General features: G+C 44.2%; 10 protein-coding genes, 6 long non-coding RNA genes and 1 other non-coding gene across 58 annotated transcripts; 8 read left to right on the forward strand and 9 right to left on the reverse strand.

Moving 5' to 3' along the window:
* The first annotated feature begins 2,986 nt into the window (after positions 1 to 2,986).
* Positions 2,987 to 24,394, forward strand: DGCR8 (DGCR8 microprocessor complex subunit). Its single transcript, XM_027470246.3, has 14 exons — positions 2,987 to 3,120; positions 7,852 to 8,861; positions 9,302 to 9,464; positions 10,933 to 11,075; positions 11,794 to 12,076; positions 13,695 to 13,892; positions 15,102 to 15,203; positions 16,084 to 16,182; positions 17,395 to 17,477; positions 18,629 to 18,729; positions 19,183 to 19,289; positions 19,502 to 19,629; positions 20,053 to 20,166; positions 20,550 to 24,394. Exons 2-14 carry the CDS (start codon positions 8,139 to 8,141, stop codon positions 20,631 to 20,633), a joined length of 2,328 nt encoding a protein of 775 aa, XP_027326047.1. The 5' UTR covers positions 2,987 to 3,120; positions 7,852 to 8,138; the 3' UTR covers positions 20,634 to 24,394.
* Positions 24,395 to 25,452: 1,058 nt separating this feature from the next.
* Positions 25,453 to 33,446, reverse strand: TRMT2A (tRNA methyltransferase 2 homolog A). Its single transcript, XM_027470248.3, has 11 exons — positions 32,601 to 33,446; positions 31,767 to 31,875; positions 31,094 to 31,275; positions 30,087 to 30,201; positions 29,692 to 29,807; positions 29,014 to 29,125; positions 27,842 to 27,964; positions 27,141 to 27,216; positions 26,481 to 26,597; positions 26,159 to 26,255; positions 25,453 to 25,842 (listed from the first exon to the last, which is right to left on the reverse strand). Exons 1-11 carry the CDS (start codon positions 33,224 to 33,226, stop codon positions 25,539 to 25,541), a joined length of 1,977 nt encoding a protein of 658 aa, XP_027326049.3. The 5' UTR covers positions 33,227 to 33,446; the 3' UTR covers positions 25,453 to 25,538.
* On the forward strand, positions 33,447 to 43,306 carry RANBP1 (RAN binding protein 1). 2 transcript variants are annotated; one of them, XM_027470249.3, is made up of 6 exons: positions 33,447 to 33,587; positions 34,854 to 34,990; positions 36,461 to 36,618; positions 38,282 to 38,410; positions 40,441 to 40,506; positions 41,458 to 43,306. In XM_027470249.3, exons 1-6 carry the CDS (start codon positions 33,573 to 33,575, stop codon positions 41,580 to 41,582), a joined length of 630 nt encoding a protein of 209 aa, XP_027326050.1. In that variant the 5' UTR covers positions 33,447 to 33,572; the 3' UTR covers positions 41,583 to 43,306. The 2 variants fall into 2 exon arrangements, with proteins under 2 accessions (XP_027326050.1, XP_071880691.1); XM_072024590.1 differs by lacking the exon at positions 33,447 to 33,587 and adding an exon at positions 34,213 to 34,437.
* LOC113845372 (small nucleolar RNA SNORA77) lies at positions 40,589 to 40,723 on the forward strand. Its single transcript, XR_003500952.1, has one exon. It is a non-coding gene; the product is annotated as a small nucleolar RNA SNORA77 (small nucleolar RNA).
* A 7,878-nt stretch (positions 43,307 to 51,184) lies between the features above and the next one.
* On the forward strand, positions 51,185 to 164,106 carry ZDHHC8 (zDHHC palmitoyltransferase 8). The gene is made up of 11 exons (XM_027469645.3): positions 51,185 to 51,616; positions 137,683 to 137,804; positions 142,077 to 142,234; positions 145,381 to 145,553; positions 146,218 to 146,320; positions 149,571 to 149,662; positions 151,351 to 151,483; positions 152,439 to 152,556; positions 153,303 to 153,412; positions 155,822 to 156,858; positions 159,176 to 164,106. Exons 1-11 carry the CDS (start codon positions 51,513 to 51,515, stop codon positions 159,345 to 159,347), a joined length of 2,322 nt encoding a protein of 773 aa, XP_027325446.1. The 5' UTR covers positions 51,185 to 51,512; the 3' UTR covers positions 159,348 to 164,106.
* Positions 134,241 to 135,935, reverse strand: LOC139998826 (uncharacterized). Its single transcript, XR_011803824.1, has 2 exons — positions 135,179 to 135,935; positions 134,241 to 134,569 (listed from the first exon to the last, which is right to left on the reverse strand). It is a non-coding gene; the product is annotated as an uncharacterized lncRNA (long non-coding RNA).
* Positions 159,217 to 171,680, reverse strand: LOC119718485 (uncharacterized). Its single transcript, XR_011803719.1, has 4 exons — positions 171,543 to 171,680; positions 169,850 to 169,983; positions 168,016 to 168,137; positions 159,217 to 166,446 (listed from the first exon to the last, which is right to left on the reverse strand). It is a non-coding gene; the product is annotated as an uncharacterized lncRNA (long non-coding RNA).
* An 8,172-nt stretch (positions 171,681 to 179,852) lies between these two features.
* Positions 179,853 to 189,684, forward strand: PGAM5 (PGAM family member 5, mitochondrial serine/threonine protein phosphatase). Of its 2 annotated transcripts, none has more exons than XM_027470182.3 (6): positions 179,853 to 180,415; positions 183,583 to 183,761; positions 184,191 to 184,316; positions 185,418 to 185,506; positions 185,819 to 185,949; positions 187,866 to 189,684. In XM_027470182.3, the coding sequence occupies exons 1-6, from the start codon at positions 180,135 to 180,137 to the stop codon at positions 188,014 to 188,016; spliced, it is 957 nt and encodes a 318-aa protein (XP_027325983.2). In that variant the 5' UTR covers positions 179,853 to 180,134; the 3' UTR covers positions 188,017 to 189,684. The 2 variants fall into 2 exon arrangements, with proteins under 2 accessions (XP_027325983.2, XP_027325982.2); XM_027470181.3 differs by having other exon boundaries at positions 179,978 to 180,415; positions 185,816 to 185,949.
* Positions 189,685 to 190,016: 332 nt separating this feature from the next.
* ANKLE2 (ankyrin repeat and LEM domain containing 2) lies at positions 190,017 to 210,851 on the reverse strand. 3 transcript variants are annotated; one of them, XR_011803718.1, is made up of 14 exons: positions 210,446 to 210,709; positions 205,692 to 206,180; positions 203,241 to 203,432; positions 202,234 to 202,427; positions 200,537 to 200,725; positions 200,118 to 200,240; positions 199,658 to 199,724; positions 198,783 to 198,964; positions 197,051 to 197,157; positions 195,965 to 196,158; positions 194,286 to 195,003; positions 193,629 to 193,760; positions 190,919 to 193,254; positions 190,017 to 190,437 (listed from the first exon to the last, which is right to left on the reverse strand). XR_011803718.1 is itself a non-coding variant. In XM_038187258.2 (13 exons), the coding sequence occupies exons 2-13, from the start codon at positions 206,167 to 206,169 to the stop codon at positions 193,017 to 193,019; spliced, it is 2,814 nt and encodes a 937-aa protein (XP_038043186.2). In that variant the 5' UTR covers positions 206,170 to 206,180; positions 210,722 to 210,851; the 3' UTR covers positions 190,017 to 193,016. The 3 variants fall into 3 exon arrangements, 2 of the variants coding, with proteins under 2 accessions (XP_038043186.2, XP_027325981.3); XM_038187258.2 differs by lacking the exon at positions 210,446 to 210,709 and adding an exon at positions 210,722 to 210,851 and having other exon boundaries at positions 190,017 to 193,254; XM_027470180.3 differs by having other exon boundaries at positions 190,017 to 193,254.
* A 522-nt stretch (positions 210,852 to 211,373) lies between these two features.
* On the reverse strand, positions 211,374 to 240,236 carry GOLGA3 (golgin A3). 7 transcript variants are annotated; one of them, XR_003500916.3, is made up of 25 exons: positions 239,698 to 239,976; positions 237,582 to 237,932; positions 234,030 to 234,311; positions 233,031 to 233,143; positions 231,828 to 232,513; positions 230,746 to 230,857; positions 229,914 to 230,220; positions 229,113 to 229,315; positions 228,077 to 228,214; positions 227,005 to 227,166; positions 226,356 to 226,724; positions 225,871 to 225,948; positions 224,351 to 224,614; positions 223,717 to 223,811; positions 222,669 to 222,885; positions 221,922 to 222,065; positions 221,103 to 221,300; positions 220,421 to 220,537; positions 219,766 to 219,905; positions 218,841 to 218,973; positions 218,514 to 218,636; positions 217,947 to 218,111; positions 216,832 to 216,986; positions 215,272 to 215,812; positions 211,374 to 214,847 (listed from the first exon to the last, which is right to left on the reverse strand). XR_003500916.3 is itself a non-coding variant. In XM_027470176.3 (25 exons), exons 3-25 carry the CDS (start codon positions 237,712 to 237,714, stop codon positions 215,602 to 215,604), a joined length of 4,545 nt encoding a protein of 1,514 aa, XP_027325977.2. In that variant the 5' UTR covers positions 237,715 to 237,932; positions 239,229 to 239,304; positions 239,698 to 239,976; the 3' UTR covers positions 211,374 to 215,601. The 7 variants fall into 7 exon arrangements, 6 of the variants coding, with proteins under 6 accessions (XP_027325977.2, XP_027325979.2, XP_027325976.2 ...); XM_027470176.3 differs by adding an exon at positions 239,229 to 239,304 and having other exon boundaries at positions 211,374 to 215,812; XM_027470178.3 differs by lacking the exon at positions 239,698 to 239,976 and adding an exon at positions 240,083 to 240,236 and having other exon boundaries at positions 211,374 to 215,812.
* A 7,429-nt stretch (positions 240,237 to 247,665) lies between these two features.
* On the forward strand, positions 247,666 to 281,295 carry LOC101801322 (uncharacterized). 5 transcript variants are annotated; one of them, XM_038187261.2, is made up of 8 exons: positions 258,127 to 258,259; positions 261,397 to 261,698; positions 265,345 to 266,339; positions 272,473 to 272,524; positions 272,625 to 272,727; positions 274,011 to 274,174; positions 277,384 to 277,629; positions 278,162 to 281,295. In XM_038187261.2, the coding sequence occupies exons 3-8, from the start codon at positions 265,378 to 265,380 to the stop codon at positions 278,897 to 278,899; spliced, it is 2,265 nt and encodes a 754-aa protein (XP_038043189.2). In that variant the 5' UTR covers positions 258,127 to 258,259; positions 261,397 to 261,698; positions 265,345 to 265,377; the 3' UTR covers positions 278,900 to 281,295. The 5 variants fall into 5 exon arrangements, with proteins under 5 accessions (XP_071880326.1, XP_038043188.2, XP_038043192.2 ...); XM_038187260.2 differs by lacking the exons at positions 258,127 to 258,259; positions 261,397 to 261,698 and adding an exon at positions 247,679 to 248,054; XM_038187264.2 differs by lacking the exons at positions 258,127 to 258,259; positions 261,397 to 261,698 and adding an exon at positions 248,130 to 248,522.
* LOC106016648 (uncharacterized) lies at positions 258,252 to 275,115 on the reverse strand. Its single transcript, XR_001189484.5, has 3 exons — positions 275,008 to 275,115; positions 262,592 to 262,718; positions 258,252 to 260,795 (listed from the first exon to the last, which is right to left on the reverse strand). It is a non-coding gene; the product is annotated as an uncharacterized lncRNA (long non-coding RNA).
* Positions 281,296 to 284,574: 3,279 nt separating the features above from the next.
* Positions 284,575 to 308,514, reverse strand: CHFR (checkpoint with forkhead and ring finger domains). 2 transcript variants are annotated; one of them, XM_072024226.1, is made up of 18 exons: positions 308,385 to 308,514; positions 307,737 to 307,881; positions 305,621 to 305,720; positions 299,223 to 299,332; positions 298,377 to 298,436; positions 298,007 to 298,216; positions 296,840 to 297,055; positions 296,122 to 296,278; positions 295,677 to 295,831; positions 294,923 to 295,085; positions 293,909 to 294,051; positions 293,381 to 293,500; positions 292,967 to 293,050; positions 292,159 to 292,229; positions 291,131 to 291,218; positions 290,848 to 290,955; positions 289,628 to 289,700; positions 284,575 to 287,368 (listed from the first exon to the last, which is right to left on the reverse strand). In XM_072024226.1, exons 2-18 carry the CDS (start codon positions 307,867 to 307,869, stop codon positions 287,326 to 287,328), a joined length of 2,034 nt encoding a protein of 677 aa, XP_071880327.1. In that variant the 5' UTR covers positions 307,870 to 307,881; positions 308,385 to 308,514; the 3' UTR covers positions 284,575 to 287,325. The 2 variants fall into 2 exon arrangements, with proteins under 2 accessions (XP_071880327.1, XP_027325675.1); XM_027469874.3 differs by having other exon boundaries at positions 308,276 to 308,436.
* Positions 308,515 to 311,510: 2,996 nt separating this feature from the next.
* On the reverse strand, positions 311,511 to 318,340 carry LOC106016647 (uncharacterized). Its single transcript, XR_001189483.5, has 4 exons — positions 318,193 to 318,340; positions 316,068 to 316,131; positions 313,993 to 314,117; positions 311,511 to 312,895 (listed from the first exon to the last, which is right to left on the reverse strand). It is a non-coding gene; the product is annotated as an uncharacterized lncRNA (long non-coding RNA).
* Positions 318,341 to 342,978: 24,638 nt separating this feature from the next.
* On the reverse strand, positions 342,979 to 862,285 carry FBRSL1 (fibrosin like 1). 26 transcript variants are annotated; one of them, XM_072024428.1, is made up of 20 exons: positions 861,928 to 862,285; positions 725,728 to 725,928; positions 633,635 to 633,736; positions 622,476 to 622,511; positions 516,309 to 516,338; positions 440,025 to 440,078; positions 398,796 to 398,841; positions 370,395 to 370,791; positions 368,651 to 368,904; positions 364,179 to 364,666; positions 361,994 to 362,044; positions 360,966 to 361,061; positions 357,482 to 357,553; positions 356,864 to 356,902; positions 355,896 to 355,967; positions 354,438 to 354,570; positions 350,331 to 350,408; positions 348,609 to 348,692; positions 347,345 to 347,585; positions 342,979 to 345,299 (listed from the first exon to the last, which is right to left on the reverse strand). In XM_072024428.1, exons 1-20 carry the CDS (start codon positions 862,222 to 862,224, stop codon positions 344,066 to 344,068), a joined length of 4,005 nt encoding a protein of 1,334 aa, XP_071880529.1. In that variant the 5' UTR covers positions 862,225 to 862,285; the 3' UTR covers positions 342,979 to 344,065. The 26 variants fall into 26 exon arrangements, with proteins under 26 accessions (XP_071880529.1, XP_027325735.1, XP_027325739.1 ...); XM_027469934.3 differs by having other exon boundaries at positions 350,325 to 350,408; positions 364,179 to 364,414; positions 861,928 to 862,281; XM_027469938.3 differs by having other exon boundaries at positions 350,325 to 350,408; positions 364,200 to 364,414; positions 861,928 to 862,278.
* Positions 448,119 to 454,874, forward strand: LOC113845327 (uncharacterized). Its single transcript, XR_011803796.1, has 3 exons — positions 448,119 to 448,564; positions 449,160 to 449,573; positions 449,859 to 454,874. It is a non-coding gene; the product is annotated as an uncharacterized lncRNA (long non-coding RNA).
* Positions 862,286 to 863,215: 930 nt separating the features above from the next.
* On the forward strand, positions 863,216 to 867,872 carry LOC139998817 (uncharacterized). 2 transcript variants are annotated; one of them, XR_011803798.1, is made up of 3 exons: positions 863,619 to 864,995; positions 866,951 to 867,081; positions 867,180 to 867,872. It is a non-coding gene; the product is annotated as an uncharacterized lncRNA (long non-coding RNA). The 2 variants fall into 2 exon arrangements; XR_011803797.1 differs by having other exon boundaries at positions 863,216 to 864,995; positions 866,951 to 867,872.
* The last annotated feature ends 1,993 nt before the right edge of the window (positions 867,873 to 869,865 follow it).

Consider the following 869,865-nt stretch of genomic DNA (forward strand, 5'->3'; position numbering starts at 1 on the left):
GTAGTGTAGCATAGCGTAGTGTAGCATAGCGTAGTGTAGCATAGCGTAGTGTAGCATAGCGTAGTGTAGCATAGCGTAGTGTAGCATAGCGTAGTGTAGCATAGCGTAGTGTAGCATAGCGTAGTGTAGCATAGCGTAGTGTAGCATAGCGTAGTGTAGCATAGTAGAGGGGAGGGGAGTGGAGGGAAGGGAAAAGAAGGGAGGGGAGGGGTGGGGAGTGCTACCATAAATAAAATTGCCAAATACATGACATTTTGGATCTGGAGCCAAATATTTGTGTTGCTGAAGGGACGCAAGACACAGACTCCTGATGGCTCTTGAACAGGAGGCGTTTATTGCCCTTTTTCACTGCTACATGTCCTCTCCCCGTAGCCCCATGTGCTGTCCACGCACCCAAATCACAGTTGGTCAGAGACCCTCAGACACGCGCCTGGAGCCAGCCAGCAATTGCCCACTGCCCAAAGGTCCTCTTTAACACTGTAGCCAATTCTTGATCTCAGCCTCCCTCAAGGTTTTGTTTCTACTGCTTGTTTCCTCATTACCTCTAATTCAGGGACCTGCGAAACAGCGCGAAGCCACCTGAAAAGTCCCTCCCCACGCGTTGCCATTCATTCCACAACCTGACTTATCGCTGCCATCCGCGCATTGCACAGTGCCATGAAAGGTTTGGCGTGCACAGAGGTGGCTGAGGATTTTCAGAAAGAACTTTCCTGAAGAACTGCATCAAGACTTTTGCTGGAAGGCAAAAGATGGGGTGATTGATTAACATAGGGATGGCAGATGAGCAAGGGAAGCATCTTCAAAACTTCCAAATATTTCCTGTAGACAGAACTACAACTCCTCTGCTCTCCGGTTAGGAGTTTCTGTCACCTGCTTAGGAAGCAGAAGCAGTAAAATGGGATTTAGAGGATCCAGCTGAAGCGTCAGTGCAAGTTAGAGGAAACCATCAATGTACGGGCTTTGAAGAGAGTTGGACCGTGTGATACACAATAAATGTTTGTTCATTGTCTTGTGTAAAAACAAGGAGTTCTGTTTGAGGAACGGGAGTTGTGAAAACTCCCTGCTGAAGTAAGGAGCTGTATAACACTTGGCTAGACACTATGAAAATTCCTTTGCTTAATGTAACAAAAAAGAGAACCCTCTCCCCTTCTCTCCTTCTGCATCTCAGTAGCCTCTTTTGTTCAAAATAACACTGCTGCAAAGTTCATGTAACCATCTCCTGATAAGTTGTTAAACTAGTGTATCAACATCCTGCCTTCCTGTCTCACGCTGGGCCAACATGACCAAATAAAGAAAGAAGTTGAACCACAACGCCGAGGAAGACTACGGCCTTCATCTTCACGACCACCAGAGGGACAGAGACGACCCCCTAGCAACAGTGCACGCAGTCGCAGAATATACCAGGATGTGCTGCGTAATCCCGGAATTACCAAGATATAAAAAGGGACCCTGGGGGGGGTGAGGTGCGCGCCGTTGGCGGAGCCGAGACTCCCCGGCCGCCCAGCGCTGTTTTGCTTGCTGTTGCTTACTCAATAAATTCCTTTCTATTATTAATGCAATGCTCTCTGAAAATTAATTAAGGGGGCAATTTATAACAGACCGGTTTTCCAAGGAGCATGTACTAGTGCTGCATATATATGTATATGAATATCTCTACACCTGGCTTGTATCAGAAATAGAGTGTCCGTCAGGACTAGGGAAGCGGTTGTCCCTATGTGCTCGGCTCTGGTGAGGCTGCACCTCGAGCACTGTGTTCAGCGAAGACCTCGAGGTGCTGCAGCGTGTCCGGAGAAGGGCTCTGAAGCTTGTTAAGGGTTTAGAGAACAAGTCTTGTGAGGAGCGGCTGAGGGAGCTGGGCTTGTTCAGCCTGGAGAAAAGGAGGCTCGGGGGAGACCTTCCTGTGCTCTGCAGTAAGCTTCAAGGAGGCTCCAGAGAGGTGGGGATCGTTCTCTTCTCCCAAGCCCCAAGTGACAAGAACAAAACCCCTTAAGTTGTACCAGGGGAGGTTTTGGTTGGTTATTACGAAAAATTTCTTCACCGAAAGAGTTGCTCTGGTGGGTTTACGTGGCAAGGTTTTGGTAGCAGGGGGCCATAGGGGTGGCTTCCGTGAGAAGAAGCTTTTCTTCGATCCAGGAAGAACGGGATACGTAAGGCCTGAAGACCGAGTTGCTCGACAACTTAGAGCGAGACATATTGTTCAAAAGGAACGGAAAATGGAGACTGGTTTGTAATCAAGAAGAGGAATGGAAAATGGAGACTGTTAAGTCATGGAACTTAAAGGATTGTTTGTTACCTTTTCTGATTGTACATATGGATAGGCATACTTGGGTTTAGTATGTAAAAGCGATGTTCTGTATTTTTAGAATGTTTGATGTGTGTGTGTGTGTGTGTTGGTGGCGTGTAGACTCCCCCGCACACCCAGCGCTGTTTACGTGCCTTTTATACCTTTTATAAATATTTGTTTGATATATATTACAAAAGTCAGATTGAGTTGAGACTTCGTTTATAACAGTATCCTCTAGTGATATGCAGTATTTTGCCCATTCTCTCAGTCTCAAGTGTAGGTGCATCACACAGTTAGTGTAGCTCTGTATTTCTGGGCAGGGGGCTGTGGGAAGGGAGGGCAGTGTTCTCCCGTCAGGTTATGGCGGGCAGCAGCCGCCGGCAGCCCTGCACAAGGCTCTGCCCCCGTTCAGGCCGCGGGCAGCGCGGAGGGGCCGGGCCCGGGCCGCGTGTGGCGCCCTCTCCCCCCTCGGGGCCGGCCCTTCCCGGGCCCGGACAAAGGAACCCGCCCTCCGCCTCGGGCCCGCCCCCTCCTCCCTGCCATTGGTCTGATACTGTGAGGGCGTATGCCCTCCGCCTCGCTATTGGCCGACCTACTTAACGTGCCCGGCGCTCCCCCAATGGCCGCTCCCATTTCAAACCCGTCACGCATGAGAGCGGCAACGCGATTGGCTTTCGGAGCGCCGAGTCCCGCCTGCGCGGAGCGGAGCCCCTGGGAGCAGGCGTTTAAAGATGGCGGCGGCGACGGCGCGGCGCGGGGGGCGGCTTCCGTGAGGCGGCCGCTGCTCGGCGCCCCCCCTCTGCCCCCTCCCCTCGGCCCGTCCCGGCATGGCCCAGGTGGGTGCGGGCGGGACCCCGTTGGTGCCCGCCGGGCCGCTCTCCGCGGGCGGGTGGCGCCCGAGGCGCTGCCTCGCTTCCTGCCCGCCTCCCCCCGGCCCGGCCGCTGCTCGGCCGCCTCCTGAGGCTCCGGGACCCTGAGGGCGGGCGGCGGCGGGGCCCCGCGGGGCGCTACGCGGCCGGGGCCGTCCCTCAGCCACCTGGGGCGGCCTGTGCCGGGCTCCGGCCCCGCAAGTAACTTTGCTCCCTTTGCTCCCCGCTTCCTCTCCTGCTCGCTGCTGCCCTCGGAAGCCGGGCGCTTCCCGTGGCTCTCCGTGCCCTGCCGGGCCGAGGGGTGCGCCCTGCTGGATGGGGCGGGGGTGAGGGAGGCAGGGGCGGTGGGGTGGGCCCGTGCTGCTGGGATCATTGGGGTGAGCCCGTGATAAATTCTGGGCGAGCAGAGAGCGCGCTGGTTCTTCTGGGCACCTTCCTTGGATTGCTACGTGGCTTTTTGAGAAGGCGCGAGGGGATTTTAGTTCCTAATTCTGTTCTTTACAGCTAAAGCCATTCATAACACGAATGTTTTTTCCCCTTCTTCCTAAGCCCTGAATTGCAGACTTTTATTAAAATTCCTTCCTCTTTCACACAGTTAATTGAAACCGTCTAAACTCTGCCAGAAAATGTGTTAAGCTATCAAAGCAGCATTTGCTCTGCTGTTTCTGACGGTGCCTTTCCCAACCTGTGTACTCTGCTCGTTCTGGAATGGGTTAAACTGCAGAAGTTCTTTAGCCTTGGCTGTATGTGCCATCAATCGTTATGACTGGGCACTAGACTGACTTCTCTGAAACGACATTGATGACTTACGCAAAATGGTTGTTTTCTTCAGAATTTTTCTATGCTGAAGTTGATAATTAGGAAGAGAGGACTTCTTACATGTAGCAGTGGCTTACTGAATATTTTGATTTTCATACTTCTATGCTGGTTTGCTGGAAGTAAAGAGTTCAGTTTCCTGACTTTGTTTTTCTTTAACAGTTCCTAATTAATAAGATTAAACTTATTTTTGGCTGTATGCACAAAAACTAAATATTTAGAGATAATGTAAAAAAAGTGATTGTGAGTGAGGAATTGCTTTGAGAAGGGTTAAAGCTGAGCAGATCTTTAAGTGTGGTCATTGCCTTATAACTTGTGCTCTGCAGGCTTGCCATTTGGAGCCAGAGGATGAGGATGAAGCTTTTATGTTTGGGTGGCAAATCAGGAAGGTTTGTTCAGAGCCAGTCTTCTTTTTGGGGCCCGTTAAATGTGAAGTGAGCAGTTTCTGACAATGAAACCAATTTCTTTAGAAAATTGCTTCTAGGACTGCCCAGAACAGCACAGCAGCAGGGAGTTCTTCCCGGTTTGGGCAGTGCTGGTTACAAATGTTAACGTTCTGTTTTTCTCTTTGAAAACAGAGATGCCCTTTTTCCTGTGCACCTTTTGTTATGATCTGTCTGTACTGATTGAGAGAATAGGCATCGTACTTATTAAACATAGAAGTTGGCTGGTTTTATTTTTTTCTTTCTGCTTTTGAAGAACAACTACAGCATAACCAAGCCATGACAAGTATTTGCAGCATACTGCTTTTGCTGGGACTTAAGCACCTTGCTTTGTAACATTTAAACGTTGACCACGTATCTATTTCCTTGAGTTTGGTTTTGCTATAAAACCTTTTCAAATGATCTGGAAAAATAAAAAGGTAATCAAAAAATGTGACATGTCCATTTATTGGTGATCTGCAGAATATCAGCTGTGCCTTCATGTTTCCTGCATTTCATCCAGAGCTGCTTCAGTGTGTTGTACCAACTGGTGTAGCTGGCCATAACGTCCCGTGTCTTTTTAAGGATTTCTTATGGAAACAGTTGATGGCATGTGGTAGAGCCTTGGAGAATAAAATGTGTTTTTTCAGAGCAAGTTAATTAAGCATGGAAATAGGTGAGCTATTTTGTGGTGTTCTAGTACTAGGTAACCTAGTGTGCTCAGACTTGGTTGTTTGGTTGCCTTATCTGAGGTCCACTTGGCTGTTTCTGACCTTCAGGCTCATGTAACTCATCCTTTTGTGGTTTACTCCCCTTTCACTTTCTTTTAAAACACCTGATATCTGAGGGAAAATCCTTACTGGTGTTGGCTTTTTTGGTTTGGTTTGTGTGTTGTTTTTTTTCAGTCTCTAACATAAAAGACATACTATAAGTTTGCAAGAAAGTAGGTAGGAATTAGACCCGTCTAACTCTGCTTCTTCCTGTTTGCTTGTTTTATCTTTTTTTCTAGGTTAGAGGAAGGTATTGTAGCCTGTTGTAACTGTAGAGCTGCCAGACTCTGTTACCTTACCCTAGGGATGCAGCAGTTCTATGGCCAGGAATACAAACGCTAGTTGAAACCCATCTTGATCTAGTACTACTTCTGGCCACAGCGTGTGTGCTGACTGGTAGACAATCCCTGGCAGTGATTCGGTATGCTATTCATTGCTTCAAGGCCAACAAGAAGGGAAGGGCCTTGTGAATAGTGCTTGAATATAATAACAAGACACCTTTTCTGCACAGAGCAGAGGTGCAGTGTGAGAGGACTGCCAAAGCAAGCTAGGTAGGTAAAGATAATTTTCTCATGTTTTGACATTGGTAGTGTCCAAACAGTCTTTAGAGTAGGAGTAGGATGTGTACCAGGGATGGGCAAACTGTATGTATGATCCTGTCTTATGACTGGTCATAGATAGTTTTTCTGGTTGGACAAGGTAGCTCATTGATCATGTGGGAAGTTAGCTCTGTCAGATTCTAGAACACCAGCTTTAAGATTATATTTGTATATATTATTTCAGCTTACTCTTTTCGAGAGTCTTCAAAAAATTAAGACTTCTTAGGTATTTAATTTCTAGGGTTTGCTGAACTTCTACTGTGATGTTTGACTCCTTATTCAGAGTTAACAATGAAGACACTAATGGATTATTATAGAGAAAACCTATGAATTTGTCCTTTGCCATGCTTCTTTTTTTTTTTATTTAAGGATGAGGAAAGATATTAGAAAAGATAAATATATTTCCGGAGGTATTCTGTGCAACATGAGGTGTTTCAGAACCTTTTGAAAGAAAGAATTGGTCACTTCTGTGGTGATTGTATGATCATCTTTTAGGATGGAATGGTTCTAAATTCATAGAATGCCTGTCTTACTGGTGAGCGAGCTGTTTTCATTCTAGAAGGTAGTATCTTTATATTGGAGAAGTTGGGCTTATTTATAGCTTTTATCAAGAAGGAGCCTTCTTCCTTAGTAAGTCTACAATGCATGTCAAGCTCAATGTTGTAAATGTATCACAATTTTGAGTATATTATGCCCGCCCCGCCCCCCCCCCCATTCTGCTTCCTCAGCAAAACTCTTCTATTGCCAAATCAGTAAAATAAGAGTTTGAGCTCATGTATGCTTTGCTTTCTTCCAGCTTCCAGGTAGGTGGTTTCTGTATGCTGTTGAATTTGAATCAAACCTATCATAACTGTTGATACCTAGCTTCCTGCCTTGCCCTAGTTGGTGTTTGAACTTTGCTGTCGAAATTTGTTCTGTCTGGATTGGTGTAGAGATACGCTGGAGAATTGTATTTGGCTTTTCAAAGTCCCTCATGACAACCCAGATGTTCTGCCTGGTTGTTTTCAAATGTTATATGACGACCCTAGAATGTTTGGGCAGAATGTCTCTGCTACCTGGAAATGGTTTGATCAGAGCAGTTTCAGACGGTTGTCTTAGGCAGAGCAACACTAGTTTATTTCTAGCTGGTAGGAAGATTTAAACTCAGTTTGGGGTAGCTCAGGGGGACTTGGAGGAACCAAAATATCAGGTAAGAAATGACAATGAAACGTCCACTTCCTTTTCTCATGTGCTTATAGTCCTGCACAGATGACTAAATTTTAACTGAAGAATCCATCATAACCATTTTAAAAGGAACCCATTTAATGGAGAGAGAAAAAATAAAATAAACCATGCAACTAACCTAAAACAATTGAATGTCTTTGCCAGGATGAGTTACAAAAAACATTGGCTGCTAGAATTAATTTGTATTTTAACACTGTATCTAGGCCTAAATTCCTCAGACATAACAAATATATGCTCCCATATATGTACTCCAGTATGGAGTAGAGGATGAAAAGCTTCATATCTCCCCATCTAGAGATTGTTTTTGCATGAACTTTTAGTAAATCAGGAGATACCCTGTTAAAACTTGAAGCAAGGTTTAAAAACACCCTAAAGTTTCAAAAAGCCATGTATCTTGCAAGACCATAGATGTTAAAAGCTTGTCAGTTTTTCGGATTGTCTTAAAGTATGTTAATTATCCTTTCTGCTGTGTTGGTAAGTATGGCTTGAATACCAGGTTATTTAGGGGAATTCTCCCGTTATTTAAAACGCGTGGTTTTTAGTCTGGCCCTTGCAAAAGCAATGTTTAATACCCCGCTTGTTAAACAAGCAGAGATGGTCAACAGTTTATACAGACAACTCTGTGTTAGCACATTCTTGTGCTGGCGTACAGATCAAAAAGTTGAAAATTGTAAAAACAACCTCATTTCAGCCTCATTCAGAATAGTATCAAGATACCTCACTTTTTTTTTTTCCACTGGAAAATGTTACTTTTTTTCCTACTTGAAATTAGTATGGGAAGGAGTTGCTTTTCTTTTTTTTTTTTTTGCCTGGGATAATGTTTCCATTTTGTTTTTGTAACAAATATCTTTTTTTTTCTTCTTGTAGGTTGAAAGAAGAAAGGGAGACCTGTTTGTCCAGTGAAGATGCAGTCTTAGTCTTCAGCTATTTAAGCTGAATGCATTGTGATTTCCAATAATTGAGACAGTGATTCTGAAAGCTGTCTACATTAATGAAAAGAACAATGTAGTCAGCTTAACTGAATCATCAGTGTTGCATATTGAATAGAACATGATAAACCAATCTTGATGGACTTATGCATGTTAGGAATATAGATATAAACATTTATTTAAAGCATTGTTTCTTTTTTAAACAGTAGTTTTGCAGTTTTAAAAATGGAGAAATATGAAAATGTACCACCCCTCCCTAAAGAACCTGCAAGAGAAATGAATGTGGAGAATCACACTTGTCCCCCACCTCTGCCGCCTAACGAACAGCCTCCACCACCTCCCCTGCAAACGTCCAGTGACGCAGAGGTAATGGACGTTGGCTCTGGTGGTGATGGACAGTCAGATACCCCTGCTGGGGACACGCACAGTATCTGCAGAACTCAGCTTCTCACAAAGGGATCTGCCTGCTACAAAAGTCGTCTTATAATAGACCCTAACAATAGTGACCAAAGCCCAAGAACTGCTCGTCATGCACCTTCAGTTCGAAAGTTCACCCCAGATCTTAAGTTGCTTAAAGATGTAAAGATTAGCGTTAGCTTTACAGAAAGCTGCAAAAGCAAAGATAGGAAAGTTCTTTACACTGGAATTGAGCAGGATTATAAGGCAGATGCAGATTTTGGTATTAATAATGTCAATGGGGATTTGCATGTTTGTCCTTTTGGTGGTAGTAATGGGAAAGCTGTAGGAATAGGGGGTGAAAATGACGACAAGAAGGATGATGAAAATGATGTTGATCAGGAAAAGAGAGTAGAATATGCAGTTCTGGATGAGCTAGAAGATTTTACGGACAACTTGATGGAAATAGATGAAGAAGGCGGAGGGTTCACATCTAAGGCAATCGTTCAAAGGGATAAAGTGGATGAAGAAACCTTGAATTACTCATATGAGGTAAGTAAATGCACATCTTTGATGGGCAAGAGGGTTCCAGGTAGCTAGAAAAATACATGCAAAGATACTCACTGGAGATAACCTCTTCTAAAAATATGCACTTCTTGAGTAGAAATGCGAAATTCTCAAAGAACAGAACTTTGCCAAAACTTTTTAAATTATCTTGATAAAATATTTGAGTTGTTTGGTGTCTTCTATAATGTTTTAAAATAACATTAAAAAGGCTTCTTATGCAATTGCAGATCACTTTATTGTGAAAAATGCCAATGCTCACTTATGAAAACTTATTTTCTTGTTTTTCAGTCTTTACTGGGATCATTGGAAATGTCTAGTTTCTCTCTGTATGGAATAACGTAGAGATAACGTATATCTTTTCTTTTCAAGGGGAAAGGGAAGTTAGTAGGCCCCAGGAGGATAGTATCTGATGACATTTCTTTCAGGATGACTTTGATAATGATGTGGATGCTCTACTGGAAGAGGGTCTTCGTGCACCCAAAACAAGGAGACTAGAAAATGAGAAATATGGTGGTGAAAGCGATCACCAGTCTGATGGAGAAACAAGCGTGCAGCCAATGATGACCAAAATTAAAACTGTACTTAAAAGTAAGTTAACGTTCTTTAATTACCTGTAAATCTTTGTGTGGCTTATGTATGCAGAACAAAAATACACAAGCAAAGTTTAGGATAGCAATTCTGGTCAGATAGTGGATATGTTACACAGTTTTATTGATCGAAGGCTTCTTACTGTAGGATGTAATTTTCATATTCCTATAGAGTAAAGCTGATGTTTCAGGGTGGTACTTATCTTCCTATGTTATATGTAACATGAATGTGTTTTGGTGCGTGGGTGGGTGGAAAACTAGGAAGAATGTTAGCTCAGCACTGAGGAGGTAAACAAGGATCTTTTTTTCTCTCTGAAATAAGTGAGAACTGATGTGGGATTCTTCCTACTTCAGTTAGGTTATTTCTGTTGCTGAAATTGTTGTATGTGAAGTCTTTGTGCATGCAGTACTGGTTAGAACTATTACAAAAGTCAGTGAGTTAAGTTTTTCAAGGTTCATCATGTGTTACAAACTTAGTAATAGAAAAGAGCTGAGAATGCAAATCAATCCAGAACAATGTAACTGAAAATAGTTGGAATTAGAATTAAGCTGTGAACCTGCTCCAGGGGGGAGTGTGTTACAGCTTCACTGTATTCTGAAATAAGAAACCGAATGGTTCTTCCCTCCAAAGCTTCGTATTAATACAGGATTGCCAGGAAGCTCTCTGCTAAGAGGGGTCTGTTCTCATGATTTCTGATGTAGAAAGGAGTGTGACCATTCTCTAATTTCTGGAGTAAAAATGAGTAAAACCATGTATTCCCTTGAATGTGAGCATAACCATTTTATTGCAGAATTATTTTTTTTGCTGTGTGGGTCCTCATATTGGCTTATTGTACCCAAATTTCAGTCATGTTTTATGTAAAAAGTAATATTTTTGATGGCTAAGATATGTAAGTATATAGGCTTGAAGACTTCATTCTGGTTGGTATTGTACTTATATATATTTTTAAATATTTTTTAACATATGTTTCAAACTGATTCTTAAATAGCTCTCTGCAGCTATCAAAGAAGATGCATTGAAATAGAGTATTGAGATGCTGAAATAGGAGTTAACCACCTATCCCTTGAGTGTTTGAGAAAGGTAGAAGATTACACTGAAGATGTTTCAAAAGCAAGTGCAGCTTTTTCACTGCATGTGTTGGTGCTTGTGTTGATATATTGACATAAAGAAGACTGAGGTGGAAGTTCACTGATGAAATGAACAAATCAGTCTGTGTAAAAATCAGTGCTGCTACTGCTTTTCATTTGAAAATATAATGGAGTATGTAATTTGGCAGGATTTAACGTGGGCTAGAAGCATATACCTTCTTATTAAAGCAAAACAAAATCTTTCTACAAAACTTTTTTATTCTTGTTTCAGTGTCATTTTATGCTTTGAGATAGAGAAAGCAATAAAAAGGAAAACGTTGCTTATTTTTCTGTTCTTCTAAGCTGTCTATTCAAGTCTAAAATTATTCTTTGCTTTAAAGGTCGTGGCCGCCCTCCTACAGAACCTTTGCCAGATGGATGGATCATGACATTCCATAACTCAGGCATTCCTGTATATCTGCACAGAGAATCTAGAGTTGTCACCTGGTCTAGACCTTATTTCTTGGGAACAGGAAGCATAAGGGTAAGAACTGTCAATTACTTACGTACCAAGATTTTAAAAATGAGGCGTGTTCTTGTAAACAGTTGAATATTTTTCTGCTTTGGCAGGCTTGCTTCCAGTGTGAGAATTATGGTACTTCAAAAATAAACTCTGTTTCTAAAGTATGATCTTATGGTGGTTTGTTTTTCCATTTTTTGCAATGAGCTTGAGAAGTTAAAGTGAATGAGATGATCTTATTTTGTGCCATCTTTGTTCTGGAATATGGCTGCAAAATGTTGTTTTTATTCCACTACGAAATATGTTCAGTTTGTTTATTTGTAGCCAGAAAATAAGCCTGAGATGTGTTTCATGGTCTATCTGTACAGAAGCAGGCACGTGATTTTCATACACCAAACGAATCTGCAGAGAGTTGATTTAATATCATAGACTTAAACCCCAAGAAAGGTCAATGGATTTTATGAAAGCATGTAGTATTTGCTTGTAATTGAGCAGAACATAGTTTGGACTTAAAATGGGAAACACGCTTTGAAGGTTACTGTCAGTGTTTCGCAGTGCCAAGAAACCACTGTAACAGGCATGCTATGGTCTTGCCTAGGATAAAATTGCTAACTAAAGAGCAGCTTCAGCTTAGACTAACTAAAATTAGCTTCAATCTTGATTGCCTTTTTTTGGTGTTGAGTTTTGGTTTTGCTTTTGATTGTCCTGAGGTACTGAAACCTGTGTTATTTTACATTTGCAGAAACATGATCCTCCCCTTAGTAGCATTCCCTGCTTGCATTATAAAAAAATGAAGGAAAATGAGGAAAGGGAACAAAATAATGACATAACCCCAAATGGGGAAGTATCACCCATAAAGCACATAGATAAATCTTCAGAACTGGACTGCCAAACAGAAGAACCAGATTCCACTGCTGCTGATTCTGGGCCTTTAGATGACAAAGACCCCTCAGGGGGAGATGCAGCACAAGGAGCCTTGGGACAAGTTAAGGCCAAAGTTGAAGTGTGTAAAGATGAATCTGTAGGTATGTGTGGGAAGTGGACTCTCTTCTGGGCTGGTATTGGGGTAATGGCATTTGGGACACTTGTGCTTTATTCCTGACTTGACAACGGCATACTATGTTACCTGTGAGCAAGTGGTAAGTTGTCTTTCCATAGTTTTTTCTTATGCAGAGACTTAGAAAAGTAGATCCAGTCTTACAAATCAATTTTGATTGTAATAAGTGGAAACACATGCTGGGAATTTCAGCTGAAGACTTCTGAGAGTCTATATGCAAGTTTTATGCAATACTATGGAAAATTTGGGTGATGCAGACCTGTGAACTTGTATCTCAGTCTTAGAATCAGTTACATCAATCTGTACATATAAATTAGTGCTGTGAAGTATGTTTGTGTCTTTTTGCATGAAGTAGCTTTTCTATACAGTGTTTGCATTGGCTGAATTTTATCTTTTTTCAATATAGTCTCTTAAGATAAATGATACGTTTTGCTTGTTTGCACAGAATAAGTTACACAAAGTTGCATTCAGATAAGGGCTTTGATGCTTCAGTATGTTACTTATGCAAGTCTAATAGGTTTTATTCAAAAAACTGTCTAAAAAGAATTCATGCTACCTTTGCTGCCAGACTTAGAGAGGAACTTGGACAGAACGCTTGTGTGCCACTTACAACTATGTACCTGAAAATACCACCCACGTCAATTAGTGCTGCTTACAATACTGGTATGGAATATTTGTTGTATTCAGAAACACAAAACATGGCATTACATGTGTCCTGTTGATTCCAAAAACCATGTCAAAAGATTTTAAAAGTCTAATAAATCATCAATACCTAGTAGCAAAACTAAAACCAGTGAACACACACTCTCTCTTTAAATAGGATCTGTTCTATATTACTGAAAATGTGAGTGGTAAAATATAAACATAACTTGCATTTGTAATTCCTTGTGGAAGGAGACAATGTCATCAGCTTTTTTTTTTTGTTCATTAACATCTTGGAATGCTACTCCATCTTATTTTTGGAGATTAGATCTGCAGAAATGCCCTAGAAAGGAGTAGTTACACTCCAGTGGAGGATTGTCTTTTACTACTCTTTACATAAAAATGAATGTGTTAAATTTTACTTAGAAGCCAGCACAATACTCGTGGAGCTCACAGAGTATTGTTATATAGCATTCCATGATTCATAGTTGAATAAATAGGCAGCAATAGTCAGTATTGGCTTCAGGAAACTGAGGTTAGTAGCAAACTACTGTTACTTAGTGGATACCTTGCTTTGAGTAATGATAGTGGATACTCTGCATCAGGTAATGAGAAGGTGGATAAGTGATGATGTAGAACTACTAGCAGTACTTTGTTGGATAATATACTGGGTGTTACATGAGGAAAATCTTCTGGTGACAGAAAAAACACAGCTTTTTTTGTTTGCTTTCCAGTTTGCACAAACATTGTGCATTTGATATAGTAATGAGGGAACTTGTAGTTTACTTCGTTAGTGTAAAATAGTATCTTAACCTTGTGAACTAAAGCTACTATTTTTGCTCCTAGACTAAAACCAATAATTATGTGTTTAAAACAGTGGAAATAGTGAATTTATTCCTTGTTCAGTGGTCAAGTATTGAGAGTAACTCGCATGTGTTTCTTAGATCTGGAAGATTTTAGACATTATCTTGAGAAACGTTTTGACTTTGAACAAGTTACCGTAAAAAAATTCAGAACCTGGGCTGAGAGACGGCAATTCAATCGTGAAATGAAGCGGAAGCAGGCAGAATCTGAGCGGCCTATTCTGCCTGCCAATCAGAAACTCATTACCTTGTCTGTGCAAGATGCACCTACAAAGAAAGGTTAGTTAATCTACCTAGAGTTCAAATGTTTGATGTTAAAGGCAGTTCCAAGCTTGACTTGGGGGGAAAAAAAAATCTGTAATGAATCTATTTGTTTCTTGTTTCAGAATTTTGCATCCTTGGTTCCATCATATAAAAAAAATAAAGGAAAAATGCTATCAACATTTTTATTTAAGGCTTCAGTCCCAATAGCTGGTTACTAACTTCAGCTGTTTGTTAATATTGAGGGTTATTGAACACCATCCTACCCAATCTCTGGTTGCTGCTGTCTTTTCAGTTCTATACCAGTTCTAATCAATCCCAAATTAGGGACTGATTACAAGTGTCAGATTGCTCCAAATTAAAACCTGTAAAATAAAAAGTAACCATTCCCTGTTACAGGGAGATGCAGTTAAAATTTAATCTATGATTATTCATTGAGAGTTGCTTGTTGTTTTTTTTAATTTATTTTGCTTTGTTAACTATTATTTTTTTTTTTAAAAAAAAAAAGCTTCTACATCTCAATATCTATTTATACTATTTATATTATGTTTTCCCATGGTGGGAAAAAATATACAGTATAAAAGTAGTGCTTAAAGGATGATCTGGTGTATTTATTTTTTCTAAACTGTTGAGTAAAGAAACATTTGTAAAACTCAAGTGTTTTGTCAACAAAAACTAAGCTTGAGCTAAAAGGTGAGAACTCTTCTTTATGTTTTTAAACATGGTCCATAATGCATACTATTTATTACAGGTTTTATTAAAACTCATTTTAATTCTATGATGGCTGCAAAAGAGAATTCTAAGAATTTGTCTAACTTCCATTGTACATATTGTCAGCATTTACTTACATGTTCTGAAGTCCGTGATTTTTCCTTCACAAGATTTAAGTTACCAGCGGTTGTTAAAGTACTATAAAATATTGCTATACAGACTAGTTAAAAAACAAACAAAACAACGACAAAAAAAACATATTGCTGACCATGTAATGCTAGTGTTGCATGCGGTACATTAAAATATAGATGAGCTCATTTAAAATACCACCTTAAAAATTAGTTTGCCAAATACTTGTCATTTCCAGTGTACATACTTTAAGGTGATACGTGTATGTAGGGAAATGAGCAGGCACTTCTCCCTTGCAGTTTGCAATTTATTTATTAGTTTGTAGTAGTAATTTTCTTTTTAAAGACTGAAACTAATTGTTGTTTTCCTCACCCCTCTTTTTTGTAGAATTTGTCATTAATCCCAATGGGAAGTCTGAAGTTTGCATACTGCATGAATATATGCAACGAGTCCTAAAGGTTCGCCCTGTTTACAATTTCTTTGAATGTGGTAAGTCTTAAGTTTTTATTGACCACGATGCTGTTTTGAAAAGCTTCTCTCGTGCTTGAATATCTTCATAGTAAAATAAATTCAATCAATGGATAGTTTTCCTTGGGAGTGTATTGAAACTCTACAGTGAGCCAAATTCTAGCTAGGAAATGCTTTCTGTATATCTCAGACACGGATATGGGCCTTTTATGTTTTAAAATGTGTATGGGTTTTTGCTTAGAAAAATATGACTAAGTGATTCTGGATTGGAGTAACTTACTTGCATCATAACTTTATTTTAGATATATAGAGTTAACATACAATAACCTGTACTTTTTTTTATGATTATTGTTATGCCATGGAGGTTCATAATAAATCCAGTCATCCTAAGAAACTTGTATATGTATGAATTGATGTTAAATATATAAGAGGAATTATGTATTTGTATCCAAGAAATAAAGTCAGATGCCTTAGTTTAGAGTGGAAGCTATAATTTTTCAGTTACATTTTTCTTATAAGTGTGTTCATAATGTAATTGAGTTTTTAATACCATAATGTGTAGCTCTTGCATTTACACTGTGCTAGTGGTGGGGGAAAAAAAGAAGAAAAAACAAACAAACAAAAACTTTGAATTTAACATTTGAATTCTGGCAGATTTTAAATGATATTTTAAAACATAGGATTTTCTCACTTGGAAGAATGATGTACATGGTGGTAGGTCTCTGTTACTGGGAAACTCATAAGTTTTCATATGCTTCAGTTGTTCTGAAGAGTAAACAATATTCCTCCCTATTGAAATGAAAGAAAACAAATCTTGACAATGGCGATATTTCATGTTCACGACTGTCTTTGCATTGGGAGTCCTGAAAAGCTTTCATTTTTGCTCATCCTTCATTTTCAGAGAACCCAAGTGAGCCTTTTGGAGCCTCAGTGATTATTGATGGAGTAACTTATGGGGCAGGAACTGCCAGCAGCAAAAAACTTGCCAAGAATAAAGCTGGTAATATACTTTTCTTTCTTAATACCAACTGGTGAATTGTTTATCTGTTCTCATTTCTGCTTTGAAGATGACGTATTTGCAATAGTAAGTAGGAGTAATTTTGTTAACAGCTACATGTCCATTCATGTCGTCTTATTAAAAGAAATACTGTTGTAGAGACTTTTGCCATTCCAAGGTTCAACAGTTCACTGGGAGAGAAAACCATGGAGAATCTTCAGAAGCTAATTTATGTATAAACTACTGATTTATACTGATTAGCTGTAATCACATCTGTTTCTAATTATCAGACCAATGAGTATGTGTTTTCTTTATACTGTTGTCTGCTATACAAACACCTGACTCATGGATTTTTAGCAAATTTTAAGTGTTTGCCCTCTTTTAAGAACAAAAACAAATAGAAAACCTTCAAGTGGTTGGTTGGTTTGGATCTCTTTCTGATAATAAAACAATTGCACTGAAATATGTTATTTATACTGATTTGCAAGTAATTCTCACCATTAATGGTTTAAATCTAATTAGTCACAGTTCTAACCATTTAACTCTGTACTTAATGTGTATATAATGAATACCTAGATGAGCATGTGTCTTGCACATTAGAACTTCTTCCTGATCTCCAGATTGGAATGTGTTTAGCACAGAGGTCAAGAAAAAGTAACTTTCTAAAATTTAGAGATCTATAATATATGTGTGGTACTTGGAGCTTTTGTGAAATTTGTCAGCGTAGCTAAAACATCAAAATACAGCACACGACTTTTTGTGCGTGAAAAAAGAAATTTCATTGTGATAATTCAGGCAAACTCTGACTGCTCTAGTGGTGCAATTGTAGAATTCTGCTGTAACAACTATGGGGTGATAACATGCCTTTAATTTTTCTTTCCAAGGACACATTACTTGATGTGAGACTCCCTCCCCCCTCCCCCCCCTTTTTAATGCATTTGCAAAATCAGGTTTTTCTTAGGTACAGTTTAATAGTTGTAAGTTTTTCATTATATCAATTTACACTTCTTTAAGAAAAAACAATATAGTTGTTCAAGTGAATATACTTGTTGTGGTAAGAAGTTGCTCATTTTACCTGTTAAGTTTCTTTCTAAGATAGGCGGTGATTTCTAGGAGAGATGTGAGGCTTGCCTAAAGAGTGTTTCATTCTGCTGCTGTTGTTTATAATCATTGTTTAAGATAAAGGTAATTGAGACATTAAATCATTTTCTGCAGCTCGAGCTACACTGGAAATCCTTATTCCTGACTTTGTTAAACAGACCTCTGAGGAGAAGCCCAAAGACAGTGAAGAACTTGAGGTACTGACCTCTTCTTGCCTGATGGATGTGGTTATTGGAGTCTCTGTGTTTAAAAACATTATACCTTCAGTGTGAGAAACTTTGAAAATCCATAACTTTGCTTGCTCAGTCAGTTAGAAATGTGAAATTCTTTATTTATAACAAGACCTATGACAATGAAAATACATTTTTACTATGGGAGGTGACCAGAGAATTTGTTTTGATGAAGAGAGTTAGCCCCTTATTGAAATATGAGATCACTTGCTGAAGACCTGAAATGTTCTAGCACACTAGATGGCCTGTACTATCCTGGCTTCCTGAATTATGGCTTTGAAAATTTCAGAGCTACATGCTCTCTGATTTTGTGTGATCATCTTAGAAGACCAAGTAAGAACTAAATGTGCCATGGCTTCTGAAACTTCTTCATTTAGTTTCATTTAGCTGTGAAAGCTCTTACTGCTAGATCAGACAGCTCGTGTTTCTGACTTTGAGCAGTGACATTTGAGAAAATTCAAAGGAATAGTTTCTTGAATTGGACAGTGTGTGCTGTGTTTTCAGGTATTGGATGTATTAAATAGCTAGTTCATCTGTGATATGTTAACCTTCAATTCAGTGTACTGTAGACCAACAGGAAAGGAAAAAGCAGTGATAAGCCTGAAAGGAATGTTCTTTTAAAAAGCAGGCTATACAGAAAATAAGTTGGTTTTATGCTTGCTTTAAATTAAAACTGTAGCGCGTGCCTCGTAATATTGAAACGGTCATGAAGACAACAGATATTTTTTTTCATTTTTTTTTAATGGAAAACAAAACCTTCCAATAGCTGTTATGTTTTCTTCTATTAAAACACATCATTTTGGTAGGTAGAATTTCAAAATGAGATAAATATGATAACTTCTTCCTGAGGGAAGAAGGATGATTTAAAAACATATATTAAATAAAGACTGATTTTCTAATGTAAAATTGGAGTTGATTTAGAAAAAAAAAAGTCTGCAAACATGATTAGGAATGGCAATCTTAATGACATGGGTAAAGATCCACTATGCATTTAAAAATAGTTATTAAACAGATTCTGTTACTCTGCTGAAAGCTATATGGGAAGGATAAGGATTTAGAACAGTATTAAAATTTTGTGCATGTAAAAATTCAATAACCCTTTATTAATTCCTTTGTAGTATTTTAACCATATCAGTATTGAGGACTCACGGGTATATGAACTGACCAGCAAAGCTGGACTTTTGTCTCCATATCAGATTCTCCATGAGTGCCTTAAAAGGTAAGGCTGCAGCATGAGGAACAAATTCTGTTGTGTTCAAGTGCTTTGGGTCAGGGCACATTGTTTGCTTGGATGCTGGTACCCACAATTTTCCTTAGTGAATTAAGGACACTTGTGGGCTGGCACAACAAGCATACTTCACTCACTTAATAAGATAGCTAATACGGACTGAACTGGTTAATATTGTATCTTCCTTGAATTTATATTTACTGTTTTTGCTTCTGAGACTAGGATTTAATTGTGGAAGATGTGAATGTATTTGTTATTCCTTTATACATGGTTGCCTCTTCATTCAAGTTACTGATCTAAGAAATAACTACCGATTCATTGATATCTTAAAAATTTATTACTGTATCTAATGCCACAGCAATTATTGACAAAGATAACTGTAACTAGTTCAGTTATTTGTAATTGTACTTAGTGTATGATATTGACTTTTTGTTTGTGCTTAAGAAACCATGGAATGGGTGACACATCCATAAAATTTGAAGTGATTCCTGGTAAAAATCAGAAGAGTGAATACGTCATGACTTGTGGCAAGCACACGGTGCGAGGCTGGTGTAAGTACAGTATTTAGTATGGCCTCCAGTATCTTCCTTTTCTCCTGTTCTCTTTTATCCATTTTGCAGGTATTTGTTCAGTTACCTAGCATGTTATATGCTTTTTCTACTCTTTTTCTGGTATCTCAGTTTTGAGTGACACAAGTAAACATCGGTGTTTATCTAAGTCTTTGAAGTGCTGATGTGACACATTTTCATGATTACATTTACAGGCAAAAATAAAAGAGTGGGGAAACAACTAGCTTCACAGAAAATCCTTCAACTGCTGCATCCACATGTGAAAAATTGGGGCTCTCTTTTGCGTATGTATGGTAGAGAGAGTAGCAAGATGGTTAAACAGGTGAAGATTATTTTCTTTGATTGTAATCTACCTTGTGATTGTATTGTTGCTTTTGTATATTTGTGGATTGTTTTTAATTACAGCAAAGCTTCAATGGTATCTTATTTCAACATAATCCTGTTGTTCCCTGCCATGGTAAAGGCAGCATGCATTTGATGAGCAATTCTCAATTCTTCTGAATTGATTCTCATATCTTGCTATTGCTAAAACATAAAATTAGTGCTTTCATTGATAATTCTGTTAATGCTGTATTTTCTAGACTGAAAATATAAAACCTATTTAATGTGTAAGTAATTCATGTAAATCTATGTTATTGCTTAAAGAAATATAAATATCAGAGATAAAACTTCTTTTACATAAAACTTTTTATATGTTTATATATTTAAAAGCTCATCTGTTGTTGCTTATGGTTCTGTTGAATAGGAGACATCCGATAAAAGTGTGATAGAGCTTCAGCAGTATGCCAAAAAGAACAAGCCAAATCTGCACATCCTAAACAAGTTACAGGAAGAAATGAAAAAATTGGCACAAGAAAGAGTGAGTATAAGCTCTTATTTTACTCTTTTTTAAAACTTATGTACAAACGAGATGAATGCCACAGGTAAGACTTACCACTTGTTTGTAGAATTTTTGCTTGTTTTCTACAATATCGCAGATAAGAAAAGTTGCTCAAAACTCGATTTTTCTAGTGTTTTTATTATTTTTGGAGGAATGCTTTTAGAGAGACTTTCATCCTCTATTTGAGGTGGGCTTACGACCTAATTTTACTTCAATAAAATGGTTTTTAACATTAGAACAAGTTAGCTATTCACAGAGACTAATGCAAATTTGGCTAAAGTTGTGCAACATTTTAGAAGTGCTTTTTGTTATTATATTGTTGATGTGACTCTATGGTGGGCTTTGTTTTATATCTTTTTTAGGAGGAAACACGAAAGAAACCCAAGATGACAATAGTAGAATCGGCTCAGCCTGGTAGTGAACCTCTGTGTACTGTTGATGTATAATGAAAAAATTCACGAGTGGGGAGCAATAACACAAATGGAGGAACTAGATTTTCAACAACTATTTAAAAATCTGTTTGCTGCAGAATGCAAGATAACTTTTAAAATCCAAGCTGCTTCAGTTATGCATTGTTCTTTTTGCATCATCAGGGCAATATTACTTTTTCCTTTTTTCTTTTTTTTATACCTCTGAGATATGTACGTTTAAAGGATTGATCACAAAGATCTCTACTTGGGCAAATGCACAGAGGACAGGCATGTTCACACAGGATAAATTCAAGCAAGCACTTTTTCCTTGAAAACCATCCATGTTTGAAATGGATGTGTTTTAAGGATGAAATTCAGAATTTCTATGTACAGGTTAAAGCTGATACTATATATATATACACACACATACATATATATGTATATATAAAAGAAATATATGTACATCTTCTTGTATGAACATGCCTAAAACTATTTTTGTGAAAAGTTTTGTTGCATTTCAGCACATAATAATATGCACTGATAAGACACTTTGGTGACAAATACATGAAAATGATGAGCAATGTTCCTAATGCCATAGGATTAGGCCAGTAATGCTGTTTATTTTGTTTTGTTCTGTTATTTCGTCTCCTGCCAGGCTTAGTTATTCAAGATCACAGTATGCAGATATTTTTTACTACTTGAAAAGAACAAGTATACCTGGTAGTGTTAAGAGCAACAGGCTGGATATTCAAAATCATTGGGATTTATGTTAACTGAAAAGAGCCTATGTTAGTTTACAGATCAGTTGAAAGGGGAAAAATAAGGCTCTACTTATTAGATTTAAATGAAAACTGCAATTTGAAAGACTGTTTTCAAAGCTTGGAGCCAAAATGTAATCGAACATGGTTGGCAGTCTGAAAATATTTTGCCAGTATGGTGTTTAAACATGTTCCACTCCCTTCTCCCAGCAATAAAAAGTTTCTCATTTCATTGGAGTCAGAATACACCTGACTTAAGTCTTAATTTGCACCATAAAATAAAAAAAATAAAAGAAAAAATTAGGAGTAATAACAGCAACTACAAGAAATATGAAATAACTGCAGCAATTTAGTTTTTTTAAAAAGCTTTGTTTTTACATTTTTAATTACATTTTTAGTTTTTGAAGAAAATGTAACTTCTGCAATGAAAATTAGAATGTAGATTTGGAATATGACATAGAGTAATGAGTAGAATGAGACCATAACAAGTTTTACTGATAAATAGGAAAATCACAAATATGCAACTACTATAAAATACAATCTTAGAAAACAGGCAGTACTCACTATGTCATCTGAGGCTTTATTACATTAAGCACAGAAGAAACAGTTTTGGCTGTAGTGAAAGCACTGCTTTATGAGTTTTTTTTTCTTCATTTGGTGTTGTTTACTGGGTGATTGCAGTAAGTCTTCTCTTAGAACCATTTTTGTGGGTTCTTTGGTCTCTTATAAAAGAAGAGAATAAAAACCAAGCTGGTGGTAGGGCTTCAATGATTTACCCAAGAGTTGTACTGGTATATTTTACACTCCTGTAGGAGTGAAAGAGGTCAGTTTTTAATTGCTGCAGCTCCTGGTACTTACCTGGACAGTGGTCTGGGGGCTTGGGATAGGGAGGGGAGAAAGGGAATGTTCTTAGTTTGTTGTTTGTGTTTTTTTATTATTATTACTATTTTATTTTATTGTTTAATACCATGTTACATATAGAGTGCTGCAGTATAATGAATTTTGTGCCTACTGGATTTTAACAATATTGGCATCAGTATTGTCTACACCTCCTTTAAGATCATACCTGTTATTTTGGAAATACATGGATTTTGATTTTTATCTCAAGCTTATGTTGCATATAATGCTTGAGATTAAATGGGAGTCCTGGAGTCTTACCCATTTCTATTTGAATGATATGCTCAGAGGTCTCTGCAAATATGAATTCTCCCACTGTTCCTTATTATATTTAGCTTTTCAGTTCTGCAAATTGTAATCCTGTTATAGCAGGATACGGGTAGTTGGAAGACTTGGAAGACTATACATAAAATATTATTTAAAGAAGTGGCCTATCTACAAAAAAAAAATGCCTCTGCTTTTTTTTTTTTAATTTAGTATAGCTTTAATAAATTTCCATCTTTTAAGAAAGGTGTATAATATTGGTGCAGTACTGACAAGCAGTAATTACTGTTTGTCTCTGTTTTTTTATTTTTTTCATAAAGACAGGGCTTATATCTTCTATGCCTAAATGTATTACTGCATTAGATAGGGTTTACTTCAGCTTATGTTTTCAGCAGAAAAAAACTTTACTTGGACAGCACTGTAAAAGACAAATCACCCTTGTAGATCCTTTATTTTTCTGAAATCAGAATGTCAATGTTTTTGCAGATTACCTGCAGAATATACATAGATGCCTCACTTAAAAATTTGATTTCATTATTTTTAAGAGGATTGCTGTATTACCTCAGTCTGCCACTATCAGAATCACAATGTGACCATTGCCCTTAATAAAAACATCCAGAGATTTCATTGTGAACCAAAGCCTAGAAGATATATTATGCATTCTAAACAAAAACAAACAAAAAAAGATGGTATTAGACCTTGCTGCAGCCTTTAACTGGAGAGATGTCCAGAAAATAGCGCAATAACTGCTGGAACAAACAACTTAACTGCTGTTTATTGTCATTGTGAAGTATTCTTGTGTTTTAATGTTTACTATTGTTTGGAGTGTAACAGTCTTGCATTTGCACATAAGCACGAGCTGCTGTGATAGAGGATAGATCATTGCATTAACTTCAGCTTCTGCATGAACACTTACAGTGTGATTCAAGATGTATCCTAAATTTGTCTTGTAACTCTTGTGTGTTTTCTAGGTAATCGGCTGTAAGGGTTTAGATCTTGATTATATGAATGCATAAAAACAGCTGCTGCTTTTGTCACTGACATTTGTTCTTTATCCCTTCTATATACAGAGGAGGATGGGTATTTTTATAGGGATGGAGTGTATTTTTAAGAACTGTTCCATCCTTTGGGAGTTACAGTTGTGCTTTGCATATTATGTGCTTTTTGACAAAAGTGTGGTATATTGACTTCAAGGGTTAAATTAGTGTGCATTCAAATCTTTATGGTACTGATGGAAAACTTACTGTGACTTCCAGTGAATAGTCAGATGCTACCTATTTAAACACCAGTAATTCAGCTTTTTCTTACATATTTATTAAACAAAACTGACAAAGTAGTTGGGTACTCAGATAATTTGGGAAGACTGTTATGCATAAAATTAATTGTTGTATGTAAACTTCCACTTCCCTGTGATGCTGTTAGGCTTTATACAAATACATTTGTAACACCCAGGTATTTAAAAGCATGATTATATCTTATTAATTCTCTAGACTGTACTTTAGTTCTAGAGCAAAATTCAGGAAGTGATAGCTGCCTAACTTTCCGCAGGAAGAAACGTGAAGTGCAAGAAGCCATGCTGTTCTTAACCAAATAAAACGTTCAGTTACAGTATTCTGATGTGTATCTGAGATGGGAAAGTGGGAAAAAAATCAATCTTATTGCCCAAGTAGGTAACAATGGTTGCTGTATGAATTGTATTGGGTGCAGTTGCTTGATGCCAGTGCTAAATTGGTACAACTATAAAGCCTCATTTTCACTGAGCCTCTGCTTGCTTTTTTTTCTGCACAATCATATAAGCCTATGTGTTTGGTCTTTGAGTACTACATGTGTATTTTTCAGACAATTAGTTTTGAGCAATAAAGTTTGATTATTATAAAATGCTGCAGTGTGATCAGTATTTTGATAACTTAAGCACATTTAGAAAAAGGAACTTTGATCCTTTGCTTCCTGTAGATATATTGAAATACAAATTAGATCAGTATGGGCTTACTGGTTATGGAAGTAGTCGTTGACTTTTTTGGAAAGGAACTGAATGCATACAAGGTTAAACAGCATTGGAGGGGAAGTTGTGTTTAATTTTTTTCAGAAATTGGAATTTGTATTTTTTACTTAAGTTGTGTCAGTTTGGAACAACACAATCTAATGCTGCAATTTTTGGTACCTGCTGTCATGTGCCTAACTGGACAGAAAGGAGTATTAGCAAGTCTGTGCGTGCTGTAACAAAAGTTTTTTTTTCAGTCCATACTAAATGTACATTAAAAGTACTTTCAATAACTTTGATTTTAAAATGTTTTTTCCTTCTAACAGTCAGTCTATCCTATGATGTGGATCAGGCTCCCTTCAATTAATACTAGGCTCTGAGCACCTGTCAAGATGTATGAATCTTGACTGGACAGCAAACTCATGCAAGGGTAGGAATCTCAAACAGGTTTATCCTCACAACCAATACATACGTGCGAAGTGTGATTTAAGATGCTAAGCTTTGTAGTTCCTAGGGTTCACTAACACCACTCTCGCTCATCACCAGGTGCCTGCAATCTATGTTTATTGTGTTAAGGTTCTGCAGTAAATGCAACTGCATTTTTCTTTTATTGCACAGGGCTCTGAGTAAAACAGAGAAGATAGCTGAGATAAGATCTTTGAATCTAGTGCAGAGATGGTGTTGAAAACATTTTGTTCAAAAGTACTTCAGTTATAACCTCAAAAACTGAGTAAGTTGAGTTCAAGCTACCTTCTCCTTCAGTAATACAGCTGTGGGATAACATTTAAGGCTGTATCACAACTGTATAAAGAGTGAGGCCACTATATATTAATTCACTCACCTTGGTTTCCCTCTGAGGGCAGGAGGAGAAAAGCAGAATTTGGCTTAATGGTATGTAACTAAATTTGATTCAAATTAGTATTATGATGAAATAACTTGGAAGCCTTGCAGCCACTCTGTTGTAGAGATTTATTACCTGGGTGTTAGAGCGACAATGTTATTGAAGCAGTTAACAAGCAAAAGAAGTTTCTGGAAAGTATCTCATAGGACTTGAGTTGATTCCCTCTCTTTGGATGATGTATCTATGCATGTATCCATAGAAGTTGTCTGGCTTGCATCAACGTTAGACGGGTTGGTACTGTCCAAGCACTCTGAATCACATCCTGCTGTTGTGACTTGAGTATCATCAGGCTTCGCTTCTGCAGAGCTTCCGTTTGTATATTCAACCCTTTCAAAGAATATCAGTAACTCACAGTGCCTTGTCTGAGGGAAGAGATCCACAGCCATCGCTTTAACAGGACGGAAAGAGGCTCCTTTGACTCGGTTGGAAGGGGCACGGCAAAGACTTGATGGGAAAAGGGAACAGGAACTGTATTAGTATTTTAGTGTACTGTTCATCGCTTAGAAGAGTATGCTACTACTCTAAGAAAGGCTTTTCTTCCCCTAGCCTCATTCCATAATAGGGTTAGTCAGCACCCTGAGTACTTCCATTATTACACATTATTAGGTAACACAGCTCCAAGCTTGCTTTGTAGCAGCTGTCAGCTGTTTTACAGTGGAAAAAAAAATCAGTAAACATGACTTAAAAGCCAGCCTCAGCCCTCCACCCCAAAAATCAATTTTTCTTACCATATTTACTTATTTATCCAAGAATTACTCACTCTATAAAGTTATTCATTGCAGCTCTGGGATTACAGGATACATAGATAAGCTTCTTCAGCTGTTCAGCTCTTCTAATTGCAAGGATTACCTTGGAGTCTAGATGATCAAAAGCAAGAAAGCTGAGAGCAAGTTTTGTGTGCATCACCAGATGTCCAGAAGTATTCCAAGTTGTACTCAAGCATGAACAAAACTAGTGGAATACTCAGCTGCTTCAAGTTACAGTTAAAGCCTCCCACTTTATTTGTTCCACTGGTATTTTCTTTGGCACACTACCAAACATCAGCTAGGAGAATGGACTTAAAACAGAAAAGGTAAACTTACGCAGTCCTGCTCGTGGCGGATCTACAATGGTAATTAGGTTCTGGGGAGCTAATATGTTAATTAAGGAAGGAACGATATCTTCAGCCTTCCCACAATGAAATTCGATGTTATTCAGTTCTATTAAACAAAGAAACAAGGTGTTAATCAGAGTACTTATCAAGTCAAAGCATCTTTCAATACACTCAAGTTGGATATTAAAGTCTTACATCTTAGAAACTATGGGTTATTTAGTCTACCCTGATCCAGTGCAACTTAAACAACCACTGACTGGTACTTCAAATTATTTAAACAGCAGTAACTTAAGCATGCTCCATTATCTAGAATAAAGCAAAAGCCCACAAAAAGCAGATACTGTTAAGAGTTTTATTTATGAGGCTAGATGGAGCTTTGTTTCACTTTTTTTTCTTCTAAACTGGAACGTTTCAATGTAAAAGTAATGTTGGCTGTTAGTCAACAAGAAAAATGACTGCAGAGATTAGCATACGTATTTTCAGCAGATATAGTTAAAATGGGTAAGATTACTATCAACAACATGTAATTCCAAGCTCCTTAGTATGGTGAAGAAGTAGCTATGTAACTACTGTGCTTGGAAAACAAAGAATGCTTGGAAATGACTATGCTTGGAAAAAACAAAGATCTTAGAATTTTAGCTTAACTAACCGTTTATCTGGGCATTCGCTTTGGCATCCTGCACAGCTTCTTGGCAGAGTTCAATTCCAATCACTTTCTTTACTTTCTACAGAATCAAGGGAAAAAGATCAGCCTATGGTACAGAGATGTAAATATAAGTTACTCATAGCATCAGCAATTTACTGCATGTGAACTTTTACTTACAGGTGGTTACTTTTCTAGCTTGCAGCTAGAAAAGAGTCCAAGAGACCTCTGCAAGTACCAGGGGCATTTTGACTGGAATTCTCAGATGAACATCATCTATCCCATTAGACTCTTATTATGCTAGGTTTTTGGTTTTTTGGAGGGCTAAACTTCCTTAACATTATTTACTCTACTTCATAAGATATGCGAGTATGACAAAAGTTGGTTATTCCTATCTAAAGATTTCTGAGAAAGCTCTAACTAGTTAAGTGGACAAATCTTTTCTAGTAAATTTTGGCTGTCTGACAGAACTACTGCCTCTTTTGACTGAATTTAAAGATAATTTAGGGTATTTAACATAAGAGTGAGCTTTCGTAATGATTTGTTAAAACAGCCACAGGCAATTTAGTTAGAAATTAATTTTAAAACTTAAGATATCATGCATTTCATTTCAAGTACATCAAGTATTTTCTTTCATTATAAGTATAACAAAAGAGGTACACCTGAATGTTAATTGTAGATTATATCCAGGAAGAGACGTTAATCACCTTGGCTAAAGAAATCCCGATAGTTCCTGTACCACAGCAAATGTCAAGTACCGTGCTCTCTTGGCTCAGTTGTGCCCACTCCCTAATGGCAGTATACAAAACTTCTGCAGCCTGTGTATTTACCTGTGAAAATATATGTCAAGTAGGTCTACTTTTTTATAAGCAGTAAATGTTTTTTTTAATAAGTCTTATAAAAGCAAATTTTCTTTTTCCTTCTTTCTAAGAAAGAACTTCACATCAAGTTATCATCAAATAACTGATCTACAAGATCACCATTGCATTGTAAAAGTCTCATTCAGTTCTTTCTGAGAAGGAATGTTTTGGTATCTATATTCCAGTAAACACAAGGCATTTTCTACAGTACCTAAAAAGTAAGTTTGAAAACTAGAGGAAACAACAAACAAAATGATTAAGGAAAATGCTACAAAACAAAGGATTTTAAAAATACTTCCAGTCCTTGAACAGGAATGGAATGAGTAGATTCAAACCCAGGAGAATATAACCATGACAAGACACTCATCAAGCTTTACTTTAACCTCATCTGTAAACCTGCTTTAATATAAATGCTGTAATCATGCCTTCTTGTAAAGGAAGTAGTACACAGCAAGTTCACCAAACCAGTGCCTCTATTTTGCATTCTCTAACTTAAAGGGCAAGTAAAGTCCACCACGTGAAAATAAATAAATGCATAGCAGTAGACTAAAATCTAAGGCAAATAATAGAAAATACAGCCTATCTTCAATGTATGTATGATCCCAGGTGGTAACGTATTTCCTTCCTATTTGAGTACTTGTTTTCCATTTACACAGCAGAGGCTACTTACTTTTGAAGCTTAAAAGCAGGGAAGAATCACATTTTGGAAAACCAAGCAAAAATTACAAAGATTACTGAACTGCCTATTGCATGTTCTGTACAATGCCATTCAAGAGGAGACAAATGATATTAAAATACTGAATTAGTAAAACCAAGTCACTTTGAACATGCTCCCCATCAAGTTTATGCTCATTTACTGAGTTTTTACAGCAGAACATAATACTTAGATGTATTTAATCACAGCAAATATATAAAAGGTTGTATCTCTTAAATATGTACTATCTCACTACGCTGCAACAGCTCATCTTAGAGGCAATAATGCAAATCCAAGTAAATTAGAAACTTAATATCAGCCTTACTTGAAAAAATGCATGAGGAGAAATTCTAAATTTTAGGCCAAGAAGTTCTTCATATATGTACTTATCACCAGCCACATGCTCCAAAGGCAAGTCTTCTAAATTGGGAGATTTCCTGGTAGAAGGGGAGAAACAAACAAAAGCAAGCAATTATGTTTATTACAATTTTTTTTATTTTTTTTACCAAAAAGTGTTATCTTAAAAACTGTACTACTGCACAGTAGTTTATAACATGGCAACATTTATCACATTCTTTTAGAGACCACCTTGGAATTTTTTCTTTTAAATCTCGTTTCACTGACACAAAGAGTTTGACCTACATTGTCTCTAGATGAAGATAAGGTGGACTTTGTGCTCTGTGGAAGATGATGAGGAGATGAAAAATTATGTAAAATAGGAAAGAAAAAAAATGACATGAAATTTACTTGTTGATAACAATAAGTACCCATCTAATATAGCAAACACTTTCACAGCTTGATGGCCACTAACTAGTAGCAGTTCTGCTCATTTAAACCCTAGCTGCCTTTACTCAGTGACCGCTACAGGAAAACTGGAAGTTTCAGGAATCTTTTGTGGAAAAGGTTCAGCAAAGTAATAATGCTGCTGCTACTTTTAGGAATTAGCAAACAACAAGAATCCCACTGCCAGCAGAATTCCCCAAAGCAAAACCAAGTTCCTTACCTTTGGCCTTCCTCCACAAAGTACAGAGAAGTAATGCCACTGTCCCTTCCCATCCCCTCTGTGAAGTATTTCGCCAGAGAGACTTTTAGGTCAGCGAGCTCTTCTTTGCTTAATTTCTGAAGGTTTCATTTGAAAAGAGAGAGAATAATATTCTTAGTGACTTGGAAGATATGATATAGTGTATGCCTGCTATATACTTCTATATGCTTAAAGAAGACATACATTAATTGTTCATTTGCATTTATCAGATTATTCTAAATAAAAAAGCAGTAATGCAGAGTAAACCAGGCTAAGTCATTATTCTATTTCTCTTTCACATTCACTCTTTATAAAATTAGATTTATGTAATTTAAAACTGTGCATCTGGGCTGCACTTTATATATCATCTTAAATACCTGAGGATTAAAATAAACAATTGCCATAATGTGGCCATTCCTGCTGGTACGGACTGTGAGCTGTTTCCAGTGACCTTCATAGGTTTCTGGGCTGTAAACTGAGTAAGGAGTTGACCTGCAATTTTCAGAAGCTCAGTTACTTAACAAGGAACTATTTTTTGCATGACATTCAAGTTGATTGAAACAAAAGCAGCTCACCATGCAAAGTGATGAAAAATGTTAAGTACAAACAGAGACTACATTGGTCTGTCAAGAGAAGAATGACTTCCAAATCTTAATTAAGAAAAAAAAAAAAGAGATTAATAGATCTCCAATCACAAAATAATCTCTCCCTAGCTTTCATAATCCTCTTACCTCTTATCCATTTTAACCCATCCAAAATTATAGATAGGATATAGGCAGCCTCTCACCACATTCAGGGAACAACACAACTTTTTATAAATGCCTTCATCAGCTTCTGTGTTCCACACTAAGTTGAAAACTTTCCATATTCAAGATTGTTCTGAGTTTCCATTTTTCAGAATTCAACTGCTTTTCAAAGCAACTGCTCCTTTTCTAAGAAGTGTGACTGCTCACAGATTTACCACTTTTGTTTTATTGACTTGTAGGCTGATTCTTCTCTAAGTCAGTAAAGCACACAATTGACTTTAGTTGTTCAAGTTCCTCTTTTAACAATTTTTCAGAATAAAATTTTCTTTACAGTTATTGGAAAAAGCTCTTAAATAACAGGCACTTTCACGTGTAGACTTCTGTTATCTCGTCACTAGCAATAAAGCTGTGTTATACTGGTATCTGCCCCTCCATCTCAAAACATCTGAGCAAGAACAAGGGACATACACCCAGTGATCAAGGCACAAGATGCAAATGTCAAAGAACTGCTAAAGAATGAGACTGGTATATCCTTAGGTCATAAAGTTCAGAACAAACACTAAACTTTTCACTTTAATTTTATGAATATTTTTGAGTCATCAAAACATTGAAAGAAAATTCAGTTTACTTATGCTCACCTTATGTAGTCTTGAAATGCTTTTACTACTTTTTTGGCAATAGCAGGAATGTGAATAGTATCAAATGGCTCCACTACAGCGCACGTACCACCCTTGTATTTGCCAAGACGACAACCCACAGTTTTGTCTTCTTGATTTACACCAATCCCAATCAAAAACTCACATTTGTTGCGATATTCGGTCTAGATTTAAAATAAAGTTATGTAAGATATTTATACAGCACTTACTTGTACATACCAAGTTTATCTGAAAACAACCTTCACGTGGTTAAACGTACTTGCAGAAGGCCACAAGCCATTTCAGTTCATATGGAAGATATTCCTGAACTTTGATGTATGAGAACTAACCACAATAATGAACAAGAATTAAGTAAATCATGTTACTCTAAAAGCAAAACACTGCATTCTTTGAAAGATGTTTTTATGAGCTTACAACACAAACTTCTGGGGTCAGCATGCTCACTTTAAAGATAGAATATCCAGGTAAGCATTTCTCTGCTTCCTGTAAATATTTCCACACACTATTTACACGAAAGGCAATGATGTTTAAAATTCATCATTCATTACGCAATGAAGACAAATACTCAGTTTGTCTGCAGTCTCTTAAGACCAACTAATCAATTTTGCCCTAATCTCATCAACCCCATTCCATCCTCAACTTTGGATGACATTACCTGTAACGGTGATGCTTTCACTCCCTCTACTGGGCAGCACATTTTGTTATACTTCTGCTTCTGCACGAACAGCCAAGGTAATAACGCTCTGTTGTTATTTCCTATTTCCCTGCCCAAATCAGAAACAAACATTTAAAACTGCACACTTGGAAAAAGTAAACTGTTGCACAACATTTTTTTTCCTTTTAAGCTAGGGCATAAGAAAGTATCAGATTGCCAGAGGAAGACTATTTCTTCTGAAATAAATACTTTGTTTAACATGGAAAAAAAATCCAATTTTACAAGAACCATAACCTGGCAAAAGAAGAGTTAATGTAGTTACAAAGGTTAGTACTATATTTGACAAGGTACTGATGCACGAACAGACTGCAATTTTATCTACACGATTAGGGCAAATGATGGAAAAGATACTTTGATCTGCAAAGACCAGACTTAAAAAATGAGGGGATTATTTAGGAGAAAACCCTAATGGTATTTTGCCGTCTCTACAGATTGCCTCTTACAACATTTGACAGGTGCATATTTTTTTGAACTTCAGGGGCACCAACATCTTTCTGTTTAGGCCCATGGCACTACGGACTCCCAAAATGATGTCCATTCATTTAGTGATCTTTTGAAGCTGACCAAGAACAGCAGCGGCAAGTTTTGCCAGCTGGAGCACTTCTTCAGCCCTAGCATCACAGATGATCTGTTATTTACTTTGTTTGGGATTTGTTTTCTGACATCCCTCTAACCGGCTTTATTTTAGATAACAATCTGCTCAAACTTAGCTCTATCCCACTGTAACCATGTATCATTAGACCCAGGGCAGCTTCACAACCAGCCGTTAATTACTTTGCCAGTTTCTGCAGCACTTGCTCGCACTCTTGCTTCTTTCTGGCCAGCTGCTCGGTGTAGGGCACGCTCCACAGTGGAGTCACCACATCGGCTATCTGCTTACTGAGAGGCTCCTCGGGGCCGGCCGCCGGTGGGGCCGGCCGCTTCGCCTCCCCTGCCTCGCTCCCCTCGGCTTTTTTCCTCTTCTTCGCCATGGGGTCGGCCTTGGGCTTGGCCAACCTGACGCTGAGCGCGCGGCCCTTCCACAGCACCCCGTGCAGCGCCCGCGCGGCCTTGTCCCGCTCCTCCTCGCTCTTGAACGTCACGAAGGCGAACGTCTGCCGCCCGAAGAGCTTGATCTTGTGGGGGCTCAGCCCGTACTTGGCGAGGAACTTCTTCACGTCGTTGAAGCCGATGTACTTCGGCAGGTTCTGTATCTCCACCTTATAGATCTCGGAGGTGAACAGCTCTCCCTTGGTGTACCCGTACACGTCGGGGCCGGGCGTGGGGTCCCCCCCGGTGCCTCCTCCTCCTCCTTCACCACCACCACCGCCGCCGCCATCTCCCCCTCCTCCTCCTCCTCCTCCTCCTTCTTCTTCTTCAGGCGCAGCCGCGCCGTTCCCGGCCGGCACAGCCACCTCCATCCCGCCGCCTGCTGAAGCCCGGCCGCGCCGCGCTGTTCACTGCTTCCTCAGGGAGCAGCCCGTTAACATTTACTTTATTTCTCAGCCCTGCTCCCCCTTCGCAAGCCCCGCGTCGCTCATAAGAACCGCGATAAAGCAAAGCGCAGCAGCCCGCGCCGCTCCCTCAGGCAGGCGGCCGCCATCTTAGGCGTGGGCGCGGGGCGGGCGCCGCCATGGCGCGGGGGCTGCAGGGACGGGGCGGGGCGGGGGCCGCCTCCCATCGGGCCTTGCGGCGGCGCGGGCCGCGGGCATGAGGTAAAGGCGGGAGGGGCGGCGGAAGTGAGCGGAGCGCAGCGAGCCCGGGCCCATGGCGGACACCAAGGTGCGGGAGCGCGGCCCTGCCGGCACCGGCGGGCGGGCGGGCTGGAGCTTGTGGGGAGGGAGCGGGGGTGGGAAGGGGGAGAGAAAGAGGCCGCGGGGTGGGGGAGGGGAGTAACGGAAACAGGTGGGGGCGAGGCCTGAGGGAGGCCGCGGCCTCAGCCCCCCCCGCTCCCTCACGCTCGGAGGCCGCGGCCTCCCTCAGGGGCCGCCTGGGCGCTGTGGGAGAGGCGCCCCCCTGCCCGCTGCCCCCCTCCCTTTAATCCCCTCTCGGCGCAGCGGGAGCAGCCCCGGTGCCGCGGGCCTGTGGCGGCGGGCCCGGCCCTGCCGTTGTAACGGGCGCCGCTCGCACGTGGCCGCCGCCAGGGCCTGGCGTGGACCCAGCGGCCGCCGCTCCTCGGCCCGGCCCCGAGGCGGGAGCTGGGCCCGGCCGCTGCCCCGCGGGGCCTGCCCGAGCACAAGGCTCCCGTCCCGCCTGGGCTGGCCGGGCTCTGGCTCTCGGGAGTCGTTTGCAGCGCTTTGTGCCCTCTCGCTCCTTTTTTCTTTCTTTTTTTTTTTTTTTCTTTTTGTTACTGAAGCAGCAGCACCAAAACATCGGGGCCCTTCACCTGAGCTAACCGCGTGCGGCCCCGTTAGGCTTGCGGATGGATTCCTCTCGCGGGCTGTGCCGGGGGCTGCCGGCAGTTGGCCAGCCACGCCGAGGGGTTCCGCAGCTCAGCGAACGTTGGGGCCGGTCCCAACAACCCGCGGGGAAGTCTCGCCTTGGCCATTTACCCGTTACAGTTCCCCCAGAGAGTGTAGCTGAAACGGAAAAAAGTTATGAGCAGTGTGACTGTGCTTCACAAACACCTCAGGTTGTGGGAGTTATAATACATAAGATGAGAATAATGAACTTACGCTGCCTTTCTGGATGTAAAATGTTTCTCTTTTTTTTTTTTTGCTGGATTTTCTTTTGTTCCTGCAGTAGTGATAGGTCATTAGCCACTAAGAAGTAGCAGTGTATTGGAAGCATAAAACATATTCAGCAGAAAGCTAATTGGTGCAGCTTTTCCATAACCAAAAGCTAGTGGGTAGAACTAAAACATCTAGCTGTGCAAGACCACTTTTTTCTTACTATAACTGTATGTTGACTTTAGAGCAATTAATTTTCAACTACAACTTTGGTTTATTGTTACACAATATTTCGTTTACTAATTTTTAATCACTGAGTAATCTTGAATTTAAGTATATAACAAATTTTTCTTTTCTTTTCTCCATTTCCTCTCTCCAGGAAACACATGAGGACCATGATACTTCTACTGAAAATGCAGATGATTCTAACCATGATCCTCAGTTTGAGCCCATAGTTTCCCTTCCTGAACAAGAAATAAAAACTCTGGAAGAGGATGAGGAAGAGCTCTTTAAGATGTAAGTAGAATACTTCTGCGTGTTATCTAGCTGGTTATTAGACTTTAACTTGAATGTTATTACATTAACTTGAATGTGTTACAAAAAAGCTGGTTAACTAGTTAGGAATAGTTAGGCTGGTATTTGCTGTGGTGGCAGAGATTGAGTGGGGGAATGATTAACAATAATGCCCCAGGAAATTGATTAAGGTCTGGAACAGTACAGGGAGAATATGATATTATGAATCTGGCTTTAATATTATTTTGTTTAGCCTAAAAGAATGCATTAACTTGAATAATAATTTGAGGTCTGAAGGTGTGTAGTCACAGTATAAAACAAATAACAGAGAAAAGGATTTTTTTTTTGAATGCTGGTTGTTCTGGTAGCTAAAACTAGAGGAGTTACTTAGTGCCATTTGGGCTTAGGAGTGACTTGCTTTGGACCACAGTAGTTCATCTGCATCAGAGTCTGTGAGAAGTCAAACATCCAACACCTTCTCTTGAAAACTCTTTTTCATTACAAGCCACATCCCTTGCTCTTGTATAGAGAAGTAGAACACTGAGCTTCTTCCTGAATATTTCTGTAGTGATCACTAACTTCTGCTTGCAGCAGGGACTGCACTTCTGAAGTTCTTAAATTGTGTCTCCATACTGATGCTTTCTTGCTACATCTAGAAGACCAATGTAGAATTTGTGCTTTTACCTGACATGTACCTATTTGGAATTAGTGTTGCTTGGGCATGAGGCTAGATATATTTTATCCTGTAGTGTGAGCAGGTGCTTCTTTTCATGTCAGCAGTGTCTTAAGCTCTTCAGACTATCTCTCTAAGGTCAGCATTGACTAATCTCCCAAACTATTGCTGTTTCTTCTTTGGTACACTGCCATCTTGGAAAATTAAAGAATGAAGTTCTGAAGCAGGTATGTTGCACTGCAGTGCAGCACTAAGTTTCTTTTATTCTGACTTGAAGAATAGCAATAGCTAGGCATTTGGAGATGAAGGGAAAGGAAATGAGTGGCTCTAAAGGGTGAGGCACTTTGTTAACCTTAGATCAAACACTGGGCTTGGAATTAGACAAGAGTCTTAGTCTTGATCTAGCTGTTTGGTTGCTACAGCCAACCAGCAATATTCTTCATTCAAGCAATTGTATTTTCTAATACTCACCTTGCTATGCTAGGTATAGCAAAGCCTGTTAATTAGTCATTAATTTAAGAGGTTATGCACACCAGATACGTTTATCATCCTCCCCAAAAGTGTGTCCAGGACATAACGAACTCCAGTGTATGTTATGTATTTCCTAATGGCTTGTTGTTAAACTTGAATATATAATATCAGTTTCTAATGCTACATGCTGAATAAAAGCCTGGGTTTAAAAAAAAAAATGTGTGGCTTAAAAAAACAACAGAAAATCCACTGTATTGTACTCTTGAGCATGTTGTTTCAATAAGTGTTTTTACATACAGGCTAACTTCTGAAATTCTCTCTTCTTTAAGGCGAGCAAAACTTTTCCGATTTGCGTCTGAGAATGACCTACCAGAATGGAAAGAACGAGGAACTGGTGATGTAAAACTCCTGAAACACAAGGAGAAGGGAACAATTCGCCTCCTCATGAGGAGGGATAAAACCCTAAAAATCTGTGCAAACCATTACAGTATGTTATGTTGATATACTTGCTTTTTTTTTTTTTTTTTTTTAAAAAAAAAAGTCTGATGAAGCTTCATAAATCGAAGGTTAAGAGCCCGGTGGCTTTTTAGAAGCAGCTAGGGAATGGCTGCATCTTAAAGCAGATGTCCAACTTATATTACTGTAAATACAGTCATGTGTTGCTCTGTGCACAAGACTACAAGTATCAAAACCATAAACGCTTATTTTTATTAGCATAAGGAAGCTGTAGTTGGTTTTGGGAACAGCCTGCAATGCTGACTCTGACAGTGTTACTCTTTTTTTCTTCAAACTAATGGTGTTCTAAAGACACTTTATCTTGAGTAGACAGACAATGTTCGCTTACTTTGTCATGCTTTTACAAAAACAAGCCAGAACATATATTCTTATACCTTATAATGAACGGTATTGAGGCCTCCACTTTTCTGCATTCATTTAAAAACAAAATATTGAGAGCAATCATAATAATTTAGCATCCCAAGTTAAATGGCTGAAATGGTAGAAACAATACTTCTGCATTAGAAGGCAGATACTGAGGTGCTAAACTTGTCTGGCAGCCTTTCTCTGCTAGTGAAGCAGACTGAAATGAAAGGGGTATGTTCAGCTGATTTATTCAAAAATAATATGTATTGAGAGCTGATGGAGCAGGAAGGGTTTGTTCCTTTAATTCTCTTTGAATAAAAATAAATGTGAAGTGAAAACAAATTTGAAAGTAAATTTAGCAACAAGTAAACCAATTCAGTAATGCTTCATGTTACTTGATTGCTTTGGTAGTATGCAGGTTTATATAAAGGTATCTGTGGAGTTAACTTACATTTAGGTAAGTTTGAAGTACTTGCTTAATGCAACTTCATACAAGTCTGTAGTCAGAAACAATGATTAATTTCTTTGGGCATATCTTTTCAGAAGGTCAGATTTCAGAACTCAGGTGTTCCTGTTTAGTAAAAATGGTGAACAGAAAAGCAGCATAGTCACCAACCAAAAGTAATAAACCTTTTGTTAGGAAAATAACCTCTGCAAGTGTGTAAAAACTGTTCATAGTTGACATATCTGTAGTGTCCATGTAATCCATTTTTTTCCTGGAAAATCTACTTGCAGTATAGATTTCTTTACTGAATTTATGATGATTCACATACAGACAAAAGGACTCTTCATTTATGCAAATGTTAGGTGAAACAAAACATAATCCCATCTCTAAATTAAAAAATGCAAGGGAAGGAGTTGACTATCTTCAGATTCTCAGATGTGGGTAGTACGTTATTTTCAGTGTGCGAAAGAATGCTGTTTTTCTGTCTGTGTGCCTTTTCTTCATAAACTATTTGACTGTTTCTCAGAGTTATGCTTAGTGTCTGCATCACTTACAGTGCAGCAGTCATCTGTTTTAAAACAGAATTGAATTAAGAATTTAATTAAGAAATGGAGTTTAACTAGACAGTGGTGAATCCACCATTCTTCTCTATAGCAATGATGTTGCATCATTTTGAGGATGTAAAGAAAATTATACTGGGCACTCTTTTCTATGTATCAAGAAAGTATTTTTCTGTAAACTGCTTTACATAAGCATCACAGTCAGCTATCCATAAGATGTATGGAGGCTGGTGTGGAAAACATTTACTATTGTGCTCTGTACCACTTTAATGCTTGCTTTTCAGTCACACCCTTAATGGAGTTGAAGCCTAATGCTGGAAGTGACAGGGCATGGGTCTGGAACACACATGCTGACTTTGCAGATGAAAGCCCCAAGCCTGAACTTCTGGCAATCCGTTTCTTAAATGCGGAAAGTAAGTGAACTGGTGCTGAATTTGTGTTGATTGTATGCTGTATGTTACGCTACAGGTCCAAACACTAGTGTAAACCCGTTGCACATAAAGCATAACTTAGTGCTGCACAGTAGCATTAGCTAATTACTGCTTTAACTGAGAGAAGTCAGTTAATCATTTCACCATACATGCTGGCATACAGTATAATAATTAGATCTGGAGTAGTATTTACAGAGCTCTATGCTCCAGGAAACTTTTTTTTAACTTACACTGTTTCATGCAAGTGTAATGCTAATTAGAGTAAAACTAAAAGCAGCAATGCTGTGTGGGTAGAGTTCAGTATATGCAGCTTGTTTTCATTTGTCTCAGTTGTTCAGACCCCATTCTTGTACTAGAAGCAAGGAAAGGAAATACTGACCTGAGATGCGGTTTATCTGACTTAGCAGAAGATGTTTTTATAAGATAAAGGATGTAGCATCTTGGTTTTGATTAAATTGAATGTTTGGTTAGTGAAATCAAACCTGACTCTTATACTAGTTGGTGTTGTTTTCTGGAGTCACTATGTTGACTACCAGAATAGAGTAGGTCTCTAATTACATGTGGATCAGCTAGTAGGGCTGAGTGCCACTGCAGCTTTTCCAGCTTTGTGGGATGATTCTAGGAGTTCATTAATATTTTTTTTCGGGGGGGGGGGAAGGAAAAATGTCCTTGCTTTACTACCTACCACACAAGTAGTTAGTTTATTAGCCATCTTTTCCTTCTGTATGCTAGATGGTAATGAAGTAGCTCTGTATTTTGAAATGCACCCTTTCTAGTCCAGCATATTTCATATAGTAATGCAATCAGCTTAGCTTTTACCTTTTTCTTGGTGCCAAACTTCTAGGTGTAGGCTGACCTTTTTAATGTTGATAGTGTACCAAGGCTATATGGAAATGCCATGAGAGAAATACTACCTTGTTTGCATACCCACGGGATGGATTTGCCTGCGTCAAGGAAGAATGTAGCAGATCTCATTGCTTTCTTTTCTTCAAGTCTCTAGTATATTGTTTAGCCATATATGTGGTGCACCTTCTTAGTGCTTGCTTGCTTCTTAAATATGAAATGAAAAGGTTTGGGTAATCATTTGCCTATGTTTGCAAAGTCTTTCCCTCTTTTCAGTGAGGTTATATAGGTTATTAAGAGTATTGTCTTCTGTATTGATAGTTGTCATCTTTGTGTGTTTACACTTTGCAGTACTGACTAAGCAGATAACAGGTGAACAGGCATAAATGTGTCCTTCATGCATCTTTTCTTTTTGAGCTGCTTAAAAAAAGTTAGTATTTTCCTGAGCTAGTTTCATGGTGGCTTCTGAATTTACTGTGGGGGCAACAGTGACCTCATGTGGTCAGTAGTACCAAGCTGGCATACCATGCTAATGCTTCTATAGTTCTGGTGTTAGGAAATACCTTGACTGATCAGCTTTTGTCTGTGTTTGTTTTATTTCTGTATAAACATTATTGAAGCTTGATTAAGCAACTTAGACATATGAGGAATCTGTGCTTCCCTAGCTGCTGTAATCAGGAGCAATTTAAGTCAAGGTCTTCAGGTACTGAATCTGAATACTCTAGTAATAGGTTTTATCTTCAGTACTTAATGATGATGCCCTAAGTTATGGTACAGATCTGAAGTTCTTTTGGGGTATAACATAGTGGAGATGGAGGGTACCTCAGGGCTAATCCTCAGTCTTCTGCACTGTCATATTAGTGGTCTGTCATTCTTATTTATAAAGGGCAGGAATAGCTGGACTACAAAGAGGACTCCAGAAAGAGCTAGTTTTAAATATTTTCAAGGTGCAAAATAAAAGGCTCTGTTAGACTTGCTAAAGACAAACTGCTTCTGCACAAAGATGGCATTGGAGACCTTTGCACAGCACTCTGATTTTAAACTAGGTCGCTTTATAACTGCCTGCAAGTTTTGTTTACGCAAAACTTTTGATTTTGAGGGAAGATACTTGAGAAGTATTTAATGTTACAGGGAGATAAAGCTAATAAATATTGTCTTTACTGAAACAGATGCACAGAAATTCAAAGCGAAGTTTGAAGAATGCAGGAATGAAGTAGACAAGAGAGCAAAGAAAGGTAAGGTTAAGTCTTAAGTATTGTACCATGCTGCTCTTCTTGTTTGAGTGGTTACAGCTCCCTGGAGTATCATGGTGTTTGAGCAGACTCACTCTGTACCGAACTGCAGGCTTCAGTTCAGGTGCTTTTTCTGTCTGCGAGAGCAGTAGTTCACAGGCATGACAAATGCCTTCTTTTTTTTGTAGAAGGCTGTTAAAATTGCTTTTGGGACATGGCTTTATTAGAACTGCTACTAAAGAAGCTTTTCTGGTTTATTGTATACAAACTGAGCACTGCAACCACAGTAGTGTTTCCTTCCAGTTTACTTGTGGAATTTTGGGAGGGAATCATGAAAGCAGGATACTCTGCTCTTATAGTTGTTAATGTGAAGAAACGCTACAGTTTCATTTACAGGTCTTTTTAACAGCTTAATTCATTGCATTTTGTAACTGTCTCTGTGACAAGACAGCTTACCTTGTAAAATAAACATTTCCATCTTCCTGAAGTAGAGATTACAAGCAGTCTGCAGTCAACACTCCTGATATTTACATGAGAATTTTTCAGTCTTAAGAACTTCCTGTCTGTCTCAGTTTCAAACATCGGGGAACTTGGGTTTCGTAAGGATGTTTTTAATTTAAGATAGGCAAAAGCTAGGGACTTACGACATCTACTTGACTGGATGTTTTTTGGAGTCTGTTACTAGTAGCATCAAAGCTGACCAAATGTTACATGTTTCTCTGTCACTATGATTACACATTCATTTTGTGATTAAAATTCTAGCATCAGGGGTATCTATCAAAGGAGAAGAAATCATTCCAGTGATCAATAAAGAACTTCTTTGCTTTTGTTCTTATTCTAAATACCAGCCATCTCTCTCCTCCCTGCCCTCCTTGTCCTCTGCTTCTACTTCCCCTGTTACAGGAAGATTGACTGCTGCCTGTATGTAACTTTTTTTTGTCATTGATCTCTTAGCAGGCACAGACAAAAATGATAGCGCTGATAAAGTTGCTGAAAAACTAGAAGAGCTTTCTGTAAAGGAAGAGAGCAAAGAATCTGAGAAGAAAGAGACCAAGGAAAAAAATGAAGAAAAGCAATAAGTCATCCTGGGCCTTGCAGTTTTTCCTTTATAATTTTTCTTTTTCTTCCTTTTTTCTTTTTTTAATTTTTATTTTTACAAGGGACTTTATAAGGAACTGAATTCAATGTTCAGGTTGTTTTTTCTAAGCTTTTGCCCTTTTGAAGATGTCTTCAGAAAATCCATTCCCCAGTCATGAAAATGTACTGTGCTAACTTTCTTTTCCATAGTGGAAACACTTATTTATGGTCATCCAAAAGAGTGAATAAAACAAACTTGAAACAGCATCAGAGGACAGAACTGAGTTTTCTATGTAGTTTAAAGGCTTATGAATACACTTGTTTCATTGGGTGTTGAGATTCATATCATCATACCTATGGATTGACTAGGTTCATAGACTTTACCAACAGGGAAGATTAAGACTGCATACATGTTTTTATGGCTTCTGAAACTGTAATGTAACAGACCTTTCACGCCCTTCCCTGCTGAGTGTTCCTGAGCAGGGATTGTGCCTGTGATTCTTGAAATACAGCTGACTTGTGGCATCAGCTGATAGAGCATTCCTGGCACACTATTACTGATGTTTCATTAGACAGGGAAAACAAAGGTGGGGGAAGAAATGTATTATGTGAGACCTGAGTAGCATTTTCCTTTTATGAAACAAAATTTCACCCCTGCTGCTTATGAAAGTCGTTAATATTAAAAATACTGGAGTCTAGCACAAAGTTGTAGCTGTTGTCCCAGATCTTCCATGATGTGCTTCTGACTGACTAAAGGCAGTCCTGGTCTCTTACACTAAGGCATATACGACAGAGTTTGGGTACCTTGCCCTGTGTCAGCACATAACAGTTAAACTCTAAAACTTATAAGCTTTTTCCAGGGCCTTGGAGCTTATGGTGTTTTTCAAAAATTGGAGTGTTTTTAACTTGTAAGATGCGTGGTGGGAGGCTGTCCCTCTTGAAAGGAGGAATTCTGACATTCACTTAAGTCATTTAAGTGTGTTGTACACACTTAAGGGGCAATCTTCTTGCCAATGATGGGCAAATGATCAAATCTCTCCCATGTGAGCATTTACTGTTTGTCTGGTCTCAAGTTACTGCTAGAGAGTAGAAGAAATTATAGCAAGTGATAAAATCAACACAACTTAAGTCTTATAGATTGAGTTTTGTTTTTAACCACTAATACAAGGATAGCATTAGATAGCAATGGAATTCTCTATTACCATTCCCACAACTATGAAAACTGGACAAAACTTGCTGAACTTCTTATGATATTACTATCAGATAGCAAGACCTTTTTATCTTCATAAAAAGGCTCTCTAAGTAGATCAGACTTTGCAATCTACCTGAGGAAAATATATTAAAAAAAATTCTTGTATTTCTACTTAGCACTGCCTTTTGATGCTACCATGAACTAGTCTTAAGTCTGGAACTGTAATTAAGGTACTCACTTCGTTCAAACAAAGTAATTCCTTTGGTGTTGTGCATGTTCCACTTCAAGTACGGCAGATATCAAAAGTCTGTTAATTAACAAAGATGGTTGAAAGGCAAAATAAAATGTTTTTTAGTGTTTCTGGTTTGGAAATAAGACAAAGTTCTTCTGAAGTACTTAACATTTGAATGTAAAAGCCACATCTTTATCCATGAGTCACTGTAAATTCTCTGATCTGATAATGTCAAACAGTGTGTCTAAATTGATAGAAATGACATTTAAAAACTTCAAAATAAATTTAAATTTTCATTTAAAGGATTTGCTGTTTATTTAAAGTTAACTCTTACTGGGAATGTATTTTTAGCCTGCAGGGGCAAAGTGTGGTGGAAGCAACAAAACGTATGGGTTTGATTTCACTATCAAATCTTGTGCAGAAATCTTGTGCAGAAGGCAGGAGGAAACAATTTGTTTAATGTTAATATTGACAGTGCCTGTTTAATTTTATTAACTTCTTTCTCCTTCCCCCTCCCCCTTTTTCACTTTTTCACTTATTCATGCATACTTAATTGATTTCAAGACATTTCCCTTCCTGTTTAGGTTAACTGATCCATGTTTACAGTTCATGGATTACAGTCATCCTTAGTGCAAGTCTGCAATCTCCAAGAGCCAAGTTATAAGGACTGCTAAGTAAAATATTTCCTCTGGTTAGCGTTTGGTTGAAGAACATGTCTGTCTTCTAAACTGAAGACTGGCTAGTCAATGTTCTGATTGTTTAGAAGCCATAGGTGTGCTGCGCTACAAATTAAAAAGTAGTAAGTATTCTGAAAGTTAATCTTGATGAAATAAGGTTTTTAAGTCAGTCTGATAATGAACTTTAATGTGTACATACCACAAGCTTCCAAGAGATGCCTTCAAAATGTTTTTATAGCTTTCTGTATACTGAGAATTGTAGAGTTCTAGTTGATATATCTTGTGTACTGTTCACCACCCCTCTTCCAGTAGTTACTAGATACTGAACATTCACGCTTTCCCATTTTTACTATGATGGTATTCTTGAGACAACAGAATCTGGCCTGTCTTTTTGGACAATAGGCAATCTTGAAATAATAAACTTGGCTCAAAAGTGGAAATAATGCTTTGACAAAAAGGCAGGCTTGTAATGTAAGAATTCTTTCATGAATTTGTAGGCAACTACAAGTGCCATATGCTAGTTTTTAAAATCACAGTAACGAGTATGATTTAAATATCTGAACCCGTCTGAAGGTATTGTCATATAAAGAATGCGTCCTGCGAAACTGTTCAGATGGTATAGAAATCCAGTGAATCTTTAAATATCTGCACCTTATTGAGGTATATTGGTACTTTCTTCATCAACTTGGAATCCAGGCTATATGAAGGCTATTTTACAAGGCTGTGGTAGTGTATGCTCTTCTCTAATTCCCTTCTGCACACTGCAAAGCAAGGTAACTCCTAGCATGCTTAAACATAGACAAAAATCGTGGGGAGTTAGTTGTGTTAAGGTAGCCAGTTAGAGAGTTTTTAAGCACTTCTATAACTGAGAGATTACTGGGAATATGACAAATCTTACAGAAAAATCTTACAGAAAGTGCAAGTGAAACTTTTTAGGAGGATTTAATGTGTTCTTAATAAAACTGGAAATTGTAATGAGATTAGTGAAGTATTGTCAGGTGCTAATTTCTGTAGCTTGTACCAATTCTTCTTGTTTCAAGTGTAAAAAGATGTAATCTAGCCAGGCTTAATAACCCAGCCTTTGTTGGTATGAATGGTTTTATGTGCAGAAAAAAGGATGGATGAGTGTCTGAGGACACCTGAATGAAGAATTTAACTTCAAAATAGTTTTTGGTGCTCATCAGAAAACATCATGTACTTAACAGATATTTAAGTCTGTTTTTAAGACTGAGTTTATTATTATAAAAACAAATTTGAAGTAATTCTTCACAAATTGTACATTATTTTGGAGACTATGCTTCTTTCTTCAGGAGTAGGATTGTATCAGTGATACAATACGTCTCATTCACAAGTTGCTGACAACCCCATCTTGCTGTACTTTAGCACTGTAAATGATAATTTTCCTGTGCAATAAGGTAGCTTGTATCAATTACATTTTCTGTGACACTAAAACCTCAAAAAATTAAAATTCTTAACACTAAGCAGACATGAGAATGTTGTGGATTCTTAGTGATGCAACGTGCTCAACAAATGCTTGTATTTTACGTACAAGAGTACAAGACTGAACAAACGGTCCAATTTTGTTCTAAATGTCTTGAAACTGACTTGAATAAAAGTTGAAAGAATTAAGTGGAAAAAAATGAGGGATTAATTTGTATATATATCTTCACTCTGGAAAGAACTGTGGTGAGGATATACCCAAGATGATGAGAAGGGATGAGTTCTGGAGACAGACCAGCTCTTCTCTTGCTGTGTAGATGGTGGGGAAGCATTTGGCTCAGAAAGTATCCCCAGCCTGGGCTGCCTTTCCTGCCTGTGAGGCAGCATCTGCAGCTCAGACCAGCTGTACCAGCAGTAGTGTGAATTTTCTGGGTTGAGAATTCATCGGGTCCAGAAGGTGGATGCTGTGTTCTATGGCTAATGAGTCGTGATGAACTCTGACATCTCCATCTAACATTTCAAGAGAAATGCTATGCCTTTTGCTGCTTCATGTTCCAATGTGTTCACTTGAATAACTGAATGGAAATGTTAAATGCTAGTATAAAAAAAAAAAAAGTTTAGAAAACTCCATTTGATATTTTATTAATATTGAATAATTGCAACTATTTGTGTAAATACTGAGATGGGGGGATTATAAAACTGACATTATTTTGATCTCCTGTACAGATTGTCAGCAGCTTTCCAATGTGGTTATTACAAAAAAAAAAAAAAAACCTCTCCAATCCATCTGAAATTGAAGGCTTCATAGCCTGTGTTTATGTACTTCTGTTCCCAGTATGCCTGTATATTCTGGCTGGTCATGCTTGTTTCTGACAAGCTGTATTTTCTAAGCTGTATATGGCAGCTAGTGTCTTAATTCTTGATTAGACAAACTGATTTCAAAGCGTCTTTTAAGCTGAAATCTTGTCTATGTGTAAGCTTGCGCTAGTTAATTGGTGAGGTGTTTGTAAAGGTGTGTTGTGTTTTTTTTTAATTCTTGCTTTTATGATGCTTTCTGTAGGTTTTAAAATCCTTCCAAATTAGATTTAGCTAAAATTACTCTTGCTTTAAAACAAGAGGAATGATCCAGTCCTTTGCTAACCCTGACTAAATCTTTGACAATATATCGTTTTCAGAGTCAGGAGATAATGAAAACTAGCTGCAACAGATCAGAATTATTTTGTTTGTTGAAGAAAAGTTTGAAGTGATCAGCTGTAGAGTGGATCGTACATGTAAGTGATTTCTCAGACTGTAGTTTAAGTGAAAACAAGATGCCCTCTCAACTGAGAAGCTTGTGCAATTGCATAGTAAGGAAATCTTAAAGTTGTGAAAATGGACATGCATAGGAAAAAAAAATATATTTAGAGCTGGATAATAGCTAGAGTTATTAGTATCTACAGCAATAAGTATCTTAGAGATTTGTACTCTGGCATTTTTTCAATAGGCAAATTTAAGTATAGAGTGTTTTTGTCCACTTCTGCCACATTGGACACTAGACACTTAAAAGTCTTTCAAATATGAAAAGGTCTTGAGTGTAAGTAGTTTGCTAGTCTCCTGGTAAAAAGGCAACCTATGTTAGTTCCTTAAAGTATTTCTATTAAAAATAATGAAGCGTTAATAGTGAAGCTAGAGTTTGTGGTATATAGTTATGCTTTTAACCAACATAATGACAAATGTATTAAATACAGAGACCAGTTTCTAGCACAATTCTGTGTTAAGTACACAGTACTGCAAACATTTTAATTTTGCAGGTGTCTGCCAACTTGAAGTATTTCATAAGCATTGTACTCTTAACTTTTGTTTTCAGCTTTAAGTCCAGTTTTTTATTACTGTCTATCAGTCTTCACTCTGCTAACTTATATCAGATAGTTCATTGTCATGTAGATACTAACTGTTGTATCAAGATGTGCATTTTATTCCTGAAATAAGTTAATGATGTCACAAGCTCTTGTCTGCATACTGTGCTGACTGTCCTCATTTCAAGCAGGTAAAAGTATACAGCTTTCTAATGTTGTTTTTCCATAAAAGCCATTATAGTTATGTAAGTATCCGAAAAAGATGGTTTGGGTATTAAAATGACCAAATAGCTTGTAATCTTTGGAGGGTATTTCACAAGAATATCCTACAAGGTGCAATTAATGTTACATTGTTTCACATTATTTTATAATTATCTTAATTTATTTGCTAGTATATGCTTTATGGTTCGCTTTCTGAGTTTCAGCAGCATCATTTGGAGTAATATTCCATACTGGCAGAGGAGAATTACACTTTATAAATCGTTTTATAAATCGATGGCTTGTGAATCTTAAGCCGTTCAGATGCCTATGTTATTCTGAGTAGCTCCTTGTGGGAATCGCCTAGGAACTCGTGTGTCGGTACAGTAATCTAAACCTCATAATAACTGTAAGTTGACATGCCCCATCACTGCAGTTGGGAAGTGCATGTTACACAAGTTCTTCTATCTCATACATCTTAAGTGAATCCTGTTCCATGGAAAATGTTGATGTGAGATTTCTGTTCAGGCTACTGTTAATGTCTTGATAAATCTAGTACTAAATAAACTCGAACAACTAAATGAAAATGGTCATAATAAAGTTCCAGTGAGTAACGTAGTGGGCCTTGTTTGTACCCATAAAAAGCCTAGCCGTTCTTGGACTTCTTGCCTGCACTATGTTGTGCCTGGTGACCCAAGTGTCCTCCGGTTTGGGCACTGTAAGTTTAAAAGAAAAACAGCATTTACTAAACACCTGATTGCTGAACTTTCAGTGACCCTGAACATTTTGCAGATCACTGGTACTGCACAGGCTGGCGAGTACATTCATTATGGTAGCAAGTCCAGTAAGAACAGGAGAATGATTTATTCTGATCATTGTTTAATGACAACAGCTAATATGAGCTGGGAGCTAAATTGCCTAGTGACCAGTAAAAGATGCCAGGGATTTTCAGTACTTGAAAGTGTGCAAAATAAAAGGATTTTTATCTGTTTAGCTGCTTCCCAGCTAGTGTTGATGTCATTATTTCATATGAAAAGTGCATGGCAGTCAGGCTTTCCTGATGCTTCCTCTGCCATGTGTTTCCTTTTGTGTTACGAGCTGTCAGAGCGGTACCCCAGCATGTGTCTCCAACACAACTTCTGTGGATGGCCCTTTCTCCTTGAGGATAAAACCTCAGAGTAAAATCTTACAAAAAGACATGCAGTTACTAGCCAGACTCTGCCGGATTATTTTTAAATTGTTCTTTGTAGCTGTATTAGTTCTTTGGGTAGTCATTAAATCTTTTTCTAACTCATGCTGCCATCCCTGTTTACCTCAGGGCTGCCAAAACCTTCTGGCACACTTATCACGTAGTGTGAATCCAGAAACTACAGCCCATGAAATAAAGCTGTTCCAGAAGAGCAGTTCTGAGACATGCCTGTTCTGCTTGAGTCAGGTCCTCCTCAGGCGTCGTTACTGCTTGAATCCTAAAGTGATCTCCTGGCTTTCAGTATACTTGCCTTTTAATACTGAGACTGAACATTGCTCAGCAGTGCTTTATTCTGTCTTGAAAGTAGGTATTTTCAAGAACTGGAACATTAGTGGGAAGGATATCAGTGAACTGGGGGAATTGTTGGACCCCCCAAATCCCACCAATTTGTTGCTTTCTGATAAGTAATCTGCAATGTGCAGCACACACAGAAATCATCTCGAAACACATCTCTGCCTAATACTGCCTTGTAACATGGAGCGTCTGAACCTTCTTTTGAAAATGCTGGTTCTGTATGACACACTGTTGCACAGATAAAGTATCTGGATCCAGAGGATGCCTGTGCAGACCAGGCTTGCGCTGCGATCTTTAAGATCAAGTAAGGGTTGGAGATGTGCCCTTTTTGTTGCTATGAAAGCTACAACTCAATCCCATACCACATGCTCACAGTTATCTTTTAGTGTCCTTCTCTGCAACAGTGTTGCATGACTGGAGGACTAAAAATAATAATAAAATCATATTTGCTTGCTGCTAAGTACCTCTCTTCATAAGGTGATTGGCTTGAAATTCTGGCCCTCTGAGTGGGGCTGTTATGGTGAGGCTGTGGAGATGCACTCGGGTGCCCAAGTGGTAGGAAAGCCATGCTGTAGGGTGGAAGGAGCAGGAACACTGAGTCCTGCCTGCTTGCAAAGCTGCATTTGAGAACTAGGCTTTCTAGCGTGGTGAGAATCCCTACAGGAAAAATACAACTGAAAGTGATGAGGTGCAGAGAACAGAGTGGGAATAGTCTTCCTTAAGTGTAGCTCCTGTGTTCACATCAAGGGACGTTGCCATCCTTTGTGGTAACTTGCTACTTTTCAGAAAGGCCTTGTCCTTAGACAGAATGAAATTTTAAATAAATCACCAACCTCCAAATACGTACCTTGAAAGGTACTTGTGGAGACCCTATTGCATATCCATGCTGAAAATGCAAATCTGACAGCCACTTGAGTGGGGAGATAACTTCTTGAGTAATTTTCAAGCCCTAAGAAGTGTAGAGTAAATCTCTCACTGTCCATTAGAGGATGCTAACCAAACTTTGTAAGCTGTCTGTAATACTTCATGTAACGTTTTCCAGTTTAAAATGAAACCAGTGTAAAAATATCAGGGTTCTGTTTGAAACTATGAAATTTTTCACCAAGAATGTTGGCTGAATGGGGAGGAGGACAGGGCCTGAACTGATGGAAGTGATGGTGTCTCTGCCTAGTTTGTGCAAGTAGTGCTAGACTGCAAGGTCTTTTGGGGAAGTTCATTTAGAACTAACGTGTTATATGGGTGTGTTAGGTGTGCTCCTAAAATGCATCTTCTGGTTAAGTTTTATTCAAAAGGAATGTAGCTTTGTACTTTGAGGCCACTCAGCAACATGCATCAAACCACGGTACATGAGGGTGACCGAGACATTTGCTTCCAAAGTACACCTCGGATCCAACTTAATGTGCCAGTGGATTTGCACCTGAAGGCTTTCAGGTTAGTATGCAGAGTCTGATTCTGTGTGAAGTTACTGACCTTTTGATTAGTTGTGAGCATTTTAAGAATCATTTATTTCAATAACCTGGCATGACAGTGAGGAGTGAAGCGTAGGAAATAACGTACCCTAGGCATTCAAAAGTAACCAAGTTGTTTTCCTTTCTTTACCTCAAAAACCTGAGTTTGGAGCTCATTTTAAATTGCCTTTTGGCTTTAGTCCCTTTTGGATAAACCCTGGCACTTTTAAAGTTGTTCTCAGAGGGCTGAGAATACGGATTGGGGGGGGGGGGGAAGGGGGGAAGAGAGAGCAGTTACTAGCAAAAGCAGATTTCACATAACTATATACCTTCAGGCTGGAACTTGCTGGATTTGCTTATATTTAAAGCTGATGCTCACAATTTTATTGCAAACCTTGCAAAGCGGAGAGCCTGTACTTGCTTTTTTGTTGGATTTTTCTTGTTCTGTTCCAAATACCTCGAGGACTGTAGAGCTCACCCAAGTCTCTTTAAATGGTGATTGTTACTGTCTCTCCAGAACAGGAGCCGGGTGCATACCTTGTAAGGTAAGTTTACTTTTCAGCCCCAGCAGAAGCCGTGAAGGTGGCTGTCATTGTCTGATGCCGTGGGTGCTTCACAGGCCTGTTGGCAGCTGCAGAGGGAGCCTGGCTGAGGAGGAAAACAGGAGCGCTGGGGCAGGCTGCAGCTCCTGGGCTCGATGCGTGAATTTCCGAGTGGCCTCGCACCCTGCCCCCCTGCGAGGCTTTCCCGGTGCCTGCGCAGAGCTGCCTGCTGCGAGCGGAGCGGAGCAGCCGCTTTGCACAGCGCTCTCTAGAAAGCCTTCTCGCTGAACTTGGCGATCTTACCTTAAATCACCTCTTTATTTCTGCCTGCTGGCTCCCGGGGCTCGCTGCGGAGGGCAGCAGGGCGCCGCTCGGGCCGTGCCGCTCCCGCTGCCCGCAGCAGCAGCCCCGGGGCCGCCCCGCAGCCTCTGGGGGCGCCCCCGGCCCCCTCCCCCGAGCTCGCTGCCGCTCCCTCCTCCTCCACCCTCCCACAAAGAGCACGGCGGCGCTCGGCCGGCCCCTTCTCCCTCCTCCTTTCCTCTCCTTTCCTTCCCCTCCCCGAAAAACCCAGCGCTTCCCCTCGGCGCGGCGGCCGGGTGCCTCGGGAGGGGCCGAGCCGAGCCGAGCCGCCCGCAGCGCTACCTTAAGGGGCTGCTTGACATCAGCCGAGGGGCCGGGCGGCGGGGGTGGGATTTCCTGTGCTGGAGGTCAGCCGGCCCGGTTCCCCCTGCCGGTTCCCCCTCCCCGCCCGTGCCGGAGGCTGCCCGCGCCCTCCCGGCCCCCCGCTCCCGGCTCGGCTCCGCACAGTGATGTGTAAGCCACAGGATGCCCAGCAGCACCGGCAAGAGGTTTAAACCGACGAAATACATCCCCGTCTCCACAGCGGCCGCCTTGCTAGTGGGTTCGACTACTTTATTTTTTGTTTTCACGTAAGTAACGCCGCGGGGCGAAGCGGTGGGAGAGGGGGGAGGCCGGGCTCGGCTCCTCCAGGCCCGGCTCGGCCCGGCGCGGCTCTGCAGGGGCTGCCGCTCGCTGACAGCCGGAGCCACCATTTCGCGCACGGGAGCCGTCAGGCTGCGGCGGGGGGTGCCGGCTGCCGGCTGCCCTGCTGCCGAGAGGGGCCGGGAGGCCGGGCAGGAGGCCGGGGAGGAGGCAGGGAGGCCGGCAGGAGGGAGGCAGCCCCCGGCTGCGCACCGCGGCTCTGCCCGGCGCAGCGCTTGGCAGCGGCAGCGATCCCGTCCCAGGCGCTCGGTGCTGCCCGGCTCGGGGCGTTTTTTATGTAATGGCCCCCCCCGGAGCCCCAGGAGCCCACGGGCAGGTTTGGATTTGCCGCAGGGAGGGAAGGGGAAACTTTTTTCCCCACCCTTCCCCCTCCCTTCGTTTCCTCTGCTCCCGCTCCCACCTCCCTCAGATGCAGAGCGGGGCTCTGGCTTCACAGCCCCTGTCGGTGTATTAATATGTGAGCGGCGTGCTGCTTTGCCTCGCCGGGTCCTCTCCCTTTACATAAACTTGAGTTATGAAGAGCCTTAACCCCTCCTTCGCCGGGATGGCAGCGGCTGCCCTGCAAAGGCATTGCTGCTATTTCGAGGGAGCGATGCTGCAAAACCGCTCTGAAGGGAGCTTTGGCTAAGCTGCTTTTCGGGGAGGTGAAAAGATTGCTGTGCGGATATTAAGACCGACTGGCTTGCTTATTTTGAAACCGTGCGCCGTGTTTTGCCATTGCTAATTTTTAATTGAGCTGAATGAAGCCCCAGGAGCAGAAGGCTGTGTAACTGGGGCAGTACGTGTCCACCTCGGTACCCTTCGGAGTGTCACCGCAGGACGGCTCTCAGCGCGTCCAACTGCTCGTTACTGCTGTGGCAGTCTTAATGTAGGATTCCAGAATAAAATGCAAATGTTGTGTTGTCTAACAGATCTTTAAAATCAGAACAGTTTTTGGCACCGAGTTATGCTCTTGGCTTAATGTGACTTGACTTCTGATTGCTTGTTTTTAATGCATTTGATGGGAAGATACGGGTAAATCCTTTCAGGATATTGCACTGTTTCAGCACAAAGAGCTGGTACAAGTATAAACCCATCATTCATCGTTTGGGCATCTAATTATAGCTGGGTCCTCGCAGGCAAACAGAAGGCAGAAGTTGGCTTCTGTGCTGAACTTGGCTCTCACTGGCGTGGTGTTTGGGTTGTTGTTTTGCATGGTTTCAGAATCCAAAAAAGGGGTCTCGATGCCAGTGCTTTTCTTTTCCTGCACCTTGAGAAATGGATGCATGCTGCGGTTGTTTTGGGAGCTGTATGTTTGTTTTCATGCCATACTTCGAATGTAGAGCTACAAATTGCCTCGTGATGTAAGACTTTCCTGGTAACACAGTTGTTGTTGAAACATCCTTTTGGCAGCAGGACATCAACTGAGGTGTTCGGTTTAAAATTTGTTGCTGTATGGCAGAAGTAATTAGCTTTAGTCTATTACCAAATCTTAAACTTAATTCTGCTCCCTCTGTTATCAGTGAATAATTACATGCAAAATGAAGTATTTTTAGGATCTCTCCATATTGTAGCTTGGCCTGTGCATCTTGAAGTGGTAGTAAATTTTTTGAGGACTGTCCCAGACATACGTTCTCTGTTGCTGCCAAGCCATGTGTGTAATAAAAGTAACACATAATTGAGCAACTGTTGTCAGGCAGTATCTGAAGTCCTGTCCATTCAAAAATACTCAGATAAAAAACAACAGCAAATCTGTGCAAATTTATCCTGAGCAGTTTTAGTAAAATCTGTCTTTGTTTCAGAATCAAAGCAAGTAGTATGCATGAGATTAGAGTGGCTTTTGTATTTTTTTTTCTCCTCTAGAGCTTCTCCCTTTTTTCTGTCTTTTTACACAGACAGTGTTTTGTGTCCTGAAGATCCTTCTGTCATGATATGTTATTCATGGCTGAGATAGGCCTGTATTTTCTGGGGTGCTGATCTGCACAACTCCTTTGATGTTAGGTAGGTCAGTGATAAGCAGCAGCTGAGGTTCTGGCCTAGCAGTGCTTTAAGCAGTGTTGCTAATACACTCCATGCTTGCTAGTCATAGCACAAGAACTCTACTGGGTGTCAATTTACTTGAACTGTTATTAATTTCTTGTTTGTGTTGCTAAGCTCCAAGGCTGCTGTTAAGGACCTTACCTGGCTACAAATACATGAAATTTGTTAATTTTCATATTAAATTTTGTATGTGGATCAACTCAGTGGGATATCAGGGACTTGAGCAACCTCAGCGCTCTAGAACTGAGTAATGGTGGTTAATACATGTGGAAAATAGACTAAAAACTTTTAAAAAACCACTTACCGAATAGAAGGAAAAAATCTTTTCTGAGTACTGCAAGTGTTTGAGTAACCTGGATTAAAAAACCGAGGCTCTGACCAGGCTTTCTCCCTAGACATGTTTGTGGGCTCCAGCCACGTAGTGTGAGTGTCCTCTGCTAGATGAAAAACTCTTTGAACTTGAAGGCCAGGGATAGCTTTTTAGCAACGTAATCTTTATTTTTAGCTTTCGTACAAACAAATTCACCAAGTAGCAGCATATAAAGAGTGTTTGAAATACACAGTATGCGCTATTATTTCGTGACGGTGTTGATCAGCGGTGCTCTTATACTTCAATTTGGGAAAATTCCACAATAGATGCTTCTTTTTCCTCAGCTAGCTATTCAGGATTCACTATACCTCTTTTGTATTCCTTCTGGTTTTACGAGGGGAAACAAAACTATTTAGCTATCACCATTATTGCCTGGAAAGGCAACGAAATATTTCAGTTATATTGCAGACTTAGCTCTCCATGTGTGTTCCTTTAATAATAAATACAAGCGTGTGAGTAGGTGGTCTAATTTGTCCCAGTAGGAGAGTAAAAGTGCATTAACTCTAAGCATTGCAAAGCAATGTATAAATAATGTTATATATCATAATTAGGGTAATTTACTCATATGAACAAATCAAATGGCATAATGAAGAAAGAACAATTCTGCTTAACATTACAGGAATCCAGAGTGATTTAGTTGCAGCAGATGTGAGCTTATTTCTTCCAAACCCTTTTTTTCTTCATATTTCTTATAAGTTTTTTTGTTAGTGATAACAACTTAACCCATTTCAGTGAAGTCTAAGCTCTTATGCCTTGGACCACTGACTGCTGTGACAGTGGTCCAAGTGTCTTCATCCAAAGAACCTGAGTCTCGTGAACTTCCTCTCTTACTTCAGGTTGCGTGACTGCAGTATTAGAGAACACAGCTTATTTGTCTGTAAGCATAGTGCTATAAAGCATAACTTCACCCACTGACCTATGATGCTGGATCCTATAGTTCTCTTCACCTGCTTAAATTGTGCCACTTACTGTTGTTTCTAGTGCTGGCAACCTCTGAATTTTAGCCTAGCAGCTGCAAAACTTGCATGTATAGATTACACAACAAGCTAAAAGCATAAGGTTTTAAGGAAAAAAAACAAACAAACAAAAAAAAAAAACAACCAACACTGTGGCTTATTTTAGTCATGAGAAAGTAAAGCTCTTCATTTTTTTGCCGAATACTGTAGACTAGAAATTTCTGATAATAGCTGCTTTAGGACTGTGTTTTCTGTAGCATCCATCCAGTCAGCTGAGCGTCTTTGAAGTATTGGCAGAAACACGTAATTCACAACAAAGATCCAGGTGCCACCACTACTTTGCTATAATGGTAGTAATGCTGCTGTCTATTGTTCTCTTCACTGGCATAGTAAAATGGGTAATTTTCTGGGTGAAGTGAAAGCACAACTAAGGTCAGAACTCATTCAGCCAATGCTGAAAATGAGACGAACTTTGTTCTTAGAAGTCATAATGGGGTGTAATCATAGGTGTGTACCACAGACATATGCAACTGGTGCTCTAATGCAGTCTGTGACAAAGGAATTTAATATCAATAACCCTCAGGAAACAACTGAGAAGTAATAACGGGGTGTAAAAGAGCAACTGAGGTTGAACTCAAAGTAAGGATAGAAAGAAAATAGAGAAGTAGTCTTCAGCTGGTAGAAGGAGGATCGGGGAAAAATGACAGACTGTACTCAGTAGCAGGGCTTGTGGATTTACCTTAGTGAGACAAAAAAAAAAAAATTTGGCTTCATTCCTGAGTGTTTAGAAAAAAAAAAAATTGGGGGTTGTCTCTCCCCCTCCCGCCTTGTGTATCCTGTTACTGCATTTCATGAATTAGGAAGACTCAGTATTTCTGCAGTGACTTAATTATACTGGCTAAACCATATATTAATTCAGAAACACTTAGGATAAATGCATTTCTTAAATCATAACTGACCACCCCCACTCCGGATTATATGCTCCTGCATTGGAATAGCCCTAAAATACACATATAATAGCATTTTAAGGTTCATGGCTATTGTAACTGTTCTGGTTGGCAGTGGGAGTATGATTCTATGCGTACCTAAAATTCTTGAACTGTCTGCTAGATCTCATCCTCCAGTGACTCATTCGTGTTCATAGGTCAAAAGAGGGGAAAGCATCTTGTGTTTTTAATCTGGTCAGTCACTTAGTTGGTTCAGTCACTAACATAATTCAAGCAAATAGAAGATCATCCTTGCTTTAGTGAATTCAATTTGTATCCAAAACTCTTTGTCATACCTAAAGCCTTTTAAGGACTTCAGTGAACTTATTGCAGATACTCAGATATTCACTCCTACCAGTTCTGTGCTCTAATTTCAGTTAGGACAAATGATTAAATGTGATGTAAAGAGTATATTACAGATGCTATGAGCCTTTGACTTTATAGCAGCCTAGAGGAAATAGTATTGGATACTGATAAATAGGTGCAAAAAAAGGGAAATAAAGAAAAAAAAAAAGTAGTTTGGTTTGCTTAATCTCTAGAAGCTGCTAGACAGCATAAATTCTGCCTTGGAATGTGATCTTATGGCTTGGCCTCTGCCTAGTAACTTGCTGAAGGTGGCTTGTGGATTTGTGTTGCTCTGGTGGTTGTTGCTGGTGACTTCGGATGTCAGAAGTTCAAGGTTTGCTGTGGCGTGTCTGTGGAAACGCTGCTACTCTGCTTATCCGCTTCCCCCTTGTTCTGCCCGAATGATGTCATACCAGATGTGCCCGTAATTTTGAAGCCTTTATAACACAAAGCTCATAGTCCTTGTCTGTTCTGAGCCGTTGCAGGGATTCACTTTGTATTGTTGATGCTAATCGTGAAAAAGAACGAATTCACTCTTTTTGAACTTTCTTTTCAAACCACACTTTACTACTTGAAATGTTAGCCTATTGCTGATTAGTTATTTTTTTCATGTGCCAAACCGAGAAATTGCTGGAACCGGTAGGGAGCAGCTTCACAAAGTACACATACACAAACAGCCATGCAGGTGACAGTAGAGAGAGGTAAAAGCATGTAGTTTAAAAGTTTAATTAGGTGAATTTCAAAACTGATTTCACACTGAAACCACCACTGATTGGGGTACTGCAATTCTGAGCGAAAAAAAGCGAATGCAAAACTAAGAAGAGATTGCAGCCTCCTTAGGTATTTTAGCATTTTCCATCTTAAATGTATCTTTAATGGCAGATTTTCCTTGTCTACTCTACTGCAATCCGGAAGAGGTAAGGCTTTCCAGATTGACCTGAGTCTTCTCAGTTGTCATGCCTGTCAGCTACTGAGAAATGTTTATTCTTCTTATGACAAAGAAATGTCCTTTTAAGCTCTGGCAATTTCATCTTGGTATATAATTTTTTTTCTAAATAGTATCTAGATAAACTTGTCATGCAAGATAAAGAGGCAGGGAATCTCAACAGGAAAATCCATTTAGCTGAAGTGTGAAACGGCTTTTTTTTTAATGCTGGAAGAGAGCTCAGTTTTATTGCTTTTAGCTAGTAGAGTCTATCATCTTCACTTCCAAGGGGACCAGCAAAGTTGGCAATACAAGACACTTCTGAAAGCTATCAAAATTCATTCCTTTAGGAAAAAAACAAACAAACAAAAAAACTACCATGTTTATGATCAGCAGGGAATATTCTTTCCTCCTGTAGTTTGGGGGAGGGAGGAAAGTCATCCTCATTGATGGTAGTAAATAGCTAGACATCTTCAGCTGTGGAGTGCGCAGCTATTTGCATGCAGCCATCACGGTGGCATTCGAATGCTAACTGTGTAGATCTCGTTTTGAAGTCAAAATAGCTAATGCAGTGAAAGTTATTCCTGTGCATGGGCTATCCGCAGCTGTAGTCAGCGTGTGGTTTATGCCAGTCGCAGCCTCCTTTCCACTTTTCCTAATGAGCAGAGATTAAGGATGTGGGTGTATGGAAATAGGAATGAGAGACTGCCTCAATTAGATCAGGGTGGGCCTTTCAGCCTTTGCATGTAAATATACAAACAGTTATTCAATTTTTCTTTAAGGTCGTTTTCAAGATACTCTTTTAAATGCTGTCTGTGTTTGTTTAAGTATGCCACATGTGTGTCCTTTTATAAATAGAAGCAATCTCTACAAAATTGTGCAAAAGGTATGGGAGCTCGTTTGGTTTGTTAGCAATGTAAACTGAGGGATGCTATTCTTCAGAACACACACACAGAAATATATATATAAATTGAGAGGGAGACACGTTTGGTTACCTTGGACTTCTGATTTTTATGGTCTATTACCTGGGACAGTTGCTATTTATACACTTAAGTTTTTGCATAGATAACTTATTCTGTTACTAGGTGCTTCATAGCTGAAATCAGCTGTACAACCCCGTGGCACTGGGTTCTATGTACTTGTTTTTAAGGGACATATGAACAATGGCCGGAACAGGCTTTCTATTCTCATTTTACCTAAGTGTATAGCTACAAGGCAACTCTTCAAGGCCTACAAAGGGAAGCCACAAGTCTTGTTTAGCTTACACTGGAAGATTTTTGGAATACAGTAATAGTGGTATAAGCTGGTTGAGAGCATGAAGTAGATGCATACTGGAGTGGGGAGAAGAATCTTACAAGCCGAATCGGTGTTACACTTGTGTAACCAATACAAAAGGGGAGCATTGATTTACTGTCCTTTGATTTGAGCCAGTAGATACGAGACTTCTTTCTGACTAACCCAAGGGTAATGTTCAATTTGGCTGCGCCGCTAAAGAACTACTATTAGTTGATCAAATGTCAGAGGGAGCTGCTAATGAAGTTGAAAGGAAGAGGCACAGGGGCTGAAATAGTAATGTTGCAGTTTTCAGTGGAAATTCTGTATTATTATTTTTTTGCAAAGAATGTCATCAGTTGGAAAACTGTAGTCAGTGTGAATCTGTTTTGCTTTAGGAGAGGCAGTTTTGGGGATCCTTGCTTGGTGATTGCAGGAATTTGTTCAAATGAGTACACCACAACATAGTGTATACTACATAAATCTTCAGCCAGTAATCTGTATCCAGAAAGAAAATTTAATTAATCCCTTATTGTTCTTCTGCAATTACTAATACAGTTTAGCTTTACTTGCTTCAAAGCTGTCCAAAGTGGCTAAAATTCTAAGCTCTGTACCCGTTATGTAGACATTAGCGGGTACTTCACTCCTTGTTTTTCTCAGGACGGATATTATTGAATAAACTGTACAGTAACCCATACTTAGATATCACAGTGGTTACCATGGTTCTCTGTTTGTGAAAGCGTAAGTGCAGGATTTGTAGACATCAGATGTGAAATCATTATGAAATATCTTTGCTGCTGTGTTTTGAGATCTTCCAGTAACAAGAGACAGTGGAGCCAGGTGCAGAAAAAAAAAACTCTTGAATTTTAGATCTAAATCTAAACACCAAAGCAGCTGTTTCCAGTGTACACCACTTTATTGTGTTCCTTATTACTGATGAAGTCACGTAATTTAGGAAATGCTGCCCTTTGGGCAAGTGGATCTCAAGTTTTATCAAGCAAGGTGGCGTTGAGAAGGGAATGAGAAATTCAGATTTTTATCAAGCCACATATGAGATGATGTCATTATTTTTTGAAGGGAGGAGTTCATGGAAGCTGACTAGCCAGAAAGTACCTTGAAAAATAAGGATTGTATGTGCCACTCTGAACTGACTGCTCTCCAGGAAACCTCTGCATGCGCTTAGACTAAATTAATAGCAGAATATTCTTAAATGAACAAATTAGTTTTTAAGTTGAAGCCTAACAAAGCAAACTTGAAACTGCTTAAATATATAAGGGCTTTCAGAAATAGTCAGACAAAGCCTTACTCTCCCAGGATTCTTAAAACTAAATTGGCATTTGCATTAGCTCTCTTTCATGTCTTCAGGGAAATAATGCAGTGTAATATCTATATCAACACAACTTAAGTACAGTGCTGGGAATAAGGAAAGCTTTGACATTTTTATAAACAAGTATCGTTTTAATTTAAATTCAGATCAGTCACAGAAATGCTTTGAAATTGAAGGGTTCAGCTTAAAACTTCTGAAGCTACTCTGATCCCAGTTGGCTGGAAGAGGCAGGTATTTACTTCACTCCTTGTTTTTCTTTCTTCCTTACCTTCTTCTCAGTTCCATTTTCAAAAGTTATTTAGGATTATTTTAATTGTGTTTAACCTCATGGATTTTTTTATTCTCATGAACAAGATCTCATTTTGCATGTTTAGCTTTCTCTGAAGATTGATGTTTGCCTTAGCAATAGCTCTCCAGATGTGTTATGATCTAATAATGCTGAGCACCAGTGGTTAACCCTCGTCTGCTGTCAGCAGCATGCTGAACCACCTGCTGTGTTTTACCAAATCTCATAACTCAGCATTTGATTATGTAGTGTCTTGGCTCCAAGTGTCTGGAGCTGTTAGGCGTGTAGGTGGGTGCGCTCTCCGTTCCCAGGGTCTGTATCCAGCATTGGGCTCAGGAACTGCTGCCCAGAGACTTCCCTCTGGAGCCACACAGTCATCTTGGCATCTCCTCAACTTCCCAAGGCTCAACGGTGGAGTAGGGACTGCCTGTACAGTTGTCTTCAGATGGTCAAACCTGTATATAAATATAAAAGAACCTAGAGCTACATTATATATATAATATATATATATATATATTTATATATTCTCATTTCTCTCTTTGTACTGTACATGTCTCTCTGAAGATCTTGCTGCAATCGTAATTTTACCACCTGGCTATGTGGAAGCAAATGACTTTTCTAAGGGGTCACTCCTTGAAATATATTGAGGTTTGTGGTTTGAGTTGGCAGTCTACGTTGAAGAAAGTGAAAGATTGTGTAGCAATGCAGCTCTAAAGACAGATTTCATACAATATGCATTTTAAAATAACCTTCTACAAAGTGTCAGCCTCTGTCTACACCTTTTAACTAAACCAGTGCACAGGTAGGCTGGCTTTGCATATATCTCATTTTGTGTAAAATGGCTAACAAGTCCTTGTGACAAAAGCAATAGAAGCTTGAACAGGCATTGCCAATATGTTTTTCAAATTACCATGTCTTGATAATTTTGTAAGAAGGGATATATAAAATGGCTGCTTTCTGATACATAGTGTGAGTCAAACAGGAGATAGCCAAGCTGCAGAATCCGATGAGGTAACTTCTATTTCGTGTACGGAAGTTGTAGCATCTACAGCAGCAAAGCGGTTTAATACTTGCAACAGAAATTCCAAAGTGCAAAGGCAATGCAAGATTAAAATAACAGTACTTGCTGGGTGTGGCCATTAAACCAATATGATTTTTCTGCAATTACAGAACAAAACTTATGATCTTTGTCCATATGTAGGACTGTATCAGAAAATTAACTGCAAGGATTACTTCAGCTCTTCTCAGCAGAGATTTGCTGAGAACATTGCCTCATCTTACGTGACAAATCCATTCTGAAAGCTAAATTTTGAAGTGAATGCCTACCTACACAAGAAATGCTCTCAGGAAGCTCGGGGAGAATGGAGGTGGACAGGAAGACACCATTTCGTTTGTAGTAGTGAAAGGGTTGGTTCCTTGAAATGGGATGGTTCCAGTCATGTTGTGCTTTTCAGTAAATGAAATTTGACAGATTGCTTGCAATGATAATGAGGTACAAGGTCTTGCACGTGTTAGTGAATTTCACTTTGCTGCTGCTGCTAAGCATCATTTCCAACAGGTTGGGAAACTTCTACTTTGCTTCCCTAATGCTTGAGCTCAAGAAGGCTAGACAAAACAGCACTGTAGTCCTTTATTTCACATCTGGGCCCTTTCTGATAGTGAGTTTTGGGTATGGTCAGATGCCTTGATGGGACCCTTCTTGATTTATGTAGGACTGTGGGACGTGGCCACTTGGGATTTTCCTGTGTGGAGTTTGTTATCCTGGGCAGCAGCTTGGCAGCACCTGGCAGCAATGGGCAGCAGCTGGTGGGTCCAGCTAGGCATGTACCTGTGATAGGTTTTTCTGACTGCATTGATTCTCCAGCCATCAGACCAGGTCAGCAGCTACTAGTCATGACTGTGAAATGCTTTGCTGTCACAGGTCAGTTTCCAGTGGACAGGTGTCTAAACCAGCGCTCTTCCTGATGCTTTTTAATTTCTGGTAATGTTAGAGCTACTGTGAATGCATTGCTAAACAAGAAATGTTATTGTGCAGGCAGAAGGCAAGGTGATAAAACATATAGACCTGGGAAAATGTTCAGGGTTGTATATGGATGTATATGTATTTAAGTAAGTGATCTTGTGGTTAGGACTACTCTTGGAACCACCTAGTTCCTGGGCTCCAGTCTTAATCCTGCAAACAGCTGTCTGTACTCTCCCTAGCAAATCACTTAATCCTTCATCTGCATTAAGTGCAAGATTTTATCTGGCTGTACTGTGAGTTAGCTGGGGCAAAACTGTGTCCCACTCACTCCCTGTGTTGAAGTCTTAGTCCCTTCTGGTTTCCAGCAGCATAACTTGTGAGTTAGGTTGGCAGTGCTATCAGAGAAACTGAGGCTGAGAAGCACTGTACAATTGGAGCATTGGTGCTTAGGAAGTTTTACACTTATGTGCCAACTCCAGACGAACGTCCTTTGAGCCCAGGACTCAATGGAGGTCTTTATTTCAGAAAAGGCTTCTGAAGAGAAGGTTTATTCTCCATTTAATGTCATTTTGGGCCATCGTAAAATGCAAGTGAATGTCATGCAGCAAGACTGTTTTCTTTAACACTGAAATCTGCATGAACATATGAATATGGAGATACATGGACTAAAGCTTCATTGGCTCTCTTTAAAAGTTTGATGTTACATTGTAGTATTTAAACTTTCATTTGTATGTGGTTCCACAAAGACTAATTACTTTTGCCAAGTAATATTTCTTCCACTGTATTACAAAGGCTAGTAGGATAGAGCTAAACATGGTATCTGTGGTTGAAGAACTGAAAAATTAATGATCTCCTTTCTAGCTGCTGATTGATTTATAATTCATATCTGATAAAATGAGAAATACACTTCTGAGCTAGCTATCGTCTCTCCATTTACTATCTAGGTGTTGTTTTGTTGTGTTTTTGTTGTTTGTTTGTTTTTTAAATTCTTCCTTCAGCGGATGTTAGGGGTGTGTGAATTTTGGGCCATAGAGTGCTGCTGAACGAGGAGGTTGCCTGACCCACGTTTTCTTTGCTTGTCATTTCCTTTAGACTCATTATCCTTTGTAGTATCTAGCCCTAAGGCTTGTGTTTACTCCAAACTGTGTAGCTGCTGTAGCACACTGCTGCCACGACCCTTGACTTTTATTACTATTACAAGAGTAGAAAAAAAAGGATTCAGGGTTACAAGATGTAATTCAAAATCTCATCCCATCTGTTGTGCTGGAGTGGTTTATATGGGTTGATGCAACAACTTTCCCATATTGAAACTGTATATGCTATCAGTGGGTTACAGCCTTTATTGTGACCTTTGGAATCCTCTCCAAAGAGACTGACCAATGCTTCTATCTTTTTCTCCACTAAGTTCTCTATTCTTATTCTATGAATTCATTTGATCCATACAAGTAAGCAGAATTTGGTCTGGTCAATAGGGAGAGAGATGTCTAGCAATTTGCCAAATAATTGTCCTCTGAATGCAAGAGAGACCTGTTTAGTGCTGTGATGGACTGGATCTTGCTTTTTTTGATTAATATGCTTTATGCTTTTGTTTGCTTCTTTCAGAGTAGCCTTTATTTGTTTATGTTGCTTCAACTGCTTTGGAAAGGAGGAAAAGATATTTTGAGTGTAATAACCTGCTTCGTCTAAAACAGAAAGTGTTGCCAGTTTACTTCTTGCTTCCTCTCTAAATACTTTTCTATTGGGCTGCTTCTGCCACGTGTATAATGTGTCTCCAAAACAGCATGTTGTTCATGCATGATGGGTGGATTCCTGCATGTCTGACGAGGAATGGATCCTCTTGGGCATGCAAGTCCTGCCAACACTTCAGTTGGAAAACTTAAGGTTTTAATGTACATTCTGTCTTTTAGTCCCAGTTTGGCCTCTTCTTTTGGAAGACATTTCTCTGGAACAAGTTACAATGTACCAGGCTTTTTACAATATAATAATAATAATTAAAAAAGCATTTATAGTTATATGGAGATGGTTTACTAGAGAGTCTGCATCTGACTTACTTACATTTCTTTCTTTAGATCCCTTCTCACTGTTCCTTACCATGCATGTTTAAAAACTTGAAACCGTGTAAGAACTACACAGATGGGATGAAGCTGCCAATTGATAAGGAATGTTCTGATTGCACATGGCAGTAACATTAAGGGGATGTTTTTTCTGCGAGAATATAAAAACACTTGACTGTCACTTCCCTGATTTTACCTGTGGAGGGAAGGTATATCAAGGGTGGCCTAGAGTAATTCTGCTGATTTTTAGTCTGTGCTGTAGTAACCTTATCTGGGTCTATGTTCAGAAAGCAGAAACCTGTCAAAAGTTAGTAGATATGTACTGAATTTCCAAATTATTCTTAATACTCTGCACATGGATTATCTTTCTTGTTGTGCTTATTTAACTGTATAATGGAAATAACTTCTTAAATATCAGTAAATGAACACAGGACTAAAGATTGTTACTGTATTTGACACATTTACATCATGGTCCTATATTTGAAATCTAAAATTCTTTATTTCAAAATAAAGAAAATAGCAAGAAAAAAATTAGGAATCCCTAAGGGGAAAATACTGCATGTCAAGTTCTCTTCTGTCGTGGCCTACTTTATTTGCTAAATATAAAAACCATTAAAACTATTTGTGTACCACAGCTACGGCTAGTCTAGAGTTCCTTGTCATCCTTCTGCAATTATCCAAAAAGCTTGCTTACATGTGGATACTAGAGGGTTTTTGGTGCATTACATTGTAAATGAGTATCTGGAAATAAACTGCCAATCTCCATTTCTGGATGAGCCTTAAAGACAGATTCAGGCACAATAAAACAGACTTGTTTAGTGACAGTTCTGCGTCACTCCACATGCCATGTATGATCACCCTATCAAGAACTGCATCCTGCTGTGATGACAGTTTGCTGGAAACTCTCCACAGATTCATTGGAAATTGGCTGAGCCCCAGCTCTACAAATTAGTGGTCAGAAGAGACTGTTTGTAGGGTACAAGTCTGTCCAATTTGTAGTGTTGACTTGATTCTTTTTTTAATTAACGCTTTAAAAAGTGTGTCAGCGGAGTGCCAAACAAGACAAGAAATGATCATCTAAAACATTTTATTGCAGCAGATGATGCTGTTCTATATTATCACAGGAACATGGCACTTAAATACAGCAATATTTTTTGTCACTTTTGTTCATTTTATGGTCAACAACACTTTAAAATACTGTAAATAGTCTACAAAACAAATTCCAACTTTTGCTTTTTTTTTTTTCCTTCTAAAATCAATCTCATTTTTTCCTGAATTCTTTTAAAATCTAGTATCTTAATGAATTTTAAGCCAACAAGTGGAATTGTTAACCCTCCCTCCCCCTTAACTGCTTTTATCTCTAAGACTGCTTTCTGTGCAGCATCTCAAACTTAAGCAGGTGATTGGCAACAGCTATGTAAGGAAATACAATAGTCTGTAGTCCTTTGTAGATCCTGTGAGTACAGTCAGGATTAATGAAATCTGACTGGCTGACTTTTGGTGAAATCATCTTTATCCTCTGTTTTTAAGCATCAAGTTTTTTAACTGCTGCTTCCTCGGTGCTTTGTGTGAAACCTATTACTACTCCATCCAGCCCTCAAATATTGCTCTGCAAGGGAAGTGAATGTCAAGATGAAAGCTTTGAAAGATCAGAGCTGGCGATGACAGCAGTTTCAGCTGCCTTTGCTTACACTGAACATGGTAATGTTTCCTATAGAGTTACCAGATTATGGCCTCAGATTTCGGATATGTTCTTTGCAAGTAGATTGTGCCAGGTGCTGGGGCTGTGAGTACAAGGCAAGCTTTCAGTGTCAGGACCTGGTACTCCGTAGAGCAGGTTGGGCGGATTCCTATCCGAGCCATGCTCTCGCTCCCCCTCCTCAACTGAAGAGGGGCAGGAAATAAAATTAAAAGCTTGTGGGCTGAGCTAAAGACAAGGGAGATCAATTACCAACACAGGCAAAGTAGATTTTATTTTGGGAAAACTAATTTATTGCCAATTAAAATAGATTTGTATGGTGAGAAGCAAAGACAAAAACACCTTTCTCCTTAATTATCTATCTTTTTTTTTTTTTTTTCATTCTCAATCCCTTTGTTCCCAACCCGTCTACCTCCTCCTGCCCATTTGAGTGGCACAAGGGAAAGGGGAATAAGGGGCTGCAGTCAGACCGTAACAGTTCCTCTCTGTCCCTTCTTCTTCCTCACGCCTTCCCCGGCTCCTCCAGGGGCTCTCCCCGTGCCACAGCTCCTGTCAGGAAAGCTGGCTCCTGTGCGAGCTTCTCTCCACAGCTTGCAGTTTCTTCAGGAAATACCCACTTGCTCTGGCATGGGGTCTCCCATGGGCCGCAGCGTGGATATCTGCTGCAGCAGGCTGTGAGGAAATGTCTGCTCCACCATGGTCCTTTCCATGGCTGCAGGAGAATCTCTGCTCTGGTGCCTGCAGCACCTCCTTCCCCCTCCTTCTTTCACCTTAGTGCTTGCAAGGCTGTTGCTCACACTTTTTACCTCACATCTTACTACTCTGCACTGTTTTACCCTTTTTTCCAATGTGTTTTCCCTGGGTTACCACCAGCGTGGCTGAGGGGCTTGGCTGTGCTCTGTGGTGGGGTGGCTGGAAGCGGCTGGTTCTGGTGCAGGGCCACCCCGGCCTCACCTCGCTGAGGTGCCTGCAGCCCCTCACCACCAATGCCTCTCCACATAAACCCAGGCCTCCACAAAATACTTCCTACACAGATGTTCTAACAGACAGAATATGGTTAAGACCTTCATGGAGAAGAGCATTAGGTATGTGAAGTTAATGGTAGGTAATACAGTTCTGTGTTCATGTGGACCTTTAGATGTAGGAGGAGAGCCGGTGACAGAGCTGTGGTAATGACAAGAACAAAAAAAGCCCTTTTGACCTTCATCACCCCCAGCTGTACCACCAAGGTCAGTAATACATGTTGGGAAGAAAACAGATTTTGTTAATTCTTTCTGCAAATTAACTTCCTGTTTTTTTAGTAGCTCTTAACCAAACACTCTCTTCAGGGTAATTGTCTAATGTAAGTGTGTGGTGATGGCTCACAGATTTATGAAATTCCTCAGAATTTCCACTGTGATTCTATGAGTCATGTAAATGTGACTTCTTCAGATGTGACTCAAGTATCTTCCATTTTTATGGATTCCTGAGTAGCTGCTTTGTCACGGTCTGGGGGTTGTCAGGGTCCAAGCTGGGTGTTTCGTTCAAGCACAAGTCACAGCTGTGCGTCTGTTCTCGTGCATCTGAAAGCTGTGGTGAAGACAAGCTCACTGGCGGTGTGGCTGCTGCTGCACCAGCTGTAAGCAGCCCTTCCATGAGGGCTGGCTGCAGGCATTACTTTTTAACCTCTAATCTCAACTGCATTTATTCTGACTTACTGTTTAAAAGCCCCATTGCTCTTGCCAACTTCATGGAAGACTTGCTCTTTTATTTTCAATTGCCTGTTGAATGCTGGGTATTGGTACAAGGCTGAGGTCCTCTGAACAAACTTTCCAGAGAATCTCTCTGCCCTCTCTGTGATTAAGGGCAGTGTTTACAATAGAGGGCTGCATCCAGTATATTCCATGACAACTAACTCATTTTCTGTGGGTGCATTTAGGGAGCTTTGGTAGCCCTAACCTACTGCTGGGGTGGAGAGTATGCAGGAATGGACAAGGAGGAGGAGTAATCTTTTAATGTCAGTAAAACTGACTAGCTCAAAAGCTCTATGAAAAATTGAGTTTCCAGAGCAGAAATACTAAAGCTTCAGCCTAGTTCATAGTTTTATTTTTCTTCCTACCCTGAAGCACTCCATCATAATTGTCTTTGCTCATACTACACCTGTCAAGAGATGACACTGTTATGTGCTAAACTCTGTAGGTGTGACAGCAATGCGTTTCGCCCTGCCAGAATGGAGGTGGCATGTGTCCATTTTCTAGTACTTGGCCAGGTCTGCCAGCTTTTTTCCTCCTACTGTAGAGATAATGCCAAACCATAGTATTTTAACTGTTTCCCCTTTGGCTAATGTTTCTGGTGACATGATTATAAATGATTTCTGTGTTCCTGGTACAGATATGTGAGCATGTTGTCTTTGCTTTTTTTTTTTTTTTTTCCTGGATGCCAAGAGATCTGGTGGGACTGTTCAGAGCCATTTGATCTTGATCTGAGTGCCCTGGGCAGTGGTAGGCAAACTTGGCTCTAAAACCTATGGTCTACATGTAGGCATGGACTGAATGATTATTCTAAAACAGCTTATCCTTGCTTCTGGTGAGCTCACTGTGATAGCAAGAAAGACCAAGCATTAGACAGAAAGGAGTTTTGAGGCTTGTTCTGAACATCTCTTTGATGGTAATTATTCAGCTGTTTTTCAGTGGAGAAGGTAAGGTATGCAGAGGTAAGTAGATAGTTCTATTATTCCCAAGCCCCTTAAGGTTTACCTTCACTCACTGGTATGTTTTTAAACATGCCTAGTGCACGTAGCCAGATGCATCCTGCAAACATGAATTCCTCCTGGAAGTACCTACTTCTTCACAAATACTGTAAACTTGGGAGAGTCTGCTGTGGTGTTCCGGATTTTTCGCTGAACGCCTTTTTTTTGTTGTTTGTTTTGTTTTTTTTTAGCTTGGTTTCTAAAGAAATGAGGCTTTATGTTGTTGGTTCTGTCCATTTCTTCCATTTTGAACTTGGAATCCATTACCCATTTCTATCAAGTTCAGTAAAGGCACTGAAATCTTTAAGGTGATAAAAGAAATTTGGTGCCTTAGCTCAGGAAAAAAACTATTAATTATTGTCCTATTGAGGGAGTGGCTTTCATGTGAAATCAGCAGTTGCATCTGGACAGATCTCCAAGTTTGGCATCCTGGTCAGAAAACTGTTCAGCTGGGTGTTTTTTCCTTTGTTTGCCTGATAGGGAGACATGAACGGAAACTGGAAGGTGACTTTCTTCAGGGGTAATGTTGTGAAGGAGGATTCAGAGGTTTCAGTGTATGTACATACAGAGGCAATACACAAAGGAAGAAGTCATAAAAAGCATGAGCAGTGATTGCAGTGGGGGTTGGGGCAGTGTTACACAAGGACGCAGGATGCCTATCCAGGAGAGACATTTGTTCATCTGCTCCTGAAATATGTTGTTTCATCTTAATATAGATAAGTTACAGATCGCCTGCTTGTATAATTAGAAGAAACACATTGGCTGCAAACCCAGTTGAGTGTCCTTCCTGGGTCCCTTTAAAAATACAGGAGAACTGTTTTTAATGCTTCTGTTTATTTTGGTACAGTATCCAGACTGCTGGAAATATGTTTATAGCACAGTCTAATGAGCTGAGGCTCCTCTCTAAGATTCCACTGCCTCATAGCTGGATAGAAAAAGCTGATGCTGTCTAAATATGTATTTATGTCAGACACTGGCTTGTGCTAACAGTTAATGCCATGAGGAGCTGCCTATTTAATACCACCTAAGCTAAGAGCTTGAGCAGCAATTGTTCCTAAGCATATGATACAGAATGATCCTAGTTACTGCAGTATTTATTCATTTACTTCTGCAGCAGTCAGATTTATCAACACCCGGTCTGTGTTGTGAACATCGCTAGTTATATTAGGTCATCTGTAGTTAAGCTTGATGACTTCATGAGAACCATTTTACTTTTGCAGTCTACCGGTGAATTACTAATTCCAGGTCAACTTTGAAATCTGGTTAGATGGTTTTAGATGCAAGAAACCCAGGTATATGAAAATAGTGTTATTTCCATTGGAGTGGAGTTACAGCTCTGCATGGAGCAAATTTAAGTGAGGTGAGAGTGAGCTGCTCGTCAGCATCCTGACAGGTTTTCTTGCCACTTTAAATGCGGTGAGTTTAATCTCTTATTCTTCCCACTTCTTCTCCAAGAGGAAGTGCATTTTGCCTGGTGCATGATTACTTACTTCAGTGGAAGGCAGGCTTGGAAATGTCATTTTTGGATAGAAATATTTTCTATATCAGGGAGAATAATATTCAAGCCTAAAATAAAATAGAGGTTTGTTTTGAAACCCAAAAACTATGCTGAGCAGATTATAGAGCAACATTGCAGTAGTTTGGTTCAAACTTGCTGCTTGAATCACAGTTTGTTTCCCAAATGGTTTAAAAAGCCAGTCTGTGGCATTTGCTCTCCCTGCCCTTTTGAACATCCCCTTGCTCCAGTTATTCTTGTGTTGCAAGGGGTCAGAGATCACTCTCCTTCTCTCCAGGCTTCAGACCATTGGACTTGTCAGCTCTTTCTTCCAGAAATTGGATTATAATGAAAAGTTGGCATTCTCTTCCCTTGCACTCCCAAATCTGAAAAACCACTGCAGAAATCTTATTGTAATTGGTAGTTTGCTGTTGGTGCAGTTTGTGTAGGCAGAGCATGGAGAAGTTTGCTTCAGTGCACATTGGAAGGACTGAATGGCAATGTTTTACAGTGTGCCTCTAAAAATCTTGTGTTCACTTTTAAATCTCATGCAGACAAAAAGCTAGTATTAGTAATGAACTCCTAAAGCTCACTGGAGAAGAGGATTGATTTGGGGTATAGAATAACTTTTCCATCAGTGTTTTGGCCAGATCTGCTTAATGTGAGTAGTAGCTAAATCCTTCCCAATTTAAACAGAATATAGGCATTTTAAATGATTTACAGGTTTTTGAAAACACTATTATCAGTACCATGACAGTGTTCTGAGGAAGTACTTCTTTGAATTACAACTGGAACTAATATCTGCTGGAGTAGTAGCTCTTTGAATAGATAGGAGAGTGGCTGCCAGGAATATATTGAATATCTGAAGCCCAAATTGGATATATTTAGTATAGTTGGCTCATTGAAAAACTTGTTAACAAAGCATAAAAATCCTGCTGGAGCAAATTCATCTTTTGCTTTCGAAGAATGTTTCAGTTCTTTGTTAACACGGTGAAGATGAAGTGGTTTTATTCTGGGGGGATGTGTCCTTGCTTGTGCGTGCACTGAATGCCTTTAACAGAACCACCATCTGGCTGGGGCTGTTCGTCACCTAAGTTGTTTTTGCTGGCCTGTAGTGGAAACCTGCACGGAAGGGAGGTGGAGCTAGAGAAGGTGGATTTGAATGCTTTGGTCACTGTTCTTGGTCTTTATTTTGCATTGGCAATTTGAGAAAGGGGCTCAGGGGCTGGCAGGGGGATTTGGCTTCCCAGGAATGATGCCAGAGAGACCTTTCTTTGAAGCCCTTCATCAGCAAGAGAGGGAGCCTATCCTGTTGCATTCTGTTTTGTTTCTGGGGGGAATATGATCCAGAGTGACTAGAGACAGGTGGAGTGTGTCAGAGGTCCAAAAGAAGATGGTAATCAATATTCAGTTCCTAATGCTTAAACATTTTATGAATGTGCCAAACTATATAAAAAGCCTATCTCACACCAGCTATTTTAAAGTACATTAGAAAAATTAAGTAACTGTCTTGCATCTGTTGCTGACTTCAGTTCTTTTTCTGTATAAACAATTTTAGTGATTTAAGGTAGTACAAAGGAATATTTGAAATTTAGTGGGATTGATGTGTTTTTCTGTCATCCTGGAAAGAATCATTAAGTCTTGAATAAACAAATAGAGCAAAGACCAGAATTGACCATGGTGTTTAACACACAGAAGAGCTCTAGTTTCAACATGTTGCTTCTCATACCTGGACCGTTGCTGGGCAGCAAACGTGGAGAGAACAGTTTAATTTTTTTTTTTTAATATTTGGCCCATTTCCTTGCATATATAGTACAACAAAGAACATTTGTCAAGTGATAAACTGTACTACAGTGATTACCAGTCTGATTCCTCTGGATGCATGAGCCACTAATCTTCTTAAGTGGGTGCTAGTACAGATGCAGACCAGGACTGGGGGCTGCTATGTTGAAACTTGCAGCCACTTCAATCACCAGTGAACGCTGCACGACTTTTATACCCTTGTTACAAAATTTGAAAATGGACACCCTCACAAAGTTACTTTCCTAGTGAAAAATGTGATTTTCTTGGCTGGATGTTTGTCTGTTCTTGTATCTGCTTTGTGGTGAGAGGGGTAAGTACTTGGCCTTGATAAGCTCTTGTGCCAAGTGTTATTTTGGAGGGAAAAAAAAAAGAAAAACAACTCTGGAAGTATTATGGCCCACAATTATATCAGCAGGGCCTTGCTTGGAAAACAATTGGGACTGCAAATTAAATAATTGTTGTCCATGGATGGAAAACATGTGGCTTTTCTTCTCCCATGTACACTGCCTTACTTGCTCAGTGCTTCTGTGGTATACTGAAGTCTTAAGAGCCAGGATGCTTGGGGGTTAATCAATGCAAATGGTTTGAACTGATAGCTATGGAAAGAAAAGAATCCAGTGGTTTAATTACACAGATGCCATCTATACGCAGAAGAGTGCCTATTGATCTGCATGTTTTTAATTAAAATAAAGAACTTGCAATTTTCATAAAACATTTTCTCCTTACTCACCGGTTGGGGTAGGACTTCAATTGCCATCGTGCCCCACGAAGCAGCTTCACTGGCACGCACTAAAACTGCAGTGCATGGGACTGGCAGACAGGCACGGGAGCAGAATACAGGGGTCCAGCTGGGGCTCGGAGAAGAACAATGGCATGAAGTGACACTTTTTGTGAATTTTCTGTTCATTCTTCCATTTGAGAGTCAAGCTTGCCTGCAAATCAGATGATTAAAGCTGTAGGAAGCCACTGTTAATTCTATGTTCTAGTGTTGAAATACTTGCAGAGGGGGAAAACTTCCGTGTTGACATTTGTAACTCATGAGAAGCCTGCGAGCCAGGAGCTCCAAGGTATGATTTGAAGTCTCTTTTATTAGCTTTTCTATTTACTTTGTTCTGTCAAAGCAGTGCAGATCAACTGTCCGGACTGGAGCTCTCTATGTTGACATTGAGATGTACATTAGAGGTAGAAAGCTGCCCAGCTTTTGACTGTTGGAATAAGTTGTAAGGTAGCCCTGTTAAAAGCAAGTTCTTCTAGAGGCTTCTCGAGCTCTGTCAGACTTTCCTGTCTCTTAAACTTTTTTTGCTTCTGTGTGAAAAGCTTCCAAAAGTGGGGAAATTGAACACACAAAATACAGATTATTCTAATCTTTTCTGGCCAACTTTGGATGTTACGTCAACCGGAGGAAAAACACGGCCAAGCAAGACTTGAAGCAGTGAAATAGATACCAACTTGAGTGTGTTGAAGATGGAAGCAAGGACTGAAATTATTCAAAACTGCAGTGGTTGTAGGGCATTATTTAATGATTGGCAGAACCTGGCTTACCCAGTGCCGCCTCTGGAAAAGGTAGCGTATGTTTTACCCTGTGTGTTGTGTGCCCTTTGTTGCTTTCTTGTGGCAGCACTAGCCTTCCTGTGGCAAGGTGGTGTTGGTCTTCACCTAGGTGTGTTTCCCTGCTCCAGTGTGCTAGGTGGCCAGTGGCAAAGAGGGCAGGACTGCTCCCTGCGCAGTTACCGCTGGTGCTGGCATCAAGTTCTTGTGTAGTTATGCCCCGAGCCTCCCTGGTGCGCTAAGTCACTATTTTGTGGTTTAAATTACAGGTTGCAGTGACAATCTACCTTAATCATAATTATCCACAACATTTCCATTATAAGACCTTAGTTCTCCATTCTGTGAAACCAGCCATTTGGGTCAAGAAATCTGCTTCATGCTGAGGCATTTTGTGTGCTTAGGCAAAAGCAGGATGAAGTTAAGGAAAAATATTTTGCTTATGGGAAACTTGAAGTTCAGAGAGGGTAAACCAGGGACTCAAAATGAGACAGCAGCTTGGCTTTTGTGCTAGGCCTTTTTTGTCCTCTTCCTAAACCTGTCCAAGTTCTTATATCTCTGCAGAGAGCAGCAGGTCTGCATCCGGTGGATTTTCTCAGAGCTTCTGTGGAGGGCAATTAGGGAGCATGTCAGGGGGAAAACGAGGAGCCAGAAAAGAGCTGGGAAAGCTGTTTTCAGTTCAACTTGCAGTGAGTGCACTCCTGTTTTATTGGAGAGTGATGCACTGTGTATGTGGGACTTTTAGCTCTGAGCGTTGTCAGCTTCACGTTGTGTTTGCGTGGCAGCTTCCACTGACTGCAAAGCGCCAAGGTGTCTGAAAAGTCCGGTTCTAGGGGGCACCTGACCTTTTGGGTTCTCATCTGCAAAATCAGGCTAAGATGGAGGGATTATAACAACTCCTAAGGGTGTCATAATGATAAATGCTAATGTTAGTGAAGCATTCGTATGAAGTTAATTATAACAGCACATCCCAGAAGGAGAACAATTCTATATTGAGTACAGAATGTGCATAGCATGCAACAAATATGGCCTGAGGCCATGCGTTGTCTGGGTACAATGAAAAGAAATACTTAACAGCTACCTGCTCAGCAAGCATCATCAGTGCTTAAAGTAGCAGCAGCCCTATAGGGGATACAGAAAATAAAGAGATTAAATTTGGCCTTCCTGTTATGTGCAAGTGACTTCAAAGAATTATGGATGGTTTTATTGTGGCAAGCCAATTTTCTGAGCAGTTGCCTTTATGCCAGGGTTGTCACTTTAATATATTTTAAAACTATGATGACAACTATGAACTTTCAGTGTCATGTTGCAAAAATAATCCCTGAGCTTGGGGCTGTACTGCTTACATTTTTTTTTCTTAGTTAATTATTAGTTTGAGGAAAGCAAAAAATTCAGTGTGGAAAAACTTAAGGGTTATTAAGCAGCTTTGGTTGCCTTGGATTGATTTTGGTTGTTTCAGTACATTTTTTACTTATTTTCCAAATCATTACAGCTGATCTCAGTGCGAGTGACTGATGTTACTGCATGTAGAAATATTAGGAAAAATGCGTGCTTCCCCAGGAATTACAGTAAAGTCTATTAAACTCAGTACACAGCCTATTTTTACAAATAGAATTATGGGTTTCAGTTTGTTGTGGTCACATTTCTGCAAGACTAACTTGGACAATTCCATCTCTCACTTCCAAAAAAGGGATTATACGATGTATTAAGCAGTAAGCAATATCATAAATTTAACAGTCTTATATTTTAAGAACAGAACCTTAGGTCTCCTTGCATTCTCCATGCATGTTTCATATTTTACAAGTTTGACTCTTTTGTAGTACTTTTTGACTTTATATGTTTTGTTTTTAAGGATTTGAGTTCAAAAATTGATTTATTTTATTTATATCTCCAAATAGATTGGGTGAAAGTAATTATTATTCCTTTGAAATAATTACAAGCATAGCAACTATTTGAGACAGAAATAACTGAGATTTCAGATTCTTGCATGCAAAGCTATTCATCAACTAAATAAATCAGTCCTTAATGGAAGAGGGGAGGATGTAATCACCATGCTTTTGTGGCACAATATGGCAAGGAGGATATTGTATCTTAAAAGTAAAGGATTTTAGAGGGTTTTTTTCCTCTAGTATTTTTAACCAAGGATTAGTTTAAAAAAAAAAAAGTGTATGGTGTTTGTGTGTGTGTATATATATATATGTATATATATGTATATAATATATATATATATAGCTGAACCGTATTTGTCTCAGGCTTTGAGATAAAAGTGAGCTAAAATTCTTACCTAAATATATTACCACATGTTTTATAAATAACTCCTGATAGAAGGTGGTGGGTTTTTTTTTTTTGTTTTGTTTTGTTTTGAAATTGTAATGTGTATCAAAAGGCTAAATGAGCTTAAGGAAAAAAAAATTCTGATGAAATTTGGGTTTTTAAAAACAACTTAGATATCTGCAGGAACTGAATGGGCATTGGTGGCAGCAGCCGGAAGGGTGGACAAGAATATAACAGGAGGGCGTGCAGCTGGAAAAGTGGTTGCTGTTCCAATCTAGAATAGTATATTCAAAATGTCTGTACTCTGTTGCAAGAAAGAAATTTGGATTCCAAAAGATCAAATTGTTTGATATTCAATTTTCTGTATATCCTAATGTTTGTTGGTTTGCATTAAGAGAACTGAGTTGCTGTCTGGATTGATGGCTGTCGCCTCCAAGTCTCCTAGTTGCATGAAAAACAAGCCATGTGCTTCAAGTCTTAATTCCCCAAAGGACAGAAGAAAATGTTTGGATCATTTATTTTGAAAGATAATTACAGCTCTAAGCAACCCCTCAAAGTCAGCATTTAAAATTGACACTATTACATTGACTTGAGTGTAAACATATGAAAATTGTTATGATATTGAAAAAGAACATTTAGACTAAGAATATCTGTTGTGAAACAGTCATTAGTTTTAAATCACGCTTGGTCTTGTAGGACTCTTGGTTCTTTTCTCTCTATAAATAATGGTAAAGAGTTCAAATTTTGATTAAGTCTTTGAGCTAGATGTACATTCAGAGAAGGATAAGTCAATGATGGGACAACTTTGAAGGTACTGAAATTTGCTTTTGTTTTCTTGGAAAGCAAACTTTCAGAATACAGTTTCCTGTGAGAAGTGAAGCCCCTGTTCAGGTAAACATGGGATTTTCCAAATAGTCTCCTGCGTGTCTGGAGCTCAGTCTTAATATAAAAATAAGGCAAGCAGCACAAACATAAAACCTGGTTTTGCTTCAACAAAAACAGCCAAACTAGATTTGGTCAGTGTCGTGATCATATTCAAGACCGAAATGAACTAAACTAAGCATTGCCTTCACTTCAAGAGGATTTATGGTGGTTTCTCATGTTTATCGCTTGCTCTCTTCCTTCTAATGTAATTTATTTGCTGCAGTGTAAAAGCCCAGTAAGTATTCATCAAAGAAAAGTTATTCTAATCTTTTTTGACAGGGGAAGGAAAGGAAAGGAGAAAGAAATCTCCATGTTGCACATTTAGGAAAAGATTTTCTGAGAAACTTTTTACATCCTCAAGCAAATACAAGCATGCAGATGAGTTTTGTTTTTTTCTTGGCTTCTTCCTTGAGTTTCGATGTTGTGCACTGTACGTGTAGAGCTGTTTTAAAGTTCAGCACTGCTTAAACCTCCCTGACCCTTTTTTTTGTTTGTTTTAAAGTAAAAACTCACAACAGGATGTGATGGTGTTGTCCAATCTGGCCACACCTCGTCTGTGCTGGGACACACTGACTTCATTCATTTGTAGGTGTGGTGATTATTAGACAGTTTGCCACCACGCCTTGGAGTGTTTTATTGCAATCATAAAGTGGTTCAGCTAAAGGAAATATCACTTTTCTAGAGGAAAAAAAAATGGCAACTTTCTGCTTCTAAAACGAACTCATTCCAGGAATGTGTAGCGTAAAAATTCCATGGCCTGGAATAAGCATTGAGCTTGTACTGAATATACAAAGGATTGCATAGCTTTTTCCACTGAGTAGCAGCATACCTCAGTGTTTTAAAGTAATTATCTTGGTTTGTATGGTTGTGAATTTTTATAAAATCTTGCGTAGAATGGTTGAAGGGAAGGCTCACATTTCTCTTCCTCTGGCATATAGAAAGGCTTTTTATTGTGTGAACTACTTTGTGGGCAATCCAGAAGGGAAACTGTGGAGCTCTGGAAGTGGAAATATTTTACTTTTTCTGGGAGGCTGTTCATGGCACAGAGAAACATTGAAGGGTAAGAATAAATGGAGCGCATGTGTATTCTCAGTAGCTATGTTAACTGGGTCTCGGACGTCAGCTCCCTGTACAGCACTTATCTGCCTGCTGTTAAAAGAAGCCTCCGACTTAATCAGAAATGATAATAAAAGCTGTTGTACTTTGTGGAGCACCAGAACTGTGGCAGATGAATGACCAGACTTGTATCCGAGGTATTTTTAAATTCCGGCTTTCTGGAGGGAGCTGGACTTGGAGACACTTCCAAATAATTAAGTTAGGAGGAAATACCTTTTTAGAACAGTGTAAGGGATGAACCATGTTATGACATGCCAGTTTTTTGTTGTGAATGCAGCCAGGCTACTGAAATGATTTCCCTTGGTTCTAGCTAGGGAAATTGGTTAATTCTAACCAGCTGGAGGTGCGTATTTCCTGTATAAGCAGGAAAGGATGTAAAATCCTGTTTAAAGCTGGCTTCTGAAGAGGTGCTTATGTCAGTTGTGTGGTCGTGCAGCCACCCAAGAAGGATTTTCTTCCTCTATCTTTTACTCTGGGCTTCATCCCGTTTTGGTGATAAGCCGATGCTGAGATTGCAGAAGAGTGCAGGGTAGATGGGCAGCAAGAAGTTGAATCTTCCTGAAGAAAACTTTCTAGATCTGTGCCTCAACTGAGCAACATCTAATAGCATGTGATCAACTTGATAGTGCTGCGTTTGTAAAAGATGAATGAGGAGAGGATGATGATGTTGCACAAAGCTGAGTTGTGAGGCAGGACTTCCTGTGCAATTTTCTTTTTGTAATAATTTACTTTTTCAGAAGGAGCTGGTAGCTTTGATGAATAACTGTTTTAACATTCTGTTGATGGGGAGATTGCTCATTTAATTAATTGCTGTTGTCAAAAAAGTCTCCTAACACTATGCTGAGTATCCCTTACCAAGTCCTTACATCTATTAAATCCTTTCCCTACAAAATTTGCCCAGGAGAGAGAGCATGCTAACATGGACTGTCTTGCCATTTGTTGCAGATCAGTCGCGTTTCCTCATTTGTTGTTTATAAAATGAAATGTAGAAGCCAAATATGTTTGCTATGCACATTTGGCATATTTAAAAGGCTATTTTTGTTACGAGCGGAGGAGAATTAAGAAATCAAAACCGAAATGTAGAGAGGCAGCAGCAGTGCAACTGCTTTGAGGCTCAGCAGTGGAATTGTGTCGATTTTACTGCATATAAGGTCTGTCGACATCATGATCGAGGGAGCATTGGTCTCCATCTCTGTAAAGTCTCCGTTCTCCTTGCAGTCAGTTGTTTCCAGCTGCCAAGCTATTTCATGCATCCCTGTCCATGGGAAATCCTTTTTTGTATGAAGAGGATGCAAAAGAAGCCAAGATCTCCTCTCCTTCCATCCAGCCACAAGGCGATGTCCAGCTTCTCTGCCGCATTTCCTCAGCCCAGCAGAAGGGAGACTCCTTGGTGTGTCTCTGTGCCAGTCTGCTGGGCAGAGTGCAGCCGAGGATCTCAGCCAGTTTTCTTCTCAGGAATCCTGAGTGGCTGGAAGGATTAAGCAAAAGATGCTTGTGTGCACCTGGACGACAACCACTGATGGGTGCTGTGTAGTTGTTTGGATGACTGCCACTTTCTTAATGCTGCAGCTCCTGTAGGTGCCTAATCTTGAGGCAGTTTGATTGTAAAATTGACTCTTGGCAAAGATGGCTCTCTTCACGTGGTTTGTGGTACCCAACTAAAATCACTGAAATTTCCTGACCTACCAGTATTTAGGATAATTTTAAGATATATATATATATATATTTAAATTCATTTTGTACTTCTCATTTCTCAATCAATGTAAAAATACTGTCTGGAGAGCGATTATAAAACAAATAAACAGGAGCCTCACTGTGCTTGTATACAGTAAGGCAGGAAATGGACCTCCTAAATGTGTGTGCAGGTGTGACCATAAAAATACTCACATTCAATTCTTCATTTGAAATGAGTTATTCTAGTGAAAGCCCTGGAGAACTGGGGTATTTTGGAACTGAGAAAAAGCTAACCTTGGCAGGGCTATGCTTTATGGACCCTGCAGTCCCCTGCCCTTTCTCCAGCTTGTTTCTGTTCTGTAGATTAACTGATGCAAGTTTTATTTTATTTTATTTTATTTTTATTTTTTTCTTCCTTAAATTACCGAAAGCTCAGTGGGCCAAAGGGAGCTCATCTTCTTCCTTCCACTTAGGATTTGCCTTATTAGGAGGCAATCAGACAATTTTAAACAAGTGTGTGACTAAATTTGGACCATTTTTTTGTAACCCTTCTGTCTAGAGAAACAACAAAAGAATTCCTTGGTCATGAAAAAAAGAATGTCACGCTGTTTTCTTTACTTCTTTCCAGTCTATCCCTAATAAAGGCCTTGATCAAAGGCCAGAGAAAGATCTGTCTTACTTTGCATCGCAGTTCAACAGCATAAGTGTGGAAAGGGTTTGGTTGTGGTTTTAGTGGAATGACTTCCCTCAAAAGTTGACAAAAATACACTGACACAATTGCCCAGTTGAGTTTGAAGATAGTTTTGAAGACAGTTTCTTCTGCTAGACATGCTTCAATAGCAGGCACATCAAGTTGTTGGTGTTTCACCTTGCATCGGTCAGTCTGTAGGAGCTGGTTTGGCAGCTGCTCCTGCAGAGCTGTAGCAGTAAGACAGCTTAACATTACATTTTCAAAAAAGTTTATTTTTTCCACAGGGAAGCTTCTCTTTATCTTCTAGGGGAAGGAGCATCAATACTTTGTTGTTTAATATCCACTGGAAGAAACAGCTTAACTTTCATACTTTCACAGTAAAAGTGCAACCTTGTAGCTCTGTGCTAGCAAAGTTCCCTGCGCATTCTTATAGGAGCTAAATGGTGTTTCCTTTTCTGGAAGGATATTTTGTCTAGTCTTTGACACTTCATTTTGTGTTGGACATGTAACAGTGTCTTCCTAGGGCACACATGACTTACAGTAATACGCTGTTATTTAGGTATGGGAGCACAAAGAACTTGGTTGCAGAAGGCCCTGCTTTAGTAGGACTGTAAATGGAGTGAATAAATGCACTGTGGGGACGCTGGTTGTTCAAGATCTCTAGCAGACAGTTGTGAAGCTTTCTAAACATGTGACAGGAATACTGCTTTATAAAAGTGGAACCTTGCGTCCAAGTTACCAGTTGGTAAAATGATTTGCTGGGCTAATCCAAATATGCTAAGAATTTTAAAAGATATTTTACAATTTAAAGTTTTCAGAAATTTTATTCATTTTAGTTCTTATTTATTGGTTCAGTTTAATGACAAGGGTACAATAAATACACTTAAGTAAAAGGTGCACAATGTGTTGGGTTTTTATTTGTGAGTTTTCAACTTGCAGTTAGGAGACACCAGTGAGACAGCCAACAATATGCTTTGGTTGCTGCTTTTTCAGTAGGAACTCCAACGAGATTGGGAAATTGCCTGCCCTTCCCAAGAAAAGTACAGATTTTCACATCTTGTTGAGCTTTGGTTTTGATCAGGAAATGATGAGCTTGCTTTTGGCCTGTTAGCGATCTGATCCAAAGCCTATTGAATTTAATTGGAGCAAATCCAGTCATTTTTAAAGAGTTCTGGATCTGGCCCATATTGTTAGCAAATAATGATGTTTAAGGGCGGTAGTTAAGCATCTGTCAGTTCTTGCTAGCAAGGCCACATCTGGATTCTCTTGTAGCTTGCTCCTCCTTCATTTTAGACTTCAGCCTCAATCATTGTGGGTCGGGTTTGTGCTGTTTTTCTTAGTCCCATCCTTCTCTTCTTGAACACCCATCTTAATGTTTACTTAATGTAAGCATGGCAAAGTACCAGGGTACAGAACAGAAGACCTGCCAGAACTTGCATGTTGTGGATTTCTTTGTATGTTTTCTTTTTGAGTGTGTTTAAATTTTTGGAAGATTTTTGCCAACATCTGCCTCCTGTGTCTCTCACATATTTGCTGTTTTTCTGAGATAGTGGAGGAGTGTTTCTAACAAAGAGCACCACAGATGTAGCTACAAAACTGGCAATTTACTCCCTTGCTGGAAAACAAGCTCTGAAACAGTCTGCCCAGTTAGGACGTTAAGGGAGTGATTTATCTTCTTCATATCAGATTGTTTTGTGAGTATGTTGTAAATGGGAGTGTGTTTTTAGGACACGTTTTAGGAAAATGTTTTCTTATCTGCATAGGACTGATTAACCAGGCCAATTGCATACTGCTAACAGTTTCTTTGCATTCAGGTAGGCTCGGGTGTGAGTTAGTGCCTGTCTTCCAAGTGCATCTGAAAATTAGAATTTCACAAGGTATCAGAGGCAGTGCTGGAGCACCTATGTATGTTGTCATACGTGTCATAGTGCTTGATTTAAACAGGCTCGGGTATAAAATTAGCTTACAGAAGTGTTGGATTGGGAGCCAGGAGCCGCTGATGCCTCACTCTTCTGACAGGCACTGACTGCTAAGGGCTTGTGAATGCTGTGTTTATATAAGGCTCTTAGAGGGGGAAACTGTTGCATAAGCACCACAACTCTGCCTTCCTGGAGGTTATTGCCTCTGAGCCATTTGGATCTTAGTACCTTGCACGAGGGTCTCTTAGGTAGGCTTAGGATGCATGTGGCTTTTGGATTCCCTCACTGTGCAGGTGTTGGGATGTTTGGAGGAGGGAGGTGGGAAGGAAGGGGAAGGAATGCAGAAAATATCAGACAATACTGCAGGGAAAAAATACTGCAAGATTTGTAACTGTCAAAACCTTTAAATAGCTTGCTGTGCCAATAAAGCATCAGCAGAAATAAGTTGCTGCAGAGCTCATTTCCAAGCTGCCTTAGTATCTCTACAAAATGAGGAGCGGTCCTGTCCCTCGGCATGGCATGTATCACCTAAAGAAGATTGCTAGATCCAGTGGTTGGGGTTTAAATGGGCCATGAGTAGGTTCCAGCTTCTTGCATTAACACTTCTGGAATCAGAGCCCCTGAGGAAATGTCATTTTGGGTGCTCTTGGGCTTCCTGCAGTTTGTAAGACACTTGAGAAAGGGCTTAAGGTGTCTGGGCAGGGAAGCAGGGAAATTCGTTTCCCTCTAGTTTTCAGTGGTTTATGCTGCACTAACATGTATGTGTACATGTGTATATATATGGGCATGCAGGAAGCCAATAACAGAAGTAGGACAATTATATCTTGCTCAAAAGAGTCATCAGTTTAATTCTGCTTCCTCATCACCTGTGCAGTATATACCCATGGACCTGCTTTCCCTCTGCTTTTGTTTTTTCCATTACTGTAGTTGCACCAGCCCAGCTTATTGTTCCCTTCTCCCGCTGTAGCTAAACAGTCACTTAAATAACTTGTGTATCAGGGATGTGTGAGCAAAAGCCGCGTCCAAATAGGAGATGGTGGTTTGAATGCTTGGAGTATTGAAATTTCTCTAGAGTTGTGTTTGATTTGGAAAAGGAAACTGTATTTTTCTCTCTTAGTAATAAGATCTCCAGGGTGGTTTTCTGGAGTTGGGCATCAAGCTTGCGTAGCTGTGACTGATGCCAAGGCATGTGGAGGAGATGTGGTTGGTCCCATGTAAGATGCCTCAAGTGAGGCCATACCAGTGCTGCGCGTGTGCAGCGTGTGCTCATGCTTTGTGCTGTGCTGTTCGACTTTGGTCGAGAAGAGTGCAAGGTGTGGATTTTGGTGGATGTCAGGACAATGATGCAGGGTAGGAAACTCTAGCAGCTTTCTCTCTAACAGCAATGATGTTTCTGGACATAGCCAGTTTGTAATGTTTTTAATTTTACTTTTGTTATGGATCATGCTGCCATCAAATTACTCATTCTCTAAGAGGTGAGCTAATGGGATGGTGGACTGAGAAGGATATAGGAAGGAAGGAGAAATAGTTTAAAGCACACAAGTGAGCATGTGCTGTGAACTCGCTGTCTGGCTGCAGAAAGGATCAAGGGATGTATGTGCATCAAGCTGTCTGCCAGCAGCTGGGAGCTGGTTAACTGCTAATCCAGGGGCGGCACGCAGCCGGCTCTGAAGCTCCGGGCTTTACTTGGCAACAGGATTTTGAAGCATTTGGAAAAGAATGGGACTTGCTCATCCTGTGTCCTTGAGGAGTGACACATGCTGTTTATCGTGGTTGGGCTGCACAAAGGCTGAGAATTCACTTTGGAAGGAGGAGAAAGAAATGTTTAGCACACATGAGTGTTCAGTAGAAGCACAGGAAATCTGTATGTGTAAAAGAAAGGGTAGAGGAAAGCGTGTTACTGGAATAAACTTGTTAGTGGCATCAGGTAGCTCTTAATCCCCCCTAATCAAGCAGCATGTGCAGTGGCCTCGTGAATCAATTGTGCAATATTTGGTGAACAGGCAGGGCTCTGGTTAAACATTCAGCAGAAGTGTAGGACAGGGTGGTGGTAAGGGCAGCATTACTGGGGAAATCCTCACCTGCTGCTGAAGGATTTGCCCAGCTCTACTCCCAAGTACGAGGGCTTGGGTTTGGGCTGCTGGTAGGTGCGGAGGAAATATTTCATGGTGAGGTGGCAGCCTAGCAGAAAGACAGTTTGAACCCCTAAGCAATTCTTGCCCTGTCCTTGAGAAAGGGATATTCAAGCTCCTGCAAGGACTGAAATTACCTATAAATAACGGGGTAGGGTGGCTTAAATCAGAACATGTATTTCTGTGCTGACAATGTACAGCATCTGCTTCTGCTTTAAGCTGGGACTGAAGAGACTTGGCAAAAAAACAGCCTTTGGCACCATATGCATGGGGAGCTAATAAAAGGCTATAAATCGAGCAAATATAAGGGCCTCTTCACGTTGACATTTCCCTTTGGGAAAGCAGTTAATAGGGATGGGGATGAAATTTTAAAGAAAACACATGCGCTGGGAGACTTTGAGTGGATCTCAAACAGCAGAGGAGCAAAGAATGTATCAGTACTTTCTTGTGGGGTATAAAATATCTGGTCTTCAGAGATGGAGCTGGAAGTCAGACATTCTGCCCCAGACTCGGCTGCCTACTTGACTTATGGTTTTAGCTTATGGCATGTCTTCCAGTTCTGATGAATCTTTAAGTATATTGCGTTGCTGGATGAAACGCGTGGTATTTGTGTTGTGACAGCAAAACATATACCATATATTCATATTCTTGGACAGTAATCTTCTGAAGAGAAAAATAAAACCCAAACTCAGCTACGATAAAATCTTGGCAGCAAAGTAGACCCAGATGAACTGCATTTTGTATGCAGTACAAGAAAGCTTTAGTTTCTTCTTCCCCTTTCCTGGCTGGGTAGCCTTAACGCTTTCCAGCCGATAGTTTGCTATTCCTTTCAGGCTCTTTCACAGGCTGTAGTTAGCTTTGTGCTTACGTTCAGTGTTCTGTGGTGATAGAATTCCCCCGACGCTTGTAAGGAGAGTCCATGCATGCAAGATGCTACAGTACAAGTAAGCAATGGGATTTTTAAGAGAAGCACTCTTGGCTAAGATTCAAATTGTCTGAAGCGAGTCCTAAAACACTTCAAGACTGTATATGTTTGTACAGTGCCTTTCTCTAAGGGTATTGCTTCATGAGTGGTAATTTTAGTTGGCACTACAGTGAAAATGGTTATGCTACGCAAAGTTATAGCTGGAGAAAAATCTTCAGCTAGCTTCGTTTATCATTTCTGCTTTGGCAAGAGTATGTCTATTCAATATCTGAAACAGTATCAAGCAAATTTGAACTTCTTGAGTCTGTTGGGAGAAAAGGCAGATAGGGTTGGAAATGGCTCAAAAGCTCCGTGTATTCTTTCCGGTAATTCCCTGATGCAGTCAAGCTTTGAACTGAAGGCTTGAATTGTAGTGGTGGGATTTGAGGCAGGTCTTGCTCTGTAGTCAGCTTTTTAGATTGCCCTGGAAGGCTGATGACATCTTGAGAAAAAGCTGCCTTAAAGGAAGGCCTCTGCAATACTTGTGCTTCTTGTAAACTCTTGCTTCAGATTGCTAAAGGCTTTGGCATGTATTAGACCCATTAACTCCGGCGGGATTTAAGCAAGCCCTTCACTGTAGCTGGGCAGGCTTGCTGGCTTTTGGCTAGCAAAAAAGTAGGAGTTGAATTAATACCTTTTCTGACAGTGCACGAAGTACCCGGAGAGTTTGTCCAGGCATTAGGAGTAATGACTGGTAATTACTTGAGCTTCCTAAGCTAGCAGAGACCCTGCGTGCTGTATTAATCTTCTGATTGTGGAATGAAACAGGGGAAGGTGTTAGGCTGTGAAGGCTGCAGCGTGCGAAGCTAGAAACAGATCTCAGCGAGTAGATCAACATAACCAGCTGTTGCCTCTTGAGTGGGAGAAAAACAAGACTTAATTGACTCAATAGCAGGAAATGCATGTTTTGTATAGGTGCCACGTAGCATTATTTCTTCCATACGTTTCTGTGCAAGTTTGCCGTTTACACTGCCTTGTGCGGAAGGACTAGCTCAAGGCAGAGATAGGAGTCGGGTTTTCAAACACCTCTATCCTGGAAGCTAGCGTGCCACAGGGTTTATTTAAAAAGTGGCTTTCTTTGGAAGTTTCTGTTCATTCTGGTGACAAGTTCTGCAGAACAGCACAGGTCAATGTATTAGCAGGAAGGGTTTTGATTAGGACTGTTTACTGGCCTTCTAATGGTTCAGACCTTAATGTTCAGGAAATCAAAAGTTACGGATTTTATGATTTAGTACAAAAGAAGTTGTTTGTTTTATAATATACCATGTAACTGAGGAATAGAAGGTTTTATCTACAGGGAGTGCTATACTTAAAAGAAGGGCTTTCAGTGAAATTCAGTGCTTTGAAACATGCCTGTGGCTACTTCTTAAATCTCTAAACTTCATGCTAGCATCCAGTTTTACAATGCAAATTACTTCCTGGCTGGGGGGGGGGAGGGTAGCTAACACGTTCTAGACGGTTATTCAGCATTGTTTATTTTTAACTGCCTGGATGGCTGAAAAGCTGACTGGTTTGTTAAATATCTCATACACAGGTTGGTCACAATGCTAACACAGAAGTGTGTCAGTTTTTCTGCTGTTAAAGCCACTAGTAAAAGTCTGGGAGCATGTTTTTGGCCAACTCAGAAAACATTTGAAAATCTCATCCAAGCAACAGAATAGTGCAATCTGTTATTTTCGTGGGAGGGTGGGTGGATTTACAATGCAGTTGAACAAAATCTTGCATAGGCTTCTGAGCCTCTGTAATGATTCTGGTTCCTTGAGAACTCTGCTATTGTTTTGTCGTTTTGTAAAACGTTTCAAACACTACAGATTGAAGCCTATCAGCCTTGAAGCTTATTCCTTGAATGGAAATTATCAAATTTAAACTGCTAGCCCAAGTGGGATTGTTCAGCCTCCCCGGCCATGCTGGAAGCTCTCTTTCAAAGCCCTTAGATCTGGGAAAAGCTGATTAGAGACTAAATTGCTATCCTGCAGCCACAGCCAATGCGTTCAGGCCAAAGGCTCAGACTGCTGTTTGTCTGCAGAAACACAGACCGTAGGGTAAGAGATCCCTGGTGCTATAGAGCTGAATGGGTAATACCTTTGGAGTCAAACCAAAAATCAGGACTTTTTTAGCTAGCTGAATATGTAAGTAAAGACACTTAAACTCTGAAAGCAGATCAAAGTTAATTTTTAGAACATTTTCTGGTGACATTTACCAGAATGGCTGGGCAAGAGTCTACATAATATTGTTTGTGCATTTGGATGGAGATGACCAATGAAAAACTTGTGCTTTTGTACCTTCTTCCCCTTCTCTCCCTTCTCACTGGACTTGAACTCTGGAAAAAGACTAAAAAAAAAATTCCCTTTAATGTCTCAGACACTCTGAACAGAGACCCAAGCTCTGTGCTTTGGTCTTGAAGAGGGTTAAGAGTATTCATCTGTTTCTCCAGAGGGGCTCTGTATCTCTGCACTTCATTCCTAAATTACTGTAAATCTGTTTCTGAAAACCACACAATACCCAATGGGCTTTCTTTGACACGAGATATCAATCATATGCATAATTGAATAGTCTACTTTGGGAGTTTATACGTGAACCGATATAGAACAGAGTGCCTTAATTTAGCATTCAAGTACTGAAAACTTGGCCTACATCTTGAAACTGCAGGTCTTATCTCCCTAATCACAGAATAATGCAATAATTTTGTTAAAGAACATCCTGTTTAAGCTCTGATTGGGTGCAGTCTGCCTGGCTTATCCTAGCTCTTTCCTTTAAGGTGCAGCATTGTGGGGACACAGCGGATGCAATTCCTTGTTTTTCTTCCCAAGAAGTATGCCTGCAAAGTACAAACCTTTCAGCCTTGGTTGATCTGTACCAAGTCTCTACCTGTAACAGTAATGTCCAGATGTACAGGTCAAAATCATGATTTTGGAGTTGTCCACATTAGGTAACTGAAGTTTATATGAGGCTCTTGGTACACCCATTGGTAACTTGCAGACTTGTTGTTCATGGACATTGTGCTTAAGCTGCAGTAATCATCCCGCTCTGATTATTTCATTGCACTGGAAAGAAGGAAATGTTGCCATGTTTAGGGGTTTGTAAATGAAGTGAGTCTTTAGAAACCAAGATTCTTAAAATAAAAAGTTCTTTCCTTACTAGCCGAAAGCTGAAGCTTTTAGTTCTGTTGATAAAGTAGGTTATGCTGAATATAAAATATCAACCCCCTATTGGTAAAAATATATAAAGTTAAGAGCTCTATTACCCTGGGTTTCCAGGAGGTGATTTACTCATGAGCAAAAAAAATAATGTAAAAATCTCTGGACAGATTTGCTCAGATGGGAGGTTCATTTTGATTTGTAAAGAAAAGCAATCTCATGTGGAGAGGTCTGGGAGCCATCCTGCCTTTCATACTGTTTCATAAGAATCAAGGTGCATTCGAAATACAAAACTTTATGCATTCAAAGTGTCTCTTCAGCTATGGACAGAAGTCAGACCTGCCAGGGGAGGATTAGCTTTATCTAGAGTGAGATTCTTCAGCTGAAATACTTCTGTGCCTCTCCTCTGGATTTCCTGGGCTTCAAACTGAACTCAGAAGCAGGAACATTCTCTGTGGGTGGTGAGTGCTTTATTTTACCTCTTCTTTAGTGGAAAGTGGTGCTCTGCAAATTTAAATGAAGCCCAGGAAGTGCATAGCGAATTGGTTGTCATCGGGCGTTTTTCTGTTCTGTAATCTTTCTGCTTCTGCTGTGTAACCGGGCATGTGAGTAGTTCAAAGCTTGTATCTTGCTAAATTCCATAGGGTGTAGGTCAGCCAGGTAATTAGGGCTTAAACCTACCAGTGATTTGTGTCCCCATTTAACCTGAAATTCTGTGCTAAGGCTTTTATAGCTGGGGGATGATCAGAAACACCTTTAATTTAGTGTCAAGTTTCAGTCTCATAGAATTGTCCTCCCTAAAATGCAGGTGCTTTATTTATCAACTTATATTTGACATAATGGCTTATCTGTTATATACTGGCTATATAAGCCAATCAAAAAATCTGAAAGGACCCATCCAAAGTCTTTAGGGAGCTCATTTAATGTCACAACTACTGGATTTGCAAAAAGGCTCCTCTTCAACTATAGAGGATGAATATAAAATAACCAGCAGACAGGTTTCTAGATTTGTGTTCCATTGGCCAGGTCAAAGAACAGAGCATTTTCAGAGAACTTGACTCACATCACAGGAACTAGATGTGCCAAAGAGATCAATGAAAATACCATTATTGATACAACTTGTGGAACAAGTGGATTTTGAAGATGTCAGAGCACTGTAGATATAATGAAAAATCCATCTGGATAAGAAGCAGTGTAATGAAATCAGTTTGCACTGTAAGATATTGATAGTTAGGATCTGCCTCCCTGAAAATATTTGTTTAGAGGTCCCAGGGTAGTGATGCTCTTGACAAAGAGGCTACCACTACTTCTAGGTTCAGGATACAAGAGGAATGGAAGAAAGAAACCCCTTCTTTCTAGAGAGAGTAGAAATAGCTTAATAAACTGAACAGCAATCAACATCCTGTCCAAATGAGATTTGTGATTGTCTCCTGCATGCTTGACTGCAGGTGAAAGGCAGCTCTGAGATTGTTTCAGAGAGCAATAAGATCTTTGTGTATTTTTAGCTGCCATAAATGGCCTTACAGCCTGATAGAACTGAGGGGGAAGGAGCTGAAATGAAGGGATGTTACAGATGATTTTCAGCAACATTTAGATGGTTAAGACTGTGGGAAGGATGACTTTGTTGTGGCTTGGGTACTTGAAAACTCAAAGAGGAAAGAAGCAGCTGTGTAGGTGTATTGTAATTGTTTAGTTAGAAAGTGGCTGTTTGTAATTATTAGTACCCCTTGATTGTACTCTGCTTCCCAAAGACTGAGAACCCACATACCTTGGAGCACACATCCTGCTGGGAGCGTGAGAGAGCAGCTGGAGGAGAGCTTTGTCTGTGAACCTGCGCAGGAGGAGATCAGACTTCTGTTAGTCCCTCTCCTTTGCCCCCCAAAACTGTATCTAAATGGGATGCAGATGCAATTGCTGTCTCTGCTGCACTTCTCACATGGATCCCATCCCTGGGCTACGTGGCCGAGGGTTGTGCAGACGGTTCTTCTCTATTTGTGACTCTGGGAAGAACACTGTTTTAAAGCTGAAGGTAGAGATGAGTGAATAGTGCTCCAGATGGGAGCTGACAAGTTTGAAAACATGTCACCGTGTGTATATTTTTAATTTCAAAGGCGTCACGCTAGCGGTAGGGAGTTGCAGCTCTGTAGAACTAGACAATCCCCGAACATCTCTGCAGTCCTACAAGCACACTGGCAAAAACACACGCTCCTTTTGGCTACTTGATTTGTAATCAAGGTAAAACATTCTTTTTCCTCTTTTTTTGGACCACTAACAAGACTGTTGCTCTTTAGGCTAATTCTGGCGTTATGTATACCAGTTGCAGAACTTTGAAGAGGAAAGATCTGGTATGGATGGCTGTATAATACCGGGTTCTGAAGTTCAATCCATGGAGTTTGGCGAGGATGAAGCTGAAGATTATTCTAAATGGATTCTATTAATAGTGATGCTGCTAGGAGACTGAGACTGAATTCTCTGCACGACAGCTGATGTGTGTTCTGAAATATAATTGGTGTTGATGCTTGAGATGTAGATTTGGAGGTGGGAAAGATTCTTAATGACAAAGCTTCGTCACATGTTGATTATTTCATTTCCTAGTTGACTCTGCAAAATAGCTTTGTAGTCCAAAGCTGTTATTTGTCAGTAGGGATGCTCAGGGGGGTTGGAGGGTGTGCCTCCGGTTTTGCAATGAGGGACAAAGTACAGAGCTATTTACAGGTGCTTCTCACTTCCCTTATGCAAAACTGATATGATAAACAGCAGGTCTGGAGGTCACATCTGGGGTGCCTTGTCCACCTCTCCTGGCAGGAAGGCAGTGAAATGCAAGATTGAGTGCTCAGGGTCAGCAAGTGTTTGAAACCTCCAAGAATTCCTTTAAGGATGCCAAAATGTAGATTACTGTGAGCTATCTAAAGAAGTCAACATCTGCGTTCAAACTTCCCTCCATGCCTATACCCAGCTCACTGAGCTGTAAACTGACGTAGCATCTGAGATGCCTTCCTAAATTACATCTCTCCTGGGAGTGCTTCTTAGTGAAATAAGAGGTGGAAATATTCAGTACTGTTAAGCAATATTCGTGGCAAAATAATGAGCTTTTATTTTTTTTAATCGGCATTCCTCAACAAGTGATTGGTGCTGCTTCATTGCATGCTTTGCAAAGAATGTTTTTTGTTTCTTTGATACAGCTTGTCAGTGTATCAGTGCTGTGGCAAGACCCTGGTCTTACGTGCCATGAACCTTGGAATGACGACCTATGGTAATAACAGTGCAGTACAAAATGTTTCTCGGCTTAATCAGTGACTCCATCAATTGCTTCCATCTTAGTGAAAAGAATACAAATAGCATCTGCTGAAGTGATAAACCGAGGTCCTGCAGCAGCCATCAGTTTGTGAGTTCCTCACCATTTCCTTCATCAGGGCCATTTCCAGGGACCACTGTGCATTGCTTCAGGTGTGCCGGGAGCAGCAGAGGTGCTTGCTTGGTGGCCTCTAGCAATTGACACTGTCAGGCTTTGCCTTGTCTGCCACAATCTTTTTATTGCCTTCCTGCCTGAGAATAATGAGCTTTCAGTTTTGATGCTCACTGAGATTAGACCTTATATAAATGGTCCTTACATAAAATGCAATGGAATGATAAAGTTGTGTAATTAGTACCATACAAAGCGGACTATATAATTGACTCAGAAAGTGAAAACTACAGATGTGAATACTTGGGCATGTGGTGTGGAGGGAATATCAGAAAGCCTGGCTTGGGGTCATATTTTTTTGCATGTACTGCATGTATAATGTGAATAAGCATACGAAGAAACCCATCAAATGTTTTGGGCGAGCTCTAATCATCTGGCTCTATAGAAAAGATTGAACCCAAGTTCATCTTAAAAGAAGAACAAAACTGGTGTTACATTAGTCTGGGTTTGAACGGGTAGATGCCATTTGGTGATAAGGCCTGGCCTGCCAGAGCTCAAACAATGACAAACACTGAGTGTTATGGTTACAGCTTGGGTACTGCTTGAATGAGGCAGATGTTCACGTTTCCCAGCTTCCCAGATATCCACAAATATAAAACTCCTGGTTGTTGCTTTTTAAAAGACATGTATATTGGACAACTTCTTATCTGTCTTTATCCTTTTTGATATTCAAACCAAAGATGCCCAGCTTGAATACCCTGTGACACTGTTTATCCCTTTTAGACTGCTTCCTGAGAAAATGCCAGGCTTCTGGGACTGCTCTGTCAGCTGAATAACTTCTGAAATCATTGGTCAGCTTTAACCACATTTGAAAAGAGAGCTAGAAGCCTGAAAAAGCACTGCTCTGTCAGAAGTAGATAGGTGACATAAATTCATGCGTCTGCTCAGGACAAAGCAGTAAGCAGGCAGCACTCAGCTGTTACGCATCATTTGACAGCAGCTGACCAGCAGATCGGCCAGGGCGGACTGGGGGTCACTCAGCACCGTGGAGCCGCAGGCTGCCTGCGGCACGCACTGCCTTGGCCCTGCTGGAAGCACCGCAGGGGTGGGGGGATTGTTGGAAGGAAGGGGTGAACTGGTGAGAGGTTAAAGGATGCCAGATAAGAAATTAAGCTTCTTCACTTTACTACCTGTGAAGGCATTTGTGTTATTTTGTTTCATTTTCCCTATTACCTGACTAAATAACTTGGTTTTGCTCTGTGCAATCTAATAGAGCATGATTATGAAATGAGGTTGCTAACAAAACCCACTTATTTTCCTTTCTCACGCATGTGGAAATGCTTTTCTTTTTCATCTACGTGTATTTTCTGACTCAGAAGTTGTTTCACACTTTGATGCTAGCGGTTAGTAAACCAGCTTCTGTCCACCCATGAAGAGACTAATCTCTGCAAGTATGATTGATTATTGATTAATTGGCAGTATCTTTCTCATACAGCCTTAGCATGCTATAGGTCATACAGTATCTTTTCCCTGCCGCCCTTGTCATATGTTTTCTTTGTACATGACTGTGCACATATATCAATATATTTCTAGAATAATGTATATGAGGAGTTACTAGAAGCAACTGGGGATGTCAAATGGGACTAAGTGACAAAGAGAAGAGGCTACCTCAAACATAAAGCAAATTTCTGCTGAAATATAGCTCTGCCCCTTGGGTTGTTTTTCTTTGGGGCTTGTCTGACTGCTTGAACTCAAAGAAAATGAAGTGCTGTGTGATTTGATATTATTGCAGGGAGGAACTTCATGGGTCATCAAATCCAGCCCTATGAAAAAAGAGCATTCAACCAAAAGCACAGTTGATAGATGTACCTGCCCTTCATCTTATGTCATGAACTGCTTTGAATTTTTTATAGTTTAGATATCTTGCTTTGAATGTGAATGGAAGATTTTATTGTTGGTGCTAAATTATGATCTTGCTAGCTCTGTCTGCCTTTAGCCTTACCATCAGTGATGCAAGAACACTGGAACAGATAAGATGTGATGAATGAGTAGTTCTTACATTTTTCCATAAGAATCTGCTGTTGGCCAGTGTTAGGGACAGGGGCTGAGCTTGCTGGACTTACGCTCTGATATGATACAAATGTTTTTTTCTTAGGAATTTTGAAATTCCTCTCCCTTTGAAGCAGAGGGGACTAAAAAAGGTGAGTTCTGTTGGACTCAGGTAACGCATCTCTACGTAGGCCAACGAGGAGAACTGCAACTTCTAAGCAAAGCATCTGTGTTGCCTCCCTTTACTGAAGGTTTGGCGGTTGGTTGCACGTCATCTTCCACTGCCACTCACTACTTATCCTTGTACTTGCTCAGGCAGCTTTGGCAAATGTTTTCTTCCTCTATCATGCTTGTGTATCAAAGAATATCTATGAAAATGAGAGGCAAATCAATCACATTTGTATTTTGAATGAGAACTGGAAACTGTACAGAGAAATAGATCAGGGGTTCGGAACACACTACCTTTGAAGCAAAATGCTTGTTCTTATCTTTAACATTGCAAAACAATCTGTTTTAGCCAGACTCTGCTTTTTATTTTTAAGGCGTGACCGAATATGAAAAAGGTTGGATCAGGACTTGTGCACACAGAGTTTAGGACTGTAAACAAATCTACCATCTGTCAAAGTTTCTAAGGGGTCTTTAGATTTCACTTTTGTAAATGGAACTGTTTTGAATATCTGAAATTGTAAATACAGTGAAGCTTGGTATTATGAAGAATGTTTTTGCCAGTACATTGGTTTTGAGTTTGCTGTTTTATTGGTTCACTGCCCCTCTTCTCTCCTTGACTAATTTGAATTTCCAAAGCTTCCTGACTTTAACATCTATGAATTTAGCAAGATTGATCCTACTAACACTTTCACAAACATACATACAGGCTCACTTCATCTTTTGGCTTTGAAACTTAGCAGTGGAAAAAAAAAAATTATCATAGTGCATCTGTTTTTTACTGGATGTTAAGTCCACTTTTGATTTAATAAGGAAATGGAGGAAAGCACTGTTTTGCATCTGAACATATAGGGCAAGATGTTGAGTGGGATGATCTCTCAATTAAACTTCAATTTTTTTCTTCATAAATGTTCCAATTTAGTAGGCTTGAGCCTTAAACTTTTCTTTCACCCCTCAGGGGATTATAATGGATGGGCCTTGTACAAGGTTCATGGCTACCCTTGATATTGACAGGTCTTGAAAGCTCCTGAGTAGGACAAATGTCTTTTTACCCTTTTTAGAGCTTGGGTCTAATCCAAGAAAGGACTTGGAGTTAGCTCGTCCTCAGACAGAACCTGACTACTTGCATTGGCTCTTGAATTATGAATTGAAACTTCATAATGGAAATTTAGGTAAAGTAGGCTAACCGTAAAAGTTGTCTCGCTATGCTTTTTGAATGAGTGTAGGTAGTTCTGCCATTTTATTTTTTTTGTGGCTTTTGTTTCCCCTAGTGTTTCATTCTTGTTGTATGCCTAAATGTAGGCACTAAAACATTATGAGCAAAATTTTAATTAAGAAGCGATGGTACAGAAAGCTTTCCAAATGCATGTAAAATTTGGAAAACACAGAATCATAGAATATTCTGTGTTGGAAGGGACCCACAAGGATCACTGAACCCAACTCTTAGCTCCACACAGGAGCACTCAGAAATCAAACCATATTTCTGGGAGCATTGTCCAAATGCTTCTTGAACTCCAGGGTGCTCAAATGTTCCGTGTGATATGGTTTTAAGGGAATGACTGCAAGATTGTGTAAATATGTACACAATAGCAAACTAGCCAGCCAAAATTAACTGTTGGAAATCAATGAATCAATATTATAATCTCATATGAAGATTACAGAAATGTTGCAGCCAGAAGGAACGCGTAATCATCTCATCTCGCCATCTGTAACCCATGGGCATTACCCCTCTCCTTGTAGGGAAATCAGAGTCTTGTCTGATTATGGCACAGTTGTCTGAAAGCCTTACAGTTTGATGTGATGCTATGAAATGAACAGTCTGCTGCCATCTTGCTTCAGTTTTGAACCAGTGACTAGTCGGCCTCACCACTAAGCTTGCTATGTTTGCTGTTCACTAAACTATATTTCTCCTTCATCTTGCTGGCACTGTGCAGTGGCTTCTGGGATCGAGCTCCATTGTGCCTTCCCCACCAAGAGCCCTTTTGGATCTTCTTAGGGATTAGTTTCTGGTGTTCATAATTGTCTCTGCTCAACAGATAGAGAGCTTAAGATCTCTCACAGAAACTTTTATTTATTTATTTTTTAACCCTCAAATTCTTTTCCTGGAGGCTTTTTAGTCTGCCTTCAATTTTCCAATATAGATTGAAAAAATGTGAAAACCCAGACTGGAGTTTAATACCACAGTGGTACCACAGAATTGCTTACTGACCTCCTGCTCCCTTGTTTGGGGCGGCTGCAGGCTGTGGTGGCCACTTGCTGGTTTTGTTGTGGCAGGGACAAAGCAGGTTGCCAATCCGCCAGGGTGCTGGAGCGCTTCAGGACTCGTGCTCTGTTCTGGACCTGTGCTGTCCATGGTCAGAGGTGTAGCTCTGGTTTTGCCTTCTTTAGCTGGCATAAATTGAATGTGTGCACTCTTTTGGTGGTCTTTTTTTACCGTTATTATTCTGCCAATCTACATGGATGTGTTTTTTTTTCCAAGGAATTTCTTATATCTAGGTTTCAGCATCTTTATAGATCTGGAGGAGCATCTGGTTAGCTCTCATTAATGCAAAAGCAAACCAAAACAACCCTGTTCCCCAGTGACTTTGTGCTGTCAACTACTTTGAGATCTGTCAGTTGGCCAGCCCTTAATTTATTTACCATGTGCTTTATTGACACGAGCCAAATTTGTAGTCAGAATATCATGTGGTGTAAGCCATGTGCCCCACAAACCTTAACTACTCAGCCAACTACAACACCCAGTCCTGCAATCTCAAATTCTGAAATAGTGCGTTTAAATAGCAGTGTCACAAAACCCTTGAGATTGTATTCCTGCCCTTTGATGGAAACCTCTGCTGATTCTTTGGTTTCAGGCTGGCATTGATCTTGGGCAAACAAGGCTGCAGTTATCAGGGCTGTTCTGCTTGGGATGCTGGCTGGAGGTGAGCAGTCACCTCGTCGGGGTACCATTGGAGAGCTGCATTCAGCTTATCTTCCACTGTGAGATGTACTAAAAATGAACACGTTTCAGGCTGAGTATCTGTGGGTGCTGTTAAAATCACTAAACAGACTGCAAAATACAGAGATGATCCAGTATATGGTGTGTGAGGGACGTGTTTCACACAGATCACAGACTGCTGGCTCCCATCAAGGTGACTCTTGTAAGGCTCCTGGGCCTTCCAAGCACTGCTCAGAGGTCAGCGTCCTCTCTGGTGGAGCCAGTTCTTGCAGGTGATCTCAGTGTTTGTATTTCCATTTGCAGCTCTAGTTTCCTCGTGTATTTTCTTTGACGGAAAGAGATGTTAGTAAATGTTTCCAGGTATGAATGTGCATCACAACGTAACTGAAGTTAGCATGCGTTTTTCTGCTCTTTGAGTGCTTTCACTGGTGGAAAAACTGTCCTGGCCTCTGGTCAAAAATCAAACTGAGGCTACCCCAGATTTCAGCTTGATCTCCTGGTTTCGGTTGTGAAGTTTAGCAGCTGTTGCAGCAGCTCCTCAGGACCCAGTATCTTGGTAAGGGGACCTCGCTATTAACATAAAAAACTGTGAGGCTGTGGCAGGAGAAGCAAAGCTGATTAGGTGAGATGGCTTTTTCTGCTTGGGAAATAATACCGAAGAGGCCCCGGAATATTCAAGTGCTTGTCTCTTAGCAAATTCACATTACCAAATTGTAACTTTAAAAGAATAACCTGTTATAATGAGGGAAAATCCAGATGGAGTTTATAAACAGGTCTGTTTTAGTTTTGCGCAAATCCATCTTCCCTAATCTTGTGAGCCTTCAGCTGAACTGAAAGAGGCTGTTCTGAAATCCAAATAGTGCAAATTCATGTCGAAATCCACTTGCTGAAGCCAGCTGGTATACAGTCAACATCTTTTACATGCTTCTGATGGAGCTGCAGATAACTTGAATCATCCGTCACTGATGTCTTTGTCAGGGCAGCCAGGCTACGGGGCGAGGAGCACCATCTGCTCGCAGCAGGGCCCATCCAGCTGACGGCCCGTGAGCACGCCGCTGCTCCACGCGCTGCCTCTCAGAGCCGCAGCAGAGGCAGTCGCTGTCATGTCACTGTGGAGACGGGCGTGTGGCCCACTGCTCTTAAAAGTTTGAGCCTTCTGGGGGAATTTTTTCATTTTCTTCACCAGCAAGAGAAGAAACACTTGTTCAGGGTATTTTCACCTACAGCCTGTACAGCTAGAAGAGGAGGATGGAACTAATATCCATAGTATGTGCAACAGGATCTCAAAATTGAACCATGGATTAAGTGTAATTTTGCTTAAGAAGTATAATAAATATTTATTTAGGGGAAATGGGAACGTCAGCAGAGAAGATAAATACAAAAAGTAGTTTGAGGTTTCCTTTCTTTCCTTTTGATTCCTTTGACTTTTCCTTTAGGACTTCATTATTAACAATGAAATAGCAAACTTGCTTAAGGGCAGAGTTGTGCTCTGAGAATCGTAACAGTGGTTATAAAAACAATTTTTTCCTCCATGGTATGCCAGATAGCTTAAATGTTAACCCTGTAAAGCAGGATCCATGAAGTGGGCCATATGAATTTTTGCTGATAAGGTTTTGAATTAATCCCATTTTGTACAGACCTGTGCTTGCAGAAGCTTAAGGAAATTCATCACAGTTGCAGATTGTTTTCCAAGTAATATCCTCACGGACTACGAAGCCTATCCTTTTATGATAAATGCATAAAGGTTTTGCTTAACTTCATTTCTGAGCCACTCCATCTCTAATCTCTGTTGCTCAGTCTTTAAGTAGGCTTTGGCAGGGTCTGGCTGAACCACAATAGCGCTGACAGTGAACCCGCACAGCACGGCGTGGGGGGAGGGACGTTAGAGGAGGTTCAGCGTAGACACAGCTTGGATTTTTCCTCCCCTTTGGTACCACTGAAACTCTTACTTCCTGCGCACACAAGCCGGCAGTGTGATTTGGAATATTTGGGTGGAGGATAATACACAGTAAAGTAATTGAACTGTAATCCCTAAGGATGGGATAACAAATAGCATCCCTGCTGTACAGGCAGCTGGAATTATTTAGGAGGTGTAAAGGAGCTTAACGTTCTGAGGAGCTGCCTTTCTAGCGTGCTTTTAAGTAGGCACATCTGTAGCTTTGCAAATGAAGCCGGTGGCAGGCACGGAGGCTTGGTTGCTGTGCGAGGAGGTGACGAAGCAGCCGCAGCGTGTCGGCAGGTGTGCAGGGAGCTGCAGGTGCTGTTACCAGGGCCGGCTTTGGAAACCAGTCATGTGCTTGCAGTGATCGATGCATTGTCATTGCTTGTCTTTCCAGAACGATCGCTGTTAGGAAGATTACAGCATTAAGTAAATATTTTTCTTGCTATCGGTGTTATTTTTAATCTGACTGGTTAATGGGGAACAAGAATAGCTTTAGGAGGAGCTGTTTCTGAGGCTGTTGCTTCCAGAAGATGAGCTTTTACTTAAAATAAAAACTAACAAACACCCTTACAACACACCCATGTAGCACATCCAGGCTAGCGTTTGTTAGAAGTGTCTGTTGGTTGTAAAGTAGGGTGTTGGCCTGTTCCTTGTTTCTTAGTTTGGCTTTTACAGCCTGTGCTGTGGAGGGGACCGGTGGCAGAAGGGGCTTGCGGGAGGTGGGAGGTGTGCGCCATGGCATGAGCTGGGTTTCCAATCCATTCAGAATCAGGCAGCCCAAACCCACCCCAGGTTTAGTCATATTTCTTCAGGTTTCTGGTCAATTCCTTGCTTCTTGTCATTGAAGCTAACATGATCACAGAATGGAGGTTTATTTTCCAAATAGCGATGAAATGAAGTCATGTGGAAGTGGGTGCTGTTAATTTCGGTTATACTCACTTAAAGTCTTTGGAGAAATGAAAAGTTGTTTGTTTTTTTTTTTCTCTCCCTAAGAAGGTATAAATGAAGAGTGCACCTTTTAAACAGATGGATGTGTGAGTGGTGGGGAGGTAACCTGATCTATAAATACAAATGGAATTTTGTCTACTTACTGCCTTAAGCCAAAATGCATTAGGTTTAAAAATAATTTTCAATTAAAAACCCTACTTCAACTTGAAAATAGTTTTACTTCTGAACAGAATATTTCATATTGAATGACCAGAAGGAAACCTGTAGCCTTCTGAGGCTCTTGATGAGAATTGCTTTTCCACTGAGCAGCACTGCCAGGCATGCTGGTCTGGATGCTGCAGCATGCTCAGCCTCTGCACTCAGTGCCAAAGTTCTGCACCCCAAATTATCCCCAATGTAACACCATTAAAAAAAAAAAAAATCTGCATTGATTGGTTTTTACTTCTACAGTGCTTTTATTGCAACTATTACTTCAGCTGTACTGGGTCCATCTAGCCCTATGTCCTGACCCTGACTGCAGCCAGTAGCAGTTGCCTGGAGAGCACTGTTGGAACAAGCCAGATGAGATGCTTGGCCAAAACAGTCACCCTGCTTCCTGTGACTGCAGTCCAGAGTGCTCCTAAATCAGCAGTGGCGTCCTTTTCTTCCCCGCTGTATCAAACAAGGATCACAGAGCGTTGCAGAGGGTGCCCCAGCAGCAGGGCTGGTGCCAGGGCCGGGTCTGCTGGCATTTGGCTTCCTGCACGGCGGAGTCAGGAGATCAAGCCCCAGCCATCTGCGTGGAGAGGCTGTGCTCTTACCAGGTCGGGAGCCGTGGTCTGCTCGGACACGTGTGCAGCTCCTTCATCGTCAGCAGGTCCTGGGCAGTGCTCCCACAGCAGGGCCAGCTGCTCGGTGGCAGGTCTGGGAAGAGGATTTGCTTCTCTGAGCTGTAGCAATAGTATGTTTGGGGTATAATTGAAAGGGGATGGGCTAAAGTGTAAAATAATTATTGTAATAAGGCTAAATAAGTTAATGACATCTTTTGTAGCCAAAAAAACTATTCAGCTACTGCGGAGAGACAAAATACGCAGAGGAAAAGCCTCCTCCAGAAAAGCAAAGGGGCACCAGGTGCGGTTAGGAGCTGTTTTGCTCTTGGGGGAGTGCTTATCCCACTCCAATGTATTTTGATGGGCTGTTGCTTTTCTTCCTGAGGATCATTGTTCCTGAGGAGGGTGCGGGGGGGTCATACAAACTGTGCTTCCCGCTAGCAGCCCCACTGCGGGAAACTTAAAGAGCTTTTCAGTTCGCCAGACTTCTGGCCAAAGCCTCTGATCTGTGCTGCACAATCGAGCCTCAGTTCACGCTTGTTGTGGAGGCCTGTAGCTGGTAACGTGTGGGCAGGCTTCAGTCTGCCCCTGAAAAGGTTTTGTTCAGTGTGCGCCTCTGCTTAGCCTGTCAGGCCTTTGCATTTTTCAAAATGTTAAGTATTCAGCTCTGCTCCACTACATTATCTCACAAATCTTCTTTTGTTTGGCCCTTTTCTGAGGCGCACTTTATGCGCAGTGGCACGCACAGCAGCTGAAAAAGGTGCTCAGCTCTGAGCTGATGCCACCTCAGTCACAATCTCCTTGGCATAAAACTGTGAAAGAAAGTGTAAAAGTACTGCAGCTTTTGTTCAGCGGGGACAAGCAGTAATGGCACCTCATGCTCCTATTCCTGGAATTGCAAGATGGAAGGGAGCTAATACGATAACCCGTAATACTTTGTCTTCTGTGATCTTGCTAGGTAGCCATGTTTAAATGCCCAATTTCACATAGAGAAGGGTGGAGGAAAAAAAAAGTCCTTGTTCAGGCTCAAATCCAGCCCAGCCAAGCTGCTGAGTTTTCATCAAAAGCAGGCAAGAGATGGACGGGCACAGCTGCAGAAGGTGCTGCAGCTTCTCTGGAAAGGGCACATGCAGCGTGCAGGGACGGCAGCACAGCACTGCTGCTCTGCCCCACAGCCCGTGCTGCTCGCGGAGATGTGTGTCAGACGAGAATCCACCTGGCACTGCCTACAGCTCCCAGTGCTGTACGCCTGTCTGTGCTCACGGCCAGCTTGCTCTAGAGGAGTTAAAACTGGTGGAAGAAAAATGCATCAAAGACTGTCTTGTATTTCTGCAGTATGCTGGAGGACCCGTCCCGGTGCGCTTACCCTTTTATTTTCACCAGAAACACCTTATTGCTTCAGGTCCCTGTTGAATTCTCCCTTGCAGGCTGGACAGCTGCAGAATGAACAGGTCTTGTGAGTTGATGGGGTCTCAGAGGCCAGAAAAACCTCTGGGATGCCCATGGGGCAGCCATCCTTCTGGAGACAAAAGAAAAGAGGGACCAGCAGCCAAGCAGCATTCCGGCTCTCTGTCCAGCCACTCGTGCAGAGCCGGTCTGATGATCAGTCATTGCTCAAGGACTGCGCTTGAAAAATTGGTCTGTGTATTGTTTATCAGGCACTCACAGTTCTTGGCTATGCCTGTTTACTTGGAAGGTGTGAATGTTTACATCCCTTCCAGAATAGATCTAAGTTGGTTTTGTTATTTGGGAGCTTTTATACTAAACTCTGAGGGAGTTTAGTAATGTTTCTTCTTTTGTATATTTTTTACAGATATTAAAGATTTTTTCCAAGCAAGAAGCCCATGTAAACACAACCGTGTAGAGGGGGAACGTGTTTCTCTGCTTGCTTTCCCTTTTCTGAAGACAAAAGAGCCTTATTGAAATGTGCTTCCTTTCTGACTGCTAATGGGTTTGCCTTCCTTCCTCCTTGCAATGAACTTAACATTCTCCCATCCTGTTGGGTATAAATTTCAGCCTGAGCTATTTTCCCTGTTGAGGTGTTGAGTCACTGGCCTTGAATGGAAACCTGCAATGAGACAGGGAGAATCTGGGGCTTGGGAAGGAAGAGGTTTTCCAGCAGATTGGTGGTAAATGGGATTAATTTAAAAAAAAACAACGATAAGGTGCTATTCATTTTTGTCTGGGGCTGCTCATATTCTTTTCCTAGTTTATTTTTGGATGCCTTCTTATGTTGGAGCTGGATAAATTCCAGAACATAAAATACCTAGAGGAAGAGGTGGTTCCTGTTGATCAATAACAATGTTCCATTTTAATCTGTCTCAGGTTGAAGGGGGAAAAAATACTATGCCATATCACAAATTCCTTTGTCTCGTGGAGAAAAGATGCTGAAAGTCTTGCTTCAAAGGTTCTGTGTGGGAATTATGTCCTAAAATCTGGATATTCTCCAGGGCTTAATTGTGCTTATTCATAGAAACACTAAACTTTATGAACTGGACAGCAGAGCTGTAAATTTGGCTGTAACTGCAGAGAGAGTATTGTTTTTTGCACACTCTGATTAGCAACACTGGGCTCAGACGTACTCTGTGGAATAATTAGTAAAATGGACAGGAATTAAAGCAAACTTTGCTCCGAGCAAAAAACAGATGAGCTCTTCTTTCTATCTGAATTTCCCATTTAAGTAAGGTTTCATTCTTGATGGTGCTGGGGTATGTCCTGTGGAGTGTACCTTACCTGTCTCTCCCCCATAGAACTTCATTCTGGACAAAAATTTGTCTCCTGCAAAATTAAGACCCCAGCTCTAGGAACTTTTGCTTTGAAGTATCAGAAGCCAGTGTTTTAGGGAGACGTGCACATCCTGGTTTTGAAGGATTTAGATGGTCACGGATCACTATGTATTTCTGGGAGCTATTTCAGTTTCCTAATTGAAAGCGTGCACCTTCTTTCTGTCTGTGCTTGAATTGTCATCAAAGATCCGCTATCTGGAAGGCAGCTAAACTAATCCTGATTACAGAGGCTGGCGTTTGAGGAAAGTGAGGGTCTCCTTCCTAAGCCAGTTGCTACTCAACTGTGGAGGCTGAGTAAAGTGTCATTGTAGTACTGAGAAGTCCTATGGTTGCTGACCCAACAGTGGATGTTTTTAATCTAACACAGAACAAATATCATCGTCTATCAGATCTCTGAAAGGAGCAGTGTGTTCAGTATTTTTGACGTTTGACTTTTGCAGGCACGTTAAATGTGTATCACACACCCTGTATCCTGCTTTTGGATTCATGGTTCAATATCATAACATTTGATCTTTCAGTGGAATAGTCAACTTTAGGATGAAACCTAGTAAAAAGCTCAGGGTTGCGCTCTGTATTTGAACTGCCTTAGAGATCAACCCAACTGATTTCAAGTTTATGGAAGAAAGCTTCCCATGCTGCATTCGCACTGTACATATTACGCTTTCAGGGAGACTTGGAAGAGTTGATCTTGGAATGTCATTTGAGCTGGTTGTTCAGTTTTCATGAAAGTTTTGCCTGTAAGAGCACTCAGACAAATGCCAGTGGGGAAGGAGGTGAATAGTAGACCACAGAATTCTGTGGTATTCCTCTTCTACGCATTTTATGCACAAATCTTCAGACAGAAGTAATTTTAGCAAATCTAGGAGGATTTGGGAACTTTCCCCCCTCTCTGCCCCTCAGCTTAAAACTGCACTTCATCTGGAAATACCATTTAAAAAAAGAAAATCACAAACCTCCGTGATGGGTCACTCATCTGGCCTTAAGGGTACAGCAGCGAGAGGGGCAAGGCTGTCGCTTGAGCAGGCCGGGGGAGAGGGCTGCGAGCTCCTGCTTGGTTAATGGCAACATACTGAGCTGTCAGGCGGGCTCATTAGGGACACGCTGCTAATTTGGTCAGGCAAGTGCTGCCAGGCTGCATTGTGTGGAGTTAAGCAGCGTGAATAGAGCCCGTAAGCAAAGCTGCTGGAATCTGCCTTTGTGCTCCCTTTGGACAGCTGTCCTCCCTTATTGGCTTCTTTTCTCAGTTCAAACCGGCCACGTGGAGTTTTGGCACTGTTAGTGTTGCCTGAAGATTAGTTGGAGATTGCAGAAGTAATATAATTTGTGCTAATCTGAGTAACCCTGCTTCTCTTCCCATCCGTTTTTGCATCCATACATTCAGTTACAGTCAGAGCCAGCGTGGCAATTCACTGCGTCCAGTGACTTAATTAGAAATGGATTTAAGCCCTTTCTCTTTAAAACCTGATTTGAAATGCTGTAGGTGTGCTTCTTATCTTCGCTGCTCACACCTGCTGGGCACGAGCTATATGGCAGCTGAAGTTTGCATTTCTTTTCTATTGTCAGAAGATAACCTTGGGCTCTCAGTTGGGTTATTTGGTCGTGGTGCTCTGGTGTGATGCACAGGTGAATGGATGGAGCCTTCCTGCAATGAACAGGGGCTGGCACTGAGGGCCTCACAGTGCCTTCTGAGAGGTCACATGGAAATCTTTCCTGAGAGTTTTTATTTTTTATTTTTTAAAAAAGGGGGGGGGGGGCACCATTTCCCCTGCTTCTCCTTGTCACTGTAGGAGCTACTGATCTAAACTGCTTATTTCTTTCCTACAAGCCTTGGAAAAGTACGCTGCAGCATTCAGCAGGTACCAGGATGCCTCAGATCATTCCCTGAGATGGTAAAAACTTACAGTAGAACTGCAGGTCATCATGAGGGCATCCCCTAGTGAGTGGTCCTGTACGGGGACAGCATCCACCTTCGTGTGTGATGGATACCCACCAAGTCCTGGTGGTGGTCTGTTTTCTCCCACAATTCAGCTAACTGTCCTCAAATTGATGGCTGCTGTCCTGTTGAATAGCCCAATACCCTTCTCCTATCTACTTCCAACATCCAGCTGGTCACTAAGTCCTGCAGGTGGTTTCAGAGGTACTACAATGCACGTTATGAATCCACTGTGAACCCTGCAAGAGCTCAGCAGTGAACTGTAATGATGTGGACTGACTTCTGGGGCAGAGAAGAGAGAAGTCTGTGGTGGGGAAAGACCTGCCATGGTCAGCCCAGCTCGGCTGGCATCCAGACGCAGTGTGATGGACCAAAGTGACTCCTCAGGTGGTTATCATTAAAAGGTTGAGCAAGGGTGAGAGATTGTTTCTGTCTCATAACGGGAACAAGCAGATTGTCTCAGTGCTGTCTCTTCCCAACATGCGTCAGAATACACTGTTAATTTAGGAGTTGGAACTCAGCAGAGGATTTTCTGATTGTCTACCATGTGTTTGCCTTTATGATTCCAGTTCCTCTCCCGTCCTTTGGGGATGATTTTCCCTGACATCTTCAGTCTTACTAAATCTTAGTTTTGTTTCTGCCTCGTCTTCTGCCAGAGAAAAGGCTGAAGTTAATAAGTTTCTGGTAACCATTTTCTACATTTTCACCTGATTTATCTGATTATATTAAGGCTGGGTCAAATACTCCATTAAGAGTTTCAGATGCTATCAGAAATGAAGCAGAACAAGGTTTCCTGGGAGATCGACTGTGTGTGCTTGTGTGGAACATACTTAACGGGGAATTGGTCTGCACAATTACCTTGCAGAGTGCTGCACAGCTCCAGCACTTGTGCCACTAAATACCTGCAGCAATCGTTAGCTGTGAATAGACAACGGTCTCTACCTGCTGTCTCAGGCTCTGTTATCACGCCAGGAGGCTGCCCTCCTCCCCAGAAACGAGAGGAATTCATCCCTCTGCCTATTCAGATGGATGGATATTTATTTGATGCGGTGCCCCATTTAGGGAAGGAAAACAGTGTTTTTCCAAGGGTGGAAAAACACTTGCTGTGTGGGAGGGAAAACTTCTTACAAACAAGCACTGAGATTCCTCATTTCACTTTGTCAGGGGTTCTGTTAGAGTAAGACTGGAGGAGGGAGATTTGGAATGGTTCTGGGAAGCTTTGACTCAGGAAGGGGAGAATGATTCATAGATTTTTAGTATTGTTATTTATTAAGGCCAGAACAGATCATTGGACCTAATCTTATCTTTGTCTTTGAAAATGTAAAGCCCTTGTGCAATGACCCCAAAAGAGTTTGTGGGTTTGAACCAAGGTCTTTCAGCATTGAAACATAAATCCCAGCTGTGAGAGCTAGCCTACAACAATTTCAAGCTAGATTTATGCCCAATACCTTCATATTAGATAAGTATTTTTATAATGAATCCTCAGTGCACTCTTTATCTGTATGTGAGGCAGGGTAGTAAAAAAGTTGTTCATGGAAAATGGGAATGGGGACGCCTTACAAAACAGATTTTATGAGTCTTGCTACTTTGTGTTGTTCACCTCTGGTTATTGCTGGAGTCCTGATGGAAGAGCTCATTCATTTAAGAGCTGTCATTTAGTTTTCATGGGGAAATTCTGATTACTGACAAAAGCAGCTGTCTTAAAAGCAACCATTTTCTTCTTAATTTGGAAGAGAATGTTTACTGCACCAAAACAACTTTGTTAACAATCGAAATGCAAGATCAGTCACAAGGTGTACATCAGAAAAAAAATTTTAAGCTCCAGCCTCACATTATTTGAAGGAATATGAGTTGATCTACGTTTATTTTTTTAATCTCCTGCTATGGAAAAAAAAAAAGCCCTAATACTTTTGGGTATGCTACATCTGTGCCTGAGAGTCAGGAAAGCTTCTATGCTTTTAACATGTTGTCAGTGGTGGAGCCTGGAACATCTTCATTATGCTTCTGAAAAATCCTGTTAGCAAGGCGGTCTCATCATGTCTAAGCTTCTGGCTTGAATTTTGCTCATGCTGTTGTCTGTTAAGTTAGGTAGCAGCTTAATTTTAGGAGAGATGGAGAATGCATGCGAAGGCTCTTCAAGCGAGAAAAATTATATAGAAAGGACAAATGTCCATTGTCACAGCAAATAGAGAAACTTGGACTTAGGTGTGTATTTAACTGCGTTGGGGAAAACGGATCTTCAGCTTCTACAACTGTGAATCGAACACTGCTGACAAACTCAACACCTGTCCTAGAGGGATTTAATTATGTGAAATAGGATCAAGAAAACTGATTTATGTCGGTAGCTGTAATAAACACATTGCACAAAGTTAAGAAGTCTCCAAGGCTTTGGATAATCAACTGAAATCTTAATTAAGTTCAACCTCTGATAAGAATTTATCAGTAATTGTAGATGTTTAGTTGCTGTGTAAGCAATCCTATAAGGCCACCAAAAATAATTTTTTGGTTCACACTTACTGCTGCGGTTGAAACATTTTTTTGCTTAAAGGTCCAGAGTGCTGTCAGCTACACGGCAGCGAAAGAGATGTGATAATGCATCGGAAGTCCATTGATAGTTCCTTAGCAAAGCTGCAAAATAAACTGTTCAGACTTCTCTGAAGTCAGTGTTAATGCCTGGAATTAACTTTTCTCAGTGTCTTGTCAGTTGACTCTGGATAACTCTTCTGATAGAAATAAGATATCCTCTGTCAGGTCTGTTAGTACCTTGCAAATCTAAATTCAGAAAGTGAACCACACAAATACCAGAGTAGAGTTACGAAGAGAGGACGTGTAAGAACAAACATATATAAAACATAGTTATTAGCTTCTTCCTAACAGGTTTGGACTTTTTAGCCCACTTTAACTTGCCAGATCTGAACTCAATATACAGTTTGTGATTTTTGCCTTATTTTTTTTTAATACAATGCATGATGTACCCATCACATACTACTGCAAAATACAGGCATCCCTAGTTCCCTACCAAGTGGCCTGTCCCCTGTGCTTAGTTTGAACCCCTGGTGTTCTCCTCAGCAACTCTGATCTCCATCGCCAAATTAGCAATCTCTACGTAAAGAAAATTAACATGAAGATAATCCTAGCAAGAAGGATCCTCATAACCAGACTACAGACTCCATTTCATGGAACGATTATGTCAGTCAACAACATGCTAACATCCACAGTCACGGCAGTATATCCCAGAGATCATTCATAAGGAGTGTGATTAAAAAAATTAAAAAAAAAAAAATTAACTGAGAGCGAATTTGCTGCTTGGGCAAATCTCTCACAGGTGCAATCTATTAGAAAGGCCAGACAATTATTTATTTATTTATTTATTTATTTTTCCCACAAAGCAGAAAGCAAAAAAGATCCAAAGATGACACAATGATATGTTGCCTTGCCAGCAGGGAAAGGCAAGAGTATACTGCAAATTTTAACGGAATATATCTGTTGTGGAATTTAAAAAAAAAAAATATATATATTCTGTACAAAATTTTCCAGTTACACAACTGGTAGTTTAAGGAAAAAAAAAAATACCCAAAGAAAAGCTGTCAATCGAACAACCTAATCTGGTTATTGAATAAATGTTGCTGTCTTTTGTATAGGGACTGGCAGTGGATACCAGTCATCTGCTGTCCAAGATGATTTGCTCTGCCATAACAAATTTCAATTGCAGCAGCCGACACCAATTGTTCAAGCTGAGCGACACCAGTATTTACTGCCTGAGATGCAGCTGCCCCTTTTCTTTTTTCTCTTTTTTGAAGATCATCAAACGTATAGGGACCTTCCTCACCTGAAAGGAGCAGAGTTGGGTAAGTAGTTATTTTTGCAAATTCTCTTTCCAGCACCCCCCAGCTTCAGTCTGACAATACAACACTGATATGTTCCTCTTCTCTCCTAGGAATAAGGATTCAACTACCAGCTACCCAGGTAAGCTACCTACTCCATTCCACATCCATTCCAATAAGTTTTTTTTTCCTAGAGATCCTTTCAATTTGAAATGGACATAGTTTGCAGAAAATTTTCCAGTGTTCCAGTGGTTTGGGGCTTTTTTGTTTTGTTTTAATGTAACACCTTATAGCAGGGGTAAAATGTGACAACTTAATCTTTTGTTTCCCTGGCTAAAGAGAGTTCAGTGTTTATTTTTGCTTTGCCCCGCTATTTTGAGGATTCATTTCATTCTCCAAAATGATTACATGTCCATCAGGCCAACCTCCAACCCTTTTGAAAACTCCTTGCCACTGTTATGTATACTGAATAAATTGAAGCCAAACTATCTCAAATACATGTTTCTCTGACACACCAAAATGATTGCTAGGATTATAACTGTCTGTAGATGGAACTAAGCTATTTTAGAGTTGAGCAAATAAACAACCAATCTTCCCCTGCTGCCTCCTCCCCCGCCATTACTAAAATCCACTGAAAACTGTGTATAACCATTATTTCACCTTTTTCTGCAGCATTCAGAGGAGCCTGTGGAAACACCTGAAATGGTCCTCTCCGCACTTTCCACCTGTGTGCCTTATCTCTGAATCACCACTACTTTCTCCTGGCCCTGAGACAGTCGGCTTGTTGCTAAACGTTTTCCCATCTGGTTTTGGCTCCACGCTGGATTTCTCCTGGACACTGCAAGCAGTGAATTGTTTTGAAGGAAAATGACCCAAATGAATCAGAATACAATGTGAAGAGCTTCCCGCATGCAGTTGCTAAATCCTGGAAGGCTCTCTTCAGCATTAGTGGTTCCTTAGTTGCTTCAGTGGCCTGGGCTAGCAATGCCCTGGAAAGCAGAACTGACCTCTGTGACCTCTTTGGCCTCATGGCTTCAGTTTTTGCCTCAGATTCTTTTCACTCCTCTTTCCTCAGACCTGTTTTCTTTACCTCAGCTATTCCTCTCCTAATCAGGTGGCATTGCTCTTCTGTGCAAACATATATATAACTTCTAAATCATGGTTGCTCTGTTTCTACCTTGTGCTTTTTGTATATGAATATTATATTAATTTTATTTTAAATCCAGCAACATTGCTTTGCTTTTTGTGGGGTCACGGAACCATGTCTGGCATGTTTAAGTTGTCACTCAGAGGTTCTTCTCCAAGCAGAATTCAAACCATTACACTACAATCTGTCCTAGACCCCTCCTAGCAGCTGTGTTTATACAGCTCCTAGCAAAATGCGTCTCCGATTAGGGTTTTTGAATAGCTCATTCACTGAAAAAATGGCATTTTGAACCAGTAAAGCTATTTAAAAAAATGGGATAATATATGATGAAAAGTTTTGGTATGAAGAAATGTCAGTGGCAACACCATGCCAAATTTTAGGCCCAAAACATTACCACCATTAGCATCACAAAGATTAAGTTACTGGAATTTAATTGTGCGAGAGGTGTTTTCATTTTGATTTTTTTTTCATAGCTGAAAATTTTATTTGACAGAGACTGAAAGTTACGTGTTCAGAACAGTCACCTGAAAAGGTCAAAGTTTGGTTAACTTGCAGGAAACAGAGTGCAGGTTCTTTATCTTGCAGTTGCCGAGCAACAGTAATTTGGGGGCAATTTGACCCTGAATAAGAAACTGAACATCAGGGCAGTTCTGGGGTGGCTTCACACCTGTCCAGACAACCTGTTTGAAAAAAGAAAACCCTAAAACCTTTCCTTTGTTCTGACTGACACAGATACACTTTACAGGCCACGTGTGTTGGGCAGGTGAGGTGTAGACAGCTGTTCTGTTCCTGCTGTGCAAGGCGATCTCTGTGAGGCTGGGGAAGCAATAGCATGCCAGCAGCAACGCCTTTCGGTGTGCAGGGAGCTCTACAGGCCTCAGAAGTGTTAAAGCTGGGAGGAAAAGGTGCCTCATCTGGCTATTCCCCACTGCAGAGTTAGCAGCTGCATTTTTAATATTCTGTAAGTTTGGTTACGTGCTTTCTTGCTGTGGACATTGGCACTGAGCAAAAACAAGCATACATTAAGGCATGGAAACACAAATGCTGCTTCTGCTCCATTAAACTGGAACACATGATTAAAGGACCAAAAGTTACTTTGTCTGACAAACTCCATATTTAAGTGTTTTTTAAATCGTAAACCAAGACCAAAGATTTATAGGTTTGTGTCATGATCCATAAATCTAGATCTCCTCTTGTCCTTTTACGCTAGACAAATGGCTTGTAGAGGAAATTGTAGTGGTTTGGATAAGTCTAGGTTTCAGCAGTCAGTCCTCTTAGGTCAGACGTGTAAGAAACATCTGTAATTGTTTGAGGAATTTGGCAGTCGATCTTGTACTTAAATCATATTTTCCCCTTTGAAAGCTGGAAATGTCCATGCATAAACTAGCCACACAATCCACTTACCTTTGCACTTGTGGAATTGCACAAGGTATCAGCTTGCTGTTTGTTACCTTGCAAATCCAACTGCAAGGTAAGAGCAAGTTGATACCTTAATACAGTAAAGGAGAACAGCTTGAGGTTCTTCTGAAATGTTCTTGTGCCCCAGAATAAAACCTACCAGTTCAGTGGCAGTTGCCAATAAGAAGGAGGCTACTCCAGCATTCATAATTTGCCATTTTGGTTCGGATTTTGACTAAAATCAAAAGATTCTTTGAGTAAAACTATACAAAGCCTCCCTTCCACACAGAATTGCTAGTGTCACACGCTGGGCCTCTGAGCACACGTAGCATACGGTTGTGCACAGTCTGTCCAAAGAACAAGGTCCTGATCCTGTAATGAGATCATGCGAATTCAAAGCATATTAAATTTAATCCTGGTTTTCAGGATTATACACTACCAATTTAAAATTGCGGAGCATAAGGAAGACATCATGTTCCTGACTGCTCACTGCAAAAAATTAGGCCCAGCTCATTTTGAAGTGAGTCTTTGGTTCTGCTATTGAAAGCGGAATTTGGTAAATGGGCTTCACTGGGAGATTTAAACTGATGTCTGGTGACCTTTGTAAAGCAGAACAAATGATTGCTATGTTTGCTAGAATTGTATTAGCGCTGGATGCTTCTGGTACAGTCTGAGCAAATGAAATTTTAAAGGCTGGCTGTCTATCAGCCAACTTTTCCTTTTGATTGAGTCTACAAATGCTGTAGCATAGGCCCTCTAGGCAGGAATTGGAGGCGCTGTTTTTTTGATGCCCTGATCATTTAATTCTTTCAGAAAGTAATTTTGCTTGTAGCAGAAAAGCATGATGAAAACAGGCGGAATCCTGAATAATGAGTTAAAATCAATTCCCGTGTGTCAGATTCCTGCATAGCATGTCTTTTGTGGACACAATAGTTGTTTGAGCATCCTGAGAAAGAGGCTGTCACACAGGTGCAGAATGCAGGCTTCATCTCTCCGTGGTCTGGCTCAGGAATGACCAGGCAGAGCAACGAAATATTTGAGTTTAACCTGGTTCTTAGTAAGCAAAGAGACAAAATTAGGCAAGACACCCTCCTCCAAAAAAGGCAAGCCAAAATTTGCAATCATTCTTTTTTTTTTTTTTTTTCCTGTCTGTTTGTTTTTGGTATGAATAACCTCTAACCCTAAAGAGAAATGCCAGTGAGTCTGCTGGGATAGCTTTGAGCTTGAGCATGTGCTAGAGCTCCTCCTAACAGCGTTCGGTGACCAGTCTAGTGTGATGCCACACCTTCCCACCCATCTTCAGCACGCTGCTAGGGACAAGTTTAGTTGGTGTTGATTAGTCCTGCTGAGGCAGGGATTTTTACTGTGAACTGACTGTACAAGATCCTTACTTATTCAAGAGGGAATGAAGGAGGAGGAATTGTCTTTCTTGCAGACGATTCTGGAACAAAAAATACCCCTACTGTTTTCAGTATGTTACTACTATAGCACTGTGAAAAACCGACGTAGTTTTCTTGCAGCACTTCCTGCCACCTCCTTTACTCTGTTTTCCTCAGTTTCTCTTTGTCCTCTATACTTTTTCCTTGCTGCTCTCTGCTATGTTCAGCCACTCTCTCTGTTCTCAAGCACACTTAGTCTGAGGCAGTCAGATTTAACAGCCTTTTTTTGCCTTTTCTTCCTGGCTAACATAGACATTATTTTGTTCTCTTCCCAGGGCTTTTGTATATGCCAGTGCTGGCATGTTTTAGCCAGCCACAAGCCTCCCTGCCGAGCAAGTAGATGATAGCAACAGACTGGGCATTTGGCTGGACTCATCTGAGTATTTCCCCTTTGGAATATCCCTGGTGGCTGCTGCCATGCTCAGCGCAGCGTGTCCCAGTTTCTGTGTGTGTGGTGGGGGTGGCAGGAAGGGCTGGCATAGAAAGCACACAGCAATCTGGCATCTTCCACAGCCCCACAATTTTATTTTCCCATGGAGGATATAGGTTTCCTTTTCAGGAAGATTAACTCTTTGGAAAATAAATATATATCTATATTTAACGTCTTCAGAGGAATACAGAGTAGTATTTCTCTTGTAGGTCTGTCTGGATCCCTTCAAGAAGCTGCACTGAGTAAGTTAGAGGTGAGTGGCAGTTGTCAGTCACAGGTTATACCCGTTCACTGCTTTTCTTAGGCAGAGTGAACTGCCAGATACAGCTCCCTGCAATGTAGCAGGAAGCAGTGCAGCATTTCCATTTAATTGCTTGTGGAGATGGCTGCAGGATTGTGGTGTCAGAAAATATTGCTAGACCTCAGGGGATTTCTTGGCATTTTGTTGCCACAATAAGGTCACGGTTGTCACAGTGGCTTAGTAGACACAGAATGTGTGTACAATTATTTATGCAACCTGAAAATGTAATGCAATAATAAAATATTGTGTTTATGTATCTGTGACTTGCATTCATTTGCGTCCTCTAATGCTACTTTTGTTCTCTGCTGTATTGTTTAAATGCATATTTTTCATATTTGAGATTTATAAAGATGTTGAAATGTTATTTTCTGTCAGTCTGATCGTATTTTGCAACCAGACTTAAATATGATTCTGTTTGTGTCTCTCAGCTGTCTTTATTACCTAGACATTTCAGTTTTGTAAATCCATATTTATAAGGAATTTGTTCCACAGCAGAACTGCCACTGCTTTGTTAATACCAGCATGACAAGCAGCCTGAAGATGAGGTGTCAAGCATATATGAACAGTTTCCACTTAAGTTTTCTTGACTGTCCTAAAGCCCAGCCAGTCCATGCTGTGGAGCCTTTGCAAAGTAATGTTAATGCAGTGCAGAGATGCTGATGAATTACAGGAAAGCAAACGTGAGACAAAAATGAGGTTGCTGTGTCTCCACCCCTCCCCATAGCGGGTCCAAAGCTGGCTTTGTTTGGGAACTTACGGGTTATCTGCCTTTCTGTGTGTCAGAGCTGAGATCCTGTTCAGGGCTGTGTTCACTGTATGCAGGATGTCAGCCTTCAGCGGGAGTGGATTTTTTCGGTAGAAATTATCTTAGTTGCTCAAGGTGTGAAAAATGCTTTCTTTGTATTGTGTTTTTAAAGATCCTTTTCCCGCACTATAATCTTTGTGCCTGTTCCTTTTGTCTCCTGTGAGATGTTTCAGCTCAAGCATCATGGTTAACTCAAAGAGCACTCAGCCTATGAACAACATGAGGAATGCTCCCATTACCCTCTTGTCTGCATCTGTGGGATCAGACCATGAACTCTTAGCTGAAAACACCCCTGGCAGGTTGCTCATACGCACAGTCCTGCTGGCCCAAGCAGAATTGCTTACATTACTAAAAATGTCAATGTGAACTTGCAGTGCTACTGAGCATCGGCACAGTGGTCATAGGAGAGTATTACTGGAGTAGCTTTCCTGATGTTTCTTCGTGCTTTTATTATTTCCATTTGTCATAGCCTTAGTGCCTCTCACTTCTGGGATTGCTTTTAGTGGGAGCTTTGTTTCTCTGTTACGATACATTTGAGAAGTCACTGCTTTTTCTCCCAGAACTTGAACTGGAGGGAGATTTTTCATGTGTTGGGGAACAGATCTGAAATCCAAGCTAATCAGACTAATCCGATAAAATAGCCTTTAGAGTGAATCTAATACCAATCTACTGGTCTGTAAAAAAGCATATATACACAATATTTATTGTCGTATCTACAAGAGGAAAAAGAAAAAAAAAGCCTACATGTAGGATGGCTGCTATCAGTTACTGCAGCAGCAAAGCATTTCCTAAGAACAAAGAACATGATAACCAGAGTCTGGTACGTTAACCTAGACCTTCTAAGAAATGTACATGCACAAACCCAGCCTCTCTGAGAAAGGAGAGACTGAGCTGAAAAACATCCTGGAAACCTGGAGGATTTTTAAGGTGAACAGAGGGAAAGAAGAGGAAACCGTGCTGTAATGAAAGATGGCTTTAGAGGATGTGTGTATGTGCAGGAAGTGGAGGGTAGAAAATTCAACATCTTTAAACACTGACAAATCACCTGGATATGCTTAATGGTCTGACAGCATCTCCTCACCGGCTGCATCAACATTAGGGTTATTCATCACTTCTATAGCATCATAGCATTAGGTAACACTCGCACCCTTCCTATCAATACCCATTTCTGCCTGCCTGGTGAGCTGAAGAACAGCTTCCTACAATTACTTCAGCAGGGAAGCACATAAACGAGCAGGTTGTACTCTGCTTCAGATTATGTGATTTATGTCTCCGAACTACTTTCATGTTTGTCTGCCACAACCATTTTAAGCTTGAGTTGTTGATTTCAGAAACTGCTATTCTGCTATCCATCATCAAAGGTTTCGGCAAAGGTTTCTTCTGATCAAAATATTTGTATTCACAATAGTCTCGTAGTGAGACTTCCCGGTGTCTCTTTTGATGCAGTTTAGGAATAGCTGGAAGTAATAAAACATATACAAATGGAGAGTTTTTCATAAGGATGGAATTTGTTTTGAGAAGCGGTAGTATCTTTACCATTTATTACTGGGAATCAGCTACACCATCACACTTGTTGGGAGGCAGCCATATATAGCTGGGTTTTTGGAAAGCTATTTTATAAGAAGCATCATTCATCACTGATCCACTGAGAGGCCTTGATGCTGCCAAAACTGGTGATAAGCCATCAGCAGTGAAACTGAAATAAGAATTTAGAGGTGTCTTTTGTGTTTGTATTTCTTCATCTTTAAATGTTTTATGTGTAGGTCTTGCTGATAGTTCTGTTGGTGATGGCAGTTACATTGATCATTCACATGATTTCCCATGTATTTCTGAAATACTATTTAGTACTTGTGCTGTTAAGCTCTTTGAAAATATGTCATGTATAAGGCAATGAGATGTTGTTGTTGACTAAATAATGTGTCGAAAGATGATGATCCGGGGTTGGGGTCCACATGCCAGTAACAGAGACCAGATCCTCCTGCTCAAAATACAGAGGTTTTGGCCTTTAACAGGCCATGCACATGATGATGACGAGTCGTTTAGAAATGTGTTCTGATTTGACCATGCTTATAAGTTTTCTTGTTTGGTTAAGTATGTTTCTGTATCTGAATTTTCCTGAGGGAAACATTTTAAGCAGAGTTTAAATTAAACTTTAGCATTCAATGTTTGTAAGAATGAACATTGTATACCTGATCACAGAAACTACACTTTATGCTAGAGTGAAAGTATCAAAGAGGACTTTGGCGTAACAAGCACAGTATCCTATGCAAATATTCATAGTGGAAAAGGAATTAATCCCTTCACCGAGGGCCAGCACAAATCTTTCAATGGCACATAAGCCTGCTTTTCAGGGAGCAGGTGCTTAGCAAACCCTGAGGATTCAGATTTCAAAACAATCTGTACTCAGAGTTGACTCATGCAAAAATCTTAAGAACAAATTTTCAAATTCTTCTTCTCTTACAAATTTGCTATAAATTCTCTGTATTGTGAATTTAGCTGTAACTTACATGGCATGCAAAAATTCTGTACAAGCAGAAATTCTGTATGATCATCTCAGTCTGGAGCAGGACAATATCAGCCTTAAGTTGGGACAGAACAAAGCTGTAATTGACGGTTGGCCAGGTCTCCTTGCCAAGCTGCTCATTTTGATCATTCATAGCAAGAGACCCTTATTTTGTAAAAATCCTTTTGTTGAAGACAGCAGACAGGTTCTATTCTGTCCTCTGAGAGGGTGGCATGGTGCCAGTGTCAGCAGCCAGCAATCCAAAGTGTTGTGTTTAATCACAAGATTAATTTTTCCTTTTATTGGCTTTTCCTTTCAATCTCACAAAGCATGACATGTTGTAAAACAGTAACACTAGTTGAACAAGGGTTGGCTAGCATCGCTGAGCCCCCTGGCTATGTTGATAACAAAAATGAACATTTGGCTTGATGTTCAGCCAGCAGGGACTCCCAGGAAACCAAACTGGGCAAACACACTTGTCAATGAATGGGCCATGTGCCTGGTAAAGAGGAAGCAAGGTGCACCTGGGTATTAGAGCTGCAGTGGGGCTCAGATTCTTTGTTTCTTACAAGTTTCAAACAATAACAGTTTCAATAGCATGTCAGATACCTGAGTTTTCAAGCTATAGATCTGATCCATTAGGGGTCTGTGGTTAAGTTAGATTTTGATTATTTTAGCCTTGGACTGGCCATGTGTAAATTAGCTTCCAAAAGGAGATGGCAGTAGGTTAAGATTGACTTCAAGGTTTGTACTGATTCTACTGAACACTGGAACTACAAGAGGTTGTGGTTTACACTGAATCATGTAGGAAAAAGGATTTTTTTTTTTTTTTCCCGGAAGGATGATGCTAGATTCAGAACTTTTTTTTATCCTCACAATGAGCCGGTGAGCATCTGCAGTGTGCTATGCCATTATGCAGAAATCTGATCTTAGGTGGGAGAGCTTGTGGTAGAGAAAAAGGCAGGCTTAGTCTGTTTCCTCCTGTAATGTCAGCAAAGAACCACGCTCATTCATCGTCATGCCAGGGCCTTCTGGGAGTGCATAGCAGAGTTTGGTGTGGTGCAAGAACTGATAACTCTCTGTTTGGAAAGGTAGGGTATGTGAGCCTTCAGAGCCCTCTATTTAGAGGATTAATAAATAAATTGAATCTTAGATGTGCTCCCCTCTTTCTACCATCTCTATTGTAAACTATGAATTTTATGCTCTTTAAGGTCAGTGCTGCTGAAGAAAGATGACAGAACCTTCCTGTATGTACAGGAAGATAAGTGTACCCTCCAGGCAGTGTTTCTTTAAACTGAGATTTGTTTGTGGATTTGAATAGTTTTACTGATATCTTCACCTTAAAGGCACGGATTTGTGAGCTGTTTTTAGCCAAAGTTGCATTTTATCAGTTTGTCACAGACAATAGGTAGGGCAAGCAACAATCAGTTAATCTACTCTATGAATAATGTAGTTGCTAAACCATCAAGGACCGTTGCATGGCACAGTCTGATGCTGGTGCTAGTTTGTGAAGGCTGGGTTCCCATGAAAACAAAGGTTTCAGATTGCTGTCTTGATTTGCAGTCAGTTTCAGTGCCCATTTTACAGGAGCTGCTTCTCTTGAGACTTTCCTCTGCTAAAGATCCTTCTGCAAAGAAACTGTCCCGTGACTGATACTCTTGTGGAAGGACTTCAGTAACTCAAAGGTGAAATCCATGAGCAGTTCTTGTGCATCATGGTGCCTCTATTGAGTATCACTTTTTTAAATAGATACCATATGGCAGCTCTTGAGGGAGCAGCCTAATTTCATGTTTCAAGGATTAAATTTTTAAGCCATTCCTCAACTCCTGCCTGTTCTCTCAAGGAGCTAAAACCTGGTGGGGGGATTAGGTATGGTTATGCATTTATGTAAATATAAAGTGTTGAATGGAGATTGCAGAAGGAGACTGCAAGCAAACAGCTGTCTTTGCAAACTTAGTATTTATAGCAGAGTTAAAATGCCTTATTGTTTAGAGCATTATTTGCCTTGGGCATTGGTTTAGACAGTCACGTTGGCTTGGACAGTCGCGTTGGCCGAAAAGAATTTCCTAACTCCCTTTTCCACACAAGACAAGATGAAGTAGATAACAGCAACAATTGGCTGTTTTGATCTGGCCTTGACATACGTTCCAAGCATCTACTTCAGCGTCCGACTGAATTCTTTTTCTCTTTCGTGGCTGCCGTACTCTCCTCCTACTTAACATCACTGCCACTTACACCCTGTTGGGGGCTTCTTTCTGAGCTTTCTTTCTGGTGAAAAGTGAACAATTTCAAAAGATTCCTGTTCGATAGTGTGTAAATTCTTTATGTTCAGGGAGTGTTCCTGACACATCAATAGTATGCAAAGCCTTCTGGGGTTAAAGGAAAGCTCCATTGAAAGAAATAAGTTCAAAGAGAAGTTACAGGATATGCATGAGGAAGCTTTAGTCTTCTTGGTAGCCAAGAGCCCAAAAAAGTTGTTATGATGGGCGGGGATGGTAATGAAAGCTGGAGACACCGAACGACAGAATATTCCTTTGGAGAGCTTTCCCTGAAATGTCACTGGCTGTTCCCACGCACCGTCCCACCGTCTGCTGGGAGAAGACTTCTGATCAGCGACGTACATGTAAGTGTGTGCCATAAGTTCCCTGCATCTTGCCAGGCCCCCAGGCAGCTCCAATTAAACCGTGTTTGACATGCTTCCTTGCTTTCTGAACAGAGTTTATCAGCTGCCATGGAGCAGTGATTTCAGTAGTTCAGGCCTTGACTCAATTGTATGTTGTAGGACAAGCTGTAAAAGTCCTGCTTCTTCCTTTCCTTGTGCTGCTCTGCACACGGGGCCATCTGGTACAGGGCGATGTCAGTGACAGTGCTGCTGGCCGTCTTCTCTAGAAAGCAAAGATCCGAGGCTGCTTTCTTCCCTTTTGACCAGGGGCCGGGCTGGCTCCAGCTGGAGCTCAATTTGGCTCTGCTGGCAGGTGGTTTGTTGGTTCTCTGCTTGTGGTGCTGCAGTCCTGGTCATGCCATGGCTTCGTGCAGAAGGAAGGAATGCTCTCATGTGCAGGAAAAAAATCCCACATTTCAAAGCCCACATTGTGAGCAATTTTACTTAAACATAGATTCAAAGCAGACCTGGAGCCTGGCACAAGGGGGTTGCAGTTATTGGTGCAAAAGCTTCAGAGGTCTGGCATTTACAACCACGTTGAGACAGAGAATAACTGGGAGCACCTGGAAGCTGAGCAAGTCTCTCCAGTTACACCACTGTCTTCTCGCTGAGCTGCGCTGGTGAGAGATGAGGTAACGCTAAATGAGTTTAATACCAAGAGCATTTCTTTGTGGTTATGTAGTTGATGCATTGTCAGTATCTCACAGCAAGCACTGCAGGCACGGTTGCTTGCACTGGTTTGAACAACGGTGTTCCAGTGCGCAGTCCGCCTGGTGACGGAGAGTTAGGGTGGATCATGAAGAATCTTCCACAGAGCAGGAGGTGCAGAGCAGTTTACTAAAAGAGTTGCTTCAGTGATTGAAATTAGAATACTGAAGTGAACTGGCTAAATAGCCTGATGGACGCGCATTGCAGATTTGCACTGATCTAGTAGATCAGTGTTAGCCTTGGCTATGCTAATGTGATTTTTCTAATTTCTGCAGTTAATTATGCAGTACTGGCTGGCAGCATCCACCTGTAAGGTTGTATCTGCTGTCTGCAGAAAGGCGATGTTTGAGGAGCAAAACATTTCAAGGTGACTGTCGCAGTCTTGCCTCCCCTTGTGAGCAGTACACGGGATACAGGAAAGTTCTTTTAGCACTAAAGACAAATGAGCAGTGATAACTGATTGACTAAAATGTGACAGTATGGAAACCGAAAATTGAGGGGAAGGTAGAGTAGCACGTTATTACAGTGCTATTGTTTGCCTTTCAATGAATATACAGAAAATACTGCCATTTAAAAAAATAAATAAATAAAAGTAAAACATGCCTTTTCTATTTACTAGAAAAAAGGCTTTGTGCCTATTGAAAAATTCAGAAATTTCCAAAACTTAGAAGTTGCCAGAGAAATAATGAGCAGATGAATGTGTCTCTTCTGAAAACACTGTTTGATCCATGGGATGCAGTTCTTATTTTGCCTCTTTGCCTTTGCCAACTTTGTGCAGCCATGCTGCAGTTAGAATAGATGTCAAGTCAGATGCAACTGTTTGTAATATTATTTGCACAGAAAGCAAGGTGTGGTGTTAGAAGTAGCTTTCGACACAAAAGCAAATGGCAGACACTAAAATTCACTAATAAAAAAAACATGTTTTGTTGGTTTGTTCAGCCTACAACTTCACTAGTTAAAAAAAAAAAACTTGAACAAACAAATAGAGATTTTAGAACAAATCTTCATCTTTATCAGTCTGCAAATGAACTTGATTCAGTCACTGATTCCTGAACTTTTAGATCAGGTTGTAACTGGTGGGCTCGGGCTCACTTCGGCCCCACTAGCACAGCAGGGCCACACGGGACTGGCACTTTCACCATTTACCAGGGCTCCGCGAGACAGCTGCAGATCATTTACTCTGCCTCCTGAGTCACAGTTTAGGAACCCTTAATCCAAAACGAATGCTGTAAATCGGCCCCTGTGGACCCGGCGAAGTCAACCGAGCTGAAGATGGATGGGAAATTACAGCAATTTGCAAGAGAGATGTTTCAGAGTAGTTCAGCCTTTCGTGATCTGTACTGTGAACTCGGGGAGGGGGAGCTGGGCATTTATTTCACTGTGTTGCAGACGACAGCTCGGAGCCTATGTGCAGTTTTTTTTGCTGGATCTCTCCTGAACACAGCGTGTATGTGTGCAGCACGGGGCGGAGGAAAAACAAGTCACGAATCCTCTAGCCTGTCACCACGGGCTTGCTTCCTGTTTGAAGGGAGCCGAGCACTTTAAGTTCTTTTCTTTGTCGCTGGCTGTGCTGTTGTAAATGAGCAACACAAGATTATATGTAATTTGAACGATTCAACGCCTGTGTGTTTGTGAAGGCGAGCGCTTGGAGCTGAGCTGAACACGTAGGAAACAAGATCCTGGTGGAAAGCAGATCTCTTCTTCCTTGCCTGCTCCTCCGCTGTCCTGCCAGGGCAGCCGTTCTGCCAGAAGTGCACACCCAGCCTGACTTTTAGGAAGGGTGCAGCTTTGCTGAGTGCTTTAACTGCACAGATGCCGGGCTGTCCCCTCGCCCCTTTGTGTTCCCTCGCAGGGAGGAAGGAGCCAGGTTCGGGGAGGCTCCGGTGGGAGCACTCTCTCTGGACAGGCTTTTTTGCTGTTTTTTGATCCGTTACAGTGCTCTGGAATCACTTTAACCCCTTCCTTGTCTTGCTGGCACAAATTGTGAAGAATTTTTTAAAACTCCAATTTATGGCCGGCTTCTGCTCTCTTGGCATCTGTTGCTGTTCAGAATGAGGATACTTATAGTTTCTTGCTGGCTGTGCTCACTGGTTCTTCAGCATAACCATATCATTATCTCAAACCTTTTCCTTTTTTTTTTTCTCCTAAGACCTTGACAAACTCAAGACACAGTTATGTGAATTCAAGAGAAGTAGGGATACTAAAGGAGCTGCTGCATAACCGTTACTACAGACTCAGATACATTTTCTCATCTTGTACAGCTAACACAAGAAACATGGAGCTTTTGCTTTTCTTTTTAATAAACTTTTGAAGGAGGGCTATTTTCTGTATAGCCTTTCAAGCACTGAGTTTTGCAACTCAGAAATTCCTAACAAGTCTAAAGTATCTTCTAACTCAGTGAAGATGATTGCTTTTGTTCTTGGCTGGAAGGGACCTCTCCAAACCACAACCTCCAGATGTCCCAGGGACTGTGGTCTGCCTTGAGCCTTGGGGAGGGAGAAGAAGGAAAATGAACCCACTTCATGCTTCGAAGAGTAAATACAGAGTTAAAGTGCCTGCATGGGCAGCACTCAGTTTGGGGGGAAAAGGGAGAATCCAAACAATTTTGTTTAATTACAAAAATCAAAGTAAGCACTATGAAAAGTAAACAGATTTGTTAACTTGTCAATTGCTTGCTCGATCAGGTATTGTAAAAGAATTAAAATGCTGCTGATAACTGTGTTTAATGTTGAGCATTAAATGTTGAAGAGCAGATAAATGCATGTGTCACTTGTGCCTGAGGAACAAACAATATAAAAGGCTCTTTTCCTAACTGCAGCTTACAGAAACAAGCCTGTAAGTGTGCCAGAAAATTAAGCATAAACAGCACAAGTGAGAGCTCAGGGAGGGCTGCTATGGCAGAGGATGAGGGAGGAGGAGGGTCCCCACTCAGCATCTGTGTCTGTGCCTGATTGGCAGTGTCAATCTCTTGATTCAAGGAGTTATTGGCCTGGTGTTAATAGTAACCGATTTTAGCCATTTCAGTAAATCTGTGTTGTCCTAGTTGGTGAACTTCTCTTGAGACAGGTTGTAACGCTTTCCAGTTAATTTTTATTGACATACTTTTGTATGCTTTTAAAAGCAAAACTCCCCAACGCTGCTGGGGGAGGGCGGTTAATGCGAAAGGTGAGATGTGCACCGGGTCGAAAATGGCTGAATTGTGGAATCGCTAGGCAAGCTGGTGAAAACCATAACCCTTGCCCAGGTCACTTATTCATACTCATAACTGCTAGACTCTACTTCCTCAGGTAAATAAAAAAGAGACTTTTTTACTCCACTGAGTGAGTAAAAAATATTTTTTGTAGGATTCAAATGTGCATCCTGGAATTAACACATGAATTATTATTATTATTATTATTATTATTATTATTATTATTATTATTATTATTATTATTATTATTATTTATTATTCTCTGAAAAATAAATTCCTTTTCTTATTTACCAAAGGGTACTTTGGGGATATAACATCCCAGAACATGGTTCATTTTTACTGTGTTGACCTTTGGAGTCAGGTACAGCATGCAACATTTGGGGAAGCTATGAGTTTTCTAATAAGTTTTCTTCAGAATATGAATCGTGTCTCTGTGCTTGGATTTTCCAGTAGTCATGTTAAAAAAAAAAAAAAAAAAAAAAAAAAAGGAAAAAAAATCACTAAGAAATTTTTTTTACAGTAATATACGAGAACAAGAAGATTGTGCTGTGTAGTAAATTTATAAAACAGCTTCAGGAAAGGACTGTAGCTACTGGGATACTCATTTTGTCCCCCCTTCAAATCAAAGAAGATAAAAGCACAGCTCTACCCTTGCAAGCTTTGCTTATATCTCTGTGGCTGTTCTGTGATCTGTGGCTCCATGCTTCTCCTGGCCATTATGGTAGGCTCTGCCTGCTGCTGAAGAGGAATGTAAAGGGAATTAAGGCATCCCAGAGCTGTAGACATTTTCTGGTGTAAGCCAAGAGTGGTTTGCTTGTGGCATACGATTCTCAGGAAATACTGAGGGAAGAAGAGGAGAAGGAATAAGGGGTTCATTCAGAAAATCTCAAACAGTAAATTATTTCCATTCCAGTGTGTTAGCTGTTTAGCAAGAAGAAAATGTTCATATTTGCCTGAAAAGCAAGATGATGTATCCTACTCTTTAAATTAAAGCAAGGGCAAAGAAACCAATGGATGAACTTCAGCAAAGTTCAGGAGCAAAAGGTATTTTAAAAGTACACTTACAAATGCTAACTATTGCTATTGGAACTGATAGAAGAACTTCACAGACAAAACATCCCATAGTTCAGATCTGTATCCAAACCTCTTGCTTGACAGTTTGGCCTGGAAATTTTTCAACAGTTAAATCATAAGATGCTTGACGCTTCTCATTCTGGTCCCAGCTGGGAATCTGGAAAGTATAATGCTGAAGCTGAATATTCACTTTGATTCTTGGAAATAGGAATAAATTTAATCTTTTTTTTTTTTTTTTTTTTTTTCCTTCTGAATTGGTTTGCCTGTTTCATATTGTTCGCAGATGGTGACACATATGCCATTCCCATAGTCTTCTATTTTGGTACAGGAGCTGCTAATTGCCCCATTTTGACTCGGGAGTGTATTAAGCTTTGTTAACGCATATCAGGTAGTTGTAATCCTGGCTTATGTTACTGAATTATGGCAAGAGAGTTGGGAGATTTTTAGTGCATCAGGTTCGCAGCACAATTACACCTTTTCTGATAACTTTGCGGTTCTTTCAAATCAACATCCCCCAAAAATCACAAAACCACAGGCTGTGAGTGAAAGCTGAGACATTAGTATGGAAAATGGCAGAGCAGCTACCCAATGACCACTTCAGTGTGTGAGCAAGCTACTCCTCTCTCTTTGGAAAGCGGTGGGTGTTGGGGCAGAGCCAATAATGCAAAACTAAAGCAAAGATGTTTCCCTGCCATTATTTTCACCTCCACAGCTGCCCCTGTGATCCCTCGCATTGTTGCACTTCAGAATCCAATGGCAAGACACAGATCTGTATACCAGGTTGAATCCCATTTCCCTGTCTCCGTAATTAAGATTATATTGTCTCTCAGGATGTTTTCCAAGCAAAGTAATTTCGTTTTCTGTCAACCTGAATTGAATACCTGTGCACCAAACCAAATATTGGAAGATTCCCTTTATATTTTGTCCAAGCTGACAGAGACATTTAAACCTAAGACGATGATGCTATGTTTCATCGTTTAAATAAAAAAGACTGTTAGTATGACAGTCACCGTGTATTTTAGTGTTTTATTGCTCCCCAGAAGCATTTTTGTTCTTGGTAGGTGCTGTAATAAGATTTTACCTGCAGGAGAATGCCACCAGAAGGCAGCCCTAATGCTGTTAGGCGGTGAGCAGGGACGGTGCAGTTGTTGATGTGCAGGCAGGGGAGGCTTGGGATTTGGGCTCGGCTTGTGCTGCTAAAATGGGAAACACTTAATCTAAGCAGGGGGTCACAGTTGTTTAATGGTTTGAGGAGACTCTGCCTGTGCCTCTACCTTAGTGGCTTTTTGTGGTTTCTGTTGAGAGTGCGTGGGGACAGCTGTGGATCTCCTGCGTACAGCAGCAGCAGAACCGTGCTCTTTTGCTGCACAAGGGCACGGATTTTGCTGCTCAGCCTTTTAATCCACTACAGGCTGATGAGGAGGAGAAAAGAGAAAATAGAGCCTGAATGTTATTTGGTGATCTTTTGGGAGACTCAAGGAAGGGGGAACAGCTCCATACAGAGAAAGAGAAGACATTTCTAATGGAGAGGTGCAGAAAAAGCCTGTTCAGGCACTGCTGCTGCCTGAAGGTCTCCTTCCCAAAACTAGGAAGCAAAATGAAGATGGTGATGTTACAGGGGAAGGGAGAACATAATGAGAACACGCTAAAGTTTGATGTTTCTTCATTTGGTGAATGCAAGTGGAAGAATGCATGTAGTTTTGTAACATTTCCACTGTGCTGCTGAGCACTGTTTTTTATTACTGATATTGAACCCTTGGTTTTGTTTTGAACTGCACACGTCTCTTGCTTTCAGTACAATCCTACACATTTGCTTGCTGGCTTGTGTGTCCCGCTACCCTCTGCTGGAAGGAACGAGGATTTTTCAGCTGTGTCCTTGTGCCCCAAAAGAGCCCCAGCTTGGAGCAGAAACGGGCTGGGAACTGGCTTTGAGAAGCCCAGCTCTGCCCTGCTGCTGCCTGCTGGCATCCGTCCCACAGAGCCAAGACCAGGTGTATAAAACGTTGCTTAGGGTCAGGATGGTGCGGGGCTGGGGGAGGTGGTGCACATGGGGGCTGGGATAGCCGGGTGCTGAGCGAGATGACTTGTCCTGTTCTGCTTTGTTACCTTGGCCCCAGTGGTGAGGTCTGTGGATTGCAGGATTAAGCTGTTGCCAAAACAGGCTGAGTCACTGGTGAGTCCTCTGATGGCCTGGCTGGGCTTGGGAAGGGGTAAAAAGTCCCAAAGCAGGCAGTCACAGGGGGATGTTCTCCCCAGGTGCAAAGTTTCTTAGGCTAGAATGTGAAGGTTGTCTTTCATTCTTATTATCTTCTTAGTTACAGAAATTGTGATTATTTTTTTTCCTTAAAATCTTCATATATTAGGGCCTCCTTATACCAGCCATGTAAATACTCTTTTTCAGCATCGTGAGAATAAAATACATAAATGCCATGCTCACAGTTCAAGTTTCCATAAAAGTCCTTTGGGAGGATATTCCAGAGGGAAATTAGAGATGAGACTCTAGGAGAGGCTTTTGTTTTATTATTATATGTTTGCTCCCATACTTGACGTAGGAGAATGTTTACCCTGCCTGCCCTATCTTCGGTATCTGTTTGCAGTAGAGATACATCTGTCTCTTTGTTCTGTTCATCTCTTCTGTAAAATACCAAGTCCTTAATCTTTCTGGTCCATGTAGGGAACCTTTCAATACCTGCAGTAATTTTGCTGCATGTGTCTAGAAATCCTCAAACAAGAGCTCAGGCTAGGACTGGCTTCCTTCCCTGCACCAGCAAGCTCTTGTACAGATAAAAGAACTTGCATAGCAGCTCTGAAGCATGTTGTTCAGGCCATGGACAGGTATTGTTTCCAGATTTCAAAGGCAATACATGATCCAGACAAGTCTGCAAGAACCTCTGGTCTTAATTAGTTGTAGATTTCCTGAACAGCTCTCCCAAGTCATGGAAGAAATGTAACTGCTATTACCAGCCTCACAGGATTTTCCTTCCCCTCGTTCGTACAAGACTCTCTGACAGCCCCAGCATTGCAACGAGCAGCTGGCAGGTCTGTCAGGGCTGGCTGGATACGGGGCGAGTTCCCTCCTCGAGCACCTGGAAGGCAGCAGAGATGTCAGACCTCGCCTGCGGCTGGACGGGCCTTTGCACCCCGCTGGCTGAGGCCATGCATCGGCCCTAGCAGGGCTCTCTGGAGTCTGGCATGTGTGTCAGAGGGATAAGGTCCTCTTATAACGTACTCCCTGCTAGGAATTGCTACCCCAAGCAGTCCCTGCAGCTCTTCTCAGTGCAGAAACAACTCGCCCTATGATGCAGACCAGTAAAAGGTGTCCTGACCCCCAGGCTGTCCGGGATTATGCTCAGACACCTGGGCTGGCTCTGCTGGTGTCCCCTGCTTTTCTTCTTTTCCCCATGTATTGAAAAGCACATGATGTTACCCAATTCTCAGCTAATGCACTGAGGACATGATAACACAGTCTATAGAGTTCATATTAAACATATCTTGTGCATATTGGCTCATTGTTAATTAAGTGCCACATGCTTTTATCTAATAGGTGCTGTCTTTGAGTTAAATAATTTTCTCCACTAGCTGTAAAGGGATGATGGCTCTTAGGAAATTCAATTTCTTTCTACCGAAGCTCATATGACAAAGGGACATCTAAAAAGTCAAATAAATTTTTCAACAAGGGTAATGTATACTGTATCTTTTCCCTGTGTCACCTCTCCTCTCTTAATATTTCTCTACCTGTTACTCTCTCTCATCACAGCATACCTATAATGAACTACCTCGCTTCCATTACACCACTGTCTCATGAATTCAAACACTGAATGTGTCCTGGACGTGTTCCCCTAGTATGTGACTGGGGTATGCTGTGAGCAAAGTCTGCACAAGACCTCCTCTGCATCTAGCTAGGATTCCCCTAAGTGTGTTGTTTTTAATTAAAAACAACAACAACAAAAAATAATCTATCTTATTATATAATATTATGTAATAAATGCAATTTAAAAAAAATTAAAAACTGACTCTGCAGCCCACTTTACATTTCTGTATCGCTGGTAGATCCATGCATGTTGACAAGGATAAATGCAGTACGGAAAACCCCAAAGAACAACTCTGAGTCAGGGAGGAGCCACCCTGTGCATTTTTTCCATCAGAGCAACATGGGATCTGACAAGTGCAATTTCATCTATCCTGCAAAAAGTTGTGTTAGTTTGCCGAGAGTTCGGGAAGATCATGAAGGTCACTAGTGGTGTAAGACCCAAATAAACTGTGTTCTTTATTACTCATGGAAATGACGCTGGGTTGGTCTCAGGATGAGGGCCAGTCTCTTTCTAGCACTGCCATAGCAAGTGTGGCGTCACTTTAATTCTGCTGTTTACAAATTAGAAGCACAAGTTTGCATCCCACATAGCATCTTTGAAAACACTCAGAAAAACTCAGCTTGTGTAGCATGTGTCCCTTTCAGATATTAGGAAGCATCTTCCAACCTTGCTGGACACCGCGCTGGGCAGCTGGACTGTGGTTACTGCTGGGAACGGTGCACACGGGAGCACAGCCTGCAGGCAGTGCAGCCACATGCGCTGAGGACTCAGCTGTGTTCTGAGTTACTGGTTCATACAGCATCTTCTGGAGGTAATTCTCCAATTTCCCATTTAGCAAGGTTTCTGTGGCTTGATAATTCCCGTATGTGAATTTTGGAACAGGCTGGAAGTCATTCAGCTGTTGCAGTACAGAGATGCTGGTGGCCAGCCATATCCAGACAGAACTGCCCAGGAATGTTACTGGGCAGCAGTCCCTTCTTTTTCTAACCGAGTGGATTTAAAACCGTTTCAGCATGACAGGACAACCAGTGTATCTCCTGCTGCGGTTATTCTGCAGTGACCCCCCTCCCGTCCTCTTCTGCCGTGACCCAAAGGCCACCCATACACTCAGGTCTCCATTAGCAGCTGGAAAAAGCAGAGCTTGTTTCCAGCTGCTCAGCATGGTACCGATAAAAGGTTGGTGCATGTTTGCAAGCCCCTATTACAGTAATCCTTGCATCTTCCAGCTTGTGTGGTATTTCAGGCTTTGCAAATCTGGGGCTGAGAAAGCAACCCAGGAGTTAAGGGGGGTTGTCTCTGAATCTGTGTGCTTGCTCTGTAACCCATGCTTGGAGTCCACTCTGATTTGCACATGCACTGGCAATTGGCTCCGTTCCCTGATGTACCAGAGGCTTTACGGCTGCTCAGGGTGATTTTGTTTGCAATGCAATAGATGCTTGAAGTGCCACGAAGACCTACTGTCGCATTTTGAGGTGAGCATTATCCTTCTCTTAATATAAAAGTGCTATTGTGTACTCTGAAATCCAGCCTATACATCCCCTGGGATCAATGCTCAATGGATAACTTCAATTTGAGGTGTAAATAAAAAGCTGGGTATTTCGAGTGACGCTTACGCTGTTATAAGTGCATTACTTTACAAATACATCAAAACAAAAACTCTGCCCTGGGCTTTCACTGTGTCAGTAACTGCTAACCAGCTCCTTGATTCGCTCCTTGAGTGAATCAAGGTAGGCCCTTGATTCACTCACCACAATGCAAATTTCAGATCGGTGTGTGAAGCAGGATTTGCTGTTCTGATCTGGTTTTGTGGATCGGCCCCGCCGCTGCCTGCCCGAGCCCTGCAGCGCTGAGCAGCTGAGTGCAGCTCCCAGCAGAAGCCTGTCGGCTGCACCAGCTGTCTGCTGAGCATGGCTGCAGAGCATGCGTGTTGGATCCAGCACAAGGCAGGCCTGACTGCTCACCGGGCACCTGTAAAGTCATGTTGGATGCGTAGCTCGTAAGAATATGGCTTACCCAGTGGCTGCAGGGCTGGTCTGTGCCCGTGCAATATGCCTGGGATGAGCGGATGGCTTCTGAACTTGAGAGTGTTGATGGGCACAGTTATCCCCACGGTCTTCTCACTCAGTTATCGGTATTGTCACTCCTGTTCCATATTTCTCCCACATCAGTTCACATGACAATAGTGTCTTTTCTCGGATATTTGGGGACTGCTTAAAAAGGGAGGAAGGCCACATGCTCCAGAGCTTTCAAGCAGCTTTGTGAAAAGGGGAGAGTATATTTTACTTCAGGGATGACGTATAGCCCAGATAAGACTTTTCACCAAGGACCATTATATCTCAAGTTGACTTTTTAATTGATTTAGCTCTTCTGATCTATACTTTGCCAGACATGAACCGCTAGCCTTTGGACTGAGTCCAGGGTGTAATGGAAAGTTCACTGAAACCCCATCAGCTTTCGTTAAACCTGAGTGAATTTCAGCCCAGCACATTTCTTATGAATAATTAAACACAGTTAAGCAGGTGATGGATTTGAACCTCTGGCGCTAGTGTTCAGCTATATTTCATAAGGAATGGTCTCATGAAATTCATGGTTTTTTTTATGTTCTTTTTTCTTTTTTTTTGGCCCCTTGTGATGGATAACTGCATCTGGCAACCCAGGGTGGATATTTTTGTATCTCCCACTCATTACCAGCATGAGCTGCTCCATGTGGCACTCAGCCCTCATCAGTCTCTGTTTTTCAGTGGTAAATTCTCCAGTATTTACTTCTCTTCCCATTTTTATGTAACGTTTGGAGTTGTTATCCTTTACTTTAATACCACTTTCTATCAGTACAACTGCTGTAGTCACAGTGAGGGTGTAGTGCTATGGCAACAATATATTAGCTGCAGTCTTGCCAATGAGTAAGATGCGATGCAGAAATTAGATGATTTATCAAAATCTCAAGTGGCAGCACTAAGCAAATGACCTGGCTATCCTGATATCCTGAGCCTTCTGCTGTTTTCCTAGGACCTGCCATTCTCTTTCATGTTGGTTATGACACTCAGATCCATCCTCCTCTGACAGGCTCCAGTGATGCCTTTCTAAAGCTACCGATGACTTAGCACCTTGGAAAATATTTTTAGCTGTGGAATAATCTCCCAGCTATCTTTGGCAGTGAACAAAAATGGAAAACGAGCGGATTTTTTTTTTCCTCTGTTACTATTCCACAAAGGTACTTTTCTGTGATTTCAGGGTAGGAGAGAGCGCATAAATGGAAAAATCCCTCCCAGAGTGGGCTGTGTGAGGAATGTGTTAGATTTCCCCTGCCAAAGGCTGAGAGCTGTGCTGTTCAGTGCCCTGTGGTGAGGCGGGCTCTGCACGCCTGAGCCCCAGCATTCACCCCGCAGGGTGCTGTCTTGCACCTTCTCTGTCCTACGTACACAGGTAGAGTGTGCCCTAAGGCACTGTACTTGCATCTGATTCTGAATTCTTCTAAAATCTGGGTATCCAGATTAGTCAGTTGATTGCCCTTATATTTATGGTCCATGTGGTCCAGTGCTGGGTTAAGCACTAGGAGGACTTTTACCTCTCTGTACCCCGATGTGCCGTCACTGCCAGCCAGACCCGCGGGCCCTTCTGGGGAAGGGCAGCTTGCAGGCAGCCCGGGATGCTTGGTCCAGCTCCCAGGGTTGCTGGGTATCAGCAACGTTAGAACATCCTTGGTCAGATGTGGTGATGATTCCTCACACAGAGTGGTGGTCCCTTGCACAGACTTCACAGGATGCAAATCGGTGCGGGGTCGTAGCAGTCAGGGTTTGGCTAGAAGCTCCCGGAGAGGTATCAAACAAGGACAGGCTGCTGCAGAGTTAAGGACACAGTCTGAAAGTTTTCAGTGACATTAGTGCCAGCGCTTAGACAAATTATGTTTGCTTGTTGGCCCCTCTTATCTAATTAGTCTCTACTTCACTGGGCTGCTTCTACTTGGATGCACTGAATCAGCTGGTTGATACTACTCTTGTAACCGCCCTAATGTAAGAAGGTGATTCAAGTTAAGAGGTGCTTTATTTTCCATGTTATAAACCCATGGATTGTGATTTGTCATGGAAATTAATTGTTTTGTTGCATACCAGCCATCTGTTTGAGCCCAAGGGGAAGGATGTGTGGGAATCTCAGATCAATTATTAGGTGCAGTTGAGCAGTCAAGCAGGCAATCCTTGGGGTCTTCTCGGTTCCCCCTGCACAAGCAGATTTTCCCATCTTTCTATTAGAAAGGGAAGTGTTGTATGCTCCTGCTCCATGTTCTGCTCTTTGTCTCTGGCCTCCGAGCACCCTGCACCCCAAGAGAGCCCCATGTGTGCATGCACCTGCTTGTTGTGTTCTGGGCAGAGCATCCAACGGACCTCATTCACCAGGTACATCACAGACACATGGTCACACAGCAGCCCACCAGCAGGAGCGGTGTGCCTCACCCCTGCCCGCTTTGGGATGGGTGCTGGGGGCCTGGTGCTGGGCTCACAGGAGGCAAATGCTGGGGCCAGCAGCCTTGCCCTAGGAAAGGCACTTGGAGATTGGCAAAATCGAAGGCGATCCCTTCTCTGTCGTGTGGTGGGGAAGACGGGTTGTCGGTAGTTTGTGTCTCATTTGGAACCGGGGTGGAGGGGGAAAGCAGATGGCTTTCAGTCGCTCTGCAAGCCAGTGTCAGAGCCAAGACTAGAACACGATTCTTAAAATCCCAGGCTCCATCCTCCGTGTCCTAAAGCTTCTCTAAGCATGTGTAAGGTTTTAATGAAAAAAAAAAAACTTAATTTGGAGCAGGATTCAAGAAAAATGTCCCATTCAATTACTTAATTATGGCTGAACTGTAATTATAAGACACAAACATGTCTTGCTACAAAGCACCAAGCAAAAAAAGCAGAAAGGATTATTTGTTGTTTAATTTAGCGGAGGAAGGCAGTTGATGATGCATAAGTCAGTCTGACACCTAGCAAGTTTTGTGATCCTATTTGTTAATCTTTTTAACTTTCCATTTTATTAGGATAGGGTTTCAAAAGCAAATAGGATAAATGAGATTAAATCTGCCACCCTGAATTACTCTCCTCTGAGTTACGAGCAGAATTACTCTGTGTCAAAGAAGTATAATTATGAGGAAAATGCTGCCTGTGTAATTGTGTGCTTCGTTCAGAAGAATTCGAGATCCATAATTATCTCTAGCATGCCATGGTGGCGTGTGCTGGCTCTTAATTTCTGCAGTAAACAAAACCATTGAAAGTTCCTCTCCTGGGTAGTTGCTGAAGTAGCGTGGCTGGTACCCACAGCAGTTGCAGTATTATCCCTCAGATCTCCTGGTTCATGTGAGGGATCTAAATTAACTTGAAAGAGAGCACCGATCATGCAGTTACTTTTAGAAAAGAAATGCTAGCACAGTTACCTTGAACTTAAATGTTGATCGTGCAGTGAGGTACAGCAGCCATGGGGTGCGGTGTGTTTTCTGAGCTGTAGGTAAGGCAGGTGAGGCACGTCTGGCTGCTTCTGCAGAAAGCAAGTCACAGCACATCTGGCGCTGTGTCCCACTGCTCAGCGTCTCCATGGGTATTGTCTTTGACCTCTGCAATGGAAATGATTCTGCAGGGGCTCCTGCAACACAAAGGGTGCGGCTTTCTCAGACAAAATTAAGCTGTGATGGAAAGGTCCTGGGTTAGGACTCCTGGATGTCGGTGCACATCAGAAGTGTTGGAGTTCAGTTTTTCTCTCAGAAAGATCTGGCACTGGTGTACACTGCTCTCGGCTCTACTAAATTTAGCCCTATAAAATTTGTGATAGACTTTATGCTGTGTGATTCCACGGTGAGAGGAGCTGATGACACAAAGACCACAGTCTCTTGAAATTTTGGGTTCCCCAAGCAAAGAAAGTTTTGAATCAATGTGTTGTTTGTCTGGATTCATAATACCTTCTGTTAGGAGAAGCATCTGAAAAGTTCAGCCAGATTTGTCCTCAGAGATGAGTGGTGCTGGAAGCAGATCTCCTGGAGTTCCTGGAAATAAACAGAGTAAACAGAATCTCACTGTAGGGCCTGCTCAGACATTTCTGCAGCTTCCTCTTCAAAGCAGAGAGTGAAGAGGGTCAGAAGCCAGATTTCTGCAGGATGGGTTGGTGATAAAACAACCTGCCAGACTCGGGTTAGAATTTCTGTTGCTTTGCCTAAAATTCCATGTGCTTTAAGGGAGAGGGATAAGGAGGGAGGACGCGTCACGGTTTGTGGATCCTAGTAGCAATTTTATTTTCTTTTTCAGACCCTTTTCCAGTTATGAGTCAGGACTTGATCTCAGATGTTTTTATTGGTCAGTCTAGTTTACAAATGAGGCCTTTTTTATCCCCTCTAAAATTTTATGTAATATCTGATGTTGCATAAAGATTCCGAGAGATAAAAATGGAAGGATGGTGAACAGACCTTCTGGCTAATATGTACAATGACTCAGTCTATCCTTCATTCCAACTTCCATGAAGTATTTTCAGATACACTATTTACCCATTAAATGAGCTGTTTAGTTTAGCTTATGGCTAAAGTTTTTCCTAGTATTTGATGTATTTGTTGGGAACATGACAAAGTAAATCACAAATGAGAACATTAACAAATGCTTACATTAATCATCTGAGACAGTTTCTCTCATGTAGTCTTGCTCGGAGTAAGGAGTTATCTGTAAGAAAGGGTTATCTGTAAGAAAGAGTTTCCTGTCCCTTCGTTTGCCAACTTACTTGACTTTACTGCCAAGGAAATCTCTCCTCCATGCTTGACAGGCAGTGGGTAACTTCATAATCTTTCTCTGTGTAGGCAATTTCTTCATGGGAAGAAATTAAGTCAGTCATGCCCATGCTGAATCTAATTTTACTATAATTTAAAGGGAGGAGCCTTTCCCTGGGTAGAATTTATTCTATAACTGCTTATTTCAGGATTTCTTTTCCTTTCCTCCGAAGGAGCTGGCAGGAACCATTGTTAGAGACAGGCCCACAGCTTGCTTGGCATGGTCACCACAGCATATTTTATGGCAAGAAAGGAACCGCTTTTCCTTAGCTCTCAGTCACCATCAGCTGCTTCAAGGAAAACTGAGCACTGCAGAGAGTCGGTGTCACCTTGCTGAAGGCTGAAATTCCACCTCCTGGGGACAGGAAAGGTTGCAGGGCAAGTCACAGAGCCCAGCTGTCTCCAGCCGGGTCTGTCTGAGCTAGTCCATCACCTTGCTCTGCCACAAGGCTCTCTCCTGTACCCAAGCTCCATTAGCATCTGGATGAGATCCCAAATGCAAAAGAAACAGAGATTCTGCCCTCCTCCACAGAGCTCTCAGCCCTTTCCTGTTCTCTTAGTAAGTGTTCATTTCCAGGCCCTTTCCCTGCTTGCCCCTCTAAAGGCCAGTCCCAAGAAACCCCATGCTTCTGCTCCCTCTCTGTGGGCTGTAGCAGAGCATCCATACTCAAGAGGGAAGGCTTAATTTTTCCTTCTCCCCTGATCAGCCTCAAGGTTTGGCCCCAGCCACAGACGTGTCTTGGCTCTGCAGTTCATTCACTTGGGGTAGGATTTTTCCATCTTTTACTCGCTCCAGTCCAGACTGAATGAAACACACACCAGCGAAGGTCCTTTTAAAAGCAGTTTGCAGCAATGCAATGCTAAAAGCCTAGCTGCAAAGAGGAGGAGAGCGCAAAACAATCTCTTCCTGCCTGCTCACAAAGAAATGGGAGGAGAAAATGTAGTGCCCTTTTAATGCTGGCCACAAGAGTGTGTTTAGCGGCGTCTCTTCAAGGTCAGCAACACCATTCTCAGCTGTTGAAAGCAGCACATCGGTAGCACAAACAGTGCCAATTAGATTTGGGAAAAGGTTGGGTGTTTGTTGGTGGTTTCTTTTTTCTTTATCTCCGCAGCCTGGCAGACAACCAGATGCAACTGTACATGTAATTCAGGCAAAATGTGATCCCAAATATGTGGGCTGCTGTTTGATTTATGCGAACGGCAGCAAGGTGTTGCCGTGGTGTCTGCACAGCAGCAAAGTGGGGTCCCTGGCTGCCAGAGCAGGAGGAAATCTAAAGAGCTGCTCAGTCAGGGGGCTTACTTTTGTCAGAGAGATTCTTTGTCCCCTATTTTTCCTTATTTATATCTGCAAGATTAATAAGATTAATTGGATTTTCCCCTCAGCAACCCTGTAGCACCAAACCTCTTTATGCAGAACAGAGAAGTAAAATTGGTCTAGTGTTAGAGATAAGCTTTGGAGAGGCTGCAAATGGCTAGTGAATAAACACTGCTTTTCAGTGGGTAAAGTTGCCTGTAGGATAAGCTTTCTTCTGTCTTGGTCCTGCCTTCCTCTGCTGGTGGGAAGTGTTCTTTGCAGCTCGATCAGTTGTCCTATAACAACAGGCCTTTCTACATTGTCTTCCCTGAGTCTCCTAGTTTTTCTCCTTTACTTTCTGTCCCTCTCAGGTACATCCGCTGGGTGTGCACCAAGCATTTCCAGTGTTTCTGAAAGGTGCTCACATGGCAGATGCCATCCCCTTTCTTTTTGGTCTTCTTAGATTCTGCTGACACCTGCAGAGCCCATGCTTGGTCTGACCAAGCCTTCTGCTGGGGAGAGGTTTTGAAGTGTTGGTTGTGAGCATTATTTAAAGTTGAAAACCACTTGGGAAGGTGCTGGGGGAAGCGAGTGTGCTTCCCTTTGTACCTGCTGGGGAGATCAATGGTTTAAGAATCCTATTCTGCTTTATGCCAGTGAGGACTGAAAATAACACCGACTGTAACAAGGCTATATACACAATAAAGAGCAATGCAACAATAGGATGCAGCTTTTACGCGGCTTTTACGCAGAGAAGCAAAGTGCCAGCTTGCAAATAAAGCAATAGGGTCGCAAAGCCCTACAAGCCACGTGAGCAATTGTTGCTTTCTGTACTATGGAATAAAGCACCTTTAGAAAGGGTGGCTGCAGCGTACTTTACATCACTGAAACTGGCTCTATTGAAATTTCTGTTGTTAAACTGCAAATTCAGCCTTCCTGAATGGCTGGTGGGGAGATGATGAGACTGCTTATCTCTGTGATGATGGTGAATGGGAAGAAACTACTTGATACAGCCCAAAGAGCCCTTACCTATAATTTTTCTCCTCCACAGGTGCCCCTGGCTGACAAAAGCCATCTCACCAGCCATCCCAGTGTACAATGGGCTCGTGTTCTTGTTTGTACTGGCAAACTTCAGCATGGCAACTTTCATGGACCCTGGAGTTTTTCCACGAGGTAAGAGAAAATGGGACTGGTGGGTGGTCCTCCTTTTTTTTTTTTTTTTTTTTTCCCTCTGGTAATCTTTCTTGTTTATGTATTTTCTTATTTTTTACACTGAGCTGGCAGTAGAGTTGGGATGGTAGTGAAGTGCTGGATACCCTCATCTGAGCTGGGAGGTGTCAGTTGTCCTTGCACTTGCTCAGGCTGGCAGTTGAGGGCACAGGGCTGCATAGCATGGTTCTCCTTTGAGTAGCTCTCCTGACTGATGTGATTGCAATTGCCATCCCCTGTGTCATGCTGGCACATTGGATTTAAGTTACTGTCTTCACAATAGGAAGTTGAGCATCGTGGAAGGGAGAGGCTGAGCTTTCTGAAACAGCTTCATCAAAGCAGACCTTCCTTCCACAAAGCCTTAAAATAAATGCATAGGCATTGAATGCTAAAATAGATAATGATTAAGGCTTGCCTTAGAGCATCTAAAATGTATACGTTTAGAAAGATATGCCTGCTTAAATTAGTACTGATGCACAACTGATTAAATAGGATAAAGATCACTCAGCTCTTATAATAGGAACCACAGTGGAGCTACCTCTTTTAACACATCCTAATGAGAGAATTATCACCTCATTTTATCTGTCTTCCAATAATTATTCACATGCAGTTTGCAGCAGAGACTGCTCTAGGCAGTCTTGCTAAGCCAGTGGATCTCTGCTCTCTTCAAGCTGTTCTTACCCACCTCTACTGAGTGAATTCAATACCTGTTTTGAATTGCTATTGCACCTGACAAGAACAAGGTACCTGTCCTGCTGGCTTCTCTGAATAGTGGCTGCCAGGTTTCTCCAGGTAGCGGGGTCTAATGATGAGCATCTCTCTGTCATTCCTTTCAGCTGAAGCTTTTGAACCCCTGATCAACTGTTGCAGCACTACAGTTAAGGAAATAATTCTGTGTAAAAGCAATATTCAGTCATTTGTGCGGGATTACATGATGCAGTGTTTAGCTGCATAAAGTTACATATACGTGGTAGAGAGATTTTCCAAAGAGCTGAAACATCGAGCTTGTACTGAGATTTCCAAAAGAGCTGAAGCACACACAGCTTTTACCTAGTGTCCTGCGCTTTTCCATTCCTCCATCTCATCAGAGATAACAGTGGTTGAATATGCTGTGGCTGTGAGGTTATTGAACGCATCCATACTTTGTGCCTTCGGTAGAAGAGCTAGAACAATGTTGTTCAGTTGTGAAAGTCACAGTCCGGGAATCTAGTATCATTGTGCAATGTAGTTCCCTCAAAGTGGAGCCTGCTGCTGGGTGCTTACCGTGCTCTAAGAGTGATCAGTACTGAGCATATCGTAAATTCACACCTTCCTTTACACTCCCCTAACTTCTTGTAAATAAGCTCTTTATTTTGGCCTTTGCATTTAAGGGAGAAAGGGACAGGGAGATCAAATGGAAACTTAGAACCACTCTCATCACCTTTCTTGCCTTCCCAGTTCCCTTAATGAAATGAAGTCAGGAGCAAGCAGGAAGAGGGGAAGTTTCCTACAGTTTGCCTTTCTTCCATCCTTTTCTCTTCATTTGTGGTGTTGGTCATTTCTCTCTATGCAGTGTATATTTGTACTTGATCTGGAAGAAGTTGGGAATGAGGGAAGTGGGGAAAAGGCAGGAAAGGAATGGGAGTCATCCTTAAAGAAAGTGATGAAGTAAGAGTGTAAATGTGTGAAGGAAGCAATCTGATAAGGAAAAGATGGAAAAGACTATAAATACTAGAGCTGGGAAGAAAGGGGAGCAGATGTTATTTCAGATCACAAGTGTACATGCTAAAAAAGCTATCACCACCCCACGCCACCCGCAGAGCTGCCAACCCAAAGAATTCAGAAATTGTAGGAGTGATTTAAAATGAATATACAATGGATCTTTTTGCTTTCTGCTCTTGAAATTACAGATCTAATCTTAATTTTCAAGCTTTTGAGCACATTTCTGATAGTTACAAATTTACTTCAAAAACAAAACAAGAAAAAAGCAATACAAAAGCAGAGAGTCTTATGAAATCACATGATGCCTTTAAGAAAGCTGCGAAAAATCATAAGATATGTTATATAAACAGGAGATTTGGCTGCCTTGTGTCGGTGGATAAGAGTACGAGAGTCTATGTAGTAAGATAGTGTCTTCTACCAATGTATTCTTCTGCTCAGATGACTGAAGGCTGGTGATAAAGACATATCTAGCTGTATCATATGAGCTTACAGGTTCTCTGCAAAGAGTATTTGGGGCATAGATGGGAAGTAACCCAGCTTTTTTTTTTTTGTATTGTTGAAAAGGGCCTGAATTAAACTCCCAGTTCCATCACTCCTTTTTTGAATCATTTTTTAATTTGCTGTCTCTCTGAATGATCCTGTTATGAATCAGGATTGGCTCTGTGCATATGAGTTGCCAGTAACACACTAAAATGAATGAAAAGAAAGGGAAGTATTAAGTCACTGAAATTGGGGCCTCCCTGACAAATCTGATTTACAGTCTAGATTGATAATGGCTATGTGTGTTTCTGACTAATTATAGATACCAACCATGAACTGTCTTCCAGTGTGTGTCAATTCTGCTAGTCCAATGTATTTATGCAGGTATACACCTGTATAGGTATATGGGTGTATTTGTAGATACATACAATGTACAGACTTTTTGTCTGCATAGTAAGTATTTTTACAAGAACTTAAATGGTTTGACCATTCTAGTGTCTTGTTTTTGTATCCCCACAATTGTATTTTGCAGCATGGACCACTTTGTTGTAGTATTGAAGAACCCACAGACTGTATTTATAGAAGTGCCCTAAGGGATTTAGAGTCCAGCTCCCACTAAGAGTCCCACTGGTTAGTTATGAAGGAAAATTATAGGGAACGGTGCCAATATGGCAGTCTGCTTCCATGCACAAACATTAACCCAGAGAATATTCTTGCAAGGTAAATATTGTAGCTGAGTCAAATCCCAAGCTCATCTGAGTGAAGGGAGAAACTCCTCCTGAAGTCAATGGAAATTGGATCCTTTTAGTAAGGATAACACATCTAGAGAAGATTTAATATAGAACTACATGGCAGTTATTGATGCCCCACTGGGACAATATTGTCAAATTTTGTCTAATTTGGAGCCAGTCAACCAATGCCAGCTGCACTGCAATGTTTAACCAGGTGTTAAATAGATGTGAACTAGTTACATATTCTCTGTCAAAAGGAAACAAATAAAGATTGCAGGTATCTAGAATAAAAGATGAACTTCCATGTACATCATTCTCATTTTTCCTTTTCTTCCCAATATATATTTGTCCATTCTAGACTGGCTTTTATTTTTTGAATTTATTTTTAAATGGTCTGTTTTCTCAACAGGGCAGCGCTCAGTGGAGATGATCACCCATCATCCAGGGGGTTGTCCATAATAACATAACTCTGCCATGTTGTCATTCCAATCTTACTAATGGCAAAAAGAGGTTAAATAAATAGCCCAAGGCTACAGAGTGAGAAAATTAGGATATAGGACTTCCTGACTTCCAGTCCTTTGCTCAGGTCACTAGACCATACTGCCTTTGAGGGAGGTGAGATCTTGCTGGTTATATACTGCCACTAAAGTAAGAGTATTCAAGGCATGCTCTGAAGAAGAGAGCACAGGGTGTGCTATAAGGAAACAGACACTGGTGCAGGGCTCATTGCAGGCACACACATTTCTTTTCACTGTGGCTCACTGGAGCAACTGGTTTTTGGGATGGTGATGGGCTGACACTAGAGTGTTTGACAAAACACCACATCTGGGTTGATTCGGGGTTTTGAGCTAGCACAACCTTCTGTTAATAACCGTCTTTTAATATCAGTTGATGTAATTTCTTTTGTTCTATATGCTGGTAGACTAGCATTGAATTAATCCTGAATACATGCAGCAGAACTTCTTGCAGCAAAGGTTTGGGTGATTCCTGGATTTCCATCACCTCTTTGACTCTCATCTTGTTCATTCCGGCTGTAACTGCTGGCTAAGATAAGACTCACACACTTCTCTTTGTCCAGGATTTGGACTGGCTGCCTGGCGTTCCCATGGGAGCGTTGCCTCAGGTGCTGAAATAAGCCCAGATCACTGAAGTGTTCTGCAGCCAGGACAACCTGTTCTGACAGTCCATCACTTCCACAGCTCTCTGTTTCTCTGACAAGCCCAAGAGCACATGCAGTGCCCCTATATCCAAGGCACTGACTGGATTAGATCTTTCATCTTTACCCGCTGTTATTTCTACTAACTTTTAGTTTTGTATTGAGCAGCAGATGAAGATGAAGATAAAGATGATGACTTCCGAGCTCCACTCTACAAGAACGTGGAGATTAAAGGAATCCAAGTACGGATGAAATGGTGTGCCACCTGCCACTTCTACCGTCCTCCACGCTGCTCTCACTGCAGCGTCTGTGACAACTGTGTTGAGGTAACCATTCTGTTGGTTGTGTTGGCTATGCCTCAGTGATGGGGCTGCATGTACTACTGGAAATGTGTAGATGGGTACCTCCCCCAGTATCAATTTTTGGAAGTTCCCAGCTCTAGCCTTGCTGATGGTTTCCTACCAATTGGTATCATTTGAAACATAGCCTTCAGTTACAATGTATGTTACATATGCAGTAGTGCTTGATGTCAGCTTTGTTGCCAGTGATAATTAGGTTAAAAGTTTATAATCCTCCAGTATCTTCCTGGAGGTAGTATAGAAATCATGAATGTTAAAAGGGGTGAATGGGAGAGTTCATGCAGAGGCAGAGTTCAAGAGAGCAGAAAATCCAGGGCGAACTGTTCTAGCTTGTCTGCTTGCCCACTAAAGTAGGCACCAGTTTGTTCCAAATTAAATCATGAACCCTAAGCTAACTGGGTGCACATGAACTTCAGGAAGACCAAACTCAGAATCCAGTGAGTAGGTCTCCAGTCAATCATAGGGCTGTATGTTTGTTTCAACACCCCTGCTCATGCCATGAACTAAGTCATGTTGGTCCCTCTGAATTATGGGCCTTTCATGTTTCGTGGTAGCCCTGAAGTCTTGGTGAAGCACACAGGATTGAAAAAAAAAAAATCCCAAACAATAAGGTGTGCGTTTGGGTGTCTCCTTGGGATGTCTCCTAAACTTCTAAGTACAGAGTGTATTGCCAGGGGGAATTTTTTTATTTCTGAGCTAAAAATTCCACTTGTTAAGGATACTTCTGCTGCAAGTTTTGTTGTTGTTGTTTTTTCAATAGAAAGATGAATTTTTTAATATGTCTAAAATATATTCAGCTGTGCCATTAAAATGAAAGAAATTGCTAATCAGAAAGGCAAAAAATACCATTGTCAGCTGGAATGCTGTATACACCATCTTTGTACTAATCCTTTTTGCCAAAAGCAAGGGAATAGTCCCAAAGAAAGCAGCACAGCTACTTGTCTGAGAAAAGCTGACTGGGTTTATCTCGTGTCAGTTATTTTCTCCTCCAGGGCAACATATATCTAAGTTATAATTAGCTGGAAGCAGCACTGTGCCTACTAACCATCTATAGATAGGACAAGTCTGTTCTATTGTGGAAGGCCTTAGAAAAATGCTGTGTCTGAGAAGATGGAGAGTCGGGAGCTACAGAAGTCCCTGGGTGGAAGGAAATAGCCACAAACTATTCATTGTCACACAATTTCATTAGACTGCTGTGAATTGTTAAATAGAGCTAGATTTTTCATAGAAAACCTGACTCATATATTCCTAAGTTTTAAAACATACGTGTTTTCACTAATTCTAGATTCCAAGGATTGTTTAGGTGATGATAAATTCTGTTGTCCCATGGAATTTCTTCCTTCTGCCCTCCCTAGTGGCTCAGCATGAAAATCCATTTTCAACTAATGAAGTTTTCTCAGAAAAAAACGATTGCCTAGAACTCACTGGTATAAACACGTACAATTTCATTGCTGCCATAGGGCCTCCAGGGGAGTCAGTTCTGCAGCAGAAATGAAAATGGGAGAGATTCCAAAAGTAACCTAAATAAAATAGCAGAACACAAGGTGACTTTTCCTAGCTCTCAAGAAGCTTTATGATGGTCAGATTAGTTCAATGTGTCTTACTGTTCTGGTGGGCAAGAAAGAAACTCTGATTGTATAATTAAATTGTGACTGCTGTGAATGAATACAGGCAGAAAGCATTAATGACTTCTGAATTAAGAAAAAGTGATCTTAAACACTGTCATGTATTGATTCTTGTGATCTTAATTTCCCACTCACCTGTCTATTCTAGAAGAGCTTGAGGACAGTGGTAAGAGGGACTGTGCTGGCTTTTCCATGTGGGACCCATTCAGGGTTATAATTGACATCTTTTCACTTTCAGTCTAGAATGTGCTATGGAAGCTCACAGCCCAAATATACAACTTTTGAGCCAACGTGATAAAAATAAGCTAACAACAAAAAATGGCAACATTTGCAGAAATAAAATCAGTTAAAACCTAAAGCCCGCTGTGACCAGATGGACTCCAAAATGAATTCATGATGAAAGTAGTCAGATTTCTGTTTTCTTTACTGAAGTGTTCACAGTGGGTATTCATATAGTTTCATAATCTGTAGATATTTTAGGCAGTATACAACAAGATTCACAGCATAGACACATGCTATGTCAGCATTGTAGCCTGAAATGATCTTCATTAAATTGCCTCTGTCATTTTCTAATGTGCTTTGAGAAAGTTCTAAGCCATTTATTGTATATTGTAAATTTTTGGTAAATATATTATACAGACTTTAAAAATATAAAAATTGCTTTGTCATCACTGGAGAATTTTTAAAGATAGCATTACCACAAAACAAAGAACAAACAATTAATGTATTGATGTAATTGGTGTGTAGTATCTGCTCTGAACAACCCTGAAATAGGAAGGGCTTATTTCTCTGCACATGATCTTTCTGTGCACACCTAGAATAATCGCATTGAAGGCAGTGGATTTACATGGTTATAAAACGGTGTAAAGGCTCTTGAAAGGTGTCTGTGGGTTGACTTCATTATAAATCTGTTAAAAGGGATGTGACTTCATAAGGTACTTTGAACTTCTGATGGGGACAACTGGCTAGTTTGGGGTTCATAGCTATCAGTCAAGTTGTCCAGAACCTTGCTTGTGTCTTAGCCAGATATTGCTTAGTTTGGGGGATCTGCTTGGTAAAAGAAAAAAAAAAAAGTATTTTTTTCATGAGGCCCTCTATTATTTAAGTAGATTCATTCAGCTTACATATAAATACAGAAATGTGGGAAGCCAGTATGGCATCTTCAAAATATTATAGGTTATGATAACTTTATTTTAACTGACTCCTTGTGCTAAGGATGACCAAAAAAAAAATCAGTGCTTCTGCTGCCAGCATATAAATAGCCTGTTTTTTATTGCTTTATATTCTCTCTTTGAATTCTATAACCTCTCAAGTAACTCTCTCCATTCATAAATATAGAAACCACTTGGTCCTTATAAAGATTGTGTTTGTGAAGCTGCAGAACTAGCCTGCTGTGTTTTTACATGACAATGGTTTAGATATCTCTAAGAAAATGTATTTCCTTTCACTGTATGGATATTGTTCCCTGTCTCTCCCTTTCTTTACAAGGATTTTGACCATCACTGCCCGTGGGTCAACAATTGCATAGGACGGAGGAACTACCGCTATTTTTTTCTCTTCTTGCTGTCCTTAAGTACGCACATGGTTGGAGTATTCACCTTTGGGCTGATCTTCGTATTAAACCATATGGAAAAGCTTGGAGCAGCTCACACCACCATTACGTATCCTTCTTCTTGGTTTTTGAAGACACAAGATGACCTTGAGGAAAATGTGAGAGTTGATATAAAGACTTGTGTTCCTGGAACTGGTGCAGATTTACTCCTCTCCTGATTTGCATTGCTGTTCCCCTGTAAATGCCTTGCACAATTTTTCCTCTGTACCCATCTGACCTATGTAACCATTGATTACCCCCAAAACTTTAGCCAACCTTTTGTCTGTCTGGTTTGCCAGGGCAAACCAGAAAAAAGATACAATGCCTCCCTGTATTTACTTCCAGCTGGTGTGAGTCTGCACTGCTGGGTACTGCTTACTGTATTTAAAACAGATAATACAGTAGAATTTGCCCTGGAGGCAGTTCCACTTTGTGCTAGTGTAATACACGAACCCCTGTCTCTGAGAGGTGTTACTCACACTGATAGTGCAGGGCAGAATAATCTTTACAAGACGGTTTGAGCAGGAATCAATAAGTTCACTTTATTTTTGAACCATCTCAAGGATAAGGACCCTGTCTAGGAACAGATAGACTTAAGATAAAATTTAATTAGCCTAACTAGGGGTGAGGAACATGCTCCCTATTTCCAAGATTTTTTCTCTTTTTCCTCTCCCTGTTTTTCATGACCTCTTTTTCCCTTCACTCACTCCAGTTTCTTTAACTCCTGGATACAGAATGGCTGTCATGTGTGTGGCTGGATTATTCTTTATTCCAGTCATTGGTCTCACTGGTTTTCATATTGTTCTAGTGGCCCGAGGGCGCACAACCAATGAACAGGTAAGAAACAGACCTTTCTCTGTGTTTGTTGCTAAAATGTTGATTTGGGAAGGAAGGTCAGCTTGGTTAAACAAAAAAATAAAAATAAATAAATAAATAAATAGACCCATATCTTAACAGTAACACTTTTATTGGAACTTTTATGGGAAGCTAACTTTATGACTCAGACTGAACAAATCATGAGACTGAATAAAAGAAAGAAAGGAAAAGATTAAATCATATTTTTGCCCTGTCTCCTGGTATTTTGAACTCCCCCAGCAAACCCACAGTGCACATAACAAGGCCTGAGCTAGCTCTTTGTCTCACTCTCTTTGTCTCTCTTGTTCTTGTGTATGCACACACACATGCACAGAGGCCAGTGGACCTAACTTGTTTTCCTTCTCCAAATAAAGTGCCAGCACAGCATCTTGTGCCAAAAAGCCTGTGAAACTTCAGTTCCCTTGCAGTTACTCACGTGTATATAATACACAGCCGCTATGTGGGTGATCCAGACCGATACGCATGCACACGTGAATAGCATGAAACAGATGACAGAGATCTAGTCATGGGATTGATAACATGTCCCTGCCACTTGTAAGGGGTAGCTCAGTTACAAAGCGTGACGCTGGGGCATGCAGCGTGCCAGTAAGCTGCACACAGTCCTGTCAGCTTTCTGCCCAAGGCTGATCAATTGTGGATATCCCAATGCTTTACCCTTTACAGCTCCAAAGTTGTGCTCATACACCTGTTTTTTTGTTGTTGTTGGATTTTGGTTGGTTGGTTGCTTTTTTTTGTTTGTTTGTTTTTTTTGGTTGGTTGATTAATGTTTCTCGCCACCACCACCTCCTCCTCACAATTTTCACTGTTTTTGCACGTGTTTATGCTGCTTTTGCATCTATGGACTCTCTAGCCCGTGTAGAGTAGCGTGCTGTTCTGGCTCTTGCAGGTTGATGGCCTAGTACTTATGTAGCTTGTATAGCTGCTGCGCAGGCTGTAAGAGTTGAAGACATCTGCCTGAGTCTAGGCCTTTGTAAACTGAGATGAGGTTGTCTCCTATCCCACAATAGACAATAAAACCTTTTATCCATGAATAGTGTGAGAAGTTCACATAAGCAAAGATCTGAAGTCATCCTGAATTGTTGCCTAACATGGCCTTTGAACAAAGCAGGCTTACTGTAGCTGTAAATCTTTAAATGCTTTTCTCTGCCCATCTTAGTCTTTCTTGGAGTCAGCTGCTCTTCATTCTAAAATTGATTCTGGCCAAGTATTAAGTTTGATAGTGCTAACAACAGTGGCATGAAACCCAGGGCATTTTAGTCTTCTAGCCCAAATCATGTTGTTTTAGGCTTATATCTGTGCAGGAATTAAAATTGTCCCTGAAAATTCTAGGCTGAGAAGGAAGGAGAAATTTAATTAAATAAATATATATATATATATAATTCTTGTATTTCTGGCTACACTGACATTTAGATAGGTTGAGAATTTTGCATTTAACTAGATTGAAATAACTATTGGAAAAAGCATCCTATCCAGCTTTGGTTTCCTGAGCTACCAAACCACTAGAGATTAACTCATCTTCTTGTGCCATTTTCTGAAAATCAAATATAATGTTGTCTTAATTTCTGCCTAGTCATGTGTACTGCATAGCTGGAACTGGAGGGTGGTTGTTCCCAGCCTTCAGGTGCCTTTCACAGGAGGCATATCTAAGTCATTAGGACACCAAACCAGGAGCAATAGATAAGAGATTTGCTTTGCCATTGCTTTAAAACATTCACTTTTCTCCTGCAGTCTTAGTATTGATTCTGTTTTCTCAGACTGTTAGTTATCTGCTGTCAGGTCCCCAGTTAATATATGCTCACCTACACTTGTCCTCTTTTCTGATTACATTTTATAGGCCAGTGGTGCAGACATTGTGGTGTTCTAGTGTACGTTTTTGGTATTTATTCCTTTTGCGGTTTGTAGGTTTTGAGCATTCATAGTAGACAGACTGTGACTTACGAGTGCATAGTGGCTGAATTTAGATTCTTGTGAGCTTTCTGAATGCCTCTGAAAGTCTTTAATGGAATCAAAACAACCAACATCTGCTCGTAGCCTGGTATTTTTAGTTTCTGAACAGTTAATAACTACCCTTTCTTCTGAGACTGCTTTCTCTCTGTATCTCAAACTACTTTAGAAACCAAATTGATATAATTAGTAATGTAATCTGTGAGTTAGAGAAATTTTATTTCCATGTTGTGTTTGAGAAACTGGACAGAGAGAGATGAAGTTGCCTTGCCAGCATCTGGCAGCAAGTCAGCTTAAGCCCAGGAATGAATGTAGATCTGCCAAATGTCCCAGGTCCATGCTTTAGTCATCATGTTACTCTTCCAGCACTCAGAACTTCCAACATTTCTCTCTTGGCCTTTTAAAGAGTTTTATGGAATATCAAAGAGGCCAGCATAATATACTGCAAAATCATTTAATCGTTGGTATTTTATGTGCAAGTAATTAAAGTATTTCTGGTACTCTTTAAACTTGGTGCTAGATCAGGACTATGAGTTGATTAAAATGCATTACTTGCAAAAAGCAAGAGTAATGCTTTTAACGGCAACCACTATTAATCTCTCTGGCTTTATTGGTATTTATCCCCATATGGTTACTTTCAAGTATCTGCCCGTTGAGTACATACCCTTTATAATGCTTGTGAAGCTTTGAATATATCCTGCCAGTCTAATGAGATTTGACTTTTATTAAAGTAGCTAATTTCCAAGCAAGCATTGTAATCACCAGGGACTTCCTGGCACCCTCCCACATAAGGCAGTGGTTCATACTGATTGCTGCTAGGGATAGGATGCTGTTTTAGGGGAAACATTGATCTCATCCATCATGGAAAATGAAGAATTGACACTTCTTTTGTTTGGAGGGGACTTGCCAGGGTAGAGGAGTGGAGGTGACCAGGGAAGGAAAGGGACAAAAACATGAAGTCAGGCTGACAGCAGGCACAACTCATGTAGAAACAGCATTGGGAGGTGAACCTGACAGCTTGGATATATACTGTGCTCGCAGTGTTTTGGGAAAGGGATCTTTTGTTGGTGTGCATGCTGGCTAGAAGTGGCCATTGCAGGTGGTGTGTTACAGAAGGAGGGAAAAGGAGCAACATTCAAAGTAAAATGGTCTGTTTGGGAAGGACACTAGTGTTAGAACAAGGTATACTGGTCCCTGGCATTCTGAGGGCTGGATGATGAGTATTATTTAACAAGAAGTTTGAGCTCTGTCCTGAATATGTTTCCAGGTGACAGGTAAATTTCGAGGAGGAGTGAATCCTTTTACCCGAGGATGCTGTGGAAATGTGGAACATGTGCTCTGCAGCCCTTTGGCTCCCAGGTAAGAGAAATGCTCTCAACTGGGAATAAGTGAGATGGATGAGTTGTTGGGACAAAGGGAAAAAGTATGCATTGTTGGGCTCACAAGTGAAAGACAATTAATGAAATAAAAGGGAAGTAAAGTAAAACTCTCCAGAAGTCTCTGCGGTAGCTGCTTCACTGTTGCATGGCTGTAACCTATCAAAGCAGTTGCTTTCTTCATGTAATTCTTAATCCTCATCCCAGAAATTACTTGGAATGAGCAAATCAGATTATATTAAGAGCTGATAGCTTTGTCTCACCAACTTGTTCATCCAGTGAATTTCAGTAACAAATTTCAGTATGTTAATCTTATTTCCAAAATGACTTTTTGCATTGTCCGAGTATAGGTGAGGAATTCTAGTCCACTAGAAAGAAAGAACGATTCTAAAATTGGTCTTTCCCCTTGAGACTTGAATCTAATTTAAGGCAGCTGTGGTTTTCAATCTCACTGGCACTTTCATTATCATAAAACAGATTTTCAACCAGGTCTACATTATGGAACTTAGCATTTTATTTATGGCTTTCTATTTTTGAGGAAATAGATTTATCCCTTCACATCCTGAAATCAAGATTTTAATGCAATAGATAGATGGAGTATAAATATCCTAGATGCTGAGCTTTCCAGTCTGTATACACGTTAATTACAAGAAGACTTAATTGAGCTTTTTCAGGGTGCTGAGAAATCCCAGGCACCACTACCACTATGTGTCTTTTTAATTTATTTTATTTTGCTGTGCAACGGATAAGTTCTAAATGTCTGTTACTTGTATTAAAGTGAAGACACTGCTTCTCAAACTTACCAAAACTTAAAAATCGGGTCAAGATATTTTAAGAGAGCTTGATATTACAAGTTGGGATATACTCAAGTTAAGAGAGGTGTGGGCGTAATGTCATCATTGCTATTCTCAGACTTCTAGAAAGCAGTATTTTTCTGTTTTGTGAAGACCTGTTCAAATTGTCCTGTATATTGTGAGTCACTGAGCCATCATTACCAGGATGTCCTGTTCACTAGATAAAACAGAGAAAGCCTGTGTGTGTATTTTGGTAGTTGTGCATGGTACAACCACTGCTGAACTGCACTCAGAATTATAGTCCACGGGAAATAAATTAACTGTCTAACATCAGCCATTTCCCTTCAGATTTGTTGCTTGCTATAGGCCTGTCTGTTTCTTTTTCCTCCATTTATTTGAACACTCTAAACATGCTACAGAAACAAGTCACTATGTGGTAAGCTAGAACTGACAACACATCATCTTCTCCATGTTAATTCCCCATGTGCTGGGTCTTATTCCCCCAGTCTCCACCTTCCACCGCAGGGAAGCTGTTTCATGTTAACTAGGTAAGCTCTAGTAAATCAATTCCATTGGTGGTAGGCCTCTCTTTCTGTCTTCACATGAACTGTGCAACTGTGTTCTTGTCCGTCAGTGCTTCAAAATTTGCTTTTCTCTTTTGTTTTTAATGCATCCTCTCCTTTTGCTCACTAAAAACCTTTTTTATTGCTTTTTAATTATTACCTGGGCTGACATCCATTGAAATAAATGGAGCTTGCTTATGTAGATTCTACCACATCCTTAAATCACACCCTGGAAGTAGGAAGATTTTCTTGTCTCTATGCCTAGTTGTTAGGTTGTAGTTTACTTTAATGATGACTGTTGAACAATTAATCAGGTATATAGTCGAGCCCAAGAAGAAGCAAGCTGTGAGCGTGAAGCCTCCATTCCTCAGACCTGATTTATCTGAACGACAAATCACAGTGAAGATCAGTGACAATGGGATCCAAGCCAACCTTAACCGGAGCAAGGTAAGGTAGCCTTCAAGCACTTCTTTTGAAGAGCATTTCTTAAATGTTATCAAGCCTGGAAATAACTTTATCATTGAAAATCTTCTTGAGATAATGCATCTCTTGGAGAAACAGGCAGAGATTGAGTCCTTGTCTTACGCTTTATCTTCTGAAAGTAACACAGATTTGATAACTGGAGCCTTTGATCCAGCAACAGCCCTCTGGGCATCTTTTGGAAGAGGCTGTTGTTCTCTGCAATAGTTAATTACTTTATGTCCCAAGACTTGGCACCTCCTGGTGTTCAAATTAATTTTAACTAACTTGCTGTGTTGTGGGAACCAGGTCAGTTGTTCTACTTTGAGGAAAGTCACAAGCTTCCAGACTGCAGGAAGGTTTGTGTCCAGTGAAGAATACTGTGTCAGAAGTTGAGTTCTCCACTCTCCTCTTGTTTGTTAATTTTTTCCTGACATGAAATCTAAATAAGGATTATAAAAAAGTAGTGGATTCATTAGAAGCCACTTTGTAAGATTTTTGTGGTAGACAGTTACTTGCTGAGAGCTACCTGGAAAGTTGCTGGAAAATGCTAGAAAACACAACTGTATTCTACCACATATTAACTAACAACCAGATTTTAGTGAAAGGTGTCCCTGCCCGTGGCAGCGTGATTGGAATTAGATGATCTTTAAGGTCCTTTCGAGTCCAAACCATTCTATAATTCTGTGATAACTACATAATTCTATGATTACTGTGATGGTAATGTTATTTAGCGTGCCAAGTAGACTAAGATAATGCATTTAAAATTATACTGGCTTGTGATGACAGTGCTAATTTCATATATGACAGCTCTTGTCCGCAGTGAATGCTCAATTATATTTGTTGTTACAGGTAGTTCTCATTCTCTGGTAACTCCAGCACTCTGACACATGCTGTTATCTAACCAAGTTGCGGTAACGATTGATTCTTTGGTCATTTTCAGTCTAAAATTAGCCTGGAAGGTCTGGAGGATAAAAGTATGGATGTGCAGCCACCTCTCCCACCCAAAGGAGATCAAAGCAAGTACTCTGAGCTAAAAGGGCAGCTGGGAACCTGCGAAGGTTAGTTGCATGATCCGAGTTTTATTTCTAATAATATGAAAACATTTTAGCCTCTTTAAAAGGTTTCTGGTATTCTCTCAAAACAGTAATGGGATCTGGGTGAAGGGTTTTATTTTTACAAGAGTTCTGAGCCAGAGGAATAAACAGCAGGAAGGAGGAAGAAAAGTTGACCTGAAGTGGCTCATTCAAGCCTAGGCTGGATATTTCTTTTCATTTTGGAGAGTTTTTAAACCCTTTTAAACTCATTAATTTTTCAATCAGTTTTAAAATGAAAAATCTCATTTTGAAATAAGGAATCAGATGAAATGCTTAGACATTGCAAACAATTATTCCATTTATGAAAAGATTAATTTAAAGCTCTGAGACTTTAAGAAATAATTTAATGATTTAATAAAAAATAATTTAAGAAATCTTTTTTTTTTGGACAGAACTATTTGTTGAATTCAACCCAAATAACCAGTAATTTGAAATATGGCAAAATTACTACTCACCAAAATATGTCATTTCACATTAATGTATTATATTTTCTTCTTCTCTTTAGATTGTTGATCTGGCCACAGGCACTGTTATTTCCTCATGGGGCCTTGTTGATTTTGGTGGAATTATACACAAAATACTGCAAGTCCTGTTCTTTCCAGCACAGAGCTCAGTTTGCAGAGGACCATGGATAACAAGCACTCAGGGATCATAGTATGCTGTCCATACATTCTAACACTAAGTTGTTTGTTGCTTTTCTTCTTCTCCAGAAGGTGGCCTTTCACCCAAATTGATCAGCCCTCCTACACCTGCCATGTACAAGTATCGTCCAGCTTTCAGCAACAATCCCAAAGTCCACTACCATGCTGCAGCTGAGCAGGTGAGTGAACTGCAGTAGCCTGGGAGAATCTGTTCCCAATTAATACCAGACAACTTGGAGCTGAGGAAAAATTTACCCCAGGGCTGTTGTGAATGTCAAAGCGTAAATACAAATAACAACATTAGGCATTGGTGTGTGATAGTGTAGATTTTCATTATGCTTCTTTTGAAAACATGTCTGCTTTTGCATCATTCCTTTGTTGAGCTTGACACATGTGCCCTGCTGCCAAGGGTGCATGGCTGCTTGGCCAGTGTCTCAGCCTGATCCTGAGATGCTGAGAAGTGTCACCTCCCATTGGCTTCTCCTGACATAGATGCCAGTTCCCATTTGCTTCAGTGGAAGCTGGGCATGCTTAGCGCTTTTCTGCATCACATCCTTTAGACGACAGACAACATTCTCAGTGATTCCTTAGCATGTCAGCTGGCAAAACATAAAAAACATGTAAGCTTCCCAAGAGATATTTTAGTTAAATTAATGGGAAATTATTTATGTTTGACCTGTTTTAGCACCTTGTGAGAGCATTTGGATTATATATTGGAGGAAAAAAACTTCCAGCACTTCACTTCTTTTCTTCCTATCAAGAAAACCGAGGTTCAGACCGTTAGAGAGCCTTTTCCTTGGCATGAATGTTGCCTGTTTTCTCTTTGTCTTAGAAACTTTGAAACAGTTCACAGTGTTTTCTTTGGAAGAACAGTACAAAACTAAACTCATTGCTAATAGGCTTGTTTTTTTCACTTATTTCTCATGAACACGTTGCAAGGTCCCCCTCCAGGACCAGAGAAGAGTAGTTTGAAAATCACTGATACAGCTTTCACTATGCATCCAAATCTTTATATACCAGTGAAGATACTCTAAGCACACACAAACGCAATATAGATCCAGGATAGGTTCTGATTAAGTCAGGAGACTGGGTGGTGTTATGAATTGAGAACAGAGTACAGCGTCTTCACTCTGAGGGTTGCTGTTTCAATCTCAGCCTAAAAAGGTGCTGTTACTAGAGGCTGACTGGTGTACATTCAAAGAGCTTTGTAGAATTGTACAATTTTCAAGTAGTCACAACTTTCTTAGTCAAGTGGGAATATCATAAAAATGAGTTCACTTGGCAATCTGAGAGGATTACATGTATTTGTGTGCCAAGCCATATCTAAGTATAACGTGCAGAGAGAAAGAGAGTAGTTTGTGTGAGGAATATCATGTTGTCTCTTCTCTATCAGTTCTTCAGCCTGTCAATGTAACTCTGCTTTTGAGCAGTAAAAGCTGTTAGGAAAGGGGGATCGGATCACAAGGATAAGTAGCACAAATACACTTACAAGCTACGTCATTTCTTTTTCCTCCTCCTTTACAGGCTGTCACTTGGTCTCCTTTTTCCAGAGAAGGCCAAATTTAGCACCATGCTCTAGAATACAGTCAGCTGTTTTACGTATTTCCCTATCTTCTAGGTTAAAGACCAAAAAATTAAGAAAAATTTGGAATAGAACAGATTTTTGCTAGTTATGCTATTTTGTTAATTTGCCTTGAAAAAAAATAGATAAAGAAGAAAGTGCATTGTATGCATTTCTGCTTAAATACGTGGCTGATAATCATTCTCTGTAGAGACAGTGTGGCCAATTTATTATGCATTATGGCAAACTTAAAGAAGTTTGCCTTAAAGAAGAAGCAACAGTTATTTGCTTAGCACAGAATGGCCTTTTAAGTGAACAGAACTGCAAGCAGTCTTTCACGGAGTGAAAACAAAGGGAAGTTTTATCTGTTTCGAATGCAAGTAAATAAATTATGGCCTATGTTTCCTTCTCTGAGGTTGCTAATCTCTCCTACGCAGGCGGTAAAAAAGAGAAGATTGCTTCATTTTGTTGTCTAAATCATGGGAAGGAGCCTTTCTGCTTTAATTAATCTCAGATGCTTAATTTTGAAGACCTATGACCTGAAATTCAGAATTATTGAACATCATAGCTCTGAGTAAAGTGGTTAAGAGTGTGCTGGTCCCCAGTGTGTTGAAATGAAACCTAAGATATGACTGACTCAGCACTCAAAAGCAGACATCCCTCAACTCACAAGCTATTTCTAGAAAAGTTGAAGCAAAGTGCTTTTCCAAGGGCAGTATTATCTGATTACAATCTGATTTACCTTAACAGAGTTCAGTTTAGAAGTTCTCTCATTGTGCCTGTGTATTGATTTACTTATTAGTCAATATTATTTAACGCTTACTATGACTGACTCCTTGCTTCTGAGGTGCTTATCCATATGCTGAGCAGGAGTTAGGAGATTCCATATAATGAACCTTTGTCATAGCTAGGCTGCATGTCTGTGAGAAGACATCCGTGTTTTTTTTTGTCCTGTGCACTCCCATGGAGAGTAAACCTGTACATATGCGTTATAGCCTTCTGTTTCTCATACTCACCTCTATTTTAGATCACCATGCAGGAGGGACACAGTCAAGGGGCTCTGATTGAAGAGGATGGCGGGAGCCTTGACTACCAGTCTGAACCAAGCCTGGACATCCCCAGCTACCGAAAGAGCTCCCTTCACAAGACCTATCAGTCTTCCCCACTCCAGATAGATTCCTTTGCCATCAATTCACGATCCCTGAGCCTGAAGTCTGCTGGCAGGAGAGGGACAGACAAAGTGCCCCTTCATCCAATAAAGTCTGAAGGGGCGACTTCCACCCCTTACAAAAGCATCTTTTCTCCCAATTCTCTGTCAAACAGAAATGGGAGTCTTTCATATGACAGTTTGCTAAACCCCATGTCGCCCTCGGGGAGGAAGTGCATTGCCCATTCTGCAGTCAGCTCTGTCGGGTACCACTCACCATATTTATCAGCCAAAATGTGCCATCTCCGGGGGAGTGAGCTGCAACGCCAGCCACCTCAGAGCTTCAGCCCAGTGCTGGGGGGCCCAGCTCCACATCAGCGAGACCCCTCTCCAGTCCGCTATGACAACCTTTCCAAAACCATTATGGCATCCATCCAGGAGAGGAAGGAGATGGAAGAGAGGGAGAAGCTCCTCCACTCACACCCTGATTCAGTGTTTGCAGACTCAGGTGTCTATGACACCCCTAGCTCTTACAGCCTTCAGCAAGTCAGCACGCTCTCTGAAGACCCACGCAGCATGGCGATGAGGTATGGATCTAGAGACAATCTGATGGCTGCTACCAGTTTTAGCACAAGGAACCCTATACTGCAGTCCTCAGTGTCTTCACTCTCAAGTGCAATGACAAGAGCACCAAGGACTTCCACAACCTCTCTTCAAGCTGATTTAGCCAATAACAATGTCCAGTCCCATCAAGCACTACAGGGCAGGGTGAGCAATGGCTCCTACAAATCACCAGGCCACCAGGTCCCATCGTCCCCCACAGGGATGCCTAGGTCACCCTCTTATGGAGGCCCGAAAGCTGTCTCGTTTGTAAACACTGTGGAAATTACAGAGGTGCAATCAGTGGGAGCACAAAGGTACGTACTGCTTTCAGAGCTGCCGAGCAATGACAGCCTGCTTGCAACTGAGCACAGACATTTTCCAGGCGGCACAGCCCAGGTTACTTGTTCACTGTAGGCCAGTAAGGGTGGGACATTTGTGGGAGCTCTTCAGTTCGGTGACACCACAGAGCAACCACGTCATGACAAAACGTTTGTTGTAACTCGGACTAGAGGTTAAGTTGTAAAATTCATAGTGGTTTAATGTCTTAGCTGAACTGGATAATTATTTGCAAGATACAGGGCAAATTATCCCTGCTGTTACACACAAAAGGGTGGAGCTGTTTTAGTTTGCAGCCTAAACAGAGGCTGGACCCAGCGATTGCCTGGACACAGAAGCAAAGGTAGGATCATGGCACATGCGAGTGTACCCTACACTGAGGGACACGGTGGCTTAGGCAAGTCCTGGGAACTGTGCTTGTCATAGAGAGCTGCATATTTAGCTGTGACGACTGCCCCATAATGCAGAACTGGTGATAAAAGCAGAGGCCATCTTTCGGTCGTCTTCCTTACTGTAAGAAAATGGGGAGCAAAGTGGTGTCTGAGCAAGATCTTCAGCTGCAGGTTCTCCATGCACTCTTCCTTCTGGAGACCTTGGAAAGGAAAGTCTGAGAAGCGCCATGTGATCCAGCTGAGGTTGCAGTATTTCAGCCAAGTGAGGCCTGGAGGGCTAATCAGAAATATTTAGATTTTCTTTGCACCTGGCAATTACTGCAGTATGCTGTCATCTAGTTAAGGTCCCCAGTTTCTAACTCCTGCATTATCCAACATTTTAGGGAAAGTTATTGAAATGTGGGACAACTATTATTGTAGTTCTCCCAGAGTTTAGTGCCAGCACGTTTTTCCCCGGTGTTTCCAAGTGAATTGTATTTATTGAGATGATTTGTCTACTGGTGGAAGAACACTGAGCAGGCAGACAGCTATTATCCCCTCCTCACATGAATTAAAGAAATTAGTTTATTTCAGTAAAAGAAGACCTGTGGACTTTCTCTTGTCTCTCTGCCCTCTGTTTGAGCCCTGGACACATAAACTGCTGCTCTAGGAAAGATGCTAATATGAAAAGCTCATTGCATTTTCTCAGTCTATGTTTCTTGGTTATGCTGTGTCAGCTTGTTGGTCACACTGCTTTTACATTGTGTTTGTTTAAAATGTAGAGCCTGTAAATTTACTCCAGTTCATCTCTTCACAATAACAAAAAAACGCAAAGTCTGGCAGAAGTGCTCTAGCAATTAAAACAGCTACAGATCCCATTAGATATTAAAGAAAGTTGCAGACATTTGATACCAATGAAGAGGATCTTTTTTACTGAAATTTTTAAATCAAGTTGAGTATCTGGATTAAATATCTCAATAAATTTGTCCTTTTTACCTAGTGAAGTAAATCTGCCACAAGTACTCTCTGCTTTGTAAACCTAGCACATTTTGGTTTGCAGGCAGGAATATTCCCTTCTGGAAGGTATTTCAGTCCCAGTCCCACTGCTGCTGACATGAGCCAGTGCTAAACTTCAGAGCGAGCCAAACCCAAGCAGACAAACATTCACTATGCAGGAGGAAGATGCGAGAATACAGCAGATCCTACTTGTTCTGGCAGTTCCAGAACGTACACAAGGTCTTTAGTAGGCTTTTATCCAGTTGCTTGGTGAATCTTGGAGATGAGGCACACTAAATTTTAGTGTAATAGTCTAGATTTAAAAGATCTTTTGAGAGAAGCCATTTGCACCCTGGCAATATGTCTTAAGAAAGGAAATTATTTTAAAGAGTCCATCAGGAATATGGTCTTCAATTACCGGCATCCTAGTGTGCTTCCTGACTTGATTCAGTTTGTGTCTTCCGTCATTTACAAGATCTTCATTTCGGTTTTCCTATGTCTTTCAGAGATGAGCAACGTAATTTTAATTTTGAATATTTAACTGGGAAGTGTTTTTTTCTGAGTATTGTATTTCTAACTGTAAGAAAGACACAGTTTGGATTAAAGTCAGCAGTGAAGACAGTTATACCCTCCTGCTGATACTTGTGCAATTAGTTTGGTTTAACAAAGTATTTAAGCAAGTAGTTAAATGAACAAATGAGCAAATATTACTGGGGTCTGGTCCACTAAGCTAACGGGCAAAGAAATTCTCTCATTTCAGTGGCTTTTCATCAAGTTACTGGCTTCAACCAGATTGTTTCCATGCTTTAATATTTTTGCATGAGTGGGACTCGGTGAAATAGGGATAATTACTCATCCTCAATGAAACCATTCCATTATCATCCTTCAGTAACTAACACTGCATCTTTTGATATTTCTTTTGATGCAGGGATGACATGCAGTTGAAGACACCTCACAGTAAAATAAATGGACAGCCGAAAGGAATATCCAGGTTGGGTTCAACATCAAGTTCCCAGGGGACACCTGTCAGCCCTGCTAGACACTCAAATGTTAAGAAGGTGTCTGGAGTTGGTGGAACGACCTATGAAATTTCAGTGTAAAATAAAAATTAAATAAAAATAAAGAGCCATCCACTCAGCCAGCCATGAAGCTAGGAGCACTGTGAAGACTCAAATAACAACAAAGAAGGAGCAGCAGCAGTCGGCCACTCTCCTTTTCTTGTTTTGGGTTTGTTCTGTTTTCATCTCTATCTTTTGGCCAAAAACCAGCTGCAGCCTTATTCTTGAGGGAATAAAATTGTACAGTCCATCGGACTCTTCATTAACCTGACGGATGGGAACTGGCTACCACCTAACACCACAACCACAGAGCGGATTTTGTTCATGCAAGAGAGTGCTAACGCCGTTATGCATCTGTCTGTCCAACAAACCCATTGTGTACCAGTTGTGCAGTGAACAAGTGAAATGTCCAGGATTGTTCAGTTTTTCCATGCCCATTCCTGCTTCTTCTGGCTGGTGGTGTGTCCATCAGGAGTCAGAGGCCAGCTGCTGTTTTCCTACTGAGAAGGAAAGCAGGCTCCCTGCGCTGGGCAGTCTGCGTGTATGAGAACTGCTCTGCATCTCCCAAGAACTGCAGGTCAAGTTCCTCCTCCTGGGCAGGAGCAGGGCAGGGGCACCCTGGGCAATGAATGCCGACTCGTCTTTAAAAGCCTCCCTGCTCCCCGATCATGGCTGGGTGCGGGAAAAAGGATAGCAACAGCTTCTCACTGTCTGCAATGTGCCTCCCCATGTGTGAAATCGTGTGTGTGCACCCGTGTGTTTGTTTCTCATGGAAAAGGACCGCAACACCAGTAAGGATCTTCCACTCTCACCTCTTGCTCCCTCTGGTTTTTAAAGGCTCCTCTGACTCCGAAACAAAACCAAGTGGATAAGAAAGGAAGTGTTTGGATGGGAACATGTTTTAAACAGTCGTCAGCTGCTTTCCCCGCACCCTCCTTATTACCTGTTGGATCTAGGCAATAACATGGTTTACTGCCTTGCCCTGGTGCCCTCTGTGTAATCCTGCAGCAGGGTTATCACGATCTGTTGAATTTACAGTGTGTGTAACTGAGCCAAGCATAAGTCTAAAGGATATAAATTTGCTGTCTGCCTAATGACTAGCACATTCCCTCTGGTCTTCAATACTGTTACACAAAGGATTTTTATGTTTGGTTTTTGAGTTTTCTTTCCCCTTGGGAACAACTTTTTAAAATTATATCTATCAAATCTATTTAACATTCTAAGGCTTCCTTTTCCTGTCTCGAGAAAACTACATTTACTTTCTGGATTTAAAGACAACTTTACTATAAAACAAACAAACAAAAAAACAACAAGAAAGAGTTACATTATTTTTGTCATAGATATCAGGACTCTGATAACTAATTTTGGGACAAATGTTTGTTTTTTTTTTTGTTTTTTTTCTTCTTCTTTCCTTATCTCCTTTTCCTTCCCATTTACTTACTATCAAAAGTACTGAGGTCTGGACCAATGCTAAATAGCCAGATCATGTGTGCAATTAAGAATATCCTGAGTGACTGTTGCCAAAGTCAGTAAAAATTTATCACTGAGCCAGTCAGCATATGAAACCTTGACTTTCCACCTGGTTCTCCTGGTGAATAATTTTGACTGGAGAGCTAAATTGGTTGTTTTTCAGGATATTTGTTTCAAGGCGCTAAGTCCTTTTCAGTCCTTGACTATAATGGAGAACTCTCCAGATATCTGGTAGCAATTCAGAGTGCATTGATAACATCCTACTTGTCTTCATGTATGTCAAGATTAATTATTCCAGAAGGCAAATGTTGACCTTAGTTTTGCCTGGTCAAAATTTATCTTTTGATTTGATAAATCTTGACATCCACTGCAATACATGCTTACTATATGTTCCTTTTGTATCACATAATTTTTGGAGAGGAAGATTGAAAAGAACATAAGAAAGTTAATTATCTCTATGTGGAAAGCTTGATGTTGTCTGAAGGGAGAAATCTACAAAGTGATGTGGCTGAAATAGGCCAGTTATCAGACAGTGAACTAGAAATCAGTGTGCATTTTATGACCTTGGTGATATTTTAAATGCCTACTATGGGGACATTACAGAGCAGAGAAGCAATAGTCCTTCTGTGCAGATTTGTTCACTGGCGTGTAGATTATTGCCTTTAGTTGGAGGCATACAGTGCCGGAAAGATGCTGGCAATCTGTATCAGGTACAGAGGGAGCAATATATATTAAAAGACTGGACAGGCTGGCTGATGAGAAGATTTAAAGGGCTAAAAAAATGTCACTGGCTAAGCAATGAAGTAGAAATTGAATATGATAATTTTACAAATATTAGTTAAAAAATATAAAACCAAAGGTAAATCATAGAAGTCAGAGGGTTGTCACTGGTTACCGATTGGTCTGCTTTTAGAGGGAGGAGAAAAGGTGACAGGGAAGGAGCAGTGGAATAGTCTTCCAAGGCAGAGTACTGGAGGCTACCTATTTTGGAGTCAAACCATATTCAGACAAGCGATTAGAGAAATTTCTGTAAGAGGTGAACCTGCAGGGGCAAGGGGCTAGACCAAATGGCCTTACAGATTTCTTCCATCCTTAACTGTTACTAATCTGCAACTCTGCCCTGATGTTAACTCCTCAGGAAGGTGCAGTACTTCCTCAAGGACTGGAATTCACTCTGGTGCGTAGAATAACACAAGACTTATCTGTTTTTAAAGTATCACGTATGCCTCTTGTGAGCTCTCAGAAAGAGGCGATGAGTGACACAGAATTTGGGTTAGTGATCTAGACAAGGGCACATTTTGTCATGTATTTTTGAATATGTACATGAAATTCATGCAGGCAAGGCTGAAAGTCCGTACCAATGTAATATTTGAGATTTGCATCCCAGTGATGCTTCACTTTAATCATTCTTCTCCTACATGTATAAAAGAAAAAGCTACTGAGGAACTTGAAGGGCCAAACAGCCTTTGAAGTTAACTACATTAGTTCATGAGAGAAGAATTTCTCAGCAAGACTAAACACAGTATTGTGTGTATAAAGCACTAATATCCAGGGTTATTTTTGAAATAGTTCACAAGGGGCAAGGGAGGAAAGAATGAATGCACTGTGTCATTACAGGTTCAAATGTAAGGCTTATATATTTTGTGAGTAGTTTTGGCCACAGTTGAGACACATCTGATACAGTAATAGGTTTACAATGGTACCAAAGTCTTTTTTTTTTTTTTCCTTTTGAGGTTTGTATATAATTCAGTGCACATAGCCTGGAGTAAATTATTCAAATCTTCTGAAAGAATAATCTAAGTAGAACTGTTAACAGGAGATTGCATGCAGCAAATCCAGACTCATTTCCACTCAAGGCACTGAACCTACAGCTGTTTTCTCAGAAATGTAAGTGTCTGCTTCCACAGCTCCTATTGTGGGACTGGGGACCTACTTAGTACACGTAATTTTGGAGCAGAATCCAGCCCATGGTAAAGCATAGTTCTTCAAACAGTTTACAGATTAGCAGCAGAGTTTTTCTTCTGCTGAGATACTCAGTTTTTACAGACACTACAGGCCAAATCTTCAGGTGGTATAAATTGGTGCGGCTCCGCTGAAACGAGTGTAAGTGATGCTAATTTACAGTAGGTGGGGATCAGCCATGAAAATCCAGCACAAGTTAACACATATTATAAAGTAGGTTCTTGATTTTGTCATGTTTATTTCGTGTTTCAGAAGTCTTAAAACTTTTCAGCGTGTTTTTATTTTTAGCTGTGGATTGTATTACTTTTTTTTTAAGAACAGCAATAGTTTTTGTTTAGTTTATGCATCAATTTTCATTGCATATCGCGTTTTATTAGCCATTCATTCCCTGTTCATAAACTCCCATTTAGCCTCCAGGTTTTCATTGTAGTACAATCTGCCTTGAAAAGTTGGATCTCTGTATCTTTATTTGTATAATATATTGAGTATTATGAAATTAAATGTAACTTACTACATGGGTGGGAGAGAAAGGAAATATTTTTACTTGAAGCCTTAATATTTTCTTTTTTTACTGCTTTGTTTGTTGACCTCATAGGAAAGTCTGAATAGCAAAGACTTTGAAAATTTGGGCCAAATACTGCACTGATATATAACCAGCATTTGGCCCCCTATGTCAAAACTGGATGCAGACATAACCTGAAGTGAACAAGGGAAAATGCTTCAGGGTGGCATGTTTTCCTGAAGATCATTAATACAATCTGAAAGATGTGTCTGTAAGCAAGTACATTAAAGAAGTTCTCAAATCTTGAATTCTGAAGAAAGGTGATAGTGGGAACTGCCCAAATATTTTACATTTGCATTTTCTTTTTAAATTAAAACTAAACAAATGTACTTACGTAGTTTGGTTAAAGTCGGCTCAAAGGGTTGCACAGAGCTGTATTAGTAGCCATGTGCAGCAAATGAACTGTGTTGTGTTGCTGTTCTGAAATTGCTAACCAAGTGTAATGTCATGTCAACTTGGCCTAAGATAATCACCTCATGGGCGTTACAGCGGCCGTTCCTCAGATAATGCCTATTCTCCTATAAGCCTAATGTGGAAATTGCAATGTGGTTTTCTTTGGACTATATCTGTGGTCCAGACTAGATATATATATATATATTCAATTTTTATTTTATTTTTTATGTGGGAAAGACTAGGTCAAGGTTGCTGTCTCTGACAGTCTGGAAAGTTCATGTCGAACCGTTTTTATGGTCTGTATCTCACCTGTTCTGCCACCTTGAATTGTTGGAATGTATCCGTGCAGGCTTTGTGGAGCTCTGTCTGTAACCTTTTTTGTGGCTCTCGTAATACATATATATTTTTTAAACCTTTGAGTCACTTCAGTATTTTAAAGTGTCCGGTTTCCCTGGTGCGTTATGCCTGAAATGCTGAGTTGGTTCATTGGGTGCTGCCCCTTTTCACTTCCCCTTGTGCAAAACGTGAACTGAAACAGTACAGCTGGACAGGCCAGCTCCAGTGCAGAACCCCCAGGTGTCAAAACATTAAATGAAGGTGAAGTCTCATTTTCAAGGTGCTTACAGTAGAGTAGAAAATATGCTGGCTCTTTGAAAAGTGTGCCTCCTACTTGTGACCAATGGATCGTGCTTGTGAGGTCACAGTAAGTGGTTCATGGAACAACAGTAAATGAAGGGTTTTAGAGCGCTTTGTGTTCAAGTTGTGGGGGTTAATAGGAATCCTGTGCTCCAGCACAATTGGGAAAAGTTGCTACAGAGTAACTGTGGAAAAAATATTATATGTTTGTTGAAATGTTCTATCCAGGATGTCTGGATTTTTACATCCTAAAGATGCATAACTTTTAATCTATCTTCATCTGTCCATTCGTTGCTATTCTTTGAAAAATATGTTCATTTGATCTGCAAGACTGGCTTATAATTTGCACAGTTGCCAAACCCTCCTAATGGCAGCTGCTTCAGGATTTCTGATGCTGTAATTTGCATATGTAGGCTGATTATATCGAGCGACGTTCCATTCAAACATGTTCATTATAAATGCCAGTCATATTTGTGAGCTGTAGTGTCTTCACATGGCAGAGGTTACTTTATTACATGACCAGAAACTTAATTACCGGGCTCCATTGACACTGGCTAAATCGAACAGATTTATGTAAGGTCATGATCCGTTTTAGTACATTTTATTTACAGACATCTTGGCTTACAGAGATCTTGGCTTTCCTCTCTCTAAGTAATGGATAAATTATCCAAGTTGATATGCAGTTCTCCATTATTGTTATTTTTTATTCTGCAGGACAAGTTTCAGTTCACATTTTGGAACATAATAAGGAGAGACAAAGGAAACTATTTATACAGGTGAATATATCTTTTAAGAGAGAAGCAGTTATATAATAAATGGATTAGAGTTACTGTCAAAATAGGTTTTGTTCATCTTGTCACAATAACTTGAATTTTAAAGTAAGGTTTATTTTACAGCTGATATCTGTATAACCCTGAAACATTTTTAAAATGTCTTGGTTAGACATTTCAAATTATATGAAGAAATATGATCTACTTCCACAGATTAAAAACAGTCCTAGAGAAGTGATGGTACATTTTACAGTGCCTTATATATATGTGTATATATATATGTATATATAATGCCTATATGTATATAATGTATACATAACTGTGTACATATATTCAAGTAAAACTAGTTACAGGTGTCCCGATCTGGTGTATTTTAAATGGAACTGATCTGTGTTGATAGAAAAAAAAAACGGTTGTATCAGCAACAAAATACAAAACCAAAAATACTTATTAAAACATTAGCAAATAAAACAGACTGGAAACAGTGTTTCTGCCAGTGGTTATGTTCCATGCCATGGAAGACTGGTAGGTAGACCCACTGTTTTACGGGCTAATTCAGAGAAGAGAAAGCAGTGGTGGAGAAAGTGGAGAATGTATCAAAGATCTTTCCCTTCACTCTGGCGCTGTGCCCTGATTTTCATACCTACACCCTCCCATTGTGCCTTGTCTCACGAATTTCCATTTTTCTTAAGCATCATTTCTCCTGAAGCTATGTAGGAGTTTGGTTATCGGCCTTGAAGAACCTGGTGGCCTGACCTGCTGCAACAAATGCTGTATTTCTGTGCTGCGTCTTTCAAATACCTGCCACGAGGCTGTCTGAGCAGCAGGTGGTGACTCGGAGCATTCCTGGACTTGGAGCTGTCCATGAGAACTTGCAAGGGCATGAGGGATCCCTGAGAGCAGCCCAGTGCTCAGACCTGTAAAAGAGAGGTGCAGGAGGAGGGGATGGGCCGTCTTCCAGGGGAAGCCGAGAGCTTAGATGAACTGTCAGAAGTTGCTCAGACAAGGGGCCTTGAGAAACGCAGCTCTTGGCTGTGACAGCAAGAATCCTTCAGCCCCACTGGCACTGATCCACCAGTTCTTTCAAATGGGCAAACTGATTCCTTCCTCCGAGTGCGTTTTTTTTTTTTTTTTTCTCCCAACAGGCATGCAATATTCTTGACACAAGCTAGGTCCAGCATGAGGACTTTTGCAAAGCTTCAGATATCGAGAGAGAGAGAAAAGTGACTTCTGCAGAAGAGACTCTCTCATGTCATGATTGTAAGGAAGATTATTCATGTTTCCTTTTTCTTACAAATTCTTTCATGCTATGTTGCCATCCAGTTTGCCTTTTAGGCATGCATCTTCTCTGTGGAATTTCAGACAGTAGTGTGACCATTTATTTGCAAGGAATATAAAATATAAAACATGTCCTATCCATACAGTATTGGATCTAAGAAATACCTGGTCTGAGATAGACATCACATGAGGAGTGTGGGCAGTGCTGAGCTTTACCAGTATTTCCAGACTGTGTTAAGACATTCTGCCTACCCAGAACTCATTAAGTAAAGTCATTCCTGCATTCTTGGGCACAGGGCAGCTTGACAAAGCTACGTGGCCAGAAGTGCACAACATGACTCTTACAGTTGTACTTAAGTAATTTGAAAGCCTTTCTTTCAGCAAACTACAAGATATCTGCCATGTAAAATCCATAAGTCCATACACTCTATCATGCAGTTTATTTCACACCGTTAAGCTCCCAGCCTCCATGTAGGGTTTGTACTATCAATCTATTTCCCCATATATAAGGAGGGTATAAAGAGGATTTTCAAGGATGTGTTTGAGCATTGTCTCTGTGTGAAACCCTTCCACTGAAGTCTGTAGTAACTGAGAGAAATGATGGGGAGGATTTGTCTGATTAGGTGCGGAAAGGGCAATGGCTAGAACACTTTAAGGGAAAATGTATCCTTCCATACAAATGTTTGGAACCAAAGGATGCCCATGAGTTTGGGTTCAACAAATCATTTCGTTACACACAGTCAGGAGTAGGGACTCAATGTAGGACCTTCAACATCAAAATCACAACCTTTGAATACTTGAGATGAACACCTAAAATGAGAATTCCTGTTTTCATAGTGTCACAGTAACACATTAAGCTTATGAACGCTGTGCCTTGCTCACACTGAAATCTTAACTTCCCTAAAATCTACGATAGTTTTTCTGTTAATGTTAGTGGAGCTTCATTATGCCCAACTTGCCATTAGGAGTGACATCCATGGGGTTTAGCTCACCGCTACAGTTCATTGTCAATAGGACTTCAAGTCTCTAACTGGTTTTCCCCAACAAGAAACAATGGGGAAAGTGGTATTTCATATATGTCCCATTTTTTTGGACAACTCGATTTTAAAGCAGCTTCTCTCCCTACTACACAGTCTTCATGCAGGATCTTTTGAGAGCAGCCAGCAAGGAGGAATTAGGGCATACTAGTGGAGCACCAAAGTGGTATGCTTCTTCCTTCTGGCTTGTCCTTTCACACAGTGTGCAGGTAAGTGGCTCCTAGGCAGTGGTTTCTTCCTGCATCCGCAGCTTGAATGGATATGAGGTGGATGGATCCTGTGTGTGTCGTTTGCAAAGCACACCTACCATGGAGCATATGTTTCAAAAGCCTATTTCAGCCATGTAAGTGCAGAGCATGTGGGGATCTTTGGATGAGATAACCATGAAAGTTCATAAAATGGCATTATAATCTGGTTCTAATCCTGGGCACAGGTGGTTTAGCAGGAATATAGCTTTACAGTATTCAACTTTTTTTTTTTTTCCAGTACAGTCATTTGAACAGACGGTAAAAGTTTTTTTTTTTGTTGTTTGTGTGTGTGTGTTTGTGTGTGTGTGTTTAATAAATACAAACCAATGCTATTTTTTCTTAGGAAAAACTCACCTTGTAGAAACTGCAGTGTCTGGTAAAATTCGGTGAGTAACAGCATGATCCTATTTTTGCAGCCCGAGTGTTAGGAATCCATCTGGCCCCAGGATCGGCCCTCATTTCTCACAGAAAGATGTCTAAAATAATAGATGGAAAAACAAGGAAGTAAGTACTTATAAATAGGTGTTGGTTATGACTAATTTTCAGACTCACTATGACAACATGCAGATGAACTGCTGTGTTCTTGGCCACAATCTTCTGTATCAAGAGGCACATGCTTTGTACTGCTATCTTGTTGGCAGTTTCCCAGTGTTAAGCTGTGATTTGCAGTAAGAGACATACCAGTTAGATGTTCGGTTGGAAACATGGTCTAAAATTAAGGCACAGGAAAGGGGCATCAGCCAGTTTGGCACTGGTTCCTGCCTCCACTACAAATTACTGCTGGACTTGTACATCTTCCTGTGCCTCCTCGCTCCATGTCAGATAGGGATGTGACTTCTTGGCCTCACAAATGTGTTGTGACCGTCCATGAGAGTCTCAAATCCTATCATTCTGCAATCAGCTGTGTGGCTGGAGCCAAGCAGATGCATCCCACAGGCATCCAGGAGCAATAGGGCAGATTTGGGGCATATTTAGCCTCAAATGAAAGTATCATTTCAGGTCATGTTCCTGGGGAGGAAGTTTTTGTGTGTTTGTGTGATGTGTGTTGCTGACAGTAGTCTTGGTCTTTTGCACTGACTTTGAAAGGCTGTTTTAGTAAAGATATGATAGAAATTTCAGCCTTGATCCCTCCTTTGACCTCCTGCATATCTCCTCATAATCCAAACCCTCTTCATAATACCCACACAGCACTATCCTCATTCCAAGAGACCATATGCCTGGTTGCCTCAAGCAATTCAACTTTTCCATGCCTGCTTATTGGGATAGTTATACACATAAATAGTAATTAAAATTACTGAGCAGAAATATAGTAAAACAGCTGTAGGTTGGGAGTGACCTTAAAAAGGTCACCATGAGAAAACTCAATAATTTCTGTCTTTCTTGTATCTATTTTATTGCATAGAAATACATCTATATTTACCTACAGCACTGCATTCGTAGCACATGAAGATTATTAAAGAAGGAATAACATTGCCTGATGGTGCAAAAAATAGTGTCTTTGCTAGTATGGTGGTTTAGTCAATAATCCCCTTCTAGTAAAGGGGGCAGGAAATGGTTAAAAGTTATTAATCATTGGGATTTTTGACACAGGAAAGCACACCCGGCTCTAAGGAGCTGAAAAGTTAGATGTATGCATGTGAAAACAAAAATAGCAGGAGTTTATTTACTGTAAAGGCAAATCAAATATATTTATTTTCACTTATATTAAAGCAGAGAATGGCTACATTTTTCAAAACATGTAAAACCTCACAAGAAAATATACCATGATAGTTTACTATGTTTCTCCTTCTTTTTTAATTCAGAGTTTATAAAACAATTCTTTATGACTATTTTACTTTTCATTTATTTTGAAACCTTTTTTTCTTGTGTTAAATCTACAAGAATTAGGTATCTGTACAGACTCTTTTTTTATACATATCTAAAGCCCTGGGTGCTGCAGAACTTCATTGCAGTACTGTGCCACAAATGATGGAGAGAGTCCTTCAGGGTACAAAAGACTTCAGGTGTGCTATCCCCCCATATTTATATATATGCACATATATATATTTATATATATATATGTTTATATATATGTGCATATATCCACAGAGATTTCCAAACAATGGGCTCATGACCAGAAGGAACCTGAGCATCCTGCCCTTGGATGGAGTCGTCAGACAACTTGTGCACTCAGAAAAACTTTGCCCACCTGAGGATGAGACCTGCAGTGTTTTTCTGTCTTTCTAGGTCCAGTGTGTCTGTGCGTCCTCCTAGCTCAAACACCAGGCGGTTTAAGCAGTGAGCTCTTCTGTGGTATCTGCACATGGCAGGGATGAGGCAGACCTAGGAACCAATGACAATTTGTGTTTGCAGCTGTGCCACTGACTCACTCTGTCACCTCGGGAAAGTCACGTCACGCTCAGCAGCTGATATTCCAGTATGACACAGAAGTTGAGATCCCTGGATTTTCATTGCTAAATGACTTGCCTTTCTGAGTCTGGGGCCAGATTGGAAGCAGTTGGCAACATGGCATTGCTTGGTAGAGGCTTTTGGTTGAAGGCATGGACACCGTCTTGTGGCAGAGGTGTGGAGCTTCAGAGGGCTTTTTCACAATCAGGTCAAAAAAGGAAAAAAAAAATAAAAAAGGTAATATAAAAGGGAAAAGAAGTATCTTAAGCTGACTTGAAGGGAAATAGATGGTGTCAAAAGAGAACAAAGAGTAGTTGGGTTTATTGCTGGCAAGAAATACTTCCTCCAGTCACTATCATCACGAAGGATTGTCTGGGTAAGGCAGCATGGTGTTAAGTACATAGAAGGTCCCTTCTTCCTGCTCCAGGTGGATTCCCATCGTTAGGTTTCAGAATGTCAGAAGGTTATAATGTAGGCAGGGCCTTGACACGGGCAGGGGTATAAGGCAGAGCAACAGCATAAATCTTCAGAGCCCTTTAACACGTTTCACTGGGTACAGAAGGCAAGCTGGCAAGAAGACGTACAAATGGAGCTCTGTCCTCACAGGATAGCCATTAGTTTTTGACAATTCCAAATTGCTCTGTATTTATCTTTGAGGGATACTTTTAGTATAAAATTTATTATTTTTTTAATTATTTTAAGCAGCAACCAGTCTCACAATGCCATGTGTCTGTCAACTGAACCATTAAAAACAAACAAACAAACAAACAACAAACAAACAAACAAACAAAAAAACATAAAGATGCTTTGTAAAAGTACTTCCCCTTCCCAAGTTGTTGAAGTTGTCGTGAAGGCAACATTTGTAATTTTCTAGGCCAATTTGCAGCTTAAAGTTATGTTTTACATGACATTAATTTTGTTACAAAATATAAATTAAATCTGAAGTTACAGTAAATTGCTTATTACTGTTCATTTTGCAGCTATATAAAGTCACACAGGATCTGAAATCCAGATTTAAAAAAAAATATTAAAGAAGTATACTGTGTATTTCAGCTATAGCTACAGCAATGGCTGATGTATGTAGATTTTGCTAATATTTTAAAAAGTGTGCTGCATAAATTCCTACTAATAGCAACAATTATTTTAGCTAAAGAAACCATTTTAAAGTAGTTTTCATACATGTACGTTCCTTCTATTTGAAGCAAAGTCACTGGTAAGTGACACCAGGTTATAACAGTAAAATGCTAGTGGTAAATCAGAATAGAAATACAATTCTCTTCAGAGTTTCTCTCTGAAACTCCTCCCATCAAGAACTCTCTCTTGAAATTGGTTGGTTTAAATGATGTAAAACTATGAATGCCATGGAGGAAGCAAGCAAGGAATGAGTATTCTCTGTTTCCCACAGCACAAGAAGTAGTGAGCACTACAAGAAATCACCAAAAAGCAGAATGGAAACACAAGGCAGAACCTTTTAAAGAAAATAGATTAATTACCACAGGATGTTGTGAAAACCATATCACTGGATGAGAAAAGCAGCAAAGGTATCCTCTAGTGCAGCATTAATGCTGCTGTTGTTCCTTGCAATCTCCTGCAGAGGCTGTGAAAGCGATGCTCTCTTTAGTCGAGGCTGTTGATTTTTGAAGCCTAGTTCCTTGGGTGCTCCATGACAGCCTAATTACATGCTCAAGAACAAATTAATCACTTCAGTCCACGACTCAGGACTTTGATAACTTAAACTGATATATTGGTCGGACTAGCTCTGTGCAGAGGGCTGATTTTCTCCTGAGGTTCCCTTAAAACCCCAAGGATTTTATGAATACATTAGCAGAAATTTGATCAAGTGAGCTAAGTAACATCATCTGGAAGGGAGAAAAAGCCACCAGGCCATTTTGCCTGATTTACAGACAAAACACAACCACCACAATAATTTACTTGGAGTGAGCCCAGCTTGCTCCCAGAAGTCTTAATGACTGCTTGGAACTGAGCACGTGCCAGGGAGAAATGGTTAATCCTGCCGTGGCGGGTTGCACATCTGGCCATGGGATTGGCATATACATCCCATCATGTGAAGAGTGCCTGTCCGGTCATATGTGAGAGTGGGCTAACAATATACAGGATCCTCGTTGGGCTGCTTAATGTCTTGTTTAGTCCATATCAGCAGAGACAAGGGACACCTTTGGCACCCTATTGTAAGTCTCAGCTAGCAAAGACATTCAGAAACAGACTTAGTTTGAAGCCAGGTGGCCACTTCTGACACTGGGATATGCCTGGCAAATACTGTACAGAATTTCCACATCACTACACACACACACTATTTACGTATATATGTATGTGTGTAGATATGTATAATAAGAACCACAGCCTTTTAATTGTGTGTGTGCTGTGATTCATCAGCAGCAATAGCTTTTGGCAGGGACATAATTTCAAATCTCCTGCTGAGGATGCCTGCCAAAACATTGTTGGATAGAGATAGGATGAAGAAAGTTATTTATAAATGGGGATAATTAGGTTCTGCACTTAATAGTATTGGGAATGAGACAGAAAGACAATGTGTAGTAATGAGCATTTGTAATATGAGAAGATGCTCTCCATGATTTTCTCCTTGTTGATAAAAAAATAAATAAATCACAACCCAAAACCTCAGGTGAAATAAAATCAGTATGTGCTACTCCCAGGTAGGAGATTTAGATCTGGGGTGGGGATGTTATGCTGTAGGACAGGTCTCAACTATACTTATGCAAGTTTGGAATAATTCCACAAGATTCAGCTGAACTATTCCAGGTGCTGACTGCTCTAACAGATTAGGCTCTCAGTCCTGACCTTTGCATTTTGTGTTTAGGCAAAAATAAACCCTGAACAGACACAGGAACAGTACTAATTCTTATTTGGAACTGATGGCTCTCAGCCACACCATCAGGAAACAGCACTGCTCAGTGATGAGCTTATTTCTATCACGAGAGGAAAGGCTATTTCTGTGTCATCAGTCACACAGATGTACATTACGTTCATTTTTCTTGAGAAATACGGTCACTGGGACAAATTCACCTTTCTGTCAGTATTCTTTCTCCCTAGAGCTGTAAGCCCAATGAACACAGCCTGAAATTCATCCACATCGGCTCTATGTTCAGACAGTCTGTGGAGCTCCCAGAACAATGCTGTCAGGCTGTTTCTCACTAAATGAAGAGAATAGCAATTAATATTTCAGAATTCCCTGCTCCTAGTTTTGCACCAAGGTTACTAGGTGGTGCAACTAATCTGTAATGAGACACTTAAGCAAACATCTGTATTTAAACAATTGAATGTCCCATTAATTCATCTTAATTCTCAAGCTATATGGACTGATCATTGTATGCTTGGGATTTTTAAGGCCCCTAGCTCCTGAAGTCACAGTAAGCACCTATTTATGGGATTTTCTGAGCTTTCATGAGAGGTGAAGAAGAAAAAAATACTCTTCAGCATTACAGAGAAAAGATTGAAATGCAAAAATACCACCTCTGCAAAAACATCCAAACCTGAAAAAAATGTGTGTCAAGATCATTATTTCTTCTGCAAAAGTGATTTTTTAGACAAGGCAGGCACACTCTAAGAAAGTACTTTGCTTTGTATGGGTCTTAGTGTCTCTAAAAATGGGGGTGGTGTTCAGAAAGCTCGTCTAGCAAGAACCCAGCAACAGCTGCTATTTCTGCCGTGTCACCAGCAGAGAATGACACGTATGTAGCTGAATATCTTGCAGGTTCTCCAGACTTGCTGTTAGCATCACTTCACCAAAAAACTATTTCATCCCGCTTTTTTTTTTTTTTTCCCTACATAGCCTCAGTGGGGCTTGTATGTGAAAACACTGCATTTAAATGCTTGTTTCCAAAGAGGAACAGCAGGGTTTAGACAGTCTGTGCCAAGCTCATTGCAAGGGTGATTTTTTTGAAGTAAAGCAGGGATGATGTGAACCAGCTCCTGACAGAGAGGAACATTTTGCAACATGCATTTTGAGAGGACTAGAATTTTGCCATTGTATTTTCTGTAAAGCATTAAGGGATGATTAAAACTGGAAATCCCCTAAACTGTGTAATTGTGTACCTCTCAGCATCTGGTTTTGCAAGCAGAGTGCTCTCTTTCCTGCTAAGTGAAGGTCACAGATCAGGTTTTATAATTGCTTGTCAATGCACCTGAAATCAGAGCAGGGTTTAGGGCCTAGACTGTGGTGCCTAAACACTGACGCTTGGTAGAGACTCACACTATCAAATGCAACAGAAGCCAACCCTGAAATTCATAGCAACTCCAAATTCATTGTTTTCTAAAACAGGAAAAAAAAATAAAGAAATTGGTTGTAAAGAGAGATTAGTTGAACTCTGCAAAAGCAGCAAGTGCTGACTCTCACTTGCTAATCAGGATTAAGAAAAATGCCTGAACGGTGTGCCATTGTTGTGAGCTATCAACAGCACCTGTGCTTCGTTAGCAAAGTAAGTTTAGTGTTAGCTAAGACAAAAAGGCTGGGGGGGAGAGCTGTTCTTGAGGCAATAATATCAAATCCCTTTCTGTTTCCTGGATAGTGATTACAGTAAAATACTCTGCTTATGTTTCCATTCCTTAGACCATCTGTTTCCAATTAAACCCTTCTGGCATGATACATCGTTATTTATTAGAGCATTACATTTAGATAATGCAGTGTTAGTATTTTTGTTATAAACCCTCAGTTTCGTGAACATTTTTTTCAGGGGCAGAACTGGATGTTTGCTTAATGGAAAGTCTAGAGACTGTATTAATATAACTAATTTACCAGGTCAGAAATGACTTTTTTTTTTTTTTTTTTTAATAGTCTTTCCTTTCACAAATACACTTAGGTGTGTCTTCTGATTTGATTTGTAACTGTGTGTTTGGTAGACTGAAGTGTTCTGGTTTTAAATGCCTAAAAGCTAAGTCACTGAGAAGGACTTGTTGATAAGTGCCTAAATCTGAAAACACAAAAGTGTCTGCTCAACTTTTGTAATAAGAAAAACTCTTTAATTTTCTGTATGTGATGGGGTGACATCAAAAAATCTGCAACACCCCATTCAAGGCACTTACCCTTGTGATTCTAGAGCAATTTAGGAACTGGCAGGTAACTCCTATGAAGGAGTGTTCAAGAAAGTTTTTATTCTCACCCTGTGTAGCAGCTCTTTTCTCACACTTCCCATCAGAGAGAAAGGCTTCATAATGCTAATATGCAGAAAACACTCTTTTATCCTAAAGCTGCCCTGTCATTGCAGTCTCAATCATTCTGGGACAATCTACAAGGGGATTTTTTTAAATTTTAAATTCTTGGAGTTAATAAGACTTTAGTCATGGTTTAGTAAAGAGGCTTACTCCTTACTAAAGGAGTAAGGAAATAGACAGCCTTGGGAAAGAAGATCAGTTCCTCACAGTGGTATCGAGGTACTTCTGTTTACCAGCGATACTCAGATTGCTAAAGAAATTCCTTTCAATCTACTTTAGCTGCAAAGATGGTGACTGTGAGCTTAAAATTGAGTGGGTTAATCTTTCATGATTGACTTTTTCTGCCTTAGATAAGGTAAAATGTAGTTTTAAATATGCTTATGGCGAGTGTGTCTGGGGAAGAGAAGTCTTTCATCCTAAATGAGCTTCTCTCACATTTTTGTGGCCAAAAGAGAGCGGAAGGATCCTCTAGCATGTGATTCACAACACCTAGATTAAATTCCAGATCTGAATCACTGCTAGCATAAGTGTATGTAGACTTCCTTTCACAGCAAAATCTCCCAAAATCTCCCTAGATTTTGTACTGTATTTAACCAACACAGTACTTGCATAGTTGTGTTAAACTCTTCAGCAAAGCAGTCAGATATGGTCACAAAGCCACTATCACAGCTTCAAATTACTTTTTTTTTTTTTAGCTGGTTAAGTCATGCAAACCAATGTTGCTTAAAAGCAGTATTCTTGCTCTCTAAAAATGTATTAAGTGAGCTCAAGTAGACATCATTTTATAACCCAATAGTTTAAGCTAGTCTATCATTTAAATTTTGCTGGACCTGAAGGAAGCCAGGATGACATCAATATTTCCTTTAAGAAGGCCAGCAGTAAGCCCACAGTATATGTCTGAATACATTTGGATCCAATGACCTAATGTTTCCTTTTCTCTCTCTCTTCCCTCTCTGTTTCTCTCTTTTGCTAATAAATTTACTGCTGTATTTGTTACAGTGGAAAGATGATATATTGTGAGTAAATGTGCCTGGGGTCATGGAATAGGCTTTTCAAAAACACATTTTCTTCATTTCAAATGCTCTTTTATTACTTTAATTGTTTTGTTTTAAAAAATGCCTGAAAGTTCATAAATTTCACTTGCCAGTTTTAGGCTAGGGACCTGCTCTTGTTCTCCCTGTGGCTAATGGTAAAACATCCAAGCAATGACGCATCCCTGCAGTGATCCAGGTCCATCCAGAAAACAGAAGTTCTTCGTATTCCTTCTGCAGTGCAGTTACCCCCGAGAACTGCTGTTGCTCCTGCTGTTGCCATAAGTTTTTTCTGCCTGCCAGGGAAAAGCAACATCATTTGTCAGGTGCCATCCATACTAAGTTTTCTGAGAACCGTACTGGCTTTCTGATTACTTTATTCCAGTCACAACATAGTTAATAGGCCATCTTAGCCTTGGGCACCTGCCTTGAAGGTATCTCTGCATCTAGCCACAGAAATGGAATAACCCCACTGGGAGTCATCCCTGAGCATTGGACCTATGGCATCATTAGCACAAACATTTACTGGTTTAGCTAACAGAATAATTCCATTAGTGGGTACCATCAGTTGGTTGTTATCCTCTTAGGTGGATTTTCTGTTCACAAATGAAACACAACACAATAAAACTGGATTAGAATAGTAGCAATATGAATATTAATACAAAACAAAACAAACAACAACAACAAAAACAACCTACCTATACAACAAAGAGCAAGAAGTTAAGTAATTATTAATGTAGTGCAGGACTACTAATGGAGCTAGTGGTAACACTTCAACAAGTTATTCTAGATTGTTTTTTTTTTTAACCTAATTGAACAACAAGCTATACAAAACAGTAAATAATTAATTTAAAATAACATTTCTGGATTTACTAGTCAAAATCTAAGATAATCTCAAAAGACTTTTGCACATAAAGTGTGTAAGTATAATAGTACCGAAGTCAACCCAAAATAAACTGTGGAATGTGAGCATACACAGAGGAGATTTCTGATGGTGGTTTATCACAGAAGAATGACATCCAAAATGCAGCACTGAGGCAAACAATCAATATTATCCATTTTCCTGTTCTAGCACAGTGAGATTTACCAGATGTTCAGCAAAACATTTTTGCTGAGGAAGCAGGTTTAATTACTGCTTAACAACAGTCTCAGACTTTTCTGACAGTGGGCTGTGTTCAGCCTCGGTATCAGCTGGTGCCAGTTGTGCACTTGGGAAACTTCCCTTTGTCTAAACTGGGAATTTGAACTGAAGTGTTGGACATTTTGTGCAATCAGTGCATCTTGAGTAACACTGAAATTGCAAACTGAGCCATATAATTTTAGACCTCAGTTCAAGCAACTCAGAGACTCTTCAGGAATTGTAGTGTTTGTCCCATCCAGCTTCAGCCTGTCCCTGCCCTCACGCAGGTGATGGTATCCGGTGCAGTTTTGATGTGCGCAGACATCTTGCCCAGGCTTCCTCCTTCCACGAGTTGTTAGAGGTGAAACACGTGAGCTGGGATTCAAGGTCAGAGGGCAGGTTGCAAGGGAAGAGGCATAGGATACAATTGGGACAGTTAAAGGAAAAAGGGTGTTATGGGGCATAAAAGAAAAGGAATTATGCAGGAAGGAACTATTTAGAAGTCATCTGCAGGAAGCTACGTGACTGACAGCTGCGGAAAAAGAACAGTGCTCTTTATGAAGATTTGGATGTGAAGTTTTGAAAATAAACTTTTTCATTTGGGGCTCTGGATAAGAAAGAACATACACAGTATAAATATAGCATAATTACACACACTTGCCTCTAGGCTAGTTCCGAGATGAATGAAAGAAAAATAATAAAATTAAACTTTTAAAGCTATATGAGAAGTAAGAGAAATCAATACCTTAAATACAGAGAATGCAGGCAAGAAGGATAAAGGAGGGGAAAAACAAACAAATAAAATCTAGATCTAGTCTGTAGCAATTTTCATCAGGGTTTCTGATTCATTTGTCTGCCCTGTGGGGGCCACGGCTGATCTGTAAAATGTCCAAGAGTGAAAGGACCTGTAATACAGTTGGATCTATTTCTCTGTCCACACCATACATGTGTGAGGCAGAGACACAAAGTGGTGGACAGGGGAAAGACACTCAGCTGAGAAAGCTGGAAATTGGTTTAACTTCTTTAGAAGGCCCAGTGTGCTTGTTGTTCAGCTGTAAGTCCTGCAGAATGAGGAGCGCGTTAGCAGATTTGTGGTGGTTGTGGAGAGGGAACAGGCTCCAACTGAGGTTATCCTGGAGTCACACTGACTGAAATCTGGCTGTTGGAAACTCTGGACCCAGCTGGCATGTAAGTGGTGTAACATGAATAATGCCATTTGCAGTATGGGGAATGTGGGCAGGGAGGTGAGGTTTCAACAGGTGGATGGGAATGATCAGAATGCATACTTAACTATGCAGAGTCTAAATAATGGCATCTCTAAAATCTGCTGGTATCTTGAGACACAGATTCAGTAGGATTTCTGTCAGCATTTGCCAAACTCTGAATTTAAGAGGTAGAAATCAGTGATGAATTTTGGATGTCAGCTCAGGAAAAAAAAAAAAAAAGAAAAAAAAAGGGTGTGGGAGGGGCAGGCTCTGCTTACCTTTCCCCAAGACTTCTGTGTTTTTTTAGCTTGCAAATAAATTTTTACAAAGCTCTAAAGTATTGATCACGACATCATTTGAAATTTAGCAATTAAATCACATTACTGGAAGCTTTGGCTAAGCAATATTATGTGGCATGGTAGGAAAGAGAAGAGTGTGTGTTCTTCAAACTTACTGAGCTCTGATAAATAGCAGCAGACTTCAACTTCTCAAGAAAAATACGTCTGTATGCTGTTAAGGCCCAATGTGTCAGAGTTGCAATGTCAAATTCTAGTTTGGTTTACCTCTTAAAATGGTACTAACTTCAGTGATGTAAAAAAACACTGAACTCAGTGCCTAAAAAAAACCAAAACAAACAAAAAAACAACAACAAACAAACAAACAAACCCAAGCCCAACCAACAACCCTAACTGAGCTATGGCAACTCATTTTTTCATTTTAATGGATCCTAATAGGTCTCTGGGGATGCAGACATGTAAAGACATGAAAAGGGGGCAATTGCTGCTAAGGCCATTTGTTAGAAAATCTGCAACTGTTAAAATAATATTGTGTATCGATTTGTATATATAGATAGAATTTGAGTGCTTTCTGCATAAAAATGAGTACCAGTAGCAGACTGGCTTTGTCAAAGTATTTCTGGGGTGAGGTTTAAAGGGGTGCTTTTATTTAAAAAAAAAAAAAAAAGAAAAGACGTTGAACAACAGATTTTTTTTTCTTTTTCCTTGATTCAGAAAACAACAGAAGGAAGTACATATGAAGTAATACACGACTGCTGCAAGCTAAATTGACTGGTGCAGACACAAGCACATGCTATTATGGATGGACTTCAGCGGCACCCAGGCACGGTAATTTAGAGGCAGCTCACGTCGCCGCGACCCATTAATTAACGCGCTTTTCCTTTGACCCACACGCGCTGCATTTCCTTTGAGCCACCCGGCTGCGGGCATTCCCCCCGCCGCAGCATCCCACCGAGGCCAAGCCTCCCCCGGCCCTCCTCTGCCAGCGCCGGGGAAGCCCCTCCGCGCTCCGCCGCCATTTCGGGGCGGCGCAGCGGGCCCTTCCCCGCACGGAGCCGCGAGGAGCGGGCCGGGACCGGCACCGGGCTCGGAGCCGGAGCCGGAGCCGGAGCCGGAGCCGGGCCGGGGCCTTCCCCGCTGAGGGGAGCCCGCGGCCGCGCCTCGCCCCCCGCCTCCCGCCGCGCTCCGTGCGGGGCGGGGCCGCCGGGAGGCCGAGGCGAGGCACGCGGCCGCCGCCGCCGCCATGTCGTTCCGCCGCGCCTTGGCGCTGGCCGCCTGCGGGCTGGCCGGGGGCTCCGTCCTCTTCTCCGCCGTGGCCGTGGGCAAGCCGCCGGCTCGGAGCGGGGGAGGCGACGCCGAGCCGCGGCCGGGGACCGCCGCCGCCGCCGTGCCCGCCGCTCCCGCCGCGCCTCAGGGCTTGCTGCTGCTGCCGCCCGCCGCCGCCGCCGCCTCCTGCCCGCCGGCCGCCGGCTGGATCGAGAGAGCGGGGGGCACCGGCGGCTACTGGGACAGCAACTGGGACAGGTGGGCGGCCGGGGGCCTGCGGGGGACCCGGGGGGTGTGGGGGGGACCGGGGGTTGTGGGGGGGACCTGGGGGGCGCCGCTCGGCGTGGGGCTGGGCCGCCCGAGGGGCACCGGGGCTCGGTGAGGGGCTGCGGGCTGAGCTGAGGTGCCAGGTGCCGGGGTTATCGCCCCGGGGACGCTCGGGTCAGGCTCCGGTGCGATCGTGGTGAAGCCGAACTTGAGCGCCAACAGGCTTTGGTTGTGTCCTGGGTTTTTGTTATTATCGTTTTTCTCTTTTTTGAGATGCCCTGGGATGAAATGCCTGTATAAATAGGGGCCTCTACACGCCCAGTTACAAAAATCAAACCGATTTTCGTTAAATAAGCGGTTACTTTTCGTTTTAACCTCGTTAAAAAGTCAGCCTGAGGTAGGCACCGGAGCTGCAGGTCCCGGCCCTTCTGCTCCTGCTGGCGGCTGGCCCTGAGCTGGGCGCTGGGGTTGTGTTGGGGCCGGGGGAGCTGTCCCAGCTGCCGGGTAAATGAGCGGGGTGACAGCGAACAGCAGCTACGGGCAGCGTCCTGCCTCACCGCGTGTTAGTGTGCAAACAGTGGAGGTGCGTTATGCAGGTGACCCTCACGCGTTCGTCCCCTTTGCCTGCTCCTCGCTGTCCGCCTGTTGCGTGGCTTTGGCAGTACCTGGCTGAGATCCCAGTTCTGACTTTGGGGTGAGGTTGTTAAATGCCTTATAAATACATTTCTGGGGTGGCAGGCTGGGGGAATGGTTCTGTGAGCAGATAACCACATGCATTAATGTACTTTTAACAACCATCCTTGTGAAGTTTGACACAGAAGAGTGCAGATACCTTACTCACAGCCATCCTGTTGATCCGACCAGGTGATACACCCAGGGTGTTGCATGGGTCTCCTGTACGTGCAGGAGCACGTTGTACAGTTCGCTTTTGGGAGAAGACTAGTTACAGTTTCATTTCACGTGGCAGCACTTTATCTGAAAGGTGTCCTAATTAAGTGCCTATTAACTGGAAAGCTTGGTGTGGGAGGGGAGAATAAAAGCTTTTAATTATTGTCTAAATTCTATGGCTTCATTTTTTGAATGGTTCTTGAGAGTAGTTTTATGAGGAATAAAACTAGAAATATCTGGATTTTTAAGTGTGTTACAAGAATTAAAAAAATTGTCAGGCTGACTGATGTGTTTCAGTGACATGCAGGGCTTCCTGGAAGAGAGGTGAAAAGGGCACTGCCATGGATTAAATGGCATTTGCTGTTTAATTGCATTTAAAGACGGTCCTAGATATTGCTGTTGCTTTTCAGCAAAGTTCTGTCCAGCTATGATCTTAGGGGATTTTTTTAGGGGATTTTTTTTAGGAGGGAGCGCAGAAAGCTCCATTTGACAATTCGTGAATTTCAGCAGCCTAAAAGAACCTAGTGAAGATAAGCTTTAGCAGTATTAAGTTTTCCTGCTTGTATTTCTTTTTGTTTTTAATTAAAAAAAATAGTTTATGCGAAAACTGTAGTTAAGCTGGGTTATCTCCTCATGACTTGTTAAAGCACATGTTAGCATAAACTAACTGCAGAGGTGCTGGGGGACAAGAGGGCAGGACCTTCGCTCAGGTATTTCTTGTCAGGCGTTTCTGCCATAGGTGAGTTAATCCCTATGTTCATTTACAAGTGTGCTTGAATTTTCGTGACTTTTTATTCAGTTTTCTAACGTATTTTTCCAACATCATGTCTACTGAACCAAAAGGCATATCCTGTGAAATAGCAACAGAACTTCATGTTGTTGGGCTGTTGTTTCATTTTTAATGCTTTGCTGAATGTTAGGAGCGGTTTAAGGAAGGTGCTGAGCCTCATTCTTTAGCAGAAATCTTGTCTTTACTACGGCAAATGCCACCCTTGCTGTGAACTGCAGGTATGTGAGGCGGCAGTTCTCTGTGACCAATTTACTTTGCCTCAAACTGAATAAAATTATACTCTTGATTTAAAATCGATTAACAGATATAGAAGCAGGTTTAATTATAATAATGGAAGAAGTGAAATCTGTGATGGATTGAATAAATTTAACTGTTCTTTTAGGAGTAAGATCAAGCGAAAGCATTTTATAATCCGAGATGGAGAGACATAGTAGCGGATTTGTATTAACGGGTAGAGGCTCAGTGCAGGGAGGGGACCAGGGGACTAATCTGAGGCAGATTTGGACAGGGTTGATGATGATAGCGCAGCATTGGTGTCAGCAGCAGAAATCTGTGCCGCTAATCTGCCTCCCTGGGGGTTCGAGGGGAAGATCTGCCTGGTGTCCTCTTGAGGAATGGGTGATGTGCAAGAGGAGGGCAACGGATGGTGTGCAGAGAGGAAGGTTGGTGTGCAGCGTGACAAAATGAAAGAAAGATGAAAGTGGCTTCAGGGCAGAGAGTGATTTAAAAAGTTGAAAGTATAAATGAATGCTTCAAATTTAAAAATAAAAAAATGAGTTCCTGGAGAGACCTGATGTGACCTAATGTAAAGCACAAAATAATTCTCTGGGTGCACTTCAAAAAGCTGAAATATTTCTAGGATATTGTTTTGTTGTTTTAGTTAATGTGGTTGATAAAGTGCAAATTTTGTAGGTTTAGTTTATCACAGGGTCTTACAGTTGTAAAACGTTTTAATTGCTTTGGAATTAGTCGACACCTCTTTTTCTTTTCCTGAGTGTCATTCCTGGTTGTTTTTTCCTGTCAAGTAACCTACCAGGGTGCCTGTGATTTTTCACTGAAAATTTTGAGAATGATTATTAAATCATCAGGAGTTCAATATAAAGTCCCCAGTAATGTTTATAATCTTCTTGTCCAGACAGGCTGTAGCTTTTGTGTGTTTTAGTGGACATCATCTGTTTATACTAGGATTTAACTCTCTTCATCGCTTGCTTTTTTAATCACTAGAATTCATTTAGAGGTGGTGTTTGAAATTATTGAATGTATCTGTCAATTATACATTTAACCCATGGCATCAACTTACCTTATTTTTTTTAATGCAGGCTTTTAGTTCTAGCATGGTGGTTTCAATCAGTTTTGCAATATACATGGCTAAAGAGTCAATTTTAGTTCCTCAACTATAAGTCAGATTATTCGTCTGTAGAATTCCTCTGTCTTTTAGCTTCCCCTATCTAAAAACGATGTTTTAAATGTGTGTGTTTAGGCGTGAACCACTGGCTCTGATCAACCTCAAAAAGAAAAATGAAGAAACTGGGGAAGAAGAGCTTGCCTCCCGCTTAGATCACTGCAAAGCAAAAGCCACCAGGCACATCTTCCTTATCCGTCATTCTCAATACAATTTAGATGGCCGGGCTGATAAAGATAGAACTCTGACCCCACTTGGTATGTATTACTAAAAACATCTTTCTTCTTATTTTAAGAAAAGTGCTTGTCAGCGCTGCCGTCCTTATGAGTACGGGTCGGTAACTCAGCTCTGTTCTGGTCTCACTGCCAAAGCTTAATCCACTTTCTGGATCCTTTGTGTCAGAAAGATGGTACAAGTAAATCTGTTTTTTCAGTTTTTGATCTTCTAAATCCAAACATTAGAACGTGCTTTTAGGCATTTGAAGAACTCTTAATGCTAAAGAAACTTCATAAAGGAAATTTCCTGTTCTTTTAAGGTTTTTCAGCAAATTTTCACACTAGCTGATGTAATTCCCCAGGGCTAAGGCTTTTGTCTTAATCTTATCTCAAAGGTAGTTACAGAGCTAGGTTTCTCTTTAAACAGTGGGTTGTGTTTGTTAATTTCCTGATCTATCCTTATTTTTCAAGGTCGAGAGCAGGCTGAATTGACGGGACGCAGGCTTGCAAGCTTGGGGTTGAAATTTGATCAGATCATCCACTCCTCCATGACAAGAGCAACTGAAACAACTGAAATTATAAGCAAGTACCTTCCAGGTAAGTGACTTCTGTTAATTTTTCAGCATCTTCTGATCCTTAAAACTGCTTCCAGTAAAATTCTAAGCTTGTCCTTAAGGTGTAGTTGAGCCATTATTAGCCAACTTCTATACCTATGTGAATATGTCTATAAAGAAACTAACACCCCTAATTCTGCTGGTTTCCAGCTTATCTTTAAAAAATATAAGTGGGAGCCGCCTCTCTGAGTGACTGGCAGGTGCCTGTATATGTTTCTGTCAGATAACTCTCCTGGTTACTCTTCTCTTAGGCATTTTGTAAAGCAAGGGCTGTTGCAGGTCATCAGGGTTGTCTCAGTCCTTACCTGGTCTCAGGGGGCAATAGTGCAGGCGAGAAGAGGGCCTTAAACTCCAGTTCTTGTAGTGATGTACGATGGATTAGCTAACAGGCCTTTATTGTGTGCTGGGCTGTTCCTACCTGCAGGGGAAGATGTGGCATGCTCAGAGGTGATACGTATTTTTGCAATTTGTGTGAGTGGCTGCTTTGTTTGCAGGGCTTTGGGATGTTGTGCGCTTTTTTTTTTTTCCTGCCACTCAGAGATACCAGAATCTAAACTTAAAGGTAGTTGACTGTAGATAGTTCTGTCTAGGGCATTCTTTTGTTATTTTAGCAGATAGTAAGATATGGCTAGGTAAAAGTCTGTTCTCTTACATAATCAGTGATTGCTTTCTTGCTTGTGCTGCTATTTAAAAAGAAGTTCCCTTCCTCGGACTAAAATATTAATATAAACATATCAAAAGTGAAGCATTAACTTTAATTAGCCTAATTAGTGAACATGAACATTAAGATTAATACCCTTACAAATACAGTTCTTCAAAATGCAGCAGACTGGGAAGTCAACTTGCTATGCCAAATTGTTTTGGCTGTTCTCAGTTGGAATAAACTTCACCTCGCTGATGACAAACCAGTTGTGTTGGAGAGATGTACACACCTTGATGGGAAATGTTTAGACTAAAATGTCGTTATTGTGGAGAGGAAGGCTTCCTCAAAGAGCATAAAAAAAATCTGTTGAGCAGATGTGGGTCTGTTTGCAGGGACGTGTGAAGTAACAACTCCTTTCTGAATGTGTATTTAATATTTCAGGAGTCAAAAAAATTAGTACTGATCTGCTGAGAGAGGGAGCACCTATAGAACCAGACCCTCCAGTCTCTCACTGGAAACCAGAAGCTGTGGTAACTTTTTACTTACTTTTTGTTTATTTTCATTTTTATATTTTTGAATATACTTCAGTTGACAAAAGCTATAGCTCATGGTATCTGAGCTGATGCTTTTCATCATAAACCTTAGATAATTGCATAGTTTCCTTCTCCTCAGTAAGTGTACAGAACCAGTGAAATAACTTAAAAATCTGTGTGTTAGTTGAGCCTCAAGTGTGGACCTCCCTAAAGAAGAAATTGTCAGAAGATGTAGCCCATCTGCAAATGCAAATAACGGCGCATGCTGCTCTGAGTTATGTTTAATTCTGAACTCTGTGCCATTAGCAGTATTATGAAGATGGAGCTCGAATTGAGGCTGCATTTCGAAACTTCATTCATAGAGCTGATGCAAAGCAGGAAGAAGACAGCTACGAGATCTTTGTCTGTCATGCCAACGTGATCCGCTACATTGTCTGCAGGTATGTGTTGCATTGCATGTTCATCCCTGTTCTTTAAAAGGTCATAGCTTTGCTGAAATCATGTTGGCATATTGCACTGCTGAGCTTGGTGATCAGTTGATTTGTGCGTTTGAGGTGGCTGGAGATGAGTGCTTGCATTGTGAGCAACTGCTCCTGCAACTTCACAGGACGAATTTGGAGATAGAGGAAATATGCGAAAATTAGAACACTGTACAGTGAAAGTGAAAATGGCCAAATCAGTGAGACTTGATAACTTTTGTGCGTCTGAACAGTCTCTTTAATACTGCATGCTTCTGCTTCACACAATCCTGAAGATAATACTTTTGTGTAGACTGTTGGAAAAGACGACAAGTAGAGCATCTGACTGGATGCCTCTCTTTGAGATGATGTGAATTTGATCTTAAATAATGAAAGATTGATTTAGTTTTGGGGATTCTTTATTAGTTGATTTATTTTTTGTATTATGTTCAAATTGTATTAGTATGTTTTTGCAAAACATCCAGTATTGGATTGGAGGGAAGAGGGCATCTTTCAACTAACATCAAGGTGGCCCGTGAAGGAGAAAACAGTTCTGGATCTTTTCCTGTCTCCCTATCCAGTCACTTGCATCTGCTTTGTTCTTTCTCCTCATCAGCAAAGTGGTATCTGTTAGATAATTTGTCTTGAGCAGGATAGATACGATTAAACTTTAATCTGATCAATAGCTGCAACAATTTCGGTTAGCTTATTTTAGCTGAGCTAGTTACATGCTAGCCTGCCTGCTCTGTGGACTGCTTTAGAGCTTTTCAAAATTGCTATACTTAAGATTATTGATCAGGTACACAGAGTATTCTTCCCTGTGCCAAAAGAGATCGTCTTTCTGCTACCTAGGCTTTTTCTGAAATACTTTATACTTTTTCTCATTGCTATTTCTTCAATTTTCTTTTCACCTTACCTTTGATATCTAGCATTATGGGCTATCTGATAACAATTACATGCAATCCATATAGTGTTCCTTTTGAATTTAGCTTGACTGTAACTGTTACTTACAATTTTATTTTTTTTTTAGACTTTCTAAAGTACTGTTGTCAAAAAACATTTTTTTTCCTCAGTATCTAAGACAAAAGATGTTTGAGACAACTTACTATTTTCTTGAGTCGTTACTGCAAGTGGTTTAACTCTGAGGCTTGTCAGTTAGGAATTTTAGAATAGCTGGAGACTAAAAAGACCTGTGAGACCGTATTTGTACAGAAAGCAGAAGGTTCTCTCTTTTTTCTCTTCTGGGGAACAGTATCATTGATGAAAACAGTTCTGGTGAGTTCTTTCTATGGGCGCATGCTGGTAACTAGAACCAACTGTATATCAGTACCTCTTCTCTGGTGTTATTAGTTATGCTATTTTAGCCTTCCCAACAGTAGGTGCATACGTGCAGTGTGCTGCTTATGCCTGTGGTCTGCTGGGGAGACTTACTGGGGAGAAGTGAGCCGTGTGCTCTACCTGTCCTGAACAGCGCAGGGTTTTGTGCTACTGCACTTGGCCTAATGACCAGCTGCGCATAGAGCTTCTGTCATCCTGTTTGGTACTGGGTTGCTCAGAGCACTCCCAGCTACCAGACTCCATGAGAGCTTCTACCTTCTGTCAGTTTGAATTAATCCTATCTATATTAATCACATTCATCTGCTGGAATCCGCTTATGGAAGTGTATTCTTGACACTGGTCCAGTTACCAAAACTGCAGTTTGGGATCTGTTGCACAAAAACAATACTTTTTCATTTTTTTCCAAAGCTGACTCTGTAGGACATTTGAATGCAAGCTGCAAAATGACCATTTTTTATTATCTGGAACAGAAGGTGATACTGTCAACTTCATGTTAATATAACTGTTGATGAACGAGTAGTAATGTTTTTCTTTCCTTTTTTTCTTTTTTGTCTTAATAGAGCATTGCAGTTCCCCCCAGAAGGCTGGCTGCGAATGTCGCTTAACAATGGCAGTATAACTCACTTGGTGATACGGCCAAATGGAAGAGTGGCACTCCGAACACTGGGTGACACAGGTTTCATGCCTCCAGATAAAATCACGCGCACCTGAATGAGTGAAACAGCTGGCTACCCAGGAGCTGCCTCTAGACTCTTTGCACTAGAACATTCAGCTACAGTACCACTAGGTTTTTATCTGTTAAGATGTGATGCTGTCTTAAAATGTCCTTTAGCCCCTTGCCTCCTTCATACTTATTCATATCTGCCTTTCAGTCCAGAAAAGAAGAAATCTTTCTAAGCCTGAAGCTGTCCAGTCCTCAAGTATTCCCCAAAACTTGAAGCTCATCTGTGGAATACAAAAAGATTGAATGTCCATGTGCTCAGCAGCTACAAGAGCACGGACTTTTTATTTCCCTGTGAACTTCTATAACCAAAGCTTGCTCCTGTGGATATTTTTCTTGTGCAGGAAAATAATGATATGGGAACTGGAAAGAGCAGCCTTTATCACACTGCAGCTAAAACTGAAGATGAGCCAGCTTGTTCCAGCTCTTGCAGAGGAAGTGACAAACTGAGGGTATTTTGCTGTTTGAAGGACAAAGGGATAAAGCTTCAGTATTTGTAAGCTGTTGAGGATGTATGTTTATGTTGTCTCATTGTTTCCCTCTGCCCCCTAAAAGCTCGTGTAAACTGTGCCTGGGCCTTGTAAAGAAAAGAGAGTAAAAAAAGATTTGCTTCAGAGCTGCGGTGCTAGAATTAACTGCTGCTTAGATTAAGTGTTCCTGCATCCCCAGTGAGTACTTTAAGCTGTTCTGAGCAATGTTTTTCAGTCTTGTAAGGCCTTTTTAATTAAAACTTGTCTGTAGAAGGACATAGGGGTGAGTTTTGTAGCAGAAAGATGGAAGGAATGTAAAGCAGTTATCTGTGCGTTCTTTACTTTGTGTTTGCAAGGAGTACAGTTGTTTTTTTTTCCATTTTTTCCTGCTTTCCCCACTTGCTTTATATTTTTGGTACCATGATTTCAGAGTAGAGAAATAACAGCACAGAGTTTGAGGTAATGGCACTACAGGTCAGAGGTTCTGCAGTGTTGGAGCGAACTGTTGCTTAAAGCTGCTGTTGCTCACATAGTGAAAAAGGATCTGTGGGATGTTCTGTCTGGGCAAAGTGTGAGTATAAACATCAGGCAGAATGCTTTAAGTTGCTCCCTTGTACAATTTTGACTGGACTTGTTCTAGGAAACAGCTGCTGGACTTGTTCTAGGAAAAATGCACATGGTTGAGAACTAAGTTATTTTTGAGGGAAAAGCTCAGAAGCATTTGATTTTAAGGATGTTTGATGGGCACCTGAGCCACGCTAGTAAGTCTGCGTACAATGCCTGTAATACTGAAAACTTTCTTTGTTTGCGTACTCTGCCTTGGTGATGGCTAGTACACATCCAGCAGTACGGTGAAAGTAAGGCATTGCATGTCTTATAGGTTCTCTTATCCCAAAAATCTTGAAGAAACCTCAAGCTTACTTCTGTCAGAGCTTTGAGGCATCATCGTGGCACACAACCTAACAAGACAAGATTTAATGGCTCGTTTCATACAGGACTGCTACATCAGAATGACTTAAAGGAAACTGGGGCTGGTAGGGAACAAAATATGGTAGTTGTAGTGCACGTTTCCCAGGGGCAGCAGGAAACCCTTGTGATGTATGTCTCATTGATGCAATGAGAATAATTTATCAGTTTTTGTCTATTAACTTTTTAAAAGTTTTGAATAAAATAACTGGTCTGTCTTTCTTTCTTGTCCCTTCAGTTGATTAGTAAAATGCTGTGTCATTTACCAGCACATGGAACGGGAACACGAAGGCAAGTAAGACGAAAATTCCACACACTATGTACATATCTCAAAGGTGTTAACAAGTCTTCTAAAGGTCAAGGTTAAGTGCACTTTTTTATTTACACATGTGGAAGAAACGGCTTTCTTTTCCCTTCTTCCCTCTCCCCATTCTTGGTGGTGGTCACCCCAAGTGCGCGTACAAAACATCTTTGCACAGGTACAGAAATTAGCAACATTTTTTTAGTGGCACTAAAAAGGTTGAGGGGGGTGTGTATGAAATCTCAAATTAAGATAGTATGAAGATAATTTTTATTGTATGCAGACTTCTTTTCTCTTAAAGATTATGAAAGTACTTAAGTAGTGGCTTAATAATCAAACCTCATTGTGCGCACATATACAAAGGACGTGAGTAATGAGCAATTTAACCGTGTCATGGTATCAACCCCACCTACTTACCACTATGCCCCATTAAGCAAATACATTGTGACACTTTTAGCACTCATTTATTTTTGAATAGAAAGCTGGGTAACTCTGTGTTTGTTTTTAACATGACACTTGGCTAATTTAAAAAGAACAACAAAAAAAAACCCTGATCTCTTGCACCTTTAAAAGTAAACTGAAGCAATTCCAATCTGATATAGTGTCTCCACAGGCTCTGTGTGGAAGAGCTTTACTTCACAATGGTGACTGATCAATCGCTACATAAATTGCTCCTATTTTAAACAGACGAAGAAAATACATTGTTAGAAAAATTCCCTTGTAAAATGCAGTACAACTGGAGTAATGCAAATTATGTAACAAATAAAAAAATATTCTCTTGACTGAACCAAAACAAAATTACAAAGTGGAAGGCAGGGTACGGTGGTGGTAGGGTAGGGAAGTGTCTTAGTGTGTTTTCGTGTGTGTGTATACACATACATAACAGTAATATACATTTAAATATTAAAAAAAAAAAAGAGAAAGCAAAGCATAAAAAGGAAAAAATACTACTGTGTTAGTATCAGTCTCCTGGCTCTGATAAACCCTTATCAAAAGCGCAGCGTTGCCATATGACAAATTAAGAATGGCCAGATATCTGCTTAGCAACTTTCCCTATGACTTTGTCTTTACCTTGATATCATGCAATTACTTCCCTTTATCATTTGAATAATTTCTCAAGAATGACAAAGACATAATTTACATTGAATTACTGACCTTCCCCCCCAAACCTTTTTAATTAAAACTGTAGGAATTTTGAGCCTTCCAACAGTAGTTTGAGACCACAGAGACTGCTGCATCAAACAACTGAAAAAAATACGAAAAAGTCAAGTTAATATACTTGGTAACATAGTCGGTTAGTTGTTTAAATGTCTGCTAAAGAATGACACCCACCCCAAGTTTGTTGTCTGGAATATCTCTGAATGACAGTCATTTGAGTAAAATGTTTTTCCTAATGTTCAGATTATTGGAAAAAGAATTATAAAGAAAGATCTAATTAAGTGTTTATTTTTAAAAAATAATTAATTTCTAAAATAGGAATGTTCTTCCACAGTGCAGAGCTGTTGCACCAAATAAACTTAGAAAGAGAAGTTAAAATACGTTCCATTCCAGAAATCCCAGAAGAAAAACTTTGTGTGGCCCACTGCAAGCGGGTGCCACTTTTTTAAGCTTTAAAAGAACAAAAGTTTAATTAAAAAGGTATGTTACAAAAGGCACTATTGAGCTTGCAAAAGCATTAAGTGCAGTTTTCAGGTTTATACCAAATAATGAAGCCATTTAAGTGTGTATGAAACAGTCACTAGTGAGCAATAGCCATCAATCCTGTTAAGGTTTGTATTTGTAAAGCCAGGCTCTGTACCGGTGAGAGCTACAGGTGGTGAAGGGACCAGTACTAAGTAAGTGGTAACAGCCTGCCTACCATTAGTGTTTCTTTAGCCATACATTTAGGTTACAAAAGTCCCAGAAGGCTATCTACTCACATTCCATGTGCCATCCATGAATCCTAATCCACCTTTTTTTTTTTATTTTAATTGCACAGCCTTTTAAGGTTTTAATTATTTTTCTAATCAATTTTGTGTTGGAAATATAAGATAGTTTGCCTTTTTTTTTTTTCTGTTTCCTTTTTAAATGTATTTATTTAAAACAGCAGTACTAGAGACCTCTTTCTGGAAGCTTTCTTTCAAGCAACATTACAAACATTAAACTGTCTTGAGTTTTTGAAAAAGCAGTCTTCAGTCTCAGCATTGTGCTGTCAAAATAAGTCACTTTCACGGAAGGCTAAAGAAAGAATACAATTTTTGACTCCTGTAATAAAAGATCATTACCACATCCAGGCTAGAGGCATAGTGAAAGTGTAGATTTCAGTGAAAATAGTTATAGTCCTTACTCATCTCTTAACAGTTGGGAAATAAGTAGCTGTATCACAGGCCACTGCATACCACTTTAATATATTACAAACTAGACCATTAAGGTATGTTGCTGGTAAACTTGCTGAAATTATTGCTGATGTGCTTTTCTGTAATAACTATTAACATCTGCTAATGTTGAAAGCTTTCGTGGGGAAAAACAAACTAATTTTATTTTTTAAACTTAAAACTAACCTTTAGCAGAATACCAGTAATTTCTACAGTGCTCCTTTACTAAAACACTCATTAGTATCATGGTGTTTGTAACAGCCTCAGATCAGGTAAAACTTGAGGTTTTCTGTGTAAATACATGCATACATATATATGTGTGCATATATGCGTGTGTGTGTGTGTGTGTATTCAACTATCTAGATCAACCTGCTGGCTGATTATGCACAAGGGTATCACACTCATACCCATCACTGAAAGGTGGTTGTTACTGAGGCTCTGCCTTAGGCTTTTCAATTGCCATGTTCCCCTGCAAGTGGAAGAACATTTTACAGCTTGCCATCCATTACTTCTAATAAGATTTCTGGTAAGACTTTGCTGCTGATGTGCTTCCTTCAGACTATCCAGGCAAAGAAATGTAGTTGAGGGCTAATGAGTTATTTGTGATGACAGCTGGTGATAGTAAAATACCACCATTTCTAAGTAAAGGTTCAGCTCACTGCTCTACTGGCAACAAGGGTTAATTCATAGCTACTGGACAACTGCACTGACTGTCACTAACTTCTTGCATATCACCAGTAATCTATCATCTCATATATGGCATAAAGACATATATTCAATTTTTGCAACATAGATTTGTCCTCAATTGAGGAAAAATAAATAGCCAAGTGCAAACTTCATGTCACTTTAGTAACATTGTAATTTTTTCCTCCACTCTAACAAGGAAAATAAATCATAGTTTAGTGAGTAGGAGGCTCTGAAAAATAACGCAGTTTTAACAGCGCATGGTTGATACAAGCTGGACTGTAGCGCCCAGGGCTCCCAGGGTCTGGAGAGAATGAGGCAGCATTGCCATATTTCCCTGGACTTCCCGTCACAGGACTGTTTCTTCCTGGACTAGAATACACTGAAGCATTTGGTGGGCCAGCAGCAGTGCTTTGGGACTTGAATCTTCCCTTCAGTGCCGGACTTGGCCAACTGGAAGAAAGACAAAGGCATTTTGCATTTCGTTAAGAAAACTGCAATAGAGAGAGCGAGCAGTGGCGTTACTCGGTGTCACCTGCAAGTCAGTCTTAGAAATAATTTACCATGAGAGAAGCACTGTAACTGATAGATGTTTGAGAAGAGAAAGTGACAGCACAAATATATCACATTGATTTAGACATGTTGCTTAATTAATTAAATGTAATTTTCTCCAGAATGGCCATGAAGAAGAAGCAGGTGCTTGTGAAGCACCGTGACAATTTTGGTCCAATGCTCCCATAAAAAAAGGGGCATTAGGAGCAAAATCCACCTGAGCTTGGTTAGTGCCATAGGTATTGTGGCTCATTTGGTTGGCTTTGCAGCAATACCTTTGCCTGTCAGATGAGGAGTACGACTGCACCGCATGTTTCCATTTGTAAATAAGGGGGTACTTCTGTGGATCAATCTGTTCTGCTTCTATAGCTGCTAAGACATCACTGTCCAGCTTCGAGGGCTGTTCCCTAGAATAAAAACAGAACAAGATAAAAGAGAATGACACATCTGTCCAGGCAATAAGCCATCCCAATTCTGAAACGTTTTTTATAAAAGCAAATTACCCATGTTCCTCTATAAACAGTTTCTGTATGAACTTTTTCCAGCAGGTCCAGCTATAAATAACTGTCCATTATTACACAGTAGCCTCATTTTAAAAGTTTTGAAAACTTAATCTGAGGACATCCCAACAGTATAGTAAACACTTTGTTACCCTAAACTAGGCTCACCATGAAGTTACAAGTCCATCAGATGAATAGTAAACAACAAAGTTACCTGAAACTGTGATTTGGAAAGGTTTTGTTCTTTGCATTTCAGATGCAGTATTCAGGTAATTAATTGCAAGCGCTGTATGGCTACTGTACAAGCACTGAAGCACCTTAATAAAAATTGCTTAGTTTCATGTGAACTTAACCTTGCTGCCAGTGATACTACAAAAAGCATTTTGTTTTGCGTAGATGGACCAAAGGACAAAAAAAAAAGATGATTCATACCCAAGCAGAAATAATTTCTTATTTGTGGGTGAAGTCTTCAACAGAAATTTGTGGGAAGGAGGCTCTTGACATATTTGTGCCTTATTAGTCTGAATTCCAGATTCCATGGCCAATCGCTCCTTTTCTGATGGTATTTTGTGCTCTGTCCTTAACTTGGCCTCTCCGGGTTTACTTGTAGCACTTGCCTCAGAAGAACTTGCCAGTGCAACCGCATAGCAGGTCTTATCCAGATGGTCCTTGGCTATTCTACCCTGACTTATTCTTTGAGCCAGAATTCTCTCATTCACAGTTTTTTCACTGATTTTACTTGATTCTCCTGCGCCCTCTTGTTCTCGGAAGGTCAGGCTTTCGAATTCTGACATCATACTGCAAATGGGCAATACGCGACATTCTTCTCCATCACGCAAGTGCTTTCTGTCATTAATTATCCTTTCACTGGCCACAGGATTACAAAATCCATTTTTGCTGGAAGAAGCCACCTTTTCATAGTGCCTGGGGTGATCCGATGTTTCTATGATGTTTACTGTACGCTCCAGCGACAAGATATCACACTCAGAGTCTCCAATAGCATCGATGCTAGGTTCTTTGGACACAATAGGTGGGCTGTTATTCCGTGCTGCGTTTTGTCTGTTTTTAATTTCTTCTAAGCTCATGTCATCATCATCCTCATCCAAAAATGCTCCAACAGAAATAGAATTGCAGCACTTTTTGCTCTTGCCTGTAACCAATTTTAATAAGAGCAACACATAAGCTGACTTGCAACAGAACTCCCATCAGATAAATAAACTAGGAACAAAACCAGTCTTTATGCCTTACTTTATTTATTGAGGCCCTCTGTAATTTTATTTATGCAGCAGATTGAACTAACGTAACTTAAACCTACAATGCAAAACGACAACCTCATGGATTAATCTTTTTTGCAACTAACCTTTTACATCCTAACTGTTTGAGAACCTTATTTCCTACACTCCTTAATTCAATCATTAGCCAGCAACAAAAGGATAAAATCCAAAAGCAGAAAAGGCTAGGAAAACATTACTAATATGGAACAGTGCACGTTTCTGTCTCCTCAATGGAACAGATGCTTACAACTACTCCAATGATTATCCTTCAGGGTCTTGTCCGCCCAGGTTTATCCCAGTATCAGAGCTCCTTCAGATCCATAATCACAAAGGAAATGAGGAAGGAGCACAAAGATTTGGGAGCAGTGTGTGTAGTCCATACATAGCAAGCAGTGATTTAAGGTGTTCTAAAAGCTTCCTGGGTTTTGTTGAGTCTAAATTTCATCCTGAAGTGTAAATAGCTATTCCAGTAATTTAAGAAGTTATTTATTCTGTATCTGTGGATTACAAAATTCCATAATCTACAAAGAAATTTCCAAATGCTCTGGAAAAAAACATACTGAAAGCAGAACATTCTTACAGGAATTTCATTTAGGGGCTATAATCACGTAAATAACTTCTAATATAAGATAAAGAACATCTAATGAGGTCTGTTCTAATTCTCCCATGTTCACATTGTTGTTAGCTACTTTTTCAATGCTATAATCAGACTGTTTGGATAACAGATTAATAATAGCAACCACAATAGGTGAATACCATTTCCCTGGGCACCATGCTTTTCCCTCCCTCCTCTCCCTAGGTACAACCTGTTGTTTGCAACATTTGCCTTTTTCTTACCAGAAGGATGTGGAGTTTTAAATCTATTGCAGGTTTCATTTTCCCCTGTCTCTTGCTGAGCCTTTTCGCTCATTTCCCGATGACTCAGGTACTCTTCTAATTTTCGCAACCCCTCCTGGGAAGACAGATCAACAAAACAGCCCAGAAATTCCCAGTATTCAACCCACGGGAACCCCAGTTCATGAGCTAACTCCCTGCAATAAATAAAATAAAACGAATCATTTGTGAAGACATAAATATTAGTTTGACAATAACTTTTTTCTGAATACATTTTATCAGCTATTAATAGGAGTATAAATGTGCAACTAGGCAACACAATCCCGCAACAATCAAGAGTCTGTGCAAGCGATACACATGCTGTTAGCAAGCATAGCATCGTGTTTCTTTAGAATATTTTTCCAATGTTACCTGTTTTTACAGTTAGCACCATACGTATTGCAATTTTTAAGCTGACTGTATCTAGACATCAGATGGACACGAATCCACACCAATGTAGGCATAATTTGAATGACACTCCATTTAATAGCTTTCTTTCTTATTATTTTGGAATGGGAGAAGGTAAAGAGGAAGCAAGGGTTTTTTTTTTAAGGAAAGGAGTGTGATCAGCTAGTAACGAAGTATGGTTTTTCTCTATATATTGCTGATACAAGGTATTTTAACAGCAAGGACACATGATAACACACACACGGTTTTTGTAAAGCAGAACATTTGTATTAGGACCTTCTCATTCTGCTATCTTTTTAATAGTTCCACATTTTCCAGAATAAGTAGTTTGAGCGTAATTTTAGATCTCCTGACAAATCAGTTGAGTGAATGTTTGGGAAAAGCATTCAGTATGTATCATCAAAACTGAAATATTTTGTTATTGGCAAAGCTGGAAAGCCATGTCTCATAGTTTTAGATGAAGTATTTTGTTCACACAAAAGAACAGTAAAAATCCAGGCACAGTATAGTCTATAAAATATTTCTGGCAAATAACTTTTGCCCAAGCAGATGTTCGCTAAGTAATAATTGTACTCTTAGTACAAGTGTTTTGCTTTTAATTGCGCTATTGGTAATTCTCTATACTGATACTCTATTAGATACCTTCCAACTCTTTCAACACCTCTTTCCAGATCAGATTTCCTGACATTGTGAAAGAAGCCAGCTTTCTCTCGGGGTGGAGTCTTCCACAGCCTGCGAAATTCTTCAGCCTTTAAAAAAAGAAATAATTTTTTAAAAATCACCACATACAATATGAAAGTAAACCAGTGCTGGCACAATGCCTACCTATAAGGTCTACAAGACATTTTGCTGTGCTCTGTCTACATGTTCAGTCTCTAGTCAAAAAAACTCAGGTTCTGCCACAAGTATTGCTCAATTCTAGCTATGAAACATCTCATTTTGGATCTAAGGTTATTCCTCCCAGTGTGTTTATTAGCTTACTTTGGTCTCATAACTGTTCATTAAAAGAATAATGATGACAGTATATAACCACCTTTACGTAATCTGTATTGATACTAGGTCTAGGTGGTTTTAATTTGTATGCAGCAGGAAATAAGAGGTGTGTCTTACAACATTATAATTTTATTTAATGACAAATGCTCATTTGTTTAGAGGCTTCCACGATGCAAAGGTGGTGTTTTTACATGTATGTATCTGATTCCACAGACTTTTTTCAATTGTTATAATATATTCTTGCTGTTTATTCAGAAGTTTGAATTTGAACTCCCAAACTTTATGCCTTTATACATGCAACAGTGACTAGGATCTCTAACTGTATGTCACCAATCAAAATAATGCATTATTTACAACCTATGTAAAAATTTTCGAGTATAAAGCATATTTACATTTCTGTCAGGTGAACAGTAAATTGACCAAAAAGCATCTTTGCAAGCAAAAAATCTTAAGCATTTTCATAGAACTCTGTCCCGTAGGAATTGAAGCATCACAAGACGGAACATTCTTAATCTCATTTACTCACTATGTCTAAAGCTGTTGTACTGTCAGCATGGTCATATGAAACAAGAGTCAAGGAAATTCCTATGAATTTAAAGTACATTTCACTGGTATCTAAGTATTCTTCATGAAAACAAAAGACTTTTCCTACTATACAATCACTACTCTTCCAAAACTATCCAGTAGCCACTACTTCCTCATCAGCTTTTCCATTTAGAAAAAAATATGAACATTAATTCAAGAAGCAAAGGCATGATGAACTACTGCAAACTTCCTAGAAATGAGACAAAGATGTATTTTTTAAACCCAGTTCACAGCAACACGTAAAGGCTTGTTTTGCATTAGAAAGTTAGAGAAATTATCTGTGAGACAATGCGAAGTTTGTTAAAGAGTACTCTTTGACCAAATAATCAAATTCTATTTGATTTAAATAGAATACAGTAACAAAAAGAACAGAAAAATTTTCTTTTGACTAGATTGGCTTCTGCAGAGAGAAGCTGTGGCTGGCTGCCCCATCCCTGGCAGTGCTCAAGGCCAGGCTGGATGTGGCTTTGGGCAACCTGGTCTGGTGGGAGGTGTCCCCGCCCATGGCAGGGGGTTGGAATTGGGTGATCCTTAAGGTCCCTTCCAACCCAAACCATTCGCTGATTCTATGAAATTTCCACTCTTACTTACGCCACCTGTTTCTGTGTTTTCAGCAATAAAAAGATTCTGTAGTTTTCCCTCACTATGGAAGAAAACCCTGTTCAAGATTAAGAAAGCCACGATCTATAACAGGAGCAACAATGTACTGTGCGTGTTTTCTCCTTACTGGAGAAAAAAAATAAAAAAAGGGAAAATAAGGCATTAGAGTTGGATGGAGTTCTCGTTATATCCTTACCTTTGAGGGGCTCATGGGGCCTGCAAAAGCTCTTATAGACAACACTGGATCTTTGGGGCTGCCAGGGTATTTAGATAAAGGTGTCTGGGGGATCTCGTCTGTCTGATCCGGTGACCAGGGTGCACCAATTACAGGAGCTGAGGAATTGTCTTCTGCTCTCAGCAGTGGTACATAGTATCGACCTCAAATACAATAATACAAAGCTTTCTTAACTTCATGTTACGTTAGCCTGCTGTTTCTTCCAATAAAATCAATCTTTCTACTTTACCATCTGACTTTCATTACTAAGAATACTTGTATACTTGTAACGCTCATAATTCAAACTCACTGTTTCAGTTTTTATTGACTGCTTGCAGGTTGTAATGCAGTTCAGGCTCCCTTCCCTCTCAAATGCAAAAATACATGCATTGATACACACGACGATTCCTAAAGCTTGTCAGAAAAGTTCAAAACTTAGTTTTCCAAATGCCCAAACTTACACGTGACAAAACAGGGAAATCTTTCACGTCAAGGAAATTACATGACTTCCAAACATGACAAATAAACCTCCTGCTCTGTAGATGGCTTTTGTTTGCTTTTAGATTAAATTTGCTGCTATAGACTCTTTGGATAGAATATGGGCCATGACTGCCTTAAGAGCTATGAAGAAACCCTTGTGATCCATCCAGTAAGAGTACTGACCACGTAATTTAAAAGACACAGTAAGTTTTCTGTTCCTTGCCAGTTTTAGAGTTTCTTTTTGATTTTTTACAGCACTTTACAGTAGCACCACTTATGAACAGAAATGCTACAGAAAACAAAGAAGATAGCAAAGGTCCTGGTGAAAAATAAAACGTATCATATGCCTGATATAGTATAAAACTTTGAATACAGACCTTTCAAATACTCTCTTAGTTTTTCTTTCAATTCTGCAGATTTATTCTTGCTTCTCTCACACACTACCTGTTAATATAATATTAGTTGTTTATTAATAAAACATAAGGCATCAATCTCCAGTCAAGCATCAATCTCCAGTCAACTGCAATGAGTTCTTGAATAGTCACATTACTGGCTTCTACCAATCTCATCCAGTTCTTTTAATTCATAGTTAAATAACCACTAAAATACATCCACATCCATAAAATGGACACTGTAAAGAAAAAACAGGGAATCATAAAATCCAGAACTTTCTTTTGGATATATTCAACACAAAATATTTTTAATGTTATCAGAGATTTACACTCTAATCATGGCACTAGTATCTTAGACTTCTATCTACAGTAGGTCAGTAAACATTCAAACTTGAAAAATACTACTAAAGCATAATGTTTTTGTTGTGGACACTGAGAGACTTACTTCTGCTGGAGTTTGATCATATTTGTTCCTTGGATTTTTTACAATAGCTGGGTGTGAGGTAAGCACATTAACAACATCCAAATTCCCAAACTTGCAGGCAAAATGCAATGGAGTATCAAATCCCTGTGATGGGAAGGAGGGAAAATTCACATCTATTTGGAAACACAATAGTCAATTCCCTGTACTTTATTTTGAGACTAGAAAAAGTAACCGAATGTTGTGACGGATTGACCAAGCTCTTAATAGATCATTTCTCACCATACTGTGGAATAATGATCATTAAAAAATACAAAACCCATGAACAGCTCTTTTTTCCTAGAAATGACCCCTTCTATTGTCTTTCCTTCTCCCTTGCGCTTCCTTAACCCCTTCCAGTTGTTTTCATAATAGTAAGAAACTGACAAACGCACAAATCTTACCATTTTATCTGGTGTATTAAGGTAAAGGTCAACAATATATCGGATGCGATTCTTTAACATTGTACTATCATCATCTGGATACATAAGCCGCATAAATTCGGGATTTTCCAAAGTGTCCAGTAATAACTGGCAGATACCAGGTTGATTCTCTTTGGCAGCAACATGCATGACATTGTACCTGCACCCTTCCTGAAAACAAAAAAGACTTAACATTAGAATGAATAGAAATCTAAACACTCATACTCTCTACTGATTTAACGATGAAAATTCAAAGGTTCCCACAGTCTTATATTTAGATTGTTATTTCTTAATATTATCTTAGGAAAATATATTTACAAAACAGTAGATAAACATTCAGAGCTGCAATAAGTTACACAGCACTGTAAAGACATGTATCTACATACCCACATTATTCTTAAAATTTACTACATTATCCTTACACTCAGCCATAGTCTGTTTTGACATTTAGGGCAAATACGTAGCAAAGAAGGCATATTAAGGTACTACATAATAAAAGGAGATAGGAAGCACACTATGTAAATAGAGCAAGAAGAAAGGTGTATATATATAAAATTCATTGCACTGTAACACATTATATACTAAATGTTAACAGCCTCACAAAGCTGGTCTGATACAAGTTAGTTGTTAACATGTGATTGCCAGTGTTCGCTAAATGATAAGTTACGAGTGGATTTTAGATCCACAGCATGTTTTGAAATTTACAGCATGGTGGTCCCAAGGTAAGCGGTGCTGTAGGATCATCTAGTCACAGCCTAGACACTCTCCTGTTCCATAATATCACAGAATCACAGAATTTCTAGGTTGGAAGAGACCTCAAGATCATCGAGTCCAACCTCTAACCTAACACAAACAGTCCCCACTAAACCATATCCCTAAGCTCTACATCTAAACGTCTTTTAAAGACTTCCAGGGATGGTGACTCCACCACTTCCCTGGGCAGCCTGTTCCAATGTCTAACAACCCTTTCAGTAAAGGAGTTCTTCCTAACATCCAACCTAAAACTCCCCTGGCGCAACTTAAGCCCATTCCCCCTCGTCCTGTCACCAGGCACGTGGGAGAACAGGCCAACCCCCACCTCTCTACAGCCTCCTTTAAGGTATCTGTAAAGAGCAATAAGGTCGCCCCTGAGCCTCCTCTTCTCCAGGCTGAACAAGCCCAGCTCCTTCAGCCGCTCCTCGTAGGACTTGTTCTCCAGGCCCCTCACCAGCTTCGTTGCCCTTCTTTGGACCCGCTCAAGCACCTCAATGTCATTCTTGTAGCGAGGGGCCCAAAACTGAACACAGTAAACAACACTGAAAACACTGAACAACAGTAAACACAGTATCATTCCGTTAAAAAATCCTGGTTGAAAATTATCAATACCACATGAAGACAAGGCTATTCTTTGTTACTGGTCAAAACTATTCTTTCCCTCAAAAACTGCATACTCCATTTCTTAAGCTCTTCTGAAGCAAAGCAAACTCAACTATCCTGGGGGCACTTCTGAAAGACAGACAACAGCCACGTTTCTGTTAGCTTCCAGCTAGTATCAGTAAACACGGAGAAACTGTGCACTGTGGAAAGAAGTTTTTTCGAAGGAAGAGCAGGAACAACATTAATTCCAGTTCTGCTTATCAGGCCTCAAAGTTAAATCACTAAACTGGAACCAGGATTTTTTTATATTTTTATTTTTTTACCTGCACAACCGTTGGATTGTCTCCGGATCCAATCAGATAGCGAGGGTTGCTCCAAATAAGTTCTGAAAACGTTGATATATCTCCTTTCTCAACAGCTTTCCGAAGTTTAGCAGTAAGATCCTGAGTACGTGGACTTTTATAACTGTTGGCCCTTTCTTTATTAGCAGTTTCCATCTCAGGGGAGCATAAGCCATCTATTAAAACAAAAGTATCATACTTCAATATGCATTCTTTAAAGTGATCACTACTTTAATACCACCATCAAAATCTTTTAAGCTAAAGTATTAATTTTGCCTCATTAATGTAAAGAAATATATATATATATTATTGACAAAACATTTCAACATACTAGTAGATAGTAACAGGTAGGAAGGAAAATATGACTCAATTGTCTTGTGAAACTTTCAGAGTTAATATGGACTGAAAAATTGTGTAACTACTAACCTGCTTCCAAAACTAAAAGCAAAATTCAACAAGAAATAAGAACTTATTGAATATTTGAAATTGCTTTTGCAATTATATGATTCAAGTCACTTTAATCTAGCAACTGGGAACACTGTGAAATATGATCATGGGTTACAATTTTTCTTCTGAATATAAGACCTTACTGAACAATTAAGTACAGTTTTAATATACTGTGCAATTTTACCTGCGCCTTATTAAACCTGAAACTCCTGAAGTCCGCAAGTAGAATCAAATTCCACCAAATATAACCAGATGCTATTAAGCAACATATCTATGCAGGCTGTTAACAACATTTCAGATTTGAAATAGCAGCAATATTTTTTAGCGTAAAATTTGTGCAAACCAGTACAAAGGCAATCATTTTAAAAGTAACAAATTTATCACAACAAACCAATTGCGATTCATTAAGATGCTTCACTCTATCACTTTGATTTTTTTTCTTGTTATAACTACATTGGGTATGAAGTGGTTGGTTCTTTTCTGATAAAAAAAATACCAGATTGCATGTTGTATCTACAGTACAGATGAATACTCTCACTAACCTCTGTTAAATGATCCTGTTTTCATTGGAGACAAAGTTAAGGAGGACTTGCTTGGAGATGGAAAGTAATCACAAATTCCTTTAGCAAATTTCTCAGCATCTTCTCTGTTTGAAAAAGCTTTAAAACGGGAACCCTTAATCATCTTAACAGCTTGGAGAGCTTCTTTTTTATCTTCATAAACATGTATTCTCTCTGAAACAATGTAAAATCAACATTGGCATTTCAATACCTCAGATTTGTTCCTAGAAACAGATTATAAAATTATCAGACTATCCTTCCAGTTTGGTCATAAACTGTTTCTCTACGAACATGGCAAAAGAATCAAAGCCTATTTAAATTTTATCATAGGAAACTGAGAGGAAGAATGTTACACATTCCAACTAACATCAGGTGCTATCTGTACAGTGAATGTTCACATCAATCAGCGTTTTGAAGATCTCTTTTATAAACAGCCAGTTTCTATATCAGAGTGTTTCACATCTAGACTGAAAAGCAAACTCAGAGCTGCACCCTGCACTATTTTCCATGTTTTTCTGTGCAGGAAGTTCAGCTATGTAAGTGACCAACCCACTGTCGTAACTTAAGACTTCTAAACAGAACCTCAGATGGCAATCAAACCATTCTCCTTCCTCTCCTTCCACATTTAAGTAACTTTGTTCAACTTAAGATACAGGCATGTCTTTCCTATGAGAACAAATACTCACTACTGCCTCACAGTGCATGACGCTTTATGCAGTACTGTAAGCCTGCCACTAGGTCATTTAGTGATTCCTTATGGCAGTATTTACAGATGAAATGTGAAGAACGACCAACGCCTCGATAGCAACTGGCATTAAGACAGAAAGGAAAATATTAAATTTGTTAGATCATTTTAGCTTCAACTGATGATAGAATAAATAGCTTTTTGATTGTTTATTTCTAAGATTACTTTTTTTATTCTTGAGTGGAATTAAAGGCACAGGAGGGGTACAAAAGAAGGAGAAAGATTTTTTTTCAGCTAAGCTATACCTAGAGTAAAGGATTTTCATGTGCATCAAATACTATGGCAGAACAGCTGGGATGTTTCATAACTGTATTTCCATGCCTCAAAAGATTCAGTAAGTGCTATATACAGGAATAAAAAAAAAAAAACCCACAGCTTCAATCAGCACCTAAAATAGTAGCACAGCGGTGTTTGTACCATCTGCTTTACAGAAAAAATGTCTTATCTAGATATGATTATAAAATGGTTATTGTTGGAAGTAAAAAAAAACAACTGTGTATGTCCAATTTAAGATAATACTTGTCACAGATAGAGAGAAATTGGGGCAAGTCTGGCACAAGCACAGAGCAGAAGAAACCACATTATGTCATACAGTGTTTTACAGAACATGGATTCTAATAACGTAATAAAGCACAATATAGATTATGATAGGAAAATCATTTGTAATAAAGAATTTGAGTATTATTATAAAGGTCTGCTGTCTTAGAAAGCAAAATACACAGATTTAATCTCTTAACTTTCTGTGTGTGTGTGTGTATGTGTGCTGAGAGGCAACCTCATATGTCACTCCTCAAATTCATGTCTTCAACTCACACTGAAACAGCACAGTTGCAGTCTATGATGGACTTCAGGAAAGGAATTTTAAAAAGGCTGAAATACCATCCTGATTTTCCAGACTGACTTAACTGGTCAAATGGGAGTACAGCATGGATACTAAACTCAAAGTAATCACACTATCAAAATCAACACGTCTTAATTCTGCAGAGTACTTTCTGTAACAGTTTCTTATACATCTACCTCCTCATTAAACCACACAAATATCACTGAACTCTCAGTCTGACTGTAAGGGCTAATAAGAAGGACGTCACAGAACAGAAGTAAAGTTTAGGTCCTAAATGAAAAAGTCCTGAATAACCTAGCTATGGGATTGTATGGAAACCAAAACAACAACAGTGTGACCATGTCCCAGCTGATTGGCTAAAATTGCTTCCTGGCTGTTTGCCCTATGTCATATCTGAACTAGCGAAGTTATTTGTAACTTACATAAAATACATTTGTTAATAATTATTAAAGCTTAGTCCTTTTAAATCATGGCCCAATGTTTCTTAATACTAATTCACACAGATATGCCCACAATGAATTCCGGCACAACAGAAATTATTTCCTTTTTTGAAAAGACTGCTACTATTCACTTAGTTCTTCCTCTCCTTTTTTTCTCAAGGGAGAAAAAGAAAGGTGAGGAAGTCATGGCAATTTTAATAGTGTAAAATCATGTGCATTCATGCTTCACAAACAAATGCTTTTTGCTCATATTTGGTATCCACTCACCTTTACTGCCTCAATTTACAGTGATATGTAACTGGATATTACGGAAAACACTCCTCAGAAAATAATACTTTGTTTTACTATACAATATGGAAAGCACAGGCCAGATTTGAGCACCTCAGAAACACACATATGACATTTACCGTTTCTTGCCAATATGTCATCATAAACAGGACAAACACCATAGTAGAGCGGAGGATCACTGGATGGCATCTGAGCACTCATCTGTGAATCAGCATATCCTGCTCCACAGACTGGAGCCGAACAGTTCATGTGCATCACAGCTTCTTCTTCTGGAGGGTTCAGACCCACACAGTACCCAAAGTCTGCCTCTTCGGGAACGTTTCCCTCATGGTTGTGATTCAGCACTGCATTTTTCAAAGCCTTCTGAGATTCTGCCTGGCTGCTGTCAGATGGGACATTTCCAGCAGCAGTCTCTGACCAACCTGATCCTTTTTCTTCCGATGCTCCTTGCTGCTCCAACAAAAACTGAGCCAATTTTTTTTCAAAAATAAACCTAGTAGTTGCAGTAATGGGCCCACACTTGAGTCCTGCTCTTACGACTTCTTCTCTAAGCTCATCAGGGTTGAGCTGCTTCAGTCGGGATAATATTGCATCCATTGTTATTTCACCTGGAGGCGCAGGGAAACAAGAGATAAGATGAACTGTAAATGTAAAGACCAATGACCTTTCTCCTACTATTTAAATGCTGTATTAAAACAAAAAGTATCTTGTAACTATTGTTCTGATTCTGAGGAAATGAATGCAGATGCAGAGAAGGCAAAATATTTTTCAACCCAACACAACAGTAGAGTTTTCAAGCCACGAGCCTTTAACCATTATTCCCTCTCCTCTCACGAATACTTGTAAATACACAAAAGTGTATTTACAATGTACGTTTTATTTTGTTTTGTTCTTTTAAAATTTCTTTAACACTTTCAGAATGTAAATTCAATCCACAATGTTTATGCATGAAAATTTATGACAGGCAGGGATAGTATTTGACTCTTGTCAGGAAATGAACAACTGGGGTGAGTAATGGCATAGCAGGACATGATAGATACTGCAAGACTCAGGTTAGACAGTGCCTACAGCTAGAGGCACAGCTGCTATTTCTGTTATTTCACTAAGAATTTCTAGCTGAAAAAAAGCGTAAGACAGAAGCATGATGCAGCAGCCAGAGGAGTCTGGCAGTGACTCAAGGCTGGAACTATTTACACAACATGTTTTTTTTCCCAGCCCCCGTTTTGACAGCAAGCAGCCAGAAAAACAGTTGATCTTTTCACATTTCCCTCCTTGACAAAGAGCAGCAGCTGAAAGAATTTCTGTATTTCCAAAGGAAAACCCTTCTCTCCAGTACGACACCGTAAATTTCCCTGCTCAGTTCCTTCCACATTACCCACACACTTACAGCTTCCACATGGGCAGCAAAAAGATACTGAAAACACGATGCCAGTACCAATTACTTGCTGTGGAAAACCCTTAAATGTAAAAAATACAGGATTTGGGGCGTTCAGTAACATAAAAAGCTTCAACGTTATTTCATTAGATCCTACATCCATATAACCATAAAGGCTGTGAACGTTCCCTGCTGTACATGATTTAGAAATGACAGCATTACGGCAGGAACGATTACGCTGCCGTGCTCCTTTAGCTTGTTTTCGCTCCTCCTTAACTCGGCCTTTCCCTCACCAGCTAACCAGTTCATGCCTGGGGCTGGTGCTCGTGACATTTTTAGCAGCAATTCAAGCAAGTTACTGCTTCCCAAAAGGAAGAAGTAAAAATATTATTTAAACAGTTGTATTTGCACACCAAGGCATGGATCAGGAACTCAGCTAAGACTATTTCTTTCTATTTAAAGCAAAGGGTACTGTGGTGGTGTTATTTTTTTCTCCCCTGTAGCACTCCCCATGCACTACCTTCTGTTGTCTAAGCATGGTATGAGAAACGCCTGGTCATTTGAAGAGTTCTCCCGGTTTATGAACAGGGTTTAATGCAGCACTTCGCATGAGCCAGAACATCCACTACAACGTGCGTCTTTGGGTTACTAACGTGAGGCTTGAGCAGTGAGGGGCTGCACCCTAGGGCAGCAGGCCTGCAGCATTTCAAACACGGGATCCTAACACGCCCGGTGTGCTTTCTGTCAAAGCATGCAAACTCAGAAGTGATTCCAAGATTGCATCCTCATTGCAGAATTGCAGTATAGCCAACACCCCTTTTATTTCATTTGTATGGCCAACAGCATTATCACAAAATATATCAACCAACTATACATGACCGCATTGCTTTTAAATCATCTGAAGGTTAAGCTGGCAAAGAGCGAAACTTCTCAATATAAAAAAATTCAGTATTTATACATTTTTGGAATAGTGAATACAGCCAAGGAAAATTCCCACTGGCATCAGAATTCAAAGCTACGGTATTTCTAAAACTAGGATATAGTTTCTAAAACTATGGAAACAATGTTAATGCCAAACTTTAGGTAGACTTTCAAATATTTTAACTTGGCAGGTATAGTTATGTGAGTGTGAGGGATGTTTTCTTTGAGCAGTAATTGTGTTTTTTTTCCCCTTTTTTTTGAATGCCTGCTTTTAAATGTGTTGTTCTTAGAGCATGCACTTCAGTCCCAGAATATTTCATAAATACTAACTGAAACCTTAGAGAAACCATGGGAAATGAGAGCATTGCAGCTGCAGAAAATAAGCTGTGCAAAGACACGGTTGATGCTGCTGAGTTACCTCCACAGAGTATTCCAGCTCCCTCGTGATGCCTGAACCTCCAGAGAACCTCACTGCTAGGGTTATCTGACCTGCCCACAGCCCTGTGACTCTGCAGATACACATGAAGGGGCTGTGAGGGTGGTGAGGCCCTGGCCCAGGATGCCCCAAGAAGTTGGGGCTGCCCCATCCCTGGCAGTGCCCAAGGCCAAGCTGGAGGGGGCTTGGAGCAGCCTGGGCTGGTGGAAGGTGCCCCTGATGTGGCAGGGGTGTTAGAACTGGGTGGGCTCTGAGGTCCCTTCCAACCCAAACCATTCTCTGATTCTATAATTTTCTCACTCTTTTTTAATGAAATTTTATGCCACTCTTTTAATTAAGGATAAAATGTGGCCCTGACGTTATATACGTGAATATTGAGACCTTCTATTCTGATCATTTCCTTTTTGAGATTAACTGAAAGAAAAAAAGCATGGTAAAAATGAAAACTCAGAGCAAGAAAAGTTATTGCAGAAACACCTCAACAAAAGTAATTTGAAAGGCCTTATATTGAAGAATTAACTCAGGAAACGTTCACATTTTTAGGGTTTAGAACCAGCATGATCATTCCAAACACTGCACAAGAGCAGACTCAAATACGTACAGTTCATATCTGTAGAGCACACAGGCACGCATGAAACCTTTCTCCTTGGCTTAGGGTTAAGTCAAAAACACAGGAAAGGAGTGAATTCTCTGGTATCTTATGTTTTGATACAATTTACTGCCTAAAATTTGATTTTCAACCTCATCAGTGTAAAAAAATATTTATTTAATGCATCCATTACAACCGTGTACAACCGCATCAGAGTCAAATGACAAAGCAGACCCTCCATGAAGCAACTGATCTTTGGTTTCAGATCTGTCAGTATGAGGAGTTTTCTAGATAAAAATTGTTTGTGTGACAACATTCACCCAGCTGTCAAAGGCCATATTCAAATTACCTGCCAACTTGTTTCATGATAATGTATTTTCCTGTTCAGAAACACAAAAACGTTTTTCAAAGCAACATAGTTGTTTTGAATCTCCCATGGCAGTTTATTTACTACAGCATTAATAAGATATAGTTTTTAAATAACACGGCTTATTTTAAAGAATTTTGAAATTTGCTTAGAAATAAGACAGAACTTCCATTAAATATTTGTACTGACACTAAGCTTTTAGCTAATACTGATAAACATCTGCACTGGAAATGGAAATGCACTGCCTATTTCCATCTGTCCAAACCAAAAGGTGTGACTTGCAAACCTGCACACTAGCAGTTGTTTTAAGATAATCATTTGGACAGTTCTGTATGTGCAGAGTGCAGAAGGTTATTATTTGAACTTTAAAATACATTTTATGTAAATTCAAATGATCCAGAGTTCGGCCAGCACTACTGCAAGGTACTTTTCTCTAATTTAGCACACAAGGTCTTGCAAGTTACCTTCAGTGGTTTTACAAATACCATCAACCACTGGAAAAGTCACCGCATACTTGTGGCTTCTTCCTAATCAATCCTGGAAGAATGGGCAAAAAACACATTTTCTTTTGCCTTGCTACATCAGTATGAAACTGCAGAATCTGCTTCAAAAAATTAAGGCCAGTACCAGGAGAGAATGAATAATCAACTTTTAAGGGCGGCAGTGCTGTTCTTTCCAGTACTTATCAAATGGCTCTGTAAATTAGCAATGCAAGAACACAGGTTGGTTTTTCTTCACTTCTTATCAAACCCTTCAGTGAATTAGCAATGCAATAACAGTTGTTGTGTTTTTTTTTTTTTCCACTACTTATCAAACCCTTCAGTAAATAAACACTGCAAGAACGCTTTTTTCCCCCCGCTGCTTATCGAGCCCTTCAGCACACAAGCAGCACAAGCACGCGTTTTTCCCTCGAGCCAGGAATTCACCGCGAGCCGCCTCCTGCCTGCAGCCGCACACCCACCGCGGGGGCTGCAGCTCCGACCCGCAGCTACCAGCGGCCGAGCCCCCCCCGCCGGTCACCGCCTGAGGGCTCCGAGCGCCGCGGCGGGGCAGCAGGGCCGCTCCCCGACGAGGCGGGGCCGGGCCCCGAGCCCACCGAGGCCTGCAGCGGGCAGCCGGGGCCTGGCGAGCGGGGCCGCCCGGCTCCCCCGGGGCCGCCCCCAGCCCCAGCCCCGCGCCCCTCACCTGGGCGGCTCCCGCCGCGGCGCCGGCTCCCCTCGGCGGGCGGCGCGGTGGGGCCGAGCGGGGCCCGGTGGCCTCGCGGCCTCCTGTCCAGCAGCCGCAGCAGCCAGCCCACGGCGCCGATGACGGCGCAGGCGGCCAGCAGCTCCCAGGCCGGCCAGCGGCCCCAGCCGGCCCCCCACAGGGAGCCCCAGCCGGCCCCGGCCCAGCGCTCCATGCCGCGGCCCGCCCGCCGCCCGCCGCCGCCCCTCCTCCTCCCCGCCGGGCCGGGCCCGGTACCTCAGCGGCTCCCGCCCCGCCGCGAAACGGCCCCGTCGCCCCGGCAACGCGCCCCGCGGCATGCCGGGACCGCGCCTCCTCCCGCCCGGCCCGCTCATGGCCGCCGCGCGGGGGGCGGCGGGAAGGCGGCGGCGCTGCCTCAGCGCCCCGAGCCCGGCGGGGAGGGGGCCGGGAAGGGGGGGCCCGGCCGGGCCTTACCGTGCCGCGGGTGGGCGGCTGAAGCCGCGCGTGGCGGGGCCGTGGGGCCGCGGCTCCCCTCCTGCAGCCGGGCCCGGCCGCCGCCGAGCCTCCCGCGGCTCCTCCGCCGCCAGCCTCGCGCTGCCCCGGCCGCGGTGCGCGGTGGGAGGGAGGGCGCGCACGGCGCTTTCGGAATGAGTGGTTTGAAACACAGCGCAACGGGGGAAGGCCCGTAAGAAAAAACAGAGAGCGGATTTAAACCAGCCACCACGTTGTGTGCAACGTCAGCATTGTACGGATATGGTGAGGTTATACGGGCAGTGCAGTACGAGAAGACGGGAAAAAAAATCAAGACAATAGCCCTTCAGAATAAGTTGAAGTGGCTGTGCAGCGTATTATGAATCCTGAACAAAAAGTCAAAAAATAAAGAGAAGATTACATCGATTTCTCCTCACAAGAAAAAAACAACATGGAGTCCTTTACCAAAAATAGTTTATTGCACAAAACTTTTAAAGGAATTCCTATGCACATTATTTTTATAATCAACATGCTTTGTGTGATCATAAATAGTAATGGTACATAGCGTAACTCCTCCGTCCCCTGGCTCATCCACTCAAGAACATGAAATGATTAACTTCCGTCTTTACAAATACAGCCTAAGCAGACGTTAAATTATTAAATGTCATGTATAAAACAACAATTTCTTTTACAATACTGAGAACATCTCTATCTCCTCCAGAAATCCGTGCATCTGTGTTGGAAATTAGGCTGCTCTACTCTCAAAGACTGAAGTGTTATGCAACACTAGGAGACAAGTGTGATCAGACTGACAGCTTATGAGCATCAGTAATTACTTTGGTCTGTAATTACTTTCATATGAAAATATTTAAAGGCTCTGGTCACATCAAGTCACATGCATACTACTCATACTTCCCTGGCAAAGTTATTAGAACATACATCACAAGCTTTTGCATCACCAGTAGTGACTTTGTCATCTTTAAGTTAGTCTTGTATTGATACTATCTGTCCCCAGTGCACCTTTAACGTTGTCATAACTAGCATTAAAACTTCTGTGCCACTGCATTTCATTCCCCTACAGAGGTATAAGTAATCCATGAAAATACAAGCACTAGAACTTCCACTCTGGGTATTACTCTATTTCAATATGTGAAATTCTCATAGATTCCAGCTCGCATATTGCCTGAACAGTTTGGGATCAGATCCTCCCAGAGCATGAGTGGATCAGGGGCTCAGCAGATCCCTATACAGTGCACAAGTATTTCCAAGAGACGTGGAAGACGATAGAATGGAACATTGTACAATGTTCAGCAACAGCATAGACTCGGTAAATGACATTTTTTCCATTATAGGGCTTCTGTTGTTGTTTAATGGACAATTATTCCAGAGTTCTCAAAAACCCAACCCATTTGAAAAAGCAATGCTGCAGCCTTGAACGACTTTCAGTATTTGGGAAACATTCTCATTTTACAACATTTCTGCTTCATCAACAAGACTTGTTCAGTGGGTAGCAGCCACTGAAGAACAGACATGGAAAACACAGTCTGTTACAGAAAAAAATTGCACATTGCTTCAAAAAATGAAAAGAACTTTGGAAAATTATTCTCAAATTTCTAAATACACATCGATATTAATGAGGCACTGCTACTCCTCTGATCTATTTGGTAGTGCTGAGACATGCAGAGGGAACTCAGGTTTCATTCTGATAACTTGTTTGTTTACTGCCTAGACAGCAGGAGACCTGAAGCTTTTGAACAGAGAGCGTGCTCAGCCACAGGGTGAGGCTTTTTAATGTAACAGCAACTATTTCTCTGGATAATTAAGATACATAGCTGACGAGCTTCAAAGAAGAGGGTTTGCTTTTGTCGCATGCTGAGTGCTCTTTCTAGAAAGCTTCTCAGTGACTTCTGTAGCATCAGTGGATCATTACCTCACCAGACTTAGAACTGCAAAAGTCTTGTCGTCCGTGCTTCGTTTAAATAAATGGCATACCGCTTGTGTTTGTAGGAAACCACATGGGGCACATAAAATGAAAATAACTCGTGTCCAGGAATTTCCAGAGAGAGAGAAACAGGTGGATCAATGCAGAAATCTAACTGGAGAACTTCACAACAGCTCCTTCATTTTAAAAGGAAAAATATGCATCTGAGGCTACTTGATTATATAAACTCAGATGTCTTACAGGGAGTGAGCTAGTGAGAAAGTGCTGCACTACACTGAAAACTGAATGCAGTCTTATTATTGATACAGAAAGGAGAGCAGATGTTCCTAAGACCTAGGAAGGTTTCTTACAATTCTGTCTTCTTTGATAACAGATAAAAGCTTTATCTATTACAACTGTCGGCAAACTTTTGCACTTAAAACATAACAGATTAACCGCAGGCAATGTATTTACCAAAATGAACACCAACATTAACCCTGCACAAGTGTTATTTTATTTAAAATCCTGAACATTTGGTAACCTTTTTTGTACTGAATATATTATTTATTATGTAGTTTTAATTTTGTTATTTAACAACACTGCGTATTTCCCCTCTTAGAGCTTAATATACAGGCAACTTCAAGAACATGACAGCAGCAAGATAATCAGTACCATTTACTCTGCAAAGTAGACTGCAGTAGTACGCAGACGTTAACATGTCTAAGCTAGTAATGCTTTTGACTTTTCTTTAAACAGATCAGTAATTCTATATGTTGGACACCTAATGTCACACTAATACACTTCTCCCTTCACCGAATTGAAAACCTTGACTTTCAGCATCACTTGGCTCTGACCCCATAAAATGTAAGCTAAATTCCAAGGAATTAAGGGGCACAATGTCACTCTGGAACACTAAGTGCAAAGTGTTCAGCTGGATGGGATCTTAAGTTGGTAATTATGAGAACTAAGACTCTGAATAAACACAGCTTCTCCCCACACTTGTTTGGGTTTTGCCTTATTGTTAAGCAAACTGCAGTCATTTCCCACAGAAACATACAAACCCATCCAAAAGGAGCCTCCTCAAAGAAGCAACTGCCTCTTTAGAAAAGTAAGTAAACAAGACAAATAAAAATTAGAGACAAGGTGACTTTTCTGAATGCTGTTATAGCTAATTATGAAAAAAATAATTGAAGAGATGCTTTTTTTTTTTAAAAAAAAAAAGCCAGTCCTCTTATACTTACTAGATTTTCTAATGCCAATCTGTAGTGAATATAATTGATGTGTTTTCTATGTTTTAAAAACAAAAACATGTCGGTACCTGAGTTGCCAATGATTCTTACAAATAACGTTGTGTGTATTTTGATTTGTGCTTTAGCACATTAGATGAAGCAGCATCCCTGCACTGATTTTTGAATGAGAAGAGTGGCTTATCACTGCACCCTAGGCCACATGGACTGACGGGACCAAAGAAGAAGGAATCTAAGGTGGGCTGCTTTAATAATAATTTAGCCAAGGCACCTCTAGAGAGAGTGTCATAGTTCCACCATTTACATTCACAACAGACACCTTGTAATAGAGGATGCAAGAAGTTGGGACAGTGTGTGGAAGAAGATAATCAAAATAATAATTGTATAGGCATTATAATTTTGTCTTTACAGTAAAATAATTACATTTCTAAAAGCTCTGGCTTTTGGGGGCTAATTTCCCTAAGCCATTTGTACAGCATGTCAAAACCCAGCTAACTTGAATGTAACATTAGAACAATGGCAGTAACAAACAAAACAAAACCAAAACAAAACCAAAAACCCTTATGTCAGCTTTAACTTACATTATATAAGAATATTAAAACAGATAGTCAAAGTCAGAAAATTATGATTTTTCTTTTATATATATATATATGTATATATATTACAAGCATACCTTTAATCAAGGATGTCTACTTCAAAAGTCGAACTAAAAAGGTGCAAGAAGTGTTTGTGCAGTGAAGCAAAGCTCCCTACTGGCCTGCAACTGTAAGAGAAAAACTGTGACACTTCAGAAAACATCCCAGGCAAATCTGCCAAAGTTCTGTCATCTTTGCAGCCTGTTTCTTTTGCCATAGATCAAAGGTCATCTTCGTAACTACAAATGGCTTCAAATGTTTGTGTTTTTTTTTTTCTCCCCTAAATGCAGACATATGTAATCTGAAAATAATAAATAAGACATCGTAGGTGGGAGAAACAAGGATGCTCTACTAGGAGTATCCATTTCTCAACTGCTGCTAATAACTGAACAGGAGCAGGACTTTTTTTTTCCTGCAATTTGGATACAGCCCAAGATAGGGGAAAAACTGGGGGGGTTAAAAATCAACACCCCGACCCCCAACCTAAAGAAAAAAATAAACAGAACAAAACCCAGATGATACATAATTACAGGCATCTATTAACAAACTTACCCAGATTAAACAAATGCAGACCTGGAAGCAGATGCTCTTCTTGGCCTCATTTTGAACCTTCTTAATCTCTCACTAAAGCCAAATGAGTCAAATTTACCACTTGGCAGTCCCAAACATGGTAGAATTATTATGGTAAGGTTTCAAACAAATCCTTGGAATAGCACATTCGGCACTTATTATTATGCCAGTTTCTCAAAACCATGCCCTTTGCTTCTACAGGCAAAAGCAGTATTTTGAACACCTTTTTTTTAAATGAAATAAATAAATAATTTTGATAAAGATTTGTTTACACACTTAAAGCAATAGGAAGAAGGACAACTGCAGAGAAGGTTATAGTGTCAAAACTTCCCTGTCACTAACATCGCAATTCTGTTTCTTTTCATCTACAGTAGGAATCTCCTGCTGGTCTGATGCAGTTGCAGGACTGGTGGAAGTAAGGTCCCTCAATAGCTGCCCCTCAATATGAGTCCATGAAGACATTGATTCATGTACTGTAATGGTGTGTTCCTCCATCTGACGCTGAAGACTGTCCATTTCTTGCCTTTTAGAGTTTTGGGAACAACAACAAAAAAAAGAACAAATATTATCAGGCAGAAAGTTACATGTTAAATGCAAGATCACAATTACTTTTCTGATTCTTGATAACTACTCCAAGATTATCTAGGCTGTAGCTGAGAAAAAGAGTCTAAAGGAACCTTAGAAATTGTCTTTAACTTACAAGCAAAACAAATACAATACGCTTAATCCAAAAATAAGTGCCAACACTGCAGCATCTCCTTTACTGCACATACTTGTTGCCAGGCATGATGCAGCATCATTTCCTCAGCATAGGCTCTAAGTGACTGCAACCTGATGAACATGGTGCTATTGCTGGTATAAATGGCAACATGAGAAGAAGAGGCAAGGAAAGCACCAGAGAAAAATAAACTAGATAAACACATTATGACTCATATTCAGACACCAATTTAGTAAAAATATTAGTTTGGTAATAGCCTGTGATAATGTTCCATGATCCCCTGTCTCTTAAAACATCGATGATGGTGGAATTTGCAGCTCAGTTCTCCACATTAACATCAAATCCCCATTTTCCTGAAGCTGGAGCTTTCATGCTCAGAATTGTGTGTGCATCGTTGTGAGCAAAGACATGCAAATAAATTCTTGGCAGAATAAAATTTCTCAATATAGATTTATTAATGCATTGCCTGGTCTCCTATCACAAGCAGCCCTGCTGGTGCTATGAAGAGAGAAACACCAGCTTCTCCACTGGCAACAACTAAAAATAGCTGTTTCTGGTTTGTTTTGCAGTATATTTATTTGTGTACTAAAAATCAACAATCTAGGATGGACATTTTGCCTAGTATATTGTAAAGGCTTCTTTTGTTACTTCATTGCCATTTAAGCAAACACTTAGGATGACAGAACATCCTGGTGTCCTAAATATAGTCCCTTTAAGAGGAAAATAATTCATTTCACAAATCCTTTTTTTTTCTTAGGCTGGCAGATGGTTTCCTGGAAACATTTAAAAAATTATTTAATATGGTTTTAAATAACAGGCCATACTTCAGTTGCCGGAGACAGCTGTTCAGATTTTTTAAAGGCTCCTTGCTCACAGCTGTTGATGGTTTCAACAATTCTTCCAGCAAGGCAGCAGGAACTGGACAATCAGGAATCTTGACTGGAGTTACAGGATTTGAAGAGTTATTCTCTCCTTTCCTCTGGTTAAGGGAAAAAAAAAGAGCCATAAATAAAAAGTCAGCTTATTCCATCCATTTCACTTTTATCACACACAGTCTCATATCACACTACTGGTACTTAACATGGATGTGCTTCTGATACCTGCTCTACAATACAGTTAAGCCTCATGGGTCACAAGCAAAAGTTCCTAACCTAATGTCAGCTTCTAGTCATACTTATAGGTAAACACAGAGCATACAGAAGGACTAGTCAAGAAATAAAACAATAAGGATTTAAATCTGGATCTTCACAACAAATTTTAATAACATGCTACCAGTATAGTTAAGAGAAAAATTCCGGAAAAAAACAAAAACACAGAGAAGTTAAGTATAATCAAATAAGTCCTCCTGGAAATTCAAGAATCTGCAGTGTGAAATATCTAGATTAATGTCTAGAAGAATGATACAGATGAGTTCCATATGAAGTTCTCTTAACTGAGAGAAGTACTTCAAAGAGGGAAGGAGCAAGAGATCTACTATTACTGCATTTTCTGTATGTGGTTAGCAAATATGGAAAGAAATAAAAATCAAAGAAGCCATTAATAGTCACCTTTTGAAATTGTGGAAAGATGAAAAACTAGATAGGACAAGAATAGAGAAGACAGACACATGAACATTAAAAAAGTACTAACTAAATATTTGCCCATGATTCATTATTTAATTTAAGCACTTTTTTTTTAGTTTATTATAAGTTAAAATGTAAGTGGAAGATAATATAGTAGACACAAACTTTTCTAATGAAAAAGAAGTAAAGTCAAGACCAGTAAAGTTACTTTTGCCTGCACATCTTCCCGTATTTATTATTTAAATATCAGAACATCAGTAACTTTATACTACGAGTAGGCATTTCAATTAAGAGTTTTCACCAAGTTTCCTTGCAGCAGAGTATTTTCCAGTACTGTAATCCAATTACACCACTACATATTCTTCCTACTCCAATACCTTCTTCATCTTGCCGTGCTTCAGATCCAACTTCAGTTGCTGGTTCTGCTGCAGCAGTGACTTCATGCTGTTCTTCAGTTCACTCACTTTAGCCTGCAGCATAAACTTATCCTTCTGAGTCACTGACAGATCTTCTCTCACCATTTCCAACTCAGTCTTGATATTCTAGATAGGAAAATAAGGGAATCAATCTGATACAAGAAAGCAGTACAAAAAATCCAGAACTAAGGCTTTCATCACATTTTTCAGATTCCAGAGGAAACTAGAAAAAGAATAAAAAAAAGGTAGTGTTATGTGAAACAAATTCACCCTGACAGAAAACCAGAAATAAAATTAAAAGTCAGTAACCTATTTTTATGGTGTAAGGTCAATAAAATAAGAAACTAACAGCCCAGTGAAATCAAGAAAGAGTAAAGACTGCAAAACACATCATGAATTAGGTTTTATGAATAAAATTGTATATTAAAAATCAGTGTAAATGCTTTTAAACTATAAAATACTGTTTTAATTATCCCCCTACACCAATACCAGATATCCATCAGAATCTCCACCTGCTAGATTAAATACCTGTAGGACAACTTGCATCCCTTCTAATTCCTTATGGCTGCGCTGTTCACTCATATCCAACTGCTGCTTAAGTGTTTCTATTTCTCTTTCTTTTTGTTCTACTTCCCACTTGAGGTCTTCCACCTAACAACAACAAAAGAGTATCTTTAGAATTCTCTATACATGAAATCACTCACAAAAAATATATTACCTGTGTCTCATGAACCTTTCCTATTTTTAAGGAAACTTCCTAAAATAAACTTCATTAAAAGTTCCTGGATAAAACACAAATGAAATCATACAACACATCCTAAGTAAGGATAAACATAGTAAGTGTGCAGGTTTTACCTCTTGGCTTACTACAGGCTGTTCACTAAGCTTGTCATCCAGCTTTTTCTGCAGAAGTTGGAGCTGAGATCTGGCTTCTGCCAGCTCTTGCTGAAATTGTGATACTTCCTGGGAATGTTTCTCATCCTCTGCCCTACACAGCAACATTAACAGAAACAGTACTTACAAAATCTGTCCTTTAAAACAAGTACTTCACTACGTTAATATACAATTGTTACTTATATGGCAGCTCATGACACCTGGTTATACCTTTGAAGGCTTGCCAACACATTTGCTGCAAGAGTTAAGTCACAAAAGACAGATGTGTAAATATATATATGCTGCAAAAACCACATTCTTTGAGCACTGGTAACATTCCAATTACAAACAACAGATTATACAGTGAACAAAACAAGAAGCCTGTCAGTAATTGTGCTTTTGTTTTAGGAGAATTAGAGTTAATCTTATATCCATTCTTATGTAGGTCTGATAATTTCTTACAATGTAAGAAAATTGGTTCTATACAACAAAACAAATAGCATTTCAGTATACCATGGAATATATCCAATGCTCAAATGTATCTTCTACATAATTCTTTAGGGATGTAAGAGAGGAGAATAACAGGATAATATGTATATGAAGTGTTAACCCTCACTAGTAACAAGACATAGCAAAAAATCCACGTCAAAACTGAAAAAGAAAAGAGGGCGGTGAAGCCTATATACAGCCTACTTTGGGTCTAATTGAAATACTAAGAGACATGAACTTGTAAATATTTGCCTAGCATCCAAACATGTATTTTATGATCAGGCTCAGCTGGGATGCATTTCAACATAAACCACTTCAGAATGGCAAAACCAAAAATTCATTAACGTGTGTGTTTTTCAGAGGATTTATTTTGTTTAATGTACTTCAAGAACTTGGGCATTTATTACAGTGTACTTACTGCAGTTTGTCCACTTCAGCCTGAAGGGCTTGGACAAGGAGTTCTTTGGCTTGTAGCTCTTTCTTGATCTCATTGAGCTCAAGGAAAGCAGCTTTGTAATGACGGCGATTGTGTGCTGCATCTGCTTTGGCTGCTGCTACCTACAAAGAAAAAAGATACTCGTACAGTGATAAAACAAAGAAAAATTGTATCAAAAAAGAACTAAGCTAAAAGGGTACAGAACAAATCAAGAAAATTGTGCAGCAGCATTAATTTGCTGTTTATAATTATTTTTGTTTATAAAAACACTATTAGTGTTGTCATCCTTACTAATGCTAATAGCGGTTAATTATTACATAATGAAAAACCACATCTGCTAAACTGCTTTCTTACTGCAAATTTTTTGATGAAGCAGCATCACTTCAGGATACACTCCATGAACTGCAAGCTACAATGGAACTTTCTTAGTAGTCAGTGAGCATGATTAACACTGGGCACAACAGAAAAGATATCAATTGATCTTTCAACCACTTTCAACCAACTATCAACCATCATGTCAGAGACTCTGCAGGAAGCAGTATGTTATAAAGCATAGATTTTTCTGTAAAGCTACCTTTCAAATACTTTATTTATTTATTTTAAAAGATTATTTAAATGTAAATAAATGACCCATTACCTGTTCCTTAAGGTCTTTAACTTTTGACTTTTCTTTCTCTAAGGAAGCCTGTAAAGTTTGAATAAGTTGTTGCATTTGCTGGTCCTCCTCCTCTTTTCGCTTTAGGACTGCCTGAACCTGTAGCACATCACAAAAACAAATGCATGTTTTGTGTAGACTCAGTGGAAGACCAGAAATGCCAATAGAGTAAATACAAACATCAGCCAAAGCAGCAGTTGCAAAAGCTTCTCTCTGCTGTTCACTGATAACTGCTTCTATGGAGTACCATTTCAAGCTTAAAGTAGCCATGGTTAAATGGTAGCACATTATAGGCAAGGAATTCCCTTTTGCTTATACCACAAGAATACATTACCATTGGCATAAATATCAACATTAATTCCAGTGAATCATTATGTGACAGATTGCATGTTTCAAGAATCTTAAATGAGCCACACTTTCACAACTGCAAGTATTTCAGCATGATTTATTTACACCCTAAGAGAGAAACAGCTCTGTTTAGCACAAAATATCATTTCTGATCTGTTCTTTATTCTCATACGTTACTACTGTTACACAACATACAGGAGGCCTGCATCTGAAGAAAACACACCAACTTTGCATCATATCAGTGAAGACCTTTATATCTTGTAAGAAATATTAACCATTTCCTTTCTTAAGGCATAATACCAAAAAGTCATAATACCTGTAGATTCAGTTGCACCAAATCTGCCTCTCTTTTCGCTAAAGCTGTTTCTAGGATATTGTTGTGCTCCCGCAAAGCAGCATTGGACTGACTAAGGCCTGTAAGTTTTCCTCGTTCATGTTCCAGTTCAAGGGCCAACTTCTTGTTAATTTCTTCTAAACGTTTTATCTTCCTCCTGAAGCCTCTAGATTCCTGAAGCTGTAGCCAGAGAACAGTTGAAAGTAAATACAAACATCTCCAGATTAATACCTCAAAAAAACTGACGTAAATTAATTTAATTTGCTTTTACAGTTTTCCTTCATTCTCCCTGTCTCCCTTTTTAAAAGGGTACTTCAAAACAAGTGCATTTTCACATTTTTTTCCTAATGGAAGACTCAAAGGCTTGCTAGAAAGCACAATCAATGACTGTTCACATGGAGATAAAGAGTAGTTGATGGTTTTTTTTTGTGCAACTTTACAACTGAACACTATCACCCTGCCCTCAAAAATCACTGAGCATACATGACTCCCAATAGTTTGGGAAAATAACTATTCATGTATATTCACTATTTTATGGCCAGACACAGCTGGTATTTAATACAGGAACTACTTTTCTCTCATCTTCTTTTCCCCTATACTACAGTGATTCATAAAACCATGAAGAGACAGTAGAGACAGTACAGAGCAGAAAAGTTATATTGTGTCAGCAACACAATGCTTGCACATTAGATTCTGATTTCCTGCACTGTTGGAATAAAATTATGGTACTAAAATTTCTCCCCGCCTCTAGGTGCTTTTTACTGTCACCTTCCCATCTACCATGTAAATTCAGGTAATCACCTCATCCTCTAGTTCCAGCACTTTCTCTCTGTATTCTTCAAGCTCCTGGCTGGTAAGCGAGATCACTTCTTGCAACTCTTTTTCCAGCATCAACTTGCTTTTGCTAACAGTTTGCAATTCTGACTCCAAAGCTTGAATCCTTTCCTAAAGACAAAAGGATCACAAACCTGATTCATTTACCATCCGTCTCTGCAGAGGCAATTTTGTTTTGTTAAGAAGTTTATTTCTCTACCAAATATTAAACGAGCTGCTAGTGATTAATGTAAAGGTCTAGCTCAGAGCTTTCAACCCTTTGCATCCAACCGCTACTTTTATCATTTTTCATATTTTGCTCCATTAGTCCAAGGAATTTAGGTTTTCCCTCAATAAATCAATTCTCATATATTAATTCTCAACAGTATTATAGTCATAACATATACGATTAAATTACAGCTACCCTGAAGAGATGGCAACTGTCTATGAGGAAAAAAGCAGTTAAAGTTAGAGTTTGGGAAATTTTTCAGATCCCAAGCAATTAACAATCTCAAAAAACACGAGTGAAATACAAAAATACAAAGCCTGCCAAACTATCTCTTTCAAATATAATTAGGGAAATTCTCAGTATTCACAACACTGATACCAGCATTCTTAGTTAACTTTACATTCCAAGTGTTTTCATCACTTCAGTGTATAGTAATATTTCAACACATATTTAATAATGTGATAGTGCTATCTTTGTATTAACAATGTTAAAAGACACCCGCATACTTGAGCAATCTGGTTGTTTCCACCATCAGTGATTTGTGCTTTTAGTTTGCTCAACTCTGCTTCAGCAGATTCCTTTGCAGTGAGGGATTCCTGTAGCCTCCGACTAAGAATGCCAACTGCATTCTCATAGGCTTTATGCTTTGCTTTCATCTCTTTCTGAGCACTTGTCAGATCTGACCCTAGACGCTTCATTTTCTGTTTCTGCTCTGTAATGGCCCTAGAGTGAAAGCAAAAAACAAAACATAAGGTTAAAAAAAATTGCCAGAAAATGATATTGAATAATTAATTTTTGGCATGGTTCAATTGAAAAGAAATAAAACCTGCATATAGTCCACTTAGCTAGTCCATATTTCACCAGCTGAACTGTAAGGATACTACAGGAGACTGTACCAAATGCCTTGCTGTAGTTAAGGTAAATGACACCCACTTTTCTCCCCTTGTCCCAAGTCACTCATCTCAGAAAAAGCCATCACATTGGTAAGGTACAATTTTGGCCCCTTGTGAGGTAATGACCAGAACTTTGGAACATATTCTAAGAAGGTTGTTATGGTAATTTAAGAAGTCTTTGTCAGAATTATTAAAATTCCAGTATGAAGGAATGTACACTACTCTCTTTAAATAACACAGAATTTAGAATAAGAATCTAAACTAAGGTTTCATCTAATCTGAGATTTTCATTGGGTACTTCATGTCTCAGTAAAAGTTTTCATCTATGGTTACCAGTTTAACCCCCCCCCCCCCCAACTTGTTCTCATTAAGCCCAACATTCTAGCCATTCAAGGTTAAAATTTACTGAAAGAAAGTTAGGATTAACTCCATTAAACATGTTACAACATGTTAACACAATACATGCCATACAACATGTATATCGTTGTTTAAAAGCATGCGTGAATCAGAGAAGATGGAACTCCTGCAGCATGTAATCAGTCCTTGGACATGGATGTTATTTCCCAAAGACTAAGGAATAGGAAAAGGCTGGTTAATAAAAGTGTGGATATGAAAGATTAATGTTATAGATCTTTTGTCCATACCAAAAGAACAGACTTACTTTTTTGCTTCTTCTTGCATTTGTTCTACTTCTAGTTTTAATGACTGATTTTCCTCAGCAAGAGATGCCATTTGTTCCTTATCGAACTGCAAGGACTTTAAAAGGGAGAGAGAAAAACAAACAAACAAACAAAAAGACATGAAGCAAGAACAAAAACATGTTTTCTCTATGTTGCTTTACAGGAGAATAAATACAAAAAGTTTCAAAATTATTTACAGTCCTAAAAAAAACATGGGAACAAAAACACCTATTTCAAGGTTCTCTGCTTCCTGACTCCTTTCTATTACCTTTTAAATTCTTTGCTCTGTGGCCACCACCACAACATGTATGCACAGAGTTCTACTTTGAGCTCCGCTCTCAGACAGCATTCACTTTGGGACCAGCTTAACTGCTTCCACACCACACTTCTACCACTCCTGGAGCATGCTTCTCCCCACTGACTTACATGTACATGAGGTGTTACTGAGCAGTCACTTTAATGTGGTAGGTATATGCTCAACTATATATACAGTATTAAATATGTATCCAAGAACCTTAACTTGCAGCCATTCTGTCTAGTTCCAGAACTAACAGAAACAGCAACATATCCTGTATGTAATATTCTCTCAAAGTCCAATGTTGACACCTTCCATACCTGTAGGCGTGCTTCCATATCATCTCGTTCTTTCTGCACTGACTGAAGATGATTTTCTATTTCCACCATCTGCTGGCGAACCTGAGATACTTCCTTCTGTAGTTTTGAATGTTCAGATTCGAGTGATTGTTTTTCAACTTGAATTTTCAGTAGCTCTCGTTTTAACTCTTTCACTTCTGAGTCTAGACGTTTCTTTGTAGCTTTCAATTCACTAATCAGCTGGTCCTTAGAACTTGCATCTCTTCGGTAAGCTTCCACCATGACCTTACACACAAGAGTTTCAAGAACAACATAGCATCTCTGTTACAACTTTGCTGTAAATTACTCTTAAATTTCTAAAATATTTACCAATGTTATTCTAGTTTTGGGGGGAGGTGGTATCAAACAATAGAAACAAATGTCATCTGTAACAGAATCACAGAATGGATGAGGTTGGAAGGGACCTCTGGAGGTCATCTGGTGATACTCCCTGCTCAGGCAGGGTCACCTAGAGCACTTTGCACAGAATCATGCCCAGGTGGGTTTTGATTATTTTCAGAAAAGGAGACTCCACAACCTCTATGGGCAACCTGTTCCAGCTCTCTGTCACCTTCACAGTAAAGAAGTTTTTCCTCATATTCAGATAAAACTTCATGTGTTTTAGTTTGTGCCTGTTGATTCTTGTCCTATCTTTGGGCACCACTGAAAAGAATCCAGCCCCAACACCTTGACACCCTCCCTTAAGATATTCATATACACTGAAGATCCCCTCCCAGCCTTCTCTTCTCCAGGCTAAACAAGGCCAACTTGTTCATTAAGCGAATATGAATAAGTGTTTATAGCAGTATGGTATACTCCTCATATTCTTTATGGAACTGCACTACTTAAACACAATTAAAAAATAATTTTCAAAATTAGCCATTCCATGCACATAATTAACATTTTTTGTCATGAGAAAGGGAGGGGGTGTTAACTGCAGTTTAAACAGCCTTCTCAAAATTAAACCAAATAAGCTAAAAAACCACCTTTAGTATTACATTAATGAGCAATCAAGTGGTAAATTAATGGTGCCTCTACGCATAATACATATTTACAACACTAACGATATATCAATTTTAAATTACTATTTTAAAACTAATTATTTGGAATAAAATTTGCGATAAAACATTTTTATTCTCCTCTGGCAACTATAATTTTTCAAAGCTGAAGGAAAATGAAGACAACTGAAGGTTTTTCTAAGTGCTTTTGAAGTGCTTTTGCAAAAGCAAACCTAGTAACAAGCCAGAGAGACTTTACATAGTGGATCAATTAGCAAGCTTCCTCAAGACCAATGAAAGCTTGAAATGATTGGTGGATTCACTTTTTCTTAACTGCAGGTAAAAATTCAACTGAAACCATGTAATTATGTCACCAAGTTCTTTGTATTTGATACAGAAAATGAATTCCAGTCTCCTCACAGTAGTCCTCAGAAATACATACTTACACTACAAAAAAATAAGTTATTTGTTTTTATTTCTTTGAAATAGCTTGCTTTTGCTTACCTTCTGCTGCAGGAACTGTTCCTTCACTTTTTGAACCTGTTTTTTGAGGCTGGCATTTTCTTGTTGCAGATTTTCTACCTGCGAGAGGAAAGAAACAAACATGCTGTTTTACACGTGAAACACGTCATATTCTACATTATTTCAAGCACTGACAGTATTTTTACCTATGCTTGTACAAATTGCCTAATCTAACGAGGATCCTGTTTCTGACTAGGTATCTCAATGGCACTTTCAGATAACCCATCAGAAATAAACTCACACTGTATAATGAGCTCAACCCTCAGGAGTAAACAAAGGTCCCTTATCCTGCCAGTAACATTTTAGCGTGTCATTAATCTACATATGTGGTAAGCAGATGGCACCAGTTCACATATACATGATCAAATCATGTACAAATCTGTCATGTAATTGGCAATGTCACGTGCCTGTGGCAATACTTGCCTGGAGCAGCTATTTTTAGTAAGACGTTTTTATGGATTTCTTACCTGGCTTGACTTTATTGCAATTTCTTGCCTCAGTTGTTCCAACACTTCTGATGCTACTTCTGTATCTTCTTCAAGGCGTTTTGTTCCTTCATCAAGTTGCTCTTGGTTTGCTTTTGCTGTCTGCAAAGCTACTTCCAAGACAATCTTCTCATTTTGCAAATACTGTATCATGTCATCTTTAGAAGTAGCATCACTCTGGAACTCTTCTAATCTGGCCTTCAGTTCATCGTACTGTGTTTGCAGGTCATCCAGGGACTGCTCTTTGGTGTGCAATGTCTCTTGGGTCATGGTGAATTGCTTCATTAGATCTAGGTGTTCTTGCTGTAAAGATTCAAGCTGCAAATCTCTCTGATGCAAAGTCAGCTTGACCTGAGAAAATGTGTTTTAAGATTAAATTTCTAAGATTAAATTTATACAAAATGAATGAAATTTCAAAAACAAAACAAAACACAGTTACAGAGATGATTTAAAAAAAAGTGGGGGACCTTTTCACCTGGGACAGAGTGACTTTGATATGGACTTCATTTTTGCAGCAATCTTTCAGACTGTTTTTAAAAAGTTTAGAGCTCAGTATTTATTTACTACTGCCTTTTCAGCCAATTAACTATTTCCCTTACAACCTTTGGTAATGTGCCTAAAAACAGTCTACCTGATCCAACTCTTGCTCCAATGTTGCTGCAGAATCAGCCATTTTCTGAAGCTGTTCTTTCTCATCCTCAAACTCCTCTAGTTTTCTCTGCAAATCTTCTTCCACCATGGTTTTAGCCTCCTGGATCTGCATGAAGGCAGCTTCTTGATCTAACATGTCAGCCTGTGCAGAAAAAGCAAGTAGTTAACATCTACAGTTTCAGCTGGAAGGGGCTGGTGGATGTGTGTATGTGTTGGGGAATAAAAAAGAAAAGAAAAGGCTAAGTTATCAAGAACATTTCTAGAAGAAAGTAACAAACAAATATAATTTTGATGTCTGCCTTACACACCTGTATATCTTTACCGAAGTCACTTACTCATATACTTAAGACACCTTAGAATAAGTTGAGTGTCTTGTAAACTTGTGACAATCTGAGTTCCTTATATAGCACCATGTCCTTTCTAAATGGACGAAACAGGGTATAAATAAGACAAATATTTAAAGTATTAAAATTAAGCCGCTTAGAAAATTCTGAAACAAAAATAAATTCCTTGGATACTGTAGTAACTCCATGAAATAGAAAATCCTGTCATTTACACAACTGCTATCGGAAGCAGCGGAAATGGGTTCTAAATGCTTTGAAAGTGAATGCGCTGCACTTCAATAGATTTTACTCATCTTTTCTTCCTTAAGTACAGGAAGGATAAACCTGAGCAATTTCACACATTTAAGACAAATTTTACCGACTTTATCTTCCAAGTAAGTTTTCTGTTGGAAAAGTTCACAAATGGGCAAAGCAGAATATTTACATCCACTTTTAAAACTCAATTAAAAGCAAATACCAGCTCTGAAAATGCAGGCGTCACCTTGGAATGGGAAACATATGGCTTTTCTCCCTCTTGCTGTTTGTAGTTTCATACAAATTTATTTGTTCTGAAACATTTCTGTTTTTATAAAGCATCATTTTAACCAATTCATAATAATTCCATACTGCTTTGATGGTAAATACTTGAGCTTTCAAATACTATGCTTGCAAAAACTAAATATGCAACTTAAACAGAACATAATTCATGAAGATCACCTACAACCTCACCTCAATATTCTGCAGCTGTGCTGCAATACGTTCCTTTTCTTTAATTGATCTGTGCTGGGTTTCAGTCAACTGCTGAGACAATGCCACATTCTCTAGTTTGAGATGTTCCAACACACCTGCTTGGGTCATTTGCCCAGCCTGGAAGAGGGAGAAAAAAAATATCACTGATTAATACCAACAGCTCAAATTGGTGAGTTCTAGGAAGAAAAAAAAAACAAAAATAAAACAACACACTGAACCTATCTGTGCCTAATCTCAACTACTACTTACATTGCACTATAGCTGTTCATTCACATAAAACAAGTGATTAAATTTATGCCTCAGTATCAACATGAGCTAACACCTTACAACAAAAAACAGAACAACTCCCCCCAGCCTGCTCTCCACCTGAAGTATAAAGACATTGTGTGTGAACTCTGACAATGGAGCCACTCTCAATGTCCCCTGGTGTTGTGGTTTAACCTGGCAGGCAGCTAAGCACTCAGTGGGATTGGGGAGAGACTTGGCAAAAAAGAAGTAAAAGCTTATGAGTTGCGATAAAGGTAGTTTACTAGCACAGAAAAGAAAAATAATGATGATAATAATATGTACAAAACCAGTGATGCACAATGCAATCGCTTACCACTCACTGACCAATGCCCAGCCTGTCCCTGAGCAGTGGTCGCCCCCCCCCATACTCTGGCCAGCCACCCCATATAATTGTTGAGCATGGCATCGCATGGTATTGTGGACAACCATCCCTTTTGACAGTTTGGGTCAGCTGTCCTAGTTCTGTCCCCTCCCAGCTTCTTGTGCACCCCCCAGCCTCCTCACTGTCAGGGTGGCATCAGAAGCTTAAAAGTCCTTGATGTAGTTTAAGCAATGCTCAGCAACAATTAAAACATGATTGTTATCAACATTGTTCTCATCCTAAATCCAAAACACATCACCATACCAGCTACCAGGAGGAAAAATAACTATCCCAGCCGAAACTAGGACATCTGGATAAAATTAAAAGAACAGATTCTCAGTCCTATGTGCAAACAAATCATAATACCTGTATATTAGCCATCTCACTCTGCAGCCTGACACGAGCCTCCTGAGCGAGTACCAGCTGCTGCTGGTACCACTGTCGCACATTTTGCAGTGATGTGATTTCTGTTTCAGATGCCTTTAGCTTATTGGTCAGTGTGGTCCGTTCCAACTGTACTTTATGAAGTTGATTTTGTAAGGAAGCCAACTGTTGTCGCAGATCATGAACTAGAAAAAGGAAAAGAAAGAATCTGGACTATTATACTCCATTGCTCAATTTTTATGCACACATTTTCAAGGCTTATTGCTGTATTTGTAGCTTATTTATTTGAACAAAAATATATGCACCTAATTACATTAAGATTGACTGTTCCTGCAAAAGAAAAAATTGAAAGTTCTGGAATCCAAAGAATTAGGCTCATAAACAGAACAAATTTAAAATAAATGAGTAATTTCTTCAAGCATTCAAAGCTCCTCAGAGGCTGAAAATATGAATTAAAAAATAAAATTAGAAAGCAGGTATCCTGACATTGAGATTCATCATTACAGACCAGTATTTGTGCAGTTTTCTAAAAAACGTTAGTTCACCATCGAACAGTTATTAGATTACATATTTATGCCTCCTCCCACAAGCTGGCTGTGTCTTGCAAATTGTGGCACTCGTGACACAACATAGAAAACAAACACCTTAAAATTCAGCTATTTAGTATGTTATTAATAAAATGCAAATTAAAATTATTTCTTGCTCTTGGACTTCAGAATTATGTTGACTTACAATGATTTATGGAATAATAAAATTTAGAGATCAAAATTTACATCAACCCACCTGTGCTGTCTCTGGTGAGAACACTTTTTTGCATATCTTCAACCTTCAGCATGAGTCTTTGGTACTGCTCCTCTGCTAACTGCAAATCATTATTTGAAGAAGCCAAACTAGCATTCTTTGCTTCCAAGGTGTTTTGCAGGTCAGCCATTGCTCTTTCCAGATCCCAGCAAGATTGCTTTAATGTGGCCACTTCTGAGCTCAGCGATTCCTGCTTCTGTTGGCTGTTTTGGCTGTGCTCCATCTGTGCCTGAAGCTTCATGTTCAAAGCTGCAAGTTGGGCTTGTAGCTCAGTCTTCTCTTTGAGAGCCTGAATGTGTCCCAGAAATTAAATACAAAAGAGAAAATACATTAATGGCTGATTAGAGAAGATACCAGCAAAATGGCTTTGCTAAGGCATAGACCACTTACTTCAAATAATGTTTTTTTGAAGTGACACCTCGCATAGTAAAAAAAGTTCAAATATTCAAAAGAAAACACAGAGGAAAGCACAGACAAGATGTATAGTGTCTTCATCAAAAATCCTGACATGGTTATTGGCTTATAAGATGCGTTTCCACACTAAGTAAGAATGCTTTGCATTACCTATGCTATACCATCAGTCAATACAAAGAGAAAACACAGACATCATTACCATAACTCTGGATTTATCATCTCTAAAGTTGTCTTTTTTTCTAGACCTTCGAAGGCTTTAAAGACTATCTTCATAAGAGCACTTGTAATGTATCTAATTCAACAATGTTTTTACAAAACACATTCCCATAAGAGGAGGAAGCTCTTGAAAATTAATTAACATATTAATATAATTTGCTAAATACCAAAATTCATTTTGTACCTGATTAGCTTCTACTGAAAGTGCCTCTAGCTGCCCTTCAAGTCTCATCTTCTCCTTTAGCACCTGCAGCATTTCATCATGAGTTCCTGCGATAGAGCTTTCCATAGATACACTGGAGACAGATACCACACACAGATAAAAGAGTCAGAGAGTACAACACTCACCTAGTTGAAGAAAAGGGAGTCTGAAATTAAGAGGTACTCAGACTCCTTAAGATAATATGCTTCTCATCTAAACTAGAAATTAGGATACAGTTTCTAATTTTATGATGTATCCAAAGCACAGCGAAACAACCTTCATTACCATCCAAAGAGAAAGACATTAGATTCACACTGAAGTTGTGTGTATTAGCTTTCTATATTTGCAGCAACTAGGATTTATTGTGGTACCCATATATTTGTTACGTTTACAAAAGCGCAATGGTTGACTTCAGTGTGTTCTGTAGCTGCATATCCCTTTATAAGCAGACAAACGGACATAATGTGAAAAACAAAACCTCCACAAATGTTGTCCACAACACCTGCTTTAATGCAGAAGTTCCTGAGAAACAGCAACAGCTAGTGCAGAAGAAAAAATAGGTATTCAGCTAAGGGAAAAGTTTAATACCTATTACAAACACACAAGCTTGTGAGACTACTGTTAAAGGACTGAAGAGGTTAAGAGTGTATAGGACAGGACTCTTAGCATTTCATGACTTGAGGTCTGAAAGATACATAGATCAGGTAAACGACCATAGTAAAAATCACCATTTGAGACAGTTATATCAACACTTTCAGGCTTTAAAGACCAATGCCACAAAAGTGATTCAGTGAATAAACGGAGCAAATACAGATAGAAGCAATTGCTAGGAGACCATTTAAAACATTCTATCAGTGTCAAAACTATTTTACTCTAAAGATATATTAAGTAGGTACTCTGTGAAGTGACCTTTCAGTTTCTTTTAGAATCCATAAGTTAAAAGCTGATTTGATCATGACGAACACGAACTGGATCCAATGCTAGTAAGAGATAAGAGTAACAGACTGCCTATCCCCAAAGAGCACAACACCGTAATCATCTCACTGCCCACCAATCTTTCTTACCTGCTAGAAATACTGTCTCTCCGGCTCCGTACTTCTCCATTAAATTCTTGCTCTTGGGCTTGGTGCTCCACTGCTGCAGCCTGCAGCACCTCACTGATGGAAGGAAATTGCCCCATGGCATCAGGATGTATCTTCTGACCATTTATTGTATATGGAATGCTCTGTTTGCCTTCTGCATTCTGTAAACTGTTAAACACCACTTTTCCTGACACGCTGCTGTAGGTAGAGCTGTCGCTTTCATTTCCATCCATCCTCATTCCCACTTCACTTCCATCAATCTCTGAAATGCTATCTCCTGCCAAGGAGGAATTCTCTATTCGATCATCTGTGTCGGAGGGTAGACTAATCTCAGAAACAACTGACGTTGGACCACTTCTGCTTTGCTTCAGCATCCCACCAGGTAAGTCAGTAGCCAGAAGACTCCCGGTAGCATTTCTAGAGTCTGAATCTTCACTTCTGTAGTCAGCCAAGGACCGGATCTTACTGGACTTTGAAGATTTTGAACTTCTTCTCTCTTTTGAGGATGCTGGAAGTCCCAAGCTGCCCAGTTTGGGTCCCCTGGGGACACTGGTCCGCAAAAAGGAATATTCTTTTGTCATTGCTACAGTGCTAGCTCTTGGCAAGATTTCTGGATTTAACATCAACTCAGGATCTAGTGTGCTGGAGGGCCGGTTTTTGGATGTAGACTGATTGGATGAAAAGAAAACAAAAGAAAGTAAATTCCAGAATGTTACATTTGAACTAGCATCAAGGATTTGTTTTGTTGTAGAACTTAAATATTAATATAAAAGCTTTAAACTTTTAAGTTTCTGTATCATTTCATGAATGAGGTAAACTACATGTATGGCAACAATCAAGACTAAATATAGACAGGTTGAAAGCAATTAAGGTAGAGTCTAAATACTGAAAGATATAAGAAAAAATGGAAATTAAATAATTCAGATTTGGAATAATTTTTCTTAAATTTAAGATTGCCTACCATTTTGTTTTTGTTTTTTCCTATTTCGGGTAGCAATAAATAGCGTTACCAATGCAATAACAGAGAAACAATATAGAGAACCAATTCCAGAAGAAAGAGATTTTTTTTTTCCATATCTGAAAAAACTACTGAGTATTTGAAGCACAGCAAACAGAATTTAAAGCATAGACTGTATAAGTTCCCATCAATAACTGAATCTAGAACATCTGTTGGGTGGTACTCACTCTTTCTTGATGTCTCTTCACTCTATATTGTTTGAGCTGCTCTTCTAACCGTCTTCTTGCTTGAAGTCTTATTTGTTCTTCATTCTCCAATGGGAGTGAAGACTCTACTGAGCCTGTAAGTGAAAGGTGCCTTTACAGTCAGAAAGAAACCCCCAACACATGCAAATATGATGCAAAAGGAAAAAGCCCCTTCTACCATCAGCAACATGCTTCATGCTTAAGCAAAGAACGCAAGGAAAGCCCGTTGCATGCACCTCAGAATACCCTTCTCTAATGTATCTTTGTGTAAGCATTAATAATGATTGCATTATTTCAGCTTTCCCGTTTGCAAATACTGTCGCTCTTCTGAGTATATATGAAAAGAGAAAGATCTTACAGCAAGAACAAAACTATTACTATCTCATCTGTTCTGCACTTGTAGTAGTACTGAAATTAAAAAACTAAGACAGACCTACACAGTCTACTCATTCCTTAAAGGCCTGAGAAAGGCTATTTATTAGATAAATTTTCTACTTTGTTAAATCACGTAAAGTCTTTCTAAGAGTAATGCTTTTAAAAAAACATTATTGAAGATGCCTGGAGCATTAGACACCTCACTATAAAGGCTTTGCCTTTCTACTCCCATGTTTATTACTTATCTTAAAATCACCTGGTTGTGCTGTGTTTTTGTTAGTCTTTTTATTTATTTATTTATTTATTTTTAAGTTGTCACCTATTATTTCTAATAATAGAGAAGGAAGATGAGAATAGCTTCAGTCCCAGAAAACATAAATTCCCGTCCAGTGTGAGAATGATTTTTAAATGTTAAGGCACGTGCTTTAGTTGCAGCAGAGAGTGATTTACTGAAAGAAAATGAATTTTAGTTTAAAGTAAAAGCTTACTGCCAAAATGACACTTAGTCCAAGCTGAAATGATATTACAGATTTTACAGTCAGGCTCAGAGAAAAAAGCTTTATGCAGCAATAGAAAGCAGGGGCGCTATCATAAACAGATGCTTACACAATTCTGTTTCTTGCATGGGAAGACTTAGTTTGAGAGACTGCAAAGCTTCTTTTCTAAGAACTATGCCCTCAGCACTAGTTCCCTGAGACTTCCTTAGGCTGTCATGGAAACCAGTCACACCTGGGGATGACTCTTGACCCTGAGGACTGCTGGTGGGATCAAAAGATATAGGAGAGTCGGGGAAGAGCGACTCTGGCCCATTCTGGCAGGCATCCGCTTTGATGTTTATCTTCAGACTTTCCTCTTCATTTGGCACTTCACTGACGCTAACACCGGTAGCTGAAAGAGAAAGTTTCACTGAGATACTCCGTTTGTCTTTACACTGCCACATAAAAACAACACCAACACTATTGCCTTTAGACTGTAAGAATATAGATTGCTAATGACAATAAAACAATTTTATAAAGTATGTTTCTTCTGGTCTTTTAAAATGAAGAAACACTTTTAATTTACTTTAATATAGTGCCTTCAGACAGGATCTCAAAAGTGGCCATGAATTATTTTCAAAATGTCGTGTGGGTTTCTAAATCGTGTTAGATTTAGAAGCATTGTACACCAAATATAAGTAATGTAATCTGTGTCACACTGAGCAGCAACCTACTACAAATAAGACGTGGCAACTGCAGGCCTCTGCTGAGTGATTCAGCTCTTTGGTATGCTTCTGGGTACTGGTGAGAAAGCACCCACCAGCCCAACTCCCAGCATGAATTTCTGATTTTTATACAGAGTTTAAAAAATTTCCAAGAAGATGTCTCCAATCATAAGTACTGCAGAAAAACTTATGTGAATTAAAAGAATAAATCTAGCAATTATAAGGCAATTCAAGAACCACTTTAATACCAATCTTATCTTGACATATCTGTGTGTTGTTTTTTTTCTTCTTTCCCATCATCAAACATGCATCTGCAATAACAGCTCAACACTTCATAGGTTTGTATTTGGATTTCTCACACATGTGCACTTCAGTTGGTTGGGTACTACTGATGTTTATGAAAGTGCTGTTGCAACAAAACTATATATCTAACATTAAATGCATTATTTTAAATCTCAGTAAAACAACTCAAACAAGCAGGGAACTGGAATAGCCACTCATTCTGTTCACATACCATATACCACTGTAGTAACTGGAACTCATCAGGATATATGGAAGATTTTTTTTTCCCCATAAAGACATATGAAAACATTTAGCATTTTTAATCAAAGTATTTGCAAGCAGAAGAATCAAGTTTCCTCTTTCTATTTTCTCTCCCCACAGCTACAGACTTGAAAAAGCAGTTTCTTGCTTTTTTTTTTTATTATTTTTTTTTAAATGATGTCGGGAAAACACAGAACTGAGAAACAATAAATTAGTAAAAAGATCCTCTCAAAATGTGTTTCTAAGATACATATGCACAAATATTCTGTATCCAGGAAGTTGATCACAGAGATTAAAGAAAGCTTTATTGATTTTGATATCGGTCCTTTACCATATTGCTAGTAAACTTTCCCCCCATATTATGGATTACTACAGCCCTCTGAAAACAAAACAATTCAAAAATAAAGCTATTCATCTACGTGGTGAACATGTAAGCATACCTCTTTAATTAAATAAGCCATGTGGGAAAAAGCCAGAGGTAAGAAAGTAGGACTTTTTCCACTGCTACCCATTTGTTCCCACCTCTGTGGTACATCCTCCCTTGAGCCAGCACAGATGTTTGTAGGGTGAATTAGCACAGAGGAAACTGAATGAGAAAACAATGTGGATAAAAAAACAAATATCTAAAACTCTCAGCTGTAAGTGGCCTGAACATACCAGTTCACTGAATTTTGAATTCAAACACTTTCAGGTTGTGTTTTTTTTAATCACACAGAGAACATTTGAAGGCCATTTTACCCTGAATCAGTTCTCTGATTCAGCCCACCATGATAGAAGGGATGGATATAACAAGGACACAAAGGAAGAAGGAAAATGGGATTGCTTTTTTAATGACCTACCAATGTAAGTCAGATGAAGACATTCTAAAACTGCAGCTTAGATTGTCAAAGGAAAAATTAAAAGAGAGGTGAGTGTTATGAATAGTACAAGCAAACAAAAATAATGACACCTTACACAATGAGAAATATTGTTTCTGCTCATCTTTCAGAAACTGCAGCTATTACTGCATCAAGTTTATACCTTTTTTCTATTTTTTATCTTCACATCCATGAGTGGTACCCATATATAAAAGAGATACTGGAGCAAAAATCTAGAAGAATGGTTTCCTGGCAACTTCCTGAGGCCATGAGACACTCAGAATCTAAGTGATGCCTTGACCTAAAGTTAGTGTCAAAACAGCTGTGGTCAGAACAGTGGGGGAGGAGATGCAATTAGACTGAAAATACTAGAGACACACACTACCTATTTGTAAGCCACAGTTCAATTGTTTGCACAATGCTCAAGATGGGAGAAGGCAGGAAAGTATGATCTCCAACTTCATAAAAGATGAGTGAATCATCACACAGTTACGCTGAGATTGTGATAAAGGGCAGCACGACAAACACAAAGTCTTAGGACTCCACTTTCCTGCCCACTACAAGATGCCAAATCTGCGACACCAGGGGAGGGCAGAACACTAACAACATCACGTGATGAACTCCGTAGCAGCAGAAAGGTTTCCCTTACATAAAGGCCCTGTATACTTTTGTGCATCTACACAGCCACAGCATATAGACCCCCCTCCACCCACCTATCACCACACCCTCATATATCAACTTTTCCCTAGACATCTGTAGTGGAAACGTAGAAACTTCAATTCAATACAATAGAAATATCTTCACCATGACAGTAGTTAAGTAATGGCATGAGTAGAGAGGCTGTTGAACTCCCCCAGTGGAGATTTTCAAAATTCAGCAGGACAAGAGCCTAAGCAACCTGATCTAACTTAAAAGCTAGATCTGCTCTATGCACGAGATTGGACTAGATGACCCACAGAGGTGCCTTCCAACCTGAAGTTTTCCATGACTTGGTAATCTACCCAGATCTGTGTGTGCATTCTTAAGTTTCTTTTAAGCAGCTGCATTATTTTCTTACAGAGCTTGTCTACATTATTTTGAGACAATTTGGGTGAGATAATTTGGGGAATACATACCAGCATCTCTCTTCCATTATGGAAGTTTGGAGAGACTTTTTGAGTACGTTTTATTTTTTGCCTAATGGAATTAACCGAAAGAAAATCGTATGCCAGAATAAAAAATTCCATTGCTGAGCATACTCTACAACAATCATTTCAGAACTGTCAGTTCTAAAGAACTTTACACATACATTCTTGGAAACATTTTCAGAAGACAGAATAATACATGAAAAACACATGCTCACTTGATGGCTAAGAGTAGTTAAGTGAACACTTTGGATTTGTTTTGAAATACTAAGTTTTAAAATAGAAAAGTTTTCTCATACATAGAAAGTTTGGTGAAGGCTATGGCTCTGCATAATACTGTACAATAAATTCTTGACCTCAAAGACAAAGCCCCTAAGCATCACCCAAACAACAGAATCGCAAGTTGTTAAGAAGTTCACATGAAATAACTTACTGTTCATTTCATCTCTCGTAACTGGCAAACCTGACTTGGCTTTACAATCCAGGAGTTCTTCAGAGGTGTGAGGCACCCCATTGCTGCTTCTGTCATCCAACAGAACATCCTGCTGGACAGATGAGGAGTCCATGGTAAAAACAATCCAGATGCAGTGAAGTGTTTCTTTTAAGTTTCCTGCCAAGTGAACTACCAAGTCCGGTTTCTCTCCATTAGCAACATCAGCATTGAGATGTTAGGCAGGCGCAGTTTTCGGAGCTTTTCAGCTGTTGGTGTGCAGCAGTCAATAATTCCAGGAGATCATGAAAACAGCTTGCAGCCAAAGTTGTAATCAGCAAGGAACTGCATTCTCTATAAACAAATGTATTTCATTTACAAACATTCCTTTGGGCTTTGAAAATAGCAGTTAAAAAGCAAGCAGTACTCACAGATTATCCACCAGCCCACCAACCTCAACACACAGAACCAAGATAACAACAGAGACAATAACAAAGTATCCAGAGCTTGTGAATAGGAAGTGATCTATTTAACAGCTTTTTTATTGTCACTTTTTTTTTTAAGTTGCATTACTACACCAGTGTAACAATGCAACAACATCGTATTCAGCAAGATACCTCATTTAAGATCTCTGTCCCTTTTAATGGAAATGTTTCCTTGGTCTCTGCTTTAATAAACTGGACAGTGTTCAGAATAGCATTCTGCTCTGTAAATCACAGCCTGGACTTTCATACCACATATTTCATCTGAAGGACCTAATGCAATTTAAGTTGCAATTACTTTAGTTAGAATGCAGGAGGGAATTCAGGCTTTTTATTTATTTAACTGACATCATACTGTTTACTTGCCTGCAGAGCAACCAGTACTTATCACTGCACAGAGCCCGAGCTACTAATTACAGCGTGCGCTGGTAGTGAGAACAAGGCCCAGGCTGCAGCCCAGTGCTGGCCTTCTCCTACAGTGAGTCAAGAGGAAGATTTCCAAGCACAGTTTTTATAGCATTTGCAAATCATTCACTAGGCATTCAGATTGTGCCTGTAGTTATCAACCTTGTCAATTGCTACAATTTGATAGAAGCTGTTGTAAACAGTCACTTCAGCTGTCTGAATTTTGTTCAAATAGATACTGACAGCTGAATTCAGATTATGAGACGTTACAGATTCCTGTTTATCAGAGAAAAAACAGAAATCCCCAGTTAAAACTTGTGGCCAAAGGGGAGGATTTCAGGTCAGAGATATTTTAGCTGCATTTTTACAGACATTTTGAGCAACATTCCTCCCATACCTCTGGAGAGCCCTGGTGTACCTGCTACTGTACCAAGCCGCCCTGGCACACTGCTCATCACCAGGACACCACAGAAGCTACCAGAAGTTCAGGTACACAGGACTAGATCAGTGCCCAGGCCTCCTGGCCCATACAGGTGAGCCGGGAAGCTGCCAGACACCTGAGGCACGGTTCTGAAACTAAAAGCCCCACTGAGCAGAAAGATGAAAACCTCCACTGGAATTTGGCTTTAAAAGCGTTTCTGTGTCAGAAAGCTTACAATGGGCCGTCTGAAGGAACAGCTGTCACATGGCAGACAGACAGCACACCGAGTGACAAAGAGGAATCACAGACAAAAGGCAAGGACGACTCAGAGGCTGCTCACACCTCTGCAAATCCAGAGGACGTTCCAGGGTTTGTAATCCGCCAAGAACAGCGCCTTTCCTTGCCACAACAGCGCTCACTGTCAGAGGGCATTTAAAAGCACCTCGTTACCAGCAGGGTCTCCTGTGTGACCCCTCCCCATTACAAGGGGAACACGTTTCGGCCTCAAAGCCCCTCGCACCCCCGCCTCAGCACCCCCACCGCCACGCACACCCCGCGGCAGCCCAGCCGTGCCCTCAGAGGACCGCAGCGGCACCGCCCCAGCCCTGCCGGCCGCTCGGAAGGGCAGCGGGGCCCGGCTGGAGGCAGGCAGGGCCGGGCACCCCAGGCCCTACACCCGCGGAGCCGGGCCCCGGCGGCTCCCCGCTCCCCTCAGGCCCGGAGCCGCCCCTCCCGCCCTCCCCACCCCCGCGGCGGGCACCGCGCCTCAGCCGCCCCCTTCTCCCACCTCCCGGCCGAGCCCCCCGCAGACCTGGGGCCGCCCAGGCCGGCTCTGCCCGAGACGTGGCGCTGCCTCCGCCGGGAAGGGGAGGAGGGCGCGGCGGTGCAACGGGCTTCTCCCTCCCTCCCCGCCGCCCTGCCCGCCCGGCGCCCGCCGCCGCCTCGCAGCCCCCACGGGCGCGGTGCCCGCCCCGCCGCCGCCTCCCTCCCTCACGCAGCCGGGCCCCTCAGCGAGGAGCCGCGGCCGCCGGGGGCAGCCGGGCGGGCGGCCGATGCCGGCGGGGCGGCTGGCAAGGAGGCGGCTTTTCCTGACGGACCCTTCCGGCAGCGGAGGGAGGGGCAGAGGCTGCCTCAGCCGGGCCGGGCCTCCCCTCAGAGCCGGGGCAGGGCCAGCCAGGGTGTCCCCGCTGCCTCACCTGCTTCACGCTGGGAAATTAAATGCGTGCCGAGGAGCGACGCGCCCCTTGCAGCCTCTCTCGTCCCTCCCCGCCGCGCTTGCTTCCCAGGCGCCGCGGCCTGGAGAGGTTTCGAAACGCCTCGGTCGGTGCCCGGGGGGAGCTGCCTCGGTTTGGGAGCCTCGGGAGGTTTTGTGCCCGAGGACGAGGCACCGGAGGTGTCCCCGGGCTCGCTGCCGAGCCTTTGAACGCGGTGGGAACCGGCAGGGTGCGGCCGGCAGGTGGCTCCGAGCCTCTGCTGCCAGCCAGCCTCTGTCACTGCCCGCCCCGGGCACACCGTGCTGCTGCTTGGTCGGTGCTCAGCGCCTGGGTTTCGCTTTTTTTTCACCTTTTTTTTTTTCGTTTGTTTGTTTTTAATATATATATTTTTTTCCCCACTTTTTATCTTTTTTTTTTTTTTTCACATATACAGAATTTAAGGAAAACAACTGCCCCAAACCTATACTGCTAAGTGCAATTGCTTTGCCTTTTGCATCCTTCAGCAGCCGGTCTCCTCTGCATGCTGCTTTGCTGGGACACGTTTCATTTACCTCACTAAAATTAGTTTGCTCATTCCATTGATCTTGAAGGAAGGGGTGACTAATTTCCACCAATTTCAACCCATTTCCTACTATGGTATTAACAGAAGCACCTTTGCCCCCAATCCTTCAGTGTGCTCATATTTAACTTCACATGCTAGGCATCCTGATCTCTCCTGTCTCATTCAAGTTCCTGCAGAAGTGTTAGCATTTACTGGGTTAGAGTCTGGGGAGTTCAATAAAATGTCCTGCTTATGTTGTGTTTGCAGCATTCCTGATGAGCCTTACCTCATAAATCAATCCTTAAAGGCTTTAGGATCTTTCTGACATTGGGCATCCCAGAAATCCAGTGGATACCAAGAACTGTCACATCACAGTGGTATTTCACACAACTCTTTCGTTCTGCACTTGGGTTTGTGGGCTTTACTTTTCAACTTTATTTATTTTTTTTTTTTCCCATTGATGTAAGTAGCTTATGTCTTTATATTGAGGTTGGTGGAGAGTTTATTGGTTGGGTGGATTTTACTCCTGGCATTTCTAGAGCCTCTGTATGGACTAAAATGTCAATAAATGTGGCTGGAAAAGCAAACATCTCTCTAAAAGTTCTCATCATTGCCCCTTTTCTCTGAACCTTTTAATTTTCATAATGAAAATACCTTCCAACATCATATTATCCCCCTAAATATAATTGCTGTGTAAACATACTTAGTCAGCTTTTCCAGATATGATAATCCTCTTTGCTTTTATTAACCTGCCCAAATTATCCTAAATATGAACAAGAACACACTGAGCTGTTTCTCTAGGAAGATGAGAGGCTGTCTGACTTGTAGAAGTCAGGAAGATAGTTAAACCAACACTATCAGTGAGTCTAAATTGTTTTAAGAACTCAGTTACAAACCTGTTAACCAGGCTCCTGACACATTGCTAATGGCAGTAACTGGGTGTTTTCCTGTAAGCATTATGCAGAGGTAGCCCCCAAGGCAAGATTAGGAAGAGAACATTACTTCACAAATGAATTCAGGAAGAGGGTTATTTGCAAGTAGAAAAGCAGGTAAGCATGGATCCAAGTGATGCTGGCAAGCGAGATGGCCAAACATACAGATTAGATGAGCATGATCAAGAAGGGCTGTGTAGCATGCATATCAGCATAATTTTCTTAGAGAATTTATTGAATGAAATGAATGAATGAATTTACTGAATGTGCCTTTTGCTGTTCACTAATTCACAGTCTCAGTAAAGGAGCTACACAAATATCACAAAATATACACAATATATGCAAATGTATATCATAGAATCACAGAATCATCTAGGCTGGAAGAGATCTCCAAGATCATCTAGTCCAACCTCTGACCTAACACTAACAAGTCCTCCACTAAACCATATCACTAAGCTCTAAATCTAAATGTCTTTTAAAGACCTTCAGGGATGGTGACTCCACCACTTCTCTGGGCAGCCCATTCCAATGCCTAACAACCCTTACAATAAAGAAGTTCTTCCTAATATTCAACCTAAACCTCCCCTGGCACAACTTGAGCCCATTACCCCTTGTCCTGTCACCAGGCACATGGAAGAATTGACCAGTCCCCACCTCGTTGCAGCCTTCTTTAAGGTACCTGTAGAGAGCGATAAAGTCACCCCTGAGCATCTAGATTGTCAGTATATTTGGATATACTCTCTTTATATTTTTTCTAACAGCAGCTATTCTGCCTTCACCAAGTACGCTTCCACATAAGATGCCAAGGACAGTGTGGTGAAGAAGACTAGAATGTCTAATCCTCATTCAATTTTTTGTTGTCTGTATTGTAAGAATATAAAAAGCAGGACTTTTGCCTCCTGCACAGAACTCAAATTAAGAATTAATGAGACACTAATGTAGTTTTTCAGTTTGAATATTTGTCTACATTTGCTTCTTTATTTTCATGCCATCTAAGACAATATATTGCTTGGGCAAATCTCCAAAGTATCTCTAATTTTACTTAGTAGTCTGCTACATGGCACCAAGCCCCCAGCTACAAAAATAACCCCTAGTTCAGAGGCTGCCACCCAAGAACGACAAAAAGCTGCAACAGGCTTAAACAGGCTGCCTGAAGGAGAAAAAGGATTCTTCACACTGAGAGATACCTATCATCAATTAGTTTTAACACAACAATGAGGTGTCATGGTAGTTGCTTAAAACGTTGGGAAAATCATCAGGCACTAACACGAGGCCTTGAAGTGCAGAGATTCCTGTAAACTTGCGGGAGACGTGTTTGTGTGCACTGCAGTCTCTGTCTCCAGCAGAGAAAGAGCCAATGGCATTTCCCAAAGTCTACAGAAATTCCTCTCTCTCCGAGCGCTCTTCTGTTCTCCAGACACAGAACTCAGAAGGTAGCGCACTGGTCCTTTAACCGCAGCCAGCGCAGCATTCCTCTGCCCTGCAGCACGGCTGCCTGCAAAGCTGTCCTGCCGCCTTCTCTCCAAGCAAGTTCTCTCAGGCCTTAATAGGAATTGTCTTATTTGGGAACCTACAGGGCCTTGCCCCTAAATGGGGAAGGCTGATTTATTCATCTTTGCTCTGACAAAAAATAAACAATAAAAAGAAAGAAAGAAAATGTGTTTAATGCCAAATTAAAGAAATGAGCTAATGATTAATAGGTAAAGACAGACTGTTTGCAGAGTTACCTATCCATCAGGGTATTTTAGTAGCTCATTGCAATAATCTCGGTTGAAAACATATTTCCTCACACTGTCCCCCTGCCCTTTCTGATGCCTTAAGGGACTGGTCAAGCAAAGACCAGCAGTTCTGTTAAATTCAGAGTCTAGCCACAAAGAGCTGCAGAATTTCACCCTATTTGTCTTACCGTAAGGAATGTAAACATTCTCGAGGAAAGGCTGCAGCTTCTAAAATATGAGCTCTGTGTGTGTGGATGTGTCAGAACGGCACTAGCTGAAGAGGTGGGAGAGAAAGGCTCCATACTCTGCAGGAGCAGTGGGTGGCACTCTCTGCACAGCACAAAACCCATGTGTGGAGCTTTCCAGTTCCAGTTATTATAGCTACAAACATGTTTTTTCTAAATAATTCCTTAGCAGAGATCTTGTTCTCTAACCACTGACAGCACCACGTTCCAATTCCCTCTGCTTATTGCATACTTTTCTGCTTACATCTTTCTATTATTTGGTGTCACTCAGTCTGCAAAAACTTCATTAAAAAAGAAACCTGTGCTAACCACATATAAATAGCTCCATTACTGGCAGACTGCAATCAGGCTCAGGCGTCCAGCTCTTCTCTCCCAGCCACTCACAAAAAAAAATAATGATTTTGTATTAAACACAGTCTATGGAACTAGCACTCAGGTCTTGAGAAATGGGCTTTATTAAAGACTGCCTTAATATTTTATTTTTAGTTTTTATGTACTTATATGTTTTATTTATATACGTGAAATGTTTATACAGCATCCTGCCCCAACAATTTTCAGCATGTCTGTTTTAGAAGGGATAAGTATTTAAAGTGTTACTTTCCTGACTCATTGCTATAAACAGGGGAGACGCTCACATGTAACGGTGGTGTGTCTGATTTAACAACAGAACTCAGAAGGGATTTAATCAACCTCTACTCTACATAAAAGAAGCCTGGGAAAGTATAAAAAGCAGTGTTGTATAACAGAAGGTTTGCAGATGAGAATTCTTGCGTACAGAAAATAAACTAAGATTTAAGGCCTTGTTACTGAGAGTGTCTTGCCAATGCCCTCCTCCTGTTTAAAGCTGGATTCAGTTTGGACACACCAGCTGTTTTGAAAAACAGAAACTGCTAAGAGCTGCATTAATTTCTGTGGGACATTCCACTATAGTGTCGCTGGGTGAGCAGGGTTAGTTTTGGTATCAGGATGCCTTACATACTTAAGGAAATGGATTCAGAAAGGTCTCCTTGCATGTATCAGAGTGTGGTGTGTGTGTAGGAATAGGATGGAAATTACTGGTTTTTAGTGGTTTTAAGCTTAGCTTTCCCACAATAAATTATTTTTGCTGTCAGCCTGCAAACAGTAAGTTGTTTTATTTTTTTTTCTCTCCTGCAAATGACTTTCCCAGCCTGCAGCTACTTGTTAAGAAAGTGTTGCCATCACATGTAGAAATCCTAAGTACTAACTTCAATAACTTCATAAATGTCACTGTTCCACTGCAATGTAGTGTTTGCTTCAGCAGCCCAGGAGCCCCCAAAATGCCACAGTACAGTGCATGGGCTACTCCTTGGAAGGACTCACTAAAGGAGCATGGACGCCTTGCATTTTTCAACAGGTGGCTCAATGCAGGGAGCAGGACACTTACTTTCCTAAAAATGTCTCAACGAGTGTGGAAGAAACTTGATCTTGCCTGTTGGAGGATGTGCAGAGTTGCACCTGCATCTCTTCTTCCACAGCCCAGTGGGAATGAGTACAGCTCACACCTAGGCAACTATCTGCTCCACCTGCATGCTTCACCTCATGGCTGATACCTTCAGCAGGTAATTAGACATCTTTTGGTCCTATTCTTGTGTACTGCCTGGTGTGGAAAGTTGTCCTTGCCCATGCAGAGTCCCACTGCCTGCTTACAGAGGGAGCTGACAGATATAGAACATAATCTTCACGAAAGCTGTGGTTTGAAAGGGTCACCAATCTGAGCTGAAAATACTTTTAAGCATACTGCTATATGTTTGGTCCTGAATTCTGGGTGTTAAGTCATTGCTGAGCCATAGTGATGGAGTGTTGTGCAGGCAGGTCTCGCTAGCAAAGGGATGCCGAGATAAGAGAGCACAGACATACTAACAGAAACTCCTAGGCCAAGAACAGAGTAAACACAAACACAAGAAATCAGCATACACTTGTGTCTGTGCTACACTTCAAGGTCTACAGCTTGGAACAGCAGCATAGCCCACACAGCAGCCTATTTGCCTCAGAAGGATTACGGGTGCCTGCACTCAGATGACCCCTGGAAAAGAATCCAAATAACAGGGATGTAAGATCCTTAAAAAGAGAGCTGCATTGCTAGACTTGAACATGTTCCCTTTCTTTCATTTAGGTATTTTCTATATTATTTTTCCAGTCCTGTCCAAATGACAAAATAAATCACTTTTTGAATACCCTTTTCTGCCAGCTAGTCCTTGACTTATGTCCTCAACAACTGTGCATTAACAGAAGGAAACAGCAGATGGAATCTCTGTATTTGCTTCTGTCACACTGAGCCTCATGTGGAAAAAAAAAAAGTAGATTTCTTGTTTCAGGGATTTTTGAAAGCTTAACATGCATTTATGGTGACATTGCCCTGAGATTTAACTGTGAGTGTTAAGAAAAGCAATGCGCCACAGTGCTGTGCTACAGAGACCAGACTGCCCTTCAGGCAGAAGTGTTCTGCTTGAAAAAATCCCTTTGCTCTCCACACCCCCCTCTCCTGCCAGAGATGCCAAGTGTCCTGGGCTCTGTGTTTATTCAGAATAGACATAATGTAGATACATCTGCTTTTTCAGTTGACAGGTAACTCAAAGAAATATCACATAGGAGAAGCAAAATGTAAATCTGAACATGAGCAATCACAGTAAACGACTGACAAGGTCATAGCCTGAGAACACCATTTACACAAAATTTGCCCTGAAAAGAAAACAGTGAAATAAGAATTGACCACAGAAAGAATTATTTGCATCTTCTGCCTTCAGTGCAAGGAAAATAAACAACCCTATTTAGCTACCAAGATATTGTTTATGTGCCCTTCCACTGAAGGGGTATATCTGCCCTAGCAAATACAGCATGGTCCAAGAGGGGAGTGAGCAGACAGAACAGTCAGAGTCCTGTCCTCAATTCCTTATGAGCCTTGGGCTAATCATGTCATTATTTTCTCCAGGTGTCCCCAGTTTGTACGATAAGTGATGGCAGGCAGCTTCAGCTCAGAGGCACTGCAAGGATTATGTGGGTATCTATTTCACCTCTTTGGAAGTTGAGCATGATTTTTACAGAAAGGATGTCAAACCTGTGGCGAGTAGCCCAGGATTCCAGATGAGCTCAGTGTCAGCGCGCAGTCAGTGCGAGACTGCTGCCTCAGTGCCTGCGCACAGCCTCTCATGCTTTCATTAAAAACTATAAATTCAAGACATTACTTCCAATTTACACGATGAAGAGAACAATACGGAAAGTCAAATACAAAGTATATCCATGTATTTATGACAAAAATCCCTTGGTTTTCTCAGGTGTCAGTCCTCCAATTTCATGCTCACTACATGCACCTGCTTGGACCCCAACAGAAGGTGTTATCCAGGGATTTTCCACTGATGACACTGTCCTCTGAAAGCTGTGTGAATCCCTGCCTGTTGGGAAGGAGGAATTCAGGACTTGCCATGACAGTGTCCTTTGTCCAATAGGGCCAGCATGGGAATTTTCTGGGAAAGACATGACAAACCCTGCCACAACCTGGGCTGGCAGCGTCCCCGCACACACCAGGCAGCTGGAGCCTCTGAGGGCTCCATGTGCTGCTTACCGGGGAGTGTCTGTGTCACCGAGCCACAAAAAAGCAGCTCCAAGCATAAAACCGCAGTCTTTTCACCAAAACTTTTACATTTAAAATAAACTGTTGCAACTCCTTCTACAGAGCACAGGAATAACTGAAGCTAGCAACGTGTGCTCGCTGCCACCTGCACGGACAGAAGATGTTCTGGTTGCTGGGGCTGTGGGGCTGGCTGATGCTCACCGCAGCGAGTCTGTTACTGGAAAGGGTACAGGAGAGGTTCTGACCTGGAAAACCACAAAATGTCACGGGAACGAGGAGCCTCCCCTGCCCTGCCATGATCTCCAGAAAGGCCGAGGGGCTCCTTAGGGTGCCTGGCAGCAGTCCTTCCCTTTCCTCCTTGGAAAGGGATTTTCCCTCCTTGGAAAGGGCCTTTCTCCCTTCTCCCCTTCCCCTGATCATTCCAGCCCGTGCTCCGGGGGCCGGCGGGGCGCACTTTGCCCCTCGTCTCCCCCCCGGCGGCGGGAGGCACTTTTCCCCGGGAGGCCGCTGGGGGAGGCTGCCCTCAGGGGCCGGGCCTCCTCCAGCCCCGGCCGTTTCCACACCCGGCGAGGACAAAAAGCTCCGGGCACCCCCCCGGGGAGCGGGGGGCTCGCAGCGGCCACCCCCGCTCCCTGCCCGGCCCCGCGCCGCGGGTGCCCCCCGGGGGAGGGCAGGGGCCGGGAGCGGCCGGGGGAGGGGGCGAGGGGCGGGGAGGCCGGGGGAGGGAGGGGGTCGCTGTCAGAGGAGCCCGCCCGGGGCACGGCACTGCTGAGCACGGCACGGCTCGGGGCACGGCTCCGCAAAGCCCGGCACGGCTCGGCACGGCTCGGCTCGGCTCGGCTCCCCGCACCATGGTCCGGAGCTTCCCCGGTGCGGGGCTGGTCCTGGCGGCGGCCGCGGCGCTGTGCCTCGGCGGGGCGGGAGGCAAGGTAAAGCCCCGCGACCCCCGGCGGGACGGGGGGGGTGCCCCGGGATCGGGCTCCGGCGGGCCGGGGGGATGCGGAGCGGTGCCGGGACGAGGGGATGCGGAGCGGGGCCCCCCGGTCCCTGCCCGGCCGGCGGCGGGGGTCGGCAGCGCCTCTCGAGTCCAAAGGGCAGCGGGAGGCATGGCCCGCGTCTGGGTCGCCCTCTCTGCTTCGGGACGGCAAAGCATTGCCAGCATCTGTGCAAGCCCCGCGGTAACCGGTGTAACGGCATCGCCAGCAGAAATGGGAGCGCTCGCCCAAAAGCATCCCTAAGGAGCGGGCAGCCCGGCATAAGGGAGCCAAACCAACCGCGCTGTGCCCTGTCCCTGTGCGCTCCAGGCTTGTGCACCTCGTCTGCAGCAGGGCTAGCAGGTGAGCCATGAACCTGGCGGCTCTCAGGACGGGGACCTTGGCATAGCTGGGAGCCACGAGGTGAGCCCCGGGGGAAGCAGAGCGGTGGTGGAAAAGGCAGAGTTGGAAGCAAAGAGCACCCCGTAACGTGGAGCAGCTGCAGAGCAAACCGTGGCTCTGGGCTTTGGGAGGGGTGAGCAGTCCTGGTCCCGCTGACACAGCGGGGACTTTTCCTGTGGACTCTGATAGGAGCAGGATTTGACACCTCTGGTAGGGATTCTTAGATCTACAAAGGATGAGCCACTATGCTATAAAAGATATTCCATTAATGTACATCTTTTGTTACATATAAATAAGTGTGGGGGGGTTGCTTTCCCTGTGGAAAACAGCATTGTAATTCAGCCTGATACACCAACTCCCTGCCACAGCACATATGAATACAGCAGTGACTTTGTGGTTGAAATGAAGACGTTTTATCTCACCCGGTATCCTAGGAAGATAGCTACATTGAGAACTCCTTAATTAAGCCACATTTTTGGCACTGAACTACTGAGTATTAACTTCACGAAGGTGCACACAAATCCATTGAATTGTATGGTTGTGGATTTTCGTCTTTTATCTCTCTTTTAACTCAGAATTGCATCATGTAATCTGCAGGCTTACTCTCTCCTCTTGGGCTTGTTACTGGAGATGAACAACTCCCTCATCCAGCTGTGTACTTAAAGTACATAACTTGATTGCTGCCCAAAGTTATTACATCCTTCCTGAGCTAGTTTTGTTCTAATTCTGCCTGGGCAGTCATGAGGCAGAACAAGTATTAGCTGTGTCGTGTGCCTTCGGGTGTGAGTTGTAATAGTGGGACACTGAATGTGTCAACAAGCTCTATTAATTTTGCTTGATTTTTTTTTTTTTCCTTTCCCTTTCTGTTTCCTAGTCAGCTTCTGTTGTTCTCTAGTTCTGAAATCAGGACTGCTTTATTTCCCATCAGACAATATCTGAACTAGTTACGTATTGACCACTGGTACCATAGAAAAGAAACTGCCTCCTTAATGAAGCAGCAGCAACCTCCCACTTACTTCCCCAGACATGACTTCTTGTCATGTCAGTTATTCTTTGGATCACATGTTGCCCATAGTCTCTAAACATGAAGGGCAATTTCTCTTGCAGAATGAAACTTAGGCACTTTCTATTGCTTATCTTCCTAAATGTGACATTGAAATCTGTGCATTAGACATGTGTGTACATCTCTTGCTCCCTGTTTTTGTTATTTTTTTGATTAAGTTGCACTTGTTCTCCACTTGTCAAGGACTGCACTATGCTGTGTAGGCTTCATTATTTTTATCTTTTTCTGGCTACATTCTGACAGTGTTGCTACGCTAGGAGAAAATCCCATTCTAAACTGATGGTTCAAATCTAGTTCAATTTAGCTGTTGAAAAAAGGTATTCAAAGATTTTCAAAGATTTATGAGAAATGAGTTACCTTCTGGCACAGAGTTAGCAGGTTAGCAGTACCAAAAAAAAAAAAAAAAAAAAGAAACAAAAAAAAAAAAAAAGAAAAAAAAAAGAAACTCCTTTGGAAAGAGTAAAGTCTGCTTGATGTATGGGAGACTGAACTGCTCTTTTCATCCAGGAAGGTGGTCTCTGCCAGTCAGAGTTGAGGAACCTGGGGATGCTGTTGGGTAGCGTGGATGTTTGAAACAGGTTTTGTAGCAAAATAGAGCTCTCTCTGGAACCATTTACTAAGGACTACAGCAACATTAAAATAGGAGTTAGATCAAATGAAAGAAAATTTGGAGATAAGGTGTATGATGTTTCCTCCTGTGTGTCTGTATCAGATGGAACAAGATGTGCAGATAAGTGGCTTGTTTATCCTGAAGGAAGAATGTAAGCCTGATGAAAGAATAACATAGTCAAAATTCCAGGTCTCTGTACGTCCATAAAATATTATCTGTTTAATCAAATCCCTATGGAGGAGGTCTCTGTGCCAGTGCCATCTTTCACCTAGTATTCTTCTGTTCACTTGCTGGCTTAAAAAAAAATCAAGCCTTTCTTTTTTTCTGTTAGGAAATCTTCAGCGATACTGACCTTTTAGTGAAAGTCCTGCTCCCGATGAGGACCATGGCAAAATTCCTGCTGGTTTCAGAGGGAGCAGGATCCTTCCCAAGATCAGTGAAGGATTAAAAAAAAATAATCAACTACTAAAATATGCACCTCAATTAGCAAAGAATGTGGCCTGATTAGTAAAGTATGAAATTTCATCTATTAAATTCTACGGCCCCGATCAACAAAGCATGCTGCACAATTGGCAATGTATCCAGAATCTCAACTACTGTACTAGTCTCCTGCCAGATCAACCAAGCATGCAGCTGAATCAGTAAATTATGCAACTGGAGCAGCAAAATATGCACTTCTGATTGGGGAGGGAAGGACATGGAAATTCTCAAATGTTTAAAATTGCCACACAATTGGTCTGAGCATGTTACTGGTCCATGTCTGCCTTAAGAAAAGTGGAGGCAAAATAGATAAACTTTATGAAGTCTCTCCAAACAATTGAAAAGTACATCCCACAGACAGCTCAGTGCCTGACAGCAGCAGCCCAGTTCTTTTCCAGATGTGCTACACATCTGGTTTCAATCCCAGCTGCCAGATGTGGAGGTTATTTTAGTTACACTTTAATGGGATATTTAGGTCCAGGTAGGTTTTGCTTTATATGTCGCTATAAGGCACTGTATATGCACACAAGACTGTCTTTCTATCCCAACAACCTAAGCCAGTCAAGACAAATAAGGCACCTTCAAAGAACCTGAAAGTTTTGCTGGCAAGAAGCTCAGTGTCTATTAATCTCTCCACTGTTTGTGAAAGTACTTTTTGCTTCAGAAAAAGAAAAATGATAGGTCTTTCCTATTTTCTTTAGATCTTGATTAATTGCTGTAGCTGCTTCCTATTGTGTTTACAATATACCTTGGCAGATAGGTACTGTGCAAGGAGCTTGGATGTTTGGCCCTTTTGGAGAGTAGCTATATTCTTATATCTTGATGCAGTAGCATTGTTTCTCCCTAACTTGTGCCTGTGTGCTTAAAAATTAAAACTCAGCCACAGTACCCTGTTCTGATCTTCAGAAGATGCTCTTGCTTTGAATTATTATTTTTGTTTTATACAGAAGAGCTGTAGGACATCGTATTTTAATAAAGATATGGTTTCAGGATTTCTATAAATAGCTTTTTTTTTTTTCTCTTTCTCTTTTTCTTTTTTTTTTTTTTAAATGTCTGGAAGTAAACTGTGTTTTACAACCTGCACTCAGGGAAGGCATGAGAATTGTTTTGTTTTATTGCACTGTTCATTTTAGTACACAGAAGTCTGAAACACTATGTGAGTCTAAGAAATATCTATTTTATTTCTTTTTCTTTTTGTCTTTATTTCTTTCTATTAATTGGTACATAAAGCTGGCTTGCATTGAACTTATTTACCAAATTTCTGTCTCATTTCCAGGTCAGTTCAATGAATGATCCTATTTAGTTCTTTTTCCTGTTTAAAATATTTCCTACTGAGTCCAAAGCAGTGCCCTTAAAACATAATTGATTTGGGTCATTGAACCTTTATTTTTCATGCATGTTAGTTTGCATCCCGCCACTGGTCTGACTGGTATTTCAGTTAGAAAAATGCAGGCAGATTTCTCCTAGAGGCTAAAGTTCATGTGGTGTCTCTGGCAAAATAAGATTCTGGAGTATGTATCCCTGGAACTAGGCAATCATTTGTAACTTTTTTTTTTTTTTTTAATAAATCTTCCGTCTGGCCAGAATGTCATAAATCTGGCTCTCTTGTTAACTTCACACTAAGCAGCAATAATGTCCACAGTGTTTCAGTCCTGATAATTCTAATTACTGAAGCACTGGAGAAGCTGAAAGCTGAGAAGATGGATGAGGCTGGCCTCGAGTCCTGCACAGCACATGGGACTCTCTCTTTGTAGAGCTGAACCATAGTTCTCCTGTTTGCCAAAGCCAGAGATGGAAGAAGCAGCCAAGGTAAGAGAAGTAAGCCAGTGGCAGCAGCTTGCTGGAATGATGTGAGTAATATTTATGCTGAAGGAGGTAAAAGTGTTCTGTACCACTAGAGATGCAAGCCATCTCCTAGATGAAAACACTGAAATCATTTTTGTTCCTTTAATATCTAAGTAGCTTGAAGCAAACAATCCTGTTGCACTGGTTTAAAAAGACCCAGCAAACAAACTTTCCTGTAGTAACCAGCAAACAATTACTCTCCCCCTTCATTTGTTTCTTTGCATGACAGACCAGGAATGGTGGTAAAGTGTTCCTCCGTCTGTCTCTTTCTTCCTGCCTCCCCTTCTTAAAAGAATGTGTGGCATGTTTGGTACCAGAGAGTGCCTACACAGCAGTATGTAGCTAGCTAGACTAAGGCTGGTGTAGCAGCTCTTCCCTTTCCATGCTATTATTATTCCTACAAGGTCAGTCTATGCACAGACATCTCAGGTCTATCAATATCCAGCTTGATGGTTAGATATAGAAGACAACACCAGCCAAGTTTTAAGATATTTTAGGCCCTTCCTTGAGTATGAGAATTGCTAAATGTAAAAAATAATCCTCTTCTACTTCTACAAATCCATGGCAGGAAGACAGTGGAGTCGGGACAGGATCTTGCATTAATATGGAGAATGATTGTACAGCAGTTGAGAAGAGCCTTGCTGGCAGCCTTAGTCCTTGGACTCAATGTAAGAATGGTATAATTCCTCTTAAAAAGCCCTCAGCAGAAAATGGCCTTATGCTTCACTTCAGATAGCCTTGCTTCTGATCAGGAAAAAGAGGTCCCAATTTTGAGAGGAGAAAAGGCTGATTTGCCTTTATTTCCTTTCTAGAATTCTTGGGGCCCTACTGAAAGCCACAGAAGTCATCTTGGACTTCGGGAGGATTTAAATCAGGCCATAAGTACTGCTGATTTGGATTAGTAATGATGTACATTGAGGACAACATCTGTATTTGGGTTTGGGTGGAGTCCTTTAATGGTAGAAGAGTTGGTAATATTTTTACAGCACCTTTCATCAGAGGATTTCAGAGTTTCACAAATATCTAATTACAGAAACTATTAAATTAGATGAAATCCTTGGTCCTGGGGGAGTACAGGCAGCACCATTACACTTCAGTATAAAGCAGGGGTGGGTGGTGTTCAAAGTGGCAAAACAAAAGCAAATTTGCCACATACAAGCCATAACCTGCTGTGCTATCTCATTTTCATCCACTATTCTATTCTTCTAATTTCTTTATATTAGCAGCCAGGTTGCAACATCAAACCACCTCAACAAAATGGGCTGGTGCAAGCCTCCATTCAGAACTACTGTCAGGTCTGAGGAGGGACTTTTGGATCACTGATCTGTTACTGATCTATTCCATAATGATCGTGTTTCATTATTGTGTTAAGTAATAGCAGGACTATTAACAAGGGCCAGGTACCAAGGATGTCAGTAAGAAAAGATTCATGAATACAGGAGATCTGGGATGAAATGCCTCTGAAATCCTAACCTAATCCAAATCCCAGAGAGACGATTGTGCAGCCTTTCCAAAGCGGGTGTGCCTGCTAGAGACCCAATCCACTTATTCTGCCTAAATCTAGTCCTCTCCTGGTCTTGGTTAGTAAGTATTCTCCTGTTTTGAGTGACTAGGATTTTATTAAAGGACTGTTTTTTTCTTCTGCATTTAACTTAAAATATGGAGCCTATACTGTTAGACCCGAGGCCTGAAGCCCAGACTGCCCATCCGCTTATCTTCCTCCCTGTATTATAGATCTGCATGGGTGGGCAGTTCAGGTGAATCTCAGACTTCGCTATTTGAATACAAGGGCCCCAAGGAGTTTCTCATCAAGACTAACTTTAAATGTGAGCTTAGTAGGCTGAACACTTTGATTTGCCTCTAAAATCAACAGTAACTTATTCCAGGCTTCCTGGTTGAAACTTGAATGGGGAAGAAGAAAGGATGTCTGCAAAGCAGATTTATTTGGAAAAATAAACTGCTCACTGGTTGAGACCCTATAACAACAAACCCAGTGCTTAGGTTTTCCTCTGGCTGCAGTATCTGTTGTACTTTTTTCTGTGTTCTCCCACACCCTCCCTGCTGTGCCCTCATGGTCTCTCCTTATGCGTAGGCAGTAAAGTAAAATTTACAAGCATCCTGCTCTCTGAAATCCTGGCAAAGGAGGAGTCTTGGAAATTTCCCTATTCAGAGCATACAAGGGGAGATGAATCCTGAAACAGTGAGGTGAAGAAAGGTGCTGCTGTTTGTATACCATCCAAAGCCAAGTGTGTGTGTGCGCGTGTTCAGACCATAACAGACTTCTGAACGGCCAGCCTCAGCTGTAGCAAATGCATGCTTAAAAACTTAGCTACAAATATTTTTTTACTCCAAGTTTTTTGCATGAAAGGAAGGAGGTTTTTATCTGTTTGCTTATTAAGGATCGCTATCCATGTCTTCTGCATAAGCCCTCTCACCTGCTAGTGACATTTAGTGAAACATTAAACCAGTTCCTAAAGATTTTCAGCATGCTATTGGCGATATTAGCAGGTTTTAGCTTTCTCATGTGGAATGTTTCCTTCTCCATATGTTTGTACAATAGGCTTCCATCATGTGGAACATCTGAAGTGTCTGGATGAAACAATAGGGTCATGCAGCTAGAAATCCAAGCACAAGCAGCTTTTTTTTTTTTTTTTCAAAGCAAGTTTACATGTATGTGTGTGGGTTTTTTTTTGTTTGCTTTTAAAGATCAAAATTTGTTTGCTGGGAAGTGGCCAGCAAAATTTGCTTGTGATTGTTTTCCAGTTCCTCATTCTCCAGTTTTTGGTACTCTCAAAACAAAACAAAGCATATTTGAGCACCTAAGCTGCATATGGATTTCATTATTTAAATCTCCCCCAAGTATTTGGGAGGTTTATATATTTAAAGTTAATTTTGGAACACTAGTTCCACAGATTCCTATGAACTCATACATAGCTTGTTGAATGGACTCTTATATTGAACTCTGCAAGCAAACTTTTACTGCAGTGCTATAGCTTTTGTTTTGTTATAGGTTTCGTCTGGTTACCAAGCAGTTCAGACATAATCTGACTGTGTTTTCTACTCTTTAATTTGAGCTGCTTTGGCCTGTTCAGTTTATAGAAAATGAAAACCAGATTGATCTTCTGGAAACTCCTTCATCACCCTGTCAGTTCCCACCAACTCTATCGTTTACTGTTAATTTTATCTATGGTGTGTTGTGTACACCTTGTTAATGAGAACCTGCTTTATAAGAAAAAAGACCTATGCTGACCTATTAAAGCCCTGAAGCAAACGGCCATAGCATCTTGAACTCTTTATTACACAGCCTTACTTTTATTTACGATGCTCCTCATCATATTCATGATTATTTGCCTGAGGAAGCACTCTAAATGATGATTTTATTTCTCATTCTAAAGCTTACTTATTTATTTATTGGATATTTGAATAAGAGTATTTTCTGAAGGAAAACAAAAACAAAACCAAGAACAAGAATGGCAGCTTTGTATGGTTATAGGATCTTACGTGATATGGTATCTTGCATTTCTATTGGAAGATCTCTGTATGTCTGTTGAGTATCCAGTCACAAGAATTACAGCTTCCACTCAAGGAATAGCCTCAAAAGTCTGCATGGAAAAGCTGGTCGTTGATGTGAATTCTAGCACTCCCTAGTGGATGTTATCTTACATATCATTTGCTTCCTTAACCATAAAAACTAATGTTGGGATGAGAGCAAGAAAACAACTATCAGACTGCCCTCATAATGACATATCTCACTTGCATTTGTTGCATGAATGTAGCATGATAAATCTGAGATACTAATGACAGATTTCTACCTGACATTGTTCTATCTCACAAATGTAAGAGTTGTAGTTCCCAAGGGAAGACTGTCTAGTCAAATGGGTCTTTCCAAGCACTAGATTTGCATATTTTAAATAGATTTTTCAAATAATTTCATAGAAAAGCAGTCTGGATATTTTCTTCTTTCAGACTAAGATGAGAAGAAGGACATGAATTTTGCAATGTGGGACTGCAGAGTGAAGAATAAGACCTAGCACTTGGTTTCTAGTAAGAGTACCTAGATGTAAGAGTACTGATTAAATTAAAAAAATAAGTCAATTAGAAATATTCTATGCCTTGGCCTATGCCCCTTCCAGAGAATTTCTGTCTTCAATTCACACTCCTACCAATGCTTTATCTACTTCATAAATGCTTATCCATCTGGCATACAGCAAGTAGAGTTATCAGTGAACAATAGGGTGCTCCTGTGGTAGTAACTTCAACTTGGGAAATTGTCAAGTAGCAGAAGTACCTATAGTAAAAGTATATATGAAGTAGAAATACCTATATAGAGGTAGCCTTAAAAAATCTAAAGCAAATAAAGAACTGGCTAAGGAGAGAGAACTTCGCTTAGCCAAACTTACATAGCCGTAACTTGCAAGAGTTCGTGTAGGTGAATCCAAATTATCTTAATTAAAGAACTGGAAGGGGAGAACTAAAACTTCTGCATATTTTTAATGTTGGGAAAAAAATCAAGAATCATTTTTGTTATCTTTTCTGTATCCTGAAAGTATTCTAGCAGGTTTCACCTAGGAAGTGTTAGAAAACTGAGTTGGCCAGTAAGTCTTTTAAAGTCCCCACGTTAGTTGAGAGGGGAGATATTCTTTGAGAGGGCTGTTAAGACCATGAATTTCCCTCTGCAAGAAATGTCTCTGCCTTTTGTGTCTAAAGGGAGGCAAGGACCACAGCTGGGTGATCTTTATTCATTGCCTTAAATAGGAGGTCTTCAAGATGTCTGCAGAAACTTCTGCCCATTGTACCTAACTCCAGTGAAGGCTGGCATCTCCGGCCTAATAAGGATAAACTGCTTTTGCTTCTCACCTGAAAACCTCTCAAAAGAAGGAGAGCATCAACTTGACTTTTCTCTGGTTGCTCTGAAAGCAAGTACAAAATGTCAAGTTACAATATATGCACAGACTGCGTATACTGCTGATCATGCTATGGAAAGCTGCACTGTTCCATGGGTGATTGTTCAGAAAACAGCCCTTGTTTGTGTCTCTGTGAACAAGCATTTTTTTGTAAGCAGAAAAAGGCCTTGCATCTCTGGAGTTAAATGAGGAGGTCTGTTGTTCTCCACAGAAACTGGAGTGTGTTGCTGTGTCTGGTGGTTGCCTGAGTGCCCGTGTTTTGTTTTTTTTTTTTTTTTTTGATTTTCCTTTTCCCCACCTCCTGTTCTCAGAGAGGATCAAGTAGGAAGGATGGTGACCTCATGGCACAGTTATGCAATCTGCTGGAGGCCAGGTATCAAAATATGCTGCAGCTGTGAAGCTGGGACCTTGCTGTGGCTGGCGGGCCTGGGCCTCCTGCCCCTAATGAGATTGCTGACCTTCTCCTGCCACTTCTGCAGCTGCTTTGATTCACAGAGATTTGTTGTGGCAATGGCCTGCCTAAAGGTTTGGCATGCTGCTGTAGGAAATGCTGCATCTACAAGCAGGCACCAGAAGTTGGCCACTCTGACCTAGGAGCAGGTGAGGATGTCCTGAGTCCCATCTTTCTCTTTCCATCCTGACAAAGACTAGTTGCCTCTTTCCAAGGCTATGCAAACATTAACATCCTTGCTTTTTTTTTTTTTTTCCCCTCCCCACAGATTGAGGAGAAGGTTGTCTGTTCTCCTGTGAAATAAAGCAGCACCTTCCAAGCAATCTTTTGCAGATTTTCAGGGCTCAGCTGCAGCAAAGTCACATATGGGAAGAATAAGAGAAAATAGCATGCCTACAGTCTGAGGTACATTTGGGCCTCCATGTCCTAAGTCTCATTCAGACTTTGCATTTTGCTCTAATTGCTACAGTGAATTCCTGCTTCCCTCCTCTACTCTTCTAGAAAAAACTTTATTTTCCTTGTCTCCTGCAGCTACAGGCCTTCGTAGTCCCCTCCCCTTCCTACCTGCATGTTGGTAATCTTCAAATGTCCTGTCAGCCATTAAGAACAGTAGAAAACTTGTTGATAGGCATGAAAACAGGGCCCTGTAAAACAGTCTGATATGTGCCAAGTAGTAATATAAGATGAGTTGGGTTCTTTCCTGGAAATGGGATTTGCAGAGTGGAAATGTCACATCCATAATCACAATCATGTGGTGGAACTGCTGTTACCCACTACTGAAATAACAGAGCATCTGTTAAAAAATGTAGTTTTGATTTTGCTTAAATCCAGCAGGTTGCACTCACTTCAAGAAATATTAGACCCTTGTTTAAAAACAGGAGTGCAACTGCTCTGTATTAAATGTATTAAAAGCAAATGTATGCTCAGCCTGGATTTGGGGTCCTACAATTGAGGCCTGTTCAATGCTCATTTACGTGAATTTCCTCAGGGCACAAGGCAAGAATACAGACTATGTGTGCTGGTGTATGGATTGGTGTCAGGATACAGCTACTGGGAGGGAGAGAAGATGACCCCTCAGCAGACAGAATACACTCCAAATTGAGAACTCTTTGAGGGATCATTCTAAAAAAAAAAAGTCACTGTTGAGGACTGGAAAAAGGAGACAGGGACAACTCTCTCATTATATTCAAGCAAGCTACCAGCAATTTTTTTATGCTCTGTCAATCCCATGTCCTGATCTACTGCTGCTAGGCATGCTATTTCCAAGCATCCAGAGATGCTTGAAGAGTTGCCATAATACAGGACGAGAGATTTTCCTTTTGCTGCTGTCTCATGCTTTGAACAGCAAAGGCAATTTGGCAGAGGGGAAAATGGTGATTCCAAGGCAGTTCCAGGAACTCCTGTACTGCCAGGTGGAAAAATAAGTTGAGGTGCTGCTGTTGTATCTAGTTCATTCTAATGAAAGAAAATAAGCCTTTAATGATGAGCTGAAAATACAAAATTAAGTAGAGTGCTAATTTTATAAAACCTCCAATTAACTTTGTCCTCCACTTGGAAACAGATTTATAGATTTATAACATCTTTGATCTCTAGATCAGTCAGCTAGTGAAGTAAATGTGGTCACTTATAAAACTTCAGTCTGTTAGTTTAAGATCTTACTCTTGGGATAGTCTTTCCTTAGATCCTGTATTTGATGAGCATCCAAAAAGCTCAGACTTCTGTAACTTGGAAATACTGTGAGAGGAGAACTTGGTCCTTCCTCTGGGAACCACAAGAATTGTATTTCTGGTAGCTTTGCAGCTAGTTCCTTCCAACCACGTCAGCAAATAAATACTTGTCCATATTTTGTTCCCCCGCCCTTAAGCTAGGAGTGGGGAATGATCTCTTTCCCTTTTTTTTTCTTTCTTTTTTTTTTTTTCCTTCTCCTTTTTAAAGCCCTAAGTTCAATCATTTTCTTTCTGCTCTGGATGAAAGTTCAGGCCACTTCCTATTTCATTCCGGGTGGTTGGCTCTGTTCAAGTATCCAAGTGATCTTTAACTCAGAATGAACCTCTTGTGCTTGGAGGGGCAAGTAACTGAGATACCATACCTAGCTCTGCATGTTAAGAGCAATTGCAAAGATTGGTTGAGCCAGTGTTTTAAAGAGGTCCCTGGGGCAGAATAAAATGTGAAAGAACTGATGAGGTAGTCTAAAAACATTGCCAACTCTTTGAAAGAAACACACATGTACACACATGTGTGCACACTGTATGTTTTTAATTTTGAAGGGGTGATGGATCCTAAATAAAGCTTCCTGGATTTTCACCCCACCAATACTATGGTGAGTTCAGATGGCTAAATTTAGTTATCTAGACTGAACAGTCTTGTATTCTAAGACCGTGTCCATTTCTGTCCAAAATCTAATTGCGTATCTCTATGTTTGGTGTACAGTCAGCTGTAGGCTGACAACATAAGGCTACTAAGCAGCCTTAGCGGGGGGAGCTAGAGGACTCTGTTTTATAAAAGCAAAAAATCTACCTGGAGAAAGGTTCTCTTTTTACTCTCCCCCCAAAAACAAACAAACGAGCAAACAAAAACCAACCAACCAAACAAAAAAAACACAATCAGTTATGTATCATCTACTTAGTGGGTATACTTTACAGAAAAGGACAAAACATAAAAGAATCTTGTGGTCACAAGCACAGGATCATAACCATGCATTTTGACTTCAGAGTGATCTTCTTTAAGGGCCTAAGGTCTGCATAAACAAGTTCTATCCTCATCTTCACTCATTACTCTAATATTAATTTTTTCTAGTACAGCCTTCAAGCAAAGACCTAAAAGCCCTTTAACTTGGATAAGGAGATAATACACGTCTGTTCTTGAAGACACTAATAAATGCGGCAGCTCTTAAAAGTTCAGTCAGCTTGAAATGTAGTTGATTATTCCTTCTCTGGCATTTCTAAAAAGAAGTGAAAGTGACATTTTTAAGTATGCCTAAAACTGGAAATACATGTGAGAAATACACAGAAGCTGAGATGTGCATAATGCATGAATGAGGGAGAAGTGGGTTATGATCTTCTCCCCACACACCTGAAACTGGGTATCTCTATCAAGTGTGCATCCTTGCCCTTGAGGATGTCTTAGAAATTTAGTGGTTCCACTGTATTTCTCCAGTTTGGTCTGCTGAGGCTTTCACTCTGACTCTGTGTACGCACCAAGATAACTTGATATTTCTTGGGTATGTTGTAAAAGAAAAACTACACTAGACAGGTCTCAAGCCAGAGAATCTGAGACTGTGCTCACAAATAACAAACATCAAGACAGGACGTCCTCTTTCCCCTTCTTTGAGATAAACACTTCAAAAATAAACAGTCTTTGGGACTATGCAGGCAGGACAGCATCCTCCAGGATGCTGTGAACAGCAGCTCCTCATAACCAGCATTAACATGAATGAAGAAAATGTATCACTACTGCACTCAGGGCTTCAATGAAAGCTATGAACACAAATCGGCTGAGGGTTTCCCTAACCAGGACCTTGCATCACTTTGTCTCCTCTTCAGCAGGGCATATGTCTTTACAAGCTGAACTGCACGGCCGTGTCACCTTCTCCTACCAGCTACATGTAACAGCAGCCTCCCCACATTCTCTCTGGGCTCCCACCACCACCTCATGCCTGAAGCATTCCTCTCTTGGAGGCAGGCCAGAGAAGCTTGAAAAACTGAGCCCTGCCTGCTTCTAGTGGTTTGTGCAGAGGCTGGTACCCATCACTGAAGAGCTCTTGTGGGCAAGCTGCCATATTCGTGGCTTCTTGCAAGACCCTCCTGCCTGGTAATCACCTATCCACACTTTAAGATTTCCTCTGGTAAGCCACTGTATTTCATGTATCAGTACATTAACCACTGCCAATCACACTCCTTTGTATGCTTGAAAACTGCAACCCTTGCTGCCTTCCAAAAAAACTTATTCCTCTGAAGAGGTCCCTTCTGAACCCACGTGAGTTTGATGTGCCTCTCATCAACACACTCAGGAGCTTATCTTCTGAACAGATTAAAAAAAAAAAAAAAAGGAAAAATAAATCCCCACCCTTTTCATAATTGGTCTAATTGGGGTAGGCATATATCAACTGTTGCTTTTTAAAAAAACAACCTATCATTTGCAAAGATTAAAAATGTGCCAAATTTTTTGCATGCCTCTGTCAAAAGCTTGTGAATTTATAACTTGCTGAGGAAGGGAACATCTGCGTCTAATTGATGAAATTCAGCCTTCATAATGGATGATGTAAATGGACTAAACAGTTTTGTCAGTAATTCAGTCGTGGATTATAAACTCATCAGAAATCCTCCCTCCTCTCTTCCTCCCCCCCCCCAGATCTGTCTTGCATTTGCTGTCCCTTGTGTATTATTTTTTTCCTGTTCTCCAAACAAATCTTGAAGGTTTTCAGTCTTCCAAGCCATAATAAATGAAATATTGCCCTATTGCCATGACCTTTCAACCATATTTCTGGAATGCATGTGTTGCACAAATCCACCGTCCTTAGGTCTGTGGACACAGGGTACCGGTTGGGAGTAAGCTAAATATTGCTGCTGACTGGCAGCCACGTGTCTTGCAGGCGAACAAAAAACATCTGAGCCTGAACCTGAGGCTCCATGGACATACACAGAGTCTCCAAATGATGACAGATTCAAGTGAAAATGAAGGCAGGAATATGAACGTCTCTTGAGAGTGGGGGCGAGGGATTTATAAGAAAGCACTTACCCATTCAACACTTCAGTGATTAATCACACAAGATCCACTGAGCTGATGGCTGCTACTTTTGGGTGTTAACAAAATCTTCTGGTAGTAGAGGTGGGGCTGTGAATGCTTCCAACTGCCTTCTCAGTATCTGAAAAAAGACAACTAGGTCAGTTCACATATTTCTCAAAATAAAATCTCAACCCTCAATCACTGCTAATTTAGGAAGTTTGAGCCTATGTGTAATCCTCCTACAGCCAGGAGTACCTTTCAATAGCAGCAGTTCTGATGCACATTCTGGCTCCAAAACTGGGTACTTCTTTTAAATGAAAAGTTAGGCATTATTTGTTAGTTCTTGGTATACAAATATTTAAGAGTGAGCTCAAGAGACGGAGAACAAAGGCATGTCTGCACAGATACTCCAGGAGAGAAGGAAATCACAGAGAAGCCCTGGGCCTGTTCAGCCTGGAGAAGAGGAGGCTGAGGGGAGACCTCATCGCAGTCTACAACTTCCTCGTAAGGGGGTGTCGAGAGGCAGGAGACCTTTTCTCCATTAACACCAGCGACAGGACCCACGGGAACGGGGTTAAGCTGAGGCAGGGGAAATTTAGGCTTGACATCAGGAGGAAGTTCTTCACAGAGAGGGTGGTTGCACACTGGAACAGGCTCCCCAGGGAAGTGGTCACTGCACCGAGCCTGACTGAATTTAAGAAGAGATTGGACTGTGCGCTTAGTCACATGGTCTGAACTTTTGGGTAGACCTGTGCGGTGTCAAGAGTTGGACTTGATGATCCTTAAGGGTCCCTTCCAACTCAGGATATTCTATGATTCTATGATTCTTCCTAGCATAGGAGTAACCCTCTCCCTAACAGAAGAAAGGGTATAATCACTGGAAATCAGCTAGTTTTCAGTAAAATCCCCAAAACAACAGTAAATGTATCTGTAATTCCAAAGTAAATTAGGAAATGAAACTAAATGTTAGGATTCGTATCCTCCTAAATTGACAAAGTTGTTCTGTTTTTGGCTGGATTTTTTACCATGAATTAACTAATTTAGATCAGAAAAACAACAAATTACCTCCTAGAGGAAAGATCTCTAAATTTCTCTTTACCTATTTTGGCATTACATGCTGTGGGACACCTAAAGCATTCACAGAAAATAATATGATCTGGGTGCATGAATATGGTTTCTTCTCCACTTGAGACTTCAAGCCATAGTCCAGGTGCCTTAAATTAGAAGCCCGTAGTTTATTCCACTATAATTAGTATAACCTTTGATTTAAGTGACACTTTTAAAAGTCAAAGATTGGATTTCAATCTGTAGTACGGAAAACAATTTCTACCCACTTTGCTGTTTTGGTCCTTTTTTATTGCCACCCTGACACCTACCCTGGAATTACACTGAATATGAAAAGCACCTGCTGGAAAACAAAGTTTATGCCTTGCAGAACAGGTCTGGCTTTTTGTTTTCACTTAAGGGCTTTTACCATTCGGCATTGCAATTTTTTTTCTTTCCATTTCAATATGGGACAAAGGGAAGGAGCAAGAGAAAAAAATTGAGTATTTTGATCTTTGTGGCTTTATATGGACTTCATAAGCTTTGTTTGTTCTACTGCCAAACTTCCTTTGTGTTTAAATAGATAACAGACCAAGACGACAAATCATTTCCAATAATAATAATAAAAAAGAAAAACAAACCCCCAAAGCCTTCCCTTTCTTTTCCAATTAATGCTAGTAAACACATGCTCCTAGATGGGGCTTGTGACCTAAGTACCTCTGCCTTATTATTTCTCCTTTTCAAAAACAATCGCCCAAGGCAGAGAAAGGGCTCTCCGCTCTCCAAATTTATGAAAGAATTTTGAAAAAAGGCTCTGAGAGCATCTTTAGGAGAAGGTCAATGTAAATATGATATGGGGAAAACAGCCTCATACACCTTTAGAGAACAAGGAAAATGGTAGGTAGCACAACTATTTGTGGATTTCTTCCTATTTGGACCGTGAAGACTATTTATGGAGAAAGAAGAAATAACAAATTTCACATGGGACTATCACTGTTACGCAAAATGCATGTTGATTGCTAGTTTACTAGTGAGAGCTGATATCTGCCATCACTATTTTGAGAGGCTTTGCATTTAAAGGACAATTTACCCAATCAAAACCACCTAGATTTTACTGCTTATTGAAGTAAATAAGACAATGTCTTTGAAACAGAAGATGAGTTGGTTGCATGAATCATGCTTAATCGTCACTGCAAGGGCCTTTTTACATTTGAAAAAATTGTTTTGTAATGAAAATAACACAGAGTTCAAGATACTGTGATGACACAGTTTTTCTTTAGCTTCTTAAGATTTTTAACACACAACAAGCCATTTAGGATGACACTTTTGTGTGGTGAAAAAATTGTATGTCATCAAGTAATGTATTCAGTAATCAATAACCTGGGAACACCTCTTAGTCAAAAGCAGAAATTGATGCTATTATGATCAGTAACAGAAAAAGAGGAATAGAAATTAATTACTCATCTAGATTACATTTCTGCAGAGGTTGATCATTCAATATATACTTGCATGGTCTTTAAGAATGGCTGTCCATATTAGAGATTAATGTTCTAAATGTGAAAGTAGAAGGTAGACTTTTACAAGCTTAATGAATTTCCACTTCTTGAGGCTATCTTATACCAGTTGCTAAAGGGGAAGGATAGGACCTTCAGCAGGTCTAGCAGGCTGCATCCTGTATATTGTCTCTGGCAAGATGTAAGCTTATTTGTTTAATTTCCCAGGTATATTATTCCTGTGGTGCGGTGGTGGAATCAATGGAAAGAGGCCTGATTTTGTCTCCAGGTTTTCCAAACAACTACTACCCAGGGACGCACTGTGTTTGGCAATTTTTCATTCCCATGAGAACCCATCTCATCTTGGAAATTTTTGACTTTGACATTTTTGAAAGCTCTAGCGAAACTCCGCCCCCCTGGGATGGTTTTTCAGCCCCTGCTGTAACGGAAAGTAAGGACACATCCCCTCCTCAGGAAAACCCGGACTTCACTCTCCATACCACTGAATCCTCTCTCCAGACCTGGATGTCGAAGGTGGCTCAGAATCTGAGCAGCACAGGAGATCAGTCAAAAGAACTTTCTGGTCACCTGGAACAATTTCCAGGAGCTGCCTCAAAGAAAGATGAAGCCAAACAAGCATCTGAAGAAAACCAGTCTAAACAGATGAAGAAACCCAAAGCGATCACCAAGACCCAAACAGAAGAACTGCCATTCTCTGTGGCGAGTGGTGCCACGATGCAGAGACAAAATACCAGTGACCGAGAAACAGAGGAAGATTTGAAAGGCAAAACTTTGCTTGCCCGCCTAGCTGCTAGTGAGAGAGATGAAGTTTTGGGAGAGAGCTGGACTCTCCCCACAACGGTACTGCCAGTGGAAATCTCTTCCAGCCCACAGTCAGCAGTGGATGTCTGTCCCCATGATGTATTGTATGTCTCTGATCTCATCACATTTTCCTCTCGCTTCTGTGGACCAAATTCACCTTTAAACAAAACCATGGTCTTTGGTTCATCTCTGGAAATGGTTGAGGTTATCATGGAGCTAATTACCACCACTGACCGGGGCCGAGGCTTTGCAATGCTCTTTGAATACAAGAACATCACTGAACCCAACACTGTAGACGCTGTGAGGCAAGAAAGAAATGAAAACATGATGATGATGGCAGTTTTAACAGGGACTGTCTTCTTTGCACTGGCTTTGCTCTCTGCCCTCTGCATAGCTTGCAGGTAAGATGATGCATGTCTGAGCCTTTGAAGCATGTGACATTATCTGTGCATGACGAGAAAGATCAGAAAACAAATATACATTTCCTTTGCTCTTCTAATGCTTACTGTCCTTTAAGTACAGTAGTGTGTAGCTATAGAGGAAATCAAAGTCAGATTCTATTCCTGCCACATGCTCCACAGTTTTGTTTCCTAGATCTACAGCTCCACTGCCTCCAATCTATTTTATTTTCCTGCAGAAACACCTGGAGAGTGAGGACTTCCTTGGTCATTATTTGCTTTTGAAACTTGTTTCTCAGTTTTGGAACACTGGCTGCACTGGGGACAAATGCAGAACAGAGAGATCACCTTTTCCTGAGTATCCCAAGCAGGCTGAGCACTGCACATTAACACCTTGCAGAAAATAGCAGCTAAAATACTACCACTTGGAATTAACATGTGGTTACCTACATTAACTAGCATTTTCCAATTGGAAGCAAATTTTATTCAAGCGACTCAGACTTTGAAATTCTAATGCACCTCAGGAGGTAAGCAGTCACCTACACATCCCGGTCACTGCTAGGGGAAGAGCCACACAATGTGCTGTGGTATCTGTGCCTGTCCACAGAGGTCATCTGGAATGACTTGGCCAAGTGAGCTGAAGCTTGGGCAGCTGGTTTCCAGGTCCTGATGCTAACCAGTTAAACAGCTAAAACCAGCCAGTGATGAAAACATTCCTCTGCAGTCAGTTGTTTTTATTTGTTTTCTCCTGATATATCTATCAGGAGAAAGCTTCTCCACCCCCCAGCACGTTTGCATTTTTCTTACTAACTCTAGTGAAAACATTTCTGTAAAAACATTGCTTTTTTTTTTTTTTTTTCTTTTTGTTCCTCCTTCCAACAAATTCAAAGCAAAGCACAAGCTCCCCAGGTTTTTGTCAAAACAAACAGTATTTTTCAAATATTTTGACTGCAATGGAAGCATCAGGCAAACTGAAACAAATACTGCCCCTTGTAGGGCTCTGCTGGAGTGCCTGAGCATTAGTAATAGCATTTGTTTCACAGTGACAGCATTCAACTGGTCTGTCCCCTCTTCCTGTATCCTCTACCTAAAGTGTTTTGGATCCTCCAACACAAAAGTTCTCAGGATGGCCCAGCAACTCCTAGTAGCTGAGGTTGGTTTGATAAAGGTAATTTGTTTTCCTTGTCCTTTTGGAGGCTGCATTTCTAGCTGTGCTGAATAAATACAAAATATAGGCCACCACTGTACTGAGAATGAGAAAATGTGGGCAAGGTGGTGGAGCTTAAATATAATCTCCCTTGCTGTATATAGAAATTCTTGCTTTCAGGGTCTGGGTTTTTCATAGTTGCAAGAGTTAAACTTGCATGTGTTACATCTAACTAACCTTTTTCCTTTTTAAAGAGCTTGCAGAATACTAATTTAGACCACAATTTTTTTTTTTTGCTAGCTCTAAAGGAAAACGTCTGGTGGAAAATGTCTTCCAGATACTAAATACTTCATTTTTATACCCTTGCCAAACTTCAAAAGCAGCAGAAACATGCTGCCTTTGCTATGGCAGCAGTCTTGCTAATACACATGTCGAGTAGGCTGTTCTTGCTCCATTTTCCCTATTTAATTTCACTGCAGCTATCCATGAAGCTGAGTATTATTCAAACCAAAGTACACCAGCAATGTGAGATTCCACTGGCAGTAGTGTACAATTTGGCTTTTTGCTTCTCAGATATTTACAAAACATGGTAATATTCTATAGTTGACCAACAGAGAAAACTTAATACAACCCCCCCTCCCAAAAAAAAAAAAAAAAGTTATATGTTCTGGTCACTGAGAACATCTTGCCAAGAAAAAAAAAAGGAAAATATATCTGTCAGATATTGGCTGTATATAGAGAGAACTATCCCTAGTCCTTTAGTCTTCTGAAAGGCTCTTTGCTATGCCAGCTGCCTATGTTCCCTGCACGCTATTTCAGGGAGGCCTTGATTACAATATACTTTTATTTCTTGCTAGACTTAAACCCTGTGAGATCTGTGGTGTGGAAACAATGCCATGACCTGTGCCGAGCACGTCACTTAGGCTGCACTGGAAAATTCTTTTTCCCTCTTTCCTGCCCTAACTGCTTTAAGGATATTTGTCTCTGGCCCCAGCACCACTGGCACTGGTTGGAGCTCGCCTACACTTTCCAGCTGTGTAGGTTTTTTTTTTTGTGTTTTTTTTTTTTTTTTTTTTTTTTAAACAAAGCTTAGAATAAGACTGCAGAGACCATTAAGCACATCTAACCTGCTTTTAGTTTGAGACCACCAAGCTCTATTTTATGCTTCTTGCCCTAAGTAGGGGCTTGAAATCAGGTGTCAGAAGTGTTTTAGCCATAGCTTGTCCTCATTGCCAAAAATGTCAAGACTGCAAGGGGTGGGGTGAGGGAAGAAGTGAAGATGCTTTAATAACACAGCACATTCAGAAATGCGACCAGCTCTCTGAGGCATGACAATGCTGGCCCTGGCTGGAATATGCCATTGCAAAGGAGATGCCAAGAGTGACCCTCAAGCTCTTGGCCCTGTAAACTTGCCTTTCACTTCTCTTCGTGCTCTGCTTGCTCCTCTGGTACCACATTGGCATTTAGCTGCGATTCTGCCATTTCTATCTGCTGCTCTTGCTCAGCTAAAAGTAGCAGGGGGTTAGCTTTGCCAGGGTTAGAAATGGCCCAGGCCAGGCTTGGCACCTACTGCCAGTCCAATGCACCAAGTCGTCAGCAGAGTCTGCTCAGGCTCATTGCATTCAGCCAGGGCAAAGCTCTCTGGGGAAACTCCAAGTCTCTGCCACACTGCAGCTTTTGTTTGCTGTTTGGGGAGGAAATGAAAGCTTCAGTTGTTAGTTGGCCAATAATTCTAATTACTTTTGGCCATGAGGCCTGACTCAAGCAATGGGGTATTTTTTATTTTCTTTCCCAAGCCCCCAAAACAAGAGACACATCCACCTTATTTAATTTTAATCCTGTCCAGTGCAGCCAGACTTTTGCTCAATGGTTGCAATCCATGGATTGTAACTGCATATTACATCTGCATAGCCTGCCAGTGACCTGTTTCCAATTACAACCCGTCTACACGTACAGCTATTTCATCAAGTTGTTATGTGCTGCCATTTCACTCCATGCAAGCTGCCCTGCCTGCAGCCTGATCTTCACCTGGGGGTGGAACTTCTTCCTCCTATGACACTCTCCTAGAGGATCCTAGTCACTTCTGGGCTAAAACCAGGGCTTTTCTCTGCCATTCTCATGCTAAGCAGAACCCAGAAACCCCTACCTGCCTGTTTGTAGCTGTGTCCCCTGCTCCTGTCTCTCTACAAGAGGCTAGTTTAGTTAGAAATGTAACTAGACATAGAAGGAACTGCCTACTAGGGAACACAGGGCAATTTTCACAAAGCTTTCAACAGACTTAAATTTTTGCCTTACTTGGGAAGGTTTAAGCAACTTTTTAAAAAATGCACCTTCTTTTAAGTGATGGAAAATGGCACATTGGGTATTTTATATGTGTGAGCTATGCACTGATCACAGATCTACTTGGTGGCCAGGCACTGCAGCATGCCATGGGAGGTGCAGTGCATCTGGAGAGAGAAGTAAAGAAAGACCAAGGGCCCAAGTCCTGCGAATTAGAGCATCTCTCCAAGCACTTTAGCTGTAGCTCTGAATAAAAAGAAAAAAATCTCAAGTTTCCACCAGAACTTTTTGTTGGCCAAATCTGGAAATCCTTAGCCTTGGTGTGCATTAGTTCTTGACAGTAAATCAAACTGTTCGGTGGAAATAAGACACTCAATACCCAAAGCATGATAAGGGAAGAAATTAAACAGGGGATATTTCAACCAGTTACACTTTACTATCCTAATTTAAATCTCAGGAGGAACAGGACTCTTCCCTCTCCTATTCTCCCTTCTTCTACTGTCCTTGCACAGAAAACTGATATTTTCTGGAAAACTGGCAACACCTTACTGTCCCTCTGGTTCATTCTGCCAAACTGCAGTGTGGCTTTCAAGGTAGCTATGGTGCCTGCTAAATATTGTAAAACACATTTATAAAAAATGGAAAAGAACCAGATCTGTGTAAGGTATTGACATTTCTTAGTGCAAAACTTGCACTGTTTATCCTAGTTTATCAACTATCAGCTGCTGAGACTTTTATAATGGATATTTCATCTTTTTAGCTTTGTCCCAGAGAATATGAATATCTTATAAGTGGGACATCTGTATATAGGACTCAGAGAAACACATTTCCAGTCATGTTTCCAAGGATTTGAGTATCTTGTCTGTCACATTAAGAGGTCAAATAAACTCGGAAGTGAGACCATCCAGTTTACCAACAAGTCTGGTAGACAAGGCCTGGTGTTCAGTGTGGAAGAAATGTGTGCTAATTTATTTATTTTTCTTAAAAGAGAACATTCCCTTTTTGGTCTTCAATCCTTAGGTGGGAATATTTCAATAAATGTTTGTAACACATCAGTTATTTGAAACAAGAATATTTATGATTCTGAGATTTGAGTAAATGGGCTTTGGCAGGAAAGAGTAGGGATATGGTAAGAGAAGAAAATATAAATGTAATATGGAAAAAGCAGGAAATTGCACAGTTCTTACGCTATCTATCTGGATGCCTTGTCCACTATGCTAATTCATTATTTTGGGTCATGTTTTACTCAATCCTGCCTGCTTAAGTGGTTCTGCTGGCTAATAAGAACTTCTGGTGTGTGTGTGCATGTGTATGTGTGGGGGGAATATTTACATATGCATGTTCTACTCAAGAGCATTTCCTGCTTGGCTTGATCTTAATCCTCCAATTAGGAAACACCACTTCTTAGAAATCTCTTGCTGCTCCCTCTCCCCAACCACTGAGTTGAAGCAGCCCTGCATACCGTGGCAAAGCCCATGTGGCAGCTGATGTGATCTTGCTTCCTGGAGTAACAACTATCCATCTGGAGTCCTTCTGAATTAAAGTCAGAAGTGCAAACTTGCTCTCCTCTTTCTGTAGTTTCCTCCATATTCATTAGGAATAGTACTGGGGGGACACCATACTTTTTTTTTTTTCCCTCCCCCTCCATTGTTTCACTTTCAATAAGCCTTTTTTTTTTTTTAAGAGTTCCAATGATATGGTGAAGGAATGAAACCTTATGCCTGAGATGGAGCACACGCTGACTCCTGGCCAGACTCATCAGGTGTCGTCTGAGCCCCCAGGTCTTAGAGAGAAGCAATAATGAAATGATGCCTGAAAACTTGCAATCTTGACTTCAGCACATCATTTAAAAGACACCACCACAAACCTTGCATGGAAGCCAGCAAGAGGAAATATGCCACCCAACAGCATAGCTAGTAGGGAAAAATAGTAACATAGGTCACATCATATATTAACACTGCTGTGTGTTTCTGCACTGTCCCATGAAGAACTGCCGTACACCAAAATAAAATATACTTGCTTCAGTCATGATCATGTTCAGCCTTTCTTCATGACATGTTTACATTTTGGATGAGTAAGATGTAAATAACACTAGATGTTTCAGAATGTCAGATTTAGTAAAACTTAAAAAAAAAAAAAAAAAAATTGTTAAGAACATGATTTTGTTTCCCCTCATCCCAACAGGCATATTTAGCTGGTAACCATCTGCCATAGCAGTTTCCATTAATAAAATGGTCATACAGATGAACATTTGATGTTCTCTGCTTGCTAAATATAATCCAGCATGCAATACCGACTACACAGATGAAATACTCTGTATAACAGGATAAGAACAATGTCATTGCTCAGACCAAAGGAAGGATTTCGGTTCTGCGATTTAGTTTCTGACATGAAAGAACAGCCTGTGGGGGGAAGGCTAGTAGGACTTTAAAGAGATCTGAACTCTGTTCGTCTCTCTGTTTTGTGGTGATCATGGGAAGAAGACAGATCCTTCTCTTCTTCAGCTGACTTTCCACTACACGAGCATATCAGTTTTTACCCTGGCCTACAGGCCTTGAGCCTTGGTGAGTGTTTTGGATGCTCCTGCAGGCCGGACAGCTCGTAACCTGCTAGGCCACCCTTGCAGGACAAGCACCGCTGACAGCTTCCCTTCTCTGGGTTTAACTCACTTGTGGGCTTCTTGTTGTTGTTGCTGTCTCTCCTTTTCAGGCAGAGAACGTGCCCCAAAAGGAGCTCATCCAACGCATGCAGTGACCAGGAGGTTAGTGCTAATGGCTTCAGCAATTTCTGTTTCTCTCTTTCATATTGGCTGTTGCACTGTTTATCTGACGATGTTTACTGGGGCATGTTCTGAGTTGTAGAATGGGATCCAGAACTCCGCCGTTGATATCAATGAGCTCCAGCTTGTGGTGCCAAGTCGGGAGAATGAAAACAACAACCACTCTGTCAGCCGGGAGCAGGCGGGTAAGCGCGGCACACCGGCAGGGGTGGGTCAGGGCACCCTGTAGGCCTTGGCCTGCTAATCAGACCATTCCTTCCTTGCCATCCTCCTCCCCGTCTCGCCCAGGCACAGCTGGAGAGCCACTTCACAGCAGAAAGGCTTTGTTGTGGGAATATCCCTTGCTGCTCTCCCCCCCTCACTGGTAGGGCAATTCTCCTGGCAAGGAGCACACACAGGCACAGCTCCAGGACACTGCCAGCAGAAGCTGTCATAGCACAGAGCATTGCAGGGACACTGTGTTAGCAACACTAATCTGTCTGCTTCAGGCTGCTACAACCAGAGCTTATAATCATCCACGAATTGTGGAAGACTCATCTGCCCTGCATCTAACTTTGTCTGGATAAGGATGAGTTTTACAGTGCTTTCGTTGGCTTTGAACAACTTGGACTCCTGGAGCTAAATTTTTCTGCAGGGCATTATGGATGAGACTGCTTTAAACGATATTTACCTCACAGTGTGTTTCCAGAACAAGAACAGGGAGTCCTCCAGCCAAGCTGCAGATATTGTCACTTGTTGAAATCTTGAGTCACAACACATTAATCCTGTCAGCAAACCTTTTGGTCAAAGGCCAACAAGGAGCCACTTCACGGTGCACTGCCACACACCATCAGTTTTCCACTAAACCATCAACTTTTATACACAGCTCTCATATGGATACCTTCCTAAAAAGCTAATTCTGTTCTGCCAAAAGTCGTTAAGAAGGTTATGGCCAGAAGCCAGAGCTCTCCGGGCCTGGACCTAAAGTACAGACCTTGGGGATGCAAACACGCACATACACCTATGGCAATGGCTGGAACGTACAGCTGCCTGAGGGAGCAGCATCACCACGGCTCAAGCAAAAAGGATTTGTAAGCACTTGTAACAAAATCAAAGCTCACTATTAATAGGAATGAGTAACAACAAATAAAGAATGAGTTAAGAAACTCTTCAAGTTTCTGATCTGCAGAAAAAGCTTATGCGTTTAGTATGAGGGATTTCAGTTTGGGTCTGGCTTTATTAGACAGCAGACCCAAGGGTGTTTCTTTCTTCCCCTCACCCACCACCTTTTGTTTTGTTTTTAAAGGCTTGCAGTTTCAGGAGAGCAAACTCTTGGCTTGTATTTTATTCTGACTGGTGCAACAGGCAGATGTTGGTCTAGCTTCTCTGGGGAGAGGGAAAGGTGAGGGAAGAGGGATTATAATGGATGAGTTGGGAACAGATGTTTTGGACTCTCCCAAGCAGTCTTTATGGATTTTCTTTTCCTCAGTCACTTCCTGTGAAGGCAGCATAGAACGGTCTCCTCAGGATACTGACCCAGATGTGCCCTCTTCCACCTCCGCAGTGACTACTGAGACAGGAAGCGATGAAGTGTTTATTATTTCTGCTGGACCTGGAGCCAGTGGGCTGAGCTTTACCACCTACAGAATACAGGTAGGAATGCTCTTGGGCATCTCTAGAAGCCCAGCAAGCCACAGGATGTCCTTCTTGAAAAGCATTTGTCGTGTTCCTTCACTTAACAGTTCCTGCCTAGCTTGCAGGAATGGTAGTGATCTAACCAGGCAGTACTCCTGACCATCAGACTGAGCTGCTTTGAACTTATGTGGGCTGTGATCCCTCAAAAGCCAGAATCTTCCCAGCTTAGATAGGATCAAATTCAGAAGTCTACATTGGATCTAATAGGTGACAATGCAATGGTTTGCCAGCGGGCTGTAGGACCAGTCCATACAATACTGTCACAGTTTATGGAACAAAAGCAGCCAGTATCCCCACACTTGATTAGTATGTCATCCAGGGGGTCAGGCTGGTCAGAATTTTCCCACATCAGTGCAAATCATACAGTAAAGCTTCCCCTCCAGCCAACCATGCTGATTAACACACACACACAAAAAAAGGAAAAAAAAAAAAAAATCCAGTGCCTTCCCTTGCCCAAGTACATTACCTTCTGAGGAGAAGGGCACATGAACTGTATTGGCACTCGAGACACCCTTGAACCCCGGCACTCCTTGCTCCTTCTTTCCAGTGGAGAGAGCTTCACCTGGTGGCAGCCACTTACAAATACAGCTTCTAGACAGAGAGGAAACCCATTTCCCTTCCTCTTTCCCCTGCTTTAGTCAGGATGAAGAGCACACTTACAGCAAAACATTTCTTTTATACCATGCCTTCTACGAGCGAGCCAGAAGAGGATGTATGTCTATATACACACATGGAATATAGTGTTACAGCAACTCTAACTGAACATAATGCACAGAATTAAATTGATTTACCACAATATTATCTCAGGATGTTGCTCCTTCTCAGTGATATCCGTTTTTTACAGCGCTCTCAACCAAAGCTCCAGAGGATCAAAACCCAAACAAACAAAAAAAAAACAAAAAACAAGGAGAGTGAATGCCACCTTTAAAAAAGCACTGGCTTTTTCAGCACAGCTGAAAACTATCCTCTCTAATTGGGGTGGAAATTGAGCCCAGCAGATGATTTGCACACCTGCACTTAAGTGTTATCTTAAGTCTACTTAGGTTACTAAATGTTAGACATAAAGATGATTTATGTTCATAGTTACATTTCTAGGTGTGTATTCTAAGGTGTATGATGAATCTGGCCATCCAGCTTCTGATTTTTGTCTTTGAGCCCTGCAGAGGGTAGGTACACAGTGTTTGAGGGCTGTGTAACTCCATGAGTTACCTGCTGGGGCCTAGCTGCTCTCTTGGCAGGGCTGCATGTGAAAAGACCAGTGAAATGCTGAGCCTGTACAGCACAGTAAATAATGTCTTCAGATTCATCTCACCCAGAATGCTCATCTAGACAAAGCAAACGGCAAAGACTTTTAATTTAAACAAAAAAAAAGTCCAAATCTTTTTACTGAGGAATGGTGGCCTCTTGATTTTATGCCTTTCAGTAAGAGTGATCCTCAGCTTTGCTAGGCAGGCACCAGTCATAAATGGGCTTTTGCTTTTTAGCTTTTAAAATCCATTTGATGAAATCAGTCTCCTGTCAGAAGGTAACACCTGAGACAACAACCACACCTCTCTGTTTTGGGGACTACTGTGAGGAAATGGAGGGCAGGGCTGATGATGCAAGAGGAACCAGTGTCTTTCAGGTGGCTTCTGAGGAACACGGTGTCTCCAGGAGGGTCATGGATTTCTAAGTCCTTTTTGGTTTAAGTCATCACTCAGCCTTAGGCTGATTTACACCTATGACCTGTTACTTCTATTCAGACAAGTTCCAGATGAACAGGTTTGAGTAAAGACTAACAGTCTTTACATGGATGTTTAAGAATCACATTTTTTTTTCCTAAAAGATTTTCAGAAATCTAGAAAATACATTATTCATCTCGACAGTTGCTCCCAGTACATCTGTCTCAAAACCATCAAAATAATAAACCCTTAGACAGCCTGAAAAGGCTTCTGAGTAGAAGACAGCTGGATTATAAATGTATAAATAAAGTTTCTTACTTTAATCAAATCTGAGACTAAGAGCTCAATATTGAAACAAATTTATCCAGAGCCTGAATACACCCTCTGCCAGCTTCCTACAGAGAAGCTCATTCCTTGTCTCTGCCCATCCTTTTCCAATATGACATTGTAACTGAATAGTTTCTTTGATTTGTAGAAACTTAGGAGATTCTGTTTATCAGAAACAACAAATGACAAGCTTTTGGTCTCTCAGGACTTTTAAATCCAGGACATGGTGGGATTTATTTCAGAGCCTCTTTAAGGACTTCATAAACTCTGGGAATGTGAATGTCGCATTCTTCTCATGACAGTCATATTAACACAGCTGAAAATTAAAAATACATATAGAGTTGTGGAACAGGAGGCTTCTATGAGCAACAGGTCAATTCAACAGAGCAATTCTGCTCATATGCAGAGTTGGTGAGAATGATTTCATGTGCTCAGCTCCTGATGATGCCAATTTTACACCTGTCTAGACATCTTTCTTATTCTCCTGCTAAAACCTGTTTTCCACCTGAAAAAACATTTCTTATGTGAAATTGGCTCTACTCTGGGCCTTATGTCTCTTGTTCCACTCACCACAGACATTGAGAACAGATTACTGCCTTTCTCTTTGTTTTAATTCTTTGTATTCTCTTAATTCTTCCCTAACTCAGACTGAAGAGCACCACTTAATTTAGTCTTTCCTCCTGAATCATGCATTTTTTAGACATTCTGAGTCTCTTGTTGCTTTCTTCTGGATTTCTTCCAGTGGGCCTCATCCCCCCCTTGGAGTTCTGTTTGACAAAACACATCTGGAGCCTACCAAGAGCCTAGCAGAGTGGAAGAATTATGTTTTGCACTGTGAAGTTTAGTACTGTAATCTGTCAGATATCTTCGGTGTAATGAAGCTTTAGGTATTTGATATATGCAGTTAGTGGTAGGATTTTGTTTCTTATATGACTGAAATTTCACAGTTCAGTGTAAAACCTGAAACTGAAGAAACAAAGTAAAACTGCTGTCCAGTAAGCCAGTGAATCCCACACAGCATGCTGGAAGAGAAATGAACAGAAATTGTATTCCTGTGTCTTGTCCTGGGAAAAGAGCCACTGAAGAAATCACTCACTTGCACTAAAGGCCTATTTTTAAAGTGTTTTTAAAACCTTTTGACAACAGGTTTTGTAAATGATCTTTACTTACTATTTTCAGGACAAAAACCTAAAAAGAAGTGTCACAAGCCCAGCCTCTGTATCTGACTGGCTGACTTCTAATCCAATGGCTACAGGAGCAGACACGGTTGAGAAGGGAAACATTCAGATGGAAAATCATTACCCCAGACAACGCACGTGGAGTGCCCGCACTTTCCATGATTTCCTGGCTCCATTACCACAGTTACAGAAAAAATGGTGTAGCTGGACCACCAATAGTCCCTTCACAAAGCTGGTTGACAACAGTGTAAGTCTTGCTAGGAGAGGAGTATGGGGTGGTCAGCTTTTGTGCCCTATCTGCTTGCTGGTGGGCCACATTTTCTCCTGGCCTTACTGCTTTGCCTCTCCAACCTGTAAACGCAACACACTTTTCAGCCCATCTTGCTTGGTGCATGGGAAACTCTTTTGCCTAACCATATTGTAATTTATTCAAGCTTTCCTGAAGTGCTAAAAATCTGCATTCATTGAATTTTCCGACATATTCCCTTTTTCATGGTTATACTTTAAATTAATTTTGACATATTACTATTGCATAACAAGAAGGCTATAGGTGTGGGAGGGATATGTAGGTCTCACTGATGGTTATCAGCAAACAGCACTTGTTACAAAGTTAACAGAGGATATTCTTTTTTTTTAGGGTAATAACATACGTTTTTGCAAAAGAAAGCATATTACCTCTATCTTAAGAAGGAATTTTAACTTTTAGTGCCCTTGGGATTAATGTTTCTTAAGAGTTTCTTTTCAAAGCATGTCTACTAATTTATTATTATTTTGTACAGGCTTTTCCTACAGCTGCAAGAACCCAAGGTGTTCCGACCAGAAAGGTGATTTCTGCCACTGAGATAGAAGGAGCTTCAGAGACAGTTTACTCTGATTCATCTGCCAGCAATGCCTCATACCCCCTCACTCTGTCTGCACAAAGGCAGCGGAAGCTAAGCTCCTGCAACTTGAAGAAATCCAGGTTTGGGAACCCTTACTTTGGATTTTTAGCTGGTTCCCCTGACAGCAAACGTGTGAGGTCCTTGGATCCCTCAAGACATCTAGGGGCAGTATCGCCAGTTAACAGCCAAAGCCCCCCAAATACTCTAGAGAGCTCCAACACTCTGAAAATCAACTTGGTCAATGGTTCAAAAACAAAAGAGCTTGTGGTAGAAACAGATAAAAACAAACCAGTTTTTGTTATTTCTGAAGAAGGAGATGATCAGCAGCCTCTGGTCTTAGCAGAACATCTTAACCAATGCGGAGATCATCTCTCTGAGCAAAATGCTGTGTATGCACCAGCTGTGCCAGACAAACAGCCCGTGGTTCTGACTGCTGAGGGCAACAGTTCTGCCACGTTCATGTCAAATCTTCCATTTTGGGCAAAGTCTCCTGGTTTATACAAAGGTCAGGTGAAGGCCCCTAACTCTTCCAGGGACCAGCAGAGCTTGTCAGCAGTAGATGCTAATACTAGTGCGACCTCACAGAACTTTGATACCCTAACTGCTCCTCCAGTATGTGAAGCCTCAGTCCAATGATGCTCTCAGAAAGACTGAACCATCAGTTCACAAAAACAGAGGCAGCAGGCACATGATCTGAATGGAAGTGGTGCCAAGCATGGCAGCCATACGTGGACACAACTTTTGTAAGAGTAGTCTCTGCTTCCCACCCGTTGGCTTTGGGATTATGGCTATATGTACCACACCACAGCACAAATGCCATCTTCCCTTTTGCTCATTAACAAACGTATTTTTCTGCATGGAATTTTGATGTGTTTTATTCAAGGAAGTATTCTCTGAAAAGGTATTTCACACTGCAGAAAATCTTTTCTGGAATGAGACATGAAAGTCATCTGAGACAGTTACATCATGGTTTATATCTAAAATGTAAATCAGTCCTCTGTCACTGTGGTACCACTTGAGTCTTTCTGTTAGAAGCTATGAGTTAAATTCTGCTCGTAGGTATGCCCGTACAATTCAAGCCTTGCCAAGCCAAGGGTAAGAATTCAATCATGCATGTCTGCATACTGTTTTGTAAACAATTTTAAACATTTCATAACTTCTGCACTCTAGCTCTAAGTTTACCAAGCATTAGCATTTCTAATATTAAAGACCATGAGTATCTCATATCCTAACTCTTTAGAGTGCAGACAAGCTACGAAAGTCTGACTAGCTTTATTTTTGTTAGATCTACATAGGCTTAAACACTTCAGTCCACTATGTTTTAAGGTGACTCCTCGTGGCAACAGGAGCATGTGTACAAAAACACTGAAATACTCGCTTGGAATAGCCTTCAGTACCCAACACTTGGATATTTGCAGCTGCTCTGATCCTATATCCACCAGCTATTTATTACTGGTAACGCACATTGACTAGAGAAACTATTTCCCTTCCTTTAGCAGGCAAGACTTAAAAGACAAAATTAAGTGTGGCAAACTTTGAGTGCTCATTTTCTTTAAAAATGAACTAGTAAGTAGCTGTGCCCCCCAATCACAAATTCAGAGCATTCAGTAGAGCACTGAACCAAAGGGAAGCCTGCTTGTCCTATTACCTTTAATAACCCAATCGTTATTTTAATGCCTCCTGGTGATATTTCTCTGTCTTTTCAAGAAAATCCTGAACATTCAACTCTCAACTTAGAATTATTTTTCTTTCTTAAATGAAAGAAACCTCTACAAAGCTGTATTTTGCAACTTAAATTATTTTTACTTTCTTAAATAAATAAATAAAAATCCCTATAAAGGGGATTCCTGTATTTTGCAGCTGACGCAGGACACTGTTTTAAGGCAACAGTAAGTCATAAAACAGGTGCCAGAATGAAATCTCCCATACAAGTCTTCTCTTATATTAGCTACACTGTGCATCGAGTTATCTTAATCCTTCTATGTGAAGGCATTTAAGTTTGATTCCTGGGATATTTAACTGAATTATTTATGATTTCACCTGCTATTACAGCTTCCATTTGCCACCTGTTAATGTCTGAGATATGCAACACAAGATTGTAGGTTTTGCCTAATATTTTGTGTACATGTCTGTGTAGACATAAAAGGCTTGCATCTTGTAGCAGTGGAAGCAAAAACCATATATGCCCTTCAGCAGTTGACTCAAAAATGAACAGCAGACAGATGTCAGCATTTATTATTACCAGACTGTGTTGAGTAGTTTTGAAGCACAAGAGTCTGGCTCCAAGTTTTGTTTTTGTTTTGTTGTTTTTTTTTTCTTCTAAATTAATGTTACATGAATCAAAGGGAAGAGTTAATATATTTATGACAAGAAAATATTTAAACATCTACAGTACTCTAATAACTTCCACAATGTTAAATTCATACACATTGTAAATCAGAGCCAATGCTACATTTCTTATTATATTTCTGGAGATTGAATTACTAAAATCTACTTTGGAAAAGTATTTGTGTTCAGTTACTGACAGCACCTACATGTGAAGGGCTGGGAAAAGTGACTTTTTCAATAAAAGAGTGTTTAACTATTCATTTCTGCAATGTAATGACACAGTTTATTTTGCTGAAATACTAAGTTGTATATGCCTTGCCCCAGAGTACCAGGCCATCTCATGATGTACACCAATACAGCAGCCCAACTGCAGCAGTTGCTGCAATGAAATGAGCACAAAAACCGCTGCATCCCTCAGTCCAATACTAAAGGTTTAGATCCTGGTTCCTCCTCAGTAACTCAGGTAGGTAACAAGGGGTTGTTTACATGGACTTTCTTTACTACCTACCTTTGGAACCAAAGGCTCTCCTCTTGAACAATACGCACTATTGAACAACGCTGCTTGTTCTCAGAACAGGGGTGGCAGACATCCTACACTATACAAAGATGGGACCTTACACCCCTGAAAGATAGCAAAGCCTAATGCCAAACCAGCACCCGCTGCAGATGCACAGAAGACCACCCCCTCCCTCCCTCCCGGTCAACCCTGATCAGCCAGGAGCACAGCATATGGGAGACTTATGCTTAAATTCTTGACCTGCCTTTTGAAGTTCCTATTATTTTTAGGCAGATCACCAAAATGCACTGCTAAAGAGGTACTTGCATTTCGTACCTTCAAAGAACAGGAAAAAGATTTTCCTCCTCATAGAGCAAAGAGGAACTATTTTGAAGTTCTCCCCACCACACCTCCTCCCCCCAGCTCTGGGTGGAATAAAGTGCTTTAATGCTTCAGTGCTTTAGAGCTGTAAATATTGACCAGGATTAGTTCTTAAACAGAAATGTTACTGTGCCACTTAGTTTCCTCCTAATGGCTCTATTACTTTTGAGAGATATTCTGCAACTTTTTAATGATAGAAAACCTCACAGCTTGTGGACCTGAGATGCAGTTTTACCTTTGTGGTAACGCAGTCATTTTACTGTGCTATTTTGCATACTGTAACTAAGCAGCAAATGGGATAAGCATGCTAAACACTTGCTGAAGAGGAAGAAAAATTTTCCTGTTCAATTGTGAATGAAATTATGTCTTAAAATGTTATAGATCTAACAAAAAGGTTTTTTCCCTCCCCCCACTAAAATTGGATTTGAATAATGTACACTTAAAAAAAAAAAAGAACCTCTGTAACATGCTGGGCACTCCCTCCAGCCAGTGTGTTATGTAGATTGAATAGAACATTAAAATAAACAAGCAATGAAAACAAAACAACTCCTCCCCCTGAACCAGAACTGTGGGCATTCCCCCCCCCCCCCCCCCCCCGCTTTGTTTTTTTTGGATTGTTGGAAATAGAGATTCAAAATAAAAACTTGAAGCTATACAAGCTGACAAGAATCCTGTGTGCCAGGTGTTGATTTTTTTTTGCTGTCAGGCAGTTAAAATGGTTGAGAACAGAGGCTCAGTGGGAAGAACTGAAAGATTAACCATGCAGCTCATGCATCCTAACCTCCAGGATACAGACTAACGTTCAGCAGAGCACTGTGGCTGGTTTAAGTAGTACCTAAGCTACTGTCACTATGTAGTTTGGGGTGTGGTGGCAGTGGAAATAAAGATTAATTTATAACTTGTTAGCAGAAATATGAGCTGAAGTTTCCTTTCAGGAACCTACCTTTTCTTTAAGAGCAGTTGGTTATAAAACATCCTACTCTTAACTGTAGTTTGTTTCCCCCCCCCCTCCACAAGAAGGGCGCATGAGTCATAACTAAACACATCGGGTTCAACTATTCCAAGCAGTCAGCTACTAGATCTTATTCTACACAATTGAAGATTAATTTGGATTGCAAGGAAAAAGATAAGTCCTAAGCCAACACTTACCTAACGAAAGCGAGCAACTGAAACTCAGCAGGACTGAAAAGAATACCCAACAGAGACCAAATCTAGCTTCAACATATATTCATGGTGTGTCTAGAAATGTCTTTGATGTTAAACCTCATATGGCACACTTAGCATTTTTTATAATTCATTTCCTATGGAAACTAATGAGCTTAAGGGTGAAATTACCTCATTGAAAGTCAAAATGGTGAAGTGTGAAGAAAAGAAGGATGACCTGAAAAGCAGATTTAGTAGCAATCTTTGCATATTAAGCATTGCTATGGGAAATAGTATAATTAGTTTTCTTCAGAACTTATTCCTTGGAATTGTGTAAGTGGTATTTCAGCTCCCAAACATCATGCAGAAAGAATGTTAGATAAAATAGGTGGAAAAAATGCAAAATCCCCACACATTCTTTTTAAAACCAAAAGATCTTTTTCCTAGCTTCCAGTAACACGGAGACTGTTGGTTTATTTTTAGAGGGCAGACTGTACAAAATAAGGCCCCCTTCCAGCAGAATTTTGTAAGAGACCATAAAAAAAAAATCAGAGCATAATTTAGAATGGAGCATTCTCAACCGCCTAACTCCTTGTACTTGAATCACTTACTTCCCTAAGCTCTTGCTGTAGGCTAAGCCATCTGCACTACACAATTCTACCAAAGATTAGAAATTGAGATAAAATGGATGCTTTTTTTTTTTTTTTTTGTGAAATGAATGAGCTAATGCTTGACCTTCAATACCAAGCTTCTATTAATTTCAAAGAAAACAGTACAGAGCTTAAACACAAATTATCCTACAGAGTTGCTGATACTTAAGATACTGAGGACTCTCAGATTAAAACCAACTGTTGAGATTAGTATTTTGTCAGCTACATGTATTGCAGTTGCAAAAGGCCGTGTTTTTTCTCATAAGCTTGATACCCTTTTCTTTATGGAGGAAGAGCTATGAAGTGCTTATGTTGTGCCAACACCGATCACTTGGCATGGCATTACATCTAAAAATCAACAGCATCCTCTTAAACTAAATTAGTTACAGGTCATTTGGTGCTATAATGGAGCATAAAATACTTAAAACCACAAATATAAGTACAGGACAAATGAAAACCATTAAAAGACTTAAGGTCTATCAGTTTGTCTTTAAAACATACAGAACAATGTAGCATTTTCACTCTTCTATTACTTAACCATGAGTTTGAGCCTCTTTTAAACTTAGTCTGAAGAACAACCGACACTTGGGTTAAGAACAGCTGTACAGATAGGCTACAACAAGTTAAAGACACCTAGCTTCAAGTGTGGGAACAACAGCAGCGCAAAGAATCCTAGAATGCTAAGCTGCAACTTGAAGTTCAACTATTCTGGCCTCACTGTCTGTAGCATCATGCAGAAAGAACTGCAGACACGTCTTTCTATTTCCTCAGCAGGGAAACAGTTCTATTTTAAAAAGTCCCACTAATAGCAGCCACTTGAAATCTTATCATTTATATGAATTAGATCACTGAAAATCCCAAAGGTATAAAGATTAGCACAGTATGACATTCATTTTCTCTGGTCTGCTGTTAACGTCGGTAGTGTTATAATGCTTGCCATGTCAGTCTCTACAGTGTAGCAAGATATTTAAGTTGTATGCACTTTTTTAAAAAGTGAACTTTTTTTCCTTACTAGCATCTTGAAGTCACCTTGTTTGCAAACATGTAACTTTTTAAACTTACATCATTTGCTACGAATCCTGTAGATCTGCTAATGATCCCTTGTGGTATAAACTTTCAAGTGTCAGATTGAGTTTCTTTGATTGACAAAAAAAACTCATGTCATTTTCAGTTACTACAAGTTCAAGGAAGATGCTTCATTGTAAAATCTCAACATTCAAATCATTGACAGCTTGACCAGTCCTGAGAAAATGTCACACACATCCATTTCTGTGGTGAAAGAATATGCCACAGAAGAAACAGAAACAGACGACTTCAGTGAACATTTTTGTTTTTAATTAATAACTTCTTAGTTCAGGAAAAAAAAATAAATCACAAAAGAGAACTGGAAGAACTACACTCCACCTTCTTTATAAAAGAACTTTCTCAAAGAGACTATGTACCTTATTTACCACTATGTCAAACTCTATCATAATCACCCTGGTTTTCACAACATCTATTCTACTACATTTCATGCTCACCTTCCAAATATCTCTTATAAAGGAGGTGGGGGTGTGCTTTAGACAGGTTAAAAAATATGCTGCACCTTTACAGTATTGAAACCATTACACCAAGCATAGTTCATACATTTATCACATTAACTATCACCTGGTAACCATACATTTAAAAAGGTCTAATGTATAGAGTATGTAATACCCATGACAGATACTCTTACTTACTTAAGAGCATATAAAGATCAGGATGTATTCACCCTCCCCATCTGCAAGTTAATTTCTCATCTCTTCCTGGTACAATACAAATGACAAAAAAAAAAAAAAAATCCCTTCATTCCATTGCACTACTGCAACCCTATATGCATAGAAAGGCAGATCAATTACCTATAACAGGGAAAAGGGTTTTTTAAAAGGAATTTGAAGAACCTCTACTGCACAGGTAGTTTAGATGTTAAGTACCTAAGTTCCACTTTTTTTTTCCAGATTTTTTTTTTGTCACATAATATATCCCTACACAAACATAACTTCAGTAAGTGCAAGTGAGGTTGTACATAGTACTGTAGATACTACTTTTGACCAAAAAAATTCAGCACAAGAGGCTTGAACACTAGCACAGTGACAAGTCTATGCTGAAAGCCCATCTGGGGTGTGGGAAGTGGTGAATGAGAATGCAAAGCACATTTCTGCATATAATGTGCAAAGGCTTGATCTCTACAACTGCACTCATTTTGCTACATGCACAGCCAGAGATGAAAAATGAGATCAAAAACAGCTGGGAATGGTTGTCCTGAGAAGATACAATAACCATTAAAAATTCTAAACATAAAGTACAAATACAGAAGCAACAGAACATTGTTAATAATACTAAAAGACAGAAACACACTGTTGTTGTTAAAAGAAGTTTCAAGTATTATTCCAGATCCAATTTCAATCCTACTCATAGGAGAAAATGCCCAGAGACTAGGAAGAGAAGTCCACTCCAAAGTGTATTTTTAATAGCACACGGACATGGTCAGCAGACCCAGCCTTGCGGCAGCTATTTTAAAAAATAAAAATCTAAACATAAATGCATAATTTTAATTAGCATTCATATTAAGATGTGCATTACTGGAAATAGTTTTTGTTTTCTAATTCACTGACACCAGTAGACGTGATGTGCTGCATCATTTGTGCTCCATTACATCGCAAGATAGTGTGTACACTTTTTAACATTGCAGTATAAATCCTACTCACAAGTAAGGCATACTTAAAAACAACATGGTATCTACAGAGGTAACTTTGTATGCTTTCTTCTCATTCTGTTTCACTCTTCTAAGTATGATGAAAAAGAGAAATTGGTCCCAGTTGAGCTTTGTGAACATTAACTACGAAATTATTATGAAACAGTTCAGATCAAATCATTTGGGGGAGCAGGGATTGGTGGTGGTGGATTTTTTTTTTTTTTTAAATGATGCGTGGGACATTTCCTGAATGAACTCTGCAAAAGGCATGAAAATAAGATCTATGTTATTTATGTCAGCAACACCAGTGTTCCCCTTCATCATCCCTATCCCTACAGAAATGCCTCCATATTGCTACAATTTCTCCAAGTAATTATTTTCTGTAAGATTGTTCTTTCCAGTAAAGCCGCTATATTCAGTTTTAAATTACAGCTTTTTCTACATTTTTTTTTTTTTACCAGTGTATGCATGCTAGAGAACAGCTGCATGGCAGAGGTACATACTCAGCATACAATATCAAACCAAAAAAGAAATACAAAAAAATGAACCAGTGTCCTACTGGCTGCTGTTCTATGTCAAAAGCACGGTTTGGTTTTCTGATATAAAATACTACAGAAGTAATATTAGCAGAAGTCTGTTTTGCTTCAAGTATTACCCCAACTTTAAATGTGATTTTCAATTTTTTTGTGCAATTATTTTTGTAATTTAACGTGAATAAAAACCATCAACACGACAAAACTAAGAAAAGAAACTGTACTTCTTCCACTATAACACTGCACATATGGTAGAAGCTTTAAGCTGAAACAGCTGTTTAATGGACGGAATTTCTTTTTAAGTGAAGATTAATGTATTTCTAGCCCAAATGCAAAGGGTAGTGACAAAATATCAGACTACCGCAAAATGCAGTTACAAATATACACTGACAATTTCCTTTTTAAATATTAATGGCTCTTGAAATAATCATCAGATACTTATACAAAACATTTCTATTTTAAGTCTAAGGATTTTACTTAGTTTCTTCACAAGTAGTGCAAATACACTCCTTATTCTTAGGTCTTCCCAAGATATGGCTGGTTTTTGTGTGTGATTTCTGTATGTGTTCTTCACTGAAGTGATACAGGGACACTGTAGTCATGAGGATGGAATGCAATGCTTGCTGACTTTCTTGGAAAAAACCTACCTTATTCATATTCAGCTGTAAAATTCTACAAATTAAAAAGTTCACACCAGATTACCTGATGCAAAAGTTATTGATTCCCTGCTACTGGGAGAACTGAGAAGATCCCCTGAAACCTTAAACTGTACAAGCAGTAAAACAAGTTTTTGTCCCCTCTCTACAGACTACAAGTATTCAATTCTTGAATCGTGTTTGTTCACAAATGTGATTGAATTTCCTGAAACAAAAAAAAGAAGGAAGTATTAAAATGCAACACAGTTCTCAGAAGTCAAGCAACACAAGAGTCAGCATCTTTCACAAGGTATTTTAAACGTTTAAAACAGAACATTTACACACTAACAGTGTTTTTCAGAACCTGTTTAGAAATCCTACTAACATGTTAACTGTAACAGGGTTTTCAGCATCTCTCCTGCCTAACACTTGATAGTTTTATTATGCATACAGAAAACCTGTTATTAAAAGCCTTCCTCTATACTTCTGCATACTTCAAATCCAGAAGGCAATTAAAACAGGAATCAAGAGAATTAATTTTGTCCTGAGAGACATGGGTTATTTTTAGTAGACAGTATTACACAACTCACTGGGAACTAGTATTAAGCAGTCTAATAATACATTTGAGCACAAACAAGTTCGTTTGCTGGCTTACAGTTTTCTTCTGGTGATAAAATACAAGTAACGTTTTTCTCATTCTATATTATTTAGGTTCCATGGGAATGGCAAGCCTGTCTGCCTGCTCTAAATAGATCACACAAAGTTCTATACAAGGCACTCCTTTCTAATTCTCAGAAACCTCTCACTATTCATTCTGTTTCTCTCTTCTTTGGGTTATGTGTATCCTGACACAAAGCGAAACATGAGTTGGGGTGCTGAGTGTGTATATAGACGTGTGGAAGAGATAATGCAAATGAGACCATGAATTTTTTCCCTCTTATCGAATCAGATTAAAGATTAGAAAGAAACCTTGCTTACATAACCAAACTACTTAGCTGAACTATTTAGCTCAATAACAAAAGCACGACTGGATATCTAGGAACAGTATAACAGGTTTGTTTGCGTTTATGGATTTTAAAAACTAACAGCAGCGGCCGGTGAAGTTTTAGAAACTGGTAATGATTGAAAGAAAAGAAGGAAAAAAAAAAATCAGTCATTTCCATTTTAGATGGAGTTATCCACCAAAATGCAAATGCACACAACTAGTAAGTGCTTTACTACTGAATTAACACTAACATTTCAAAACAGTATTTCCTGTGTGAACATACACAGTCCTATAACGTGAAGTTGCAGGTAACAGTGGTGCTTCTGAATTAAATCTGCAACTTAAATTCCAAGTTATTTTTGAAAGGTATTTGGTAAAACCCTCTGAATTTGTAAATGACTGGGGATGAATATTTTAAAAGTCTTTCTTATGATCTGTAATAAGCTGTAAAGACTGGTTATTTTCAACCCACAGTACCTGAAATATTAAAGGAATTATGCTAAGTGTGCATGTTCACTGCAGCATTAGAAAGATGCTGCAAAATCTACTGTTCATTAAATGCAGTTTCTCAATAAGGGATAACAGCTCTTCTGTCTTGAACCACACTGAGAATTTAGAGAATATAGCAAGAAGGATTTTTTTAACCTTCCCTGGAGGGAGTTAGCTCTTCGGTGGACAATTTTTGTTTTGTTTTTTTAAAATTCTTTAATATTTGTCTTTACATACATCCTCTTCATGCCTCTTTTTGTAAGAAAGGCATTGCATTGGTTATCAGTGGCCTTGAGTTTTTATTTATTTTTTTTAGATCAAGGACCTTAGTTTGGATGGATGTTTCACATGAATAACCAGGAGTCTACATCCCATAGATGTACTAAAACACTTGAGAAATAGAGCACTACCCTTTTTTCAGGCTCAGTATTTCATTTTTACCATGTGACAGGTTGCTTGAGTCAGAGGAGTAAAATATATTGAACTCCTTCAAAGACCTGAACTGGTAAGCTACAACAGGTTTCTAACGTCACACATTCCAAACTTTTCTTGCTTTTCTTGTTGTAAAATATTCCCACCAATTTATGCCTTCAGGGTTTGCTGCAGCTCACTACAGGAGTATTTCTCATAGATCCGAAAGGGCTAAGTATTGTTTATAGCGTTTCCAAGAAATATTCCAGATATGAGCAAATAAAAAGCTGCTTGACTGGGGGAAGAGATATGCATCAAAGGGGACTTGGGAGTGGAAAACAGGACTTAAGAAGCATTAGTGACAGGTTACAACAACTTAAAAGTGCTAGAGGTGCCCTTAGGACATGCATGAAGGGCCTATTTCAAAGATGTTTTACATAATAACCAACCAAAAAAAAAAATACAACCTAAAGCTCACCCACTTCTGTGTATACCACAGCCATGTTCCTCATGCTACTTCTGGCACCTCAAAGGTTTGGTTTTGTTTAAGCCCCAAAACAAACAAACAAACAAAAACATTTTATAAATTGTATAACTTACATGGCATGATGTGCTTTGACCTGAGTTCGACAGTTGCGCCCCCAGTAGCAATCAGGACGTGATGTGACAGTCACTACAAGAAGAGGAAATAAAATGCTATGTTTATTAACGAAACTATTGAATAAGGTGGTAGATGCTATTACACCACTGATAGTGCTGATTACTGACCAGAGCAAACATTGTAAAGAAACAAGACATTTGCAAGAAACTGCAATAAACTATCTTGGTTCACCTTTGCAGAAAGGAAGAAAACACTCAAAGGATAAAAAAATAATTCCAAACCTCATACAGACTTACAATGAAAAGATATGACTCTCAATGCTGTCAAGTTTATTACTTAGTTTAACAGACTAATGGACTGATTAACAGACTTCACAGTTTAGGACACTGAGCATGTCTATATATATTTCCATATAAAAGAAAAACTAATTAATCTGGGTAGTTTGTTATTCTCCCCTAGTTTTACATACATAAATGTAAATGTTTTACACTCAGTGGTCCAGCAGGGCATTACGCTAAAAAGAAAAGCAACACGAAGAAGAAACAAGCTAGACTGACTGTCTCTTGTTATGCACAGATGCAGAGTTCTAAATAGTTAGACATGGAAGTAGTTGCTAGCAAGAACTGACTGGACAAATGTAATGTTTAAAAGTAGACTGTTGGAAGAGCTTCTGTTCCCAACAGATTTGGGACTGAAGGAGGCACAGTTGCTTGTATGCTATTTTATACTAAAACTGTAAATGGAAACAGATTTAGAATTAATTTATGAAAACATTCTTGTTCCTAGTTGAGAGCTGGTAAAAATATGAAGTTGTCCAGGAAATGTATCATCTTACACATTTAAATGAAAAAAATAAATTACATCAACTAGTTCCTGTTGAATCTATTCTGGATTTTACTGAGTTCCTCTTCTCACTAAGCAGATACATTTATTATATGCATAAGAAATCATATTGAAAGAAAAGATCCCATTAGGGAGTCTGACAATAACTATATGCAAATTTAGCAGTTGACAAGTAAAGCAATCAGCATATCAGCTCTGCAAAAAGACTTCCACCAAGCTACATAAAGTTGCTAAAAAAATTGCCCTACACTGGGACCTGTTAATCTGGAGAATATAAACACACATCTCATTTAAATCTAAGGCTTCAAACAGAAGACACAAGAATAAAACTAACTCTTTAACTGACTTTCTCTGTATTGTGCAAAGCTATCCCCACCTGGCAATTCAGCAACAGGAATATTCTGCCTGTACTGGTAGGCAAGTTCTCGAAAGCTGCGAAGGCCACAACAGTAGCAAAGCACTGTGTTCCCAGTAATTCTGTAATCTGGGGAGAAATCCAGTTTGTACATAATGTCAGTGTAAGGAGTAAGAAATCAGACTTAACAAAAACATCATTACACTGGTTATATACACAGAACTTCAAACCTCTTGATAATATTACTTTCTGAGTTATACATATACAAGGAGTTACACACAGACCAAAATGAACATTAACATACCTGACAACATAAACACTCCTCTTTGAAGAGCTAACAGACTTTCATTTAACATATTTTTCCAAGTCAAACCCCTGGATGCCAGGTAATCCTAAAAAAAAGAGTGATTTAAGTGCTTAAATAAGAAAAATCTCCAACATTATAAGACAGAGACATTTAACCTCAAATATTTCCAAATCTGGATCTAACTGGGCTTTCAAAAATGGTTAATTCTGATTACAAATAAGAATAAAATACCATTTCTTTAGCTTAATGAGCAAGATATTTTCAGATCACCAATACAGTCTTTAGCTCAGTATCTTTTGTTCAGAGTTTACCTACTTTTGCTAAAACAATGCAAATTGTTTTCAGTCACATTCTCATTTAAGTCACTTCATCTCCCTTCAGTCACATTCTCATTTAACTTGCATCAAGATTTCATCCAATCTTTACTTAATTTAGATAACCTAGTCATGGCATGGATAAAATATTTTCCATGCATCACAAATAGAATTTTACCTATTCTGGCAAAACAAACAAACAAACAAAAAAACGTATGTTTTCCTGATATATTTTAGTGATTTATTTTCTCTAATTAATATTTCAGATGTTACACTTTAGACTGTAGAAACTGCATTCCCTAACAAATACTTCATTACAAGTAAAGTTCTTGGATGATTTAACAACTAAACATATCTGAATTCTAGTCATTTAAACTCAAATTCATGAGTTAGGGCGATTATTTTTTGTTAATTTGGGTGGAAAGGGAAGAGTTGCTAAATAGAATACATCTACAGGATACCATGCCCTATTATACAAAGATGGGAAAAGCCAAATCACCACCTCAAAATACTTCCAGTCTAGATACAGTAACTACAGTCTTGGTCCAGCTGAACATTCAGGGCTCATATGACTTGCCCTTCAGAATCATGTGCTATAAGTGACACAATGCCATCACTTCAGTTGTCAGGCAGCACATATAATTTCAGGAGTAAATCTTAAGCAATGTACATTTATTATTTTGCATCCTACATAAAGATTTTTAGGCATACCTTTAGGATATCTGACTCATAGTGGTTGTTATTTAGGACTCCATCTAAACACTTGTCACCAAGATTTATTTCTAATGAGAAGAAGAAGAAGAGTTACTATTTCTTCCCCAACCCCTCAGCCCTCAAGCATTTTCTGAAGTTTCTTCTGTTTCCTGAAATAACGTGCACAGACCCACGTGAGCTCCAAGCACATGGCTGTGTTCAGCATGTGCTAAAGCATGTGATATATAATTCCCAGTTGAAATCAAAGATAAAACATTTAAGATTTTACAATTTCACCTTCAGTAGGTGAAAGTAGTAGTGATCTACACAAATTAACAGTATTATTGAAGCATATTCCATTAGCTTCAAACTACAGTCAAGTAATTTCAACTGTTCTAATTTATTTTTCAATTTTTATTTATTTTTATTTTTTAAAACATTGAGTTTCAGTAGTCTACATATTTAGGAGAGTAAGGTTCTTTTCCAATCAGTTAACACCAAATGTTCAGCGCTCTTGCATTGACTTGCATGATTCTCTTACTAGGCTGAAATACAATATGATCCTTTTTATACTGGAAAGCATTTTGCTCAACAAGTGCAGCTTTCAAGCTGAATATGGTAAGGACACAAGAAATTAAATCCTCTCAAAGCTAATACATGTACACATCGCTCAAGAAGTATTTGTAATGTGAGGACACAGCCTGTGTTTCCTTTTGCATGACTGTATTTCAAACTAATTTATCATATTTCTTAAATTACCCGAAGTTCAAGACAGAAATTTTTGCAAAGAAAGCATGCTTATAAGAAACATTTTATCCCCAAATACCACAGAACGGTGCCAAACAGCCAAAACATGCCATCCGAGTGCAGCCCCAGTATAAGTGACAGAAGGGTTGCAGACAAACTGTACCTGTAAGATAACAAAGAAAACCCCTATAAGGACTACACACAAAAAAACTCAATAGTCACTGTGCCTATAAAGCAATAATAATAAGAGCCCTGATAAACTTGCTTTAAAATAAAAGTAAAACTTTCAAATTTAAAATAAACTCTATAGAGGAATAATAAATTCTATGAAGGAAGATTTTCATGCACTGACTACAAGAATCCAATAAAGAATATTCAAATAAAGAACACTCTTCAAAATAAACTTCACTAAAATAAGGGAAGACTTAGTTTTGTAGCCAAACTTAAGAAAAACTTAAAAAGAAAAATAAAATATATATATATACACACATACATTGCTGAGGAGCAACATGGGGATTCTGTTCACGCTCTGCTCTTCGGTCAGGCATTGGCTGAAAGCAGCAGGTACATATTACGTGACTTCCTTGAGCAGGACACACGTATTCCTGGACAGCTAGATGGATGGAAAAAGAGAAAGAAAAAGGAACAAAAGTATAGACAATGATGCACAAGACTGCAATCTGGACTAGGGATCTTAGTGAACACAAGACTAAAAAAAATGCAAGTATCAAGGAAGCAACATATATATATTCAGAAAGATTCTTTAAAAGAGCAGAAAAATTACATTAAGACTTCTAAACTACAGAGGTGTGTAAAAATATTTGAATATGTAAAACAATTTACAAATTATCATCAGAAGTCTATCTGAACCACAGCCACATTTCATGATATTTGCAAAGATAACTATGTGGAGTGGTGACATTCTCACAGTACTACAAGAGTAAGCATTCTTAGTTCATAACAGATGAATGAGTTGGAATATCTTAGTTGCATACTGCTGAGAAGACTTCATGACACCAACCTGCAGGGAAGTTGGCAGATGTAGAGGGTGCATCTCCCAGTGCTTGCATTCCTCCTGTTTCTGTCTCTTGGCCTGTGCCAGGCAGAGTTGGAACAGAGTGTCTTCGATATCCTGGGCACTGTCTGCATACTATATATGGTTGACTGAAAAAAGGAAATAAGGTCATAGGAAATAACACCCAACAAATGCAAATATAACTCACATCCCTATGCTAGACGAGGTTGGTCATATTCTTGAAGTTTAAAATTGGAATTTCTTCATCCAGTAACATATGGAAGTTTACATAACTCAGTACGTCACAGCTGTGAAGAATGCTTTAGTTGTAACATATAGGAAATACTGTGAAAGAAAGGATTTTTAATAGCTTCAGAAAGAAAATTGAGTGGTGTGACTGGAAATAAGATGAACAAAAAAGAATGGAACAAAGTTGGAATAATTATCTACTGGAAGAGTTTTTCTGTTCTCTGCTAGACATACAGCAAAAAGTGTTTGCTGTTGGAAATGAGAAGCTATTCTAGTACTTGGGAATCCCTAGGTCAAGTATCAGATGCTTCAGTAGCATATACCTGGTTAAAGCAGCATGCCTGACGTGTAAGAAAGCACAACTATTGCAGCTAGACTCATAGGGTCATAGACTGCTTATCTCATAACAAGACCTTAGCCAGAAATCTATTTTCTGTAAAGCAACAGCCACAAAAAGCATTTTCACACATCTCATATAAATCTGTTGTACTACTCAGTATAGAGCTGTTGGTCATAAACTGAGTACTGCTGGGTTTTTGGGTGTTCTAGCATTAAATATTTTTTGTTGACTGGTCAAAGTTAAGAAGGATGGCAGCAGAATTGCCAAGATAATTACTGGTAAGAATGAACTTAACTGAAAACAAAAGATTCATTCTGGAAATGATCATGGAAACACTATCAGCAATAACAGTGTTTGTGGAACTAGTTTAGCTGGTGGGTTTAGACATTCAAGCATAAACAAATCTAATTCAATGCACAACACAGACATACCTGATATCTGAAGATTCACTATCTACATCTGACAATTCCAGTAAATCTTCAGAACTTCCTTCCTCATCTGAAAAAGATCTCCGCACCTTAGGTTGCAACATGTCTTGAGTGATTTTGTTTCGAGCATCCATGCTACGTACATCATCTTCATTACGACATTTATCTGCATGAAAACCAAATTCAAAGTTCAAGAAAAGAGCACAAGATTCATCACATTTCTTACTTCCACCCTACTTTAACAATGTGTTTATTGCATTTTCATTTCCATAAAATTTATTCTTAGATAACAGTTCTAAAAGCTCTTAGTTAAATTCCCGTTTGCTAATGAGACTCTAGTAACAGGCAAGTGAAGTTTTGTTTTCATAAGTCTATGATCAAAGTTAATTAAATCCATATTTAAGTATATTTTTCGGAATTATCTGAGTTTTGGCAGCCTAATCACTCAGTGCCTCCTATTTGATAGAACTGATATTTGCATGATAAAGTAGTCATATACATGTAAAATTAAGAATTCCTAGTATATGCAGTTACAGTATTAAATCACCTTTAATTCTCAACACTACTTGAAATATTACAAGCTATTATGTCAGATTAAATGTAAGCAGTTGTTTTCTTACAGCCATGTCAGAGAAAAGAGCAGAGAAGCATGACATATACAAACTTAACAGACAACAGTCTTTGTGCTTACATCAGTTACATACACAGCTAATATGTGAAATACATCAGATTCTTTTACACACACTGTTCAACTTGCCTGGATGCTGAATTAGATAAGCTTCAACCAAGTTGTTCAATATGTGATTTTTACAAATACGTTCTACTGGACAACGACACGTTGGACATAAAGAAGACCTCTCCATCCATCCTGAGTAGCAGGCAGCACAGAAAGTATGCATACAAGGCTGCAAGCTGGAAAACACAAGCATGACAGCAATGAAAGAATTAAGTAAAAAACAGGTCTTTCAATTTTTAGTTAAATTTTTAACACTCAAAAGATATTTATGCTGCGTTGAGATAATCAGAAAGACAGTTGTAAAGCATCCACTTCGTTTAACTATATAGTTTGGAGGGGAGGAAAAAAAAAAAAAGAAGACTCAGAAGGGCTTGTGAATACCCTAAATATCCAGGCCACCTTAAGCAATTGTCACTGAATTTCTTATCTTAATATCATGATTACAGCTTTTGTCAATCAAACTTACCTTACACAGTCATGCAGCAGTTCTTGGCAGATAATGCAAGTTAATGTTTCTTCCATTTTATCCGGTTTCACATTTGATGTTTTTGCATCTTCAGAGCCAATTTTAATTATACATTCACTTGGAGCTGCTGCTGGAACATTTGGACAGGAATCTTCATCTACAAAGGCAGAAGACTCCGTAGTATTTTTCTTGAAACTATTTTTTAACTGTTTAAAAAAAAGACCTGAAAGGTGCACACTAATTCACGGTTCACTGTCAGTGGCCCCACTGAAGGTTCTTGCTTTACACATAACAGTTTCTGCTAAAGAAGTCATCATTTTCACTGGACCAGAAAACAAGTAAATGAGAAGAAATCAAAAATTGACTGATGACAGCTGACCTGACTCAGCCGACTGATGGGAGGAATGAGGGGATAAGTATTACTTTCCTTATTTAATACAATACTACAACATAGAATTACATTGTGAGGAGGGAAAACATTACCTATCCCATACTAACCTAGCCTTTCAACCCTCTTTAAGTTTGATAGGTGTGCATTTTCAATTTACTTCACTTTAACAGAAATCTAATAATCTGTCCTTATTTTTCTTAACCTCACTGGGCTTCTTTAAAAAACTTAAATTAGAAACTTAAAGCTATGTCTAAGTGTTTTAAACTAACTTTCAACAATAATCTTAAAGAGTGCAGAGTAGGCTGCAGAATAGTGCAGTATACTAGCCTTCTTTTAGTTTCTTCTTTGCAGGTTCCAAAATTTCCTCCTCCCCTGTCGTTTGAGCATCTGATTCTGCTTTTTCTTTGTCATTGATTTCTGAAGCGATTGCAGAAGTTTCAGTGTTGTCATCAAGCTTCTCATGTTCATCATGCAGTGCTTTTAGACACACAGATTCTAAGATTGGGAAAGCAGGCACAGGAGTGAAAACTGAGGATTGCGATCCTGCAAAATAAAAACACAAGACTGAACATAACAGCATACAGAAATGGGGCATGAAAAAAGAAATTATTCAAATGCTGATGATGCACATACATCAATTGAAACATCTGAATAGGAAAAAGCACTGCAAATGCACAGAAGTAGTATTTGCTTAACTATACCACAGGTATTCTGAGCCAATCTAATTGGAAGAACTGGAAATAAGGCTATTAGCTGTGAAACCATACTTAAAATACCCATGACACACCTTTCTTTAAAGTACAGAGTATTTATTCAAAGACTGTTATCCACATCAGTTCTTTCTGACAAAGATGCTAGGCAGAGGATTTATACAATATTGATAATATTCAACAGGTCAGGAGCACAGCAGAGCACAAAGCTTTACTTCCATGTATTTCAAAGGAGTGGAAGAAGTCCCCATGAACTGTTGTCAAATGCCATTTTTCAGAGAACTGCTCTTACTCCAGGTCTATTGTAAGAGTTGTGCAGCACTGGGATATTACACTTCCAAATACAAGGTAACAGACAAGGAATCTATGCAGTATATTTCGGTCTTAGAGCTCTAAGCAAGAGAAAGGGGTCTGGTGACTGGCAGAAGAAACAGTGACAATTAAAGCAGTTTCTCAGAATGACTGCATGCAGGCAAGCACTTGTATCTACTGGATTTGTTATATGAACCATATACATTTACTAAGGTTTCACCAGACTGCTATAAACCCATAGTGTAACGACGGAACAGTCTGGGCTTTACAAGGATTTTGTGCATCTCTGAGCATAAGCAATTCTCACAACTGTTCTACCTAACCACCAAGATTTACCCTGCCTACTCAGAGAAAGTTCTTTAGAATTTCACGATGTAAATGCTACAGACACAGAGAAGGGTGAGGTTAAATTTCAAATCTGGAATAACAGCTGATGTGATATCAAACTTTAAATACTTGACACAATTCTTACCAGATGTAGAAGGATTATCCTGCTCAGATGCAGACTCAATAAGAGAGGTAGAAGAAGCATTAAAGAGGTTAGATGTAGAAGTAGATGGCTGTGGTTCCTCATAGCAAGACTGAGTAGCTGATGGTGATGAGGTAATTTGGGTCTCATCATTACTTCTTCCTGTACTTGAGGTATCTTTGGTCACATGGCATTGGTTTTCTACATTAGCTTCTACAGTGAGGGGGGAAAAAAGGGGAAAGATATCTATGTGACAGTCACCACAGCATTTACGCTTCAGAATTCCCAAGGAATCAAATTCTCTCAAAAAGGCTGCATTAGTTATTGGAGCTTAGCTTAGCTCCTCTTCTTGGGTCTTAAATTACTTCCTTACCTACTGTTTCTTGAGTTGCATCCTGTTTTGTGTTTAAGGATTCATAAAGATACGCAACATCTGAAAGAGATAAAAATATTTATCAGAATTTTTAAACAAAAATCAGCTAACCTTAATCTTACACAAGCTAATTCTATGTCCAAGCGGCTGCTTCCCCAAAGTGTCTGACAACGGAATAGGGACATGAGGGATCACCTCTGTAGTACAATATTAATACTCCTACTTAGGAGGCAATTAGGAACAGCACAGTAAGATCTTTTCTTCTCATGAAACCAGGCAGAGGTGCTTTTGTGTGAAGTTTAACTTGTGCCAGCCGTGGAACCAGAGGCTTAAATGTTTCTTAAACCTAAAATTGCTCTGTGTCAGAGCAGACTGTGAGTACCTTTAGGGATAATTCAGCGAAAGTTGTTCTTCTTATTAAGTTACATTTAGCTTATTATTTCTTAATTAATTTCTCAAATTCTTCAATCCATTTTGCTTACATTTCTGAAATGCATGAACTCAAAAAAAAAAAACAAACAGATTTATGGCATGCTCTAGGTTTCATCGAGAAACTAACTCAGTATGTATTAATAAAACCAACTGAAAAATACCTCCACATTCGCCGATTTATTTTTTTTAAGCCAAACACTTCAAACTAATACAGTTTGAAAGATTTCCCTAACTTACTACTTGTCACTGTAAAAATTAGCATGTCCATGACCTCTTTTATGGAGACTTGTTTCTACATGTCAACAAATTGTTTGTCTTAAAATGAAGTAACTCTGTTTTAATTATATATTTTTTTTCCCTTTCATGATTCAAAAATGACTAAGTATACCATTAAAAAAAATATTATTTACTTACTGTTCTCTGGCTCATTTTTTCTGTAAACAACATAGATCACATCTCCAGTCTGTAAAGGGTATGTCTGCTTCTTAACCACTTTCAGTTTATTAATTACTGTTCCATTAGTACTGTAAAGAGAAAGAAAAGATAACTTGGAGTAAATGTTTTCATAAATACCTAGGAGAAGGAAGGGAAAATACAAGATACTTTTCATGACGAAAACTGTTGTCTCTCAAAAACATTTTAAGAAAGGATCAAAAGAACTGTTCAGAAACAAAACAAAACACCAAACCAACTGTTAGAGAGACAGAAGTTCAGGGCTATTCGGACTTCAGAGCTCATTTAGAGCTCCTAGTAAAGAGATGGTAGCTGACAGACAGACAAATGATCCCTGACATTTGGCCGCTGTGTCAAAATAATTAGATGATTCTTTCTGTAGAAAAATCTCCTTCCTTTAAGTATAAAACAGGAAGGGATATCTGAAATACATGAAATCAAGACATAAAGTGAAAAAAAAATGCACAATTAAAAGATGAGTTGGAAAGAATTATTTTGGTATTTATAAAAGCTGTAAGACTCATGGATGAAATTAAACTGGGGAAGCAGCAAATACAAAGCATTGCTGATTAATAGAGATCTTTGCTGTTTCACTGTGAGTGATGTTTTATATACAAGCCTTATAACTCAATCACATTATTCAAATACTGAAAAATTTCAGCTCAATTACAATAAGCCTCTTTCAGGGCTGCAACATTCTAGAACTTCAGACTTCTGCTATTTCAAGTCTCAGCAATTAGTACCAAATATGAAAGAACAGATCTGTTTCTTTCCCCTCAGCAGAGCAAGCTTCTCCATGAAATGACAGCAAATCTCTGCTGCCACCTCCTGGTGGCCACCGCTCATTCTCAGGACACTTCGCAGTCTATTAAAAGACCTAGAAACCTAGTTTTTCTAGAAGAGAGCAACAGTTATTTAGAAATTAGCACCTTCCCTTCTCCTCTGCATTTTTCCTTGAAAAAAGCAACTTGAACCTGGAAAATTCTCTTGTTATTTAGTAGTATCAACTGAGAAAGAAAGAAAAAGAGAACTTTGGACTGCTGACCTTTTCACAAAGTCAAAAGCATTACATTGAAATGTTAGAAGGGAAAGGAAGTCCTTTTGAATAACCACAGCATGTCTTCTTCAAGATACTAGTTTTTCCCTATGCAACTGCTTTCTCTCTATATATGGATGAATCAACTAATCCAATATAAATAATTATAAAACAACTTCAGATGTCAACAAACAAAAATCTTCAGGTCACAACAATCTTTGCTCCATTAAAGAATCTAAAAGCTTCCCTTATAAGCCAAGAAACTATTCTGAGCTTGCCTTTTCACTTTAGACATATAGATGTTGAAGCCTGAAAGACTTGAGAATGAAAACGACAGTAGAACAGACATGTTGCTAAAAGCACAAGAAGTTTAGCAATTAAGAAAAATAATTCTAGTCCATCTGTAGTTATGAGGGGCAATAAATCAAGTGAGGCATTCTTGGGAAAAAAATTATCACCATCATGCATCAGTAACCACTCATTCTTGGTCTAATGATGCAAGCTGCAGAAACTGCCACCCAGGACCCTAATCCACAAAGTAGCTACAAATATCTAAATCTTTTCAGTCCTGAACAGTTATACTGACATTGATGAGAACTAAGTAATTAATTATGTGGCATCTACAGATGCAAATAAAGTAGGAATAAATTGGTTTCAACACAGAAAATCACAAGCTTTTCTTAAATACATTAGCAAACTGAAGCAGTTGTCTTTATATCCCACAATTATCAAAGAAAAAAAAAATCCAACTACCCCAGATAATTGTGTTATTCTTTCACTTAGCATTTCCAGTTTCAGGGTTCGGTTTAAACGTTCAGAGACATTGAACAGATATGGTGACATACTGGATTAATGTTGTGGGTATTTTTAATGAGACACACATGATAAATAATGACATTTGCACGTTCCTCTGATGTTTCAGACTATAGTAAGGTCCTTATAAGGTAAGTAGGAAACACAATGAGAATCCTAAATATGAAGGTCATTAATGTGGACTTACTACTGAATTTATTTTAACTGGCTGTATTATTTTTGACATGGAGAAGAAAAACAGGACCATCAGACATAAGTTGTCTGAGTTATGAAACAATGTCACAAAAGGTCACAATGTCACCTTTCTAAAAGAGTACAAAAAAAAAAGCCTTGACTCAGTTCCAACATGGTTGATGACTTTACAGTTTGATTAATGAACTATACATTATCCAGGCTGTTGTACAGAATTTATATGAACAATCACATTTCACTCAGACAACGCCTATTTTTGAAGTAGATAAATGATCTGTGTATTGTCAGATACTTTGGTATCATTCCCAGAAAAACGACAGTACTTTCTAGTAATTACTGGTATCCATCCAGGAAAAGAATGTAATTTATGGTAAAGCTTATGGGTTGATAGTTTTAGAAGTTATTTGTGTATTATCCTGAACACACTGTAAACTGAAATGAATTTTGAATTTTAGTAAGTTACTGAAGCCCTTCTCTACTGTATCGGTCTCATTTTTTATTTATTTTACATTCACAGAAATAGCTTGACTGCAGGATAAGTAGAATTTAGTAGCAGAAAGGACACCACTCTCCAGTGAAGATCAATCTCTTGTTCCCCCACAGAAAGGGAATACCTGCTTGTCTGTCACGGGAAAGAGTCTTGTGCAAATAAACCTTCCCTGCTGTGAAAAATCACTTAATATTTAATGAGAATCCTAAAAACAAATGAACAAAAACATTAGAATACAACAAGAGGAAGTCCTTAGAAGTTACTTTACTTGCTTTTTAAACTTCTATTTCAAAGAATCTTACAATTGCTTTTACTTACAGCAAACTAATGACTGCTTCAGCTGTGTCAGGTTAACTGGTATTTCTTTCAAGCAGTACCAAGCAACTAGGGCATGGTTTGGAAAATAAAGCAGAAACATACATCAAAAAAAGGGTGATTCCATGGATATTCTATTGTACTATTTGCTAACTCTTGTGTTTGTTATTTCCAAATTTCTGTTTACTCAATAATTGAGTTTTCTGCACATTTCCTTCCACCTGCGAATTTACGGTAAGTCTTTTCAAAAATAGATCCAAGAACTCAGTATGCTACCACAGAGATAAAAAATATGTGGACAGTCAACAATGTGTTTAATGATGTTCTTTGAACTAATTACAATAGAAAAACAAAGTCCACTCAGTTCAACTGTCCCACACTAGCTGCCTCCTTCAATGCATTCCTTTTCACCAGAAAAATCTGAGCTTGACCACAGCAATGTTTCCAAACTATTTTCCACTTAACAGCAGAAAAAGCTGATGCTGCAGTATTTTTCTGGGACTCTGGGCATCAGTATTGCCAACTCAAACATTCAAAATTCTTCTTCTTTCAGCCTGCTTGATTCTTTGGAGCTCAGCTGATATTCAGCTCAAACACTGGGAGACCCAGAAGAGTGGGGTGTTCTGCAAGTAGTTACATCAACTTGTTTAGTCTCTTCATTCAGCAAGAGGTAACTACACTTCATACCAACTCACTGGCAAGCAGAACACAGGAATGACCTTATTCTTTTTTTGCTAGCCACACAGAAGTGCAACGTGCATAAGCAGCTAACTGGTAGTACTCTGCAGGCATGCAGCCCTTCGATGACATTAGCGGTGTAACAGGCCCCACCTTTCCATGAATGCATCATGTAAAAAGAAAAGTTAATTTGATTTGGCTAGCTCTTTCTGCTGGCTGCTTTTGCCTGGGCTGGGTATGGGGGTGTGGGAGGAGAAGAAGGAAAGGTAGGAAAACTTCTACATCATTCACAATTTTTCCGGCTTTTCTTATTACCGTATAGGTCTGAACTACTTCTTCCAGTTAAATGCACCTGAAACAACAGATAGTTTTTCAAACTTGGATTTACAGCTGCCCTCTGAAACTACCACGGATTGGCAAACGTGGCATGACCTGCTGTTTGAAATATCTGGAACTGTGGAATAATATTGGAGGATGACATTTACAAGCCATTACCTAGATGTCCTAGCTAGACCTGACATTTTTTCCCTGAAGTTTAGCATTTCGTCCCACAGCCTCTCGCAGTACAAGCTTTCCCAACAGCCACAAACCATCAGGGATTTATCCAGAGACCTATCCTGTTTACTATCTCTAGCTACAACCTAGATGAGGAGAGGAAGTACGCCCTTATCAAGCTTGTGGATGATACCAAAGTAGGAGTTATATTCAGTGTATGCAAAAGTTGGGCTCTAGAGAGGGCGTTAAGCAGGCTGATGGGAACACCACAATGTTCAGCAAAGGCAAACACAATGCCCTGCACAGGGGATGGAATAACCACCTGCACCGGTAAAGGCTGGGGACAGATCAGCAAGGGATATCGGTGGATCTTATGCCTAAGCATGAGATCATACACCTTGGATTTATACCAAGGCATAAGTCAGCAGCATGCCCTGGCAGCGATGAAGGCCTACAGCACACTTGGCTGTATTAACAGGGCGTAGTCGGATGATCAAGTGCAGTGATTATTATTCCACTGTGCTAGGAACTCATTAACCCACGTTTACAATATTACATCTAGTTTTGGGTAACCTAGTACAAGAAAGGTCTTAATAAACTTGAGAAAGTCCAGCAGATACCCACTGAAATGTCCAGAGGGCTGGAGCACAATACCTATGAGCTAAGGGAACTGGACTTGTTTTACCTGGGAGAAGGTGGCTTGGGGAGCATGGGACCTAATAGCAACCACCCGGTACCTATGAGGAAGTTACCAAGACAGAGCCAGGCTCTTTACTGAGGCAACAAAGATCATAAATTGAAACAAAGGGAAATGAAACAAATGAAGTATGGGACCTCCTTAGGCATCTTCCAAGCTGAACAATTCCATGATGTTCTGGCTTTACTTGAGGAAACAAAATAAAAATAAATAACCCATGTAAATATCTAGAAGTGAGTTCCTTTTAATATCAGCACAGTCTCTAATTGAACCAGAGACAAACGTTTTGCTCAGAGAAAGATGTCAACTAAAGGCTTTTTTCCCAGCAAGTACACGACACTAACCTTGAACTCCCAGAACAATATATTTAGCTGCATTCTGGTATGTTTGAATAGGAAACAACAGATTCAGCATGATACCCTGTAAAATCTCCCACATTAAATTTTGTCTTTATGTATATACTTCACTGAATTTTAAACTGCTATCCTCATCTTTGGGTAAAATGCCTTCTAGACACAAAGAATGGGGGGAGCTGGCAGAAAAGTATTATTTGTTTCTTTATTGACTGCAGGGGCATGGCATAAAAAGAATGTGGTTTACAGAAACATTCTGAAATGTCACAAATTTCTTGACATGTAATAAACCAGAAGCTTTCTGCAATTTTAGACAAAAAATCCTGTCAAAAATGAAGCAGATGAAAATTTGAAGGGGATTACAATCTCTTAAGAAATAACCTTCCATTCAAATTCCTATTTCAAATTTTATACAGAAAAAATAAGATCCACTAGAAACCACCCACAACCCCTGCAGTGCTACTTGACTTCCACAGTAGCCTTAAAACTCTACAGAAAATAACTTCACCAGCATAGCAAGTTCATTGGCCTTCAGTATATGAAGAAGCATGTAATTAAATTTATATACTAGAAGTAGTTCCACTAAATTAGCTTTGCTTTTTAACAGTAGTTACAATAAGATACGTGCTTAAATCTTCTTACATTAAGAGCCTTAGTTCTCAAACCCTTAACTGAATACAGACACACCATAGAAAAAAAATCATTCTGGTTAAACATAAGAAAACACAACACATTTCAACGGTAGAATTCTAGCAAGTATCTTTTACTATTCAAGTAGTTTGAATAGGCTTTAATCTGCATCTGACATGCCCACCACAAGAGATAGATAACTACACTGCCCGTGATATACAGGCTATTGATATTTTGAATACCAGAAAGATGTATAACAAATACAGACTTTTACTATTTTATGAGATTTGAGATCAGCACTGCTGGTATCCACCTCCCTTTACAAGTACCTGAAATGAGGCACGCTCATGCTTACAGCTTTTAAGAATGTTGGCATCACTCTAATCCTTTTTTTTTTCTTTTTCCCTCCACAAGACTAAAGAAATATCCCACAGAACTATTACATCATCAGCATTTTCATCAATTCCTTTTAAAGAAGAAAAAAATACTTAGGAAGTACCATAAAAATCTAAAAAACCCCACCCCACAGATGCAAAAAGTAAAAGACAGAAAAAGGAAGGAAAATTAGAAGAGTTTACTCTCAATGCCTTGAGCAATACACAAGATTTTACTTCACAGACTAAAGAGAAGACAACAACAGAAGTGCACAGGAAAACCAACCTTGTATCTTCCAATGACACTTGACCAGATTCTTCATCCACTATGATTTTACAGTGATCTCCAGACACCAACTTGTTGCCAGGGAAAGATAAGTCACAACCTTAAAAAGAAAGCAGATTTTCCAGTGTGCTTAAAAATACACATTACACAGACAGATCAGCATTCTACATGGCTATAAATGCACAACAAACTGACTCATGTACATCTGCAGTAGTTCAAAATTTCTACTGGCATACAGGCAGAAACACAGTCCATCTATGTGATACATAAATATAGTGAAGTAGCCTTGTGTACTGATAGAAGATTATTTCAACCATTTTAAGATGTTTTCACTCCCTTTCTTTCCCCAATCCCAGCCTTTACAGATGGAAATCATGTCACAATTACTCTGCTCTAGAGTGGTACCAATTCACAAATACTTGAAATGCATTCGAGCTAAATTCTAGAGAGATATGTCACAGAGCACCCAGCTCTTTTTCCACATCAGGTTAACACTGATTGATTTGATTTAACTTCTGGTTCCATCCTGGTATAGCGGGAAGAAGTTGTGGAACCAACAGCTGATAAATGAGAGTATCACTGCTCTACCTTAAAGCCTTTTTCTTTTGTTTGGTTTTAAATAAGAAAATATTCCTTATCTTTGTTGGCAGCATTGTTACATTATTAAAGCTGACTGGAGATTAAAAACCCCAGGACTGACTAAGATTTAGGGATATGCTGGAGAAGTGTAGTGACAATACTGACATGGTAGAGACTTTTCTACCTACAACTCCAGGGCTCTGAGCAAATCAAGAGTTTTTTACTTCCCTTTAACATGGACTGTTCAAGGCAATTCTCAAAATTCCTTGCGTAAGACACTGATCTCTCTCACAAATGACTCAAAGCACCTGCTTACAGGAAAATTAAAGCTGAAAAATACGATTTACTTTCACCTATTCACACTGTAGGTACAACTGTAGGTGTCAGCTGACAAAAACAACATACCCCAAAGGAGCAGCCACTAATGCTGGTGACAGTTGTGACAGCTTATTGCTATCCTGCTCCAAAGATTCAGGGCACAGTCAACAGCTACAGTTAACTGTTGCACAACTTGCAATAACAGGAAGCACAATGAAAGTGAGTAAACTAAATTTTACTCAGAATCACACCAGTAGGTGGAAAGCTCATTTGGAGCATTTTGTCCTTTCAAATATTCTTGATAATTTTAGGAGTAATATTTGCAAGCCAAAGCGTGTCATGAGAGTCACTCATTTTATTGATCTATCAGTAGACAGGTACAGAAGCAATTCAGCTTGCAAGAAATCCAACCGTCATCTGGACCTCAACTTGAAGGATTTATCTACAGCTTAGATAACATTAAGCAATCTTAATATTAATTACCACATGTAAATACATAAAACGTTTTTCCAACTACATGTTATCTGCATTTCTCATAGAGTAATAACATCTAGCGCTTGTTCAAGACTATTGCTTTACAAAATGCAATTACCCAAATAGTTTGATCTGATGGACAAGAATTGGAAGTTAGTGTTGTCATGGCAGAGTAAAAAAAATTAAAACACCATGGTGACTGGTTTAAGTGCAGTAAGCATTAAGATAAGAGACAAATATTAATAGCCTTAGACGAGGAACATAAAGCTTGTAAATCCACTCTGAAAAACTTTCTGTACTTGTTGGCAATCTTTATATAGCCAGAAGTAGTGTGAGTTTTCATGTGGACATTTTCTTTTCTGTGAAGCCCAAGCATTTTGTATTGCAGTTCCCACTCATTTTAACCACAGAAACGAAAAGGGAACATAAATAAGACTAATGCAGACGCTCTTCTGAATCAACTGTCATTTTTTCTTATTTGTACAAACTGTCACTGATGACCTGAAAGGCACGTTTGCTTGTAAAGGTGTGCGTGCTGAAATCTGGCGGAAACGAGGAAAAGGTCAGTGTAAAACTTTCTCTTTGCACAGCGCCCAGGGGAACAAGGGACGGTCTGGGGAGCACCTCCGGCAGCTGAAAGCGGTCAAAACCAACTACTCTCAGTCCACCGCCTTACAGGCCACCTCCTAACGCCTTAAAGGCCGGAGGGGCTCCCTGCGGCCCCAGCACACCCTGCCTGTCCCACCTTTCTTCCGACCAATCGTCCATTCCCTTTTCAGCAGCAGGACGTGCGGCTCTGCCTCCTCAGCACCCAGCCGGATCAGCTTCCCCCAGGGCTGCCGCTGCTTGCTCTGCTCGCCTCCTTCCGAGCGCTCCATTTGGATTCACATCTGACAAAAACAAACACACAAAGCCACCCCACATCGCACAGCACCCGGGGCGGGGGGGGGGGGGAAGGGAAGCCGGGTGCCCCCTTCCCCTCACGGGGGCCGTGCCCCGCACACCGCCCCTCGGCCCCTCGCCCCCCGGGGGCTCGCCGGGCCCCCTCCCCGCCCCCGGCCGCCCCCTTTTGTGCCGAGGCGGACCGCCCTCCCCGGGCCGCTCGCCGCCGCCTCGCAGGGCTCCGCCTGAGGGGCAGCGGGAAGGGCCGGCCCGCGCTGCCCTCTCCCCTCCGCCCCGCTCCCCGGGGGGGCCGCGGGGTGCCCGGATCCCCCCCCCCAGGCCGCCCGCTCGGGGCCCGGCGCCCCCTCCCCTCCCCGTCCCTCCCCCGGGCCCGGCCCTTACACCCAGCGCGGCGGCCGAGGCGGCTCCTGTCACCAGACATTGCCGCCCTCAGCTGATCGCCGCGGGGCGGGGCCCGGCCCGCCATTGGAGGCGGCCATGGGGAACGCACCGGCGGCGGGGGCGGCCCTTCCGGCGCCCGGCCCCGAGCCGCGCCGGCTGCAGCCCGGCGCCTTCCGCGGCGCTTCGGGGAGAGAAGGGAGCCGGGGAGGGGAGGGGCGGAGGGCGACGCCTCGGCGGACATCTTGGCTGTGGGCTGGCTCGCTAGGGGGACAGCGCGACGGGCGCCATCTTTGTTGAGGGCGGAGCGGGGGTCTCGCGGCGGGTTGGGCGTGCCGGCGAGCGGCTGAGCTCGGTCGGGGGCAGGGAAAAATGCCCGTAGTTTAACTCTTTGTTATTGAAGAGGTGGTGGTTAAATAAAAACGTACTTGCAAGGGAAACGCTTTAGAAATGATGATCACGCTGAGGTGGGAGCGGTGCCCTGTGGTGGGGTCCCTGCCTGCAGTGGGAAGCCCCAGATGAACCACTGAGGGAGTCCTTACGTACCCAAACCCAGGGCTAGCAGGGATGAGAGCGAGGAGCAGAGCTTCCCACACCATTAAGAATCATCACATTGCTCTTCGTTACCCTCATAACCATCTCATTTTTATACAATGAAGAGATTGTAGCACAAGTGGTAGGGTTTGTTTTTAAATCTCTGCTTTCTGCTGTGAGCCTTGAGGTTGTAGCTTGCACTCTATTTTAATGCCTTCTGTTACAGTTCTAAACAAACAACATAACTGAACAAAACACCAAGTGGGAGGTCTCACGAGTACCCCAAGGGCAGCCTCACTGCACTAACCCAGCCCCTGTGGGACCATCGGTCTCCTCCTCATTTCCCCAGGCCCCCTACTTCGCCTTCCCCCCCTTCCATCCCACCCAAAGCAACCTCAAGGTGCTACACTGACCAGGAACAATTCACCTCCTCACTTGTGCACATCCTGTTCCTGCCTTAGCTCAGTCTGAAGCCCCACAGAGCGGCACCGTCTCAATCCATCACATGCTTGGTGCTGCCTTCACCCTCCAGCCTCACGGCTGTTACCTCAGGCCCTCGTGCCTGCCCACCGGGCAGCTGCCTGTCCTCTAGTGGACACATCCACATCATCTGGAGCTCCTTCCTCAGGGTCTTCTGAAAGATAGCTTCTTATGCATCACTCCCTCTTTCTCTGAGCCATTGAAGAATTTCACAAATAACCTAACCCCCTTCCACACACCAGCACCTCAAAGGCTATTAAGGCAAACAGCATCTGAATTTGGTGGTCCTCTCCTCCCCCCGTGCATAAAGAATTATCACTACTGCCCATTTGTTCGTCAGCCTGCACACCTGTCTCTTGTTTCTGTGTATCTGTTTCAAGTGTTTCCTGAGACATTTGTACTAATAGTACCATAATCTTCTCAGGCCAATTAGCACCACCAGTAAAATGGCCTCTTAGGCAGATTAACTGTTATCCTTGTGCACAACACCAGTAGCGGCTGTCTGGTTGTGAGTTCCTTCACCACATTCGTCCAAGGAACTTGGACAGTTTTAAGCACATCAAAATAGAGCAGGAGGAAGCTGAGATACCCTAGATCTCCCCGACAATCAGCTTCTTACATTAGTCATACAACCCAGACAGTTGCAGTGAACTCTGCCCCCTACCTCCTCACCACCCCCAAAAAATTCTGAAGTTTGGATTAAATCAAAACACACTGAAAACAAAACCATTTGGACCTCTTTGCTTTGATACTCCTACTTGATTCCCAGGCCTGAGCGATGAGACTTTGCTGTTATCTTAAGCTTTCCGGGAACCCCTGTGAATCCCCTTGGCCACATGAACTTCACAGCGACACCAGCCTGTGCAAGAAAGCCCCACATCTCTATGGGTACAAGCTAAATCATTTTTAAAAAGTGTTTAAGATCTGCAGTTTCAATTGATACACTATTGCTTCACAGTTCTCAAACACATGGGCCCCAGTTCAGGGGAAAACAAGCATCCGTGTAAGTCAAAATTGATGCACGTACTTAAAGCTTTGCATTATTGACCTTAGCCTATAACTCACCCCTTAGTAATACTACTACACAAAATTGGTTCTTTGAGGCCTGTGCATCCCTTCAAAAGGAATTGTCTGTAAACTGCCCTGCTTACTTTCGACTTTGTCCTCACTGAGAACTGCTGCCTTTTATACACTTGAAGAGAGGCACATCAGTGAAAGTTACTATCACTCAAAAGCATTGTCACAGTGCTTCATTTTTATTACTGCTCACATTTACTAGTAATTGTTATCTCTGAGCCACAGAGGAAAATACCAGCATATGGGAGATGTAACTGAAAGCCCAACAACCAAATCTTTTGTGTAAACCATGGCATTAGCTGAGGGAGGAAGTTGTTTTGTTACACTGTGGCACAGAGAAAACGTATTTCCCAAATATTCCTGCCAAGAGATCCCTCTGCAATCACACCAAGGAATTACTGCACCTTGGTGATAGTGCAGTGCAAGCGAACGATTGGTTCAGCTCCTGCAACTCTCCCATAGTATCCATGTAAAAAGACAGCAAGTGAAACATACTGCTAACTTAACGAGTCCTGTGTGGATGGGAGACTCAATTAAAATTAAATTATACAACAAATTAGGTTTTAAATGCTGCACTGCTTAGCCAGCCAGATAAATAATAATTAGAGATGTACCGATTTGCTGCTCCGTGCAGTTGAACAGCAGACTGCTATAGCCGCCTTCAGTGTACACTGAGGACATGTCCCTCCCAGCTCAGGGTGGTTTAAATGACATTACAATGAAACCACCCCTGAACAGGCTGGTTTTGTACCAGTCACCGCTCTAAGCTGGGCAGAATGAACAGGAACTTTTTTCTAGAGAGTCTGTCTTTCCCATCTGTTCCATCAGTTAATGTTTCTTTAGCAATACACTCCCCCTCTTCCTTCTACAATCCAGGTCATTCTAAATGGAATTTATTTTCAGGCTCTGGACTGTGTAGGTATATTTTAATTTTAGGAGAAAAAGAAGCTACAAATATTATTTCCTTTTTGCCTACCTGTAGGGGTACATACACAAGCTGTTTCAAAATACTCCACGATACACAGATGGATACAAGCCAGAAACCGGCACCTTTGATCGTGTTTCTAGCAAAAGAAATTTAGGAATTCCTGATAAAGCATAACAGATATCAATCCTATTGAAAAGGACCTGAAGGCAGCTAATCATATTCTGTAAAATTTCAAATGTATTTGTATTACATTAATGGCTGGAACTCTCAGTCACCCTGTGATAGATAACATGCAGAAAGACCGATACTGTTTAATTTTCTCTACATTTTTTTTTTCACCACTGGTGAAAGTAATATTAAATTCTTAACAATATCAGATCTGGCAAATGCAACATGGAAAACAGGCTATATAATTAAACTAATAATTATGTGTTTTGCATGGAAAATAAAGATCTTCCTAACCCAGCAAGAGCAATGTTATCACAGCCATCTTCAGTTGTGGTTTCCTACTGTTGGCTGCTTGTCTGTGGGCAAGGAAAAACAACTTTTTAGGGCAAAAGAAAATATACCGAGGACAGTCTTTTTGTCCAGCATTCTTCTAAATCCTGATAGTCCAGTCCCGAGGATGATCAATGTTCTTCCCTTGATGTAAATGAGAATGCACTCTTAACATAAAGTGTTTTCCAGATCAGACAGCCAGTCCCGGATCTCTGCCTTATTATGTGGTAGAGAAAGGAAGACAGCTAGAGACATCATATGAGAAGGAAACAGGAAAAGGATCATTTGTGTTCCTTTTCTTACACTGTTTATCCAAACATCCATTACTGACAAATGTTTGTGTTTGGGAAATTTTTAATCTAGTGGAAACCTAACATGACGGTATGTGTTGTGACTTTCTCCATTAGTCCACTGAAAAGCCTTTGAATTTCCCATGAGTTTCAAGGTTAAGCCACAGTGAGTTTGGATTGAAATATGTCAAAAAAAAAAAAAAAAAAAAAAAAAAAAAAAAAAAAGGACCATATTCTAGGCACCAGACCCCAGGAAAATGCAAAGGACTTTCCAGGAAAAGAAACAAAAACCAACACACCAAAAACATGCATACAGGAGCTATTGAAACAATGCATTTTCCAGGAAGAAGTCCCTTTCAGCAGGGACAATGACTAAGCTTTGTTGCTGGGGTAGAAGGAGCAATGAAAACACTGCTCTGTGCCCAGCTGACAAACATAGATCAAAAAAATGCAATTACTTTTCACACTTCACAGGTTAGTGCGACTGGATGCAGCACTGATATGCAATGTTCTCAGATCTCTTTTAAATGCCTTTGTAATTCAGTCAGGTATTTCTTGAAGACAGCAAAGTGATAATAATTACAAAATACCATGTTGACTTTCCTTTTTAAAAATTGCTAACATTCAGTTGTTTTGTTCAATTGAAATAGAATTTTAAAGCTGTGCCAATATGCATCTTAGAATTACTTACTTCTTTTTTTTTTTTTTTTTCCCCCTTAAAGTCTGGAGGGGCAAAACAGATACCTCAGCATTTTTCAGTTTCTGACCATGAAAATCTGTAGCTAGTTCAAAAGCCCAGGACATTGTCTTTTCCATCTAAAAAAAAAAAAAAAAAGTGATTGGACTTCATTAGCAAAATGCAATATTTCTTGCTATGGTGCAAGATACTGGTTTGGTTTGTAGATCCAGACACAGCCTATAGTAAGGTTTTTTCCCCCATTGAACCTGGAATAAGGCCATATTAGCCATGAGAATAAGTATGTATACTGATTCTTATGAATCTTGTGCCAGATTCAAGCTTTTTCTTGTCATAGGTGCCATTCCTTTTTTTTTTTTTTTTTTCGAATGTTTACTTCATTATGTTAGAGAAATTCTCCAACACTTCCACAGTCACAGTCTTAGATTGACATGTTTAGTCTACAGAAGAAAAAAAGTTGCACGTATCACCTCAGGATAAAAAACTGCTTACAGAAAAATTGCATTAACATTTCTGCAAAGACTCTCTCTCCATAGATAACTGGAAAACTTACTGTTTAAACAATCAATTTAATCAAAGGTGATTTTTTAAAATATTTGCTTTCTGTAAGTGTTCTCAAACATATTTCCTCCAGGGGGTGCCAAATTAACACCACTGGAAAGTAAAAATATAGAAGTGATCCACACAAAGGCCATAACTGTCCACACCATACATTTCACCGTAGCTTGTGAGTGATACGCCCCCTCCAGCTGGGGCCAAAGACACCACTGTTCAGAGTGAAATGTCTCAGCTGTTCACTTGTGAGCTTCTCTCGAGGAAGTCAGCAATAGTGCTGACTGGTCTTACAATTAATGTCATGCACATTCCTTGCCAAGTTCAGATAGGATGCATCCCTTGGAAAAGAGCTTTAATAGTGGCTGAGTGGAGAAATACATCCATTTCAGCCTTTGAATGAAAGAGACCTTAGGGAGGGGAGAAGTTACAGATGTAGTTGCATGTAGCTTCAACCAGGTTATGAACAAGAGCAGAAACCTAAACACAAGAACTAAAATGACACAGAAAATTGGAAGAAAAGACAGTCAGGAGTGTCATCAGGTTTTCTACAGGTCTGCAGGGAAAGTCAGCCCTAAGTAAGATGTCTGTAAATGTAATTAAAACAGAGAAGTTTCACTGGCTGAGAGAACAGAGACCTATTGGACCTAACGGAACATCTCACCTTTTTCGTTGCTTAATGCCATTTGCTGGATAAGCATTATTTTGCATCATCTTTGGAGGCACAGGGTTACATGTCTGTTTTACACAGAGTTGACTCCTGAGGAAGGGAAAGGTATCTTCTACTGCCTGTATAGAAACAAAAGGTTCTGTAACGTCTTGTCTGGTTTATTATTGGCATGGAGTTAAATCCATCAGCACTGGAGGATGGGAATAAGCCAGCATTTTTTTGTTGTTTTGATTTATTAAAAACCCCTGCTGTGGATATTAAGAGGAAATTGGCCATAATTCAAGAGCAGTGGTTCTGATGGACAGTGAGATGGAAGGTTTCATATTAAAGCCTTAGGAGGCCAAAAAGAAAATTGAAAATCTGGAAGTATCAGCTGATGGGCAGTATACTTTCATTATAAAGAACACCAAGCTCTATAAAATTCTTGGCAGGAGGGATAAGAGTAGAATCAAAACAATGACCTTGAGATCAGTCTCAGGCTAGGGAACGGTGGGTTTACAACAGATGCCAAGTAAAGGAGAGTAAGAAGAAATGTGAGTCAGATGTCATCTTCAACTTGGACCTTGTTCTGGACCCTTCTGTTCAGAAAAAATGTCCACATTTATAGTTTATTCCAGTATAACAGACCAGATACATAACCTTGTCTCTCCATACATACATCTAGAGCTCTTAGCTGTGTTCTTGTCACTTTTGCATCACCACTGCTGCATTATCCTTGCCTGTGTTTCTAATCATTTGATGTCTCACTTGATTGTTTTTCCTAGCCAGAGCCCTGCTTAGACCAAGTCACTTTCTATTTACCTCCCTCCTTTGATTCAGCATTCTCTGTTGCAGCAAGGAAAAAGCTGTTTGATTCATTTCCAAGACTGACTGTGACCTATGTCCATCCAGCCTATCATCTTAAATTTACTTTTAGGAGTTCAACTCTGGTTGGCAACATTGCCAGTCTGCATTGCTTCTTGGTTACATTTTCAGACTACTACCATATGTGCTGTGGGACAGCTACAGGAAGTCGCCATCCTTCAAAATGTTCTTTTTTCTTTTTTTTTTTTTTATTATTTTATTATTATTATTATTATTTTTTATCTGTGGTACCTGCAGAAGCACATATCACCAGATGGTCCAGATGGTGTTCCAAGACCATGGACTAATACACCAGCTTTATCTTATCTTATTGTTGTCTTGTACTGTTCCATCTGCCTATCCCTGATACCCACTTTTGTCAGGAGACAAACAATCATGACAACAATCTCCTGTTGTCAGGAGATCACCTTGGGTGATCTTTAGCATGTGATCTTTAGACCCTCTTCACGTTTCACACATGCACTAAAACTCATACGGGAGAAATGTGGTCAATGCTTAGAGCATGCAGGGACTACAGCAATGGAAATGATTATAGCAGTCTTTCCATACTTCTAAGTGGACAGATGTTGTTCCCCCCAGCTCACTGACAGCAAAGTGATGAGCAGGAGAAGATGCAGTACCCCTCTGCTGTATAAATACAGGGGATAGAAAGGCTGAGCTTACTACATTGAGGATGGTGTTTCCTACTAATAGCTATCAGCCATTAGAGTGGTGATGGTAGGTTCTAAAAATGTGCCAGTTCTCCTGTGACAGAAGAATATGGTGCATAAGTAGTGCAGAGACAAATTTGATTTATGCATGGTCTTTATCCCACATTCCCTCCTAAGCCTGAGTTCCATCTAAAGTAATCATATAGTAGATTGTTTGATTTGGGCTAGGCTTAAAAAAAAACAAAGAACATGTATCACTTGATAGCTAAAGCTTTGGAGGCAACTTGTTACAATTTATGGGGCAGCTGGAATAGCCACAGCTCCACATCCAAAGCCATTGAGGCAGTAGGACAACATTGATTTTGGTGCACCATCGCCACGTATTTTTTTGTTTATGCAAACACTAATCACTTAAACACCCTGTATTCAAGTTTGAAACTGTAAAGCACTGAAAGTCACAATAACCCCCAAACATTAGTCTTGATGTTACTCATTTTATGGCACTCATCTGTTGCACCAGTGTATGCATAGAGGAGAAGTAGTTTAAGAGCTCACCTAAGTCATTGGTTTCCAGCTCATGACCTGCAGAGCCTGGCAAGGCCATGGAAAACTAAAGAATCTGCGTGAAGAGATGGAGAAAAAGCAAGTTCATGTATGCCAAACATCATTTTACATATGTGAAATTCCTAAAGGAGCCCGCATTACTGCTGGAAACATTTTTAGGGCTCCACAAATCATAAAAGGCTGGAAAACCACAGACCTAAATCTCTCCTGTAACAGCAAATGGCCTAGAACCATAGCAATATGAGAACTCGGTGGTAAGAAATAGCATGACAGCTACACAGAACAAAATATTTGCAGTTTCTTACAGAGGAAAATGGAAGCAAGTAGGACTGACATGTCTGTATAGCTTTTGTAAATACTTGTTGTGTTGTAATCAAGTAATCTTGACTACAAATTACTGCATGCAGCAAGTCTGGAGATGGATGTGTTCCTTGTAGAGACTGATCATTTCAAACCCTGGACTTCCACTAAGTTAAAAAAAAATATCAGACAAGGACAATCCCTATTAAGTCGTCACAGAGTTGTTTTAGTAGTTGCTCTGGAAATAAGCTTGTTTCTATGCTAATTTTTCTTCTGGCAGAACCAATTCATTCTTGGCCTTTACAAGCCAGTCTTTCACATTTGATTGAAAATTGAATTTGGGCCTTTAGGGATATCTGATGTCAGCCTTCCTAATGTAGTGTCAACATGAAGACACAAAGAGATAAGAAGTCGGTTTCACTTAGAGTTTCCTTTTTCCAGGGTCTAATCTGGATTTTCACTCTCTTTCACTTTTGCACTTTGGATCACTGCATCTTGTCTTAAGTCACATTAAGCAGGAGGGCAAGAGTATACTAAGCCAACCTCCTTGGTTTATAGGCAGGGTCACTAGCACAGCTGGAACACATACTTATACTTCATGATATCACCTCATAAAACGATCACATAGCAGACAAATTTTAAGCGCATATTTGAAAAGCAGAAACTCCGGGGTCAGGGTGATGGAGACCAGAGGAAGGGTAAACGTAGGCTACAATGAGAAATAATGAGACTCATTTTGCTGGAGGAAACGGTCAGACATTAGCATTTCAATAGAAGAGGTCAAACTATTTCATCCAATACAGGATGTAGGTCCCTGCAGACCAAGCTAATACGATCCATAACATCTGTATTCTCTACTGTACTTTTTAAAATGTGACATCCAAACTCTAGGTTACTCCCTACAAAGACTTACATGATCCCTCCATGCTCCCTTCCTGGCCCATCATGCTCACCTGGAACATGTGAACTAACCAACTAAAGATGGGATGCAAAGGAAAAAGAGTAAGAATGCAGAATCTCTCAAAGGTATTAGGAAAAAACGCATATAGACAAAGGACTTGGGACTTTCATAACACACACAGAAGAGAACTGAATTAACAGTCCTTGGACAAGTAGGAAAAAAAAAGTTCTGGACTTTTCTGACATATATGACTGCAACGATCAAGATTATGTCATTCTTTAGGGCAATACTATACATTATTTTATAGACTGTAAATCTACCCAAACAAGCACTAACAAAGGATTTTCTACTTTTGCATATGACAGACTAAGTTTATATATATACATATATATATTATTTTTTTCAGAGGATAACTAGGAAGCCAAGTGTTTGCTGCTGCTGCTTATTAAGTGACACTCCCTGCGTGTAGAGCTAACTTAGGCGGGACATAGCTCGTCTAGCAAATAGCATGACAATGAGTAAATGGTGGTACATCAAGTAGCATAAATTCATAATGTAGTGCCATGTGTGACTTTTGTATAATGAAGATTTCCCATCCATTTAGACTCATATACTCTTTTCCTGGAAGTGTTAAAATGGTATAACCAGGAAATATATTCATATGTATATACACACACACACACATTTACCAGCCTCCAGTGCTTTCATGGTCCAACTACCTATAGACTCATGCTCCCCACCACCACTTGCAGATTGGAAAGTAGAGCTGCTTTGTGCAGTAGCTTACTGCTATCTTGTTTAGCCTGTTAAATCTCACACAGACAGTAGAGAAGATATTTTGTTCCAGGTCTCATACATGGTAATTGAGACAGGACGTTGTGTCACAGGTAGAAAATAACCTTTCTGCCACATTACCTAGATTCTTAGAAAGGTAACGAAAATCCTCATTTCCAGTTGAGCTGTACAGCTGCCCAGTTTTGCAGAAAACTAAATTTTCCTAGGTGTTGTTTTCTCTGCTTACATCTATGTCTCATTTAACACCTTCTGTTCCCCTATTTTCCCAGCAGTCACTGCCCAACAGCACACCCTCCCATCACTTCAACATTTTACACCAGCTGATTTCATGTTAAATAGTTGATGGGATTCAGCTGGGCCTGTCTGCATTGTACCAAGATCAGGCAGTCATTTGAATACAGTTTCTGGGTGTCAGTCTGGATATCCAGATCAATCCCTTGCCAGAAAGAAAAAGAAGCATCACATTTTTCATAGTGCTTTTCTCTAATAACATTTCCTTCCTTCCATTAAGCAAATGTCTAGGGGAAATAAATGAATTGATTTGTATATCTAGAGGATCTTGAAAATCCTTGATCCAGGCTAAGTGTGTAGGAATGAGAAAAATAACGGGGGGAGGAATAGAGGAAAGAGATTTAAACACAAACACTCAGATTGCAGAAAAATAGTAAAAGAGCTAGAAAATGGAGGCATAGAAAAAGAAAACAAGAGAGTCCAAAATAATGCAACTGCTAAAGGGGAGAAAAAAAAAAAAAAAAAGAAAAGAAAACTACAGAAGAACCTCATGCAGTAAAAAGAGAGTTGATGTTCGGGAAATGCTCAGAAATTTTAATACTGATGTGTAAAATTAAACCATGACAGCAGAACAGGCTTATCTGCAAGCGTCACGTTACTTCCCCTGGGATCATTACCTTCCCACTGCTTCTTCTGTCATATTCTCCCCCCCCAATCTCACTTGACCTGAATTCTCATGATTTGACTCCATAATCCTCTGGTTTCCACTGTATGCACACAAAAGATTATTGTACAAAAGCAAATTCCCAGGGCCTTGGGCTTTGCTTTCCATTTAGTTAAAGAATTATCCTACAGTAGTTTAGGTGCTGGGAAACTTGTCCTGTAGATTATTGCCTACAGGGCAAATGCTGAGGAGGCTGCTAACGAGAGAACAGATGTTCACTGGCTTACGAGCCTTGCTGAATGTAAATGTCTTCAGCACAGTGCTTGTCAATAAGCCTCTGCCTAAGAATCACAAACCTTACGGACAAAATTCATCCCCAGTGTAAATGCATGGGCTTAGGCAGAATTACACTGAGGAGGAAGCTGGTCCTTGATCTCCACCAGAGAGCAGGAGTTTAAAACCTTGTACAGAAACTGAGACTGGATGTCATGAAAAACTAACAGTTTTAAAAGAAAATTTACCTCTTTTTGAGAGAAAAATGCAGCTATTAGATCTGACACAGAGAGCCTGAAATAAATAGGTTTCACAGATATATTGGTATTGGGGGGAAAAAAAGATCCTATAGTAATTGTTTCATGCTAAAATTTTCCTCGTCTCAGTAAAGAGGTGTTCTGTTTACAAGGCCTGGGTGTCACCCAGTGGATGTTGTCTTGCAGCAGCAATTTAAGGGGCTATGGGTGCCCCTTAAATGCTGCAGCCCTCTGAACCTGTGTAACTTCCAGCTCCCAAAGCAGTATGTGTTTGTTTCCTGTTGCCTGATGAGCCTGATTTTTGGATGAGCTGAGGAGCTGATTGCCATCAGCTGGTGTTTCTGAACACCTTTTTCTTTATGTGATCCCTCAGGAGAAGATCACGATGCATGAGGCTTTCACTTGCCTTCAGGCTTTACCCCTCCCACCCACCCCTCCTGTGGCAGGGGGCAGCTGACCTTGCCGTGTACCTCACCTTTGTGGTGACAAAGCTCACTGTTGTACCTACGGGGCTGGAAAGCCATGAGCTCTCTGGTCACAGATTGCCACTTCCCTGTGGGAGTTTAATAACTGCACTGTGCCATCAAGTTGCTTGGTATAGTTTTCAGGATCCACTAATGAATATTCCAGCCGAGCTTGCCAGCTCTCTGCATCTTTGCCAAGTGGTGCTCCAAGTTCCCACTTACAGCACAAGAAGGGAAGGCAAGCGAGCAGGATCTCTCTTCTCTCAATGAGCCCATGAAACCATGAAGTGGCTGGTTTTCCCGGGAGCCCTTTGTTACGAGGGCATGACCACAGTCTGAAAAATAAACAAACTCCACTGCATGCAACATTTAATTGAAAGACCGCCTGGCAAGTTGAAACCTGGGTCACCTACTGACCTGCTTTATGGTGTGGAGTGGATCACTGTGCTTGCTCACGCCTCTCTCCCATCCCAATCAGGCTGCCAGCTCCACACAGGCGAGATTGAGTTTTATTAAGTGTGTAAACCCCATTGAACAGGGAAGCCCTCATCTCACCTGAGGCTTCTAGGCATTTTTGTAGCACACAATAGCAACACTTAACAGTTCAATCTCTAATGGCAGGAATTCCCATGAAAAATATTTAGTACATGCCCGCCTTTGTGTATATGCAAGTGCTTGGCATGAAAAGATGCCGCAGAAAGTACTATAATTACAATCTATTCTTTTGGAGGTAGACCATAACGTGATCAGCTCTGGGCGTCTGGGTGGAAGGGAACAACTGCTCCAGACCTCACAGGAGCAGCGTGCGGCCGGGCCCACGGGCAGGACCCATCCTGCTCAGCCTCGCACCCTCCCTCGCCCTCTCCCTGCAGGCAAACCGCAGCTGGTGGAGCTGAGGTGCTCCAGCTGGGGCCTGGCCAGAACCACAAGGCAAACACCCCGATTCTCACCGAAACTGTCACAGTTCAGTGCCTGACGTGAGCCCTGCGCACCCAGCCCTGCTCAGCACCCAGGCTGCAGGTCAGGGGGGCAGGAGGTTTATCAGCACATAAACCTCTATAGAGGTAATTAAATATCAGATACTTTAATCACTACTGAACCTGACTTTAGCTGCATCTTTTTTTAGCATGAGGTCATCAGGAGCTATGGCGTTTTGAGCTTAAACATAGCTTTTTTGCATGGTTCTTCAGCCTTTCAGCGCCCGTGGGGCAGAGCAGTCCCGACCGCAGGGTTGCCCTCGGGTCGCTGGGTTCCAGCAGAGCGGCACAAGATTTACTGCCCCGTCCTGAGGCTCCGGGGACACACGCCCGTGGAGCCTGCCGGCTGTGCTGGTGTTCCTCTGGCACTAGATGGCAATGTGGGTCTTCAGCAGCCCCAGGAAAGCGGCTCTGGGGGAGCCTGGGGGCGGGCACCCCGGGCACCCCTTGGGCATCACTCCGCATCCCTCCCCGTGCCCCCTGCCACACCTCGGGCGGCCTCCTGGAGGAAACGTGGGAAGAAATGCTCCCAGGAGGCTGTCATTGCCCTGTGCCTCCAACAGGCTGGATGTTAGCCATCTCTGGAAATCAGAGCTGGTGCTGGCAGCGGGGCTGGCTGTGCTGCCCATGCCAGGCACTCCGAGAGCCGGGGAGCAGCACGCTGCCAGCCAGCCTGACGGCACCCACGGGAGACTGCAGGGCAGCAAACCTCACCTGCAGGGCAGCAAACCGTGCCTGTGCTGTGTTCGTGCCCTGGCTGTTCTCAGTTCGTGCCCTGTTCTCAGGCCACACACACCCGTGATTCTTCTGGTAGGAAAGCAGGAAATGCTCTAGGTGATCCTTCCTGAGCAGGAGGCTTGGACTAGGAGATCTCTGGAGCTCCCTTCCAACCTCAGCCGTTCTGTGATGCTGTGAAAGCACCAGCCTCATCACCACCACGAACTGCCAGATTTGGCTGCCTTCAGCAGGCTTTCCGCCCAGCAGAGAATAACATTCCCTCTTCTGAGTATAGAATAGCATTTCTGAGAGTGTTTACCTAGACATTTAATTAATTACCTTTAACATGGTATCTTTTTCTTAAGAAGAAAGACTTTCTTGAGAAAGTCACACAGGAAGACCCTTTTCTGCTCTTGTCTTTGCATGTTTTGTCTGTCAGTCCTGGGCAGGTTTTTAAGAGGAACTTTCACAAAGAATGGTAAAGGACAGCCTTTTGGAACACCTGACCTTTGCAACACAGACAATCTGCTGCTAGGTTTCTAGGTATTTGTTTAGTTTTCAAGTGTGCTATGCGATGGAACATGCAATACTTCAGTTTCAGTGTTAATGGGCTTATCTCTGATCTTACACCTTACCCAAGTGGTGGTATGTGTTAAATGAGTTGTTTCCTCCACGCTTGTCATAATTCTGTTTCACTTCTCAGAGTTGCCTCCACTCTGTGTTATCTCTCTGCTGATCGCACCGCTAGAATTAGCATTTCACAGGCAAGAGATTACAGCAGCTCCACGGGAGCAAGCGAGCCAGCAGTGGGCTGTCAGCGCACACATGCAAACTCCCCAGCCTGATTTTTGCTGCCTGTTGCGCTGGGGACTTAGCATTAACTCTGTTGTCATTCCTGGTCTGCTTTAACATGACTGCTTTCAAGATTTCTCTCTCCAGTAGAACATCTGTGTTTTGGATTAGTTTTCCCTAGACAGATTTACTTACAGTTTTTCCACATTAAATCTCAGTATTTTGTTGCTTTCTAGACTATCTAGGTCCTTTTTTTGTATTATTCCTGTGGGTGCATTCAAAATTTCCCTATTTAGCAGAGTCAGCAAAATTCTCTGGTATCCCAATTTACTCTTTGTATTAGACTGTGACTGAATTATGCGCTCTTGAATGTCCTTCTGTAACATAGCACATTCATTTTTTGCAGTCCTTTGTTTACAGTTCATGATTTTTTTCATCTGCATGATTGCACCAATATCCAAAAGGATTTAAATCAATGTTTCCATGAGACACATATGAAAAAGCTATAAAAACCAAAATAACTCCCCCAATTGTTCTACTTATCATCCATAGCTAGTTTAACTTCTGAATGTTGTGAGACTTCCCTCTTCAAATCTGTATTATTTTACTACATCTAAGCTTATGGTAACTTCCAGACCTCCGCTCTTCTCTTTTCTTAATGGACAGCCAGATCCTACATCTTATGTTCACGCTTATTCCTTGTGCTTTTGGTGTTTGAACACTGCAGGATGGTTTATTCCAAGGCTTTGTTCACTTCAGACATTTCATAGCTCCTTTCTTTTGAATACACTTGAGAATTAGGACCCAGGTAATAAGTATCTCCTTCCCCTGAGTCACAGTAAGAGGGTTTTTACCTCTACAACCAGCCTATTGTCTAAGTCCTCACAGCAACAAAGACTATCCAGGCTGCAGCAGTTCTCTCCAAATGCAAGCACTCCATTGCTTCACCATCGCTATGACATGAGTCACATTTCCCCCCACTCATTCTGTAGTGGAAAAAGACATTTAAACGTGCCTGAGATTTCTCTGTCCTTTGTTATTTTACAGCTGAGCAGAGGATCAAGCAGCTCGGTTCCCCCTGTGCTTCGGGTGGTGTGGTTAAGGCAGAACTGCTCAGTGGTCGCGCTTGTGCCTTCCGCTGCCTGCAACTGACTCTGCATACACCCTTCAAGGGGGAGCAGATAGAAGCGTGGATCTAAAGACCTTGTTTAGCCTGATACCGATCTTTGAGGTCATTGTGCTTTGGCACACACCCATTCTCTAGATCCTCCCACCCATGTCCTCTTTATCTTCACTGGGGATGATAGTGAAGTGTGGGCACAGCAGGGCTTTAAGATTCAGTGTGATCACTGCAATAGCAATTAGCAGAGAGCTGTGCTCTGCTGAACTCACCTGAAGCCTCAATGGACTGAAGCAGCATAGCACATGCCCTGCAAATCCCATCCCTGCTCCAGGCTGCACAAAGTCCCGTGGGATCAGGGTTCCCAGCTTAGCAGTGCTGATGGCCAGACAAAGGCAGAGGCAGGCAGCCCTCCTCTCTCACCCTGATTCATGTCCCCCCCGCCTCCCACCTGCGAGGCTTTTGCTCTCAGAGCTTAGTGCATTCAGCTGTCTTCCACCTCCATCATTGCTTTGATAACTGATAGCAGGGAAGGTATTACTTAAAGAATCTGGGTGACTGTTAGCAAAATAAACAGGAGATGAAAGATAAGGCAGTCTCCTTGGTGCATAATTACCTTAAATGAAGGTCTGTTTGCTAATACTGTTGTTTTGATGTGCTAAATAGCTTGGTCTTAACGCCCCAGTAGATACTAAACCTAAGGTAATTCCCAATGATGTCACGCCAAGATTCCAGAGACTGTCAGGAGGCAAGAGGGGGGACTATCTGCAGAGCAGTCGTGTGCAGGGAGTGCTCCCCAGGCAGGAGGCTCGGCTTCACAGACAGCTCTGCTGTCAGCACAGATTTGCAAAACCCTGTGAAGTGATGCTTCCAGGCAGGCTCCTTCAAAGTCACCTACTCCCTCCCCACCAGCCTGATCTTGGGGAGATGCTCTCAGGTGTGCAGCAAGGAGGGCTCCCTGTGTTCACACCCCGGTGCTCTGCGTGGCAGTGCTCCTCACCTTCTGCTTGGGAGAGGGGAGACTCCATTTGCTTTGGAGCTGGGCTGAAAAAAGCTGCTGCCAGCCTGTAGGCAGCTGGGATACCTGTGTGTATACATAATCTGAGCTGTGTGTGATTGCAGGGCTCCTCTCTTTTATTTAATTGTCTGCCTGGAAGCATCTCCTGACCTAATTATGCCTGCAGTTGTGTCACTTAACTTGTCCCGCGCGCCGAGTGGCATAGCATGAGCAGGGAGCTCTGTGCACACACTCTCACGGAGCTGAGCTAATAGAGCCTGACAGGGGGTATCGGGTTTTTTAAGACTAAGAAGTCTCCTGGGGTGTTACTAATCCCCTAGAGGTGCCATTAGCTCATGATAACCACACCTTTGAAATTGTTTTATTGCTTTAATAATGTGGTGGTGATGGAAAATGGGGAACATGCCACATTTATTATTTATGCTGGTAAAAGATGAAAGTTAGCAATTAGAAGCTTTAAACCACAGGTTCAGCAGAACTGCATGACTTGCATTTATTCATTTTCAGACTATCCACCCCAGCACTGGAATGCCCTTACTGTCCAGGTTTGTTAAGCTGGGCCGCCTACATAAAACACTGTAAAGTGGCAGGCCAGCACAATTAACACTGCAAGATAGATACGCATCTGAACTGCAGGGATGGGTGGAGATTTCCTGGTGGGGAGCTGTTGGAAGTGGAACTGTGCTTTATGATATCTGAACTAATCTTGTGCTATGATAATTCTGTCTTGCTTAAGAGCTTGCAGCCTCTCTGTGCGGCGCAGTCATGCTGTGGCAGCTGCTGTGTGCATCTGATCCAAGCTCGCTGCTTCCCCACACACTTAATTGGTAAAATTGCCTCCTATTGTTTATAAAAAAGCATGGAAAGAGTGAGCAGGATGTCGGTTCCCCAGGACTGCAGCAGCAGTGACCTGCTGCCACGCGGATGGGAATCACACTCTGTCAGCTCAAGGCAAGGCGTCGAGGATGCGTGCTGTACCATATGCAATGTGACATCTACATCTGGAGGGAGCAGCTCTACCGAAGTAAAAGCAGCCCCTGCAGCTTGTGGTAGAGTGCAACCTTGAGCTTTTCAGAGCTGCAGCACCATAATTCCAAAGTGGAGTGTTATCCCGAGTGCCTAGAGAAGGGGATTGTGGCACCACAGCAAGACTGGAGACGAGAGGAAAGTTGGGCTTGTTGTTAAAGAAACTTGCCAAGACAGCATATGGCCCTGCTTCAAGCTGTAATGGAAGCTATTTCACTAATCTGCCTTGCAGCCCACTTTCTCATTCTGTGTGATCCGTCAGTGAGGTTGCAAGCTTGTTTGATCGCTTCACCTTAAGATCAAATAAGCAGAGGGCTGACTGGGTTTTTATCTGCAGTTGGCAGAAAATGGAGGTGAGAGAGAGCAAATGAGTGATTTTTTATTAAACGTAGAGAGATTAATGCACCCAAATTTAATTGGAATTGCACAAGCAGGCAAGAGGTGTCAAGATCTGCTTTCATGCATAGATTATGTGGGTGTCCTATGTACTGCATTTCCAACATTTGTGGTGTGACTGTTTCAGCCTTGTACTTTGGTCCTTGCTATGAACTTTCATGTTGGTTACCGGTACAGCACATCCTTATTTCTTTCACATTTTGCCCTTTGACTCATTGCATTACTGCCATAGAAAGGCTGTCTGTGGCTAGAAATGCCACAGGGAGCTCCTCCATGACTTGGTTTCCCTTCAGCTCCAACCTACTCAACATTAACTGTGGCACACTGCCTTTCCATGTCCTTAACACAGCCTGGAAAGAAACCCACTCCCTGAAGCAAACCCTGAAGAAAACTTAGGCCAACTGCAGGACATATCCAGAGCCTGATGCTTTTGTGGGTGTGCTCCAAAGCTGGAGCACAGTGGCTGGCTGTGCAGGGCAAAGCAGGACCCTGAGGTCATTAGCATGTTCCTAAGCAGCGTGGGCATGCCTGGGTCAGTGTGTTGTTAATTGGGATCTGCTTCATTCTTCCAGAAGGCTGATTCAGTGGCTTAGCACAGGAGGATTACATTAACATCAGTCACTGGCATTCATGTTACACAGGCATGGAGAAACCACCCGTGCCACCCGGGTTCACAGGCCACATCCCATGCCTGACAAGCTCTCACCTCACAGGCCACAAAGGTTTGCTTTGTGTGCGTCTGTTTTTCTTGAAGTGAAGGCCTTGGGACTGCAGAAATTCCAGTGATTCCAGACAGGAATCTGCCAGGAAGCAGCCGAGGGCTTGAACCTAGTACAGCCAGAGCAGCAAGTGTGGGCTGCTACCGCCTAGAGAAGGCAATCAGCTTTAAGCCCCCTCATTACCTTCTCAGACGAACATCGCCCTTCGACAGCGCTCCACGCCCTGGTTCAGGTTATTCCTGCGGGGCTGGAGCTCAGCCATGGCTCCAGGCACAGCTGAGGCCTGAGAAGGGCCGCCAGGCTTTCTGCAGCCATGTAGAGGCTGGGGCAGCCTGAGAGCTGCTGCCAGCCTTGGCCACGCTCGGGCCTGTCCCCAGCGGCACCCGGGAGCCCGCCTCGCCCAGAGGAGCGTGCTGTGCGAGGAAAAATGCTTCTGGCTCTTCTCATGTGTATTTGGGGCAGAAAGGAGGTGTAGTTTAGATTAGAGCACAGCGGCTTTATCAGTGTTTATCAGTGTAGGAGTTCTGCTCCGTGTAGCATAACAGCCTCAAGTCCTTTTAAACCCTGACATCAATATGTGGTGATAAGATAACACTGGTTATCCTGTACCGGTTGCTCTAGATAAGATAAACCCTTTTATGCTTTAAAACAGGACTCAAAGTTTCTGCTATGTTTTCTTTTCCTTTTAATTTAGCAAACTCCAGAAACATTTTATTTCCAAGGGAGTGGTATTTATAAGAGCAGATAAAAATAGTACATATCATAAATAAGACTTTGCAAACTTGCCCAAGGAACATTAAACATTTTATTCCAAAGACCAAATAGAAATGATCTAGTAGGAGGTAGATTTCAATGTCTTAAAAAAAATCATTGGCTTAATTAAAAGCTAAAAATTATTCCAAGTAAATGTCGTGCCTACATTTATTTTGTCAGAAAAGTGAAATACACGCTGGTATTTCAGCAGCCGCGCATGTTAGTTTTAAGGTGGTTACTTTAATTAATATAAACTAACTTCTGAAGAAGTGTTGTTTGGGAGTGCAGCATGGGGGACTTCCATTTTGCATTTAAAGCTCGACTGAATCTCTCTGTACGAGCCAGGATATCCATAAATCTACAGCACTTACTCTTCAAGTAGAGAATGTATCTTCTGAGACTTTAGAGACACATTCATTCATTAGCGAGTTAAAATTAATAACTAGGTCCTTTATGAAATTTAGCACTTTAGTCTTGTTTGTCCCAAACGATTTTAACAATGGAGTAACAGACTCTTCACATTTTCCATATAATTAAAATTAATTGAAACGACGTGCATTAGTTGTAATTAAGCTATGCAGCAAAGAGTGGTTGTATCTAATTGCTATGATTATATAGGCTACAAACAAGCTGAAGTAACGGAGTGGAGTTATTGTGACACGAGGACTGAGCTGCCTGCTGCCTTCCTGCAGGGGGAACAGGAGGGCCCAGGATGGGGCAGGGATGCTTTGGTAGCTGACTTGGCTTGGCTGTCCCTGTCTTTAAGGGGTTCAGGCTTATGCCCCAAAACCTAAGCACTGAAGGCTCCTGCAGCACTCTGTGCTTAAGGATGTGAGACCTCTGTGCTGTTGGGGGAGAAACTGAGTAAGGACTGCAGCCCTATGAAGCACTGAAGCCTTGGGAACAGGGTGTGCTACAGCGTGTAAAACACTGAAATGACTGCAAATCTAGAAAAAGCTGCAAAGTTAGCTTCATGCTCACCAGCTCCACCAGGTAGCCCTCACCCCAGAGCCAGGTGTGTTGCAGGAGCCGTGCAGCACGTCACCCTGTGTGGCAGTGGCAGCTCCTGCTCTTGGTGCTGATGGTCCCAGGTGCTGCCGTGACCCCGCAGGAAAGCCCTGTGCCTGCAGAACTCCTCCAGGCCACTCTGTCTAGCCACTTCTCACGGAAACTGCCCCCAGCTGGGCCACAAAGGGACCAGGAAACAAGCAACAAAGCCCCCCGCTGCTCCATTAGCTCTCCTTTGAAGTAATCAGGAATAACAGGCCTAAATGCCTGAATCACAAATTTGTGGTCATTACGTAGGGTCACTACTGGGTCAGGCTGAGGTTGCCTTGGATGCCATACACATGCAGTCACTTTTTTTTTGGTGCTCTGCTAAGATTTTTCTGGGTTGTGCTTTGAAAATGCAGCTCTAATTGTGGATTTCCTACATTTATAATGCATGGTTTGGGGAATAACAAGTCCCTTATATTATTTTTTTAGTTTTTGCTTTTCACTACCTTGTGAACATTGAGCTTCATTTCATGGAAGCCCAGGGGAGGGTTGTTTGTAGGCTTTTTGGTGTGGGAACGCAAACAAAGATTTGAACTGATGCTGCTGTAATCTGCCCTCTCGCCGCCTGCAGCTGGCATGTGCACACTGGGACCGGGACACGCAGGGCTGTGTTGTGTCCTCTAGGATGTGAGAAAAATGAACATTTCAGCAACAGTTTGACCTTTGGGTGTAGGAGGGATATGGTGTAGCCTTGCCAGCTGCTCATTTGCCCACATCACACACAAAGCAAAACAGCCCCACTGAAGCATTTGCATGGTTCATGAGCAGCAGGACAAATGTAGAAGCCTGTGCTCAATACGCAGCAGGTAACAAAGAATTACAAACCACCCAAATTTCTCTTCTTAGAGTGCACTGGGAATGATTGACAGGGCTTCCAAGCAAAGCCTCCTGGAATTTATAGCACATGGAAATCTTCCTGTTCATTAACAGGGGATTGTGCTTTGGGCAAGGACTTCTGAAGCAGCTCTCCCATCCTGCAGCCATCCTGAACTCAGGGAGGCTCTCCTCTGAGGAAGCTCCTGTTATTTCTGTGCTCCAAACAGTCAAAACAGGAAAGTAACCTCTGGGCATCCACCTTGGGGAAAACCTCAGCCTGCCCCCTCCACAAAATCCCAGGAACCTACTTCTTACAGTAATGGTCTGTAGCCCAGTGTTTTGGGATCAGATTCAGCTGTGTGGGACTTTGCTGTCTGCCTGCAAGCTCAGTAACAGTATTGCAAGAAAATATTTATTCTTTACACATAAGTATAAATTAGCGACCCTCTTCTACACAAGCATGGCAATCTGGCTGACCTCCTTCTGATCGTTTCTTTGAAGATTTGTGTACCAAGAAGTTTAGGGTATAGATTTAGACAGCCTAGGGTAACCACAGGGCCCATGTGTGCTAGCACTAATGGACCTGCACTAATATTATTACAGTGGCAAAGCAGGGACCTTAAAAACCACTCAGGATGGACAGACCATGACATTGGTTGGGGTGCAGGGAAGTGAGAGAAACCATTAACATGTTGTAATATTAGTCTTGAGCCTGGGGACCTGCTATAGCAAATAAAATACCCACATAATTTAGTCAAGGGAATTCAGCCAAAAAAAAATATTAGAAGTTTCATTTTTTCAATGTAATAACTTTTTACTCCATTTAATCTCCAGTTTAACCACCTGAACAGATAATAAAGTACTGCTAGAGCAGGAATAATAAGGCTTGAATGAAAGGAGAGAAATAATGCTCAGGAACACAAAGGCGTGTTCATGAGCAACTCGCCCAAGATACCAGGGAAAACAGGGGGCAAGTTCATCATGACAAAACCAGGCCTTCCCACCCCATTGTGGCAAGGACCCCGCCATGTATTTCCAACTGGCAGCAACACAGCTGGACACCAGATCTGGGGACACAAGATCCCATCAACAATCCCTTGGCTTGCAGGATCAGTGACCTCTGGTCTCCAGCCACTGATGCTGGTGAGTTCAAGTCATGAAGACTGAGCAATGAGACACCGGGCTGTGACAAATGGGCAGCTCTTGCCAGTGCCCAAACTTACTTAAAAAGAAAGCTTCACTATGAAATTTAATCTTGTGTCTCTGAAGTCAAGAATGGGAAATGGGGTCAGACTTTGATACGCCATTTATTGTGTTTAATAGTTAGTATTTTAACTTTTGTACAACTTATGGCTGTACGTACCTGTCCTTTTTGCTACTATCTTGGAGTGAATAAGGGAAAAAGTAACTGAGGTTTACTGATTTAAAGTTACCTTATGTCTTTGCTCTGCACTCTTAGAAATTTAGAGAAATAAAATTCAGGGCTGAAAAAGTAGGTTCAGGTGTGCAAGGTAGTGTGCATCTCATCACCTTGCTTGGGTGGTAGGACACCAGCTGGAGCCACTCTCTGGCAATAAGATTTCCTTCCTTCGCTTCTATGACATGGTGCACGTGCCCAGCCACTGGGGTTGCATCCCTGCCCTCTGCCCAAAATAAAGCTGTGTTAAAAGGAAAGGCATCTGGCACAAGAGGGGGTAAATGGAGCTACGTGCCTCTGATGGACACAGGACCACAACACTGATGGATTCATGCAGAATGGTACAAATAAGGTCAGCCTTCTGCCATTTCTTGAAGAGAAATGAAGGAAAATATGGTATTCAAGCATCCGGGGGGGATTAGGTTTGGCTGAATAGGAGAAGGCTGCTGGATCCTGGCTGGGCCAGGGAGCTCAGCACCAGGCTGCTGGGGTGGGAGCAGGCAGGGGCTGGCAGGAGCCCAGCAGCCAGCTGGCAGCAGCTTAAATCAAGAGAAAGTCTTTAGATATGAGAAAATCTGGATCCATTAATTACCTACCTTTCAGATCCTATTTTGTGATCATTTAGTATTTCATAGCTTTTTTTTTTTTTTTCCTCTCCAGATCATCCTTGTTTAATGCTCTTTAGAGGCTTTATTATGTTCTTTCCCATTGAAAAATTTCACCCGAACTGTGTATATCTTTAAAGCACACGCTAAGTTCAGATGGTTGGATCTTTGGTATTTAGGCTTCCTACAAACAGACATTTCCTACCTTCCTCGTGACACTCCCTCATCCTCCCCAAAACATCAATACATCCTCAGAGTAATCTGGAAGCCACAGCAACTGCTCCTGGCAGGAAGCTGCTGAGCCATTCTCCAGAAGCCTGACCTGTGTTATTTGGAACAGATGCTCTTTTAGCTTTGTAATATTCAGCCAAAAACAATGGCAGTAAGTAAAAGCTGTAGGTCAAACTAAGGCTAAGCTCTATGAGAATTATATGAAAATATTTTCGCTCCATGTACCCGTGACACCATCAGCCCATAAGAAGATGACAGATGACATTATGCCCAAGCAGGGGAAGTTACTGCAGCTAACACCTGGCTGCGTAAAGCCTTCTGGCTTCCCTGTGACCATGAGCAGCCACCAGGGTAGGAAACAAAGCATCGGCCAGCTCACCTGCAGGGCTGGCAGCGCCCAGGAGTGTGTGTGGCTTCAGAGATGCAGGTCTTGTCCTCAGGCATCCCAGGGCTGCACAGGGGCAGGGCAGGGGATGAGAGCTGCCAAGGAGAACAAAGCTTTCAGCTGTCAGAACCAAGCGCTCAAGTGTTGGTCTCCCCAGCTGGACAAAGGGTCTGTGGGGCTCACGCTGCCTCTTCCCCCTGCTAGGCATGCTTGGTTTAACAGAGCTCAAGAAACAGGCAAGTCTCAGGAAATAAATGTTTTCAGTCTCTCTTTTTTATTGCCTGTAAAATAGCAGGAGGCTTTCAAAGCAACAGCAAATCCTGTTAAAAAAAGTAGAGAAAATTAAAGAAATGTTTCTTGTCTCAGATCCAGCCCTTTTCACCTCAACTTTCCATCATGGTACATAAAACTTGTGTGTATTTTGGCACTGTGGAGAAATAGCTTTTCCCCCTTCTCTTCCTTGCACAACCCAGGAGCTCTGAGTGAGCTTTAAAAGTTTTGCACAAACACAGAATGGCCAAATAATAGAGCAAGAAAACAGCATTAAACTTTGTAGACAATCAACTTTATTCTGTGCACAGCAGCTAGTTTCTCCCACTCTCAGCAGAAATAAAAATTTACAAGTGTTCTGGGAAAGCACTCAAAACCAAACACGTCCAGACAAAGTCTAGTGTGAACCACTTGGAAATAGATCTGTGCATCACCTTCTCAAAGGCTCATTCCAGCCATGTTGGCATAGCCAAGCTGACGGTGCCCAAAGCAAATACACTGAGAGATCAGGACAGGATTTGAGGGCTGAGATTGATACCAGTCACACGTGTACCCTACAGCCAGTTTTCTGCTCTTCCAATCTTCTCATCAAAGGCCCTTTCTGCATCACTGCTTGCACACTGCCACAGAAGAAGGATGCCTTCTTATTTGGGAGCGTGGAACCTGCCTGCACCAGGAGCAAAAACCCAGCTACTAAAGAGGAGTGATCAAAGACACAAGGATCAGATGCATTTGCAGGCACCATCCCTTTCCATAGGGAGCACATTAGGTTTGCTGTACACCCTCATTGCAATGACTGTCATCTTCCAAGCATAGCAAATAACATTTTCATAAAGCACTGCTTTTAATCAAGCACAATCTCCACATCCCCGAAGGAGCTATCTGGAGCCTATCCCTTCTCTCTGCTGCTCTTCTTTGCCCCCTTTTAACTCCCTCCCCACCCCTGAGGCCCTTGCCTGCAGCAAGGAGGGCTCCGCCGGGGTCCCTTTGGAGCTCATTAACACAGGTCCATCCACCGGGCCACCAGGCTGAGCATGAGGTGCACGGCACCCGTGCTCCCCTGGGACCTGGCGTGCAGGGCTGTGCTGTCACACGGCGATGCACTAATAACCACAGAGCCCATGCGAAAGCAGAGTATGGCACCTGAGCATAGGGCCCCTGCAGTGGGATCTGGCAAGCCCCGTACTTGAACAGTGTATTAGAAACACTAATTATACTTCAGAGTCAGCAAATATAGAGAGGGTTATTTGTGTACCCAGTCACTGCTGCAGTTTGGTTCAGGGATTGGGGAGTCTGGATTGAAACCACCTAAAATACACTTCTAAATATCATTGTAAAGGAATAATCTCATTTCTGCAGTAGTACAGACATATCCCTTTTCAAGCACCAAGTGCATGGATCCGTGCAAGTGACTCCTGACTGGCAATCAGGCAGTGTGGGCAAGAGCGAGATCATCTCCTTGGAACTTGGTGAGGGTTTCCTACACAGCAGAGGCTTTCTATTCAGCACATCACAGAGAAAAGCCTGCCAAATATGTTCATTACTTATGAGAATGCAAATGTTCATGGGAAGGGGCTAAACTCCTCTTCCACACAGCTCACAGTCAGTAAGTGCTCCTGTGTAGGCCAGAGCTGCCATCAGCTTTACAGAGGGTAGGACTTGCATCTCTGTTTGCTCCACGCTCAGTGAGAAAGATCAGACCAGGAGCACCAATACAAGCACACCTTGCCACATGCTCAGTGCTGCTGTTAGATTTACCTGTCCCCATGGCTGGCTCTGGGCAGGATCCATCATATCTGGATCTCAGAGCACGGGGACTCATCATGGCCTCTCCCAGGCTGTGCTGATGAGAGGAATCACTCCTCACTGATGAGAGGCCCTGCATTTTCTTCCCTGGGAGAACACAGCTCTGTTCCTTCCCCCATTTAATAATGCACAATTTATCAGGCTAAATTGGTGAGCTCGGTAGCAAGTGATTCAAATCAACTTCAGCAGCTATAAGCGATCATATATACTTAAAGAAATCCTCTTATGCTACTTTCAGCAAAACCTGAGGAAAGTTGCCTATGAATGTGCTACTGTAGCCTATTAATGCTTGAGAAAGCCCATTTAAATGCATCTCTGATGGTTGATTGAGACTTCTGTAATGGAAGTCCGTAAGGAACCTGCTCCTTCCTTCAGGCTGGGCAGGCCAAGTGCCTCCCTGCCTTGCTTGCTCGCTACCTGTGTGTAAGAAGAGCCAAGGATGGAGGGAGAGCTGTGCTGTGGGGAGACAGGAGGGAAGCCTCCATGTTTTTAACCATTTGGTGCTCTTGGACAGCCTCACAAACAGGATCATGAAGTGTGTTTCCTGCAGGAAGGGGCTCCCTGAGACCCAGAGAGCTGTCCTACACCTTCCTCCTACACAAAGCTCAGAGGTGCTTCAAAACGCAGGTAAGAAAGCCTCAAGTCTCATGCAGCTCTGCTAGGCCGCACCCCTCCTTCCATAGGAGGCCTGCTGGGCCACATGGGCAGCTCAGCCGATGGAGCCCTTCCCCTCCTTTGTCACAGGCTCAGAGGGTGGCACCAAACTGCTGAAGGTGCTCCAGCAGTCCTGGTGATGAGCAGAAACGCCTCTGGGTGCTGTGATGGCAAGGAGAACACTTGGGCCTCAGCAACCTGCCAACAGCTCACCTTGGGGCTGCAGCTACTCCCCGTGCTGAATTACACTGCTCCCAGCCAGTGTGACACACTAACTGTTTTCTGAGCTCAAATAAAACCTTATGAAGAAAACAACTTCATTTCACTGCATGGAAAAACACAGCAACTCAGGGGACTACCCAAGGCATGTTCAACATTGGGTCAGGGGACTTTCCAACTGAGCTCTCCCAGGATAGCCCAAAGAAGTTAACCTTCTCCACAGTGCAAATAAAAACATTTCTGTGCCTTACCATAGCCTGCATGAGCTCAACGTTTTAAGCCTGCCCAAAGCTAGAGACACTGCGTAGGCTGAAGGAAAAGCAGGAGAGGAACGGCAGTCCCAGCTACACTACTCACCCCTGCTCACATATTGCTCCTGCCTTTGTGCACGTCCATGCAGCAGAAGAAGATGTAGTGCTCCCTTCCCTCCCCTATAAGCCCTCCCAATGCCTCCCAGGTGCTTCTGTCTGGGGCAGATTGGCCCTTGCCAGCAGCTGGGGGCTTTGCCAGATACCATGCATCCCCTGCAGCTGGTGGCAGCACCCCGTGAGGCAAGTGGCCTCCCCAGGCACCGGCCCTGGTGGTCCCCGGGGACCAGCCCCACCCGCTGCAGACGTGGGTGGTCATCGGCACTGAGATGGGGCCCTGTGGTCAGCAGCCCGCAGGCCGTGGGTGCCTCTGGAGAATGAGGACTGTCCTCCCATCGCTGCTTTTGTAGTAGCAACTGCTGTGCCAGATAAAAGCTTTTGTTTGCCTTTTCTCTCCTACATTCCTAATCTCCCTCTGAGCTGGTCTCCCCTATAGTCCATCAAGCACTTTTAATCTCTAATTGCATATGACTGATGAGCCTGAGCTCCACACACAGCGTTGCCAAGAACCACTTTTTCAGAGCCTGTGTTAGCTCTTTAGGCCAGTCATAACACACTGCAGGACCATTAAGAGTTTATAGTTTGTATACATAACACCCTCAGAGCACCAGAGGGTGGTTTATCCAAACAGAAAAGAATTGAGATGAATGAATGCAGAAATGACTTTTGGCCAGGAAATACTTTAATTTTAATTAGGGGGGAAGGGGGTGAGAGAGGAATGAAGAGGCTTTCTTCTCTCACAAAAGACAAGACTAATGAGTTTACAGCTGCAGGCGCTGACCTTGGAGCATCCCGTATAATGCGAGTGCTGAAATGTTTGGATGTGATGTTAGACCTGATAACCTTGCTTCTCAAAGGAAGAAATAAAGGGAAATGTCTGAATGGGGAGCTATTCGTTTCATGGGGATGTATGCATGTATTTATTTATTTTTCCCCCTCTTGCATTCCCATTCAGCTGCTTTCAGTGACGCAGCCATTCACCCAGCTGCTGAGCTTATTCGTGCAGCCATCATCTATTCTGAAGCAGAAATAGTCAATTACTGCAGTTTTCCCACACTTAAGACCCCCCTCCCCAACAAAACCCCACTGACAAGCCCCCACCTCCCTGGAGCCTGCAGCTGGATGTGCCACTTCCCTGTTGGAGGGGCTGCCTCCAGGGTCCCGTCCCTTTAGGGCCACATCCAGCCTGGCCCCACCTGCGAGGAGCTGCAGGGGATGAGCTCCGCAGTGCTTACACCCTGTGTCGGGCTCTACCAGCTCTGTCAGGCACCACCTGGCCCTGCAGAGCCTCCAGCCGTGCCTCTTACCGAAGCTGTGCTTGATGGCACGAAGCTGCTGTGCACGGCTGGGGCTGTGAAGCCAGCTCAGCCCCCGGGGAATCAACACCCCCTGCCCTGCCGAGTCGGCAGCCAGGCGGGCTGAAACAATAGTGCAAGTTAATGGAGCAAAACAACCATCGGTGTTTCCTATTAAAAGTATTTTTACGATGATGATGATTATTAATATTATACAGGGGCTGTAATTTTCTCCCGCCTCGCTCCAACATCTCACAAAATAAACAGTTGCTGTATTATCCCCTTGTAAATGAGACCACAGGATTGTAAACTTTAATTTGTTACTTTTGGCTGCTCTCAGGTTTGGCAGACAATTAAACCAATTCATTAGTTCACAGAGGCACATTTTTGGCCATGTCTGGCTGTGTGAAGTCATCCAGTGAACACATTGGATGCAGGGTGCAGAGAAACCATCGCCTCTTTGCCACATGATTCTCTAGTACCAGTACAAATAGGCCAGCGTGTGCTTTGCAGAACGACGTGGGATGGGGCACTGGCTCCTCCTGGACTTGTGCCATTAGCAGCCCGCTGACCTGGTGTGTTGGCCAGAGACGTGGCATCGATCCTGTGTCTGGCTGGAGGGCAGCTGGGTCGTGCCTGAGCCTTAACCTTTAGTTCTGAAGAGTCTGATCAGTAAAACTCCTTAGGACACAGTAGAAAATGCTGAGCTCTTGAAAAGACTGATCTGGCTGTGTGTGACCTCCAGAGCCATCCTCGCAAGCTGAATTAATTCCTTGAATAGCTTATCTTGTTTCAATGCCTGCTTTCTCGGCTGCAGACATGTGATTAGCCTGTACAGCCCCATAAGAGCAGAGCTGGCTTTTGGCCTCTGCAGGGCTACCAGTCATATACATTGAGAATTAAGGTATGCTTTTCCAATTTAAAATACAAGCCATAACAATAATATTTCATGATACTATCACATCCCCTGCCCAAAGGGGCTTAGCACAAACCAGCAATCAGGTTGGATTCCACGTTTGGTGTTTTTTACACATTGTAGTTTCTTAGACATCCATTAAATAAACCAGTAATCCTGAGCCATCTCAGTTTTAGAAAACAAAACAAAACAAAAAGCAAACAATAAAACACCAAAAGAAAAAAAAAACACAACAACAACAAAAAAACAACACCCATACAATTCCTCCCTTTTCCTCTGTTCATTCAGCAGGTGTAGAAGACCTCAGTTCCACTAGCCAAGTACTCACCAACATTATCAGGCACGTGGAAAGGCAGGTGATCTTCACAGTGATGCACATTGCTATTTGTAACTGAGAAATGGCAGGAAATCCACTCGCTTGTTTCCTCTCCTCCTCATAGTCCTTTGTGGGCTGACAGACAAGGTATGGCTTCCTGCATTTTAATGGATTTTGTGGGAATGGATTTTTGTGGCTGAATGCATCCTTAAAGGCAGGCAGGAGGTTTGCAGCTTGCGGTGCATATTGGTGAGGTGCTAAGAATAATATGGATCCCAGAAAGGAACCTAAAATGCTTTCAGTCAGTTTTCTTCCAGCTTTTTCGTACAACAAGCCATTAAGGAGACAGTCTTAAATCCTCTTTGCAGAGCATTGCATTGGCCCTGTGTCTGTGGCAGCAATTTAGCAAGCCCCAGGAAGGGTTTCACAGCTCCTGGTAGTTCCTGTATTGGTGTTTAAGACACAGACTTATGAAAGGACTTTCCAAGATACAGAGGGATGCGTGTGTGGGTCTTCACCTCAAGGTACAATTGAAAAAAAGGCCTTCCCAGCATCTCGACCCTTGTGGTGCCATCACCTCCAAGTGGGAGAGGTCCCGACCTCCTGGCACGTGGCCTCACCAAGCACAGGGCTCCCTCCTACCCTCTCAAGTTGGAATTATTCATTCCTTTCTTTCTATCCCACAAACTTCCTTTGTCTCAAAATTCACTCTAATTTCAGGGCTTTTTGGAGTCAAACAAAATAGCACTCAGAATGAAATGTTTTGAATAATGAAATCCAGGAGCTTCCCCAAACTCGTTCCCTGCTCCTGCTTTTCCCGCTTTGCCTGTGCTGCCGGGGCGCCTCGAAGGCAGGGCCTGGGGGAAACGCCAAGATGGCGGCGCCTCCAGCCCCGCCAGCAGGGCCCTTGCTCTGCGGGAGGCCGCAGCAGGGCGCTGGTGTGGAGTTGGTCACTTAGCAGTGTCCGGCTGGGGTTTCCTTTCCTTGCAGTGATAACGTTTATTAAGAGAAGTGTTGTGACACTTAGCAGAGCAAAGGCTGTAGAAGAGCTAATTAGGACTGGGTGAACCCACGCTTTCTCTCCCTTCAGAAACCTTGGCCCAGACCTCTCCTCATCCCATGACTTTGCTGGATGTGAGGGATTGTGCCTGGTCTCTTCACAGGAGAAAGCAGATGAGGAGTTGAGGGAAGAAAACTCCTCCCTGCCCCCCAATTATTTGGCAGAAACCACAGTGGAAACCTGCCTTCTCCTGGCTGAGACTCAGCCATGTCCTCTCACAGCTTCTCCTGCTGCTGGCAGGGACATGCGGCGCGTGGCCGTGGTGAAGCAGGTGTGAGTGGGGCTCCAGTTTCTTTTGAGGGCATTTTAGATGCCGTCCACTCCTCAGACTGCTTTCAGGGGCGATGAAGGGCTGTAGCACCCAGTCATTGTGGCCTGGCTGCTGCGATCTGTAGGACGCACTGCTGCTGAGGGACCTGCTGGTCAACGGGGCGCTGCACAGCTGGCGCCTGAAGGACAGCTTCGTCCATGGGAGGGGCAGGCGGGGAGAGCTCTGTTTTGACACGTCCTTGTTGGATGAGGAAGAGAGCAAGCAGAAAATGGCTGATGATAAATGCAGCAATTAGGGAAGCTTAATGGAGCAGTAGGTTTTTGTGAGAAGACAAAGAAATTGCCATGCTGACACCTGCGAGGGGTCCCAGCCACCTCCGTGCGGAGGCCTCACGCTGCGCTGTTGCCACAGGGGCCAGGACGAGGGGAGGAGAGCCTTTGCCTGCATGTGCACACTCCTTGAAATATGTACATGAAGGGAAAAAACATGAAGGGAAAAAATATTTTCCAAGTTAAACTTGCAAGCACCTTTTTTTTTTTTCTTGTTATGCTCAGAACAGTTCTGCTGGGGGAAGCCCTTGGGCTGTGCTGCCTGCAGAGATGCCTTGTTCAGGGCTGAGCCCATGACCTGCTGTGCTCTGTCCCCAAAGCTCGGTGTTCCCAGCTAACCCCTGGGCTATCAGCTCCCCAAGCTTTGAGTAAAAGTGCTAGATTTGTTGCCAAAGCCCCATTTCTCTTTACTTCCTTGGTTAGACTCTTCCCAAAGCAAACTGCTCTTGCAAACGGACACAGCAAAGCGCTGGGGAAGCTCTGTACCTGCTCTAACAGGGGCTGTGATGGGCAATGCCACTTTGGTCTGTCATAAGGCCATTACCCAAATCCCCCACAAACTGCAACACAAATAGTTTCCTAAGGCTTTGACAAAAAGGAATTTCCTGAAGGAGTTAGAGAAAAGGTTTATTTTCTGCAGAGTACAAGCCAAAGAAAACACCAGTCCTGTTTTCCTCACCTCCAAGGGCTCCTTGGGGCTAGCTGGAGCTGTGTACCTCTGGCCTACCTCTTCTCTGGCTTACCTCTTCTCTCTTTCTGCTAGTCTGCCCAAAGCAAAGCTGGTGCGTCTCCTGCCCAAGCTATCAGGATCTTGCATTTCTGTCTAGCTGGCTTCTTGTGCTTTCCCTTCTCCGGATCCAGACTCTGTTGGCATTGCAGATCTGATGGTGACAGCTCAGGCTGCAGAGGAGCCCTTGGGTACCCCTGTGTCAGTGCTTTGTTTTTCTAACTTGGGTCACCCACAACTAACTCCAAATGCTTATCTATAAAGACTGGAATTGGGATTTCCCATTACTTATTTTAGGCAATAAAACTTACTCTTTAGGGAAATAGAAGATCTTTTTGTGAAAGAAAAAAAAAAATATATATATATATATATATAAAATAAAGCATTCTTCACAAGTAATTTGAGGTTTCACTACATATTGCCTCTTTCCTGCTCCCCACGATCTCCTGGTTATTCCCATTTTAATGCCCGGTCCATAGCTGGCCCTTTCACTGAGATTGCAGTCCATCCCGTCCCACCAAGCTGCAGTGGTGCGTTGCATCACATCTCAGACCAAAGGTAACAAGTGCAAGAGCTGCTGTCTCTCATTCTTTCCTGAGCATTTTTTTAAAATATAGACTGCCTGAGGTAAGCCATGGAACTTGCAAATCCCATCTTCTTTGTCCCACCATTTACTTGCTAAATCCCACCCATTGCCCGTGAGTGAGAGAAGTCTCTAGAGAGCTGGAATTAAAATAAAAATGGTAAAAACTGCACAAAATGAAAGCTCAACAGTGGTAGAAATGCATAAACCCCAGGAAGTTCTGTTACAATCCTTTTTAACAGAAGAAGGCTCAGCTGGTGTAGCTTATAGGAGTAAGGCTGAATTAATTAGTTTCTCTGTTTAGGTAATAATACCATTAATCATGATGAACCTTTTTGTGAGAAGGCTGATACCCAGCCCTGCGTAATTCTGCAGGAATCCCATGGTAGTGCAGCATTATTGATGGGTCATCCTCTGAAAGTGTAAGAGCAATGCCTCCTAATACAGTAAATGGCAAACCACTGATTTTCTTTTAATATTCAGACTGCCACAACATCACTTATGATGAATTCCTCTGGCACCGGTGTGGCTGCAATAAGCAATCCGTCAGGAATGCCACGGGAGCATGGCATTGATTTAATGCTCACTTTTCAAATCTTACATGGACCAAATGCTTCCAGAGGGTACAGTCCATTTTCATATTTTTTGAAGCGTGCACTACCAACCCCCTTGTTCACACTTATCTGCATTGGGAAGATGCAGCCATGGGCCCTTTTTTACAGAAGTTAGGCAGGTTCATGTAGTCAGGTCTGTGTTAGAGGGGATGTCAAGCATGATGGCATGTTGGACAATAGCAGAGGGAGAGAATTACAGTCCCCCTGAGCCAGCATTCCTAACATCTTTATGCTGAGTCCAACACACTTTTCACTTCCACCATGTGTTATACGTTCCTCCAATTTCAGCTGGGAGAGCAGGTGCTGATTTTTAATGCCTATTTTGTTTTAAGCCTCCTTTCATCAGATTAAGGACCCTGCTATTTTATTTCATTTTATTTTTTTATGCTTGGTAATTTAGTCACACACAAACTTAAAAACAGAAGCTGTAACATGCTGTTAAAGCACAGTCGCCCACTGTTAAATCAGTTACTGAGAGCGATGGGGCTTGGAGCACTTCTCCATCCCCCTGCAGATGTCTGCTCTCAGCCTACGGAAAAAAGCTGGGGAAGCAAATGGAAACACACGTGAAGAACAGTGCTTCAGGCTATAACCCTCTTGTAGTTATGCCAGCAGCACAATCCCTGCAAACAAGTTGTTGCACCGAGGCTGTGCTTTCTTTTCTGCCCTTTTTTCCCCTTCCTTTCCCCTTTGAACAGGGGAAAGGCTCACGCAGAGATCTGCAAACCAAATAAAATCCCTCTCCCAGCACCAACCCCTTCCTCCGAGCCGCTGCAGCACCGGGGCGTTGATGCGCTGTCGATAAACCATTAGCCTCCGAGTCGGCAGCGCTGGCCATGACACACAAACACTCGACTACCTTTTTCATCCAAAATCAATGTTGTATTTATCTTCATTGATCTACAAGGAAACTGAATGTTTAAAATTACAGGGGGTGCAGGGGGGAGGATGGGGAGGGGGGGGAAACAAGAGTTACAGAGCCAAGAAAATAGTAGCGGATGGCTGAATTAACTAGAGAGAAAAAGCCCAGGATATATAAAACATGGACACTGAAAAATAAAATAAGGGAGGGGGGATGGTACAGCAAGTAAAACATGGCAAAATTTACATATGGATGAAAAGTAAAATTGGAAATAAAAAATAAATCATGCCAAAAAGCAGTTCAAGGCAGAACCACACTGAAACAAACATTTGCTTATGGTCTTCATGTACTATAGATAATATATCAGAATTTCTTTTTTTTTTAATCAACCATTAGACTTTTTTTTTTGCACTCCTAAAATTCTACTTTGTCTTGTATACAGATTCCAATAAGAACACTGCACAATTAGCACAAGGGGTCCACGGAAAATTGTCCTTGCTTGCCAGCGATCCTGCCCACAACACAAAAAAAGAGAAAAAAAGGAAAAAAAAAATAAGGAAAGGGTCTGCCGCATGGTACTGTGCCAGTTCCATCTGCTTTGCCAGCTTGAAAAGTAGGAAACCAAAATTCCCTTCCAGGAGCGTGTGTCTCTCTCTTTCCTTGACGAACTGTCCCTTGTGTTTGTACAAAAAAATTCAGTCTCTCTTTTTTTTTTTTTTGTTAAACACAATCATTCTTCTTCCTGTTCACATGCCATTTCCATTCTGTCTCCATAGTTGCAAGTTGGTTGTTTTTGGGTTGTTTTTTTTTTTTTTTAAACCTTCCTCCCCCCAACATCCGCTAAGACCTGCCTCCAAGTTCTTGCATAGTTGAAGTATATATGCCGTACTTAGCTTTCTGAGTGTGAATTTCTGACTGTGACAAGAGTATGAGTTGTAACCATGTTAACAAATAACCAGAGTGGTTCTAGAAACCATTTTTATAAAGTCTACCTATGTTAAGAATTTAATATTGGTGTACATTTATATTAACAGAATATTTACAGTTTGTTTTCTGTTTTTTTTTTTTGTTTAAAACAAGAAGTCAAAAAAAATTCCTCTTAAATTTCTGCATAATATAATAAGGCAAAAAACAAACAGTTTTGTACATTATTATTATTATTAATATTTTAATATATATCTGTAACTTCGGTTCCAAAGTACCAAGGTAAGTGATCAATTGGCCTCAGAAGGGAACCTCACAGTGGACTGTAAAACTACAGTATTTCCATAAATAATACTTTTAAGAAACCCTGGGTATTTTTTCTTAAGGATCTGAGGCCTTTTAAATGCAAATTTAACTAAAGACAAAAGCAAAAATTTCTTTTTTCTTTTTAAGTGAATAAAGAGCACAAAATTAAAAAAAATACAAATCCATTAAAAATGTTTCTCACATTTGGGAAAAATGTACAAACTTGCTATTTTTAACTCATTTTTTTTTTTTTTTAGCACAGAAACAAAACCAAAACCAAAAATCAATACCTATATATTAAATTCCCATTCTCAGCAACCTTCTTGTTGGAAAGTCTGCATCCCCGACCCCATTATTTATGGAAATGTGCTTAACTTCTACAAATTTTACATTAAAAAAAAAAAAAAGTTTACAGCAGTGCATTTTGTAAAAGGTTTGTTTTTTGTTTTTCATTTTTTTGTGTGTTTTGTTTTTTTTTTTTTTCTGTTTGTTTTGTTGTTGTCGTTGTTGTTTGTTTGTTTTATATACAGGCGACTTTAAAATTCCATGTTGGGGACTATCGTGCCTCTACTTCTTTGGGGTTCCTAGAGGGGGAGTAGTCCCTGGACTCTGAGTTTGTGAGTGGAGTAGTCCTGCGTGGGGAGGCAGGTCTGGTGCTGCTCGCTGGTACAAGAGGTGGTGGGGCGCTCAGCGCTGCAGTTGGTGGGTTCCTATTTAAAATCCCATTGTGCATGGCAGTGGATGGACTCAGTCTGGGGTAATGCATCCCGCTTAAATGAGGCATGAAGGATGGCACGTGTGCCAGGTGGCTTTCGATAGGGGACGAGTGCAAGTGGTGCATTCTGGCACGCTCAAGTTCTTCCCGTAAGTGCAAGCGCTCTCTTTCCTCCACTTGCCGCAACCGCTCCTGCTCTCGGCGGGCTTCAAGAAGGTTTTCATGGTTGTAGTCATGTGGCTCCCTGTCTCTGTAAGAACGCTCATGGTCGTAAAATCCAGAGGTGGTAGGGAACCTATGGATGGGATCCGTCCGGAGCTGGAAGTCCATTCGACGGTGCAGGTCTAAGCTCCGGTAGGCATCTCGCAATGGGTCCCTCATCGGGTCCCAAGAAAATCCAGGATGTGGCAGCCTCTCTCTTCCCGACAAAGGATTCATGCCTATGAGCGGGGTCATCATTCTGCTGCGGTCCAGGACATTCATGTTGTTCATCTGGTGCACACTGCCCATGGAGATAGGCATTGAGGCAGCCATTGAGGGAGGCAATGACAATCCATGCAAAGTAGGTGGTGGGGGATGCTCCACGGATCGGGAGTGCTGCGAAGGCTCAGACCCTACCACCAGCACATCACTGTCTTCTTTCCTCTCCTCTTTGACTTTGATGTCATTCTTAATCTTCTGGAGGTCACTGGGAAGCTCTGTCTTTCTCTCCATGTCCTTGCTCATTAGATTGGTAAGCTTCAAGCTCTCACTTAGTGCAGGTTTGCTGTATGGGGATACAGACTGGATTACTGGCTTTGTGTTGTCCTCAGAGGGTCTCTTATCATGGCTTGGAGTTTCCTTCACGGGGGAACGGCTCTCTTTAATCTTGTGTTCTGCTATGGGCGGCTCTCTCAGCCGGTCAGGGTGCTCTCGTTCGGGTTCTTTGGACCTTTCCCTTTCACCGAGGCTAACCTGCCTGATAGGATCACTGGAGGTTTGGCTGTTGCTGCGAATGAGATTGCTTATCTGATGTGTCACTGGAGCTGATGCCGGTGAGGATCTGTTTGAATGTCTGTTTTTATCCATGAGGTCTCTGTAAAAAGAATGCAGACACATCCTTGGGTTTACGTGAACAAACATACATGTGATGCTGGACATGCATAATTGCATAATTTGAGGTTGCTCAGAAAATAATTTGAAAAGCTCTGCACTAAATGATATGAACTACCTGCCTTTAGGTTCTATTAAAAAAAAAAAAAAAAAAAAAAAGAAAAGATAAATATCTACAAGTTTGGGGACTAAATTGGGGATGCATTTGAAAGAGCAGAACATTTTACCTTAAGAAAAAGGCCAGTTCACTAAGAAATGTCAGAAAGAAGTCTAGACAGCTTATTTTTTAAAAAAAGGTGATTATTGCATGCCTACATGCACATCTTGCTGCCAGACAATGGTTTTCTTGGCTATAACACTTTGAACAGTGGTTCCTTTCCTAAAACATGGATGCACAAAATGGAACTGTTCTGGAAACGTACAGAAATGTATGAAGGTCCTTCACGAAACAGCCTCATCAACTAGAAGCAGCTGTAACATGATGGGTATTTTTCTATGGGGCTGCAGTAAAGTTTGTGTTGCCGTCAGTTTTGGCAGTTAAGCTAAGTGCTTAAGCAAAAAATTCCGGCACAGGCCGAGAAAATGAATGACTGGCCTTTGTTACGAGAGGGCCTGCTATGAGGAACAAGGGGTTTGATGAGAATGTCCATTGTTTAGAAGAAGGCATGAGAATGGGCTTTATGTTTCCAGCTGCACCTCTCTGTGAGCAAGCCAATTAGTTGCACTTGCTCCCATGTCTTTAAGTGAATAAATAATGCTCACCTTTTAGAAGCACTCTGCTCTGAATAAACACTTTAAACACAAAGTGTGATGGTGGGATTGAGAGAACTGCATTATGCAGCTGAGGAGCTCAGTGATGCCTACCTTTAATGCTGGGCTTGCATGTTAGCCAGAAGAATCATGCTGCTGTAAACTGGAGGTGTTTTGGGTAATTCTGTGGGTATTTATCCCTTATGATTACATTTGCTAACCCAGATTTCTCTCCCTGTGGTAGTCCTAATCGTTGGTCAAGGATGTAGCTTATTAAAACCATGTCTAAACAAGGATGCTGGGGATAGCTTTGGCTGAATTAATACATATATAATAGAGATGTTAACCCCTGAGTGAACACTCTTGGAAGTGAAGTAACCTTGCTTTGGAAATGATTTATGCTGAAGCCAACAAGGGAGCTTCCTATCTGAATGACTATCCATACAAGCGTGTCAGACAGTTTAACATTTAAAGCAAGATGATTTTCAGCCTATTGCTTCTATATAATCTTGTTCACAGGCACTGCCTGAAGAGCTCATTAAAAGCACTCTAGGCAAACTACAAAACCCTGATCAGCAGTGAAATGCCCACATCTGAGGTTTGCAGGCTGTTATTGCCTACAAAGAAGTAGCCTGTTGGAGACAACCGGGGTCTGAAATACAAAGAGCTTTACAGCTTGAAAATCATATAGCTGGAAGCTAATGAAGTACCTATAGCTCAGGTGATATAGTCCTGTCATCATTAATAAGGGCTTGCCTACAGTGCAATTTTTTAAAATCAGATCTGCTAATGGATTCACACACACTGCTCCAGATACAGGCATTTGCATTTTTACCTTGTTAATGTCCAGCTAACATTTGAATTCATAAGCATATTTGTAATGGGAGCTATGACTGTCTACAAAGGACCCATCACAATACCACCTCCAGGAATTCAGAATATGTGGCACTCCTAAAGGAAGCTGCTAAAAACAGCTATGTGCACCCTGAAAACACAGTGACATGCTCATTTCCTCAACCTGGTGTTTTTTTGAAACCTGATAGTGGGGAAGTAAAGACTAGCCTACTGTATCTCCACAAAGGACAAATCCTAAAAGGCAGAGGTTTCTTTTTGTGTCACTGGTACTTGAGCTTATCTCGGGGACAGAGCTATCAGATATTTCAAAGACAAGCAATGTTTTGCTCTGAAGGTGATTTTAAGATGGGAGTTGGTGGTAAAGGAAAAAATAAGAAAAAACAGAGGAAAAAGAGACTAGAATCAAAAGCACATGTGGCTCACCTCTCTTTGTCTCTGTCATCTTTACTCAGAGAAAGATCTCTCTTCTCAGGCTCTCGGTCCCGCTCCCTGTCTCTGTCGTGGTTTGTCACCGAGGAGCTTCGCTCAGAATCGGTCGGCTTGGGCCACTGCGGAGGTGTTGGGAAGGACGGCGGGGTCCGATGGAGTCTGTTCCATGGCTCATGGGGATTATTGAAATTCTGCAGGTTTGGGCCATCTTTGTGAGTAAAAATGTTGTTGTGAGCTAGAATAATGGCAGGGGAGGAGGAACAGTTAAAAATAATTAAAACCAAATAATTACACATGCATTTTGCACAACGCTAATTAATCCAGAGCTGTCCTTTCAAGGCTTTTTTAATGTGGAGCTCATGGTGAGGGGGAGCTACTAGCAGGTGGTCAGAGATACCTCCGGCACTGGGTGGAAGATCCACCAGCTCTTTTAAGGCTATTTGCGGAGGAAGCTTTCACTATACATCTGAATAACTCAGAAATGACAGAAAACGCCCAGCTCCTTTTCTCCCCCCACCCCAGCAAGGGTTCCAGCACAAAAGCAATATTCTTCCTCAGCTCCCTCACTGGCAGAAACTTTAATTTGTGGGTAGTTACAAGCAATCAGCTGCCTGCAGCTGAGGATTCAGGGATTTTTTTTTTTGTTAAAGAAACCAGACTACTTGGTGGTATGTATGTATGTGTATAAAATAGAGCTTGGCTGTAGGCTTTTTAGAACAGTCACTTGATTTTCCTCCATCAATCTTCAACTGCTTCCTGTTGCACCATGAGATGCAAAAGCATGCTCTTATGTGTGGCTCTCAAGCATGTCTTGCCTACAGGTAACATGTTTTTGAAGTAAAAGCATTTTATACAGGTAATTTAAACTCCAGACAATGGTTACAGAGAAAGTCTACACGCTGAATTAGGAGAAGTATCAATAGCTGTTCCGCCGTGCATCTTCACTGTTGAAGGGTGTTACTTCAGATGCCCATGGGGTACCAGAGCTCAGTGGGGTCATGCAGCTCCAGCACCTCTCAGAACACACAAGGCAACGTCCTTCAGCAGTGAGGAGACACAGAGCACACCTATTGATGTCTGTGACATGCAGAAAAGCTCCCACCGCAGAGACCTGGAAATCTTAGGTGCAGTGTTTTCAGATAGGAGAATGGAGGTTAGGAAATAAACTTCTTTAAAAACTACCACCAGCTGCTGTAAATATTAGCATGTGGCTTTTCTGGAAGGGATGTTTGTCTGCAGTAACCCAGCCAGTACTTACTCAGAGCATGACTGCCTAATCCTCCAAAGGCATTGCTGCCTAAGTTCCCAAGGCCGCTGAAGGTGCTTGACCTGCTAAATGGATCTGGAAAGGCAAACAGGGATTTAGCAGGCATTTAGCCAAGAATGTTGGAGAATGAAATGCACCCCTCCCCTTCTTAACGGTCTGAATCCAAGTAGGATTAGGCCAGACTTTAAGCTGATCCTTCTCATTGCAAGGTTCTTTGCACAGAAAATTCCCAGCATGTTAAAATGGAGAAGGGATTCAGTGCTCACACTGCAAACAGGTGCTGTAATAAACTTTTGTATGCTAGTCAGAGGGGAGCTAGAAATTAAGTTTGAATAGCTGAAATTATGGTGGCTGCTGCTAAGCTGAAACTCTCCTTCCTTATCAGCTGTAATAGCAGCAGCATTGCAATTGCCTTGAAAGAGGAACATCAGCAGCTCCTGGGTCAGCATATTGAGGAGATGCATTGTTTCACTCTTGTTTCTGTGTACGACCTTCTACCCTCTTTGTAATGGTGCACACAGACAGTCCTAAGCTAACTGCTATGGACATCCATCCACAGAGCAACTAAACATGTGGGTCTGTGCCAAAATCCTCTCCCATAATATCTTCCTTGTGGTGGAAATGATAGCTTAGCCTTAGATTTACTGGCACTTGTCTTTGTAAAAAGTCCTGCCTGTTTTTTTACTGGAGGCACCCATCATCAAAAGAGGTCTGAGTGCCCAACTCAGGTTTCTGCACTCCAAAGATAGCTATGGGCTAAAACGTGCAGATACACCTGTTTTTCTCCTACTGGTCACCTCTAAACAACTCCTCCTTCTGTCCACTGACTTTTTGGCTGCCTTTTTAAAGTCTCTAACTTTCCATGCTACAGGAGGTGAGGTGCTCCCCATATTCTTATATTTAAAATATCAGGGCAAACAGCACAAATAGCTTTGATTTTTCCACAAACAACTATTCACTTATTTACTTATTTTGAAATAGCTGTTCTTGTCCCTTCCCTTTGCAGTTAGTAGTTGAGTGACTTTGTAGAGATACAGTTGATTTTGACAGAATGTTCAGGAGTTGATGTAAATCTAGGTATTCGCAACAGAAAGAAGTCTACTGGGTCATGTGGGATGCTGCATGTACTGATTGAATGAGTGTTACTAAAACATTAATCAACAGAACTTGAACTTTAATTGGCAATGAGCTGCTTGTGAGCTTTTAAAATGAGGAAATTTGAGAAAATCAGGCCCTACTTAGTGCCAATTAGGAAACTGAAAGACTGGAAAAATGTGCAGAACAGCTATTTGCCAGGAACCGTTCACTGAACTTTAATATAGAACCTTTCACAGGTAAGAAAGGGCATGGAGGAGCCCATTTTAAGCTATGGCTTGTTTGAGGTACCTTTGAAATAAAATTTCTTCCGTTTCCCTGGGCACATTCAGCAGCACGGAAGGGCTCTACAGGTCAGGTTTCAGCTTGTGTGCCGTGTAATACCCAACTTTGTCAAAGAGGAGGGTCTGCTAATCCTGCTCCTCTCCTTTGGAGGAGATCAGAGGGGGTGTGCTGGGAAGCTGGTGTGGGTGGGACAATTTCTGAGCGAGCTTCTCATCCCTGAGAAAGTCTAATCCTCTCCCTCTGATACTGCCACTGTGCCTCAGGCAGGACTGTGCTGAGAGCCAGGACTGGGTCAGATGTATAAAGGTGAAGGCAGGGCTTACTTACACTTACCTGCCAAGTGGTTAGTAGGCAGGAAACTGCTGTGATGAGGTGAAGGACCAAAAGGTGTGGTGGCTGGATGTGTCGCACCTGGGAGAACAAAATCCTTTTTTAGTTCAGTAGCAAGTGACAGAGGTCCTGGCCATCAAACTCAAGAACCAGATGCAAAGGTGCAGGTCAGATTTAAACAGCATGGGTGGGACAGGGGCAGACCCCAAATGGCTACGGGCAGGGTTTCTCTCAGTGCTCCTTGAAGGAGCCTGTCAGCACTAGGAGGCAGGAGGAGACCTTGCACTGAGTGTTGCTGCTCACCTGTAATAACGGGGCAGTGAATCTCTTTGTCTGGCATTTTCAGTCATTACTCTGTGTTTACACTAAACAGGGTCAGTCCAGGTGATGCGCCCAGACAGAAGGTGCTCGGAAGTGACTGATTAGAGTCTACATGAAACACCAGTTAATGACAGGAACGCAGGGAACATCAATCATGCGTCTCCCATGAGAGCCCCATCTTTGCTCTCACATCTGTCTCTGCATCCACAGCCACCCCCGCGATATTTTTTCCCTCTCCTGCTTACTGCCATGGTGCCATGCTGCACCAGGGGAAAGGAACACCACTGCTTAGCACACTGCTTTATGTCTGGTTGAGGTAAGGTGAAAGAATGGGCTGAAGATAAGCTGGTCTGTCCTGCATTTCAAGGTGGACTAAGTCCATGCTCAGGTGAGCTTCATAAAGGAAAACCAGAGCAGAAAATGAAAGATTTGCTTCTTTTGTATGCAGACACACACCAAACAGCAACTGCAACTTGTGAAAAGCACTGGTGTCACCTGGCATGGGGATACATGGGTTTTGGAGGAAGATCAATTCCCATGTATCCTGCAAATGACAGTGTGTTTGGGGAATCTCCTGGGCCTGACTTTAGCCCCCTAAGATCAGTACAGATGATTTTCAGGATACACCCGCAATCTAGTTTTTAATATTTGTTTCAGATGTATGAACCAAAATGTTTCTGTGGCTCCAGCATTACACTGACAAGTCCAGCTGTCTGCAAATGTTTAGATTGTGAACATCCTTTCGGTGCCTTCTCTGTGCCAGGGCTTCCCATATTACAGGCAAAGCCGAATTATCAACTACAGTAACTTTCAGATCCTGTCTGGATGCAACACAACCTCTGCCTCCCTTGCAGAAAGCAAAATCTGCCATACCTGTGCATTAACTCCCATTTTGTTAGAAACTAGTACTTCCACTCAATGACAGAACCAGCACTTTCCTGAGGACAGGCTACGTCATGTGCAAAACAGACCAACACCTAAACAAAGCTTTTCAGTGCTCTTCTCTTGTATTCTGTTGGTAAAAAGGAGAGAGCAAGAGGTTGACTCTTGCAAACATCATCAGTCACACTGGGCATGAACACGGGCTGTTCACTAACAGCTGGCTTACCCAGTCACTGCTTTCTGAAGTGGTAACTTTCTGTTATAGAAAATAGGATTATATGATCCTTCTCCTCCTGGTGCTCAAGCTCTCCCGTCACCTTCATCACACAGTTTTCTGCCTCATCTGTTGTCCATGTGAATGATTTCTACTGGTGACTGCTCTGGCAAGTTCCTGCCCCCTCATCTCTAAATCAAAGTTTCTACCATATATAATTGGTGCTGATAATACTACAGGAGGTCATAGCAAAAGTGGAGGGAAACACAGGAAAGAAATCGATGCACATAGGAGAAAATGTGTCCTGAACAAAGCCTGAACAGGGTTTTATGGAGGTGATGGTCAGTCCAGTACCTGGTTTTACTTGGCGACAGAGTCCAGTAACAGACAGTCATTGTAAAACACACTCATGTTCTGAACATGAGCAGACTATAAAGCCTGAGAGGGAGACAGTGCTGCACATCCCTCACCAGCCTGGGCACCACGAACCTAAGCAGCCAGAAAATGAGTTGAGGAAACTTAAGAGAGACCACGGCAATGAGACCTGAAGTTATCTATAAACATTCTGACTGCTCCAATGCCTCAAGATGGATGGAGACTGTCATCTTTCTAATCCTTTAAGATTTCAGAAGGTGTATAATGGATGGGAGATTTCTTCAAAGGAGACGGCTTACAAACTCAACTACATGGGCTGATAATAAAAAATCCTCCGGAGAAAGCCAGGAGCAGCACTGCAGGCTGTCAGGTAGTTATTAAATATAGCATCTGCCAGGCAGCCGAACATCCGTCCTGAAGACAGGTGGCCCTAAGATAACTTATGTCTCCTACAGTAACTAGGCAATGCAGCAGAACCCATGATTCACATCAACGACATGCTTGTTCGATAAGGTGAAAAGAATGCCTCAGATATTGCAGAGCAAAAGATTTATTCATCTATATATTACAGCTGCAATGTTTGTTCACTTTGATAGCACTCTTTACCTAGATTTACCATGTAATGGCTCTTGTGATTAATACACTCATGGACAAGTTGCTGTAAGGTTGTTTCTCTCCCGCAAAAGTTTTTTATTAATTTACCTTCTTTAATGTATCTGTTCCATACTATTTCCCTCCTGCTTTTATGAATGGAGAAGCAAGCCATGCTTGCATCTTTGTAAGAGGAAAAGCTCAAGACACCGATTAGACTGGTGCTTTGATTCAACAGACTGCTTTTGCCTGTTAGGGTACACTTTGTCCAGCATAGTCTTGAGTAATAAAACCATACATAAAGCAAGATTCTTGTAATGACAAGACAGGACAGACTAAAGACAGTGTTAAAGAAACAGCTGCTATAGGAAAACAGGCAGAAGTTTGTAAATCAGCTGTGCTTATGCTTCCAACAGATGCAAGATATATCTTGGCCCTGTACTACTAAAGTACCAAAGACGAGAAGAGCAAAATTCGGGGAAGCAGTCTACAATATACAGTCAGTATCAGCAATGTTTGTATGTGGTGGAAACTTGCACGTGATGTTTAAGATTTTCCATCCACAAGTAAGGGCTGAAAGACAGACTGAACCACTAGTGGAGTTCCTGAAGACCGTCTGACATCTGCGTTCAAAAGTCATTTCCCACTGCGGTTTCAGCTTGATTATTCAACTCTGTTGCTTTTATGTCATGCTTGGGACAAAACTCGTAACTCTTCTAATCTCATTCACTTCAACAATAATGATGCAATACTGCATCATAAAAGCAGAGTTAAGTTAGGAAAGAAAGTTGAATTTGCTGTCAGTGAATTACATACAAAAGGGGCTAAGTTGTACCATATGAAATGATACAGACTTTGAAGGCTGACTTAAGCATCTTAAACAAAGAAAGAAAATCTGTTTAAGTCCAGGTGGGAATTAGGCCCTTGGAACAGAACAAAAACATCTGGTAGATGGACATGAACATGAGTAGTAGCACCTGTGACCCCCAAAACCAGAATGTCAGAGTTGCAGTCTCCTGTGGTCAGACATCAAGAATAGCGCAATGAAGCTCTCTGAACTTTTGTAATTGGATTCATTGTAATTACTTCCTCAATATATCACAAAGAAATTTATCTACATATACTGTAGTTAATTCTTTTCTTTTTAAAATCAATATGCCGTTTCGAGCCTTGGAGACTGCTGCACTTTCTAACATATAAGGGAATTTTACATTTAAAAAACAAATGCTTTACAAATATACCTTCTGTGATATTTTTCAATGTTGCTATCATAGTTTTCCATTTTACCAAAACCCCATGTATTCAGAAAATAAACACCACCTGCTGAATGGAGGAGCTAAGAAGAAGAACACAGCAAATACAAAAGCATGGAAGAAACCAGGGCCATTTCCAATCCTACGCAAGGGAAACATTTTCAAGTGTTTTGTCAAAATTGCTTTTTAAAATCCCTCCATAGTCAATTAATCAGGCACATAAGAACCAGCTGCACAGACCCGACTTTAAAGGCCAACTACTGAAATCTCAGTGATGCACGGAGGAACCTGTACTGGAGACCACAGGCTCTGCTCGTAGAGCCCAGCCCACAACTGCCCTCAGTACTTCCACACCCCTCTGAATATTTCTCCCATTAATTTTTGAGGCATATATAGCTGTAGAGACACACGTTAAATACATTGACTTTTTTTTGTTTTGTTTTGTCTTTTCAACAAATGATGATCCTCCCTTACCTGTAGTAGAAAACAGAGGCCTGGCAAGGTCCTGTGGATAATGGAAGCCTGGAAACACGCCAGGGGCAGGAGGTCTGCTGAACAGGTCAAGTTTACCACCTATCTCTAGCTTGTGGGGATCCAGCTGCATTTGCTGTCAAATGATACAAAAGCAGTCTCATTATGCATTTCCTTTTTTTTTTATGGGAGAAAAGAGAGGGAGTTCAGGCTCATTCCTGCTTAGCACTGCCAGGGAGAGTTAGTAAGAGTGACAGCAGCGTCTCTGGTCACGTACTGCAGCCGCGCTCTGACAGCATCTATAAGGCCATTTCACTCCACAGCCTCTCAGCTGCCTGCCTCGTCCACATGAATAAGGTCTGAAGTGAGCTCTCAGCCCCTCAGCACACACACTGGAGCATGCAACATGATACACTGAGCGCGCTGCACAGCGGGATCAGTCGGCAGTCTCAGCCTGACAAAAAATATTCTGCAGGCGGAAAGCTGCCGACAGAAGCCTTGGGAGCTGGGTGACGGACTCGTCTGTTTTGCTTCTCCAGTTTGGAAAGAGAGAGACGTTCCTAGACTGTCTTTCCTCCAGCCAGCACAACTCAGCATGAAGGCATGAGGAGAGGGATGAAGAAAACTGACTATGAGATTCCTCCAGAGGCTATTTTTATCCTTCCCCTATAGAAGTGAGCATGGTTCAGCCTGAGGAACTGCACCTTAGTCAAAGACATGTATGTCTCTTGAGAAATATACAGCTTCAAGATGACATATTTACTTAACAATAAAAAGGTCACACACAACTTGTAGAGGCACTAGTTATGATCTACCCACTTAAACACTTAATAATGTTTATTAACAAGTCAAAAACCTACAGCAGGAACTACGAAAAAAAAAAACACCACTCTACAGAAGTCATATTATTTGCTATTCTGCCTGCCACAGGGAGTTTTGAGCCTGTCAAAGCACCCCAGTGTACCTATGTCTTGTTACCTCTGGAGTTTCTAAGCCACTCCCTCTGCTCCCCCATCTTCAGTGCAATGCAGGAAGCCTGGGAACCTACTTGGCTGCTCTACACTTGATAAAACGTTCTTTACAGTATAAGTCACTTCATTTTTATTAGGGTAATACTCCATATTCCACAGGAGGTACTAGTACAGAAGGGAAATGACATTAAACATGTACACGTTGTATAAAGCTGGATTTGGAGCAAAATTATCACCTGCTTCCCTTTCTTCTTCTCTTTTTGTCTGTACACTTAGTATCTCCTGCTCATTTTGCTACCCTTCAACCCAACTCCTTTGCCCTCAGATAAACTTTACAGTTGACAGAACAAACATCAGAAGGATTGAAAGTGTTAGTCAATGCAAGCAAGCTTAAGGATCACCAACAGTAACTGTTTCCTCCTCATTAGTCACTAAAATACAACATGTAAGTTAAGAGACTTGGCTTTGTTCCATAAACTGTCTGAATTACCTTTATCTTTTGCTGGTGATGGTAGATCTGCCAGGCGATCTGTACATGAACCGCACACCACTTCCCGGGTTTCTGCAATGGAAAGTGCAAGAATTTAGATTAATTTGTTAGCCATCTACATCAGATAGAATGTTTCATTTCCCTTACTGTCAAACAGTCTGCTAAGCAATGAGAAAGGCTGAGTACTGAAATGGCACAATAGGTGATTAATGTGTTGTTTTTTTTTTTCTTTTTTTTTTTTTCTGTACTGTAGCTGATGATGTTTAAATCAAGAAGGAAAGAAACAGGAAGAATGTGGGATATCTTCCTCATCTCATGGGGACCTGAGATCCCTGCCTTGCTCTCTCATACTTGTGCTCCCTCCTTCATAAACTGAAATAAATGGCTGCAGAGAACTGTATGACTTGCTGAAGAGAAAGGAGCTGATAGTTAACCATCCTGTTCCTGAAAAGAGCCCTGTTCATTCATCCCTGCTGCACAGGGTCTGCATGCTAACTCATAAGCAACTATTATGAATGCTTGCATTGGAGAAGGAAAAGGGTACTGACAAGCAACCACCAGGGATGAGCAGTGCCACAGCTGAATAGGTTGTTGTTTTTCAGCTGATCTGCAGTACCCACTATAGTGTTCTTATGGAACATCAGAAGCACAGATAAAACACATTGACCTAAGCCACCATGAATATGACCAATTGTGAACATCTGTCCAGGCTCAAAGTAATTAATTTCTGTGACCCTTATTTCATGCTGTCAACTATTAATGCACACAAATGGATGCAAAATATGGTTGGGATTCAACCTCAAAGTTATTAATCAGAAGCAGCTAAGAGCTAACTATGACATTTTGCTTTAAATAAAGGATGAGCTTGAAATTTTCTACCAACATGTTAGATTTCCAAAACATATGCACAATATTTTAAATATATATATTATATATATATATGTATAAAAATAAAATCCCCCACAAACCTTACTTACTCTTACTGGAGGCCTGTAAGGGTCTGACACCTATGGAAAAAGCAGAAATAAAACAATCAGTCTTTCTAAAACTACCCATATGCAGAAAGGTGGGGAATTTCCTTCCTCTGAACAAGTAAAAGCATTTAGAAAGCAATGTTCCAGAGAAGTCCCCAGTGACAAGGAAAACCTGAAGACCTTAAATCAGGCTTAAAACTTCTCTTTCATTCCTTGCACCAAACTCAGCAAAATTTTATGACAAACAGAGCAGCTTCATACCAGCAACTGAACAGTACCCACATTTTTCTGAACTTTATAATTGTTCTGAAATAAAAGTGTGCATAAAAAAGAATGCAGAAAATTACTCTCCAAGTGATGCTTTAGGTAAGGATCTTGAAAGGGTTTCCTGCCTCATTTCCCTCTGACTCTGTTTAAAGAAGTCAATACATCCCTTTGTATTGATGCTACTGTTGTCTCACCAGAAAAAGAAACTTCTGTCCTGACTTCATGTTCATAGTCTACAAGGCAAATTTACTCATCAGCTGCCCTCTCTCTCTTTTAAATGAGCAACCACTGTGTTTTACTGTAAATCCAGATAAGCCCAAAGGAAGGTTATATATTGTTGCCTACCCCTGGAGTCTTCTGCAGCAGTGTATGGTGGACTGTGCCTGGTCTACCTGCTACATCAATAGGGTTTGAAGTCTGAAAGACAAGAACAGAGTGTGAATAAAACTCTATTATACCAGCATTAAATTTAACATCTCTATCAGATGTTAATAGCATTAATTAGTCCATGTTTATACTGTGCTTTGAACACGCATATTGCTACATTAGTGCTAAATGTTATCTTTTACTGACAGCCAACAGCATTTAACCACTGTGTCATCGATTATTATTCAGCAGCAGTAACAGTATTATGGCAGCACCCCTAAGCCCCAGTTGAAATCCCAACCCCATCGTGCTATGCAGTATGCAAGTGGATGGGAAGAGACAGTCCGTCGCCCCAAAAAGCTTCTTCTTTAGAAAAAAAAAAAAAAAAACAGGCAGCCAGTAGGAGAGGAAACGAGAGAGGTGGATTGATTCCCTCAATGTTTCAGGCAGCAGCCAGTATCACAGTCAGGAACGGAACAATTCAAGCACTCCTAGTCCCATATTCCACCTATTGGACTGTGGCCCCTTTTCCATCCGGGGCGAGATGATACAATGCTTACAAAGGCAACAGCCCATCTATTTGCTTTGACAAGACAAAATGAGAAACCTTAGAAGGTGCTTGTGGGTCTTTTATAGCTTTGCATTGTTTATCCCATCATTTTCCAGCAAGAATTAAACACCTCATTGAATGAATCCCTGTTCCTCCTCCTCCTCCGGATCCCACCTGTTGCCCTGTCCTAGACGATCCCCAAGAACTCGTTCGTCTTCTCGCTCTGGAATTCATCCATCTCCCACTCCCAGAGCAACTGCACCTGGTGCCTCCACACAGCTGAGTGCAAAGGGGTGAAACCTCATTCCCCAAGCGGTTATTGGACTCACATTGTAGGTCAAATTATGGCAGATTTCAAACAGTACGAGGAATGAGTAAAATCATGGGTGTGGGTGGTTTTAATTTGTCGAGGACTACGTAACTTCCAGATTCATTAAAAAGAGGATTCTTGTGTGCGTGTAGGTAAGTCAACAAGTTCCCCAGGCAGATGGGAGCTCTCGGGGCCTGTCTGACAGCTGAGGTATATGTAAGGTGGCAAATAAGTTACGGCTATCATACAGGCAAGAGTTACAAGATCACAACATGTTAATACAGCATGGTGTCATCCTGTCCCTTTGTCCCCTGGAGAAAGATGTGAAAGCTTCCTCCAGCAAAGTAAACTGAATACTTCTGACCTTTTCAAGTTCTTAGCTTGTGAGAAATGCCTTCGGGAAACTAACTGAGAAGTTTACCGTCAGCCTGGATTTATGTGCAGTGCATTTACACGCACAGCTGTCGGCAACTGACACAGGAAGGGGAAAAACAGAACCAAGACCTCTGCTATGGAAAGCAAGAAGTGCAGGATTCAGTGTGCCAAAACTAAGTCATCGGGTCTGTAGTGTTTATGAAGGCTTTAGTCAAACAGCTTGGGAGGGAGAGCGCATGGAAAAGTGATGCAGTAACAACGCAACAGACTTCAGTGGCTTTGCCCAGCAGTTCAACTCCTCCTCTAGAAAACTGGAAAATAATGTGCCAAACTGGCAAATTCACTTTTCAACCTATCATTTTTCTTCTCTCTCCCCCCACCCCCCTTTTTTGGATGTTACGATTGCAGGTAAATACTGCACTGTCCAGAGATCAAGTGATGATAGTGATTAACCATGGCACCAGAATGTGACCTTGTGCTGTTTAAACTCAAGCTAGAAAATGTTCTCTGTATCTATCATTAAAATGAATTAAAAGCTTGTTACAAGACAGCACTAAGTCCTGGTTAAAAATGTAAGGGGTCTGTGCTCACGTTTTCTTTCTTGTTGTGCAATCTCTTTGGTCTATTGACATTTTACAGTGAGATATTATCTATAAAGCTCTGTAGTGAGGATGGAAGCCAAAAGATGCTGCTGGTGTATCAGAAACTCCTTATTAACAGTGGCCTTACGGCAAAACTCAACCCTACTTTCATGCGAGCAAAATTTTGCCATTTCCACTTTATTTGTGCAGCTTTTCTTGAGAAGGAAAGCTCAGATCTTGACAACTTGGGGTCTGTAGGGAACCCCTGGCATTCCTTGCAAGGACAGCAACAATTAACAACAATTAGCAACAATCCCAGCAAGGGCTATCTATGTTGTGCCCCTCTTGCTCCCTCTGCTTAGATGCAACCGCTATCCTTCCTTGTCTGTATCCGTTACATGCAGCACTACTGTAGAAAAAAAAAAAAAGAGCCATTTTAAAGGCTCTGCTATTTGCCATTTATCCAGGAAATAAATAATCTAAAGGATTCAACAGGCACTGAGGAAATACTCCAGGTTCCACTGAAAAAACGAAATGAATTGGGAAGACTGCATGAGGCCTTGCTTGCAGCGGTTGCTAATTACTGACTTCCACTCTGTCAGTGCTGAGGAAAGCACACTGCACAGACCTCCTTGGTATGGTTATGGAAAGGACCAGGCAATTGCCAACAGAAAAGGACAGGCTACGGTGCTGGTTCTTAATGTCCTCTAACACAGCAGCAGGGCTCTATGGAGATGCAGTTCAAGATAAGAAATCTCTAAAACCACTGTACGTAAGGAAGATAAACACCTGGTGCCTTACAAATGGAATAAACGCTCTATTTTCAAACAAATGCTATACAGATATATCAGATCTTTCTTGTTTGGAGGTATTTAATACTTTCTGTACATTTTAAAGTAGTTAATAAGAACAAGTATGGGAGAAAAAAAACAGTGCACATCACAGAATTCACTGAAAATGGTGGTTATCATGGCAACATTTCCAAATGCCAATCAGTGCTAGTTGTAATGATACGTTGCGTTTGCAGTGCACCTTTCAAACACTATCTCAAAGAAGCTTGCAGGCATTAATCAACCCTTATAAACCCACTGCAAGATAACTTTATAGATGAGGAAGCTGAGGAACATAAGATTTAAGCAACTTGCCCAAGGTCAGACAGTGTTGGAGCTGGGAATAAAAATTCAGCTCTTTCAAATTGCTCTACCCATTTATAGCAGTCTCTCCCTATTGTTCCCACACTTGTACAGTCAATTTCTCATTCTTTCTGGAAATAAACACAGTGTATCTTTTGCAATCTCAGTCTGTTAAATTTATAAAATGATTTGGGACTCATTGGTCTATTATTAGCTGTAAATATGTCAATCAAATATTGCATTTGCCTGTATACTTCTCCAGTTTCAGCTGACCTCCCAAGTGAACCACTACATCCTTTTCCAAGGAACAATCTGTAGTGCCAAGAGAAAATTTCTGCTAAAGTGTTGGCCGCTTTGTGCAGAGGATGCTCACAGATCTGTGGGGCGATTGCTTCCAACCCTGTGTTGCACTTCCGCTAGTTAACTCATGTGCTACAAAATCACCAGAGACACGACTCTGAATACAGTTTCTCTCCCAGCAAAAGAACAAAGCCTTCAAAGAAGAAGTTTGTACCTTCGGTTGAAATGCTCCCTGAAGTGACCCAAAGGGACCTGAATGTGGAAGCATGGGTGGCATTCCAGGCATTGCTGGAGGATAGGTTGGAAAGAACTACAAAAGAAAAAGAGATGCTTATGTCACAGGACAACTTGAACAATAATGGAGGTAGGTGCCAAGGCTGGCACATACAAAAATAGTACTGTGTCGGACAAGTGCCACGGTGAAAATACACACTAAATTTGCTTTACATTTTTTAAAAGCAAAGCCAAAATTTGGGAAATGTACTCATCTGATGAGTTTTCTTAATAGTGCTGAAGAAGTGTGCCTTTACAATTCGTGGAACTGTTGCAGGAAGCACAGAACTTTCTTCTTGGAGGAATTGGAATAATTTGGTTTCTATGCTCACTTTTGGTTAACTTTGCGTTTTTCTACAGTAGTAAACAAATTGATCCTGTTTTGAAATGTGACCTGGTATCATTCTCAAAGCAAAAAAGAACCACAAGATGATGTATTGCACACTAACCACAGGCAACATGCATACCACCTTGTAGTTGACTGGGTAAAGTTTTGCTTAGGCCTCTCCTGAGCACATACAGCAGTTTTCCAAGTCCCAAAACATAGAGAGTTTTTGTGCTTTGGAGCAGTGGGGAGCACCAGGAAGAAACCACCAGTCTGACTTACTCCTGTGACCTGAGCAAAATCTTGTGAAAGAGCCATGCACTCTGGGCTGCTGCACTGTGAGAAGCACCAGCTGCAAAGATACTGCAATGACCACTGATTTAGCAATTTCTGCGCATTCCCTGCCATCCCAGGCACAGCAATATAGAGCCACAGCAGCAGAAATGCAGTAGACAAAGGTTAAAAAAAAAAAAAAAAAAAAAAAAGCTCAAAGAAAATTTTGTACCTTAAAAAATAAGTAAATCAAGACAGAAAAAAAGAGCTTTAGGAATGAATGAATCAAAACACTACTGATCAATCAAAAACAAGCAAAAGAGCAAGCAGAACCATTAACAAAGACACCACCTAGAAAAATAAGCACTCACGTTGGAATGTCGAAAGTAAGGGTTGTCTAATTTGGGAGCGTACTTGTCAAACTGGAAAGAAAAGAGAAAAACAAAAAAGGAAAACAGGTGAGTTTGTTTTCGACAGTAACAGACACATCAGGATTTCAACACAGACAAATCATCATGACCCATCTTCACAGCATTTAACAGAGCAGAACTGACTGATTAGTCCATACTTGCTCATCAGGGAGCTGATTGATTTCCCAGAGCTAACAGGGAGAGAAGGGCACTAGCCCCCAGGTTGCAATGGGTGCTGCTGAGTCTCGCTGCAGAATCTTGTTAGCAGGCACTATGTGATGTGGTTCCTGCACTATGAAGAGAACAGTCCTGGTATCGGCAGCACAGTGAAAGGCAAGTTCAGCTCCAGGTCTAGCTCTGGGATCTGCCCCTGGAGCACGGATCATTTTCATCAGACCACAATTTTTACCAATGCCTGCTCCCTGTTTTCTGGGACCCTGCTAAGTGCCAAAATTGTTTGGAAAAGGGCTTATTTGCTTTAGATACACAAATATCTCTATATTCTCCCTCTTCTGCAAAAGAGAGGGCTCCCTGGAGAAAACCTGATTGTTAACCTTTGCCTTTCCAGCATGGGGTTTTAACACCTCCATGTGTGCAGTCTGTGCCCCATATTTATTTTCATGACCATTTGTCCTGTACCACCTTGGAAGCAAAAGCAAAGCATAGATATGTTGCATTTTAGAACAATATGTACATTCTGCTGGGAGGAGGGAGTGGGGAAGGAGGCAGGGAAAGGGAGCTGTAGGACCCCATGAAAAGCTGCTTATTTAGCAAGTCAGCTGCTGTTTCGTACTCCTCTACGTGCAGGAGAGTAGATTTGTAATTTTATTAATTACAGTTATTACTGGAGCCATGGCCCCTCCAGTGTAAATACCATAAATTACCAAACACATGCAGCTGTAAATTTCAACACTCTTCTCTGGTGTTGGGATTAGCAGACCTGATCTAGTGGAATATAAGAAGATGTGAGTGAAATATAACAAAAGAGCCTTACAAGCTGTTTTTGCTATGAAGGCTGACATCAACGGGGCATGGGTGGGAGGGAAGGGAGCTGTTGGCAGGATCAGATATCAGGATTCTTAAATAACACAGGAGATTTCTGAGAAAAGTTTCAAGATTGTTTTACGCAGATCAAGAAAAGAGGAAAAGGTGTTTACACATGAGTACACTGAGCAAACACCTGGGGCTGCATTTTGAGTGGAGGATATTACTTTAATTGTCTGACTGCTAAGCAGATTACAACCCAAGAATGTCATCAGGCAATCAACAGTGGGAAAGAAAAGTGAGAAACATTATGTTCCTTGAGTCCTTGGTAGTCCTTCCAAATGCTGCTTTTGCTGTTATTCCTTGCTTTTGCTAGCCTTAGGAGAAGATGGCTGCTTCTACATTTTAGACACAGTGTGAAACTGAGAGGGGAAAAAAGCTGAATCTTGTTCTTTCAGCCTAACAAAGTAATTGCCAGAAATGGGAGAGTGCATTTTAAAGTACTGACAAAATCCATTTGTAGCAGATCTCTAACAATTTTTTAACAGCTGCAGCAAAGCCCCATTGTGTTACAAGCAGCCTCAATAGAAGACTAAAGCTTATTACATGGCCAGGAGGATCTCTTCCACAAGAACCAGCCATGCACAAATTAGTGCTTGTTGAGGCAGCCAAATAATAAATGCCAAAATTGATATAGGTTAGGGAATTAGGAGGCAGAGGGACAACACTTGCATCAAACAGAAGAGCTGCTGAGCTACAGTGAGAGCTCTGGGTACGCCAGCACGCTGCCCCAGAACGGACGGCGCTGCAGCTGTGGGGCCACGTTTTGTACCGGAGGCCACCGATTTGTGGTGTCCTTGGTCGTGTGTTTTGGTGTGCCAAGGCTCGTGGCCCTGAGGACGGGGAACTGAGGTACCCAGAGGGACACACGGAAAGGGGAGCTACAGGGGCTGCGGGTTGGTCTCTTGGGCGCAGTATCTGCACCCCGGGGGCACCCGGAGGCCTGGTGTGCACGGAAAGGGGGAGTGCTGGGCCTGCCTCTCCAGGGCATCCTCGGAGGGGCAGGGTCACGCCTGGCGGAAAGGAAGAGGGCTGCTGCTTCGTTGTTGTTTGACAAGAGTGGGTTAGGCTGTTTGACCAGAGATGCTCTACTTATCCTCACATTTTGGGCTGGGGTACGCACCATGGGAGGTGCAGAGGGCGGCATGAGCGGCGTCTGGGGCAAGCTGGATGGAAAAGGAGTGAATGTGTGCTGGTGGGTGTGTTGGTGCTGATGCGTGTGTTGGTGCTGGTGAAACTCCGCTCTCAGCAGCGGCACCGGGCCAAGTGAGGCAGCGGCCCGGTCCGAACTCTGAACCAAAAACCGGTTGTTCAGCTCTTGCCTGAGCAGTTCGTGATCTAGAGGAGAGAGAGAGAGAAAAAAAAAAGACACAGAGGCCCGTGGGCCTGTGAGTACCACAAAGACGGAGGAGAAAGAGTCAATATTCACCTGGCATTCCCTGTTTCTGCAGGTCATGCTGTGGTGGTTTTCTACGTGAGGACTCATTGGTGGAGGTAAGAGAGATGCCTGTGACAAAGTACCAATCAGAATCCCCGAATGAGGCTGGCAATACATGATTGGTTGGTTGAATGATATCAACAGGCTGGTATCTAAAGGCAAGAGAGAACACCATGAGTCATCACAGCAGAAAACAGCATCCGGGCCGGCCCCGCGCCCGCCCGCCCCGCCACCCGCCACCGGGACCGACCCTGCCGACCTGTGTCCTCCGAAGCTCGTAGCCTTCGGAAGCCTGCGTGCGTGGGACGCCGACCCACGCGCACCGTCCGACAAGGGCCGCGAGGCAGCGATGGGCTTGGGTGGCTGGAAGCTCCCTGCCCCGAGGGCTGCTTCCCAACACCTCCCTGTGCCGCCCTCCCCCTTCTCAGCCCCAAGGACATGCAAACAGCCACCAGAACGTCCATCCTACAAACCGAGGCCTTCTTTGCAAAATTATTTAGTTGTTTCTTTTTGAGGTCTTAGATACTAAGCAGTCAATTTCCTCAATTTCTAGCAGGCTGTAATTGTCATCGCTTGGTCCTTCCCTCCAGGCTTTTCTCCTCTGAGAAAATACGGAGGAGGAGTCAGCAGGAAGGGGAGAAACACTGAACTGGCTCAAGACCTGCAAGAAGGTTGCAAAGACTGCAGGAACAAGATGTTCCACCACACAACAAGTGGCATCTCCTCAGCAGCTTCCTCTAGAAGAACCAAATTACACCCAATCTGAACGTAGCTTGGGGTAATGGCAGACACCAGCACTTTAGAAGTGATGTGACTGAGGAGAATAAGAACAAACGTCCACTTGCCCAGAAATGCCTGGTGGTATCAATTAAATCCATCTGTGATTTTGCCTAAGAGCTTCAAATCATGGTCAGCATCCAGCATGCTGGATGTTTTGTAAGCTGAGAGCAACCCGTGACACTCACCAGCTGCAGACGGCTCACACCCATTCCTGACTGCCCTACTCGCTCCTGAGCTTACATGAACCTACCTTTCAAGCTGCAGCACTGAATATAAAGGGTCAAATGAACACATGCACTTTAAAGTGTTATTCCATATTCCACAGGCATTTCTTTCACTTAAAGTTTTTAGAGTAACACTAGAAGTATCTAAATGACTTTCTGCAAATACATTGTTAAGGTCTTCAAAGACAGGCACTCTGATCTAGAATTTCAAGGTCTCTGCTACCACTTAGAAGTGTTCATCTCATTGAAAGTCACTTCTGAAGGCAAATTTTGGATGCCTAATTCATTTGCTTTTTGAGTAATAATGTGCTGCTAAGAGCAGGTACTGTGTACTTTTACAATCTGTATAATAATAATATTTACATATGGAGAGAAATGGAGAGCAAAAAGTACATATACTTGTGATACTAAAGAATAAGGCACTAGACCAAAAGAATCTATAATGGGTTCCCCTCAAAAAAAAAAAAAAAAAAAAAAGGCTGAAAACACTTAGGACCAAAACCTAACATCTTTAGAGAATATGAATATGATTTCGTGTGTGTGTGTTTATGCATTTAAATCTGGCATGACTTAAAGAAACCAAATCCTTCTGTTAGCATCAAGATAATCCACTTTATGTTTTTCTGGAGGGAGAGATAAAAGCAAGCTGGCAGTTTTAAGTGTTCTGATATCCAATTTCTTTAAGAGACTTGAAGCCAGACTGATAGATTTGCAGCTGGCTCCAGCCCATAGCAATGCACCACTACTCTGGCCTCTGTCAGGACAAGAAAAGGCCTGAAGATGTTTGGAGAAGCAGTGTAGTTTGGAGAAGCAGTGATGTTTGGAGAAGCACTTGGAGGAGTAGCTGCTCCACAGTAAGGTCTGTAGGGTAATAACCCAGCTCCATGAGACACTCTGGGCAATGTTAAATTAGAACTAAGTTCTTGTGCCTACCAGCAATGCCTTGTCTTATGGGTCTGGCCACGTACAATGTAACTAGGAGCAGACCTCTGAATGCCCAAACACTACAGTTAAGTGTGCAGACATGAGGTGGGCATGGAAGAAGGAAGTCAATTCCACTAATGTTGCTAGGTACCCTCACATTCAGAAGAGAACACACAAAGACCAGCGCTTCCTCTGTGTCATACACCGGAGCCGCTCTTGGTGTCCTTGAACAGAGGGCAGCAGCCCACGTGAGGGTTGCTCCTAAGTTACTTGCATAAACTTTAGGTTTTCAAAGGAAGAAATGGCACCAGAAGTGCATTCTTGTTATTCAGAGATCTGAATTTGTACCATCAGTGAATGGAAGAACTTGGTGCTCTGCTTTTCTTCTTGGTAACAGTGACAAGTGTGCCAAAGCAACTTTAAAGGAAGGACATTTTTTCCTCCAAAGTAGAAGGAATAAAAAGATAACAAAAGGAGACTTCAAAGGGCCATACCCTCTTTTAGGCTTTTCTAAGCTGGTGCTTTTACTGAGAGCACACATGCACTCAAAGAGCACAACAAGGACCATGCTGCTAGTGGCAGCTGGATCCTAGCTCTCCAAGGCTGCTCAGCAATATTGTTTGCTTTTAAGAAACTTTTATGTGAATGACAACAGAAGCTGCTGGCTATGCAGTACTCTGTATCGATTTTATGATGTGCCAGTTTGCAGGCTTTTCATATAATGCAGACAAGAGTCATTTCACTGTCGGTAGGGTTAGACACCCAGACCTTTCCCTCCACTAACTTAGGCCTCTCCTGCTTCAATTGCAGGAGAAATCCTTTTAGTAGAAGCATGACTGTTAGCGTTTCCTGGCAAGCTGCTGAATGTGAATAGGTCACTTGGTCTTGCACCTTCTGAAGTTAATGGGGAAAACATACTTGCTTTCAGTGACTGCAATATCATGCTTTTAGCGAGCACATTGCTATTTCCTTTTGCAATTCTTTCAAAGTCTCCATCACAGTAGTTCTTTGCCTTAAACAGGGGAAGCAATGAATAGATCTCCCACAGTGCTGCCAACATCTTCCCAGCAATGTGGCTGAAATTCTAGATAGTGCCAGGGCCTGTGAAAGCCGTCAGCTTTGGCCTATGTGGTCCTGCTTCTGGCTAGGAACCCACAGCACTTTTGTCTATCATCATTCCGAGAGCTCAGTTTGGACCGATTCACATTTCTCTCGCATTTAAAGAAGTAGTTCAGAATAATGGCACATTGTTTAGTTCCTGAGAGAAAAAAACAAGGGGATGCAAAGCTATCAGAAAGCTCAGCAGCAAATCTGCCCTCTCCTTATTCCTTTAACTTGCTTCATAGGAAATGAAGGGTGCATTTTTTTTTCCAAAATGCTTGTCCTGTTTAATCCCTGCTGAGTTAGCTGCAGAATCAAATGCTAGATCAAAAGGAGGCCCCAGCAAGTGAAAGTTGCAGGGAAGTCTCCAGCTGCCAGGGTCTCTTCCAGGGACAGCTGTAGGCTAATGGGTAAGCTATAAAGAGGGCATTTAGGGCAGAAGTGACAATGGAACTGGGGCCAGGGTGAACAAAGGAAACTTTTTAAAAGGATGCAAAGACAGTGAGTGTTGAACAGCAGAGGCTGTCAGTTGAGCTCTGTCTGCCTCATACAGAAAGGCCACGCACCCACAGACACACAGAGTTTGTGCTGCCACGGGATCCTGCTCTGCCAGCAGGATGTGCTGCTTTTTGAAGGATTGGAGCAAGGCATAAGTGTGGGGGCTTCCTACTTGTTCAATTAAAACAATTTTCTGGGTTGATTAGAAACATTTTTTTTTCCAAGTCGGTTCTAGCAGCAGTGGTTTTCATTAGAGTGGGGGAAAAAAGGGGAGAATGGCAAATTAAACGTCACTCTTTTGCTAATCTAAAAAATATCTGATGACTGGAATGCCACAATCAATAGCTCATGCCCTGAAAGAGGTTTTTGTGGAAAAAGTAATTTTGAAGACTTCTCATAGGAAGCTACAGTTCTGTTTCTACAGTCTCTCAACTGGTAAAGCCCGTCCAGGTCTCCTACCTGTTTCACGAGCACTCTCACAGTTCCAGCACACACAGCCCGTGGAGGTGTCTGTATTGCTTTATTTTACCTGCCCACCAGCCAGCCCATCTCTCAACACCCTCCAGTGCATGCACGGCAGATCAGCCCTGGAAGAAGAGGGGAACCTACCCGCAGGGTGACCTGGTATCACGAGGCTGTTGGTGGGTAACGCTGGTGGAGGTGGCAGCGTGGGTGGGGTGGCGAACATGGCCGGATGGTGCTGGTGTTGGGTCTGCGATCTGAGAGAGAAGTGCGAGGTAGCAAGATTAGAGATGGAGAGGGGCAGGGCCGGGCCGGAGGAATGGTGCGGAGGAATCTGGGGAGAGAGGGGGAGGTGTTTCGGGAGGCTGATGCTTGTTGCACTGCTAGCACTGCTGCTCCGGCTGCAGAGAGAAAAAGATAGGGGAGAGGGGGGAGAGAGACAGAAAGTGTGTTACAACATGAGACTGGAACAGTGCAAGAAATACACTACCAGAAACAACACAACTATATAACACTGATCTCCCCCCATTTTTTGTTGTTTTGTTTTTGTTTTTGAATGGCAGTGGAGAGAGTAACAAATCTTAATGAACTTCTCCACTGGGACTGGGCTTTGGCTCTCTGCAGTGACATTTCCTCTGGTGCTCGGGCAGGTTACAATCCTCAGAGCCACCTATGAGATAATGATGAAGGCCAGAGGCAGCTGGATTTTGCACCTTTATTTAGCCTCTGATGACCTTGCAGGGGCCATGTGCGTCCTTGTGATCATACGATGCCGTTACTCTGAGTTCTGTTACTCTGGGTGGACGGAGCTACACAGCGTGAGTGACTTGGGGACCAAGTTTTATCTGCTGTGCCTACTGTGCTGTTCTATCCGCACAAGCATGTAAACACACTCCATGTTAATATATTACTCTCATAACACTTCTGTATTTTAAATCTTTTTTATTATTATTACTCTGTTGCAAGTGATCGAAGTTTTGTGGGGTGAAAGGCATAATCACTGCCGTTATTATTTATTTTAATTCCCACAACAGCAGTGTTTGTTGCAGTAGATACCTCTGAGATCTCCTAAATAGTTTGGAATATTAGTTATCATTTATACTATGGCAGCATTTACAGGGTACAACCAAGACAGATCTTAAGTATGCAAGATACTATGAAATATAAATGTAATGGCAGACCTCTGTCATATTTTGACCCTTGCACAGCCAAATACGATGTTTTAAATCAGTTTTCTAACCTTGTTTAACTACCCTGGGAGGCATGTTTTCTGTGTAAGCAAAAAGACTGCACAGGTTCCACTTGACTGGATAAACTCTTCTCTCTAGAAAGTCTTTTTCCATACCATTTTCATCCATTCTACTTACTGGATGGAGGCAATTTAAACAGCAAAGCTAAGCCTCCTGCTAGGTCTGAACATGTCAAACTGAAGCAGATTTCTCAGCCTACATGGGAATACTGTTCTAAGGGGCACAGCATTTTCTGATATAGTTACCCTGCTTCGGATGCTGGTGAACCAACAAAATAATGAATAGCCATGAACAAACAGCCCACTGCAACATAAGTCTTTCCTGAGTACAAAATGAGGGAGTTCAAACTCAAACTACCTTAAATTTCTAGGGCAAGAACTGGCTGCCTCAGGCAAGACAGCACTCAACTCTAGTAGAAACTGGACCTAAAAGAACTTTGCCCCACAGTTCCACACGCGTTTCTCCCAGCGAGGGAGCATTTACCATCACGTTTCAAATGCAGCTGTCCACCGCTGCTGGACAATCTGCCTCTTACCCAGACAAGAATGCCCTTGGCTCCCATCCTGTCCATCTCTACCCCTTTTGAAACACGCGCTATCCCGCAGTAGGACAAAGATGACACGAGTGTCCCTTTCCCCTACCTGATGTTATTGAGTCCGTTGTGGGCCACCTGGTGATGCACTTGGTAATTGAGAGGTGGAGGGATGTGACTCGGAGGCTGGGTCCGAAGCTCAGGTATTAGCTGAGGCTGCGACTGCGGCCGAGGTTGAGGTTGTGACTGTGGCCGAGGCTGCGGCTGAGGCGTGAGCCTTGGTGGTGCTGGTGCTGAAATCACAGGCTCCTTCTTCAACAGCGGGCTTGCTCTGGCGCTCGACGTGGGCGCTGAGGAAGTAGAAGTCACAACGGCAGCGACTGGCTGGGGGCTGGGGATGGGCAGGGCGAAGGGCACGTCGGTGCTCAGTTCCCGGCTCCGCTCTAGCCCAGACACCTTTGGGACATTGGCTGCTTTCGCTTCTGGCTTGTCATTCAAGGTGGGACCTTAAGGAGCAACAAGAAAAAACACAAGGTATATGCTGAAAGGTCTGCGTTTGTTTCTCTGCAGCGTAGAATGTATGCCTGGTACAAACCAAGTCAAGTCTCAGCTCGTGGGAGCATCGTGGGAGCACTGCTCTTACAGGATGGATGTGTGTCTGTGTCTGCCCTTCCACTGCCCTTGGCTGGCTGCTCAGTACTCCTTAGCATGTGTGTAAAAGACCTAGCAGTCACTACATGCATGCACACTACAAAGAACACACAGCTTTGTGACTTCTGCAGAGTCCCAAGGTTATGTACAGTAGGAGTGTGAACATGTCTCACGTTACTGCTGCAGTATTTCCTGCTCAATGTCAGATTTAAGGCCATTAATAAACTCATGAACACAAGCCCGATCATGAAGGCATTTCATTTTCTGAATGGTCTTTCCAGGTAATCTACAGTGTGTTTAGGCTCAGCTCCAGCTATGAGGCACCGTGACCCAAGCACTAATCATTAATGACAAGCCTACCATGCCTCTAGGAGAAGGCTACCTGGGATCTTCGTGTAGCAAGGGATGGGGCAGCTCTGCTGCGAAGCCGTGACATTGCCATTCCTAGGTCACACGCTTGGGTGGAAGAATGGAACAGGGAAGGCTTGAAAAATTCAGTCAGAGGCGCAGTGAGGACCTACACGTAATCCATGTCTCCTTCAGTACTGCACATACCTGTGTGCAAGGTATGTCAGAGCTATACGGAGTGCTGTGACCTTGCCAAATGCACCTATGGTGGGAATTCCATACGGGATTACTCCTTTCGTGACACCAAATATTTTCTTTTTTTCTGAATTAAGCTAAAATGGCAGTAAGAAAGGGTTAAAAGCTGGAAAGGAAAGGGAGAAGGGAGGAAAAGATAGAGATTTCAGATCGAACTGTATCCAAAAGGCCAAAGAGACCCAAAAGGACCAACAAGAACAAGATTCAGCTCCCACCTGATTTTCAACACAATCTATGTGCACTTGAGCGCACACACACCCATACGCACAGGAAAAGCTTACAAAACCAGTGCTTGTCCACGTGTTTGCATGCACGCACAGCACTGCCAGTCAGGGCGCGTGCTTTTATTATCCACCAGAACGTGTTGGGGGGGCTGGCTGCATCCAGCTGGCTTGCAGACATGCAGGAGATGCTACCTACACTCATTAACACGCTCCCAACACCCTCACGAACAAATTCCACCTTTGAAATGTTCCCGTCTCATCAAAGGATGGAGCCAGTTCCTGGTGTAGGAGGTGTGGAAATAAGACACAACACACACAGGGAGCTAATTCTGGCGGTGCAGAGGGTCTGACCAGGCGTTTGCTAACGCAGCCTGTGCGGAGCCAGAGCTGTTGCTGCCTTGGCTTCAGCCACTTCAGGACCACCATTAGACAAGAAGAGGCCAGCGATGAACCAGACCCTGTGAAACACCAGCTGGCTTCCTATAAAGAAAATGCCCACGTGGTGCTGGCTTCTCCTGCCGTGAGACGCAAGTCAGCTTCCTACACTGCTTCTGGCTCTGCCTGTGCTCCCACCACTGTGCCGCTCCCTTGGTAAACCAACCCATCCTAACCACATCCATGTATATTTTCAGACTGCGAAGAGAGAACGACAGAAGCGTATAGATAACTGCATTTATCAGTTGAATAAGATAACTATACGAATATAGATAACTATATTCATCAGTTGAATAAGTCTGAAGGCTTGTGGCCTCAGACTGCGAGTAACAGGAGCAGACATTTCCACACACCGGTGCTTTGGCTGGAAGCAAGTACAACCAGCCCTGTACTTCCCTGCACCTTATACAACCTTACAGGTTTGACACAATGTCTTGAGGTCCTAATTATACACTACATCCAATATAAGGCCAACTCTCATTTCAGTGGATTTCTTTTTCAAATGCCAGTTCATGCATCACAGGTACCCTGGTTTTGAAGATATAACTAAACAGACTTGGTTCTGATGCTATTTAGGGTGACAAATAATTGATTTCTAAAATCAAATTCTCATTGCTTTTGTGCACTAGTATTTTTTACAATGCCAGCCGTGTTCATAAATTGTCCTCAGATTTTGTTACTTACAATTGAAAAATTGTCATTGACTCATCAAGCCAGGGGCCCACACGCTGCATTTTAGAGGCAGTGTACGCACAGCTGCAGATCCCACTGTTTTTCAGGAGCTACCCATTAAAAGCAATTGGGTTTCATTCCTGACCATAGGTTTCCTGAGAGCCTATTAGCTCCTTCCATCCAACAGGCCTCCTCCTACAGAGTTAAACTTCGTATCGTGTAATTATAGGCAATGTAGACTAATGGTGTATATTCAAAACACACTGGCACCACAAAAGTTAGTTGAGTAAAAAGTCAATTAGATCCAAAACGAATCAATAAAGTCCCACATTAAAAACAGCTGTTTGACCAGCTTTATGTACAACTATTGATTCCCTGTGGTTTCGGCATTAGTTCTCATTTGCAATTTTCTCAAAGCAAAATCTCATGCTCCCTTGCTGGCTGCATTGACCAGCCAGCCTGGTTGCATTAGTTAGCATTAGGGGTACATGACTGATTTCTGCTGCCACCTTGCATGTCTCAGGTTGCAGTACTCTAACACTTTTGTGTTTCACTCTTGAGGACAATTCAACATCCAATGAAAATACCCATTTTTTTTCCCCGTGGAAATGCTACAGGCATGAGTGAGAATGTCTTCTCTCCTTTCATAGCCATGTTGAGCAGAAGCAGGAGCACTGAGAAAGGAAAGCCGTAGTGTGAAATCATGGGCAAATGCGGATAAGAATGAGAGCGAAATCCCCAACGCAACGGAAGGAAGGCGGGCGAAGCCAGGTGTTTCGATGACTTTGCTGTTTCCACTTCTGATGGCTGTGATGCAGCACAAGAGAGAGAAGCTGCTTCATGTGGCTGGCTTGAGCATGACCTGCCATGGGCGAAGGGGAAGTTCTCACTTCTGGGCGTTTCACCTAAGTCTCTGGTGGAACAGACCTAGACAAACTGGAAAGCAGATGCCCAAATGGAAATACATCTCGTGCATGTGCCTCTTTAGTCTAGCAAAAACAAAAGGTGCCTGTCAGCAGAACCTGAAGGCCCTTCACTTCTCCTAACTCTGTGGAGTGCCATGCCATGAAGGACATACTCTACGTGTTTTATTTCTGAGTGTATATATGCTCACTGGGAGCAGATGTCCTGGTTTCTTTCCTCCCTTTTATACTCTTCTTCCAACACTCCTGCTTGTTCAGTGCTTGTATCCAAAGCCCACTCACTAGCTACCTGTATTTCAGAGGTCTCCAGAAACCTGACAATTTCAAGGTCATTTTAACTGTGAAATGAAAGAAATGATGAATTTGAAGGGTGCAATTACCTGGTTTCTTAGGTACTTAACAAGATCCTTCTCATGATACCCATCACAGAAGGCTCCCGTCCAACACTACTCTCCATTCATATAAAAGTTTCTGAGTTCTCTCCTCTGAACTCCCTCATAAAAGTTAATTTTCATGATTTTAACTAGAGGCGTTGCCCATTCTGATCAGGATCCCAAGCTTCGCAGTTTCTCCTGCATGCCCCTCCTAGGGGAACTACACACTCATATACCCAAATAAATTCCCTCCCATCGACCAGGCTGACTGCCAGTCACACATGGAAACATCCCCAGGAAAGAGACTGGATAATCTCTCGGTCGCAGCTGGGTCAGGTTTTACAGAGGTTCTTTCACAAAGTTCTGTGCTTTGGTTCCTTGTCTGCTCTGAGCAGAGGCAGCACAGAGCTGAGCACCCTCAGCTGCCCTGACAAAAGCACGGAGCCACCAGACCACACTACAAAGTTCTAGAGACAAAAATGTGTTTGTTTTAACCAAGTCCTAGAGTCATTTTCATGCTCAATGATAACAGGCTGAGCCAATTTGCCTAAGACTTGACAGTCAGCTCCAATAATTCAACCTTAATTAAACCTGAACGCGTGTCAGTTCAGCTCGTCCCTTCACAGGAAATCTGACATTAGCAATGATTCATGTTTCAGCCCTGCTCTGGGAAGGCTGGATCACATCTGCCATTCTCCACCATGCGGAGCGCTACCCCTTTTCAGCATGCCAACTTTGTTTATTTTCTAACCAAACACTTTGGACTTCTTCCACTGAGAGGCCTTCTTAAATGAACAGACAGTGGGACATGCCTCGATTTCACTGGGATGAATGATGACTTGGTGCGAGAGACGGAAGAAAGCACTGGAGCTGCTCTAACAAAAAAAATATAAATAAATAAAACCAGCCTGAGCTTAGCCATTCCAGTCTCTTTAATCAACCGATCTGTCATTTGTAGTGTTGCAAAATCCTAGCCTTCCTGTGACTTGGGCTACGTCCCATTCCAGCTTAATTGGTTAAGATGAAAACTTTTAATTACTTCTAAAAGCACAGAGAGCTTTAGCTACTGCTACTAACAAGAGCTGAAGTAGAAGCCTAAAGTCAGCTACAGCTGAATTTGCTGGAAAAAAGTACCTTTCAGAAAGAATCATGCAAACCTCAAACACCATCAGCATGGACCCAACATGAAATTTCACTGGATTTAAAATCTGTGACTGGAATAAACAAGTGCTGCCCATCCGCACAGCTGTACAGCGTGACATGCTTGCCAGCGTGTAAGTACACAGCATTGCAGGCTAAGTACAATACAGAAAGTCCCAGACACAAATTAAACCTTTCTGTTACAGGAATTTGCTTTCAAGCTGATTAAGAGTAGCTCAAGTGCAAGGGATTAAACATGTAAAGGCTGCTTTGAGGACTCCAATAAGCAGTTACTGTGTTATACAAACAGTACTTAGGGCAATAGCATTTCCAGCGCTGCCTCTTGCTCTTTGCAAGCTGCTGGTTGTTGCTGAAAGGGGACTGTCAACACACGTACAATGTGATTGGAAATAATCTAATCTTGCTTGCACGCCTTTCCTTTGTCTCTTGAAAAAAAAAGAAAGTGGAGTCATTCAGACGTCTTTCTGCAGTCTCCCTCGTATTCAAACAGCAAGGGTGATGGGGTGATGTGAGAAAGAAATTCCTCTCCTACATCCATCAATGACATCTTTACCAATGGCAATTTCCCAAGAAACACAACCACCACCATCTGCAGCCTATCTATTCCACCCCGTACACATCTTTGAAAACAGACATAAGCCAGGCTGGCTGTTATGAACCCCGTTTCATATTATAATTCCAGCAAGAAATGCTGCAAAAGCATCACCGCAGGAATTACGGGGACATATGTGGCAAGAAGCTGAGTATTTCAGAGCTGGCTGATGAGTCCCAGAGATGAGTTCTGAACCATCAGCATTAGGAGCCAGTACAGAACAGCACGATTTTACAGCAGTAGGGCAAAACAAAGAAACTACTAAAATAACTTATTTGGTGAACTTCAGCAAAACCTTTTTTTTTTTAATTGAGCTTTTAGACTGCTGCATAATGTACTGTGGGTGCCCAACATATATAAGCACAAGTGAGAATAAAGCATTTTGCATTGGCAATGATAGCACTGATGCTGGCAGTGTGCTTACAATTGAAAAATCAATATTTAAGTGCTAATTCTTTATCCTCAGCTGGATTTTGCTTTTATATGGATTGTTTTTTCATTATGTTTTAGTAAGGTAGCACTATTTAAGGCATTAGACAATTAGCTGGGTTTGCAAGGGTGAGGAGGCAAACAGCTACCACACAGCAGCTATCTGACATAGGGCACCAAGCTCCTCCACCTATTGTAATGCAAATCAGCCCAAGATAAGAAAAAGACTTGGGACTCACACACAAAAACGCTGTCTGCAAGGCTCTGTGGTGTGTAGCTGAACCATTTTTAGCATTATTAGGCAGCAAAGGCCGGATTTCCACTGTGACAGCAGCCTACTGCATACGTGCGGCTGTGTCAAAAACGTTCTTCTGTGACAGGGGCTTCTCAGAACATAATGTGCCTCTGGTGGATGCTCCCAAATAATGGCAGTGCCTCTTCAGAGAGAGAGCCAGCCGGGTGTAAGCACAGCTCTCCTGCCTGGCTCTGACCTCGGAGCAGCGCGGGGAGGTCTGTCCTTGTGCACCCCTCTCCGTCCCTGTGGGCTGGGTGCCCGGCTGGCAGGGGGAAGCTCGTCCCCAACCCAGCCCCATCCAGCCCCTGCCGCTCCGTTCATTTGTACCGAGCTGTCTGTCAAGTCAAATCGTCTCGCAGCAATCTGAAACACCCTCCGAACAGCTGCCACTATCAATTACTCTCGCAGACAGCCTTGACTATCAGGAAGAGAACTGGAGCGAGCACTTGCCAGTTTTAATAAACTGTGTTGCCCAAGTCATTTAACCTGCTAGATTGCTGTATGCTGGGGCTGTAACAAGCCTTCAGCTTTTCAAACTAGAAGAAAGCAACAGTGGCAAAAAGCTGTCAGCTTGGTCCTCAGAATTAACTTCCAAGTGTGTCTTTTATTTTTATTTCCCCCCTCTCCTTTCTGGAGCACCCAAGTTTAGAAGTGAAGTATCTCCAAGTCGTTTTCATAATGTGACGACGAGGAAAGCATCCCACATTTTTAACACAAAGGCAATGCCTCAAGAGAATGAAGGGTTGACGTGCTCCAAGACTTTCGTGCTAGGAGCACGCCCGAGCACAGACAGCCCCTTCTCCTCTTCCAGCTGCATGGGCACCTCCCGTGGGCAGTCCCCACGCCACTTCCCTCCAGTGATTGCCCACCTCCCCCAGCGATGCGATGCACCCAGGAGCTTCACAATGCCCTGACCACCACCCGCACTCTGTGGCCACCTCTCCCCCCAGGGGGTCCTTACACACACAGCTCAGTTTCTCACCCAACTAAAAAACCTCAACTTGGCCAGATTGAATTTACTCCAGTACCTCCATAGAGGAATCTGCGCTTCCACTAGAAAGCTTACTGGACTGCACAAAGCAAAAATGTTTAAAAAAAGCCCTATGCTAAATGTTTTCCTTAGCCAGCTCCGCAGATAAGACCCTTTGTTGCGAAAGCTTGCAGCGCAGGAAGATTTCACCCTCTCCCCAAGAAACAGGAGAGTAGCAGCATAAAGACCTACAGTATTGATGCTGATTTGCTGCTTTATGGTTCTTTAATGGGATGTTTTATTCTTGGAGATTTGGGAGCTTTCCATGCTCTATCCAGGCATGTTAGCTGTAAGCATGCATGACGACACTCCAAAGCTGCAGGAGCTGAATGAAAATGGGTGCCAAACACAAGGATTGGGGCCAGCACACAAAGAAGGAGGATCACCATTCAAATCCCCCCAAAGTAAGTCACACTGCATTTTCCTAGCAATGCTGCTTCTGGCACCGTTTCAATGCAAAGCTGAAACTGGATTTGCAGCTAAAGCACCTACTGTGGATGCTGGCGTTGTAATGAGATTGAAAGTTTCATATAGGCTTTTAATCTAGGGCTATAATGGTGGATCAAACACTGCAGGGTTAAATCCCTTCAGTGCTGCTCCTAAGCAGATGCCGGCTGCCTAAAAACCAGTGACGTAAGGGCTGTTCAATTGCCCTGGCCACAAAATGCTACTAAAGCTTCTTGTAGTTACTTACTGAAGGTGTTTTTGTCTTGTTTTGTTCTGTTTTTGCTTTGTGCAACGGCATGTTGTACACCTCATCGGAGTGATAGACAAGCAGCAAGATAAATAAGCTATTAGGAAGACAAAAAACCCCTCCAACACATGAAAGCAAGCAAGCACAAATACTCCGCTCCAGATCTAGGCTTTTAAAGAGACAGAATTGTTATATATCAAGTAATCTTATGATTTTAATTAGTCAAACAACTATCAACTACTACATTATAGGAGAAAATGTACTACTTTTGCTGTTCCAAATCCATATCGATTCCCATCTAGCCTGCAAGTGAGTTATTAATCACTCAAATTAAATCATGAACACAGGTCTTTACGCTGAAATTGAACCCCCACCAATAGATCAATAACTCAAACCTCCAAGAGCAATTACTGTTCAGCATAATAGAGTGGCTTGTTGCAGAGAGCTCCACGCAGCCCACAATTCTCTCCGCCGTATCTTTCACAGGCAGTGCAAACAACCCGGGAAAAAAAAGATTTTATAACTATTATTTTCAAAATAAACAGACATCTGCTTAGAGTTACCTAATCTCTCTCACATCACAGAGGCAGATCTGCCAAGGTCACATTGGAGACATGATTACATTTTTTCACAATTTGTTATTCTAGCAAAGCCCTGATAAGATTGAACTATTGAAGTTCACACTCTGGTTTAATTTCAAGAGGTTAAATGCCAAATCCTTTTCTTATTGCTACAAGGAAGGGATCTGCCAGGCTGCATAATACCCTGTGTGGGCTAAGACAACAATTTTGTTTCATCTGCACAGTCTTATGGAGGTTTTGATTTTTTTTAAAATGACATCAGAGAACTCCAAACACCCAAAGAATCATTTAAAGTAAAATCCGACAGTGAGACTGTTCCGAAGGAGTGAGAATGACCTTTCAGACCCTCCAGCCTGGAGAAGTTAAATCAGTGGCTGGCTGAGAAAGCACACTCGCTAACCAAAACCAGAAAAAGGCAAGAAAGAACATTCTCCAACACCAGATCATCTCTGCTGGGAACAGCAGATGATTACCCTAAGCAGCCAAGCGTACACAGGGTCACAGAAATTCCCATCTCTGCCTTGGAAGATAACTGATGCTCGCCCCGATGCAAGGGAAAGAGGAACCTTCAGTGCTCAGGCTCTCCGCCTGCCGCCGTGCCACTAAGCATCCGCGTCCTTTCCAGGTGAGAGCCGTATTTCTGCACGCATCCTTGCTTCCGATCGCTCCCCCCTTCAAGCAGGCCCCTGAGCGCCATCCATCATCCTTCATTAGGGAGGCTATTGGCAGCCAATTAAGTGGTGATGGACCCACGCCAGGAAGCTAATCAAGATGAGTTCATAGCATACCCTTCTTGCTGCAGGCACTGGCTCCATCTACACGAGGGATCGCATTTCTGCTTCTTCCCCTCTCCAGCCCCGTGGTGGATGTGCCCAAATAGCCTCGGACAAGGCTGAGCATACCCAAGGAGAACTCACACCAAACCAGGGGAGAGGAGGAAAACACCCACACAGGTGCTGCTGGGATCTCACAGCCCAGCTTCCACCACGGCTTTTAATCACCGGACACAAGTAGCTTTTACAAAAAAGAGGGAGCGAGATTAGCTATTCCCTATCACAGCAAAGGCAGAAAGCTCAGGGAACAGTTTTCTTCCTCCCTAAAGGTTGGCGATTGTAACTGGAGTTAGAAAGATCAGATTGTGCTGTGATCTCTTTGGGAACGCGGTGTGCAGTGCCGACATGAAACACAGCAGTGCAGAACGCAGCACCCTGCACACATCTCAGCGGGGCTCAGCTCCGGTCTCTAGATCAACGAAGATCACTCACATGCATCAAACTCTGTGCTCTGGGTTAGCGCCCCTATTATTTTTTACTGAAACACAGAGGCACACAACAGACCCTCTCATATACACATCTGAATTCAGTCCCCGGATAGATTTTATGGATTCAAACTGGCTTTTCAGGGCAGAGCACAGCCCTGTGTAAACCAAGACTTCAAAAGGAAAGAGCCCTCTTCCCGAGTCCGCGTGCTGATCCCCCCGTGCTTTGTGCCTGCCAGACGCAGGGTTTCAGCACGCTGTACTTTGTTTAGGAGGCTCTCTGCTAAACTCTGCCACTTAGGTTTTACAGGAAAACACTCAGCAGTAATCATTTCTAATGGATTTAAGTCTACAGTGGTCTTTGCTGGATGTCAGGAGGCTGCACAAAAGGACGTATCGTGACCGCATGCAATCAGCATTTGAAGTGCCAAAGCTGCTTTTCTGGCTCAGGGAAGTCAAAGCTGAAAGGCACGGAAGGGCAGCAAACAGAGCTGTTCAGAAACCGTCGTGGTAACTTGACCAGCTTCCAGACACGGGGCAATGGCTGGAGCTGGAAAAACGGAAAGTTTTGCTGCAAGGTGACTTTGTCTCTCCTAAGCAGGAACTGAAAAGAGTGACTGACCATGCACAAATTAGCGAAATCCTGCCTTATTTATTTGCTAAGTCCAGCTCTCACAGCTCAGTAGCTGCTGTCACATTAGTGCTAATACGCTTATCAATTGGGAAAACAATGCCTGAGTTTCAGTCCTTGTCGGGGGGGCCAACACTTTCCAAGCAGCGGCTCTGCACACCCTGCAGCCTCCTGCTGCCCTCCCTGCTCACCCCCAGGCAGGTCCCAGCCAGCGCTCGGCATCAGTGGCAGCACCTCGCTCCTCCAAAGCACCGTCCGGGTACCTGTCGCCAAACTGCCCCCACTTCACCAGCAGGTAGGCAGCAGCACCAGTTTCCCATTCATTTTATTGAGGATCTAGGGTCAGGATGAAAAGAAACGGCAGATTTTCCTCTAAGCAGTAAGGTCTCCCACCTCGTTCTCATCTCCAAGGTCAAAATCCAGCTCTACAGCTGCTGTAATGGCAGTTTAAGAAAAAATAAGGTATTGAAGTGAACAGACTGAACACATTCAACAATGCTTCAAGTTGTATGGATAATTAAAATATTTAAGGGACAAGCTGCAAGTTGTTAATCAGGGAGCATTTACTTGAATGGTGTGTGCCCTTTGGATTTGGTCCCTATGGCAACCAAATATTCACTCCAAAAGGATGCTCTGGAAGAAGCATGTCAGGAGCTGCCTCGACGTTTTAATTCACAGAGTGAGCAATGAATAAATATAGCTACTGACAAACACAGCACCGGCAAAAAAGGGTCTGTAAACAGCATTAGGAAGCCACAAATGGCCTTTTGCATTTTAAGACTGGAAAAGGTTCATTTTTTCTGAAAGGACACTCACTAAAAATACCAGGAAAAACAGACTGTGTTGCACATGGGGTGTTAAACCGCATGTATTAGCGACTAATAAATTGTGCTTCTGCTCCCTATGTTGGAAGATGTTGCATCTAACTCCAGAAAGTTATTTTCTATCTCACCTGGCTCAACAGGGGACAGAGTTTGAGAATGCATGTGAAGGAGAGCTTCTCAGCGTGCTCAGGATGGAAGATGTGAGGAATGACTGTCCCTTCCTTCCAAACAGGAAGAGCAGCTTGGTATGCACTACGGAGAGGAAAGAGTGTACTCATTTATTACCCGCCCTGCAGAAGGCGAACTCCTTCGCCATGATCTCAGTGTGCGAAATGCAGCTGTGAAGCTCCTTCCAGCTTTCTCCTTTGATGAAGTGTGAGCTCTTCAATGGGCAGTAGAAGCTTTGGAAATACTTTGGTGCCGGAAATGCCTGAGGATAATGTAAGATCTGGCATCTAAGGAAGATCTGCTCAGCTTTGAGTCACGCCCTACACAAGAAGGTACTCTGAATCTCTTCTTTCATGAAGATTTATGACTGCGGATAAAAATCTCACCCTTCTTGGCGAAGGGGTGTGCTGGAAGCCCCAGCACCCAGCTCCGTGCTGCCCAATTCCCTGGGCAGAGCCACAGCTCTCCCCATGCCCTTGCTCTGGAGCCGCGGCACCAACCTCCCTCCCAGGGAGCGAGCAAGCACAGACTCAGACATCTGTAACACAATCGCAGGAATTATTTCATACAAAGCTGCTGCGCATTTCTATTTCAATGTTGGGTGAAAGAAAGAGACAAGTATCTGGGCTTAGCCTGCAGATAGTTTTCTAAGACAGTAATTGCTGCATAATTCATATTCTTGTTTTCACATGTTTGCCATGTGTACCAACAATTCTATTGAATTCACCGTAAGTTTTTCCTTCAAGTCATCTCCATGTCACATTTTTTCCAAACAGCAAAAGCACAAACAAACAAAATCCCAAGGCTAAGCAGCAGCTTGGGTTTGGCAAATTCCTGTAATCCTGGATTCTTGCACATTAGGAGACGAAAGTGGCGTCCGTGCTAATTCTTGAGAGTTCCCAGTTCCCATTAGCACAGCAGACACCACCTTTCACTCATTATTTCTGTATTTCCCTGCAAGCAGTTTGCTGTGAAGTTGGAATTGAGCGTTCGTATCTCTGCCCAAAGCCACCTGCTCCCCATCAACTGCAGATCCCTCAGGCTGGAGGAGTGCTGCCCTCTACATGGGGAAAGGCTCATCGATGACTATTTGCAACCGATATGAAATACCAGCGCAGTTACAAACAATTTATGGCTTCTGCACCAAACAGGCTCAACAAAGAGAATGGCTGGGATGATGCAGGCCCTCAGCTCAGTCTTTCAGCAGTGGTTTGAGGCACCTTTGCTCCTATTAATCAACCTGGAGTTCATACACTCTATCTGCACAGGGACGTGATGCCTTCTTTTAACAAATTCACTGGCTCTGGTGGGCCCCAAATGGTTAATCAATGCAGGGATCACAGATTCAATGCCTCATCTCTCCATATGCAGAATCCAAGTTCTGGTGCCACTGGTTTTGTTTCTGAGGACTCAATATGGTTTTGGTTTTGAGGACAACACCCCAAACTGCCAGCGGTTTGTTTCAGGGAACCACCTCCTCCCACAGTAATATATTCATTTGCAAAATGTATCACATATGTTGCGTGCAAACTGGCAGAGAGTCTGATTCAGCTCCGACAGCATGAGAGCCTCTAGCCCAAATATCTGAGAGTAATAAAATCCACACCATCCTCCTGATCCCTCACGCTAACAGCGAATTGACCTATATTCACTTCGCATTAGAAAGCCTGTCAATAGCAAGCAACCTACGCAGATCCGTAACCGCAATTAAAAGGGAAGGGACATCAGCTTCTAACGTGTCTCAGTTTCAGCTTCCTCCTCCCTTGGCTTGAAATAAAGATACCAAGCCCAGATCTAGCATTTTGCCTGTCCACGGGCTTCCTGCTGTAACAGGAGTGGGAATGGCCCCGCTCAGCCCTCGGCAGAGGCTGGAGGGCCAAGCCCCAGCGCCAGGTGGGACCGGGACCCGAGGCACAGGAGGGCACAGGTGTGTGCGGGGCTGCAGCACCGTACGGCTTCCGCATCCCCCTGCCCTGCCTTCTTCCTTCCCCAGCCAAACCCAGTTTGGTTTTCCTGGGTATCTAACCAACTTGCTACAGCACCTCCTCATCCCTTTGGCAGAGGATGGGTCCATGCCGTGGCTGTGGTTGTGTGGCCCTCAGGGGGATCACTGCCATACAAAATGTGCTAGCAGGAGTGGTTTTGTTACAGGCCGTGCTCAGGGCTACTGGAAGCGATGGGAATGTCACACCCAACCTGAAGACCACTCCACAACCAGCAGTGAGGCCAGGAAGGACAGAGCACCCATTATTTCCCGTATAAATGTGTGAAGCAAGGGGAATCACCCTGTGCAGACAGCAGGCCCCGAGGGAGCAGTCGGCCTCTACAACACCACTCCAGAGCTGAAGCCGTGTCTCCAGGGCCCAGAGCCCTGCTCACCCCCCGGCTCCATCCACCTCTCCCCACAGCAGCACAGGCCAGCTCCTGTACTCCCAGCACGGGGTGCTCGGCACGCCAGTAAAGGTTTCCCTTTCCTTCCTAGCGTGAGGAATTTCCCGCCCCTTCACTTTATAAATTACTAGAACAGACATTTAAATGTTCAAGAGTCATCTGAACAGAGTATTCATGCCTTGGGCATTTTTACGCTCTACAAGGAGAGAAACAAAAGGGCCTCATTTAATATCTCCCTGTAGCATTCCCTGCTCTTGCTCTTCCCTTGCCAATCTCCATAGGCGAACTCGCGGCGGTTCAACGCTCCTGCAAGGCCCCGGCCCTCCCCTCTTGCTTTTTAAGAGCAGGATCGGCTTTTAAAGCAAACCTCTGAGGCAGGCCAGAACAGGTGGCGGGAATCCTCTAAAGTAGAGAAAAATCATTTGTAACCAATAAATAGAGAAGACAATCCCGATTCCCATGGCTTTATCAAGCACCCGAGGGAGCTGTTCGGATGGCAGGCACATCTGCTGCTCCTGCCTGCTCCAGTGGCTCCGAGCACCAAGCACCGGGGCTGCAGGACAGGGAGGAGGAATGGCCATGGTGCACCTGCACCCTACACCTCTGGTGGTGCTGAGTGGTTTTCTGCCTGCTTTACAGGCAAGTTCCTGAGCTCTGCATTTGGAAGAACTGTGGGAAAGCAGCTCGCTCCCACCTCCCTTCCCAGCCCTGCTGCCTGCCCTTCTTCCTCCCTCATTGTCAAGACTGAAGAGAGAGGTGACAAGCTAGAAAGGCATGGCCATGGCTCGAGAATCAAAAGAACCCCTGCCGAGCTCCTAAGTGCTGTTATGGCTGCTCCCTGTGCACAAGGACGCAGGATGTGGCCCCCAACCAGCTAGGAGCAAAGGAGGCAGAGGAACAGATGTGCCTTCTGCACAAACCTCAGGAGTTGCTCCTCCTCTGTGTTAGCTGGCAAGTACGAGGCACAGAAACATCCACGGCCAAGAACAAATGCTGGAATCCAGGCTTATCTGAATGTGGTCTGAGGGACGCTTCGCTATGTGGCCACTGCATTTGTTTGCTCAGAAGTAAAGAGGCAGTGATACTTCTTCCTACGGAGGAGGACCAGGAAATTAAACCCAGACTTGATTCAGATCTCCCTCCTTGCTCTTATGGGTTTCTCTGCACAAAGAAAGGGTGGTGGTGGGCTTGAATTCTCCAAATGTGACTTCCCTTTCCTGCACAAGTGATTTTGAGGGAAGAAGGTCTGAAGGCCCCCAGTGCTTGCAGCTTTCTACAGATATGCCACATTCTGGAGCCCTGGGCTTCTTCCCATTTCCTTGTCTCCCACATCAATGAAGCCTTTTCACAACTTGCACTGGAGTCATTCCAGGTGTTTGTGCCCACCCCTCCCCACACAGCAGCTGCTGAGCTCTGCGCGTGCTTTGGTGACACGCCGTCACTGACCAGTTTTTCAGAAGCCAGTCCTACAGCAGTACCAGAAAGTCTATTTAGTTTGTAAGGCTACAAAACCTGGCACAGCCCTTCAACCAGTCTGAAACACGGCTGCTGTGTGCACGTCCCTTCTGAAGAGCCACCGAAACATTTATCATTGCATGGCCACGCTCTCCTGGTCACAGAGCAGCCCTGGCGTCCTGGAGAAGGGCTGTATCACAAACAAGCGCCCACCTCCAGTACCTTTGGGGTATTCACCACGCTGTGGCTTCACCAAATGAAGTTTCTGGCCAGAAAAGAGAACACTTTCTTCAGTCACCCTGCAGAAATGTTTTCCTTATGGCCAAACTTCAGACACATTCACCACCCGATGCTGAGGTTGGTTTTTCTAAGAGCTGAGGATCACGAAGGAGCCCGGTGTTTAAACAAGAGGGCATTATCCAGCAGCTCCGGGTTCCTGTGGAAGCTTCTGAGCAAAGAACAACTCGAGAACAGAGCTGTTAAAGCACTGGCGGCAGTTTACAGTAGTTCACGTTTCTGTTTTACTGATTTTTTCTGGCTAAGATTCATAGGGCTATCAAATTAGCCTCTAGATATCTTGTCGAGGGGAGTAAAGTCAATAATCTAATAGGCCCATTTTTTTTCTCTTTACTGCCACAATCGTACGACTTTATCGATACTCAGACCTGAAGGCAAAGGACACGAGGACAATGCTCTGTGGCAGATGCCAAGCCCCTGCTCTGCGTCAGACAGCTAAAAGCAGTGCAGTCCAACAGATGAGGTTTGAGAAAGGGGAATCATAAGGAACTGCCCCTACTTAGGATGCCACAATATCTAAGGTTTTGTACTACCTTATTGGTTCCTGACACAATTATATGACAGGACGTTTTTCATAGGCACAAAGTCAGCAGGAGATTAAGTGAGGGTGTGACCCACACCTCTACAAGCCTCCCAACCACACGGTTCACCTGCACCAGAACCTGGAAGCGTCTCAGTACCACCACCAATAGCAAGTAACTTCTGTTACTTAGACAAATGTGCTCCATGAACTCTGCAGAGTAACCTGCTGTACCCAGCACCAACCTCCTAAGCCTCTGTAGCTTCACCCAGCCGACATGGGAAGCAGAGAAGCTCCTCCAAACCCTTCCCTCCTGCCCTGCTCCACCACCCCTGCACAGGACACGATTTGCAGCATCGGTTTGCGCTGGGTTCAGCACTGCATGCAGCCAGGCTGCTCAAACCCACAGATGGAAGGGAGAGCCACCTTTCCATCCCCACCTTTGGAAAGCAGCAGATGCTGTCGGGAAAGCCCTGCAAATTCCCCCAGTTCCCTTTGAAACCCGAGGAGAACAGATGAGCAGCACATTTGAAATTAATTACAGCAAAACCCTACTGCATTGTTCTCTCCTCCCCTTCCTTTTTCTCCTGACCCCCTCACCATACAGCTTTCACTGAAACGTCTGTGTGGTGTGTATATTTTCCTAAAGTCGCCGGGGCCAAAACAGTACAGCTGAGACATTCACAGAAGTCAAAGAAAGTGCAGGCCCGGTTAGCGCCCGCGGTACAATAGTGCCTTAAGAGCGAGCGTCTCCCCTGCCCGCCGTCCCCCTCCTCCCAAACCTTCCGTCTCTAATGAACCTTTGGTGTTCGTCCACGAAAAACAAACATCAATCAGGCAACAGGCTGTTCCTTTTCCCCTGTTGCTAGTCTGAAATAACAGTCATCCCCCGCTGGGCTGGGAACGCCACTTCCCCGTCCAGCACACATACAGGATAATAAGGGGGAGGCGAAGGAGGGAGGAAAACCCGCTCCGAGGTGCCAGAATACACAGCGAGCCGTGCCTTTCGGAGCCAGAGAAAACTTGGGAACACAACAGCTTTTGATTCCTCCTGTCCCACTGGGCACGTTAATTATTTAATAGTTGGCTTGTGAGCCGGCGGTGGTGGTAGGAACGGGGTGGAAGGGAAATCAGGCTTTTCCCCCGCCGCCCCTGGTCCCATCCTTGCGCTGGCAGAACTGTGTGCACACACGTGTGTGTGTGAGAGGCTTCGAGCTGGCCCGAGAGCCTGCTCAGAGCCGCGTCCTCTCCCCGCTGCTCTCACAAGACCCTCCTTGTTGGCTTGGGACCACCGCGGCCACAGACAGCATGGGACAGCATCTGGATCAAATGAGTGATGGGCAGAGAAACGCGCCCCGACTTCTCTCTGACACTCCTCATGTGCTGTGACTGGGGGAAGGGCACTTCTGAGTTTATGTTGGATTTCGACAGAGTTGGAAGCGGAGCTGAAAATCAAACAGAGATCAGCTTATGATTTGCAACCAGGGCTTTCTAGGTGTCTGAAGCAACACTTTGGAAGAGCACGGGGAAAAGGAGAATGTAACTACGTCTCATTTGGATGGAGAGGACTCACAGATGTTAGGAATATTTTTGATCAACAGCTTTCCTGGCATGCTCTTAGTGGAATCCACAACCTTGACGGCTAGCTGAGTAAGAAAGTGCTGGCAAGCTCCTGCCTGCATGCAGGCAATTTGCAATGCTGCCAGTCAATATTTCAGTGAAAACAAAATTGCAGGGATCATATTAAAAGAGGGGAAAAGGCAAAATAAAATGAAACAAAACAAAACAAAAAAACAGCCTCCCCTTTTAGGAGAAACTCTGATATGACCTGATGGGAAGACCCTCCCAAATCACAACACCCTTTTTGTTTGTTTAAAATTACCACACCGGGATGGGAGTCCTGCTGTGAGCAGGCTCAGGCAAGCCCGCCAGCAGCAACAGAAGCAGACTCAGCAAGAGGTGGCTTTACACAGGGGCACCCGGGTGGCATGTTTAGTACGGGTCTGCAGGAAATGATGCAGAAAGAGGTTTATGGTTGTGTCCATTTGGTAGAGGAAATGGATGCAGCAGGCATGGATGTCTGAGCCAAAATCCTGGACCCAGCCTTCCAGAACCACTGGGATAAAGAAGAGATGGGAGGAAAGAAGAGCTTCTGCAGCAATAACTTTCAAATCTGGGTCTGGTCTCAGGTATGCTGGCCTATTTTTAGTTTCAAACAATGGTGTTTTTGGAGAAGACAGCAAGTGGTGTAGACCAGCCAGGATTTCTCACTGGAACACTTTTGAGATTACTGACACTGGCTCTCAGGGGCAGCTTCACTCCTGGTACAGCTAACACCATCATTTGGAGTATCTCTAGAGTTTCTCCAAATTGCTCCCACCTGCATGTGCATGGCTTGCAACAGGGTGCTCTTTCCACCCTGGCCTCAGGACACAGCTTGGCTGACTACGCTGGCATGGTCAGTGGGTAGTCCTCAGATGTCTGCTTACAGCTGCTTTACAGCTTGTACTTCTGGAATGACATAAAGAGTCCAGAGACTGGCCTATAATGCAAAAACTTTTCGGGCCAAAAGGTGCATTATGCCCAGAGAAATTATTTGTGGATCTAATGAAGTGTGTAAAATAATCTGCTCTACTTTGATTATTAGATTGATCAGTACAGAATGTAACAGACATATTCTTGCTGTTGGTTTCAGGTTTCTAGCTCAATTTTAAAGACTGGCTCAGTAATAAGAAATAACGATAATGTTTGTTATTGTATAAACATTCAACGCTCACATTGTTAAATTTCTTCTTCCAGCCGTTAAGCCTGTGATAGATCAGGTTGTCTCTGCAGAGCTCACACTGTGAGCACCTCGCACCGTGCCCAGAGGCCAGCCACGTAGCAAAGCAACTGGCAGGGGACTGCTTAGCTGTTTGGAAGCCAAATCACATAGTACTGAGAAAATCAAAACGTTAGCTGCTTCATCCAACAAGGCGGGCCCTTTTCTGCCACCCCATTTCATGGATAGCTTCCCAGGGAGCAGGCTCTGGGCTTGCTTTCAGGTTAACATTCAAGAATCAAAGTGGTTTGAGGTGGGTTTGCAAACTCTGACGTGCTCTTCTCTGATGCTGCCTGGTACCATGCATCCCAAGGGGTCACAAAGACAAGGATTCAAGGGCCTGAAGGGACAAACTCGTCTTCCACAGGTTTCACACCACAAGACAGTTCAGGAGAGAGTTCTCTCAATACTGGATCATCATCATCTATCTATCTATCTATCTATCTATCTATCTATCTATCTATCTATCTATTTATCTATCTATCTATCTATCTTTATGGAAATATGGAACAAACTAAGCAGACACCAGCAGCAGATGCAGGTTCATAGATGTCTGCTTATTACCAAACTTCGCTCCAGCTGAGACTTAAATAGCCTCCTTTATGCAAAATGGGAGAGGGAGCGGAATTGAAGGAAACTGGCAATTACATAATTTTATTTCCCTCCTAGCCCATTCACTTTTCATCAGGTGGCTCTGTGCTTGCATACGAAAGGCGCTTCTGAGCGCTAAGCACAAAGCCAGCTCGGTACTTTGCTTTCACTGGGAGGAAGTCTCCATGTGCTTTTCTGGATGCCGTGGAAAAGCACAGTGAGCACGTTATTACACGTTATTTTGCAAGCACTGTGTGCTGTCTGGAGAGCAGGGACGGCCGGGCTGCACCATCCCTCTTCCCAAGGCTGCACCTCTCCTGAGCATGACACAGCTCACAGCCAAACACCGTGGCCAACGTTTAGCCCCCCATGCTGGGAGATGCCTGGATGGATCCCATCTGCAAATTTCTTCTTCGCTTTTTAAAAAAACTTCTCACTAAAATCCCCACCTGAGCTGTAGTGGGTTGCCTGGTGAAGAAGCCGCCACCACCCAGTGCTGGCAGAGGTACCTGGGGGCAATCAGGCCTTCCTGGCTTTGCTGCTCACCTTGCGAGCACCTTTCAAGAATGTCTGCAACAAGGCAGAAAGTTAACGTCCTTTTCAGTGGAGATAGATCTGGAAGTCTGACTATTCCCTTACGGATAAGCCTTAAAGAATTTATTAGCGATGAAACCAATATGTTTCTTCAGAAACTTAATAGGGTCCCATAAAAATTACTTCAATAACTTTTAAAATTTAATGGCGAACAAGAACCTTTCCACAGGCTTTTTGAACTGTCCGACAGAATCCCATAGCAGGGATATAATTCTGTAATAAATTTTGCAGGACAGTTAAAAAAAATATAGAAAGCTTTTAATTTCCTATTACCTCCTGTAAGACTTTGCCATCCATTTAAAGCAAATAAACGAACTAAAAGCACTGCAGTCACTTGTCTGTCCCAGCAGTTTACAAGAAAATATTTACTGTTTGGAAAAAACCCACCCTAGAACAAGTATCCTTTTCACAAGCACAGAGATGCAAATAGGAACAGGGTGCCAAGTCCCGCGCTCTTGTACACTGCTGCACACCCGGCTAGCTGCAGGGCGGTGAATGGGGTCAGTATGGCCATACCTGCAGCTGGGGCAGAGCGCGGGCAGCGGCCCCATGGAAGGAAAGCCACACGCTGCGAATCCCCGGGTGGCTCAGGAGCGATGTTAACAGGCTCCACAGGGAGCTGTGCTCGGCCCCAGCTAGCAGCAAGGACGGCCAGCGAAGGACGGAGGCGAGAGGTGGGGAACACACGCCTGTAGGTGTCTAGCAAGACTCAGAGGAGAAAATGGCAGCAAGCGTCTGGGATGAGAGCAAGGCCACGTCCTGCCTGTCGGCCACGTCCCTGTATGGGACGCGTCTCTGGGTGGGTGGTGAGAGGAGAGGGAAAAGCAGCACGATGCCGACAGCATCCTCTCTGCTGGAGGCCAGGGCCTCGCTGGGAATGACAGACCCTGCCAGCATCCGCGCACCGAGCGGCAGGATCCATTTGCAATTAGATGGCAGGCCCTGCTCCCATCCATCACCCCGCTGACACCGACTGCCCAGGAGGAAGCACAGCCCAACCTGGGGCAGCCCCAGCCCCCTCGCCGCCTGGCCAAATGCCTTGTGGATTGCCAGCTGCTGGCTGTACGGCCTGCAGCGGGCGTGGGGTGGCGGGGGGGCTGCAGGAGTCCCCAAGGGGCGGCAGCACAGCGTGGGTGAGCCGCGGCCTGGCAGGATGCTGCTCCCAAAACAGGCACGGGGAGCGGCATGGGAAGGAGCATCGGAGTGTGAAACTGCCCAATTATCATTCACAACACAACGCACAGCCCTGGCAGGGGCTGAGGGGCTGCTGAGGAAGAGGAGGAGGAGGAAGAGGAGGAGGAACGTCCTCCATGAGGAGCAGGCCTGTCCTGGAGGCCCCGCCACCTCCCCGCGCCGCAGTGCCAGTCAGGATGAAGAGGGAATTGGGTTTATACCACGCGTTTAATTTGCGAAGAAACTGACGCTTTACAGAATCCTCCATGAATAAAACATGTCCCTGAGGTATTTTAAAAGCAGGATGGAGGAGAAGAACCCGTGGTTTGAGGGACTGATAGTTTTGTGGGGGTTGCATGCTGCTCGCACCATCACCAGCCGCCAGCGCCCTCGCGGTGCCGACCCCGCGGTCAGCACGGCCATCAGCTGGAATCACACTCGGACTAACCCTCGTGGCTTCTGCTGCTCAGGAAAACAGATAAGCAAACTATAAACAAGGAGTAAAAACGATGGTATCTTTCAAACAGCCCTAAAGAGTCTGGGTAATGTAACCTAGAACACGCATTTGGAAGGAATTTTTCCTTCTTCTTTCTTTCTTTCCTGGTTTACAGTTTGATGGTCCTTTTATCTACTTTCACACGAACTGAGAAAAGCTAAAATTTGCCTACTCGATCAATATGAGTTTGTGCAGGCGCATTCAGGATATATACTATTTTGCTTTTATAGTTTATTTTAAATAAAAAGTATAATTAAAGAAAATAAACCACCCACTTCATAACATTTATACAACGAAGACTTTATTTATTTTATTTACGTTTCGGTGGGCAAGGCACAGCATGCAGTTAGCTTTCCGTGATGCTTAACAAAGCCACATTTGAAATTTAAAATCTTTAAGGAAATGAACAAATTCTGCAGAGGAAGGGCAGTTGAGCAAAGAGACTTCTTACATTACCCTAGGTAATTGTGTATATATATGTTTCTGCGTGCCTCTCTCCACTCCAAAAACATACCCATGACTTGGATGCTTTAAATCAAAAAGCAATTTCAGTCTGTAATACTCAAATAAATAATTAAACACGTTTTATCTCCTACAGTATTGCTTCTATTCATTCTAATCCCACTGACAGGAATGCAGCAACATACCCCACATCCTTAAAATAACAAAACAAAACACAAGACACCAAACAGAAGGCCTGGAAATGTTTATAATTCAACTTTTCAACTCTCTTGGCTGCAGCCTGAAGCTACAAAGAAAGCTCTATGCTGGCTGACTTGAGGGAGACGCACCGGGAGATAGCTGTGCAAACTGCACGGCAAATGGCGCACGCAAAACCTGCCCACTCGCACCAGGCTAATCGGACTTTGGAGCATACAACACTCAACTTGTGTTGAAGTCAATAAATTATCCACTTTTGCATTATGAGTTTTACGAAGTTAGCTGAGCAGTGTGATAAAAGTGAATGGCCTCTCCTACTTGTCCACCGTATTTTCCAGGTGGCTGCTATGGATACGGATGGTTATGCCCTGAACTACTGTGAGATGCATGTAGCTCGCAGGCAAGGCATTTATGCTAGAGTTATTCACATTCCCAAAGAGAAGGCTGAGAGCTTTCCAGAGCCTGCAAGACGAGAAAATTGCAAGAAGACTAAAAAGACTGTGCTTACTGCAGTTTTCTGCTCTTGGTTTTGTTTTGAGATGTGTTTAACTGGCTGAGACTTGTGTGATTATCTCTGTTATGCACACTGTTAGAAAATCAAAGTCCTCCTCCTTCCCAGGCCGCTGTATAATTATGTATCTGCATGTGCAAGAAAGCCAGAAAGCTAATATAATCATGCAGGCAGTGGCAAAATTACACAGAAATTTTCAAGAAGATACTGGGATGGACTCACACAATGGATTTTGCAGTAGTTCAGGGTATCCACTATTGCCAAGCCCAAGCATTTACAAATCACGAGCCATCTTTAAAATGAGGTTAACAACAAGCTATCTGGGCTTCTTTTCAGCTACCTGCTGGCTGTGAAGCACAGAAGAATCGCTGCTCCAGGCATTCCTCTGTGGCCAGGAAGACTGAAATCTTACTTAAAAAATGGATTTAAAACTTAGATTCTCATACAGTCCTCTGAGAGTGTTGGTTTCATGAAAAACTGAGAATATTGCAAGACTGTGATAAAACCACAAGAGATGCAACGCGGGGAGCAGAGCAGCTGCAGAGCATCCTGAACACCATATAAATCACAGCAATGTGGTTGCTATCTACACAAATGCATTACTTTATTTATTATTACAGATGCTGCTGTGGAAGTTTTTGCATGCCTGTAATCACAGAGGACCGCTGTCCGAAGATTCAGCTGTAAACTATCATCCCCCTCAAGTTCACTCTCAGGCCAGGTAATTGCATGCAAGGTGGTGACCTCATCCAAATGTAACCAAAATCTGGGGATAACACTGAGATCAAGAGACGGGAGGCACTGCTGCTTTTCCTGCATTTCAGAGCCTGCTGTGGACCCCACGCAGGAAACTGGGAAAATTTATGGTGTCGCTCCTGACCTCCATTCCTGTACAACACAGCTAATTGCCCGAGTGGGTGTTTGCTCTGTGTCTGCACAGACCTTCTTGCACTGGAAAGCTCGACAGCACAGCACAGTAAGGCAGAGGCCCTGCAGGAGAGGTGACACGGTTAGGGCAGATGCCATCCCAACACAAGCACTGAGCAACCATGAAGACGCCCCGCTGCAAACCTGTGCCAAGCAGGTTATTTTGAGCTCAGCTGTGTTTAGGTTGTTTTCTGCTTCACTGGGTGCTTGCAGGTTCCTCCTTGAGAGCTGACTCGCTGCCCTCCTGTCCTGCCCCTGCCCTGCTGCCCCTCCTTTCCCCTCTCACCCTAGCTCACAGCAACAGCCATCAGTTTTTAGCAGCATGTCCTACGCTGGGGGTTTTGTATTTCCAGCTTTTAAAATGATTTGGTGTGACAGTTTAGTGCTGAATTAAAAAAAAAAAAAGAAAGGGGAAAATAAAGAAAAAGGAAGAGAAGAAGAGAGAAAAAGGAGAGACAGTCCCCTTAAGGCAACAAAATTATGGAGCAGAGATCTCAGGAGGAACAAGGGTTCTTCTCTGGTTCAGATGTGCTTGTCAGGGCTCGGTGTTGTCTCTGAACAAGAAATCTCTCTTGCTGGCCCAAGGCACAGTTTTGTGGTCAAGAGGACAGAAAATAAAGGAAGGGAACTTCAAAGGACCATAAGCTGCATTAGCCCGCTGGGGCGGGTGGCTGCGGCACATCCCATGGCTGACAATTACGACCCGCGCGCCGGGAAAGCTTGCCTCCCTCTTGTCAGAGGGATAAGACACAGATTGTGAGCTTTAGAGCTTTGAGGATGAGTACAGTTCATGATGAAAGATAGCACTTCAAAGCCCTCTGCCTCGAAACCAGGGAACAGTGAGAGTGGAGGGTAAGCAATCTTTTGTTCCTGGGGGGTGCACATGCGGGGGAAGGATAAGACTTAATTTCACTGCCATTTATTATTGCCATGAAAACGAAGCCTCGCACTGTTTATGGAATCTCTCATTAAACAGATCTCTTGATAAATCTCTTGATAAACATGCATTAATTAAGTCTCCCAGCACACTTGGCTGACAAGCACTGGTCTTCCCCTGCTGGGAGGGGGGAAGCGAGGCAGGGATCTCAGCGAGCACCCCCAGCCCGGGGCAGAGCAGGCAGCTGGGCCACGCACTGCCCACATGTCAGCTTCCATTCTCATCCTCACACAGTGACGTACGCGGCTTTGACGGCCTTCAAACCCTCGTCCCCTGGCTGCTGCCCTGTGCCCCTGGGTCTGGCTCCTCCGTGGGGTCTCGGCTGAGGGCCTGCAGGTCTCCTGGGCCACAGCCCCATGTTCTTTTGGTGCAAGAGGCACCACCTCTCCTGGCTCCCCAGCGTACCCAACCCTCACCTGGCCCGAGAGCAGCAGGTCTGTGGCAAGGAGGCGGGAGCAGGAGGCTTGCCTGCCATCAGGGCAGCTTGCTGCTGGAAGGAGCCAGCGGCAGGACACAGCTCTCAGGTCCTTAAAATACAAACTGTGCCCTGACACACTTAAAAACAGCATTATGTCAAGGCTGGCAAGGTCCCTCCAGACACCCCTCACCTCCCACCCCCCCGCCCTCTGCCAGCCACGGGCACTCCCCTCTCCCTCAGCCGCCCAGGGATGGCTGGACCCGGCCTTCGCCTCCGCCTCCCATGCCCCGCACTGCGCCTGCTCTTCAGAAATCCCAAAGGACCGCCTGGGAGATTCCTGGGAGACAAGCGCTGCCTGAGAGAGCAAACAGACCTTTATTATTTGCTAATCGATTCAGTCACCGGGAGGATACAACGCCCGGCCCTGGGCAGCCAACGTCCTTGCGGCTCTGCACCGCAGCGATGAGTTGGCTGCACAAATCCTTCCTCACGTCAGGAAACAAAGACCCGGCGGCACAGCAGATGAGAGATTCTCTGCTTTTGTCTTCGGTCACTATTTCCTTGTGCCGAGCGCTTCGCCGCCTTCTCCCCCGGGAGCTCGGCTCGTGTCCCAGCTGCGGCCACCGAGGTGGCCCTGGCTTGTGGCCCCTCTCCCTGCCGGGCCCAGCCGCGGCCACCGGCGCCGCGCATCTGGTGCCGTGCCTGAGCTCGCGGCCGCCTCGGCGGGGCGGGGGCAAAGACAAATGTGAGTTACCCAGCCAGCGCCAGACAAAAGGCTCAGCTCCTCGGGCCTTTTGTGGAGCCGTGAGAGGTGGTCAAAGGTTATGTTTTACAGCTGTTCCGGCCTCCAACAGGCGAAAAACGTCTATCTCAGCGCTTAATTGCATTGCTAAGCCGCTGATAAACTAGGACGGCATAAAACAAATACACTGGGCCAAACACATCCCCGGGGAAAGTTTGAGGAGAGCAGGGGGAGTTGCGCCAGATGACAAATCCACCTCACTGTGCTCCCTAAGCCTGGTTACCTGCAGGTTATCTGGTTAGCTGCAGCAGGACGCTGCCGACCTGCCGGTGGCTGCCTCTCCAAGAAGGCCCACGTGTTTCCACAGGATGGATGAAGCACGAGTACCCACCACAACCCTGGTCCCTGACCCTCAGCCTGCACGGCTCCAGCCCTGCCGAAGGCTGCCTTTAAGTCAACGCCATTATTTTGGGGAGGAATTTCAGCGCAGCGCTTGGGAAGTCACTCTCTCCCGGCCATATGGCATTGCCAAGCCCGGTCCTGTCGGCGCGGCGTTCATTTGCATGTGTGAGAGACGAGTTCTGGCTCCTGCGTCACCGAGTGACAACAGGGCGAGGGGTAGAATGTAGCGCTCCTGGGGTTTCTGCACAGAATCGTGCCGAGGAGAATTAATCTCACCTCTCAACACAAGTGGGGGCAGCCCCCGACAGAGCCTGCCCTCAGCCACAGCCCATGCCAACCTGCAAGGCGCTGCCAGCACCGGTGAGAGCAAGAGACAAGACCAAGACAAAAATTGTGATCTGAACCCAAACCCTCCCAAAGCTGCAGTGTCGACTTGCCACAGTAAACCAAACACGAACAGCCTTAAGCTACAGGGATATAAACAGCAGTGAACGCAGACTTCAAGACAGCAAATTCACAGCCATTCACACATTTAACTTCCCGATGGAGAGGTATTTTGAAAACTCATGTTGCTGAGCTGCTCTGTGATATGGAGGGGTGGGGGATCTCGGGCTTCAGCACGAGGAGGAGCCAACAAAGCTGCTAACACTTCAACATAAGCCTCTGCAGCAGATCTCTGTGCCACGCATTTATTCAGCATGGCAAGATTTTTGTTTTGCTGAGGCACTGCCGTATGGGCAATCTGGCTTGCCTTACTGGTGAGCCAAGGCCGAGGGAAGACAAATGCTCTTCGCTTCCATTTGTTTAAACTTCCCTCTTTCCCTCAGATAAAGCCGCATACTTCCATAAAAATATCTGCAAATGTAATAACACAATGGGCTTGTCATCAGTTTCCACATTTGGAATTGACAATTTGCAAAGCTTGGAAAGAGAAAATTCCTAATGCTTAGCACTGCTACAGAGCCCAGCTATAACCCGGGCCTGGAGCCAGGTGATGGAGCACACAACCACCAGAACGCCTCTCCATGGCCAGCACCTACCCCTACACAACTGCAAATCATTCCTTTTTCTTGGCCCTCTTGAAATAATGGGAGGTTATTTCATCGCTTCTTATTAACGTGCCTCATCTCCCCTCTTCAGGGTATTCGCACGTCCCTCCTACTTCTCGCTGTTCCAAACTGGATTTATGCTGTAGCTCAGTGCTGGGAATGCTGCAGAACAGCTACAGATCCCAACAACTCACTCAGAGCCACAACATCAACCTCCTTGCACGATACAGTGGAACCATTCCCAACATAATGCTTTCAACCACGTACCACACTTTGCCCTTTGAGGCTGTTTCTTCAGCGTTTTTACCTACACTGTCTTGGTGAGACTGTCCCTGAGAAGACCAGGAACCCGAGTAGCCCTGTTTCATGGCCGTACCAAGCCCCCCAAAGAGGGCTTGGCGTGTTTAGGAATACATCACTGCAACTCCCAGCGGGAATCTTAACGGCGCAGTCTCTTAGCAACACCCAGCGCGTATCACAGGTAACTCTCGATTAATAGTAATAGGGGAGCTGGGAGCTCAAACCCCGCAACACGCCGAGCACCTTCCTCCTCCTTTTGGAGGACTGAAACAGACATGAATGCTCTGTGCATGCTGGCAGGACATAGACATGCAAGACCTTGTAAGAATAATACAGATAATGCTAAAGTATTTGTTTAAAAGAAATGAGGATTTGATTGTATTAGAGGGAACAGCATATCCCCTATAGTAAGGGCTGATTTCTCCTTTGTCAGTAATTCCTCTCCTCATGGATCTGACCCATAGGGAAGAAAGAAGTCTTGCCCCACGTGGAGATAATGCAGCTCTACATTTTAACTTAACCATCTCAAGCCTGTAAAGCTGATCTTTATGACAATGTGTGTGGCAAAATCACAGGTGCTGGCAAAACTGATGTCCTGCTATTTGCATGACATTCCTCACAGTTTCATGCACTCAAACAGCTTGCTCTAAGGTAAGGAAAGCATTTCTCCAAATCACTTACCTTTATTTGCTGCAGGGGAGAACAGCTTCTCAGAGCCTACAGAAGCCTGCAAAAGAAAGAAACAGGGTGAGTAATACTGAAGGAGAATTTAGGAAGGCTTGCTCACAAAAACACAGCTCATAAAACAAGTCTGTTATCTGTAGACCTGCAATTACACATTGCACCTGGAGGGTGCAATGTTGTGCCATTAAAGAATAAGCATGCATCCTAAGATGAAAGCAAAGCGTGTAAAAGTACTGTCCTGATCTCACCCAGCTATATCCTCCTGTCTCGTTTATTTAGGCAGCCATGCAATGCACAGCTATTTTATCCATGAGTCTTCATATAAAAACAAAACCAGTGAAACTGCTATCAAGCTGAAGAAAAAAAAAAACAAAAAACATTTCAAAGCCTCTCTCATTGAAAATAAGCTCATTTCTTGCTGAACATGCAAAATGTAATTTGTGTATTGAAAACACGAGTTGCAACTGAACACATCCGTATGAGAGGGTGTTACACAATATTATGCCAAATGATAGCTCCATGCTGCTATGCACTTAGTCCAATATGAAATAAAACGACTTCCTCTTGGAAGAAGCCCGTCTCCTTGCAAACTGGGTTGCACTACGCTGTTTGAACTCCACGGCAGTGCATTTGTGCTCCTCACAGCTCTGGGAAATAGTTAAAGAAATCCAATTAACCTAAACCTTGTAAACAGCTTCATGATAATCAGGGTCACTGGGTTACAGACAAGATGATAATGACAGACAGGAAAAAAAGTCCATTCATTGTAAATAAAGCTTTTATGAGTTAATTTGATGGCTTCCCCCACCCCCACCCCTGATATCAAACAGTCAACCTATTTCAGCATAAGCTTTTCCTCCTCGCTATCTGATAAAACAGCAAGCAGCCTCTACAGAATCAAAGCCGGTCTGGGAGCAGGGAGCATGATCAACATTACTGCTATCTACAAGACAGCTGAAAATATCAGCAGCATTTTGGCTCTGACTGCTGCACGCATAAAATGGGGTGAAGTACAAAGCTGAAGAGCAAAAGATATTGAAAGTGAAAAAAGGCTCTCTCCCTTGGCTCTGCTTTTAAAAAATGAATTAATTCAACACATGGCTGAACTAAGTTGATTTTCTTTTTGATTTTATTGATTTTATTCTAAGGTGCCTTGGGAGATTTGCATGATAAAGAGCACTGTGAATTGTATTACATTGTTATATATTTTAAATGAGGACTCAGAAAGAAAAAAAACAACACACAAATAGTAAGATGCAAGATCTGCATCAGATATAGTGAGAAGCAAGGAAGAGTGATCTATTCATGTTACTTCTAAGGAAACTGGCACTGCAAGCATTGAACATCTTACTTACTACAAATGTATAAAAAAAGAGGGAAAACTACATGAAAAATAGGTTGAAACTGAGACACATAAGAAAGAAATTCTGAATCATGTCCACAACAAAGCTGCAAGTGTAGCTGTGGCATGTATGACTGATACACAGCTCAGCAAAAGAATCCTAATATGTTAGGGAAAACCAGTTACCTGCACGATCCCTTCACTGCACGGACTAAACAGAGGAAGAACCAGGATTAAACGAGGCTTTGTCTAGGCTGGCTTGCAAAGAAAAGTCTAACAGCGTCACACAGCAGCAAGAGCGGCGCACAAAATGACAGCCGCCTCTGAATTTACAATCCATTGTTCCGAGATTTTTCACTTATCATCGACACGAAGTCACAACGGAGCCCAAACAGCCCTCCAGGCTCTGGGAATGCGGGCTGGAGGCGCTCAGCGCCGCTCGCAGCTCGCCCTAAGCCAGGCTCTGCTCCGTGCGCTCCAGGAGCACCAGGACACGTGGCAGGTGGATAAATAAGATTCTCCCATTTTACAGGCAATGAGGCTTGGGCACGGCTTGCAGTGAAGCCAGGAGCTGGCAGGGGGGCGTGTGGCAGCCCCCCCAGCAGCAGCAGCAGCCCCGTGCTTTGCCTGGAAGGCGAGCACTGCGGCTTCACGCCAGCCACCACGCTGCCCTCGGTGAGCTCGGTACCAAGGATGTGACCGAGACTGGTGCAGCTTAATCACGAGCTAAAGATCTCATTGCTTCAGGTCCAAGTGATACGAAAACAATGTTCAAGGAAGTCGAGCAAGAAAAATCACTTCTAAGAGAAAGCACAACACAAGGATTATTGCTCAGTCTCCTGATATCAAAAACCACACGTGTGGCACCGCCCTCCACAATCAGAGCCAACATTTACAGAGCAGAGCTTTCAACATCACAGCCCTGCTTTGCAGACACAAACTTTCGCACCTAGAGTTTACAGTAACTTTTGCTCTCTTTTCTGGTGATTTCTAGCTCCAGATCCGAACGGCTTTTGGCATGAGCACCGGTCTCAAACAGTGAAGGCCTGTGCTATAGCATATTCTGCGAGCTGCTGTAAAGGCAGGAGGGGAGCCGGGGGAGGAAGAGCCTGAATACATCATTCAATTTCATCAGTCACCCTTTAAAGAAAGCATACAATAAAACCTATGTGTCCGAGTGAGCCCACTAATGAGTGAAAAAATCCAGCAAACCAACGCATCTGCTAGAACAAGTCCCCTCCCAATTTTTCTGCTGTTTCAAGCAAACCATTTGCATATGTTTAAGAAGGGATTAAAAAAAAAAAAAAAAAAAAAAAGAAAGAGGAATTCTTCCCCTGTGAGCAAAACCAGGCATTGGGAGTCCTTTATGTGGATGGGTTCACGCCATCCCAGGAAATCCCACTCTTTCGATCAGAAAACACGGAGGCATTTCCTCCTCCTCCGGCACAGGAGGCAGGGGAGGAGAGCGGCCACACCGCCCGAGCACGGCGGGGAGACCCCCCCGGCCTGGAGCTCGCAGACAAAAGACACCCCTCGTCTTTCTTGTACATCTGCTGTTCGTCTCCTTCCCCCACCGAGCTCTCCTGCTCTCTCCGCGTCGCAGCACAGCCCCAGACAGACGTGTTTTCATGAAAGCTGCTGCCTGCAAAGTCCCACCCTCATCCCCAACAACGACCTTTGTATTTCAAGCATAAAGGCTCTAACATTTGTCCCAAAAGAGACACACGCACAAAGATTTCAGTTTCTGAGGTAGTCTCGCTGCTGCAACTTTTACGAGCCAGCGCCCTTTGAAGACACCCTAAGGTTGCAGCGAGCCTTGGGGTTCCCCTTTGTGCTTCGTTCCAAGTTAGCGGTTCTCTGCCCCATTTTGATTTTCTTTCTTTCTCCAGATCTGGAGGGGAAAATGTCTCCACCCAGCTCTGTGACAACGTGAAACTAGGCTGGATACACTGCAAAGAAAAGCAGCATTTTTACCCCTTTTCTGCTTTGAGAAGAGAAAGCAGAGGAATGGCAGTCCTTCCCTCACCATTCCTCCCCTGGAACCCAGCAAACACAAGCACCCGTTCTATTTTCAGCACTAAAAGCTTCGCAAAGGCAGCCTTCCCCTCCGAATGTAAGGCAGTAACCACAAAGGATGTAGCACACCCTCTCCTCTGAAGGTGAACGGAGAGGCGTAATGAAGTCCATGCCTAATTCATCCCGGCTCCTACTAACCCAGGGCGGCTGAAAGGTGTAAGAGTGCTTACGGATTAATAATTTAATGATTATGTGTAACAGAACAACATCATCTGACAGAGACAGCATTATAAACTATGTCAGGCCTTGCAGTAATTACTATTCTTTTTTTTTTTTTTTCCCCTCTTTTCTCTGTAGCCTATAAAATTGCTCGCAGGGAATAAACAGTTCCTTATCAGTGAGAACAGAAGCTCTGCAGATCTTCACGCAGCCTCCTGGAGCACACAACAGCAGATCCCAGCCCGATACTTCACGGTCTGATCACAAGACACTGTCAAGCTGCTAATAAGGCTGCAGTCTTGGTTCACAAAGAGCAGAGGCACATGGGCTTGGGGTCCTGCTGTATTAGGTTTTGTACAGGGCAAAACCGAGCATCCCCTCTGTGAGTCCAGTACGGTAGGTAAAAGGAAGAGGAGGCAGTGAAATGGAGTTTAGGTTTTATTTCTGGATGGCTGCCTATCTTCTTGACAGCCAAGAGCCGGTCTCAAGTGAGACTGTTTTCACACTGTTACTGAACTTAGCAAGTACTAAAAGCTCTCAAGAAAACCTTTCTCCAGGAGATTTTCAAACTAGAAGTGCTGTATACGCTTTGAGAGACTTTGTGAATAAAGCACGGAAACTACCTGAAAATTTGGGATCAATTTTAATTCCTGCCTTTGATCCGTTTCCCCTGCTTTTACCTACCACTCCGATACCACTTGATCGCTCGTCTAGTGGAGAATTTCTGCACGTCAGTATTGCTTTACCAGCTTCCAGCTGATTCTGTAAGTCATTAATAGCAGCCCCCTTCACGCAGCAATAGCAGAACAATAACTGGAACAGGAAGGTATTGTTTGGTTTGTGATTCTGCTGTAGGAAATGGAACCCGATCCGCAGGGAGCAGTGCGAGTGCAGCCTCGAAATCACACGCGCACACCAGAACAAACTGAACCTCACCCCGAAGACCAAGGAAGCATTGAGCACGTTGCAGGACACAGAGGCCATGTGGCAGCGGATGGTGAACACTGCCTGCATTGTGAGGGGATCCTTCAAGGCCACCGGGAGCCTATGGGCTTTTCAAACCCAGAATTATTTTTGGAGGGAAATCACAGCTTTACTGAGAAGACAAAAGAAAAGCTACACACTGCTCAGTCATCTCAGGCACAGGCAAAAAGCTGAAGTAAATTAACACGAACTACCTTTTTGTGACACCTTCTAGGAAAATTCAGCTCTGGGGTAGGAGGCTGGCTGGGACGGAGCAACCAGCTGTGCCAGGGGATTAAGCCAGAGGGAACAGGAGACACGGAGACTTCTACAAACCACATTTCACTTTGGGACTCGACAGCCAAGACGTTCACCTGTCCCCTTCCGTCCGAGACCTCTGCGCAGAATTTAGAGCTGGGGTTCTCGAGAGGGATCAGTGCTCAACAGCTGCCCGGGGGCACCGCCTGGCCAGGGGTACTGGGCATGGAGCACTTCCAAAAACCCTCTCAGATACCTGGATGGTGACCAGAGTGTTTGGAAAAATCGATGGCCAGGAACACATATGAAATCCTGGCTGCTGAGCCCCAGTGCAAATAAGGACTAATAACTTAGTATTCCCTAAGCAAACATGAATTTCTGGTGGATCTCAAGTTTTCTAGCAACAATACAAAGTTTCAGTTATGGCTCTAGCTACACTGTAACGCATCACAGAGAAATATGCAGTACAAATATCCCAAATTCAGCTACTTACTGAAATGGCAATGCCTTCCATGCCCCAAACACTTCTAGATCAATTTTGACTCAAATAATTGGGAGGTACTGGTGGGTTTTCCACATCTTACACAAAAGTTCATTCTACAGAGGGTCCACTAGAAACAAAGAGCTTCTGGGACTACACTTTCATACAAAAACACACTTGTTTAGGTTCCCACCCCATATTGATTTAACACACATTCAGTACTGCTTCAGTCCTGGAAAGGGCCTTTCACAACACACTCATCTCTCTCCATCACTTTTTCTTCTGAGAACGCTTATTTCTCTCAGTGCTTTATGTAACCATGCCTATTTTTTGCAACAGCCCCTCTGAGGAGCTAGCACAAGCCTGGGAACAGAGAATTAAACCAGGCCAGAGAACCTGGAAGCAGAGATCAGAGGTCCCGGTTCACTCTCGAATCGCACCGTTTACACGGCAGCAAGGTGAAAGCAGAGCGGTGCAGAGCTGGAAGGAAACACAGCGTGAATGGTTTGATTCAGTAAGCGCAGGGCATCGAGGAGCCCAAGCCCATTGCTCCTCTGCAGGCTCTACGTTACGGCTGTCTTTTGGACCTTCTCTTTTGGCAACGTGGTGGTGAGTTACACAGCACCACTCCGAAACCAGAGCACGTTCCTCAGTGTTTCAGTCACTTTGGGACAGATCAAGCAAGGCCGCTTTATGCAGCAACTGCAGTTGTTGAGCACATGCCGCTGTGGTCTGTGGGCTTACTGCCCTGATCTGCCTCCTGAGTGCTCCGAAAGCAGCAGGATGCCCCGCAGAGTGCCTCCGGGCAGAGCCTTGGGCCAGCTCCTCTGCCCTCTCCTCCCAGTCCTCCAGCCCCCAGAGCAGGGCACAGCCCGGAGCCTTCCCCTCCCCACTCCCTGCATTAGCCAGGCTTTATGATTCGCCTGCCTCTGGAGCCGCTGCTGTCTCCCAGAGGAAAAGATCAAACTCCCTCTGCTTGCCAGCTCAGCTCCAATAAATAAATAAATACATGCACTGAAACAGATTTTAGTGAAGGAAGAGAAGGGAGGAAGCTGGGGAGTTCCTGGGCCTCGCCGAGGCTGGTCATACAGCTGCAAAGGTCCCTCAGCTGTTTGCAGAGACACTGACCAGAAGAGAAGTTTTCCAGCTGTCCCCCGCTAAACCCAGCCAAAAAAACTTGCTTCATGTTATTCTGCCTGCATGTCCTCAATTAAATAAAGGTGCACTTCGTCCTTACCTCTGTATCCTCCTTCCTCCAGCCTCAGCTCCTCAACTGCTACCAAAACCTCCCCTGATTTTACACTCCTGGCTATTTTCCATTCTAATCAGCTCTGATATCTCCTTTATTACGCAGCCGTCTGCTCCGTGTCCTGGCTTACTCCAACCAAGGAAATGCCAGTTACACTTAGCAGGAAACAAATAAAAAACAAACAAAAAAACCCAATCCCCTCTCCCTCCCCCCCCCCCCCCAAAAAAAAAAAAAAAAAGGAAAAGAAGAAAAGGAAAAGCAGAAGGTGTAGTAGATGTTGCTGTTCTTGTCTCCCACTGGGCTGCTTTTACTGCTCCACTCACGGACAACTCCGCTGCTGTTACTTCTGGGCAGTCTGCTCTACGAGCGGCACCCAAAGGACAGCCATCTCCCTCCGTCACCGGGACAGGCTGCATTTTTCACCGTGGATTAGAGACAGCAACATGGCTATACTACGGGCAACTGATGCATGGCCTGGCCGATGGAACACAATTCTCCGTGATACATTTGTAAAAGGGCTTTGTGCAATCTGTTTTTAAACATCTCAGACAACAGAGATCTCACGCCTCTTCCTTCGAGCTGATCCTGCTCCTGAAGGGCAGGACTTCCAGCCTGCACTCCACATTTAAATTGTTCCCGGTACCCAGACGTTGACTTAGGCAACGCTGGACGTGATTACTGATTTAGCTTTTGCTACAAAATACTGGGGAAAACCTGTCTGTGAGTAGGAAAGGTTGGGAACGCTGCGTAACACACTACTATAGTAGTTTGTATCATTGTCATTACAGCTCGGAACTATCTAGCCAGACCATCTATTTGGCTGGGATACAGATTTTTATTTGCACTAAATCAAATGGAATGGAAAGCGCTCTTTGCAGAACTACCCAAGACTCCTTATAATTCAAAGGCTGCATTGTGGAAGAGTGATGGGCGAGAGCAGGGACTGTACTGCAAATGACAGGTGGCAGACTGTTGTTTGGTACCTACCAAATTACTCTGCTGCTCCCAGGGCTGCCTTGGCATTTCATTATCCCAACTCTCTCCTGGAAGGATGCGGACATAAATTCACACCTCATGTCCTGGTTTCCGTCAAACTGAGTAAGAGTGCAAATGCTGGCACCGACGGGGAATGCCAAGCAGGGCTTGGCATGCTAGAACAAACTCTCAACTGTGGTCTCTGCCAGCTACCTGCATTTATCATTGTAATGGCCTGCCAGACAGGACTTGGCAGCCAGCGGAGGAGGGCGGGAGGAGGAGGGCCAGGCTCTGCGCTGCCAAGCAATTCATTCCTGTGGCTCCTGCCATCGCTGCACCAGCGGGGCAACCTCCGTTTTATTTTATCTTTTAACCAATTACGTGTCACCCGAATCCCACCTGCAGCCCTCTCCAACACAAACGGCTATAAATCACAGTTCAGAGACCAAGAGGGTTTCGCAAGACATTTGATTTCATAAAAAGGTCACTGTCTGTCTGAGAATTGCTGCAGCTCAAATCCGTACCAAATAACAACCTGCACTGGCAGCTGGGGAAGGAACAGCTTCCATGGTCTGTTGCGCGTTGTCAGATAGTATTAGAACAATTAGGGAGGCCAACAATGGCATTAGGATTCAGCTGAACTGTGGAGCTGATATGAATTCAGTAAAATATCACCTCAATCGTGGAAGAAAACATAATCGGTTCAACAGAAAAGGGAAAAGCACACAAGCACACTAGAAACATTGGCCACAGCCACCTGGAACAGGCAGGCAGAATTGCCCCTTGTTGGTGTGACGTGTCCCTGCTTGCCGGGGTGCTCCGAGCGCACCAGCTCGCCGCAGCACCCAGCAGCCTCACAGCACTGGGATGCTCTGCTGCTCAGGAACACGCTGCCTTCCCGGTCTTAATCTGCATGCTGGATATGCAGCGGACCCTGCTCAGTGCTTACTGTGAATCACAGCACACAGCAAGTATTTGGGGACACTATAACCATTTGGTGCTGTTCCGGCAGCCCTGGGGTCCGTCCCCTCGCAGGTGATGTGACAAACTGGCCCCGAGCAGTGAAGAGGAGCAGGCTAACTGCGGCAAACACGTGGGACACGCACCAGACTCGCCATCCAACCCACGGCCACTCGTCCAACAGGAGCCCCCCGCCACGGCTGCAGTCCTGATGTGGCCTTCCCGGGCTGGGGGGCTCAAGGAGCTTCTCAGGGAGAAGGGCCCTGCCCGCGGCTATCGAGCCTCACCCTATCACCCGCAGCAACCTCAAAGGAGCGCCTCGGCAGAAGGCTCTTTTGTTGTTGTTGTTTCTAATTCACTGCTCCAAAATATTTCTTGGCCGCAGCCCAGGGCTGAAGCCTTATCTGCCCCCCCCTCTCCCCCCCAGCAGACACGCAGCAGCTGCGGAGGCTTATCACGGCTGCCTGTCCACCGAGTTTACAAATTAACACCCTATCGAGGCTGCACGAGAGCTGATTAATCGGAGAGAGGCAGGCTGAGGGCCTTTATCACCGCGAGCGGCTGCTGGGGAAGTCGCAAATCTCTCCGGAGGCCGGAGATGCCTTACAAATGGCAGAGCAGGGGGACGGCCAGGAGGGCGCAGCGGGCCGGGAAGCAGAGATTTCAGATAGTGCTGCTGGAGGTAAGGGAGCCGTGGGAGGGGGCGAGCTGCAGGCGAACGCCAGCACGTTATGACAGCTAAAAAAAAGGATAATTAACAGCCTATACCTCCTGATTCTAGCTTTCCCTCCCCGGGCTATAATTTAGCCTATTGCTCCTTTGCTCCAGAGGACAATAAACATTTATTATGTTAAACACATAACTGTGCTGCACAAAAGCACCGTTCTTTCTCAGGTCCACTCCTTCCGCAGCTGTGCAAGCCAGGAGGAGGACGGGTTTCTGAAGGGGGCTCTCCTTGTGTGCAGAAAATGGCTCAGTTTGGGCAAAAAGCACATCCCTGCCTTTGCCTAAAGCAGCAGCGTGCGGGTGGAAGCAATCCCCAAGGGGTCCCAGGTTCGGGATGTCCCTGGCTGTGGCAGCAAAGGTGTCCTCGCCTTCGAGGCCCCAGGTGCTTGGAGCTGGTCCTGCTTCGGACAGAGACTGCAGCTCATTCAGGCAGGCTTTGCCACCTAAGAAATGCCTCAGCTTAGCTCAGCAGCCCCGCTTGGAGACTTACAGGGAAATTTTCAATCCCACCAGAGTTAGGTGTGGGAGGGATCCCTATTACAATGCGAATATTAGGGTTGTGTGAATCAGACCGGAGCAGTAGCACTGTCCCTGCACCCTCGGAGCACTTCATCCATTATACCTGTGCAGTGATTTAGGAGGTTTGCCCATTGCAGCAGGCCATGGTTTGGGGACTACCTCGGTGCTCGCACCTGCAGCAGCCATCCAGAGCTGTATCTGTCCTAGGACAATGCAAAATGATTATGAAGACCAAGGGAACTCACTCTGAAGATATTTAAAAACTCAGTACATCTTCAAAGGGAACCAAGCTGGGCATCCTTCTTCATTTGTCAACATTCATTCGGTGCTTTTAAGTTTTCAAGTTTAATCCTTGCAACCAAGAGTTGAAACTTTTCTTTAAAAATGCAATAAATTTAAACTGGGATTCCTGGGGAGCAACATGACTCACAAGGTAAAACGGTTAAGAAAAGTGTTACCAAGATGAAGACATTAATGAGCAAACACAGCCATCACCGCCTTCCTAGTCCTTTCTATTAGCACACCAGTAAACAATTCATCAAATAACCGCTCGATACAAACGTCACTCACTGCAGCTTCAGCACCAACCGCGCATGGCTTGTGCGGGATCTGTGGGATCGCCAAGGCCGAACACCGCCAGGCTGGCTCTTTTCAGACAGCACCAGTAAGCAATAAGAGACAGAAATGAAAGACCATCTGCCTTTTTCTTGATCCAAGGAGGAAACTATTTCCTGAACGTTTATGGGTCTATGAACCCTTGCGGTTGCCCAGATTTTAACATTAGCCATTAGGTTAATTTGAAATAGGAAAGTACATTCTGAATTATTAGTCCAGGAAAGGAACAACAGCTTTTATCCTTTGAAAACTTTCCCAGACAGGCTCTGCAAAGTGGACAGCTGCGGAAAGTCTTCCCACAGCTCTCCTTCACAAACAAAAAAACAGATTAGTTTGAATTAGGCTGGACCCCCATGTGTTACATGCAGCTGACCCAGGGGTAATTGAGCCAACGAGCTACAAGGTGCTGATACCTCCCGTCACCCCAATCAGGTAACAGCAACTCTATACATGAAGGAGACATCAAATATTCATTGGGTAAACAATACGAATGTGGTAATCCCAAAATGTGGTGAAATTTCAGAAGCAGTCAGGTGTTTATCAGATTGACTCGATATCATTATTGATTCTACTGCCTACAGTCCTTCAGCTCTCTCACGTCTTATGTTTCTGTCTCTTGGGGAAAAAAAGACTGTTGTACTGCTCCTGATGGCTCTGCTCCTGCACACGGATGCCCTCACCCTCAGCAGAAGGCACACCACAGGGTGCCGTAGTATTTAAAGACCCAACAGATGAGACTAGGAGCACCTAAAAAGAAGGAACCGGGACAGCATGCAAATTTCCCTATGGAGCCTGCGAAGGGAACGATACAGAAGAAAGACAATGGTTCACATCTGAAAAGCATCTGGCAAACTGATGAGCCTGGGAGAGGCCCAGAAGTTGCGGCTTCGAGCTTCGGGTCCCAGCTCTGATGGCTGCTCCATGCGCTTCGCTCTCAGCACCAGGCTGGGGGGAGCGCTTGGCTGCTTCCTCCAACAAAGGGGCATTTCTCCTGAGCTACGCTCCAAGTCAAGGCAGTGTCTCTCATCGTTACCCTTGGATTAAATATGGCTTTGACTGACCTCGTCTTCTGGGTAAGACGCAGTGAAGGGGGCAGCCTGCCCTTTGCAGCCGACATACAATCTGTCTTCTCCAATTAGATATGCTTTGCAACAAGTGTGGTGGATCCATTTATTTCTGTACTGCAATAACGCAGATAAATCCAACTTTGGCTCCGGTCCCACTGCTTTCAAAGCTGGGGCTCCACATTTCCAATTCCTGTCCTTATTTTTTTCCCTTTCTGCTGCAAAATGTCACCAATTTACTTTAGCCTGGGGGCCCATTTCGAGTTTTACCGCTAATATAAGAGAAATGCATTTTTCAAGCTGTTACCACTTAACTGTACTGATATCAGCCACTCAGGGGACACAATATTGTTTACACATCCTGCTCTATGGAATAAGCACGGATGCCAAAACTCTGCCTGGGTTGTGAAGGAGACGTTTACTCTCTGTTTTATGAGATTTCCTCGATTTGTGGCTGTCTCAATGGTCGTAAAAACAGCTGTAAATCAAAAGAGCACCACAAAATTGCAATAACAACTGTCGAAGTCAGCTCTAAAGAGCATAACTCCAAGCAACAGAAGGTGGAAGGCTTTCTCCTGATTTAATACCAGGTGTGGGGGAGCCCTACCGAGCCCACGCACCCGCACACCAGCTCAGCCAAAACGCTCATTTCGGCTACTCCCCTACCACTTGCCCCTCTCTGCCCCACATAGTCCCTTCCCACCTCTTTCCTCCTCTCCTCTGGAAAACAGAAGTCTTTTTTCAAACGCCTGGAGAATGCTTATACAAGTAACTGCTGAACGCACGGCCCTGCTTAAAGCATTAAAAGAGACGGAAAAGCGAGCCCAGTGTTGAAGCGGTGCTGTGCTTTGAGCTGTGGCTGCCTTGCGGCACGGCAATGGCTTTAGCAGATTACCTCAGCAAGAGCCCGCTCCTTGCTCCTGGCCTACCCGAGAGAGCCCAAATTCCTGCACAGTCTCTCAGCCCAGTTTTTAGGGAGTGGAGGGAAGGAGGAGAGGGCTGGTGAGACAGAAGTTATTAACAACAGTCTTCTGGGAGCTGATTCTAGCTAAAATGGTTCCAGAACAGGCAGCTCCGTTCGCGCTGACAGTCTCCAGTGAGGACTGGCCAAGCAGCAGATGCACGAACTCCAAAGTTTCTGTTGCTCTGTGCCACTGGCTACAGTCCAAACCAAAGAGAGTTTCACCCCGTGGGTAAAGCAGGCTTCCTGGATTTTTCCATGCCCTATTCCAGTTGCTTTCACAAACAACCTTCTCATCCTTGTCTCCAGAAACCTAAAAGATTCTCAGTTCCTGCATCTTGCTGCCCTCTCCAGCCTCAGGCTAATCCAGCCAACATCAACCTCCCTGTGCCACCCCGGCTCCTCGAGGAACCAGCCGGGGCTCTCCCAGCCACGCTACGAACCACACAAGAGGTCTGCCTGGCCCCTTGTGCCCTCCATCCAAAGGACTGCAATCCTTCCTGACTTCATCAGCCAGGTCTCCCGTCTTTTTTCCAAGTTTCCTCTTAAATCAAACATCTTTCATGGGATTTAAATGGCCGAACTTCCTCCTTTACAGAAGGTTTGCGTGTGCGTAAGCCAAAGTACGTGAAGGAACAGAGAGAAAGCCCAAGGGAAGCTAACTTTTGATGCTATTTGTCTCATTTTTTCCCCCATCATCCCCAGCAGACTAAAGTACAGTTGAGTGAGTTCTAGTATTTTCACTGCCAGATGCATTTTCCTTATTATGCTCTTCAAGTGAATGCCCCATGGAGCAAGGTAGGAGAAGGGAAGAATTCTTCACAGTGCCCATCCTGCTGTGATCCATTCTGGACAGGAACTCCCCCCTGCATTGAGAGGACAATTTAATTTCCATGGACCACTTGATGCAAAGGGAAAGGGACCTACATTCTTTTGTCAGAACCCCACAAAGTGTCAACCCTTCTTCTCCCATTCTTCTGCTAGACGTGTACATTCAATTCTTGAGAAAATCCGCAGTACCCTGGAACGGTCTTTCACTTCCAATACATTATGCATCCCTGCTATAATCTTTTCCTTCTTGTACAATGCCTCTTGACTTTCCATTGCCTCTTTTCTTTGCATTTTTTCCTTTATAAATACAATTGGAGAGACAAAACAAAAAAAAATCCCCCAAACGCAAATGAACAAAAACTGTCATTCAAAGCCTCTGCCGATGTTACTAGCAATTCCAGTCGAGAATTTATCTGCACAGACAAGCACTGATCTGAAATAGGGAACAGACAGTTTTATTTCCGAAAGCCCTGTGTTCTCAATGTTCTGGGTACGGGAACTCTCCACGACAGCTGAAGCTAACGGGGTGAATGTGATCAGCTACACCCATGGGGCTCTTCCGAGCTTCTTTTGTACTGCGCTCACTGCGACTATCTGGGTGGGGTTGCAAAAGACATTAAAGCAGTCGAGTATATACCATGCCAACTGCTGACCACAAAACCAGGCCATTTCCTCATGCACAAACCATAAGCAGCTTCTCCCAGTTATTGGCTTCCATCGGTAACCAACTGTTTTCAACAAAAACATGGTTCTGTGTGCGAGAAGTTGCTAGATCCGGGGTCTGCGAGTCTCGAGAAGGCTGAACTGCAGCTGCATGCCTCACACCGGGAAGGTGCTGTGCTCCAGCAGGACAGACCATCTAACAACAGCTGTTCCTGGCAGAATGGCAGGGCAATTAATAGATTTCCATATGCACTGATATGACTTCACTCATAAACTTTTGCTTGCCTGCAGTGGACGACAGTTGTCTGTCAGATGTTTTGTGTCCTGCTGTGTTTGCATGTGGACCTGTGACTGAGCAAAGCATCCCTGGCCCCGATTTGCTCTTCTTCCTTTGTGGTGAGGTCAGAGGTAAACATTTTTTAGAGTCTGTTGCTGATGTTTGTGTGCTAAGCCACTGGCTGGAAAGCTTTCAGGGCACTCACACAGAGGGCTTACCAAAGGGCCAAGTCGGCTCTGGGCAGAAGAAAGCTGTCCCGGCTGGACAGGGGGAGCACCACTGATGTGTGTGTTCAGCCACCAGACTTGTACTGGAGATGTTTTGGAAGGAACAGGGGAGCAAGCTGTACTCGACCTCTCTTTGGAGATGTGCTCCTCTGCCAAGAGAGCAGCAGCTCAAGTCAGCTGTCTGCTCATCAGCTCCTCCAGGCAACTGCGCCCTGGGGAGCCGAGCGCTGGGCTCCCACCGCATGGTCCTGGCTGATGCCCCTGGCCTCTCGTAGCTCAAGCCAGTGTCCTCTCCTCTCTTCAAAAGTCACACAACAGCTAACAGCTCATTTCACTGGAGCTTATTTCTTGAACCAGAGGCACGAACGTGGTGTTCTCAGAAGGCTTTGTGATTTTAGCAGACATGACTGTGCCTGCTTAGTAAGGAGATGAAAAGCCTATGGTGAAAAAAGGCGTAATAATCCTGCCTGTTAACACACAGTGACTAACACCTTCCTGGTGACAATCTCCTTGTACTCGCTGCAGAGGGATGTGTATAATGATCCTCCTGAGACACTATCTCGAAAATGCACAAAAGACTCTGATCAGACCCCAGCATCTTCTGATTAGCTTAGCAAGAGCAGTAAAAGGCACATAAATTTTCTAGAAAGTGTATTCAGAAAAGCACTTGATCAAACGCTCAGCTCTATGTATGTGCTTAATCTCACTGTAGCTGAAGCACTTTCCTAAACCGACGCCTTGTTTATTTCTTCTATGAAGAATAAAATGATGGAAAGGCCTCCAAAGCTAAAAATGTAGAATTGAATAGTCAACAGCTTAGGAAAATTGTGATGAGGGTCTGAATTTCTGTGGCTTTCAGCTCATCTGAAAAAAGAACTCGAAGTGCTGACTTGGGCAAATGAGAAAAGGAAAGAAATATAAAATAAAGAGAAATAATCCCAGTGGATGAAGCTGCTACCTTACTGTAAAGATAGCTTAAATTAGTCCAAAGCAAATGTGTATACCATTTCTAATTTTTTTTTTTTTTTTAATTCTAATGAACCTGAGAAAGACCTACTCAAGAGGCCCAGTAAAACACTTTGGTAGATTCGTAGATCTTAATTCCAAAAAGGAGAACAACTAATAGACAAAGTAATTTGTTTGCAAAGCAATACCCTCCGTCACTCAACAGCTCCTTCTGCAGCCCCAGACAGCATCAGCTAAAACCAAACCCATTTTTGTTTCCCTAAAACAGCACCAGATACACCTTGACAAATCTGGCACATTGCGGTCAATCCATCTGCTGCTCTGCGTTGGACAGGCTGTAAAAACTGGAATTTTTCTTCTCCCGTTTGCCTCCCGGTCTCACTGCTGCTGCTCCCCACTGCCACACTTGCAGCTCCTGCTCCTGCTCCCCGGGGCGGTGAGTGACCGCGGGACTTGCAGCAGGGGGCTGGGGGTGCTGGGACTGCTGCTAACTTGGGTGGCTGCAGTCAGACCTCAGCACCTCCTGCCGAGCTCTGCAGGAACGCAAAGCAAAAAGTGCAGCAGCTCTGTACCCAATGAACCAAAGCCACTTTTTAAGCTCATTTAAAATATATATTTAATTAGATACTTCTCAAATAAGGAAGTTGCAAGCATACAAGCTGAGTAAGATGAGCAAAAATTAATCTAGGGCACCCAAAATCACTTGCGCTTTTATTTCTCCCCTCAACCTGTCTATAATAGTTTTATCATTTTGGACAACGCAATTTTGTGCAAGAGCATATGCCCAGCTCTACCGGACTGACTGAGCTGCCTCTTGACACAGCTGGGGAAATGTCTGGTTTCCCCAGTCCAGTCCAAGCTTTCGGGTCCTAAGGCTTACTGGTCTATCTCATGGGAACAGAAACGCAAAGAAGTCGAGCTCTCCACCCCTACCTTCATCTCCAGACAAGTAATTCCAGCACCCGAAGTCCTCCTCTAGCAACACAGAGCAGACTGAAGCTTGTTCTGAGATGGGTGCTCACAAAGAGCTAGCGTGGTTTCTGTCATCTTTACTGTCAACACTTCAGGGCAATGACCACCTGTAATTTGCGCCTTCCGCAACATCAAGCATGTGATTAAAACCCACGAAATAGTTGTGCTTGTGCATGATAACCTGAAGGCTTTCTTGGTCTAAGCCACTTCCAGCATGCACAGACAAAAGCAATAACGTCGCCCTGCCTCCAATGCTCCCGCCCGCCAGGAGCAATGCTGCCCGTAACTTCGCTTCTGCGCTGGGTTAATGCTCCTGCGCACTGCAAACAAGCACATCATTCAGAGATCTCTCCCCAATTTATTTCACTCCAAAAAAGGAGACAGATGGTAAAAGACAGAGGGTTTTACAGTAAGAGGGGTTGGATTTTTTTTTCCTCTTCATTTGTTCCCTACATTGTTTCTTATCCTTGGGGACCTGGAGTTTCTTTTGATAGCACCGTGCTGCCTAATAAACACGCATACAAGCACAGTCACAAGTATACATCTATCATCAAAGAGCCCTTCTTGTCTCCACTCCCCACAAAGTTGATTAATGATTACGTGTTTAACACATACATTATACATGGGAGGGGGAGACGAAGACGGTAAACTCAAGCCCCTGTATACATTTACATATATTTACATACTCACATAAAGAAAGCAGAGCAAAGCAAAAGAGGGCCATTCCCACTGGGACAAAAAGCCATTTCAGTAAGGTTATCTTCTAACACCCCTTTTAAAAAATAAAAAGGGGAAGCAAAGCTTCTACCTGGCGTAGGGAAGAAGCTAAAGAACGAGCAAGGCTCGTTCAGCTGCTGTGGTTGCATCCTGACCCCAAACCAGTAACTCCATTATCAGCAGCCACCTTGCTTTCGGGGCATTAATGGGATCTCACAGCCACAACACAGTTCTCAAAAAAGGAAAGGGGCTGAAGTTTTAACAGCGCTCTTGGTTAGTGCTATTAATTTATACGGCCAAAATCCCAGTTAAGCGAGCAATAAATTAGATAATTAGTTCAACTAAATGTGTCCTTTATGTAGAAAGAAAAAAGAAGTTCAGCCCTATCAGTCAATAGGCAGAGACCCTGGAGTGTTTCATGGACTGGGACCCGGGGGGACTACCAATGAAGTACAACCCACCTCGAGCCTTAGATGTGGGTGAAAAAGAGACGTCTGGTGGAAGGGCACAATATGGCCAGCTTCCTTTTACATCCTTGCAGGCTGAGCCAATCCTGGGACCTGGATAACTGCCCATGTACAATAAAGCAGCCTGGAGGCTGCTTTAATCATGCTGACTGCCAGTGGTCTCGAGCAATTGTTCCAGCAGCTGGGGGACCAGTACCATGGTAAAGGACTCCCCTGACAGAGTCCCTTCTGGCAGCTGGGACAAAGCTGGCACCGAAGCCGCTATTGTGGCTCTCTGCTCTCCGAAGTGTCCTCGTGCGGAGTTAATCTTCCAGCCACCCGCTCTGCTGGTTTTCAAACATCTTTGCAAGGTTCACATTTAACACTGCTCCGTTCGTAGGGGGCTGCCGTAGCACGCCAGTGGCAAACAACTGCAGTTGGCATTAATCTGAGCCAACCCACCCCGGCCTCCTGCTCCTCCAGCTCTGCCAGACACGGCCATGGTGCGAGGGCTGCTGAAGGCAAGGCTCAGAGCAGCGGCACCACGGTTAAAACAAACTTGCCTAACATCAATCCCAAACAGCAGCACAACGAGACTGGGGCAGCAAGCTGAGGAGATGTCAGAAGAGGAAACCTTCCGTCCACAGGACTGGTCAGTCCTGCAGCTGTGGAGCTGGATGGCCAGAAAGCTGGAAGGCACACATAAGGAGCTCTGTTTTTTTTTTGTTTTTTCCTTCTTTTTAGTCTCATGACCTTTCAGCACTGAGTCATGCCTGCTGACCTTAAGACTTCACACCTTCTCTTTCCATAAATCAAAGGGCCAGAGTTAAAGAAAAAAGTCGCTTTCTTCCACTTGATCTTTCTTCCACTCAAGATTTTCTTTAGTGTTACAAGAACGGAAAAGATTTGCCTTCAGTTTTTCAAAAAGAACAACTCAGGAAGCAGCAGCTAAGAGGCACCAGTTAAATTCAGACAACTACCAGTGCCCGGGGTCTATCCTGCATCCTTCCCCCTGCTCCCTGGTGCCTCCAGGTCCCCGCACACCAGGCTGTTTCAATACACTTCAGCACACCACCAACTGAAGCCGATATGGACCATTGCCACAAACACATCATAACATAAATCTGCAGCAGCCATTGTGAAGTATTAAGTTAATTTGCACTGAGATGAAGCAGTCCAGGGGGGAATCAGTGCCATGATGCATGGCAGCACATCCCTCCAGCGCGGGAGGTCACCGTGCATCAACACCAGCTGCAGCACCGGGGCTTGCAGCAACCCAGCACTCCTGTTTGCCTGGGCACATTTTATCACTGCTCCATCTAACTACATGCATACCTTTTTTTTTTTTTTTTTTTTTTGCCTTGTGGTGGGTATTTCAGATCTACCTGGGCTGCAGCCAGGAGATCTTGTCTGTGTAGCTCTAAGGTAATTAAGAAATACAGCTCCATCACAGTGCTCTTGGTTCACCTCCCCTAGCACAGACTGAGTATCTGATCTCAGTGTGCAGTTGTTCAGAAACCTAAAAACCATCTCCAGCAGAATGGGAAGACGCTCATGGCAAAAATAACAAACATGAAGCCACCCTTTCCCAATTTAGAGGTCTGCGAGCCACATCTGGTTTGTTGGTATCTAGTCAGCCTTGGAAGCAGACAGCCAGACTTCTGAGGGGAATTAGGAATTTAGACGGTTTTGATCCCGAGACAGAGAAAACGAGCACATCAAAGGTGTCACGGCTCGAGTGAGATGTTAGCACCGTGTCCCTTCCACCCGCCCTGGCAGGCGTGCAGGTGGCAGTCACGGCGCTGGCTTCCAGAGGAGGCGGCTGCTGATGCCCAGCGCTGACTCAGTCCCTGCAGTTGGTGAGAGCAGCGAGAGCTCTGCTAAGAGAGCTACGGCTCAAAGTGCTGGCTGCTTCGCTGTCCTGTGCGCGTCCCGGGGCTTGAAAAGCACCATAATGAAATCCGCTTTTATCTTTGCTGCTTCTGGATTTCAAGTTTTTTCTTTCCAAGCTGATAAATGAGCAAGACAGCGGCTCTGGAGACTGTTCAACAGCACGCAGCCGAAGCCTCAAGACTATCTGCCATCTCTGAGTAATGCCTCTTGCTCGAGCCCGTGCCAACAGAAATATGACTCAACTTGCAGACTCCGGGGACTTTGGGGCTGAAGAAAGTGGCACACCATGTATGCAGAAAACCGTGAACACTCCATGCACCCTTTAGAGCAGGGGGAACAGAGAACAAAACCAGAAAAGCCAACACGAGGCGCTGGTAAGCTTCAGTGTGGGAGACAAGGAAAGCACCACCGCTGCCTGAATGTGCTCTGGCACTCCTGCACCCGGCTCCAGCTCGAGGTCACAGCCCCTGCTCAAGCAGAGTGACATTGCTCAATCAATGGATTTTGAACCATCTTTGACACAGATGCCACAAAAATATGAGGCGTGGCTGGAAGATCTCCAAATACAATTTGAAACAAAGATTTTGCCCTCTGGAGTAATCTCAAGGCAGCTGATCTTTGTTGTGTCACCTTGCCAGAACATAAAAGCCACACAACTTGCACGTGGGATGATGGCTGTCTGCAGCCTGCTCTCGGGCAGGGAGTTGGGAGCAGCACCCCGCAGCACTCACACCAAATACCTTTTCCAGCAGGCGGCAGGGAAAAGCAGGAAGCAACGGGATGCATCAAGCTGATGTGCAAGCACAAGGCTTAGGGTCATCGGGTTCCAGGTTATTTCTCCTGATACACCAAGAGGGATGTGAGCTCGCCCTACACACGCAGCAAGGGCAGAGCGTGAGGGATGGGCAGTTCTGGGTCTCACCTTGGACGCAGCAGTGAGGCTGAGCACCACAGCAATGTGCAGCAAAGGGAACCGCAGAGATCTTCCTCATCACCTAAGGAGGTGGGAGCGCGTGGGAACATGGGAGGAAAAAAGGGACCAGGCCAGACAGGAGGAGAGGAAGTTGCCCTGCTGTTAGTGCCTTGGGTGGGCAGGGAATCCAGTGGAGCAGACCAGAGAGAAGTGAAAGCAAATGAGTAAGAAACAGGGAGCGTACCACAGAGCACCCTGACTGAGATATTGAGGAGACCGAGCAAGGTTTAAAGCTCTCGGATCACAGTCAAGTACAGTATGTACAGCTCCAGCCGCCTGCAAGCTTCTCCGGTACAGGAGTGACTCAAACTTTGACATTTTGACTCTAAGATTCCTGTTCAAATACATGTATTTTTAATAGCTACAAAAGCAATGAAAAAGCCCCATAGCCACGTCTCAATAAACCCCAGTTTGCAGTAGAGAATTTTTTTCCCCCATATTTGTACAGCACCTAGCGCAGTGAGAGCCTGATCTGTCGCTCAGGCTTTCAGGTACCACTATAATGCAAATAATAAAGAAAAAATACCCTTGAAATAGCAATCTTGAAAAATGTTACCCTTGGTACCACAGATACCCCTGTAATAATCTCCACCGTAAATTGAAAATGTAACCATCACACCAAGAAGCACTGGAAATATTTAGTGCTACCGCTAGCGACACGGGTTTAGTTTCATTAGTAGTCCAGACATGTGGTAATGAAGAACCCATTCAATTCCCTCTCTCTGTTAGTGGCACACTTCATGGGCTCACGGAAAGCACACATAAAACGTTATCTCTGACAGGGACGGACACATGTGTGCATGTCCCAGATTTGGAAATTGCATCGCGACGAGCGCGGCTTTCACGTCACTCAACTGCAAAGCTGAGAATTTTACATTTTAATTTTTTTGATGTCTGGGGAGATTAAAACGAGAGCTGGCAGCATGTGCAAGGGATACTGCACTTTGAATGCGTTATCTATAGTGATTCAGGCTTCCCGGAGCTCCAGCTGAAGCGGGTTTTTCACGATGGAAGAAACTACATTACATCGCTCCCTAGGAAGTGAAACAAAACAATAAAGGACGGTTAATCTCTTCTCTAATTCTGCTCTGTGGGACAACTCCTTCAGCAAGCAGCGCCTGGCTGTATCTACCTGGGAGGGGGTCATTTTACTTCGGCTTCCTCTTCTGCTTCCCTCTGTCCCTGGGAGCGCTCCGTCTCCCCGCTGCATCTTTCAATGGCTTTATCAGAGCTTGCACCAACTCGAGCGTGAAAAGTAGCTCTGGGCCCAGCGGGGAGAGGTGGGGGAGTGCGTGTCTGTGTGTGTTGCAGGGGGGGAGAGAGGGGAAGACGAGGGAGGAAATGTTATTCTGTCCTTTGTCTTTTCAACAATTTCTTTTTAATGCAACTTGCAGAGCAGCATATAATTAGGGGTCTTGCGGAGCAGGCTTAAACTCAGGAGTAACCCTTCTAACGACCTCAGCAACGGATAATCAGGTACGCGGCTGCGGGGCACAGCACGCCTCCCCACCCGCCGCGCATCTCGGCCTCGTAATTAGAAGCCTCCACACTCCGCTGCATAAAGGCAGATTGCAAGGACAGCGTGAAGCCCTTGTTTGAAGCTGGGGGCACAAAGATTGCAGTGCCTGTGATGGATGGAGACAAAGACTCCGGCGCTGGAACGCTTCCAGCAGCCGCAGAATACTTGCAGCATTGCTGATGGACATTTTCAGGGTTTCTTACAGCAAGGTTTGTTCTGCTGTGCTCCCCTCAGGATTCCTTCACAGCCCTCTAAGCAAGGGCTGTGGACGTACCCGTGCACAGGCACACGTCCCCAGCGACGGTTCCATGGTCTTACTATGAAAGGAGATGGGCTGTTCCCTTTTCTGCACATTTATTTTTTTAGTTCATTCCTGCCCAGCTTCCTCTGTCGTGGCACTTAAGGCAGGCATGGCACTGAGGACATGGGGCTCAACCCCCTAAAAAAATCCCTAGCCAGATTGGTCTTTTAGCTGACTGCATTCACACTGACTTGAAACTGGTAGCAAGAGCTGTGTTTAAGCTGCAGCTGATGTTAGCATAATTTCCCTCTCCCCTCAAGCATGAATTAAAAAAAAAAATCCCCTTTAAAAGAGGCATCTAAAACCCCTCTCTCTTTGCTGATGTGAACCTGATTTTACTGAACTATCGTAGAATCATTAAGTACTGGAATAAATGAAAATTGACACTGAAATGTATCCCAGCTACACAGGGAGGAGAGAAAAGGAAGAAGAAAGGAGAATGGAGGACAAGATTTTGGAGGGAGAAAAAATTGAGAGCGAGGGGAGGTCAGCTAGGGTCCTGTAACCTCTTAGAAAACCGACACCGACTCCTGTTCTACCCCAAAGAGACCGTCTTATTTTCATCTTTTGGCTGCCGCCCTGGCTGGTTTGTTGGTGCTTTCAGATTCCTTCCAAGCATTGCTGCAGCTCCCTGTCCCACCTTGGCCATAGCAGCAGCAAAGCAAGCAGGAGGAAACCAAACAGCTCAGGCCACTCAAGTACAGTACAGCAACAGACTGAAAAGAAAGCAGCAGAGCCCAAAGGGCCTGAGTAACAACAAGGAGGAAGACAAACGAGTAGAGCCACTCAGAAGCTGTCAATTGCCAGCCAGACAAGCTCCCGTGGAAGGAGACAGGTTAAAGGAAGAGCAGTGCCCATTCGGCAGCTCAATCCCAGAGCTTTTCCCCTCGTTTCATAATGATGAGTTAACAGGGACTGGAAGAGAACAAAACGCAGAAGACATCCACAGCAGAAATCAGGACACCCTGCTGAGGATGGCTGCCCTGAACTCAAGTCATTTGAGAGCTCACCTTGGTAGACACTTAAAACCTAGGAAGATCATTAACAAGCTAATAAGAACCAGCAGCAAAAGGAGCATAACCCGGACTCGCTGATGTGCTTCATTCTGAATAATGAAAGGGCAAAAGCGTCCAGACACTGAGTCACTGCAGCTAAAACACGGCCACAGAAGATGCTGTGATTTGTGTTCTGTCTCTGTCCCACCCTTTCCTTAATGGTGCAGCCACTACTACACCACAGTGCTCTCCATCGCGTCCCATTCTGCCTCTCACTGTCCCCACTGCTCAAAGTGCAGTAATTTCTTACATGTGACAACACCCTCCAGAAAAACAGACTGCAGCGTGCTCCGTGCAACCCAGCTCAAAGCCCTCCATTGTCTCTGCAGAGCCCCAGAACCGCCGTGCTCCACAAGCCCACCGTGCTCCTCTGGAAGTCGCTGGATACAATAGCTGAAAAAGGAGCAAAGCAACCTTGCGTGGCTGGACCCCACAAACACAAAACTAGCTCCAGACACACGCCTGTTTCCAGTTCACCAAGGTTCCTTCTGTCACAGTCCTTCCCCAAGTCACCAGGCCACTTGTTTGCAATGAAAAAGGCTGCGTTCGATGCCCAGCAGTGAATTTTTCCAACGCTGCAGCACAGTGGGAGGCAGCGCTTCCCAGAAAGTCTCGAGATTTCATCTCCTTCCTTTTCTTCTTTTACGCTTGTAATGTTTTGCAATGGTGATAAATAAAAAAAGACAACAACGCTTATTATGCAGGAGCTTTACTGTGCTTCTGCTTCTTCCCTCTCCCCCTGCCCAAGGCCACGTCAGCACTACACAACAGAAAGGTAACAGCAATGCTTTTGCTCAGGTAACTCAAAATGAGCTCTTCTTGTGAAAACCTCTGGGGGATGCTGCATGGCTAGGCCTGATTTGGCAGTCCACACCAACCTCCCGCTCTGTCATCCTGGCTTTACTCTGGCTAGCTGCATTCAGGGAGAAACCCGTTTATGCCTCGTCTCTGATAGGATCCTACAAGCCTCAGATCTGCTTTTATGTTGGTTGTATTACATATTTCAGCACGAAGGAGCACAGCAGAGCTGCTCTACTTTTTCTGCAGCAAGACGTGTATTTACTTGAACAAAATCTTTTCCACCAGACCTTTTTTGGAAACACGTTGAATACAAATTTGGGGAAGCATAAAGAAGAAAGCTGCAGAGAGCTTCTGGATGCGTAAGGGTGACATTCAGAAACAACATAAAATAAAAACACCTTCCCTTCTTTCAACTTCCCACGCACAAACGTGCTGCAAATAGTTCCCACAAACTATTTCATACATCCTGAATGGGCTAAAGAGAGCACCTCCACCAGCACCTTTCTTTGTTTCCAGGCGGCCACGAGAAAGGCTCCTGCCCATTGCCGGACAGGGGTGACCCCTTTCTGGAGGTCCCCCGGCCTCTCCCAGAAGCAGGTCTCCAAATTCATCCTCTCCCTGCTGGCCCGGCCCCTGCTGTCCTCAGAGGGTAACAGTAAGGGAGCCAAGGATTCCAGCGGGCTCCTCGGCTACGAAGTGGTGTCACTGTTGGCTCCTTCATTGTGATTAACTCCTTGACATCCTCCTCCCATGACAAGTGGGGGAGGACAGGCTGAACTGGGTGATTAATTTCGCAGTGAATTGCCTCCTTCCCTTCCCAACCTCGCCCCCACCCCTGATGCGTACTGCTCAGCCCGATGTTACGGGAGGGTTTGCAGCCAGATACAGATTTGACAGCTGACATTTGCGCTCTGAAAAATTCCGTTTGGGGGCATCCCAAGCTCCTTTGCCAGACCCGGTGGTAATAACATTTGCAAGCTTAAGCCCACCCCACGGGCTCTGTATGAGGGAAAGAAATCCTCTCCTCCCTAGCCTCTCATTCAAATAACAGTAATTAGGGAATCTCATCACTCTAGACCTGGAGAGGGAGGGGACTTTCACAGTAATTGGAGACATTACACGAAGCCACACTGTGCTTATAAAAAAACACAAGAAAAAAACAAAAAAGCCCCAAACCAAACCAAAATGATGCACACAAAAACCCCCACCTCACCACACACAAGAAGCCAACCCCCTTCCTCCCTGCCAGGTTGGCTCTTCCTGAATACATCGCCTTTTTTTTCAGGCACACTGATGCACTTTTTAATACTAGAAACTACTGGAAGGACTCCTGCAGCCCGATTAAGTGTAATGCAGTGCAAGAAAAATAGGAAGGAGGGGAGAAACCCTTGGAAAGGCAATCGAAGTGAAAAATCTATCACCGGCGCGTTGGCCCCGGCAGAGCCAGGAGTCCTGTTCTCTACACGCTCCGACTTCCCAGTCATTTGCTCTGCCGGACACTCTGGGGACCCCAGCACAGCAAACTACAATTTCTAGTAAATATATCCCAGGGACACAATTAGTTTTTCAGCTGGGGGCATGATAAATTGGTCATGCATAATTCAAGGCCAGAGCAGGCTGGAGTATAAACTGCTCCATGGCAGCTTCCAGCTCCCTGGCAGAAGAATGCAAATGTGCTGCCTGGCGCAGGGGCTGACGGCTGCTGCTGGTGCTGCCGCCTTCATTTCACAGCCTGCATGCTCCCGGGCCCATCTACGTGCACAGCAACTCCCATTTTAGCCCTTCCTTCTGTGCACCTCTTGGCTATTTGCATTTCACAGCAACGGAACCATCACTGTCTGAATGTCTTCTGGGAACAACAGCTCCTGGTTATCACAACCTGCACCCCTACTCTATTTTTTCCTTATGCAAGCAAGAGAGGATGGTTTGGGCACAGGATGAGGGTTAGGGACCGTGGGGTCTATTGTCAGCTTTAGTAATGGGCAAGTAATTTTAAGTCTGTCTCAGTGTTCCCATCCATACAGGGGAGGCAATTCCAATCATGCACTTGCAGCTGCAAGATGCTCAGTTTGGAGACTGCTGAAGGTGGCTGAGGATACACAGCCTAGCTAAAGAAACAGCCTGAAGTTCTCCGAGATTTCCTTGGGTATTTAAATAAATGAAACTACCCGTTAAGAGTGATCATGTAAGGAGAACAAGAAAACTTGCAGCTTAGGAGAAGTCAGCTTCACAATCGATGAAATGAAACCCCAAAGTGAACTCTGGGAGCACTTCAAAACAATGTCCTCGAACTCAGGTTTCTCAGTGCATGCTCTACAGCCTCCCAGCTGGGGATGGATACCAGTGCAGGTGCTGACAAAATTGTTACGAATCTGGTTGTAAGAGAAATTAGTATTTGTGGTCTCAGATACAGCCCTATGGCTGACAGCTCTCATTCACCAGCCGCAGCCTTGCTATCTCACAAAATGCTGAAACCACCTCTCTGGATGTGTTGCCATTTTTCAGCTCTTCAGGGATAGAATAAGCATTTTAAGTCCAGTCTATGAGAAATAAGCATTTTAATCCAGTCTATGGGCGGGGGCTGTGCTGGAGACAGCTTCAGGAAAGAAGCTGGTGGGGGGGGGTATTAATAAAGGAGAGAAATGTTTCATTTTGGCAGTGTATTTGCAGATACAGCAGCCCTTTAATTTCATGGTCAGCCTCACATACCCAAATAGGTGACTTTGGTTTCTGCCTAGTAGTTAGTAAAAATAATCCAGGCTTGTCTGTTTTAATAGGAATATTTATTTTCTTCTCTAAGCATGACTGTCTGTCTTGGATAGAGCTGGGTTTCCCTAGAACGAAAACAAATAAAATCCAAGCAGAGATAACTGGGGTACAAATCCAGGGAGCACAGACATGAACCTGGGTAAAACTGACCATGGTCATCACCTTTAAATGAAACACTTCTGCCAATACTGGAAGTAACACTGGCTGCCATCAATTTCAGGAAGAGAAACAACACAACTGCTCTCAACTTAGTAACACCGTGGTTAAATCGAACAGTTTCTCATGGTGCACTTTCCTGTACTACACAGTGCTAACTTGCCTCAGAACCCCTATCTATGGCCCTCTTCCATCTTCCTGCCATTAGCACAGAGAAAAAGAAAAACAGAAAGCACACAAGAGCATTTTGATGCTCTCATTTCACATCCACCAAATACCTAAGTTGCTGGAGGAATTATTGTAACAAAAAATGTCAAAACAAATAAAAACCCTCCCAAAAACCCAACCGCAAAGAAACCACATATCTCATTCACTTTTACGACTTCTGGTATCTTATAACCCTGCTCAAGAAGAAGGAAGTGCCACTAAGAAAGCCTCTTCCTCATCGCCCTGCAATCCTGTCTCCTCCACCCATTCTTCCTGCTTGTCTTTGGGTCTGCCCTCACACCAGTCTATGTGATGCTAATTCACTGGTTTAAGATACGTCTGTATGAAACCAGACAGAACCTGTTACTTCAGTTTGAAATTCGCTTATCTCAGTTTAGGCTTAGACAGAGGCTGGTGGCCTTCTTGGCAGGACTCCAGCAGTGAGATCTCAGTGCTCCATTTGTCATCACCTTCCTTCGAAGTGCAAACCCCTTCTGCCATCTCGGAACCGATGCTCTGGGCTGTACGTGTCCCTTGCTGTCACCACACACACTACCACCTTCGCAAAGAACTCAAGAATTGTTTTTCCTCCAAGCCACCAAGTCCCTTCCTTTCCCAATTAAGCAAAAAAAAAAAAAAAAAAAAAAGATAAACCTTTTGAAATTTAAGTCGCGTTTCAAAGGTCAGCTCTGTTCACATCAGCCCACAGGGATTACATTAAAAAACACTGAACAAAAATTTTTTTTGCTTAGTGAAAACAGCAGGGAAAAAATAGTGCTAACAAGGATTACTATTTTATGCACACTGGTGGACTTTTTTTTTTTTTTTTTTTTTTTTTTTTAAATCTTCACACACGACTGTCTGCTCCATTACAACAGGGTTCCCTGACACATGGTGCACTGCTGTCCCAAACTGCAGGGGGCTGTCCACCTTAGAACAAACCCACTTGGGGAAAAAAATCTGTTCAGGTAACTTTATTTTTTTCCTTTCAGTGTACCTTAAAATCTCTCTGAAAGAGATAATGTGATTAATAAACACCAGTGGCTTCAGGATACAGGATGTCTGTGCAGTGCACTTTTGAATTACGGGTTTTATGATTCTTGGCACACCCTTTACGCTTTGGTTCAAATGGACGGTTACTTCCAGAAAGACTTCTTGATGTGGTACAAATTTAGTTTATTTCCATAAGAAGGCAGCTGTGTGTGTGTGTGTGTGTGCATATTCAGGTGTGCAGTTATGGTTTATAGGCTTGAGTACAGACACAACCAGAACAACTAAGTCAATACACAAGCTGAACACTGCAAAATACCCCAAGACGGTTAGAAAAAAAGTCACAAGGGAAATCACATCAAGAGAAAATAGTGAATGGTCACATGTCAAAATCATGAACTTCCCAGTGAAAATTCCTAGGCGCAAACTGAAGAGATGCTGAGAAACTGCAACCATGACCGTGAATGATCAGCGTCAGGAAGCTTACGTAAAGAACACTTCACAAATCATCCATTAAAGGAAAAATTTGTAGTGTCCCTACCCATACAGCAAAGGAACAAAAACCCCCAAAGTATGAAGCACACTTGCTACATAGCCTGAAGGCCACCAAGCGCCAGCTCTGACGCACCATGGCGTAAGATGCAACCGTGGCCCAAAGGGCCCTCTGCAGATCGTGCGCTGCCGCTAACCATTACAACGAAGAGCCTGTCAAGCCTGGTGTCCCAGATGCTCTCAGCTGGCAAGGAACAAACAAGCGAGGAGGAAGCTCCAAGATGCCACAGCAAAACAACAGTCCTCTGGGATCGACCCTGCAGAAGGCTCTCCACAAATGCTGCTGTGCTTTTGTGTACCTGTAACTCTGTGTGGGCACAGGCAGAGCTACGGGATGGCGAGCTGCACAGGAGAACTACCTATGTCACCACCACCTTTCAGACACAACTGATTTTATTTATACAAGAGCACTGCAAGTGGAGCCTCCCAGGAATTTACAAGGCTAGGAAATTAAAACTGCAGCTTGGTCAGAAGTATTAAAAAGCCTTGGTGGTTCCGTGAAGCCAACAGCCCCCGATGGAGGCTCAACCAGCAACTCCTTCTTGGGCTTTCGCTGGAAAAAGATTAGAAGCACATTAGGTATAATATACCCATATGCTTTGTTTTGCTTCCTTTTTGTTTTGCCTTTTTTAAAAAAGAAGAGTGAGATAGAAACTTCCCCTCCAGAATATTAAAAGTAACAAATTTTAAAAAATTATTAACAAACACTAACCTCAGATCATTAGCCAGCCTGGCAGCAGACCAGAGAAAATTTATAGCCGACATGCAACATCAGCTTTCATCCAGAAATGCTAATTTCAGTAAAATGAATAGTGTGTGGGCTTTTCATACTGCTTTGCATTTGGCTCCTCACAGCCCTGTTTAAAGCCTGGGAACCGGCCATATAGTTAAACTGCACAGATGTTCAACAATCTGTACTTGTGTTAATTACCCTAATGTGAGCAGAAACTCAACAGATCCCTGCTAATGAAGGAGAAAGTTTTCCAGTGTGACTACCGTATGTTTCATTGTCACTGTATTACCAAGCTTCTCCCCCTCCTTCCTCCGCCCCCCCAGCTCCTATTCTCTCCATCTCCTTTGCATTCACATCACCCTCCTACCTCAGCATGCATGAATTGGACCAACTAATGACTGTGTATTCGCAACATGGCAGACACCATTAGGCTGATCGGAGGTGCGGCTGCTGAATTTTAACAGGCAATTTTAAACAAGGTAAGAAAAACAGATTCATCATGCTCCCGCTTCTCCCATCCCCACCCATCTGCCATGCTTCTGCCCTTGCCACGGCTAAGAAACGCCGTCGAAGTGCAAACACACTTCCCCCCCATAAAGCACAGGAGCATACAAAGCAATGCAAATAGATGTTGCTGGGCAATTGCTGGGGATGGAAGCCGGAGAGTCAGGCACATCCAGGAGGATGGACTGAAGCAGACAGCTCAGGAGCAGGTGCAACACAGGCGCGGAAGGGCACGCACTGCTCTAGCCAAAATCTGACAGGGGTGCTCCTGCCTGCTGCTCCCCTGTGAGGAAGGGAGAGCCGCCGAGTTTCTTTGTGGAAACTGAAGAGCTGCGAGTTGTGCGCTCAGCTGCGCACAGGAGGCAAGATGGGGTTTCTCGAGGGCACGATAGGAAGCGCAAAGCAACGCTCAAGTGATCAGCACTGCCAGTAGCAATGAACCAACACCGCTTCTCAACTTAACCCAGCATTAAAACATACTCGACCTCTGCAGAACGACTTCCCCCGCCAAGGATCTCGCCTTCTCTTCCAGCGCCACTCTGCCTGGCTCCCAGCTGCCAATCACCCCCAGCCGCTTCTCTCCAAGCCATCTGCTCGGCAGCAGCAGGCCAAGGGCCGGGTGAGGGCAGCCTCCTCTCACCCACTGAGCCCCAGCGACCTGTGAGTGATACCAGCCCCGTCCATAGCCTGAGTTCACATCTCCCTGGTGCCACCGCTTCTCAGTCAGGCTGGGCTGCACCAGCAAATCGCGACACAACGACCCTCATGGGAGCAGCCCTGCTTGCCATGCTTGACTTGGCTGGCAAACCACCCCCTACGGAGGAAGAGGGGGGTGAAAAAGCCAACACTGCTCGCTTATTGCAACTGCACTGCTAGCTCAGCCTCTTTTGTTGCTCACAGAGCTGAGAACCTGCAAGCTCAGTAAGGGAGCAGAAGGAAACCGCCCGTGTGGACGCAGGGCCGCATGGCGGCACGTTGCCCTGGCGCCATTTTGTAGCGCTGCTCCTCACAAGGCAGCGCTCGCTGCCCCTCCTCACCCGCAAAGGCCTCAGCTCCCTCTCGAAATCCTTGTTTTTCATAAAGTGGGGGGAGAAACGTGACAGAAAGAGGTGGGGAGGGGATCCGGCATAACCCAGAAAGGGCTGGAAATTATTTAGAGAGCACTTGGCTCTTTTCTCCTACCTCTTCATCATTAGTACTGGAAGCAACACAGCTGTCTAATGGCAACTTCAGGCACCCATGGGCCAGCGAAGCGACATTTTCCACACTTAAATAACACTGAGCTGATTTAATTACTGCACTTAATAGTAACAAAAGATGTCTCAATTTAATCTTCAAACGGCCCTCCAAGATCAAAATACAGCTGGCTGGATAACAAGATGGCCTAGGCCAGCAAACAAGTAGGTCCAATTTGTTCAAGAGCCGCATCCACTCCTCAGTATGAAAGGCCAAGGAACACTTGTGTGCCGAGCGAATCAAAGAAAGCAGTGCTCCTTCCCCCCCTCCCTTCCTGCCCGACTTTTGTTATATAGAAATAAAATAAAAAGGCAGCTGATTCATGGGTAAAGAAACGCAACACGATAAAAGAACAAATGATGATGTTTGGGAGAGAAAGAAAAGAGGTAAGAACCAAGATTTAACAGGTTTTGTTTTTATAATCCTTCAAGATGATTAAGAATGAATGAATCAGATTAAAATCACATGGGGACAAAGGAAGGTCTCTAACTCTTGTTTTTCTTTCCATACTGGACAGAAGGAGACAGCTCATTAAGGAAAGCCCTCAAGACACAGCTACAGTGAGGAACAACCAAGCGTTTTTTGAAAGCATCTGTTAGCTGTGTTTGGGCAAGAAAAAGTAGGGAAAAATTAACCATTTACTTCTGACATTTTCTAATTGTCCATACTGAGTTGTGATTGTTACTTTTTGCAAACCCTTCTGAGAAACGTCTCGCTTTTCAGCAGCTTTCAATGCACATTCCCGCTGACATGACGGTTGGGTCTCTCCAGGCACCTTCAAGGAATTTTTGAACTTTTTGCACATTCCATTACAGCTACACATGGAAAAGTTAAAGCCAATCTTTCAGCCACTGCAACATATCTACAATCCCCTGAGCAACAGAGAAGCCTAAATAAACATTTGTGTTGTACACAGGATATAGCTTTCAAAATTCCTCTTCAACTACTGATAGTAACTAGGGGCACACAGCCCACTTTTTGATCTAAATTCTCCTCATATTAATTACAAGCAAGTTCACTAGAAAACAGTTTGTGAAGCTTTGTGGGATTACTTTGGACTGACAACAGTCTGTGGGATGTTGCGGCTGAAAGCTTAAAGGTTTTTCTATAAAAAAATTCCTTAACTTTTTCTCTTGATGAGGAACCACAATTTGGTAACTTGTGTTCCAATTTTCTTGGAGCCTGTGCATTGTACTGGAGCGTGTTTTTTTGGGATTATGTTGCCTTTTTTTCCCCTCTCCTCAACGTACACCGAGCTTGCTCCAGGTTTCATGATACAAGCTGCCAACAGTGGTTCTTGAACAACAGATGATGTCATTGGCATCCGCACCACAAATTTGGAAGAAAGCAGAGGGGAATTTGCTACAACTCTGGTGACTGTCCTCTCACCAGGCTGGGACACAATAGATGAAGATGTCTACATCTGAAATGATCAGGGTCAGGCCATTCAGTGGTTTGCTCAAACACTCCGGCAGGCATGAGGCATTTAATCAGACAACCATGGAGTCACTTAAGTGGAAGGGACTCTGAGAGGCCATCTGGCTCAACCTCCAGCTCAACGAGGTAAACTTCTATGGCCCAGCCATTTTAGCTGAATCTGCACCCAAATACTGGGCTACTTACCGCACTGTTCACTTAAGTACCTTCATCTCCTAGTGACTTTGACCCTGGATAGAAGTAAGCTTCCAAAAGAACCTGATTATGCAGCAAGCTGGGGAAGTACACATTGCTTCAATTTATTATACAACCTTCATACTGATCTGTGTTCATGCTCTCAAGCTGAGAGAATGGTTCCCTGGAACTTCAGACTAGCTGGGTTCAGATGTCTGAATGGCAACAGGGAATAGAATTTCTCACCTCTCTGTCCAGATGGTTTCATTTAAAAGGGGCTGAACCTTAGCTTAAAATCACTTTCCCAACCAGTTTCAGTTCTAGATCACTAACAGGAGGTCTCGAGGAGGCACACGCTACTGAAGCTTGAACAAGTGAATGTTTCCAGTTTCCATGTTTGTTTAAGTAAGTGACAAAGATGGGGGACCAAAAGCAATTCCCATAACTAGACTACACAAGTGCAACCAGCTAGAAAATCTCCCGCCTGCTTGCGAGGAGGCAGTCAGGCTGCCTCTGACCGAAAGAGGGCTCTGCTCAATGGCCTCTGTGCACAAAGTTCCAAGCATGAAACCCTGACCCCGCTGCAGCCCGTGGCAAAATTCCCGTGGATTTCCTCAGGGCAAGGATGTTCGAACCTGTTCAGACAACTTATAAACCACCATTTCAAAGGCATACCTTTGCATAAGATTCCCAAGGACCTTTTGAGTTTTGACTTAAACGCCTGGATTATTTTTACAATTCCAGTTATGGGTTCTTTGTTCGCGGGGAGTTAAGCAACACAAAGAACACAGCAAGAGTACAATGGAGGTATTACCATGCATGATTTGTCTTAAAAAAAATAATCTTTCTTTTCATGAAGTTATAGATCCAATTTCAGTCTTTATTATCACTTTGCCATGTGAGAAAGTGGTTCCCAATTTTAATAAAGGAAGGGAGGGTCATATTTCACCAAGAGCTAAAATGCTTCCTGCAGTACAGAAGGTGGAAAGCTCTTCTGCTCACAGCTACTGCAGCCAGATTCAGAGAAGGAAAGGGAAATAATTCCTCCACGCTGAGTAAATAAATATTTTCTAGGATACAGCTAATGGTGGGCTGTAACCCAAAGGCACCTTGTCTGATGAGATCATTTCTGACCCATTCTTTTTAAGGCAAATTAAGGGAATGCTCTGCCAAGTGCATATTAACATTTCACTTATCACCAAACTCAGGTCCAAGCAAGTATGAGTTCTGCTGCAGCCTACAGAGCACCACTGGACTAATAAAAAACTTTCTACCATGTTAACCGAGCTGGATAACGAGCCACATCCACTGCCTCTGAACCTTTCCCTTAGCCTTCTCAGTCATCTTCTTCCCCAAATCTACTTCACCCTTAAAAAGGAGTCTGTGGTACATTTAAGAAGGTAATCATACAAAACAACTGTATTCTGTGAAGTATTACCAGCTTAACCCAATCCACAAAACAAAAGTAGGTGCTGCCAATTCACGCAGGCTTGTGCAATTTACCTTTGAAGAAAAAGCAACATTAGAGGCCCACTGCTCCCATTTCACGTTACTACATACATTTTGCAATGGAAATTCTGATCGTGTTTGGTCAGCTGAAGCTTCTGATCTATTCCAGTTTAAAAGGCCTTATGGAAATTCCTTTTTCCCTGAAGATGACCAATAGCCCTATTATTTTACAGCCTTTCCCATTAGACCCTGTTTACACTAACATTGGAGCCATATTAGCAAAATCCATCTTCAAACATGGTTCTCACAGGCAAGCAGCAAACATGGTTTTGTAAAATTATTTTAATATTGTTCCATCTCTGTCTGTTTTGGCGAAGGAAATGAAATTAGTTGCAACCTGAGCACCAGAAGCATGGTTTCAACATGGCCCACGAGGTGAGCAAGACGAAGGTCTGAAGCAAGGGACGTGAAACCGCCTCGGTGCGGTGTGGCTCCTCTGCAGCGGGTGGGCAGAGCAGGGAGCCCCCCACCCGCGTCGGGGCCGTGCTGCGGGGCACTGCAGTGAAATGTGGCCCCAGTTCTGACCGTCGGGTTCGATGCAAACACAAAGCAAACTGCATGTCACTGCTCTCAAATGATTTTACTTTAAGAGGCTGGGAAAGTTAGCGTCAGGGACTGAAATACTGACTCCTCTGGTCAAGAAACCAAGAGGCTCCTTTCAGCCAAGTGTGATCTCCTTTTACTCCTCAACCTCAGCAACTACAGAAAAAATAAAGGAAATACAGAGCCCTTTGTAAAACACCAGATCTACGAGCTACACGGTCATCCAGTGAATAGGGATGTGGTGCCACTATTCTCGTTTTCCACTCGGAAAAGCGCAGGCACAGGCAGAAGAGGTGCCTCGCTGAGCATGGCTGTGGCACTGAGGAGCACACCAGACAAGCCTCCAGCCACGGGGGCAGGCTCCTGGGGCATTTTAGGGATCTCGAGCAGTGTTAAGAGGAATGAGATGTTATTCACTGCACACCTTACTCATTCTTATCTATTCCATACTCCAACTCTCAGGACAAGGAGTAAAGTAACCCTCAGAACCCAGCAGCCACATGCAAAGACTTTTTTACTGAAATGCCAGCAACCAGAAAATCAGCAAGATGCTTTTAGACACATTTTAAGTCAGATCCAGAAAGAGAAATGGAGAAAGCAACGCAGCAGAAGCAATGAGCATTTTTATCTTCCAATCTTCTTGCATGTAATTCCCAGCTAAGGGATTTAGCTGTGATGAACAGGACTGCAAGATACAGAAGCCAGATACAGCGTGTTTGCGATTCCTCCCAGGTAGGCGAGTGCAAAATCCCTGCCCTTCTCTCTGCCTGGGCCATTCATCTTACCCAGGTGATGGAAAGCCACTCTCCCGGCGGGTGGTCCCGCTCTTGCAGACCGTAATGCCTAATTGTCACAAATCAATTCCAACCTCAGTGCTCAGGCTGCTGCTACCCTGGCCCCCTTTCCATCCCTTTCTCTTTAAACGGATCGCAGCCCAGGATCCTCTCGTGTTACTAAATCAATCCTTGGACACAGCACCTCGAAAAAACAAAGAGGCAGCAACGCGTGGGGCTGACCGCGGCCAGGCGATGAGTTGACGTTATGCAAGGCCAGCCTAAAAAACGTCAGCTCGGTGTGCCTGCGCGCGTGCACACACACATGCCTCCCATTTTATTTTTTTGTTCAATTGGAATTAATCAGGCACGATAAACACTGTTTGTCTCCTGAAAGCAGCAGTGGGGGGATGAAATATGCCTCTTAAGCTTATCAGCCTCAGCGCCACTGAAGAGAAAGCTGGCTTCTAAGCCCAGGGATAATGGGCTGTCCTTTCAGGAAGGTATCAGAGGTCTCAGGAGAGGGAGACAGCACAATGGTGTGACCTTCAGCTAATAAAGCCCACCCTAGAGTCCAAAGAAGCTTGGGGAATATTGACAAAAGTTCATATTTACAACAGCCTGGACTCCTTCCAGATACCATTACCAGTTTAGAGAGCTGCAGCCTCTGTACATACACTCACACAGGCTTTTATTCTGCCTCCTCCTTTCTTTCTTTGTTCCCATGTTGACAAAAAAAAAAAAATTAGTCAGAAAATGGCAATTCTTCCGCTAACAAGGCCCCACCAGCATCTTTTTTAATGAAGAGAGTTATTTAAAATTTCAATTTCAACCTCCGTGCTATCCTCTACTTGAAGGAGATTCAAGGCCTCTCGCAAGGATTCTCAGTGCGTCATCATGCTCATCAGGAAGAAAGCATATGTGTTTTCGTGGAAAATCTGCCGATGTATTTATACTTTTTTTAAACAAAAAGGCAGCCAACATATTGTAAAATGAGATTTTTTTTTTTCTTTTTTTTAAATAGGCACTAGCAATCAGTGCGGTCCCAGTCAGAAATACTAAACCAAAGCTTTTTCGGGCAGAAACTGATCCCTTCCCCCTTACCCCAGTCTGCGTTGTGGTTAACAAAATGAGGTTTTTAGCCCATAACTGGAGTGCATAGGCACGACTGGAATACAAATAATAAATAATATTTTAAAAACTATTCATGCAGTAAGAAAAGCCAATTTCAAAACATAAAAACTGTTTGAAGTGAAAGTTTCATTTTTCCGCCTCCTAAAGTAGTTCCAAAACAAACATATAAAAATAAAGGTTCGGAGGAAATCTGTTTTCAAGGGTAATTTCACTGAAATCAATATTAAATCTCAAAACATTTAATGGAAATAGCATCTTCAGTGACAGAAGTGTTTTGACCACACTTTTCAATCCAGCCATGCCGGTCTGCCGTTTCTATTTATCTACCCCATAATTCATATTTGCCATCCTGAAAGCGATCTTGCTGTGTTTCAAAAGGGATCCAAGAATTGCAATAGGTCAGAACTTCTCCCACATAACATCTTCTATAAGGTGCCCCTGCATCTTGGCAGCCTCATTCATCACACTGCTATTTAACACGAGGTATGGCCTTGAGACCAGGGGAAGGCGGCTCAACAGACCCCTACAGAGACCACAAAAATACTGCATTTTTAGCCATTGCTTTCCAGCAAAGAGCCCCTTTCCACCAACAGCTAGAGTTATGCCAGCTACACAAGCAGTTTTCCAAATTCTTAGAGTTTTGGCCCAAGTATGCATTTTAACTGTCCTCTTTTCCCACCCAGACGCATTCAACAACCGGGAGTTCAGGTGTCTGGTGACAGCCTGCCTGAGCTGGAAGCAGTCAGGTCAGGCATTCACGTTCTGCCTGCTGCTCCCTCACAGACAAGGCTGGTTGCATTGAGGCTAACAGGACAACGCACGCGGGGCCTGCATGGCCCAAAGGACTGGTAACAAGGAGGGAAGCCTTCAGCTGACAGCCACCATTTCAAAACCAAGCCTGATCCTACAGACAGCCTGTCCCTGTAACGAGGCCTGACATCCTCCCACTGCACAAACTGAGGTATGAGCACCCAGACCCCCACGACCTCGGGATGTAGGCACTGCTCCTGCCTCGACTGCAACCAAGCTTTGATCAGTGTCAGGGCTAACCACCCTCTGTCCTTGCCACCCAGAGGTGCTCCCAATTCCATCTGTACTCCCTCCAGAGGTGAGCTAACAAAATCAGTAAGTGGCACTGAATTCAGGAGGTGGTGTAAAATATCAGAGAAGACATACAAAGAGAATGAGGACATCAATATTGCCATTGGGAAAATGAAAACACATTTGTCTTGGAAAAACATCAACTAACTGATCTGTGGGGAAATAATACAGAACCATGCTACTCCGCAGGAAGGAGGAAGTTGGGAAGGTGAAAGGTATCAGGTTCCCCCCGCAGGGATCAGTAGCTCTGCTTGGGAAAGCCAGAGCTGAGCAAGCAGAATGCCCATCGCCACCCCACCCGAGGGCAGGGGGATTGAGAGAAGACCTCTGAAGCAACATAATCCACAGTTCTCCTGGGGTGAGATCAGGTGCTACAGATGATGACCTAGAATATTCAGATTCAAAGTCCCAATGTAACCCAAGCAAGACCGATGCTCCACACGCCGTGCCAAGGATGTGAGGTTACATCTCCTGACGCTCCTGGCTGCCTCCAAGGCCCTAGCTAAGCGCTTTTCATTGCCTAACCTTTAAAACATAAGTTTTTATTTAACAGTGAGTTCTTATTGAGAAGCTCCAGAGACGAAAGTGCCTGGTTGTAATTTTATACCTGTTTTCTGTGGCAGAACCCCCGGCTATCAGGAAACCACAGGGCATTAAGTGTACCCCAGCGAAGCAGACAGGTCCAGGACACGCTTTCCAACTGAGTGGAGGGGTAACTGCTCCCAACTGCTGCCCTCCTCACTTCCAAACCACCAAAAAGCTCAGAAAGTCTTGCTTTTAGGACATGATTCTAACACTGAATGTTGGAGATAAAAGGCTGAATAAAAAACAGAACAGGGTTTGTCCTGAGAAGCTCCGAATCCCACCTGTGGCTGACGCAGGCCTGCTCTCCAGTACCCTGTCTTTGAGCACTAAAATGAGAAACCCAAATTACCCAATTGTGGTGTCACATGATGTAATGTAACGCTCTTGTCTTTTTTGAGCCAAGAGATAAAGTAATCAGGGCTTGAAATTGCTACAAATTACGACCCAACATTAGCTAAGACCATGGCGAGATATCAGAGGCCTGCTTCCCTCAGAATTTCTCCTTGCTGCCGTGATGTGCTCACTCTGAAAATCTTCTCCTGAACAACTGCCTGCCTAAAATACAGCACACCCTTACCATAAAGTCCTTTGTTAAAACATCTTTGCCATAAAGCTGCAAAACCTTGGCTCCCAAGTACATTAAATCCTTATAAACCTGCCTTCATTTTAACCGCGCAGTATTTCAAGACACAAAGCGCTTCTTCTGAGAGATAGCACTTTAATGAGGAAAAGGGTAAAATATATAAACCAAACCTCATTATAGCATAATTTCTAGGAGACAAGCACGCTGTTATAAAAAAGCCATGGCAATTGCATTTCACATAGCTTGAAGATTTAATACTTTTAAAGAGCCACTGCTACTTTCAACCACTGGCATTGTTTTGTTCTGAACCTAACTGAAAGCAACCAGAATCACAGGCCCACCGTCAGCTATATATTTTACATTCTGTAAATTCTTGCAAATGGCAGATTCAAATCTACTCCATGCTCACAAAATATAATGCACGTCAGACAGTGAGAGACTGACTACATGTTGCTGTGCATACTTTTACCTTTAAAACCTCTATTCTTAAAGGTTTCTGATTTAAACACGATGATGTAGCATAGACATGGTAAATTACCCAAACCAGAGCCAATTCATGCTGGAATGGAAGTGCTTATAACGATACAGCTTGTTCTAAGGTTAACAGTGATGTCAAAAGAAACTGCATAAAAAAAAAAAAAAGGAAAAGAAAAGAAAAATCTATGGTATAGACATACAAATGAAAGTGATGGGTGTCACACCGTTTAATACCAGCTGTCAGATAAGCCAGGGTAACAAGGACATCAAAGGGGCTGCAACTGGTTTCAAAAAGTGAGAATGCTGGATCTTTTATAAAAAAGCTGAAACTCGGTTACTTTCTACAAAGTGTCAAATGGAACAAATCCCCCCAGCCAACCAGAAACACTTCAACAGAAGAAAAAAACACTCTCCTGAAAAACAACCTATCTTTCTGCAGAGCATCCTGAATTACACTGGTCTGGAAGACTTAAACTTAATCTAATCAAGAAGCCATTACTGATTACAGTTCTTACATATTAATCTCCCAGCTGTAACTTCTGAAATGAAAGCATAGCAATGATTAGGTATTAGCTACAATTGGTAGAGAAAAGAGTGAAAACAGATGAGTGCAAAAGTCACCTGAGATAGCTTTTTTTTTTTTTAAAGAAGCAAAAACCCACAAGCCCCAAATAACGCCACCCCAAAACCAACAGCAGCTGGAGGGGATGCACTTCACAGCAGCTTGACTTGAAGCACACGTAACACTGATTGATGGGTACTGATAGTGAAGACACTGGTGGAAAATTAAACCCGACAAAGAAACAAGATTGAGAGAGGTTTTTTTGTGTTTCTAGGTATTACTTCATAAAATTATGCAAGAAGGGTCAGGATTTCAGCAAATGATCGTTTTAGCTACTGTCACAGACCTGCATCAACTGCAGTACAGAAGCCTGGCACGTAACTGATGCCTATAACCTGGTTAGGATAAGTCTTCCCCCTTATCTCTGCTGTAGCCTACAGCGAATGAAATTCTGGACTGACGGGTGCTTGTTTTCTCTGATTAACAGAAGGTTCAACTTGGCATGGTTATGGTGATGGAGTAGCACTCCTGATGGCAGCTCTCACAGAGGACATCTGAGGAGAACACCATGCACCAACACTTTGTCCAAACACAGAATCAGTGACCTCGCTGTTGGGTCCTGCTTCTGAGACACTCCTACAATTTTCATTTCTACTGCTGTGCCTCTTCTTTCCAAGCTCTGAGCAAGAGGCCAACAGATTCCTCCCCCGCCCTCACCACTCCCTGGTAAACCACAAGAGGCTTTTCCAGTTCTTATCAACTTTGCCACAGGAGAAGACAGCAGGCTGGACGAGTCTGAATGAGTATGTCAGCACACAAATTATCACAGGATGTCTGGCATTTAGGTAACCCAGCCTAGCACGTGCCTTCCCTTAACTCAACTCTTCTGCTTAGCTGGGCAAGGAAGAAGACAACTGCAAGCGAGTGCACATGCTATTTGTTGCTTTACAATTTTCCCACTTTCTCCCTGAGTAACAGAAGAATTGGGGTGCTAGAAATGAGAAGGCTTAGCACAAATGCATAATGAGACCCTGCTAACAGGTTAACCGACATGGAACTGCTAACGGTGAATTGGCTTGGAGACAGCAAAAGAAAAAAAAAGCAAAAAAGGGGAGACAGAGAGCAAGAGACAGAGACAGCAACCAATTCAGCTGCAAGAAATCAAGCTAAATCAGTCCCAAGTGCCCGTGTTGGAGAGACTTGATCTCATACCTTGCTTGTTATCAAGGCACTCCTGATACGAGTCAGCTCCAGTTCCGTTGAGGTCTACAGACAAAACAAAAAGTTTCATTCATATCAAACGTAAATATTAGAAACGTCTCAAATGGCAGCCTTGCTGGAGCAACATGTTACGTGCAAATAGCGCTAGTTCTTTACGAGGCCATGCGGTTTTGCTGACATCAACTGTGCTTTGTTACCAACGAGCAGCAATGAACAGACAGCAGCCAAGTGTGGGAAACATTCGTCCTCAGCAGTAGGTGCTGGGTGCTGTCCTCCCAGCCCTGCCTGCCTGCCCTCACGCTGCTGAGGGCACCAGGGGGATGCCACCTGCATTCCTTGTGCCCAGGGAAGATGGAGTGTTTGGATTTGCATCTATCATTATAACTTCTCCTGCAGACCCTGTGAAACCATGGGTTGAAACCACTGGATCCTGACGGACAGGCTGGAATACACTGCTTTTTTGCTCATGGTGCTGCACTCCCTTTTGGTTTTCAGCTACTACATCATGCTACAGACAACTGAAAATACAAGAACACTTCCCAAACACTACTCTTCCATGGAGCAACGTAGTTACCACTAGAGTTATTTTATCAGCAGCAGGAGAGGAGCCGGCCTGTGCTATGAGAGTGGAACAGATGCCGAGGCTCCTGTAACCCACAGTGCTCCATGCAAGGAAGACACCGCCTTTGCCCGTGGACAGCATCCAAGCACTGCTGAGATCACACACGTGCTGCATAAACAGCATGGACATCACCTAACCAAACCCTTCATCTTCATGAGAGGTTCAACTTCATTTCCTCAGCTGTGCGCAGAAGTGGTTTGAGCAGTAGGTTAGCAGAGTCAGGTTACAACAGGGCTTGGACCTCAGACGCAAACCAAAGAACGTCCGTCCCTGTGTGGCTTCTCCTGCTTTACAATCCAGTTCAACCACAAAAAAATGGTTCACATGGTCTTTGAGAACAAATATGAAATACATCTGTAAACCCTGGGCAAACTAATGCTCTTTCAGCATCTGATGTGCACTGTATGTACCACGCTATGTGTGTTCGCACACACCAAGGGTCCTCAAAACGTGAATGTTTTGTACAACTCCAGCATGAGAATGCAAATGGTGCTCAAGTCAGTCCTGTCGTAAAACTGAGGGTAGGGAACCACTCAGCCCACTGGTGGCCTGGTACTCCTACCATCCCAACTCCAGCTACACTGGAGGCAGCTCCTGCACCAAACTGGTTTTGTCTGTACGATCACAAATAGGACAGCCACCAGTGTGGGACCCAGAGTGGGCACCCCACCGGGGCAGACGAGCTGACCACCCAGTGATGCTGCTTCAGCCTCACTGCCAAGAGCATCAGCACAACAGCAAAGAGACAACTTCTTCCTGACGATGTTCTTCAGGGCCCGAAGATTAGAAATACCATTCTCAGCACAAAAGGCACACGGCAGCTACCAGCTCCCACCCAGACACCTGCTATCAGCTTTATTTCTGCACCTGCAAGAAGTGACCAGCCCCCGAACATGATGGTTTTCTGCCATCACTCGTGTGGCGAACGCATTCCCACACAACCTGCCCTTCTGCCTTTGCTCAGCCAACAGCTGGCGATGGTTCCTCGCTCATACAAAGAGATCCCAATCGCAGTTAAAAGGCTTCACGTTCAGCAATAGTATTTAATGAACAAAAAAGCAAAAATTAAAGTTGCCCCACCATTTGTGTTGTGTAAATCCCAGATAATAGATCTTCTCCCTAATCCTAATGAGGCCTTCCTATTAAAATCTTTATTAGCTTTCAGCTCTGCAGATTGCCCAAAGGCTCATCAGTTTCCCTATCTCTCAGTACCAAGATCTGCTTTAACTTTTACAAATAGCTCTAAGATATTTCTCAGCTTATCAGCATTGCCAAGCAGCCTGTCTTATCATTACTATTGCAGATAAAATAAATGAGCTCAGGATGATATGAATAATGGCATTTTCTGTAGGCTGGTTTCCCATTACATTTTCAACAGATTGTAGATTTAAACTTCAGCACAAAAGGAAAAAAATAAAACAGCAGCAGAGGGGGAAGGGTAGCTTTTTTCCCCTTTCCATTTACCTTCACTGCCTTGCAGCACAGGCTACATTTTTAAGCTCACCTGATGTGAGCTAGTAATTAATTTTGATAGGGAGCAGAAACACCTCAGCCCTGCTTTCTCTGAAGACCAGAAGCACAGCTACTTCTGGGATGTTTTTTCAGCTGCATTTGTTGCAGAGAGGCGAAGGCGAAATTGCACGCTGCCTAATGAAGCCATCTTCATTAGTTTGTTCCTTTCCCTAGCAGCCTAGGAACGCCAGCCAGGTTGGGAATTGAAATCATGAAAAGCAACAGAACCGCATTTGAATTAAAAGACTGGGCTACAAAGGTCTCCAACGTCTGCTCCTGGCTGATTAGCACGAGGCGCGTGCGGCACAGAGCGGGTCTCGCCCAGCACGCTCGGGGTACGGCACAGCGCTGGCAGCAGACGAGGAGGCTGAGAGACGAGCACATCCCTTCGCCTTCCCAACAGCAAGCAGGGAGGTCATGTTCTGGCAACCATTTTCTGCCTGGTCCCTGCAGCAATCGCTACAGGGTTAAACGCTTTTCCATTCCCCAAATTCCTAGCCCTGTCACTGTATCAAGGTTATCTATTATTGGCAGTGACAGGTGAAAATTAATCTCCTAATTATTTCTTGCTGCGTAATCTGCACTGAAGAAGTAACATAAAAGGATTACAGTACACCCTCTACGGAAGGCTTTGCTAGAGAGCCAATCATCCGGGGAGATACAAGGTATGCGTTACAGAGATAGTTAGGAAGGATTTCCAACCATTTTGAAGGCAGACTACCCTGGAGCTTTACACCCAACAACTCTGGAGCAAGGATCTTAACAGCATATACATTTCTCATTGTTGATTATTGCACAGGGGAAAGAAAAAAAAGGTTTATACCCATCATGTTGCTGATTTTCCTTTGGTATAGCAACTGCTGCAGAACAGCATCCATGTACAGATGCCATTCTCCCCCCCAAAAAACATTATGGCAAACTCGCCCTGCTTGCTTTAATCGCAGATGAAGAGCCTCATTACAGATTGCCCTGCAAAGTAACTACATTTTCCACAAGAATATCAGCTAGGCTAAGTACTTTCAGAATATGTACTTTTTAAATCCCATTTTATAGGCAAGCCAGAAGTATCTCCGGTAACACCACAAGCAGCCACCCTGAAATGGTGCCTTCACGTGAACTCCAGCTCCTCACTTCCCACCCACCAGAAAGCAAGGCTTATCTTTACAGCATCAGAGTGACGCCTTTTATTTAGCTTCAGCCCTTTCAGTGCAGCTGGGTAAGCCAAATGGGTGCTGTGAGGAACCGACTGTCCCACGTCCAAGCCAACAGCCCCGTCCTAGCTGAAGTTGGGACGAGCCAGCGATTGCAGGCTCCCACTCCTACCACCCCGAGTGTCCGTGGCTACCTCAAGGGAAGCTCTTGAGCCGTGACGTGCCCAGGAGATGGATAACGCAGGCACCTGTGAAGCTCTGGGGGGGAACGAGTCAGGGCAGCAAGGAAGATCACTGCCCTAGCATCACCAGCTGCCATCGAGCCCTTCCACCAGTATCAAAGTACTTCCAGTTTCTTTGATGCCGACCTTTTCCATTGGACACAAACACCGAGTTCCTTTATGCAGTCTCTCAGCACTTCATGCCAGCGCTGCCTTCCACCTTCCTGACAGCCAAGCCCTGCCACAAACCCAGAGAGCCCCGCAGGGGTTCGCAGTACGCTGCCACCGCTCTGGGGCACGTTTCCAACCCTGGGCATCTCACAGCCTGCTGAACCAGAACCGGGCACTGGGACTGAGCTGAGCCGAAATAAAAGCACCCAGACACCCCTCAGGCCCTGACTGTCCCGAGAAACCGAGCCCTACCTCGCTAACTGCAGTGTGCCCCAGCAGCCACACGGTGGCACACAAAATACTACAAAATATTATCAATGAAAAGCTGAAATAGGGGGCCTGGACTTCAAAACAGCCATTGCACCTTTAACTTCCTAAAAATAGTTGGAGCAACGCGGCCTCAGTTACCAGAGCCGCCATCAGGGGTCACTGCACCACCTCGGCTGGTGGCAGCCGCCAACCGCGCTGCAAGCACTCGGCAAAGCCGCAGCACATTTGTAACTCCGGGGGAAAAAAGCTGGACGAGCCATCTGAAACGTTACCAGGATCAGCGGCACACAGATTGCAAATGAGCAGCTCAAATTAGGCAAATTCCCCAGCAGTGACAGAGGTGTGAAGGTTTTTCACCCCTTCCCTCTGTTGGTTTTCACACCTCGCGGTCCGCGCGGGAGCAGGCACTTCCAGGTAGCTCCGTGCTCAGGTCCTGAAGGCTGAAAGCTCTCGCTGGGCTCTGAACGTAAAAAATGCTGAAGTGGGAAGGGCAGGTGTGGGGAAATTAATTATTTTCCTGGTGCAGGCAACTGCTACTAAAAGTGTAAGGACAGACTTCAGTAATTTTTAACAGGCGCTTTCTTCTCCAGCTCAAAGTCAGCTCTGAGGCAGTCCCAGGGAGAGCACAGGGACTCTGGAAGCACGTCTCCAGCCACCTGGGTTGATGAAATCCACGAGATCACATCCATGCATTGCTGGGTATTTCACTTTCACTGACAGGAGGACGAGAGAATCTGTGTTTACACCACGAAGGCTTGAGATTTGCTTTGCTTTAGGACCTTCAGCAGATAAGCACCAACAATGCAATGAAGCCTAGGACAGAGCACGAGCCCTTAATGTTTTACCGTGGTGTTAAATACAGAACAAAATTGACTTGAATCTCATCTTCTGTGGAAGTTTTAATCGCACGGTTACCTAATCTCTTACACAATAATTATCAGAACAAAAGAAACGTGTGAGGAGGCAAAGCACCCACCTACTTACATACCAGCACTACTTTTAACAAGCCTATTTTTCAGTAATATGTTTTGCTTATGGAAATCTGAAGAACTAATTCTTATCCAAAGGCATTTTCCCCAAATGCTCCATCACCAACCTCATTACGCGATACAGGAATTCTCCCGAGGGATATTATGTAATGGCAATTCCTCCTGCCTCTCCCTAAGGAGCGCGTTTCTCATTACATCTCCTAGTAATTGATCAGTCTAGGAAATCATTTCTGGTAAAACCATATGTTTCTTTACCTGGTTCACTATTCCCATCTTTATTCAGAAGGATGAAAGACTGCAAGAAACCCTAAAATTTCCATTTCTGATGCAGAACACCAACCTCTGCTCAAACGTGCTATTAAGCGAGGAGCAATGCATTCACCTACCTGCCTGACTTCAGATCTTGTAAATTCATAAAGTCATTAAAATTAAGCAGCCTGCATTTCTTATTCTGATGACACAAATAATTTTACTTCACTGAATCTTCTGTAATTGCTTCAAAAAAGAGTGCTTCACATTCAAATATAACCACGCACCACAACCCCTAGTTATTATGGGTCACTCGACACAAGGATGCTGGGAGTCACAGAAGGAAAAAAAAAGATTTAAGGCAGAAAATGACATCTACATCTGTGCTCTCCAGAAAGTACCACACAGCACGGAGCAGCTCACTGAAGAATGCAGCCCTTTCCATGGGCACTTTTGTCAACATCCGCACCATTAAATACCTCAGCAGCTCTCAGTTTAAAAAGCAACACCAGCAAAGGCTAGGGTTTGGACCCTCTCTGGGAAGTTAACACTTCACATCTCGGTGTTCCTGCAGAATAAATACCAACTGCTAAATGCATGCAGTTTATCAACGGAATTCAAAGCACACTCCGATCCCTATTTTAACTTAAAAATACCAGAGCTGCTTTTGACGCTGCCGTTCGATTTGGCCAGCACAGGCCATGGGTTCCAACAGATGACTGCACGTCCCGATAGAATAACACGCGGATATATTTCGCTCGTTCGCCAGCCTACTGTTTGTTTATGAGCACAAGCTGACCCTCTCTGATAAACAAGGCTTAAGGTTTCACTCAGAATAGCCCACCTGCCAAACAGAATGAAATAAAAAAAAATAAATCACGCTCTGCTGGTGGAAAAGCTGGATGGAGCCGAGCAGCACACTGCCGTCTTTGTTCCGTGCCGTTCATCTCCGCTGGAAGGGAAGTCGGGCAGTCCGAGCCGGCACCTCTGGGCTGCAGGGCCGGGCAGGAGGGAGGCTGCTGTCACCGGGGGAGAATTCTTGGAGAGCACCAGAAGTCTCCCGCTTGGAGGAAGTTAATGCCGCGCGTACAAATCAAGCGGCTCGTCCTTGTAAGTCCGCATGTGGGGAAAATCCGATTTATGCATAAACATAAACCTCTGAAGTCAATTCTGATCGGGGATGACCGGAGATTTAACTCCCCTAGACATAAGAATGGGAAGACTATTTTCCTGTAATTCCTCAGCAGCCCTTTCCAGTTGAGGCAGAGTTTCTTCCCAGAATTGATAACGAAGTAAATAATCCCAGCTTCCACTGCACAGGGGAGACCGGCTAAGGACAGCCTCCGAGACCCAAAGCAATCGTTCCGAACAGTAACTTACATAACAAGAAATTATCTTCGTTACAAAATTAGGTTAAAAGGACCTCAGATACTGTAATGTTACCAAAAAATCAGGACACGCATTGAGGAGATTAGCTAGCGAGCAGCCTCGTGAGATAAATGCGCAACTTCAAGAAGATTTTGCAAGCCTAAAAAACATTTTAAATTCCATCGAGATGAACAAGCCTTGGCCATTTCCAGCGCTCCCGCTTCCCTTCCCTCTGCCCTCGCCTTATTTCGGAGCCCTTCTCCGGAGCCAGCCTCAATTAACCACTGACCTGGAAACCCGACTTCAGCGCCCCCCCCCCCGAAATTTGTCACTCCTAAACCCACAAGCTTTAATTTCTTAACGGGATTAAATCCCCCCTTTGGGGCCAAGCAGGCGGTGTAGAGGTGCAGGAGGTGTGGGGGGGCTGCCCCCAGCCCCGCTCCACAACTCGGCCCCTTTGTGCCCGGGGGGGGGCTGGGGCAGGGGGCTCCCGGGGCTCCCACCCCGCAGCACCGGGACCCCCCCGGGGGGCTTTGCCCGGAGGGATGCGGCTGCAGCGGAGGAATGCGTGGAAAGGGGGGGGGCAGAGCTGCCCGCATCCCGGCGGCTCCTCGCTGTTACCGCTTCTGCTTTTTTTTTTTTTTGTTTTATTTTCCCCTCTCTAAACCCGAGGAGGGGCCCTCGAAATAAGGCAGCGGCGGCCGGAAAAATCAAACCGCGGCCCCGAAAGAGACAAAAAGGGAAGGGGAGGGGAGGGGGGGCTGCACCCCCCAGACACACACACACACACACACAGACAGACGGACACAAACCGCACGCCGCCCCCCGCCCGCAGCCCAGCGCCGGCACCGAACCGCGGGGCCGAGCCGAGGGCACCGAGCCCCGTTCCCCCCCCGGTACTCACCGCGCCGCCCGCACCATGCCGAGCCCCGGGGCCCCCCCGGCGGCAGCGGCACGAGGCGGGGCCCGGCCCGGAGCTGCCCCGGGGGTCCCGCCCGGCTCCTCCGCCGCAATCCTCCGGGGGCTTTTGTTCGCTGCGGGCCGCGGGCAGCTCCGCTCCGGGGATTTTTTTTTCTTCTCTTTTCCTTTTTTCCCCTCTTTTTGTTTTTTTCCTTTTCTTCTTCTTTTTTTTTTTTTTCCTCCTTTCTTTTTTTTTTTTTTTTCTCCTCCTTTTCCTTTTTGTCTTTTCCTTTCCTTTGTTTTTTCCTTTTTTACTCGCGGCTCAAAGTTTGCGGCTCCTTCGCCCCGGAGCCTCCCCGGGCAGACGCCGCTACGGGGCCATCACCCGCGGGCGCGGCGGGGAACGAGCAGAAGAAACGACGACAAAAAAAACACACCAAAAACCCCCAAAATCACCCCGAAAAAAATAAAAAAAGGGCTAAAAGCCCGGCCCAGCACGCGGCACCAGCAGCACAGCAGCGACCCGGGCGGCTCCGGCCGGCGTCCGACGAGGCGTGAGAGGAGCCCGCGCACCCCACACGAGCGGCCCCGCGGCCAGCCCCGGCCCCATGGGGTCTCGCAGCGGCGCTCCCCGCGGCTCAGGGCCCGGCGGCCGCCACCAGCTCCCGGCCGGGCAGCGCCGCCCCGAGCCCGAGCCCGCCCCGCACCGGCCCCCGCTCGGCTCCGCGCGGCGCCGCCGCTGCCGCTCCTCGGCCGCTCCTCGGCGGACGCTGCTCCGCCCGCCCCGCCCCGCCCCGCCCCGCCCGGCACGGCCCTGCCCAACGCCAGGCCCCGCCAATCCAGCGCCGAGGCGCCGAGCGGCACCGAGCGGCGCGGAGCGGAGCGGAACGGAACGGAGCGGAACGGAGCGGCCGGGAGAAGAGAGGGGAGGAGAGGACAGGACAGGACAGGACAGGACAGGACAGGACAGGACAGGACAGGACAGGACAGGACAGGACAGGCTCCGCTTGCGCGTGCCCGCCCGCCCCGCCCCGCCCCGCCTGGGGGGTGCGCGCGCGCCGCGGGAGGGTGCGCGCAGGTGTGCGCGTGCACGTGTGTGTGTGTGTGTGTGTGTGTATGCATGGTATGTGCATGTGCATGGACTGCATGTGTGTGCACAGTCTGTGTGTGTGTGTGTGTGCATGGTCTATGCTTGTGCATGGTCTGTGTGTGTGTGTGTGTGTGCATGGTCCATGCGCTTGTGCATGGTTGTGCACGGTCTGTGTGATTACGCACAGACTGTGTGTGTGCATGGTCTGCACGCATGTGCATGCATGGGCTGCACGTGGGTTGCACATATGCACACATGGTTTGCACGTGTGTGTGCATGGTCTGTGCATGTCTGTGCATTGTCTGCATGTGTGTGTGGTCTGTACATGTGTGTGCATGGTCTGTGTTTGTGCATGGTCTGTGTGTGTGCACGCACACCACCAGTTCTGGGCATCCATGGGTGCATCCTGTGGCACGCTGCGTGTGTGCCCTCTGCATGTGGGTGTGTGCATGCACACGGCCTGAGTGTGCACGGGGTGTGCGCTCATGCCATCTGCACGCACACGTGCACGGTCCATGTGTGCCCGTGTGCTTCCCTCCCCACCCAGCTGCTGTGCGAGGCTGGATCCCTCCTTGTTTCTCAGGGCACAGCGCTGCGTGTCCCCGAGCTGCACCCGGGGGGATTTGGCTGGCGGCGGTGGGAGAAGAGGCAAGCGGAGGAAACGCTTCATCGTGATTAACCTCCGCGGTGCAAAACAGTTGTTAGTAGGTACATTTAAAGTATAATTACCGGCGGAGTGATTCATGGGGGCTTTAATAAATGGTTAATCAATGGCCACGGGGGCCGGCAGTCCCGGCTGCCTGACACGCCTGGTTAGTCCCCGCCGCAGTAAACGTGATTCATGGGCACGGGGGCAGCCCCCGCGCAGCCGCTCACGGCCCCCCATGAGCCTGCGATGCGCTGGAGCCACTGCCCTGCCCTGCACTGCCCCGCACTGCTCAGCACCGCTCCGCCACCCTGCAGCCCGCAGGGCCCCCCTGCTGCAGCTGCCTCGCAGGTAGGGCAGCGACCGAGCGCGGGTTTCATCTGGCCTTGAGAAATTATCTGAAAATCTTCCGGGAGAAAGGCAGTAAACATCTGTATACTATTAAACCCATTGGACGTGTTCATTATTTTATATTGATTGGTATATCACTACACCAAGTTAATATATTATGATTATTAGTATATTGTTAAATCATTAAATACGACAGCAGACGCAATAAATAATTTCCAGGGGATCTCTGCTGACATTTAGAAATTGATGGGTGTGTTTTCCCTTCTGCATCCTGGCTGACTGCAGGGCTGCAGCGACGCGCCGGCTGCTCTGCTCTGACTGATCGCCTTCCCCTGCGCTCCTCCGCACGTAAAGGCGGCGAGGGAGCCTGCTCTGCCATGCCCACGTTTGCATTTTAAAGGAGGGAGCCGCATTAACGCAAAGAAACCCGAAGAAACCTGTTGGACGGGGATGTTCAAACCGCTTTCACGGCCGGAGAGCCCCACGCAGGATTTGCACCGGAGGCCGGATCTCCTGGAAGAGCACCACCTCTTGCAACACCACGAGGATTTCTGTGCGGGGACGGGGCTGCCTCTCCATGGCACCACGGCGCTGGGCTCCCTGCAGGGAAGCAGCCAGCCACCGCCACGGCTCACCGGGCCCTGCAGCACGGGCGTCCCCAGGCCCTCGGCACAGACCCCGGGTCACCGGGGTTTGTGGATTTACGGCACCGCTTCTCGTGAACCGGCTGGGGGGAGCGCACATCTGTATGTGCAGCGGGGGAGCTGGATGCCAGTCAGGGTTAATTCGGGATAAATTTACAAGAGTGCACAGCGTGACCCAAGGTACCTCTTTATTGGCCTGCTACAGGCCTGCTAAATACATTGCCCGACTACTGCACATTAAAGCCACATGAGCTCCTATGTTCAGAGCGGGTTTTACAGGAAGACACGGGGATAGAAAAAGGAGGAGAGGCTGTGTCACAAATGACATCCAGATGTGAAAACACTGTAAATACAAACATCAAAAGGCTCACCCCTCCGCATTTTGCGAAGACGACGCTGGAGAAAGGACTTGCTGCATTTAAACAAATACTCCTGGTGGGAAAGCCCCGCACCCCGCTGTCCCTGCGTGCAGCACCCCCCGGCCCACTGGGAATCGGCCGCGCAGCCCTGGATAAGGGGCAGTGAGCCCCGGTTCAAGGGGAGGTGTTTTCCTAAGAAGACCAGAAGTTGAAATCTAATAACTCCAATCTGAAAACGGCACTCTGAAAAGCACGTGTGTAAGCATGTGATTATTTAGATAAAGTCTCCAGAGCTATGACATACTCCTCACTAGAATCAATATCATCCAGGGATAGCTCTTCAACCTCGCCAGCCACATGAAATAAGTGAATAAACAGATGCCTTTTGAAGCCTTGGTATTTGCTGCCGGGGAGATACAACTGGCATGAGAGCCCAGGAAAGTGAATCTGGTAAACCAGAGGTGCCTTGAAGCGGCCGGAAGAAATGCAAAGCTGCATCAGTGGCAGCCCTGCAAAGAGGCCGGGGCTGATGGCCACGGGGTGCACGCAGGGTGCCATCCCGGAGGTTTACGTGGTGAATTTCTCAGCTCTGGAGGACAGCTGAGAAACTGGGGACATACAAACCAAGGCGACGCACGCCGGCGGTGCACGCTTAAACTCCTCCCAGAGCAGGGCCAGGCGTCCCAGTGGCGCGACGTGAAAACGAAGCCCGGATGGGGAGCACTTTTGTTTTCTCCTCATGCGGAGGCGCTGACCACAAACACCTTGCGTGCAGCCGGACCGGAGCAGACGAGGGAGTGCAGGCCGAGCCTGCCTGATCTCTTCCAGGTGCTCGCTGGGGCTGGTGGCTTCCCTCGGCTCTGACTCCGGGCTGCAGCGTCACAGCCACCGGCTGTGCGAGCGGCATCTGCCCCACGTGGAAACCCTCCCCTGAGACACGACTGGAGCGGGCACAGCCAGCGCGTGCGATTGCACGGAGGGCTCTTCCCCCACCCAGCGCCAGGCCACACTTCTCCTTTCCAAGCTAAAAGCTTCAAGCATTTCGTGGCTAGCAGCCCTGACAATGGAAGGAGAAAGCACTTAGCCGCGGTGTTGCATAAAGATGTCATGGGGAAATCAGGGTTTTACAGGGGAGAGAGGAGAAAAACACTCAGGAAGAGCTAGGATAAACTCAGGGCTAGATTCAGAACGAGACGCCAGCCGCCTCCTGCTCTGCGTGCCCCCACCTGGGCTTCTGCTGGGAGGAAGCTGGAGAGAAGTTTTATTGAATCTTTTATTGAATCTGTCTCTAGGCTGGTAAATGCGCTAGGTACCCTCGCCAGGGCCTAAAAATAGAAGGGAAGCAGCACGGGAATTTGCAGTGAAACTGTTAAAATATGCTCGGATTTGCTTTAAAAGAATGCGCACGCTGGGAGAAGGAGCGCGGCGGGGGAGTGCGGCGCAGCAGCCTGCCTGCAAGGCACCTGGAGCTGCTGCTGCCACTGCCGACGGCCCCGGTGCGAGGAGCAGGAGCTCGGCTGCAGCTCGGCATCAGTTCGGCATCAGCTCGGCATCCCTCTGCTCCCCGGCTGCCCCCAGCTCCTCTCCCGGGCCCGAAAATGGACGCATGCTGCGCAACGATGTGGCTGCCGGGGTATTGCGGTACTCGCCAAATCTATAGCAGCTCGAGAGCTTAATTTTGACATATAATTTTCACTCGCTAAGCAGAAAAGGGAGGGAAAGCCTGAAACTGTCTAAACAAAAGAATGTTTTTTTCCACTGTGCTTTCAAATGTTCATAAAGCGAACAGAATACAGTTAGAGCCGGCCCTTCGCCTCGGGGCATCCAAGGCTATGGCTCCAATTAAAGAGAACAAGGATACAGGAGGTGGTACCTCCAGTCTGATTGCTCTCGCCTGGGGCAGCGAAGCCTCATGAATAAACACTGTTGACTCTAACTCTCAACAAAACAATTACACATTTGTTTTTAGAATACATTTTCTTAGCCTTTCCACTTGCAATTTTGCTACTATAAACTAGCCAGGACAAGAATAAATACCTTTGTGATTCTCTAAACATCCTTGTAATTGCAGCACTTCACTCATGAATGTGTATTTCAACAGAAGAAAAGATCCGCAGCGATGTGAAGAAACGCTTCTTTGAAGTAACCTTTCGAAATTAGATGCAAAATATTTACACCTAATTATTATTATTACAAGAACTCCTGCACACACCAGCAGCTACAGGAGCACAAACCTGGTTATCTCTGAAGGGCGCGAGCACGAGGAGACCTGTCCATGGATGTATCAGCCCGATGCTTACATGCCGTAGGGCAAGATCTGCGTCCTGGTCTCCTGCCAGCTGTGGTCACCAGCGTGGGGGTCCCCAGGTCCCCACGAACCAGTGCCCTGCATGCAAGCAGCCTGCAAACAGGCATGAGGAGGATGCCGCTGGGAGGTGAGGGGCAGCTGCTCCTGGATGAAATGAGAGGCATGGTGAGGCTTTTGGTCCATTTTTGGTTTTCTGCTGATGGTGAGGTGTAAGCCAAACAGGCAGTGAATGGATCCGTGTGGGAGGGGGTGCACTACTGCCTGCCAGCCCAAGCACCAGCTGCTGGAGCTGCCAGGACAAAACCTGGAGCTCGTATGAAGGCAGAAGAAAATAGCCCCAGCTGGCCCTTACTGGCGCGGTTTTCCAGTGAGGATGGATGCAGAAATCCAACAGAATGATGGTTTCCTTCTGAGGATGGTGGCAGAAGAAGAGAGATTCACACAACTTTCAAATGTTTTTCCCAGAAAATGAACTGATTGCTATGAAACTGAACAGCCAAGCACCGCCCACTGCACAAAAGACTTTGGCCAATAAGTACACTTTTTTTTTAGAAATGCTTCCTAGCTAAGTTATTATCCTCCTTCTCTCTGTTAGCTTACGATGAGAAAGTATCACGAGAGAAGTGAAGAGTCTGCTAACCCGGACGGAAGACTAGGGCTGGGGATCAGGAGCGACAAAGCCACGCATGGCAGATACTTGTTCCACGTTCAAAGTCAGGAGACGAGCGATGCTGCCTGCTCCTATATGTTATTTATATATTATGTTAAGCAACAACGTGCAAATGAGCTGGAGTACAAAATATCAGCCACGCAAGATGTTACAGTGCAGTACTACACAGCACAACAAAGCTAAGTGACTCTCCGTATGGGGGCCTGTATCCTAGGAGTGTTTATACTTGACTGTATAATTGGGACCACAGCCAGCTCATCCTAAAATATACAGCATGAGTATGGTTAGGCATCGCATCTGTAACATATACAACTTTAGATGTCAAAGCATCTTTGTTTGAAGTCAACAGCAATAAAAACTGCATTTGTACGAGAGCTTAGCATGTGGGAATACATATTGCTAAACCAGGATGTTAACACATGGCCCTCCTTAGTTTACTGCTGCCAAAAGTATGCCTTTCAAAATTGAAATGAGCATGCCAATAATCTGTAGGATATTTTAAAACTTGGAGAAGTCTGTGGCAATCATCCAGTATTGGAGAAAACTCTTTTTGGGCAAATTTACCTTTGGTAGTAACTAGCATAATTCCTACTCTGAAAGATTTGGGTCCTTTGCAAGTATGGACATGCTATATAGGTATAAAAAAAATCCATGTAAGGATACTTCTGTCACGTTTCATTTTGCAGAACCTTGGATACTAGTCATTTACTGACTAATGTATTTATTGAAATGACAACAGATGTTTCAAATGTATACAAACCTGTCTTTTTAAGGTCACTGTCTTGATGTTATTTCATTAAGGCACTCTGAAATTTTATCAGAACTGTCTTAAGCTCATGGGTTTTCTGTAAATTCCCTTTCTGGATATTAAACTTTAAACAAATATTATGATTGTATTCCAAAGGCTTGAATGGGCTGATGATTTTCAAAGTGCTACTTTGGCATCACTGTACAGCTCCATTCTTTTATGTATGTTTTGTTAAAACACAAAGAAACTCTATTTATGAAAAGTCAGTCTTAAATCTATAGTTTGTGAAGCCATAATTTGTGGTTGCAATTGTGGTTAATTTAACAAAGAAAGTCTTTCGGTTCACAGTGCACCATACTTACAATTTTTCATAAACTATCAGAGCAAAAAAAAACCCCTTCAACATGTCAGATATATGATGATCCAGCAATGTTGCAATTTTCCAACTCCTATTTTGTGGTATACCATATTATATGCACAGGAATGCTACATCATTTATTCTGGAGCACAGCCCTGTAATTATTGCTGGCAAACTACTAATTACATACCGCCATCAAATCTAACAATTTTCACAATAAAAAAAAAAAACTACTTTCGTGTGGAATATAGCAAATACAGCCATGCGTGCACGCATGGTTTTATTTTAACACGCCTGCCACGCGGTATTCGTGATTCCCCACTGGCGTGCTGCACCAGAAGGTCCGTACCAGCGGCGGCGTTGCGCACTCTTTGTGCTATGGTTCAACGCCACGGGACGTGAGAGGGCTCACTGTGAGCTCTGCTTTGGGCTGGAGCCTCCTCCCATCCAAGGGCTGAAACTGCCCACTCGCCCGGGTTTTGCCTTGCTCTAATTAAGATTCAGGCCCTGCAGATGAATATTCAGACCCCGGGGGTCTAGAGTTTGAGTTCCCCAAATTCCAGGATCGTTGCGTTTGGAATTTTGTCTTTGGATCATCTCTGGAAACCTCAGTGTGGGCCTACTTCTGTGTCCTCACCGAGCAGCAGATCAGCACGGTGGAGGAAGCCTCTGCCCCAGCCAGAAACCTGCTCCTCTGCAGCCCGGGGAGCTCTGAGGGACGCGGCAAATTTCCACTGCAGAACTGCACGGGTTTGAGCTGCTGCTCGGAAGAAAGGAGGGACTATGGAGAGGAGGGAACATGCAATATTGCCCCAAAGACAAAGTCCTACGTGCATGGACACTTCCTGAAATCAGTGAAGGATCTGGCAGCTCGGAGCAGCCCCATCGCTCCCTTGCAGCACGGGCAGAAACCCATCGGGCACGCGGTGAAATCGGTGAATGCTTCCACTCGAGGCTGCCCATGTCCAACGGGTTCATGTGGAGGAACACACGCCTGTCCCGGGCAGGACTCTGGGACCTGTATCCTTGTGGGGAAAACGTGGGGTGAGGTGGGAGCTGACAACAGGACTGCCACCTCGTTTGGCCCTGGAGGGCACCCTAACGCTGTGGGCTGCCCCCGCAGCTGAGGGCAGGGGCAGAAGCCAAAGCCAGCAGCAGCTCCTGCTGATCGCTTTTCTTCCTTGACAGGCACTCCTCCTGGCTGCCGGGGGTTGTTTTGACAGGCAGAAGAAAGGGAACGGCACGGATTCCTCCCCTTGCACGGCTTCCACCGGACTCGCCTGCCCACGCGGTGTGTTTGGGACTTGGCAGTGCCAAGCTCTGCGAGCCTTACTCCCTTTTTAAAACATGACAAACAGCGTGGGTATGTGAGACAATTTTCTTAATCTTTCTCAATTTTCTCCTATTTCAAAACTGCGGTTAAAATTGACTGTGGAGCTAAACCCTCTCCTGCTTGTTTGGAGGTATGGAGCTTGCTGCACACTTTGGTAATAACGTGTGAGATGAAGCAGCCCGGGGTGCTTGTGAAGGCTGTCAGGAAAATGCCCGTGGAGCACAGGGCCCTGAACACCTCCGAGGCAGCACAGGGCGCCGCTGCCAGCACGAAGCTGCACGTAGCTGCAGGGTCTGGCACAGTGCTGGTAAAGCCCGGACTATTTACTGCAGTTGTTGGCATTTACTCCTCTGTGTCCTTAGCAGCTTCAGCCAGAGCAAAGCATGCTGTGCATGCCAAGCAAGCTGGCTGATCTTAGCCATGGCCTTGGTCAAACACAAGGAAATGTTTGACAAGGGAACTGCAACTGAAAACATTACAAAATGTTAATAGAAACTTGCAGCTTGCAAGTTCGGTGTCATACCTGCAGCCTGATGGTCTTTGGAAACTACCTTCAACATTAATGTCGGCAGTTCTCAGGCACCAACACTCCTTTTTCTAGCTCTGTCTTGTTTATTTTGCAACTGCAGAAACGGGCTGATTTAAAGAAGGAAGTGACAGGTATAAGACCCAGCTCATATGGATAGCTCTGGAAAAAGAGATTTTCTTCCGTGAGTCTACTTTCAGGTTTGCTGCTATCAGTCGAGGATTAGGCAGCTGACATGGCAGCTCTGTTGACACGTTTCCTCCCCACAGCTAAGGCAGCTTAACTGCTTTATCCAGCAGAATATGCAATGGTTAACCAGATATGTTCAAAAAAGAAAAGTAGCTGCTACTTATTAATTTATAATTCTGCTCTTAGTATTGAATTGGAATCCACAGACAAAGAAATAAGCACCCAAAACCCTTGTGCCTCTGAAATATGCTCACAAGAAAAGCTCGAATTATGGCTAGATAAATAAACGAACAGAAGTCACTTGGCTGGTCTTGCAAACGCACAGAATCCATTCAAGATCTTGCATATGTTTTCTTCTTCAGCATATACACATTACAAGGATTAAACAGAAAGGGAAACTTACAGCTTTGGATGCACTTTGCGTCTCAATACCAAGCTCAGCGCTATCTCTGCTGTGAGGATTACCAGGGCTCCCCCCCCATGCAGCTGCCGGTCCCTGCGGGCTGTAATTCAGCTATCCTCCTCTCACTCTATCCATCACATTTACACAAATCCCCAAGGTGGACTGCCTTCTAAATGTCTTTACCTTGTGCATTATCCTGGGGCTTAACAATCCAATATTGGTGCAGCCAAGGATAATTACTCTCCATTGATGATAAAACACCCTGAATCCTGTCAGGCATGGCAATTTGCATCTTACAGTGCTGAGGATCAATAGATACAACAAAGGAGTGAAACCTGATTAGATACCGCGGCCTCTCCACGGGAAGGGAAGGGCTGATTGTTTTGCAGGGTTGAAGACCTGGTTAAAAGGGAAACGGAGGTTTCCCATTACAGCACGGTCCCCAGACCTGCTGTTTGCCTGGAAACTGCTGCAGGGAGCTCAGGGCCGGAGGAGAAAGCAGGCGAACAAACAAGCTCCTGGTGAGGAAGGAGCGCTAAGACTTGTGCCAGGGCGGCTCCTGCAGGCTCCCAGCTCCCCAGGAGGACACGGCAGACACGGCTTGTCTGCAAGTCCACAGGTTCTGCTTTCTCCCCCAGTTTTCTAGATGGCTGGATTTTTGTATGAAGAGGTCACGTAACCCGTTTGCAGCCACACACTGCTTCAATAACTCGCCTGGAAGCTGGCTGGGGGCTCGCAGTTGATCTGTTTCTGAAGCATCCTCGCTGAATGTGGGCCCAGAGAGAGCTCCTGCCCTGCTGGCAAGGCTGCAGAAACGTCATATATATTTAAAAGAGGGATTGCAGGATTTTTCAACCACAACTAACCAGGTAAGCAGATGTATGAAGGCGGAGGTGGAATAAAAAATTCTCCCAAGCCATTTAGCTGTCTTCTAACACTAATCTAGCACCGAATCTGATGGAAGATAAGAGAGGTGGGTGAACTTCAGTTCCCACATTTAATCTAGAGAGACATCACAAGCTTCCTCCTCTTCTGCCTTAATTTGGAGGCCAGTAAGCCACCGACAGACAGCCAGGCTGTGGCTGGCAGCGCTGCTGGGCTCCCGGCAGAGAACGCCTTCCCCTTTGGACATGATCCCCACCGCAGAAGCTACCTGGGCACAGCTGTGCCCATCTCCCGCAGCACGGCCAGGTGAGCAACACCAAAGCTCAGCCCCAGGCTGCTGACCGAGAGCTCCTGGCGCGGATGTAGCTAACTGGGTTAAATCTGGCTTTTTATTGGGTTTCTGGTGGCTGAGCTACGTTAAGCAGGGACTGCATCTCTCCGCGCTCTTGCCAGATGGGAAGAAACACAGACCTTTCTTCCGTGGAAGAAAGTGAAGAAAACTTTCTTTCCGTGGAAGAAAGTTAGTGAAGGAAAAGTTGAATTTGGGGGATTCCCAACCTTGTGAAGGACAATGTTTTAAAAAAGTCTTGAAACATGAGAGATGCAACAAATTAAGTAGCATCAAGAAAAGAGCTGGGCACATCTTTTCAGAACGTGTGCTCTGAGGATGATGGAGAGGGGCTCAAAGCACGAGGAGGAAAGAGGAAAAGAGAAAAACTCTTCAGAAACCAGCTGGGAATAGTCTGTTCTTATCAAAACACGCTGCTGACACAGACCTGTCACGGAGCCAACATCTGCTCCCAACTCGCGCCGTCAGTCCGAGGCATGCTGAGCGTCTACGGCACACTGAGAGGCAGGAGCACCGCGAGCTGGCTTGGCATCTTGGACGTAAATGAGAGGAGCTTCTGAGAGCACCAGTGAGCTCAAAGGGAAGGAAACTTGCTCCTTTGATGGATTTTTTTTATTTTTTATTTTGACCTACAGGCAAACTCGCAGATTTTCTCTGCACAAAGGAGTCTCTTCCATCGGGGGAAATGGAGAAATGCCTGATTCTGGACCTCTACACATATGGTGGTGTCTACTAAAGCCAACAGGGAGGTTGCATATGGCAAGCCTGAGAAACTCAGGCTCATTAACATTACAGTATGGGATTATCACTACTTTATGGTCATAAGGATCTGGCTCTTCCATCCTGATGATTTATTCGGTTGCGCCATCTAAACTCCTATGAGTAAATTTAATATTTGTGGCAAGTGCCAACCCTGCATCTAAAACCCCTTTGTCTCCTTCACCTGTGCAATGGAGCAGCAGCAGGCTTGCTCACCCTGACCTCCTAACAACATGAAATCTGTCCTAGACCTATTACCTTAAAGGCTTTCACTCCCATTGCCTGCTTCAATCCCCAGCATTTTTGGGGTACAAAAAAGGATTTGTAAACAATCCGAGACAAATCCACTATGGAAATGGTTGCAACTATCCCACCTGGGCTTTAAACAATGCCTGTTTTAAATTGCTCTAATTCAGAGCAAAGAACCCCAGCATCCCCCAGGCGCTGTGGTGGGCGCCCTCTCTGCAGCAGCCCCCAGCCCCCCCAAAAGCCTGGTGTCCACAGAGCAGAGCGGCTCTCCCCCAGCAGCCAGCTCCTGGCACCGCCTGCGCCTCTGCAGCCGCGCTCCAGATCCGTCCTGCGCCGAGGGAACCCATCGCTCATCGGGCAGAAAGGGACATTATTACGGCTTTCCATCTGTCAGTACCAAGTGAAATGTAACTTTGCATTGGGCTCTCCACTCTGCGCTCAGGCACGGAAGATTTAGAGCCTGCTGCTCTATTTCTGAAATGGGAAATTGGAAGGAAGCTGCTGAGTCAGGGGCCAATATCGCCAGCTGCTTCTCCCCGGGGAAAACCACTAATCCCCTCCGATGCACCTGGGTGCCATTGATTCCCCAGGATTCCCACGCACTCGCGCAATCCCCGACTGTCAGGGGCGCATCGATTTGTTCGGTAGCGGAGGCCAGAATGGATGTAATGGAGGTGATTGCTATGGGTGGGCGCAGATAAAACTGTCTGAAATAAGCAGCCATTAGAACCTGAAACAGAGCGGCTCCGCCACCCGCTCCTGCCCTCTGCAAGGAGGATGGTAATGCTGTCACACGCAGACAACGCAGGTGAGCAGAAATGTGATGAATTCACAGGGTGTAATAAACCTGATGGAAACCGGCTTAAAATAGACTCCTCACAATGCGTCCTCTTGCAACACAGTGCACTCAAGGACATTGTCCTCGTGTATGGTGAAAGAAAACAGAAGGAGAACATAAATGTGGGGACGTCATAAACACCCACAACCAAGTCCTTAACAAGAGCATCCTATTAAAGACAATGATGCTGAACCCTTGGAAAGAAATGTAAATTAGCGAAACTGCTAGCCACAGCTTGCCAGGAAAGCTTCTGGTCATCGTTAAGTGCTCCACACAATTGGAAGGGAGAGGAAAAGGGTCAGGATAAAGACCTATTTCCCTATCATTTCAGCACATCACTCTTCATGTAAGCACCCTGCTGACCAGCCTTCTCCCAGAACTTCTCAGCGATTAGCACCATGCTGTTTCTGACTGCGAATTTGAACAAGAGTAGCACAAAGCTATCAGCAGGGACTTCAGTGATCAGAAACTGCTCAGCCAATTTTCACTATCATTTTTCCCTTGTCAAACAAATGCCTATTGTCACAGGGCCTGCTCCTGTGGCATGGTGAGAGCTTCGGCAAATTGCTGAGACCCCTGTCTCTTGATTTTAAATCCCTAAAATGTTAGCTCTCACCTTATGGACTAACAGATGAGCAGGGAGCCAGGAACAGCTGGTGGTAATTCTGGCTATTGATGTACAGCCCAAGTGTCCTGGGTTCCTTGCCCCTGTCTCAAGCCTGCAGCAGAGGGATGGAAAATAACCACATCTCCCCTGCTGCAAGGTGAAGGGAACCTCAGTTTTTTTAGGATGCAAAGTGCTAGCTTGCTCAAACTGCAGGTCTTGGACCTGAAATTGGAAGTAACAAAAGCTGTGCAAACTACTGCTGCAGCCACCAAATCCATTAGTCTGTTAACAGAGATTCCCAGTTAAAAAAAGGGGACGGGATTGTATTTAGCTACTTCACAGAAAGATTTCCCTTCACCTGCGAAACAGGTGCTGTGCTGTCGCTGCCGAGTTTCCTCCCTGCAGCAGCCCGTTCTGCCTCCTGCAGCCCAGCCCTGTGCTCAAGCCGTGCTCCTGGCCTTTGGGAGGTCACCATCAGATGCCATGGTGGTGTCACCGCCAATGTGACACCGTAACGCAGCCTCACGGCTCTGGAGGAAGGGGAAGGAGAAGCAGACAGGATACGAAGCATACAGCCCTGATTTAATGACAAAGATATTCGATAATTAGCAGAAATAACATGGGCCCTACAGGAAAACATGGGAAAGATAAATGGATCTGGGCAAACGTGGGGTATGATTTCAAGCTTCTTCCAGCCTGCAAATTTCTTCTCAACACCACACATATTGCATTTTTCCTTAAACCAGGCACTGTAGAGGCCATGGCATTGTGTAACAAGAAGAATGGTCAAACACAATTTTAACATGTCTAGTAAGGCTGAGTGCAATACTTATATATATCAGAACAAGCAATGTGCCGAAGTGCCTGATGATAAGGAAGAAATGTGTCCTCGATCAAGAAAAAACAGTTTAATGTGCACACTGGGAGCAGAGTATTACACAGATAGCGCTTTCTCCTGGCCATATGAATTTAAGGAACCCCTGCTGGTAACTGAGATTCTTTGCAGACAATCAGACCAGAAATGAAACGTTATAAATTCTTAAGGTACTGTACAACGTGAAATACATCCTCGCATTTTACACAAAACCAAGAAGGGAAAGATACCATGTAAGCATCTGAACTCCCGTACAACAAATGCCATTTCAAGCATCATTTATTATGCTGCCTTTCACAGACTTTTACAATCCTCAATATGGTTAGCAATTCCAGCTGACTCGTAAAGCGGTTTTAAAATTCATCACTGAAAAGAATGTTTATCTCTGTGTTTTCTCCAGTTCGGGAGTAAAATTAGACTCTTAAAACCTGGGGATGGTGTGTCTTTAATTTTGTTTAGAACAGAAAATAACTGTGATATGAAAGGTTTAATGAGGTTAGAAATCTAAAAGGAAATGGAGTGGGAATAGATTATCAAGAGAAATAAAGCCAACCGCTGGAGAGTACACTAATATTAAATATTAGGTTTCTAAACCAAATATATATAATCCATTTAGGGACTTAATGGTGGTTCTCAGAAGCACATTTATCTACAGCTTATGGTTCAACAACCAATATTATAACTCCATTTGTCATTGTTAGGTGAGGGGAATGGATGTCAGGGAGGCGAGGGTCAGCAGACGAGGAGGAGCTCGGCGGGGACTCAGCCACCACGCGGCACCGACGGCGCTTGGAGGGGAAGCGCTCGCCTGCCGCTTTCTGCCTCTGCACTCAAGCTCTTCTGGCTGCCCTGGAAATGTCTCCTCACTAAAATACTCCTTTTTCTCACGAAGAACAAAGGGAACATACTCAAGCAGGGGTTTGCCTTAAATTGGGCTTTATACGCAGTTTTTCATTCAGCAAGATACTTCCACGTGTGCCCAACTAAACGTGGGATTACGCACTTGATTAAAATTAGCTACATGCTTAAACTACTTGATGGATTGGGTCTTTAGATACCTAAGTCAATACGAGATAAGGAGCTCTGAAAATCAGGACAAACTGAAAACTCAGGAATGGATTTTGGTGCTTAGCTTTTGGTGCCCGCGTTAACACACCTGTGGGACCGGCAGAGATCTCAGGGAACCTCGGGCCGTTCCCACCAGGCTGTGGTCCTGCCTTGACTCCAGGTCGCTGCATTATTTTCATTGTTCCTTGTGCTTGCCCTGCCTTGCTTTTCCTCAAGGATGACATGAGGACACAGAAGTGCACTCCTTTCTCTCTGACAGCCTCCAGATCTGCTCCCTCTCCAGCCTGAAGCTATTCTCGGGCCAATTCTTGGTTGACCGAACTCTTGAAGTCACCAAGAACGGGAGTGAGCGAATGCAACGTGCTTGTCTGGGGTGGTCAGTACGAAGCAAGCCAGACTCTGCTGCAAATAACGCGAGGCTACTTCCAGCACAAATGCTTTTTGTTATCAATGAAATTTTGAGGAAACTCGGGGACTTCACGTAGCGCCATATGTGGGCTATCACTCTGCTCCTAGGCTGAGTATTAGTGGGTTTTTACTACTAACACCATCAATAACAGCAAACTGAATTATCTGCAAGAGCCACAAATCCATCCTCTGAGTGGTATGACCAAATTCTTTCACATAATTTGCCTGAGTGACAGAAAAATATGTTGCTAGCATAAAACAAGTCTGGAGACTAAAAACACTTTTAATTCTGACAAAAAAAAAAAAAAAGCAGAGTTTCCTCCTGACTTCAGCGAGCTTTGAGTCAAGCCCTCAGTTCAGAAAATTACTTCTTTTCGATGCTTAGCTTGAACTGAAATCAGTTTTGCTGAATGAAACCTGTAAACTTTTTACAGCGAGCACAAGGAAGCAGTTTTTCCACATGACATGTCATTAAATTGTGGAATTCACTACCACAGGATGTTGCGGAGGCCAAAAATATAAATGAGTTCAAAAAAGATTAGACAAATTCACGGGGGATAAATCCACCAGTGGCAATTAAACACAATGGTCTGGATCCGACCTCTGGCTCAGGAAGTTCCTAAGCTGCCGATTGCCAGACGCGGGAGGATAAGAGCGGGGAGCGGCTCGCCCCGCACGGTCCTGCCTCTCAGACTTCCCTGAGCATCTCCTGTTGCCCACTGCTGGAGCAGGGATTTCTGTGCTAGACAGACTGACCCCAGAGGTACTTCCTATGCTCTCTGAACCGTTTGAATCCAAACAAAGCTCTAAAATTTGTTGCTAAGCAGGGAATTTGGTAATGTGCTGCTTTTTTCACATCTTGAGAAGTTTTCCATGATTGTCAATGAGAAGCAAGCCAGAGTAATCATTTCAATGACAAACAAAATATCTCACACTTCTTGCCACCCCCATTTAAGGAGATCCAAACAAAATATTAAACATAACAGAATAAATTGTTTATTCCTATTGGTATAATGCAGCTGTACTACTATTGTTTTGTTCTTTCAATCAAATTTTGATGAAACAGCTGAACATATTCAGCAGAGTTACTTGACTCATATTCCTTCAAGTAATTTAAACAACACCATGTCCAAATGTCTTGCAAAAGTAGAATTATTACAGCATTTTATGCGGGAGGAGGTTGCCTCAGTAGAGCGCAGACTTACAGGGACATAACTCTGAGCTCCAGAGCTCCTTCTCAGACTTATTTACAGTGCAATTCTTAAGTCTTATGATTGTTGGTGCTTTTCTTGAAGCCCATCTCTAAGGGTAATTCTGTGAGAATCTTTGTGTTCGATGAAACAGAAAATGATAAATTTCTAGCACTGTGAAGCTTAAAAATGTGATCTAAATGCATTCCCTCATCCCCCAAAGGCTGTGGTAAGGCAGAGAGAAAGACCTCATTTAAAAAACGATACCTCCTCCTTCCCCTGGAAAACAAAACGTTTTCTGAGACCCACGATATTTGATGACGTGGGGCAAATCTACTTACTAGACACAGCCAAGTCCCAGATCACAAGCACTCAGATGTAGCTTAAATTTCCTATTCTATGAGCCCCAAAATAGCACACGTTCTGCATCGAGTTCCTTAGCCTGAACTCAATTATAGAGCACGACACAGATTAGGAATTAACCTCTGTAAGTTTGTCACAAGACGTAAGGAAAACATCACAAACAAAAATTTTTGGTTAACTGTTAGCCAGAGACCTCTAATTAGTCTGCCTAATTCAACATAACATCCTGCCTAGGCACAAATTTCCAATGGATTTTTTTTTTTTATTTTTTTTAAATAAAAAACCAAGTTTGCTAATGCTGGGCAAACTTGCATTGGTTGTTTCAAATCAAATTTGATGAGAGTCTAGCTAAATCTAAATCAAGATCAAGATAAACCTATATTAACCTGATTTAAAAAGAAAGAAAGATGTCCATGCTGGGTTTTGAACACTTTAAGTTCAATGATTTAATGTTCATTTGTACCTTTCTCATTACCTTGAGTTGTACCAAAAACTTCCAAAATCTTTTCAAAACAGTATGTATTTATATCTAATGAGATTTTTACCCCTTCTTCTAACGTAAGAGGCTTCAGCAGCAGACAGCCTGGTTTGTCCGTGGTCCTATGTCATCAGCTTTGGAGATGTGTGCTGTAAGCTCTTGAATCTTAATAAAACTATCACTACCAACAGCAGACAAAACACTAAAAATAGTTTAAATAGAAATATTTTCTCCTCTCAAGCTTTCCATCTGATGATCCCTTGTGGATGTGTGATTTCATGGATTTCTCAGGTCCCTAAAAGCCTGCTGGACAACACACGGCTGGATGTCTAGCAGAAAATCACAAAGATTTACAGAACAAACAAAGCCCCCGACTTCCCCACTCAGCCTCTAGGTTTCTTTATAAATCACACTGAAGTACACAAGCCTCTATTTTCCTTTTTAAAGCTACCACCTACAGACATCACAAACATTTGTTTCTTTCAGTTTCTATTAGTGGTAAGCTTTAAGAAATTAAAAGAAGGCATGAGCAGGACCTCAGCTTTGGTGCCATTTTGAATGCAGACATCAAGACGAATGCTAGCAAAGCATCAAGTTCTTTAAGTAGATCTAAATTATTTTTCAGTGTTGTTTTATTCAATTTGTAGCATCAGACTTAGTTGTTTTCAGGTCCGACACCAGAAGCCATTTGGTAACTAAACACCTTAATTTCAATCAGAGCTAGGCTATGCTAATGCACTGCAACTCTAGCCCTTTCTGCTCCTGTTGTCTTTCCCTAATTTGTTTTTTGTCTTTTAGTCTCATGAAAATTCCTTACGGGGCAGCATTAACATTTCTTCTCATGCCCATCAGTCGGCAACACGCTGACTAACTCTGACAAGTTACCCAAGCTGAGCTCAAAAGTATCCGAAATCAGGGCGGTGACCCCAGAAAAGTCCAGGCAGCGATGGCGCTCCCCGCTTCCAAACTTTGTTTCTTACCCCCTGGCAGTACACTTTTCTCCCATTTATTGAGAGGCAATGGGAAGGCAGGAAGAGGGTTCTTTGGTGACTTTTAAGAAAGGTTTTGTTTCGAACCGGTGGCAGCTTCTATTAAGAGAGAAACAAAGAGACGGAGCAGATCCTGTTGCGGTGACGTAAAGCCTAGGAGATATTTCGGGGTCACCAGCTATCTTACATAGGCAACATCTGGCAAAACCATCCAGCGGCAATATGGATACCAGCCCCAGGAAACACTGGTACGCATGCTGCAGTGGCCAGAGAAAAGTACAGCATTCTGGATTTTATTTAAAAATAAAAAAAGCCCTTTTTTTTGCAAGCGACATATCCACAAACAGCGGCGGAGACTGGCTGGCGCAGGCAGTGATAGATGAGGACTTGCGCTCGCTCTCAGATGCACAGGAGAGAATAGTTTTTTGTGCTAGGAGTTCATTACGGCTTCAGCCCTCCTACCGCACCGCTTCCTCTGAAATCAGAGGTAAGATTAAATCTGTTGTAGCGCAGCGCTCCGTAATGGCTCTGACAGACGTTGTTTTTCCTCGGTCGCACATCTGGGAGTTACCCAGCAGAGCACTTGAAACCAAGCAGGTCAGCTCTTTAGCTGAGTTTCGTGTCTAATCAGCCAGGAAGGCTGAGGCCTCAGGTCACACATGGAAATCACTAGAGCTATTTAAGTCGCCAGAGGTTATTAATAAATCTCCCACTATTTCCTTAAGTAAATAATTGGAGGCCCATCTTTCAAACAAGTTATGTCTGGCCATGTTATGGTACCAATTTTATCCTTCCTTTTTTCCCCTCACCAAGCAGGAAGAACAAATCTCTGGTGACAACAATGGCAAAACTGTGAATTATAAACATCCATGTGTCTCTCATTTGAATGCCTCCTCGAGTTTCCTTGACAGCTGGGGGAGAGAGAGGCTCCGAGGCTTTCACTGGAGCCCGAGCCACCGAAACGGCCCTCGCACAAGCGCAGGTCTGTGGGAACGCCGCTCGCTCAGCTGCGCCTCGGAGGAGGCGTGGAGCGAGGGGAAACACAAACCCCTCGAGCCCCGGGAGGTGCCGGCAGGTAGCCGGCCTCAGGGCCTCCTGGGCCGCTGGGAGGACAAGCTGGAGGGGCCTGAACGTGAGACGGGGCTGGAGCCGAGGCTCTGGGGTGCTGGAAGGAAGAAAAGTGCTGGGGGCAGGATGGGGTCGGCCACGCTGCCTTGTTTGGAGGCCATGCACCAGCACGGGGCCAAGCCAAGCGCAGAGGACCACGTCCAGGCCCGATGCACATGAATCCTGTGAGACCCGCAACTGCCCAGCCCTGAGCCAAATTCACCCACAGCCACAAAAACCCAGCCCTGCCTTTCCGGAGACCCTAACCCCTTCTGCATACATGGCTCAACTTCAGCAATAACAGGCTGCTTTATTTTCACCGTCATTGCAGCAGCCAAGGAAGATGTGCATGTGGTGAGGCACAGAGAAATCGAGGGCAGCCCTGGGCTCTGCCGCTGCCGGAGCAGCACCACAGCAGCGACGCTCTGCTGGTGCCACCCGAGTGGGAAGCCTGGGCAAGCTACCGCCTTTGATATCCCTCCTGCTTACCCCAGCTCACATAAATATGACCAGAGACAGCTCACGCCTGCCCCTGCGCACGCCGAGCCACCGCACCAAGCTCCTCGCAGGCCCCCGAGATATTTATGGTGGCTGCGATAACCCCGGCGCATCTCCCAGCTGCCAGAACCCTCCCAGCGCCGCGCTGAGTTACGAGGTGTCTTTGTTTGGACGTCTTTCCAGATGATGCAGAGTCTCTGGCATCAGGAATATAGAATGGGTGCTTTAAACGGAGCAAAGTCTACACACAAACATCTGTCTTGTGCATAGAGATGTACAGACATATATCTGTTCCAGTGCAGCAAGTACTCTAAAGTTTGCCTCTAAACAAAGAACATCGGCTCCAGCTTTCAAGTCATGCCAACAAAACAGCAGGTTAATAACCATCACAACCTTCACACGAATGGAATTATTTTCAATTGGTAATAAAGGCTTTTTTTTCCTGCATTTATCAAAACCTGGAGAATCTGCCCCTCTCACAGCAGCACGCTGTCTTCAATTTGCTATTCAAAACCAGGTGGGATTTGAAGTGTGCTTTCTGTCTTTCTTTGCCTCGCTCTTGCACAGTTTAATGCCTTGGACCTCAAATCCAGTCGTTTAGAGGCAGGATCCTCCTTATAGGATCTTTGATTTCTTAGCAGGGGCTATTGACTTCACTCACTGCAAATTCAGGCCCGAACCTCCCTCGAGCTGTAGGCATCGCGCAAGTGAGCGGCACTGCGGTGCAATGCCCTGCGCCTGCGAGTGGGTGCACAAGGAACACGGCCCAACCTCTGGGGGCTTGAGAGCAGCTCTGGCCTTTAAAGCACCCATTCCGTGAGGGCTCCCGGGGCAGGCTGATGAATATCCCTGCTGCCAGCAGCACAGCTTTGTCCACAGAGCGACGCGGCGTGCGGCTGGGGGACGCTTGGAGGCACCCGGGCTGGCACCCAGGCATCACTGATGCGGGCACTGGAGGGAGGTGCTTGCCAGTCCTTCTGGCAGAACTAAAACTGCTACAGATGGCAACTGCCAGCAGGGAAGCAACAGCAAAAACAGAGGAATTCACGGCAGAAATTATGGAGAGAAAGAAAAGCATTTCCAATGTTCCCGTTTCATCTTTCCAGTTAAAGGAAAACCTGCTACCAAGTGACCAACTGAACGGCTCTGCTTAAGCCGATGGTGAAAATCACTCCAGTGGAGCACCTTTAATTAAAAACTAGCATGCAGCGTGCTCGTGCAGACACTACTCGTGCATAACGTGTGCATTTGTTGGTAAAGATCTGGGTGCACCAAATGAGTGATGTTATTTATGCATCTGCATATGTCTGTGGTTGTGCCTCAAGCACTACGCTGAAGACACGCAAGGAACCCAAATCTGTGGAATTTGCACATTTTCCTTTCTGCCTGACAGAAGGAGCCAGGTAAAGATATTCACTGCCCTACCTGCTTAAGACGGCAAAAGTAGGGAGTGGAAAAGGAAAGAAAAGAAGAAAAAAAAATGCAGCAAGCAGAAACACTTAAAATGAGTTACTATGTCTGGTCACTCAATCCTTTAAGCCCTGCCAACACTTTTCTGTGATTAGTTAGTAAATCTGACAAGGCCTGCGTTTGTTCACAGCTTATTGACAGAACTGTATTGATAAAGCAATATCCAAGCCTGGGGAAAGAAAGCCCACAATCTCATTTTACTTTCTCCAGTCTTTATTGCACAAAGGTGTTTTTTGCTGGATGAATTCATTTTCCTTGAATTTTCTGAGAGTGCAGCTCTTATATCATTGCTTAATAATTATTTATCAACTGGGTAGGTATTAAACATAGGAGAGGAAAAACATGCCACGCGGATTTATTTGTGCGGATTTCTGCCCTGACGATGCAGGGACATTTGTTTGGAGTTCATGAGAGCCAGAACAACTGGGGCTGCGGGGATTTTAATCCCCGTGGCCCCCAGGGACAGCCCGTGCTTTCCTGTTCCCGCTGCCCCACTCCGCCCCAGCTTCTTCCCAGAACCCGCCTCCGCCTCCCCTGGAGGTTTGTGTCGCAGCCATCGCGGCCAGGATGAGGCTGCTGATGGGGTCCCTTGGGGACCCATTAGTGATGCTCACAAATTAGCCAGATGGGCTTTGCTCTGACCAGGGCCGCAGAGGGTTGGCTCCAGAGGGGAAGCGGGGCTCCCACGCCGCACAGCGGGACCCGACCGCCACACGAGTGCACAGGATAAATATTCAAAGGTTAGGGCCACTGTGATGTGAGGAAGTAGGAAGGAACAGGATTAAAAATAGGGATGGTTTTGTATTAATAACCCACATACTACTGGAGCCTAATTGCAGCATTTCACATCCAGTTGAATTTCACAAGCTTGATAAATCCAGAATGTCAATAAAGAAGTAGCAGTGTGGGACTGTTCGATATTTTCAAACCAAAATCAGGGGGAAAAAAGAAAAAGCCTTTAAATGCTCTTGCTGTAGTGGAAAGACATCTCCCGGGAGTGCAGCTGATGTCTGGGGGCTGCAGCCTCCCATTCCCACAGCTGCCCTCCTCACCTGGAGGGAGCACCACAGCAACTCGTGCTTATTTCCCAGCACTGCATTGATGAGGACACTCGTAAGAGCCTACAGATGCCACAGGTGCTCTGAAAGGATCTGTCCACGTATTAATGACTCTCAGAAAACCTGGGGGCATCACCACAGCTGGATCACCCTGGGCTTGTGCACCCCTCACCCGATGGTGGAGTTGGAGGAAGGGTCCACCTCTGGGCGCGCGTTTGCAGAAACCACCCGAGGCGTTTGCAGTGGGTGCTGCGGTGTGGCAGAGCTCAGCACAACCCTCCCTCCCTACGTCTTGCTCCCGCAGGGACATATCCCCATCCGGCTGGCTGCTGAGAATTGCTGACCCCGTCCAAGGAGCAGCTCTGCTCCGACAGCGCCTTTTGGGAGCGGGGTTAGGGCGTGCTGGAGGCATGACTCAGCCGTGCCGAGGTGCCGCAGCTCCTGCTGAAGCCAACTGGGGTTGCAGCCTCACAATTCTCATTCTGACTGTAAACAAAGAGCCTGGCCCTCTGCGGGAAGGATCTGGGGATGGCTTATTGTTAGAGCTGGATGCTGGAACTTACTGCTGTGGCAACACTTTGTTCTGCATCAAATGCCATTTCGTAACATAATCATCTCAACCCCATCGCAATCAAGGATGATGCTCCATTCAGGAGAGTTTTTAACAGTTCGTCAAATGATGTTTTGTAATTGAGTTATCTCCAGTCTGCTGTGCTGCTTCATGCACTGTTGGGTTGGACAGAAAAAATGCAGCTGGAATGTAAGAGCATGTAGCAGCACAGTGGCACTAAATCCAGCACGTGTCTTCTCCATTGCATCCATTTCTGAACAATACACACCAGAACCTTCTCTATACCAGCTTTTCCACATCCCTCCACGTTTGGAACTGAGCTTCTTTTCCTGAAGGAAGTCATCATTATGGTAAAAGACCCAATACTCTTGTTCTTTAGAAAACTCTAAGAATGGGGATTCTTGGAAGTGAAAAGTCTGGTTTCATCAAAGACTTGCTGTGACTCTGGACACACATTGAATTGCAGTTTCCAAATTAAAAAAAAAAAAAAAAAAAAAAGGGCAAAGCAATAAAGCAAGTTGGTGTCCCTGAATTTATGGACACGCTTCACCTCTCTGGCCCACCTTTCAGAGGAACTGAGCATTTGCAAACCCTCCTACGGTCATGGTGATATTGAATGCTCACAACTTTTGCACTGGGTATTTCAGAGGACATTTCTTCAAAATTAATCTCCGCACCTCACTGGCATCACTGTTTCATGGCAATGCTCACACAGGTCACATCAGAAAGATGAGATTTACTCCATTATTAATACCCGTGGAACATTTGCACTTGCAGGAAGAAGCTCTATGCTTTAAAAATCAACTGCTGAATACTGTCGTGCTTGTATTGCTTCCAGTCGATGCAAAACCATCCCCACAGATGATGATCTACTCCGCGGGCAATCACAAATCCCTCTCTATAGCCTGTGGCTATAAGTACAGTTTTGTGGAGTGACAACCAAGGCAGGATGTTTATCTGAAGTTCACAGATGATGGAAGCAAGGCAAAAAGAAAGTAAGAACAGCGCAGTTTAGGCACGGTTTAGGCTCCTTTGTATTTCTGCTCAGGCCACCCTATGGTGCCTTGGCTGCACAAGAGGACGCAACATGAGTACAAACACAGTTTCTGTTACACGTTATCGCATAGTGCTGTAGTAGCCATGAAATGACCTTTAGTTTAAGTGAGCACCAGGCTCTGCATACAAAAGAGTCGTCTTTTTGACCGAGAGAGCTATTAATTAGACTCTGGAACAGTTTCCTATGGGGGCTGAAGAAGCTGCCATTCGGTACGCTTAAGGCTGAATTGCACAAGAACTAGGAAATATATTTAAATAGGAAATACTATCTTGTCAGCAGGAAGGATAAAGTGACCTAACACATGTTCTCTAACTCTAATTTTTGTGAATACCTGCAGCTTAGAATTTATGTGTGCTGAACAGGGTCAACCACAAAGCTTTTGTTGACGATGGGTGCTCAGCTTCTGCTGCCAAGAGAATGCTGGTTTCCTAAAAAAGGAAGGAGTTGATCCAATGACAGGGCTTACCGATAAAATCCTACGTGTTCTGGTGTTTGGCCTTTTGTTTTTATTTTGTTTTTAACTCCCTGCCTTTAGCTACATCCTTTGCTGACACAACTATGCCACTCCAAAACCTAAATAGTTCACCTCCAACAATGCCGTACCCACGCAGCAGACCAAAGAGACGCGGGCAGTGCTCACCCAGCACCGCAAACCAGATCTGATCGTGAAATGTGCCAGGTCACCGTCATTATACGCACAACTACAAGCTCTGCTTATAACAATAAATATTCACTAATCAGGAACATGATTGCTCAAAACGCTAGGAGGAGGAGAGCTGCAGAGGGGAGAGACGTGCCCCTTTTATTTTCCTAATTTCTCTTGAGCCATGACATATCTGTGCAGAACACATTTTCCTGCCACATGTGTTGATCTAGAACTAAGCAGGAGATGGATGCTGAAGAGAGCCATTTTCATCATCCCTGGAGAGATTTGTAAAACAAGAGAGAGGGTTTTTTATTCCCCTCGCTCTGAAAGAGGCATTGGCTCCTTTCCACTTCCAATTTCACCATGGCTGCACACGACTAAACATCCATTTTGACACTAATGCGGAGCGGTGCTCTCTGCTAGGTTGGGTCAGCCAGCCCTCCTGCTTGACTGGCCAAGTGATTGTAAAATCATTAATGGTATATTTTACACCCCATATTTCTTACAAAACATAATTACCAGGGAAATTATTCTTCTTTACTCCAGGATTTTTTATTTTATTTTATTTTTAATTTTTTTTTTCCGAAGACACATGTGCTCACTCTCTTGTAACAGTCAAAATGAGGTCAGAAACTTGAACATATGTGGCTGTGTGTGCTTTCTCCTCCAACCAGAAATGACAAAGCAGAGTTTGGCAAGGCAATAAAGGAATGGCCACAAATCAGCCAGGATTATCTGACTTCCTTTAAGAAAGCCATAAATTGTTTACAGCAGCATTGGTCTTTAATGGCAGAATGGGGGGTGATGGAGGGGAAAGCTTTAATCTAACAATTTCAACACATTGCCAAAGTCCTTTCCTGTAGTTTACAATAAAAGAACCTCCAAAGCATCTAACAACTTGGCTGGACTTTTTATTTTCAGGGAAAAGATCCTTCCCATGCTCCCTTCTCCTTCACTACAGAAATAGACCGGAGCGTAATGAGGTTAAGTTTTAAAGCATTAAGCATTTGACAAAAATGCTTGCAAAGATTTTAGCACCAGAAAACCTCTGGAGAAACTGGACAGAGCCTGGGATAATACACAGCAGACTCCTCCAAGCTTAATGCACTGGGAATTGGAAGTGCATTAGGATTTTGGCTGCAGCTGGGCTTTTTACGGCCACTGGATTCTCGGCACCACTGTCTCTAATAACACACAGGTGAGGGGACATGAGGCAGGCAGTTTGCTGTGACTGCTACTCACCGTACGCTGCAAAACATTTCCAAACAGGAAAAGGCAGCAGTTAAAAACAAAACTGCCTGAAAACAGAGCCAATCCGCACAACCCATATATGAATTTCCAGCATTGAACCCTCCCTCCCCCTTCAGCGCAACTCTACATTCAAGGCTGCTCGGTTTTATCCTTTTGTTCTTGCTTGTCCTGGAGGGCAATTGTGAAATTCAGAACCATCACTGGAATTCGGACAATGAATATTTGCAAAGTTTGAGGGCGCCCATAGTGAGATTTTTGGAGATAGGGTCTGTGCCTCCCGTGTCTCTTTGTATATTTTGCCCTTTGGGGCCAATTCCCAGATGGCAGTGTCATGCAGCATGCATCTCGCACGAACAATGCAAGTACCTCCGCTGCCTAGAACGGAAATCCCCCAAATCCTTTCCTGTACCTCCTCCGAATATCGGGATCATTCCTGCGGCTGCGCTGTACTTCTCTGGTCACACACATCATATTTGGGAATTGCATTTCTACTTCAGGAATGATGTGAACAGATATGGCACAGCTCACATGGTTTGAAGAGTTTGTCAACAGAAAACATCCATCCCAGGCTACTGGCTTCTGAGAACTGGAATGCTTCCAAATCTATTTATCTCATCACTTTGTAGAAGCTCTTTCCTCCCTCCTCTTGATATTTCAGAAATTTATTTGCCTCCCATTATAAAAATAAATACAAGTGCTCTCCCTCCCCAGTGCCCAAACAGTAATTAGTTATAATGATTTTATTTATGTTGTGGCAGTGCCTTGGAGCCCCAGACATAGGCTAGGCCCTGATATGGTTATATGTTTATAATCTCTCCTCTACACGCTACTTAACAGCACATTGCTAGAAAGCCACTAAAAGCAAATTCTTGAAGTATCATGAAGGAGACTGCCAGCAAAGTCTCCCAAAGCTTTAGATAAAAACCCTGAGCATTTGAGTGGTTCCCCATACTGCAAACTGGAACTCTAGCAAGAGCCTGTCAGCCTAGCTGATTTTTTTTTTGTTTGTTTAGCTGAAAACAAACTCACGAGGCTGAAGCAGAAAAAAGCAAATGCACAGTGTTTTGAGGGCAGGAGGTAAACCATTCCTTGCTTGAAAAGCTTTTCTTTAATTATTAAGGCTGAAAAATTACTTGTATTTTCCCACGCACTGATGAGAAAGTTATAGGAAGGAAGGAAACACAGGAAGATCTGAACAGCACAGAAGCACAGGATGAAGTACTTTTATGGATAATTGCCATGTAACTCTCTATTTTGTTTCTGGTGCCTAGATATTACTGAGTAAAACTAATTAGAAATGTAATAGATAAATGTACTCAGAATTCTTCATATCCTCTGAGTGGTTCCAATACCACCCATCAGGGACTCTGCGTTTGCTGGGTAGGCAAATGATTTTCTCATAAAAACTGGACGGCTCTTATCATGGCTCATTTTCTCCTTTAACCTACACTATTATTGCTCCTCCTCCTCCAAAGTGAAATTTAACACCCGTCAGCGTTGTAATGATTCCTTAACCGTAGATGCAAGGAAAAAGCACGGCAAGCCCCCCAGACCCTCGACACAGAAGGCGAGATGAGCACAGCTAGTTAGTCCTGGCTCTAATTAATGCGTTTTGCTTTTCCTGCCAGGTGTGGTCCCCATTTCTCACTCGCTGCTTTCCCTCCCCAACAATTTATTCTTCAAAAGCAGAAGCCAGCTACGGAAACAGATCTTGCAAAATGCAAATAATGAAGCGAATCAGTGTTGTTGTTTTTTCTTGCTGCTCAAGAACTTTAAAGACATTTGGGAAAAAAAAAAAAGCAACAAAAAACCCCAACCAAAACAAAAACCTTTCCACTAAGTAATTGAGTCTGCACTCTTGTATCAGACATTCAATGCTAATTTGGAGTCCTGTCTTATCGCATTACAGACAAACACAAGGCCCCTTACATCAAGTGCAACAAAATAGCTACACTCGGCATTATTAATGAAGTAGATGGATTAATTTCCTATTTATGAGAAGCTAACCAACTGGCTAGCTTGCTGACAGCACTATTAATGATCCTTAATGCCCCACAGGCGGTAATGGGTCCCGCTGGGAGATCTAGGAGCGCTGCAATTTGTATTGAGGATTTAGACATAACAAAAAAAAAAATGCCCTCCTGGGAGCAGGCAGTTGATCAGCGGGCGCCCCAGCGGAACACAGCAGACAAATAATAAATGACAGCCTTGCGATTAAATCAAACCTTCTACTTTAAGTGTTAAAGTGTCTGACTGTCACTAACAATCTAGTGGTTGTTAAAGCCTCCCGGGGCCTCCAGGAACAGACGCAATGAGCTGGAAGGTAAAAGGGGGGGTGAGCGGCAGTAGCAGCAGCGGGAGCCTTGCTGCCTTGAGCAGGGAAGCTGCATTAAGGTAGGCAGTCAGACACCGCCGGACGCCGGCTCTGCTCTTTGTGGCACCGCAGACCCGTGGCACAAGATCCCCAAGAGCCTACATGAGCATTAACAGAAAGGTTGGCTGCAGATGAAACAGCCTGAAGATTCCTCAGTCCCCACTCACCAGCTTTGGCAGCCTGCTTCCAGTGGATGTCAGAGCTCAGAGAGGGGGACTCCAGACTCCAGATCCTGGCTGAAGGAGCAGCCCTGCTCACTGCTATCTAGGAATTTTGGTTTCCGTTCTTACGCCTGTGCATTTGGGATTGAAACCAGAGGGCTGTGTTTTTAAATTCAAAGGGGACAGGTTGAGGTGTGAACAGAAGTCCTGGAGGCAGCATGCATTTTGTTCACTTAGTCTTCCTGATAAACACAGCCATCCACACTCTGTCTTCATTATATCTAGTTTCCTTGCTGCCTCGGACTGATCACATCCCAGGGCTGGGTGACAGCTTGGAGAAATCCCAAAGCTTTCTCTTCTGAAGATCGGTGTTCAGAGATAGAGATGAAATGGGCAAGTAGGTGAGACGAACATAAGCACTGAAACGGTCCTTTGCCCGTCACCCTCTATCACAACACCAAAGCAAGAACCGAGGTGTAATGAGTTAAGAAGGCACAAGGCCAACGTTTTGTTCTGACTGGGAAAACCATCTCCCTTCTCTTTGTCATGCTCTCTCCCAGCCACTTCTGTCTTCTTAGGTCTTCTCCTATCCCATTTTCAAAGGGCAGTGCTACATATCATTAAGGTTAATAATATGAAGTTTTCAAACACCATTAATCCATCTTTAAAGAAACCTTTGGAAAACCAAGAGGTGCTGGCTGTTGTGTACCTGTCACCTGCAATCATAAATAAATATTCTCGTAATCCCATTCAGGTAGTGTCAAATTCACTCAAGTGTCTCTCAAGGTAGATGCTCAGATCAGAGGATGATGAACTTCTGTATCTTGCAGGACAAACCAATACTAAAGAACCTGCTGACAAGCATTCTTTACATGAGGGCTACGTGTACTATTTGCAGATGTCCTTTAAAAACAAAAAAAGTTTAACAGGAAGACTGACTGTGCAGGAGTGTAGGTCGCCTGCATTTTTTCCACTAAAAAAGAAGATAAAAAGCTTTATCAAAAAATATTTCTCATCGTAAGAAATATCAAAGGGGAAAAGAGAAGGATGTAAGATGAAGAGTTTCAACATATCATGTGCTTTCGTTAAAAATAAAAAGATCAGCCACAGTTACGTGGTCATGGGTGAATTGCTAGACTCACTTTCAGAAATGATTTCACTATGACCACAGTGAAATTCAACCACCTTCTTCTGTAAATTTCAGAGTTACATCAGTACCAAATTAGCATCAATGAAACTAGAATTCATGCTGCACATGTGCGTGTTCATGCATACCTACCTCCTTTGGGAAATAGCACACCAAATACACGTTGTATCTACATGCACTTATATTAAAATATTTCAGTATATTGATTAACTTGGCCAAAGCAGTATCCGTCAGCTCCCAGCAGTCGCCCATTTGCAACACCCAGAGCCCCTGTGGCGCAGTTTGGGGTATGAAAGTAGCTGCACCACGTGCTGGGGATGGCAGAGCCTCCATGTGCTGCCTATGCTCGAACGGAAGCCCCGTGCTAGGCACTGTCAGCAGCACCTCACATTTGGCAAGAACACCACCTACAGCTTACTGCACAGCACCCATCACGCTGAAGTTCAATCCCATGGTACTGATGAGAAAGATAACGCACTCGCAGAAAACAGAAATGGTCCTTCTGCCTTCCTCCTCTGCTGTTCCCAAGGTCCGGCAAACAGAGCATTCTCCCTCTACGTGGTTTGTAAAACCTATGCAGAGGACTCCCTGGGATCATCCCTACAACCGATCACAGGCATGAGGTGATATCTGGTCTGCTGTCTTGTAAGAAACTGTCCCGCAATTTATGGGATGATCATACCTTGGTATGGCAGCCTGGGAAGAGAGCCATAAATAATCATCTCAGCTCATATATACCAATTTATTCTAATATCAATCCATGTGTGTTTTCTGGCAGAATTAGTCTTTTCTCTTTTTAATCATACAACTTAACAACAGGCCACTGAAGAAAACCCACAGGAAAACAGAGCAGCCAACTGGACTTTCCTCACCTCTCAAGATCTCCAGTAAAGAAGACATGATGGAGAAAACACCACGTGTGACGGGAGCTACGGCGAGCGCTGGCTGGCAAGCGGCAGCATCTACAGAGCTACGCTTACTGCTCTATCCTTCAGCTCATACAAGCTGCTCTATTATAGCCTCTGGGTGGGGAAGCATGGGTTTTTGAATATCACACGGTAAAAATAACCAATCTGACAAAACGTCAGTGTGGAGCAGAGCCCTGCTGTGCGAGGGAAGGCAGCGCAGTGCCCTGCCCTCGGGCAGTAGCCTCGGACCACGGGGCGAGAGATGTGCCTGGAGGCACCCACGGGCAGGGGGAGGCCACTGGGCCCCCCCGCAGGATGCTGTCAGGGTTTAAATGCAAAAGGGGGGTGGTGGTTTCTATAGTGGTCTGTCTCCGTATCAAACAGCACCTGAATTAACGACGTGGCCCAATTAACGTGAGCAGGACCAGATTTTGAGGTAACTCTGCACATCCCCTTTTTGGGGCTATGTAGGAGCTCCTGTTTCTCCTGGAAAAGACTGCCCAATTTTGCTGTGGATGACAGATGTCCATGACCCTCCGCCAGGCAGATCACAAAAGCTGGGGCTGTATGCCCGGCAGACGAGAACAAAAAGTCACTATCTGCAGAAAAAAATGCTCTTCCTAAGGTGTCTTCCTCCCATTCACCCCACAAAGAGTTAAGGCACACTGCTAATTTGTTTAGCCTGTCCTCTCCTGTCTTCCTAGTGCTGGCGTAAAATTGGCTCCTGAGCCCTGTTTGCTTGATCACGCTTCCCCTCCTCCAGCCTGTCCTCACCCCCTGCACCTCCCCACTGCTTCGCCCCCACCGTCCTCGCTCGGGTGGGGAAGGCAAAAATAATAGTGACAGCCCCCACGGGAAAGCCAAGAGGCCCTTGCAAAGTGCACCGCGAAAATGAACGCGCCTGCTCACTCATCACATTTCGCATTCGTTCTGCCACTCGCTGTCAAATTAAAACGTGGCCAACAACTCATTTCTCCTGCTCTCACAGTTACAAATTAGTCCATTAAGCTGTCTGCAGCAAGCCTTTTTTCCTCTTCCCAGTAATGGCCTCCGAGAATTCCTTCATAATCGCCAAGTCCTCCTGGGATGCCCACCGAAAGCAGATGGAGAAGCTCCCGGGTAATACGAGGCACTTTTTAATGACACAACATGCTGTGTTTTTTTTTTATTTTTATTTTTTTATATCCCTGTTCTCCCTTCAGCATCTTTCCCCCTTTCCTGCTTTGTTCCACCAGGATGATTAGGAATAAAAAAAAATAAACAAACGAGGAGTGAGGAGATGGAGCGGGGGGCACCGGCGCAGAGGCTGACAGCTACAGGAAGGGGTGGGGTGGGGAGATCAGCTTCAACTCCCTAATTAAAACCTCCTAATTGAATTATCTTTATTGAAAAATTAGATCTTCCATTGGAAGCTTACAGATCTGGAAGACAGACGACCCAGTCCTCCTGTAGATGACTTACAGCTTCCCCTCCTCACGCTGTGGCTGCAGGAGGCCGGCCCTGTCACACCGCTCCTGGCGGGTGCTTCGTGCGGGATCCCCTCTCCTAAGGGATGTTCTGGAGCCAAAGGGACTCGAGTGTTATTAGCAAGTAAAGGGCTATCAGCTATCAGCTGGGAGTTGCTTTATTTATTTAAGAGTGTCTTGTAAAGCCCCAGCAGTCTGTCCCTGAAGGTGGAAGAGGATGTCGGCCCCGGCGCTGGTCAGGGCCCTGCAGCCGCTGCGTGTAGGAACACGGCGTTTGAGGCAAGGCAAACGTTTTCTGTGCGTTGATGATGTGCTGAAAAAAACGATACCGCCTCAACGCAGCCAGCTGGTATCCCCGCTGCACTTTAAATAACACCAGCAATGTGAAATCCCCTGGCCGTCTGCTACCCCAGACTGTCCCCGAGCTGTGGCCGCCGAGCGGCGCTGCCCACCCGCAGCCTGGGCAGTGGGTGATGAGCGTGGTGGGTGCCTGGACCTGAGCATGGTGGTGCTGGGCTGGGACCTGCTCTGAGCACCTGGCCAGGGGCCTCAGCACCACCACTGGGCACAGCTCTGAGGGGAACCACCTCCTGGAGCCTTCCCTGGCCCTCCCCTCCCTCACCCGGACTGAGCTCGGCCTCTACTTCCAAGCTGATGTTACTTGGTGGTCAAGAGAAAAGAGGTTGAATTTCAGCCCCAAACCTGGCAATTCATCTCTCAGATCCCAGCTGGCCTTTTCTGGGAGCCTCTGGAGACAGAGGTGAGATTAGAGGTGGCTGGGCAGAGGGGGAAAAAACAAGGAGAAGTTCTTCCTGGTGGAAACCACAGCAGTCACAGACACTGGCAGTAATTGTTTTCATCGAACCTCCAGGAGGTAGAAAACCTGAGTCACTCTGCCCATTTGCTTACCCTCTCTCTCCCCACCAAATCAGAATATCTGCTTCAAAGCGGTAAGACTGAAAACTAACTGAACAAATACAGTCTGTGGTCTTTTAATTTGCTCACTGACATTGCAGTAAGGTGGCTCCTATTGCCACGTCTCTGAAGCAACTGCATGAGTTAGTTTTTCCTTCAGATGAAAGTCAAAATTTCTTTGCTCATTGCAGAATTCCAGGAGCTGTGCCTTTAAGGAAGCATTTTGCAGAAAAAATCACCAGATTTGGTGACACCACAGCAGTCCCTCTCCAGCCTCCTCCTCCCACCTCACATAAAACTCCAGGCTCGGCTGTGAGTGACAGGCACGCCGCGCTCACCCCGTCCTGGGGAACAGCCAAAGCATTCCTGGATCTTATTGCTAGACAGGCTGCGATAAGGCTGCTTGCGTGGCTCTGCACCCCCCAGGCAGGCAGCAGGAGAAATGAGAAAGGCAGGAGCAGCGGGAAGGACGGAGGCCTCTCGCTACCTCATGGAGATGCCGAGTGCCAAAGGGAGAGGTCCCAGGGAGGAGCTGTGCCACGAATATGTGTACTGCGAGGTGGGGAGGGGAAGGAATCGACCCGTTTCCTGGAAGTGAAGAAAAATTGGCCGTCTTTGCAGAGTCTGAGGCCAGCTGGGAAGACAGAGGCGTGATTCAACTTTTTGTTTAAAGAAAACCCACTCCAAGTGGCAGAAATGTCCCGAAAAAAAAAAAACAGCCCATGAAACTTACCACCCAACACCAACCTCAAACCCTCAGTCCTGTGCTAGGAGAAGGAAAAACCAACTTTCTCTAAACACGGGTGAGCCAATGTGAATAAAATATGGCATCTGTGTATCGTAAATTATTACTTTAGGAAGAAAATAGTCAGGTTTTCTTTGAAGGTTAGTATACAAATATTCCCACTGGCAGAACAAAAAGGGGAGGATGGCTTCAAGCAGATCACTGTGCTCCTGGATTTTGTTATCACTATCTGCTCATTTATCCTCTTCTCACAACATAAAGACTTCCTGATTGTATTATATTTATAGAAAATATGAGACAACCTCCTTAGGCTTCTTCATACTGTTCTTTTCTGTTCTTCACAATAAATTATGTGAAAGGAAAGAAGCAACCTTTTATCTCCCCTATTTATGTGTGCTCTAGACAAAGCTATCAGCTACAAGAAATCAGCTACTAGCTAGAAGTGCCACGGGGCTTAATAGAAGGTGAGGGAAATCCGCAGGCATACACGGCGAAGGCTTGGCACGATGAGCAGAGCACCCAGCCATGTGGGCCCTCACTGTGCTGCACATCACCAGCTAAAGAGGCCTGCGCCGGCCTGGGAGACATTAAAACAAACTGAACAGCATTCACAAAGAGCTCTGCAAACTCCTCTCTCTGCATTTCTGTGGCACCGTTGTCCAAAAGTACAACGACAAGGGACATGCTCTTGGAAGCGCCAGTTCAAATAAAAAAGGAACCTAAATCACTGGAACTTGGCTTATTCAGACACTATAATTTCTTTTCAGTGTACCTGCCAGATCCAAAATTGCACGTAAAATCACAGTTAATCAGCTGAGGTCCCTTCCACTTTCTGCAGGAGTCGAGTTAACACCTTTGCCCTGACCATACAAGAAAGATTTAGGTTCGGCCGTTCGTGACAGCAATCCAACTCGCACGCAGCTCTACAGCAGCCGTGCACACAAACATATTTGCATACACAGTTTTCAACCATCTAAAACATCTCCTTGAAATAACCTTGAACCTACAGCATATATACAGTGTACGTGAGCAGCTAGAAAGGCATGTGTAAGTTCAGCAGTACCATTAGAAAAATATGGCGATATAGTAATGCTTCGGTTAAGAATCAAAACTCCATAGCTTATAATTTTACTTCACTACTTGGGGCAATTTCTGAGAAATACTGTAGTATTTTTAACAGCACATATACGAGAGACCATATATACCGCTGCTGGCCGCTGGTTTCCATAAATCTTTCAAAACCAATATTTATGCTCCCACGAAGGAGTGCTGGCTGCTTATTTTCCATCTCCGTAAAAGTGGTCAGATCAATAGTTCTGTGTATGTTACTTGGAAACGTGTCACAGCAGCCTCTAAAACCTCTTTTTCCTTTGTCTGAAATCGATTTCTGTAATATGCAAATATTAAGAAAAAGGAAGCTTTAAGTTTCCTCTTAGGATCCTTTGTGAACCCTTCAGAATCCAGACACCACCACGACGGAAAATGAAACCCCTGCCAGCAGTTTACCGTCTCCCCTGAGCGCCAGCCGCTCTGTGATCGTAACACTTTGCTCCAAGCTATGAAATCCCCAAATTTGCATATTCTTCACTTTGGGATTGTTGCGGCAAAAAGCTGAATGCTGTGGAGCCGCCTGCCCGCACAAACAACCCTCTCCTCCCACAGCCTTGCTCCCTCTGAAGATGACAAAAGAGGAGGAGGATTTCCACGGCTCTCCTGTGCCAATGCACAGATAACGCCGCTCGCCCTCCTGCTTTAGATGTTGCTGCGCACCCAATTTTTTAGTTAATATGCAGGATCAAGAAAATTAAACTTCTGTTATGGAGTCTTACTTTGAGAAGGAGCAAAGAGACATGCTATTCACTGGAGCTTTTTGTGAGAGACTTTATCCCCCCCTTCTTTTTTTTTTTTTTTTTTTTTTTCAGCACAGCTTGAGCCCTGAAGCTTTTATTTAAAAAAAAAAAAAAAAAAGAGGGAAAAAAAACAAACCAAGCAGTGTACAAAAGTGGGGGGAGTAGAGAAGGTTTAACAAGCTCCAAGTCATAGATTATAAGCCGCTGCTAAAAATTTATGGCTGTTTGGATCTTTGCCACACTGAACAGATTGGCAAGCTGATCAGAATCGCAGCAGGCTGCCTAATGAGTCCCACACAATTTTTCACCCCATATTTTTCCAATAAAAAAGCAGTTAAATACCAACCGCAGCCACAGCAGAGCCTGCCATCTGGCTGCTTTTTTCTCCAGCCATCATTAAAATGGTTCTTGGCAGTTTACACCTCGCTTTTTTCTGTACAGATGTGGAACGAATTTTCTGACAACCCTTGGATGAAACAGGGGGCTTTATTGAGCTTTACAGATTAACTGCCTAACTTCTGGTCCTAATTTTAAGTGTCTTAGCACACCGGAGGCATCATTTTAAGTGAGCTAATTGTAAGTATCTGAGCCCACCAGCAATATTTGGTGAAGTTGAGTTGCAAAAAAGCAGCATTTCAGGGAGCGATGTAACCCATGCCGCCATGGACACCAGCATCCAGCCAACGCTATGAGTTTGGAAGGATAAAAAATAATAAATATAATCATAGCATTCAAAAGTGTCTACAGAGGAAACCAAGGAACTATGGTTGAAACCCATTTACTGTGGCCAAATGAATACGAGCAGCTATATTTTTTATTTTTCACTGTCCCTGTTGTCCCCGGCAGCAGCTCGGTTGGCCGGGGAGGAACGCTGCCCTGTGTTTGTGGCTGCTGCCCGACCCCAAGTAGCAGAGCAAAACTCCATCCCTGAGTGTCTGTTTGGATGCAGTCGAGCCACAGAGACACTTACTTGAAAGTGGCTCAATTGCCTCTACATCCCTGAAAGAGGATCCTGAGCAGAGGGAAAGCAAAGCTGATTTTGGGGAGGAGGGATAGCTGGGGCACAGGGGGAGCACAGTTATTCTGGGCACAACAAAGAATTTTTATAATCTAATTTTGAAATGAGAAATGCAAAGCATGAATCTTTAGAAACCTAGAAAGGTCGAAATATTGCTAAAAAGCCCATTTAAAACCAATTTTAAAAAGAGGCTGGAGATGCATATATTTGGCTGAACGTCTACTGGTAGTTTTGATTAATGTGGTCTCCAAGTCAGGGCAGTCTGGGGGATGGCAACGGCAGGGCAACCAGCTGAAGTGCAGTTCAGATGCTCCAAAACACGCTTCAGCCTGTCCCTCATGACTTGTCAAGACCACAAAAGAAGCAGTGGAAGTGCAGGGAGTGGAGCCCAGGCCCTCCGAGAGCAAAGCCGGAGGTCTGTCAGACCCCTCTTTCTCTCCAAAAAGCTGACAAACAGCAGCAGTACATCAAGGAGGCTTTTCATCATTTTGCTTTCCTTCACATCCCTAACACAGATTATTACTTATGCCAATCATCTTATAATGACCAGTGGATTTAAGAAATGAATAATTTATAGGAATCTTGATAACATTTATTTGTTTTTAGCCAGGACTTTACAGCATCATAGAAATGCAGTACAGAAAGGGACCTTAAAAGGTCAGTCTAGACCCCCTGCTCTGAAAGAGATTATGGTGGAGATTATGTGCATAATAATGTAAATGACCCTATAACTGTACTCCAGAATCAACATTTTCATTAAGAAAGATATTGCCCCTGTAATCCTACGGGTTGGGCAGATAACCTTCCCGGTAACTTGATGCAACCCAAGCCTGGCGTCAGGCAGAGACGATGACCCTGGGCAGCACGGCTCTGCGTGGCGAGTGTTTCTTCAGAAATTACCCAGCAGGGACTGGAAGTGGCACAACTGGCTGTGTAACGACAGCTTTAATTAACGTACGCTTCTAAGACTGTCCCGAAAAGGTGGCAGTGCTGGGGGGACGGGAGCAGCAGGCAGGCACGTGAAGCTACGGGTTGTTGTGATGGAGAGAACAGATCCCGCGGTCGTGCTCCACTGTTGAAGTCTCCCTTGGCCACCAAACTGTGATGCATCCTATCCCCATTACTGGAAATGGCCGTGCAAATTGCTGACGAAAACAGGGAAAAAAATTACCTCCATCTCTTTAGAGGGTGCTGAAAGCTCCAATTTATCTCCTACTGATCGACCTAAAGCACCAGTTCACCCTAAAAGCCCTGATGTACTTTCAGCGCACAGTCCTGAGGCACGCTGCAGACCTCATGGCAATAATAAAAGGAATTGACTCGAGCATCAGTAGTCAGGTCAGGCAGTTCTGGGGTTCCTAACTCTGCAATTTGGGCCTAATGTGCAGTGCAGGGTAAAGGACCTTGTTTTATAGCAAAGTAAATTAAAAAACAAACTAATCTGCCAGAGCAACTTTTTGTCCTATTACACTTCTGGTAAATTTTGCTTCGCAGAACCATTACTGTATGGAGAGGTATTCACATATACACACACCGCCTTGACATTTGCACTTTTTTCTATAAACATTTTTACAATATTCCATTACCGCAGAACGCACCAGCTAATAGCCAAATCCCTAAAGCTGCTAACAATCAAGTCTGGCTCAGAGTCGCCTCTGAGTAACTTCCATTTCTTCAATGCTTTTGCACAGCAGGATTGCTAATAAACAACCGGGCAGTAAAACTACAAGTCAGCCAGTGCTGCCTCTGTCTTCTCCAGTTAAGGGAATTGCTCTAATACAATGTGGAAATATATCCTGTGACCAAGCGGCCCCTGGGAATTCTTACATTTCAGGTTGGGTTGTCTTCATTTGGGTTATTTTGGGATATCCACAAAAATGAGTCCCAATTCCCTTTCCCTTGCTCTCCACCCCCCACAGTCACACACTCCACCAAGCAAAACATTCTAGCTACTTAAATGTGGTCAGGGAATAAACTGTTTCATGAAAAAAAAAAAGTCTCATCTTAAATGGTTTCCATCCAATCAAATGATTTAGCCCAAAGGCTGAAACGATTTAGCCCTTACACAAGTCTAACACAATAGCGTTTGCATAACTTGAGCTCTCTCCCGCTCTGTCCCAGGGAGACTTTCCAGCCCATAGAGAAGACACAAAGATAATCGGGCATTTGATCTGAGGCAAGTTTTATTCTCCTTGGGTGCATCCGAACAGCGGCCCCGGCAGGCTACCTGCGTGGGGCAAAGCGCCCGCTGTTGTATGGGCACTGCACTAGTGGGGAGCAGCAGCGGCTGGGGCGCCTTCGTGCGCCTCTCTCTGCAGCCTTGGGTGCCCTGGGCAGCCCCACGGCGCTGCAGAGCACCCTCACAATCATGTTTTAGGCTTTCCCACGTGTCATGGCCCTGCAGTGGTTTTTATTTTTATTTCTTACTATTGCTAAGCCAGTGCCACCGATGCATTGCCTTTACAGGTAATGTTCGTATAGCGAGTCTCCAAACTAGCGCTGCTAGTTTTGGGTTTATTAATGATCCTTTCCTCCTCACTTGTTTTAAGAACTTGTAGCTCACATTGGAGATTTCGGCTATACGCAAAAATATGGTGCAAACCGATCCTAGAGTTTCCACCTTCAATCCTATTAAAATAAATTCCCTTTATTGCAAAGGTAAAAGAAAATTAACAGTGAAAAAGATAACACATGGCTTAAGGGTATTTTCAAGATATTCATTTTCATTAGAAAAAAAAAATTAAACTGCATTTTCGTCCTAAGAAATAAGGCTTTGCTCTTGCAATTAATAAAGCTCAATGCTTCAAATCCATAGGATGTATGCAAAAAACAGGGAAGTAAATAAGCAGAGCGGCTCTGGACTTATAAACAGAAGAGCCAGACTCAGAAAGATAATCACAGAGCCAGCCGTTTGGAAGTCTTGGGGTTATATAGTTCGAATTCTGCATTTATAGGCATCAGCAGGAATTTTGCCAATGACTTAACTGACTTTTATGCTATAAAGCTAGAATGATCCGTTTTGATTAACTGCTCTGACCTCCCGCACAACACAGGCTTATAGCACGGGGCCAAGATTTCATCCCAAATCTGGACAGAAGAGAGATGCACAACATATGAGTCAGCAGGACAAGCACAACAATTTTAATTTTAAAACGCCAAATCGTGCTGGCAGGGGAAAACAGGATGGGTGATTGACAGTTCTGGATACTGAGAGGTTTCCTGAATTATTGGGAGATACTTGGCTGTGTCAAACAAGCTGACTGAGCTAGCCTTCATCTCTTGTTTTTAATTATCTTTACTCTTTTAGAATTTCCTTGTTGTGCTAAAAGTTGTCCTGGTGAAAGCCTCCTACCCAGATCTAATCTTTTTGCTTGAGGCAATTGGGGCAGGGTTATTTTGACATGCAAACGAAGAGGACATATGTTGCATGCAAATGAGAGGGCCACAGCTCAGAGCAAACAGATTTTTCCCCTGCCCCGGGGCATTTCTGCTGCTGCTTTACAGGATTTCCTGGGGATTTAGAGTCAGCCACACTTTCCCTCTGGGGTCTCTAACCCCGGCTGCCCATCCAGCCCCTGGGGGCAGCTGTGGGGAGGCAGCTCAGGCTCCCTGGGGTGCTGTGCAGGGACAGCCCTGCCACTGGTCCTGTGCTGGAAGAAGCGGGTGCTGGCGCTGCAAGGGCTGAGCCACGCTGAGCAGTGGATCATCGCCTCAGCCAGGCGGATTTCAAGGACCTGCCTCGGGAAGGGCTGGCCCGAAGCCACCATCCTGGGCAGCCTCACTCGGTGTTTGTTGTTCTCAGGTATTGCCATTGGAAAATTGGCTACTGTGTGCAGGCAGTAACTTCTTAATGCTATTTAATACACATTATTGTATTCCCATTGTAAAGGGCCCACGCCCTGTTCTGATTCAAGACCTAGATACAGGGCCATTATGGTGCTATAAACACCACTTTTAAAAGCCTGACTATGTATTGACACAGTTTTTTATAAGTACATAACAGACTCTCAGAACCGCTCTCAACCATCGTGCTGACGTTTACACCGGGCTCATGTGTCCCCTGGATGGCATTAATTGAAATAGCGCCGTGAAAGCAAAGGGAAACGTGAAGCAGCGAGGTCTGTGCAGAGTAATTCTGCTTCGGAGATAACAGATCACGGCAACTTGGCGAGGAGGCCAGATCCTGTATCCACTCCTACAAATCCCTTGCTCACCTGGATTGCAGTGGTCACCCAGGAGTGAATGTTACCCTGGGAAGCATTTGAGAACTTGCCTTTGCTGCTAAGAAAGGTGCTTAAATTTCAAGATACCCACAAGGTAGGCTAGCCACCCCAGACAAGATTCCTGGCAATCTTACTGCAGGGCTTAAATATCTGAATATTAAAAAAAAAGAAGAAAAAAAAGAAAAAATAAAAAAAAGATGGTCTCATAACACTTGGCACAAACCTCACCATTCATTGCAAGAAATCACTTCTGGCCAAGCTATCCCCACGGGCCCGCAGGGCTGTCAGCACACAGCGCAACCAGAATGAACTCGCAGGTCACTCCCTTCGGTGGGGCTGCTCCAGCTGGGATGGGACTGCCGACTGCTGGGGGCAGGGGTTGGCTTTTTCAGGATAAACTAATTATCTCAACATACTTGCCCACCGCCCTAAATAAGGCAGATTTGGAACAGAAGCAGAGGAAGAAAGTCTTACAGATGGTACTGCCACTCGGCAGCTTACAACAAGGCTTGGGTGCCCTCCTGACCTTTGCCGGCTCTCCCCAGAGAGCAGCCCCACAGGCACAGGCAAGAACAAGTCAGATGGGGTCAACAGATGGCTGAGAATATGGTGCACATTAGCACACATTCTTTATGTGCCTGTCTCTGGCCCAGAAATAAGCAGGAGAGGGATTTGGCCCCAGTACATTCGGCAAAACCATGGTCACAGTGCACTGAAACCTTCACTGGCATCCAAGAGCTATGCGAGCGCTGCCAGAGTCGAGTATCTCGTTCTCCATTCACTATTGCTTTACTTTTGTGGTTTTGAGAAAGGCACTTCACATTCTCTCAAAATGTGTTAGGAAAAACTCCGATGCATGATTTGAGCACGGGTAGCGGCAGTTATGCTCTGCACGTCAAACCGTGCATTCGGGCAACCCGATAATCATGTAATTTACCTTGACACCTCTCTAAAAAGATATCATTGTCCCTCTAATTTTGATTCCTTGTAAATAATCAATCAATCAATTAGCTAATCTGCTCAAACATTCTCCCCTCCCCTTTCTGTTTCCAATTAAAAGTGTGAAAGGCAAGTGCAGACAGATTTACATGACATTCCAGAGGCAAGTGGCGGCAATGGGTATTTTTTCACTGATCTTATCAGGTGCCCTTTAAGCACACTTGGGGTTTCTTGTGATCTTGACTGCTAAGCAATTCTGAGCATTCGTTTTCCTCCTGATGGAAGGCATGTCTTTATGGGGCTGCCTTTTGGGAAATTCCTCATCTAGAATATCCAGCAAGCTACCTGGGAACTGGTATTTTCCTTTCAGAAGCCTACCTGTGCAAGCACGGGGACGTTGTTTTAGTGAAATCCCAAGAATGTGCACACTGATACTTTCAGGAGCATTCAGGCTTGGCTCAATTTGATGCAACTTTTCTAGAGATAGCAAAAGGCATTTGTCTTACACGAGGCTAAGTCCCTGCCAAATTTCACATCTTTGCTCCAAAGCGTGGAGGCGTGCGAGTTTCTTAGCAAATTACTTGCAAGCGCTTATAACGTGACCAAAACAAATTATTCTCCCCCATCTCATTTTCTGAGGCAGCCAAATCTTTCTATTTGAACTTTCAAAAGCAAAGGGAATCAGCTGTGGGCAGACACATGACATGGACATTTTCAGCTCCAACAGCTTAAGTTTGGCAAAGCTACAAACAATTGACAGCAGCCCCGGCAGGGGAAGTGCCAGACGAGCCCAGCGCCAGGCAGGGCTTCCAGCTCCACCTGTAGCCTGTGCCTGCTCCCTGGTGCCTATTTCCAAGGCCCCAGGAGCTCTGACTTGTGGTGTACTGTGAGCGGGTCACTAACGGTGCGGAAGCTGCAGCCATACAACCGGGGAGCTTGGCAGCAATGGGCAATGGATCTGCCATGGCTACCCCACCAGACTTGAAGGATTTGTCCTTTATTCCCAGACATTTGGAGCCTGCTTTAGACTTTCGGGTAGCACCTACTGCAAGACAGTGTTTACATACAGTGCTATAAGATATCATCAATTAAAAAGAAATTCCTCAAACTAAAAAAATAACAAGCCAAGACAAAAAGCAAACAAAGAAAATGAAGCACAACAGCACAAAACTGAGCAGCAACTGGGAAGACACAATACTTTCTCATAAGCCAAAGCCTTACGCATGCATATTGTATGAAATATTCTTTCAGGAACTAGCCAAAGATTTTTTATTTAAATGAGCACTATCAAGCTTATTATTAATTTTTACCTTTCAGCAAAGGACAAGGATATATTTGTTGGTATAAAACATTAGTGATCACACTGCTCTGTTTTTCAGGCAGAAGGAGGTGTCGCCTTTTGATTTACAAATGGCATTGCAGGTACGCTGTATGCAAACCCTGGTTTGGTTATTAATTCCTGTTAGCACCAAGGCAATGCCACTCTCACTCATTTGTGCTACATAACCACGTTAATATCCTTTCCATGGCACAATTATTTCACTAGAAGCTAGAAAGAGTGCCACCATGACGTTAAAAGCAACAGCTAGTGATCTCAGTTATTTCAAGTGAAAATCTAGTTGCACTGGAGTCTGTAAGAATTTTGCTGTCAATTTTAATGCAATAGGATATCACCTTTGGTATCATTTTCCCGTGATAAAACAGGGATGAGCGCACTTGCAGATCTGTTAGAGCGGGACAAGGACACGTTAATGTGCATTCTGCATTCTGAATGTGTAGCATAATAAGTGCATGAATTATTTATGTGTATAAATTTAAACTCTTTGATTGAAATGTAAGACTGGTTGATTAGAAAAAAAACTTCCTCCATCTCTGATACCTAGACGCTCTGCCACAGGAGCTTAAAGCAGTGCGGGCTCCCTGGCTGCGTGTTCCCATCTCCTCCTCAGTGCCAGCACCAGTCCTCAGGAAACGGCACAGGATTTCAGAGCTGACCCAGCCACACAAACAGACCAACAAAACCAGGCCAGCTCAGGGCACAAACACAGAAGTGGAGGTGCCAAGGGAAATGCATGGCTGGGACTGAGGGGGGGGGCTGCAGCACTGGCTTAAATCCGCCTCGATTGCCAAACCTCACACCAGATTCAACACCAGTTACAGGTAAATCTACATCTTCCTAGAAACGTTTTTTTCTTGAAAACAGACAGACCTGTATCTATCTATCCATAGCTGTAGGTATCTCTCCCAGCAGTGCAATAGCTTAGCAGAGGCCCATCAGCGGCATCCCGTACTTAATGTTTTAACCACCTCATTTAATAATCTGCCAAAAGAGAAAAAAGCCAAGACAATTAACTGACAAAGTGATTTGTTATCAGGGAGTCCAAAAAGGAGAGCTGCAGGAACGAGAAAGCGAAGTCATACAACCAACAATGCTCTGTGGAAACGCGGCCAATCAGCCAAACGTCCTCTCCTCTTGCTGATGCAGATTCAAATCAGGGCTTTTAATGCCTCATATCAGCTAAAGCATGGGTTTGTGTACAAAAAGCATCATCCCCAATCTGAAAAAGTGACCTCTCATTTAAAGAAAAAAAAAAAGAATGAAAAAGAAAACAAAAAACATGTTAGATTTGGCTTCATTATTATCACTTTGTGTTCTCAGTCATTGGGCAAAAAGTTTCCACCAACTTCAGCTGACGTCGATACAATTTATGTCCTCGCTGAAGCCCTAAAAATAATAACTGAGTGCTTGTCCAAAATGTCAGAGCAGCATGCTCAGCGAGGGGAGGCATGCAATTGTGTGTTCGTAATTTCGCCTGTTTTAGTTTCAGATGCTGAGCGGGGAGTTTGTATATAATATGAAATGGGGTAAGACAACATCTATTATTAATGCTGCCTCGTGAAGCAATTAATTTGCTGGGTCATTAACTCACCGTCTACACAGAAGTTCTGAAATCCCACAGTGGAAAAACCCTGGTCTGTGGTGGCTGAAGTCATGGACGTGTGGGGCACCACGGCTAGAGCCCAGGGCCCAAGGCTGAGCCCTGCAGCAGGTCGCAGAGAGGCCCGTGCCCAGCTGAAGATGCTGTCCGTGAAGTTCAGACTATGACACGTCTCTGGATAGAGGAGGGAATAGGGTTGTACCTGAAACTTCTGAGCTTTCATCAACTTTTAGCTGTTGCAAACGTGACCCAGAGTGAACGGCACCATGCCTACTCCCAGGGATCTGCAGGACCCTGGAGATCACCATCTCCTGTCCTCCTTACAATGTTCCTCACTAAGTACAAGGCGTGTTCAATTACGGTTCACCCAGTCCAGAAACACCCTCCTCAGTTCATCTTTCATTTCCAAATCCATTTGCCCACTGTTTTTCAGCAACACAGGCGGCCTCTGTCCACAAGCACACGGCCCCATGTCCCTCAGAGCAGCCCTGCTGCTCAGCCAACACCACCTGGGGCTGCTGGCACGGACGTGGCGAGGGCAGGTGAAGCAGAAATACTCATCTTCAGAAATATTTAAAATAAAAAAAAGGCTTTCACGCCTTCCTTGGTACCAGGTAAGCCAGGCTGGCTTCTGTCCAGCCAGGGCAGCCTTCCCTCGCAGCCACTATCAATGCTCCCAGCTCCAGCAGGCTGATGCATATGCTGGCTGGCTCTGCTGCAGCAAGTCTCTCTCTGCTGGAAGAGGCATTAATTATAAGCAGGCAAGAAGAAACTTCTGCAGCATTGATGGCTGCTCTGCTGGGTGCTTTTCCTTGTACTAAGCTTGTTTTCATTAACTTTCCAAATAAATGATAAAAGGCACAGGCATGGGCAACAGAAAGACAAAACTGTAATCACTGGAGGAGCTGGCTGGCTTCCTGTATGTATATGAGGAAGCATTGTTTAGATCTGTGCAAGTGCATACATACACAGGCCTTCCTGCCGAGCAGTTTAACTAATCCAACCATCACTATAAAATATAAGCTCACTGGGAGCTTGAACACTTGGCCACCTTATTGGTATCACGGTTTCAAGCTAAAGCCAAACGCTCTTGAGGTGGGAAGTTTCGTGTTCTGCCTACAGACCTGCTATAAAGAAGTCCACGAGGAGGTAAATCAGTAGTGCGCTGTTCTTACCGAGGAGCAACGCGGCCAACGCTCAGGATTTCAGTAAGAAGTCTCGATGACCAGTATGTATCGATGACTCTGTTGATTACAGTTGTATTTACTGATTGTACCGATAAGGCATTTTATGTACATGGAGGCCCTGAGAGCCTGGGCCACAGCAGAGACTTCCCCCTAACCCAGAGGGACACCGAGAAGAAGCCCTTATAGAGCTTCCACTCTAAAGTTTCCACTTCTCGGAGTCCGGTGCTTTCCAGCAGCCCCAGCTTTCCCTGACAAGCCCAAACTAATCTTCCAGGCCTCACAGATACAATTTAAAAAGCTTGAGAAGCACCCGTCAGCAGAAACGTTAAAAGGCAGATTAAAAAACACATCCCTAATTCAGTGCTTTATTCCAAATAACGATTTTTAAGAAAAATCACATTATATTCTGGAGCCTGACTAATGATTTTTTAAACATCAGGACTTTGCCAAACTGCTGGTATAAATCTGGAAGCGCTCCACTGACGTCACTGAAACTGCACCGATGTAAAAATGGCACCGGGGAGAACAGAAACAGGCTGAGGGAATTGGACAGCTGTGACCACTAACACAGGCTGCGCATTAGGGAAGATCAAAGACTAATTTTTACAAAACATTTTGGCTTGGTCTTTATTTTACTGAATTAGGGTAAAACACGGCCCGCATTCGCTCTCAGTAGCTTGACGGGCTACAAATTCTTCCCTGCCCTTTTATACAGCACATAACACCGATGGTATTTAGCCGGTGGTGCTGAGAGGTGCGGCTGCTGCTGCGGGAGGCTTCGCTCCCTCCATGTACTCCACGAGCTTTCCTCCTCGCTGTGTGGCTGCGGCGCACACACACCACCTCTGCTGCCAGGTTTCCTTACTCAGGAGCTGCCCGTCCCCTCGGCAAGGGGAGCAGGACCCAGCAGGAATGGCTCCAAAGGGTAAGCACGTGAACCCCCTGTCGTGTTGGAAACCACGAAATAGGGCAGGAAGAAAAGCACTGCAGGGCAGGCAATGGACTGCTGCGCAGAACGAGGGGCAAAGGCTGCGTGCACCACTCATCGGGTGGGGACCATGCCACCCCGAACCGCCGTTCATGCCTGGGGTCTGCAGAGAGCCGTTGCTTACTGAAAACCCTCCGAGCCAGCCATTTTTAGGCATGGGTTTTCTATCAGAAAATGCTGGATCTTGGCAGCAAGGGCGTTACTGATATGAATGATAAAACAGCAGGGTTATACGAGCATGTCTATCTCCAAGGCCAGAAGAAAAGAAAAGCTAAAATCTCCAAGGCCCTTTTCGAAGAAGAATCATAAAAGCTACAGACTGCATTTCCCAGGTATTTTGTATTGTGATTAAATCTGTTTCTAGCCTTACACCTTTAAGAAAGATCAAAGGTAGCCAGCGAGGAAGGAGGTACACGCTGACTGCCACTAATTGAAGCAAGCTGAAGCCTCCAGCACCTTCTGGGCTCTCCGAAGTTTCTATCTCAGCATTTCCTCTGCCCTCCCCTGCGGCCTCCCTGCCCCAGCCCTTGCAAAGCGAATGCCTCCAGATGACAGCCACAACAGAGCTGCCTTTTGTAGCTGCCCGGGCGCAGGAGCCCGAAGAACAACATCCCAAATCTCAGTGCCATCACTGACGGAACTCACCGCGGCTGTGTCACCGTGTAATTTCTGTGCCTCATTTTTTCCGTCCTTAAGAAAGGACATCAAAGGAGGCTGGGGTTTAGGAGCCGTTAGCAACATATGTATATCAATACCCGCATCAGCAAAACACCGCACGCAACTCATCCCGGTAACACAACTTATCAAAGCAACGCTGTACTGGGAAAAACGAGTTTCTCAGCATAACTGTGTGTGCAGCAGGGGGTTTTGCCAATCTCCTCCTACCCTAGACCAACCTAATTAAGCTGCTCGAACCTGTAGCGTACAGATAACCACGGCATCCCACGTGAGGCTCTGCAATAACCCAACGCTGACTCAAAGGCAGCAGCACTGAGAGCACTGCGGATTGTGTGCTCAGCTAACCGAGCGTACTCAGGTATGCTGTCAGGTTGGAACTGAGGTTGATTCTTGCCATCAACCTCCTCCAGCATCTCTGCTTCCTTCTCTCACACATCCCTGCTTTGACTGCAAGCTCCAGGCAGCTCCTGGAAGTGCTGGCTTCCCCGGAGGTGCCAGCAGTCAGGGTCCAGGCAGACCCTCTGAGGAGGCTGTGATTTCCATCCTCTCATCCCACCGCGCTCGAGCATCAGCAAGGAGGGGGGATCCTTGTAAATGCCTCCAAGGGTCAAGCACAACTCTGCCTTTGATGCTTAATAAAGTTTCGAAATCAAAAGCACTATGTAAATGTTGTTCTCATTATCAGGTAGGTGTGCTCTGGTTTGCTTCCAGGAGAGCTCAGCTGCTGCAAGCGGCTGGTATTAGAAGCAGGTCTGGGATGTTCGACATTCAGCTTTGCAGGGAGAAGACTGACATCCGAGCTTGGCACGCAGCAATGAAAGAGGATGCAATCTGATTTGGCAAATTAGCCCCTGGGATGATGCAGTTGCCATATGTACCTAGGTGCCAAATTTCAAATGGAGCAGAGTGACCTGACCCTGACCTTTGGCTCAGAGCGCTAAATTCCCTCTCCAGGGAGCCTCTCTAGCCTGAAGCGCGTTTCAAAGCTGTGAAGAGAATAAACGTATTCACCTGGGGGATATTTACAGCAGAACATTTGTTTTCACTTACACTGAAATCTAAGGAGAGTTTTGGTAGAGTCCCTGCATGTCATTCATTCCAACAACAGGTTTTGCAACTCGTCTTCTGCAGGTGTCTGAGGCCTGTGCAAATCTCCCCGGCTGACCACAAACATCTGATGAACTCTCTGTTCTAGCCAATAATCTGCCCAACCTGGGCTTTTTCAAACAAAAGCAAACACCGTCTTCTTTCTCGCTGCTTACCAGAGACGTTGCAGCACTTGACGTGGAGGCTTCCAGTTAAAAAGTGCTCTGCTTTTAATAAATAGACTCAAGAAGTTTACGAGCAGCACCGTAAATAATTTAACCTACACTTTCCAGAAGCTGAGATGTTGGTTGTTTTTTATTTTTTTTTTAAATCGTTGCATTGCAAACTAGTAGTTTGCTAATTAAAAACAATTGCTTAATGGGTCATCAGCCAGAACTTAGCCAGGTTAAACTGAAGAATTAATGTTAACTGCAGGCCACATCTCCCTGAGCTTCAGACGAGGACTATGGTTCCCAAAACCTCTCTCAAAATACTGTTCCCTGTGCAGGAACAGTAAATAAATTTAAGAGAAGGAAGGAAAGGTTCAGAGATGAGGCAGATTCATTAAAATAGTTCTGTAACATAAACCAATGTCAGATCTTTACAGTTCAGCTCAGTGGCGGAATGCCACTCACACTCAAAAGGTGACCTGCACGTGGGTTTGCTTTTCCTTGACTTTCACCATTATCTCTTCAGTTGATTCCCCTTAATTTTTTTCCTTGCACCCGGATACAGAGGCAAACCCAGAGCCCCCATCAAACGCATGCCTGCTTGTCTGAGAAGCAGTGTCAGTCCTCAATAAACTGCTTTCCTTTTTCTTAACCCACTCAAATACCAGTGGGCTGACAGCTTCCCTGTGTCCTTTCTCTGATTCACGTTCTGCTTAGAAGAGGCTGTAGGAGTAGTCAGGGAAAAGTTGAGAGAAGAGCAGCATCGCAGGCCATGGGGAGGCTTTGGGAAAGGCAGCAGGACAGATAAACCAGGCGTCCATGTAGTCAGCTAGCTGAAATACATCTTTGTTTTAAGGAACTGAGTCACTTCTGAAATGCATCATTTGTTTAAATTACAGGAAATAAAAGGTTTACAACTAGGGATGAGCTTGGCAAACCTTGTTAACAAAAAACAATGGTTTGTAAGATCTGCAGGACCCAGTCTCTGAAAGGCTAATACATCTCTGAAAGCAGCAGCAAAAGGGGAGGGAAAGCTTTGCTGAGCTGCATTTCCATCCAAGTTTCACAAAGAGAACATCTGTTTGCACCCTAAAATACACACAGGCGTTTGATAAACACTTTCTTTCTTCTCAGTTCAGGATGGCTCTTTGGCTCGCTCAAAATGTAACACCACATTTTATACGGTCTCACCCATTTCAAGTGCCACACAACCAGGCACGGAAAAACAAACGCTTGAAGATGTCAGGTAAGGCATTAAAAGGGGGGCGGAGGGGGATATTTAGTGTTGTCCACACAACCTTAATTTAAATGTCCTTGCATGCTACATCTGCCACCTCCCTCCACACTGCCGGGTGCCACCAGGCGAAGCTGTAAATGCAAAGTGCTCTCTGCTGCAGGGCTTTGCTGGCAGCAAGGAGGGGAACTAAGCGAAAAAGCACCTTGTTCGGTCCCACGCCTCGTGTGCTGCGTGCTCCAGCTGGAACTCACCCAAATCCCTCTGCCTGAAGAAGATGCTCAACAAAGAAATTCACAGCGACAAAGCTTGGCCAGACCGTAAGCACATGGAAGCGAAGCCTTGTGGTATAAATTGTAGGACAGCCTTAACAGCTGGCTCTCCTTCCTGCCCTGTTTACAGGAGGGTGGGAAAGTCCTCTGTGTCCTGTGACTTTGGGAACAGAACTTGCCTCTCAAACTCCCCCAAATAAGCAAGGATAATTTGTGCATCTAGGGTGACAGTAAAGCTTGTCAGTGAGAAGCTTCTAGCAGAGAATGAAGTCAGCTGCACATGACAGAGACAAATGCCATTTCAAGGAAAAAAAATGTGCTGAGATTGGACAAGATTTTCCATACTCATCTTGCCTTTAGAAAATAACCCTGAACTTTACACTTGCAAAAACACACAGAGACAAGCATCTTTTACCTTGTCTTGGCAACCTCAGAAGCACGCTAGGCATAAATCATAGGAACAAACAAAATACTCATAAAAAACCTTCACTACCTGACACAGACCGGCGTAGAGGATGCACTGAAACACTGATTCACGAGCAATACCTCTGAACCTGCTATTGTAAGTGTCATTTCCCGACACCTCCCCGCTCCTACCAGCAGGCTAAAGCAGCAATTAAGAAAGTGGGAGTGCTCTGCAAGCCTTCCCTGCCTGTAACAGACCCACATCCAGCCATTTATTAGATAATCCAATTACACTGATGTGACCTTATTCCGTGCATTTATGTCTCTTCAGACTGCAGGGATAGCCTATCAACCAGGGGGGGTTTCTTACAGCAATTTGCTGATGCAAACCCCTGTTCCTCTAATAACAGAGGTTATTACGAAACGCAGCTCCTGCTCCAAACGGCGCTCCTTTGCATCTCCCCTCCTCTCGTGGCTCCCCAGCTGGTGGGAGAGCAATTACGTGCCCAGCTGCACGGGAGAGCAGGCTGAGCACTGCCTCTGCACCCGCTTCTTGCACCCTGCTTCCTTCCAGGCCTCCCCTCGCTCCCCATGAACATCTACGCAGCTACCTCATTGTTCTTTGGCACACGTGCATCCTCTCTGACTTTGTCCCTGTGGCAGGGACAGTGCTTTCACGAAGTATGTAGCCTCGTGTGGCTACAGGTCTTGGCTGGAGCTCTTGGGAGCTTGACTACAGCAATTAATACAAGGGGGATTTCCAGTATCGCCCAGCAGAGCTTTCTTTGGAACCCAGTGACAACGTTGTGACGCTGACTATCACAGCATCTAAACCACAGCCTCTTCTGCAACAAGGGTTCAGAAATCTCTTCTGCAAATACACCCACAAAAGAAACTTTTAAGAACTTGGATTCCTAGGCAATGTGTGAGGCAAATCCCAGCTTATGCTTCATTTGAAACAGGCTCTTACAAGGGGTGCAGGGCTTTTGCTTGGAAATATGCTGAGGCAGGACCTTGGCCTGTATCCATTGACCTCTGATGACAGAGATTAGATAACAAGCAAATGGAAGTGCTTTCAGCAGTGTTGTTGTGTGCTGAGAGACATAATAAAGAGCATGTATCACGGCAATACTCAGCATATAAAATGTCCTGGAGAGATTACCCAGTGAGAAAAAAGTCTTTGGTATGCCCCTGCTTGTTGCACTGATTTTTCTGACTTACCTGAAGCAAAAAACACTTCCCAGTTCTCTCCTGCTCTGAGAAAAGCTACGGCCTCTGCAGACTCTTCAAGAAACTTGCACTTCCCGATGCTCGAGGGTCACTTCTAAACACCCCTTGCTTTCTTCTCTTCAAGGCTTTTCGCACTATGCTTTGACATTAAGTGTCTGATAAAGTAAGAGCCAAAAGCACAGGAGAGGAACGCCTGCAGGTGTAGGAGCCAGCACATCTACAGCCATGTGAGAGCTATAAACCAAACCAAAACCAGTGAGGGAGTTTCCAAATGCAAAGGGTCACTGCTGTCTAGAGTTTCGTCAGGCAAGAGTTCACAGGCAAGACCTGTCATTAAAACAATTGGCTTTCCTCGTGTCTTTGGCGCTGTTGTGTGACACAGACTGTGACATTTGGGTTGGATTCAAAATTTTGAGGGATAAGCACTTTGCCAGTCTGTGCTTCCCAAAACACCATGGGCCTTTCTGCTGCAATAAAAGTAACTCACTAATTACTGCTCCTTATTGCCCCAACGCAGCTTGTAAGGCTGGAAATTGTGCCAGATAGGTGAGAAATGTGTATCCAAGGCAGGGTTCGCTTCAGATAGACGCAACTCCTTGTCCAAAATACAAAGCTGTGCAAGAAGCTAAGAGGCTTGCTTCATCAAATAATGCTTTGATCAGCCACAGGTAGAGAAAAAGCCATAGTGCTTGTCATACATGTTTTCTGTCAAGCTTCTGACCAAGTCAGTCTGGTTTCACCCTCCTTCCTTCTCACTGAACACAAATAAGATGACGTAGTTAGGCTTGGGATTGTCTAGTTGCATAACTCTACACCTTTCACCTCGCTGTATCTTAATGTCTCCCTTCCAACCTTTGTCCAGGTCAAAGACGCACGTGAAACCATGCCCAGGAGGAAGCCCATCCCAGGCAGCTTCTGCAGGAGCAGGCACTAGAGCCTGGTGGTACTACTGCACTTAGAGGCTGCCATGAGGCAGAAATCCAAAGCTCCTTCCCTCTGCACATCTCCTTCACCAGGGACAGCCGCGGCGAGGAACGGCTCCTTCCTGCGTGAAGCTGTGCTGAGCCCTGGAAACATCGCAGCTGCCTTGGTGCCTTGGTGGAGCAGCTGAGCTGCACAGGAATCCCGGTAATCAAATCACGTCGGTGGCTTCAGTGCTATTCCCCCACCAGCATATGAAAGGCCACCGGGCAAGGATTACCTAGGACGATTTAATTATGTGAGAAAACAGCTGCAAGGCTTTATGGGGTTTTAGGGTTGTTGTTCTTTGGATAGGAGGGGGAAAAGGAGATAGAATCAGGCACGGAGCGAGCTGGTTGGGGATGACCTGTGGTGGCAGAGAAGCACACCCTCAAACACACAAGGCAAAGATTAGGGGCTGATGTATACAATCCTTTTTTTCCTCAAAGGGTTTGCTTTTCATGGCTTGTCACCTGGAACTGGGTCAGTGTGACCCGTTGGGTCTCTCACACTGCCAGCTCATGCTAGGAGGGACCCGCATTCACGTCCACACCCTCCCTGTTGATCAAGTGAAACAGCTATTTTGTCACTATTTACCTATTCTTAACGTTAAGAAACCATGGTGGCCTAAGGGGAAACAGGCTGTATTCTTGCTGATACGAGCTGAAAGCCTGGTCATATTTAAATTAAAGAGAGTTTTATTACTGCCTTCAAACAGGTCAGAATTTCACCCCTGAGAATACAGTGTCTGGAGAACAGCAGGTAGCAAAGTCCAAGGAAAAACTCCCCATTACCATTTAAATCACCTTGTCGGAGATATTTTGCCCTCCTCAATTCCAGTAAAAGGTCTCCCTGACTTTCAAAATGTCTTCAGAGGAAAACAAACCCCCACAGAGAGTACTTCTCTTGGTGTTAACTTTCATAAGGCACGATGAGAGCTCATGAATGCAGTCTGTAAGCTGGTTGATTTAAGGACTCCAACAAACATGTCTCACATAGGAATTACAATGCATGTGGTATTTGCTTGTTTTTGTTTTTATTACAATTTTATTTCTGGATTCTACTTTGCTTTGTAAGTTATTTTTCTTGCATGACAAGCAACATCCAATTATTCATGCACTGCCTTTTTTGTTTTGTTTTAAGTTGACATTTTGCCCAAGCTGGAGACCACAAGATGCTTACTAGAGCCGTCCTTCTAGCTTCAACAAAGTCTTCTGTGCTGCTGGCTCTTAAAAACTAGCACATACAAAACCAAGACACACAGTGAGTGACATCAGCCACCATTTCCCCTCCACATGTGTGCCTACATTTTCTCTATGTGTGCACAATGGCGTTTTTGACCTGAAAACAATGCATTCAAGGAAAAAATATGGTTTTGTGTGATGGGATTTCCAAGGGAGCCTGAAGGACTTTGGTATCCCAAGACTATAAAGTCCAAAGAACACAATGCTTAACATCTTCAGCCTCCTTTGAATTCTCAGCCTTACTGAACCAAGAAGAAAGAAAGCCTGGCCCATAAGCAGGAATCCACTAATTAAAGAGAAATGGAGCTTATTTGTCTTGGTTTCTGAAGTCACAGTTCTCCACTTCTGAAAACACAAGTTTCTCACCAGTTCTTTTCCGCCCTAGGGCTGTGACCTAAGCAGCTTAAATGATACACAGATTTTGGTCGAAATCTGCTCCTTATTTACTGGACTTCAAATGTGCAAGCAATTACTGAATGGGTCTCGTTTATTGAATAAAAGTATTTAGGCATTATGTTTACAAAGGCCTAAAAACATTAAAATCTAGTGAAAAACAATTATTTTTACAGAATACATCTGCAAGCAATATGAAGTCATTTTGTTTTTGTAAATTTCTCCGTAATAAGACTTATTGTTGATGTGGAAAATGTTCACGTTGCAGCAGTGAATTATTTTGAAATGCCAAACTTAATAAAGGAGAAATTATTGCAAATAATATCACAACCCTTAAGGAAAAGAAAAAAAAAAAGCCAAAATACCAGTGGTTTCCTGACTAGTCAATCCTCTTCAGATTGGCAGACCTCTTCAGACTAATCAGGAAGAGTTAGACAAATAGTTACTTTATTACGGAGGCTGTCAAATAAATCAGAATCTGGCAAGCAACTGTTTCTGAGCCCTGCAGCCCGGCTGGCTCTTTTTTTTTTTCCTGTAAAACCAAGGCAGTTCCAGCAGCCCCACGTATGTGTGGATTTGTCTGCAGAGCAATGCGTAGGCTTGAGGCCTCCAAACAAAACTTGTTCCAAATTTGGGCCAGCATTTTTCTTGGCTTCCCCGCGTTTTGTTGTGGAACAGGGCTTGCAGACGAAATGTTTCCTAACCAATTAATTCAGGTCGCTGCTGTTATTTTTAAAGGAGTGCTCTGAAGCTCAGCACACAAAGGGTAATGAGAAAATAACGCTTTAAACAACATCAGAGGAATTAGGCCACAAACTCCAACTACATTATCCAATTCATGCTGCAGAGTTATTTTACCCCCAAATGCTTGCTCTTGCAGGAGGCAGGATAAATGGGGATTCTGCCCAAGGTACAAGCCTGAAACACGGCCACAATGCAGGTCACAGACAGTGATTTTCAGACACCAGCCCCAAGAGGAGCTTGGCTGCGCTGCTGTTCCCTGGGCTCCGAACCCACACCTAGTGCCAGCAGGCTGTGCTGTCTGGGGAGGGCTGCAAACTGAGGTCTCATTTCAGCAGAGCACTGGGCACATTCCTTAATCTGCTGTCCCAGAGCACGGCAGGGTGGGTTCAAAGTGATGCAGAGGAGACCCAGGTACGTAACTGGACTCTAGCATTACCCAGGCAGTCTGCTGAGTAGAGAGAAGAGGAGTGCTGTGTCAAGAAGTAAGCGATAACCTCACCTTTTGGACCTCCATTCAATCCATTTTGTGCTGTTTATCCGCATCGAACAGCATTGATTTAAAAGGCAACCACAGGGCAGAGGGAAGGGAAAAGGAGATAGTGCAGGAAGGGAGGAGGAAAGTTTGAAAGTAACATCCATAAAGAGTCTAATGAACACCGGGGCTTGCAGTCGTTTGAAAATGTTTTCAGATATGGTTGTTAGAGAAAATAAATTCACCAACTGAGCAGCCAAGAATTCTACTTAGAAACTACAAGACTGTCCAAACAAGAACTTCTTCATTTACATGCATGACAATGCAAACTGGCAGCACTGACAGATCAGGTAAAACACTGGCGATGCTCCAGGCTTGCCAAGAAGATGGGATATAATAACTTCTGAGGCTAATAAGAGGCCTTAAAAACATACTTTTTTTTTTTTTTTGCACTGGACCACACTGAAAGCAACAGTGCAGATGGACTTGCACCTGTCTCCAGATGAAACCAGTAGCTAGTGCAGTGCTATTCTTAATATGAATTAACTTTTAATACAGATCTGCTTTCGTTCTAATTGACTTTATAAAGCTACTAAAAATAACCATTCATCTAGCCAGCAGGCATGCTTTTCCCCTTCCCCCTGTCTCAGTATGGACTGGAACACTATAAGCATCTCTGTGCACAGGGCATCAGCCCTTCTCTCACTCAGAACAGTTTTCTGCTCCCCTTGCCACTTTTCCTCCCTGGGGTCAACAAGGAACAGCTCTGCACTGCCAGCAGTGAGCTTTGCCATCCTTGGGCAAAGGATGTTTGAAGTGCTCTGTTTCCCAGCCCAGTGCACAGCCCAGCCTTGCTGGCCAAGGTGCAGGGCTGCAGCCAGAGCAGGGCAGCGCAGGCAGCCACCAGCAGCACCCCGGCAGGGCACAGCACGGCACGGCACGGCACAGCACACCATGCGACATGGGCCGAGATGCAGGAAGACTTTTCCTTCCACTTCTGCTGCTGCAGGTCCCCGCGGGAAGGATAAGTGCTATATTCCTCCTGTATGCAGCCTATTTCCCATTTCCTTCCCAGTTTTCCTATATGTTGTATTTATTTTGATTTTTAAGTGAAAACAAGTTTTTACTCAGCTGTTTAAGGCAACTCGCCCTCCATCTGGTTTGTACTGTACATCATCACCTATTGTCCTGCCATGAGCCAATTTCTAAATGTTTCAGCTGTTGATGGCTGTTGGCGATGATGTATGAAGCAGAAACAAAGCCAGAGTCACAAAGACTTCAAAAAGGCCGAAGATAACTAAGAACATTGTTTTGACTAAACACAGACATGTGCACTGAGAAGCTGCGACTTCTTCCAACCTTGCTCTCCCTCTCTGGAGCCACCTTTTAATTTGTTGCAGTTGCACAAATGATCTCTGTGTGTTAGGAGTTCAAAGGAAAGAGCCAACCCCAAAACATCTTGATGCGCCACCACCTTAAAAGACATTTCTCTGATGAAGTTACGAAAACAGGCTCTAATGCCTCAGAAAGATGATGACTTTCAAAGTAACATGTAAAAGCCTTACGACTTGTTCACAAAGCAAACCCAAAACATATTCCAGCTCAGCTAAAGTTAATTATTTTTTCAGGAACCATCTATCACCGGCAGAGACAGCTAGGGTGTAGAAGGCAAACATCCAAGGGCTAGCTTGGGCTGAGACAGCACAGTCTGCCATCCAGACTCGCACGGAGAGGGATTAGAGCACAGAACTGAATGAGAAGACTGAATTTGTGTCCCACGGCATTTCTGACCAACCCACTGCAGAACCACAGGTAAGTCACTGAGTCCCTGAGTCCCGGTTTCTTCGATGGAAAATGCTGATAATGATGTTTATTCTATTTCCTAACAGATTTTGGATAAAACATGCTCACAACTATAACACACACTGGTCACTTCAGCCATCTTTGTGGAAATTAATAAAAAGAAGAGACACCTTAAAACCTTTGTCAGGTATCAAAGGTTACTCTGCACTTCATCCTCTGATGATACCTTTAACTCTCTTTGTATATGAATGGGATCCCTTTCAAATTTAGACTAATGTTCTTTTATATTTATAATATTCAGGACAGCTACACATGCTTGATTACCTTTAAAACACTTATCATGATTCCATTTAAAAATAAATGAATCCCATTTAAAAGTGACTTGTCCCCATCCTCTAGTATTTATGGACAAGGACATATGGGGCTGATTTCTCTCATTATTAACCAGCATGTCTGAGGCTTAAATCATTTAAATTATTCATTGACAGCAATTGGGCTACTCATGCAAGCTCCCACTTGCACAAGGAGGCCCAGCGATAGGACCAGTCAAGTGGATGAAGACTGCTGAACGATTTTGGGATGCACTGAGCATCCACAGATAAGGGTAACTTCGATTAGGGTGAGGAGTACTTTTGAAAATTGGTCACTTAGCAGGGGTTTTCAGCGTAGTTATTTTGACTGATGTTTTCTTCCAAGGTTACCAGGACTGAAATTCAGAGTGATGATCTCTAATAGCTGAAGGAAATATGAGTGATTGTGCGGTGATTGCCCCAACAAAACCCAAGCCAGCTGCAAGACATTTCTAGAGCACTGAGTTGTGTGGGACTTGCAATCCTGGTATGGGTTTCTGAAGTGGCCAGGCACAAGGAGGGCATCTCTGCAGAACCGGTGCTATGAAAGCTTCTGTGAAGAACAAAGCTGAGCAAGTGAAGAAAAGCATCTCCGAGTAAGTAGCAGAAACTGCCCACCTCTAGCATGAACACTGTTCCAGCACCACTGAAATCTGAGACAGGAGATGGATAAATCAACTGCGCTGTTGAGCTTGGACTTTAATAGTCCAAATGACAAAGGCAGTAAACATTTAACTCTCTGCTATAAAGAGACTTTCCAGCCTATTGCAGACTACTCTGCTCTCTGACCAGCTCACCAGTGGAAGACCTTGAGCTAACCGCCGGTGCATTTTCAATCAGTGCAGTCAGAGGGAGAGAATAGGAATCATCCTTCATGGGAAGAAAAGCTCGTGGTTATTCTTTAGGTTTTATTTTTAATTAAAAAGATATGTTTCTCACTGTCTTCAGAATGAGCCCAAGGAACATTTGTAATCATTTTCAGGTCCCATTATATTGTACACATTGCAGCTGGTTTCACAGCTACGTGGGCAGATTACTATTTTTCTGCACACCTAAATCACTATCAAGGTAGCGGCAGACAGGAAGCATCCCCAACATCCAGAGGTTACAATACATCTCATAAAACACAGCCTAGCTCCTGGAAGAGGAAACTTTCAGATTTCAGCCGGGTCTCTCAGCCCAACCTAGGAGCCCCAACCCATACTGGACTTTGTCGCTGTATGTGATCCTGATAGTAAAGGTCATGTTTTGTTTTGTTCCTTTTCCCCCTAAGAAAGGCAGAAAGGTTAGCAAGTCTTTAAACTCGCAGTTCTTAAGGCTGTTAATATTTCACATTGCCAGCAGGGAAAGGAATTAAAACTGCCAGTAGCTATCCAGATAGATTTTAAAATCCCCTTCCCTCCCCCTTCTCTCTGCCTCCCTCAGCTTCAGAGGATATTTTCCCCGCAAATTGGTTTTAAATTAAGGAAGGTGATGAAGGCAATGTGCCGTCTCAGCATTTTCCCAGGTGCACTTAATCTAATTTCATTAAGGAGATCAGGACAGATGATCGCTACAGTCGAAACATTAAGTCTGTCCATTTTTGTATAAAAAACCATTAAGTCTGTCAAAGTGTCGGCGGGTGGGCTGTTTATTATTGGAGATGAAGGCGCGCTTTGCTTCCCCAATAAACTGTCAGGAGTAGTAAACCACAAATTAAGTCAGCTGCTGCCAAAGATTTAGGCAAAGATCTCCAACTAATTTTGACACAGGTGTGGGAAAGGCCAAGGAAATAGAAGCGGTAAGGCAGGCCGTGCACTTTGGAAACCAAGCCTTGTGTGCATGTTTGATGTATTTCCATCCAACCCACTGAAGAGTGGAGAACCGCATCGGTGCGTACGGCCAAGCAGAACTGCTGGAGCTTGTGGCACTCCAGGCACAGCGCGGATGGGAGTGCACAACCGCCTCTGCCTTAACCTGCACTCACCCTGCCGGGACTCATCATTTTGTCTTTGGCAGACACGAACTCATAAAAGCTTCATTTAGCTGCTGCTCTGCTCTGAATGTACGCACAGCTTTAAAACATAAAACTGCTTTCTTCAAATAATCATACAGATATCACACAAAATTAGAGGAAAACCATCAAAATGCAGAAACTACGGAAGACTGTTTAAAAGGCAAGAAAGAAATCAAGTGAAGCTTTCAGATTGAATTTTCAGGCGTTACAAAATTGAATGTGAACCATTTGCCAAGGAGAACACCTTCCTTCTCATGAAAAATGCAGCTAGGTAGAACTTGGTATTAAAGGCTGTCAAGAAATGTTAAAAAGTATAAATCCCTAACAGGAATTACACAGCCTTTACAGGACTTACAGAGAAATTAACAGTCCCTAAGATGGCATCAGGAGGGATGTTCTAGCTGGAGCTTTGTGATGAAGGAAAATTACCATGTTTGCAGGTAATGTGTGCTATGTACTGCTCTGAGACTTATTTACAAACACTTATTTTAATCTCTCTGGCTCTGAGTTTTCTCTGTTTAAAGAGTACCTCACTCTGGTTGGTGTCTGTGGAAAACCAGGGCTCTATTTCTTAGGGACTCCTGCCCATGAGGGCGTACAGCAAAGGCAGGGCGGTGCCAGCTCCAACATCTCCCCTGAGGCAGGGTGCCATGGCAAGCTCCTTACAGAGCTCTCAGACACAAGCAGCAGCTGATAAGCAGCTGGTAAGTTAAAACAACATCTGATAAGCACTGGGAGACTCACCTGGGTGAACGAATACCCATTTCAATCATCGTGCTTTAAGTAAAGGTGAATTCCCAAGCAAGGTTAGGCAAATGTTACTTCTAGTCTTTACTACTTACTGATCCAAATGTTGTTTCCTCTTACACACCTGGAGACCTCCTGTAGCAAAAACTAGTTTGGATTTTATTGCAAATTGGACCCAGAAGCAGGAACTGTTGGAAAGCTATAAAACCCACAGCTGACTCTCGGGCCATCCATGAGTTTCACCCTTTATGTTTGCATAGGGCACCCAGTGCTGCCTGCTAGGCTCTTCTGTTTTATTTAATCTGGTAAAATGATTTTGGAAACAGTTACGAGAACCTGCATGCCAAATGAGGGACTGCAATTGCAGCTACTGGAGTATGCATCCTCCAAAATCTTCTCATCTTCTTGGCATCTTTACGGTTAATTAAATCGTTCAATTATAATGCCAATTCCTATCTGCTGCCTACTATGTTATGCTAATCACCAGAATACCTCATCATCTTCCAAGGAGTTACTGCCATTGCACAGTTAGCCCTTTGAATTCGTGGCTTTGCTGTAATGGGGCTTCTTGATGTGGGCAGACAGCTGTTCAAGATTGCTCTCTTCCCTGTTGCCTCAGATCTTAGAAGTGTCTTCACAAGGTCCCCAGTAAGATAAGAAAATGCTCATGGATGGGGAACTGAACTGGGAGATGTTAAACAATAGAAAACCCAGAGAGCTGGGAAATGTTGACTGCCAGCAACAGAACTGGTATTATCCTGTCTTGCCCAAGAGCTCTCCATACGATCTCTCAAGTCCTTTTATGTGAGTTAATGATGGACTTCTGTCAGCAAACTACAAGGCCCTTCTCATTGTTTGCTGTGAAAAAGAAAATTCTACATTTTCAAGAATGAATATGGACACCGCAGCCCCTGATGACTCAGCTTGTTACATACAGACCAATGCACTTAAAATTTGAGTTTTTGTCCGGATAAAGGAAAAACAAAATCTCAGTAGGAGGGGAGAACACTGGTGCCGAAGCTTTGAGTCTGGTTAGTTTTTTCAATTACATTCTTGCTTTACTTAAATTCTAGGAATACCAAGGTCAAGAAAGGCCATTGTTACTACAGCTTCTTACTGCAGTTCCAGACGCTCTTGTTGGGAAGGACAATTTGAAGCACGCCTTAACCTGGCCTACCTCAATTGCCCTGCGTTTAGGTGGAAGCCCTTCTGTTCACTCTGTGCACAGGGTGGGTGGAATGACAGAAGCCCATGGAAGCCAAGGCTCTCCTCCAGATGGAACATCCCAAGCAGTGACTGAGTGAGCTGGCTATGCAGTGGGCCTGCAAGATGCCATTTTGCTGGTAAATCTGTTCATGGAGAGCTAGAAAGTAAATTCACGGAGCTGTGAATTTCTGTCTTCCTGCAATGACAGCGACATTACACTTCTGGTTTATAGCACCCAAATCTTTCAAGGGCTACAAGGTTATTTTAGACGCATTATTTTGGTATTCTATAAAAAGCAGATCTGTTTTTAATAACGGCGTGAGGCTTGTCTCTCAGAGACTTTCTTCAGTTAAGAGAACTGACAGCCTTTACCCAGCTCTTATTTTATAAGAGTCAGGTTTCTAACTGGTTTTCACGCCGCATCACTGGGTTTTCAGTCTGTAAGAATTAAGTTTTAGAAGAAACACAGATTCTGCGTATCAATGTGCATGCACACGTGTATATATTACATTGCTGCAAGCTGCTAAGCCAGCAACACAGCCAAAGTACATGCTTCCGCAACGGCAACGCTCTGTGTAAGCAAGAGCATACTACAGGAAAATAACCACTTAAATACTGTGTGAAAACCCAGCTGGGAAGTAACTGGCAAATGAAGATTTCTAGTTATTAGTCACAGCTGAAAACTGTCATAGCTTGAAGTGTAATGCTAACAGAAGAACAAATGCTGCCATGTGACAGCCCTCGGTTCCATTCTGTGTTTTATCTCTGCTGCAACCAGTAAGAATTGGGGTTGCCAGAGAAGTACCAGGCTTCATTTCTTGGAGAAAGGGACAATCTAATGATGGACCCAAAAAAATGAGTGGGGAGGGAAGGACAACCCTGGCCTGAGTAAGCTTCAAAAATAGCAAATAACTGATTACTTGTAGTGGGAACTGAACTTCCAGCCAAATTTCCAGTCTCGTGGAAACAAGACATTTATGAGAGTTATCAGGCGGAACCCACTTCTTCCATTGCTAGATAAACTGTGAGGAGTGAGGAGAAAGCAGCCTTCAGCAGCAGTGCTATTCATAATAGCCCCTGTGGACTTCAAATGAGTGGCACTGGGGCATTCAGGGACCGAGGCTTATTCCAGCCCCACAGAACAACGTGCTGATCTTGCACTGATGCATTGCCAAAGGAGGCCGTGACAGCAGGAGAGTGCAAAGGTGCAACAAAACACACAAATTTGGGTTAACATTGGCTGTTTGGAAACACTGTGCTGCTTGGCTTCTCCTCCCATGCTGGACTTCCAGAGTTGCTCACAGTGTCTTCCCAGATCTCACCTTCCTTGACCACCAGCTACCTGACACAGCACTTCCCTCCCTGGGCCTCAGCAGCTCCTCTCCTCTCTGCTCCTGCCTCTGTAACTGCTCCTGCTATTTTGAGCATCATTGAGACAATCTTTAATCTGGTGTCATGGGGCTTTTATCTTATTCTGGGTAATCTCATACACAAACACAGACACAGAAACCACTTCTGGTAGAGGAACTACTAGATCTCTCATTGTGATTACATCCCTTTCTCCTGCTGCTTAAACTATGATTTTCCTCTGGGTTTGTAGACACCCCTTCAAGGTCAACACAGCTGAAAAAGAACTGATAATTTCACCCACACAGATTGCTCTCCTCGTTGCTTCCACTCTTATCGCTTCCACCTCTCACTCAAGCCCATAGTTCTCAGCACTCTGTTTGACTTGCATCACTCTCCACATCTTAACATCCAAGCTGTGGTTAAGTCCTGTGTATCTGTTTTCTTTACAGCGAGCATCTTCTGTTTATCCACACAAATACACTCTTGGTCAAGCTCTCAGCACCTCACCGTACATTTACCATTTTATCCTTCTGGTGATGGCAGATATAACCGTGTCCTTGCACCCACGGAGAAAGCTGCCACTACGATCATTTTCCTTGTCTGTGGCTTTGCTCCTTACACAGCTTCCACTTCCCATATTGTGAACTCTTGGTTTTCATGTTTTGGCTCCTTCACAGCTTACCTCTACTTCCCAACACTGACACTCAGTAAAAGTATCAACCCTCATCTCTAACTGGCCACACGTGATCACCCACTTATAAAACTCAAATTACCACCTCCTTACTACGCACCTCTACGCCTTTTGCTACAGAGAATAACTTCCCATTCACAGCCAGAAATGTACCTGGTTTTCTTTGTCAAATGCCTCCTAAAACCTACCCCGTTACCTCAACACCTACAAAACAAAGGCCGGACAACAACGGGGCTGCTGACATACTGACACAGTGCAGCTCTTAATGCTGTGCCCCCCATTTATCTGAAGTCCCTTCACAGCTTCTGATCCACGAGCTGCTCCGCATCCATACAGCACGGAGCAAGATGGGAACCCAGCCCATGGCCCTGCCATGTGCTCTCCTCCCAGGCATTAAGTGCTAAATCTCACCTGCCCATGAGCTGCTGCACGCTTCCAGGCAACTACTGGGCCTCAGAAATTAGCACAGCAAACATCAGCAAGGCAGGGCTGAATTCAGATCGCCCTAAGCAAGGCCTGATAAACTCACTGTGCTGTTGGACAAAGCAGCATAGAAGCACTGTTTCAGAAACCCGACTTCAAAAGTTTTTGCTTTCGCCTCAGATATGGCTTTGCCAGTCTTACTTGATATAGCTGAAACAAACACAAACTACATAACAAATGTACAGAAAATACCGATTCAACTTAGAAACACAGTGTCATTTTTTGTACATCTTACTTAGCACCACATTAAATAAAGGAAAGCCTGATATCTAACCCCTGATTTGGAGAGCTCACTTACACTCTGGGGCCATGCAATTAAGCTGACAACCCACAATTTCACATGCTGCAGACAGAAGTCCAAGATTGAAAGAACACGAACACTGCATTACTTTGAAAGAAACCAGCTTTTTTAATGCAATCTTGAACACTGTTATTAAAAAATGAGAACTACATTTTGGAGTAACGAGCAGAGATTACTCATTCCCTTGTTTTACACAAGTTGACTTTTGGCTTTCTGCAGAACACCATTTAACAGAGCCCATTACCAAGCTGCTAGCCACTTTTCATAGTGATGCTAAAGCAGGTAAGAGACAATAAGTGGAACTGTTGATGGTTTATATTACTCTATTATGTTAATGTTCACTAAAGTATGCCATAAGCTCTCTCATTACATGTGTATAAACCAATTCTCTGTGGTGTTATTCCTGTGCTAAATGCTATAACTACATAAATCTTGAATTAATGGAGACTTTATAGTTCCTGAAAATGAAGGGTAATTGCTATCTGTTAATGCTGTTGTTGCTATTAAAGGAAGTATATATTTTCAGTAACAATGTTTATGGACCGTGAGCCTCGCATCGCAGCTATTGCACAGTGCAGAGATAGTGTAATACGATTATCAGACTGACTCCCTTTCTCTCCCTCCTCCCTCACAAAAAGCACAATATCATTTCCACATCTTTGACAAACTACCCTGCAATTCTCTTAGTTTTGGACTCTGCAACTGCTATGTCCTTCAATGAACATACAGTAAAAGAAACAGGATTTGCATTTCCATCTCTGGGAACGCACGATTTGCTAAGTTTCTCGCTTGGTTAAATGGCTGGACAGCTCGGTTTATTAGTTTGGGTATTTTGAACAGTTCTTTGAGAAGAGTGCGGTGACATAATGATAGGTGTGAGAAAGTATCACCCCACTTCCTTTGAGATCTCAGCAGTGATGCAGAAATGAAAAGTATACCTGGGCAGAGACAGTTTTCAGAAAGTAGACGGGATGGACAAGTCCCCAGACTTGAGCTCCTGTTCTCTGATTATTAAAAACAGCAGTGCACTGTTTGGAAACCTTCTCACAATCTGCTGTGAAACTGTACCTTGCACTGAAGTAATGACTCCTCCATTCTGATATACCGTACCTATGACTGACTATGCTCAATTACTCTTCTCCCCTGGAGTCCTGCACAACACTGTATAATGGAAAAAAACATCACCAGTGTGTTTACATTTTTCAATGCAGTGAAGGTAAGGCCTTAATTTTGCTCTAAAGTCTGTGTTTTAAAACATTAAGAGCTCAATAGCCCATATAGCTATGAAATAAATAAATAGTGGATAATTAGCAGCATGGTGGAGAGAGAGATGTGGGAGGTGGAAAATTTCAGTTCTACTTCTAGCTCTATCACTGACTCAGTCTGTACTTGTATATGAACTTCTTTGTCATTTTTCCTCCTGAGTTATGCACAGACAACAGTGATCCGCTGTTTATGACTAACAAAAAGTGTTATGCAAATCAAAAGCACATTAGTAATTCCTGCCCTGCCCTTCATTAGTGTCGGTGCGTGTAGGTGTACCTAGAAAAAGCTGCTTCTTGCTGACCAAGCAGCAGAGCAGGACTGTTCTGTAGCAGTGTGGTATGAAGCCGACCCATCATGTAATTTGGGAAGCCTGATGCTGGGCCAGACAGTATGTCGAATGCTCCATCTGGCTGTAATAGCCAGGCAGCAGTACAGAAGATACAATTCTGCCAACAAATAGAAGGGGGGAAAAACACTCTTCAGTATAATCCCTCAGGACATTCATGCCAATATTTTTAGAGCTCCTTGTTGCATCAGCCAGGTTAAGTTTTAGACAAATACTGAATGACTTTCCAGGAGAGTATAGTATGTCAGGTACCAGCACAGAGAGCCAGGCTGCCCTTGTGCTCCCCAGCGGGAAGGCAATGTCACGTTTACATTATCCCCCTGAAAGGTTTGAAGTCTCTTCACTTCAGCTTTGGTGAGTTTACATGCACGTGCACACATCTTTGCTGACAAGAAAAGGAACCCTACTTAATTCCAGAGACCTTTTTAATGGAACCTGTGTCGTGTCTCATGTCTCTACAGATCAGGCAGAGATAGAAAGATGATGATCTTGTGCTGCTCTCCTTACGAAGAAAAGAAATGTTACTGTTAAGGTGGAGTCACCTTAAGAGAAAGGTACCTGAGAAATACAGGAGCCTAGAAGGTCATATTACTGTTACAGATATGTAAAGAAATGCCGTAACAATGGTAAGAAACACTATTATAGCCTTTCATTTGCTGTAAAGGACAGTAAGTTACCAGCCAAACACAATGCAGCTTCCTCTGAAGGTAACCTCAGATCCCACATTCTGAAAGCTAATCAATGTTGTTCAGATTTCAATTTCTTCTCTACAAGGTGAAGTCAAACCTAATCTAACAAATGTCAGTCTCAGATGTAATGCTGCTAGCTGGGTCTACCAGTGTAATTTAGATAATCATTAATAGCATAGCTGTATAATAAAACTACATGTCACTTACAACTTCATCTGAGGTTTGACTGGCAGATCTTTAAACAGTTTTCTAAGTGATTGCTTTTACTTTCTTTGATTGGGCAGTCTAAGAAATGTTTTAACCCCATGGTATCTAAGCTTTTAGGGAATCATTTTTCACCCTCACCACCTCAGCCAGCAGATCTGCTGGCTGGTAACTTTGTGGGAAACAGAACTTGGGTGGTGGTCACAGGGAGTGACTTTATACATATATGCACATGCATAATATAAAATATGCATGGTGTTTTTCGTTCAATGTATAAAATTTAGACATTCCTCTTCAATCAAGCTTTCACCTCAAACACACTTTTGCATATTCCAGGGATACTGGGTATTTGATGGGATTTCTAAAAGAAGATCAAGAAATTTTAATGCTTCCCAAGGTCTAACAATATTAAAAAAAACGTAACCAGAAGCAGCTTTCAGTGCAGTCTCTTGAACTCACGGTAACCTCCAATGGATGGCTGCAGCCAAGCGTGCTGCCAAGGAGAGAGGGCTATCTGAAGTCAGTTTTTAGCTCTGTAATGCTGATCTAGTAGAAACCCATGTGCCACAGCTTCTCATGAATGAATGTAAGAGACTGGACAGCCAAAATATAATGAAAGTTTGATGAAGACCTAACCTGAGACTGCCAAGTTTGATCTGCCAGAACAAAAGTCAGCAAGGGATACTCAAGTCTTTCATACATTTGATGCTTAAAAGCAGGGTGCAACTGTTGCTATGTCATGGTACTCCTCTATTTTCCTTCCACAGGTGAAACAAGAAATCCCTATACAAAACCATACAACTACAACCTTTCAATGGCCAACCTCTGTATCAAAAGAAAAGGTCAGAAAAATCATTGCTCTGTGATAAATATATATGCAACATGACAAAACACTCCTTGGCAGATACCACGCTGCCTTTGAGGGTAGGTACTGGTTGTCCCACCTTCTAAACTGATTACAAAACTGACATCTTCAAAGGTTGCTATAAATAAAATATAGTCTCCTGACAAGTTATCAGAGGAGACTTCCTCTGAAACAGCACTAACACTAACGCTATGACTTGGGTCTCACCAATTGCTCGCGTTAATTGAACGACTGTTCTGTTAACAAGAGTTTCTTTTCTGTAAGCTAGTGAAGACCACAAAGTATCTGATCCAATACTTCTTTCATTCTATTATAAATATTTTTAAATCTGACACGAAGCCTGAAGGAAAAATATTATTTGTAAATTCATTCTTATTTTGACTGTGAGGGAATTTCCAAGCTAGCAAAGCACATGAAAGAAGAAAATTCAGTCTTACCTTATCGTCAACATCACTCTCGCTGTCACACTGTGGGTTAGAGAGAGAAAAAAAGATTCTGTGAAACACCTTTATGTATAGAGATCTTTTACATCATCTGCTTAAATCTTTCAGATAGCTGTTCATGATGTTCTCAGTTCAATGAAACATACACTTTTGATGTTTGCAGTAATGCCTTTTAGATTGCTAGCATAAACCAAAGCCAATTTCTGTCTTTTTACACAAAAATATGGTATACTCATACTTGAATGGGTGACAGCAAACTTTAAACAAAAAAGACAATCAGCTATGCATTGTAACAACTGTAACATGAACACCACAACAAAAAGCATGCCTTTTTATCATCCCAAATTGTGGAATATATAGTAACAGTTTTGCACTGCTTCACCTTGATAAGCACTTTGTCATCTAACAAGGAAACTGTGAAACTGGCAATCAATTTCTAATTTAATGAGCGGTACCAAGAATAGTAATTAAAATACATCATAAATTCTGGTACATTTTTTAGTTTGAATCAGATCACAATCCCAGGAGAAAGTGTTTACTTAAAGAGTTTTAGAGTGAAATCTCCTACAGCCTCTGAAAATGAAATGCTCTATTTTCACAGCACAAGCGACAGAAAGATAACTTGAGCACTGAATGGTTCAGGACGTGCACATCCCGCTGGCTGGAGCTGAGAAAGATTTACATTTGAGAACAAAAATAAATCTCTTGTCTGTTACACTGGCAGAAAGTGGTCAGTGTGTTTTGTAGCTTTTGTGCCCAATGAGAATTTGCTCCTTCAGCTGATGGGGACGGCATGAGTGGGTTTCCATAGCAGTGGCACCCTATTGAACTCACTCATTCAACAAGGCAGGACTCAGCTTGCCAGCAATGGCAAGCTACAACTGTGGAAATGGTCCACGGGAACACACGTGCTTTGGTGTCATTAGTGCAAAGGAAGGAATAGATCTGTTTGGTCGTTCTGTCCAGTTACTGCTCCTCACGGAGCAGGTGGAATCTGTCCTGTAATGCCTTCTTACCCAAAAGTTACAAAGCTGAAATTTCAGCTGTGACATTCTTACTTTTCTGCAGATTTCTAAGAGTCTATTTAATCTGTTTTGCTTCTGTCTGCCACATGAAAGGATTGACCCCAAACAGCTGAGGAATGTTTTACTCTTAAATTCTCTGACACACAAAAGCACACGAAGGACAGTGACACAGCAGAGGGGTCTCCCGCAGAGATTCTGCATCTAAGACTTCTCAGATTTCCAGTTGCCTCCCTACTTCCATTTAACTACAGCAGAAACACGTGGTTTATAGAAGACGTTTTTCTACAGTCTTGACTAAGCAGAACTCTCTTTCTTTCAAAATGAAACCATGTTTTACAATGCCCCACCTGATCCACAGTGCAGTTTTCACAGAGAAACCCAACTGTTTAGAATGACGCTCACAGATCTAACTGCATATGTAATCATTCTGGAAAAATAAGAGCCTGAAGCAAAAATGGAATAAATTACAGGAAGGCAGGACGCTGCTCTGCAGGGGCTGGGGAGCAGTGGTGGGCAAGTCCTGTGGGAATAACCAGTGCTAATGCCTGAAGACTGTGTTAAGTCCTAGCCAATTACTATGTGCACAGAGGCAAGAAGATCAGATAGCCATGCTTTAGCAAATACTTTCCTGTAAGCTGTTTGTGTCTTTTTGGAGATTTTCATTTTCATCACTAAGCTTTATGAAAATTACTATAGGAAACACAGTTTCATAAATCAGACATTCAAAGAAAAGTAAAATCAGTCCTGATAGATCATCATCAGCAGCAGCCCTCTGCGACTCACCCAAAGCCATGCCTTGTGAGCACGAACAACTAGAAGTCTGCTCTGAAGAGCACCAGGACCGGCAAGACACAGATTGTCCATCACCACCGAGACATGCCGCAACAGGCTTGCTGGGCAAAGGTTGCCCCAGTACCTGCTGCATCTGTGCTTGTTCAAGACAGCGCTAATTCATGCTGACAAAGCAACACATTCATCAAAAACAAGGGGGGTGGGGAGGAAGATGCAGTCACAGCATTACACTTGTTATTATTTACACACTCCGAGAAATGCCAGCTGACTCAAGGGAAGCCTTTCACCTCCACCCAGGGGCTGAATCAGGGCAGAATTGGGTGGCTGCTGGTGCGGAGTGTGTTCCCCCGAAATACTACTAGCACAGTTGTGTGGGTCACAAAGACTGAATTATTTCACTCTTCAAACCTTATCTCAGCTGAAGTACCCTAAGCTGCTGTTCTAACCATTTCACTCGTTCCACCTGAGCACTGTCAGAGGCAGAATATTTTGATGACGATCCAAACTTGCAGAGTTCAGACTGAAGCATGTTACGATGGAATTACACCTATTGCAAAAACGGCATCGAAATGATTAAGTACTTTCAAGTTGTGTTGCTTAAAATTTTATGCTTAGGTAACATCCACACAAATTTTAATTCTTACAGGGACTTTAAAATGATAAAGTAATAGTAAAAAAAATTCGACTCAAATGCATTGACCAGAAAGCACTAGAGATGATCATCAAAACACTTTTGCCTATGATCCATGGTTATATCTTTACTAAAACCGCAGCAGTGTATACCTTAATAAATTCAGCTTAAAAATATTTGAAAGGAAATGTAAACAACTTGGGGGGGACCTTAGCAACCATTATTCTTCAAATAGAATACAGTTTTAGACTCTGTTTTTCTTTTCTTTTTTTTTTTTTTAACCAAAATTTGTCTCTGTATTTCCTACTGAATTATGTTATTTAAAAAAAAAAAGGGATGAACAGGGGTTTTCTGGCTTTTAAGAGAAGATTCTTTTTGAAAACAGATTTGGCCTCAAAAATTCCTGTCTATAATGAATATAAAAACCCATCACACATGGTTTGCATTGCTAAAAGGTGCAGAATTGCCTTATTCAGATGCCTAATTTTGCTTTGTACCAATATGCAACTTTGTCTCATGTAGATAAGCAAAGTTGCAAAAAAGCAAGTGAACCATCAAATCCACATGCTAAATTTTATAAACAGCCATACGAATGAAGCAAACATCTGCTCTCTGAGGACACATTTTTTCCCCATTCAGGATCTGAAAATACTCCATAATTAATTGTTTTTAAAATGAAAAGGACAACGAAGAATTATGCTTCATTTTAGCTTACATCTTCCTTAGCTTTATCACCAATGCTACAGTCTTGCAATTGAAGAAGCCAGCGGGGCTTCTGGATGCAAATACAGCTCTGGGCAGACATGGATCCCACCCATGCGGTTGTGATTGCATGACGGGTGCTTTAAAAACTGTATTTTTGACAGCAAGTTGCATAACTTCTTGTTTACCTTATGAAACAGCTGCCCTCTCCCAGTGTGCGATGGCTGCCATACATGCACAGCCCATCCCCAGAACAGGCGTAGAGATTCCTACAGCGTGGCTTTTAAGCCACCAAAATACCACATCTTAATCCATGTAAGAATGAAGACTTACACTAAACCAAAGCTACTAAGTAGTCTATATGACGACAGAACATGGGAGGGAAATTAGCACATGTATTTATAAGATTTGGGTTTCTGCTTAACATACAGTGTCCTGGGAAATGGAGAGCTTGCAACAAGCCCAGGCTCACAGCTACCAACTCACATTAATCTCCCACCGACTCCTAAAGGAAACAAACAGCCAGCTTTGGTGAAAAAAAAAAACAAGCTTCACAATTCATTTAGATTTTCGTCTTTTTAATTTGAAGAAATGTGCTCCCACATAGGCACAGAGAAACAGGAACCCGCAGGCTGCTGAACATGCACGGCACCGAAAAAACAGTGACAGCAAAACCAAACCCGCCCGGGGAGATCTGCGAAAAACAGAACCACTGTTGACCCTATCTCTCCGGGGGGGTAAAAAACACGAGCAAATTTTAATGGGCTGGTTCAGTTTCTGTGGTAACAGCCTTAAGTATCTTTGCACCCTCTCTTCTCCGCTCTCCTCGCCTCCACCTCCCTCCCCAGTCAAGCCCTGGGTCAACAAAGAGAGGCTGCCGCTCATGTTTTGTATGGCCAGGAAGTTTAAATGAATAATGAAGTCATAGGAGAAACTTTAGTTTGACCCAGAGGATTTTCTGGGCGTCTCTAAAAGACGCCTCGCTCCGGGCTGAAGAGCAGGAGGCCCGAGGCCCAGCCGAGGCCCGGCCGAGGCCGCTGGCTGCTGCCACAGGAATGCGGCCTGGCCCCACGGCCCACCTCCCACGCAGCTGCTGTGGAGGGACAAAAGCCCTTGTCAAAACAAAAAGTTAAAGAAAATGTGGAGAATGGCAACTGTTGACAGCTATGGGGGCTCATTGAAAGACAAAAGCTTCAATTACCTGAATTTTTCTAAAGGCCTGTTAACACTCCTGGTCTATAAGCGAAACTGTAAACAGCCATTGTGGCAGGTTCATAAAGGCTTGTAAAAGGATTATTCACTGGGTTGCGCCAATTGCCTCTCAATGCCACCAAGAATGTTTGCAAAGCCGACCCCTAATTGTGCCGCTTTTTGGAAACAATTTCTTGCAGTGACGGATTCAAGTCAGAAAAAAGCCTCCTGTGAGGTAGAGTTAAGCAGGAACAACATATAATTTGGGTAGGATTGGCCCAGTGCGCTGTAAAGAAGACCTGTGGAGTTAGGGACAGGGCTCCCATGTGCACAGGCCAGACCCTGTGGCCTCCTCCATCATGACTTTTCCACTAGGCACGGAGTTACGATGCATTCCAGTACTTGCTTGTGCAAATCATCTCAACCGGGAAAAAAGGGATGGACTTGTGGCTAGTGTAAAACACAGGAAACTGTGTATTTGGAGAAGATTCTTCTTGTTGCAAAAACGTAGGTGCCACCAGCAGCACACCTGCAGTGACCTAAAACCAAACCCCTAACCCAGCACTCATCCCAAATGTGCTTCAGCTGAAATAGGAAACGGAAAGTTGCCCACTATGGTTCATGTGACACCAGCATAAATTAGATCTCTCCAAGTAACAGCAACAGGTACAACAGAGGTTTGTGATCTCCCCAACAGGGGCTTTCTGGTGGACCCCGAGTCAGAGGTGTTTGGCAGTGTCACCCCTGCCTCTACCGCAGCTTCCAGGTGACTAGCACTGCTCTAGTGTGCTTTTAGCTATTTATTTGCTGAGCACAACAGGGGAGCAGGCCTGGGATAAGTTATGCACAGATTTAAAAACAAAACAAAACAAACAAACAACAACAACAAACAAACAAACAAAAAACAGCATCTGCAGAAGATGCATTTAGAGATGCATTTAGGTTCTGTGTTTGGGGACACCTCCATTGGCACAGGGCTCTTCCTGAAGGCACTTGTTCAGAAAATGGCAGGGTGTGTAGTAAAGTTGTTTGTATTCAGATTCCAGATCTTGTTTTCTGATGTGTTTAGGAACCATGAAAATAACCTTTGGGTCTTTTTTGTTTGCCCTCAACATTTTAACTTCCAGATCAGCCAGTTTTTTTTCACATAATAAAGCTACTCCATTGACTAACATGAAATCAGATTCTCGCATAGCTGCATCATGCCAGGAACCAGAGCTCTAAGAAACAAAAACAAAAACAATCCAAGTCTTGCAAGGCTGCAACAAGATTGGCAGCATTTCAGTGTTATGTCGTCAGGTGCAGAGAAACTCTGAAATGGGGCCGCACCCTCCAAACTTTTGAGAAATGCACAGAATTCACCACAGCTTAGTTACATGAATGCTGTATCTCCTATTCCACCCAAACCCAGAGGTTTACGATCTGGGTTGTGCCCACATGGCTTCAAAGCTATGGGGCCCCATTGTGCCAGCCACTGTACAGCACAGAAGTTACACCTTCCTGCCTAAACAGCTTACAGAAAGACTTGTTTTTCTTTACACACATACCTACAGCTATTATTTACATTATGCTTATAAGGAGAGTGATAGACATCTCAGCTGACCTGTGAAAAAAAATGGTTTCCAGCCTGGAGGGACAGGCAACCTAACCAGTCTACCTGCCAATAACATTGTGTGGGGAAGATGCCAGCAGAAAGGAGCCCAAAATATTAATTATACAGTCTATAATATTACAATGCAAACTGGAAGGGTAGAATATATATGCAGAAGTTACATAAAATATGTGAACTGTGTAGATACTACGGAGCCTACACACCCACTCAGTCCCAGAGGATGGCTATGTTTACTGCTCTCTTATTATTTCCAACCATATTTAGTTACTGAGTTTTCTTTTAATACAGAGGCTCGGGGAAGCATCAGACTTAAATCTTGGTTTGTTAATGCTTCTTTTAAAGGAACAAGTAAAATTGAGAGTATTTTTAAGAGCCCTACCCCCTGGCCCCGTCTGCTGAGCTAAGTTCCCGTGAGCTGCCGGGAGCTGCTCGCAGCAGCAGCGCGTATGGATGCGCGCTTGTGTGTGCAGGGGGAGGGTGTTGTTTCCTATTAAGTCTGGCATCAGATTCATGTCTGCAGGGGCTTGCTTAAGATGATAGGAAGAGAGAGTTTTATCATGAGCCAGACTGACAGAAAAGCCTGCTAATGGGACTTGAGGCATACACAGGAAAGAAAGTGCCAAAACATTAAGCTACCGCCAAGTGTCAGAGGGCCACTGATTTATTGCAGCAATTTTGCCACTGTGTCCTTTATAAGGTCCCACAAGTCCTTCCTCCTGGCAAGAAGCTGTGAGCTGCTGCGGCTCGGGGAGAAGTTGAGATCCAGAGCGCAGAAAGTGTCCAAGCGCGAGGCGGGGGCCGGGGGGAGGACGGAAATCGAATGTTGACTTGAACTTGCCCCAGGCAGCAGAGCCCTCTTAGCTCCACTGCCTCCCTGACAGTTTGATGAAATGAGTCAGGGCCTCCCTATGGCTAGACCAGCTCGGGCTTCCAAGTGCTGGGGTAGAGCTGTAAGAAACAGATTGAGCCTCAGGGCAGCAATTTTTTTTTTTATATTTTTTTATACATTTTTTTCCCTTTCTCTCCTCAGCATTTGGCTGGGGGAAGGGGGAGGTTATGAGCACTACAGATGTATAGGCTGAGCCTTTGTCTGCAGAGGGGGAGGGAGAAGAACAGCAAGAGAGTATTAGCTATGGCAGCCGAGAATAGCCCTGAGCACTATAACTAATTTTGAGGGGCAGTGATGCATTGTACGGGCTATGTGCTGTTTGGTCTGAGGGGGCCCCTGTTGTGAAGCAGCAATCAAGAGGACATTTTGTTAAGTGACCAACAGCTGTCATCTGCAAGCCCAGGGTAGGGAAGGAGGGAGCAAGGGGGAGGGAAAAAAGAAGAAGAAAAAAAAAAAGAGCATTTGTCCCTTGGAGGCAGAGCACATTAATCCACCAATCTGCCACAGCTTTAACTCTAGACGTGCTCGGTGCCTCGGAAGAGCCGAACGCATCTCCATCAGCTGCCCGGAGAGGTGGGGCCCTCTCGCCCTGCCTCAGCCTGCCCGATACGGGGAGCTTCCCTGCCTCTGAGGGCTGAAGAACCGATGCTAAAAATACTGTTTAAGTCTCTTTTCATTCCATAAAATTGAGTTGATCTGCTGCAGCTTAGGGTCAATCCCTCAAGGACTGCTTTTCCCCCCCTTCCCTTTTCCTTAGCACTCATAAATTAATCAGGAAGACCCTGACTAAGTCATTTCATGCTGTACAACATAAAAGAAAGTCCCCTGATGATCCAGGCAAGGATCTATTAAAAGTGGGGGGGCGAGGGGGCTGGGAAAGAGGAAGAAGACGGAGGGAGGGAAAGGAAAAAATCTCAACCTTTTTGATTTTTTAGGATAAAAGCTGGAGGACTTTGTTACAAATTCTAGCCAACATCAAAACACCTTAAATAATTCAAAGAACATGTTAAAGGGAAGAAACTGAATGTTGCTCTGATGTTCAGTTGATGCAACGCAGAATATTACCCAAAACAGCACAGCCTGTTAAGGGAGACAGCAGCCTTGAGCATTTCAGTTCTTTAGAAAAATGTCAGAACCTGTAAAAATCATAATTTCCAGCAACTTTTTTTTTTTTTTTTTTTTTTTTTTTGCATGATATAAACTCAGCGAGACTGAAATGTAGGTTTCTGACAAGCTGTTAACAAGACAACTTTAGAAATCTGTCTGGAGCTCTCAGGGAGATGGGCTGCCATTTCACTGCTTCGAAGAAGTTCATGACATGACAAGCAAAAATCAGGGAACAGAGACCTAAAAACCACGGTGTAATTTTCATTTGCTTCTGTCGTGAAAGAATTCAAGCAGAAATATTAGAAGGCTGCACAACTAAAAAAGCCAGCAACTGGAAAATCATTGCTGTGGTTTGACAAGCACGTCTTTTATGCTGAAAATGGTTTCTTTATTATTACACCTATACATGGAAAGCACTTTTGGAAAAAAATAAAGGGGGTAATCACAAATTATTCCCTCAGATCTGTGAAGAAATATCTACAGTTACCTGCTTTCAAGCCAGGCCTAAGAATAACCTAGTTCATGTGAGAGAGCCATCTTGAAAGAAGGTTGAGAGCTACCAGGTTTCCCCTACTGCGGCCTCCAAAGTAGAAAGGTAGAAATATCTTTCCATAATGCAGACATCTACTGGAGTCTATACAGCTGAGTGCTGCTACATTAAGTGTTTAATAGAAACACATTGATTAAAAATAGGAGAGTCTGCATCTGATGCCATCTACACAGCAACGCTTGTTCCAAATCAGGAGAGCCTTTCTGGCTGGTTTATCATGTTCACCCACTACTTTAGACCTTAATATACCAGTACAATGATTTTCTATAATTTCTGAATGATTTAAGGATGTCTTTTCCAGAATCCATCTTTCTATTCTACGCTTAGAAAAAAATAGAGCTATCTATGTTCATACTATATATCTCTTTCTATATATAATCTCTCTCTCTATTTGGGCTCTTTCTAAGTATTTAATCGTAGGTTGATATAGCTGCCTTCAAGTCAATTTACTGATCGTGATTGACTCATTATATCCACACTTAGAGAATTTTGGTACCCGTGGGATGGATGATTTGGGAAACCCACAGCCAGCCAGCCGCATGCATACAATCCTACGGTTAATTTCAGCCCATAGCGGCCTATGAAGAGAGAGACTGCACAATGCACGAGGTCATTTTCACTTACAACACCTACATTTATACCAACAAGTGTGTGAATTATGGGCAAAAATTAGCCCAGACTTTGCAAGTACCAAGCAGATAATGAACCGAAGCTTTTCCGCCCCCGTATCTCTCAGCTCATCTCCACACAGGTCTGGCGGTGCAGTCCCACAACCATGCTGGGGTAACTGAAAGGTCAGCGCCTGCAAAGTTGGACGGCTCGACTGCATTTTACCAGTTTGTGAAATGGAGACTCCAACGAGAACACAGAAGCAGTTTGTCCCTCTTCTGAAGCGCCCACAAGTTCCTTTCATTCTCCCCTTCCCTGGGCATTGTCTAAGCTGTCACTCATGTTCTTTTCATTAGACACCAAGAGACCTTACAGCTTCAGTGCTGTATATAGGTTTTCACCAAGGATATAGAGAAACATCCATTACTTTCCTATTCTGCAGTTTTAAGCTATGACTAACCCCATTTTCTTGCAAAAGACCTCTTGCCTTGCTGCCTCCCCTTTACCACGAGCCTCCTGCCTTGGAGTGACCAGGACCCCACTGCCACGGCTGCTGTGGTTCAGGGAGGAGCAGAAACCGCGAGAGGATTCACAGTGATGCACAGCATGGAGAAACTCTACTTCTGCTTAGTGCAAGGATGCCTAGACAGGATATGCCCAATAGAAGAAAAGTGGCTTACAGCCATTATTTACAATACTGAGAGGCTGCTGCAGCTTGGAGGGGGGGTTATAAACCTTCTTTAAAATTAAGGAGTTTAGGACTTAATATGGATATAGCCAAAAGCCACTTAAACCATAATGAACTGTCTAGTAATTTCCCACTTACTATAAACATCAGTTTTCTTCTTCTATTTGGACTACAAATCTAGTCCACTTCTATGCCGTGCCCACGTCATTATGGAGTCACCAAAAAGTACTCAGCCACTACAAAATAACAGGATTTGTTAAAGTACCCCTGCTCTAATGGAAACCATTTAGTTATTCTCAGCTCTCTGGCTGCACGGTATGTAACTCTGTTTGGAAGTTTCATTTACATATTTATTTAGTGGAGAACATGCATGGCTGTCTTCCCTCAGTGCAGAACCCTTATTAGCTGCAGGAAGTGGTTGAAGGAAATTTCAGCATGGAACTCAGTAGGAAAAGCATTTCTTAATACCTTAGTACCCTGCTTAATAATAGTCACCCTCCGGAATGAGGGTGATGGATTTTTGGTTATGAAACTTGCTGTGATTTGTAACAGCTGATTCACATGACTGTTTACTATATTTCATTTATACATTTAATTTCATATATACACACACACACATTTTTGTTCTTTCCCATGCTGTCAACTTCCTTCCTCTTACTTCCCCCTCCAAGTCCGAGTGGTGTAGCAAAGACGAACACACCGGGTTACGCATGAAGACATCCACCCGATGGCTCGGAAGTTTCTCTCAAAATATTACACAGATTTTTCCATTCAAATGTTGGCCTCCCAGAAATTTCTAACAGGAAAACTCACAGGTGGGGATGAATTCCAGAATCTGGCATCATTTAAGTATGAAAGAAAACCTCCACCTTGTCTTGTAGCCATTTATTTGGAACTGTCAGGATGAGTCTGCTGAAGTCGGTTTGAATTCAGCCGTGGTGAAGCTGAGGTGACAGGTTACACATCTTGAAACATATCCGTATGATGCTACATGTAATATTATTTTTAGCAGACTACTCAGTAGCTTTGGACCTGGAAAACAATCTAAAGAACTACTGTGAACACCTACTGTGTTCTCAACATATGGTAATCCAGTAAAATGAGGTATGGTTCATTTTTAATTCAGTGGGTTTCGGAAGCTTGTGTGAATCAGCTGCTTTGGTTTGTAACACCTTAGCTATTAAGAAGGGAAGTTCCTGTCAAGAACAAGATTTACAGTACTTATATATAATGAATATATTAATTAATGTTAAGTAATTACACTGCTATTTAACTCATAGCAGGGTTTATGCTGTGGCTAAAAAATACAACCCTTACAATATTTACCATTAATGTCTGCATTATTGAACATTAATATTCAGATTTGGCAAAGGACTTAGCACAACACAGGATATCTACAGAAGACCTATTCCTCCAAGGAAACTCTCAGAGCATGTGCTTGAAGACTTCAACCATTGCTTTTAGGATAAACCTTGAGGGAAGGATGCCCCTCGTCCCCAGAGGCAAGCTACCCTGGAACAAAGAAATTCACCAAGATGGAAATAAAAAAGATTTAGAAAACAAGAAGTAAGAAACCCCACAAACCCCCCAAAACAAACCAAAAAAAATATACAACACCTCAAAACTTCCAAGAGCTAGGAAATCTCCAGCAGCAGCCATTAAAAATAATACAATGTTGTTTGTTTGTTTTTTTCCTTTTGTTCCATTAAGATCTTAAAAATGCTAAAGTAGGTACTAGTTGGGAACGAAGGACAACCACTGCCCAGGGCGTACATTTCGGTGTCTTCAATATAATCTAAAGAATATAGCAGAGGCTGCAAGCTAATTCAATTAGAGAATATCACAGAGGGTTATTCACTTTCACAGAATTATGTCATGACAAAGCTAAATAGAGAAGTTTCAAGGCCTACGCCATTACATGGAAAATAGTTCTTCGGACCACTGAATGACAAACACTAAGCTATTTAAAAATATATAAGTTTGCTATTTCAGGTGAAATTGTAAAGGCTCCCCATTACATTAGTACATCTGCTCCTTTCTTCCAACCCCCCCGAGTTACTCATTTGTTCTTGTCAGCTCTCAAAATGTCACTGATTGATGCACGTATAATGATTTACAAGAAGGCGCCTGCTACCTCATTTCTGCTTTCAGACTGCGAGGTAGTTTGACCAGCAGCAACCCCAAAGATCAAACCAAGTACACATCCAAAGACACCAAGACAAGAATCCTTTGCTGAACTGTCCTGAAACTTTCCCAACAGGCTTGAGGACATCTATCCTTTCTGTTATCACTACAGAATCTTTTAATGTGTGTTTTTCTTCCAGGACTAATGTTGCAACAAGGCTTAGATGTGTGGATAGATGTCATCTGTGAATTCAAGCTCCATCACGTCAAAGTCTTTCTGCAGCAGTGACAGCCCCCTGTATGGCTAATCCAGACTGCAGTGATTAGAGAATAAAAGAAAGAGGAAAACATCTCAACAGGAGGGGAAATTAGACGAAAAGAATAGAAGACCGAAGAACAAGAAGGGAGAAAACAACTTCCTGCACTGCGGACCAGTAATGAGATGGGACGACAAACACTGTCTGTTTGGGTATGAGCTCTATCGCCTTTAATCAGTAACCAGCACTGTTAGCACAATGATAAAATTGCTCGTAATTAGATGGAACAAACCAGTGTGTATTTGTCATGGAGTGAGAGTACATTCAATTACATAAACTTTTCATTTTTCAGTAGATAATGGTAAACAAAGCTGAATGTGAAGTCGGGTTACATAAATGGAAAATACCTTGCCTATGTGTTAAGCAGACAGCTCTTCCCACTCCATCGGGAGGTACGGCACAGCCAGGAGTCCTTTCTGAACCTGTTGTGATTTTTGCTCTATCAGCTGTGAGATGCCAACCCACACACATGCCTGGTTTGCAGCCATACACAGCAATAAAATGCATAAATAGCAATTCATGGTAATACCATTATTAGTACGCCTCGCTACTGCACATATAATAATAAGATGGGTTTTCATGGACTGCAAAGTCATTAGGTGTCTTTAACTATTAAAAGGAGCTGGAGTATGGGAAAGTTCTCCTTGGCATTTATGCAATCTACTTGCCCAGAAAACAAAAAGCTCAGCTGCTGGCCAGCTTTTAGCAGCACATGTTGAGAATGGCAAGGTCCCGTTCCTGACCAATGTCCATTTAAAATAAATTTCTTCTTAATTCACACCTAACACACGCTTATTTATGAAGCAGAAATGGTATTCAAAACAAACCACTTTGTTAGCTGAGCTGGTTAATGAAAAATTGCCACAATTACAAAAACAAATCTTTGTTTTCAGTTTTCAGTAAGCAGAGCTTTAAAAGAACAAGCTGCTCTTGAAAGCATGATAGTTTTTTTCCCTAAAAAAGGAAAGAAAGAAATCTTTCCTAGCAACTGCAATTATGATACTTTCATGTCAAATGAATTATATTACTGAAAATAAATCTTTCTAAGATGCACAAGAGGGTTATCTGGCTCCAGTCAGACTTATGCATTACTGGTTTTATATGTTGTACTCTACTTGATTAATATAGGTAATCAAATTATATTGCCTTCCACTGTGCTCTCAAATTCAAGGCTATAATGTTTTCAATGACAAAGTTCATAGAGTTGTATAAAAATGTACCTCATGCTGTACCAGCCCTTTATTGCTGTAGTAAAACACCATTTTCAATTTAGTAATAAGTGATATAAAACAGAGTGTCTTGATTGGCAGGGTCGTATTCATTATGCAGTGGCCTACGACACAGCACAGTTCAGAATGGAAATTTAGGGGCAGAATCTACCATAATCTCAGATGCTGATGCTACAGGGAATAAAACGATTCCTTTTTCACAAGTTCTCTGAAGGAAGGACAAGGAATTGGACTCAAAGACATACACACATGTTATATACATACACATGCGTATTTATGGATGGGAGATAGGGACAGGAAGAGGTCCATTACAGCATTTTACTACTCAGTACAGGTTTCGTTGCACTGGAGCCAGTCCTGTAATGCTGAGAATTGGAAATGTGTTTTTTTCTAAAAAAAAAAAAAAAAAAGAAAGCAGGGATAGAGCAGGGATAGCAGCAAATACTGGAGAGATCTTTCTGGCTCTGCCACTGGCCTGACTTAGGACCAGAAAAAAATAAATCAGGGCCTTATGATTCCAAGTGTTAAACTTGAGGTGCCTTAATGAAGTTGTGTTATCAAGTGCTCTTCACTTTATGAACATCAGCACTCTCTAAGAGCAGCAAATTAGACAGTCAGAACCAGTAACATCTTAACTTTGCAGCTACCTTGAATATGTAAATCCTAACCCTTCCCTTTTTTATTTTCCCTTCTAAAAATCAGGAAAAATATTTACCATGTCTGTAAGCTATCAAAGCAATCAATCTGTGACTTACATCGAGGCAAAGTATTCTGGTGAGCCTTATCACCACTGCGAACACTATCTGGAAGACCAAGAGTTATAAAGCCATTTTCTGTGAAACTAAATGGCAGAGATACTGTTAACTGGTATCTTTTCTAAGCATGTATGTTGAGCAAATGATATGATCAGGAAAGACAACTCTTGGACTCAGGAATTAGTAATGATATCTTAGTTTTGTTTCCTTGGCAACTTGACCTTTCATAATTTGCCCAAAGGCAAAATATGGGCAGCATATCCCTTTCAAATCATACCTCAATAATCTTGTGATTAAAAGCATCACCAGAATGTGGCCTTACCGTAAGATGGAGAATTAACGACTCTCTACTAAATGATCCACTGATGTTGAATCTAATTTAAGTAGCCTTGCAAGAATATTTAACACTTAATGATAGGCTCTGTATTAGAGTAGGTTTAATCTAGGATGCAGCCACAGATGTCATAAGAAGGAATTAATCAGCATTGCTTCCACTAAAACAGAAATGCAAAATTGCTGAACAGAATGTATTAGAAACAGATTAAAGAACTGGGACTTAAACATAAAAGAAACAGAGCTGATGCCACCCTCAGAGAGCTAATTTGAAATACAGGAAAGCTTAATTCGCCTTTAACTGAAGAATTGGGGTGTTTGAAGTTACTAAAGAGAAGCTTGCGTTATCAAGAAGGGAAAAAAGGGAGATAGTTTTTTCCCTCATCAATTTAAAATGAAAGCCCAACCCAAATATTAATGCCTGCTGCAAAATCCCAACAAAATGAAGTTATTGATGCTCTAGGGACGACTGCAGTATCCTACATGAAGCTCCATACTCAGTGAAGTGCTGTGGAAGTTTCACTGATTTGGAAAACTCCTGCCCGATCTACAGAAGTTACTTTTCAGAAAAGTAAATCTTGGACACAGGGAAATACTACCTACAGTTACTGAAATGCTTGCATTTAGGGAAAATACGAAATACGGTATTTCCAAATTCACTGTGAACTCCCTATATAGAGAGAACTTGCCCATCCAAAGGTTTACATAAATACACTCATTGTTGCTTCAGACTACTTACTATCTCCCTATTATTTGAGGACTTCATGCCACCCACAGGGTTTACACTACTCAGTCTCTCTAATCAACAAAGACAGGCTAGCATATTTAAGGCTGAAGTTTCCCTTTTAACTTCTAGATCAGATTCCTGGAGTACAAGGCCAGAAGGGACCGCAGATCCCTTCAAAGCATCTGCACAGCACGGGTCATTAATTTTCAACCAGCAACTTTCCATTCTTGATATGAATATAGTGAGAGCAAATCCCACTATTCTTATGAATCTTTAGGAACATGTGCTTAGAAACAAAGCAATATAATTAAATATTGCTTTGTTAATTTTTTTTGAGTTACAGTTAATGTTCCTGGTAATGCTGAGGATAACTAAAGTCTAGCACAATCACAGTTCTGATGAAAACATCTAGAAGTATGCCGAATACTTCATTGGGCTGATTCAAGTAGTGCAATTCTGATTTACTATCACTGCTATTAAAAAGGTTTTTGACTGGGTTGAGTGGCCCTTCCTTGAAAAATTAGAAAACAATCTAGCTTTGGGCCCGATTTTCATTGATAGCCTAATATAACACACAAATCATCTCAGTGCTTGTTTCCAAATTAATGAAAAACTTATATAAAGCTTTGATCTTGATGGAAGAATCCATCAAGACTTCCCATTTGTCTCCCTAATTACTTGCTTTGATGCTCACGGCTTGCAATCACTGCATAAGTTAATGTCCTGGGGTTGCCATAGCTACCATTAGCGAAGCAGAACAGGAGGCACTGCTCTGCACATAAGCCACCTTTGCTAGATGGTTGCTTCTTTGCCCTGGCTCTTTCTCCATGAGCGACACTATAAAGGTACTCCTGTACTGCATCACAAGTTAATAAAATACTTCCTGTTAATTTTATTACAAGTATTAATGGTAAAATAGATTTTTCTTTTTCTCTGCTCCTCCTGCAGTGGAAGTTTTGGCAGCAGTGAAGTGGCTGGAAGACAAGTGCAAGCAATGACTGAGTTTACTCTAACTCAACACTTTTCTACATAATTCTGTGCTTCCATTTTCTTTTCTCTTGGACGGTAGCAAGGATGCATCTTTCATCACAGTCCTGTTTTGAGAATGCCCTGTTAAGAATTGATGATGAAAATGTGTAATGATATTCACTTTTCATGAAAAATTTGCTTGAAGCAAGTTCCCTCTCTTTCAACAACTTTCTGGTTAGCTTGCATTAAAGCTCTGTGCTTCTCCTTTTTTAATAAAGGACACTGAACAAATAGTGATGCATAATATACTTTAACATTACTCACTGAAAATAAGAAATGAGAAATCACTTATTTGCTTATCTGATGATCTCAAAGGACAATGTCATGCATGATAAATGTCATAAAACAAGGTGTATTTCCTCATTTACTCTATTAAAAGATTTAAAGTAACGACAAGGAATGCAGAATCAAGTCATTATATGCCAAAAAAATGTATTTTTCTCTAAAACGCGAGTGTATCTGTAACCTTAGTCCACTCAGATGTTTTTGTACATTCTGCTATTAGTTCACAGAAGTTTTCAGCACAATCTGTTCTCAGCTTTCCATTCTAAAAAAAATGACAAACAAATGAAATATCTAAGTGGGAACCATCATTCTAACATATTTCAACTAACTAACCAAGGTTGACTGAAGAATTCCTACAGCAGCAACACAGTAGCATTTATTTTGGTTACTAGGAAGATACATCACTTTAATGCACAAGTTTAATGCTAAAGTTTTATGCTTTCTTTAAGTGTGTGAACTATAAATCATTTTTGTTCTGAGTACGGTATTTTCCTCTGGGAGGTATAGTACATGGTAAGTATGGAAAGTTAACACATAATTAGCATGGTAATGTCTAAACAAATTACACCATTATAGAGTTAATAGAGGTTTGTATCAGAAATAATCCTCTGAGCACAGCCAGTGTGAATTACAAGTTTCTAAAACACTCAGCAACCTGGAAACCAGAGGCTCCTGGAGCATCTACCAAACCCCTGCACCTCGGATGCTCACTGCCATTGCAGACCCACGGTGCTCAGCTCTGCTCCACGAAGATCGCTTGGAAGTCTGCAAATCCATCACAGCTCCTGCAGTGAGCTGCAGACGGTGGGGAAAGATGGAGCTTCCATCCCATAGGACTGGGCCCTACATATTCACCTTGCAGCGTGATAGCAGAACAGTTTGTTAGATGCTCTCTCGCTAATTTTCCTCACAATTAAATTTGCTAATTTTCCTTAAGGAGTAGCTATTAAAAATAAACCTACGGTGGTTTTATTTTTAGTAGATTCTGTAGTTAGGTCGTACCTGACAAGACGTGAATCAGAAGCACTGTGCTAGCAACAGGGTTGCATTTAGAGCAGACAGCCTTAGCATTGCACTAATGCTTTTTTACATGATCCACTACTGGTGTCCTAACAACTTCTTACTATTTTATTTAGAAGCAAATAGCAAGGAGAGAGACGGAGATTCCAAATTAATCAAATAGGCTTAGTGAAGAAGAAGAATCAATTTTGGCACAAACACTACACATTATTTTTATTTTTAAATTAAACCAAGCCTACATGCTATTTAGCAACTCCAGAACCCACATAATGACAGAAAACAGTTAAGTGAATCAACAATCAGAATAAGCAGAAATCAGAGTAAGTGGATCAGGGCAATCATCATCGGACAATCCACACAAATAAGGATACTCATTTTTCAAATGATAGTATCAAATGTTAAGGACAACGGAGAAAAGGAGTAGTAGCTATTTTTGGACAATTGCCTTTCTTCCAAAGAACAGAAAGCTGAAGAGCTTGGATTTATCTCTCAAATACTGTGGCTCATAATATGACAGGTTGTAATGCACAGCACATGAGAGAGAATACATAAGCCAACATAAAATTCAGCATGATTAATATATGATTAGTTCACGTTTGTACAATGCTTTGAAGATGAGAAGTGCTAATTAGAATTTCTGGATTAGGCTGGTTGGTGCCCCAGTGCAATCCAGATCAGTAAATAAAAAACTGTGCAGAAGTTTAAACTAACTGCCCAAAGATTGAGGAACCCCTGAGACGCTAAGAAAGGCTTTAAATTTCAAGTGGATAAACAAATGTATAAAAGAGAGAGAGAAGGAGAATTCAAGGCCCCAGTGAAGATATTTAAGACAGATATAGCTGGTAATTATTTGAAAGACATTGGTTCGCCTCCCTCTATGATCACCAGAAATACTCCCATCGACTCGTGAGCTATAGATATCTCAGCTCAGGAGCTCTTAAATATATGCTGAAACAAAACCTTAAAATCTTAACGTAAGCAAATAGCTTCCCAAGAGTAGATCTACAATAATAAGAATGAACAAAAATGCCGATTTTGAGGTGTGCAAGGGAAACAAAACATGTAGCCTCACACTGGAGAGTTGGAAAAGAGAGTGAAATTCTCTGGGAAAAGAAGAAATTCCTCCCTAGGTTTCATCTGAAATTTTTAAACTGGACTTCAGGGCAGGGAGAAAGACTGAAATCTAGCAGAGATGAACAACATGGTGTTTGCAGCATCAGATATATAGATATTTAAATAGCAGAATATGTAAAATTATGTGCAGGAAAAAGGCCATCCTAATACATCACCTGCGTGGGACCAAGGAACAGCTTGGGATCAGAACAGAATGCCGCCCAGCAGAGAGATGTTGACTCTGCTACTGATCTGGCCTTTTCCTGCTTAATTAAAGCTACCGAACACTTGAGCTGGAAAACTGTAATCCCTATTAAAGTGTCATTTTAGCTGTAGGTGATCAGACCTTTCAAGCTACACTAAGTAATTATGCTAGCAGGAACCATGTGTAGTATTAATGCGACCATAGGAAAATGACATCCGTGCAGTCAGGAGCAGCGTTAATGCCGAGCCTGGTAACCAGCTAAGGATTACCAGGCACACTGGTAGTTTCTGCTCCGGCCATGCCTGAATTAAGACAGGAGTACCAGGACACAGCCATGCCCAGTGCCACACGGAGAAGAGGGGGCTCTCGTTCAGCGAAGGTTCTACAAAAGGCTGGGTAACTGCATCTGGGGGAGCACAGCCTGCACGCTATGGTTAGTTGCCCTTCGGTCTGAAATAACTGTGAAGATGAAAAGTACAAAGACAGCAGGCACAGAACAACAAAATACTCAGCGTGTGAATATTTACTTTTGATCTCCTTCTAGATGCAGAAGTACACGTGAAGGCCTAGAGAATGAAAATTGGTTTTGTACTGCTCTGTGCTTTCTGGAATAAGAAACGTGACCAAGGGAAGCCCAAGTAATGCAAAAAACATGTAGACGTAAAGCCTCTACAGATGCAATGCAGTCGCACTTTGAGCTTAGCAAATTCTGTGTGAGCTGACTTCAGAAAGTGTTTGGGGGACAGGAGAGCAGGGCTCGGCCGGAGGTGCCGGTGGCTGAAGGCTTACTGTCATGACACAGAAACCACATCACGCCTACAGAGCCTGAATTACTGGAAAGAACTGAAACAGAAGGAATCCCAAACAAAGCAAACCTTCCAATTAGTGCTGAAATGAAACAAAGGCACTTTCTGATTAAGCGGGATGCACATTTTTCTGTAGTGTGCTCTTGTAGAGGTCTAGGACTATTACTCACACGATGCATGAAGAGATGTAATCCCTAGGTATGTACAAATCTTTTCCAAGTGTTTTTAAAGCCGACATCTGTAGCAGTACATATTTTGCAGCAAATATTTAGAATGAAATATTTCATAAAGTACTTCAGCACTTCTTTGAGTGTTTAATTTATCTGACATAAAAGAACAAGAGTGTATAGCATTTTCCTGTAAGTGGATGTAAAATACGCATTGCATGGATCCCTATAATTAAAAAAACAGCAAATCATTGTCATTAATGCACAAGCAAGATCATAAATGAATACATTATTAAGTCCTACTGAATTAATGTTTAACTGCAATAGAGTTGAAATTGAATGAGGCAATTAATCAGAGTAAGAACTAAAAAAAAGCCACATCTGTCTCACTTTGAATACATTGAGCAAAACGACCTTCAGAGCGGCGCTGCCAATCAAGGCGCGCCGCCCACTGATGTGACAGCCTCGGTGCCACCACGGAGAGAAAGTTTAGTCAGTGTAACAGCTACAAGCCTTCCATCTGAGTCACTTCGTGGGTACACGTCACCCCGAGGGAACCAAACATCATGTCTCAAGGGGCTTATCTCATAAAATCATGAATGTTCAGATGGTGAAGCTCTTGCTGGTGGTACATGTGAACTACATCTGCTCAAAGTCACCCGAAAATGAAACTGGGGGAGTTGACATACATTAATTATCATTTTTAGAGGCTTAATGCTCTTCAAAATCTAGGGGAGGCTAAAAAAATGATGTCCAGAAGCTTTTGTACCACGGATAGTGCTTTGATCAACCAAAATACATTAAGTTAATTTTTTTTCTCATCAGTCTTAAACACTGCAGTGAAGTTTTCTTTAACGGGTTAATTAAACTCCCTCGGGTTCTTAACTGTTGAAAAAGTCTTAGTTCAATTTAGTTCAGAATTTAAGGAGGAATAAAATGATAATACTAATGATGATAATGACCCTTATCCTAGCTAAAGCTTTTTGCGCTTCCCATGCAGAACAGTATCTATTGTTCACCAGCTCTACCTTTGACAGATAGGTATACGTACTTTTTTCTTCAGCGTAACATATTATGAATATTAAACAATATTTAAAAAGAAAAAATCCATTGGTATTTTTGTAGCAAATTCTTAAGCAGTAATTATCTTTGAATAAAGATTTTTTTCTCTTAATGCAAATGAACTGCAAATTTTCCAAACCATAATTGTTTTCCTACATTGAATTGATGGAGCAACTGGCATATAGGTAATCAGCATACTCATTTCCCTTTCAACAGCAATAAGGATGAGATTCAGGATTTTCCATTAAAAAAAAAAAAAAAAAAAGATTGCTAAGATATTCATTGATAAGCAGCTAGTAATTAAGGGTTGGGAAAGTTTGCCAGAGAGCTGAATAGTGGTTAACCTATTCCTACACTCCTGCTATCATATCAATGAACATGTTCTAGCCATTGTGTTACTTCACAATGTGCAATAATTTGTCCTCTGTGTGCAATTCAGAGCTTTTCGTACCCAAAAAAAACAAGTCAGGCTATGTGGCCATCTTTCCATTACCAGCTGCAATCACGTGTTTGTCCATAGCACGTAACACAAGCCCTACCGACGCACTTTGGAGAACTGCACGATCACGTCTGCTCAGCGCACACTGCCCCAGTTCACCAGGTGGGAGAGGGAAGGGCTCTCCTCGCCAGCTCACCTGGGTCACCGCAACCTCTGTCGTGCACCTGCAACGCAGCTCCCAGTGCCGGGGAGTTCAAAAACGCCTTGGGGAACTGAAGTCCAGTGTGCGGAGTAAAGTCAGAGAGGGGGTGACGATGGCCCTGGCTCAGTAGGAGGGCTCATGAGGGCTCCTGGTCTCTGCCAGCCTTAGGGCTTCCAAATCTAATGTGGCTTCATGCACATTTCCTTACTTGCACAGACGATTTGGTCTTCATAATCCTCTATGAAAGCTTACAACACTGACCCAAAGCCGCTGCCACAGGCAATGAGGGGCGTTAACAAGATGAAAAGTTCATTTCAGCTCATGTAGGAAGACCGAGGAGTACAGATTTGTGTGCCTTCTCTCTGGTCATATTTACTAATGAGCGGTCACGGTGTTTGTACTGTGCATGCTGCTCCCCTGACCATACGGCAAGGACGTGGAGATCGGAGCTGGGAAGCATCAGATCTCCTTCCCTAAGGAAAGTGACACCTGGAACGCAGCCGGGCTCACATCCACTAAAGGCGATTTCCCTTTAAGGACAGGGAAATACTTTCCATGTTGTAAGAGCCTTTAGATAAACTTTAGACAATTCCTCAAGATAATTTTTCAGGCTGACAATATTTTATTGGGATAACAGTGTGAGATCTAGGCACATTTGGCTCCATGCCAGCATGTATCTATCTGTTCTACCCTATTCTGACACAAGATTTGTTCTACTGTAACATCAAATACGGAGCTTTTAACAGAACTGTGACACGGGGTATCAATCTGATATACACCCAGGATGGAAGAGCACAGCAGGATGGAGCCGTCGCTGAACAGGAGCGTTTCAGCCTGGGCTGCCACGTGTAAGACGAGAGGTTGCATTAAACCCATCAAGACAAAACAGTTCATCAGCAGCTAAGCACTAACGAGCGCGTTAATAATAGCAACTAACTGCAACGTCAGTTAAGGGATCCTGCTTCATGGGAAGATGTAGGGCTCCAGGCTGGATCCTGACCTGACCACAGCCCATGGTCTACTCCCTGCTTACCTCCACGAGAACTGCGCAGGGATCTGTGATGGAAAGGCTGAGCGAGGAAGAAGGAAGAGAAAGGAGTGGGGGCAATCCACTAACACACACAAACCCCAAAGATAAAATCAACAAAGCAATTAAGCTTCAACAGAAACAAGGCAGATTTTTTTTTGTTTTGTTGTTGTTTTTCTTTTTTTTTTTTTTTCCCAGTGTGAATGTTAATTACTGTGCCTTACAGCAGAGATAACGAGAGGGGTTTACTGCCTAGCATTTTTCAAACAAAGACATGAAAAATTCATGAGCAGGGAAGACCTTGGTGTTGAGCTTCAGTTTTCTTGTCAAATATTTCAGCTCCGGAGGTCCTTGGGAAGGTTACACGGCAATATTCAAGTCTAAAGGATGCCTGTCAGCTGGATCTAAAAGCAACCAGAATTTTATAGGCGGCATGTGACCTTGTCAGTGTGTTTTCACTGGCCAAGAGTATCTCCAGCATCATTCACCCAGTTGACAATAAAAACCGAACACTAAAATGTCTGTCCTCCTAAGGACAGACCACTCACAACATCAATTTGTCCATAACATCAGAATTAAGATTCTCAGTGGTTCATCTAATGCTGAGAAATGCAGATGTCTGCACATCACTGAAAATGGCCCAAAATGTACCCGGACAGCAGGCTTTGGGGAAACCTTCCCAGTCGCAGAAGCTTTGTAAGACTCTGTGCAGTCTAAAATGTCACCCTGTAGCTGGGCAGAAAGATCCCACCAAGTTTGCCATGGTTTCTCATAAGATCTCAAATCTCTTTTCAAGTAACTGGCTTTAGACACAGGGATATTTTGCAAGTTAGCGGTGCCTTTATTAAACTTGGCTGAGGTTTTCTTAAAGGCTGCAAAAGCCAGTTTGTTTGCTGACACGTAGGTCAGGCATAGATCAAGTGTGAGGAGAACAAGGCCACTTAGTGGACTAACAAGAAACAAGAGTAACACAAAAGCTTTCGGGATCATGTGAAGCCCCTTCCCTTACCTAATCAAATTCCCCTTAGCAGAAGCAGGAATTTGATGAGGTCTTCGAAGTCTGAACCGCTCGATGTTTTCTTCCCTTGTTAGTTCAATAAAGAGAAATCCCTCAGGTGAGTCACTAAGAATCATTCTTCAAATCAAAAACTTCCCTAACCCATGGCCCCAAGCTTTTAAAAATTATTCTGCATCAAAATTCTCGGCATAGCACCCCTTCTAGAACATAAACTGCTAGGTAAAGACAACATCATAATTGCATGTTCAGGTGGTGTGCTCCGCCTGCAGTGATTTCCCACAAATATGACAACTCCGTTGCACAGAACATGCTGTAAGATCAGAAGCTCAAATTGTGAATTTGAGGCAATTTCTGAATTAATCTCCCTTGCCAGAAAGCCTTTTTAGCAAAGAGGCAGATTTAACACATGCTTAAATCTCTGAAGCTAGGCAAGAACCTTCAGCTAAAAATAATAACGAACAAGGAAAAACCTCTGGTAATTGCGTCCGTGTTTCAGACCTCAGTGGAGCCAAAAGTTCACAAAGGTTCACTGCTTTTCTCCCAAAGTGCTGTTTGAAATTAGACTTCTTTAGAAGTTCTCAACAGTGACAAACCCTTACAAGCAGTAAACCTTCCAGTCAAAACACTTTCTCCTGCACATTTGCTGTGATTTCACTTGCCTGATGCCACCACCCCTTCCCTGCCTAGAAGAGCAGTGGGCTTTGACTCCTACTCTAAAACCAGAAAGTTATGAGGAATATTAAGTCTTTGTTTTACAATAAAGTGACAGAAAAGAATGCTAGCAGCTTATTTCACTTCTTTTATAAGCTGTTGCTGATGAACGCCATCCTGGTCTTTGAGAGGTATCCGCTGATGTTTAGAGGAAACACGGTAAACAAGGGAGAGGCAAGCCAGAGGAGAAGCAAGCACGCTGGTTTCATCAGCTCCGTATCTCAGGCTGCTGATAAGGGATGATGGAGTGCATTTAACCTCAACACGCTTCTCTTAAGTACCCGTACTGCCCTGTGAGCCCGTGACCAGCGTGTGCTTTCAGTAACCACACTCAGCTCAACAACACCGACGTGCTTGGAGTTCAAACGCCGCCGTCTCCGCCAGTCCCTCTCAGCTCTTCTGGGTGCAACAAGGCCCAGGACTGCTCTTGCCAGCTGTTCTTTTCCACGCTTCGCTCCCTGCCTGTGCTTCTCTGAGCAAACAATCTTCTACTCAAGACACATATTTTTGTTGCAGGAAATACCTTTCAGAGATTTGCCTTACCAGTGAAATTTTAAGGATGGATTCGCAGCTGTACTGTAAGCCTGCTGGGAGCCCTGAGCGGGGAGAGAGAGCTGATGTAAAATTAGTGCTTTTACTTTCCTAAGGCCAACGTTGTGCTTACCTTGTCTTTTGGATAGACTACGCTGGCAAAACTCATCCACATATAGATGTTACAGTGCTCAGCGGACCTGTTAGAGAGTTCAGCACTGGTCTGGGGCATTTTTGGAAGCTGGATTTACTGGCTCAGGCTCAGCCTGATTCCAGTATGACCCACACACAATACCACTTCATGGTTCTCTAGAAAACACCTGCCCTGATAAAAAAAATTGAAGCACTCAAATCCTGCTTGCTGCTCCCATGACCTTAGCTTGCACCTCTCTGTCACGCAACACCATGGGGACCCCAATACGAGAAAGAAAAAATAAATGTAGCAAGTCTAACCGTGCTGTTTGGAACAGTAGAGCAGAGTTCAGGCGTCAATCCCACACCGGTGCCATTTCCTCCCTCTGGTACAGACTCCCTCTGGGGTTACTGAGATCCTGACCAGCTTCCTTCTGAAATGAGTGTCTGGGCCCCACCATTCGCTTTCAATATCAGCTAGCGTCAGTCCTTCGCAAACCATTTTTTCAAGGTTTTGACTCCTGCCAAGTGTCTTCTTTTTTTTCTGTTGTTGTTTTAAATCAAACAAAGCTGTCTCTTCCTCTGCCTGCTCTTCCCTGGCAATCCTTTTTGTTCTTGCCATGGTAGGAAGAGCTGTCTTTCACTTCAGATCCCTGCAAAGCTGCAGCTGAAATCTGTTCAACCACGCAGCAGCTAAGGCTACTGTCAACCAAAGAGAAGTTCTGAAAGGAGAAAAGTGCCCTGCAGATTTTTCTGTCTGTCTCAGGTTGACCAAACTGTTGTTTGGTTTGTGCCCTGGAGCTCCTCACTGAGAACTTTATGGGGTAACCCTAGGCAGTTTTTGTCCATTTATCGTGCCGGAGGTGCAGACACAGCAAATTGCACCACTTTGCTGCAGTTTCAAGTATGAAAGTGTCTATATGTGAGTCACCATTACTACCAGCATGACCAATCTGGTTTCTACTTTACCAGAAATCTCGTAACGAAACCTCCAAGGGAGAAGACAGGCCTAATTACTGTGCATAACTTGCATATTCATGCAGCAGGTCCCCTCTGGTTTTCCCAGATACTTGTGGAATCAGGCAGTTTGCACTGAGAGCGCTGGAAATGGATCTGCGAGAATTAAAATGTCCCAGTACTCAAAAAGTAAACAGGGAACTTGAAGCTGGTGTAACATTTGCCACTTAAAAGGCACATTTACCTAAGGTATAAGGGGAAAATGACGAGGTACCAACCAGAAGAGACTCCCTTTCCCTGTATCCCTTGATATACTTCTCTTTGCTCAAAGATTTTTAAATTATTGCCTGGTGCATTTATTGGTCAGGTTTGGGTCCAATTCACAAGACAAAGTCTGAACGAAGAGCCAGAACTTAGGAATGAAAAGTCCTTCACTGAAGAAGAAAACAGTTCAGGCATGCCTGCTTCCAGAATTCATTCATTTAGGAGGTTTATTTCTGTTTATTACTTTCTAATATATTTAAATTGCCCTAGTATCTAATCCTGACATTTTAAAGATCTGGGTGTAAAAAATGATCCATCTCCACTCGTCATGCAAATAAGATTGATAACCATGGATTTGTCACTCTGTGGCAACCCCCACACCACGACATGGCTCAGGACCGTCGCGCCACGGTGGGCACAGCTCGACCTTAAATAAATAGCCGGGTGGTTTCGGGTCCGAACTGAGGTGCAGAGCCCAGTTATGACTGGACAGCTCGCGAGGCACCTGCATGCGCGATGCTCGGCTACCGTTCACTCTCTCGCTTTCATGAGAACCAAAATTCAGCCTCCTACACGCTCACCACAAAGAGGAAACTCAACAGATACAGCTGAATTTATCATGGCCGATGGTTAAGTAGAGGAGAATACAACCAGGCAAAGCCACCAGGACAGCGACTTACCTGGCATGCCAAAGAGCCCCGTGCCAAACCTCCACCAGTTTGGTCCTGAAATCCCTGCATCTTCCACCCCGTGCTTATTTACCCAAGGAAATAACGCAGCTGCAGGGTCACTTTTATCATGACTTAAGCTCTTTTCCTGCTGAGCTTAATAAAAGATGGAGAGTACTCAAGTGATTTAACCATGTCTTGCAGTGGGTTAGTGACTCATCTGGGTTTAGAAAAAATTCAGGGTTTTTCCTTGCTCACAGGCCTGTATTTCAAACGCAGTGTTTTCTTTTGACTATTCCTGTTTTCATTTCATCTGGTTTCCATTGAGTAAAATTAGAAGCATAAAGTTTAAACTATATTGTGGACTGCTGAAACATTCAAACACACAGAGAAGTTTATATTGAATGCAGGCCATTTGCTGAGACTCATTATCAGCTAAGCATCGACTAACTACGGCTGCCAGATTAACTGTCCTCAGCCATGCAACAGTAGAACATTTTCCTTGTTTCCAGCTGGCTATCCGATTGTGTGTTGTTTTTTTTTTTTTTTCTTTTTTTTTTCATTCACGGGGGTGGCTTATAGCATGGAAATTACCAGACACAAGCAGGCTGCTTGGGTTGTGCTGAATGTAATCCCGGAGGAATTTTGTGTGGTACTTCCTATGTTACCAGCATCGGGAGCACTGCACGGCCCAGGTAACACGAAGAGGAAGTCGCATCTCGGTGGTAAGACAAAAGAAAAGATTAAGAACAAAGCAGATACATTTTCAATATACCGCAAAGCAAAGCAACCTAAGAGAGTTTAGACGCATTCCCTTTAAAATCCAGCTGCTAGATCAACTTCCTAGCAGATTTAACGTTTTCACCCACACACTCAGATGCTAGACCCTTGGTGCAGGTTATTCACGGGGTTAAGAACCCAGGAAAGGACAGGGCAGGGGCAGAGCCTGGCAGCACCAGAGCCCTTCAAACCTGGGCCTTGGTGCCTTACCCCAGGCCTTCTGCCCCTGCAGAACCCCGTAACCACCCAACGCTGCCATGCAGCACAGCCTCAGGAACTGAATTTTGAACTGAAATTCAAAAGGAAGGGCTTTTGTATTCCTTTTGGTTTTATGTTATAACTGGCAACGCAGCCCGGAACTGCTAGGAGTGGAAGTAGCTGTTTTACCATAGCATTGCATCACTCCTGACATTAGCACCGCGGGAATGCGCTGCAAGAGTGATCTGTGGTCCCTCGCTGCTTTCGGATGGGGTTAGCAAACAGAAGGCATAAATGCTCAACTGCTACACCAGATGTATCTACCTCCCCTGCTCTTCCGAGAACAACAATGAAAATTGATGGACTCGGGCAGGCAAAACCTATGTTTTCTAGATGAAAAATAAAAAAAAATGTTGTGGAAACTGTAGTTTTAAAGGGCCTGGGCTAAGTCCCATTAAAAAAGCAGGCTTATTTACATGCTGCAGAAATTCTTGTAAATTAGGAAGAAGTTCTTATCGATTCAAAGACAACTAAGGCTGTCCTCCATATTATCACACTATTAAGACAGATGTTATGCTACAATCTCCACATGGGAATGCTTTTTTTTTCCTTCCTAACACCACAACACTTCTTTGAAACGGCATGACAAGTGTTGTGCCTCTTCATGACACTTGGCTATCTGCACAGCTGGCTTTTACAACTGGCTGTGGCACCAGAAACTTCAGAGGCAGCAGCAGGCTGTCGGTCAAGGGCTACGTCCCGCGGCCACCCCGGGCGCTGTCCTCTCTCGCCCTTGCCGTGTTTTGGAAGAAGGCAATGGATGGGAATTTGTTAATTAGCCTGTATATTGCGAGTCTGCCTGGCATTTGTGCAGCTCTCCAGGGAAGGGATGCTGCGACCAGCCGAGCCGGGTGGCTTTGCTCCCTTGTGCCTGTCCCAGGGCTCCTGCCCGGCTCGGCGGGGAGCAGCTTGGAGGGAGCCAAGCGCAGGCGCACGGCTGAACTCATTATTATATTTAAAATGTTTCAGGAACCTCAAAAACAGATTAAGTAATGCAATAATAAAACTCTCAGTGAACCTGTGCAATAAAATCCATCAACAGAGGAGATGGGTAATATAATCTCTTTAGAAAAAAAAAAAATCCTCTGCTCTATGCCTGAATTACCTTGTGCACCACAAGATAGAGGATTTAGACTATGGCAACGGATTGAAATCTCTCTTCGGGGACATCCTTCTCATAATTGTACATTCATGCCTCTCTCCCCAGTAGTAGCCTAAATACAATTTACCGTTGCACACATTTTTATAGGGTTTCTGCAAATCCGCCACTTTATTACCACCCCGGTTATAAGGGGCCACACGGCAATTCCTAAGGGTTCACTAACTGAGCAAGATATTAAGCTTGAATAAAAAGAATCAAAAACGTCTATCTACAATTTATAGTTCTCTATAAAGGACCTTGGGGAACCGCAATTTGAAGGTGAAAAGTAAATGGAAAGCAGATTTCAGCTGAAAAATTCCATATGATCGATGGTGAAGACTTACGGAGAATTATCCAGAGAGGTTTTTAAGGTGTGCTAGAGTTAAAAACATACAACTCCAAATCACACACAAGGCACACAAACACCCCAACGTGGATACATCTGATTAATCAGCCCTATTCAGAGCTTGGTAACAGCTGCCTTCTTTATGCACATCTCATGAAAGCCATCCTGTTTTACACCTTTCTTCAGAGGAAAGGAAGCTAAAAAGAAGATATGGAAAATTCCCAGGTGGGCCACAGTACCCAGCAGCACCGTGCTGTCAGACAGTGTTTGTCTGAGAGATCCTGAGGTCCCTACTCTGCTCCGACCCAAACCACAAACCACCTGGATGGTGAGCAAATCACCTAGCTCAGCTGTGCCTCAGCTTCCCTCTCGGTGCAGTGAGGGAGTTTCATTTCATTGATAACCAGAATGGTTTCAGAAATCAGAATGAGGATGGTTCTGAAATGAAAGTTATTATTTCGGTGTTACTTGTCTTCCTAAATTTGTAAGAACAGTAATGTAAAGGCACAGTAGCATCTAGATATAACTAGCAAAAATGGACAGAACAGCTGCACTGCTCTGTGTTAGTACCTACAGAAATTAAAGAATAAATTGCTAATACGAGTGAAAAGGAGTAAAGAGTAGATGTACCCTGACGCTAAACTTAGAAGACAAGTATCTGAATGCTTAAGTCCATCACTAAGAGGGAGTACTCTGAAACACTTCAAAATCCAGATCAGACGTTTTAGTAGAAGGTTAACCACCTCTGGTGCTCTGACAGGTCTTTGGGTCCGGCCCAGTGCTGACATCCCTGGGGCACATCACAACCAGGCAATGGAGTCCTGAGATATGATTCTTACTCCAGAACAGAAAGACAAAAACCTCTGCTATCTTAATGCCTTAATACAAAGCATCCAGGAACAAATCTGGCCCACTGAATCTAGAACAGGGAATATGCCTGCAGGAATGACCCTATTCTCATACACCTTCTCATTCCCATTCCAGAGACCATCATGTAATGCACAGCCATTGCTTCTCTGCAGGATCAGGCGTGGTGGAGAGATGGGACATTTCCAGACAGTGAACTCGCCAGTTGATGAGAAGCAAAATATTTACCTCTGAATCTTCAGCAGTTCTTGAATAGTATCATAATTCCCTGAATCTGCGGTATCTCACTGGAATCTGAAACACTGACGTGGCAATTAACCTTCTTTTCATCTCTTCCTGATTCAATTGCACAGGATAACTTTAGTAATGCATAACAGGTGGAAAAATCTGTATTTTGTTTATTTTTACTTTGAGAAGATGTAGATAAAAATCGTAGACCATACTTGATGCTGAATTAAATGAAGATGTGGTGCATTCAGGCTGCTGTGTACCCATTACCACTGTGATGTATTTACTGGTTCTCCTCCTAAGTCTGCTGCTGAGTCCAGAAATAATGGCTGAGAAACCGAGCTGTGAATGTGATGCTCTTCTGCACGTGCCGTGACCTTCTTTGTGCTGGTGCCTTGGACAGCAGCACAGCTCCATCAAGTAAGATCCTGTAATTTATGACATTTCACTCTGAGCCTTATTAAATCACACTCAGAGACAGTGTGATTTCCCAGCTAAGGACATGCACAGAAGGAAGAGGTAGGTGCAATCAAATGTCTTAAGAGTCCATGGAGATGGCCTATTTGAGGAAGACAACCTCAGACAAACCCGTGTAGTGAGGCAACCTTGGCTTTATCCTGGATCTGCTGCAGACTTCCAGTGGAGTCGTATTTTTGTTGTGGTGGTGGTTTGTTTGTTGGCACACAACGTTCTGTTGGTGCTTGGTTCGCCGTTCAGCCTCCCTTCCTCCCTCCCTTCCTCCTCCTCTCCCACACTCCCTCCCCACCTCAGCTGTCTGGAAGGCTCTTGGCAAAGACCGCCTCTAATATGTGCTTGCATATGGCAGAACATCCATCTTGATGGAAGCAACGAGGCATTAACGTATAACACAAATAATGAACAATGATTCATCGGAGCAGGCTCGATACGAAGGGCTGCTTTTTTTCGAATCTGGGCCTTAGTAAAGCTTTAAAGGATAATTTCCACTAAAAATTGGATCAACTCCATCAAGAAGAACACAAATCCCCGTTTCCTCCAGATTGTTTCACTCCATTCACTAAAATGTTTATTCTACACTCAGAAAAAAGTTGCTGGAATTTCTAAACTGCATTAAAATTAATCCTTTGCTTCTTTACAGTTGCCTTTTTCAGTGCTTCCTTTGTTCCAAGCTGGCGCTTACAGGAGCTTTCATAACCAGCAGGCAAGCACATACATCCTTCCTGTTTGCAGTTTTTACTGTACTTTACACAAACAAAAACCGTGGAGCAGTCCAGAGCACACCCCAGACATCTGAGAAAGGAGAAGGTAAATGCTGCTAACACTTCCCAGCAGAAGACAAGGAGCGGCTCGAGACACCTCGGCTTTGAAATGGAGCTACCTCAGTAACCCACCGCCTTGCCAAAACACGGGCAGGAGGCGACCCAGTGAGTCTCCGAAGATCCGGCAGCTCTCTCAAGGTGCAGCCCTGCTCCAAAGGGACGATTCAGACCCCGGGACGCTGACCTTACCGAGGAACCCGTGGAATCAGTGCTAGCACACCGAAACCCCCTGGCAGGTTGTAACGGCATTGGGATGGGCCCTGACAGCTCGGAAAGGACAGGGCATGCCCTGCAGAGCTGCCAGCAAATTAAGCGGCAGGATGGCAGGGGTCTCCCCTCCCTGCAGTGCCGTACAGCTGTGCGGCTCACGAGAGGCTCTGCTTCTGAATGGCTTTTAATTAAAGGCTCTTTCCAGCTCGTACCTCCGGCAGGCCTGAATAGCTCATTTCTGAGGGAATGGTCTGCCATGAGAGATGCTCAGTGGCCACTTATATTTTTCTGTCTCTCTCTCAGTACGTGGGGAACAGAGGCAATGAACGAGCGAAGCCTCGCAGCCCTGGCTGACAAACGCCCTTTCCCATCAGCTGATGGTGAAAGCAGACAACTACCTTCCCAGCGAGCACTCCAGGATGCTTAACAAACCCTTATTACCTTTTGTGAACCTGTGTCTCATCAAAATTTAAGCAGACACGTTGTCACACTTCAAAAACATTCTATTTCCTGCCAATGAAACAGCGAATTGCTGCTTAATGCTCTCCAGCGGTATTTGTTATAGCCCAAGAAGCTCGGTCTCTGCGATCCCCAGTACACTACAAAACACACTCATTTTTCAACAGCCACGTATCTGAAAATAGACAGGGCTCAGGTGTTTTTACTACAATGTCATGAAAAAAACCTGCTCGAGTGCACTGACAAAATAGGCCTTGCCTACACGAGCATTTGATTTTTGCTAGCCCTGGTGCAGCTGTACTGCTATTGGAAACAGCACAAAATATGTGAGTGTACACGGGCCTTTGAGGAGAGGAGAAGCCCTCTGGTTTTAGGTATCTATCTGATAGGCATCAGTGGGGAAGTGCAGTCTCCTTGTTACAGCTCAAAACAGAGAAAATATTTTTAGCTGCGTCCTTATCTACCTACCTATCTGTCTGGTCTTACACCAGGAAAAAAAAAGATCCCATCGCTTGCCCTTCCCCAAGCCTTGCTGTGTGCTGTACCGGTGTAGCACGAGCTACCTGTGCTGCTCCAAAACTGAAGAAGCAGAAGGGCAGAGCCCTGCCCAGGACCCAGCAGCGCTGGAAGCAGGGCTGAAGGCAGAGCCCTTTGCACTGGCCAGCACCACTGGCACCTCATACCTAAGGCTCACGCTCGGCGCTTTGGAGAAAGCTGATTATTCTTCACGGGGTGATGCACCCAGCTTAAGAGAGGGGGAGGAAATCTTAATCCACTGGTTTATGGAAAGCAGCATCAGGGGGCAAAGCGGTCTTCTGCCTCGCAGCACAGGTCTCGCTCAAATCGCCCTCCCACGGCAGAGCCGCTGTGCAGGGTTTGCTCTTGTACAGCTACTGCTTGACCGTCAGCCAGCTGTGGGTAACCTGCTTTCCTCTCTTTGTAGGAGGGGAAACAACACTTTTAATAGGGAAAATAATGGTTAAAATGTCTTTGGGGAACAAGAATAATGAATATAGGTATGATACTTCTAAAAATGGCAATGAATTAAAGAGAGTCCTTTGCCAAGAGGGCTGCAACTAGAACAAAATGCAGCCTTAGATGATTTTTTGGTGTTTATTGCCTGAATGAGTAATGTTCATAAAGCTTCCTGTAGCTGCACCGAGTACCGACTGGTATCAGTGCTATGCTACACAGGTCAATAAAGAAGAGAATTTCTCTATTACCACAATGATTCATGAAAGTGATTACTCCCACTTTGACTTGCTTTCCAAAAAAACAGTCTGCATGCAGTGATAAACTTGCCAAATGCTCCTCATGTGCTCCCGGGGAGCATCCTGAACCTGCTGCAGACACGGTTTTGTCAAACAGGACTGGAAATGCTGGGACGTGTGGAGGGGACAGGACACATATGGGCCCCGCTGCAGCTAAGGACACACTCCAGGCTGCTGCAGCGGCCAGGAGGAGGGGGTGGGCCGGCCTCCTGCTGTGTCACACCTCCTGCCACGAGGAACACAGAGAGCTAGGATGAAGCCAAGGGCCCCAGCGGAGCTCCCTGCTCCCCTGCCAGCCCCGCTCCAGCATTTCCCCTCGGCGAGCCGCCTGCAGCTGCAGCCCAGATCCTGCCCACCTCAGCCCGCATCTCCCTGTCCGTCTCACACACGCACACATGCTCGCTCTGACTTTCTTTTTTCCTGTTGGCAGGAGACACCTTATCTAGAAGGTTGTGCATTACTGCGATATATTTGCTTTTGAAGTACTGAGTGGCTTTTAGACTCTGGCATTTTGAACTTTTGGGGAGGAAGAATGTTACACTCACAACAAACTTTGAAGTCTGCTTCCTGAACGCATTAACTGTTTACTCTTCTTCTTCTCCTTCTTGGCCACTTTAAGCTCCTCTAGAGTAAACACGGTCCTCACACCCAAAATCTCTTTATCAGCCAGGTATCAGATAACATCCCAAACACAAGGAATCAACACAACTATTTCAATACTGTGGAGTCAGGGAGGAACGAGACTACAGCTCTAACAGAGATTGCAGCCTGCTCTTCACAGACTTTAATTTACACCATATGAATGTGGCATCTTTTGACATTCAGGTATGTGGATCACAAGAAACAACAACTGCCATCAAATATTCCCCTTTTTTCCCAATTCTCCTCAACACAAGCAAATCCGAGCCTCAAATATTCTTTCAAGGGCAAGTAGTTTGGTTCCTAATCCTCACCTTAGTCCCTTAGTCTCAGATTTTCAGCAAAAGCAAAAAAAAAAAAAAAAAAAAGAAAGAAAAAATAAGACCACATCAAAGAAGCCTCTGGTTGTATTTGTATATTCTACTACTTCTAAAAAATTAGGTCGTGATTTCATATTCAGTTACACAGTCACCAAATTCAGCAACAACTAGAGAAGAACCTGACACTGTAATTTATTCTATCCCAAACACAAGTTTAGGATAACAAAGATTCAGCCCGATAACTTCCCTTATTTAATATAAATCTTTGTCATGAAAACAGAACAAAAGCAAGTTCTTTGTGTTACGCTGTGCCGTCGATTTAAATACCTTTGAACAGACTTCTGTGGTTGGGTGACCTGGGATGGCTACGTGCTCAAAACAACCAGCCCTCCACTTCAGAACAAAGCAAAACGTGTTTTGCTTTTAATCTGATAAACTTACATCCTGATCTTAATGGCTAAGGTCGTTTTGCAGAATTGGTCTTCTTTTGCATTAAAGAACCAGAATTTCTGACTAGAGTCAGAACGCATGATTAAGGCTGGCAATGCGAACGATGCTAATGGCAACAAACACAGCCCCCCACGCCGCACCCGACAGCCAGCAGCAGCCCGTCAGTGAGTCACTCTTTCCTCCTTAGTAGCAATTAAAATATATATTGATTCTTTAGCTTCCAACTTCGCAGCGAGACACATTCAAAGCAAGCGTTAATAAACATTTCTCAGTTCCTGCTTCAACCTGATCGTCTGCTTCTTGTTATCCTTCTAAGAAAAAAAAAAAAAAAAAGGAGGAAACTTGCTCAACTCACTGAAAAGAAATGGCTTTTGTGTAACTGTAACTTCATGAGAAAAATGGTTGCACAACCACGGCACAGAAACCGGGCTGATGATGTAAACCAGGCAGTTTCCAAGCACAGCACTCCTCCCAGCGCTAGCGCGAAGCTCTGAGCTGGGGAGCCCTGTGAAAGAGGTGCACCAGCTGAGCCAGGCAGAGAGGACGTAAGCGTGATTGCTCAGAATCGCTCCCCTTCCTCACTATTTCACAACTGCACCAAATGATAATCTATCGGGCAGATGAACCTCGTGTCCAAGAGTTCCCTCTCCTGAGTCTTGGTCTAAGAGTGTATTCCTTTCACGTGTGTTTGCTCAGCGCTCCTACAGCATTTTCCCCAGGAAAGCTTATGAAAATGGTCTGTGTCTTCTTTTTTCTCTCATCCTTCCCAGGAAAAGAGATCCAAGACAACCAGACCTTACAGTTCATACTTGCACTCCACATTTGGGATGATGCTGGGAGCTTCAGAAGATAAGCCTACAATTACTACAGTTTAGTGTCTTTTCATATGCCGGACCCCAAGGGCTTCTTTGCTTGAAGCCATAGCTAGGGCCATGACAACTATGAGCTAGTATCTGTTGTTTCAAAATGTCTTTCACTGGGTTTGAAAGGATTTATTGGTAATATAATTGTTTTTATTCCTAGTCACGAACAGAGAACTTAACAAGAAGCAATGGTGGGATGGTAAAGGCAGACAAATTCAGAGATGTGCAGTGTGATGAGGTTGAGTCACCACTGTGGATAAAATGAAAAAAAAAAGGGGAGAAAAAAGAAAGTGAATTTGCACCATCCTGAAGCAAGGCTGGCTACAGCTGTGATATGCAGGATGTGGGAAAGGAGGCAAAGAGGTGTCTGGCCAGCTGTTCCCCGAAGGTGTCACCCAGAGCACTCCCTGCCCCAGCTGCTGGCCTCGCTGCCATGGGAAAGCACTGCTCCAACGCTGCCTCTGACTTCCAGACAAGGTGGCTCACAGGATGATGTCAACTGGTCCACCACATGCTTCTGGGCTCACAAGACTGAAGGAATAGCATTATCTGGCTTGTATTATTACACAGATGGCGCAACTGAAGGAACTGGTTCCACCTGGCCTTCAAAATGACTTTTTCTGAAGTAAAATTCTGAGCTTTTCTGTGCTGAGAAGGCCACCCCTGCTGCCCTGAGAGGGTGCTCTTCCTAGAAGGAGACCGGGAGGGCTCTGTCCCATTGAAGATCCCCGCTGCCTGCTGCTCCTCTGCAATTGAGCGGCCTCGCTCCCCGCGTTAATTGCTGCGTGTCAGCCGCCGCCGCGCTCAGGCCCTGCTGGCCTGCGGCCGAGATGCTGCGCTCCGCTTCCTGGCTGCCATTTGGCACGCGCTCGCTATTTTTGTTTTAACTCTCTTCCTTTCTTAGAAGATTTTCCAGACTGGGAAATTCAATCCGAGGCTGCCCCCAGCGGCTTGGCTGCCAGCACGGACTTATGCCAGCCCAGAGCTCACCACGCACAGGACGGGGAGCTCCTCCTGCTCTGCTGCCGGGAAGGCGCCGAGGGACCGCACGTCCCTGCTGCACAGAGACCCCTAAGAACAACTGGGGCTCCTGTCTTCCAGGAACGTGGCTGTTCTTTCATCATCAGAAGCATAAAAACATCAAGGCACGAGGGAAACGTGTCCGGGAAAAGAGAGGACATGTTCTTATCCCTGCATTAATCCCAACTTTGCGATGATGGCTCCTGTCTGAAGAGGCAGCTGAAGACTCATCACTGCTGAATGAGCTAACCTTCAAAAACGTGGAGAAAAGGAAAAGGTCCCCAAAATGTCATAAGCTACCATCACTAGACCTTTGAAAGCTGCCACCACCAAAACTTTGGTGTTCCCTCTGACATAAAAAGCTTGGAACTTTTCATATATGAATGGCTTTCTCTATGCACAAAATGTAAAATCCCCCATGAAACTGAGGCAGTACCAAAGGAAGAGCCAGAAGTGAGGGAAATGAGTACTCCAGTTGTAACGCTGTTGTGCAGGTCCCAGAGCTGATGGGAGCTAGGCATGAAGCATAGAGCACTCAGAAAACCCTAACCATAAAACATTGGAATTTGTCCCTTTGGCAAGAGAACTTACTGTAGGAACATCAACATCTTCACGTTTGACACCAAGTTTCCATATGATTTTGAATCAAGTTCAAAGCCTTGGACCTTATTGCTACGGCACTCCCCGGCTTACATCCAAGACATCTAAGAGGTTATTGAGTGTTCTGGGATGACAAAGAAAATGTTGACATATTTACAGTTAGCTTTTCTATAACTTGCAAGTTACAGAATCGATGTCTGGTATCCACAAAGTGCATCATGCAGGCGCTGGAAAAAGAAGGTATTTGCTCGTTTGCTCCTTAGACCTTTTGCTGCAAGCATCCATAATATAAATAAAAGCTACAAATATTATCCCACTCCCAATACAATTATTTATGTTCACTACACAGCCTAATAACAAACATATTTCATTTCTGGGAAGAGAGATCTCAAGTGGTTTAAGGACTACGCTGCTTTTATCAGGATGGCAAAATGAACTGCGGCCATGTCGCAGCAGGGACCCAGTCCGGATAACCCTCGGGGTCATTCGAGGAGTGACAAAGCCGTTTAGAGCACAGAAAAGCCATGTGTGGGGAGGAAGGAGAGAAATGTGGCAACAAGCCTCCAAGGTCCCAGATTACAGCTGAGTTTTCTTGTCGCCAAGCCAACATGGGGAGCACGAGTCCCTCAGCAGTGTCTGGCGCTGACGGTTCGCCACGCTCCCACCGTGGGACACCTGCAGTCCTGTGCCTCTTGACATTCCCTCATTTGCAGGATTTCCTCCAGGAAAGCCCTGGGGAAGTGCTGCTGCTCCCTGTGCCTGCTGCTCTCTGAGCCGGGCTGCCTCCTCCACAGTGAGAGATGAAATTCCCACCTCCTGCAAGTGCAGCAGGAGATCTGGACCTGTCCTTAACGCAGATGCGTGGGTGCTCTGTGTCCCCCCATGCAGACACACTGGAAAGAAAGTGTTTGCTTAACAATGTGCTGTTTCTATCAGCTCAGCATGGTACTACGAGTATTGCGAGATATGAAGCAAATGCTGCCTTTTCTGCCCAAGCCATGATCTGCCCGCAATCTTGTTTTAACTGTGTGTGGGATGCAGGAGAATTTAAAGTGAATGATTTAAAGATTTCTGCTTTTCTCAAAAGATCACTAGTGGTTTGACAGTTAAGACTGACCCTCCAGTTCAGAACCAGAATTAATGGAAGAGAAAACATAAGGAAAGGTTTTCATTTTTAAGCTCCCAAGAGACTCTGGCAAACAATAGCAAAAACAAAACAAAACAAAACAAAAACATTTCAGAAGTGCCAAAAGTCAGGGGAGCGCTCCATTTACTTATTTTTATGGTCAGTCACTGATCATGCTGATATTTGACTTTGGCTCTGAAATCTCAGCTGTGTTAAAATAAAGATAATACACAACTCGCTCAGGGTAAATCCACAGACAAACTGAGATATCCCCAGGACTTGAGCAGAACACAGACTGTTGCCATCTCTAAATGCCGACAGCAATTTGTATTTTGTTTTTCGCATTTTCACCTCACAGATTCTAGGACAGTGATATCCTTCTGTATTACATTCCACGTCGAGGACCATTTTCTGCCAGATTTCCACAGCACCTTGCATGGAAGTACCTACAGCACTTCTACCAGAAGAGGAAACGTGAATTTATGTATTTAAACTACCATGATACTTACCACAAGTTTTAGCACTCTCAGTGACATGAAAGGGCTTTCAGACGAAGCGTATTTCTATGAAATGCAAGAAATAAGGACAAACAAGAGGCCAAATTAAAAAACTTCCAGCCCTCCCACGTGCTCCTTCAGACCGCCGCAATTACAGAACTTCAATCAATGGCCAATGCTGAAATCACCCTCAAGGTACAAGTGGTCTTGCACGCTCAGGCCCCTACAACATTCAACCTGTGCCGTGCCCAGAAGCTCGACTGGCTCTTGGACGGTGTCCAGAAGCCTGTCCAAACACTGCAGAGCCTACGGGTTGAACAGATTACAGAGGCAAGACCTGTCACAGCAAATGTGCTCTCCTACAGCACCTGGTCGTGCATTACAGAACATCACCACTGCTGCTGCCCTTTGTCCCCTGGTGCCGTGGGGAGAGCCCCCCTGTCCCAGGTTAGTTACCACCCGCTGAACAACGCACTCAAGGCTGCAGACTCCTGACAGATGAATTCCACACTCGAGCTCTGCTCTGACGTTACAACCTGCCTCGGATGAAGCACCTCACTGTACCTCAGTGACTGTATCTGGGTTTATTCGATGCAGCCAAATTTTCTCCTCCAACCCCATCTATCTATTTTCTCATTGGCCTGCGTATTAACGGGACTGAGCTAACAGATTGTGGCAAGTCAACGTGCTGAGCTGACATCCTGCTGCCCCCTCCGTGTCTGTCTGACTTTTAAGCTCTTTCTCTCCATTTCCCTTCTGGATGATGTGTAACACGCACTGTAGTCCAGGAATGCCTCTTGCTTTGGCTGCTTGGTCTCTCTTTTTGGCATGCTCCTGGAGCCTGAGGGAACCTTGCTGAGGCTGGCTAAGTCACATGTTTGCCCTTTAATGAACATTAAAGAGAAAGCAGAATCTATGCCATTTTGATGTTTCTATTAATACAGGCCACAAGAAAGCTCAGGCTCCTCTTACAAAGATTGTAGGAAACAAAGGCATTTCCAGCAATCAATACATGCACAACAGGTATGGAAAGGCTTGATCATATTGCAAAGAGAAGAGGAATTATTAAGCAGGACGATGCACGTGCATTTTGTTTGAATTTCTTCAGCACCTGAATTTGGTAAATTGTGCTGTCACTTTCTTGCATTCCCGAACCTCCCACTGAATGACCTTTACTTAAGAGTTTATTTTCACTCACTGAACTAAAGACATTCAGCACGCAGCGGAAACATGTCCTTGGGAAGTCACCCTGTTAAATACACCCCGAGGTTGGGAGCTGACACAGTGATGTTCTTCCAACCCCCTTTCCTCCCCGCACTGGCTCCAAGAAAGGCGAAGAACATTTGGGGAACGATAACCTGCTTTGCCATACAATGTCCTGCACAGCAGAGTCTCCTGGTAAACACAACTGCAGAGAGAAAGACAGCAGCCACAGTACCACAATTTCAACTACAGGAATGTCTGGGAAGCTAAAACCCAGGTTCTCGAACACTGAACTGCTATGTCCAAAAAAAAAAAACACAACGCAACACAACACAACCAAAACGGAAAGATGAGAATGTTCAGCTGGAGTGACCTTTGCGAGAAATCTAGGGAAAAAGAAAAGAGCAGGATCTTTCCTTCCTAGGGAGGATTGCGAATCGTCTCCCAACTGCACTCCTGAGCGTGAATCAATTTTCTTCCAGTCGATAACTAGCGCAAAGGTTCTAACCTTCATTTGTGCTCCAAATACTCAATCGGGGATGTAGAACACATACCAATTAAGCAATTCAGCTAAAATAAGAAGGCCGTGAACCAACATCGTTGCAGCAGCTGCCCCTGAGGGATCGAGGGTTAGCAGCTTGGGGAAAAGGTAATTTATTGAGCTTAATACTCTGCGAAATGTTCTCATGATAATAAGATTGTAAGATCGTTTTAATATCTGAAGTCATGTTGAAAAGGTCATTTCTCATCTTTTACGCCTACCTAAGTCATGTAAATTAGAGCTACTCAAACAGAGTTGAGGGTGTTTGCAGCCTAAGTTTTTCTGTATTTTTGGACGACAGAGAAAAATGTCAGTAATCCCAAGTGGTGGACACAATCAGGGAGAGCCCATGGGTTTTAGAGTAGCAACATTAATAGATGGAGCTACTTTTGCTATGCATTAGGCCAGAATTCCATCTCTGACCTACTAAATTTTACTCAGACATTTTTTCCCCCTCCTTTTTAATGTTTTGATTTGGAGAATGTTAAAAAAAGATATTAAAACACTCTACATGTAATCTAAAAGGGGTGGGGAACGCAGCTGATGTATTTGCCAGAAGTTTTATAACCAAGGAAAATGGGGCACTGGCAATTTTACAATGTACTCGCCTCTTTTCCAGCATGCTTTTTTCCATAAAAGAGAATGAGTTTGGTGATTTTTTCTTCCCTTTTTTCTTTTTAATGCTTTCTAGGCAGAAACTTTGTAGACTTTGCCTCCACATCTCCCAGCCAACATTCCTAAATCACAACTTGCAGCTGCCTTTGCTCGCGCAGCCTTGGAGCCTCCATTTGGCAGAGCGGCGGAGTCGTGCCAAGATGTGATGTTTCTGTGATGTGCGCAATTACCCAACAGGGATGGAGCTGAGATCCCCAAACACATTTCACTGAGGCCCCTGAATCATATTTGAAACTAGGTCTTCAAAATTTATAACAGCATTAGGCTATCCAGGCCCTTAGTTTCATTTATGTTTTGAAGCTTCAAATCCATCACACAACGGAGCTAAATGAGGGCATTATTCTCAGTAATAATGCATTTGATCCCATGTAGTCTAAAAGATGGAAATCCCCTCCTGTCCTTTTTTTTTTTTTTTTTTTCCTTAATAGTTTCCAGCATCTTCCTCATCCTTCCATTACCCCAACTCCCCAGCAGCTCTTGTCTTCTACCCACCCACCCACCCAGGACAGCCTCCCTTGCCATTCCCCTTCGTGGTAATTCTTCCGTCTCCTTTCTCCTGAACCCCTGCCCCATTTGTGGCTTGTCACTGGTCAGGCTGCAAGCTTCTCAGAGCAAAAGAAGTCTCTTTTTTCTGCCCGGCAGTATGCTCCTGAGGTGCTATGCAAACGATTTATTATAACAGATTGTGGCCCAGAGTAATTTAATACACCGTAAACCAAAGCTCAGGAGAGCTGGCTATCCAGCATTTACAAAGCATGCCATGCTTGTATTTTTCAATACATAATACATAAATCTCTCTGTTGCCGTGGCTCTGTTTTCAGACTTGCTGGGGTTCATATGTGAAAATTTTCCGACTATTTATCAGCTTGATCTTCTCCGTCAGCCTTTATCATCCCTTACAGTTACTCTGTAAAGTCCCTGAAATGAAGAGACCGAGGCAGCTGCCAAGCGATGTCGTAGCCACGGCCTTCCAGGGTGTGGGACTCTGCAGAGGGCTGCAGCCCCTCCACGCCAAGACTGTCACCCTTACTATTACACGAGCATAATGACGATGATAACATCAAGCTGAACCAGGCTATTACACCACAACTGGGAGGGAGAGGAAATGTCTGTGTGCTTGTCTTTTTTGGCTTCCTTACTTTGGTCCAAAGGGTTGAGGGGAGGATGCTTGGAAAAAAACCACAAGGATCCCACCCCATCGTTTGCGGGACATCTGGGTGGTTCACTGACAACGAGCCTTCCATGGTGATGTTGTGCCCCATTGTGACCTCTGGCTTTTTTGCTGGGTGGCCACAGCTAACAGCAAGGCTGCCGGGAGCATCGCTGACCTCACTTAGAGGGCTTTAGAGAAGTTAGTGCCAGCTTCCAGGTAACAGCCCCCCAGGTCTATCAACGCTCATTTTTCTCCTAAGCTCAGTTTTGGTAAGGAACATGTAGCATCCAGCTAGAGAGTTTTTCCACTACAAACTGTGCTTTCAAGGAAGGTGATTCACAAATGAGATAGTGAAAATGTAATTCTGAAAAACAAGTAGCAACAAGGCTCTCAAGCAAAAGTGTGAGGACTTTTCATTTGGCCAACAGATTGGAGGTTAAACCTGAAAACCACACTTCACTTGCTTAGATCCATCTGTGAGCATGTATCTGTGTACTTCATCAAAGACTACTGAACCAGGAAAGGCAGGAAGCATGCAGCCAGCCCAACACCGGTGCTTACCGTGTCCACCCTCCCTGTCTCCTCTGCAGTAGCTACCGAGCAAGCGAGGCTTCCAAAACACAAGCAGGACCCAAGCAACTGTGAAACAATAAATCAAGTTTGCCTCGCTTCGGCAGCAGCCTGCTTCACGAATCTGCAGCGTGCTCCGGATGGATGGGGAGGTACGGGGATGCTCAGAGGCAAGCAGCGGCGCTCTGGACGCGGCGTGTGCCAGGCGCTGAGGCATGCGTGTGTGGAGGTGATAAATGGTGATTTGGTAGAAATACGTATTTTACACATAGCTTAATGGATGTTCATAAAACAACGGCTGAAACTTGTTAATCCCAGGCATTTATACCTTCAGCCAATTTCAAAAAAATTCCAGTCCAGTTTTGGAGAAGCCAATATTTCACTGCTGACTGGAAAAATGTCTGCGAAAGGGAAAAATAACCCTCACAGTACATGAATAGTACAAATTATAGAATACATTTTCTACTACTGTTCTCCAAAACTTATCTGGAATCCTACTTTAAAAAAAAAAAGGTAAGGGTATAAGATTATATAGAAAAGATTACACATCCTTCACACTTTTTTTTAAAGTCACCATTTTTGTAGAGATTTTTGCTGAGTACACAATAAAAGTGCTGCAGAGAAACAATGAATTTCAAATATTCTATTTTTTTTTCATTAAGATCTCTCATTTAGTTTCCTCTAATTCTTTTTCATACCAGCTGCCAGTCTGTTTCCTAAGTTTTTATAGGTTTTGTACGGAAAGGTCTCAAAAAGCAAAAGCAGTGACAGGCTAGTGGACTCACTGCAGGCAACACAAAAGTAGCTATTTCTTAATTTGACTTCAGCAACTGTCAGGTTCGTAGGAGACAACCAACAATAGGTTCTTCTGGGTCTTCACTTCCCCAGGCGCCCAGCTTCCCACTCTGTCCAGTCCTTCCTTTTGCTTCAGCTGTGTTCAGGAGCAAGGAAACAACCACGCCACGTATTTGAATGGCAGAAAAAACGCAGTCCCACCACTTGCTGACTATTATCATGTTCTCGTCTCTTATAGCACAGCAGTATCTATACAGCAAACTGCTGCACCTTATCGACAGATGGGTTTTAAACGAAAACACGCACAAAGCAGATCTCTAAGAAACTCAGTTCGCAGAAGGCTGGCCACCACGGGGCTGCCACGCTGGAGGGAGCAGCCTGGGGCTCTCCTTCACAGGCATTACCCCTTGGTCAACCCCTGACCAAAAAAGCACAGCCAGGAAAGCAACCGCATATAGGGCTGAATCTGAAAAATGTGCCGTATGAAAGAAGCATTTAATTTCTTATATTCAAACAGATCAAAGATGTGTAACTCCAGCTTTCTATGCGTCAAACTTCGCAGCTGTTTCCTTTATCAGCTTGCGAGCAAAAGGTCTCTGTGGTTCGGTGCCATTCTTTGTAAAACCTCAACTGTTCTGCAATAAAAGAGGACTAATTTTTACAGTAAAGTTCTGCTTACATTTAATATCAACATCTGACCACAAATGCCAAGTACAAAATTTACTAGGTCTCACTTAATTGTGTTTTGTGCTCTCTTTGTGAGCCAAATCTTTCAGCCTTCCCCAGTGCATGCTCCGGTGACTATGACTGGTTTCTACCGGTAAATACTTCCTCTCCTCTCTATGTGGAAATCCAGCATTAGCATCCTGTGCTGTTGATTAGAATCAAAATTTCCTTTGCATGTAAAGCCTAAGAGTAATATTCTCCATCAGTCCACCTTTAAAATTGCTTCTAGAGCAAGAAGACACACAAATAGTATGCACCGATTCCTTTCTCTCCTGGTCTCCTCCTCTTGAGGAGTTCTCAAATCCAATTAAGACATCGCCGAACAGTCAGGCCCAGCGATGGAAGAGCGAGCACCACGGAGCACCTACAGCACTACTGCTACTGCTCGCTAGAGCAAAGGCCACAATCCCAGTTAAGGATGCTCACTGGTAAGCAGTGCTAGCTCTGCAATCCATGCAGCATTCAAGACTCCACATGCCACTGGCAGGGACAAGACTCCCTGTCTGGGAGTGCAAATTAAGCTTCCGATGGGTGGGTGCAAACAGGGTTTCAATTTACTCTTTCCTCTTCTAATATTCCGTTTAACTACCTGTTACAGCTTGGAGAAACATTTTCTGCTAAGTGCGTTCATTTGCAGGCCCATCTCTTGCCCAAATACCTAAGTAGTACGGCGATAGCTTCATGTTAATGCACATCTTGGTTAAATAAACCAGTTTTCCAGGCTGCTAGGTTTTCATTTACATTTCTGGTAGATTAGCCTGAGCTGTGGAACTGAGCACCACGTAGGCAGGGACATGGGAAGAGGGAAATTGGTCCTTTCTGTCCAACTCCCTGCCTAGCAGCCCCCTGGCTGGAGGAGGTGGCAGCCACTTGGGCTGCCCATGAAGCTCCGGACTTGTGGGGAGCGAGAGGTGCTGGGATCGGCGCATCACCTCAGCATCCTCTAGGGTGGAACAGAGGCACCAGCCTTAGCTTCATAAGATGCACTCGGGGTGCTTCCCCGGGGCTTTGAGATGGGATATTTACTCAGCCTACCTGCGGCAGTCACCAGGAAAGAGACAAAAAAATAAAACAAAACAAAACAAAAAAAGAGATGATAATAAAAGGTTGATTAATTATGTGCAATAACTGGGACAGCATATCATGAAAATTCCATTCTTGTTTACTCAGCTAATTCACTTTTTATGAGTGTTTAGGCTTTAAAGCAAAACAAAGCACTAATTACCCAATTAACGAGCAATTAAGTTACTGCAGCCTAATAGCCTGTACAGTGGCTGCCTTTATGAGTCTGATGGTGAGTTAGAGACCCATTAAACAAATTTATACACAGCTGTAGCAAACATTACATTTCCAGAGATGTTACATTACATGCTAATATTTTCACAGCCTTGAAACATCACTCACTGCTTTAGTGAGTACAGTTTGCCAGTTTACTCAGCCGAGGGCTGACAAAGGAAAGGGCTCACATTTTACCAACAGCTATACCCATGGGTAGAGGGCTCTGTATTTTAACGTCTTCTGGAAGAGGCTTTAAAATATTTACTTGTTTGCAGGAGTGTAAGATGCTGTCTGCAGCAGGTGACATTGGCACTGGAAATTTTAGGTTTGCAATCAGGTCGTGAAGGTAAGGACATTTTACCGTGTGAAAAGAGACAGGACGTTTTTGTAAACTCCTCCAGGTGGATGGGATTGCCTGTGACAAAGTGTGACAACCCTCAATTACAGTCCTGTATTAACGGAGGGCTCTCCCCTCCCACACAGTAAGCAGTACCAAGACACGGTGGCATGAATACTAACAGCAGAGTTTGGGCCCTGGCTCCTGCGCTGCCTTCTCTTTGGAGATGTCAGACCCATGGTACTGTAACTGTGCTTCAGCGAGGTTCAACTTTCCCATCAATAACGGGTGTATCCTTTGGGGTAACTTTGTCCGAAGAAAAACAAATTGTTTTTAGAGCATGCAATTCATGCTAAAGAAAACGCATTTTTTCTGAGGATGGCATATCCAAATTCATAATAAATAGACAATTTATTTCTGCCCAAACAAGAGATGTTTCCATGTATCCACCACCACACATGATACACCACCTTAGATCACCTCTTTCGCAGGCATAGTATCACTTCAAAACACAGGGTGCACTGTGAAGAGATGGTTCGTAGACCACAATCATTGGGGCAGTACCGTCCTGCAAGCATGCTGCTCTTCCTGAGCAACCCCGTGGAAATGCTCAGTAAGCAGTGAAGACTTCTGGGTGCATTGGTTGGAAGGACTTTAACGTGATATTAAAACAGGCCACTGAGGGGAGGGCCAGGAGCTGCCAAGCACATACATTTTCAAGTTGCATACCCACACGTGCAGCACCAGACTTCAAGCTGGCACCATCACGGTCCCACTGAATTCTCTGAACGGCACCAACTCCTAGCAGATACTAAAGATCTGGCTCGTGCACATTTGTTAATAAAGACACACCTGCGTTAATGAATTTGAAAGAACGAGACTCTCATCTATCTTATGGATAAACAGAGTTTTGCTTGCAGCCCACACCTCAAGAACACTTCCCTGGGCAGAATTGCAAATGAAGTCCCATTGCCTTTGGGCTGTGCTCAGTTTCCTCTTGTATGAATTCTCCAAAATCTACTAAGGCATAAGCTTAAGCTTCAGCATTTTCACTGTTGGGAATACTGAAGATGAGTTCTCTTTCTTTTTTTTTCCCACAAACACTGAAAAAATTTACTGTTTTTGAGATGTTTATTATTCCATCAAATACGATGCACCAACTCGCTGATGGCCTTAAAAATGCATGTAATGGGAAAGCACAGACAGACACCAAGGGCCTGTGATTGCAGAAATCTAGTTTTCTTAGGAAAGCAGGCTAAAGAAGAAGAGTAACTGTTTCCTTTTGGGCCAGATGGCTGCAGGGATGAGCCTGTCAAGGTAGTTTTTGTAAGGTTTTCTAAAACAGTATGGCATGGCAAAGGGATGGAAAAGCATCAAATAAGAGCACAAAGCCACAGCGATCCTCATTTGTGAACACTGTAGGAAGGTAAGTGGTCAGCCAAGATAAAAAATGGGGAAAACAAACCTGAAGGCAACAAACAAGATTCAAAGCCACTCACTTAAGAAAAGGCGATCTTTTAATCATGTCTATATTAATGCTTTCCTAGAAACTCCATCACCCATCAGCTGCTCAAACTCACAACCCAGCAGTGTCTGGTTTTGATTGAATAATGTCTCCCAACTCTGTCTTCAGCCTTTCAGTTTTTCTTTTAGTTTTTTATTAAAGAAAAGGTCTTACCTGGCCTGTTTTGTATTGTTCTCTCCTCTCTCTCTTTTTTTTTTAATCTAAAGTCATTTCAAAGAGTGAGCGTCAGATATCAAACCCAATATCCTTTTTCTCATTAGCACTTTTCCCGTGCAGACCTTCAAATGCGGTAATAATTAATGAGTCTGTGTCAGAAAATGAATAAAAGATGGCTCAGATGCTTCACTGTTCAGGGCTGACCTTTAGCTGAGTCTACTGTATTAATATATTCTTGTGTTGTCAGACTCAAAGAGCTAACTGCCTTATGAATTATTTATCAACACAAAAAGTCTTAACCAGAAACAGTGTTAACATTAATTTCTAACCCTCTGTGTCACAGCAAAGCCTGCCTGCACTGCATAATTGAATTTTAGTTTTAGACAAGCAATCAAAGCACAAGTCGCTGTTGTTGTAAGTGTGGCTGCCTATGATAGCAAGAGGAGCGGCTGCTCTTTTTGCACATCTGGTGCATTACAGGCAGGGCAGGTTTCTGTGAGCAATAAGCCCAACTGGAGACAAATGTGAAACGTGCTTGCAGCAATGAAAAGGGCTGGGGCTCCCCCTCCCCTGAACAAATCCTAGGTGCTGAAGCACTTAGCATCCTGCTACTGGTACTTCTGACCGGGGCTGGTATGGAAATGTGTCACACCTCGTCTGCTTCTGGCATACTGAGGGGTGCCTGACACACCTGACCCAGAGCGGCTGGGGCTGGGCAGACCGTCCGAGGGCTCTGGTACCTGGTTCTGCCCTTCCATCCACCTCTCAGAAAGGATCCATCGACCTCCTTGCTCTGCCCCGTATGCTCCCCAAATGCACCAGCTCTCCCAACTCCACCAGTCACCGCCTTTGCAGGAGTGGGTTTCAACCGCGATTCCCAGACAATTCCGAGCAGTTATCGAACTGATTTACAGGACAGGCTGGATTTGTATCATGCCAACCGTATCAACACCTAAGACAAGGCCCCAGTTTGGACCCGAGGGCTGTATTCACAATTGTTTCCACCAGAAGAGCCCTGGGCAGTTAGGTTATGTGTAGGCTGCTGGACCCACCGCGGAGAGCTGACGTTACCCTGGTAGGAAGGAAGCACTGTGCGGCCGGGTGGAATACACCAGCCTCTGTTCACAGCCCCAGCAAATCAGCACCAACCTGGTACTTTATTTTCAGTTCACACTCGGTGGCTGAGGTTTGTTCATCCCTGAAGAAACAGTTCAGAGATTATCAACAGAGCGTAAGAGGGCCTTACAGAAATGAGACATGGCTTTAGGCTCTAAATCCTGGAACAGCTCAGCCAAACAGCAGCTTTGCTAGCTTTCTGCCTCTATTCTCAGAGTCAGCAAGGGCAGAGGGAGAAGAATTAAATTCCTTTGGTCCTTACCCATCTAAGTGAAGGAAGGAAACAGAAACTGTTCAGTCCTACAAAGAGATTTTCTCTCTCTTCCCCAGAAGCTTAAACCCAGGGGTTGAGCGAGAACCAAGAGAACCCAGCATGTGGAAGGGCTGCTGCTGGCAGACCTCCAGAAGGGCTCGGGTCTGAGCAGGGATGACGGAGAAGCACTCAGACAAGGGACCCTGCTGCTGAGGGGAAAAAGACAGGAGGACCTGCGTAGCCCAGAAGCTGAAGCTCATTCAGCTCCTCCAAGGGAGAGGAACCTTACCAAAAAGAAGAAAAAAAAGGGGGAGGAAAAAACATCAACAAAAACCCAACCCCCAAGCCCTACCGTTCATCTATCTATAGAAGTTCAGGGGCCTAAAGAGAGCAATGGGTCTGACTACAGTTACAGAATGCGTGGCTCCATGAGGAAATGCCGAGCACGTGAGTACAGACAGCGAAGGGGCCCTCAGCAGGCTCTGGCCTTGCAGAAGCACGGCAGCAGTAGGGTGAACCCAGCTGGGAGCCGCAGCCCCTGCCACATCCAGGTCCCCAGCAGGGTCCTCAGCAGAGCCATGCCTCGGGCCAGCGTGTGCCTGGCCTGGCTGCAGCCGCAGGGAAACCAGAGCCGAGGTGAGCAATGACCGAGAGCACAACTGTGCCTCCCTGCCCCAGCTCGGGACTCACAAACCCTGCTGGGGACGGAGGGATCTGTGCCTAGCCCTCTGCACTGCACGCACATCCACTGGGGGACACAAAAGCTGCATTCTGACAAAGCTGCCAGAGAGATCTGGATGCTTAAATCAAATGAATGGAAACTGGGTGCCTTCAGCCCTGGAAGGCTTTGAAATTTCTTAATAAAAGACATCTCCGCCCTGTCCAAAGTGAGGAACGACATCACCCCTTACCTAACAACTGACTTGGTAATCAAGTGCTCGGTCTTCCCAGGAGCTGTGTGCATCACACCTTTGCTACAAGAAAGCAGATGACGACCAGCGTTTTAATCTGAGCTGAAAAGTGCTGAGCTTTGCGGGTGTCAGACTACGCGATTCTGCGTTTTCCGTCCAGGACCGCCAGCCAACTTTCAATGGAAAACAAGACACGACATTTTTCAACACTCTGCTAACTCTTCTTAAGACTAATCTTTTATAGGCACTGGGATCTTCAGAGCAGATTTTTTTCTGTAGTTGTTTTTATTTTTACTCTGGAGCCTATGATGGAATAAATCAGTCTTTGCCAAACCAGATACTTTTCTTTGGCAGCCATTTGCATATTAAATCTAAAATTGTTTGCCATGACACAGTGAAAAGCAATTCTTGAAAGCCACTTCACATCCTTCCTGCAAGATCTCACTAGCACCTCCGTACGTAACACCGACCTGGCTTTTTGGAGACCCGATAGCCTGGCGCATTCAGCCCTTCCTTGCACTGTTAGTGCTCAGAGCAAAATCGATGATAGAAGGTCTGGAAGACACGCACTTCTGCAGTAAATCCGTAAGACAGCTCAGGTCTCTGTTCAATTTGGTATTTATTAGTTTTTTTCCCCAAACACAGCAGAAGATGGTGACAGCTAGTTCCCAACTGTACACGCCTGCTCCCGAGCTATGGAAAATGACTCTATAGGCCAACTGGAAGCTGAAGAGTTTATAATGAGCCAAACAACTGAGGCCTGAGGATGACTGATACGCTGGGACTGCCTTTGCCCCACTGAGGCTCACAGAGGAGGTGCTGCACCCTCCGTGTGCTGCAGCGTTGGCAGACACAGCAGCTCCTTGCTTCAGGGCTGCCCCACGGCCGCTGCGACTTGCTCCGCGTTGGGTTACACGTCCTAAGCCCTCTGTCGGTTGTGTAGAAGAGGCTACAACTGGGGACTTTTTATTTTTTTTCATCTTCCACTTCAATATAGCAGACTAAGCTAGTAAAAAAATGAGACGGTCATGCTCTTTTAAAATAACAAAACACCCACCCTGGCAGTTATGACATAACCCGGCAGATTTTTCTTGTTACTTTGCTGTTTTAAGTGCCTCCCTCAATGTGAATCCAATTACCAAGGCCTTTGTTTTCTCTAACAAAGGGACTGTGTTTCGGGGCTCTGTCTCATCTGGCTTTAATCATCTCTCATGAGGGGAGCTCGCTAACAACCACCTTGGGATACCTTTTATGACAGATTTGGGAAGGCGCATGAAAGAAGGGCTGGGCTGAGGAAAGAGTAGACGAGGTGGATCCCCCCCTCCTTCCTCTTGTTGTTTTTTGACAAGTGCATACACTTTCCACAGCGCTCCAGTAAACCTGCATCTGACTTACCCCTGGACGCGCATGGAAATGATTTTCTAGCGGCTATTTTGTTGGACTGAACCGAGGCTTATTTTAGAAGTCTCCAAAGTCTTCTGAAAGAAGGAAGGAAAAAAAGCCCAGCTCTGGATCTTCCTTGACCCGTGTGTCTGAAAATTACCAGTTTTACTACCACGCATGCCTCTGCCAGTTGGCCGGCACACACAGACATGTTTTCTTTTCCCTTTCAGGCCTACTCTATAACAGATTTTTCCTCATAAAACTTACAACTGGTGCAGCTCAAGTTTGAAAAGAAATAACTTTAGAAATCGCTAGGACTCAATTAATGCGACCGAGCACGACAGATCCTTCGAGCGACACGAGGAAAGAGAATTTCCTCTGCTAGAAACGGGAATTTCATTCTCTTCCCCCTTCATTGCAGGAGGCTGCCGTGATTGCATAAGTCACGCTTTAAAAGTAATCATTTCAATACCAGACTAGTAAACAAAGTCTTATTCCATCCTGAAATGTTGCATTTAAAAGGGAAAACCCTTCCCCAAAGCATTCTTTCCCTGTTAATTGCAGTGTAAAAGACCATCAAACATACTGTTAGCATTATTTTCTCAATGTTGCATGTAAAATTTACGGTGCAATTTCCATTGTATTCAATAACCAGCACAAGAACTAAAGCTAAGCCTAGAAAAGCTTGTTTTAATCATGTATTAATCTTGGTTGTTTTGTTTTCCTTCAGTTTATTAATTTTTCACAGGACTGCAAGCAGGCTACAACAGTTCCCAAATACCTGATGAGGAAAAGGCTTTTCTGAGACTTTTCCACTGCATGTGACAAGGCCAAGCACTGGCCAATTTTCCCCTCTCTCCACACTTTGGTCACCCACCACAAAGAGTCAGAAGCAGCCTCCTGAAGGTGGGTCTGTTGTGTCAAAGGTTCCTGCTGCCGTAGCACTTTCCAGTTGGGAACTGCCCAGTTTTTGAGAAGAATCCCAGGTGCTTCCAGAAGCCCCCAGAAATTGGCAAAATGAGGCCAGCACTCAGTGGGAAGTACCAGTCTGCCAGCCCCGCCACCCAACTTTGGGTTTGGAGTAGTTAAACTGGGATTTTTGAGAAGGACTGCATCACCCCGCCTCCTTCACAGCATCACAGCCCTGGACAGGACCACCCGGTCCCTCCTTCCCCCGAGCAGGGTGATGCTGGCAGAGCAGCGATCTGTCCCAGCACTGCTCATCCTTACCTTTGCACAGCTTCCCTTGCTGTCCTGCCGCAGCCCTGTGCTCTGGTTTGCCTCTGGGTGTGAACAGCCATTTAGATCAAGACAACCATCTGCAAAACTCGGGAATTTTTGCTCTGGGACGGCCTGTTCGCGGCGCCTTTTTGGGACCAAAGACAACACGCAGGCCGCTATCAGGCACAGCACTGCGCTGACAACCCCGTACAAATCACAAGAGCTACTGTGGTAGGCTAATGTGGGCAATGACCCAGGCAACATGATTTACCAGTACAGTAACTATCATACATTTCATGTTGATTTACTAAGTCCTTACACGAGCGCTGGAACTAAAACTTAGGCTGGATGTTGCAGGAGAGCTCGAGCGATAATTGTTTTCATCTGCTAGGGGCATCCAGGCTGCAGCACGGGGCAGCCCCGCTGACCAGGAGCGCAGGCATGGGTGTGGAAAGCACATCACTGCAGACCCCAACTCCTACCGATCCCAAATGTCCACCCCACAGCATGAGAAACATGGGACACGGGAGGGCAATCAAGTGGGTCACAGGCTGAGACAAATTAGCATCCTCCTCCCAGAACAAAGGAAAACGTTCAGCCAGGTACATGCTTAGAAACTTGGATGAAAAGGGATTGCTCCGCTGGCTTGCAACGTGAAGGGGCTGTGGTGCATCGAAACACTTCATTCAAACCCATAAACGTGCAAAGTTTGAAATTGGTACTGAAGATCTCTGTAGCTGAGAAACATTCAATTACTGATAGCTGATGGATGCTGCTGATGGATGCAGTAATCGTGATGCTTCTAAGCCAAGACTTCAGGAGAGCCTAAGCTGCCTGCTGTAGCCTATTATTATTATTTACTATTATAAAAGCTGATCCCCTAAGCCTCAATGGATTAGCTTGAATTTTAAAATCTTTAGCTTCTATTCTTTATACATGTATTTGCAGGGGGGAAGAGTAATACTGGTCCACAGAACAAAGCCTACCAGGCAAAATCACTGGGATCCCAGGAGCCTGCTGGCTGCAGGAACCTTGTAAGATTTTGACGGATGTTCCTATATATCTCATATTGCTGGTTCTGCCCTAACCCATTGTACTTGTAGGAAGTTGTATTTTTAACTTATAACCTACATATACCTTCCGTTACTTACTATATAAAGTGCAGGCTGTCAGTCACAAAGTATAAAGTTCAGGAGAGAGCCCTGCACTTTGTATTAAATCTCTGTTACACCACGTGGACAGTGGGACCAGCCGTGCCCAAAGGAGTTGTGTCTTTTTTTTTTTTTTTTTTCAATATACAGAAAGATCAGTGCACTTTTTCTGTAAAGCACGAGTCACTCTAACTCTCACCATGAGTAATTAAGAACATTTATCATCTTTCGGGCAAATATTTCCATACAGTCTATTAATATATCCCAATCAGATCTGAAAGGCACAAGACCAGCAATAATTGAGTTTCTAAGCTCTGCTAAAAGCAGCCTTTTAAGACTCACTGTGGTTCCAGATGTTTTGCACAGCTATTTATTTAGCTTGTAAACAAGCCACCAAAAACATTCCACATAATGATGGGAGAACCGCAATTACATTGTTGTGGGGATTTACAAAGAGCTCAGCATACTTTTGTGATTTAGAGAAGAGAAATCTCTCATTCTTTCTGAGAGCTGATTTCCAGATTTATGTCTGTGCTGCGAAGCGCCCTGGGAATCATTAAAATGGTGACAAAGAAAAGTGATTTTCTTTATTAAAGGAAGAATGAAGGAGGGGAGGGTGAAACAAGAGAAGCCTCCCGGCTCTCCCCCCGCAACAGATTACTTTCCTCCTTGTCAGGGATTTTATGTGAAGTCAAATGATCATCAGGTAGCACTGACACTCTTTTGTTCCTATTTTTATGCATATTTATTAGCAGCCGAGTGCCGGAATAGCAGCTCCCAGGTTAACCCAACCTCAGTCCCATGCTGTGCCCCACCAAGCCCTGCTCCAGGAGGGCACCCCTGGTCCTGCTGGTGCCCGCAGTGGCACCCCTCGCCAGGGCACTGCCAGCACCGTGCTCCAGGAGACCCCGGGGACAGGGACCGCTGTGCCCAGAGCCCCCTGCTCCCAGCAGGCGCTGCACAGCCCCTGCCTGCCCACCATGAGGTAAGGCAGAAGCTGCGTCCCCACCGTGAGTCCTAGGGAGAGAGCGAGGAGAGGCCCCAAACAGGTTTGCTTTCCAACTGTGTATGGGCTTAAAGACTGGAAAATAAATTAATGGGGAAATCTAAAACATAATGATAAGGATTCCCCACTGAACAGGTGTTTTTTCCATCCATGAAATTACAAGTTGCCAGGAAAAGACATGGGCCCAGCTCAGTTTTATTTCAGTCTCAGCTCCTTCCATTAAAATAATAACAGGCTTTATGTTCCTGAAGCTGTAATTAAACAAGTGCTTTGGAAGGAAGACCTAGAGCTTGTGGTACAGGAAATAAAAGGGAAGCTACAGCAAACTGCTCACATCGGCCATTCCCACTTCTCCTTCTCCCTCCTGGTGTGACTTTCTAGACCGTGCTCTCATTTCACACTGCTGACTTTATTGTGTTGGTTTTTTTCCTTGCTTTTTCAATGGAGTATCTGTCATCTCTGATGTACATTTAAATTCCAGTCAGAAAATAAGATCTAGGAAAAAAAAAAGAAGTAGATCTTCCAAGAGCCCCCCAGCCCGCCGTTTCCACCATCCTGCCCAGCCCCTTGCCACCAGTCTCCGACAGGGACAGCTCAAAGCAGCGCGCGTGGCGCCGCGCATCCCTCCCGTCACTCGGTGTCAGCGGTAATTCTGCTCCGAAACATGTACCATAGCGTATGGTGTGAAAAAAGAGAAAACCCACGAGTGCTGTCACTGCATATTTATGATATAAAATAAGCATTAGCATATGGGAAAGCTCTACAGGGAAAACAGAGCACAGTTTCATCCAAATTTAGAACAATTGAATCAGTTTTAGAAACTAGGACTTTGAAGAGAAATATGCATTTTTACTGTGTCGTGAGTCAGTTAACCTGTCTGTAACCCCTTTAAATAAGAGATCTGTCTTCAGCATCTGCGATAGGAGAGCAGTAAGCTAAAGAAGCAGCCAAACATACGCTTTTTAGTTTTAAAACACCACTCAGGAAAGAAGGCAAGGAAGATTTCCCAACTCCTCTGCCCATCCAGTTTTCTGAGTGGTGGAATACAATTATGAAGCATCAATATAATGCTTGGAAAGAATATGGGATACTAAATGAAGATAATTACTAATAAGCAGCTACAGTGGATTCTTCACTTGCATGTGGAGTGCAAAATTTTACATTACAAGGACACATTTATTACTGGCACACTCTTACTAATATTTGCAGTTGACCTACAAACACCTCACTCAATGAGGACTCTAATTATTAAGATTTACGTGATTTAGCAATACAATTGAAGCACAGAACAATTTCATATCGTGAGAAAGAAAGTGGTTGTAGAAGACAGTTCCTGAAATAGCAGGAGTCCGTGGCTGTGGAAGCGAGAAGTCCCTCCACAGGCACGCTCCAGGCCAGATGCCCCAGGCAGGACTGACCTCCCCTGTTGAGGTTCCGAGCGCTGTTCCTGACTGTCCTGCTGCCCTTTTGCCAGTATCCCACGTATCGAAGCACAAACCTTTCGCAAGGAACAGCAGGAACTGCTGCAGCGAGCGCAGGGCCCAGGCTGCGTGTGGAGGGCAGGAAAGCAGCGCGCCCTGAGCAGGCTCCAGCACAGGGCTCTGCAACGTGCCCCAGCAACGCTCCCGCTGGGGACGAGGATCTCAGCTCGCAGAAACCACACATCTAGGCTACACCACTTCCCTCTTTGGGTGCATATAGAAATCAGAGTTCACTCACGGTCTTACTACACTTTCTAGATGGTACTGAGATTTGGTACTCTCATCACGAAGCTGTTCTGTGCCGCAGCAGCAGCCTACCTCACCCCGGGAGCCCAAAGGAGCGTCTGTGCCATGGCGAGGAGCCCAGGGCGCAGTCTGGCACTGTGTGAGGTAAGCCCATGTGAGAGCAGGACAGCAGTCCCAGGCAGGGGATTACTTTTGTGGGGACAACATTCACCAACAGCTTCCTCATTGCACTGCTACGAGCCGTGCCATTAATGCAAAGCAGGTGTGTCCCCTCGCTTCAACCTTCTTCCTCCTCCTGAGAGGTCACACACATTGTTACCAGCGTGGGCACAACTTTTTTCGGTGTATTAAAGCACCTCTGCATTCCCAGCATGTTGGTGTCATTCATTGCCTTATGCAAAGCGGCGCTTTATTCCTTTTTTACATTACACATTTGCATCTGTGCTCAGCTCTTACTGCACAAGTGACTTAACAGCCTGCCTTCCCAAGAAGGTCACTGTTTGTCCATGGGTACCTTTTGTTGAGCTGCCACTATGCAACAAGCTCTGCCTCTTCCTTTACTAATGAAAAAAGCTCACCTCGCTTAACAAACGGTATTGCTCAGTAGCGAGGGCAAGCGAATTAATGCTATGTCCTTGTAAAAACAATCTAATGCAAATTTTAGTTACTTATACTCAGGATGTTCTTTAATTAAACCTAAGAACATCAACAGCACTCAGAAAGTGGATGAGGAGACCTATCTTCTACAGCACTTTCTGTATTTCAGAATATCTGTGACTGCAGATTGTAACTGCAGTGGCACGGAGTAACAGGCAGCAGAGGGAGCGCAGGCACAGAGCATCACCACCCCGGGACGGAGGTGAAGGTGGCAGCGGGCTCTGCACCATGGGAAGCCCCAGGCAAAGGAGAGAGGCAATGCCCAGACACGGTGCCACGCAAGGTGCAGGCCTGCAGGGCACTTTGGGATCTCTCTTGACTTTAACACAGCAGGGCCTGGCCAGCTGGTGTGCAGATTTCCTGGACGCAGAGTCCCTGGCTACGGGAAGCCTTCAGTGAATGATAACCGGTGGTAGCATGAACATGTTTTTCCAGCTATTTGGTCTACAGAGGCTGATTTCTTTCCAGATGCTGCCAAGAAGACAGTGAAGTCCTTTTTAATCCAAAATATACAACGCCTGGCCAGAGCAGGAAAGCCATGAAAGACAAAAGCGGCACAGACTGCAGTAAAGCACTGACGAAAGGAGCCCTAAGTACTCACCACATCTCCTCGCTTGCTTCAGCTACAGAGTGCCCAGGAAATTACTCTAAGTTTGAAATACATTATCTTCTGGTATTTCCTTAAAGATACACCGCATGAAGAATTTCCCCTCCTCTTGCTGTATCTTAATTGTTGCCCAAAATGGCTCCTAACAGATATGGAAATGCAAATACAATGTTTTGGCTTTATCTTTCAGCTTCAAGATTAGGCTTCAAATTAAAATGGAAGGGTTGTGTTCCAAACTTCAAGAAGTGAGGTATAAACAACGTGGAGCTAATTAGCAGTGTGCTGATAGGTGCTGGCACCACAAAGACAATGTTTCTGTGTTGTGCCGTAGCACAAGAGCTTATCTATCGCAACAGAGGGCTACGCCGCCTACCAGTCCTTCAAAGAAAGGTGGGGAATATTTATGAGAGCAACAGGGGGATAGAGGCAAAGGAAGGTCCCGCGTGTTGATATAAATGCTCGGTATCAGGGAAGAAAACGCAACGTCGGGAGACTGGCTGTGAATTCAACCACGGTCCGTGCAAGCTTCACCCGCAGCTCGCACCACGGAAACGCAGGGCAGCCTCCTGCCAGGTGGGAGGAGGGGAGGAGATCTGTTCAGACTGGGTAATTTAATGTTGTCTTTTTCAATAAAAGTTAAGCATAGTCGGAAGCTCGGGGTACGTAAATGCTGGAATTTATGGCTATCTCAGAGACAGCTGCGTGATATACAGCTCGCCGGGAAGGCCACCACAATTAGCCTATCTTCCAGGATTATTTTATTGAAGGAAGGAGGTGATAGGCAGTGTTTAGAAAGTGGGAAACAACAGGAAACAAAGTCTGTCTTTGGGATCGCTTGATAAGCACAGGTAAGTGTAATGTATGCAGGCAGACAACTTGTTTGTGGAGGGAGAGCCCTGCTGAGAATGTGACTCCAGGATGCAGGCAAGGGAGGGACTGCACCAGCACGTGGCTTCTGAAGAGGTATCGGGCTGCAGGAATACAACTCTTCTCTCCTGTTGCCCATGATATTGCAAACGCCTGCACTGCCTAACTCTCTTGGGAGGGTCGTGCACACACAGGGAACAGACACACATTGCTTTTCTGGTGCTTGCAGAGGGAAGACAATGTGCTGCAAGGTATGCAGAAGTCTTAAAACAATGCTAAGAGTGCAACATACGAATAAAAAGCTTGTAGGTCACATAAAATAACTAATTCTTGTAAAACGGCCCTAGTATAGCTCCCAGCAAGAATCAAAGAACATTTTGCAAATACTGTCAGTACTTGCATTTGCACAGGAGTAGCCAGGCACAGATGGTAAGTGCCTGGTCCGAGGTCACACTGGGAAGATTTTACAATGTTTGCAACCGGGGAAACCCAGAAGTGAAGGTGTAGATAAAGACTACACGTGCAGGACTGGGTGTCTGACCGGGCTGGATGCCCACCTTTGCTTTATTGATTTTATCGTTCCACTAAATGGAAATTCTCTGCATCTACCTGCATTTCTTTAAGCACCGTGTAGTGCAGTGCATGCTGCATCGGGTTTAGCACTGCAGTCCGGATCTCACAGAGCAAACAAGGATGTTGCTCTTGTGGCAAGGCAGGAATGTAGTAGGAGAGAATTTTGGTGGGAAAAGAGGTATTTCAGCATGCAAAGCAGGTATTTTCTGTGTCGCTTAACGCTAAGCCACTTCCCTGTCCACGCTAAGATAATTATTCTGCTTTCATGAAGAGCTGATCCCTCACAGATTGAGGCTGAGTTTAGAGAGCTTTGAACGATGTGGCACACGTTTCGCCTGGTGTTTGCCTGAAATATCTAATGCCTTATGAGAACATTTAACCACCTAGCAAGAGAAAAACATTCTGTATCGTCTGTCTCCACATGACGGATTAAGCCGGATTTGCTTTTGCTTCCTCATACCTTTTTTTTTTCCTCCCAAGTAAGGCTGGAGGTGCCAGAAGAACACAGTAAGCTCATCCCTTTTACCTGTTCCCAAGCTGCACTCAGCGTGAAGCCTGACACTTCTGCTCCAGACCTAAAGAAGGGCTCGTCTGTTGTTTCCTGCTACACCACTTGGTCCAATAAAAGACTGCCTGGGTACCTCACCTCTTCCATAACCTTTCCCGAGAAAGCTTTTTACCAAGATCTCAGTGGTAAGTAAAGTGAGAAAAGGATAAAGTTACAGCTGCTAACTTTTCGAGGAAATTATTGTGCCATCATTTCCCACAAAGAAAAGGTCAGGATTAAGCTGGCAGGGCTTCAAATGCAAGCGCTGGTGTGGTTAAACATTATCATCAAGGGATGGTGGCAGGCAGGATGCTCTGCTGTGCCCTGAGCAGAGAAGTACCAAATCCCTGACCTGATCCTCAGCTGCACCAAGGCAGCTCCGGTGGCACAGGACATCTTCCTTGGGGTAAAGGCGCCAGTGTGAGGGGATTTCAGGGCTCTTCTTTTCAACCTGTCTTTCACAACAATGGACCACATATCTGAACAACTCAATTTGCCCATAAAGCAGGATTAATCTTACCATCCCTCCTTTGAAATTAACTGATTTGATAATATTTTAACATGCTTTGTCTCATTACCTACAAAGGTAAGTGAGAAAATAGGATGCTTGAGACCTATTCCCAGCACCAATGAGTTTTGTCTTTTCACAAAAGAAGTGCCTTCAGAAATTTCACTCAGCTCATGTGAAACTTAGGGGAGGAGTAAATGAATTGCTCTTTTATCATGTCTTATTAAGAATGCTCAGTATATAATCCATTCTTCAAATTATGCTCTGTTGAAACAGTCAGATAATCATATTAACAAGGTGAATGGAAGAGGAGAGCAGCACAGTTAGTACCTGTCACTTCAGTAAAAGCAGATGTATGCACGCCTAATGCGTTTGTTTCTCAAGCAGTGCTTTAAAGTAGTGTATTGCAGAGTTTTATATTTCACTAAGTAATACTATGTGCTGCAATAATATACTGTAACATTATTCCAATTACTGTCACAAATGAAAACTACAGCTCTTAAATATTTAAGAAAAATCCGGCGACTGTATTGCAGTAGCATTTCTTCAACCCCCACCCTAATTTACTACAGTATGAGGAAGGCAGCAGGGCACTGGGGAGAAAGGAACTCAGAGGAGATCACATGAATGCAACAGCATCACAGAAGAAAGCACATCTGACCATCTGCAAATAGAAGTTTTAGAAGCTGGAATAAAATACTTCCATCTTTCACTGATATACACGTATCACACAATAAAGTACATCTACATAATACGTATTAGGAAGTTTTATTTTTATTATAGGGCTCTCCTACCTGAAGGCACAAGGCAGTTTCTCTCTGCTGTCACACGGCTTATTTTATTGCCCTGAGACCCCCAGTGAAAGGGCGCCTTTTATCTCTAGTTTGGCAAGCTATGGTCCCTACTGATTTTGCCCTACGGCACGTCACAAGGGTGTTGCATTGATTCCCTGTGCAGGAGGCCCAGGCTGAGCGTTAGGGCTCTGGTGTCTCTTCTGTCATTCTCATCTCCAGACTCCTCCATCCAAACGCTTGCCCTGGCCCTACCAGCTGCTCTTTGATTCTCTGCACAGAGGCAGCAGAGGGTCACCCAGTGCCTCTCCACCTCTGGTCTTTCCCCAGCACTGCTGCTGACCCAACTCTCGGTCACTACCCAGTCAGCTCATAAGGAGCTACGCTACACTGAGGGGCAGCATCTTTTTCACAAGAAAATGCAAGCAACCCTTAACTATGAGCTGAAAATGTCACCTACAGTGTAACACCACAGCTCTCGGTACGTTAAGTGAAGATTTTATAACGTCATTTCTCACCTAGGTCCTCAAAACATCTGGTTTAGGATGTTGAGTACTTGCCAGTACTCAGAGGAACGTTCTGACACCAAAAGGAGAACAATGGTTCTGTTATAAAAGTTAACAACTCCCTCGATTTTTACATCTCTCACTTGGCATGCCCAGGGCTTTCCTTACGTCGCTGTACCTTCCAGTGGCAGAGCTCCCTCTCCCACCCTGTGACTCTAAAAGATGCATTACTTTTTTCTTTTTCTGCTTCAAGGACTTTCTTTAAATGATCACTGAATCATGAAATACCCTGTCTTTGCCAGTCCGGGGTACTTCACTGTAGTGTTGCCCCCAGATTTGCTTATCAAAGGTCACAAACCTTATGCAGCTGCTAATAACAGCAGCAGCTCCCTGCTATTGTTCTGCCAGAACTCTGCACGCAGCTGCTGGCTGCAGCTCCATTTCTGCCCCAATTAGAGCGGGGTAACGACGTGATACCGCTTCACCTGGAAACAGCTGTGCAATGCTGATGTTTCGGGGTAACTTATTCATTTATTTATTAAATAAAAAACACCCAAGCTTCTTTTCTAATTACAGCTCTGAAGAGGGAGTCAAGAATTCTCGTTCCTGTTCCAGTGCTGGTCAACTCACTGCAACTGCACGTTGGTAGCACGGGATGAAGCACTGGGGATATCTCTGCACAAAATACATGCGTTAGCACGTAGATTTGATGTGCGAGTATACCTACATGGATGCACATACACACGCAGGACTGGCACGCTAGGAACGGAGAACTACGTGGAATATGACTGTTTCTTAATTCACTGACAAACCTCCTTAAGAAGTAGCCAGTAAGGCAAGTAAGCTAATCAGTCCACAGCTAGTATTAAGTCTAAAACAATCTCCAGCTGAAATGTGATTAATCCATGCATGACAGCTTAAAGGTCAAAGCTAGAATGCAGAGCTTCTTCACTGCAAAGAAAGAACTGACTTATTTTTTATCTCTTCTTTAAAAATTACAGCAGCCATGAAGTGGCTCAAGGAGCAGAGTAATGAACGTCATAAACCTGCCTCATAAAAATGGCATTCATGCAGTAATACAGCAGGTCAGATGAGCAGGGAACATTTCATTAAAAATTCCCCTTCTTGCCTACCCAAGAGAGACTTAAAACTAATCATATAAAATGGCTGAGTGACACCATTAACGAGCATTAATATTTTAAAGCTTTAATAGTACAACAGAGCTAGGCTGTTATATCAAAATTATACAACCTTATTAGACAGTGCACTTGGCTGTATTGTACTTGAACTGTCAGTACCCCTGGACTGGAAATATTAAGGTGGCCATGAACCAGAGCACAAATATCCAAGCAGTTGTTTGTCCGTGCTTCAAGGCAGGGTAGCTTCCTGACCTGTGCCAAATTCTGGACAATTTTGTGAGGAACAAGCCCGTATACCTTACCCACACTACAGGAGCGAGAGCTTTACTTGTGAGAAACGGGAAAGGCTGGTTTCAAAAAGATATTAATTTTAAGAGATAGCGATTCAAATTTGAATTCTTGTGACCTGGACTACAATTTTGTACAAAATTAGCACACCCATGTGGGCAGGAAAACATCTTCTGGACTTTCCTTCAGCAGCAAGAAATGATAAAACTGGAGAAAGCAGAGAGGCTAGCATATGCATATCCCCTTAACCAGAAAGACAAGAGTAAATGTCATCCGTACTCCTCTTGTGGGGGCAGCTGAGGATCTAGTTGACAAGCTCAACTAAAAGCTTCACTGGGGATTACCTGCAGTCACCGCAGTAATCCTGCACATGGGAACCATGCACTTAATAAACAAGTTTCCAACCTCGCCTCTTTCCTTGTGGCAAAATACAATCTGTCATACTTCCTGGGTATCAAGTGCAGGAACCAGAACTGGAGGAGGAGATACAGACAAATGCAAGCTTTAAAGCAACAAGTTTATCATTTTCTTCAGCGAGCAGTGGAAGTCCCATCAAAACCCCCAAATGTAGGAAATGTTCACTGCCTTGCAACTCTTCGGGACTCTGAATGGTCGTGGCTCTCTTCCATGATGTTGTGCTTCTAACCACACACACCACCAGTGCCAAGCAGCAATCCTCCTCCTTTAAAGTTTAATGATTTGTAGGACAGTAATTAACTGACTCTGACAGTAACGCAGACCGTACGTCGCAACCTTAGCAGGCATCCTACTTTAGGAACATCTGAAAGCTCAGCAAAGTTATCATTTAAGAGAACCTCTTAATTACTCTGGCATTATAATGAATGTTTCTCATAGGCACCCAGCTGTTTTGTTTCCTCTTGTATAGAGGCAGAGAAATGAATTGCTCAACAACTGCCTGAGTGATAAGACACCGGTATTCTTAAGATTGAAGAGATAATGTTGATAACTATGAGCTATTTCCCTCTCCCTAAATGCTATAATTTCAGTGAGCAATTTAAGAAGGGATTTCTCAGACAAGTGAGGAATGGTAGGAGTTGGCTCGGTATTGGTTACTTAGACAATGTTTATAGTAAATTGATGCTATGATTTTCAAGGAGAAAAGAGATTTAAGGAAACTGCAGTAATCCAGTACTTGACAGTCTTGTCTTTGTTAAATACTGCATATAATTCTCATCAGCGCTGCTTTCTGCATTTCATAAATACGGAAGTAGAAAGAACTGTTAATATCCCACATCTATAAACACTATTTTGGCTCAGGTAACGAGTTTTTTTGGCGGTGTGTAATGACTGAGATTACCAGCTCTAGAGTTTGTTGAAGGAATCACATCAAACAGCACCTCCCAAAACGCTCAAGCATCTGACAACATGACTATTCCTGGGGTCAAGTAATAAAATGGTGCAAACTAGCCAACAATGCTGCAAGACTTACCTACAGAGACAAGAGAAGCACGAAACGGACAGCAGTAAAGGCTGGCTAGAACAGCGATGGGACTGTGTGCAGTATTATGGGATCAGCACACACTTGGGGTAGCCACGCAAAATTGTTCCTTCGCTCACCCCAAACAAGCAACTTGTTTGACATATCCATGTCGTGCTGCGCTATGGCTGTGCTCTGTTCCCAAACCACAAGTACCAGTATCAGTCTCAAGTTAAGACTAGCTGGTTGGGTTATGCATTGCCAGTTCGATACACTGATTTCCACAGAAATGATGCATCATTGTGATGTACGAGCAGGCGCTGCGTGACAGAGGAGAGGAGCATCCATCACTTGTGTCTAACAGCTTTGACACGCACCGAGACTGTGGTCAGCAACAGACCTGCCTGAATTCCAATGCCACTGCTCAACTGGAGAGAATCGAGCAGCATGAACCATTGGGGAACTGGTGCAACCTACCCATGGCTTATACCAGAACGGATTGAACAAGGAGGCCTGGACAGTGACAGCATGCAAGAATACAGTGCTGGAGTGGAAGTATGTGCTTGTTACAACAATGCCAAGACTAACTACAACTAGCAACTTACTGAATAATGCAGACACTGTAAAAGGGGAAATATTAAGGTTTGTTGTTTTGGCTTGCATGCAATGGACAAAAACAAGTAAGTTCATTAAATACAAAAAAATTTAGAATGAATTTGAGAGTTCAGCATCCTTCCGAGGGACACGGCAGAATGGGTGCTGCTGCTTTGGCCGTTGGCAGCCAGGCTGCACATACACCTTAGAGCACAATCCGACATCTGTAAAGGGAGGAACTTCAACAAACCATCTTTTCCATCTCTATTTTCCATGACCATTTGAAATTCAAATCTGACCTGCCTGTAAATAACCTCTCTTACAGTTAGAAAATGAAGTATCATACAGAACAGAACTTTTCATTTATGCCTGTTTTAGGGCTCAGACTCCCCCGGGATTCTCGCACTTGGCTACACAAGCAGGCTGCAAAAGCAAAGAGAAACCACTGCACAGCTAGCTGACAGTAGTTCCACTCAAATGTCAAAAGAAACATAATTGATAGGACTGTTTAGAAGCATACAGGCTGAGAAGTACCTCTGACAACTGAAACTGTGCTAGAAATATGCAGTAATTTGCCAGATAGGGTTTACAACCCATAATCATTTCAGAAGTTCCTCTCTTTCAATAGTGGAGCTTGATTGAAAATTAATACTAGACCTGCAGGGAGCAAACATCCATTATTAGCAGCACGTAAGTGTAGGGTAATTGCCACAAAGCAGGTGCACGGCTGCTTTGAACTGCAAGAGGGGATGAGGGAGGTGGGGTGGGACACCTGAATTCAGTAACCTCTGCAAAATGCCTGGCTTTAAATAGGACATCTCAGCTCCTGCCAGGCTTGCCCTGTGTTACTGACGGGTTTGGTGAGGAGCTGCTCCTTGCACTTCTCTCTACCTCAAAGTTGTCTACCCCCTGGCTGGAACAGAAGAAATGGCAAATATGAAAGAGAGAAAAGGGGCAATGAAGAAAAAAGGCAAACATGAAAAAGCCAGGTTTTTCACGTCTGCAGACTTTGGGAATGACAGCAAGTTACAGACTGCTTTGGGAGGCAAAGCTACACAGCTTTCTACTTGCCTGAGCAGACTGCTCATCGCACAAATGCAAAGCGATTTCAGATGTTGTCATGGGGGTACAGTCTCCCATGCACTTCAAAATATTTACAGCATCATTCCAGAAAAAGGAACACCCCCCGCACCCAATATTTTTTAAAGTACCCATAGAGCTAACTGATGAAAACTGTACTTAAAAGTCTGGTCTGTGGCAGCAAAAGGAGTAAAAAAAAAAAAAGAAAAAAAAAAGTCATCACACCCTTCCTGCTTTTCAGGGAGGCTCAGTTTGTCTCTCTCTCAGCATAAGTCTGCACTTCATATCACATCTCCTGAAAAGCCTCCAACCCCCTCCCACTTTCACCTTTGCTTCTGTTGCTTTGTTCTTAAATCAAGTGATGAGAAAACATGAGGATGATTTTAGCGGTGCAATCATTATGGATGGGACTGTTGGAAAAAAAAAATAAATCAGCACTGAACTGTTCACTTGCCCAAATAATTACTGAGGATGCAGAATCTCCTTCTTGGGACGTGCTCCTAGGAGGCGGCGGGGATGGGAGGCAGAAGCATTATATCAATCAAGCCAGACAGAAAGAGCCTGTCCTTTTTATTCAAAAAGGATTTTGCATTTCCAAGTGTGTTGCTCCAGTTTAATGAAACCAGTGATTGCAAGCTCCCATGTAGCACTCCAGCTCTGTGCAAGGACATGCAAAGCCTTCCAGCCTTTTACACAATTTCTTTCTTTATCTAATAAATCAAGTCAGGCCTTTTTGAGTAAAGCATCGCTCCTTGTGAAGGAGTGAGGAACCGCCTCATTTGACAGTGCAAGGAAGGGGAAAAAAACCTAATGGGGGAGCCAGCTTCATTTCAAGGTGACACTAAGCAGAGAAGAGGAGAGGCAGCAGATTGGTATTCTGCGAGACTCCACGCAGGCGTTGGACATGAGATTCCTCTGAATTGAGGGAGTCTCACTCCATTAATTCAAAAACCGATTGAGGTGGAGGGAAAGTAGAGCAATATGCATTATGTATTTGTTACAAAACTATTGTGTCAAAGCAATATTTAGTGGTAAATTATGGCACTATCAGGAGTAGGATGCCACATACATAAATCAATTTGTCTCCTCTGCTGGCAGGAGTGTGACAAAAAGATAAGAGCTCATCAGTGCCATTATTTCACTGGGCTGGAGGAGGAGAAGGGACCAGGGGGTGGGGAAGAGCTGCAGGGAGAGCCCAGCGCGGCCTCGGAGAGCAAGTGACAAAACGAGGGAGGCCTTCAGCTTCCTTCAGCTTCGCCAGGCAGAGCCGAGATGCTATCTGCAAGTTCAAACAAAGAAACCGACCCCCTGCTAAGGTAGGGTTGTTCAGCACAAACAAAGTTGTCTCTTCCCTGCAGGAGAGGGAAGGGGAGGACAGCGACTGACTGCTCGTTTGTGCCCGTTTATTTTTCTAAAGACAGCTTGAAAAATTGATAAAGGTTCAAACAATAATATTTTCTGTGGCAGAAAAGTATAAAAAAGGAGTAGGGGTTTAGTAGAATAAAGGGAAGTACAAATAGTGCCGTGCTAAATGGTAATTATGCCTTTATGGAAATATCCTGTTAATTACTAGGTCATTTTTTGTTTTACAATTGAGTTGTCAATTTGCAGTTAATTTAGGCCATGCCAGTCTAATAGCTATTTACAGATCACACAATTGCCTATATGGGAGGAGCACGTGGCCTCCGGGCACCAGATGCCATTTTGGGAGTGCTGGAGGTAAAGTATCATTGAACAAATGCAAGCCATCAACCGAAAGGCATCTCCGGCAGGGGGGTCTGTGCACAATAACAATAAACACAGCGAGCGGAACAAGGAAGAGGCTTCTTCACTTAGCTTAGTGCTCAGTTTATGGTAATAAGATAGAACAGCATGTTAGAGGAGCTATTAAATAAAATCATAATTATCGCTCTCTTTTAACAACGCCGAGCCGTTCTGCTAGCTCCTCCCAGGCTGCAACTCATCTGAACTCACAGACCCCAAATAAAAAGCCACTGAACCACCGCCATACCCAATGACATTTGATTTGTGGTGGCTCCAGTTAGTCCCTGTTGGTAGGGAAGGCCATGGGAGTCTTCCCATAAGCCTGGCCCCGGGCTTGGTGACAGCGCCCCTGTTCCTGGCAGCCGGGCAGCGCAGGCGCCTTCGCACCAGGGCAAGGAGCACAGCGTGGAACAGGATGGAGCTTGAAAATCAGAGCCAGAGTTCCTAGTGCGAGAGGCGAAGAGGCGAAAGCACCCAGCACAGATGCCAGGCAGGATGCGAGGAAATGAGGAGCCAAACGCCCAGTTCAGACGTGGTAATGGGAGGCACCACGGGCACCAAGGAGAAAAGCAGAGCTCTCAGCAGAATGAAGTGCGCATAAGATCTCTGGAAATTCATTTTCTCTCTGAGAAAACAGATTTTTGAGGCATCCACAAGGATTACATTCACAAGGCATTTAGAAACGGTAAATATGAAACCAATACCCAATACTTTTCAATGTGCTTTTTGGTTTGTTCCCAACTATTACGTTACCTATTTCAAAGGAAAAATCCCTACTCTAAGTCCACGTAAAGGCTCTTTGGAAAGAAAAAAGCCTGGGAATATTGTCTAGCCATGAACTTCAAGGAAGCCCAAGATATGTTCCTGAAGTTCCCTTCCAGTGTCTTTGAGGACAATCGAAATGTGTTTTCTTGCTCTATCTCTCTGCAGATCTTAGGAATCAAAGAGGTGAAGCCAGAGGGCTCCTCACCAAACATCTGTGTGCATATTACTAAACCAGTGACACACGGGATCTTATTGCTGGTTACCCCTTTTCTTCAGACCTCGTAAGGTACCGTGGCGTATATTAAAAGATAAAGCTCTGCTTTTGTTTGGTAAAATGAAGTAAGGCAACCTATTCTTAGTAACGTGCTGAGTCAACAACATGAAAAGTCTTGACAAGCTATTCCAGTTTCAGCCTAGTCCAAAGCATGATATCAACTTCCCATAATAACTACAAATGGAAGTAATGAAGGGCAAAGAGGAAAAATACAAAATAAAATACAAGAAACAACTCAAGCAGATTAGCAGGCACTTTATGAAATTATCAGTTTGCAACAGTATAAACAATTTTAAGTCAATTTATAAAAAATATTCCCAGAAGGCAATCAAGTAAATCAGGTAATTATATCCTGTAAAGGGAGATAACATCAGGAAAATTAGAAACACTTCTGCACATAAATCAGAGGAAGGAAAGCCTTCACACTTCATTTACTCATTATCACATTTTATGTGTTTCTTTGCAGAAGACAGGGAGCTGGCATGGTTAACGGGGGCTGCTGGGTATGCCGATTACAGTCTGTACTTATGGAAATGGCTCGAGGTCAGCTTACACAATGCTGCCTGTCAATAGAACACACCAAATTGGACAAACAGATGATGGAGCAAAGTGACAGGACCTTATTCCACAGGAACAGGGTTAAGACTGTGACTGCTGACACTGGGGGAGAGCCCAAGAGTTCAGACCAGAGCCTTTCTGACGTGGGACCAAAGAAGCCCATGGCTTTGGAGAAGGCAGGAATCTCAGATCTGGTGTCAGGCTTCCATGAGCTCAGGTACTTGTTGCTGCAGTAATCCCAGTGGCCAACGACTATTTTCTAGTGAAAACAGAAGCTGTATCTCTAAAACAAGGAGGAAACCTACAGCTTTCTCTCATTTCTTGTCTAGAAGCTTAGACTGCTTACCGTCCCAGCTAAAGGCACCCCAAAGCCTTGGCTTGGAGTAGCACTCAGAGGATGGACCACTGACTGGTTTTTAGACAAAATACTTCTAGCAAGGATCTATTTTTGGTGTGTGTTTAGTATCATATCTACCTATCATAATTTTATCTGCCTTAGCATGGGAACTGCAAGTGATCTTCATCAGCAGATTGAAAGGTGGAGTCTGATTTCACTTCAGCTGCTGTCAGTAACACCTGCGGTATGTCATTTTGCTCCCTCTATCTGCAGTCAATCACAGCACGTGTCAATGTCTTTTAGTAATAGTATCCATGGGGAATTATTGTTTCTCTTTTCACCAGAAAAAGAACACCACCAATGTCACATATCTAAAGAATAGCACTCAGCTCAGACAAGCTGCTAAGCATCTATTTAAAGTTAGGCACATCTTAAATTTCATTAAAATTAACAGGACTTAAAGAAATGCCTGGAGCTAAGCATGCTTTAAGTGCTTTGTTGAACAAGAATGTACTTAAGGAAATGCTTAAATGCTTTCCTGAATTGGTGTCGAACTTGTATTAAATCAGGGTCCTCACTGTTTTTATTCCAGCATGTTACAAGTCATGCAGAAGAGATGGTGTTTAACCATCTTCCATTCTTTCCTTAGGATACACAAGAGCTGTCCTATTTCCTGCTGCAAGCAAAACATATAAAAATGTCAATGGGGAATCGCTAGTTGCCGAAGCATCTCTAAGATATTATGGCAGATAAGCCTTTTAGTAGTTAATATTCGTCCCCAGCCACATCCGTACTTTATAGATTATCATTTCTCTTTAATAAAGGAAAACCCTAAATCCCGCAGCTTCAGCTGGAGACAGATTTTCATTTATTTGGTTGCAAGAAACCAAATTAAGAAAATTACTTTCTAACTAATTTTATAGTGCTAAAGAACATCTGATGATATGCTGGGGAAAAGCTTCAAGCTTTCAGGATGAAGCCGTTAAGACATGAGTAATAATTGGAAATTTACTGTGAATAAATCTTGATGAAATTAAACTGCATTTAAGTATGTTCTATAAAAACCAGGTCAAATGGCAAATGACGGATGCCCTGTGTCACTCGGTGCGAGGAAAGGTATTGCATAAAACCAGAATAATTACTTCCTCGAAGTGCTAAGTACAGGTAAGCCTTTTTTTTTTTTTCTCTTGTGTACCAGAAATCCTGGTGTAAAATTACCGAATTTGTCTTTGTCACTCCTGACTCAGGCTCAGCTCTGGAGGGGAGCGGCTGGAGCTGCACGTGGCGCAGCATGCCAGCAGGGACAGCCCCGCTTCACAGCAGGATCACCAGCATGATGTGGTGCTCTGCTATCAGCTCCGTCAGGTCAGTCCCACTTCTTTCCACACACAGGTAGGATTACGTCACGTTGTAATTTTTCCGCAACCATTTATATGGGTTGGTCTAGATTCTTAACTGATGTGAGGTAAGGATAATGCAGCCCATTTATCCAAGCTGCTGACCTGGTCTACTGTTCAAAAAAAAACCAAAATTCGCATGCATTCCCACATTGTTGTGCATTAACAGCAACCATACTTTCAGATAATGGGTAGTTGCAGTACAAAGTGTAACCCAGTCATTTATAGGTAGAGATTTAGAAGAGTTATTTATAAAGGTGAAAGTCTCTATCTATTGGAAGCACTGGCAAAATTCCCGTTTGACTCCCATGGAGCTAGGATTTCATGAGAATTTGCAAAGCATTATCACTATGAAACAAATACTCTGAACACAGAGTAAGATATCTCTCTCCTTAAAAGAACAAAAAATAATAAAAAAAATCAAATGGACAAAAAGATAATTCAATCATGAGCTATCATCCTTCTAAAGACTTTGTCACAGTACATTAAGACAATAGAAAACTACAAATGTGATAATAAAATGTTTTTTAAGTTAATCATTTCAGCTTACAGGACAGATTTTTCACTCGTGAAAGCTGACATACTCAGTTGAAATCAATAGAGCTCTGACAATTTACTCCAGCTAAAGGTCTGGCCCATTGGTTTTTGAAATTCAAGCAGAATTGGAGGAAGAAAGCATAAATTTACAAACAAGAAAGATTCAGAGAAGAAATGAACTGTCCTGGCTTTCACTCTTCCCAAGTCACAGACCAAAACCACAACCCAGAATAAGGCAGTGGGAAGAAGTCGTGCTCTTCTTCATTCACTGCAACTGCATTTCCTAATAGGAGTGGAAGGAAAATTAGCAAACCGGGACCAGACCTGCTATATGGGAATACGGTTTGGGCACAAACTTGGACCGATTCATCTTGGCAAAGCAGCACCAGAGCTATGAACACAACATGCAGCCCCGAGTCCCAGCCCAAAGCTATTTCCCAGCTCACCTATTCCTACCCCGTCACAGTTCCCTTTCTCAACAGTCTTTAAGCACCTACAAAGAATTTATCCCAACATCACCCGGTTGTGTCTGGGAGCTCAGCCCATTTTACGGGTTCAAAACTAAATATCCCTTTTGGTCATGTATCAGCTTGGCGTCTGTGATCTAGAAGACAGCAGAGGAGCTTTCATGGAGTGGCCAGACACAGGCTGCACACCACCAAACCCCAAAGCAGCACCATGGACACGGCTCTGACCTGTGCCAGGGCTGAGCTGTGCGGAGAGGAGGAAGGCTTGGAAAATTCCACAGACACAGATTGGACTTCAGCGTGAAACAAAAATATTATAATTTAGCATGAAAAGCAAAGGTACTTCCTGAGGAAAACATTGGGAAGAAGGAACTCTTCTGTTCTGCAAGCCTGGACAGCAGCACACTGTCCTTTTACAAGATGCCACAGCCAACACCTGCTCGCAGGTCCGTATTAGCTACAGCTAGCTTTTCCTTCACAATACGTTGCCTTTACTGTCATGTGGTTAAAAACCCAAACCCTGCTGATCTAAACCCTTTCAAGTTATGTTTGTTATGTTTCCTGCTGTCACTATTTGTCCAGTAACACGTTGCTAGAGAAGCTGGGCAAACTTGTCAGGGCAGGCATTTAGCAGCCCCGGGGAGACTGGCCCCAGCCCTGCCCCACGAGCTCAGGGCCTGCCAACCTGCCAGAAGGTTTTATTGCAGGCCCAAGAAAAGGAAGATAGGACTTGATGTTATTGATCAGCCCGACAGACCGTCAGACTTACCAGATGCTTCTGCTACTAATCCATACTTTCTGGTTCACGGGAAGGTAACCGTACCCACGTACGTGCAATTCATCTCTGATAACGCACGGAGACTAATTAGCTCATGATGTTTCTTTGTACCTCCTTGCCTTTGTATCTCTGCCTATCTCGTTCATTCTCTGAGCCGTACTTTCAGGCTATTGTATTTTTTATATTTATTTGCCATGAGTACACCATTGGCAGGCATTGTTAATTTTAAGGCGCCAAGAAGAAAGAGCTCTCTGCTACCTAAATTATTTGTAGGATTTCTTGGCTGAATGTGGGTGTTTAAAAAAATATGTTTCAGAGCATCGAACGGGAGAAGAGAGAAGAGTTACCTGAAAAGACTTTATAGAAGGTTCAGGGTAGATTGATTTATTAACATCTGCTCATGAGGTGACTGCAGCTCTTTTAGGAGAAGGTGGAAAGCAGCAGCCAAGTCTGCGAGCTGCACATTATACCCGTCTGAATACAGACAGGTTTGTGGAAACAGAACATGCTGTTAGTGCAGCTATTTGACAGCCTCTGAGAGCACCTGCTAACAAGGATGAACTTTATTTATTTATTTTTCAAGAAACTCATCATTACCATTACTTCTATCCAAAGTGAGATTTTGGGATTCAGTTTGGGAACTATTATCGAGTGCTGCACACTCCCTCTGGAAGGCCATCTCTCAGCAGAACTGGGAACCAACCACACCACTGCTCCCACAGCTACTCAAGCTACACCATGCAAGTTGCTTCTTGTAAGGACTGGGGAGAACCCCCCATCCTGTTAGGATGTGGTTGCAGTTCCCTGGACTGAACTCTTCATCTCTCGCCTTCCCTGCTGTAAAGGCTGAGGCTCGCAGCTTCCCCCTGGGCCAGCCCCACCACCAGGAGAGAAAAGCGTGCTTACTGGAACATGCAGCTCTTGCTACACCGACCAGAAAACAGCTCCTGCTTCAGACTGCAATATGCCTCGATGGCACGAAACTGTAGCACTCACTTCCTTCTGCCCAATTATCCACCAGCACCTACCACCAGCAGAGCCGGTCAAAGCCTGCCTCCGACTGTTTGTTGTCTTCCAAGAAGTCAGCAGCAGGATGTCGCCTTTACGCTCCAGGTTAGGTTTCCTCTCCCATCTGGCCTCTGCTACATCTTCAGAGAGAAGATTTCATTTACAGGCTGCTTGCCATGAAGGAAGGAAACTGTCTGCTACTTCTCTTCTCCGCAGGGATGATGATACAGCATGCTTCCTCCGCTAACTATCTGCTGCTGCTCTGTAGCATACAGCACAAATGTCTATCGACTGCCACTGACTGCTAATAATACTCAAGAGGAAGAGCAGCATATTCACACACAAAAAATAAAAGATGTCTTGAGTCCTCACTTGGATTAAAATTGGTACCTTCAGAGGCAGCACAATGGGATGGGCATTGGGAATGGAGAGAGACAGGACTCTCCATTACGTGTAATTCAGGTGTGCACAGAAGGGATGAACACAAGTGTTTCTCCTCTCTTCTCCTCTCCAGCCACAAAGCCCATCGTGTTCAAGACAACAGCAAACACTGCTGCTTTTCCATATGCTTGCCTGGTTTTTATTTCCTCTTAAAAAGACATTTCATCAGGATGATGCAACTCAGTACCCTGGGTAGGAGGAAGGGGAGGAATGTGGATCTGTTGTCAGTGAAGTTTTTACACACATGGCACAGGCCCTACCACTGACCTAAGGAATTTAAACAACCTCCCTATAGCCATCAGGCAATCACAACTTTCTCCTGTCCTTTTTGGTTTGAAGTGCGCAGAAACCAGAGGGCTTCGTTGCAGGTGGTATTTCTATAACACTCAGCTGAGGCTGTACATGCTGGGCCCTGGTGGGGCTGGGACACATGGGGATAATGAGGGACACAAATGTGGTGGAAGGAGTCCCACCACGATCGGCCTGGAGTGGGCACTGAAGTCACCTGCCCTGTGAGCCGTGCTCAGACATCCCCTGGGAAGGATGCTGGGTACCTGCAGGTGAGCATCGAGGAGCAAACTGCTGGGCAGGGACAGTGGGGGTCCCTCTCATAACACACACGGGACCAAATTCTCCCCAAGAGCTTCCCAAGCTTCTGATCCACAGAGCCAAATTCTCACAAGCATCCTGCTCCCAACTAAGACAAAGGCATTTTCATGATTAAAGTCGCCAGAATGTAACAAAGAGAATTATTTTCCCAAGAACCTGAGCCAGAAAACAAGTCCTAACATCTAGGGTTTGAGTTCAGGTTTGGGCTTGTGGACTGTCGTAGCCTTCCCTCAGGCTGGCAACCCTTGAACAGCGCTGTTATTCTCAGTTCAGGCGCCTGCGATAATCCATTAGCACCCCCTCCTTCCACTTTCACCATCTCCTTTTAATCATACCCGATTCCTTTGGCAGTCATCTCGGGGTAGTACATAACTCGGCAGGAACTCCATTGTCATGTAGCATTAATTTAACGTCCACTTATTATAAAGTGTTATGGAGAAATAATACACTATTCTTGGATGAAAAGATTGCATTAGAAACCTGACTGTGTAATGAAGACGCAGTTTTGAAAGGTGCTGCCTATTGTTCGGCATCTTACACGGTGCAGAAGGAAAGTGCTGCTTGTTTTGACAGGCGCCTGCGATTTCCGCTGGCTGCTTTAACAGCAGTGCTTTACCTGTCATTCCGCGGGGACAGGAACGCTCCGCAGCGCAAAACACGCTTTTCAGGGATTGATTTGGACATACCTACACGCCTGTTTATATGTATTTTTGAACGTCAAATTAGCTTGGAAGTCTAATTTTCCTGTCCTGGCTGATAGAGGATTTCAGGGCACGGTACCCAGCGGCACTTCAGGCAGAGCTGTGGCACCCCTAATGGGCAATTCGCAGCTCTCCGTTGTATTTCCATTCAGAAGACAAAACCCATCCACTGAAGACAGGAGTTCCTGCTGTCACTTTTTAAAAAACAAACAAAAAAGCCACTCAAATCTACTTTGTGTGACCAGGTAGCCAGGAGGGCGCATGGCACACGTTGGTATTCCCTAACGATAAGCACCTACACAATTAGTAAATTGTGCTAATGACTTTGGCAGCCAGTCTGAAGAATGGCAGGACAACTGGTGGCTGGAGTTAAGCAGAGCTGAATGGGAAGGCAGTCCTGAACAACAAAAGGACTGCATTTAATACAAGCTTCATTCTTACACTTCACCACAATAAACATAATTACTGAAGACAACAGGAATTCAAAAACAACCAAATCCACAGGCTGCGTCCGAATAAATCCAACTGCAGGAGCAGTGCAGCAGCTGGAACAACGCTGCTTCGTGGCCCGTTTCCCCGTGCAACCTGCCGTGCTGCGAGCAATGGGAGCTGCCCAACAACAGGCGGGAAGTTCAGATTCTGCTGGTTGCAAGATTTTCATTTTTGACACTGTGAGAACCGAGACACGAGCTGTCTGCGTTAAGACGACGACTTCTGAGTTTGAAAGCTAGGAGCGTTTCGCCACAGCACAGCCCTGGGGGTGTCCGGCCTTCCAGGGCGCTAAGTGCTGTGCCCAGCCTCCAGCCCACCCCTCCGTGCCTGTCAGTGCCTCGTGGTAGTCCCACAGCACAGACAGACGTGAACGAGCAGCAGAACAGGAGCTTCTAACACCCATTTGTCTTTAATCCTCTGTGGTAGTGCAGAGGAAGACTCGGCTCTGCCCGACAGGCCACAGCCGAGCACAGGCACCCTGGCAGCTGTCTGCAGTGGGTGCTGGTGCTCAGCCCTCTCTGCTGCCAGAGAAAATACGAACAATTTTTCTCTTTCATCCAAAGATCATCATTTCACACATAATATGACGGTGTTTTAAGTTAATGAACCCTGTGGCGTGAATAATTAAAATTACCTGATAAAAGAGGAACCAAACAACAAGGTCCTTCCAAGTTTGAAGGAGTTACGAGATATTAATTACGAGTAACCAGAAGGCAAAACCCTACGCTGTGCTGAGATAAAACTCTGGAAATTAAGGGCCGAAGCGTAACTAAGCAGAGCCAGGCAAGACAATGCAGCTGGCCGGTAGCCCTCCCCAGTTTCTCCAGAACTGCTTTTGGACAATAAAAGGAAGCGTTGGAAATGAAGTGCCTGTGACTTTCCTGACACTGTGACAGTGACAAAGAGCATATGTCTGCTTAGCTTCAAAGAACACTCTGTAAATACTGGTGGTAAATAGACAGTTGTCTAAACAATTAAATCGGGGAAATCATTACCAAACCCGCTGCCAAAGCCTATGCGGGAGGAGTCAGACCCCACGCCCGCTCCCAGCACTCCAGCCCTTTGCCAGGCGACTCCCCGGCACTGTGACTGGGGCTGAGAGGAGGGTGAGGAGGAGCCCAGGAGGCCGAAGGACAGAGCCATTGCAGGGCTCAACCCCATCCTCTCCCTACCAGAGGCTCTCCTCTCGCTGACCCACAAGGTTTCCTCTGAATGAGGCGCTTGGCCGTGGAAAGACGCTCTTGCCCAGATCCCGGCCAGCATCACAGCCAGATCCACAGCCGCTGTCCCTGCCCGCCAGCTGCATCCCGAGAGGACACGGCCTGGGAGAAGCCACAAGGGCAGGGTGGCCGGGGAGGCTTGGTGCCTCGCACAGCAGCAGGACCAGGGAGTGGTGCATCAGCTGGCGGCTTCAGATGCTCCCTGACAACTTGCAGGGGCATATGGCACCCATCCACCAGCACAAGGCTGCTACTGCAAGTCACTGGGACCATTTGTAGGTGAGTGGCAGCTGGGAGAGCTCACAGCAGAAGGGATGAGGTAAGGAAAAGTCTGACAACAAGAGAGAGCATGAGATGGGGAAACAGAAAGGAAAACAAGAGCTTATTCCAATCTGCTTCCTCTGCTATGGCCGACACCTCTCCCCTTTAAAAATGCAGCAGGCTGTCAGAGGCTTGCAATTCATAACTCATTTGGTCTGATGGAACTGAGGGAGATGCTGTGTAAGTCGCCAGCCACAAGGGTATGCATTAGAGCTTCTGAGCGCACAGATCCAACGTGCCCGGCTTCCCGGCTCAGTCCCAGCTACGTGGCAGTGCCTCACTGATGGGCAAGAACCCGTGTTTTGTATTAAGACAATAATCTCTTGAATCCTCCAGGATAACATGAGAGTTTCAGCTATCATTTACAATAAATGGATGTGGTAAAAAGTGAGCAAGGTGCTCCACCACTGAAGAAAAAACTTACTATTTTATTTGAATGTTGTATGACCTTGATGGTACGGGGCAAGATGTCCATCTGATAATGAGTGCCATGGCCTTAAATTCCTACTGTGTTCCTTCAAAGCTGATTATTTCTATATCCAGCAAAAATGCTACTCACAGTAATTTTATTTCTCTTGAATATGCTAAGAGCTGCTGCACAAGAGCTGGTACTGACTGAAAGCAGGTCACTAAGGTGGTACACAGCAGAATACAGGAACATTCTGCATAAATGAAAACAAAACCCATTAGGTTTTTAACAGGAGAATTTCAAAATCTAATGCACACCTCATCTGGCACCTGCAATTTCACCTGCCATGGTGCAGAGGTCTCATTATTACACTAAACGGGAGATTTGGAGAAGACTGGAACCTGCTTGCAGCCATTTCCAAGACTGATGTCCTACCTCCCCCATTCTGAGCAGGGCTGTCTCACGGGCTGCATCCAATTACACCAATTTTCAGAGAGGGACAGGAGAAGTGAATGGTTTAACTACCACATAAAGGTGAACCTCAGACCTCTTTGCAACACTTTTTCCATTAAGTGAAAATTCATAGTCTCTGAAACAATATGAGACTGTTGTTGGGGATCACTGATAACTTCTACTGCTAACGAACCCTACGGCAATTAGGTATGAGCAGCATACTCATATGATTTGAAGATCACAGAAAAGAAGCAGCAAGGCTACTACTTACAAACCTCGTTCCAAGCACAGAACACCTTACTGGTAACAACTTGGTTCCTTCATTTTTTGCACAGAGTGTGAGAGTTGCAGGGAGCCACTTTCTTCGTAAACCCCTCGAGGCAGAGGAGTCTATCACAGGGAAGGAGATGTGTGGTGGTTGCTGTTTCAAATGGACGAGATAATTTTACCCAAATGCCAAGACCCACCTACAGGGACCCTTCTCCACGCAGGAGTAGCCTGGGAGAAGCAGCAAAGCCGGTGGGTGGCTGGCTGGCCAGCAGCTGGTGGACGTGACTTTTCCACCTCACCTTGCCACCTTCTGCTGTCGGATGACTGCGCCTGTACCTCACGCGTGCTGTTTGCTCCACCAGCTGCACCTTGGCAACACACAAATCAAGTTCTTTGTAAAGGTTAGTCCTTAACCATGCAGCTGTGCAGCCCAGCAGTGACAGTGCACAGAAAGTCCACGATGTTCTCCAATGCAACTAAATGACAGCGAAAACGAACTATTTCACAGATAAATTACCTGCTTCCATACCCACTGGGCTATAGTCCAGTGAAGTTGGTTTCAACTCGAACCCAATGCAAGACTCCTACAATGGCTTTTTCAGTAGGTCCCAAGACACACGGGTACTTGCCAGAGCAGAGAGCTTGCGTGGATTTCCAACGTGATAATTTCCAAGGTTTCTAGCATAGATCACTCCATAAATGTATTTCAGTGCCACCAGGCGAGATTCTGATCTCAGCCATGCCGGTGTAAATCTATTATAATTTCATAATCTAGCCTTTAGCAGTTTTAATTTGTAAGAATGCCACTGGGGTATATTTACTCTGTATTTTCTACAGCCTGTTAGGTGAGAATTATAGCCATGTTGTCCAAAGCACACTCTAATCTTATATGCATCCATTAGTGGCTTAAGGAAAATAATCAGACTGTCCAATCAGCCTAGCAGATAACGCACAAGCCATCATTTACATGTTATCCCTTTCTGCAATATTGTGATTTCCACTTGGCCCCAGGGTAATGCACTATCGGTATTAGCAATTTTCCTTGTAAATTAATCAGAACCACCTAGCAAATAATTACAAACTTCTCTTCCAAATCTATTATCTTCAAGTTTAAATGTGGGCAGATGGTAGGCCTTAGGGCATGTTTTATTCCAGGTATGGAATTAATTGATGATTTCTCACATTATAAACAGAGAACTTTGTATTATTGCTGAACCTCTAATTTTTTTTTTCCTCTCATCCTATTAATGTTCATGCTAGGTAAATGTCTGGCAGCGATGAAATGTGAATTTTAAATACTTGGCCAATTTTGACTAAGGTGCAAGAATCACACGCTTCCTTCTCACTAGCACACTGATATTCACAGCTCCTCTGTGCTACTCATCCTCTGATGGGCACGAATTAATTTATTCCTCAGGCTGCCTGCCCTTGAGTGGAGTTGGACACTTTTCTAAATAGGACTATGACACGCACAGTAGTTTCAGAATATAAATAGTCTAAGTATAAGACATTTGGGTTTGAAAATCAATTTTTCCTTCAAATTGATACCCTAGAGCTGAGAACTGATTACTCATTAATTAATTAAACTTTCAGTGAGAACTGGATCTCCGAAAGCCCAGACAAGGGGGAGGGGAGCTCCTGGAATACCTGGTCCAATGCAGACGTGGAGTATCTAACCTTTAGGATTTAGAAGGCTTTCTCTCATTAATCCAGTGAGCTGAGATACCATCACCCTTAAAACCAGGATGTAAAGACATGGTCATGCAAAATGCTTCCCTCACCTGTTTGTCGGGTTCTGAGTCTCAAGCTTAGACATCCAGGGACCTGGGAAGTCTCCGTTCAATTTGAACACCCACCTACCATGGAGTTATACAAGTACCAAGGTTTGCCTTGAAGGCAATAGGGTTGTACTGCATCATTTAAACCCATTGGATCAATTAAAACAATTTTGTAATTAAGAATGTATTTCATGCTTAATACCTTTTCCTCAGAACAGCGTGGTACCTGCTGTTCTTTATTCCTCATAAAATGAGGATATATCAGAAGTAAAACCACTAACTATTGCTTAGACTTTGAGCATCAGTGCTATTATGAGCTTAAAAACATCTACCTAACCTTAAATAAAATGACTACAAGCTGATCGCAGGCAGCAAGAGTCCATTATGAACACAGTAATGCTTTATTTTAAGCCATTATTATTCATGTTACTCTAGGCAGAGATGGAATTCCTTCTGCAAGAAACAAACAAACACCTCTTTATAAATCATAGCCCTACAACAAAGCTCTGGGAGTTTAATTCATTGCTTCCTTCCTTTATTATTTTTCTTTATGACTTCCTCATTTGGAACTTCTCCTATTCCATCACTCACACAAGTAAAAACAAGCTTATGTGATTATACATCACATTTCCTTCTCCTTCCTGTAAGGAGGGGGAGGAAACCAGCTCAAAACAATTGAAAACATCAGAGAGATGCTCCTGGTTGAGGCCGGTGACAAACATGCAGTCAGCACAGCGTGCCCCTTGCTGTTGTTTCCCCAGGGCCCAGTGGTGTTGCAGAAGGAAAGCTGAAAGCGTATACAACAAGGCAAAACCCCCGTGAAACAGCTACTAAAGAACATTTGTTCTTCGATATTCCGAAGAACTATGTAGGTATTAATATAAAATCTGGGTAATAGCAATGGCATAAACAGAAGGCTTTGTTCTTGCTTTTCATTTGTGGAAGCTCTATTCTTTGTCAGCAATCCATGACAAACAAAATGAAATCAGAACTTAGCAGGGTAAAAGACAGAAAAAGAAAAACAGCTTTTAATAATGCATAAAGTTGATCACAGTGCAATCCTAGGACTAAGATCCAGTGCCAGTATCAAGCAAACAAAACATGATTGCATTGAAGATGGCTGATGCACAAGGAACATGATTAATTGTAAACAAGCAATTTCACTGGCCAAGGTTCTCAGAAGCAACTAATCACTTTAAACACCTAACCTTTCCCTGTCGACTCTAAATATTTTAAAGAAGCCTTGCTTTCCAAATATGAAGAGCTCCACCCTAGTTCTCACTATCAAGTCACCTGGAGAAGCAGAGCAACCGACATACAAGCTGCTGAGAACTGAGCCCCCCGACTTTCAGAGCTGGAGCAGTCCACTGCAAGCTCCAAAAGCCAGGCTTCTCCGCAAGTGCCCAGAGCTGTAGGTGTGAGGCACAGGGTGCTGGGTGTTCCACATTACTGGTAGCCAAAACGACGAGCTGTCCTTGCAACCTGAAGGCACTGAATTCAATGGGAAGTGTCTTACACAAGCACACGTCTTATGCAGCACAAAGCGAGAGCCTGAAGTTGGGCAACCAGGCCAACCGCTTCTCACAGCGACAGAGGTGACGGATTCTATGATTGGAAGTGTAATCAAATCATTACTTAGCAAGCTGACTGCGTATCTTACGGAGATGAAGAAAGGACGTATTAAGAGCTGGAAGCTGAAGAAGCAGGCGAACAAGAAGATCAGGGTTTCTAAAGGCCAAATTCAACTTCCTTGAGTAGGAACAATTTGATTTTGTTTATCTAAGTAAGGAAGCTTCTATTATCTCTTGGGCTCTTCACTGAGCAGAAAGCTTCATGTGATGCTTGGAAAGGGACAAAGAGATATGCTATAACCAGAAACCATGAACTGCATTTTCTCAGCAATGCATTAAGGCCTTTGACGACAAACAGGAATATTCAATAACATATTTTTAAATAGAAAAGGACAAATGCAACTTAATTCTATAATTAAAGGGTTAATTATATGCATGATAAAAATAAGTTTTATGTTTTACAGTGCACACCCAATCCCTATAATCTGGTCATAAATAAAAGGGCTGGTGATAAGGAAAGCTGCAGGCAGGAGAGCAACTCACCATCTTTAATGGGCAGTTATATGACATGCTGCTAGTACATTGGCAGTAAATCAGCAGAAACATCTTTTATAGAGTTCTAGTTTTTATGATGTCATTAACTTTCCTCCTTATACTTAAGGGATAATGAAATAAAGTCATGAGGAGGGATCAAAGGATGAGCCTGAGCTGTGTAGTTTGAAACAGCCACAGGGGAATCAATTTTGCCCACACTTTCTTGCAGACATTTTGATGGCAGAGAGGAGCGAAGAGTGGAGGAGGCAAGACCGACCACAAAACTTTTGGCAAACCCTGAATAGCACACATATTAATGGGCTGTTTTATGAGAAGAGTTCTTTAGGCAATAACACTGTGGCTTCAAAATACGGCAATTTTGCAATAATTTAAACATACAAGGTGGTGGGATCAACACCATGTTCAAAGACATCGCAAGACAGGCTGCAGAGTTAGCACACCCGCGCTGGAGGGATGCCAGGTACAGCAATGTCATCTCATCCCCTCCTGTAATTAGAAACACTGGGCAGGATGGAGATCAATAGGGTAATGCATGGCATACGATAACCAGTGGACACCATTAAAATAAGGCAGTAACGCTGGAAAGTTACAACAGTTCTGAACTGTGTGGGTCAAGTCAGGCATCAATCTAACACAAATGGAAGAAAATGTTACCGGCGGATCTGTATCTAATTAAAAAAATAAATAAAATCTAAGTAAACCTCCCCCTGCCTAGCAGCGGTCACCGAAATTAAATTATTCCCATGGTGTATGTATCAGAGAAGCCTTAAAAAGCAGGTTGGAGCTGCCTGGGTTTGCTGATGTCTAACAACAGCTTCCAGAGGGATCCCTGGAGGAGCCTGTCTCTGGATTCCCTTCCGACAGCACTTAAGAAGAAACCTCCGACAGCGAAGTCCATTTCTCCCGATTACCTTCACTGGAGGAATAAGGAACCAGAGCTGTTCTCACTCCTGGTCCACAGTAACTAGAAATTGGTTGATCTAATGCTCTGAGCTATATTTTGAATGTCCTACGTAGGAGAAAACAATTCTATTTTTTTTTTCTGTGAGCAAGAATTGTTGTTATCAAACCAGCACTAAGGTCCCAGAGATGGCAGAACTGCACAGACTGGAGTTCAGCTCTACATATGCCACCAGCACTGTTACCGTGCTTTGCGAGAGGGATCCTGGGGAAAAGCTTCAGAAAGTAAGTGATTTATTTATTTATTTATTTTTGAAAATAAATAAATAAATAAAAAGACCGTATTTCCAAATAATGTTGGGGCTCGTGTGTATAAAGACTTCTTAAGACACATCTTGTCCCTGCATGTAAGCTGTTATTTTGGGTGCTTCTTTTTACTCTTTCCAAAGTTCCTCTTACCAAACAGAACGAATATAGGATGAGTGCCGGAGCACAGTTTCGAGCAACACTTAGAACAGGTCTGTGGGTAACAGACTGTGTCAACACGTATTAATTGCAGTTTATAATTTACAACACTGTTCAGAAGTCACAGCCTAGTCTGCACAGAAGACCAAGAAATTCTCTACAATAACAACAACAACAAGGCATTTTTTCCATCCCAAGGAATGGTATCCTATTGAGGCACAAGGAGAACGTGTTTTTTTCCAGTACCACAGAACATTTGTCTTACACATTAGCTTAGACTTGAACAGGAAATGCCATTTGTTCAGCACCTCATGACTATTTACCATTGCAGACCTCAGATGTGATCCAAAACCCTGTGAAGTAAAGATCCTGCACTGAGCAACTGGAGAATGCCCATGGATAGCAAGGCACGAGAGCTTCCTGCGTTGGGTGAGCCTTTACTCCATTTGCTCACCTGAGCGATTTGTTGGAGGAACTATTTCCCAGATAAACATCTGCTAGATTTGGCCCAAACAAGACCCCATGCTCAATCTAGGTTACATCTACCGCTCTTGGCTTATTGAGAGCAAATAAAATTAAAACATGCTGCTACTACTAAGGAAGTAAGAGTCTTGACTCCATAAAATGCCATCATCTAAAAACTGGTAGGCTGAAACAACGCCTGGACCTCCTCCTCATTCCTGACCGTTTATTGCTCTCTCATCCAGCCATTGAACTGGAAATTCCGCCCTTCCCACCAAAGGAAGATAGCCAGTACTGGCTGTTCCTTAACACACAAATCGTATGCAACCTGGGCCTCCTCCTCCTTGCAGCCCAATGTTTTCTTTCACTTGTTTTGCATAACTGTTTAGAAGATTTTGCCATGGAAATGAAGATGGAGAAGTTAATTAGCCCATCTTAGGGATTCGCACGGGTACGTGGGAAGCTCTAGGTCAGTGCATCTGCGTGCAAACACAGCGGTCAATTAGCAAGAAGAACATTTATCAACAAGTGCTGCTACATTTTCCAGAAGCAACTTTTCAGCACAATACTGGTGAGGATCAGACGTGTTAGTTTGGATCCTGGAGGCTGCTCTGCCCAAGTATCACACGGCTTGCAGCAAAGTCCCAACTCCACTCATCTTCCCATTCACATTGGAACTGTCTTTTGTCTGATCTATGCAGGCAGCAGTGCAATGGAAGAGCAACCAACCCTGCCTGCCAGGGAATAATAATGGCTGTGGCGATGTGCCTGTCTGTCTCCTGCCTCAGGACCTGCCTCTTGCTCCCCATCCTGCTCCAGCTGCAGCTAGGTTGGACATTCAGCCCTGAGGATGCGATGTCAGAGGTGGAGGGAAGCTCTACTGGTGCTATCTGAAGGGGGGAGGGAACCGAGGAGCTAATTGTATGCACTGCAACTCTTCCTAAAAATAAGAAACGGAGTTATCACAGTGTTTCTTATAGGGCTTTATGCATTCAAACTTCTCTAAATGAGGGACTACTCCATGCATTGCGCACTGCCATACAGATGATTGTATACCATTACCTAAAATTGAACTGAGTCTGTTCAACCTACCCTGCACTCCAATTTGTCACAGGAACAGTTTCCCTGGCCCATTCACATAATGAATGTGGGTATGAAGTTAATGCCAAGGAAGATAAGCACCCTCAGGGTTATTTAAGCCTACCCTTCTCTGTCATTCCCTGCATTATTTCTTAGGCAGTATTATATAGTAGAGTTTTTTTTTTTTTTTTTTTTTTTTAATAAAAAAACAAGCTGAAGGGGGAAACAGGGCAGTGGCACACCATGAAGATCCGATGCCAGCATTTGCAGTGACCTTGCTGGATGAAGAACGTTTTATTGCTACCTCTTTCAAAATCTATCAGGATCAATCTTAAAATTTGTTTTGTTTTCAGAGAAGATACTGAAGGACATACTGCAAAGGTACACTTTGTCAAGCTAATACCTTGTTTTTACAGAAAACTTCTCAAATTCATCATATACATGTATATCATATTCATTCAGTGAAGTAGGAAATACATAACAGGTTCCACAAAGTAACAAGTTGTATTTCAGAAGCTGACTGTTTTGCTAGGGCACTCTGGATGAAGTCCTGTCCTACTGAAACAAAAGGCTTTGCTCCCATTACCATCAGCCAGGTCAGACCCGAGCTTCTAATTAAGTCCCTTTTAACTTAAGCATTGCCATGCGAATGAAACTCTGATAGTTTCTTCCACATATTTCTCAAATTCCCTTGTTTGGATTTAGCTGTGCACGTTCTTGACTTGCAAGCATCCTACGTACATCAGTTTATGCTGGAAAGTATCTGGATGGCTTCCTTAAGCTTTTACGAAGTCCTCTGACATTCATTCCACCTTAGCTGTACTCTGCTTCCAAGAGTGTTTGCAAACTAAGATAAAATTATTTTATAAACTATTGATCTCTAAACAATACCACGCAGGCTCAAAGTAAAGTGCTATGACTCCAGCAGCCCCGGAGAGGAATTGCTGTTCAGCCTCCATTCCCACTGCCGAGCAGCCCAAGTCTGTTATCACACCCGACCAAGAAGTGTCCCTGCATCTCCGAATTGTGTAGGATTCATCAGCACCCAAACAGCAGCAGTGCACGTGCACTGGCTCAGGCCTGTACTTGGAAGATACAAGCAGGACCGAGGTGCCTTCAAATGAGAGGCTTGTAAGCTGGGAGGTTAAAAGCAGAATTAAGAGAATTAGGTGTCCAATTCCCACCGAGAGCTAGTGGCAATTAGTAGCTACAATAAATACAAAGGGCCCATGCAATTAGTATGCAAAGATGCTTGTGCAGAGGGCAGGCTGAGATTTAATTTTTAGGGTTTCCACAGAGATTTTGTTTGTGACCTAACACTGGATTTTCCCTTCAGTATCCCGCTCTATGCAGCCTATGTGCACAGCACAGCACGACTGCAGAACAGGGCTTATCTAAAGAGAGCATTTCCCCGCTATGGAGTCTGCGATGTTTTTTCCATTTCAATTGCAATGGTTTCTTCTTTGAAGGATTGCTAAGTGGTAAGAACAAAACCTGAGACTGTCAGGCTCTAAGCATCACAATTTCTTATGGCTTTACAGCAGAACATTAAGACAGGATGAAGAATTAGCTGTGTCAAGGAGAGAATTTGCTACTGTCAAATTTGTTTAGTTATTCGTAGTTACAAATATGATTTGCTGCTACCAAAAATCAACTAGGCTGTATTGAAAGTGTAATTTGATACCCGGCTATAAATCTCTTTAATAAAGGTGTGGTGGAAATGATGTTACCCATATATAAAGATTAATCTCCATTTAAATATATATAAATTCAGGAAGCTGAACAACACTGGAGGAGAGAGAGGCTTCTTATAAAGCGCCAAGTTGCTTTGTTGCTCCTAGTAAATGCTAATTCCTTTTGCTGCCCGTTTGGTTGTACTTTACACTTAACCACACAGCTCTATTTATTATTCTCACTCTGAACTTTCACGGCATCCCTTTCATCAGCTAAATTCCCCCTTTTGAAACAAACATCTATTTGAACAAAAACAGTCTTTAAAAAAAAAAAAAAAAGGAAAAAAAAAAAAAGAATCAAAGCATTTTTAGTGAAATGAAGTTTTCTGGACTGAATTACCCAGCCTACACCATAGCATGCTCAGCCACTGGAAATTATTTAGAAACAACCGAAGGATGGGGCCAAAGGCCCGAGGCCTTTATCTGGGCCGGATGATTGATGTGCTGCGGGCCCCGCTGTGGTTAACAGTGATTTTTATCTGTTGCTAGCAGCAACAGTCAGGGGCGCAGCGTGAGGCCAGCAGCCGGCCGCAGCGCTGCAGCAGGCCCGCACACAGGGACAGACAAATAGTCTTTTCAGCCGGACAGGTCTCGTGGGGGGCTGTGACATAAAGGGCCCTTTGGAAAGGCTGGAATTGTCAGCCCTTTGATGGCCGCATGCTGGGCCATTAGCTTCTGTTACTAATTTGCGGTGCATGTGAGAGGGCAGATCCGCGGGAACACCTGCGAGCGGCTCGGGCGCGCTGTGGGACGGGCTGCAGAGGGGGAGCCGGGGAATAAAGGCCGCGGCGTAACCCTGCCGGCTAAAGGGCAGATGACACAGGCTATTATCATTTCCAGCCATCAAAAGGGCTGCTCTGAAGTAACATCAAGCTGTCTAACTCAAACCTGGAGGAGCAAAGAAACCGGGGAAATTCAGAGTTAAGACGAGGCCATCTGGAACACGGCGTGCCAGGGCTCTGCAGCGACTTTTCAGGGATGGGTACCCTCATGTGGCAGGGTACCCAGGAGGAACGGGATGGATTTTGGCACAAACCACCATCGGTCTGGGCTGTGACTTTGTAATCCATCTCCTCCAGCCTCTGTGTGCAAACTACAGAAATACAACAGGGAGAAAGTAATATTGAAGACAAAGATGCGCGTGGCCAGCCGTGGGCAGACACGGAGGGAACGCTGCTGTTATCTGCTGGGCAGCATCTCAGCTCCTGTACTCTGAACGCCGCCCTGTCTTTCCACCAGCAGAGCTGTGCCCATGAAAGCCGTACCGCCGGTGCCTGCCGAGGCACCCTGAGGTCTCCCCGCCCTGCGCGGAGCTAACCGAGGCGCAGGGAGCAGCGCGCCCGAGATCGCCGAGCCAGATTACGGGAGCGCTGGGAATACAGGGCAGACCTCCTGTCTCCTCGTCCTGCCCTTTGAACACAAAACCACGCTTCCTTTGTTGGTTAACATTCAGGATGCTGAAATTATAAGCATTCAAGACTGCAACTTTGAAGATGAATATAAAAGCAACTTTTATATTATGTTTGTGCAGGCAACCAGAAAAGTACATGCTGTAAAATAATCTGCAATTCATACTTCTGTAGGGCCCTTTAGTGACTAATGAACACTAACTTTCGGGCCGAGTTTCACTGAAAAGCAAGTTTTCCAACCAAATTATGAAGCCTACGTGAGTAACGGGATGATTTACAACTCTCACCGCACTGCGGTGTGATGCCAACACCACTCCAGCAAATTAACAGGCAGCAGAGACCAACCCGTGTCCGACCGAGCCCGACGCCAGCTGCAGTTAGGAGGAAGGCCCATGGTGATAGACACCGCGTCCGGAGGCACACTGATGGGACTCGAGTTCTGTGGTCAAGATGGCCTTAAACTCAAAGTACAGGGCTGTGCTGCTTTTGTGGGGGTTCTCTTGGGGTGTTCTCACATAGCTAAAGGTTGAACGCCACTAGCGAGGCTCCTTAAGTGAGATATGAGACAAACCTACCATTATGAAGGAGGCCTGGGTAAAAGGGCAACTCGTTCTGACCAAATTGAAGCACAAAATTATTAAAAGCATATTACTGCAAGTCTGTAATCAGAAAATGCCACCAGTAAGGCTCCATGAAGCTCTGAATCTGGCTCCTCACAATGCAGCTTTAATTACGTCTCCTTCCTACATGTGCTCCCAGCTTTGCAGCAATTGAACACATTTCAATATCTAAAAGCCTCAATTCATGAGATCTTGATCAAGCCATTGTAAGCTTATTTTCAATGACATGTTTGCCTTAGGTTTCACTACCACTGATAAGAACTCATTTCTTTTAAAGCAAATTCTGACAAAATCAATCAACTTGAGAAGGCCTGCTGAGTGAAAAACACCACACTCGGCAAAGCCACAAGCCACAGCCCTGTTGCGGTCCTCTTTAGCCTGCAAAGCCCCTCTCCATCTACATCCAGGGCTCTCTTGGGATTCCTGCAACTCTCCACTGCTGTCACAGAGATGAAAAAAAGCCTACTGTTTCCCCACTCATTGTCCAAGGCCAGCGAAGTAAAGAGCTACCTGAATAGAATACACACAAGGATGTTTGCCCAAGGCAAAGACGGATCAGAGATAAGGTTTTGATCAGATCAGGTGTAAAGCATCCATAACACAAAGCAGAAACCAGTCCTATTGAGGATCTTTCTTTCACACTCCACTCCTGGAGTAAAACAACTCTGGAAAAAAAAACACCAACACAAATCAGTCCTTGCCCCACAAAAGCTCTGGATAAAACATTTGGTGCCAAATGCATTGTTCAGAGGCTGAACCATTTGCACACCTTGTGCCATGCCTCTGAGACCCATCCTGCCTGCCCCTGCACCCCACACAAAGAGCTGGCAGGCAGACCTGCTGCAGCTTTGTTCCTGCTCATTTCGACATTACCCAACCCCTCCACGCAATCGTCTGCTCCTCGCTTTCCCTGGCTGTCCAGTAGAGCAATGAAGAAAATTAATGTGAAACTGCAAACTGCCCTTCTAATTTTTCTTTCTCTTTTGAGAACCTGCCCTCCTCTTTGATCTTCCCAACGAGCCCGTTTTGATTGCTGACCCAACCACCTGAACAGAAACTTTAAAGCATTAGTCACTGGTGCACAATGTGTCATAGCACTTTGGGCCAACAAGATGGGTAACGCACGGACACTTCAGTTAAAAACACACCAAAGCCTTTCTTCCTAACCACCAGATTCATCTGAAGTTCATTTGCATAGCTCTTCATGCATGTTTCAACTCGCATACTTCATTTACACTACACCACCTAAAACAACTTCCACCGTTTTTCTCGTTCAGCCCAGCAGTGTTCCTGGAATCTTTTGAAGAAATCATTTCCTTTGTGTTTGCCAGAATACTCAGATTTTAGCATTTATTTCTGAAAGGCAGCTATAGTACCAATCCTGCCAACCCAACAGCTCAGTGGCCATCATTCAGCTGAGGAAATCAATAGAAACTCTTTCCAAAATCCCCAGATTTGCTGTTCTCCCTTCCCCCAAGATACTTTAAGCCTACCAAGTCTAGGGATGAAGTGGGACCTGACAGGCGATGCTGTCCCTACTTTTGTTCTCTGTGCCAACCTCAGTGAAGCCAATCAGCGATCAGAGCCTAATTGTCAGCTTGCGCTAACATCCTTCAGATAAAATTATTAACTTTACATCAATCATTGGACATTATACAAATAGAGTCACTGGAACAAAATACTGCTGCAGAATCAATTTCTTTTGGCTTTGATAATGAATGCCTTGGCTTTTATTTTCCACATAAATGCCTATTTTTTTTTTTCATTTATGTATCAAGAGCCCATCATACTGCAGCAACATGAAAGGTTTGTGTGTTCATCTTGTTTAGTGTCTACTAAGGCTTTCTATACAGTGCTTGTCATCCTGCAGACCCAGCCACCTCCCCAGGCCTTCTGCCCTTCTGTTTAGGTCCTGGGTCTCTGTTTCAGTATCTGATCAAGGAAACAACACAGCAAAGTTAAGAAGAGACACTGAAAAGACAGACAGAAAGACAGAAAGGCCATTCTCCTAGGGACCTGCTGCAATCTCTTATCTTTCCTTGAAATATTGAACAATTGTTACCCTACCTTCTCATATTTCCACAAACACCAAAGTGTTTGTGGAAATCGCCCCTTTAAATCCCTCCCCTCCATGCTCTAAGTAGGATCCATAAATAGGATTTATATAATGAAGCTGATTCTGGCATGCCTGAAAAAGTTCTGTTTGTTAAGAAAAATACTTGAACAAAGATGTACTGTGAGACATTGTTTGTTTGTTCTGAAATACAAATATGCAAATAAGGACACAATATGTTTTAAAAAATAATAAAGTCTTAAATAGATGCCCAAAAATAATGCAGCCAAGCTTGAGAAAAAGATGTGAATATGAAAGCCGTAATTATCTAGCAGTAGGACTAATCCAAAGAGATCGGCTGGAAATAAAAACAAAAAAAAAAGAAAAAGAAAAAGAAAGAAAACAAGGGAAGTGCTAAACACATGAGACTGCAGCATTTGGTTTCAGCGCGGGCAGGTGGTTTCCTTGGCACTTGGGCAGCAGAGAGCATTTCAGACGTGCAGCACGCTCTGAAGCCCCCACCGCCGGCTGCTGGCTTGTCGCAGGTTCAGAGATCACGCTCGCTATCCAGTAAAAGCAGCTGCACCTTCCCTCTTTCAAAATCCCATTAATGGCTGGAATTGGATGCATTTGCAAAGATCTTTATGTTGCTTTGCAGATCTGGGCAACAGCCAATGCTACCGCAGGCTGCAGGCTGAGCTCCGTTAGCGATCTGACGCTGCCGTCAGTCCTGGTCCTCACCCAGCTCCCAGGAGGGTGAAGACTCCTGAGCTGGGACGTGCCCCTGCTCGGGGTGAGCAGTGGCTGGTGCCAGCAGGGAGGGAGGTGCCACCGGGCCTTTGCTTCTGCAGCTTTCCAGTGGCTGCTGGAGCTGATGACTCCCGGTCCCCTCTAACACCAGCCCTACGTTGCTTTGCCCTCTCAGTTTCAGCGGATGCTCCCCACAGTCGCACCCCCTGCGTTGCAGGCTTTCCCAGAGCAGCAGACAATGCTGGACACGGCCAGTCCCTGGTGGTTCCAGGTGCAAGGAACAGAAGTCGCTGACCTGAGATAATCTAAGACAAAGGGCTTGGAGAAAGAAGGGGGAAGGGAAAATAACATTCAAAATAATAGATATATGTCATTATTCAGACAGTAGGTATATTATATTTTAAGAATAAAATATATCCTCCTAGTCCCTTCAGGTGCTCTTCATCCCACATCCTCCAAACGGGCATGTTATGCCACGGGGATGATCTTCGCAAGGCCTGACATTCAAGTATGGGCGGCAGTTTCATCACCTCCTCAACATTTTGCACAACAATTAACAGAAGCCTCATTTTTACTACATTACACTTCAAAGATGTGGTCTTGCTTTGGCTAAGATTTCATAGGAAATCTTAAAAGGGATGTGTTAAAAATTTCTCTCAGGAAAAGCAGCTCAACAACAACAAAAACTGCAAAAACCTAGAGCACAAGAACCCAACCGCACACACATACACACACTTCCAGACATTTAATTACAAAATATATGCGTATGACAGACATCAACAAGCCTACAGGAAGATTCTTGCTTCAGTATTCAATGCAGCTGCAATAAATATTTCAAGGTTTCAAATGGATGCTTTGCAATAGCACAGTTTTCATTTGCACAAGTGCCGCAAGGAAGAATTCAACACATGCTTAAAGCAAAACCAGAGTATTTTCCTGTAAAACTTTAATTGGGAAACTGACACTATATAATCTGTACATCATTGCCTCCGAGCTGTTGTTAAAAAATTAAAGCGGTATCAAAAGAACTGCTTTGTTAAATTAACACGTTATGCATACCAGACAATCTGCACCAGGAAAGGAAATAGCTTTGAGTCAAAAACGCACTGATTGTTATGGTTGCCTCTGAAAGGCTCTGAGCCACGCAGCACAAGTAGACAAAAGCATCCTACAAGCCCTGTACCCAGACGCATGCCCTTACAAACATGTGCCATTCAGTAGCACACCTCCACCCGTGCACCTCACCATGCAGCAGCAGTGAGTATCTCTGCCCGAGGTTCACAGCAGCTTGCCCAGGGGCACGTTTACAGGACTAATTTAAAGCCTCATTAGCCCCAGGTCTCTCTCTGAAGCTTGTCCATTGCAACCCTGCAGTTTGCTCAGCAAACACACAAGGAAAACAAATCAGATGCCCTAAGTGGTCCTGAGAAGATGACCACCTTCCCTGTCCCAGCCTTCTCCAGCCCGTGTCACTGCCACCACCGTTTTGGCTTCTCGCTAGCCCAGGCTCATCAGGCAGCGGTGCTCTGCAGTCACTCACTGCTTGGCGTGCCCAAACTCCTGGCAATGGGAGAGCCTCAGAGACCAAGTTTTCCAAAAACATGGGGGTTGTTCCCTCGGAAAAGACCGCTTCCTCTCATCTGTTTCAAGTTGTTCACCTCTAATTTGAAGTGCCCAAGTAGTTTTTGAAGATTTGATCTCTATCGTTTCCTCAATATGATTTACAGCTTTGCACGTGAGGGGCTCTTTTAGCCTCATCCCGTGCATCAAGAGTCTGAGGCACTGCTGTGGTCTGCAGTGGTGAAGACGGCTTAACAGTTTTGAGGCTTTTAAGATAAGCAAAATTTCCCTTGACGTTGTAAACTCTTCAGGTGGTTGCAGACAACAGTTTCTGCTTTTTTGATGTCTTCTCAGAAAAGAGCTCACATAATTTTATCAGTCTCTGGGGTGACCATCAGATAACCAAGCTATTCCTGTCTAAACCACTCAATGCATCTCCACCTTCCTGTCACTGGCAATCCACAAGACAACCAGGGGACTCGAGCTAACCGCACGGCTCACAACTTAACTGATTAAGTAGGTGGGAACTGATGCCAGCTCAGCTCGAAGTGTCTTTCTCTGCTAACCAGAAGCTCGCCGCAAGCTGTAGAGGGGAATGACCACAGATAACACACCGATACCGAAACCGTTTGGTGAAGTTGCAGCTTCCTGCTTGAGTGCTCTCACAATCTCTTCGAAATGAATCTTCAGCAGGAAACTGGCTGCAGTGAAATAGGCTGCCTGGGTCAGCGTGTGGTGTGTATTACTGGCTCGTCTTTTCTAGGGACCATTCATTACCCTCTCCCGCCCTCTTCCCTGGCTCATTAGAGGTGATGCAAACCAGGGCTCTTCAGAGAACAGCAAGTCCTGAGGGGGAGGGAAAGATGCTTTAAACAAATCTGTGACCACCCTTCACCCATCCCAGCTCAACGCCTGCCAGTTACACAGAGCTTACTGGCCTGTGTAACAGGCTTCTTCACTGTCATATCCTCATCTTCATGCTTCAAGCCCTTTTCCACGTAAATCAGCCTGCTGCTTGGCCTAGATGCCATTAAGCAGCTTTGGAGGAATGGTGCAAATACTGTGGGGAAAATTTGTCCTGCAGGCTGGAAGAGGAGGTTTGATCGAACTTTGATCATGAGCCTTACAACTACGCTCGTGTCAACACCTGCTTGTATCTTGCTATGAAAAATGCTTACAGAGAAGAACCTTTTAAACATGAGTGCTTTCTGAGAACAAATTCTGAATCTTTGGTTCCTTACAATGGAAGTAGCCTACTGCATTTAATGTCTCAGCTGTTCGTTGCCTGGAGTGTGAAGGTCAGCCCGAAAGTCAGCAAGAAATTGCTTCCACTGGCTTAATTTGGCGTTCTTAACCGGAACACAAGAAGAGGGCACACACGTGGCTTTGGTGACTCATCAGGAGATCACTTCTGGAGATCTCACAGCCGTCACAATGACCTGATGATACATGGAAATCACCAAGAATTGTTTTGAAGAAAAGTAGTGTTAGAACATATTCTGCAATGGGAGGGAGGGTGAAACCCTGCAGGCAACAATTATATTTTGACTTGCTTACCTCTGGCTCTTTGTAGAGTATAAGTGATATGTGACAAAACAGAGCTGTTAACCGCTGAAGTTGACAGCACTGGTTCATCAACCTGTTAAAACCGATGTATGCTTCACCCACCTCGATGTTACCATTTTTTCCCCTTGGTAATTACTGCCTGGTCTGAGTGCAATGCTGCCTGAATTAAAACCACACGCTCTGCAGGCTGCATCGTCCCTCACCTACAGCACTCTGCTCGCTACTACAGGGCCAAAAATCTTCCTGTTTGGGTTAGTTGATAACAAGGGTACCGGGAACTGTCCCAACATCAAGTCCAACCATGCCCAGAAAACTTAAAAACCACACCCCACAGCTTCTGAATCAAACCCCAAACTTGTTTTTATTTACAGGCAGCAAAGTACCAATCCAAAAAAATTGACTGAGGTTTGCAAAAACCTAACAACAACACAGCCCTAGCATGTTTCTTGAAGACTGGCAATGACGCTTTCTGAAAAACGTGTGGCAAATTAATCAGACCAGAAAATTCCTCGGGATACTACAGATCTAGGCCATAAGTGTTCAGGCACACAAAGAGCAAATCTTACCCATCACACCACACAGAGATAAAATGCAGACAGTCAAGGTATGAATCAGGATACATTCCTGTAGAAACCACTGCAGACGTGTCCATTATGATGTAACAGTGTGTTAATCTTTCCTCTATTCTGGTTGCAAAACTCTGAATATTCACAATTAGTAGTACATTACTGCATCTAGAAAGAATCCTTAAATAAAACAGTTGATTCCTTTAAAATCGAGATGTGATATCATTTGAGTGTGTAACTCAGCAGCACCATGTAAGGACCCTGAGTGCTTGCTGGATTTTTTTTTTTTTTGAGACACATACTAACACCATAATCAAAAGCAATTTTGAGCTCAAAACTGACCTCAAGGTTACAAGACTCTATGGCAGACTGCTCCTTTTCACTGGAAATACATTGTGCAGCCTAGACGTTAGCACACACACCGGATGGGCCACAGGGCTAATTAAAAAGTAGCTTTGGTGCTTGTGTCTGCTCCAAGAGCAGGTTAGTAAACCAAACTTTAAAAAAGTAATGAAACAAAGTGCTACAGGAGCAGACAATTCCCACAAAAACAAAGCAGGGCTCAGAATGATGAACAGTTCTATTCAGCCTCTGTGCCTTTGAGTTCCTGACCTGTGATGAGCTGAAAAATGAAAGAAGAGTTACAATCAGCTGCAACTAAGCTGAACATCGGGTATTTGGAACTGGAAGTTAAAAATTTCTCTCCTGACATTAGTCTCATCCATCAGCAGGTTTTAAAACAAGACTTATAATGACCAACCTTGGGTATGTCAACCACTGGACTTCTGAATTACACCACTGCCTCCACAAAGCCGTTTGCTCAAACGAATAGCCTACCAATAAAGAAGAGTACCTGGCCTTCCAGTTACCAAACAGTATGGCAAAGGTCTCCTGCCCGATCACGACTCATCTCACACATAGGCTGCACGTTATGGATTCGTCTACATTTTTCCCCTTGAGCTGCCTTCCCTGGCTGTCTTCAAGTTTTACATCGAGCCTCCTATGGTTTCGTTTATTTATTTGCCATAAGAAGGAGAAAGGGCACCTGGGTGTTATTTCACTTTCTAAAATGTCACCAGCAAGTCACGGCGACTGGGGCTGGGATCAACAACGAGGAACTGCAAAGCTGCAATGCTAACGCGATGGGAAGTGAAAGCTCCGACACTGTGCAGGAAACATTTCACATGGCTGAGTAGGGCTTCTGAATGCTCCTCTTCTAGTAAAGCAGGTGAGAAGTCCAGTCTTTCCAGCAATGATTTGAGTCTTGCAGCAGGAGCCTAACTGCTGCCTGGGCGCCTCCCCTGGCTGCCTGTCCTTCCTACAGGAGCAAGCACGGTGCCATTCCTCTCTTCTTTCACCCCTCCCAAATGGGGGAGCGCTGCCTTTCTGCTGCACACACAGTTAAGTTCCCCACTATATTTACATCTTAGCAGCCTGGTGTATTGCAGCCAGGCTGAAACATGAAGTGAGAAAGAGCGAAACCTCAACCTGCAGTATACAACAGATTTTCCCCCACGTGCAGTTTTCACAGCAGAGCCAGCACCACACCTCCAATATGCTACTAAAACTGTTCTGTGGCGTGAGATCTGACTTGGGATTGTATCTGTTGTTTTGTTAAATTAAAGCTGCATCTTTGTTTTCTGACACTGGTGAAGATCTCTCTCTAACCTTTAATAACAAATCCCAGTTAAAAGAAGGAGGGGGCAAGAAAGAAATTCATGTGATGAAATTGAGTGAAGACCACCAGCCTACAGGAAACCCTCCTTGCACTGCAGATACACAGCAACGAGTTTTATCATCAGTCCAAATAACTGACCCTCTGTAGCCCTCCATATTTCCCTGCTGTTCAACACAGGTAAAACCATTTGGGGACATACTAGAAATCAGTCCCTGAGCACAAGGGCAAAAGGTTATTCCACAGAACTGCACAATTAAATATTTTAAATCCTACAATGCATGAGGAAGACAGCTTTCTCTAATGCCAATAGCATCCGCAAAGTTCATTCACTCAATCCCTTTTCCTTGTTCTCTCTTGTTCATTTGCTATTAAGGTCAACAAAACATGCCATTTGTCTCATTTCTACAATAGCACTGCGAGTTAATGTCAGTGTTATTTCCTCTGCTGCTCCTCTTACACTCCGTGGTTTTGGGTGTAGGTTTCTGCAAGGGCATATTGAGATATGAGATAAAACAAGAAAGCGTGAACTTGCCTGCCACATGAATTTCCTCCGAGGAACACACCACAGCACCCAGCACAGCAAACTCCAGCAGGCTCACGTAGCCCTCAGAAATTGGCTATTTTAACCCCTTCTCTAGGTACAACGCCCTAGCATCGCCAGTTGTCACTGCACAGGACTAACAGAGAATTACAGAAAATCAGAAACATGCTCTGTCCCCCGAGAGGCTCCACACACATCCCCTGTTCATTGTGCTCATCTGGTAAGTAGCCCTGATTCTAATCAACCGCCTGTTTTAATTGTCTTTTTGTTGGTTTTGGTAAATGGAAAGAAAAGAAAGGTAAAACAAGGCAAGGGCTTGTAAGGAAAGAGTTGGGAGAGCAAATAATGATGTGAAAACCACTCAGACAAGCAAATACCCTGCCCTAATACACTAGGAAAGCTATAGCTCATATATGACACAACTGCCTCAGGACAGTCTTGATCAAAAAGGTCCAGAAATAAAGACCACATATTCTCAAAACCCTTTGCCTTTCCTGTCCAGAAGGGTGTAATCCTTTCCAGGCTGGTGAATTCAAGATGGATTTTGGACAACTCTTCATTTCAGCGTGCCAGGCTAGTGACAGTGTGGTTATCCTACCCCAAAAGCTGAGAAGCAGAGGGAATTTCCGGGGCTGCATTTGTATAACAACAGCATCTTTCTAGACAGATGAGCCACCGGATCCCCCACAGAGCCCCCAGCCAGGCTGGGAGCAATGGCTGGAAAGATTAAAAATGTGGGCAAAAATCACACAGAAGTCATCTGCCCCTTCCCTCGAGGGGCTCCCAGTGTCTGCCGGCTGCGGCTCCCCTGCAGCTGGGGGGTTCATGGCAATGAGCATCGCCCCACGCCGCTGCCGCAGGGACAAAGGGCGCTGCTGCTGGAGCGGTGCTCGGGCAGCTCCGAGGCCGCCCCTCTGCAGCGCTGCTGGTTCGGGCAGACAAACTTAGCCAGAGAGGGCCCTTTGTGCTTATTTATGGCCGAGGAGATGAGTGAAAATTTATGGGACTTTTCATCCTAATTAAAAGCAGAAGTCGTCTAAGAAGAAACAGATTTTCAGAAAAGGGAACTTCTAAAGGAAAATGTGTTGTAAGGATGTTTATGGGCTCCAGTATTTGTAAAGCTGAAGTATGTAGTTCATTTATGTTTGTACTTCTGCTTACGCTTTTCAGAGGACATTTCAAAAACCCTCAAGAGCTCCCACAAATCTGGAATAATATATGCCCTAATTACTCAACAGCATTGGAGCTCATGGGTTATGGGAGAGACTCCAGAGTCAAGGGGCCAGCTCCTTGGCTGCCTTACAGCAGCCCGGCCCTATCTCACACAGCACTTGGCGCTCAGAACAAACAAGCCTGGAGTATTTATTCAGTAAGCTCGGCTTGTCTGGGTGAACTCAAACATGGGGAGAGTTCTTGTGAAGTGAGGCTATTTAGGAACACACGCAAAGAACTGCAGAAGTTAACTGCTTTGGACTGACACCCACAATTATGTTCCTGGCCCTCCAAAATCCTAGCTCTTACAGAGAGACCTCCTTTAAAAAACCTTTATATTCCCATTATATGTTGTTATTTTTCTATTTCTCATCCTCTACGCTGCCATTGCTCCTACAGACCACATCACTTTATCACGGTCCCTTTTTCCTTTCTCTGTCTGAGTACCTGTCTTCAAAGAAGACAGAGCATTGCTCCAGCTGAAGGGACCATATCTGCCATTCTTCTTCGTGTCCAGAAGAGAAAGACAATTACAGTCCTTTTTTTCTACTTGGCATCATGGCAAAACAAGATTGATACTTATTTTGGAATGATTACTCCTTTATTCATAAATCTTGTCCAGAAAATCTTGCTCATTTTGCCAGCCCACAGGCACACTATTGTAGGAAACGCATATTAAATTCACTTTTTTTTTTTTTTATCATTTAACTTTGGCTCCAGCTCAAGGAGTTTTAGATTCATAACAAGAGCCCTGTTTCCAATATTGATTTTTGGCAAGGAAAAATGCTAATTTATCAGAGGTCCTAAAATACAATGATTTTTCCAGCCCAGCTACAAAATTTTACCTACCTACAGAGGAGAGATTTTTCATTAGCGTATGACAGATCAGCAAGTGGAGGAACCCCATTAGTTACAAATCAGGTTTGCCTCTGGTCACCGAGCACATTTCCACACCCACGAGCTGAACCACAGAAGAATTCCCAAGCAGAAGCAATACATGCTTCAGTGCAATCCTTTTGCTGATCTTAGTGCAGAAATGGACCTCTCTCAGGATGCCAGATTCTCAATGGCAATCACAGAAGCGGCAAGGTATGTAACGGTCACCTTGGCGTTGAGCTCAGCTTGTTATGAAAAAGAAGCCGCTGAAGGTGCTTTCCTAAATCTGACGCTCTGGTCCCCAGCCTGAGAGCCCAAGAGCATCCTCGAAGCACCGGGCGGCCCAGCGGAGCGCTGCTGGCACGAGCTGCCGCGTGCTTGTGTAACCATCACGCCGAAACGCTGAACCTGCCTGTGCATGCACCCGGGGTTTCTGGCGTGGGAGCAGTCCCCTTAGCGGGGACCATCTGTTTCAGGGTTTCACAGAGCTGCATTGAGCTGGCACAAAATTAAAACAGGCCATGAAAAGAGCTTTACAGGGTATATGAGGGTATAGAGACTGCAAACAGTCAACAGCTCAAGGCTGATGATTCCCTAGCACTTTGCTGTCTCTCGTACCTGTCCTCCTTCCCACTGTGCCTGCCGTACCAGAGCCACCTCCATGCTGCAAACCAGGCGACAACTCCCAGCACATGTGCCCATGGCACCAGCTAAAGAGCTCCGAGTGGGTAAAGGTGGTGCTGGGCAGCTCAGTTAGGTGACAGCACCCAGCACAGCCCCACCAAGCACACAGAACAGACACGCGATTCAATGGGAGAATCCTGCAAGGCCACGAAGATATCTCCAACAACTGGGAAGCCAGGGCAGGCTGGGCCACAGGCACGCGGTGCAGCAGGGCTCGGGGTGCTCCAAGCACAGAGATGCTCGCTCCGGGGCTGCCTCACAACACAGAAAGCAGGCGGGCTGTGTGGTACAGGTAGTGCTGACCTGGCTCTGGATGATCTGCTCGGCTCTGCAGGCCTCAGGGACTTTTTGCAAATTTCTTGACACCCATGAGCTTGTCTGAGTTATCAGAGATGCTGGTTTCCGGTGCTCAACAAGAAAGATGTAAAACCAACAGAATTTGATGAGCTGCCAGGGATTCGACTGGGCTGCAAAGACTTTGATACTTTACAGAAGCTCAGAATAAAAATCAGCAGCTGCTGTTGCCAAGTGTGCGTTACTGCTTTTCTGAAAAATAAGAATCTTTCAAGAACAAATAAAACAAAACCAAGACATCTCATCCTCCTGCACTTTTGTTCCGAGGTACACTCAGACGGGGTGGTTCACTGCCTACCCATTTGCCATATGCTTTCACGTTTATTCACTCCTGCATTTTAGCCCCTTTCATTTCAGAAGAGGAACAGCTGCACAGATGTTCTATAAATAAACTGCATAATTTATTGGAAAAGGTTTTTTGTTTATTTTTTAAGCTACCACATATTCCCGATTCCTTCCTTTACTGTACTCTGTAGAACTGAGCCAAGTTCAACTGCAGCTTGGGTTTGTCTATACGATGAGCCCAACGTTATAAACAACTGCAACTTTTTAGCCATTAATAACAAACTGTAAGTACCGATTTTATGTTCGTTGTAACTACTTTCTAAGTATGTTAGGTCTTCAATTGACTTAGCCATCAGAAATTTGAAAAATGGTCCACGGGGCAACTTCAGTGCTATACACTGAAACCTCAATATGTAGCTAATTTCTAATTTTACATTTATTTTTCAACAAATCAGTGCATTTTCAGATAGACAGGCCTCTCATACTGTTACCAAAAAGACAATCTGTTTTGTCTGCTCAGAGCACACAGACAGACCTGTCTGACTAAAATCACTAATCTCATTTGTGTGTGCAGGAAGTGTGACAAATGGCTAGAGTAGTTTATCGCATATATGTAACAATCAAGTCATAAAGGGAATAAGATATTAACCTCCATAAACAAACTCGCATTCTGTTTCTCAGCACAGCGGAAGTATACGTTCAGTAAGATAAGGACATGGATCACATGCTACTGATGAGATAAGGATCCTGCAGAAACACTACAGACACAGAAATGTCTCCTGTTATCCATCTCAAACTGTGTGTCTTTCAAAACTTTATTTTGGAAAACCTGTTTATAAGAAATTTTGCCTGTGACCTCCTCAGACAGACTGAAACTACACGTCAAGTCGCTGTTAGCACCACTTTGGAGGCCACAATTTTCACATCTAGAAATTAAACCTACGTGCAGCTGCAGTTAACCAGGTCTTTGTTAACTTCAGCCACACCAGGATTTCAGTTATTGCAAACATGGTCCTTATTTAGGCTCTGTGGGAAGCCTGAAATCAATGAAGTTGTTGGAATATTCAGCACTCAGGAGCTATTATGCAGACCCTTGTATTTAACTTTCTTAACTTCAGCTCCCGGGCCCCCAGCTTGCCGAGGCAGGTGGTGCCAACCTGTGCTGAGCACGCAGGCAGGCCTTGCCTGCCTTGCCCTCTGCAGCCCAACTGGATGGCTGAAACATTGGACTGAGACTTGTCACACAAGAGACCTACGACAGGTTCTAAGTATTCTTTCTGCAAACGTGCATTTCTTTCCTTAAAATGCCCTCTGATTTATTTATCGGCGTTTCTAAAATCAACCTGGTCTGCAAGGACAGCTGAAGGAAGCGAATGGTGAAGTGTGCAGATTTGAAGCAAGCTAATTAAAAAATGAACACGCACAAAATAATTTGTGGTATTTAAACAGCTGCTTATGAAACCCGGTACAAGCACTTCACAGAGTAACGATATATATCATCGTTTTGCAAGTGACAGTCTTCAACGACACAAGCCGTGCACAGATATCAGGAGGATATCAGGCAAGTACAAGACACGGTGTCTCCACCGTGCCTCCTGCTAGCACTACTTCTTCATGTGCTTTCACCATGTCTGGCAAACAACCTATTTGATGTAAACAGGGGCAGAGCCAAAATACTGACTTAGTGTTTCGGATACAGCTGCTTTCATGAGACAATGAAAACTGTTACAGGATATTACGGACAACCCCTGGTTTGGGGCCAGTCTTCTTGAACCGGTGGTTTGAACATCTCTGCCACCTGGGAGAATCAGCTTCCAGCACAGGTCTGGGCCAGCGAGGTCTGGCAGTGCTGGAAGTGATAGTGCCTGCCTTATGCTGAATCAATTTGGAGCAGCATCGGAGTCTTAAGGGAAATGGTCAGCCTCAACAGCTGGTAGTTGGTGAGGCAGAAGGCAATTTAATAGGGAAAATGACAACCCAAAAGGAAAAGCAACCCCAGCTCACAGTGCTCATGATCTCAAAATACTGCCTTGGCATGCAGAAAGCTCTTACCTCCCTTGACAGGTTATGGGTTGGCTAAATACAAGAAACTTGTCCCCAGATATGCACAGAGAAGGAGCTAGAAATCTTCTCAAAATAATTTATCTGAGAGACAGAAGCAAATTTCTTAACATTCAGTGATGGTGGAAAACAGTCCTGTGATTTACTGGCCTAGAGACTCTAAAAAGAACTCTTCGGCCTTTTTCCATTAAGATTTTGAAACCTATGTTATAGCCGGTGGGAAACTGTTTCATTCCCCAACCATGCCCTCAGTCATGAAATCTGTGAAGATGATTCATTATTATTCATGTGGTGCCACAGGCATGCATGACATTTCACAGACAAAAAGAAGATACAGCATCTGCCTTTAGAAGTTTAGGTGGATCCAGCTGTTCACATACAGGGGGAGGAGCACTCAACTGGTCTGCAAATACAGATTTAAAACCCTGTACGAGAGCAAATGTTCCTCATCGCTCTGTGAATTAAGTAACGATACTCACCTGGGATGCTGGAAAGCTTTTCACAGAAGGATACTTAGGAGACACGTGTCATTACTGTCTAAAAATTTGTGACAACATTCATAATACCATAAGACTTTTCAAGTCATGTGTTATTTTTTAAAGCATTTGTGATTTAAATGTGCCTAGCTTTGTATTATGTCTTTCTGATAATACATATGATAGCATGCAACAGTGTTGCTATGAAATCACAACATAAATTGTGAACTGCCTAGCAATTAATTCATTCTCTGGGCACACAGCACCAGGTAGGACCTCACGGGTTCCATCAAACATCTCCAAACAAATTATTTAAAGAAAATAATTCATGTGATTGTCATGAAAAATTGTGTACCAGTTTTCTCATCAGCTTCCTAAAGGATAAAATTTACCCATTTTGATTGATGGAAAGTGAACAGCTATAGCTGTTGATAAGAGTTTTAGACCATGTGTCTAGAAGACAAAATTTTATCATGGCAAAGGTCATGAAAAAAGCAATTACTGTCAATAAGTGTGGGCAGGAATTGTTAACTGCACGTAGATGTTCTCATTCAGATTTGCATACAAGATTAGCAAACACCTTTACCTACAGCCTTTGCACTAGTAATGAGGGAATACATGATTTATTGGCTGAACAACCAGGATGCCATAACAGCTAGCTACATACCATACACCGGTTATGGGAGGCAGATACAGTGTGATTCCAGGAATTTTCATGTTGACATTGCTAAGCCACTCAGACCCTCTCCTATTTCTTTGTTAATACATGCACTAACACCTACGTGCCTGCCTTTTTGGACCACTGAGCAGCAAAGGTAGCCAAATAAACAAATAACTATACCATCTCTATGTGAGGAAATGTCATTATTGTACACACAAATAAGGTACAAGAAAACAGAAACGGCCAATTCAGCATCACTACTGCACTGTATACGTATGCAGATACATCCTGGCCCTGCACCACCAGCCCTATAGCACTTATACCTGGGACCAGCAACACCGTCCTCTGAAAACAAGGGATTTTTTCTGCTACAATGTCTTGTAACTCAGAGCTTGTAAACAAGAGAGTATTGACTTTTTGTTCAGACTGGTGAGGGTCACAATTCTTCTTAAAGTGCAGTAATTTTCTCTTTGATTTCTGTATTTAATGCACAAATGACAACCTATGCAGGGCTGAGCGGGAGAGGAGAGGAGGGAAACATCTCCCACCGGTGTTGAAAACTCTCCCCTCTCACGTCTTTTAATTCTCAGGAGATGGCTATCTAGCACAAATGCACGATAAAACAACCCCAAACCCCTCCCTGTAGGCATAAAATTAAGCTCAAGGAGCCCCCAGACTCCCAACGCTCTCTCACATCAGAGCTGTCCCTTGCCAGGTGCATGACAGGCCTCTTCTCTAAGCCTATTTCTTACGTTCTGCATTTCTTTCGTGTCAGTGGATATGCAATAGGTAATGTAAACCTCTGCAATCAACATCAACAGAAGTGAAAGAATTAGCTGTAAAATGACTTACGGAGTAGCCTCTTCCTGAAAGCGATTGAGCAGAACTCTGTGGGAGGAAACAATATGCCACAGTAAGTAATGCAAGAGATTCTGTGTAATGTAAGATAAGATCATTTTGAGATTCCCTCCCCCAGCCCAGTATTCCTTAGGGGAAAACTTCACCACCAGAGCGCCTCAAATTATCTTCTGACATTCTGAGTGCTGCCACAGGAGTAACAGCAAAAGAGCATTTCCAGGTGAGGGCTCCAGGGCTATTTCAGACAAGGGTTTCATAAACTACAGCAGAGCTTCGACAGCGCCTTCCAACTAAGGTAAAAGCTCTCAGAGTGGGATACATCTTCATAGAAACACAGACTCAAGGATGCACTGAAGTATGTGTTTTCAACTGGCCCTCTTCAGCACGTAATGGCAGCTTCCACGGAACAGCACGCAGGTCCAAGGGTGCTCTCCTGAAGCAGGCTGCACATTTCCCTCACCAACTCTCCATCGTGTAACCACATACCCCACTTTCCACTCCCCTCCTAGGACTTCATGAGCCTCCTGCCTTCATCGCTGCAGTATTACCATATGACAACTCTATCTGAGACAACAATGGCACCAAGGCACTAATTTATCATCTCTCAGAGCTTTAATAAGCATTCTGTCCCTTTTGAATAAGTTAAATTATATTGTTTACTTCTGCTCTTCATTCCAGCTCCTCCTGCTCCTTTCTCTACCACATCCTTACCTCTTTCACAGGCTGCCAAATCATTTGGTTCTTTTCCTTTTTATTATACCATCTCCAGTCACTTGGATCTCTTTCCCCTCACTACAACCCAAGACTGTTGAGCCACTGTTTTTCGCTGGCAGTGGCTTTCTCAAAGCAGCTAAATGAATTCCACCTCTATCCGCAGCTGCTGCTCTGTGCCTTCTTTTTGGAAAGTAGAAAGGAGCCTGGAACAGCGGTGGCATATGACAAGGGGGGAGCTGCAGCACATGACCCACACTCTGCAGGCCGATTTCCAAGTGTGATTTACAATCACGATGCCCTTGCTACGTGACTTTATTAAACAGGACTCAGGGAGCCTTAGCAGCCCCATTTCCAAGACTGATGTTCTAGTGGGTACCAAAGCCTAAACAAAAGTACTGGAACACTGCAGGCTGGTCTCGAGGATTGTTTGTCTTTGCAGCAGCGCCAGGTGTTGCCATGTTACTAAATCACCAAAACAGCACAGTACCCCCAAAAGATTGATTAACACAGACTGTGGACTACTGCAAACACTTGCAATTTTCCCCCACTAAGATAACAGAGCCTCTCTACTACCATTTTCAAGCCTTTTGATCAGAAGATAACCCAAATACATCCAGAAACCTTTCCAGACTCCTGCACTCAGCAGAGGACTCAATTCTTCAGTCCCTCAGCCTGTGCTACCCACCTTGTAACCGCCCCAGGCACCAGAGAATACTCTGCCAGCCAAGCGCCCATGCAGAGATGTTTCTGAGGTGCAGAAGAGACAACAGCAATGCCCTACAACCAGGTGAGCATGGGGGATTGGGGCTCCCAGCAGCCTTACCCCCAGCCTGCCTGCCTGGCACGGGGAGCAGCGTGCCTGGAGGAAGGCAAGCTGTGCATCCACACGTCTGCAGCTGATGTGGGACTGGGCACCAGTGCCCATCCCCTGGCCTGGTACGCAGCGCCCACACCGCTGTCCTGCTGCAGCCCCAGGATCTCTGCTCTGTAGGAAAAGGGCAGCTCTCACAGGCCAGTCTGAGATGGCAGCAACAAAGCGCTCCCAGGGTTTAACTTTCAGCCTTTTGCATATTACACATTGCTTTGGCCTCTGCCTCCAAATGCTGGAAAAAGATAGGGAGATATTTATAAACCTCTTTAATGTAAACTGCCCAGAAATAAGACTGGTGAAATGAAGGGCAGTAGCATTTATTTCTTTTTGAGAAACTAAGAAGAACCTATCTCTCCTCCTAAATACATTAACAAAACAAACACTCATGGGATTCAGCCTTGTATAGAAAAAAGGTTAATACCAATATCCTGCTATCTACATAAGTACACTGAACAGCTGAATACAATTACCTGTTCTGACACTTGTGATAGCTCGAGCAGGCAGTTCACCTAAAGTGCACGCAGAAACGAGGAGGGGGTGAATTACCTGCTCTGAGAGATGGGAGGAGGAAAGGAGAAAAGACAGCGTTTCCCCTTCTTCCCCTCACTCAAGTTGGTTTTAACAAAGATCAGCAAAGTCTAGCAAATTGGAAATAATAACCAAAAACAGAAACAGGAGGTTTTGTTAAAAGCTTCCCTCTAGGGAAACAGCCCCTCCAAGCAGTCTCACTTTAACACAGTTATTTTCAATCTCAGAGACTTGTGGACCCTCCAAAGAATTTTCCAGGGATGGAGCAGACCCTTGGATGACAAGTTCAAACAAGCTAACAACGACCTGCTTTTCTTAGATAACTTTCAGGCATCCCAAGCTGTCCAAGAACCCCAGGAATCTGCAGACCACTGATTTAAACCACTGAGTAGAAAGAATAAACAAAGGCTGAATACAGCGTTACATCAGAAGTAATTAAAACTGAATGGCAATTTACACTGGCATTTTTCACTTCTAAGCACTTCTTTCTCCTTTACAAGTTATAACATTAAATTTCCTGGAAATCAGGGGGAAAAAGTTTTTTTTCTCCCCTCAGAATTTTTATTGCATGAATAAAGTCAGTAACTGGTGAATGCTTTGGATCTCACTTGCAGAATCCTTTCCAGCAATTAGGTTTATGCACAGCCATGCCCCACGCTCTCCAGAGCTGTTTGCATGCACGTTTCTGCACATCTAACAGACCGCTATTGCGCTCTCGGTTGGTGAGGAACACTGAGGGCTCTTTGGGAGGCTCCATAGCAAACTGCCACATGGAGAAACCTTCAGAGCCCCAACTAGCAGCAGCCAGGAGAGCCAGAGCAGAACAGTTTGCATGCAGCTGTGATAGATGCTCCTAAGGAGAATATCTTTTGGGGTTGATATCAAACTAGTTCAATCCATATGTCTCAATATCCACATCAAATAATGAGGAAAGTAATCAATAGTGGCTGCAAATAAAAGAAATCTTAGTGGAAGTTTAACTTGGCATCTACCCAAACTTCAAGCAACCTCCTTTGGTGGTGAGTGAGTGCTTGTCTGGCAGGAGCAGTAACCGGAGCAAGCCTTCAGCTGCAATGCCTTACGTAGGCTCTCACCTACAGGATAGGGACACTTTTCCAGAGCATTATCATAAAGTCCTTGCTCTCAAAATAGTTCATTTGCTATTCTGGTCATTTTTTCCCTCCTCTAAAAGCACGTCAAACAGCAAGACATGGTCATCAGAGTACCCAGCTAAACGCACGTGCTAGTGCCGCACTGACCAGCTCTAACAATTAGCTTTGGTTCACCCGTGACCAAAACCCCAGCCCGACCCATCTCTCACTGCTTTAACTGTGGCACCACCAAAGGCTCAGCTCTGGCCACCCCAAACCAGTCGGAGGAAAGCACCACGGGCAGGAGAGACGCAGCCGAAGAGGCAATTACAAGACAGGGCCAGGTGGGGACACGATGCTAACTGCCTGCAGGACGAGCCACCACATCTCACATTTCCAAACGCCTTCACATCTCCAAAACTCAGCGCTGAGAGGCTGGGGATGAGGGGGCCGGGGGGAGGGCAGGGCCCTCGGTGCCGGGCTGGAGCTCCAGCTTTCGTGACTCCCGAGGCTCTTCCAGTGCTGTCTGGAATGCCCTGAGTTTCTAAGGGAGACTGTTCCTAGTTAGGGGCAAAATGAGTGTGGTCTGTGCGTTTAATGACGCATAAGTGGAACTACAGTGCTAGATGGCATTTGTGCATAAAGATAAATGGCTTATAATATTTTGCAGATGATGTGCTCTTTTACAGCTAAAGATTTTTGGTTCCTTTTAAGCCCAAGGTTAAAAACAAAACCAGACAGCACAGACAAGACATTTCAGTTATGTCACAGAGTGAATTATTTCTACCCTGGGATAGCTCTCATGTTAATTACACTGGCTGTAAAAAAATACACCTTTCTGGCAGCAAAGACAAAATCCCACTGCTGAAAAACTCAACTATCCCCGCAATGTCCTTGAGAGTTTGAGTTGCACTGCAATTTTATTTAAAAGATCTCTTCCTTTATTCGTTATCAACACCATGATTGCAATTTAGAAAAGAGAATCATGACAAAAAAGTCACCAATAACCTTCAGGAGGTTTCCCAAGATTGTCTATTAAATTGATGGGAAGAGTTATTTCCCTTGTATAAACAAAAGCGTGGCCTTCCACTGCTCACATGATGCAGAACAAATCAAGATGCTCTCCGTTCAGTTTCTTAAAGCCACTGGGTTATTTATTGAACTGGAAAGACGGTTAGAAGGGCTTTAAAATCCAGTAACATCAAGGTAACAGGACACCTTGAGCCAATTCCACACTCTCAGTGGGTCAGAGAGACTTTAACTTGGATCTTTTACATCCTTGATATATGAACTAACCATAGAGGGATTAGATAAAAAGCAGGTGATGGCAGCGTGACCACAAAATCAGCTCTCTGCTTTTTGGTATTCAATTCCTTCTTCTCTGGCTAAAAGACCTAAATTAGCATATTCCAGAAATGTCAGGAGTTCATTTCAGCTTTTCTGATATGTGCCACTTGTGTTGGCTGACACCAAGAATACATTGAGCAACTCTACAATCTCAGCTGTTGAAATAGCTGTTTTGGGCAAATAGCTATTCATTTGGACAAAGGACAGCCCCCAAAAGAGCCTCCTAGCACTGTTATTATTATCATCCCCATGTCAGTGTGAAAAACGAGGCAGAGAAAGACTTAGATGTGTCCAGTGTTACCCAAGGAGTCCTCAGCAGAGGAGGGAACTGAAATGTATTTCCTGACTCCCATTTTGCAACTAATTTTTCCTTGCTCAATCACAGGCCCAAACTCACCATATACCATGTGCCTGATTTGTTTGGCTAGCATTATAATTAATAATATGGAAAAAACATATAATAAGATGGGAAATTACATTTTATAGTATTTGTTCAGGATGAAAACTCACCTTAGCTGTATCTGTCTTCCACTATTTCTCAATTACCCCAGTTGGGTGATCAGACTGGACTCAGACACGAGGAAGCACGTATGTTTACTGGTCCACTTGGTCACTTACAGAACATTTCACAACAGAATAACAGGTCAGCTTTGAGTACTGGAGAAATCCAGTACTGCCTTTCCAGGCATGTCTCTTACAAAACCCGCCTGCCTTGAGATGAGAAGGGTAAGTGGGGAGGAGGGCAAAAAGGGCCAAGGACAGAAGATATCCCAGACCTTAACAAGAAGACTCTTAACGCAATTTATTTCTATAGTCACACCCCTGTCTGTTAATACAATGAGTGCAATTGACTTGGCAAAGGTCACAGAATGCATCTGATGTTCCCTTGGATTAGAAACCAGGCCCTGACAAGATAACCACAATACATGATGAATGATTTTGGATGTCACGCAAAACTTGAATGCGTTCCTTCCGTAACTCACTTATTTTATTATGGTGGATAAACAAAGGGGCGTTATTCCCCCTGGAAATACTGCAAAAACCGTTCAGTAGGATATCAAACTACACAAGCTCTAAACATCTGTAACTGGCTTGATAAGCTACAGAACCCAAACCAGCTTCCACCCAGAAGGGGAAACTCAGATTTCTGGAGCTGATGGCCACAGAGAACAGAAGAAAAACGGCCGCTGACCAGAAGCACGCAAGCCATCTCTGCACACAGTCACTCAGCCAGGAGCAGTATGAAAAGACTCCACCCTTCCAAATGGGGGTCAGAGCGGATGACCTTCAGGGGTTCCTTCCAACCATTCTGCGATTCATTCAGTGAATGCACACGATGTCTGCAAGTACTGCTCCCATTCAAACCATCACCCTGTGGACCAAATTCCCAAAGCCTCCTCCAGACTTTCTTCCAAGCTATGCTCTACCACCCGGAGCTTCACACAAGTTGTTATAACTTTGCTCGTAATTTCTGCTGCAGTGGAATGCGAGCATTCAGCATTTTGTGGGACACAAAGATAAAAGCAGATAGCACGCTGTAGGGACATTAATTTTCTCTTCCAGAAGAAAGTGACTTGAAAGGTTTCATAGTCCTTATGTGTATATTCAAACCAGTTTCCCGAGACTCATGGTTTGATGAGGAGTCTTAAAACTATTCTGTGTTTCACCAAGCTCTAGATTGCTTATGCCACTCTTCTGACGAGGGATCAGGTTCTAGCACGTTACATCTAGGAAAAAATGGACAGGATCTGCCCCAAAGAGTTTGCAGACAACATTTTGCTATCCCAGGCCTTCTGAAAAACTCCTCCAGGGCACCACCCTCAGCAGCATCCCTTACTGAGCTCTTCCTGGTGTTAAACACACCGAGCTCTTCTGTTGTGCTGCGCCCTGCCTAGAGCCGAGACCAGGCATCCCACGTGTCTCACAGTTTGTAAAGTGGATAAACGTGGACCTGTGGTGCAACTGTGGTCCAATTCTCACTTCTGAGGCTCTTTTGATCATGCTCCTGGCAAGGTACTTCAGCCTTAGGCACACGTAATGGACCTGCGGCTTTGTACCCTGCCGCTGCTTTAATCCCCCTGCCCCAGGAGGGAAAGCGTGGTACAGAAAGTAGGAGGGAAGGGGGAGATAGGAACTGTGATGGCACACAAAGAAAGGCAGATCACAGTGAACTGTTTGAATCAGAAATCACAGAAATTATTTTGTATTCATCTACCAAAGAGGGAATTTTATATCTAGTCTATACAATATGCTAAACACTTATCAAAGAACATTTAGAGAGAGGGAAATCTCTGCATTTCCTAAAAGACTGCTTTCTGTTTATTATGTTTAAAGAAAAACAAACAAACATATGAGGATAGCATGATGGAAAATTAGAAAAGATAGCCTGGGGGATGGGAGATAAGAGGAAAAAGCTCTGAACAACTTAGAAGCAGCGCTTGCTGATTTATTTTTTTTTTGTACAGCTCAAGTCAATCCCTTGAAAAGGAGAGTTTTGACTCTTAAGTGGCCAGCACCTCTTGCAACATATTTCCTAATCAGTGAGTATTTATGGTCGATATTTTATATTTCCAATTTCCCCCTAAGGGCTCGTGAGAAAGCAGCACACCTGCCAACCTTTTCAGCTGGGCCAATAATTGCCAATTTGCTCTTTGCCTTAGTATATCACTCAATTTAGCCCTGGCTGTGCCCTGCATACATCCTCATTCATCTCTGTGCCCCCATGACAATTAGAGTGTTAGCTTCAGCTAACTAGGGCAACTATTCTACTAGGGTTGGAAGACAATTATTAGTCTATTTTCCCATCTTGTGGCAACAAAATTGAGAATCCATGACAATTACATTCAGCAATTCTGCACTCTGCCGCCTGCTCCCCCTCCTTGCCCCCACCTTCCGAATATTTCAAATTATCACAGCTCTACTACCACATTCAAATTTTCCATGTTCACAGGGAGTGAGGCTTCTATTTAAATGATAATGAGGGACGATCCATTCAATTTAGTGAGGGAGAAAATCCATTAAAAGCAGGCAGTTCTTAAGCTGATGGGTCAAGAAAAAGATAAAAACCTTTTTTTAAAAGCCATTATACAAGGCTCCGTGTGGATTTTTGGACTGTTCAGAACATCAGAAAAGATTAGGACAATTATAGAACATGGGGAAAACCAAAACAAAATGCCCAAGCCTTCCACTTTTACTTGGGTCAACACAGCAAAATAGCAATATGGCTTATCTGGCTCTTAATTCTCTGGTAACTTCCAATTACCTCACTATAAAGGACAGCAGAGGAAAATCCCGTTTTGGAAAAAAGCTGTTGACTCCACGTTGGTTGCAGAGGACCTGCAAGTACGTGTGCAGTAGGGATGTCAGCTTAACAGATTTTAAGGGAACTTTACATGAACACTGGGAACATAAACACGTGGCAAATTCCCATCCCCTGTCCCCCACACCACACAATCCGCCGTGCAAAGCTGGGTTAAAACTTCTCTGCTTTCCCATTAGAAGTTTCATCGTCCAAAGGAAGAAACCAGCCTCAACAAATCACACCTCTGCAGCCAGCGATGATTTCACTTGATCATAATAAGCATTTTTCCCAATGATGCATAATAAATGGCACTCAGCATAATGTCTGGAAAGACGGGCTATACAACACAGACAATTACTGTTTTACTATGAAGTCACAGCACTCTCCCCCCACAGAAGTTTCATTGTGTCAAAGCAGCAGCAAAATGCTCTGCATTTTGTTGTGGATAGACTGATAGCTCTGTGTGTGCGTGTGCAAGACACAATCAATCATTTGCTTCAGCTTTCTTTAGAGTGCAATTATTTCACGACAGACCGGGCCACCTCTTGACTTCATGGTCCATTAGAGACTAATGACATGCATTAATGTAAATAAAGAACAACTTACTGGCATCCCATTGAACAAGTCACCTCGAGAAACAAATCACACAGAGGAGCTAAGCTGTTCATAATAGCGCCTTCTAAATGGAGACCAACAATGAAGCCGGAGGGAGGACTCCCCTGCTCCTAAGGTGGCAACGCCGAATGCTGGAGCTGACACTTTCATGCACACATTTCCCACCACACCTGCTGTGTGCCGCCGTACAGCAGCCAAACCTGCTACCGCCTGCCTCATTTACTTCATTGTTCGCCCAAGTTAATGGGAACGGGGATGGGAGGGAAAGGCAGCATGAAAAGCAGTCCTCAAGGCCAAATGCACCAAGGAACAGCAGGAGAGCTGCTCAGGGAAGAGCGAGAAGGCGCTCAGGTGCCTGCGGCCGCAGCACATCCATCTGCAAGGAACGCGGCCACCCCAGCGCAACCGTGCGCTAGAACCTTGATGCGTAACCACCACCTGCGAGGAGAAGCCATCCGTGCCTTCCCTTTACATCCTTACTGCCTCGGGGCTTCTTAAATCTCAGTGCCACACGGAAGAGCTTGTCTCAGTTCAGCTGCCCACCACCTACTTAGACAGAGTGCCAGGAAATACAGCTCCAGAGCAGCGCAGGGACCAGGGATGCTGGACAGAAAATCCTGCACAAATTGATGCTCAGCAGCACACCATCATCATTTCCCCCTTCCCTGCTCCCTCTCCACAAAAAGAAAAAATCTGCTGCCTTATTCCTCTGCACACAAATGGGGAAAACCATCCAACTGCACCCGTGGGACTTGCTAAGACTTTCTGACAGTCACTAAATAGACTACAGAACATTTACTAGTATGCAAGGAAGCGTTGTACGTAATTAAAGCTAAATTGCACTCGTCAAGTAATGAACGAAGAGCATTCTGTGATTCATGAACCTTACTTTTCAAACTGTTTAATTACTAATTTAAAAAATTCTCATTTGCAACGGGTCGTCGGGTCACGAGAGCAACTTCAGCAAAGCTCTGAAGTGTGCCCTGGCCTTGAGGCACTGCCCAAATGTCCCCATTGACTAAGAAAAGAGGAGTGCCTATTTCCCCCTGAATTTCACTGGCTGATTAACTGCCTTTGAAGATTTCTGAGTGAATTAGGCACTCAAATGCAATTCCTACAGGCTCAGCCTGTAACTTTGGTGGCAAAGTGAAAGGAGGAGAAAAAATGGGAAGTGCATTGGCTTAACAAGAAAAGTCTCCGAGACCACTTAACGCTTTGACCTAAGCTAATGGCAGGGTCTGAATATGTTATTCCTCTCCCACGCCCCCACAGCACCGCGCAGAGCTACGAGGCACCTCTGGTCACATACCTGTCAAGAGCGGCCACGGGGAGGGAAAGGAGAGGATCACATCAATACATATGTGCAAAATCGAGATCATTATTGCCTAATAACACTGCCAAAGACGCCCTGCAGAAGGGTGATTTGCCCCAGGGCCCCCTCCCCACCTGTCCCCCCGGCGGAGCGTGGGCTCGCAGTGCTGGCTGCAGACCACAGGACAGGGTTATTTTTCTCTTCCTCCCACTGCGGGGGCTGTTTACAGCGCCCCATTCGCACTCCAAACATGTAGAGAGAATTTTCCCCCGTCACATTTCCCTGTCAGAGCTGTCAAGCTGAATCCCGCTTTAATCTGCCAAAAGCACTTTTCTGCTGACATTTTTAATAAATACTTTCAGCTTTTAAACACATTTGTGGGAGCCATTTTTTCCCCTTTTTCTCCCTTCTCCTCCTGTAGAATGGGCTCTGAAAGCCTTAATAGCAAATACATTACACTTATCAAAGGCTTTCCCCCCCTCTTCCTTTTGCATCCTGAAGCGGAGGTAGTGTTTTCAATTTTAAAGCTAAATTAACTGTCCAATTGAATTTAGCTGGTGTGAGCCGTTTTCTGTGACAGGTTTTAGTTATGAAGCATATTTTACATTAATAGAACTCAACATGAAAACCACTCGCTCTGGGATTTCTGTGGCTTGCCATTGAAATGGCAAATTTAATATTTCAGACATGCTCGTGCCAGCGTTTGATTATTGTTCTTCATTTAAATCTCTCCTAACGGGAAAGGTCCTAATTAGTAAAAAATCATGTTTTAATGAAGGCGAAATGCTAATTGCTAACACAAAAAGCCTTCATATAAAATTATCCCAGCACTGCCATTGATTTCTTGGTGACTCAAAAGCCCATTTGTGTGTTTACACACTAAGGCACCATTTGCTTTTGTTTTATCATAACATTTCACTCAACATACCATCAAATTTCCTGAGAGAAAGACAGCTCTCCCCCAAAACCTTTCATAACTTGGAGGCAGGAAGCATAAAATTAGATGAACTGACTTTGCACCCAAACTACGTAATTACGTGCAGTAGCTACAACCAAAAATACTGTAAAAAGCTTTTTAGCACAACTTCTTTGAGAAAAGAAAACAAAACATCAAGCCATTTTTCCCTGAGGAATAACAATTCCATTTTGTTTTCCCATCTCTGATCTTTCGCTTATCATATTATTTGCACCATGATTATAGTGTTTGCGAGGCAGCTCAACCACTTATGCCATAACACTCAATCATGACATAAAAAAAAGTTATTACACAGTGACCTCTGGATGCCAACATTTGTTCAGCAAGATTTATGAAAAGCCATGTCAGCAGCGGGAATTGCTGCAATGAAGCGATGCTTTCTCCTGAATGGTACTTACATCACTGAGACGGTCCCTTGAGCTGCTCCGCTGAGAGCTTGTGGCCTCCCTGATGCTGTCCTCCTCGCTATTTCTGCCACTTCTGCTTGTAGGGACCTTCATCTAGAGGGAGAAGAAGGAGGGGGAAAAAGGAGATTTTCAAGCACTGCCACCTGTTCCCGAGGTCGCCAACAGCGGTTTATCCAATGCTTTACTCCTAGGCCCACAGCACTGTGTTAAGAGGATGCTTTTGAACTCATGGGGCTCCTCTGAAGTTGGGTGTGACCCCGTGTGTCCTCTCGTCACTGTGTGAGGAGGGGGCGCTTTTAGTGCTCCTGGAGGCAGGCCAGGCCGTGCCCCAGGCCCAGGGCCTGACGCGGCGAGGGGAGCAGGCAGACAAACCCCCTCCCTGCACCTTTTGCTACCAGCAAACCTCAACAGAATTGGAGCACTGCCACTCGCTGCTGGACCATGGCTGGTTTAGGTGGCCTCCAGGCATTCAGGCTGCGAGGGGTTTTCCCCAAGGGGCTCCAGCCAGATGCAGCCATCGCGCTGCAGCGGCCATGGCTCTGCCCTCAGGTTTAGGGCGTCCCTGGAGAGCCTAACGCTGGCACCTGGCGCTCACTGGTCCCCTTCCACCAGGAGGTTTTTCACCTCTTCTAAGTTGCAGGCTTAGGTCTGGACCCTCGAGGGGGCCCAGACATGCCTCAGGGCCACCCTGAGCCACCATGCTGAGAGGACAGCACCTGCCTAACAGGCACCGGCCTGTTGTGCCCAGACACTGAGGGAAGGGCCTGAAGCACCTTGCTCAGGGGCACTTAAAGCAGAGCGTGATTAATTCCTACAGCCAAGGCTGGCTGGCTCTCTAACCACTAAATCATCCCTTCTGAAGTTTTGGTTGCGTTTGTACATAGGATACTAAGTGAGAGGCGACAATGTTTGATATCACACAACTTTCCACTTACATCTGCAAAGCGTGTTACCAGGGGAGGAGAAGGATAGGATAGATATGTCATTCACAGCTTCATTCCTGGGCTCATTTACTAACAAATTATTCTGTTAATTCCCTTGTGAAATATTGGGTGGAAAGAAGTGTTTAATTTATTAATAGGTTCTATTCATATCAGTTTGGTTCCATTTAAATTACACTATTTAAAATGTCGGCTTGTACAAATTGGTACTTTTAATGGCAATAAAATCCCCTTGTTTCTTCACGTCCTATTTCAGTACAGTCTCCAGCTCCAGAGCCGGAAGGGTTTGCTTGCGGGACTCTGGCAAACCCCCCGTGTCCAGGCGGCTGTGCTGAGCTTGGCAGGGCACAGGCACAGCACTGGCACCGACACCACACTGATCTCCACGCTCCCACAAACACCAGGTATCGCTGCCAGCTAAGCGCCTCTATTACTATGAATATTTTAACACAACATTCAGGATACTATGTGCAGAATGAGCTCCGGTACTCATCTAGCGTGCAGTACACAGCCGGGTATAGGCCTGTATATTAAAAGACAGAGGCAGTCTCACAGTGACGGTCAGGCGACAACACATTTCTGGTTCAGCCCTCACTCCGCATGTCTTTCTGCTACAACGCACCTCACCAACACACCTTCTTCCTGAGGCCAGGACTTTCAGACTCAGCCACATCAAGTGTTGGAACTACAGCTTTGCTCGTGACCACCCTGTCACACAACTGCTGTTCCCAGCACCAGTGGCCGTAATACCCCTCCAACACGCTGCCCACCTGCAAACTTTTATCAGGAGTGATTTTTCATCTTTTCTCATCAAAACCTTAAAACAACACACCAACAGGAGGTAATTGCTGCTGGGATCTGCTAGAAGCATTTCCAACCAACGGCAAGTCTGCATTTGCCACTATCAGCATCTTGTAATAAGGCAGCAAATAACCTCGAGTCCATCACATTGAATCCACATTGTTCTGTTTCCTTAATAAACAGGCCAACAACATCTAGCACAGAAATCTAACTATATTACATCAATACTGCGGCCACTATCAATCACATTTTAAATCCCACATATAATTAAGTACATTTGAAATCACTTCTTTTTCAAAATATCTAAAATGATTGACATTCACTTATTTTATTCTCTTTTAGGTCTTTATTAAGCAATTATGATTTCAGTTATCCCATTATCTTGCCAATTCATGCCAAATCAATAGGGTAAATGGCAATACCCAATTAATTACAGCCTTTCAAAAACACTGGCACACCAGCTTTCTTCAGTCATCTGTGTCTTCCTATACTTGCTCAAATCCCAACTTTACTGGTTCCCAGTCATAAGCCAGTTCTTCTAAAACTCTTGGATTTAAAGCATCTAACCTGCCAATTTCAGAGCATCCATCAGGCATTCTGTTTTTCCCTGAAATGGAACTATTTAACTATTACTGAACAGAATTACAATTTCCTTAAATATGGTACAGAAATACCTGCTAAATTCCCGGGCTTTCTGATCCATAACTCTCCTGCTTCCAGATAGCAGCACATTAAAGCATGTCAAAATTATTACTCTTTTGACATAAGCAACAAGAGAGAGGCAAATTAAAGGAAAAATAAATTACACCATTCCAAATCCTTCAATTTTCCTGAATGCAAATGCTCACCAGAATTATTCCAAAGGACTAAGTTGTCAGCTGTTTAAAGTTCGCACAGACTTATCCAACCTGCTCCCAGACTCCAATCTTTTGCTGTTTTTCTTAAGTTACAGTATGCTCCCAACACCACCTGTTCCTTTTCTCCAAATTTCATTAAAGGGAAACTACACCTACACACATGGTAACAAATTGAGACAATTTGACCTGACAAGGTCTTGCACGGGCAAGCAAATTAGAAGCATCACTGCTGCCATTAACCTTTCCAAGTAAATATCAATTATTAAACTTGCTGCACTACCTCTGTCCCCAGTTTGCTGCTGTGAATTAAGAGGGTCATCAGCCTTTTTGACAGATCTTGTTCATTTACACCTGCTGCCTGCCAGCAGGGGAGCCTGCACACCCGCTGCCCGAGTGCTGAGCCAAGCTGCCTTAATTCATCAGTAATTACCCTAATGAGCCACATGCAGGACCCAACTAGGAGGACAAGTTGTTCTGCTAAATGGATGCACTGGTTTCATGGCCACTCTCTGCATACTGGGGTATCACAGCAAGCTGCCCAGAAGCTTCTTTCCCAATGTCGCTTCCAGCTTGGCTTCCAGTCATTTGCTCTGGGTGGTTTTGCCTGAGTTTCAGAAATTCCTCCCAGCTGTACTCCCTGACTGAGCTTTACTATAAAGCTAAATTGTCCTCCCTCTGAAAAAGGAGGTGGACGAGTGTCCCTGCACCATGGCAGGCTGCCTGAGCTCTGCGGGCAGAGGTGAGGTGGGCTCCAGCCCCAGCCCTGCTGCAGGACCCTTTGGGGGGTCCTGGGCACCTCACCACAGTATAGACCCACGGCGCAGTCCCCAGCAAGCAATGCCATGAACACACAGGAAAAACACGTTGCCCCTTCCCATACATCACGTTGCCAGAGGCTCACGCAGACATTGGAGCAACACCTGCCACTGTTATTAAGTATTTTAAGGATAGGAGCCAAATAACCTCAACATACAATTGAGGAGAGGGCAGTCCGAAAATAGCTCGTTACAGAAAAGGACTACAACAGCTAACACACACCATCGAGGAAAGACCCCTCTGCAGCTTGCTGACATCTCTGACCTGAGGGCACCCAGACAGCACACCGTGCACCCTGCCTGCATGGCAGCGAGCATCCCTCCTCAGCTCGGGCCCTGCCAGACAGCCCTTTACAGGCGGTGTAACTGAGCCCAGACAGACACTAAGGGAGCAGCAGGTAGAGGCATATGTGGGCCAAATTCGAGTATCTTTGATCCTATAGCCTTCAGGTCTGCTCATGATGTTTGAGGAGTCACCTGAGAAGCAAAAAGTCTCCAGATAACGCCAACACCCAAAGCTCCACAAGGGTCTTTAAAAGGTGCTCTCCAGTGTCAGCTCCTGAGACCTGGGGGTGGAAGGGAACCTTTTCTTAAATGCAGGGTGACTGCATCACTTCAGGACTGCTAAGCTGGAACAAAATAAAAAGGGATGTGGAGAAGACTGAAGTTATTGGATAATTTCTCTCTTCCAAAGGCCAAACCCTGTCCTTATCCAAATCCTAAGTCAGCAAGACATTCACGTCAGTACGTATTCAGCTAAACCTTTAAATAGGTGCCCGAGTATTTGCTTAGCCAGAGCCTCTTTCAGCGCTGAAGTTAACATGATGCGCTAAAAGCATTATTTAAACCCAAGGCTGTTTGAAGAACAGAGCCTTCTGCACGATAAATAACATGCCCTACAAGGCAACACACCGCAGAGAAAAGCTGGCAGCAGGCAATCCCAGCTATCTGCAATAGCTGAGGCTCAGTTTTTACCAGAAGTCACAGATTTGTCTTTTGGAACACAAAATACCCTGTTTTCACCCCAGCGGGAGCCAGCCAGCACTGCAGACCGGGCTGGCTTGGCAGGAGTGAGGGCGCAAGGTACGGGAGGCTCTGAGAGGCCGTAAGCCATTTGCATGCTGCAGGTGCTCGCGGACAGTCCCAAGCCATATTCAGAGCCAAGAATTATGAACCCTGCGCTGTTGGACATCATGTAGCATGATTAAATATCATAACTCATTCCAGCAATAACTCCGCTCTCATTAAAGTCCAGCCCCGCTATCCTGCACTGCTGCTGCCTTCTCGTTCCTCCCACCAAAGCTCTCCCCTCCCTATTTCTGCTTGTGGGGTGTGGGCGGAGGATTGTATGAATGGGCAGAACAGGGTCTCGCCTCCCTAAAAAGGGCTTTTTCATGCCTGCTCTCAGCGCCAGCTTTTTAATCATAGCAGGTCAGTCCATTCCGCATTTCCTTATGCCTTCCCCATGTCAGAGGAAAGCACGTTTTTATTTGGTGCACCTATTTTCGAACCACGAGCATGCTGCCCCCGCTCATTATTAATAAATACACTTCGATTTATCACAAGCTCCGTTTGAGTGCCACGGGGAGCCTGGGGCAAAAGGAGACAAATTCTTTTCTTAAGTTGTTCTGAAAGGTGCTGGGCTCCCCGACCCTCACCCCCATTAACCCAGCGCAGCTAGTTCGCTCCTACTGGGAGCTCCACGGCTTGCGCAGCGGCAGGCTCGGACTGATCTTGTGCCATCTCAATATATTTGTTCATTATCTTGCGCACACACAGAAGCATTTGGAAATGTACTCGGGGCACAGGCCAAATTGAATCATCTGCCTTCATTTTCCACACGATCTGAAGCTACAGCTGCTACAACAGGCTGTGGGATTTTTATTTTCCTTCCTTAACAGTTTTTCCTCTCTCTTAAAGCCACAGCAGGCTGATTTTAAACCTCTCCCCCTGCCTGGGTTTGCGTCTGCTCTTTACAAAATGGGTCTTGCAGACACACACGGGAAGGAGAAGAATTCCCAGCAACTCATTTCTGTGCTGTTCGAAGGCAACAACAGGAAGCAACGCCCTCGGGGAGAGGCATAATTAAAATATTCATCTCGGAGACGCCTGTTCTGGTGGCTCCAGTGGGGCTATTAATCCATTAATCCTCTCACCTCTGCCAGCAGCAGGGACGGCAGCCTCCACCTCCGCGCTACACCTGGGGAACAAAGATCCCCCTTCCAGGGCAGGAGGGGGCAAAGAGGTCCTGCAGCACCGAGCCCAAGCGCGGCCCTCCAGGAGTGCGTTAAGTGCTCGAGAAAAAAGTTTAATTCCTCTAAGAGCTTTGGAAGATCAACTTTCATTTCTGTTGAGAGAAAGGACAGACCAGACACAGCCTTCAGATTTTACTGACTTCATGGCAAATCTCTTTTGGCGCAGGCCACGTGGAGGTAAGGTACAGCTGAGGGGCATCCAAGTCACAGGGTCCAGGTCCAAGCTTTCCAACCAGAGGCGGGGATGAGTCCCCCTTATCGCACTCATCTCTCTGAACTCATGCTGCTGAACGCCAGCTCTCATCTTGTCAGCGCAGAATGACCAGCACCCACGCTGCCAAAGGACCCTTTCCAACTTTCTATAGGGCCAGCCTAAGGAAGAAAACTTTTCTGCAGGTAATGTTTCTCACTAACAAAGATTAGGATTCCCCAAGGCTACAAGAACTGCTACGAGCAACTGTTCCAAAAACTTACCAAAGGAAATTGTATGGCCTGTCCCCTTCCCAACAAACAAGAAAATGATGCTTAACCAATATTTTGGAAAGACTTTTTTGCCAACATATGCTTGCATTTTGTTATCAGCTCCCAGATAAGCTTGCATTTCTCTTGGTGGACTATCAGCAGTAGCAGCTTTCTGCAGCAGGAGACAGTAAACTGCCTAATAAATACAAATGGACAATTAAATTAAGATGTATTGGAGACTTGGAAAAAGTACTATTTGTGGACGAAGCAGTCTGTTAAGGGATTGCACTCAAGGCTAGTTCAATGTATTTTAAGCAGGCAACAATAAGTGGCAGTGAAACATACTACCCAGCGCTCTACCCCAATGATTAAAGAGCATGCTGAAATTATAAACGTCTGTTTTCCAGAAGGGAAAAAAAAACAGTCACCAAGTTGCCTCTGGTTTTAATGCTGGAAACAAAACAAACCATTTGGCTTTAAAAATGTACTTCTTTAAACCTGAAAAGACCCATGTATCAAAACAAGGTGGAATCAGCTAAACACATTACTTCTGACTTGTTTCCTTGAAAATCCAGCCTTAATGCATTCTAACAAAATTTATCTATCCCAAGCATACCTCGTAATGAGATCAACTGGGAAAAATATCAGGCTTGTTTGTATATTTTATACTTGCTCTAACTTGGCAGTTTGGAGATTATGTATTCCCCAGGTCCCTCCTTAAATCGTTTCACACGCTGCAATTTGATTTTCTTTGGTTGCCCTTTTCCACAATTTTTTTGATACATTTTATTGAGTTCTGGCTCAGAGGGAAACGTTCCCTTTGAATTAAGGGTGCAATCATTTTTTTCCTCTAAATAAGGACATATGGTGTAGAAAGCAATGTTATGGTCCGAGGATTTTATGATTGAAGTAGGACTCATTTTAAAAAATGACAGTAACATCAGGTTAGATTAGAGTAGTTTTTCTAATTGGGTGGTGCTGCTGCGGATGTTGTGATCAGCTATCTCAGCTATAACTCATTTTAAATATGACATGTCCATTTTTACTTACTGTGATAAAGAGCAAAACAAAGCAAGTTGCTAGGTTATGCCACAGAAGGAAATTTATCCTTTTTAATAAATTTTGTTTTTACATCCATTCAGAAAGTTATTTGGCTCTTAGCAGCTCAGAGTTTACACGTTTGACTGATATACAAACTACTGCTTTCTAATCCTGGCTTACCTATTTTCTCTGGATGAGCACTGAAACATCTTGCATTGCTGTTTACCAGTCTGTAACCTGCTGGTTAATTCTCGCCACTCTCTCTGGGATGCCAGGAGCGTGACTTCATGTTAGCAAAGGATTTCTGTCTAGAGGTTGTCAGTCAGCTGCTGCAGGAGGGCGAGCAACAACTCACCCTAACAAAAAGTAGCATTACTGGGAAGTCAAAATACTCTAAAGCTGTTGCTGGTTTCTCAGCTCCTCAAGTAATGTTAGCTACTCATTAATAACCCAACTTTGCATCTTGACACTTGTTTTTACACTTTGCCTTCCTAAGCACCTAACCGGAGAGAAACTCCGCTTGGTGTCACCGTTGTCACAACATTGTCGAGAGCTGTGACCAAAGAGTGGGGACAGGACAGTGCCCTCGGGGACAGGAGGGGCCTTTTGCGCTAGTGCCCTGCACCCAGGGTCCATGAGGAGCAGCAGGGTCAGCATTTCTGTGGCCTGCCCGAGGCCCTGTGCCAGCTGCAGGCATTCTGCACCACAGCCATGCCAGCAGGTGGCCTGGGCTGTGGAGCAGGGCCGGCACCGCTTCGCTCTCGGGAGCGCCAGGCCCGCTGCGATGCACCAGCTAATGCTTATTTTGGAGAAGAGCTGGTGCTTAGGCGGGCAAAACCGCTCGATTTTCCAGCTGCCATCGGGCCTGCATAGCAAGCCGCACACTGTGTGCCCCCAGCCGTACTTGGCAGATGGTAGGAGACAGCTGGGAAAAGCTGGGTTTGACATACGTCAGTGACAAGCCGTGGCAGCGCAGACCTGCTGAGGTTACAGCTAGCGAGGGCGCAGCGCGGCGCTCCCAGCCGTGCCACAGCCCGGCCTCCCCGCGGGGCAAGCTCAGCACCTGAGGTGGTGACAGGGCGACGGGCTGGCACATGTGGGCTGCAGCACAACACCCCCCCGACCCATCACAGACCAGCACCCACCCCACAAGTGATGATCCAGCAGTGGCAATCTGTGAGTGACTGCAGGAGAAAAAGTCCGGACACACTGAACGCACTCGGCAAAGAAATCAAATCAGCCCAGGGGGGCACCTTTGGGTGGGTTTGTAAGTAAGTGAAGGCACCTGTAGGTACAAAAAGGACACACCACTTGGTGACTAAGGAGATACAGGCTGTAAAATCGGGAGATGACAATAAAGCTATAGCTGGACAATGGAGATGCATGATTACCATGAACGGAAATACAGCACTTATAATTACTGCATCGGTCATAACGCTAAGCCAGCGGGTGCCCTAACTACGCTTTAATTTAGCTACAGGTCTAAAGGCATAGCATCCAATAAATACCCTGTGAGAGAGCTGAAAGCCTCTGAGCAAGTTACTAAATAAGATTTGTAGCTTCAAGTCGCACATTAAGGTGATTCGGCCCCGTGATTCTCGGTTATAATACGCCATCCAATATGCATCCAATGAGAAGGTGATTTTGCACTTTTTTTTTTGGTGATGTGAAAGAAAGGGATACACTAAAGATCATCTCTGTGCTCATACAATGGGTGCATGAGGCCTTACCAGCACTAGGGCAGCTGACCGTGCTGGAAGGACCCCTGGGAGGGAAGCAGCTCTGTGCAGGACCGAGGTATGACCGACTAAGCATCAAGCTAGCACGGAGAGCGCTGTGTTCAGCTGGAGCCAATGGACTAAATTAGGCTGAGTTTACACAATGCTTTTAAACGCCATGTAGGAGGCAATCAGAATTGACAGCTTCAACATTGCTGCCATCTATGCATACAGATACCATCTATTAAAGGCTAATATCAACAGCTGTGATGTTCAAAGCAGAAGTAGATTTAATATACATATTAAATTGTCCAAAGCTGCAGGAGATGTTTCAAAATATGTTAGGAAATTCAACCAAGAAAAAAATCTCTGTATATCACAGTATTTCTCTGCTAGTATTACTACCCATTAAAAGTAAAAGGTCTGAATCAAAGACAAAAGATGATCACAGAATCACAGAATTTTCTAGGTTGGAAGAGACCTCAAGATCATCGAGTCCAACCTCTGACCTAAAACTAACAGTCCCCACTAAACCATATCCCTAAGCTCTACATCTAAACGTCTTTTGAAGACTTCCAGGGATGGTGACTCCACCACCTCCCTGGGCAGCCTGTTCCAATGCCTCACAACCCTTTCAGTAAAGAAATTCTTCCTAACATCTAACCTAAAACTCCCCTGGCGTAACTTTAGCCCATTCCCCCTCGTCCTGTCACCAGGCACATGGGAGAACAGGCCAACCCCCACCTCGCTACAGCCTCCTTTAATGTACTTATACAGAGCAATAAGGTCACCCCTGAGCCTCCTCTTCTCTAGGCTGAACAAGCCCAGCTCCTTCAGCCGCTCCTCATAGGACTTGCTCTCCAGGCCCCTCACCAGCTTCGTCGCCCTTCTTTGGACCCGCTCAAGCACCTCGATGTCCTTCTTGTAGCGAGGGGCCCAAAACTGAACACAGTACTCGAGGTGCGGCCTCACCAGAGCCGAGTACAGGGGGACGATCACTTCCCTAGCCCTGCTGGTCACAGTGTTTCTGATACAAGCCAGGATGCCGTTGGCCTTCTTGGCCACCTGAGCACACTGCTGGCTCATATTCAGCCGACTGTCCACCATCACTCCCAGGTCCTTCTCTTCCTGGCAGCTCTCCAACCATTCCTCTCCCAGCCTGTAGTTCTGCTTGGGGTTATTGCGCCCCAGGTGCAGGACCCGGCACTTGGCCTTGTTGAACTTCATGCAGTTGACCTCAGCCCATCGGTGCAGCCTATCCAGATCCTCCTGCAGAGCCTTCCTACCCTCGAGCAGATCGACACACGCACCTAGCTTGGTGTCATCTGCAAACTTACTGAGGGTGCACTCAATGCCGTCATCCAGATCATTGATGAAGATGTTAAAGAGGACCGGCCCCAGCACCGAGCCCTGGGGGACGCCACTAGTGACTGGCCTCCAACTGGACTTGGCTCCATTCACCACAACTCTTTGGGCCCGGCTATCCAGCCAGTTTCTAACCCAACGAAGCGTGCGCCAGTCCAAGCCAAGAGCAGCCAGTTTCTTGAGGAGAATGCTGTGGGAGACGGTGTCAAAAGCCTTGCTGAAGTCAAGGTAGACCACATCCACAGCCTTTCCCTCGTCCACCCAGCGCGTCACTTTGTCGTAGAAGGAGATCAGGTTCGTCAAGCAGGACCTGCCTTCCATAAACCCATGCTGGCTGGGCCTGATCGCCTGCTTGCCCTTCAAGTGCCGCATGATGACTCCCAAGAGGATCTGCTCCATGAGCTTCCCTGGTACTGAGGTCAAACTGACCGGCCTGTAGTTCCCCGGGTCTGCCCTCCGGCCCTTCTTGTAGATGGGCGTCACATTTGCTAGCCGCCAGTCAGCTGGGACCTCCCCCGATAGCCAGGACTGCTGATAAATGATGGATAGGGGCTTGGCCAGCTCATCTGCCAGTTCTCTCAGTACCCTTGGGTGGATCCCATCCGGCCCCATCGATTTGTGGACATCCAAGTGCCGTAGCAGGTCACCAACCAGTTCTTCGTGGATGGTGAGGGCCACATCCTGCCCCCCGTCCCCTTCCACCAGTTCTGGGTACTGGGTATCCAGAGAGCAACCGGTTTTGCCGCTAAAGACTGAGGCAAAGAAGGCATTGAGCACCTCCGCCTTTTCCTCATCTCTTGTAACTAAGTTTCCCCCTGCATCCAGTAAAGGATGGAGATTCTCCCTAGTCCTCCTTTTTGTGTTGATGTATTTATAAAAGCGTTTTTTATTATCTTTAACGGCACTAGCCAGATTGAGCTCCAGACGAGCTTTGGCCTTCCTAATCTTGTCCCTGCACAGCCTCGCTACATCCTTATAGTCCTCCTTAGTGGCCTGCCCAATTTTCCAAAGATTATAAACCCTCTTTTTTCTCCTAAGCTCAAGCCACAATTCTCTGTTGAGCCAGGCTGGTCTTCTTCCCCGCTGGCTCATCTTTGGGCGCATGGGAATAGACCGCTCCTGCGCCATTAGGATTTGCCTCTTAAAGAGCGCCCAGCCTTCCTGGACCCCTCTGCCCTTCAGAACCGCCTCCCATGGGACTCCACCAACTAGTGTCCTGAGCAGCCCAAAGTCAGCCCTCCGAAAGTCCAATACAGTGGTTTTACTGGTTCCCTTCCTGGCCCCGCCAAGAATAGCGAACTCCACCATTTCGTGGTCACTCTGCCCAAGACTGTTCCCGACAATCACATCCTCCACCAGTCCTTCTCTGTTTGTGAAGAGAAGGTCTAGCAGGGCACCACCCCTGGTAGGTTCACTAATCAGCTGCGTCAGGAAGCTATCTTCCACTTTCTCCAGAAACCTCCTAGACTGCTTCCTCTGGGCTGTGTTGTGCTTCCAGGATATGTCAGGGAAGTTGAAGTCCCCCACGAGTACAAGCGCTGACGATTTCGCAACTTCTGTCAGCTGCCTGTAGAACTCCTCATCCGTCTCCTCATCCTGGTTCGGCGGTCTATAGCAGACCCCGACCAGGACACTAGCCTTGTTGTCCCTGCCGATCCTAACCCAAAGGGACTCGATCTTGTCATTCCTAGCCTCGAGTTCTACAACATCGAAAGACTCTCTAATATAGAGAGCCACACCGCCACCCCTTCTGTGCTGCCTGTCCCTTCTGAAGGGACATCCCCACCGGGACGGTGGGGATGACAAACTCCCGACCGACCCTGAACGTGTGCGGGATCTGCTACTCCACCTGGATCCCTACAAGTCCATGGGTCCGGATGGGATTCATCCCCGGGTGCTGAAGGAGCTGGCGGACGTCATCGCGGAACCTCTCTCAATTATTTTTCAACGATCCTGGGAGTCTGGAGAGGTCCCGGTAGACTGGAAGCTGGCAAATGTTGTGCCGATTTTCAAGAAGGGTCAGAAAGAAGACCCTAGCAATTACAGGCCTGTCAGTCTCACGTCAGTGCCTGGTAAAATCATGGAGAAGATGGTTCTCGAACGTATTGAGGCGCACCTGGGGGACAAAGCAGTCATTGGTCCCAGCCAGCATGGGTTTGTGAAGGGTAGGTCCTGCCTAACTAACCTGATTTCCTTTTATGATAAGATCACCCGTATGGTGGACCAAGGGAAACCAGCTGATGTGATTTTTTTGGACTTCAGCAAGGCTTTTGACACGGTTTCCCATAGGATCCTACTGGACAAAATGTCCAGCATACAGCTAAATAAAAACATCATACGATGGGTGAGCAATTGGCTAACGGGCAGGGCCCAAAGGGTTATGGTGAATGGGGCTGCGTCAGGCTGGCGGGCGGTCACCAGTGGGGTCCCTCAAGGCTCCATTTTAGGGCCGGTACTTTTCAATATTTTTATAAACGATCTGGATGTAGGAATAGAAGGCATTTTGAGCAAGTTTGCTGATGACACCAAACTTGGAGGAGTTGTGGACTCAAATGAGGGTGGAAAGGCCTTGCAGAGGGATCTGGATAGGTTGGAGAGCTGGGCGATCGCCAACCGCATGAAGTTCAATAAGAGCAAGTGCCGGGTCCTGCACCTGGGACGGGGAAACCCTGGCTGCACGTACAGACTGGGCGATGAGACGCTGGAGAGCAGCCTAGAAGAGAGGGATCTGGGGGTCGTGGTAGACAGCAAGTTGAATATGAGCCAGCAGTGTGCCCTGGCAGCCAGGAGGGCCAACCGTGTCCTGGGGTGCATCAAGCACGGCATCGCTAGTAGGTCGAGGGAGGTGATTGTCCCGCTCTACTCTGCGCTGGTGCGGCCTCACCTCGAGTACTGTGTGCAGTTCTGGGCACCACAGTATAAAAAGGACATGAAACTGTTGGAGAGTGTCCAGAGGAGGGCTACGAAGATGGTGAAAGGCCTGGAGGGGAAGACGTACGAGGAACGGCTGAGGGCACTGGGCCTGTTCAGCCTGGAGAAGAGGAGGCTGAGGGGAGACCTCATCGCAGTCTACAACTTCCTCGTAAGGGGGTGTCGAGAGGCAGGAGACCTTTTCTCCATTAACACCAGCGACAGGACCCGCGGGAATGGGGTTAAGCTGAGGCAGGGGAAGTTTAGGCTGGACATCAGGAAGGGGTTCTTCACAGAGAGAGTGGTTGCACACTGGAACAGGCTCCCCAGGGAAGTGGTCACTGCACCGAGCCTGACTGAATTTAAGAAGAGATTGGACTGTGCACTTAGTCACATGGTCTGAACTTGGGTAGACCTGTGCGGTGTCAAGAGTTGGACTTGATGATCCTTAAGGGTCCCTTCCAACTCAGGATATTCTATGATTCTATGATTCTATGATTCTATGATTCTGAAGAGCCTATAGCCAGGCATCGCAGCACTCCAGTCATGAGACTGGTCCCACCACGTTTCCGTGATGGCAACCAAGTCGTAGCCTGCCTGCTGCACGATGGCTTCCAGCTCCTCCTGTTTATTACCCATGCTGCGTGCATTGGTGTATATGCACTTCAGCTGGGCCTTTACCTTATCCTCCGGCCTTGCCATTGCTCCCCCTGGCACAGCCCCAACAGTCCTTGTTTCAGCCCCATCCCCCTTCTTACCTAGTTTAAAGCCCTATCTATCAGCCCTGCCAACTCCTGACCCAAGATCCTTACCCCTCTCCGAGAGAGGCCCATCCCATCCGGTGCCATCAGGCCCGGTGTAGCATAGACCTTCCCGTGATCAAAAAACCCAAAGTTGTGCCGGTCACACCAGTCACGAAGCCACGAGTTTATGCGAACATGGTATGATGGTAACCTTCAAAGACGATTTTACTAAGAGTAAATCCCCCAAAGGTAAACACATTACTAATGAGTGTCAGATAGGCAGAAACATTCAATGCAGTTATGCTTTGTTCTTAGAAAGAAAAGAGACTCATTCCCCAGGCTTCTGGTACCAAAAGAAAGACATTAAGCAGCATTTGCTAAGAACAAACTTTTTAAGAACAAAGTGCAGACCTGGTGCACCAGCCCCAGAAGAATGGGAGATCCATGTGCACATGGATAATATGCTTTATTAATTTATTCATCTATTTAATAGATCTTGGAATAGCCACTGAAAAGAAAAAAGTGTTGGGGAGATACTGCAGAAGAGCAACTGGGACTGTTTGGGCAGCTGTGGGCACATCACCCCAATACCAGGCTTGAGCAGCAGAAGAAAAACAATCCTTGATTGAACTGATCAAACTAAGTCGTATTTCAGACAACAATGCTTTCTGGAAAATTAATCTTTTTGAATGAGATCAATTTCATTTATTTGGTAAGTCTGGTTGAAAAAGAAACCAGAAAAAAAAAGATATAATTCTTGGTGCACTCATACTGGAAAATATTCTGATAAAATTAGCATGGCATAAATATCAAGGAAGCATATATTAAGTGGGGAACATATCGGCTGTGTTCTCAGAACGTTGTGTCAATAAACAATCATCAATGTTTAGTATAGATGTCAAAATGATTTAAACAAGGCTTGCAGTTCTTCAATAGTTTCATCAATATCTGGGAAAAATATTATCAAAGCCACTGCTGATAAAATCTAGATGCCAACCATATTTGTTTAAAAGTAAACAAGGCAGTTTTAGGCAGCAGCCTGGATCCCTTGAAAGACACATCTCACTGCAAAGCACCTCCAGAAGCTGTGCTGTGCTACGAGGAGCCAAGGCACCAAAGGGAACGGAGCTTTTCTGCACCGACCACTGGTGGCAGCTACAGCCTGACCTACGGCACAACTGGCCTGAGCTGCTCTGAGTCCTGCTTACCTGGGGCCCAGGGATCTGCCAAATGGCCAAGGCGAACAGCAAAAGCTGCCAACGGGCACCCAGGCGTGATGCCCCTGCTCAGAGCTGGGAGCTAAAGTCATCACCCTGGTGGTGTGGGAGCATTTTTCATGGCAGCCTGCAAGCACTGGGGCTCTTTTCCATAGTTCAAGGCAGGGACACAAGCATCCCCGTTCTCTCTCAGGGATTTGCTCAAACCCTTGAAGAGTCCCACGTGAAAAACCCATGCTCAGTGCAGGAGGGTTTTGGATTCACTGCTAGGGCTCCAAGGCACCACAATAGCGCAATTAAAACCCTGCCAGATGTGTCATATAACACACGTTAAAAAAAGAAAAGACATACTGTGTGCAGATACAACAACAATTTGCTGTTCAAATTAATTCAGGAATCAGTACCATCCCTATAAACCCAATATACAAAACATATGCTACTGTAGGCATGCATAAGTTGCAAGCAATTTTTTCCAGATAAAGCCACACATGCAACTAATAAGCTCTAGGGGAAAAAAAAAAAAAAAAAAAAAAAAGAGAGAAGAAACAAAGTAAGTAAACAAAGGCTGCCCGGGGAGCGATGAATCTCACATTGCTGCTGTCACAGATCACAGCACCAGAGCCCGGAGCCGTCCCTCGGCACTGGGACAGCCTGGGGTCCTGCAGCTGGGCAGGGGACGAGCACAGCCCAGGGGGAAGGCAGCCGAGACCCTGCCCAGCGCTTTGCCCACCACCAGCACGACATCAAACTGCAGTGGCACGGTTGAAATGGCAGCAGACGTCTTTCACCTTGCAGGACCAGGCCTAAAACTCCATGTTGTTCTCAGCCATCCACAGACCAGCCCGCAGTCAGGTCCCTGAAATCATTTTTCTTCCCTCTGTTACTCCTGGAGACCTCCCAGGAGGCAGGAGCACGGCTCCCACACAGCAGCAGCTGGAGGAAACGCTGGCGTTAACACCAGAGGAGCACCCCTGCACTTGAAGCAGGAGCAATCCATCTGCTAGGATCGCCCATCGCGATCAGTCGAGACATCAGTGTTGTCAAGGAAACTTTCCGTAGGGCCGTGAGGTTCTACACCACCACCTCCAGGTTTGTGATTTGAGGAAACACCGTGATAGCTACCAGAGCAGCACAGCCAGCTCCACAGAGAAACACAGAAGCAATTTCCTCCTGATGCCCATGGGACATCCTGTTTGCTGCTCGACATCCTGAAGAAAACAAAAGTCTAAGAATAATTACAGCCGAAGCAGCAAGGTGAAGCCCTTTGGTAATTTACAGCCCTGAATAAACACAAAAAGGGTGACAATTATTTTAACTAATGATCAGCAAGCTTGGAGATTAACGTCCACAGCTGAGGAGCAGCTCTTCATAGGGCAGCACAAGGGCTAGGGTAGGCACAGGGCCCTCCAAAACAGCCCTTTGACACTTGCTGTCATCAGGGGACACAGCGGATTACCCAAAGGCTCAGTGGAGTGAAGAAAGCACAGAAAGCTTGATGGAGACGGCCTGGGATCCCACCCCCACCTCCTTCCCACCTGACACAGACCGCACTGCTTCACGCCGCGTGGGAAAGGCTCGCTGGCTGCCCTGGAGCTCCTTCTGTAAGAGAAGGTGTGGGAGAAGGAAGAAAGCCCAAAGAACCAAATTCACCACGGCAGAACTGCGGGTGGAGCGAGATCAGGTACTTCAGTTCCTTAATGTTCCCTTGTTGCTGCCGGTGGATGGGCAGCAAGGGGACACTGGGAGCAGGAAGGTGGAATGGCCAAAAGCCTCGAAAATTACAACGCAAAAATTGAACGTGTCTGCTGGAGATGTGACACTGGTCTCACACGGAGCTTTTGTGCTAACAGTCGTCACGGTCGACATGCAAATTCCTTAGAGCAGTACATGTCAAGGCACCACTGCACACACATACTATAAATACCCTTGCTCAGAACACTTTACCTTAATGCTATTCACGATGTACCTGACAGCTTCCTATTTCAAACAATATTGCTGCTAAAGGAAACCATTAATGGAGGGCTAAAGGAAACAATCTCATTCACTGAACCAACATTGTTGTCTCGGCAAAACAAAGCAATTAACATCTGAGTTCACAGGAAAATATATTAGCACAACAGATGCATGTGCATGCATTTTGGCCCTTTGGTAAAATGCACTGTTTTGGGGCCAGATGTTTCTGCTCATGCCAAAGAAGAATCCAGCTGCATCAAGCTGTGAATATTTCTTCTGATCTGTCAAAATCTGCTATGAACTAGAAGAGAAAAAAACAGAACTGAAGTTTGAAATAGAAGTCTGTTTCCCACTGGGGATTTTACCACCATCTGTATTTTAAAAGCTTTAGTACAACTTGACAGAGTCTGAAAAAGTTTGCAGCACAATAGGTAAAGCACAGTGAAACACCATTCAAATAAGGTATCTGGGAGAGCTGAAACATATGGTAAAAGACGACTTTTGAACATATTTTTCCCCTAAAATCAATTTAAACATATTAGTTGGATTTACAATGTGTTTAAGTTGTACAGCCTTTCTTGTAACGTGCTGCTAGTGTGAGCTGAACTCCTATTACTGACATGAAGGGCTAATATTGAATTACTGGATGAACAAGGTCCTTTTTTAAAAACACCAGGCACGATTTATTTTTTTTCTCACGGTTTTTAAAACCATTTTTTGTTTCTTTCATTAATAGAATTACTATGGATTTGCACTGAAGCAAGAGCAAAATGACATCCTTTTCCTGCACCCATAAAAAAGGGAGCCACAACAGAAGCAGAATAGCTGGGAGTAAAACACGAATGCCTTTCGCAAGAGGAGTTCACAAACCATTCCCTCTTTGACACGGCTTGGTGCTGTCCTTCCCAGAAACTGCCCACCTACCAGGAGCAGCACACTGCCAGCCTGCAGGCCACCTGTGGGAAAACCTCTAACTCACAACACGACAAAATACGTTGTTCTAACCCAAAAGGCAGCTCCCCTCTCCACACCAGGAGAGAAGTGGAAGGAGCAGGATAAAGCAGTGCCTTGCTTCTGCTCAGCACATATCCGCACCGTTACCTGATGCTATATCCTAACGCTGACATTTTCCAAGTGTCTCAGGTCCCCCGCCTCCTAAAGGTGTTGAGATTCCCATCTCCCGTGCTTTACCCTGGAAATTTCAGCCTAAAAAATAATACTAAAAATTCCCCAACAGACAAACACACACGGTGTAGTGCAAAGGCTGTGCAATACACCTGGACAGATCGGGACTGAATTCACTGCAGTTGAAATTCTGGCTAGAGCCCCCCCTCTGCATTTGTATGCTGGCGCTCAGCAGCTGTGCTGCCTTCCAGGTGTGCCGCGCAGCTTTGCCACTGACAGGGTTATCTATTTTACAGCGAATTATGCTAGCAGTGAAAATCACAGTAGAATTGTTTTGAAAGAAGCAGGCCTCAGATGGACAATTTAGATTTCACATAAGTTGAAAGAGGATTTGCAGGTTCAAATTATTAATCAACACCCTGCCAGGCAGGGACCAATAGCAATCTGCCGGTGCTGGGTTTTCTTGGACTTGAACGGTGAAATCTGGATTTTAGATTGACTCGGTGGGGAGAGGGGGTCTTGTGCCTACAGCCCTTTCCTTCTAAAGCATCCAGGCAAAACTGGGCCCTGGATTACGCAGGCAGATAGGAACTTAAGGACGGCAGGGAAAGTTCTTCCCCCTGGGAATCAGCAATTTGGTGCTCCACTTCTGAGCCAGCGGACAAGGCGACGAGGTTGCTTCTCAGTTGTTAAAAGCACGACAGGACATTACAAACTGCCCATGGGGTCACGTGGCCTCTCTGTCGTTAGCAAGAAGCATGGAAAAAAAGATGCCAGAAAAAGGTGGGCACCTGCTGAGCAGCCGCCGATTCCTGCAACAGCTCGGCTCTCCCGCAGCGCCAATCGCGATGACGCAGGCTGCTCCAGCAAGGACGAATTTAATTGTAATGAGCCCCCCGCACAACGTAACAACAGTTAATCACAGATAATCACACAGTGGGCGCTTCTGGTCACATCAGGCTAGGTTTAGCATCATTTTGCTTGACCCATCAAGCTGATACACGCCTGCAAAATTCTGCGGGGCCAGACCTGCAAATCAATGTCTGTGTTAAAAAAATATAATAATATTAAGAAAAAATCAGTAGGGAAATTCTTCATGATTTTGAAAAAATACTAGCTAATGCTCTTTTACAAACAATATTTTGAAACGGGTCAAGCCACCATTTGCTGTGCATTTCTGTGCAACCCAACGTAACGCCCTGGGGGACGCTCACTGCCGCTGCCATGTGTGGGCAGGACGAGCGGTAGCACAGACCTGGCGTGCCTCAGTCACGGCCTGACGGCGTGTTTCAGGAGAGCACCCCATCTGTGCAGGTACTTAAAATGCAGCTCTCACATGCCAGAAGCCTCCCAGGCTCGGAGCCCAGCAGGCTGACAAGGGGCACGCTGCCGCCCCGCTGCTCGGCACGCTGCGGGCTCCCAAACAGCTGGCTGGGCTCTCAGCTCTGAAGCCCCCCTGTGCACGGTTGAACATTTTGCTGCCGAGCAGTGGACGAGGTGCAAAAGGCAGACAGGGAAGAGGAAGGTGCCAGCCTACGTGTGAGAAGATGCACGTATGTGAACAAGACAGGACTGCGCAACGCTCGAGCCAGACAGCACCCCTTCCACGTCTCCATTCTTCTCTCTAGCGTACATCTTTATTACAAAGAAGTGTTGCAAGATGAAATTTGGGAGCTTGAGGCTAAAAACAAAGTGGAAAGAAAGGGATGTGCTCCCACAGACCTTGATCGAAAGCGGTGATTTACTTTTTTTATTTTTACCATAACCGTCTCTCAGAGAAGCCATCCACCAAGCGTCACCCTGCTTCTCCTGGTGCCTTACGTTTCAATCACGCTGGTTTCCTCTCGCCAGCTCCTCATCAAGGATTGCGCCCAGCACAGCCCTCTTTTCTTTCACATCTAGTCAGAAGGCAAATTAGTAGCAGCCTGACGGGGGAGTGCTAAATTTTTCATTACAACGTTTCTCCGGAGGTTTGGTGTTTAATAATTTGTACTGTATAAAATTTCACATATGGGAAAACAAGGCACCACACAGCCTCTCCAGATGCCTTTTTTTTTTTTTTCTTCCTGCTAATCATGTGAGCCCCCCAGCTAAAGTCGTGGATTTAGGGCATAATTAAAGCTTTATACTTTAATAGTAATACAGGTAAAGCCCGATTTTATTTTTGAGGAGAACATGCCCCGTTTGTAGATTCCCATTTCACTGCGGATCAATTTTCAAACAAGCCTTGTACCCAGGCTTTGTTCCTGGTGTGCCACGGAAGCACAAACCGTGTAGGCAGCTCCTGGTGCTGTGCGAGCCGCACGCCCCTGCCTCACCAGCGAGGCTCTCGAAAGCCTGGTGACCAACCCGAGAGTGGTGCTGGTGGCACAGAGGACATTGCAGGAGACCCTTGGCATCATCTGCTCTGCTTTTTGTCACACTGTTTGGCAGGGGGGGGTCTCCTGTTGTGCTCCCAAACCACCAAGATTCAGGTAGGACCAAAGCAGGGAGCAGATTCTGCTGTGGGTGCTTCACAGCTAATGACCCACCATGTAACCCACTTACTGCTGGAACCCACCGAGTGCCACACTATTTCCCATCCCCAGGCATCTTTCCCTGGGTCCTCCTCGATCCCTTTATCCCCTGAGCAATGCACTGAGGTTTCAGCGATGCCACACTTGGGCAGAGCGTGACGGATGGGAAGGGTAGGTGAAATGGAAGAAGGGGTGCTGGCAGCACAGGCAGGAGACAGATTCCTAGCACGGCTGAGACAGGAATAGTTACACGATGGTCAGCACTCTGAGAACTGATTTTAATTATCTGATCAACTCTGGGGTGCACCTCCCTTAAAAAATGAAGCATCCAACTGATTATCTTCCCAGGACAACAACTTCCAACACCAGGTCCTCTCCTTCTTCCCCTCCTAAATATCCTCCCAAGTAAATACAGGAAACACATGCAGAGAAGGACAACCACCACCATTTACAACATGGTTTTAATTAGTTTCCCCCATCTGCTCAAGAGGCTATAGACTGCCTTAAAATGAAGTGCTTTAGTGCTATGATGGATTTGTGATTTCCCATAGAGAAACCAGGTGACAAAGAGCCAGTTTGAACTAGTGTGGTAAAAATTTACAGTGTTCTCTGACAAATCTCGCTGTCCAACAGAAAGGAGGGGTTCCAGTTTTGCCATTAGCATCTCTGTGCCCCTACTATGTGGTTGAAAGCCAGGTTTTAGCTAGCAATCAGCAGCAGTACTGGGTACAGTAAAACTGTTACCATGGATAAGCATCTACTCAGCTCTTACAGGCCGCAATATGCTGGCAAATACATCAAATGACCTAGAACTGCGAAATAACGACCTTGAAAGTGAAGCTTATTTCTGGCTTTATCCATCTTTAATATCACAGCTTAAACTAAATCAACTATGCATTTTAAGATCTCTATTGTATCCGTCCAAATCTATCTGAGAATGCTGAAGTCTTGAAACATTATTTGTTGAAGTGCAGAGCTTATTACAGGTCAAAACTCTCCTTGCCTTCTACATGAGTATGCATGCTACTGAAGTCAGTACAGCCGATACAGGATAGAGAGCTCTCCAAACACGGCAAACCTTCTTAGTGGCTACTAAGAAACTATGGAGATAAATTTGTGTATATACAGCAGCCCAATTTCAGTATAAGAATGGAAAATATGTACTCAGTAGTGCTTTCTACATGGCTCTATGTTGAGTTCCAATTCCATTGGCATGTAGAGGTCCTGCTGGGTGAAGTCTCAGCTCTGTAACCCTATTTTTCACTGGGTACCTTTCCCACCACTCAATTAGTGACCAGTTGCAAGGGTGTCGATGGAACGGCACCAACGCATGGAACAAAGTGACCTTGGGGAGGTTCGCTCATCTCCAAGTTTAGCAGCCCTTTCCACGAAATCCCTTGGCAGGAAAATACACACGTGGGGACATCACAGAGGCAAGGTCCCTGTGCCAACAAGCAGACTGGACTCTCCCGATCACTGCCTCTCCATGACAGTGATCCCTAACTCTCCAGGACATCTGCTTATCCAGCAAAACCCAAGATAACGCCCCGCAGATGGGACAGGGCTGCAATTAGCACATACGTCCCAGAGTCACGTCCTACCTCTGGTCTGACCTTAGACACATGTATCATCTCTGCCATAGTTTTGTCTCCCCTTCTTTTATTTCTTAAATAGAAACCAGTTACACGTAACTTCATTACGATCAGTTTGTGAGGCTCGATTTATCTGTGGCTGCCAACAGCAGGGTCATCTTCAGCACAGAGCACGACTGCTCTGTCATTGCGCATCTCTGCGATACCGATGCTCGTGTTGTCCTTTGAATGGAGAGAGGTCAAAGTGCCCGCGTTGAACTGGTGGGGCCCAAGAGCTAAGGGATGAGCTGCAGGATCAGCTTTTGCCAGCAGAAACTCATCCAAGTTCTGGTTTGGTGGGAAAAGGATTTGTATTAGCTTGCACCAGATAAGGAACAGGGGAAATAAATACATAAGTCAGAAGTTACTAATGGGTATTATTTCACAGATAGGAGCAAGTTAATGCCATATAGCTAGGCAACAAAGCTGTTCCATCCTTGATAAAGGCATAAACACTTTAAAGGAGTAATCCCTGTGTGACACGGGGTTACTTGTACATTCATAAAATTTCTGCTGCTGCCAGCACTGCTGTTTAAAAACCGCTCTTCTGCCCCAGCTTGATCCGCCCCTGCAGCCCGTGCTTTGCTTCTCCTTCCACACGCACAAAGACGAAGAGAACCCCAACAAATCTCTTTTACAGGGCAGACAGGAGTCTCCTGTACCACAGGCAGACCAGCAGCTTGGCCTAACGTTGGCTGCTCCAGATTGTTTCCAGCCTCAACTTCTCAGTTCCGCCCTGCCGTGACCCCACCAGGCCCTGCTTCGCAGCCTGGCCCTGCTGCAGAGGAGGAACTACAGGAGGCAACGAAGCACAGCCCCCCCTGGGTGCACAGCCGGAGTGCAGCTGGCTCGGCCACTTGCCCTACCCTGCAGGCTGCTGCGTTTCACCCGGATATTTACCGGGTGCCCAGTTCTTCTGTTCAGGAGGAGCAGTAATTCCACGCCACACGAAGGGCTGGATGTGTTTGCTTTCCATTACTCTGACAGGTCCCTTCTCTGTCTGAGATGCCTTGGAAGAAAGTACAGATTACGAAGTACATCCCAACGAGCAGACCTGTGAAGACCAAGTGCTGCTCAAAGTTGCCGTGCTCTGGCCTAGAAAATGGGTAGCTCCTCTTCCCCTCGTGAAAATAAACAGCTGATGAAGAAAGAACGAATGACTTGATGTCAAAGAATCCAGCTTGATCCATTTCAATATTTTGTAATCTTCTTCCTTCCCTTCAGAAAATCCACCCAGCAAAATCAAAGCTCTTAAGATAAGGTAACTTATTAAAATAAATTTTATGGGGATTGTTTTGCAGCCTCAGCTCTACCTCCAATATTTATTATAATTTCACCATTCGGGGTGGGGAGTCTGCAGGTATTTTGATAAATGGACTGATCCTCCGAACTTTACTAGGCATGGACAGCCACTCAACAGAACACTACAAAAATAGCCATTCGAGAGAAACCTGTCTTCACTCCTTTAAGGAGGCTGAGAAAACATGCGGTAAGATCCAAATTGGAAGTGAAAGTTCTCATTATATTTAAAAAATACTTAAATCATCCTTTTTTTTCAGACTAGGATTGAAGTAATAACTATCTTTTCATTACAGACATGCATATAATAGCACAGTAAGAGCTCTAGAAGGGACGGGATATTTCCTAAATGTTAGTGTATAAGACAGCTTCAACACTGACAGTTTCCAAGGTCTGGGCTCTCTCCAGATACATTCACCAGCTATTGCAACATATAGGATTGCTTCATGACTGGCGTGCGCTTTTGAAAATAAACACCCTCCTTCCTTAGAAGTTCAAGTAAGCCACACTCAAGCAACAAGCCAATGTTCACACATAAGGATCCAAGTTGTTGGAGCTCTGCTTAAAGCACAGAACTGCTGACTGGTTCAGTTACAGAGGGGGACAATAATGAAAAGAGAAGCCAAACCGAGAACCCACTCCGGAATATTGAGCATGAAAAATCACAAGGCAGAGAATTACACAAGCACGTTATTTTTGAAGCACTTTTTTTGTCTGGAAACCACAACAGAAGAAAAAGATGGTGGTACCTCTAAGTAATTTTTCAGAAAAAAATAGAGAAACTAACGCTGCATTTGCCTATTAGTAAAATGAAGTGAAGAAAAAAGGAGCATTGTTACAGGAAAAAAAAAAAAGAAACCTCAGCTATTATCATCTCTGCCTGCAATCCTTTCACTTCCCTGAATTCAATGACATCTTGGGGCAAAAGAGCGAGCTCTTCTTTCCTCGCTGAAATTTCACAGCAAACGGTTTTACAAGCTCTCTGTTGCTTTATCAGCCCTGAGTGAATCGCTTTAACTAGAAATTTTAGCCCCGCTTGTAGAAATTGCCACATTTTAGTCAAGCTATGAATGAAATGGTTTCAACAAACAGCAAATACAAATGATCTAATGCTGAACACGCCTCCCTTATTCAGTAAGTTGCTAAAAACAAAACTCTGATGCCAATTTGTAAGATTTAATGAATATGCGTACTGTTAAATGAATAGACTATGCCCCAGAGCTGCTCATTTAGGATACTGTTGCTGTAATAAAATTAGCTAAGTGCCCAATGAAAGCTCAGGACCCTGGGCTGGTGCTGCCTAATTGAAGTTTACAACTTTATTGGAGATTCCTTGCATCTTACACATTTGCTTTGCAGAGTTTAATAGCTGGTGGCCTTGGTTCTAACTTAATTACAAATCGGAAAGGAAGGTTGTGTCAGCACGATAACATTTGGCTAAGCTGAGATGTCTGTTCCAGGCATATTTCACCTGTTCTCATCTTAATTTGACTGAACTAATGGTCCTAATCACACAGAACAAATGGGTCTTTAAAGCAAAGATAAAAAATTAAGAGACAGGTCCTGCACATCCTTCACAGGGCACCGAGCCCTCGGCGGGCAGGCCCTGAGCAGCAAAATGCAGACCAGACACGAGGCGAGGTCAGGCCCGGCCACTCCTCGCCCAGAGCTCGATGGAGAAGGCGGCCAAGGGAAGCCCTGGCGAGGGGGATTCAGAGGCAGGGGAGACGCTGGGGGAGTTCCAGGGGCAGGTCCACGTTGATTTTTCAACACTAACCTCAAGGAAAGAGCTGACTGGCAGGTACCAAGTAAAACACTTTGGGAAAATAAAGAAAAAGCCGCAGGAAAGCAAGCCTATCTAACTTTCTAGGAGATAAGACGGAGCGTGTTCACCGTGAGCACAACCACCTCCACGTCCCACAGACAGACAGACCCTGTGGCAGTCCATTAGCACTCAGTATGTTCCACCCATGAAAAAGAGAATTTCATACATCTGTCGGAACACAGAGACAGAATAAATATCCTTATCGTCCCATTTACTGTAAATAATACTTAAGTGCAAGTCAAATATTAGCTATATTCAGCACAGCATCATAACAAAACAGGCACTGCTAACATTATGGTCCCAAACTGTGTTATTCTTAATTAACATCTGACATATATCTGCTTTTGCAATCACCCATTACTGATTAAATGACAAGGCACAATGTCAGATGCATAATCTGATTGGTTAGTACTCAGTTACCAAGGTGTTACGTTTGGAAATTGCCTGTGAATTGATTTCTTTTATTGAATTAATAAGTGTTATCATACTGTACAGAAGGTAAAATTGCCACTGAATGTGAGCGATAACATATAATTACAGAAAATCAAATCCTAATCTGCAGAGCCAAGCCAGGTGTCAACATTTTAATTGTAGTTGGGGAAGCGCAGTAACACCACGGCGCAGGAGGAGGAAGGGAGAGAGCTCAAGTGCAGGAAGCAAGAGAAATATATTGCACAGGAAAACAACTTTAGTTAGGCACGATAGCAGCCTTGAGGGATGTCAAGCACTCGGGTGTGCAAAAATATTGTACTTAATTTTTCATTGTAGACAATAATCTCACACACCGGGACACCTGACTGCCATCCAGACCCAAATCTATCTCTCACAGTCTAAGATTTGCATTTTGGGAGAATGTTTCTGAAAGATTTTCAGAGATACAGGCATAAAATACATAAATTATGCACTTCCCCTATTCTTGCCTTACAAAAACAAAAAAGATCCTTCCTTTCCCCAGCACTATCAAGTCCCTGCTAGGTGATACCAAGGTTTTCTGCTGTAAATAAAAACTCAAAAGTTTTATTAGTTTTAGTAGCTTTGCACACTGTTTCAGCTAAAAATGCCTCTTCCAGCAGCTTCCTAGGTGCTCTCCCTGTTGGTCTGCAAACACGGCACTAACGCAGCTGCCCGGGTCTTTAACTCGATGCTGTTAAATTGGCGAAACCCCCTTGCACGGACACTCCTAAATTAGCTAGTTCCAATACATTTGATCTGTATCAGCCACTGTTAAACCAATTTGAGCGTTCATGCTAACAGCCTACACCAGTTTAACTATGTGTACGCAGAAAATGATGTGGCTAAATTGGTGCAATTTCTTTGCATTAAGGTGGCCTGGGAGAGCCCCGGCTCCCTCCTGACGAGGAAGGAGCTCTTCAAGGCACCGCAACGGCCTTGCAGAGACTTCAATTCTCACTCGTGGGTGCACATCCAAGAGCTGTCCCTGTCACCCTTCAGTCCAGGTACCACCACGTGGGCAGCGCGCTCCAGGTCCCCTCCATCTCCACCTCCACGAGCACAGCTCCCCACGCTACTTCTCTCTCCCTCCTGGCTGTTCACCAGCAGGCCCAATTTACCAGCTTGCCCCTTCATGAAGTTCCCTTGGCTTGGATTTGCTCTGGGATCCCTGGTCCTTGGAAGAGGAACCCATCCGGGCAGAACACAAGGCTGCATACAGGAAGGAAGTACCAAGGCAAGCGACACGAAGCACTGTGCCAAGACCATGCTATTTCCCTCCTGAACTACAAGCCAGCTACCAATTTGCAGAACAGCTGCTCAAGTCGTCAGCATTTTCTTTTGTTCAAGGATAAAGAGGAAGAGGTCAAGTCATCCTGTTTGTACACAGAGAGAACTTAAAAACCACACAACTACCACCCAGCTGGCAAGGTGTCTTGGCAGAAGGATGGCATATACAGATTTTACACCAGCTCTTACCAAATCGTTTCCTTCTATGCTTCTGTTTTCACGGTAACAGTGAAAGTTTCCTTCCAGAATTGCAAAGCCCTGGGCTGAGCTGTGAGATCACCAGGCCAGCAAACATCAACACAGTAGCACAACGAAATAATGCGAGAGCCAACTGGTGGTGACCTCGTGTCTCGAGAACTACGAGCGCCTCTTGCACATGCAGTCCTCTGGGGAGGTGATGAGAAGCAGGAGTAGGGCACATGGCAAGGCAGTGCCTGGGCAAGCAAAAGTGTGGCTGGACACAAAACCATCATTGCACGGAGAAGGGAGAAAGCAGCACCTCTCCAGAGCGACCACATCTGGATTCTGTACATTGGCCTTGCTTTTAGATGATAATAAAGTCATTGGAAGAAAAATTTATTACCGGAGCTGAAACAACTCATATGAAAAAAAGATTTCTAAAAGATGAGATGTGCAACTTGGCTCTGCAGTGATCACAATGGAGAAAATAACTGGTAGCAGTTGTTACATGCCTGAAGAATGTGATTTTTGGAGAGCAGGAGGAATTAGACTAGCAGAAGGCTGAATATTGTAATGGAAAACATAGCTATACAGAAGAGGTTGCCCAAAACTTCATTCTAGTTTAAGGTAACCACCAGGGAGCATCACTGCAGGAGAGTGAAACTTGCAGCAAACAAACCTGCATCGGCTGAGATGCACGGCACCAACTGGGAGCCTTTTGCTGAGACCAACACCTGCCTGACCTCCACGTGCCCTGGGGAAGCAGCGAGTGCCCGCTGCCTTTCTGTCCCACTCACCCCATTTGCAGTTGATTCCTGACCCCATTCTGCAGCACCTGCAGGCCGGTGGCTTGGGGCGCTGCTCGTCCTGCCTCCTGGCCAGCAGCATTTCCCAGGCACAGAACGGGCGCAGGTTCCTGCAGCTCCTCTGGGCTGTGGCCGCTGCCAGCCAGCAGCAGCTGTGTCACCCCCAGCCAACGCCGCTTCTGGAAGAACAGGGCAGGGCTGCTGCCCGCAGAGCTCCTTGCTGACATGCCGTGAGAAGAGCATGCCGCCGGCGCTGACGCCTGGGGACGGATCGGACAGGGCGGCACCGCGGAGCTCTGCACGCTGCCACCGCGCGGGGACCTCCTGCCCTCGGCTCGACGCCTCCCCTCCGCCTCCACGAGACGGAGCCACAGCGGCCCAGACATGGCAGTCCCACGGCAGCTGTAGCTGATGGAAGTTAAAAGCTAACCAATTCCCACCCTCCCACTGCCCCCAGCCATATGTTCCCAGCCTCTCCCTTGCACCGGTACTTTTACGACTAAGTGGTGAGATAATTCAGGAAGTTAGCCCCAAAAGAAATTCATTTCTTCTTTTTTTTTTGTTACCACGCTAGCTTTTGGCTGGTTAAGCTCTCTGCAGCCGTGGTGAGGACACACGCTAGTGGCTGGAAGCACGAGGGAGGGAGCTGGAGCCCCTCTCCCCAGAGCAGGGAGCAGGCACAGCACGGGGCAAGCTTCTGCTGCCCAGCTTGGCAGGGACCTCCTGCAACCCACCCTGGCTGTTTGAAAGACTTTGTCAAACACAGGTCTATTTTGCTTTTTTTTTTTTTCCCTCTACAATGACTCCCTTCAATCCTGAGGTGGAAAAGCAGAGTCAGAGCTATGCCAGACGCTGGTGTGTGGTGGGGGAGGCTCCCAGGATGCATTTACCCGCAGTAATCTCCTGTATATTGCTGCAGCTGACTCGGGCACCTACTTAATCTGTGACCTTACAGCTCCTGTCAAGCATAGTGTGACCCCCTCTAGACTCATATTATCCATTACCAAATTTTCATTTTTATTAAGCTCAGCAGAGACTTCTTTCCCTCTCTTCTAGGAAGCATGAATTCTCTGGTGTCATTTATTCCACAAATGATTTATACCAAGAGCCTGTCAACTACAGGAGGCACTTGCTTGTGCTTACCTTACCTGCAAGTAGCTCTGTCCTTTCCGGGTCATTACTAATAAAGCACTTATCCCTCCTACAAGCACAAATGCCTCCCTGTGCTCTCGCAAGTATTTATCTGAGCACTTCAGAGTCCTCAGTGGATTTATCCTCACAGTGCTCTGGCGGGTTGGGCAGTGGCATGATTTCCGCTACACGGATAAAGAGCAAGGCTCAGGGACTGCATTCAGCTCTGTGCTGCTCCAGGGAGACTCAGCCCCATGCACCAGGGGGCCGGAGCCACCAGACCATCCTCCTCTCGCTGCCCAGCCTGCCTCCCCGGGGTGCCAGGGCAATACCCACGGCCCAGTATCACAGCGGTACCAACCCCACGCCAGCACCAACGGCCTGCCCCAGCCCGCAGAAGAAATAGCTTCAGCCACGGTCGTTTCTTACTGATGAGGTGCTTCTGAAAGAGAGCATCAAAAACCCACGGCCTGGGCTGCACGACCTGAATCGCTCCCCTGCCGGCCTCCTGCTGCTCGCCGATGACTCACGAGACGCAGCCTCCCCGCTGCTCAGCACCACTCGCTCTGCAGCCGGCCAGATTTCACGAACAACAGTAAAACAAACATATTTGTCTTGCAGCTAAAGCGCCAAGACAAGCAAGGAGCAAAGCTGGGGGCCAACTGTAACACCGCAGACTTTGGCAGCCAGCCCTCTTTCCAGCTCCTTATATATTTTTGTCCCAACTTTCCACCTACTTCTCCCGTCCTCGCGGTGTTTCTGGGCAGATCACAACACCCACCGAGGAGAGGAGCGGCGAACGGCTGCGTGGCTGAGTGCTTGCCCTCGTCAAATTCAGGCATCTCCTCTCTCCTCTCCCACTCGTCCCGGCGTCACTGGGTCCCAGGCAAGGCAGAGGAACCTGTTGCTGCTGTTTCTCCTTCAAACCCTAAAGCCAACTGGCAAACCAGAGTTTAACCTCACAGCTGCTGAATACAGTTGGATTAATCCACGCCGGCCAAACAAAATATTGCTTTTAAAATGTAATTTGTGTTTGGCACCGAACACACTGGGAGAATTCAGAGCAATTTGCACTGCAGACCAGCTAGGAACCCTACGCAAAGCGCGCTTTGATGCCCCCGATTTACATCTGACAGCCTTAATGCATTTTGGAAACAGGCAGTAGAGCAACAAGTCCCTGCACTAATCATAGCTGATGTAAGAACCCTGAAAACACTTAATTGCTCCTCGTTTGTTGTAAAACTCTGCCTGCGTGCAGACTCTCCAAAATCCAAGAAGTCACTGCGAGCTGATGGAAAAAATGGGGAGGCTGATTCTGGCCAGTTACGATGACCCTTTTAGACAACCTGAAAACCCTCCTCCTTTTTGATCCCTAATTATACCTAGCAGGTTATTTTTGGAGGGATGGGAGGAAAAGAAAGGCGTACCAAAGGACAGGTCTCTGCTCTCACCCGTGCCGGTTTTGCCTGACCCTTGCACAGCCTCATTCTTCTCTGCCAAGCTGCAGATGGGTTCCTTTGCACGTGTAGCTATGGTCCACCTCTCGCAGACAAAACGCATATTTCCCCACCACAATAAAAGTCAGTTCAAAGCAGGCTGCTCCCCTTGAAGTTGAGGGGAGATTTTTTTTTCCCCCATCAGTCTTACCAGGAGCTGGGCTGGGCCTGCTGAGATGGGTCTGCTTCGGGGAAAGACTCGCTGGCTGATTAGGGCTCAGCAGGAAAAAAACACAGAATAGCTTACTTCTATTGATTACGCCCATTCCCCAAATAATTTGAAATTAATCCTGCAATTTCATCTCAAGCTGCTTTGCTGCTGCGCTTGGCTGCTGAAGGAGAAAAGATTCTTGTGGAAGCGACACAGGTGAATTACATTTGCTCAACATTTTCAGCATTAAATAATCTGCACATAATTCAGGCTCACTCGAAAGGTACGCTGCAACAAGCTGACATAAAATATGGCTCTGCTAAGCCAAAAAAGATAAAACAGGGATACCTTCATATTTAAAGGAGAAACAGTGAAGGATTTCATATTTTAATGAGATACAGATGCCGACCACTGAATAAATCACTCTGCCTATAATTAAAGAGTCCTCTGATGTCTGAAGACTCTTCCTGTCATGAAAACTCTTGGATGCTATTTCATCTCCATCCTAAGCCTGATTTCAGACTGAAAGACGGGGGATCCAAATGTTGATGTCACCCCAGACACCACTTACAGCCCTCATTTCCCTTATGAAGAACTTGGTATTAATTTGCCTTTTATTTATGTTTTAGTGGGTCTTCAGGCACCCTCAGCTAGACGGGAGAAGAAAAATCAACAATGGACCAAGGAATTTGCAGGCACTGTGCTTCAGCAATTTGTGCGCAGCAGCCGTGTTTCAATTAGAGGCATACCTCACTAACACACAAACCGAAGTACGAAATGAGAAATGTAACCTTCAAGTACAGAAAGAAGACAAGAATATTTTACAATTTTGCTCGTGTTTCAACCATCACAACCTAGGGACACCAGGCAAGGTAAAGTTACAGAGAGAAGTAGGACATCCATCACCATCATCGAGCTGGGCTACGTGGGCAGAGCAGTACGAGAAGAGCATTCAGGCACAGCCTCTTCATGAGGTGCCCACAGAAGCTCGTGTCTCACCAGCTTGCCAGCGTGTCCAAAGAATCTTTTTTTTTTTTTTTTCATTTAATTTTGAATTCTGCACTTCCATTTACTTACCACTACTACTGCTTGGGCATGAATAAATCTCCGCTTCTCTGCTACTAACTAAAAGGATGTTTAAATAAATAAATAAATTAGGCTCATCTTGGGCTGAAGAATCACCTGAGGATACCACTGCCCCACTTCATCTGCGGGGGAAGAGCCACAGCCTCCCCGTGGAAGCTGGTCCCTGTGCTGAACTAGCCTTCTTGCAGATTTTTCCAACGTCTCTTGTGGTGGTCACCATCCTTCCTGAACGGCGCCATCCAGACCGAAGCGTATCGCACCCACCTCCAGAACTGACCGAAACGGGCAGCGCGCCCCCTGCTCGGCTGCACCCTGTGTTTCAGACTGTATCATTCTGGATCCCGCTGAATCCCAGGTGTGTTTGTGTCCCTCTCAGCTTAGCATGATCTGCAAAGTTACTGACTGTGCTCTCTAGCATGCCGTCCAGGTGGTGATGGGAATAGTCACCGCTGCGGGAACTGCAGGTCTCCAGTTTTCCCAGAGGCTGCTGCTTTCTGTGTGCTTATAAACAACGCCAACATCTTTATCAAATTCTTCTGGGAAAAAAAAAAAAGGAAGAAAAAAATCCCAGGCTTCACAGGCTTCTTAGCCTACAGTTCTTTCCTTTCTCCACTTTTGAAAAATGTCCCATTAAGCTTCCTTTTCTCCAGTCTTCTCAAGCCTCATTTGTCCTCTGCAAATTTTCAAAGATTACCGCTAATGGCACTGAAATGGCTTCAGGCAGTTCTCTGACTGCCCAGAGCCAAATTCCAGGCAGCTCTGCTACCTTCCCTATTCAAACCTATTTGCCCCTATTCCCTGATAGCTGCTGGCTGCACAGCTGACCCTCTCAGGAAGAGCAGGAAGGATAAAAAACTCCTTCAGCACTTCCACTCTCTCACTTGCATCTTTTGAGCACTTTTCCTATCCGCTGAGTAGTGGGCTAACTCCCTGGCCCATCCCTTGCTACGAATACATTTATAGAAAGCCCCGCGGCTGCCCTTTATGCCTTTTGCCAATTACAGCTCATTTGGACTTTGGCCCTCTCATTTTTCTTTGCATGTTCATGCTGAAGCTGTTCTCAATAGTTCAACCGACTCTCCAATGTCTTTATGCTGCTTTTGAGTTTCAGGTCATTAAAGTGCCTGTGATTTAGCTGAAGTAATCTGTTACTACATTTCCCATCTGTCCTCTCCATTAAGAAAATTTGTACTTGTGCTGTTAAATTTGCTTCTTCAGGAAACTTTCAACTCTTTGCTTCCTTTTCACGTTGCCTAGCTTGCCAACACCGTGCCTCCGAGCCGACCACGAGTCTCTTCCTTGGAGCCCATTATCTTAACCACGCTGCTCTACCTACTTTTCTTCTTAATAGCCACCAGTCTGGCAATCTATAAATGTTTTATTTTTGGAAAAGCTATTCTGCCTGCAGTCATTCCGTAAATTTCCCAAGAAAGGACTGAATTCCAGCTACAGATCAGTTTGTGTTTATTTTAGGAGCTTCTGGTTCTGGAGATGACCAAGGAGAGTTTGAGCGCTTGGAAGAAATTCCCCTGACCAAGTGCCTCAGCCAAACCTGCCCTGCTACAAAATATCACCACAAAATAGAGCAATTTGCAAAGAATGAAGGGGGAAAAGAAAGAATAACCTCTCAGACTCTTCTGGAAGGACACACGCATCCTCCAAAGCACCCGAGTCTCTCATTTAGTGTCCTAAATGAGGCTGCAGAATCCTCCTCACTGCCGGCACAAGACACAGCGAAGGATTTAAGTGCATGCTGTAAAGTTCTCTGTGCCGTCCCAGATAATTTACACCTTTCCAAATGATGCCTCTCCATTCCTTAAGTACAGGAGATCACCCCTGGGGAGGCAGCCCTGAACCCTATCCTTTCACCACCCTCTCTGTGCACAGGGGATACTTAAATCCTGCTGCCAGGCTCAGCTCACACTAACAGGTGATAGAAAAGAGGGACTTAGGCAGAAGAGTGAAGAAAGAACAAATATTTCCATAGCAGCCCCCTAATACTTGGAGTGGGGAAGGAATGGGGAGCCACTGAAAGCAGCACCGCCCCTAGCATGTGCTTGGGAAGATATCTGGGATTTGCCAGCTGGCTCCCAAATGCACCAGATCACAGCGCCTTTAACCTCTGCCTGCTCTGCCATTCCCAGAAACGTGGGCTTCGCCCTGAGGAAAAATCCCGTCCCGCAGTCCATGCCGAGCTGCCCCCCACCAGCCCGCCCCTGCCCCAGGGGAGCCCTGCCCACGTCCTGGCAGCTCTCCCGGGCAAGCCTGCACCAAACGCAGCTCCCCACGTCCCATCGCCCATCTCCTGCTACACAAAACAGAAGTGTTTCCAGTAACCCCACCAGCGCTGGGGAACAGGCTGTGCCGGCACCAGGCAGGAAAGCGCCCCTGCCTGCAGGGAGCCCACCTTCCTTCCCAACCCCGCATCTGCCAGCAGCTGGTGGCAGCAAACAGGCCTGGGAACACGGAGCATCACCGGGAGTCAGCACTCCCCCTCTGCCCACGCTCCACCTCCAGAGGCAGTGATCCTCCTGTGATCTCTCTCCCAGAGCCCAGCTAGCACCAAGGGATGAAGACGAAATCTTCCTTTGCCCTTGCAGAGGAGCAGAACACGTCAGCCACAGGATTAACGTAACATAAATATGGTGCAAACAATGAGTTATCCACAACGTGGCTTGAAATCCCCTTAGAGAAACCTAAGGATTCGTAATTACCAGCTTAATTTCTGGCTGCTCCCCATCGGGCTGTATGGCTCCTGCTGGAAACTGTTCAAGCTTCAACTTGAAACCATTTCTGTCCTCGCTCCCATCACCGGCTTTGGCCAAAATCCACCCCCAGGAGCAGCAGGACACGGTGAGCACACCCTCTCATTAAACCTGCAACGCCCCCCAGCAGCATTTCTCCTGCTCTTTTGTCCCTACCCAGCTACCTGCGACTCCAGCAAACACCTCAAGCTGGTTGTATCAACCCACTTTGGGTCGCTGGGTCTCCTTGCTAGCCTGTTCCCATCCGTGGTGTGCTTCTCCATTTAGCATTAAATCGACGGTGACAGATCACCACCCTTTCTCCAAATTCACTAAATTGTTTAATAATATAATTTTTAGAAGCAGATTTGTGACTCACACACGTGCACGCACGCCAAGGCAAAATAAAGATGACAGCACATTTGAACAAGGCAGCAATAAAACAGTGATAGTAATAAAGAATAAAAATGCTATATCAGGTTGCCATGGGAACCAGCATTCAAGGACTCCAGGTAACGTTGTAAAACATGCCACTGAGCATGCAGCAGCTAAGCAGGTTAAGAGGTTATTTATTAGGCTGCAACATGTTGTGCAGTGCCCTCTGGTGAGAGCGCAAGAGACACAGGCGGGTCCAAGCCCCAGGAGGACGGGAGCCTCGGAGCCTCGTGCCCATCAGCCTGGCAGCGGCACGAACGGGACGAAGTGGAGCGTGCCCAGGCAGCGGGTACGGCTGAGTGCAGACCCCTGGGGAGGTGATACCAGGACACGTGCCCACGCCAGCTCCAACCTGTGCTCCAGGAGCCAGCAGCCCCGCGGTGAGCAAATCGAGGTACCAAGGGCTGCAGGAGATGTGCCAGTAGCTGGGCGCTGCTGACCTCTGCCAAGTGCTGCTTGCCCTGCTAAAGGTAGGGGACTCAGTAGGTGACAGCTGGGGTAGGTATGACTAAGGCCGGGAAGCATAATCCTTGGTCACAGTACGTTTTCTTAAGGACTGAAGTTAACTGCTCCATGCCCAGAAACGTCACTGAAGCTGGATGCAGCTCCCCGTGTGGAACAGCTGCAGGACCAGGCTCGTGCTGCCCAGAGCACCAAGTCGTGGCACACGACATGCCTGCAGAGAACACCGAGAGGTAACTCAAAAGGCGAGGAGCCCACGTCCAAGTCAGTAAATCACTAACTCACCCTGAAGCGTCCCTTCCTGCATGAGACAGACACACACAGCTGCTAAGCACGGGGTGCATGCTCCACTGCAACCCCACAGCGAGACGCCAGCCTGATGTGGAGCTCAGCGGCTGATGGCCACTTCTCAGCTCCAGTCACCCTTTCCTTATGTACACACCCAATTTGTAATGAAACACGACATTTGGCTACCATCCCTTCCGAGCAAATACCGCACAGCCGGGATGGTTACCGTCCCTGCCCACTGCACTCAGCCTATCTGCCAGCTGAATGCATCCACCGCCCTTTCCAGGTACTCCTCTTAGCCATGAGCCTTTATTTTGGGGAAGAGAACAGGTGGGTTGCTTACAAACGGGTGGGTTACACACGGTTTTGTTTTTCCCACAGTTCTTTCTTAATAGGAAATCAATGGAAAATCTTAATAGATGATTTTGAAGAACTACTGTTAATATTTTGTATTAGCTGCTCCAGAAGTGCAATCAGAGCCAATGCCACCCCGTTCCATGATCCTTCCCACTACACCTACAGCAGTGGGAATCACAACACAGAGAGAGAATGGTTTCTAAGCCTGCCAAAGCCTTGCACAACACGAGGCATGGCCAGATTAATTTTTTCTATCAACAAAGCCAGACTATTTAGCCTCACCATTCAGCTCTGCTCTGCTGGGACTCCGGTCAGCGCGCTTCTCTGCTGACAGCCGCTTCCAGTCCCCGCCGCAGCTCTGCGGCTGGCGGAAGATCTGAATTTGTAGCTGAACTGCAGCAACGCTGATGGGGGACCCGCCGGGGGCTGGAACGCGAGGCCTGGCTCTCCTTGTTCTCCCCTGCACCGTTCAAGCTGTCAATTCAATTCTCCCCCCACTAAGTGGCACCAATGCACCGCAAACCACAATGAAAACATCTGTACAGACGGCTTATAAATAAATATCCCCCTGTCTTCCTGAGCCTGGCCCGCAGCAGGGGAAATCAAACACGTGGGGACTGCGTGTGGAAAGGGGCGGCGGGCGATGTCGCGGGGCTGGCGCCACGACCAGCTGCCCCGTGCCCCAGCCCCACGTTAACGCACAGACTGCGCTCCCACAAAGGCAGGGAAAGGCAGAGGGGTGACCCCACGTTAACTGCACCCCCCAACATCTGCTCTTGCTTTTGCAAGACAGGGGTAGAGGGGTGGCAGCAAACGTGTAAGCCCACACGGCGCTGAGCCCAGGCCAAGCCAGGCTCCGTGCAGCTAAACTGTGTGTGACGCACAGCACAAATCGCAACAGGAACACCAGAGTGCTGCCATTTGTCTTCCACATGGCCCTCGCAAGGGCTTTGTGGCCAGGAGAGCTGTGAGCCTGCCCCTGCCCTGGCAGCAGCATGCAGGGCTTCTCCCCGTTTTACCTACAGGATGCCTACGGTGTCGTACAGCAGGGACAGCTCTGCTGGAAATCAAGTCTTGTGTGAAAAACAAACCTGTAGCTCAAATCTACCATAGCTGGGAGAAGGTTATGCAAACCAGTAAATGGGCTTTCTCATTATTATCCTGCAAGAGAGGAAGCTAAGTAAGGAAAAACATCTAAGAAGCTTCTTCCTCACTACTGCTCTTTGCAAGAAGTAACAACCAAACGTACTAGAGAACAAATCCATTTTTAGGAGAACAGCTTTTCACTCGCACCAATACAACCGGGAAGCACTGGTCAGTCTGGGACACAGCTGTTTGTTTCCCTCCTTGAGGCTGGCTGTTTGGAAGGGAGATGGTGATGGGCACTGCTGACCGGGGAAGCAGGGCCGGGTACTGAGCAGAAGTCCAAGGAAGTCCTGTTCAGACTGGCGTGTGACCTTGGCACTGACGGACGAAGTACTTGAAGACAACCCATCAGTGACTGCATACTACAGGTATTTCAGCTCGAGTGCAAGCTGGCTCAGCTGCATCAGAGGTGTGACAATCAGAGGCGGACTGGAGACTGACAGACGGTGTTTCAAACATGAGCCAAAGATGATAGTAGTCTGCACCGAGTACTAGAGGAGAAAAAACAACTCTCTTCTCATGGCCCTGCCTGTGCAGGAGCTGTTTTTGTTCTCACTGCCCCCAGCACTGCCGTGCCACGGGATGCTGGCCAGGCGGTGACAGTAGCGTGCTGCGCTGGGCAGTGCCCGGCAGGCAGAGCAGAACCCGGTGGCCGACAGAGGACGGATGTCAGCAGATTCACCAACATCTGCCTCACGTTTGCTTCAGCAGGAGGCAGCTGGAAGAGAGCAGCCCCGTAACGTGCCTCCGTGCGGGCCAGCCCGGCCAGACACCTGGGTGCTGGTGCGGGGAGCAGAGAGCCAGACAGCCCGGGGCGGATGGTCACCAAACTCCCAGACACACCAATGTGCCTTCCTAAATCCGCAGCGTGTGCAGAGGAATGAAGTTCTTTCATGTTGAACAGAGTTAGAGAGCCACACTCGGCACCTTTTTATTCCAGCAAATCTAAGGAGTTATCCCTCGGGGAAGACAACAGTGTTCACAGGTGCCTCCTGAGTTTGTTTTTAAAACAACACACAGATGTAGAAGTGACATTAAACCCCCAGTGACCCGAATCCAAACCAGGGAATAAAAGAAGCCCATTGGTCTCAAAACATTACAAATAACCCACACCAAACGCCAGGTTATCACCTCGCTGCCTAGGGATGTTGACTTGCTTCTTCCTGCTCCCTCCACCTTTCCCCGCGCAATAACCAGCAGCTGTTTGTGCTCTTGTTTGTAGGAGACTGAAGTAATTAAGCTTAACCCTAGTCTAGCGGGAGTCCCAGAGAAGGTTAGTGATCCACAGGCACGGCACGCTGTTATTTATAGCTGATTAAGTTCTATTTGTCTATATTTAAATGTTGCAGGAGATGGGAGAGATCCCAATACACATCTGTGTCTTATTAGAAACACCAGCTGTACGTGGTAGCTTAAAGCTTGCCTTTCTTGAGAGGTTATAAGGAAAAGAAAAATTCAGAAAAATTCAAATTTTTCACTGCAGCTAAATAAATTGGTGCGGCTGAGTGCTGACCTTAAGATGTAAGCCTGACATCTCATGCAACCCAACTGCTCCTGGGGTCAAATTCAAAGCCAACCACGCTAGGTCACTCTCGAGCCATTCTAAGCACTGCAATTGCATTTAATTTCTGCTGTACGACTGTTCATGGCTTGAACTTAGAAACATGAAAAAGGTGACCAGGAGGTCCCAAAATAGATCTCCAGCATCACAACTGCCTGCGTCTCTGCACATTTAGGAAGAGCGCTGTGGTTGTGCTCGTAAGACTGCCCTTGTGCACATGCACGACCTTCGTGCGGTCGCAAAGGAAGACAAAAACTGAGGGCAGGCAGTTCTGTCTCACCACCCATTCTTTGGGAGGGATGTGCTGCTAAGGTGTGCTCTAACAAGACAGAGAATGGCATTAAAACCTTTATGTTTGCTTCCCCTGTGCAATTGTGGTGGTAGAGAACAGTAATGGCATCACTTGCACGCAATGCAGTTAACAGCACGTCAATATTTGCAAGAATATTACCAACTCTGCAAGAAGTAACAGTAACTCAAAGTCAGATTCTGGAGGGACAGACAACGTTTCTGTCAACTATCAGCACAAAATCACAATGGATAATGCAGGGAGTGCTCTGTTCACCTCCTAATTGCCAATGCAGAATGTCATGAAGAATACAGCTGATGTGCACTTCTGTAGAGCCCTGAGTCAAAACATCCAGATAGCAGCAGTGGGATATAGCAGGGCCATCTAGGCCTTGCTGCTGGAGAACTGTACCTCTCCATGAGATGCTTCTAAAGAACCAGACAAATAATCTATCTTCCTTACCCTACTGCTTTGCATGCAAGGTATTCCAGGCTTGGGACGTTTTCTTTTGGTAACCGTTCCAGCCCAGAAGAGCTAGCTGAGTTTCACTCTTAGCATCATCTGGAAAGGGGCTCAGATTCAAAACGAAACTTTAAGGTAAGAAGTGAAACCTCTGAGTTGTGCAAAGACTTCTTTGAATTTCTCTGCCAGAGCTCTGATAACCGCTTATTGCCCAAGAAACAGCAAGGCTGTACCCACAGGGGATCTGTGAAACCGGGCGCCTTGCAGGCAGGACACGGGCAAGGACAACTTGCCACAACACTCCACATCAGAGCAAACGAGCGTGGCAGCTCACGTTTGGCTCCATTTGCAACCATTGTGCACAGTTTGTCCCAGACAGTAACAGCCCCCCTGCAGGCTCCCAGCTCCAGGCCCTGACCCTCCCCATGCTACGCAGCAGCCAGTGACTCCTTCGCACCAGTCCCAGCCCACGTCTCCCCAAGTGATGCAAGTGTGGGCTGATATTAACAGAGCGTTAAACCTCAAATTAAGAGGATGGCTGGAGCGAGCCTGGGATATTTCCACATTTTCCCCAAGAAAGGCAATGCAGCCAACTCTTTGTCTTGTTGTGAGGCGTGCGATAATTTGGCATTACCCTCTGAGTTCTGAAATTTGCTGGAACAAAACAAATGTTGAGCTTTCATTAAGAAGAAAAAACAAAGTGCATCATCTCAAGTCATAAACACAGACTTGAAAATATACCCCATGAGCGCCTGAACACAATTAAGAAGAATCTATTCCAGTACTCATTAAGTGTCTTGGTTGCTGGGTAGCTTATTTGTTCATTCTTATTATTAGATGCTATTTGATAACTAGAATAGTTTAGAGTTGGATTTCTGCTGTGGTTGATCTTCTGCTTAATAGCTCTTTCACGGGCCTCTTGTAGAACCCTAAGGCAATCATGCAGCCTCCCCATGCCTCAGTCCAGTATTTCCAAAAACAGTCTGATCATTTTTTTCCTCTAACTTTGCTCTATTTAACTACCGTGTCATCTCTTTGAGGGCCAGAGATGGTTTACATCATGCCTCTGAGAACGTCTCCAATACGAGTACCTAAGTAGCACACAGAAAACCAACAAGCTGTCAGCACATCAGAAACCTAATCTTCACAGTCTCAAAATTAATCTGTTCCTGGACAGGAACCAGAGCCCCAACACAGACGCTGCCCCAGTAAAACCTTGCCATGTATATGCTATCATCCACACGTAAACAAAGCTTTAACTCACAGTGATCTCAAACCGTCAGTTTTGAGATATGACCAACGTGCAGAACTATCGGCCTCTCAGCTGCCCATTTCTCTTACCGATGCTTTCAGGCGCTATCTTTCAGCAGCTGCAAGCATACATGGGTGTACATTCAGGAAGAGAACGGCCAAAAAACTTCTTCCCGTATTACAGGAAAAACAACGCACTGAAGTTTAAAAACAAGGAAAAAAAAGAACCAAAACAACTGAAAACAAAGCAAGGTCTGGTTATTCCAGAGTACAGTTTCCTCTGGTACTTTGTGTTGCAATTATTTACATATCCCAGATAGTCAAACTGATGTGGTCCAAAGTTTTGTTGTGGACTTTGTAGAACATATCACATCCGTGCCAACTGGCACACACCTAGCATGTTTTCAGGCTGAATAGTGTAGAAGAGAATACACAACGTTTTTTACTAAAGCAAAAAAAATCAGCAAGCTACAAGAAATCAGCTTGTCTCTAACAGCAAATCAAAAAAACACACAACAAAATGCAAAAGCAAATTAAAGCACACTGCAGGAAGCAGGTACTAGTTGCAACCACTTTGACATCGAGGCTCTTCGGCGTGAGCAGCAGCACCAGTCCCCAACACCTTCCAGCTCTGCACCACCCAGCTCCCAACAGCTTCACACCGGGGCTCAGCAGTGAGTGCGCTATCACATATTTTAGCCCCAAAGGTAAAGAATCGTACTTTGAACATGCAATTAACGTTTCCTTACATTCTGCCTCAAATTATTTTTCTCCACCAAAGAGACGCACGACAAAACCAACAACCTGTAGCTCGGGAAGCTCACGGCTCACATCTCCGGAGGCACGGCAGCTGCCATCCCGATGCCCCGACTGCCGCAGCTCCTGCGCAGCCGCACCCGCGGAGCCACGGGACCAAAACATGTCACGTAGCCAGCACAGCACAGCGGTGTAAGGGGAAGGTGGAGACCTAGCCTTCCCAACAGGACACTCCTCTTGATGCTTGCACATTATTTACACACTGGTATGTAACAAAGGCTGTAACCAGAAGCATGCCCACCCGTGGCAGCCCCACCACGGGGTTACCTTACCGGAGGCAGCGCTCCTAGGCAGGAGGATCCAAGGGCTGCAGTGCCAACAGCTCTGCTGCCTACCAAACCGAGACAAGTTTAACTGTTGTCAGTCAGATTATTTCAAAATTTTGCAAATGTAATTAATGCGCAAGACATGGAACTATCACTACAGGCACTTCTCCCCCATGCTTATTTCATAACACTTCTAAGCTTCCCCTTCTGGCTGGACAGGCTAAAAGCAGGTGTAGACAAGGAATGCCTGGATGTCCTGCTTTGCTATTAAGCCTAATGAGCATGATCAGAAATCCAAACGCAAAGAATACTAAAAGGGATTTTCCACCATGAAAGCCTATTTTTTCAAACCCCTGAATTTCCATTTTCTAACCATAGTCCTACCATTTGAGTATTTCCCCACTGCTCATCCAAGTTACATAAAAGTTTCTCTAATCCCTCATTTAAATTATACTTACATGAAAAACAAATTATTCTGAAACACCTAAGCAGCTCACCCTTTGAGATGTGCAAGAGCTGCTGAGAGCCTAGCTTAGCAGAAGAAAGGCAGAACCAACACAAGGCCACGCGGCTGTGCCACGGAAATCACCTTTGTCTGATTCCCACTGGAGACATCCACACCAGGTCCTGCAACCCCGCTGCTTTCCCATCCAGCACACACGAATGGGAGGCGTTCAGCTAGAGGTTTGTTACCACTCTCTGTCTTTACCAACAAAACAAACAAAAACCAACAAAAAATAAAATTGAAACTAATACAAGCAGCACAAAACAACTACCACAAATATTGGCTAGATTTTTAAGGAGATGTGTTATTACACAGCTCCATTAAATGAGCCGTCATAAACCAAAACATTTTTTACAGAAACTTTGTATTTTTGGAAACTCAAGGAGAATGCTACGGAGCATGCTGAGCACCCAGCCCTCTGCACTGCTGCAGCTGCTGAAGTTCAGCGAGGAGTTCGGGGCACCCGATTGCCTGGGTCGCAAGAGGCACGCAGGTACCTTGTTTGTCTTCTTCCCCTCTGCACCCACTTCCACTCGGCAGCACGGGTCACCTTGTCCGCGTGCAGAGCCCCTTCCCAGGAAGTACTCAGAAAGGTTTTGTTTCTCAAAGCAACAATGATCCAAAACAAGAGCTTCAGCGTTTCAACAGAACACGAAATACAAGAAGTGAAGGGGGGCGGAGGAAAAAATTGCAGTGGAATAAACTCAACCGTAGTTTCTCAGCAGCTCACCGAGCCCCTAGCAAGTGCCAGCAGTTTCAAAAGAGCTGTAATCTCTAAACTGTTATCAAGGTTTTATCGCACTTTAGTTCTTATCTAAACCAAACAATCACTAGAACAGCAGCTGATAAGGCATCCTGACAAGGTAATTTCAGCAATTAAAATCCGCAGCTACAGCCAGCGTACACGGAGAATATTTTAACACTCCTTCCAGTTTAACCTCTAATCTCTCTGCCTCGGTTCTTTCCAGCCCCAGGGCAGGTTTCTGCCCAGCCTGTGTGCTCCCTGCTGTCCCTGGGATCGGCAGCGCCCTTTGAGCCCTGCTGTGGGTGCGCGCAGCCCAGCCGCCAACGCCGGCCTGCCGAACCCTACGGGCTGTCGGCTCCCCCCCGAAGCCCAGCAGAGGGTTCCCTGTCTCAACACAGGGTTGTGGTTGGTAACCCTGGGGAATTCCCACCTGGAGCACACCCATGTGTCGCAGAGCAGGATCTGCTCAGGAGCTTTTTAGCTTCACATTTTCTCTCCCAAATACTCCCCTGCAGGAAAGCCAAATACGCCCTACGTGTGTTTTCTGCTCAGGCACCGTGTCTGCTTCTCAGCTTCTGTTTGTAACGCACTTCTCTCATCAGGCCACAACTGGATTTACAGGATGGCTGAAAGCACTCATTCGTCCCAAACATACCTGGAAGTGACATCCCGAAACCAAACAGAACAGCTACCTCAGCAGGACAGCAGCACCAGTTGATCTGAAGCGATTCCTGCTGGCCACCTCTGGACACGATTCCCAGTTACTGTGCTCCCCGTGCTGGGGCAGACAAGTGACATTATGCTCCTAACGCACTGCTGTGCCTCCAAACCAACAGCTCGCCCCTGCCACGCGGGGTTTCTGCCCCTAGCAGAGTGGTTTGCCCTCTGCTGCTCCCAGCACGGTGCTTGTGCAACCGCCCCGGCACACCCAGCGCCTGCGGTGCCACAGCCGGGGCTTGCAATGAAGGTGCTGCAGCAGCTCCAGGGGCAGCGGGGTCCCTTCCGCGGTGTCAGAAGTGACTTACACGTCGCTGCTGCTGTCGGGTGACCAGAGAGCAAGCAGGGCAAAGCAGAGAAATTGCTCAATTCCCTCGGGCCAAACTTTCAAAATCAGGAAAGGAAATTCAAGATTTCTTGGCATATGCACACAGGGGGGAAAAAAAAAAAACAAAACACAACTCAACCAGATGCTGCAAAAAAACAAGCAAGAAATCCCTTCACTAAGGATGGGAAATTCTTTTACACCCTATTTCAAAAACTTTCTTCAATCAAAATTTAATGAATCAAGAGACAAAACAGATGCAAAACCCCATTTTGCTCCATAAATCACTGTGTCTGACATGTGAAATGCAAACTAATTTGTTTAAATTGCAAGACTTAAATGTGGTTATAGAAATAATAGAGTGTCTTCATATTTTAATCAGAAAGAATATATCTCAAGTTCAGCTCAGCTCAAGCAGGAACAGAACATCTATAAATACAACATCACACCCCTCATTAGCCCGAAGAGTAAATGAGTTATTTCCTTTCTGTTACAGTGTGAAGACTAATTGGGTTTTCATTCCTAAATACCTCAGAGTGGGACAATGCTGGTTTCTGGCATCAGGAAGATGCACGAGGAGTTACCTCATGCACTGGGCTTGAGAACACTCACGTGTTTGAGTATTGCTCCAAAGGAGGCCATACAGAGACCCAGACAGCGTGAGTACTAACACGAAGAAAGAAAAATGTCACAATAATGTCACAATATCCTAAAGACACGCAGTCTGTAACAAAGCATGCATCATCCTTGTGTTCCTCCTCCACGACTTCTTGGCGTAATATCCTTTTTGGGGCTGGATATTGCATTCAGATGAGCCTCACTGGCACGATTTTTGGCAAGGGCTGTGCATCTCCCTGGGTCCCGAGGAACAAATTAACGTTACAGTTCAACTTGTTTCTTCAACCAGCCCTCAAGCGCGCAGCAAACCAGCCTTTGAAAGCAGTACTGATGCATGCACTCAGCATTAAAACATCCAATCAAACCTGCCATAAACTGTCACTTCAGGCATTTATGGCCGACAATAAACACGTGCTTATCGCAGAACAACTGCACCCTGTAAGCTCCACCAATGGAGCAGCATTTCTTATCAAATGGACGGCTTATCAGGGAACCTAACAAAAATAAAGGTTACTCCACGTCTCCTCCTTTTTACCTCTGCTCCATCGAGAAGCATGACTTCAATTAAAGCTACACTGCTCAGACTAAGCAGACTTGCTTCCTCCTTGTCTGCCCTTGAAAGCAAAATCCTAGCTTTCGAGCAAGGCGTGTGGGAGCAATGCCCTACAAAGCCCTGATGAACTTGACAAATATCCCATCGACCCAACGTGTGCCACCAGAGGCACCCAATGGCGCCCACCTGCCCAAATCAATGGAGCGCCGTGCTGGGATTTACCTCTGGGAGCCCCCGCGCACTGCTCCCACACAGCTTCTGTGCTGCACAACAAACCCAAGGGCAGGAGGCATCGCATCACGAGCCGACAAGATTTGCTCTTATATTCCTATCTACAGGTCCTGCTTCTCTTCCCTTATTCTTCCTTTATCAGGAGTTGTTGAAATAGCGTTTGCTTGCGTTGCTTGTACAAAGGGTTGCATGAACAAGGGCCCTGCAGATGCAAGCTGTTTTTAAAGCCCCCCTCAAAAGGCTCGTTTGCCCACACAGAGCCAGTTCCTCCTCTGTTCCTCTGCGGGTGCCACACACCTCGTCACAGCCCCTCACTCTTGCTGGTAGAGGAAAAGAAGTCCCTTCAGATGAACAGGTTGGATCCAACTTACCGCCCAATCTATGTTAAGTGAACTTAATTAACAATAATCTAATCAAGTGTTACTTACCAGTTTATACCATTATTAAATCAACTTCCATCAATCAGCTGACAGCAGCTGCACTGGAAAACCACCACGTAAAGGGCAGCCTGACAGACACTGAGAATCAGGCTTCTTGGGATTACTCACACTGCTTTCTGAAGGCACTATCATCAAATTAAATGCAACAGCTTGTATTTACACTCATACAAGGAAACCCCTACGTTAAAACGGATGAGAAGGAGCATTTCAGGTGCTGACCTGCCACCCCTTGGCGAGCCATACCTTACGCTATGTGTAGTGCCCTCTGCTTCAAGCGAAGACCACAAAATGCTACTCAGCACCAGCAAGAGGCTGGGCTCCTGCCTCTTGAATTTTTATTCACGTCAGGTTTTTCAGAACACAAAGCAGCTGTCAATGCTAGCAGAGGTCTAGCCGAATAATGACTTTTTAAAACTTCAATAAAACCAGCTAAAATACTCACCACCATGCACTGTGCAGTCCTGGGCAATGCATAGTCCTGATCTCAGCACGTGCAGCAGTGCCTGCTCACGCACCTCGTCAGATGCTATAAATTAACCTGTACGGTGCTCTGTCACTTCTCTCCATCTGATAGGATCTAAGAATAACAACTTTCAGGTCTACAATCTGGTGTTGACAAGACTTGGTTTTGCTGAGCTGTATGATCTGGAACAAGAACCACCCGCTTGTACCTAGAGACGGGGATTGATTTAATCAGCATTACCCAAATTGCTGCAGTGGTGTCTGCCAGGCTCTGAGAGCACAGAGCTCACTTCTCTCTGCGCCAGCACCAAATGTAATCAACATAATATTTTTCTTATGAGCTGAAAAGACATCTTCCCTGCTAGTCTGCTGCCACACCACCAACACCCAAACTTCTTCAGAGCTAAGCATAAACACAGCTCGGCCACTCCTGGCGACAATTTTTACAGCTTAACTACACACGGAAATTACTCCACGTTGAGACAGGATGTGAATTTAAAGAGCAATATTCCTTCCAGACAAGGGGCCTTTTCCAGTCCAGTTTAATAAACGAGTTGAGGTCTTTTGGGCCATTTCTCCTTATAACTAAGCTCCAAAAGTCTGGGGGCTGCTGCAAATGCTGCAGGTGATACCAGCTCTGCCCAGGAGAGCAGCCTTTCACATAGGCTTCACTTTCTACCCCTCCTTCCTGTGCTGCTGCATGAGGATCTCCTCAGCTGGCCAGATATTCGTTATCTAGAAGAACTCTTCTACTGATTAGCTGTGTTTGTTTTTTTCTTAATAGAAATATATTAAAACCTTTTTTTTAAAAAGCTACTCATCTATTCTTTCACTACTACTGACAGCTTCTTTACTGAGAAAAGCTATGAAAGCACTTCCATTTTTTAAAATTTATTTTTTAAAATTCATTGCCATATAAATCTGTTGTGTCTTCATGGATTATCTATGTATGCTGCTGCTACCTAGCCATGTTAAATTTAGCTCTAATGTAATGCACTTACAACACAGCGAACTCATAAACACAAACCCTTCATGATAAGCAAGCAATAAAAACCTGTCCTTTATTGCCACCAAGGTAATTCATACTTTAATATATCTATTATTTCAGCACTAAGATTATTTTACTGCAGCAAATTGAATTTCTCATGAAGGAAAGAAAAGAAAATGCACAAGAAATTCTGTAGCAAAGTCAGGTTTTGTGAGACTAGAAAACAAATTTCAGAGAAACTTAAATCAGTGCAGATATTAGGAGAAAGGAAAGCTTGGAAAAACATTATTTTTCACAGTGTTGCTGTGATAATTTGAAGAACATCAAGACTAAGTGTTTCTATATTGCATTTCATCCAAGACTATTGAAAATTAAGCATTAAATGGCTCACTTGGCAGCCACCTCGAGGACAGGATTCCCAGTTTCTAGAAAACAAAAGTGCAGTAGAAAAAAAAAAAAGCTGCAAAATCAGAAGCAGGGGTTTTATTTCTGGCTTAAAGTTTCTCACTATTGCAAAACGTTTCCCATTCCACAGCCTGGCAATGATTTGCAAATTATTTTTCTACTAGCACTCCAAAAAAAAGGGGAGGAAATAGATGAAAGATCACAGGTAGTCCCGAGAATTTACCCAGTTTATGCAGAGATTCAGAAGGCAAGTTAACCATCTGCTGAATGTTAAAACAGCTGAGAATCAGAACTCGTTCCCATCCGTAATCCTAACATTTCTGGAGCCTGCAGTATTTTCATTAACACAAGCTTCATAGTCAGAGTATCACACCACAATCATCACCCTAAACCCCCGTCAATGTGTTGCACCACGTAACATTTCTTGATCAATACTGATATGATTCACAAATTGGTCAAGGATTTAGAAATACGGTTTGTGTGTTAGTCCTTTGAAAGCCTCTAAGACCTTAATTACAGGGAAGCCGATCCCTTTTCCAAAGAGAACATTAACCACTTCATTTCTATGCACTAGCCCATGCGATACAGCTGTTATTCCAGCAGTGTGGGTGTGCTGTGTATAAAAGAGGCAGGCATACAGAGCAAGGCACTCGCCATGAGCTACAGCCAACCCGACCTGAAGCCTCTGCAGCCCGGCAGGTCCTGCAGAGCTGTGCAGCGCCTCACGGCAAGGGGCTGTTCTCCGTTTGGCAGCGGACAGATGCGCGGTGTCAAACGCCCGCTGCCACCAGCAGCACTGCCCGACAGCTGCGCCAGGAGGCCAAGCAGAGAACAGCCCCTGGAGAGCCTGAAAACCCAGGGAGAGGGAGGACCCGGCTCGTTTGTTACCGTCATTAACGCCCGCAGCTCGGCAGCACCGGCTCCGCGGATGGCACTCGGGTCCCTCAAGGGGGACCAGGCCCACAGACACCACACAGCATCAGCAAACCCGAGCAGTAAGGGATCGTGTCCTTCTGTTAACTTCACCGGCCCTGGCTTGTCTCGTCCTTCAGCTGAACGTTCAGAAGGAGACAAAGGCAAGGCAGAGTGATCCCAGCTGGGCTGGCGGCACGGCTTCCATCGGCTGAGGGGAAATTCGAGAAGGCTGCAGAGGAAACTACAGCAGCATCTGCTTTGGCTTTGGGAGGAAGGCCTCCTATGCATTTAAAAGCAATCCGAGAGAAAAGGAGATGCACTTGTATCCAAACAACACTTGTTTGGTGCTTAGTAATGCAGTTTATGGAGGGTTTTCACCTTCCTGTAAAATAACTAGAAAGCGCTATCCCAGTAACACGAGGATTGGAGACAGAACTGGGATCTCCTCAGGGCACAGAGAGTTGTGGTTGTGCACAACCACAACTACCACCCCCACCTGCAACAAGGACAGATGGAAAATAAGGAAAAGAATGAGAATTTAAAAAAATGTAAAGTTCTTCAACCTTCCATCTCCTCACCAAACCAAAATCAAGCAGCCCAAACATGCCGGCTGCACCCACACCACAGAGAAACTGAAGAGGAAGGAGGACCAGAGCCTTTTCCTGACATCTCCCACCTTCAGCCACGTGCAGCTTGCTTTTACCTCCCCTGAAAGCCCATCTTCCTGGCTCATACTCTGCCCAAAGCTCCCACAGCACAGTCCATGCTTTATTTTAGCAAACACAACTCTGCTCTTTCCACCAGACAGCGATGCCCGTTCTGTGATACAACGAGAACAAGACATGATCAAAGCCGCAAAGATTAGCCAAGAAAAACATAAAGATTGGAGAAGTGAAAGCTACAGTACAGGACAGTTGTTGGGAGAGGTTAATAATTAACACTTCGAACTTCCCATCCCCGAAATCTTTAAAAATGTTTAACCAGGAGTTAGAGGCACAGGAAGGAAGGCACACGGCTGAGCCTCCTTTCCACGTTGCAGAGGAGGAAGCAGGTAAGCAACGAGCTCTGAAAGCAGCAGGGAAAGGCACTGCTACCCGCACAAACTGCTTCTGGCTTCTAATCCCTCCTGAGAGGGTTGAAGTCCTCTCCTCTTCCTTATTCTCTAATAAGTTGTGATCAGAAGGGTGAAAATCAGGATCTTTTAGTAGCTGTGTTCTTATTTATGAACTGAAAAGCCCTCACTGCAGGGGCTGACCCCGTGGTCAACCAAAAGGCTGACCTTCGACATGTCTGAAAGCTCAACAGACGACACCAAATAGGGAGCAAAATTGTATCATACACCAATAAACCATAAATTATTTTATAATACGGGAAGTCATTTAATTTAAAACTATAAGTATTAAGAAGAGTGATAAGAGATAAGGAAGGTAAAGACTCAGGGACTTTTCAGTCTCATATCTTATCACTTCTTGTCCAATATTAACCAACTCGACTCACAGTATCCCAGCCACTTCGTGATCTTTCCACGGCGGAAACCAATTAGCAAATTGGAAGTATCCAGAACTTTGTTCAGTTGTACCACTAAAACAATACAATCTTGGTTCTGATCACGTATTCGAGCTACAGTAGCACTGATGTAGGCAAGATGTTAATCTTCTGGTGCTTGGCTTTGTTGTTTTTTAGGTTCAGCTTGTGCAGGCTTCATTTTGATTTCACTCTGAAATGGAGATTACGAACTCCTACTCCTCCTCTGCAGCCATCCCACTTCTTAATCCACTTGCTATAGATTACTAAACTGCTTTCTAATACATTGCTTGGCTATCCCTCTAACCAATTACCCAGCATTTTCCAGCAGGCATTGATCTATGTTAGACATCTACCCGAATAGTCATATTAATAAAGTTGATCGCATCTGTCATCACGCAGATTATTCGGTGATAGAGTTACTGTCATGCACATTCACCTGTACCCCAAAGAAAATCAATTTGCCAGCCAGACCACCCACTCACTGTTAAATATTTTATGTAACTTGCATCATTATTGATTTTAATTGAAGAAGTCACGATTTGTCACAGCTTGTACTGCCTGAAAACTAAAAACTCTTTAACGCGCTGTTAAAAACTGCAGGCAGTTCCAGCTTGTACAAACAGTGGAAGAATATTGCTTACCTAAATCCTCACACCACAAACCTGCAATCACACACCGCAGTGTGATGGGTTTAGCTCTTATAAACTACTGGGGCTGGGCAGGACAGCTCCGAGCAGAGTGCTGGAGCTTGCTGGTTGGACACACACATAATTTACCCTCTTCTCTAAATCCTCTGTCCCGCAGAGGTTTACTCACATCAGTAATCCCAGCAACTTCAAGAGGCTACCTAGGAACAGAAAGTACGGGTTTGTGCTACAACGGCAGGGGCAGGGTCTCAGCTCTACCTGAAAGCAGCACCACTGTCGCAGTGGTGCCAGTGCAGGGCTTTTATGAAGTTCAGTGCTCAAGGAGCGCATGCAGAACGCGTGCCCCACCGAGCAGCAAGGGGCAAACTGTTTCTGGGGTGCCTATTAGGCAGCTATTTTTGGCCAACAAAGCAAGAACATCATTTTCTCTGATGACAAGAGAGCTACATTAAAGAAAACGGCAAGGCAAATAAAATGCAATCTGCACTTGCACACGCTCTCCCCTTCTCACACAAAGCTGCCTTCAGCCATTTTAAGCACTGAGAGCTACTTGGCTGATCCTGGCTGGCGCTGTCCGAAACGAGGTGTTTCAACTCATGCTTATGTTGCAAACAACATTCAAAAGCCTTTCCTTTTGTCGCAACACTGAACCAAAACAAACTTTGAAATCTCAGAAGCCGCAACAAAACAGATTTGTCATTCCCCCAGCCAGCTTTAATCCTCACACCGCAGGAGCCCGAGAGCAGAGCCAGCTATTTTCTGCTCAGGACTGCATGAGCTGTACAAGCCTCTTCTTGGAAGCCCAGCGTCCAGCTCCTCCACACGCTGTGCCACCCGGAGCCTCTAATAGGAGGAGACGGGTGAGGACTCAAACTCTTGGAATGTCTCAAGGGAAAACAATTTCCTGTTTTTCCCCCCTGGAGGGTGGATGTGGGAAAACAACCTGTGAAGGAGGTTTGCAGCCACCACTTCATGGCACAAAGGCGCAGTGAAGAGCACAAACACATCCACAGAGCTCACCTTAGCCCAATGCTGCGAGCACTTCCCCTATTTATCCCCTTGAATCTGCTCGCTATGCTGCCTGTCTCTAAGGCAGCCACAGATATACAGAGGGATGGTTATGTTACCTCATGAGGTTGAGAATAGATATTTTATATTAAAAAAAACAACAATTTTGCTGCAGCTGCAGAGCTGGTGGAGATGAGAACCGACCACCCAAACACTGCTGCTCCTGCTGACCCTGCACAACAGTGCCCACGATACCCGTTTCTCGCCCTCCCTCCCGGTACAAATATTAACCCAAACCCCAAAGCCCGTCCTTTCCCAGCTGCTGTTTCACAACCTGGCACCGACACACACACACACACCTCACCACAGCGGATTCTCACCTAGTGGTGAGGGCCTGACCTGCCCTGCATGCAGAGGAGCTGCAGGCTCCCCCTTTGATAGCTGCACCACACAGAAACAAGAACACGTCTCCTCGAGGTGTTCCAGTGAGCTCTGGTCAGGATACTGTTCTCTGAACCACCAGGACACTGGGGTGGCGATAACCCGAGCAGCTGTCAGCTCTGAACACAGCACTGGCAACACACACCTGCAGCACGTGGGTATAAATGAGGGGGGCAGGCACACTGCTGCTCAGAAAGAAACAAGGAGGGGGAAGAAAGGGTGGGAAGAGGCCTTAGACTCTCTAAAATGTAAAAAGAAAAAAAAAAGAAGAAAGAAGGACTCCAGCTCTGAAGACTTGAAAGATGGCAATATCTCCACACGCGGCAGCAGCAGCCAGATGGTGTTTCTGCAGTTCTTAAGGCCTAGAGGAGCCATCTGAGCTAGGGGGTGAAGACAAACAAGCGGTTGTAATCACACAACTTACTGGCACCTGGCAGATAATAAATGCTCCTGCTTAATAAACCTACAGCATGAGCTACATTTGGCTGGAGAACCTCAGCTGAAGATTGCTGAGCAGCTCTGCAGTTTGTCTATTCCTTCCCATTGTCCTTGGTGCAGAAACAACCTGGAGACAGAAGTCCTCTAAAAGCCACCAAAGCTACGGATTTGTCCAGAGCCTTCTGCTTAAGAAATGTGACCAATTCAGGACAGGAAATAAATATTTACCAATGCCTGTGAAGCCCCAGCTCAGGCTTTTGAGCCCATATGGCATAAACACTATCCAGAAGCAAAGCATACGTGGTGTCCTGCTCCCCCTGACCCTGTCACTCAGTGCAACCCACAGCAACCTGGAAGAGCTATAAAAAACCCCGAGAACCACGGTTTGCATAGGAGACAGCACCAAGCACACAGCCAGATCCAAAGAACAGCTGGGGACAGGAGAATCCTTTCTCTTCCCTCCCTCCCACACCACTTGCCTGCTTTTATCTCTGTCCCTGATTGCTTCCTCGGATCCCTCCCCAGGCTGCACACAACTTTTTCCAGCCCCATTTCCCTGTGCTCTCACTGGGGTTATGGCAACTCTTACCCTTGTCTCTCTTGGACGGACCGCCTAGGAGGCTGAAGCCATTCACACAAAGCAAACCCCAGCACTGGGCCCGGCGGTGTGAGCCACCCCAGCGCAGCACCGTGCCGCACCGCTGGCCCAGCAGCAGCTCTTCGGAGGGTCAGGCTCCAGCTCCATTCTCTGCTGAATTAATCACTGGTTTCTCAGTTGGGAATGCCAAAAAAACTGAGCCAATGCGTGCAGATGCTGGCACTCTGGGAGCTGGACTGCATCCACTGCCTCGTTTGGTACGGCCCTGCACAGCTGCCGGGCTGGAACAGCCACGGGCATTGCCAGGCGGGGCAAAGAACGGAGCCAGACACCGGCACCAACCTGGCTGCTTCTGCAGCAGCCTTCTGAGCCCTGCCTCGGGCTTTGCTGCCCAAAAGCACGCAGAGGTGTTCTAATGTGGAAATCTACATTAGCAAACTTCAGATACTTCTTTCTGAGACTAGTTTTTCCTTAAACTTACATGAGGAGAGACCCAGCAACATGACGCCAGAACTTCCCCTAACTCTGTTCCTGATGGGCAAGTGAATAACCGGGCAGCTTGGGCAAGCACCTGCTGACCCACAGCTGACTCGGGAGGCTACGAGCTCATCGGTAATGCTCCCTGGAAAGCTCAGAGAAGCATGGGTCTGGCACTCGGTGCAACAAGGAGGTGCTGACCAGCCGTGCACAGGGATATGTTTGATTAAAATGTGGGTTTCTTGCATTAAAATATCAGCGCATAGCAGCCTAGCTTCCCAGTTCACCTACAGCGAGCAGTTACATGGTGAACCCAGACAACACGCAATGCAGCTGGGAGGCTTTGCACTTTATGGCTGAGTGACGTGAAGAAATCCATTGGATATCCTGAGTATCTCTCACCTTTGCAACACATTGCCTCCTTAGAGTAGAAATTGTTTCTCAGTTTAGATACTGCTTGAAATCCTCCCAACCCTGTATTTTATGCTCCTAATTCGCCCTTACATTTCCTCTGGGTCTCTGTATCCTCACAACTAGCTACAGTTATTGATTACTGGAAACAACTATTGATTAATGGAAACATTCTCCTTGTTGTTACTGCTACTTAAATAAATGTAAAAATTCTAGACAGCACTTCTCAAAAAAAAAAAAAAAAAAAGTGATAAAACCAGAAGCTCCCTTATCTCAATGCTGTATGGAATCTGCACAGCAATGTGCTCCCAGGGAACAACACCACCTAAACACCGTAACTGCAAGAAAATGATTAATGTGGGATGCATTTCAAAGCAAATACAGAGATTTTCATCCAAGCACTAATCTTCTAAACAACCTCCCTCTTATTGTACAGCTTGCTAAAAGATCATTTTCTGACAGCAAAGAACGAAGTGTCAGCATTTCAGGGGCGACTGGATTGCTATTTCATATTTGCCTCTCTATTCTGATGCACTTTTACAGCAAGTACCGTGCAAGGTAAATACATGGATAGTTCTGAGAACATTTAAATAGGTGTTTAAAAACCTGTACGTATATACACAGATACAAAAAATATAAATAAAGGAGCAACATTTATGGTTATTTCAACCATTTGAAAGAAAAACAAATTGCATAGATTTTTTTCTTTATCCCACATGTGCAATCTGTAAGACATTAGAATAAAATATCATTAAAAATGTACTTGTTTCAAATGTTACTAGAAGAAAATAAGGAACAAATTTACATCCTCCGTGTCTGTATTGTTAGCCAGCAGGGCACCGTGTCAGTTCAGGTTTCGGTGATGTATGCTGGACAGATAACCAGTAAAGGAACGTCTGATACCCACTCAGTTTAGCTGGGCAACATGTTCTTCACTGAAGGCAAAAGGAAAGCAAAACAGTGCAATTTTTGCAGAAAAAGATCTGTAAATACTGATTTTTCACTCATTCATGTGTCATGCCCCATAAAGCCCCTCCTTCCCCCTGAAGTACAACCAGTAAGAGACTGGAAAGATGCCCTGACACAAGCAGGTCCTCGGTGAGTTCCTGGAGCCGGGTGGCATCACCCCTCCCTTCCTCCTGCTGTGCCAAGTGCCCCAGGCTGGGCATAGCCTCCCCCAGCTGCCAAGCAGCTTTAGCAAGGAAAAACCCAGCACTAATAAACAACAAAAAACCCAACGGGGCCAAAGCGCCGCCAGCAAAACCCACAAACGGTGAAAGGCCAGAAGAGCACAGGTGAGTGATAGCTAAAGAGCAGTGTGCGCATTTTATTTCTTTAAGTCCAGCACAGATAAGGCAGCAGCTTAGGGAAAAGACAGGGAGACAAAATGACTCTGCACACATTTAAAAACCTTATGAACTCTCTTTCTTTCTATGCAATCAGCCTAATTACACTTATGTAGAAGTCTAATTACACCTCTGCATTAGCTACCAGTCAAGTGTTTCTTGGGTTATTTCTGAGCAGCCTACAATTAAATGAGCCTCATCCATTAAGTGACACTTTGTGTGTGTAGTCTTAGTGCTCCAATTATGTACCTCAAATCAGCCCCTGAAAATCCTCCTTGCTGCCAAAGATATCCCTGTGAAAAATGAAAGATATTGGAGGTGGCTTGAAAAACACTGCTGACATTAAAAACAAATGCTGTTATGCAAAACCCTGTGTTTTATTTAAATTTGTGCTGCTTGAGATGCAAACAAGACTCATTTCACTACATGGCTCTGCTATTCATTTATTAACTATTCTGCATGAAATCCATTTCTAAATGATTTCGCTAAAGTTCATAAACCATTTTAAAACTCAGAAACTGATGAAAAAGGAAATGATCCAGCCGTTACAAGCCTTGAACTAAAAGCCTGATGGAAATAATTTTATTTCTCGATTTAAACAGTATATGAAATTGGATTCAATGCCAAAATCATTACATGCTCCTTTTAATTAAAACTTATGAAGGTTGTAGAAAGTGATTTTATTTTCAGAGAGGGGAACCTTTCCTGAGCTTACTGCTGCAGTAACCTATGGCTAAATTTGGCAGCAGTCAACAAGTGAGGCAAACAGAACAAGGTTGCCACATTTTTACTTGGGGAATAAATGGCTTAATATCCAAATACTGGTATCAACGTGCACGTGGCTTCAGCTGGCGATGGCTACGCTTCCTCCTCCTTTTTATAGGCATCAGCAGCAAACAAGGAAACACCTGGAATAGGCTGCAATTTGCTCCCACCTCTGAAGAAGGGACCTGATGTGCTACATATAAATAACACTGAAAATAAATAAAAAAGAAACACCGTGAAAGCCCCTTTTTATTGTAAAAAAATAAAAATAATACTTTCCCCCTTCATTCATGCAGACTCCTGGGCAAATCAGAGTTGCAAGCTTTCCTGCATGCCTGGCAGCACAGAGGCCGGGCTCACAGCAAGGACAGTTCCTGCTCTTCCCAGCGTGGGTGGGGAGGGAGCGCCGCACTCCTCGCAGAGCTCAGCGGGGCACTTGAACCCCCACTGGTGGTAAAGGGACGCATCTGTGCCCTGGGTGGTGAAGAGCCACATCATGCCCTGGCTAGGCAAGCGAGAGAGCTGGCTTGTGCCTGTGCAGGCCTGCACGCCCCAAAGGATGACTGCAGAGCTAGCTGGAAGGATCAGCCCACGGCTGGCAGCCAGCTCCTTTCATCAGCCTTCACTTTGCTCTTTGCATACCTTCACCTGCACACGTCCAGCGAACATTTCAACGCAGACCATCCGCGGATGTCTCAGCCTACACCCCTGTGATCATCTGGAGCTCACCATGGCCAAAGCAATGCCTTTTTTCCTCCCGAACCCTTCCTTGCCAGCACTCTCCAGCGGCAGCCCCCATCAAAGCCCCCTGGTTCCCTGGTGCCGTGTGGGGCCAGCAGGGCCCCTGCCCCCCTCGCTGCAGGGCTCCCAGCCGCCACTGCTGGCTTCACACTGCGCTGACGAGACCCCTGGGGCTGCACACATCTCCTGCACAGCTACAGCCCTGTCCATGACCAAGGACAAGAGCAAAGGTGCACGATAAAGAAAGGCAGGCCCCACGCCGTGTGGGAGCTCAGTGCTTCTTCCTGTTGAGCTCTAGCGGCTGCTGCTGACTGAGGCCTACACCAGCACGGCTGCTTTCACTGACGCTTCTAAAATAGAAACTCTAAATACACAACAGAAAAACAAGAATTCCCTAACCAAAAAGTCCCCTTGCTAAAGGGACAAATCTTTCTTTAACGAAGCCTCTATTTAAAAGAAGCTCATCTTCCACGTGCAGTTACTGCCCTTTATTGCTGATCTTCCAAGCAGCTGTGACAATACCTGCCCGTGCCCAGCAGGCTCACCCCGGCCGTGTCGCTGCCCCCCTGGGTGGAAGCACCTTTTCCAGGGCCTTTTTGTACAGCTCCCGGGGACAGCAGTGCACGGGCCCTCGCTGGCTGCAGTATCCATCTCTCACCCCTAGCTCTTCCTGATCAACGCACCAGCCCTGCAAGGACTTTTCTACGATAGCCAGGTACAAACTCTGGTTCACAGGCTCTAGTCCTGAGAAATTTTTAACTTCTCTCTTTGTCAAAGTCTTTATCAGCACACAAGTATGCAGGACAGTGAGTTCTTCCTGGTATAAAAGGAGTTCAGCTCGGGACACCTGAAAACGGCCTACACAGGTGAATTGGTGCTTTTAGGCATTTCTGCCCCGTGGTGGAGGTGCAGCACAGCCACATTCACATATTTCTTCTGCTCCTCCAGCCGGTCTGCACAGCAAAGAAGGCAATCTTAAACTTGCAGCTGAGCCATGTCATCTGTCCAGACTAATTATCCTATCACCCAGCGTGTTTCTTGGGCCCACAGTCACAACGTTATCCACTTATTACATGGGTTTTTGCACTTACAGACCAAAGACTGTCACGATGCAAATCCTCCCTCTGGAAGAAGTTAATGGGAAGTGAGAAGTGCAAAGCTGAAGTTCTCTGCCATTCACTGCGCTGCACGGCAAGCTGCACTGTGCTGAGCAGCTGAGCAGGACGGAGCCAAACCGCAGCACAAGACTCAGTCACATAGCCCTTTTTAAATTAAAACCAACCAAGGATATCCCTGGCATGGCAATGAAACCCTGCGCACTGAAAAAACAGGTGCCAAGAGGGAGCAATGGCATACCATGGAACCATGGCGTGCAACTACAGAAAGCGCCTGAGGAGTGCTACCACGGTCACCTTCACCCAGAGGCTGCGTACTACAGAAACGTTTGCCATCTGCAGGACTCCTAAATAGGCATGTTCTCGCTGGTCTACTGAAAAAGGACACAAACTTCACTCCCTTGGGTCAGTAAGACAGCTGTTTAAAATTGTATCATGCTCTCATAAATCCAGACATTCTTCTCAAGACCTAGTTTCTTCAGGTAAATTGTAATCCATCTACGAATGAGCAGCTGAGCAGACTGAAGGATGATCTTCATCCTAAATTAGTGCTTAACTTTATACACACTGTCAGAAGTTCTGCTGAAATTACTGTCTGAAAGATAAACGGCGGAGGAACTTCTGCAATTCACCTTAGATGAAAAGCACCGATCGCCGGGAGCGCTGGGGTGCTGCCAGAAACACAGGGACTTTCCTTAAACTCTTGGTTTGACTTACAAATCCACTGAAGACTCCACTCCTGTCAACTCTGAAGAGTGCAGGGTCACACACACATGTATCAAGATGCAAAAGAAGGGCCCCTCTCATGAGATGCTTACAGCTGCCTTCCTTCTTACGTATGCTGAAATGACTGTATTTGAAACTTTCAGAGTGAATGCAATGGATATATCGAATCCCTGACACGATAGAAAATTCCGTGTGTAAACCTGGGACCTCTGCAATACCGTTATAATGTGGGACACTGTAAGAAAAAGGTCAGGGAGCTGGTTAGGATAAAATACAGAAGACCACTGCTTGCAAACTGCACCTGGTCCTCTCCTGGGGTGACAGCTCCTGGGGACTGGCTGCAAGGCACCGCTCTCTGCACAGCCCTAGCACAGGCACAAGTTGCTGTTTGACCCTAAGAGGAAATCCCTAAAATTTGGCTTCCTATGAACGTTCACTTTTAACAACCAAATACTATTGAACTCCATGCATGTCAGGACCTCTTATAAAGAAAAACAACACTGCTTGAAAAGAAGCATGACCAAAATAATGAAGACCCCTGTATGAATTATTGTTTGCCTTTTGAATTTGCTAGTGAAATATGAGAAAAAGTTTAATCATTTTCCAAAAAACAAACTCTAAGAGCCCTTTCTATCAAGGCAGCCTCATGTAACTCCAAATTGAAAACGGGAAAAAGCCCTGGAAGGAAGAGACGAGACTGTTCACCCCCACAAACAGCCACCCCACAGACGCAGACCTCCACACCGAGCAGCTGGAGCGGAGCGAGGGGCAGGGACAGCAGCACGGCCCGCTCCAGCTTTTAGGGTTTTTAAGATATGAAGTGTACTCTGTGGGGGAATTCCACACTGAAACGCTGCTAAAGGAGCAACCAAGCGTTGCTTAGCGATCTGTTACTTTCTACACAAAGAGACAAGCAGTTGGTTTTCCATGCAGAGAAAAATACGAGCGGAACAATTGCCTTTGGAGATTGTTTATGTGGAGGGTATTTTGTTTCTTATATTTAGAAATTACCAACGAGGGGAACAACAGAAAGGGAACGCTCTGCATCACAGACAGCCCCCCATCTTGCTAATGAGACAAATTTACAAGAGGAGTCATCTCGCAGATCGCACTTCACATTTCAGACCCATGCTGAGACTGCGAGTCAGTTCTCTCAGCTGGGTTTCCTTTCATTTGTCAACTAAACACGTACTCTGAACTAATGGATCAATCCCTTGAAATGTATCCCCTTTCACTAAAGGTGTTAAGAAAGCAATGTGCTGCTTTTCCAGATGAGGAGTCTGCAGGAAATAAATATGTAGATCCCGCGTGTTCCCTCCACCTGGATGGCTGGGCTGCGATGAGAAGCGTTCCCCATACCTTTTCCAGGGAAGACCAGTGTGCATTAAGAAACCACGAGTCCTTGTGGCACAGGAACGCCAGCAGCCCTGGGGGTGCAGAGCCATGCCCCCAGACACAGCTGTGACCCCATCGCCTGCATCGGAGGGCGCCGAGCAGCCGCGGTCCTGCTCTGCTCTTCGCCAGGGGGACCCAGGGCTGGGATCGCCCCGCGGGCACTGCCCGACCACTTTGGTTTTCCCCTGCGTGAGGCTGCCGTGATGCATCTGTCTCGCACACCCCGAGCTGAGCTACCACGGCAGGAGAAGAGCAGGGAGGCTGCGGTCACGGTGCCAGGCTGGCTGCCGCTGGCACAGCACAGGATCAGCGCAGCCTGGCTCCAAGCAAAGCACCAAATCCCTCTGAAAACACTCCTGGCACCCTCCCTTGCCAACACACCAGATATTACTAAGAAATAAGGCTTATGTTATAAGGAAACAGGGCTTTTTGGTTTTGTTTGTAATCTCACTTTTCTGACTCACATTCACTGCCTGGAAGGGGCAGAATTATACCAGTTTGACCTGAACCTGTCACTCCAATGTTGGGGGAAAAAATTAAAAATATAAGGAAATGTGCATGGATTGTGGGGCAAGGAAGAGACTGGAGTGGATTAAAAGGTAACTCCAAAAACCACTGCTGAAATTACTCGCTTCAAAATGAAACCAATTACAGAAATCCTGCATTCACGATACACGGACTCACGTTTTGTCTCTTCCTACAACTACCAGAAGGACACTTCAGGAATTTCTGCATCCCAAACTGAAAGCATTAAGCCGAAATACAAGCAGAGATCCCAACGCACAACATCAGTAAGTGACCAACCAAGTTGCCACCAAGAGCACGTGTCCAACAGAAACACGCACTCATCTTACTCGAGTCCGCCTGCTCGCCAAGCACACCCCGAGCACTCCTGCAGCTATAACCTGACATTCAGCTGCCGGCAGGTTGCAGGGGTAGCAGCACTCTCCACTGAAAGGAAGCATTTCACATAATCTGATCCTATTGTTTCCAGCTGTAAGCAGAAGCTGATAGAAAGCGTGCTGTCAGTTCAATAAATTATTTGAATTAGGCATCAAGAAACCTGTGTCTAAATTCGCGGATGTTACACACTGCAGTTCTTCTGAAATCAACCCGAAAACAGGTCAAATGATTGGCACACACCCGAAACGTCAGCCAGATTTAATGAGAAATCCATCCAGAGCGCAGGTAAAAGGTTTGGTGGTAATTTCACGGTACTGGGAGAAAGGAATGAATAATTCACTGAGTTTAGCCGGTCAAAGCTTACCACTTTTGGTGAACTTCACCTCCGAGATTTTAGATTCATTCAAACCCAAACCACAGCCAGCAGGTGCAAATTCATAAAAGCACTGCGTTTGCATGACTCGCTCCTAACTGAAACCACCAGCTTTTTGCAAAGCAGCAGCTGTGGCAAGTGCTCTAAGAGAATAAATATTTATTCCACCTTAAGTAAAACTGCCTTTCCACCCACGAGTGCAAGCAGAACAATCAAAGAGATCTCCAGGACAATGAGAGGAAAAAGTCCTGCCTGCCAAAGGCAACCAGTGCCAGCACAGCGAAGCCTGGGACACTAGCTCTATGGCTCCCCTGAGGAAAAAGTCCTCTGTTAAAAATCCCTGAGGACTTCAAGCTTGCTTCACAGCCACAAGGATTATTTCCCCCTTTTTCTGGCCAGCTTTTCCTTCAGAATCCGTCAGTATCACTGCTTGCTGCTGGATAACATCACCACAACGCATCACGCGGCAGCTCCTCTGCCGAGGGGCACGAAATGCAACTGGTGCGAGCTGCATTCCTGAGCTTCAGTTCATCTACTTGCTCTGATTTCTGCTCTTTTTGAATCTGAGCATTCATCTTTTAAAACACTCTTCTGTGATAACAAAACAAGATGGATCCTATTCCTTTTTGCTCCAGATGCAGAAGTATTATTTCAATTAGGAAGGAAACAGCCCTTGTCGCCGCAATTGCTGAAGATGCACAGAACGGATAACCAAGCAGCCGAATCCATAAACATTTAACTTGTTGTACTCACTTGGATGTTATCGCCCTTTGTTAATTTTCCCCCCTGTGCTTCCCAGTACCCCTCAGAGGCACAGGACTGAGGGCTAAGAGCCGCATCGCCCCGTTTTTGGCACCAGCCCACACCAGACCTCGAGGACAGGTGAGGGTACAGCTATGCCAGGGGCTCTGTCCGTACCCTAAAAGCTATAGTGAAGGCTAGCTAAAGGAATTATAGCAAGGATTTAACTGGTTAGAGCCACATTTTTTCACACAACTAGTTTATTTCACAGAGAAGAGGAGTCTGGAGCGGCGCGCAGCTCGGCATCTTCCATCAGTGCTACTGTGTGCAACAGAGCGACCGCAGGGCTCCTTCCTAGCTCCATCCCTTTTTTATCACTTGTGTCTTTGCCAAGCGTGATGTTATCTGCACAGCATTTGCACCCAGATTCTTATCTTTCACGTGGCATTATTGCAAATGCAAATTCACGTTTTCTCTGGGTAACAAACAGGCCAGCGGCTGGGCAGCCCCGCACAGTGACGTCGAACAGGAGTGAAATCTCTGCCTCCACCAGTGCCCGGTGACATGTTCAGACTGCAATCCCTGCTGGGCATGTCATGGCAAAGGCAACTGCTGAGAGCATCCTGGATTACAGCCAGGCCCTTCCCCAGCAGAAGAGGGTAATTAGGCTTTGGGCAGCAACTGGAGCCGCTCCTCCGCGCAGGGTTTTCCAGCAGAGGGCACTTTTGATTCACAGACCACTTGCAGCTTTTGTTATTCGCCACCGCCATCTCGGAAAGCTGAAGCAGAGGTGGTGCTGTCTGCTTAAAAATAAAGACATCGTTGCTTTAGTTCTACTTGCCTTCCTCCCTCTCTCCTCCAACAAGTTTTATTAAGTTCTCATCTTTAATTCATGCCTGCAGCAGAGCTGATGTCACTTCTGTGCTATTAAAAAAAGATCCACAAAGCACAAGCCAAGCTTGCAGTGGTATCTCACCTACTTTCCTTCTCTATTTTTATTTTCACTTCCAGTGATTTGTTAACATTCATTAGCTTCAAAACCTGAAAACCTATTCCAACAGAAACATGACTGCAGCACTTGGAGAGGAAAGAAAACAAACCACCTCTTAGACTCCAGCGTCCGTCCCCTCCGAAGGCAGGACACAGCCCACCGCAGACACATCACAAATTAACCCCACCTGCTGCCTGCAGGAAGACTGGGGGGCGCTGGGGACCCGGTGAGATATACAACTTAGCAAGCAGTAAGGTGAATTTCCCTTTGGGAAACCGTCGTGTCACTGTGGATGCAAGGTGAGAACCTGGGAGAAGTATGGTAAGACTGCATGTGGGAGAGTTTTGCAGCAAAGCCCTGGGAATTCAGAGGTTTTCAACTGCTAAAATAGAAAACCATAATGAAAAGGATGTCTTAACCAACCAACACACGCACCTGTCCTAAGGTGAAATGCTGGGAAGACCAAGCACTGCAGTTTTGCCATACCTGCCCCATTTGCAGAAAGCTGGGATGTGGCTTTTAGGCTGTCAGCACCAGGTAGCTGCTGGCCGGGCAGCCTTTGAGGGCAGTAAAGACAGCAGGAGGCCTGTCCCTATGCTTCCTGCTGAAAATCCCGTGCCTGTGCCTACCTGGGCTCCATCCTGGAGCCCAACAACTCAGCTGAGCCCACCAGCATGACCTCGTACTCCCCACACCTGCCATGCGGGCTTCTCCCCGCAGCCTGGAGGCCACGTGTTGGTACCAGAAATTTCCCGGAGGTTATTCGAGGTCACGCCGCAGGCTAGGAGCAGCTCACTGGGTAGTACGTAGCTCAGCCGAACAAGTCATTTCCTCTACAAATTGTATAATTTAGAATCCTTCTGGTTCCTCCCGGCTCGTGGATGAACAGTTTTGTTTTTTCAGAAGTCACAGCAGCGGGTGGTGTGGTCACATTGTGTAAGATAATACAAAGAGCAAAACAATTACTGTCAAAGGAAGAGACACTGTACCATGGGCTTTCTATTTTTTTACCGTGTCTTTTGAGCAGGACTTCTTGCAGAATCGCTTGTTTGTGTCAAGTTTTACCAGAATGTGTGATATTACCAAACATCTTCCCAAACCAGGAGAGGCTGTCATAAACATGCTTAAATGAAATGGAAGAAAATCACTGATGCTCACTGGGGGTGCACAGCACTTGTGTAGCAGCACGTCAGGGAGGGGGGTTATGGGACAAATCAAACCCCAAAGCCCAGAGACTCTTGCTTCTGAAAAAATAGCCCAAATACTTCAACAGTCATGCTGAAGTCAACACAGCTCAGCCAGTTTACCTGGTAACTCCCCAGGCATTTTACAACATTTACGTGTTGTAAGGGGGGGGCAGTATTCACCCTGTGCCCATCAGCGAGGGGAGCTGTACACGTACGGTGCTGAAGTTTGGGCCCAAAAGCCAGAAGGGTGGAATTAGGGCCTTACTATGGATCTCTATTTTGCCTTTAGGGCTTGTAATGGGATTTTTAATTGCAGCATTTTTTTTAACATCTTTGCTAACGTTTTACAAAAGCTGTAACTTCCAATACCAGACACTTGAAGTTAGCACCACACAACCAGTCCTGTTTTTAAAGCCCCAGATCAGCACCAGCTTTTAAATCAGTAAAGAAATTGGGAAAAGGGGATATTTCCCCGTTGGCTGTTAATCACTAGCAGGCCTGAGCATACATTGCCATAGCTACGATTTTAAGAAAAATACATAAAATCTGCAGTGAACTGATGCTTGGCCTGATCTCAAGTCTGCTGAAGTCAACAGGCACCTTTCCACTGCCTTCAGCATGCTCTGAATCATGGTGCTATGGACTGCATCAGGCCCTTACGATAACCAAAACCACCCGAAAACCCCCAGAAGCACCCTTTTCGTTGCACCCATGCAGCACGTGGCTCTGAATACTGAACTACCAGTTTTCAGCTATGGCCTTCAACTAAGCTGCAAGAAAGCCTGGTGGCTATGTCTGAATTTTGTAATTTGGAAAAATGAGGGAACGAGGAGCAAGCTGGCCCCAAGACTGACTGAGAAAGCTGGGTGTTTTTATGTAGATAGCTCTTGGCTGTGTGCCCCCCACCCGCAAACTGCTCTGTGTCACTACACAGGGGCAGCAGGACCTGTCAATATTGCCAGTACTGCCAAGAAGAGTTTGTATCACGATAGAGGCTTCTGGAATTAAAAAACACCACCACAGAGTAGCAAACAAACTGTGCAAGGACGGTGAGACGGCTTTGGGCAGACCTGCCCCCAGCCCAACCTTCCGGCCTCCTCTTTGCCCTAAAAGCACGGGCTGGTTCTCCAAGCAGCCATCCTGCGTGCTGGAGCCAGCTGATGGCCAGCAAAACCACACCGGACTTGTGCCTCCTGCATCCCAAAGCCTCTGGCTGCTCTCCCCAGCGAGGGCAGGGGCAGGAGGGGGCTGCCGCTTGCTCTCGCTGCCACCGCCGCGCTTCTGCCGAGCAGATGCGGTGCCAGGAAGGCAGCGCCTGCGAGCTCCCGCTTGTTCTCAGGCCTGGCAGTGATGGATTGCGTACATCCACGGGTTGGGCACAAACCAGCTGTCTATCTGTCTTCTCCAAACATCTTGCTTCGGTTTCTGTATTATAAAGGTGCCAATGCCTTGTTTCGGGATGCCTCCTGCATAATGAGCACACATTTCTCTGAATATTTTACTGTCACACAGACGGACTGGACTTTTTTTTTTTTTTTTAATTTTGAAGTGCTGTTACTCCCTCCACCGCACGTTTTCTATAATAAAGGTCTTTATGTTCCCAAAGGCACAAAGCTGAAATGACAAACCGCGCTACAGCTTCTGTCTGTACAGAAAGCCATGCACACACGTCCCACTGTCTGCTGCTGAAGCCCGTGCTGCCTGCCTGCCTGCCTGCCCTCCTCCCACTCCTGCCCAGCAAGGTGCTGCCGCTGCAGGCACCGCTGAGCTTCACCTGCACCATCGACTAGGGGGAAAAATGGAGAAAATCCAGCTGGTGTTCCCCTCACAGCCATCTACACCAACACCAAAGGGTAAAGAAGTGCACGAGCTTTGCAAGGAGCCTGAGGCTGCCGTGTCCCATGCTGTAGGTACGCGCATCCTTCGTGCTCGTGTGCTCCTGCGCTGCGTGTCCAGGCACATGCATGGCTTTGTGTGGGATTCAGGTACCACACGGATGTCTGGGGGAAAGGGCTGTAACCAGCACCTACTCAAGACAGTGAACTTGGCAAAAAAAAACAAACCAAAACAAAAAAAACAGCTGCTGAATTCGGGTCTGTCAACCACCAGAATGAAGCAGCAATCGCCCTTTGAAAAGCCTTCCAGTCCTGTGGCGAAAGCCGCGATAAAACCGCCGTGCTGTCCTGCAAAGTCAAAGCAATTCCCAGGGAACACCCTGGATCTGACTGCAGCGTTGCCTATATAGCAAAACCAAAACACAGATAAAAGACATTTCCCCTTTTCTCTCCTGGGAGGAAAAAAAAAGAAAAAAAAAAGGCTTTTTAGGTTGAGAAAGAGATCACAGGGAAGAAAAATATGTAGGAGTCCAGACGAAAGGATAGAGCTGTAGACCAGGCACCGCTGCATCTGCTCCAGCTACTCACAGTTGCTTAGAAAAAGAATTATGAATTTTTCTCTCTTTAGATGTCTTGCCTGGATGCTTTAAAGCAGCCTCAGAGGAATGTGCTCTTGGGTCTGAATCCCGTAGGAAATTATCCTTTGTGGTAGATGGTCTCCCCTTGGGGCCTGTCTGTGTGTTTTGCTTTCATGTAATCCTCCCACCTTGGTTTTCTAATGTAATGCTATCCACATTATTATAGCTCTTTGATACTCTCAAATGGCACTTACTCATGTTGTTGTATTTTCAGCTCTTCCAGACAGGGCCTGACTGGCTTGGATGGCTTGTGGTTCGTGCCATAAATATTTAGTTAAGTCACCAAAAGATATTATGAAGCAATTGCATGCCAGTGGCAGACAGCGCGTACACGACTGCCTGGGCCGTTTGCTCTTTCCAGGCGGGATGTGCTGGTGATGTGCCCCACAAAAACAGCAGAAGACGAAAACTCAAGCGCTGTTCTGCCAGGGTTTACTGACAGCTACCAGTTTTGTGCTTGGGCTATTTTACGTAGCAGTTCCCTTTTCTTTCTACAGCTTCTGTTCCAAGAAAGTTCAGCAGCTTACATGCAATTTCAATTCAGCTCATTGTGAGACTGAGATAAAACTTTACCAACATCACGCTGCGTCCAGCATCCCGACCTGCAGACAGGACTCCTCCTATGCTACCTGTGACTGAAGCTCTCTCAAAAGATATGAATCTTTGCTGCCACTACTGCTCTCATTTGCAACGAGAGCAGGGTTTTGTGGTTTCCTTTCTAGTTCCTCTGCATCACACAACCTCAGCATTAGGTTTGCATCATCTTCGTTGTCTCACCGACGCACCACGGGAATGTAACCAGAACGCGAGCCTCCACTTTGGGTGTTCTCTTTCCTTAATTCTGGCATGAATTTACACCCTGACAACTTGGATCTTTAATATCCCTCCTACACACACGCACAGAGACAACTTCAGTACCTCCCCCGCTCACACAGCAGATACCCTTAAAAACATGAATCAACGTTTACCCGCAGTTTTCCTACTGTGCTATCTAACTACCAGCAGTTATCCCCAATGTGGAGGAACAAACTCAAACACCGCTATGTGGCTGACTGCTCTCCCGCGGTTTCCCTCTTGAAAGTTATCTCCAAATTGTACTGCAGGCTTCAGTAATAGTGAGGAAACGCAGCCCATCAGTTAGGGTAACAGAATATAGGAGGCCTGGCTCTGCTGCTAACCCTCCCCTTGGCTTGCTAGATGCCCACAGGTAATGGGTGTTCATCATGAGCCCACCTCCAGTTTTCCCATCCGTAATAATGCAAAAATAATTCTAAATTTTTCTGCAGAAGACTAGAAAATCAGTAACACAAGTTACATTTTGTAGCTAGTTGATCATTACAAACAACTGTGCGCTGCCTCAAGCTCCGTGCTTTTTTCTAACACAAACTATTTCACCGACACTACACAGGTAAACTTCACAGCATGTGTGAGGTGAGAGCAAGCACGCTCATTAATGGTACTTCCCCTGGAATTTTGAACGTTTCTCTGAACAAGAAACTCAATCTTGGCCTAAAACTGTAATCACATCCCAGTTAAGCCGTTCCATCGCTAATACAAGCTTCACTACTACAGCTACGTGAATTTCTGGCTTCTACTGGTCCCCACTTAATGCATTACAGTGATCACAGCACAGGACTCAAGCAAGCCCCGCGTGTGCCTGTGTCTAAGGAGGGCTGGCACCAAGGCGAAATGTTCACTTCCATTCAACGTGATCCATCCTGAGCTGGCGGCAGCCCTGCAGCCGTGCCACCAAAGCTCTGGCAGTGGCGGTGCAGCAGGTCTGTGCTGTCTTCCTGTCAGCCGTGCAGAAAAGCAGCAGAAGTAGGAAGAGGTTTAGCTCCACAGCAGTGAATTGGCACAGCGCAGCTGCAGCCTGCTCGAGCTTAAGGAAGAAGGAAAACAATTTGGGGCTCACATCTGCGCAGCAACTATTACGAGAACGTACCCATCTCTGTTCCACCCAACACGACCTAGCTATGCAGCTCGCTCTGGCTGATGACATTAGCTTTAGGAAACTCTCAGCATGTTTATTTTGCAAACAGCATTTTGCTTGAAAATTACAAAAGAATCAGAAGTGCCACTTGCTGTTAGACAACATTATAATGCAAAATGAAGCACAACTATTGTGATGGGAGAACACATTCATTAACTCAAGAGAGTTGGCAGTCTTCTGATATTTAAAAGATTTTTCTCAAATCCAACCCCCTGGAGTCATGTGATGAAAAATCTAAATTTTCTTCCTTTGAAAAAGCATTTTTAAACAGCCCGTGTAACTGCAGGAGCTGAAAGTTACTTACCTAAAGGGCAAATACAATGCTTTTAAAATTTAATATTGAAGCATCATCTATTTTCAGGGCAATATTGCAATTCTGAACATTAGATTTGACAACTCTGAACAACCACCACACACAACTTCTCTTGCTCATCTCTATATCAAAACCTAAATTACTCTTTGTTTTATCTTTTAGACGCAGCTTAGCACTGCTTAAAAATGAAGACACTGAAATGCTCAGAAGCAATGGGCCTGATTTCCACTTCTGTTAAAGCTACTTAATTGTGCTGACTTGCAAATGGTTACGATTAACATCAGAATAAAGTAGAAATCGTAATCAATAGATCCTTATGCCATACAGTGGTCTTTGGCACCGCTTTAACGTGAAAAATCTGTCTTCCTTTGAGAATATTCACAAGGTGTGCTTCACTGGAAAAGTATCTAGCAGCCTGGGTCTTGAAAAATTTCCTTTCTAGAGGACGCATCTTCTAAGCGGGGCCTTTGTGAAGAGCACAAATGGATCTATGCAAAGTCTCTGACTTCTGTGATAAATGAAATTGGATGTGTCAAGTTGCATAAGAACAAAAAGAGACCGTCACATCCTTTGTAGGTGCATACAAAATAAAAATAAAAAAAAAACGAGTCTAGCTATCACTTATTTTCTTCATGCACAAAGAACCAGCAGCTTGGTAGAGGTCAAAGAAAACAAAACAAAACAAACAAAAACCAGACATATCCAAGCTTTAGTTCCTCGTAGCATATTTGGGTTTGGAAAGCCACCCTTTGCGCTGCCATCCCAGCTTTACAAAGCACACAGAACAGCCTCGCTTGTCAGGCCAGTGAAGGAAAACATCAGCAAGCTGGCAGGACGTAGATGAATGAAGCTTAATGACAAATGGGGAAAAAGAGCAGAACAACACTGAATCTGGTTTCCTTCTGCCTTCTGCAGTTTGCCTACACAACTGCTAGAGCCACAGTCCTTTCAGTACTGCTAAAGCTAATTAGATCTGCACAGCTAGAATGGAATACATTAAGGTTAAAAAAAATTACCCTCTGAACCCACTAGTACATATCCACAGGAACTATTCATTTAAACCTCAACTTAAATAGGTATTTATCTTTGTGCTCTGAATTCCAATATACTTCATTTTCAATTTAACCTCTCCTCTTTTATGCTTTGTAGAAGTTGTACATGGTCATTTATGCAGAAACCTAATATGTATAAAAAATTCAAACAATTGGAAGAGCCAAACATTTTAAAGGGCCAGCAATCGAACACACAGCCCCCAGCCCCACGGAGAGCTACAGGCAGAAACCACCAAACGCACGGTGGGAAACATTCTGCATTTCACGGCCCTGACATCACTGGCAGAACACGAGAAGGCAGAGCTAAAGGACAAATGGAGGCCAGACCCTCCAGTAATGTAAACTGGAAAAATAACTCCTCTGGCTGCAAGCTGCCTCACATTGCCAGGCTGACAAACACTCGCTGAAGCCAGCGGGGCAGCCTGCGAGGAGAAGCAATGCTCCCGGTGAGGAGAAGGCAGCAGGTATGGAGGCCAGGTGGGCAGCCACGCAGTTCAAGAACTGAGCTGCAGAGCTGTGCTCTGCTTCCCCACGAGCCTTGTGCCAGCACGCTCATCTGTGCGGGGCTGCGCTTCCCTTCCCAACACTGCCGCTCACCGAGTCAGGCTGGCTGACCTAATCCCCTGCAGCCAGAAAAATAAAGAACCAAGGACTGTATCGGGGGGATTCATCGTCCAGAGATATGAGATATGTTTCAACTACAGACACAAACCCTTACTCCTCTTGCCGGCTGAATGCAGCCCGCTTACACAGGTGTGAAGTCACCGACTCTCCTTTGCTACGCAGCGCTGTTCCAGCACTGAGTTACTCAGAGCAGACCAGCCCGAAATCCCCACACAAACATGCACAGCAAGATGCTCTCAAGACCTTTGCTTTTCCATGATCCATTTTAGAACATTTTGACTGGGCCCAGAGACTGTCATTTGTACCCTTGACTCACAATCAAGGGCATCTATATTTTTTCAGTCCGAGATGCAGATTTAATAGCTGTGTGTTAGCTCTGAGTCTCTGCAAGTCCAATTCCTGCTACAAGCACATGAAAAGTTAGACTGGGTTTCCATCATATGCCATCCGAGCCTCTCATCAATACCAGAGTATATAATGGTCATAAAACGTCGTTCTTAGAACTGGTGTGTGCAAGAGGAAGCTACCATGCCCATTTTTAGACATGAAGTGGTGAGGAGGAAGTATCTTCGATAGCTTGCCAAAGGTCACATATGCGTCTACAGATGACCATATCTTTTGTACCCTACTCAAGCAGTGCAATCAAGAAACCACCCATCTTCCTCGTATGATTGTGTAAATAGAGGGGATTTTTACGTAAGTTGGGGATGAAACATTTCTTTCCCGTGGAAAGACCCAAAAAACACAATTACGGGTGAACATCCACTTCGAGTCATTTGAAGAAGCCGTGTTTAGGGGTATTGCCTCAGCCATTAATTTACAGTAGCAAGATACACCAAATCTATGCAGCAGAGCAAAATAACTAATTAAGGAGAAAAACAACACATGGCATTCAGAGCACCTGCCTCAAACTTGGATATAAAATCATTTCAATTTGGCAAACTAAACGCTACAACTATTGTTTAGTAGAAGCTTTAACTCCTTTGCATGAGACAAAATTATCTCCCTGCTTCATTCCTACTCCTTTTTACACAACCTCAAGTAAGTTTCCTGTGCAAATATCCCAGATGGCTACAAATTCCCAGCGAAAGGCCAAAAAAGTGGGAACAAATATAACGTGAAATATTAAATGCAATTTCTAAACAATACGTGGCACTTTCTTTTCTTGTTTGGATTTACATTGAGCTTTTATCCATTCTCTTTTCTGAAAGCTTTACTGCCCCAAGGAGGCTTATAATGTAATGTGTGACAGCAAGCAAGTTAGGATAGTAACTTTAAAGCTAACAGGCAAATACAAAATATTCTGGATGCATAACTAACATGGACATCCCTCTCCAAGGAGAGGACTCTTTCAGAACATGGTCTGAAAGCATGCCCCAGCTTGGCGCTCAAGAAATCACCACGTACTGGTTTTAGAGGCTTGAGCTGATTTTAGTACTCAAATATTGCTCAGGAGAAACAATCTGTAAGGATAAGCAAATGAAACACCCACCCCGAGCATGCTGCAAACACTGATTAGCTCTTAGCTAATACAAGACACAAGTAGTAAATGCATGTGTCTGGCATGTATGGAGAGCGAACATCACCTTCACCATAGTCTCATCCACTTTAGCAGGCTGTGAGCAGAAAGACTGCAAGTGATTTTAAATAAAATCACACGTGTGAATGTATCCAAATTTACAATGACAAGCAAATCTGATGAACTCTCTTATACTACCTACTGAAAGAAATAGATTCCTATGAGCCACCACAGGCTAGAAGAAAATATAAAGGAAGGTAAGTAAAGAAGAAGTCAGGCAGTATGCCTGCCTCATCTTAAAACCGCTCACCTCCAAACCTGCCCCTCAGGAAGCAGCGCAGCAGCTCCCAAGCGCCTGGCGGAGCAGCATTACAGCTGTCGGGCAGAGCTCGCATAGCCCAGAGCTTACTGAAGCTTTAGAGATAAGAGATAAGCAATACTTTATATTTCAGATGTAGATTATGAGCCTGGGAAAAGCAAGCTTAAAAGGTGAATGGCTTCTTTTGGCATTAGCTGAAATCTCTGTATAGGCTCCAACGAAAGCCGACAGTGAGGTCAAGCTACAGTATGGGAATTCTATAGTCAATAAAAAAACTGGTTTTTAAGCCCTGAGTCAGAAAAATTCAATGTGGATGACCACTTATTGAAAGGGTCATCATCCAACAGAGAGTAAATTGCTAGAGCAACAAAGAGCGCAGAAGTATTCCTCAGTTTATAGAAACCACAGAGAAGGGCAAACTCTGAATCCGTCTCCTCCTAGTATTAATCTAGTTTGCCTCCAAGGATCAATTTATCCAGTAGAAACCGCATTGTGACGGTGCAGTCAAGTACTTTCTTTCCTGAAATCTGAGCTTAAATCATAAAACAAAACTACTGTTTTATGGCTGCACGCTGACATTTAAATATTTCCCTAGGATTGAAATCATAGATCAAATACCGTGCTGACAAGCAAGAAGGGCAGATGTGGGCTCTGCCCCAAGCTGTGTTTTCAGTTTTCCTCAGTGGAACAAGCTTACTTTCTACTATACTCTAGGTGACTGCACCTCGTTCATGTTCTCAGGGTGTTTATAGAGGCAGGGCTGAGGAAGAACATTTACAGGTTTCCCACCGACTCCCAAGACCTGGGTACTTCCCTGCAGCAGAGGAGTTCACAACGCACCGGGTCTACGCCTGCCTGGACGCTGCGGTGAGGGTCGGGTCGGAGCGCAGCACCAACCTTGTACCATTGCTCGTGTTCCAAGCACATCAAAGCAGAGCTCCAACAGGCTCCTCCACGGAACCGTAGCAGGACTTCCCGTGCATTAAATGACTCGCTGCCACCCGAAGGCAGCTCACCACGTTTTACTGCAGAACATCCCGCTGTGGCGTAAATAAAAAGCCTTTATGTCTCAAGGCAAATATCCCTCCCCCTCTAACCTAGCTTTCTGCAACCATTCCCCTTTCTGGTAATCAGTCTTAAAGCGTCTGAAGTTGCACTCTTCTTCTTCTCACTTGCTCACTTTGGTGCTCCCAAAGCAAAGAATTTGGTTTGCTAATTACTGCAATCAGGGGAGATGGGGAACACGAGGCACAGATTAAAAAGATTGCTCAGACTAGATTCTCTCTTAGCACTTTACCCTTTAGATACATCTGTGTAGTAAGCTCAACGCTGAACAGCACTTAACTCAGCCTCAGTTTGGAATAGGGAGAAATTAATTGCTATCTAATAAGATTCAAATTGGTACAAGGGATCCCATCATTACGGGACAAGGAAGAGTAGAACCGCAGTACATTAGCTGGCTAGCAAAGGGCCTCGGTCAATGCAGTGGAACAGGCGACACCGTCACTGTGACATGATGAATTGATACCTCAATAATTGTAATTTATTAGTCAGTGGTGCTGAACTAGCATACGAACCAGGTGGAAAAGGACTGAACCCAAGCAGCGTTTGTGGAGGGACTGACATTCCCTTTGCAAGGTCTAACTTGAAATAATTTTACACTGGTGTGAAGATGTGTCACAGCTTAATTCAAGCAGCAGTTATGTGTACCAGAGGATGAAAGTGTAAATCAGCAGCAGACTGGGAAACAGAAGGCTCCCGGTATCAAATGTCAGTGGAGTTGCTCCCTCACTGTGCAACCTTTGACAAGTCACTTGACCTCCTGGTGCTTCAATCAAGGCAGCTACAGCACTGGGTTAGAAGTGAGATTCCCATCAGAAGCCACGTTCGTCCTCTGTCCTAAGATCTTCAGTAAACCCCAGCCCCTACCTCCCTGTATTTGGGAATAGACATTTGAATTGTTAAATGAGGCTGGGCCGTGGATATTTAAAGTCATGTGTGACAAACAGGCTTTATGTAATGAATTATAGTTAAGCTGTGAGAGTAAACTTGACAGACATGCACATGCATTCACATTCACACAAAGCCTAACTGTCCCACTTCCACATGAGCAGCTCTAAGGGAACATCTATAAAGCAAAACGAAGGTTCAGTTGTAGCACGGATGAATGCACCTGCAATGATTTTTTTCCAGGTAGCACACAGACAGGGTAGTAGAGCCCAAGGCAGCAGCGGTTAACAAGCTTGGATCCCTGTGGGCTTACATTCCTGTTCCTCCTCTCTGCAGAAGCCTATGCCTCTGAATATTCATAACTTGTTGCTAAATTAAGCAGCCATTCACATGGCTATTAATGCTACACTTCCCTCTTATTTTGCTGGGCAGACAGAATTTTAGGAATTTGGAATATTCTCCAGTTAGCTTCAGAAAGCAGAATGCAACCCAACAAGGCTGGGTGTGCCAGCACCACTCACTGGCAGCTGCTGTTCCCCTCCTGCCTTCTGGTAAAGAAAATCTTCTGGTTGTGAGACCCCATTAAGCAGGGATCTACCACTCTCACACCTAGCTGGACCTTAACAGCTCCTCTTGCCTCTTTCCACCCAAGGTCAGGGAGGGGAAAGCCAAGGTCCCCATGGCATTCGCTCCAGGGAATATCAGAAGACCACGCTGGAGGTGAAGGCCTGGGTCTCTGAGTTAAGGGGACTACATAAACAAATCCCACTGCTGGGAAGAATAAAAGAGATGAATTCATATTGAATTGCAAAAAATAAATAAATAAATAAATAAAATGCTTTTCTTGGCAAGCCAGCGCTCTGACAGCCCTTTTTAGTCCACTGCAATCAGCGTTACGTATGTCTCACACGCTAAGCTGCATAACCAAGCAGGTCTATTTCAGAGTAACAGATACCTGAGCCCTTTCACAGGCATTCATAAGTGGATCTACTCCTTCCTAAAGTTTCCTGAGAAGCCAGTTACTAAAGACAGAAAGCCACAAAATTATACACTCAGTATTTCTAACCAGCTCTTCACCCTAGAAGACCTTCGGAGGGTTTATAATTATGAAAAAGCTTAGGCTAGAAAATTGGCCCAGTGAGTTTGCTATTGCGATCCTTCCCTAGGTTTGAACTGCAGAAACGCCCTCAGTCTTCACACCTAGTCCCCAAACATGCAGGATGACTAATACCAGCTTTAGATCATCCCCAGCAAGTGCCAGAGCTTTCTGCAAGGCTCTCAGTAGCCTGAATTATTGTTGGGTGCTCAGCACCTCTAAGCAAGCTCTTGGAAACTGAACCTGGCACCCACCCTGGGCATCTGATGTGTAAAAATTACATGGCATGATGCAGAAATACAAGCATGGATATAGTGACTTCCCTGACGCCTTCCATCTGAACTAGCTCACTGTGCTTTGGGTCAGCACGGGGCTAATGTGGCAATCCTGGCTCCAAATTCAGGCAAGTCTCTGTACAATGTTTTGCAACTTAAGACCAGTCCCTCAAATCTTGCTAGCAAGACTCAGCAGCAATGAACTCCTCCCTTCCTCTTTGAGATTAAAAAAAAAATCCCTTGTATTTTCTTGTATGATAATAAAATAATCATAATACCCCCTACTTCTGTATATACCTAATGTTTTATGAAGGAAGTAAAAAATTATTATCTCCATGTTACAGATAAGCAGCCAGACAAAGGATGGCTAAGTGATTTAGCCCAGCTGCCCAACAATCTAGTGGCTGAACTTGGTAGCATAAATCATTTAGCCTCAACAGCTCCACTAATTAGCACTGTTAACAGGAATACAGCCTAACTTCCCCTCCTGGACTGCATTAGTTTTTGAGAAGTAAGAAAAAGGGCTCAATATCAAATGTGTGCAATATCTGGAAACAGGAAGAAAAAAGCAAACACCTCAGATACTCCCATCTGCTAGAGATCAAGACTCCTATTCAGCTCAGAGATAAAATTATCACGTAGAAGTTATTTCCTTATGGAGTGCTACCAGGTGAAAGCCAGTATCTTCTAGTGAAAAGATCCTATCACGTGTTTGGAGTTTTACTTTAACATATGTAGTTTAGCATTGGAAGCAGATAAATTCTGAGGCAGCTAGAAGGAAAAGATGAACTTTTATTGATTAAATCCTAATTGCATCAGAATAGGCTATTGTTAATACTTAGCAGGAATTAACTGTGCTGGTGTGGCCTCGCCTTGAGTGCTGTGTGCAGTTCTGGGCACCACAGAAACAAAAGGACATAGAAATATTAGGAAGTGCCCAAAGGAGGGCTACAAAGATGCTGAAGGGTCTGGAGGACAAGGTATGTGAGGAGCAGCTGAGGTGCCTTGGTTTGCTCAGCCCACACAGAGCAGGCTGAGGGGAGGCCTCATGGCGGCCTGCAGCTCCCTCACAGGGAGCGGAGGGGCAGGCGCTGAGCTCTGCTCTCTGGGGACAGCGACAGGACCCGAGGGAATGGCATGGAGCTGGGACAGGGCAGGGTCAGGCTGGGGGTTAGGGAAAGGGCCTGCACCCGGAGGGTGGTCGGGCACTGTGGCAGGCTCCTCAGGGATGTGGTCACGGCCTCAAGAGTGCCAGAGTTCAAGGAGCGTTTGGACACCACCCTGAGATGCAGGGTCTGCGTTGTGTGTGCTCCTGTGTGGAGCCAGGAGCGGGACTCGGTGGTCCTTGTGGGGCTGCTCCAACGCAGGACATCCTGTGGTTCTATGGACTAAGGGCTCTCAGCCGTGTAGCTGTACTAACAGCCTTTGTTCCACACAAGGACTAATAAATATTCTCACACTATGCTGTTTTAGCAGATACATCTCAGTAGGTCCTTAAACTACAGGAAATATCTGATCAATGCAAGTCACACGGGCTGCTGAATAAGTACAAAACAGTCCCAGTTTTCCACATTCTGCAAATGAGTACAGCTGAAGCTGTAGAAATTCCTGTCATTACCAATGCAAGTTAAAGACAGTCTGCCAAAATAAATAAATAACCCTTCAGTGATACCACACAAGGAAACCTCTCAAATGATCAGAAATCCTATTTTGAGTCCCATTAATGGAGCACAGCATACATCTTGCAAAAGCTTGCACATTTTATTTACCTGAATCTATTAAAATAGAACGAACACATTTATTCTAGCAAGAGGCACCAGAACACAGAAATGGAGATAAGAGAAAACAGGCAACCAGGATTTATGTAAATACTTAAGTGACAGAGGAGGACACCATATCAAGAAATCTCTGAGATTTAGGCTCTCAACTACTTGAATCCTTATGGTCGTGGTAGTTTCTTGTAAGGATGTATGTGCTTACAAGTTGTAAGTAGTAGAGAGCAATGTTTTTTTTTCAAAGGTGGCTCTTACCAATCGGACTTGCACAAATCTTTGAGAGTTCCCACTTTGACACCCTCCAAATCCAGCCCTCACCCATGGGATGCCCCTCAGGGAACCCCAGCAGCTGCTGTTCCAAGCTCTTTGTGACCAGAAACCGAGCATGCATGAATGCTTCCCTTGCAGCTGAAGGCAGAGAGAACAAAAATGTGAGCCTCCAGAATCTATATCACTGTTATTACTTGACGTATCTCACTTACATGGCTGTTTCTGTGCTTTTATTTTTTCATTTTGCAATTGAAATAACTTTTCTTAAACCCGATTCTTTCCTATGCTCTCAGTTTCAATAAACAGTTATGAGCTATTTGTCAAGATCGCATACAACTTATTCTGCAACTCTCCTGCCTTTGGCTTTGCCTTAGGCTTACACCTATTTGAGGTGACCCAAGGTTGTCAGACAACATTTCAGTTCCTACTATAGAGCACAAATAAACCACACAACCTACTGTTGTGTTGTTTTTTTCCCCCCCTTCTTCTCTGGGACAATGTAGACTCTTTATTACATCTGCTATTACGTGCCCGTAACAATGTTCTCTAACAAGCAGCCCTAGGGTCAAACGTGTCCCTTGATCAATTTACTAGAGGTCCCTGGTGCTGCTGCTGTGGGTAGAGTGGCGGGGGGGTAAGGGGAAGAGTTTGAATCCCTTTATTCCTTTGCTTCACTGGAAGGTAAGGGAAAAAAAAAAGCCACAAAGACTTTTTTCTTCTCCCTCTGCTCTTGACAAGTCAGGTAAAGAGGGAGGGAACATCTAGCAGCAAAGGACTAAGTGTAAGAGACCAGCGTCTGTACATGCAGAGAAAAACATACCGTCTGTTTACCAAACTACTCACCGCATGAGGATGATTCAGAGCAAGGCTAAGGGAATTGTGAAGACATCTTAACAAAACACCTGCAAAGCTATTTCGCATGAGGACAAATAAAAGATACTCTGGATGTGGTTGTTGTGTGGCGTTTTTTAAGTAAGGATTTAACCGTTCAGCACATTGCTAGGGTCAAAGCACTCTGATAAGCAGTAACACCAATTCAGAGATGCTCTAACCAGTTCAGCCATCACGTTAACCTACCCCTAGCTTTCAGTAAAGCTCTGACTGATTATCTAGTTCTGCTCACAGATCAGTGTCTACCATTAAGTAATGACTGTACTGAGAAAAGCAGCCTTGGCACTAGCCGACTTACTACAGAAATCACATCCTGTTTGTGCTCAGACAGCAGGGAAGGAGTTAATCCATTGGCCAAAGTGGTTGAGTACCAGTCTTACTCACGCCTGACTGCATGACTTTTGTTTCATATGTTGTGATTTACTCGCAGCCCTACGTGCGGGTTTAGTCACAGGCTCGCGCTGCCGTTAATGGGAACGGCCCTGCAAAGCCCCGCAGCTCCGCGTGCCTCCAGCTATTACAAGACGACTCTCGGGATTGTCTCTGCTTATTTGCTGCGCACCAATTCCCATCACTTCTGATTAAACATGGTAATTCCTGCAAACACAGAATGAGCAGCCCCTTTAAAAGATTCCCCTCCAGAAGAAAGAGTAGCCTTTGCAAATGACCTATAATGGGTCTAAATAAAGACTGAGCTGTTCCTTACTCATGCATAACTTCATTGCTTCTGTTCCCTCCACACCCTGCCCAGTTGGCATAATTTGCAGGAGGGTTTTGGCACAGACAGTTGCAACACCCACACGCTGCCTGAACTCAAAAGCTTGATCCTACAGTCCTTTTCTTTCCGAGCGATAGCTAAATAAGACTTTTATTTTGATAACACAGGCCGTCTGTACTGCAGGTTTCAACTCATGGGGCCTGAACTCCAGCCACATTCCCAGATTAGGACAGCTAGAGTATAGAGCACCTTACCCTACACAGTGGCGAGAGAAGGCTTAAAACCTGACAAAGCTCCAATCTTTACATTTCCTATGGCTGGAAGGAAGCTCCATCTGAATGAGCAAACTCTACTCTAAAACCCCAGAAGTTTAATTGAGCACACACCTGGGTGGTATCCAAAACCAACACAAGAACAAGGGATGAGCATGGGCCACCAGAAAGTCACAACATGCTTCACAGAGCATGTGCTCCCTGCTCCTGTGACATACCCTGAAACAATTTTAATCTGTCTTTCCCTTTAAGCACAGACAGCACCACCACCGATGATGATACGACAGTGACAAAGGAGGGCTGAAATTCAGACCCAAATTGTTATTCCCCTCAGCTAGGCAGTTATGCACAAGAAACACTGCTTGTAAACACTTCTTTGTCAAACACTCAATTACGAGCTGCTTTATGAACAAAATGAGCCAGTCACAAGGAAAGCAAGAGATGAAAATGGGGAAGCAATGTAAAATGGCATGCAGCCATCCCACCATGTCCCCCAGTAACGGCGTGGGTCATACTGCTCACTGGAGAGTGGGGACGTGTGCTGGGGAAATGCTGAATTTGCCTTTTAAGAATGGGGTGCAGGTTTTGTGGATACAGGCTTTGTTCTTTCCTGTACAGATTATTTCCTATGCGGTAAGCAAAGAATAACTTTATTTTTATATTACTGGTTTTGGCAGCATGCACCTGGAAGAAAAATAACAGACGCACAAATGAGGAGCAAGTTGAAAAATCTCAATTCAGGCAACACTTGTAATATGGCTGCGTTTCTTTGCATCAACTGAAGTTACACACTGAAGTTGCTCAATATCAGCTGAAAACTAACTGGAAAATACTTTTCTCCCCCTAACTAAAACTGCAGATGTACTCCACAGCAGACCTACCTGACCAGCTGAACCATCTCCATCTTCCACATTAAACGGCTGAGAGACTAACTCCAAAACGATACCTATGACTGACACTACAGCCAATAAACGTCATGTTAAATTACAAAAGATTGCCCTACAGCCACTCAGAAGTTTTGAGAACCAGCAGAAAGACAACTTTATGAGCTCCAGCACCACCTTCCAAGAGCCTGCAATATTACAACACTGGAAGGCTATTCATCAGCACACTGTTATTCTAGCTGTGCTGGACAGCATCCACGACTTGATCCATTACTTTGTCCCTGGATTCTTTTAGCAATATTATTCCAGTGGTTAAGGTTTCCCTGGAAAAGGTTTTTCCCTTGTTCTTACTATTCTGTGACAATGAGTCAAGAAGTGCCGTAAGAGGAAACAGTGCAAAATGAAACCTGGTACTACTCCTCAGCTTTAACTCACACTGGATTTGCAGCAGCTGAAGGAAGAACCGAGCCTGTGCACCTTTCCCTAGTGCCTAAATCAAAGCTTTTAACCAGGCAAAAGTGAAATGTGGAAGGAAAGGTGAAGCTGAAAGATTTGTTTTTAAATTAAATAACCTGCATGTATTTACATAATTGACTTTAAACACTGAGTTTCAAAATCCCAAGTAATATTTTGCTTGGTTAACCTGAACAGCTCCAACTGCGCTGGTGCGGCCCCACCTCGAGTACTGTGTGCAGTTCTGGGCACCACAGTATAAAAAGGACATGAAACTGTTGGAGAGTGTCCAGAGGAGGGCTACAAAGATGGTGAAAGGCCTGGAGGGGAAGACGTACGAGGAACGGCTGAGGGCACTGGGCCTGTTCAGCCTGGAGAAGAGGAGGCTGAGGGGAGACCTCATCGCAGTCTACAACTTCCTCGTAAGGGGGTGTCGAGAGGCAGGAGACCTTTTCTCCATTAACACCAGCGACAGGACCCGCGGGAACGGGGTTAAGCTGAGGCAGGGGAAGTTTAGGCTTGACATCAGGAGGGGGTTCTTCACAGAGAGAGTGGTTGCACACTGGAACAGGCTCCCCAGGGAAGTGGTCACTGCACCGAGCCTGACTGAATTTAAGAAGAGATTGGACTGTGCACTTAGTCACATGGTCTGAACTTTTGGGTAGACCTGTGCGGTGTCAAGAGTTGGACTTGATGATCCTTAAGGGTCCCTTCCAACTCAGGATATTCTATGATTCTATGATTCTAACTGCAAAGAAACAAAACTGAGAGGAAGTTACGAGAAAAAAAAAAAAAAGAAAAAAAAGCTTTTGCATATAGCGATAATAAAAGTTTGTGTCTAATTCTTATATTTAAAAGTTGAAATTCTCCTTGCTAGGAGTTTTTATTCTTTTTTGAAATACATTAACTTCAAGGCTCAACTTCAGAAGAAATTGAGAATAAATTTACAATGCTAATTCCTGAAAAAACCTACATACAGGCATGGCATATTTCAATTCCTGAATTAACAAAATACCTACATATCTGCTTCTTAGGAGTTCCTCAAGCAGTAACCTTGGAAGAGTTTTAAGTCTACCACAAACCTCTGCTGGCCTTATTTAATTCATCTTTTTAGACAAAACAGTGGAGAAAAAACTGTGGGTTTCATATACTGGCTTTGCCAAATAAACAGTGCAATGGCAGTCACCCGAAGAGCTAACTGCTTGAACGCCTAAAGGAAAAAAAAAAGTGCTTATTTTACCCAAGAGATGTCTTCAAACCAAAGACACACTTACTCAAGCTGCGTATATTCTCAGCAGCTCACGTAAACCACCCATCAGGCAGCAGTATGAAAATCTGCTCCCTTAAGAATCCGCACGGCAAAGAGAGGCTGAGGGATGTGGTAACACTGCCCGGGGCTGCAGTCTGAGGCAGGAGCAACTGCGGGGTGGAAAACAGCGTCATCTTTGATACGCTTCCACAGGGAAAGCCAAGCGAGCTGGACCAGCGCCATGAAATGACTTCAGGCGAAGTCCAACAATTGCCAAAGCAGTTCTGCTGCCGCTCCTGATGCACTGCTGCCAGCCACCTTTTGCAGGAATGGAGATCCATGGACAGCAGTACTCAACGACAAGTTCTGTGCATTTGAAGTAACAGCATCCCATTTAAAAGAAATTTAATTCTGCCTCCACCATAAATAATATCGGGGTATCATTTTCCTATTTGTTCCTTAGGTTTAGACTGGAGCAGGACAGGTAGTTTATGGTTATAAGCACATTAGAGGAAGAATACTTTGTCTATGCTAGGTTCTCACTCACGAAAATACATATATTATAGAGCGTCTCCCAAAAATCACAGGATGATCAGTCCAGGAACCAAGTCGAAGTCGAGGGACCAAGGAACCCTACCTGCTGCCGTTCGGAGACACGCATTTTACTGCAGACCTGTGGTGCAAGCCCTAGAGCAGAGGCTACAATTAAATAACAGATGCCGAGCTCTTCAGCGAGCACAAAGATAGACAGCCAGTGGTTACATGAAGATTGAGTAACTTTTCAGACATTTCTTGCCCAAACCAGAAAAACAACATGAGCAGAAGCCACGGTTGCTTCAGCTGCTTCTAGGTCCTCGCCTGTTCTGCAGCAACTACCTGAGGCCCGGGGAAAGGGCCCTGCCCAGCTCACAGGACACCTGGACCATGCCCTACCCCACCACCGCAAAGTTATCAAGAAAAACCTCCAGCCTCCATCCAAAGCTCAGAATTTCTTCAAACAGCACACACACCAGCACTAGCCAGAGAAAGAGCTCCTCTCAAACAGCCCTGTTGCTGTGCTCCTTTCAGTTTGCTCAAGCCACAAGATCCACCAGCAGTGCTCTCAGAGCGGCTCCTCTCTTCTCCAATAGCAGACACAAATAAAACCTCCCAAAAATGAGAAGAGAGGATACAGAAAGAGGACATCGTGCATTGTGTCAGCCAATTACATTCAGAGAAAAAGATACAAGTGCTTATAGCTTCCTGTAAATTACTTCATGTAATTAAATCCCCTTCTCTAAATTACAAACCATTTAGCTCTTCTTTTATAACAACGTAGCCAATGACCACCACCAACCTTTTACATAGTCTGATGCCACCTAAGTTGTTAGCGATGAAATTTCCCTTTTATTCCCTCCTTTCAAAAGGAGCCACTGTAACGCTACCCACTCGCAGCTACTTAGAGAACATCAGTGAGAAAAGAGGCTTGCTTTATTTTCCCTTGTTCTGAGGCTGTATTTAAGCAAGCGTGGCCTATCTGAGGTCCTCATCAGTCCTCCAGCTGTTGACAGAGAAGGTAAAGGTGGCCTGCAAGGGTTTCAGCACAGAGTTACAACCACTTTCATTCTCCACATGCCTACAACATAACTTTCTTGCACTGTAGCAGCATGCTTCACCATTTTCCTGTCACTTGAATTTTCCATCCTTCGGCTCCGAAAGCACCAGGAATATCAGGTCAGCTCTCCCCTGTGGGGCTGGGGTGAGCCCTGGGAGCGGAGACATGCTCTGCGCAGCTCCCTGCAGAACGCAGGGCTCAGGAGGTGCCCCTGCAGGCTCTGCACGGCTGGGCTCCGCCAGGCCACGCGCCACCACGGCTGCAGTTATTGACCTCCTCGGATGGGAACTGACGTGCAGATGGCAGGCACCCCGAGCCGCTGCGCTTTGGCTCCGCTAGAGGTGGTGTGAGGAGCCCGAACGGAGCGGCGGCGCTGGCAGCATCAGCGCGTTAATCACCGCGCTCTCCAGACCAGCTCCAACACATGTGAAAAGCGCCAGCGGCCATCTGGAGGCCTGAACACATTGCTGCCGCCCAAATGTCGTTCAGTGGTAGAGGTGAACGGGGACAGGCAGGGGAATTTTGGAGAAGAGCACAAGCAGGGACAAACAACACAGCAGCCTGGGCACAACCCACTGCCAAGCATACTCGCGGGCACTGAGCCCCTCCAGGAGGACTTGCAGAGTCCAACAAATGGGCACGTGGAGCAACGGGGGTGTGAAGGGAGGGACAGCTGCAAACGGGCACCTGCTGGTCCAGATGAGTGAACAAGCATTTTGCTGCAGCACTGGGGTAACAGAACGCCACGTTCCCCTCACTACAATGCTTGCAGCAGCCCGAACTTGCTTCAACATCACTGTTCAGAAAGCAGCAACTGCAGTGTAATGAAATCCAGCATATGCTTCTGCTTCATGCTTTGGTTTTGTTCTAAAAACCAGTTGGGTTACACCTCCCCCACCCCCAGTTCTGACAAACATTGTCTCCACAATTTATGTTTCATTACCAGAACTGCGCAGGGTTTTGAAATACATTTTCCAGCTTAAGCACAGGCCTTCCCCTGCTGCAGTTCCCAGGGGTTTTATGGCACTGTTTTGCACGGCTCACCCCGAAGCACAGTGTGTTAGAGATCTGTTAAGGAAGCCGTGCTACATCTCAAAGAACGGGGACAACCCAGTGATGACTGAAGTTACCTGTGCCACAGCTGTAACACCACACTAAAATGCCCATGGCTCATACAGCACTTTGAAGGACCACCGAGCAAACAAAGCACACCACAAAGTTCTCCTTTTGCAAAGTGGGCTCTGCAGTGACTTGAAGAATCTCTGCAAATTCTTGGATGAATTTAGTAAAAACAACAGCACTCCTTTGTAATAGCAGGGTTTCATTTGGGATATAAACACCCACTATTTATTTACAAAGGATTTTTCCTCCTCCTGCCGCTGCTGTGCTATGCCCACTGCTTCCCTTGTACTTTGATGCAGAAAACAGAATACCAAGTGCCTAACCAGGACTTAAAGCAGATTTTTAAATTAGTTCCTGACAGTGCAAACAGATTGCTATTGATTGAAATGAGGCTGATTTTAGGCCTTGGATTAGCAAACCTAATGACTAAATACTGTATTGCCCATTTCAGTGCTTGCACCGTTACTCCCCAGTGGTTTCCCAGGCAGCTGTGAAGTCTCCGCGCCTGCAGATTAGCGCAGGAGAGCAGGGGAAGGCCATCTGTGCCTGCCCCGTGCTCAAACAGAAACAAGGAGCTCCCCGACCCCCTGGGGCAGCCCCCCGGCACTGCAGCCTGGCGAGGAGCTCTGCAGCCAGCCGGGCTGCTCACACGCTGCAGGCCAGCACGCTGCGGGAAGTGCCATGATGACCTGGAGCAGCACACCGCGCTGCACCCCATTAACTGACCCCAAGCAGACAGCGAGCGCCAGCCCAACTCTGCCAGCAATCGTGAGTGCTTGCTTAAAACTCATTGGTACAGAGCTGGTACGTCCAAACTGTACGTGCTTGTACTTACAGAGGTAGAAATGGATCCTGTTCTGAAGCAATGCGTGAAGCTATGTTTTCCTGATTAAAAGAAAATGGACATTTTTGTTCCCCCTTTTGCTCCCTTGTTTAGTTTCAAAGACCATTTAAGTAACAATATCTGCTAACAGAAACAGTAACTTCAATTAGAAACAAAAAGAAACTGGCTTGTATAATTTTCAGCATTCAAAAGCAGTGAAATGCAAACACCAGAAATGCACAAAGCAAACCAATCCCCAAAACCCACATTAAAGGCACCTTTTTTTTTCTTTTTTTTTTTTTTCTTTTTTTTTTTAGCTCTCTAGCACTCACTTGCTTTTAATAGCCTGAGATATTTAAAGTAACAATAAGATACTATTATATTCAGGCCCTAGTAGGTGCAATTCAGCTTCCAAGTGCTACAGTGAGACACAGAAGGCCAGGAGTATCCACTGCCCTCCCCTGGCCTACAAAGACTTATGGGGTTTGCTTCTGGACTCGTTCTCCTACATGGGTGCTGAGCCTCAGCTGAAAAACGCCTATTTCAGCCCCTGATCTCCCACGTCACTAAGCAAACACTGCCTCCAGCCCACCAGTGGCTTCAAAAACTCATCCAAGTTTCAGAATTGCCATTTATCATTATCTGAAAAAAAAAAAAGCAAATAAAAACCAAACAGCTACGTGTTCCTGTTGCCCACCCGTCAGCACGAGCAGCATGATGCTGAAGGAATTATGCCGGGTCAGGTATCCCAGCAGCCAGAGATGGTTCTCGACTGTTTCTCTCTATCTTGGGAAGAGTCCCATAGCCTGTCAGTACCACCACACAGAACAGAGCCACGGGCATGTAACTGGTTTGAAGGCAAGCTATTGGTTTTCACCTGGACATCAGCAGAAACATCCATCCTGGATGGAAAATGATTTAGCATGTACCACCTTCAGCTCAGCTCAGAAGTAACCCCGAGCTGTGTTCTAGGGGTGTATATTCTCCAGTGAATGTTGGGTAACAAGCTGAAGAGCACCACGGAGAAATCACATGAATAGGTAATCAAACATGTTAATGTAATTTAGTAGTTCCAGTCCAGCAAGAGCCCCAGCAACAACATACATTAATCATCAGCAACGCTCAGCAGCCTGACAAAGGCTGGGAGTGAATGAGACACAGGAATTAGCTCCGCTTTCCCACCCCTGGGAAGCTCTTCTGAAGTCACAGAGATGTCACACCTCCAGAGCAAGATGACAGCATTAGCTGTCTTGCCCTTTCCTCCCATGCTCCAAACCCAGCGCGCTATTTATGAGCACTAAATACGTGCTACAGCACCCTGTTCTCATCTGCTTCTTTGAGACTCTTCCTCATCTTGGGTGACCTAAACAGTGGGTGCGAAAAGGAAGGAGGAGGTGTAAGACAGTCATCTTCATGACATATGACTATTTGCAGCACAGTGCTATTAAACCACATTTAACATCTAAACACATTCAGTACGCTACGAGGCTCCTGAGCTGACTAACCACAGAGCTGAGGTTAAGCTAACTTGAAGCATCAGCAACTCCTTCCACTGGCACCAGCTCTTCAGAAGGAGGCCAGTCCACTTCTAGCCACCACGCAGGGCAGCAGCGGGTCCTGAATGCCGGGGGAAAAAGGAGGTCACCCAACAGGCAGGGTGACCCAGTCCGTTCAGCAGCATCAGCAACTCCAAAAGGTAACTCAAAACCAAAGGCAGCAAAGAGCTCAGCTAGATGAAAGGCAGATGTAAAGCTCACAGGGGGACTCAGAGAACTACAAGAATGATGCAGACAGCACGAGGAGGCACAGCTGGAACTGCGAGGCCCCCACCTCCCAGCCCTTACCTCATCCACACAAGTTACCCACCCAACCACAGAGGAACCCCTCGGACAGGCAGCGGGCTTCTCTCCCCTGCAGCTGCAGTGGGGCTCCCTTCCACAGCCAACAGGGTTGCACTGGGACGTGGCTTTTAAGAAAAGCAATCACCCACAAACGTTCGCAGGGTGGAGGCAACACGCTTTCAAATAGGGCAGTGCTACCACAGGCATCTGGCCATTCTAAAATGTCACTTCTTTAAACACTTTCTTGTTTCTTGACACACACCTGATGACTGCGAGTGGTTTTGGTGCTTCCTATCCGAGAGCAGCAGTTCCCAGTCAGCACTTTTCCAGCACACACGTGGAGAACAGGCCCAGATCCTGACACTTCTTGGCCAAAGGACCCACGCCTACATGAAACGCCCTTTGTTCCCCCTGCTTGGCTACAGCAGGGAATTAATGTGCTTGAAGGATTTTTATGCACGGTTGCAGTACCAGGCTGGGGAGGGCAGGTTAAATCCCACAACCCTCTGCCCACACCCCGAGGTACACGAGAACCTCGGGAGCGAGTTCAGAAGCACACAGGAAACTGGGTGTTTTGTCAAAAGGAGCGAAGCGTTAATCTAATTTTCTAAACAAAGCAGACAACCTGGCACTCAAAGCAGCTTACCACTTTGCACCTCCGTACAAGGCTTAGCAGAATGCCATAATTATAATGCCCAATTTGATTTATTAGAGGAGGCTGCTCAGGAAAGATGACAATTCAGTAGCATTGTGAAGAGAAGGGATGAGAGTATAAGGAAAGCTGCAAATTGATCAGTAATTTCTAAGCAACGTCTCAATATAATTAGCATTAATTACAGTAAGCTTTCCAAATTAGGTATAAACCTATGTTTAATAACCCTGAGATGCAAAAATTCCCCCAAATTCCAGGGAACTTAATATTACAGCCAATTTGTCTAGACAGTTTGGCAGGAAACACCAGAATTCTAGGTGTGAAGTTTGTGGTTATTAAAAAAAATATTTAGGTTGCTTATATCATTTGCATAATTAGGTTGAACTAAGAATAGCTTTGTTTATCCACCTTGGATTTTGCTGCTTTCATCAACCTTACAGGCCTGAAAACTTGTATGGCTTTCACAACTATATCAGCTAGGATAATACAAGGTATTTCAAAAGCTCCTTTTTCAATAAAAGATGAATTCTAAGTGTGACTTGTTTGAAAAGGTGCAGTATATTAATGAGTGAATCATCGCAGGTTTTATTTTATACTCTTTGTGCAAGCTCCTCATCCTTTTTGGAGTTTGTTACTTATATCATCGGGGGGGGAAATTAAACAATGGAGGAAAGAAAAGTGAGTTCAGAGTTTCATGAATGTGGCAGCAAATATCCTGTCTAATCACCAATGGCAGCCAAATACTAGCCAGAAGAAACACACAGCAACGTTCTCATTTTTCAGAGCAGAAATACAAGGAATCCAAATGCTTGGTAAACTGAGGCTGTAGAATATAATTACAGAAACTGGAATTTGGCCTGTGTACCCAACCCTGCTGTCCCAAGGGTTTGTAGGGAAGTGTCAGGAAATCCCTACTGGCCACAACTACTGAAATTCACTTTTATATTTCATGTAGAAAATGTCAATATTAACAGCCTTTTCCTCCCATGCAGCAGGCTGAGGAGCCAGCTCACCCTGGCTCCAGGAAGACCCTGACCTCACATACCCACAACAAAAACGTGAAACGCACCAAACTCCTTGCAGTTTAAGTTTAGACTGGAAGGAACAACTCTCTAACCCTTAGAAAGACAGTATTTACTGAAGCCAAGCTTTCATGTCACAGAAATTTTGAAGGCAATTGAGGGCTAATGACCTCCTGTGGAGCTCCGTGTTCCCACACCCGCACCGTACGGCTCAGCTGCATCAACATGAGCATTTGTAGGGTTACTCCATGAACCAGCACTGCAAGGTGAGACAGCCTCATGTATACTTCACAAGGGGGTGCTAGATTGATGTTTGGGCTTTTTCAGGTAAATAAAAAAAATTGACACAACAACTGCTTCACAGAGGCAGAAGTCAGAGGAACTGATGGAGCGCAGTGTCACAATCCTAGCACCTAGGAACACCATAAAGCAATATTGCTTCCAAATATTTCCTATCAGAGCCAGGGCCTTCTGGTGAAATAATCCACCATTTGTGGATTCTGATCTCAAGAGAGGGTTCCAGTTGCTCAAGCTCTCACTGAAACTAAAGTATGCATCTATTTACCCATAATAAAAAGATATTTTAATTTGCACAGACTGCTTATTTGTGCACAAACACATTACACCTGTAACCAGAGGGGGGAACTGAAACCCAATCACTTGACTACTAGAAGAAGCAAACAAGAAATTTGATATGCTTTAGCTCTATATACACTGACATCTTTTCTAAAAACAAAACATTTGGTATCACTTTGGGGAGCTAAAAGGGAAATAAACACAGCAAATATTTTACTAGAAGCGCACAGTTACATGATTTGCTACCTAAATGTTTACAGGCAGAGAAGTAGTAACAATTGTACAGAAGTTATTTGTAGTGATTAATTCCCATTATTTTTCTTTAAATCAAAATGAAGAAAATGGGACTTTTTCTAATTCTTTAATGAGAACAATCAGCCACTAGAAGAGCAGGGCCAAGAGCTGACCAACAGACTTTCTAATGCAAAACATGGTGAGCCCTTTTGAATGAATATCCTAGAATTTAATCACAAATGGTTGTGTATGGTGGAGAAATTACACAGGAGGCCAAGTTAGATGACCTTATTGATCCTTTCAAGTCCAAAAATACTGGAAGTCTTTGAAAAAACACTTCCAAAAAATGGTGAATTCAATCTCCTGTTGAAGACAGAGACACAGAGAGAAACGATTTCACAAAGCAGAAGGTGCACTTGGGTTAAACAGCTTTTTTCCTGCACCACAAAGAATTCAAGATAGCTTTTCATTGCAGTATACTTTTCAGCTTGGAACAAATGCTGGAGGGTCAAGTACACTGATCTTCCCACTGGCTGCCATTTGGCACCGTGCTAATGGACAACTGGAAAAGTGTTCATAGATACAGGCTGCTGTGCCAGGTGGATTTCCAACTGATGAATGAGCACTGAGTCACCAGCAAACCTCCATGCTGAGCAGCAATAAGTGATAAACAGCCTGCCAACCATCGTGCCTCTCCTTTGTCACCTCCCTGGCTCTGCACACACTGTGGTTAAGATGGGAGTCTGTACAACCGCCCCCTCCAGCACCACAACTCTTACTGAATTCATGCTCTATCACATTTCGAAGGGCACAGAGAAAAGACTCCCAAAATCACAACTTACACTAAACTGACTTCCAATGTCTGCAGTACTTGGATATTCCCTCCTTCCTAGGATACTTCTTTGGGGGCACACGACCTTAATTCATGAGATGGACACATTCACACTTGCAACTTCCAGGAGCACATTAACAAGCAGGTTTTCTCCAAAGAAGGCTACAATCTGCCTAGGAGCCACAAACCTATAGTGTGAATTACTACACTTTCTCAAACCTGCAGGATACAAAGGAGACCTGCTCCTTCCTTTCCACATCACCCAGCACACCTGGGTTACCAGAAGTACCAGAGAAGCCGTTTTACATTAGCAACCCCAGCCTACGAGCAGGACAAGATTTCCACAGCCACGACGCAGTCATTTCAGGTGAGAAATGATTCCCCTACCTGTTTGGTTAGCTTCAAAGGGAGTTTCTTCTTCACCCGTTCTTTGCCTCTTTCTGCTTCTCTCTCAGAGCTCCCAGCGTCATTATTATGGCCATTTTCACTTGGCTCAGCAGACACACAGTTTTCAGATTCTCTAGGTTTCTTTCCTGGATGCCTCTCCCATTTCTCCTTCCGCTCCTGAGGCTTTAGTGACATGTCCTTCTGCAAAGAAGAAAGAAAATAGTACGTCCTTTAAATTCGTTATGACTTCTTTTAAGCATTAAGCAATATAAATATTAAATAAAAACACAAACAAGACAGCATGTTCTTTCCAGAGATGACTTAAGATGAATAATTAGGCGCACAGAATGCAAACAGTAATTTTAGATTAGATTAGGATGAACACTCTGCAGGCTATGTGTTTGATTAATTTCAGAGATGCTGGAACTGGTTATGAAAATGAGTTTGCTTCAGATTAATTCAGGAACCATATGTCAATAGCACCTAAACAAATCAGCATCCTGAAGAACAGCATTTAACTCCGTTCATCTGAAAGAGGGATGGTTTTTATTTCGTTGTTTCTGATCTCAGAAAGTAGCATAGCAGACCCCCCTTGGGCCTGACAGTCTCTGGTTCACAGCGTGTTCATATGGAGAAACACACTTTTAAAGCCTAACACGCATTCAGTAAGCAAGCCGAGATCAATGCCATCTATACACATAACAGAGGTTGAATACTTCTAAGTGTTAAGTGTCTGCCCTGAATCAGAGCTATAACATACAATCTAAACGCAAGTTAAAAGCTGGTCTGTCATGTCACGGCGATTAACACGAGGAAGTGAGATCAGAGAAGGGAATTACTATCGCTGTCCCTGGCATCTCTGAGAACTGTAAGCCGAACTCTCGGTGACAACTTATCGACCTCTCCCCCTAAACACATGGTACAGAAAAAGAGCTTAAGAAACAATATACTAAATCACTAAGACGTGAGTTCATTACAGCTAGTTAAGATTTTCACTATGTCTTTTATTAACTGCTGAAGGGTCAAAATTAAGCCTTCTGGAATGCTTTGCAGACTCCATACCAATTATTTTTTTACGCAAGGTAACTGCATCAGATTAGGAAATACCTTCAAAAGCAATGCTGACCATGCCAAAACATGTCAGCTTCAGCCCGAGAAATGTTTCCAAATGTCTCGCCCCCCTTCTGACTGAATTACACCGTTAGCATTGGTATCCTACACGAACGGAGCACACAACACAACCCGCTCACATTAACAAACACACCTTTGCTACTGCTAAAGAGCTCACAGAAATCATTAGCTCTCTAGCCTCTCAAAATCTAAAGCCCAACAAAAAAAGAAAACTGGGAATTGGGATGAAATGCCCTGCTGATTGCTCTAGATTACTTCCTCCCCCTCTCGTTTAATTAGTGAATTGACTGCCTTAGCATGCAACATGCTGATTGCACTCCAAATCACTCACCGCTTCAAGTTGCCCTTCCTTGGGAAGCAAGATGATGCACTGACACTTTTAGGGCGGCAGAGACATGGGAACTTGAGTCACAGTGATAAACTACGTAGAGTTGTTTCCTATTCCAACCCAGGCCAAAAGACAATTAATTATCCAGCAGCCAGACAATCCCTACAGACCTCAGGCAGGGGTCCTCTGAGAGGCTGGCAAGCTCCTCTTAAAGCACACATATACACAGCAAGTTGGAAACAACAACAACAGAAACAAAACAGAGAGATACCACTTCCCACCCCCAAATTAAATTAAGTAGCACTGTCTCAGAGGCGCAGAACAACAGAATACAGCTCAGCTTGCCAAATCCGTAACTAGCGAAAGAGCAAAAAAATGATTGTCTGGCATTATTCACTGTGAATGATGAAATGAAGAATACCAATTAGCATGTAGTTGCTCGCTTTGGTTTTTAGTTTTAAGATAACACTCTACAGCAGCAGTCTGAGATGCCACTAAAAGAAGGTCACACTGTCCTATTTGCTGAGAAGCTGCTGAGATAGAAATCAAAATGCTAAGCTTTAGTAACTAATCAGAAACTAGCGCAATGGAAATGACATCTGCTAACTGATACTCAGCAAAACATTAGAAACAGAAGTCACCAAAAACGTGCACTTCTTCATAAAGCCAGCTGCAGCTGCAACGTGACGGCGGACGCAGGGAAGAGGCTGCACAGAGCAGCACGGGCCCCGCTGAGGGAGAAAGGAGGCAGTGGTAAGTCAATGTCCCCACCCGAAAGCACCAGAAAGTCAGGCAGTCCTGGCCCACCTGTCATGTTCACTTTTGAAGCTGCTCTCAAAGGCAGTAAATGGCAGTCTAGGTTTTAATTCCAGCTGGCTTCGCATGGGGATTGAACTCCTCTGCATGCCTCAGGGAGTTCTCCCTCAGTACCACCCACAGCACGCTCACTGAAGGTTTTATAAGACTCACTTTCCCTCAGAACTAGTCAAGAAAGCTGCATTTTTCCCCTTACTGAAACTGGAAATGAAATTCCATACTTCGAAATTTGGCATTTTATCCCCATTTTGTTTTGAGATTTAAGGTTGCCTCATCACTGAGCTACTAGCAAAATTAATTCAGGGAGTACACTCCTAACTGGATCGCCGCCAAGCAAATAACGCATTCACTTGCAACACCACTTGCGTTCAAGAATCTCAAGCACTTCCCAGGCAGCCCTGCATTAAGACCCAGGCTCTGGTAGCCAAGGCTGCTGCTTGCCTACAGGATGAAGGCGGAGAGAGGCATCCTCGACTCTGCGGCACGTCTGGGGCCACCGTGGGGAAGAAGCCAAGTTTCTCAGCCCTGTGACAAGGGAGATTATTCCCTGGTCCCACTCCTCCCCACTCCAGCAGAGGATGCCGTTCACAGGGCTTCGCTTTTTCTGGGAGTGCAGGATGCTGAACTCAGCTGCTGCCTACTGACCGAGGGCGACAGCGGGGCTGGTTGCTTTGCAGTGAAACACAGACCTCTCTGCAGCCTCAGGCAGAGAGCAGGAGGGGACTAATAGGGGCTCTGTTCTTGCCTCCTTTGTTTCCTTGTTTTATTTACTCTACTAAAACAACCCTCCAGCAGTTGCTCTTTTACTGAAGTTTATGACCTCCAAGTTGGGGACCTCATTTAGCACAAGAGCTTACTATTCTTGGATGTGCTTGTGCATAGGCAATTTTTGGAAAATGTAAGCGCATACAGAATACACAGAACGCTGCTGCAGTGAACACTGACTGGTGCACGATGACTTCAATCCAGCGAGTCCAGCCTGCAGGTGAGTCTGGCCTTGTGGCAAACTGCTCCCCTGGAGCCTTCCCCTGAGAGGCATGGACCTGCAGCTGGTTTCGCCCTTTGCACATCACATAAAACCTCGGGGATCCCCGGGCAGTGCCTGAGGTCACAGCCCGAGGTCGGAAAGACTCCATCTCCATCCAGGGCTTTCTGGCAGAGCTGCCCCCCCGGCGTTCGGGGCCCGATTGCCCCTGTGGCAGGGAGGGCTGGTGGATGCGGGCCCGCTCCCTGTTCTCAGCTCCAGGAAGGAGATTGCCAAATCTCATTCCAAAATCCACAAAACCATTTCGCTCCTTACTACTTGCTGCTGCTAGGGCTGTCTCCTACCTGTCCTCACTTCAAAATCTCTCTCACACCTTCCAGGGCAGGCTACAGCCTCTCCATCTGCAGCCCCTCGTCTGTCTGGGCCCCAGACTGCGAGCAGATGGCTCCAACTGGCTGCCTGCGCACAGGGGAAGGATCGGGCCTTTCCCCAGAGCCTCCTTCCTGGCAGTCACCACACGAAGCACGCAGACTCTATCACCCCATTTGTTTATTCGGATGTACAAGTATCAAAGACCATGTCCAGCTGAAAACCTAACTGTGGTACCTCCTCCCTGCGCCGAGAAAGGCCTCAGCACGGGCTGGCAACCCAAACGTGTCAACCAGATTCCGTGACAGATTTTTACCACAATAAAATCTCGATAAATGCTTTTTCACTTCTATTTTGGCCCAGGCTAGTTACAGTTGTACAATTGCACCTCTGCTCGCAGTGGAGCTGGTGACATCCCTCACCAGATGAAGGCTCCTTCCCCCAAGCCGCGTCTGCCAGTGGCACGCAGCTGCCATCTCCAGCAAGACGCGAGGTGCGCAGCCCTCACTTTATAAATAAAGCTATGAATAATGCGGGTGCACGGTCATCGGCTTCGGAACGAGATTGTTCTTACCCCTCAAGTGCCACAGCAAGCAATTTCTGTGCAGTGGTCTCCATGTCGTCTGTTTGATCAGGAAATAACCACCAGCCCTAGAGGGCCCTGGCGCAAGCTCACACCCGCGGCTACCCGCTGGCTGCAGTTATCGCCGTGTGTTTGCTCAGCCCGGCTCAAGCTCTGCCTTAATCCTCTGAGTTTGCACAGCTATTTGAGATCTCAGAGAGCATGCAGGGGGAGGCTTGGGTTGTAAATACCTTTCAGAGAGAAGGAACACAAAGAGCGAGAAAAAAAGCGCAAAACCACACAGCTAGAAGAAAACCTCAAGTGTGCTGCTGCGGGGTGCAGAGGACAAAAATAACATCTACCATTAGTAAAATAACAACCCTCAGCCCTCAAGCATCACTTAGAAATGCAGCCCTGGTGTGAAACCATGTCTGTTACAATCCTCTGTCTCCAAGGTCCATCGGACACTGCAAGGCTCACACGGGCAGCCAAGGACTGGTTACACTGCTCTGTTGCCAGGCTGCCTCTGCTGACTTTAAAGGATTATATGGGCTGTTTTCCCAGAAGGGAAACAGCCTCCAACTCTCTCCACAGCTACCTCACAGGCTGTTCATTCCAGCACTTATTCCTTAAGTTGGGGAGCATGAAATATCCCGCTGAACATCAAACAGAAGGATCCACGCACAGGAAACACAAGGAAAGTGCTGTTGCTGAAAGTGCCCCCGCTTGTCCCTGCTTCTGCCTCCCGCTGCTCTCAGCAGAACTGCAATGGAAAAGCCCCCGAGGATCTGAGCACCATCTATCCTTACATTAACTTCAGCATGCAATTAGCAGTAGGGCTGTCAAACACATTTGTTTAACAGTTCAGAGAGAGATCGTGGCTCTGAGATCAACTGGAACAGATTTACTTTTAATTAGGGTTTTTGTTGGTGCCGGTTGGTTGTGCTGATTTCTTTAATATTCCTATTGACCTGGTACCCAGTTTGTACAACAGCACCACAGAAGCAAATGCTGCTTTAATAATCCTGTGCCTTCTAAGTAGAAAAAGTACTTCACAGATACTGACAAGACCTCTACTAATAGAAAACTATCGTCCATTTTGTTGCATAGAGGTGACACAAGAGACAGCAATTTAAAGGGAAAGATAATACCGGAGAGGTACATGAGAAAGATTCAGGAAAGAAGTGAACTTCAGAGAAGGAGAAACCACTCCAAGATCAGGATCAAGCACAAGAAAAGAGGAATAGCCAACAGGCAGATGAAATGAAGTGAATAAGAAGAAAACAGAGATATAATAAGAAGAAAAGAGAGATATGGGATGGGAAAATGGTAACTGTACCAGCAGACGGCTAGCAGGTATGACCACCAAGATGACTGAAACTGAACTCTGTGCTGAAACTGTGCTGAAAAAGGCAGGAAATAGGTGGAGACTGAAAGAGCAGCAGGAGCAGCCACAAATGGTGGGAGAAGAGGAGTCTGAGAGCTCTGCCTGGTGAGCTCTGGGGCAGAAAGCCCCGCCGAGGGGGGCAGAGGAGGCAGGCGCGTGCCCACGGCTGCTGGCTGGAAGCGTGGCCCGGCAACTGGGGCAGCAGGCTGCTGGCACCCCGGCTGCGAGGCTGCAGCTTTCCCAGAGGGGGAAGCTCTCACTTTTCCTGTAACACAACACACACTTGTTTGTTTTACTTTCCCACCCTCTCTTCTCCCCCACTGCGAGCTTCACTGAAAATGTAACTCAAGCCCCAAGCCTTTCAGCCAAAGCCACTGCAGCTTTTTTTTTTTTTTAAAGCAAAAACACGTCTAGGTTTGAAGTGACTCTCTTGCTTTGACCCTACATTCAAGCAACACAATCAATATCAATTAAAATGATTGCAAATGAAATCCTTGCTTGTTTAACCTTAGACTGCAATTCTCCCTTCCTAGCTGACACATTCCAGATGAGTTTGGGTCTTGCTTTTTAAAACGCATCACATTTGCTCTGACCCTGTCAAGTGTTTAGCTCAAGAATAAGATGACTTTCTGACAAGACAGCTTTGGAAATGTTAAGACATTTGAAGTTGCCACTGGTTTGCAGGTTTATGATACATGATTTAACTTTAAAATAAAAGCGGATGAACCAATAAACTCGGTGTAATTGAAACAGTCAAATTTATTACCAGCGGCTGCGTTCCTGTCACCTGTGAAGAGCTGAAAAGCAATCTGCCGGCACTCTGCTAAATGACCACTTGTTATTGTCTCGCAGGAATTAAGACCTTTGCTGCTAGACCTTGAAGACACTGTACCAAATAAGGTACCTTGGACAAATGTTACTTCAAGCCAAAAATTACAGAAAGGAAGGTCAATGTCATTCTACTTCTAAACGCATTTCAAGCCACTATACGTTCACAAAGCTTTGCCCGCTTGCAGAACCATTCTGGAAGCGGTGTTCAACAACAATTTATGGGAACAATAGAAGAAGGAAGGCACACAGCAAATACCTCATCTGTAGGAAGAGGTCAAGGAAATCTGCATGAATGTGAACATATGGCTGTCCATGTTTTCAGTATAAACCTTTCTTCACCATCACCCACTGGGGAGATAGATAAACAAAATCTACTGTTTTAAGCCACAGTCTGCAAGTGCACCAGGCAGCAAGCCTTCGCGTTCTTCCTTCTCCTCCAATTTCCTCTTTGGAGCCTGTGGGTGCCTCACTGCAGAGAATTGCACACATCTTCCCCACTACCTGCTAACAGACATACTGTACAGCTATTAAAACTCCCACAGGTGCTTGCTGTCCATCAGAAAGGAAATGATCCCATTTTAAGCCATCAGTATTTCCTCTAGTGATGGCAGTAAATGCCCGACGAGTGCTCACAGAATTACTGTCAGCGGAAAGTGTGTCAGAGAGCAAGGGAGCTTAAATGATTGAAGGGAAGCTGGGGCACCATTTTCAGGTAGCTGAAATGAGGCATATTGCAAGCCCAGCCTGCCCAGCTTTCACAGCCTGCAGGAGTGCTGAAAGGCACTGCTGTTCATGCTCTGCAAGGCCAACCTGCCCAGCTTCCGCAGCAGATAAAAGTGCATTAGGCTGAAGCTGCTTTCAGCCAGGACTGTGAGCTCAGCCGGCCCGGTTTACGCAGCGTATGAAGGATTTGGAAAAGAGCTTGTGCTTATCTGACAGCACCTACTTGAGCTGATTCCAGCGGCATCGCCAGGGAGAGCGTGCCTCCTGCAGACCGAGCGCACGAGAAGTGCCGCTCCTGCAGCCTGCCGTCACCTCTGCGAGCATCCTCTCAAAGGGAGCAATCGGGGTGGCAGCATGTGATCCAGGTCTGGCGTTTGGGGGAAAATACTCAGAGTGTTGCACTCGGGTGCAAATACTCAGAAGCACTGCTGGGGGCCCACGCTGCTGACAGGCAGCAGTCGCGAGCTTGTTTAAAGAGCACAATATAAACACTTAATCTGAATTAATTCCCCCCTCTGCCCGGATTATGGGAACAGGCACTGCTATCGAAGTCAAACCACTCCCACTGAGTGACAGAATCAGGACTTGAGCAGCCGCTCCTTGCTGCAGCCAGATGTGGCTGGTTCAGCGCTCATTTCCAGCCCTACCAGGAAGGCAGCACAACCCCAAGCCTCCAGCCGCACCAGCTGGCCCCAAGCTGCCAAAGGAGAAGGCATCAGGGTCCTACCAGCCCGGACTGGTATAGCAGATGGACGTTTTACCTGCACCAATTTTCAGTTAAACTTACCAGAAAAAGCAGGAAGGCACCATTGAGTAAAAGATATCTCCAGCCTATTTGTCCCTATGGACAAGAATACTTAGAAATACCAGCTCCCTAAAATTAGAAACAAAAAGAGATAACACAACCATTCCAACTCTGCAGTGCGGTGGACATTGTGCTTCCCTGAGCTAAACCAACCTGACCGTGGGCAGACGGACAGGGCTCACGGCTCATTTACCACCGCCGCTGCCTAAATTAGTCTCCTCAATCTATACTTGTGTGTTTGAGGTTTTCATCTTCATAGTGCAAAGTATCTAGCAACCACATGAAGACTGAACTGGCTACCACGTGAACAAACAGCTTGGGGCTTAGTAACAGTAGCTCTACCCTTAGGTAGGTTGGTCATGAATTCAAGAATCTCAGGCCTGTTTTTTTCAGTAATTCACACTAAAGAAACGCAAAGCTTTCGTTTATTTTCTGGGATTCCTAACTCAGCTACACGTGTAGTCTCCACTCACTTTTAGTGCACACTTCTAAAACGTAGCCATGAAAAATGTACTGCTCTTAAGGCAGCAGCACGTAAGGAATTAAATGCTCCAGACAAATCTCCCACAGGATGACAGACTCAAACACATTCACTCTGCAAGCAGCTGTGGACGTTCTGAGGTTCTGCCTCCACCCTGTGCTCTACGACCACCCCCGAGGAAGCACACCGCTCCCAAGGACTCAGCAGAACAGAGGCACGGATGCTGGCTGGCTGCAGCCGAGCAGCTTGACACAGTCTGCACAAAGGAGACGAACACTCACAAATCCACTCCTGCCAGCTCTCCTGTAGGGGCGAGTCTCCAGAAGAAAAACCAGGCATATCCTGAATCCCTGGTGCTGCATGATAAATTAATTCCTGTTCAAACACTATGACACTAGAGGCATTTTTACCAACTCTGCAGTTGCCCTCAGTGGTAGGCAACAATTTGCAGTTCAGCTGTCATGAGGTCTAGCATGCGTATTAAATAATTAGTCCTCTGGTAGTTTCTTTTGGCTGGGAAACAAATGAGAAGAAATATAAATGATCCAACAACAAGAAATATGTAGAAGGCAGCCACCTCTACAAACAGCTGCCCATAGTATATTACTTCAACCTAATGGGAAAACGCGGAGTGAGGTGACTTCTGGCACAAGAGAAATGCCTCGCTAAACGTCTAAATGTCACCGACACTAATAAAAAGTCCAGGACAGCGCATCAGCGCCTCTCTCGTCATCCTTGCTCTTCCTCAAACATGTCACTGGAGAAATGTATTTTGCAACAGAGGACTGCAGCTGTCAGTCTCGCCAGCAGCTATGTTCTCCTGCCTCGAGTGGCTTAGCACACCACGTGCTCGAGAGCAGCTAATCTATAACTGGTTTGCTAGAACAAACAATAAGCAACCAAATGTTTCCATATATCCTTAGGGCTTCAGAGAATAGCTCCAAAGATTCTGGTATCAGTGTCAGGAGTGAGGTATTCATTTATATCCTAGGCAATCGCTGAGAAAGGGGAAACACAGTATATAGCAGGCAATTTTGATGTATTCTGTGTTATAAAACATTTTTCAGACAGAGAGCTCAAAGGTCATTAATAGATTTTCATATGTTTACAGACAGCAGCAATTTCAAGCTCTGTAATTTTAAAACTGCATGTCAGTCTCTCAACTTCCAGCTGTTATTTCAACATTAGATAATGAACACAATGCAAAGGTTACACAATCACTTGAACCAGCTTATGCTGTAGATCCAGTCAGACAAATCATTATTAAGTTCTAATTACACATACATTATTTTACAACTCTTATTAGAACAGCAAGGCAAATCCTCTTTTTATAAAGAGATCAACAGTTTAGAAAAAGAGGCCAGAAAGGCTATTCTCTTAACACATCGGGGTTGCTCTTCTCTGCCCCTCCGCCCCCTAAACCCCTGATTTCTAACAGGCACGGGGACAAAGCTGCACCTGGTTACAGCAACCCGTGGTGCTCAGCCAGCCACCAGCCCACAGCTTGCTCAAGTGCTTTACAGGCTCCGAACACACAGACACTGCCACCCACTTAAAATAACCATCTTTGATCAGAGGGGGAAAAGTGCATAGTGGTTACCCTCTGTACCGGCTGAACATGCTCCTGTTTTTAATTCAGACAGCTACTTTCAAACCAAAAAGGCACCCTTCAAAACTTCACTTTTCCCAGGGACCATGTTGCTGTATCGCTGGGCAATTGTTACCTCTGTAATCCCCTGCTCTGACTCTGTTATCACGCAGTGTAATGAACGACACCATTCAACTGCGGAGGGGTCTTAAGAAAATCCGGGAGGTGCTGGCAGGCGCACCCCTTTGCCAAAGGAGCACAGCAGCAAAGTGGGGTTTGCTCTCGCCTCTTTCCCTGCCCCCCGTTACTCCAGGCGGCGCAGTGTTACCCACTCTGGTTGATTCCCAAAGCCAGCTGTCAGTCACACAGCACGCAGCTTCAATGGGAATTGAAGAACCGCATCCCCAAGCCTTGGCTTTGAAGCAGGCCAGACCAGCAACGTCCCTTTGTGTGCGCGAGGTGTCCCGCGGTGACAGCAGCGCTGCCCTGGCACAGCGATGCCTCTCTAATCCCCAGCGCACCCTTAGCCAGCAACGAATTTCACACTGGGAAATTCCTTGCTTTGACATTAAATAATTCCAGCTGGGATTTTCAAAGGGTAAGAGATAGGAGCCCAATCCCATCACATTTCAATAGGAAGCCCCTAAGGTTTATTTTATTTTGAAAAAGGAAACCCAGATTCCATTCTCATTTCCATCCCATTTTCCTCTGGGAGATGAACGTGGAAGCAAGAAACAGAGGGCAAGAGCAATGCTAATGGCAAGGCAGGCTTACAGACTGACAAACGACAGCTCCTGGGTACCTCAGCTGGCACCATATGACACAAGAAGGAACAAACAAATCAGTGCATTCATTCATTCGAGCTTCTCCCAGAGCCCAGGAGTAGCACTTCTGCCGGGTTGGTCTCACTTGCCACTGAGGAAGAAGTTCCGAGCGAACACTCCACCAGGAGGTAGACAATTAAAGCTCAGGAGGGAGCAAAAGCAGCAAGCTGCGGAGAGGAGAGCATGTGCAGAAGGGAACTGTGCTCCTCTTGTCCCAGGGAACTGTGCTCCTCTTCTCTGAGCACATCGTGTAAGGCCTGAGGCAGGCGGAGCTGGGGGACGATAACCCCTGCAGAGGAAGATGCCACAGAGAGGTGCCATCACCTCCTCCTCCTGCTCTCACCTAACCCAAAGCACGGGGTGCAAGTTTTTGCATGCTTTGTCTCTCTTTCCAGTATATTTAGAGGACTTTGTTTCTTTCTCCCCATCCAAGTGGTGCTAAAGAGGGCCTCTGTGCCACCACCTTCCCTTCCTCAGCCCCTGGGAACTGACCTGTGCTCACTGCTTAGTTCTCCAGTACAGAAACCTGTCAGCATTTCGGGTTCCTCAGAGCAGAGCCCAAAGGCTGGTTGGTTTGTAGGATCTGTTTTCTTCCTGCCTGGAACAAGGCCTTGCCAGTCAGAGACGTGAGAAAGGGGCATTCATGCAAAGTTTTCCACTTGCTGCCTGCGCTCAATTTTGAAATGCAACAGGGAATTCAAACACGATACAGAGCAGCAACTCCCATCACTGCTAACCCACTCAAATTAGTGAAGAGCCCTTGTGCATCTCACGATTCATGGCTCCGAGGGTATAACTTGGCTTCTCTTTTACTGCTCACAGCACCTTGTCAATGGCACGCATCACGGGGTGAGAAATAGAGATGTAGCACGCGGCGTTCGGTTGTTCAAGTGGGCATGGCCAAGTGAGCTGAAACTCCAGTCCGTGTGAGCAGGGTTAGAAGGGAACAGATGAAACCAGAGACTCCGGAGAAGAACCCACATGGAAACAGGGCTTCTTGTGATTGCTTCTGTCTCGCACCTCTTAATAAGCCCCATCACAGCTGCCATCTCCACCAGCTATCTGCTTCCTCGTGTAGACAACCAGGAACAGAAGAGCTGATGTGGCGATGGCGCTGTACACGTGCTGTGCAGCATCTCGCTGCTAGCGCGGCGCGAGCAAAGCACCAGCACGTCCCGCACCCTGGGCTCCCACCCCAGCTCTCAGCGTGACCATGCGAGAGACACCCGCCCAAAAAATTCAGTCCCCTGGAGAGCCCCCGGTGCCCACCAGCAGGGAGGACGGGCGGGATGTGCAGGGCAGCCTCCATGGCGGCCTCCATCTCGGGAGGCTGTCGCTAAGCAACCAGGGGCTCCGCTACCCGCAGCATCCTCCCCGCAGCATCCTCCTCTTCCCTCCTCTCCCCTCCGCTCCTCTCGGCACCCGGCCACGTGCTCCTAGCCCCTCAAAACCCGGTGTGCAGAGCAGCTCTCCTCGGGGGGTTCGGGGAGCACCGACAGTGAAGACTGCAGATAAAAGTGTGTCAACAATACCATGCTTCGGAACAAGATAAAAGGGCAGAAGGGGAAAATTGGATGCATCTGACCAGAAGTACTCAGTAAAGCAGAACTGGGAGATTCCAGGTATCGTTTGCAGGGCAGGAGATGGATTTCCAAGGTCCCCACCGTGACTGAGCACAATTACAATTGTAAAGTCTCCAGTTTTGGCAGGACCACAAAAGCAGGTGACCCCTGAGACCAGTGCCCGCCCTGCAGTGACAAAGGAGCAAACGCCTTCCCAAACCCTGCATGTACAGGCTGCTGGTACAGAGGCCATACAAACAATAGGACCAGTTTGAAGTTCGATCCATCCTATAGAAGGCAGTGATCTGCAGAGCACACGGCCACCTTAATTACCATGCACTTAGCAGCAGCTCTCCCCTCTGCACACTGAGTACATTTCCCATCCACACGTTATTCTGTTATTGATGCTGATGAGGTTTGTAGCTCTCAAATCCCATTAGGGAAAGCCTTCCTCTAGCAAAGAAAAAAAAAAAAAAGTGTCTTGAGAAGGTGAGGGAAAGTTCTTTCTTGATTTAAAAATAACATTGCCACTTGGTTGTTATCACGCCTTTCTCATTAGTGATTTTTAAAGCATAATGCTTTAAGAATCAACATTTTGAATCCCCCATTTTACAGGAGGAGGAACAAACAAATACAAAGCGACTTGCCCTAAATCAACCATGAATCCTTTGGCAAATTCAGGAAGAGTTTCTACATCTCCCAGGCCACGCAGTGCTCCAAGAGAACCAACACAATGACAGAAATCCCCTCCCGACACTAGAAAGCATTTAACCCTGGTGGTAGATGTAAGATTTTTTTTTTTTTTCTTGGACACACAATAAATGCAAATGCAGATATTAGCTACATAGGAGGCTACAGGTGGGATTTGTCCAGCTTCAACCTCACATCCTTTTGAGTGTCTTAGATAAAAACCAGCTTGAGAATAGCAGAGCCAACGTGATCAATACATTAAGTCAAGCTGTTTGTTACCAGAAGAGTAGAACTGGCAGCTCTTCTTGGCTCCTGCAATATGACACATAACCTGGCCTTTCTAATGCGCTGCTTTGGCTGGCACCCAAATCCAGCACCATCTGGCCAGCATGCGCGTATGTGTACAAAGAGGACAGAAGAGGCTCCTGGCTGACAGATGAAGTGACATATCAGTGCAGCGACACGGACTCCAAATCTCTTCAGAGGCTGCAGAGCCAGCTACGCGCCGTGGAAACTGGCGGCCAGCAAAGTGACTTCAGGGCACTGCGGGCTGAGAGCTGCTTGTCCACGAGAGAGCAGGGTAAACATTTGTTTTGTTTGTAGAAACCCTTAGCAATGCCACAAAAATATGCAAAATTATTTTCCTGGGGTAGGTTCAAAGCAGAGGGTATCGCATTTCCTTCCCTGCCCAAAAGCTAATCCCTGCATTCAGAAGCCTGATTTTTCCACCTCTGTTTTAACATTCAGCCTTTCATGACACGCTTCTGGCATCACCCAGCAGCCAGAACCAACGTTACCCCACGGCTTAGAGCTTCCCAAAGCTTGGCCCTCCAGCTGCGGCACAGGCTGCTCCTTCCTCCTGTCCTGCCACCAGGACGCCACGTGCGGGTTCTGCTCAATTCCACTTTGAGCACTTCAGTGATGGTTTGGCAGTAAGGAAATGGGAACCCTGGGTAGCAGCACGAACAGTGAGCTGTCCTGGAGAACGAGCGGGGTGTCTGCTGTCACATCTAACAGCCCGTCCTGCATTCACTCCATGGTTTTATTCAGCTGTTAACTCCACCGAGGTACAGAGAGTCACACGGGTAGAAAAAGGAGAGCAAGCTTTAACTCAGTTTATGCCCACTAAAAAAAAAAATAATTATCACTGGGAATCTGACAAAACAGCTACTGCGGCTTAAGAAAACACACACCCACCTATCCACCTTGCCTTCCTCCTCAAGGCTGGCATGCCAAAGCCAGAAATGAACATATGCTGGCCTGATACAGACACACCATGGCTCCTATGGGAATGGCCACTCAACACCAAACCCCAGCTATGTCAAGGCTGGGGGGTTAGGAAGAGCTTTAAATTGTGTCCGTCATTTGGAGGAAACCATCCCCAAGAATGGGATCAAAGGCTCCCCAGCACCATGCTCAATTCTTTCACTTGAGAACTGAAGGCATCACCCGTTGTTCACGTGCCTGTGCTCTCTGCTGAGCTGCTCGGCAGCACCATGCAGGTCCTTCGTGCTGCTCCCCACCTGGCCGTGCAGCGTGTCAGCAGGGACACACTGCAGATAAACCACTGGCGGTTTTCAATCAAGTTTTTAACCAAGCGAAGCAGAAAGTCACTGCCTCTACACACAGAGGGCATTTGACCAAGAAAATTCAAGTGAATGGGAATCTTTGAAAAAGGACAGAACCTCTGGGAACCCTGCAGATTACAGCATCCTTTTTGCTGTTGTCCAGCATTAACTATCCTCTGTTAATGCTACAGGTCGCACATTTATTGCACCTTCTACAAAGATGCCACTAGGAACATTTTTATCCTTGTTTTCAATTCCCTTAAGAGCCCATCATGAAAGCTTTGTGATTGTTAAAACACTGGAAGTTCAGTAGGTGCCAGTCCCAATTATTTCTATTACAAACCACAAAGAATTAACCTTATTTTCTTTTCTTTGTATCTCAGCAGTTCAGGTGTACAAATAAATAAATACACAGTCAACAAACAACTAATGAGCTCTTATAGAAACAGCCTGAAGGTTCACAGGTCAAGCTTAACAGAAGAGTCAGGAGTTTTGGAGTTAAATATCAAGGCCAGAACAAAGGGCTAAGTTATTAACAAATCCCGCGATTGTAAAACAAATGGTGAGAGAAGTGTTTAAATACTTTAAAACCCTAGTACTGTAGACAAAGCACTCAATCCTTGTTCTGAGCCTGACCCACTTTTCATTCAGAGGGATCAGCTTGCCTTACAAAACGAGCCAACTATCCTTCCCTCGGTTTTGCAGGTGCTAAAGCTCCAAGCAGGAGCCACAAGAGGCACAGAGCATCCTCTCCCAGGCCAGCAGCATTGAGCTGCAGAGATGGCCCCACTGCTGCCTGCTGCAAGGCTCCTGCGGGCACCTGCTGCCAGCACTGTCCTCAGATTGCTGCTTCCCCTTATCTAATCTTACTTCTTGGTACTTCACAGTATCACAGGTTTGGCATTTTAAACATTTGAAAGAAAAAAGGAGACTGCAGAAGCGCCCAAGGCAGATTATGATTAAGGCACTGATTGCCCTTGCTGCCAGGGACAGGTGCTGGCGCGAGGGCCGCTGTTACTGAGCGGCACACGGGGACCCCAGCCCTGCTCCTGGTCCCAGCTGGGAGCTGACCTTCCTTCTCCTCCTCCCCTTAGCTCCGTAAGCTCCTGGAGGAAAATACCGGACTGTACCCTTGGCTCAGCTCGCCACCTGGCAAGGCAGGCCCCGATCCCAGCCTCGGCAGCACCACGGTGCCACGTTCAGCCACAGGGCAACTGGAAATGCTCTGGTGGGCCCTGATGGAGCACGGTGAGCCGGAGCAGCGCCGAGCCAGCTCCGCGGGCAGCCACAGAGGTGGCAGTCCTGTCACCAGGCACAGAGCACAAAGGGAGAAGCTGAGGGCAAGGTGCTCGTGGCTGCTTCTGCCAGCGGTCACTGGGAAGTTTTCCAAGAAGCGATAACCCGAGCCCTAGCTGAGACAGTGTGATAAAGGAGCAGAGAGACAGAAAACAAAGGGGAACTGTAAAAGAAAGACAAAGCCCTTCTCCCCTTAGCACACCAAAACAGAAAGAAAAAAAAAAAAAAAAGCATTTTAAGAGGATGCAAAGGAAAAAAAATCACTAAGCTCTATTCCAGTTTTGCACTTCTAAAATATGACAAACATATAATATTTGTTAAACGTCACTCAGGCTCAGATGCAGGTGTAATTCCCTGGTATATCTAACTCTCAGGACAATCACAGAGCCCCTTACTTGCCTTAAACCAACCCCTACCCACATAGTTTACTTTTACGCAGCAAAATCAATGCACCCGGGTAATAAAATCCATTTTAAAATCCATTGTTATCAATGAAATAGTAATTCCCAGGACCTAGTTTCACTTTGTGTTTCTGAAGAACCACTTATTCTGCAGGGCACTGCTGTTATTTGACATACCTTCCTTGGCTGGTCTCCCTGTCCTTTTCTATTTGCTGGATTACAAACATTTTGGAGGTTTGGAAAGCACAGTCTTTAACATTTTATAGAAACATCTGCCAACAGAGCTGCTAAACACTCTTGTAAAAGAGACAGAGATGTTTATTTAGACATGCTGCTGACGTTTCCTGTTGCATTTTGATCCTGAGGCATATGCAGTCCTTCCAAACAATTTAGCGTGCGTGTACAGTGGAAGCGCAGTTCTCGGAGCAGTGCAGCTGAAAGTAATCGAGACTGAAATTTCAGGCCCATCACAGCACAAACATTGCCAAAGCCCCTCCCAAGGCTCCAGGCAGAGCAAGTACCTGATGCTTCTGGAGAACCAACACTGAAAGGCACGGAGTGGGACTGCGGGGCTTGTTTGGGGTGGTGTCACAGGTGGCTGGAGCGACGCAGGTTTCACGGGCACACAGGGCTGCAGGGCTGCGAGGCACAGTGCCTTCACTGCAGGCTGGCCAGTTCCTTGCCAGCCACAACACACCACGGCAGCAGCCCTCCGAACACAAGGTGCCCAAGTCAGGCAGGAAACCAGGCTCACGCTCCCACGGCACCGCAGGTCCCCGCGCTGAGCGGGCTGGGTTACCCGCTTCGCTGGGTGCGTGTCGGCACTGAGCGGTGCGCAGGTGTGGCCTTACTGCTCCAGAGCTCTGCTCTCAGGTGGATTTAATTACAGCAGCCCAAAGAGCTGCCATCTGACTCCTCCCTGCCCTTCTGCTGGAATTTACCACTCCAAGTGCAGCTGACAGGAGAGCTGACCCAGCCCGCAGCCCCTGCCGTTCGTAACTTCTTGGATTACTGTCAGCTCTCCACTGATCACAGCTAAACCACCCTCAGCTGCTGCAAAATCCCACCGGGATGATGAATCTGCATCCCTAGTCTCTCTGCCTTTGTTTCTTAGCTGGTAAAAAAGAGTAACTCCTCATGACAACATTAACACCATTAGCTTGGGCTACAATTTTCAGACAAGCTATGTGAGTACTAAAGGAAGAGCGTGATTGACCCCACCTCCAAGGAACCACCGCCCCCCAGTACCAACCAGCGCTGAATGACCCACGGCAGCTGAAGGGAGGGGAGAATCCCAAACCCCACTGCACGCTTCCGACACTTGATCCCTGGAAGCGAAGGATAATACTTGCAACAACAGATTATGAATCTGTGTATACAGAAAGGATTAATGCCGCTTGTTGGTCACAGAGATGAAGGAATATTAAAAAAAATATATAAAAAGGAGGCCTGTGAATTAAAGCTAACCACACGAAAATTAAGGAGTTTATTAAGGGCTACAGACCTAACAAACCAAGCAAGTGAAAGTACTTGCATGCAGCAGAGGAAGGGAAAATCATCCACTGCAGCTGAATTTACTGATTGTGGATTGCCCCCTCCTCCCCAAAGAATGGTTTTGCAGAACTAGCTGCTTTGCTTCGGATTTGGGTTTAGAACACCGAGGAAACAGAATGTCACTGCCTTAAGACCCTTGGAACCTCCTCACAGGGGAAAAAATAGATCTTTGCCTGTAAAGCTCGATCCTGCATGGTAGTGGCTGTGCCACAGATTGTTTTTTCTTCTGAGGCGCGTTTTAAGTTATTTGTGTAAATAACCATGCTGGTTACTCCCATCTGCTTTCCACAGGGAAGCATTTTAACTGTGAAGTAAGTAAATGACAAAAACTGGCATACAGTGAAAAATGCATTTTCTGCAACTACTCAAATTTTCTTTCACTTGAACCTGCTTTAACAATTCTGAGAATCTGCACATATTTGGGTAAAGCAAATTACTCCAATTAAAAAAGAAAGGGTGCTGCTATGATACTGAGACATTCTCTACGTACTCATAATTACTCGAAGAAATAGATTTTTTGGATTCTTTCTTTAGGGTCAAGAGGTTTCTAATTCCCAATAAAGGTCAAAGCATCTCGTTCAGATGAGATGATGAAGCTCCACAAGAGTTTGACTGAAAAAGGTCACCAAATCCAAATTCTCTCATATTCCTGAAATAAACTTTTAAATAAATGAGCCTTTGCTCAAGTGCTGAGGATATTTAAGGACATTGCAGTAAAACATATATACTGATTTCCAGTCATTCTTACCAGAGCGAGCTTGTACTAAGTGGCTACAAATCTGAATGAGAAACTTCTATCCATGCAAATTCTTCCAAGTGCTTTTTATGAGGTGGGAAGAGGGTGTACTGATAAAAGGCCAACACACAAAACTCAAGGTCAGAGTCTCTTTATAACAAGATCACATGGATTAACTCATAAATCAGCACACACACAGAGATGCAATGTTAACTGCACAGCAAACACTGCTTTAGTAGGAGGAAAACCTGATTCACTCACCTTCGCATCAACCTGTTAAGACACAGCACTGCATTTTCTGTCCTATCACAGACACCACTCCTAAGAGCCAAACCCACAGCATAAATAATCTGTTAAATGAACCCATAATCCATATCCAACCCATAATGCATATCCAACTTGAGGATGCACAGGGCTCAGGTTTGTGCCTTCCCACAACTACAAGGATGCAAGCAGATATTCTATGCATAGATCCCCTGCTCCATCTGGAAACCTTCCCTGAGGGGGAAACAAATCCAGGTAGGTCTGTTCCTACAGATTACCAAAATGCATCTGAAACAACCTTTTGGGCCACAGAGGCTTGCCCAAACTAAAGCTAGCACGTACAGATGATTAGCTCAGAAATTAGTCACATTAGCAGGTTAAAAACACGAGCAACCACCAGAAGAGCTTCCTGCTACCAATCCCAGCACAGAGCGCTGAGCCAGCCCGTCACAGAACTGCAGCTACAAATCGCTAACAAGCACCTTCCAAAAGCTGCTTTTCTTCTTCGTTCTCCAGCACTGTTTGGATTCATACCACAGGGTTAATTTGCCAAGTGACAAAAAAAGTCAGAGGCATCCCAAAAATAGGTCCAAAATCACCACCCTGGCAGCAGGGGGTAGTTTTATTCCAGAATGTTTGACAAGTTCCTCAGTCACTCTGTCCAACATAATAAATTCCTTGCCTGCTTTCCCTCACCTTGCTGCTTGCTCCCTGCAGTATTTCATCTGGGAACTTTCCCCAATATCGAAATGCACGATTTGAGGCTGCCCGCACAGTCCTTGCACTATCTCAGTCTCCAGTCAAGGTAAGAATGGGCAAGAACGGAAGAGCCAAGAAGCAAATGTAGATACTGGAAAGGGAATAGTAAAGATCATTTTACAATAAAGGTCATTTTCCAAAGAGTAAGCAGGGGCTAGGCAGGGATGTCTTTCTTTTGAGAGCAGTGCAGGAGTTGGAAGCTTCCTCACCCCCAGCTTCCATGCACGCAGCAGCAGAGCAGCGGGGCCCCTCCACGCCTGGCACCAGGCCGCACACACCGCTCTGCAGCACCCAGGACCCTCCATTCAGCCCTGCAACACGAGGCCCCAGCACGCCCAGCCCCAGACGCGCTCCCGGTATAAATCACTTCAGCCACTATTCAAATACCTTCCTCTGAAATCCCTTCCAAGAATTCAGAACCAGAAAGCCCCGAGCAGTCTCTCAGATAACAGCCTCCTTTCAAAGAGCAGGCAGAAGCGCCAGCTACCTGCCAGCTGAATTATTTAGGAGCCATGTGCGCGCTCCTCGTTGCTGCTGGTACAGTCCCTTCACCTCCAGACAGACAGCTCGGTGTCTGGCTCAGACTGACGTGCAAATAACAAGACCCCTTTGTGCTAGAACAGAGGCTCTCTCATGTGGCCAAACTCACGAGCTAAAGAAGAGAAATACAATACTATATATAAAACCCAGGCTCGTACAAACACCATTACAGACTCATGATGAGGCTGTGCTTCCTTCTGTGGCAAATTACATATCCAACCCCTAACAACAGCTTAATTTGTCTCCCACCTTCCCCCTCTCCCCTCCTTTATTTTTAATGTCTGGCAAACTTAGCACTTACAAAGACAAGTGCTTCAGAATGGGTCGGAGCTTGACGCAGACAGACGAGTTTCCCCTCTAAGCCCTGTTAAAACACACGCTCTAATTCAGCCTTTGCTCAAGGAAGGTTTCTGACTGCCAGATAAGCCACACAGCATTTCTGTAACGTGGACAAAAATCCACTACGAATTAGTATAAAACCAAACTCATTTCCTCTTCAGGCTAGGGCCAAGATTTGAATCGAGGTCTCAGGAGGTAAAAAGACTACAGCATTATAAATCATTTCTGGCTGCTTATTTGCCTTACTTCCGTATTTTTACACTTATCTGAAATCCACATATGTGCAACATTAAAAAGAATGGTGGGGTATTTCAGATTATAACTTAAGAGACAAGAGCAAGCGGTTGCTTCGAAGGTCTGTGAATTGAAACTTTTGTACTGTGTGCCTTCATCAGCACATTTGTTACAAAATAAAAAAACTGAAATGAATTTAATCACAGCAACCTTGATTCACCTCTCAGCTGCATAACACAAAGACATGCCATGATTCTGTATTTCCAGGACTTAAACACCTTAAAATCCCTGGATAAGAGTTAACACCCTTTCATTTCACTAACTGAACTAGTAATTTGACTCAGAAAATAGCTACAGATGTGGTTTCACATTTGTACAGGTTAGGTGTATGGGAGTGAGGGCACTTACAGATATCAGCAAGTCTTTTTTATTTTGCAGGCTAGAAGTTACCCAGGGCATGCAGCTGGTAATCAGTTCCAACACATTTATCACTTCAGGTACAAATCTCATAGCTGTCATTTAACCTTGCTGATGGGAAAACGAATCAAACACGGCCAGACTTCAGAAGCAGCAGCAAAGTCAAAAAATGGAATCAGAGTTTCCAGCGATCCCACCTTTAAGTCTTGGTTCTTGGGGCATAATCCTTCCAGAAACGTGAGCCGTGTGAGAACTGCTGCCTTAGGAGAGGGAACCACCATCCGCACCAAAACCCAGAGGCTGTTCTGCCTGGAGGAAGCCACTCGAATCAGGAAAAGGTTTACAACACTGCTTCGAGGATCCACGAAGCCCCAGCCGTGGATCAGACCCTTCCCATGGAAGATGGCAGCAACAACACGCGCTTCATGAGACAGGGTGGGAAAGGAAAAGTCAAATATCGACGCAGGCCAAAGATCTCCCTGCGAGCTCAGTGTTTCCCAAGCTGTCAGTAATGAGGCTGCTGCTGTCACTTACCCACTCAGTCACTCTCTCCCATCAGACACTGATAGCACGCCTGTCACAGCCGCAGCGATGCCGGAGTCAGAGATGACAAATCGCAGGGAAGACGTGTCAACACAATCAACTGGCCTGAAGACAGACAGCTGGTGCGCAAATTCCTCCACAGACAATATCGCTTGTGAAATCATTCCAAGGCATTTTTAGCAATTGCAAGCTCTCAACAACAGCCCCGGCTGCTAAAAATAGCCTGCCGAAGGCTCGCTCCAGCACTAATAACAGCGCTGGCTGAATGTGAGTCCTGCCCCACTCGGTGACACACGAGCAAAGCAAGCACCGACCTCGGCGAAGCTGGAGGTTGGAATGCTCCGAGCCCTGGCACCTCTAACACACCCGTATCGCGGTGTTCCAAGTCAGCTGCTAATGGATCCCCCGAAACGCCAGCTCTAGAGACAGGCAGACAGGGTCCTCCACCGCGAGGTAAGAAGTGAAGGCTCAGATAATTCTTCAGCACAAATACACATCAGCGTGGTTCAATACAAACCCTCCTCACCGCGAACAAAAGGGACCAATGCATCAAAGGTGCTAAGCGTTCCCATCTCTCACATTGCAAAAGCTCCCACCGAGCATCCATCAGCTCACAGAACATAACCGAGCATCCATCAGCTCACAGAACTGCAACGCCCTGGAAAATAGAGCAAAGCCTGCTTTCCCGGCAGAAAGCAGCATGGCAGGGACAGGCAGCCCCACTTCCCCTGGCACGCAGCTAACCACGACAGCGGCTGCTAGTGAGAGCTGCAGCAGCACCTGCAAGCCGGAGCTGTTCGAGACCTCTGACAGCTAAGCAGAAGAATGGTGAGGGCACAAGGTGCTCTCATATTCAGATACCCAGCACTGACTCTTCAGGTGTAAATCAAGACAGAATTCACCTCCAAATGATTTTTAATATAAAAATATACTGCCTCCCAACTCCTCCTGGCAGGTATGCTACCAAACCAACACAGACCACCAGGCTGGGCTGGATTAATCCCAGACTGAACCATGGCCTCTTGTTTAAAAGGTTGAATTCGGAGATACCCAGAGATGGGATCATCACGATCCTTGATAAACTGCTACAGCGGTTAATTATTCATCTTGGTACGATTTCACACTTATCTCCAATCTAAATGTATCAGTGTTACAGCCTTCCAGCTGCTGGATCTTGTCACTGCTCTGACTGCCAGACGAAGAGCCCTCTATTACCATGCTTCTCTTCCCCATACAGGTTGTTATAAATTGTAAGCGTCTCACCCCTCAGCCTCCTACAATAAAATAGCCGGAGCTCCTGGAGTCCTTCCCTGCGAGACAGATTTTCCTATCCTTTAACAATTCCCACGACGCCTTCCTGAAGTCTCTCCAATTTTTACGCGTGCTTCCTGAGCTGTGAGCACCAGGCTGGGATGCCGTGCTCACCTCAGAGCTGCTCAGCCCAGCCTTTCCCTGCCTGTACATTCAAGGATTTGCTAATCCTGGGCACTGCTAGGCTGTGAAAACCCCGATTCAGACAGTTATCCATCCTGACACCCATGCCTCTTTCAGGCTCAGCTGTTGCTCAGGAGGCAGCTATCCATCCTCCATCTCCTCATTATACACCAAGGGCCCTCATTTCACCCGCAGAGCAGGGCGTTTTATTACCCCAGAACACGTTGTTCGCAAAGCAATCCCAGTCACTCCAGTCCTGTTCCTTATCTTGCACTCCACCTAATCTGCGTGTTATCTGAGGACTTTGAGTAATGGTGCTATTTTTTTTTCCCCCTGGGTCACTGATTAAAAGAAGTTAAACAGTGCCATGCTAAGGACCTAGTACAAACATACCTTCTGAAAGCTGGCTCTTTTTTTTGCCTGCCCTATTTTGAAACCTTCCTGCCTGACAGTTCAGAGCCCAGCTCTCGCGCTGTTTCCATTAAATATCCGCATTAACAAAATAAGAAAGCCGGGACAAAGCCACTCCACTTCAAAATACATTCAGTCAAATATCTGGGGCTTTCACAGCTGACTGTGAGAGACCTTGGAGAAAACCACCAGCCGCCAACTACCTTGCCATTAGCAGACGGCTTCGAGCTGATTTCAGGCGTGCAGGGGCCCCTCATCCAGCCGCCTGCTCGGCCACCTCCCCTGCCAAGCCCGGGGCTGTGAGGCTGAGGAAGGGAGAGCTCCTGCTCCCCAAAGCAGCTCCTCAAGGTCACGCCGAGTGGCCTCCTCCAGCATAGGCAAACACCCAGGGCTGTGCCTTTGAAGCGCAGAGCAGCTGGTCCTTGTAGCTCTTCCCAGCGGGGTCCCCTAACACAACGTGACAGAATTCGGGCGTCTGCAGTGCGAGGAGCTCCAAGCAGGGTGAGAACAACGCTCTGTGAGCGAGCACGGCACAGACACGAGGCTGTGCAAGATGTGCCCCACGGCTTACAGCTACCAGCCTCACCCTGCCTGCAGCTGTGCTGCGCCACCTCGCCTTGCTGGGAGGCTGGAAGGAAACAAGGTGTTTTTAGAGTACTCCTGCTGATTGCGAGGTACTTTCTGGGGTTATTCAGTAGTTCTTTCTGAATGTAACTGGACACTGCAAAAGGGAGCTTGCTCCTCTGGTGGAGAAGGGGCAGGACATGATCTGGACAAGGAGCAGCGCCGAGCTGCACCCACCCCTCCACACCAACACAGGGATGGGTCAGGAAACCACGCAGCACCTCCACTTCCACCAACCAGACCTCACACTCCTCATTCCCTGCTTCCATCACATTTCTCTGCATCGAAATCCCCTAACTTCCAACTCCTGCTGCTGAGTCATGGCCTCTTAGAAAAGCCACAGCCAGCACCACATTTCTACAAGCCCTACGAGATCCCCCAAAGGCCAAGCTAACCCAAGAAGAGGGATGGGGGGAATGCTCTGAAGAAATGGCACAATATCCAAACACACACAGCTGAATCCTCTGGGTCTCACACTGTCTGTCCATCCTCAGGACACGAGTGCCTGTCGCTGCACTGCTCCTCCCTCCCTGCTCCCCAGAGCGGCACGGCGCTCACACGGCTCTGAAGTCGGTGAAAATTTCTAGGCCAAGAGATACCATTTGTCTCTGAGATTGCTGCTAGCTCCCAATCAAAGCAAATTTTATTCTTTAAGAAGTGCTCCTGATGGCATAAAATCACATGTAGCTTAACCTTTAGAATAACTTTGATCTTGAACTACTCCAAACCTAAGATCTGGAAACCATGTACTCTAAATGCTGCTCAGGAGTCTAAACAGCCAGCACGAGGAAAAATGTGAGCTGAAATGTATTTCTGCTGCCTCTGTGCATTGTGAAGATGGATGCCTATTTTCTGCAGCAGGAAGACCTTTCTAAAAGGATTTCTGGTCTGCTGTGGGGTCTCACCTCCACACAAAGGCAGGATGGCTCAGGAGCAAGGCTTGTCCTGTGTCTTAGAGGAGTTTGTTCCTCCTCGTGTGACTGATGACCTGAAGTGGGGTCCCTGAATACTTCCAGCTAATAAGCCCATCTTCAGCAGGTTTGTACCACAACATATGAACAACAACCTGATACAGCATCCAGCTGAAGAAACGTCGTGCCTTTCACGTCTCAAGTACTGCAGCATCTACTTAACACTGAAATAGCACCGATGGGCCCAGAGCACTGATGAAAACAAAAGCAATTTCACCTACACAACAGTGGGGATGTGACTGGTTCTTGTCAGTGCTGAGATCCTCTGCTAAGAACAGAAATAAAGGCACACAATTACATTTAAGCAGATCACCCACAATTAGCTGAGAAACAGCTGTCTCTAATTCCCCCCAAATTTAGAGAAATTAAATCCCCACTGAGATTAACCTTCCTGCTTCGCAAAACTTTATAAAGATAACTCTGGCTAAATTTCCTGGGGCAACAACCTGGAATTTCTCACGAGAGCAGCACGATAAAGCTGTTGGGAAATTCATGGTGGTGTAGGAACCCAACACAACGTGGCAGTCCTGCATGTTGCACAGCAGTGAGAGCTGGAGGAGCACCCCGTCCCCAGCACCCAGCGCAGCCAGAGGTCAGAGGAGGGGTTTGCTTCTCTCTGCATTTGGCAGGAGCGGCTTGGAGCAAGCCAGCCTTTGGCAAGCAGGTCCCAGCTGCGAGCTTTACTATAACATCAGCCCCGAAAAGCTGACAGCTCTCTCGTGTCAGTCCCATACAAGTCTGTAAGGAGTTTGCTCTCAGTGGTGACTTTTCTTACGTTTTCTCCATCGCTGCTGCCTGTGAACACCAAGGGAAGCACAGAGCAAATGTGGCCGTGTCATTTTTCAGCGCCTTTGGTGTCAGTGAAGTGACAAGCACCTGATCCTGCCTGACAGGAGCAGCCACGAGGACTCTTGAAGCAAGGCTGTGCCCCAGAGCAGGCAAACCTTCATGCCTGTTCGCTCCCGCAGCGGTTCTGAAAGCTGCACGGCTGCACCACAAACACCGTGTTTAAGCCCTCCTGCAGCAATGGTTTGACTCATCTCTGTAAAATGAGTTGCTGAGTATTTTCATGAGACGACTAATCGCGAAAGCGATATAAATGAGCTTTCTCGATACCTGCCAATGTTTTTAGCCACATCAGTGTAAAGCCTTTATCTTGTCTAGCGAAAGCTGGCAGGTTAAATGTAACTTAGATGTGTGAAACTGCACGCGTGACAGCTGCCAGTCAAGAAGCCAAAGCACCAAATCACTTCAAGTGCAGGCACATCCTCTCTGATACTCACTTAATACTTCAAGGCAAACAATAAACACGCTTCCCTTCCCCGCTGCCTTTGCCCAAATACCTCCCTGAAACTCTGCCGGCACACGGACTAGCGTTACAACATCATTTTCAACAAATCTCCCTTTCATCTGCATCGCCAACACATTTCCCACTCCCCTTACTGCCTTGCAGCCCTCTCACCTTGTACTGCTTATTCTGTCAAGAAGTACACAATCAATCTGAAAATGCACTCTGCAGAGGAGGCAGCACCATCGTACGGGTGCCATAGGGAATATCCATGAATAGAAAACTTTCTCGGAAGGAAAGCAAGTGGAAAGAATATCAAAAGTGTATCAAGTACAGCTCAGCCAAGAAATACAATCTTTTCAAACTTCAGAAGAGAATTGGAGTGGCCATAAATATCTAGCTAATTAGGGCTTTAATGAGATCTGTGCTACTAACCCCTTCAAACTGCCAAAAAAATCTCTGAAAGTCAATAGTGCCAAAATCTTCAAGAATTTTGTATTTGCTCTGCTTATACAAACCCCAGACATTCTTACAATCATCCATTCCCCTTGCTCATAAATATTTATCTAGTTGGAGCCAAGTGCATAAATGAACCTTCCATCCCGCTTATGGCTGCTCTCCCTTTAATCCTTAATCCCTTTGCACTATCTTTCTTGTCTCTAACCTGCAGAGGACTCTGACTGTTTGCATTTAATTCTTCTTACACATGCCCTGGAGCACAAATGGCTTGTCAGGTTAAAGATAAAGCAAACATGTACTGCCACCAGTAGAGTAACCAGCCTTTTTGATATCAGTACACCTGCAGCCAAGGCAGGCTGGGTAAGGGAAGGATGAATGAATAAGTGATTCGGCTGGGATCTCCCCACTCAGCACATCGGCTGACTTTTCTAGGACAAATCTCCTGCCTGCTATTCACACTCACTAATTCTGAAGATGGTCCTTGTCCTCATTTTAATCAAATGCAGCAACTTCAGGGATGGCAGAGTCAGAGATGAGCCAGGGATTACATCCGTGCTGCATCTTGAACAAACATGCCAGCAGAGCGCAGAAAGTACAGGCATGGTGTCTTTTCCAAAGGGGTCAGCAATGAGAGGCTTGAAGGAGGAGAAGGACCTGGGCAGTGGTTTATTAATACAGGCAGAAAGGTCAAGCCGGGAGGAGCACGGAGCAGAAAGAAACATCAGTACTTGGGCTTGGAGAGGATCAGCGGAACAAAAAGCGAAGCGTTTGTCAGAGTCAAGAGCTTCGCTTCCTGAACGAGTCCTTTCCATTTTCCTCCCCCCTCCCACGTCCAACCACAAAGCCTCACACTTTTTTGGAGCTACACTTAAATGAGTCCTCAACTTTAGACCAGAGGCACAAATGGAAATCGCAACACCCCACTTTCTGCAGCGATAAACCAAAACACCTGCCCTTACTGAGGATTTGAAGGCCACCCACCTACTTCTCTCTCTGAAGAGCCTTCCTTTTTCCTTTCATTTTAAGCAGTGCACGAGCTGTGAAGCCTGCCAGCTAGAGCTGATGTTGCTGTCTGGAAATCTGACAGACCACTGCCCAAAGCAACGTGGTGGTGCGATGCTGCCAAAAAGAAATTGCCAAGGCCCTGCCTACACTCGCTCCTGGGACTTAGAGATCATGGATTTTTTTCAATGGGTGTTTCTTTCTGCTGTTCTTTCCAATCAACTCGTTATTACTGTTCCTTTAGAACAGAAAAACTTAAGGCTTTGGAAAATGTATCTAAGCATGCAACTGCCTCATCTGGCAGATAGAGATTTAACTGCAAGGCTAACGTTCCGTAAATCACCGTGATGAGCCTGCTCAAGCAGTGTTTCCACCCTGTCTCTACCATGAAATGTCAGATTGCTGAAAAACTTATCAGATTTTGACATGATTTGGAAAATATTTATCTTTACTTCTTTTAAAAAGAAATCCTCCCTCAAATTCCCCCTGCTGTGGCCAGAGAATACCAACAGTGACAAAACACAAGAAAGAAAGGGGGAAAACGCTGATCGAAAGAGGGTAAAATCCCTCAAAGGGCAGCAGATCCTGGCACCAAACAAGGCGTCTGGATGGACAGCAGCGCTGTATTTGCAAACAATGCCCCACAGTCAGTCTGAGAGCTCTCGAATGGAGATTGGGAGTAAATGGATGCTGCTGGTTCTTTGATGTAATTAACATTGTTTGTCTCAGCATCACTAAAAACAGGCTTTTGCCTGCTAGCAAAATTTTTGGCTATGCACACTATTGTTTACTTGAATGAAAGGCTAAAGAGCTAACTGAAGCTTTTTTTTTTGTTGCAAAGATTTTGAATGCCATGGAAGTGTATCAGTACGTGCACAAACCTTGCTAGCTGACACACAGAAAACATCACTAAATAAATAAAAAAGGAAAAACAAACAAAAAACTCACAGAAAACCAAACCTGATCTAATTGTTTTCTTCCAACATTTCTCAAATACTGCAAATACTCAAAAACAAAGCACGCCATTGTCATTCAAGATCTACTTACAAAAGTCTTCTTAAAGCCTTATGAAAATGCAGCAGTGTACCTGCATCCATTACTGTATGCTTGCAAGGCTTCTTGAAAACCTTACCCCTGAATAAATAAATGCTTGAAAACGGCTCATTTTGGCACCAACGCTTCCTGCTGTTTCAGCCACTCCAGGAAGATGAAGCTGTGATCCACCTGCTAGCAGCTAGCAGGGAGGAGCAGAGGTGATGCACACAGCAGGTAAGGCGAAGGCTCGGGGGAACTGTGCAGTCTGTCAAACGCGTGCTGCAGCAGGAGGGGGTGGGTTCTGGCAGCTGGAACAAATCCTCTGACAACTGCTAGAAGTGGCCCAAACACCTCTGCGCGCTCCCCACATTTGGGGGAAGACCTAGGTTTAAAATTGCTGAGTTCTGACTTACTTTTTCCTGCATTTATGTTTTTGTTCATTTGATAGCTGCTTTCTATTTAAAGGCGCAAATTCAAGACTGAAGGATCAGGGTGAGAAATGGCTCGGTAAAGCCACCGTGAGCTCGGGCAATGGATGGAGCCCTGTGCAGTTACTGCAATGCCGCGCCCATGGAGGGGGCGTTCAGCACCCCAGGCACCGGGGAGCCACGAAGCCTTCCCACAGCCTCCCGGCCGCAGGGTTGGCAGCCAGGTGCGGGGAAAAGCCCTGCCTCGAGACAGACGAGCATCCGTCCACCCCAGCAGCACCCACTCCACTTGTGATCGACAGGGAGAAGCAGCGGGCTTATTTGCGGAGGCAGGACGTGCATGGAGACACATCCTAATAGTTCATGATTTGGGAAAGCAAAAAGAGGCCAGTTTATTGGGACTTTGGAAGGTTTTTTTTTTAAGTTACCCATAAAAACCTCAGAAGATGGAGAGCTACCCAAACGTGATAACAATCCTTGAGCTCACACATTCCAGAAGCTGCTAAATCCTCTCATTTTTTCTAACTGGTGCTAACTACGTGTGCTCTGTCCCTCACATCTCAGCTAGCTGATTGGAGAGTGCACCAAGTTTGTGTGCGCTCTCACACAGCCACAGAGAAATTTGTTTCTTTTCCCTTTTTTTTCCATAAAAACGTTTAAAAAATAAAATAAAAACTATCTTCAATAAACCTACTGAGCATCCCCTCATTGGCACTTCATTACAGGCTGCAACAACTTGAACTCGGCAATCACAGATTCACAGCACAAAGCTGCTGCTGCTTTAACTATTTCCCCAAATTGGTTATTATGATAACTTCCAAAAGCTGCAAACACAAAGGTCCCAGGACACTGTCTGCCCACTGGAGCAGTCAGTCTTTATGTGCTTAAACACCATGCTTTCCACTTCATGCCTCCACCAGCTGCTTTCATTTAGATGCAGGTCACATTCGCACAGACTAGAAAGCATCACAAACCCGTACAAATTGCTAACATGGGAATTCGGGTCCTTGAAACTCATGCACTGCAGCCAGTGGACAGACAGTCTATCATTCCTCCACTCATTCTTTAAATAATAATATTGGTATTAACAAATAGATACCTTTTTTTATGATTTTTTAGTAGAGGTTCCCAACGCGTAGGATAGCTTTGCTTCAGATTTTATTTATTCTGAACAGATTGACAAAACTATTAAGTGGCCATAAAGTACACAAGTTCAGTGGTCTGAGGAGACGGGAATTTTCTTGTCAATCCACCTGTCACCCTTAATGCAATGCCCGCGGCGTATCAGGAGTGGGGGAAGGCAATCGGGGGAAGAGCATCACTTGAAACTGGTTTCCAATGGCAGATCAGAGAGAGCACAGGCAGCAGCAGAGAAACATATGTTTGAACCCTAGCCAAAAATCTGGCTTCCTTAAGAAGTGTAGGATGACAAGCCTCTTGTAGTGGTAATAGTAGGCTGAAAAGTGGGGGTGGAAAAATTCCCTCTGCTGATGCAGAAGGCAAATTCTCTAACATCTACCTAGCAGCATTTAATTCCGAACAGCTGGGGTTTGGAGAAAGCCATCAAAATGACCCACTGAAGACAGCAAAAAGCTCGACACGGCTCTGTGCTTTGATAGCACTGCCTCTTTTCTTACCACCTCCGAGACATCTGGGAAAATGGGAAATAATGCCCTGGTGTCAAAAGCCCAAAGCACTTTGCAGGACACACACCTATACGTTGCTTGGTTGGCAGCTGAAAAGTGCCTGTGCCTTTGCTATCTCACATTAACATTTCCATGGAATCGGGCACATGAAAATTGACAGTGAGTAAAAGTTAATTACAGTGTTTATGTCAAAAAGCAAAAGAGCAGAATGATGACTTTTAATTTGGGTCTTCCTTTCAGTAGGCTCAGCTTCTTCTAGCAACAGAGAATCCCAGGGAATAGCATTTCTCTTATCAGCAGGACTGATGGTCTATTCTGCTCTATCTGCTGTTCACAGCAGATAATAGTGCGAGCCTGGAGCTGAAAAATATTGCTATGATAGCAGTCCCTCTGTTGCCACCCACAGAAACTCTGTGAGCACCTTAGTTCTAGCAAACAGCACAGTCAGAAAGATAATCTAAAAATATCCAAGGCAAAAACCAAACAAACACAGACAGAAGAAAGCCCCATGTGAAATCCCAACGTTTCACTTAGCAGCAATGGCAATTCCCCACTTAGAGAGGGCCAACACACACTTGCACTGAGGCTATGTCCCAGGTCCCTGGATGTAGCAAGAGCTTTGCTCTGTTCCTGCATGTCATCCTCCTCCTTGAAACAGATTCTGCTGGCTAACGGTTGCGTGCCATTTCATGAAAAGATCCTCTGGAAGCTGCCTTGCATAGCTGCTTATGCAGCAGCAGATCACAGATTTGTGGAGTACAAGTGATCAGAAAGACATCTGCTTGCTTGATTTCAGTAGGTACAAATGTACAAGTGGCTCATTCTTCAGGACACGCTTGCTTTCTCTGCTCGAGCGTTCCCTGCCTGAACTGCCTGTCTTGTCTCAGATGGCTGAATCCAATCCACTGCCTTTTTGCATATCAAAGAGTCGATGCGAGGAGGATTGCTGGCGATGTACAGAGGCTGCTGTCCAAGGGTTGTAAGATGCTCCTTTGCACCTGCACTCAGTTTAGAAGCTTCGGTTCAGCTACCACAACTGAACAAAAATCATTTCTGTATTTCATTTTTTAGCTGCTCAACAGCTTTTTTTTTTTTTTTCCATCCCCACATTCACCCAGTTTTTGAAGGGATTTCAGAGAAAAAAAAAAGTCACTTTTTTATGATAAATTAGTGGAATGCAGCCACCCTTCCAGTCCTAAATTCAGTTACAGCTGTTGGGGATTAGCATCTAAAAAAAACCCTGACAGCCTAGGAGGAGCAGCTACTCAGGTGGGAGGCAGTGTCCTGAGAACACAGCGCTCCTCTGTGCCAAGGAGGAATTAGCAAGGGAAAGGGGTGTCTCAAGCTGCCAGGAGTCTGCTTCCCTGACTGCACATTTCTATTCCATAAGCCTGCCACACCTCAAATACGAAGTTCTGCTGTGTTAAATATGAACAAGATATCGGGCCATTATTACCCAGAAGCTGCTGCTTTGTGTTTGCTGAAGAGCAAGCAGCATTGATCATTATCTACGTCTCAAGACTGCCTGAGAAGCAGACAAATTCTCCAGAGAGAGAGAGAGATCCTGTTTTCATGTTAGCACTCATGGAAGTAAACAAGCAAATGAAGAGAAACGCAGAATTTCTGTTATTTCAAGGCAGCAAAGCTTTCCATGAAGTGTCAGCCGTTGTTTCTGCAGGTTATTTAAAAAAGCAAAAGAAAAGAAAAAAAGGAAGCCTTAACATGCTTCTTGTAGGTCTTGGTGAGAACACATGCAAACCGAGATCAGAACCAAGTCTGACACTGCTATTCTCCATCCAAAAGGCTGACCAGACTGAAGCCTGAAAATTAAGTCTTTATGAAGAAGTGTTTTCCAAAGCTGCCAATTCCCAGTACTTCTCAAATGACAGCAGCCTTAACAAAGCAAATGCTATTCTGCTTTCCTAGCAGGCACAGCTTCTGCAAGAATTAAGAGAAACCTTCCTTCTTCAATTATAACTCCTCCGGTTCCTCACTGTCTGGGACCTGAAGGGAATGCAAAGAGCGTGGTTGAGGAGCAAGAACACTACATTTTATTGGAAGGGTTTTATCTGTAATTTGGTCTGGCATCAGGGAAATAGCTCCAGGCACAAAATACGTATCGACCGCTTCTTGGAGAGTCCACCTGCCCAAAACTGCTGCAAGACAAACTAATTTGCTCTTTTTTTTGGTATGTTCTTAAAACACAAACATTTCATTTCAATTTCAGCTTGCAAAGTTAATGTGCATGCTCAACTGCTGAATAATCCATGGATTTCAGTGTCCCTAAATACACAGCGAAAAGATGGATTACCCATTAGGATAAAATAATATACACAAGCCCCTAAATACATATGTACACTGTAATACACGTTTTAAATAGTCTCTGTGTGTGAATTCAAATGATTATACGCATGCTAAAAAGTTTCAAAAGACATCTTTACAAAGGAGCCATTACCACTGTGTAAATAATACATCATTTAAAATAAATTCTCTGAACTCCCATGAAAGGCTCTTTTTTGGTCAACATAAAAGGAATAAAGGAAATGAATGCATATATAAAATAGTAATGGCATTAAGGGTTCAGTTTAAATTTGTAACAAAGTACTCGCATGAGGGGAGGGGATTATTTAATTTCTAACACAGACTGTTTCATATTCCTTTACTTTTGTCCAGAAATTTGGGGGGGGGGGGGGGAAGGGAATGATGGACTAATCAAATAACAATTCAAAATCTTTTCAAATTGCAACATCTTCCCACTTTTCTGGTGGATACCTTAAAGCTTTCACACATACACCCACTGCTCTACCGCACACGCAAACTCACTTTTTAAGTCACCTTTCACGGACCCTTGGCAATTCCCCACAGACTCTAGACTGAAAAGGCTGAAAACCTGCACTCCAGACAGCGAGACAACCCTGAGTGGAAGCAGCAGAGTCCCCGTTGCTGCCTGGTACAACACCGGCTGGCGCCGTGGAGGAAGCCAGCCTTGCTCCAGTAGGCTCGGGAAGGCGTGCCTCTGAGGCTGGGAGAGCAGCTGTAGGAGCTGAAAGAGTTATGCAAAGCAGAAAGGTCTCGAACGTGCATGATCAGGTTTTACAGCTTTTTAAACTTTGATTTGCAATAAAGCCAGTTTGGTGTACATGGTTTGGCACACATGAAGTTTGGACGTTGCTGAGCATGGAGTAACGAGGTGCTTCGGAGTGGTATCGCACTACACACATCCAAACCCCCACGTGCATCCCACAGCTCACACCGAAATACCAACACCAAATAACTAACCCACAGCAAAGGCCTGAAGGAACGAGGCGCCTCACCTCCTCCTCAGCAGTATTTGTGCACCTCACCTGCTCACGTTGTTCTGGAAACCCTAAATAAATTATTTCCATCACATTTCATTGCTGAAACCCCAATGCTCTTACCTCTCCCCGGCACACCTGTGTTTGAAGGCATACCCTCACATGCACGGTGATACGTCATCCAGGACACCACAATGACACAATCATTGCTGTGCACCAAATCCACGCTGGAAAGGGAAAATCCATTCGTGCACTCTGCAGCAAGTGGCTGAAATCGCTTAGGTCACACAGGGTGATAGGGACAGGAGCACAGCTTACAGATGAGCAGCTCTGAAATGGGAGTGCGTTCCCTTTTGTTGTTTCGTATTACAACACCGACCAAGCCCTTCTCTCCTGACCTGGGTGTCTCCCACACAGCCCTGTCCTTCCCTCTTCTTCCAAACAGACGAGAAAAAGAATCATGTTTCTCCCATTCAGGGACGGGAGATGGATGAAAACAGCACCCCGGGGGAAAGGAACAGATGGAGCTGTTTGAACACGATCCTGCCCAGCTCAGCACTCGGCATCAGCAGGAACGTCTGCAGGGTTCAAAACTCCAGGTCTGGCCCCGGGATCCCGAGCCAACCCCTACCAGAAGTGGCAGGCACTTCTCCAAGTCAGGACGTCACTTGCCTGGACACGTGCCTGGGCTAGCTGCTCCTGCTGAAAGCTTCAGCTTGCAACTGTTTTGCTTCATTTTCCTGGCTGCTCTCTGCCTCCAGTTGTTCTGCCTTTTGAGAAGGGGTTTGAAGGAGAATAAAAACAACAAAAACACTTCAGAGCTGGTATACCTTTCTCCAAGCGAAGCTGAACAGTGAAGGCACAAACCCTTTATCTTAAGCAAACCCTATCACAACCTGTGCCCTAAATTTGAGCTGAAGATACAGCCCCACGTGTGGTCTCACGTACGCAGCCTAACTCCTGTCTACACCCCGCATCCTCCTCTGCCTTTCCACGCTCGTGCTCTGCTCTCCTACCAGTCGCTTCTGCTTCCCGTGCACCCTACCCAGAGCCACACCAACTGCCCAAGGGGCTGCGTGGGGAGATGGAGGAACCCAGCCCACTGTAAGAACCCCGGTACACGTCTACCCCAGCCTCACCACGCATCAGCAGAATTTGGCCTAACATTTTAGATTATTTTTTTTTTGAAGTCAACCCGACATCCATCCCATCCATCCATCCCCTGCCAGAGGAAGCCTCGTATTCTCAAAAAGCAACACTAAAAAACCACACACACAAAAACCTGCACACCCAGAGTGCAGTGATAGGAAAAACTGATGCGCAGCGCCTGCTCTGCAGATTATTTTCCGCGTGACATTTCCCCGCCCCTCCCCGAGGGCTCCCGGTCAGTCGGCTGCTCCTTGGCTCCCTGCAGAACCCGGGGCCCCGCCGAGGACCCGTCCTGCCCACGGTGCTCCCCGCTACGCCTCCGGGATGCAGCAGCCGTCTGGGCTGCGGGACCCAGCCCTGCGACTCGGGGGACAGCGGCGCAGCGCTCTGAGAAGTGCTTTATTCATAAAAAGCACGTACTGCCACCCCTAAGCAAACTCTTAACAAGAATATATTCGCCCACACAGCGCTGCTGAGAGGCACGCAGGAAAGCTGTGCTGAGAGCTCTTTACACTGGAATGTAGCTGCAGGAAGGTGAGCCCAGGTTGTGCATTCAATAAGCTGCTGCTCCGCTCCTCGCTCTTCACAGCTCGGCCCAAACAGCCCAGGCAGTCCTGCTAAGCCCAGCCCCATTACTTTATGACCCGTTGCTTCACACTGCTCAGGGCTGAGGCAGCTCGGCGTCCTGCTCAGGGCTCCTTTCAGATGGGAACGGTCCCTTTTCTAAGACAGTATTTTTCTGGGCTCTGGTTTAGACCCAATTTCCCAATTCTTTATCACCTCATGCCGGGGGAGCAGCGAGCATCCTCATCATCGCTGGTGTTTTGGGAATGAGCTCCTCACCTCGCCTAAGCGGCAAGGCTGCAGCTGCTGAGGAGGGCACGGGGCCTCTGCGGCACAGAGGGAGAATTTGGCACTTTCTGTCAGTGCCAGAGCTAGCACGGAAAACGTGAAATCCTTCCGGGGAGTGAAAGAGCAATTACTGAACAAACAACTCCAAATGAGATTAGGGCATCTGCTGCTTATGCTTTTATTCTCAAAATCTTCACCTGGGGTAGGTGAAGCAATGTTTTTCCCAATTCAAACCGACCTAACTTGACTTACGGACCACCTTCCAATGGTCACTGCTCACGCCTGGACATCAGCTGCGATACCTCAAAGTACAGAAGTCGATCCTTACGGTAAAGTGACATTCTCCATTTTAATTGGGTTTATTTTCTTTCTTTTGCTACTAAAGTGTAATAACATACTTGTGTATTTAATCTAAGAAAAAGAATCAACAAAAATTTGGGAAATGAACTGGAAAAAAAATCATTACAGGGATTTCGAAATCCCTGTTTAATGAAGCATAATAGATCGGGTTGCTTTAAGTTCCTGTCTGTTTTGTTGTGTTGGTGTTTGTTTTCCCCCAAGATAAGAGTCAGCTTGAGTTTTATAGTTTTTCCTATTGTTTCTATAATTTTTGATATGGCAAAGCCTTGCACAGCAATTTAAGGCTCCTACAGCATTCAAATTACTGCTTAACCTGATTAAAACTTGAAGTGCATGGGTCTCACATGGGCCTTGCTCCCCCTTGCCGTGTGCCTCAGGACACAGCTGGGTCTGTCTTTTTTTTTTTTTTTTTTTTGGTGGAGGGGTAATACCCTGTTTGTTTTTAGGAACAGCTTTAAAAATCCATATTCTCTACCTTAATTACTTCAGTTAATGTTTTTGCAGACAGATCTGAAGAACAGAGTTACCTGAAGACATCAAGCAGATCGCATCAGTTCTGTAAGAGGGAAAACCAGTCTCCTAACTACAGACATTACAGAATGCCACATGGCCACTTCTCAAATTGGCTTGGGCACCGGTTTTCAATAAGTAACAACTGCAACCTGTGGCAATTCAGCTAGAATGGGATTCCGGCTGCAGCCCAGCGGAGGCACGTATTGCCCTTGTGGAACTACTGATGAAAAGGAAAAAAGTTGCTCACTGTATTTAAAAATCCAAACCTTTAAATATTACGTACTTTTGTTATGCAAAACTCAAGAGACCGTCTCTGCAGCCAGAACTGGTGAGCTGATAACATTAAAAAATCAAATAGGCTGAATTTCCAGCCTATGAGATAAAAGTTATGATATTCACATTTTCCGTGAAGACAGGAATTTGCCATTTTTCCTTTCCAACAATTCTGACTTGTTAGGCATGTGGAAAAAGTTTCATTCCATATCCTACTGTCAGTCTTAGGCACCAAAAATCAACTTGCTGCTTTTGCTTTCTTACAGCGAGAGTTTCAGTGAATGCTTCTCTCTCTCAGGATGGAAAACAGACTCTCTTGACTCAAAATGTGCCTTGTGCTGCCTTGCTTTATCCCTACAGTTACGTGTTTTTTTAAGCACAGCAAACAGACAGGATTTAGTAGAATACAATTTCTTTTGTTTTATTGCTCTATTAATTTTATTTATGTTCAAAGACGTTGCTTTTTTCAATTTGGTATGAGGGAGAGAGATGCATCAGGAGGAAGAAACATGACTGTACTTCAAAATGAGGCAGCAGGCAGAAGAGGAGCAGGAGACGTCTGAACCACCTGAAGTGATCAGTCCTATTAACGCAATGCAGTTTTGATAGGTAGCAATTACAGGGTAACAGATCGTTTAAGCATTATTCAGAAGCCTGCTGCCGCCATACATTTCGAACCATGCTTTTATGTTCCTTGCTGCAGATGCATACACAAGCTGTCGTTGTCTAAAAAGGGGGAAAAAAATCCCTTCAACAGTATATTTTGGATGTTTCTGTTCTGTATCTCTTGAAAATCCTCCACATTCCCATTCAGCTGCACACCTCCTCTGGGATCCCGGACAAAGCAGTGCCTCAGGTTCTTGTGTGTAAAATGGTCTGGTTGTTCTTCCTCTGCTCTCATTCCTCAGAAGTGTAGTAAAGATGAACAAGTAAAAGAGTGTCAGGTACTAAAACACCGCAGACAAAATAGCGAGGGAGGGGATGAAGAACAGAGTGAAGACTTCAGATAAACATGACCACAGTATTCACTGAAAAATGTTTGCAGACAAACATTCAGTGGGGAGAAAAAGAAAAAAAAAAAAAAAGGGAAAGGTGCCTTTTTCCATTCCACTGCAGAAACAAATGACCAGTTTCCCCTGATTTCTTTCCTAAAGTGCTATTTTTGATCATTTGACTACTCCTCAGTCAGCAAAGAAGTAAATTCTCTCATCTTAACGAACTGTAATGATGATAACACCTTGCCAAAACCTAACAGCAATTAAAAAAGCTCTAGAATGAAACACTCACTAACTGAAATCCACCACACAGCACACTTCGGGGTTAACATGCTGCCAGATTTTTCTCTTATGTGATACAGGGACAGGTTGTTTTTTTTAAGGCAGCATCCCTGACAGCATGAATCAGATAAAAAAGGAAGAAAAAGCAAAGCATCTAGCTACCAGAAATGAATGATGATAGAGACCCTGCAAAAGGCCTTTCCTAATGACAAGATATTACTGCACAGGTTAATGAAAACCAAATACCAATTTAACACACTAACCTTTGAGCAAATTGAGTTCAACTAATCAAGAGCCCTCCAAAAGGGTATTTTGAACTAAGAGAAAAGACTGGAAAAATCATTTACATAAGATGGCTGGTAATGGTGCATTTAATGGCACTGGTGATAGGGAATTACACTAAGGAAACGAACACATCACGTGCAACCTATTCCCTAAAGTGTTTAATAAAACATCTCCAAAGAGCCAAATTCTACCCAACAATACTCAGGCACAAGTCCCCATAATAAGCGAGATGAGACTTCTTTGTTTAAAATCCTGTGCAAGGGGTGTCCCAGAAATAGCATCTACCATCCAAACCCACACTAGACAGCTTTGGTGCTCTCTGAATCCGCTGTGGTAACTCCACGACAGCTCACCTCTGATCATTTGTGCATCTGCCTGTCTGAGCTCCTCCAGCAAGGAGGAGCATTTAATACCCAAGACTTGCTATTTCTTTATGGATGCTGGCAAATTCCTCCCTTTAAGATGATGTGACAGCAATCCCCTAGTACCTCTGCCTGGAGACTACCAGATAAATAAATCCTACATGCTTCTTTTACAAAGCTTATCCAGACAAATGTGTGCAGAGTACAACCTGAGTATGTGCAGGCACACATGTGGCTGTGTACGTACCTGGTGCCACCTCACCCCAGGCACCGACAGCAGCTCTATTTTGGATGGCCATTTGTCATGGCTCAGGCACCACAAAACAACTCTTCTCCACGCCTCTCTAAAACAAAGTGCAATTCTTGGAAATGTATCCAGACAGCTGAATGGGAAGTGCTGCTCTCCTCAGTAACACGAGGCTAAGTCCCGTACAGGCACAAAAGCTGAGGCCAGCCCTCCGCTCCCTGTCCACACGCACAGGGACAGCACCAAGGCTTGTCCTGGCGTTCCCCTCCCTCCATCCCACAGCTGCCAAAGCAGGTTTGAAGGTCTGCTTCCCACAGCCACCCCTGTGCCCTGGAGCTTACTGGAAGCGATCCCGCAGTCCCTGGCTCAGCACCACACCTGCGATTCATCACTTACCACTCGCTCGGTGGCAACGGCGCGCCACATTGCCGTGTTTGTCAAACAGCATGGCATCGCGTTACGGGGTGGGAATGTGTCCAGCATCTCATAACACGTCCATCTCTCCATAGATGCAGGATGTTAACATCACAATAAAATCAGGGCACATCATCTTTGGGAAATGCATTTTAGAAGAATACCAAGCTCTGCAATATATCACCGTCGGTGGTATCAGATAGCGCAGCCCGCAGACCAGCGCTTTTGAGGGAGACAGAGAAGCAGGCTTTTCTCCCCTGAAGATTTCTAATATAGCAGGGAATAGCTGGCATCTAACACGTGCTTGCTTTGGCAAAGCACGTAACGCTGCTGCTTGGTGCATTTGCGAGTATTCTCCGGCTCCTGAAAAACGACCTGCCACACACGGCACCTCGAGCTGCCCTACCACATCCGTATTTTCTCTGAGCACTCTCAGATTTGCCAGAGAGCTGCCCAAAGGAAAGGCAGTGAGATTGTCACCTAGGTGAACACAAAAACAGTGTGATTACTGGAAATAATAAGTACAAATATAAGGGAGGCTGTAACCGGGCATATTCATCAAGGCAGTATCAGGCCTTTACCCAGGGAAGCATCAGTGAGCAGCAGGCCCTAAAGCTGCAACAGAAGCACGTCAGGCATTCCCCCAAAGAGGCACCGTGACCAATGCAGTGACCCTGCTGACTAGGGTCGCACTCACTACATTTTAAGCCTTTAATAAATTGGATTTTTCTATTTTTACTTTGTCATCTGCCAGCTTTCACTTGCGAAAAGTACTGAACAATTATAACAGCCACCTAATGGATGCGCTTTAGTGCTTCCTTGAATTAAAGAAAGATAACCAGAAAAAAACAAAGGCGTCACAGGTACATTCAGCTGCTTACATCTCCTACTTACGTTTCAGTGTATCACGCTGCAATTTCATGAGTCAGATACCCCCCTCCCTTTCTGTTCAGCTGAAGTTTCAGAAGTGGCATCCTTGCTGGCTGCACTGAGAACGCTAACCTAAGAATTTTGGCTAACATCTGCTCTTCAGTCCTTTCATTCTTCATTTCTCATACATGTTACTTTGTCTGAGCAACAAGAGACATTATTAACCTGAAGTTTTCCAGTACTAGGAACCCATAAATTCATCTGAAAGGAGATCCCAGGGAAATGTGCCTCCAGTCAATAAAGGACCCAAGCCATTTTATCCAACTATACCTTACAGTAAAGGGATTCCTTAATTAGAACATAATTACTCAGCCATATAATGTGTCAAATTATGGAGAATGATTATTTGTTAAACTACAGATAAAGACAAGAATGACTAAATCTGGAGCCACAGATAAAACCAATTAAATCAAAGTCCTTCCCTATAACATTCTTCTAACACTTTGGAGACCGACTCTATCCGGTAGCTAGTTTACATGCACAATTGCTGTGATAAAACTTTTACACTATATACATAGCATAAATCCCAGCAGTAAATAATTCAGAACAAGAAATGGCTTGCGAAGGACAACACTATCAACATCTCTGTTACTGCATGACACAGCCAGTTAGAAGTGCAGTAACATTAGGGAGATGACGACAAATTCCAGGTTGTTCAGGGATCTCGCTTCTCACTTGAACAAGAGCCAGCACCCTTTAAAGCAGTGCTCAGAATGACACTACCTGTCTCCTAAATACACCGAAGAATTCTTCTCATACCAATTCAAAGCATGCTAACAGAACGTCTAAACCACGCCGTGGATAAACAGGACACCCCTCTTTGTTTGCTGTAAATCCTAAAATGACAGCCTTTGTAATAAATGAATTTGACCACTGAGTTCTGCCGCAGCTACCTCAGAGCACAGGAAGAACACAGCAGAGGGTGGGCCAGGCAGCCAACCTTGGGGCGCTGCCGGTGTCAGTCCCAGTCACCCCCTGGCCCCCTCAGCTTGCCCTAAAAGCAGCTGCCTGCCCTCAAAAGTTACAGCAGGGCTCAGCAGGGTGAGGACATGCAGGAGAGCTCAGCAGAAACAATAAGGAACATGCGAACAAAGCTTTACAGACAGTCCCTGAGGAAGCACCTATGTCGAATTAAAGCCCACGCACATGGCAGCCGGGTTAACTCATCACCTGGCAGTTGTTCTGTCCCAGCGCGGGGATTTCGGGCCACAAACAGCCCTCCCAGCTGTGCCTCCACAATTGTTCTTATTGGAGTTCCTCGCAGTGCACTACACCTTGATTTTTTTTTCCTGCTCCCCAAAAGCGGATTACAAAAAGAAACCACCTCTTGCTGCTTGGTGAGGCACCACGCGGCGCTCTCCTTGCTCGCCAGCGGGGCTTCCTGCTGCTGAAAGCACCACCACGCCTCGGCTCGGTGGCTTTCCTGCCCCTCGCTCCGCAGCAGCACGGTGCTTGCCTTGATACAACTCCAGCGATGCAGAATCCTGTCATAAATGTAACGGTGACCGATAGGAATAGCCCTGTCATTCTGTAGGCACGGATAAAAGCCAAGAAAGAAATGAGGTAGGCTACACAGAGAACATAGCCAGTGATGAATTGGGGATCCACCGTCTTAATTAGTACCAATAATTACATTCCCTTTCAAAGAAACTGAGGCGTAATAGGCACTAATGTCATCTTTTCCTGCACAATAATATAATATTGACTTTTTGAACAACAGAAGGCACATTGTCTGACCCAAGGCAGAAGATGAATTACGGCATTTGAGAGGCCCTGAGAATACCCTGCAGTGAGCAGAAGACCAGGCCACCCTGCTCCCATTGTGGCCAATTTAAATAAAGATAAATCCAGTCAATGTAATCTTTTAACTGAGGTATGAGATTGGGAATCAATGGATAAGGGTTCTGGTCCCAGCACCTAACAGCAATCTTTATCTAGCTTACACAAGCACTGGACAAAAAAAAAAAAAGTTCTGTAAAATGCCATGCATGTGAAATATGAAGTCCCATTAATGTCACTGTTTTTACAGACATTGATCCATTAACATTTACTTTTTAGATGTTACACTGACATCTTGCTTTGACAAAACCTACAAGCTCCCCCAAAATCCCGATTTGCACCGTCCAGCAGCGACCCAAAGTTCCCAAGGCACATTCCAGGTCAGTCAGCAAGAACTCAGCTGTGTAACAAAAGCCCAAAATAGTCAGAACAAAACAAGCCAGGAAGCACAGCACTCCCCCCTTCAATCAGTATCACAGGAACGAACATCAGCTGGGGGGGCCAGACGCCCCCTGCCCCAGGGAGCCCTCACGCTGCCTGCAGCCGCCTCCTTCCCATCCACAGCCCGGGGGCAAGCCCTGACCACAGGGCCCCGGGCACAGCAGTGGTTGTGCGGCCTCTTCCCGACCCCACACAGCACCCAAGCCACATCTCCGAGCCCTAAAGCTGTACAAGGCGCACTGAGCCTTCGTAGCTGTGGAAAATTAAAAGCAATTTATAGAAGCATTTCTAAATCTCACGCTAAGGAGACATCGCACAGCTGCTGTGCAGTGACCACTGCCACCTTTCCACACCTCGGGCAGAACCACAGAAGGTTTACTCCAAAACCTTTTTCTTTTCAGAATAAAATACCATTTCCAGTGCTTACGAACAGTGTGGGACAATATACAATGCTGAATAGCTGCCCAGTTACTTCTAAGGGACCTCATGCATTCGGGGTCATAAAAACACACTTCCCATCACTCTGGCTAGAACATCATCAAAACACCATTTGCCTTTTTTTAAGCCCAATTAGCCCCCAGATCCCTCTAATGACTCCTGCCTTCTCTGGTCGGTATCAGAAATCATTATGTTTAAACTTGATGCATTCCAGCAGGAAGCCAGAATGATTGAAATTTTGCATTTCTAAATACTGAATAAAGACATCTGTAGCTCAGAGGCAGTTATCGCAGTTTATCTGTTATCTTAATGCAGCGAGCGTGTCTCCACTAAATGACAAGTGTACACAGGATCAACTAAATTGCTGCTGCAACTCACATGACATTTAGATATTTCACTTAATGTGAGAAAAGCAGCTCTACAAGCTAAAACAGTTAAATGCCTATTACACAACTTGTGCCATAATATACTATCAAATTCAGCAGCACTGAGCACACCATCCAAGCTTGATTTATTGCAGCTAATTGCTAATTAGGGTTATTTTTGAAGCACTGCTGTTTGCATTGCACCAGATTTGCACTTGGGGAGAAAACAGGATTTACAAGGTCAGAATGAAGTTTAAACATTTGTATACAGACTGCTTCGCTCCGCTCAGTACCGCCAAAAGGTCTCGGCAATCTGAAGACAACAGTATTTACACATGTGATGGTATTAAAAGCAGGCACTCGTGACTTCGTATAAAGCAGCTATTAGCATGTAAAAATTCAAAGTAGGATCGCAATGGTTACTGAGACAACTTCCTAATTAAATAATGGCAGTAATATCACTACGCTTCCATGTACTGCATTAAAAATTGAACAGCGCCTCGCTAATAATGCAGCGGGCATTTGCATAACCTAACGATCCGAGCTGCAGGCACCAGCTCCAGGCCAGCACCTCGCCGAGCCCCGTCCCGCTGCCAGCCTCTGCCCTGGCACCAGTACGGGGGGCTCCTGCCCCAAGCCCCTGGCCACTGGGACCCATGGAGGCGTTACTGGCAGCATGAGATGAGCCCCGACACCAAAACCTGGCTGTTTCATTCAGAAACGCAACCCTGCTGTAGAACACACTCTTCCCAACTCTCCAGCCTCGTTCCCACAGCAGGATTTTCCCCAGGGTTTGGCACCCCAGCAGCGCTCCTCGCACTGTGCTGGACTCGCTGGCACCTCTGCAGTGTCCAACACCGGCATCTGTAACACAGTGAGCTATGCCAAGACAGGGTGTAGAGACAAGAAAAGGACTAACCCACCTTCAAGGACCAAAATTCAACTACAGCCATCATTGCCTATAAAAATGGACAGAAATATGCAAAATATAAGCCCTTCCCAAAAATATACAGGATACAGGACACTCCGGTGCAGGCTGTACAGAATTAACTGGCTGGAGCGAGGAAGGACAGAGGCTGAGTGACCTCTGATGAAGAAAACTTGACGTGCCTAGGCTGACCAAAGGCTCCTTTGGAATTATTACTCAGTTGAGATTTATTTTTATGATTTGCTATAACTCTTTCTAATTCTTCTCTAATCATTAGCTGTATCAGCAGCACGAGAGCCGTATGAAAGACAGCGTTCTGTTATTTTTAATTTCAAGAGACCAACTGCACTTCCAAATATACTGCCAGCACAGGCCAGGCAGGCTGAGGTTTCGTAAATCCCACAAGTTTTCTTGGCGTATTATCCCAGAGATGAAGACAGCCAGTAGAAAACCTCAGGGGAGGGGGGATTCACAGCTTTGCCTTCATAAACCGCAGCACCGGGTCACTCCTAAAAATGTGGCTCTTTCCACACCTACCCAAGAAGACAGTTCAGAGAGCTTGGTTTTGGTAGGACCGAAGAACTCCAGCCTTTCCTGTGTCCCTAGAAATGCATTTGTATTTCAGGAGCATGCAGGAGGCTGAATGAAGGCGCTCCCGAAGAGGAGTGCTATGGAAACAGGACAAAGCCACTTCTCCAGCCCCAAAGCATGCACACTACAGCACTGCCTCTTCCCTCAGCGCGGGTACATGGCTCCCAATTGTGTCCTAATGGAAAATGTATTTGCATCAATAGACGGCTGCTTGCAGACCAGCTGTTCCTTCCTGTTCTCTGCTTTGTTTTTAAAGGAAAGCCGCACTTCTCCTTCCTATCCTCCCGCCAGGCTTCTCCAAGCACAAAAGGACGCCAGCACACGCCAAGGGTCAGACCTCTTCAGCACCAGTCGACAGGAAGGGGCTGGATGCCACAGGAGCTGGTGTTTTCCTCTGCTTTACACCACAGATAACACAGCCACTTCGCTATTTTGAATAACCCCCCCCCCCCAGTCAGGGCATGTCCTCAGAAGCTCTGCAGCACGGTAACCTCGTGTTGTGCCCCCGAGCAGTCAGGAGATGCTTTGCCTCGATACCTTCAGCCTATTTCCAATGTTGAAGGGGGAGCACAAGGCACACAAACCCACGAGGGGCTATGGGGCCACCCAAGCCCACGCTCGGTACCTGTGGAAATCCCTAGGGAGCACAGAGCAGGGCACGGCCACAGCGCACGGGGCAGGGAGTCAGATGAAGTCTGACCCCGGGACCTCTCGGGAAAGGGACCTTTGAGGAAGCACCAGTAGGTGGGACGGGTGGGGAAAAATGCTGTAGGAAATAGCTCTTCTGTTGACTCAGGGAAAAACCCACCTCCGTTTGGAAAATATGAACAAGCCCGTAAAGGTATTCACCGCTGCTTACTCCACCCTGTTATCAGGGTGGTTTTACCACTGCAAACATTGGCCCTGAGACAGGCTGCACATGTTCATACAGCAGCACCGACCTTTCTTAAAGCCCCGTGGGCATCTGTACAACGTAGGTGCTCAGGCTCAGAGCAACTTGTGACTGCCCTGAAGAGACTGCCACGCTGGCTTGGTACTGCACATACACCCCACAGATTGCAGTTAGCAAGCATCTTGGCTGCGCTGTGAACCCATCTCTGCTTAATTTGTGCTTGCACACATTTGGACTGAAAATTAAAATTAATAGAAAGCTAAAATAAACAGAGGAGCTCCTGCTGCTCGGAGTGAATGTTCGAGAAAGTGAAGAGCATGAAGTGCTTTCCCCCATGAACCACGCAGAGGGTTTGCGGATTCCCGATGGCCCAGCAGCCATGTCAGACAGCGCATTGAGCAGGGGAGATGAGGAGGGGCACGGGGAAGGGAGGAATTTCCTCCATTCATCAGGCAGTCTTCCCCTCTCTGTGCAGAGTGGGGACTAATGCACGTAAATCCCTGCTTCATCAAGGAGTGAATAGAGCTTTTGTTGCAGTCTATTACAGTTATAAAGATTCTGGCCACGCTTCCCTTACCACCACCGTCCCCTGCACCAAAAAGAAAGGTAGAGCTTAAAAACACGGCGCAGATCAGGATTCAAAACACGCCGGAACAGCCCGGCTGCACCAAGAAGAAAAAAAACAACAACCTGCCAGGCCCCCTTTTCAGGGCCTTCCGACACCACTTTTGAGAAGTTTTGCTCAGGCAGCTGACAGCCAGTTTTCATCTTCTGCTGCAGATGTGCGGCTTTCCTGCACAATGGGCGCCTGCAGCCCTGGCGCTCCTCCAGGTCCCACTGTGTGACAGTAACAAAAGGCGAAGCTGGAAGCCCTCAGCCACAGCGCGGCTCTAAATGATTTAGTGACCACGGCATCCAGACCTTGGCAGCAGCTGCTGCTTTAAAGGGACATTACCCGAGGAGTCAGCAAAGCACAGAGGCAGCCTGTTCTCACCCCGGATTTGGACGGTGCTTTCAGAATGAAACGGGCCTGGTCTGCGGAAGGACCAAGCGCAGAGAGGAGGGAGGTGGAGAGCACAGGGACGGTCCTCAGCAGCTGGGGGTGCAACAGCCCGAGGCCCAGCACACCTCCGTTTGGGAATCCTCCAGTACAAATTTCAAAGCACTCCGCGGGCACTAATCACTGCAATCACTGTGGCCATGTGCTATTTTCCCTTTATAGTCAGAAAAACAAAGCATCGAGGTTAAAGTAGCTGCAAGAGACCAGGACAACAAGCCCAGGAGGACATTACAGGGCCATTTTTTCTCCCAAGTGGATGGATAAATTACCTGCTCACACTACTGCTGCCTTTTCTTCAGTGCTGGGCTGTACAACCCCAGAATGCTAGAAACGGGCTGTGGCAGAGTTCTACCCCAAGCTGTCTGTAGCTGGTGAAGGGGAGATGGGGATGAGCAGCAGCATGCTCGGCACAAGCCACCAACACACAAGGTGCCTGCAGGCACCCTGCTCCTGGAGAAGCACACGTCACTGCCCTGCCAAACTCCCCAGCAGGTTTTGAGCACCTATTCCAGAACGCTGTTGGCTGGGAGAGCTGGGTTGGTTTTACACAGCGCAGGACCTAAACCCATCCACTAATCCCTTAAACCCCACGGGATATTTTACTTCCTCTCCTAGCTGCAGAGTAGCTGAGCTGCTGCTGCAAAACTTCTCACACGCACCAGGGGACTAACGAGCCAAGCCGGTGCAACCTTCCAAAGAAAACAGCGGAACAAGGAGTGCCTTTGCTCTGCATTCAGGTCCTCCTGCCCATCATTTCTTTTCCCCCTGCCAGTAACACGCAGGGTTGGGCCCTGACACGGAACGGGTGCTGGTTTTGCTCTGCAGACAGCACATGTCCTCTGCCCTCCTTTCTTTGGAGCCTCCTGAGCCGCCCCGCGTACAGACTGTGCTTGCCATCAAGGCAGCACCACAGCTCCAAACCTCTGCTGGTGGTGCTCCAAGAAGTGACCGCAGCTCCCTCCCACAGCAGAGCTCCCTGCTTTGCACCTCCACGGTCTGCACCCTAAGCGCTGCCTCTGGGAGCCCTGCAGGCAGATGGATGGCAAGTGGGTGACCAAAAACTCACCGAGTGTCTGGTTGCAAGGAGAAAGCAGCAGCCAGCCGTGATACGCTGCACCAGTAACTGAGTGCAAGAAATAAACACGTCAATTCAAGCAAAAAAAAAAAAAAAAAAAAAAGATTTACATGAACAGTAACTCCAGTGCAGCAAATACTCAGAATAATTTCTGTCAACAGAGCACTAATTAAGACAGATAAACACTCGTTTCGCTAATCTTCCTCCTCCTCCCGCCAAAGTAATTTAGTTGCCCACAGGGAAAAACGTACAAGAGTGATAAAAAAAGACGTATCAAAAAGGTGTGGGGATTTCTGTCTGCCACAAGCAGGTAACGCTGCACGGCTGGAGCTCTGTTGGAAGGGAAAAAGTACAATTTTATATTTCTCTGTGGAGTCTGAAAGCAATTTAAAGAGGGCATTTTAAAGCTATCCTTGACCACCTGCAGTCAAGTGGTCATTAAAAAAGCACTGTAATCAAAGCATCCGCTAACTGCTGAGAAACACTATTAATCCACTAAGCAGCCCTGCTCCATCCCTTCACTCTGCAGCCATCCTGAGCGTGGCTTTGTTTTATTGCTCACGCAATTGGATTCTCAGCTCCTGTCTGAGCGGTGGTGGAAGGGGGCATGGCAGTGGTGGCACTGCCGTGTTAACCCACGGGCAGCAGCAGATGAAGCCAGGCTGGCTCCACGTGGTTATGGACTTTTGGCCAGCTGCCGTGCTCCAGATTTTGGGGTTTCCTCCTGCAACAGCAAGGCACGAAGCGGGTTCAGGTCTGCCTCTGGCAATTTTCAGTCCGCTCTGTTGAAGTGGTGCCTTTTTCAATGACTTTAATAAGCAGGGAAAGGAAAGGAGCGGAGCTGTTACGTGTCCTGTTAGGCCTTTCCTGCTCAGAACTCCGGGGAGAGCAGAAAATGCCTTTGGGAAACATATGGTTTGAACAACTAGGGGCAGTGAGTGCTCTGCTCCAGCAGCGTGCTGCTACACACAAGAAGACATCAGTGAGAGGCGGGCAGCACAGTAGCAAATCTGGTACCAGGAAATGTTGTGTAATGTCAAACACACAGAACAAAAGAACGATTTCCTACTCCCCCAATGGAATATGTCACATCTAGCCTCATAGCGTGCTCTAAAACACAGCTGCTGCCTGCTCAGCCCAAACAACATAAACTTGGTAAGAACTGGAGGTAATTTCTTCCACCTCACTGAAACCAAGCTCAGGTAAATCAGAACAGCTCGCCCAGGTTCCTGTAGCGCCCAGCTGCAAATCACAAGCCAGTACCTCCTCCAGACTCCTGCCCACCAGAAGCATCAGGAATTCAAACAGCAAAAGCTGAAATGGGGGTGCGAGATGAGGCGAGGAAGAGGGATTCGCAGCATTTACTTGGCAGTAATTTGTCTTTTAGCAGTCCTGGCTGTGGTGCTGAGTGACCACTTCAGGAGGGTGCTCCCCTGTGCTGGAGAAGCACTGACCCTTAGGAACAGGGCAAGAAATCGAGCAATGAAAAAATAAACCAAGAGGGCTGGGGAAGGATTCTGGGTACCCACACAGGACAAACAGCAACTCCTCCTTGCTAAAGAAAACCATCTGCCTCTTACACAGGAGCCCGGGACTTCAGGTTCAGGCAAGCCAGGCAGCCGCAGCCAGCGCGATGCTCGTACGCAGAAGTATTTTCAGCAGCGCTGCTCCCTGCAGAGCACAGACCAGATCTCCCAGTCATTTAAATGAGCTTGGGCTGTGCCAGGAAACACCACGGGCCTGTTCAGGCCAGGGATGCTGCTTCCCAGCCACCTCCGCTATGTGACGGGTGGCAGGAACAGCACGGCACCTGCTGGGATTCTGCACAACACGGGACAAGAGGCAGGTTTACCTCAGATAATTTCACAGCATTCTTTCTCTGTCTCCATTTCCCGGTTGTTTTCCAGGTCCATTTTGTTACACCGTGCAAGCATTACGTGTCTGTGCTCATGGTGACACGACGCAGCACGATGAGCACGCAGCACAGACCAGCAGACAGCCCGGCACAGTTCTCAGCCCTCCGCACTCGAGTCCGAGCTCTGCAGGAAGGAAGATGGGGCTTTCCAGGGACAGAGGCCTGGGGGCCAGCTATCCCCCGTGCTGCCACTGCCTAGGAACATGAGAGGAGGCAAGCCAGCAGCTGCTCTGCACAGCATTTACCCTTGTTTGCTAATGCAAAGCTGATCCTGAGCTCCTTCGTGTTTACATGGAGAAAGGTGGGAAAGGCTTGTTTAAAAGGCTCTGAGCTCTTCCAAAGGACCATGCCAGTTCCTGGCACACAGAGCTACCGAGCTCTCAGACTTGCAGCATTTGCTAGGATCCCAGACTGACTGCCACAACTTAGACCAACCTGAAACACATGCAGAGACTCTCAGCTCACCACCCACTCCCAGAGTTGAAAGGAGCGAGGACTCCAAGAGGTTGAACTGTAACAGGCAAATGTATTTTTAACAAATTCTGTTTCTATAAATATTACAAAGCTTTCTGCTCTTTGGAGGCTGCTCTGCTCCCAGTGCTGCTGACATTATGGTGACATTTAGGAGGCCTTCACATTGCCTTACTGCCTTTCGTATGCTGGTTTTGTTCAAGGGATCAGAGAGACACATGAAGACACAAGGGCTGCTTATTCAAACTCTGCTCACTCGCTGACCTGCTGCTCACGCGGGAGGCAGGAGCACAAAGGGGCTCTCCATGTCAAGTGTGCTGGCTGCCGCCGTCCCGCCACTCTGGAATGCATATAAATGCAAAGGACACTAACCCCGAGGTGCCACCAACAAGGCACAGGGGTGAGGGAGCGGGGAATTCATTTCTGAAGCTGCACGAGGGCTTCAGGTAGTCCCAGCTGGTGCTGCGCCCTGTCCACACACCCTGTTTATCGATTCCTGCATTTGCTCTCTCCCCTTCCCTTTTCTCAAAGCTGTTTTCCCATGTCCCCTGCCCTCCCCTTCCATTTCTTCCCTTCCTCGGGCTCTCTCCGGAGACAGCTGCCAGCAGGGCTGCGAGGCCGGGTGCAACACGCGTGGCACACGCAGGGCTCGGCTTCCACCCAGCTGCGCTCTGGGCCCTGCTCCTGAAGCCCTCCTCTCCAAGTCACCCACCGCTGCCTTCTAGATCTACCTGTGGCTCTTCTGGTCTAAAAAGTGGGGTGGGAATAAAAATCAGGACATGGCATATATAACAAAACAACTTGATCCAAGAAGGCCCCTACTTAGAGCGAAACCACCACATAGCCTGGGATCTTTTAGATATTTCCTCTCCTGCACTTTGCTACCTCTGCAGCCCTGAAAACCACCCTGTCCACAAGCTAGGAAATAATTCCTACGTACCTGAACGGGTGCCAAGTGACCAGATGAAGCAGTTACCAGCATCACATCTATATGTCAGCACTTTTTTTTTTTTTGATGCTGCAACTATCCAGTTAAAAATAAAGCAACAATAACTTCCTTAGTTATCTTCAGAACTCATCTGGTCAGGTTACACGTTCATTTCAGCTTAAGCCTGCCTGCCCTCTGCATCACAAAACGAAATACCACACACACAGTGACCTGCTACCTCTGGTTACCTTGAACAGAAATTACTGAAGGTGCAGAATCCCTGCTCTCGCTTAAGCAGGTGTTTAATTTTAGGGGGAAAAGAGCTCCAAGCTAACACAACAGGTCCAGAACTTACTGACTGCATGCTCCTTGGACTGGGTTTTATTTTGTATAAATATCCAGTGTTGTTCTTAACAGGAAACTTCCACAGACTTTCTCCTCGTTACAGGATATGAGAGCCTTGACAAAGGTTGTGTTACAGCTCCAACACAATTCTCCCATTGCAGACCAGAAGAAAAAAAATAACATGTCCCACTTTGGTTTGCACCAGTAAAAATGGTTTGAGGAGTTGTTTGAACACTTAACAAGGACACATCTTAGGCCCCATGTGCCATTTAACATAAGTATTGTCATGCTAAGAGGATTGTGATTCACACAAACTGCACACTTGAATAGGATCGTTCTACAAAAATCTCAGTTTACCCAAGAAAATTGCCCATCGTGTTTTGTAATTCAATGAAAATGCAGAGCACAACAACTGCAGTTATTTAACCTTTCATCAAAAAATGTGAATATCTGATAATAATAAGTACAATCTATAAAGGCTTCAAGTCAACACTTTTTATAAGCAGATTTGTACAGTAATAAATTTTCCATGACTTAACGATCAGCTTTGCCTAGGAAAGCCAATGTTGTAATTCCCAATTGATTGTAGATGTTAATCTTGCAAGACTCTTGTTCTTATGCTGTGATTTATTAGCTGAATTAATGACAGATTGCACTGTTTAAAACAAGCTGCTGTTTTACACAATAACCCAGGAAGATCTGCCCAACTGAGTCACCACAAGGATGGGAGGAGGGCAGCGTGCAAGGTGAAACTGCTCCCGATACCTGAGCTAATTTGTCATATTGCCTTTGAAATGCAGCACTAATTGTTTAACAATTAACCCTGTGACTGAGCACCGGGAGAGCTGCATGGTAGCAGCTCTTTGGGCTCTCTGCAGAGTTCGGGACTCACATCCAGGCCCTGTGCAATTCATTTACATGGAGACATTCTGCTTCCTCGTGGAGAATAACGTAAGATCATCCACACACCCCCATACAAACACGCTTACTCCCTTGGGTTAAAGGAGGGGAAAGAATTTCCATGCACTTTCTGTATGTATGGATGTGACTAGAAAAGGAAAACCACAGAACAAGGCCAGGTCTGATTCCCCAGGCCTTATCTCCTTGCTACCACAAAGCAAGTGCCATTACGTGCAATAAAAGTTACAACCTTCACTCCAGATTATTCATTCTCTACCTCTTCAGCAACGTTTCTGGTGCAGGCGAGTGTGTGCCACAAACATGCTCTAACAGCGCAGTAACACAGAGGGCCAACACTGGAGTGGAAACAATGACAGTCCCTCGGTTAGTCCCGGTCTGCAGGTTGATGAATCACAATGCTGCAATAAACGCAGACCTTTTCCTGTCAGCTCTGCCACTGAGACACAATGCAGGGCCTGAGAGAGCAGGAGCTGGGAATTTTGGAGTGGGAGAAACGATCACAGGACAAGCACTGAGTGATTTAAGTCTGATGCAGCAGCCCCTGTTCTACAGTAAATGGCTCCCCCCTTCATTTGCTTTTTAAAGGCTTGTCTCTGAAGGTATCCCTCTGTTTCAAAGTGAATTTGGACTTGCTTCTGCTCTTCCTCCTTGTTACCAGGTCCCACAGACCACCACTTGCAGCTCCAGAGCCTCACCCACAGGGGCACAGCTCTGCCCCGCAACTCCGTAGCGAGCTGGTAGGACTTCGGAGGTGAGCGTGGACTTAAAAATAAATAAATAAAACCAAATAAAGGAAGTCAAGAGACGGAGCCTTGCATGGCTGCCTCTGAGCAGGTGTAATTCACAGTCACCTCGGAAGAGTCGCCCCGAATCCCTGGGACCGCTGCTGTGATCCGTTATTAAGAACTGGCCCCAGCCATCTGCTGGTGGTCAAGCTCCATGATGTGGCAATCAATTACAGCTGTTATCTTGTCCTAGCTTTGACAGATGTTCCTCTTTCATTGTACAGTAATTACTAGTTAGCTGCCAGCAGGCTTCACACTTTAATTGTGGCGCTAATTTGAGACAAAGAGAGGAAAAAAATATGGAGAGACAGACAGGGAAAGGCAAAAGCTAAGACAGCTGTGGCAATGGGAGCACCCATGCATTAAACATTTCTTTACAACCCGTAGGTGAAGGCAACCAGTTACCCCAATAAGAGCTTCTTACAAAGCGACAGTTGAGCACCATCCAACTACATCGTGGCCTGCAGTCCCTGTTCCTTCTGGGGGAAAGGGACACCTTCCTTTTCCCTGTCAGACAGGCTACACTAAAATTCCTGCCAGCCTTCTGGCAACGTGTGGCTTCGCGCTGCCATGGAGCGTGGTGCCAGATGCATCACAGCCGAGAAATCTGCATGGATAAAGGTGGCAGGGGGAGGCTGGGTTTTTCTAAACCTTCTCAGAGACCAAGCAACCTACAGAAACCGTAACACGGAGGAACTACTGCAGCAAAACACACCAGCAAATGCACTCCATCTCCTCAGTGGAGCAGGAATCAGGCAGCACCTGCTCTGCAACCTGCTGCTCAGCAGAAAAATCGTCTGCTCATCAGAGCAACTCTGCAGCGAGCCCTGCTACCAGGCATCCAAACCTGCAGTAACTGTTTGCTTTTTCATTTAATTCATAATGGATGTATTTCTCCTGTTGAGCAGGTGTTGAACCGTTCAGTAGCACTTCGGCTGTGGCTGGGTGATGTGGTGGGTTTGGCAGTGGTTCCTGCCAGGCTCTCTCCTTCCCTCTGCTGCCCACCCCATGCCCAGCCTCATGCCACTGCATGCTCCCCACTGCGAGCTGCAGCAGCACAACTATTTCCATATCCATTCTGATCAGGAAATGAAGAACGGCAGAAGAAATCAACACTCCAAAAAAGAAAATCTCGGGGGGAAAACAGGATCTTGCGTTGGCACAACTGTCAGCAGGGTTTCACAAAGCAGCTTGCTGCCACCCAAGGATTAGCCAATTGCCTCAACCGGCAAAGAGGAGGGAAGCATTCAACCCACACCAGTGTGGGACAGCTCAGCCATCTCAGAAACCTTACACAGGTATGGCACGGCACGTGTGGGAGTGAGAAATGCAGAACCGCTCACACTGGTGTTTGCAAGCAGCGCCTGCCGGCGGGACGTGCCCCCGCTAGACACACTCAGCTGCAGGCATCTGGGTGCGAGCTCGGATTTCTGGTGTGCTCACATCCACTGATCTTTTTTTCCTGTCCAGAAACTTACTTCTTTTACGTGATCTCAGATTTTACATTTAAATTGCACTCTGCTGACCTTTTCATTACTTTATTTTTCTGTCACGATCTCAAACAGTGTTTGTTAATTTTGTATTTTAATATTACTCTGTTGTTGGGAGGGCTTTGAAATCAAATTGTTGGGAAAATGTCTGAGGTTTCGGTGTTCGTTGAGCAAACCAACCAGCTCCTGCTGATAATGGCAGTGCAAGTTAACTGTCTGGGATCACCACACAGCAGCTGTCAAAGGGAAAGTGGGGGGGGGGATGACACAAAGCCACACATTTTTAACATGCTTCTAGCATTGCATCTAGCAGAAGTGGCGGTTTTATAGAAGCAGAACTATGTGGTTCATTGACCAGTGATCTCAAATGACTTCTCTGCAGGAACTGACATTTATCTGGATTACCACTTTTTGAAAAGGGTCTTTGGGACAGTGCTGTAAACTTCTGTCAGACAGCGGAAAAAATGATAAAAGCAAGCTGACCAAATCCTTCCAGGGTCTACCTGACGAAGTCGATGACTGACAGTAATATTAAACAGCATAACTGTCACCTGGAAAGCAGACAGGCTGCTTACCAACTGAGGAAACTACTTGACTTCCAGGTGTCCTACAGACAAGCTGTTCCTTCCATTTGTTTCAGTGCAGCAGGCCTCCCCTTCAGAGAGACTCTCGAGAGATTTTTACAAGGCATGTTCCCTATCAGCTGAAGTTCTGCATGACATCCCCCACAGTATCTTGCTAAAGATGAGCAAACACCATTTTTAAATCTCTGAAAAAACAGAGAGATCATTTGGCCATGATCCCACTAAGTCTTTTTCTGGAAATACTTCCTGCCATGATGTGTTAGCCAAGCAGCCAGCCATTGTCCCACAGCCAGGACTGTTCTTCTCTAGGATACCACACCTGTACAGCAGGCAATAGAAATTAAACCACAGTGCTGTCCCCCGCTAAAAAGAAAGCCAAATTTCCCCCAGGGAGTGGAACCCTGGAATAAAAAGGTGCCGACCTCTGATCTCTGCCTCCACCAGAAGAGGACTTGCTAAATGCAAGGCAATCTCTCAACTGTCGTCAATGCTAAACAGGCAATTACTATGCTGATTGATTGATTACATTTCCCTGTCTAAATTACATCAGGAAAGAGGCAAATCACTCTAAAACGAGAAAATCACAGCCTGACTTCAAGCAGAAGTGTAGAGGATGGTTTTACCAATATGAATCATGAACAGGTGGAATGGAGTCAAACAGAGGCCCTGAGCAAACAGTCCCACAAGAACGATGGCTGAATTGCCTCTCTGAGCAAGGAAAGGCAGGGCAGGGATTTGCAAATCAGCCATGATCACATCAGGCCATAACCTTTTGTGTGAAATTACCGCAGGGGCAGAAGGGGTCAGGGAAGAGAACCACATGTCTCCAGAGACTGAGGATCCCAAAGTGCCACACAAGCATATGCATTTCCAGTACACGCCACAAAAGCAGTACCCTTCCAACAGAAACAACACAGCCTTTTGCTTTTTATTCCCTCCCCCCCACACACACACACTTTGTACCAGCTGACTTGAGCCTCCTTATTGTACTTTTGTTTGCAGCCACAATTTCTTGGTGCCCTCGGTCTGCAGCTGGCAGCGTGCAGACATTTGCTGCAGCTCTGACCGAGCTGGCTTGCAACCTGCTTCATTTTGCAGAGCGTCTGACTTACCCACAGCAGCATGGCTTGCCAAACTCCCAAAGGGCCCTACAAACTACCCTGCTGCTGTTCTCTAACAGGCACTGAGGCTGCCTGGCTCAGTGTTTTCAGCAGCTCTGTGACAGCATTTACCTGCAGCCTGGATGTCCCCTGCCTGGCTGGGTCACGGGCTTTATCTCTAGCTCCTGCTTCTACCTGCCCGTTTCCTTGTACACTCCAGTGCTTTTTTAGGCCTTCACGTCCTAGCACTGCCTTTCTCCACTCCTGCAGACCCATCTACACTCCAAGTTTTCAAGCTTTATCTCCAAATACAACTCTTAGTTTTTCCTCACAAACTCCCTGTGCATCCCAGCCATCGCCTCCAACTCACCTCTTGCCACTCCCCTCCCCAGACACTCATTGCAGCCCCTGTCCCGTGGGCCCCACATCTGGCACAAGAGCCCCAAACCCGCGGTGCTTCCAGGACAAACAGCAGCGGGTCCCAGGAGGCAGCACTGCTGCATTCACAATGGCCACCATTATGTGCGCTCCAGCACCTGGAGCTGCAAGGCCCCGCTGCCGCCCCAGCCCCAGCTTCCTCAGGCTGAGAGGCCACAGGCTTCAGTTTCACTCTGGACACTGGGTTCTGGTTATGGGCTCCCTCACTCACACCGGGGATTTCCATCACAGCTGCCTCACCACAGGGCACCGCCACTGCCACTCGCCCGGTGCCTCAGGGCACCACCACCAGCAAGGAAGGCCTCAGCTCCACGTGAAGCGTCTCTGGGGGGAGGAAGGGCGGACGGATGAAGCCCAGCTGCCAGAGCTTTTAATTCCTTCTCACAGGATCAGGGCTGAAATGTTTGAAATAATTTCTTAACAAAAACAAAAAGGGCGGCTGAAAAGAATAACATTATGACAGCTGCTGGGAAAGCCACCAGTGGGTGAAACCTGGTCTCTGTGCTGATCCCCAGCCGCTGTGTACAGGAAGGAAGGGATTTTTATATCCTGCGCTGCAGTCTGCGCTTTTATTTACTTTCCCCTTTCTCCCAAAGCGACCCTGGCTCACGCGTGCTGCTCTCCTCTCCAGGATGCCTTCCACAAGCTGGAAAGGAGACGAACTCCGCAGAGGCCACACTGCGCTTGAATTTTGGCTGTGACGGTCCAGTGACGACCTGTATGGGCTCTGGCAGCAAACGTGAGCCAGGTACTCTGTTTAAACACCTTAAAGCATTCCTGCCTCAACTAATACCTGAATGGGATGTTTGGTTGGATCAGGCTGTGGCATGAGCAAATCATGCTATCCACAGGAAGGCATTTCTTCAGAAATATTTACCCTCTTCTCAAGGCCAAAGGCTTTGCCACTGTTATATTTTTAGGACAGAATCACTTGCTGTAAGCATGCTCCTAAACAAAGTTTCCCTACAGAAGAGAAAACCAGCCTGTACAGTCATTATAAGAAATTAAACAAATATTCAAATGGTATTAAATTTAATCATGTATACTTAATGATAGGCATGTGCTTTTAGAGAACAGATGCTATGCAGATGTGGTCCAAGGTAGAGATGACAACAAAAGCTCACTCAGTTCTTAAGAAAATGCTCTTATAGAGCACACAAATGTCTTTAACCAGCCATCACTCATATTTTATCCCTCAACTGTGTATAGCAAACATCCCTTCCTTCTCTGCTACATACACACCAGTTAGTTTCTGTTGGTTTTTGTTTGGTTTTGTGGCAGAGAAGGTAGTACAGGTGTTTATTTTTGAAACATACAGCGGGCACTAAAAGATCATCAAAGGATTTCCTGATCATCCCCACTGCTGCAGCTGCCTCTTAGGCTATTCCACAAGCTTCTCCCACCTCATCACCACCTAGCTCGTGTGCAGAAAAAGCAGAACGTGTCAGAAATCTCTGTCCTGCCTTGCATTTCCCTTTGGTCAAATATTTTTCAGGAAGTAGTTGATCTGGCCTGCAGGATATGAAAACCAGGGTCAACCACATCACTAGATGGCTGGTAAGAAATGAAAATAATAGCACGTCTGAAGGGAGGCCAAGAGAGTTAATTTGAAGAGGAAGTTATTTAAGACGAAGTTGTGCAAAATAGGAAAAATATTGCTATTCCTTTTCACAAGACTATTGTCAAAATCAATGATACCGTGACACTAAAATGCACAGCAACAAGTGACATACACATACTTAATAAACACATTTACATACTGTTGCACATGATAACTGCTTTTATTCTACAGTCAGTGGATACATTTCCAGATCCTTTGATTTCCATCCAAAACAAAAACCTAGCTTGCTCTTGTTCATGAATACTGGAAGCCAACATGAAAATACTCCAACATGCAGAACAAGAACTTTTAAGAATATGCCAGCAAAAAGCAACTCTGTGATCTTACACATTATGGACACGATGCTCACATTTTTTTCATGCACAGGAGCACAGGGTCGCTGTATGAATCATGAAAGAAGTAGAAAGAGAAGAAAATATCAGGGAAAAAGTACCTTAGAAATTTGTAGTTACAAAAAATGGAATTGAGAAATATTGTAACATTTTAACTTGCATTTGGCAAGATCAAATTTCATTGCAATTTATAGCAGCTTTGAAGAGTACATTGGGAAAAACCAGAGCCAACCGCCAGCAGGTGAAGAGGAGCAAAAAGAACCTCTGAGGACTGCACCTCTCCATGCTGCATCACCAGCCTGCTCTGCCTCCTCGCTGTTTGTGTTCCCTGCTCTGTTTGACTTAATTAACTGCAGGACACACACACTAATCATGCCAGGCCTCCCTCCCTCCCATCCTCTCTCCAAGCCACCCAGACACACTCCCGAGGTGCAGGCAGCACCACGTACGAGACGGACGCTGCAAGGTGAGTGGGAAGGTGGGAAGGAGCTCTGTCTCTGCGCCGTCTCCCACCCCAAACAGAACAAGTCTCTCGCCAGACCCTGGCTGAAATTTGGCACCTTTGCCTCTCTGCACGCAGTACAGATGGCAGGATAGACGTGCCTGCTGGTGCAGGAAAGCTGTGCCAGCTCGCAGGAGGGGGTGGAGAGGGAAGGCATTAGCAGGGAAGGGTCACCACGATTAGTGCTTCCTTCATCTCTTGCCTCTTTTCCAGAGACTGCTGGAAAGATTTGGTAGGGAGGTGTCTCACTACTGGATGTCTCCAAAAATCTCTCTTTTCCCCACAGATTGTGGCCTGATTGAATATTTTTTTTCCTTCTCTGAACAGCTGCTTATGTACCATTTGTTTCCCTGTCCATTCCTGTTGATTTAATTAACGCTCCTCTCAGTATTCTCCAAGGAAACTAATGGCTTTGGTGGTCACTGAAAGGTGCCAAGTAATTTGCATGACCATTTCCAGTTAAGATTCCTTAGAATATTGGTGTCAGCTAGCCTTGTTTTACAACAAATTAGTTGAAGCACGTGAAAACGTTCAGCTACTGGGAAGCACACACTAAATGTGCAAGGAGAAAAAAGAAAATATCCTTCCCTCTACTTCTCCTCCAACACCATCTGCACTGCATTCACTGCAGCCTTGCACCATACCCTTGTTCCACCAGACCCCAAATAAGACCGAAGTAAAATAACTAGAAAAGCTCCACAGACTTTTCGTTTGTTTAGCCTTTGTAACGTCTGCCAGAGACAAACAGAAAGACTGGGATTTGGTTTTGAGATATTAAAAGTCCTCCAGAGGCTGAAAATCATGCAAGGGAAAATTGGATTTTAAGGCACAATAAACACATCTTCATGAAATACTAAAAACCTCACAAAATAAAAATAAATGTTCATGTAAACCAAACACCAGACATCACATATCTTTTCATCCGTAGCCCTGCATGCCCAGGAGAAAAAACATATACAATACTGCAGAGTACAAGACTGGGTTTTCAGGCAAGGCAGTTGCTGTTTGTCCCTCCATTCCCCAGGCCTTCTGGAAAAGAAGCTTATTCCTTCTCTCTCTCCCCCCACTCCCACACCTCAACAACTATTTCCCAGTCCCCACTCCCTCCCCTTATCTGTTAAACGAAGAAAATGAAACCAACTCCTTAACAAGCCTCCAGACCCAGGGACAAAACACACTGCACAAGACCCAGCTATTATCATAAAGAGTAAGCTTGCTTAAGGGCTAAAGGATTTTTTTTTTTGTGGATATGGTCACATATCAAAAGCAGTCTTGAGAAAGCCCTATGCAGCACACATGCTGTGAATCTGTAAACTTTTTAGTGGCCATTTGCACATTAAAAAAAAGCATGTTTTTAAAATCCTTGAAGATCAAAGCACATGAGAAGAGAGTTTTAGATAAAAGGCAAGATAACATAGTGCAGAGATCCCCAGAGTCAGCCCAGCGGTTTTCATGACATTTTAGTCGCATCTTTATTCCTCTCTCTCTCAAAAACCCCAAAGGTCAATTTATTTAAATTGGTCAAAGATCAGCTGGAAAGTGAAAAAGACTGGAAATAAATAGGAATTGACACAGTGCACCTGAAAGATACTTTTTCAGAGAAAATAGTTTTTCCTGTGTTTGGCAAGCACACTGTATACTTGGCACACTATTACTATGATACTATTTCAAATAATAGTATCATAGAAGTCAGCTCAGTTGTGTCAGTGACCAGCCGCTGCCAATGAACCTCACTTCTTCTGTGACTGAATATAAAATCGCTCACATGAAGCAGAATTCTCATCATGTACAGGAACCTGAACATCCAGTGTGCACAGAAACAAAACATCCAAGGCCATTATTCAATAGAAATACCTTCAGCAAAACAATTCTCATCAACTGCAGACATGACAAATACATGCACAAATTCCAGCTACAATCATACAACCATATAACTAGAGTCAAAGGCACTTCATTGTGTTCTGTAGTACTCCATACCCACCTACTACGAGTAAGCACAATTCTCTTAAGTTTAATCAAAAATGAAATGTATACAAAAGAGACACCAGAAGTTGCTGCTAAAAGCTTGTCCATAAGCCACACACGTTTCTGTTGTCCAAACAGCTTTGCACCATTATATTTTGTAAAATAATCATCCTGAAACAGAGGTTTGTATGAATTTCTTGAGATGCTGATTTTGATGAGCCAATTGATGGGACAGGGCTTGGGATGCTTGCAGAAGACAGCACCGTAAGGAAGCTGGAAGGCAGCGGGCTGAAGGACAACATACACCGCTACAGCTACCAGGCAGAGTACAACCCCTCGCTGAGAAGCACCTGCAAGGACAGAGCGTTCTCCCTTGCAAAGACAGACAACCCAAATCAAGTCGTTAAGCCTCCACTTATCCAAATGCTGAATAGCGGTCAAAATCTGGAGCTGGACCACAGTCAAGAGTGAAAAATGCCCCCTAGCTCATTAACGTACAACCCCACATTCAAATTCAAGATTTTATGGACAGCTACAAACAATCAGCCAGACAACATTACTGTGCATTAATCAAACCAGTGTTGATGCTTGACAGCAGTGAACACAAGATTTGTCTAATTTGTTTTCATAGAGAGCACTGTCAATTTACCAAAATTATTTTATTAAGCTCTTAAGAAAACTCTGAAGTTCCTTAGAAACCCAGACCTTCTGGTTCCTTAACAATTAACTTTGCTGCATTGCAAACAAAATAGCTACCTTAATCCAGTAAAATAGAGACAGACTCTTCACAATTTGAAAGAAATTTGGCCAAGATACAAAAGAAAGCATCAGAAAAGTTCATACATACAAACCAAAAGCCAGAAACTGAATAGACGCATCAGCTGAGGGGGCAGTGCTTATAAGAAAGGTATTTCAGCACCAGATGGCTACTTGCTCCATTTTTAAATCTTAGCTTTGGCCCTTTTACAAGCAGGGACCCAACTTTCTGAAAATTCTTCCTACAAAGATCAGCTTCCGAAAAGGTCACCTACATAAACCACGTGTGTTTATGAGCGCATCTGCTGTGGTCAGCAGTCACTTCATAGTGCTGGGTAAGACTTTCAGAAGCCAGTAGCTAAGGGTCCAGAGAGAAGCTGTTTAAATGGGGATGGAGAAAGCCTGAGAAATGGTGGTGGGTAACGTGGGGCTGTTTGTGCTGCGTACAGCCTTGTAAGGCACACGGCAGAGAAAGTGGGAGAGCGCACGCTCCACGCAGTTTGCAAAACGTAATCCACTCTTTATCACCATCCATCTCCTGGCTGCTAGCCACCTTACATTCGGCTTTTTTATTGCAGTAAGTAATACTTAATTTTCACCAGATGTTCATTCATCAATACCCCCAGAGGTTACTTTGAGCCCATTTGCTCCCCCCCAGCCTTTTCCAACTGGTGAAGATTCCTCTGAGCCTCTCCATAAATCCAAATACAGGACGGGTGAAAAGACAACCAAGAGCACCCATTCCTTTCGGAGGGCATGGAAGTGATGTGATTGCACAGCCATCTAAGCTCCTCCAGCACTGGTTTCAGTTCGTAGCATTCTGAGTACCTCTAAAAGAGTCTGCAAAAGGTAACTCCAAATAATACAAGTCCTTCATCAAGTACGGTTAAATTCACTTCACTGGGACTAGCACCTCCGTGATTTCTTTTCATTTTATTTTTTTAAAGGAACTCAAGAAGAAAAATGTTGAAAGCCACTATTCAACAGCAAAAGAAGTTTCAGGAGGGCAGTTATGCAGCCCTATGGGAGAGACCGTAAAACACAAGCCATACAAACCCTTTTCCTCTCTCTTTTGTTTAAAGGTAAAGTGGGTGAGCACACACTGTTTCTCTTGGAAGTAGGACCGATTGGCTCCGACTCTCCAAACATAAAATTACTGAGCTTGCTTGGGAAAGCTATGAAAGTTGTACGATTACTTCAAATGCTTACAAGATGGCCAGGGTACTGCTCGCCAAGTGTGTGGGTCATGCGGAGCTTTTATTTGCTAATGAACATTGAGGGTGGGTTGGCCCTGGGAACAAAAACCTGAGCAACATCATAACTTGGCTCTGATTACTGCTGGGAATATGTATTGGAAATGAGTTAAAGAAGCCTGCCCCGAAGAAAGCTCCCTCTCATAGCAGCAGTTCAGGCAGTTTTTTCCCACTTGCTGCCCCTTTAAAACTGGGGAACAGCGGGGTACTGGGGTGCAAGCGATTTATGATCTTACCTCCCTTGCCATGCAGGCAAACTGGGATCTCTGCAGCCCCAGGGAGGCAGGGGATGCACAAAGCAGCTCAGGGTCTCTCCCAGGCAGGCAGCAGCCATAACCTGGGCTGTTCAGCTGCTCTGCCTACACCCAAAACCTCCGCCTCGCCGCCGCGGCTGGAGGCACAGCAACCTGCCCCACCGCAGGCTGCCAGATCGCCGCAGCTGCACCCCTCAGGTCACACTTTTGCCCTCCATCTCCCTCCACCGTCACTGTCTTCTCCCCTCATTCAACCAGAGGTAGGATTTTTGTTTATTTTTTAAACTACAAGTTTGTTTAAACAAAGAGGCACACTCGGTCCGCGATGTTCTTTCCTTTTTCCCACTCCCTCCCCTGCCCTTTTCCCAGCAGAAATCATGCTCATGCGCCGTGCTGGCCCCGCACCCAAGAACTTCCCCGGGCCCGGCTCAGCCCTCCCCAGCGGGGCTGCGAACCACAGGTCTCACCCTGCCCCTTGCACTGCAGCTGAGGCTAAGGAAAGGAGGATCAAAGCGGCTGCGAATAAATAAGGCTAATAATAACGGTGGCGTTACGATCATTAATTATTAATACATTTCATTTCTAAACCACCGTGACAGCCTAGACCACCCGGCAAAAGATGAGCTGCATCTGTTCCACGCTCTCCTCCGTGACAGCGGCTCTGAGGAGCTGGTGGGTTTGTGATGCTGCTGCAGTGCCAGCAGTCACAGGATGCCTCACCTGCAAAACCTCCAGGGGGTAACAGCCCAGCGGCCAGGCGGGCACCGCAGATAGCACGGGGCAGAGTCCACTGCATCGGACAGCGTGCTGCAAAATGTGTTTTTTTGATTTATTTTTTAGTGCTGTCTGAACCACACAATGCAGTAATTCTGTAAGAATAAAAATTAAGGCTGGCGATGTCACTGGATAGCTTCACCCAGCTGCCATACACGTATGCATGCCGCTGTTCTAGTTTAAGAGCACTGGAAAATACACAATTGTTACGTTTCACAGCTTTAAAGGACTACTATAAGCAGAATGGCCATACAGGTGACGAGGGGCAGAAGGTACCACGACAACAAGCCCAACAATATGAAGATTTAAGAGCACTGCTCTTTCAACAGGGTGTTAAACACAGCCCAGCCTCATCACCTTGCCTTACCCTGCATCCTGTTCCTGCTGTCCCGGCTGCACCCCCACAACGCTGAGCAGCTTTGTGGCAGAAGGGGAAAAACCCAGAACACCCCCACACACATTCAGCAAGTTACACAAGCCTGTGTCACAGCCAAGGAGAAAGCAGGTTCAGGACCAAGCGGGTGACCTTCTGCCTCGCTGCTGGGCTCGGGACGTGCCCATCGCTGGCACCGCAAACCCCGGCAGGACCTGCGTGCCAGGGGCTCAGCTTCCACTCCCAACTTTCAACACTTGTGTCTCTCCCATTCATAACCACCATGTGTGCGCAATTACAGCCTCCAGGAAAAGTGCTGGTTTGCATTTTTCTCTTCCGTGCCAGAGCCTGCCGACTCCATTAGGTGCTCCAGCATGGGGACTTAATGGCCCTGCATCGCTGCAGCAGTATCCGCTCCCGGATGAAGAAGGGAAGCGACTCCTTTCTCTCTTTTAGAGCCGGGGCAGACCTGGGCTTCAAAGTCTCATGCAGACACTCAGAAGGGAAAAAAAAAAAAAAGAAAAAAAGAAAGCAATCCCCAGATGGATATGATGAGAAAATTACAATTTGGAAGACAACACATTTGCTGATCCCCTAAGTCTTTCACTAATGCACTTTCAGTTGTGTTGTTTTTTGTTTGTTTTTTAATTAAGGCCCTAGGAATATTCAAATGTGTAAGCTGTTGCATAAAGCTGTGATGTTAGTCATCACCTTACGCTTAATTTTATAAAAAAGCATCCTGACATTTAAGAACAAGTCTATAAGGCAGACGACAAGCATCATCTTAAACACTGTTTAGACTAAACATCAATGCAAATGTTTTTCATCGCTGTTTTAGAAACACCTCTATTATTAAAGGAAAGCAATCAAGTCACATACTCCTTTTCTACAACACAAAGTTAAAGACTGCTAACTTGATTTTCCTGAATTTCACTGATCCGTGACTCTTCAGTCTCGTCAATTATCAATGGGGATGCTGAAAATGAAAATGCGCCTGTGTGATGAGAAGCCTTTTCTGAAGAGACAATCAAAGAGCCTAACAGCTCCAGTCCAGAGAGCTGCAGGCTGCAACTCTGTTTAAACACAGACATCCTTGACAGGTGAGGATAATTATAAGGCTTGATCCAGCCATGTGGTTCCACCTACTTAAACAGAAAGGTGTGATTTCAGAATAACGTAGTAAATAGCTGCAGTCTCCTGTGGACAAACTCTAAACGCACTTCGAATGGTTTGAGCTTAAGAGGCCTTATAATTAGGAAGTAAGCTGGTTTAGAAAGCCCGTGTTTGAAAAGAAGAATAATTTCTGCATGCTTCTAAACTAACGGTGTACGTGCAGTGCAGGCCACAGGAATACCAAAAATATAGATTTATCCTTAGAGAGCTATCAGCTTGGGAGTAAGGAAAATAAGGTAGTGGTGGGTAACCAGCATTACATTTTTAGCAGTTTGGTGCAACAATTTGTTCCAGTGGTTGTCCTTTTCTGTCTCTTTCCGAACAACAGGCCATCACCACAAAAGTTAAAAAAAAAAAAAAAAAAGAATAAAAATGAAAAAATTAAGTGGAGAACAGCAGTGGAAAGAGTTTTACATCCCTTTTAGCAAGCCTTCAGACTTTTTTTTTGGTCATCCAGAATTCACAATTAACACGTGTTCACTGAAAGTCTTGAACTCAAAAAACTTATGCTAAGGGATAAAGGGTTCTCTGTACAAGCATCTCTTGTGTCAAGGGATGTTTGAAAGAGATCTTATCTGGACTAAACTTTAAATCAGTAAATATTATAGATAACGGAGATTAAATCTGCCAGTTATATGCACACGTGCCTCTGGCTGCGCAAAAATATTTCACTTGCCTTTCAGAGCATCAACATGGCCCATGCTTAGTTCAGTAGCTGCTTTTAATCATTTTACTTGGCTCCCCTAAAGAGTCCTCACACTAACTCAAAGCACACTATCTTTTTCATTTCCTTTTTTGAGGGCAGCAAGAGGGATCAAGACGAGAGTAGCTACAATATAAAACAGATGCTTTAATGTTTGTGATCTTTAATGTTTCCCGAGTTTTTACTACCATGTAATTTTAAGGGCTAATTATGAAATTACTGTCTATGTTCAAAAGAATTTTCTTCCAAACCAACATGCAAGCTCCTTACCAGCATCCAAGTCATCTACAGAGACATTTTAGTAGGGGAAACAGTTCTGTGTCGAGGGGGCTTCTTGACTAACCGTCCCCCCTTATTATCTGACTCAGTCTCAAATGTACGATATTTTTTGGTAATTCCCAAACACTAAAGCTGAAACAAAACAGATGCCAGTCTGTGTTAGCGTTACAGTAAGCTTTACAACCCTAAACACAACAGAGCAATAATGCGGTGCGATGCCGTTGGCTTGCCTTCCTAGCGTTCGTATTTGAAGAAACCAAGCTAAATGAAAACCCTCTTTCTTGAAACTGAACTCGACAGACCAAGTTTCTGGACAGGTCTGAGCTTGCACTCCGCAGACACGCAGTTAGTGGGTTCATGCTAAGAGAGGCAGGGGCGTCCTTCACCAGTGGGGCAACGGGACACGAACAGAATGTTTCACCTTCAGGAAAGGCAGGACCTAGGGAAGCACTTTTGGGTGGATGGGGAAATAACAAAAAAATCTGCCTTGCAATGTCACTCTGGATAAAAATAAAATAACCTGTGTGACGTTCCCTCCCTTTGCTCCTCGATTCTTCACGGCCTCCCCCCGTTAGCTGCAACTTACCCAAGGCTTTGCACGGATATTTCTCCGTCTGCAGTTACAGACGTGTGATCGCTACAGGAAGCGCTCGAACCCCAACGATTATGATTAGGGATATCGCGAGCACTCCCCTCACCAGCAGCCAGCTTTCAGAACCACTTTGCTCTCTGTAATTGTAGTCTTCAGCTGGAAGTTTTCTCACTGAAAACACTTTTAACACTTCTGTTTTGACCAATACAGCTACTAAGGACAGTTATCTGCTATCAGGATCTTCCTGTTTCTGACAGTCAAACCCAAGATACACTTAATGCAAGCAGAGGCCAAATGTAATAATTTAAAAATGCACAAACGAGCGTACTGTAGGGGTGCATTAGCAGCCTGCTGCTTGCATTCAGCTCTGCTATTGTGCTGCCTTGCTGCCAATACATGCTTGCCAATTCCAGTAACCACACTTTACAAACCAATTGTTATTAATAGGAATCCTAAGCTGCATGCACACACACAAAGGACTCCACAGCTTCAACACACAGCAAAGTTCAGTTTTTCTTCAGAAGCTATATAAAGTTTAGGAAAAATTTCAACTGCGTGTTTGCAAGGAAGGGGTAGGAAAGCACGCAGAGGGACGTGCTCTGCTCAGCTGCCGTGCGCTGATGAAGGTCCCAGCTCCCACCCCGACTTCACCACCAGCAGCTGTGCTGAGCATCTAGGGCAGCAATGCTCCCGGTCAGGAACGGAGCTGGATGTCACCAAGATAAATGCAACAGGGCCAATGGTTCTGAACGTTCGTGCAAGTGAATATGCTTTGGGACTGTCACGCACACCTCCACGGTGCAGAAATAAAGATTCTTTTCATCATTTTCACTATTACGATTTTCTTTGGGGATCTGTTGTTGCTCGGTAATTGCGTTCCACCAGCCCTGCACGCAGTCGCTGTCACGCTCACCCTGCGAGCCGACTAATTGTGTCAACAGAGATAAGGCTCACAGCCAGCCCCGGGAGCTCTGCCGGACGCAGCCTGACGGAAGGTGGGTGAGGGGAGGCAAGCCTTGAAAGCTCAAAAAGTAAGCGGATTTTAGAGAATCATGCTTTCCAGTCTCAGGATGTGTGGCAACCTACAAAAAAACATGTTTAAAAATCCAGTCAAACACGCAGAGGGGAGCAAAACTCACTCAGGTAAGGTAACGTGTCATGAAGTGACTAATGGTACCACTAAGACTCAATTGACAGCAAGAAGACAACAAAGAAAATATACTGCTCCGGTTCATTTTTCCTTCATGCTCCCTCAATAAATCCAAGGCAGGGAAACCAAGCTTTCAAACCACCCAATGGCAGCAGAAAATGGTGCAAACCAGCAAAATTCCAGCCTGAAACAGAGAAAATAACGCACAGCAGAGCAATAGCACTCAATTTTACTTTCATCCCTGCAAAACCACGGCTGTCTACTGAACCACATGGCGCACACTTGGGTTTTCCCCCAGAAAAAAGCCCTGGTGTACGTATCACCACGTCACTGCCGAATGCCCTGCCCAGATGAGGGCTGCCCGCCCTTGGCAGCTTGGGGTGGCTGGATGTGCTTCCCGAGCTCACTGCTGGCACATGGGGACCGTCGCGTGTGTTTTCCGAGTTCGTTCCCTTACTGCATCTGAGGTTTGTTCTTCCCCTTCTCCTAGGCCTCCCCTCCTCGTCCTGCCACGCTGGGGCTGCCCAGGACCCTGCACTGCCTGCCCGGCACAACCTGGGTTAGGGTTAGGGTTAGGAGCAGGCAGCACTGTTCGAACGACAGCCACCCGTGGTGAGTCCCGTAACGGGACCAGGCTTCTCTTCACCACTCCTGGAACTTTAAAATATGAAAAGCGCTGCCCTTGTGCATTCTGCCATTTCGGTCAGGGAGGAAAAACGCATTCAGCTTTTCAATGGAAGTTGTTTCAGAGGATTTGGCATGCAGTGTTTTTGAAAGGGTCACAAAACGGAGCTAATCCCTTGATTTCAACTTTGGTTTAAATGTTTCTGTGAACAACAAACGGTGGTTGAAATCCACCGTGATTTCAAAAGTCAGGAGGCTCAAAGTGAAGAGACCTCAGTGTCATTTGTGTCCACACCATCCAAGAGTCCATCACACATCCTCAACTGTTTGGGCAAGAAAGAGCCAAACTGCTAATTATGTTTTCTGTGAATAGTTAACTGGAAAGGTTGGTGTTACCCTGTTTTCTTACAATCCCTGGCAGCAAGAAAACAAAACAAAAAAGACTTTTTACCTACTCATCACTTTAATAAAACGTCAAAAACACACAGGATCACTTGAGCATGCGGATTTGACTCCATTATTATACCATATAATTTCAACAGCCTGTGGTTTTATTGTCCACAAAAAGCAGCAACTTGCTGAAGTGAAAACACCAGTGGTATTGCATTTGTGGTGTAACACCGCAATACGCTCACAATCATAATGCCGAAACTTGTTTGTATTTCCTCATGTGTCTAAGTCACCAAGGCATTCTGGAACAATTGCTTTTTTATTTTTTAAAGAAAGACTGAATAGGTGAAAATACAGCTATATATTTACTCAAATAAAAATAAGAGGTCACCACACGCGTTACAGGAATTGCTGCATTTAAAATGACTCAGCTCTGTCCCGGCAGGGCCAGCCAGCGCTGATACTGCTGCATCAAAACCAGATTTCATTCCTTACCTTCCCTGCCCCACATATCTCTAATATTTATGGGCAGTCTGGTAATGGAGATTAGACTATGACTTATCAGGCTGCAATAAGGCATGTTAACATGGAATTATGGCCTTTTAGCATAACCAATAATGATGGGTAATGCTATTTACCTGAAGAAAGAAACATCGCTGTCACAGCTGCAGCTCATTCTAGTGAGTATAATTTAGTTCAATCATTTATAAATGCCTGCCTTGCTTATGCTTTCCATTTTAATTTCCTTGTACTCCTTTAGTACTCCTTGTACTAAATCTCACCATATTTAGAAAGACATTTTGGATGTCCTACATAATAATCTCTGACGGTAACCAAAAGGAAAAGCAGGGCTGACACGCACTATTATTTAGCCCAAGTGAGATCCCCCGACCAGCCCAGCCAGCTGAGGACTAATCCTGCAAACACGGGCACGCACCTGAGGCACAACCAGCCCTGCTGGCTGCAGCACGGTGACTCACACCCGCTGCCAAGTGTTTGCACAACAGATGGAGACCAAACACGTATGAATAGGTCTGAGGTTACACTTCAGGTCCCCAGTATTTTTCTTAATCTCTTCCTTTACGCAACAAAACTGTTGTATTTAAAGCTGCGTGGTGTCCTGCATCAACAGCACATGCAACCCCGCTCAACACTGAAGACCAGAAAGCTGCTAATTCTGCTATTTCTGCGCTTCTACGCTCAACATAAGACCCCACACGTTTTGCTCATCCCTCGAATAACCAGACAAACGCCCTTAGCAGAGAAGCCCTTCCCCTGTATATGTGAAGAACATCATGGCAAATCACAATGGAGCAATTACAATTTTTTCCTACTGTGGGTTTCTTCTCTCAGGCAACACCAGCTATTTAGAAAATCTTACTTATTTTCACACAGCAAGCATTCATGGGCTGTCCCACAGCAATGCCACGAGGGAGATGTGTCTTCCAGGTAAGCAGGATGCAGTGAATTTGTTGTTATCTGGGGAGATTTGTGTAGCAACTCTATAAATACTCCCAAAGATTTTACTATGTTTTACTCAAATTGAATAGCCTTCGAGATTTGAGACTATCAAGCTGGTACGTTCATTCAGATAACCGACTTGAGGCCCTGATAGAAAACTCATAGGAGCAACAGGTGGATGGCAAGCAGCATATAATATACATATATATTTAAAAGCACTGTGATGGTGAGTAGAAGGTGATAAAAATTCTGAACACCATCCACTGGATTTTTCATTAAAGTCTACAAGATTTCTAACCAATTTTGCCAGTGATTAATAGAAGAAGCCCTTCAAAAGCCTGTTCATTCACAAGCCCACTCATTTATTCTGTGTGCATGATGTGATCTTGGCACGTACGTAGACACTTGAGAAGGGATTATTTTCATCCACCAATATAGTTACGACTTTGCTAATATGTCTTCCTCGTCCAGGATATTTTTAAGCAATCTAAAGACTAATGAATCATATGGAAGAAGGATGTTACTGGGCAGAACATGGGAGGCAAGAAAAAAGAAGACAGACAGCTGAACAATTAATTTTCAATTACGATTAAGTGAGAACATTTTCTGAGAACATTTACTCAGGAAAGACATTGCTGAGACTTTGCAGTCACTTTTTGTGAAACGAGGAAGATCATTCACACTAGGCAGCCTCACACAAACAGAAAACAGCTAGCAAATTTTGCAGACTAAACAAGCTCGTATTTCACATAAAATATGAATACTCAAAGAAGAAACTTAATTCTTAAAAATGAATTAATTCCAGACATTAACCACTGATGGGATATAAGCATTTGAACTTGAACTTCTCATCCAATAGGCCTATTCTGCTAAGGCATATAATTATCGTTATACACTATCATCTCCTGAGATTGCCCTGAAATATTCTCAAGGAGGTTAGAAAAATTCTGGCTGCACTGAATTATTTTCAAACTAGTGTTACTCTTGCTTCTAAAAATACAGAGCGAATGACTTATCTATTTGGAAAAGGGGGAAGTTAGATGGGTCCCTGTGACAATTTCCCATTTTACTTAGGTTCAGCTAACACAGAGAAAAGGGGAATTCATAAGACCACAAAGTTTACAGAAAACAAAAACTGTATTACATCCATGAGATATTAAAAGACACTATGAGACTTTAAGGTCAGAATTGCAACATTCAAAGAAAAGTGGGCTGGAACAGACTAAAAAATAACTATGGGTTATTAAGTCAGTAGCAGCAAAGGAAAAATGTGCTTCAGAGAGCTTTTTAATTACTTGACCAGTATTAATCCTTATTAAGTATTAATTAGGGAGGTTGTGGTGTGTTTTTTTCCCTCCTCCTCTCTGAAGTGCAACACAGTGTTTACATACTGTCCAACAAGGCTACTCCTTGGGGGGGAAAAAGTTTTGCATGCATGTGGTTTCTTTGCTTTTTCAATCTGTCATGTTATTCTGGACTTTTATGGCGTTTCAATCGCCAGCTATGGAGAAAGTGTAAATGTTATAACGAGAGGAAACGAAAACACAAGTGGCTCCGATTAGAAGCTTGTGCAGAAGAACTGAGCATTACAGAAAAGTACCATCTTAGCTGAAAATAAATTCTTCGTAAACAGAAGAGCTGCTAATTCAGGATGACTGGTTAACTACCTATGAGCTCTTATCCTTTGTTTTCCCCCTCTGGTAACCACTAAGGGCTTCGCCATCTTCAGATCTACAGAAATGTGCTAATAAGGAGACGAGGAAGAAAGGGACAGCAGGGCAGGTGAGCTCGGCATTATCTCGCAATGCTGCATCCACACTTTACAAGACCACGCATATAAAAGGACAAGCTCTCTTTGAGGACACACCGATTGAAATCTTAATTATACAAGCTGGAGGGTAAATACACTTCTGAAAAAGAGAGGTAAAGACCCATAGGAGAAGGAACAGTATAACATTTTTTAATTTTTATTATAAGAGACTTTCAGTGACTGATGGATTAATTCACCTGCTTTATGCTTTCAATTTCTCCACGTACACATCACGTTTGCTCATTATACCACCCTTTCAAACCACACACGCACACAAGTTCATACAAAGCATGAAAAAAAAAACAGCAGAAAGCCCCACCTCTGAGCAGATGCAAGTCTTGTAAAAGATTAATAGGCACAACAAACAATCGCGGCTGCAGGGGGAAAAATATCCTAGTTAAATATTTCAGAGCTTTCACCAAACATCTGTCCTCCACGCTGCACTCGGCAGCATGGCAAGGTAGCTCCTTGCAGAGACCCGCAGACATCTGCTCGACCGAGACCAAGGAGGTCAGTGCGGTGCCAGCTCAACGCCGTGAGTGTCTGAAGAGGAACCCGCTGTCATCCTCCCCGGTGAAGATGTTCACCCATTAGCTGCCCGCAACACTCGTCTCCGAGGGGAACAGTGTGGGATGTGAACTGCTGTCAGTACAAACTGATCTGGCACACACGTACAAACAATACCTGGATGCTGCACTGGGGGCCTGCTTCCTGCAGGTAGGAGGCAATGGCTGACAAAAATCCAGAACTGCACGTGGGACGCCTCCCTGGGCCTTAACGGGATGGCCCCCCACTACCGGGCACCTGTAGAGCAAGCTACAAGCACTGGAAAGCCTCGGTGCCAGATGGGTAATGCTGCCTGCTGAACAGCCGTGGCATGCTTTTATCTCCTTCTCTCCAAACCCTTCAATACTGAAAGAAACAGCAAGTTTTGCAACACTTGCCCACACGCAAGTAAAAGGGAGACGGGGCAGGGCACGGGGCGAGAAGCTGCACCGCGTGTTCCACACCCAAGGCAGGTACAAGGGGCCGGCACATGAGCAGCTCCGCTGGGGCACTCCTGCCTTGAGTGCAGACGTCCCTCGTCCCCGTCACACCGGGCACACTCAGGAGGCCCCGTGCACTAGGCCGGGACCCGTGGGGACACGCAGGGCCCTGTGGTGACGCTAAGCCCGCTGCGGGCAGCTGGATGGCAGCCGGGCCCTTCTGGGCAGGCCCCCGTCGCTCTGCTCGCAACCACCCCGAGCAACCTGGGAGTAAACTAAATGAAAGCCCTGGGAATGCTCTAATCTCTTCCACTTGAAAAGCAATTAACGTTGCACTGTGGATGTCAAATAGCCTTGGGATCTGACAGGCTGCCAGGGCCTCCGCAAAGAAAGCGCTAAAGAGCGACTTGGGGTTTGCAGCACATCTCCCCTGGTGCGCAGCGGAGCGCCGAGCAGAGGTTATGTGCTCCTCACCTCCAGTCCCAAACATCAGGTCTGGGCTGCTGCAGGCACACGAGGAGTGACTGTGCCTCCAGCACCTTGACGCTGAAGGAACAGCTCCAGGGTACCGGCTGGCCCCTTCCCAAGGCCGGAGAGCCGGGCGGTCCCCAAGCAGGGCACGTCCCCCACAGTGTCCCCAGCCACGCAGTGCCAGCAGCGGAGCCACCCGCAGGCAGCCAGCCCACGCTGCATACACAGCTGCACCTCCCTCTCCTCTGGAAACTGTCATCACCCCCAAATGTAACCCCCTTCAGCTGCTGGCAATGCCCCACGCAGAACCAGATCTTCAAAACAACTCTATTTTCCAGGATTTTAACATGTGTCTCAAGCTCGATTTAGCTCCCAGGCTCCTGCTTGGGGGAAGAAAGGCAGTAAGAGCAGACACGAGATGCACAAGCCCAAGAGAGCATTTGGAAATGGAGTGGGATCTTTTCAAACCAGCCTCTGCCACCCAGGGATTGGATCTACCAGCCGGTTTGTTAAAACTTGGCAGGATCACCTATCCCTGCTCCTGCATCAAATGACTTCTTGTGGCACTGCATGGCGCCTCCGACAACTGTCACTCAAACGCGGTGTTGTGGTCCAGCTTTGTTTTTGGAGAAACATTCAAAGCCAGGAATTATCAGTGTAAGGCTTCATCACCAGGTGCCTCTCAGCAAGCACAGACTGAAGGGATTTCCCTGAAGCTGTGAGCAGCGCACAAGTACAATTATCCTAATAGCAACCTTTCTCCCAAAAGAGCGAACCCATTTTCCAACAGGCACTAGAAATAAAAACAATTTGAACTGAGGCATACAATGAACAAGCTGACTTCTTTCTTAAATGAGAGCAATAAAGTACTTAAGTATTTAGTATTTAATAATATTTAAAATATAGAGGCAATAGCCAGGCTTTAACGGCTCAGAGCTGCCATTAAAATTAATAGGGCTACCTACTAATTACCTCTGAGGATGAGACCACTGGGTTCCTCAAGGATTTGCACTCCTCCAGTTTAAAAAACACTGGCTTAATCTCCGCTCATTCTTCCTCACCTTGTTTTAAATAACCCTGCAGCATAATGGTCTTTTTTGCTTTTTGCTTTCTTAAAGCAGCTACATTCTGCAGATTGCCACCCACAAAAGGAAGAAAATAGGACCACAAGTACACACTGTGGTTGGCCAAGCACAACGGCAGTCGGTCAGCAACAGCCACCTGCGTGCCGGTGTCTCATACAGAGACCAATGTTAGGGTACCTCCAAATCACAAGATCCTGCCTCGTAAGAACACTTCTTATTGAATACATCAAGCACTTCTGCTTGAATAACAAGAATTATCCCTTCACCGCTATTTTATAAGCTTAGTGAGATTCCTTTGCTGCTTTGAGCTCCCTGAAATATTCCGTGTTTCTCCCACCAAAGCAGAATACGTGATGGAAGGACCCGGGCGACCGGAATTTGCATTTATCTTCCTGCCATCGGTTGCCTTCTGAGTTCTAGGAAATGGCTGTTCAGGCAGCTCCCGCATAAATACTGCAGGCATCTGCTCCGTGTAATCACAGACTCCATGTGTTTTACTGCAAATATAGACCAAACCCAGGCTGCTCTTGAGGGGTGCCTCTGAAGGCTGGTGTTCAATAGACCATTAGAGCACAGCCAACTTGCAGGAATTCTGCTCCTGCTACGAGCTGTCTAACTAATGCTGAATTGCAGCGAACAAGAAGGCACGTAAGGGCTGCACAGCCGGCAAGGCATTTTGCTCAGCCATGCTCATTCTCCCCAGCCATTCGTCTTCGAAGCTGCATTAACACCTAGGAAAGCGCAAGTTAGCTGTAACCCACTGCAGCAAGTACTTTTTTTTTTTTCCCTTTTTCTTTTAAAGAATCAATATGCAATTCTGTCAGAGGATATGAAGCAAACAAGACTCTCCTCCGAGCCCCTGAAGCCTCTCCACTGTGCTTTATTCCTTCAACAACACTTGCATACCTGCGCTGGGAGTCTAAGGCTTCCCCTGCCAGCTGGCCTACGCTGGAAAGGTCAGCAATCAGAAATTCAGCCTCCCCTATCCTAGCTGGCTTTGATCAGTGATATTAAAACAAGATGCCAGAGAGACTATGCTGCGGTGTGCAGTAAAAGCAGGGCTTTTCTTTTAATCTCTGCTATCACACGTAGCTGCCCTGGTTGACCAAGATCTCTATTATTTGTTTCTTCTCCCCACTATGTCCCTTGCTTTTTTGACTCCTCTGTGAAGCTCCCCAAGATCTTTAAAGGAAAAGTAGATTCGCCAAACAAAGAGGGAGGAGATTTCCCCAATCGTATGGGGAAGGAGGAGCTATGCTGAAAACTAAAACCACATGAATATTCAAACACCGCTTTGCTTCCATCCTTCTCCAGGAAGTTTGCTAATGCTTGAGAGTTCACTTCATTAATTCAGCATCAAACCCAGAGCATTTCCTCACCCGATCCTCAGAGATTTCTGATGACAGCAGGTCTAATCAGCACGAGCACACCCACAATGCTGAAAAGGCACAGTGCTTTTGTATAAAACAACAAAATCATCCCTAAGAAAAACCTCCCCAAACGTGACAAACCACACCGCCAGCTCCAGAGCAATGCCTCTCTGCCAGCACACTGCAAGAAGAGCAGACACGTCCAAGCACAAGCACGCGAGGCAAACCAGAGCCGAACACATCCCTCACTATCAGCAGCACCTCGACTCCTGGCAACAAGCTGGGCTTTGGTCAAAGGAATGGCAACATCAGGCCATCCAGTTAACGGGGAATCCTACAGCAGCCAGGATTCGGGTGCCAAGCCCTCCACAAACAAACAACAAACTGGCGATCCCTGCCAGCAAGGCAGCAAGCGCCTCGCTGCCAGCTCTGCGCCTCAAAGCTGCGGGCAGGTCCCTGGGGAGCCTTCACCCAGGGCTCGGTGCTTCGCTCGGCAGGGTCACTGAAAACTTCATTACACCGGCACCTGCTTAAGGCCTGCCCGTAAGGCCTTCACCTGCACAGATGCCTCACAGCACCGCCACGGCCACGTTCATGGCACAGCCTGCCACCAACCTCTGCCACCAACCGCAGTCAGGCGGCAGGAGAGGCCCTGCGGCCCCCCCCAGCACCCACACACGGCCTCGCTGCCATCTCCCAGCCCCCGGGGCCTCAGCTGGCCGCCACCACCGCAGGAGCCCTCTCGCCCAGCACTAACACCCGACCCTGCCCAGCTCTTGTGTGCCCAGGCTCGGTGCTGAGCCCCTCAGTATGCTGAAGTCCTGCGGCTCACCACAAGCAGCACTTGACAGGTAGCTCTGGCCGGCACCACGCCGTGGCAGTACCAATGTGGGGAGAGCCCAGGATCCGAGACTCTCGGGGCCTTCTTAGAGCAGCACCACGGGATTCAGCAGCATCACTCGAGTCCTTGAGCGAACCCTTGCATCCAGAGCAGAGTGAAAATAAAGCGTTCCAAGTTTGCTTGGAAAAGGCTTCCTGCTTTTGTCCTAGTAACGGGCCAAATCAGCACATTTGGAGAGAGAAAGGACACGCACATTGTCTCCAGTCCTCTCCTGGTGGCGGCAGCGGCTCAGGCTCTCTGCAGAAGCACTGTTGTTCTACCACCCCTCTTCAAAGCTGAGAAACACAAACTTTCCCTCTCAAACACCAATTCCAGATGTCCCTACGACTGAAATACACTTCTGACACTTTTCTATTAGTTATAAAGGAGCGTGGAAATATCGTAAAGACAGCAAACTAAAAACTGATCAAGGCAAAACTTAAGCAACGCAAAGCCCACGGGACCCGATTCAGTCCCCAAAAGCTTAGCAAGATTCTTTAAAAGACAGAATATTTATATCAACAAGAGCATCCAGATTTACAGCGGCAGGAAGAAAAAAAAAAAAAAAGAGGGGAACAGTATGCAGAAAGTGTTGGAAGGGACATAAATCTGCCGGCTTCAAGAGCGAGTTAAGCTCTGCGCTGTTATATAAATACAGCAGTTGGAAACTTTCTGTGTCAACACGCTCCCTCCCTGCTCTCGGCTGGGTTTCTTTCTCTCCCCACAGCGGCAGGGGCTGTCCTGGCCAGGACCACGGGCTGAAGCAGGTCCGGGCCGTGCCTCCTGCCTGCATGGGAAGGGATGAGAGAGGAACTGGGGGGGGCCTAAACCTCCAGGCAATTTTAGCACCATCTTCGAAAAAATGGGATTAATATGCTCAGGCATGCTACCACCAAGCATTTACAACTCTACGCGACTCAGTGGAGCAAAAGGGGTGATGACATTTAAGAAAAATATAAAAGCACACAAAATAAGTGAATTATTAAACTTGCACCGCACGAACTGAGGCTGCAGCAGCGCCCACCTAACCTACAATCCCTGTATCCGCACGCAGGGGTTGTACCAGGCTGCGTGTGCCATTGCGAGGCTGTGTACGCGTGGCTGTAACTTTCCAGAAAATTCAGTAACTCCTCGATGAAAGGATCACTTTCAAAGCTCCAAACCCAGGTGCTTAGAGCTAATTAACTCCATTATTAGACTTCAAAGGGAAAAAAATAAAAAATAAAATCAAAACGAAAATCATTTTCTTTCCACAGCTATAAAGCACTACAAAATCCATTTTATCTCTACCTATCCCATATCCTCTTTACAATGCTTTTGAATGTTGCGCATGAAATCCTATTAATTTATAGGTAGTATAAAAGGCATCTGAATTTAATATTCAAATGGCCAAGTCCCCTTTTCTCCAATCTTAACATAAAGCAAAAGCTTCCCTCAGCACATCCATCTAACACCTGCGGCAATATTTAAACACGAGAGACAATATTCCTTGAACCCTAAACACTCGTACCTTCCCGTTAACAGTTCCCTTTCCCGAGCTGTGCAGCTGATGTCCTCCCTTCCCTTGCCTTCCCAGGAAATGCCAGGTCTCCTGCTCCCAGCCCATCAGCATGGCTGAATTCCCTGACCCACAGCTCCCCAGGTCCTGTATTGTCCTGTGACTGAGTAATTGCTGAGAGAAGATGGGATGGTAGAGGGAACCCATAAATTATTCATTTTTTCTCTGAAAAATTAAAAAAAAAACGACTACACGCAAACTTTCCTCTCATGTTTTGATTGCTTCATTGAAAGCAACTGTGTATGTTGTTCAGACCGTTGTCTTGCATGACTCATTGCAAGGCCACTAAAAGCACTATATTGTTACATTCTGAGATTATTTGCACTACAGTAAAACCATTGCCACTCTTCCCTCTCCTCAGCACCAACAGCCCTTGACTTTCCTGCTCTTGAAGTATATAAGGAAACTATGAACATGAGGAAAAGTATCCATACTGTCCCTTCCCATGAATCTGCCTGGCCGGATATGATTCTCTCACACAAGGGAGGAGAGGGAGAAAAAAATTCAGCTGTTGGCAAATTTTCAGCAGCCAATATTCCTAAGAAACATATAGATTTGATTAAAAACGTTTGCTTTCTGTCCAAATCTGGTAGGAGAAAATGAATGGTGCTCTTTGTTAACCATCCATCTTCCCCACTTGTCCATTTGCCAGATGGCACTGCGCTTCGGAGAAGGAGGAACAATAAGCAAAGAGTCAGTTGTGCAGTAAGTTTACTTATAATCATTTAATCTCAAACAAACAAAAAGGGAACAAGGATGGAAAGAGGGAACGAAGAATATTAACTCAGAGTTCATACACTTTTTTTTCCTTTAAATAAAAAACCCCTCTTGACGATGCTAATCGTTTGTTGACATTTCTGCAATTTCTATTCACCCCGAATGTATTTTGCATTTTTAAGAGAGCTGCAAATCGAGCATGACCAAGTTGCCATTAAATAGCAAAATGGAAATACTTCCCGCGGCACCAAGGAGCCAGGCTGCAGCAAGGGACCGCAGGCAGGAGCGAGCAGCGCGCACCAGCCCCACTGCAGCCCTGTGGGGCTTTCCCTTAAAACAAAATCCAATTACAGGTTTAGTTTGTCAAGAAGACTGTAAGAAACAAACAATCAACATCTCGTACTTTTTTAAGACAGAACTTGATGTGTAAATCACCGAGACACAGACAGGAACCCCACGGTGCCATTTCACAGAGTCGCACTTCAGAGCATAGCTGCACTTTAAGATTTGATACCGCTTAACAGCATCTGTTGGTATTGCGCCAATAGCATATGTTGGGAGCAGATATGGATCCCAAAGCCAGCGACAATGTATATTTTAAACCTCGCTAAGGAACAACAGAGCAGGGGAACAGCAAGAGTTCTTCAGCGAGAAGCAGCACCTGGATGGCCTCCCCCAGCAAAACCCAAACCACGCTGCGGCGCGGGCTCACCACGGGTGCTGGGTCAGTGCCATGCAACAGCACCACCACTGAGCACTGCTCGGGATGCACAACTCGCTGCCTCTGCCATCTGTGAAGGAATGAAAGGGGACACGCCAGCCCAAAATCACTCCCCCATCCCCTGGGACCTGCTGCAAGGCATCACCCATGCTATGGAGCAGGCGATGGTCACGGTGAACCAGGTCAGCGATGGGCTGAGGATCAGGGAACCAGTTCTCTCAAAACAAACATGCCAAGCAGCAGTCAGCTCTGCTCTGTACCTTAAAACAACACAATAGGTATTGCAAACATTACACATGCTGAATGCTAGGCTAAATTTGAGTGCCTAATTTTTTTCGGAAAGTTTTGGACATTCGTGCTCTCTGAGGATCTCATTCATAGACACCCACACATTAAAGAAAGATTCAAAAACCAGAAAAAAAGCCCTGAAAATCTTGGCCCTGTCAGTGCTGGCAGATGAAATAGTCCCAGGGGAACCGTTACTGCCTGGGCTCTAGGGGATCGGACGTGGGCGACTGGGATTCTTTCCTTCGGCTCCGCTGCTGACCTGCTGCTCGAGCCGATGTATTTCCCCCTCTGTGCTTCTGTTTGCTCATCTGCAAAATGAGCAAGACACTCATCTCCTGCTCAAAGCATTTTACAACTGCAGACAGAATAGTTAAATACGGCTGCTACAGAGAATCGCATCACTCGCAACCTTTTTTCCAGCTGTTGAGTAGTTAATTGCTCGATCTGAAGCGATCAGATGGCTTCCTCCTCTAACCAGTCCTTCCTATCAAACCAAGATCTTGAAGCATTGCTAAAAACATCTTGTGGAATTAATGGTCCCATTTCTCCACCAAATATATTCATTCCTCACGTGACACAGCTTGGTGAGGCATGAAGCCAGGCAGGAAAGCTCTACAAGAGTAGTAAGTAGAAGAAATAACCTCCCACACCCCCAAAATCAACAGCACCCAGCTCACCTGGGTTCCCCAACTTGAGGACACACTCCAACTGCCTAACACATTACTGGTAACAGCAACAGCCCCATGGTTGCTGTATTATCCTGCACAGAACAATTTCATGCTCTTAGACAACTTCATGGGGGGGAAAAAAAAAGTCACAGCGAGCCTTGGCAATGTTTAAGTGGAACAAAGTGAAAAACAGGCCGAGTTACAATACAGAGAGCTGTGTGCATTCCAAGTAACTTAATCTTCTAGCACGGCCGCGTACTTGAAATGCGCAGGAGGAAGGAGCTTTGTGGCATTATCTGCTGCACGCAGAGGATGCAGGACAAGCAAAGCCGGCTGGCGATGCTCGGCTTCGCGCTGCAGGTCAAGCCTGGCAGTGGCTGGAGGAGGTGTAAGCTGTAACAGCGATGCTCAGCACGTCCTGCCATCTTCTGCAGGTGAAAATGAATGGTTGTGATTTGTTTGAGCTCTACTTTTAGGGTCAGAAAGGACTCTGACTCTGCCACAAGGCTCACTGTGCGGTAGCACGTAGAGGCTATCAGCAGAACACACATAAGACACACATGTAGCGCTCCTGGATTTAAGTAGCTTTTAAATGAAAAGGGCAGGCCAGCTGCAAGCGGCAGAGGAAGCTGCTACTCTTGTTCTAAACCCTAGGAAGGGGTGCACAGAGAGATTAGGATAACCAGTGAAGCATCAGAGGCCAGAACTGATTGTAAGTCCCAACCCAATGCACAGCATCAGCCTCTCTTTAGCCTACCCAGCCTCAAACTAAGCTCCAAAGCTGGTGAGAGATGTTGCCTGTCCCTGAGACACCACTCCATTTCCTATCCTCACACCAACAAAGCAGCAGCAGCGTCTGCTTTCATATTAGTTGCAAGCATTCCCATGAAGGAGAAACTTTTCTTTTTTAAACTACTTTACTTTTAATGAGCTCAGTTCCCATTTCAGCTTCTCTGCAAGACACAGAGCAATCACAGGAGGCCTGATAAATCAGACACATCTTAGGATAGGGTGAACTTCAGACATTAAAAAAAACCCTTAAGCCAAGATGAAGTGCACAGTGGAGATGCTGAAGACGTTCAGCGTTACAGCGGGACTCCCTTCCTCCCCTTGGAGGACGAGAAGGGCAGAATCAAAGAGTGGCAAAGAGAGAAGAAAGGGAGCGTGTCTATCAGATTGTCAACCTGCCAATAAATCCCAGAGCTCTGCTAATACCTTCAGCTCCCCAGCACATCTCGCACTGCCTGAAGACACTGCGACGTGCACTCAGAAGAATTCAAGGAGGTGAAAGCAAAGCCGAAGGCCTTTATGCTTAACAGCTGAGGAAGAAAAAGGCAGAGGAGAAACCCCTTGGCTATGAGGGTTTAATAGACATCGGCACCGGGGTGTACCTGCAGTCTCTCCCATTTATCCCCGTGCCTGTCATGTATCGATCTGCACTTTACGCTGCCATCCAGGCTGACCTGTGGATATCTGCACGTGGCAAAGACCCAAGGAGAGCTGGGGACACCTGGTTGCCCCATATCCACCACTGTGCCAAACACCAGGTGGGGAAAAAAGCCATGCACTACTGCATCCCAAACAAAGATGCCCCCTCCTTTCCTCCTTCTGGTAGGATAAAACCAATTGCCAGGCACCGACCTTTTTTTTTTTTTTTTTTCCTGTTTGCCCCCCAGCGCCCTGCACTCAGCGCCGGGACCCCTCTCTCCCACAGCAAGGCTCTGGAGCAGGAAGAGCCAGGCAGGCACCAAGCAGCACGGTGGCACGCTTTGAAGGCCAGATGCCTTGATTTGGCATGCTGCAGCAAAGCCCAGGAATAATTCATTTAAGAATAGTCACCACGGCTACTTTAAATGAAATTTTAAAGTTATAAGCCATGATAAGAAATTGTGATTTCCATTTTATGAGTTTTCTTGTTTTTTTAAATAAAACCAGATTTAAGCTGGGGAGGTGTAGGGAGAAGAAATTTCTCAATTTTTATAAGAATATGATTTTAGCAGGCAGAAATGCATTGCAGTTGTCTGATGAGTCTCAGAGCAACCCTTAACCACCCTGCCCTTCTTGGCATTGATGGATTGCATAATTCCAGGAAGTAAAATATAATTATGGAGACAGATGAACAGACACCCAAGAAACAGAATAAAAAGATACTGCATAGCCATAAAAAGCAATATTTCATATATAACATTATTGAAACTAAGAAAATGTTATCTAAGAAAATGTTATCTGCATAAAGACTCTTTGCCCAGCCTACCGAAATTCATAAAGAACAGGTGGAATTCTGTCCCGGGTATGCCCTACCCAGAATTGATTTGTACAGTCATTTTACAGCAGTATTTTAAGATACCTGTATCAGTATTTAGACACACGGTATGAGCATAATGAAACTACCTGAAATTACCTTTTCCCCATTAGTCAAGACCAGAACATATTCCACATCACCTATCCAAAAGGCGACCAGGCCTCATTCCCAGCGCTGAGCATCTCTTTGGATCACGGGGCAGCAGAGGCTGGTGAGAAGGGGGCTCAGCCAGAGCTCAGCTGATGAGTGAGGTCATCATTAAACACATAATGCTCAGGAACCTGCCCATAATTAAGATTTGGATTTGAAGATCCGATGGCATTTACTGTTATTGTTATTATTGCTACAGCTACTACATGAAGAGATGCAACCTTCTCTCTCCCAGTGGCTTTTTTTCCGATCGGTTTTCCCTAATTTAGGTCAACAACTGTCTGACCAAGAGCCCTCAGGAAAAAAAAAAAGAAAAAAGAAAAAAAAAAAAAAAAAGCCCTTCCCCCTCTACTTTCTTCACCTAGAAGATCATGCTCTCAGCCCTTTCCGGATCAAAACTCCTCTGACAAAGCCCTGCTTTGTGTCCTAAAGGTCAGCTAAGAGACCCACTCTGGCAAAAACAGGGAGGCAAGCTCAAAGGCTGGGGGCTGAGCACTTCGGCCGCGTCACCTCTCTTAACGGCAGGAAATCCCAGGGGAGGACTTCTCGGGCTACAGGCACTTCCCAGAGGTAATTCCTGAAGCAGTTTCAAAGCAGTGGCACACATTCCTTGGCAAAGCAGAGCACAAACACTTGGTGCACACAGGAACCGCCGGGAGCCACCGGCGAGCCTGCTGCTGCGGCGGCGGCCAGCGAAGCCTGCAAACCTTGCACCCTGCTGCACGCAGACATCAGGTGCTGCCCTTTGCTGTTCCTAAGCACAGCAGAGCTAATCCCTGCTCAGCATCTAAGGGTGCTTCCAACATGAAAAATCTCCTGCTTAAAACACAGATGATTTTCACCCCCAAATAATTCACTGTAAGCAGAAAACAAATAAATAAATCGTTTCTTACTAAAGAATTTGTCTAAAAAGCTGAACCACAAAGCAATTTTTCTGTTTGTGTTTTCAAAAGAATTTAACAGCAACAGAACTAAAGGAAGGAAGAACGCTGTTAAACAAAAAAAACAAAAAAAGAAAAAAAGCAACAAACAAACACCATGTACATATATTGCACGTACAGCCTTCCCCTTCAAATCACTTTAAGGAGAAATGTTCTCTAGACAGATGGTGTTTTCCCTGTCTTGACTCCAGTTCAAATCTCCTTTTTGGAGAGACCAAGTTTTCTACTGAACTGCACATTACACACCAACAAAGAATAAATAGGCTAAATATAGCTTGCAGCCAAATTGCTGCAGTCTTGTGGTGCAGTACAGCCAGGAGTCCTTTAAGGACAGTTAGCGCTTCGCCAGCATGCCCTGCACCAGGTTGAGGTTCTCACGTTATAAATCCTCAGTGCCATCCCTCCCAGACTGTAAAACCGCCTCACCCACACTGAAAAATGCTGAGGAGGAGAACACCACGAAGTTGTTCTGCTCCCGTATTTCACGCAGGACTGCTCACTTGTGGGACTGAGCAGCTCAGCACTGGTGGAATGGGACACGGAGCCACTGGTTCCCTCACTGTGTTCTCCTGGTCAGAGATGACTAAAATTAATTATCCTGCCACTGCCATTCAATAAATTTCATGGAGTGGCTAGTGGGACTGTAAACTATTGGGGGATGTCTGTATTTTGGCAAACAGCCCAAGGACAGAGCAAAGAACAGAAGGTGGGAAGGCAGCCGCTCACCCGCTCCCCACCCATGAGAGAAATCTGGGCTGAGGCTGTTACTGTCGGACACCAAGCACCAAAAGAAAAATTGAGCTGCTAAAAGCCGAGGAAAACCCACAACCAACCACTGCATACCTGCAAAAGTGTCATCTGGGGAGACGCTGAGCACCCAGGCACACAGCGGGTGCTTCGTGCTGCTTCCCAAGAGGCACGGGCTTCACTTCTCTCCCCTTAGGAAGGGCACTAGCAGCAGCTTGTCTGAAGCACAGGGCATGCTGTGCCTCCCAGCAGTACAGTGCTCCTGCTTCATAAACAGCATCCTGTGAGGATCAGAGATCTGCCCCCTTTGGCAAGGCACAGGGCTCGGTGCAGAAGCCACAATTTGGCCTCTGCTATCCATGCACGTGGTCCTAACTGGCTCTCCTGGAACCAAAAAGCCCTTTTATAAGGAGGCAACTGGGGCCAGTGAAAGCCCTATCAATGTTTATCGGGAAATCTCTTAGCAAAACTCACTCCGCTTTATGTGCCCGCTGCTCCACTGCCGCACGCCGTGCTGTGCTCAGCAGGAGGAGAGCCAGCAGGCAGCAGGCAGGTTGGCTGCTCAAGCTAAGGGGGCATTCGCCGAGCCCTTCGGCACCAGCTGCCCCCTGTGCACTTGCCTGGAGGCACCGCGAGGGGCTTCAGCTCCCCTGAACTCACAGGACCTACCCAAACCAGCATCAAAGCCCCAGTGCATCAGCTCATAAAACAAACAGGGCCAGGGGAGCTGGGAAATTGGGGGAAAAGGGAGGAAGAGATGGGAATGGAGAAAGAGACGGCCAAAGCTGAGGAATAAATTGCAGGGGGTGTAACACAAATGAATGACCTCAAAATCTATGGAGTGTATTCTCGCTTTGTTGCTGTTTTTTTTTTATGTTTTTTTTTTTTTATGTTTTTAATGTTGGTGTTGTTTTTTTCCCCTGAACAGCCTGTTACCTGACCCCCTGAGAGCCACCTGGCCCCAGGTGAGCAGCTCCCCGCGCGCACACCACGTTTGATTTCGGCAGGCGAGATCCCCGTCGCGGTGGCAATGCAGGAAACACTTATTGTTTTACATGTTTACAAACAGCCCCTTCAGATCTCCCTTCCCTCTCTGTCCCCTGAGGTAATATGTATTGTAATAAATTCATAATTCGCATTACGATGATTTAAACAGCTTTGGAGTGGCATGTTTTAGTGCCTTGATTCAATTGTCTGCCTCTCAAACTGACAGTCTGCTCGCTGCAGCTCCCCGGCGGTGCAGAGCTGCTCCCTTGCAAACACCGATAAATATGCGGGAAGAGCCACACTTTCTAGAAAAGGAATTAGCAACAACATCATTTGAGCTCTGCACCAAGGAGATGGGATAAATACCACTGGCTCACTCCAGGCACATCGCTAGGCTACAAAATCTTTATGTTTGGGGTTACTTTTGGACAATGCTGCCAGGCAGAAGCTTTGCGTTCGTTCCATTTTTGCTGATCTCCTGCCATCCGGGCCTAAAAACCCTGGCAGGCTCACAGCCCCCAAGCCTCCTCAAGTTGCTGCAGCATCTTCCAAGATGCATGCAAAGAAACGGAGGCTGGGCTGCCTCGTGTTAGGGGCAGACAAAACCAGGAGCAGGAGGGAAACACACAGAAGTCAACAGCTCTGCCCAAGAGTCTCAAGCAATGAGGATCCACTGCCAAAGCTTCTGTGTTTCTGCTGTTGTTACAATACAAGGAAATCGTCCCACAACAACATGATAGCAGAATTTAGCTCTTAAATATGATAATGGCTGCCTTAAAAGATAAGAAGCTACATCTAAACACGTAATAGATCTTGGGTAACTGCTTAATGCTTTCACCTCGCACTAACCCCAAACCATTCTCATTTGTATTCACAACTTATTAGTCACTACCTGCTTCTTGCATACTTGCAAGAATATGCAGATGAGCACTTTTTTTTTTTTCAGAAAACATCTATGTCAAATTGCTTTGATATTTTTTAACTGCTGAGGCTTGATAAACATCTTTTTTATATTAATGCTGCAACTTCTGTAAGCCACACTGGTGGAAGTATCAAGAAATCAGCAGCTCCACTTATGACAGGAAAACCAGTATAAAAGGATCACATTATGATTAAAGCATATTTTGCTGTTACAATCTGGATGTCTATTTTTCTTTTAATTAGGCATATTCTAGTTAAGATAAAAACAAGTTGACTTGTTTTCTTTTTTTTCCCCTTTTATTAAAGCACCAAACACGATGCTGTTAAGTTGCTGATAGACCTGCTGCATTTTGCTATACCTACTTTCAGAATCTCATACCTACTCGTGGGAATCACTGATAGTTTGGGTTAGAACAGCTTTTCTTTCTCCTTTAAAAGTACCTAAATACAGATAATTAGGGAAACTAATAACAATCCTCCTCCAAACACTGCAGCAGGCTGTCAAGCCGTGTTAGCACAGATCTGTCTCAGCACTCACTCAGGATGCACCTCCCAAAAATTCAGACCTTGGAACGTACGTACCCATTGAGATAGGACAGAAGATAAAACATGCCACAGAAAAGTCAACAGCAGTTTATAGAGAAGGATTATGGATGCAAAGAGATTTGCATTTGATATATAAGCAAATCCCAGTGATCTGGATTAAAGCAGGAAAGCCTACTTCAGACATCCAGAAAGTCTGGGGAAAAAAACAACCAACAGACAAAAAAACCCACAACACAATTAAAAAGTCTACAGGGCCATAATTCAGTCCATAAGACAAAACATAAATTTTCATTATTCCAGAACTGAATTCAGCAGTCATCGTGCATCATGAAGCAGCTGGAAAAGAGGTGACTGGAAATACCAGAAATGGAAAATTTGGCTTTTCTGAAGGAATTCAAGCTGCTTTTTAGCCAACTTCTCCACTACCAACTCAGATTTGGTTGAAGGCAGTTCGGAAGGAAGCAGAGACGAGCTCCGCACACCCCGTGTCCCCTCGCTGCAGAGGAGCTGGCGCTGCTCTGCCCAGCACGAGCAGAGCTCCGCCACGCGCGATGGCACTCACCCCCAGCAGCTCCTACCGTAGAAAGACGTTTTAATTAACACAGTGTCAGGCAATAGAGGAAAAACATATTTAGACCTGGATCAGCATATGCTTCACTTAACCATAATCGTCGTGTTGACAAAGAGCTTGACAGCTAAAGTATACACTGATCTAGGTCTAAACAAGTTTTTCTAATACACTTCGCGTGACATTGGCAAAAAGGTATGAATTAAGAGAAGTAGTCTTTAACTGACTTTGGTGCCTTTTTTAATCATTGTGCTCCTCCATCCTACGGAGAAAAGCTCTCCTATCTGGCTCACCTAATGGAGATGAAAACAAGCCCTGACTGCCTTTTACAAACTGTGTATTCACTGTGACAACTGCTTTTTTGTTTCCTAAACAGAATAAAACTGGTTCCATCTGCATTTTAATGAAGACTGCAGAGCTGTTATCCAAGGATGTTAATGGAGATTTATTTTTATTTTTTTAAGATACAAGGTTCTCCAATCTCCCTCACCATCCCCAACCAATGGGAACCAGGGAGGTGCTGCAGCAAACCCCCACAGCCTGAGCTCCAGGGGCTCCCTGCTGCTTGTCCAAGTGCTTAGTTACTGACCAATTCACAAGCACACAGCAAACTCAGAGGAAGGAAATACCCTCATTTTGAATTTGGCCAAATATTGTATCAGCAAAGAATTAAAAGTCACTAGGTAATGGCAGCAACAAGTGCAGTGTTCAACCACTGGTGGTAAAAGGGAGCTAAGTAAGCATCTCAACCAGGAAAAACACAGATTCTTTGCAAAGAGAGGGGGGAAAAAAAAAAGCATCAATCACAAACTGTCATGATATCCCATTGTTCAGCACTGTTAGCATTAGAAAACAGTCACTAGGGATTAAGCCAGCAGAGTATGTATGGTAGTTACTGACTGTTAAGCAAATGCACAGTGCCTGGTAACACATGGTGCAGGCTGTGATTAATCATTACGGTGCGACAGAAGGCGTACTGCTGGGCGATAACGTCAGAACTGAACTGTGCCCTGCCTCCCCTCACAAGGTGCTTATCCTAACCTGCTCCACGTTCCTGTGACTAGGAGAGCATCCTCAGCTTGCTCATCGCTTCTGACTTCTGGCTGTAGCCCCAAGGCCACAGGTGAAACGCTCAGGGTTTGATCCTTGATGGTACTTGGATGGAGAGCACCTTTGATAGGAGCTGCTGTAGTGCTAGAGGAGCTCCTCCGGATTTACAGCAACAATAAACTGCAAAAGGTGGCAGCCTGGGATGAAAATAAACCTCATATTTTTACTATCTGTTTTATACATAAAAATTGAGAGGGAACCTAAGCTTCAGCCCTTCAAGGAGTCCACATCCACCGTCAGAAACTCCCTTGCAAAACTAAGCCTACCCTCTTTGCTTTCCCTGACGCCCATCGTACCCAAGTTTTGAGTGACCTCTATAAGCTATTCAAGTGGTTATGAATGCTGCTTCGATCCACCACCAGAACTGTGGAAGGGTTTTTTTGTTTGTTTGGGGCTTAAAAACAGGAAAAAAATCCAAAAGCTCTGTACCATCAGGGAGGGAAGGGGGACCTCTTGCCTCTCCTGTTCTGCCCACTGCAAGAGGCAATTAGTGCAGTTCTACAGCGCATTAAGCAGTATTTCATGGGAGCAATTATTTATCGAGGGTATGGACAATAGCATTGATTGTTACAAGTTTGATTGATTAAACAGACAAATTGGCACAGTCTCTCCTTCCCTGCCTGCCATATGTTTCTTCTTAAACATCTGGTAAAGTCTTTGTATTTCCTTGAGTAACCTAACAGGTGTTGAATCAAATCCTTAATGCTTCAGTTTTCCCATTGGAGGCAGATGGGTGCAGGAGACAGAAGAATATTGCATTTCCAACCTCTCTCCTTCCTCCTCCTCCGTGGTGGCCTCGCTAATGGCCTCAGGTTAGAAGCAGCAAAGGCGACTCCACGTTAACTGCATCTCTTGACTAGGGAAGACTCCACACAGAGGCAAGGAAGCCAGACCTTACTCTATCGACACAATTTTGCCCTCTCCTTTCCATATGAAACAAACACTTTTACACGAGCATTTGTGCATACTTCTGCCATTAGAAGTGTTTCAAAGGCTGCCTCCCATCCACAGAGGGGTTTGCACCTCGTGCTTGGCCCCTGGGGACACGAGAGCCGGCGTCCCCCGTGTGCCGCAGGAAGCCACCGCCTGCCGCAGGATAGCTGCCTCCCCGGAGTCACGCGTCGGGCGGCGTGCCAGATATGTAATTCTAGCTGAAAGAGCAGAAACACAGGTGCCTAACATCGAGAGGGCACTCTTTATTTTGAAAAATGCAACACCACTTTAGCTAATTAGGTCTTATCTGTTTAAAGCTACAGGATAGTTTGATAACAATTAGGAAGGACTCCCAACAGGCTGTTGGGATCAAAGGCCCTTTCTGCTACGACGTTTAACAAGGAAATTAACACTTTTGCCAAGTAATTTGCACATGCTGCCAAAGTTGTTTTAACTTGCTGTAATATTTTAGTTTTAAATATGTACCTGCAGAGATGCTGCTTTGATTCTAGCACTCGGTGTGCCAGCTATGGGCTCCCAACCACAACGCCAGTTCCCATTTAGTGCTGGGGGGGGTCTTCCAAAAACAGTCCAGGAGAAGGACCAAAGTGCTTGCTGCAATTCACTTCCCCCAAAAAAAAAAGAATTAAATAAAAAAAGTTTGGAGGCAAAAAACTCTCTCACTGTTTTTTTCTTCATGGAAACTAAATATTTCCAAAAGACTGCCTGTGGGATCTGAACCCTTAATGTCACAAAAATTAATGAGAACTGTGATGCTGAGATACCACGCGTGCTTGGAAAATTCCAACTGGACTCTTCTGATGGGTTTTTAATACTAGAGGCTGGGGAGCAATCGTGACTCCAGAGAGCTGTAATGATGAATGGCTGGGGGACAGTGAATATAATAAGGGAAAATAAAAATTCAACAGCTGTATTTCATAAAGAAACAATAAAACCATGCATAGCAGTTTTTCTTTTTTTAATTCAGTGCTGTGTTTAAAGAGACATTCTGATACCCAGTAAATTATGCTCACATATCCACCGCTGATTACTCTTTAATAAAAGCAAGCTTCCAGCAGATCAGGTACGTGTCTCCTGGCTCCTTGTGATTCAGGGCAGGGCAAAGCACAAGCATTCACCATCTGACTCGTGCGTGCCCCTAAGTGCAGCTTGCTGTGTGCTCACAGATTCACGCTCCTGTACCCAGAGCCACCCATGTGCCACAGCTGCTGCGCTCTGGGCTGCTGAGCAAAGTGAAGGATGCATCCTGAAAGGAGAGCCTTTCCCCAGGCTGCTGATACACGGAGACACTCCAGTCAGCATTATTTAGCTCGGTTTAACAGCCAAGAAGCCAGAGTTTTTCAGGGGATTTACTCAACACAGTCCTTCCCAGCCAGGAGCCTGTGCACCAACCTGAAGCTGTATTTCCTCCTGTTAGGAAGTCAAGAGCCAGACAACCACGAAACCCACTAGCACTCTGGCTGAAGCCATGCGGGGATATCTGCTGGACCAGGGGCAGGACTGCCATCGGCTGCCCCACGACCACCAGGACAAGGATAGCACATGCTGAACGGCGATGGCCAGCCTGGAATCTGCACGGGTCTGCAGCCCTTGCCACCCGTGGTACGGCACCACGCTCCTCCCAGACAGCGGTCAGACCCCCGGCAGCGCCTGCTGCAACACAACAGGGTCAGGCCCAGGAGCTTCTGCCACGCTCACACACCTCCCACACAGAGCCATCCAAACACCAGGGCCAGAGCTGCAGAGGCCAGAACAACGTACCCAGAACGACATCCTGCCCCTGCAACGCAACGATGCTGCGACAGGCTTCTCCTCCACTGCCGGCAACCAGCTTGCAAAGCCACCCTCCGATTTGTATGGCCCTTCAAAAAAAGCTTTGAGTTTTCCACACATTTAATTAGAGCACATAGAGTGCACCAGGTTCTTGAGTTTTTAATCATATAAGCTTTGTGAATTTATTAACAAGACAGCAGACAGCATGAGAACAGGAATTAAGAGTATTTGCAATCCTTTTGCTACTTCTGTCCAAATGATGATCGTTACATGACAAGATACTCCAAGGGCTCACAATTACCATGTTACAGCAGCTCCTGCGCTCTTAAATCAAAGGCTAAAGGCTTAAATCAAAATCAGAGTGCTAGGTGAAGTAAAAGGGTAGGAAAAAGGCAGCTTCTGAGAAATTCTAAGCAGACTGGCAGACAAAGAACATGGAGACACTCGTAAGCGCCTCGCTTTTCTTATCTGACCTCAGCCAGGTTGTTTACTTTTTGACTCAGATTCCTATCTGTAAAATCCAGCTGATAATCTGACTGGATTCAGAGCTCCCACAGCCCATGGCCAACGCACTCCATTTGTAAAACCAGGGCATAATGCTGCACTTGAATTCGATGAATAGTTCTGGATGTGAAAATCTCCGCTGCTCTACTCATTTCACGATGATTCTTCAAGAGTTAAGCAGCATCTCGATAGAAAGATTTTCTCTCTAAAACTAATTATCAAACTGGACACAAGAACCCAAATTACACATGGTCTTATTCCAGAAGTGATGTTTGATATCACTGAAGAAGTGTGCGCAGCTTCTCCGGTCCCAAAATCCCACAGCAGCTACAACCAAACAGCGGGCAGGGCTCTGCCATTACACACCACAAGCTGGGCTGCTCCCTTTGGGCCAACACCCAGACAGAGGCTCGGAGCACCAGAAACCTCACTTCAGATGGCTTGCTGCACTTCTCAGTGCACAGCTCTTTCTGGCTCATACACAGCAAGCAAAGTTTAGCCAGGAAAACACTCGCTTCTGAGGCCAGGCATTTTTCAATGCAGGCTAGAAAGGCTTGGAGCCCAATTTCAGACGATTAGCGGTTAAAACCCAAACCAGAAAACAAACCCGCCCCCCTCCCCCCCAGCAAGCAACCAACCCCCTGTACACAGTACCTTGAGCCAATTTTCCAAGGCACTTTTGGAAAGGTAGAAATCTGGAAGAGTTCCCAGCGTGAATTTTTTCCAGAGCGCACACGTGCTACCCGCGGGGCCGAGGCAGGCGCCCCTCTCCCTTGCAGAAGCAGAGGGTCTCCAACTCTTTGCACAGACAAACACAAGCCTGTGCTGAATCTGGGCAACTCATCCCATGTCAGTTCTCTCACTTCCATGGGGAAGTTCCCAGCTCTTTACCTGACGCCCAGGAATGCGCGATGGGGAAGCATCACTGCCACCCTTCAGGACTGAGGATGTGCACACACCGATTGCTGTCACGGGCAGTCAGCACCAACCCAGATAACACCGACACAGGGGAGACTCAATGATCACCCCCTGAAGTGGTCACGGGACTCTTTGGAGCAAAGATTAGAGCCAGTCAGTCACAGGAGGACAAAGGTTGCCCGAAGTCGGTTTGACTGACATTCTCCTTAAAAGTCCTGGCTTAACACTGGTGTCAAAAATAGCCGGGATTAAGATAACGGAACCGCCCGGTCAGGTCTACTGGTGGTACCAAAAAAGTCACTGGGAATGTTAACTGCAAACAGAAAGATAAAATTGTAGGACATAAATCAAAACCAGAAAGCTCATTTCCATTTCTAAGAAAATAATTCAAGGCTCAGACTTCACAGGATATGGAGCACTCAGGTAAAGTCCCACCGACTTCCTGAAGCTACTTGCCAAGCTTCGGGAACCGGTTAGGTTCAGCCAGCCTTGAAAGCAGGATCCAGCACGACAAGCCTGTGAGCCCTTCCTTCCATGGCGTGAGAAGGGGGAAGCTGCAAAGCCCCAACAAAAACTGCTTTTGGGAAGAGCAAATAAGCACTGGGGATCCTTTGCCCTGCACCCAGCACCTCTGCTTCCCTTGCTAGCAGGAGCCATCCTCATCTCGAACAGCTGAAACCCTTCCACCCCGTGTCACTACACCATTTTACACAAGCACCCTGTTATCACTCCAGGAAAATCAGGGAAGTTTTGCAAATATAAGAGCGGTGGCAGGCAACGCAGCTGAGTGAAACACAGCCTTCCATACCCCTCAGCCCTTCAGCTTGTGCAGGGGTGCCAGAAAAAATACGAGCTTAGACACCTGTGCCTGGTGAAGTCATTAATCACCATTACAAGCTGAGCAGGTCCCACAGCAGAGGGACAAGCAGCAGAACAGATGGGGAATTAGGCTTGGAAATAAAGGGACAGCTCGGACCGAGAAAGGTAAGGAGACAAAAAACAATACCAGCAGTTGAAATACAAGTGCCACACGAGAAGGAAAGTTCAGCAAACACAAAAACACCGAGCCCAACACAAAGCATGAAAGCACATTTGCTGCAGGCAAGGCTACAGAAACTTGCTAAGAACTACATCTTGCATTCTGCTAGGCACTGATACACGCAACCCGTCCACGTGCTCGACCTGCGTGTTAGTATTGTAGAACAGCTCCCACGAGTTAATTCCACTGCCAAAACCTCACCAGCCAGTTCTAATCCTTTTAAATGGTGGGGATTTCTGCTGATCTTCTATATCTAGGGATCAAACCAGCAACGCAGAAACAGGGGAAAAAAATGAGTTTAGCTTGATTTGGCACAGGGCGTATTTTCAGTTGAGCAAAGAAGTTAAATGCTACACAGCTCTAAAATAAAATCCATAACGCTCTTTGCTGCGAGCATCTTGGGAGGCCTCCTCTACACAGTAACAGGAGCAGACGAATCTTATCTTCCAGACCTTCCCCTTCATGGTTTCCTTGCTCAGGCTTACATGTGCTTAGGAAATCCCCCACTGCCAACTTGGATAAGAGGTCTCCTTTTCACACTGTTTTCCACTTAGAAATGGTGTTAGCAAGCAAACAAAACCGTTCTGCTTGGACGTTGTAACGTCAGAAACAAACCCAACTCTTCCCCTCAAGAAGCCTTCAGATCTGTCAGTAACTCCTAGAGTGACTGGGCTTTTTCACACCATTCTCCAGTGCATCGAAATATCAAAATTAAAAAGAGCCAAAACCACATGAAACAAGTCAGATTTAATACCAACTGTCAAGAGAACAAAATTAATAGTCTCCTGTTCCCACATTTCTATAATAAAAGCTTTAATTTCTGGAAGACCGCTGCATCCCTGGTGTATTTGATCCGCTTCATTAGCTGCCAATTTGGAATCGATGCCATCAGCACGTGGCGGCTCCGCGCTCATTTAAAGATGTGAATCAGCACGACGACGGATGGCGCAGGGCTGGCACACAGCGTCAGCGATCTCGGGCACGGGGGAACCTGCAGCTCCGCACTGGGCTCGCAGCACGCCCCGGGTGCCGCGCGGCCGGCTGCTCTGTACTTTGCCCGCTAGCAGCTCAGGAGCTGACTGCCAAGTCATTCGCCAGGTTTATTGACAGTGCAAACTTTATTGAAATCTGATTTATAAACACTGTTCAGCAGGTCTGTGATAAACGTTTAAGTAATTATACAAACAACCCAGCAGCCTCTATCTAAAATCCAGCTCTGCAGTCTGAACAACTTTTTTTTCCCCCTTTTCTTGTTTTTTTTTTTTTTTTTTTTTCTTTTTTTAAGTACAGTTCCAAGAGCATGAGTAGTTTGATGCAATTCAGCTGTGTGGGACAGCATGCCAACAAAATACATCTGTCACTAATAAAAATAACAAAATGGAGACTGTGTAAGGCCTATCTGTACTTCTGCATCAACTTCCAGTCATTCCTACCAAGTTAGACTATTAATAGCACCATCAATGCAGCAATAAACCAAATACTTTTAATAGCTGTACTAGAAAGTTTACCAAACAGGCAGCAGCAAGCACTGTGCAAAAGCAGCGCTACGCTTTCATCCATCGGAGCTACAACCAGAAGCCTTGCCATAGATACACGTATCGCTGGGCTAGCTCGTGTTCTCCTTGGAAAAGAGCATCAATCATTACTGAAATCATCCCTGTGATGATTTGGGAAGCTCCTGCTACCCGCTTCAGGCAAGAGCATGAGCAGTAGGAATGCAGAAATGCGGCATGGACCAAGGAACACATGGGGACAGTGCTGGAGGGGGCAGGTGAAGCCCGGAGCTCTGCAGCAGCCCACATCACACCTCTGTGACCTGCAGAACAGAACCACAGAGGACGGCACTGCTAAGAAGCAAACTTTTCGCCTACGAGCTTCCCTATGGTTGGATTCAAGAGAGCTCGACTCCTGCAGCCTTTGGGAAAAACTCATGATCGCGTTTGGCAAACTCTCCGCTCTGACCCCAAGCATTACGAACCCGCAGCTAAACGAGCCTGAGAGAAACGCGCGCTGCTGAGATGGGGGCTGATCGCGGTACAGAGCACCAAGACGAAGGTTTCCCTCTCACTAAGCTTGCTTTACAATCTGTCAAGCGTAACATAACACGGTGTGAATTTCCAGCCAGGCTATTTCTGATCTGCAGGTTTCCTCTGCCATGTCAAATTCTTAGTTTTTAATCATGTAAAAAAGGCCGGTAATTGCACGAGGGAAAGTACTCCAGAACTGTGAATGTGTCAGGGAAATCTGTCAGAGAAATCGATTAAGAAAATTCTAGTTTCGTTTAGGGAAAAAGGTCATTCTGCTTTAACAAGCTTATCACAGCAGTGAATGCAGGAACTGAACCAAACCAGGGCAGAAAGCCCTCTGCCTTTATCAGGAGCTGATAGCGGAGCACAGCTGGCCATGCAGCGCACTCCTCACTGCGCTTGATTTTGCTGTGTAACTGCTGCCTCATAAATTAGCAAGTTGTATAAGAGGTTTGGTAGCACATAAATTGCCAAAACTTTGTGTCTGTAAGAATCTTTTTCATTGTCAGCCTGGGTTCCCAAGTTCACCTCTCAAACTAATTTATAAGCCAGGAAGTCGAAGCAGAGTAAGAAGCAATCCTGACAATTTTACTTGTCCTCCCAGTCTTGGATTTCTTGTATTTCTTATGATGTTTTTAATGCTCTAGAAATACCACAACTCTCTCTCACTCATACTTCCACCAATTTATTTGCCTTGCCATAAATAGCAAGCAAAAAAAAGCATACTTACTACCACGAGAACGCAAAAAAATGCTGCAAGATTATTATTCAAATTTTTTATATTGAACCCCTGCAAAGCCTTGACGCTGCCTTATAGCACTGCTAGCCACAAACAGAGGACCTGCAGCACAGCTGCCCATAGCACGGGGTTGATATTCTTTCTTGCTCTTTTTGCCAGCCACTTCCGCTTTGCAGACCATGGGGACGCAGCCCTGGGGCACTGGGTGCAGCACAGTCCTGCCCAGCGGGCTTGAGCTAACCCCGCTTGGATCTCCACAAGCTGCCACAGCAGCCACGTATCTCTGCATTTATCCACCCACCAAGTTAGGGTTTTGAGCATGCTTCTGCTTCACAAGGTGCTTTTACATATAACTCAGTGATAGGAAAAGGGGTCTTCAGGGAGATCAGCATCTCTCTGACCAGGGGCACGGCCCTGTTGAGGACAACACCACCTCAGGCAGGGGGGCCAGCACCGATGATGGCTGGGATGCACCCACCGAATGCCCGTCCTCGCACCGCAGTGCCCAGCGCTTCCCCCGCCGAACACAAGCGCCTCCTGCGCAGCAGGCACCAAGCCTCGGATTCGACGTCTGCGTGAGAACAGCTCCCTTCTCCCCCACTGTTTTGGATACAGGAACTGACTCATCCATATGTTTTTTCCCCTCATTCCAAGGCAGATATGAAAGATAATATTCTTCATTTCAATATTTAATCATATGCTTCATTTAGTAATGAGTCCAAGAATAATTTAATCCTGGCTATCAACATAAAAGAGATATTGTTCCTTTCGCTTGACTATGCAAGAAAATAAAAAGCCTCTGCTGTTTCTGGCTGCTTGCAGGCCAGGGCTTTGCTCGCCCTAACTTGTGACGAAAATACAAACGACTTCCATCATACACCAAACCCCGACCTGCCTCCGAAGAGGGGCACGGGATGCTCCCCCTAACTGTTCCACCTGCCTAATTTCAGCCGCTGCCGTCTCCCCCGAACAGAGCTGCCTTGCTTATGGAAGGGAAAGCTGACATCTCATGGCACGTCGCCCCGTGCCTCGGTGGAGAAAAACACATCACGTGCCGCAGATTTCTGGAAGCATCACCGCTCCCTTATGGTACGTGATCTCTTGCCAAGAATAAATAGGACAGAGTCCAGCATAGGAATCACATAACGTTTGGCTCGCAGATAATTTTTCTGTTATTGTATGTTATTATACTAAACGCACTGTTCAGGTACTGTCCACTCTGGAAAAATCTCATTAGCTATGAAAAACTTGGACTTAAATATAAGGTGATTAATAATCCAGAATGCCTTGCTTAGATGCTCAGTTTTAAACTTGAACAGAGTCCAAACCTCCGAAGAGTGCAAGCACTTACTTTTTGGATATTACATTTACGTGGCCTAATGATCCCCCAAAATGTGCTCCTTTGAGGACAAACAGTCCTTGTTCGCTATGCATTTGTTAATACTCTTGGGACTTGTCCATCTCTTGTCCAACTATAACATTTTGTCCATTAGTAAAGCACAGAAATGACAACGCTGTTATTTTACATTAAAATATTTTAAATAAACTACTTTCCACTTGGCAATATTTGTGCATTTAAATGCTCTGCTTTGTTTTTCTCTGAAAAGAGAGAATATCAGCTTTTTTTTTTTTCTTCTTAAATATTTATTTTCTTTATTATGTGTGTGCACTCCCACACTTAAATCACTCTTCCTCCTCTATTCCTCATTCTGCATACTTTACTTTGGAAACATTAAATAGAACTTATCAATTATTTCTGGAAAAAAGAGTGTTTAAAATTTGAGTAAGAGTCCTTCAGAGATAAAGCATCCCAGGTTAAATCTAATGATGTCCAGGGGAATTCTATGTAAGTGATGAGCTGCCTGCTAATATGTCAATGCTTTAGGGAAGAAAAATATCAATTAAATTTCATAGCATGCAACCACATATTGACCTTGAAAGCTATCCGTAACTTAGTTTAAACTTGAAAACTTGAAGTCTAAGTCAGAACTTCTGCCCTAATTGGTTTCAACTTCACTAAAGAATAGCACAGCTCTGTAGAGACCATAGAAAAATTAAGAGAATCAATCTGAAAAAAAAAAAGAAAAAAAAAAAGAAATCCCCTAAATCCTATTAAGTATTTAGCTATGACATTTGTGTGCACCTCTAGTCTCCCTCCCTTGGGTTTTGGTCATTGCCTCCAGAGATACTAGTACTACCTTTCTCTTGGAGCCTTCTGATAATGCTAAAAAAAAGTCAACAGCCATGAATGATAGCACACGGCTGCCAGCCCCACAGCTGCCTTGCACCGACTCCTGTGTGAAGATTTCCATGAGAAAGTATTTCCTTCCTGGGAGAATTACCATCCAGCACTGTCCAGTACCAGCATACAGCAAGGGTGAGACAGAAGGAAATCTGCTGTTATGAGCTGTTCGACAGATCAAATGAAACCCAGAAGGCAAACCTCTCACCTGGAACTGGACTTGGTATTTAAAGCCTCTCCCACTGCAGTGCCCTTTACTTAGCAAGCTGCAATTCAGACTGTGCCAAATCTTCCACTGCAACTCAATAGGGAGGGCTTTCTTAAGTTGTTATTTTCATGTGTGCCAATCTAGTTTCTCAGTCTGAGAAAAGAGCATTTTTGTCTTTGTTTAGTTAGCAGACTGTTTTCTGCATCAGGAGGAAGAGAAAGGATTATAAGAGTCTCGTGGCAGCTACTTTACGCTGCAGGACTCATCCACACAGCTCTACATGTAATACTCGGGATTTTCAGTGTTCATGAAAAGTGAGATATGTGCGTGTCTTTCCTACTACAGAAGTCAAGCAAAAAAAACTGGTATATTTACTCTGAATTGATACACTTCGTTTCATCAAATACATATGAGCTGGGTACCACAGCCATCAAATACAGAAAGGGGAAGGAAGTTGTATTTTGTATTTCTAGAGCATGTCTACAGAAGTCTAGCTCCTTATTACAATTCAGCTTGCCTTCTATAGATGTTTACAGCCAGCAAGTAGGAACAGCAGGATCTAGTGCTTGCCTCACTGCTGGAGGACAACCAAGCCTGCCTTCTCACTGAAGATTTTCTGGGATGCGTAACAAAGATTTTGAAATTCCTCCAACATTCCTCGGAGGTTGAATTAAAATTTGTGACGCCCGGGCTGATGAAAGGGTGCGATGTCGCAACGCCACAGCTACTTCCCAGTCAGCTAATGCCACCAGCTCTGGGCAGATGGAGGCAGGGCCCATTTATTTTCTGTGAGAATTAACGTGATGACTTTTTGCAGGTGAGAAGTTCATTTACACAGTGCCTGGCAGCAGCTAGGACTCCCAGGTCAAGTGAGCTGATAGTTAGAGCTATTAACCCGATCAAACAATTAACCCTTATAAATGGTGGCTTCCTTTCCCTTGCAGCACACTTAAACAGATGTCCAAGTCAGCTCCAAAATCCAGAGTTCTCTACGAAACCCAGCACAGCTCATTTTAAAGTGAAACAAATGGCACCTAACCTCCTCATCCCCCCCGAGATGCAGCAGCGGACTTCTTCCCCCTGCTTTGTAACGCCCTGCTGAAGCTAAAGCGTGAGCTAGGACGGAGCAGGGACTTATGAGAGTGAAAAGAAATGCTGCAAATGCAAACCAGGGGCTCAGCAGACCTTCCAGGAGCTCCGGAGTCCAGCCCCAGCACTCGATGGCTGTCTCCTTAAGTCTCTGTATAAGGGGATGAAACGAGACGCTGCGGTTCAATGACACGGACCAGAGGGAATTAAGGTCTGACACTTCCCTGCTTAGAGGGGATAGAGATAAGCCCAGAGCGAGCTGTTACCTACAGCAATGCCAATATGCAAAGCCTACTGCACACACTCCTGGATTGCTGTACCTCTGGAAATGCGAATATTTAACACAGAGCGGGACATTTCCTCAGGCAAAAGCACCGTCCCACTGAGCCAAACCTCACTTTTTGTGGGTTTACCCACAGAAGCCTGCATGGCTCAGGCCCACAGCAGGATGAAACCGGGCCTGCTTTCCTCTATCACACACATCCTCCTTCCAAGCGTCCATGCTGGCCACCATGCTGGCTCTTTGAAGGCTGCTCAGCCCTGCCAAAGGCCCCCGGTGCTCTCCTCACGCAGGGCCGCGGCCCTCAGCAGCGCTTCCCCAGCGCCACTGCCGCCATCTTCACCTCAGCAACAGCGCAACAAAGGTTTGTGGGTTCCTAAAAAATTTCCAGTTTGAGGCCCTTCCCTGGTTTCCCCAGTCACATCAGCAGTTTTACCACATCAGGGGAGGGGAAAAAAAAAGAAAAACACAACAAAACCCCCTTTGAGCACTTAATATCTGGGTGGGGGTTGAGTATCACTAAAGCCTCTCGCTGGCTTTCAGTAGAGCTTTATTTTAAGAAAGCATCTATTATATGAAGCACGGGCTTTGGCAGGCACAGCAGAAGCCTGGCTAGTACAGAGAAGGAGGTCAATACTCAAAGTGCACCATTATTTTGTCACTTTTTCACATTCCTTAATACGAACTTAGTGAAAAAGTTTACTGCTTACTGGAAGTTACTTCTCTTATGATTTCTGCATTATTCTACAGCCAGGATACAGCCTCTCCCTTTCTATCCTCCTACACAGATTTAGTAGAAACATTTTCTAGCAGTTAATCCAAGCCAGCTATTTAGTTCTTGCTTGGCAATATTTTCAACTAGAGGCATATCCAGCCTCCAGGAAAACAAGTTATGCAGCAAGAGGGTGGGACGCTATCAGAGAACACATAATAAAGTAAATACCAAGCATGACCCAGGAAAGGACAGGATAACTAAGAGAGACTGTTTCCATAATAGCGTACATGAAAGTCGTTTACACTGATGTGAAATCTGAAATTCCTTATGGGCTGTTTTTCATTCTCTGGCCACAGAGGTGGAAGGCCAGCCTCGTGTCCTGAGGAAAGCACGCTCTGCAAGGCAACGAACCACTTCGCCAGCCACAGCCCGACACCAAAACAGCAGACTGGGAGGCTTCAGCAAAAAGATTGTCAACTCAGCTCATAAATTTTCTGCTAAGTATACGAGGAAGAAGAACTTCACAGCAGTTTTTCCTCTGTTGCACTCATGGAATTCGATGGACCTGAAACTGCTCCTCGATCAGCCAGGGCCCTGCTGGTACGGATGGAGGCAGATTGCTGTGCATCTATTGATTAACTTCAACCTAGCATTTCCCAGTTGCCTGAGAATCAATTTAGTATCATTGCTGAAAGCAATAAGGATAAAAAAAGCTAGAAGGATACCTTTGATCTATGCAGTTTTACCTGGCACCAGCAGCTAAAGCGTTGCTGAGACTCTCCTTAAGACGTTTTCCCTTCCTCGGGATTATTTTGCAGTTCATTCAATAGAGCAGCAAAACAATTTCCTGACAAACTAGGAAACGAGCATTGGACTGAGTTCAAGAACTTCAGAAAATATTAGAAACAGAGGTTTAACAGAAAGTGCTTGGAAGCCACTGACCTTACAGACAAGTCAGACTGTCATTTCCTCAGCCATCAAAATCAACATGTTCAAAGGCAGGAGGGAGAGAAATAATCCTTGCTATGAGACGCATTTTAGTGCCTTCCACCTCAGTCTGAAAGAGTTGCATACACGGCGAGCCTCATTCACTAAGCCTCTGCCATAATATTTTGCTGCAAAAATACTGCAATTGGAAAAATATATATCAAAAGCCTAAGCCCCCTTTTGCTGTGCAGGAATTTCTCCTACCCAGGAGCTGGGCAAGGAAATCACAACATCACGTTCAACTTGCAATGACAGACAAGTTAATTCCACCAGTCCACGCCTTTGTCCTCCTTTTGGAAGTAAGGGCAGCAATGCCAGCTCGTCCACAAGGGCTGCAAGCTCCTTGGAGGAGGAGTTGTCCCCCTTCTTCAACAGGGGAGCTCGCAGGAGGCCCAGAACTTGGCCACTGCTGCAAGGCACTGCTCCAGTAGTTCAAATAATAGCTGCACTCTTCTGCATTAGTTCAACTCCCTTTGTTTTCCCAAATGCATTATATTATCTTTGTGTAGTACGGCACCTTTCATAAACAGCAGAGCTGAAAGCAAAGCTAGGGAAGCTCCTCAATTATTAATGCTCCCTCTTCATTCTCCAGAATGTGTGATGCTTCCACCCAAAAAAAGAAAACAAAAAAAACACAAGTAGGAGCTGTTGAAGATCTATTTTACCTGCTGCAAATTAAAAATGACTGCTCCGATTTATTTTGTCTCTAAAAGTTCACTTTCAACCCAGAGCAGTGCCTAGACAAAGCAGTATTTCAGTGCAACAACTGTTTTGAATTTAATGTCCAATGATCAAGTTAGTGTTTTGCTCCTAGAGCAGCTGTCAGACATCTCTGTCTCTACAGTTACAGCATGCAACCCTAAAAACCAAAAAACTGGAAAAAGCTTTCGTTCATTAGGGTTCACTGCCCAGAAACTGGAGTCTGCTGCAGGAATGAGGTAAGGTGCTCACAGAAAATAAAATACGTCATTGTGTTTTCTGCCAACAAACTACACCATTTCTTAAGGTCTTAATTCTACTTTCAAAAGGCCCAAAAGCGCTTTGAGCAGTGGCCAGCACAAACCCTCTCCGAGACGTGCTAGGCAATCTCCCATCCGCTCCGAAGAGCGGGTGAAGCCTGCGGACGGGAACGAGAAGGTGACCCAGGCTCGTCTGCAGGACATAACGCTGAAACATGGCTTATTCCTCTCCACAGAGTAAGAGCAATGTATGGCCAATTGACTTTTTAATTCTTATTTTAAATAAGCCAAACAGCATCCAAAGCCTGCCCTGTGCCTCCTCAGGCCTGTGCTACGGGCAGGATGGGCTCTGCTGACTGCCCCGGTGGGAAGGGCAGCTGAGGGCAGAGGCGAGATGAGACGCGGTGCGGGGTGAGAGCCGGGGGCACCGCGGGGGTCGGCTCAGGCGCTGCAGGGACACAGCATGGTCCGCCCTGGCTCAGGGCAGAGCAGATTCTTGCTTTGTCTCGCTAACGAGGTTTATATCAACAGCAGAGAAATGAGAGTCCTTTCAACAGCTCACCAGAAAATCTAGGAACTGCTCCAGGACTCTGCGAGTAAGAAATCAAGTAGAAGCACTGCTGCACAGTTTTCATGCAACGTTCTTTTTGTTTTGGCTAACAAGATAATAGTAGAAGGTAAAACAAGTCTAAGGCGTTAGCCTCCATCCAGCAGAAAGCCACAGCATGATTCCAAGTACTTCCACCAGTGTCCCCCGGGACTCCCCGCTTCCGTAACTGTAAACATGCGAGAAGCCTCTGCGAGACTGAGCCGAAGCAGCACATCTGCTTTTATCCACAGTTACACTTGCCTGGTAAACTTTCAGCTCAGTTCTCAAGCACGTGAGTACGTGCATGCCCAGCTGTGAGCCTCGGCTTCCCTTGTACAAGCGGCGAGCCCTCGACACGCGTCCTCCTGCCCAGCACTCCCAGCAGGCGCCCTGGGGGGAACAAACTGGTTCCTGCTGGTTCCTGCTCGGCACACGGGTTTTTCCAGAAACAGACACCAACCGTTTCCATCCAGAGCTTTGACACGTTTCCTCTCAAGAGGAAACCATTCAGGATTTTTCCAGTATTACAGGGCAGTTGTTTAAATACTTTAATTCTGAAGTTTTCCAGCAGTTCCGCTCCTTGCAGGGGGCACTGCCAATGCATCTGAACAAAGCAAATCAACTCGAGGAGCAGCTGCTATTAGACACACATTTCTGCCTTGGGTACGTGCATCAAAAGGGAAAGACACTCAACATACCAGTATATTAATTTATTCTTTATCCTTCCTTCCCTTAGTTTATAAGGGAGGCAGCTTCAGTCAGCCATGTGTGTTAAGCAGCTCTAAGCCTACAAACATCTACGCAACCACCGTCACTTCAGGCCGATGTCAAGGTGCAAGAGCCTCCAGTACTTAAAGGGCATCACTCAAAAGGACGGAGGTCCTCGGTTTAAGAAAAAGCACGTTACTATCACAGCACCAATGCAAAGTGGACACAACATACACACTTCAGAAAACACAGCCCATTTCTGTATTCCATAGAAAACTGAAGTCTTTACAATAGCCATAGGAAAAGGAGGGCTGAGAATAACCCTTAACAACAACAAAAAAAAACTCTGCTGGTGCAAGCCTGCAGGAAAAGGGGGAGAACTTCTGGCAGCACAACACAGCCATGCAGGCAAACACCTCCCTGGCAAACCTGGGCTTCCTTAGCTTGCTAAAACCCAAAAACACAGGTTGCTGTTTCTGAAACGTCAATGTCAGCGACGTGTACCGAGATTTGTCAGCCAGGGGCCAATGGCTCCCATCGGCGCCGCTACGCCCGCAGAGGCCAGCCCAGCAATGCAAGAGAGTGCCCAAAAGGGAACGGAGAGTTTCACCACATGCCAGCTCTGTACGAAGATGGTCATTATTGATTCTCATCAGACACAGCTAAGCAGACAAAGAGAATAACTTGAGCCAAATAAACCCTTAATTTTTTCCCCACTGAGATAAGATCACAATAGCCTTCCAATCTTTAGCTGTTTTCCTCTGCGAGAGTCACACATATGTGCTTTTTATTAGTTTTTGGCTTAGCAATTAGATGGATTCTCAGTTACTTCCAGAAACGATGCAGGATGGCTGAACTGCAGCTAGATTTTGCCTCTCACTAAAATGGGCATATTAAAAATGCAGCAGGGTTCTCCAGCACCACAGCCAACACATCTCAAGTTTGCGCTTTTATATGCACAATACAACGTTTGTATTGCTGTTTGACCATTTTCCAAGAAGTTCTATAACTAAAGATATAATCACTGATTTGTACAGAGGAAAAAAAAAGAGCATGGACAGTCCCTCCCAGGAGATGACCAATTTTCCAATAGTTCTGCCACACAAAAAGCAACTTCTCAAGATCTGGGTTTTCTTCTAAAGCCATTAAAGCAAATCAGAAGATTATAGCTGCAACAAGCTATCCATTAGCTCTAATTAGCAAGTATTTGTTGTCTGGATTTAAAACTTCCCAACTTGGTGTTAATGAACTGTAACGCTGTAGCAAAAGGTATTAATAAAAACAGCAGACTGTGGGCTAAGTAATAGATCTGGGCGCACATTTACGTTGGTGGGGGATTTTTCTTTGCTGCTTCAATCCAGGAACTGCAAAACAGGGAACGCAAGTATTTCAAGCACTTGCACTGGAAGGCTAAAAGAAACTATTTATCTTGCAAAATTATTTTTAAACTTCCACTCCATATTCTGTTTTGAGAGGAATAAGAGAAGTCTTTTGTAAGCTACAAATGTACACAAATTATGCTTTGTCATCTTGGTTTTTGTTTTGTTGCTTTGTTTTCCTTGAAATAAAACAGGCAATAGAAGGGATGGAGAAAGTAACAAAAGTTAGTTTCTAAATTATCTTCTTCTACAAAGACGTTGAGTTCTCCAAGCTCTGAGGACGCCAGGAGTAGGACGGGCTTGTATGTCATTTAAAGATCCCAGAGAGGAGCAAACAACAGAAAGCAGCTAGCTCTGAAACTACTGCACACACTCTTTAGACCTTGTCCTGGAGCTCTGCTCCTTCTGGCACAACCCCAGCACGGGGCCCCTGCTGCAGTAAGGGCTCACAGCTTCACTGCTGGGTTCACGGTTCGTGCCTGGAAGGATCCAAGTTCCATTCATCCCTACTGAAAGTTGGGGATCTCTGGGATGTTTGGGAAAATGGCCACTGGATCAAGGAAATACTCAGCACTGTGCATTTTGCCCTGCTTTATGCTTTCAGTACTGCAAATATAGCCCTATCTGTCTGAAAATGAGCTTTTTGGCACTGTAACAAGATAAATAAACATTTCATATTAATAACATCCAGTCAAGAATAACCTTTCCAGTGAAATGTGAGGCTCTGGACACAGGGACAGCATATCCGGATTTGTAGTTCCAGTACTGCTTATTTCTCTTTCTTGCTCATATGACTTTCCTGAAGAGCTAGAACAGCTTTCCCCATCTTACAGTTGTGAGATTGTTCATCAAGTGTTCTGAGATCCACCAGTACAGACACAATGACATCACATTCAACATTCACTATGTCCTTTATGAACACCCATTTATTTCAAAACAGTAATCAAAAAACCAAACATTGAAATTCTGATCACGATGAACATGCCCACAGCGAAAACACAGCTGGCATCAGTGATACCTGCACCCATTTGGGGCTCTATTTCCTAACAGGTTATGCAATATGTTACAGACAACTGCAAACTTAGGTGGAAAACAACATAGCACTGTAGCCTGAAAACAGTAAGTTTCAGGCCAGCTGCAGAAGTGGGAAAAATCACTCCCCCAGGCAGAAAAGGCATCCTGCTGCAAGGAAGTTTGAGCTTCCCAGATCCCTCTCGATGTAATGCAAGCTTTCATCTCTCCTGTTTCACTTTCGCCCCACAGAAAGCGAGAGGCACCCAGCCTGCAGAGAGCAGAGGGGTGGGACACCTGCTGTGAATGGCGCAGGGGAAGCGAAGGGAAGGGCTCTCTTCTGACCTACCTGCAAAGGCATTTCTGTCTTCAAGCAGCCCTTCCCATTGTTTTATAATAAATTCCTCTATTTGCCTTTCAACACTATTTCCCTCGTACCAGCAATGTTCATTTCTGCACATTGCTGTGCCCAATTCTGACACTACAAGACACGAGCAGACTGCACATTATCTGATGCTATTCTGACACCACAAGACATGGGCTATGTAGCAGGCTGCATGCATGCAATTCCACACCTGCCTGCCCTGGATCCGAACAGCCTCCACCAGCACAGAGCTGCTCTGGAAGCCATCTGAGCAGCTCCTGCCCCAGTACCCAACTCCTCTATTTCTGCCCAAGCCGTACTGGCCTGGCTCAGCTCTCCTGCAGAGCCTGCTGCCTGCAGTGCTCAGGAATTAGGGCAGCTCTCAGTGTCAGGACTAGTACAAGAGCCGTACCTTGACCCCTCTCCAACGTGGAACAGCTACAGTGCTGCTGGGTTCGCTGGAAGTGGTTTCACAACCCTAGCATCTTCCTCCCATTGCTCTGAAGAATGGAGCACCCAACGAGGAGGAAGACTGGGCCAGGGAGGAAGAGAGAAGTCCTCCAAAGGTCTGTGCAAAAGGAGGAGAGCCGGAGAGGGAAAAAGGAAACCATTTACTTACTGGTCACTGAATCAGAGCTGTAACCTGACCCTGGCTGCGTCTTGCCACCAACAACACTAACTACAAGCAGCTTCCATTCAGCAGCTCCTGCCAAAAATAAACAGTGCCGGCTTTCCTGGCTGCTTGCTTGGGTTTTCTCTCAGTGTTTTTCTTCTTGCCTCTTCTGGCTAATTGGAATATGCTCTGCTTCCTCCAAGTTCCTTACTTTGTTTCTACCCACTACCCCACTAAAACTGGAGCAGTTTCTCACCGTGAGGAATCAAAATAAAAGCTGTTTGTTCCAAGATGGCCATAGCAGGCTTCTTGGCACTTCTGTGGGAAGATGGGAGGATTAGAACAGGTACACGGCAGCAACACCACACTGCAAGCACTTCACCTGTCACAGCTCCTGGTGCTATCCCACTGATGCTTTCCCCTTTTTTCTGAGGAGTCACTTATTTGCCAACAATTTTGGCAGCAGCTATGTTTAATTTGGGCAAAAATGCCAATGCCACTCATCTTCATTAGATGCTAGGTGTTGGTTTCCTTGTTTTTAAATTCATTTATTACACAATCCACAGAGACAGGAGAACCTCAGGTCACCTCCAGCCTGTAGAGGCAAACAGCTACACTTGCTCATTTTTGGAGCCTCCAGTCCCGCAAACTAAGGGCTATCACACGATTTCCTTTGCAGGCAGCACCGCACTGCTGCTGCCCTCATCCCCTCCTCTCCTTCCTTACCCGTATGCTCTGCTTAAACCCTTCTCTTCAGCTGCCTGTGCCAGCTGAAGAGAAGGGTTTGGTACTGCACCTCCTCGCTGCTCCCAGCCACAAGCAATGCAAGGCCAGGACACTCGTCCCCCGTGCTGCCCCAGATCGCTGGATGGTGGCTTCTCCCCTCAGACAGCTCGGGGATGTGCAGGGTCAGCACACTGCAATGCCAACCAGCCAGCACAACGAGCCTCTCAGGCCACAAACAAGCCCTTCTCTTGTGTTTTTCTAGCACATCTTCATGCACAAGTAACACAGACAGCTAACTCCTCCTTACAGAGCACCTGTGCTACACTTTTTTTTTATTAATTAAAAATAGATACCAGTGGACAGCAGCAGAGCTGGTTATCTTGGCCATCACTCGTGAATAAAACCAGCTTAAACTGATAACAAACTGAACTGCAAAGTGCTAAATAGGATGAAGATGCTCTGAAGGTGTTACACAAATAACACGTACCTCCCTACCTCACGGAAGAAACTTGAGTGGTCACAGCACACACAGGAAGCAGCATGTTTTGAGATGTTACAGGCAAAAGGATTTAATAGCCATCGCACCACAACAAGGAAATATGACCTACGCTAATGGTGCTGAAAGAGCACTTAAGAAACCCCCAAACAAACCAACTCATTTAAGGTTTTGGGGCTAGCTTGCTTGTATAAAATCTTCCTTGCTTCCCCTCAATCCAGCAATGCTAGCAAACAAAAGGAGAAAGAATAGTCTTGTCAAGCCAAGCAGTATGGTTCTGACCCAGCCACTGAAAAATAAGCTCAAAGGCCCTTTAAAACTGTGCTATTTTAATATGCCGTAAGAAGCTCTCTTTGCTCTTTAATTTGTTCATTTCTTTGAAACACCTAATTTCCCCTGCACTAGTACTCCGGAGCCTCGTGGAGTCCTGCCACTTGATTCAGCACCAATAGGCACATTTCAATAGGCATGCCACTTGAAAGGCTATAAATGAAAAAAAAAATCTTCAAACCAGAGGATGCAATGCAACACCATTTATTTATATCCAAGTCCTCTTTTCTGTGGCTGGCTACTGCAGGCAGGAGCCAGAGAAGGGGAGGTTTAAAGCCTATGTAATTAATTCTAAGTGGTTTTAAAATGGCTAGAGATTTAAGGTAGACAAGATGCAACACTGGAATCAGAGTCCCGCTGCTGGGCTCTTTGCTCTGCTCTGGAATGCACTGTTTACTCTGGCATCACATAAAATATATAATTGACTACTCAACAAAAAGAAAAAGGGGGAAAAAACAACCCCATATGCCTCATTGCTTTATAGAACAAAGGGAAAAAAGGTGTTTCAGACCAAATCACAGTTGTATTTCAGCAGGGATCGGGAAGTGTAACAGAATCATAATTTCTTATTTATTAAAATTCATTTACTACAATTGCCATCAACAGGATCACAGGGCTGTTAACAAGAACCTCCCTAGAGCCAGAAGCATCAACTTCTACAAGCATATACAGATTTAAAGAAAAATTAAATTAAAAATAAATTTAACAACATTACTTCAGAGAACATTTATCATTCCTGAGTGTTGCTTTCTCCCCCCCCTCCCTTTCCAAATTTCCTTATTAAGATTTTGCAAAGTTATAATGAAACTTGACAATAAACCACATGGTGCCTAAGCACACCTCCAAGTCAGCAAGCAATTCCATGGGTGCAGCCACTTCTTGCACGTCCTCAGACAGCAAATCCTCTTCCTCCAAGGGCCAAGCCAGGCTCTCAGAAGGCTCAGAGCAACCTCCACCCTGATGCCCACCAATAACCACAATTTATTCTGGAGTCTGCAAGAGCAGCCCTCACATCAGGCTGCATCAAAGCAGCCAGAGCTGCACAGCTCCTGGCTCCACAGCCCCAACGGGACAGGCTGCTGTGATCACCTCCACCCTCAGGCCACACATCACCTGGCACAGTGCTGAAACCAGGCATCCCACAGCATTTTCAAGCCCTTGCCTTTGCCAAAGTCTCTACCCATCCAGTTCTTAACCCTCACCTTTCTCTACGAGGCTTCTACTTGCTTTATGCACTGCAGACAACCAGTCCTCTTGCTTGTAAAAAGAGCAGCAGAAATTAGCTAAGTAAAAAGAGAGCCATACTATGGACAAGCAAGCAGCTGAAAAGCCACAACCAGTCCCGGCCAGGAAAGTCGGAGCCCCAGCAACAGCCTCCTTGCCCCGCTCCTCCAGCTTCCAGGGTTTGGCCACCCGAGGTGCACAGATACCAGGCAAGGAACAGTATGTCATTTCTAGCAATTTAAATACACAAGATCTTTGTCATCTTTTGCCAGCTAGGAAAAATAAACACACTGGGGCAAGAAACGCACTGTGCTCTTCAATTCTGGACAAAAAGAGCAAATAGCTGGTGGCGCTCACAGCTTCGGGCAGGCTGGTAGCAGCCGGAAACCTTTCCCCCTCGCAGCATGCCGGCCGCCCCGCTGACATCTGTGTGGTCGCAGCAAAGGCTAGACGAGGCTGAGCTCTCCTTGGAAGGAGCTGGAGCCTGAGGCCATTACAAGCACTGCCTGAGGAGCCCAATTTCATGGGCCCGCTGGCTCACAGCGCAGCTACCGCTGCTCCCTTGGCTCCACAGTGCCCGACAGCCCTGGGGGCAGCCGGCCTTCTGCGGGCCTGCCAAGGAGACTTCTTCGGGGAGCAACCCACACGCCTCACAGGGGTTCTGGCTGCAAAAAGGAATGAGCACCAAGCACAAAGTTTCCATCAAGCACACCCTCAGGACTCCCTGCAGCCCCAAAGCCCAAGGCCTTGTAGCTGCAGGGCCGTCAGAGGCCCAGCTGCCACCGAAGGCACAGGGCTCTTCGGTGCTGCATGCTGAGGTCAAAATGCAACCAAGAGATCTGTCAAAATGCAACCAGAAAAAAGACACGACAAAAAAAAAAAAAAAAAGAAAAAAAAACTCACAGCAAAATTAGAAACAAAACCACACAAGTAAGAGCAGTTAAAACAGAGTAACTGCAATGCTAGTGGGTGGGGGGAGTGTGAACTTGTCACTAATTCCTTTTAACAAGGATAAGATAATAGGTTTTGGTTTTGTTATTTTATATATCCATCAATAATAATTAAAGGCAGAACACATCTAGATTCAATTTGTCACACAACACCTGCAATCAGCTGAGTAAAAAAAAAAAAAAAAAAACAACATACAAATAAAACTCCAAACCCAAACCCCACTGTTCAACTCCTACATTGCTGCAAGTATATTTCATGATTGTTTAAAGTCATTTTTAGCTTTGCACGACTGCAATCACCAAACATTGTCTCCCTGTCAGCATTTGAGGGGCTTACATACTGTTGCCAACAATTAGCACAAATCTGGCTGACATTGTTTTCTCTAAAAATAAACCATGCATGTTCAGTAGCTTGAGAACAAACATGAAAACAAGATTTTAGGATAACATTTTTCTTCTCAGTGGAAACGCTGGGTCTACCACACACCTCTGCTGCTGGAGAAGTACCACCAGGACATAAATCAGCCATTCTGGATGCCTGTGATTACAAAACCTTCTCGTTTTTTTCTATCCCACTCCTTTCTAAGCAGAGGGAAGACATTAACACCAGTCTCTTGGCCAAAATCCATTTGGGAAAATTCCTGCCTCACCTGCAATCGTCTGAGCATGGGCACGAAGCCAAGAGAAGAGTGTGCAAGAAAACAGCCTCTGAAGTCCTTTTCCTTCGGAAAACTGAATTTTCTCCAACCTGAGCCACCACGAAAAAAACTGCAACAAAACTGAAATAATGCCACAAGCATCTAAGTCTCTTGGCTTGGGAGCATTACGATCCACCAAATTAAGTGCACTCAAGCAGCAAGCACGCATTTCTAATTGCTTCTTTGCTCACCACCCATCTTCAGCTTTAGAACCGAGCCATTAGCCCACAACACATTGCATTCAGGTGTGTCTGCCCTACAAAGGGCATCAAATGTGACTCGTAGAGAGCAAAAATGACTAGTTCTATTGAGGAAACAGTATTTTTATGTACTGGCTAAAACAGATTATTTAAAAACAAACAAACAAACAAACAAAAAAAAAACAGAAAGCAGCTTGCTACTGCTGTTTACAGTCAGGACTAACTGGACCCCTACACTGCCAATGGAATTTGGAGGCTCGGTGAACTTAATTGGAAGATTACGAGCAGATACATTCTCCAGCCAACACAGCCCCTCCCCATAGCTCACCCAACATGCAGCATGGAAAAAAGGCAGCTTTGCCTGGCAGAGGAATAGGCAGGCACTGAATATTCCCCTGTACGCTAGATGTACTATGTGATTGCAAAACTAACGCTGGAAACCTTCACCAGACCCAAGAAGTTAACATTTTCTACTCAGCAGATAGGAAGTCTATAACTGCTTGTTTTATACCCTGTTCTCATCTCTGAAGGCTTTTATTCTCCAGAGCAAATTAATCAGGCAGCTTGCATTATATGTTCTTTCTCCAGGCCTGGCTCCTCTCTCAGCATCTCTATTGATCTTCACTCAGTAATCCATTAGCAAAAGGTTTTGGAAATTTGCTGCTTTTAGAGTTCCCAGAGAAAGCCAAGTCCGATTTAGGGGGATTGCCAGATTCAAGTTTGAGAGAGCAATTCATCAGGTGAAGGATCACCATTTTTCAAAACATGCAGCAATATCCAAAACCCATTCTGCTGCTCACTCACATATTTACTACTCGATGCTCCTCGCTGCAAACGAAGACTTTAAATGACCAACAGGGAGAACAAGATTGAGAGAGAACAGATGAGAAAGCATCATGTGCCTACAGCCAGCAAATAAGCCAGAAAAAAAAAAAATAATCCACTGATTGATGCAAAAACAAGAGGAGAAAGATACAAAGAGAAGGATGGAAGGTGACAACTTTTAATAAGTAACTGCATGCTCTTCGACAAATTAGTTTTTCCCCTGGGCTTCACAAGGTCACCTCTCCAATATACCTCCCTCCTATCCCACTTCCTCCCTAGCCCAATAAAGCCATGGCAGCAAAGAACATCAGTGCTACTGCAATGCAATTTGGCAATGCTTTTTAGGTGCATGTGTGCAAGATGAACTTGGTTTGCCCATTTATTCCTTTCTCCTCTTATAAGTTACTTTCTCAACACATGCACGAAAGTAACTTAAAATAAACCAAACCAGAAGAGATCATCCTTCCTTCCCATCTAACTTCGCACTGGATCGTGCCAAGCATGATGCCAGCACCCCCTGCACAGCCAAACCAGGCTCTCCTTGGAGCTCAAGCCCACAGGGACCAGCTCCACTTCTGCTTTTAGCCTGCATTTAGCCCCACATGGCTCGGGGTGGAAAGCGAGGACAGATCGGTCTGGCCGTGCCAAAGGGGTAATTCCTGAGACAGAGCCAGGCAGCCGAGTCAGAGTGGGGTCACAAACAGTTAATGTGATTTATAAACCCTTCCACGCCACACATATCACCTCACAAAAGGAAGGAAGAAAAGAAATAGGAAAAATAAAGGCAAAATACACCAGAGCTGCCGCTGCAACAGCTTCTCAGGGACGAAAGGCAGGATCAATCTCCTCTGTCAGAAGAGGCTCACAGCTGCCGGGGCACCCAGACCTGCTGGGCAAGGGGCAGTAGGAACAGATCTGTACTCCTGGAATCAAGCCCTCTCCACTGTAGATCCAATATAGACATGGCATATCTGATACACCATAATAAGGTGCTTCCTTGCCCACACCACCGCCACAAACAAGCTGCATGCTTATGAACAAAAAATATATATAGTTTTCTTTAAATCCACCAGCCATTCCACCTCCCCCTCACTTCCAGCAGTGAAAACAGCTTCTGTCCTACCGTCACGTGAGGTTTAAGCAGAACTGACAAGAAAGGCAGCTTTGTGCGACTGTCCCTGACGTTCCCCTGTCGACAACGCACGCGGAGAGCGGGGACAGAACGGGACGAGAGGCAGAGGATGAAAACCCCAGCACAGCACTGCACATGCTGACCGCGTGCCAGCCACCGCCTGCTCCTCGCGCTGGGCACTCGCTGAAAAGGTTTCAGCAAAATAATGGGAATCAAGTCCCAAAGGAGCATTTCTTCCCATAGCAAGCCTCACTCTTGAAGCAGCAATCGAGGGTGCCAGCAGCACTGCACGGTGCCCAGCCACATGCTGGTTGGATCCAACCAGGTGAGCTCCCCGCTACCTGTGTGAATTTGTACAGTGTGATAGGGACGCAGAGTAACACCTTGAGCTGTGCTGGAGCCGCTATTACAGTACCTCCATGCAGAGCTCTCCTGTTTATTCGTGCGATGACAGCAGTAGCACGACCCGTTACTCCATTTGAAGTACACTTCCATACGGGTACATAACAATTTGCTCCTGTTTCCCAGGATCTGAGGCTTCTGGTAGCACCGTCTCCCTCACACACATTTAAACCACGTACATTATGGTTTAAATGGTGTACCAGTTCAAATTCAGGAAGAAGAAACTGCTCACAATCCTCACAATATGGCTTGTGATATCTGGGTGTTGTTTATTTAGATAAACCACTGAAAGCCTTGCAGGACCCCTCTTTCTCACTTATTGAGCAGTCTATGAAGAACAGCACATACCAGAGACGATGCAGCCCATGAGGAGAGCACAGCCTTTAACTGCACTTTCCCCAAATCTTCCAGGATCCAAGAAGCCATCATACCCTCAGCAGCCCAGTATTCATAACAATTTCCAAAAGCAGGCATGAAAAGCCTTCGAGATTTACTGACTTGAAACCAGGAAGGAACAAGCAATGGCACAACGGTGATGAGCTGTGCCTGGGGAAGGCGATGGGAAAGACCAACAGCCCATAGGCATGTGCCCAGGAGTGCCCAGGCACACGGTCTGGAAAACTGACTGCCTTCTGTTTTTCATCTTTCCTCTCAAGGAAGATTAACAAGTCAATTTTGAATCTCATCATCAAGAGCTTTAAGACAGTGGATCCATTTGAGAAGTGAGGAGATATCACCTGGTTACAAAACCATACCCCAAGGCCACCGAGCCACTCTCCCTCCCCAACATTCATAAGCATCCACCGTAACCTCACCCCCCTCAGCTCCCCCAGTATTTACACAGCACCCAGAAGAGCCGTAGGGGGAGCAGAGAGCTCCCATGCCCGCAGAGCAGTGTTTCTCCTGTGCTTGGCAGCCGAGATGCAGAAATCCCAAGGGCAGCACACGCCGATAGGAATCTGCTCCGGGCAGCTCTGCAGAGCTCCTGCACGCTGCAGGAACTCCCGATGCACCAGCACTGCCAGCAAGGAGGATTTCAATGGGGTTTTACAGAACCAAGCAGAGGAAAGGAAGGGTTAGTGGGGAAAATACCATGATCAAGAGCAATCTATTGCCTGCTGTCTGCACTTTCCAACCAATTAAGCCAAAGGACTGGGGAGGGCAAGGAGGAAGGAATTTTTTTTAACTAAATCCTGAGAATATAGGAGAAAGTGGGGGAGGAGAGAACCACAACAGCTGAATGATGTTTGGCAGCAAATATGCTTTTTTTGCTCTCACAGTAACAAAAATTCACGGTTAGTAAACAGGTGGAGAGACGACTCTTAAAAGGAACAGCTGAGAGATTGATTTGAGAATGAGAAGAAGCTCATTTTGAAGGAGTGAAAGCTCTACCCCGTGTAGCTATTTGTAGCTGGTAGAATACACTGGATTTCTTGCCTTTATCACCACAAACAAGAGCCTGTTTGTAATGTAAAGCTGCAAGTTACACGGCCAGTACCAGTGTCTGTTCCTTTATACTTCATCTCCCAATTTTATCATAAACAAACACACAGCTTACGGTTGCCTATAAATTTCATCCTCAAACTCTTCAGAACAAAACACCATGTACTTTAATCTTAATGTACTTCCTATCAAAAAGATCCTGCATGCGGGGTTTACAACTACTAAGCAGCAGTAGTGCCATGAGATAAGTTATCCTTGTGTTACAGAAGAAACAGAGGAACAGAGATTATATAACTTATCTGGAAAAGGAGGGGAGGAGGGGAGTGTGACCTGCCCCAGTTTCAATTCTGATTTTTCCAGTCCCCCTAAGCTGTGCTGAAACCACTTCTGGATCTTCAGCAGCTACTATAGGGAGAGTATCTGCAAAAATGAAGCCTGACACTTAGTTTCAATAAAACTTGCATACTGATGTTTGACAATCAGGATGTGAAAAACCCCACAAGTTTAAACAGCTCAGAGAACTTAACACTAGGTGCTTGTGCACCTGCAATTATCATACAGTACATTTTACACAAAACCAGGAGACTTCACAAGTGCTCTGTTCAAAAGCCATATGGTGCAAGCAGAGGTCAGTCCCAAAAGAGCAAAGGAGTAAACAGGAGTTTGCAAGAAATCTGAGACAGACCCAATTGTTTTATGTACATGGAAGAGAGAAAATATACACACTCGTGCATGGCTGCACAGGTACATACGCGTTTAGCTAGCATATGATGCAAAGCAAGAAACTTCTTCAGCTCCAGTGACAGTCGGTAATGCCACGTGGAGGCAGGTGGAGACAACGACCTCCCTTCTAATGCACAGATTTATTAGGTCTCAGATTATCTCGTCACTTATGAGAAAATAAATGTATAATTTCCTTAAAATACATCTTGACTTAACAATCTGTATTCCACAAATACACCAGAAGGCTGCTACAGGCATTGTTTCACAGAGCCTTACAAAGGTTACATTTATAAAAGCCTCTACCTCTCATCAAAAGAGGAAAGGCTTAAAGAGTTTAAATTTGGCATTAGCAAGAAAACTTGCATACAGATTAGCCAATTTATTTTCTACGATGTTGCACGATACTGTTTTATTAGCTTAATTTGTCTTTAGCAGCACTGGAGACCAAGGTAACTACAGCTGAGTTGTTGGAGCCCATATAAAAAAAAAGGCTTTTAAAAAAGTATCGTGTTATTCCTGCACTTACAAATCGTTTATTTGTTTGTTTTTAAAAAGGCTTGCTTATTTGAAGCAAATGAAGCTTTAAAAAGCTAGCTAGCTGCTGGCAAACATTTTAGACCATTTCTCCACTTCAAAGACTGCCCGTATCAGAGATTCTGCAAAGTCCACAGCGCGCTAAATTGACACAAATCCCAGACAGAAACAGAGCTTACATTTAACCTAATAGCAAAATTCAGCTGAATTATTAATATTCTTCAAATTAAGATTTCACTTAGCTCTCCAGGTGTAAAGTATTAAATCTTATTACCATTTTGTTAATTTTCAGCACACCCGTGCAGCCAAGATCAAACTCAGGGAGAAGACGTGGAAACTTGGCACCGGTGATGACAGTTTTGACATCGACTTCAAGGAGGCAGGACTTCACCCTCGGTCACTCCACTTCAGCTTATTTTTCCTTCTTTCCTCCAGCTCTTTTTTTCCCTTCATATCTCTTATGAAACGCACTGAAGCTCCAGCGAGTTCCCAGCCCTCGAACAATGTGTTCTCAAGCTAGGCAGCAGAGAATGCCAATACAAATGAAATCTGTGTTGCAGCTTCTACAGAGCTGGGACCACTTTACATGGTTCTGACAGATATTTTTTTTTTAAAAAGGCTACAATAAAAGTGAGCCATCTTGTTTCCTTCCAGTGAAAAGGCTTTGAAAGTAGAAAAAATACAAAGCAGCTAATCATAATCTGTTGCAGTGAATCCCTCGTCTGCGAATTTTGCTTCCTGCTTCCAGTTAGCACCGAGCACACGAGACCAAAACGCAACATCAGATCCACATGAAATTCTGTGCCTAATCTGCAAACCAGTTACCATGACTGCACATGCAAATTGGTCAGATAAAAGCCAGTCAGAGGAATAATTGGCTATTTGGAGGTACAAAATGACTAATCTATCACAGCCACCACATAAGTGTTTTTTCCTCCGCTTCATAATTGCGCCACTTAATTCTCCAAGTCCAACCTAATATTTGGGATGCAATATGGCACCGTAAATACTGTAACGTGGCAGGAGGAGGCAGGCTCCGTTCAGTGCCCCACAGCCCTGCAGCACTAGCGCAGATGTTCAGCCTGCAGTCCGCACAGAAGTCACGGGACAATTTCTAAAGGCGAGTACAAAAAACAAGCCCATTCCCAGCAGTTTTACACTGAGAACTACACATCCTCGGGAAAAGCCCTAGGAGCCACCAGCGCTGAATACCCCAGCTTAGGGCTCACTCCTACTGTCTGTGCCCTCAGCTCCGCTTGTGAGCCCAACCAGGACAACCAGTGCCCTCTCCTAACCAGAGTGCCTCCAACAACCATCCTTCAGCACCGCGCTCCTGATGCTGTTCTAACAAACACTAGCTCATGAAAGTCACAGCACTGCAGAACTCTAACCCCTTCCCGCCTAGCAAAAATTTGGCACAAGAATACACAAGAACCACCGCTCTCCAGGAACTTTGATTTAGCCTTTTCATTGCTACAGCCAGTTTCATTCCAGGTCCTTATGACTAAGGCAGGAGCAAGGCATTAGTCATTCTTTCCCCCTCCAGGAGACAACGGAAATCAGTGAGAAATGAGTTCCCTCGTTGGCAAGCACAAAGACTAGCTAGCTTCAACTTTAAGGCCACTTTAACTTACTAAGCTACCACCCATTCTCCTGCTGAAAGTACTGATAATTCTCTTTTAATGCTTTCTTCATGAGATGGGGAATTAATCAACTAAGGCAGATTTTTAGGAGAATATAAGAGTAATGTGAAGGGGAAAAAAATCACAGGATACATTCTCAGTCTTTAAAAAGTAAGTAGAAAACTCTATTCATTGGGACAAGAGTTGGTAGCACATCCCATATCGCACTCATCAATTATTCTGCAAATTAGAAACAAACTTCAATGGGTTCTCTTGGGGCAACAGGCTCACCTGGGCGGACAGAAACAAGCCAAAGCACATCCATGCTTCTCTGTTTGGGGCAGGGGGTCACAGGTCTTCAACCAAAGCACTGCCTGGGCCGTCCTGATCACACAGTTACAGTACAGCTGTATCACAACGTGATTTTCCATCCTGCACAGAACCTGTTTAAGGTCTCCGTAGCACGCAGCCAGTACCTGTATTCCTGATGGAGTTGTAAGCCGCCACCTGCCAGCTAAAAACCAGGAGCTGTGGGCTCGCCTACCACCGCGGGGCAAAGCAGAGCAGGGCTGCATAAAGCTCAGCTGCCTGGACTTCAGGGATGCCATGCCAAACTTTCTCCTGAACACTTCAACAGCGCAGGCAAGTTAAAGCTTTCAGTGTTTTCCTTTACAAGCATGGAGAAAATGGAGCAGTTGCTAGTAATGATTTGCCTTCTGTTTGCTCCAGGCACTCCCATCTTTGAAATGGGCATATCACTTACATTAATCCAGACACTACACGTCACGTCCTACATCGCAGGTAGACAAACCAATGTCATCTTGTTTGTTACCTTCCAAGATTTATAACGAAACTAAAACCCATATTTGTGTTTTGGGCCAACAACACAAGTGTTTTACCTTAAAATGGCAAACAGGTCAGCCTCCCACCTGCACGAAGTTCTCTCTGTTCATACCAGACTAATAGCTGTAGGCAGGATGCAAAAGAACATTTGTACCCATTAAACTAGAGGGGAAACAATGGCAAAAGGCAGCCGTGTGCCCAAGACAGCCTAATTACGAGGTTACTGAGGGGATCTTACAAGTTCCATACATTTAAACATCAAGCACAAATCAGTCAGCAAGCTGGGGGTCCGGACCACAACCAACCATCCCTCTGCTTGCAAAGGGGCTCCGAGGAGCCCCCTGTTCCAGCCAGGTTTCCCCCACATGAAGTGCTTTCTGATCTCTCTCCTTGCATTTTCCAATGAATCCATATGCGCCACTGGAGATGGGATCTGGCATGCATGCTCAGATTTAAAAACCCTCTGCCCAGATGTGCTAATCCCCTGTGGCACCCTGCTTTACCATACATGACCTCCGATGGCATGATTTGACAAGGTCAATGACTACTGTGGCACAGAGCTTGCTTATGCTCACTGAAGTCTCCGATGTGCACACAAGAAGGTCCCTCCCTCTCTTTTAATGCAATTAAATGCTTTTTATTTAGAAATTTGCACGATTCATCTGCAATTTTCTCACCCTCCCCACACAACCAGCCTCCATTAAAACCTTTTTCTGCAGCAGAGTCATCGTTGAGCTGGGCTCAAACACTGATCTTATCCTCCCAACACTTTCTTCAATCCCTCCGTGGGATTAAAGCAAGGAGAAGTGACACTGATGAGAAGAGCTGCTTCTTCCCCCACTCTTTGGATTTAATATTCAACATGCACTTCTCCTTCATACTGCACAAGGAAAGGAAACAAGTTTTGGAAGAAAGAAAGGAGAAAAGAACGGAAGGCTAAGAAGAAGGAATTCTTGTGTAAACTGAGCCATGAAAACCACAAACAGACTGAACTACTTCTAACCTTTTGCCATCTGTAGGGTTACAGACCTCATCCACGTGAAGCCCCTGACCAAAAACAAACAAGAACTTGTCTCTTCTTCCACCCCATCACAATGAAATTAATCAGTGAAAACAATGTGGAAAATGGATTTTCAGAGTAATTAAACTGCAAGCAAGGTTTATCTTTCCAAGCGACCCTTTCTACCCCTGCCAGTCCCCGCAGTTGGCCACAGCAGCCCAACTCCACAAGCTGAACTGAAACCAGCCTCCAAAGAGCTGGTACAGCACCACGGCCACATTACACCACCACTCTCAGTGCATCCCCCATTCCGATGACCTAAAGCAGGGGATGAACACTTGGCTACAACATCCAGTATCAACGCTCCTCAGCCCCTTTCCCCTGTACCAGGAAGGCGTTTGCGTGACCCTGCGGCACTCCAGGACCAGGGAACCGGGGAATTAGCCTTCCTTGCAGTATAAATGCTGGTGCCAGCACCCAGGAGCAGCAGTGCCAAGCAGCCCGGGCACACGAGGACTGTCCCTTTCAGCAGAACCATGCACTGATGGGTGGCAGCAGCCACTCGCTGCCCTGCCTCCCTGCTGCACGACAGGGAGTTTCCAAGCAGTGTGGAAGACTGAGCAGGTTAGCTTTGCAAAAGGCTACCGGCCAAAACACAAAGCTGTTTTCACAGCCTGCTTCTTCTCTCACCAGCTTCCCCTCTCTTTAAACAGAAAGATTTGGATAAAGGGCTGGGGAGGCATCCGTCACCGCGCTGCCACTGCTGGCCCTGCGCTGCGAGGGGCTGGGAGCGCGTCCTCGGCATGGCAAACGGGCCTGCAGCACGGAGATGGAGCATGGAACAAAAGGGAAAATAAGGTCAAACCAAAAAAAAAACAAAAAACAAAAAAAAACACACACACACAAAAAAAAATGAAACAAGAAGCAGCCAAGATGAGAGAGATGACAGATACAAACGCACACAAGAAAAACCCCAACAGGCAGCTCGTTAGCACTGAAGCCGAGCACATGGAAAAAGAGAAGAATTTACTTCTTCCTCAACCGGAATGTTTGCATAATTGTCACTTTCAATTTTACATAATTCCCTTTTCTACGCATTTGTTTCATGTCTAGGCCACCATGCATGAAATAAATCCCTGTACCAGAGCACGGCCTGTCTGCACGGCGCGCGGTGCTAAGGAGGTCGGGTTTCCCATTTATTCCCTATCACATTCCCCGCAGGTGTGAACAATGCTTTATCGGACCTAAAATAGAAGCAGCCAAACAGATATCCGCCCCGGTCGGGGTGTGTTTGCTTAGGCAGATTTTTCTGAAACCATAAAGCAAAGTAAGTAATTACTTCAGCATTAGTTAAGATACCATTTTTCCCCTTCACTCCACACGGCACACTGAACAAGCGCCACACCAAGGGGTAATTCAGCCTGAAGTTGTAGGGTTTTTTTTTTTTTTGTTTGGTCGGTTTTATACCCGAAGTGATGCATGTAGTTTTGATTAGGCTCAAATTTTCTTCACATTTAGTGCTGATACCCTGGTGCCCTATTAAAAAAACACTGCATTATAAACCCAGACACTGAAATATCAACACCAATTAGGTCTTTCAGATACAGGTTTTTAAACACTTCAGAGAAAAATCTACACCAAAAACTGGGGGCAAAGGATGAACTTTCAACATTAAGGGGAGCAGCACTAACTGGGCAACCAGAATCTCATTCTTTAATTAAAAAGAGAGGCAAAACATTCCAATGACCATAATCTACAGAAAACACAACACTATTTCTTTATTCAGGCTGAAAAAAATAGAAAACAAGAAGATTAAATGCTGTTAAACACAGCTGATATTTAAAGTTCATTCAGCTTTAAAGCTTGACAACGTATTATTAGAGGAACTAGAAAGTCTAAAAAAAAAATCTGCACGTCACTGCAAAGATTTTACCTTATAATTCAGCCGTAACCCAAATTCTGACCTTCCTGGGAGCTATCTGCATCCCCCAGAAAAAGGCAGGACACCAGTTCTAGTTTGGCAGCTGCCTGGGCAGTGTAAGCCATGGGACGGCGAGTCCCTTGTCAGCAAAATCTCCGACCAATTTCTCTCCTTTTCATCAGCTCAGGAATATGTTGCAAGACAGTGGCATTTGCTCTTTTCAAAAAGACTCCATCGCCATGAAGACATGCAGCCACTTGTGTTGGTTTTTTTTTTTTTTTTTCCCCCTGCCTTTTTGCTTCCAGAGCCGCACTGGTTAAGCTGCAGTGCTGCACGCTGTCATTCTCCCCAGACACGTCAATCTGTTTGTCTTACGTGGGGGAAGGGAGAAAGGCACAGCGCTCGCTGCCATCAGGAAGGACAGCCTCACGCCACGGCCGACCCAGCCCCTGAATACGTACAGGGATGCTCCAGTGCAATTGGTAAAATACGCTACACTTTATTTGCTCCCCCAGGCCTGTATTCTTATTGGCATGCGTTTTGTGTCTTGGTTTATGCTTTAGGCACAGACTCATTATTCCTACAGTATTCAGCAGAGACTGAGTGAAGAATCACATTTTGCTTATGTTCTCAACCTCACAAAGGTAATACTATGAAAAACACCAGTGACTTCAGCTGCTAAACATTTATAAACAGGGAATGGGAATTTTAACATACACATGCACAGAGGGAGGGAGACGTAAAAGAACAAAAAGAATTTGTGTATCGCTTGAGACAAAAATGCATTCCTCCATCTCAGTGCTCGCTCCTTTTGGCCCAGGTAAGCGCACACAAACAGTGAGAACTGCTTGCTGTAATTAGCAGAAAATCAGAATTACCTAAAAAACAAACTGTGAACAAGGAAAAAAAATGCTGGAAAGCTGCATTTACTTGCAAGAAGCACACCAAGAGAAGCTGCTGGCTTACTAGTCCCGATGCTGGAGCACACTCCCCACGACTGCACCTTCACAAGCCCATGCCTGGTGCCAGCTCCATCAATGGGGAGGACAGGACCACGGAGGAGAGGACAGTGCAGCTCCCAGACCCCCTCCCCAGCTTTGCTGCCTGCTGCCATGAAGCCCAGATGTGGCACTTCCCCAAAACTAGGCCTGGCTGCAGGCAGACACAGCTCCCCCCTGCCACACACACAGGGGTTCCCCAGTCCCACACACAGCCTCGCACCTCCTCACGGCCACGGTGCCACCTGCCACGTGAGCAGTAAAAGGAAAGGGATGGTCTTAAAATTATTTGTCGTGTGAATTGTTGGAGAGGAAGATCTAAATGACCAGTAGCACATGGGATGGCCTGCCTCAAAGCAAGGCATGCCCAGGGACCAGGAACCTCAAAGCTCAGGCACCGCACAGCCACTGATGTGCTTCTCGGGACATAACACACTGAAGCTAAGAAGCCAAAGATGTGCTGTCTGGAAACAGCTTTTTTTTTTCTTTTTTTCTTTTTTTTTGTTTAAAAAAGACCAACTTCAGCAACTTCAGAAATAATTCCTGGGAACCTATTACGAAAACAAGCTCCATACAGTTGTTTATCTGAGGTCATCATCTGGGAGTTTACATTAGACATAGGCCCTCGCTACACCAGTTCATAACCTCTGCTTTGGAAGTGGCATGCTCTGTACCTGCCAAAACACAAGCTCATTTTTTAACCGAGGGTTTGATGCTAACACGAGGCTCTAGAAAACCTCATCTCCCAACAGCTGCTAAAGATATCATCTTTTCCTGCAAAAAGCCTAAAACTCATACAGATGATTTCATAACAGTCATGGGAACCTGCTTCTGATCGACGCTGTGAGCGCTTCTGGCTGGATGCAAATACAAAAAATGTAAATTTGTAAGTCGCTTACCCTACGTGACTTAGCGTCACCCAGCGATGTGGAAGCAAAGCGAGAGCTGCATGAACCCAGTCACAGACCATGTGCAGCCCAGGGGCGCTCGTTTCTGTTCCATTACCCGCCTCCCCGACACAAACAGCACAGGAAACATCGCTGTCTGCTTCATAGCCTCAAAACAGTTCTCCGAGGTGCACCGACCCCACAGGGGCAGCCGGCCCCACAGCAAGGAAAAGGACCGGAGAAGGCTGCTCACCTCAGATCTGCCATCAGGACCTGCGGGGCCAGGCTGCGAGCGGCACCCCGGCAATGGGGCTTGAACAGGTTCATCGGTGCCCAATGGAATCAGCACCACCGCCATGCACACTCTGCAGTGAATGTACAGACATCTGTGGAGTTTGATGGATGAGCTGATAGCAGGCACGTTATAGAATCCATCTGGTTGGAAAACCATTGTCATTTTCAGCTAAAAATCACATTTGCAAACTCAGATCACAATTTGGTGCTATTTAGCTTCAGACTAGAATACCAGAGCAAATGTTATTCTTTTTCCTGCAGAGAACCTTGCAAAATATTCAGTAACTCGACACTAATAGCAGTATGATTTTTTTTTCTAATGCACCAAATGCCTTACTAAGTCTGAGAAAAAAAGGAAGGAGATTTTTGCCTATCTTGCAACAAAACCTCTCTTGAGATATGGGTCTGTTCTGCATCAGGAGAGTTCCCTAGTAAATGCCTGAACGAGCGCTTCTAGGAGCAGCGGGATTATAAATCCCAGGCATCAGTAAGGAAAAGGGAGAACTTAAACTCCCCAAACCCGGAGCTGTATTTTAATTCTAAGGAGACAGAGAAGTGAAGCCCAGGAAGATCTACCACTGAGGTTACACTTCCAGTGCTATGCAGATGCAGCACGCTCATGGGCAGCACATCCCCTGTGAGACACGCTTACACACCACAGCAAGAACCTGAGGTGGGGGGAAAGGGAAAAATCTTCCCTGGTGGTTCACACGGGAAGATTTCTACCTTGGCTGCAAGCTACTGAAATGACAAAGGAGGCCGAGAGACACTGATGCATGCACGTGCTCCCAGCTCCTGCACCGCCACGGCTCCTAGGCGCTAGGAGGCACGAAGACACCTTCTGCCCGCGCACCACCTCTCCCCCGGGTGATTTAGCAACGAGAGGAGCCCCCAAGGAGGGGACGCAGCCTCCGCGGGCACCTCCAGCTCGGTCGGGTGGAGGCGAGGCTCACGGCAGGAGACAGACGTGCCCAGGGCTCCGGCAGGAAGCTTGTGGCAGAGTCAGAAAGAAAACCCCATTATCTCTCCTTCCGGTCCCCTCTGCTAACCGCTAGACCACAAAACACTTTTATTGTAGGATAACATTACAACAAATAGCTATTTTCTGTTAGCAGAAAACCCACACTTTGTAGTTTTACTTTTAAAATTCATTTATGCTCCAGCTCCATAAGAATGCCAGCCAGTCCTGTGACACAGCATAAACAGTTCTCCCTCCTTTTCATGCCCCAGTTTTATTAAGTAATCCCCATAAAAGCAATTACCGAGCCTTGGACTGAAAAATAACTAGAAAAAAAAAAGCGACAGCAAATTCTGTGCATCTTCATTTGCATACGGATTCCCTCCCTCCCCCTTTCTAAGGTTTTTGCCATGAGGTCTTTTATGTCTCTTTCAATAATCATATAATTATATGATTCCTAAAGTACATGCTGGCAACACTTCAGGGGATTTTAGTCATTACAGGTGACAAGACTTCTCTTGTGTCTAATGCTCGCTAGAATTTCCTTCCACTTCATTCACAGACAAGATGATGAACTGACTGACACCCAAAAAACCCTCTCCCGGACATGTTTTGGGGTATTGACCCTCTCCCTTCTCCATTATGGATCCTGGGAGCTAGACAGAAACAAACTGCAATGAACTTCAACTGGAATGAAGCGTTTTTTCAATTAAGCGGCCCATCATTTTTCCCAGGCACCACGTCCAACTATTTTAATGGCTTTCACATTTTTTCTTTAATTTTACAATCTGAAAGAGATGCCAAGGTTCCATCAAAGACCAAGAATGCTGTAATTCTATTTCTTCCTATGGTTGCAAGTTATTAACAAGCTGTCAAAACACCATAATTATTTTATATCAGGTTTGACTGATTCCATAAACATCTCTTAGCTGCACACTACCTTGCTTCTCGCTCCCCCCACGTGCAAGTTTGTGCTTGGGCTGGATGGAGAAGAGACGCTGCACATCCTCTTAGCAGTGCAAGAGACATTTATGAGCTCCAGAAGAAATCAAGAGCAATAGTGTATTTATAAGCTGATGCACTTGGTACCACTGTATGGTTTAATAAAATGTTTCTTCCCCTAAATTGCTTTGGGTTTTTAGCTCTCCTGTAGAAGTGAGAGCTACCAGGGCAGACTCCGATCTCACTGACCAACAGGAGGGGTTAAAGAAGTGACCTCGGTGTCCAGCAGCACACCACAGCCCGCTGAACACCCTGAAGCCCTAAATAATCATCTGTTTCCCAGCCTGGGCTTCGTGCTCCCTCCTAACCTAAGCATCTCACTAAGTAGATACTAAAACAGAGATACATTAGCTTCAGAACAAACCAATCTATGTTTAAAGGTGAAAAAAGAAATTAAAAATGCCAAACAATTACAGTCATTTTTACAGATCTGGAAAGAACATCTGTTGGAGGGGAAGATAATGCAATGCTATCCAACTGCAAGCACTACAGGCGTTGCATTTAGACTACAGGCACGAACACACCACACACACATTTTCTGCATGTCTCCATCACAGCACATTCAGGAAAGAGCAGCGGCACCATCCTGCAAGGCATGCGCTAGGCAGAGGAGACAAGCAGCTCCCTAGGCCTGCTGACAGAGCCCAAGAGCCCCTAAAATAGAGTGTTTGACTTCAAATTGCCACGTCTGTGTGGCACAACTATACATAGGCAGCACAAGATTAAAAAAGCTTTGCTTTGAGCACAAAGGGAGAGACAGGAACAGTGCCATAAGCCCATGTTTTGCAGCCAGCAGCGCAGGGAAATTATTTTGATCCCTTCAATCCCCTTATCCATGCCAACCACTGACCTTGCAGATGCAACTTTTGTTCAAGTTTAGTCTCTTTTTGGCTTGAAGCAAGACTGAGCTGCACAGGAAACGCTCTCCATTCATCCCGCACCACGCCAGCGCTGCACACAGAGCTGCCTCAGTACCTGTTCTCGCCCGGTACTTCTGAACTTCGGATCCACACTGTCCTATATAACTAAGTCCCCAAACCACCACTCTCCTGTCCCCAGGCTCGGTCACGCGTTGCAGAGGCTCCTCTGAATTCATTTAATGCTCACCTCCATGTTACACCTATTGGATTAGTGACACCAAGACTGGGTCTCCTTTCACCACCTGAACAGCCTACTTAAAAGCTCATTGTTTTTGTAAAAGAGGCAGGTGTTCAAAGAGATGGAGCAGGGCAGGTAAAATAGCATCCAGACTGCACAAGGAGCAGGGCTGGAGCAGTGGAAGCACCCGTCGTGCTGGAACACAGCACAGCCAGAAGATATTTAATCGGCAAGAGCCACTTCACCTACATAAAACTCTTTTATACCTTTACTGTGATAAACTGGAGGCATTAAAGTGCACTGAATTGGAAATTGTTCTCACTTACAGCAGGATGTTCTCATACGACTGGTACCAAGGTGCACGTCTTCTATACTGTATTTCAAAAAACTTTATTTAAAAAAGAAAGGGGAAAAAACGTATTGCGTCGGGCAGGATTGGCTGCTTTGATTTGGCCCATGCTGTTCGCTCCCTAGCGCTCGCTGCAGCACTGCAGACAAAGCGCACGAAGCTCCCTGCCACCGCGGCAGCTGCAGCAAGGACCTCGCCGCGGCACCTCTTTGGATCCACAGACACAAACCCACCCAGACCACAAAGCCTGAGGCGGAGGGCAGCAGCCTGCAGCACCCGGACAACTCCACACCCCACGGCAAGGATACCAAGAGGAAGAAAACACCCCAAAATGTTAACGTCGCGGGAAGAAGCAAGATTGCTGCAGGTACCTCAGCGTCGGGGTAACTCTGCAGCCTGGGTGTTGCATCTCCGTAAGTCTATGGATGTTTAAAGAGGGGCAGTCGTGCGATACGTCAGCCCTTCTGCCAGGCAGGCATCTCTCAGAGACAAAGTGACATACACCAGGCTAAGCCCATCCTACCGGGCTCCCCTTCTCGCCCTCATTTTCCCTGAAAGAAACGCTAATATTCAGGCTCATTCTGCAAAATAACTGAGATTAAAAATAAAAAGAGGATCTCATTAGCATACTGGGAGGACGATAAAGTTTTCAGTTCTCTCTAGACAAGAAGTCAAGTGCATTACTACAAGTAAACACTGATTTGGATTGAGTATCATCTATCATTTGGATTAAGTAGAACACTAGCTTTATTACAGCCCTTTTATCCAAAAATCTTATCTGTGCAGTACACCGTTCTATTTTTAAATACATATATATTTTTTAAATTAATTATAATTTGTCTTCTCAATTTCTCTGTGCTTATATGCCTACACTTCAACAAGCTTCGTCTCACCTTTTACCCCACGTTTCAGGCTGCTGAAGAAAGATCGAGCAGTTATTGCTGCAGAGAGCTCACACAGAAGAATCTTCTAAGATTTTAAGAGGTCTCAGCAGGGATTTTTACCTGGATTTTGAAAAACGTGGGCGTTTCACAGCCGGGCCTCAGGTAAGCAAGCCACTTCCCTTCTCTGACGACACCACAGCTATGCTAAATGGCACTAAGTGCTAACACCACACTGGCAGTACCTGTACTCGCCGCGCACGCTGCCACTCCTGCTGTGCAAGTGGCCCTGCACCCGGTGACACCAACAATGCCACCCGCTGACAATACTGCCCAGTGACATCAGTGCCACCACACAGCTCTGCCTCTGCGCTGCCTGGCTGGATTTGCTGACAGGGCAAAAAGCTCCAGCAGCAGAGCCAGATCCTCACCCATTGCTGTGCTTTGCAGGACACCTAGCTCCTCTCGCTCCTGTCCACGTACAGCACATGCGACCAAGCAGATGTTCAGGCTCTGCAGAACGTGCCCCTTGGAGCTGCTTTGCTTTAGCGCCTCTGTATTAACAGCCTCTTGCTCCTCAACAGCAGCAAAAACACATCGTAAGTACCTGCTTTGGAGAAGATGCAAAATCAACAGTGAGGAGAATAAATCAGAGAAGGCTAACAAGCCTTCAGGAAAACCAAAAGGCACCGAGAGCCTTTACAGCACCGTCTAAAAATTACTGGTTTTCCTGCAGTTGAAAACATTTATATATATATATATTTTTTTAAGAAATAACTGTCCATCAGAATCACTAACTCGATACACAATCACTTGTCAATTAAGTAGAAGGAAAAAATATTTAACGTCTAGAAGCTTGTTTTAAAACAGACGGTGAGGCACAGACAACGTCCAGCGCACAGCAGGCGCACAGCGACACGATCGCAAAGCAGCAGCCACCCGGCCAGGCCAGTGGAACTAGCAGAAAACCTTTGGAACAGGAAGTTGCAGTTAAATACACTGGTTTTCTTATCAATGGGAGATCAGAGCAACAGTAACAGCACAGTGTACAGCACACATGTGAGAACAGCCTTATCAAGATAACAGCTGAAGAGCTCATGGATGCTGGCCAGAAGCCTGCGATCACCATGGGGCTTTCTGAACCCAGTGACACCAGAGTGACTCCGGAGTGACACCAGAGCAGTGTCAGTGCTGCCGGGTCTCCAGCTAGGAGCAAACACAAGAGGGGGCAAGGCTCTTGCCCCCCCCGGGGGCTGAGGGTGCCCGTCCTGCTGGCGAGGGCAGCGCCGCTTCCACAAGCTGGGCGCGAATTAAAAGGCCTGGCTTTTTGGCCAGGGGACCTACCACCGCGCCGCTCAACGCGTGTTTGCAAGTGGATTCTCCAGGAGATGCTATAAATAGGTTAAACATTCCTTAAAGGGGGAAAAAAAAAAAGAGAAAAGAGAAACCACAACCCTTACGTACACACCACGAAAGTTAAAATTTCCACAGAGTGTTCCAAAGCTTTGCTGGAATCTGTAAAATTGATAAACAAAAGCCAAAAAGAAAACACAACCCCTTGTCTTTACAACTACTTTGGGAGAACAATTGCTCTCAAAGATCGCATTCATTAACATTCTGATGAAGTTCCCTTTTAGGGCTGTTTTTTGTACTTGAAAGGAACAGCGATGATCAGAGAGAGCCCTCAACTACCGACTCACTCATTTAGCTTCTCTCACTCTGATTCACCAATCACCTTCAAGAATAATTAGCAGCTTCATCTGAACGTAATGAATACACACACATGCTCACATACGTGCCATTCATTTCGGGAGGCGGCCAGAAATCCCCCGTTCCTCGCCACGGCTCAGGACCCATCTCCTGGGCAGCACCTGCCGTGTCCAGGCCGCCCGTGCCGGTGGTCATGGCCAACTCGGGTCCCAGGTTTTCAGCCTCAAAGTCGTGGCCGGGTGGAAAACAAAATGCCCTGCACACCCACCAGCTGCACGGCAACGGATTTATTTGAGAAGATTCAGGGGAAGGAAGGGAAAGGGGAAGTTTTAATTTCATACGCGCAGAAAGAGGCTGCTGCTGCATCCGTGGGCTTTCGGGTTTTTTCCTTAAAATATATATGTATAATCAAATCTGTCTTTACGTGAATAGGGGAGCTGCAAGTCGAATCACAAACTATTACCACAGAAGCAAGATGCGATGTTTTCAGATGACAACTGCCAGGAAAACACTGCCTTGCTAGTTAAATAAAAAAATCCAAAATTCACACGAAGGAGCTAGAAGAGACTTCATAAAGCCACCCCTCAGCATTAACCTTAACTGCTCGCATCACCAGGTCAACACGCGGGAGGCATACATAAAGCACCCATTATTTACAGGAACACCAGCGGTGAGAATTTTCTGAAGTGGGGAAGGGGAATTCACAGTATTTTGAGATAAAGAGAAAAACAAACAGAAAAACCCTTGCCTCTTCCAAACATTTCTGTCGAAGTTCTGCCTAACCATTGAGAAATTTAATTTCCAGGGGGAAACCCAAAACCTAGCTAGCCTATTAAGCTTTATCGCAGATCACTGTAACATCTAATGAAAAACAAACCCAGAAGAAGAACAGAAGAAAGGATCACAACGAACTACCACATATGCAACAAAAGCTCCTTTTAGGATTATAAATTAAATAAAGCAGACTTTCTCAGTTCAGTACAGTTCCTAGGCTGGGCACTCACTTTTATCCTTTCTCCCCCTTCGTGTGCTGTGATGGAGACATGGAGGATTTCAATTCTTATTTATTTCCTAAACATCATTGCAGCAGATTTTAAGTCCTCTTAAAAAAAAATAAAAAATAAAAAAAATTATATATACACACACTGACTGAAATGCAAATCTCCTCCAACCCAGAAGAAAACCACCTGTTGCAGTCAAGTACACTAGAGAGCACAGCTCCACACCACGCAAAATGACCTTGCAGTTTCAGTCATTTACATGGGCATATGCTGCTTTAAAGTAGTTTTGTCTCGATAATCCCCTTCGCTTGCTGCTACACCAAATCTGCCAGACGTCGCCCATTGTCAAAGGCGGTGCTGCACTTCTCGAAGGAAAGCTCACACAATGCAGAGCATTTTCTCCTCTTTCCTGTTGCTGCAACTTATGGAATACACGAGATCATTAGGGCTCCCGGAGCGCCTCAAATGCCAGATACCTCCTGGGTCAGGACCTGCAGGAAAGCGGGGAGCGCTGCTCGCGCTGCTCCTTCTGATGGGCCAGCTGCTACCCCGAGATGCTCAGGCACACGTATCCTCTTGCACGCAGGTAAATACAGAAGGAATCAATTAATTTCAGGTGCTAGTGTAAGAATTCCAGAGGGCACAGTTCATAAAGATTTATATGTACTTTTTTTTTTTTAAGGAAAAAAAAACAGAAGTGCTTCCCCAGCCAGATGTCCTTTGGGGTGGCAGAAGTTTAAGGTCACCTTCTACCCTCACGTGCCCTATTATCAAGGTTACGGTTTGGTTGGTTTGATAACAAGGCATATCCCATTTGAAAAGCACTGAGTTTCCCCTGCAGCCCTGGAGGGACTGTGCTATCATTTGAATTCTATTTCCTGATAATGTGCTCATCATGGTAGAAAATTTCTGCAAGAAGATGAATTTTACTTTCTTCACTGACAGCTCGGCAGAGACTCAGGGCTTTAATTGGACCTATCTGCTGATGCAGATTTGACTAAGAGCATGCCCAAGAAAAAAAAATAATAACACAGACAGGTCTATGGCACTTGTGTAAAGGCACACATAAGCGGATCGCTTGCTCATTATCAGCTGTGTGTAGACAAAGTAGCTGGCTTTCCTGCTAGGACAACACCCCACAAATGACGCTGCGAGAGGCCAAAGAATACCAGTCACCAGCCCAGCACCGGTCACGTTCCCACTCCAGCACGTACACGTACAGGCTGCTCGCCGCCTGCCTAATTTGTGTTTTTGTGGGCGAGGGAGGAGGGCCAGGCTCCCCAAGCCACAACTCCACCATCCCAGCACTGGAATTGATGGCCGAGGCACCAAGGACTTCCCGAGCAGGACAGAGAGCCAAAGGGGATCCCAAGGTCTGGGCGAAAGGTGCTAGGGATCCCAGGGCAAACTTGAACTTACTCACCAACCTCCACAAAATCCTTCATTACTGTAACGTGGGCTAATAGTGAGAGGAAATCTGCGGCAGAGAGCAAACCCAAAACTTTGCCCACGTTTTTTCAACGCAGCACGTCAAAGTGGGCAAAGGCACCAGGGTGGCTCATACGTACTTGGAACTCAAGTTCCTGTGCCTACCGAGCGACTTGTTGGGTGCCCTCCCTCTCGACAGCTCACTTCTTCCCCTCGTACACAAACAAAACAAAAACCAAAAGCCAAAGTCTTTGTTTGTCAATGCCCCTCTGAAAATATTAAATTTCCTGCTCTGCTTAACTTAGCTCAGACAAGGCAGGCAGTATTTGCTCAGCAAATATTGTTTGTAATAAGTTAGACAAGCAATATTTTTTGCCAGCCTATTAACACCAGAAAAATATGTACAGTCAACAAGAGATGAAGAATTTGTTCAATTACTTCAAAAATGGGAATTACAACCAAGGGATTATTATCCATTTAAACATCTCTTTTCCACAAAATGTCAAACACTAGCCATTTGCTAACAATCTCCGGAGACAGATAAAGTAACCTTCTGGCAACGCAAACACAAACTCCGCGAGCCGGGGGGGGGCCGGGGAGGAAGGAGGAGGACAGGAGGGGGGACCCGGGGTAAGGGGGGGCAGGGGGGCACCAGCCTGCAGCAAGTTGCGAGCGGTGCTGCCCGGCATCCCTGCAGGGCTGACAGCGTGATGAAGGCGCAGTAATTGGCATCTACAAAAAAATCAGCAGCGTGCAAGCACCCCGATTCATTTCCCATTTTTAAAAATATATATTTTTTTGTTGGTTGGTTGTTGTGTTTTTGTTTTTTTTTTTTTTTTTTCCCGGTCCCCTTTCGGCTCCTACCTCCAGGGCTTCCAGGGTGTTGAAGCTGGCTATGGCAAAGCCATCGATCAGGTCCTCTTCCTGGGAGCTGGACTCGCGGCGGCGGCGGCGCGGGGGCCGCGCGGTGCGGGCGGCGGGCGGCGGGCCCCGCGGGGCGGTGCAGTTCTGGCCGCCGCCGTTCTCCTTGCCGGGGCTCGGCTCCTTCTCGGAGCCCGACGAGGGGCTCTGGTTGCGGGGGTCGCGGGCCGCCGCCTCCCGCCGCCGCACGCGGTCCCGCTGCGACCGCGACCTCCGGCTCTGCCGGATTTTGCCATCCATCGCCGGAGAAGAAGCAAATCAAAAATGAAAGGATGAAAAAAAAATAATAATAATATAGGGGAACGGGGTGGGGGGGGAGTGGGGGGGGGAGGAGCGGGGGGGATTAAAAAATAAAAATAAGGCCGGGGGTGGGGGGGGAGGATGGGGGCGGGGGGGGCGCGGGGGGTGGAGAAAAGTCGCCCCCCTCCAACTCACCGCTTCCCCTCTCCAAACCCCGGAGCCCTCAAAAAATAATAATAATAATAATAATAATAATTAAAAAAAAATAATCAACAACAACAACAACAAAAAATCCTGCTGTTCAGACCCTCGGATCCAGGGCGATGATAATCCACAGAGCAAGGCTGGGTGGCGGTGGGGCTCGCGGCACACACACACAAAAAAAAATATTAAATCCACGGAATGACCTTGACAAATTTCCACCCCCCGCCCCCCCCACCCCCCCCAAAAAAAAAAAAAAAAAAAAAAAAAAAAAGCAGTAGACGGGAAGAGGAGGGGAGAAAAGAGAGGAGGTGGCGGCGGCGGGGGGGGTATTTCTGGATCAGGACGAGGACACCTCGGGTTCACTCGGCGAGGAAGCGGAGAGGCAGATCCAGGAGGCTCGACCCAGCTCGGGATAAATCCAGCCGCGGCGCCCCCTTCCCTCGGGGGGGTGGGTGGGCAGCACCGCTCCGGGGCCCCCCTCGCTGCTCGGCCGGGGGCCGCCGCGCTCGCCGCCCAACTTTCTTGCCGCGGAGCGAGCCAGACAATCCCCGGGCAGCCCCCGCTGCCGCCGCCGCCGCCGCCGACCCCTCCTCGCCGGGCGCCGCCGCCGGCTCGCAGCCCCCCTCGGGCGCGGCGCCCCCAACGCCGCCGCCGCCGCCCGCTGCCGGCTGGCGCTCGCTCGCTCGCCCGCCCCGGCCCCAGCCCGGCCGCCCGCGGCGCGGCCCCGGCCCCCCGAAGGCGCTCAGTCGGCGCTGCCCGGATGCCGCCCCATTCTCCCCGAGCTGGGACGCGGCGCTAGCACCGCCCGGCCGGCCGCGCATGAGCAGGGCTGCCAGCTGCGCGTCATTCCCCGGCGCAGGCCCGGCCGTGCCCCCGGCCCCCCCCCTTCCTCCTCCTCCTCCTCCTCCTCCTCCTGCTGCTGCCGCCCGCCCCTCGCCTCGCCTCAGCCCGGGGGAGCCGAGGCCCGCCCTCGCCGCCCCGAAAAGTTTTCCCCCCCCCCGGCCCGGCCGCGGGTCCCCGTCTCGCCTCCCTTCCTCCCTGCCCCGCTGGGGAAATGGAGGGCGGCGCGGCCGGGGGAGCTGCTGGGGGCGAGGGGAGGGCGAGGGGCAAAAGGAGGAGCCGAGGGGAGAGAGGGGGCTTGGAAGATGAGGCGGGGGCTGAGGAATGGGGTGGGAGGTGAAGGGGCAGGGGGAGCTGAGGGGTGGGTTGGGGGTCGCGTGAGGGGCTGAGGAATGAGGTAGGGGACGTGAGATGAACAGAGGGACGGGGAGCGAGCTGGGGGATGAGTTGGGGGGTAGGAGATGAGGAGAGGGATGGGGAACAAGCTGAGGGGTGAGCTGGGAGGTGAAGTGCCGGGGGAAAGCTGAGGGGTGAGTTGGGGGTCCCGCGATGGGCTGAGGAGCAACCTGAGGGAAGTCAGGGGATCAAAACAGCCTGCGAGATGAGGTGGGGGTATGAGGTGAACAGAGGGGTGAGGGACAACCTGAGGGGTGTTGGGGGGCAAAAACCAGCTGAGCGATGAGTTGGGGGGTACAGGATGAAGAGAGGGGTGAGGAACAACCTGAGGGATGAGTTGGGAGGTGCAGGGCCAGCGGGAAGCTGAGGGATGTGTTGGGGGTTGTGTGATGGGCTGAGGAACAACCTGGGGGTTGTTGGGGGAACAAGATGAAAAGGATGAGGAACAAGCTGAGGGATGAGTTATGGGAATGATGAACGGAGGGATGAGGAACAAGTTGGGGGTGATGGACAAGCCGAGGGCTGAGCCAGCAAACAAGCTGGGGGACAAGATGATGAGGAGGGTGCAGGGGAGCTGGGCACAAAGGCCAGGGCACAGACAGGGAGAGAGGAGACCCTTCCCCCTTCAGTACCCCCTGCTCTGCATCCATCCGCCTTGCCGAGGCTTCACCTGAGCTCTGTGGTGCAGGAGGAGGCCGCAGTTCCCTCCTTGTTTCCCAGCTCTTCCAGGCCCTCTCCTCGCTCTGGGGTCACCCCCAGGCCTTGGCCAGGGCTCTGTCCCCAGGCCATCCTGGAAGGGGCCCGAGCTGGTGGCCCCACAGCGGCTGTGTGTGGCCCAGCCCCAGGGACAGAGCGGAGCGAGGCGTCTGTGGACCCAGGCCCCCACACAGTGCAGCAGCTGTACCATGCACTGCAATAGTAGCAGGATTTAATCCTCCCGTTATCGTTTTTTATTGCATACGGTTAGATATTACCACACGTTAGCATCACTCCTGGGTACTCCCTTCCTTGTGTTTGGCTGGCTTTGCTCCATTTGACTAAGTTGGCTCCATTCCTCACCTGTTCAGCTGCTTTCCCCTTCCCTGGGGGGTAACCTCGAGTTCTGAATGCAAGAGGAGTAGAAAGATGTTGTGAAATAAAACCTAAAGAAGTCCACTGAGCTTCATAAATAAGCAGGGAAAAAATCTATGAAGGAGATCCAGCGTTAGTGGGAGCGCTGTGGAAGCAAGGGGAGCCAGGAAAGTCTCCTGCCACCTGTGTTCCCATTCAATCATCGCCAAGGATGATCGCTTCCTCAGACCCATGCCCTAGCCCTGGTGCAACAGGAACCAGTAGGTAGCTGGAATCTAACCCATGAAAGGCTTTATATGGGGACTGTAATGCCTACCTTTCCTTGCTTTCCTCAGATTCCTCATCTAATTGCAATAACAGAGCAGCTGAAAATTAGCCTCCTTCCACCTGGGCCTGACAGGCTCTTTTAGAAGGATTTCTCATGTCTGGCAACAGCTTTGCCATACCTTACTTAAACAATAGCTAAAATAAATATCACCCTTTTAAAATGTAGCATAGAAATGTCATTTAAATTTAAGCAATTTAAAACCAAAGGTAGAAATCCCATGTGTAGTACAAAGCCTCTTAATGCAAATAGTCATTCAGGCATTGTGTGCCTCAATCACACTTGTATTGGTGTCATTTGTGTCCTAATAAAATCCTATAATCTTTTGCGTGCCAATTAAACAAGGGAGATAGCTACGTCTAACCACTTGCTTTGGTAATTACAGGCTAGTGGGGAGTCAGACAGTTATCTGCCTTGGGTTTCGCTGGACTGTGGATTTCCAGTGGAGCATTTTCTCTCCTCCTGTTTCTTTAAAGGACAGTGCTATAATATTTCATATACGTGGTATTTTAAAGCTATAACCAAGTTCTGCGAGATGGTTGTTAATGAAAGATCTGGAGTTTAGATACACCCAGTTAAACAATGGATTGAGCTTAACAACTGTATTTGCTTTACCAATATTTTAAGAGTCACTTTCTAGAAAAGAACATTTACACTGAGCTATTTCTTACGTTTATTCTTACATCTCTTAACTCACAAGGTAATTCCTATATTGCTTATAAGTGAATTATAATGGTAAGTCCTTAAAAGAGAGAAACCGGGGAATTTACAGCAGTTTCTCTTGGTAGCACTCATTTCAGTCCTGTTGTGCTTTAGGTCCTCCATCGTTAATATGCATTTCTGGTTCTCATTATTTCATTCGCTTCTAAATTTGCTGACCAACAAGGACAGTGGAAATTGTCTGTAAAGTTCCTTTCTTTATTTCTGTCAGCAAGGGTCATCAAGATTCTTGTCCCACCTTTCTGTTTTCATTCAGGAGTTTAATGCCCCTCTGAATGCAAACTGAAGGTGCACTTTCTGGGAAAATTATGAATATATATTTTTTCCAATTAACTACACAAATTCTGCAATAGGAGGTAAAAACAAGAAGTGCATTGATAGCACTACAGTTATCAATATTTATCTGTGGGAGCCCCCAGGCTTGTGTATGCACATAATTTTGTTGAGAGATGCGGCAGACGGGTCATCCAAAGAAATTAACAAAATCAAAGAGTCCAAATGTGAAAGGATGCCTCTGTTTGAAACAGCATCTCTGAATCAATTGTGCCTTTCCTTCTACTGAGGCAATTTCACATTTTCAATAGAAGGCAGACCTACAGTGATTTTTTCCCCCCTAGCATCAAATGGCTTTCCACACAATGATATTCATCATGTTATAACTCTAGGTGAATGATAATGGATCAGAGGGAATGAAAACAGATGGATGTTAAAACAGACAATTCTCTGCCATGAACCTGGGAGCCCTCCACTGCTGCCTGGTCCGCTCATTCAGTTCATAATTGTATCAGACATTCCAACAATAGAGAGGCCTTCTTCATTAATCCTGAATTTACTGAAAAGAAGCTCTGCAGACTAAAGCTCTGTCGGTGCTTAGACAACACCAGGCAAAATTTACCACGGGCCTACATAGATAAAACTCAGCTAAATATAAACTAGCACAGAAAATTCTGAAAGAAGCAGGGGAAGAGAGGGGCTGGTGAGACGAGGAAGGAGGCCAGGCTCACAGCAGCACTGCTGATAGCCAGCAGGCACTGAAGTGCCTTCGTAACAGAGCTGCAACTTAGACAGCACCAGAGACATTTACAGAAGAGCTTTCCTCTTGCTGGAGTACAGACAGAGCTAAACTTATCATTAGGGCTCCTGCACTTGAGCTGATTTTTCTCTTTTCAGGGATCAGCCCGCAGATAGCCCAGGAAATGCCAGCCCCCACCATGTGATGGGGCACAACCTTTTGGTAACCCTGGTCTGCAGCAGGTGACCGGGGCCAAGCAATACAGATCGAGTCTCTTACCAGCTGTCCTGTGAGTCAGACCTTGATTACAATATTGACATTAACATTTTAATCACATGTGTGCTGCTGCAGATTTTAATGACCAACTTGCTATGCCTTTGCTCTTAGAGGATCAGAAATGAGACCCTTGCTCACAGCCCGAGTGAGTAGGACACCAGAACAGCAGCTATCCCGGCAGCAAACGTGGCATTGCTCGAGCCACGAGCCTGCCCCTGAACGTTAACCTTGCTGGCACCGAACACCTCGCTGGAACAGGGACTTTGTTCTCAATTACTCTATTCCTGTGTCTGGGGCAGGACTGCGAGTTATGAAAAGAGGAGAAAGGCAGAGCTTTTGTATTCTCTCTAGCCTGAGGCTGTGTGAAAATCTAGCTGGTTCCCGTCTAACTATCATTTTCTGATTCCCAGGGACTTTACTTAGAGCAGCATAATCCAGAGACTTTTCCTTCATACTGTGAAGCTGGAAGCAGGGCTGCTATTTAACTTTCCCTGCCTTGTGCTGTCAGAGCAAGGTGAAGAAACTTCAGTGCAAATGAGAATCAGGCCCCGATTCTGCATTGTTCCTTTCACCCTGAACATGCTGCGTGATCTGCTGCAAACAGAGCGAGCTGAATCTGTGAAGCCTTGCTCTGATAAAGACTATCATGTCCAAGGTGGGAGGACAACCAAAAGGTCAGAATAAATAAACCAAATACAGAATTGCTTAAGGCAATAAAGGGAGACCACAGGCTTTTATTACAATTCTGACATGCACCAGAACATACTTCAGGACGTTAAATAAACTGGGCTCTGTGTCACCAGGCTTAGCTGTTTTATGTTGTTTCTTCTCTTGCTACCCCAATACTTTGCCAAAATGATCAGGCCTTAGCTGCTTGTTATCCCTTCTGCAAACATGGACTGCCTTTATCACTTGCTTCATCGTGGGCATTTGCAGTGAAAATACATAATCACTGTCAGAGTACAAAGAATCATTACGAATAATTAGTTACTTCCAATATGGCAAGTCAGTCTCATAAATCTTGAATATTTGGCTTTGGTTTTGGAAAGAGAATCCTTAATGGCTACACTTGTGAGACTCTGTTAATTGATATAAAATTGTATTCAAAATTAAATTTGTTTTAACAGATCTAAATCACCCCAATAAATCAGCTCCAGCCTATCTGCTTCAAAAGGTTCAAGTACACTTTTTTGCCTTAGGGAGAAAGCGTGTGCTTGCAATCAGTGCACGGATGGCTGGACCTGACCCTCCCCTCCTTTGCTAACTGCTTCCATATGCTGACACCAGGGTGAAGTTGCTGGCCTGAGAAAGCATAAAATGGGGGGGGGGGGGGGGAGGTTTGTCTGCAAAGCAGCCCCTTCTGGGGCAGCTGTAGGAGCTCCGGTGCCCGCAGCCTTTCTGCCGTAAGGACGGAGCTGGCTGCCTGAATTCCAAGGACTTAAGGAATTAAAGGATGGAGGGGGAATTTTAGAAGGGGTGGGTGGTAAGGAGTTTATCTTTTTTTTTTTTTTTATAACCAAATATTAATATTTTACATGCTTATGGGTTGCAGTTGAACAGTAGGTGTTGTAATGCTCTTCTTTTCTTCAAGAAAAATGTCTTTTTCATCTTCTGTCATGGGTGAGAGAAGGTAATAAATAATAACAGTAGCTTAATTTTGTCTGACCATGCGTGCTCTACTTAGCTCCTGAAATTGTTTTAGGAAGAAAACTATTATCTTGGGCTTACTCTAGGCTGGGGAAACTAAGGAACAGAGAAGCACAGGGTTCCTCTCACAATTTCTCTCAGTAACAGCCTATTTGCTCACCTGTGCACTGGTGCTTCCTGAGATCTTGTGTGGTAAAACTGCTGGAAAAAAACTCAGCATTTGCATCCTGTCTGCTGTTACTATCTGTTATCTCAGATCTCTCTCTTTTTTTTTTCTTCTTCTTCCAGAGATTCCTTCTTGCCTACTTCATCTCAGTAGAGCCTTCCCCACCCTTCTACCGAAGCTGCTGTGTGTATTTGTGCCTGTCTGCCCTCCCGGGTTCCAGCTGCAGGACTTGTTCCATGGGGCCACCTTGCCTCCTGCCTGCAGCCCTTTGGGGTTTGATGCTCTCTGCCTGGGGATTTGCATAGGCATGGGTCAGATTTCAGGAGGCTGTGAGCACTGCAGCGAATGCGCTGCCTTGCTTCCTAGGGGTAAAGTCTAGGGGAAAAAGAAGCAAGCCTGCAGCGCAGTGTTCAGTAGCTAAGTACTATGTCTTGCTTGACTAGGTATGCCTAAATCCTGTTGGGCTCAGTGATCTATTTAATGACTCTTTTACTTGCTTTTAGGATGCTGCTGCTGTACAGCCGTCCTCTGCAGCACACAACGTGTAATGTGTAGGTGGCATTTATTGGTGGATAAAAGTTAAAATCAACTCAGCTTTATTAGGGGCAGCCGTTACAGCTGCTGGGAATCCTCCCTGGGTAGAAGCTGTCTCTTTTTACAAGTGCGTTACAGGTTGTGCTCATTTTACTATTTGCGTTTGTTTAAAATAGAGTTTATTTTTAATCTGTTTATAATATCAATCATCAAATAGTCTAAGAAAAACGTTCCCTTAAAGAAACAACCCTGGGAAACCTGAAAGTTAAGGCTTTAAACGTGTTTTTCTGTTCTAGTTAAGAGCATCTTGGAGAGAGTATGTCTGGCAATCCACCAGTTCCAGAGATCTCCTAATAAAGGCTGTCAGGGAGAGCAAATATAACTTAACACGTGGTCAGCTACTTATGATAAACAGGTGCTAAAACACTTCTGCAGCGTTCCCTCCATTAA

The sequence above is a fragment of the Anas platyrhynchos genome, chromosome 16, assembly GCF_047663525.1.
Source record: "Anas platyrhynchos isolate ZD024472 breed Pekin duck chromosome 16, IASCAAS_PekinDuck_T2T, whole genome shotgun sequence".
NCBI lineage: Eukaryota > Metazoa > Chordata > Aves > Anseriformes > Anatidae > Anas > Anas platyrhynchos.

Excerpts from the sequence above, each read along its gene's own strand:
- DGCR8 (XM_027470246.3), top strand. The coding sequence starts at position 8,139 with ATGGAGAAATATGAAAATGTACCACCCCTCCCTAAAGAACCTGCAAGA. Across the intron at positions 11,076-11,793 it reads TGGGAACAGGAAGCATAAGG|AAACATGATCCTCCCCTTAG; the intron begins GTAAGAACTGTC and ends TTACATTTGCAG. Across the intron at positions 19,290-19,501 it reads GCACACGGTGCGAGGCTGGT|GCAAAAATAAAAGAGTGGGG; the intron begins GTAAGTACAGTA and ends TTACATTTACAG.
- TRMT2A (XM_027470248.3), bottom strand. The coding sequence starts at position 33,226 with ATGGAGGTGGCTGTGCCGGCCGGGAACGGCGCGGCTGCGCCTGAAGAA. Across the intron at positions 29,808-30,086 it reads TTGTTTATTTTAATCCTCAG|AAATTAAGCAAAGAAGAGCT; the intron begins GTATTTAAGATG and ends TGAAACCTTCAG. Across the intron at positions 27,965-29,013 it reads CTCCTCATGCATTTTTTCAA|GTAAATACACAGGCTGCAGA; the intron begins GTAAGGCTGATA and ends ATATTTTCACAG.
- RANBP1 (XM_072024590.1), top strand. The coding sequence starts at position 34,228 with ATGGATTCCTCTCGCGGGCTGTGCCGGGGGCTGCCGGCAGTTGGCCAG. Across the intron at positions 34,438-34,853 it reads GTGCTTCACAAACACCTCAG|GAAACACATGAGGACCATGA; the intron begins GTTGTGGGAGTT and ends TCCTCTCTCCAG. Across the intron at positions 40,507-41,457 it reads AGACAAGAGAGCAAAGAAAG|CAGGCACAGACAAAAATGAT; the intron begins GTAAGGTTAAGT and ends TTGATCTCTTAG.
- ZDHHC8 (XM_027469645.3), top strand. The coding sequence starts at position 51,513 with ATGCCCAGCAGCACCGGCAAGAGGTTTAAACCGACGAAATACATCCCC. Across the intron at positions 145,554-146,217 it reads GCAGCTCACACCACCATTAC|AATGGCTGTCATGTGTGTGG; the intron begins GTATCCTTCTTC and ends TCCTGGATACAG. Across the intron at positions 146,321-149,570 it reads GGCGCACAACCAATGAACAG|GTGACAGGTAAATTTCGAGG; the intron begins GTAAGAAACAGA and ends ATATGTTTCCAG.
- PGAM5 (XM_027470181.3), top strand. The coding sequence starts at position 180,135 with ATGTCGTTCCGCCGCGCCTTGGCGCTGGCCGCCTGCGGGCTGGCCGGG. Across the intron at positions 185,507-185,815 it reads ACTGGAAACCAGAAGCTGTG|CAGTATTATGAAGATGGAGC; the intron begins GTAACTTTTTAC and ends CTGTGCCATTAG. Across the intron at positions 185,950-187,865 it reads ATCCGCTACATTGTCTGCAG|AGCATTGCAGTTCCCCCCAG; the intron begins GTATGTGTTGCA and ends TTGTCTTAATAG.
- ANKLE2 (XM_027470180.3), bottom strand. The coding sequence starts at position 210,659 with ATGGAGCGCTGGGCCGGGGCCGGCTGGGGCTCCCTGTGGGGGGCCGGC. Across the intron at positions 197,158-198,782 it reads GCCCCATGAGCCCCTCAAAG|GCTGAAGAATTTCGCAGGCT; the intron begins GTAAGGATATAA and ends CTTTTTTTAAAG. Across the intron at positions 193,761-194,285 it reads AAGAAATTATTTCTGCTTGG|GGAACAGCCCTCGAAGCTGG; the intron begins GTATGAATCATC and ends TTTTTATTCTAG.
- GOLGA3 (XM_027470178.3), bottom strand. The coding sequence starts at position 237,714 with ATGGACTCCTCATCTGTCCAGCAGGATGTTCTGTTGGATGACAGAAGC. Across the intron at positions 232,514-233,030 it reads TGAAGAGACATCAAGAAAGA|TCTACATCCAAAAACCGGCC; the intron begins GTGAGTACCACC and ends TCATCCAATCAG. Across the intron at positions 229,316-229,913 it reads TCTCACCAGAGACAGCACAG|TTCATGATCTGCGACAACAG; the intron begins GTGGGTTGATGT and ends TCCTTTTTCTAG.
- LOC101801322 (XM_038187260.2), top strand. The coding sequence starts at position 247,977 with ATGGTCCGGAGCTTCCCCGGTGCGGGGCTGGTCCTGGCGGCGGCCGCG. Across the intron at positions 266,340-272,472 it reads GCCCTCTGCATAGCTTGCAG|GCAGAGAACGTGCCCCAAAA; the intron begins GTAAGATGATGC and ends TCTCCTTTTCAG. Across the intron at positions 272,728-274,010 it reads TGTCAGCCGGGAGCAGGCGG|TCACTTCCTGTGAAGGCAGC; the intron begins GTAAGCGCGGCA and ends TCTTTTCCTCAG.
- CHFR (XM_072024226.1), bottom strand. The coding sequence starts at position 307,869 with ATGGAGCGCTCGGAAGGAGGCGAGCAGAGCAAGCAGCGGCAGCCCTGG. Across the intron at positions 295,086-295,676 it reads TTATCTAATTCAGCATCCAG|ATAAATGTCGTAATGAAGAT; the intron begins GCAAGTTGAACA and ends GTTTTCATGCAG. Across the intron at positions 287,369-289,627 it reads GTCAAAGCACATCATGCCAT|GAAATTCAATCACATTTGTG; the intron begins GTAAGTTATACA and ends TTTTTGTTTCAG.
- FBRSL1 (XM_072024428.1), bottom strand. The coding sequence starts at position 862,224 with ATGGATGGCAAAATCCGGCAGAGCCGGAGGTCGCGGTCGCAGCGGGAC. Across the intron at positions 398,842-440,024 it reads GTGCCTTGATAACAAGCAAG|GCTTCTGTAGGCTCTGAGAA; the intron begins GTATGAGATCAA and ends TTTCTTTTGCAG. Across the intron at positions 355,968-356,863 it reads CTCCAGTAAGAGTAAGTAAG|AAACCCGGGAAGTGGTGTGC; the intron begins GTTTGTGGGGGA and ends TTTCCATTGCAG.